Source organism: Ochotona curzoniae, unplaced genomic scaffold (genome assembly GCF_017591425.1).
Source record: "Ochotona curzoniae isolate NIBS_2020 unplaced genomic scaffold, NIBS_Ocur_1.0 scaffold_3890, whole genome shotgun sequence".
Classification (NCBI taxonomy): domain Eukaryota; kingdom Metazoa; phylum Chordata; class Mammalia; order Lagomorpha; family Ochotonidae; genus Ochotona; species Ochotona curzoniae.
In genome coordinates, this window is record NW_024467115.1 from 37,525,481 (window position 1) to 38,646,775 (window position 1,121,295).

The following is a 1,121,295-nucleotide window of genomic DNA, read 5'->3' on the forward strand; positions in this document are numbered from 1 at the left end:
CCACTGAGAACTCTGACCCCAGGGGCAGCAAGCCCACGTGCGGTGGGTCAGGCCTCCAGAGATGGGGAAGGGGGGTGGGGCGGAGAGGCCAAGGCCACTTCGGAGGAGCTGATGGCATTCTCTTAGCTTCCGGGGGAGGAGGGTCACTGGGGCCTGAGATGTACACTCTGGAGCTGTGCCCTCCTGTGTGTTCGTGTCATTTAGTAAGAGAGCTGCAAAGGGACGCTCCTCACCCCAGTGCTTCCATCTGGTGTCCAGGAAGCAGCGCTGGATCTCCCTCCAGCACAGCAGGTTTGAGGGTCTTAGCCTGGTACTGATTTTAAGACAGATGTCTCTTTGTCCAACGTTCCCAGAAATGGAGTTGGTTCCAGCTTTGGTTTATCCCGAGGACTTCAGGATGAATATCACAGCAAGCTTGCATCTGGATAGAGACAGTGTGAATGCTAATGGTGTGTGTTCACTAAGAATTCTTCACTGTGTGTGGTTGTGCTTCCCCCAGCATGGTCTACTTTTATTCCTTTAGTATGTGGATGCCTGCAGTTTAGGATTCTTCATGACAAACAACCAAAAAAATCAATATATTTTATCATGCCTCTAGTATAACTGGTTTGATTATCATTGTGAAACATTTGGCAATGTCTGAATCAGTTACGGTTTGATTCTAGAAAGATGTTACATTCTGGATGAACTTAAGTGGACTAGAGTGTACTGGCTGCTACAGCCTGTTCCCACATTGTCATTGTGGGAACATAATGTGTCTGGCCAAAGCAGAGATGTTTTATGTGGAAGCTAGCATTCATTTTCAAAGTAAGATTTCATTGTTGCAACATTTTATTTATTCATCTAGAAGACAGTGAAAGAGCGAGAGCATGCTTGCCTCGGCTGTTCACTCCTCCAACGCTGGGCCAGGCTGAAGTCAGAAGCCAGGAACCCTTGGACAGCAGGGACCCAACGGCTTGAGCCATTGCCTGCAGTTCAAGCAGGCAGGAAGCTGCGGTGAGCGCAAGGCCAGGACTCCAACCCAGAGCTATGGGGTGAGTGCTCCGAGGAGCTTCTTCCCTGCTGAGCCGAATGCCTGTCCCAGAGTCTCCCCAGAACGCAGCGTCTGGGAAGTGGGGAGATGAACGTACAGCTGTGAGATGAAGACTTAATGTACAACGTGGTGAGTACATGATACATGCATTACTTACAGAATATTCATATCAGACTTAGATATTCTTGCCGCACACATTCAGAAAAGGAGCTATGTGGAGGGAAGGACGTGCTGACGAGCTTGCTTATGCAATCATCTCACAGTGTATACCCAAATCACATCACCAAACGGGGCGAGATGGGTACACACACTTCTTATTTGCTGGATAAATCTCAGTAAATCTGAAAAACACAAAAATCCTTTCAGGTAGTGCCTGTCTCAGATCCCAAAGAAGGAACATTGTTACACTATTTTTTTAAGCACCTGTTACACTCGAGACACTGAGCTAAGTATATTGCAGTTGTATGAATCCTTTTGACTCAGTATCCCTAGTTCACAATGGGGAAAATGAGGCTTACAGCAACCACAGGCAGGAGAGCTGGACCTAAGCCCAGGTCAGTTAGTCTCCCAGGACTTCCTGTCCTCGTGCCCAGGGGGATGTGCTCGCCTTGATGCTGCGGGGGAAGTGAGTCCAGGGACTTAGGGAGTCATTCCAGCAAACATGTTGATCCTTTCTCCTCCTATCTCAGTCTCCCAAACACAGCATTCCAAGGATACTTCAGATCTCAAAGTTGCAACTTTATCTGAGAAAAGAGCTCTTATTAACCAAGTCCCATTGCTGCAATCCCAAGGTGGCCAGGTTTTTTCTGATATGCTCTGTTGGTGGCCGGAGGCTCCCCAAGGGCCCGTCAGCCCCTGAGAAATGAAGGTCCAGTCCCACAGCCCGAGAACAAGCAGTCCTTTGTGAACCTTCGAGTTAACCTCTGGGTAAGGAAAGGTGGGGCCTCTCTGCAGTGACCTCACATGTGCCCGAGACTCCTGCTGATGGCCCAAGACAGCTCAGCTGGTGGGTATCTAACCTACCTGTGCTTACCAGTGAGCGCTGGGGAGCCAGCTAGTTCTCAGGGGGACTTGTCTTGACCCAGTACCTGGGGAGAAGTATAAGCTCACAGGGACCTGGGTTTCCTGTAGATTCTCTCACCCTGATCCATCCATCTATCCACCGTTTATCCAGCACCCACCCCTCGACTCACCCATCTATGCATCCACCTGTCCATCCATGCACCCACCCATCTGCCCATCCATCCATCTAGCCAACAAAGCTACCTGTCTGCTAGGCAGCAGGCCCTTTTCTAGTCCTTTAGGGAATTGGAGCTTTCTAGTGCTGAGGAGCTTCCTAGTGGTGAGAGAACAGCAACAACTATTGACCACAGAAAATGATATGTTAGAAGTTGGTCATTATGGAAACATGAAGACTTGGGAAGGAATTTGTGCAATGCTGGTCGGTACCTAGGCTGGCACATGGCCAGGGTGGTCAGTGCTGGCCTTACCGAGGAGCTGATATTGGAGGAGAGATCTTGGGAAGTATAGGAGGTGCCACATGGCAAAACATCCAAACCATGAGCAGCCGGGGAGGCAGGCAGGTAGGTTAGGACCAAGGCTCTGCAGCAGAAGCAGAGAGCTGTGGAGCGGCGTGGAGTTCAGGCAAGAGGAGCTGAGGTTGGGGTGTAGCGCTGGACTGTGGGGACACTGCAAGGTGAGGTGAGGGCCCCTGTTATGCTGAGTAGCATGAGGTGACTACAGGACACAGCAAGACAAGAGGTGCTGCTGGTGCAAACCAGTGGGAGCAAAAGGCCTTGCTACCTGATTGGATATGGGGTATGGGCGAAGCAGAAGAATCAAGGTCAGTCTGGGAACTGAAACGGAGGTGAAGGTTAACCTTGATGTTGACAGGCTGAGAGGGCGATACCTGTTAACTATCCAAGTGCAATGGGGTGAGGGCAGCAGGAACCTGAAGTTTAGAAGTGAGATCTAGGTTACAGATTACACTCATGGAGGAACCAGGACACAGATAGCATTTACAGCCACAGAAGTGGATGGCGTCATTTTAGGATTGGCAGATGAAGCACAGCATGCCTGCTAAATCTGAATTCAAATAGTGAATAATTTAGCATAAGCATATTTGTCATAAGTATGTTAAGCAGTTTTAGTAAAACATGTTTCATGAAATATTTGCCTGCTAGTCAAGTAAATATTTGGGGCCATGTACTCTCTGGGACATGCTTACAGTATCTGGGAAACGCTGAACGCTACAAAATGATATGCTGTTGAACTGAAACTCAAACCTAATGGAGTTTTGCATTGTTCTCTGCTAAGTGTGGTAACTCCACAAGGAGAATGAGAGGAGGAAGAGAATGGATTGAGAGCTAACATGAGCAATGGAGGGGGACGAGGGAGCACAGCCCTGGAAGGTCAGGGAGAAAGGGGTCAGAGCGGAGGAAATCCTGAGTCCTCCATCGGGACATACTGGCACTGGGGAAGCCACGGGTGACCTGGGCAGAGCCTCCCAGTGCCCCATGATGTGCAATACCAGGTATGTTTCTAGTGTCTGCCACCCCAGGAGCCTGCCACGCTAGATTAAGCTCATCCACACCCAGATGCAATGAGAGTCCAAGGGGCTTCACTTGTGTGCTGGCTGGAGCTCCTCCTGGAGAGAAGCTCAACAGAGTGGGTTTTGTTCTGAGCTCAGTGCCTGTGTCCCCACACACAGTGACCTTGAGGAAGGGCGCAAACGCACGCAGACAGGTGTTCTCACGCCTGAGGGCCCCAGGAAGCCGGAGGACCAGCCTGAGGACTGGAGAGCTCCTTGGCGCACTGAGCCCGCCAGGTGCAGCGCACCTGCCCGCAGCCTGAGCTTAGCCCCTTTCCAACACTCAGATTTCACATCGGCTCTTCTGGAAAAAGTATCCCCATGGCTGGGGCCACTTAAGTCTTTTCTTCCTGTTATGTTTATTTGAAAGGCAGAAAGACACATGTGCATATGTGCACAAATAACACACACACACACACACACACACACACACACACACACACACACACACACACAGGGAGAGAGTAAGCGAGTGCTTGCATCCACTGGCTTCCTTCCCCAATGACCAGCACAGTTACGGCTGTGTCAGGATGAAGGTGAGAGCCAGAATTGACCAGGTCTTCCACATGGGTGGCAGGGACCCAAGCACTCAGGCTGTGATTCACTGCCTTCCAGGGGCAGCAGCAGGAAGCTGGATGGAAAACGGGGCATGCAGGCATTCTGTCATGGACAGAAGGTGTCCCAACCAGCAGCTGAGCTCCTTGTGCCACGCAGTCTGCCCCAATCCTTTAAACCTTTTAAATCAGTGCTGGTGACCATGAAGTTCCTCCATTATGTTCCCGGGAGAACCAGCCTCCCTTCTCCACAGGGAACCACCTGGCGTTCCTCCTCTCAGGGTTCAACAGCTGGGCCTTCACTGCAGGCAGGGACAAAGCAGCGAACGTGGGAGACCTGGAGACTCCCATCCTCTGGGAACCCCTCACCTCAGGGGCACACCATGGCTGCAGCTTCATCAGAACACTCTGCCTTGCTCAGGATATTCGGAGCTCTCCCTGGTCCCCTACCCCAGGCACATGCAGAGCCCCCTGCTAGACAGTGATCTGGCAAGGCCATATGTGCACACTGCCGTTGCTGTGAATATGTTTAGTGTTTCTGCTCTTTTTTTTTTTTTTTAATATTTACTCATACTATCTTGATTAAGCCAGTGAATTCATTTTGTCTTACCCATCCCTGCCCCTATTTTGGAAAATGCAACAATGTGGCTTTGAAAGGTAATTTGCAAAAATCTCCCTGTGGGTTGATTAGCACAGGAAGCTCTCTGGGTCTTGCAGCATCAGACTGGTTCTTAAAAGACAAGCGTGATGCATTAGGGTACCTGGAAGACAATCGCCCTTGGTAAGACGTATTTTGCAGTATCTCCATACAGAAGGATGCTCCGGGCCTCTAGCCTCCTCCTGTCATCTGGTCGTTCTGGAATAAGTGCTATTCACCTTTTACCATCTCCCCAGTGGAAACATGAGACTCCCCAAGCCCATACATTGCCAGGACTTCAGAACATGCCAGACTCACCTGCATAGCTCCTGAATCAGAGTTGTAGACACACCCCCCCAGAGTTTTGGATCTGATGGGCCTGGGTGGGACCTGAGAACTTACCTTTTGGATAAATTCTCAGTTACTGCACTTGGAGAATGACTCACACACAGGACCATGCAGGGGCCATGGGGAACATCTGCTCCCCTCCCAGAGGAAGAGTAAGTGTCGGCGTCCACTCAGGACCGGAGCACAGGATGCAGGGTGGCCCTGAGGTCTCCCTCCACCTGTTCTAGGCAGTGGTCCTTGTACTGGGGAACCCATTTTCCAGTATGCCGCTTCTGTGAATTCTTCTCCTTGCTATAGGAGCCTCTATAGCTTATAAGAATGTTCACATCACGGCAGGTGCTGTGGCACAGTGTGTCAAGCAGCTGCCTGCAACATTGGCATCCCATATGGGCAATGGTTCGAGTCCCTGCTGCTCCACTTCTGATCCAGCTCCCTGAAGCAGAGGATGGCCCAGGTTCTTGGGCTCCTGTTACCCACATAGGAGACCTAGAAGAAGCTCCTGGCTCCTGGTTTCAGCCTGACTCAGGCCCAGCTGTTGTGTCCCTTTGGAGAGTGATCCAGAAGGTGGACTATTTCTTTGTCTTTCCTTCATTTGTAACCCTGCTTTTCAAAAATTTAAATGAATCTTTAGGGGGAGAAAAGCACTCACATTTCTGGTTATACTTGTTGAACATGAACCTCAGCCTTACTCTTCCCTCTGTGATAGGCAAGCCCCACCTCCAGGTGCCCAGAGAGCAAATCCCAGCTGGCATCATCCAGGTGCCCACAGGGGCCTGCTGGACAGCCTGAGCGAATCCCAGCTGGCATCAGACATGGCTACTTGTTTCCTGTGTGGCCCTGTCTTCTTGGCTAGAGCTGGGGAGTGGCCCCTTGGCCAGTCTGAAAGGTGTAGCTCTTCTCCAGTCCCTGGAGCTGCTCTAGGTCCTCTGCCCACCTCATGCAGGGATTCCTACTGGGACTGCCCATGTCCTGACACTTAGGGGGACCCCTCCCACAAGCAGGACACTCCTTCCCTTGAGGCTTGTGTTCTGCCGCCCCACTCCAAGTTCAGCACTGGCCACCGATGCAACAGGTGGTAGGTGCTTCCTGCAAGACTCCGCCCTGTCTGCTCCAACACCTGAGCGCACTGCCCACAAATTCTTCAATGCCTTCAGCCCTGCAAATGCCAGATCGTCCTCTTTTGCAGTCTGGGTTCATTTTGAAAATCAGAGGCTTAGCCAGCAACGTTGGTCATAGGCAGACGGTGGAAACAACTGATACGCCTAGCAAGAGAAGAGCACATGGACAAAAATGCAGTAAGCCAAAGGGGAGGTACGATGTTTGGCCATGGACTAGCAGGTGCAGACGCACGCTGCAACATGGATGCACCGTGGACACAGGTTACGTGAACAACATCAGACACACAGGATGGCAAAGAGTGTGTGGGCTTACCAGGGCCAGGAGAGTACAGCGTGGGGTGGGATGACGCAGGGGCTGGCCTTGCCAAGGCCAAGGCCCCAGTGGCTTTAACAACAAAAATGCTTGTCTTCTCAAAATTCCACTTGCAGTTTTGGAGGTTGGAGCTGGGATCACGGTGGAGCACAAGCAGGGCTGGCTCCTGCTGAGGCCCATGGGTGTCCTCTGCCCGTGTCCACCTTTGCCTCCCGACTTCTTCTTCCTGTAGGGGTGTGAGTTTTGTTGTATGACAGCCCACCCCGATGGCCTCACCGCCAGCCCCAGGCACAGGCACACCCTAGGATGCTAGGGGTAGAGCAGCCCTCATGCTGTTCTGGCTTTTGCCCCGGCCTGGGGTTGTTGGGAGAGGGAAGGGTGTTTGGCAGCCAGCAGCCTGCCTCACAGGGCTCTGATTCAATCTGGGGGTGCTTGGGGACCTGAGGGATAAGTGTTTCCAGAGATGAGAGAAAAGGCACAAACTACTGTCATTAGATCCTTTCAATTTTGTCATTATGTATTTTTAAACATTGTTATTAGCATCTTTTTAAAAAAGATTTTATTTTTATTAGGAAGTCAGATATACAGATAGGAAGAGTGACAGAGAGGAAGATCTTCCATCCATTGATTAATTCCCCAAGCAGCTACAATAGCTAGAGCTGTGCTGATCCGAAGCCCTGAGCTTGGGGCCTCTTCCAGGTCTCCCACACAGGTACAGGGTCCCAAAACTTTGGGCTATCTTAGACTGCCTTCCCAGGCCACAAGCAGGGAGCTGGATGGGAAGCAGGGCCACAGGGACATGAACTGGTGCCTATATGGAATTCTGGTGCATGCAAGGTGAGGACTTTAACCGCTAGACTACCATGTCAGGCCCAAGCATTAGGTTTTTCAGATTTATTACCTGAAAGGTAGAATTACAGAGAGAGAAAATCACAGAAAGAGAGGACTCTCTCATCTACTGGTTCACTCTTCAAATGGCTACAATGGCCAGGGCTGGGCCAGGTCGAAGCTAGGAGCAGGGAACTCCAACTGGGTATCCTCTTGTTGCAGGATTTTTGACTCCGAGTATGGCAGCAACCTCAAATTCTTGTCTCGCAGGAAAGAAGAATTTTCATGCGGACAGTTTAGTTTTAAAGCAAGATTTATTAGAAAGGCTGAGAAGAGAAGACTCCCGTCCTAGCGACGGGAGGGGGTTTTGAGATAGGAAGGACCCTTACCCCCTGCCACAGTGGCAGGAGGAAGAGTAAAAAGAAGACCTTAGTGCTCTGCCATAGTGGCAGGAGGAAAATGAGAACCCGTATTAATGGTGGGGAATGCACCTTTTAAAGGTTTCCCTCAAAGATGTTTCTCCATGAACAAAGAAAATTCCTAGTTTCCATGGTACCTGGCCTTGGGACAAAAGGCCACAGAGGTGCCAGACATAGGACATTCCAGGCCTTAGGCAGATGTGTATTACTTCTTCCTGCTCTCCTTTCAATGATAGAGATCGGCCTGAGGCCCTCCCACAATGGCCAGAGGAGATGGCCGATACTGCAGGTGGGGAATTGGTATGCTAATAGTACCCCTGTCCCTTGGAAGAGACGTGCTCTGGTGAGTCCAAGACATGGTGGGGAAATTCTCTTTTATTCGGGGACCCAGAATACCCTAACTGCCTACTACCCACTCTAACTCCTCTCTCACTCTGTAGGTGGATGTGGCCCAGACACTTGAGCTATCTTCCATGGCTTTCCCAAGTTCATTAGCAGGAAATGGAGCATCTGGGATCTGGACAGCGGCTTTTGTGGGATACCAGTGTTCTGGGCAGCAGCTTAGCCCACTGTGTCTGCCCCACAATGTTGAAGTAATTTTAAGACAGGTTTTTGATATTCAGAAATGGTTGAGTTCTTGGGAGGCGAGGCACTCGCTGTGCTGCCAGTACCCACTTGGGTTTTCTTGCATGATTCTGTCCCAAGAGCAAGCGGGCCCTGTCAGCTGTTGCCTTCTTCCTGTGCAGTGAGCAGTCAGCTCTCTCAGCTCCTCCAGGCTGAGGTGCTCACTGACCTCCCTGACTTCACCGATCTCACTGTTCCGAGAAAGCTCCCGAGGGATGTGCTCCTGAGGAGGGAGCTGAAACCAAATTCCCAGCATCTTTCAACATCAGAACGGGTCTCCAGATTCCAATAACTCCCAATGTTTTATCCTTGTCTGATCTCTTAATTCAGGACGTGATCTCACCTCTTCTTGTGGATTCACTGTGAACTCCAATCATGAATCCACATCAAAGAGTTTCATTACAGAAAAGGGACCTTAGAGGTAAGCTGGCTCCCAGCCTGTATCTGCCAGGTACACACACATCTTCCATGACCTGTCCCCCTCCCTGCCCATGCTGGCTGCCCTGGATCTGGGTCCCTGCCTGGACAATGCCCCTGCCTCCTGGCACTGAATCCCCACCTCCTGTTCCTTCTGGTCTAATGCACAGGACTGGGTTTTATGAGGTGGTTCAGATCACAGAACTTTTTTCTCTTGGTTTTCGGGCCTGTGGTTGGGAACAAGGAGGCAGCTGGCTGGGATCCTGTCGTGTCTTTGTAAGTCTTCCTCTAGATTTGCCTGGTCCCCAAACTCCTCCAATGGCCTTGAGTGTTTTTTCATATTTCTCTGCCCCCAAATTGAGTAACCACAGATTAGGATTCAGCATGTAAATTTTGGAGGACATAATTCAGCCCCACCCCTTAAAAATCCTTTCTTTTTTTTTTTTTTTTGACTCAAAGTGACAAGAAGAGAAATGGGAGAGGGAGTGGAAGAGAGAGATAGCTGTACCAGTCACAATCTCACTCCCTAAATGCCTGTCAGGCAAGAGCTGGGTTAGGTTCAAGCCAGGAGCAAGAAATTCAATTCAGGTCTCTCAATGGGTGGCTGAGATCAAATGGCTCCAGCTGGAGTCTGGAGACAAAAGTGGGTGTGGTCGCAGGGTAGGGCTGTGAGGCTTACTGCAAATCCTGCTGAAGCAGCAGCAGGAACTGTGCTGAGGGACACGGACAAGGGCAGGGCTGGCAGTAATCACGTGATCCAGGCTCCTTGCAGCCCTGTGCCTCTCCCCTGCAGGGACAGCCAGGTGGTCATCTGGGTGCTGGGGAGAGAGGAGACACATCTGTCTGATGAGCACAGTTCTGTACCGGCACGGGGGACTCAGTGCCGGGAATCCGGTCTTTGTAGGACCTGCTGAGCCTTCAGCTCAGCCCTGAGCCCTGGGACGACTGTCTTCCCTGTCCCAGAACCAGCCTGTGCGACCCTGTCCGTTCCTCGCATCCCTATGCTCGGAGCCCTGACTGGCAGGGCAGCCGGACCACACTTCTTCCTTTACGCCTCGGTTGTTCCTGTTTACCCTCAAATTCACCAAGAAACCTGCTGCCAAATGAGCTGCGAGCTTCCTGAACTGCAGAGAATAGAGCTGGCGGTCCTCGATGCATCCTTCGTCCCTGCAACTTGCTTCTCTTCTCACAACTCCTCCAGGTGACATGCTCCTTGTTTGAGAAAGATATGCTTGAAAAGGAGTAGAATGGAAGGGGGGAAGGAATTCCTCCTTCTTAAGAGACTCCATCGGGTAGAGGCAGCTCACTGCTTGGGAGCCTCATCCTGCCTCGGAGTGCCTGGGTATGCACCCCGCCTCCACTTCCTATCCTGCTGCCTGCTAATGTGCCCCTTGGCAGGGCTGGACGGGGAGGAGTGGAGATGGTTCGAGAACTATCATTGGGAGTTCCAGCTCCTGGCTTTGGCCTGGCAACCCTGACTGCTGTGGGCAGTCGGGGAGTGAATTGGCAGCTGAAAGGTCTCTCTCTCTGTTGCTTTGAGTTTCAAAATACATCAATCCATCCAATCAACTTTAAAAAAAAATACCGGACCCTAATTAGACCCTGATCCACTGTCTTCTATGTGGCTTCATTTTCAGGGAGAAGGGGATTTTCAAATTTTTCAAATCTGCCCCTTTGTTTCTCCCCTGCCCCCACGCCACTGACCCCGGGCCCCTTCTTAGCCCAACTCAGGATCTGCCAGAAGACTGAATGAAAGGAGCGATGAGGGGGCCGAATGGATGAAAGTCCCTCTCTGTGCCTCTTCACACTGGAAAGGACAGGTGGCTCTGTGGGTGACTCCCCCACTGGTTCTTCTTCCAGTCTACGCTGAAATTCGCCCCTGGCAGGGTGTGTTTCACAGCCGTGGCTTTGGACTTTATTAGGGGTGCTGAGTCTCTAGTGGTTAAGAATGTCAGCGGCTTGACCAAAAAGAAGCAGGCTGGTGTTCCTGCTCCTTCGTGTGTCCTGCACCTCAAGGCAGCCAGGCCACCACCCTGCAATGGGCAGGCAGGAGGAGGATTCCACTGGGCTCCCACTCCCTGGCTGGGTGGTGGCTGTGTACAGAGGGGTCAGTTCCAGGAGAGACTGATTTGAAGAGTGACCTTGAGCTGGGGTGCGCCCAGGGCAAGGGCATTGGCATGACCTCATGGGCTGTGCATGCCCCTTTGCTTTGCACCTGTAGCCAGTGGCCTTGGGATGGCACAGGAGAGGGGGGTTGGGAACATTGGACTGTAGGCAAAAACAGGTCACTGTCACGGTGACTCAGCATTCGAGCTTAGAAGAGCTGAGCATCAGCCTCTCCCCATTCAGACAGTTTGTCCTTTCCCTTTTCTTCCTTCATCATGTCCTGAGCGTCATGGCCCAACACATCCCTGGCGGTATAACAGAGGTCAGCAAGAAGTTGCTCTCAGTGTTCTGCAGGCTCATCAAAGCCATGATCGCCAAGTGCTGTGTTAAGAAGCATCACTCTTGCAGGCAACTCCAAGCTATGATCACATTTCCTCAGTGCTTCTGGGTCTTTTCCCTCCAGTTTCTTTGAACAAACTGAGATTTGACTCTTCGGGTCAGAGGGGGAGTTTTTGCATCCTCCCCCTCTCTGGGTTCCTTCTAGAACTCTCCCTGTGATGTGTTCTGGTGAAAGCCTCATTTGTTTCACATCTGGAGCCATCCACGGGTGGGCATGACTGATGGCCCAAGCTCATTGTCCAGCGACAGAGCGTTCCCCAGCAGCAGGACAATCGCCTGTTGTCTAGTCAAGAGTGGCTTTCTTTTCAAGAAGCCACACCTCTGAGCCAGGCTGAATAGGAAGTTTTTTCTGCTCATCCAATGAATTGGAAGGAGCCAGGTGGCTCTGGCAGGTGAATTGTATGTACCAATCCTATGGCAGACTGGAGGTTCCTTTGCTTGCTCCTCACTGTGCTTGCTCAGCAGAGCCCAAGACTGAATCCCCAGGGCTTCCTTCTGCATAATGGTCCTTTGGTTATTACCTGGATGGAGGCAAAGGGCATGAACAACAAGAACACACCATGCCTTTCTGTATCTTATTGTCCTAGAGAATGGTTTCCTATAGGCAATAGGATTAATGGCCAAGCAGGGACCTAACAAGTATGTCTGAGTGATTTTTATACATCGTGTTACGTTTCATCTTGCTAAACCCAGCAATGTGTTTGCTAAGTAGACAGTCACAATCGCTGATACAGAAAGTAGCCATTGAGAGCGTTGACTTCTGGGATACAAGAGGAGTGTGTGGCTCGCATGGCACGGGGAAGACCCGAGCTTAGAGTGTGGTAAAGGAAGTAGGGCATTGAAAAGCTCCCAAGATACAGCTTGGCCTGTCTGCATCCTGTCACAGGGGGCTTGGCTCCACCCCCAACTCAAGCTTCGTGTAAATGTGTACCCTGAGAAGTAGCAGGTGAAAGCCCAGGTCGTTGAGTCCCTGCTACACTTGGGGGACCCAGCCTGGGTTCCCAGCTCCTGGCTTCAGCCTGGCCCAGTCCAGGGCATTTGAGGCACTTGGGGAGTGAACCAGCTGATGGAAGATCTCATCTCTCTCAAACAAACAATGCAATTTAAAAAGAAGGCAGACTTACAGGAGTTCTGCTGATGGCAGTGAGCCTGGAAGGCGCTCGCTCTGTGCTTTGCTCCTACAGGGCAAATGGACGTTGTTCCCCCAGAATCGGCAGAACTGCCTTGCGTTTTCCTTACATCCCCAGTCCAGAGGGTTTCCTCAGAGTCGTGTGTCCTTAGGGTGAGCCTGGACAATGTCCTACAGAGGCATGGCCGTGTGGGAAACGGACACTGCCTGGCCCAGGAAGTCCCCCAGGGGCCACCTCTCAGCCAGGGCAGAGGTGAACCCCGTGTCGGGCTGAGCACTGACTCCAAGTGGCAGATTTGGGACCTCAGCAAGTGAGGCTTTCTGTCAGCACCCAGGGTTGGGTGGGAGGCACAGCTAGTCAGACACTCCCACCAGGCAGCAGGGTTAATGTTCTGTCCGTCCCTCAGGAGTGTAAGCTGAGAGGAAGCTTTAAAAACAGTCATCAGCGTGAGATCGTGAAAGTAATATTGGGTAAAAGGTCACATGGATCAATTCTGCACTTGACACACCCTTTTGTTACCCAGGGAGTGATTTCAGCTATAGAAGTACAACACATTTGCATATTTTTTTTCTTATTTATTTTTGTTGAAAAGCCAGAAATACAGAGAGGAGGGACAGAGAGAGGAAGATCTTCTGTCCACTGATTCACTCCCCAAGTGGCCACAATGGCCAGAGCTGAGCTAGTCTGAAGCCAGGAGCCTGGAGCTTATTCTGGATCTCCCACGCAGGTGCAGGGTCTCAAGGCCTTGAGCCATCCTCGACTACTTCCCCAGGCCACAAGCAGAGAGCTGGATGGGAAGCAGGGTTCCTGGGACATGAATTGGCACCTATATGGGATCCCTGCATGTTCGAGGCCAGGACTTCAGCCACTGTGCATTTTTTGAAATGGAGCTGAGAAACAGATGGTCCTGCTTGGTCAAGCAGGCCCCCAGGGCTGGCGCATGTGCTGTGGAAGAGCCTGCACTTCTGTTCTGAGGACAGCCAGGTAGTCTTGCCGAGGCTGGGAAGGAGTCGCAGAGAACCTGAGGTTAGTCCTGGGTTCTCTGCGCCAAGGGGCAGCACGGGGCAGGCAGAGGGCGCGCTCTAGGCCACCGATGGCTCCCTGGTGGATTTTACCTCCACCCCGATGCCACCTCTCCTGCAGTGAAAAGTGCAGCTGACCACTCACTACCAGAATAATGGGGGCTTTCTCCACAGTGCCAGTCCTCTACTGGTGCCCCTCCTTACCCAGGGCTTGCACGAGAGGACTGCCCACAAATGTGGATCACAAACCAGCCGGATCTCCACCGAAGTGACTCTGAAGGGAAGATCTGAACTCACGGTATCTAAACATCCAGGCGTGTAGAAATAGGGCAGGGTGTGGGTGCTCTCAGGGAGTGATTTTTGGCAATGCCTAGAGACACCTGGGGTTGTCACCAACAGTGTATGGGGTGACAATGGGCATGCTGCCAGCATCTGTGTAAAGCCACAGCACACAGGTCAGGGTGCAGAGGCTGCACCAGCTGCCAGGTCTGCTCTGCTGCCTGTCCCACCAGGGGGGTCACCCTCTACACCTGCCATGACCAGCTCTCATCAGATGCTGGTCTAGGGCTGGCCAGTCCCCCGACCATGGGTGGAAGCAAACCTTTTCTTTTCCAAAGAAATGACTCCCAAACATTTTGGTTGAAGTTGTGAAAAGCAGAATTGTGTAGAAAATGAAGTCAGCTTTGATCCAGGGGACCCGTCAGCAGCCGGCATAGATTTCCAAGCCCCAAATTCCTGTGTTTTTGCAGGCAGCCTTACGAAATTTTCCTTGCGTGGTCCAAGAGTCCAGGCAACTTTTCTGAGTTGGGGGTGCAGAGAGGAAGGAGAACAGCTCTCTGATGCACCTGTGGGACAGACATCTGGGGTTCTTCCAAAAGTTTGTAGTTGTAGGGGTTGCATAAATGTGGCCCTGTCTGCCAGCTCAGGCCGGACCACTCTGCTGCTCCCAACCTTTAAGCAGACTTAGGTGTGGAGGCCAAATGAGTAGGATGGAGATCCAGTTGGGTCACTTATGCCCTTGTAATGGAACATCTGGTGCCACCTGTCCCAGGTTCCATTGCTTGGCTCCTGAGTGGGGTGCGGGCAGGAGTAATTCTTGGGGTTTATTGGCCCCGCAATCGTAGTCTGGTGGGAACAGTAAAGAGCTGCAGTGGGAGACTGCACAAAGTTCCTTTTGGGCATCAAGGAGATGACCCAAACCAAGGGCTGGGTATGCACCTGCTCTCAGGACTCACCTTGTCAGCACTTCAAGTTCCAGTTCTGTCATCAGCCTTGGCCTTGTCTCCCCTGGGGCTCCTGAATCTGCTAAGCTCTCTTTTCCTGCATGTCTGCCACACCTGCCTGTTAGAAACTGCTCCGGTGTCCAGGGAGTTTAAGGGGGATGTTGAATTAGCGATAACTAGGTAACTTCTTTACTTAGGGACTCACTGCTGCTCAACTCATGAAAAACAGTATTGAACCTTTGTTTCCTTAACCTTTGGGTTCTAAGTCAGGGGTTTGCCCACGGTAGGAGAAGACCTGCTGTCCTGGCCAAGAGCCCATCTGGTCCTTTGCACAGGGGCACAAGGAGGAAGCTCTGACCACCGCCTGCACCTGTGGGATGTACAGAATGACCTCTTGGTCTCGTGCTCCCATTTCCTGTTGCCAATGAAGGATGCCTTGTATTTACTGAGAGCCTGCAGGGTTAGGACACCTTGCTCCCACTTGCATCACGTAGGTGCCTTCTGTCTCATCTATCAGCCGATTGCAGGAGAGTGTCGGGAGACGCAAGATTAGTTTTTCTTGGTGTGTGTGTTATCAGAGCTGATGGTTAGGAAACTGTTTTTCAAAGTATGAGTTCTAAACCAAGAGTTAGTTTCTAACCAGAAGTCGGGTTCGCGTGCTTTTTCTGCATTGGCACGAAGGCAAAGAGCACACTTAGTGGTCAATCCCAGGACTGGAAATGCCTGCAAACTGTGGCTCTCCGTCGTCCACCGCCGTCCTGCATGTGCCAGGGTTTCCTGTTCCCATCAATGTTCTCCAGAAGAGAATAAATATCCGGGCTGGGGACTTTGGTGTCTGTCCCGTGCTAATGCTTTCTATGGAAATTCTCTCCGGGCAGCCCGTCCCCTGCAGCCCACAGTGGTGTAGGGCAGGTCTCTGCGCCAGGCCACAAGCAGGGAGCTGGATGGGAAGCAGGGCCACCAGGATTAGAACCGGCGACCATATGGGATCCCGGGCATGCAAGGCGAGGACTTTAACCACTATGCCATTGCACCAGACCCAAGAGGCACTCTTGTTACAAAAGTTTCCAAGCAATTTGAAAAATTATACAGATGAAAAGTCACCCCCAAATCTCACCACCAGCCTTGCTATGGTAAGCAGCGTTCCAATAATCGACCTTGGCCGAGCACTCAACTGGAAGGATCTGTAACTGCGAATCAGAATTTTGTTTTCATAAAACAGGACTCAGATGAGAGAGCTCTCTTTTTCTGCTCGTTTTCATTTTTTTTTAACCTGGGGAGAAGATGAAGTACAACGGAATGACCGGCTGAGCTGAAGCATATATAAATATTCCTTCACAGGATATGGTGGTTTGTAAAGTTGTGTCAAAGGATTTCAATCACCACCCAGAGAGTAAGACTACCGTCTTTTAGCCACATTTTTTCGCTTTAGACAATCTGGACCGGCTTCGCTCTGCAAAGACGAGTGAGACAACCCGCCCGTCTTCCACCCTCCTTCCCCAACATTCTCCCCTCTCCCTGCCCACTCTGAGTGCTGGAAACAATTCCTCCCGGTTTGCTTGCTTCCTTTTCGTTAATCCTTTCTTCGATTTGGCCCAGGGAGAGCTGCTGCCCAGCACATGGCCGCGGCCCTTGTCCACTCCCACTGAAGAATACACTCACTTACAATCAGGCGATCAGATGACTCACTGGGAAGGAGGCCACGTCTTCTAAAATGATGTGCAGCAATTGGCTAGAACCACGCGTTGGTCTTGCACACATGGGTTAAGGTAAGGTAAACCCTGTTTGATCAATTCTTTGAGTTAATTTTGATGACTTGGTTTAAACCCTATTTGGAGCATGCACTCACGAAAGTAGGTTAGTGGTCTAAGAGGGGAGAAAGTTGATGCAATGAGGTTGTTTAGCAGGTGGGCCTGGAGGAAGGCCCTAAGGCCCTGGGCATGCCTTGGAGGTGATTCTGGTGAGAGGGTCAGCCTCTCTGCTCCAGGTACTCTACCCTTGCCATGCACGGCCCTCATCAGACAGGAGCCCCCTGGGGTCCCTCCATCTTGAGCTGTGACCAACAGGAACCTCTGCGAGCCAGATGAGCTGCTCTGGCAGAGGTGGCTTGTCCAGGCATTTCATCAAGGGTGACACAGGAAGATGTATTAAGGTACCTGAAATTTGTCATTTTGAGAGGTCTGGATTAGAAATTTTTTTGGGGGAAATGCAAATTGCTACACAGAGCATGCCTGTGGGGACGAGCCTCCTAAAACTCAGATGTTTCTTAGCAGCAGGCATGATTGGCCCAGAGCTGCCGGAACCACTGCTTTCCTGGTCCCCCGGCCCCCAGAGGCAAGGGACAAAGGACAAGGACCCATCCTGGGCTTCTCTCTGACTCCTTCAGCCTAACCCACTGATGACCAAATTCCACAACTTTTTTAAAAATTTGAAGCCCTTAACCTCAGAGTGATTCTGGATTTATGGGAATTTTGCAGAGGTGGATAGGGTATTCCATTGTACACTGCACCTAGCTTCACCTAATTTTAACATGCTCCATAACGGGGCCTGGTAGGGTGTAGGACAACAGTGCTACACGATGAGGCTGTTGCCTGCTGCCTTGCTTCCAGCTCTAAGCTCCTCTGTCCCTCATCTCTCATCTCTCTCTCTGTCCCTATCCTTTTAGCCATGGCCTATGCAATGATCTTTCTACACTGCAAGCTGCTGCTTGGTGCTCCCTTTGCATCTTCCCCTGACCGTTTCCCATCACTTGCAAGACAAAGCCGACACCCTCCAGCTCAGTGGCTTTGAAGCTGGTCCATGTCTGCCTCTCCCAGTCCCTGCTCCTCCTCCGAGGGAAGCAGCTGTACTGACCCCTGCCCTCTGCCCTCCATCTTCCCTCCCACGGTCCCTCACTGGCTCCCACTCACTCTTGCCCAACCTGCCCTTGGGAAACTCCCCAAACCGGAGCTTGACCTAGCACAGCTTCTACAAGATCTGCTGCTTTGTGAGATGCCTTGCTTGGTCTTGTCTGCAGGCCCAGGGGAATGCTGAACCCAGGAAATCTGGCCCTCAGCTCACATTGGTGCTCAAGAATTATTTGCTGAGCTGCTAACTTTGGTGTTTCATTCGGGTTTCTCTCTTCCTGTGACTTCACATTTGGAATGGCAGGAGGTTTTCCAGGGACTGTGATGCACGAGTGTATGCCACCGCCAACACCTGTGTTGGTTGATTCTTGGGTCGAGAATAGCCACACTTATTTGTCTGCATCCTGTTTATGGATGCTTTTGCTTTGTAAAGGCTGTGCTGTATAATTTATTCTAAACAATCTTTTGAAAAGATATATTCATTTGAAAGGCAAAGTTGTGGAGAGACAGGACTCAACAGAGCAAGAGTGAGAACAAGAGCAATATCCCATTTGCTGATTATTTCCCAAATGGCCACAGTGACTGGGGCTGAGCCAGGCTGAAGCCAAGGGCCTGGAGCTCCACCTGGATTTCCACAAGGCTGACAGGACCCAAGTCCTGGTCAGGTGCTTTGCCAGGCATCTGGATGAGAAGTAGAGCAGCCAGGACTTGCTTGGTGCCCACGTGGGATGCCAGTGTTACAGACGGTGGCTTAACTTGCAGCACTTGCATAGCTTTGACAGACTTACACCTGCAGAGCCCATGTTGTTTGCTCTCTGGTCTCTGGCATGAAGGACAGCACCTGGGAGTCACTAGCCCACTTGAGCTTCTGGCTTCCTTGCTTGCTTGAGTGCTGCCTTTGCCAGAGCCCTTGCTGGTGAGCAGGGTTCTCTGTACAGCCACGGCCAACTCTGCAATGGTCATCCCCATTACCTGCTTCCATCTCTGCCATCCGTGTCACCCTCAGGGACAGGAGTAAGTGAGTATCGGTAAGCAGTTCAAGGAAACGCATTGCTGTCCTTGGGCAGTTAGCCCAGGATTCACCAGAGCTTGTCTGTGTGCCTTTGTCACTCCTTTCTGGGGACCCCTGAGGCCTGATGATGCAACCACAAGCAGTTGTCAGGTATTCCTCAACATTTGGAGTGCCACTGAGTGAGCCACGCCCACAGCTACTCACCAACAGCGTGTGCTCCACTCCACACGAGAGTCTCTGGATGCTGCCAGCTCCACTTCCCCAGGCTGAGTTACCATCACAAACACACAGGATTGAGGAAGAGCTCCTGCCATTGTTGAAATGATACTGCACTGGGTCTCATTTGCCACACCACTGGAGGAAGCACAGGGGGCGGCAGGAAAGATCCAACTGCTGGAAGGCTCCCTCTGTCCCATTCTTCAGAAAAAGATGCTTGGGTCACTAAGACAAAAAGCGAGGGGAAGCCTGCCTACTAACAAACGAAACTTCACCTTGTGCTTTAAGAGGGAAAGGCAAGAAGATGAAACAGCAATAACTTCTGCCACCCCTGCACTGGGAGGAGCAATAGCATGGCCGTGGCACTTGGAGGAGGAACAGGATTGCCCTCCTACCCAATGTAACGAATCTGCTAGAATCACAGGAAATCAGCAATCCTGAAGGCTTTTATGAAAAAAGGTCCAGCAAACGCAGCCAGGTGCTAACAGAGGGCAGACCTCCATGCACCTTGGGTGGATCCCTGGGGGACTTTAAGGGACATGGCAAGGATGCCACTCATCCCCTCCTGGACAAGCCCCTCTGGAGGCATTGGTGTCAGAGACCTCAGCGTCTTGGTTAGTTTGGCTGAGGGAGAGTCAGGTGGGTTTCAGAGGCAACCTGCAGAGGAATTGAGGGGGAGCGGGCTGTGTAGCCAGGCTGGGCTGATGGCTGCAGCACCCACAGCAGGCCTATTGGTGCCCGGCTACTTGGGGGCCTGGTTCCTGGTGCCGCTCATATTTTCAGTGGGGCAGCGAGGTGTCGATTCCACTCCAGCATACATGGAAATGTCATGAAATGCTACGCTTAGCAGCCAGGGAGATGGTCTCTTCAATTGTTTGCACCTTGCCCCATCTTTTCTCAAATTCATTTAGCAAAAATTCCTTTGAAAGAAGCAGTGGGAGGCCTTTGCTATGGTTCACAATCATTTTGCTAAAGTTCAGGTCATCAGAGAGCAGAATTTTATTGGAAAATCTTTGCTACTAAGCTGAAGGAGATACGGGCACCTTCAAGCGTCATGACATCAAGATGATGCTGTTGTCACTCAGACGAGCACAAACTCGCGTCGGTGCTTCTCCCCGCAGGAAGCTGCCTCTCAGTGGGTCCAAGCCTGGACTGTTCTGGCTGTGGTAGCAACATGCCACCAAAGGTGCCCTTAGAATAACAGAAAAATGATCCTCTGAAAGCGCCAAACCCCGGGTCAAGGTGCTCACTGATGCCCTGTCCAGAGGCAGCGCCTTCTCAGGGTGCCTTTGGTGAGAGAGCGAATGGGGGTTCTCTCTCACCTCTTCTTTGAGGGTGCTAATTTCATGTGACTTTGTCATCATCTTGGGGGAAGGGGGTAAGCATTTTAATCCATTGACACATGTTCTTAAGTGGAAACAAGAGGCAAAGTAATTCGTTCTGGAGGGTAGGTTTTATTTTTTTAACTCCTTCCTTTTACTTTGTGAAAGGAACATGCAGTAACATGATATTTGCAGCAAAATAAAACAAAAATATGAGGAACATTTTGTGGGGAGAGCTACTGTGTGGAAATGCGAGACACTAAACAGCATCTCAGCAATACATCAAGTCACTCTCGGAGCTTGAAACCGAGAATCCAAGAACTGTAGATTTTTCCATCTGAGTTGGCCTGTGTGTGGCACTGCGGGCTTTCATAATGACCTGGAGTGCGGTTGAGGTGATCTTGGCTGGGCCACTGAGTGTGTGAAGGAGGCAGTTCAAGGTCAAGCCACTTGTACCATGTATTGCTGGCACCTTGTGGATTAAGGGTACCGTGATCTGAGAGCCAGGGTTTCCGACTGCGCCATCTCTGCCTTTAATGGAGCAGGTGCACCTGGCCAGGTGATGCAGATTGACAAGGAAGTGCAGCTAAGTCCTGGCTGCACTTGGAAGCTCCACGGACAGCTTGATTTCCCACATAAAGGAGCTCAGAATTCCAAAGGCAACGCTATCGCCACAGACGATAGACCAGTGCCTGGCCTGGTCCCAGTTGCACTGCGGTGAGAGCAGACTCTTGTCCTCCATATCTGCCCCTAGTGGGGTGGAGATAAGTACGTAAGAGGTTAAAGTTTACATGTACAACGCTACGCTTTGGGCAGGAAATGCAGTGGGCGCCTTGGCGGAGATGTGGCAGAGAGGTTAATGAACCTGCACACAGGCACCGCCAGCCAAGGGTGAGGACAGAGCTGCCAAGACGCAGTTCCACGGAATGGGAAGCATGGTGACAGCAGAGGGCACCCTTCTCACCGAGCAAACGTGTCTTGCACTCACCCTTCAGCCTTTCACATCTTGTCCTCTCAGGAGCTGGGCCAGTGTGTGTAGTCATCTTGGGTCCAGCCACGTCTCCAGGCAGTGGCAGCAGCTGCTGACAGCGAGGAATCCCGAGGGGCTGCAAGCTCAGGCCTCCGATCTGTGGTTAGGCAGGCTATTCCAGACATCCTTCCCTGCTTTGTTTTTCATAATTTCCCAAACTACAGTCACAGCTCTTACATACATATGCCTGGGCAGTCAATACTTGTGCCTGAATCAATGTTATTTGGAAATACGATTTTTTTAAAGGAGAATTTGAGCATCACTATTTTCTGTGATGACAGGAGCTGTTTCCTAAGGGTGGTGGTGTTGGTCTACACCCACGTCCCCAGTAATTGCTGGCATCACCGATAGCATCTGGTTTGTTCCGTCACAGGCGTGCTTACCCATATGCAGCCACGATGTTCTTTCATTGACACGGTGGCTGTCCTCTGCATGTGCGTGCACGCATAAGTAACTCAGTCAACACAGCTTCCAACTCGGCTCTCCAGCCAAACCTCTGGGACCAGGTGTGGAAGAGACTCTGACAACGTAAAACCCTGCATCTACCGTGAATTGGCTAAATGTTCGAATAAGCAGATTTGGTCCCATTTTGCACTTGGCACCTGTCAAGACACTTATATTCATTTCAGGCTTTTGGGTTAGCTCGCTCTGATGCTGCTTGTTCTTCCATAAATAACAGTGAACAACGAGCGTTCACTGTGTACTAGGTACCGTTCTAAGTGACTCAATTCAATAAGCCATCCCAGCAGCCCGAGGAGGCAGATGCTCACTCGCAGGTGGGGAATGGAGGTGGCGATTCCGCTCCTCACACATACCTCACTGCCCAGGACTGTGTCAACACCAGGCCCTGGGTCATGCCATCCTTTGGATTTCTTGTGCGCTGCCTGTAGTGTTGAGCACCCAGGGGCCTTGGGGGTGTGTTGCTTGACTCGCGTCCTTAGAGGAGTGTTGCAGGGACAGGTGTCTGGCACGGCGGGTAAGGTGTTGCTCCTACCCACAGCAGAGTGCCTGGGTCTGTGTTCTCTTTGCTTCGGATCCCAGCCTGGTGCACGTGGGAGGCAGCAGGCGGAGGCTCAGGAAGTTGGGCCCATGCCACCCATGTGGGAGTCCCAGGCTGAGTCCCCAGTCCCTGGCTTTAGCTTGACCCAGCTCTGGCATTTTATTGTGGGCACTTGGGGAGTGAAAACAGCAGATGGGAGCTCTTTCGCTCCCTCTCAGCCTTTCAGATAACCAAAATTAAATTAAAATGACACTCATGTTCCATTTCACATCACCCCAGCGTGCACCCATGGCTACTAAAACAGTTCATGAAAATGCAGGATCAACACACTTGGATTGAGAGCAAAGTCACGTCTTCCAAAACGTCAGGCTAAGCACTCACTCCTTCCTAACACGACTGCGCTTTCTGACGCTCATCAGAAACCTGCTGCTGCTCTTGGGCACACGCACCTGCTTCTCAGGCTCCCTGCAAATTGTGATAACCTCATTTTAAAAATAGAAGCTGCCAGGCTGAGTTGGAGCTGGGAACAGAGATAAAAATGGCCATTTTATCACCAGGCATTGCTTCCGTGCCCCTGGGATAGCAGCGCTTCCCTCCCACGTGGTCAATGCTGATTGGAAACAAATCCTCAACGCCAACATCGCAGCTCTTTGGATGCTTTTATTGTCAACTCGAGCACAACCTTAGACACAGCCAGCAGAGACTTCTTAGCACATTTCTTGGGGAGTGGGGGTGGGGGAAACATGGATTCTTGCACAAAAGATTGTATTCCCATTCTTCTAATATGCTCCCATCAGGCACACCATTCACACTCAATGCTCAGCTTGCGTGGCATTCATGTTCATGTACAGCGCTGAGATTTAAAAATCCTGTCTTAAGCAACAGTGTTGTATTCTCAAGGCAAAACAAGAAAGAAAAGATTCCTGCTACTAGAGGCAGGAAGAAGAGACTACCCGGGAAGGCCCAGGCAGGGACAGAGACCACCCGGGAAGGCCTGGCAGCTCCTGAGACCCGTGGTGTGTCCAGTAGCCCGTGCAGAGGTAGAAGGTGACTGTCCCCAAAGGAACATCTTAGGAGGAACAAAATCTGTGGGTTGTAAAAATGCCATGCTCTCTCCTCTGTCACGCCCGGGTCAGCGGAAGGAGCTGAGATGAGATGACCAGCCTGTCGGTGATACGAAGCCCTGACCGTGCCCTGACTGGGCACTTGGGCCCTGTGCCCACATGGAACCTGTCGCCTCCAGCATTTCCCCAGGGCCTCGGGTGCAGCTGCGTGTCATTGTCCAGGCTGCTGGACATTGCACCAGAGCCCCACAGTGCCCCATGTGAGGGAATGGGAGCCAGGAGGGACTGTCGCAGCATACAGGCATGGCCGAGCTGAGGCACTTCAGGCAGGAGGGACAGACGTTCTCGGGGTGTGGCCTGCAGCAGGTCCTGTCTACACGGCCCCTGTACTCTGTGTGGTGAGAGATGCAGATTCTTGTACATGGTGTAGACCCTTCAGATGCGCTGCAAATGCCTCATCTGACACTTGGATTCAATCCATCCGTGTTAGTGGGAGTGACCGAGAGTGTGTGGTTCTGAGAGCAGGGATGGCATGTAGGATGGCACAGGGGAGCGAGCGCCGGCCCTTTGGGCTTGTGGGCGTGTTCACAGCCCTGGACACGCTCCTTGCTGACAGTTCCAGTCCCATGGCCTGTATCCTGTGGACGTGTCGTCATGAAACGGACCGGGAAGCTCCTGGAGTGAGTCCTGAGTAAGTGATCAATTCTCTGTCGCTCCCAGAGAAACCCGTTATCTTGAAGTCCGCAGCGATTAAGCGGAATGAAGCTGAGGTTCGACTTCCTTCCCGCCCTGTAACCCTTCAACTCTCAAATGAACTCAGCATTTCCTCATTTAGTTGAGCAGCCAATGTTTGCACAAGTGAATGCTTCTTCCTGAGTGTCTCTTACAAAGAATCTGGAGGAGTGCGGGGATGAGCAGGTGGCTGATCGCTGCCCAGGGATCCTGGGGAACAGAGGCTACGTGGGAACATTCACAAGGCACTGCTCTTACAAAGAGATGAACACAGGTTTGAGTCTTGTCACAGTGACACAAAGAACCACAGCGAGCCGTGCCGGGGACGAGCCTCCGCTTTGCCAGTGGCTATTTTGTGGTGTTTACTAAAAGTGAAACATTGGAAATGGAGCTTGGGAAGCCTCTGTAACACGCTGTGGCATCTCTGTGCCATAATCCTGGGGCCTGCCAGTCCCTCGTGTGGGTCCCACTCGGCTCTGCTGCTTGCCATGGATGTAGCGCAAAGGGTCCTGGAGCCCATGTGTTTTACTTTTAGGGAGAACTGAGCATGTGTGTGTGTGTGTGTGTGTGTGTGTGTGTGTGTGTGCAAATGTGTAAAAAGGATAAAAAGCCATGGATGAAATCAGGATGCTGTGCTTTTCCAACCAAGCGGCTGTGGGGGCAGCGGTGCCCAGTGGCAGCAGTGCCCAGCTACACGTCGAACCAGTGGTCGCCCATGCAGGTGCGGTTCCACTCGCAGCTGCAGTGCCAGCACCACTCGAGTCGGCACTGGGGCTGTGGACACTTCATGTGCATGCACCCTCCTGTGGGGACAAAGGACAGAGTTCAGCGGGTTCGCGGCCATTGCTGGGAGGACACTCAACTCCCACACTGCTGACCCACAACACGCCCGGCTGGGATTCGCTTTCTCCGTGGACAAACATGGATGCAACCGAGGCAGAGGGAGCCTGAGCTGGCGCTAACGAGGGAGAACTCTGACGCTGGGACATTCATTAAGAAACAGATGAAACCTACCTGCCCTCACTGTGGGTGGGAGAGCCACGATGGAAGTCCATTTGGAAAATGCTAAGGGAACTGAAACTGCATCTGCCATATGACCCAGCTCTCCCACTTCTGGGAATAGCAAAGGAAGTGAAATCTGCATATGAGAAAGTGACCCGTAATTCTACATGTACAGCAGCACAATGTACAATAGTAAGGACATGGAAACAACCCAGACGCCCATCAAAAGAGGAATGGATGAAGAAACTAGTACATCTACTCTATGGAATATAACTCAGCCACGAAAAATAATGAAATTCTGCCACTTGCAGCAAAATGGCCATCATTATGCTCAGTGAAATAAGCCAATGCCAAAAGCACAAATATCCTATGTTCTCTCCGATACAAGGCGACCTTCCTGCAAAATACAAGATCAATGGCTACATTAGTGAGCACGCATATACATGCATTTATAGAGTGTCTGTAAATGTAGGCACGTATAACCTGGAGTGGAGACACATTACAGTAGGCATCTCTACTTCTGGATAAAATACGGACTCCAATGAAACTGTGAAATCTATCTTGACACTAGAACGCTGGGCTTCGTGTCACTGCATGGGCAATGCCAGGATGCACTTCAATAGCAGAATGATGGGCTCGTGACCGCTGTCAAAGGACTAAACTATTACACGATCCGGGAAAGCAGTGGGTGGAGGAGCGGTTGGCTAGAGGGGAAATCCCTGAGCCTAAGGAATTATATCATGACAAATAAAAATAAAAACATTATCAATCAATAAAAGTAAATGGATAGAACTGGATTATTCCTCCAAATACAACAATTCCAAATGCTGCAGCTGAATGTCTGGTCTCCTGCTGGGTCTCCCACTTGGGGAGCAGTGACCCAGTTACTCAAAACAGTGCTGTCCCCAGGCTAGGTCGGCGGGAAGCTAGGGGTGAGAGCGGAGCGAGTACTTGAATGTCGCCATTGCCCTGTGGGCTACAGGGGCCCAAGTGGCATGGTAACTGCTGGCCCAGACAGCCGCCCCACTTGGGGCTGCATCGGCTCGCCTCCCTGCTGGTGAAGAGGGTGCTGTCTGTAGCACGCTGTAGGTTCAGGACTGCTGTTGATCGAGTTTGCCCGATAACTCAGGCAAACACTGTTTCTTTGAATTCCACGTGGCACCGAATCTGCTCCATTGTTCAACTTTGCTAACTGTTTTTTCATTTCTCTTTTCTCCTTGTTCCATATTATCCACGGAACTACTCCAGTAGGATCTTATTTTTACTATTATGACCCTCGCGTGAGAACAGCCACTAACCTGAAATACATCTGACTGTGTAGCTATGGTGTTTGTGTCTGGGTAGCCTGGGTCTGTTGAAAGACTCCCCCTTTGCTGCCTCCTTCTGCTTGGGTTCAAGATCAGAAAATGCTACAGGTATGTGAAAAATGCAGGAGGCATCCCATAACACCTCTGAAGTAGTTTCCATTTTGGAATGAGTCGTTTTCAAGGCACATTTAATGGTTGTACAGGTACGGCGTGACTAACAGGATAGCGCAGCGTGCCGGGGGAGAGGCATTTAGGTCTGCAGTCTCGGCTGTAGTGCGGCTCCCCCGACACCCGCCCTTCCACGTGCCGGCTCCCTGAGCTTGCCTCTGCTCCCCATTCCAGCAGGAGCAGGCCAGTCACTGGCTTCCCAATGGCACTCCAGCCTGAGGAGAGCTGATGGAGGTCCACAGGGTTGATTCTCTGTCCCCAGGACACTGTTGTTGCAGAGCTAGCATTGTGGACCCCGTCAAGCCTGCTCCCACCACTCTGAGATCCTGCACAGCTGGCCAGCTGTTGGCCACTGACCACCCAGGCTGTTGATAATTCACATACAGAGACCGTGGGAAAAGCTACATCTGCTGCTCGGTTTTGCTGGCATTTGGGATCCTCTCGTCTCACATGCCCACACACATGCATCACATTTAGGAAGGGCTCCGAGCACGCTGCCTCTGATGGACGTATCCGGGATGAGTGGTGGCAGAGCATCACGGTCCCTCAATGGGAGTGGCGCAGACCCAAGGGATCCAGTCATACAGGCCAGGGTGTAGACAGAGCTAATGTTGCAGAGCTGGGCAGGCCACAGGAGGGTGGTAGGAGGTGACAGCCACAAAAGGGATACCCGGGCAGCCACAAAGTGGCTGGGAGGCCACCAGAGAAGAAGGAAGAGGCCACAGCCGCTGGCCGGGCCAACCACGTATCCTGAGCCATGTCCCATACCTCTGTGCTCGCTTCCCAACCGCACAGGCACGCACCATCTGCCTGAAAGCCGTGAACTTGCTCATGAAGTATTCTTGTGCAGCAAGAACAGCAGTAACTGGGAGCAGCATTTCTGGGGTGGGGAGAGGGGCTGGCAGGGGGCAGGTCATGATTTGCTCAAACCGCACAAGTTGGTGGGAACGGCACAGACAGCCTGGGCCACAGGGTACATGGGCTTGGGAGGGTGAGCGGCAGGAGTGGGAGTCCCCAGCCTAAATTCCATTTCTGTCTCTAAGCCATACAGCACCCACTGGGAAAAGCCTGAAGGAACACCCAGGAGACGCCCTGAGCAGGCACTGCATGGGTGGGGGCAATGCCTGGCCGTCTCCCACAGGCACGGCAAGGGGACAGCGATGCCTGGAAAGGGAAAAAGGAACTTGGCTCGGGAACAGAGCAGCTCATAGCCCTGCAGTGTGCCGGGCAGGCAGAGTGAGGCCCCTGGTAGGATCTGCAGGATGTCCTGGGGCCAGGGTGGGTCACAGCGGGAAGCTGCTTGCTGCGTGACACACCTACTGCGTGATGGCCCAGAGCCTGAGCTCCTTGCCGCCCAGTGGGGGACCGTGATGGAGAGCTGGGCTTCTGTCTGTGGCCTGGCTCTAGCTATGGCTGCTGCAAGCATTTGGGGAGTGAGCCAGCAGACGGAAGATGTTCTCTCTCTGCCGTTCAAGGAAATATATTCAGAAAAAAATTTAAAAAGATGAAAGAAGAAAAGAAGAAAAGATACTAAAGCCCTGGTTCCCTCCCACCAGGGGCCAGAGCCTTAGTTCCTCCGGGGAGATGTGCCAGGAACAACAAGGCGAGATTTGTGACTCAGGTTAAAACGACTGAAGGGGAGAGCCGAGAGTCACAGCCGGGTCAGACGGGGCCCACCGAGCCGTGTGGACGGCCGTGAGTCTGCAGCTCGCCCTCCCCGGGCAGGGCCCGCCTCACCGTTCTTCTCCACTGGCACATGGCACCGTGGGCAGGGCTTGGTGGTCTTCTGGATGGTCTCTTTGGAGGCCTCCTCCCAGCGGGCTTGCTCAGCGGCCCTCTCGTCGACCCTGTAGGCCTGGGGAGACAGAGCAGGCGCGTCAGCGTCCCGGTGCAGGGGGACAGCGAGTGAGGATGCGTGAGCATGGATACCCGTGTGACACACAGCCCTGGCACATGGCCCAAGGGCAGGCAGACGGCAGGGCACGGGAGGAGCCAGAGCTCTCCTGAGGGTGTGTAGAAGAGCACCTGGCTGTTCTGTTCCTGGCGGACCGTGACTTATTCAGGTCACCATCACCGCAGGGCCAGGTGCCGCCCAGAGAAACGGTGCCCACCACCCCACGCCTGCGCAGTCAGCTGACCCTGCCTCACCAGCGCCTTCTCGGGGAATGCGGAGTCACGGCCATAGCATACCTGTCCCCCTTACGTGCCCAGCCTCGTGGGCCTTAGCGCTCAGGGGCAGGCATCTCTGCCTACCCAGGAGATGGTAATGAGATGGTGAACTCCGTGACCAAGGCCAGCGGCCCACGGCCAGCACACACAGCCAGACGTGCTGTTACTGGCGGCTCTGGGTTCCAGCTAGATCACCCGGGATTAAGAAGCCGAGGGTTACGCCAGCTCGGTGGGGTCCAGGAGACATAGCTGCAGCCCAGCCTGCCGGCGGCCATCCAGGCAACAGGTCCCTGGAGATGGGCGTGTCCTCTGAGTGTGTCCACGCTCTCATCAGCCCCTTCTGGAGCGCTCTGGCTTTAGAGCAGCGTGTCCACCGCCTTGGTCACCGGTTCTTGGGCTTTGGCATGGCATGGGCAGGTGTTGGAAATGCCTCTAGGGGGCGTTATCTGTGAATTCTATCAACCTGCAGAAGTTCCCATGCGTACTTCCGTGGAGACAGAGAAAGGGAAAACAAAAAAATAAAACAAGAATAGAGAGACAGGCCAAGAGCCAGGCTGTCGCAACTAGGATCGCTAGGACAAGTCCAGTGGACAGGTGCACGGTTCTGGGCCACCAGGAGTGGGCACGGGCAGGGCGTTGCGGGTACCGTGTCTGGCAATGCCTGCAACGGCCAGGAGGTGGTCAGGCTGGGGTGAAGCTGGGAGCTGGCACCTCAGTGTGCGCCTCCCACGCAGGTTGCAAGGACTCAAGTGTTTGAGCCATTGTCTGCTGCTGCCCAGGGTGCCCGTTAGCAGGGACCCACAGTCGGGAGCTGAGCTGGGACCAGGAGATGTGGACAGGAGATGTGGGCGTCGCCCCCGTCGCCTCCAACCTCACTGTGTACTGGCTACATCGGCCCTTGAGCACACAAGCTAACCTGGGTGCCCGCGTGCCAATGCCAAGGAGGCAGGCGCAGTCTCGATGCAGCGTGTGCAGGGGCACACTGAGCGCCTCTCCTGGTCCTGCAGCCTTCCTTCCAACCGGCGGATGCCACTGTCTGGGAGCAGCCTGCCCCCTGCTGGTGATCAGGAGAATGGCCGCTCCTTTCAGGGCCTGGAACTATCATCAAGAACACACTGCCCAGCTAAGTGCGGCAACAACACTCCTTTTGTTGCTTTCGTAACAGGTGTTTCATCAGCTTGCTCCCTCCCCAAATGCCCGCAACAGTCCAGGCTGGGCCAGACAAAAGCCAGGCACCTTATCTGGGTTCCCCATGTGAGTGGCAGAGCTGGCTTGTGGGGTGTGTGTTAGCAGCTAGCTGGGTTAGGGTGGAGGTGGAGCAGGGTTCCAGGCACCCTGATTCAGCGTTAGGGTGCCTGGATCAGCAGCTGCACCTGCTGTGCCACAATACCCACCCTACACTCTTTTCTTGCTATTTTTTTTTTTTTTGTGGGAAGGGGTGACATACGTGTGAAAGAAGGGTTTAAATGCATTAGCCATCAGGGTGCTGTGTGGCTTTGATGGACTTTTAAATCCCTAGGCTGCAAGCTCCCCCTCAAGAGATTGTGGGAGGTTGTTGGAAGGGGGCCTGTGCAGCCCCCTAGGCTGATGGGATTCTGGAGGCAGTTCAGGATGAGTGCCCCCGGGATCTGGGAACTCTGAGCTACTGTCACCCCCCGCGTTATTTCATCAGGTCCTTTTGGTTTAACATCTGGTTGGAGACTGGGCTTCCTGGGCTAGGAGGTAACTAGATGGGGCACATGAGCCATCTTCCCCACCAGGGCCGGGACTGGTGTCACGATACCGGGGTGACGGGAGCTAGTTCTGCCAGCCCGACTCCTAAGCTGTCAGTGAGCAGGGGATTTAAGGCAGTTGGGCCTCAGTTCTTGATTTCTCATCTCCTCTGTGCTTGGCTCAGAAATGCGCTCCGATGGGCCTTTTGCTGTGCTTGTTCTCTGCTGTTTGTGGGCTGAGCCGCTGTGTGGAGGGAGGGGTGACCCCGGGTTGCGGGGAAGGGAAAGATGGGTGATTCAACTAGGGGCGTCCACCCGTGTTCCCCAGTGTCGTTTCCATCTTATGTTTTTAAGATTTTTGACTTGGACGTCTAAGAGTTGCACATGCTCATGGGCCACAGGCGAGCACCTTGCGAGCGTCCAACTTTGTGTGTGTTGCTTGGCAGGAAGCAGTCTCCCTCAAGAGTCGAGCGCCATCTGGTGGCTCCGCGCCTCTCTGCTGCTCTAAGTGAAGGTGCCCAGAATTGATTCATTTCTGGCAGTGGAGACCAGGGGTTAAGTCTGGGGCGCAGTGCGTGTTGTGCATGTGCGATGTGTACGGCACACCCGTGTGGCATGTGTGAGTGTGCATGAATGAGTGTGGTGTGTATTACAGACACATAGTGTATAGGTGTGTGTGTGTGTGTGTGCAGTTAGTTCTGTAACTGATTCCCCGCCCCCTTGGCCCTGTGCGTTTATGAAGTGCACGCGGCATGCATACACGGTACAGACTTGCAGACTGGGGGAGGGATTTACAGTGGGGAGGTCTTCCACAGGGAGCTGGCCCAGATGCTGAGCCCCTGGAATGCAGTTAGCCCCATTTGCAGTGGTCAGCCCAGCTCCCTGGCTGGGGTTGGGGTGCTGAGCTCGAATGTGGGGGTGAGGGAGTAACGGTCCCATGGACTTGTCAGATTGTGTCTCTCAGGGTGGACGCTGGGCTGCAGGAGCTTCCTGGAGCATCAGGGTTTTGGAGAGGGAGTGGACGCCACTGCCGTGCCCTTGAACTCCCTGAGCCCCGAGCCAAGATGAACCCTTGCCTTTATGCTCACCGGCTCTGTCAGAGCAGCAGAAAGTGGACCAAGTGGTCAGTGTGTGTGTGTGTGTGTGTGTGTGTGTGTGCAGGTACACACACAGGTGTGCCTTCATGTTCCTGCAGACTGGACCCGTGGCTTCCTCTCTCTTCAGACCTTTGTAGCATTAAGCATACAAAAGGAGGCCACACGGAGGTGCTCCCAGCCTGTGTCCTGCTGGCCTTCAGAGCAGTTCACAATGCTCCACAGTGGGTCCAGGGGGCCCCCACATTTCCCCACCTCCCTGAGGTGCAATGACTGGGCAGAGGGGGAGGGGAAGTGGGCTGGTGTTGCTGGGTGCTGACCGCAGCAGCCAGAGTCAGGGGTTTAGAAGTGGCATCCATCGCACTGCTTTACTTATACCAAGAGATGACTGGGAAATGCCAACCCAAACCAAGGGGTGGCGAAGGTCATTTCCACCTGCCTCTGGTGTGCACCGTGCTTGTGGGAATGGTAGGGAACAGCCAAGCGGTGACTGCGGTGCAATATGGGGGCCAAAGGCATCTGAGAGCAAACCTGGGCAGGTGGCACAGCCCCTGGCCTAGAGGACAAAACTGCGGGGACCGTGGGGGTGTCGGGTGAGGAGCAGTCAGCTGGTGACAGCCGCTCCTGTCTTCCTTGCTGACTGCAGCCCAGCTGTGCCCTCAGGGCTCCCGGCATCCGGGGCTGTTCCCCAGAGCACCTGTGCGGAGATCTGCACGGGGGCTCACTGCTGCCTGCCCAGCCCGCTTCTGTTCCCGCCCTCCTGCATCACCACCTGCCCTCTAGGAATTGCAACAGGAATTTGTCACCTCTTACCCATCTTCCACTCCACTGCCCAGACCAGGGGTGGGATTTCCTGCCTCACACCCACCTGCTGCCCTGTGCCCCCTGCTGTCCTCACTGGTGCCCAGTGCCTCTGGGCCCACACTCATCAGGCATCCAGCAGAGCCCTCTGTCTTGCTCCGGCTTGGCGCTGAGTGTCCATGTTCTCCCCGGCTGCTGGGAATGCTGGCTGAGGAAGAGTCAGTCGTGGCCAAGATACAATGCGGGAAGAGTCTCCGGCAGAGGCCGCCTCGCTTGGCCACCGCCCTGCGCCGAGTGGGGCGACTCGACTCCCGTCCCACAACCAGGTACATGCCCAAAGCCAAGTCCACAGCCTCCTCACCTCTGCTCTCAGCCCCCAGGTGCCCCTGCCCCTTCTGCAGCTGTGCCCGCGCGGCTGTCATCATCCCCAGCTGCCCAATCCTCTGCCTTCTCCTGGAGGTGCTGCTCCTGGGCAGTGCCCCCGAGACGGCTCCTGCGGGTGAGGGGGGACCCCACCCCTCCCTGCCCGAGGACCCACAGTGTGGAGCAGGTGTTAGAGGAGGAAGCCCTCCTGCCCGTCGCTGGGTGAGACCTGGTGCTGGGTGCCTGTGTGCTGCACAGGGCTGTGCCAGGGCCAGGCTTGCTGCTGGCAGCCCCGCTTCCACCTCTGCTTGTGGACAGCTTCCTTGACTGTGGCCATCTGTGGTTAAGGTCAGTTCGATCTTGTTTCATTTTGCTGAATGAAATGTGGATGCTTTAGTGTTTTTTTTTTTTAACTGGAGCAATATAAATTTTTTGCACTAAAGAAGAAAATGAATGAGATTTGGCTCTTGGGCACCTTGTGGCTAAGCAGCTTTCTCTTCCGCTTACTACTCTTGTTCCTAAATGAACATAACCAGCAGCGGCCCGGGGTGGCCGTAAGTCTCTTGTCTACTGAGCATGTGGGCAGCACCTGCCAGGCCAAATCTGCTCTCCGACTCACCTCCCGGGCTGCCGTCATCCTGGGATGGGGGCGTCTCAGAGCCCCTTGGGATTCCTCCCGTCCCCTCAGGTGAACTAAATGCTCAGAGGATCTGCAGAATCCTGAATCTGCCCCTCCGCCCAGAGCCACCAACACGGGAGCTGCTGAGGAAGACCTGCGTCCACTAGTTACATTCATCTAAGCCCCGGCAGGGTTGGGTCCTCGCACCTGCCAGATGTCTGCTGGGCAGCCCATTCTGCACGGGCAGATTTCACAGCATTCAGATCTTTAAAATTCTCCTGGGAAACTCAAATACATGGGCAGTTGTGAAGCCATGTGGGACACTTGCCTGGCTCCTGTCCCAGCTGTCACCCAGCTCCTGTCTCCATCTCCCACCCAGCTTGCTGCTCATGGGCCGGGGAAGGCGGCAGAGGACACGGACGTGGGAGACCTGGCTAGACCGTAACTCACTCAGCCTGGGCTCGGGTGGGTGTCTGAGGTCTCTGTCCCTCTGCCTTTCAGATGATTAGAGAAATAAAGGACAGATCTGGGGGTTCTGTGGATACCAAGCTTCTGTCAACAGAACGACTCACAGACTGACCGCACGGCTTTGCCGACTGAAGGCGCCCTAGGTTTTCTGTCGAGAGGAAATTTACCCACTGTGCTGGGCTGTTACTCCTCTCTTCTGGGGTTTGGTGCGTCGTAATTAACTAATAAGACGTGTTTGCCTTTCCCTAGGCCCAGGAGAGTGCACCTGACACCAAGGCTCCGTAGTCTTTTCGATCATGGCTTGGATACAATGTAGCAGGGTTTATAAGCTGGATGAAGACAGGCACATCCTTGCTGAGCACACTGCTTCTGCACCTGTGCTCATGGGGCTTGTTCTCACCAAGGACTCAGGACAAAGCAAGCAGGGTTCCTACGGATTTCTCTGAGTCAGCGATCGCTAACGGGGTTGGTCTCCACGGTACCTGAGCTCCGGTTCCCGAGGCCTCCATTGGTGCGCTGCACTCCCCCTCATGGTATGTGTCTTTACAATCGCGGCAGAAGATGAACTGCAAAGAAACAGAGCCGTGTGAGTGAGGGACAGTGGGTGGCTGCCTTCGGCTGCAGCCTGGTCTCCCTGTGACTGGCAGAATCACTTCTAGCAAAGATAAACCAGGTGCTCGTCTGATATGCATTGGGTCAAGTCCTGAGCTCCCAGGACCGTATGGCTTAGGGCTGGAAGGGGGCAGTGCAGCTGAGGTGAGGCCACGGGGGACCTTCCAACTTCCCCTGGGGCCCCAGCTGCAGCTGGGTGAGAAGGGAAGTGCCCCCTTGGTGCCCTATGTTGCCTGCGTTCCTGGCACTGTGCCCACAGGATGTCCTTCACACTTTGGCCAGTGCCAGCCTTGCCCCAGAAGGTGCAGTAGGGCTAAGGATCTGTAGTGGGGCCCAACTGGGGCACTCTAGAGGAGCTACCAGAGCTCTCTGGGTGTCTGAAGACCTCAAGCCAGGGTGGTGGCTGTCTTGTGCGCCCACAGTGAGATTCCTACTGTGCCCAGGCCTGTGCACCGCCGTGTTCTGGACTTCCTGGCCACAGAGCCCATGCGGAACAATCAGGGCAAGAAATTTGCTCCTTCCAGGGCACACTGGACACTCAACAGTCAGGGGCCATGTTTCTGGATGGCAACAATTCTGATGAAGTGTTTCAGCCACAGTCATACTGTGTGTGTGTGTGTGTGTGTGTGTGTATGGGTAGACAGGGGTAGTCTCACTTGATTCCCAGGGAAAGGTATGCTTTACAGACCCTGCCCTGGAGCCCAGAGATCATGGTGGGGAGGAGGCCAGGCCACTTGGGGGACCCGAGCTTGGGGTACCTGCTCCAGAAGACCAGTCGCCATTCAGGGCACAGAGGCTCTCAGGGATGGGCGCTCCTGCTCCCTCTGCCCTGGCTGAGCACAGGGATGGGTGCTCCTGCACCCCGAGCCTTGGCCGAGCACCCCCTGTGAGCCCTGTGACTAGTTGGTGGTGGCTGCCCCACTGTCACCTGCCAGGCTGACTTCACGCAGAGCTGGGCCAGCAGTGTCTGCAAGACTCAGAGGTGCCTGGAGTCGGGGACATGGTTAGGTTGCCATTCGGCAGCACAAGACAGGAACTGGGCTTGGTTTACTTGAGACAAGCTTTGCTGGAACTGGAGAAGCCACCAGGACACAAACAGCACCTGATAAAGCTGGCTTCTCAAAAGCCAGCTCCCTTCCGCTCTGGTGCCGCGGTGGCACGATTTCCCATCACGCAGACCTACTTCGCTCCTCTCTGGGTCTGATGTCTTCTTGTAAAGACTCATCACGAAATGGTTTTTGCTGTTTAATTTCTGCCCCCTGTGAAGGCCCTGGCTGTATAGCCTGTGGGCTGCAAGCTTCCACGTGTGGTGGGAGAGGCTGTGCGTGTGTGTGCCTGTTTGACACCCTTAGATAAATCACCGGTACCACCAGGCTGGAGCTTCTAACATCTCTGAGTTGAAAGCGAATCCAAGGCATGGTGAGTTGGGCCGCCGTGGTAATTCTTGGGCAGTGCACCTGCTGATCTTGCCTTCTGCCTAAGCCCTGCCACTGCACTTGCCCGTGGTTCTGCTGGGAGGAGGCGGCCATGGGACTCTGTTGCCCAGGGCCACTGCCCAGCGGTCTCCACCCTCTGCCTCTCGGAGAAGCGGCTCTGATGGCTCCGCATGACAGGAGAATCGCTTCACATCTTACTAGCCAGGAGATGAGATATAAAATCAGTTTCACGGTGGAGGAACACCCGGGAAGTGGATCAGTTTGTCAGAATAAATAGGCCTTTCCTGACATGTTCCCCTGCGCCCTGCTGCTGCGGGAGGGGCTCACGTGGGAAGGAGCATGCATGGCGGAGGGCCTTGCCAGGCAGCGTGGCCAGTGGCAGGGAAAGGCTGTGTGACAGGCGGGGATGGCACCACATGGATGCACCTGCCAACTGGCTTCCACTCCAGGAAAGTTAAAGTTAGCCTGAGTTGTGGTGTGGTGGGTTAAGCTGTCTGTGGTGATGCTGGCATCCCCTTAAGAATGCTGGTTCGAATCCTGGAAGTTCCTGTACCAATCTGCCTCCTTGTTAATGAGTCTGGAATGAGCAGATGAAGGCCCACGTGCAGGGGCCCCTGCCACCCGCATGGGAGCCCGGATGGAGCTCTTGGCGCTGGCATTGGTCTTGGTCCAGAACTGGTTGCTGTGGCCGTTTGAGGAAAGGACCAGAGAACCGAAGTGCTTGCTCACACTCTGTGTGTCTGTGTGTCTGTGTGCCCCGCTCTCCATTACTCCATCTTCAACAGAGAGAGAGAAAACTCTAGGTTCAGATACATCATGCAGTGAGTCTCTCTCAAGTGAACAGAAGGTTTGATTTGATCTTGACAATTTCAGGTTTTCAATGACATTGCCCAGGTGCTTGCACAAACGCTCAGTCCTTCATCCCCTCCCTGCACGCCCACAGTGAGCCCACAGGGGTGCCCTGGGAGGCGTACACGCGGCACTTGAGGCCTCCTGGGTGCTGTGGCGGCTGCCAGGCCGAGGTGGTCCCGGGGTCAATGGGGATTCTCCGACTCTCCTTTTGGGGATGTTGTATCTGTGGGAAGCTAGGTGTTTTTGAAAGGACCTGCCATGAAAACGAAACAAGTTCTCTGTGAATATTCTGGAACAGTAGATGTGGTTACTTAAAGTGAAATGAAACTTTTCTGTCTTTTCCAGGGATGACTGAGTTGCTGAGATGCAGGCTTGTGTGGTGCTTTGCGGACCCACGGCTCTAACGCCTGGAACGATCAGGGAGCATTCCTTGTGGTGGCCCATGGGTGTCAGGAGAGGCTTGTCGAGCTGCGAGGGTATTGTGGGCAGAGTCCTGGCCAACACAGGCATGGGCAGAAGCCAACCCCTCCCGGAGCCACTGTGCTGGGCCCAGTCTGCAAACCGTCCAGGAGGGATGGCTGCTCCCAGGAGCTGGCAAGGGAGAAGATAAAGCTGACTCCAGTGTCTGGCGCCCACTCTGCTGACCTGCCTCCTGTCCCCACGTGCTTGGAGCTTCCATCCACCCACAGGCTGCCACATCCCAGCCGTCTGCCTGGGCTCCCCTCTTGGGACAGTTCTAACCAATGACACTCCTGTCCATCAACTGCATTTTCAATAACAATCCTTTTCTTTTCAAAGTGCAGCACCCTTGTGTTAGCAGGTTCCCTACACTCTGCTCACTTGGGAAGCAGTCAGATCGCCACCTGTGCTGGCTGCATTCCCATGATGTCAGTGTCACCCATCAACCCTGCTCATCTGACCTGCTGTCCCAGGTGCTGCTGTGAGGAACCCAGTACGAGGGACGACCATGGAAAAGCGGCCGGCTGTAGGCAGGGGAGTGTGTCCCCATCACCCGTGTGGGCTCCCCTGACCCCGAGGAAGGAGGGGGATCCCATTTGCGCACTGCAGAGTCAGGTTCTGCCCACCCTGACCCCGCGCCATGCACTCTGCATGTGTCCAGCCAGCAGCGCAGCCAGGAAGCCATGTCCTCACCATATAGCTCTTTATATGGGAAATGTGCACATGTACACACAAACGAGGGCTAAGACCCTGTGGAAAAGAGTAAAAAGATGCTTATTTTGGTGCAAATGTTTTTGAAATGGTTGCCCAGCTTTTTTTTTTTTTTTTTTTACTGATACGTATTTCTCATGAGTGTTGGAAGACGTCCCGTATGCTTGCATGGCAGCATACACAGCCCGGATGTGTGTGCTAATATGCATTCTGAGTGCTTAGGTGGACCTGCCCTGCGTGTGATTATATAATGTCCTGTTTGTGTGTGTGTGACTACACACATACCCCGGGAGCACATGTCCATATACACACCCCGTGTGTGTGCTTGCCTACACACCCTAGGCACACATGTTCACAGACGCTCCCCGTGTGTGTGCTTACACTCACACTCAGGCTGTACCCACACCCGCACCTCCACACCGCAGACTTGCCACTCTGCCAGGACTCCGGCTGAAATGGCTCTCACAAGCCAACATCTTCCTTTTCCCTTGGAAAAGGACCGATGTAAAAAAAAGATTTAAAGTTCCTTTCTTATTTGCAAAATTGGAATTCAAACCTCTTTGCATTTGAAAATGACAAGTCCCAATTAGTCCAGGGATACAGTCCTCCGTTACTTTATTGTCCGCACAAAGTTCTCCACTCCCACTGGCGTACGTGTTTGCTGCCGACTGACCATGCTGCATACCGCTTCTGGTGTGTTTTCAAGGCTGGGAGCTTGTAGTGAAACTTGCTACTTAGCTGTCGCCATCCCAGGTACACACAAAATTTGAAACCATTTAATTTAATAGGAAAATTATTTAGGTTCATTTTTGTACTATTTTGCAGCTTAGCCCTTCTTACTATTGAAATCAGGTTTTCCCTTATAACTTGGCTGTACTACTCCCAGTTGTGGGCCACTGAACGACATTTTGGCTGACAGTGAGCCCAGGACATTAGAACGGCTTCCTGATGGCTCAGGTGAGGCTGCAGGGAGAAAGTCCGCAGGCAGGAAGGGCACAGCACCAGCTTTGCAAGCTTCCAGGTGCTCTCTCCAGAGCTTTCCTGGGAAAATTCCCCTTGCTGTCATTCCCAGCACAGTGTCTGCAGAGGATCAGGTCACCCTGAGGACACACTCCCAGGAAGAGCCTCCGGCAGGGCCTTGGGCAGCTGTCCAGGAGAAGGTGTGGCCATCACGGGAGTCACAGGGACACGGTGATATTGGTGGGCCTGACCCTGGGTAGGGTCACAAAAAAGGAATAGTGAAGTAGCGAATAGCAAAGTAATGAAAGGAAAGCATACAGAATACCAGTATAAAGGTGGTATTTTTTTATAGCTGTACAGTGTGTTTGTGTTATGAGCTAAGTGTTAATATGACAGTTAAAAAATTAGAGAAGTCAGAAGTTCATTAATTTAGAGAAATACTGTAATGTTTGGTTGAATTAGTGAGGAACATTTTACTATGAAGTCAGCCATGGTACACTTCCAGGTCAGAGGTCTCAGGTCTTCGAGTTGGTTCCACATCCTCTCACTTGCCCCAGAAGCTTCTGGTGCGACAGGCTCCATTCATGCCTGTGTCTTATTCAGACACCACACGCTTATACTTTGCATTGCACACCTTCACCGTGCCTCCCCAAGGGTGGGATCTGTTGAGATCCTCATGCACAGTCATCTTAGCATTGCTGAGTTTTCGTAGCAGCAACATGCTGTCTGGCCTTGCTGCCAACTGGCCATACCACCAGTGCTGTGGTCCACACCATCTGGGTGTGTGGGCAAGTGCAGTCTGCGGTGGCTCAGGGTCTGTGTGGACCCCTTCCTCATCCTCCAGCACTGCTTGGCTCCATCCACCACGGAAAACACCTGGTGCTGAGGAGTGCGTAGGGATTCAGCACGCTGTGATTTGCCAAGCCACCCTGTAGACAGCTGTTGTCTCCAACAGTCATAACTGGCTTGGCGTCTGGCAGGAGAGCCTTTGCGCTGGGGAGAAAATGCATTGGAGGGCGTTCTGGATTATTTATGACTGGGTTGATCTGGACAACTCTTTGCCTTGGATTTTGTGCCCATACAAAAGGAGCCAGGAGACCATGTGTATTGAATGCAGTGTCTGGGTCGCAGCAAACACAGTAAAAGGCTTTCTCATAGGGGTGTGATAAAACCTTGCAGTCGTGTGAAGGGGCACTGCGCTTTGATTTCCCATAAGCCTGTGACAGAGACGTTCAAAAAGGGGCATTTGTGTCCTCTTGGTGAGTGTGGAAAGAGACCAAGGAGCAGCCAGCAGGTGCTGCTCAATCAGGTTGGGATAGCCCTTAGATTTGCAGAATTTGCAGAAATATTAAATAAATCAGAAATGTCCCAGGGCTGATGCCACGACACAGTAGGCTAAGCCTCTGCCTGCGGTACTGGCGTCACATGTAAGCAGAGTTTGAGTCCTGGTTGCCCTACTTCTGCTCCAGCTCCCTTCCTACGGGCCAGAAAAGTAGCAGAGGATGGTTCAAAGCTTTGGGTCCTTGCACCCATGTTGGAGACACTGAGGAAACTTCAGGCTCCTGCTTTTGGATTGGTTTGGTTCCAGCTGTTGTGGCTATTTAGAGAGTGAACCTGCAGATGGAGGATCTCTCTGTTTCTCTGTGAACCTATCTTTTAGATAAAAAAGAAATAAATCTAAAAAAAAAAAAACTATTCTACTAGGCGTCACTCATTGTTTTCCCCCAGTGCTGAGCCTCTGTGTTGGGAGATCAGGAGAGAATCAGTCTGTGGATCCCTTCCTGCAGCCCAGGGGAGCATTGGAAGCAGCAGGTGCATGCTGCTGCTTCTTGGGGAAGCGATGTAGTGCAGAACATTCCAGAAGATGGCAGCAGAGATACATAAGTCTGGTCTTTTAGAAACAGTTTGCGTACCCAAAGAATCAGGTTCCCCGTGAGGCGACCAGTGCTGACGTGTGCAAAAGCGGCTTTGACGAGACAGAGCTGTTGAATTTTGGAAGTGGTATTAGGTAATAACTCACCGATACACAGCATTGCAAAGAAGAAATGACGATTATTTCTTACCAAGGACATGGTGCCTTACAGACACAGAACCCTGTGGTGGGAGGCAACCTCAGGCCTGAAGGCAAACTCACCAAGACTGCCCAGTGGCTAAAAAGAAGCCCCATGAAGGTGGCTGAATGTACAGCAGGGACCGAATCCCTTAGTCTTTCTTTTCCTAATTTTTTTTTCTTTTCCTATTGCCATGCAACCTCTGAAGTTGTTTCTGTGTTTGGTTGGTGACCTTGAGGAGGCTCCTACTCCCCGAGGCTTCATTTCTATTCATGGGATATCAACAAATTCTAAAAATCTTGGGCAGGCTGCAGTGGCAAGCTAATCCTCCTTCTGTGGCACCAGTTCAAATCCTGTCTGCTCTGCTTCCAATCCAGCTCCCTACTGACATGTCTGGGAAAGCAGCAGTGGATGGCTCAAGTCCTTGGACCCCTGAACCCACATGGAAGACCCAGAGGAAGCTCCTGGCTTTGGATCAGCTCATCTCTGGCTGGTGTGGCCATCTGGGGAGTGAACCAATAGAGGGAAGCTCCCTGTCTTCCCCCTGCCCCTCTGTAACTCTTTCAAGTAAAAAACAAATTAATATTTTTTAAGAAGAAAGAATTTTGAAGATCTCAACAAGTGCATGCTTATTTTCATTCAATTCTTCAGTTGTGCAGAGTCTTACTGTATGCCCCTGCTGTGTGTATGAGATATTCAAACTGTGCCATCTGGCACAATCTGGGCTTGCTGACAGGAAGCCCACACCTGCTGGAAGGACTATCCACTTGTCTCCTTCCAGCCAACTGGGTTCAGGTGTCTTCTTAAGAGATGTACATGGGGGCTAAGGCACCAGTGAGACATACTGTTTGAGTTGAAAGGCAGAGTTACAGAGAGAAGGAGAGACACAGAGAGAGCTCTTCCATCCACAGGTTCACTCCCAACATGGCTGCAATGGCCAGAGTTGAGCCAATCTGAAGCCGGGAGCCAGGAGCTTCTTATGGATCACCCAAGTGGGTGCAGAACTTGGTCCATCCTCCGCTGCTTTCCCAGGCACATTAGCAGAGAGCTGGATCAGAAGTGAAGCAGCCATAACAAAAACCAGTGTTCAAATGGAATATTGGCATCACAGCTGAAAGCAGCATTGGCCCTAAAGTGCTTCTATTTATATAATGTATATACTTACATATAAAAATATGATCTATAATAATACGTATTATGTATGTATATTTAACTTAAAAGTATCTACTGGTCATACATTTTTCTCCTTTTCTTTGCCAGTTCGGTGGAGATGTCATTTCTTGTGGTCATGTGCCTTAAACGAGTTTCTGTAGGTTTCCGAGTGGATAGTAAGCATAGGTAGCACAAATTCCAAAGGTGGAATAACAAAGTGTCTTTTATCTCTCCCTGGGCAGCCTGCAATGCTTCCCAGAGGGAATTCACTGCCCATCACTGTGTGGATTGTTTCAGAAAAAAACAGATGTGCTTACGCATGCATCTGTGGTATTTTTACAAAAACATTGTCTGACACACCACAGTCCACACCTTGCACGCTGTTCATGCACTACATCCTACAGACGCTCCACGCCAGTGCACACAAGGCTGCCCCACCTCCCTGGACAGCTCTCGATAGATGAACCTTCCGTCATCTCACCAGCCCCCTACCATGAGCACTTAGGTCTCTGCCAATATTTTGTCATGGGGAACGTCCTTGACCATGGGTTATTCTGTACATGTGCTAGGAAATCTGCAGGACACCTGTCTAGGAGTGAAGCAGCAGGGTCCAAGGGTGTGAGGACAGGACTGCCTTTGCAAGCTCGGCGGGAAGGGGTGGGAAGGCTCATTGTTTCTATCTGCAGCACACTGGCTTTCCCGTGACAGGGCTGGGAAAGGTGCGTCAGAAGACTCTGGAATGAATGCACACACTCCATGTAAGGCCTGCTTAATGTGTGCCTGACCACCACAGGGACCTGTGCCTGGCCTGACGAATCACCATGAACCCCTTCTGAGTCTTGCCCACGTGGCTGAACCAAGGCTGAGCACGGGCCGTGGTCTTCCCCACCTCCTCTTTTCTGGCTCATTCATGGTGCCGACATCTGCTTGTTCACCCTGGCCCTCAATCTTGCCTGCACTCAGTGAAGTTACGGTTAATGATGGTCAGCACTGACAGCCAACAAGTTGCAAGGAAAGGTTAGAAGGACAAGAAGAGCAGACGAGAGAGCTTCAGACCACATCACCCGGGGACTGTGTCCAGGGCACTCAACACTTTGCATGCTGGCCCTCAGCATCGCGCCAGCCGTCTCAGGGCAGAAGCCTGGATGGGGACGGGGAAGCTGGAGCAGGAAGCAGGGGATGGGGGAGTGGAACAGGTGCAATGTACAGCAGCTGCTCTCCATCCTCCTTCACCTTCACTCTGCTGGAAATGTGGTGCTAACGTCCACACCAGCTGTGGTCACGAGGTCCTCTTGGCTGGATCTTTGCAAAGCTAATCGAGAATGCCCCAGGGCACATCTTCCAGGCCGGGCCCGTCCTGTTTGAAAATCAGCATTCCCCAGCCCTGTGATGCAGCAGTTGGCTCTGTCCAGTAACAGCACCGGTCAGAGTAGCCAATCCCACAACACTCTCAAATATTGCCATTAATTAGCGAGCGTGTTTCAATGTGGCCATTCATTAGCAGAAAGCACAGCATATGTCTTCTAGAATTTTTAACTGGTCTCTAATCCTGTGACCTTATCATTTACAACCTGTACAGGCACTAGACTCTGAAAGCAATTGCGTGATGCCAGGAAACACGTGAGAGCTGAGCCATATGGCGGTGCTAGCCCAATGTGTCCTGTGAGCCTGCGGGTACCCTGATGCTCCCTGGCATGGCAGGGAGGGTGAAAGGCTTGCCCTGAACACCTGGGCCCTGCTGTGGCCACCTAGGTGGCAAGCAGGTTGGGGAGGGGTCCAGCTGAGGTGGACCATTCCCCCGCACAGCTCACAGACTTCTGTCTCTGGGAGTTTAGCAACTCACCCGTGATCGCTCAGTCAGACCTGCGCAGTCAGCCCCCGTCGTGCCGCACCCTTCCCCCGAGCCCACCAGGACGGCCTGGGTGTTGCCTTTCTCACACATGCTTCTGTTAAGCCATTTCCTCCTGCAATAGGTGGGCAGCATGGGTGACAGCCTCATTCCCCTGGGACCTGGTGTCTGGGCTGCAGCAGGCAACTTGCTGCAATGTGGGGCGAATGGGGGGCTTAAGCCATGCAGCTTCCAGCTCAGGTGGGGTAGCAGTGACACGCAGAGGACCAGTGCATGCTGTGTGACATCACAATTCATTGTGAGACATCACTGTGTGCTGTGTGACATCACTGTGTGCTGTGTGACATCACTGTGTCTGTTGCAGTTTAAAACTCAACTTGTGCTCGTGGCTTCAACCAAAGGTCCCTGAGTGCACGTTTGTGTGGGCGCCTGAGAGCCCAGGCAGAGGGGGCATGGGATTCCCAGGACCCAAGGAGTCTCAGCTCACTGCCCACTCATCTCTGCTCTCTACCCAGCTTTCTCCACCCAAGGTGCACTTACCAAGACTGTATGGCATGCCTGTGGTTGCTCACGACACAGTCAGCCGTGCACACGCCCACTCCCTGGTACAGTCAGCCGTGCACACACTCACTCCCTGGTACAGTCAGCCGTGCGCACGCCCACTCCCTGGTACAGTCAGCCGTGCGCACGCCCACTCCCTGGTACAGTCAGCCGTGCACACGCTCACTCCCTGGCACAGTCAACTGTGCGCACGCTTATTCCCTGGCACAGTCAGCCATACTTGTGGTCGCTCATGGCACAGCCAGCCATGTGACTGGTCACTAACACACTGGCACAGTCAGCCATGCCCGTGGTCATTCCCTGGCACAGTCAGCTATGTGTGCATGTGGTTGCACACTTGGCAGTCAGTCATGTCTTCTTTCTGGCGGTCTCAGACTCCAGTGAGGTCACAGGGCTGCACACCCAGCAATGCAGTGTGGAAGCTCCTGCCAACGAGCTGAGCCCCACGCTGCAGGGCACAGGCACTTGGGAAGCCTGGAGCCAACCCTGGGTTACTCAAAGGCCCACCAAAGGGCAAAGGTGCAGACACTTCCTTAGAAAGTCAGTGCTGGGGGTCCTAGCACAATAGCCTAGTGGCTAAAGTCCTCACCTTGGATGTGCTGGGATCCCACATGGGTGCCAGTTCATGTCCTGGCTGCTCCACTTCCCATCCAGCTCTCTGCTTGTGGTCTTGGAAAGCAGCTGAGGATGGCCCAAAGCCTTGGGACCTTGCACTGTGTGGGAGACCCAAAAGAAGCTCCTGGCTCCTGGCTTCAGATTAGCTCAGCTCAGGCCATTGTGGTCACTTGGGAAGAGAATCAGTGGACAGGAGATCTTTCTGTCTATCTCTTTCCAGTAAAAATAAATAGATCTTAGGAAATAAAAAGTCAATGCCCAGTGGGTAAGGCAGTGGCCCGTGATGCCAGCATCCCATATGCGAGGCCGTTCGTGTCCTGACTGCTGTGCTTCTGATGCAGCTGCCTGGAAAACTCAGCTGAGGCTGACATGTGCTTGGGCCTCTGCCATCCACTTGGAAGAAGCTCCTGGCCAGCTGCGTGTCCTGGTCCAGTGCTGGCCATTGTGGCCATCTGGGAAGTGAGCCAGGGGAGAGAGTATTGGGGTCTACCACCCTCCCCTTTCTGTAACTGACTTTCAAAGTAAATAAAGAAATCCTTAAAAAATATAGGAAATTCAGTTTGGGGCCCCAAATTCAAATATTGCTAATAGCACCGCGGATGTCAGCACTGCTAATGGAGCCAGCTGTGGTGGCCTGGGGCAGTGTCATTCAGTCTCTTTCCTGTTGAAACCTGTGGGAAGAGACAGTCTAGAATAGCCCTGGCTGCTGAACCCTCAGGAGCAGGAGCAAAGTGGGGCGGCAGTGGGACGAGGTTGGGGGACCTCAGGCAGATGGGAACATTGCAGGTGTTTTAGAGTACAGGAACCCCAAGGCTTTGTTCCTAATGAAGGCACCAGTGACTTTCAACTGGTTGAAGACTCAGGCGAGCTTCCCTTGGCTGGGTGAGGGAAGTGGGCACTGCAGGTGCACAAAGTCCCTTGGGCCGAGGAGACCTAAGTGAGCACATGTGGGCATTCCTGCTAAACACCGAGTTTTCTTCTTCTTCTTCTTTTTAAGAAGAATCAGAAAATAAGAAGCGTCCTGGGTTACCTCCAACACTCCCAGAGTCTCTGAGGTGTCTGATTTACTGGTTTGCTTGCTTTGTCAAGCCTTGGCCAAGGAAAGAGCATGCAGATAGGGGCTGGTTGGCAGATCAACGTGCTGCAGGCAGGGGACTGAGCCTGCTGTCAGCCACATCAGCCTCCACAGTGGCAGGAACATAATGATACAGTCGGTCAAGTCACAACTCGGGCTGTATCCGTCCTGGGCAACTAGCCGCCCCTTGCTCTAGGTGAGCACAAAGTTTGCATCAAGGATGTTTACCACGGAGCATGAGGTTTGGTCTCGCAAGGTTTTATTTGATCTATTTTTATGCATGAGAGCCCTTTTGCCTGGTTCACTCCCCAGATGTCTTGAATGCCTGGGCCACAAGCCAAGAGCTGGGAACTCAACCTAGGGCTCTCCGTGGGTGGCAAGGACGCATTTCCTTGAGCCATCAGCTTGCCTCCCAGGGCAGGGAAGCTGGGGTGTGGGAAGTGAATCCGCTGCTCCAGTGTGCGTTGTGGGTGTGTGAACTGCTGCACCACCATGATCCCAGCAACAGGACATGATGGATAAACAAATAAGGCCCACCCTGCCTGAGGGCAGTCATGTCTGAACACCAAAGACCAGTGCTGGAAGCTGGCCACGCTCTGGTCAGGCACGCTGTGCAGTTCACTCTTGAGCTGAAGTCCATGCTGACGACACAGCTGTGAGAAAGCTCAGAGCTCCCCACACCTTGTCCAGCTGACGCCACTCCACGAGCTCTTGGACACATTCATTTGGGCTTGGGAGGATGCCCTGGGACCTCAAGAGACTGCCTTGTGACTGCTCATGAATATTCCAGCTCCAAGAGGGGGGAAGAGAGAGCAGACTGATCCCCAGCCTCCTGGGAGCTGAGCCAGTTGTGCTCCTGCTTGTTCTGGGGGTGCCTGACCTCAGTGGGAGCACTCCCCACGTCTCCCCTGGCTCCCTCTTCCTCTTCCGACAGGCATCTTTGCCCTGGCTGCAGACTGTGGCCAGGAGCCAGGCACTCCAAGGGCTGCTCCCACCTTCCCACAGAGGCTCTGACAGCCACCAGCCTCCCCAACCCTGTTCTAGGCCCAGCTGGAAGACCTCTGGATACCTGTTAGCGGGAGATAAGGCATGCCCTGGCGGTTACCAGCAGGAGGCGACTTGACAAGCCTTATCTTCCCATAACACTCACACCTTGCAGCCTTGAGCTAAATCATAGAAGAAAAACTGGAGTTAGGAGACTTGTCCCTTGCCTAAGTATTTTCTTCCTCTCCTAATTTTATCGCCTTGCTAAGGAAGTCAAAAGCAGACTAATTAAGTCCGAGCTAAAGGGCAAGTACTTGGACTGCCTGGCCGACTGCCCGGAGCCGCCAAGATAACGGGACTTGCAGGTGAGTGAGCTGGGCATAGCACATCATTGCTTCAGGGTCCCTGGCACCAGAGATGTTCATGAAGCCGAACAGCCATGAGCAGAAAACTGACCACTTGGCAATGCCCTTCTGGCAGCATGGTAGCCTTTGGATGGCCTATAGGGATTGTCTTTAGAATGGACTGGCTCCCAATTCCTTTGGCACTCTCTCTCCGCTGGGGACCAACTTCTATCCTGGACTTTCTACCTCATGATTCAGATCACTGCAGGCACAAACGGACCATCAAAAATTAAGACTTCAGAATAGGAGCCATTGCTGTGGTATAGTGGGTTAAGCGGTGGTCTGCAATGCCAGCAGCCCATATGGGTACTGGTTTGAATCCTGGCTGCTCCACTTTTGATCCAGCACCCTGCTAACATGGCTGGAAAAGCAGTAAAGGATGTTGTACTCACTTGAGAGCCCTGTAAGAAGCTCCTGGCTCTTGGCCTTGGCTGAGATGGCTCAGATCTGGCTATCTATGGAATGAATCAGCAAATGGAAGAGCTAAATAAACTGGAAATAGTTGCAAGGATCTAACATTGTAGTCTTGGAAGTCCTAACACCCCGCCTCTGGTCCTCACCTCTCCCTGGACTTGAGTTCTCTTGGGGCTCACCCAAGTATGCTCAGCGGGGCTCCCAGCACTTGGTCTTGAGGAGATCATCAAGTCTCCCTCCTCAAGGCAGGGGCAAAGGAGGCCAACACTTGCACAGACAAGTGAGTGCTCTTCAAACATCATGGAAAAATACTGTGACTAGTCCATGTAGTACCCATCTCACGACCTTGCACCAAAACCCTATTTCTTCGAATTTCACTTCTCATGAGCAGAAGGGATGTGACCAGAGTCCACTGGGGCCACTGTCGTGGCACACCAGGTGAGGTCACTTGCTATGATGCTGGTAGCCCGTGGGGGAACCAGGTTTGAGTTCTGGCTGCTTGCTATCCAGTTGCCTGCCAAGGTGCTTGGGAAGACAGCAGAAGATGCCTTATGAGCCAAGGTTCCGGCCACTCATGTGGGAGACAATGATGGAGTTCCAGGCTCCTGGCTTTGGCCTGCAATGGCCCCTGCTGTTGCAGCCATTTGGAGAGTGAACCTATTTTCACTGAAGTTGGGAAGACTGATCAAGTTGCAGCCTGGCCATCCATTATCTCCTCTAGTTGCACAGCTTTCTAACCTGAACACGACTTGGGTCCCCAAAGATGTCAGAGGCCTTTGCTTCATGATGGCTGGATAAAACTTAGCGGGTGAAACAATGACAAGATTTGCCATTGGGGTTGGGACTTGAGCTACATACTCACACACCTGTTTCTCCAGACTGTTGCTCACCTATGGCACCTCTCCATGGAGGTGGGTCTCCCCATCCTATTTCTGGCCTGCTTCTAGGTGGCATGAGCAGAGCCCATGGCTCTGAGCCCTCCCAGCCGGGCGTGCTCCTGCGGTGAGCCTCACATCCGCTAGGAGATTGAGAAGGTGGTTGTAGAGGACGGAGAGGATGAAAGGAGGGCCTACACCTGTCACCACTGCAGCCCTACAACGCGGCTGTTCCCAGGGAGGACTGTCCTTCAAAGAGGGGACTTTTCTCTGCTGGACGGTGAAAAATGTGATTTTCTTTTTTTTTTTTTTTTATTATTTTTTCATTGGAAAGGCGGATATACAGAGAGGAGAGACAGAGAGGAAGATCTTCCGTCCGATGATTCACTCCCCAAGTGAGTGCAACGGGCCGATACTATGCCGATCCGAAGCCAGGAGCCTCTTCTGGGTCTCCCACGTGGGTGCAGGCTCCCAAAGCTTTGGGCCGTCCTCGACTGCTTTCCCAGGCCACAGGCAGGGAGCTGGAAGGGAAGCGGGGCTGCCGGGATTAGAACCGGCGCCCATATGGGATCCCGGGCGTGCAAGGCGAGGACTTAACCACTTGCGCCACCGCGCCAGGCCCGAAAAATGTGATTTTCTACGGGGGACCACCAACAGTGCGTGTGAAGAATCTAAGATTTCACAGAGGTGGGGTGGGAGAACCCACTTAGAGCCCTGGGTATAAGCCTTGAGCAGCAGGGCGTCAGCAGGCGGCAGTGACCCCTCCAGTGTCCTCCCTTGGTTGCATTCTCCCTCCCTCTCTATGTTTCAACCTGAAGTAGTGACCCCGAGTTGTGCTTTATGATGTTAATAACAAGGAGGCTTTATATGTCAAGACAAAGTGGCTCTTAGTCTTTTTTTTTTTTTTTAAATGACTGATTTATCTGTTTGAAAGTCAAAGTTACAGAGAAAGGGAGAGAAATTGAAAGAGAGCTTTCATCTAGTATTCACTTTCCTGATGGCCACAATGGCCAGGCTGCAAGGCAGCGTCAGGAGCCTCACGCAGCTCTGCTTGGCTGGCTGCAAGGCAGCGTCAGGAGCCTCACGCAGCTCTGCTTGGCTGGCTGTCCAAGCACGTGGGCCATCTTCTGCTGCTTTCCTAGGGGCATCTGTAGGGATCTGGATCCGAGGCAGGACAGCTGGGGCTCCAGGTGGTGTCCAGGTAGGCCATAGGTGCTGCTTCACCTTCTGTGCCACAACACTGACCTCCCACTCAGGATTCACACACACAACTGTGTCTGTGGGATTTTCGATAAGCAGTTTCTGAACTTTCCTTCACCCTGGGCTTTCCGTTCTTTTCAGGCAAAATGTCCTCATATTCAGGGACTTGCCAGCAAGTTCAACTGTAGTGAACTTGTCTGTCTCAACCTGTGTTCCAGGCAGAGTCATGCTCTCTCTGCAAGGCTACCACCAATCGCAGCCTGCTGGTCTGTAATCAGGGGTCAGCACAGGCATGCTGTCAGCAGAGAACTGAAGGGTGCACTGGCCTTGGGAGTATCACTTAGATCGGAGCCTCTCAGCTGGTTGAAATACAGCTGAAATGATGTAGTTACTCATTTGAAAGGTAGAGTAACAGGCAGAGAGATGACAGGAGGGAGGCAGAGAGAGAGAGAGAGAAATCTTCCCTCTGCTGGCTCACTCCCCAGATAAGTACAATGGCAGAGCCCCAGCAGAAGCCAGGAGCCCAGCGCTGGCTTCTGTATGCTGTATGCTGTATGCTGAGGGTTCTGTATGCTGGTGGCAAAGGACTAAGTAGTTGGGCCATCTTCCACCGCTTTTCCAGACACATTAGTGAGGAGGTGGGAAGAAAGTGGAGCAGCTGGTGCGAGTGGTGGGTCAATCCACAAGGCATGCCACAATGCCAGCCTATTTGAGATGTTGTTTGCTCTAGTAAACCAAGGGCTTGGGTTTGTTTGGTGCTTTTTTATAAAACAGAAACTTAGAAAAGCTTAATTAAGATTTACTTTAAAATCACCAAATTATATTTTCATAAAAGCCTCTAAAGTGAAACTGCTGTATTTGTTGAATTTTAAAAAAAATATTAGTTTTATAAACATGGTTTCATAGTTTTTTTTTTACACTATAAGGAGATTTATAAACTGCATAGAAAGCAAGAAAGTCATACTCAAATGCTCATAATTTCTAAGAAATCTGCTAATAGTCATTCATTATTAATGAATCTTAAATGTAGAAATGTGCTGACTCAATAAACACGAAATTCCGCTTCTCATTTGCCCAAAGTGGAGCTGGAGTGGGTTGGGAAGGGAGGTTAGGTCCCCCCTGCGGGGATGGCCAGTCTGAATGCTGGCATGGGGGCTTTCTGGGGAGCAGGCTGCCACCAGGTCTGAACATGCATCCATGACCAAAAGCAGCTTTGACTGAATACTAACTTGGCAAAACTTTCCCAATGTAAATATTTTTTCAAGACTAGAAGAAAAATCGTGCAGGCAGAGCTTTAGAAACATGTCCATGTTCGCATCCTCAAAACTCTTCTTTGATAATCCTTCCCCACCCCCAACCCATCCCATAGAGAAACACACTGAACGTAAGGCTCAGGGAAGCTATCGCCAGTCTGTAAGATAACCATTTAAATCAATCCCGGCACCCTCTCATGAGTGGTCTCCATTAGAGATGCTAGGGGGCGGGCATTTGTTCCTGGGCTTAAGACCTGTGTTAAGATACTGATGGTCCCTGTCAGAGCTCCTAGGCTCAGCACCTGATAGCTGGCCATTCACTTCAGCTTAGTTCACAAGACTGGGTTCCTGCTATGCACTGTGGGAGTTCGTACTGAGTTCCCAACCCCAGGCTTCAGCCTGGACCTGGCCACTGTGTGGGCATCTGGGGAGCGAACTAGCAGATGTAGGAGTGCTCTTTCTGTGTCACACACGCCTAACTAAATGGAGACTTTTACAATGCTATTAGGGAGAATCGAGATGGTAGAATAGGGTAAGGTCACATAAAAACAGACGGAAAAACATTAGTCAGTGTGAAACAGAGAGGACACATTCTAGGAAATAGGAGAGGACAGAACAATAGCAGCGGGGTACCTGGAGACTGACAGACACAGGAAAGCAGTGGACACAATGGTGTGGTGTTGCAGTGACTGATAACCCAAAGCATTCAACGAGTGGTGATCTGAATTGCACTGGCAGCCGAAACTCCACCAACAACCAGGTGGGAAGGGATTTTCACCAGGAGCTCAGGAGGTGACCACAGACAAAGAACTGCTCGTTTTACTAATTTCTTTGATTTGACCAGGGGCAGAGACAGAGCAGCAGATCCCAGATGGGCAGTGCAGGAACAGGGTGGATTTCATAACCCAGTCTACCTCCTAGAGCCATATAGGGTGCCATTTAGTTTAAGAAGGCAAAGGCTATGCGACAGTACTGCGGATGCACTGAGCTGGGAGTGAACTGATTTTGGGCTCAGCAAAACGCAACAACATGGCATCCTACAGGTTCCACCCAAGACAGGTCTGGGTAGCCCTCAGACCTGATGGCCAGCAGATCAAGAACTTTAGTAGTTGCACATCAGGCACCATTTTGAACCATTTAAGACTGCAGAGACAGCAGTGAGCTGCGCATGTGCTGAGCTGGGAGAGAACTCACTGAGCTCAGTGCATTGCACTGGTCTCACAGGAAAATAATACCAACTTTGGCATCATACGGGTCGAAATAGGTCTGTGTGGCCCCCAGACCTAACGAACAACAGGTTCCAGCAAGTTCAGCACCACCAACAACCTAGCCATATAGGATACCTGGTGTCTCCCTAATCCTGGGACCTGCTCCAACCAGAAGTGGGAGAAAGGTTGTACAGACAATGGTGCAGCCTCAGCACGGTATCACAGGAGGTGGAGAGTGGTGAGCCAGGAGCCGGGGCTATAAAGACCATGGTGGAAATCTAACGTAGGAACCCAGACCTGGAACTCGCTGGATGGAGTGGCACAACTGATGGAGTGGTACACAACAAAGTGTATCAACTGCAATAAGTAAAATTGAACTGTAGACCTGTGGGTGACAGAGCTTAGAAACCTGCCCCCAGGAGAAGAATCTGCTAACCAGAAGTACAATTACCAAGAGCAAAAGAAGAGACAGAGGCTCAATGAATATTACTGAAGACTTCCCTGCAAAGGAGCAAAAGCTTACCTCAGAGTTCACTGAGGAAGACATCGAGAAAATGGGGAACACAGAATTCTAAACAGTTGTTATAAAACTTCTATCAGCAACAAGAAGCACATAAAGCAGGCATTCAAGGAATTTAAGGAATATGTCACATAGGAAATGAATCAAATGAAAGCTGATATATCAGAAGTGAAGAATACAGAGGAGCAAATTAAAAGTACAGTGGAGAGTTTCCAAAATAGAATGGAGGCAGAACAAGATAATTTCAGAATTAGAAGATATTTCCTGTTACCAGGGGGAAAAAGCTGGAAGTAGAGCTGGATCAGGCTAAAAAAAGTTTTCAAGAATTGAAAGAGACTATTAAAAGGCCAAATATAAAAGTTATGGGAGTCCCAGAAGGTGCAGAGAGAGAGAGACAAGTTGGGATTAAAGGTGTATTCAATGAAATAATAAGGGAAAATTTCCCTAATCTGGAGAAAAAAATGGGAAACAGGATCCAGGAGGGGCACAGAACTCCCAACAGTGTTGATCAAAGTGATCTTCATCATGACACATGACCATCAAGCTCTCTTCAATTGAACATAACAAAAGATCCTTAAATGTGCACGTGAAAAATTTGATTGACATATAAAGGAATTCCAATTAAAATCACAGGAGTCCTCTCACAGGAAACTTTACAGGCCAGAAGAGAATGGAGTGACATATTCAGATTCTAAAAGAAAAAAATTGTCGGCCTAGGATAACATATCCAGCAAAGCTTTCTTTTGTCCCTGAAATACAATTCTTTCACAGTAAAGAAAAGTTAAAAGAACCTGCCTCTTCCAAACCTGTCCTATAAATGATACTTCAAGATGTTCTCTTGACAGAGGAGAGGAATAGCGTCCACCAAAACAAAGGCAAATGGGAAGAACATCCCAGTTCAATGACAACAGAAGACTAAACTAATGAACAACCCATTGCTAAAATGACAGGACCAAAGTACCACCCATTCATAGTAACCCTGAATGTAAATGGCTTAAACTCATCAATCAAACATAGACTAACAGATTGGATTAAATGCAAAACCCATCTATTTGTTGCCTACAGGAGACTCATTTTACCAAAAAAGATCAGCAGAAATATATTTCATGGATTTGGATTTTTTTGTTAGTTTCATCTTATTGAAACACTTTCTTGTGATTAAATTCTTCAATGACTCATAGATCATACAGTAGCATCATTTTCTTTCAGAAGGTTCTTGACTTTCTTTTTCATTTCTTTAGCGACACATTAGTCATTCAGTAGCATGTTATTTAACTTCATGGTATTGTTGGATTTCTTTTTTCTTCCTGTTGTTGATTTTGTTTTGTGGCTTTTGATTTTAAGTGGATGTATAGAAATTGTGTAATGGAAACTGTCATATCCAGATGTGAGTATACAGTGCAGTGTGCATCTCCACTTCCAGACAAAGATGGACTCTCAATGAAACCATTAGATGCATCCTGACAATAGTTTGCTGGACTCTCTGCCATTGTCCAGGCCCACAATGATGAACGTATGACTGTGTATGGAGAAGTATACTACAGTAATGATACAGGGAAACTCAGTGAGGGGGGAGGGAATTGAGGACGGCACAAGGGAAATCCCAGGGCCTATGGAACTGCATCATAAGATGACAATAATGAAAAGAAATAAAATAATAATAATAAAAAAGCTATTAGGGCCCAGTGCGATAGTCTAGCGCTAAAGTCCTTGCCTTGAATGTGCCAGCATCCTGTATAGGCACTGGTTCTAATCCTGGCAGCCCTGCTTCCCATCCACCTCCCTGCTTGTGGCTTGGGAAAGCAGTCGAGGACAGCCCAAAGCCTTGGGACCCTGCACCTGCGTGGGAGACCCAGAAGAAGCTCTGGGCTCCTGGCTTCGGATTAGCTCAGCTCCAGCCATTACGGCTGCTTGTGGAGTGAACCATTGGATTGAAGATCTTCCCGTCTGTCTCTCCTCTTCTCTGTATATCTGCCTTTCCGATAAAAAAAAATAAATCTTTAAAAAAATGGTATTAGAGAAATAGAGTGGTTTATGGCACACTGTTCAGGGTGGAAGGCTGGTGAAGAGGCAAATTAGCATGAGCTCATTTCTATTAATATGTGTGTGTGTGCGTGTTTGTAAAAAAAATATTCACAAAGCTCCCTACTATTCCAGCTGTGTGGGATTCTGGCTACTTTCTATTTTGTTTCCTCTTTTTCTATTTGTGTGTAGTTTTCTGCCTTTTTTTTTTTTCCAATAAGCACACATTGTGTTTGTCATGAAAGTTCTAGTTTTTCACTGAAGAAATGTTCTTTGGCGAGTCCCTGGGTTGGGGTTCACGTGCCGAGCCCCACTTAGGACTGAGGTGGCATTTCTGCACTGGGCAGAGGGTTGGCAGGGGCAGGTGGACAGCAGGTGCAGGAAGCAGAGACGGTGGGCACACCACGGGCACCACTGCTTGGAGGACACTTTTCGTACCCGTGTCCCTTGGAATGCTTTACACACATTAACAAAGAGTAATCCCCCCACTGTTTTGTTGAATCAACACTGGGAGACGCCTGAAGAAATGCTACCCAAAAAAGGGGAGGCCTCTGTCCATGTGCGTCTGAACCCCTCAAAGTCACAGACAAGCGTGCGGTGTCTCGCAGACGCTGCGTACAGAAAGGGGAATTTCTAAGACTCCAGCTACATGATGGAAAACACGCTTCATTTGGACAGCAAATCTGAGGCTATTAGACCATTACGTGTTCTCTGACGTGCCAGGTTATTACGGCCATATGGCTCCCAGAGTAGAATGTTTGGGATGAAATTACCAAGTGGCTCATGGGGATGCTGTATCTGAGACAGGTGCGCCAGACCGGAAAAGGCCCAGTCCCTTTCAGGGTGGCCCCTTTCTCAAGGCACGGGTGAGCGGCTTGTGTACCGGAAGCCCTTCTCAGATCAAGGAGAGGTGATGTGCTGGCTTGACATTCTTAGACTGCTGGAAGGTTCCAGACACTCACATAAGGCTGCCACTGAGCAAATGAAATCAAGTCCCAACATCCTGATATCCTTTGCCATGCACACAATCCCCAGAATGAGAATATAAAGCCCTCTTTCAGAGCACACTCCACAAATGCAGGTCCTGCAGCCCGGCCCCTGTGACAGCGTAACCTTCAGGGCCTGAAGAAAGATGCAGTCCCGGTCCTGGCTGCCTCTTCCTCACTCCCCAGGCTCTGGCAGTTGGCTTCGATCAATAGAACTGCTAGGTATCTCTATAAATCTGAGTAGAGATCCATTCTCCTAAAAGTCCAACACATTTTGCTTCTCAACTGAGGTGCAGGATCGGAAGATATTTCAGGGGGTATTTGAAATTGGAGATTAAATTCTGTCTTTATGTACATCGTGGATAGAAGCGGTAAGCTGGGTGCCAGTGATCTTTCTGCTTGCAGTCCCTGGGGCGAAACAGGTGACAGGTGCAGGCCCAGAGCACACGGGAGCTGCTGGCCGCAGCATGGGGCTGGAGTGCAGCTGCCCTCGAGCAGTGGATGGGGAGGCCTGGTGGCATAGGCCTGTGCCGCTGCTGTGAGCGAGGGCGTCTCAGCCGGCAGCCCTTGGACCACTGGAGGTCCCTGGCCACCCATTCTTCCACCCATCCCAGGTCACTCACTCACTCACTCACGCACTTGCTCCACAGTTCAGTCCCTTCCTCCATGCATCCAGGTTACATCTGCTCATGTGTTGGGGACAGAACAGAGTGAAAGATGAGCCTGTCTGTGCTCCCACTGGCCTCCTGACCACAGACCTGCAGAGTCTCAGGAGCGGCCCTTAGGCCAGTGAGAGCAAACTCAAACTTGACTCCTTTGCAAACTCTGCAGCCTTTCCCAAATCCCGGAGTGATACCAGCAAGCCAGGTGAGGAAAGTTTGAAAGGAGAAGTGGGGACATGTGTGGGGCTGTGGCGCCCTCTCTCCCTCTCTGCAGGGACTCTCCTGGATCACCGCCTTCATGGCATGGGCATTCCTCACCCCATGCCAAGACCCTCCTGGCCTCTCTTCTGTGCAGCTCAGTGAGAAGCCTGTTTCATACACTCAGCCATCTGTTGGCACACAGCTGGAAGGAGCCACAGAGGGCACTGGGTTGTGGGGCACTGCAGTGGGGGCTTGGGAGGAGGCAGCCCCAGGCGGAGCAGGTGAGAGCTCCGTGGGTGGGTGGGGACAGGTGTGGCTGGCGTGGTGGGCTGCAGTCCCAGGAGCAGGGCTGGCAGCACAGCAGGGTTTCTGCCAAGCCAGCTGCCAAGGGTTGAGGACTCCTCTTTTGGTAGGCCATGTGAGCCAAGCAGAGCAGGGAACCACACGGTCCCTTCTCTGAAACATGGATAATGCCAGACAAATGAGATGCGGAATCTCCCCAGCTCCAAGGGAGCTAATTTTAAAATGCGATTTTGAATGACCACTCTTTTCCTGCACCATCTTCCCAAATGGGGTCGAGGCGGTTCCCCTGGGGGTGCCACGGTGGGTGGGTGCTTGTAGACCTGACTCAGGCTGTCCAGGCCAGCACCAGCAGGCTCCCTGCTCAACCCACATCACCTTGGGAACCTCGGGAATTCCTGCTGCAAAAGGCTGCTGGGTGCTGCTCACCCTCCCACCTCCAGTGGGAAGTGAAGAGCCACATCTGCCAATCTCCTCTGGAAGACCAACTCTGCAGCTCTCTCTGAACTTCTGCCCTTTTGTTTTCAAAGACAGAAAAAAGCCAGCTCAACGGGGGTGTTCTCCTTCTGCTAATGTGTGTGCCCCTCCAGACTTCGCGGCCCCTCCACAGAGCGAGGGGTGGGTACAGCCTCTCCTCCTGGCACCCTGTTACAGAGGAAGAGAATCTTCCTGATGAAGCTCAGAGCTCAGAAGGCACGGAAGGCAAATTACCCTCCAGCAGCCGCGGAGCAGTCTGCAGCTAAACGCGCGGGGAGAGCCTGCGGTTGCCAAAGACTCGATTATGCACGGGCTGGGAAATTCATGGGTTTCCGTGTTAAATACTAACTCTCTTATCATTCGCAGGAAATTAAACTCATCTTGCAGAGGAGCCGAGCCTATGACGACGGATGCAGTTCCTCCCACCCTACGCATGGCTGGCAGCTGCGTGAATGCTGTGGCCTGTGTCTCCTGCCCCAAAGGACACGGGAGTCTGAGCTCTCCTGCCGTGCCCTGGGCCCTCCAGCTGTTGATGGGGCAGGACGTCTCCAGTGCTACTTCTGCTCTCACTCTCTCCACCCCTCTGTCACCAAGAGAAGCAGCGAAGGGTCCTGTTCACAGCTCCCTGCCATTTCCTTTCCACCTTCATCGTACCCATTGGCTGCATGAGATGGTGGTTTCTGTGCAGCCATTGTCACCTGCGATACCTACAGGCATGATTCAGCGGGTGCCCGCCTGTCCCATCACTGCTGGTTTTCTGCTTCCTTGCCTCCCGCCTTCTTACCGCGGGTGCTACCTGTCCCGTTCACCCACGCTGCAGCCCCTCTGTTGCGAGGATGAAAGAACGGCTGTGACAGTCATGTGCCACAACCTAACACCCGACTCAGCCTCGGGCCTCATGCATGATGGTGGACCTCTAATATTATCACGGAACTAGACAGCCCCATTACTCTGTGCCGTGGTGGAGGTCAGACTACCACAGCCCAACTCAATGTATGCACATGTGTGTGGAGGTGCTGCACACCCAGTCACTGGACAATGGTCAAAGACAAGTTTGCCAACTCAGGAGTTTACTGTACCATACTGCTAAACTGTACTGCACTATAACCCTTTGCCTTACTCTTTCAGACCACATTTCTACTTAGTAACACTCTGCTGTGCTCCACGTAGCAGGCCTTGCCTCTCTTCTTATGTTTGCATCTTGTTTGTTCAACGTGGTGCTGGCAGCAGTAGACTGTACACCACGTACAGGGGGCCTTCAAAAATGCTTGATGGAAATGGGATTGAAAGGCAGGCTTATTTTGGTGCAAAGATGGGTTGCAATTCATGCAGCATTTGTTCATAATACATGTAGGTGGACTTTATGAGAGGCATGGGTTTCATTTTTTTTTTTTTGCAACCAAAAGACACCTAATTTTAAATCTCATTTTCCACGAACTTTTTGCAGTCCCATGGGCTAGCCTAGGCATGCACTGGGCTAGACTGTCCTGGTTTGTGTCAGCACACACATGATGTTCTTGCTGCAATGAGATTCCCTAAAGATGCATTTATCAATATCCCCTGTGTATAACACACTCCGTGACAGGTCATCAGGCTGTGGCCATCTCCTTTCATTTGTGTGCTGTCTGGGTCACTTTCTCATCTCAGCGGTGGAGTTAGTAGCTGCAAAATCTGAGGGGTCCTCCACCTGCCTTTTATGGGAATTGTGTCCACCCATCTGCCTGATGCACTGGGACAGGCAGGCATTGGTTGGTAGAATATAAGCAAATGAAGGCAATGGCTTTGCATCTTTGGACCACAGCTGTGTCTCGCACACCTGCAATACACCCCGTGCTCAGACGGCGCCTGGTGCAGCTGTGTCCCATGAGTGGGTAAAGCAGGGCTCATGTTGCGATGCAGTGCATAAAGCCATCAACTGTGATGCTGACATATCATAAGGGAGCCAGTTCGAATTCTGGCTGTCCCACTTCGCATCCAGCTCCCTGCTAATGGCCTGGGAAACATAGTGGAAGATGGCCCAAGTACCTGGGCCTCTGCCACCTGCGTGGCAGACCAGGAAGAAGCTTCTGGCTCCTGACTGTGGTCTGCCTGAACCCCTGGCCGTTGTGGCCATCTGGGGAGAGAACCAGTGGATGGAAGATCTCTCTTTGTCTCTACCTCTTCTTCTTTTGCTATAGCTCTGATTTTCAAATCAATCAATCAATCTTAAAAAAAAATAAAATCATGTGTGAACAAGGATGAGGGCTGCTAAGTTTCTCTCCTGAAGTCACTGACTGACTCTCCCAGTTGAAACCCTGGTAGACTGACTGGGGCAGAAGCAGAACTAGAGAACTGTACAGCTTGCCTCCTTCCCCCACCCAGAACACCTGCTGCCTCTCACCAGACACCTGCTTGTGTGCTGGCTCAGCCCCAACAGACAGGGTAGCGCTCCTGACTCTCAGCTCTGCACTGATGTGTGCCTCCAAGACAGACTGCCCGTGAGCAAGCCCCAGGGACCTAGCTCTCCTCTCAGGATCTTTCTGGATGACCCCAGGCTGTCCATCTTGAGAGGTGCACACTGTCCCCCATCATTCTCACGTCTGACTTTGACCTGTCTGCCCTGACCGGAGGTTTCCTCGCTCTTTGGAGGACTCCCTTTTCTGGATGTCCCAGCAGGTGCCGGGAGGCAGGACCGAAGCTCTGTATGGGAAGACTGGCTTTGGGAGCCAGCTCTGCAGGAGAAGTAGCCACAGTGTTGGCAGGGAGAGCCAAGGTAAAAGGGAAGACTGGGGAGAGGACTGGGTGGGGGGGAAGGGGCGGGAGGGGAGGAGGGAGGGTGGGGCATGGCTGTACCTGCAGCCTGGGGAGCACTCATCCCTCCCACACCCTTGGGTTCACAAACTCCAGTCCTCCCCCAGGCACGACGCCCGCTCCTGTCCCTGCTTTGGGGTGGGGGGCTGCCTGCTGTGATTTGCACCCGGCCCAAGGTGGCCCTGTGGACTCTCCCGCAGTCAGCTGAGCAGCCATGGAACCTAGCCGTATTCTGCTACTTCCTCCCTGGTGGCTTGTGTTAAGTTCTATGCTGTTCTGAAAACGTATTGCTGCATATTCAGACGAATTTTTAAATAATGGGGCTATGGCACTGGAACATGGAAATGTACTTGGGAAATATTAATATGTAAATGAGTGAAACAAAATGCGCTTTTGAGGCAGGTCTCTGCCAATCTGCTTCATCAACACCAGGAAGAAAAAGCAGGTGGTTCCAAACATTTTTTTTTTTACTTGGAACTGGAACTAAGTCACTTGGAGCCTGTTGCACAAGCCTATTTTTGTGGGAGGAGAAAATATCCAACAATTTTATAGGAGACGTGAAAGTGAATTTTTCTACTGTATTCACGTCTCTGCCTTTCCAGCTTTTCCTCTGCCACTCCAGCGCTGGCTCCTTGCTCTCACACGCAGCCATCATTTTTAGGCTCAGAGAGAAGCCAGCTGAGAAGAAATAAACCATGCGCTAGCACTAGGTGTCGCTGTTCCTTTATCACAGACGGGGACCCGCACGCCAAAGCAATTTACCTTGGCTAAAATAACAAGCTTGTTTTCTGGAAATAAAATAACCAGTAAGTACTGGGAGAGGATGATTCTCTTTCACAGGTGTCTCCGAATCAAAGCTGAAGTGTGAACAACAATCCACTCTTTCCATGGGCCTCCCACGTCCCGTCGGCTTCTAGAACCCCGTCACTGTGGCTGAGCTGCGTTTGTACCTCGGACTTAGCCGCCCGACCCATCAGCCCCGGTGCATGGTTTGGTATTTTCAGAGCGAGGAGCGTCAGCGCTTCCCACCGTTTTAGCATAACTCACACACCACAGATACTTGGAAAGGAAACATTTAAAGCAAGGATGCAGAGACCCAACATTGCTTCCACCAAGGGTACAGAATTCCACGTTTATACAATGACACACGCATCACACCCGCTCCTCACACGCGCCACACACACACACCCCGCTGTCAGCATGCATTAAATAAGTGAATATGAAATGCAGATGACTGCAGCCCCTTCCTGAGCGGATGCTTGGGGCATGGGGTACGACTGCACTTTGCACACCTGCCTCTCCGAGCTCCATCCTCATCACCTGCTTTGCGAACGATAGATAATTCTGAGGATAGTGAGAGCCTGGGACCAGCTTGGAGGAGAGGTCGCAGCCACAAGATGGCTACCCCAGCACCAGAATTCCTAACCGTGACATACACATGGCCTTCTCTCTCATGGCTGGCTGGCTTGCCTACTTTCTTTAAAGGTTTATTTATTTTTAACTGAAGGACGAATTGAGAGAGATAAGGGGAGACTCGGGGGAGGGAGAGATATCTTCCATCCACTGGTTTCTTCTCCAAATGGCCACAATGGCCAGAGCTTAGTTGGGTCACTTTCTGCTGCTTTTGCAGTTCTCAGGAAGGGAGCTGGATTGGAAGTGGAGCAGCTGGGACAGGAACTGGTGCCCGTATGGGGTACAGGTGCTGCAGGCAGAGGATTAGCCTATCAAGTCACCCTACCTCTCCCTCCTTTGATGCTCTTTGATCCTATTTTTGTGGCAGAGTGAGGCCTGCTGCACAGCCCTGAGTTCTGACTCTGACTCCTCCACAGGCGAGCTGTAGCAGACCTGAGAAGTGCCTGTAATACCAAGTTCTCAGATTCTGCATTGAGGGATGGGTGGCAGGGACCAAGTTCCCATCTCCATGTGAGGCCATTACAGGGATTAAGCATGGTGGGGCAGCAGCAGAAGATGCTGCTTGCTTTGCCAGCATCCCAGAGGGCTGCCGCTTTCAATCCAGTTTCCTTCTAATGCACCCAGGAGGCTGCAGACCTAGCCATGAGGGAGGCCTTGGCCAGGCCCAGCCCCCGGTGCTGCAGCCATCTGGGGATCTGCAGCAGTAAGTGGAGGGTCTCTGTCTCTCCTTTCTCTCCATGGCTCTGCTTTTCAAATAAACAAATCTTTGCACAGTGCCTGTCCTATCCCATCCACTCATTTGTAGACTTGCTGATGCATTTTTAAAAGCTGAACTCAGGAATAAATAATGTGTTGTGAGTTCTCCTTCTCCCAAATGAATCTGGGGAGGTTGGGAGTTGGTCTTAATTAAGCAGGTGCCTAAGGCGTGAGGGCCGAGATAGCCCAGCTGACTTGTTCAAAGGGATAACTTATATAAATACCCACAGGTGTCACTTGTGGGACAGGTGGGCAGCCCCTGGGCTCCTGGTGGGCCCAACAGTTCCTCTGGCTTTTCGAATTAATGTCTTGATTTTACCAAGGAGGGGACAAAAGCAGAGAGGCTAAGTCCCACTTGCAAGGCAACCTCAGTGAGGGGAGAAGGTCGCTTGTGGGACCTGGGGACCCAGTCCTTTCCCGGGTTGCTCTGAGTTGGACTCTGCTTAACACTGACAAGTTTCATCGCCACAGGGTTCGCTTCTTTGGAATCTTTATTCCTTAATAACTTTGAATTTTTACCAGCAGAGACAGGAAACATCACAAGACAGTGCTAGGAGAGGCACCAATTGCTGCAAAAAACAAGAAAGATGCTTGCTTTCCTTATGCCTTTGGGAGACGACATTTGGGAAATAACTGTGAAATTCCTGCAGGTGAATGTAGGTAGCTGGCTCCCAGAAACTGCCCCCTGGAAATAGGGTGCTGTTGACTGCCAGGGGGAGTTGATATCTAGGCTAGCGTCTTAACCGGGACATGCTGAATTGTCAACGGGCACAGAAACGCACAGGTCCACTTGGAGCTTCAGACCCAGTCATAGCTAAGCCACCAAGGAGAGGATGCAGGATTTCCCTGCAAAGGAACCGAGTTGTGTAGCGGTGGTCATGCCTGCTGCTTCGCTACCCTCTGGGTCCATGCACAAACTGCACGTGACCCTCGCTGATAATTAAGAGGGATCAGCAGAGGGTGGTTGGGGAGTGACACTCCTTTTCCTAGACCCACACACTGTGAGCAGAGGAATGTGGGAGCACTCCAAGGCCACCCCAGGAGCCAGTTTGGGATTTACTCTTGGTCCTGCTTCAAGCCTGGCTGCTGCGTGCTTCTAGGCTAAGGAGACCCCATTAGAGACCCCATTACTCAGAGAAGACTCAGGGTTGTGTCAGGTGGATGCGAAAACGTGTGTGCCGAAACTACACGGAGACATCACATAGAGCTCAAGAAGCTTGTAGAAAACAATGAGTTAAAACTCACGCATATGCTAATTACCTGGTTTGCTCTGGGTTCGGGACAAAGGCTTAGCGCTGTTGAAGGCTCTTGTTGTTTCTTAGGCAGCAGAGTGGACATTGTAATGGACATAGACCTGAAACTGGAGGGTTTTGGAGAAGCAGAGAAGCTAATAGAAGAGAGCAGTCATGTTCCCATGGGTTTTCTAGGTAGCATAGGCCATCAATAAGGAGACATTCCCAGCAAAGGCACAGAGTTATTTGTTTCAGATTTTAATCTGAGAAGTTACTGAGGATGACTCAAATGGGCAAAGAGAGACAAGTCCCCAGGTTCCTGGGGAAGCAGTCAGATAATAAAACTATTGTCCTAATCAACCGAGGAAAGGGGGGAGGGGCAAAGCGCCCAGACTAGAGGCATGTCCGTGTCTTAGGGAGGCCAGGAAAGGATCAGAGGACAGCGCATACAGGAGAGAAGTAAACGTACCTCGAACGGCATTATGGCCGTGGTAGTACAGTACGTGCTTTTCATTCGGCCAATGCTAACTGGGGGGACCATCTGTTGCCCAGTGTTACTCTAGAGTGTGTAGGTGTTGCTGCCAGAATGGGAAATAGAAAGAATGGATGTCAAGCAGGACCGTTCCTGAGAAGCCAGGAAGCACTTCCCTTCAGACTCGGTTCCTTCTCAGTCCACCCCATTTTTCTTGTCCATGTAGTGGGCTGGTGTGCGTTTGCAGTTGCTCAGGCTCCGGCTTCCCGTCCCCAGGTTGTCGGGATGGAAGATTCTTTCAGGGTTCCCTGCTTCGCCCGCCGCTGCCCCGTACTGCAGTGTTCTGGTCTGCAACTTCAGTAGAGGCAAGCTGACCTTTTATTTTGCTGAATTAGCCAGGTTTTGTATTCTTTTTCTTGAATTAGTATTAGAGTGTTGGTGAGAATCCTGGTTGTATCGCCGTAACTGGGATGCTCATTAGTTCATGTTTACGATGTAACACAAGGCGGTTTGTAGCGTCAGTATTTGGTCTGAACTTGTTTGAAGCTGGTGTGTTTTCTTTCTATACGTGGGACTGTAATTCTGCAAGTTTGGATCTTCAGAGAATAACTTGTGTTGTATTATTGACATGTTATATATGTTTTTAATGTTAGCATCCTGTAATGCTTTCATTCACTTTCCAACTCAGTATAAATAAGTATTTTAAGTTAAAAAAAAAAAAGAAATTCCAGTTTATAGGCCATGCTGAATCAATGTGAGCTGAGTGAATGCCTTTAATCTGAATGGCGCAGTTGCTGTGTTAGTTTACAGACAAGGCGAGCAGAAGGCAAGCTGGGCGAGGAAGCATGAGCCATTCTGCATTCAGTCTGGAACACAACACAGTGTTTAGTGTCCAGGGGTAAACTGAGGCACACCAAAGTATTAGAGAGCTTCTCCTTAAGGTGCAACTAGTGGGCAGCTTCCAGGTGCAAGGGGTGGGTAGAGAAGAGACTTGGAGGAAGGCACCCACAGGGCAGGTGCAGGAACCTTCCCGGACAACTGCACTTCACACGCGAGCCGTGAGACGGAAGCTCGGCTCTGGGTGAGCCCCACACCCCACCTGCAAGGTGCAGACCTGGGCCTGCTCTGCTCCAGCGCTTTGTGCTGGCGCCCCCGACAGCTCCAGCAAGTCAGTTACAAGGACTCAATCCTGAGCTGATACCTGCCACTTGAAAGCAGAGGCTTCCCTGGCAGTGAACAGAGCTTGGGTTTGGAGGGGCCCAACTGAAGGCTACAAGGGTTTGCTGGCAGCTGAAACGCCTCTCGCAGAGCCTGGATTTAGTTACAGCTCACACCCACAGCACCACTGTGCTGCCTGCACGTTTCAAGAGCCAAACACCCTGCACGGGCCGGACTTCCTCAAAGTCTCCAAGCTCAGCACAGCACAAGGGCAAATCTTTGCATTCACATTCCTCCATTTGAGCCCTTTGGCCTTCCTTTCCCCCTCCTTCCCTCAATGGGGCCTGAGGTTAAGGAAGGCAAAGGTGAGGGAAGAGACAGATGGAGAGGGACAAGGGGTAGGCTGGGGGACAGAGCCTGCCGTCCACTGCACCTGGCAGCAGCCGCGTGGCAGGACGCAGGCAGGGGCCCTTGCCATTAGCAGCACAGCTGGTCTCACAAGGTGCCCACATGCAGGGCAGCAGCCAGGAGGACTGTAGGTCCCTCTTGTGTCTCTAAGTGTACAGCACTGTGGCTGCATTCAGTGGCTCGGCGGATTTGCTGTGTTTTGGGAAGTGTTTTCCGGGAGCTTGAAGGGCAGTTCCCTCTTAACTGTTCTGATCTTGCTGGAGAATCAGCAGTTCACACATATGCTAAGGCTCATAACAAAAAATCCATTCATGGTTTTTCTCTCTCTTATTTTCCTGCCTAAACACCTGTTTCTTTAAAAGCCTCTGTTTGCCTGCATAAGTAAGTGTGCATGTATGCTGGAAACCCAGGTTGATTTTTTTTTCTCTCCCCAGGTAGATGACTGGTGACTGTGCCAGTGTGGTAACTGTGCCCTTCCCGTGGGGCCGCTCTGTCGGTGTCACAAGCATGTAGGCCTAGAGGTTTTGGCTTGTCCCCGTCTCCTTTTTGCTGGCCAGGCATGTATTTGTGTCCTGACACTGGCGGGCTGCCAGACCCGCCCAAGGCAGCTGCTCAGGAGATTTTGCTCATGTCCAAGATTCGCTCAGAGTCATCTTTCTCTGACATGAGACACTGGTGGCACCTTAGCTCACCATGAACGTGGACTCCAGAGATGTACCTGCACGTCAGAGAGAGCGCTCTCATCAGCGATGTTACCTGCCTGGGATCTAAGATGGGGGGTGCATGCTGCTCACTAACTTACTCAGGTCTAAATTCACATTTTCTAGCAGATGATCTGCGCCAGGTACCGGGCAGCTGCAGGCTTGATGGTGAACAAGACAGAGAAGGTTCCTTCTCTGAAGGAGCTTACAGCCAGTCTTGGGTCACCTTAAGGAGTACCATTGCTGAGTACGCCGGTGGCTGCCCCGAGAGACCATGGACGCGAGAAATGGAAGAGCTGGTGGCAGTTGATGCCCACCAGGAAGAGCGTGTTTAGAGAGGAGCTTTTGTTATCCATCATTTAGCCTCCACTGGCTCCCAGGGATGTGTCCCTAGGCCCAAGCAGCACCGAGGTAGGGGTGGGCTGGGAACTGTCCTTGCATGAGACCCCAAGGCTTTGGGTGCAGATGAACAATGGAGATCCACGTCCAGAGCCCCCTTTCCACGTGCACATGGGGTCTGCCATCATGCTGTTTTTCCCTGCTAACAGTGGTCTCCCTTCCACTTTAACAAATCCAGACCCACCCTTTGTCTGCTGCAACAGTGGTTGGGTGAGGAAAACAGAATCCAGGAATCAAAGGGAGGATCAAGACTCTGTTTTGGTGGGAGCCTCCCTTGGGGTTCGGGGTGTTTCCTGCCACAGGGATCCAACGTCGACCTATAGGACACTCTCACATAGGGGCGATTTCGTCCCTGGTTACAAGGCTGGGACTCAGAAGTACAGAAGGTGGGCAGTGGAGTAACGGCCATTTTCACTGGCCTCTTCTTTGCTGAAGCAGCCTTCCCCAGCTCCTGAGTTGTTGATGGAAGGCCTTCCGCAGTTCCTGACTTGTTGATGGGTGTTCTGTCTTTGGGAGAGAATCGGTGACAGCAGAGAGAACGGGCTAGGAACGCTGGGTGTTGAAATGGCTCTTCCCCAGGTGTTTACCGCGAATGATGACAAGGCACTGGTCCCCACGCCTACAGCCAGAATCTGTCCCTCATTAGCCGGAGAGGCAGCCACGGTCAACAGCAGGTCGCTCTTCCAAATGATAGCATAAATATTTCCAGAGAGGATGGAACTTGGACATTTAATACTGGATCCAATCAGCCACTAAAAATTTCATGTGGTTTCTTTTAAATTTGGTGTGCATTATTTAACAGGATAGTTAAAACTCTGCTTTGTTAAATCATAGAATGAAATTTTCATTCCAGGCACAGCCAATCATTGTCTTCCATATTACAGGCTGTTTCTTAGGTTCTTCCTCATACTTAACAAAATGTTTCAAACCGGGTGCTGGCTGCTGAGCCAGAAGAACTGATTATCAATCTAGCTGCCTGTGCTTATTCTTCTACTTTCTCTGAATGATGTAGGAGAGGTTTGATAGTGATGTTTTCTCTGAACTCTTCTCAGATGCCAGGCACCACAAAGCACACAAGCTAGCCCCCCATGCGTTCACCAGAGGGCTTCTGGCGACCCTGCTGCCTATGGAAATTACTCTATCAGCAGCATGGGATATGCCCCTAAGCACAAGAACAGATCGACTCATTGCTAATTTGTTGTTGTTGTTGTTATAAAATGAATGTTTATAAATTAGGCCATTTTGATCCTGACTGATTTTTCACAATCTATCTTGCAAAGGGCACATCTGTTTTGTAATGATATAGTTTCTCAGTTTATGGTCCTTGTATTAAATGTTGCACCAGATTCCATTTAAAACATATTATTTTTAATAGAACAGAATAGAAACACCAAAAGGGAACCCACACAGATACAGCCAAATAATCTTTGACAAAAAGACCAACAATAGTCCAAGCAAATGGGAAGGCCTCTTCAGTAAATGTTGTTGGGACAACTGGTTAATAGCCTGCAGAAACAAAAAGATAGACCCACACCTATCACCATACACTAAGATCCAATCTACATGGATAAAAGACCTAAACCTACATCCAGAAACCTTCAAACTCTTGGAAGAAAATGTTGGAAATACCCTGCAATACCTAGGAGTAGGTCCTGACTAAAAAGCAATAGCAGTTAAGAACAGAATAAACAAACGGGACCTCATCAAACTAAGAAGCTTCTGTACAGCAAGGGAAACAATCAGCAAAGTAAAAAAGCAACTCACAGAGTGGGAGAAGATCTTTGCGCACTATGTAGGGGATAGAGGGCTAATCTCCAGAATATACAAAGAAAAACAACCAAAACACCAAAACAAACAAGCCACTCAAAGAAATGGGCACGGGAAATGGGCAAACATTTCACAAAGGAATAAGCCCAAATGGCAAACAAACATATGAAAAAATGCTCCAGTTCCCTGGCAATAAGGGAAATCCAAATTAAGACATCAATGAGGTACCACCTGATGCCAGTAAGATTGGCCCACATACAGGAAAACACCAACAACACTCGCTGGAGAAGATGTGGGGATAAGGGAACCCTACTCCACTGCTGGTGGGGCTGCAGGTTGGTACAGCCTTTATGGAAATCAGTATGGAAAACACTTAAACAACTAAAAATCTGCATACCATATGATCCAGCAATAGCACACCTAGGAATATCCAAAACACCTGTTTCACGACAAACCAACATGCATCCCTATGTTCATAGCAGCACAATCAGTAATTGCAAAAACATGGAAGCAACCGAAATGTCCATCAGCAGAAGATTGGATAAGAAAGCTTTGGTTGATCTACTCCATGGAATACTACTCAGCTATTTAAAAAAAAAAAAATTGCAGTTCTTTGTGGCTAAATGGGCCCAACTGGAAACCATAATGCTAAGGGAAATGAGCGAATCCCAAAAGGTTAGATACCACATGTTTGCCTTAATTTAACCTGTAATATTTTTTTTTTAACCTGTCATTGATACTGTCTCAACCCATGTGTTTTGAAAAATTGAACTTGCATTATTTTTAACATATTGTATACGCAATACTATGTCAATTAATTCCATAACATTGTATATTGTTGCTGATGTTTTGCTGGGGCTTTTAACTGACCGGAATTTTACTCTGTTAGCTCTACCTTCAGACCAGAGACGGTCTCCCCAAGAAGCCGTTGAACTTATCTGGACAATAAGATGCTAGACTCTATGCTGGGCATATGCTTGCAATGAAAGAATCTCAACTGAACTTGAACTGTGGTTATGCAGCAAGGTGGAGGAATCCACCATGGGGGGAGGGTTATGGCAGAGGTGGGGGGAATCCCAATGCCTATAAAACTGTATCACATAATACAATGTTATTAACAATAAAATAATAATATTATTATTTTTTTGAAAGTGAGAGAGAGAAAGAAAGATAGAGGCTGACCCCACCTCTCTTTTGTGGGTTCACTCCCTAAATCTTCACAGCCATGGGGACTAGGCAAGGCTGAAAGCTAGGAGCTGGGAACCCAGAACCTTCCATATATTTGGCACACTTGAGCCATGACCCTTGCCTGTCAGGGTCTACACCGGCAGGGAGCTGGAAGCAGGCATGGAGCCAGGACTCAAACCTGGGCAGTCTGAGACGGCATGTGGGCATCCTATCTGCTCTGCTAAGGGCTTGCCCCTGTAGCTTCTGTTTTGTTACTGCATTTAAGGCAAAAGATAAGCATTTTACCAAATGATATTTTATTTGCAAAGGCTTATTGAAAATAGCAATTCTTAAGATTCCCTTAAATCTGTTTGAATTATTACATAATTATTACATTCTAAATTTACAGAATAAATGTCAAATTTGTAGCTATTTTGCTAGATTTTTCAGAAAGGCTTTGATAGCTCTTTTTTTTTTGGTCAGAAATTGAGAAAGCAAATTACTGGGCTGCTAATTCCACATCAAGGAACAAAAACTCCTTTTGCTGCTGATAATTTGTTTCTAATTGAAAAATAAGAATAGTGATTGATGACACACCCTACATGATTTGTGTATGTGTGTGTGTGTGTGTGTGTAACAGCAAGGTAGACTTTCAAAAATAGCAGAACGGGGTTGGAGTTGTGTAGTTACCGGTTGGGTGCCACTTGGGAGTCCTGGTTATCCTGCCTCCGTTTCAGTCTCTAACACATCCCGGGAGGCAGCAGGTGCTGGCTCATGTACCTGGGGCCCTGCTGCTTACGAGGCAAACCTGGATGTAACTGTGGACTCCAGGCTTTGGCCTCACCCAGCTCTGGCAAATGTGGGTAGTTGGGAAGTGAACCAGGACTCATGGTTTCTCTCTTGTGGCTCATGTGTCACAGTGGCTGAAGTCTCTGAAGTTGGTTTTGAGTATCAGCTATTCCATTTGCCACCCTGCTCCCTGTAAATGCGCCTGGGCAGGCAGCAGAGGACGGCCCCAGTGCTTGGTCCCTGCCACCTCTCTGGGAGACCTGGTTGGAGTTCTGGGTTCCTCGCTTCTGCCTGGCTCAGACCTGCCTGTTGAGCCATTTCCAGAGTGACCCAGTGAGTGAAAGATCTTTCTCTGTCTTCTCTAACTCTGCCGTACAATGAAAAAAATGGAGACCTTAGGATTTTTCTCTCTTTTTGAAGTAGATGAACATAAACAAACACACTTTAAAAAAAATAGAAGGATAGACTATGAAAAGGCAGCTCCTTTTATTGCAATCTACCTACTTCTCTGGGCAAAGTGACTCCGTGCTCATTGTTAATAACAGGACAGGAGAGGGATTCCTGCTCGCCCCTGTCCCACAGCGGCTCATTTGGTTCCTTCCTCTCTCCCTTCCTGTTGAAACAAGTATTCATCAAAACACATAACATGCTTTTGCTGTGGTGACACACTTATGCTATTGCTATCATACACCTGCTAGTCGTTTTCCTAACTAGACAACCACTAACACCTCCTAGCATCCCTTCTTTCTCCCATCCAAGCACTAACCAGGCCCTACCCTGCTTGGCTTCCGAGATCAGACGAGATTGGGCTCGATCAGGGTGGTATGGCCGTGGACTCTTGTCTTTCAATACATTGAAAAAAAAAAAGGGCTGAATGCATTTCGTTACAGAGATTCATTCCAGATGGTCAAGGGCAAGCTTTCTACACACAAGCACGTGCAATGTTAGCAGCCTGGGCAGAGGGTAGGACCTCGGGGGCAGCGGAGAGAGGAGCGGCCGCTTCCCCTGCATGGAGGGACATTCTGGACCTCCCCATGAACTCCTTGAAGCCTCTGGGTGCCCAGGTTCCACTTCCGTCCCTGATGAGGGCCTGGCATCATGGCTGTTTTTAAAACTGGGCATGTGTTTCTAATATTCCAGAGGTTTCACTTTCTGCCCACGTCAGAAAGTTTTAATCCATTGGCACGAAAGCCTGTGAGAAGTCACTCAGTTTTCAGTGTGGGTGGGTGGGTGAGGGGGAAGAAAGGCACCCTCCACGCGGTCCCACTCACTGGATTGCCTGCCGTTCCAGAGTCCCAAGTCCCGGGGGTGGGAGAGGACTACAATACTTGCTGCGGGCACCAGCTTCCCTCTGCTGGTGCCTGCTGTGCCGGGGCCACTGAGGGCTGTCCTGCCGGTCACCTGCATGGGGCCTGTTGAGTTCCTGCTTCTCACTCAGAGCCACCTAAGTGGCAGGACTGGGGACTCCATCTTGGTGAAATCTTCCTCTACTAGTTTGGGGGGAGGGTGTCTTAATTTCCACTAAAACGGCAACGCAGACGGCTCCAGCACACACCCACGCAGGTCTCTACCATCCCTCCCGCCAATACACCACACCTTTCGTGCTCCTCTTGGTGGAGGTAGTGGGGAGTGCTTCAAAGATCAGAGAGATTGAGGGGGAGGGAAGAGAGCTCTTTGAGAACCCTGAAGCAATTTCAATCATGCAAGTGTGCAAGTTCCCCCCCAAGTCAGTACAGTTTCCTCCTGTGACTGATCCGTTTTAAAACGTAGCAAAATCGACCTGGGACCCACTGAGACAAAGCGCACCTGCTGGTAATGTGGGAGCGAGTTTCCTGAAGGGAGGGGAGAGTGGGCTGCAGCAGGGCTGGCAGAAGCACCGCTTCCTGGCTGTGATTTGCTGGAAGCTGTCACCAGACGTTTTTATGCTCATTTATTTATTTGTTCTCTTATGCCCATAACAGCAACAACACAAATACAACCTCCGGCCAACTGCGTTTGTGTTCTGCGGGGAACTAGGTTAATGTGACCTGACAGTGCTGGTGAGATGACACGGAAGCAACAATACACACACTTCCGTGCAGCCGGTAGAACATGGGGAGAGTGGGTGGAAGAGAAAGAGGGGTCAGAGTAAAGAGAGGGAGAGCTTCCACGCTAAAGGATTTTGCAGAGCTGGTGTTTGCTGTAGGAGTCTGGCCTTCACGTGGGATGCTTTCAGCTCTTACCGGAGCACCTAGCTTCCAGGCCTGGCTCTCTGGCCTCTCATCTAACTCCCTGTAACGCACAGCCCGGGAGGCAACAGGCCATGGCTCAAGCACGTGGGCCTCTGCCAGCAGTGTGGGAGACCCCGCGGGGGCTCTGGGCTGTTGGCTTTCGCCTGGCCCAGCCACGGATAATGCAGACATCTAGAGCACGAGTTCAAGGACGGACATGTCTCTTTCTCTGTTTTCTTCTTTCCAATAAAATAGAACTAGATAAGATTTTGCATGACAACAGTTCATGAGCAAGGTTGTTGATACGCATAAGTGAATATGTTGTCACCGTCTTTAAAACTTACACCTTCTCGCTCTGGGACAGGGCTTTTTACACATCCTGCTTGAGACACAGCAACCTCTCATCAGAAGGTGCAGAGGCAAATGAGATCTTCCTTTGAAGGGTGCTGTGACGAGTCAGCGAACCTCTACTCCATACCAAAGGCTTTACACATGTTAATGATCCACAGATATCAGCTAATTCCAAGGTAAGAGGCGCATTGTGCATTGTTGGGTAATGACATAGGCGGCACGGGTCCAGCGAGCCACTGCGGGGTGGAGCTGCCAGACCACACCATGGTTTGTCATGGCTGCTCCAGACACACTCTCCTGACTCGGGTTGGAGAGTCACACTGAGCTCGTTCTATGATGTAAAATACACCTTTCCAGGCAGATCTATTTCTTTCCAGATTTTTCTAATATCTGTGTTTATAGGAACCATCCCTTCCCAACCTCAGTGTGGTGGCAGCCTCCTTCAGGAGCCCTGGGGATGTAGGGGCCGGGAGTAGTCAGAGAGACAACTGTGTGCCCTGATGGTCAGATTCCTGTTTCCGGGAGTGGCAGGGAGGTAGCCGATAGAGACGCCGGGTTCTAGACTTTTCCTGTGTGCTCTCTACAGGAGTAAGACATGTCTTGTGGGTGTGGCCAGTGCTCCTAGGGGGAGCTCAGTGGTTGGAGTTTCTGCCTGGGAGGTGCCTGGCTGGAGCTTTGGGGAGTGGGAATGAGGGTGGGAGGAACAAAGCACTGTGGGAAACAGGGTTGAGCCCCTCCCACCTCTGCCCTCTTTCCTGCCTCTGCTGGCTTTCGGCTGCCCAGCTGGCTACTACCCAGAGCACCTGAATGAGGAGCTCCTTGGGCCTTGCGGGTGTTACATGTAAAACTGCATATATTATTTATGAAGCTACAAATGTTTGAGTGAGCGACATTACGTTATTTGTCAAAACAGTGGTTCTTATCTGAGCTGGCTCTCTTTCCAGCATCATCACACCTGGTGCCGACATGCTTTTGGAAAATCAGTGTTCTTTTGTCACTTGTGCAGGGCTCGTATGGAAACTGAGGGAGGAAAGAAGGCAGGGACATGAGGGATGGGTGCTTGGGAAAGGTTAGTGGATCAGAGAGCATCACACGCACAGAGTAGGGATCAGAACAGGCAAATGCAGGTGGCCCCTAAGTCAAGCCAGGGACACTAACCATACGTCCTTTATGAACTTGACTCGCCTTCATTTCCTAGAAAGCTGGGTAGGAGACTGAACTGTCTTGTTTAAGAAGCGGAAGCACACGAGAGGGTTGAAGCGACAGGACCTGCGTGTCCACTGTGCTGCAGCCAATTTCTGTTCTTTTGTTTCATTAATTTTGGAGGTCAGGCTGCAGTGGCAGCTGATGGCCACAGACTTCTTTTGAAAAGCATGTTTCCTTGAGAAACAGAAGGGAGGTCAGCGTTGCTTTCTGGAGGAGAAAGAAAGGTGCCTTTCGTCTGAAGAGCACAGTGGAGGGCACAGGAAGGAGGACAGGCAAGGGCCTCTGATGTCACAGCTGAAAGACAACTGTCACCAAGTGCAGCTTCTCAGAGAACCATGATGCCCAGCAGGTGCGAGTGCCCCTGCTTCCTGCCCTCGCACTGGCCTCCCCCCAAACATGGGTAGGAGGCAAGCAGGGAAGAGAGAAAGACGTGGCGAAAGGCTGGGAGCCTGTGCAGCAGGCTTCCTGCGCAAGTGGCAGAGGAACACTGAGTTTCAGGAAGTGTGTCTTTGGCCCTACAGCTAGGGAAAAAGTCCAGGGTCCTTCTCCTGGTACGTGCATCTGGGATTGCTCCTCAGTGCATCAACAAAGTGCTTTGGAATCACAAGCTTTGCAAAACAGCTGTGAGAGACAGAGCGCTCAGTAAGGCTCCACACACACCTGCGTTTGCCTACCGGAACTCAGCTCACAGCTTGCCGGCACCTCTGTTGAGGGGTCTACACCCAGCTCAGGATGTTAACTGTGGGAGCGGCCATCCAGGGCACATAAGAATCACTGCCTGAAGTGAAATGGCCTGTCTGATGACAAAGCAAGGTCCCGGGGTCAACCCCAAAGGAAACCATCTTGTGCAAAAGGGCTGGAAGGGTGCTGGTGAAATAAAGAGGTTGGGTTTTCATGATCAAACCGTACACCTTAACAGAATTACTGCCATCAATTAAGCAAAGGATGACAGGAGGCTTGGCTTCAATGAACAGGTGGGAAACCTGCTGTGCCATCTACTCATTATCACAGTAACCTCGTGGGGTAGAGATTGTGGGTTGTGGTAATCTTGGTCAAGGTCACCCAAGTTGGGTTGTGATTTTGAGCACCAATAACTGGCCCTGGGTTTTCACTGTCCTCCTGAGACCAGGGTTTGTCTACTCCTGGTAGTTGTGTACCCCTGGGGGACACGTGGCCATGCTTGGAGACAGTGTCCACAATCGGCCAACAGGTAGACAAAGAATCGCTGCCAATCTTCCTGTGCTGCGAGAAGCATCCCCTTCCCTCCGCTCCCAGACCCTCAGTCCTCAGGGATGCCTGGCTGGCACTGAGGTTGAGACACACAGCATCTCCTCCAATGGCTGCCACTGTGCAGGCTGTGTCTCAAGTTAAAACAGAGTGATTCTGAGAAAATGGTGGGTCCCGGTGTGGCGGGTCCTTAGCAGGGCTCTGGGAGATGCTACAAATGAACGAGGGATGCTTTGTTCCTTGCAGACACAGAGCGAGGGGAGGGGTGAAGCACCAGAATTTACAACCTGTCGGTTGGCCATGCATTCAGAAGTTACCTGTCTCAAAATGACCCTTTCAAAACCCAAGAAGCATTTCCAGTGCCAGCTGGAGCGCCCAATGGCCCCCTCACAGCAATCTATGGCAGCATCGGGAGGGAGCAGGGCCTTGGGTCTCCCACGGCTCCTTTCTTTTGTCTTCCAGGGTATTAAAGGCTGGCATCTCGCTGAATATAAAGCAGTAGCTAATGTGATAAGGGGCTGGATGGATGGTGTCCCCAGAACATTTAAGACTAAACTGTCAGCTGAGAGACAAAGAGAAAGATGAGATCGCTTCTGAGAAATCTCATCGGTAAAGATGGGATTTGCTGAACCAAAAAGCAGCATTTTCAACTACAGACATCTCAGAGGGGTTTTGGATTTAAACCAGATAAACAGCGTTACGGGTACTGGGAGATCTGTCACAGACAGCGAGGGCTTGTCTGCCATGTAAAATGGATGGGACCGCACAACACAGCAAGAACCATGCGAGAGTCACTGGATGAGGTGCCCAGAAGCGCACCACGAGGAAGGGAAGCCTGCTGGGCACCCCACGCCATCCGGCGCCGCCATGGATCGAGTCTGCAAGGGGTGCGAGTCTCTGTGTTTTTGCCGGTTTGTTGGTGTGTGAGCTGTAGGTGGAGTCCAGGGACTGAAGATCTTCCCCACACGGTGATACGAGCTGCACCTGCTGGTGCCAGTGAACCCTGAGGGACTGAGAGGCCCCCGGGAAGGCCAGGGTGCAGCACTCAGCAGCCATGCCCCTCTGCCCTCACCGCTGGGCTCTGTGAAGGGGAGGGACTCATTTTCTGGATTGGAAAGGCGTCACCATAAAGAACTCCTCCCCCAGGGAAGTGTGAGAGCAATTCTGCTGCAGAAAGACCTCTCCAGGCACCCAGTCTTGCAGGGACCTCCTCCTGGGAGGCCAGAGCCCCGGGGGTGGGGGGGATGGAACTCAGGGCACACGGTGACACCACCAGCTGTCGTTACATCCCGACTTCCATCAGCATACACCGCCTGCTCGTTGTCAGTTATTTCAAGTACAGCAGTCAGAAGCGAGACCCTCTCTAAGTCTGTCGGGGAGACCTTTTAATCATCATTGAGTAAACTTCAATTTCTCAGGAATGGAAAAGAATTACTTTTCCACTTTAGAATCCAGAACAGATTCACTGAAGGACCTTCCTGCGCCCTATGCTAATATAAACAGGAAATTATCAGTCAGAAAAATACCCCAGGAAACGAGTCAAGGCCTGACTCTCCAAGGCCAGACTGAAGGCTCTGCTGCCTACTGTCCATAACGAGGTTTGCTGTAGTGGAGTGTAACCAGCGACCCTGTCCTCAGCACTCTTCCTTGACCTGATTTAAAACCCCAGGCTTAATCTTCCTGAGGAGTCACATGGCTCTTTCCAACCCAGCAGATGGATACACTAAGGAATGGGCCAGAATGCCAGGCTCGAGGGCACGGGGGAGAGCCGCTTCCCGACACTGCATCAGGCTGCTTGTTCACCAGGTGGCGACCTGCGGCACGGGCAGCGTTCACCGGCTTGGGCTGTGCAGCAAGCTTATCCTACGGGTCTGCTTAATGTCCCAACAGCTATCTGTGCTTCTAGATGAAGCTGTGGAGATCGTGGCGGTGGAGACAAGTAGTGTGGGGAGAGCACCTGTTGGGGGCATGGGTGCAGGGGGAAGTCCCTCCCGCCCGTCACTGTGGACATTGCAGCTGCAGAACCCTCTGTTACCATCTGGGCAGCAGTGACTGGGTGCTCTAATAAGATTCGTTCTCTCCAGTCAGCCCTGGGAGTTTGGGAGGGTGAGTAAGGGCTTAGTGAGCAGGGTGCCAAGGCCTCTAGATGCACGTAGTCCATCATGTGCTAATGGTGTTGGCGAGCCTCATCACGCATGCGCTGAGTCAGTTCACGCAGCAGAGTTTAAGGAACCAAGAAGCACATCCGGAGTGGGGGTGGGAGGCTCTTAAAGATGAAGTTCACTGTCTTAGATACTTTGAGATGTCCCCATGAAGAAAACCTGTTGTTAGGTTTGTAAATCGTGCCATATACATTATTAATCATAAACAGATCATTCAGAGAGTCCTGGGCAAATAGTTATAGGTGTCAAAAATGCTCCCTTAGTTCAATCAGTTTTAACTTCAATAAAAGCAGATGTGTCCCAGCTACTAATATTACCCTGGAAGGCAGAGGCTAGGGGGTTAATGGTAAGTCATGTCTTCTGCTGCTTCAGGGCTTCCCCAGGTCTACATCCAGTAGCAGCCACATGGTCCCACTGTGACTTTAAATGACAAAGGCTGGGTGGCTGGTCTGAGCACTCCACTGTCTCCGGTGGTGGGTGCAGCTGGACCCACTTAGCAGAGCCGACTGACGAGGCCTGGTACCAGGCTCTCGGCACTGAGTGAGAAGTGTGAGGGGCTGGCTGGCTGGCTGAGCAAGCCTTTGGCTCCCGCCCTGCTTACAAGCCGAGCAGGTCCAACAGGAGGAAACAGGCCATCAGTTTCTGCAGAGTCATTCTCACCGTTTAAGACATGAAGGAGATCTGTGCACAGATGCCTTCTCTGATGACCCGGAACAAGATCTGACCCAGGACCAGCGAAGCAGGCCACTTTCCTCCAGAATGACTGAGACCCCAAATGTCTGAGCTGGGGCACACTGGCTTACCACGTTGCCATTTCTGTGCATTGTTTGTTTGGACAAAGCTGGCACTCTGAGTGCCAGCTGTGCCCGCTGCTAGGCCCTTGTAGCCTCCGCTTGGCTGTGTGTGGGTAGTACATCAGCAGGCATTCTGCTGAAAGATACTGAGGTGGTTAGGCCGTGCTCCGAGGGCCAGAATTCCTCCTGAGAGGCAAATTCGCCTGTCTGGAGGGAGTGAAGGCGTCAGAGCTGGAGCGAGAACTGGGTCAGGCCTGCCACGTGGCACTGAAGACATTTGTTCCGGTGATGAATGAGATGACACTCCTGACAGGCCAGACAGGCAGGGTCTGTACATATAATTTATTTTGCATTTCAATTACTGGAGGAAAAAAAAATGCCTTTCTGTGTTTTCAGCTAGACATATGAGTAAGTCATCAGTTTAATGAATTGATTCCTGTTTTGCTACAGTTATTTATAACAACGAGCTTTTCTGGTCTGCTTCTCATGGTCTTGCCTAACCTGGGTCTTGGGAACAGCGTCCATTGTTTTATTCCAGAGAAGTTCCTGCCCACATTTGACTCTGGACTCCCACAGCACATGTGCTGGCTTTCAGGGCTGATGTCCACAGCAGTCTTGACCTCCACTTCATTTTGTCCATGTCCTGGCGGTCACTGCGTGTCCACCTGTGTCTGGCCACCCGGGGAGGATGAGGCAGGAATGACCCCGGAAGAAGAGGACAACCAAATGCAAACTACATGGAGCCAGCTCAGCAGGGATGACGCGGTGATGGGCCACCAGGGCTGCAGGGAACACCTGGCTTTCCTCAAGTGGGGCAGGTACACCTGGGAGCCCGCTGAGCTGCAGGTACCACCTGGCCCTTCTTCCTGCCAGTGGTCAACTGTGGAGTGGAATCAGAGAAGACTGCTTTTCCTCCAGGTACAGAGGGAGACCTGGGGGCCCCTGCTCTTGGGCCTCGAGGCATCTAAGAGGCCACCAAGTGCCCTCCCAGCAGCGGGCAGTGGGCAGGAAGGCATCCCCCCACCCTGAGGACTGCACCTGGGCTGCAGCAGCAACAGCATCAGACTCCATCATCACGGTGTGCTGGAGACCAACCACGCAGGCCAGGGGGATTCAGACTTGCCTGTAGCACACAAGGCAAGATTGCCTGCGTGGACTGTGCGAAGCTGCTCAGGGAAACATGAGCTGAGCCTGCCAGGGAGGAGCCTTTTCTTCCACTGGATTTGACTTTGTTTTGAGGCAGGGAGGGAATCCGATGTGGGTAGGATCGGCGAGCCACGGGAGGAATTCACAGCTGCTCCGCGAGCCATCTCTTCCTAACCTTGCTAACCTGGGCGGGCCTCTGAGATGCACGCCAAGGACAGCATGGTTTCCTAGGCCTCCCCTCTCCGTGGAATTCCAGCTCTCCACAAATCTGACCGCTTCTTCCTCTCTAAGCCCTCACTACGCTCCCACGCTGGGAGCTGGGAAGACGGCCTGGCCGCAGGGACACTCGCGTGGGAGGCAGCAGTGGCGGTACACACAGGCTCCCTCTGTGTCTTCCTCTCCATCTGCTGTCCCTTTATCCCCACACAGAAGGACAGTGACCTCCACGCCCCGTAGAGCAGCCACTGTCTTTCCACGTGCAGAAGTGGGCTGTGTGTTTCTTTGCCTTAAGGCTAAATAGGATTTCTTTTCTTCTAGTGTAGGGTAGGCGGCTTCTTAATGGTCTTTTAGGAAAAAATCCAGCAGAGGGAAAACATACTTTTTTTTTAAATCCCATTTTCCTTCTCACCCCACACTGAGCGGTTACTATAGCAACACCCTACCTGCCACTGGGCCAGTTAAGTCCCCCTGTGAAGTTAAGGAAAGCTGCTTTTCACTCAGAGAAGGGCGTGCTGCTGCTCATCGACCCGGTTTTTTTCCCCCCTTTTCCTCCTGGGTGTCTAAATTCTCCAATTCTCCAAGACATCCCTAATCTGGGGCTTCCCGCCGTCAGAACCCTAGAACACGCCTACCAGACTGGTCCCGCTCTGCCGGGCTGTGCAGCACCAGTCTCACTCGCAAATGCATCCACAGTTTTAGTTATAAGGATCTCGTCTTTTGTTCATTGTGGCGTAAGTCTAGAAGAAGCCCCTGTAAAGAAACACAGTTCCTGGGTGGTGGTGGGGGGCAGGGTGATCTCGTCTCTTCCTCTGCCACTCCTCTCTTTCCTCAACAGGTGTGTGTGTGTGTGTGTGTGTGTGTGTGTTTTAAATGCAGCTACACGCAAAGGTCCTTCACAAGATTCATGGAAAATTGAGGGGGAAAGCTAAGTGTATTTTGGTTCCAAAAATGCAGAAATCTGTATTTTTGATAATCTGCGTCTTCTGTCAACTCACGGAGGAGCCCTTGTGCTTCTGATTGTGGATAGATTTTTGCACCAAAAATGCACTCATCTTTTTCTGTCTGGTTTCCATGAATTATTGGAAGGACCCTCCTTGTCGCCGCCCTGCTGCAGCTCTAAAATGACGAGGAATCTCAAGGGCCTGAAAAAACGGGAACCGCCACCGCAACCAGCAGACACAACAAACGCGCACACGAGCGAACGAAAAACCGAACAAAAAGAAGGGCAAACGAACGAAAAGGGGAAGGCGGACCAAAAGTGGTTTTTTTGCCAAAAGCGGGCTGCTTATATACAGTTCTCCACCAATCACTTCTCCCCGTGGGTCCACTGGGCTACCTGATAGGCCAGCAATCGCAAGGGGCGGGGGTGGGAATTAGCCTATCCCTGTGACTTCCTGTTTGCCTACTGGAGGTTCAAATCCCACCTCCTGGCCCTCGGCCAGCGCCATCTTGTGACTGCCTAACATACAGTGGGGTCGGCCACTCCCCACACCTCCTCTCTCTTCCCCTCTCATTGTGTGTGTACATATTCAATGTATGCAGAAAATGTGGAGAACATGTACTGAGTGCTTGTGGTACTTGCCGCCTCCCGGTTTTAGCCTTGCAGCTGAAGCCTTGCAGAGGTTGCTGGTGCAGCTAGAATTCCCTTGATTCTCCTTGTCTGCTCCTCCCTCGCTTTCTCCATGCTGCCCTCCTGCCTCCCCGGAAGCTGCACTGAGCCTGAGGTTTCTGCTGCTTTTCCATCCAGGTGTTTGCACTTTTGTGACAGTTGTTCATATGCTTCTCCCTTGCAGGGGTGTTGGGGGAGGTGTCTGTGACTGCATATTCTAGGATGGGGCTGTGTTCCTTGGACACCTGGGAAGCCCAGAGCCCCAGGAGCATTCGCTGGTCCTCTGGCTTTTCATGTGGGCAGTCCCAGTCTGCTGGAGTCCATGAGAACCGTGCCAGATGAATGGCTCTGCTACTTAAACAATCAAGTTGTCAAGGCTGATGGGGACCTGGGGTCCCCTGCATCCTGAGGTCACACTGCAGAGATGTGGGTCTGAGGTGTCTCCTACTCAGAAAGAGGCCAGGACACAGCACAGGCTGGTCCTGGGCATTGTGGATGAGACCATCGTTTATCTTAGACAAATGGCTCGTGGCTATTGATCAGGATAGACCTGACAGAAAAGCAGCTCTCTTTATTATTGTTCCAATTAATTGATTTCTGTGTGCAATTTGTAATTTGCATGCTCAGGCAATTCTGCCAAGATCAGAAAATAGTGCCCAAGTTTCAGAACTTGACATTTGGATTCTGTCTCAGGATTCCATACCTCCCCCTGAGCAAAACAGCCCTCAAACCAGGTCACTTGGCAACTGAAAATGCAAGGAACTGGGGAGGAAAAACAAACAAGCCCCAGCAACTCCAGTGAGATTTCAAGGTCATCAGAAAGAAAACGGAGCATCCTTCCCATTTGTTCTTGCACAGCCCATCATCGCACATGAGGGGACCCGGGGAGGGGCTCGTCTGTGGGAAGGAGAGCACAGAAAAGACAGGGCCGTGGCATGTGGCATGTCTGCCAGCATTCCACAGACACTGTCCTTGTATTCATATTCCATGGAACCCCAAAGTCAAAGCAACAAGACAATGAGCCAGCCCAGGAGAATGCTCGGCAGGGAGAGGCTCTGTCTGGGAAAACTGCAGTGGGAACTGCTGGAAACTGGTGCCTTATCCCAGACAGCAAGTCAGAGACAACAGCTCTGACTTGAGTGGTGCTATCTGTTTGGCCACCTGTCCCTTCAGGAGGCAGCTGGAGTCAATTTCAAGGGTTCCCTCCTCCTGCTGACCCATTTTTCCTCTTCACTGTGGACTGGAGGGCTCAGGAACATGTGGTCTGGCTGCAATTAATTCTAGCACACATTGCATTTACTCTCCAAGGATCATCAAAGAAATGATCACGAACTGTTCACTCCTTGAATTTAGGAAGACACCCTATGTTCTCTTTGTACCTTTTGGAGTACTTCCTAAGCTCAGAGAGTAGAGTGAAGAGGGCCAGCAGCCAACAGATGACTCAGCCACCATGAACCACAAACAGAAGGCCTGCAAGGACGCTGGGCCTTGGAGGCCCACTAAGCCCAACTCAACCTCACATTTCCCGAGGAGCTGCTCAGGAGCGTCTCAGGCAGTGCCTCTAGATTCCCTGACCCATTGTGAAGCTGACCCACAGGACCAGGAGCTCTGCATCATGGAGCTCCGTTTGCTGTCATGGGGCATCTGATGTGCCCCATGCCATCACTCACCTACCCCAAGGTGTGTTCTAGAACAGCCTTCATTGGTGTCTTCAAAGCCTGCTTATTTCCTTGACTCCTCTGTAAGTCTGGTCTATCCCTGAGCTACCGTAGAACCGTTTGCTCTGTTTTTAAGTCAATTATATTCACTTGGAAAGGACTATCAAGTCATTAATACAAATAGGAAGCACTTAGTTGCCACAACAAGAAAATAACTGCAAAAATGAGTCAGGTTGAGGTGGGGCCTACAAGGGAACCTGTTGCTTATGCCCCTGTGCCAAGGGTCATCCACTTATCGCTGAAGAGGGGGTACCACCCATTCTCAAATGGCTTGTGGCTTAACTCAGCGACACAATTCCAGGAGAATGGGACCATCAGGACTGGTCTTGTGGAGGGGCCTTGTGGGATGTGCATCAGGAGCTGCAGTCACAGTGATGACAGGGAGCCCAGAAGTGAGAACCAGAGAAGCAAGGAGCTGCTTTGTCTACACAGAGACATGGCCGGTCCACACAGAGCCTGTAAAATAGCTCTCTCAATTACACAGGTAACTGGTGCCACCTTCAAAGATTTAAAATTGGATTTACACAAATTTGATATATTGCTAAGTACTCCTAGAGTTTGGTTTTAAATATTAAATTCTTTTTTTCTTTAGAACAAATAACTCATGAATAAATAAATCAATAAAAAGTTCAGGGAGCCTGAAGTTCTCGTAAAAGGTTTGATACTATTTACAAGTTTTGTCAGAAGAGTTCAACTTTATACTCCAAATCTAAGTCAATTATTTGATTAAATGTTGCAATCTAAGTACACAGGCTGATCTGTATCCTTAATGAAACACATTCCTTTAAACACTCAAGTCCACAAAATTCCAAGCAGATACACCATCTTCAGCATAACACTTTTTTGGGGGGGGGGTTTGGTTCTTTTTCTCTATAAATTTTAAATCTTTCTAAGTGTGAAAAATAATCGGCTTTGGTGGTTACTGTCCCCCATGATTATGTCACACTGTGTTTCCATAACATTTGGGGAATTTTATTTTGAACTTTCTTGAGGTTGCATCATAAGCAAACCTTTTGAGTTCAGAAGTGATTAGATGCTTCATCATGACCCGAGGGATCCAGTTAGCCTGATTTACTGCTGCCATGGCAATGATTCCATAGCGCATAGGAGATAGGACTGTAGCACCTGGCATTAGATTCAAATTTATACCTCTATCATTTATACCTTGGTCTATATCTGAATCTCTCCCTCCTAGATCATTTGACAGAATTTTGCACTGTTGCACTTCTTAAGGTATAAATGTATCACCATATCATGACTTTTGGTCTTAACAAAATCATGTATTCTGCCATAGTCTATATAGAACCACACAGATTTTTAAAAGGCATTAATATGTATCTTGCTAAATTTTTGATATTCCCCATGGTTTTGCCTGGTAACTCAAGCATAAGTTGTAAAGTCATCCAATTCACAGAATCCATTTAGTAGAAGCTTAAAAATCAGGCTGGAGGCATCATAATATCTGACTGTAAAGCATACTGCAAGCACATATTAGTTCAAACAGTATGGTACTGGCATATAAACTAACACATAGCTCAATGGAACCAAACAGCCCAGGAATTAATCCATATACACACGGTCAATTGATTTTTAACACAAGTGCTCAGGTAATCTTCAACAAATAATGTTGGTAAAACTAGGTGTCCATATGCAGAAAAATGAAATTAAATCCATACCTCCCATCATATGAAAAAATCAACTCAAGATGGATCAAAGATCTAGGTTAAAGGCCCCAGACTATGAATCTATTGGGAGAAAATGTAGGAGGAACACTCTGACACTGGTGTAGAGATGATTTCTTGGAGAAGAATCCCAACCACAGGCAACAAGAACAAAACAAATCAAATGGATTTTGTCAAACTCAGAAGATTTTGCAGAGGGAAGAGACAACCAACAAAATGAGAAAAAATATTTGTGAGCTACCTATCCAGCAAAGCATTAACATCTAAGATGTATCAGCAACGTAAAAAACTCAACAACAAAGTCCAATCCAGCTAAGAAATGGGTATCTCCACATACAGTTCTCAAAAGTTCCACATCATTGTTTATCAGGGAATTGTTAATCAGAACCACAACGCAATATCACTTCACTCCCCCTTAGAAAGGATAAAATCTGAAAGTCAGAGAGTTAAACCCAATCCTCATTAACATTTACCTTATTACCTTCTACAAATTTTTCAATACCAAAATATCTTAAATATTCACCCCCTATATTATCAAACAACCCCATCACTCCACTCCATCCCCACATCAATCCCAACACAATTTATACAAAACCCCCCCTCACCATTAATACAACAAATCTCTACCACCATACAACACTCCTATAACCCCCCACCCCCTCACCCCAAAAAACCCCCTCTCCATATAACCCCTCCAAATAAACCCAACCCACCTTTCACACAACCCCCAACCCCCCCCCTTTCCCAAACAAATACTCTCCTACCACTATTCATACCTTCATACACCCATAATCATCCCACCCCACTCCACTCCCACCTCCCCACACCACCCATAAACAATACCTCCCTTCTCCCCACCCCACCCACATACAACTTTCCCTCACCACCCCCCACTCCCACCCCCCACACCACACACCATCCGTACCCCTCACCATCCACCTAAATATCACACCCCAATAAACACCAAAATACCAACACATAACCACCCTAATTTTCATTCATCTCCATCCATATCCTCATATTTCCACATTATATAACCCCAATTTATATTTTAAACCAACATGATTCACCCCAAACCCAACACTCACCATAAATATCCTTATCTTTCCATTTTCATCATACCCAATAATAATCACATTCTCCCCTCCCTTTCTACCATCACATCCTAATATCACATTCATCAAATACCCTTAATATTACTTAATACCCATATCTATCACTGTAACTCTCTCCAACAAAAAATCCTGAAACTTACTGAATGTGGGTGAAATTGTCTTTGTTTCCATTTGATTGTTGTTTACACTCATTGCTTATTTTCTGCTAAGCTAGAGTCTTTTTGCTTTTTACTTGTAAGACTATATATTGGAATATCAAGTTCTCAACTGTAATGTAAATGAAAGATATGTTATCTGCCGAGTGAAGGACAGAGGGGAAAGGGAACAGGAGTGAGGTTATGAAGGACAACAGGAGTGGGAGGGAGAAAGGAAATGTCAATATATTCTTAGAGTTATATCCGTGAAGTATAGTGAACCTGTTCAAAACGGAATTAAAACAAACCATAAAAGTTAAAACAAAAATACACAAAAGAGCAGGAATATGAAAGTCTTGTGTTCAATGAGGGCTTGAACCTTGAACTAGCAAATAATGTTGAGTCCTGGTATCAGACTCCTGGGTCCTATGTGTTACTCTTAACCATCGTACTATAAGCAATTTCAGGAGCTCTTTGTGTGTTATCAGATGCTTCAAATACGTGTCTGCCCTTTGAGATAAAGCCAAGTACAATGTCTGTTTTTTGTGTTAACTTGGGTAGGATGCAACAACCAGTTATTTAAACTGACACCACTCTGGGCATTGCTATGAAGGGGTTGGGTTGAAAGGGTTGAGATGCACCATCTGTTGGCTTTAAGTTAAGGGGTGTTACCCCGAGTCTTGGAAGACCTCACCCAGCCCAGTGAAAAAGAGACACAGGAAATTCTGCCTTAAGACTTCCTCATCAGCACCTGGTCAGCCTCCAACCTGAGGCTTGCTGCACGGAACCCAGACTTGCCCTTAAAGAAGCAAACTTCATGTCATCCCTTCTGGGAACATGAGTAGTTATCACACATCATGATCCCAGTGAGAAACCAGGAACACACCAGTTGGAAGTGAAGTTCTTCCAAGAGGAACATTAAAATCTTGCTTTGTGTTTGGCCAAATGAAGCGCTAAGAGAGCGTCGCTGTTCTTCATATGAGGTATCATAGGAAGGGTCACTCGATGTCTGAAGGCTAAGGTCAACAATATTTGAAAAAACTGACTTGTCAAGTGCCGAGCAGACTTTGCTTTATATATCTTTTTATTTTCAAGGCAATGGAAATGTGATAATCCACACAACACATGCTGGGGGTGTATGCAGTATTTTGGTGATGATTCTGCTGATCACAGCAGGGCATTGGGTTCCACAGGCCAAGGCTTCATGGGGATGGACAGTGGACAGCTTGTTCCTTCCTGAATTCACCTCTTGTACCCTCTTGGGTCCTTGAATTATTCTCCACACTTGGAGAAAGAAACTGGCAGGGACTAGAGTGGCTTCTGGAACCCTGTCACTATTGAGAACTCTTTGCCAATGCTGTTATTATCTGATGGGAGAAGTAGCAAGACATTTGTTGTCTTTGTTCAGTTTCTGGGGTTCTAATTTTGGCCTGTGTTTCCTGGTTTCATATGCTCTACAACCAGCAGGTGGGTCAGCCACAGAACCTTCCTAATGTCTGGATTGCTAGTTTCTCAGTTTGTGAAAGGCTTAGCTTCATTTAGGGAACTTTGCAGCAGTATTGAAGTTTATATCAAAGTTCAGGATGTGTAGGTCAGAAAGTGCCAACGCTAGCATATAAAGCTGGAAGCCAACAGCAGAGCTACCGGAACCTTGTTAATTCAGCTCAGCTTCCTGGAGGTCAAATGCCCTTTTCTTGGATTTCCGAGAGGAAATGTTACCTCTCTGGGTAACATTACCCTTCCCTTCTTTCGATTACACCTATTGTCTGCATTTTTCATCTCTGGTCATATTTTTCTTCATCATACTGGGACCTCTAGACTTGATCTTATATACAGAATTGTCTCTTGGAACATAAATTTCTTGAGACCATGAACTTTGTCAGTTTAATTCAGCATTCTGTGTCCTCAGCATTTAGCACGGTGCCCAGGAGGTAGCCGACTGTCAAGCAATAAAATAAGGCAGAATAAGTAATAAACTGTTCCATTGTTTTTCTTGCATAGCTTTCACCCTCAGATACTGTACAGGGGAGATGGGTAGCTGTACCAGTGCAGGAGGTCAAAGAACTCAACAATGGTAATGATTCAACGGAATTGAACTCTTCTTATTGCTACAAAGTGACACAACTGTATTCTTCAAGGATACATAGGTCTCACAAATAATTTTTAAAAATCCATCTATACTTACACAGAGTAGCTAAAACAACACACACGCTAAACATTTGTACTTTTGGAGAGACGAGCTAAAAAATGTTTTGTGGCCTGAGTAAGAAAACACAAAAAAGGGGCAGACGGCAAAATCAAGGGATAGACATGCCAACTGCTGGGTGAAGATGCAGTCCTAGAGAAGCTGGATGTGAGAAAGGGGCATGGGGACCCACTCCAGGTGCTCATCACCATCACCATGGTGTCTGGGCATGGATGATGAGTTCAGCACTTTAGATGACCATGCACCGAGGGTTTTTTTGGGGGGTGGGGGAGAGGGGAGTTGTCCTTTGTTGTTAATTGAAAAGAAGATGTTAATTGTCAGAAACCCCACCAAGACAATGCTTTTGTGTTGCAAGGGCTGGGGGCTTTGATGTGACACCAGTCAATTATTGTGCAGAAAGCGCACCATTAGGTAGGACGCTTTGAAGGGCGAAAACAACAGCCCCACTGTCTGTCAGCAGAATGCTCAGAGGAAGAGAAAGAATCCCAGGACTTCCTGGGCATGTAGATATCCTCCGCATGGAAGCTCGACCCCTGGCTAGTGGAGAGAACGTGAGAACCTAAAGAAACCTCAGCGCCGTTGCCTCCCTCCCCGGGAAAGGTCGGCTGTCTCCGACGCCTCTTACAGATTGCAGGGACGCGTTGCCGTGCTGGAATCATGATCATGATTGGAGAAAATGATTGAAATTTTAATTATTAAGCAGAAGCCTGGTGGAGCCTTTTCCTGGAGCGTCTGGCACGCCTGCTGTGAGAGGCCATCAGTGCGGAGGGGACCGGGAGTGCGTGATGGCTGCACCGTGCCCCCACCACGGCGGAGGCCGCCTCTACCTCCTCCCAGCGCCTGGCTTCTGCAACGTGGGTGCGCGGTTCACCGCAGAGCCGGTGTTTGGGCCAAATGCTCTGTAATGTGAAAACATCAATTATTTCCTCCCGACGCCTAAATGAAGCATGATTATGTTTGATTTAATAGCAAAGGAGCATTTCCAAAGACACAGAAACATTTCCACCATTAAGCACAGAGGTTACGCTTAGCATCCGTGTTTGTTTTCATCTGAGGAACAATGGGCGCCGCATTGATTAGTTTTGTGCTTGCTGCGCGGCTGTTGTGCCTGTCTGGATCTGACATTCTCTGCCAGTGACAGACTGCCGGCAGGTGTGCCTGCTGAAGGAGAAGCACTTTCTTTGTCAGAAGTTTGTAAATCTGGAGCCAAGCGAGGAGCTCAGGGTTGCTGTGACTCCATTAGCTTGAACTTTGCAGTCACCAGAAGCTCCTGTGTATGTGTGTGTGCAGTGAATATCATTATTTGGGTGGCCTCAAATCCCTTCATCTTACCCGGAGGGAGGACAAGAGTGAAACAGGCAAGATTTTCTTTTCTTTCTCCTAGTTTCCTCTTACCCTGTTCGGCAGGCATTTTTCTTGAGGGTCATGGGAGGCTAGCTAGCTGGAGCTTTTTGCTGCAGTTGTCATGGTTCAGTTATTTAGTTTTGTTTTTGTCTCCTTCATAATCCAAGGGCTTTCAATGACGTGCCCCCTAATGGGAGATTACAGGTCCAGAAAGAGGTCAGAAGAAGCTATTACATCAAAAGCAGGGTTCTTGGGGCTGCTTGTTCTGTTTAGGCAGGATAATTGCTGTTGACATTTGTGAAGGACACATTTAACCACAGATAACATGTCCCCCTTCATTCGATTTAGCCATCCATCCAACCCATCATTCCACTTTTACTACAGGTCTGCGGTGTGTAGTAGGCCCGGTGTAGGAACTGCAGGAACAAATGTGAATTGTAATTGATCCTGTAGCTGAGAAGGTCTCTGCTTGGAGTGGAAGACAGGCTTGGAGGAGGCCCAGGCCAAGTTCACCAGGAAACAGTGACTTGTGCTATTTTACAGACTTACAATTCCTTGCAATGCAAGCATTATTTGTGAGGAGTTGCTGATGGCTAGAGTGAGGAGTGCCTTTGCCTGAGACCTTGGAGAGTGTTTGAAGAGGATGGTTAACAGTGGTGTAAAATACTTCCCAAGGGGTCTCAGGCCCCTCTGTCTGGCCTTCCCTTGGCACTGGGCTCACTCAGAAGGGTACAGGACAGGAAACCCTTGGGGCAAGCAGGACAGCAAGGCAGAGGACTTTTCTTAGATCAGTGACAGCTCAGGCTTGGGGAAGGAGATCATGTGGGTGCATGTGGGAGCATCCTCGGGTGGAAGCCCCAGGCCCCCCAAGTGCTGACAGAACTCTGTGGGTATAATTTCAAGTCACAGGAGACATAATTTCTCCCTTCACCAACTTAACTTGGAGGGAAGTTGGCAGCTATTTATAGTACACATACAGTCCCACCTGTTAAGATGCAGCATATCAGTCACAGGCTGTTTCATCCTAAGCAATTACTGCCCATCAGGGCAATCAACTTTCCACCTATCTTAGGTTTCCAGGAAACAGAACTGAAGAGTCTTCCTAACCCATGGCTCAGAGGAAACAGTACAGAAACACCGGAAAGGAGAGCTTGTTCTAAAAAGAGTGAAGTATGAAGGGTGGCTGACTTGACAGAACCTAAGAACCTGAAAATATTTATGGAAATGTAATTAGAACATCTGTTTGCTTTGGTGTAAAAAAGTGTGAAGTGTACAACTATAAGATATTTTCAGGAAGTTTGTGTTATGAAAAAAATTATGTATATGTCTCAAAGTTAATTTTTGTAGAAAATAGCAAATTTATCTTCCAATTCCATTTTCTCTGCAAACATTTTGGAGTGACCTCATATGTGATAGGCGGGTATCGGCATGGCCAATGAGCAGTATATCCCAGAAGCAACTGGATGTCTATGGTATCAACTGTGGTAGGGGGCCATGGTGGGCTGCTTACCAGGATAAAGGCTAACTACACATGAATTCATTCATTCTTTTACTCCTTTGCAGAGTGGTCTCTCCCAGGATACATCAAATCCAAGCCATCTAGAGACCGGGGGTCAAAAGTGAGTCTAAAAGTATGGGTATTTGTCAATTCTCCCTATGGAAAGTTCATCTCCTGCCGATGGCAATGACTGGAGAAGATCCGGATGTGCAGCTGTCTTTGTTTTTTTTTCCTGTTGCAACAACATAGGGAAAAGCATCTGAAGACCTGATTTGGTATTCAGTTGATACTGTAGCACATGCTCTTCCATTACCTAGAAGCTAATGACTACCTAAATTAGTTATATGGCCCAAAGCAGAGATAAGGCGGTTAGTATGTCTGACCAGTCATTAAAGTGTGTCTTTCTAGAAAAATATCCTCTCAAGTGAAATGACACAGTGATGTTCTATCAGCAGTATAGCTAACCCTTATTAAAAGGTCTATTTTGAATGTCTCCCCAGGGTAATCACATAAAAAAAAAGAATCAAAATTTAATATGTCGTTAACACAGGTCGACTTGCTGGAAAATAAGCTGAATTACTGGGAAATTACTGCTAGAGCATTCTGTAGCTGACAAATATGACTGTGGTTCTCAAGAGAACAGAAGCAATCAAACACATGTAGACTAGGTTCTGCATACCAAAGTTGCTGTACTTTAAATATAATCAATGATTCCAGTTCAAAACTGGTGTAATAGCTTTTGTAGAGAAGGACCATAGCCTGGGGCTAACAATATTTTTTATTTCTCCAGGAGTTCTTTGCTCAATTTGTTTGATAGAGTGTTTTTTTTTTAAACAAGGCACTCTGCTAGGCTGTAGGGGATGGCAAGATGTTAGAAGTTGTGTTTATAGCACTCTGCAGCAGGAAAGGAGTGTGATAAACACATACATACACTTAGATAAACGCTACATAAAGAAAAAGGGAACTAAAGGGAATTGTGGGCAGTGGAGCACTGATGGGTATGAGGTTGGCAGGAACACTTTGGGCTGGAGTGCTGAGTGATATGTTACTGGGGAAGTTGGCTTGTCACACCCAGTAAAACTCCTGAGACATCCGGCCCAGTCTAGATGGTTACTGCCAAGTCAGTGCCACCTTCAGCTGTAATCGCATGACCCCCTCCACACTCCATACCAAGGACGCACAAACTCCCCCTGCTGTTAGAAACGTTGGTCAGTTTTATCTGGCTTGCTTTCTTGCATGCATTCCTGAAGTCAGTTGAGTACAAGCACACATCTGAAATCCCAAAGTAACTGTTGAACCCTGCCTCTTCTCAACGTTGGATGGGTGTGTGGGGTCTTGGCAACACATTCTGAGAGTACCAACCCTCAAAGCTGTAGGCACCTTTGGATCAACATCTGTTAAATCCACTAGAGCTCTCTGATCATTCAGTCCTCTTAAACTGATACCTTGTAGTTAAAGGTCAATGTTTGGGTTCAGCATGGATCAGAAATTCTGTAAGATCTAAGAAATTTGATAAGATTCAAAGATTCCTGCGGGGGTCTGTGCAATAGGTGTGGGTGACAGGAAGGTTTGAAGAGAACAGCTCCCCTGTTTGGCAGGGCCCGGTGGATTTCTCTCTGACCACCTTGACACAGTCTCACCCCTTTTTTGCATGGACACTCAAGCACCCCACTAAGAATTCTGTAATCTATTGAGGCGTTGTTTGCCCCGTGAGATGGCTTTTGCAACCAATGTGAGCTTGAGAGTTAATGTTGCTGATAATGTCTTGGTGAGTGGGCCTTTGACAATTTACACACAGGAGCACAATTAAGCCCTTGCCATTTCTGGACACCTTATTGTGTGCTAACCATTGCCTCAGAATCTGGCCCAGACATGCAGCACACCTTCTGGGAAAGGGTTTGATAAATATCCTAAATATTAATGCAAGTGATGGGAGTGAGAGCTGAAACTGCTATGGCAATAAATATAGTTATGTTATCTGTTTGCAATTTTTTTGGAACATAGCAAGTGTAACTTTCAGCTGCTTCTATAATTTTTAGCTAGAGGAATTAAGGATTCTTTTATTAAATAAATATGCTTTTAAATATTGTTTCATTGTTTATGGGATTGTAGAGCCTATAGTTGTAGGGGAATTTAACATTTGAAACTTTTGTCTAGGATTTTTATGTTTTTTCCTTGTGGTGTACTTTTCCCATTAAATGATGGGTAAATTGTAGAAATAGAAATGTGGTAGGAATGTATTACTGATTAGCAGGTAACCGCATGTGCCTTGGCCTTGGAGTCCTGGCTGTCACTCCATGGCTACTACTGAAGAATGAATAATGGCTTGTTTTGAAGAATATGAATGGAGTATTTTGCACAATTATCTTTAGGGGCGCCTGCTTAGCCCTGAAGTGCAGACAGAATGACAAAATGTCAAAAGCTTGTAAGGTGTCTGAGTAAATAAAAAGGGACAAGGGACAGCTGCTTGAGTTGTTGCAAGAGCACATGAAGTGACAGTGTCTGTGTCTTTTCTTTATTGCCTACTCCATGCACCCTTTCCGAGCTCCGAACTCGACTGGAGCTGGACTCTGGCAGATTCCACCGAAAGTCAGCCCTAGCTAAATAAAGCAATGCCAGTACTCCAATCTTGTATGACTAACTTTCCACAATAGTGGAATAGTTCTTACCCTTGGCCAATATTTAAAATTTGGAAGCAGTTAAATCCAAGTTGTGCAACCCTCACACCATATTACTGCATTCAGTCACACTTAGGATACCACATTCTATCGAGCCCAGAGGGTGAACCTCAGAACACAGAGAGACCTGTGAACACAGAGAATGCATTGCATTCTCAAGTCAGATATTGGATCACGAAGAGTGGCAGAGTTGACCAGTTGCTAAGGAGGCTACATTTTATTCTTGAAAACTTTGAGTCTCCCCGAGGTGTTGTTTTAAAAGAAATTCCTTTGAGATATGCTTTTCATTTTGGCAAATGTATACACTGAAAGATCCTCCTACTAGGATTAGGATACACAACCAAGCCTTCTGTTGGAGTCAACATCACCCAGTCCATACCCTATCCTAAAGCTATCAGTGAACTAGCTTTTGTAACTACAGATCTGCCTTACCCGTTATATAATTTCAAACAATAGAGGACAATTTATGTGCAAGTTGCTTCTCTCAGTACATTCACATAATTTATTCTCGTCACATGTACCAGTTGTTCATTCAGTTCAACTGTTGCTTTTGTCTTTTGAGTCTATTACAATGCATGTACTTTCTCATCTTTTGATTAATGCGTGGGTTATTTACAGCATGGGATTAATATAAAAAAAATATACTGTGAACATTGTCATCCTTATGTGAGCAATTTTCCTGTAGAGTTCACGATTTTCTTGGGTAAATGCAGAGGAAGGAATGGGCTTGCTGAACTTCCCAGGAAGTGGATATTTACCTAAGTAAGAAACCGACCAAGCATTTCCAGAGCAGTTGTGTCATTTGACATTTCCACCAATAATGGATGAAAATTCTCTGGTTGCCCTATATCCTCACAAATATCTGATCTTGTCAGTCTTTGTAATTTTAGCCATTCTACTGAGTCTGCATATGACATATCAGTGCTGTTTTAATTTCTATTTCCTTGACGCTACTGATGGCTGATGTGTGCTATTTGGTTTTCTTCCTCATTTCTTTCAGGTTGTTTGTCTTGATCAGCAAGTTGTAAATGGTTTTTATATATTTAGGAGACCAGTTCTTTGCCAGACATGCAAATGTATCTTTTTAGTCTATGGCTTATAGTTTCATTTTCTTAAATTATCTTTTAAAAAGGTACTAAAAGTTTGTTATGCAGTCCAATCTACCCTTTTATTCACTACCATCTTCTGTGTTTCCCTCATCCTAAGAAATTGCTGTCTTTTAGAGGTGGTTTGTGACTTAAGGGTTCATGTGTGTGGGTCTTGGCTTTTAGTGTGATGACCCTATGATGTGGCATGAACCTTGAGAAGGTGGGGTGTAGTGGGAGGTCCTCAGTCCTGGGGCTAGCTGACCTCAGAAAGGATTAGGCAGCTCTTGTGGAAGCCCTGAGATTTTGCAAGAACAGATTACTGCAAGAGTGAGCCCGACCATTGAATTTCTCTTTGGTTTCCTGTTTCATAGCATAAGTTCTTCCACACACACTGTTGCCATGAGGCCCTCATTGGAGCTGAGCCAATGTGGGGTTCAGGCCCTTGAGCCTCCAGAACTATGAGATAACTTACCTAGTCGGCCTCAGGTATTTATTATAGAAGTACAAAGCAGATAGATGCAGAGATCTTTCATTTACTCCAAAAGTTTTCCATGTTATAGAATATCTATTTTACATTAATGTCTGTGGTCCGTGTGTGTGTGTGTGTGTGTGTGTGAGAGAGAGAGAGAGAGAGAGAGAGAGAGAGAGAGAGAGAGAGAGAGAGAGAGAGAGAGCAGTCCTTTAAAAATAAATGAATATGCAGACATTCTGTTACCATTTACTGAAAAGGACAGTCTTTATCTACTGAATTACTTTGGAATATTTAAAGTGACAATTTGCTCATACGTGTTTGGGTCTATTTTGGGGCTACTTAGCTTTTCCCATCAATCTGCGTATGTCTGCTCTTACAGCACCAACAGCTGTGTGTGGTACCTTCCCACATGGAGAAAGAACTCACACAACGATGCTTTATTCATCTGGGTGACAGGCTTTGGAGTTGGATACTTGCAGGAAGAACACCACAGATGAGAAGCTGCTACTGAGAGAGGAAGGGTCTGAAGCCCATCTAGCAACAGCCTAGAGTCTTCCGTCTGTATCTGACATGCACAGAATCAATGTTCGCTCTGTCTACATGTGCAGGTTGGTCTGTCTTTCCCTGACAACCCCAGGCAGAAGGATCAAACATAACCATACCTTAAGACAAAGTCTAACGCCGATGAGGCACCAGATTGGTGCATCTCCTAAGTCCCAGGTGTTGAGGTTGTCTAGCTGATCGCCAGATGTAGACACCTATATTTGTAGGCAGTCTTTGAACTATTTGAAGGCGAAGCTTTCCACTTCATTCAGTATATTCTCTCTCAAGCCTAATATCAGGCTCTACCCATCCCTTGGTTGATGAAAGGAACACACTCGTCAACCGACCACAGGTGTAGCCACAGAGATCAAATGTCACACCCGATATCCCCGACACAGTCAACAGGAAAGAGGGGCAATGCATCACCTCCCTTCTGGAACTCAGATTGGTTCCACAGCTACTCTTCAATTACCTTTCTTACTCAAGCACACAAAATGAATTTTAAACACTCATGGCCATGTATCTGACTCTAATGTGTTTGGGTGTTACCCTTCATTGTATATGATACATGCCAGGTGGAGGCGGAAACTGGAATCACGGCATCTTAAAGCTAATGTTTCCTTATGAAGACACAGCTCTCCTCCTGTTTCAATTTCTACCCCCTAATGGTGTTTAGTCCCTGAGGAGGGCTCTGCAGGAAACGGGAGGGTAGGGCATACTCCAGGATGGATGAGCTATGGGCTGGGCCACCTCGGGGCTGAAGTTTAGAGCTGGTAAGGCAACTTTCTGAGAACTTGCACTTTGAATGTAGCTTTCCCAACATTCTCCACCCAGATGAGGCCAGGAACTGACAGTAGTATGATGATGATTGGAGTTTTGCTCAAAGTGAAACCCCGTCTCTATTCTCTGCTAGTGCCTGGCTGACAGGTGAGGGAACATGACCCTCTTCCCTCTCCAAAACTCTCTTTTCTAAAGTTTAGAATTCAGGATCTTTTAAATAACTGATGCCATTTGCCAATGCTTAAATCAAGTGCTTGCCAATTCCCCAAATCCTTCGTAGTGCGTCTTTGCTGTACAGAAACCAGACGAACTCGACATTGAAGCAGGCTCACCAACTGAGATGAGTCCTTTCCTTTTGAATCTGCAGTACCAATTAATTACGAAATGATATGATGTTCCTCCATTAGGCAGTATACTCTCAGCAGATAATTGGTAATTTCTTAGCAAGCATAAATTCACATTTATTAGCAGGGAAATAAAATATCAAGTAGTTAAATAACCTCGCAAAAGCATTTGATCAGCTATCCTTCAAATTCTGATGAGTAGGTCACAAGGATTTTTACAAGCACCAACGGAAACAAACTATGCAAGTGTCAGATAAAACGATCAGGTGGTCAAGGCAAGCTCGTGCATGGTGACTGTCCTCCCAGTGCCAGCCCAGTCACTACTCCGCTCCCCAATGCCAGCTTCGTGCCTGCAACATCACCGCAGAGGCTCAAGCCCTTTAAGCAGCGACAATCACTTCTGCATGGCTTGGGCCCCTGTCATCCACACAAGCCATAGGTTGGCATCCTTGCTAGCTCAGCTGACAGGGTGACAAGGCCCACAGAGCTCTGCAAACCCAGGACGCTGAGTGGTGGGGAGGGTGTACAAGGGGGCAGCAGCAGAGAGGTGGTCTGTGAGTCTCCGGCGTCCATGCTGGCTCAAGTCTGGATGGGATGGAATTGGAGATTCTGGCATGATTTGCTGTTGCTTGCCAGGAGGGACACCCAGTTTCTGGCCTTCCTCTCTTCAGAATGATGACTTCTCAACACTGAGATTTGTTTAAAAAATCATTTTATGGATGATTGACATCGTTATACATCCTCATCTTTTTCATTGATCTGGGATTCATTTGGTGTATTTTCAACCAGAGAATCTTTCAGCAATTTCTTGTACTGCAGGTCTGCCAGCTTTTATCTGACAGAAAATACATTTCGGAGTGGGGTCAGGCATTTTGTAGGGGTTAAGAGAGCATTTGGGATGCCCCCACCCCATATTTCTGTCTTTTAACCGCAATGAAATAAACATATTTGAAAGTTCTGATTTTAACTTGAATATTATTTTTACTATATAATTTTAATATGATCACATTTTCTTTCCATACTTTGAAGCTACTATTTCATTGTCTTTCAGTCTTCATTTAAAAATGTTTACTTATTTATTTTCCACTTATTTGAAAGGCAAAACTAGAGACAGGAGAGAGGAGAGAAGGACAGAGACAGAGACAGAAGGAGAGAGAAGAGAGAGAAGAGAGAGAAGAGAGAGAGAGAGAGAGGAGAGAGAGAGAGAGAGAGAGTCTTGCATTTGCTGGTTCATTTCCCCAGAATTTGAAAGCACTGCTGTTGTATTTCAAGGAAAGCCAGTCCATCTGAGATTTGCCCTCTTTTCTGACGAGGGTTTAACTTTAAGAAAACATGCAGCTAGCTTGCTAGAGCCAACATCAACACACAAAGCAGCCTTTCTGATGAGTGACTGGTGGATTTATTTTGAGCTATCAAGTGGAGAACAAGAATGGGAGGACTCTCAGGGGCTCATGGCAACTGCGGCTCTCAGTCTCATGCAAAGTTGGGTAATGGAAGGTATGGCTTTGATTTCTGGTTAAGAGACATATGCCTGGAGCACCCATCTAGACTGCAGAGCTCATTTACAAGGCAACTTTCTCTCAGCAATGCATCATACACACTGGACACTCTTTTTCACCACCCTAGCGTCACACCGGTATGTTTGTTAGTATGTTCATTAACTTCATGTGGATGAAGGTTCACTGTTCTTCTTTTTTTCATTTTTGTTTTGCATTTTTAAATTTTTCTCCCCTTGGTGGACTGCACTCAAGAGGATACAATATGGAAATGTAGCAGAAATCAAGAGAGAAATAAGTCCTCATGCATAGACTACAAGGATGGACTCACAATGAAATGACTGATAATCTCCTACATTATTGGGAGACACCTCAGTGACAGCGTGATGGACTTGTGAAAATTCACAACAGACAGCCATTGTAAGACTGGAGAGGAGAAGACAGAGGGAGGGGAGGGAGCTTGTGAAGGGGTAGGGGAGACCCCACTGCCTATTAAATAGTATCATAAAATAATAATAATAATAATAATGAAGAAATGCATCGTAAATCCCAGAAACTACATTGGCTCTGGTTATTTCATTTTCCTTCTCTTTATTGCCTCTGCATTAACAAACCTCTCTCATTACTGCTCATCAGTGTCTTGCTGCTCGGGTTACCATTGGTACTGATGAACAGTTATCTTCCCAATGCCCTGGAGGAAGGAGCAACTGTCTCGTCCATGCCTTTCTGGTTGATTCATTCATCAATGAAGGCTATGTGGACAGCCTAGGTGTGGGGCACTGGGTAAGATGTTGGATCCAGACACAGCTTCAGCTCATGGAGACCATGTATGTGATTCATTTCAGGTTAGCTCAGATTCAAATACACGTCCATAAGTTCTCTTGGGTGCCAGGCACATAATGGAATATATGGATGATGGGCATCTCTCCCTAAGCTTATGGAGAAGATTTGGATGTAGCTTGAGTATTGAGCTTCAATGTTCTACAGTGCAACACATGGAGATTGCTATGGTGATGCAGATGAGCGTTGCTAAGGCCAATGCAGGGGGGATAGGGGAGGCTGGGTGGATAGGATGAGGCTTGAGAGGAGCCTCAAAGGATGTCCCGGGGTCACTGAGGAGGAACAGGCTCAAGTGCTTCCCCAGGAGTCACGCTCTTCTCCTTTCTCATTATTACCACACCAACCGTGTGACCAGCCAGGGACTGCTTTATCCAGTCCTCCTTATGGAGAACAGGGTTTTTGGGGATCCCAGGAAGTTACATATTTGCAGAAAGATGGTCCAGAAAGAAGATCTCACAGTGTTTCTCAATTTCCTAATTTCAGCCCTTTTCTGCATCAGGATGAATAAGCTTCTGCTCTAACTCTCCTCCATTTTTGAAACAAATATAATAATAAACCTAAACTAATGGACTGGGTGAGGTCTAGGAGGCAAAAGAGAGAGGGAGGCTGACCTGAGAGACATGGTGCAAAGGAGATGATAAGCATAACGAGTGTGCAGGCTTTACCAGCAGTAGTTGCACCTGTTATAGGGCTTGGGAGTCCTCCTTGTAACCCTCATTCTCAGTTACTAGAACATGCTCATTGACATGTGTAAGAGTTGAAAATGAAACCCAGATTTTTTTTATGTATACACATTTTCTTAAAAATTTTTCACTGGAAAGTCAGATTTACAGAGAAGGACATACAGAAAGATTTTCCGTCTGCTGGTTCACTCCCCAAGTAGCTACAATGGCCAGAGATGAGCTGATGTGAAGCCAGGAGCCAGGAACTTATTTTGGGTCTCCTATGTGGGTGCAGGGTCCCAAGGCTTTTGGCCATCCTCTACTGCTTTTGCAGGCCACAGTCAGGGAGCTGGATGGAAAGTGGAGCAGCCAGGACATGAACTGGCACCAATATAGGATCCCAGCGCACACAAGGTGAGTACTTTAGCCACTAGGCTACCACGCCAGGTCCCCACATCCATTGTTTACCGAAATCTGTCCAACAGCAGCTCTGAATCTGGCTTATCTGTATTTTGGGAGGGCCAGGGTTTAACTGGAGGCAATCAGTGTGGTCTAAGTCAACACGGTCGTTCTCCCATCCGGGTCTTGGTACCCAGCTGCCATCCATGGGGACGCCCAGCCTTGCAGTCCTCAGATGCATTCCTCCCAAGATGAGAAAACTCACACGCAGTGCCAACTTGCCTTCACATGCGCAGTCACGGGCTAAGGCCTTTGCACTACCGTGAATCTAGATCTCACTCCCGTGCAGTCCTTCCCATGGTGCGTACCAAACACAAATCCGTAAACTCACAGAATCAACTGCAACCAAGGACACTTTCTGCTGCTTCAGAAGTAGGTGGTGCATGAACAGGAGCTTCCGAGGGGGCAGACAAGTAGCATTTCCTGATGTATTCATCTGTGAATAGGATTTTCTCATTTGCTAATATCTGTCCTTCAAATTGCAGCTCAGTCCAGTGCCCACACCATGGCGTACTCAGGAGCCTATGAATGGGATTTGGAAGAGGTTGGTGCAATGGCTCAACTGTCTAATCCTCTACCAGCAAGCTCTGGCATCCCATATGGGCACTGATTTATGTCCTAGCTGCTCTACTTTCCATCCAGCTCCCTGCTTGTGGTCTGGCACAGCAGGAGAGAATGGCCCAAAGCTTTGGGTCCCTGCACTCATGCAGGAGAGCCAGAAGAAGCTCCTGGCTCCTGATTTCACATCAGCTCAGCTCTGGCTGCTGAGGTCATTTGGAGAGTGAACCAGTGAATGGAAGATCTTTTTGTCTCTCATTTTCTCTGTCAATCTGCCTTCCAATAAAAAAAATAAATAAATCTTAAAAAAGAGAAAAGGCAACTGGAAATTTGCAGGTGGAAGATGAGAATCCTGAACTAGGAGAATGTCGCAGACTCTTCAGGTGGGTTCCATGCGATCCAGGGTGACAGAAGCAAAGGATGCTCCTGATTTTGTAGATGAAGCAAGGGACCACTGCACCCCATCCCACAAGCCAAAGACCTCAGGAAGACTCTGGAAGCTGCAAGAGGGCAGAAAACAATCTCCACTGAGCCTCAAGGAGTGCAGCCCTGGGACATTTGGCCTTCTGGAGTTTTTAGCCACAGAAGTGTAAGGTGATGGATCTGTGTCCTCTGCAGCCACAACTGGCACGCACGGTAGCAAACTGGAAGGTAGAGAAGCACCCAGTTGCATTTGTCACAGGTGCAACTGCACAGCCCTGCTTGGAGTGGTCACCATGGTAGCAATGGAGGCTGTTCTGTCTGAGTTGTAGTCTGTACTGTTAAGTAACTGACTGGGCTCTGTCAACTTCTTTCAATTCACCACATAGCCCTTGGAGGGAGACACTCCTTGAGTGCTCATTTAACAAAGAGGACAGTGAGCCACTGAGAAGCTCGCGTGCTCAAAGCCACAAAACTGGGACATGAACTCAAGTCTGACCCCAGGTATTCAGGTTCTGACATTAAAGTTATGGTACAAGGTCTGTGCCTACAACTGTGTGTAGCTACACATTTCAGTGACATCGCTACTTTGGACAGTCAGAGATGCCAAGAGAAGGAGAAACAGAGAGAAAGATCTTACAGAAGAAGTCCCTGGCCTCTGGCTTCAACCTGGCTCAGTGCTGGCTAACTCAGCTGTTAGGAGAGTAGACCAGGTAGATGGAAGATCTTTTTCTCTCTCCCACTCTGCCGTTCAAATAAATAATTATATCTTTTTTTTTAAATAAAAAGACTGAATTTTTTCCTTTCCTTTTCACTAGATAGAAAGAGAAAGACCAGGTACTAAACAGTGAAACAGAACAATTTTCTTTTAAAAAGTCTAGCAAGAAATGTAGCAAGGATGAACCAAGTTGGCAGTGTCTGGGTTTGGGGAGTTACGGGGAATTTTGCTGTCTTTTATTCACAAACATACATTTAAACAAGCTGTTTCCTAACAAGAAGTACATCGATGAATTCAAATCTATAAACAGGTAGTGCCTAGTGGGCTATCAGCACCAGATATAACATTACCAAGATAAAAACCACATCAGACCGAAACAGCAAATTCCAGCAGAGGGATTTCCAAAAAAAGAAAAAAAAAATGGAGAAACATGGATTGGGAATAAGGAACACAATCCTCTTAAGCATTTTTTAATTCACAATGTGAAATTTTTGTTCACAAACTGATAGCATGATGAACTAATTTCCATGGGATCCTGAGCTGGAATGTATGTTGGAAGCAGAAGCCAGACTCATCCACATGCCCCAGCAGTCTGAAATCATGGGCTAATCTGACCAGAGAAATAGGAAAAGTCCTTTCCAGAGCAGGTTACACCCCAACAGGAGAGTCTGCTTTATTGCTACACTGTCTATAGAAACCCTGATAAAGGCAGGTCAATGTTTGGCTTGGCTCCAACAAATGAAATCAATCTTCGGTAACACCAAGAGCACACACACAAACTACAAGTTATTCTTTGTTGTGTCATGGCCAAGAACTCATCTGGATTCTATTTAACCTCATCTTACGGAGATGTTAGGAAGCACTGAAGCCTCTGGTGGACAGCTGGTGCCTAAGATGCCACTTGCGTCACCTGCATTCCATGTTGTCAATGACATGGCACCTGCCTGGTGCCCCAGTCACCAGGCCTGAGAAGGAAGGGAGGGCCGGGGAGCCAGAGCAGAGAAGTGTGACTGCCCAGTGGTGAGTGGAGCTTTGATGCAGACCCAGACTGGGGAAGGCAGCAGTCCTAATTAGGTAGAAGCCAGGCAAGGAATTGAGCATTGGTCTGTTAATTGACTCGGATGAGGTGGGATAGCGAAGCATCCCGAGGAAAAGCCCGGACTCACCAGTGTGGTTAATGATTAGGGGACATTACTCTTCCGTAGTTTCCTACCCAGTGTTTTCAAAGGAGACTCTGCTTTAAAAGCGTTAGGGGCATTGACTGCTGCTTTTTTTAGGCTCCCAGGAGCTTGCTGAGGTGATGGAAATAACCACTGAGGAGTGCACCGAGTACAAGGTCAACGAATAAAGGTCGTAAAGATGGATTTTCTTAATTCAGCTCCAGCATAGAAGAGCAACACTAACTTCATTTGGGGGTGCTCACAGGACGTGCAAAAAGGGAGTTTGCTTTGGTATTTTCAGCCAGGATACTGCTTAAAAATGTATATTTTCAATTTTCCTGATGATTAATGGGAAAACACAAAAATCAAGAGAATTTAAAAAGTGGCCTGAACAAAACATATATAAATATACAAGGGTACCAGGACTGTGTCACAACCAAGAGCAAAAGGCAGTGTGTCCCATGCCGGCTGCTCTGAGGACACTAAGATGCAAGCACGCACAGCCACCCTGAGGCTGTCTTTTCCAAGACCCGGGGCATGGTTGATATTCACTCATAAACAGGATGACAACATGATGATTGAACTAATATTTCTGAGAGATAAAGGGAGTACACAGGCATCAGCAGGGATCCCAATGGGCGTTCGCCAACTTGCTCTGGGCGAGCCAATTCCCATTTCTCTGTTCCACAATTGCATGTCACATATTGATAGTCATCAATAGTCATATAGTCATATGTGACAATATGCTGCTGCCTCTCTTTACAGTGGTTCCCACTGGAATGTAAAATTAACACTTAGCAGTTACAATATACGTGATTGCTTTTTTACCATTATCATAGTTACACATATTATAATAAATGTTTTGTAAAATGCTTTGCAAAGGAATATTTCACATAGCTCTCTCAAAATAGTTAAGTAGCCCCACCCCCTAATTTTGAATGATTTATCAAATAAGCAAATGAATAAACTTTATATGCCTTAACGCAATATGGATATAATCATTAATTATAATAAACACTTAGAGCAATTTTTAATGATCAACAGCGTAATTTTAGTTTTATTCATATATTCTAAGAAAATAACCAGAAAAGAACTTAGCGGACATGGATTTTTTTTAAATAAAATTGCTTCCAATAGCAGAAAACCTCTACATTTCATCAATAGGTAGATCATCAAACAAAGTATGATCTATTCATAAAACGGAAAACCATAGAACAGTGTAAACAACTTTAGGCAAAGAATACAACAATTTGATTGAAAAAGGAAAAAGATATAAATGTATTTATTTCCAAATGCACAGGTACTTTAGCAATAGCAGCCACTAGAATCTCTAGGACTTAAAACTAGAGGTTGGAACCTCTCATGCCACTTGAGGATAGGGGCACAAACGCTCACAAAGGACGGACCTCCCAGACACTCGTGGACATTTCTGCATTACGAATGCTTGTAATACACACATTAAATTGCTTTTGCAGCAACATAAACTTGGGCTGATTTGTTACACCCTGTCTGAAGAGGATCTCATCTGAAGCACCTGGAAGGATAAAGAGACAAAAGGAAAGAAGGCCTGCCAGAGCACCAGCAATGCTACCCAGGGGCAGCAGGAGCCACATGCACGGTGAGGCTCGCATGCAAGACCAGAGAAACTGCTGGCGTCTTAGAACATGTGGATGGGGCAGCACCCCAAAGGCAGCAGCAGCTTGCAAGTGGATAGCTCATTATAAGAAAGGAAATGACAAAGTTGATGATGAAGTCCACATTGGCAGATCACCCACATCCATTGATGAGCAGCAAGTTAACTCATGCCTGTTGTAAAAGATTTGTTTACTTCCTTGAAATGCAGAGAGACAGAGAAGAGCCAGGAACCCCATCTTGGTCTCTCACATAGGTCGTGTGCATCCAAGCGCTGCAGCCGTCATTCTCCGCCTTCCTAGCAGGAGTTGGATCAGGTTGAGAGCAGCTGGGACTCAAACCAGTGACCTTAGATGGCATGCCAGCATTACAATAGCAGCTGAAACTGCTGTATGTGCCAAGATATGGCCCCATCTGCTTGCATCTTAATTGAGGGGGTCAAGCAGAGACTGGTGTTACCATCATTGATATCTCACAGCTCCAAAAAAATAAAAGGAGAGCAAAATTTCCACTCCATGATGTCAACATTGCTGTACCCAGGTCAGCTACAGAGACATACTGGGCTTTCAATAAACCGTACACACGTGCCACTATGATCCTGAAGGATTTGTTAAAGAACTCTGCAAGGAGGTGAAACATTGCTTTATCAGCACAATCTTAAAGAGAAAGCACAGCCAAAGCAACGGCCATCAAGAAGGGAACATGTGCAGGCCATTTTTTGAGGGACTAGGCATTTTGCTTGTTGCCTTTCTGGAAGGCCAAGGGACAGCTATTTAACAGGACAGTGTGTTCAGAAAGTAGGACAAAGCTTTAGGAGGCAAACACTCAGGAGCGCTCCTGCTCATTCCCCCCATGAGGCAGGTGCCGCTGCGGGAGAGACTTTACAGTCAATTGTTGGGAATCTACTTCAACATCCTGACGTGGCCTCTCCTGGCTTCCTTTTGTGTCCTAACCTTATCAAACCTTCCAAGGTTCCTCACTTCATAATGGAGGAAAAGACTCCATTCTCAGGGATGAACAAAATACTTGGTATCTTTGTTCGCAGAAGTGTTTCAAATTTGATGGGCCTTTGAGCTGAAAAGAGGCCCATTTTAACTTACGTTTCCATATCCCATTTCTGACCAACTTTTTGAAATTTTCTCATACAAACCATGTGACTATATATCTGGTGACAATTTACTATAATGATGACATTGAAAAAAAGTAACAATATGAGGCTTGGTACGATGGCCCAGTGGCTAAATCCTCACCTTACAAGGAATGTGATCTCATATGGGGGCACATTCATGTTCCAGCTGCTCCGTTTCCTATCCAGCTACTTGCTGGTGTCCTGGGAAAGCAGTAGAGGATGGTCCAGAGCCTTGGGCCTCTGCACCCACATAGGAGACCCCAAAGAAGCTCCTGGCTTCTGGCTTTGAATCAGATTAGCTCTGGCTGCTGTCATTGGGGAATGAACCAGTGGATCGAAGATTTTTTTCTCTGTCTCTCCTTCTCTCTGTAGATCTGCCTTTCTAATAAAAACAAATATCTTAAAAAAAGTTATATGTAGCACAGCCATGACAATGCACCATGCATATATTGATATGTATAATAGTACTAAAAATCTGTAAAATATCAAGTGTGGTTATGTATGAATCCTAAAATGCCGAGGGATAAAACAAATGGAATGAATGGGAGTGGGGGGTTCATATTGGCTTTAGCATTTCATGTTGGTTCCACACTTTGGCATCTTGCCTGAACGTGCTAGAATTTCAGATTACACACTGGACAACAAGCAGCCCAGCCGCCTGTACACTGAGACGGTGACACGCAGGAATCCCCAGGGCTGGTTCAGGGTCTCAGCTCGGCTCGAAGGGTTTGATCCTGATTCTGCAGCATTGACTTGTCCAGCACAGGCTCCGTTCCTGGGGAAGGTGACAGTCAAGGGACTCTCACATGGTTGGAAAACGAGAAAATGGAGGACTCGTTTTCAAAGGTAAATGATCTCATGTTTGGGCAGTCTGATGGGCACTCTCTTAGGAAGAATTTGCAGTCTCACTGTTTGTTCCTCTAAATTTGCCACAGCGTGGGGGCTGCTTAATTACTGTCACTCCGGCTCTCTGCTCTCCTGGTGCTGGGTACAAGTACAGTCTCGACTGCCCTCTAAGGTTAGCCAGCACAGGTGCCGTGAGGTGAGAGCTTTCAGGGTCAGTGTGCAGTTCTTTGTCTAGTCTAGCAAACTTGTCTCCTTGCAACCTGAATCTTTGGGGTACGTGGCTTCCTTCTATCATGTTCCTAATCACATGAGCACAACCAAGAAATGCACCTCCATTGTGCTGAGCACAGAGATTTTGTTGCGCTGTATTTAGGATCAATACAGTATTTCCTAGCTGATCCTGATGCACAGTTTGGGAATTGGAGGTTGCAAAATGAGAACATGAAGCTCCTTATTCTAAAATGAGTTAGCATTTCAGGGTGGTGACTGCAGAACGCTTAACTCCAAGGGGACCCTTGGTACAGGTCACGTGCTCATGAACCCGGCTTGATCTTCCTGTCTCACATCACAATGATGCTAGAAAATGAATCTTTATCCCTCCCTTTTTCACAGATGAGAAAACTCAGAACTTACAGCAATCTGCCCAAAGTCAGTCAGGAGCAGGTGTTTGTTGCATTGCGGCACTACATAGGTCCCTTAGGGGAGGGCACGGTTCCAGTCCAGCTCTGCTGCTTCTGATGCAGTGTCCTGCCAATCCACATCCTGACAGGCAAAGCTCAAGTGCTCAGGTTCCTGCCATCCTCATGGAGGCGTGGACTGAGTTCTTGGGTCCTGGCTTCAGTGCGGCATAGCCTAAGGACTTGCTGCAGGCATTTAGGGAGTGAACCAGTTTCGATAACTCTCTCCTGTCTCTCCCTGTTTCTCTGCCTTTCAAATGAAGTGAAAATAAAATTAAAATCAGAATGACAGAAAACATCAGAAGCCAGAATTTGATAGTAAGATTATTTCCCTTGCTAAAACAGGTCTTTGTGATGCATAAATCTTGGTTTGAGCACCAGGAGCCAAGAACACTATTATAGGAAGAACAAGACTCAGAAAACATTGGATGCCTTCACAGATTAATCATTCAAATGGAACCCTCAATAGAAGGTAAGCAAAGAGGTTTTCTTTGGCTAAGAAGTGTGACCTGTAATTTCAATCTTGGTCTGAAGTACCTGGCTCAGCACATGCTGAAAAGGATCAAGTATGAAAAGCAGGCATTGCTTTTAATTTCACTGCAGCAACCAATTCGCATCAGAGAACCCGTTTTCATAAGCAATGTGGCTAACCCGCCTCAAAGTGGTAACTGGAAACCAAAGCTGGTGGTGTGGCATTCTCCATGGTAACTGGACTTGCAGAAGAGCCCTCTGTAACAACTTAGTGGGGAGCGCTGAGGGATGGAGCCAGAAGCACATATAGGTTAATGTTGCCCTTTAAGGGTGTACTTGGTAAAGCGAACATAGGCGTTCAAGTCAAGTGTGGTCTTGACTTACATACAAAACTTAAAGCACTGAAATATTTTGTAGATATTCCCTAAAACAGAAGCTATTATTAAAAAGGGCTTATCTAATTATATGCACATGATTTTCCTTTGAGATATCCTTTCAGCCCTCCCACCTACCAATTTCCTATGTGGGGCGGGGGGGACAGAGGGCTTGGAGCAGGCATGAAAAGAACATGGCACTCAAAAAGAGGAGAGGCAGAGATCTGGTTAATGGCCAAGGTAGCGGTTACATAATCCCAGGGTTCACCATGAGATCATATTGTCCTGACTCTGCTATGGTCCTGTTCCTTACTGGTTACGCCTTAAAGATCACTGGTGAGATTGGCACAAAACTTGTCCCATTTCCTTCTCTGCTCATACATCCTCAGTGTGACACATTTTTTTCAAAGAAATTTAAAGAAGGAAGGAGAGACCAAAGGAACAATAAATATCAGGGATCTTCAGAGGGTTCATCAAAAATACATATTGTGAGACAACTGTGGATAGATTTAAATGTTTTTTTTTTTTCCATAGGAAATAAATGCACAATTGAATTCCCTTTCTTTTGAACTTTTTGAAGTTCTGCCTTAGGATCATCTTGAGTGGTGGTGGGGTAACTGCAACAATGCCAGGATTTGGCAGTGAAGGGTCCAGGGCTTGCTTCAAAGGGAAATGGAGTCAAGCTACACCCCACAGGGTGAAGAGGCAAGGGGCCCACTTCAAATATGGAGGAAGAACAGCAAACTGTGTTAAAACACGCTACAACCAGCACCTGTTAGAACCACAGACTGGGAGACTTCAGACATTTTGAGCCCCAACACGGTAAAGGAGGCCCTTTTCCAACATGCTGTGAGGGAAGAGGCTTAGAGCTGAAGGTAGCTCTGGAGCAGACTGAAGAAACGCCCCTTCTTTGACCAACCAATCAGCTCCTGCACCTGACCCTCACCGGCTCCCTTCCTAACTAACGCCTCTTGCAAAATGCTGCTGTTGGGGCAGTCTGATTAGAGCTTCACTTTGTGGCTTTGTGGTTGCTTGGCAGCCTCAAGGTCATAAATTGTCTCCCCTCCAAAGACCCTGATCCTGGAGGCCTGTTCCTCAGCTGGGTTTCACATCTGATGACAAATTCAAGGTTGTACGGCTCAAACATTCACATTTCAGAACTTGTGACTAGCTGCTATGGAGCACCTCAGAAACTTAAATGACCCCTTCTTAACCCTGTTGGGAGATTTCACCGCCTGTTCCCTTTGAAGTGACTCCTGGGACCCTTCATTGGTAAATTATGGCGTTGTTGCCCTTAACCCACCTTCTCCCAAAATGTATTTAGGAACTGTGAAAATCAAAATAATCTTGTCCCTTAAGGGGCTTAGACTCCAAGAGGTTGAGAAAAGCATTGTTCCCCATAGAGTATCAATTCACATACAGTACATGCAACAATGAAGACAAGTACTTTAGGGAAGAAATCAGTCAATAGGAGCTAGCTACTTTGAGAGCCAGCCTTTACAATGCCTACCTTTTTTTTTTTTTAAAGATTTATTTTTATTATTTCTTCATTGGAAAGGCGGATATACAGAGAGGAGAGACAGAGGGGAAGATCTTCCGTCCGATGATTCACTCCCCAAGTGAGCGCAACGGGCCGATACTATGCCGATCCGAAGCCAGGAGCCTCTTCCAGGTCTCCCACGCGGGTGCAGGTTCCCAAAGCTTTGGGCCGTCCTGACTGCTTCCCCAGGCCACAGGCAGGGAGCTGGAAGGGAAGCGGGGCTGCCGGGATTAGAACCGGCGCCCATATGGGATCCCGGGCGTGCAAGGCGAGGACTTAACCACTTGCGCCACCACACCGGGCCCTAAAATGCCTACCTTTTATGAATCTGAGTATTTATGACAAACACTAGCAGAGGGTGCAGCTCACACTGAATGGACAGGGCACATGGAGGAGGATTTCCATGCGGCAGCTAATTCCTGGCAGTTGTATTTGATTCTCGGGGCACTCGACTTGGGATCCCTGACTTGCTCTGACCATGGGGCTGGTGTGGGGTTAATGATCCCAATTCTGGTCATCTTATAATAGATATATTCAGTAGGACTTCCATGAGCACTCTTCAATATTTTAGCTGAGATTGCCAGTAACTCTGCCATCCAGTTAATGTTGTACAGTTTTTGAGAGCTTCCATGGGTTCTTCTGGCTTGGTCACTGAGTATAACCATGAGTTCTGGCATTTCAGAACCATTCCTTCTCCCTCAGCTACTAAGATTGTAGGGGAGTCTGGTTTTGTGAAGGAAGGTTGGAGACAATGTTCTAGAGACTTCTCTAGAACATTTTCAGTTTGTGTTCAACAGTTGAGTAATGCATTGGACGTGTGTTAAAACTTGATTTTCAGAGAATCAAGATGGAGGAACAGGGTAAGGATACATTTAAACAGACGGAAAAACACTTAATCAGGATGAAGCAGAGAGGACATATTTCAGGAAATAGGAAAGGACAGAACAACAGCAGAGGGGTACCTGGAGACTGACAGACACAGGAAAGCAGCAGACACAATGGTGTGGTGTTGCAGTGACTGATACTCCAGCAGCATTCAGCTAACGGCGATCTGAACTCCACGAGCAGCCGGAACTCTACCAGCAACCATGTGGGAAGGGACTTTCACTGGGAGCTTGGGAGGTGAACCCAGACAAAGAACTGTCCGTCATGCTGGTCCGTTTCATTTGACCAGGAGCAGAGACAGAGCAGCAGATCTCAGATGGGCAGTGCGAGAACAGGGTGGATTTCATAGCCCAGTCAGCCCCCTAGAGCCGAATTGGATGCCATTTTTTGTAAGGAGGCAAAGGCAAGGGAAAGGACTGAGCATACGTTGAGCTGGGAGTGAACTCAATTCTGACTCAGTGAATTGCATCAACGTGGCATTCTACAGGTTCCACCCAAGACATGTCTGGGTAGCCCTCAGAGCTGATGGCCAGCAGATCAAGAACTCTAGTAGTGGTATTTCAGGTGCCATTTTGTACACTGTGGCAAACGCTTTAGGACTGCAGGGGACAACAGTGAACTGCGCATGTGCTGGGTTCATGAGAACTCACTGAGTTCTGTGGATTGCACTGGTCCCGCAGGAAAATAATAGTGACTGTGGCATCATATGGGTCAAAATAGGTCTGTGTGGCACCCAGACCTAACGTCCCACAGGTTCCAGCAAGATCAGCGCCAGCAACAACCTAATTATATAGGACACCTGGTGTCTCTAATTCTGGGACCTGCTCCAACCGGAAGTGGGAGAAAGATTGTACAGACAAGGTGCAGCCTCAGCACAGTATCACAGGAGGTGGAGAGTGGTGAGCCAGGAGCTGGGGCTACAGAGACCATGGTGGAAATCTAACATAAGAACTCAGACCTGGAACTCGCTGGATGAAGTGTCACAAGTGGCTTCAAGCAAAAAGTTGTGTACCAACTGCAATAAGTAAAATTGAATTGTAGATCTGTGGGTGACACAGCTTAGAAATCTGCCCCAAGGAGAAGTGTAGGCCCCGGTCTCCCAATGGTTAACTCCACAGCACAGCTTGTTTCTCAAAGGTGTAACAGGAAGGGCAATCATGGCCTGATACATTTAGCCCATGGCTTGACTGCAATTTCCCTCCTTCCTGCTTCCCCTTTTTGCATGTCCTTGGGGGAGCTTAGGTGTTGCTTAACCATTGGGAAGATCCTGGGAGGGGCCAATCAGACTATATAAAAGAGTTCGACTTTAAATAAAGCCCTTCACTTCACAGGAATAAGTCTCAGTGTGTTGTGTATCTTGTCTGTCTCATAACCCTAGTCCCTCCGCTTGACTCGGGGCTGGAAGTACGTGGCGACGTGGGCGTTGCCAACAGAGAAGACTCTGCTAACCAGAAGTACAATGACCAAGAGCAAAAGAAGAGACAGAGGCACAATGAATATTACTGAAGACTCCCCTGCAAAGGAGCAAAAGCTTTTGTCAACCTCAGAGTTCACTGAGGAAGACATCAAGAAAATGGGAGACACAGAATCTGTAAGACTCATTTTAAAGATTCTGATAAAAAATGAGAAGCTCATGCAAGAGTTCAAAGAATTTAAGGAAGCAATAAAGCAAATCAAGGCTGATATATCAGAAATTAAGAACACAGTAGAGCAAATTACAAGTACAGTGGAGAGTCTCCAAAACAGAATGAAGCAAGCAGAAGAAAGAATCTCAGAATTGGAAGATATTTCCTGTTATCAGGGGGAAGCAAACAAAAAGCTGGAAGCAGAGCTGGAACAGGCCAAAAAAAGTTTTCAAGAATTGAAAGATACTATTAAGGGGCCAAATATAAGAGTTGCGGGAGTCCCAGAAGTTGCAGAAAGAGAAGCTGAGTTTTGCAATTGTATTTAATGAAATAATCAAGGAAAATTTCCCTAATCTGGAGAAAAAATTGGGAAACAGGATCCAGGAGGGGCACAGAACTCCCAACAGGCTTGATCAAAAGTGATCTTCACCATGACACATGATCATCAAGCTCTCTTCATTTGAGCATAAGGAAAAGATCCTTAAATGTGCACGTGAAAAAAATCCACTGACATATAAAGGAATGCCAATTAAAATCACAGGAGATCTCTCACAGGAAACTCTACAGGCCAGAAGAGAATGGAGTGACATATTCAGATTCTAAAAGAAAAAAATTGTCGGCCTAGGATAACATATCCAGCAAAGCTTTCTTTTGTCCTTGAAATACAATTCTTCCACAGTAAAGAAAAGTTAAAAGAACCTGCCTCTTCCAAACCTGCCCTACAAATGATACTTCAAGATGTTCTCTTGACAGAGGAGAGGAATAGCACCTACCAAACCCAAAGGCAAACGGGAAGAACATCCCAGTAAAATGATAACAGAAGACTAAACCAATGAACAACCCATTCCTAAAATGACAGGACCAAATTACCACCCATGCATATTAAACTCAGAATGTAAATAGCTTAAGCTCAAACGTCATAGATTAGGCAAGTGGATTAAAAAACAAAACCCATCTGTTTTTAGTCTGGAGGAGACACACTTCACCAGCAAAAATCAGCAGAAAATATATCTCATGGGTTTTGTTGTTTTCTGTTGGTTTCATCTCTTCAAAACACTTTCTTCTGATTAAATCATTCAATGACTCGTAGATCATGCAGTGGCATCATTTTCTTCAAGAAGGTTCTTGATTTTCATTTCCTCAGCTACACTTTAGTCATTTAATATAATGTTATTTAACTTTTTGGTGTTGTTAATTTCATTTTTCTCCCTGATGTTGATTTTGTTTTGTGGCTCTTCATTTAAGGGGATGTATAGTAGTTGTGTAATGGAGACTGTCATATCTAATAACATGTTATTTAACTGCATGGCATTGTAAATTTCTATTTTTCTTTCTATTGTTGATTTTGTATTATGACTTTTCATTTAAGGGGATGTACAGTAGCTGTGAAATGGAGACTAACATCCAGATGTGAAGATGCAGTGTAGTATGCATTTCTGCTTTCAGACAAAGATGGTCTTACAATGAAACTGTTTACTATATCTTGACAATAGGATTCTGGACTCTCTGCCATAGTCCATGCCCACAATGATGGACATATGACTGTGTATGAAGAACTGTATGTTAGTAATGCTATAGAGGAACTAGGTGAGAGAGGGAATTAGGAAGGTGATAAGGGAATATGTAAATGTATCATAAAATGATAATAATAATAATAAAATGTAAAAATAATGTAAAAAAATAAAAAAACATTGATTTAAAAAAATAACAACAAAAAATACTGCATAGTGTATATGAGACCAACCCAGAGCTACTGAGAGTGGGATGGAGGCAGCTGTTTCCGTGCCCGTATGTCTTGACTGCGTGAGCTTAGTATTTAAGATGGACTTTGAGGCACCCATCAATAGGCACACAAGTGTTTTGAAGGAATCCATCTCACCTCCCACCTCCTCCACTTCAAGCCTAACCAAATTCATGAGAAAAACTGAACACAGTTCAGATTTCTCCTGCTGGGCCCAGCCTGCTGACTGACTCCTGGCCTGGCACACACTGGGATCCCAGGTGGGCAGAGGTTCATATCCTGGCTGCTCCACTTCCCACCCAGCTCCCTGCTGGTGGCCTGGGAAGCCAATAGAGGAAGACCCGAAACCTTGAAACCCTGAACCTATGTGGGAGAGCTGGAAGAGGCTTCTGGCTCCTGTCTTGGGATCAGCTCAGCTCCGGCCGTTGTGGCCACTTGGGGAGTGAACCACTGGATGAAAGAATCTTTTTCTGTGTATCTCCTTCTCTCTGTAGATCTGTCTTTCCAATAAAAACATATAAATCTAAAATGTTACATTTTATATTCAAATACTGTCACATCAATTAGATGGTTAAATTAAAAAAAAAAAAAAGTGAAGACTTCTGCCTTGGAGCTAATTAGCTCCAGGGATTTTGTGTTAGCATTTCCTCAGCCTCTGTCTACAAGGTTAGGGAAGGGATAATAGCAAATTGAATATGACTTCCATCAATATAAACCATGGGATTTTCATGAGATTCATTAAGCTTCTACCTGTTATTGCTCTCTCCTCTTAAGTCACATGTGTCTGAAACTGGGTTGTTCCCCACTTTACTCCCCACAGACCGTAAGGGGTTCACTGGCCCTATGACTCACTGAGGCATGGGAGTGGCACATTAAGATTTTAATTTTTAGCATTAAAAAACCTTTTGATTTCGGCATGTGTTGGTTTCTGAATGCTTAGAACTGGCTTTCACACTGTGGTTCTTTAGGAAAGCTGAGAGATCAGCAGCATCATGGTGGGTGAGAGAAACGGAAGAAAGACTTCCCTGTTGCTGTTTGTGTTCTTTTCACATCAACAGAAATAGCTAAGGTGTGCTGAGCACGCCACGCATCAGCTGGGGTCCCAGATGCAACTCTCTGATTTTGCAAGGACCTTGGTTCTGCAAGGTAAATTGTTGGATTCTCACCACCTTGAGTAGAGGAAACTGCCTAGAGGAAGTTCCTGGGTAGACAGTCAGTATTCAACTTGGGGAGAACCAGCTCAGGGTTTCTGAATCTGGTCTCAGTGCTTGCTGCCACCCAGGCTGAGCACTGCGGCTGATCCCTGACTTGTACTCACTAGATGCCAAATGTCCCTTCTCCCTGCAGGGAACAAAGTGCCTGCAGCTAAGAAAGAGCGCTCCAAGTCCAAGACTGTGCTCCTAACCAAGCCCAACTTCCCTGCCCTTAACAGTCCCTTCCTACCTCCTTGAGGGGACACAGTGGGGAAGGGACTGACCCATGTGACAGCTTTGACAAACCAAGCCTATCGGGCACACCTGAGCTTCATGAAGAAATTGGCACAAGCTAGCATGACATTTTCAATAAATCAACATTTAGGATATAACAAAACTATTAATATTTTGGGGAGGGTTGTTTTTTTATTTATCTGTGCCAAGCCATTTATTCCAACGGCTGCGTGCCTTAGGTCTTTTGCTGAAACAAATTGGATTTACTGTAGTCAACTAGAAGTAGAAAGCAGAGAAACCTTTTATTTTCTGATTATGCCAGTGTGGGCTGAATGCTTAACAACAACAGCAACAACAAAACACACAAGTGTTTGCATCACCTAATTCTTGTCATTTCTCCATTGTTTCTTTCTTAAGAATAAAACCTGTGTCTGTTTCCATTTTGCTAATTCATGTTTGCTGTTGCCTTCCTTCTAATGTCTGCTTCTGACAAAACAGGGCCATATAGTGGGTTCGTCTAACAGCCGCATGGACACTTGGGCTCGGTTGGCATGCTAACCTGACAGCCGTGAACAGTCCTAATTGAAGTTGGAAGTGACACTGATTGTTATGCTCCTATGTAGAGTCTGTTTCTTTCAAGCTTAACTTGGGCTGCTTATCTTCCCCTGCCCCCAGACAGCTGGGCTGTAGATGGTTTGCGTGGTGGCGTCCCCTCTCCACAACTGGAAACTGGTGGAGCTAATCCGTGATGTAACAGGATTGGTAGGCATCGGCCTTTGGGGACAGCTTTGGAACTGCGGCGTGGAAGAGGCTGCAAAGGTTTTGAATTCTATGCCAGGAAAAGCCAGCCTGTTGGAGCATGGGCTTTAGGCTGATTCTGACAGCGGAGCAGCCTCTGCCTTTGAAGCTTCCCAGGTGCCTGTGAATGATGGTGTCCCCTCCAAAAGACATCTTGGGATGGAACCCACAGGGCAGCAGCATTGGAGATGTGGGCCTTGGGGAAGCAATTCAGCCACATCATGGCTGGGACTGACTCCGTGCAAGGCAGTGCTGGGACTGACTCCGTGCAAGGCAGTGCTGGGACTGACTCCGTGCAAGGCAGTGCTGGGACTGACTCCGTGCAAGGCAGTGCTGGGACTGACTCCGTGGAAGGCAGTGCTGGGGCTCACAGTGGAATGCAGTGCTCTCTTGTTGTTCTGTGCCTTCTGCCACGTGGACATGGTGCTCCTCCCTCTGGAGGAGCCAGCAGCAGGTGCCATTCTGGCAGCAAGGCATGGCTCTCACCAGATCCCCCATCTGATTAGTGCTTTGATCCTGGAGTACCCTGCCTTCAGAACCACAGAAAGTGCATCCCAATTGTTTATTTGTTACCCAGCCTGGGGCAGTTTGTCAGCACAGCCCTCACAGATGGAGAGGCATGGTAAGTATACATTAGAGAAGACTTCAGACGTGGGATGAACGGGTTAGAAGTCAATACTTTGGTTGTTGGATTGATTTGCTGGAGAAGCTGAAGTGAAGAGAGAGATACATCCCTGAGAATTCACACCTTCTGCTTGGAACTGGAATGATCTAGACTTGGCATATGTACAACACCTGATAAAACACTGCTTTATGCTGATATCACGTGGATTAGAACTGGGTTATAACAGATACACTATTAGCCTACTGAGAATTTTGCACTTACAAAGTTATGTATCTCACACTATAAAATTCTATTTGATTTTTGGATCATGAGGGAGACCTAGAAAATGCCTTAAAGATCATCTGTTCACTTGGTTGCGAGCAAAATATTCCCCCGAGAACTCAATTTTTACAAAACAGATAAGCTGTTTCCTTAAATTTTTATAGGCTGAAATTGCTTTAGTAAGAACAAAATTCTGAAGCTGCATCGGCAAGGAGCACGTGAGAGTACCTGGGCAACGGCTAGCTCACCAGGGTCTTCCCACAAGGGCAAGAGTGATGGAGGTATGGGGCAGGGGCCAGGACAGCAGGGAGTCACTGACTCAGGGTCACAGCCAGCGGGGCAAGGGTCAAGATGTGCTTCCTCTGCCTTTTAAATGTGTGCTGTTTCTTTTTTTTTTTCCCCTAGCTCATACCATCTCTTATTAAATAACTTAATTTACCAGAGCAAGAAGAAAAACCTTAGGGATGCTATTAGCGATTTACCATTCCTGGATCTTTTGGGGATCCATTAATTACCCTTTTATAAATGCTGCTTGTTATGATTAAAACTTTGATTAAATGTGGAAATCTGGAATTTATATATTATAGACATATTTAAAATGAACTTACGGCACCCAAGTAATGCAAATTATGCATTCTGATTTTTCAATGCCATGAGACTCACTTTTAATCAATCCAGGATATTTTGTTTGTTTGTTTTTAAGATTGTGCTTTATGTAAGTTTGACTGGATTTTCCCCTCACGGAGCTTATAATTTAATTAAGCAGAGTTCATACAAGGGTGCTTCAAAAAGTCCATGGAAACTGGAATAAATTTATATTGGGTCAAAGCTTCTTTTTGTTTGAAGTCCATGCACAGTTGTTTCAGAATATGCATTTTCCATGGATTTTTTGCTGGCCTTTTATGTCTGAAACAATAAACATCAGTGCATCAGTACGAATTCTGAAAAGGGCAGCCTCCTGGGACAGAGGTGCTGGGGTTTAAGGGATTGCAGTCAAGAGACATGTGGGAGGGACGTACAACAGGGGGCTCAACAGAACCAGAAAGGTGGCAGTGTGATGGACAGCAGGGGGAAGGCAGGTCCTCCCTGCACAGAGTCAGACTCCTTCAAGGGCACAGGCCAGGTATCCCCAGTGAGCAATGCGTACAGCCCGGGGGGGCACAGTCCTGCCAATGAGGAAGAAGCGACAGAGACTAAGACAGCCCTCCTCAGGTGAAGAGAACTTGGAGTTATATCTCAGGCAGTCTGTGGGAGTCCTTAGCATGGATGTGCAATGGGATCTGAGCAGTGCTCACGGGAGGGGGGGGACTAGAGGCAAGTATAGGGCCAGGGTGAGTCGGTTTTTTTTTTTTTGGTTTTGTTTTGTTTTGAGAGTGAATCTTGAGAAGTAAGATTGTGGGAGTCAGAGTTAAGGGACACAGCTTCTGGGCAGAAACTCTGGCCATGCTGATGGAAGAAGACAAGTGGGAATGGGCGGGAGCAGAATAGAGACCCATGGAACTGAGGTCAATTCTGGGTGATGGTTTCACTCATTGTGGAGCTGAATCTCAGGGAAGACAGAGCTAGAAGAGAAACGTGAATGGAAAGGAGGCCAAGTGCTTTCAAAATGCCCAGGATCTAACACAAGCTAAGGAGGTGTCAGTGACAGTCAAGAGGCTTCCAGCGCTTTCCCTGTCGCAGCCCCACACCACTAAAAAACGCACCCTCTGCACATACCAATGTAACACACTCACCTCCCCATGATGCACCCGAGGTGCCTCCATTCTGCAGGAGACACCAGGATGAGCAAGCGGGTGGATGCTGAACTCCACCTGGAGATCTTACAACCTTTCCAGAGATCATCAGGTGTATCCCACCCAAATGCCACTCAATTTCCATATAGCTAGGGCACCTCTCTCCCTGCCGCCGGTCTGATAAAGGGGGAAGTTGAACTGGGGTGGGGGTGATTCTCTCCATGAGGTGGTCCACTTTCACTTACGTGGACGCTTCAGTCTCTTGAAGTCATTTCTACTCCCATTCTTGTGCTTTATCTGTGGCTTTGCCTTGAATTAAGCTCTCTCGCTGAGACAAGGACTGGGGTCCAGCTGGGGTCTCTCAACCCCACAATGATACTTTTGAAAAAAGGATCTCAAAATCAAACCCAGTTGGGTCAGAATACTTTCTGACACTTAATATCCTCTATCCTCCTTTCCTTTGTTCCTTTTCTTTTTTTTTTTTTTTTTTTTTTTTAAAGATTTATTTTTATTATTTTTTTATTGGAAAGGCGGATATACAGAGAGGAGATACAGAGAGAAAGATCTTCCGTCCGATGATTCACTCCCCAAGTGAGCCGCAACGGGTCGATACTATGCCGATCCGAAGCCAGGAGCCTCTTCCGGGTCTCCCACGTGGGTGCAGGGTCCCAAAGCTTTGGGCCGTCCTCAACTGCCTTCCCGGGCCACAGGCAGGGAGCTGGAAGGGAAGCGGGGCTGCCGGGATTAGAACCGGCGCCCATATGGGATCCCGGGCGTGCAAGGCGAGGACTTAACCACTTGCGCCACCGCGCCGGGCCCTGTTCCTTTTCTTTAACGGAAGTTACGTTACTGATGCTTTAATAATTCTAGCTTCCTTGTCAGTAAGAGACTGAATTTATATGGGAAAAAATAATAAGGCAGTATAATCATGACACAGATATTACATATTTTTTTTAAATGAGCCATCTACTAATTTGATTTATTTTGCCAGGAAAAACATTTTAACCTCCTACAAATCAAATCCATGAATTACCGATGCAGGGATTCCTAAATTATCATTATTGTGACATTTCGGGTAAATTTGCCTCTTAAATGACCAAGACTTGGCTTATTAGCTAAAGGATGACATTGCTTTCAAGGGAAGGGACATTTTTCAAAGCCCAAACATCTCAGACCATAAAGGCTTTCTTCCAGGTGCTACAGGGACCTTCTAGTTGTTTGCTCAATGGACTCATCTGAATTCCAGTGGCTCTTGCTGTCCTGCTGGCCGTGTCAGCTGGGCATTCAGTGCCCTGTGTTGACTCCTATTTGCTTCTGTGGGGGCATGAAGTGCCTTAAAGCAGGCAGCTGTTAGAAGTTCCAACTCAGTGTCCCATCACGAGGAACAGAGGCCTGCGATGAACAATACAATGACAGAAGATGCACCTGCCTCTTGTGGACTTAAAGAAGGAAAGAAGAGAGGACACAGGCTTCTGAACAACATTGCCAGACTGTTCAGGGGTGTCTCAGATGTGGTACCTCCTGGTGAGGAGAGTTGCGAGGCAGGGGTCTGCTTTCCATTCACCCTGCAAGTCTCTTCATTCCTGGTGGACTACAATGCCTGTGTTCACTCTGGCTCTCTAGCTGATTAAATATTTTGAACTGATTTGTTTCTCTCAGGAAGTTTGATATGCACCATGTGGTGAGGGGGTAGATTAACAGAGTACAGAAGTGCCCATGAGGTCCAGTATTTATATTCCCAAGAGCTCTGGCAACCAGAGAATAGCAGAAGATGTCAATGGGGCACACTGGTTTTAGGCAGGCTCTACTAAGCCAGCTGAATGCTGTGGGTTGAATTGCTTGCAGGGAGAAGGATTCCCATACAGGTTCGGGATCCCTTATCTGATCTGAAATGGTTGGGGACAGGAATAGTTTACATTTCTTCAGATTTGGGAATATTTGCATATGCAGAATAGGATGCTTTGGTTATGAGAACCAAGTGTAACCTGAAACCAATGGATGCTTTGTGTGTACCTTATATATATAGCCTAAAGATTTTTAAAATAATTTTGTACATGAAATCAAATTTCACTGTTTGATATTTTCCACATCTTGCATCATGTTGATTCTCAGACAATTTCAGGTTTTGGAGTATTTCGGATCTCAGAGTTTGGGATTAGGCATGTTGAACCTACAGTGTGGGTGAGTCTGTTTCTTGGAGAATCCACTTAGTAGGCTTGCGATCTTTGGGTAAACGGTTTCATTTTCCTGTGCCTTGCCTTACTAGCACACTCGGTAAAGACTTGGCCCTCGTCCCTGAACATTCGCAAGCTCAAATTACGGTCTTTCCATTTGTTGGTGTATCATTGGGCAGTTTTTGCAACCTTGCTACTCTAATTTTTCACATCCTTCAAGAAGAGGTCAAAATGCTACTCTCCTTTTTGATTGTTGAAGAAATTAAGTGAGATGAAATAGTGTAAAGCCTGTCACACCATACATAGCCACTCAGTGCCAGCTGTCATACCTCCGTGCTTTGGAGAACTGAATGCAATATCATTGTATAAGAAAAGCCACTTCATTTTCCATCTGAATCAATCTTAATCATTACAGTGAGGAAGCTTAGCAATGCTCTGTCCCCTAGCTCCTGAACCACTCAGTGCCTTTGCCTGCGATTTAAAGGCAGTGTGCTGGTCATGGGCACGGTACGCATCTGGGCATTTCATGGCACTCGGACAAGATCACACATTCTATGTGACACAAGAAAATCGATGGCTGGGAACAGTAGGCTTTCCTGGTAGGCTCAATCACTGAAGTGTTAAAGAACTTAAGGGAGGAGGCGTGTTTTGGGAGCAGTCGACGTGGCCTTCCCCGTGGCTGTCTCAGACCGATGACCAGAGCCTCCAGTGTGCTGGTCACTTGGCTATTGGGATTTTAAATTTTGTTCTAGACACTGCATTGCAGAAGCAGTTTTGCTGTAATAGGTAAAGTGAGTCTTGATGAGACAGTGGTTTGGAAACATGTCAGATGAGGGGAGTTCAGGAGCTGGAAGATGACATCAGGAATAGGGTGTCCCCCACATTAGGGCAGAGATGAGAACTGAAGGGATAAATAACATTAGCTAATGATGAAAACCTTACTTGGTCATCTGTAGCCCAATGGGCAGGAACTAGGGAAAGTCCTGTCCCCAGTGCATGTAAGTAGGAAGAGCCTCGTATTGGCACATCAAGGTCCCTGACTTGCTTCAAGATTCTTGTGCCACAGCAGGATATGTGGATGGTTTTTACAGTTTTAGTTTTTAAAAACATAAATAATCAAAGACACAGTTGTAAAATGTATACATATTAAATTTCAGTTCAGTGATGTCATAAATGGAAATTTTTCAAAGTGATTTTTTGGAAATGTCTTTTGATCATATTGTAAAAGGATTTTAGATCTAGCATAGAATTGTTTTTTATTTATATTTTCATTTCCTGAAAAGTGCCTGGATATATTTCTTGAATACACATTTGTTTTAAAAAAATATTTTTAGTTCATTATGCTTAATAACTTACTTCACTGTCAAAACTACCCAGTATGACTGGCACAATCTCAACCCTATTTGATCCTTGAGGAGACTAAATCTCAACACTTATTCAATGTCAGAAATCTAAGTACTGGAGCTGAGGTTTGAACTCACTATGTATGGGTTTTAGGGTCTGTGTTCTCGCTCATCATCGCATAATGCCTCCGTGACAAAAAAGATATTCAGTCTTTTGTATTTGTTTAACTGGTGAACTGATAGACAGACAGATAGAAGGACTGCATTGGGATGCAGGATGGAGCAATCTGAATGTGACAAGTTAGGAGGGGACAAGTTCTGTAGAGCAAGGTATTATAGTATAGAGAGGTGCCCTGATGAATGGGCACCTGGGACAGGTCTGCCCCATCTGCTCTTTGGGCTTATTCTGCATCCAACACCGTGGAGTGAAACAGAAAGGCACGCGTTGGCACAGAGAAGTACAAGCTCTTGGAGAGAAGGCTTCTGAAGCCAACATTGAAGTCCCTCAGTTAGTGTTCCATCTAAATGCCATCTGTAAGTGACTAAAGATGTGACAGCCTGTAGGCAGAACCCAGGGTTAAATCGGAGGAGAGTAAGTGGGGAGCCTGGGAAGGTGCAGCCTCTGCGGTAGCTGTGGTCAGTGTGGGACGGGGTCTACCCACAAAGCCAAGCGAACATGGTCCCTGCCATGGAGACAGCCTGAGGAGTAATTTTTGACAGCAGCCTGTGACTTAGCAGGTGCTGAAGGATGTAGCCTATACTTAGTTTATACAAGATTTAATAGAATGCTTCAAACTTTCAAAATCATTGGCATCTTGCAAGAAAATTAAGAATTAAGAACAAAGACAAAAACTGAACACCCATGGGAGGCTCAGAGAAGATGAATGGTAGCAATTGAACTCGAGCAGGACCTGGGGACACCTCATCTTCTCTCAACTTTCCCTTTCCCCAACACCTGCTGTCCAGATAAGCTGGAGTTGATATACTTGAATACTTGGAAGTCCAAACGAGAGAATTGTCCTTCATCACTCCCAGGTATCTGCAGAAGTGGGGGAAGCCTGGTTCTTTCTGCACCTCTGTAGCGGGGGACTGAACCTCAGGGAAAGGGTAAGACCTCGTGTTACATTCTATACTCCATAGACTGTTTCCATGGCTGCTGTATCATTCCACATGGCCCTACAAGGAGGAGATTTTAGCTTGTAGGAGAGCAGAGTGTGACTCCCAGAAGTTTTGATGCTCTCCTCTTCTCCCCTTGCACTGTTACAAGTTTTAATGGTATATATGGCTGCTGGGGTGCAGAACACATTTCTCAGCCTGCCCCATAGCTCAGGGATCACCCTGTGACTGGCTCTGGGGACTTGCGTGGTGACAAATGTGAAGCATGCGATCCTGGGTTATGTCTGACAGGGAGAGGTGTTGTCTGGTTCCTTCCTGTCCCTTCTTGCTGAGGTGTGGACATGAGGAGGTGCTGCTTGCAGCCACGTGGAGTCAGTGCAATGTGGGGCCTGCAGATCCATAACACCAAGGCAGTAGGAAGTCCTAATTCACTGAAGGGAACTGTGCCCCAAGAGAGGGAGGTTCCTCTTCCGTTGTCATGGCTACTTTTTAGTTTTGGTGAATGCAGCTGCCTTTACTTACGTCATGCCTATGGCCTGACTCTCTGTCCCCTTGCTGGCACTGTCCGCGGCTCTTTCTGCGGCTCTCATTGGAGTATTTCCTGAGCCTGCCCTAACTCTGCAAAGCTTCCCCATCACCATCTGCTCTCCCTCCTTCCTTGCCACCTCCAGCTTCCCCATTTCTCAGCATTCACTGTACAGGGTTCCCTGGTATCAGCCTCTGCAACTGTACCATCAGTGCCTCGAAGGGAGGGAATGAGCCTGTCCACTCATCATGGACAGGTATCCGTTCTTGTACTTCAAGGCCGGATGGGAAAATCCAGTCTCATGAGGTTCGTTGAGTCAAGTTAGAGGTCATCAGAATGATGGTGCACAGGGGGCATATGTTGACCAGACGGATCAAGCCATGGAGTCCTAACCCCCAATACGCTCAAAGTGATCACATTCAGAAGTAGTAGAGTTTTGGGAAATGCAATCAGTTAAGGTGAGGTCACGCCAGAGTAGGGTGAGTCCTATCCTGTATGGCTGCTGTCCTGATAAGAAAGCGAGACATACAGAGGAGATGAAGAGCAAGGAGGGAGGCAATGACAAGGGTGAGGAGTTCCTAGGCCAAAGGCCACTGGCTGACACCAGCAGCTGGGAGGCTGGGAAGGCGCCTCTTTTGGGTTTCAGAGAAAGCATGGTTTTGCTGGGGTCTTGATTTCAGACTTCTAGAATCATGGGATAATAAATATATGCTGTCTTGAGCCACCCAGCATGTGGCACTTCATTATGGCAGCCCTGGAGACACTCATTCACACACACACACACACACACACACACACACACACACACACACACACCTCCTTTGACACTCTTGTAGTGGAAGAGAATCAAGGTTACGATTTCCACACCAGTCCCTGTGTCATGGCTGTTTGTCCCTTTTGACTGTAAATGGAACCACTTTGCTCCCAGATTAAGCACTGTGCACCACAGAGTGCTTTCAGCTGTTGTTCACTCTCAGTTCAGCCGAGAGGGCCGAGTCCCTTGTTCTTTTTTGATAGATTTCTGCAAACCCTGCTCCCTGGTCGCCAGGCTGGAGAGGGGGCTCAGGGAGTTATGGCTGGTGCAAACCCTGTGGGGCTGGGGTGCTGCTGCCTGGCCACCAGGATGAAGGGGGGTGGTCACAGCTGGTGCAAACCCTGTGGTGCTGGAATGCTGCCCCCTGGGTGCCAGGCTTGGGGGGACGGAGGGCGGAGAACGTGGTGGCAACATAGAGTTATAATTGCTTCACCCTCCTCCAAGGTTGACTCTTAAGGTGTCTCAAGCAGAAATGCTTGTCCCTGATGTATTCAATTATTCTTGCTTAAGAGAAGCGCTTTGATCTGCCTCACTCACACTGCAGGAAGGCGATTTGCTTCTCAATCCGGGGAGCAGGCCACAGGAAATGCAGTCTGGGCTTTTGCAAGGGCACATCTGCTGTTCAAAGGCTGTGTCTCGTTTTGCATAGGAGGACTCACAGTAGAAGCATCCAGAATGCCTTTTTTTTTTTTTTTGCTGTTAGTGATTTATAAAGCTCCAGCTAAATTCACATGTGGGACTAAGGAGGAGTTACTGGCAATCAGTTTGTAATTGGGTTGCTTCACTTCTAAGCTGTTGCAAAAACTCTAGTCACCAAGGGGACTTATTTACATGGCAAATCATTACCATGTGATATGTCAATTAATAAACAGAAGTCTTAAATGTGACATGCTAGTATTGCCATTTATCATATTTGTTATGTCCCTTCTGTGTTCAAAACATCTCCCATAATCCATTCCTGACTTTATAGCAAAAAAATCACAGTCTCTGGCTAAGAATTCAAACCTGACCCCACACCATGATAAGAACAGACCTTAAAAAGCTCATGGGCAAAGCAAGGAAGAGGCTAAGTTGACTGCAGTACAAGACTTTTTGAAATCTGTGTATACAGTGAAGGGAAGGGCTTTTGAAAAGTTCATGGAAAGTTTATGAAAAAATTATGTGTGGATTTTAAAATGTTTTTATCCCATTGGAAGCTTATATTTTTATGCCATTGCTCATGAACTCCTGAAGGTGTTTCCTATAAACCAGCATTGGTTGCACACTGGTGTTGCTCAACAGGGCCTGGAGGTCCCTTTTTTCTTCAGGACCCCAGTGGTCCTGTGCTGCCTAGACCATTGGGAGTTGGACACTGGTAGTGACATGGGAGAGGAAGCCATGTGAGCCACTAGAGGCCAAGGCAGTGACTTGCTGGAGTTCAGCTCTCTGCGCGGCCTCACGACTGACTCATGAGCCTGACAGCATCTCCAGCCGCTGCCACCTGACCGGGAGGCAGGTGGAGCAGACCTCCTTGCCAAACCACCAGAACGAGTCCCGTGGGACACAGAGCTTTGCTGTGTGTAAGCCGCTAGGATCTGGGCGCTGTTGCTGCAACACACTTTGGTTTGTGCTGCCTAACCCAGCCAGAGGTGTCTCTGAAATCTCCTTTTGGTTTTTCTTTTCTTTTTATCTCAGCATCCCCATTCTATATCTGGGTGAATCCTGACACTGAACGCCTGCACATAGCGAGAACACGGGGAATCTTACTGAGGAAGAATCAAGAGTTCATGAGAAGCTGAAGAAGATGGCAAGATCATTTTGTTGCTGAAGTTTCTGAACGAGGGGGTGGGTGGGTGTGTTCGGGGGCTTTGGTTTCTCTCTCACCTTGTGCAGAGGTTCCCTTGTGCTCCTTTGAAATCTTCTTTCTAATGTGTGGAAACTCGAGGAAAAACCAAACCAAGTCAAACCAAACCAACCAAACCAAAGCTCTGCCTCAAGCAAGCCTTTCCAATCAAGCTTTAGTCGAAAGGTCACAGGTTACCTGTGCGCTGTGTCTGCACACATATATGTCTTGCTCTGTCTGGGCCCACAGAGTGGACTGCGAGAGAGGGAAGACTTTGGAGCTCATCGGGCTCTAGACTTTCATGAACAGGTGAGGGCCTGGGAAACTCTGGTCTCTCCCACCCCTTCCCAGGTCTGTCCATGTGGTTCTGCTCGCATGTCTCATGTCTGTGCCTTCTAGAACAATGCTCCCCACTGCATGTCTGCACTTTCTAGAACAATGCTCCCCACTGCACGTCTGTTCCTTCTAGAACAATGCTCCCTACTCATATGTCTGTGCCTTCTAGAACAGTGCTCTCTACTCGCATATCTGTTCCTTCCAGAATAATTTCTACTGCATGTCTGTTCCTTTTAGAGCAATGCTTCTCTCTCAAAGGTGTACAGATGCAGACAGTGGAGTAAGGGTTTTCTAACAGTCAACGGGGAAATGGCTTCACTATCTAAGCATTGAAAGGAAAACGGAGTTTGTCAGTATTTTTGTGATCCTTGCTTTAGTTACTCCTATTACTTTTTCTTCTCCTAGGCTCTAAACTGTGGGATGTCTCTTCCGGCCCCCTGTGTGTGGATTTTGGAAAACACAGTCCTGGTGACACCTGGAGCCCCCGTGGCTGAGATGCTCATGAGCAAGGCCACTTAAGGGGTCTCTGCTCTGAGTTACTGGTCATGCTGGTTTCTGAATTATTATTATTATTTTCAGAAGCATCCCCCTCTCCCCAGATAATTTCCAGGCACAATGAAACCGGAGAGGTGCTGGAGGTGGCTGAGATGGCCGCATACATATGTTTAGAACCTAAGATCTATGATCTGGTAAAGACTTTTTTATTTTCTTCTAGGTATCAGAGATCACACAGAAGGTGGAGTTCGGGTATCAAAATCTTGTGCTTCTGAAATGGTGTTTTGGAGAGGCAGAATAAAATAATTGAACCTGCGGCTGTACTCTAGATTCAGGAGGGATGGACCTTAAAACAGCTCCTGAGGTTTCCCTTGTTCCCACCTCTCCCCCACCTCTGCCCAGATCCCCAGTGAAGCTGCACGGATCTTAGAGATTCAGCAGGAAGGTCAGTGGAGGTCAGCCACCTGTTATGATTACCTAATCCTAATTGTGTCCAAACTCTTTTTTTAAACTCTCATTTTTAATAGACCTTACCTTTCAGTCTGGTTTTAGGTTCACAGACCAATGGAGCAGAAAGTTGAGACAATTCCCAGAGCCCTCCTGTCTGCAGACATGCATGGTTTCCTCCCAGTCCGTATCTCCCAGCAGAACAGCGTCACGGCTACAGCTGATGGATAGCCCCCCACTGTCGCCCCGAGTCCACAGATCACAGTAGGGTTTGCTCCTGGTGTTGAACATGCCACAGGTAGGACACGTGCGCTTTAACTGTGCACTGTCACAATGTTTCAGGGGTGTCTCATCTCAGCCGGCTGGATCCTCACTCACCGAGGTTAAGCTTATCCCATGTTACAGTTCGAGGACTTTGAGATATAAAGGGTTAACTAAGTGTCAGGCACGTCAAACCAGAATTCCTTCTGATCCCACGTGCAACTGTGGACTATGCAGAAAACCAACACCCAAAGCACAGCACCCCAAGCCACTTGCTTCCCCTCCTCTCCTCCTCCAAACACCACAGCTTTGTCCACACGGCCAAACACGGCAAAGTGTGAGCTGCTCTTTACGTGTACTGATTCATGGGGCCCGAGCAGCAAGAATGCACCTCAACAGAACAAGAGATGGGGTGTTGGGGAGCACTTCCGCTTCACGTAATTACAGGTAAGTACAGAAAAGGTTACCCTGGCGTCACGGTTCAGGTGTCCTGCAGCCATGCCTGGTGGACAGCAGGTGGGGGAACAGGCATGCTATTGCAAGCAGATGCTATGCGGCAGAAGGACCTGGATTCAAAGCCTTCCCTCAAAACCTGACACCGGACATGCAATTCAATAGTTTTACTTTCCTGAGTTTAATTTTAGGAGCATGGCACTCGCTCTGTGAAGTTTCAGCTAGGTAATCTATCAAATGTTAAGCACTGTGTCAGACACAGAAACCTCCCAGCACACTGAAGACCTTATCGTACGGATGTTGAAGGAAGTTGGTCCAGTGACTTAATGTTGTCTTCCAGCCCAAGGCAAGCAGTTGTGTTTGATGAATGTGAACCCACCTTCCTGCTGAGTAAGGCTGTGGGAACCAGGAAGGCATGAGACTGCTGAACAGGTGGCTACTCTGGAGATTCCTCTCTCTCTCTCTCTCTCTCTTTCGTTTAAGTAGACCGAAAAAAGTCTTTTACTGAGGAGGCAACACTCATAGATACTGTCCTCTGCTGGATGCTGCGCTGTGTGACGACCACCTGCTCCTTTGCACCATCAGCATGGGGGGTGAAGCCCTTTCATTAAATCCTGAGTGGCCTTGCCAGTATCACTGTGCTGTGCTTTTTGCCTTGCTTCTACCCGCCTCCTGGCTACCCTGATGAGGAAGAAGGGATTTTTAATTCTCCCCAGTAAGCAGGGTGGAGGTGATGATGTTAGTGCACATTGCTCTGCCCTGAGGACTGCAGAACCACCACACATCCACGAAGGTCAGTCAGGAGTGCAGCCTGTGCTCTGCTCTATAAGGAAGGTTGTGAACATCAGTCACCTGAGGGTGGGGGCAACACATAACAAAGTGAGAATTCTCTTGGGAGGAAATGCACGGCTGGGGATTCTGATCACAACAAGCATGCTACCACCCAGGCTTGATGTCTGCCCTGATGGCTGTTGAGACGCCCTTGGCCTAATTACAGCAGCATGGCACCTTTGTGGGCAGTGTGATCTCGCTTTCTTCGTGCCCTGGATGCCCAACCTGGACTTATTCTTACGGCAGGAGGAACAGTACCGCAGGCACATCTCTGGTCTCCATCACACTCTGCTTTATGGTGCTTTGCAGATGTTGCGTTTTCTTTTCTAAATTAAAGGACTGTGGCCACTCTGCCTGGACTGGACCTCTCGGAGCTGTCGTTTCAATGATATGAGCTCACTTTGTGATCCCCAAAGTATTTCAGAACTTATTCTTAGGACATCTGTTCTGTTGTCTGAATTCTGATGTGACTTTTGGGATTGCTTTGAGGCAGCATAGGCCATGATATGAAAGAGTAAACTTAACTGATACATGCCAAATGTATCCTGGTTGCTCCGTCTACCTGCTGTTCCCAGCTCTCTCCTCGTCATCAAGCTTCCCTAATCCCCAAGGTAAACCACAATAAAAATTAGACCGACTGATAACCAGGGTTTGAGGGGACTGACTCCAGCTTTCAAACAAATTGGGAAGCGGTTGCACTGTGGCTGAAATGCTTTTGAACACCGTAGTATCCTTTAGAAGTCCACTGCAGTGGCAGACTTCATTGTCCTGTTTTCAGAAATTGCCACAGCCACCCTGCCCTGCGACAGCTGCCATTCTGATCAGTCTGGGACCATCAACAGAGGTGGGAGGTGATGGTCAGTGTTTTAGCAGGAGAGTGCTAAGGGATGCACATTGCTCTCTCAGACTTGATGCTACTGAGCACTTAGCAGGGCACATTGTTAGGTAGATGAAACTTCCTAGCTACTAAAGAACTAAGTTAGGTGCTTGAAGAACAGTCCCCAAATGCCTGCAAAACTGGATGAAAAGACCCAAACGAACCATACAATCTAATGGGGGTGATTTAAAATCATGAGCACAGAGGGTAGACCAGTGGAAAATCTGACTTTCTGAAGAGCAGCCAAGTAGGACCTCTCTCAACTGTGAGAGTCCCTCTGAGGGGCAGGGATCCAGGGGGAGTGGGTGGTTGAGCTCACAAGCGGGGAGATCACCAGAGGAGGAGCCGTAGTGACTGGGTATCTGTGGACACCAGGGCTACTGCAAAACATACACCACAGGACTCCCATTCATGTAAACTTCACACTCAGCTGCCACTAGATCTTAGCTCTCTAATTAATGAATTAATCTGTGAGCATTTATGACACAACCACTCTGTGCCAGCCACTGTGTGGGAGTCAGTGGCTCTAACAAGGTCACAGGCAAGCAACACAGGTCAGACAAGGATGAGGCTGTGAGGCCACCGAGAGGGTCTCATTGGCAGGCTTGCTGGGAGCTATAGTCTATGCAGGAGCAGCACCAGCAGGCTTATTTACAAAGCTTTATTGTCTTAAAGGGCAGAGTGACAGAGACCAGTTCACTCCTCAAATGGCTCTGGCTAAGCCAGATCCAGGATAGCCATACTGGTCTCCTGTGTGAGTGTGGGGAGGGGCAAAATTCTGGGCCATCTTCTACTGCTTTCACAGGTGTGTTAGCAGGGAGCTGGGTTGGGAAAGGAGCAGCCAGGACTTGAACTGGTGCACTGGAGGTCCTGGCGCACTGGAGTGGATGGCAGGGCTGCAGGACACAGCTTAAACTGCTCTGCTTGGGGAATGGGCCCCAGCACATTTTGCTTAGTAAGGGTAATGTGGCTGCCTGCAAAGCCCACTGCACCAGTGGGCAGAGCTCAGCTGCCCCCAGCCCTCTTGTGAGACAGCTGTATTCGGCCCTCACACAGTTGATGCTTCCAGGTGGCTTTGCCTACCTCATGCTCCACTGCCACCTGCTTACCACGGTCAAGAAGTTACATTTTAATAATAGGTTTGCACGTCCAGCCCTAATCACTCCCCAACCCCAACCCCCAACTCTGGATCTTGTTTTTTTTTTTTTTTCTTCCAATCTTTGCACACCAAGTGAACTCCCATCGGTCCTGGTTTGGCATAGGTATTTGGGAAAGGAGTGACTTTTCCTGAAATGTGGGGATGCCCTTCTATGTACTATGTGCCCTTTAGTAGCAAAGAGGAAACGTATCCATGGAAACACTCCAGTCACCAAACTGCTGCCGGTGTTAGGCAGGAAAGCGGTGCTAGTTTTAAAGTGCCGCAGTGGACTAATAGCTGTGAGTTTGCAATCACAGCCTACAAAAGGGATGATTGCGGGGACAGCTGAGAGTCCAGGTGCTAATTCAATAGTCAAAAAGTGCGTGTTCTTGTAGTTTGGTTTCTGAAGGCTGGGAGCGATGTGTTCTTGTTGTTGAATTCACTAGTTACGTGCAAGATTTTTCTCTAATTCTATGAACTCAAAGGAATGCACCATGCCCTCAAAGACCACCTGGCACAGAACCCTGCCTTGTCTGTTTAGGCACAACACGTAGGGGTGGGAGGGCCCTGGATACCTTGGGTGTGCTCCTCTGGAGGAGGGGCATCCCTGTTGGCCCCTTTACCCTTGGAAGCAAATTCCTCCTTGTCCACTGGAAGGCCATCCCCATATGCTCCCTCCTCAGCACGAGAGAGCACTGCTCAGCCTTGCTCATATAGCATCTCTTAATGCTCTGAGTCAATTCATCCAGGGCTCTCTCTTTCTCAGGCTTAATAAGCCCAAATCCTCAAGCCTAGACTCTCAGGTCAATCTTGCAACACTTCAACCATTGGAATTGTTTTGTTGCCCTCGGTTGAGTCATTTTCCTTTCCCCCGATTGGCATTCAGATTTGCTTAGCCCAAGTTTAGCACCCGGGTGAGGTGGAACTGACGAGTGGTCAGGACAGAACAGTGGCACAGTCTGAAGATGCTTACCCCCTAGGGCAGTATTATAGACAAAATGCTAGCATTTCTGCAGGATGCTGGGTCAGTAGCTGTTCCTTCCAGAGCTTTCTCACTGGTGCTAAATATGTTTAGTTCTAATGTTAGCTGCTTGTTATTCCTTGTGCACAGAAATCAATCTCTTGTGAGATAAGGACGGAGAGCAATCAACTGAAGGATGTTAAAGTCAGAAAGGGGAACTGTGGAGCCCACAGGCAGCCAGGTGGGGTGGTGACAGGTGGCAGAGCACCTATGCTGGGGGAGGGAGAGGCCTCCACTCCACCTGAACTGGTATGTCTTCTACGCGATGGGAAATGTCTGGGCAGTGTACCAGCATCTTCCCCCGCCTGTCTTCCACTCCTCCTCCTCTTTTTTTTCCTGATAAGCCATAATTTTATATCCATAAGTTAAATATCCTGATTGAAAATGACAAATTCTTGGTGCAGCGCAGCCCTGGGTGCTCTCCATGGTCTCCAGTCAGCACCTAATTGTGAGCCATTTTCATTATTTTTAGAACTCAGGAGAGGCCTCACTGAGAGGCACAGTCTACAAAAGCACTTCCTTAACACCTTGTTGTGAAAAAAGACATCTCAAGGAAAGGAACTTAAACTTTGCTTTCCAGGGCTGGGGACTCCAGGCGCAGCAATTGCTGGCAGTGAAGATAATCTGAAATGAATCTTTCCACGCTGTGTGAGAACCTGGCCATGGAGGGAGGTGTTACGGAGTCATGGGCTGTGTCTCGCATGGCCACTTGCAGTGGCTGTTTCAAGTCCATCTGAGACGGGGGCCACAAAGGCAAGGCTGATGGGAGCAAATCTGCCTACGAGTGCTTCGTGTTCTCATTTTCAAACTCAGCAGGTTCAATTTACTTGCAAAGGTTGGGCTAAGACGGAGTTCTCAGTGCAGAATGGCAATTTAGCCAAAATGCTTTCCTCTAATTAGCCAGCACAGCTATTTGCATTGATAACCAGCGTGGGTAATCAGGACCCGGGGACTCAAGGCCATTACAGCAGAAGGTATGTTTTGGAAAACATGAAAGGAAATAATAGCAAGGGCAGACTTTAAAGGTGCCTTTTTCCTGTAAAGATTTATTCATTGATTTGAAAGACAGAGTTACACATACATGCATGTGTGTGTGTGTGTGTGTGTGTAAGAGACAGAGATAGAGGGAGAGACAGGTCTTCATTCTTTTCCATTCATTGGTTCACTTATGGGTGCAGGGGTCCAAGGACTTGGGCCATTTTCTGCTGTTTTGCTAGGTGTATGAGCAGGAAGCTGGATCAGGAGTGGAGCAACCAGGATTTGAACCAGCACCTGTTTGGGATGCTGGTGCTGTGGGCAGTGGTTTAACCCACTATGGCACAACATGGGCCCTAGGGGTGTTATAGTCATGGAAGCAAATAATAAACTTCTCCACTATTTGAGTTAGATATGCTCTTTGGGAAGTGGCATGCCAGCCTTTTTCTCTGGTGACTGTTTTTTTCTCTGGTGAGTGAAGATAAGAGAGGAGTCTTGTACGCACACAGCCAGTTCTGAGTTGATTTTCCTTTGTCATCCCAGGGAATACTGCTTTCTGAAAAGGTGGTCACGGATAGTCTGCTGTAGAAAATGAAGTCATCTCTTAGGGTAATGGTGTTGAACTACAAAAAAGGCAAGTTTTAGCTTTGCTTTGGAGAAGATATTTCTACCATGCTGATCAATACTGGTGTGTTTACTGGGAAGGAGAACCAATGTACCCAGCAGTGATTTTTATAAGTGGATGAGACCATCACCCAAAGAGATTGGCCCAGGGGCCTTGAGTCATTGGGCTGCCAGAGCAGTTCCATCTGTCAGAGTGGAAAACACGGCGTCAGTGTGAAAAATCAAAGGGAAATGAACATCCTTCAGATTCCTTCTCTCCTACGAGTATGTAGTTCAAGATGATTTATACTTGTGCAATGAAATGACACTGGGTATTTATCAACTTCCTCCCTAGAAAATTCGGCCCCATTAGGCTTAGGACTGAGATGTCAACTGGGAATCAGTCTCCCCGTTGGTAGGCGTTGAGGTGACTGGCACTGAGCAAGAAGCGAAGAATGTTTACAGGCAATGAGTAAGACAAATTTGGTGCATCCTCCATGGACCTTGTGCCCACAGCAGACGCGCTAACCCATGACAGGTGGCTGGATGTGGTAATCTGGACACCACCTATCCAAAAACACCAGAGAGGAGCCCCCACCTGCCAGAAGGAGAGACAGCCCCATAAAGGAGGTTCAGGTACCAGCATTTTGCAACTCAATCTGGGCTATGAAAAGTAGGAATTCCAAAAGACAGAGGAACCATTTCCCCAGCTACTGGGAGCCTCTCCACCCCCACCTAGGCACTGGCTCTGCTTGTCCTGGACTCCCTGTGTTTCATCAGGTCTGGGGGTCTTGCTCCCTCTGAGCCCCTGCTCTGCTCCCTTCAAGGAGCTGTGTGCCCACCTCTGGGTTATTTTGGTGCGACCTCCACAGCAGTTTTATTTTACTTCTGAAAGGAGAGGACTCCATAACTTTCCCCAATGCAGAAAGTTGTTTTCTTGTGCCTTAAGCTCTGGAATATTTTCTGGACTAAGGAGGATCTCAGGAACTCTGAATAAATGATTGAAAAGAGTGATTGGCTGGCTGGCTAGCTGGCTGATGACAGAAGCAATAAATAAGGGATTAGAGACAATTAAAACCAACCAATCACACCATTTTCCCTTTCTTTTGTTTCTGGAAACCAGAGACATTTTGGGCAGGTGGATTTGGGCTCTTTGCGCACATAGAACAGTTGGGAGTTGGGCGGTGAAGGTGGCCTTTGTCTGGAAACAGTAACATGTAGCATGCACCAGGCAGCACGACCACACTGTCTAAGGCTGGGATGGGGACATTTTTCAATTAGCAATAACCACGCCTTGGATAAACCTCATTGGCTACGATACTGCCACTGTGCAGAGCTTAAGGCTGGGATGGGACTCTGCAAAGCTTCCTGGGACAAGAATTGAGGGTGATGGGCTTTAAGGCTGGCCACTCTGGGGATGAACTGGAGCTGACCTGAATGCGAGCAAGATGAGAGGCAGTAAGAGAAGGACCTGCACCTGTGAGGCAGGTTGGCTTGGCAGGGATGGGCAGGTGAGGATAATAGAAGAGTAAAGGGTGGCCAGCCTGTGAGATACTAACAGGCTGACCTTTAATACCCTAATACTCTGTATGGTTAAACAAGAATTACACACACACACACACACACACACACACACACACACACACCCCACCCCACCCCCCTTTCTGGCTCTCTTCCCAAATGCCCCAGAGTCCACAATTCAACCTCTGTCTCCCACGCGACAGAGCCTCATCACTGTGGCCTCTGGAATATGCACGAGGATCTAGAATCAGGAGTGGGGCTAGGACTCAAACCCAGGCAGTCGTCCTAACCTCGTTTTATCTGCTAGACCCAACTTCATGCCAACTGAAGGTGGACCAAGGGAGACACCCTCATTTCAAGGTGCACAGGGGTGATTTCACACATGTCAGATTTCCTCAAGAATGAGTTCAGCAAGTGTGTAGTGTCCTTCAGCTGGATTCTGAGCCGCAGTACTGAAGAGCAAGTTGACCCTACCTGCAGGTCCTGTTTCTAATGTCGCCTCTGCAGCCAGTGGCGTTCTCTGACCACGCAGTCGTGCGTGGTACTGCAGAGAGAAATAAACACCCGATGTCATTCTTCCTAAGTTATGAAAAGGTGCACAATAACATGATAGGCCACACTAAAATTTGAGGTGTTTAGTAGTAGGATGCACAGGCCTTGAGAAATGGGTTTTCACTATTTAGAGGGGGAAATCATTGAAAATGAGGAGAAAATTGTATTATTCCATTTGTGTTTCATTTGAAGCTATATTTCATTCTGCCTCCATAATAACTAAAGCAAATTCTCTCTAGTGCTGATTAAAGCACTGTATAAGCCAAGATCAAATTAAAAGGGTTTATGGCCATTTTCACGGCGTCTATGACTGCACATTCATTGACTGGCTATACACTTGGTGGCAGCCACTAGCCAACATGACCCAAATCTGGCAAGTTATTTAATGAAAGCAAAAAAGAAAGCCAATGGCTTTTCACACATGCACTGAAAAAAAAAAAACAAACTAATAACCCCATAATCTCTGGTAAAATAGATAATTTTTCCTCTAAGACTGTGAAGCTGAACATTACATGATTTATTTCAATGCCCTGTGAGCATTGCACGTGATTATTAAAAATCACCATCAAGCCTGCTGATGCGTTATTTCTGCTAAAGCAGTGCCTGACTCCTTCTGCTTCACGCTGACCGAGAGAGCTAGGCACTTAAGTTGAGGTGAGCTGGGAACCCTGTACTCCTACCATCTAATCCTATCTCTTTAACTGTTAGTTTGATATGTCTAGCTTCCCAGACACCTGCATCTGGGCCCAGGACATATCCTCAGATCCCACCCAGTTGTACAGCTGATTGGGAGCCCATTGCCTTATTTACAAAAAGATATGGAAGGTGGAAAGACTCTCTTTCCAGCCGAGAATGTACCTTGAGGTGCCATTCTTGTATTTCTGCCCTGGACTGGTCTCGGACAGGGTTCTCCCTAACTCCCTTAGGGATACTGTTTTCAGTCTTTCCTTTCCTCTCAGTTAGGGGTGATTCTGACCCACTCAGCTTGGGTGTTTCTCAGTGGGGGTGACCCAGACTCTCACATGAATGTTTCTTTTTTCCCTCCTTGCTGAATAGACTTTGTCCCTGCTTACACACAATACTAGGCTCCCCTGTGTGCTGTGACCTGTGTGGTTGGAAATGAGAGTACTGACAGTCCCTGTCAGTGCCACATCACTGAGGCCAGGAGGCTGGACACTGCAAGGTTCCACAGGGCTTATGTTGAGAGGGGAAGTACTGGGACGCGTCTTTTGAGTAAGCAGTCATTTCAGTAGATACATTTATTAGGAAAATCAAATCTTGTTCTGTGCATCACTACCCCTCAAAGAAAATTTGGTTTGATCCACAGGCTTAATACCTGTTTGCTGAGTAAAATCATGGGGTTCCTGGGAGTTTGCTGACTTCCTTCTGAATGATGACAAAGCACACAGGTTTGCCAACTGTGTGATATGGTCTGTCTCTTTGGGGACCACGTTTCCCATCAGGTGTCTGTGATCCGGCCAGGTGTGTCTCTCTGACTGGCAGCGGATGTGCTGACACTGGCATGTCTGCTGAGCCCCGTTCTTGCTGAACAGTCTTTAGGAATCTGGTAGCAACAAGCTGATCCTGAAACACCAGATTTGGTTGTTCATGTGAGACTGCAGCACATCAAAAGCCTTACAGGGCTCTCCTTTGGGATGGGCACCGCCGTAAAGACAGAGTGAAATCCAGCGTTCAGGTCAGAGTCCCACAGAGCACACTGCCCTCTTGTTAAGTGAGATGCATCCACCAAATTGTTTCAAAATAAAAAGTGAAGTATAAGTGAGCTCAGGTGAGCTATTTCTTTGGAGTATCTATGCTGGAAGAAGTTAGCAGTGTGGTACAATAAGCATGAGGGGATTTATCTCTGAAGGCTGGTGTGGGTCTCAGTCCACATACCATAGATAGAGGAAAGCTCTGGCTCACTGCCTCCTTTGTTGGCAGGTGGACAGTGATGCCCAGCCGTCACTTGTGCCCGGAATGGTTCAGGACAACGTGACTGCTGGAGAGGAATTGTGAGCAGCACTACATTATGAAAAAAAGAAAGAATGATCACACAATTCCTCAACTGTAGTTGGGTGAAAAACAACCCCCTATGCAGAGAACATCAAGTCAGCTGCAAACCACGGTGTTGGGACCCGCCAGAGACTCCCCTCACGGAAAAACTCCAGTCTGCAGATTCCTCCTACCACAGTTTTCCTGGTACTGGGGATAAGTCCACCTGGGTTGCATGCTGGCCTCTTGTTGATTTCAACCCTAAAGTAATCAAATAGCTTTGGGTAGGTACCACCTTCGTGTACTCCCACCCGCCTGCAGCACTCCAGCAGGTGCCTGCAAAGTCAGCTGAGGTGAGGCAAAAAGGCGCCAGCTCCCCAACTCCCCCATGCTAACTCCTGGAGAGGGTGTGTGCAAGGAGCTCCTATCCAAAAACCACCTGAGCACCTATACTCTCAGCAAACTGTGCTCCTCTCAGATGCAGGTCAACAGTAAGCTTCTCCTGAGACCTCAGCTGGCATGCTTGGCCTGACAGTGCGAGCGGTCCTTGGGTATGAGGGAGATGGCTCTGTCGGGGGAGGAGGCAGAGGAGGGCTTTGCCTCTGCAAACTGGGAGGGAAAGGAGTTGGAAGCAGGGCATTGGAGTCTGGGAGCATCCTGTGTTAGGTAAAGTTTGAGGTTCACCTCCAAATCCTACCTACCTTGAGCACCTTCTTCCAGTCTGTTACAAGAAACATCCCTTCCCTACTACATCTAAAGAACATGCTAGGATTTCCTTAGATGGCGAGAGACAGGCACACCCACCAAGATGCAGATATATGGGGCACACATTGGCCCTAATGGTTAAAATGCTGCTAGTTAACAAGCCCAAGTCTTGTGTTGGAGTATTTGGGTTTAGTACTGGCTCCTGGATCCAGCCTCCTGTCATTACAGACCCTGACAGGCAGCATGGATGGTTCAAGTAGTGGGGTTTCAGTCATCCAAGTGGAGGACCTACATGGAGTTTCTGCCTCCTCCTCTTGGGTTCACCTTGGCCATGTTGAGCCATTTGGGGAGAAAAACAGCAGATGGGAGCTCTCTGTTCTTGCCTCTCAAAAGAAAACACATTTAGCTATTAATCAGAAGGACATTTGTTATGCACTGGGCAAGTAACCCCTATCCTCCTGGAAGGGGAAAGGCAAGCGATGGAGGAACGGTGTGCATTCAGCATGAAGGTGGGTGTACTGACCCAGGAGATGTCACTTATCTGCAGGTGCACTTAGAAAGGACAGAGCATGTGCCCTTCCACACATCCTTCTGCAATTCTGCCTAAGGTTAGTCCTCAGGGTGAGCTTGAAGGTTCTACTCACATGCAGGACACAGGGAGTTTGAAATTGTACTGTCATCTCTGTCCTTACTGAACCTTGGGAAACCCAGGGGAAACAGAGTGGCAGCCTGACCTCCAGGGCTCTTCTCAGTCCATTCTCCCATTTACAGCCACAGGGCTGGAACCCAGCATGCTGTCAATCAGTTTGAAGCCACCTTAAAGACTGCAGGCTTTAGGGGAAATTAGAGGGGATTTAGTAGAGAGAAAGATTACTTAAGCTCATTTCTTTCTAGACAAGAGACATCAAAGGAAGGAAGTGGGTGCCATTGGGGAAGGTAATGAGTAGTTTGCAGAAAGCCAAATTCAGCTAACTTGTATGGTCCCACTACTTGCAGGTGCATGGTTAACAGCCTCACTATAGGCTTTCAATGGTAATTCTTTTTTTTTGTCAGATATGTTTATTTATGATATTGGAAATACAGATTTACAGAGAGGAGAGGCAAATAAAAAGAACTTCCATCTGCTGGTTCACTCCCCAAAGTGGCTGCAATGGCCAGAGCTGATCTGATCTGAATCCAGGAGCCAGGAGTTTCTTCCAGGTCTCCCACCTGAGTTCAGGGTCCCAAGCCTTTGGGCTGTTTTCTACTGCTTTTGCAGGCCACAAGCAGAGAGCTGGATGGGAAGTGATGCAGCCAGGACATGATCCAGTGCCCATATGGGATCCTGGGCATGCAAGGTGAGGACCTTTGCCACTAGGCTATTGTGCCAACCGCTTTCAATACTAATTCTTTAATTTTTAAAAATTTATTTGCTCAATCTCTCATCCAGTGGTTACTCCCCCACTGCCCATAGTAATCAGGGCTGGGCCAAGACGAATCCAGGAGCCAGGAAATTGACCAGGTGTCCCCCACACCTGACCTGGACCCAGTTCCTTGAGTTGCCTCCCAGGGTATGCACCACCAAGAAGCTGCAATCAGAAGCCGAGCTGGGACCCCAACCCGGGCACTCTGATATGGGGTGCTGGCAACTCAAGCAATCTGTCAAACATGCTTCCTTCAGTGAAACATTTTGAATGATGGGTTGAAATCTTTCTGAGTTCTTTTTTTTTTTTTTTTCTTAGCAAGATGAGTTTACTTATTTGAAAGACAAAGTGACAGGATTGGGCCTGGTGCAAGGAGGAGGTAGATCTTCTATCCGCTGGTTCACTTAATGGCTATAATGGCTGGGGCTGGGCCAGGCTAAAGTCAGCAGCCAGGAGCTTCATCTGGATCTCTTACACAGGTCAGGACCTAAGCACACGGGTGTCCTGGGCTGCCCTTTCAGATGCATTAGCATTGGTCAGGATTAGAAGTGGAGCAGCTGGCAGTTGAATCAGTATTCTGATATGTGATACTAGCATCGCAAACTATGGCCTAGCTTACTATGCCACAGCACCCTTTCTTTGGGTGTTTTTGACTTGGAAGAGGAGGGGATAAAATGTAGCCTTCTCCAAAGGTTAGTAGTTATAATAGTTAAATGCCAACAGGGAAGATTGTGGCTAAAGGTCTACTGGAGTTTTAGCCCAAGGTCTTATTATTAATAGGAAACTTGGATAACAGCTTTGAAAGTATGCTCATGATTTACAGATGGCCCTTTAAAATGCCATAATCTCATGGTTAAGAGTCAACCCTGGCCTTCTGAAACACAAAACACGGGAGATACTTTCACAGAGACTAAACAAACTGTACCTCCACCACCATCATCACAGATGCTTGCCAAGTACCTGACACAGGTCAGCTCCTCTAAGTGCTTGCTGAGACCACTTGCAAATCACAGGTGCACACACACCAAAATATTACTGGGCACAATTACTAATGAACCATGATCTCACTTTCCCTCCTACCTGTGCCAACTCTCCTTAGGCCTCAGCCTAGAACGTTTTCAGTAGGACCTCAAATTTGTAAGGGCACTATGGGGTCTGGCATTTTACAAGCGGTGTTGGAATTAGGGAAGAATCTTAGGCTGGGGTTAAGAAGAGGAGGGTTTCTAGTTCTGGACAAAGTGATGAAAACGAGATCAATTCACAAATGACCACATATGGGCAAATTTATTATTTACTGGCCTATATATATTCATCGTTGGAGAACCTTTTCAATTTGAAAGAATATGTAGCTGTTCTGGGTCTGTGGGTCTGACAAATTGCTGGGAGCAAAATGGCATCAGGATAGGAATGTTGCAGATGTTCTTGTGGAAGAGGACGCAGAGAGAATGACCTGGTGGCTGCCCGAGAAGTTTGCTTTCCTTGGACCATGGAACTTCAGTTTTTGAATACGGATGGTATCAGCTGTGCTTTCCGCAAAACGAGCTGTTCCCTCTCACCTGCCTGCAGGGAATGTCACCGCTACACTTTAAGGTGGTTCCCCTGTTAATGGGTAGGTGACACTTTTTTGTACAATTCCCCACGTGGCAGTTCTGATGGCTAAGGAGGTATTGGCTGGTCCTCAGGCCTGCTCCACTCTGGAGTCAGATTTGACTTCTGCACATCAGGGCTCTTAGTTTGGTTCCTGGGACTCCCACATCCTGTCTGTGGTTGCAAGGTAAAGTGTGCGCATGTGGCATCGCATGGGCCTCAAAGAAGCAGGCTTTCTTGGGGCCCGGCCAAGCGGCAGGAGGGACGGGAAGAAAGCACATCCGTGTGGTGTGTACAAGTGATATCCTCCTCATAGAGTCCATGCTCATTGGTGTTAAATGTGGCATTTAACCAAATGCTGCCAAATCGGGCTGCCTCTCCAGGATACTGAGAAAATGCATCAATAACGTCCTTGTGGTTGCCAGAACAACTGCCTGTCCCAAAGCTCAGGCTGCGTGAAGGGTCGGCTCCCGATGAGGGGCAGCAGAGAGAGCTGACAGAGCCTCACTGCCTCGTTGATAAGTGGTGAGGACGAGAGAGGCAACCGATCAGTAAAATTTCCCATTAAATCAGAAAAAGCACGACTTGCCCCCAACCTCACCTCTGACGGCTCCCTCGGACCAGCTGCTTCCCTGATGCCCAGCCGTGAAACAAATTGCCTTCCCGGCAGGACACTTGGACACTCCGCACTAATGGATATGGATCCCAGCACGCCACGCCAAGCGTAAAGGCAATTTGACATGAGCAATACTGTCATCTCAATTTAGGACAACAGCCAGGATGCCCTACGGGGCATCGTGGCAGCTTTTGCAAGTACCCGACACGAGACGCTCTGGCTGGCTCCGGGCTCTGGGAGGCTGGTGTTGTTCGTGAACAGCATGGCCCAGGGTGAGGGCAAGCGTGATGCAGAGATGGCAGCAGCGCTGCCCTGGGTGTGAATGTCAGCTTCAATCCACATGACTGTCAATTCTGTGGGGAGGACAGAGGCTCGGCTATCTCTTTCTACCTGGACACTGACATTCAACAAACAAAGGATTGGGTGACATGAGACGGCGGGTGAGATAGACTCAGGTCTGTGGAGATTTCCAAGTAGAAAAGCTAAGTTGTTGCCTGAAATCTCAACTTCGTAAGCCAAAATCAAATGGAAGCCTTCTTAGTTGTCATCTTCCAATGCTAGGCTTAAGGCAAGAACACATTTTGCTATTTCTAAAAACAGGTTAACCCCCCAATACATTATAGTTGTACTGGCACATGTTTTAATAAGAGTTGTTATTTTTCCCTCCACAATAATACACACACACACACACACACTCACACATAATAATGTAATATAGCTTCTCTACAGTGGCATTTCAAGATTTATTTACTTAATTTACATGAAAGGCAGAGTGACAGAACGTTGTGAAGGGTGAAGGAGGGAGGGAACGAGAAAGAGATTTTCCATCTGTTGGTTTACTTCCAAACCGAAGGCTGGAGCAGGTTCAAGTCAAGAGCTGAGAATTCATCTGGGTCTCCTACACAGGTAGCGGTGATGGTGGGCCCCCACTGTGCGGTCCTACTGTGCATCCTTCTCAGGTGTGTGAGTAGGGGGCTGGGTTAGAAATGGAGTAGCCAGAACTTGACCAACACTCCGATGTGGGATGCTGGTGACCCAAGCTGCAACTTGACCTGTATGGCTACAGTGCCAGCCCCTATACACATTCTCACAGTAAATGAGCTTCAGGTACAACTTCCAAAAAATCTGCGGTTTACTACACTTTGGTGCTATTTTTTTTTACTAGAATCCGCTGATACATTAGTTTGTCAAGAGTCAGTAAGGTTTCTTATTGATCATATAGACAGGGAACCATATGCAAACTGCAACGGAAATGTATTCATGTACCAAAAAAAAAAAATCTCCCTCTGGAGAGAATATGCTTGGTAGAGAAGAAGACCAGCAGATTCACACTGGTCTTTTCATCAATTACAGGACTTCCTGCAGTATCATTCTGACCCGGGCACATTGCAAAGTAGCCCCCCATGGTCATTCCCAAGAAGAGTGGGGACTACGGAACTAGTTTTGGAATGGGCCATGCAGGTAGTATTATCATATCAACACCCCGACTGCTAATCTTTATTATACAACATAAAGATATTTCATTACCTTTACTGAGGACATACAAGCACGATTTCACAGGGACTAAACATTTTATCCTAAAATATATTTCATCTGTTTCCTCTTTATTGTTTTTTCAAACTTCTGTAAACATGTATGATATACTTCTAGAAGTATGAGGAAAATTAAAACTACAAGACAAACATTTGGGCACAAAGCTTATTATATTAAAAATTTAATTATTGACTGATTTGAAAGGCAAGGAGACCAGCACCCACTGGTATTCTTTCTGAGTGCTTGCAACAGCCAGAGCTAGGTGACCTAAAGTCAGAAGTCAGGACCTGAATCTGGGCTTCCCACCTGGGCGGCAGGTGCCCAAGCCCTTGAGCCATCACCCACTGCAGGATGCTGCAATGGAGGAGCTGGAGCTTGAACCTGGGCAAGTCTCTACCAGGATGCAGACTCCCAAGTGGCACCTATCCACTAGGCCAAATGTCTGTCTGCCCCACCTCCACCTCATCCTTCACGCCTGGTGGTCAATAACACATATTTTCCATGAAGCTTCTGACGACCCCCGTCTCCACCTTTGAAAAGTCACTAAGTATGGATAAACCAGTTGGAAATTTGCGAGGGGGAAAACATGATTTAGTTCATAGATTCATAAGAATATCCCATTTGAGGAGTCTTTATGTTTTGAATACCTTTTTAAATCCTTGAAAGCATTTTCTCTCTATTATTGCCTAACAGTGAAAAGCCAGGAAAATGGCACTGTTTCCATGCCAGGCCCTGTCACAGCTCTTTCAACTGCACGTTGGGTTAGCTGGTAGACTGCCTTGCGCCAGGAGGGACCCAGTCCCAAAACATATGGCAGACAATGGAGATGCCAGTTGTACTGAAGAACACGACTCTGAAGTCAGTGTTCCCACAAGGACAAGGAGAGCTGCCCTGCGTTCCTACAGAAACACATTCTGAAGTCACATTCACAGCCACAGAACGTCAAAAAGCCATCATCGGGCAAAGGCCAAAGGTTTGCATCTCAGGGCTGTGGGCTGCAGAGGTGGGTTTCCTAAGCACTTGGGGCTCACCTGTTTCCCTAGGACGTTTGTGTTCATCACACACGGAACAGAGGAGGGTCTATGCTCAGGAGCAACAACACAGCAGATGCCCAAGACAGTGAGGGCTTCCCCCTTGGGCAGACATGCCCCTCTGCCTCCCTTTTGGATGAGTGGGCACCGGCAGGACAGAGTGAGCCAGTGTGCAGCTTGAGCTGGCCCATTCAGCATCTGAGCACAGTTCGTGTCTACCTCCACTGCACCCAAGCAAATGCTCCTTCAAATCCTAAATGTGGAAACAAGGCTTTGCAGAGGGTGTGTGTGTGTGTGTGTGTGTGTGTGTGTGTGTGTGTGTGTATGTGTGCAGAGCATTGCGTGAGAGGAGAGAAGGAAGAGGACATAGGGGCATATGTGTCAGATGATTCCTTGCAACAAGACAGAAGAAAGACCTTCCATACAACATGCCCCCTAGGGAAGTTGGGCAAATACTCCGTCTGGTGCCCATGCACATTCTCACAACAGTCTGGCTTGCTAGCAGATGAACCCTTTTCCTTGCACCCCTACAACCTGCCTCCTGGACAACTAACTGCAGGGTTGCAGAGGACCAACAGGTCAGCGGCTTAAATGTTCAGCTCTTCATTCCACAGATGGTCCCAGTGGGACAGGTCAATAGTCCCAGGCCCCACTGCTTTTTTTCCCTTTGCTCTGAAAGATTATAAGAGGAAGATCAGATGGGAATTCCTGTCTTGGTAAGCTTGGTTTCCTTAGTGAAGGCTTTGGGAGGATGGAGGAGGTGGAAGTGAGGAATGGCAAGGTTCCCACTTGGCTTAGGGTTGTACGGTCCAATGGTCAGCAGCACAGAATTCTAACTACGTGCGGATGATGTCCTTTTTTTTTTTTTGTTCAAATCTCTGCTTAGCCAAGTCTACTCACCCCCAAATAAGTAGAGCATGAGAGGAAAGCCTGCTACAGTACTAGAGATGACTGCACTGGATGTATTAGGAAAACGTTCCTGTCAAAAAGGCAGCTCCTTCACAGCTGTAGCAGGTGGATTTGTTTTTCTGTGTGGCCGGGACACTGGCAAGTCAGAGAGAAGGAATCACTTCTTAGGGTTCTAATCCTCAACCTCCAGTCACTGGTCAAGATTCTGAATCAACCCAGGTGCTGAGCTCAGTGCTCTCAAACCTTCTACCTCTGGGCTTTGAAATCACCCTGCCATGTCACCCAGTCTGGCTCACACCCAGTTTGTCTCTGAGGTTCGGGGAGTGGATACAGCCAGAACCACAGGACTTCACTGGCCCTGCCAGTGAGGTTGGAGGGAAATCTCCACTCAGTGTGAAGAAATGAAGGGGACACGAGTGTCTATCAAGTTGGTGAGTGCCTGTGGGGCAGTCACTGGACCAGAACATGGTCAAGTCCCCTACCCTCTGTACAAGCTCCTCCCATCAACGAGGGCATCTGATGTCTGCAGGCCAAGGCTGGATCAGTCTTGGGACTTGCACTGGCCAGCAGGGAGGGGCCACTGACAGGAACCCAGACCTTAACATTTGTGGACTTCATGTAACTTTAGGACCTCTTACTGCAGCCCGAGGGCAAGGCTGGTTGGCTGGAGAAGGAAGTACATGGAGCCAGTGTGGGGTCAGCACATCTGCCTCAACCATGCCCCACTGAGTATGTGACCAACCAGACACCCCAGCTCACTATGCCTAGATCAGCAGCAGAACTGCCCAGCTGCACAGACATGGAGCTAGAGTAACAGCTTTTTTTCCTGTGACTTTGAGGGTTTCTGCTTCGTTGTTACCCAGAATTTCAGTGACAGCAGGTAAAGAATATAGCCTCTTGGAAACTAATGTCACAAGAAGCTTTGCTGAACTTAACTTGGGGTGGGCAATGGGCATAGGGGAATACAGGAAGCTGCTTACAGGGCACCTTGATTCATGGTTGAGTTGGGATGTATGGAGACCCTCTAACTTGTAACGATGTGTGTTGTTGTCTGGTAGAGTGGTGATCCTATGCCCGTATCCTCAGAACTTAGAATTATGGCACCTTCTGTGGCCAGCTGGCTTTGCAGACCCTGCAGGTAGATGGCGTAGGGGATGCTTCTGGGCTGCCCAGGTACATCCCCCAAAGGAGCTCTCTGGAGCCTTAAAATTAGAAAAATTTTCCTGTCTGGGCTGGACTGCAACACCCATTGGTTCCAGTGGAAGTCGGGGCTGAAAACAGAACCAACCCAGCGATCGCAACCACCAGCTGATCAGGGCGATGGACTGAGCTGGGCCTTGTACCTGCTAGTACATACAAGAATCTGGTCCGAGAACACCTCAGACAAAGTTTCTTTGGAGATCTCCCCAACTGAAATGGTGGACTTAGAACCCTAACCAAGAAAAGAGAGAAGACAGAACAGGTCAATCAACCATATCAGCTATATGTTGGCAGTGAAATACAGGGCAAACGGAGACTCTATGATGGACTATGTCAATCAGTGGATTCTTCAAAGACCTCATAGTGCTTGGAGTGGCAAGATTGGCAGCAATTTATAACTGGTGAACTATCAAAACCACTTGAGCAAGAACCTTGGAACATGCCCCACATCCAGGACCTGGGGAGGATGGGAAATTGGGTGGACCTTCTCCCTTAATACCATCCTTTTAAACATGAAGGAAGCAATATGGAAATAATAGTCTTACCCACTTTCCTATAGCCCTTGAACCTTTTTACCCCAATTAACTATGTAAACATTGTGAAAAATATAATGAAAAAATTTTAAAAAAAGAAAAAATTTTCCTGTCTGGACAGAGTGAGAGAAAGGGAAAGCCATGGAGTTGCAACACAGACTGGCTTTGGAGATGGAGGATGGATAGATGAGGCAAATAAATGCAGGCAGCTTGTAGAAGTTGCAAAAGGGTGAGGATAACCCCAGAAGAGAACAGAGCCCTGCCGACACACTGACTGCAGCCCATGAGGACTGAACCATCATGCTGACCCACAGCTGTAAGAGCATGAATTTGCCATCAAGTTTCTGTTTTATAGTAACAATAGAAGACGCACGCAGTTATAACCTTTCAGATGTGCAGAAGTGCCTAATGTTATATTGTCTGATAAAAGCTTGTCTTTCCCGAGTGCTGTGGAGCAAATAATGAACATGTGCGGGTTCATTACGATCAATCAATCACCTATCCGATATCTATGTATCTATGTAAATATCTGTCTTGTAGCTCTTGCTCATCAGACTGTGGCGGATCGTGGGGTTTGCAGATGGAAACAATCCCGAGTCACTGATGACAAGCACCATGGCTTGTCACTCCACCCTTGAGCGCTCTCCCCGCAGCAATCAGGCTTTGCAATTTGGAATTACAGCCGACTCCAAGGGGAGAAAAATGTGACATTGCCTAGTAGATGGAAAAGCAAGCAAAATAATCTCCATATAATATACAATAAAAGGATTCAGGAGCAAGTGAACATTAACAATTTTAAGTAGCTTTTGTAGAATGCTGCATGCTTCTTTAACTATCTGACATAATTTTATCCAAGTATGCTTTTTTCTAGGAGTTTTTAGTTACCGGGCATCGTGATTGCAATGCCTCACTAAACAATATAAACTATTACTCACTAAGTAATACAAACTATTACTGCCAGTTTGGGTTGCTACTCACATTCGCTTGTAAGGATTCTTAAGGAATTTTGTCTTCAACTTTAGTATTGGCATGATTTAAGCCAATTGTTTTCCTGGTAGAATCCCTTCCCAGTTCTATGTTGGAAGTTAGTAAGTAAACTGGGTTCCTGGGGTTTCCAAAAACATCCTTTCAAGATTGATTTTCTGAAATAGTCTGCATTTGTTTCAAACAGTATGGGATGCTTCTACACCTTATCGCCTTTATAAACTCGACATAAGTCTGCCATAGCACGAACTCCAGCAAGCAACGGGTTTGTAAAATCATTGGCAAGGGATGGGGCACTCTATTCTCTGCAGTGAAGTGCCTGACAACAGAGACCCCTGGCCCCAGGCCTTGTGACCTGCTGGGGCCATGCCCACTTGGGAGAGCAGGTACTGTTCAATTCTCAGCAGGAAATTACCTGTTGGCTCAGCCCTTCTGTCCACTTGAGGGCAGGACATGGGCTTTGGGGAGGCTGACATGATACACACTGGTAGAACACACTGTGTCTCCTTGCTGAGCCCTGTTTATTCTTATGCTGGGTGTTTCCTCTATCTAGTCCCAACAGTCCCAATCGGGCAGAGCTATTGCTAATCGGAAGAGTCTGTGCCCCCACTGGATCACAGTGAGTCAGCCAGGCAGAGTGGGCAGCTCTTGGGGACCACTGGCTTTGCCCAAAATGTCACATCTCTAGGTCAGCTTAGGTGACTAGAAGGCCAAAATCATCGTTCCACCTCTCACATAATATAGGGCAGGCATTCTTGATGTGAACATCAGAAAATTGAAATTCTGCAGAACCTAGCGGGGGTCTGCAGGTCAATTGGATCTGACATTGACCTCTGGGGAAGTATAGATTGGATTAGATCATTGTGGTGGGGGGAGCCTCTTGATTGAATCTGGTGGGTTTACAAGGAAATCTCTCTCTCTATCTATCTATCTAGCAGGCAGCCTATGCAGGGCTCTTGATTTGGGCTCTTTTGAACCATGAGACACAATAAAACTGGTTTCTGTATAAAGATTGCATTTCATTTTGATGACGAAAAGTTGATCTACCACAAAATCTTGCTTTATGCACAAAATCATTCAACAGATTGTATCAAATAACTTTCAGGCTAAATGTTACACACATGAGAAACCAAAAAGAATTCTGTGTTTGCATGGGAGGGAAGAAGCCCATACCCCGCCTTGCAGGATCCAAGGTCATCGGAACGACAACCAGGAGCACTGAGCAGTCCGCAGAAACAAAACAGTAAACTCCCTTCGGGACTAGGGAGAGGAGCTTTCTCTGGTTCTTGCCTGGTTCTAATTTTGGGTCCCCACTCTCTCTCATAATGACCAACAGGATTGCTCCAGAAACCCTTCAAAACAAAGTAACAAATAAACAAATAAACAAACAAAAAAAAACCTAGAATAGATGGAGAACAGTGAGGAAAGCTTAGAAACAGGAAATGGGCAGTGGGGATGCACTTATAACTCACTGGGTGGGACATGAAGATTGGTTGCTCCTCACTAGGGTATTGAGGATTTCTCTGCACAGCCCTCCTAAAACCGCTCACCTAAACTGTTGACCTATGTCTTGTTACAGTTATAGAGCTAGACTACCCGAAAAACAGCCAGGTTCTGCAAAATCAGGCTTCAACACTATGAACTGCTAAGTACTAAAATTAAAATAGACATGAGACAGCTGAATAGTAATCTATAGCCATTTTAAGGTGTATAGAACCCAGCTGTATAGAAACTAATAATTGTAATGTCAATGTAGAAGTCATAGGATGTGGTTCAGAACTTGTACTCTTTTTTTTTTGTTGTTGTTGTTTTCTCTCTCTCTCTTTGAACATGCTGGTTACACAATATCAAAAAAAAAAAAAGATAGTAGAATCTCCATTTTCCTGTATAATAATCATGGCAAAGTCTGTTGAGAATACAAGTTTTAAAACTTGCAATTTGCAAACTTCCCAGAAAAAATAAAGAAAAGGCAAGTTAATTGAAAAAAAAAAAGAATTCTGTGTTTGGATTTAGGTGTCAATCCTACAACATGTCATTATGAGCAAACATTCCAAAATGTGAAAAAACAAAAACACTACTCAAGCATTTTTCAGTACAGGATATATCCTGTATCTGTAATATTTTAAGCATTTCTCTTCTCCGATGAAGTCCCTAGTGATTGAGAATTAACTTGAATGAATTTTCCTAGTGGAAGACAGTGTCCCAGAAATCTTTTTTATCCCTCACACTACTTAACACAAACCAGAGGCTTAGCACAAATTTGTGGAACAAAAGACTGTGTCAGGGTATACACAGAGAAGGCTACTGTTAATGTAATCCTTAGGGGCAAAAACTCATTTAGGACTCAGCAAAGCAATTTTGAGACAGGATTTCATTGTCATTGGCATTTTCTGGTTTCCTCTTTTTTGTTTATTAACAGACATGAGACACTTTGTAGCTCAGCCATCCCTTGCTGAGAAAAAGCAGCTGGGGTTTCCGGGGTTGTGGTACACATGCACCTGCCGAATGGCTCGCCTCGAGTCTTTAGGAGATGTCCTTTCCTCTTCAGTTTCTGAAGGAAAGGTGGCTTCCTGAACTCTTCGGAAGAAGTGGGGTACTCCAATTCTCCACTGGTAGCCAATGACACCCCAGTGATAATGGAAAATCAGATGGGGCCATCTTAAGACTCCACTGAGGAATTCTCAGTGGTTGTAGCCAGGCAGCAGGGTTTCGTATCCAAGTGCCCAAGTGGATTTGGCGCACCTGTCAGTGGCCATGGTGCACTATGAGGCATGCCACCGCACCTTGCGTATGGATGCTCTTGGACTGTGTGAGGAAAAGCTGTTGCAGGGTGTGTATGGTGTAGACCTCAGGAACTGAGGTCTGCGGTCAGGCATGGAGTGAGCGCTTGGGGAGGGAGGTAGGAGATACTTTCTAGGGAGCTGTGATTGTCTCTGCAGTGAAGTGACTGTTAGCCCTGAAATTATTAGGTCAAATCCTCGGTGAAAGTAGGAGGCCAGATGAGGATTCTTGGAATTAAGACAGAACCGAACAACCAAGCAAAAGCCAGCTCAACAACAGCTTTTTAAAAACCTTACAGTGTGTGCCAAGGGACAAAGGAGTCAAGAGGCCTCATAGTTCCTCCTGAGAAGACAGGAGCTCTATCTTGCTCAATGTGAATTATTTCCAGGCTTATAAGAACATATTGCTGAATAATTTTAAGTCAGGAGTCCACAGCTGAAGAAGCTACTGACATGACTTTCGGGTTTCTCCCTATGGTCAATGCGTATCTTTCTGTTCAAATTAGCCATTGGTGATTTAGGGGCCAGATTGTGATGTAGCGGGTGAATCCACACCTGCAACATCAGCATCCTTTATAGGTGTTTGTTCATGTCCCAGCTGCTCCACTTCTGATCCAGCTCCCTGACAATGGCCTAGGGAAAAACAGCCCAGGTGTTTGGGCCCCTGATACCAACATGGGAGAGCCTGGCCATTGAGGTCATCTGGGAAGTGAACGGCAGATGAAAGACCTGTGTCTTATCCTCTCTCTGTGTAGCTCTATGTTTTTAAATCAATCAGCATATTTTTATTGGTATTAGGTTAGATGACTGAACGTGAGCATCTCACCACCTCACAGTTTAGCTGATGAGTGGATGCGTAGGGCGTGTGGAAAGAGAAGGATGAGCTACACATCTAGGTTACAATGGTGGCTATGGCCCTCCAGCTGCGGTGAGTGCCCAGTACACAAGATGGGTGAGGTAAGCCACAGCGTGCCCATCTGCTCTGATGACACAGGTACAGCCAGCAAGGAAGCTGGGTCTTCTAGAGGGGAGGGAGGTTCAGTTAGCAGAGCTGCCGACGGAGGCACTCGAGTGGCTATGGAGCTTGATTGTGACCTCATGGTGCAGAGCAGAGACAGCACAGTTCTCCCTAACTCCATAGCTCCGCGGTCAGGTTGTAAAGTATCAAAGCCCCCATACGTTGAGTGTAGCATGACTTACTTATACCATTATACCATTGAGGCGGCTCAGCTTAAGGCTGCTGTTATACCTGTAAATGCCCTTTTATAAAACCCATTAATGAAGACCCTGGGAAGTTGCAGTGATGCCTCAAGTAATTTAGGTTCCTGCCACCTACATCGGAAATCTGGGTTAAGTTCCTGGCTCCTGACTTTGGCCATGGCTCAATCCTAGCCATTGTGGGCATTTGGGGAGTGAACCAAAGGATGGTAACTCTCTTCTGCTATTCCAGAAAGAAGTGTCTTTAAAAATTCTTATTTAGCATCATACAGTTTTGTAGATATAGGACTTTCCCATTTTCTTCTCTCTCCCTTCTTGGCTCTACACTGTCCCCTGCATTTCACAATAACATAGTCCTTCAGCTGCAGTCATGACTCCAACACTCTGTCCTTAATGTCTGTAACGACATTGTAGATATAGACAATGGCAGAGTCCAGTATTTTGTTGTCTAGATAAATTTAGCAGTTTTGCTGGGGTGGGGGGCGAGGGTATGCTTTTATTCAGGAGTAGAAATGCATACTGAAGTTCTTTGTTTCCCAAGTACTCTGGTCTCCATTATACCATTCATTTATGAGATTATAAGTGTATACTTTTTAACCTATGTATCTTTTCGTTTTTTTCATTTTGCATGACGGTTGTCTTATATCAGAAAGAACACATGATATTTGTCCTTTGGGGATTGGCTTATTTCACTGAGCACAATGGTCTCCACTTGGGATCACTTTGTTGCAAACGATAAGATTTTGTTCTTTTTAATGGCTGAGCAGTATTATAAAGAACAGATATGTGCCACCGTCTCTTTACCCAACATTCATTCAGGGGTCTTCTAGGTTACTTTCATGACTTTGCTATTGTGGATTGTGCTGCTATGAACACAGGGATGCGTGTGGCTTTCTCATATGTAAGTTCTACTTAGTCTGGGTATATTATCAGGAGTGGAATAGCTGGGTCGTACAGTAGAAGAATTTTCAACTGCCTGAGACCTCTCCATACTGACTTCCACAGAGGCTGAGCCAGTTTACAATCCCACCAGCAGAAAATTACTGGTGCGAGTGCCTTTCATCTCTAGGTAGAGATCTCTGGATGGGTTAGGCATTCTTTAGCCTATTTAGTATACTACCAGAGTAGAGAGTTTATTGCTCCCATTCTGATGATGAAGGCAAAGACCATTTGATGAGCTCCTCATGTCAACCCTCATGGGACCAGTTCCTTCCACATGGCACATAAGCCAAACCGTAAAGGAACATGAGCTCGCTTTTTAGAGCAGTGAACCCTCTTGAGCATGTTGTAAAAATCAAAAGCACAGCAAAAGCATTTTATGCAAGAAAATGTGCTTTTTTTCCCCACATCCCTTTGGTAATCCAGCCAACCTTCCAGCTGGGCTGTGACTGTACACACACAAGCTTATGGCCATCACTTTTGTTAACGCTCTTGGACAGCAGAGAGAAGAGGAGATCTGAAACAGTGTGGAGAGCCCTGAGGTCATTATCCACTGGGAGGGCTACGAGGAATTTCAGAGATATCTGATGATTCATGGACTTGGATCTGCACGAATGTATCATTCCCCATCCAGGCTTGCTCCACATGGTCCAGGGAGACGGGCCTTAGCCTGTGGACTGTGAGTGGTGACTTCTACACCCAGCAGGCTTGTTTGGAAGAAGCTGCAGATCCACTTCCTTCGCCTCCTTGGAGACCTGCAGGGGTTGGCACTGCCTTGGCTCATCTAGGGTAAGCCCTACGAGGTTCTGTTTTGGGGAACAGCCTGCATCATCTCAAGCTTCACCAATCGCCCTCGTCAACTTCACTCCTGAGTCTTTACCAAGATCCGAACACGAGCAATTGCACTCCAGCTGCCGGTAAGGGAATGTATCGTTCCAAACACAGCACTCATGGCCATCCACGTGTGAGTTCTGTGGGCTTCATCATTTGTAGTGGTCTTAGAAATGATCCCACAAATCACTGTGAATGGAAGATAATCCTGCTGGCTGCCAGATGAAGCAGAGGCAAGGCTTATACACGGGCAGTGAGCCACCGAAATGACAGGGACCTCGGCAAGGAGGCTCCTGTTTTGATTTTCACGCAACCTTATTTGGAAAGAGGATATGCTGTCTTATAGCTATGGTATTCATACATCTGCCTTGTCATTTTACTGGATCGGGGCTTTCCTGGGTGCTGTGGCTATGTCATCCTCTTTGTGTGCAGTTGCATGGACTACTGTGTCACATACATTGGGAAAAATGAATGCATGGAGAATGCTTCAGGGATTTTTTTCTTATTTTATGACTTTATTTTAAATATAAAGAAAAATATTTTGAATTTCTTCCCTTGCTGGAAAGCTGCATGATTTGTAGCGATCGCAGCGAAGAGTAGAAGCTAAAGCTCCGAGGACTTGTGTTGGAAATGCAAATCAGAAGCTGGTGTTATTCTGAAGGCTACATGAACTCTCACATTCAATTTGTAATTCCAAAAGCATTAATCTGCCCAATGTGTGGTTCTACATGGCTGAGTTGTGCGTCTGTGTGCAAAATGAGAATGAAGCGACCAGCAGGTGAAAACGTCAGGGCAACTGCAGAATTCCCCAGAAATGTACCTTGACAATGTACTTGGAGGTGGCAGCAGTGCATGCTGGATCTATTTATCTGTGTATGTCTGAGGGGTTATTAGGGTAACACCTTTTAATGTAAGGGCAGGCACATGATTATGTATGCTGCCAACAGTTGGAGGTCTACTTTTTTTATGCCTGGAAATATCCACGTTGAGAAACATTTACTGTTTGGACAAAGATTGTCACGCAAACATTCAATGTTGTTGGATACACAAAAGAACAGCAGCATGCATGCATGTTCACACTGAAATCTGACACCAGAAAGAACTGGACTCGGGTGAACATTAAAGGAGAGAGGGGAGACCCTACTGCTGGTGGAGACTGCCCTGTGCTTATCCTGGACACGTGGCACCCAGGGACAAGGTCTTTGCTGCTGCCATTGGTGCCAGCTGCCACTTTTTATTCTCAGATGGAACCCGAATAGTGTTGAATGCTCTCTAATCCCCTACCCTAGAGAAAGTCCCCTCTTGTGTCCCTTTGTCTGTGTTGAAGTGTGGGCCTGAGTCACCTATCACACAGAGGTGAGGACAAGGAGACCCCTTGGTGCAGAGCCACCATCCCAGCTTCCTAGAGAACCACTGTCGTACAAGAGCCCCTGCTGCTCAGGTCACAGTCAAACACATGTCTGAGTGACACAATGGAGTGCATGCCAATCCAGTTAGCCAGGGAAGAGCGCGAAGAAAACATCGCTGATCATGACAGAGGCAGATACAGAAATACAGGATAGAACCTGAAGGTGATTCATCTTGTACTGAAATATCTTTACCAAGTACCTCTTTCTGTTGTTGTCGTCTGCTCCCCAAGTTATCGGCAAATCCCTTTGTCCACTCAGAGACATAAGCCACTGCATTCCAGGTGAGAGATTCTAGCTGAGCACTTAGCCCCTAGCTGAGTTGGCACACACAAAAAGACAACGCCCAGCACCATGTATGGCATCATGCTGGCTTCTGAGCTGCTTGACTCAGTGGTGTCACCCAGTACATGGGCAAATGGGATCTTCCCCACTGACCACTGGTCAGGATCACTGGCTTAGTCTGATGAGGCCTGGACAGCTCACTACTGACCTGGGATCTAATCACCGTGCAAACAGGTGGACACTTAAGAAAGCAAACACTTACTGTCTTGTTAGTAAGGGAAAGGGGGTGGTGGTAGTGGTGGTGGATGTCAGGAGGGTCAGTGACCCCTGGGGTTGTGGCTATACTGCAAACACAGTCCCTAATGGTGGTCCAAGACAAAATTGCCTGCTGCCTGGTGGCTGCCAAGCAGTTGGCTTGGACATGTGGGTGGAGAACTGGTAGAAGAGGCAGCTTGCTGGTGTTAATATGTTTTGTTAATATGTAGTGTGACCTAAGCTTTGCTCATTTTTGGCAATACACTGACAGTGTCTGTAAGGATGCTCAGAATATTGCAAGCATACCTGATAAGCATTTGATCTAAACCATGTTGACTTGGGAAATTCACTGCTTTTCTGAGATCTTAGGTAAACAATCTTCAGCTTCCTCAGAACAGAAAACTAGAAGTAGACAAAGGAACCCAGCCTCCAAGCACCAATCTTGAAACCTTCTTAGAAAAAAAAAAATCTCTGTTCTATTCCCATAGCCAGCTTTGAGAAGCCGAATCCTGGGTGGATAGATTTAGTATAACAAAGATCTTATCTCCTTAATCCTATCTTTCTAGTATTTATTGATTAAGCAGCCTCTGCACTTGACAATGACACAATACTGCTCATAGGAGCTTTGCTGTGTCTGCACAGAAAAGCTGACTTTGATTTAGATTCATTGCTTCTGACTGTAGCCTTGCCACCTACTCTTCACATTTCCATGAGGGTTCTAAGAAGGCTCGCAAACAGCTGGGAGATTGCTCTTGTATGAGGATCCCTTCCAAGCCCTTCCAAGCCCTGCCCACCTTGGAAAAATCCAGTGAGTGCCATTCCCTCTTGCTTATGCCCGTGACCAACTTTCAGTTGGCTGTGCTCAAAGATTTAGCCGATATTAACATGTAGGCTGGCATAAAGAACTCTGTTCAGGGCTGGCATTGTGGCACACTGGGTTAACCTACCACCTGCAGCGTAGAAATCCTCATATGGGCATTGGTTCCAATCCCCCCAACACTCTCCATTTATGATCCAGCCCCCTGCTAATGCATCTGGGAAAGAAACAGAGAATGGCTCAAGTCCTTGGGACCACACATACATGTGGGGCCTAGATGGGGATCCAAACTCTCAGCTTTGGCCTGGTTCAGCCCCGGCTGTGGATACGTTTTGGAAGTGAACAAGTGGACGGATGAACAAGTGGATGGAAGCTATCTCTCTCCCACCCCCTCTCTCTTACACTCTCACTCTCTCTTTCTCTGTAACCATTTTCCCAATAAATAATAAATAAATCTTTAAAAAATACCACTAGCTCAAGTCATTTTAGGGAGAAAGGATGGGAAAATGCCTACTGAGTTGTTTGCTTAAGAAGTCTCGCTGGACAGCTAGCATTGTGCAGGCAGGATGGGTTCACCTGCATAGGTGGTTGTGGGAACAGCTCACACAGACTCCTCCTGAATGATACACCTGCTGGTTTAATACTAACACCTGGAGAGGAAATGGAAGAGAGTCACAAGACATTAAGTTCCCAGACTTTTGGTCAGACAGTGGGCACTAACCCACATGTTTGTCAGAATCAATATTATTTCTTTCTAAAAAGAGTGATGGGTGGTGTGGGCTGGGGAAAGAATTGGTCATCTTGGTTCTGCCTCTGCAGAAGGGGGAAGAAAATTGCTTCCTTTTTGGAAGTGTAATAACCAACCTGCTTGACAAATTACTTCTCACAGTGCACCAGCGAGGGCTGCCTTTCTCTGAAAGGGCTTCTGCCTATTTTCATGTCTCCTGGCCCTGCTGCAGGCATGGGCCAGTGGGGCAAGGCTTATCCGTTTGGCCTGTGAGTAACCCACAGAGCTTATCTTTTTGACTTTTTCCTTGGGAGAAAATAAAAAATCCATCGATAAAATGGATGTGGGAAGACAAATGTGTTCTCTAGTTCCTGTCTGCAACTTTAAAACCGACAAGTGAGAGGCAGCCCTGCCAAATAGGGTCAGGTGCTTCTGCCAGGTGCATGTCAAGTAGGGCTGGGGCTGGGTCTGACTTGCCTGGGAACAGGTGTCCTTTGTGGTTGCATGGTCTACCTCATTCATTCCTTGGACCTCAACCAGCAGAACCGTTGGTCTGAGCCTTTGAAATATGGAGCAGAGAAAGAGGGGTGCTGGTTGTGTTTCCTGGGATCCTGAATCTGCTGCAGACCCCCAGAGACCACTGCCAAGAGGAGCAGTTCATCTTTAGCCAGGGTAAAACCTCATGTCCTCTAGAAGATCAGCTGTAGCTCCCCCTGGTGGGGTGGTGACTGGATGAGAAACCCATGCTGCTCTAGCTGGGAGTGCTTGCCTTGTGTAAGCCCCATGGAACTCTGCCTGAATCTCACTGGACTCAGCTCTGATGGCAGTTCCTTAGGGCTGGCTTTGGGGGTGTCTCAGTCGAATGCAAAGTGTGGGTGTGCTGCTGCCTTGTCCTTCTGGTGGGTGAGCACGTCACATAGTGGGCACTGTGTGAGGCCATCTCCATCTCCTTGCTATAGGGGAGCCAGACAAACAACAGCTTGCATGCTCTACGCTGAGCAGCTGATTCCTAGAACATGCATGGGTGGCAGGTGGCCTTGGGATGTAGTTCTCTATGATTTAGGAACCACTTACGCGGTCTAAAAACTACACACAGAAAACGAAACCCATTCATATTCAGTCGCTCTATGTGAACATAAATTACATTTCCCAGCCATCTCTGCACTCTCCATTTCCCTGAACTGCTGTGACGGGGAGTGTGCCTCCCACAAGGCCAAGCTGGAAGGCACATGGGCCAGGGCACCTGCAGGCCAGTTCCTTCCCGGAAGAGTAGCACTGCTTTACAGACTCACTGTCCACTGCCTTGGCCTCTGCCAGTGACAAGGATACATCCTTCTCCCCTGTTTAGTTATAAAGAAACTCTGAGTGCAAAATCAAACCCCACTTAATTACTGGTCACATTGCTTTTTTATTTTAGCAAGTAATGTTAGTAGTTTTTTTTTTTTCAATACAAGAAGCTTAATGAAGAAAAGTAACCCCTAAGCACGGGTGCTTCCTCATGTTGTACAAGTGCTCTGTGTATGTCCAGGGACTTCAAGTCATGGCTTCCTTTCCCCGGAGTCACTTCCTCTCACAAAGCAGCTTCTCCTGCCACTCTCTCTCTCATTCTCTCCAGAAAAGCCCATTATGCATTTTTTAAAAATTGTTTTTTGATACAGTTTAGTTGGTGCTGGGGTCTCCCTTCCCCCTCTCCCAATTTCCCTTGCCTCTCCTCTCTTCTCTCCTTATGATGGGCATCTTTCATGAATTTTACCAAGTTCATCATGCTGCTGCTGGAGTGTCTCCCAACCATGTAGGAGACAGTCATTTGTTGCGAGTTCATTCTTGTATCGCAGGGCCCTAACGTAGGTACATTGAGGACTAGATCTTTGTTATTTATGGGCAGTGCCAATAACTGACAAAAGGGACGTTGACCATCTCAGGTAATTATAAACAATCTGCCTCTTATGGATAGTTGATTAATGAATTATATCACAAAATCTTGTTACAGAAAGTAAAGGAACATATGAAGTGGCATATTACATAAGTCTGTTATGCATTTACTAGCATGGGTCTTGTTTTTCTCACCCTTTGATTCCACACATTAGAAAGTTGCTCCATTCTGGCCACCTACAGACCTCACTCTTATAGGAGGATGGCATTTTGCTATCTTAAACAGGAGGCTCAACATTACAGAGGGGCTGTAGCAGAATTACGGTATATTTAGCACTGGGATTCCAAAAATCTGGATCTAGACGACAACAACAACAACAACAACAACAACAACAACAACAAGACTGAGGTCTGTGCGGTGGACAGCACGCCCAGCAGCACATGGAGGACATGACAACCAGTTCACTGAGGTCTGCAGAGGACTTCTAGTACTATGGACGACAGAACAAATTGGACAGCTTTCCTGGCCAAACTTTGTCAGTGAGTATCTGGGCAAATCGAGACTCTAAGGTGAACTACGTCAGCTAATGGACCTTGGAAGGGTTTCTTCCAATGAGGAGCAATGAAATCAACAACATTTCAGAAATATTGGGGCTGTCACAGGGCCATGACAGCTGGGCTCCTAGGGGACCGGGAGATGGGGATGGCACCAGCAGGGGCATGTGGGTCCTGGGGGCTCATGCATAGGCAGATGGAGTGACCTTGAGGATTCCCCCATGTGCTTGATCCCAGACAGGGTGTGGGTCTGGGGATAGAATCCGTGGATTAACATGCTGGCGCGGAGTGCTTGTAGATGGGTCAGGGAATCCATGGCTCTAGGGTGCAGGGACTGTGGATTGATAAGGGAAAGGGGTAAAGGGTTGTGGAGGAGGGAGTATGTTGCAGGTGAGGGATGACTTCTAAGGACTCCCATCCACAAGGTCACTTACTTGCAGGTAAGCGAGGGGTCTGAGACAGAGCAGTTTGGAGGGCGAAGCAGCAGGACTTTTGGGGGTCAGACAGGTAGATAGCCCACATGGGACCCCTGAGCTGGGCTCATTAGCATGGATTACAGTTGACCACCATTCACAGGCTCACACTAAAGTTAAGGTTGGAGCCGACTGGACAGTGCTAGATCACAGTACATGCCAGTTAGAGTTGGAACAGGGGACAGGTAATGTTAGGCTGGGCCATGAGACCAACCAGAATGAAAGAGAACCAGGTCTAGGGGCAGAATCTGTAGAGGATATGTGGTTTACCCTATGGAACTGCAATTTCCGCGGGTTTGTTTAAGAGCTGGGGGTGGTGATAGGCTGAGCTAGGCATGACCATGGAATCCTCTGACACTCATGGGATCTAAGGTTGGGAACAGTCTGGGCGGGTCTAGGCTGCAGCACTCACAGGCACATCCAAGAAGAGGATGTGGAGTGCCTGTAGGTGCTGCAACATCCACCAACTCATACAAAAGCTAGTCCGGAGGGGGCAGACTACACTGTTGGCTCTGGAGGAAATAGTGGTAAGGGTTGTAGAGCATGATAAATGTACTGCATGCTGTTAAACTGCATACCTGCAATGATTAAAGTAATACATTTTATGTCATATGAAATTTCAGTGTATAGAATATTTAGAATAAATAAAATAATGGAGGAATAGAAGCAATTTTATGTTTTGATATTCAGAACCCACAGTCTTGATCTGATACATACACAGAGCCTGGGCACACAGAGTGATGCGAGAGCTGGAATATGTAAAGAACGGACCAGAACCTATAGTATCAGATCCTGAAGCCTCTTCCCAAAGGAGTCTGGAATGGAAGCAAGGGGTACCAGTGCTCTGGAAGGAGTAGTGCTCTGTCCTGGGCTCAGCTCAGGGGCAGGCATCTGGGAAAGACCCTCAGGAGAAAATAGAGCTGGGGAGCAAATGAGAAAGAGGAGAACAGAAAGTGTCTCTGGGAGCCTCCCCCAGCGGGCGAAGGGAGACCTGAGAAACGGTGGGGTGGGGGCAATTACTGTCATAAACTGGAGTGTGAATGCCAGTGTCCCCCAACTACCAGCAGCCTTGGGGCAGCAAACAGGAGGAGAGGTTCGCCATGCAGAGGGTGCCAAGTGAGGGCTACTCCCACCAGCCGCCTGGTCAGGGGTCCACCGGGCCAACCCCAGCTGGGCTGGACCCATTGGCAGGGCTCTTGTGAACATGTTGATGCCACTTATACAGCACCTGCAGTGAGGTCACGAAGTTGCGAAACCCTCCATGTCTGTTCCCCAGGACCACTTGAAAATGAGTTACAAAACATGCATTATGAAACTCCACCTTATCTTCTCTAACTGCCCTCCAGTTCTAGAGCATAGACTAATAGCAGTTTCATGAAATAATACTAAAAAAAGACATTGCAGTCAAAATGTGCTCTCAAAAGCCACTCCATGCAGACACAGCACATAGTTTAGAAAATCATCCTTGTATGAACTCTCAAAGACACCACGGGCCTGCCACTGCTGCTGAGGTGGCAGCAGCTGTGGTGTGCACCCAAACTGTTCCACAGGCACCCACATTGGGGTGGGACTTGCACTACTGACCAGAGGAAATACTGCTGCCTCACTTCCGTCCCCTCCCATCAACCTGGTGCCTACTCATATTCCCTGAAACTAGATTGCAGTGGGATTCTCGCTCTGCATAATGCTGCTTTACATTTTTTGTATGGAAGCAAAAGGCTTGGATCTCCGCAAACAGCTTTCAGAATTTCAGTCGAGGTGGTCAGCGTGATCCCATGCGGCCATAGGAAAGTCAGAGTTTATGGGTGCTATTCTTTGAGGTAGTTGCCAGGTCTTCCCGATCAGCATTGTCCAAGAGAACTATTTTTTGCAGTGATGACGCGATAGCCACTTGCCACACAAGGCCACGAGCATTCCGAATACGGCTCTTGAACCTTGGAAGAACTTCATTTTTATTAAGTGTTAAGGCAAAGCAGCAAATGTGGCTGGTGGCCAAAATGTTGGAACAGCTCAGGCTTGGAGAGAGGTCAGAGTGAGAACAAAGCAAACCCCTAAAGGGCCTCTGTTGTCAAGGATTTTGTTTTCCAGACTGTTCCAGACTGATAATTTACACAATCAAAGACGTTCTCCATTCCATGCAAAATAAATTCCCTAACAGGTGATACAGAGAGACAGGGCTCTTTCATAATTATCTCATGCTTTCCTTTACTTCAGTAAAAACAAATTGCAAATGGGGTGGCCAGTGGTCTGTATGATGCTGGAAAGCACGCACTTGGTGCACAGTGCTTTCCAGGAACACTTGTCGGTGGATACATGCTCTCCAGGTCAAGGGGAGACAGAACTTGTTGCTGCCTTCATCCTTCATGAATGGTTTCTTTAATTACAGTAATCAACCCCCAAAAGTTTTCTATCTTCGCACTTCAAGCTGTCTCGCAGGCGGCAAGTCTAGCAAGACTCATTTCCAATATGCATACGAGCCAATCTTTTAGAGCTTTGGACATGTGTCAAAAATCATGGAATACTTTCATTTAAATTTTTTTGTGAAATGTAATTTTCTTTAAAAAATGCTTTCTGATAAAAGGCATAATATATATATATTATATATATATTATATATTATATATATATTTTATATATATATATATATATATAACGTGTTGGGCCCGGCGTGGTGGCCTAGAGGCTAAAGTCTCTGTCTTGAATGCGCAGGGATTCCATATGGGCACCATTTCTAACCCCGACAGCTCTGCTTCCCATCCAGCTCCCTGCTGTGGTCTGGGAAAGCAGTCAAAGATGGCCCAAAGCCTTGTGACCCACATGGGAGACCTGGAAGAAGCTCCTGGCTCCTGGCTTTGGATGGGCTCAGCTCCGGCAGTTGCGGTCACTTGAGGAGTGAACCATCAGACAGAAGATCTTTCTCTCTGTCTCTCCTCCTATCTGTATGTCTAACTTTGCAATAAAAACAAATAAATCTTTTTTTTTAAAGTGTCAACAAGATAGAATTCTATGTTGGGCGCCTGTCATAGTAGTTGAGATGTTGTTGCTTGGGAAGCCTGCATCCCGTGATAGAGTGCCTGGGCTAGATTCCCTATTGGTGAGACAGAATCCGGGAGGCAGCGTGTGGTTCAAGTGCTTGGGTCTCTGTCATCCACGTGGGAAACCTGGACTGAGTTTTAGGGATGAGGAAGGAAGGGACATTTAGGGAGTGAACCAGTGGATGGGTTCTGTGTTTCTATTTTAAAAAGTGAAAAATGAAAAAATATCTGACTTTCTGTCCTGGAGTGCTTAGGTAACCAGGCAAGTGAGGCCTGCCCACAGTGCGATGATCCATGCTCACACACCTATGTTTAGTCCTTAAGAACACGTGTGCTTCTCAGAGGCTCCTTGAGGACATCGTGGCATAAGTCCCAGGCCAAAGGAGAAAGGACTCAGCGTAGTTGCCCACATATTTTGGTAAAAGTAGGTTACAAATTTTTACAGGAAAATAGCTAGCATCTCTAAGAGCAGAAAAAGTTAACCCTTTTCTTGTATCCTTTTATTATTAAGTATTACCTTTCACCTTGTTTTCTGAGTCCCACATCTTGACCTAAAGGGTCAGTTGGTCAGGTTAGGCTTGTAATACTAACTTGTAAGATCTTTGTGTAAAGATAAAGTTACCGTCCTTGACTTCACCAATCCCTTTGCTACACAGAGCTGAAAGCGAGGCTCAGACTCTCTACTAAAATCTTCAAGAATGTTAACACCGTTTCAAAATTCATATTTTCAACAAAAATATGCACAGATTGCTTTACAAAACATACGTAAGATCCAGGATTGATGGCACCTTTCAAATATTACACAGTTTCTGAAATCTTTAAGGAAAATGACGCAAGAGAGGCAACCTAGGAAGGCCAGGAAGGGGTCCCTGCAGCGGAGGTGGGCCCTGCGTTGTGTCCAGCACACCTTCCTCTGGGCAGCAGGACCACACTTGGTCGTGAAGCAGTGGCTGATAGATGTGTTAATCAATGTGATCGCCTTTCTTTCACGTACGTTAGTGATATGGTTTCTGATCTCTTTTCACTTGAGCTGCCTTTTTTTTGCCTGTTTGATGCAGCCGTTGTGAATTGCTGTCCTAATGAAAAGACAGAACTCTTTATCCAACTTCAAGTGTTATTCTAAGGAATTATCTCCCAGACATACCATGTTCTAAAGACAACACCAATTAAGATAAAAATGTTTTATTTCTAGAGAACTTGCAAGAGTTGCTTGCCATTGCTTTCGGCATTCATCCCCATGTCACTGAGCATGCAATTGTTCTCTAGCTTTTGCTGGTTTCCAGGATTAAACACATCAACATGTCGTCCTGAAGTCATAAAAGTTACTGAGATAGTTTTGCTGATTAGCAATAAGGGCAGACAAAAGAAGAATGCCTAATTTCAGGGAGCCAATTAATATTCACTTTAACTTGATTATGAGTAATCAAAAACTATTAAGGTTAGGGAGGATGAGGTCAGGTGATCTGATCCCCAAATACAGACCCTGTTGAGTTCTATCAATTTACAAATGTTTTGTATTGAGTTAAAGCTAGAATCTTGATGTTCCCAAGACATTTTACATATCAGATTGTACAGAACTCTTTACTCAGTTATGTAAGCAGCATTTGGCAGGGTATTTAAACTTTGAAATTCTTACACTATTTGTCAGTTCTTAATTGATTTTGTATAGATCTTAAGTGCAACATTTAATTATGTACCGTGTATGCCATTAACAAATGTGTGCATTACACAAATATGTGAATGAGCTTAAATCCTCTTATGTCTGGGAGAGACGATTCTATTTAGCAAAGACAAATTCTAACATTGGGGATAAATTATAGTTAATATTGGAAAATGAGTGTGATAGCTTACTTATATTTTGTATATATTACCAACAGTCATTAACTTATTTCTTCAGTCTGTTAGTGACAGTTGAGCCCCAAATGTATGAATTTACTGAGGGCAAGAATAACAGCGACATAGAAATATATAGGCATGAATAAGTGGCAACATCTCAACTTGAATAGTGGGTAAATGATATCTTATCCAAATAATCCTACAAAATGGCCACACATTTGTGGTAGCCATCACATACCGGTCAAGCCTTTCCTAATTGGGCTGACATTGTAATTAAATGGAAATACTTCTCTTCATCAGCCAGTGCACGTTGCTATTGGGGAATAAGCAGGCTTAGAGATAGCACGGAGCCAAGTGTCAGGGAACCCGATTTTCCAGGGGGCATTACCAGACATTTGCACAAGAGACCTGAGTCAATGAAAACATTGACCACTGTTTGTTTAGGTGGAGCCCATGACAACAGCAGCCAGGGACAGCCAGAGGGCCATTTGGGCACACTGTGGTGGGTGGGACAACCAGGAGGTTGGAACTATTGCAAAGTTGGTTGGAGTCTGTTTCAGCTTGGAAAACAGGTGGCTCTGGGCATAGTGCAAGGTCACCTGAGACTTACTTTCTAAATTCCATGAATGACCGGGAATTTGGTTTTCAATCTTTTCGTACAATCAGAACCTCTTAATAATATCACATACATTTCCCACAGCCACATGGTAGGCATTGTACTTTCATTCTGCTGACAGTTGAGGAATTAGCACAGGTGGATGCACATGCACCTTTGGAGAAACCTGTAAACCACAGTCTGAGAGACCTACCGCTGGGGGAATGGCATCTAGGGCCAGAGACTATCTGATTTTCCTTGGAGTGGTAGACCAGGACAAGCCCCTCCCATGGCCTGCTTTCCCGTGACCTCAGGAGGGACTTGAGGCCACCTGGAGATTTCTGACTCTTTGAAACCCTTGTTCAGCAAACTCTCAAAATTGGGGGATTTTGTTATGTGACACTAGATGATAAATACACAAACCGACGAACCACAGCCACCCCTAAACAACAAAGCAGAAACATACCAAAATAGAGTCAAAACACACACCTCAAATTTCTAGAGTACAAAGGGACATGCTGAACACAGTTCTTCCACTTCAAGGAATGTGCCTCCAAAGACACAGAAACAAATCAACGTGCTCCTAAAGCAGTTTTCCACTATTTCCAATTTTAAAACACACATGCTACTTGCAACGGTGTACTGTGCTTAAAAATGGAAGACAAAGACATTCAAAGCTAAAGTTACAGAGAAGCTTAGAACAAGGTAGGACGCCTGAATGCAGAAGGTAGGCCAAAGAAAGCCCCCATCTCTGCAAATAGAATCTTCCAATCCAGCTTCAGAGACTGGATGGCAGGCAGCAATCAGCAAGTAGACACACAGCTTCACCATTCATTAAAAACGACTGGAGCTAATCTGAAAGGAGCCCTCCCCTGGCATTCTCTCCCAGGGAAGATGGCTGCCTGCTCAGCCACGCACAATCAGTGCGCCTTACACAGTAGGCAGTGGTGACTAAGGCCCCGGAGTGTGGCGCCATTTCCATAATTTCTGAGGATAGGCAACAGCCGTGAGCTTTCATCCTAATGCAGTCACACTTAAGAAATCCAGAGATCTTTTCTTCCCTGTAAGGTAAACGGGCATCTCCTTGTTTTCTGCTTTCCAAGGCTTCCCCAGCACTGTGGCTCCGTCCCGGGTTTTGTGACCTGCACAACCTGGCACATAGGGAGGCAGGCTAAGGGACAGCTGATGCCAACACATGCCCAGGTGGTGTCCAGTGCTCAGCCAAGAGAGAAGCCTGGGGACGACTCTGTCACCCATCGCCCCTTCCACACAGCTCCCCTGGAAGCTGCAACGTTAAAAGAAAGGTTCCCCTTCAAAAGGCAGCAGCATTTTAAAAACATGTATGCTGCCTTCTTTTTCTTGACTGCAGGGAATTTCACACTGGGGTTATTATGCATTTGTCATTCTAACCTGCAGCTCAGCAGGCCTCTTTGTGTGTGAGTTACGCCCTCCCTCCCTCCCAGCATCAGAGTCAGCCTGCAGCCACGGTTTCACTGCAGATGCTCCCTGGGTCACGTGTGTGGATGTCTCAGAACAAACCTTTTCCGTGCTTTTTTACCGGCTTCCATAACAGGCACATCAGTTCTGCTCATCTCTATTTCGAATGATTTTATGACCCAATAACTGTGCAAGTTTCCCATATAAATCTTTGTTTTACTTCTTGAAACAATTAGGCAAGCTGACACGAAGATACCACTGTTTCCTAGCTCCGTCACCTCCATCTACTTGAAGGCAACTGTGAGGGATGAAGACAGTGTCCTTTGGCGTGGCCAAGCATGGAAGGAGAGTTTACAAGTCTGGCTCAATGAGTGGTGCACACCTTAGATATTTTCATAAACAGTTGAAGCAGAAAACCTTGCTATGACGCTTCTTCTCATAGGCATTTCCGTAGTTTTAAGAATCTTAAACATTATTTCCTCATACATCAACTTCAAAGATGAGGATGCAATGGGAAAATGAAAACAATAAAAATATAATCCTAGCTCATTTGCAGACGCAGGAAAATATGGTAGAAGTCAGCACCCAGTGGGCACAGACAGTACTCACCCCACAGCCCAGGCCACTGCCTCCCTCGCAGGTGACCTTCCTCTGGCCTGGCTCGGGCAGCAGCCCCGCTCCGCAGCCTGGGCTGGGGCACAACACACCGCCCATTTGCAGCACGCATTCCTCTGCGCCGTACTGCTGGTACCGCTGGTACTGCAAAGGCAAGGTGAGTTTCAGAAAAGGACCATGCACGCAAGCACATGAGATCATTTCCGTGTGAAATGGGTGTGTAGGGAGGGATGGAACAGGACAAGGCGTGGCGATGAGTAGTCTTGCCAATTCAAGTGGGTAAGATGCAGTAGTGGTGGGTTACTCTGCAGCTTTAGCTTCAGAGGGTAGAATTTTAGAAGTTCATTTTTTTTTAAAGATCGATTTGAAAGGCAGAGTGACATAAACACTCCTCCACCCTCTACTTCCCCACCACACCCAAGCTCTCAAATGAGTGATTAAAGCCAGGAGTCCTATCTGGGTTTCCTATACAGGTATCAGCAACCAAGTATTTGGGTCATCTTCTGCTTCCCTCCCAGTGCGTTGTCAGGAAGCTGGATCTGAAGTGGAGCAGCTGGAACTCCAACTGGTGCTCATAAGAATATGTGCTGCAGGCAGCAGCTTAACCAGTTGCACCATAACGCTGCTTCCGCAGTGTTTTCTAACAGCATACCCTCTATTGCATTTAAGCAATTACATTTCATATTAAGGAGTCCATCTATGCATTAAGTGATGGATTCTTGCAATACCTCATTATCAGTCGTACAAAGCAGTACATTTGTATCTATTTGAGATCCTATGAGGTTTTATAATCCTTTTTGGAAACATCTTCAACATTCCACCTCATGAAAACCCTTGGCGCCACACCATATCAATAAGCATATTAGGCTGGAAGAAGACAGGAACGAACAGCAAGAGACAACATGTTCCTGCGATTCTTTTGAGGAACCCTTCACTCCGACTCTATTTCAATGGAGAAACCCCAGCTGCCACCAGAGTTCACTGCAGCCAGGGTGTGTGTCTGCGTGGAGGGGCCGTGACCCCACCCTGCTGCTTTCAGGATGGCCCTTCATCCTCCCATGTAGCACTGATCAGACCTGCTGGCCTCTGCTTCCCTCCATTGGGCTTGGGGGCCAGGAGACCTTTCCTCTCCTCGCCCATCGGCCACAAGGACTCCAGCCTTGTTATCCCTTTCCTATTTATTCTGATGCAACCCTGGACTTACTTCAACTTGGGGGTGCCAAGATGGGGGTGACTTTACACCACCTCCTCGAAACCCAAGATACAGCTCAGGAAGGCCTGGCAAATCTTGATTGGTACACTAGTCAGGCCTACGGCGGTGGGCTGTCTGACAAAAAGAAGCAGGGCGTGGATAAGGAGCTGGGAAAGGACGCTGTTTCTATCACACTGTTTCAGTTTGATAACTTATGTACTGAACACTGAGACAGCACATGGTCATCGAAGGACATCTGGGGACTGCATGGGGTAAGGCCCTCAGGCAAGTGCCAGGTGGCCGTGCAGTTACAGGATCAAGTGATGGATGGTAAGACAGTCTATCCTTGCATAATTGACAGGCAATACACTGCTTATGACTCTCTGCTTCTCTTAGAGACCCTGCACTTAAGATGTGCCCAGGTCACACTCTAGTACGCCATGAGAGGGTCAGAGGCGCCACGCTGGGGACCCGAGGCTTCTCCGCGGTTTTCCCGTGCCTCCTGATGTCCTGCATGCCTGAAGTTATTGACCAGGTTAAACTTGGCACTAGGTTAGCTCATTAACTCCTGTAAGCCTGGAGGTCTTCTGATCCTGTTCTCTCAGCAGCCACGGGGCTGGTTGAGATGACGTCACCTCCGTAAGGAAGATGAGGAGTAACCCACCTAGCTGGCTGAGGGGCAGGTGGAAAATGAGCAGGCTGTGTGTGTACTGAAAGCCTACAGGAAGTAGATACACAGTCCGGGTAGATCCAGGGGAGTGTATTCTGAAGATAGAGGAACGGTATGTTAGTGTGCTGGGGAAGGGCTGGGAAAGGGCAGGGAGCCCGGGGCAGAGAAAGGAGAGGGTAGAATGGGATCCCCAGAACAGAACCTCCACCTTGGATGCCAAGGAAGACTCCATCCTCAGGCAGCTGAGTGTCGAGGCAGGGTGAAGGGAGAGGGCAGGTGTACAGAAGAAGTGTTGGAGAGGATAGAGTAATGGAGGAAGAGGAAGGAGGAGGGAGTGAGTGTTCCTGCCAGGCAGCGATGCCAACCCCTGGAGGCCAGCAGCCATGAATTTAAAGGGACACTGGTCAGTAGAGCTCTCTGCTGACATAGCTACAAGCACTCCGGAGCGAGGCTACACTCACACAGGCAAGCAAGGCACCCTCCAGGCTTAGTAACACCGCAAGTTTGCTTTTGTTCCAGTTTGTTCAAACACCTCTACTGCAAAGAAACCCTTTTCCTGTAACATCACACAGATCTCCAAGGACTCACAGATGCAGATAATAAATTACGGGGTGACAGCCTTTTCAGTACTGTCCAGGTCAAGGGGCAGTGGTTTGGCAGGGCCCCAGCTGCCATCTGAGGTGTGTTGATCCCAGCTGTGATGCCCTGACTCCTTCCTGAAGGAGACCACCAGGACTGTCCTCCCTTTGCTATTCATAGTTTTTATTACGGCTCATTCTTGAACAGCATTGTTCATTAACCTGTCTCAAAAGTATGCCTTTTAACCCATGGCTCTCCACTCTCCTCCCTTCTCTCGCAATGCGTGTGATGGGAGAATCACATTGTGGAATCCTTGTCTCCCGGGTGGGGTTCTGCTGAGAGCATTTCTGGGATGCACTGACAGCCCTTGTCCGTGCTCTGTGTCCTGGGAATTCTGAGTGTATCCCCAAGTTTCCTTAGATCCTTGCCCTGCTTCCTTGCTCTCTCCCTGTCTGTCCATCACACCACTTCACAGATGTGTCATTAATCTCTATTTTAAGAGATTATTGTTCATTGCATAAGTTAACATCATACAGTTGAAAACTGGTTTAATTGAAACATTGCTTCATTTCTGGTTAGAATATTTCTACTCCTGTGTTATCCATTGTCACTGCTGCAATATGGAGGGGTGGATAGAACACTTGATTCTTTTTAAAAAGAGAATATTTACAGGCTCAGCTTTATGCATATTAGATGTTGAATGCATTTTAATTCACTCTAGCAACTTTCCTTTTTCAAATTTACCTAATTATTTATTTATTTGGAAGGCAGAGTTGTAGAGGGAGAAACAGAAAGAGAGATGATCTCTTTTCCCATCTGCTAGTTCACGTGACCAATGGGTACATTGACCAGGACTAGGTCAAGCTGAAGCCAGGAGCCTGAAACTCCATTTGCATCTCCCACGTGGATGCAGGAGTTGGAGCACTTGGGCTGCTCTCAGCTTTCCCCCAGGTGCACTAGCAGAGAGCTGGATGGGAAGCGCAACATCAGAGACCTGAGTCAGCACTGCTCTGGGGTGCTGGCATCTCAGGAAGCGACTTAACATGCTATGCCACAGCACAGGCCCTATGGCTCTCCTTCCTGACGCACGATGGTTCTACATCTGAACTATGGAACTCCTGCAAGTTGAATTCTCAGCTTTTCATCACATGACCTACTACTGCTTGAGGGCAGCTTTGCTATCTGGGATGGCAAACTGCTCAGGCTCGTCTTACACATTTTTCTTTTGGTGCCCCAGACTAAGGCTTACCTACCTTTAAAGAAACAATATTTTTTAAATATCTGAAGACCATTAACTGAGTGATGGTCTGTTCAATGGTCCTAAGTTATTCATTGTTGCTAGATTTTTTCCAACCCTTTCAAGGATGGTTAATTCAGAACTATAAAGTGCTTCCTCAGGGCAGGCATTGGCATGGAGGTTAAGCTGCTGTGTGGCACACCCATATTGCCTATCAGAGTGCTTGGGTTAAAGCCTGGATCCCACACCTGGGTCCAGCTCCCAGTGAATGTGCACCTGGAAGGCAGCAGATTATGGCTCAAGTGCGTGAGCGCCTGATGCCCCAGGGAGACCCAGGCTGGCTTTGGCCAGGTCCAGCCCTGGTGGTTGTTGCAGATGTCTGGTTAGTAAACAGGTGGAGGGAAGATCTGTCTGTTTATCTCTTTCTCTTTGCCTTTCCAGAAAACAAAACAGGAGTGTTCATTCAACATTTCATTTACCTGTTTGTCTCTTCTACATGGTTCTTAAGAACACAGATTCACGGACCTGGCACGATAGCGTCGCGCTCAAAGTCCTCGCCTTGGATGCGCTGGGATTCCCTATGGGTGCCAGGGCGCAGGTTCTAATCCTGGTAGCCCCGCTTTCCATCCAGCTCCCTGCTTGTGGCCTGGGAACGCAGTCGAGGACGGCCCAAAGCCTTGGGACCCTGCACCCCATGTGGGTGACTTGGAAGGAAGTTCCTGGCTCCTGGCTTCGGATTGGCACAGCACCGGCTGTTATGGTCACTTGGGGAATGAATCATTGGACAGAAGATCTTTCTCTCTGTCTCTCTTCCTCTCTGTACATCTGCTTTTCCAATAAAAATGAATCTTTGAAAAAGAACACAGATTCACAATTTTGTTTAAGAGTTTGGTTGCCCTAGCCTGCCTTGCACGCACCGCAGTTGTACAATTTTTGACAAAAGGCAACCACTTGGTTCTTGCGTATTGGAGATCTAGGACCCTCATTCTTATTGCTCAATTTTACATGAAATTAGATCTTTCAAAGCTGTAGAGGGAGGTGGAACTTGCAATTGTTTTCAATGGTTCCACATTTTTCTTCTCTAATGTTTTTGGCTATTTAAAAATAAAAGCTAAAAAATGTGAGGGCTTGCTCTCTGCAGTCTCCTGCCTGTGTCATCTTACTTTTTAACTGGAATCTCCCTTTCTCTGCCCTGAGAGCATTTCTCCTCTGTGTGGGGCTTTGGAGGTGATTGTAGGCTGGCCAAGATCTGTGAGTCCTGCAGGTCTAAGAGGCTCCTGTCTCGAGTCCCTTGCGCACATACCTCTTGCTTTTACACTCTGGCCTGGCCTGATTTCAGCATGTCCTGCTGATAGTTGGTGAATAATAAAAGCTGCGAAATGAATGTACTCTTACTCTATTAAGTGCCAGTTAATTGGGTAATTCTAAGAAAATAGCTAGTGGCATTAGGAATTCATAGGAGAATAATTAAGGAGAATTGTGCGTATGTGCGCGCGCACACACACCACTTAAAATGTTACTCTTAAGTAACCAGCCACTTCCTCTCTTGACAAGGGAAGGCCTCTCCAAGTCAGTGAAGCAGTTTGTTACTCAGACAGGAGCTGCTAGAAACAAGAGAACCTGCGAAGAAGTTCAACAGCACTTCAGGAATTCTCACTACCTCAGTGGCGCTCTCCAGTGCTGACGGAACAGGTAACATTGTGCTCTTTTTTCCATTCATTTCCTGAAAATTTTATGAAAAATGACTACTATATTTATTCTATTTATGATGAACTCAAAAACATTTGAGCATATAATTCCTTTTCTCAGAGAAGGCAAATATTGACCATGCTGCCTGGTGGCTTCTGATGGCTAAGCAGTACACAAACATTGGCACTGTGTCTGCTGACAGAATTTTGTTTTATGAGAAGTGATGCTTAAAATCTTATTTCTGAAATGAATGTGGATTTTCTTCACATTATTAAGGTCTTGAATATATTTGTGTAATTGCAACTATGCTACAAATAACTTGCTTAAATCCCATGGCATTTATAAAACAAACAGCAAAAACAAACAAACAAACCCCATTTGACCTAGCACCAACCTTGCACTAGTATTTACAGAAAGCTAAATACCCTGTGGTGATAATTTAGTCAAGGAGTTATAGTATTAGTAAGGGTCCTTGTTTAGTTGTTTTCAAGCTATGGTCTACACTTCTGTCGATTCTTTTAGGCCATTTACTGAAGCAAAGATGACAATGCATTGAGCGACACTATGGAGAGGATCGCGTGGTGCAGCAGTGAAGACAGAGGTTGGGATGCCGACAGCCCACGTTGGAGTCCCGCCTCCACTGCTGACTCCAGCTTCCTGCGACTGTGCATCCCGGGAGGCAGCGCTGATGTCTAAATCCCTCCTCAGCGCCACACTCACTTCTTGGCTCCTGGTTACAGCCTGGTGCAGCTCCTGTTGCTGCGGGCATTTGGAAAGTGAACCAGGGGATGCAAACTCATGGTTTTTGTCTATCTCTCTGTCTCGCAAATATGTAACAAAATAAAAATAGGAAAAATACCACTATAAGGAAATCCCACTATATACTTATTGGAGAGATGTAATAAGTTACAGATGCATTTATATCAGTATAAAATATACACAATAATGGTAAAGTAATTAATAATTGCACCCCTGTTGGTGAAAAGGAACAAAAAAATTTACATTACTTCTAAGGTTTTTTTTTCCAATTACCAATATTTGAAAGCATTTTATAAGTTAACTCACTTGATTTATTTGTAATGTGGACTGGCCCTATATAGAATCTGTTTCAAAGTGGATTTTGAGCTCAGAAACAGCAAGTATCTAAAAATCACTCAGGTTGAGTTCATTTTTAAAATGTAGTATCAGTATATGTGTAAATAGGCATATATTTACTTTCCCACGTATGGTGTTTATTATTAAAACTGGTTTGCAAGTCTGTAGAAATGCTTTCATAAAGTGGGTAATCCAGAGAACATGGCTGAAATACTTTAGCATTGATTGTATACTATTTGCAAAAATTCTCAAAAACAGGTGTTAATATGACCAACGCACACTGCTCTGCATTTAAGGAAACCAATCACAAAGTTCCTCCTATATTTCTTCAGATGTCAGCGAAAAATGCATTCCATTAGCAAGCCCTACCTAGGTGAAATTTTGACTGTGTACTTGCTTTATATTTTATTTATCTGGGGAGTAAATTATTCAGACTTTATGTGTGCATTCTTACAAGAGTCTCTTAAGAGTAGGAAATATTCATTTTATAGTATAAAATTCATAGAAGTTACAATAAACTAGTATCTTCTGAATCTAAATAACGAGTCATGGGAGAGTATAATGAATTCCATCTTGTGTTTGGTTGGCCTGCAGGTAGATGGAAGACTTTGTTGAGCAGCATGTTGTTCTGTAATGAAGCTAGGGTCACAAGTTCAAGGCCCATGTGGATCGTGAACTTCCCGTTTCTTGCCAGCCACTGACTGCATGTTAAGTCCACTGAGGGAACGCAGGGGTCACCTGAAGTCCAGGCTAGGAAGGACTGTGTGGCACCAGCCCCCGCCACTGAAAAGCCATTCAAACAGCCAATCCCTGTAGGTGTGGAGAGCCAGTGCTCCCTGATGCTTAATGTGCATGCTTCCACTTGGAGAAGAAAGCAGGAAGGAATCCAGGCTTGAAAAACTGCAGGAAATTAGCAGTACAGGGATGCTGGGCAACACGACAATCCCTGGAACTGGCACAAGTGAGTTCTGGCTTGTTAGCAACCCATGGGCTGCCTGGCCCCAGCTTCAGGTCCCCGGAGTGGGGAAGGAGGTGTGCACTGTCCTGTCATGTTTTCCAGAGCATCCTTTCAGGGCACTCAGGTATAGCTCTCAAGTCTCTTTTGCATCTTCCCAAGTCCTGGCTTCTGTTTAGTCTTGACCAACAGCTCTCCATGAGTCCCCTCTTTCCTGTTGCCATTAGCAGTCCTGAGCAGAGTCACTGGTCCTTGACCCACCGCTCCGGGCAGGCCACTCTGCCCAGACTTCTGCCTTCACCGGAGCATGAACACCACCTGGCATCAGGATGACTCCAAGACTACCCTCAACCCACAACTGAACTGCTTCTGCCATAATCTGCTTCCCCTTTTGTCTAAAAGAACACATTTCGTTTGCCTGTCTTCAGTCATCTTTTAAAAATGAAAGAAAACTGGGTGATGATTGAGAGTCCTTCCTGGGTTTAGGGTCATGGATATTGGGGGACAGCACCTCTTCTCACCCCATGGAGAGCGTACTTTGCTTTCTACGGATTAGAAATTTCCTGGCCAGACCACCCATCATCTTCCTCCTACTTTCCTTTGCAAACCCGAGCTTCCTGGCCCTCTGACTACCCAAGATCTCACACTTCCGTGTGCGTCTGAACATGTCTCCAATGAGCCCATTTATGCTCTTATCTCCCGACCTTTTCATTGTGTCCCTCGAAGCTCCTGGAACAATCAACAAGTTCCCTGATCATCTGCCTCTTAACATATTGCTCTCTCCTCCCTGACTTAACTGAAACAGCTCCATCTCTCTCACAGTCCTCTTACACGAAGGCAACTTTTTGTCTTAGGCACACACACTTCTAGGCCTGAGGCATAGCTTGTCTCCTGGTTCCCAGGGGTACCTGCAGCCTCAGTTTCCCTGACTCTTGCAAATCCTCTACCTCTCTGAGACCTGTACCGTTCTCCTCACTGCCACCTCTGCGATATCAACACAGAGTCACAGTCCCGGAAGACTGCAGTGGCTGGCTCAGCCTTCATCTCTTCTACTCCTTTTGCCAACCCTCGGTGGACTCACCTCCTGTATGGATGACCCAGCTTCCCTTTAGCTCTTCCAGCCTTACTTTCTCAGCCCTGATGACCCTTCCTCAGTCTTCTATTCTCATGGTTCCTCCTCAAATCTTCTCTTTCCAAGAAATTGATCCCCTCCATCAAATCTCAACTGTCACATTCTAACCACCACGTCCTTTTTCCAGTGTGCTTACTGGGAGATGATGATGCTTAACTTATGAATTTCATCAACTCTTCTAGCTAATCAACCCAACACGTTCTTTCTAGATACTGGCCCTCTTTCAAAACTGACTTCCTGTGTGGCTGGACCAAGATTCTGTGACCTCTTGCTCCAGCCACTGTCTGGCTAATGCAGGTCTCCTTGGGCGTCTCTGTCTGCATTGACTGGAGCTTCCTGCAGCTGGAGATTGCTGAACAGGAATGGCACAGTTGGTGGCTTCCTCCATGATGGATCACCGATGTCTCGGTTCCTAATCACTCCTTTCAAACAGGCATTTACAGCTTCCTCAGGATTTCACCATTGTTTCTCTGGGAGAGGGTAGGTTTTCTCTTCATTCTTCCCAAACTGTTCCCCATCAACCTCCCTGTCTTCATTCAGACAACCTGTACCATATTTTCACTGAGAAAAGAGGAGTCACCAATGGCGTCTTCATGCATTCAGCGACTACTTCCTTAGCATCCACTGTGGAGAAACCACCTGTTCTGGCAGGCTCTCTCAGCAGAGACTGCAGTCAGTCCCTCCTCCGCACAGATTGAAAGCTCTCCTCAGTGTCCAAAAGGACTTCCCTTCTTTAGCTGATGCTTCCTGAATCACCAAGTGACTCTTCTCTGTTGGGTCATGCCAGTGAACACCACCCGAGTTCTGTCCTCTCCACTCTAAAGCTTCCTGCTACCACTGCATTTCTTCTGGAAGGAATCGCTCTCCCCATTGGAAAGTCAAGCTCCTGTACAAAAGTATCTGCCTCCCAGGACCTGCTTGTCATGGCTGCCTTCTTCCTGTGCGACAGGATGGGGCTCTTGGCTGACCTGGTCTGAGTCTACCTGTCAACAGCATTTGATAGAGAATAGGGTCACTTCTGTCCTCTCAGCTTCCTTAATACCAACATCTCCCTGTGCTACGTTCCCCTTGCTTGATGCTCCTTACCAGTATCACCTGATGGCTGCCACTCTTTTTACACAATTCCCTAATGTTCATGCTTCTGGGAGTTGGCTTTTGGTCTTTCCTTTCTCACCTGATTGTGGCCATCCCCTTGGATTAAAGTACAATAGGTTGTGATTCCAAGTTTTTCTCTTTCTAAATTTTGATCCTCTTCTCCTCTGAGCTCCAACTCAAACTTTCAAATCCCAACATGGGGGGCCAGTGTTGTGGAGCAGCAGCTCAGGCTGCCACTTGTACCACCAGCATCCTATATTAGAATGCTGGCTCCAGTCCCAGCTGCTCCACTTGCCAATGCACCCGAGAAAGCACAAGAAGTTGGTCCAGGTTCTGGGATTCCTGTCACTCATGTGAGAGACTGAGTTGGAGCTCTGAGTTGCTGGCTTGGGCCTGGCCTGGCTTTGGCTATTGGATAAAAGTTGAAGAGTGAAGAAGCAGATGGAAGATCTCTCTCTTGCCCCCTCCATTCCTTGATGTGTTTTTGTGTATTCTCTTTGACACTTTGTCTTTCAGGTAATCACAAATAAATATTAAATAAGAGCAAATTTTGCCATATGACTTTCTCCAGGCTTTAGGCATGTTACATCTGCCCAGAATGGAACCCAGGTTCCATGCCCTGTCCTCACCCTCCCACCATTTCACCCGGCTGGGTAAGACAAAATCATGGGACTCCTTCATTCCTTTGCTCACAGCCACTCAGCCACCAAGTTCTTCAACCTCACCTGTGACGATTCTTTTCGTCTCTCTGGGACCATTTGACCCTAGACCATCTCCAAGACTGACATTCTTAAAGTGGAATTTGGGTAATGCCAGCCACTGCTTGAATCTCCAAGGATCCTCTCTGAGCTTGAAGTCCAAGGTGTGGCCAGCAAGGCCTTCACCACTCCTCACCCTCTCGCGTGGCAGTTTCCAGAGTCATGGGTTTTATCTAGCAGAGATACATGTGAGGGGGTGGGGTTCCTCTTCCATCCGCCAGACCTGATTGTTTGCCTTGTGTCAAGTTTCTTTCCCATAGTACAAGACAATTTTCTCATTCCCATACCACCTTATCCCAAGCTACAGCCTTCTTTTTCTTCCTGCCTATAGCTCAATTAATAATAAACAATTAAAAGCTGTTCATGTTTGCTGCCTTACACTCCCCTCCTCCTTTCTCTCACATGATCACTCCCAGGGTCAAGGTCACTAGTGACCCACATGCTGTGAATTGCAGTGTTCAATTTTCATCCTCATCATGGGATGTGGATAGTCGCAACTCCTGCCAGAAACACCTTCCGCCTTTGCTAGGACAGGGTTCAGCACACAGGAGGTGAGCAGTAATTATCAATGCTTAGAAGATGAAAAAGAGAAAAAAATGTGATGATTTAGGAAGTGGGAATCAATGTTCATAACTAATCAGGATAATACTATTTTTGATTACGGCAGGATTAAATTTCTGGGAGACTGTGAAGAAGGTCTTAACTTTTGCGCAAGTCTAAGGAGACGATTGCAGCAGGCTCCTTTCCCTCCTCAGCACTCAGCGGCTCTAACGCAGACACGGAAAAGGTTTGCAAATACTGGTCCAGGTCCAGAAGAGAAGGCTCCATGGTCGGAACACAAAGGTTGGGGAAAAGCTCAGTGACTCCGGATTGAAGGCGTTTGGACTCAGGCTCTCCCAGGACAGTGACTTTGAGACACAGGTGTTTTCATCAGGGAGATGACTGTTGGGTTTGCTATCAACTTTTATCTAATGTGCGAGATAAATGATTTGTCTTCTATTAGAGTGGACATTGATGCGACACGAGAAAATAGGAAGCTCTGCCTGTGGAAAGGACTCCAGCTTCCGGGCGCTCTTGATCAGCCCCGCTCAGCTTTCCCTCTCGGGTCCGAAAGGGGCAGTCACCCTCTGCCACACACAGACATTCAACAAAAGCACACGAATCAGAAACCTGCCTGCCAAGTCTAAGCCACATGGCAAGCAGCAGGGGAGGGTTCAGACACCATGCTCCGTCTCCACAAGGCTGTGTCTGGTCATAGTGGGCCACGACGAGGTGTGGGAGTACAAGTCAGCAACAGAGGGGAGCTAGGCGGCCAATCATTTATCAAAGTGTCTTAAGGACTCCTTGCTGCCTACATCTAACACACAGATCCAGAGTCAGCCAAGTCCACACAAGGCTCGAGAGATGTATGTTTCAGATACATGCAGGAGTCTGTTATGCACACATATTATGTATGTGTAATATTTAACACCTTAGAGGACTGGCTGGCATATCTACTTACAGTGTGACATCTCCCCAAGCGTCTTCCAGCATTTGAACAGCCTACAGTAAGTGGGCCATGCAAGCCACTCACGTTCACATCCATATGGAAGGTGGCTGTGGTGAAGTGTGGGTAGCACATTCACAGTACCAGAAACCCACCAGCACACCAGGGCTGCAGCGTCAGGGACCCTGGGTCCCACAGGCGTCGTTCGCCTCCACACACGTTTGTCTGCTCATCTGTCACTTTGTGCTGCTGCCGCTCATGGTTTGAGATGAGAAGTTCTGGCAGATGGCAGATGTGCCAATTAATAACCTGTCGGGGCTGACGGATGGAAGAGGAGCCCAGTGTCCTCACGCACATCTCCAGCCTGACGCTCTTCCCAGTCTCAGGGTCAGGAGAGGCACGGTGGCTCCTGGGAGACCACCCAGACCACCTCATTAGCACCCACCTTTTGCAACACTTTGAGGCACACCCTTCGGGATGCAAACTCACCTGCTCTTCTCCGAGAATCCTGAAGTGATGGAGCTCTTTAATCAGGGAGTCGGAACAGCCAGCTGTTGGAAGGAAGGAAGGATTAATCACAGAAATGTCATTTTCATCTGTGGCAGTCAGATGTTCTCACACACAGCTGCGGTTGGCAGTGACGGGTGTCGAAGTTGCTGGGGACATTGGTGTGTATCTGAAGGGCACCTGCCCGGCCCACCACCCAAAGGCCGGGCCTGCACAAGAGGCATGGCCACCACTGCTGTGCTGTAGCTGCTCATGATTCGGGCCTGAGTTTTTTCCTCTCTTTGTTATGACCTGGCCTTTGCAGGTCTGTTAACATGTCCAGCACATCACGTCACCATTTTCCTAACACAGAGGAGCTGAGATTTTGTGGGGCTGGAGTGGGAGAGTTAGCGACTGCAGGTTCTCTCTCTCTTTCTGTCTCTGTCTCTCTCTTTTCAGCATGCTAGTCCTCCACCCTCTACTCACCCAGACTTAAGGATGGAGACAGTGTAGTTGGACCGTTGGTCTGTGCAGGATTTTGTGTAGGTCAGTACTCTATTGCTAAGCCCCACAGGAATCTGTTCTTGAATTGGAGAAGGGGCCGGGCAGGCAGGTGCAGCAGTTTGGTGCCCTTCCCTCTCTAGCTCTGCCCAGTCAACCTGCTCAGGCTTTTTTCAATCTTCTTTTGTCAGTAACTGAGAGAATGAATTACACACATCCCTCAGTGGTGGGAGCACCTTCTGAGAGATGCATTGCTGGGGAACTCTCTCATTGTGTGCAGTTCAATGTGTGTGCCTATTCAAAGCAAGACGGCCATGACGTCACTAGCTGATACAACCTTAGGGGAGCACCATGGTATGTTCAGTCCATCAGGGGCAGAGGGTATCAGCAGGTGACCAGATGTCAGGTGACACAATGAAAAGTTCACAGAAAAAGTGGGACTACAAGGTAGGATTATTTTGGTGTGAAATCACTTTGGAATCATGATTTTCCATAATATGCCTTTGCATAATGTACATCTCCATTTGACAGAGTGATGAAGAGAAGGAGAAGATAGGGAAGGGTTGTCTTTCTTCTGCTGATTCACTCCTCAAATGGCCCCGATGGATGGGACTGGGCCAGGCTGAAGGTAGGAGCCTTGAACCCCATATCGGATGCCCATGGGCATGGCAGGGGCTCAAGTTCTTGGGCCATGTCCTGCTGGCTTCCCATGTACATTACAGGGGAGCTGGATAGGAAGTGGAGCAGCTGGGACTGGGGCTTAGCACTCTGATGTAGAATGGAGATATTAAAGGTGGCAGCTGCACCACAATGAGAGCCCAAAGAAACATTACCTTAAAAAAGTAATTACATTCCGTTTTGGAAGTTTTAAATGATTTTTTAAAAATAAATGATCTTTTACATCACTCAAAGTTTGACAAAAATGGCCTTGACTTGCTTTGGTCTGAGTAAATAAAGAAACAGAATTTAAAATTAGCTTATCTTCAGAATTTATATTCTGGTATTCTCCTGAGATATCCATAAAGGGATTAATGTCAATGATAGCTCAAATAAAGCACCTTGAAGAGAAGACTGGATAATTAGCTGAGATACCTGGTGGGCACAGGAAAACATCACAAACAAGGATAGATGGAGCACAAAGTCAGAAGGAGAGAACAGTGAAGAAGGGGCCACAGACATTCCGAATGATCCCCAAGGGGGCTGTTCTCAGTGGGAAATGGACCCGCTGGAGCTTGGGGCTGTCAGGGAGCTGTAACTAGCAAGTCAAGACCTGCAAGCCCGCTCTGGGTAGACAGAGCACAGGCCAAAAGAATGAAAATGGAGTTGCTGGGCCAGGTCCGGACTAAAGATAATAATAAACTGGGCAGGTAAAGAAAGAGGAGCCCTCACATTTGTGCACTTTACAGCAAGGGCTGCTCACAGGATTCTGGCAGAGGCACCCCCTCCCTGCACACTGAGGTCTGTCTGCAGTTTCTGAACATCTGTATGATGAACCCTAGTGTCTAATGCTTCCTGTATCAAACATCGTATGCAAGTCTCTTTATGTTGAATTTCCAAGCCTCCCTGGGCCCCAGCCTCTCTGGAAGTAGGCACAGTTCACCATGGATGATGTAATCCCACTGTGAGCCTTGGCTATTCCCAAGCATACAGATTCATCTCCTGGTTCTTTGGAGAAAAAGTCAGGTTAGTAGAGGGGGAATGGAAGTGGCAGGGATGGAAAACAGGGTTTGGTAAATAAAAACCAAGAACAATGTGTCTCAATGCTGTGGGTGTGAGCCTGTTTTTCCCCAGTTCCCCCCACATGAGTTGCCTGGTGCAGTCAAATCTGACTGCTTGGGCTGTGCTCTGCTGTGTCTCACTCTAGCTGGGTACCAGCCGACCTTGCTCGGTAGCTCTCTTTGGGCAGCAGTTGCCAGGATCCTGGGAAGATGACATGTCAGGGACCATGCTGTCGGAGTGCAAGCCCAAGTCCTTGCTGTGCCTCGTATCCTCCACTCTACAGCAGTCACAGCAGCCTGCTTTGCTGCTGACAACAAGGAGAGACCAAGATGTGGCAACCACAACCTCCTCATCCCCATCCCACGGGTGGCAGAGAAGGGTGGAGGGCAGAAATGTAAAAGGCTCAGATGTTTGAGTCGCAGATGGATCTTGATAGGTGCTCTTTGCTCCCAAGGTCCCTGATGGCAGGCTGAGGAACTGCCAGACCTGCAGAGCACCCTCTCTCAGCCCCACCTTGCCCTTTCCCATCCTTTACAGGTGGAAATCCAGAAGCTGCATCACGTGTCCCATACCGTGTCCCACCCCAGGCCACTTGCCACATGTAGCGTTGCAGAACTTCATATCCCTTCCCAGTACTCAGCTCTCTCTACTCCGTTAGGGTGGATGGGGAGGTTCTTTCTCCTCCTCCCAAGCCTCTCTTCTTTGAACCCAGCTGGTCCTGTTGGTTCCGCAAAGGCCCAATCGCCTCTCCCACCCCCTCACCTACCTTGTCGGCTCTGCCCCTTGCTCACCACATTTCAATCTTCCCCTTTGGAAATTCAGTAGGTTGTGTCCTTGAACATACAGTTAGCTCCCTATCTTTCTCCTCCTTTCATCCCGTTTTCTCAAAAGAATGCCAACTATTGGTCCCTGTCCCCACTTGAATGTGTGTATTGGTGATAATTGCCCACAGGAGGGAGAAGTCAACACCGGGGGCTTCGTGTCTTTTGGGACAAGCGTTGGCCAGGTTTGAAGCTAGCTCTGATTTGCACTGACGAGCTAGTTGTTTGCTCTTGAATAAGTCGACTGATCTAAATTCATCAGGAACAGCACAGTGACCCCTTGGTTTTCGGTGTATGGCAAAGATAGCAACATGCTTTACAAACATGAAAACTGGTGGGGAGTGGTGGCAGCAAACACATTGCTCGTGCTCTCACTGGCCTTCTGGAACCTTGTAATGGCTATTTATCTCCAGAGCTTTCCTTAGTTTCAAAAGAGAAAGCAGCCATTGAAAACAATCCTTCCATAATCTATCATTTAGAGAAAACGAGTATGGCACTATTTATTTATTTATTCATGCAGCGCTGACCTCTGCCAAGGAACTAGAAGTTGTTCCTCCTTTCCTTACTGCAGGAAGAAACTGGAGAAGCTGGACAGCTGCTCCTGGTCCCATCAGAGAACAGCCCCTGCCCTCAGTGTGCAGAGACAGGCAAGCCAGAAAGGACCATCTGAGACTGCAGGCCTGGGGGTGCTGCTGCTAGCACTGTAAGCCAGTGCTCATGCTGGTCCGTGCTGGAGGCTGAGTGTGGGGTAGCTAAGTGTGAGGGCATTCCAGTCAACATGAGCATGCAAGAACCTTTTCTGGTGCAATGGACTGGGTTAGCACCTGCTCCAGCACTGCAGGAGCTCGGTGGTCTTAACTGCTTCAGGAGTGAGGGCTTCAAGGGGGTCAACTGAGAATCCTGCTGCCAGGGAGGGCAGTACGAGAGCTGGGGCACATTGGTGAGGGCCATGGCCCCAACAAAAGAGAACCAGGAAGGGATGGAGAACTAACCAGAACATTCTAGAACAGATCTTTCTGCTTCCTCCCCTCTCACACATTTCTGTCGCATAAATGGGACTCAAATAAAATGAGACGGTGAGGAGCTGTAAGGCCCAGGGTCCTCTGAGGAGCAAGACTTGGGCCTTGAGCTAGGGAGGAGACAAGAACAAGAATCCCAGGGGGTCTTTGGAATTCCTGGCCCCTTCTGCTGCAGCAAACAGGAAACACAGTCTTACACCTAGGCAAACCAGCACATACATTAATACCAGTAAAGTGAGAAAAAGAAACATGTCATAAGGCAAAAGGAAAAAAATCGCAATATGATGAGACAAAGAAAGCAATTATAAAAGTGACTCAGATATGACGTAGATGTTGGAATTACCAGGATGGGAACGGAAATAATGCCAACTAATATGTTAAGAACTCTAGGGGAAGGGATGCCTGCCTTAGTGCAGCGGGTTAAGCTGCCACGTGAAATGCTAACATCTTGTAGGAGAGCTAGTTGGAGTCCTGGTTGCTCCAGTTCTTATCCACCTACTTGATGATCCACCTCAGAAAATAGAAGATAACCCACATGCCTGGGTCACATGGGAGACTCAAGATGGAGTTCCAGGCCTCTGGTTTTAGCTCAGTCCCAAGATGGAAGATTTTTTTTCTCTGCCTGTGTCTCCATCTCTCTAACTTTGCCTTTCAGGTAAATACCTAAACCAACAACAACAACAACAACAACAAAACCAGGACTCCAGTGAAGAGATGGGTCATGAAAACAAAGAGGAAACTTCTCAAGAAGGAATGAGTAGCAAGTTCTAGAAACCAGAAGCACTAACTGAAATGAGCACCTTTGATGATCTGTGAGCTTGATTACAATTCAATAAAACATTCCCAAGATGAAATACAAAGGAAAAAGGAAAAAAAAATAAGACGTTTAGAAATGAGCTTAAACAACATAATTGAAGTGCTGTGTGGAGACAATGGCACAGAAAAATAACAAGTAACAAAAACTTTCTAAAAACATCAGTGTCAGCTTCTGCACTAAAGGTTCTTAGAAACACACGGAAAGTTTAAACAAAATAACTACACCCTCAAATGGCACATGGAGCACAACGAAATCAAACTCAAGAAACCAAAGACCAAAAGAAAACTTTTAAAGAAACTAAAAACCAAACAAAACAGCTTACCTGCAGAGAAAGAAGGTTGAAAGTTTCAAAGAACTTCTCATCAGAAACCAAGCAAGGAAAAAGAGACTAGAGGGAAATATTGGGAGTGATGAATCCTGTGTCCAGCGAAATTGCCCTTCAAAAGTGGAAAAGAAATGCTTTCTTAGACAAACACTGAAGGGATTTACCATCTGCACTTTTCGTTTGGTTAATTTCTAGTTTGAGAAATTCCTATCGATTCGCTCTGCAAGACATGTTGAAAGAGGTTTTATAGGAAACAGGAAAAGGATCCAGATGAGAAACTTGGTCTACATCAGTGGAAAAGCAATGTTGAGAAGGATCAGTGAAGGCTGAATCTGATCTTTCATCTTTCTCATTCTTCGGTAAGTTTCAAGAGCTGCTTGCTTATCCACCGTCACAATGTGTAGGATGATCATGTCTTAGGCTAGTGACCAACCAAGGGTGGGGCAGAACTGGGAACTTGGTTAAACAACACCTGCACCATCTGCCGAGTGATGCTGTTTCTTTGGGAAGGAAATGAAAACCTGCAAATCCTAGAGAAGCTACTAAAGAGACGGGATGGTCTAAACACACCAAGTAAAAACAGAGGTTGTTCAGAATGGTTTAGAAGAACCAACGTACGGATGCAGAGACCGTTCCGCTTTCAGAGGATATGTAGGAATTCGTGGTCTTTGGTTTGTGATTCATCAATGAAAGACGCTGTGAGGGACTCTGAGGGGATGACCCGAGGCCCATGTGCTGGGACATGAGCCCTTCTTTCTAGCCAGGTTGAGGTGGGAAGGCAAACCCCTCCGACTTGGGGAAGCAAGCACTGTTCAGGTGTGAAACAGCAGGAACAGTTGTCTACCCTGATGGTGCGCATGGAGCCTGCACAATCCCAGGCATGGGGAAGGATGCAGCAACTGGCAGCATCTTGGTATGGAAGGAGTGTGCCCTCTGGTCCGGGAGGTACCCAGATTGTCTGTGTACCCAGATTGTCTTCCCACACATGCCTTAGAATAGGTGAGCACTCAAGGCAGGCACACATGCTTCCCTGGTAGATGCCATTCTCCTCTTGGTCCTCTCTCCTGTCTGTCTCTCCCTTTTCTTCACCCTACCTAACCTGGTAGGTAGAGTGAAGAAGCAGGGGGAAGAAGCAATGGAGACCGTGGCTCTCCTCCGCTGTAACTGGCTGTTGCCTTGGCCTAAGATCTGTGAACGGCCTTCATTTTCTGCTTGTGTGGAAGGAGTGAAATGATCTCATAGTTCTTTTTAAGGGGTGCTTGTGAATGTTTGCCTCATCTCACATAGCTGCTTGTATGTGCTCAATGGCACCTGCTCTTCGGAGAGCCTCGCTCTCGTGATCAGCCTGTAGCACATTGCCTTTTGCACTCCAGGATCAAGTGAAGCAACAGGCAGAGCTGAGCGACTGGCAGTCCCACCTCAGAATTCCACTTCTGAAACCCAGATTTCATTTCCTGCACACTACTTTCTACCCTGTGGTGTGACCCAGTAAAAGGCCTTATGGTTTCTCACATGTAAAGATGCCACAAGCTTAGGATTTAATACACTATAATAAACTAATAAGAGGAATTTGATGAACCTGAGCGAACTTGTGTTTGGGGGACAAAGCTCATTACCATACAGACATCAACAACCCACATACAACAGTAACAACAAAAAAACCCAAAACAGAATTTTAGGGGTTAAAAATACCATCATGAGGCAACTGGGAAAGAATGAGGCAGAAGGCATGGGGGGCGTTGTGGTGGACATGTTTCCACAAGCAAATTCTGTAAGTGAGACGAGGCACTCAAGGGGAATGTGTTGGTCCACACGTTAGCGCTTGCATCAGTGAGAATTTGGCCGAGTTGAATCCAAGGGCCTGCATGCACAGAGCCCACCACAATACTTATGAACCACCTGTGGAAGTGCTTGTTGGTGTCGGTTTCTACAACCTGAACGCAAGCCCCCTCATCAAGGTGGAAGGCCACTCTTGGCTGCTGCTTTCTCTAGAACATCAGAATCTGCACAGGGTCCAGCACAAGGTAGGACTTGGTAAATATTTGCAGAGGGAATAAGCAAAGTGGGAAAATCCATTGCTTTCTGGGTCTTGCAGACTGGAACTTTGAAAAACAAATGGGGTTTGAATTACTCACATATCCAGGCCAGGATTAACTTTAAGGAATCATAAATGAAACAGTCTATTATTTGTCCTACAAATCAATAGCTTTAAGAACCCCCAAATGAACACTTTTTTTGTATTTGAAACAGAATGTTTGAGTTTTAAGCCCCAATGCCATAGAAGCCAGCAAGAAGGCTTCCTGCTGCTCCCCTTCCTTCCAGACTTGTGTCAACAAAGGCAGCGTTCAGAGGGGGAAGGACTAACTCCACCATCAGGAGAAGACAGGGCTGAGACTCAGGCCTGCTGAGAACATCACACAGGGGCTGTTGCAGGAGTCACTGAGACCATTGTCAGGACATTGCAACACTGGAGGATGGCCCAAAGCCTGGGGACCCTGTACCCTCACAGGAGACCCAGAAGAAGCTCTTGGCTCCTGGCTTCTGATTGGATCAGCTCCAGCCATTGTGACTACTTGGGGAATGAATCAGTGGATGGAATATCTTTCTCTCTACCTCTCCTTCTCTCTGTAAATCTGACTTTCTGATAAAAAAATAAATAAAATAAATGTTTTTTAAAGGAAGAATGGAAATCCATGTGCCTTGTCAGGAGCATTAGCTACTGCTTACCCACACCATCCTCTCTCTGGATGGAGCGCCTTCCATCCAGCCGCACAGATTAGGACATTGCCTAAAACATTCTCACTGCCCCTTGACAGTGGCAGCATGACATAGTCTGAATGTTTTAATGTTATGAATAAGCCCAGCAAATCATCAGAAAAAAAATCCCCTTCCATTTTTGACAAGCTCGCCTGTATGAAGAATGACTTTGTGAGGATCTTGAAGTAGCCGTGGTGAGCTCTCCAGCCATGGGCGGCTGCCCCTGAATGTGGCTTCACTGGCACAGGAACATGTGGGCCCTGGCCCTCCCTCCTCCTCTGGCTCCTTCTCTTTGGACAGGCCACCCCTACTGCCATATGGAGCAGCCTGCAGGTCCAAGTTCTGAGAAGCAGTTTCTACCCAGAGCTTCCCCTTGGCCATTACACTCAGGAAGACAGAATCCAGTAAGGGTCTTGGGATGTGGGGAACCTTGCAGAGTACCATGAAGTCCTGTGCCACCAGGGACTCACTCGAACAGGGCTTAGATCCAGTGGGCTCTTTGGGAGAGGGGAAAGGACAGCTAAGCCCTCATGGCCAAAGGCTTTTGCCTGGCCTCTCTTCTCCTTGACCACCTTGGACGTGCTGACATTAGATCAACTCCCTGTTCTGAAATCAATTCTTTCGTGGTGAGACTCTCTTCGCTCTCCAACTTCACTGCTATTTCCTTTGTTGTTCTTTCCTTCGTCCTCTGGTTATGCAACCCTGGGCTCTGCCTTGAACACACAGCAGTTCCCTTCTGCGTCCTCTCCTACAGCATCCTCTTTGGGGCCCTTCAGTCTCTGCTTCCAGGTGCTAACTCCCCACACACACCTTGGGGCCCTGCCATCATTGTCCATCGGAGGTCTCTTGGGGCAGTGTCTCATCTCCCTCACAACTACATACTTCTACCTCCATATTTTTGGGACCATCCTCATCAGCTCTTAGTGTGCACCTGCTGATTCCTAAGTGCTCACACTCTGTGTATATCCACATGTGTGTGTAACTGATGGCTGAGCTCATGTTAAACTTGCTTCATTTAAAATTTGGGGAAACAAAGTTTTGAGGGGAAAAAAATTCAAGAAACATCAAATCCATTGCTGGAACTCTGAACTCTGGCTCCTTTGTGGTGCCTCCATGGCCTCTGGCAGTGACCTCGAACTTCTGCAGAGAAGTGTCTGGAGTCCTTGTACTGTGCTCCCTACTGAGTGCTCACAAGCTGCTCCTTAAGCCGCGTGCTCTGCCCTGTCTCACGTGGGTGTCTCTCTTCACCCGGGAGACAGGAAGAGCAGGAACTGGATACACTTCCGTCTGCTGATATGGCGCTGTCTCCCTGGGCAAGGGCCCGTTCTTCCTTTTTCTTGACCTGAACACAACTTTGTTTAGTTTTTAAACTTACTTGAAAGGCAGAAAGACATAGAGAGAGAGCGGGAGAGAGACACACAGGCACTGATCTTCCACGTATGGTTCTTTCCTCAAGTTCCATAGTCACTTGGTGGCTTTCTCAGGATCTTCCTCGTGGGTGGTAGGGACCCAAGTGATGCACATTAGCAGGAAGCTGGACTTGGAAGTCAATGTAGGGCTTGAGCCCTGGTGCTTTGTTTGACATGGGCATTTTGAGTCATGTCTTAATCACGGTGCCAAAGGCAAATGTTGATCCTTGGGGATATCTACATTAGAATTTCACTCATTCTGGCCAATCCTGATAATGTTCTCACAGGCATACGTGTTCTATTCTGGGTTTCCCCCTTTATTAAACTCTAACCTGACTAAATCACTTCTTTGGTAATAAAAGAGAACAATGCAATTCATTGAAAAGCACATGAAAACAGAATTGAATCTTATTTTTTCAAGGATAATTGTGAAACAGGTCCTTTTATTTCAATTAGTAAATCAATGCTTACTTTCATCTGTTCCTTGCCATAATGACTATTTTATGATCTAGTTAGAGTGCACAAGGAAAATACACTCAAAAGGTATGGATCATTTCCACAAAATCCCTGGTGGCTACTAAAAACAAGAACAAGAAAATCCTTTCTAGGAAAACCTGTTCTGGGGTGGACAGGATTGCAGCATCTTGAGAATGCCCCTGCTGAGCTTCCTCTGTCACCACACTGAGAAGTAGCAGACAGCCACCTGGAAAGCATTCTAAAACACATGAGTCTGCAGCCACTTTTTTTTTTTTCTTTTAATTGGAAACCATCACCAGGGCAACTGTGTTATCCTGTGGGTTCAGTGGAAAACCATGAGCACCCAGGCTTGGGATAAAACTGAAAATGAATCTGGGGTCTCCGAGGTGCTACTGACATTGGCCACATGACACAGATGGTCTGCAAGTGCAGGCTGCTGCTTGGGGTGAAATGCTTTGAGGATTAGTTTCTCTCCTGGCTAAAGCTCAGAATCCTTGATGGAGGCTTGACAATTACCATTACCTTCCATTTCCCACCCTTATGTCCAACTTTGAAAAGGAAACCAGCTAATGATGAAGCAGCATCAAAGAGAAGTGATGCGTCATGCCATCAGAGACAGAGTGGTGAAAGTACAGGATGACCTGGAATTGCAAGCTGATGCTGGGTGGGTTGGGGTGGGGTGGCACTTGGAGCAGGCCAGGCAGCACCGGTTGGATGGGCTGCCTTCCCAAAGCCAGGCTGCTTAGGGGCTCTGTGCACTCCACTGAAGCAATCTTGTTGAAATGAGCGAGAGGTAGGCATGAACACGAGCCGGGAGGTGTCTGGACTGAGCTATGGCATTCAGAGCCAGTAGTGGGCATTAATACACTCCAATCCAAAGCCTTGTGTTTTGGTAAACAAAGCTGAATTCACGTTAATGACTTTGCTCTGTTCTTATGCTTTTCATGCACGTAAAGAATCTTCATGCATTCCTTTCCCATCAGCCAATACCTCATAGAACCAAATATGTTGGAGCAGCCAAAAGCATGTTGGGGTGCCGGATATTTCACCAAAACATTTTGCTTTAGACAGAAACCAGAGAGATTCATTCAGTGACATGAGGAGACAGGGATAAGCACATTTGGTCCAACGGCTTTTGCAACAGCAGCAACACCACAGAAATATCCTAATTGCCCATCAACAGGAAAGGGACAACATTCAAGAAGGTGGTAGAATAGTTCTTGTTCAGAAAATGACACTTAAATCAAGACTTGCAGGAACTGAGTGAACATGAATTAGGGTAAGGTGTATCCAGCGAGCTAAATCTCCACAGCGTACCACTGGGTACGGGGACGAGATGGCAGCATCTCACATGGGCACTGGCTCCAGTCCAGGTGCTCCCTGACTGTGAATGTGCCTGAGAAACTCGCAGAGGGTGACCCAAGTGTGTGGACCAATGCCAACCACATGATAGCTCCAGCAGCAGCTCCTGGCGCCAAGCTGGCCCAGGCCAAGCTAGTGTGGTTACCTGTGTGATGAACTAGAGCATGGAGGATCTCTTTCCCTGTCTCTCTCTCACTCTGCTTTTTGAATAAATAAAATAAATCTTATTTTTAAAAACTAAACCATACAATTGGAGGAAGGAGTTGTAATAATTTATGCACAGTATGTTATAACTGATATAAAACATGGTTGTGGATAGCGCAAACATGCTAAGAGCATGCAACTACATGTGAATAACGAATAGCACTTAAGGGGCTTATCAAATTCATGAAAAGAAGGAAAGGAACAGGGTCCTGGGGGGTGGGGAGTCAGATCTGTCATTAGATTGCATTCTAGCAGTAGAATGCTTGAAGCCTCTCTAATGTGACTACAGACACAGGAGTGTTCTTTAAGAGTTACACATGCGTTCCCTTTCATCTTCGCGGCAACCCTATGGCATTGGAGCTGTTCTATTCCCATTCTTAAATCATTGAAACAGACCAGAGTAAGATGAATGAACCTGACAAAGTTATCAAAGCCGAGCACCATGTACATGGGAGCTCGCTGCATTATTTCCTGTAGCTAACTGATGTTGGAATGCTCCTACATGAAAGCTTAAAGGCATTATCTATAGATAACCACAGAGAAAAGCACAAAAATTCAATAACATTTAGACCTGAATTTATTCCTCTCATGAATATACATGAGAAGCATGCAGTTTGAAGAAAAAACACCTTCTAGGGCAACCACTCTATTACCAGGCAAAGCTTCCTTCAGTAGGATAGCATGGAAATGTTGAGAAAAAGCTAAAGGAGGTCACAGGTATTACATTTCTCACTAACAGATGAAGCAGTTCCTATCCCAAAAAGTACATAAAGCCTCTACTAGTTAGGGCACATTAAGCTCAATATTTGTGATGTGATTATTTACATGACACGTCACGCCAAGGGCCGGTGCTGTGGCACACAATGAAAGGCTGTTACTTACGATATTAGTCTTCAATGTCCAGGTACCACTTGGGGTACTGACCATTGGGGTACTGACCACTCCACTGTTTTTTCAGAGTTACTTAATTGGAAAGTCAGTTATACAGAGAGGAGGAGAGACAGAGAGGAAGGTCTTTCAACCATTGATTCACTCCCCAAGTGGTCTTAATGGTTGCAGCTGTGCCAATCTGAAGCCAGGAGCCTGGAGCCTCTTTTGGGTCTCCCACATGGGTGCAGGGTCCCAAAGCTTTGGGCCATCCCTGACTGCTTTCCCAGGTCATAAGCAGGGAGCTGGATGGGAAGTGGGGCTGCCGGGATTAGAACAGACGCCCAATATGGGATCCCAGCATATGCAAGGTAAGGAATTTAGCCACTAGGCTATTGCGCTGGGCCTGAGTACTCCACTTTTTATCCAGCTTCCTGCTTATTTGGCCTGCAAAGGCAGTTTTCTCAGATTAAGTGGTTCCCTGTTACCCACATGGGAGACCCACATCAAATTCTTACCTCCCGGCTTTCTCCCGGCCCAGCCCTGTCTCTTCCATGGAGGATAGATCTCTCTCCCTCCATCTGCCCCTCCCTGTGCCTTTGCCTTTCAAAAAAATTAAATAAATCTTATTTAAAAAATCATGCTTGTTTATATTTTCTGGTTTGATGCCACTGTTGTATCCATCCCGAGTCCCTGCTGGTTCTACTCCCAGCGAGATGACTTGTCAGCGAGGAGCTGCAGCACAGCCCATCTCACCGACGAGACAGAAAGCTTGCAACTCACACCTCATCATAAATATCACCATTGTTGGGAGTACAGCTCAACCGATGTTCACTCACTCTTCATCAAGCAACTTCCCGCTATGCGTCCACCACACACAAAGCTGAGTCTATAGAGAGAGCCAAAACAGATTCACCAGGGACCCTGCCTTCCCAGAAGGCCCTTGCAGGGGAAGGACCATGTACGCCAACTCCAACTAACCACCTACATGCAGGAAAAGCCAAATGCGCAGACCACAGTCAAGTGCGGAGGGAGCACGGAAAGCAAGGTCTCCAAGGCCTGGGGGCCAGAGCTCCGATGTCGGGGCACTGAGCAGCTGTCTGGCTGCAGACGACAAGGGCAAGCACCTGCATGTGCACAGTGTTAACTACTGGGGCTGAGAACTCAGACAACTGAGACCTAATTACTTGTTCCAGAAAAATCCTGCCCTGGAAGATAAGCTTCTAAGGCAATAAGTAACTTCAGCATTTGCTTCCAAAAATTCTTGCAGATACTTTAACCAGACAGTTTTCTCATCGCCATAGCCATCTCTCGGAACAGGGCGATGGATGACGGTTCACCCGGGCAGCAGCTCATGTGGCAGACAACAGCGTCCTTATCAAAGCCCCTTCCAGAACCCTTGTCTCCGTGTGTCTGCTCACTCAAACTGTCATGTCACGAATCTGCCAATTGCAATCAGTTACTGCTTTCTTGTCTCCAAGGATCTGCTGGAAACATGTGGGCCCAGGTCCTTGGGCCCTGTTCGTGGCTTCCCCGACCTGCTTTTGCTGCTGAGACACTCCACAGGGCAGTGTGGGTCTAATGGGGAATGTTCTGTCATGAATTTGTGTGTGTGTGTGTGTGTGTGTGTGTGTGTGTGTGTGTGTGTGGCTGCCCCGGGGACAGTTGGAGAACATGCAGTAACTAAAATCAAAGAATACTCGGCATTTTTCTTGTGTCTAACTTGTTATCGTGCCAAAATGATTTCAGAAATTTTGAAACACTGTTCTCTGTATCTTCTTGGTGTTTGATGATTTGTGAAACCCTCTCTCTACATGCTCAGGAAGGCGGGGAGTCTGCCTGCTGGAGGCCAGGTGTTCCCATTGCTCGGCATCTCTGAGGTCACAGCTTCAGTGTGTGAGTGTCTGCTGCGGAGATTGGGAACGGAGCCCAGGCCTCTGCTTTCTCTCCCCTGCTCTCTAACCTCATCCTGGGTTAAAACCAGAGACGGAAACAGGAAGAAATAGTGCAGGTAGGACCTCAGGCTTTTAAAAAATGTGTTTCCCAAAGATAATGGTAGTTGGTTTAGCTGAATGGACATGTCATGTTATGGGGGAGAAACAGTGGGGTTACGGTTCCCGAGTGGATCCCACAAAAAGCAGTGTGGGATTCCACTGCGTGAGGCCCAGTTAAACTGGGTTTAGCAGATCAGCAGGGCACTGGAACTTGATTAATGAGGCTTCTTTGGAGTAAAAACACATACATGAAGAAAATGATATATGGGTTAAAAAAATGTTTTAACTAAAAATCCCCAATCCCTTTTAATGCCATTTTCCATGAACAAGTACCCACTTATTCATAACAGTGCAGAGGAGGTACCAGGGCAGAGCTCGTGAAGGGCAGATGGATGTTGGGACAGCATGGTGGCAGCACTGCGAGGCATTTGGCAGGCACAGCACCCAAGGCCGGGGACCCACAAGCTCTCAGCAACAAATGCTGTCTGCCCATCGACTAACAACACAGCTGCAAAGTGCAGGGGACAGCCATATTGTTTATGGAACGGTTCTGCCAATGTCTCATCCTAGGAGTGAGAAAAAATGCCTGGACGAGCGAGGGTTGGAACTTAAAGTGCTATTAATAATAGATAATGCACCTGCCATCTGAATCTGTTTGCTCTGAAAATGAAAATGTCAAGGTTGTCTTTTTACCTCAAAATACAACCTCATCGCTTCAGCTTGTTCACTGGGGCATGATTTGGTTTGTCAAAGCCACATAGGTGCTTGTATTTGATTGCACCGGGTCAGTAATTGATGCAGACTCTAGTCTGGACACAAGGAGACATCACAAATCCCTGTGGCAAGAACTTCCAGGGTGAAGGCACGGGAGACTGTAAAGGCTTCCCTGCAGGCAGATGGCAGAGTCGGGGAGGTGCCAGGCAGCCAGACTAGCCCAGAGAAGTTGTTGCCTGCAAGTTTGATGGAGAAGTTGGCAAGTGTACTGAAGGCCACTGAGAAGAGTTACAATAAGGGGAAGAACTCCTTCAATAATCTACAGAGGAAGATCAAAAAGATGCGAAGCAGAACCAGCAGTGTAGATATTTTCCAAATTTGCCAGAGTGGTTTGAATTGCATAGATAATTAACTATAAAATTATGAAATGTAATCCTTGGTAGAGACTTAACAATTTCCATGGTGATCACCAAAGGGTTACAACCTCCGCGTTAACAAACAAACAAACATGACTTCTGATTAAAAAGGTTTTTGCAAAAGGATCAGCAAGAAAAACCTTCCACTATCAAAGATCTCAAACCTCTGCTGGCATTTGCTTCCAGCATCCAACAGCCCACATCTTCGAGGCTCAATGGCCGTCCTTCAGGTCTTGCATCAAGTCTGCCTGTCTGCCCAGTGCTCTGTCACCACGCCTGTGTTACCCACCTCACTCCACCCCATCACACGGACCCTCATCATCCCCCAGCAGGAAGCGGGCACTGAGTCTGAGGTTGTGAGTGTGAGAGACCACATTGACATGAACTTTTCTGACAATATGACAATCTGTGATTTAGGCTTTTACCACAGGAACTTTCCTCTAGGAGAAAGTGCGGTGTAAATAGTAGGGCTCAGGGCCAGCCGGGGTACCGGGTATTCCCCTGGGGGTCTTGAGGTTAGATTTCCAGGGAATAACCAGGAAAACTGCTCTCTTGGTGTTTGTGTTCCCTGCACTGGCCTTGGGCAACACAACAGACCTCGAGAGTCCACGGGAGCTGGCAATGCAAGGCAAGGTGAGGAGCAGGCATAAAGGTCAAAGCCAGTGGTTGAGAGGCTTGTACTTCATGCGACGAGTCTTGCATCTTACTCTGGCTTCCCGCCAGTTCACACCCCGGGAACAGCAGTGACATCACAAGTTAGCGGACTTCCTGCAATTCCTGTGGGTCTGGCTGCCCCCGCTGGTTGCGACAAGTATTCAGGGAGAAAACCAGATATGAGGGCACTTCTGTCTCTCTTAAGTCAATGAATACATTTTTAAAGGTAAGTTTACTGAGCTGGTGTTAAGCTGCTGCCTCTGATACAGGAGCTCATGTCAGATCACAGGGTCAAGTGCAAGCTTCTCTGCTTCTGAACCCAGGTCCCTGCTCATGCACCTGGGCAAGCAGCAGATGGTTCAAGTATGCGTACACCTAAACACACATGGGAGACCTAGATGCAGTGCTGGCTGCTGGCTCCTGGCTTCTGCCTGGGGCAGTCACAACCATTATGACCATCTGCAGAATGAACCAACACATGGGAGACCTCTGTGTGTCTCTGCCTTACAAATCAATAAAATCAGTCTTAAAAAAGATACCCATTTTGGTGTGAAAATATTTAAGAATTTTAGTATACAAGGAATCTTAGAAATTCTTGCAAGATGTGTATTATGAATTTTTTCTTATTTTTCTACACCCACATAAATGTATCCCTTTAGTTCTATTTTTCTGTGGACATTCTGAGATACTCTTGTATTGAGGCACACACAACTACATTTGGGAAAATAAGACATTTTCAGGACAATTATTCAGTAAATAAAAATTGTTGGGCTGCATACATTGACACAATTCTTCAAAGGACTGACAGATGAGGTGGAGGGGGGATGTGGGGAGAGTGGAGTGGAAGGAATGAGATAAGAGAAGAGTTTTGTGCTTTTCCAAGTTCTTGGTGGTATTTTCAGTTTCTTTTTTTTGTCATTTAAATTGATTTCGGTAATTTTCCTTGCTACTTTAGTGCTTTGCATTTTGTTTCTTTTATTCATTCTGGTGTGGGTATAATTGCATTCATTACTCTGAAAGGCATATTTCAAATGCTGAAAAAAACAGAAAACAATAATTCTGTAAGCTCTCAAAGTACAGCCACTCAGGTTCATTACTACTTTTCTATAACTCAGATATTTAGAGTTTGCATAATGGTGTGAGGCACTTTTGAAAGAGATGAGATAAATAAAATAACAGCAAGAATCTAACCTGAAGAACGAAACAACAGCTTCTCCAATGGGTAATCGAACCAAAACCAAAGAGAGAGAGAGAGAGAGAGACAAAAGCCCACAAAGCTCCAGCTCCATTGGTAGTTAACATGACATGATTTTCCAGATCTTTGTTTCCCCACGTAACTCTTGGTAGTCATTATTTTTATTAGCCCAAACAACCAGATCTGAGTAACTCTCATTAAAGTTGTGCTAATGTTCGACTTCACTGTTCACGTAAGTGTGGCATTCGTAAGCATTTGCCTAGGCAGCTGCAACACTGCAGGCCCCGGGGGAGCAGAACCAGTCTCCGGTTCCCACACAGCAGCCAGCAGAGATGCCACCCCGGCCGGCTCCGGTGCTCGGGCAGCGGCACCCTGGCTTTGGGGCTAGCAATCCGGGCAGCAAATCCGGCTGTGTACACTTTTATAAGAAAATGGTTTATTGAGACTATTTTAAGGGTTTATTAATTAGAATGGAAATCATTGTGGTTACAGAGTTTACAAGTTCAAGCTTATCCTAGTTAACAAGAACAGCAACAACAGGGTGGAAGCCAAAGCTGAAGCACGGAGTCTGAAATACAACATTTGTGAACACGGGAGATGACAAGAAACTGACAAAGGTTTTAGTGCACTGAGGGCTGAATCCTTGTGCGACAGGAACCAACTCATGAGCTAGGGACTTTGTGAAAGTTACTGTGCCAGGGACCGGAAACAGAACGGAGTAGGCTAAGGCTTGAGGAGTGTGGAGTTCCAGTTGGAGATTCAGCACCAACAAGCGAGGCTGATCCAGAAGACAGGGTTTTGCGCGAAGAGTTTGTGTGAGGGCACAGGTGCAGATAAACAAGTGAATAGCCAAGTGTGAAATGTTGGCGGGTGCCAGGCACAGCACCAGCCAGTGTGGGGAACTGCTCCTTACGGGTGGCTGGGGACCTTTCCCTCCAGAAGTGGGAGGGCACCAGGCACCCCTCCAGGGGCTGTGCTTGAGGCAAGGAAACAGGGAGGGGGAAGGGAAGCATACCTAGGCCACAGAATGCGGAAGAGGCCCGTGCCCCTCACCCTGCCTTATCACCCCCTTGGAGCCGGCTGCAAGGGGCTGGGCTGCTGCACGCCAGTGGCAAGGTGCTGAAGGTGTCGTGTGCTCCATGTTACTTTGCGAACAAACTCCGGGGGACTGTGATGAAATGGTCTGTGGTGAGCAAGAGTGCAGACAGGGACCAGGTGGGAGGCGGGGACCACACCACAGACGGCAGCTACTGTGGTTCAGTGAGGCACTGCTCGGGAAATCAGGACTACTGGTTTGGCATTCACGTGATCTCTGCATGACCCCCGTGGTCCTGTTCAGTTCTTCTGTCTGAGGCAGAGCTGGCTGAGACCCCCACCCTGGCCTGGGCCCATGACAGCAGGAGGAGCTGGCCATTCCTCCTCAGACCCCACCGGTGCCCAGAGCCCGTTTACCTGGGTGCCCTCCTAAGAGCCCTTCCCGCCTGGTCCCCATCCAGCGCGCGTGACGTGTGAGGAAAATGAGGACAGCTACTACAGGCCCTGGACGAGAGCGTTTGCTCTTGTCAGCCTGGATTTTTAAAAAGTATTTATCAATCACACAGGCCAAATGGGTTTCCAGCAAATTAAAAAAAAAATTACCAATTCTCTTTGCGAGTGTTAGAGGGTCATTTGGAGGAAACAAGGTAAAAATAATTTACTATACTTAAAACTGATAAAAATAGGAAAACAAAGCATTAACCTGCCAGCAGTGTGTCAACTGGACCCCAGGGTGACCAGTTTCCTTCAATAAGTGTGTTCCATTTAGTGGATTAAAGTGGTGGAGAGAATTATTGGCATACAAGAAAATACAGAAGCCCAAATGCAGTAAGAGACCTGAGCAATGACCACTCAACGCTGCTGGTGTCTGAGGATGGACAAGGGACATCGCGTGTCTCCTGAGCAAAGTTCATGCCATTAGTTAAGATGCCTGTGAAAATGAAAATCCTTCTGGCAGATCAGACTCTGGGTGGACACACCAGTAGGAAGAGTTGCAGGGGCTGGGGACGATGCTGGGCTGGGGTTTGCCATGTGGTGCCCAGAGCAGCATCGGCGCCGGCTGGGACTGCTCAGACAGCCTGCTGGACCGCCCCAGGCAGCTGAACCATGAACTGTGAGGAGGCGGGCGGGGGAGGGACGGGGCAGCAGCCCACGTGTGAACAGGCCCTCCCAGGGACAGCAGACAGATGTAAGTTTGAGAACTGCCTCCTCAGTCAGTTCAAGATGTGGTTTAACTCCCTAGGATGAGTGACCTGGTTTCTTCAACGAACACACGACAAAAATTTAAAATGCAGAGCGGGACCTAAGAGACACACTGTACCTTGTCTCCAACGCAGCACACGGGCGTCGTTCCGAGACCGCCTGCACCTTATGACGACTCCACCAGCACCTTCTGGCACTTGACACAATCGGCTGAATTAAAACGGTCACTTGAGATTTGATGATTTTGACAACTTTATATTTTAGCATCACTTGTGGTTGTATTCAACACAAACATCCTTGCTACCTGATGGCTCTAAATTAAGTACTAGCGTCTTTGGGATTTACTTCCGGGGCTGGGGGGACATGCAGTAACAGCTATGGTTCAAACAAGACTAGCCTTCAGGTCATGACCCCCGCAGCTGAGTGGTGGACCCTGACTGTACCATCATCATAAACACGTTGGCATCCAGTTATGACTCTCAGAAGGTTTTGCTCTGTTTAGGATGGGCTGCTTAATATTTATAATCCTCTACTCTTTAAAAATGTTTCATGTCCGTTGTAAAATACTATAATAGTAGACAAAAGCATTAATTAGCAATTCTACTGCCTAGAAGTGATCATCAAATAATATTATTATTTTTGGTGACTATTGTCCTAGTTACTGCTCAGTGCACACACACGCACACACATGTGTGATTTTAAATGTATGACATTACACTACACACGCAATCCCAGGACTTGCTTCTTACACCAAATAACAAGGACGGGTGTCTCTTTGTGTCTGGCAACACAGACTTGGCTATGCTACTCCCCCTGGCATCCCACTGCAGACTCAGGCCCGCCTCTCCCTCTGCTCCCACGGTGTCAGTATGTCACCTTTACAACTCCTTGTGTCAGCCACTCAGATGACGTAAATAGGATGCATTGCCCAAAGTGTAACCACCAGCACCTGCAGCGTTTCGGTCCTGGTGGTAGCACTCCGTTCAGGACTTGCGTGGGAGCTCACACTTTCCCAACATCAGAAATGGCTGCTGCTCTGGCCTCTGCCACCCTCCCTCCCTCCTTGGCTGTGGATGAACCCATCGCGCCTCCCTTCGCCGGCATGAAGCTTGGCACCACTCCACTAGGAGAGAAATGAGGATGGCTGTTACATTTCACCTTAATCAGATCAAATTAGGGCAGGTGGCAACCCTGCAGGCAACGTAATTATGAAAAATGTGCTCCATGCAAGCTGTCCTTCCAGCCTCCCTCTCCAATAGGACCCTAGAGCCCATCCTTTCCGCTTTTAGCCACTGACTCATGGCACGGTCACCCACACGCTCTGGATGTAACGGTGCTGGAAAAAAATCTGAGATTGAATATAGTCCAGAAAGCATGAAAATCTATTTTGTGAGATGAGCTAATTTAATAACAGTTCTCCTATTACCATGTTGCTCATCAGATGGAGGAAAAATATCCCATGGCTGTCCTGTTATTAGAATAAACTCTATTACCATATCTCCACCCCCTTACACTTTGCCATCAAAAGGCAAAGAAATGAATCCTATGGAGGATTCCCTGGTATTATCCACGCAGTCCCACCCGCTGGCATATGTGCAGTGAAATCTGTGCAAGCTGAGAGCAGCTGAGGCAGGATCCATGGTCCCATTCTAACTCGGGCCTTCCGCGCCCAGCTTGTTCTGGGCTCTGCTTCCCGGAAGCACCCGCACAAACCTCACCTTGAACACGCGCTCAGCAACCGCGAGTCCGCCTGGCGCTCGCTTGCTTCTTCCCAGCTTGGAAACAGATGCAACAGCATCCGTTGGCTGCTGGGGCCGCCTCGTGAGCGACGCGGAGATGTTATTTCATCCCTTCGAAAACGTCAGCCATGCCTTTTGCAGGAGGCCCACGCTATGCTACGGAGAAGACCCCAGCAGGAAAGGCTTCAGTCTGCTCCATTTTATCCCAGTGCTTACATTGGGGTGAGAATGGTGGGAAACAGATGATCAGCCGACTAGTTTTTCTTGTTGACCCACAGCCTTCAAGCTTGAGTTAGGCAGTAATCTCTGCTTTCTAAGGCACACAGATGCAGTTGGCCGCCTCCCGATAGCATGCCGTGGGAGGCTTGCGGGACGGACTACGTTCATTTGCGCCAGCTTCCGCTTGCCTGCATGGCCTTGGTGGAGCATCCTCTTAGCAGTGGGATCTATCCTGGCGGTGCCTGCCAGAGACGCCAGAGTTAACCTCCGATGAAGACGGGCAGTGTTAGGAGGTGAGCTCTTGGGACACAGGAGTCCTCCTCTTGCTGTTGCACGTGTGGAACCAAAAGAGACTAAAACCTCAAGTTCTGTTCCAAAACCCAGAGTCTCCTGCAGTAGCCTCGCAGATTCTTTTGTTCCTGTGAGGTTTTAAAAGTCATCCAAACAGTGGGTCTTTCTTATTTTATTTATTTATTTTTTTGACATCCAGGTATCCAACACTGTATTTCCCCCACTGGCTATCAGCTACATTGCAGCTTGAGCTCACTGGGAATTGCCTGGCCCCAGACGGGGTCATCACATAAAGGGACCACGCAGGCGCTCCTCCAGAAGGGCAGGCTGACTTTCCGGCCCCTTCGAGCGCCGTCACGCCAGCCCCTGGCAGTTCCTCCTTCCCCGTTGGGTTTTCTGGCTGGCTCTGACCTGAGACGTCAGGCCCTGCACAGTCACCCAGGCCAGGCAGCAGGCTCCGCAGGCCACCGCGTATCACAGCCTCCCTGGCTGGGCTCTCCCAACCCTCTATCCCTCTTCTGGATCAGCTGCTCACTGTCTGCAAAGGAAGATCTGTGGAGAAGCAGCTCTCCAATTGCGTTCTCAATGCGTCGGGAAAGAACGCATGGCTGGTTTGCAGCGTTGCTCTTGTCTTTTTCTTTGCTTTTACCCCCCCTTAAATGAAAAGCTGTTCAATTTCACACATGTAACTTTTTTTTAATTCACAAAAGCCACTGAGACTGTACTAGTATGTACTCCTTCACAATGTAACAAAGATTTCATACAATGACAAATGCTATATCTGCATCAAAACGGGTACAGAGGGACCAGAGCAGAAGCCTAGAGGCTAAAGTCCTCACCTGGAATGCACCAGGATCCCATATGGGCGCTGGTTTTAATCCCAGCAGCCCAGCTTCCCATCCAGCTCCCTACTTGTGTCCTGGCAAAGCAGTTGAGGATGTTCCAAAACTTTTGGAACTCACACCCAAATGGGAGACCTGGAACATGGTCTCCTCTAGTTCCTGTAGATGATGGAATATCACTTAGCTATAAAAAAGAGTGAAATTCTACCATTTGCATCTTTAGTGCTTGCCATAAACTGCCACAGCAAAGCCTACCAGGGTTATCCGGGCTTTGTTCGTTTCTCTGTGCACTTTGCTCTTGCAGCACTCCGGCTTGCTCTAGTGCAGCACGGACATGGAAGGACCCAGTCCTTGGGACAAATGCGGAGTCCACACCGTCAACTGAAGCTCCAGTTCCATGAGACATTTGCAACAGAAAGAAATGGATATCGCTTTTTTTAAACTTAAGACTAAAACATTTTTTTTTTCAAATTATTATATCTCCTGTGTGACTCCTCCGGGAGGATACTCGTGCCCTCTGCTCTGCTGTTGAAAAGCATGATGAAGATTCCAGTCCCTGCTGAGCTGGAAGCGCTGTTCTGCAGAGGAGGAGCGTCTTTCTGGTTGTGCTGTTAGCAGAGGAACAGAGACCCTGAAAGCACATCCATCCATCCTGACCATGCCTCAAACCATGTCCCTGGAATGACTGCCCAGATCCACACCCTGGAGTGACTGCCCGGATCCACACCCCGGAGTGTCTGCATGGATCCACACCCTGGAGTGTCTGCATAAATCCACGGCCCTGGAGTGACTGCCCGGATCCACACCCTGGAGTGACTGCACGGATCCACACCCTGGAGTGACTGCACAGATCCACACCCTGGAGTGTCTGCATAAATCCACTGCCCCAGAGTAACTGACCAACTCCACACCCTGGAGTGACTGCCCGGATCCACACCCTGGAGTGACTGCCTGGATCCACACCCTGAAGTGACTGCACAGATCCACACCCCTGGAGTGACTGCCCAGATCCACACCCTGGAGTGTCTGCATAGATCCACGGCCCCAGAGTGACTGCACGGATCCACACCCTGGAGTGACTGCACAGATCCACACCCTGGAGTGACTGCACAGATCCACACCCTGGAGTGACTGCACAGATCCACACCCCGGAGTGACTGCACGGATCCATGGCCCCAGAGTAATTGACTGACTCTACACCCTGGAGTGATTGCCCTGGTCTGTCTTTCTGCAGCGTGCCTCCTGCCTTGCAGATCCCCCTGAGTGCTTTGGACACATCAGCCTCCCAAATCCAGAGCAACAATCACCAATTCCCACAGACATGGCTTCGATGGCTAGTATAGCACACACATGAGCAGGTGCACATGACACGACTACTCTCTCCTCTCAGGAGCTGTAATTTAAATTTATAGGTGGGCCTGTGGGTTAATTCTCACCACCTTAGTCACTGCATTTACCACTGTTCAAGGGCCTTAAAATAGCTCTGCTATCAGAACTCACTAATCCAAATCAGTTTAGAAAAACACTCTCAGATTAACAAATCAATGATACTTACGCACCACGAAATTGGTTATCACTTAAAGGCTTTATTCTGACTAGATTTATAGGCTGCATAAATCCCATTCTCATGTAATTTAGATGGACGACAAGCTAAAGGTATCTCTGCTGTCTGTTCAAAGCAGTGTAGGCCAGAAAAGGAGGGCAATTCTTTATTATTGATGAATGCTGGCCCATGCTAAAAAGCTATAAAGCAGAAGCCTTGAGAGCAATCCCCGAAGTTTCCTTAGAGTTCAGGGAACTTTAAGATGCTAGTAAATAACTTACACAAGCAGGTGCCCTCCTGCCTCTGCAGGGCAGGGCTTGTCTCACAAAACAGACACAAGGTTTTCCTCTTACTTTTCCCCAATTACAAACAAAAAATTGCCTCTGGGTTCCAAGTCAAGCTTAGCAGGTTGAGCCATTGCTTGCCATGATGCCAGCATTTCATGTCAGAGCATCATCTTGAGTCTGCAATGCTCCGCTTTTGATTCAACTCCTTCTGGCTTACGAGCCTGGGAAAACAACAGAAGATGGCCTGTGTGCTTGGGCCCCTGCCACCCCAGGTGGGAGACTCTGGCTCATCTCCCAGAGATGAACAGCGCTAACTGTTGCAGCCATTTTTGGGGAGTAAACTAGCAGATTAAAGGTCTCTCTGTTTTTCTGTCAGTTTATAATATAAAATTGTTTATACAGAAAAACTATATCATTTTACATATATGGAATATGTATATATACGCACACTTGAGCACTTCGGTCCTACCTGGAAGTTAAGTGTAATACGAACATTTTAGTTCCTGAGCCCAATATAGAAATATTGTGTAAGTATTTATGTGAGCATGCCAATAGAGAGCTGATTGTTAGGGCTACAATGTATTCAGTCTGGGTAAACAGAGCAAGTATGTGTTCAGTGCTTTTAGCCCATCCTATGGCTTGACATGAAACAACCTGGGTGTGTCTGAACAGAACCACGGGGCTTCCTGGTGTTGTTCTTTGGTGTCTGAGCAAAGAGATGGGTGAAGGGAAACAGAGAGAAGACCTGAGACATGCAGCCCACTTGGTGCACAACCAGAAGCCTACTGTGTCTCTGGGGACACGCCTCAGCTTTGGAGTTTCCTTTTGTTGGGAGAGTAAGGAGAAGGCACCAGAATTGTCCATGAAGCAGAACCAAGCCATTTCCAGAGCAGGGAACTTGATCTGACACGAGGCTGGGCTTGTCAGCGTCAGCAAATGAAGACACAGGACACCCGGTGAAATTTCAGCTCTCGATGATAGAGTAATTACTGGAGCGTAAATATGATCCAGGTAGCCCTGCCTACCCACAACACTGCTGCACCTGGGTGTCCTGTCACTCTGCTGGCAAGCCTCCAAGTCCTCAGGTAGCAGGAACGTGTGGAACAGGTGCTCATGGGGAACACACACTTGACATCTTCATTTCTCCTCCCAGAGATGAGCAGCCTGAGCACGTGTGTGCTTTACAGAAAGGAAAACTGGCAATGTGAGTGTCAGGACGGAGCCTGTTGTCAACACCAGGACGGAGCCTGTTGTGTGGCGTCTGAAGTCTGCTCCCAGGCCTTCCTGAGGGAGCTTAGCGGGAGCAAACAGCACAGACGAGGCGGGGAAGGGAGGCCTGGGACTCACTTGAGGCCATGTGAGGGGAGACAGCGCACGCACAGGATAGAGAGATTTCTATCATTGTGTTTCTATTCCTAACTTTGCCTTTCATGTAAACAATAATTCTTTAAAGACACCAGAAGACACTTAAATGAACTGAAATCACTGGAAATTATTTACGTATCCAAATATGTTGGGAAAAAAGGGGGGAGGGTGGCTATCTCTGAGTGGGAAATAAAGCATTTATTAGATGGACATGCTTTGAGCTGACCAAAAGGACAATCAGTTTCACAAGAATGATAAATATACCACTGATTTCGCCTGCCAACTCTACAGTGCTAAGTAATCATTTGCATGCTCTTATCCGGGATCAATTAAAATAGCAAAAATTCCTGTTCTCACAGTACACACTCATCAAGTTCATGTTTTGCTAGTGTTTTAGTGCTGAGATGCCACCGACAAACACAAAGGTATTCCCTAGGAAGCCCCAGTGTGGAGTGAGAGCACGAATTTCACAGGTGCAGACCAGAGCCAAGAAGAGGATGCTGTGGGTTGTACTCCACTGATTCACTGAAATGGAAACCACAGGTCCCTGCAACTCCTGCTTGGAACAGGGATTTTGCAGTTGTGGTCAAGTTCTGATTCAGTGAGAACGGTTGTCCTCTTGAGAAGACCCGGCACATCCAAGAGGAAAGCCATATGATGACAGACACACTGACTGGGAATGATGCACCTGCAGGCCGGGAAATGTCAAGGATCACTGGCAACACCAGAATTTCAGGCAACAGCTCGAAACACACTTTTTTCAAACATTTAGAGGAGCGTAACTCTATCAGTGGCTTAATGGTCAACTTCCAGCCAATAAAAATGTGATATAACACATTTCCATGGTTTTGCATCATATAAATTTGTGGCCAATTGTTTTTTTGGCAGCCCTAGGAAACCAACAGGTGGCCGGGTTTGGCTATCTTCTTGTGACTAAAGTCTTGCTTGTCCAATGCTGGCTTGTGTCTGTCACTACCTGAACTCATTGATGCTTTGATGGAAAAGGATGGATTGAAGGGAAGCAAATCACAGCACACAGGGGCAGCTAAGAGACCATTCTTCTAACACCCAACTGCCATTGGGCTTAGTCAAACAGGCTTTCCTGTTTCCTCCAGTTCCTTGTGCTGGTCTTTTATTTGTTCTTGCAAACAAAACCATAGCATGTGAGGGTTAGGGTGTGTGAAGAGGCCCAGACACACAGTGATTCTGGAAAGTTCCCTAAAACTATGTGTAACAGTCAAGGTTGAGACCAAAGGATACCACGTTCCTATCCAACCCATAGAAGAAATCATATCTGTGAATTCAAGAATTTCTTTGAAAACTACGTCATTAATACATAGGCTTTGACTTAGTATTATTTCTTCTTATTGTACAGAGTATTTAGGAAAGCTCTGGGTATGAATGTTTAAATTTCTGTTTGGAGGAGCCAAATATTTATTGTTTAATTACCATTGTTCCTTCTTTCCCCTTGTTCATTCTGCTCAGCCAGTGTCACACTATTTTCTACTAGGGGAAACTTCCCATCCTCTCGAACTTTCGAATCTTTCTCCCTCTCCTGTCCTCGCATCTCCCAGTGGATTTCTCCTTCCACTTGCACCCTCCTGTGCCAAATTTGAGTCTGCCAGGAACTGGTGTGAGTCAGGGATTAGTTGTCCATCCCCTTAACAAGTGGTTGTCGACCAGGCTCTGAGAGGGTGCTAGCTCATGGGAATCACACAGTGTCGGTGAGAGATAATTAGGCATCCTCAGAACTCACTAAATGAGTCTTTATTGGCACACCAGACAGCTCAATGCTCTCCACGTGGAAATGGGGTATCCATAACCACAGTTCTGTGGAACCGGTGTATTTGTGTTAATGGAGAAAGATGTTTCATATTTACCAGATCCTCAAAAAATCCATAGGAAATGTATATTAATTGAAAAGTTACAATGTCAAGATTCACTTAAATAGCAGAACGACAAAGCTATGACTTTCTGAAGGACTATATTACTGCAATAAAATAGGGGAAGTTAGGGATGAGGGGGAGAAGTCCCAGAGCCTTTAGAATTGTACAATAAAATAAATAAATTAAATTAAAAATAAATTAAAAATAAATTTAGAAATAAATAAATCTAATGAAAAATACATGAAAAACCGATTCATAATTTCAAACTTTGTAGCAAAATAAACATCTTTTTCGTAAGATTTATTTTTATTGGAAAGGCAGATATACAGAGAGAGACAGACCTTCTGTCTACTGGTTCACTCCTCAAGTGCCCACAGGGGCCAGAGCTGAGTTGAACTGAAGCCAGGAGCCAGGAGCTTCTGCTTCTCCCATGTGGGTGCAGGTTCCCAAGGCTTTGGGTCATCCTGGACTGCTTTCCCAGGCCACAAGCAGGGAGTTTGCTGGAAGTGGAGTAGCTGGGACACGAATAGGCACATGCAAGGCAAGGACTTTAGCCCCCAGCCTACTGTGCTGGGCCTGTATAAACACCTTTTAATTCCACCTTTTCCATCAAAGTTTTGAAGCCTCCTCTTTGCTCTGTTCCAGCTACACACTTTACCCAACTTAAGGCACACTGGCCCAGTAGACAGGCAGAAGAGCAGGGGAACCTCTGCTGTTAGATGGGTCTTTCTGTCACATGCCTGAAGTACAGCTGGCCTCCCTGAAAGAGGAAGTGTGCTTTCCCAGTAGCTCATTGCCTGCATGTGGGCACATGGGAGGCCTAAGGTGCCTGCCGGAAGACTTGGGAACTCTGCCAAACGAATGGCTACATCGGGAAGCAGGCCTCTGAGTGCCAACCCACTGGGGAGACACCTATGGAGAGGCCTGTCTGTGCACAGCGCTGTCTGCAGGGAGCTGGAGGTCAAGGGATGAGAGAAATACCCACTCGTGAAGTGTCAGGTTCACGTTCTGGGGAAGAGGATGAGACACAATCAAGAAGCAAAAAAAAAAAAAAAAGTGATGAACATCACACAAAAAATTAAAGCGATGGGAGAGGCACGCAGTGTGAGGAAGATCATTCTGGCTTCTATTTGAAAACATGATACACTTTTGGACTTTGTGTGTGTGTGTGTGTGTAGGGGGAGATGGGATCATTTAAGTAAGACGTGAAACAATTTAGGTGAAATAGCTTTGATTTGGAGTGACCTAACAGATGCTGCTTTGAACCCTCGGAGCTGGTACTGCTGATGCCCCCAGTGAGCTATTTTTATCCCCGATCCAGTGTAAGCTATTTTTAGCTCTTCTTGGGTGGTGAGTCTGCTGCTCTCACTCCGGCCTTCCTCGTGGCCAAGGCATTGCCCACCCCTGGCAGGAGGAGAGGCAGAGGGCTGGCATCGTGGAGTGCTGCTCTCGCTGGGAGACAGTGAGAAATATTTACATTTCTGTTCTAGAACCTCCCACATCCCAGTGATGTGAGGAGACTTAACTGGAGAAAACAAAGACGTGATGAACTTTCCTTTAACCTTGGCATCATGGCACCGGAATTGATGCTGAAAATTCTGGCAAATGAAGTGCGCGCGCGCACGCACACACGAGGAAAGGACAGAAAAACAGGATCGAAATCAGAAAGGAAATGAGGAATATGACTTAGAAATGATTTTAAAAACTGAGGAAACTAGCTGAAGCCAGAGTAAAAGGAAGAAAGAAGCAAGGGAGCTGGCCACGTCCAAGTTCAAGACACGAGAATCTGGAGTGCTGGACAGACACAACGCAGAGGAAATTGATAAAGAAATCGATTCACAGGGATAAAGACAGAGGAGGGCTGGGAAAGACCTTGAAATGTACGTTTCCATGACAATGAGACAGGAAGGAAATCGCATCAAGTTTTGCCAACCACAGCACGATGTCATTTGCTGTATCATGTTGCCGAACTGAAATGCAATTTTCTAAAGATTTTATTCTTCTTAACCATATTTCAACACGTATAATTCTTATCTCAAAGGTACTATTTTAGGAACCTTGAAAAAGGAACCCAAAGTAAAATACTGATAAGCATGAGTTCATGTAAAAATTAAAAGCTTCTATATGAAAACAGGTAGGCCAAGTTCATGGTCAGGCAAATCCAACATTCTGCAAAACTTTTGATTAAAAAATACTTTCTACCCTGCATTATTACAGATTCTCTATTACTCAACAAAAGGAGCAAGAACCAGCAGTTCATGTTTATATACAGTTTGTAGATGAAATATTCTTGCCCTATATTTGCCCCCCTGAAATGGGATTAAATTTCGCATCAGTGGTAACATGTAATTTCAAATCAACACAGTTTTCTTCAAAGTTTTACTTTGGTTTGAAAGGCAAAGGCAGAAAAGAGATCTTCCATCTGCTGGTTCAGTTCCCAGATACCCTCAACTGCCAGGGCTGAAACCGAGGGATGCTGGGAGCCTGGGGTTCCATCCTGCATGGAACATGGGTGGCAGGGACACAATTGCTGCTGACTGCCACAGGGTACATTAGCTGGAAGCCTGCAGTGGAGCACGGATTCAACGGCAGGCACCCGGCATGCGACGTGAGAGCATTAATTGGCATCTTCAGTACTGTGCCTGATGTTCCCCGGTTTAACCTTGTAACACACCCCACAATACACACACATACACACCCCAAACCAGCTAACACGGATTCGATGGAGGTATTTCAACTTCTTGTATCAGTAGATAATGTAAATATTTTAACCACAGCAATTGGTAGTGTAATGAAAGGTCAGAACGCGTGGATTGCCTGACTGCTCACCAGATGACAAGTCAGAGCATCCTGAGAGCTGCAGTGTAGAAGGCGTCCACGGTGTCCCTGCGGACACGGGTAAGTGAGCGGCCACGCCCTCCTAACCAGGACCCCCAGATCTTCCTTCCTTCCCTGCGAGCTTCCCCTGACCCCTGCCCCCCTCGCTCCCCACTCCCACGCTTCTCAGTGTACATCATTAAAACTGCCCTATCACAATGTTACAGTCAGGGCAAAACTTGGAGAATAACTCAGAACCACTCTTCTCTAATCCCTAGGAAAAAAGAGTAAATCAAACACCTGCTAAAAAATTGTCGTTACCCTTGGGACACGCTCTTTCGTTCATTCATAACTGAGCACAGTCTCACTTGATGCAAATCCTTAAGTGAGGACCTGTAACAGACTCTTCCTGTACTCCATGAGTCTTTCGTTAACCTGTGTCTCCAACTTCCCAATATGACATCTTTAAGAATTCACCACGTGACTTCACATTGACTATATTTGTCTATTTAGGTCCCAGACCATCCAGGCTGCTTTAACAAAATACCTTCAGTGGGTTCCATAAATGAAAGGAACTTACTTCCCCCACTTTAGGTCGGAACAACAAGAAAATGAAGGTGCTGGCAGATTCAGGTTTGGTCAGGATCTACTTCCTTACAAATTCACCTTCTGGCTTTAGTTTTACTTGGCATGAGATTTGGGGGGCAAGGCATGTGGACCACAACAACTTGGGGAACAAAAACTGAACAAGTCACAAACATTATAATTGATACTAAAATCATTTCCTGTTATACAATGTATTTGGCCAAACTGAAAAAAATCTGATCTTCTCGATGTTTATGGTTTGTAAGTATCCAAACAAGGCAATCTAGTATGAAGAAGTAAACTAATGCATATTGCCTGCCACTTCGCATCTGTCTGAATCTGTTACTCTGTCATCCGTGTTTTGATCTAAGCTCCTTTGAGGAAAGATTATCTATTGGGGGAGCGGTTATGCATATATTGGGGAGATTCTCATCTATTAGCAGAGAGTTATCACATGTGTGTCTGTCTTTTAGGGAAATTATCCAGTATCTACCAGGAAGATTATCATGAGTCTCCCAACCAGCACCGTCTGTTTTCATACGCAAGGTGCCATTAGAGCTGGTGCTTACTGCGGAGGGACTGTGTTTACATCTGTTGTTCAAGCTATAGATACGAACTCTGAGACAAACAACTTGTTAGAATAAAAAATGGGTTCAAGTAAAATTCAAAACTGGCTTGTGTCCCAATAGCCCTAATATCTTAGACAGAATTTACTGCGAGTGTCAAAGTGTTTATCCATCTGTGCTTCTATCTGTTGCTTGGTGTCTGTTGGACATGAGGTACCTCTTCCGGGGTCTCTCCTTAAGAAGCATTTTAGTGTATGTGAATGTCAAGGTTAGACTTGCCATGAGATTAGCTGCCTTTGGATTTCTGGACTGTAGATCATTAGCTGTCTCCAGCATCAAGCTCAGATTCAGAAGGTAAGCCTTCTTTCTTCATGCTTACAAACTTAACGTAGCCTTCGTTTCTTTCACTTCACCTTTAGATCCAAATCTGAGAGCATCTGGAGCCTGCGTTACCATGCCTGCGGCAATGCAGGTCAACAGATGGGTGCTTATCGTGAACCCACTAAGGACACGGATGCAAACAATATGTCATCTTCACTCTCCAAGAGTCCATAGCTTGGCTGAGAAGATATGTCAACAAATCAGTATGATAAAGGCAGAATAATAGCCATGCTAATCAAGACTTGCTGACAAAGGTTTGTACATTCCCAAAGGCCTTTACAAGCATTCCTTCTCTTTGCTGTGGACTGACTGATGAATTCTCCCTGGTTTGGAAGGCAGAGGATGAGAACCTGGCCTCAGAAGGGGGCAGATCCACTTTTGAAAGCACAGAACCAGCAGTTCAAAGCCGCAAGCTCTCTCACTGCCATGTTAGTTTCTGTTAAAAATCATTAAGTGGGAGCCCATTAGACAGGGACGGTTCTCAAATAGTGAGTATCTCAAACCAAACCCAGTCTCTGACTCCTTGCCTCTAAGTGGCCAATTCAGGAGAAAATGAAATGTAAGCTCAAGGCACTCTCGGGAGGCCAACTGGGCATCAGTTATATTGTCTGGAATTTCCCATTGGGATAGGCAGCTGCTCAAACTTTCACCATGTAAGTAATTTCTTTGCTCTGCTTCCACGTTCGCTCATTAAAGCGTTCCCTCTGATCGCTTTCAGCAGAGCTCTACCAGGCTGTGATTTGTCAATTCATGAATTGCTATTTGCTCAAATAAACTCCAAGGATTTAATGAGCCTTAGTTCGAGGCTCGCTCCTCCCTCTGCGGTTCTGAATTCTGACATCTCCCATCTGAATTTTCTCTTCTCTCAAACTCTTTGTTCTCCTGCATTTATACTCCTCATTCCTTTAGCATCCTTGTGGTGGGGTTTAGGGGAGCAGGCAAACATATAAGCAGACATCTAGAACCAATAGACATGAACCCATTAGTCACGATAAATTATGGCAATGCCTTCTGGAAGAAACCAACTTTTTTTCTGTTTTCTTTGAGAGGAGGGAGAAACATATGGGTCACAGCCCTGAAGCCATCAACGTTTAAGACCAGGTGGGGTGCAAAGACAGGGTCCCTCAATGCAGGCCAGGTCACTCATGTGAACAGTAGGGACCCCAACTACTTGGGCCATCATTGCTGCCTCCCAGTGTTGACATCAGCCAGATTCTAGAGCTAGGAGGCAGGGCTGGGCACTGAGTCAGACACCCCATCACGGCACCCAAGGGTCTGGAGTACCAAGGGAAAAAAGTGCTCAGATGTGATTTATGCCTCTACTAGTGAAGAGTGAATCGCTGAGCTGGAAATGGATACTTAAGAAAGGAGCAGGGGACAGGCTGTTGCCTAAATGCTTACGTGCTACATGGATTTTTGTGTTCCTGTTTATAGCAGAGGCACAGGGACCTTGTTCAAGCCTCCCATGCAGTAGAATGCAATGAGAAGCTGTCATCCACAAAGGCAGGCCCTGCCAGCACCAACCTGGGTTTCCCAGCCTCCAGACCGTGAGAGGTGAACTTCTGTGGTTGATAAACTATTCAGGCGAGGGCACTAGCCCTAGCCGACTGTGACAGGAGATGTTCAGAGAGGCTGCATTCAGAAGCCAACCATCAATCTGTTCTTCAGGGTTAAAACTCAAGAGGTCAAATGCTTGCAATTGTACAAGTCTTTGAATACATGAAAAAAAAATATTTTTCCAACACAGAGACCATCAAGACCATTTTGTTAGAGCTGTAGCTCTGAGCTTTCAGACAGATTTGCAAAGCTGCATCCAGGAAGAGGCCGGTGTTTACTGAGAGCAGAGAGGCATCAAGAAAGCAATAGGGATGGGAAAGCTCAGACTCTAACTGGATCTGCAAACAACTTCCTGGGTCAGCATGCATCTTCAGAGCAGTTTAGTGGACACAATCCAAGTCCAGTGAAGTTTGTGCAGCGGAGAGACCCGCTTGCAATGGGTTGCTCACGCACCCGAGGATGTAATGCAGAGAGGTTGCTCATGCACCCTGGGGATGTAACGCAGAGGGGTTGTTCACGCACCCTGGGGATGTAACACAGTGGGTTGCTCACGCACCCTGGGGATGTAACGCAGTGGGGTTGCTCACGCACCCTGGGGATGTAACACAGTGGGTTGCTCACGCACCCTGGGGATGTAACACAGTGGGTTGCTCACGCACCCTGGGGATGTAACACAGTGGGTTGCTCATGCACCCTGGGGATGTAACACAGTGGGTTGCTCACGCACCCTGGGGATGTAACACAGTGGGTTGCTCACACACCCTGGGGATGTAACGCAGAGGGGTTGCTCACGCACCCTGGGGATGTAACACAGTGGGTTGCTCACTCACCCGAGGATGTAACACAGTGGGTTGCTCACGCACCCTGGGGATGTAACGCAGAGGGGTTGCTCACGCACCCTGGGGATGTAACACAGTGGGTTGCTCACGCACCCTGGGGATGTAACACAGTGGGTTGCTCACGCACCCTGGGGATGTAACACAGTGGGTTGCTCACGCACCCTGGGGATGTAACGCAGAGGGGTTGGTCACGCACCCTGGGGATGTGAGCCGGGCCACAGGGAGTAGAACACATCGCTGGCTCGTCCACGTAGGAAGCCGGACACACACTTGAGACTCATAGGGAAGGACTGATACTGAACATCTTAGAGTAGGACTACCCCCCTTTTATCTGGGATAAGGGCAATACATTAGATTGACTTTGGATTTAAAATTACACAGTTTGCATTTTAAAGTAATTTATCCAATGAGACCCCTCATCATCTCATGACTGTGTACAGTTACTCAGAGCCTCTCTCTGGACAGATGGAGCACATCCCCACTCTGACCAGCCTGGTCCATGAGTAGGTCCCACCCCTTCACTCCCCACCTCACTGCAGGGAGAACTGGACAGCCTCCAGCCCTATAGCCGCCAGCAAATTCTTCTAAATGTGAATGAAAAGCAAAGAAAGACATCTGCATAAAGTCCTCAAAATGAAAGATACCAAACTGAAAAGGAAACAAAATTACAGAGGAATGAGACATTTTAAATATATACACAGCCACAGCCTTGACACAATGTCCTTACAGATCTAAGAGGACGGTATAAAAATATTTAGAGGACAAAGAAGAGATCTCAAAGTGGTGGTGGCAGAATTTTTTTAATTTCAGTTTGGTGAAATGATATAAGGGAAAGCAAAAAAAAAAAAAAGACATAAAGAAGTGATAGAAGACTTCAAGGACAAAAGGATTATCCAAGAATGTGCATTCTAGAAGAAAATCAACAAAATGAGGAAGAGAAACTGATCAAATAATTAAATGCAGAAAATTTCCCCAGCAGGGAAAGTCAGGAGTCCGCAGACACAGAAGCCGGAGAGGAATCCCAGCTCTGTCTTGGCCTCTCACAAATGAAGAAAAGAAATTCCTTCCACATTCTGAAGGAATAGAAATGATTGTGTTCCACCTTGGTCTCCATTTTCCTAAGTTACTGACCAAATGCAAGGGCAGAACTGAGAGTAATGAGGAGTAAATGTCATGGATCATCTTGCCGTTATCCCAGCAGGCCAAGTGGATTGGCAGATTCTCATTCAGCTGGCACCTCGGGGAGGCTGAACGGCCACACAGCATGGAGCCTGTGCAGAGGATAGCATGTCCCCATACAGGATCCCCCATTCCCTCCTGGGAACACCTCCCCGTGGCCCTTGGATCCACCATCAAGCACTACCTCTTCAAAGTCCCAACACCTCCTGTTGAGGATCAAGCCTCTAGGACATGAACTTTTTGGGAGGGAAAAATGACATGCAGCCTTGAGTACCTGGGCTTCAGGGAGGGTGGCACTGCACAGGGAAGGGGCAGTGGGCACTTCCAGGAAGAGGGGAACGATGCCAAGGTGGTTGCTGCTTCGGAGGGTCACACAGGCTCAGAAGGAGCAAGGGTTGCAGAATGCTTGGCTCCAACTGGACAGACGTGGGAGAAGTCTGGCTGTTTTCTTAACCATATTGTGAGACTTGATTCTATTAGAAAGGAAGGGGCCAAATTCATCAATCCAAGAAAAACCACGTAAACGAATAAAAACCCAAGTCGACCCTTAAACCCAAGACAAACAAAATGATTGGGTGAGCAAGGGAATTATGATGCCCTGTCCCCTTGCCCCCAACAATGTGTTCTAATATTACAAGAGGGAGGGAGAGACGCATGCGTGGACAGGATGAAAGTGCTGCAACTTCAGCCTTCATGGTATGGATTTAGCAAAAAGTACTGAGGTTAAAGAAAGCAATTGGAGTAAGATGATCCCACTGGGTAGAATCTTGATCTGGAGGCTGCCCCTCAGCTCGGGGACGCATCTCACACTCTGTCATTGCCTGCACTGCATTCTGCCGTGACACTTGCTGAATGGCTCTCAGAAGCTTAGAACAAAGATCCCTAAGATAAGAGTGCATCAGCTGTGGCAGAAATGGTGAGTCTTCTGGGCTTTTGCGGGTTTAGAGGTCGTTGTTTGGGAAGTGAGAGAACAACTGCGATTCGTAGGTGGAGTGATGGAGGACAGCGTGCTCTCAGTGTGGAGAAGTGTAAGAAACACATTCCTGTTGCGTTAGCACCGACAGACGCACGCACAAGACGGACACGACGGCCAAGTGCCTCCAGGCGCGTGTGAAGAGCACTTGGATAAGCGGCAGCTGGAAACGCAAAGCTTCCAAGTGATCAAAACAATCTTTGGTGGTTGATAGTGTTTTTCAATTTTCTTGATGGGAAAGAAAACGGGACTAGTTTCTAAATCCATGACGTCTGAGTAAACACTCCACAAAACCGAGGAGGAGCAAGAGGGATCTGTGCCTCAAGGAGCAAGTGAGTCGCTTGGGGCTATTTAACGCTTCACAGACACCCCTGTTCTTGGATAAACTCTGCTAGTTGGATGAACAGAGAAGCCCCGAGGAGGAGGAGAGCTTTGGGAGCATGGCCGGGACGCCCACACTGCGCCTGGGATTTTAGACACATGGCTGTTTCCCTGTTTCATAAAAACCAAAGCCCCGAGGACGCATCGGAAGCAACGGTTCTGTGAGATCCGCTAGGGAACAGGTGCTCCGCTCCGGGGAGGGGCCCCACACTTGCCCTCAGCTGGCGATGGGGGCTCAAGTGCTAGGGGTGACTGGCCCATGCTCAGTTTCCCACCATCCAGAGCCTGTGATTTCCATTACAGACCAAACACAAAAGGAAGATGCTTTCCAAACAGCTTTAACGAGGACCAAACTGCTTTGAATCATGACAAGGAAGAGACTGCTCCCCGTCTGGGGAAAACGCGCTGCATAATATGTAACATATAACCATTAATTATACTTTTAAGGTCATCATCTGATGCACAAAATAAGCATAGAGAAAATATTTAAAATAACACAAGGACTCTCCCACGACACAATTTTTTGAATTATCACTGTTGACGTTAGCAGGTTCTGGTGACTTTCATCGAATGCTAAGTGCGGGCCAAGGGACTCCTTTGGAACCAAGTCCTGAACCCATGGCAAGAGCCCTGCTGAGCAGCCAGGAGCATTGCCCTTCTGGAGCAACAGGCCCAGGGTGAGTGACTGCCCCCTGCAGCCTGCCCAGGACCAGGCTGCACCGGGGACCCACACATGGCCAGGCTGCTCACTGCTTTTCTGCTTCCCATCTGGGTCCATCTTTGTGGGAGGGGATCACTGCAAAGACTAGCCACACCCAAACACACACTGGCAAACAAAATAAAAAAACAAACAGTTTACCAAGCAGATAGTGGATAACCGCTTGGATGACCCAGTCATTTGTTAATCTATTCACTAAAATATATATTAAATAGCACATATATTCTTAACTATATACAAGGGGACTTTGAAAATTCATAAATAAATTCAATCAGAAGATATTTTGGCACTGGAGTTTTGAAACACATGTACCCTTTTTTTCCATAATACACTCTTTTCAAGCTTTCTGAAGATCCTTACATCAGTTACAAAATTTCACAATTTTTTTTTGCACTAAATAAACTGCATGAGCTTTTGGAAGTTCTTCTGTGCATGTGTCATATGTGTGCCAGGGGCCACGTGAAGTGCTGAGGCTGTAACAGCGGACCCAAGAGAAAACAGACAGGGAGAACAGCCCCTTCGGCCTCGTGGCTTGTGCGGGAGGCAACACAACAGGAAGAAGGAAGAATCGGTGGCGGAATCATCCTGAGCCAGACGGGGCACAGGTGGGATGGGGTGGAGGAGCTTGTCAGCTGTGCCCAATCCAGGACACGGGTGTGGGCCAATTTGTGCCTAGGAGCTCAGAGAAAATGCAGGTGTTTGTGTTGTAAAACAAAAAAAAAGCCCACCCCTGGGTGTGGGGACAGGCGGGGAGGTGTCAGTGGAGCCGTGGAGGACCCAGGGTTATTGAGGACTGCTTGAATGTTGCTCAAAAGGTTGGGGGGCTTAGGCCAAGTTTTCCCTTGAGACCGCTGACGCGCACAGGTGTTTTCCTGGCGGTGCTTGCCCAGGGCCAGTTGCCGTGGGGGCTTTTGGCCGCCTTTCCCACCCAGAGCCCCATGGATGACTGCGCCCCCAGCACGTGTGAACCCAGACGGATGAGCCAGGATGGCAGGACCGTCAGCATCAAGTCACTGCAGAGCCTATGCAGGCATGCGCAAGGCAAGTGCGCCTCACCCGAGACCCGTGAGCAGGAATCTCCCTTCTCTCGCGGTAGTTAGTTCTTCGCGGAGGCAGAAATTCATCACCACACAACCTGACCTTGGGGGATCCCCACACCTTACCTCACCACGTCTGCAGGTCCCAAGTGCTGGCACCGAGCTTCTCTGTACAGGAGGCCCAGAGGCTACAGGGGTCCGGCCGAGCTCTGTGGGGCTGTGGCGGGAGTCCCTCCAGGCTCAGGTCCAGTACGCACAGCCCTGCTTGTGCAGGACCTGGGTCCCTGTTTCCTGGCTGGCTGCTGGCTGTGCAGCCCAGGTTCTGGCTTTTAGAGGCGCCTGTCCGCTGGGAAGCCCCAGGAGGCCTCTGGAACACAGCCCCCACTTTGCAGCCAGCTCCTTAAACGAGTTCCCTGCCCACCTTCCCCGGGCTGCAAGCACAGCAGCGCTCTCGCGTTTAAGGTCACCCGTGATTAGATTGGGCCCACCTGGGTGACCTCGTGCGCGCTCCCTGTTCGAGGCTCTGTAACCTTTCTGGCCGTGGCTGGCTTAGCGCTTGATTGAATAACCGGGAGACAGGATCTTGGTGAGACCTTTTTACAGTGCTGCCTACCACACTTAATATTTTCGCTGATGGAAAATGTTACTTCCAAAGTTAAAAAAAAAAAAAGACCAATGCACTAAGGACCAAGAAATCTGAGAGAAAGGAGAGTTGAAACAAAGCCCAAATGGGCATTAAAACTGTCTTTCTTTTTTTTACATTTTTAAAGATTTATTTTATTTCATTGGAAAGTCAGATATACAGAGAGGAGGAGAGACAGAGAGGAAGATCTTCCACCAATGATTCACTCCCCAAGCAGCTGCAACAGCTGGAGCTGTGCTGATCTGAAGCCAGGAGCCTATAGCCTCTTCTGGGTCTCCCATGTGGGTGCAGGGTCCCAAGGCTTTGGACCATCCTGGACTGCTTCCCCAGGCTACAAGCAGGGAGCTGGATGGGAAGCAGGGCCACTGGGATTAGAACCGGTGCCCATATGGGATCTCGGCATGTGCTAGGCGAGGACCTTAGCTGCTAGGCTACTGTGCCGTGCCCTAAGACCGCCTTTTAAATTTCTTTTTGTGTGAGAACCCTGGCATTTCCAGTCATGTGCACAAAATGTATCCTGTAATTCAGCTAAGCCAAACAGGATATGGAGATCCTAGCCAAGGGCACACCAAGGCAGGAGTGCCATGCGATGCGATGTGCCCCTGAGCCAGCAGGGATCTGCAGGAGCATCAAAGCTTTGGCTTTCTGATGGGTAGGGTGGCTGTCGCCGCCAGGGCTTCCTTCTGCTGGGTGGAGTGAAGGCAATGAGGGCTGGAGTGGCAGCAGCCTTGATCTGACACTGAGACAAAGGTGGTAAGAGGCAGTAGCCCTGAGGGTATCGCCACCCGGTGCCAGGACTGCTCGCCCCCAACCTTGTGAAGTGGCAGCCTCACGGCCCTGAACTTGGGACCTCTGCATCTGGCTTTCTCATTTTTCTGTCAGCTCCTGTCCGTTCTCCCATGCTTGGTGTCCAGCTGTGGTCTCCCTCCTGGCTTGTCCACAAGTCTGAGCCCTCTCCTGCCCTGCCCTGCCCAGCTCAGTTCAGCATGCTCTTTGATTTGGTGGCGTTTGCAGCTCAGAACGGAAGCTACTCTGGCTGGAAAAGCTATGCCAAGCCGGCCTTCCCTGCTCTGCTCTCAAGGGGAGGGGCTGCCGGGCCCCATTCCTTTTCAACTTTAAAATCAGGACTCTTGAAGTGAAAATCAGCACGTGGAAAGAAAAAGTCTTGATGGTGTGCACACTCCTCTTTTTAAAAGATCTAGTCATATTTTTTTTATGGGAAAGTAAGATATTCAGAGAGGAGGAGAGACAGAGAGGAAGATTTTCCATCTGCTGATTCACTCCCCAAGTGGCTGCAATGGCCAGAGCTGCGCTGAGCCAAAGTCAGGAGCCTGGAGCCTTTTCTGGGTCTCCCATGCAGGCGCAGGGTCCCAAGGCTTTGGGCCGTCCTCAACTGCTTTTCCAGGTCACAAAGCAGGGAGCTGGATGGAAAGTGGAGCCATTGGAATTAGAACTGGTGTCCATATGGGATCGTGCCAAGGCAAGGACTTCAGCTGCTAAGCTACTGCATTGGGCCCACACACCTCTTTCTTGTGTGTGTTCTTTTGGTACTAACAGAAAAAGATAAAGCAGTTCTCTGGCAAATGGGAAAAACGCCAGTGAGATGAGGGCTCGCTTGCCCTCCTATGTCTCAGAGGCGTGGGCCGGCAGTTCATGACATGACTGCGTTACGGTGCCAGGCAGCCACGTCAGGAAGCTGCAGTCTGGAACCACAAAGTCTCGTTCCTGCCTGAAGCTGCTGTGCCCATTCACACTGCCATTTACTTGTGAGCTGCAACATGGGAAAAAGGCTGGGAAGAATGGAAGCTTTTCAGTTCCCCCAAATTGCTGAATCTTAGGCCATCCCGGAGAGGGACCTCACCCTCCACCTGCACGGGGAAGGGGGCCGCGGGTGTGAGAGCACGCCTGCACTCCCCACCGTCTCCCCCGCACGCCCTGTTCTCCTGCAGAGACACTAATGTGACACTTAGCTCTCTGCAGCTCACATGGCTCGATCCTCTGCGCCACGCTTCCCATTTGGAAGCACGCGTTTCTTTGCTGGAGCATCCTTGCCCTCTCCGGCCTCGGCCCACCCTCCTGGGGATATGGAAGTTGAGATGTGCATTCAGGGACTGCTGCGTGCCTGGGCTGCAGGACCACAGAAATCTGTGAGTGCAACTGCCCCTCTTTTAGAAAAAAAGAAAAATAAAGTTGTCTTTTTTTTTTGGTGGTGGGGGAGGGTTTCCTTTGCCCATACTGAGGGGATTACTTTTCTTTTTCTCTATTCCTTTCTCCTGCTCTCAAAAATACTAACAAGTTCCCCAAAGGTCAGCTTTATGTTCAAGCCTGCCTGCCACCTACACGCGTTGCACTTGATGTCTGTTGCCCTGTGATGCGAATGCGCCAGGGCTGTGACGTGAGCTTCCCAAGACCGCTCCTGCAGGTGCAGCCACTCAGATGCTCCCTGCTTGCTCGCACAATGCCACTTTGATTATGCAAATACATACATCTAATTTTAACCCACAAGACCATTTAGAAGATTAAAATTGTGTTCAAGTCTTACTTCTTCCCTAGGTGTAATTAAAGTGTGGGTGTGTTTTAATCAGAGAGGTGATTGTGGCTGCTGGTGAGACTCCTTCCTTGCTCTCTGCTCACGGCTTAGTTCACAGCACCGCCCTGGGACCTTTCCCGGGATCTCCAGCTCTGGGTGGCAGCGGATAAGGGACAGCTGCGGAGTGAATGGAAGCAGGGGGCAGTGCCCAGCAGAGGGCAGCACAGGGCCTCCGCCTGCCGAGGGGGATGTGTCTTCGCGGGTCTGAAGAGTGCAGGTCGGCTGAGGCTGTAGCCGGCCTGTGTTTTGGGGCAGCGGGATCACTGACTGGGGAGGCTCTGACAAGCCCGTGGAAGGCAACTTTGCACAAACTGTCTTCAGCTGAAACAGAAAGCCTGGATGCTCAGACGGCAGGGAACCTCTAGCTTCCTGATTCATTTCTTCTATTGTGATGTTCTGAGGACAGTGGCGAATCCCTGCCTTTTCCCCACCGTTGTTTTCAGTCAATGCAAAAATGTCTGCTAGACTCTAAACTTCTTGTAAGAATCTGTAAGGACAGCTGGTGTTGACAGAGTTCTCACCACAGAGCATTCGACCAAATTCTTTGCACGGACACTCCCCACGTGAATCTCCCAGCAGCCTGTGTGTTACGGCTGCCCCCGCCTTCTGAGTCCACTGTGGCTGAGGTGATGCAGCCCTGGCTTTGCATCTGGGCCTTGTGGATACAAACTCACAGACACCCGCAGTGGGGGCTGGACTGCAAGGGTCCTGGCAGGGAAAGACATGGGCTAGAGTTTGCACACTTGGTATGCAAGACAAAATCTAAGGAATGATGATATCTTGTATAGTGCAGGCTGCACCACATATTTTGTAAAAATTAGTTTTGCCTTCAATGTGGTTAAAGGAAGTGTGAGCTAGTGGCAGCCAGCCTTTCATATCCATGGGCTCCACCCATGGACTAAACAAACTGCAGGTTAAAAACAGTGCAAAGAATTAGCCTTGCAGGTACGTTTTGCTGGCTTGAGAGCAGGCTCAGTCTACTCAGTAGCCAGTCCCTACCCCACCCCTCCCGATGGCACAGCCCTCCTGGTAGCCCCTTGTGTTGGCTTCCTTGTCCCTCCTCCCATGCTTAGCTCTTGGAGCTGGAAGCAGGGCTTGGGAGAGCTGAGCCTCCCCCTGCAGGCCCCCTCTCTAGCTGGAACCCCTGTAGTCCTGATTTGCACCTGCTGTAGACCCTAACCGGAAGCTCCTCTTCTTCCTTTTCATCTCAAGTCTCTGCTGTCACGCATGCAAGTCTGTGAGCAGTGACCTTTGGTACCCCTGTCTCCATCCACTGTCCACACAGAGTTGAACATCTGTTCCATTCAGTTTGATTTGTGTGTGTTCTGATGAGGGTCCTCCCAACCCCCAACACACCTCATTCCGGGCGGGTGCAGCATTTGGCTTCTGGGAAGCTGACTGATGGAGGAGAGGGATGGGGCGAGGAACGGAAAGAACTGAGCGGGCAAAGGAAACTGGGCAGCTAACTGTGTCTCCTGTTCTTTCCAGGGTGATTTGGGGTGTCACTTATTATTCTCTTTAGAGCCTGGAGTTCTCAGAACGCACTCCAGTTCCTTGTGCTGGCAGACACAGAAGCTGACAGAATCAACAGAGCACACCGGTCACAGCGGAGGCACCTGGCGCTTGCCTGTGACTGAGACCCTTGGGGCTCCTCGCCGACCTAGGTATGCGCGTCCCAGTTCACAGGTTCTTTTCTTTGCACCTCTGCATCTCTCACTGTTGACTCTGGCTGCTGCAGCTACTGACAACAGGCCTTGCAAGCTCCACCTTCTTTTCAAAGACATGCAATACAGATGTGCATACAACCATGCAAATACAACAAAGTGAATAACGCTTGGAAGCTGGCCACTGAGTTCACTGGGGGCATTACGCGGGCCCTTAGCTGTGGAAGTCTGCGATACCCCCAAATCAGCGGCCATCATCACTTTCCCCACTAACCCCCCAACCCATTCAGGAGGGCGTGGCTTGCAGGACCCAGCTACTTCTTAAAAGGCCCAGGTTTCCACTGTCATGCCAACCGAATTGTGGTATGGGCTCTGGAGAAGGCACGCCACTCCCAGCTCAGTCCCAGTGTTATCCTACCTCAGTGTCTGTTAGACCTGTACATACTATGTCTGAGTACAGCCAGCATGGGACAGTCAGGGAGTGACAGCATTTGGAAAGCAGACTTTCTCTTGAAAAAAAAAAAAAAAACAGAGCCAAATTAAACATGTGAACTGCTATGCAATCCAAATGAAGTCCTGGTGTAAGATACTAGATTGTTCAACTACTTTCTAATCTGCAAGTCACGTCCTTTCATCTTCAACCCCCTCTGTGTATGTCTGTGTTCTCTTGAGTCTGGGTGGCCAGCACCTATGGCTTTCCTAATGCCTTAATGCAACTGTACCTTGCTTGCTGGCCAGCCAAAGATGGATGGCTAGAAAAGGGAGGGAGGGAGAGAGAGAGAGAGAGAGAGAGAGAGAGAGAGAGAGAGAGAGAAAGCAAACATGGCTTTCCTGGTAGATATCTGGCAGACACACAGTGATAGTTGAAAGGAAGAAGACATTATGCTGAACTAGCTGATTTAAGGTTGTTTTGACTTCTGCTAAAGGGTTACCTACTAGTTGATAATAAATACAGAATTGTCATTTTTTTTTTTTTTTGCATTACAAGAAAAAGGCCTGCCTTAAAAAGCCTCATTAGGAAAGCTCTCATTGGGGTCTTAAACTCTGGGAAAATTATCCTCTTTCCTCTTGACATCTTATAATAAGTAAAACTGTTGATATTTTGACTGTAGACAAATTCCTCCTTTGCTTTCAGCAGCTAACAGTACTAAAAAGAGATAGCGCTATGTCGGTTACAGCAATTTCATTTGGAGACACCAGCAGAAACACGTCAAATCCGTTAGTGGTTCCAACAGCTACATCGAATTCTTACAGAAAGACAAAAAACAAAGTCTGAGATGAGTCTTAAAACTTCCTTGAAAATGGAAGAAGAGTTGAGATGATCTTTTGGGTAACTAAAGCAACAATGCCTGCTGTACTTAAGCCAAGATGCTTGTTTGCAAAGTACCATGACATAATGTGTAAACGTTAAAATACTTCCTCATTGCCAAATGAGCATAAACGGGGCAATGCTCTCTCAGCTCATACTCCTGGTCCATTAAGTCTCAGTTCCTGCCTCTGGCAGTGTTTGGTGCCTCGGAGGAAGGCAACAACAATGAACAATGTATGGGGGGAATTGTCATCAATCTGCAGGTCTTTCTGATCAGTTATGCGGCACTAGTGTCGGCAGCGAAGCCTTCATTCCGGTTTCCCACAGGAACCGCGTGCCTCTGACTTGGACAACCCAGGAAATACAGATTTTCATCCTGTGGGAAATGCAAAGACTGCCAATGGACAAATACATTCGACTTGCTAATATTAGTTTTTTTTTTTTTAAGTTTTGAAAATGTATTGAAAAAGTCTTTCCCATACAGGAATGGTGACTTCTGTGGAGCACATCATATCAGAAACGTGCTTGGCAAGACAGCCGCGAAAATACAGTGAACGGGATTCCCAGAAAGGACTTGTCTTTTCTGAATAATGAGAAGAAAGAAATGGAAATCAAGTCCCAATAAACACAGAAGCGCATGTGGGCCTGCCCTTGCACGGGATGTGCTATTCCGTGCTGCACTGCTTGGGACTAATGTCTAGGGACAGGTTTGCACCCACTTCCAAGTAGATTGATTCCTCAAGAACTTCTGCATATAGCTTGTGTCTGTGAGAGACACAATTGTGCAAAGGTTTAGAGGGTAATTCATTTATCGTGGAGGCAGATCTTTAAAAAGGGACATCATGCAAGCTAGACCTTAAACTTTTGGTGCGCAAAAGTGAAGTCGGCAGTGTGATATGGGGGAAACCAGGAAGCCTGGGAAGAAATAGTTGAGTTGGAATATTTTTCCCCTTAGTTTCTGCGTAGACTGTGTGGCAGCTCAGCATCCTTGCCAGTCCATCCAGTGCCCATGATGCACCTGTTTCTCATCTTGAACCAGGAAGCAGGAGATCCCTTGATGGCCAAATGGAAGTTAAGCTCCATGTGAAGGCACTATGGAATTCCCAGAAGGCCTCTCTCACACACCAAGCTCCATTCTATTTTTATATTCAATTAGGGCACCACCCTGTAACTCATAAAAAAGACTGATTCATAGGAGACTGGCTCTTGTGGCTTTTTGGCTTCTGGATCATGCTTTCAGATCCTTCTCTGGCCTCCTCCCATGCTCTCTCCTTATGGGCAACTCCTTCGCCCAATGGAGAGAGGTTTCTCTCCACGGGGGCTGGCCAACACTATGTCTAGTTTCTCTTAATTACATGCTGCTTTCACTTGTGCACTGTACTTTTGCCTCTGTTTGAACCCTATCTCTGGTGAGAGTAAGAACTTGCGCTAAAAATTAAGATACTTCCACCCTTAACAATAAGAGCTGGGAACCCTGGAGACCAGAGATCAAGTGCTCCAAAGTGGGCCCTGCCTGTGACCTGGGCTGACCCAAGGGCTGACTCATGAGGTGAGGGAGGTAAGTTCTGGAAGCTCACGGAGCTCAGGCTATTGGGGAAGCAATGCAGAATCTTTAAAGGAGCTTGATTCAAGAAGTGACCTGCTTGGCCACTTCTTGGACTGAAACAATGCTCCATTAACAGTAAGGAGGATGTGGACCTAGGAGAGGTGCAGGGCAAAGCTGTGGTCACAGCCTAGCTGAGACCCAGGAGCAGGCATGGGAAGCAGGTGTAGCATAGTTAAGGCCACATCCCAGCCTCCCTACCGGCCCCTTCCTCCCATGCCCGGTCCTCACTCTTCATCCAGACACTGTCAGCCATTTCCTAAAACAGATCCACAGTTAGCGTCTCTGCTGGGAACTTTCACTTCGTCACCTGCGCAGTGCAAATCATTCAGTGGGCTCTGCAGGAGCCAGTGGATGCTGTCTCTGCTCAGCTCACCCACCCCCCATTCTTCCCCACCCTGGCTGCCCTGCACTACTGGCTTTCTTTTATGGGGTTTCACATGCCCTGTGTTCATCTGTCCCCATCCTCCATGCCCTGTTGCTCCTGCTCTCCCTGCCTCCTCGCCCCCCTGGAAAAAACCTACTCGATTACCATGAAGGCACTGCCAAGAAAGTCTGCATTGCTGCAGACGAGGGTTAACTCGAGCCCAGGAAACCCAAGTCTAGGGGAAACGTGGCTATCTAGTGACCCACATTCTAAGCTCTGCTAATGATCGTAAAAGCATTGTTGAAAAGCCCTTCCGAACGCACTTTGTTTCCACTCTGCCACAACAGAACGACATACGTCTCACTTGAGGATTTGTGCAATGTTTTCAAGGATTCTTTGGAGCTGTGCCGCACTCATAACCACTCCAGGAGCCCACCTAATGCTCCATTGTGTTTAGTCACCCAAGGTGTCGTGATCACAAGAGCCTTTGCAATTTCCAGCTTGATGGGATTTTACCCTGAGAGGGCAGGTGCTTCTCTTGTGTACGTGTGTGGGGCTCACTATTCCGGGGGCCGTGGGTGATGTCGCAGAGTTGGAGATGCTCACAGCTGCCACTGGGTGAACCAAGCCGTTGCTCTGAGATGCACTTGCTTTGGGGGGAGGCTGAAATGAGATGCCTTGGAGTAACTGGCATGGGATGTTCTCACTGAATGGAAATCACTGCGGTTGTGATCAGTAGTATCGTTATAATACAATTTCAGGACTCAAATTAGATAAACCAAGTTAGCAATAGCAGAAAGCATTTTCATAAAAAGATTGAGAACTTCTCTCTCTCCTTTTTAGGTGATTTCAAAAGTAGCAGCCAGTTGCCATCCACTAGACACACACACACACACACACACACACACACACACACTTCAGTTCTTGCTTGTGTATCACTTTCCAACCACAGCACTCACTGGGTACTCTCAGTGGACATCCAAAGGTTTCATCCCCAACTGCAGCATCAACAACGGCGACATCCTAGGCACACTGGAAGGAAAGTGGCCAGGGATCAAGAGATCAGGGCTTCTTGCTAGAAAGAATGTATGTTGGAAACCAGACAATGGGGAACAGCAACCTGTGTGGAGGAGAAGCAACAGATGCAGCAAGTTCTACCGGCTGAACAGAAAACTTTCTTCTAAAAAGCTGGTCATAGCTGAAATGGGACAACAGTCAAAGCCAACCTGCAGGGCTCAACTGGCTAATCCTCCACCATGCTGTGCCAGTCTCCCATAAGGGCACTGGCTTGTGTTCAGGCTGATCCACCCCCATCCAGCTCCCTGAGCATGGCCTGGAAGAGCAGCAGAGGATGGCTGAAAGCATTGGGACCCTGTACCCACATGGGAGACCCAGAAGAAACTCCTGGCTCCTGGCTTTGGATCAGCTCAGCTCTGGCTGTTGTGGCCATTTGGGAAGTGAACTAGCAGGTGGAAGATCTTTCTCTCTCTCTGGCTCTCCTTCTCTGTAAATCTGTCTTTCCAATAATAAAAAAGAGCCGTCCTGCAGGGACCACCCGGGTCTCTCAGATGTGTTCAGGCAGCACTGCCCGAGAAGTGGAGCTCTGTCTGCTAGGTGGCTTTGAGACTGTTCCCAGCCAGACACGAAAGAAGAGAAGGCAGAGGAGTAGAAGAATACATGGAGGGAGAGGAGGAGCAAGAGTCAGGGGGGTGGGGAGAATGCCGAGTAACTGTGTGGTCACTGTGTGTGGCCTGCGTGAGTGCTGGCGCAGCAGACAGGAAAGCCCACCTGCTGGGGGCTAGTGTTTACTTGGGGCTTCAAAATGGTGGGCTTCTACAACTGGAATGTTTTTCTTTAAAAAAGTGCTTTCTGGTGTTGTAAGTAAAATGAATCTTTTATCGAGCATTTAACATCTGCAAGGTGCTGGAGGAGCCGTAAGTCACCTGGGAGTGGTGAGACCAGCTGAGACCAGGGCAGTGTTCCGGGGTGTTTCGTGCCAAGTACCAAATGACAGCATAGCAGAGCCGTGGCACCTGCTGCAGAAAGTCAGACATTAGACGTCTAAGAAGGTCAAGTGCGACCCAGGAGGGCATCTGGCTGCTTAACACTAGTTATGTTGATGTGAAGATGATTTTAATTGCAAGCGGTGTGTTTCTTCTGCCCTCGTCCCAGCACTTCCCTTGCTTGCTCTGTGCTACTTGTCAGGCGTGTTTGTGTGCATGCACACAGACTCCTCAGGGCTTTTCACCCATTGGAAATTCGCAAGAGCTACAAAAGACATAAAGGCCAGGGTCTCTGAGCAGCTACAGAAGTCAAAGCACAGCCTGATACACATCTTTCCCCATTTAGTCCTATTTAGGACCACAAAAGTATCAAGGATGAAACACAAACACAAAAGTGCAGGCAGTTACTATCTCCCATCAAAACCATATTTCCCCTCGCAGCACACTGAAATGGTCTGTTGAAATTGATAGCTTCCATGTTCAGAGAGCATTACAATAAACCAAGATTGGCCTGCATAGCAATGTCATAGCGCGTGCGGCACTTCCCCGCTGCCAATTATATAAAACATCCCCGAGAGAGGTGACACGTGGGCTCAGCACGGCAAAGAGGTCTTCTGTATTATTTCAGATTTTTTCATTACAGTTTTAATGATAGTCACAGCATTCCACACTTCTGCTCATTAGCATAGATGAAGCCTAAGGTTACAAAAGCTGTGGAAAGAACCAGCTTTAATTGTGTGGGTAGCTCTCCTAGGATATCTTAAAGAAAAGATCTGTAAACGGCATGGCAGTCCGACTGAGGCATAGTGATACAGGTGGAACACAGGCCAATGAGGACTCCCATCAGCCTTGGAGTTGCATACATGCAACCCTTCTCTTTAAAACAATGCCAACACGTGGCTGGCCTGTGTTCCCCAGCACTTCAATCTTATTTCTTACGGAAATTCCCCCTCCTGACTCCGATTTTCTTCTGGATTGGTTATTGGCAGGACTCAGCTCTTATCTCCAGAGATCATCTCCAGGTCTCAGACAGGAGGTGCCCATTGCTGGACCTCAATGGCCTTGCATGGGACAGCTGCATGGAAAAGTTGGCTGGGAGAGGTGGAAGCTCAGTACCACCTCCAGCACAGCAGCCATGTTTGGGCAATTCTCCTCATTATGGTGCTTACTAACAGCCAGTGGCATGTCACCTGCCAGGGACTAGTGGGAAAGCTGTGTAGGGACTGGGCAGGGAAGTGAGCTGGGCCTCCCTGCCAAGCTCCTGTTTTTGGTATACATACAGGTCCCATCAACCTGATCCTCAGCAATCTGTAGGTCCTGTCAAGCACTTCTAGGATGCTCCCTGGGGGAACATCCACCTGCTGGTAGATCTGTCATGCAGAGCCAGAAGGAGTTCATCTTTGGCCACATACACATCGGTCATTCCCTCCAAGGCTTGGCCATGTTGACTGGGTAACAGATGAATGCTTTTAAATGTTTAGTTACTTGAGAGGCAGGGTGGGTGATGGGCAAAGGTTTTCCATCTGCTGGTTCACTTTTCCCAAAGCCAGGAGCACGGAGCTCAGGCCACATCTCCCATGAGCATGGCAGAAATCATGCAGTTGATTCATAACGTTGCCTCTCAGGAAGTGTACTAGTACTAGCAGAAAGCTGCATTGGAAGGAGAGTCGCTGGGACTCCACGTAGTCACTGGGACATGGGATGCCGTCCTCAGGGGTGACTTCAAACTACTGTGCCAAATTCCTACTTTAAGAGATGAAACTTGACACCTGGGGCCAGGTTTGAATTCAGACACTTTTTATGACTAATTGTGCATCCTAGGACACGGCAACTTTGCCGAGTCTCAGTTTTCTCACCTAGGCACACCATGCTGGGGTAAGGACCCAGGTAGCCATGTTGTAAAGAGACCAGCAGAGAGAGGTCCCCTGAGTACAGGCCTGGGACTGACTCCACCTCAACCTCTACCCTGGCCCAGAACTCAGATCACTGTAGTCCCAATATTGTTGGTTTTAGGGAGACTGAAGAAGCTAATGAGAGCTTTGTAAGAGTGAAAGATGAAACATTGCACAAGCTTGATTTACTTTTTCCCAACTCTGTTTTTAGCCATCAAGTTGACAGAGTTCACAACAGTGACTGACTAGGGGCCAAACCACAGTTGACTCCTGTAACAGGGACCTCCCAGAGCAATTCATGCAAATACAGCGATGTCCTGGTGCAGTGCCTTTTGTTCTTTGTTTTACTGCTATGCAAGGAGCCTCAGTCACATCCCAGGCACTGGGCCATGGGTCTATACACGTCATCAGTGAGTGCTGGCAGAGACCTCAGTGTTCAGGCCCCAGGGTTGATGGATTTAGATAACATTTTAAAGACAGGATGAGTGTCCCTTGCTATTTGAAATTTGCTATCCAAAACATAAGAATCATAATATATATGCTATGTATATGTGACTTAACAGGTACACATATGTAAACATATATGTGTAAAATGGACTCAAATGACTTTTCTCAGTTGGAAAAAATTTTAGAATTACTAAAAGATGAATAAACACCACTGCAAATAATTTCTGCATATCTTTTCTAAGCATGGTAACATCTGTTATAATACTTATTAAAATTAACACATGGACCCTGGTGCAATTCTGCTAATCCAATTCCACACTTTGCTCAGCTGTCCCCAGTTCTTCCACTACTGACCTTGATTTGAAGAACACGCTGGTTTTGGATAACATGTCTCTCACTCAGAGTTCTTGAAACCAATGGGTATGGAGCAGAAGACACTAACCTTATCTTACCTACCAGGAACCGCCTGTAGGCACAGAGAAGTTAAATGTGGACTTGAGGCACATATTCAGGGAACTGGGCTTCAAGCCACAGACCGTGAGGAGCCTCTTCTCTGTGCTCTTCTCTGCACACTAACAGAAAAGAGGAATTGATTAGCTTTACTTTAGGGGCCCAACTAGTAGGGTGTCTCTTATAAGAACAGATCTACCACTCTGGGACAAAAGCTGTCAGGGGCTATAAGGGAACAGGTATGGGCTGTTTCCCATCCAACTTTACTTATAAAGCAAGCAGCTGTCAGATTTGGCCAGTTGGCCATAGTTTGTTGGCCTCTGTCTTATACTTTCTACTACCCATCCTTTCCGAATCAGAAAGCAAGCATGCAGCAGTAGCATTGACCTTGGCCTTTTACTTTGGTGAAGGGATCACTCACGTGAAATGACTTCACTTAGCCCTAGAACCAATATATGCAGTGGGTATTGCGAACATTGGATCATCCAGCAACTAGGGACTCGAATCAAGGAAGTTAGTTGTCCACGTTGCACAATAGGGAAGAAACAAAGCCAGGCTTTGGATCTGGGTGGTTTGGGCCCTTGCTGGCCATGGGAAGCTGCTTCCCAAAGACTTTGACATATATGGAATTCGAAATCACCAGGACAACTTCACAGAGACACCGATGCTCTTATGGGTTGAATTGTGTGACTTCCCCCAATTCCTATATTGACGACTTAGTCATACTTACTCCCTCCAGCCACCTAGGAGCAGTGTTACACCTGAAGATAGGGCCCTGAGAGAAATATGAGGCAAGTGGGTAGGCCCTAAACCAATAGGACCTGATCTGCGAGTAGGAATAGCAAATTGTGATACAGACATGGCTAGAGAGGAGACCCTCAGGATGACATGACCGGGAGGCCTCTGAGGAAGGGGGCCCGCCCGCACCTAATCTGAGCTGGGGGCTTTGCTATGGCCTTTGAGTCCGCCAGCCAGCCTGGGGTGGGCCTTGAATGTCCTGACTGTCTTCGCAGCTTGCCAGGTGGTTTACACCGCACAGCAGTAGTCTATGCCAAGCAGCTCCTGGCTCCATCTGGTTTTCTAACACCTGTGTCCATCCCTCTTGCTCACCAACTTCATGGACACAGTAGTTTGCTTGATGCTGACTAAAAGGAATGGGCTTTTCTTCCAGGGTCTCCTTAGCCTGTCCTGTTGGAGGTCTCTCCATGGGAGTCACCATCTAGCCAAGTTTGCTTGCAGGGTCATGCCTTCACCAGAGCTTTCTTATTAATAGGGTTGTTCGTAGTTCTAGGATCTGTGATTGTTTCCAGGGAGGGAGTTCTGCCTGTCCCCAGCGATGACAGGACAAAGAGCTGCTGAGATGTCACCTGTACATCTTGTGCTCGGTCTTCCGGCAGTGGTAACCGAGCCCCTGGCTCCCTTGGAGCTTGCTGTTTTGCTGCAAAGGAAGCTAGGAGAAGTTCTGCTTTGGCTTTTGAGTTACCTTGTAAAGGGAATCAAGAGAAATGCAGTTGTGTGGAAAACGTGTCTGTTTCCAACTATCTAAGCAGCCATCGATAGACTGGCTGGTCAGTAAGTGTCCCCTTTCTGTGATTTCTCGAGGAAGCGTCTGTCACAGGCCTTGCTGCCCCAACAATGCTGCACTAACCTGGTGCAACAGAACTTAGAACTGAAAGATTCACTGCAGGAAACGTGCAGGAATGAAGCACCTTTGGGAACACACAGCAGCCCACGAGTCGATGCGTACGTGAGCTTATATGCGTGCACACACACGTGCACACACACCCGCGCTCTCTAAAAGGAGTTAATTCAGTTGGTTTTCTTTGTTTCCTGATTGCCATGCACATTCTCTGCTGAACACATCACAATTCTATCCTCACGGTCCTGGTGGATCAAAATGTATTTTTATCTTGCTCGCTGTTGAGAGCCTGGTTTCTAAAACTACAATGTTCTAGTGAGTCTAATTTATACCAGCTTCTCTTTAGTAACCTTGAAGCCTCAAGATACCTGTTAAAAGTTAGGTGCATTAGGCTCATAGCACATAAGGCTCGAATCTGTGGAACTTTACCAAGCAAATCCCCACTATTGACTTTTAAACAGAGAGAAGCCCTACAGGGCAGGGCAGGGCAGGGCATGGAAGACTGGAGCAGAGCAGAGACAGAGAGTCCGAATGCTGATGAGGCCAGGAGCACCACTCTCCTCTATTGCCAAACGAATCTTCCAGAAAGAGCTGAGGGCTTTCACACCATTTCATTGGGCCAGTGTTTGCTTCTGAGTCTGTCATGTTTTCAGGGCAGAGCTCGGTGTCAGGCTTGTGTGAGGCAATGTGCTGGACAGAATCCTGACCCTTGATTTTTTTCACTGTGGGACTATGGTGTGTGTGTGTGTGTGTGTGTGTGTGAGAGAGAGAGAGAGAGAGAGAGAGAGAGAGCTAGCTACTCACAGGGAAAGAGGATGGGAGAGTCTTAACACCTCTTAGTAGATGAAATCACATTGTTTTGGGCTGGAGCTAGGGGCTGAAGGGGTCTGTGTATGGGTGTGTTGAGGCAGTGGGGTGGGAGACTTTAACCACTTGGGTCGAACCACACAGAACCTAAAACTCCAGCCACTATCCGGGAATCCATGAGTTATGGATCCTGGTAGGACCGGGCCATGCTGCTCGGGTATGACAGCACACACAGGACACGGCAGGGTCACTACCAGCCAGATGGACCCAACTTTCACCCTCCAGACATACACGCAGGATTGGCCAGTCCTCCCAGCTCACCTCCAAGCAGCTCGGCTTCCTCTTCAGCTGTTTCTGAGGGCCTGAGTGCAGTGAGGGGTGTGGTCCTCAGGTTCCCTGGGAACATTCAATTGAGGACAGTGTTAGGAGCCCACCTGACCTTCCTGGGCTGGGTGCTCGGCCCAGGAGGAGCATGTTTTTTCCTTGCAACTGTCCCTAACTTACAGAGAAGTGTCAGCAATGTGGGCAGCTTGCTGCAGGTCCCAGGGCCAGGGAGCTAGCACCAGGAAGCTAGCATTTCCAAAGCCCGCCCACCAACAGTCCCAGCTCCTACTCATTGCCTGACTCACACTGATCACGCTTAGAGTGCACAGGCACCCAGAGAGTGAAGGGGTCCCTCAGATGAGAGGATAGGGGGCCGAAGCTGCCTCGTGCCCCTTTTGGGTCCCTTCTTTCCAGGAGAGCAGAGCTGTGGGTTTGTTTGGAGGAGAATGCCAGGGGCCTGATGCATTCAGACCATTGTGCTCCCAGTTTCTCTTCCGTATCTCTAGGCCTGCACAAGGTGGGAGGATCTTCAAAGACAGAGCAATGGGATGCCTGGGCATCCTGTCTCAGGCAGGTGAGGCTGTGCCATCACCTCCACTCCTGCCCTGAAGCACCCAGGATCAGGATGCCATGAATGCCTCAAGGTGAGGGGCTGACATTGTGGTATAGCACATCCAGCTGCACCTGTGATGTGAACATCCAAGTGAGCACTGGCTCAAGACCCTGGTGCTGTGCTTCGGATCCGGCTCCCTGCCTACGGAAGCAGCAGATCACGGCCCGAGGACTCCGGCCCCAACTAGGATGTTCTGCGGGAGGCTCGGCTGTGATTCCTGTTCTGGCCGATCTAGTCCTGATGTTTGTTCTTATTTGGGGTGTGAACCAGCAGATGGGGCGTCCCTTTGTCTTCCTGCTTCTTTGCTCATCTACTTTTCAAAATAAATCTTGAAAGAAAAAGGTGAGAGTGGGAAGGAACCCCAGAGGTTACTCATCTGATCTTAGAGAGGCTGAGGCTGTGAAACCTTTATCAATCCTCAGTGCTGGTACAGGAAAGAAAACGCAGGCTCCCGACCCCTCCAGTGCAGAGCTCTTTGCTTCTACTGGGATAAAGATGTGGAGGGGGAAGACAAAAGGAAGAGAAGGGGGAAAAAAGAACTAGAAAATTTAAAAGCTAAACAAAAATCATTTCAGAATGAACTGTAACAGTTTCTTTCCATAACTGATGATAATCAAAGATCAGGTAAACTCCTGTCTAAATGAGTTTTGTCAGAACATCTGGTCTTGCAAAATGAGGCTATTTCTACGTGCTGACAGATGTTCCACGGTGCAAACGTTTTGCCAGTCTGATCGCAACAAATTTTAATAAACCCTGTGCCAGGCGCCCTGCTCAGGCCTTCTTCTCTTAGGAGGCAATTTCCACAAGGAGGACCTTGGCACGCAGGCAGTTCCATCCTTTACCACACAACTCTGAGTGTCATCAAATGCATCTAACCTTGGAGAATACCAGGTGTTTTGGGCAAGGCATGTGGCATAGTGGGTTAGGCCACTGCCTGGAAGGCCTCCATTCCGTCAGAGTGACAGTTGGTGTTCCAGCAGCTCCAGTTTGTTTGGGTCAGCGGAGGGGCCCTGCCCTCACAGTCTACCCCTGGCATGTTGCCCTGACATACAGGCCAGAAAGCTGTGAGAGCTGGCTGGTGGACAGGGGTAGACTCCCAGCGAGCAGGCTGGTGGACAGGGCTAGACTCCCAGCGAGCAGGCTGGTGGACAGGGGTAGACTCCCAGCGAGCAGGCTGGTGGACAGGGGTAGACTCCCAGCGAGCAGGCAGGGCTTCTTCCAGAAGCTGGCACAACTGGCTAAATGCCCTGGGGACACGCTGGCCGGACTGTGTCTCATGGAGTCCCTCATCCTTTAAGAGGCTGCCAGTGGTGAGTGAACTGTGTGTGCACGCACGAGCGCGTGCCCGCATGCCTGGGTTGCTGCGGCTGAAAGGAACGGAATATGCCCTCGTTCAACATCCAATGTCTGTTATGAACAAGTCCCATGTCCCTTGGTTGGATGTTCATTTGAACAATAGCACCACTACGAGACTCCTTGGGGAACACAGATGTAAGAAGCCCAAATCCACAGGGCCTAGCTTCACCCTCTGCAGCCCTCAGGAAGGGCAGGGCCGCCATGATGGGTGGAGGACGTGGGGACACTTTTGTGAGACACCATACCAGGCTGAACCAAGGAACCCCACTTAGAAAAGTCCAGCTGGCGTGCCTTTGAGGGTGCTGGGGTGGCTTCCAGGCTGCTACCCCAGTCTCCCGGATGTAATTGCGCTTGCTGGCGAGGAGCGCATCCCCGCCAGGGACGCTGGAGGTTACAGAGGCGGAATCCATTTCATTACTGTGAGTAAATGTCAAATGGCTGCAATCCATTTTCTCTGATTAAACTGTCATGGGCAAAATCACGTGAGAACAATGATTTTTTTTTTTAATTTCCTATAGCAACGCCCCCCCCCCCCAAGTAATAAAAGTCTAAAAATCTCTACATATCTTAATGTTTCTAGGTCCCCAGCCTGCCAAGGCCATGGTCGCCTAAGCAGAGGCCTCTTCCCAGGTTGTGTAGCAGGGATCCTGCCTGCTCCTACAGCAAGAGGTGGCCCCAGTTCCTCTGCCTACCCACCTACCCACACAAGAGCTGAAAGATCCCCCATCTTATGCCAGCACCATGTCTGGGTGTGAAACTAGAAACCGGAACTTGTGCCTTTCTTTCCCATATTAGGAGAACAGAATTTGAATGTGTGACCAGACAAATCCTTGGGATGGGTCTAGAACCCTAGGACCGCTTGTCCATCCCTGTGTCTGAGCCGTCTGCTGGAGGCCTGGGCTGACTGTGTCTCCTCCCAGGTGTGAGGCACAACCCAGTGGGCCCTCCCCACCCATTCCCCATCCAAACAGCAGGGGAGGGGGTCCATGCCAGCTCTGACAGTGTCTCTTTTCAAGGGCACCTCTTTCTTTCTGTGCCCTTACGGGGCCAAGGTGTTGTATTTGTCTGAGAGTGGACAGCACCCATCACAGCATGGGTAGTGACCCCCTGGCCACAGGGATCTGCCCTTGGAACTGTCAGGGCGGCTCCAAAAGGCCTTGCTCCGTGTAGAGGCCGGCCTTCTTCATACTGATGGCAAAGAACACAGCTGCCTTGGGTGTGGGTTTTTTCCTTCCTCTCTTTTCATTTATTCCCAGCCCACCATTACAATTAAGCACAACTCTGACTCTCTTCATTTACATTAAAATGCATCTCATTCTCTCCCACCATTATTTCACTGCTTAAAATTTTATTTCTAAAACTGGCAAGATTTGTTTCGTTTAATGAAAGAAGCCATTATGCATAAAAAAAAACACTTTTCATTAGCTTCTCAAACACACATAGATAAAGTGAAATATCCCCCAATTTAATGAAGCACTTGGATTTTATGTGGCCTCGTTGGCATGTGCCGGGGTGGCATTTGGCATCAGGCTGGCCGCTGTGTGCTCAGCCGTGATTGCACAGAGATGTAACTGCTCGGGCCACTCAGTGCAAGCTGGGATGAAACCAGAGAGACACCAAGATGTGGCAGAGAAAGGTGATGACCTAACAAGGCCCTAGCCGGTCTAAGAGTAAGCAGGGCGCTGCAAGCCAGTGCTCTCACAGCACCAATGTGGGCAGGAGTGGGCAGGCGTGGGTAGGCGTGGGCAGGCGTGGGCAGGCTCAGCTGCCATCTTGCCTACCAGCCTTCTCTCAGGGGAGGATCACACACCAGTCAGCATTGTTATTCATGTTTGTGGTTGAGAGGGAGCCTGTGGAGTTCCCTTTCTTTACATGATTTTCTCTGATTAGCATGGCCAGTTGTGGGAAAAAAGACAACAACTATTCCAAGGCACAAAAGTAAAATTTATAGAGGGTTACGCCTCAGAAGCACTTGCTCCGTGGCAGCTTGGGAAGTGTGGCTTCAGCAGGGATGTGCCCCAGGTGGGGTCCATTGAAGCTCCTTACTCTGCGTGATCTGCAGACACCTTAACCAGCAAGGAGTAGAACAGAGGGAAAGTGGCACGCAGTGCTGCAGCCTCGGAGTGGGCCAGGCACCACCAGCCTCGGAGGACGGGCCAGGCATCACTTTGGCTTCTCAGATTGCCTCCTAGCCAATGTAACAAGGCCAGTGGCAGCCCCCAACCAGCAGGCAAGGTCATTACCAAGTACCCCAATATCATCAGAGTTTCTGTTGGTGTGGGCCTCTTGTGCAGCTGGTTAGGTTGCCTCTTGGGACTTCCCACATTGGAGTCCAAGGGTTTGACTCTCTGCTCTGCTCCGAGAGCAGCCCATGCTGGGGGCAACAAGGGGTAGCTCAGGTACTTGGGTCCCTGCCACCCAAGTGCCAGACGTTGAGTGGGCTTTAGCTTCTGGCTTTGGCCTGGCCCCAGCTGCGGCTGTTGTAGGCATTTTGCTGCAACTCCCTGAACCCACCTGTCCCTCTGGCTTTCATATCAAAATAAGTAAAATAATTAATTTAAACAGGGTTTGCATACTTCCTTATTTTACCCCTTAGGGGGCATGGCCCAATCATCTAAGCAAATTATTTTGGAATCTTGTAGGTGGTGGGAAACTTAAGAATTGTTCAGTTCTCTGGATTAGATAATCTTATACAAGTAGGATTGAAAATGAAGACCTGGAGGTCTACAGTCCTGGCTCCAGCCTGACACATCCTTGCTATGGTGGCTACTCTGGGTACGAAGCAGTGCGTGCAAGACACATCTCTCTCTCTCTCTTTTGTCTCCCTCACTCTGTATTCCAACTCTGTCTTTCAATAAATATTTTCAAAAGTTGTCATTTCCTCATTGTCCATCTCATTCTTTCATAATCTTTTTTTCCCTATAATTTCCAGTTTCAACATACTAAAGTAAAATAAAGAAAACAGCAAAGAAATCTGATTGCAGAATTGGTTGACATTTTCGGAAATTTTTTTCCATTTTCTAGTCATTCTGCATATAATTAATTCCATAACAGATTTCTGCCAAACCTGTATTGTTAAATCTTTATAAATCATTCATTTATTTTTGTAGCACCAACTCATTTTGTATGGATGGTTCATTGACTCACTTGTTTTTTAATTGGGTTAAGAAATTCAGTATGGAGCACAACTAGCAAAATCTGGTCTGGGGACAGCACTAGCACCTTGTGAAAACGCTCCATTGCACTGGAGGGGACACAAGCACCGAAGAGCACAAGAGCCTCATGTGCCCAGCGAGCCCTGGCCGAGCTTGGACAATTTCAGAGGGACTTGGAGAGTGTGGGGTAACTCGTGAGCCTCCTCTGCACAAACTGCTGGGAGAACCTTCTTTATGTTCTCGAACCTAGACAACTCAAATTCAGCAGTATTTATTTTGAAAAAAAAAAAGAGCCCACGATATTCTAGTGATATCCTCACCCCAAAATTAATTCACATTAAATATAGAGCAGTATATAGATATTAAAAAGCTATGTCTTGCAGCTTCCTTCAATTGGATATTCTAGAAATGTCACATAATTAACCCTTCATAACCGAGATGATTCAGTTCTCAAACCTGCAAACTGGATTATATATTAGTCCCTTCTCAAAAGTCAATTGAGTATTAAGTCTATCTATCTATCTATCTATCTATCTATAATTTTTAAAGATTTATTCATTTTTTATTGAAAAGCCAGATATACAGAGAGGAGGAGAGACAGAGAGGAAGACCTCACTCCCCATGTGGTTGCAATGGCTGGAGCTGAGCAGAATCAGGAGCCAGGAGCTTCTTCTGGGTCTCCCATGTGGGTGCAGGGTCCCAAGGCTTTGGGCCGTCCTCGACTGCTTTCCCAGGCCACAAGCAGGGAGCTGGATGGGAAGCAGGGCCCCTGGGATTAGAACTGGTGCCCATATGGAATCACTGCGCGTACAAGGTGAGGACTTCAGCCGCTAGGGTACTGCACTGGTTACACATTTTTATCCTCTCTCTTGATCTGTGTCTTCCCTGAATATAACAAGTAAATATCAAACAAACAAAACAAAACAATCCTTAATCTAGGGCAGTAGTAAAAAAGCACAGTATATCTATAATACTACTTATAATGCACTATATGCTTTCTGCAGTATCATCTAATTAATTGAGTGTTCTATGCCAGTTTGATAGACATGTGATTTTTTTTTTAAAGCCAGCCTAAGTTCTCTTGGGGGATCATTGTCCATCAGTGTCAGAGAAACTGGGGTTGCTTCCTGCACCAGTTGATAAAGTCCTGCCATCTTTCTCTAAGGTAGATCATCTAAAGTCACAAAGAAAAAAATAGAGGGCATTTCTTAAGAGTTCTCCATCTCTTCACTGAGAGCAGTGGAAGTTGATCTAGAGTCCACCCACCAGGAAGTGTATAGACTGGCCTAAAAACTATATTTAGGTCAGGCTAAGAAATGCTCATCATTTCTTGAAGTAGAATGTGCACCTTTTGGTTGTTGTACGTGCAGCTGTTGTGTGTTGGCCGAGGGTGTTTTTCAAAAGCTTACCAATGAGGAGACAATGTATATGGACTCCGACTAACTTTCGGGGGAGAGGTGATGGATGCTACCTGAGCAGCAAGGTTATCTGATTCAGAAGGGGCGGTTCCAGCTCCAGACCCCAGTGTGAACCCCTGGTCTAGGCAGAGCCAATGAGAGCTCGGCACCCCTTTGTGGTGCTGTTGGTCTAGACAGGTGCTGGTGGCTAAGGTCCTGGAGGATCAGTGTCCAGGCACAGACCCGGCAAGGGCTACGCTACCTACTATAGAGACAGAGAACGCTTCTCTTTGTTAAAGTAATTTAACTAACGTCCTCAATAAACAGGACAAAAAAGAAAAAAAGGAAATAAATTAAGGAAATATACCAGGTAACAGTTTTGGATGTAGGTGACCAAGTTCATCCACAGATATCATTCAACTGGTCAGCCGTGATCTAAACTTGACAAAGACAGTGTTGGGCAAGCTCAGTGATGTCATTTGGCATTGTTGGTCTCATTTAATTACTGAGACAGGTGGGTTTTGGAATTTCTGGAAGTCATTGCCTTCAGTAGAGCAATAAATATCAAAACATTCATCAAAATGAAATTTTCCATTATAGTCTTGTGTGGGGTATAGTCTTCTAAAGTGGTTTAATTTTATTTTATTCTGCTTTAGTATTACACAAATTTCACTCCTTTTATTTCATGTCAGATGTGAATGTCCTCATGATATGTGCATTTGGAATTGTTGCTTAATTAAAATGATCTCTTAATTCATCAACAAGCTTCACAGTGACATGAACACAAAGTTCAAAGTCAGAGTGAAAACACAGGACCGCTGCTGGAGCTATCACACATATGAAACCATGCCAAAGGGGCCATGAGAGAGGCCTGAGAAGGGAGACAGATCACAAGAGGGTCAGACCTCTGCTGTGCCGGTAGTGGTGGAGCCGAGTGTGGAGCGTGTCTTGTGGTGGACATAGCGGGCAGGTGGCACTCTGCGAGGTTCCCTCGTGACTAACACTTTCACGAATGGCTCCTACTGGGTAAGCACAGGCAGAAGACGGGAGCTCGACGCTCTAACTGAAACACAGCCTGGTGCCTGCTGTTCTGCTTCTCTCAGGCTTACAGTGATGCTTCCCCACTGTTCTGGAATCAGGCCCTTTTTTAAAAGCCACATCAAATTTGTTTTTCCTTTCCAGGAAGTTACATGCATTTACCAGATTGACATTTATTTCTGATAAAACAGATAATCATATTCTGAGATCAGGCTTCATGCAGAAATAGAAGACTGAACATTGACGTGTTTGTCCCTGATTTAAAAAGGAAACTGTGTTGTTGATTCAACGTGGTGTCACGTAAGTTGCCATTAGCCATCAGTTGGCTGCTGGTTTAGGCCTGTCCCCAGCATGCTGCACCTGACTTCCTTGGCATGTGTGTCCCTATCTTACAGACTTCCATTCAGAACCATTTAAATATTGCTTCCAATTCTAGATTCTTAAAAAAAAATAAGCAAAGATTTATGTGTTTGGAAAGCAGAGTTATATATGAAGATAGGGAAAGAGAGAGCAAAAGAGCGCAAGAGAGAGAGAGAGAGAAAGGATCTTCCATCTGATGACTCACTCCTCAAATGCCCAGTGACCTGTGCTGGACAAGGCCAAAGAAGGAACCTGGAACTCCATCTGAGTTTCCCACGTGGGTACAGGAGCCCAAGCACTTACATCATCGTCTGCTGCTTTCCCAGGTACATTAGCGGGAGCTGGACCTGCCGTGAAGCTGGGATGCCAGTGACACTGTACCACAACGGCAGCCTCTCCAAATCTATATTGTAAGCATCATTTAGAACATACACAATGTGAACAGGGCCTGGTAAGGCACAGTCAGGAGAAATCTATTCATAACCTCTTAGGAACAGGCATGATGGACCTAGCCATCCGCCAGTGGCTCTGTCAATCAGGATGAGGTCTTTGGCCACTTGCTACAATGTGTGTGAGAACAAAGAACATTTCAAACTATAGGCAGTGAGCAAAGATGACAGTAAGGTCAATGGGACAGTTCCAGCAAACAAAGTCCTGAGACCAGCGCAGATCTCCTGTGTCAAACAGTGTGGCAGGGGATGGGGCCCGTGTTTAGATAAGATGCTAATCTTTTCCAGCATTTTGCCAGCCAATGTAAATAAGATGGCTTTTCAGGTTTGGAGTATGTGCTCATATGTGCATTCTCAAAATACCATTTGGAAGAGCTTCCTAGCCATCTAATTAAGGAAGTTTGATGATGTTCTAAATCTTTCAGTCCTGGCATAGAGTTCCGTTTCACTTATCCTCTTCGATAGGAAGCATACTATGTCACAGAAATGTTTTTAGCATTACTGGAAAAGCTGTGTTTTAATTTTAATCTTTTTGGATCATTCCTTCTCTTAAGAAATAAAGAGTTAGCGCGCAAGGAGCATAATTAAATTGAGCAATAAAGACCTTGGTATTTCATGCTTCTAGGAAATTTAATCTGTTACGTGATTTGCTGGAATGGAACCAATTCAATGTGCATCTCTCTTTTCATTTCTTTTGTTTACTTGGGTTTTTATTACCCTTTGGATGCCCAGGATGGAAGGAATTGCTGCATTCTCAATTGCCCAGGTTATACATGAGCTGGGGTTATTCAAGTGAAGACAAGGCACACTCACGCCTCCACGTGCCTCTTTGATCTTGTTCAAGGTCAGTGGCCAAAGGTAATTGTAGTTTTGCCTGATTTTATTGTTATTGTTATTACTGTTATAATTCTTACAGATCACCAGTGGAGCAGAAATATATCTTCAGATTGTGAAAAATGTATTGAGAAGCTCCAGCTCCACAGGGTTTAGACAAAGCTGTGATCCTTCAGGGAGGACTTGCTCAAGTCTGTATCACTTGTGCCAGGATGCTGGAATACAAGTGATCGATAGTCCTGGGGCAAGGGTCTGTGTCCATCAGAGTTTAAAGAAGCTCCTAGCAGAGAACAGACATTTCAGCTCCTGCCCACGGGTGCCAAGGACAGCCAGGAACGATCCTGAGGTTGCCTGCAGGGCCAGTCCTCTGAGCCTTAATTGCTGTGTGAATTATCATATTATCCATCAGAGCTATCCTGCTCCATGTAGGGAATCGCCCCCTTCCCCAGTTTCCTATTTCTGCACATTAGCTGGATAGAGAAGGCTTCTGTTTTTCCTTTTAAATTCACAACATGAAATGATATTTGCATTTCAAGCTTAGGTTCAGGTGTCTGTTGTAGATCAAAGGCAGAATTCTTTGTACTCAACTTAAGCATTCAAAACTTGGTCTAGAACATATTTCATGTCAGAATGGCCTAGAGCCAGAAACGCAGCCACAGAACCAACAATGAACTTGGAAAATCATTGGGCATATGCAAATCTATCAAGTATGTTGCCTCCTGGGAATACAGCAATCAATTCAGGAATTAAATTTTCAACTTTCCTCCTTATGTAGGGCTTTAGCCACTGCTATGAGTTTCTTCAGGGATTCTTAAAACCATATTAGCCATCTGTGAGTTTGCAAGTAGCTAAGCACATGACCTACAATTATTATGGTTATTTGTTATAAAACAATTTCTACACAAAGCGTTGCTAGATTTGCCAAATGTGCTGAAATCAGTTCTGACTATGAGAAGGATGAAAAAAATAAACTGAGGGAATTTCTCCCCAAATGCAGGAAACGAAGACAATGTGGACTCACGCCAGTGAGTTGTCAAGACAGAGCCCACTCACTCGCCGAGTTCCCTGTGCATCTCCTGTCGCTGTGCTTGGCGTGGGGTCTGGGAGCACCTGACCCACTCAGAACTGGGGACACCCAACGCTCTGACGCCATGACACAGCAGGAAAACACAAGGCCTGAAGAAAAGGCTGGTTGGGGTATGGTGCCACCTGCTTCTGTGTTGTTAGCTACAGGAGTGACATAAAAGGAAGCCATGTTTGACCCTAGCCAGTGACTGAGATGCACTTAGGGCATCTTTAAAGAAAAAACGTGCTGTTTCTTGGTTTTATTTTTTTGGAATGTAGAGACAAACACAAAAGTCAAGACCAGGCCAAGCAGAAACCAAGAGCTAGGAACTCAGAGTCTCACATGTGGGTGGCAGGGACCCACAGGCCCGAGCCATTGCCTGCTACCCAAAGTACCCTCCAATGTGCAGGCATCCCATTCAGATCCTGCCCTAAGGGCCCAATGCCCACCCTTGCTGTGTGTTTCTGTAACTACAATGTATGAGCCAGTTTCACAACAGCTTAGGAATATAGTTCATGGTCTATAGAACATAAAAGCAAATGAAGACTTCTGTGCTTCTTTTTCTTCTCTGAATAGCATCTTTAAAGTTTTTTGTTTGTTTGTTTGCCTTAAGAGAGCGAGCTAAATGAGACACCAGATTCAAAATGTGGCCAACTCTGTTTTCCAAAAGTGAGCACTCCAGCATTCCTCACGCTGACGTTCTTCTCCTGGTGTCAGGCTGACACTGCACTGAGCGGTGGGACATAGTCCTGGAGCTCAGGCTGGAACTCCAACTGGCTCACACACAGAATGCTGAGGAAGTGATGCTGCAGGGAGCCTGAGGCTCAGCCAGACACTAGCCACAAGCTTCCTCTGTGTTCCTTCAAGGGACCACACCTGGGCTCCTGGTGGTCATGCCATGAGGATGTTACACGGAGGGTCCTGTGGGTGTCCCAGCGCCATAGGAGGCCTCTATGCAGGCCTGCACCTGTCACGAAGAAGCCTTCAGATCGTGCCAACTGATGGATCTTTCTGGAGGAGAACTTGGATAGCGTGGAACAGAGGTGAGCTGTCCTGTGCATCCTGTGTCTGTCACTTGTAGCAGCCACCAGCAGGCGAGTCACATGTATGTGCCACACAGCTGTGGGATGGGTTGTCTTTCACTCACTGCTTCTTAGGTCTTTACACATAGGGCGATACACACACACACACACTGAGTGAAGGTGATAAAGAGAATAAATTGAATGGCCCGGAAGATAGACCCTAAAGATACAGTGCTTTGTTTTGCTAAGGAATGTTCCTCCCAGACATTTATAATTTAACGTATGCTTATTAATTTATTGCCTTAATGGCCCTGTGTGGCATTTCTATATACTTTATGCACAGTTTCGCTCCTCTCCACTCCCTTTCCCCAATACTACAGTTCATACACATACAAACACACAGTGCCAACACTGTGACATATTCAGAGAGAGAGAAAGAGAGAGAAGGTAAGATGGACACTGAGAGAGATAGATTCTTTCTGGAAGCATTCACGTCACTTAAGTTGGTCCCTTCATACCCCCTTTGAACTTTGTAGCATGGCTGCCATGATGTCTTGCTGTAGGTCATGTCTGATGGGTCCAGCAGCTCGTGAAGCCCTTGTCCTTCAATGGCTGTACATTCCCTGGCTCCCAGTGCAGTATCTAACCTTGAAGGCAGAAAGTCTGCCCTCAAGAACGCTTCCTAGGGGCTGGCATTGTGACCTAGCAGGTTAAGCTACCTGCTACGCTGGCATCCCATATGGGTGCCAGTTCAAGTCCAGGCTTCTCCACTTTTTTTTTTAAAGATTTATTTATTTTTTATTGAGAAATCAGATATACAGAGAAGAGGAGAGACAGAGTGGAAGACCTTCCATCTGATGATCCATTCCCCAAGTGGCCACAACAGCTGGAGCTTTGCTGATCCAAAGCCAGGAGCTCAGAGCCTTTTCTGGGTCTGCCATGCAGGTGCAGGGTCCCAAGGCACTGGGCCATCCTCTTCTGCTTTCCCAGGTCCCAAAGCAGGGAACTAGATGGGAAGCGGGCTGTTGGTATCAGAATCAGTGCCCATATAGGATCTCAGATTCCGGTGCATGCAAGGCAAGGACTTTAGCCACGAGGCTACCATACTGGGCCCTTCTCCACTTCTAATGTACTTCCCTGATAGTGTGCCTGGGAGGGCAGAAGATGATTCAAGTACCATGTTGGAGACCTGGATGGAATTCTGGGCTCCTGACTTCAGCCGGGCTAGGCCTGGCCATTAAGATCATTTGGGAGTGTAAAGCAGTACAACGAAGATCTCTCTCTCTCTCATATGCTGCCTTTCATTTTTTTTTTTTTTCAAACAAATGTCTCCTAAATACATGACGGACCGAGTATGTACACTCCACCTTCCTGCCACCTCGGACCTTGCAACGCCCTCCCCACGCTGACCCTAACGGCTCTTTGCCATCCCGGAGGGAGTGCACACATTGGTGTTCCTCCAGCATCCACAACCGATCACCTGACGTCTGCATTATATCAGTTTCTCCTCACGTCCCTGTGCAATCTGCACCTTTGCTAAGTTTCATACGCATCTGGGCTTTATCCAGTGGATTACCTTGAAGACAACAATGGATTAAGATGACTGCATCTCAGGGAAATCTAAGGCTTATCTTTAAGAAGAGAGGTTTACGAATAATGAAGACATCTACTTCAAAGATTTACCACTGTAAGCAGTTACCCACACTCTGTGTTTGGAATGTATTAATTAGGTTCCAATTATCAGGGTGCAAAACAAGGATTTCAAAGCAACTTCACCCGTTTGATGCTTCTTTCTCTCTCCCTCCTAATCACCTGTGCTCTTTGTCAAATGCCCAGGACCAGTGAACTTTGAACTCCCTGAAGTGTTTCCTCCTTTGGCCTTACAATCTCCGCTAGTATCAAGCTTGCAGCCTCCTTCTGCAGGAGGCCCTGGGGGTCTGCAACTGATCATGGATGTTGAAAATTCTGATGGGGACTGCAGTTTCAGAGACAGCATTCATTGGCAGCTACTGGGGGTGCGGTGTGGTGTTGTGTGTGTGCCCCTTCCCTCCCCCTTCCCCCAGCCTCCCTGGCAGGTGAACAGGGTCTTGCACGGAGAACATCCATGAGACAGGGCAGCTTGCCCAGGTGCTGATGGAAAACTCACAGCATCCCCTGTGTCACCAAAGTGTGTTTCTCTATTAAATGCAGCAGAAAATCTTCTCATCGAGAGACATTTCTGCAGTCCCCATGTATATTTTCGTGTATAAATCACCCACATTTCATCAGGGGCCCTGAGCTGCAACCCACAAATGGAAGCCAAAGGGGATCTTTCCCTGCATTCTATAATGCAGATTTAATAAAAGTCGCACAACAGTCACCTATGCTGCACTTCACAGCCATTCGTCACCGCCCGCGTGTGCCTTGGATGCCGCTTAAGCACAGAATTCACGGCACCTGCTACTTTCCCCGATCAATTGACATGTCGTTCTCATCTCTCCTCTTAGGTCCCACCTGGAGAGCACTTGCTCGTTTGGGATGATCCATCTGACTGGCTGGCGTGCTTTCAGTGTGCAGTGTGGCGTTTGAACGGATGCAGACGCATCGCCATCACTCACGACACGCGGCAGGGACGGAGGGAGCCTCATCAGGAAATGCTGCCTTTGTTCTACATGCAGGTCTAATGACAGGGTTATTTACATCAGAGGAAGTGAGAGCAGTGACAGACAGGGCCCATGCGTCAATGTCAGAAGGGAACGAACGTCACGTCCTAGCAACCAGACTCCAGTTTCAGCCAGGCTGTCATAGAGTGCCCCGTTGAGTCAAAGGAGCAGGGCGTAATCCTTGCATTATTAATCACAGACAGAAGCCTATCATATTTATGTATGAATGCATTTCCCACTTACTTTCAGACACAGGGGTTTATGCTGTTTGCAGTGTTTTTTGAGTTTTGTAAACCATGAAAGACCACAGGCTAGGACCCTCACTTCTAAGGGGTGCAGGGACAAAGGAATCTGATACTGGGTTGGAACAAGTATTTTCAACTCTGGTTGTGATCAATTAAGAAAAGGGAACACCTATTCTATAACAAAAAAAAATTAAAGAACAGATGTTATACAAGTTTCCTAAGTCATCTTGGTACAGCTAAGTATAAATTGGACAAAGCTAAGAGAAGTAACAGCTGTTTCATTCATTAATGAGTTTTATGGTTCCAGCCACAACTGTTTAAAATCTGACACTACCTATATTTGTTTTTTTTTAAGATATAATATTTTTTGACCAGTAAGCACAGACCGTAACGTGTGTTAACCGTTTAAAATATTTCTGAAATAAATCTGACTGGAAAAGAGTGGCATAAAACTAAAAAAAAAAAAAAAAAAAGAAAAAAGAAAATGGAACATACTCTATGTAGAGACAGAGAAATGAAGCAGGGGTTGGTGTTGGGGTATCAGACTGTGACACCAGTATTGTGTAAGGGCATTCCTGGACAGTCAGACCAGAACTGTTCCAGCTGTCCGCAAATGCACTGGGGAAGGAAGCAGAAGATGGTGTGTGTTTCGGTTCCTACCACCCAAGTGAGAGACCCTGATGGAGTTCCTGGCTCCTGGCTTCTGCCTAACTGAGCTCAGCCCTGGCTACTGTGGCCATTTGGACACTCTGATATGGAAAGCAACATCTACGCCATGGTTGGCTATCAGCAATGCATAGTTTCAATGTAGTTTTGTAGTTTCAATGTAGTTTTGTGCAGAAATTCTCAAATCGCATGAAACTCAAGCATTAAATGTGTGCACGATGAAGCATACTGTAACTTTACCCATTTTGTTTCATGAGAAATCACTGTCGGTTTATTACAGTGAACTGTCTCTGATTCCCTGAGAGCATTTGGTGGTTAAGATGCAAAAGCACAAGGCTATACAAGGCAGCAAACACCCCCTGCTTTGGTGTGTTCCATAAGCAAACACGGCCGCGCACTGGCACTGCTTTCTCCGCTCACCCCATCTCTATAGCAAACTGCTCCTGGCTGCTATGACCCAGTTCACACCACGTATTTCCTACATCCCACTTTCTAGCCCTGCAGGAATATCTCGATCCCACTTCCCGTGGCTGCTTTGTACCATGGCACAGAGAAGCACACAGCTAGTTACTCGGCACCATGAGTTCAAGCTGATGTGTCTGTGGGGCATTCTGAATCTTAAACAGTCTTTTGTTTGCATAGTGCACTCTTAAGGGTAAGACTGTGAAGACTTGGAACCTGTGCTAAGGTACAGCAGGACAAGCGGACACCTATAAGGTCAGGCTCCCATATAGGCACCTGTTCAAGTCCTGGTTGCTCCACTTCTGACCCAGACCTGGGAAATCGGTAGAAGCACTTGAGCCCTTGTACACACGTGGGAAACCCAAATGAAGCACCTGCTCCAGCCCAGCTCCCGCAGCTTTGGCCTTTTGGGGCTTGAACCAGAGGGAGGATAGATCTCTCTCAGACTCTCCTTCTCTGTAACTTTGCCTTTCAAATAAACAAATAAATCTTTTTTTTTTTTTTTTTAAAGTTGGGAAGACTGGAGACATTAAGTGAAGCACACCGCTTGGCCCACCACAGAACTGCACCGGATGTTTGTAATCCCATCACCTCGATATCTGAATAAGGTGTGTTGGCCAGCTGATGGTGTGTCTGTGTGTCCACTCTGGAAACTAGCCAGCCACAAGCCCTGCAGGGGAGGGGAACTTCAGACCCTAGTGCTGCAGGGTAAAGGGGAGCAAGTGCCACCCTCTGCAGCAGGTGGAGTAGGCGGCAAGGGAAACTCACCAGCCACGAAAAGTAAGGGCTGGCCCTTTGGTGTAGGGGAGGAAGAACACAGCAAAAGGCTGGGCCCGGGCCCGGCGTGGTGGCGCAAGTGGTTAAAGGTCCTCGCCTTGCACGCCCGGGATCCCATATGGGCGCCGGTTCTAATCCCGGCAGCCCCGCTTCCCTTCCAGCTCCCTGCCTGTGGCCTGGGAAAGCAGTTGAGGACAGCCCAAAGCTTTGGGACCCTGCACCCACGTGGGAGACCCGGAAGAGGCTCCTGGCTTCGAATCGACATAGTATCGGCCCGTTGCGCTCACTTGGGGAGTGAATCATCGGACGGAAGATCTTCCTCTCTGTCTCTCCTCTCTGTATATCCGCCTTTCCAATGAAAAAATAATAAAAATAAATCTTTAAAAAAAAAAAAAAAGGCTGGGCCCTTCTCCATTCTCTCCATTTCCCACAGCTAAGTTGCAAGAAATTCCAGGGCAGCAAGAGTCCATGTCCTTCCTATTCCAGCGTCCCCCAGTAAGCATCATGCCCATACAGAGTGCAAGTGCCCTGTGTGTGCATTCTGTGTATGTGCCCTGAAGCCAGGGGGAGGGACTTCCTGCCTTCTACAAAATATGCTTTCCCAGGTGGGGTGCCCAGGGAGCAGCACTCAGGTGTCACCAGCAGTCCTACTCCTGGGAGGGACCCTGTTTGGCAGGGAGGGAGGGTGGCTTCTTTCCCGATGGGATGCAGCCTTGCCTTGAGGCTGGTGAAACCATCACATGTGCCACCCAGGTCAACACAACTGGGGGTGAGGACCACCGATGCTGTGCCTCATGACAAATCTGAAACACACTCCTAAGCTTCCTGTTACCACCAGTACAGGGCAGTGCTGAACCACGAAAGGAGAGGGAGGAGACCACACCCTCTGAGGGAGAAGACTCTGTAAGTGATGGTGAGATGTTGCCAGAAGTCTGACTTAGTATCAGAAGGAATCCACATTTTAACTTGGAAGTGGTAGAAAAATGTTGACATTGAACTGATGTCACTTGACTGGACTTCTGCTGTTGTTGGGAGAAAACGACAGCAGATGAAAAGAAAGTCATGGAAAGTAGAGCGAGTTTGCATCTGGCAATTGCTAAATTCTAGTGCAAACTCTCCACTCGGGCAGGCAAGATCACACTGCAGGGATGGGGTGCCATCTGTACACCTGGAGGCTCAGGTGTGGCTGCGTGGCTCAGGTGGGCCCCAGGGAGGAGGCCTGCTGAACCTCACAGCCAGGCTTGTGCCCACACTTCCCAATGCAGCAAAATCTCCCAGCCTATCATCCAGCTTACTCAACAACTAGCCCACAGCCAGATCCTGTCCTAAGTTCCAGCCCTAGTGGCAGGGGTGGTCACAAAGGCCTCCCAGGTCACTCTCAACCTCAGGGGTCAAATGTGTCTCCTCTGAAATACTCGTCAGTATCTTATGTATTTGTTTTTTGTATCTTACCTCTCCTCCACCTCTCTCCCAACCCCATTAAGAAAGTCATACAGTGTTCTAATATAATGACACAATACTGCCTTAGGATCTGACAAAAAGATGCAATTATCAATGCGTGCCAGTTCAAGTCCTACCTGTTCCACTTCCAATCTAGCTTCCTGCTAATGACCTGGGAAAACAGCGAAGGACACAGTCCAAGTACTTATATTCCTGTGCCCACACGGGTGACCTGGAAGAAGCTTCTGCCTCCTGGCTTCTGATCGGTTCAGCTCTGGCCTTTGTGGCCATTTGGGGAGTAAACAGTGGATGGAAGATCTCTCTGTTTCTTTCATTCTCCCCCTCTCCCTGTAACTCTGCCTTTGAAATAAATATATAAATCTTAATATAAAAAATGTGGTCACCAATTCATTGACCTGTATACTGGGGATGTTCTTAACATTTCCACTTGGACATCTGTTGGATGCTAGATTCAGGTTCAAGTCAAGTTCACGTGGTTGTCCACTCCTAGTCAAGGGTCCAGGTGCCTGCTATCCACCTAGATACTAAACCCACCTTAACCTCACCTTTGTCTCTTGTCCTCACACATTTGGTTGGACAAACTGACCTCCAAATGCATCCTTGTGACCCCATGGTTCTACCGCCCCCATGCCATCAATGTCTCCTGTAGATTTCGGGGACAGTCTTCTCTCTTGGGGACCTCCCTTTGGACTCACTTCAACCCAGGAACCTGCTTATGTCTGCAGAGGCAAATAGCACTGGGCTATATTTTCCTGTGGAATCTCCCAATGGCTCCTGGAGCACAGTCCATGCCTGGGTGGGTGACCCTTGCACCTCCCAGCCACAGCTGACCATGCTCCCTCACTCCTAGGGGCTACCTTTTCATCATTAATTTGTCCAATATGTCAAACACCGGTTTATGTTGCTGAGGACAATAACAGGGTTCTTGACAAGCCACCAGTGTGAGGGCCAGGGATATGTACTCTTTGTTTCATGACAGCCTGGATTGCTATTAAAAATAATTTGCTTTCCCATTCAGCATGACTTGAAGTATGATTTAAAAATGCAAAAGCTGGTGGCAACTCCTTCTATTTTGAAAAGGGTGCCACACAAATGTTGTCCACATCAGGGAAGCACTTCATTTCCATTTATCCTGAATGACAGGCCCACAAACAAAGAGAAAGGAAATTTACTCTGACTATGTTGAAGTGTATTTTTTTTTCCAGAAATACAATCTCTTTATAAGATCACTTGAAGCAAAGAAATAATTTCATTATGCACTAGCCATGCTCCATTAATTACCTGCTACACAAGAGCAAGTGAAATTTCAATAAACAGAGAGGGGCTAGTTGGTTTTGTGTTGCAGTGAGTTAAAATGCTAACTGTAATGCTGGCATCCCATAAGAGGAAGGTCCATCCGTTCTACCTCCAATCCAGCTCCCTGCTAATGCACTTGGGAAAGCAGGGAAAGAAGGCCTTTGAACCCCTGCTAGTCACAAAGGAAAGAGACCTAGATGGAATTCTGAGATTCTGGCTTCAGCCTGGGTCAGGCTTGGGATTGGGGAGTAATCAGAGGATGGAACATTGATTCTCTTTCTCTGTCTCTTTCACATAGCAACTGTCTTTCAAATAAATAAAATATTTTACATTTGAAAAATAAAGAGAGCCACCCCACACCCATTTGCTGGTCTCACAGCCAGGGTCTTGTCACTGGAACATCATGGAAAGTCAGTCCGTGGACACAGCCTCCTCACACCAACCCCAGCAGGAGAGTGAACTCTGGAGCAGACTGAACTGCCTCTGTGGCAGGAACTGGACACGATCAAAGATTTGATTACCATGAGCACAGATGCTACGAATCACAGGCTGTCTTTATTGATGAAATTAACAGGGGTGGAGCTTGAGAACCTGGGAAATGACAGACCTCTGAGCTGTCCCCCAAATTCTATAACTAGCCCATTTGCCAGAGTCAAAAGTTAAAACTCACCAGCAAGGCTATGTGACAATCTGAGATACTCATAGAATACTGTTTTAGGATCAGTCCTTATCACTGGGGGGGATGTCAAGAAGAAGGAGCTATGATTAAAGTGAAGTCTGTTTTAATTCTTCAAGTTGTCCAGCTCCTCACATTAAACATTCTGTGTATGACAAGTCATCTTCTTACTCATTAAGTCCTTCCCTCTAGAAGATTCTGAACCCTTGTCAAATGATGGCAGAGAAGAGACTGAGAATTCCTAGGGAGTCAGTGGGGAGTCCCCCCTCATCAGGAGGGCCCCGTGGCTATGTTGCTGCTCATTTGTGGAGGATGGCAATGAACCCACAATGTCTCCCAATTTGTGTTATGCTGAAAAAGGTTCCCCAAAGAGGCAGACAGGGACCCCTCTGATTGAAAGGGAATTATATCCCCAAGTAATGGTGAGGCAGTAGAAGGGAACTGTACTGTTGTACCTGGTCCCTTGGTCTTCTAAGGAATGTTCGCCTGGAGTTGGAGGGAACAGGACACCATCAGCAGGACAGAAGTTTATGCACTTAACTCACACGGGGTGAGGCACACAGGTCATAAGTCAGGGAGGAGGATGGAAGCTGGCAGTGATGGGGAGGGAGGCTGATGGGGCCTGGGTTCATCATGCTTCCTCTGCCTACGTCACCAGGGGATAGAAGCAAGGTGTCATTGAGCTCATCAGCTGACTGCTGAGTGTGGAATCGTGCTGGGTGTTGAACAGATGAAAGCACCAGGCCGGGTAGCAGTGTGACTGGGTATGAAAGTGCAGAAGACAGAGCTCTTATTAGGGAAGGCAGCTGGCCCTGAAGTGATAACAGGAGTAATCCTGACATACAGGCAGGAGCACAAGATCAGCAAGACACACCATCAGCAAGATGGAGCCTTGGAATCACCAGACCTGAAGCCAGACTGTGGCCCCACTATTGCCACCATGTGACCTTGGCCAGCCCTGATGTTCTCTTTAACCCTCATGTCCTCATCTAGAAAGAGGACAGTTAAGAACTCCTTCCTGTCCAGATGTATTCAGGTCCTATAGCTGGAGAAAAAGATAATCAGGAAGACATCCGGCTGTGGGCAGCAGGGAGGGGGAGTGGCTAAAGCCGCTCCTGGGATTGGGAGGGGCCTTTGCAAGATGGCGGCTGGCCCAGGGCCAGAAGGTGGAGTTGGTCTCCCCAGCAGGTAAACAGGGAGTCACAGGGATAGGCTAATGCCCTTGCTGCAATTATGTCATTGCTACTGGCCTATCACATAGCGCCAAGTGGACCCATGGGGAGAAGTGATTGGTGGAGAACAATATAAAAATAGCTGGTAAAGCTAGATGAATGGATGACGATGACGAGAAAGACAGACAGACTACGATGGAGAAAGACTGGGATGACAGAGAAAGGGACGACGACGGAGAAGGACTGGGAGGAGAACGAGGGCCGGAATGAGAATAGGGCAGGGGAAGACGGACGGGGAAAGGAACGAGGGCTGGAGCAAGAGGAGAGGGACGATGGAGAAAGACGGGACGTGGAGAAGAAGGATGGGCGGGAAGAAGGGTGATGGAGAGAGGGCTGGAAAAGCAGCACAGAGGGATACAAAAGCAGCACAGAGGCAGTAAGACCTAAGTAACGGGACAAGAATGGAGAAATGCAGCATAAAGTACGGGAACAAGAATGAAGAAGGGTGGTGGAGAGAAGGCTGGAGAAGAGGGGAGGAAAGCTAAGGCCAATGGGGAAAGGGGCAGTGGAGAGAAGAGTTTAAACGCAGCTGCTTTTGGCAGTGAAGGGTCCAGTTGTGATTCTGGCTTTTCCCAGACCTTGAGAGTATACCTCGTCATTTTAGTGTCGCTGCTGGGCAGTGGCATCCAGCCATTCTCCATGTCTGTTTAGCAACTGAGTTCATACAGTGAGAGTTCAAGGACAAAAGGATACTGACAGTGACAACTCTTCTTTAATTGTTGTAACAATTAAATGAGACAACAGAGTAGGGTGCCAGAAGTATTTGCATAGCTGCTCCAGTCACAGATGTGACCATGCATTTGGAAATACAGTGAATGCCAGGCCTTGCTCTACCAGGACAAGGTGCCCTGGTCTTGATAGAAGTGGCAGCCTTGGCTGAGCTTTCACCAGGGGAGTCCTGGGATTCCAGCAGAAGCTACAAGCCCCAGATGGCTGCAGTGTGGGAGCAGCAGCTGGTGGTGAATGTGCACCAGATGAGAAGTCCGGAACGCTCCTGCAATGACCTGGATGGCGTGAACATGAGGCGATTCCCACAGCAGAGTTGGAACTTGGAAGCATGGGGCTAATTACACACACACACACAACTTCAAAAGGAAAAGCTAGAGAATGAACAAAAATGAAAGGATGATTTCCATGTAGATCAAAGACAAATGGCTCAAGATAGTCACAGAAGAAAGAGTGAGCTATCAAGAGAGATGAGCATGGGCCAGTTCTTGGAGCAGAGATCAGACGTGTGGGCCATGGGTTGTGCTCTCCTGGGCCAGTCCTTCCTACCTTTGCTGCCACGCCCTCCTCCCTGGGCAGGAAGTCAGTGTCTTGGGCTGTGGCCTCAGATTCTCTCCTCTTTCCTGATCTCAACCCCCCTGACTCAGCTTAAGCATGTCCTCCGCATATCCATGTGCTGTCCCCACTCCCACGTGGACGCTGCCACTTCAGCTGTTCATGTGTCCTCCATGCTGGCTCCACCCACAGCTTCGGATCCCACTCAGCGGATACAGCAATCCTCTAGTAGCTCACAGCAAATCCCATGGTGCCATCTTTGACTCAGCCCCTTATCCCATGCCAACATCTCCTCTCCGACATGGTCCTTTATCCCACGCCCACATGCAGCCCTGAAGTTTCCTCTATGTCCTGAAGCTGGCTGCTTTCCTGAGCTGTCACCTCTACTGGAAGTCCCTGTCACTCTCATCCAGGTCACAGCACTCCATCTGCAGGCTCCTCTCCACATAGGAGCGCCTTCAGTCAGATGTCATCTTCTGTTTAGAACTCTTCCATTTCTTCTTCTGCCACTTAAAATGGAAAGCTGAGACCCCTACCATGTCCAGGAAGGCCCTCTGAACTTACTGCCCTGCTGATTGTCCAGCGCCGGTGTCCAGCCACTCTTGTCACTGCCCCTGCTCTGCCGGGTTACATTCACTGCTGCCTGCAGAGACCATTCACAGAGCTTGCTCTGACCCCAGGACATTAGCATCTGCCATTCGCGATGCCCCACTCTTCTGTCCCCAGGTATCTTCCAAGCTGCCCACCCCAGTGTGCTTGGATCTTCTTCAAAGCTCATTTACCTGGAGACCTTCCCCAACCACCTCACAAGAACAGCCTTTTGCATCACCATACACCTGGCCTCCATCACCTGCTTTATTTGTTTGCACAGAACCTGTTGTTGTGTGCACAGCATAGTTACTTCTTTGTTAATTGTCTGTCCATTTTCCCCATCAAAGTACAAGTTCTGCGAAGGTAGCGACGCTATGCCATTTGCGGCTCTATCTCTGACACCTGCAAGCATTCCCGGAGGATGACTACTGAATAAACATGGGACAAATACATTGTTAACAGACTTTATTTTGTATGAAGGCATAATGAATGAGCTGCACAGGGGCAGAGCAAAAAATGTTCATGTTGGCCAGGAACAGCAATATTCTCCAGTGAGTCAAAAGAGGTGGAATAAGAAGCTTATGAAAATGCGAGTAAACACAAGTTCTGAGGAGGGAAGGACTGCATTGTTATAAAGTGCTACCTGCCAGTCTCTATTCCACGGGTGATGGTTTTCTCCATCACTCAGCACAGTCATCACTGGTCTACTTAAATTCATTCTAGTAGCTTCTATTGCAACTGTGATGAAGGTTGGGTTTTGTAGCTGCCAGGGATGGTGATGGTTTTTATCCGCCTATTTATTGCATAGCAGTCACGTAGGTGAGGGGTGGATGGTGACTTGCTGGACACCGTCTAGTTTGGAGAGCCTAACAGGAATCTCATGTGAGCTATGAGATTGAGAGAGAGAGCAAGAGAAGAGCGGGAATGGCACAGCCCCTTCCCACAGTTTGAATTTCTCAGGCAGAGACAATCAGAGTAAGAGGAATGGAGGATCTCCCTGTTAGGGGAGAGAGGTGTGTGGAGGCGGCATTTAAGTCAGGCTTGTTTGATTTGCTGCAGTTGTCAACAGAGTGTAAAGTGCTGTGTAAATGGCCTGGCGACCGCCTGCGCAGCGCATCTATTTGAGTAATTGTCACTTTATTTATGGTTGTGACAACTTTTCAGAGCTGGTATCTTCTAAAATATAGTCTAGCATGAAAACCAGATAGAGGGGAAAAAAAACAAGCTTAGAGTCCATCAGCAAATTCAGGTCACTGAATAAAGCAGAGGCGTTTGTAACATCTTACCAATGCCAAGGCCTTATTTGTAAATTGGCAGACAGATCTTTTCTGGATACTGAGAAAATTAATTTGAGTTTTGACTCATGAACGTTTATTCAAAATGAAACTAAACAATGAAAGAACTAGTGAGAATTTGTCTAAGCTTACTGAAAACAACAAATGGCTTCATAACAAACTCAAAAACGTTTTAGTTAAAGCATACTGCTTAACAATGCAAAGAACATTATCCTTCATTTTGTAAATGTGAGAACTCTTAAATGGAGAAGTGAAATTTCAATATGGACTTTGTGTTTCTAGATCTGGTATCCGGGTCTCTCCTGTCTGGACACCTAAACGGTGCAGTTTGGACAACCGAGGCTGGCATGAAGGAAGAGTTTCTGTGTCTACCACGCAAACCCAGCATGTGGGGATGTTCAAAACGAAAGGATTTTCCTGCTGTGTTCCTTGTGTTCCCATGGCTGCTTCATAACTGGGCATGTCCGTGCTAAGGCCATGACCTGGCGTCCCACTCCCTGCAACCTCTAAAGGTTGGATCGGACATTGCCTTATAACTCCTTCATTCCATCACAAGCACAAGCTGGGCTCCAAGTTAGGAATTTAGATTCCGCTTCGACTCTGCTATCTTGCTTCTGAGTTCCAACAGATCTCCCAGCCTTTTCCATTCCAAACTGGATTTTTGGAATCTGGCTCCATGAACACTACATTACCATTCAATCCTCTGGACTATGGCGGTGGTCTTGACCAAAATCAACAATGGCAACAATAACAAAGTGTGCAATAGTTCTTTGCTTCCAGCGATACCTGACAAAGACTCCTGCCATGTGACATAGGACACTGCCTCTACCTTTTCGACAGCCTCCAGACATGACCACCCTACCACATCTTGTCTTCCTGGCCTGGCATCTGGCCACTGCAGTACCCTCCCAGTGTTGTCAACAGATCCAGCTTCCTGCTTCCCATGCCAGTCTCGGGGTAAGGCGGGGGCGGGAGGAGGAGGCATGTGCAGACCAAAAGATGGAAAAGATGTGATTCCTGCCAGTGGAATGGCTAAGTGCCCCATATACTGACACTGTCTCCTGGGGCTCCCTACCTCTGGTTCTTCATCTTGAAAATGCAGAATACACAGTAACACCAACTTCAAGACAATAGGTGCAGACATAAACTTATTAACAGTTCATTGAGTCCAGATTGTGGAATTACAGATTATTTTTGTTATAATATTTAAACTTTACTTCTCTTCCCAAACACTATTGTAAAGCAATACTCATGGAAAATATGAGACGAGTGAAGAAAACTTGAAGGGCTTATGTGTGTAACATTTCAACCAGACAGTGTTAGGCATTATTAGCCTTGGTCTCTCCTACTAACGGCTATCGGGGGTACACATAAATGGATCATTATGATGCAAGTTGCTTACAGAATTCTCTAGAATTTGATGGATGCTTTCTTAATCAATTCTGACCTGATTCATTAGTTTAAGTGGTCTGAGTATTTTACTATATAATCTTGCTTGCTTAGCTGGGAATAAATCTTTGATATTATCTGCCAATGATTTGCTAAAATGCAACATGATTTTGTTTTGCTATGCATATCTTTAGTCCAGAAGCAAATCCCTTTGTTTTAAAGAAATCAGAAGAAATAAGGTTTGTCACACACACACACACACACACACACACACACACACAATCGCTATACAAGTGGCATTTTGGTCTCAGACTTCTGTGAAGCCAGCTATAGATCTCATTTTGAGGATTACAGATTGTAAAAACACCATGCTTTTACATAGGATACAACGTTTCCTGGTCACTGAAAACACAATGCATGCACGTGAGTATGAGAACAGCTGATGAGCAGAGAGCACACTTCATTCACTTCTCAGTGCCACCACAGGGCATGTTATAAAGTTGATAATCACAATGACCAGAGACAGGTGAGTCCCTGCCAACAGCAGGGTCCCCAAGAAACTTAGCTCTGTTAACTCTCCCTGTGTGGGCTCCCAGGGTCAGACAGCCATGGGTGCAGTGAACATGCAACAGGGACTGGGCTGGTTTCTTTTAGCATGGCCCCCTCTACAAGGCAAACATGTGTGAGTCTTATGCAGGTGTTGCACACTCAGAATGTATGATCCAAATGAACTGATGTCTGTTTTGTTTGCTGGGGTCTCTGCTACCCGGGTGGCTGAAACCTGCTCTGTCACAGAGCTTGAGGCCACACGTCCAACACCAAGGAATTGGGGGAATTGCTGCCAACTGGGGTGCTGAGTGGGGATCCTTTCCCTGCCCCTCTCCTGGCCTCTGACAGCTGTTGGCACTCCCTGGCCCTGCTGGGTCTGTGAATACAGGACGGCAATCTCTGCCTCTGACTGCATGGGACAATTTTCTGGCTGTCCTTCTCTGCTTCTAAGGCACTGGTCAGAGTGAATCTTGATCTCTTACAATTCAACATGCCCTTCTCTTAACTTGATTTTGTATGCAAAGATTCAAACCAGGCTCTGTTTCCAATGAAAGTCACAGTCAGAGGTACTTGGAATTAGGACTGTGAAATATCTTTGGAGGAGGGGCACAATTCAACTTCAGTAGGAAACGAAATTTTTTTGAGGGGTGGAAGATATTTTTTGTTTGTTTTTCCCTAAGCGCTGCAAAACAATCAAGTTTGGCTTCTGAGCAACACCAATCCGAACTATAGTTTGGTAAGCAAGAAAGAGGTGTGGTAGGGACCCTCTGCACCTGTTTGCAGATGGATGATACCTCAGAGGCAGAGTCCTGCCTGGCTCTCAGAAGTGCAACAAACCAGTGCACAGGTCTGTGAAAGGGCAGATGACCTGCACTGACAAGCAGCAGTGGTAACCTAGCTTTCCCTGTCTGCACATCACGTACCTCCCAGGTCATCACTTAGCAGGGTGCAAAGGTTGTGGCTTCTCACTGACACTGTGACATGATGCCCCCACTAGAACCCCACATTGCCTTTCTTCTCCTTCCTGTGAATGGGGGTGACCCACACCTTAACTCTGTGTGTCCCAGTACATGGAGCACAGTGCTGTGTGGATGTGACCTTTTCAACATGGTGCAGCGTGACTGGCTGGCAATGGCTGCCGAGCCCTGTGGATCATGTCAGGGTCCTTGGTGGGAGAAGGGGGCTGGCCAAGCTATCCGCAGAAAGAGCAAAGCAGAGAGGATTCCCAAGGCCGCAGAGCCCACGCTCAGGGATAATGATTTTGACATTTCACCATCATGCTTTCCTTTCCAGAGCACGTGATCATGAACTGAAAAGACCAGAGGGTAGACCGTGGATCTCAGAGAGCCAGAATGGCCCCATCTTTGGTTATGGGTTCCCCACACCCTCAGGGTCTGGTCCTCTGGTTGCCACAATTCAGGGAAGAGATTTGGTCTCTGTCAGATTTAGCGAGGCCTTTAATACAGAAACATTGTGGCATTACAGTGCAGCTGACAGCTTTGGGAACTGCAGTGACATCTTGAGAGCTCTCAAGGAAGCGACTTCACTCTCTTGGTCAACCAATGCAGTTTACACAGACCCCTGGGTTGTTGGTGGTGATGTGTTGGCTAATGCTGACTTCCACTTGCTGGGTGGGTGCTTTTAACGACAGAAAAGCACACCAACAAATCCTTCAATTCATGAGGTATGTACAATCAAGAACCCAGAAGTCCAGCCAGCATGGTCTGGTTTCCAACAAAAGCACGAGGAGATGCAGGAAGCATGCACGTGTCAAATACAAATTCTATTATAACTCTTGAGCACAAAAACGAAGCCAATTAGCCACATGTCCATCTGTAAATGCTAATGGTAGATGGTGAGCAACTCTTCAGGGATGAAGCACTTGGCAGTGCTTCTACATAATGGACAGACTTATTTCTTAACGATTACTTTGAATAAGCCTTTGACTTCACTACATTATGAAACACTGATAGTAATCTTAAAGATAACACAGCATGCTATCAGCTTAAGATTAAAAATACTAACACTAAATAAGACCATTCATGTACTGATACATAAGCAATTCATTTCATAAGGACTCCTGAGTCTCTAGCCTATTCCAGAAGCATGAAAATTCACAATGGTTCTACAACATTTTCAACAAATTTGTTACCTACCAGGCATAAAATGATAATGGCATAAAATGACAATGGCAGTAGAACAGGCATTACTTAAGAGGCTCTAGATCACCACTGACTAGTCATCATGTCACTACAAAATACACAAACAGATGACGCACACACTGAGCCCAGCCATCCAACCTCCCAGCGACTCGGTCAGGCCAAGCACAGTTCTGCAGTGCTGTCCAAGAGGGCTGGCTTTCTCCCAAATGCTGCGGGAGATAACCTGAAGACTGTCTCTCCCCACACAGCACTGACATTCAAGGAGATGTGAGACAACATGTGAAGGAGTTTGCAGCAAATAGCCAGGTAGACATGTGAGCTGCAGTGCCAAGATGACATGTAGCACTGTGACACAGGGGGTGAATGGGGTGGGTGCTGCGACACAGTCAGGGGGTGAATGGGGAAGGATGTGACATAGTCAGGGGGTGAATGGGGAAGGATGTGTGGGGTTTGGCAGAAACTATTGGGATAGAGGCATTGGGGAGCAGGGTCTGAATGAAATCTGTGTAAGGCTATTCTGGCCTCATTCTCCAGACACCCCCGAGGAGCGGAAGTCTTGTCTCAACTATCGTTAAGTTTCTACAATTTAGCCAGTGCTTTAATACTGTTGATACTCAACATTATTTGGATTTCAGCGCCTGTGATCTACAACCTTGTGACATTCAGCACCAATGTCTGATGGACCCCAGACTCCCCTCCTCAGCCACTGGAGTTGAAGGTGACCTGCTAGCTGTGGTCATGTAAGGATGCCTATCTGAATGCCCAGCCCTGGATCCTGGTGTGGTCTCCATGGAAACACAGGGGGATCTTTTTTTATCGTTGTGGAGAAACAACAAATGCATGCTTTAAGATAATAACAGGATCCGGTGTCTACAGGAAGGCTAATCACCTCTGTTATGAAACATGCAATTTAATAACTCTGCCTGATAAAAAAATAAAAAGCAAAGACAACCGCACTCCTGTAATTTACTCCTGGTGGCGGATGTATCTGAGTTCACAGGCAATGATATTGAGCGGCAAGAATTAATCTTCCTCATCGCCCTGTCAAGTCATCCCATACTCCTTTTCTGCTTACTATGCCATTCTGCCTCCTTCTTCTCGCTCTGTTTTCCAACTCCTGCGTCCTACCCTCCCATTCCTCTGAACCTCTGCCCTTTCCTTGTAAGAATGTCCTTGAGGACTTATGCAGGGCTTTAGAAAAAAAAGGCAGAGCTTCCTACAGGAGACTTTCTGGAAGACCGTGCTTTCCATGTGTGACAAATGCTTAGGACAGCAGCCTTGCAGCAGATTTGAAAATGTAAATCATGCTGGCAGGGTGGTCACATGATACAGCTTTGGGGCATAACAATGTTTAACAGGAGCTCTGCTGAAGTTTTGAATTACCCTGTCTTCACAGTGTCTTGAGCTATGCAAATCCTAAGAAACTGTTCTGAGTCCTGAGTAGGTGTGACTCAGTCCTGATAGAGGACTCTAGAACAAGGCCTGCCTGCTCTTGGACAAAGCATCTTCTAAGACAGCAGTGTCTGTGGTGCTCTAGAAGTTGCAGGGTGTGAAGAAGAGTTGCTGACCTGATTTTACACTTGGTCACAAATAGATGTCACATATAAGTATCTCACACCCAAGTTTATTAGTGGATAGCAGTGAGAAGGAAAGAAAAAAACAACTTCATTCAGTTATGGTGTTTAGAAGGTGGACCCAGTAGGAGGACCTCAGGGCATTGGAATACGTCCTTGAAGCCGAGTCAGGCAGGGAACACAGACATATTCTCTCTCTCTTCCACCTTGCTGAATCACCGTGTGGCACTCCGTTTGTACTTGCTCTTTCATTGCCATCCACTGCCCTCATTAGAAACCAAACCAACAAGACACATCAGTCTCAGACTGTGAACCAACAGAACCATGAATTTGACTGCAGTGGCAAAGGCTGGCCAGTGGAGACACACAATGGAAGCAGAGTGGAATCTAACAATATCTCTGCAGCACAATATTTAAAATTTCCCTTCAAAGCAGTGCCATGGATTTGCATAATGTGGAGTCCAATCTAAGGAGGATTCAAGATGAAGGAAGCTTCCAGAGCCTTCCAAAGATTAACCATGTCCAGGATCAGCTAAGAAGTCTTGGAGCCAGAGTTAGCATACTGATCACAAACTAAGAACAATTTCTACTTTTTTTTTTAAAGGATTGGATAAAAATTAAAAGAACCTTATCATTGGTTTCCCTTTCTGCAGTTTCAATTCCTCAAAGTCAAGTGCAATCTTAAAATATTAAATTTCTCCAGGAAGAAATAACTCCTAAACTTTCAAGTGTGTGCCATTCTGAGTGGTGTAATGAATTCTTGTATCGACCTGCTCTGTGCCCCCTTCCATGGATGTGGCCACCCCATTTGTCCAGTGTGTCTGCCCTGTAACTGATATTCTACTGTTAGTCACACAACAGTTCTCTTTGTTTCAGCCATCACAGTGCTTGTGTTCAAATGACCCTTATTTTATCTCAATCATGACACTAGTAATTTGGCCATTCCAGAGAGAGGCCTTTTTAGATGTTCGCTTTAGGTTTTCAACTTCAGAAAAAGAAAAAAAAAAAGAAACAAACAAAAACTTTACACTATGGTTGTCAAGCTCTACAGTAAGAATAAATCATCCACTTGTAAAATTGGATGGTTTGTAGTCTATGGTAGCACCTCAAACTGCCCATATCGTGGATGTGTTGCATAAGTGCTCTTTCAAGATGCGAAAGGCATGGCATGACAGGGGTTGGCACTGTCCATGACTTTGACTATCACTGAGGTCTTGCAACAGAGCTCCATGGATAAGGGGGCAACAGTTGTACAGTTTTCAGTGTCTGTAATGTGACTGCATTAGAACTTGGCCACACTCACTCATTTATACTTATCATTTTGGGTTGCAGGCTGAGCTGCTCACTCCCAGATTGTACATCCCTTAAAACTCAAAACATTTACACTCTGCCTCTCTCCAAGGGAAACTTGCCAACTTTTGTTTTAGAGCAGTGGGCTGGAGTGACGGCTGGCCTGGGCTGCAGGTTTGTGCCGGTCAGGACCCCTAGAGGGTGATGTGGTGAATTCTGAAGGACAGGGTAGTATGCTAGCAGGGACAACATTCCGGGAAAAGCGCTGGCTGAGTCAGACTTCGGGGATGAGCAAATGAAGCTCCATGGTCGTATAATTAGTCTTTTAAGTAGCTTTGCCTGAAGTGATACTGAGGTAATTTGCAGTCCTTTATCATGTTCCACCAGAGTGCATAAGACCATTCAGCTCAGCATCATGGCGAAGATCCCTGAATGAGTGTATATCTGGGTTGACTCCCATGCTCCCCCTTTGCATCACGAGATGCAAAGTCATAAAGTGCCCCAGCCAGCAAGTGGGTGCAGGGGCAAGTGGTTTATATCTCTCTGGATTTGCAAACATACGGATAAATTAGAAGAAAGAGAGATGGGGACCGGAGAGAGGAGAGAGAGAGAGAGAGAGAGAGAGAGAGAGACAGAGAGAGAGACCTCAGTTCTTCACAGTGGACTCTTAGCCTTGGACAAGAGTTAGGTGATGTGGAATGGGCTGCTGATAAAGATAAATCCACTTACACAACCACCAGACATTATGACACCCTGAGTGGTATCCAACAATGTCTCAGATGGCCCATGGATCCTCATGAGCCAGAACTGAGTGCCAGGTCCTTCATGGCACTGCCCTCTGGCCCAGGACAGATAAGTGAGTGTCGGTGAACCTTGGCTTCCTCCTCTAGGATGCTGTAGCCTGAGCCACCATCCTAATGAGGTGGTGTCAATCACAGAGCCCCTAAGCTGTATAATGGTAATCTTGACAAATTCCAAAGAGCATACAGAAAAAGCGCATTCCCGTTTACACATGATGGTTAGGATCCTACGGTTGACATGTAAACTTTCTGGACAGCAAACATTGAGCTCAGTGCCCTTCAGTGTAGAAGGTAAAATGTTCTTACTGAATTGTGGGCTCTTGCAACATTGGGACACTTGACTTGACTCCCTTTAATTGTTTCTAAACCAAAATGAAATCTTTTCTTCTGCAACAGATATCCACTAAGCAAGAATAATACTTTACAGAGGTGAGACGAGCCACTCAGGGGACCCAGTATCTTGATGGTAGTGAAGGGAATTGGGCCAAATATGTTTTAAGAAGAGCTACCAGGAGTCTGGATATTTACGCAGATGGTCAAGGATGCTGGTTTTAAGACTCTCACGATACTTTACCTTCATCATAAACTGGCTCAAAACGAAAACAGGTGTAAAAGACCTACTTTTAGTTGAGATTGCTTTTTGGTTTGAAATATTTCTTTAAAGCAAGAGCCAGAAAATGAAAAATGTCTAAAACATAACTTATCTTTGATTTTACGATGATCACACCAAATCATGTGTTCCTTAGTGACCTACAGGTCTGTGAGGAAATTAGGAAATACAAATAAGCACTTAGCAGAGCAGTTAAGATCTTGGCTCCAATTCTGGCTTTAGCACGGCTCCAATGTTAATGGTTGGAAAATTCCCGATTTTGTTCAGACTCAATTTTTCAGCTATACAATGGGACAACTACAATGATGATACTAACAGGAGTAAGTGTGGGTAAAGCATTTAATGTAGCAGAAGTCAGTAAGAGCATAATAAAAGCTCTAAGGCTGCAAACATGGAGCACATGCCAAACAGGGTGTCCCTGTGTGGGCTGGATGTCCTCAAAGGTCCATGTGTTGGGAGTTTGGTCCCAGCACGCTGGTGTTTGGAACCAGGCTGTGATCTGGTGGGAGACGCTTAGCTCTTGCTGGGGGAGCTACCACTGGAAGAGTTTTGAAATACTCTTCTGCCTTGTCTTAGTGGTTCTTGCCAGCATTCTGTCATATCAATGAGCCCAGGCCCAACCAAGTTCTTTCTGACTTCCTGTCTGGTGATGGAACCCATTCCCACATGATGTCTCTCTCTCCGCTCCCCTCCCCCCCCCCCCCCCCCCCTTTTTTGGAAAGACAGATACAGAGAGAAAGATTTTCTATCTACTGGTTCACTCCACAAGCACTCAGCTCCGCAACGGCTGGAACTAAGCCAACCTGTAGTTGAGCCGATCTGAAGTGAGAAGCCAGAAGCTTCTTCCACGTCTCCCACGTGGATGCAGGGTCCCAAGGCTTTGGGCCATCCTTGACTGCTTTCCAAGGCCACAAGCAGGGAGCTGGATGGGAAGTGGAGCATCTGGAATAAAAACTGACACCCATAAGGGATCCCGCTGCATGCAAGGCAAGGGTTTAGCTGCTAGGCTATCATGCTGGGCCCCTATATGATGTTTCTTGCTGAGGGATGTCACTGTTGTTTGCCCTCTGTCAGTGGGAAGGGCATCGTCCGAGGGCTGAGGCAGCCAGATGGCCCTGGTAGGATCCTAGACCATGCCATTCAGATATTCAGCCTCAAAAGCAGGTATATATAAATCTTTGTCTTCTGGCAGGAGCCAGTGTCAAGTATGTTGCTACAGTGATGAAAAACTAAGAGAGCAAACTCCTAGGGTGAAAAAAATACCGAGCTCAGTTTCACTTTCAGTGTCTGTTCTATGGAGGACTGTAGTCCTTGGCTATATTCCTGTTTAACTTGGGTCTTTTCAGTTTCTACTTGTTGAGCTCTAGTTAGAGGGGCATTTATAGCCTTTGATTATATTGTAAATTAAAAAAATGTGTCATCTCAAAAGCTGAGAGAGAGAGGAAGTATCATTGTATTCTTAGAGTTGTTATCTATGAACTTCATCTCATCTATTCTCCTTGAATTACTATCACAGGAGCATGAGAACTGATGGAGACTCTGTTGTGTTAATTGCCATATGTTTGCTGTGACCTTGGGAATCTAACGTATCAACACAGTTCTTAATAATAAATAATAATAAATAAAATAGAATTCCAAAATTATAAAAGAAACCAGGCTTGGAAAGAAATGCACAAGGAAGAAAATATCCATTCTATGTTGCTCTCTTACTGTCAGTGCTGAGAAGTCACACACACCGCACGCACACCTGTACATGTGCGCACAGGTGCTCATTCATGGGCCCCGGCACAGCCTCGGATGACAGCACCCAGTGCCACAGGCTGTGCGGCAGGCGTCCTTCACATAGCTCCTGGCTGAAGACACGAGAGTGGCTTGGGAGCATCGGCAGGTGAGGCCTTGGGGCCTGGCAGGTGGCAGGCAGGAGAGCTGTGACTTCAACGCCTGCAGACAGATTCAAAGCAAACATGCTCCGGGAGGCCTGTCTTGTGGGGCTGCCTTCATGCTTGAAAGATGGACACGGACAAGATCTCAGGAGGGCTTCTTCAGAGAGGTTGGGCTGGGCGCCCAGTACCAGCACAGCTACAGTTCCAGCCTCAGGGAGCAGTCCCCTGGAGCAATCCCATGCTTGGCTGGAATGTTCTCTGTGGGCCTCCCTCTTCCAGCTTGGGCTATTCCTGAGCAAGCTGTCATTTCAGATTATTATTATAATTATTTAGATTTACTTGAAAGACAGAGATAGATAGATAGATAGATAGATAGATAGATAGATAGATAGATAGATAGATAAATAGGAGAGAGAGAGAGGCAGAGTTTACAAAGACAGGAGAGTTAAAGATACACCTTGCAGACACCTGCACCATGCCACTAAGATGTCCCCACCCCCAGGGAGCTCAATAAGCCTTTGTCCTCTGTGACTAGTCAGAGAAACGGAGAAATCTTCCATCAGCTGGTTCACTCCCCAGATGGCTACAAGTCAGGGCTGAGTCAAGACAAAACCAAGAACTTCATCTGGGTCTCCCAAATGGGTGCCAGGGCCTACATACTTGGGCCCTCTTCCACTGCATTCCCTGACCATCAACAGAACCGGGATCGTAGGAGGAGCAGCCAGGGCATGGGTTGACATTTGTATGGGATATTCTTGCAGGTGGTGGCCCAACTCACTACAGCACAGAGTCGGCCCCATTTCAAGTCATTTTAAAGAAGCATAGAAGCACCAAAAAATGTGGTCAGCATTGTGTCAGTATCAGTTAAGCTGCTTCAAGCTGATGCTTTACACTCTGGCATCCCACATGGATGCCAGTTCAAGTCCAAGCCACTCCACTTCTGATCCAGTTTCCTGCTTATGGCCTGGGAAAAGCATTGGAAGATGGTCAGCATGTCTACGCCCTTGTCACCCACATGAGAAACCTGGAGAAAGTTCCTGGCTTGGGTCTGCTCAACTCTGGCTGTTGTGGCCATCTGAAGAGCGAACCAGTGGATGCAAGGTCTCTTTGTCTCTCCCTCTCTTTCTCTGTAAGTCTGACCTTCAAATAAAGAATGAATAAAAATAAATAAATAAATATATAAATCTTTAAACAAAATTACTAGAAAAAATGGGGAAACATATTTTAATACTGGGTACCTTTAATTTTGAAAGATCTCTTTTTTTTCTCTAAAAGAAAAAATTTTTAGAATGATCTCAGTTTGGTTTCTTATTGAGTATGAGAGTTCTGGTGCAGGAATTAATTGTGCTATTCTATATAAGCTTTTTAACCAAGAGGTGAAAATGCACTGACATGACACCAAGATGGGAAAGAACTTTTCTTCGACCACTGAGGAGTTGTGATGAACCAGCCTGACTTGGTCAACTGAGGCAGATGCACCTGCTGAAGGGGTCTGTCTTCTGACGCAAGCTGGGTTCCCAGGCTTCGATAAACAGAGAGCTCTATATACGCTGCTGCCCGCAGCAGTCACATCCTCAGGCCATTGCCAGCAAGCTGTGGTGGTGCCATCCTTGGAGCGGCCAAGGACTGCTGTCCTCCGGCACCCAACTGAGCAGCTGCCTCAGTGGGGGTTCCCTTCACTGATGGACTCAGTGACATTTGAATGAGTGCCAGGGGCTGTGGAGGAAGTCAGGGTGGCCCTGGCTCATTCAAGCCATTGGTGAAGGAGAGCCCATTTCAGGGCCAGAAACACAAAGGCTGGCTGGAATGTTGCCAGTTGTCATTCCAGGCAGCTGGTAGACCCTGCAATGATTTCCCTACCCCCCCCACCCCCTTTTTGGCAAGAAAACACAAAGTATCTTTAAAAATGTATACAATTAAAATTTTTTCACAAAACCATACAAAAGTTGCAAAGGAGAAAAAGGATAGAATTTAGAAAGCAGTTTGATGCCTCTTTGTGAGTAGGCGTTTACAGATGGAAATGTGTTTGTGTCCAACAAACACAAGACATCCACCTAACACCAAGATAACACAACTTATGACCTGGATTTTCTCTTCTCAAAGTATTATATGAAAATAAGTTCTGGGCTCTTGCTGTGGCACCATGCGTTAGGCTGCCAGCTGTGAAATCATCATCCCACACCAGCACCAACTCAAGTCCCCGTGGCTCCATTTCTGATCCAGCTCCCTGCTAACACGCCCCTGGAGAGGCAGCACAGGACAGCTCATGTACTTGGCCCGCTCACACATGCAGGGGAGTCCCATGTGGAATCCCAGAGTCCTGGCTTCTGCCTGGCCCAGCCCCGCCCCCACTGTTGTGGCCATTCATTTGAAGTGCCGATCAGTGGATGGAATACCATTTGTCCCTTTCTCTCTGTCATTCTGCCTTTCAAATCTATCAAATGCAGTTTTTAAAGTTATGAATTATTGACTTTTAAAAAACTTTTCCCCAGTTACAGTTCTTAAAGGGCTACCAAGAATCTATAGGTTTTTATTCTGATTGTTTTTAAAAGTAATGATTAAAACAAAAATCTTTCACTGGAGTGGATAAAAGCAGCAGTAAATTTAAAACGGTCCACGATTTCCTGAAATGCTCACTGATGTGTTTCAGTTGAAATTAGACATCAGGTAACCTTGACCTGCACTGATTCAGCACAGGGTCACAATGCTCCTGCGAGTCCTGGGGGACGGGGGATGAGGAGAAGCAGGTAACTATGAGGTGAAGAGACGGAGGGAGAAAGACGGCAATTCCTTAAGACCGGGAAAGGACCAGAGGTCCGTACCTGCTAGCATGGTTATCCAGAAGCCCTCGAGGAAGACAGTCAGGTGTCTACAGGGAAGGAAAAGCCCGGCGAGGCTGCACTCAGCGCAGGAACAGCAGCATAGACACACTGGAACATGTGGGCTTGGAGGAGGGGATGTCTGGATATTTTTCAGCGATTACAGAAACTTCCCAGGCACTTGGGGATGCAAGAGATGAAAACAGAGTGCTTGGAACAAGGCATGCCCAGCTAGAATCTCCCACGTGCTTGGAGCCAGACTTAATTTGATCTCAAGAATGAAAGAAGTATGATATTTCCTGCACATTTCATGGTTTAAAATTTGCACCTGCCACAACATGTGGGAAAAAGTCATTCAGATGCATCGTGGTGGGTGGGCAGAGTGGAGTGACTGGGTCCATGGGTCTTCTCTGCTCATCAGCTTGGCACTACCACAAGGAAGCACAGCAAAGACCAGCTGATTTAGCTCATGGCTGTGAAAGTTCAAAGTCAAAATGACAAAGCTTGGGCTTTGGTTCTGACAAGTGGCCTAGGGGGCATGACAGAGACGGGTCCTCTGCACAGCCAGAAGGGAGAATACGACTGGCTCGGGCCAAACTCAGGCTTTTCCAACAAGCTCCTCCCTGCCTCCCTCCACCAGGCCATCACCAGGAGATGCACCTCCTGAAGGGCCTGAGGATCTCTGGCTAAATTCCATCTCTGAAAGATTCTTCCACCTCGATATAGCCAGTCTGGGGACCATGTCTCCAGCACATCTAGATCTAGAAGACTGGGTGAAAGCTGGTCAGAGGAAGTAAAACCAATGCTCAGGAGTTGGCATTGGGAGTGGGAACACAAAGATGCTGTGTGGACCGAGAGGCCTAAAAGAAAAGGCACATGGGCCAGTATTGTGGTACTGCCACCTGTGACAACAGGTGTGGGCACCGGCTGGTGTCCCAGCTGCTCCACCGCTGATCAAGCTCCCTGCTAAAGTGCCGTAGGAAAGCAGTAGAACATAGCTCAGGTGTTTAAGTCCTTGCCGCCCTGGTGGAGACCCGGAAGATGCTCCTGACTCCCAGCTTCAACCTGGCCCAAACCTGGTTGTTGTGGCCATCTAGAGAGAGAACCAGCAGATGGAAAATCTCTTCCTGTATCTGTCTCACTTGTCCTCCTTTCTTCTATGCCTCCATCTCTCTTTCTCTAAAACTCTGACTCTCAAATAAATAAATGCATCTTAAATAAAGAAAAGCAGGCCAGAACTGCAGAATGTGGCTGTGCTACAAGCACAGTAAAACATTCGCATATGCTCCTAGGGAAGCCATGCCTCAACGAAATTTCTTATCCCCTTGAAATCTCAGGTGCAAGTCTATTTCCCCTCTTCTGGAGGCATCAGGAGAGTTGACATGTAGTACAACTGTAGTGTCTGCAGGCGGGGTCCTTGGGGGATGTGATTAGGTATATTCATTAGGATGGAGGCTCTATTACTGAATCCTGATGGTTTCATGAGAGGAGAGAGAGATCTCGTGCAGACAGACACGTGATCACCGCTTCTTGCTGTGGGCACTGTCGAAATCTATTGTCAAGGGATTGCAAACCAGTCACTCCACGGCTCTGCTTCCATACCTGGGTACCTGGGGCTTGGGGACACTCTTACCACCTCCTAGTCAAAGCAACTGGTGTGGACAGAGTGGTGGGACAAGACGCCCCTGGGGGATGGTCACTGTGTTTTAAGGTTTGAGAGAAGAGGTGGGCAAGGGAGACTGAGTTCGTCAATTACATTTTGTTTCACCAGATTGTATGCAAGAAAATGAAAGTGAAGGGAAGACAGATTTTGATCTTTTCACAGGAACACGCACCTGAAAGTAGGAATGCATTCTTGATATTTCAGAAAGCCAATAATCAAAGTAATTAAAATCCTTTCTAATTTGTTTATAGAGTAAGGTGTTGAAGTCAAGAGGTGAAATAACTGTGGAGTGCTTAAAAATCATGTCTTCTTCAAGAAAAATATTTTCTATAAATAATAGCTAATAAGCAGAAATTCACTGAGTAGCTCTTGTCAATTGATTTCCAATTTCAGTCTTTCCCCCACGAATGGCTAAGAAATGCTTGTTACATGATGGAAGTGAAGAGGAGCTAGATATACTTACAGTACCAACACAAAGATTCATATAATATCTCAATAATTTAATGCCATTAAGATTTACTCTGTATCTTATTAAAGGAAAATGTCCAACATTTGAAACATGTATATGATAATGACTTGGAAATAAACATAATTTTAAATCCATACATAGATTTAAAAAATGAGATAACTTGGCAAATAGGAATTTCAGAATGCTAAAATTATAACTAGTTCTAATAAGGTTTAGATTTAGGGCCACAAAACTGCTTTCTGAAAAAACTTAGTGATTTCAAAGCAGCGTTAAACTACCAAGAAATGAATTTCTTTGCGGAAAGAAAGGACCGTACGTCCCTTGGATTCTACTTAATTGGTGATTGAGTTAAAGTTTTTCCTTTAGGGATCGGAAAGCTTTGGAAATTGACATCAGTCTGCTCAGGACAAACTCATTGTCTATTGGAATCCACTGAAAAACTGTCCCAACTCCCTCCTCCACCCTCGGAACATGTCTGATTTTGAGTGTGACTTTATCTGGTGGTGGCACGGCATTCATTGTCCCTGTTCCCTTTCTGGAATGATCTTCACATCGAGACCCTGCTGACCCTCACCAGCCTTGTTGTGCTCGGGTAGGCTGACTTCAGTGTTCTCAGAGAAACCCGACAGCCAGCATGGGATTCTTGGTTTCATCAGAACTAATGAGATGTAGACATTGTACATGAACGACTGAGAGAAGCAGTCATTCCATTTCACTTTGGAAAACTGACAGACACCCACTGTCCTGTTAGCAACCGCCCACTGATTATGTACTTCTCAACAAACTAACGGGGGTGGGCAAACTGCCACACTTCATGTCCCTGGCTGTTCTTTTTTCAGCCTAATGACCTAAATGTCGGTTAAAGCGTGTTTGGGCAAACTGTTGGCCATCCATGATTTTGTAAAGCTGAGTGGGACTACATAATAACAAACAAGCAAACCAGAACCAAAAAGCAAACAAATGTGAATTTGACAGTATGAGAAATTTGTGACTAGCTGTGAGGGTCCTGGGGTTTGCCTACCCATCTTCCTTTTAATGAGAGCCCTCTGTATAAATGGATGCCTAAAACACTTGTTGGGTCTTGGTAGCACGTGAATGACTCTCACTGTTTCATCAGCAGGTGGAGTGAGAAGTGCAGGTGCCAGGATTTACAGTATTGCTTCTTGCTTTGCCTCACCTTCTGACCATGAGCTCACACCCTGCCTGCCTGCACAGATCTACATTTGATTGCCAGCTCATCACAGGTGGGTGTGTGGGGCTGTGCCCAGGGAACTGGATGCTTGTCGTTGCCCAACTTGATTCTCTTGACTGCAAAGACTCTGAAGATAACCTGTGCTCGGTTTAAGGAAAAACAAAATCCCATGCTGGCTGCCTTCCTCTCTGTAATTGCCACTCTCCTGGTGGTCCCTAAAGCCCACTCAGAGATCAAGTTCTGCCTTGATGTTTGCATCCAGAAGAGAATCAAATTATTCACTCCCTCCCCTAAGAAAAAAAAAATGTGACTTTGGATTCCCAATCCCTCAAGGCTGTCCTCCAAGCTATTGTTTTCCTACTGGTTTCAATTCCATCCCACTGCCTCCACTCCATCTGCAATGCTCTGTGTCAGCTCATTCTGTTGATAACCCTCTCATTGACTGAGGATCAGCCTCAACATGTACAGTGCTGTCACTCCGTGTTCCAAAGACACAGATCACATGCATGGATTTCTGGACTGCTTGGTGTCCTGGAGGGACTGGCAGAGCCTTCTGCAATGGGATCTGGCTTCCACACCCAGCACTCAGTGGGTCTCTGGGCCCACTATGCTCACATCCCACACGGCCTTCATGCCCTTGCCTAACAGTCCCTGGTTCTTCTTTAAACTCACCTTAACTAGTATTAGCTTCCTTCTATGTGAAAGTAATTCTGAAAAGAAGTGAACTTATAAAATTAGAATTAACAGAATATAACCTGTAGCTGGAGGTGAGATTCTGCACTCCAGTGAAGATACAGATGAGGTTGGTGACAGTGTCCAACAGACATGGCCACTGTGTGGGATACCCTCACATTATAGGGTGTTCCCTCCTGCTCTACTAGCGCCCTAGGCCATGCTCTCTGCCTGCCGGCTGCCCACCCTCAGGACGGGCTGCCACGGCCATCCCTTTCCCTCTGGGCATTGGGAGTTGTGGTTGGGGATGGGACATGCCAGTAGCACAGTGGCACAGAGCCCGAGTTTGTATTTGGTCAGGCTTGGCTGTCGGTGAGGGCCTGCTCTTCATGGGCGTGTCCCACATCCTTATCAGAGGCTGCACATGGAAAATGCTCGACTCTCACCAGGTAGGTCCTTTCCTGCCCTGCTTCGTGGTTAGGAGGGCAGGTCACAGGACACTCAGAGAGCTGGCTCAACATTCCACCTGACTGCTTCAGTGGGGGTGTTCCTGGAAGGGTTATCATTTAGATGTGTAGTTCTAGCAAGGAGCATGGCCCTCCCCAGGATGTACAGGTTACAGCCAATCCACAGATAAAACAGGAATGCAGACAGGCACTGACTCTGCCCCTGGCCGGAGTGGGGACATTGGTCTCTCAGGCTCAGCACCTCTGGGTCTCAGCCCTCACGACCAGGTTAGAATGTGCACTGTTGCCTCTCTGGCTGGCAGCTGAAACCACAATTCCAGCTCTCCCAGGACTCCAACTCACAGATGCCATGTGGAGGGGCTTTACAGCCTCCGTAATGGCAGGTGCATGTCCCTGCTGGTCACCTGTCCATGTATTTGCTGTGTCCATCTCTCTCTGCCTTGTAGTTTCTGCTTGGCTGCCACACTGCCTCTACTGTGGATGCTACAGACCTACACCTTGTCCACGGAGCTGCATTCGTTAGCGGGTCCTTGTGAACTTCAGCCCCGACCTCTCAGTGGCTGAGCTCTGTGACTAGATGGAGAGCTTCGTGGGCCCAATCTTGTTCTCCCATGTTCCCTTGCATGCAGCCCTCGCCCAGGCTGGTCAGACCTCATTGCAAAGCTGATTTTGTTTTAACCACATAGGAAGTCACTAACCTACAAGTTTTGCTCTCCAAAACGTTTTCTGCACTTAGGGTTAAGGGCAGGCTGGGGATGAATGCAGTTTAAGTGACACCTGGGAAGGAGAGTCACTTGACTCTCGTAGTGGTTATGCACCTTACAGTTGCAGGCTGCCTGGGGCCTGCATGGAAAACCATTCCTCACGGACTACTTGGGTACAGGCAGCACCCATATACTTCGGGTTAACTGCAGTTTGAAGAGTAAGGATTGGAAATAGCAAAACAGACATGAAGGATACAGAGTGAATAATTAGTGCATTAAACATTCACATCATTGACTAAGCTTTTTTTTTTTTTCAACAACACACTGCTTAAAGTTTTCATGATCTGTGGCTGATAAGCTGCATGAAGCCACAGCCAACAGGGACTTAACAAATCCAAAACCAATGCCGCTGGAGGGACGGCATGGCTGGGATCCTGTGAAGCTCTGACCACATCTTTTCCACAGATCAATGAGTCATCTGTCCTGTGTGCGCTGCCACTTACAGGCATATGTGGCGTACACTGTTGACTCGTTAACTCTGAACTCACAGTCAACAGCCCCACAACTCAACCTGAAAGCAGCTCCTCCACATACACACGTTTCTCTGTAACACACATCCTCAAGAGACAGTGGTCAGCAACTCAGAACCCTGCATGGGGACCCTCCCCAACAGAGCCACCCCAGGAACGGCACCCAGATGCAGGTACACACACTGGGTGGGCTGGGCTAAGAGCAGCCTTGTGGACAATAGGGGAGCTGAAAACAGGAAGGCAGGGCTGGCCTCTTTGGCTCTCCACAGGGTCAGCAGGCTCAGAGGCTCAGACTCCCTTCACTTGCCCACGTATGTCTGTAAGGGTCAAGGGCAAGCATCCGGGGGCTGCAGGGAACTCATAACATAGAAGGTGAATTGTAAACACAGACTCTGATTTCATGGAAATTCTGGTTAAGACGTTCTGTTGCACTCAGATTTTATTCTCTTTTCGTCTTGGTACATTTTCCCTCTTTCTCTTTGGTAACAGAGAGCTTTCTACAAAGGAGGAAAGAAACACGCTTGCAGGCAACGCTTGGCTACAGCACAGGTTCTGCACAGCATTTACCAAGGGCCTACTTGCCTCAGACTTTCTCTGGCTGCTCAAAGGGACATAACAGCCAGAGATAACTGGAATCTAATTAAACACCAAAAACGAAAGTAAAGGAACTAGTGGGGCCAGTGCTGTGGCACCACAGGAGAAGCTGCCACTTGCGAGTGACAGGGAGGTGGGGGTGAGGAAGAAAAAAAGCTTCACAAGTACCTCTCTGACGCTCGCTCTGCCTTGCAAATAAATACATCTTCCAAAAGTAGTAGAAACACAACAAAAATGCCCTTCACAAACTAACCGTGGTTTTAGAAGCAAAAGTGATCTTTGTAATGGCCATGGGATGAGAAAAGATGAAAAGCTGTGAGAAGAATTGCTGGATACTTTTATCACTGTACATTTTAACTGAAAGTGGCTTTAGCAATCCTGGACATTTTTGGTCTTGATGTTAAAAATAACATTTCCAATTAAAAAAAAAAGATTTATTTTCTAATCATAGAAATGGATTAGAAGCCTTTAAAACAAAGCAGATCTGTCTGAAAATCCTTGAAAACCAATGGAAAGCTAGTCTAAATGATATCAGAAAACCCGTTACAATCCAGTGCAAAAGTGGTCTTCACTGGACAATACCAACATGCGCTTATTTTCAAAAGCTACTCCTCCGTTTCTCTTCTGCCTTCTCTGAAAATCAAACTGGGGTTTGCCTTCCATTCTGTTTCCTAGTCAAGGGCAGGTGTCTTGGCTCATTAGGCTTCCTTCGCGCGGAAATGACGTGTAACACGGTCCTCATCCACGGAGAGTTTAACCCACACTGACTGCGTAAGGGGTGTGTGTGGCACGTCTGGAATGCTTCGCTGTGTGCGTGCTTCAATTCTGAGGAGAGGTGCCGACAAGGACCTGTCTCCGTCAACAGGTGCACAGAACTTCTGCACATGATCACTGTATGGAGGACAAACTTCCTGGGTTCAAGATGACCCCGTGACAACGTGCTGGGGACTCTCCTTTTATTCCTGATATTGAAAGATCCACTGTGAGCATGCTGAGCTTTCTCAGACTTGATCCCGTGACATCACTTCACTGGCTGACCTACCCTGCATCAATTTTTTTCTGGAGGGGGGAGTTTTTACATGAATTAATGATCGCTCATAATCGGGGCACAGCTACGGTGTGATGCATAGTCAGTTCCCAGTTACAGGTGCCTAAGTGTCGGCCCGACGTGCTCAATCTACAGACAGACAGCTCGGGGGCCTGCCCCTGCTGGGGAGGCTACGGACCGTCTTTGGCGGTGCTGTCTTCCACGAGCACCCACCAGCAACGGAGAAGCCTGCGTGTCCCAGTCAGCATCCTTGTGGCAGGACACCCTCAAAGCACAAAGCTCAGTCAGGCCTGACCAGGACACAACTCCTTTAAGATGTCTCCCTGTGTTCAGCAATGGCCACAGAAGAAAAGCAAAATAGATCACAGAGAACTTTCCAGCTCTTTCCTTTACCAAACTACTCATCCCATATGCGCTTTACAGCACTGGACATGATTGTAAAAAGTAATGCTGCTGCTGATGATGATAATATTAATAATGAAGCTACTGATCATGGACCATGTTGTAAGGAGTCTGAGTTCAGAAAAATCAAAATAGTGCAAAACCTAAAAGTCTCATACACTACACGCAAGTTTAAGGCAAATGGGCATTCAGCATGCAAGTAAAACCCCATGAAACAACTTTGTATCTCTTCATTTAGGTAGAAGTCACTATAAATTTTTGTTGTAGAAAAGGATGGCATAGTGCAGCTAAATCCTCACTTTGCACACGCCAGGATCCCATACGGGCGCTGGCTCATATCCCAGCTGCTTGACTCCCCATCCAGCTCCCTGCTTGTGGCCTGGGAAAGCAGCAGAAGATGGACCAAAGCCATGGCACTTTGCACCTGTGTGGGAGACCCAGAGGAGGCTCCTGGCTCCTGGCTTTGGATTGACTCAGCTCCAACCACTGTGGCATCTTGGAAAGTTCTTTCTCCTCCCTCTTTCTCTCTGTATGTCTGCCTTTGCGCTAAAATAAGTAAATCTAAAACAGAAAAGGATGGCATTTTTCCCTCTGTAAGAATTCCTGAGCATTCTGTCACCATGCCCCTTACTCTCTGCTACTGAAGTCTGACCTAGGACTCTGTATGCCCTTTGTGCATTTCACACCGGTGGCCCTTTCCCAGGGCCGGTGGTTATGCCGCGTGTTCTTTGGGGTGCACAGCATGAGGGACCCCTCTTTTCACACAGATGGCTAGCTGAGGGCACCCTGAAGAAGACATTCCCGGGTAGCGCCACCTTTGGGACAAACGGAAAGGGCTGCATCGGGAGGCGGGCTCCGAGGGCTTGGAAGTGCTGAGTCGTGTCTCCCCAGGCTCTCATCAGCACCTCCTGTGGACTGTCCACACAACAGAGATGACCAGACAGCATCCTCAGTGCTCAGCTTCAATCGGCCTCTGGGACCCAGGTGGTTTTCAAGCTACAGTGAAAGTTGATCATGACTGGCTTCATCAGAGGTCAGCACAGGGAGGGACCGGGGGTCCTCAGGTCTCTGCCCACCCTGAGACGGAGGAACCAGACAAGGCTGCCTCCTGCCTCACCGCGACAGGCTGGGGTTGAAACCTGAGGCACTGGCTCAGCCGACTGAACAGGACACTACAAACTCTCCTAGGACAGTGCGTGGAGGCAGAGGTGCTGCAGCCCGAGGCATTCATTCTCACTGCAGAGCACAGTCTCTAGATGCGTGCTGACCCAGAGGTCACCAAGATCGCTCCTCCAACACTCTCCATGCCCGTCACCCCCTTGGGGACACTGCGTAACCATGGCAGACAGGGGAGTGACAAACGTCCAAGCTGAGTAGTCCCACGTTTGCCCACAACACCCAGTCATGCCATCACACATTATTTCTGTTTATGAGAAAACAGACGTAAAACACAGGGTGAGAAGGTTCAGTTCTGGCAGGGGCACAGAGGGGGAGGGAGTGCCAGGGAGTCCCGTGAGGATCAGTCCACGGGCAGTTTCCACATGGAAAAGTGTCAGACAATTTTGGGATAACATTTTGTTTTGTTTTGTTTTGCAGTTTTGAAGTAAGCTCCAGGTGTTCGTCAGGGTCTTGATAAATACCATTTCAGGCATTGACATAGAATATTTCTGGCTAAAGTGTTTGACAGGATGCTTGGCAAAGTCTGTGCTGTGGCACTGCAGGGCAGAACTGTTCATATCCAATTCATTTAAACATCCCTCATCAATACAAAAACAGACTACACCTTTCATTTCATGCTCCCAGATTTTCTATGCTCCATATAAGCATGTGAAGAAAACTCTAAGGTATTGGAAACCCCTTAGGACATCTCACATCCATTTGTCAATAACCTGCACTTAGCAGTCAAGTTGGAGAGCGTTGGCATTTTCATACATGAGCAGACAGGCATGGTTCAGTAAATGTTTGTGTCTGACTATGGCTGTAGGTGTACAGAGGTGGACATCCTGAACGCACTTCACAGTGCAGGCGAAGCATTTCTAACTCAGATATCTGAAACGTCCTGACATCTGAACTCGTCCAGCTCCAGGCGTTTCAGATGAGGGCTTCTTGACTTATATGCATGTTTATGCTTGTAAAACAATGGCTTAAAGTTCACAAATTACTTCAGAAGCAAAAAAAAAAAAATGAGGTTAATTTAGAAAAAGAATGTTATGCATGCCAGCGCATACCTGTTTGTGATTTTATGTGGGCAAAGCTGAGTACTTGGTACCTCACTCCATTGGTTGTTTCGTGGACTCGGTAGCTGTGTAAACGTAGACCTGTGTCCCTTCACTGCAGGGCTGGGTGTCTGGACCACAGGTTACAACCCACACCCACATTCCCACCACACAGCAACTTGTCTCAACACTCAGCTGGGTTTAGATGCACCATGGGCTCCTTCCCATCACAGGAACTGTCAGGGAACCCTGCACTCTCTTCATATGGCTCAGTGTCAGACAGCCGTTAGTTCCTCAGCACTGAGCTGTGAACTGATCATAGCATAGTATGTGAGACCTGGCAGTGATGGACAATTCTCCAAGAGGCAGGAAGCTGACAGGAATGTTTAAGGAAAAAAGACTTTGGCTTCCCAATGCTCACCTTCTAACTGTGTGGTCTCATTGCCTCCCCGCCAATTCTGGAGACAGAAGGAAGACCAGTGGCATTCTAGAATGTGGATATTCTAATATTTGCAGCTAACTCTGGGCTTCCTATGGAAAGCTCCAACCCTGGGTGCCTTCCTTCCCTTCTGTGCATACAGAGCAGCAATGCAGGCTGTTGCTCCAATGGGAGTCCTCCTTACTTGTAGATCATGGACCCTTGCAGTGAAATACTCCTTGTTGATGCACCCTTCCTCCGGTCAGGCACCCCTCATCTCTGCTGTTTATTTAAAGAATGCTCTTTAATTAAACATCAAAGAAAGAGACAAAATCAACCCTTTGCATTTTCTAATCACGGGACAATTTTCCATGTTAGAGTCCAGGTTCAGGTAGACCATTCTTCATTTTCACTTGTCATTTTCCTGAATTGTTAGCTGTTAGCTAATCCGCCATTATAACTCTTCTTGTAAAATGCTACAAGTATTGCTCTACATTTCTTGGACTGATGGGCTAGAATTCTAACTTAAGCAACTCTTCAGTGAGATATGCGTTTAACTCCAAAAATGCATGTTAAACTCTAAGTATCTCATACGAGATTAATTAAATCGATCGTGAGCATGTTAATGAAGTAGGCCAAACAAAATAAAACACAAGTAGATTTTGTGAGACTGGCATTGTGGTGTAGTGGCCCAAGCTGCTGCATGTGACACTCTCACACTATATGGGTGCCCAGTCAAGTTGTGGTTGTTGTTTCCAAACCAGTTCCCAAATGCTGCAACTGAAACGGTAGCAGGGGATGGTCCAAGTGCTTGAGGACCTGTTACTGATGCAGGACACCCGGAAGAAGCTCCTGGTTCCTGCCTTCAGATTGACCCAGGTGTGCTGTGCCGGCCATTTGCGGGGGTGAAACAGCACACGGGAGATCTCTGTCTTGCTCTCTCCATGTAACTTTGCCTTTCAAATAACCATACAAAAATCTTAAAAAATAAGTATGTATAAGTATATCCTGTTTCAGACAGACATTTAAAAACCTATTTACAAGATCAAATAGTAACGTGTAAAGATCGCAATCAGACAATATATAGACGTGTAGAGACACGGGCCTAATAGTATCAAAGCTCAAATTAGAAAATTTACAGTGGAAGAAGAAGACAAGAACCTAAAAAATATGAGACAAAAGAATTCATTCAGTGACTAAAATAATTCTTGAAAATGTCTGATGTTTAAGTTTGTCCTAGAAAGCACTCCTAATTTGGAGTTCCACGGCATTTAACTGGATAACGGGTCAGGTGTTCATTGTTCTACTGATGCATCCTACTTGATTCTCACGATGGCCTCCGAAGTTGTTATGATTACAGCTGGAACCGCTTGACTGTCTGGCGGGTTGAGGTATCTGGATTTTGCCACAGAACTAGGAAATAACCAAGCTTGGTGGTAACTACCCACCCTTGCAAATCAAGAACCATAACTGACTTGTCACTTCAGAGAAAGTTAAGGCCTAGCTGTGGCAAAGCGTAAGCATTCACCCAGTGAATCATTAAACAGCAAAGGTAAACCAGGAGGGGTTTTGCTGCTCAGCTTCCTCTCATTCCTCTGAAAGACTGAAGTCTCAAACCCCCCAGTTTTCCTCGTCAGTTCATCCTGCACGCAGTCTCTATGAATCCCGCTGCAGCATTTCTTCTTAAAAATGCTTTGCAGTTTTTAAGGAAAGGCAAGTGACTAACTGTGTCCCCAGGAGCAGACAGTACTAGGAAAGTCACAAAGGTCTTTGAAAATACCCTCTCCTGCCACTCTCTCTTTAGAACAGGTATGATGTCCTCCTCAGGAGCCTGACTCCAGCAGTTTACCGCTGCTATTAGCAACTGTACTACTTGTTGCTACTCATTTTATGAAAATTATACCTCTACCTCTGACCAAGAGAGAGTAAAAGGAACCAGGCTTACCCTCCACTCTGAAAATAAGCAAAGACTAACGGCAAGAGACAAAAGAAAGCAAACAACATGCATCCCATAGAGGGGCCTTACCCTACACTGTGCATGAGGGCAGGAGGGCGGTGCCAGACTCCAGCACATGCAGAGCAAATCCAAGTGCCCCCGGCAGGTGCTCTGGTGCCCAAGAGATGCAGGTAGACATGTGGGGAGAACAATGGAGCTGGAACTGCAGGATGGCGTTTCAGAGGACAGAGCTGCCCTGAGCGGGTCTACTTGAGTATCTTAGTGTATTGATCAGTGCAAGTGCAGAAGACTGCTTATGGGACCGGAGGAATAGTGCCGGATGGGCATACTCGGCCAGGAATGTGCCTTTACCCACCACATACACCTCACTATTCCTGTTGGTGGGAACTAAATTGGTCTAAGATTTGCTCTAGGTTTACCTGAAAAAAAAAACACAAAAACAAGATACAAAAGGATCGAAATTGTTTCCAAATAAATTCTTGGAACTGCAGAGAATGTTCAAGATCTTTAGAGAAATAGAACAACATAGCTTCTTAAAATCCATATTGTCTTGTACCCATTAAGGGCTACAAGCCATTTCACAAAGCAATAAAACACCCCATGGAAAACCGACCTCAGAATGACATGATGGAGCTAGTTTAGGACCGTGAGAAATTATAGGACATCTATATCAACGGGCATCGGGCGGAAAGTTCAATGCTGGAAAAGTGCCATGTTTGTCCAAATTTATCTATAGATTTACTGATTTTAGTGAAAACGTCCACTTTTTTCATGCTGGGGGACAAGTACATAGCTGGTTATAAAATTTATGTTTAAATAATCTAGAAGAACACACATGGAAGCTAGCATGTGCTACTTTTAAGACTTGTCAGAGAGTTAAATCATCAAAATAATGTGTTTCCGTGTAAGTTTGGACAAAATAAGACAACCAAAGAAGACAGAGTTCACCAATTGATACTCTTACAGGCAGATGTCCAAGTTTTGGCAGTTGCAAATGCAGGTGAGTTAGTTAAGAGCGAGTCCTTTCTGCACATGGCGCTGGAATATTTTATATTTAGGTACAAATGGATAAGCATCAAATGGATGGCGGTCTTAAGTGTAAAATCCTAAACTGCAAAACATTGAATAGGAAACCAAAGAAGCACGATCCACAAAGAACAAAGCCCCCCCCCCCCAAAAAAAAAGCAAAAAAACCTGGGCTTCATCAAAATTAAGCAGCTTCTCTTTCGGAAATGCCGTCAGAAGATTACAAAGGCTCCCTGCATACAGACACTGTGTCATCTATGTGACAACACAGATCTATCTGGGCGGTAGAGAAAACTGTTGGGACTTGGTAACCAAACTGTCTGATTGAATAGTAGTAAGTTCTATTCATGGGGGTTTTATCCAAATGGAAATAGGGGTGGCAATGCTCAGCATCAACACTCTTCAGGGAAACAGAGTTGGGAATCCACATGGCACAGTGACCTAGGAAAATACCTTGGCAATTTCCGACCATAGGACCCAGCTACCCCATTCTTAAGTATAAATTAAAGCAAATGCTTGTTAGACAGGGTTGTTCATGAATGCTCAGGACAGCGTCATTTTTAATAGCCCCAAACTTCAAGAAACCCCACGATCATGGCAAATGTGATCCATTTCTATAGAAATATTCTTTGAGATAAATTTGCTAGCATACATCTCACTATAACTATGAAGTGTGTAAGAATTCAGACAAAATGGGAGCACACACTGTTATCCCATTCCGACAGGCTGAGGGAATGCAAATGCTCCATACTGACAAAGGTGTACCCATGCTTGCCTGTGCATGGGGAATCTGTCACCACGGGGCAGCTCTGAGGTTGGTGAGGCCTCTGTCAGCACGTGCTGCTGGTCCCGCAGGTGTACTGTGACACCCAAGCCTGTCAGCTTGCATGCCCTGTACAGGTGTGGTCACCCTCAATAACGTTGGCTCACCATCATGTAATCTTACAGTTCCTTTCTGCCTTCATCAACTGTATTTTTTGGAATGTTCTAGAGGCTTTCATTGGACACACGATCCCTGGGCCAGGGAGGGAGATCTGTGGCCTACACTGTCTTCCTTTGGTCCCACCCACGCTGCTGGCGCGTGCTCGAGAATCATGGCTAAAGCCCCTGCAAAGGCCCAGCACTCCGTGCCTATGGTCTAACACCTTCTGCAGTCTCTCCTGTGGGCTTCTTCCTGCCTTCTTCCCACCTGTCCTCAGCATTGTGGACTCCGGTTTGTTTTTTCAGTTGACCTTTCATCATCTCGGTTTTGGGTGTTCTTAGAGACTTTTATTATTAAAGGAGAATTTATTTCTAGCCCCACTTTTCTGGATTCCTATTTGCTCTTCTATTGTTATTGCTTTTGTTTTTATTTTTGGCACACACTTATACATATTTATGAGGAACAATACGAGGTTTCAACACATTTATGCACTGCATAGTGCTCATAGGGTAACTATGTCCATCACCTCAAACATCTATCATTTCTTTGTGGTGCGAACATTTAAAATTCCTCTCTTCTAGCTGCTTTGAAATACATGGTGCATTATTGCTAACCGTATGTGCCCTACCAAGCAGAAGAATATCACAACTTATTCCTCAATTCCTCATATCTGTTACACTATATCCATTAACTCCCCTCTCTCTATTATTTCCTCTTTATCAACTCGACTCCCTCACTGCCCAATCTGGTAACCACTATGTGAGGTTTATACATATATAAAACGCTCTCTAGTTACAACTTAGGGTTGAAATCATGTGACATTTGTCATTCTGTGGCTCACCTACCTCACCTAGCATAATGTCCTCTAAGTTCCTCTAAGTCACAAGCAACAGGATTCTAATCTTTTTGTGGATAATGGTAATCTGTGGATCTATACACATGCACACACTCATACATGCTTTCTAATTTTAGCAAACGAATGTAGTTCTCATATCAAACCTAACAAGCACCAGGAAAAACATTGGTGGGGAGAGGGAGACCCCAGTGCCTATTGAACTGTGTCATAAAATAAATATAAATTATATTAAAAGATGATTATAATTCTAATTATTCTAGATATAAAATGTCTTAACCTGAATACACAGCAAATCATATCCAGAGAAATGCAAAACTAAAGTGTGAATTATTAGTTTTTCTTCTCTTCCTTTGAGTGTGTCTGCCCCAGGTCGGGATCCGTGCTCTCGCGTGTCTCCATGATTCTGATTAACTGTCGGCGCTGTCAGTGTTGGAGCAGGCCAGCCCCGTGGGCACTCTGCACTCCCCTCATTTCAGAAGGACGGCTTTGCTGGCATTATGTTCTTGCCCGACCACACTTTCCCCTTCAGGACTCTGAATGCTTCACCCCATTCTCTCCTGGCCTGCACGTGTTCACCTGGGGGACACGCTCTTCATTAACGGGACTTCCCCTAGTCGTGATGTCGCGCATTCCCTCCGACCACACTACTCCTCAGAAAGGGCTTTTTTGGTCAGCTATGTTAAGGGTCCTTTGCACTTCTTAAAGCCGATGCCCACATCACTCCAAGATTTAAAAAGTTTTCAGCAATTATTCACTGAATATACTTTCTGTGCTGTTACCTTCTCGGCTCCATTGGAACTACCCCTGGTATCAATATCTCCCATAACTTTTGAGGTAGTTATTATTTCTATTCTGAGTGGGTTATTTCAAAAGATCTCTCTCCAAACTCAGAACTTCCTTCTTCTTCCCACTCAGTTCTGCTGTTGAGATTCTCAAGTGTAATTTTAATTTCATTTACTGAATGACTTAGCTTCAACATTTTTGATTGATTTTAAGAGGCAGGAGGGGGGGAAGAGAAGGAGGGGATAAAGAGGAAGGAATGGAGGGAGAAAAAGGTTGATTTCCATCCACTGGCTCACTTCCCAACCATCTGCAGTGACCAGGACTGGAACGGCCTAAAACCAGGAGTCCAGGAAGTTAGTAGAGGTTCTTCCTGTGGATGCTGTAATGTGCATGAGTTATTCTACCCACCAGAGGTGTCATATCATCGATTTTTTTTTTCACAATTTTGTGCCTCTACACTGGCCTTTGTGCTTCTGGTGAGACAGTTGCTTCTACCAATTTTGCAGGGCATCTTCAGCAGCTGAAGTCTTTCTGCTAGTGTTGGACTCTAAGCTGTTGGCTGGATGTGCTGCGTTGAGTTTAGCTACAGAATAGTGCTGTGATGTCCACAGAGCTGCTTCTGCTGTGATCAACGCTGACATGTCCCACTTGAGCTGCAGGGACCCAGAGTACAGGGATCGTGACACTACACCTTCAGCTGGGATGAAGCTCCCTCAGGAGAGGCCCATTTATTCGATGGCTTAGGAGCAATGGTACAGCAGTGAGAAAGGAATCTGTAATCCTATATTTACAGCATCATAATCTGCGATAGCAAAGACATGGGAACAACCCAGATGCCCATCCAAAGAGAAGTGGGTAAAGAAACTATGGTACATCTACTCCATGGAATATACTAGGGCTTTAAAAAGAATGAAAATCTACTATTTGCAACTCGATGTCCCAACTAGAAACGAATATGCTCAGTGAAATAACTCCATTCCCAAAGGACAAATATCATATGTTGTGATATAAAGCAGTCTTTATGCAGAATACAAGATCAATTGCCCTCTCAATACTGTTTTTGCTACAACTCATGGGCTTTGATAGCTTTATTTTTATTTTCATCTCTTCAAAAGAGCTTTTTCTTCTTATCAATTTCTTCACGGACTCATACAGCAGCATTGTTTTCTTCAGGAAAATTTTTGATTTTCATTTCTTCAGTGACACATTGGTCATTCAGTAGCATGTTATTTTACCTCATAGTGTTGTAAATTTTCTATTTTTCTTCCTGTTATTGACTTTGTTTTATGGATTTTCATTTAAGGTGATGTGTGATAATTGTGTAATAGAGACTGTCATATCCAGATGTAAAGATACAATGCAGTATGCATTTTTACTTTCAAACCAAAGGTGTATTCCCAATGAAACTGTTAAATATATCTTGACAATAGGGTGCTGGACTCTGCCATTGTCTACACCCACAATGTCAGGATATACTTAAATAGCAGAATGATGGACTTATGACTGTTTATGAAAGACTATACTATTGAAATTCTATAGGGGAAATCAGTGGAGGGGAAAGGATTTGGGGAAGGGGAAAAGGAAGTCCCAGAGCCTACGGAACTGTATCATAAAATAATAATTTAAACAATTGAAAAAAGAAGATTCTGTGGGAGCAGGGCCACAGGAGTCGGCCATGTCTGTGTGTCCAAGTAGGTACAGCACTAAATCCCAGGGAGCAGTCAAAGCACCAGGTTATAACAGTGGCTCCAGCAGCATCCAAGTGTTACATGGATAACTCTGTAGGACCTCTTGAGGAAACCTGCCCAGGATGGGAAAGTCTGGGCCATCTCATAGGACGGAGGGTAAGTGGACAAGGATGGTCCAGAAGAGGGTAGGAAGGCCTGCCCAGTTGATTGCAAGGGGCTTCTGGGGGCTACATCACTCAGAGAAGGCAGTTGGGCTGCTTTTAGGATGGTGATATGGTTGGGTTGGGCTGCTGGTATGCTTCCCTGGCTTCTGTGGACAGAACTGTTCAGGGCTTGTTGTCTGCCCATTCTTTAACTCCCAGATTCTGTCAGTCTCTTGGGGGAAGCCCATGGGTTTCTCCCATCAAAATTGGACCTAAAGAGTGCTCATATATGATCTCTGAACTTCCCCGATGGCATTTATTTCACTCAATTACATTCACCTATTTGTTTGCTTGTAGTCTTCTATAGCATGGAAATGACATTGAATTCCGATGTGACTGGGGTCCTGCTACAAGAAAGAAATAATGGGGTTGGCTGTGAGAATCTCTACTTTCTCCATTTCCTGGAGAAAATTTAGGGATGTATTTTTAACTTAAATCAAGCATGACATTTGCTTGCTGCCTATGAGAATAATATTAAAAACTCAATCTATGCGACCAGCTCTCTTACTCTATCTCCATTTGTACCAATAGCAGCCTCTTATCTCTGGAAGCACATTTTGGTCCTAAGCAATTCTCTGCAATTTATAAGGAGATTCGTAAGTTGGTATTGCAATTAGTCATGCCGTTGGCAGAAATCTAGTACTAGTGTATTCCCAGTCATCCTAAGGCCAAATGGAGATCCAATCCAATTTTGGCATCTCAAAATGAAGCGCTAACGAAGGCACCATTTAAGATTCTGGGGCCTGGTCACACGGTCAGTGAATAGAAACCGATTTCTTGCACTATTTTGTTTGTCTGTAGAGACACAGCCTATGAGAAAGAAGTCAACTTCCCTCTATTGAATCTGAGCAAGTCTTGAGATTTCTACTGAAGGTCTGCCACTCTGCCATTTCTGGAAACATACGTGTCAATTACCTAAGGCAAGGGATGAGAGACAATGATAGGAGCCAAAGTCAGCAGAGTAGAGAAATGTCACAGGCAATTCTTGCTATTTTAATACTTCTGATAAGTTGTTCTCTGCAAGCAATAGCTTCTCCTTGGGGTTAAACAGCGGCACACACAGCCTCCTGGGAGACGACCTCCTCCTCTAATTCTAGGACATGCTGTTGGTTTTCTGCTGGACATACAGTACCCTTTGGGGTGACTGGCATGTGATGTTCTCATAGTCTCTGTAGCACCCTTCAAATTTCTCAGGATAAATAAGATGAACACATAAAAAACAAAGTTGCTGTTGTTTTATGCATTAGCTGTGAATTGTCCATAAACATTTTTATTTGAAGCATACATTTTCAAAAAAGAATATACATTATATGTATTTTTGTCTATAACTGCTATTGCACACTGGTCTGTGGGTACTGTGACCACAGTTACAAGGATGCTTCACGGGTGTTCATCTTAGTGTGGAAGTGGGCACGTCAGGACATGTTTCAGGTCTGTGATGGGCACAAAGGGATGTTCATGTTTACACGGGATGTGCACTGGACCACCCTCGTGAAGCATGAGCCTTACGTATATAAGACTTTCGTGTGGTCCACACTGTGTGAGGCTGAGCAAACTCCACTTCCTCCTGGTGATCGTATGAAATCCTCGAACACGCATGGTCCTTGGCTCACCGGGGTCCTTCAGCGCAGGACTGACCTTTGATTTAGTCTACTCTATTGCAACAGCCCATCAGAACAGTGCTAGCTTTCTGCTTTTTTTTCCTCACGCTAGTCTGCTCACCTACAATTATAATCTTTTGAAATGAATGCAAACTTTTTTCATTGTTGCTTTAAACAAGAAATAAAAATGCCTTACTGTGAGATGCACAAGAAATCCATGTTATGTGACAACAAACAATGTGATTAGAAGAAGAGAGGATAGAAATTCCATCAGAGTTGGTGAAAAGGGTAAATTTTTATAACTTCAGAAATAATCCAAAGGTGGAAACCAAGCCCCATGTGTGCTGGAAGAGATAAACCAGGTAGGTACATGCTTATGTCCATGCAATAATTCTGCTCAGCTTCAGGAAGGGTAGGAACTTTTGAAAGATGATACAAAAAAGATAAAGCTCAAAGGCATGCTAAGTTAAATAAGCCCATTCAACACACACACAAAACTGTATAATTCTACTTAGGAGAGGCTCCTAGAGCGGACAAACTCATAGAGACCGACAGGAACATGGTGACTGTTTCAAGGGTCATGAGCAGGAGAGAAAGGGGCGTGCTTGTTGCATGACTACAGAGCTTCAGTTTGGAAAGATAAAAATGTCCTTGAGATGGATGATGGTGATGATCGCCGACAATATCAACATGCTCAATGCTCTAATCGAACCGCACACTCAATGTGGGCAAATCACACACTACTGGGGCTGGTGCAGTGGCACAGGAAGTTAATCCTCTCCCCATTTCTGCTCCAGTTTGAGCCCTGGCTGTTCCACTTTCGATCTGGCTCCCATTTATGGCTCAAGTGCTTGGGCCCGTTTACCCATGCAGAAGACCCAGAGGAAGCTCCTGGCTCCCAGCTCCGAATCATCCCAGTTCTGGTCACTGCAACTACCTGGAAAATGAATCAGCGGATAGAACATTTCTCTTCTACACCTCTGCCAGTTTTTGCTTCAAAGTCAGTATTTCCAGGGAGATTTCCATGGATCACATTGCTTCATTATTATGCCTCTTCAACCAGCACTCTTCACACACCCCTCGTTTCTCCCCTCACCCAGTCCCTTGGCATAAATGCCAAAAATGCCATTTACTCAGTTTATGTGTGGAGGGGTAAGGTGCCCACAGTCATCCTGATCCATTCTGTCCCATGTCTAGCATGTCTCTCTGCCGAAAGAATGGAAACCTTATGATTCTCCCTTCCACCTGGGAGTTTGCTGCTAAAGAATTGTTAAAACAAGTAAAACAAGATGTGACAGTTTTAAATATCGTTTCACAATAGTTATGAAACATGAGAAAGCTGTACTTCTAGACAAATACAATGTAAAAATACTACAGAAATTGTCAGGGTCCAAATCACGGTATTGTTTATTTCTCATAAAGCTTTTAATTTTTCATATCTCCTTGTTAGCCCCCCCATATGAGCTTGGTTGTAAAAATCAGTAATAGATAATCTTGATCTAAAAAATATTGATGCTAACATTATGGTTAATTTCCAGTGGAATATTATACCTTCCACTTCAAAAACAGTGAGCAATAAAATGGAAGGTGGCTAAAATTAATAAATATTGGATTGGTCAATAAGAGAAAGATGGAGATTAATTCTAAGCTACTATAATCAATAGGATATATCACAATCATGGCAAGGAAAGAAAAAAACCAATACTTAGTAAATAGCCATCTCTTGGGATGTAAGGAAAAATACCTGGTTCCAGCAGGAAACGAGCACGTTTTCAGCATTTATCACGCCATATGGACACTCAAACACACGGATGGCTCGTCTATCGCCGTGTTATTTTTACACTTGCAACATAACAAATACTGCAGACAGGTGTTTTAAAATGTCACACGTTCATTTGCAATAATTTAATTGGCATAAAAATTCACTGTTTTTAGTAGCTTGGTGGAAATATTAGTGAGATAAAGATATTTTATATGACACAGATGAACTATAGTAATAGGTGGGTTTGATTTGAATGAACATTTTTTCTTCTGTTCTTTGAAATCAGCCAAACTCTTCAATCCAAACAATAATGAGTCAATGTTTTTGTTTGCACTTTTTGATCATGGTCTGCTTTCTTATGCGTTCAAACTTACAATAAACCAGAAAGATATTTACTGAACTATTTTCTCCAACATTTAGACTCTAAATTCTCCTGTAAAAATTAGACCTTTCTGGAAGTCTGAAAAGAATCTAAATATTAAAAACAAGAAAATTATTAAGCAAGCTTCTCATTTTTAGATTATTTTGTCATTCAATGATACATTTTAAAGTGTCTAGAACTGTGTTTAGTGCCTGTAATGAAAATGACTTCTACCTATGAATGTAATTTTCTTAATAATACCAGGCCCTAATAATTTTCTATTTTTTCTAATAAGTGCCCACATGGGGCCTGGCAAGGCAGCCTAGAGGCTGAAATGTCCTTGTCTTGCAAGTGCATGGATCCCATCTGATGCTGGTTCTAATCCCAGCAGCCCCATTTCCCATCCAGCTCCCTGCTTGCGGCCTGGGAAAGCAGCTGAGAATGGCCCAAAGTCTTGAGACCCTGCACCTGCTTGGGAGACCTGGAAGAGGTTCCGAGGTCTTGGCTTCAGATCGGCACAGCTCTGGCCATTGTGGCCGCTTGGGGAGTGAATCAACAGGTGGAAGATCTTCCCCTCTGTCTTTCCTCCTCTCTGTATATCTGACTTTGCAATAAAAATTAATTAAATAAAAAAAGTGACTGCTTGATGGAAGAAGTTAGGGGACATTTGTTTTATAATTTGTAGCCTAGAGTTTTTGCAACTTCCATTTGTTGAATTATATAACACTAAAACACGAAAATATTCAAAATATTATATGTGATATTATTTTTCTCTTTTAGCTTTATCCCTGTATCAATCGCTTTCTTCTTTAATTTAAGGTGTCTTGGGTTCAGCTGATTTAGAATAAAACAGGGAATGATGGAAAAAGGAGAAGACTTAGCGATGCTGCATGCAGATCAGTGTTCACTAAGGCACCCTCACAGCAAGTGCTCAGGAAGTCTTCGAATGCTTAAGGCAACAGCAGCCAGGACACGAGGGCTGCTTCCTCTCTATGGATTATCTCCCTTAACCATTGGGGCAGCTTTGTGGGAGGGGACCTTGATTTCATTTTATGTATATATAAGCAAAGCCTTGGCAGGTATACTGACTTTCCCAAGCCTGGGCTAGGCTCCCGATGAGTGCTATAATCCCACTTGGAAGCCCAAGCTCATGGTTGGGTGGCAGCTGAAACTCCAAGAGAAGAACAGCCAGTGTCTGCCTTCAGGAAGGCAAGCAGTCCAGACTGCTGTCTGCTATGGTGTGGGTGTGTTCGGTACCTGACTCCAGGGCAACCGTGTTTGCAGGCTGGCCTTATCAGGGATGTTTGCGTCACAAGGGCTCTGCATTCTTAAATCGGTGGATTATGTTGAAAAGGGTTGAGGCTGCTGGTTCAAGGTCTTGCTGTCCTCACCCTGTCCTTCCACCACAGGACAGCACAGCACGATGGCCTTCATCACATCTGGGACATTCCATTACTTACTTCCCAAACTAGAACTGCGACCATCATATTTCTGCTCCATGTAAATTACCAGGTAGCTTGTGGTGCTTTGTAGTGACCACAGCAAGTGGACTAGGATATAAAATTGGTACCAGGAGTGGGGGTGCTACTGTAATAAGCATTTGGAAATGTGCTTTGAGGCAGAGAGTTGGGCAGAGCCTGAATGAGGTCACAGAATTGGTCTCTAAAGCCCCTGGTTTCCATCCTGAGCAAATTCCAGTGAGGGCTCAGAGAAAACAAAGATCTGTTGAGGCAGCAGAGGTCTCCTCGGGGTTGACAAGTGTCCATCACCAAGATACTGAATGTGCACATTAGAGGCAACTCTGGTCAGGCCTGTGATGGGCATGAGGAACCAGGTGTGCGGAATCGGAGGAAAGGTCATCCTTGCTGCAAAGTTCCAGAGGACTTGGCTGGATTGCGCCTGTACCCCCAGAACTTTACAGAAGGGGGTGTTTTACTGTGTGGTGTCCAAGGTCTTCCACTTTCCCATGAGCCACTAACTGCAACCTGAGAGGAGAGATGAAAGATGCAAAGATGCAATGTACAAATAAAAGGGACACAGAATGGGAACACTGGGGAAAGTCTCAGCACAGCCTTGTGAAGAATCAACTTTGGCATCCGGGACAGGGTTAGGATGTTGGACAGACTGACGTGGAGGGACAGGATCTGGGTTCTATTCAGCAGGACAACGGATGAGACGACTCAGAAAGCACTTTAAGGATCTGTGAGGCAAACAAGCACCTTGAGGGCAAGGTTTTTAGAGAGGTGCTGGTAGGGCCCCAGCATTCTCTGCTCTCTGGCCAGCATGGGACTCTCACTCTTCACTCTGGTGTGTGGCTTCTCGAACCACCCCCAGGAATGGCTTAGCTGTGCCAGGTCAGGCATGCGCAACGGTTCTGGAAGGCTGACTTCTGATGTCACACGGAGTGTACAAGTCATGGGACTTTGAGAGCTGCTAATGGACTGAGTGCAACAAAACCACACAGGCCTGGCTTCCTGGGGCCTTGGGGTCCTGACCCCTTCTCCAGCACACTCAGGAGCTGCGACACCAGAATCCAGGAGAGTGTGCTTCAGCTTTAGGACTTGATGCTGTTACCCTGTTGGATTCTAGACTTCTTTGGGATCCTAACCCTTTTCTGCTTGCCCATTTCTTGCTTTCAGAATGGAAAGGTCTTTCCTATGTGTGGCCCACCATGGTATTTTGGAAGGTCACAACTAGCTTGGACTTCCCAGGTTCAGAATTGGGAAGGCAGTTTGTTCTGGGATGTCATGCCTTGAATCTTACAAGGCTGTGATTCCTGAGTGAGTGCTGGACTGAGTCACTGGGAAACCGGGGCTATTGGGATGGGATCAATGTATTGTTGATATGTTGTTACTGTTCCTTTCTCTTCACTCTCTCAAGTGGGCTCCTTTTCAAAGTGCTTTTTTTTTTTTTTTCAGATTTCTCTATTTGTTTGGAAGGTAATGTGATAGAAAGGAGACGTAGAGAGTTCTACCCAGCAGCTCAATCCCCAAATGATTGCAACAGCCAGGAGTCAAGAACTCCATCACTCCTTCATGGTCCCTCGCATGGCTGGCAAGTACCCAAAGAATTGGGTCATCTTGTGCTGCCTTCCCAGGCACATGAGCAGGAAGCTGGACTAAAAGCAGAGCAGCTGATATTTGAACTCCAATTTGGGATGCTGGCGGCTTAACTCACTCCTCCATAATGACAGCCCCTATTTTTATTCATTTTAAAGCTAGAGAGAGAAGAGATAATAAAGAGAGAGGGAGGGAGAGAGAATGAATTTTCCATCCACTGATTTACTCCTTAAATGCTTGCAAGTGCTGGAGCTGGGAGAGGCTGAGGGCAGGAGCTAAGCACTGCATCTGGGTCTCCCACATGGTTGGCAGGGTCTCAAGTCCTTTGGCCATCATCTGCTGTTCTCCAGATGTGTGTTAGCAGAAAGCTGGACAGGAAATGGAGCCAGGACTCCAACCAGGCACTCTGATAGGGGGTGCAGATCTCCCAAATGGAGGCTTAGCTCACTACTCCACCTGGCCTGTTTCACCTGAGTTCGTCAGTCTGGGATGATGTGGCAAAAAGCTGTGCCAGATGCTAGCCTTGTGAGCTGAAGTTCCCCAGCCCCCAGAAGCACGTAGCAAATACATCTTTGTTCAGTTTACGTGACTCTGCTGTGGAATCTTGTTATGGTAGCAGAAAGTCAACTAATGTCCTCTCCTGAAGAACTTTGGGTGGGTATGAAAATGTTGCTCATTCATGCTGCCTGAAGAACAGCCACTAGCCACATGTGGCTCCCAAATGTATGAAATGTGGATCTTAGACCTTATTTAATTTTCATCAGTCATTTCATAGTCACTCTTAGTGAATGCGACCAGTGGCTACTAATGACATCTTAGCTTTAAAAGCAGAGGCATATACACAGGTGTTTTTAAAACATTGTAAAAACTAATCATGACCTTCACAAATGAGATCCTATCTAATACGCTCGGAAATGTTCGCTCTATGCTATGGGTGTTGCTTTTTCAGAGTAATTAACAGTTTCTCTTTCAACCATAAATACAATATTAATTCTCTTAAATGGGAGCAATGTGACAGTTGTCATATGTTTTTATTGCTACTGTAAAATGAGTTTGTTGAACTGAGTTAATCTTATGTGAGTGTGCACGGGAGCTCCGTTTTTCAGAGAACAAGTGCATACAAACAGCCCTTGCTCCAACTCACCCCCTTGCAGAATGTCAAATCTGAACAACTGCTCCAAGTGGAAGCTTTCTGGTGAACTCAACTTTAGAGTTTAAAAAAGTTTAACTTTTATTCCAAGCACATAAATGCTACATTTTGAAAGGCAAGTTGTGACCCAGGAAAGCGCGTCCTCAGCTTGATTAGGATTAAATCATGACTCTATTATCGGAGGAACAAACAGAGGCCACAAACCTCTCTACTTGAGAAGCCAGGCACTCCACCTGCTATTTTCTTTTAATTTATTCTATTTGATTTGCTGCCTCCATTCAATCTCAGATCTTTTCAAGTAATCTCAAGGTTCTCAGGCATTAAGCTCTAAGATTTTTACAGAAATTCTGTATGTAAACATCTAAGATAAAAGGTTAAGGTTGAGAAAAAATTGCCTTACAGGAACACGGCCAAACTACCTTAAATCTCTTTGAGATAAAGCATAATTTAAGGGCAGGGGACCCCACATAGAGCTATGAAACCACGTGGTCTGGGCTTGCCAAGGTGATAGTAGGTTGAACCTAAAATTCAATAAATCTATGACAGAGTAGTTTTAAAGTTGATAATTATGTGTGGCTCATGAATGATGTTGTAAAGATCTAAGCGGCAACAACAAGGTTTCCCACCTGAGAAAGGCAAATACCAAAGCTATCCATCCCAACCACAAGTGTCATTCTTCCTAGAGAGTCAACACTCCGTGGAGAAGATTCGATTTCTCTGAGCTTTCTGGGAACACTCCTCATCGAACGCCTCCCGGGGTGAAGTGACTCTAGAGGTTTGCATGAACTCTACAATCACAACAGGCATTGGAATGGCAAAACAAAAACAAAAACAAAAAACAACCCTGCAGGAATGAAAGGAAATTATTCCCCAAGAAACTTTGTTGATTGTTCACTTTCCCCATCCTTTGGAAACGAAGCACCCAGATCATGTCATCTCACTTCAGAAATCCAACAGCAACAAAGCGCTTTGGCTAATTATTCCTGAACTATCTCGGTATCAGGCATGTGTGTGTGAGGAGTGTGTGTGTGTGTGTGTGTGTGTGTGTGTGTGTACATAAAAGGATGAGTACACATGCTTGTGTACATGTGTACATGGGTGTGATCTAACTGCTTTATGAAAATACACACTGCCTGAGAACAATATGATTACCCAGTGTTCTGTTCTGGCTCTAGGCAGACCCAACTGTTCCAGGCAGGTAGGACTGCTCGCAGGCTAGGCCAGCTGCTGACCACCAGGCTTACCCGCATGAGTCAGGGAAGAGAAACACCCTTTAAATTTTCCTGCTTTCCAAATCTTGAATATAACATGGCCATAGACACGTCACTAGGGCAGCATTTTTCTTACCCAGTGGTAGATATAGAAAACCAGTATTTCTTAGTCTCAAGGACCTAAATAACAGTACAAAGAAATTGGAGAAGCAAACCCTCCCATTTGGACAAGCACTAGGAAAGGAAATCGAGTCATCTGATAATTTTGATTACACATGATTGTTTGAGTTTGCAAAAATGAAAAGGATTCTCAAAACAAAAGAAATCAAAGATTTGGTTTCTACCTTAAGTCTTGTTTCTGTTAGACAGGAATACAGGGAAATCTATGCCACACACTAAACTCAACACAAAAGCACTGGGTGGTGAAACACGTGGACACGACATTATCAATACAGCAGAAGTAATATATAGTAATATATGTTGATTCATGCATATTTACATATGAGCTTTTAGGTACATAATGCAAGTGATAGTGTACTTCCCAAAGCTCATGGGAAGGGAAACAAAAAAGATGAATTAATTTTGATGTACCAACATTTTAAATCCACATGCAGTTGTTTCCATGATTAGAATTTCCTCTTTCAATCTTACTGGTGATTTTTCTGAACACTTTGTGTGTAGACTATACTTACACCTGCAGAAGAACGCACCCATACAAACCTGTCTATACATATGTCAAGAGCTTTAGTCATATGTAGAAAGGAGAAGAGGGTTGAAACTCTTGGGAATACATTGTTTTATGATTTGGGAAAAGGAGGAACTTGGAGAACACAAGCAGTGAAGGAAGCCTAAGAACCAGATGGGAATGACAGCAACAGAGGCCGGGCCTTGGGAGTGAGAAACTCATTTGCGAGAGGGTTTCTAATGCAGTCCTCGGGAGACAGATTTCATGGAGCGTGGAATGTGCTGCTATCCCCGAGGCTTGGTGACACAGGAATCAGGAGATCTTTAGCAAATGAATTCTTCTAATAGGAACAGCACAATGGACGGGGCGGATGAGGCTCTTGCTTAGGATGTTACACTGATCCTGTATCATACAGAAGGATATAGCTTAGTCTTAGGTCTCAACCCTCAAGGTATGTGTAGTAAGACGATGTCCCGTTCAGTCTGAGAATGCATTTTACAACGTCCCATGCATTCTGATACAGAAAACCTTCCCTAGAAATCCTTCCCTTGTCAATAGCACTAATTCTGGTTTGTTTCTCCTTTCTGATATGTAATATAAGTCAGTTCCTTGTTAGACTTACTTCTATATGGATCCAAGTTCTTCTGTAAGAAACACAGTGGAACCCCGCACTTCCTGTCTTCCCGTAGGTGTCAGTCATTGTAAAGGTGCAGTGGCCCAGTGGTCTTGAAATCCCCCCAGCACCAACTGGAGCTCCATCTAAGCACAAACCCAGCAACTGCTGACAAGGTCCCTTGCGAGCCTTGTGAGCGACCAGCTGCTCCTGGTCACTCAATGCAGCGGAACTGGCAGCTCTTTGATCAAACACTGTTCCTGTTAGGTCAGGCTCTGCTCCAGCTAAGCCTGCAGGTTTTCTTCCTGCTCCTCTTGGCCCTCTGCCCTCCTCACTGCCTGGCTCACATGGGCTTGTTCACATTTGTGTTACTCTGAAAAGGAGATGCTGCGACTGTGCTCTGGCCACAGAATCCACAGAGATCTGACATTTATCATTCTTATCCAATGAGTATGTACCACCTTTTGAAACATAACTAATATTAAATGTTCTCATTATGAAGCAAAAGAGGTTTTGTCAGCAATGATAGGTTTACGTTCATTCCAGGAAGGTTCCCTACAACATTGGTGCAGAATTAGGCTGGATTGCCTGCTTAATTGAAAGAAAAGCTAGCACAGGGCCTTCTTAAAACAAGAGGACAAACAGATGTTCCCACAGGGCCTGACCTGTCATTGCTGGGTGTCACCAGACAGGCAATATCCCACGGCCAGCTATGGCTGAGACCGGCCATGAGTTCCCCAGGCAATAGCTAGAGACCTCCCCGGTGCCATGGTGTCCCACCAGCCACTGGGATGGCTGCTTGGTCCTGTGTCTGTTGAGATTGCATCAGCTCCACCATTGTCATCTAGGACATGGCAGGAGCATGAATCAGGCAGCTGCACATGACTGACTGAATCAAGAACTCAGGCCCAGTAACCTGCTGTCGGCCAAGCTCTTCAGCAGGGTCAGCTCAGGCCAGCCACATGGGAGCAGTGCAGTGCGAGGCCTCTGGGGACAAACACTTCTACTGAGCCTCCCCATGGACCCTCCAAGCAGCACTGTGTTCAGTTCTTGGTCAAACAGAATACACAGCAGACAGAGTTGGCTTGGTGGCAACAGTGACCTTGCTTTCGATGCTATTTATACACACGCCACTGGAGTGATACTCTGTCGCCAGATGTCAGTGCTGGTGGAGACCTTGGAAATGGGGTGTCTGCTGTTTGGCTTTGCTGCCAGCAAGCCCCAGGTATAGCCTACTATTGGGCTGCACCTAAAGCCACGAGACCTTTTCCCTCTAGATACACTCATGACTTGAAGCCCACATAGGGCTGCACCATGGTCAACAGGTGCTCACAGAGGCTGAGGCCTCCACCAGCAAACCAACCTCAGTGTTCTGCACCCAGTCCTGTGGCAATGTCAGCTGGCCCTAATGGGTGCCACTGTGATGAATGAATTTTGTGTGCAACTGCTTTGGTGGGAGAAACGACTACAAACCCAAGGTACCTACAGCATTTTCTCCTTCAGCAGGGCAGAGGAGGCCTGGGAACAATGGCCAGGAAACACTGTGCATGGTAGGGCAAGACTGCAAGGCCATGGAAATGACAAGGCAATACTCTGCTACATACCAATTATGGCACAAAGACTCGGTCCAGTGTGACAGAAAAGACAAGAAAACACCGTCTGCTGGCTGCTGGGAAGGAACACAACAGTGCAAGGTGCCAGTGATCAGGAAACGCTGTGAACCACCCATCACAGACTGAGAATGCAACAAACCCTCCAGCCTACTGTCCACTCCGCCTCAGTAACAAAGCACACTTTGCAGCCTTAGTGCTGCTCTCCACCCTGGCCTTGTGACTGCCGGGCTGCCTGGGCACCATGCTCCCTGCTGCTCCCCAGCTCCTAGGGGACCAAATACGGTTTCTATGGAATGCCTGTCACTTTTGCACCATTGCTGCTGTCAAGCTAAGAAATCCTGGCTCAAAGCACAGTGAGCCAGGGTGGTGGGTATACTGCAGTTAGAGATGGGTCAGGAGAGGGGAGCACAACCTGGTGAGCACCCCTGACACAGGGGAGACCTGGGGCTCAGCCAAAGAGAGGGGCTCAGCCTCATGGCAAACAGGAAGTTGTCTTATTCAGAAAATTTAGCATAAATGCCAACTGCATTGAAAGTAAATCTGTATGTTTAAACCTGTGGTTTCCTAAATCAGCAAGATTAAATAAGAAAAAGTATCTGTATCAGCAGAATCAATGACCTTTGTTTGCAAAATAGATAATTCTACAAGAAGATAGTACCTGCTCATGGGCACTGATTCTGTCCTTTTCTTCATCATTGTTTTTCCCTGAGAGGACTAGATGTGTCATCATTTGTACTGCAAGTCAAGAATTTGACCTTGTCACAGTTAATAAATGAGTAAATGTTGTTCTCAAACAGGCATACTCCAAGAACATAAATAAAGGAAGAGTAAGCAAACCTGGTTATTTCAGAAGTAAACATCATTATACCTAACCCATAATACCAAAGCAGCGTTTGCATTTGGGCTACATCTCTTTTTTCCTGAAAGGAACATTCTAAATAAACTTACCCAAAGGTTGCCAATCACATGTAACACAAACAAAATGAAGCTCCTGACTAACACTTGATCTTTGAAGCTTGACAACATTTCTCATTTTGGGAATATTATTATAGAGGTTATTACCATTTCAAATATTTTTGCATTTATTTATTTGAAAAGGGTTGGGGAGAATCTCCCATCTTCCATGCTATTATCCAAGTGCCCACGATAGTGGGGGCGGGGCCAAAACCAAACCCAGGAATTGAGAACTGCACTTGCGTCCCGCAGTGGTGGGCAGGCACCAGCTCCTTGAGCTATCAATATTGCCTCCTGGGTGTGCATCAGCGGGAAGCTGGACTGGACAGTTTGCCCGGGTCAGGGGCGCCTCTCAGCCAGGGAATGGGAAACAGGTAAAGCACTTCAGAGCCACCTTCCTCAAAGACACTTCTGGGCCGTAACGGGGATCCACGGGCGTCTCAGGGCCTCCATGCGAAGTGCAGCTACACTGTTCCTGGCGCTTGGCCACACGCAGCTGCTGACGCATGGCTTACACAGAGACCCCGAAGCACTTGAACAGGAAGTGGACAGTGAGAGAATCCACTGAAAGCACCAAGCAATCGCTCAATGTTTATAGCCTGGGAGCCTTGCCTCAGGTCACCCCTGAACCTCCTCTGTTCCTGAATCCAGATCCCTCCCATCTGTGTTGGTGCATGGATATGCACAAACACATGTACTCATATGCACACACACATACATGGGCTCACATACATGTACAGACACATGCACACGCTGGCACACATGCACACTCATGCATGGGTATGCATGCACACACATGACGGGTATTTGTGTGTGCACCCACACATGCACATACATACCCTGGGGAAAACTGAGAGGACACATCCTCCCAGGTAGACAGCATAGTCCATGTCCCACATGCATGGATTCCTATCTAACTAGATTCTTGGCTTATAATGCCATTTCAGCTAATACTTGTCTACCAGAAAGGTTTTAGTAGTACAAATGTGTGTCCAAGTGTGTGCAAGAGTCTTAGCTAACTTCAGATTTACCATTGGCCCTTGAGCTGTCTCCACCCTTCACAACTCTAAGTCACACATGACTTGGGCCACACAGATAATGATTTTCTGGGGTATGCTGTGAATAATATTTGCTGCACCACCTGCGTGAATCTTTGGAAGACTGGTAAATCAGTCATTTTTCCTATGGGGAGTTGATCCAATTGACACTAGCGTAAGTGCTGTCTATGATTCCAGGAGTCCTTGACCAGTTGGAACAGGCATGACCAAGCTGGCTTCTTTGCACATGCACTAACAGGGAGATTCCTTACTGGAGCTTGGGGTATCTGGAGCTGCTTTGGCTTCAACGTCTTCAGAACATCAATCAATATCTGTGTCAGGCTAAAGCCAGGAGCCTTAGAACCCCACCCAGGTCTCCCCCGGGTGACAGAGGCCCAGGAACTACTCGGACCATCTTCCACCGTTTATTCGGGTGCATTAGCAGGGGGACAGGGTCAGAAGCAGAGTGGCTGAGGCATATACCAGCACTCTGAACTCTGGTTTGCTCCATGTCTCCACATGCATGGATTCTTACCTCAATAGACTCCTACATTACACACTGTCTTACGTGGGAGTTATCAGTGAAGGATCTACCTGCTATACCACAATGCCAACACTAAGATCAATTCATCTCAATTTTTAGTTTCCTTTCCCATAAAATGCAGTGGACTTTCATTATCAGTGTTTAAGTGGGCATTTGGTGAGTTCACTTGGGCACCATGCTTGGCACGCACTGAGACCCCTGGCAGCACAGCCCTCTGGCCCTGGCCTGGCTTTCTGCCCTTGACCGTGTACTGCCAGGACTACAGGCCAACTGCAGCAAATGACTCAGAGCGTTTTTCTTTCAAATGAAACATGCTCCATTGCTGCAGCACACCCACTGACCGTAGCCGTGGCATGCAGCTGGAGACAAGGGCACTAAGTCCCATTCACAAATCAGAGGCTGCGAAGTCAGCAGGCCACTGCTTGTCAGCGTGTACCCTGTCCACTGGGGCCCTGCACTCCATTTCCTGCCTGGGATGAAATTTAGCTCAATTTGTATAATGGAGATGACATTTACTTCATGTAAAAATAGCAGCCTAGTGGGTTCCAAGATGTGTCACATCCTTCAGCGTGCTTCTGGAAGCTGCTCGCTGAGAAGCAATCTGATGACCAGAGGATGGTGGGATAAGCAGATGAGAAAATGCAGAGAGCAACAGGGATCACTCAGTTGTCACATGTCAAAGAAAGTGTGTTGCTGCAGTGCCTGGGACAGCTCCAAATGCTTCGCTGGGCGCACAGCAGGTGCTTATCAACTGGGACTTCCCCTCCTGCTCCTGCCTTTCCTGAGCACCAATTTTGAGGTCTCCTTGACCTCAGATTCCAGAATGTCCCTCTGAGAACACTGCTTGAACATAATATGCAAGAAAATTTTTTTAAAAAAATCACCATTCCCAGTCACTCACTTGGCTAGATGCCTACTCTTGGCAGAATCACATCCATCACATTTTCAAGATGATAATACCATGGCAGATCTGAGAGAAAAACGCGACACAGTCATTTTGCGTGAGAAGCAGAAAAGACAAGATCCTAATAAAATGGGAAAGAGAGAACTGGCGGCCTCCATCACTGCATGGTGACTTAGGAAGCCCAGGTCTCATCACTGAGTCAGAACGGGAAGCACGGCACCGCTTGCTTGGTTTTCTTCTTCCCCATCTCAGGCACAAGCCATGTCTTTAGAATCCCAGCGATGTCTGCAAACAAGAGCCATGGAGGTGCACCCCGAGGGTGGTGCAGTAGGAGCTGAGGAGCCTGTGAGATCCCCACACAAGTCGTCTTTTCTTCTCTGGACGTTGACAGGAGACAGCAGGGGATCTCACAGCTCCCATGTGAGTCCTGGGATGGGAGTACACTAATTCCCTGTGGTTGTCTGGAGGAGGGGAGAACGTGTGCTTGGCGGGCCATGACCCTTCTCCTCTGGCATGCTGCCCAGCACCAGTCACCTGCCATGCACCTTTTTCATGTGCTCATGGGAGTGAAGGTTGCTGCTGGATAACCAAAATGTACCACAAAGCAACCCCTAAGGGGGAAACATGCAAATGTCTGATTCTTGAACAACAGAGGAATCTCTGAGTACTGGCAGGGATAGCTGTCAGCATGGGCCACTTGATGCTGGCCGGTTAGGGTCTAGGAAACACTCACACGATGCTGACCCTGTGTTGAGGGATGCATTTCTAAAGCTGGGAGAGGGCTAAGTGTCCCTGGGCCTTCCATGCCTGTAATGATCTGACAGGCAGGCATCAGGACCTGGGGTGGGGCCTTGCCTTTTGCTCCTTGCAGACTAAGTGATTTTTTGAGAAAGAAAGTCAGTAATTTTCCAAATGATGGGGAGACTTTGCAATTTACAGACATGCCTTGCTTCTCTGTGTTTTGGTCAAATGCGGTTTATTGATTGCTTTGAACAACAATTTGCTTTTCTATGAAGAGTCAGATTATAATTGTGCAAGAAGAAATAAAAATCTGTGCCTCAAAACAAATGATCCTGAGTCTATTGTCTTACAGAAATAAAATTTCCATATGATTAAATAAGTGCAGAACTGGGGTCCCTGGTGTTCCGGAGGAAGAAGCTGTCCTCGGCATCAATTGTTGCTACCCTGAGGGGAGACTCTAGGAGTAGAAGTCGTGGTCTCATCTTTGAACAGTGAAAGATGCTGGGGAAGTTACTGGCAATTTGGAAAAGGTGCATCTGCTTAAACTTCTTTCAGATTTCAGCAGGTGGAGCTACAAGCACGATTTCACTTTTCCTATCAATATGTGAGATGCTGCTGCTTAATAGACATGAGAGTTCTAATCACAAAAAGCCGATGAGTCCCTGTAGGGCAACAACGCCTGGGGCTCACTCTGTGTCCTGGACTTCCCAGAAGAGCCTGCCACACTGGCCTAACACTTTGTATTGGGGGTTCCAGCCAAGACTGGAGAAATGCAGGACATGCCCAGATGTACAGAACATTCTGTGTTTCTGGATAAAATGTGCACATAGTTTTACACAATCATCTAAGGGCAGGCCTTCAGCACAGTGTTTCTGACACTGCTTGGAACTCCTGAATGCCTTACCAGAGGGCCTGGCTTGGAGTCCTGGCTTTGCCATTCACCCAGCTGCCCTAGGAAGCAGGAGATAATGGCCCAGGTAGTTTGGTCCTGTCCCTCGGGTGGTAGACCAGGACAGTGTTTCTGGTTCTGGGTCTGGCCTGGGTTGCAGGCATTTGTGGAGTAAGCCAGTGTATGGGAGCTCTGCTGGGCCGCCCTTCTGAGGCTTTTGGATCTGACAGTGTTCATGGGCATAAGGAGCCTCCCACGACATAACACAGGCCCCTGGCACAGGAGGGAAATCACCGTGGGACCTCCCAACTTGGTTATCATCGGACGAAACAGCAGGCCAAGCTAGGTGGATGCCTGTAGCAGGGAAGTATTTTACACCACACAGCAACATGTCCTTAGACCTCTGCACACACTGCCCCTTCTCCTGAAGGAACAATCATTGCTGTGTGCATTACATCACCACTGCATCCCATGCAGGGACACAGCGCTTTCTGAAATGTACACCTGCAGCCTCCAAAATGATCCTAACACTCAGGAGCGATGACTGAGATGAGCACAAAGGACTAATTAACATAGGACCATTAGTCTTTCTTTGTCCAACTCTTCCTATGAAATACCATTAACTCGGTCATTCTCAAATGAGAACTGGTATCACTGCCCTTAATTAAGATGGCTTCATAATTATTCATGGTGACCCGAAACTTAGATGCTTCTGATGGGGTCACAAAGCTACATCAGAGCAAAACCAGGTTGTAGAAACAGCAACAACAACAAATACAACAAAAACTAAGCTCCAAATAATGAAAAGGGAACAATCTACTTTTTCAGGAATTCTATGGTACTCCTGGGGTCCTGGGAGGGTTTGTTAATTTGGGTGTTGGTTATGAGTGTTATCAGATTAACCGAAAGCTCATTTATCCCACACATATAAAGCTCATTTCTTGGTACGCATTAGGTATTTCAATAAAATGCTACAGAAGATTCTGTAGATAGAATTCCTCTTCCTCACTAATTAAAATTAGATTTTCCCCCCTCTGCATGTGTGTGTAAAGTAATAGCAAAATCAATGGTACTTTTTCTTTATCTTACAGAATCATTTCAGTCTGTTAAAAATTCCAAGCATGCCAATGTGAAGACAAAAGCTTTCCACCCTTTACTCAGAGTTCTTAACTTCAAACATTCCTGGGCTCTGCTCTGGGACCTACAAATGCTTGCTTTTCTTTTCAAGTGAGTCTGAAGCAGCCATCCCCAGTTGGCTGTCTCTTCTGAGTTGGGGTAGAGTTCTGTCAATTTATTTGCTTCTTACATACGTTGTTTGGTAACAAACTTGACCCTTGTAAGAGCCACGTATGCATACACACACACACACACACACACACACACACACACACACACACACACACACGGCTACCTATGGAGGGAACTACTGAGCAGCCCTATGGTATGCAAAGCAGTAGGATCTTGTGGCCCCTATTTTCCCACCCAGGCTTCTCTGGTGAAAACAAACATGGATGTCTGTGCCCCACGCCCCATGCTGCCCTCTTCACACAATGTCTGTGCCCCATGTCCCATGTTGCCCTCTGGACAATCCCATAGACTATCCAAAGATCAGCAGGGCTAGGAACTGAGCTCTCTTGAGCAAAAGAGAATGAGCATTTATGTTTGCCTCACATGTACTGGGACCCAGTATACCTGCTGTGTCTGTGTCACACAGAACACCTGCTTACGGATCCAGGCATATACCATCAATGACACCTGTCAGGGATGTCCACCCTGGAGCTCTTGACAGGGCAACCAGCTGGAACCAGTTCTTTGTCCTTCCTGAGAAGATCACAATACCTCTGCACTTACATGTAATTATTGTAGGTTAGGTAAAGAACCTCCAGGCACAAGAATAAGCAATCTGAAAACAACTTGACATGTGTAAGCCATGTCACTTGGGATCATTTCTCATTCCTTGTTTTCACTTAGTGTGGTTAAAAATATAGCACTTTTTTTTAAAACTCAACTCGGTGGGATGAACAGGTGTGATGTGCATAAAGAGCAGCCCTGGATTAATAGAAAAGGAGTAGAACTTGCCAAGTGAAATGTTATACACATGCGCCAAAGAATCTGTTCCATCCAAAACTTGTGAAGACGTCAACCAACAGCTGTTGGGTAGATTAAAAGGCGGAGCTGGGTTCAAGATGGATAGAATGAGGCTCACGCAGTGAACTGTTAAATGTGTGTAACACATCAGTGGACTACTGGGTAGTCCCACTCCAAGGTTCTCCCTGGAGTTTGCCGGGCTGTTGGGGACACTAGAACCTCCCTCAGTGATGGGCGTAGTGTTGTTTCTGTCATCTCAACCAATGACCTCTGGGTGTGAATGTCTTCCGGTCCCACCCTTACCATGTGTTGGCAGTGTGCAAATGAGCTTGGGAAGGTTCCGTGACTGTGGGTAAGAAATGCCCCTCTAAACACCAGTGAGCTTAAATAAATTCACTTATTTAGAGTTTCACAGATAACACAAACATTTTTGAAAGCAAAATATTCACTGTGAGCATGTATTTGTTTTTGCTCATTTTAAAATTAATATAAAGAGAACAAATTTCATAGATGCAACTGTAAGAATATAATGAAACTGTGTTCCTCCTTTCCTCTCTCTCTTCCTCTTGCATTTTTTGTGCTAACATATTTTTAATTTAGCTTATAATCGCAGGCCTAATTCTCCACTAAGAAAGAGTTCACCAAGTACAAATAGAAAATTGTTCTTCAGAAACTTAGGCAAAGGCTATAAACAATCATCAAACCTCAGGCTCGCATTCTCTTGCATGGTGTACACTGTGTGCATTTCCAGTGTTGGTTTATCTGATAGCCACCCATACAGATGGCTAAAGAGTTCTGAAGAAGTCACACAAATGACAAACTGGATGGCAAATCAGGCATGAAACTATGCAAAGACCAACAAATACGGCTGAAGACAGAGCAATGCAATTGCAATCCAGGAACAGTTAAAGGGAAGGATTGAGTATCAATAAATGGGAAGCTAAAATTTAATGTGGGAGACCAGATGTGAGCACAATCACATTGTGACTATATACAAATCAAATGTATATCCATATGCACATATTGTATTAATGATTACAATGACTTGGTAGAAATGAATGCATTTCATCAGATATAGTTGTTTATGTGGAGGTGTATTTGAGACCCAGTAGGAAAGCCTGGGTTGTTTGTGTTGTCTGCAGCACTGGTCTCAAGCTCTGCCCTCACATGTTGGCAGTGCATGCATACATCCAGTTGGCCTCGAGGGAACTTTCTAGAGCCCAAGTGGGCATCTCCAATGCTGCCTTCATATTCCTTCTTTAGGACAAGAGTACATTGATGAGTACATACTAGTTTCTCAGTAGAGCTGCTCTGCTGCTGCAGAAAATGTCCTTTTTTTTTAAAAAAAATTATTTATACCTAAGTGTGATGAAATATTTATTTAAAAATATTTATTTAATGTTATTGATTGTTATCTATGACATACTTTTATCAGAAAAATATCAAGCCACTATCCTTTATTTCTATTAGACATATGGGGGAAATATGTCTAAATTGAGTCTAATTTAGGACCACACGAAGTCAAGTGGAACAAACGGACAGAAAAACGATGGAATCTCCTTATATGGAAAGGTGCCAAAAGAGGGCCGAATCGACACAACTGAGTAGGATGATCTAATCACACCCTTTTCAGATTTATTGTTCCATTTTTCATTGTGAGGATGGCTGCCCGTTGTGAATCCTGACTTAATAATCCTGCTGGACCAGGGCTATCACAGAAACAATCATCATGCATGAACATCTTCACATATGCTTCTTGGGTTAATAAACCTGATGCTCACTGATGACAAGCCATGGGAGTCATTACCACCAACTGCTAGGGGACAACGCCAGCAGCCACAGCCCAGGGTGCTCTGCTCCCATGGCTCCGTCCAATAACCACATCTGCTGTGCACATCTACTAGCCAAAGTATGGCATTTAATTAATCAAAACAAAGCTAGATCCAAAGGGAGAAAAGTTCAGTCCTTGCATTTCTTTTCTCCAAAAAACTAGTGATTTAGGGCCAATGGGTCATTAAAACCCCTGTTTATATTAAATATGAATTTCATATAGATACACGTATTGCAAAGTAAATGACACAGAATGACTAAATCCTTATACCGTTGAACTATAAACTTGTCTCCAAGAAGAAATTCCTTCTTTTCTTTTTTAATAAATATATAAAAAATTGATTTCCTTTCATGAAGACTTTATCTATACATACAGCACCCATGCACCTTTGTCACAGCAACACACATAAGCTAAGCACAGAGACAGCTGCTGCTTGTTCTTGCTCATATGTTGAACTGGGCAGGTTGATTTCATGAGAGCAGAGAGTAGAAAAGCGGTGGCTGTAGGTTAGGAAGGAGAGGGTGGCACGGAGAGAGAGATTTAGGTCATAGAAACCAAAGTGCAGACAGGCGGGAAGACTCAGGTTTAGTGTTCTGTTGTACGATGGCTGCAGCTCATAAACATTTATCATACATTTCACTAAGAAGCAGAACGCAGGAGTTGGAAGTTTCCCCAACTACCAAAGAGGGCAAATGTTTACTGAGATGGAAATGCTAATGATTCTGTATACTCATTGCACAACGCATACACATGTTAAATTTCACACTGTATGCCCCCCAAAAAAGGTACGACTACTGTAAGTCAACAAGACATTTAAAAAGAAGAGAAAATGATGATTAGTATCATTGGGGTTCTCATTTTAGAGAATTTAAATTGCTTTTATAGTAAGCATTCCCTTCATATTTGTCCAGTTTGGTCAATATGGCCACTTGCTCTGTCTAATTATTTCCCAGTGTCTTTTTTGACACACAAGTCACAGAGGACAATGGAAATACATCGGTCAGGATTTAAAAACCCATGAGGAAACCAACTGTAAACACCGACACGGACTGACTTGTGCCATGCGAGAGTGTGGCTGAGGCCAGCTTCCAGGCGTCCTGGCTGTGGGAACAACACTGGGGAGCACCTGCCCTGGTGAGACAAAGCACCCTGGCATGGGCAGTGCATGACCAGGCCTGGGAGGGGAGGTCTGGGGGCTGGATGCCAATTACAGACACTCCAATTTTGCGCTTTATGAGTTAGGCAGTCTTTCACCTGTCTGTACTACTCTCTGCAGTGTGACCCTCTGCCTGGGACCTGAGTGGGATCAGTGTCAGCTTTCTCTTCCTTTGCATTCCCTACACCTCATTCAAGTATCATGGAATGTGGAAAGAGACAATAGGACTTACACATTTCTGTACCAACTCATTGGCAAAGGGTTACTATCAGTTTCTCTTAACCAAAGATATCACAATATGACACAAAGATACTGTACATTGACACTGAAGAAACCGCTAATCCTTTCATCAAAGTGGTAAAATTTCAAATGACAATTGAGCGACTGTAATATCAGGTACTGAACAGGAGACTTAATTAAAGCATAGCCACTAGCCTTGGAATAACCTTTTTAATGACTGAAACCAGAACAACGCGAAGAGGGACCACTTCTCCCAGATTGCCTGGGGCTTTATCAACGTGGTACCTCCAGGAGGAGGACTGTGGCTCCAGTCCCCGTTGGTGCAGACAAGGACTGCTTCGACCTACATCCTCGTGAACTGTGCAACATTTTCCCTACTCGTCATATCTTCATCTGGAAATACAGCCTTTCAGTTGTTCAATCAAAAACAGAACAGCTAAGACACTTTCAGGTTTGCATTGTTGTGGAACCACCTTTTCGGGATGGTGGAAGGCAGGATTCAAAGTTGGAGGATAGGCAAAACTTTGGCTGAGTGCGGGACCCCAGGGACCCAGGCCTGGTCCCCTGACCCATCCCGCAGCAGGGAGTTCATGTGCTGAGCTGATGCTAGATTTGGGACCACCAAGTTTCACATTGCCTGTATCACAACCATGGTGCACCTAACAGAGATAAACGTGGACATTCTGAACATGAACAGTTTTGGTAATATCTTTCTTTTTGCTCAAACCCAAGCTGGCAAAAAGATATATATTTTCCTTTGGCAATGCAGTGGAAAATCAGGAAGGAAAGGTACACAAAGAGAGGTAAGTACAAAATGCCCCTGGACTTGCCACCCACCTCCTATGTACCTGCCATGGTGTATTATTAAACTCTCTTTTGCCGTATATGTATTTTGAGAAGTGACATCATAAAAATCCATTGTGGACCCTTCTTTTTTATTATTGTCTATTATAAAAATGACTTAATAAATATTTCTTGACCATTTGTTATAAAAATATAAGATAATGTATCTTTTCCTGGCATTGTGGGAATTAAACGCACCTGATCATTTATTTACTCATTTTTTGAAGATTTATTTATTTTTTATCACAAAGTCAGATATATAGAGAGAGGAGGAGAGACAGAGAGAAATGTCTTCCATCAGATGATTCACTCCCCAAGTGACTGCAATGGCTGGTGCCGGGTCCTACTCATTTTTTTCATTACCTATTGAAAAGGAATCCAGGGCCTGGCACAATGCCCTAGCGGCTTAAATCCTCACTTTGCACATAACGTCATCCCTTATGGGCACCGATTCTAATCCTGGCAGTCCTGCTTCCCATCCAACTCCCTGCCTGTGGCCCGGGAAAGCAGTTGAGCATGGCCCAAAGTCTTGGGACCCTGCACCCATGTGAGAGACCTGGAAGAGGCTCCTGGCTTTGGATTGGCTCAGCTCCAGCCCTGGTTGTCACTTTGGGAGTGAATCTGATCAGATGAAGATCTTTCTCTGTCTTTCCTCCTCTCTGTGTATGTGTTTTTCCAATAAAAATAAGTAAATCTTAAAAAAAAAAAAAGGAATCTGAAGCATGTTCTGATAATATTTCCATTTTAAGGATGGGCCACAGTAAGCTCCAGCATGATCCCACAGCTACTACGTGGCAGGCCATGGACTGCAAACTGAAAGAGTAAAAGACACAAACTCTTAACCCTCACTAATCCATAAGGCTAGCAGAAACCAGAGCAGTGGGAACAGGCGCCATTGCTCGTGAGTGGTGACACGAGGTCAGATGGTCTATGGTCTATGGTCTGATGTATCACATATTAAATATAATCATTGAAACTACTGCTGTGATTCAGGAAAGCTCATTTACATCCCTCTAAAATGCACACAATTTTTTAGAAAGCAAAAACACATTTAACCAGCTCTCGCATCTGAACCCAGCCTTGGTTGATAAGAACGCTTCAACTTCAAATACAGGAGACAGGCATTTGACTCTTGTGCAAAAGTGACTTTAGAAAACAGATTTTTCTTAAAATGTCGTGGACTGCCTTCCTTTTTAATACTTTGTCACTTAAAGAATGAATAGAAAGGTTTTATTTCTCTGGGAAGCAGCATCACCACTTCACCCTGAAGGTGGAATGGTTTATCACTGAGTCCCAGGGATGGAGTCTGGAGGGAAACCCTTTCCATTACTTGGCAAATATATCCAAAATGGTTATAACATTGGTGCTAAGAAGGACCAGACACCCCTGAGACAGGTCCATCTGTCCTGGATCACCTTCACTCTCACTGTGTGACCTCTTAGAGGTGAAAGGTTGACCTGTTGTGACATCATTGAACTGAACCGGGCCTAACATGGAAGGTGAGAAAATAATGCGGCAGGAGTGTCTTCGGTGTCATTCAGTGATGAGTTGCATGTGTGTCTGAGCTACAAATGCATGGGGGACACAGACGCACAGCGACATGGCTCTCGTATATAATGCCAAGATGCCAGGGACAGGTGACTCAGCACAGGGTTCGAGGCTGGGTAAGCAAGAACTGGCATGCATGGTTGCCCGAGGCTATGGCTGCTCCTGGCAAGGTCCCTGGGGCACAAGTCTCCATGTGACATGCATTTTCCACGTAGGGAGTTCCACATCCATCCAAGGGGGTGTGGGTTAGTGCCCAAGTGTGTGTGTGTGGGGGGGGTATGATGCTGCAAACACTGAGTTAGATCAGAAGCAAAGTTGGGTGTTGGCGCACAATACCTGTTTCATTAGCTATACATACCTATTCAAGGTCAACCTTGCCAGAGCCTATATAAGCCTCTAGATTGGAGACTCTAATAGGTTGATTAAGTGCTATAGAAGTGGCTAACGGTGATGATAATAATAAGGAAATCCATAGGAAATGGGCCCACAGCTATGTCAGTTAAGGAGGTATGAGTTACAGGTTACTGGAAATGAAGAGCCACTAGGGGACCATGATCAAATGTCATTGAAGTCCATTCATTTAGCCTCATTGGGTCTAAATTTCTTTAATTTTAAGAAAGAGGATTTGGGGCTGGAGTGGTGGTACATTTGGTTAAGCCACATCTTCAAAACTGATCTCACATATTTGTGCATCTTTGCATTCTGGCTGCTCCATTTCCAATCCAGTTCCCTGCTAATGCATGTGGGGAATGAGCAATTGACGGCCCACGTGCTTGCACTCCCGCCATCCATGTGGGTGATCTCGATGGGTTTTCCACTGCTGGCTTTGCCTGGCCCATCCCCTGCCTTCATGGCCACTTGGGGGGGGGGGGCGTTGTGAACAAGCCATTGGAATATCTCTATTTCCATCCCTCCCCACACTGCCCTCTGTCCTCTCACCATTAGGATTCTTTTTTACTCACGTTCCAAAAAGTATGTTTGGAAAATATTTACTAAATGAGTAACTTCTAAGGTATTTTGTACTTTCATTCCGTCCTTTCATCTTTTTCTTAACTCAAAGACAAAGATAACTATTAATAAGAATTCAGACCAGCCTGACTCAGTGTCATCAAACTCAAGTGATATAATTTCTGCCCAGAGCAACTTGACATTTCAATTAAATTGTGCAGCCCTCTCAAAGGAAAATATGTGCCTTCCTTTAAGTGCTTTTGAAATATTAAAAATAGCACCGAGGTGCCCATGATTATCTTTATGAATGCTGGAAGGAGAGCTAGTCCGATGCACTTAGTCCCTCAGGATGTAAGAATCCTGCAGACGAGGCTGGGCCATGCGCGTGCAGCCCTTCCGGTCTTAAGGCCAGGACTCAGTCATGAGCTCTCACTTCTAGGTCTCACATGGTCCCCAGCACGTGCACTTGTATCTTTCCTGCCACAGTTTCCCCCAGGGAAGTCTCTGAAGGTTCGGCCCAAATAGACCTGCACTACTTGCATCGAGCAAGGTCCTGTCCCAGGCCCAGGTCATGGAGCCAAGACTCTGGACAGGACGTTCACCACTTTGAGGGTCAGTTATAGAGACCAGACGTCACAGGCGAGGGCAAATAAAATTCAGGGTTTACAGCTTGAACAAATGGCTGACTCTTCATGCGCCGCTCTGCTTTGGCAGCATGAGAACTGTCGGGGGCATGGGCTTTTCAGTCGAGAAAAAGCAGAGACGCCAACCAGTCCTTCAACCTGCTGATCACTGCTGAAAATCCTGGCAGTGCAGCAACCTCCAATTTGTGTAGAACAGAGGCTAAGTGCTGCACAGCATTTTCTTACCATTTCCACGGAATCCACGGGCTGTAGGCTCTGGCATACCTGCAAGTCTGGATTAATGGCAGTTAATCCAGTTGAGTAAGTTTAGAAACACTGATGACTGACCCATCAGTCCAGAGTTGACCTAAATTGATGGTGGTATCTGGAAATTGTTATTCAACCTATAATACTGTGTTCGCACTAACTAAACTTCTGTACTGCCCTGGGGTCTGTCGGGTGACCTTTGCTACTCTAAAAATCTGAAAGGAACCATCAAATAGGCAGATGATTCCTCCAATGGCTTCCATGCATGGAAGGTAACTCAGTGGCCAGTGCATGAGTCCTGACACCTGACTGCCACTTCAACTGACTGGAAGCCCCCGAAGTGAGGCCTGGGAGCAGAAGTGATCTGCCAAGGTAAAAGAAATGTGGGATGGACACTCACAGAGAGGGGCAGGAAATGAAAGATTGGCAGGCAGCCTAAAGAAGGTCATCTTAGAATGGGGTTGGGAAGTGATGGGGTTACAGCCACAACCTAGGGACAGCATGGTCCCAGGTAGGTCATCTGTCTTCTCAGACAGCAGGGGCCACATGGGAGGACTGTTGGCTCCAGGGTCACCACCAGGGAAAAGTCTTGAGTGGTATGGCACGGTACAAGGCTTCACCCTGGTCTGGGCTTCTTGCACTGTCAAACACATGTGGAGTGATGGCATCACTCAGTGTCGGGAAGGGTGTGACTAGAGATCCTCCTTCCAGATTAAAACAAGCAGCATCTTCTGTCTTCTCCTGGATACTGAATGCCTTCCGGGGACTTTGGAGACCATTATTTTGGTCATCATTTCCTGTGTCCTTGACTGACCTCCAGGGCTTTCCCATGCTCATATGGAAAGTGGGAACTGAGTGCTGTTCCCAAGGCAGCCTCCTGCAGATGCAACAGAGTGTCACAAGGAAAGGGTTGTTGGCTACCACCTCACTCACTCCTCACTTGATGAGGCAAAAACTAAATCTGCAGGAGACAAGAAAGCTAATGTTTGTGGAGTCTCTCAGTGTATACTTTACTGTTTATTATGGGATGCCTTTACTGGTTATCCTGGGTGCCTTTTCTGGTTATACTGGGATACCTTTACTTTGTACTGGGATGCCTTCACTGGTTATACTGGGGTGCTTTCACTGTGTAGCTCTCGCCTAGGGAAGGATTTTGTGCATCATGTCTATTATGCATCTGGACCACTGACATGGGGCATTTGCCCTCCTCATACCTGAAAGCAAGGCCCAACCATCCATATGGTCATAAGGCTTTCTGGAGGGGAGCTGGAAGGTGAACTCTAACCCAGTTCTGAGGCTTGCCTGCTTTTGGCTTCAGGACTATTTCAAGATTCTCTAAGCTATACCTGGAGTGAACAGCACCTCAGCAAGAACTAGTCCCTCACTGCCTCCACAATCAAAGCTGGTTTGAGTACATTTCAACTTGTTGGTTTAGATGAATATTTTCCCATACATGCAATTTAGGATGAATATTTGAGAGGGAAAAATACCCTTCCTGCTTCTCTGAACTGGCATGCCTGCTGAGTCTCCACACCCCACATCCTGCTGTATCATCTTCCACCTTAATAGCCAGCACAGGTGGCTCTAACCAGCTCAGGATTCAAATACCTGCTATGTCTCACTCCCATGAGCAAACTCCCGTGTGCCTTGCTTTGAAGGGGGTTGCTCCCCTCGCTCATGGAGGTACCCCAAGAGCACTGCCAGGCACGAGGTCAGCATGGAAGAAGCCACACCCCTGGGGGGTTCCAACTAGGGGAAGCTGGAGGGGAAGTGTGTGTGCATACTACTGAGATGCCGCTGGCCCTCCTGCTGCCAGGATCACACATCAGCTTGGGAAACTAGCTGCGGGTCAAAAACAGTGGAAGGAAATTGTGTCTGCCTTGAAGCACGGACACTGACTTGCCCTCATGGCCGTCATCCCATGTCCAGCACAGAGCAGCGGCTGTCTCCACGGCAGTGTTCTCATCAGTCATCCAGACGTGATTTAGAGTGTGAGGAGATGTTGCAGGTTCCATGCAAATGCCACATCAGCCATGGACTGGGGTAGCTGCCAGTTGGGGGTGGGGAGGAGGGAGGAGGGCTGGAACCTACGCCACAGGCACTAGGCAGGGATTATAACAGAATTAGTTACTGAGCCTAACCAAGGGCTGGGGACATCCAACCCACAGGCTGTGGAAGAGCAATGGAATATCTTGTCTGGCCTGACTAAAGCAACAGTGGGCGGGACTAAGACTCAATGCATCCATAGCCGGCTAATCTTGAAGTCAATGATTTTGCACACCCGTGAGAGGGGCAATGCAGCAGGGCTTAGGAAACGGTCTCACCTGACAGCTGGCTTGTCTACTTTGATTCAGGCCATTAGTGCTCCAGGGTCTTAGGAGAGTCTAGCTCATGGTTTTCTAAGCAGTCTGGATGTGCCAGGCTCCTTGGAAAAAATCATGGAAAAATGGAATTAAATTATGTATACTGTGGTGCATATGTTTTTGAAAACCATACACAGCTTGGAATTTCCATGAACTTTAAAGCCTCCTTGTCTGTTTGCCTGTTTGTTAAAGTTAGTCCTCCAGGGATGGGTTCTTTAGCCCAATCACCCTCCCCCCCATTGATGGTTAAGGACTATCTGCTTTCACAACTGGTCAGAATGGTGACACGCAAAACTGTGTTTGCATGTGAAGCCTGCAGAAGTCTATGCTAAAGCTGCCAAATAACGGTGCCCAGAGAAAAAGGGAGAAAAGGATGGATGGAAAATCTACACGTTGACCTTGAATGGGCATTTAGCCTAACGGCTACAATGCTGGTTAGGATTCCGGTATTCCATATCAGAGTGCCTGGGCTGGCTGACCTGCACCAGCATCTGACTCCACCTTCCTGCTAACACAGATCCGGGGAGGCAGTGGGGGTGGCTCCCACTAGTTGGGTTCTTCATCACCCACTTGGGAAACCTGGATTGAATTCCTGTATCCTTGGGTTGGTCTAGTGAGGACTCAGCGATCATAGATATTTGGGGAGAAAAACCAGTGAATGAGAGCTGGCACACACTTTGTCTCTCATCATCTTTTTTTTCTATTTCTTTGCCTCTCAAATACATGAATGAATGAGTGAGTGAACAAAATGCTGCTTTGGAATGAGCTAGACTATAAATTCTCAAAACCTAAAAAGGAAATTGAGAGCCAATGTCACAGGCAGCACATAGGAGCAAAGGTGTTCAAGGGCCTCTTGGACACCTGTAGTAAGCTGGGACTTACTACAGAAAACCTTTGTTATCACAGGGGAAGCTGGTTCTAATTTATCATCATTCCCTGGGAAATATATTCATGCTTTGGAATAACAGCACTTTCAATAATTGGAAAAAATGACCAGGAGGTTCATTTACACGGTCAAGGTCACAAAGGTGACCTCCAGTGCTCAGTTCTGGCTTTCCTGACTCCAAATCCACCAACTTCACAGCACCAGCTAGAGCTCTGAGCTGTAATAACAATGCTTTGGGAAGGCAAGGTTGAACAAGGCTTGTCAAGTGACCAAGTGAGACATAAGACTCACAAATACATTCCAGTAGAGATCTTAGCTCCGGATTTAGCAAAAGCCAAGCTGGTGGTGTTTGGAGTCAGTCTTGAACATTGCAGAATGCTTGGCCATGCCACACCCTGCTCAAGTCGCCCTGAAAGGCGGATGTCAGTGTCAAGCCTGCTCAGCGGAGGAGAACATGGAAACATCGAAAGGTAAGACGCAGCTTACTCTCCCAGATCTGTAAGTGGCGGAGCAGGACCTGCACACAGGCCTCTGACGTCAGAGCCTGTATGCTGCATGCTGATTTTAATACACAGAAACTACACAGCAGAGAAGTCAGGTGAAGTCTGCTGCTTCCTAAAGGAGTGGATGAAGATGTTAGCCAGGGAAGCACAAACACCTTAACGGGGTCCTTCTATGGAAGGGTGTGTTTCCAGAGAAGACTCTCTATGAGCACAAATACAACCAAGGTAGGCTTCAGGGAGGAGGTGCTGTAAGTCAGGAAGGAAGCTGAACATAGAATGTTCAGCAAGGAACATGGAGGACAAAGGTTTAGATCCTGGTTTGAATGCAGTAGCTCTGGCTGAGCAAAGGCAGTATGCAACTAATATCATGTTTGCGGGCTGCACTATGGACACCAAGGCTCTGAAATGAGTAAGAGAGAGAATGCTGGGGCTTGCAGTATGGTGCAGTGGACTAAGCCACCTCCTGTGACACCTGCATCCCATGTGAGCGCTGGTTCGAGTCCTGGCTGTGACTGGTTCCCTTCTAAAGGATCAGAGAAAGCCATAAAGCAGATGATGGTACAAGTTCTTTGGGTCCCTAGATCCATACTGGAGACTGAGGTGGGGTATGAGGTTGCCGGTCTCATCCTGCTCTGCGCAGTCTTGGATGTTGCGGCCATATGGGGATGAGTTGGCAGATGTCAGCTCTCTCTTTGTTTCTCTCTTTCTCTGTAACTATGCCTTTTCAAATAAATAATTAAGTCTTAAAAGGTGAAAAGGAAGGTGTTGGGAAGGCAGATGGCAGGGTGTGGCCTGCAGGTGGTTTGAAATCTGAGCTGCCGTCTGCAGCCTGCCGGGCACCACAAATGAGCTGATCACCATTTTTCCAGTCAACTGCACACACAGCCTAACACTTGCAGCGTGGTGCATATTCAGTTAGGATTGTCATAGGAAGAGTCCCAGCAAGGATGCCGTGCACACTCCCCTGAGTTTGCATCTTTTCTGAGGGTCCTTGATGATGCCACCTGTCAGGGTCTGCAGCTGGGAGTGGGGTGGAGCCCTTATTGTGCCAGAGGATCAGCAGAGCAGGACCCTGCGGGCCTGACATGGAAGAGAGATGCCCACCACCGTGGGGAACCTCCTGCAGCCAAGCATGCCTGTGCCATGGCCGCCTCTGTGAGCCTGGAGCATCATCTCTGTGGCATTGCACATGCTATCTTCTCTGTGTGAGATGAGGCCATGTGGGTGTGCTTGCTCCATGGAGAGCAGTGACCTGACTGCCCTCCATCTTGGCTCCCGGCCTAGTACTCACACACACTCACACATACAGGATGGAAAAAAGGGCTGGAAGGTAGGGCAGAGCAAAACTTCCCCAGGAAGCTAGATAGATAGATAAATTAATGCTGTGCATCACATAACCATACAGATGTGTGTGCGTGTCAGAGAGAGAGAAAGAGAGAGAGAGAGAGAGAGAGAGAGAGAGAGATGTAACAGCCTAGCAAATGTGCCATCCCAATGGTAGGATGAGGTATCAGCCCATTGTCATGATTGTAGAAACACATTCAGGCAATTCTGAAGCATTTGGCAAACATTTACTGAGTGCTGACTGCGTAGAAGGCACTGGCTGAATTCAAACAGTTGTGATTGGATGGGTATTTGTGGAACTTGTCTGATGAACACAGACGAATCAAGTATTAAGAACGCCACAGTTCCCTGGCCTCTAGGTGCCAGCTGTTTGGGATAAGTTTTGAAAATCATGACAATAGGGCTAGGTTTGTCATGCAGCAGGTTAAGTCGCTGCTTATGAGTCTCCCGTCTCTGAGTGTCCTTCTGAGTTTTGGCTGCTCTGCTTCTGATCCAGCTCCCTGTGAAGGTGCCTGGGAGAGCAATAGAGGATGAACCAAGTCTTCAGGTCCCTGCTATCCATGTGGGAGACCCAGATGAAGTTCTGACTCCTGAATTCAGCCTGGCGCAGCCCTGGCTGTCATGGCCATTTGGGGAACAAGGCACTGAATGGGAAATTTCTGTTTCTGTCTCTCCCACTTTCCGCCCTACCTCCCTCTAGATCACTCTTCATTTCAAACAAATTAACAAATCTTTTTTAAAAAATATAGCAACAGAAACTTTCCCCCAGTTGCTCATTCCTCTCCTTCTGAGGTTTTTCTGTAACAACGAAACTGTTGAAAGTTTGATGCTTGCCCTTCACATCCAGGGAGCAGCCAGAGAGGCAACATACTGAATTTGGGTCAAGAAAATGTGATTAAAGGGCTATCTTTCTTTTTTACTTTCCTCAAAATACAAATCACACACCAAAAAAATCGCAGAGTGAAGGAGAGGCAGAGAGGGAAGGAAAAAGAGAGAGAGAAAGGGATGAAGACTTTCTGTGCACTTGAGAACGGATGCTGAGTTATTGCAGGACATAAGGCTGCATGAAATTCTGTAGTGCAGCCAAATATTAATTGAAACAATTAGGTGTGGAAAACACGTGGGCACGGCGATATTAGCGGTGCATAATCCTTGCTAGTTAAGAGGTCCTCACTGGATTACAACCGAAAGGCTCTGGAGTTCTAATTACCTGTGCAAGTCCCACAAGGTTACTGCAAAACACGGTAATTAGACGGTTGTAATATAAGGTGCTGGCAGGGGAGCAAGGCTTTGCTCTGAGTGCTGCAGTGTTTCCATGGCTATTTACTGAGCAGAGCCCCGGAATTTAATGGAATTCGGTGGAAGTCTCTGCTGACTCATTCTGAGAAGGGGGTGAGCAAACCCACCTTCTTGTGAGGTCTGGGGTTTTCACGGAGGGGCTGAACATTATGGTCCTCCACTCGCACAAGGAAAGGCTATAACATGTTATGCAGACTACTTGGGATGTATTGGCTTTGTCCCCACAGGCTAGCTCTCGGAACTCTGTGCTCTCCACCAGTGTCAGACAGGAAGCGGCTCAGGGTTCTTCTCCAGCTCTGTCTCTCGCAGGTGTCACTGTCCTGTACTACGCAGTGGGGAGCTGGCCGCCTCCATTTCCCTAAGCTTTAAGGAGTCATCTGCAGCCCTGTGTGTTCAAACAGCCACCGTACTCATCTGAGTGATGGACACAGCGTATTTACATAACAGTGTCCGTCACCATAAAATGTGCCCCACTGAGTGAAGCAGAGGTGTCTTCCTTTCCTTCCTTCATTCTGTTTTTGTGCCCATCCCGAATCATTCTCTCTCTCTAGTTTTTCTGCGTGCTACAATTGTACACATAAAACTGGAAGTCAGACTATATAAACTTTCTTATGTTCCCAGAGCACAGAACATAAAAGCGAGCTAAGGAAAATATTCGTATAACGTTTGCGTCCATAGGCGGATGTTGTTGCTGAGAGCAATAACTCACCTTCTCTGAGGCACTAATTCCTCTAGCCCCTGGAACTGTGGCTGCTGAGGAAGTGAGGATGGCTTCCTGTACTTTGGTCTAGGCCAGGGGCACTTGTGGGGCCAGTGGGAGCAGCAGCCATTACAAGCCAGTTACCTCCTGTGGGTTCCTTTAATGAGGCAGCAGTTCCATGAGGCTGTAGGGCAGCACAGGCGATGACACAGCCCAGCAGGTAGACAGACACCTGCTACCCCTTTATATCTCTGAGAAGCCTCCTCATGCTTCAGTTGCCTGGAGCTCAAAGACTCCTTCCAACATGCAGGCCGAGGAGGAGAGGACAGTGGCTCAGTTAAATTGCCTTTGAGTCAAAAACCTAAACAAAACATTTCTCTTTGGCCTCACCTGCCTGTCATGTTAGTGCCACCAGGCATGGACTGAAGACTGGATGGGAGGTACCAAAGCACTCAAGTACCAGAGGAAAGAGACTTGAGGATCTGGGAAGACACCTGCTGAATGAATGGGCTGTAACAGCAGGTGCTCAAGACAGTCACATCATCTGTGGCTGACCCTACCCAAGGCTGTCCTGCTCTCAGGAACCAAGGGCTACTGGGTGCCTACACCCTACCAGCTGAGATGGCACATCCACACAAACACAAGCTGCACAGTCACACGTCCCTTACATAAATGTGAGGGCACTTCAAAAAAGTTTCTGGAAATTGAATTAAAGGGTTTTTATTTTGGTTTGGTTTTAAAATATATATATATTCATGCATATGAGGAATCTTTGAAATTGCTGTGGAAAATATATGTTGTAAAAAACCAACATGGACTTGGAACTTTTGCACTGAAATAACTTTAGCTTTTAATGTCATTTTATGTTTTTTGAAGTGCCCTGATCCATGTATGTGCATAGCTGTGTAGATCTAATGTATACTTCATACAGATTTAATTCTACATCATTTCTATTTGCAAATTCGTGCAGATGGGTAGTGCTTTTATGCAGGACAGCAAAATGAGAAAGGGGTGAGTCCCAGGAACTGGAATTCATTAAAATTCTCAGAAAGAACCCTGCAGTTGCTTAAGTTTTAGCATGGGCTCTGGGTTTTGTGAACTCTCCGTGAGCTGCACTCAGTACCACCAAGGGGATTCCCTGCTTGTGACACCCTTCAGGTGGCCCCAGCAGGTGCTGTGTGCCTGGCAGCCTGTGTCATCTTGTACCTTGGGAAGCCTCTGCTCTGAATTTCAGTCTGCCCAGCCAGTGGCCACTGCCCACCACTCCTTCAGTTTCCTCTTCCCCTCTGGCACAAGACATCAGAAGAAGAATGCTTTAAGAAGATGAGAAAAGGTACACTCAACTCATGTTATCTTTTCAGAAAGTCCACCATTTTCATGTGATTGTCTAAAATGCCTATTTTGAATTTTCTCCTTGGGTTATCTTGGTATGGTCAGGAATTCTTATCTATAAATATGAGGACAGTCCCACAGAGACAATAAAATTGGACTAGTATGTGCTAAATTCATAGGATATCGATGCAAATAATACCTGTATAAGTTACATAATGTGGTTTGGTTATTACAAAGTTGTTTTGTCATCTAACTTGCAAGGACTGTATATGCTTCCTTTAAGCCTCTTATATAGATGTACTGAGAAGTTTTATATCTTTGCAAAATATGAGCTCAAATCTAATTGACTTAGCAACACTACCAAGTCACACATTTACTCCCGAGGGAAATTTCTTCTCATGCTTTCTGTTGGGATTTTTAATTGACTTCTACTCCTGAATAATTGTTGAAACCAATAAGCTGGAAGGGTTGGTGATTTCAAATGGCTAGAAATGAGGCAGCATGACATGTTTTTGTCTCCCTGCCAAATCTTTAAGTGAGCTAATATTTCAAAAGTCAGTACTGAAAATTCTTCCCTTTGAATTGATTGGGTGGATGAATCATTTAAATAAGGCCAAGAGATGAGGCTATAGGTATACCAGGTGCCTCTGCAGATCAGAGTTGGTCATTCGAAGGCTGCAGTTCTGGTTCATTGGTCAGAGAAACACCAGTACAAGTGGACTTCAAAAAAGGTCACAGAGGAGCCGGTGTCATGGCATGCCATACGGCACTGGTTTGAGTCCCAGGTGCTCCACTTCTGATCCAGCTCCCGGCATCACAGCTGGGAAAGCACTGGAAGATGACCAAAGTACGCAGGACTCATCATACACATGGGAGATCTCAACAGAGTTCTAGGCTTCTGTGTCTATCCTCAGGCAGCCCTGGGCACCACAGGCACTGCGGCACTTTGTGGAGCTAACCAGCTGACAAACAGGCTCTTTTCTGCTTCTTTCTCCCTCTTCATCTTCATCTTCTCTCTGTAATAACTTAGTTATTTGTTTTTCAAATAACTAAGTCAATCTTTATGATGCCAAACTAACAGAAAGATGGAACTAAAAAGTTCATTTTAATGTAAAAAAAAAATTCAAAATCCAAGCAAAGTGTTTTTTTTTTCATAAGATTCAATTCTCAAAATTTTAAAGACCCTTGTGTGAGAGAGAATAAAAACACAAAAAGAAATTCATGAACTCCTGTGAGCAATGTGATTCTGATCTGTGTCACAACTGGTGGCTCATTCACGGTGAGTCTCCCTCAGTGTCCTAGACCCTGGTTGTCATTTCACTGGTGATAAACCATTAATATCACAAACAACACAGCTCAGTGGAATGTGCTTTACAAAAGTTTGAAATAACCAACTTGCACAGATTATAAAACACAGCGTATCAGGGTAAATGTCATTTGTATAGGTCAAGCTTTCGAATCACACACTTCCATCGCAGTCAACCTTTGCAAGGACAGTGAGTGGCTCCTGGTGTTTGGCATGAGGCTTCCTCTCTGTGTGGATTCCTCCCCAACAAGACAGGAGTGATGCTCCTGCCTCATTCCTATCAATCATAATTCTATTAGGTAGCTGAAAACCCAAGAACCTTCAGTGCCCATAAAATATTAAAGACTTCTCATTTTTGAAATTCAAATAATACCTTCATTTGTTATCTGGCCCTAAATCTGTATTGCATTACAAATTTATGATTACCTGTAAATTTCATGCTGATATTCAAGTTTTAAAATATGCCAAAGCCTTTAAAATTGTGGGAATACGGAATTACACAACATAAAATAAGGATGGCAGTAGTGAAAGCACTCAAAGTCTAAATTCTATCAGAATATCAGAAATGTATTTGTATTTATTGCAACCGAGATGTGTTGCACTTCTATTGTGTGTACTGAAGACATTGAAAAGTACCAAGAATTCAATTGTGCACAAGGTGACACAGAACTGGCTTTTCTAGGTTATGGCATCAAATAAACTGATGAATAAGTCATGGAAAATTGTTCTGAGGGTGGGGAGGAAGGCAGGAGACATAAACAAGGCAAACAGGAAGCTGTGAGCAGATACCTGGCTTGTAACTCAATGGCAGATTACTCTTTAAAACTGGGACTTGAATGGTAATGCATGTAGCAATGGAAAGGGAATGGCGATGGACAGCTGGCATCTGTACCAAGTCCCCACATGGCAAGGCAGCTCAGCCCGCGAGGGATCTGAGAGGATGTCAGGCTGTCTACACCAGGGCCAGCAAGGCAAAGAGGGAGAGGAAAGGAACCTGCAGGTCCACAGAACATGATGGAGAACTTGCATTGTTTCCTAAGGAAATCAGTTTGGGAATGGGGGGATTGATTTAATGTATTCTTTAAAGACATGACTGTAGCTTGTGTGTACCAAATGGCTCCTAGAGTGTCCGAGAGAGGAAGCAGAGCAACCCTACTAGTGGGTTGTTGTGGCAGAGGTAGGAGCTGCATGGTGGAGGCTTGGACTAGGGTGGTGGCCCAGAGAAAGAGCAGTGACAGTCCTTCAGATATGCTGGGAGTGGGACAAGCAACGGGAATTGGAGATGAATGATCAGAGGCATTGGGGAAGGCATCGTTAGCTCATTCCATCGGGATGAAAGAGGTCAGAGAAGAAGGGACGGGAGGTAGAGGGTAGGGCCAGTACATGGGGACTGCTCTGACCAGATGTTCTGCACTGCGGCAAAGTGGCCATAGAGGATTTAGGTGTCATAATTTGCATGGGCTGCAAGAACACTGGCTCTATTTTAATGCCTAGTCAATGTGGGGGCAGGGAGGGATGACCCAATGGTAGAAGGGGCAGGCCACAGTGCAGAGGCAGAAGGGAGGGCACTGTTCGCGGCAGTGGCAGTGGGGTAAGATGTGAGTATTCATTCCTGCAGTGTGTTCTGTTTCATTAAGCACAATAGTTTCTAGCTGCATCCCTTAAGCTGCAGAAGTCAGAATTTCATTCTTTGAGTACTATTCTATCTGAATACATACTACAACCTCTTTATCCAGTCATTAGTGGATATTGGGTTTATTCTATATGTTGTTTATTGCAACTTCAGCCATCACAAATATGGGAATACAGATAACTCCTTCATATGCTAATTTCATTTCATTTGGATAAATTTCCAGAAGTGAAATGGCTGGTCATATCTTGAATCTATTTTTAGATTTCTTTTGCACTAATTTTTATTTATTTTTTTGTGATACAGTTCCATAGGCCCTGGGACTTCCCTTACTCCCTCCCCAGGTTCCCGCTCCCCCACTGATTTCCCCTATATTATTACTATAGTATAGTCCTTCCATAAGCAGTCATAAGTCCATCATTCTTTTATGTAAGTGTTTCCTCACATTGTGGGTATGGACAAAGGTAGAGAGTCCAGCACCCTATTGTCAAGATATATTTAACATTTTGGGAGTCTGTCTATCTTCGATTTAGAAGTAGGGATGTATACTGCTTTGTATCTTCACATCTGGATATGATAGTTTCTATCACACAGTTACTATACATTCCCTTAAATGAAAATCCATTAAAAAATCAACAACAGGAATAAAGCTAATAGCATTTGCAATGCCATGACGTTAAATAAATGCTTTTGAATGACTAATGTGTCACTGAAGAAATGAAAAAGAAAGTAAAAAACCTTCTTGGAGAAAATGATGCTACTGTATGACCTATGAGTCAATTAAGCATTAATAAGAGAAAAGAAACTGTTTTGCAGAAATGAAAGCAAAAATATCAAAACAGATGAGACATAGCAAGAACAGTACTGAAAGGGCTATTGACTTGTATTTTGCAAGGAGGCTGCCTTATATCAGAGAGAACATATGGAATTTGTCCCTTGGGAATAGACTTAATTCACTGAACATAAAGGTCTCTAGTTGAGCCAATTTGGTTACAAATGATAGAATTCCATTCTTTTCAATAGCTGAACACTATTCCATAACATTGATGTACCACAGTGTCTTTAACCACTCCTCTTTGGATGGGTATCTGGGTTGTTTCCATGTTTTTGCTATTATAGATTGTGATGCTGTAAAAATACAAGATTATAGATCCCTTTCTCTTATGCAGATCTCATTTTCTTTGCATATATTCCCAGCAGTGGAATAGCTGGGACATACAGCAGGTGTATTTTTCAGTTCTCTTAGCACTCCCCATACTGACTTCCATAGTGGCTGTATTAGCCTACACTCCTTCCAACAGTCAAAGAGGGTACCTTTCTCCCTACATCTATGCCAGCAGGTGTTGTTAGAATTCTGAATGTAGGCCAACCTCACTGGAGTTAGGTGGAATCTCAGTATATTTCCCTGATTACCAGGGAGCCTGAGCATCTTTTCATATGTTTATTAGCCATTTGAATTTGTTCTTTTGAAAAATGTCTGTTCATTTCCTTTGGCTTGTAGTGTGCTTCAAAGGACGACTCTGGACTGCGGCAGTGCTTCCACTAGGGAGAACACCACCACTGAGCATCCTGTCCCGTGGGATGAGACGTGTATGGATGCTGCCTCCATGGTAGCCACTGCACAACCTACGTCTTGGAGGGGAGCAGGTTCCCTCTCCAGAGGCCAGCACAATGGGCACTGCCTGCTGCGGCCAATCAGCAGTGGGCAGGCCGTTCTGGGCGCAGTGCCAGAGCAGCTGAGTTGTGAGCTTTGTAAAAGGACTCATCAGCAACCAGCTTTAGTAATCAGCTGGGTTGAAACTGAAAAACCAGGGAATCGATCAAAACTATAAGACTGATGAAAGGCCATGTAGCAAAAAAACAAAAACAGAAACAAATGGCCTATCTTTGCAAACCTGAGTCCTTGCAAATCAGCTAAACCAAACATCCTGTTACAGAAAGCTTTCTGTCTGTTGGCTCAGAATTCCATTGCTTATTGTTCTTCAAATTGTCCTTGTTTAGAATTTTCTTCAACAAGAGCAAAAGCAAAAGCTCTCCCTTTCTCTCTCTTTTTCTCTCTCTGTGTCACCCAAGCATAAGATAAAATTCCACACTTCTGTGTGCAGCAAACTGATTTCACATACAATTTCACCCACTAAAAAAACAAACAACAGCAACAACAACAAAAACCCCAAACCCCTCTCACTTCAGAAGGTGCCAAAATACGTTGGATGTGTGCAGCAGGGAGGGCCAACCTTTTGTGGCTGAGCTGCTTTTCTCTTTGGTAAGTATTTACAGAATACTCTCTGCTGGGAAAGGTGGGGATAGTGTGTCCAAGGCCACCCCAGAGTCCCTCTGGTTGGAAAGTTCCGCCACTTACTGAGAATATAGAAGGAGCTTTGCCGAGTGTGCTGGGAGGCATGTCTAAAATGCCATTAAACATGAAGAACTGCTGATACAATGGAAGGACCAGGATTCTTTGTGTCTTCAATATTTCCTTCGATGGCAATAAGCATTCCAGTAAAGCAGTACAGATTTACATCCTTCCCAGAGAAGCATCCGTGTCCTACCCTGCTTTAATTCTGTGGGTCGCCTGTGTGACTGACATGTATTCTTGTTCCTTTAGCCTTCTGCTCGCTGACTGCCACTGGGAGCCCACGCTGTGCTGTTCCTCCACTGTTGGACTCATCCAACCTTATTTCATCCATAGGTTGTGTAACCATTGATTACAATAACCCAGACTGTACATGTGACCTTTCATATATGTTTTGGCAGTAGGGGCCAGTTTTGTGGCATTTCAGGTTAAACCACCGCCTGAAATGCTGGCAAACCACATCAGCCATCTGGTTCCAATCCAGCTTCCCGCTAATGCACCTAGGAACGTGTTTTGAGATGGTTCAATTATCCAGCTCCTGCCACTCATGTGGGAGACCTGGGTGGAACTGCTACATCTTGACTTTGGTCTGGTCTAACCTCGGCTGCCAGAGACATTTGGAGAGTGAATCAGTAGATGGAAGATTTCTTTCTTTCTCTTGTTCTTCATCACTCTGCCTTTCAAATAAATAAATCTTTAAAAAGGAAATAAACACATATACCTAAACCTGCAACTCTGTTTAGTTTTCTAAAGTTTGCCTCACTACTTGACACACTGGATGGTGCACTGAGCTACAAGAAGCGTGTGATGAAGTTGAAGGACATTGTGTACTTTCAGTAAACAATGCGAAACAGCCTCAGTCTAACAAATCACGTGATTGACAAATCATGCTTGTCAATCAATGGCCTTTTATCTGTGCTGTCTCTAAACACAGGCTTTTATCCCGCAGCTCATCCTTCAAAAAGAAAAAAAAATGAAAAACAAAAACTCCCGTGGTCACAATGTCAATTGCTAACTTTATTTTCTATTTACGTATTTACATCATTTACTTATGAATACCCTTTTTCTCAATTTAATTAGTTGGTGTCACTCACACTATAATTGGGAACATAGTTTAGACTGAGTTCAGTTTAAAAATGATGCCACCATGTCAGCTAGAGTCACGTCTATTGTATAATTGCATACCACAATCAGGTAACAATGAAACAGCACCCACACATGCTTTGTGCATTGAAATCTCACTTTTCCATCTCTATTCTAGTCAAAATAGCACATTAAGTATGGTAAAAGAACATCTGTAAGGATTAGAAGAATACTTCCCCTTTCCAATTTCAGTTCTATCACCCATTCAGCAAAATCAATTTTTTAAAAAGGTAATTGAGATAAAATCTTGGTGTTCTTAAGCTATAAACCATCTACCACCCACATAGTTAATATTTTCTTATGCCTGTGAGCTTTTAGTCTATACCTGCAAATCCAAGCAATTACCAGTGATAAGAATGAGTTAAGACTTTAGTAATGAAGAAAATATTTCAACCTTCACAAATTATTGGCCACAGACACCAAAATGCTTCTCTCTGTGGTATGCCATCAGATTTCAGCAACAGTATCAGCATGATAGGCTCGGATGCAGGCCAAATCCTACCTGAAGAAATGTTATGGCTTAAGTAGATGTTCTAGAGAAGTATTCAAGGGGAAAGTTCTGCTCATGAGAGAATGCGGCCACTTTTATTAAGAAAGAATAGCACGATGAACAATTAGGTCATGGAGATTGCCTCTCTCAAGAATTAGTTGCTTATTGTGATTGCCGCTGGAAGCTCCCGTGAAGAGATGACTACGTCTTTTTACTTTGTGCTTCTCGTCCTAGCACTGTGCCATGTGCTGACTTATCCCATGGTTGGATGACTGGGTGGATACACTCGTGTCATGAGTTGTAGTGCGATAGGAGACTGGGGCTGAGGTTTATCGGATGTGTCTATGCCAAGTGCCAAGGAGCAGACCTGGCAGATGTGCATGTTAAGATCAGCAATGATCAACGACTCCTAACAGCAAGATAGACATGTAGAAGGAGACCCAAAGGTGAAATAGATTAAGACCACTTATTGTGAAAACACAGAATTTTAAACTGGTAGCACCATCGGCCACCAATTAGTGCAATCCGTTCACGGTCTCCATAAGAAACTCACAGTGTAGTAGCAAAGGAAGGAGAGCTACAAGCCAACTCAGAGGCACTCATTTCAAGCTAGGGTTCTGTTACCATAAGAAATGTATCAAATTCATCAAATTCATACCTAAGGAGCAGCTTTTCTGAGATGGCTTTCTTTGGACAAAGTGGAGAGTCAAAGGGAGTGATGGAATCTGAAGGTTGTGTTTGAGGAGTTTTAAACTTTAACTGGAGTTATGAAGAACAGCATATATCAGGACATGTGGTAACAACTACAGCATGGAGCAGCAGGTGCACATCTTGGAGAATGTGATGTTGAAGAGAGGGACAGGACAGTGTGGAGCGCATAGTGGGTACTTAGGGTTGTATACAGGAAGTGGGAAGGCAGCCCGATCACTGGGCAACAGCAATCTGAGGATGCCAGCAGAAAGAACAGAACTGCAAAAGAACCCTGGGAAGGAAGCAGGCTCTGAGCGTTCATGTAAGACGGTGTAAGCCAGTCAAGGGTGAGAACCAGCCTGATGCATTGCTGGACTTCAGATTTCAGAAAGAGTGTGAAGTCACAGGATGAGAACTCTAATGTGTCAGGTGAACCAACGGACAGCAGTGGGAGTACCTGGAAATTAGGTATGTTCTCTGTAGAATTCAGAAATAAAACAAGGTGTGTGCCACTGAGCTAGGAGAAAGTACACACATACCATACCCAGGACAGAAGCACCAGGACAAATGTGATTTGGAATGAATCAAAATATTTGTTTGTGTCTTTCAATGCACAGGCAATTTCAAACCATTCAAAACCATATTTCGGATCATCTAGTACCAACAGGGATCTCTGAGATGGAAGGGGTCTGTATCAGTGCTGATATTGTAACCAGCAGACATATTTAAACAGTTTCATAATCATGAAAAGCTGAATTTTAATATCCTCTCATTTTAATTAATGCAAATTGACATCTGAATAATCACACATGACCAGGGGCGCCATTGGAGATGGTGCAGGCACTGCACTCAGCTCACTGGAGGGCCATGAAACGCATGCCTGGGAGAGGGAATGAAGTACAACGTGGGTACATTCTGCACTAGCGCATGCTCGTCTCGACCTGCTGTGCTTGGCTCGCTCACTGTTCTCAGCCAGGTAGACCCCGAGAAGGGCGTACTGCTCCCATCAAGCACAGCCTCTCCTACAGCATCTTGAGAAGGATATGAAATGATTTATACAAACATACAGAAATCTGTCAAGATTAGAGCAGGGATACACTGGGGACGGCGTGAAGATCAGGAGATAATCACACAGAAGAAGGATCCCTCACACCTGCAGTTGGAGAAGAAGAGCAGGGGCATGCTGGATCCGGAAACATCATCTAACAGCAGGCAGAGGCCGAGTGCTGCAACCCGATCGTGAAACAATTAAAAGGAGCCGATTCGGGTGCAATAAAACATTTAAAAACCCAAGCAATATTTTGAACAACTCATCCACGTGTTTCATAACACACATTTTTCCATGTGCTTTCTGAAGACTGCCTGGACATACGCAACTCAGGAAAATCAATATTTTTCCTAAAAGGTGACTATCTTGGACCAAACTCATGTGACCAAGTCCTGTGGCTCTTGGAGTCCAGGTGGAGCAGGCGCCCCCCTGGGTCCAGAGGAGCGAAGGAGAGTGGATTAGAGCCAGGCCTGAGGGGTAGCTGGGGGGAGGGATCTGAGGTGCGGCCAGAAGGAGCGTTGGTGCTCACAGCCCATGGCGCCCCACTCTCACACGGCAGCTTGAGTCGTCTCTGACAACAGTCCTGGTGCAGAGTGACATATCTCATGAGCCGACAGCAGGAGACACTGCACTGGTGGCCGTAACCCCCACTGCCTTTCCCTGCAGTGGGAGCTGGGAGCGTGACCCAAGCCAACCTAAGCCAACCCAGCAGGAGGCAGCCACACAAGCCCCTTTCTCTGGAAAATAAAACAGCAAGCCATTTTGGGGGTGCTTTTATAGTAATTAATATTTGCAACTTACAACTCTGTCTGCCTACATGTTAGTTACTGACTCAGGAGGATAACACAGTCTTAGGACAGTAGCTCAATCCCTTGGGGTGCCTGGCTTTAAATCCCTTGGGCACCTAAATAGCTCTGTAGTCTTTTCTAGAATAGATGTCAAGCATTCTTAAGCACATATTTTATTGTCATTGGGAAAGCAACTGCAAATGTTTTCTCTTACATTCCAAGTCCTTCAAAAAGACTCCATTGCTAAGCTCTGACAACCATGTCTCCTACTGCCACACTGGGCTCCTCCATAAACAGAGAATTCATAATTATAAACAATTTGATGGAATGTATGCTATCTTCCCTGGAGACAAGAATGTCTTGGAATGGTGAAAACGTAATTGGGTAATTTTCTGAAATGCTTATTATTTACCTGCTTTAATTCTGGTCTCAGTGGCAAATCATATATCCCTGTTAACTGTTTATGAATCCCCAAAAAGCTGCTACGATTTCCAGTGGTCTTTTGGTGTTCTCATAAACACAATCATATTGCTTGGAGGTGTGGATCGTGAAAAACGAGTTACCTGTCACCTGTCTGGCCTACGATGAAGCCATCATGGCGCAGCAGGACCGGGTTCAGCAAGAGATCGCTGTGCAGATCGCTGATCCGAGCGCCTGGAACTCTCCGTTCTCTACAAGGGGTACCCCGAGGACCACGTCTACCAACAGAAGATCAAGGACCACTCTGTGAAAAAGAGTACTCCTACATCTGGAAGACGAGGCCTGACGGGAATTGCTTCTACTGCGTTTTTGGATTTTCCCACTTGGAGGCACTGCTGGATGACAGCAAGGAATTGCTGCAGTTCAAAGCCATGTCCGCCAAGAGCAAAGAGGGCCTGGTGTCCCAGGGCTTCACTGAGTTCACAGTCAAGGATTTCCACGACACGTTCATGGGCCTGATGGAGCAAGTGGAGAAGCAGACCTCAGTGGCCACCTGCTGGCCTCCCTCAACGACCAGAGCACCTTGGACTACCTCGTGGTCTACCTGCGGCTGCTCACCTCGGGGTACCTGCAGCGCCAGAGCCAGTTCTTGCAGCACTTCATTGAGCGGGGACGGACCGCCAAAGAGTTCTGCCGGCAGGAGGTGGAGCCCATGTGCAAGGAAAGTGGCCAGGTCCATGTGATCGTGCTGGCACACGCCCTGGGTGTGGCCATCCAGGTGGAGTACATGGACCGCGGCGAGGGTGGCACCACCCAATCCCACGTCTTCCCCGAGGGCTCTGAGCTCAAGGTCTACCTACTCTACCGGCCCGGACACTACGACATCTTCTACAAGCAGGCCCTCCCCGCTGGCACCGCCCCTCTGGCCCGCCCGAGCACCAGGTGCCAGGGGTGGACAGAGGGGCTTTTTGTGGTTGTAAATGGTCACATTTCACTCTCCCCTCACCCCCACTTCATGTCACAACCTCCCACATTTTATTAAAGGGGATGCTGGTGGTGAAAAAAAAAAAAAAAACTGTCTGCCTTCTGTTTTCAACAGTAAAGCACAGTTCCTCTTTCCTGGACCTGGCTTTCCAGGCATGGATAGGAATATGTGCAAGGCTTTCAAACCGTCTTAGAATTGAGACTGTGCCCAGTGCTGGGTCAAGTTGCTGTCTGTGGTACTGACATTCCACCTGGGCATCAGTTCAAGTCCCAGCAGCTCTGCTTCTGATCCAGCTACCTGCCAATGATCTGAGAAAGCACTGGAAAATGGCACAAGTGTTTGGACCCCTGCCACTCATGTTGGAGACCCGGATGAAGCTTCTGGCTCCTGCCTCCTGGCTAAAGCCTGGCCGAGTCCTGGCTATTGTGGCCATCTGAGTGAACCAGCAGATGGAATATTTCTGTCTCTGTCTCTCCCTCTCTCTCTTTCAAACAAATAATCTTTTTGTTTGTTTGTTTTTGAAAACTGATTCACCATGTCTTGGCTGGCTGCAGATCTCATTCTCAGTTTCACAGCTGCATTTCCACCTTGATTTACTTGTATTTTTGAATCGGAAGGAAGAATGGCAAAATTGCAGCCTGGAGATTCACTTTGGAAAATAAAGCTTGAATTTAGCTGTGGTTGATTTATATCCTGCGTGCCTTACTTAGCATGGGTGTACACTTAAGTATGTCTCATAGGCAAATGATTCCTTCTATGGAAATGAGGCTAGCTACAAATGCTTTACTCAGCCTCACGGAACGCCCAGTTCCTGAGAACAGTGCCCTCTCCTGTGGTGCGTTAGTCATCTTTGATGATGGTGTTGCTATTTCATCCAACGGAAGTCCTTCCTCCCTGTGAGATCCACATGTTTTGCTACTTGCCTAGTCAAACATGAGCACTAAAAACTCACTGGGATTGCCGATTTCATAAGTGAATGACAGAAAGTAAACAGTATCCGGCTGAAATGAGGGTTTTTGAATGAAAGTAGGGAGAAATTGAGAGGAGCGATTGCTTGGAGTTTCCCTAAAAGTGGAGCTGCCTAGAGCTCTTTTTCCTTCTGAGTTCTACTATCTTATTCAGTGAGACAATATTTTAAAAGCAATAAACTCAGGATTCCCTTCTATGTCCACTATAGGGAGTCATTAAAATTTTCTCTTTGCCATTTTATCGCCGTGCTAGTTTAATTCACAACACAATATGCATACAATCTCTTATTTATTTGTTGGTTAATAATATTTTTTATAAGATTTATTTTTATTTTTTATTGGAAAGGCGAATATGCAGAGAGGAGAGACAGAGAGGAAGATCTTCCGTCCGATGATTCACTCCCCAAGTGAGCGCAACAGTCGATCCGAAGCCAGGAGCCTCTTCCGGGTCTCCCACGAGGGTGCAGGGTCCCAAAGCCATGGGCATGGGCTGTCCTCGACTGCTTTCCCGGGCCACAGGCAGGGAGCTGGAAGGGAAGTGGGGCTGCTGGGATTAGAACCGGTGCCCATATGGGATCCTGGGCATGCAAGGCGAGGACCTTAACCACTTACGCCACGGCGCCAGGCCTGGTTCATAATATTAATTGAACTAAATAATTTTCCAGAAAGTTTCTGCAATGATTTGGAGATTACTGCATCTCTTTGCTGGGTGGGATCTTGGGAAAGTAGTGAGATTGGACCCTTAGTTATTCTAACAGGCACAAGGCATGAATGCTTGTATGTGACATGGTGCAAAGCCTGACTTGTGAACCACTTAAACAGATGATTTCTCAGGGGCTGTAATCCCCATAAATGTCTTAGAAAGCTCCAGTGATTTTGCCAGTCTTCTACCCAAACCCCACAATCAATTTTATATTCATTCTTGCTTTAAGTTTATCAGCATCTGTGCACTCTGATAGTAGCTTTTGTTCTACAGGAGCCTTCTCCTCACTGGTGCCTCATTGAGTGTACGCTTTTGAAATCCATGCACAGGCTTTTCAGAACACACATTCACCATGTCTTGAAGACCCCTCAAGTGTATGGAACATGCCACATGTCTCATGATATTCGTATTGGATTGAAAGCAACGAGTTATTTTCATAATGCAGCTGTGTCATGATGTTGGAATATGTCAAGAAGAAAACTTTTTTTTAAACTTTGTAATAATGAATGAAAACTTTACATAAGCCTAAGCTGCAGCTTCACACGTCCCACTTGAATCCTGATTGTCCAGAACACACTGTGGAATCGATGACTAGTGGTGACCGGGCAGCTGTCACACAGTGTTGCCCAGACAGGTGCTACTTTCACATCCAATCTGATGCATCATATCTGAGTTCAGGAGTGTTTTCACTTGAAAACAGGGAAATCTCCTCAGCATCATGCAGAGAGGGTCTGTAGCTGAGTCAGGAGCGAATGATTCCCAAGCCAACAACATCCAGAAGGAAGACCTTCCTAACAGAGTCTGTGCGTGTCTGCTGAGATCCTCTCCTGTGTTGCCCACACAGTTGCCTTGGTCACGTTCCACTGGCCTGGGGCCTGGGTCCTACCTCAGGACCCAAGGGATGTGTGACAGCTCCAGACCCGGAGTTTACAAAAGACTCATGGTTCATTTGTCATTTCTTTCTCCTCTGCCAGGTGGAGCCTGGCTGTGGGGACGAGGCTGGATCATGAAAGTCCTGACAGGGCTCAAGAGGTTGGCAGAGCCAAAAGACAGAAGCATCATTCAGAAGGTAAGCACCTCCGTGGCTGCATTGGTTTTAGCGGTTCAGTCTACAGCAGCGAGTCAAATCATCTTCCTGAGGCCTCAGAACCTAACAATCCATCATAGAAGAAGCAAGGGTTGAGATATGACTTCAAATGCTACCCTAAACTCCTCTGCTCAATGAAGATTCCTGAAGGCTTACTTTGGCAAAGGATGAGATGGTTAGGGCAAACCACACCCCTCACCATGCACTGTTTGATAGCGGATTCAGACTTCACAGTTAGATCATTGCTGAAAGGGTTTGTGTTTCCCTTAGGCATACTGGTGCTGATGTGTAGCAGGACAGCCATCATTGAGTGTGACAGAGAAGGATGGAGGACAGGTGTGTCTTAAGGAATACCAGGTGGTTCAATCACTGAGGGTAGAATTCACATGCAGGGTTCATGTCCAGCAGACCTATGCTCACAGGGGTACCAAGTACTGGAAAACTGTTTCCTACTCTAGAAGATAGCTAGTATGGGCTCATCACATGTCCCCTACTCCCGATTCACCTGTGGAAGCTCTGCCTCTGGGATGTCAGAATGGAACTGTATGCACAGGTGACTCTTTCACCAGGAAGTAGAAGGTACCAGGAGGTCCCTGCAGGGACCCTTTTTCAGGCTGACTGGTGTCCTTCCAAAAATAGATCAAGATGCAGGCACACAGAAGGACAGCCCTATAAACACACACAGAGAAACTGGCCTTCTGCAAGGCAGTAAGACGGAGCCGGGGAGAAACTGACCCTGCACACACCTTGACACGGGGCCTCCCGGCTCCAGACTGCCAGGACAAAGCTTTTCTGTTGTTTGGGCCATGCTGGATATCAAACCAAGCAAACCAATGGGGCAGCCAGGTGCAAAAGCATTGTGACAGTGAGACTGGGGAAGGAACTGCTCCTGGTGGCAGCAGGGGGTGACCACCCCTTCCTTGAATGCCAGCTGCCTGCCTCCTCCTGTCCTTCCACTGCCTTTCACCCTGTGGTCACCTCTATCGAGACACAAATCCAATAGAGATGATGTCCAGCAAAGCAATAAGAAATACTATTTTCCCCACAAACTCCTGAGCAGGTCCAGCAAAAGAACACACAAGAAAACCTGGAAGACATCCAAGTTTTACTGGAAATCTGGCCACCATGCCTTGCTTCGTCTCGTATATATTTATCTCCATCTTGACATTAGACTATTAAACCACCCCCTCCTTGCATTAAATCCATGTGCATTTAAAACATTAAACTCTTTCACTGTTCTGCTTGGGAAGCAAATGGTATCAGCACTCATGAATATGTAAATCAAACCCTCTAAGCACATTATTAATTATTTCAAAGATAGTTGGAGGTCACCAGCCCACAGCAATTTCCATGCATGAAGTCTCATTAACAGAAGGCATCACACTGTGCAGAAGAATAAGGTTTTACCATAGCTACTGAGTGTGTGTGCGTGTGTGTGTGTGTGCGCGCGCGCGTGTGTGTGTGTGTGTGTGTGTGTGTGTGTGTGTGTGTGCAAGTGGCCGCAGTAACCTACATTACTGAACACAGCACCAGGAGGCTGTGATTCCATGCCTGTGGATAATGATGATGGTGGTTATGATGAAGAAACACACCCTACCACAAGAGCAATTTAAAAATAAAATTCAAACACCTGTCTGAGTTGAGAAGCTTGTGTTTAAAATCCAAAGCAATTTCTGCTTCAAATAAACTTTTTTTTTCAACCAAGAGGCCCACGATGGCCCTACTTTCTTTGGTAATGAAGACGTGACTTGTGACAGAAAACAGACGCCTGGGAAGATGCGGCACCATTTCCCATGACTCTGGGGCGATGTCTCAGCGTGTGCAGCACGTTGTGTCATCACTGTCGCCAGGTGCCAAGCGCCTCTTCAGCTGCTGTGAGTCAGCAGGTGTGGAGGTGGCTCCTGAAGCTGAAAGGCTCCAACGCACACTGCAGGGCAAGCCCTGGTGGAATCAGCAGAAAAACTAAGGATGCAGGCAAAAGGAGTTACGCAAAACACATGGAATTGTGCCTACCAAAATTCACACACAAGACTCTAATTCCCAACAAATGGAGCAAGATGATGATCTTGTGCTCCCAGCAACTTTTACACCACCACCAGTTTGCTCCTATACCTCTGATGGAATCGTAAGCTCAACACTGATGTGACTTTCATGCCCGATAACAGCTGAGATGAAAAAAAATATATATGCATAGGCTGTGACAGAGTGTAGTTAACAGCATACTTAAAAGGAAACAAGAATGAAAATGTTGCATAGCAGAGTAACCTGCACATGTGCTCAGGCTAACGTGTGTAGGGGTGTTACTGGAATTCACACGCTTCCAGAGGGGATCATCTGGCATCCACTTGGAAGTCAGAAGTGGGCAGTGATGACGTGATGTGAGATGAAGGGAGTGTATTTGTACGCACTGAGCTGGTGGTGCTGTGAGATGAAGTGGAGTGTGTGCAAGTGGTGGTGCTGTGAATGAAGAACAGGGCAGCAGTTAGGCTGGGTGAGAAGGAGGAAGCCAGGACTTGGGGACAGTGTCTGTGAAACTGTTGGTCTTTCCTCTCTTGATCTGGATATGGTTTTACAGAGGCCTTCCTCTCAAACTTCATAAACTACAATTGTAAAAACCTGTAACTCTACCAGCATACAACCAATGCAGACACACAACCAAATAAATACATAACCATGGAAATCTAACTCCACAACCCTTTGACTATACAAATGTATAACCCCCAAAATCTGTAATTACACAAACGTACACTTGCACAAGCCTGTAACTATACAGAAATCTTTTAAGCACTATTGTCTAGACTCCTGTTTCTTTGACATATGCGCCAGACTACACACATTTAGAGGTCAGTTAATATTGTCTTGGCCAATGTTAGAGTCCTCTGGCCTTTGGAGAGCACCTGTCGCTGGTAACATGGAACTCACACATTCCAAAGCTATGCTACCAGTCCAGAAGGCAGAAAAAGGGCTCCAGACATGCACACTTAAACAAAACAGGGAAGAATGCCTAGCGGCAGCTGTTTTGAACACCTCCTGCAGCACTTAAGAGCCATCTGTCCAGCATTGTTTGGATGAATAATAAATTTATATTTGAAAACGGTTTCCTTCTTTCCACTATGAAACAAAGGTAAGGCTCCTTTTCAGGGTTTGAGGCTGACATTATTTTTGCCTTCTCTGCTAGCTATTCAGAGCAGTCCCACCTTGCTTCTGTTTTCTACAATATTATTTTATTTTTAACCACATAAAAAGATGTGAGAAGCGAAGCAGGGGCGGGGGGTGGAGGGAACAGCCAGTTTAGAAAGTAGAAATGCAATCCAAGTAAGAACTGGGGTGGTGTTTGCTTGGACACAGGGCTTCTCCTTGAGACAAGCGGTGCAGCACAACCAGCAGCACTTCAGATGGGCCCGTAGAGTCACTTCCTTCCTGAGGAAGAGAACCTTAGGCTCCACTCTTAGACCTGAGGCAGGGATCTGGAAAGGTAGCATGGCCAAGGCCAAACAGGTGACAGAGCATCCAGTACTGTGTTGGCCAAGCTGGCAGGAGCAACCAAGCACTGTCAGTTTGTTCTGCACTCCACTGAGCCTTGCCCATTTGCCAGTCACTCATCATGATGAAGATACGGGTTTGACGCTGTTGCTATCGCAGGCAGCAAGGAGGGCTGAAAAGGCAGTGGTTACACTGAGGTTTTGCTGCCCCTGGCACTGGTGACAAGTCTGTGTGCATTTTCCATGGCCACCATGATCATTAAAGAAGCCGTGTAACCCCTGCTCCCTCATGTTGTACAGCTACATCCATCCACATCAAAGGAAAACCACCAGGGCTACCAGCTCTCCCATCCCCCACAAGTGAAGCAGAAAGGAGTCTGCATAGATTTCAGAAAGCTATTGTTTGATTGGATTTTAATTAATTTCAAGGCAGAAAAAAAAGCACTGATTTTGTATGGTGAGCATGTCATGTCAGGAATTGAATTCTTGGTTTATATTGCAGCGCTGCCATTTTCATGGTGGCTGCCACAGCACTGTATCAACAAGGAGCTAGGAAGAGAAGGAGCTGTGCCTTTCAGGGAGGTGGGCAGGCACGCTGACAGGTGCTCTGAGAACAGAGCATGGAGCGCCTTCCACACATGGAGAGGCAGCCTGCTCATGTTTCTAAGGTTGCAACATGGAACCCAAACTGCTCTGAGGACATACATGAGTTTATATTATTTCTTGTTTTGAATGTGTGTTCATCACTTTATATTTTACTCTTTAGATAAGCAAGTCTTTATCACCTGATTCTACTGGCCTTTTCATGTGGCTATTTGCATATCCTCCTTAGTGATTCTCATTTTTCAATGTATTTCCCTGCTTTTCCAGGGAGGTTTTCCAGGATGGTTTTCGGTATTACCCTGTCATTTCCTGGAGGACCCCTGTTCACAGATAAGTCAGTGCACTGCATTGTGTGAGTGACCCTTGGGGATAGAGAGAGATCTAGAGGGCTGCTCCAGTTTTTCAGAATAATCCTCAGGCTGGAACACAAATGACAGCAGGGGTAAATGCTTCAGATGACTAGGAGATTCCTCAGGGGCCCACATGCTTCCCAAGCAAGAGTTACTCAAAAGTTACAGCAACAGCCTGTTCTGGCTGTGCTTGCCAATCTTATTTCTGACTCCATCAACACTGATTGGAAAACCTGTCCTAGCTGGCAAATGAGACCACTCCAGAACAATACAGAATGTCTGCCATTCCTGCAGGTGACAACCTCCCATCAAAGAGAACTTGTTGCTTACCGCAGACTCATCCCCCTCAAACCTTCACACCTGCAAACCTGGAGTTTACTGTGTAGGCTCTCATCAAACTGGCCTGACACGGCTGAAGAATGAGATCTCTGACTGTGCCCGTCAGGCTGAGAGGGGCTGGGGGAACAGCCAGGGGAGGAGCCAGGGGAGCACGGAGCTGTGCAGCCAGCCATGCCCGGGGTGGACTCTCCTCCCCACCGTTCCCTATTCTGGCATCCTGATGGCTGTTATCAGACTGAAGCTTTCCTTCTTTCTCTGGAAAAGCATCATTCCTGCTTTTCAGGGTTGGGGTTGGCTCACATATAGAATAGCACTGAAGACTGGCTATACTTTTCTTGACCTTCTTTTTCCATAGAACTTTCAGCGATGCCACACTACTGGCAACTCCTCTACTTATATAGTGATTAAGAACACCGTGTTGGAGCCTCGGCCATCTGGCTTTGTATACCGGCTCTGTTCCTAGCTGCACTGCCATGTTGCTTTTAATTAACTTCTCTAAGGCTCAATCCCTTCATTATATAAAATGTGAGGAATAACAATATCTATTCCAACAGGGCTTGAGTGGATGGAAGTACGCACATAAACACCACAAATGGTGCCTTGTATACAGCAAGCACTAACAGCTCTATCCGTGTATACAGTACACACTCAGCAGCAGCTCTAACCTTTTATACAGATGCAAGCACCTTACCTCTTTTGACTCTCAGGGAAATAAACATCTACCTCCCACACTTAGAAGGTGTAAAAAATTACAGGTTAAATAAGGAACCTACCTTATCATCACAGAGTATGTATTTGGAGGGCATTTTAAACCAGTCTTAATTATTTATCATAATAATTGTGTCAACATAAAAAGACCGATCCATTTTCTGGCTAGAAATTATTTGAAGAATTTTTGTGTCTAAAATTGAACTTGGAAGGTGTTTAACTTCAAGAGCTTGAAAGAGGTGTGGAGGAGTAGACTATGACAGAGAGAAGGGGGACATCTTTTTATATACTTTGTGGTAGAAAGAGGTGTTATATAGGGAAATGCCTGTCTTCAGAAACTTAGCAAGACAAGTGTGGGGGCCATTGACCAACGTGCACATACACACATGAAACAGCTCACTAATTATGCTTCCACTCTATTTTTGATAAATAATTAATATTCCCAGAAAATTGATGTCAAGTTTTCAAATGTTATTTTCTGAGAATGTCGATGTGCAAACATTCTCCCATGGCTTCCCTGGCAGTGATGACATTAGATAATGCCTGGGGAAATGGGTGGTTTTGTATGAGTTGGGAAGGATGGAGAGCAGGGTAAACTAATTCCCCACAAGTTTCAGAAGAGCAACCTGGAACTCGGGAACTGTGGACACAGCAGTTATGTTGCTCATCTTGGTTTTGAGTTGACTGTGTTCCCAAGCTGAACAGCTGTGGGAGACCAAAAGCCCTTTGGTAAATCCCAAAGTGGATAAATAATCCTGGTAAAATGGACGTGCCAATGAAACTGCTCCAGCTACAATTTCAACCTAATCCATATAAAGTCAGAGCAATCCAGGAGTGGTCCCAGAGTAACCCATCTCCTATGATTAAATAGGGACTTTATTAAAATGGATTGATGGCTTTAGTAGGATGTCGCACTTGATCCCATAAATGAGCCTTGCTTTAGTTTTCTTAGAGAATTATAATCTGAAAGTAGCCGGGCACTATGCCGGTTTGGCCAGGCATTTTCAACCAGAATGCTGGAAAAGCAAACAGAGCACTGAGCAAGGCCAGTAACGAGAGGGGGAACTGACTCTCGAGGTCGGCTCAGGTTGGCCAGGAGCCTCTTGGGAAAAACAGCATAGTGCCAGAGGTGGCAGGGGCAGCAAGCTACAGACACTCTGTCCAAGAACAGGGCTGGCATGGATGCCGCAGCCTACCAGACTCTAGGCTGCACCAATCTGCCCTGTCAGCCAGTTCTGAGCTTCTTCGTGGAGTTAGCCTGTTTGCTCCCCTCACACAGAACTGACCATGTGGACTTCACCGACATGGGCATAACCTTCTCATCAGTCCTGACGCTAAAGAGGTTTGAACCATAGAAACAACAGGGGTTTAAATACCTCTTGTTCTTGTTGTCAGCAGTGATTTGATAAGCTTGCTTTTCTGTTCTCTTATTATTTTATGTATGGTTTTTGTGCTCTGTGGATCAGGCAGAGTCAAATGAACCGAGAAATGATTAGATAGATAGAGGGGTGAATTGTGCTGGGTAATTGCTTGATTTACGCATTGAGTTACAGGAAAACACCAACTCACACTTACAGAATGTCCATGCACCTGTTCTTCTATAAATATACACTCCAGGCAAACACACCTGCATGCTAGATATGCTGTTTATGGAAATACATGTCTAAAGAACATCCAAAATAACAAAAGCCAGTGTTCCGTGAGTCTTCACCATTTTCAGCAATTACTCAAGTCGTACTTCATAAGCCATTATCCTGATGTATCATATAACTTTTGAAACAGGTGTCATTACTGTATTATCCCAATTTTACTTGAAATGAAAGGCATACCAACTTTGAGAGGCTTGCCCTACTTTATAAAGTCTGCAAGATTCAGCCTCAGGTTCCAGGCCAGGTTTCTCTGCAGTTGGTGTGTACCCCACAACAGGTGAAGATGACCCACTAGTCTCTGGGTGCAATATTAGGATACATACCTAAAATCAAAAATCATTGACCTTCGCAGACTGTGGGACCCTCTCACACCTGGCCTGAATGTCAGATGCCAGACACTGCGGAGCGGGGCTGAGAAACAAGGCATCTCGTGGCGTGCTGAGAGTGGGGCATCCTGAGCCAATGACTTTGTACAGAGGACTGTTAGAACTTGGTGAAAGAGCCATGGACAGAATATCTCATTTTAACTAAACATTTTAATTAAACTGTCCAAACGGGACAAGGGATTTAGGAATAATCCTACCAAGAACCATCAACTAAGGAGAGATCCAACAGCATCAATGCACAGGCGGGAGAGAGAATGCAGCCCTGTAGATGGCACCATGACCCCAACATGGCATCCTGTGAGCCTGGGACAGCTGTGGGCGAGCAGTGAGGCCACTACCCTTCACACGGCATCTAAGAACACACAACAGACACAACAGGCCTCTGCTAGGCGAATATCAGAGAGAAAAAAAAGAAAGAAGTCACAGCCTTTGAAAGTCCATTTCCACAAAATATGCACGAACATTTATAACCAGAGCCCTGGAATGGGGAGAAGAGAGAACTGAGAGAATATACTATAAATAATAGTGTGACAAGCCCAGCTCCATTTTCTATGGATAAGGCCTTTTGAAGAGCTATGTTAAGATAGAATGAAAGAGATGAAGACACATGGACCAGGATGGATTCTGCTGCGGAACGGGTCAGTACACAGGCATTTCCCACCTGTCTTATCTTGTGGCTATCTGGCTCATTATCTCAAATGCAAAACACACATGTATGTAACTCTGTGTATGTGGTTAAACGTTACAGGGAAGAGGTGCTGGGGAAAGTATGTTTCTCAATAAGGAGTGGCATTTTTGAGGCTAACAACCAACTTCTGTATTACACTTAAATGACTGGTAAATAGCTACAGAAAGACATTTAAGAGGCTCTCGAAGAAAAACAAAAACAGATACTTAAAACTCATTCATGCCTCACCTCACCTCACTTGATAGTAAATCAAGTTAAACCCAGGAGTATGTGACATTCTCAGGATGTTAAGACATTTAAATAAAAAATAAAATTCAAAACAGACTTGAATCACAATTCAAAAACAAAGCAGAACCCACATAGCCCATGATAATGGGATAAGGACTTGACCATCCCATGCCCTCTCACAGAGGTCGTAGCCATCTCAGGGAAAAGAGTTAGCAAAATTAAAGGTTATTAATCCATATTCTTAACAGAGATACTAGTGATCCACTTTAACCAACCTTTCCTATGACTATAAGGAGTTGTCATACAAAAACATTTTTGGAAAGAATGCATTCACCTCACCTGTGTCTTGAAGAAAAGCTCAGTAAAAAAAAAAAAAAAGCTATAGAAAAAGAACTATAAAAGGCCATGGAACACATGGAACATGTTCAACCTGGTTGAAAATCAAAACTAAACACCAACATGGAAATGCCAGTTCTCAGACGATGTGATTAGGAACGCACCCCAAAGCCCCACCCCCCCAAACCTGGGCTGGCAAGGCAGGGCATGCATGGCACAGTGGGGAGAGCCTGGGCTGCTTTCCCACAGTGAGAGTGAGCGTGGAATTTGCATAACTACATGGAGGACACTTGGGAGAAATTAGTAAAATAAAGACACATTTGCCCTTTGATACATGAATCCCTCTCCTAGGGAACCAAGGCTGATGACATTCTGACATTATTTAATTGGGTAACAATTAAACACTAACTCCAATATCAAACAGCCTAGCTTTATCTTGTTTTTCTTTACACTTTTTGATGCACGCTCCTTCAAATATATTGGATACATGTGAAACAGGGATACAGGATAATAATGTTCTAGATCCAGTGTGAAGGTAACACACAGGCATAGTTTGGCTCTTGGGTGAATCATTTTAAAATTCACTTTCAGCGCCTTTGCAAAAGCTACACATTTTCTAATGTGTACTTTTGTACCTTTTATGAGCAAAGAATAAGTGTGTCGTATCCAGCAAAGATTGGATCTAAGCTGCTGATGCTTGGCTGGGGATCAGGACTGTCTGAGTCTTACTCCAGGAGCTCTCCTTCTTGTCCCAACAGGTCTCCAAAATAAACATAAACAAAGCACTGGACTTACCCACACAGGGCAGGGAGTAGCCAAGTTGGGGGTCATGGATGAATTGCCGGTCATTGAGCCGCGTCACACAGTACAGGTAGAAACAGTCCAAACAAATCACATGGCGGTGGTTGCACTGGAAAACCAGGACAGGGTTCCTGCGAAGACAGCACAAGGGCAAGCATGAGCCTCGGAATAATCTGTGCAATCTTGCAGGCTTATTTGGAACATTCTGTGTGCGAAGACAGCTGCACTGAGGTCCCACACAAGGTCAAATGGTAAAAATCGGAGGCACTCTCTCAACAATAAAGAACATTGATTCCTCTAATTTGATATTTCTTGTGTCAATATACTTATCGATTGGTTGTATAAACTTGAACTTAAATATAATCTCTTTCTGGAAGTCTTCCTTGATTTATAATCCCAGTTAGCCTACTAAAATCACTCCATGCGATTGGATAGCTTTCCATTGATCCATTCTTACATCTTAGTTTCAACCCTCTTACACACTGTGATTTTCTTGAAAGTAGATATTGGATCTGTTTTACATCAATATGCCCTTCCAGTACACCGGAAGGCTTAGAATAAATGTTTCTTGGGCCCGGCGCGGTGGCGCAAGTGGTTAAAGGTCCTCGCCTTGCACGCCCGGGATCCCATATGGGCGCCGGTTCTAGTCCCGGCAGCCCCGCTTCCCTTCCAGCTCCCTGCCTGTGGCCTGGGAAAGCAGTCGAGGACGGCCCAAGGCTTTGGGAACCTGCACCCGCGTGGGAGACCCGGAGGGGGCTCCTGGCTTTGGATCGGCATAGTATCGGCCCGTTGCGCTCACTTGGGGAGTGAATCATCGGACGGAAGATCTTCCTCTCTGTCTCTCCTCTCTGTATATCTGCCTTTCCAAAAATAAAAATAATAAAAATAAATCTTTAAAAAAAAAGAATAAATGTTTCTTGCGGCACACCAGCCTAAGCTTCCGTGTGGGGCACCCACAATCTCCTATTAGAGTCCATAGGATTCGTTCCTGCCTCTACTTCTGATCCAGCTGCTTGCTGTGATATCAGCGAGTCAGCAGTGAGTGCCCAGTCACCTGGGCTCCCGTCACTCACCTTGGAGACCCTGGTGGAATTCTTTGGTTAGTGGTTTTGCCCTGCTCGAGTCCTGGCTGCTACATGCATTTGTGGGGAGTGAACTAGTGGATGGAAGATCTCTCTCATTCTGTTTCTCCCTCTTGCTCTGTTATTGTTTCCAATAAATAAAATTTTAATAAAGCTTCTTAAATGTAACTATAATAATAAAGAGAAACAAAACTTCTCCCAAATCAAAATAAAAGTTAGCACTGCCCCAAAGTAGTATATTACACAATCACACATTTCCAATGCAAGTTAGGAATAAAAGATTACCCAATAAAATTCTTTTACTGCAAGGTTTTATTTATTGTGTCACCATTCTGCTAAATATAGAATTTCTTGGTTATAGTTAGGGGATTACCAATACACTAGTGCATGTAAATTCCCCAAATTTTAGATTTTCCCAAAACATTAAAAAAAAAATGGGAACAAAAATCCTTGAAGAGCCATGTATTTTGCTAGCAAATGAACCACATTAGTTTAGACGCAACAGGAGGCAAAATGAATATATTAATTTGAGATCAGCCCCAAGGCAATTTTAATAGCAAGAAGTTACTGGAATCTTCTAGATAGCTATTCCCCGTGTAATGCTAGTAAAACACAAAATAAACACGTTCATTTCACAGGCAACGTGTTACAGCTCTAAAAGCACTTCAAGAGCCCATTCCCTAGAAAAATTAATATTGAATAATAAAAGTGCAGGAGACAATTTTTTTTAACAACTAAGTATTTTCAAAACGGTGATCTCATGTATTTTAAGCTATATGAAATACAAAACAAAACAGACTAAAAAATCCAACCCTTAGCAGGAGTGTTTCAATTTTTCTAAGTAACTGGCCAACATCCTATGAGCATGCAGGTCCCTGCAGGTGTCCCTACAGCTGTCAGTGTGCTCCCCGCCCCCTCTCTGATCTCATGAACATCCTTCAGCATCCCCACTCCCAAGGCCATATTCATCAAGGATTGGCTGCTCTCAACTGTCAAGTTCTCCCATCAGCAGCTTTCCTTAAGAGGAAAGCTTTATAGTGTCCTTAACAAGACACTGCAGAACACGTCCCTATTTCCAACCAGAGTCAATCACACACGCACACACACGTACATATGAGTGCAAAGTCATACATCTTCCTGTTCCTGCACCAACTGTCAGAGCTGCTGCATTTTGCCTTTTCTCAAAGCTATGTTTCATATATATATATATATATATATATATATATATATAATACCCTCCACTTCGCTTACAGCAATGTGGTAAATTGAGCCTTTATCAACCAACACATGGGCAAACTGGAGAAAAAATATTAATATGAAAATGTCTCTACACAGAAGGTTTTAAAAGAAAACTTAGCAATGTGAATGCTGTAGGGGCCTGGGAGTCTGGGTATGGAGATACACACTCCCCAAATAGAGGGTGTTGGAAAGCTCCTCCCTCCAGCTGCACCAGCATGCCTGAGCCTGGAGCAGCAGCTGTGGGTTCTGGCTGTCCCCCACTGAGGCACATCCTCCTAAGGATGCTGGAGAGGTCCACCCACCAGGCTTCAGGCCCGCCCAGGCTGCTTCAGCCCCTTTTCATTTTAGAGGCAGAAAAATTAGGACATATGCAGACAGATGAAGATACGAAGAAATAGAAGTATGTTACGGTATTGATGCATGACAGTCTCAACACGAAGCCTTGCTCATGTGTTCCCAATCACCTGGCTTTCTTGATATGATGATGAGGAAAGACTGATCATCTTTTATTCAGACTCCTCCTCCTGGTGAGAAGGATTAGGTGAGGGACAAACACAACACCTGTGCGAAGGCTGTTAGTTCAATCCGAGGAAACGAGTCAAGTTTACTTCATGGCCAGAATCTCACACTAAGTTCCTATGTCGTGCCACAAAGGGGAGTGCAGGGAAATAACGTTCTCAAGCATGCACTGTGAGTCGGGGCAGTGCTACCAACCCCACGTGCTGATGGACTGACTTCTTCATTTTCCATCTCAGGCTGCTAAGATGACCTGCTTCTCTTCCAGCCAGCATCCTGCTCTGACTGTATCTCCATAGTGGTCCTTGCACAGCCTCACAAGCAGGCTTCAGTGGATCAGTCTAGAAATGACTGTGCCCCAGTGAGTTAGGTTCTGTGGCAGGTAATGGAGGGGGAGGGAGCAAGTGCTCAGTCAACTACAGGAACAATGACGGGAGCTTTACTGGACATCACTGGACTGTTCTGTCTTAAAGAGCTAAAGGAGTAATCCAGAGAACCTCTGTTTGCAGTAGATGAAGCTTCCTTGAAGGTTTTTAGTGAAAAACACAGCAAGTCACCCAAGTACAATGTGCAAAGCAGATTGTTGTCACACGGTGTTCGAGACATGTAGACTCCTGCAAAATGAGTCCTCTACCAGCTGCAAAAATAGCATCGTTTTTCACATTTATCTAGTTAAATGTGCAGTTCAGTCTGCTGTCCCCCTCCGTTGCATTGTCTTGCTCTTTTGCTCTTTTCAAGCCTCAGCCGTGCTCCTTCACATATACATTCTCTCTTCCCCCCGTCCTTCCCAGTTTTGTCTCTCTGTCTCCATCTGTCTTTGTCTCAGTGTTTCTGTCTCAGAGTTTGACTCTTGCTCATGGACACCTTCATTTACACTCATTAAGAGAGGTTCTGGTTCCAACTTCCCCAATGAATGAAATATCTGTTGCGAGCAATGTTCCAGAAACTGCATGAACTGTATAGAGAAGGAAGCATGTCTCATCTCAATTGGGCAGGCAGCAGTGGAGATCAGTGTAGCCTAGGGGAGAACACTGCAGATGATGCTGGGATGGTGACCATGTTAGTGGGCTTCTGTGAAGTAGCCCCCCGGAGCAGGGGTGGGGGTGCTCCTCCACATCACCCCTGGCCTGGTCTGCTTCTACTCTGAATGGGCCAGCTGGCATGCCAAGAGAAAAACATAGAAATGACCAGGTGTCCTCTCGGGACTAGGTCAGCATGGTCACTGGCTTCTGTCTGTCTTCTCACAGATGATGAGTGCTGAGAGTAACATGCAATCTTGTCACAGAGAATGCAAGCAGTCTTACTTGGGGTAATCCACGGGGCAGTGTGAGGAGTGGTGCACTGGAGCTGCCCCCATGAATATAACAGGCCATCGCAGGATGGCGGCTGGCTCAGGGCCAGGAGGCAGGGTTGGTCTCCCCAGCAGGTAAACAGGAAGTCACAGGGATAGGCTGATGCCCTCGCTGCAATTATGTCATTGCTACTGGCCTATCAGGTAGCGCCGAGTGGTCCACAGTGAGAAGTGATTGGTGGAGAGCGGTATAAAAGCAGCCGCTAAAAGCAATAAGAGGACAGGGGAGAAGAACGGGGCAGCAGAGAGGGGCACAAAAGCAATAAGACCTACGGGAGAAGTACGGGGAGAAAAGCAGCAGAAAGAGGGGTATAAGAGCTATGAGGAGAAAAGCAGCAGAGAGAGGGCTAGAAATGCAGCAAAGAAAAGCTAAGACCTTCAGGGAGAAAAGCAGTGGAGAAAGAGTATAAAAGCAGCCGCTTTGGGCAATAAGGGGTCCGGTTGTGGTTCCGGCTTCTCCCAGACCCTCAAGAGTGTGCCTCATAGGTAGTGTTGCTGCTGGTCAGTGACAGGGCAGGTCAGGCCAGTGGAGACCCTGACAAGGGTCAGCACCCATACTGTGGCCACCCTAGTCATTATCCTTGGCATGGGTTCTCCAGCTCAAGTCAGGTCTTGAGACGGCCGAGACCCTGGCTGACCCCTGCACCACCAGTTCAGATTGTTCCGACACTCCTGATTCACTGACACTGGGTAGATTGACACTCAAGGTTGAGGCAATTTTTTTCTTTGTGATAATGTCTAAGTGACATAAGTTTAGGGGATGAGGAGATCACATTGATATTTCACACCAGGAAATATTCATAGACACAGCATGGAAGGAGGCTTGTGTGGTCTGCTGTAGCCAGTCTATCAGGGGAAGGTTCAAGGCAAATGTATCGTATGAGAAGAATTACACATGGGGTTCAAAAACATTTTGCACCAAAAATAAGCGTGTTTTAATTCCATTTTTTCATAGACTTTTCAAAGTGTCTTAAAAGCTATGCAATTTAGAACACAATATTCAGCCACAACAATCCTTGAGGAAATAAAAATAAGCAAACTCTCCTCACTTGAAAGAGAAAATCCTTCAATTTAGCTAACACTTGAACCTTGAAAATTCACACGTTGCTTTTACTATATTTAGTTTGTGCAACAGTAACATGCATACTACGCCCCAGTTAGCAATCTCCGAGTGCTCTCTACAAACTCTCTGTACATGAAGAACTATGTGACTCCTGGGAATTTAATCAGATAAAAATAATTAGAAGAGGAAAACCACACAATTAAATAATTTGAAATTTTATTTCCAACAACTGTCACTTTAGGCTTCTTTTAGTTAGCAGTGGCTTATAAGACAATAACTTCAGAAAGCAAATGCATTTCAATGCCATCTATATTTTAAAAACTACCTATTAACTGCCTACATGCACTGCTGACAAAGAAGCACCGCACAACCCTTGCCCACAAAAGTGCTGGAGATTGCATTTTAGAGCACATGTGTCATCCAAGTTCATTATTTGAGTTAGCCAAGTGAGCAATCCCAGGCATTGGCTAAGCCCCGATCCAAGATACTAATTGATAGACTCAACTTTTTGAAATTAAAATAAGCTTCAACAGCTGAATGACCTTCAAAATTCATCCAAGCAGCCAAGCTTCAAATCCTGAAGTAAGTTCTGTGCTCATTAGTTCCCTTGGAGTTGAGTCCTACTGAAGCCCTGGTAGACCTTCAACAAGCTCATTAACAATCCTTTTGACTCCTTCCCTCTTCTGCCTGTTTATCCTGTGGTTCAGGCCATGTCACTGGGTTGCTCCCCAAAATGTTTACATTGGCTTTGTGTGAAGTTCCAACATTTTAGCAATACATTGTGCCCAAGGTAAACTTATTTTTTTAATGACTGCTTATGTCCAGCATCTGCATTCAGCCATTCTTCCCAGGCCATGGAAAGCCAATGTATGCCAGGCACTGTCTTGCCACTGCCCCATAGAAATGCCCAGAATGTTTCATGTTTCCCAGAGTGCAGGGTTTCAAAGGGCTGAAAATAAGTATATGTTATCTCACAGTGTGGTAAGTGCTACACAAGTGTGTGTGGAGGTTGGCGGGGGGTGGGGAGGGGAAGGCTGTTAGAGACCACCTAACCTATCTCTGAGGTTAGAGGAACTGGTCTTGGGGAACCTCACATCTTGGGACCCTTAGTCCATATAGAGAAAAGACACTGACCCGACTAAACAGCCCTTTCTTTTGGCAAAGATTTTTTTTTTAAATTACATCAAGTACTGCCATAAATATGTTACAAAGGATTGAGAAAATATAAATTCTCAATCTCCTCTTCTCAAAATTCCCTTATCCTCTTGAATTTCCATTCTATATCCCATCTGTGGCATTAAATGTTATTAAATTCTAGAGAATTTCTAACCTCAGCATTTGTTCTCAAGTTCAGTCCTACTGCTATCTGCCCTCCGTGCCCTGCAAACTCTCTTATCATTAACGTTCAGATTTTTCTTGGCAACAACTTGGTTCTGTGCATCCTATGACATTTTCTTCCAGCAACCTGCAGCCTTCTTTATTTAAAAGCTCCCTATCAAATTAACTGTATTCCTGCTGATATGTCAACTTGTGCTATGAACTGTCATGAAGAGAGAAATGAAGGTTTCACGTGCTGTTTCCGTTGCAGAAAGATGTATTTGTGACACACTTGTGGCTGAACGGGAGAGGGGCTCTATGGGCTACAGAAAAGATCGGGTGAAAGAGGGTGGCAGAAGTGTAACATTCTTGGGGGATGCAGTGGGCTTTGGCAAGTGTGGGTTCCATTGGGTTCTCCTGGCTTACTCCCCACTCTGAGACCCACATCAGCACCAAGATGACCCTTGCTTCCTGTGTCAACAGATCAAGGCCTGAAGTTTGCTTTTGTCATGGGAAGCCCTTCCTCTGTCTGCCAAAAACATTTCATTATTCATACTTCATTATTCCAATGTGCAAGGTCCCTAACTGTCTTCATTTCCCAAAATGTTCAAGGTTAGTCTCAGTCCAGTCACCTCCAGAAATATTCATATTAAATGTAACCATGGCCAATTTTGATTCTCCCACTTACTTCCTCATCTTCACTGACAGCTTTGTGTAGAAAGCATTGCTTTATAAATCATTCTACGGCTCTCTACTGCCTTCATGAACGCAGGTTGGGTACATGCAGCTCAAATTCCACACACACTAGGTACAACTGGGAAGCTACTCCATGCCAATGTTTGTGCTAGGCATGGAGGAGGTTGTGATGGGCCCTCTCAGCTAATTCTGTGTTAGGATGGTGAGCAAAGGAGACCTGGGACCTCCTGGGGACAACCAAGGAGAGCTAATTCCATACATGTTGATCAGGCAGAGGGTGCTTCCAGAAAGAAGAGAAATGCATGCTCTAGCCTACAAGGCAGGAATGAGCTAGCCTAACCAAGAAACCAGAGGAGCCTGGGAGAGAGCATTTGGAACAATAGCTAAGACCTCCCGATGCCTGCACCAGTACTGATGGTCACAGGCCCGTTTCCTGCTCCAGCTTCCAGCTAGCACACCCCCTGGGAGGAGCAGGTGCCTGAGTCCCATCTGAGGAAGACCTGAAGTTCTAGACTCACGGTTTTGATCTGGCATGACCCCTGCTGTTGGGGCATCTGGGGAGAAAACCAGTAGATGGGAGATTTCTTTCTTTCTCTTTCTGAATTTCAAATAAAAAAGCTTAAAAAGAAACTAAAACAGGAAAGGAATATACATGTAAAAACACTTGAAACAAGGACAGGGAACTATACTACATATTATGTACTTCATGCGCTCTTCAACTTTTATTAAAGTTACCAATTTTTCTGTAAATGAAAAATGAGACTAAAAAGTAATGGCATTACTTCCATAAATCAGGCACATAAGCCCATGTTTTGGGGTTTATATCAAGTGTAGGTGAATGTTGCAGCATTTTGAACCAGGAACAATGTGCAAAATGAAAATGCAAAGTCACAGTTACATGAGGGAATTAATACATTAATTTTCCCTAGAGGCCTTCAAACATAGAAGATATTGATTTTGCTTTAATCTAACATATATTTTATATCTAAATATAAATGTCATTGAGATTGAACTCAAACATGATCCATTATGGAGGTGTTAGATCATAAATGCTGCAACATAATAGCAGACACACAAAAATGCACATTTTCCCTTTTAGAAAGTGATGTAGAATTTCAAAGCCATAACCCTCTTTGGTGGCAAGTGATTAGGATGACTTGGTTTGTCAGCAGCACCCCATCTTTTCCCGCTGAAGCATTTATGATGCTAACCAGATACTGACAAGTGATTGCTAATAATGGGTAAATCATAATGCAATAACTCTTACGCTCTTGCGTGTAAGCAGATGAAGCTAAAATGCTAAAGCATTTTTTGGACCATGGGAAGAAAATACATCTCATAAGAAAATCAAATCACCTCACGACTTTTGTTTTCCTCCAGCGATACAATGTTTTTGTTGCTTCATTTTGTTTTTCCTCAGGGGTATTCAATGTTATAAGAGTTCAAGAATGTTAGGGTTGTAACTTCAGGATGCTTCGTCCTGACACTGCTCATCTGTCACCGAGAACCGCTGAAGCCGGCATGGAGCCGCTGTGTTGGGTTCAGTGATCCAGCCGGGCAGAAGCCTGCTGCATGACACACGTCAACTGGCACGTGGAGTTTGTCTTTGTTTTTGCCTCTGTGAGCAGATAATGCCCGGACCTACGGCACAAGCAGCCTGCTAAATTGGGAACGATGTGAAGACAAATCTTGTCTAGAGAACAGCCCTGCTGTGAAATAAATTGTTCCCCGGAATTCCCCAGCTTCGGGATGGAAAATATGAATGTGCTCAGCGTCAGTCTGGAGACTGTGGGTATTTGGAGCTGGATAGCTAAGCAATGATTGGGCACAGGGAAGGGTTTGGATAAGTGACATTTTTGCTACCAGCTCACAAAAACTCAACATAGTATTTTGCTTTTGTTGTTGTTGATTTATTTTTCTGCATTTTTTCTTTTTTCTCATTCTTGGATGGATGGATGGATGGATGGATGGATGCCGGTTCCTGGTTTCCTTTTAGCAGAGAAACCTTAAAGAACTAGATCCTCCTCAGGCAGACAGAGATGAAGGACCTACCTAAAAGATTGTGGGTGTCTTCAAACAGCTTCATAATTAAAATGACTTGAGACATTTCTCAGAGAATCATTAAATGGACTCAGAATTTATTAACATAAATCAAGCATCTAATGAGCTTAGGAACTATAACTATTTCTCCATTTTTTTAAAAATTATACACAGAAAAGTAGTGTAGCCACAAATATTTCACTAAACTCATATGTTGTGGAACAGGCACAATGGCTCAATTGGCTAATCCTCTGTCTGTAAGTGCTAGCATTCCCCTATGGGTGCTCGTATGAATTCTGGCTGCTCCATTTCCCATCCAGCTCCCTGCCTGTGGCCTGGGAAAGCAAATGAGTATTGCCCAAAGGCTTGAGACCCTGCACCCGTGTGGGAGACGCAGAAGATGCTCCTGGTTCCTTGCTTTGGTTTGACTCAGCTCTGTCTATTGCAGCCATTGGGGAGTGAACCAGTAGATGGAAGATCCTTCTCTTGTAAATCTGTCTTTCCAATAAAAATTTCACATACAGAAAAGCACATTAAATAAAAACAAAATATAATAAAATTAAAAGTAAAAATGAAAATTAAAAAAGCCATATGACTCAACGACACAGTTCCAAATGATTTTGTGATGAAATACAGGATCAGGAAGCCTGGGTAAAGGTCTGACTGCCTGATGTGCCACCAATCCTCCAGCAGCAGCTGGAGGCTGAGAGGCTGGGAGGATCCCGAGGAAGAAGGCAGGGTCCCGGCCCGGCCCCAGGAAACCCAGTTTCTATATGGTGAGGATCTGAGTGGTGAGAAAGGCAATCTCAAGAGGCTGCAGAAGATTATCATCTTCCATCTACACCAACAGTGCCTCTCCTCTCAACCAAGAGCTTGTGGGACTTAAACTTCACTCATGATCAGGAGCCAGAGATTGCCAATGTTTGGGATGCTGTGCGCTCTTAGAAACATGTAGCATGCTGCTCACGAGGGAAGAAGCTGGTGGCTTTCTGATCACTCTTTCGTGCACTTGGCAGGAGGGAGGCCTCCATTTAGAATATCCAGGGGATGTCAGAAAAGCATATCCTGGCATTAAAAAGTACAAAGCAACATATTTTCAATGATTTTACATATAATTTTCAACAATCAAATGCTAACTAAGTTTTGAGAACCAGCACTGTGGTGCAGTGGATGAAGTTGCTACTTGAGACAGTGGCAGCCCATGTGGGTTCTGGTTCCAGTCTGGCTCCTCCACTTCCAATCCCGCTCCCTGCTGATATGCCTGGGAAAGCAGCAGAAGATGGGCAAAATCCTTGAGGACCTGCCACCTATATGGGAGACCATGGTGGAATTCCTGGCTCCTGGCTTTGCCTTGGCACAGCTCTGGCTGTTAGAGTATTTGGAGAATGAACCAATGGATGAAAGATCTTAGTCACTAAGCCTTGCAAATAAATGTAACAAATCTTTTTTTAATACATTTAAGATATTTTAATTTGTTTTATGATATAGTTGCATAGGTTCTGGGGTTAATGGATCTTTTACTGGTTAAGGGGTGGGGCTGTCTTTGGCACATTCCGAACAGCATTGAGCTTGTGGTGTGGTGGCCTGACCATATAGCTGGAGTTGGGAATTCTGCGCAAGAAACTGTTTGCCTATTTTTTTTTCCTTTCTTTATTTCTTTGTCTTTTCTAGTGACTGCTCCTGCATGTTTCACAAACACACCTGCTGGGCAGCGGGCTCCCTGGGCAACATCTCGGTCAGAGCCCATGACTCTTTGTTACTTCCAGTTATTAAAATCCTCTGACATTGGCCACAGAGCCTTAGCCCAACCCGGCTTCCACTCCCGCCCCATCTTGCTTTCTGGGCTCTCTGCTTAGGAGAGGGAGATGAACAGAGCTCTCTGTGCTCAGAGTACTATATCCCTCAGGAAGACCTGCTTCCCTGTGTGTGCCAGGGGCACTCAGTGGCTACCCAGGGCTCTCCTGGTCCTTGCCTCACCCCAGCAGGCAGGGACAGATGGTCTTCATCCCGTTGGGGAAGCAATAGTTGCGATGCAGATCAAGCAGTGGCCAAGACAGGCAGTTTCTGCTCAAATTGAACTTTTAGACTAAAAAGGATGATGTGTGTGCATAAGGAATCAATGTAGAGTAAGGTGCAAAGAATGAGAGGACTACAGAGAGGGAGGGGCCTGCCTATGCTGACCTCCATGGTCAGGAGGCTCAGTGGAAGAAGATTCAGGGCCTGCAAACAGAGATTAGGCTCACTGCCTGCTGTCCTTCTGTCTGCCGTTTGAGTCATCTACCACTTAACTATCGATCTGTCATCTATGTATCTAGCATCTATCAATCTATTTCATTATCTATCTTCTATTTGTTATCTAGCTGTCATCTGTCTAGTCTATCTACCTATCATCTGTTACCTTTCTACCATTATAACCTATCACCTATTATCTATCTATCTATCTATTTATCTATCTATCTATCTATCTATCTATCTATCTATCATCTATCTATTTATCTATAATCACGGAGTACTCATTCCCTGGTTCATCTCCCAAAATCCTCACCCACTAGAACTGGCCCAGGCCAAAACCAGGAGCAGGAACCCAATCAAGGCCTCCCATGCAGGTGCAAGGGACCCTGTGAGGCCTCTCAGGCTGTGCATTAGCAGAAAGGTGGAGACAGGACCTGGAGCCAGAAAGACAAGTGGATAACTCCCACATGAGATGTGGGTGTCTAAAGCATTGTCTTAACCACTAGGCTAATGCCCACCTTCGGGCCAAACCCTAAGATCAAGGGCAGAGCCTCTTGTGGGCTTCTCGTGTCCTTGAAAAAAAGGGCCCGAGTGCTGACATTGGCCTTGGCCTTCTCTAACTCTTAGCTTTTCATCTCCTCCCACTCATGGTCATCCAGTCTCAGCAGGCTCATGCAGTTCATGCGTTGTTCCTGAAAGTGGCCTTACACTCATTGACCCCAGGGCCTTTGAACAGGGAGGCTTCCCCAGGTAGCCCCCCCATGGACCTCCTCAAACCCTTTCTTACAGTAAGCCCCACCCAGCCACCTCCTGCCAAGCAGTACCCCCACCCCTGCATTCCCAACTCCGGATACATTTGCTTCTTCTTTTGTGTCTCCACAACATGCCTCACCCGCTGAGGTGGCCTTGTCTTTTTGCTCATAGTGCTTCATCCCTTCATGCCCCTCCTCCCACAAGAAGCTGTGTGCACCTCCCCATCTCACTGACAGCGGTCTGGGCCACTTGGCTTTCAGTGAGTTCAGAGTACATGAGCCCCTAAAACGTGCTGCCCCACAACACGCCACTTTGTGTCAGGACTACACTGAGCTGAAGTCCCTCGGAAAGCTGCTGATGCAAGGAGGGTATTCTCACCCCTCCTTCCTTCCTGGAACGAGCGGGCTGAAAGCTCCCAAGGAGATGTTCTCATCCCATATCAGAAGAAAGGGCACCTGACTGGAGAACAGAGACAGCAACAATGCGGCAAAAGCGGATGCTTTGGGAATAACGCCTACCTTCCTTTAGTCTCCACAGAAAACTCAGCTACTTTTCTGGAGTTGTCTTTATTCAGTCTGATTCTAAAACATGTAGGTGGTGCCACCTCTTTCAGGCCTTCATTTCCTGGTGAGGTTCCGGTGTTGCGTAAGACTTAATGTCACATATGTACACTTCTCTTCGGCTAACCCATCTTACGTCTAGGCCATGTGCAAGACAAGCCATGATGGAAGAGTAAAGGTAAAATCTCATCCCCTGTGCTGGCTTTGCCCAGTGGCACAGGTGGATCCAACACAGTCAGACATAGGGACAGCACTTGTTTGCCAAGGCCCAACCTCTTGTCTCTCAACAACAAAACAACTTTTCTTGGGTAGATGTTGGTCAGGGACACTGGACACACTGGGCAGCCTGGAAATTTTCAGTGCCAGCTGCAGAGCCAAGCAAAATCCAGCAGAGAGGTACAAGCATCCTGTGTCCTGGACACCCTGTGGTCTCTTTCACCTGCTTCTGGCTGACCAGCATCTCCATGTACCCATCAATCACACGCTATTAGTTGTCTGTCTCTCGCCTTAGAATGTTCACTCCAATGGGCAGAGGCTTTTGTTCACTATTGCATCCTAAATGCCTGGCACACGGCAGGACTTTAAGAAGGCCATGTTTAGCACCTGAAGTGAAAACCCCAAGTCAGACACCAGAAGGACACTACAGGTTGTTCTATGCACATGAAGAAGACAGAGCCAACAAAAGGGGTGGGAGTAGGGTATGCACACAGGTCACCTGGACAGGGAACGTCCACACCTGGGTGATGGGGCTGAGCAGTGACACTGCTTCTGCAGTGACCATTCCCATTTGTCCTAAGTGATCTTTGAGAAGAAACAGCTGCTCCATCAAGAGCGGGCATTGGTTTCAGTCCCGCCTGGAGCAGGTGTTGTCTTGACCAGCGGTTCCACGGCACTTGTGGGTCTGGCCCTCTACTGAGGCAGTCTCATTTTGCTTGTATTGCCTGTTTCCCCAGAGTGGAAGAGCTCTTGGCCCAGGGCAACCACACTCTGAACTCTGGACCTACAAAACAAACTGGCACTCAGTCACATCCAATGTGGCCTAGAGGTTGCATCAAATTTATCCATAACCAACAAGCATTTGAATATGTGGTGAGGTGCAGGAACAGGGGGAGTGTCTAAAAATAAAAAAACACAGGCCTTTCAGGTCAGAGAGTCGGTCAATGCTAAGCCATAAAGAGAACTGAGGACTTCTGGGCTTTTCTCTTAATGATGAGGAACATTCTTGTAGCAGACTCACACCGTGGACCAGTCCCGTGAGGGCAGCAGGTGCAGGTTAGCAAGGAGATCCATAAGTTCGATTTGCCTGACCAGTGTCATTTCAAACTCTTTAAACAGGGTAATCTCAAGCTGATCACCTTTAAAGAGTACTAACAACCGTTTGTCACATGTTCCTCAGTACACTCTTGGGAGGCTTAAGATAAATCAAACCAAGCGATACACTGAGGACACGTGAGCTGGACATGTGTGAGTCCAAGCTATGTGCAGGTTTCAGCAAGGGCAGAGGGAGGTACGGGCATCCAATAAATGGTGAAAAAAAATCCCGCTATGCCCCCAAACACGGGTACGTCAACAATTTTGGAAAAATAGAATAGGAAACTTTATGTGTTTGTGTATTCACGCATATATGTTTTTGTGTCTCCTCTCCCCTCCATCCTCCTCCCCTCCTTAGGACATCAGTCCTGCTCGTCACAATTCGACCTTAATCCAATTCATTCATCGTCATGGTGTTTTCAAAGACCTGGCTGCCAAACAAAATCACATTTGCAGGTACTGGAGTTTAAGGATCAATTAACCATTTAGAGCACACGAATCAATCCACAACTATGCATATTCACACATAGATATAGGTACACTTTATAGAAAATTAGAGGTACAGAGAGTGAGAGATAATGGAAGGGAGAGCAGGGCAGAGAGTAAGATCTGTCTCCCACCCACTGGTTTACTCCCATATGGTTGCAATGGTCAGGACTGGACCAGGCCAAAACATCTAAGTCTCCCACTTGAGTGGCAGGCCACAAATACTTGGGTTATCTCCTTTCCAACTCTTTGTAAGGAGCTGGATCAGAAGTAGATCAGTAAGACTGCGAACAGGCACCTGTCTGGAATGCTAGTGTTGCAGGCAGTGGCTTTACCTGCTAGACAGCAACACCAGCCCCTATAGTTACATAAGTGGCATAGTTTTTATCTAATTGTGTTGGTTGTCACAAGCCATTGAGCTTTCTCTGTCTGATTTATGATATTTTGTGATCTTGGATTTCCTGGGACAATCGATGTAATGCAATGATCTCTACACTATAGAAGAAGGCATCTTAATTTTTATCATGTACAGCTTTGGGAAAAATGGCACAAGTGATTGGCAAAGGTACATAATTTATACTTTATTCTTGGACCCATAATTTTTTGAATTTTAAATCACACATAATACTGTTTTAAGATTTTAGAGATCAAATTTAAAATATAACTGATTGAGGTGGGCTTCATGGCACAGTGGGTTAAACCACTACTCAGGATGCTGGCGTCCCACATTGAAATGCCTGGGACTGAATATTTCTTCCACCTGAGGTCTGCTTTCCTACTAACGCACCTGGAAGGCAGTGGATGATAGGACAAGCACCTGGCTCCTACAACTTACATTGGAGACCTGAATGGAATTTTGGATCCTGGTTTAAATCTTGTTCAATCTTGAATTTTGCAGCCATTTGTAGAATGAACCAAAGGATAGAACTTCTCTCTCTCTCTCTCTTTCTCTCTCTCTCTCTCTCTCTCTCTCTCTCTCCTCTCTCTCTCTTCCCTCTATCTCTCTTCTCTCTTTCCCTCTCTGTACACTCTACTTTGAAAATGTATTTGTCAAAGGAAATTATTGGTTCAACTCACAAAATTGGAAGACAGCTTATAGCTGAGATGAAAGATTCATCAATGCTACATTATTTAAATAAACACTTTCTTAATGCAGAAACATACAAGTTACTTAACTGAACAATAAAATATTGAGTGGTAAAGGGCTATAAGGTATGTAGCTGCATCCTTTGCGTGGCTGAATAACATCCCGCTGTGCACATGCACACTACATTTTCCTTATCCACTCGTTGGAGGATGGACGCTCAGGCTCCTTCTGTTCCTTGGCTGTCAAGAACAGCACCACACACACAGGGCGCTGATCTCTCCACCAGGATGATTCCATTTCCCTTGGCTGCATGTCAGTAGTGTGATCACTGGATCATACAGTAGGCTTGTTTTTGGTTATTTTTCATTCTTTTTGTTTTTTGTTTTTTAAAGGAATTTGTAAGCTCCATACTATTTTCTGCAATGGAATGAAAGAACTGACACTATAAAGCTTCTAGAAGAAACAACATAAGTAAAACTTACTAAACTTACAAACATTATATTTTATTTCACCTGCAGATAATCCTCCATTTGCTTACATGAGAAAATACAATAGAAAACATATGACTTTTCCTCATCTGTGCTCTGTATTCCTCCTGTGTGCCTGGGCATGGTGATCTTCTTTGCCTAACCTGTTGTCTCTGCCACCTCATCCACCAAGGGAAGCGTTGTGTCAACCCCCGGGGAGGGATGCGAGGGTGAGAAGATATTGAGTGGAAAGCCCCCCGGGGTAGGTAAGTGACCTCCTGCTCTTTCACTTCTGATCCAAGAGAAGACTTTTTCTGCTGTGCTAGATACACAGCCAGAAGTACGACACTTTCTACAGAACACTGTGTGCTGATCTGGAAACGTTCAGTTGAGCCTCCCATACAATGAGAAGTCATCATTCTTTTGTCAACTTGTCCTAGGCTAGTCAACTAGAGGTATTTCTTTTTTCCCCTTGGCGGTTACTTTATAAGCTCCTAATATGAAATAAACCACTCATTGAATTTTTAAGGCCCTGTTACTGGCTTTTCACTTCTGGCCAAGATGGAGAAAGGAGTGCTGAGTCTGTCTTTCCTCCCTCCTGGAGCAATTTTGTGACCTAGCCATGTTACAGACAGTTCCCTATTTACCGTGGTACAACCTGCAAGATGTCAATCTTGCAACACGACCTTGATAAAAACTGCACTTGGAATTTCCAATGTTGATGTTTTCTTGAGATGGGGATATTTGGTCCCATCTTTCTCTGGGGATCTGGGAAGTGACAGCAGCTGTAGCTCCCAGTCAGTCTTTTGTCACAACAGAAAGAAATGACATGATCCACAGGATGCTGTGTGAGCCACGATCTGCACTAAGGCGGTGTACACAGGCTAAGCGCACTGCTGACTGACAACAACTTCACCGTATGATGGGTTTGTCCCTGCAGGTTGCGAGGTAGTGGACACCTGGCCCTGAAGGACAAAGATCCATGAAGCAGGGAGGATGCAAGCTGCATCCTCTGGCCCCCTCTGCTTCCTACCTGGTTGAGGGAGGAAGGGGCCAGGTGAAGCTCAATACACCCGACAGGGGACAGAGAGTGACCGGAGATGAATGTGTGTGTGTGTGGAGGACAGGCTAGATGGAGTTTATAGAACTGAACAGAGAAGAGAGAACTGCATTCAGGGAGACCTCAGTAGCCTGGAGCTCCCCTGAGAGTGATCCCTGCTGCTGTGTGCAAGAGACTGTACAGGAACCACTTAGGAGGAAGGACTAACAAGTTCTTAAAACGACAGACACACACTGAGCCTGAGACACAGCCCTCCTCCTGACCATCTAACCAGCGGGAGAGGAGGCATATGTCCACACGGACAACTGTAGCAGTTTTGTTTGGATTACCCCTGCTACAAGAACTCAGCATTCTTCAGCAGGGAAGATGACGAACAGGCTTGAGCACATCCATTCCGTGGAACAATATTTATCCAGCAAAAGGAGTGGCCTGCTGCTGCGTGCCACAGAGCAGGTGGATTTAAAGTAACTGTGCTGCATGATGGGAGAACAAAAACATGCTTGCTGCATTATTTATCTTTTAAAAGTTCTAGGAAAATGAAAACTAATCACGGAGACATTGAAAGTAGATGAGTGGTTCCCAGAGAGTGGGAAGTAGGAAGAGAACAAAGACACTGGCGGAAACTGGGACGTGACAAAATCTGCTGTCCTGCTGGTGGTGGTCCCACAGGTGTGTGCACGGGTCCTGGCTAGTCAAGCGGCACACGTTCAATACATGTGCTTTTCCACGTCAATTATACTGCAAGGGAACACTGAACGGACAGGGAAGAAAAGGGTAAGGGAGAACGGCTTCTGTAACAAGACATCTTCAGTGCATGCTCCCAACCTAGTTTGAAGGAGGAGCCAAGGAGAACTTGTTCACATGTGGTTGTTTTCTTAATCTCATTGTTACTAGCAGGAACCCAAATGATTGCTGTGCTGTTTCAAGAACAGGCTGTGCTGCAGACACTTCAAATGCCGATAGGGCTTCCGACAAGTGAATGGGTTAATTCCAGTCCTGCCAAATGGGGCATATGGTTATTTTTATTCTTTCCTACTAAACAGAACTAAAGAAATAAGGTCCTGACTTTGGGCTTTAATTATACTGACACATACACATGTGTGCGCAGGCGTGGACACACACGCGCGAGCCTTTGTTCTGTTTTGTTAGTGTAATGTCTGCTTTGATTTGCCCAGGAGATTGGGTCAGAAGATTTGATCAATTCCATCTTTGAAATGTGTTTTTAGTGCAATGAAAGAGAATTGATCCTGAATCCCATTAAAAAAACCACCCCTGATGGCCCAAGCACTATTACTTGTGCAGGAAGAGCATCTGTGTGGTTTGTGTATCCAAAGGCCTCTGAGACGCTCTGGCAATGCATGTGTTTCTGTTTTGAGGAGTGCCACACAGGTGCAGACACGAAGTCTCATGGTGCAGGCTCCCTCTGCACTGGGCATCCACAGGGATGACTGTTACCAGCAGGCAGCATCTTGAGGTCCAGCACTGGTCTGTCTAGGGTGGCAGTGGGAACTGACTTCCTCAAGTCTTTCTTGGGCTTTCTAGAAGCTTGGTGGCTCAAGCTACTACTGCAGATACTAAACTGAGGAAATTAAAGACGAGGTTTCTTCCACTCTCAATGGGCCTTGTCATTTACAGCCATGGATGGGTTTTATTGCTGCTTCCTTTCTGTTTTTTCTTGGTTTCTGCTCTAACTAAGCAACGGTGTCAATAGTATATTTATCCTTTACCCAAATAAAGTATATTTATATACTTTATTATTAACGTATATATTAAAGTATATTATTATTATATACTTTATTATTAAATATACTTTAAAGGATAAAGTACGTTTATCCTTTACCCAAATATTGGTAGAACAAGAATATTGGATTTTTACTAAAAAGTTGATTTGTTTTTTAAACAGAGGAGATGGGCGCAATGTAGCACTTAAATGTTTTTTTTTTTTCATCAAACAAAGTTATCTACTCTCTGCATCATTTTAAAAAACAAAGGCATTTTGACACAAAAAGCGGGGAATTTATGGACTAGGAAGACTTGAAGGCTGTTTTTGTTACAGTCCCTGGTTAAATAAAAAATGGACCTAGGGTGAGCCCCATGGACAAAGGAGCATGAGCTTCCAGCCTTCTAACTGCACCAACAACACTGAAAGTCAAATTCAAACTGTCATATGGACACACGTTTCTATTATGATGCTTGCTACAAGATGACTGGGCAAAGTCAGAAGTAATTAGATCATGTTGACTGCATTTCTCCCAAAAGACTGGGTCTGATCCATCATAGTGAAGGGGTATGGAGGTGAAACTCAGGGACCATTGTTTAAATTCCATGAGATCTTTACATATGGAGGACAAGAAATCTCAGTAGGGAATGTCCTCATGAGACTTGGTGCAGACACAGCACCATTTGGGTTCATGCTGACACAAATCCACAGCAAAGTGGGGAATACCAGATATCCTATTCACTTGTAAGCAGAACTGTGGAGTCAGGGCAGTTAGCATGGAAGGAAGGAAGCCATCTTCATGGAAAGCAAGGAGTAGAAGCCATGATGTGCCAGATCCTTTCAGCAACAGGGAGGCAATAGACCCTCCAGCATCTTTGCTTCTGCCCCACACTCTTCCTGTTGCCATGGAGCTGCAGACAACTGGGAAGAAGGCTTTGAACGCTGGGTAAGAGGAGCAGATAAGGCCCTATCCTAACACAGGTAGAGGAATAGGAGTCAGTGAAATTCAGCAGACACTTTGGCCCCATTGGTCTGGAGCTTTGTCTAGGCCTGGAGAGATTCAACAGTAGCACTTGTTACCTATGAATGCTTTAATATTCATAGATAACTACTGCTACAGCTTGAAAATGTACCTTCCTTCACATATTATAGCCCAAATATGGGTGTCACATGGACAGTGTTATAAACGGAGACTTAGTTTCTCAGAGTCTCCGACTGCCCATTCTATAAAACATCAGAACAGGGTATAGGAGGAGAAGTTAGCAGATACGTGAAAGGAACAACAAGCCAGAGATGGATGCTCAGCTTCAAACAGGCAAGGCTTCTTGTGTCCTAATAGGCATTACCAATAAGAAGACTCCTATACTGGAGAGACTTCATAACAATAAACACACCGCTGACAATAACAAAATCATTCCGAATAATGCTGGCACAGCAAAGTATTAAGATGCACACAATGTATAGCCAAAGGTATCTTTTGGACATTAAGGCGTTTGATACTTTGAAAATTATCCTCAGCAACAGGAAGAAGACATAGAAAATTTGGAAACAAATAAAAGCAAAAAAAATGTTCTCAAGGAAAACACAGATACATTCATTTTATTTACTCATGAAGTCCAGTCAATAAGCACAGTAGCAAATCACACACACACCGCACATATACATAACATCCGCAGAAGCATTGATAAACATAAAACTCATCTATCAGAACGTATAAGATATTCTTTGCATCCATGAAATCACAGAGCTAATTGGAAAAATTGCAAGACCCGGGGAAATATGACCAGTTATAATATTGATATAAGTTAGTATACTTGATTATAAAGAGCTCTTACAACTCAGTAAGTTAAGTCAATGACATAAATAGAATTACCTCAATAAATACCTATAACTGTTCAACTTGATTAATAACAGTAACTTAGGTATGCTTCGCTAAATAGCTTATGCCTATCCAACTTACAACCCTTTAAGAATAAGAAAAACCCATGGTGTCAGGGGTTCGTTCTCATTGAAGGAATTCAATTTTGTATTGCTAGTGGAAGTAAGAACCAGCAAAACCTTTCTAAAAAACAAGTAGCTCAGCTAATATCAAAAGTTTTAAAAAGCTCAGAACACTTTCAACACATTTGTTCTAGCAATTAATTTCTTGGCTGTCTCTGGCATTTCTCATGGGAACCCTTGTCTTGTATTCAGTCCTGGCTCCTGGCTTCAGCTTCCTATTAATGAAGGATCCGGTAGGCTGTAGGTGGTGGCCATTGCACCTAGACCTCTGTCATCTATGTGGGACACCTAGACTGAGGTCTGGGCCCCTGGCTTCTGCCAAGGTCCAGTCTGGCCATTGGGAACATTTGGAAGTGAACCTGCAAATAAGCATTCTCTCTCCTTTGCAAATCAATAAAGACTTAGAAAATTTTAAAGTTAAGGTCCTCAAGATGATGCTTTCAAGTCAGCAGATAATGAAATTGGCTTCTGTATTCCAGTGAGCTGGTTATGCACTGGTGTGTCGTACCCAATCTAGGGTCTCAGATCTCATCTGACAATTACAGGTCAACCCTGGAGATCTGATTCCCCGATGGAGACAAACACCTCCACTGATTCATCAGGAAGAATCTCTATGTAGCAATGAACTCCAGCTACTCACTACTTTGAAGGAATGATCACAAGGCTTCATTGGGAACAGATTTCAATGTTTTGCTAATTTGACATGAAATACAGACGTGGATGAAGATAACGCCCAGCTTATGCTGTAACACACCCAGGGCAAAATCCACCAAAGAGTTTGCTCAATCTGCTGAGTACTTAAAAGCAGTCAGTATGCAGACAAACCGGAAATACTCCGAAATCTTACAGACCGCCAATAACAGAACACTGCTGAAGGTTTTCCCAGATTTGGGGGAAAAAAAAGTATTTTCATAGCTTTTCCAACAGTAAGTCATGACATTGGAAACTGCTTTTCAAAAACTATTACTAATTTTAAAATGTCAATATAAACAAGTCTCTGTATGAGAGCTCATCGGAGAGAAACAAAAAAAAAAAAAAAGGCTGGCTATTCGCACAGTGTCACACAACAGCCAGGTTTCAATGCTAAAGCGATTTTTCTGCAAGTGTGATTGTCATGATGCAAATCTATGGACTTTATTTTGTAATTGTCAGTTACAGCAGTAGTGGTTGTATTTCTTTAAAAAGGCCTGTCAAGCGTGGCCTCCACAAAATCAGAACTGGATTTTGCATAAGCCACTTCCTCAGCTGCCTCTTCCTCTCCCCTCAGATTTCCCAAACACTCTCCCTGGATTGCTGCTGTGGCCGCTCCTGCCAGCACTGTGTTTGTCAAATTCTCGGTCTAGACCTTAACCCACAGGAAAGCAACAGGTGCACCAGGCCCTCAGCTTGACCCAGCGGCCCTTCCAGCCTGGAACTTCTGTTCTATATCCAAGGCCGCATGAGATGCTGGAGGCGTTGGGTTTTGCATCTCGGGCAGCTGCAGGGACTTCAGGCAATGCTAACCAGGCAGGCAGGGGCATTTAGCTTGTAGCTGAGCATGGCTGTGCTAATGGGAGACAGCAGGAGGATGAGCAGACTCCCTTTCTTTTCCTTTCTGAGGGATAACCTGAGTTATGGTTTTTTTTTTTTTCCCTTGTCAACTTTCCTTGGATAAACTTCTCCACTCCAGATAAACACACCTGCTAAGAGGGCAGTGCCGGGTACCTTGACACCCGCAGCCACTGTGAATGTGTGGAGTCTGTTGGTGTTTTCCTTGTCACCACCTTTTCCTTGGCACTCCTGGCACCTTGGGCTCCCACCTTCCAGACAGGGCCAACACAAAGACAGGCTGACTCCAATAGCCACATCTGACCAGCTATATCGGGGGAAACATTCAGGGCCAGAGCTACCATCGCTAACCCTGTTACCCAGATCACAATACGGCAGCACGCAATGACCCAGGTCCTGCTCTAAAAATCCACATTAGGGATGACACACAAATAAATGGAAAAGTAGAAAACCATCATATTTAACATGCTTTTCTTAAGGCAAAATTTGTTTTGAAAAGAAACCATTAGTTTGGAAAATGAGAGTATGGAAATGGACTCCATCTGTATAAGGCAATGTTGCATACACTCACACGCAGAGACCCAGGCTCATTAGAAATACAGTCAAAATGAAGCATTGCTGCTCATCCCTACAGAAAACCCACGGCCGTGCCGAGAGCAACGTCCAGGTTCCTAGCAATTCACTCTGTGTCCTCTGCACACTTGCTTGTTCCAAAGCAGTGTGGCAACCCTGCCTGCCTCGGATGCAGGGTGGCCTTTCCTGTTCCACCCAGTCAGCTCTAGACAGAGGCCACTGGGCGCATTTTGAACTATGCCAAAACAAAGAATGAACCTGATTGAGCCTGAACCCATTACTTCCATTCCCAAAGACATTAAACACGTCAGCTGGGCAGCCTTTCTGGCAGCTGCACCAATGGAGCAGGAGGCAAGTGGTGATGCACACACACAGCAAGCCACAGCTACGAGAGCCACACAAAACTTTGGTCTCTCCCAACAGGAAGACACATGCCCCTTGCTCTCCTGGAAACTCAATGTCAGAGGGCACTGCTCTGACCTAAGGTGGCTGACAGGGGATGGGAACATGGCTCAACAAAAGGATGTCACAGCACATCCCAGTGGGCACCTTGTGAGCTGGAATTGTGGGTATGCAATATGCTCACCACAGTGCCAGTTTAAAAGGAGCCATGCCATTCTTGCTGGTTGCCTAACTCTTGTGGGATTCCTTGGCCAATTCTTTTTAGACTCAGCACATCTTTTCCCATCTGAAGTAAGGAGATTTAGGGGGCCCTCTTAGCCAGTATGTATTAGGGAACCAGTGCGGTAACCTGAGGATCACACAAACAGTGCCCTTTCTGAATCCATGCTCCTTTCACACTCAGGGAGGTGAGAATTTCCAGAGCTGCTTGGTCTCAGTGCTGTGACTGGCAGAATGGCGAAAGATGCTCTTTGGTTTTGTTTCAGAATCTGAGCAAATTATCACTATAGGTGCATATTCAGAGGATCAACCCGTCTATGGAGCTGTGTTATTGAATTTTTAAAAATATAATCAATTTGGACTAGAAATCAGTGTCTTGTCTTGTATTTCCCCTAAATAGATTTGCTGTTTTAGATTGTGGCCCATTTGTTCAAATCAGGAAACTGAAGGACCTCCGAAATCTGCTTCTATCAAGCCCATTTGCTGTTTATTTACCAGCTGCGCTGATCATGGCCGCGCTCATTAACTTTCATTTCCTTTCTGAGAACACTGCCGCTCTGCTCCTGCGTTTGGAACTGCATAGTTCACGTTTGTGTCTTTTCGTCCTGTGTAATAAGGGGGTGAGCCAAGACCTTGAGGAATAAAGGGACCACCTCTTCTGGGGCACTTTGGGACTACGAATTGGAGCAGACTGCCTTTTAATCAAAGCATATTTATCACACCATTTCCTGTGCACCTGGAAACACCAAGGATGGGAAGAGCACCCTGACATCACAGCTCCTGCCCCAGATGACTTAGAACTTAAACTGACTGATCCACCATCAAGCTCTACGAAGAACGATTCAGCTTAATCATTTCTCATTTTGTTTTTCTAGAAACTTTCAGAGACTGGCGAATCCTACAGAAGGAATAAAGCATCTGTTACCTGACTCCAGGTTCTGACAGATCACTAATGAGGTGTGGGGGCGCAGGACCTCGACGTGAGCAGGGACACAGCCACTGTGCCATGGAGGCTGCTTCCCTGGGCTGTGGGGCCTCTCCCCGGCCGCCTGTGCCCACCTGTCCTGGCTGTCACCATGTCTGCCCTGATCCTCCCTGTCCATCCTGTCGCCTCTCATGGGGCTGGGCTGGAGACAAGAACACTAAGGCACTTCCTGTGGGTGCATGATTGCCTGGGGGCTCCCTGCCTGGCCACTTGCACTGGCAGCAATGTTTTGATAAACCCAGATTTGGGGCAGTTTTCATTCATTTTCATGTTCTCTACACTCCCTGCACTCTGATGGCAGGCAGGAGGCTGGGCTGGGCTGGCCAGGATGACCGGAACTGAGGGGGCACTACTGGGTGAGTAAGGCATTGAAGGAGGAGGTTGTGGGCTACACTGAGATTCGTCAGCCCTTCCTTAACAGCAGGAGCTAATCCCCAGCGACAGAAGTGCAAAATGAGAGCTTTGGACACTGCTCCCTGAGAGCACTCTTGGTGGCTGACCCTGTCCATGTCCTCGGGATCTTCCCTTGGTGCTGACAGTGCCAGAACTCTCCAGAAGCAGCAGCCTTCATTCTCAGTCCCCTCTGACTACCATGGAGTGAGCAGGGCAGGGCAGGAGTTTGTTGGTAGGGCTATGGAGAAAGGCAGTGAGCCTGTAGTTCCCAACCTACACTGTGGATGGAGAAGTCAAGAGGTTGGCACCTGCCTCGGAGGCGCACTGTAGACTAGGGAGGCAGGGGACGGCGTGGGCAGTTTGGGTCAGAACAATCCTTAATTGTGGAAATGCCCACAGCAAAGATAGCAACTTAGAGGATCCACAATTCATTGACTGGTTTTCAACCCTTAGGACAGCAGCTGATCAGAACATCTGCTCCTGTGGGAAACTACAAGGCAGTGAGGAAACAGCACTGCAGTCAGAAAACGCACCTCCCTAAGATAGGGCTGTGCCGAGAGCTGCGCCTGCAAGACAGGGTTCAAGCTCAGAGCCAGGAGCGGTTGTCTCTCAGCTTCTCTTAGGACCAGGGAAATGCCTGGCCAAGGAGGGCTCTTCCCATGTCACCACGTGTATCCCGGCATGGAGCTGGGAGCCCAGAGTTACACGGAATAAATGCAAAGCAGGCATGGTAATCAGAACCCTTCTCTAGCGGCCTGTCTGCAACACACCCAGAGCAGCAGAGGGATGCGCTCCCTGCTCACCTGCCACCTGAAGGGAAGAAACTCATGGGAGTAAGACGGAGCACACAACCCTGCTCTCCGCCCTCAAAACAGCTTGTGGTGAACTGGAGTTCTTTTTAGTTAACAGTTCTTGTCCACAACTTGATTGGGAAAACGCAACAAACTGTGGCTCAGCTTGAATAATAACTTGAACAAGATAAGACGCTTTGTAATTATTCTTCTACCTGGGGAACGGACTGCTGTGAAACCTTCCCCTTAGGAACAAGCCGGGGGCCGCTCTGGTTCGCTGTGTGGTAAACCCTGCACCCCACACACTGTGACAGCATGGATGTGGATGGAGTTTCCTACGGGGAAGGGTGATGATGCCCCCAAGGTACAGAATGCATTGAACATGCAGGGAAAGCCGATGCACAGGCACCTTCTGAGAAGTGGCTGCGGTATGGTCCCTCCCCAGCCATGGCCACCATCCTGGGATGCTCTGGTTTTCCATGTAGACACCATCTGCCCTGGGATGTGCTGGGTGGCTGTGCCATGGAGCTCCTTGCACAGGAGCACCCAGCCTGGGGAACTCTCCCAACCCAGCAGGGAGGGGTCCAGCCTGTGCTCACTCTCTGGGCATAACTAGCACACCCAGTCCATCACCTCCTGACTTGCAGATTCCGTTCCCCCTGGAGTTCCATGAGATTGAATGAGACGCTGCAAATGCTTTAAAATCTGAGATATGAAAGGAGTTAAATATGCCGCAAGGAATAGAGGACTTCTTGTTAATTACAATTTTCAGAGAAATTAAAGTCATGGCTTATTAACTGACATCAGCCATCAAGGTGTGCCAAAGGAGAGGGAGAGGCAGGGGCTGCCTGAGGTGGGGACAAGTGGGTACCGGGCGTGTCACAGAATCTGTACACTACAGCCTCTAGGGAAACATGCTCAGAGGCCGTTCCTTTTCCTGGTTTAATCTGTGACGTTGCAGTTGGGATCTGTCACTCTGGGAGTTACGTCTGATGTTACAGCCTGAAGCAGCGCTAAACCAAGTAAACAATCTGCTCTATTCTGCTTAGTCTAATACGACAGTGATGGAAGGCCCAGCACACTGGCAGCAGCAAACGCTGGCTCCGCCCGGCATGCCTGCAGCTGGGCCTCGCACGCTTAGCACACTGATGCACTCTGGGCTGGGGCTGCAGGCAACGGCTAGCCAGCCAGGGGAAGGGAGGCAGGGGGCAGCAGTTCACACGTTTGACTAGCACCCTGTCTGCGATGGTGTGGATGTCACCGGCATAGCAGGCTTTGAAGAATGCTGGGTGTGGTTGTGGGTGGCCTCTGTCATTCCAACTCTGGAGTTCTTCATGGCCTCACCGACTGGCTGTTGGAGAGTTCCCTGCACTTTACCCAAAAGGGGGCCAGGCCTCCAGCACGTGAGGATGTTAAGCTGCTAATGGACAAGCATGCACAGCTGTCTCCAAAACCCCAGGTAGTTCTGGGTGTGCATTTGATTGCTCACAATGACCACTGGGATTTGCCACACAGAAGACAGCTTGGTTTAAAGTGGGGTTGGGACAGGGTGATCCTAGGGCTGTGATTGCATAAGGTTTTACGACAGCCTCCAAGAAGCTGAAGCTGGCAGTCACTCCCCAAGCCCTGGCCTTGTGCGTTGATGAGGGAAGAGTTCTCTTTTCTAAATTCCTACATGGGGCCCTGGGAGCCCCCACCACAGTTGGTGGTGCATTCCAGCACCCATGCAGGTTGGTGACAGGGACAGTCACAGGGCATCCTCCTGCCTTGGTGGTGCTCATCCACCTAAGGCCACATGCTCTGGGTGAGAGGAAAGTGCCATACGTATTTCAGCTTAAATTGTCAGTTTCTTTGGCCTGCATTAAATCTGGCCTCCTACATGTAATCAATTTTCAATTCTATCTCCTTGTACTAAGCTTGGTGTAAATGAAAGTTCAGCAAACTTGGACATAAACAACACAGGGTCTTCCTTAATGAACAAAGTGCTTCTCACACCTTCTCATGATCCCAAAGGGTTGATTTCTTTAGGGCAAACCAGGGACAAGTCTAACCATCACAGGCCTCCCCGGGATTGTTTTCTTCATGAACAGAAACCAAGCATGGGAAACTACCATTCCTTGTCTCCTTGCCAGACCTGAAGCACCTCTCAGGTTCCAGTCAGGCAGCCCCAGGAGAGCTCTGGAAAGCTCCCCAGTTTAAAGTCAATGTTGGGACAGCACCTGCAATATCAAGCTGGCACCTTGGTGCTTTTGGCTGCCCTTACTCCTGAGGGCATGGCCTCCATGCCCCTCATCTTTTTCCTCCCATACCCTGGTCACTTGGGGAGTGGGGGCAGCTCTCACTGCAAAGCTCACCCGTTCCACTGCATGGCCCAAGCACTGTGCTGTTGGTGCTGTGCCAGCAGCGCTGCAGGCAAGAGTCCAGCACTGGCTCCTCCTCTGTCAGTGTCCCATTCCACTGGTCCTTAAAGCAGCCTGCAGCTCTCCAGAGAGACCGCTGGGAAATTCCTTTGGTTGCAAATCTGGGAATTTTCCCCATCCTCTCACCCAACCAGCTGGTGTGAATAAACACTGAAGGGGGGGAAATTTTTAAACTGGAAGAAACACCATGCAATCCTACCCCTAGATGGAGCTACGGACTGTGACTGTTGGATGCTTGCACTTTAAAATTCAGTGTGCTGGAAGGAAGATGGAAATTAGGCATCCTTGGAGCATTTACAATTTAAATCAGACTTTGGCTCCTGTAATTAAGTCTTTCGTCCCTTGAACCTCATTCGCTGCTTCGACACTGGGCTGCTCAAGGATTCTAATTGATAAATTTAAATTTCCTGGGTGCCTGATTCTCAAAATGTACCCAAAGAAAACAGAACTACAAACTGTTAAATACAAGGGTAGAATAGAATGTTCTCGAGTGGTAGATGGTAGGTAAATGTGATATCAATGACAAGTTTTTGCAAAATGTGAAGGTGAGCTTTGATCTGTCCATTTGAGAGGAAATAGAAAATCGGAGGATGAAGCACCACGCTCCAACTGGCTCCTGTCGTTTGCATCTGCCAGAAAGGATCTGAAAACAAGCAGTGCTGCTGAAAGCTTTGCTGGTGTTTCCAGAACCAGGAGCCTGTGCGCTGATCTTACTTACAGAGCACAGATTAAGGGTCTTTTTCTGTTGTGCTGAGGGATAAGCTCTAAGTGTGATAGGAGCTGCACCTGCAGGCAGAGGAAAGGAAAGCTTTGCCTGCCTCCCGCCAGCCCCTGCTGTCTGCCTGGCTCGGAGGGAGGCCTTGCCGCCTGTGTCTGCCCACTGCCCTCAGCCTTGAACCCACTGTTTGGCCTTGTCTGTCTCAGGAACCGGGCTTATGTACAGTGGTTCACATAATCCTTGAACATCTGCTCTGATTAGGGCATTGCTACAATCCTCACTGGCGAATTCAGTAGCTTGTCCAAAATCATGTCCCAGAATTTTGCACTTGTCTGGCAAGGCCATGGGGCAATACTGAACACTCAGCCTCATCTGTCAGCTGGACAGAGGTGCACCCCACAAATGAGGAGGAGGTGTGTCCTCACAGCACAAGCTTCGCAGGGCAGGTGGACTTGGATCTGGCTTCAGGCAGCTCACTTAGACTCTGGCAGCTAAGTTTCCAAGCCTGTAGAATGGGTGCAGGATGGCCGTGGGTTCTGGCCTGACCCTCGGTGCTAGCTCAGCTCTCACGAAGGCCACACCCTCATGCCCTCTGCACCTTCACACTTCCTCTGCCATGCCAGCTGCCCCACTGCTCCCGCCCTGGCTGCCCCAGGGGCTGGCCTCAGCACAGGGAGCCAGTGCCACACCGGAGAGCACCCTGCACTCGCACCCTTTTCTTGACAATTTCAAGGACTGGGTTTCAGGAAGAGAAGAGTTGCTGGACCCATGGCAGGGGGCACAGTGTGTGTGTGCCGTGGTGCTGCAGGCTAAGACACTGCGTGGGACCTCCAAATCCCATCCAGGGGCGGAGGCTGGTTTGAGGCAACTACTCTGCTTCCAGTGTAGCTTCCCGCTAATGTGTCAGGGAAGGCAGCAGATGCTTCAGTGCTCACACCTCTACCACTCTCCTGGGAGATCCAGGTGGGCTTCCTGGCTACCTGGCCCAGGTCTGCCTGGCTGCTGTGGATGGAAGCTCTTGGTGTGTGTGTGTGTGTGTGTGTGTGTGTGTGTGTGTGTGTGTGTGTGTGTGGAGAGAGAGAGAGAGATTGATTCTGCATATGAATCAACTAAACTTAACAAAGAACAGGAACTCTAGGCACAATGCTCAGGGTCCCGAGAAACCCCACTGACACTCTAAGAGGCCCCACAAGGACAAGCTCTGGAAGCCCCTGGAAGGCACGCGAGCTAATATACACCAGAGCCACAGCAGCTGGAGCAGACTTACACACAAAAGCAAGAGTGAAAACGAAGCTGCCAGAGAGACCCAGACGGAGCAGGAGCCCCATGACAAGGGACAGCTGCCAAGCAGGAGTTGCTCTGCCCTGCAGGGGGAAGGAGACCTAATACGACAGTGATGCCAGGCAAGGGCCCTCAGTGGGCACTAGGACAAGGAAACAGAGTAGTCATGGTGTGGGCTGCAGTCAAGTGGCACTGGAGCCGGGCTTGCAACGTGCACGTGGGGATCAGGCGGGAGCAGCATCGGGGGCCTGGGACAAGTTCAGAGCCTTGGCGGGGTGGGGGAGTGCTGCAGGATGGTAGGGTGGAGTCCCTGCCCCCGCCATGCTGCGGTCACGGAGGGGGAGCACACCTCACCCGCACAGCCCAGGTGTCCTTTATAGGGCAGCATGACTGCCAGCTCTGTCATTTCAGCCACCCTGTGGGATTCCTGGGGATTCTGGGAGAGGCTCTCCGCTCTCCCTGCCCCTCTGGATTTAGGAACGTCCCCCTATTTCAGAAATCAGCTTGGACACTTGGGCTCGCAGGCAGCTGGGACACCACATGGGGATGGAGGATGCAGCTCCAAGTCCATGTCTCAGGAGCCACTCGCTGCACGTGCGCTGAACGAAAGGAGAGGCCCCGAGCCCTGAGCAAACACGCCCAATGCATCCTATTATAGAATTGTATTAGCAGTGACAGTTTGTAGAAAGCTTTAGCAATATTTCAAACCCTGGCATCAAAATCTGACAGATTCAATTTTGTTTTTATCAGGGTATCTCCTGACGCTTCCACAGAAGCAGCGCTGGAGAGTCCGTAGGCTCACCCTTCCATGGCTGGGTGTCGCTCGCCTCCGGCTGTGCTCCTGGCACAGGAAGGAGCTCTCTGGTCTGCAGGGAAACCAAGCAACCTGAGTCCTAGCTGCACAGATAACTCTGCCTTTCCTTGCCCCTTGCCTCTGCAGAGAATTCATCACCAAGGAAGCCCCTGGGCCATGGAGGCAGGCAACCAACCGCGAGGGCAGGCAGTGTGGTTGCACAGGAGGGGCCAGCTCTGCAGATGGCACCTCGAAGTTAATAAGGTGATATATACGGGGCAGCAACTGGGCATAGAGGCAAAGCGCAGCCCCGCCACCAGCCAGGGAGCAGTTGGCTCTCCATGGCCAAGAGCTGGTGAAACTGGTAGATCACAAGCCCCCAGGCGCAAAACCTCGGCTCCCTTAACCAAAAGTCTGGGACAAATCACAGGTCTCCACAAAGCTCAGTGCATGCCCACACCAACAGGACCAGGGGGTTCACAGGCAGTAGCATGCTGCAGCACCCCAGAGCAGCAGCTGCTCTCGGGCCAGAGGAAGCGCAGGCACCTCTGGGTCCTCTTCCCAAGCTGCCCTGGGCGTTGTCCAGGTTTAGCAAGAAGCCTGCTAAGGCAGCGTTGTGATGCCCAGACCCTGAGTATCTGCTCAGGTTCCTCCTCCATGGCCCCCAGCAAGAGTCCTGCCAGGGAAGGTCCCGCCCTCTTGAGTTCCGACCCACAGACATCTGCCACATAGCAGTGGGAACTGACCTTCAATTCCCAGCTCTTCCTTGTGCTTGGAGGGGAGTCCAATCTCTCCCCTTAACGTCAAGCCCCACTGCCCTAGCCGCCATAGGAAAACAGACAGACACTGGGGGTGGGAGGGGATTTTCTTTTAAACTCTAACCAGAGCTTACTTCCCTGGCTATTACTGTGAGAGGCAAATGGCCCCCATGCTGATGCTGATACTGTGTTCATTGACTGGCTTTGTGACCAGCTGTATCTAAGCTCCCTTTCACACAGGAAAACACAAGGCACAGCAGAGAAAAGTGTTTGCTGGGGGACCCAGATTAGAAGAAGGGCCTGATCCAGCCCACTGGTGTGAGCCTTCCTCTTCCTCCTTCCCTTGGGCCTCTCCTCCTTCCCCTCCCCCTCTCTCCCTTTCTTCTCCTCCTTATTATTTCTGACGATGCACCTTCTCATTTGACAGTTTCCGTGGATTGAGGCTGAATGTTAAGTTTCCTGCCAAAATGGGTTCGTTATCTTGTCAGCTATTTTCCCTCTGTGGAATGTGCATTCATCTTCAATCTACCGAGGGCTGCTATTTATGACAGGGGATCCTCGGAGGAAAGACGGCTGTGGGACAGCCAGTTCCTGCATTTAAATTGGATTTACCCAGAGAAGGAAACACAAAGATGAGGTTAATTAGGGTTAATAATTTATACTCAAGAGAAGTTTAAAGGGATTGCATAATTTAAGTCTCCCTGGTAGGCCCCATCCGTTATCATCCTGAGCTCACTCCGTGACTTTCTCTCAGACTCAGGGCCCACTCTATTCCCAGCCTCGGAGTCCGGGGCCTGGAGGAAGTCTTCTGCCTCTCCTCCAGTTTATCTGACAGTTCCCAGTTAGCCAGCTGCTTTGAGTAGTGGGTCGAGTTGCCACTATCTGTTCCTACGTTCATTCTCACTTGGGCAATTGAGGATGAAGTTCTTTCCTAACCCTTAAATCCACCTTCTGCATGGCATATTGAAAGCATTCCCAGGCACGGCTGTGCTGATGCCCCGGGGCTGGACGGGCCTCGCCTCCTTTTGCAGGAGCTGTGGCTGAGAAGGGGACAGAGCCAAACCTGCCTGGATACCCAAGGCCCCACTGCCCAGCCTCCCTGTGAATTCTGTCCTGAAGGTTTCCTCTGCGTCAGGCAGGATGCAGAGCAATCATCTGAAGCTTTGGGATAACAAGGCTTGGATTTGCTCAGTCTGCAGGTTTTTTTCCCATTGCATTTAATGAGCAAGGAACAAAATGCATGGAAAGAATGTTCAGGTTTTAACCAGCAGGAGATCTTTGGGAATCCACTCCTCAATGGTAACAGCAACAATGACCTTCCCTCTGTTCTCTAGCTGAGAGAAATTGGGGGAAACAGGTCCTGGTGGGTTTTAGAAGTCTTTTGTGGGGATGACATTGTGGTGCAATAGATTCACCACTGCTGTCCACGTGGCATCCCATCTGGTCGGTCACTGTGTTTCTGACCAGCTCCTTGTGTCGATCACCTGGGAAAGCATCACTCGATAGTCCAAGTACCCAGTACTGCCACCTGTGTGGGAGATCTCGGTGGAGGTCTTGAATCCTTTCATTGGCCTGGGCTATTCCTGGCTGCAGTATTTAGTGAGTGAACTGGTGATTGAAAGACCTTTCTCTCCTTCTGTCTTTTGAATGAATGAATAATTTATTTTTAAAAGAAGTTTTCTGTTGCATTGTATTGAATTTGTCTCTAAGCTTCCTCAATCAAGAGCAAATAGAAACAGGCTCCAAGGCTGTTTTTCTAAGGATTAAAATGGGGAGGAATAACCATTTTCAGAATCAATGTTCTCCATCAACATTGTAACATATTTGCCTTAATTTCCATGCTTTCCTCTCACTAGAGCCACCTCCATCATGGATTATTATTAATAGCAGGAATAACAACAGTGATAATGCATTTACCACATGCCAGCACTATGCTAAGTGTTTTGCATAGATTATCTTAGAATTTTTGTCAAACCCTTGGGAGATGATTATTCTCTTGATTTAACAAGTTCATTCACTCAACAAATACTTACCAACTACCTGCTCAACTGCAGGGACGTTTCTCTTACATTCTGGGTTTGGGGCACATGGGGCTCAAGGAGAACTCACTGTCACCATTGAGGGAAGATGAAGCCCAAGGATTGAATCAAACCTCTGGCACCACATCACTGTCTGCTAACATGTGTCCACATCTTTCTAATGACTTCTGCAACATGCCACACAGCAAGTGAAAAATAAAAGCTAAAACAGGTTTGTGTGGCTGAGTAGGAAACTCAGCACTTCTTGTCTATAGGTTTTGGTACTCCCTTCCCACAGCCCATGATTTAGAACAAGAAAATTCTAAGATGCAATTGCTCCCGCGCTGATAGACTAATTGCTGCCCTTCCAGAAGATGGATGCTTCATCCCTGTTCTATTTCTCAGCACTTGGAAATATATGGTGAGTAGGGATGAGCGCTCTACTGGCAATCATGGAGCAGATGCTGTATGGCAGGTTTTTTAGGTCTCACGGTTAACCTTCTCAGATAGAGGCCCTTTTTGCTGAAGATGGGCTGGGTGGATTGAGGAATGACCACAGAAGCACCAAACCTGTTAGGCTGTCTCCTGCTTTCCCCATGGCAGAGAACCGGACCAATATCCCCCACCATGCCCTTCCTCCACTACTTCAAGAGGTTGAAAGTGGCTCTTTTACTATGAATAAAGCATTGGCAAATCTTGGGTGGTATGAACTCACTATGAGCATGCTAGTGGGGTTCGTATCATTGTTTCCAAGGATGGCTTGTCGGTGTTTGTGAAGTTTAAAATAGAACAGCTAAAGCCTTCTTCCCCCACTCCCTGGCAAGCTACATTTTTATTTCTGGGTCATTGCTTTATATTAATGTTATCTGCTTTTTCACCTTATCTGTAGCAATAGTTCTGATTGAAAGATGAATTCCCTATCTCCAGCTCATATGGTTTGTTGCTACAGGTATCTGGGTAAACCATGTATTAGTCAACTTTCTGTGGCTACGATGAAGTAACTAAGGAAAGCTACGTATGAAGAACATATTGTGGCTCCTGGTTTTGGTGTTTTGATAACCAGACGGTGCAGTCTCATTGTTTGGCCTGTGGTGATGCCATCTGTGCAGGCAGAGTGCTGGGGCGGTGTGGAGGGAGAGTGCAGTCATTCATCTGTGTCGCATGTGGTCCCTAACAAAACTGCAGGATTCAACCCCAGGCCAGACCAAATCCAGTGCAAATACCTCCTACAAGTTACACCTCCAAACACCCTCAGTGTATCAAGCTTCTACACTCATAATGCCATTCATGTGAGACTTCCAAGACCAAATCTGTACCACCAGCCTTCTGCCCACACTGCAGCAAATTGTGAAGTCACAACACAGACAGTCTTCCTCTGGCCTCATACACAGTTGAATAATTTATTCTCTGATCATCTCAGGGAACTCAAGATACATCTCCTTCAATTCTTCTTGATTTTCAAATTTATGAGCTTAACGTGGGTGATACATAAATTATAGTCAAGTATTTCCTTCTTACCTCGTAGGATTTTGCTTGATAAAATAAACTCTATCTGCATGTATGCCTTTTAGAAACACATCTTGGTTTTCCCCAAATGAATGTCTTACATCTAACACATGAGGAAAAGAAAAAAAAAAAATTCAGTGGCACCTCCCTAGGGACCATGAACTAGCCCCTGATTATGCTAATAGAAGCCAAGAGGCTTTCAAAGCCCAGGAACTATAATCAATTATTCATGAGAAGGCCTCTCCTTATACAGCTTTGGTTTTTCCAGATTTTCCAGTCCACAAAGGATACGTGACAGAGGTACACTAAGCTGAAGACATTGTGCAGGGTGAGACGGGAACTGAACACTGAGTGCAATTCCGAAGCACTACGTTTTTCTGTTTGGCACAGGGCAGAAGCCAGGCCTGGGGCAGGTTGTGAGGAGGGGAGGGGTCCTTATCAGTGGAACTGGGTGGTTACAGAGATGAGTGGGAAAGGAACCGTGGCCCAGTACCCAAAGGAAAACCACTCCCTAGCAACACCAGCGCTCAGAGCTGTCCCTGGTGAGATGACTTTCTGGGGCTGCCGTCCTCCACAGCAAGCATCCTCGTTGTCCTTGTCTGGGAGCTTGGGCTGCTCAGGTCCTGGTCTCCTGCCCCACTTCTGCTCCATGGTGTTTCTTAGCTATCCCAGAGCGTCTCCACCTTGCTCGCCCCCAGGGAGCACCTCCTCACTCGGAGTTGTTGTGGTCTATGTGACTGTGATTTTTCAATATGCACATTTTCTTGTGCAGATCAGCCTTCCAATATTTTAGAATTATTTTTAGCTATAATGGGTGTCAATACTTTTTTGAAACCTTTCCTGTATATTTCTACTTCCAATAGTTGATCTCTTTAATTTAAATTAAATACATCTACTTGGCTATTTCGAAGTAAATGTCTGCCTTTGGGGTGAGATGTCTCTGTCCCCTGAGAGCTCCTCTGCTTCTGTGTATGCCAGGCATGCCCAGCCTCTGTCCAGGACGAGAGTCCACTGCTCACAGACGCTGCCAGGGTTCCGCTGACATTGTCCTTTCCGGGCACCCTCTCACTTCTATTGAGGCTTTTCACATTAGTGAGTGTTCCATCCATTTTAACAATCTGAACAAAAGCATCTCCTCCTCTGAGTGCGGTGTCTGTCTCTGATGCTAAACCAGACTTAAAGTTGTGCTCACATTTGGTGGTGCAACTCAAGAAAGGCTGGGGAGAAACTGAGAACGTGAGTCCAATGCGGATGACCGATCGTACGGCCTGATGTGCTTGGAGGAGTCCAGATCGATGTTATCTTACTCTGTGTGTGTGTGTGTGTGTGTCTTTAACATTATATCCTCTTACACCCAAAACATCCTGGGATCTGGAAGAAGAGCTCCATTGTCATCAGCTATGACACTGCTGAAAATGCTACAGCCCAGGAAACGCAGCAGAGTACAAAGTACAATGGAAGCAGGCAACTCACATGTACCGAAATGGGAAGATGGAAGCACTCACCAACCTCCAACTCAGGTGTGTCCGGAGGAAGCCCACAGCTTTTCACAGCTAAGCCATCCTAATCACAGACACCAGGAATGAACAAAATCCCCAGAGTGGGAGTTTGAAGAAAACTGGAATCTGTGATTCAACTGTTGTGCTGTGATGGCCTGCACAGGACTTTGCTGGGGGCACTGAGAGCCAACTGAGGTGGCTCCCCTCTGGCCGGAGTGCACACCCTCCATGCGGTGCACACAGATACCGTGCTACGTAGATAGAGACATCAGTGACTTGCCTGGCTCCTGGCCATGAGCAGATATTAGTTATCTGTACCTTCTGCAATATCTGCTAAAGGAAAAAAAAGTCATCCTTGAGACTTTTGTTCTTGTGGGGAGACTCCTCAATGCTTAATCAAGGCAAACTGAATAACAATAAAGCTGAATAACTTCAAAAAGGAAACAGACCCAAACAGCTTCTCCTGTTTGTGTCTGTAAAAGGCCACTTTCCATCAGATAAGCATTTCCCTCCCAGGGAAGCAAACCCTGAGGCCCTATGGGATCTGGAATGTTTGCCCTAATTCTTTGTGCTGTGGACTGTTGCTGTCTCACCCTGTTTGTGCTTCCCTCTTTGCTATCGCTGTTGCTCCCTGGCGGTGCTGGTGGGTGGGGAAGCAAGAAGGGTGCTGCAATGATAAGGTACGTAGGCCTCCACACTGTAGCCTGTCCCACCACCCAAGCTCTTCCACATACTGGTGGCTCTAAACAAAACCGAGTTCATGCCATGGACTTCTTATGAAAGTTTGATGGTATTGCAACATCTCAATAATGGCAAATGATGACAGGCTGTCCAATCCATCATGACAGTGTTTGGATGGATCCTCTGGAGTTCATGTGCTAGGTGGGGCTTCTAAGAAGTGGATAGGTTTCACAGGCGCTGTGGTCACAGGAGTGGGCTCCCCGAGGCAGAGCAGTTGCTTGCTCTCCCTCTGTGATGCGTTTTGCGCTGGGCCATGTTACGATGCAGTAAAATGGCCTCACCAGAGGCAGCACTGCTCCTTCAACACTGCGCCAAACACATCTCTGTTCACCACAACTTCCACATGTATGCTGTGCTGTGAGAGCTACCCAGAACTGCAGGCAGCTTCAAGTACTGCCCCTCTATTGTGCCTTTACTTCTTCCTGGGAGCAGAGGATAACCACAGAGGGCATTCTGAAACCAGACAATTAGCATCCCAACAAAGGAAACCGCTGCTCCTCAAAATAAGTGCATGCGTACACACACACGCGACGGTGAGACGCTGTCTCTCTTAGTCGGGGTGATTTCTCCGGGAGAGTTCAAGAATTGTGAATTGGAGGACAGCGTGCAGCGGTGAGAAACTGCCTCACTGTGGCCACATGCAACGAGACGCGCAAGTTCCAACAAGAGGTCCTCCTTCACTGAGAACAGCTTTGCTTTCCTATAGGTGTCCCAGCAATGTGATCCTCCTTATTCACTAACGTCTTTTTAGGAAATGCGTTTTTCTGCATGCAGTTCGTTTTATTCAAATGACATCTTAGGGAGAGACGGTTAATGACTGTAGCATCTACAGCAGCGACAGAGCCTGATGATCCTGTAAAGTAAGTTCTGAGGGATTACGAGAACCAGAAAGAAAGTTTTGGAGGAAGTGAATGTGAACAATAACATATTATGACACAATTTTTTCTCCAAAAAACCAAGTAATATCTACGATGCACGTTTTCTGTTTGTTCCAAGTATTCTACATCCTTAGGTTAACACTGCACTGCAATTGCAGCATGCAGTTGGCTCCATTTCCTAGAGGTTGTGAGGAACCTAAGCTTTTTTTTTTTCTGGAAAAACAGAAGGATTTTTTTCAGTATCTAAGGGCTTTGTTGCTTCCCAAACATCATTTCTCTGTGTAGAAAACCCTTTGTTCACACGCATTCACATCATACGGTGCCACTGGATAGGCAAAGAAAGAAGTGACCGAGTTGCTTGTCAGCACACAGCAGATGGAAGCCATTAACCCTTTGCTTTAAGAATTTTACCCGGGGTGGCTGCTTGGCACAGGAGTTTTAAGACACTGCTGGGGAGGTCTCAAGCACATCGTTGAATGCCTGGGTTTAGTAACAGCTCTGTTGCCGATTCCACGTCCTCACTAATGCACGCCCTGCGTGTTAGGAGCCGACAGCTTGAATACCTGGGTCATGCCACCCAAGTGAAAGACCCAGATGGTGGGTGCACTTAGTTCCAGGCTTTGGCTTGGCTCAGGCCCAGCTGTTGTGGGCATCTGGGGAGTGACCAGAGGAGGCAGGATCTTGGTCTGTCTCTGTTTTTCTGTCTTTCAAATAATATGTGTGTATTTATTATTATTATTATTGTTATTATTATTAATGGGATTTTAAAGGAATCACTAACATGATTCATCCTGTGCAGCCTGGCCTGGCAAGGGCAGAAGTGGCGGGGAGGAGGGATCATGTTTCTAGTGTTGCTGCAACCACACATTCATGTGACAAAGGAGCTCAAAGGCACAGGCCATCAGACCATGGACAGCTCCCCTGGGTCGGGGAGAACCTGGCACATGCGGCACAGTGTTAAACTGGAAGAACGGGATGAGGCACAAACATCGTGAAGGAGTGTTACAGAAGTGATTTTGTGCACATGAATCAGTTAGTTGATCTCACCTATGAATACCTTTAGGTTAAGGTCTCACTAAGAATGGCAAAGAATGAAACGGAAGGCTCCCACGGTGGACAGCCTCCATAAGGCACTGACGGTACTGGGAGAAGCCACTCATTGGGCTCTGCCTGGGTGCTTAGACCTGTCCTCTCTGACACAGATGAGACAAACACACGTCTTCTTGTTGGATTTCAGAAGAGGAAGTCTATGTGCACTTGCTATCTGGAGAGTTCTGTGCTAACACATTTGCCTCCTCTCCATCCCCAGGGTTTGTTCCACAACAGCTTGCGTGGCCTGCAGATTAGTGCTTGTAAGACCTCCCCCAGGTGACTCCAATCTGTTCCCGGAACTAGAAGACAGTGGTTAAAAGCAGGAAGCCTGGAAACATCTTACACCAGATATCTCACCTACCACTATTTTACGTTCAAATCCTCATTCGCACAACTTTCTTCCTCCACAGGAACTAGGATGGAAATCATAAATGGCATTGAAGTCATCTGAACACGTCCCAAGCCATTAACTATCCTATTTACTGCACACCTACAGACACAGTACCCCCCGACGGCATTGCACATGATGAGCTGCTGAGTCCCCTACCTGTAGGCTGAGTCTTTCCCTATTATTATTCACTTTCTCACTGACAGTCACCTTAGGCTACACGGTAAGCCCACATTTAATTTCCTTTGTTTACATTATTCTACACTGTATTTTGTTCACTGTCATAATATTTAGCAGACTACCCTTATTTTTCACACACGGCTTCAAATAATGAAAACTAACGTGTGTGTTTGTGTGTGACTAATAACAACCTTGATGCTCAACTGAATAAAACTAATGTCTTCTAGGGACATTTGTCACCAGGAACAGAAACTTTCTCGAGACAGAGATCAAACGACAGGTGTGATGGAGTTGAATTGTGGTTGCCTGATTCTCACCAGCTTCCCAAATCACTCTATGACTTAATGAGTTGCCTTTTTCTAGACTTGAAGTTTCTTTCTTCACTTGGGCAGTAACAGATTCCTTTCTAAGATAGGCTTATTCATTTATATATACATTTTTTGAGGAGCAGATCTACAAAGAGACAGACTAAGGAAGCTCTCCCCTGCTGGTTCATCCCCCAGATGCTCACAACGGCTGTGGATGGAGCCCAAGGACCTAAGGCATCCTGTGTGCTTCCTGGGGTCTGCACTGACAGGAAGCAGGAACTCGAGCTGGGAAGTGAACACAGGTACTCCCATGCAGGATGGTGGCACTTTACCTGCTAGATTAAACATCTGTTGCCAGTATGCATTTTTGACATGTTAATATAAATTTCCTATTGTAATAAGCTTTAAAATTTAATGGCACTCACTAAATCTGTATCCCACATTCACCCCCGCAATCCACATTATCAATCATTGATCTAGCTCCTTTAGGGCAATCACTTTAGAGATTAAGATAGCAAAGAATGGTAAGTGGAGCAACTGGGACCAGAACTGGCACCCATATGGAATGCTTGTTCTACAAGTGCAGGATTAGCCTGCTGAGCCATTGTTCAGCCCCACCTATCGATTTATGGCCTGAGAGAGCAGCAGAGGGTGGATCAAGTGCTTGTGCCCCTGCGTCCTCATAGGAGACCCAGAGAATGCTCCTGGCTCCTAGCTCCAGCCATTACGGTCATTTGGGGATTGAACCAGCAGATGGAATATCTGTCTCTCTGTCCTTTCCTCTCTCTATAAATCTGCCTTTCAAGTAAGTAACAAATAAATTATAAAAAAGAAAGGCCCAGAGTAGCACAACAGCTAAAGTCCTCGCCTTGAACGTACCAGCATACCATGTGGGTACCAGTGCTAACCCTAGCAACTCCATTTCCCATCCAGCTCCCTGCTTCTGGCCTGGGAAAAGAGTCAAGGATGGTACAAAGCTTTGGGACCCTGCACCAACGTGGGAGACCCAGAAGAGGTTCCTGGTTCCTGGCTTTGGATTGGCTCAGCTCCAGCTGCTGTGGCCACTTGGGGAGTGGACCATCAGATGGAATATCTTCCTCTCTGTCTCTCTCCTCTCTGTATATCTGCCTTTCCAATTAAAAATAAATAGAAGAGGGAGTATACCTTTCATAGAGTTTCATTAGGATGAAAAAATTCAAGTTGTCTGCATATTGACGAAATGGATTTTTGTATTTCCCATCTAAGCATATAATAGCACTACGTTTCATCTATCAGAGGGCATACATTTTTTATAGTGGTTCTTGTTAAAACAGTCACCAAAAATGAAAAGGAAAACAGGGTAAAGGACACATTTTTAAAAATATACATCCACTCTCCTCGGAGGACAAAGTACCTGATCTGGAGGTTTCTTTTAATTCCATGATACAAGAACTGTTCACTGTGCTGAAACTCAAATATTGAGCTTCTTTGCAGGTGTAAAACTCCTGTCTCCTGTGCTCCAGAATATGAAAGCTCCTGACCATTACTGTACCGGAGTTGGTCAAAATTCTGAGCAATCATTCCACAAAAAGGCCAAACACCTTCAGGGTCACTTGCTTAGCCAAGGTTGATACGTTATTTTCTGTAAAGCACCAGATCTCTCAGGTTTTGTGAATAACTATTTGCCCTCCCACCAAGCCTCTCAACTCACTGACTGCAAAGCGAGGTGGCCCAGGCAAAGCATATGCGCAAGGTTCCGTCCTTTACATGCAACAGCTTGGATTTGGTTGCATCGATCCTGGCTTGCCAGCCCCTGGCTTATGTGTTGGCAGGGGAGTCATACTCCTCTAGCGGCTTGAGCTAGTCCCTTTCTGGTTATAGCAACAAGTCAGACTTCTATTCCCCGAATGTCATGTGTTTTTAACCTAGTGAATCTTACTAGAGGTGTGTGCATGTGTCTACACCTACTGAAGGCAGTCATGAGATCTTACCATTTCAGATACATCTCATATAAGCAGAGTATCAGCCCAAAGGAGTCCTAGTAGATTTGCTTGGGAAAACAGCAACATTGGCATGTTACCAATGTGACCATCTCTGTACCATGCACGTTCTCTCCCCATGACTTCATTAATGGTAAATCAAGTACTGCTTCAGGTGAAGCAGGATCTGCTGCTCAGGCTGAAGTCACAAAAGTAAAGATGGAGGTTCCTGGTCAAGCAACCACTTACAAGTTCACCACCTGGGGGAGTGTCAGCTGCCCGCTAGATCCCTGTCTGGCAGATTTCACTGTGGTGTCAGCCAGACGTCAAATGGGCGCAGCCTGTGTGTGGGCAACATGCATCAAATGGGCACAGCCTGTGTGTGGGCAACATGCATCAAATGGGCACAGCCTGTGTGTGGGCAACATGCATCAAATGGGCGCAGCCTGTGTGGGCGCAACATGCATCAAATGGGCACAGCCTGTGTGTGGGCAACATGCATCAAATGACTGAGGCCTGGAGGTGTCTGAACTGAATGCTGAAAACACATTTGCTGTGGTTTCATCTCATGTCCAGGGTTCTCAAAGAGAAAACATAAAATAAGTGCTGATGGTGCAACGAAATAACGGGGTTTGCCAATACAATGATACTTAGCAGAGGCAGTAGATTTCTTTTTGGAGGAGGAGGAGGAAACAGAGTGAGAGGGAGAGAGAGAGAAGGGGAGCCTGTCCTTTGGTCCGCTCCCTAAATGCCTGCAATGGCATTGACCAAAGTCATGAGACGTGACACAATTCAGTTGTCCCACAAGAGTGGCCAGAGGGCAATTTGAGTCCTCACTGCTTCTTCCCAGGGTGAGCCTTAACTGGAGGTTGAAGTCAGGACTCAGAGGCAGGCATGGAAGGCAGCTACTGCAAGGTGGGGCGTGGATGGGCCCACCAGGCTACAGGCCCATCCTGAACTGATTCCTTCAGAAAATCCATCACATGTGAGAGATCTAGCCACAGCTTGGTTTGGCTTTGGTGAATTCCTAAGAATCTCTCAGGCAAATTGTTCAGATACACCTGACATGGGTAGCTGAAATTGCTTCTGGGATTTCTGGTGTAGTTGTAGGATACACGTGTGACTCCTGTTAATACTTAGCATGGGATCTACGCTTATACTGTCGATATTCAGTGCTCATTTGAAAGGTACTGTTGGGAAGTCTAAAATGCTAGACCTTTGCAGTTCATGGTCACGTTGTATCAAAGTGTGGCTTGGTGGGTTATGGATGCATAGTGAGGAGCTCCAGCTGCGTAAACAGGAAAGGCCAGCGGAGTCTTCAAACACCAGTTGGGCCTGGGAGGCCTCTGCTCCACAGGCCACCTGCTAATGAATGGCCTGGGAAAAGCAGCTTAATATGTCTCAAGTGCTTGGGTCCCTGCAGCCACATGTGAGACCTGGAAGGAGCTCCTGGCTCTTGGATTCTACCTAGTCCATCCCCTGGTTAGTTATGATCATCTGGGTAGTAAACTGGCAGTTGAAAGAGCTCACTGTTGCTCTGCCTCTCCTTTACTCCACATATATCTCTGACTTTCAATAGAAAAAAAAATCTCTTTGTAAAAGTTGGAACTGTAAACTTCCTTATGAATATAAGACGTGCATTTTTCTAAAAGTTCTCCAAACGCGTCTCTCACATGTATCTAAAAGCTAACGAGAATACTCCTGCACCTAACCTGCTGGTCACAGTCGGAAGTTCCTGCAGGAATGTTCATTTGGATGTCTTCAATGTCCTAGCGTGTTTAAGCTGCCCCAAACTGCATTATCACCACACACAGCAATGTTGCTCCTATCTGTAACATTTCTATATTAATATCTCTTTGTCTCCTTGTGCCACATCATCCTGGAAGCACAGCCAGCCAGCAAACCCTTTGTGTGAGTGTGTGGGGGAGAGGGGGAAGAGAGAGAGAGAGAACAAGATAATTCCAGGTACACAGGCAATCCGAGAGTCTACAACGTGTGACCCCATCAAAGACTTGAGAAGAATAATATTCCTCCACTTAAGCCTTATTTGTTAATATAATCTTTGCCATATAAACAAACTCATTAAACCTCTTTTTGTTCAACTCACTCCCCAAAACAGTCCCTTTTTCCCCATCTTGAAGTTATCATTTGCATTCCTGTTTTTCCCAAATGTGAACATTGTCAAAATCTGCTTCTTTTTTCTCCAGAATGGTTCACAACCTATTTTTCCCTTGCCAAGTGTTATAGAAAAAGACTACATATTTTTCAAAAGCTTGAAATTCAATATAAAGTGTTCCAAGAACTCCCATGTGAGCTGATGTTGTAACTGGGTGATTGTATTGGTTTCCCGTGATGCACTTCACCAAGCTGGTGGTGTGAAGTTGTAGAGATTCCTCCTGACAGCCTGCTGTGGAATGGCGGTCTGAGGCTGTGGCAGGGCCTGCTTCCTCAGAGGCAGAATCTGTCTCCATCTTCACTTCCTCCCCGTGACCCTTAGAAGGACGCATGTCCTCTGATTTGTATGTAGCCCACTGCTTTAACCAGGATGGCTGCCTCAGTCCAGAATCGTTAACTACATCTGCAAAAGTGGTTTCTACACACACGGGCACGTCCACAGGTTGCACAGAACCCATCATGTCGAAGGCTGTCGCCCAACGCACTATGACGTGTCTCTTTAGTTTTCCTTGAAATGAATCCACAAGCCTCCTTGGCCTTGGGGATTCCTAACACAAGGGTCTCTGTGAGGACACTGAGATGACAACTGCCCTTGCACAGCAGGGCCTGAGGTGACCAGGCTAGCCCGAAGGGCACACTGGGGATGCCACTAGCGAGATGGGATCTTGCTTGGGCTGCTTATTCTAATCACCGCCCTCTGTCCCAAGCACTCTGGTCCTCCAGCTCCCATGTTGGGGTGGAGAAGTGTGGGCCGTGACACAAACAGCACTGTTTGGTAGGCACTGGAAAGTTTAAGCTGGGTTTATTGGGGACTTGCTCATCACGTATCACAGCCTTAGTCACACTGACCTTTGTTCTAAGGGGAGGCTTAGAACATGCTGCTGTGACACTATGGGGAAGCGGGGGTGGGGCGGGGGTGGTGGTGAAAGCAGTCTCCCTTTCTTGTGCAGCTTTCCTGACCACTGTACTGTGGGAGTCACCCCACAGAAATGGATGCCTGGGGACGCCCATGAATGGATGAGCCATGACTGTCTGCACAACGAGCTCCTGGAACTCTTCTCCAAACACCCAGCCCAGTGCTCCAGTAAGCAATAAAGTCCTGCTCTTCCCCTGAGTGTATCCCACCTACCCAGGCCAGTTTTGAGTGGGTCAGGGAGGGATCAGGTGAAGTTGCATGCACGTGATGGAGGTTGGTTCCCAAAACAGTGCAAGACAGAGACGCTCTCCCACTCGCATACAAGACACACCGCCCGGGACACGGAAGGAACGCTTGCATCTCTAGTCCAACCCAAAGCAACAATGATGTCCTCACTCCTACTCTCTGCTTAAAAAGGGAGTCAGTGCTGTGGTGTATCCCGCTGATCCTTTGCATGTGGCACTGCCAGCCCACATGGGTGCTTGGTTCATGTCCTGAATGTTCCATCTCTGATCCAGCTTCCTGCTTGTGGCCTGGGAAAGCAGGGGGATGGCCCATGACCTCGGGCCCCTGCACTCATATGGGAGACACAGAAGAAGCTTCTGGCTGCAATTGACCTGGCTTTTTGGCTCAATTCCGGTCTTTGCAGAGAATGAACCAGCAGATGGAGGATCTCTCTCTCCTCCTCTTCCTCTTTGTAAATGTGCCTTTCTAATAAAAATAAACATATCTTTAAATGTAAAAGGGAATGGCCGAGCATGCAGAAGCTTCCATGCTTCCTAAACAGTCCCACATGTCAGATCCTCGTGTCTTCTCAAGCCTAAAATTTATTACCCAAGAAATACTGGTCATGACCTAGGTGCAAAAGTCAAGTGGTCATAACCTAGGCACAAAGGTCAAGATGCAGCAAAGTGCTTTTATGTTTACTTGAGCAGTAAAGTGTCTCCAGGTGAACAAAACATCCATCAAAGTAAAGAGGCTTGTGAGCAGAGAAACTGCCAGCAATGATTCCAGCCGTTGTTCAGATGTTCCTTTCTATAACAAATTTATCCCCAAACAACTTTCAGTTTTTAAGATAGAGAATAATAAAAAGGATTAGCTTGCAAGATAAAGAAAACACGTTTTTGACACAGATTTCTTTCAAGAAAAAGGAAAAAAAAAAAAAACCAAACTGTGCACCTGCTATTTCTAGTCTCCTAACAATCTTCTCAGAAGTGACAGATATGAAAAAAATTTAATGCAAAAGTCTGAAAAATTATGTCTGCCAAGGATGTATTCTCCCCCATCCCCTTGCTGTATGTGAAGTAATGGAGTTAATACTGCCCAGGAAAAAAAAAAAAAAGAATTCAGCTAGGTACTCCCTATGGAGTGTGAAATTCCTGTGGGTGTCAGAAAGCTGGTCACCAGCATGTCTGCATCAGGGCCAGGGAGGGAAGCCCTGGGCAGCCCCTCTTTAGGTGGGAGAGCCACAGGGTGCTGAAGGGAAGGCCCAGAGACAGCATACCAGTAACTGGAGGGGGGATCTTTGTTCTGTGATGCTAGGACTGCGTATGGGGAAGGTGTGGGCCAAGGACAGGGAAGAGTTCCTTGGAGCTCCTTGGACATAGTCTAGGCTTTGGGAAAAACCTGTTATTTTCCCCTTCAGGGTTGGCTGTGGCTGTGGCTGGAGGCATGGTGGGCCATGAGGCAGGATCAAGAGCAGAATCCCAACTGGATCAGAGTTCCGCGCTGGGGCTAACGAGAGGGAGTGATTGATCCACAATCATCTCCATGGTGGGCCTTGATCTTGACCCTGGCTCTGAACCAAAAGTTTTTTCAGTGTCTGGACATGGCGCCTATGTGACTGCTCAACAGTGTATGCTGTATTCGTGTCGGTTCTCCTAGCTTTCTAAAGGAAGTTTTAAGCTCTTGCTAATGTCTATCTTTTTCATAATCCAGCAGTTCCATTTTTACTGTATAACAATCAAAAAGCGCCAGACAGTGAGTTCTTGAGAATATGGGGCCACACGGTGTCTGTTTATCTGCTATACTATGATATTCTGGTAAAACACAATTGATAGGTCCTGAAAACCAGATAGAGCATACTCTTAACACACCACAAAATGATGTTTTAAAAACAGCTTTAAAACATAAAATATAGCCAGCTTTCAGGCTGTACAAAAACAGGTGGCTGGCCACATTTGGCTGGAGGGTAGGAGTTTGCTGACTGGTCTGGAACAAAGTCATGGAAAAGTGGATTCAAAATTTGAAGACACGAAGTTGATGATGGAGATCCCAAATAAAGGGGGTGCTGAGATGACGCCTGTGTAGATTACAGAGACAGGTACATGCTAGCTGGTGGCAATGCCAGCTTTGCACCCTGAAGCAATGGAAATGCATTATGAACTCTGCAAGACAAGTTTCTCCATTAAAATCATGACACCCATGTTCTTCCTTGTCCTGGCTCCACTGTTACTGTCTTAGTTAAGTCACACTGCACGTGATTATAGGAGGTAGGATCTTAAAGTGGGAGGCTATTGCTACAACTACAAATTAAGAGGCAAGTGTATATATATATATATATATCCACATATGTATGTATAAAGCATACATATGTGTGTGTCTTAATTTGTCTGTGGAGCACAGGGCATTTGTGGAAAAACATAACCTTTGAGCCCATTGATGTTTTGTAGCAGCTCATCACGGTGCACAAGTTTTAAAAAAGTGAGGAAATATAAAATCAAAGTAAGGTATAAATTATGCAGCAGAGAAGTCCAATTACAAGGAGGACAAAATGTTTGGATGCATACAGGCTCCCTTTTCTGTCTTCAAAAAGCACATGGCAGCATTAGGTCCTTGCAGCAGGTAGGAGACTTCTACAGATCTGGCCTTTCATGGCCAATCTTCACATTTTACAGCATAATATAATTACAATGACATTTTTCTGAATTTTACTGCCTGGCATTCGCATATCCTATAAATGACATAATAAATAGTCTATAAATAACAATGTGCAGCTCACTGGGACTGAACTACCCTTTCGCAGTTTTCTAAAGTAGAACATGCCATGGAATAGAAAACGTTAAAGAGTGAAGGGCAGGGTAGTCAATATAAATGCGCCTAAAAGACCATTTGTTCCACATATAGTGATGCACGTGAAGACAGAAGAAAATCAGTCCCATTATGCATGCACTCTCATGTTTCTGTTTGAGCTTGAATGTACCTGAAGCTGGACGGATCACCTAGATGCTCCTATAACCCCACCCGAACCCAGACCTGGGGTCACATGACCCTCCCTCACCCATGGTGCACCTGCTGTCATCCTCTCTTCTCCCTCACCAAGTCCAGGAGATTCTTGGTCTGAGAGTTCCTTGGTTACCTGTCCTTTGTCATATTCCTACCACCTCCACTCTCTTCTCCATAGGGCAGCCTTGGTCCTGGCACCCAGGGGACATGTGCAAGGCTCCATGATCAGGACCCTTTAAGGAGACCTCACCAAGAGTTTATGGGCCAGGATAGTTGCATGGCGGAAGTATGTCTGCGAAGGGCAAATAACGTAACATAGCTGCTGAGCTGATTCCAGGAGATCCTGGCCAAATAAAACACACTCTCAATAAGCTGTGTGCTGAGGACGGGCAGAAACAGCAGGTGTGGCCTGTTCTTAGGGGCTGCTTGCTTAACCGCTGCAGAGAAGGTAGCACAGCAAGAAGGACCCCACAGTTCTGCAGTATCGCCCCGTCAGCAATACAGATTCCATGTGCCATAGGTTACAAAGAAAAGGAGATGGTTCTGTGAGACTCAGAAGGCATAAAACTGTGTGAAAGACAGAGAAAGTGAGAGAGCAAAGTGAGCATTTCCGTATGCTGGTTTACTCCCCAAATGGCAAAATTGGCCCTGCAAGTAGAGCTGCAGCCGGAGGCCAGGAACTCAGTCCAGATTTCTCCTGTGGGTGGCAGGGAGCCAGCTACCAGGGCCATCCCCTCCCGCCTCGCAGCATCTTCATTTGCAGGAAGCTGGAGCCAGGAGTGAAAGCCAGGTGTCAAGTCCTGGCACTCTGATAGAGATCCCAGGCCAAATGCCCACTAAGGTCCCTCAACTTCAAACGCAATGAGGCACATGCATCAACTCGGAGAGAGGCGACTCTGGCATCACATTGCACACATTCCCAGGTCAGGCACACTTCAAGTCATCATCTCACGTTGTGTTGAGAATTATTCATGCCACTGTTTCCTTTGGTTGGCAGGAGTTGGAATTGCCAGTGTAAGCTTAGCAAAGATTTATTTACTTCTCAATAAAAAAAAAGAACATCTTTAATGTTTCATGACCAGAAGACTATCAATATTTCATATTAATTACAGAGAAAAGATACCCATGGAGCGATTTGGAAATCCTGCTGGCCTGTTAAGGGAAGGCAGTAAGAAAGACATTATTAATGATTAATTAATAGTGATTAATTATTCATAAGCTCTTCTGTGCCAGGGACAGTGCTGCCTGTTTCCCTGGATTTCCTCCTTATGTTTTACAGTGAACACAGGTCCTAGGTCTCTTTTTGAAAGAGGATTCAGGGGAAAGTTGGAGGATACTGCGGAGTTCCACTAGAATCAGGGGATCACTCATTGCTTAAATGAAAGACAAGGGCAAGATTAACGAAAAGACTTTAGGTCCAGGGAAATCATTTCTTTGGGAAAGCCTGAAGCTGGTGTCAAAAATGGGAGCAGAAAGAGAATTATGGATAGAGAGAGAAAGAAGAGGCTGAGAGAAGGGGGTCGGGGGAGGCAGGCTGAGGGGAAGGAAGAGGCGAGAGGAATAGGTAGACACTTGGCCATCGTCAACTACTTTTTCAAAAAGCGCCACATTTCACCTAGAAAAGCTACCAAATGCCGGCCAATGACCCAATAAAACACCCTGGATCTCGCCTAATCTATAACCACCCATGCTGGCCATCTTGTCTCTTCTGGACGGACAGAAGCCATGAACAAATACAGAGGTGACAAGAGACAGCCGTTCTGAGACCTTGTCACCCTGTGACTTTAAATCATTAAACAACACTGTAGAGAGCCCATTCCAAACCTGTGCTCAGGTCACGGAGCGTGTGTCACATCCTCGCCAAAGGATACCAGGACAAGCAGGAAATGCCCCTGGGCAGGACTGTAAGCACAAGTGAGGACCCAGGCAGGGCTGGACTTTGGGTCCAGTTCTGCCCAGTGCGCCATGCATGCTGCACAGCCTAAGGCTTCATCCTGGGCCCGGAGAGGGAGAGGCAGGAGGAAGGAGAAAGCAGTACTCCTTTCCCCCACCCTACAATGCCAAGTCACTCTAGGCGAAATCACAGACTTCTGTTGAAAAGGAAAGGAAAACAAAAACAAAGCTAAAACCTCCTGATAGACATCAAACCTTCCAATTCAGACGTATTCCAGGAACTTTCTGACATTCTGCTGTATTTTCCCTTTGTCTATGTACCTTCAATTTTTTCATATTCACTTTACTCCAGAATGTCCTAATGTCCACCTGAGTGTTTTCTAAAACACATGTGTGACGTTTCTTTCTAAACCAAGTCTCATCAGCACGCAGCAGCTGGTTGGCTACCTGAGATCAGCTGGTGGTTCTGCTTGATGCTTTGGCCATAAAGCAACACCTTTGTCCTTTGTCTCAAAAATGTCCCTCTGGTCGGATGTCGGGTGACTGTTGAAGAGTCTGTGGTGGGCGATTCCCTATGTGTGTAGATGTCACTAGCATCCCGACACACCGCGTGACGAATCCCACTCACCTAGCTCCTCTCAGGAACCCTGCCTGGGCTGTGCTTCCCACTCCAGGGAGGGAAAGAACAAAGAATCCCAGGCTCCACCCACTGCCATTGCACCTGGACCATCTGACCCTGGTGTGGGACATGGAAGGAATCATGGGGGTGGCTGCTACCTCTGCCCCACGTGTCTGGCACCCGTGGAAGACTACCAGTGGGGAGGCAATATATGATGGACTAAAGTCCATATGTCCAACAGCGACTGCTTGTCTGCATTCAAGGCTTTCAGGCCAATCTCAACAGTTTGCTATGTTCTCTTTTAAATCAAATTGATCATAATACTGGCTTTTCCTGGTATTTAACATGTGTCTGTCATTATTCTGTGTCGTGAAACTGCTGACTTCCTGTAGGTTGTGGCGTGGGAGTTGGTGTTGAAAGATATCAGTGATTTTCATGTGTTTTATTTTTCTTATCCCAGCTGACACAGATCTGGGACAAAATCCTATCCTTTTTCAAAAGTGAGATCTGAAAATCATGGAGATCAGATATATAGTGCAGGGTTTCAGGAATTTATGAAAACTCAATGCTTGAAAATGTTTCCACTGCCTTTCTTTTTTAAAGTACTTGCATTTGTTCTTTGGCCAGCTATGGAGTCTAGTTGGAAACCTATGGAATTTGTTCTGAAGCACTAGTCCACATTTATGACAGCAAGTATTGACTACTATGAGGTAGGCAAACAGCTTGATACTTAAATCATGGGGGGCGGGGGTTTGCCAGCCTTCCTGCTTGCACACACACACTTCTTCAAGGCACTGATTTCCTGGAGCCGCGGTCTTGACTCAAGTGTTTGCATTGGTGTGATGTGGCCAAGGAAGAGATAGAAACAGCATAGAGCCCACCAGCATTCCCTGCCCCTGCCACAGCTGGCCTCTCCTGTCTCGATCCTGCTTGCTGAGGACAGCTCTACTTTCTGCTCCATCCTGGCCCTGAACGACAGGCATCATGACCCACTGGCTTCCATTCAGGTGACACCTCTCAGAATCTCACCTGTTGGTGTCCTATAGAATGACTATGAATACGTCTTTGTGTTTCCCTAAGACCTTCCGCAGAATGTGAATGAGCGTTGGAAACACAGCAGATTTCTAGGAGTGGCAGGTGGAGGAGGCAAGCCTTGTCAGGTGCATTACATTATCACACTTCCTAGTGTAGTCAAAATTCTACCACTGACCCACCCACGCACATAGTGTAGTCAGATCTATGAGGGTGTCTTCCACACCCAGAAGCTGTCTTTAGGAAGACAAAATTGCCAATTCCATTCCTTTGAGTTTCTAGTTCGATTACAATAGCAAAATAAAATTAGCCATCCACTTTCCGATATTTTGTTTGTTTTCTCCTGAACAAGATAGACAGGATTATAATTCCAACCCTCTGGTGGGTTTCCCTCTGCTCTCCAACTGATTGCTAGCTGTTATTCTACTGCTACAATGACATAGGCACAAAAGACCCCACACCCTGGCAAATTTCTCCAGGCATTCCTCTCTGCAACCTGAGGTTCCTTACTTAAAATAATCTTGACTATGTGGACAGGAGCAGAGATTGCCTTCAACCTTTGCTTAGTAGAAGCAGTTAGGAGGTAAGAATCCTTTAGGAGTGGGCCCTTCTGCAACTCTGAGTTCCCATGTCTACCAAGCAGCCTTGCTGAATAAAATCCTCAAGAATTCTTAGTATTTCAGTCAATTAATCTACTACTGATGGACGTGAGAGGTTTCCATGCTTTGTGTACTTTGAGCAGTGCTCCTATGAACATTTTTGTACACCTGTTGGAGAATACATGGATGCATTTCTTTCTTTTTTTTTTTTTTAAGATTTATCCTCTTTTATTGGTAAGCCAGATACACAGAGGGGAGGAGAGATAGAGAGGAGATAGAGTCCACTGATTCAGTCTCCAAGTGGCTGCAATGGCTGGAGCTGAGCCAATCTGAAGCCAGGAGCCCTAGAGCCTCTTCTGGTTCTCCCGTACCAGTGCAAGGTCCTAAGGATTTGAGCCATCCTTACCTGCTTTCCCAGGCCACGAGCAGGGAGCTGGATGGGAAGTGGGGCCACCAGACGCAATCAAGATGAGGACTTGAGCTGCTAGGTTATACTGTGTCAGAACCACACATGGATGCATTTCTATTGGTTATACAGTCCTGAGTGGAATTGTAAGGTCATCGGTATCCAGCTTTGGTCACTAAAACACACACTTGCTCTGTCACTCATAATGCCACCAGCCCTTTAAACTGCAGAGTCCCATAGTCCTGTCCAGAACTTACAAATGCAGGGCACTGCACTCTGCCTAGAGAGTACGTAAATTTCAGAGCTTCCTACATGATTTCCCGCTAGGTCAGGTTTGGAACTGCTGCTAATTAACCAAGCTAGCTTGTGACAGACCCACAAATGTTCTCATTGCCTGATGGTCAAAGGAGTGAGAATGCTGAGGCCAGGCAGACAAACAGGTGACAACAAAGTACACCAAAAGCAGCCTATCCTGTCAATGAAACTGAGGACCTACAGTCTTTTAGGTTCTGGTTACAAGAAAGGGCATTATGTAAAAGCAGAATGTACCTTTTTAAAGTTGGAAACTCAATACTCTGAAAACACTCTTTGAAAAATTATCATTATAGAGTCCTTTTCATTTTCCACCTTCTAATTTTTATTTTAGATAATCAAAGTAAAATCACACCATTTTACATAATTACAGAGCAGTTTAAAGCTGCTCCTTTTTGTTTCAGATCTGCAGGGCATCCACTTAGCAACAGCATGCCATTTTCTTTTATTTTCCACATTTCAGGCATATGCAACATAAAAAGTAGATGAAAATGCACTAGCTAAAGGAAATTCTGACAAAATACACATTTTCTCAAGTGAGAAGCTTGGAGTCTCATGCCACATGCAACAGAAACTATAGTGAGAGATTCGACTGCAGGGCTTTTGTGTTCGTTTCATGTTTAAATTTAGAAGAACACATTTATGGGCATGTTATATGTGAATACTGCTATTTCTAACACATCCTATTATAAATGTTAGTCAATGATGAATTTCAATATTTTACATTTCCAAAGTAAAAATCATTCATGGGAGGAATAAATGCCTTACACCACATGGCACGTGTCTATGGTGCCTGTGCTTTTCTTTGTTACATAACAAGTACTAAGTTATATTGTAAAAATTTCTGTTTCTTGCCATCCTTTCATAGTCATATTTCAAAACATGCACATGTAGGCCACAAATGTAAGGCTCCTCACACGGAGATGATCCATATTCTTCCTAGAGCAGCCAACCTTAATCCACACACATTTGTGCTCATTTTTGCAAACATGAGAATGTAATTTATGCAGCCAGAATAAACTGGCTCCAACATTAAACCATACACCCTGGTTTGTAACATCTTATCCATGTTCTATTACATTTCCAGAATGTTCTGAAGCCCCTTGCCTGGAAGAAGCTCCTGGCTCCTGGCTTTGGATCGGCTCATCTCCGGCCACTGTGGCCGCTTGGAGAGGGAATCAATGGGCAGAGCTGTTCCTGTCTGTCTCTCTCCTTGTACAGTCTCTTTACCGCAGGGACCATTAGTTTGGAGGTCAAACCAAACAGAGGGCAGCCTCAGGCTCCTCGGGTTTTAGTTCCTGAAGCAGAAGGTGTTGGGACAGAGATCAAGCGTGCTTTCTCTTATGACCATCCGCAAACACAATCAAGTAAGGATGGATGGATACGGTGAAATAAAGAAATGAAATTCTGGATAGGCATTCATGCTTCTTTTAGAAGAGGCCTTACATGTGCATAGTGTGTGTGTGTGTGTGTGTGTGTGTGAGAGAGAGAGAGAGAGAGAGAGAGAGAGAGAGAGAACAAAATAAGCCAAATGACTGACCAATGCTTTTGGATAGAGAAGGATAACTTCATAAGACTAAAGACTAATTCTCTCAACTTTGATTTTGTATCACCGCATCTGAACCTTAGCACTACAGGCTCTGTCAACATCCACCTGCAAGCAGTCACTACAAGATTTTGACACACCATGCATGGCTTTCCTCGTGGTACCCTTCCAAATTCCAACCATGGAGCAAGCATGAAACTGACATTACATAGTACATTAAATCACCTGATAACTAAAATCAATTCATTTGATTCTTTCTGGACACACTGCTTTCTAAAGTTTATTTTTATAAAGGATAATGTGAAAGAGTTTTTGAAAGTTCATGGAAAGTCCTGCATTGATCTAAAAATTCTTTTACACAAAGATAAACTTACTTTGCAGCTCAACTACCAGAATATTTTTGAAATATGTTCATGTATGGCCTAGCATACACAGAGTTTTGTCAGAAACACATTAAGGAAAGGTGTTCATGTTTTTAGGTGAATTGGTATGTTACATGCACAGTAATATTTGAGACAATTACCAGCTTATTTCCTAAGTGGGTCTGTCAATCCATGCAGCATGGAAACAAAATTTGAGGGCCTGTGACAACGCACAGCACACTATTGCTATGAGCTGAATTTCATTTTGCAGCTTAGTTTCATTTTAAAATTCTACTGTGACACATTTAGCTAGAGAAAGATATTAAATCCAACCCTCCTGTATTTGATATAATTCAACTCAAGTGACTCATACCCTCAACCTTATTTCCTGTGGCCTTAAAGTACCACATATGCAACTGTTGGTGCTGGATCCTATTTTAACTGTGAGACTTCAATATGAGTGGTGACTTTTTATAAGTAATTTACTTTTACTATTTTGCTGTCTGTAATTTCTGATTTCATTGAAACAGCAAATCCGCTTGTAAGAGAATACTCTTCTAATTTAACCTATAATGGGATTCCGTGAAATTAGATCCTGCATTTCTGAGTCTCCAGAATTGAAATGTGTCTAGATGAAGGATTATCTGCCTGCGGATTTCCAAAGAGTGCAATGCTGTTTAAGCAAGGAGTCAACATTTTGTGTGACACACCAAGAAATAAATACTACAGATTGGAGGTTGTGAGGTCTCTGTTGAAGCTTGTGAACTCCACCACTATAGCAGTGGCTGGGCTGGCTATGGCCCAACAGAACTTTATTTGCAGAAGCCTTCATCACATCTCACAAGCTCCTGGTTGACATAGCTGCCATGCCTTAAGGCGGATCCTCATTTGCCAGAAGCTCTTTGCTCCTGCCGACTCCTGGGGCACCTTCTGGTCCTACTGAATCTGCATGGGGCATTCAATGCACACCACAGCAAGAGAAGCAATCAGTGACCTTGAGGGATGGTTTCACTCTGCAGGCATCTTGCTGAGTCTACTGGTTAGTTCTGTTATCCAACTGGCAATGACACACCCTTTGATAGAGTCATTGTCTGAACCAAGTCACTGAGATCACACAAAAGCCAAGAAAGATTTTTTTTTAAAAATTATGAAAACACTGCATGAACCTGAGAATGGCTATGACTGACCTTTCATGAGCACACTATCCTTGAGACCATATCTCCCCAGCCAGGGACAGGGGCAGAGATGCCCTTGGTGCTGAGTGGGGCTTGGCATCCCTACCCCACAATGGAGATGGCAAGGCCCCCTCTATCAGGGAAAATCTGTCCTTCGGATGTCGAATGAGCCTGCGCTTGCAGAGCTGACTGAGACATGTCCTCTAGGCTGGGAATCCGGGAAAGGGAGTGGCCGGGCACATGCTAACTCACAATCCATGTGTGTTCTCACATCAAGTTATTACTATGCAAAAACAAGAATGAACACTTTTTACTTAAAATGCTAAATGACAATTACATGAAATAAAGACTTTCATCCATTATTACTGATAAGTCTCTCTGAGGTATAAAGTACCTTCGGGTTTTATCTGACAATTATGTGTAACCATAATTAATAATAAAACTTTTAAAAGCTAAGGTTTCTTTTGTTTTATATTAGAAGAGATAAACATTCTTAACCTGATTTGATATTATACAATATATAATTGGACTGAAATATCACACAGCACTGTACAAATAGGTACATATGTTAAAGCTTTTCCTAAAAATAGAAGCTAAACATTCAAACCATGAAAACAGTTCTATGTGGTTTTGAAAAGAGTGTTGCCTATCTGGACACTTTTAGACTCTCACAAATCGTTACTAACACAATTCTTGCGATTTTCTTGTGTTGTTCCTTAGGTCAAGGGGGCTTCATAAAGTTCATAAGAATTTTATGTTATTAAAGTCCATTTTCCCACAGATATGGAAGCTCTTTTTATATGGAAAGAACAAAAGCTGTATACTTTCAGGAAACTTCTTACTATTGCAACCAAAACTGATGGAAATCACAGATAGAATATAGTAATACAATGGGATACATTTTGTCAAAACCGCTGTTGAAGTATGTGTGGGAGTTAAAACTGGAGGTGTGAATGGACAATTGCTAGAAAAAGTACAGTATCCAAGTTGCATTGTTAGAATGATGGGCATAATTTCTCACGTATGCGAAACAGCATTCCTCCCTGCGAATCTGCACGCCAAACTCAGAGCAGCAAAGTTGAAGCCAGGGGTACAAGGTGCTACAGACACCACTGATCTACTGCAAGCTACGACGCCCAATCTGACACAGCACACCTTTCCCCACCGGTTTTTAAGTTTTTCTTATCTGCAACATAGAGTTCCACCCTGTCATCATTAAACAGACCTTAAAAATACTGTGCTACTTAGAGTTACTCATTTTTCTTTGAGTTTGCTCCTTCTTTCTGAGGCCAGCATGTGTGCCTGTACAGATGATATGCTGAGCAGCTTTGAGGAGCAATATTTACATTATACGGCTCCTAATTTATAGAGCTGTGCATCCTCACTCTAAAAATCGTTCTCCAGGATACAGCAGTGCTTTGAGAAAGGAAGGGTATTTTAAGCATTTTGCATAGAAATGCCATGTGGGTCTGGGTTGGGCATGACCTTTCTCTGTGGTAGCAGATGAATGTCAGTAGATCTGCAACCTTGTCGACATTTTAGAAAATGCAGTCATTCTGTCCCATTAGGGTGGATGCAATTTTTGCCGGCCAAACAAACACTCCTCTTTCTGTTTAAAGGAACTTTAATTAGATGCTTTGAGACAGATATTTGCAAACATTTTCAGTATTATTGGATTTTGTTTTTAAAAATAATTGTGTCCCTCATATCTGTAACCTTTCAAAAGCTTGGAAACAGAAGCATGTACTCTATTTAAAGACCTTTCCTGAATAGGTTTCGATACGTTTATTCTGCTATAATTAAACAAGTTTGCCAAGTTTAACCTTCCAAGATTACCAGGCATCAATGAGATCATCTATTAGGCCAATTTCATGTAGAACCTTTGCCTGATTTGGTTTTTGTGACTCGAACAATATCCTAGATTTGGTGTGGCCCTTCTGCTTGTGGGAATCAACTTCCCCTGCTATGACAACATATCACAGCTGGTTATCAGGGTCCATCATCTACCCATCCGCTCCTGCTTCCTGCTAGTGTGTTTCATGACTTCAGTATTCAAGTGAAACACTCGTTCAGCCACCTGACCCCAGTCTGTCCCCTTCGTACTCCGTGATCCTACTTCGCTCTCTGCTCTTCCCAAGCCTCCCAGGCTTACCCCTGATGGTTTCCAGTTCCACAGCTGGTCTGGCTCCATCCCAAACCAGCTAAATTAACTTTCCTAGGAGTGGGCCATGTGTAAGGAAATTGAAAACATTTCCTTGTAGGGTCTGACACAGGGAGACGGTGGAGAAGCAGCTGGGGAGATCTGCCATTCCCAATAACCACCTTGACTTTCACGGGCCTTGAGCATCCTTGGATTGCCACGCCCTGCCTTCACTAAATTTCTCTAGGAAGTTCCCTGGGCCCCGCTACAGCCTCCTGTCCATTTGGCTCTGTGGACTTGCCATTACTCGTAACAATCTCTTGATTTCAGTTACCACATTGCTCTTAGACTTCGTACTTCCTTAATTCCTTTATCAGATTCTTTCCCTATGTCACTGGCACAGCCCTGCAAGATTCCAGGGGTAAAAATAGCATTTGTTAAAATATTCCTGCCTTGGCCTTGAGTCTTGGGACAGAAGAACTTAACATTTTTCCTAAGAAGCCCACGTTTATTTAGGTTTCTTTTATTTTTCTTAATATTCATCAGAGAAACAGAAAAGAGAAGGAATGAGAGAATGAAGCATAAAGAGGTAGTGAATGGTTCACTTTCCAACAACCAGGCTGACCCAAACTGGAGCTAGGAGCCCAGAATGCAGTCTAAGACTTCCATGTGCATGGCAGGTGCCGATACACTTGACCCATCATTTGCTGCTTTCTGAGGTGGATCAATAGGAAACTGGATCAGAAGTGGAGGAGCCAGGACTGGAACCAGGTATTTCACTAAAGCATGAAGAGGTTCAAAGTGGTAACTCCACCTGCTGTGCCACAATGCTCACCCCTGATTAAAAAAAAAAAAAAGAGCAACACTTCATAGCTTCTTAGATTTTAGGAACACATGTTAAGAATTGTGTACAAATTAAAATGTCTATGTAGCTTTATCCATAAAGTCTCAGGTATGAAAACAACAACAAAAGAACAAGTGGATGAACAGACAGCCAACAAATCATGAAAGTAAAAATGGAAACCCGTGTTCACATAAAAACGTGCACATACATGCTCACAGCTACTCTCCTCACAATGGCCAAAAGTCAGGTGCCGAGATTCCCAAGAGGCCTGCATGGAGTAAATGGCCAAGTTCACTGTAGTAGAAGCATACGAGAGGTACCACTGATTGCCAACATGCAGCACAAGTATAGACAGACACAAGGTGGATGCTCCAAAGGTGATGCAATGAGTAAACATGGCTAATCTTAAAGACCACATGCTGTCCGCTTCATTCACATGATGTCCTCACAATCACAGGCCTGTGATGGTGGAGAGAGGATCACCTGGCCCCAAGGGGCAGGGGTGACTGCAACAGGGAAAGCAACAGGGATCTGGGGTGAGGGAAGATGTCTGATTTCTGGATATGGTTTGCTGTTCACTAATGGGTACACATGTTAAAACACAACTGTACAATAAAAGAAAAATATCAAATAAATGGTACTACACTCTGAAAATAAATAAAAATTAGTGTTGAGAAAAAAATGTTCATTAAATGTAAATTTCCCAGCAGTAAATGTTACAACCCAGCCGATCACCCCTCATCTTCCATATGTGTGCCTAGGTCCCTGCGCAGGCTCCTGGCTGCAGCTCCCTGCCCAGGCACACCCCGACAGGCAGTGGGGATTCTTGTCCGTGCGACTCCAGCTCCTAGTGTTGCCTTGTCTCAGTTCTGACCGTTGCAGGCAACTGGAGAAGGAAACCTGTGCATGTGAGCTCCTTCTCTGGGTCTTTCTTTTTCTCTCTCTGCTTCTCCAATAAATGATTAATCAATTTTTAAAAATCCAAATGTTGTTATCCAGAACTTTGTTGACAAGATACTGTAAAAGATGTGGAATACGTGGCTAATGAAAACCATAATGTTCACAATTCACTTTCCAATGTTGTTAAAGGGTGTTACTATTTTTTATTGCAAAGATTCTTACAATAAAATGTAAGGGAAAAAAGTCAAGCCCCGAGCCCCACGTGTTAAATAAATCAATGCATACTTGATACTACATGTGCTTGAACAGTGGCGGGGTCTTGGGGCTTCCCCCTCAGCCCAGCAGCGTCGGACTGGTTCTTGTATCGGTTCCCCAGCTCCTTCATGATCTTATTCTGTCATCTCCCTTGTGTAACTGGAAAGCAGTGAGATGTCTTACTTATTTGACTCCTGTGAAAATCAGTTCTTATTTTTACCACAGCCTGATACTAGTAACATACTTCTTGTCCTCTTAAAAGGTTGTCTTCTTAAGACGCTATTTCTCAAAATCAGATTTATTCCTGGCAGAGTCCTTCTCCTCACCGCCAGTCTCGTTTCCATTAGAAACATTCCTCTTCTGCTTTGGGAGGAGGTAAAGCTCGATTCAGCTTTGGCAATATCCTGAGCAGGAAGCCCTGGGTCCTGGCCTCCGCTGACACCCAGAAAAATGATATTTCAGGATGTGAGGTTCAACAACTGAGATGAGGATCAAAGATTTACAACATCTTAAGGGGATAAAAAAAAGTCTCGAAATGTACAGGAAAGGGGTCATTTTTAACAAGACAAATAATAAACACAGATTTTAAACCCAAACTAAAATAGGATTCCTAAAAGCAGTGACATTAACTTAGTGAGTAAGTAGGATGATTTGTGGGAAAGAAGGGGACATTGCCTAAAGAGAGAGGCTCCTGTGCGTTGGTTTGCTTTGGCTTTCTTTCCTACGAAAGTGGGACTTAAAGGCTGCCTCCAAGGCAGGCTGATGCGGGACAGATACCTACACACTGGTTTTTTGGATGCCCTGAATGGAGAGAAAATTCCAGATGAGGTCATCCCAAACTGAATTAGTTCTTATCACACTGATTATACGCATAACTAAGCAGTGACGCTTCACTTCTTTATGACAATGTGCGTTTCTATGGCTTCTCATCTGACCCATTAATATGGACTTTCTGGTTATCTGGTCTGGTTGTCTTGCCCAGAGAGATTCCGGCACCTAAGCTTCCAGAGTCAATAACTCTGTCATTCCTGGGTTTTCCCTTCTCTCTCATGTGGCAGGAGAGGACAAAGTAGGGATGATGCCTGCTTCCAAATGTACTGATTAGGAAGGGACAGGAAATGCTTCCTTACATTCCTTGGCTGTGAACTGGCGTCACGTGGTTCCAAAGAGGATTAGAGTCTGGGGGTGTGGCCTCTGCTCTCCAACACACTTGCATTATGGATCTGTTCTTCAGAGTTGGTGGTCTTGTGCAGTGCATGACTCGGACACCTGTGTAAGTGGCCCCTTGTCCTAGCTTTGGTGTATCAACGTGAGAAGGGAATGAAGGAACTAATCTCTGGAGTTCAGAGGAACCATCCTCCAGGCCTGGATTCCGAGGGCGAAGAAGGGAGGACAAAGGCTAAGAAATGACATGCAGATGCAAGACTGACTTGCCACACCTGGAGACTGGTCACAAGGGATGTGGGAATTCTCAGGTCAGCAGGGGCTGGGCAGTGACAAAGAGCTTCCAGAAGCTGTTGTGAATTGCCTTCCCTAAGTCAATTACTTCTCTGACTTCTAACATGCAGTCTTACATCATAGAATTCAGGACTCACTGCTCTAGCTACGTCACAGGAAGTTTGAGGAGCAGGGTCTGACCCCAGGGCCCAGGCAATGGATGGCAGAGTTAGCACTGCCAACAGCAGCTGAGTCATAGCCACCCGTGTCAGAGGCCACAAGGACCACGAGATGAGGTGCCTGGAAGGGAAGGACCGGCCTTACTGACTCCTGAGTGTGCATGTGTGCACGTGTCAGTGCCTGGGAAAACAGAGTCACTCTGCTGAGTCTGTAGAAGGTTGTGCCACAGTAATTTGCTAATGCAAATAAAGCAGATGGTGGATGGCAGTGTCACAGCAGGTAGCCCAGGAAAGCAGGGTACATTTAAAAATATCCTTAAGTATGGTGGGATTTTACACATTGTAAGCGATATATTAACCTATGCTATTTTTTGTGTAGGTCATTTCTGATGTCTAATTACTGCCGTTTATTCTACACATGAAGAAGAGCACACTGAATCTGAGACTTAGCACTGGGTACACCTGCGTTGTGTAGGAAGGGTTCTCTAAAAGACTGTTGGACATAGAATTGAAGAATTCATACAATACTTCGGTGCAAAACAGCACAAAGAAAACCCACACAGAGAATGGCCTTCAGAAAGGTCAAGGAAAAGTGCATATTTTTCAAAGCTATATGAAGAGTGTAAACTTTTGCAACAAAATTAATGTTTTGTTAAAGGTTTACTTAATGATTTAAAAGAATTTATTTAATGGTTTATGTAATGATTTATGAGAAGAGTTGCACAGAGAAAGAGGCAGGGAGGGACTGAGAGAGGGAGGGAGAAAGGGCAAGAGAGAGAGGATGGTGGGAGGGAGACAGAGAAAAAAGGAGAGAGACAGAGATAAGGAGGAGGGTGGAAGAAAGAGAAGGGGAGAGAGAGACATAGATGGGCAGAAGGAAGGGAAGGAGACACACAAAGAGATAGAGAGAGGGAGAGAGAGAAACACTTGAGCTCTTCTATCTGCTAGTTCAATTCCCAAATGGCTGCAATGACCAGGTATAGCCCTAGCCAAAGCCATAAACCTGGAATTCCAGCCAAGTCTTCTCCATGGGTGACAGGGGCCCAGATACTTGGCTCATCATTTGCTGCTCTGCCAGGTGCAATTTCATTTTCCATGACCTTGTTGAAGTTTCAGTGTTAAGCCTAAGGGGACACTGTGGACAAGGCGGACACTGCCTCAGATTTTAGACAGGTCCTAAGAGAGTGTCGGGGGGCGACCCCATGATCCTCACAACCTCTTAGCTTCTGTGCCATGAACCCAACAATCTGTCAAGGAGTCAAGGTGTTATCCTGGGGAAAGTCCCTCTCACTTTCTTCTAAGCACTGACTCATCTGAGACCTGAATTCTGAATCCCAAGTAAGTGAATCTACAAAGCAATTGGGAAAGAAGGACTTCAGTTGTAAGACAGGGCTCATTTTTCATCATGTTGCTGCTTCACCACCAGCTCTGTTCCCCTCCCAGGTGTTGCCTCTAGGGATTTAGGGAAGTCGTTTGCTCCTATGAAGGGCTACAGGTCCTGGCACGCAGCCCTGCCTATACGGCTGAAAAAGAAGTGGGCAACTGCGATCCATTGCCATCGTTCCTCCATCCATCCTCAGTGCTCCCCCGGGGGAGACTTCACTCTGGCTACAAAGTTAGAAGTAGCAGCAATAACAATCACCAGAGTAATAGAACAGAAGACAAGGAGAATTCTTCTAAAAGCCACTGTGAGAGGTTTATGGCTGTGGCTGCAGAGCTGTATGGGCTTAAGCACCCAGCATAAGGGACCCAGGTGGCAGCCCAGGAGACCCTGCTTTGCTTCTTCTGTCTGCTGTCAGGGCCACAACACAGTGATTGCTCGGACCCCCACAGCCATCTTACTCTAAGGGCGGTGGTTCTGCTTGGTAACTGAAAAGCAGTTTTTGCAATAAGAAGGTCAAGCTTGGGTAACCAGCAAGTCCTGGCAGCTTCCGCTCCTTTCCTCCAGGTTCCCACTGCTGGGTGCATGGTTGAAAACGGCATCTACAGCAAGGACAAGGGGGATTTCTTCTGGCAACCATTCTCCGCCAACACCTCTACGACTAAGGAGGTCTTGGAAGCCGCCGGAAGTTTGTTGGTAGAACACTTCCCTCATGATGGCCTCTGCCAGGCTCCTCTGCACACTGAGCACTCTGGAGGAATCCCTGAGGGTTCCTGTGTAGTACAGAGGCTCTGTGAAGTGCACTCAGGTGTCTGTGGGATGGGATGGAGGCAGCAGTCTTCTAACACCATCTAGGGATTTCTGAGGCAAAAGACTTGAGGTGCATTAGCCCTCTTATAGGCAGGCAAGTCTAATCAGAACTCTCGGCAGAGGAAGCTGCTGTCGGATCAATGCTAGGGAGCAGGTTGGGCTCGGCATTCAGCTCGAGGCTCTCACACCCTCACAGGCTTTGCTGGGGATGCTCTTTTTAAAAATATTTATTTATTCATTCTTTGCAAAGTCAGATATACTGCAAGGAGGAGAGACAGAAAGATCTTCCATTTGACGATTCACTCCCCAAGTGACCTCAATGGTCAGAGCTGAGCCAATCTGAGCCAATCTGAAGGCAGGGACCAGGAGCTTCTTTTGGGTCTCCCACACAGGTGCAGGGTCCCAAGGCTCTGCGCTATCCTCAACTGCTTTCCCAGACCACAAGCAGGGGACTGGATGGAAAGCAGGGCTGCTGGGACTAGAGCTGGCGCCCAGATGGGGTCCAGGTGCATTCGAGATGAGGACTTTAGCTGCTGGGCTACTGCACTGGGTCCACTGGAGATGCTTTCGTTCAGATCTTCAGATGCCCCAGGAATGTTCCAGTGCACAGATTCTCTAAGCTTTTCCTGTGCGTTCCAGGGGTCTCCTCAAGCTGACCTCTCCCTGTATCACACAGAAGAAAAGATCTCTTGGAGTTTGAAGTCAAGCCAACAGTCCTCAGTGCTAGGAGCCATCTTTCCTATAGGCTTCCACCTCCGTATTGCCAGTGTAACAGGAATTCAGTAGAACGGGTTGTCCTCTGGAGATTTCAGAGTGCACATCCGGCACCAGCACCTGGCGCTTTGCTTTAAAGATGCCAAACAAGGACGTGTGATTTGTTTCTATGGCCTGAAGCCAAAGGCACGCTCAGTAACCGTCGAGCAAGGGTGCAGAACTCACACCAGTCATCCGTTTACCGGGTTACTCACAAGCCGCACGGGGAACACCTCAGTGACTCCCTCAGCTGGACAGAGTGCAGGCGGCCTGGTGACACTTTGTGCTCTGTGCAACAGCTTCGCTCTCGACAGGAAGCAAAACATGCTCCAGATGTTGATGTTAGTGACAAGAGGCCATGGGTTAATCAGACACTTGGCCGAGACTTCACACACTGTTTTCATTGTCCCTCCTCTGCTGTGGTTTTGTGGCAAAAGGACAGAAGTATCCCAGGCAAACTTCGTGGTGTTCCTCTTTTGATCTGAGCCCGTTTCCATATGTGGAAAACAGAAAAGTCAGCAGGATTTGCCTTGCCGAGTTTCTATGAGGACTGAGTAGTAAAATCCCTGTGCCACTTGCCACTGGGGCTGACATCTCAGCAGAGGCGGTGAGAATGACTGAGTCTGATGGTAGTCGCGAGGTGATCAGCAATGATGGCTCAGACTTTGAAAGGAGCTAGTCCTTCTGCCTGTGTACTGGACTGATTCTCTCACTTGCTTGAGGTACTCTGTGCTTGTCTGCTTGAACTTGTCTTAGAAAGACTCATGTAACCTACCCCTGTCTTGCCAGGCATCTTCACACCGTGTTTGGCAGGAAGTAGAACACAAGTCGTTCTTGAATGAACAGACAGTTTAAGTCAAAAGCTGTACTCACTACTGATCCCACTTCTCTCCCTAGTGTTATAAATAGTGAATTTGAGTTGCTCTAAACGATGGGCCCTTTCCTGTGTTCTCAGAGGGCAGGAGAACCCGAGACGTTTCTGCCAATACGCTCTTTTCATGAGCTCCATGACAACCCTATCAATCCCCTCCCACTCCCGCACCAGCCCCACTGTGAGTGCTAGAGATTGTGGCCGCTGCCTGGGGGACCTTCCCCGGCTTCCCCATCTCTTCCAACATTCTGCTCTGGCTCCATTCTCATGACGTTGTCACACACTGTGAATTGCACAATCCTTTCTTAGTCACAGCTCTAGAAACATCCATCCTGTCCCAGTATTTCTCTGGAGTGTTCCCTTGCTTTCAAACAGAAGAGAAAGCCACCAGGACCCTATCACCGCCAGCCTTGGTCTGATGCTCGTCTGCCTTCCCAAGGCTCAGTTCCCATCACTCATTGCTTTGACTTCAATGTGTCAAACTTCTTCCATCTCCAAATCCTGCTTTACTCACGCATTGCTCTATGTCTGCAGTGTGCTCAGTATCAGTGTGAAATTCCTTGATTTTTGGTGTCCTAAGCTAAATTACATTTTCTCCAAGAACACTTTTTCAAAATAGCCTTCCATGAGGTCATAGTTCGTTGTGGTCGTTCATGAACATGCTTACTCACACATGGTTGTTGATGCACATTCTTTTGATCATTTAAAAACCGTTACTAGCATTGCAATGGTGTTGATCCATTAAAACTTCTAACTGTATTTGCCTAAGGCTGATACTATTTTGTTTCATCTCACTACAAGCTAGTCCACCGGTACTGAAGAGTGAGAACTAAAGGCAACTCCAAAACTGCAGCAGGAGGAGTTCTCAGATCACACCCCTCTTTATACTCTACAATGGCATTTTAGAGCCTACTTATTTGGTGCTATTTTTAAGACATTTTCCTCTTTATTTTAACATTTGGTTACTTTCACCACTTTCTGGTGAAAATACAGTTGAAAAAAGTAGAAGAGAAATGATAACATGAAACTTTGCATCTAACTGTCACAGCAGGAAAATTCATAGTTGAATTTCAACCCCTAGCTATTGTGCTCCTGATGGACCTCCCACCAATTTCACAGAACCTGGCCATTTTTCTCTTTCCCTCCCAACCCTGGCACCTACATAGGGAAAACCAACTGTGTGTGCCTAGGAGGACAGTTACTCTATACAGCACCAGCCTCACACAGCTGGAGCTTACTAACTGAGACCTAGCCTGCTGGTCCAGCGAGGGTATGGGTGAAGGGTGGAGGTGGCCAAGAACCTAAAACAACACTGTCACGAGCTGTCTGGAGGCTCCAGTGTCACTTCCAGGATTAGTGAGGATGGCTGGTTACCTGGTTACCTTCCCTTCCGCTCTTCCTCATCTGCAGTTAGCCAGGGTGCTCACCTGTCCCTCAATCTGTTGAATTAATAATGAAGTGAATGCATGGATGAGTGAGTGGAGCACAGCAGGGACAAGACAAGGCTTGAAGGAAATCTTTACAGAGAAGTAGAGCAAAAGAGGTAAGTAAGAATTATCCATACGAAGGGAGTTTGGAAGGGTTGATGGGCTGAGTTTGGCTGGGGGCACTAAAAATGTCCCCTCAACTGGGAAGCCACTTTGTTATCAGTAGAAGTTAAGTCTGCACAGCAGCCATCGCTCGAGAAGAAAGTGAAGTGGAGATGAAGCAGGCCCAGTTTGTGTGCACCTGCTATGGGTGAAGGCCAGAGTGGAGAATGTGGCGGCTCAAGAAACTATTAGATAAGCTGTGTGTTGAGATTCTTCTCCAGAGGAGCTCTGTGTGCCTGTTAAAGCCAAACCCAAGATCTTGCTGTTCATGTATTATCACTGCTTCAGTCCCTCTCTCCGTCTGTTAGAAGAGAACCAGGGAGCAAGATGGTTTCATTGATTCTATTGCCAAAGCAATGCCTTTTTCAATGATAAATAACAGATTCGAATGTTGAGTTTGACAGTTGTTAAAATATGCTTTGCTTCCACATCACCTTACGGCTTGCCAGTGTGCCTTCTTCTCCTCTTGATAGTTTATGTCGTCCACGGTGTGTGAAATGTTTTCCCATTTTATGGACAAATCTTTGCTCATCTGCTGTGTCTTTGATTATTGACTCTGGAGAAGGATGAGTATCATAAACCAACTTGGAGCAGAGCAAACTTCCCACAGTACAGCAAAGCCCCTGTGATTGATGCTTAAAACTGATACTTTGGACTGTCCTACACTGGCCAATTTTCAGTTAAAACAAATCTGTAAAGCCTAAAATATTACAAATGAATTTCAATGAGCGATCGATGAATTTGGCACAGTGAATCGTCTCAATGACCAATTTTATTTAATTTTTTTACTTAAAAAGGTTTATGACCTTGAAATGGAAAGAGCCGTTGTGCATCTAAGGTGGAGGGGGAAGTGAGTTAACAGGAGTTGGGGAAGCATGAATGTGTCACAACCAATGTTATTTATGATTATGACAACTGAATGTTACTCTATGCCATTCTCAACATTGCCCCTTGAGTGCTCTGTGTTTCACAACAATCCTCCACAATTCTGGAATGATCTTCCTCTTGCAGGTGAGGAAGCAGAGGAGCATACACTTTGTGTTCATCATGGCCACTTTCACATCAGATGCTGTGACTCAGGAGGGTCACACAGGAGGCGACCATCAGGGGACTCTTGAGACTGATGGCCTGGTGTGAAGCTGGCATGACGCAAAGCTCCCATGGGGAGTGGGAGTGTGAGCATGACTCCATTAGAAGAGGATTTCAAAGAGATTCTCAGGTTACCGCAGCCTTGAGCTTAAGAGAACTGAGGTGTTGGCTACAACTGTGCTGCAGACTTCTGCTCGCAGCACCTTTAGTGGTTTGTGTCAAAGGAGAGTTTTGCGACTAGGGAAAGTGACAGACTCAAAGAACACACAGACGATGTAGACTGCTCCACGTCAAGTTGCAGTCAAGGGCAAAGAGGCAGAAAATTCTCAGTCCGTCCCTCACTTCAGACGGGCAGCTTGCCTCACAGCCAGGTGAGCACGGGTGTTTTCGGCCCCGCAGCTGAGTCAGCCTGGCCTTAATGATGACTGTGGAGTGGGAAGGCCCCAGGGAGTCAGTGCTGAACAGAGCAGGCTGAAAAGGAGAAACTCCAAAGAAATCTCCCCACTGTCCAGAAACACGAGCCGCAGGTGACTCCCAGTGTATGCTGATTAGAATTACAAAATAGTGCAGAAGCACATGTTTTAAAGGTTATTATGGGATTTATCCTGATAGAGGATAAGTGCCTTCCCCTACCAAAAGAAAACCTGTTTTAATACCACTCCGAGGAAAGTCTTAGGGAAAACTAAAAAAACATCTAGCTTTGCAGTTTTATCAAATCTCTAAAAAATACCACTCTGACCTTCAGATTAAGGAAATCCAATGAAAGGTGAATAATGTTTATCCCTGAGAAGTGGAATTAAAGGTGATATTTTGGATCTTTTTATACATTTTCCCTATTTTTATCATAGATTATACTGCTTTTATAAACAAACAAAAAAAATATTTCTTGTACTTCTTATCAGCCAATTCAAGGTATTACCCATCTATCCTTAATTCAACCAGACTTGGCAATTGCTTCTTGAATATACTGCCGATTTTTCTAACCAATTATTTTTTTGTTTCCATTATCTACCAATATGTCTTCAAGGTTTTCTACTCCCCAGACGTGGTGCTCTATGTGCACTGTGGAAGATACAGATTTTAAAATATGGACAAAGGGAACATTTCAGTTGAAGGCAATGGCCAACTACATTGGGGTTGTGTTTTTATCCTGCAAAGATGATGTCCAGATGAGAGTGGTCTCTGAATGATACCCTGGATGGGTGACTGTGTAAATGATCATCAGATCTAAGAGTCTAACTTAATAACAAAGCACTGAGGCCAAGCCAATCGCAGCAGCTCACTGAGCGGCAGCCAATCTCAGACTTCCACACGACCAGGCAAATGTCAGCTGTAGCCATTCAGGACGTCCCATTCTTTGGCTGAAAACAATAATGCACAAATGGTGTAGGATGGAATGGTAGAGTGCTACCCTGTCCTGGGACCTTATTTTTGCTCAAATAAACTGCTAAATTTAAGTCATGTTAGATGTTCATTTTGACAAGTGGAGATGGAACAAACTAGAATTCAAGTTCTCAGGAAAGTCTTTTTTGAACTGCTTATGCATACACTGGATTGTCTGAAGTGTTGGTGGGATGTTAGCTCATTGAAGAGGAAGCAAAATGGGGTCAAACAGAAGCAGGAGACAGGTGGAGGAGCTCTAGATTGCTAACAAAACCGTAGTCAAGACTCTACTGTCACTGGGTAAGTGTATGAAGTGGAGAGAGAAGGAATATTTACTGGATGTAATAGTAGTCACCAACAAGTTCAGTATCCTAAAGAACAGAGACATGCTGTGACATTGTCTCCAATGAATGAATAACTTGAAAAATAAAAGAAACAAGAGTGAGGGGACTGGATAAGAGGATGACTGAGTTACAGGTGCAGCCCTGTACTTCGAGGGGCTGAAGTCACGTCTCGGTGGCTTTGTATCCACATGCAACCTGAAGAGTATGAAGTTTCCTTCACAACACAAGTCCAAATCTCAATTTGGAAATTTGGGGTGGTACCCAGAAACGATGGTTGTCAAGGGAAGGATTGCCCTCAAGGATGTGCAACTGTGTTAAAAAGAAAAGACGACATGAAAAGGAAGATGCGGATTTTAAAAGAACTATGGAGGAGATCACAAGAAATCTTTGGGCTTTATGCATTGTAACACAGAGAACTATGAGTGTGAAAGGATTTCTGCCAGGAGGACCCTTGGACCCTCCTGCTACTGAATTAGGGGCCTACGGAACAGCCAGACAGGGAACGGCGGGGCCTGCTGTGTGACGATGCCAGGGCTCAATCAGAACTTGGAACACGCCATCAGAGGTCTTTCAGCTGAATGATGCTCCCTGCTCAGCAAATTCCTGCACTGCCAGTTCACTGCAAGCTATCCAAAGTCTGCTTTGCCTTTGACTCGGGCTGACATTCTCCAGCAACTCAATGATGCACTCCCCTTACTACCACTGTTCCAGTACTCTCCACTTCATTTTGGTTTGTCCCACTCTGCAGAGGCCACACCATCCAGACTGCAGGGCTTCAGGGGTCTTGGCTTCCAAAGCTGACTTCTGCCAGTGCTCTGAGAGGGGACTGCCGGAATCTTACCATTGTGCCTTGTGAGTAAGCAAAAGTTCGAACCCAGGTGGGTTCCAAAGATCTGAATGCTACAGGTGGATTGTGGTATTCATTGGTAGTGACCATATTCCTGGGGAAGCAGTGGCTTATAGCCATGAAGCATGAGGTAGGCAAGAGCAGCAATAAGCACAGGGCTCAGAAAAAGTCCCAGAAATCATGTGTGTCATGGAGCCAGAGATGAGGCACAGTGAGCTGAGCTGCTGACTGTAATGCAGCCATCCTGTATGACCATGAGTTCAAGTCTCAGCTGTTCTGCTTTCAATTTAGGCAGAATTACAGAGAGCAGGAGAGAGAGAGAAAGAGAGGGAGAGAAGGAGGGAGGGAAAGAAGGGGGGGAGGAGAGAGAGAGATATCTTCTAATCATTGGTTCAATTCCCAAATGATTGTTAATGAGCAAGGACAGGAACTTCATCTAGGTCTGCTATGTGCATGCCCTAGCATTTGCCATCTTCTGCTGCTTTCCCAGACGTATTAGCAGGACTTTGGCTGGAAAATGGGATAGACTGGATTCAAATGGCACCCATGGAATTCAGGTATCATCAAGTGGCTGCCTAACCTGATGTGCCACAACACAGGGCCCTATTCAGCCATGACTACATTCCTGGCCTGTGAGCACATTCAGGAAGCTAAGCTAAATAAATACATTCATAATCCTATAGTGATACAAACCACAGTAGAGGGTGAAGCCTCAGAATCCGGGCCCTGCCCCTGGGTAGCACAACCTAGGTTTCTCCATAGAGGTTGTTACAAAGTCCATATCAGCTGCACTGCAGTTCCTTATCCCCAGGGGCTGGCGCTTTCGCTGCACGTGTAGACAAGTTTGCAGGGTATGTTTTGCTTTCGCTGAGCACCTGGTTGTGCTTCTGAACCCTAACAGAATAAATACATACTAACTTTTCCTGAATGCACAGATATCCTGTGTCTCCCAGCATCTCCTCAAGTGACAATGTCAAATGACTCCTTCCACGTTGAGGTCTGCTACCAAGCTTCCAAGAATATTCTTACACACTCCCTGTTTACCTTCAAGTTGGCTTTCAATTTTAGTTTTGAAGGAGTACATTTTTAGTTCATTTTTTCCCCTGTAGGAATTGCTTTTTTTTTACTCAGAATTGTCTGTGTCATCTACTTGGTTATTCCCTAGTTCTTTCATTGGCGTTTATAGTACATAATAGAAATTTTCAGGAAAGCTGAATGGATGGCAACCATGTCTGGATCCTTCATGCCTGCCTGTGGCCTGTCTTCTTTATATACCTCAGGAGATGGAGAGAAGCTTTCATTTGCTCAAACACATATTTTTTTATATTAAAAATTGAAGCGGAGCAGCTTTTGTATGTGGAGAGCAACCTTCACCTCATAAATTGGCTGATGTGGCATAGCTTCTGTCAGAGGCATGATGGAGATGAGAGCAAGTTCTGTGTGTGAGAGAGGCTAAGGGAGGCTGGGGCTGCTCTTTGATGGAACTTAAGGGGCCTCTCACGGAGTTGGCTGGGGCACGTGCAGAGAAAGGTGCCTCACTCTGGGACTCCATTTTATTCTAAGATTTATTTTATTTGAAAAAGACAGTTGCACAGAGAGAAGGAGATAGAAAGAGAGAAAGATCTTCCATCTGCTAGTTCACTCCCCGGTGGACATCATGGTCAGCACTGGACCAGACCAAAGCTGGGAGCTAGGATTTCATCTGGGTCTGTTCTGTGGTCAAGAGGGGCTAAAGTACTTAAGCCTTTTCTCTGTTGCTTTCTGGGACCATCACTAGGGAGCTGGATTGGAAGCAGAGTTGCTGTAAACATATCACAGGAGGTGGCTTAACTGGCTATGTCCCAAGGCAGGCCACTTAGACTCCTTCCTGATGTCTCATGGCTAGATGTTACCTTCTTTTGCTATTAGTTTTATGATTGGTTTTTGTAATCTTCTAGGAAATTCTGTTTCATGCAGTTTTCCACTGAGATGCATGATTTTCAATGTTGTTTTATATGAGTTTGTTCCTTGTTCTGCCAACCTCCACTGTCATTTCAGTAGAGTGTTGTTCTGTGCCAGTTCTGGAAGAACTCCACTGGATTAGCAGAAACTACCATGGATGGTGACTAAAAATGAGGTACAAGGTTCAAGGGCTTTGCCACTGTCTGGATAAAGAATAACAATAGAGGATGTGTTTGTCAGGACCAAGGTTGCTAAAAAAGATTACCATGTACACTTTGAAGATTGTTTCTGTAAAGCAATCATGTTGGCCGATCTCCAATTTTACACAAGACACATATTTTGTATCTGAACTGGAATTTTGCTTACAATTTACATTTTCCACCATGGTCTAAAGTGCAGTACTTTCATCTTCGTTATTTAACATGAAACTGGGTGTTGCTGATTTATTTCTGTTGAATGTGCACTGGCCACATGAGACAGGATCCTAGTGGGTTGGTACACATGAGAACAATGGATGCCATGGACCCACCTGGCCAGCCAGCCAGCCCCAATTCTGCATCTGCTGAGCCAAGGACACCTCAGCTCTTTGGAAACACAAGCATGGTTTTAAGCATGCCACTATTATCAGACCAGAGAGGGTTTGCACCACAAGTGAGGGCTGAAACCGGTGGAAGATGTGTGGATAGCAGCGTGCACTCAGTGTTGTTCTGAAACCTCTGCAAGGAGAGAGCCATCTGGAGCCATCTGGAGAAGTCCTTGCCAGAGAGACTCATCCGGACTGCTGACGGGTCCTGCGTGCCCCACCCTTGGTCCTCCTCTGGTTAGTGATTCTGTGTGTTTTCTCTCTCTGCTCTCAGACTGCTCCTTATGTTCCAGAAGTACAATCTCCTGACTACTGTGAAGCCTCCATTATACTTGGGGAACAAACGACCAACAATTGTCTTATGGAGAGTTAGTAAACTCTGCATAACAGCTGATGGTCTGAACTTCACAGAGGTTTTCGAGACTTTAGCTCACATTTTCTTCATTCTTGTGTTCAAAGTTACAACCCTTCCCCCCCCAAGAGTTTAATCTAAAATCCAGATTTTCATGCAATTATTATAAAACAGAGTGGATTTCTTTCTTCCAGTTGTATGTTTAGACACGTGAAAACCTAATAAGAACAAGCTTAAGGATACAGCTCTCAAAGTATTAATTACTGAAAATGCTCTTCAAATCACCATTTTTGGTTTGATTACTTGCTTGTATCGATTTGCATTGACTTGGAAAATAAGACTTTGGAAAAAGTGTCAACTGAAACTCTTTGTAATAGATGCCCCCTTGACGCAAGGAGACCCCTCCAGGTATGTGTGTGGTGTCCAGTCTTAGACACAGAGAACTGTGTGTTGTCATGTGCTGTGATACAGAGAAACGACACAAATGAATAGAAAGTGGAGGACAATAAAAGCCACAAGCCTGCCACACAGTGTGTGGATTTCACTGATCCACGGAGGTCACTGATAAGCTGCTCTACCTCTCAGTACTTCCTGTTCTCCACTCATAAAGCGCACGGTGACCTCAGCCTGTACAAGGCTCACCTAAATGACTCTGAGGAATGCAAAAGCAAAGTGCGAGAGCCTTGGGGTTATTTACACTGGAAGACAGATCCAAGAGTGGAGACTTGAAAACTCTTGATGCAGGGGCAAAGGGATATGGAACAAGAGAGTCCGTGAGATTTATGCAAACAGCCAGGCTGGCAGAGAAGGATCACGTTTGCAAGCAGAGTGGGGTTCCAGACTTTCTGTGTTGAGTTCCACAATGTGTGAGGATTTGCATCCCTGGGGGAAGTCTCCGTGTCTCAGTCCTTATTCGCATGGTTTATCCTGGGTCAGAGGCCCAAACAACACATTGCCACAAAAACCGCAGAACTGAACACACTGCAGCCACTTGGTGAGTGAGTTAATGAATCAATGAATCTGTTTCATAATATATTACATCACAGTTATGAGCATCAGCATTGCCTTGGCAACAGGGAAATATTATAATAATTTGTCAGTACATTACCCAGATCGGTAGTGTTATAAAGACCTATTTCGTGTGTGAAGAAATTAGTGCCAACATATTTTGAAAACATTCACACAGTAGAAAAATCATGTGTATCTTCATCTTAACTCAGATTACTTGTTTCTGCGGGAGCCATGAAGGATCAAGGAGAACAGACATGGGGAACCCCGGAGAAAAAACCAAGGCATGTGTCTAGAAACTTCCTGCTTCTACCTTGAGGGACTAGGCATGGCAGGTTAGTCGCCCACGTGAATGTAGCGGGGCTAAGCTAGGCAGGTGCAAGGGCTGGCTTCACACAACCCTGAAACTGACAGAGAACAAAGGACCGCGCTCACTCAAGAGCCAAGACCCCAGAACACAACTCCAGCTAGAACATTCCAGTGAGGCACCAGCACCCCAGGTTCTCAGCTGAGCTCTGGACAAGTGGATTAAAGCAGCTTCAGGAGCTAGCATAATCTATCAGGCGCAATGCAGACAGTCTGTTGTCTACACCATGCTCTGTCCAGAATCATGACCATTAATTTGTTGAAAAATAGTAATAAAACAGTTATTTTAAAAAGACATTGGACAAATCATTGCATAGCAGCAGATAACTCCAGCACCCTGATAGTCGAGCTCAGTAACAAAGGAAGAGAAAAACAAACAACAAGGAAAGCATAAGCGATACATAAGCCAAGAGACTAATTTCCTAAATACAGAGAAGATTGGCCAATCAACAACGAAAAAAAGACAATTCAACAACAGCAGATTAATTAATTAATTATTTGAAATATGCTTACTCTTAGCTTTTTTTCTAAAAATGGGGATGAAATTATACTATTTGTCTACTGGATTATAGAATGTTTAAGAGCTTAACAATAAACAAAATGTTTAGCAATAGACAGAAGGCTGATGATATAGGGCTATACCATTCCCTCATGAACTAACTACTTGTTAGGAGCACTTTATCAGTGCCTATAAAAAGTGATACGAGAGACGCATTATTTGACCCAGCAATATGTTCTCTAACAGCATGTGTTTTTAAAAGTATTTGTTCAAGAATGCAAAGAAATAGGAGCTGTTAGTGACTGAAGCTTTGCATCTACCTGTCATGGACCCATGTCCTAACTCCCACTGGTTTACCTGCAAAAGCCATAACCGCTGATGGAATAGTGTTTAAAGCTGTGGTCTTTGAGGAAACACTGAAGGCCATACGATCCCTTTATAGGAAGAGAAGGGAACACCAGACTGCAGTTCTCTCTCTCCCTTTCCTCCTCCCTCGATCAGAACACAGCAAGAAGGCAGCCATCAGAAACACAGCGGGAGAGTCTTGAGCAAGTTTCCCATCTGCGGGCAGCTCCATCTTGTCCTTCCCAGCCTCCAGGATTATGAAAGATGAATTCCCGTTGTTTGAGCACCTTAACTCACGGGTGTTACAGCGACCCAGGCGGAGGCGGACAAAGCTGCTCACTAGGCATTCCCTGTGATATTTTAACTATTGGAAAAAAACCCCACATCTCTGACATGAGAATCTGCATGAAAGCCGTGTATTCATGAGCATGAGTTATAACTCCATGTGTGACTCTAGTCTCTTCTCCCCCATGTCTCTTGCTGACTGAAGAGGAAGTCTAGCTGCTGGTAAAGTAAAAAAGAGAAAAAAAGGATTTGTAGGACACAATGTGCTGTGGAATTCTATTCACGATCTTTTGTGAAAATAAGCGCAGGTACTCGCATATTACTCATTTGTGGGTGTGCATATTTATCGAGCACGTTGCACGCACACAGCTGCTGCTAGGAACAGCGATGACTTCTGCAGATTGGGAGTGGAGAGGCTGAGCAGCGGGGCTGCCTGCACTGTTACCTGACCACCTGCAGCCACAGGTGCCTTCGAGAAGCAGGAAGGGGGAAGATTTCCTCTCCCTGAACCTGACCCTGGCTCAACCAGGAACATACTGGCTGAGGGAAAGTGTCACCTCCCAGAAGGGACTTGGGAAGCCTGGAGCATCCTAGACAACCAAGGTTCAGAACTCAGATATAAGAAAATAGCAAGATATTTCGTGACAATCACTCTGCTTTCCAATACTCTCCTGACTTTTAATTCATTTTCTTACTTAAAAAAAAATCATAAATCTTCACATGAACATTTTGGCTTTTTTAATCTCTTTTGTGTGTCCCTTGGACATCTAGTACTGTGATTGGTCTCACACAGGCATAAGAGACCAAATCCAAAACACGGTCAGAAGCCAGAGAGCACGGACACAGCCGGAGCTGGGACACTGTAATTACTTGCACCCTGCAGTATGCCAAACAGGCTGGCAGCCTCGGGGACACCCAGAGTGACCAGCACACACTAATGTGTTTAAGTACGTGACAGATTCATCAGGCCTTCTCATTTTCTCTGGATTTTCCCCGGATTTTAAAAACATGAGTACTTAGCATCGAGAGAGGAAAAAAGATGCAGAATGGATTAACAAAACTGTGGAAAAAGCAATGTGCTTGCCAAGCAGAAAAACAGCACCACTGATAATTATTTTAGGGAATCAAAGAGAAAAATAAAGGGGAAGCAGTTGGAGACTTGAACAACCAAGTGGTAGGAAAGATACTAAAAATACTAACATTCATAGATTAAGGTTTGGAGGGGTTTTTTTTTAAGCAAGATTAAAGAGTCTTTTGTTGTTTCTGAACCTATGGGGATGAAAGGTACGCTCCAAATATTACAGGGAAATAAGTGTTGGTGGGACGCGAGGAGGGGCCACTGTGAAAAGAAACTCCCTCGGAGCAGGGCGCATAGGCAAGGGAGAGCAGTGGGAAGGACACTGGCATTACGTAAGCACATACCCCATACGGGGCCCTGCTGCAGGCTGAGCCTCACCGGCCAAGCCCAGACAAGTGAGTCAGTGGAAACTTGAGGACGCAGAGAGAGGGACTCTGTGAGTGACCGACCAACAGGACAACCTGTGGATAGCAGAGGCTGACACCGGCAGGCGTGCAAACCAGGGGCTGGAAGTTTGGGGGTGACGTCAGGGAAGCCACTCATGAGGCCGTCACTTGAGCCAGGGCTCAGCACACTCAAACTGACCAATTTTTAGAGCTGATTCTCAATTCTCAATTCTCAATTCTCAATTCTCAATTCTCAATTCTGAGACTCCCCCCTTTTTTTTATGAATGGTTTCCTTATTCTTTATGATTGAAATGCACTGTTCTTTTTCTAGTTTCTGAAATGGCATCATATTAACAGAATGGAAATGTGAATTCTAGTTTTTCATTTTTCACCTGGATCATCAGCTCTGTCATCGTTATTGCTATAGATGTTGTGCAAGAAGAAAACCCCTTCTCCCTCACCCTCCTGCTCTCCCATCCCTCCTCGCTCTGCATCAGTTTTTAAGACATAATTTTAATCTGCTCTAGACTTGCACTTTTGAACGTTTGCTTCCCCACAGATCATAAATGTAAACAAGGAAAGGAAGGAAGGTTAGCTCCACAGGCGTAAAAACAAACACTAAACATGATAACCATATCCCGAAATGACCATTGCATTCCTAACACATTTTTTTGTTTGTTTTCTGTTTTAACCACCACATGGTAGAGAAAATATATTTGTATGTTTGAGACTGGATTTGAATTATATCAATATCATAAATACAGATTGTCCATCTGTATTAACTTTTTTTCATTACCACTTGAAACTTTCTATCATATATTTGGATTCCTTTTTTTTAATGTGCATCATTTTATAAACAGCAAATAGAATTTGTGGCAAATATTGTGACTTTATCTGATGGCGTCTTAGCTTTGTTTCCAATTACAAGCCAAAGTTACGATGATGGTAGAATTGGTACGGTCAGCTGGGCCAGGACACTCTGTGACACTGTGAGCAGATCTATGCAACTTTCGGCTTTGGTTGCTTCTTAAGAAAACCTGAATCTATTCATGGAGAACCCACTTTTGCAACAGATGGGTCCTCAGGATATTAAAGCGGCCACACAAACAGTACTCAATACTTGCCTCCAGATTGAAACTCACTGAGATGATAAAAGACCAGTTTCATAATTTGCCCCTGCCGTGCAGACATTCTACACCAGGTGACTCATCCCCACGCGTGGAGTTGTTCTGTCACCCTTGTAAAGAGGAGGAATGTGGTTACAATGCAGGACGACCTAGCCAGTCTCCTTGACAGGTGGTAATTCGCTTTGATCCCTCCTTCGCCATAATTTCATTGGTGGGACGACATACATATTTATAACTGTAGACTCAGGGCTGCTGTTGCTCTGTTTGTAATTTACAGCAACAAAGAATTCATTTGGATTTCCATATTAGAAGTCCCAAGGTGACCTAGGAGCCTCTGCCAGCCCCCTGTTGTGCAGGATTCCTAACATAATAAAGAAGAAAGCTAAACAACAGCACACCATGGCAGGGGCTTCTGGGTAATCAGTTCATACACTCACCAAGGAAACAATAGCGTAACACACAACAGCATCATTACCCCAATTCGCTGATGAAAACCCTGGAGAGCCCCCAGAGGCAGCCGGTTCATCTGAGTTACTTAATGCTTTGTTAAAGAGTTGTTGTTCAAATCATAATTAACACTAAATACTTATTCATGGAAAACTTGCAGGGAAGACTCTGTGCAAACTCTTAGGAGACCCACAGCTTTTGTATTTTTTAAAGCCATGAATCATCAACAAGTATGTAAAATATAATGGAGGGAAAAATAGGAGAAAAGAGGTTTTTATTCATTTTTATGCAAAATATTGCTGTGTGCATGGATAATCCAGGGCACATTATCTTTTTAATCCACAAAACGCTTTAGGAGCTCAGTGGGTTGCATTATTTTACGAAAGGACAACCCTTGTCTGTGTGAACAGCAAATACTCCAGTGCATGCGTGGCTAAGGAGCGCCGTGAATCTCCTGAGAAGACTTTTCATTAAAGAACTGAATTGCAGTGACTATTAATCAGAGAGAGACAAATTAAAACTACAACATGATACCATACAAAGTCATATAGATAAATAAAAAGATAGATAGATGATAGTGAATGAGCAAGAGAGAAAGGCCACTATGCGTAATGCAGACAATGCTAAGTGTTGGAGAAGGTGAAGAAAACCACAAGCCAGAACTCCCCCTTTGCTTGTTGGGGGACAAAAAGATGTTACAGTCATATAGACATATAGCAAAATATTGTACTATACTTGCAAGTGTATATAAATCTCATGTGTCTTTGCACTTTTTTTTTTTAGCAAAATAGAGTCACTTCAAAATTTTTGGATGATTTCTGAAAATGCTGAACACAAGCAGTGAAAGGTAACTGTCACCAGATCCAGCAGGTGCTCTCCTGGGATGCCAGCTGAGGGGCTGGAAGCATCCGTCCCTGCAGACACTCTGGTGCAGGGCACATAGCTCAATGGCCAGTAACTGCACAATGGCCCATCAACCCAGTAAGTACACAAACAAAATGCATCCTGGTCATAAGACACAATCCTGATCATTACGGACAGCCTTGCATTTAACAAGCTTGAAGTAAGTCTGAAAATTATGTGATGGTGGGGCAAGGAGTGTAAACGCAGGAATGAAGAGGACATGAAGTATGATTCCTTTCCCAGGACACTTCCAGAAGTAAACCAAAATGCTATGAGCAGAGGCTAGGTCACAGTTTGCTCAGGGCTGAAGGGTACAGAGACAACATCTCAAGTATGACAGAGGGACTTCGTAGGATGACATTGCACTGTGGTGATGGGTGCAAAACCATCTGCATTTACCAGAAATGAACACTTACACTTACACTTACCACTGGGTGATTTGCATGAGGTGTAATTACATCCAAGAAAGCTATCAGGATTCATTCAGGTAATAATTGATGATTTGGGAACCCCTGTATATGTTCATAAAGTATAAGTAGCTTGCTTTAAAAATAAACAAATAAGCAAGCTATAATTTCATATCAAGAACATCGTCTTGCTCCTGGAAAAAAAAGAAGCAGTCCTGAGACTTACAGGAAACTGAGAACACAGCTTCCTCTCCAGGCTAGCAGGTTTCAGGTATTCCGGCATGGGCGGATCTCTGCTCTCATGTCTCCACGCCCCCGGGGAAGTGCTAGCAGGCGCACTGGGTAGCCTAGCCCTCAGTTAGGATGCCTCCCTTTACAGTGAAGAGCAACAGGAAGATTTCACAGAGATCCTCAAACTGTCAGATGGCATTTCAATAGCTTTGTAAGCACTGACAGGGACACAAAGATAGAGTTAAAAATTCAATTCCTGTCCTTGTCAGCAAGGTGCCGAGCAGGGCTTTTACTGGCTAGAATGACCTTCTGCTTCACCCGTTAAAGAGAACCATGGATGTGTCCCTACAGCTACAGGGTGGTGGCTTACATTGATCTGTCAGTCTCTTGCAGAAATTTGGTGAGATGTTGTCCTCCAACCCACTTCTAATTCTTAGCAGACACACAAGTAACAAATGATAATCTGACAACTGAAATGAAAGCAGAGATAAGAACTCTTCACCCTCCCTGATCGGGCAGCATTTCAGTTTCCCAGAGGAAGCAGATACAGCATGATGCTCCAAGGCAGATGTCAGCCTCGCCCGGTTCCGTGCAAGACCCGATTTCGCATCAGCAGTGAGAAATCCTGCTTCAGTTTCTAAAGCTCAGAACTCTTAACGGTTCTGTGCAGTGAGGAGAGGGCGTTATTATTAGAATTAGTTTCCACTCAGGATTTACAGGCCGCAATAGACTCCGGTGTCATCAAAGGCATCGAGAGAATTTGGCATTGCGTCAGTCTCTACAGAAGGCTTTCTTTTTCCTTTTCTTTCTTTTTCTTTTTTTAATTCAGCTGCTTCCTGCTTCTCTGAAAATTCACAGTAAGCATATAACTATGACAAAGATTTTCCTTGGCCCTCGACATGTCCTCAGTTCCAGTCACCTCGTCCACTCCAATTCAGAGACTATTCCAGTGTTTTTCCCAGGAATACAAAACAGATGCCTTTTGTTTCCCACATGGCATGCAAACAAGTGCTGATGGCTTCCATTGCCTTCATATTAGGCAGGAATTTGTCAGGGAGAAGGAGAAGGAGAAGCAGCAGTGCAAGCATGTGTGTGTGAGGGTATGTCTGTGTGTGTGAAGAAGCAGGTACTAAGTCACTGAATTTAAGAACATCTTGGCATTCCCATGAGGTCAAGGTGGTACACATTTGAATTCTTTCTTGGCTAGTGCCCGCACCCTGGACAGGGATAAGGTGGGACGTTCAGTGAGCTGGCATTTTCCACTGATTGTATTTTTTGACTTGTAAGAGGTATTTGGGGATGTAGACCTGTGGTAAGTTAAGCACCACCTTCATATCAATTAGTCTAATTTCTTGTGTCCTCACCCAGAGTTTCACTAACGGTTTGTGGAAATGTTGACCTTGCTATATGAAACAATTACTAAGTTAAATGGAGTGATCAACCAACACCGCACCTTGACAGGGGAAAGTTCTAAAGGGTGTGTTCCTTGAATGCAATGAAGTCCAAAATGAGAGCTTTGGTTTGTGAATACAGCCACAGTTACAGCGGATGTGAATAAAATGGCCACTGTCAGCCTGGAAGGGAAGGAGAACGTTCTTGGAGAGTTTGAAGTTCTGTTCCTCATTTTCACACAGCTTGGGTTTTAGAGCAAATACGACTCTGGCTTACCACAATAAGAAAAAATGTTACGTTCTTACACTAACCACGATGATATTTTCCGATTTTAGTTGGAACAGAGCCAATAGAGCTGGCATCGTGGTAGAGTGGATTAAGCCACTGCCAACGATGCCAGAATCCCACAAGAGTGCCTGTTGCTGCTTCTGGTCTCAGTGGCTCCACTTGAGCAATTTCTTGCTAATGGACCTGGGAAACTGGCAAAGGATGGCCCAAGTGCTTGGTACCTTGCCACTCATGTGGGAGACTCAGATGCAGTTCCAGGCTGTTGGTTTCACCTGGCCCTGCCCAGGTTTTCAATTCTCGGTGTTTGGAGAGTAAGCCAGCAGGTAGACAATATTTCTGCCTCTTCCTCTTTCTGTGTTTCTCTGGGCAGGGCTCTCAGTTGCTCAGCAGTATTCCCAGCTTTCTCAGGTTGGCAGAAGCCATGCCTTCACCACGGGAACATCCTCCTTAATGGCCTCTGTAGTCCTCACTGCGCCAGCCTGTCCTGTGTCTTCACCTACAGATGGCAACAGGGCCCTGAGTTGACAGCCCTGCCATCTTTTGTAAAAAGTGCAGTCCCCAGTGATAAGATTATAGAAAAAGTTACAGAAAGTATACACTGAATTATACTTGATTGGCCATTTGTTTCTAGTTTTGTCAGATTTGTCTCCTCCCTCCATATCTGTATGTTTGCACATGATATATAAATGATAAAGGAACTAGCATTGTGGTGTAGTGGATGAAGCCAATGGCTATAATGTCAGTAGCCCATATGGCGCTGGATCGAGTTCTGGCTGCTCCACTTCTGATCCAGCTCCCTGTTAACAGCCTGGGAAAAGCAGTACAAGATGCTTGATCTCTGCCACCTCTGCGGTAGACTGAGCTCCTTGCTCCTTGCGACTGTTGGGAGTGAACTAGTGACTGGAAAATCTGTCTCTCCCTCTCTCAATACAACCTTCGTTTTGAAATAAGTCTTCAAAATATATATACAAATGGTTTTTTGTGTTACATAAAACATATTTAAATGTGATATTTATGACACACAAATATATCACACATACACACACACACACATATATATATGACATACGTGCATCTGACACTGCACTTGCTCTGCTGTTGACATGATTTCTGAGCTGGCTAGAGAACAAGCAACAGACATCATGACATCAAAGACTGGTAGAGTGACCAAATCCTTACTGCACCTGGCCGGGGAGGCCTTTCTCCAAATGGCCCTGCTTGCCCATTTGGCTCCACTGTCTCCCAGGAGCTCCTGCACTTGGCCCTGGGATCTCAGCCAGTCCATCCCCGGCCCCGATGCCCCTTTCCTGTTCTGTACACGCTCCCTCACTTCCAGCCAATGTTTACAACTCTGCTCTGACCTCAGCTGAACAAACAAAGGGGACTGGAATCCAGTCCCTGTCGTTGCAGAAGAGTCCCCTAAGCACTCTGTGACATTGATCACTGATCCCCTACCTGTAAAACGGGATTAGAAACAGTGGCTATGTCAAGAGATTGCTGTGAGGGCAGGAGCTGGAGGACCCAGCGGGAAGCAAGGTCTGGAGAGGCACTAGCCTCTGCCCTGCCCCTGCGGCTGCCACCTCTTTTCCTCTCCCAGGCCTCCCCGGGCATGCCAGTTGCGAGAAGTCCCAGGCTCACTGACGCCAGCGGTGGCCCTACCCTGTTCCATCTCGCTCCCCTCGATGGCATCTGCTGGCCCTCAGAGGCATTCAGTGACCACCGTTTCATTCCTCTTGCTCTGTCCCTGCCACCACAGCCAAACCTGAGTTTCTACACTTAGTAAACCAGGGACTGAGCACAGGGAGGTTTTCATAAATGCTTTTTTTTTTTTTCCAATCTCAATGTTTTCCAATAGTTTGGAGATCAATTTCAGGGTGTAACAGCCAAAAATAATTTTCCCAAACAAGGTTGACAATGGATTGTCCAGGGGAAGTGCAGATAGGTTAGGCACACGGGTGGGAGGGCGGGGTGGACTTCGCCCAGACACAGGAGAGAGCCCAGGGAGAGTGATTTGCACGCAGCTTGAAACCTCAAGGGTGCTGATGTTCAAGCTGTTAAAAAAACATGAGGGAGTTAATTCTTCTGAGCAGTCATTTCTCACCATCTCCGCAGCATTAAAGTCAATGTTAGACTTATTTTTTAAACACAGCTAACAGGCAGAAGGTGAAGACAATTCGTTTTAGTGGAAGTATGCACTATGAGATTCCCCTGTGAGTAAAATAGGAGGCAGGGGACAGACACGACTAGTGATGACAGATGGCCATGGGCATGGCAGGCCTGGAATCAAAGGTCATCACAGGGAGGCCCAAGGTCAACATGCCCCAACCCTGTGATTCCGGGCAAAGGCTTATCAACCCATTATTGAATGATGACATTGAAAACTTTTTTCAGTGCAGTTGAATACTTTCTTAAAATGTTCAAGACCAGCACGATAACCTAATGGCTAAAGTCCCACCTTGCATGTACTAGGATCCCATATGGGTGCCGGTTCTAATTCCGGTGCCTCCACCCTGCTTCCCTGCCTGTGGCCTGGGAGGGCAGTGGAGGGTGGCGCAGGGCCTTGGGACCCTGGACCCATGTGGGAGACTTGGAGAAGGTTCCTGGTTCTTGGCTTCAGATCAGCTCAGCTCCAGCTGTTGCAGCCACTTGGGGAGTACATCAGCGGACAGAAGATCTTCCTCTGTGTCTCTCCTTCTCTTTGTGTATCTGACTTTCCAATAAAAATAAATAAATCTTAAAAAAAACCCTTTCTTTACATCAAAAATTACCCATGCAATAAAACTACATAAATTTATATTCTACAACATCCAAAAATGATAAACTAATGTGAAGTTAAGCGTTTTCTATTTGAACAGTGTCCTTGACTTTGGAGAAATCTCTTTCAAGTCCTTGAGGAACTGTGGCCTATACAACTGAGATCTAAGGGAAGACTCATTTCATCTTCTATTGGTACAGGTTAAGTTACATGGATTTTGTAATTAGGATCAAATATGAATAAAGCCATCTACAAACTTCAAGTGTGCTACTCGGATTTATATCCGCATACGACATGACATATCCTCATGGGACTCGATGGGAAACACACTGAACAATACAGAAGATATTCTTTTTCTTCTTGTAGTTGACAACTATGATTATGGTAGAAAAACCATGGCAACTACTTTATTAAGCACCTGCTATGTGCCGGACACTCAGCTAAGCGCCGTTCAAGTCTCATTTATTCCCCAGAATGCTTTTGTGAGGGTTGAAACTTACAAACCTGGGGCTAAGACAGGAAAACAGTGTTTTCTAAATCACCTTGTCACCAATGGCAGCACTGGAAGCAGTCAGTCTCCCTAAATCCTAGTGCTAAACGCTAAAGTGGAAGTTAGAGCGTCTTCACAATCCCAGCAGTTCTTCGTGAAAGATACAGAAGATCTACTGTAACTTAAAGAGAGAAATCAACCACTGGCCAACGATTTTTTGTCTATTTTTATATATTTGAAACACAGAGAGTCACTTCCCAAATGTCTATGACGCCTGTTGCCTCCCAAGGTGCATATCCACAGGAAGTTCAAGTGGAAGCAAAGCAGAGACTTGAACCCAGTCCCTGTGGAATGCGATGTGGCTGTCCCAAGAGGCCTCCTTAAGTGCTGTGCCAATTGCTTGCCCCAAACTGCTATTTCTGGCTTGCTGGCCTACGTTGGAGGAAGGTGTAGGAGGAGGAGGGAGACATGTTACCGTCTGTTTGGAAATTCTAAAAGAAATGGCTGTGTTTGTATCCAAAGTGAGCGGGTCAAGAACTGATGAAATGTCCCTATTATATGTTATTGTAGCTGAGGGCCTAATGCCTTAATAGTTTGTCTTGCCGAGGAAATCCGTGTCTCTGTTGTGATTAGTTTGTGACTTGACTCCCCTGCACGTCAGCAGGGAACAGGTGTTTGCTCTGGCTTCCACACCTTGGGCATTTTCGAGAGAACAAGTGTCAGGTAATATTTCAGGACTGGATGTCAAAGGCATGCTTGTGCTTGGGCTGCTGCAGCTGCTGCGTTCTTAACATCTAAACCCTTCTTCCTGACACACTCCTCGCTGAGAGACCTCTGCCAAGTTGTCCTCTACATTGCTCTTAGTTCCAACCGTCCCCAGATTGGAGGGATAGATAATTTAGTAAGCTTTGGGTCTGGTTCCACTCCAGCTGAAGTCCTGGCAGCAAGTGAAAACATACTTTAAAATGAAATATACAAGAAGGCTTTGTAACTCTAGACCCAGACAACACAACAAGATGATATGGCTGTTGTTACGTACAGGGCATTGGAATGAGTGCTGAGGTGGGACAAACTTTGAAAGAGACGCAGTAAGTATGGCCTTCAGAGAAAGCATCCTCCACCCTCTCCTGCCCATCGCATCGATCCCAACTTCTCCTATGCAAAATACCAGTCATTTGTGGTGTCCAAGGGCTTTCATATGAGAACATTCCATTATCAGGCCCAATCGTTCTAGAGTGATTGGCAAGCAAAAACATGTCTTTAGGTATTTTGTGAAGGAAGAAGATAATCATATATTAATTTAAACACACAGCACAGCTATATGAGACCTAGCACTGCAGCTGGCCCAGGACCATTTGTAAAGTGCCATTTAAGTAGTATCTTTCTGTAAGTAGCATTCTTTCTTTATAAGAAATGAATTAAGACATTCACTAAACCTACTGTCATACACGTACTGTTTTTCAACACTATTCATACATTCTGAAGATTACAAAGCATGTAAAGATCCACAAAGGAGCTGACTGGGTTAAAACTGTATTTGATTTCCAAGAAAATAGGCTCTCAATTCTTAAAGTTCCAAAGATGGTAAGAGAGATGAGGACTGGGGACAATACGGTAGCTGCCACTCATAATACTGGCATTCCTTAGTGTAGTGCCAGTTTGCGTCCTAATCTGCTTCTGAGCCGGCTGCCAGCTGATGCACCTGGGGAAAGGTAGCAGATGATGGCCCAAGTGTTTGGGCTCCTGCTACTCGTAAGCAGACACCCATGGCTTCAGCCTAGCTCAGCCCTGGCTGCTTCAGTCACCAGAGGAGTGAGCCAGTATGTAGATCTCTCTGTGTCTTTCCATCTCTGACTTCCAAATAAATAAATACATCTTTTTAAAATGGTAATGAAGTGGTGAAGAATAAATGCGCCCAAAAACACAAGTGGCATTAACTTAATGGGTATAATAATCCATACTTTTCACTATAATAAAGGCAAATTAAATGTAATACAAATAAAATATAAGGTGAGATTCTACTTTTGTTAATTAAATTGGGATTATAGAATGTTAAGAAACTTTCCCTAGGTTTTAAATAGAGTGGGCATTTAAAACTTGAAATTAAAATGAAATCTATATTTTAAGAAGTCAGTATGAGCAAGGCTTTCATTTCTAATGGAAATAAGTGACTAACTAGATTTTTTAAAAAGTGGCTACTCAATTCACTTTCCAACGATAAACAGTATCAGAGTAAATGTCCCAATGAAATTATGTTAGAATGAAGTAAATGATAAAATTCCTGGAAAATGATTAAGAAAGAAATATGCTAAAACAGTCTATAGGGGATCATTGCTAAGGAAAAGAATAAAGAAAAAATGTAAGCCAGCTGATTTTATGGACTGCCTTCCTGTGAACCCATATGGTAAGACTTGAAACCCTAAAGTGTTGGCTTTAGGAGGTGGGGGCTTTGGTGACTGGCTCCTGAGGAGGGAACCATCATGCAGTGTTTTTGTCAAACAGCACCTGCATGATGCCATGCAGAGACACGGGGGAAGAGCAGCAGAAACAGCCCTTGCTGGAGCCCAACCACCCGGTGGCACCCTAGAACTGCCAGCAAGAGATTTTTGTTGAGGACAAGCCACTTGCAGGTGGGCACTATGGTGTGGCAGGTTAGGTCACTGTTGGAGTGCTTGGGTTTGCGCCCCTCCTCTGACCTAACTTCCTGCCAGGACGCAACCTGGGAGGCAGCACTGCTGACTCAAATACTCCTATCCCTATACTCGTGAGTGGCTCAGTTGCAGTTCTGCTTTGGCTGCTGTGAGAATTTGGGGAGTGAAAGAGTAGATGGAAAATAGATTTCTTTCTCTCTCCTTTTCAAATAACCAGCAATGAATCAACAAATGTGTAAGCCAACAGTTAGGATGTTTTATTATGATAGCCTGAACTAGACACTTAGCACTAATACATGAGATGATACAAGAAAAATCAATAATTTATGATAGTTAAAAATACAGATTATAAGGTAAAAAAAAAAGAGCTTTCAAAGATGGATCTGCTTGGCCATGCTCACTCCCTTTTATGAGTCACAGTGCAGATTAGAAGAGAGACTTTTAATATTTTAAATCTCTTATTTAAGATTTATAAAGTCCTTAGTTGTGTTATACAGGACTTAGTTATAAATAAATGAACATACATTTGTGGTCCGCAATGAATGCTAAGTGAATCTTAGCAAGTGATGACCAAGGTGAAGGGTTCCACACGCATGTGGCTCAGGGCTGATCAGACATGGAGAGAATGTAGTGGCTGCCATACAGCCTCTATCTGGTGAGGAGACAGTGGCCGCCAGGCATAGGAGTTTGCCCTCTTGTCCATCGAGCCTAGATCTTAGATCCCACTGGATTCTAGCAACTGACTTGGCAAGGTGGGTGTTGTTATTTCAGCTTTCACGTCTATGCAAACTGAGGCTCAGAGTGAAATGAGGGAATGGGATCAAGTCTTGAGGGGAAGGACTAGAATCTGTCCATTTTTCAAAGCATGTTTCCATCCTTGAGTCTTCAGAGTTAAGATGGGCGCTCATGAAAAAGTTTGTTTTTTAAAAATGTATTTATTTTAATGAGAGACAGATTCACAGAGAGGAAACACAGAAAAATCTTCCATTTGCTGATTCACTACCCAAATGGCCACAACAACTGGAGCTAAGTGAATCCAAAGCCAGGAGCCAGGAACCTTCTTTGGATTTCCCATGTGGGTGCTGTTTCCCATGGCTTCGAGCCATCCTCTGCGGTGTTCCCACACTACAAACAGGGAGCTGGATGGGAAGTGAAGCAGCTAGTAGTGGATTTGGTGCAGATATGAGATTCTGGCACTTGCAGGCAGAGAATTAGCCAATAAAGCCATCTCATTTGCCCCTTTAAGAAAAAGGTTTTTAAGAAATTGGAAACTAATGGAAGAAATGGGTTGCAGCTCCTCAAAAACTTAAACGCAGAATTTATCATAGGATGTCACAAAGGCGCACCTGTGTCTGTGTGCTAAGGAAGTGAAGACAAGGACTCCGATTCACACCCGTCTGCCCATGTCTCTAGTGACAAAGAGTCAGACATATACACTCCTCTACAAATACTCCCAAGAGCAAGGACTCCAGTGCTCATTTGTGTGAGCATATCCCTGATGGCAAGGGCTGAAATGGACACTTGTCAAAAGAAGATCCCTAAGGACTCACTCCAGTACACATTTACCTATGACTACACCAAAGAGTGAACACTCAAGCAAACACTCATCTGCAGACATTCCTTACAGCAATATCTACAGCATCAGAAAAGCAGAAACAGTCCAAACACCCTTTTGGAGAAGAATGGCATGGAAGGCATATGCAACAGAACACTGCCCCAGAGTGAGAAGCCATGAAGGACTCATGTGAAACAACGTGGCTAAATCAACTAAATATTTTGCCAGATGAAAAGGTGTCTAGAGGAAGGATAAGCATTGTGTGAATCACTTACAAGAACTGCCCTGGACTGGCCAATCAGGGATAAGGTACACGGTGACCGTCGGGGATTCAGAAAAGAGGACACGGGAGGACCTTCCCACTGGGCATGCAGCTTTATCCTGGGGTGATGAGTTCTGAAACTAAGCAGTGATGGCAGCTGCATCACACTAGGATTGTTCACTCTGTATTCCTTAACCTTATAATAAGTAGATTTTACCCTATTCAAAAATATCTCATAATTAATCATCTCGTAATTATGAGATGATAAAAAACTGGGATTCCCTGTTCCTATAATCACATAAAAACTTCCTTTGTTTAATGGTAGAAAATCTCCTGGAACACAGTCAGATCTTCCTAAATCCAGCATTATTTGATGACAGGGGCCCAGCATGCCTGGGTTTCAGGCCCAATACAGGAAGAGCAGTGTGTCTTTAACAGCTCACAAGCTGCTGGAGCCTGTGTACCCAACCATGAATGTAGATGAAATTAGGCCACATGAGTGATGGCTACATTACCTTCTAAACTAAAAAAGTTTATAAGTTAATATTTTATTAATGAAGTGAAACAAAGTATGACTTTCTCTTGTGCCTAGCAGATGCGATAATAAATAGTGTCCAGGAAGTGCCTGGAGCAATGCATTAGGAGTGCTGTGTGATGCACAGCCGAAAGTGAGAAGAGACCATTCCTCACACGTAGGCTGAGGGGGAAACTGGAGCCACAGTGGATCCAGAGGCGTGTAACACTTAGCAACCTAGTGAAGTGCAGCCATTCTCTTCTGGAGACCACCCCCCTGCACCAAGGTGGTTGAGAGCATTATGATGACGCTAACGTCCCCACACGTGGTGGAATCTCACACATGTTGCTGAATAAGCAGAACTGACTGCATTGCTGAGGCAGGCAGAACATGATCCCCAGGGATGTCTATGACCGATTCCAGAAACCTGCAAGGATGGTACTTTATTTGGCAAAGAGGAACTAGATTTGCAGATCTAAGATTGTTCATCAGTTGACCTTCAGATGCAGACTGTTCTGAATACTGCTGACCACTTGTGTGGAATCCCAGCACCCCTAGAAAGCAGACAAGGAAGGCAGACAGGGAAAGTGAGATGCACATAGCGTGAGGGCACCACGTGGGCCATCGTGGACTTTGAATACGTGGAGGTTAGACCCCAGGGAAGCAGGAGCTCTGGACCTGTGGCAGCTTGGAAGCAGATTCTCCCCAAGAGGGTGAGAGGGCACGGTGCTGCCAACACCTTTGATTTCAAGACCTCAGACCTACAGAAGGGAAGACCCAGCAAAGGAGGGGAAGGTGAACCTATGTCTGCAGTAAGACCACTCTCTTGCGGTTCTGCAACACTCCTGATGGGGCTGCTCTGACTCAGAAAGTCAGATCAGGGGCAGAGACAGCTGGGCCGATGGCTGCTGGTTATGACCCAGTTGGCCTCTCGCAAGGTCTTCTTCCTCTCACGGTTTGCTGCTGGAGACCAGTTCCGGCTGACTCGGGAGCTTGCAAAGGATGCGTGGATTGGCAGGATGATAAGAAGAGGAGATAAGAAGGAGGGGAAAGGGAGGCATGGACCACTACGGCATGATGCTCATAACAGACAACTCAGAAAAGTTGCCTTCTTTATTTATACACAAATCATCGCAAGCTTTGGACAACACCCAATTGTTTCATTTTTACTTCATTACAAAAGAATGATTACAAAATCAATCCTAAAAACATTATTATTATTTTACTTTAGAGAAAATATTTTCAGCAAGCTATTACTCATTCAAACCTGCAGTGACCTGGCAGAAGCCAGGAACTCCACGGTTGGCAACACATGTGGTTACATAGTGACAAGTGGTTTACTTATATTCAAAATCAATTTTCTCTAAACACAAACTAGCTAATATTGCTTAAAATATTAAGAGTATAGAGTTAAAAGAAAAGATCATAAATGAAAGGAATTTATAAAAGCATATAACACAGATTTTTTATTAAATCTTATAATAATCATGCATTAATTACCATCACCTAGTGCTGATTCAATTGTTTTTTTGTTCTTTTGTTAAAGAGCAGTAAAAGGGATGAGGGCAACTCAGCCATTCTACAAACAGAGGGCCTTTACAGGAAACTTCTTTTTATCTTTATAAACTGTTTTCTTTCCCTAAATATGAGCGCCAATATAAGGTAGAAGTTTTTATAAACTATTTTCTTTCCCTAAATATAAGTTCCAGTATAACATTGAGATTTCAAGCCATTTTGAGGGGGTTCACATTTGTTTCTCTTTAGAAGATGCCCCATATACTTTCTGCTTTCAATAGTGAGAAACCAAAATGTGTCATTTCATGTGTTGTAACAGTTCAAGGTGCATAGTAAACAAACTCTTTGTACCTCCATGATTGCCATCTGTTCCAAGACATTATCAATCCATTTCTTAAGGAAAACATTATTTATATTAGGGCAAACTTCAGGACAAAATTGGGCACATAACAGGATGTTTGGAGACATTGTGGGCTCAATTGTACTATTGTATACTTTTAGGTGTGTGTCATTGCCTTATGTCCCTAAAGATGTTTTTTTATCATAACATGATTGATCAGTTTGAGGTGTTATCCCAGTTACAGGAACCATTTCATATTTGCAGAAAAGCAACAACACCCTCAGGAGAATTGTTTGAGACATCAGAGAGGTGACTGAGTGTCCATACAATGGGTGAGGCAGCAATGAGGTGACCAGAGACATTCTGCTGGGCCTTGCCACGCAGCCAGAAACCCTGCGCAGCCTTGCTAACCGAGAAGAGTGCTCATCGCACCCCCATGCCATCCGACCCAACTGCACGGCTCCCCACAGTTTGCCTTACAGAACTAGTCACATTTTCTGTGATTCACACTTTCACATGGAAATCCTCATCTGATTCCTTACATCAGGAGGCAAAGCCAACACTATCATCTGAGACCTAACCAGAGAAGAAAGCCGAGGGTGACTGATTCCCTGAATACATAAACCGATACAGGAGGCATCACCAGGAACACTGGCTTCCCAGGTGAGCACCAGTTCAGGGCCCAGCTGCTCCACTCCATTCCAGCTCCCTGCCAGTGTGCCCTGAGAGAGCAGGCAACAATGGCCAACTAAGTGAATTTCTGTCACACACATGGATGATCTGGATGGGCTGCAGGATTCATGGCTTCAGCCTGGTTCAGCCCTAGCCATCGGCCACGTAGGGAGTGAAACAGCAGATGAAATTTCTCTCCTCTCTCTCTCTCTCTCTCCCCCCACCCCACTTTTCTTCCTCTCCTTCTCCTCCTCTCTCTCTCTCTCTATCTCTGTAGTGTTTGTCTCCTTCTTTCTGTCACTCTGTTTTTCAAATAATTAAAGTTGTTAGGAATGACACAGGAAACAGAACGAAACCTGAGTCTCAGCGCGGACCTGTGACTGCAGATTCTGCCGGCTAGGCCTTAGGACTCCACCGCTGGAAGCTAAGAACACAGGGCAAGCCCATCTAGTGCATCTTCGCTGACACGAAGCTTCTGGAGTTTCTGGAGTGGGTGACTGGTTCCTCCCAGGGATCCTCCACCAGGGGATCGAATGGTTTTAGAACAGCTACACCATAGAGTTCTTCTCTAGCTCCAGGAATTCTAAGACAACTAGACTAAGTGTGTCAGGGAGGCCCTGTTACTGCATAAGCGTCCAAGGGCTGATCCCATCCAGCGCAACACACCAACACACAAGAGCCTCTCACAGTGCCCTGGGCTGTATGTGCAGTGTGGGGGCTTGTGTAGTGATGCAGCCTGGAACCCAAGCAGGGCCAGCGCTGTGGTCTGTGGGGTTAAGACACCGCCTGCAGTGCTGGCATGTCACATCACAGTGTCAGCTGGAGTCCCAACTACACTGCTTCTAATGCAGGTCTCTCTGATGCCTCCGAGTCCTGAGCTGAAACACACACTGTTTTAGAGACTGAAGAGACACTCTGCGTAGACCCAAGTCAACAGGCATCATCGTATCCCACCATCATCACAGTATACCAGCAGGAGCAGCTGTTTTCACAGTGTGCTGGGGAACTCTGTTGGTGTTATTTGTACTGTCTGAAGAGATTATTTTGCTTGTCAGCATTCTGCCATTATGACTTCACCATGGGGTCTGATCTCATTTGTTTTGGTTTCACACACACACTGGCCAGCAAAAAGAAGCCAGGCCACCAGAGCCACCCAGGGGAGGTCTTGGGTGTTCTGCAGGTGAAGGGCCCTGAAGCAAGCAGAGGCTGTACAAGACAGGGAATGACAAGGATATGGACACATGTCTTACCAATGCCACGTGAATACACCCCATCCCCAAAGTAACACGGCCGAGGAGTCCCCTTGAGTTAAGAAAGAAATCTCATGTTTCAAAATCTAGGTATGTGGAAGGCCCTTCCAAGAGTTCATGGAAAAAAATGGAATTTAAGAACCTGAGTATATTTGGGTGCAAATAAATGTTTGCTATGCATATACATGTTTATTTTTGGTAATGTTCATTGTTTACATGTTATGAAATAATGTCTACGCCTAAACAAAGTCCTTATTTTACACTGTCTATGAGCTTTCAGAAGGAACACTCTGTAAACACTGGTGATAGGACTCACTGTGGATTATTTATTCTTTCCCCTTTGGAAGGCAAGGGTATTTTAATAGCTATGGTTATCAAAATACTATTGATGAAGTATTAAGGAAGAATTACCAAGGAACTGCTATTTTGAGAGAATTAAATTATTTCATTTCTTTTTTTTAAAGATTTATTTATTTATTGGAAAGTCAGATATACAGAGAGGAGGAGAGACAGAGAGGAAGATCTTCCGTCCAATGATTCACTCCTCAAGTGAGCCACAATGGTCGATGCTATGCCGATTCAAAGCCCAGATCCAGGAACTTCTTCTGGGTCTCCCACACGGGCGCAGGGTCCCAAGGCTTTGGGCCATCCTCGACTGCTTTCCCAGGCCACAAGCAGGGAGCTGGATGGGAAGCGGGGCCGCCGGGATTAGAACCTGCGCCCATATGGGATCCAGGGGCATTCAAGGCGAGGACTTTAGCCGCTAGGTTACTGCGCCACCAGGCCCCAATTATTTCATTTCTTAACAATTAGGGAAACCCAGAGTGTGTAAAGGAAAGGGAAATCACTCAGCCATTGAAAGCGAGGTTATCAAGGAATTTAACAGGAGAGTAAGACACCTTGACCACTTTCTCCAAGTTCACTGGATTCTCAACAAGCTTACAGATATTGCTGAACTGCCAGGCACTAGCCCGGCTATGCAGAAGTGGAGCAGCATTCTGCTTAAGCACAGGGGATGCTCAGGCAGAGGGGCTGAGGCAGCACTGCAGCCACGAAGATCAATGTCGCAGCATCACCCGTAGCTCGGGGACCGTGGGATGCTACCCAGGGCTTACGGCAGCGCTGCTCACAACCCAAGAATTCCCACAGCTTAACGTCTTCCGGAAACAGAGGCTGCAGCACCAGAATTGGTTCTCGATTTGGTACAAAAAGGCACTATCTTCTGTTATTCTGAAACTGAGCCATAAGACCCAAGCAATTGCAGCATAAGTTAAAATACTGAAAAGGGGAAAAAAAGTTAATGACATGATAAGAACCAGGAGAAGGCAAACACAGAATGAGGCACAAGAATGAGCGCTTCTTCAGCTCTGACTGGCGGGCGACATCCTGCCTCGGGCCTTCGCAGAGCCCTGTCCAGTGGTGTGAGTCATCCATTTCTGCAGAGACCTGTGTCTCATCTTTCAGGAGCTCAGAGAAGTTTCACAGCTCCGTGTGGTGGGGGAGACTGAGGGCTCTTGCCCACCTGTGCACCAGTATGCAAACTTTTCCTGGCAGAGGTGCAACTGGGTTCTCTGTTGCAGCCCCTTAGAACCCAGCTGTGGGGACGGTTAACCACCACCTGGTTAACCACCAGCCCAACGGGGTGCAGTTTCAAGGCTCACCTGCTCCACTTCCAATCCAGCTTCTGGTTAATATGCCTAGAAAAGCAGCAGAAGATGACCCAGGTTCTTGATCCCATTCACCCATGTGAGCGAGTTAGAGAAAACTTCTGGATCCTGTCTTTCATGTGGCCAAACCCCGGCCATCACAGTCATCCAGAAAGCAAACCAGTGGATGGAAGATCTCTCTCTTTTCTCTTGCCTCTGTAACTTTGCCTTTCAAATAAATAAACCTTAAAAAATATAAAATACAAATAAAGAAGCCAGCTTTACATCCACTAGCAACTTATTTCCACATGTGCGCTTGGTGGTGCTTGGTTCTGTCCTCTCAACTCCTCTTTGCATGGATTTTCATACCTGGCCAGTTCCCTCATTCATTCACGCACCTCATAGATTCTGTTTTCTGGCCATGTGTTCATGATATATGATACATACACAAATATTTTGCTGTGCCTGGAGTCAGATTTTATCCACTTTTAAGTTATTCTGCCAGTTTTGGAGGGCACTTGCCGAGGAGCCCACTGGTTGTCCTTTGAAGGCCAGGCAAACCACATGGGCTCAGCCACACCTTGCACAAAGCTGGGACCCAGGCATCTTTCATGGTTTCCGGAGAGCCCATCGGGGCGGGGGCGTCTTAGCTTTGCTGACTTGGTCACCCCAGTTGTTTCCACCCTCCCTGAGGACTATGGGGCTTTCTCGTTCAATCGGTGCTGTGACTGGCAGAAGGCAGGGGAATGCAGTGTTACGTCGAACTAGTCAGTCATTCCTGCATATGGGTTCTCTGCTGGATGACAGCAGACAGACCCTGAGCTGTTGTTCTTTTGGCTGTTAGTTTATCCTGATCCCAAATCAGTCAGGAGTTACGTGTCTTCTGTGGCGGTGGGGAGCGAGGACCATTTGTATTCATATTTGCCCTGCTAAGCTTCAGTATCTCCATGTTCACCCTTGATCGTCAGCTGAAGTTGGGACAGCCAGGTCCCAGAGCTGTTTGTAAGTGTGCCTGGGACCGCATGTCACTGCAAGGGCACTGTGTGCGTGGCTCTTTTTTTGTATGTTTTCCCAGGAGCGAAGAATGATTGTCGCATAAAGCAGCAGTTCTCTGACGCTGGTTTTCTCTGTCCTGCAGGTACTTAAAAATCATGGAGGAATCTACACATACTGAGCCCTTGCAGTTTCTTACGAGGGCCATAACTATTGATATTATTTTTTTAAAAAAATGGGCCTGGCACAGTAGCCTTGCCACTAACGTCCTCCCCTTGAATGCACCAGGATCCCATAAGGGCTCTAGTTCTAATCTTGGCAGCCCATTTCCCATCCAGCTCCCTGCTTGTGGCCTGGCAGAACAGTAGAGAATGACCTAGGGCCTTGCGACCCTGCACCCACATGGGAGACTAGGAAGAAGCTCCTGGCCCCTGGCTTTGGATTGGCTCAGCCCTGGCCATTGCGGCCACTTGGGGAGTGAATCGATGGATGGCAGATCTTCCTCTCTGTCTCTGCTTCTCTTTGTGCATCTTACTTTCCAATAAAAATAAATAAATCTTAAAAAAATAAATAAAAGAGTTAGGCACAAAAAATGCATTAGAAAAGAGCAATGGTGACTCTACTGGCTATCAACTTAAATAACGTATTTTCTCAAATAAAATATTTTGTAAGAAAACAAATGGTGCCTTTTCACCTTTTTAAGAAAACATTCCGAACAGCCTTGTTTAACAGACGTCTGCTTCCTTATTTAATCTACTGAGATCATGTAACCTCTGGAAAACTACATCTTATTTTCCTGATGAAAATTCCTTCACCGCCTGGTTCCCCTGAAACCATCCCAGAGTTGCCATCCCCCAACCACGTGACCCCCAGGCTTGTGGACCACAACTCCTCCAAAGCGACCTGTTAGCTTTCCCTTCCCTGTGAAGGACCTCACTTGGGGAGTGAATCTTATTTGCCTTGACTTACAAGGCTTGCATTTAAGAAAAGCTATGAAGATGCGTGAACTTTTAGCAACGATGTCTGTTCCACTGGGCTTGTATCAGTGGTTTCTGCTCATCCGTCTGGCAGCACTCGAATGCCCTCCACCATGACACGAGAATGCAGCCAGTGGATGCACTTCCTAACTCTAATCTGCCCACGGAGCAGGGCATCTGCATCTTGGTGCGACGGGATGACTTTACCACGCCCTTGACGACCGAAGGAAAAACGAGGTTTCCTTATTTAAGAGTTATGCTTCCTCACCGCTGTAAGCATATGCTTTTACTCTGACACAAGTATTTTCTTCACTCACCCATGAGCTGTGTCAACCCAGCAGGCAACACTCTGCTAATGCCTGATGGTTTATCTTCCTCAAATTTGACTGCACATTTAGAAAACAAGTGCGTCATGCTTCCAGATGTTTGGGGATACTTTGCAAAGTGTCCCGGGAAATCGCTGAGATTTGTTCCTACTCCTTAGAAACAGAGCTGCTAAGGAAGAGAGATCAGATTGATGGGTTATTGTTGCAACAGCTGTGCAGGAAGACCCAGCAGCTGAACCAAGTCCCAGCCTCCCAGGGATGCTTGCAGGAGCTTTGTATGCTTTCTGGAGAGTCCCTGGAGATCTCACGGTGAACCCCAGGGAAACTCGCACAGAAGAAAACAGCATGGGGGGTGGGGACAGGCAGGACTCAACAGGAGGCTTCAAATCTCTGCCATGAGGCACAGACCAGGGCTGCTGCCTTCAGCCAAAGAACACCTCCCAGACAGGGAAGAGGACGGGACCAGGTACGCGCTAACGCGCTGACGTTCCTTGGGGTTTCTGAGCTGACACTACTCAAGTCCCCGACAGGTCGATGGGCCACGATAGGATTTCAAGCTAGTGACCCAAGATCCAACAGAAGACTTAACTACTTAGGACTTGATGGACTGGGGGAAAAAAAAATCTGAATTTTGTATTTGTTTGAAGAATTATGGATATTGTATTATTTTATTCTTTGTACAGAGTCAGCTAAACCTTTTCTCTTTCTTCATGACTTTTCTGTTATGTACCCCTCAATTTTTTTTTGTAGACTTTTCTACACAGAAATGAAACATTTTACATTAATGCCTGATTTTTACTGATACGCCAGAATGCAGACATTACTATATTTCTTCACATTCCAAGGAAATTTAATAGTCTGCATGGATTCAACAAAAACCCATCTTCCTTTTTTTGCCCGAAAATAATTGGAGAAATGAATTTTACAACCAAGGTCAATGTGCAAAGTGCTACTGGAGACTGATTCTGATTTAATCGGCTCTGACTGCTTGCTCTTGGGGGAGAATCACTGATTTGACACATGTCCACCAAACACGCCCAAGGAGCCACTTGTATTCCTGGGCTCCGACCTCAGCGAGGCGGGGCAGGTCAGTTCCTGCCACGTTCAAAACAGTCATGAATTTTCAGGACTCCAGGAAAGATATCTGTCCACATTTTTATGTTACACCATTTTACTTCAAATTTTTATAGGAAAATGGAATTCAAAGTTGATTGCAGTGTAAAGCATCTTGAAATACAGGCTTACACTTTCGCAATATTACATAGTGTTCCCATTTCCCTTCATTTTAATACATTTTTAAATGTCCTTCTTAATTTCTCCCTTGATCCATTGGCTGTCCACTGGCTGCTCAGATGTGAGCTGCTTCATTTTTACGTGTTTTATGCAGTTTTCAAATTGTTTTTCCTGGTACTGATAGTCTATAGTTGCAGGCAGAGAAGGTGCTGCTAACTGTGAGTTCTGGTTGGTACATTTGCTGAGTGGAAAGTTCTGGAGATTTCTTTTACTCAGTTGACCTTGAGTGTGGTTTAATTCAAATGAATGTGAATTTTCTGCTTGGTTGATATGTCTCATTTGGGGCAGCACTGTAGTGTAGTGGTCAATGTCCTTTTCGGATGCCGTTTCGAGTCGTGGCTTCTCCACTTCCGATCCAGTTGCCTGCAAAGGTGCCAGGAGAAGCACCAGAGGAAGGCCTGAGTGTTGAGGCCCCTGCACGGCGCGGGAGACCTGAGAAGCAGCCTAGCCCAACACCGGCCTTTGCAGGCACTCAGGGAGAGAATCAATGGATGGAAGGTGCCTGAGTCACTCCGTTTCTTTCTCTCTGTAACTCTGTTTCTCAAACAAGTAAAATAAATATTTTTTCATAAATCTCATTTTTACCATTTTCTGCATTGTCCATCTCTTGCTATTTTAATGAGTCAGTATGCTTTGCAATGGCTCTGATTTCAGTCTTCGCGTTAAAGCTATGAATCATTACATATGCCGATCATTCCAATGTGTAGAGTTACTCTTACCAGTGTGTTTTCAGTCTGCTGTTATTATTCAAACTCATTAACATCTCACCCTTCTAGCATTTTTTTGTAAGACAGGTCTGGTGGTGATAAATTCAGTTTTTGCTGGTTTGGGAGTGTCTCTCTGTCGAACTCACAAACTGTTGAGTTCAACAGCTTTTCTTCAAATGTGTCAAAATCTTATCCTTATCCTGTCTCTCCCTAGAAGGCTGTAGGGTGCAGGGTTTCTGCTAAGGGCTCCGCAGCGAGGTGCACGGGAACCCCTTCATGGTAGATCTGTTTCTTTTCTCTTGCATGTTTGAGAATGCGCTATTTGCCTTTAACATGAAGAACTTATAACAGCATCTTACACTTGGGAGAGTCCGTGATGTCTGGGGTAGTTCAGTGTGGGGTTGAATCTGACAGGTGACCTCTGGCCTTTCTATTCCTGGAGAGCTGTGTTCTTTACTTTTTTAAGGTTTGGGATGTTTTTGCTATGAGCCCATTTGAAACACCTCCTAGCTTGAGTGTCCTCAACTCACTGTCAAATCCCTGCCACTCAGGCATTTGCATACTGTCCCCAAGTTCCGGCAGCTGCCTTCATTCTTCTTATTTCTTTAAATTTTCCTCCCACTGCCTGTTGTGCTGTAGTCTGTCTTTCAGAGTGCTGAGTCCTCCACTTGCTCTACTCTGCTGCCGATGCTTTCTACCACACTTTTACCTGCACTAAGGGCACTTTGCATTTGAAGGATCTGCTCAGTTTATTTTAATTACTTTAGCTGTATGAAGGTTACAGGTTAGAATATTAAATGGCCTCTCTGTATTCTGCTGAATTTTGGTGAATATCCTTCAACATGAGATTTGATACTTTTATCTGGGCATTTGAAAAGTTTTAATTTTAATTATTTTCTTAAAGGTGTGCGGGAGAGGGCCTAGCAGAGTAGCCCAGTGGCTGAAGTCCTACGCTTGCATATGCTGGGTTTTGGGGCCAGTTTGTGTTCTAGCTGCTCCATTTCCCTTTTAGCTGCCTGCTTGTGGCCTGGGAAAAGCAGTCAAAGACAGCCCAAAGCCTTGGGACCCTGCACCTGCCTGGGAGACCCGGAGGAAGCCCCTGGCTCTTGGCTTCAGAGAATCTCAGTGCCTGGCAGGTTGGTTCCTGCTCACAAGGTAAGATGATGGCTACCTGGAAACTCCTGGTGCCTGCTGGTCGACAACGCTGCCTGCACGTGGAAGGAGTGTTCTTGGTAAGCTAACCTGGTGAGTGTCTGCTCAGAAACCCCAAGCAGCAGTCTATTTCTTTTCCCTGGGCCTGTGCACACTTCCTCTGCTTCAGCACGCTACCTTAAGGGGTGGTGCAGGTCTGCTCTCGGCTCCGTTCTGTTTTAACGCTACAATCTTCACCAACTGCAGATTTGCCCCAAATGTACACTGATGTTGTTAAGAATGAACTAGACGAGTGTGAAGATAGGGCACCTTTACATGACCTTTGCTGCACCTGGGACAATCCCAGACATCTATTCTCATGCCCCCCCATGCCACGGAGCTTGAGCACACCAGCAGCCTGCAGCCCGCCGAGACCAAGCCCTTCTGGAGCTAGGACAACAGCTCATGCCACTACTGTCCGCCCAGGAAGGAGGTGGACTTAGTACCTGACGCCATTCCTCCCAGCTCCTGGGAATGCGCCTGGAAAGCAGCAGAGGGAGGCCTGAGCAGAGAGTCGGACGAAGCTCCTGACCGGCCTGGCTCATCACTGCTCATTTGTGAAGTGAACCAGTGAATAGAAGATTCTCTCTCTCTCTCTCTTTCTCTCTCTCTCTGCCTTTCAAATAAAATAAATCTTAAAAAGGGGGTATATATGAAATGTCACATTTTCATTCTTTGTATAAACAAAGTAATTTAAAATATATTGTTTATCAAATAAAAATACAGCATGTATCTTAAGAGTAGGAAAACTAAATACAGTAACTAGAGAATCCACCAGGAGGTATCTTGAAGGAATACTTAAAAAGATGTTTGCAAGAATGATGATTAGTGAAGATGGATTCTTTCCTAAGACACACTGAGAGAAAAGGAGAAATCTTTATTCTTATCTGGGTTAATAACGGCACTTTTTGTCAAAGAATTGCTACTTAATTCACTAGGCAGCTGAAATGTCATTAAAGCATTTTTTAATGCCTTCCTAAAACAGAAAGTGTTTTAATTTAGTTTTGAGATATTTTAGGCTTTTTAACCTCAGCAGTGAACTTGAAGATTTCCTGTTCAACCCACTGCCTGTCAGCCTGTTACAGACACACTGCCACGCTCTGGGGGCTGGCTCCTTCCTTATGAGGGCATGAGAGAACGCATGCTTGTGTCTAATCAGAAAAACAAGGCCAAAGCGAAACGAAGTGCAACATTCTATCTGATTTCATTCAACAAAAGTCACTAGCCTATGCTGCACCAAGTACTTCATCTGTCACTTATTTTTACCTAGTTCACTTTTCAACAAGTGAGTAAGGACTGTTTTGATGCGAAGAGATGTCCAGCTAAATGTTTAGCTGAGCAGGCTGACGATGCTGCCACCCTACAAGCTACTGTATGCTAGGTGTTCAGGAAGAAGACAAGGCAGGCCACCCTGATCCTGCAGAGGGCAGGGGCCAGGGTGCCCTTGCTGGCCTTCCCCCACCTTCGCAAACCCCAGGTGGTCATTAACAACAGCCCGTGTTTCCACAGAACTCAGAGGCAGTGTTCGCTTCAGCCCTGAAGCAGGCAGTTGCTGGGGTCTGAGGACCCACCAGGACAGGGAGGCCCAGGAGGACCTGCTGTTGTTCCTCTGGGCGTCAAGCTGCTGGAGGGCCAACTCCTTTGCTGCTCTCCACGCCATGCTGCGTTTACAATGCCTGCTCAAGCACAGGGCCCAGCTGAATTGGCCCGCTGAGTCCCCAGGTGGCATTCGGGGCCACTCAGCGCTTCCTGCCAAAGCCAACTTTGAGCTCCCCAAATAGGGCAGAAGCATCAACAGGAGCTGCTCAGTGCGCATGCTCCTTAGGACGAAGCCTCACAAGACTGGGAAGCCAAGTTTAGACTGAAACGCCTCATTTTCTAAGCAAGTCAGGAAGGGACTCTGAGCAGTTAGCCCTCAGCAGATCACACTGGCCTATTTAAAGCTGAAGAGAAAAAACACCCAGAATATACGTTGTATTTACAAACTTCAAAGGAAATTAGCTGTTGCATTTTGATCTGTAGGAGAAGAAAAGAACCGTGTTTCCTTCTGACCTTTTATCCTCAAGTTCTACAGGAAGAAGATTAAATGTGTCTGCCGTGTCACTGTAATCCAGTTAGACTGTAGAACTGTAACAGTAGAAAGTATCAAGATTGACTTTCAAGCTCGACTTTTCGAGAAGCATCCGATGAGAAGCTGGAGTGGGCAGGCAGCCTCAGTCACCCAGGCCTGGAATGACTCAAGACCAAAATGCAAGGACTGGGTGTCCCAGCGCACCAGAAGTGAATTCCCTGGAGAAACAACCGCGTGGCCACAGAGGCAGGGACGGGGAGCGGCAGTCCCTCCGGCTGACACAGGGGCGCGTGACGAGACTGAATGCAGACGCCCAGGTGCCTGATGACAAGGGACGCCATGGAACGCAAGCTCTGCCACCCGACTCCGCCCGCACAGTCAGCCTTCAGGACGCTTTAAGGGTAAAAGGGCAAACAGCAGCAAACCCACTCCAGCTTCCTGTTTCAAAGATGCACTACCACAGTGATGCGCAAAGCCCCCATTGGCGAAAGAGTGTACCAACAACATTAGACAGTAACCTCATACTTACAGTGTCATGTAGAATCGGGGGATATAAAAGACAACAAAGGGACTCAGGAAGCAAGGAGTAAATGAACTGGAACTACTTAACTACTTTGAAAGAAAACAGTCAATGATGGCACGGCCTTGTGTCACGATCACTTTGATTTAACCCAAGTGGACCCTGTAAGGAAACTGCCTGGATTGCAATGAAAGGCGTGGGTGGAGATTTCCAATTGCCTTCTGTCCATTTCCTCTCCTCTCTCAGAGTGTCACCACGTGCTGCCTTCCCAAAGCCTGGGTCATTCTATCCTGCTCCCCACTCGCTCTCCGATCTGCATTGGCTCCCACTGCACACCACCCAGAACCTTCTACAGCTTGACACAGGCCTGACATTCCCTGCATTCCCAGCTGCTCGGCCACACCACGTTCCCAACCGGCTTCTCCTTCCTCTTTGCCCCACCTCCGCCATCACTTACATTTCTACTTCCATGCAATTTACTTTGGGGTAAAAACTTAACTTTTTATTGTCTGTTACGGTATGTGTCATTATTATGATTTTTATTATTATCTTTTATATTATTTGAAATGGCCTTAGTAAGAACTCTGCATAGATTTCAGGTTTATTTTTTTAAGCATCAAAAATCAATTTGCTTTACTTCCTTTTTTTTAACCCCCTTTTTGGAAGTACTCTATTGTATTTATCTAGAGTGATTAGGCAAGGCTCGTACATGGTTGAGAACCTTTAAGAGAAACACCTGAGTGAATACATAGGGTTCTTTACTAAAAGACGCACACGCACCTGGGGTACTGCAGAGGCTGAGTGAATCCTGCAGCTGTGGAGTTTTGGAGGGCCACGTTGCAGAGCACTCCAGGGGTCACCTGACCTGCGCCCAGACTAACCGCTTGCCCCAAGTCTGCTGAAAGTGGCCGGAGAATGGCAGCCCTTCCTTCTTGGATCGGCCACAGCACACACACTGCCAACAGAGTGACCTCAGACTGAGCTGTTCTGTGGTTCAGACAGCTTGCTTCTAGAACTGCTTCAGTAATGCTAGCAGACACGTGCACGGGGCTGTGCAGGTCTGTGTAAGCAATGTCAAGGTCCACCAATAGAGCAGAGTAGAGGCAAGTCCAGGAGAGTGGGATGCACGCCACACCATCCCCTGTGAAGAGGGAGCCGAGCCCATGGCACTTTGCTCACAGGCTCCCAAGACACTGTGGAATGTACAAAGCCAGCTGGAAAAGAAGGGGAAAGCAACCTGAGCTGGTGACCATCCGGGACTCGTATCCTGCACACTTGCGCTTGTGATCATGCGTACACTTGAGTGTGCATCCATGTGTACATGTGCTCGGGTATCTCTACAGGCATAAGGGCCTCAAAAGGTTCATGGAAAATGGAATTGAAAGGTAACACAGCCTTTCCTTATTCATGTGTGCAAGTGTTTTTACACGGGCTTACACATGTGCTATGTGAAAATCAGGTACATATGTACATTGTAAAAAACAACTCTTATTCATTTGAGGCATTTGTGGCAGAGAGGGAGAGCTCTTCCAACCACTGGTTTATTCCCAAAATGGTCACAAGTGTGAGGCGTAGGCCAGAGCGAGGCCAGGGCCAGGAACATCGTGTTGGTCTCCCACTTGGGTGGCAGGGGCCCAGGCAGTTGAACCACCTTCTGTGGCCTTCCTAAAGGCAGCTGAACGGGAAGCGGAGCCACTGTGAACTGGGTGGGAGCTCTGATCCGGATGCCAGAATCTCAAGTGGCAGCTTAATCTGCCACCCCCAAACGTTTGTGACTTTATGTACAATCTTGAATAAATCATGAAGGGTGGTGTAGGAAAAAATCAGGAAAACTTTTAAACAATTACTTCTTGGTATGAGCTTGAAGAAGGTAAGAGAAATACTGAAACAGCAGCAAGTTAGAGGAGCTCAAATGTGGTGTTTCTTCGTGGATCTGCTGTGATTTGTGAGTCAGACTTGCAATACCCCTGAAGGCTTCTCCCAGAAGAGCTGTCCTTCCCACTGGGTCCTGGACCTTGGCTGTTTCCCAGTGGCTTGGGATGAGACCAGATTGCGTCATCCTGACATGAGGAGGAAGCAGCACCTTCCACACTGACCTCCCTGCAGGACATCTGCTGCCCCTGAGCCCTGTGTGACCAGTGGGCAGTCCCAGTCACCAGGAGATGTGATTTGCATATGGCACTGCAAAATACTGTCGTTCTCAGATACCCATTATGGAAGCAGATCTTTTTAAAAAGGCCCTTGGAACACAACTACACAAATGAAAGTCGGCCCGGCTACATGGGGAGAAAAGGCTACACACGAAATTCCTTTGAATAAAGGCCATCCATATTTTTTTCTTTATTTGGTTGATATGTTTCCTCATGGGTCGTCGGTGAATCTAACATTTTAGTTCCATAACCAGGAAGAGGGGTCTAAATTAAGCCATCCTCCAACACAAGGAGTTGAGACTTCCCCTTTCTCCGACCTCCAGCCTTTAGAGACCTCTGCTTGCCACAGACCAACAGGTAAGCCATCTCTGTGACAAGCACCTACTATTCCGAACAGTCCCTTTCATTTTGTTTTGGACTGTGGAGTAGTGCACACGCTGGTCCTCTTTTGCACTGGTCCTCTGATTCCAGGACCCTCAGCGATTCAAGAGATATCTCATTCACTGACCGTCCCTTCTCATTTGGGAACCGAGTTTCCTGCTAATGGGAACTCTGAGGCTTGGACACCTTTCTTGCAACCGGAGTAGCCACATGGTGCTTTGTTGGAACAGGATGGGCAGTGCCAACTCGCCAGCGGAAGGCACTTTTGGGCTTTAATATCCTCACGGATTTGGGCGACTTCTATTGCTGCCACAGTAAAGGTCTGAGATGCCCTATGTGATGGCCTCCTGTGGACTCCGTTCACATCCCTCTCTGTCCCTCTTGCTCTGTCCCCCAAGTGCTCCCGGCTAAGGCCAAACCTCCTAACCCTTCTACAGAGTCACCAGGCCCAGCACCGAATCATCCTTTCTCGGAGCCGCCTGAACTTCTAGGACTCATAGCTGCTCCTGCACCTCCCCTCTGCAGTCACTGCCCCGGCCTGTACTCCCCACCCCCTTGGTGTGCACAAGTGCTGCTGCCTCTTCATTCCTCTGCGATGCTATTACCCCCGCCCCCCGACTTCTGCCTCGACTTCACAGGCTGCATCTTCCAGTCCATCTCTCCCCACCCCTCTTGGAACAGCTCTGCCCCTGGGCCAAGCGCTGCCTCTGACTTTCTCACCATTGCCAAACCCAGGACACAATTACTGGCTTGCCCTGCCTCCTGCCATTACTCCTATCTCTCCCTTCCACCCCGCTCTAGCTAAGGTTTGTGTTTGCTCTCCTCCACTGGGGATCTGAGTTGCCATAATCACTTCTTCAGACCTCAACTTGGATTACTTGTGAAGAAAATGTTTTGTAGACTCATCCATGGCTGACCCCAGATTAACAGCAGCCTACTATTCCCTGCAGGTGATGGGTGAGTGTAAACCTACCTCTCCACACACACACGGTTCCTCCCCAAGTCTTGGCTCTTGGACTTTTCCCAACCATGAAAGTCCAAGGTTACACTAATCTAATGACCTTGGCCTCTGGACTCTCCAACTGGGCTGGAGAATTCAAAGCCCCTTACAGAATCACCACTTGGCTGCCTCCAAAAAATCTCAAACTAGGCCTACCAAATAATTCTCTTCTGCAACATGGTTTGGACTAAACACAAATCAGTCAAAATTCAATTCGGCCTTCAAATTCTCCATACTATGTAACTAACATCACTGTGATGGCAAACAAACAGAGATTTCATATGTTTAAACGTTTTTCACCATTCTCACCCTCTGCCTAAGGTCTCTCTAGCTCTGCTTCAGCTACAGCAGCTGTGGATTCTACCCATTTTAACTTTTTTTCCATCCTTTGTCAACCCCACCCCACCCCTTAGCTGAGAGGGGCAGGGCAAGAGATAAGCTAATTAACAACTATTTAAAAGGAAAAAAAAGGGAAAAGGAAAAAGAAAGAGAGAGAAAAAAACCTGTTACTTGTCTGTAACTTGATTTTCTTTTTTCAGAATCAAGATGGCAGAATAGGGTAAGGACATGTTTAAACGAATGAAGAAACATTCAATCAGGATGAAGCAGAGAGAACACATTCCAGGAAATAGGAGAGGACAGAACAACAGCAGAGGGGACCTGGAGACTGACAGACACAGGAAAGCAGCGGGTACAGCAGTGTGATTTTGCAGTTGATACTCCAGCAGCATTCAGCTAACGGCGATCTGAACTCCACCAGCAGCCAGAACTCCACCAGCAACCAGGTGGGAAGGGACTTTCACTGGGAGCTTGGGAGGTGAACCCAGACAAAGACCCATCCATCCTCCTGGTCTGTTTGATTTGACCAGGAGCAGATATAGAGCAGCAGATCCCAGATGGGCAGTGCGAGAACAGGGTGAATTTCACAGCCCAGTTAGTCCCCTAAAGCCGAATTGGGCGCCATTTTTTGTAAGGAGGCAAAGGCAAGGGAAAGGACTGAGCATACACCGAGCTGGGAGTGAGCTCATTTCTGACTCGGTGAACTGCATCGACGTGGCATTCTACAGGTTCCACCCAAAACAGGTCTGGGTAGCCCTCCGACCTGATGGTCCGCAGATCAAGAACTCTAGTAGTAGTGGTATGTCAGGTGCCATTTTGTACACTGTGGCAAGAGCTTTAGGACTACAGGGGACAACAGTGAACTGTGCATGTGCTGAGCTCACGAGAACTCACTGAGTTTCGTGGATTGCACTGGTCCTGCAGGAAAATAATACCAACTGTGGCATCGTACAGGTCAAAACAGGTCCGTGTGGCACCCAGACCTAATGTGTGACGGGTTCTGGCAAGATCAGCACCAGTAACTTGATTTAACACTTATGTATCAAAATAATCCTGTATAGAATTGTTCTAATCCACACTTAAGTTACTCCAAAGCATGACATAAACCCATGTGCTCTTACCATTTGTCTTACATAGTATTTCTAGGGTAAGCATGTTGCAGGAAGGGTGGGAAAAAATGAAATAAAAGTTTTGAGAGGAATATATCTTGTGCGATGTATATGCTGTGTAATTGATCACTGCCCTTAAAATTGCCTATAGCATCTCCTAAATATTTAGCATTGATGTTATTGCTTTTGCTAATGAGCAATCTAGGTCAATTGTAAGCCTGTGCTCTTGTTTCAAATTTGTAGCAGACCTCGGGTTTTTGGTAAATGTTTTCTAGAGCTGTTATTTGGTAGTGTTTTCTTGATAATGTTATTGTTACATGTAATTTATCTGGTGTTTCCAACTCCTTTATTCACTCCCTACCCAACCCCGACCCCACCGATGCTCAGAACTCAGGTGCCTCACAGTTTGATCTCCAGACCTTAAAGGGATGGCTAATTTATTAGACCAAGGAGCCTAATTATCTCCTCATGGCATCATCTTAAAACTGTCAGGATGTACCCATGACTACAAATTTCTAGCTTAGTCCATTAAGGAATTTAGGGGTAGAATTGAGCATCCACTTTGCTGACATCCCAAAGGCCGCCTCTGTGACCTACTTTATCAGAGGCTCAGAGCTAGGCATCAGGAGGCCTGTTACTGTGGCTTCATACAGTAACCTGCACTCAAAAAGACCCAGCCAAGCCAGCCTACCCTTGAGTAGCACCTGCTTGCAATGTGGGAAGTCAGAAGATGGGGCAAACAGATGCCTATGACAGAAGTGGCTCTCACAGAATCCTGTCAGCTCTGCCAAGAACCAGCCTGCTAGAAATGGAACTGTCCTGGGGGCCAAAGAATTCCTGGGTCAGAACCATGGTGAGCCACAAGCTGGAAAGCCCTTCTCCCCAGCTCCCAAGGCATCCATGGCTATGGAGGAATGGCCTAGGGTCACCAACATCACAGGTAAAGCTGTGTATTCCAACCAGAGACACCATCTGTTCTGTGCCAGCCTCCTTTTCAAGCCAGCTTTCCTCTCTTTTCAGCCAGGTAAAGGGACTCAATGAAATGTCTCCCCGTAGAGTTTCACATCTCCTTTTTGAAGTTTCTTCCAGTACCCCACATGAAGAGATAGATGGTCCTGGGCCTCATATGCACCCGGAAAACTGCTGGATTTGGATAACAAAAGAACTTTCTTGGTTGCCTGCAGACCTGAAACTCCAGTGTCCATATGTATAAGACCTCAGAAACAGTTTTTACTAACTAGCACTGTAGTTTTGAAGGCCACTGTCAACTGGAACCCTGGCTTTACCATAGGCCCCTACTTTGCTCCTGTTCAGCTCAGAAAGGCCAGAACAATCACGCTAATTTGTGCTAACAGCCAGCATCCCCATGAGCAGAGGGAAAGAGCACAGGACTAGAAGCAGGCCAGACTATCTCTACTAGAATATACACTATATTATCCGAAGCACTTCTCTCTCCCACAACCATACATATTATTTTTCTTTATTCTTTTTTTAAACAAAGATTTATTTTGTTTTTATTGGAAAGTCAGATATACAGAGAGGAAGAGAGACAGTGAAGAAGATCCTCCGTTCATCGAGTCATTCCCCAAGTGGCCACAACGGCCAGAGCTTAGCTGATTCAAAGCCAGGAGCTTCCTGTGGGTCTCCCACATGGGTGCAGGTCCTAAGACCTTGGGTCATTCTTGACTGCTTCCCCAGACCACAAGCAGGGAGCAGGATGGGAAGCGGGGCTGCCAGGATTAGAGCTTATGCAAGGTGAGCAATTTGGTGACCAGGTTTCTGTACCCAGCTCTGTTTAGTCCTTTTACACCCTGTTTCTCAAGGTCACACTAGCCAGTCTTGGCTCATTTTTTCATGCATGTTCTAGTCTAAGCCTCCCCACTAATACCATACAACAAAAGGCTGGGAATATTGGGGCTGAGTAGAGTGACCCCAGTTCCCTGCCAAAGCCAAACGGACACTCCATCCAAGAATGGCTGGAAGGCGGAGTCTGAGCAGGAGGCCAACATCTGCCGTGATGATTCATCCACCACCACAGAGGCACGCCTGAGAAGCTCCTCGAGACCAGCCCTCAGCAACTACACATTCCAGTGGGCTTCCGGAGGAACTCAAGCAATGCTTTCAAAAGGACTTTTGATAAGTAACCCCTCCCTTCATCCCTGTGTCATCCACTCAAATGTAACTTTTTTTTTCTAATCAAACCGTGAACTAATTTCCTTTGCTGGGCTAAGAACCTTCCATTCCCCACCACACAAGGTTGAGACCACTGCCAAGAGAACACTGCACCCAAACTCAGCTCAAAGAAGCCATGGAGGAGAACAATGCCCCCTTTCCTTTATATATAACAAAAGGGAGGGATGTGAGGAGTGATTGGATCATTCCATCTTGAATCCGACACCACTTCCTGCTTCCCCTTTCCCACAGCTCACGAAACTCATGCTGTTCTGGTTATCTACCAATGAAATGTAACCTTGTGTCTTACCTGAGAACTTCACACAATCCCCTCCTATCCCAGGGGACTGCTCTCTCACTGTCCCCTCCTATCCCTGCCTCACTCCTTCCACTCTCATTGGCCCCTACAACCTCTCACTCTTGCAACAGATTCTCAACTCCTGTCTCCTACCTAGGGAAGGGTTGCTGGAGCGGACTCTGCAATCACCTGACCTCACTCTCTTGGTGGACAACAGCTTGGTGCAGGGCCCAGATGGTTGCCCCCAGGCGGCCTACGCAGTAGTGACCTCGAGTTCCGTCCTTGAGACACAGTGCCTCTCCCAGGGAACTACTTCCCAAATGGCTGATCTGTACGTGCTCATTCGGGCACTGACACTGGCTCAGGGAAAATGAGTCAACCTCTATACTACTCCAAGTATGCTTTTCTCATTGCCCGCTCATACTCAGCTATCTGGCAGAAGAGGGGATTCCTCACCACCAAGGGTAACCCTACTGTTAGTGCCTCTCTGAGTAACACATTTCTTCAAGCTCTCTCTCTCCTGGCACAGGTGGCAATTATTCACTGTCAGGGACATCAGTCCTCCACAGACCTGGTGGCACAAGGCAACAACAAGGCTGACGAAACTAGGATGTCTGGCCATTCACACAGCAACTGCCCCCATACTGTTCCTTTCTACCTCCCTTAACCATACGTACTCTCAACAGGAACGACAGGACCTGCTCACCTCAGTGGGCAGAAGCATCTGGATGGCTGATCTTCATGGGCGATAAGATCGTGCTACCTTTTCATGGCGCCCTGACCTTCCTCACTGATATCCACAATCCTCTACACGCAGAGCCTGAATCATTATTCCAATTTCTTACCCCATTATTCTTGTTTCCTAACATGCAAAGGACTTCTCAGACTAATTCATGCTTCATGCACAAATCACTCTGTTGTCTCCTCACATGGAGCACCTAAACCAAGAGTGCCCTCTCACCAACTCAGAGGTCACCAACCAGGTTGGGTAAACGTGTTCCCAACCATCAAGGAAATGTCACAGGTGGTAGCGGAGACCTTACTTAAATACACTGTTCCTAGCTTCTCTGAGAACATGCGGGGACCAGTGCCTCCTGCATCCCGACCCAAACTTGCTGGTGGATCGGGACGCCCTTCCTTTCCCATCAGGAGACTCGGTTCTGCTCAAGATTCTTTTTCCAGACTCACTTCAGCCGCAGTGGACCAGACCTTCATGGTGATTCTCAACACACCCACTGTGGCCAAACTTCCTGGCCATCCCTCCTGGCACTATCTCTCTGACCTAAAATCTTTCTAAGCCTCTAACTCATCTCAGTGTGTGGTCCAACAGGTGAGGCCTACCACATTAACCTTTAAACACCAAGATGTTCCTCTGCTTCCCATTAACTAAACAGACTCAATAATTTGCAAAATTCGGGCAACAACTCTGGTCTTGACACCTGGGGGTCTCCACTCATGTCATGGCTTATTCTAGTGCTCACTCCACTAGCAATTATAGATCACTTATTAACTATTGTCCCTGGTTTCCTAAGGTTCATTCAGGAGAAAATTTGTAAAGCCTCACAGATCACCTTCAGCCAAATGCTGTTCCACCCCTACACTCGGGTGCCCAGAGAAACTCTTATGGACCTCGCCTAGGGACAACGCCCCTCTTCAGCAGAAAGTAGCTAGATCAACTTCATTGCCCCTCCTTCCTATTACCAAGAGGCCAGAATGATGGTTGCTGTGGTTATGGGAGGAGGGTGGAGCTTGCTTCTACCCAGTATGTCACTCTGACCTCAGACTGGAACCTAGAAAGCAGAGCAGAAATCTGGCATGCCCCTGAGGCAGCAGAACAACTGCTGCACCAAGCCAAAACTCCACACTTAATAAGGACCAAAGCTACACCCGCTGCAGCTCCCGTGTTGAGAGGTGTTTAAAAGCCCCTGCATGTTCCTTTTTTCACCTTTCTATTCTTTATATCGCCCTTCTGCACATTTGTCTTTCTGCTGCCCAAGGAGGAAAGGCCAATGAATGGAGTTTCTTTGAATAAAGGCCATATATATTCTTTTCTATATCTGACTAATATGTTCCTTCATAGGTGCTCGTTGGTGAATCTAACAAGAATGAAGCAAATAACGGAGTTGGTGTGGCATGCAGAGTTAAATTGATGCCTGAGAATGAGCATCATACATTTGAGCTTTTGAGTTCTGGCTGCTCTGCTTCCCCTGCAGCTTCCTGCTCACACACATGATCCAAGTTCCTGGGCCCTGTTACGTAGGAGACCTGCATGTGGCTCTGAGGCCTTGGCTGTGCCCTAGGCCTCAACTCAGTCAATGTGGCCATTTGGAGAGAAAACCAGTAGATGGAAATATCTCTCTGTCATTCTGCCTTTTTAATAAAACTTAACAATAATAAGAAGAATAAGGAGGAAAGAGAAGAGAATTAAGAGGTCTGGAAGACTCTAGAGTAGTGTAGTACTTCACAAACAGTCCTAAACCCGTCACTGTCATTCCGCAGAGTCCAGCATCCTATTGTCAAGATACATTTAACCGTTTCACCTTTGGTCTGGAAGTAGAGATGCACACTGCATTGTATCTTCACATCTGGATATGACAGTCTCTACGACACAGTTACTGTACCCACTGTCCAATGAAAAGCAATAAAACAAGCAACATCACAAAGAAAAATAGGAATCTACAACAATATGACGTTAAAGTACGTTCTACTGAATGACCAGTGTGCTGCTGAAGAAATAGAAGGGGACTAGCGGAGGTGGGAGGGGAAATCTCGGAGCATAAGGAACTGTGTCATAAAATAATAAAGGAAATATGAAAAAGAAGCCTTTGTGGAACTGGTGAGACCTGCCCGAGGTTGTCATTACAGCTGACAAAGCTACGGTGAGGACCAGAGGGTGACATTAGAGATGATGGGACAGCAGCCAGGCCTTAGAAGCCAGAACTGACTCCAGTGTCACCTCCGCCTCCCCTACCTGGCCTCTAGGCAAGAGCAGTGGAACCGAAGGGACTTTGAGGGAAGAAAGCAAAGTCATAAAAATATTAGACTATTAAGAAACAATTGTCAAAGAAAAAAAGGTACCAGAGTTGAAATAATTAGCGCGTCTTTTAAATTTTTTTTTAAGAAGGTTACAGGGTGATTTTAAAAACTGTTCCAGGAGCAGGGTTTCAAACTACTACTGCTTTAATTTACAGTAGACAGAATTCAGCTTGGATGAAATTAAGGATTTCTTGATAATTAAAATATGAAATGGTCTGCCTAGGGTGGATGGGGATCTCCACTGCCATAATTAGGGGCTAAAAATAGAAGCTTCTACAAACCCTGATTCCTTCTGGGCCATCCAGTTTTGTTGAGAGGAGCTTTTCATCTCAGCAATGTGCTAATTGTTTCTAATGGCCTGCAAACAAACTCCCTGAACTATTAACCTTCTCTCTGCAGCCAGACTTTCAGGAAATTAGTCTTTGAAAGAAAAGTCCTCAGCTGGTTGCCCCAGATGGTGCCCCAAAGCAGAGAGGCTGACCCCCGGTGTGGAGGTCACTGGAAGTCAAACCAGAGGAGGTAGCTCCTAGAATGAAATATGTCAGCTCATTTTTTCTCCCCTTTGAATTCCCTTCCCTGGTTGAGCTTGAGTTTCTATTTGTAGGTTAAAATATCAGTCATGGTGAGTCTCAGATCACTTCCAGGTATACATATCTCCAATTTTATGATTTTATAAAAATTAACACAGCCCTCAATTCACAAACAATTTTGGAAGTTTTGGGCAGCTGTTGTGGCGCTGAGGGTGAAGTTGCCTCCTACAATGCCAGCATCCCCTAGCAAAGTGCTGGCTTGGGTCTGGGCTGCTCTGCTTCCAGCTTAGTCCCCTGCCAATGCTCCTAGCAAGGCGGCAGCAGGCGGCCCTAGTACTCAGGTGCCGGACACTCTTGTCAGAGAGCAAGACGAAGCACTTCGCTACTGGGTTCTTCCTCAACTCCCTTTTGGAGAGTTTGCTGGCAGGTGGAAATCTGCCTCTTTCTTTATCACTCTGCTTTTCAAATAAATAGATAATTTTTTTCTTTTAAAGAAAACAAAAATGGTCAAATCTTTTTAACCATTCTTTAACATGCACTCAGATCAGAAATCAAATGCTTTTAAAGCAATGAATGTTAAACCAGGAGAATACAACATGAGGAGGTTGAGTCAATACAGGAATAAGAAATTCCTAAGAAAACAGAAGAATTCAAAGCCCTGGTAACTGACAGCATGGACCGTTGGGACTTGTAAGGGAAGGCTAAGCACAGAAAAGTACTAATGTTCCTGATCTCCCGAATTTATTTTTTACAGAAAAACCTATTAGAAATCTTGGCAGAAGTGAGCAGGTGAAAACAAGTAACCCACAGGAGAGCAGACGCAAACAGCCCGTTACCCAGGACCCATGGCAGTGAAGGGGGAGGCGGCCAGCTGGGTCATTGTCCAGTAGCCAGCAGCATGGCCACTACCCCGCACACCTGCTGAATGCCAGCCCTGTCCGTGCTGTCATGGCCAGGTCCCAAGGGCAGAAGCAAGCTATGGATCAGTCACAGGCCAGCAAGCAGGCTAGGGCCTCGGCCCTCTCAGATCTCACCCCATGCGGTGTCAGCACATGGGTTGTGTTCTGAGATCTCCAGGAGGCATGCATTCACAGGTGGCGAGCGAGCCTGTGGGGCCCCATCTCAGTTCCTTGGTGAAGCCTTTCCCAGGTCCAGGCAGCGTGCTCAGTGCGCCGACGGGCACACACCACAGTACAAGAGCCACCCCTGAACCTGTTGGCTCGGAGGTGGCTGTGTGGCTCTGGATCGGTCTCCTCCCCTGCCCTGACATGGGGGATGTGAGGACCGGGGAGAGGGACAGTACCTCCCTCCACGGAAGATTCCGAGCCGTGTAGCAGGCCCGCCTGAGTGCGTATGCCAGTCTCAGCGGTCAGAGTGACACAGAAAGGACGTCTGGGTCAACAGGAGCCTGACAGCGCTGCGAGGGGCTCCCTGGCCCCCCCCCCCAAAGACCAGAGCTGAGCACCAGGGGCTCGCCGCTGCTGGGGGCGGTGTGCAGCCCTGAGCCGTGACTCGGGCAACAGCTCCACTAAGGCTGCAGACTCATTATAATCCCGCCAAGGAGAAGGCCCAGGCCAGCAGGCCTTGACCACCAAGGAGCTGAGAGCAGCCTACAGCCGGGTGCAGGAGAGCCACAAGCCCGGATCTGAAGGACAGGGAGCGGTTCCTGAAGCCCATGCGTCTACGCCTGGCCTTCTCACCTCATGCGGGAATGACTCATGGGGATTTAAAAAATTACCAGACAGTATTCAGAAGTCTGCAGCATTTCTGAAAACGTACTCCCACACAACAGGAGGCTGTGGTTTTTTGTTTTTAACAGAATGAAATGAGATAATTTTGTAATTTTTGTGTTCTTACAGAATGGCAACCTTCTTATCTTTATGAATTTAATAATTCATTGGTATTACAAGGCCAAAAAAGAAAAAAAAAAACCTAAAAAAAAAAGAACCAAAACCAAAAATGCTAATGCATAAACTTAAAGGGTATTGTGGATTTATTTAAAATACCGAGCTGAATGATAGCGTGTTGGCTCTGGGATGTGACATTCAGAACTTGTTTATCTCTGTAGAGCCAGACGCAACCTCTCCTTCGCGGTGCATGCCTCGGCATCACCCGTTCCATACCCGGGAAGCCTGTTTCTCGGTGGTGGCTAAAGCCAGTTTTCTCCAGTACTTTATAGAAATCCAGTGGAGAAGAGCGAGCCCCCTCCCACCCCTGTCCCTTGGCTCCGTGTGAAAGAGCAGGGCAAACATCTGAAATTTGGAACCGAGCTGAATTCTCTGCAGCCTGTGACACAAGCCAGAGCAAGAGCAGAGGGTCCAGAGAGCCGGGCAGCCCCCAGTGCACAGGGGTGCGTGGGTCTCACAGGAAAACAGCATCCCCAAAGTCACAGGTGGCTCAGCCCCGCCTCGACCCGCACAGCCTTCCCAGCACAGCCTGGGGAGCCCCTATCCTCGCAGGAGGCTGTCCTGAGTCCTGGCAGGTGCAGAGCTGCAACCTGGACCTGCATAGAACAGGTGATGGTAACAGCGTCCCCCGGTGGTGACAACCCAAATCATCTCCAGACGCTGTCAAATGTCCTTGCAGGGGCAAAGCCATCTCTGGTTGGAAAATCACTGACCCACAGGCACGCCTGCCTTGTCTGCCTTTTTGTGTCTCATTGAAAGGGAAAAATGAAATTGCTCAGAATGTCTACGTTTGACATTGCCATAACTATACTCATGGAAATTACAGAAGTGTCCTCAAAGCATGGCTGTTTTCCAAGGGGGGGAAATGCTTCAGTTTGACTAGCTGGAGGAAGGCTGTTTTGGGAAGAGACAGGGAACGGACAGGATTTCACAGCACACGCAGCCGTCCTAGCAGAGGTGACAGGTATCAGGCACGCTCTGTGGAACCACGGCGGGTGGACACTTCCGGCACGGTGACGCGAGCAGCGAAAGCGCCCCGACACCTGCACTTAGCGAGACCGCCACATGCTAGCTAATACTCGCTGTTTGTTACACGTCAGGCATTGGTCAGGTTTGACTTAATTTTCACGACCTTTTAACACTCAGAAGGGGCTGAGGAACCTGGAAGGACAGCCAGGCTCTGAGGCCAGCACTCCTTTCACTCCTGTCCTTTGGATCCACTGGTCAGGGGCTGACTCGGCTGCAGTGCACAGCCCCACTGAAGGGCTCAAGGCCGAAGCAGTCTTTGCTTGAAAACACATGGAAGTGGAACTGATAGCCACGACATCAGACACGGTGAGCGCGGGGGAAGACAGACCCCGTGCCTTCAGCACCGCTGCTGCGTGATGGGCCTAACGGACAGCGGATGCTGCGAAGGCAGGCCGGGCCAGTGAAGGGCTCAGGGAGAGAACTTTATTCCTTGTCATGCAGTTGCCTTAGCAGTGCCAGACCCAATGATTTTGTGGGTTGGATATTCACCCCTGTTTCCAAAGAGTGTTTCCCAACATATTTGGGGAAAAATAAATGGTGAATTTCACTAAGGCAAGTTTTTGAGACAGGGGAACTGTGATTCTCTCTGCCTGTAGTTCAAAAACTGAAGGCCAAGGTTGACCGTCGTGGCCCAAGTCAAAGGATCAGCTACTGGTAAACTGGCCCTGTGAGGGCCGCAGTGTCTGTGCCTGTTGAGGCTGAGGCAGAGCTAGGGCAGCCTGGCCAGCCCGTCCTGGAGGCAAAGCATGGTGCTGGATGCTCTGGGTGCCTGCCACCCTCCCGACCTGGAAGGACAGAAGCGGAAAGCAGCAGAGCCACCCTCAGTCTGGGCTCAGAGACAGCCGCTCAGCCATCGCCTGCCGGGTCTGCCTCAGCAGTCAAAAGAAACGGCCAGCCCAGTGTGAAGGCACCAGGCCAGCGAGTGCGGGGAGGCAGAGGCGTCTCCTCTGCCTTGGGGAGAAATACCGACCTTACGTCACAAGAGGACAGAGGCCGTGCCAAGTCTCCTCCCGCGTCCGGGCACTTGGGCCACAGTGCGAGGGTCCTGAGGGCGGTAGGTGGAGTTAGGACATTTCCAGTCTCAGGCTCACGCAGGATGTCTGTGCCATGGGGGGGCCCACACCCCCGAGGTGGGCTGGCATCTGTCCTCCGTTTCTCCTTAAGACAGCACTATTATTCCTCAGCTCATGGACTTCTCTACAATTCGGCCTGTCTCAGCAGCGGTGTCGGTGACACACCCGTGGCCACGGCACTCGCATCTTAGTTCTCCTGCTGCTGCACACTGGTGCTCACTCACAGCCCTTCCAGATCACCAAGGACACCTCACCACAGAACATGCAGGCAAGTGCACAGAACACACAGTTCCCCTGGTTCCAAGACCCTATTCAGACAGGCAACCCTCTGCGAATTTGGGGGTGGGCCCCTAGGTGCTGCGTGACTCGTGGTTGGTGGAGTGGGTGGAAAACATGGGAAAGCACAGGTGCTCTGTAAGCTGTGCAGGGCACAGGAGACCGGCCGTACAGCACGCACTCCGAGTTGCTCACGAGGGCCGCACTGCAGCTTCCGGGACTGTTGACACATAGGAGTGTTGATGGATTTTAGTTTGGTATAAACTTTTCTAACAGTCAGAGATTAAAAGAGGAAGTATATATTAAGGGAAGAATTCATATTTCTTTAAAAAATCAATGATGAATAAGTTGCACAGATGTTTGTCCACATTTTCTATCTATCATGGGAGCCTTTCTTTATTTTTAAGATTTATTTATTTTTATTGGAAAGCCAGATATAAAGGAGGAGAGACAGAGAAGATCTTTGCCCAATGGTTCACTCCCCAAGTGACCACAATGGCCAGAGCTGAGTCGATCCAAAGCCAGGAGCTTCTTCTGGGTCTCCCACGTGGGTGCAGGGTCCCAAGGCTTTGGACCATCCTCGACTGCTTTCCCAGGCCACAAGCAGGGAGCTGGATGGGAAGTGGGGCTGCTGGGATTAGAACTGGCACAGATATGGGATTCGTGTGTGGCGAGAATTTTAGCTGCTAGGCCACCGCGCCGGGCCCCTCATAGAGTCCTTCTACATCTCATGGCTTCCCAGAGACCAAGCCTGCAGCAGGAGCATCAGCCTCTACCACAGATCCACAGCTACCCTGGGGACACTGTGCTCTAGGAACGGGGGTCAGAGGGCACACTTACAAATCACTTGGTGAAGAGACATGGCTTTTGATTCAGATCCAATCACAAAACGAATCACTGCATTTGATTCCATGTCTTCTTGTGCCGGCACAAAACTAAACGAGAGCTGTCAGTGTTAGCCTGCCTAGCGGAAGAACTTGAGTTAAAACTGTGAATGGATTTCTTCCACAGGAGTAACTCAATTATGGAATCAGTTCACTCAAGGAAGCCGTCTGCTGTACAGTATTTCAGCTGAGCTGGTTTCAGCCACAGCATCCTGCTCCTGAAACATTCTTCCCTGATTCCCTAAGTAAGTTACTCCTGATGGGAGGACTGGGTTTGTTGTGGATTTGCTTTCCTGTCAGACTGATGCTTTGTACGGTTTTTCTACATCAAAATTACACAGTTGCAAGCAAAGGTTGTGGGATTATCTTTTTTAAAAAATTTCTAATTACTTTAATAAAAATGGTTTTTAATAGCAAAAAGAAAAGTGAATGGAATTTTATAGGCATCACTGGATGATGAAAAGTGGATGCTTTTTTCATTCAATTGTAGCTCTGCGTTTCTTTTTATAATACTGGTAGAAAATGAGGCTTTTGAAAGTTTATTCCTGGGCTGCCATGGTGGCGTAGTGTGCATCCTGCTGCTGGGCATCACATTCAGGTGCTGCTTCATGTCGCAGGTGCTCCCTGTTCATGGGCTCAGAAAAACAGCAGAAGTCAGCTCAGGAGCCTCGGTCCCTGCAGCCACGTGGGGGACCTGGAAGAAACTCTTGCCTCCAACTGGGCCTAGTGCTGCTACCACAGCCATCTGGGGAGTGAACCAGTGGATGGAATCTCTCTCTCACACACACATCTCTCTCTCTCTCCCCTTCTTCCCCTTCTGTCTTTCTTCTCTCTCTCTCTGTAGAGCTATGACAATCTAATAAATAAAGGAATCTTTCCTAAAAAGTCTACTCTTTTGGTGAAATATTTGCCATCATGAATTCTACTGTTGATTTCATTCAGTTCAACACTGAATGTATTTTCTCTCTCTCTCTCTAATAACATGAATGCATCTGTTTGCAGGAAATAGCATCCTGGTTACAAAAAGGGTTTCACTAAGAACGCCCGGAGCAGGCTTAGCAGTGAGAGCTGTGTTTTCCTGTCTCTCCTCCTGCTTTTCCAATACAAATGAATAAATCTTAAAAAAATGAAAAATGAAGAAGTAGCAGTTGTGGGCGCGGTGCTGTGTGAAAGCAGGCAAGCACTGTCCACTGGCTGGCATCTGATATGGGCACCAGTTCGGGTCCCGGCTGCTCCACGTCCAGTCCAGCTGCCTGCAAATCTACCCAGGAAAGCCCCAGAGGATGGTCCAGGTGCTTGGGCTCCTGAAGCCACATGGCAGACCAGATGAAGCTTTTGATTATTAGCCTTGGGCAAGGCCAGCTGGGGCCACTGCAGCCATGGCAGCCACTTGGTGAGTGAACCAGCGGATGGGCGATGTCCCTCTCTGACTTTCATGCACATAAACTTTTTTCTTTTTGAAAACAACAGTTGTGTGTATACATCTCATAGCAGTATTCTAATAAACTGTGATGGCTCCAGTCACAGCAGATGCTGTGGTGCCAAAATTTGGAAATCCTTTTTGTCTCAATTATGTTACTCACTTTATTAAACAAACAATCAGAAATCTATTTGAGAGAGGTAGTACCAGACGTGCTGATGTCACTGTGATCACCATCCAACAAATATAAAATTGATAACGTTACACTCAAACTTATCAAATCAGTTAGAGCATTATAAATGAATCTTACAAAAAAAAACCATTTTGGACACTTATTGTGTAATATACTGTGGTTACAACATCTGCAATTTTCCAGATTCTGGCTAGCACCTGCCCTAAGAGAGAGAGACATGTACGGAGTATGAGAATACTGCCTGCCGCCGTGGTGAAACGGCCCAGTCCTCCCCTCCCCCAGAACAGTTTTTATGAGCTATTGTCACTATGGCAACTCAAGAGTTAGATACAAGAAAGCAACACGATGACACATATGCTACATGAAGTTAGTCAAATGATTTCTTTATAATTTGCAGATAGCCCCTTGCTCAGTCTTTTGAAAGAAGGAGTTGAAGTAAAATTCCTTATTCTAAAAAAAAAAATCTAAAATTACTACGCAGAAACATGTTAGTTTGTTCGACTATTGGAATTTAATTACTTTTCGTAGAAAAATTTCTTTGGGGATCTTCCTGATCGAATTGCCAGACTCAGAACCGCAACCATGAAGAGCAGTGCAGGTTCCATGGCCTGACCATGGAGTGCATGTGTCAAAGCTGAGCCTCCTCAGATGGAGCAGTGGACAGCATAGCCAGGTGCATGCAGGGGAACCTGCAGAGGACACCTGGTACCACAACAGAGGATGGAGGACAGAATAAATCCATCAACTACCCCAGCCATGTGCTGGCAGTGAAAAACTGGGCAAACGGAGACTCTAAGGTGGACTATGTCAGCCAGTTGATTCTGCAGCGATTTCATCGTGCTTGGAATGGTGAGACTGGTGGCAATTCAGAACTGTTAAATTGTCAAAACCACTTGAGCAGGACCCTCAGAGCATGCCCCACATCGGGGACCTGGGATGGGAGGGAGGCTGGGTGAGGCTTCTCTCTTTATCTCCCACTTTAACCCAGATGCAGGAAAAAAAAAAAAAGCAATAATGTGGAAACATTAGTCTTACCCACTTTCCACTATCCTTTGACCCTTTGCGTCCTAATCAACTATGTAAAGATTGTCAAAATAAAGGGAAAAAAAACTAAAAAAATAATTACAAATATTTTTATGCCTTCTGGGTAGCAGGGAAACAATGAGGATATGACAGTGCTGACACTAGAATAATAATAACAGCAGTTTAAACAACCCTCTTCATTGCGCAGTGCCCACTGTCCCTCTCTGCTGCCACTCTAGGCAGGCTGAAAGACTGAACAGACTGGCGTCTGCCATGCTGATGGTTACCACCGTGCTTCACTGTGTGGCCTGTCTGCTCCTGCCCCCGTGAGTGTGTGGCTGTGATCAGGAAGGACCCCTAGGATATGAGGGGCTTGGACACGGCCACCACGTGATGCCCTGTAATTGAACAGTGGTGATTCTGTGAAAAGAGGGGGAGAGTGGAGGACACACACGGCACCTGCCTCTCATTTCTTACTGTAGAATGCTCTGGGCCAGCTGAGAACTCTGTTGGCAAGGAAGCCAGTGTCAGCTACAAGCCCTTAAGCCTCCAGAATGGTGGAGCTACATAAACCTCCTTTCTTTGCCAGTTACACCGACGCAGGCATTTCACTGTGGTAATGGAAAATAGCCTGGGTTTGTCAAGGAGTGTACTTTCACAAATGTAGACCATACAGGACAGTCGCTCTGTGTGGGCATTCAGTGCAGTTAAGAGCCGCAGAATCCTGGGTATGCGAGCACCTGTCCGGGACACGTGGTATACTACCTTCTTACAGAACAAGGAGTCGCTCAATACTGACGGGGAGTCCAGAAAGTACAGCGTGTGAGTCACCTCTGTCACCTTAAATTGCCTGTGGAAGTCGCTTAGGAGGTAGGCTCATTCTGGTTTACTGTACAATATGGGGGTGGTGCCGTGCCATGAGTGTGACATCTGGTGGAAGCCGGCCATGGTGGGGTGAGTACAGAGGAAAAATTACACGGTGAGCTAGGGATCAGAGTCAGGAGCCCTACTCCTCCCCTACAGCTGAGACGGCATGGTCACCCCTTACAATGCTGCCATCACCCCATAATCAGGCCAGTCACATAATGCAATCAAACCGCTGGTCAAAGGCCTCAGCATGTGATACCATAAACCTACTGCTTTGGGTTTAAGCCTTGACGGGGTTTGAGAGTAGCATTCTGTTCAGTACACTACATAGACAAATAATGCAGTTGTCTGTTGGTATCAGTTATTATGCACTGCACGTAACTTGGTTTGCTAAATTTTTATATGACTTACAGCAGAGGTGTGCTGCAATGTGCTATGTGGCAGTATGATGGAGGAGATGTCATTAGGAGATAGAAATTCTTGATAACCTCCATGATCAGCTCCATGATAACCAGGAATGGAATCCACACCCCATGGTCTTGTCTCAATAAGTAACCGTACTTCCAGCTACTGAGACGACTGCTAACTTTGTGCCAAACAACTCTAGTAGCTATGGGAAGCATTAGAGATAGATCTGGAAATGCCTAAGTCTAAGTGTCACTGGAAATACAGCGTCCTACAGGAAGCTTCCAGAGCGCGATGAGGATGCTGCCCCCCACCACTGAAAAGTGTCCCAGCACAGCTTCTATCTGCGGATACACATGCATTGGCACAAACGTTCCTTGCCACAGAAGGCAACTTAATCCCTTCACCTAGTTCGTAAATAAGGGTAAAGTTGAAATGAAAATGTATATATATGTACAAGTCACGCAATAGTTTTCTAAATTTCAATAAACTTACTCAATGGCTATGTGGTTGCTTCTTCCCAACAGAAAAAGATCTTAAAAACAATCAAGCTTGACTCTCTCCGTGTCCTGCCCGGGGCCTCGTGGAGGCTGTAACACTATAGCTGCTTGTTTATAGCATCCGTCTACAGAAAATGAACTGCTAAAAATCCAGATGATTCCAACATGCGAGGTTGACGTTAACAGACACAAAATTGTTCCTTGAGGATTTGTGATATTGCCCTCTCCAAGCCAGAAATGAAAAGGGGAGGCATATGAACATCACGGGAAACCCCTGCTTGCTGTGCAGCTGCTCGGGTACACTGTGAGGGGTCCACAGGCTAATGTCACAATCGACTTGGCTCCCCGGCCAAGGGTCGGTGCCGTCGAGGTTTTCCTAAGTAACCGGCCCTGACCAATGTGGCCCTGACCAATGTGTCGGGGTCGTCTGTATCTGGCAGGACAGATGCCCAAACTGTACTTCCTCTCCATTCCTTCTACTGGCGCCTAAAGCCATTGCATGGAGAACTGCCTAAGTTGCTATTTTATTCAACTGAGGTTTGGAAAGTTCTATTACATTTTGAAAGGATTTTTAAAAAGAGAGTGTCCCTTAAAAAAATAACTCGCTTCACATTTACTACACCAAAATGGAATGGGTTAGCGCCTTCCACTGGACTGGCAGGAGGTAGAGTCAGTGTGCACATGGGTCAGCCTGGGACAATGCCTAGGTTTTACTGTTTGTAAAAGAGAAAAAGAAACTCCCAGTAGCAACAAGCCTGGCTTCTTTTTCTCTCTCCCTCTCTGACTGTATTGCACTATTTTCCTGTACAGTACTAATGCATCTCCCAGCTTCCCCAGACAGCCTGGCCTTTTACTGTCCAGGAGGAAACCAGCTCCCTGCAGGGGTTAGTGAGACACAAGCAAGGGACAGTGCAAACCATGGAACCTGGTTCGTGGGTTACTTTAGCCCCTTCATGCGGAATGGCCAGAGGTGATTTTCAGAAGTCTCCATCCCAAGTTCTTTTTCTAGCAGACTGAAGGCCAATGTCAGTCCACTTTCTACCTCTGTGGGATCCACAACTACCTTCAAACTGAAAATATAAATATATATATTAAATTATGAGTGATTTATGGAACATATACAATACATTTTTCTTGTCACCATTCCCTCAGTACATTTTTTAAAATAAAGTATAAGAACTATCTACAGAGCGTTTATATTGAATTGGGTCTTATAATTCATCTAGAGAGGGGAGGATGTGCACAGGTTATATAAAAACACAATTCCAGAATGGCTTTGAGGATCTCAGATTGCAGCTTCTGGCAGGGCAGGTGTGTGTGTCTTGGAATCAATGCTTGCAACATGAGAGAAGGCTGTATGCTAAGTCCACACGGCTAACACATGATAGGGTCTTTAAGGATTGGATCTCAGAGGAGGAAGGGTGGTCACATTCTGTGGGTGGTTTCATGCCCAAGAGGGGCCAACGCTCCATTCTGGAAGGGTTTACCGTGGCTCTCCCCCGGAATGGATTGGATTGACAGGAAAGAATCACTCAGAGTGTAAGTAGGGAGAACTGACTCCCATGGGAAGTGGGACACAGTGCGAAGCAGCCTGCTTCTGCTGGAAGACACATCTTTGAAGTTTCCTCTTTCATCTTGAAAAGTTGTAAGATCCTCTGCTGCACTGGCTCGCAGCCTCCAGCTCATGGGGATGTGAGTCCGGTGCTCCTCACCAGCTAAGTAGGAATCCATTATCTTCCTTTATGATGCCAGGTAAGATGGGCACTCCCAGGCACTCCCAGGCACTCCCCACCCACCCAGCCGCAGGGTAGTCTCTCACCCCTGACTTGTTACACTGCCCAGGACTATGCATACTGCTTGGGTTTAACAGGAGGGAACAGGTATGTGCAAGCAACATTCTTCATCACACAGGAAAGTTCCAAATCTCCATGATAGAAATGACCAGAGCTGGCCTTGCTCCAGAGCACAGCAGAATTCTCTGTGAGTCAGTCAGGGTCTCAGCAGGCTGCTCAGAGCCTGGATAAACCCACCAGACGCCATCTGATGCCATGATGCCATGATGCCATGATGCCAAAGAGTTCAGCTGGCTAGGGTTGCTCTGCAGCACTAAGGAGACTGACTTCTATGCCATAGGGAAATACCAAGCACTGCATAATGAAAACTAAACTGTGAACTGACAAAAGAAGCTTAAGACTTACCACACTATCTAAAAGGAACACCACCGAGATCTCCACGTCCAATCTCTCTTTGTTATACAAATGAATGAACACAGACCCTCCAAAGTGCCGTCAATTGGTGGTTAATCACCTGCCAGAGGGACAGGGGGACAAGCACCAGTGGACTTTGAGATAAATCTTTGTAAATCTCCAGGCCCGAGTAAATCTTTTAAGTCTGCCATCTACAGCAGCTTCAACAACCTGAATGAATTTTATCTGAAGGCAAATTTGAAGGCCAGAGGATTCTAATCGTATCACTCAACGACTTCAACAGCCCAAGTTTCTGCTGGTTAGAGTGGAAGCAGACGACCAGACATGCCGCTTCGTGGATTTAGCGCTCTGCTGGGGAGAGGGCTTTCCGACGTGTTTCTGGAAGGTGAAAGTTTGCAGATGTAACTAGTTCTCAGGTTTGGCTTCAGCTTTGTCACTGGGGGAAGGAGAGACCAAGGAGGAGAGGGACAGGGGTGCACTGGCAGCGCAGAGGGGCAGAGCCCGGGCATGGGGGGTGCACGTTCTTCTCCAGCCTGGGAACAGCATGGTAATGTTTTTCCTATTTCATATGCTTTTAGACTTTCTACTTAAAAAAAAGATTTTTAAAAGAATGATAGTAAACTGAGATTCAAGGGGCAGAAGCACTTCCTTTGCAGAGGAGATGCAACAGTGCATGCACTAGTCAGACAGGAAGCACAGGTGGGTCCCTCAGATTGGCCTGTTGCTGCTGCAAATGCAGTCACACTGTTACTCTTGGGTCCAACCAGGGCAGCCAGGGACACCGAGGGCCTTTTGATGAGATGTATGTTGGAGATTACTAAATAATACAGCTGCTCTGCCTTCAAGTGCTATCCTTTCTGAGCTTGGCTCTAGTTTCTGCTTTTGGTTCAATTTATCCCTTTGTTTTTTATTCATAAGCCTTGGACTCCCAGTTGCTGGCTCTGAATGGATGAAGATCGGCTCGGCAGTGCAGATAAGCAGCACAGACTAGAAGGCTTGGTGCCAGAAGGGAGCCTGGGGGTTCACATTAAACCCAAGGCTGTTCTGGTTCTCAAAGTGTTCGCTATTTTCCCTTAACAGAGAGAGAGAAAAAAAAAATACTTGATCTCCAATGTAAACTGAAATAACACAAATCATGTACTTGAATTAATTTTTAAGTTCGAAGTTGGCAGAAAAAGCACACTTATTTAATATATGGCTCTGCATACTGTTAGCACACACGTGTGTGATCCGGTGGGTACTGTCCTCAAAAACCTCATCTTAGATTTCCACATCTGTCAGAAGACAGCAGAGCTCATGTGTGTTTTTGAAATTGTCTATGATTGATTTGTAGGCTGAGAATGAGTTGTAACTTACCATTTTTCAGTCCTCAGAACTAGTCAAAACCTTGCTGAGAGCCTACATAAATGTATGGGTTTGCACAGAAACTGAAAGCCAAAGTTCTCACGATACTGTGTCAATCAAGGCAAGAAAGGTAGGTGAATGGCATGGTTACAGTGAAAGGGGTTAGATTTCATGTTAAAACATGGTTACCAAGCAAAGCAATCAAGAGAATCCTTACTCCACATTAGTGTGAGGGTGATACAAAGAGATATTTATAAACACTATCCTTAGATTTAATCTGTTACATAATTATGTTTAGCTTGTCTAATGGTATCTGATTAATAAACATGAATATAAACCAATCACAAAGCAGAAGCAGATATTTAGTTTTTTTCAACTCTGCAATTGCTTATGACTCGACTTACCTCCAGAAATAAATATTTTTAAATAAATAATAACTGAATGAATTTGAAAACCAGTAGATCTGTGGTTAATGAAGGACACAGTGGCATTATGAAGTTGATGAACAAACCAGCTATGTTTTGTAAGTTTTCCCCAAAAACTTTTGTGTTGAAAACATTTTCAACTGCTATTTCACAATAAAAAAAAATAAGCATTAGCATAAGGACATCAGCATAACCTGCTTAACAAAAAGGAAAAGGAAAGCCACTCTCACGAAGTCCCTAACGGCTGGGAAAGGCAGTGCGGTGTGTGATGTGGAAAAAGCCAAATACAAACTACACACCCACCAGGGTCTTAGTTCTTGCCGCACACACACCCATTCATGATCGAGAGAACAGGAAAAATCCAAAAGCTTACTATCCATGAGGATAAAAACAATTTCTAACTTTTTTTTGTATTTATTGGGAGTGAATTACTTCTAATCTTTAAGATAAAGCATTACCAGGGCGGCAAAAATGCCCTAATGATGATCTAACTACCAGGTACCAGCCTTCTACTGAGCTCCCTGCAGTCAGTGGTTCAGCCTTTAGATGTTGGCCCTCCAGATGGATTCCTCTAAGTCAGAAGCCACAGTCGATTCGTCTTTCCCGCAGGTGAGGCAACCCTCTGCTTGCTTACAGGAGAAGGGGAGAAGTGCCTTGTTCAGCCAGGCTCATTATACCCCCACACACCTGAATTTCACTGACTCCAGTAGCATCTATTTATAGCCCGCAGATGCAATAATATGAATCGTTTTATAATGACAACATAATTCTTCCAGCCATTTTCTCCCTGCATATCTGTGAAGCGGTTCATTCCCTTTGAAAGACATTGCCAGCTATTAATATAAAAGGGATGGTTTAGCAGCAGGAAACACGAGGGCAGGGCTCACAGTAGGAGCATATGAACATCACCACATGGTTTAATAGCATCTTTATCAGCTTTAACGGAAGGTTTTAAAAACTGGCTGGTGCACTGCATTCCAATGCTCAGGAAAATTCTCAAATGTTTCCTCTGAATAACTGAAAAATGACTTAATTACTTATTGCTAGAAATAATTGCATGTTCATTTCTAGTGCTTTCCCACTCCTTTCCTAAAAATCGACAAGCTCGCTTGCACCTGTTCCCTTTGCATGTTGAGAGCGTGTATATTCACCTTGGCAAGGTTGGCACAGTTAAAATGACACATGTTTTAGGCAATGTTGCAGCACTTCTTGCCACAAGGGTTGAGCAAAAGTGGACCAGAAAAGAAAAAAAAGGCCTTAATTTTTATTGCTTCTTGGAACAGTTTGTTCAACAGATGTTGTGGAAGTTTTTAGGTTTCTATTAGTCAACATATCCATCAAAGTTGATCAAAGAAAGGCAATGTCCCATTACAAGTATCAACGACCACAGTGCATGTTACCTAGCTCCTTCACAGGGCCATCTGACACAGAGCTGAAGTTCAAAGACAGGCTGTATATGCAATGACCAGGCTAGACGAGGCTACACCCGAGCTGAAGGCCACAGTCAGACAGCTCGTGCAATGACCAGTCTAGATGAAGCTACACCTGAGCTGAAGGCCAAAGTCAGACCCACATGCAACAACCAGGCTAGACGAGGCTACACCCGAGCTGAAGGTCAAAGTCAGACACACATGCAATGACCAGGCTAGACGAGGCTATACTCAGAGCGGTTTCTGCTTCAAACTATGAAAACAGAAGTTTCTTTTAACTTTATTTGTTAACCAGTTTGTCTTTGCCCTGAAGACGTCTGCTCAGAGACAGGCCATGTTCCCTCTACTGTCACATGCACCTGCTAGCCCGTTTCAGAGCATGTGATGAAGTTAATCTGCCCACTGCTACAGCATGAAGGTGCACAGGGCAAACTTCCCTCCACCTTCAGTGGAGCATCCGACTCACCGCCTCTGCTACTAAACCATAATTTAAATCTGTCCATTTTTTCTCTTTTAGTTCTGTTCTAACACACTATCTCCACGTTGTCCTACCTTGCTATTTACTGAGACTAAAAACAAGCAGGTCCCAAACCGACTCTTTGCTTTCTTTCATGGATGTGAAGTCTGATATAAACACAAACAAAGCACTAACATGAAAAGTGAGGGCTACACAGCCCCAGCATAAAGGGTGTTTCCAAATCATGTCTGCATTCCAGTGTTAAAATCTTAGAACTCATCGACACAGATGCATTTACACTCAGATAGACGAGTCCGTTCTAACGCAGGCTAAGCAGACACTGTCCTAGCCATGTCATCCACACATCTGAGGACCCTACTGAGGAACCCAAGCCATCACATTTGAGTAGTGCATGGACAGCATCCAAACAGAACAGCACTTGTCCAGGAAGGCGAGGTCACAAGGTGACGGGGGAGGACGGCACAAGGTCAGTTCCAGGGCCTTACCTGACGTCCGTGCAGGTTATGCAAGGGATGCTGCGACTGTTGGCTGTGATCAGGTTCAAAGCCACTGACGTTTCCTTGTCGGATGTTGCGTGCGCTCCACATTTAAAGAAAAATTCCTAAAAGAACAAGAAACACAAATGGATCCCAGCTGTCCACAGTCCCCTCTTCTAAGCGTGTCCACAGGAAATTAACTTTCAGGACAGCGAAGAAACCTGGATTTATCTGTGGGTTAGAAATAAAGCAACACTAAGTCTGTTGAAGGAAGAAATGTCCTCGCTATGGGACAGACTCTGCCGCAGTTCCCGCTCCTGAGAGCCCCAACTCTGTGTGCGTCACTCCTCCTGCAGCCCTTCTGGGCAGAGTCGGATGAACATTCACACAAACGCTGTGTCTACAATGGGAGTGACAGAAGACAGACTGAGCACACAGGAGGACAGATGCATAAACAGCCTCTCATACCGGAGCAAAGGGAGACCCGAGCCAGGAAGTAAGAGGGGACATCTGGGTATCCTCAGGGGATTCCAGTACTCCAGGAACACTAAGCGCTGGCCACCCAGCAGTCAGTGTGGTCCAGAGGGACAGAGCAGCAGGGTGAGGTGGCCCTCCTAGCCGAGGCTGAGCATGCCCTGTATGTCTCCCTCCACATCCTCAGGGTGCGTGGAGCAGAGACTCAGCTTCCCTAACCCTAACCCTAACCAGAGGGCTTCTATGCCAGGCTAAGCGGCTGGCTGGGGACGGCCAGACTTGGTCCCTTTCTCCCTCCCTCCTTTCCTTAGCTGCACACCTGCATTTTAGCTTTTCCTGCTGTCCTTGTTCTTGTGACTAATGTTACCAATTTTTATCCAAATTTCTCCTTTAGCATCTCTTCCCCTCTTCTGTTTCTACTTTCTCCGTTTGTTCTCAAGCCCCTGCCTTTTGGCCATACGCCCAGCAGGTGTTTGACACTTGCCAAGCCATCTTTGTGCTCTGTGTGAAACATCGTGTCTGGGAAGCTGAATGTTCCATCATTGGGGAAACTTCTATGCATACATGTCGCGGGACAAGAAAAGAATCCTGCACACCATGCTAACCCCCAGCTCTACGAGCAGCAACCATCTGGAATGTGCAGAGTTTTCTCCCTTCATTTTTCTTTCACAAATATTGTTTTGTCGTATTGGAGAGGCGTAGAGATGGGCTGGGAGTTCCTATTCCCTGGTTCATGGGCCACATTCCCACAATGATCAGGGCTGGATCAGGAAAAGCAGAGGCCACACACTGAATCCACGTCTCCCGTGTGGGTGACCAGGACCTGCCCACTGCAGCCATCATGGCCACCTCCCAGAGCGTGCAATGGCAGGGAGCTGGCTTTACAAGCAGAGCCAGGACTTGAAACCAGGGCCTCTGACATGGGAGGTGAGTGCCTCAGTTTGTGGTTTACCTGCATGACCAGCTGCCGCTTCCTAGGGCTTCCTCTTTCAACAACAGACCTGGTCAGCAAGGTTATGCCAAACACAGATATTCAATATTAAGTGTTCTAAGCTTTATCAGCTTATTTTTCTTTGTTGTCCTTCTAAACTTGCCTAAATATGATCATAGGCAGCTTGCAAACAAACACGTGTGGCTGTGTCCTAAGGAAATTTAATTTACAAAACTGTGTGTGAATCAGATTGCGCTCTGCAAGCCCCAGTTGGCACACCATGAGACACCTGGGGCGGGGGCTGCTGCATCGACATTCATTGGCATCTGAACAGTGTGCAGCACGGGATTAGGTATGAGATGTATTTTCTTAAAGGAAAGCTACAAGATTGATTTAGTAAATGCTAATACGTCCCTTTATGCATGACGCAGCACCTTGTCACTTATGCTGTCCTGACCTTGTGAGTTAATGAGCCTCGTTCTTCTCTGAAGAGCAGCACTGACACCAGCAGCCCTGCCTCTCCAGCTCTGCTGGGCTTCAGCACCACTTGGGGAGCGGGTGGATGGCCTGTTGCATCTGGGCCCCGTGCATTGGTTTTCTAAGGTCAACGAGTTGAGCTGCTAACGAAGTTGCTGGGTGATGCTGAGACTTGCTCTGGGAGGCTAATGAGAAGCAGACATGAGCACAAGTCTGCAGAGTGAGCACATTCTGTCTGTCCCCACAAGAGGTGGCAGCCGTAGGGAACCTTGCTGATTGCACCTGGAATGACCCTGCGTCTCAGGGCAGGTACGTTACTGTGCAAACAGCTGGAGTGTGGGCCTGCCACTGCTGCTGCGTGCATCTGGGATCAGGTCCAAACTGTCCCACTCCTGCTGCGGCTCTCGTGTGAAAGCAGGGAAACGGCCCACGTGTTCAGGCCCCTGCAGCCTGGGGACTCAGATGGGCTTTGGCTTGGTCCAGCCCTAGCTGCTGCAGTCATTTGGGAAGTGAATCATCTGACTAAAAATCTCTGATTATCTCCCTCCCTCCTTGTCTCTGTAACTCTCTTTTTCAAACTAATAAATAAATCTTAAAACAAAACACGTCAAACAAAACCTGCAGTGTGTCACAAACACGTGTCTTGCAGTCTATTGGGAAGCAAGACTATTCTTACTGCCTGTATCTTATCAGCCACCGTTAGTAGAGGGGAACTGACTTCTCATCGGATAATGGCATATTTAGAACAGGTGGGGTGGGCAGTGTGGGCTAGAGCCAGGTGCAGGTGGCACTGGGCCTTTGTGCCCACCACCCTGAGCAGCAATAACCAAGGGAGCTGGCTGTTTTCTCTGAACATAGAAGCCCTCTTTGGAATTACTACCAATCCTTCCAAAGCTAGTGCAAGGGTATTGAGAAAAAGAACTAAAACAACTCTTGGCAAAATAAGCAAAAAGGTGGAAGGACATGACTGGCCTTTCAAATGCACTGAATCAGCCACAATTTCTTTCTTACAGACATGGGGGGAAATAAAAATCTCATTCACAAGCCAAAATAATTCATTCAAAACAGCTGAGCTAGCTAGAGTCTTGAGAAGGTATTTCACATACAGATAGGAAATATTTATATTTTTTTCTTAGCTTGCAGAAAGCTATTGATATAGATATTCAGTGAACAAATCACAAATGTTTCAACTGGAGATAAAACTCATCCAGTTACAAGCCAAAAAGGCTGAAATTCTTTCTGTTGGGTGTGAGTGTTATACATAATGGCATGAGGATAAGTTATAGACATTTGGAAAATTCCAGCTTCTCACACAGTGGGATGAAGCTAAAATAGAGTTTATCAGTGCTGAATAATAAATACACCTGTTGCATCACCGAGCTCCCCCACCAACAGGGGTCTTTACGGAGAGGGAAGAATTGGGGAGAAATCTGAAGGTTCTGGGGTCTGGCTTGGCCTGCCAGTGAACTGCTTGTCCTGCACAGTCCCGTGGCTGCTGGTGACACAGGGGATTAAGAACTACAGGATGCAAGTCTGTTTCTCTGCTCCCCAAGTCCCAGTAGCTTAAGTAGCAGATCCTGAACTCAGAGAAGCTATATCGTTTATTAGGAGCTGTAAGCCCGCCTGTGTTTGGCTCAGGAGAGACCTACTCTCTCGTGCAAGGTCACTGGCAGATAACTTCCTTGAAAAGACGACTCAGAGCAAAAGGGTTGCTTCTGCTTCCCTCGTTCCTGGGGAAGTGCACGGCACGGCCGACCATAGAGAGAGGCGTGCTGAGTAGTGAGAATGCCTTCCTTAGGGGCTGCTCTGTTCCTCTCTTATGCACCTAATGACAGTGCCTGGCATGGCAGCCTAGTGGCTCAAGTCCTCACTTTACCTTCGCTGGGATCCCATATGGGTGGCCATATGTTTCTTTGGTTCTCACTGAGTCATGTCGCATCCCAATTGCTTGCCTTACTCCAGCCTGGAGAGGTCTAACCCTCTCACCAGGCCAAATCCATGAAAAGCAAAGCTCCCCGAAGGGCAGTAGCCATAACCTTCTGGAACTGTCTGTGGTCCTCCTGGAAGTTACCCTCTTTCTATTCCCTCCCCTGTAACTCAAGGGCGAATCCTAACAGCAAACACAGAAATGAATGCATTAAATCAGCAAAATATGAAAATTCACGCCAGGAAAGTGAGTGGATACAGGCTTACAGGATCAGAAGCTAATTAGTGAACACTAAATATCATCTGAGGGGTTCTGTGTTAGCATGAAAACAGCTGCAAGTGGTTCCACAGCCCTGTTTGCCCAGTCACAGCATAGTCCAGCCTGGATAACTCGGTGAGCAATGAGACTTGGCCTCTGTCTCCTGACAACATCAGGAATGTTGTCAATGGTTTTATGGACCATCCTATAGCTAAACGCTTGTGTAAATGTTTCTCACAGTTACCAAGATGGACAAGCTGTTACTTACAAACAACTTGCAGGACTCCACGGACCTCACAACCCCAGCTCTGATCAACTACAGCAATCAGGTCTGACTCCCAGTTCGGAGACCGAGCACAGGCAGGGGCAGTGCCTTACAGTGTACAATGCAGATCCCCTTGGAAGAACAGTTGTTAGTTTTATGGCTTATTGTCCCATCCCAAAGTTTCATTATTAATGTTAATATTAAAGCGTTATGGTTCTTTATGTTAAATCCTGCCAAGAAAGCTTAAGCAAGACGCTGCCTCCTAGTATGTGAGTGAAGCTTGTACAACATGAATGGCCTCCCTCGACTCCACATCTGGTCCCAGCCTTGCGGCTCCCCCTTAAGACGTGCTTGATATGGTGGAAACTCAGCAACTCCCGCGATGCCAGCTGCTAGATTGTGTAATTCCTACATGGTTTATTAATTTAACAACACCAGCTTTAAAATTGGGTGACATCTAGTTTAACAAATCAAATCTAAGAAACTAAATCAGTCTGTTAACACGTTCGATAATAAGTTTGTTTTCTCTTAATAAGATGAACAGAGCCTCTGGATGATGTGCAAAGTTTATCCGGAGAAAGAAAATCAATTTCCTCCCCCAGCGAGCAGCACCGTGTCGAGCCTGGCTGAGAGGGAGCTCTGGGCTGCTTCTTCTTGTTGCCATCAGCAGTGCCCACATCTTCAGAAAGACTGCTGGCCTGCCAAGACCCTCTGTTGGGGAACGTGGGTAACACATTCCACTCTCTGCCTTTAAACAGAAGCAGACACACGCGTACACCCCCCGCCCCCAGCACCTGTGCACTCTCCTCACCAAGCCATGCTAAAGAAGACTTGCCCTTCATGCTCCAGGTGTGCCAGCTGTACACCAGTGCCTTTTAATATCAGCACAGCCGTTGTCACATTTCACACAGAATCTCTAGAGTTCAGCTGTTCATCACACAACAGTTAAAAGTGTCAGCCACGTCTATTCCTTGAGCCCATGTTTACCAAGCAATAAAAAGAAAAACGAAATTCCAAAACATAAAAGGCTCTGAAAAAGCCCAATATTTTTCTTAGCCTCTACATTTTATTCATGGCAAAACAAAAACTGATATAAACTGTGTTTACTTGATTTTTAGTGCTAATTTATCCCACTTAATCTTAACATTCACACATTTTGCTGCAGATTTTTAAAAAGTGATATTATTCAGCAGTGGGAGAGATGTTCCCTATGCTTACAGATTGATATTATATAAAAATAAATTAATTTAAACATAAAATAAAAAATGATAGCATGTATATATTCCTAGAGATACTTAAGGGTTACAATATCTAATCATTTCTAAATGGCACCATGTCTTCCTCATGGACTAAAAGGTGACCTGTTATGACTGTGAAATGTAACATCGTCTAAAATTCTCACTGATCTCTGAAATCAAAGACACAAGCATTTATGTTGATCACTAAATGTTATTTTCAGTTAAGTCCAAAACAGGTGTAGTACACTTGAAATACATATATAAAATAAATACATATAGATTTTTTACATTTCCATGGAATATATTAGAAAGCAAACATGGCATGCCTGCAAGATGACTAACTTCAGAGTAAAAGCCAACAACGCAGCAACCCTCCCCTCCCTGTGCTGGGGTTCAGGTATAGTTTTTTTAAATTTTTTTAAGATTTATTTTATTATTGGAAATAATATTATTGGAAAGGCGGATATACAGAGAGGAGAGACAGAGAGGAAGATCTTCCATCCGATGATTCACTCCCCAAATGAGCCGCAACGGGCCGATACTATGCCGATCCGAAGCCGGGAGCTTTGGGCCGTCCTCCACTGCTTTCCTGGGCCACAAACAGGGAGCTGGATGGGAAGCGGGGCGTGCAAGGTGAGGACCTTAACCACTGAGCCACTGCGCCGGGCCCTAGGTATAGTTTTAGCGTGACCTCAAGGATTTGCGTGTTGGTTGTTTGGTTTTGCAGTGAGGTGGGATCTCGTGGGGTTAGAGTTGGGTCACTGGGCTTGGGGCCCTGGCTGCCCTTGCTGGCTGTGTTCTCTATGCCCCTGCAATAATGCTCCATCCATGATGCAATCTCCAAGGAGGTCTTCACTAGATACACACCGTGGACACACAGAATTAAGAGCTGCATGAACCTCAGACAGCTGCTCCCCTACACACACACACACACACACACACACACACACACACACACACACGAAGAGGGAGAAGGAGAAATCCAGGCGACATCACTGGTACTCTGAACCCAGCAATGCCTGACGTGTCACAGTTACTTAGTTTGTCTATTTCTACCTTGAATTATAACCATGCACCCAGGGCTAATTCTTTTCAGCACTTACTCTTGTTCAGCCCTTGATGGTGGAATGGGACAACAAAAGCAAACAAACGTCTTGAAAGCGCTTATAGTTGGGAGGAAGCAAAGACAATTAGACAAAAATTTACAAGAAATGAAAACAAGCTAGATGCTGTCCAGGTGTCTGAGCACCGAGTTGGTGGGGAGGGAACAAGGGGCTACCATAATAGGATGAGGACACTCTTTCCTCTAGGGGAACCACGGTGCGGATTTACAGTTCACCCCGCAGAGAAGGTGGAGAGGCAAGCACACAACCAAGGTGAGAACTGGAGTGAAAGTTGAGAGACTTGTGCTTTGGTCATTGAGTAATGGGAAAACTGGGACTCCTCGTGCCCGTGACCATGAATCTTATCCCCTCACACCTGTGCACGTGCCTCTGAACACATGGCTTCTACATCTCTAATCCTTGGGATTGTCCGCTACGAAGCACATCAGGTGGAAATATGCATAGCAAAGGCTTTAATTCGCACACAAGTATATGGGTCTTTGCATTCACTGGGGAGTGTTTCTGGCCCCAGACTTTCTGGACCTAAGGGTCAGTGATGGGTGCTTCATGGACTCCATCAAGAAGGGTCCCTGAGAGTGGGCCGGGTTCCCCTCACGTATGGCCTGTGGCTTCAGGGGGCAGTCGTCATGATGTTTAACTTCCACCCAGCAATCACCAGTCACCATGGAAGAATTACATATATATGCATCACAGATGTTCTGTCTACTGGTCACTTGCTCTGGCTGGGGTTCTACTATCCACATTCCAGTACGTGTTGGAAGACTGTGAATTCTGATTAACCTCATGTCAGAGCAGTGGCTTCACTGATGCCATCTGCTCCATGCACAAGATTGGGTACTACCTTCTCTGTTGGCTGAACCAGCCCATCAATGACAATCTCCATTGTTCCAGCTGTTCTTTGCCTTCCTTCGAAAGCTGAAAGCTTCACAGGGTCTCTACTTTCACCTTTGGACAGAGCTTTCTGAATTTTGTTCTCAGAGAAATAAAATGGGAAATGATTGTGTTGTTAAAACTGAGAAGTTCCCTCTGTGAGAGCCTGCCACTGACTCTCTGTTTGACGACACCGTTGCAGCTCCGGGAGAGGGCATATCAACAAACCTCTGAGAGCTGTGGATAACTGGGCACAAACAGAGGACACAGGCCATAATGCTTAAATTGATGATGACTCACCAACCCTAGATGAGATTTTTGTGTTCCCAGCATTTTGCAGGCAATCTCTTGATTATTCCACCTTAATTTCTAAATGCTCCATAAAAAGAAAACACAATTTATTCTAATCACTAACTCTATGATGTTTGCTGGTTCCTCATCTTTCAGGCAGAACGCCCTGGCCTTCAGCAAGGCCTGGGCAGTCTTCCCAGCCTCTGACTTGCCCCTGTCTTTCCCTGCCAAGCCGACCATGTCCCTGTGTTTTGGCAAGATGGTGCTCTGTCCTGCCCTGGATGTGTCCTGCTCAGGATCTGTCGGCAGGTGGTTGAGGAGCAAGAAAGGAAGCTTCTGAGGAGCCCCCTCGGGGATGGGCTGCGGGGAAGTCCAAGCAGCCAGCACTATGTGGGAGCCAGGGGCTCACTCAGGCACCCTGCCTGCCCTCTCACTGGGTGGTTCCTTCCCTGGCTGCTGCTGAGACATACAATGAGAGACACTTTCAGATCCAGTCTAGCCTGGGGAAACCAAGAGCCATACACATTCTGGGAAAGTGATAATACAAGTTGGATTTTGCTGCGACCAAAAAGAAAATATTGAGCAATAATAATAATAATAATAATAATCCTTGCTTCAAACATTTCAAATCACTTTAGACTTGGATTTTAAATGATTTTTTTTTCTACCTTCAAAAGTCCTTGATTCTTTGGCTTGTAGAATTTAAAGTTTCTTTGTATTCCCACTCTCTTTTTTTTTCCCCTTTCTTTCTTGTAGCCGACCGAAGCAGCTATAAACATTCCACTCAAGACAAAGCTGGACAAAGCCGGTGCTCCACGCCTTAACAGCATCTCACAAGCAGGACACCTATTTCCTCATTAAGGAGGGGAATAAAAGGCATTTTGCTAATGTACGTATTCAGGCAGAGTAGGATAAATAAGACTAGGATACAATCTACTTAATGTCGGTGCAACTCAGTGATAAATGGAATAGTTAAAAACTCAGCCAGCCATTTTGTTTAGGTAAACTATAGAGAAGTAGGTATATTCATTGATTTAAACACACACACACACACACACACACACACACACACACGTGTGTGTGTACCCTTTGCCTGGTCAACTTCAGAGTCAAGCTGCTTCAATCACACACTTCTTCATACTGAGGCATGCAGTAGAAGCATGAGAGCATCTGCCCGCTCTTGCAATGGCGTGAGGAATGCATAATGTGCAACAGACACAAGAGGAACAGTGTCAGCCCAAAGATACCACAGGTTCAGTGGAAAGCAGGCAGAACAACCCAACAACAAACAAAATAAGGGCTCATAACAGATGGAACAACTTCTCCTGGTAACCAGGCTCGTGGCCAACTTAGACAGTTCTCAGAGATGGCATCCACACATGAGGACAGTCCCCTGGAGGGAGCGCCTGTGCCCATGAGCTGTGCCTGTGCATGAGGCGGCTGGGGGTGGGGGGCGGAACAAGCTGTTTCTCTGTGTGGGGGATTTGTTTTAAGATAAAAAGTATGTTTAAGGGATCTAATTAAAAACTAACATATACACATATGTATTATGTATATACATATATACATATAAAATTATATATAATATTTCACTGCATAAAAGAATTCCAAAGTATCTAAATATGAAAACATTTAATACAATGCGAAATGCAAACTACTGGAGGAAATTAAATTTGCAGTGGGAAGAGTGGAGGAAATTTCATTGGAAAGATACACACTGAATCATCTCTCTACGAGGAGAATGCTCTGCATTTCAAATATTTCCACAATGGTAAAAGACAAAATGATTAGAGAACGCACAGCAAACACGGGATTGCAAGTCTGTATTTACAGATGTTTCTCCCATTCATGCTAGAGGATGCGCACGCCGAGAACTTGAGGTGACCTCTCTCAGAAGAGAAAGTGCAAAAGACGGTAGGCATAGGAATGCGAGCAAAGCAACGCTTGTATGTTACCTTCACATATGATTTTATAAGACAGAAGGCTCTAGGACCAGTGACTGTCATAAACAGGAACAGGGTGTGAGAGTGGAAACACTTCTACTTCTTTATAAGTGATCTAGCAGTCTGAATAAAACCCTAAGGGCATATATTATTTTATCAAATTGCACTTGTTAGCAAATATAGCAATTTCAGCGTATAGTTATTTGTATGTAGTTCTTTTACTTAGGCATAATTTGTAGGGACAAAGATAATCAAAAGAAGATTTTGCTGAATGCTTTGTGATAGAATATCACGCAGCCCTGAAAATGAACAAGTAATGAACAAGTATTGATCTTGAAAGATTTAAAACAAATTCCACTACATGAAAAAAAGATATATCCAGATAGTTGGTAATAGTATATTAGTATATATTAGTAATTGTATAATAGCATATATAATATATTATAATATAAATATAATATATATTATAATATAATTTATATATAATATAATTTATATTATATATAAATGCTCCATATTTATAATATTATATAATATATATTATATATATATATATATATAGAAATATATCTAACATATATTTCTATATATTATAATAATATTATAATAATACATTATAATATATAATATATATTTATATATTATAATAATGTTATAATAATATACATTATATATTATAATATAATAAATATAATGTAATGTAATATAATATTATATTATAATATAAATAATATAATAAAATAGTATAATATGATATTTATATACAATATAGAAATACATATTTAAATAATATGTACATACATATATAAATATATAAATATGTATTTCTCTATATATTTTATATATATTTATATATAAATATGTATTTCTATAGTGTATATAAATATTATATATAAACATATATATATTTCGTGAGTACAGACCACTTTTTAGAGGAAGTCACAAAAATAATTTAATCATCTTGGAGACTAAAATTGGCAGAAAACATAATTCGTTTTCATATGTTCCACCTTGAGTCATTTTAGAGCATGCTGATCATTTTAGATATTTATAACAAGGACAATGTATTTGAATATGAGCAACCAAACAAAGGCAAACGCTGATGACGACAGGCACTGGACTGTTGGATGCCTTTGGGGAAGATGGAGATGGAGTGGGTGACTGCTCCGCTGAGCAAAGCCTGTGCCAGGGCTTCCAAGAGGCACAGGGGCTAGCGAAGGGGCCTTGGAGGAGGTATGAATTCTTAAGGCATCAGGGAATTGGGGCATGCATGCCCTGTATGTTGCTGAAGGCTCCAAACCCACGACCGTGGGGAGTGGAGAGAAGCAACGGCAGGGGGCTAGGCTGGGGTAGCAGGCATGGGTTAGATCTGACACATCGCTGGTCTCGCAGCATGGGGAGTGGGCTCCTTCCCATTCCTGGGACAGGAGCAAGAAACTTGTGAGTGGTTTGAGGAAGCTGAGGAATGTCACCGGGTTACAGATAATCCCCATGATGCCTAATTAGCAAGAGAGGCAGGAAAACACAGTAGCTGTGGAGCCTCGTTGAGGACACGGAAGCTCCTGGTACGGTCCTGCAGCACGGGCAGTGCCCAGCAAAGCCCCTGCTCGGTCTGTCCCCGCAGCCTCGGCCTGGCTCCCGGCCCCTCACATTCTACTTCACTATGTCTGCCACCCGCTTTCTTGAGTCGGCAATGTGGATTACACTTTAGTACTACACCTTCGATCACATTTTGTATTTTCTTTTTTGTCTGATTTGTTAAAATGTGATCAACTGAATGCAAATACTGCAATTCCTGTCTTTTCTGCTTTTGCACTAATATAAAGGGGTGATGCCATGTATGTCATAGATACATTTCTAAGATTATAATGTTGCTTCTCTCTCTTGCATTCCTTTTTATTTTTTTTGAATTAATAGGTTTTTAGTTTACTCTATAGTTGTAAGTCAAATGGTCCACTAAATAAAGGATTCAGGAAACAAAAATCATAGACTGTTCAGCAGGGACATAGGAACGGATTATAAACAGCCATCAAATCTTAAGACATTAATTTCACTTACCTGCATGCATTTTTTTTTATATTCTATACATTGGTTACCACAAATCACAGAGAAAATATGTGATGTTTGTTTTTTGGGGGGTATTGCTCATTTAACTGAGTGTAATGTGCTCCATTTATATGCATTTCTAACTTCTAATGGTAACCTGGGCATACAGAATTGTATTTGTGCCTGTAATTTCTTTTCTCCAATGGATATCTTCTCTAAAGTATATATGTTTCTTGTTTAAGTAACATTTTGCTAATTATATAAAGAATATCAGATTTTTAGAGCGTAAATCTTTTGTTGTAAATTTAGGACAGTTACATTAATACATATTACTACTGCAATGTTTTCATGATTATGCAGTAAAATATACTATGTTGAATACTGGAAGGGAAAATTATTAAGTCTGAAAAACAACCTTCTCCCAAAATGTCCGTAAACTAAAATCTCATAAATCAGGCATTAGCATAGAGAAGATATTTATGGTTAGGTTATAAAATTTGCCGGGGGGAACGAAGTTGTTTATAATGACCATGCAAAAATCGCCTAAATCATCACGCTACAAAAAGGAAGTCACGCCAAAAGCAACCAGAAAATGAGTCCCTTGACAATGGGGCCATCTAAGTAGGTAGCATCCAACTGACACAAGCCATAAACCTTGACGCACTCTGTCCCTGGCAAAAAGCAGCTTCAGTTTGAGTTCTGTAGCAACAGCAAGTACCGTGGTAATAAACGGAGATCTAGACGGCAAGACCATTCAACACAATGTCATCCATCTCACAGACACATTATGTTCTATTTGTTGGAACATTAACTTACATGAAACTATTTACATTCGTTTGCAGATGTGTATCCTCATTAATTATAATGAACTGCACAAAAATGTATTGTTACACCGCAGCGTAGGCCTAGGAAACCATTAATTTTGTGTTACTCAAGGGACATGGACTGCTGCCTTCTACTTAGGACACAAGTTATAAAAACAGTCACTTGGGGTTCTGTTGAGAACCAGGCTGGGCTCACAGGAGCTCCATCTAAGCCATGTAATCTCTCTGGCTGTACGTTACAACTCTTTGGGATTTTCTGCAGTGTCTCTGCATGGGGACTCACTAACATGAACACGTCCTGTCTTTCCTCTAGCCACCTAATTCATTCCCAGCCAGCTGAATGGCAATCCCTCGAGGGACTGTGGAGGAAGAATGATGGGTGCTATTTCCCTTGCACTTTTCACACCGGTTGGGTGAACCAGTCTACCCAGGACATGCTAAGCTACATTAGGCACCTGCTATTCTTTTGCTACTATGGAATGTGCCTCCTTAAATCCATTTGTGCCAATCTACTTTCTTTTCAGGAAATCAGCACTACTTAGGCTTATATGACTGAAACACTAGTCCAAAACTAACCATGTCAGTAAACTCGAGGTGGAAAGCTGTCAGCACTTTTTTCTGGCTGTGCCCACTCCTTTCATCACTAGCACCTGGTGCTCAGTGACTGTATCACTACTTTATATAAGTCCATCTGTGCAAAAATGGCTGTGTGCCTGCTCCCACTTGGCCAGACTTGTGTCCTAAAATGTTTGTGCCAGGTAATGATGAGCTCTGATGACCTCTGTAACCCAGGGCAGGCCAGAGAATCAACAAAAAACACTTCATATGGGTCAGGATGTGGAAACACGGCATTATGAAATAGCGGAGTTAACACAAAGTAGGCACTTACATAACGATGACAAAAACGCTAGACGTACTATTTCATCTTGTGTTTCCTTTTTGAGTGCTACTGGGAACCCTGAGTCTGCCATCCATGATGTCATGACACAGCAACATCGACAACATGGGTGGATCACTCGTGGATGTAAACACTGCTGAGCTGACTGTTTCTAGCTTACTGCTCAGCCTCTACTTCCTGTGAACACATGCCAGACAGACTGTCATAAATCTGCTGTGATGGCTGCTAAGAGGTTCCTCAGTCATCTGCAAACCACAACTGACATAAATTCAGGTTTGGCCAGATATTTTATGACTTTTTCTCTGAAATTGGGAACAATAAGTTACCTACACATATGGAAACTCCCATATATTTGCATACACAAAACGTGTTTTGTTAAATGTCTGTGTTTGCCTGACAGTTAATGACCAGGCAAGCTACCAGTGTGACTTCAGTAAGCAACATGAGGGTGTCGGGGCTCAATGCTGGTTTATTCTAGTTACAGCTTCTTACACTGGTACTGGCTACTCATTCAGTAATAGCTGGTTACCCATCATGTTAGTACTGGGGTACTTACACCAGCACCCCCCCCCAACATTATTTCTTCATGCACTGAATGAAAGAGGGTCAAGTGGAATTTCTGAGTTTCAGTAAGGTCTCAAGACAATAAAAGATAGTGCAAGAGCAATCCAATTGCTTTGAAAATACTTGCAGTATAAATTTGTCAACAGGTCAATTTCCCGTATATTTCCTCCCCTTGGTATACATGGGGTCTTCAGGGAAATCACGGTGTGGAAATAAGTAATTTATGGTGTCACTTTCTGCTTCCAGAGAAGAGTGGTGTGAATTGCGTATGTGCATTAGGTAATTTTCCTCGCAACATCATCATCATTTTTTTAGTTCCGCGAGGATGAAAACCATTCCACTTTATTTTGAATCTTAGCATACAAGAGCATTTGATGGAAAAATATGTAGATGCTCAGCCAATTGAAGAAAAGGTGAAAAGGGATTCCAAGTATTTCCAACCCAAAATTACACTCAGCTTGCCCATCACTCCGTATACTACTCCTCACCCCTTTCAGAATCACTGCCAAGGTCTTGCAGTGAAAACGCTTGCATCAAGGCTTGCAGTAACAAGAAAAACAAAATTAGAATCAACTTTGTAGAAAAGAAAGAGTAAAGTGGACGTGAAACTGGCAGATCCTCTGCAGGGTGTGGGGCTGCCGCCAAAATGCCTGCGAGCATCTCCCCTGTCTCCTGGCTGCCTCCCACGTTTTTGCAGCTTCTTCATCCCATGCTTTGTCTCTCTGGTCCCCAAGTAACAACTGCCATGTCTTCTGTGACTAGACTAGCACTTTGCATATAAATCTTGCACATATTTTAAATATAAATCTTTCGTATATTATGCAGCCTGAGTTTCTGTGTGGCTTTTTTCAGTTCCCATGCAGCTTTGCGATTGGTCTTCTGTGTCACTGAACACATCAACGTCCCTTTTTCTTTTTCCACTGCAGCTCTGCAAGCAGATGCAGGAGCCTTCAGGACCTCTGCTACACACTTTTTACCAGAGTTCATTTCTTACAGCAAACTTAAGTTTGCAGCAAAACTGGTTGGAACATGTGCATAGTTTCCACACGCCCTTTATTCCCACACCGTAGCCTATCAAGCCTCCACTGCCCATGTCTCCAGAGTGGGGCATTGATCAAAATCACCCCACTCACATTGATACGTCATCATCACCCACTTTCCACAGTTTATATTTGGGTTCACTCTTGGTGTTGCACCTTCTATGGGTTCTGACTAATGTGCAATAACTTGTGTCTGCAATAAATATCACACATGATTCTCACAAGGCCCTGAGGGTCCTTAGTGCTCCAACCTCTGCAAGTCCTTGGGCTTTTCATTGTGTGATTATTCCCTTTCGAGGAAATCATATTGTTGGTGTCACACAGGACGTGGCAATTTCAGAACAGATCCCTTCGGTGGGTGAAGTTTCTCTCTTTTTTTTTAATTTGAATTTTACGGTACAATTCCATAGGGTCTGGGATTTCCCCTACCCTTTCCTCAAATTCCCACTGCCTGAATGATTTTCCCCACATTATTACAATATTGTCGTCCTCCATAAGCAGTCATAAGTCCATCACTCTGTTATTTAAATGTGTCTGTCATTGCTGTTCCAGACAATGCCAGATAGTCCAGCACCGTGTTGTCAAGCTATATCCACCAGTTTCAGCAGGAGTCCATCTTTGATAGGGAAGTAGAGATGCATGCTGTGTTTTATCTTCACATCTGGATATGATAGTCTCTATTATGCTGTCACTATACATTCCCTTAAATGACAGGCCATGCAACATCGTCTACAGCAGGAATGAAATTAAAACAAAAAATTTACAGCACCATGGAGTCAAACAACACACTACTGAATAACCAACGTATTGATGAAGAAATGAAAAAGAAAACAAAAGCCTCTTGGGTAAAATGCTGCCACTGTGTGACCAACGAGTCAGCAAAGAATTCTTCAGGAGAAAAGAAACTATTTGGAAGAAATGAAACTCGAAAAAAAGAAATGAAACTTGATAACTTGTCTTTTTTATAGCAATGAATACTATTCCATTGCCTGAATACACCAAGATTCATCTATCCAAGGGCACTGTTTTTTTTTTTTAGATTTATTTATTTTTTATTGTAAAGTCAGATATACAGAGAAGAAGACAGACAGAGAGCATAACAGAGACTTACTCCCCAAGTGGCCGTAATGACCAGAGCTGAGCTGATTTGAAGCCAGGAGCCAGGAGCTCCTTCCTTCATGAGAGAATGTATTGAAATCTTATTCTATGTTTATTTTCCATTTGTATATTGTCTTTGTGAAATTTCTCTTAGGCCCTTTTGTTTTCTTGTTGTTGGGTCTTAAAGAGTCTTTCCATATCTTTGGAAACATTTTTTTTCCCAGTCTGTGGTTTGTCTTCTTAGTCTCTTTACAGTGCCTTTTTATAGAATAGACACTTTAAGTTTTAATGAAGTTCAACTTATCATTCAATCTAAAAAGTACGGAGTAAAAAGTCATCATATCCAACGTCATTCTGATTTTAAGATGTTACTTTCTTTGAACTTTCTAGTCTTGCCTTTTGTGTTTAGGACTTAGGTTGGTTTGCAGTTAAATTTGTTGCAAGGATGTGTAACATGTGTTTAGATTTTCTTCCTGTCTTCCCCTCCTCGCCTCCCTCTCCCTCTTCCTCTCCTAATCTCTGTGCCTGCACGTGTGCAGCTGTCCCAGCCCTCTGCTACGAAGCCTTTCTCTCCACTCCGCTCACTGGGTCCACCGGTTGAAGATCATGTCTCTGTATTCCTAACGTTCTATTCCTGGAGTCTCCACTGCAGTTCTCTGAGCTGCTCACCCGTTCCTTCTCGTTTGCCATGCTGTCCCGACCCAGCGTACTGTCAAGCCCTGAAGTGGGGTGGGGTCAGTGCTCTGGCTTGCTCTTCGCCCTCCGGACTGCACTGGCAATTCTGGGCCTTGGCTGTTAACTATGGACTTCAGAATCGAGTGAATTTGCTGGGACTGGAACTGTCATTGCATTGACTCTACAGACAAAACTGCAAAGTGCTGGCATTGTTTTTTACATGCTCCTTTCCATGAACAAGGGATAGTTTTCTCTTTCTTTAGTTCTTTGATTTCTTTCATCAGAATTTTATAGCTTTCTTCATATTAGGATATCTCAACAATTCTATGAAAACTGGAGTTAAAAATAGGCTGAGTTTGGTGTAAAAATAACTGAAATCTGTGCTTATATGGAGTCCTCAAAGAGTTTCTGATGTATTAGAAAACAAAACCTCATGGATTTCAAATAATTTTTTTTAACAAAGCCACCTCTTAATGCTGATTTCCATGAACGTTATAAAGTACCCTCCTACAGATCTTGAACATATTTTGTTAGATTTATACCTAAATATTTCTTTTTAGGGAATGTTAATGTAGCTGTTATTATAATTTTATAGTATGCTTTTTCATTGCTTGTGTGTAGAAAATTAACTAACTTCTGTATGTTAATGTTGTTATAATTATTTTGCTATAATTATTTTTTACCTGCAACTTTTTATTTCTTCCTTCCAGATTTTATATCCCTCCTTCTTCCCCCATCTCACATTTTTTCTGCCTTCTTATATTTCCTGGGACTTTCAGTAACACGTTAAGAAGTGGGATAACACAGGAGATTCTTGTCTTTTTCCACATCTCACTAGGAAAACTCTTAGGTTCTCCCTGTGAGTGTGGTACCGGATGTTGGTGGTATATGGCTAACCCTGTTGGAATGGGCGGAGTTTCTCTTTATTTTTAGCTTGAGATTTTTTTTTTAATCCTGAGCAAATACTGGATTATTTCAGATACCTTCTCTGCATCTGACACGATCATGTGATTTTTCCTTGTCTTGTTGATGTATGTGATGCATTAACTGATTTTTGAGGAATCAATTGATTTGCATACCTCAGATTCATGTCCTTAGGGTATGGCTTAATTTTAAGTACTATAAGGGATTCAACTTGCTTGTATTTTATTAAGTTTGCATTTGTGGTAATAAATGTTGGTATGTGTTTCCTTTTCTTTTAATGTCTTTGTTTGTTGCATTAAATTAGCCCCGTTTCCACAGAATGTGGGAGAAATATTGTCGCAACTAGCATCTTACTTTCTATTTACATTTTTATATTGTTATAAAGGGACCAGAATCAGTGTACTTCACAGAATTCTAACATAATGATACTTTCCTTTTTCCCTTTTTCTTCCTTTTCCCTTTAATTTTTTTGATGTATTTTTAAATTACCTTTATATGCAAAAGATTGAGGATCCACTAAGGAAAGAAGAGTTCAACAAGTAACGAGTAAAGAGATCAAAGGACCACTGGCAACAATCCGATCCAAACATGTCAATCTCACTCATTTATATCACTTCTCTATGCTCTCTCTATCAACTATCACGAATCAGAGAAAATATGTGATAACTGTCTTTTTAAGCTCAGCTTATTTTAATAAACATAATTATCTCCAGTTGCATTTCCACTTTGTTGTTAAATCAATCTTGTATTATTTTTCTTTATCTACTCATCAGCCGCTGACAATGACTTGCTTCTATAGCTTAGCTATTATGAATTGGGTAGGTGGCATTTTCTGAAACAGATTACATGCAATTGCTATAATTTTTTGCTTTAATGTTTGCTTTTGTATAATGTCTTTTCTTGAACGATTTCCATAAAGGCATCTGTGAACCTCCTGGGTCTAGTGATTTCTTTTTTGAAAAGTTGTTAACTACTGATACAGTTTCTTTAGTATAATTACATTTACTAAGATTTATTATTTTTTTTCCCTCTGCAAGCTGTGGCACTCTATGGCTTTAGAAGGATTGATTTAACTGTAACTTGAAGTCTGTGTACACAGTATCCCATTATTATCGTTGTGGTATTTCTACTTTCATTTTTGACATTAGAAACGTCTGTGTCTTCTTTAATTCTTCATTAGCTTGGATAAGATTTGCTGCCCAAGCTCACAAAGGATTCCAACCCTAATGTCATCACTTAGTGGCAGCAGAGGGTTCAAGGTTTATCCAATTCGTGATGAAGAGGCGTGGTCTGGTGGGAGGCCTGTGAATGACCATCTCCCTGGAGGGCAGTTAGTATCACGTGGTTGTTCTGAAAGTCTGACTTGGGCCCAGCCACTCCCTCTGCTTCTGGGATCACCACTCCTTCTCTGGACATGTTTCACCCCTGCCCTCCAGAGCCCTCATGAAGAGCCAGACTCATCTGGCTGCTCATAGACTTGACCCTCCCAGACTGTGAACTACAGGAATCCTTTCTCTGCATAAAGTTGGCTGCTTCAGATTTTTCACTTTAGTAGTAACACTTTGAACAATACACTGACTTAGACAGGAGACTGATTTTCTTGATATTTTCAAACTGAGTCTGGGGATGCACACTTTTTGTCTGTTGACAGCCAAAAATGATTGACCTCCTTATTTTTCTTCTTTTGTGAACTGTGCATTCAACACTTTGCATTTCCCTCTAAGTACTATCTTCTCTGTATTCCACAGATTTTATATTTTCAGTTAAAAAATACTGAAAATTTCTGTTAATCCAGATGTTATTTAGAATTTTTCTGTTTATTTTGCAAGCATTTTGTGATTTTTTTCATCTTTATTTCTGATATTTGCCTTTAGTTTAGAACCACTGTGGTCTGAGAGCAAATATTGTTTGACTTACAATCTCTTAAGTTTGTTAAGATACATCCTACAACCTGGAATGTAGTCTTTCCTAATAAATGTTCCATACTCGCCTAAGAAAATGAGTTTTTGCCTGCTGTTGGATGAAGTACTGCAGAGGTGCCAACTACATCCAGTTGGTTGATTGTGTTACACAGTCATCAAGTGCCCTGACTTCTCTGTGTATTGAATTTGTTCATTTCTGTTAGTATTCTTTCATTTTTATTACAGGTTACTATTACCCTGCAATTTATCCCTTTTTATCTACAGATAAATAGTTGGGATCCCACAGCAAAGCCTATCAGGATTAAATATTTCACAGGCACTCAGGAAGAATGGGTATTTTTCTATACACAGCCGCAAGGACAAGCTCATGACAATGTTCAAGTTTTCTATACCCTAATGCATTTTATTGCTGTCTGTTGTCTTACTGAAAGTGACTGGTTAAATTCTTAAATTCTGTTATTTTGGTGGTTGTTTAGTGATGGCGACATGCATTAGAGTATATACATGTGGCTTTCTCTTTATTAGCCATAGAGTGTTGCATCGTGGCTTGTCCTATATTCTTTGATTTTATGCTAAATCTTGTGCATGTCGCCATGTCAATCATTTTTGTATTGCTAAAAAATATTTTTTTGGGCTTTGAATTGGGACATAGTTACTGGTTGATGATCTGACCTTCTTGAGTTTTTCTGTTAAGGTTAAGTAGTTGGATGCAGGGAAGCATTTCATTTAGAGACAATTATTCCCCACTACTGAGGCAATGCCTTTCTGAAAATTCTGGCTAGTGCATCATCATTTATTTGTGTTGCAAGTCCAGCAGGCTTAAAGAAAGAGTATTACCAGCTGTGTGGGAAAATTAGAAAAGTCACCCAAAGCATAGACAGTCAAAGCCAAAATAAACAAATGGGACTACATCAAACTAAGAAGCTTGTGTACAGCAAAGGAATCAATTAACAAAGTGAAGAAGCAGCCAACAGAATGGGAGAAAAATTTGCACGCTACACAACACATAGGGGACTAATATCCAGGATTTACAAAGAGCTTCAGAAACTCAGCAACAGCAAAACAAAGAACCCTATAAAGGAAACAGGTGAAGAAAATGAGCAGGCGTTTTACAAAAAAAAACCTTCAAGTGACTAATAGATACATGAAAAAAATGCACAGGCGCCCTAGCCATCAGGAAAATACAAATACAAATTACATTGAGATTCCTCTGTAATTCCAGTGAAATTGGCCGTCATTCAGAACTCTACTAACAGCACCTGCTGGTGTGGATATGGGAAGAAAGGGACCCTATTCCACTGTTGGTGGTTGTATAGGCTAGTACAACCACTACAGAAGTCAGTATGGAGAGTGCTAAGACAACTGAAAATGGACCTGATGTATGACCTACCTATCCTGCTTCTGGGAATATATCCAAACGAAATGAAATCTGCATGTGAGAAAGTGACTCGGAATCCTATACTTGCAGAAGCACAATCTACAGTAATGAATACGTGGACACAACCCAGATGCCTGTCGAAAGAGAAATGGATAAACAAATTGTGGTACCTCTACAATATGGAATACTACTCAGCTATCAAAAAGAAAGGAATTCCACAATTTTCAACCATCTGCAGGAATTGTATAAGGGAGATTAGCATCCTGAGAAGTGGAGATGCAGTGTAGCATACGCATCTCCACTCCCCATGAAACTGTTAACGAGTACCTTGACAACAGGATGCTGGACTCCACCACGTCATGATGCACTTAAATGGCAGAAAGATGGACTGTGACTGCTGCTGAAGGACTGTACGATTGTAATGATACAGGGGAAAACAGTGGCAGGAGAAGGATTGGAGAGTGTGGAAGGGGCAATCCCTGAGCTTTTACATGCTATCATTAAAAATAAAAATTAAAAACAAATAATTTTTTTAAAGGCTATCACACCTCTGTGTGTGAGATTCCCTGTCTTCGCCCTCTTCAGGATTCTGAGCTGCAGGCTTCTACCTCCTTGGCCTCTCTAGACTTTGACATCTGCGTTGTCCTTCCAACGCAGGGAGATTCTCCAAGATGCTGCAGCGTGAAAACTGTCCAAGGCAATGAGTGCCGGGTGGGCAACCAGAGAGCTTATCTCATTTCACTCTGTTCACCAGAAATCATCGTCATTGTCTTGAAAGCAGCAATTTCATATTTTTTGTCTGGCCTTTTGATTATTTGTTTCAGGCTGGGAAGCAGTAAATTTGATCTTTAAATCACCATCTTTATGGAAGTGAATGACTGACACTTTTATTGCCAAAGAGTTGTTAAAAAGCTGGCTTGACATGGATGTGACCCTGGAAACAGAAGGAACATTCTTACTCAAAGTATTCTCGGTTACTATGTAGAGATGACAAGGATCAACCATCCCCAATTTCAGTTTTTCTTCTTCTTTTTTTTTTTTATCCCTGTTTCCTCCTTGCGAATCATGGAGTGGGTGGTGTCAGCCTTGAGAGGAGCAAACTGAGAATTCTACATTGTTTCCATCCTGTGACAACTTGCGTCCAGGCCTGCAAAACCCAGGGCCACAGAGAAGGCCACATTTAGCTGAAAGGATGGCACAGCTCTCCACTGACCTTCAAATGGTAACTTGAGACTTACTGCTTAATTATTCACTTGAGGGCAGTGAACAATTATTGCTGCAGTAGTAATGGAAACAATTGATGAAGTTAGTGGAGGGAACACGAGTATAAAGACAGCTCTACAAGCTCTCTAGACATATTTACTTGCAAAACAGTCGCTCTGAAAAGAAACTACAGAACGGACAGAATTGCACTCCGTTCGGAACCCCTGGGAGAAGTCATCTGTGTGCTGTAGGCGCTCACACCCCATGAGAGCCATGGTGTTTGAAAACTGGCAGGCGACCAGGCTCACCTCCTAAGTGGCTCTCAGACTCAGGTGTGAGTCTGAAAGCAGAAGGAATCACATCTTAGAAAAATGGGGACTCCAATAACCAATTAGTGGGTATTGTAAAAATACTGCTAATAGACACTTTGCTTTGTTGGAATGTATTTGTCTAGGGGGGAGAAAGAACATAGTACGACAAAAGAACTGAAATAAAATAAAATCATTCTCAGGGTAAATAACTTTTGAAGTTAGGAGAAAAACCTGGAAAACAAAATGCTGACATGAAATATCAAGCTGTGGAGCAATTTCCACATTTCTCAAGTACTGTGCTTTTTATAACGCAAGGTCTCCAACTTTGCAAACCTCAGGTTTGGTTTGTATTTGACCCACAGTTCCAAGGGGAAGGCAGTAGAAGATAATACGCAGTACCACAAGAACTTTCCTGATTGAAGTTGTTCCAAAAATAAACAGGAAGAGCTGATGATTCAGAAAACTGCAAGACACTGGATCACATCACTGCAAGCTGAGCTGACCGCTGACTTTTCTCAAGCAAGCAAAAGGCTCTTGGGGCCAAACTGGACAACGCCTTCCAACCAGCTTGCTTCCTTGCTTGTTCTTTCTCCTTGGCTTCTGTTCTCTCACTCGCTCTCAACTCTTCCCAACTCTCTCTCCCTCTCCAGGAATATACAATTGCTATGAAAAAAAGAAAGAAAGAAAAAGAAACCTCCTGCACACTTCTTGGCTTTGCTGTTGAGGGGTGAGAGTCTAACCCTGCTGCCCTGCTAAGGTGCCCCTGGGTAAGGAACAAAGTTACCTTCATGATAAAAGTCTCAGTTCTAGGTTATTCTTGCAAGTTAGCTTTAAAGCAGCTGAGAGAGAGAGAACTGTAGGGTCTTGGCTAATATATCAAACCTGACCTTTCTGGGGAATAAATATTAACTTTAAAAACAAGGCTAGTCATAAAGATTAGAAGACAGTAAAGAGAGAGACTGTATTTTATTCTATTGTCTGATTTTTTGTGATCATGTGTGAGTTCATAACTGTATAATTTTAACATCAGTTATGTATTTAAAGCAATCTAAATGGATAGTAACTACCGCATGCTGTTACTAAGTTAACTTGGCGTTTAACATTGCTCCTAACATGTCATGGACACTGCATGAATACTGCTGACTAAACTGAATGGAGTGTGGGCAACTAATGGGATCTGAAGCAAAATAACGAGAAAGGAATGGATCCTAACAAGGAGCCTACATCAGGGTATCTTTGTCTCCTGATGGTCTTCCTGTTTTCCTTCTCACTGGGAAAATAAAATCTGAGCTTCCTACTTTGGCCCACAAGCCCATCATTCTCTGTGCAGGCCTGGCCCAAGTCGTGCCCACCAACGCCTTTTCTCCTTCTGTCCCTCCCTGTGGCAGAGGCTTGCCAAGGGTCCCCTCCTGGGACTCCCTCTTGCCACTCCACTCTCCACTGAGGGCCTTCCAGTCAGCCTAAAGTAATCTCCTTCCCCTGTTATCCCTTTCTATTGATGGCACCCCATACTGATCTTCAGTACTTCACCTGTCACCGCCCGTTGTTTCATTTTCTTGCTATGTCTTTCCAAAGCCTCTCTGGAAGACAAGGCCCACGGTGAGGCCAGTGATACTCTTGTTTCCACCAAGGCATTTCTAGAACCTAGAATAGCACTGGGCACATTGTTCAGCGTGTGTGTGTGTGTGTGTGTGTGTACGCACTGAGACAATATGAGGGTTTAATAAATGAAGGGAAAGTAAATTACAGATCAATATCCAAACTTTGTACTTAAAAAGCTGGTAGGAAGTAACCTTATTTTATGAACAAGTTTAAAAATCACCTCAAAATGAAAGGGGAATTGAAACTGAAAAAAAAAAAACTACAAATTGCAACAAGCAAGAGTAATTTTTTAAGATGAGCAAAACAATTTTTTTTTGCCAGACTAGCAAAGAAAAGCAAGAGAATAAAAACATTTAAAATTAGGGGTGAAAAAGAAAACATCCTAAGAAACTCGTAAGGTGATCTCTTCTTGCTGAATGGATGCTTTGATCATGATATGGTGCCCTTCTCCACCTCTTTTAAATGTTTTTCATGTCAAAGTCTAGAGAACATGATATAAGAATGGCTACACCAGCTCAATTTTTTTTCTTTTTTCCTTTTTTCCTATTAGCCTGGGACATTTTTTTTTTTCCATCATTTTACTTTCAGTTTCCATATATCTTTACTGTGGCTTTCATCATTTCTTGTTTCTTGGTCATTTTTTCTTCTTTAATAAGTCCTTGCGATATAACATTAGATCATTTATTTGATATATTTCTGTTGTTTGTCCACCTGATGTTATACGTGTCCCTTTTAATACTGCTTCTGTTATATCTCATGGGTTTTGATCATTTATTTTTATTTTCATTTCTTCAAAAATGTTTGTTTCTTATTAATTTCTTCAGTGACACATAGGTCATACAGTGGCACTGTTTTCTTCATGAAGGTTTTGGTTTTGGTTTTGGTTTTCATTTTTTCAGTGACACACTGGACATTCAGTTGCGAGAGCTTAGCCCTGAATCTCTGCCTACTTGGCCTATGTGTGAGGTGACAAGCATACAGCACATCACGTCCCTGGGGGAATGCCCTGAGAATGATTCTAGGTAGCCAAGAGCTCAGTCTGGCCTATTAGTCACACAGGCAAGAACGGTGGATTGCACCCCAGTCTCTCTTCTCTGTCCTTGGACAAGCCGTGCTGGGACTTCCTTGATAAGCAACTCTGAGAAGTCAGGTGTGGCCTATATTACTTGCCAGCCTACCTGCCAGTCGTGAGTGTTGTACATGACTGGAGGGTCTAGAATGATAGACATGCCTTCTAGCCAATTACCTTGCCATCATGGGGTGGGAGGACTGTTGGGAGATGCCCCCCTCCCCCACTGCTTTTCCCTTTCTTAGACTACATGTTTGTGCTTGCATTACAACAAATGGACACACTTGATTAGAATGTCCCTTGTTGTTCATGCTGAGGAACAGCCTTGCCTCATTCCCTCGGAGGTTCAAGGGCACACTGGTTATAAAAGCCCTGAAATTCAGTAGCATGATATTTAACTTCATGTTGCTGCAAATTTTCTATTTTTTCCTCCTGTTGTTGGTTTAATTTTATGACTTTTTATTTAACACTATGTATAGTAACTGTGTAATAGAGACTACCACATCTGTGAAGATACACTACAGTATGCATTTCTACTTCCAAATCAAAGATGGACTCACAATGAAACTGTTAGATAGATCTTGACAATAGGATGCGGGACTCTCTGCCATTGTCCATACCTACCATATCGGATACCCTTAAATAGCAAAATGATGAACCTATGACTGTTTACGAAAGGCTATAGTATATAGGGGAAATCAGTGGGAGAGAAGGGGCTTGAGAAGGTGGAGAACGGAAATCCCAGAGCCCATGGAACTGTATCATAAAATTAAAATAAATAAATAAATAATTGGAGAAAAGCAAATTTAATTTTTCCTTGTAAGCAACACTGCTATTATTCATTTTTCTATATTTAATGAAGTGCTATTACTTCAGCCATGTCACAGGTCTCTGAGTACAGTACAAAGGCAGATTCAAACTGAAATCATAGGCAAAAGGATTCTGGTTTATAAGGCAATCAGGTTGCATTAAAATCTATACAGTCCCCAAAGAAAACATTCATTAATTATAACAAAATATTCACATGCCTAATAGCACACATATTTCTTGCAAGAAATCAAAACTACTGAAAAAAAATCTCACCATTGTAGGGAATAACTATGTCACGACAAATGTTACTTGAGCTAGGGAAGAAAAAATTTGGAGAATATGTTCCTAAAAACAAGATATTTTCCAAGTATATTTGACAGGAAGACATAATGAAACGAAAACAAAAACAGAAAATGAAAATCCAAGCTTAGTGGGTACAAGTTTTATAGGATCTCCAAGTCTAAACTTAATAGGTATCACTTACGCTGTTGTTGGAACCATCAATTAAGCTTTATGACACAGCTGAATTAAGAAATCAATCAACAAAATATCAGTAATCCATCTGCCCATCACAACAAATTCTGGTAGATAACGTTATTACCTTAATGATATAACATTGGGAGGGAAAAAAAATTAAGAGAAATTGCTTAGTGTCTCCCAAAGGCATGCAATATGGCTCCAAATCAATTTGAATTTACAGCTATGTTGAGCTCTCCATAATAAGCTCATTCCACAAACACTAAATTTTGAATACCCCTTTAAAAGCCAGAATCAATAAACGTCCAAAACACCAGGTGCATTATTTACATGCCATTCCAATATAGATGAGTGAAAGGCCTCATACAAGATCCAGGACTGAAAATTATAGCTGTCAAATATTTTTAGATGTCACCAGGCAAGTATTTGTGACAAGATACCTCACTCTTAAGCAACATGTTCAAAATAAAAATAAAATGAAGTTCAACGGGAAATAAAAAATCAAAAATCTACAATGGGATGTGAGGCATAACTGGATTGCCCAAAAACAAAAAATTGAGTATTTTTTGAAGGCAAATAGGAAGGTACAAAGTTTAAATGAAAATTATTGTAAGTTCTCAGGAGATTTTTGGTGTTCAAAGATAAGGGAAGGCATGCATCTGAAAAGCAGGCATCATTTGGAAACAGACAGGAACACTGGCAGTTGCTTACCCTGGACATACCACTTCCTCACCTGCGTCCTGCCCAGGAGACTGGCCCTGGCAGACTGCCTGGGCCCCTGGCTGGTTTTGGTCAATTTGAAGCCAAAGAAGAAAAGGGAAGTTGGGTGAGAGGTGCTTAACCCGTGTGCCTCACAGGTACGCCGGCCATGACTGAATGTGAGCAATGCAGCACAATGCTCAGTATTGATTTTACTGATTATCAAACCCCAAAGGGCGTCCGTGACCCTAAGACCGAAGCTGAGGGTCCCAGGCCTGTAACAGTTCCAACTATTTTCATCAGTTTTGCTTGTATTTTAAATGAAATTCTGGATAGGATACTCTCCAACTTACAACAATATGGACAATGGGAACAGGAAAATGGAGTAATAATTCCTAAGAACATATTACACGAGGAAAGGACACCACGGCCCTCCCTGGAAAGCGAGATGTTGACTTTAGAATAGGAATATTGTTTACAGAGCCCACGGTGTTAAGAGAGGATTTTGTCACAGAAGATAAAGGAATATTGCTACAGTGGGGAAAGGTTTAACAGTGCTTGGGAAGCAAAGACATCTGTAAATCCTTTAAAGAGCTGTGTGCGTTCAGGAACAAAATAAGCCATACAGGGAAGCTCATGGAAAGGCAATGTGCTACCCTGCCTTAACCAGAACCTGGAAACCAACTGAAAATCTGGAAATAAAAGTCAAGAAAATGGAAGTCAAAGCAGCTCGCTCCCGAAAGAAGACGGTAGAGAAAGGATCACACCGTACAAGCAAGGGAAATGTCCTGCCTAGAAATTTCAGGAAAATAAAAATAAAACCACTGCCCTTAGCACCACAATTTTTCAATTATATTAGGTAAAAAAGGAGTGTGAAGAATAAATTGAGTTTTCCTGAAGAAGAAAAGCTAAAGCTGACATAGATGCTCGGAGGGTTTTTTTTTTTTTAACTTCTGTTGTACACACTGAAGATAGAACAAAAGTGAGCAAAAAAGATTTTAAAAAACGCTTAATATCACCAGCCACCAGAAAGTGTAAATAGAAATCCCGGTGAGGTATCGTTTGCCTTCTTCTTAGAATGGTTATTATCAAAAAGAGAGAAGGTATCAGATTCGTAAGAGGAACTCTCACACTGTATCAGTGGACTGCACATTACTGTCGCCATTAAGGAAAATAATACTAATCCCTCAAAAAGCTAGCAATACAACTCACATATGATTCAACAATCTCACCATCAAACCAGGCATGAAATCCTTGTGTCAGAGACATACAGCTCCGGCATGCTCGCTGCACTGCTGTTTACGGCAGCCAAGAGAATCCACCAAAGTGTCTGACATAAAACAAATGGATACAGTGTTGTGTAAACACACAGTGGACTGTTACACAGCCACCAAAAAGAATAAATTCCTGTCATTTGCAGCAGAATGGATGGAATTGCAGACCTTATGTTAGTTACATAAGCCAAATGCAGACAGAAACATGTCACCTGTTCTCCATCAAATGTGGAAGCTAAGAAACAAGTCAATCTGAACACAGAGGAGTGGTTGCTGGAGGCTGGGAAGGGCAGAGAGGTGATGGAGTTAGGGCAGTGAGTGTCGGATTAGATTTAGAAGGAAGGAATCAGTTCCTAGGGCCTCAGAGCAGAGCAGGGTGTTAACCTACTCTAGGTCTTATGAACAATCACAAGCAACAAGCTCCAAGATTCTGATCGTGCAGTAATGTGAAGTCACGCCGACAATGCTGAACTGATCAGCACACCTTGTTTATGCGATCATAAATACAAACACTGTTTACTAGAAACTGTTTAGGAAGGTCATATATTGAACACACATTCTCGGACACATGTGAATGTGTGAAGTGAAGTAAAATTCTTGTGTATTTACAAAATACTTTTTCAATTTGAATGTCTGTATGTTAATTTATCTTACATAAATATAATAGTGTCATTAGAATCAGGAAATATTTCTAGAACAAGACTAACTTGTTTAACCAAGCTGATTCTTATTTGTAAATTGTATCAACTGTATCAATAAGATTTATTAAATATGAAACAATTCTTTAGCCTAAAGTTCAATCCAGGCTCATGCTTTGCTTTTACTTGTGAGGTCCTAGGGTTTTGTTTAGAATGTACTTTAACTTGCATCCGTTCCCATGTTTTCTTACATCAGGAGAAAGCAGCCATTGATTAATGCAGTAATTATCTTGGTGTATGCCAGGTTTCCTCATTGAATAAGTTACTTTCACATGTGGGAAACCGCCTCTGGATCTCTGCCTGCCTAGCTCACGTGGGAGGCCATAGACACACCGTGTCCCCAAAGGGAACCCCCGACAGAAGTCCCAGCTAGCCAAAACCCCAACACAGCCTGCTCACTGGGCATGCACCCCAGTCTCTCTTCTCTGTCTCTTTAAAGAACTGTGCTAGGATTTCCGTGTAAACAGCCCTAGGAAGTCAAAAGCTACATTCATCCTCTTTTTAAGCAGATAATGAGTTTACCCTGAGACATAGCTTCCTGTGCTTCATGACCAACAACTTCACTGAAAGGTCCAAAGTGACAGCTGTATCTGTTGGCCAGTCATGACATTGTTGGGTGGAAGTACTGTCGGGACCACCCTTCTCCCTGTCCCCTTTTCCTACCCTATATAAGCTTGTGGCTTGTCCCAAATAAATGGACATCTCTCACCACCAGTTTGTCTCCAGTGTTTCTGCTGCAGAAGAACACAGTGCCTCACCCTTTGGTTGTCTTGGGCCTGCTGGAGAAAACATCCCTGCGTTTACTTCATTTCTTTATTTACTCACTTCTTCATTTGAAAGGCAGAAGGCACCAAGGAGAGACAAAAAGAGACAGAGATATGCTATTTGTTGGTTCACTGCCGAAATGCCTTCAACAGTTTGGGCAGGGTGGGCTAAAGCCAGGAGTCAAGAATACCATTTGAGTCTCCTGTGCTGGGGGCAGAAACCACACTACTGGAGTTGTCATGACTGCCTCCCCCAGTGTACATCAGTAGGAAGCTAGAACTGGAAGTGAAATGGGAACTGAAACTCGAGCAGCCCAAAATGGGAAGTAGGGTGCTAGGCAGTGTCTTAACTGCTGACAGACATACACCATCCACTCTCATTACCAGGAATACTTTGTACACTGGGGAGACAAATAAAGCAGTGCTTAGCCCTTGTCATTAACCAAAATTTCATTCAGTTTTAGTATCCACAGAAAATTCCTACTTGAATCAGTTATTACCATGCAGACTGGCAAATTGTAGATTTCTAAATGGATCATTCTTTCAACATTTGAAATCTTACTAAGAGGAAGAGTGTTTCTTATGCTGTATTTATACATTTATTTGGTTATGCCAACGTGGGCATGTGGATTCTTGCATTTGAAAGGGTTAACATGTGTTTATCATGATGTCTGATTTACTATGATGCCCCGCTTTCTTTCTGCTGCTTCTATCGTATCTTCCGTATGTTGACACTGGAAGTCATATGTATAAAGGGACCTTTGTGTTTCTGGTGGGAAAAGTGTCAGGAAACCAGTATCGGAGGGCTAAGCCTACCCTTTCCTACGGGGACGCCATTGCTTCCAGATGATCTCATAAAGCAAAGCAAGCAAATGTTGGACACAAAAATCTACCTATGACGACACGTAGTTACATAAAGATCATTTTGACTTCGATCAAGCACTGATGTGCTGATTCTAGAAGCTGACCTTGTAATGTTCGTAATTCGTTTCCTGTCAGTGGTAAATCTGACAGCAACTATGCTCCAGATTTGTTCGAGTGTTTAAATTTAGGATAAGCAGAAATGGATTTCAGAGCTGATAAATTAGTCTGTGCAAAAACTAAAACTGCTAGTTTAATTTATTCTTTTTATACTAAAATATATAATGCAAGATTATGTGTTTAAATTTATCTGGTAATTTCCTTTCCCCTTTTTACTTGTACTACATCATCTGGCTGACACATCATTAAGCTCATTTGTTCACCATTACTATTTATTTTAGCTTTGCTTTCTCTTTTTCAAAATCATGTGACTCAAGATTTCGTAAATCAAAACTGCACAAAATGATAAATTAAAACAGAAGAATTGTTCCAAGCCACCCTCTGAAAGGAATCAGTCTCATTTGTTTTTACAAGAACAAGCTGATTTTACAAGAACAAGCTGGCACCTGTGTGTTTTCATGATTTCTAAGGAGTTCTGCTACTGTCTGGAAACCCCTAGGTGAGTTTTCAGGCCTGACCACAAGCCAAGGCTTTCTGTGAGAGGCCTCCTAGCCACGACTGCTTTCCGCATCTGGAGTTGGGGCACCGCCAGCCCACAGCTATGTCTGAAGGAACCATGGGCACAGGCTGGTCTGGCTCTGTCACCTGTTTGTACTCCTGATCCCTGCTCCTGGCTTCTAGGTCTCTTTGCCTTCCTCTCCAAGTGCCTCTACGGGCTCCAGGGGGAGCACGTGATGCCATGAAGATGTGTTTCTTCATGCTTAGTTTGCTTCATGCCCTCCATGCACTGTAACCTTTATTTTGGGCACTGTCACCAAGGAGATGACATCCGAGGGTGAGTCACTTGGCCCTTGCCCAGGACATTTTCACTTTTTTGGGAGTTAAAGCATTTCTCCTTTTATACAAAATATACATTTAAAGTAAATTAAAAAAAATCTTGTAGCAGAATTTCTACAAGAGAAGTTTTTAGCATCAAGGCTTCAGAAGCATAGAACCCAACAACTGCAATTTATTATCAAGTGTTTCTTCCGGTGAAGTGGTGCATAAGACTTCTCTGTGACTTGTGAACATTCCTGCTTCTGATCCAGCTGGTGGCACCAGCGGAGGAGTGAAAAGCACAGGACTAGTGCATCCCTGAGCTGCCCTGATGTTTGATGGTGGCAGGGGATGGCTTCTTTGAAATGACAGGAATATTTTTTTCTTCAGTTGCAGTAGCAAGTCTGAGTACTAAGGACAATGATCAAAGCTCAAGGAATGCAGTAGATAAGCACACTTTGTGAGCAACTGCGAATGCGAAAGTCGTACAGTCAGACACATGGAAGCTGCTCCATCCAGAACTGTGACATTCCCTCCCTCCAAGGGCCCCTGCCACACTGCCTCATTCGCAGCAGAAATGGCTTGCCCAACCTGGGGACTGTCAGCTACATTTTCTCATTTCTGAACCTACTTGCAATGCTTTGCTCCTCCTTTCCTTCCTCTCTGGTCACCTTTTGCTATTCACAGCTCTACTCTCTGAAACTGAAATGAACTACAGTGTATTCTGAGAGATTCCAGCTAGAAGAGCCAGGGGGTGGGGGTTATTCACATATAAAAAACATGATGTAGGAAGGTCCTTGAATGAGAAAACAGCAAGCCAGGAACCTTCAGGTCTCCAGACTGCAAGTATGAATTCTCATCCGTTTACCATTGGCACAGAAGGCTGAGGTCAGAAATCAAACCCAAGTGACATTTTCATGGAGAGCGCCCACTCCCAGCAAGGGCATTCCGCTCTTTGCAGTGGGAATCAATTTGTTCTAAACTGACTCAAGTCCATTTACACAAAACAGAATCTTTGTGCAACAGAACATAAACTGACAAGATAAGCATTCATCCTGTGCCTCTAAAATGGAAAAGAACAGTTCTGAGCTGCCAGGTTGAAGGTCTCCATCTGGTATTTCAAATTTAGCGATATTTTATGAAAGTCAGTTTTACATTATAGAGCAATTTGGGACCAAAAAATAAAAGGGGGGGGGGACCAAGTCTTGTTGGAAGAAAAAGAACAAGAAAAATGAAAACGGTGGGTCCACAGAAAAGGTGACAAATCTGTTGCCTGCTCAATTTCTTTTCTGGGAGCCAAGTCATGTTTTAAATCTGATTTCATTATTAATGGACTCATCAAAACACAGGGGGATTTTCTTCACTGAGCATTTTCTTCCATTACCAACCTGCTACACAATGAAATGAGACTGCTCTTGAAGCTTCCTCACGACCCTCTGGAATACACTTGTTGGGTGAGATGCCTATCTCTTCCTTTGAGTCTCCACAGGCATGTACAAACACACAATTGCTGGACTCCTCTACCTGCCCCGGCCAGCCTCCTGCAGCTCCATACCAGGTATTGGCTGGGATAAGGCGATGGCCAACACTTGGGTCATTCTTCAGGCTTTATTTTCTGGAGGCCAGTTAAGAATGAGGCACTAGAATGTCACACGGTTACTGATGGTTACAGCCTGAGATTGAACCTGGCCCCTCGCTGGAGTCCATCGTGATCCGAAGCAGGCTGGGCGGACCAACCTGACTTTTGTAGGATAAACCTGCAGGGGGTTTGGGCCATGTGATCCTTCACTTCTCGTACTATAGTAGGAACATGTGGTAGCAGAGGAACTTGGTGGACGGATGGGCATTAAGTCCTCTAGCCCACCAAGCAAAACCTCGTTTCATGGCAAGGAACATCTGACAAACACTTGCTCAAAGTGCCCAAATGCTCATGACTAGCTGCTCTTCACTGTCTAAAATTGAGGTATACGGAGGAGTCATCTGTGTTACATATTTTTGGCAGTTTATGTAATTATTCTGCTCAGTTTTGTGAAGAAGACCCGGGACTATCATTTGTACATGACTCTTTATAGAACTTTTACATGGGCATAAGTGTTATGGAGTCAGATGCTGTGAGTATCTATGGTGGCTTTGTTATAACGGGTTTGAAATTCAGGCCTACGGTCACTCGCTACAGGACACTGGCTGGCTGCTGATCTGGACCTCCTTCTCATATCTGTGAAGCAAAAAGAAAATGATACCATGTGGAGGTTGCTATAGGAGCAAGGGAGACAAGGTACTGAGATTACCTGGCATGGCGCCTGACGATGACAAATATCTGATAATTGCACCAATCACTGTCATGTCATACAGAATGAGAAAAAGTACTTTTATCAGACCAGACGATAGAAAATCAATACATTCAGCATCGAAAATTTTAATGATTAAAATTATATTTAATGTTTCAATAATATTTGGGAAAAAGAATAAGGTTTTCTTGAAACATTTGAAGTGATAATTTTTCATTAGAAGCAGTCAACAGTGCTGGCATTTGTGTCTAATTTATTCAGATATTGTCTCAACCAAAAAAACAGATCCCTCAGGGAAAACACAAAATCCATCATTTTCAGAAACTTGGCCTGTCACAGCAAGAGACTGCTGGCTTTTAAATTTCATAGTTAACCTTTTCAGTCACTTAGCTTCTCTTTTTTTGTGCTTCCTTCCTAGCAGACAAGCTGCATTCATCTTAAAATAAACCGCGGCCCCAGTGTGGAAACAGTCCCCCGGGGGGAGTCGCAGTGGGCTGCTGCGGCCTGCTGGGCTGCCGGTTCTCTGCGCAGCTGAGCACAGGAGCCCTGCAGGGTGGATGCGTGGTACCAAGCAGGGCCAGGAGCTTGAACACTTGCAGGGGGAGGCCAATGTTGGTCATCAGGCTCAAGGCCAAGGGTAAGACAAACACACAGAGGCTCCGGTGTTAGTCTCTGAAAATGAGGCTGTCAGAACACTAATTGAGGCTGATGATGAGGAAAGCTGTTAGTTTTTTTTTTTTTTACATTACATACAGAGGCTGAATGTGAAAAATTTTAAGAGAAAACCACATTTTAAATTATTTGCAGGCTTTACTGTAATACACACGAAACTGCTATTTTCTTGACAGATGAGTTTTCTGGCCTATTTTGAAAAGACAACATGATTGATCTACAATTAGTACGGTAAATTGCAATAAGCACATTTATGGCTTCAAAGTGATTTATGTAAGTTTTTTCAGCTTTCCATCATTGCCTGTGTAGTCAGGGCACTTCTTTCCAAGTGCGTAATGAGATCTTGTGTATAGCTGCCCATCATCAAATAATCCTCAGTGAGTAGATGTGGCAATAATGAAGTTACTATGTAATTACTTTTAGTACCCGAAACCCAAAGTTGAATATAAAAGCTGAAGCACCAGGGCCAGGAAGGTATCTGTCTGTCTTTCTGTTAGTGTTTCCCCACTGGTGAACTCTAACCAGGTACTCCAACAGCATACTGTCGCTTGATGATTGTACTACTACATTTAAACACTGCAAATTCTGCACACCTTCCTGGAGTTGCTTTGGTGTTGGAACCTGCTGCAGTTGTTCCTGGCTTATACAGCATCTTGGGATGAGCTAACAAGACAATTCTTTCTAGTATCAGAATCATAATTACTAAGACTCAAAATCTGTTATACTGTTTATGGTTTTATAGAGGAAAAATGAAAAACTGCTTGGAAACCAACAGTCACCTCTCGCCCAAGCTCTGGATGATCACATCTTCACCTGTGTGAATAAATAAGAAGTGTGTTCACTGTTGGGGTGTCCCAGGAAATCCAGAACCCCGTAAGACATGGATGCATGTGTGTGACGTGTAAGGTGAGAGATGACTTGGAGCATCCTCAAAGCATTTACAGACAGGTTGAAAGGTTCAGTTCAAAATAAATCTTGCAGTTATTGGCCACCCACAGATCACTGAAACGGCCTATTGCAATAACTTGACCATAGGGCAGAGAGGTTATATATGTAGTTAATCCACTGTGCAGTGAGGGGACCTGGCCAAAGGGCCCCTTCTGAGACTTTCAGGATCTGCATGCCAACGAATGGTTTCGGGAATCCCTGGTGCATACTTAGTTAGCACAGCAGACTCTGCCAAGCCTTTAGTGAGTGATTCTGCATACGTTAGGTGACTTTACTCACTGAAAAGAAACATCCTGGTTCTGCTCTGCCACAATCCAGTGTCAGCAGGCCCTGTAAGTCTGCATCTTGTGCCCCGAGAGGAGAGGTGATGGAATGTGAGTGTGTGGCAGTGGCCGGTGCAGAGCTTTGTTCAAGCTTCGGCCACCCAGGGCCCCTGTGAACCTGTGACTCTGCACTGCCTTGCCTTGCAGTGCACATGGGCAGATTACCATGGGCTGAATGACAATCCCAATGACCAAGTAAAGTATAAGAAAAAGCAGGTATGATCAGTGCAAAATACAAATGAAGGCCTCAAGCAACTCCATTCTATTTTTGGGGGGATGATAATTTTTTGGAATGATATTCCTAGGTAGATAATATTAAAGATGTTTCCATTTGAACATCTCAAAGTAGCTGGTGATGTTGGATAAAGCTGAGAGTCAATCTCTGGCTGTGCTACAGTTTTAAACTCGTAGGTAAGGGAAGACACAGGTAATCAGAACAAAGTCAAACTTAGCAAAGTTGAATGACTTGACAAAAGCATTTCTAAAAAGCAAGGCTTGAAGTTGGGGAGTTAAGCAGTATGATGTCTAATAAAATTAGGAAACTACAATGATTTTTCCTGTTTATATTCCACAAACATGATATCTTCACAGTGTATTTTAAAATTTAAAACACTTCTTTGAATCCTCCGTTACAATGTATACTGAACTTACCATAATAATAAGAAAGCAGATAATCAAAATATGGTACATAGCTCCTAAGCATATGATTAAAAAGTCAGTGCCTTTTAACAAATACTTTGGCATAACTGAGTCAGATTTCATGCAATGGGAATCCCACTTCTAGTCCTCTTGACCTTACAGAGGCCAGAATCTCTTCCTCCCACGTCCTTCAATGCCCTAGCACGAATGAACTTGCTCTAGTCTCAAGGAATGTTTAGGACCACACACACTCATCACCTGTGAACTCTCAATGACCCTAGTGCAATTTTTCACAAAGCTCCATCTTACATGTTGAAGAATGAATTCCAAATTCTTTAAAGCTATGATCTATATACACCAGCAATGAAAAATCGATCTTATTATAAATGTGGCTCGATTGTGAGTATTCAAACACTAGTCCAGTATCTCAATCATTTTTTGTCTTCAGCATGTGCGTGCACCAAACAAAAGCCTTTAAAAACTTGGTATTGATTTTATTATCTATGCACATATTCCTATGAATTTACACATTATTCATATAAAGATTATATAGATTACACATTTGTTTACTGTATATTATGTATACAAATAATTTCAGAAGAAAAGAATTCTCTCTTCTACCCAAGTTGAAAATGTATTTCTATTTCCTTCCTTCCTTCCTGTCATATGAGAAATGAGCTGATCACATCAGCATGTCTTCTCTCCCTCCAGACTCTCCCAATCTATTCTACTCATTAGTATCTTTTCTTCTGTCCATGCTTTTCTTAAGTGTCACCTATAAAGATACCTGGCAGGTGAAACCTATGATGTCGTCATTGACAACATAACCTTTTGTGCTTTATGTATCTTTGAAGTACCGGAACAAACCCTCAGCCTCAGTAGGCAGGTGGTCGAGGGCAAGACATGCAGTTATCCACCACTACTGTAGTCATGAACTGACTAGAGATCCATTTTTAGTGAAGCAGCTGTGGGCTCAGAGGTTCTGTCCATGAGATTACTCATCAACACAGATGAGTATGCAGAAGGGTTCAACAGAAAGAAGAATTCGAAGTTCCTTCAACTCTGATCTCATCCATGGGATTTGGGCAGGTACTATTTTATCAGCCCCACTTACTACGAGAATTCATTTACACATACCTGCTTGTCTGTGTGCACAGGTGACAAGTGAGAAGAACCCTTGCTTTCCTGGAGACATGGCATCCCATGTGTATTGTCCTCTGAGGATGCTACAATCATGTGCTCATAACTTCTTACTTGTAAACTGAGAGGAAGGCACTCCAGCTCTGTGTAAACTCCTCTGGAAAGAACTAGAGTGTGGGTATGTTAGCCCCTTTATCTCCCCATGGTTTCAAGAAAGCATGTCTCTGCACTCTGGCAGGGGTAAGCTCTGCACTCTGGGCAGGGTCCTCATGCTTTCAACCACCTTGCCCTGACTTTCCTCAGAAGGCCCCATTTGCTGTAGACAGTCTAATGCTGCTTTATTTAGCATGGCCTAAGACCACATTGATTCTTCAAAAAATACATATTTCTAGTAAGAAAAGTGAAGCATCACCAAGGGCACATTAATGCATGCTTCTGTGTCTGAGCTTTGAAATAATGACTATTTATCAAGATAAATAGTAATGGCTTAAAAATAATTTCCCTCTAACATCTTCCAACAAAACTAGGAACTTTTCAGCTCACATAAAGAGTAAATGACTTATATGGGAAGATACTTCAAAAAGTTTATGGAAAATGGAGGTAAAACTAACATTTATTTTGTTATTATAAAAGTTTCAAAATCCACGCATGGCTGACTTCTAAATCACGTTTTCCTTAAACTTTGTGAAGAGCTCTCCTATTGCTGACAATCAAGATAAGTTGCCAGAGTCATACTGCTAATAGCCTGCATTTCATCTAATAATGGTAATAAGTTAATATTTATTAGTCTGCTGTATGTGTAATGGACTGTACATCAAGTACTTCATCATCTAATCATTACAACAAACCTATGAACTAAACACCACTTAGAATTCTTACTTTGTCGATAAAACTAAAACGGATAAATTACTTGCATTTTGCCCATGGCCATGCGGTTGTGTACAGTCTTGAGTCGGAATTCACACCCAGAATACATTGATAGCTTTTATTCATACTGACAGTAAACACTCCATGTTCCCCAGCTCCTAGTACCACCAGCTGTTTCAGATTCTGGGACCATTCTTTGCACATCAATGAGTTGAATATAATCTTTAGTCTCCATTCTCCGTATGAATTAATTTTAAGATTACAACTTTTGTTATATCTTACTCCATACAAACGTTAACTATTGCCTTAACTTTCACATGCTACAATCATAGAGCACCCTAAGCTGATGCTTTAAAACATCCCCAGAAAAGTGGTCATTTTTTCAGGATCCTCATATTATTTACCCTGTCAGAAAATTGCTCTCATTTCAGTTTGTTCACGGTGGTTTTGTTCTGGTATAATAAACCTCTGTGTATTCTTGTCCTGAGACGGGAGTAAGGCAAGCGAGGGACACCCATAGCCCAAAGAAAGCTAAAGTCGTACAGACAGTACTTCTGTAAAACTTTCCTGACCACCTCCGACAATCACACCCAGCTTTGGGATTCAGAAGATTCTATGTAGTATGCTACAGCAGCTTTCATTTTAAAAACTGCAAACCAGGTTCTATCCCCCACAAGGTGGGAGCTGCAATTTCCTCTTGTAACAAGTGAGTCCAGCTATGTTAGTGGACATTGTAGCTGGCCCAACCAGAAAGCAGAACCCTGCTGTGAAATGCATGCTTTGGGGCCATGTGGAGGTGGCTAAGCTACAGGGTAAAGGCTTGGGCCCTGGCTGCTGTTTGTTTCCAAGGAGTTGTGCCTAGGGACTTCTGGGCAGAGAAGCTCCCTTTAGGAAAGTAGCAGGAGGTCAGGAACGATTCTCTGCTTTGGGTGCTGTGTGTGAAACACAGAGGTGAGCTGAAGGAGGGAGACCTCCCAATGCCTCACTGAAACCAGCATTTCTTGGGCCCTGGGGGCATCAGCTGGGGGCTACTGGAGGCTGGTAGCCTGAAGGCAAACACTGGGGCCTTACCATGAAAGCCCCTGGCAAAGCCAGGATGGTGCTCCTTCCCTGGCTTCAGGATGGCAGCAGCACTCAACACACATCACCAAGTAGGACTTGGACAGCACAGAGCACAGGAGACTTCCTCACTTTGGCTTGCATCCTCAAGCCACAGAGACACGTAGATGTCCTGGAATTTGTGGGTAAGCAACTGGAGATGCACCCACCTGGGAAAAGGGAAAGTCAGCAGGCAAGAAGGATCCAAGGGAGGATACCTGGTCCTGGACAAGGATTCTGCTCCTTACCTCTCCTATGCCACCTGCTTAAAGCCGTACCAGGAAGGAACCAGAAAAAGAGTGAATGAGTGAGGCAGGGGTGGAGTATAAAGAAAAGGAATTTTAAAAAGAGATTTATTTATCTTTATTGGAAGGGCAGATTTATAGAGAAGGAGAGACAAAGTTCTTTGGTCTGCTGATTCACTCCCCAGATGGTTGCAATGGGTGGGGCTGAGCTGATCCAACACCAGGAGCCAGGAGCTTTTTCCAGGTTTCCTATGAAGGTAAAGGGTCCCAAGGCTTTGGACCAATCCTGGGTTGGTTTCCCAGGCCATAAGCAGGGAGCTAGTTGGGAAATGGTGTAGCCGGGACATGGACCAGCACCCTTATGGGATACCTGAGCTTGCAAGTTGAGGATTTAGTCAATTAAGCCATTGTACCAGGCCCAGGAAAAGGAACTGCAAAGGAAGTATAGATAAGACAGCACTGAGAAAGAAAGCTTCAGTTGGGCAGGTGATGATGCTGTATTAGAAGACTGAGCACATCTTGATAGCTAAAATGCTTTATGGGGTGGAATTCTCGAGCCATCTAAGAGTGCTGTTCTAGAGGTCAGCATCCTGGCTGCATTCACCATTCACCCGTTTTCAATAAAGCAGTGACAGCACTCATGGGAATATATGCTACCTTACAGTTCACGAGGCTGCTGAAAAGGCTGGCTTTCCAGGTGCTTCTGAAATGCCCTTGTACTTGTGAAGCAACGCTCCTGTTCCTTCTGCTATCATTACAAATTCAAAATTATCTGTTACATTCGGATTCCGTTCTGCTCTTTGACTTCACACAGCTGTGTCATCACTATTATCTGACCATGGCAGCTTAGTGATAACACTATGAGGTTTCCAAGTAGTTGTAGCTCACAGAAGCTCAAGGGTCTCTTAAGGGCTATTTATTCTTTTTTTTAAATCAAAAAGTATGTTCATCTCAAAACATGTATCAGTAATTTTACTTTCTGCTGCTGTTACATCACTATTTGGAGAGTTTTATATTTTGAAAAAATATTGTATCCAAAACAAAATTTCTCTCTCTCTCTCTCTCTCTCTCTCTCTCTCACACACACACACACACACACACACACACATATCTGCTGAAAGATGCCTAGGATTGAGTCAAGATGATGTCATGAAGTAGGAACTCTAATACTGCAGGTCTCCTATGGGGATGGCAGGAACACAGTGCCTTGAGCCAGTGGTCTGCCGTTAGGAGGATGTGAGAGGAGGGACCAGAACCACATATTTAGATACGCCAACAGAGGACTCGTGCATCTTACTAGACCAAATGTCTGTCCAGAGAATTTAATTTTCAATAACAAAATGCTAATATTTTTTAAATCACTGAACAAAAATAAGACACATATGATCATAGTATTTTTTGGTCATACATATTCCCATAAATAATATACACATTTTGCCCCATAGAAAAGAGAATCTAGAGTAGACATCAGAGAAGAGGAAAACTTGTTTAAAAGTACGCAGAAGCCAGGATATGCATCTGAATGTGCAGGTGACTGACCTTCTGGGAGAGACTGGGGAGCGCCTAGGAACCCAGGCCCACGTGCCTGTCTGTCACTGCTGGAGAGAACCAGATAACCAGATGTGTACACACTTCTATGTGCTCAGCGAAGCACACGGAGTGTCAGAAACTCCTCAAGCATCTGATGCTGAGTGGGGATAAAGAGCAAAGCAAGCTGAGGAGGCACAGCAGGTAGACACTGTCCTAGGTTTCCCTTTCAGATGGGGAGCAGCTACAAGAGCTGGGAAGTCTCCAGAACAGCAGGGGTTGGGGCCTTTGGGCATCCTCCCCCACTGCATGCCACAGAATGGAATGCCATTCTTTTCTTTCTTTCTTTCTTTCTTTCTTTCTTTCTTTCTTTCTTTCTTTCTTTCTTTCTTTCTTTCTTTCTTTCTTTCTTTCTTTCTTTATCTCTCTCTCTTTCTTCTTTCTTTCTTCTTTCTTTCTTTCTTTCTTTCTTTCTTTCTTCCTTCCTTCCTTCCTTCTTCCCTCCCTCCCTCCCTCCCTCCCTCTCTCTCTCTCTCTCTCTCTCTCTTTCTTTCTTTCTTTCTTTCTTTCTTTCTTTTCAACTTGAAAGGCAGACTGATAAAGAGTGACAGACAGGTAGATCTTCCATCCACCAGTTCACGCCCTAAACATCTCTAGCATTCAGGGCCGGACTGGGCCAAAGCCAGGAGTCTGCAGAGACCGAATTCCTGGAGACTCCCCTACTGCTTTCCAGCTGTGCACCACAAGGAAAGCCAGGATGAGGAACAGAGCTGGGACAAGATGTTGGTGTCCAAAGCAGTGTCTGAACCACTGAGCCGAAGGTCAGCCTTCGAGAAGTCATTATCACAAGTGCACACTGGCCTCTCTGGCCTTGAGACAAATGGAATGCTCCTGCGTAGAGTTGGGCAAGAAGACTGCACAGAACAGAGAAAGCCATGCTCCGTCGTGCCCTAAACTAATGACTGCAATCTACAAGAGGCTTGACCTCAACGTCTTTAACCCAGATGTCCTTCTGGCTGTTCCCCCGTCTGACCCTCCTGTTTGATTTTGGTGTGGAACACTTCTTGCTCAGTCCTTTCGTCTCAGATGAGCCAAGAGGTTGCTTCATGGCTCAGCTGTCCCTTACACAAGGAAGAATCTTCCCTATCACTTCTTGCAGCCCTTGACTGGGGCTCACCATGGCTCACGTGTGAGGCCTGCAGGGTCTGCAGTGATGTGTTTACCTTTCAAAATCTGACCTGCTTTTATCCCTCCAAAACATGTCTCTCCAGAGAAGACATTCATTTATATTCCATCTGGGAGATGTGTTGGCCTAGCAGAACAGGAAATCAGAAGAATGTTTTATGTAGTATGTGTATTTGCTAAATGTATTAAATTTTGAAATGAGCTAAACATGTGCTACCCGGAAATACACAAGGTTGGCAGAATATCATAATTTAAGAATGATGATTTAAAGTGCATTTGCATACCTTGGTTATTTGGTAAATATTTCCTTCTTTCTTTTTAAAAAATGCATATACATTTTTATTTTACTTGAACGGCAGTTATAGAGAAAGAGAGGGAGAGAAACAAGGTTGATCTTTCACCTGCAGGTTCATTCCTGAAAAGGCTGGAACTGGTCTGGGCCCAAATTAAGACTTTTTCCAGATTCATCACATGCGTGGCAAGGGCCCAATCAGTCAAGCCACATTCTGTTGCTTTCCCAGGCACATTGTAAGGGAGCTGGACTGGAAATGAGACAGCCAAGACTAAAGCAGTGCTCATGCAAGAATACTGGCACTGCATGTGGCTTTAACACACTGCACAAAATGGTGGTCCCTGAGAGTGTTGCTAGTTTGTACAACAATGTGCCATCTGCACATCAGGTGCTCAGTGAGCGGCTTTCAGAGCTTGGCACCTGGGGCTCCAAGTGTCCTCTGGCAGACACTCTTCTCAGGCCCCACAATCAGAATGTGTCCTGACTCACACGAGGAGTGCTAAATTGTTTTTCTCAATCTGATGTCATTCTGCGACTTCCAAAGGCGCATTCTCTACACAGGGCATAATAACCGGCCCTGCTGGCTTGCAAGTCCTGGTGTTGCAGAGTATTCCATCCAACCCGTGTGATCTTTCTGCTAACTGTCTCCTCGGGATCTGCGTGTCCTGTCACACTGGGCTGTGTGACGGTGGCTGGCAAGCCCTGTTCTGTACTTACTACTGCTGTGGACGAGCTCTGGAGATTCTGCACGTTCCCTCCCCATGGTGACCCTTGAGCTCAACCTCAGCGCATTATCCTGGCTCATTTGCAGGTGTGTGTGTGTGGCTTTTTTCCTGCAGAGCCACGTGCCCTTATCATTCAGATGTAATGAACCCTACAGTGTGCTCTTCTCCATTTGTAAGAGTATTTGCTTCATTCAAGTGAAGTCAAGGTTTTGTCAAGGATGTACATGTCTGACTCCATAGCTGGCCTTGGTATTGAACACATCTAACACATTGTCATTATTTTATCAAGAAAAATGCTGAAATTGGACTGCATACCTCAAGATAATTAATGCTAACCATTTTAAATGCTACCTTGGAACTGAGTCTCTTGAGTCTTTTCCTGGACATTGGGCTAGATGACATAAAGTCTTAAGTACTTCGCATGAAATTATTGATGAATTCTCTAGAATTATAATTCTAGAGAACATCAGTGCTAAGTTTTGCTGAAATAGCACCTGCTCATGGAAAAATGTTTCATTGAGAATTCACCATGATGAAGCCAGTCAGAATGAACAAAATAGATCATTCTAAGGAAAAAAAAAAAAAAAAAACACTGCTGGGCTCCAGGAAAAAGATGATTTGAAATGAGATAGGAAAATCTTCAGACATGGTCTGTTACATGATCCCAACAGAAATCCTTTCTCACAAGTACTCAGTGAAATTTCCAAAGTGATGCAGGACCTGCCTTCCAGGCGGAGACTGCAAATGGGGAGAAGTTGGCTGACACACGTGTGGAGAAGCAGGGCAGGTGCGTTTCCTGACTCCGAGGCTCTTCTCACGGTACAACACGTGGTTACAGCCAACTCAGTCATCCCCAGGAGACAGACCCTCTGAGAGCCTCAACATTCACTTCACACTGCAACCGATTTTCTTCCCCTCTCCAATACTTTGAAAAGCTGATGGCAAAGCAAAAAAGTCTCCAATTCTCCAGTAAGATTAACCAAAAAAAAAAAAAAAAAAAAGGCAGGAAGGAGACCCACCACACTGTTTTGCCACTTCTGCTCATTTCATGTGAGAAAGAGAAATTTATTCTCCCATGAAACACGGCCCTGCCAAAGGCCATCTAGTTATCTACAACATCATCCATGAGCCTTACACAATGATCCTTCAGGATTAGAACATCCTGCCTTTTCTACCTGTGGGATCAGACACAGCAGCAGTGGGATCACTGTCTTCTGGGCTCTGGGACCTGGGATGCTCATCATTTCTGTCAAATCTCCTCTCGACACCTGTAGTACTGACTCTTCCAGGTCAGTCCTGGTGGGTTAGGGAAAGTCAATGTTCCTTTCAACAGAGAGACGCGGATGGCACTAATCATATTTTGTCTTTCAAATCCTTAAACATTTAAAAAAATTGATTCTCTTTGTCTTGTAAGAAGCACTCCTGGAAGATGAGCACCACTGAGTCTCTTTTCTCTGTTGCCTTCTTTGGGAAATGCAGGTGACCTGAAGGTCCTGCATCATTCTTGTTTTCCAGAAAACAACAGTGGAAGTAGATATTTCACCATGTGGTGTGTGTGTGTGTGTGTGTGTGTGTGTGTGTGTGTGTGTGTGTGTGTGTGTGTGTGTGTGTTGGGGGCAGGGCCAGCCATGTGTAAGCTCTCCTCAGTTCTGATTCCATTCTACACAGGCTCCCATCCTCTATTCTACACGTAACACTTGGTCAAGCATTTATTTTCTTTCTTCCTTTCTTTCTTCCTTTCTTCCTTCCTTCCTTCCTTTCTTTCTTTCTTTCTTTCTTTCTTTCTTTCTTTCTTTCTTTCTTTCTTTCTTTCTTTCTTTCTTTCTTTCTTTCTTCCTTCCTTCCTTTCTTTCTTTCTTTCTTTCTTTCTTTCTTTCTTTCTTTCTTTCTTTCTTCCTTTCTTCCTTCCTTCCTTTCTTTCTTTCTTTCTTTCTTTCTTTCTTTCTTTCTTTCTTTCTTTCTTTCTTTCTTTCTTTCTTTCTTTCTTTCTTTCTTTCTTCCTTCCTTCCTTCCTTCCTTCCTTCCTTCCTTCCTTCCTTCCTTCCTTTTCTTCCTTCCTTCCTTCCTTCCTTCCTTCCTTCCTTCCTTCCTTCCTTTTCTTTCTTCCTTCCTTCCTTCCTTCCTTCCTTCCTTCCTTCCTTCCTTTCTTTCTTTCTGTTTCTTTATTTTTTTAAAAAAAGGATGAATCCTAAATAGTAATTTTAATATGTCCCTTGGTAGCTTTTTGGAAGCCCACATGATCTGGGTACAAGAGACGCTGGTCCCACAGTGAGGGCCATGCAGGCGTGCTGGAGCGTGCCTCTCCCGTGCCATCCATCACCTGGTGACAGATCCAGCAGAGAAGCAGGCCTCGTTCTCCTGCCCCATTGCTCTCACATCTTCGCTCTATTTTTCCCACTCCATTAGTCTCTCTTTGTGTGTCTGCACTGAGGCCATCCAAGTGACCTCTAGCTCCAAATCCTGGATACTCTCATTCAGTTCTAATTTAACATTCCAGTGGAAACATCTAGCCATGTTCACAGTGATATTCAACCTTGTTTTACTCCAGTTCTTGAAATTTCACTTATAAATCTAAATCTATTACAAAGTTTTTTTCTTTGAACACCTATTGTCATCCTTTGGTAGATCAATACATCTTCCCTAATAGTGGTCTATAAGCACACTTTCTTTGGAGTAATCATGATACATTTTGCTATGGTTTCATTGTTATCTGAGGTCCTTGCCTAAAGCTGTAATGCAATCTTAAATACAGTCTTTTACTGACACTGAAACTTTGAAGCATCTAGGATTTAAAAATGGGCTTAAGATTTCTCATATTCAGACAATTATTTTGGAAATATATACACTTTTCTTTTGTACACAAAATGAGATCTAAGGTATAGGATAGAGAATGACAAACAGCATGTATAAAACATAAATTGTGCTTTGTAGAGACCAGGAGTTTCTTGCAAATAAGGAGAGAGAAAAATTCTCAAAACTTAAAACTGTATTCTGGAAAGTGCACATTGCTTCAGATGCCATGCCAGCCTAAGTCAGGCTTACCTCTGTGTGCTTACACACAGGGACATGGCTGCGTCCAGTGTGCGGGCTTCTGGTTGCATACGTACCAGCTCTGGAATCTGATTTTATTTTTTGTCCCAGGAAGATTATTTTTTTTCAAGTGACAGTTTCAAAGGGTATTAAAAATTTCATGGAGAAATTGGCTTTTGGTTTAACTTGCCATGAAATTATGTAGGATCTCAGATGAGAAAGGGTCAGATGACAGAGAAAGGAAGCCTCAGTTCGTGTAGCCTATCAACCCTCACAAGTGCCTTGGTGGTCTAAAAAAAAGTGCCTCCGTCAGCGGTCTGTAAAATGGACTCACTTGCCCCCTCGTTGGTGAATTCATTTTAACATGAAAACAAACTTTTTAAGTTTTCAAAAATGTAGCTACGGCCCAGCACATTAGCCTAGCAGCTAAAGTCCTCGCCTTGCATGAGCCAGGATCCCATATGGGCAATGGTTTGTGTCCTGGACGCTCCACTTCCAATCCAGCTCCCTGCTTGTGGCCTAAGAAAGCAGTTGGGGACGGCCCAAAGCCTTGGGACCATGCACCCATGTGGGATACCCAGAAGAAGCTCCTGGCTCCTGGGTCTGGATCAGCTCAGCTCTGACCTTTGCAGCCAATAGATTGAATCAGTGGGTAGAAGACCTTTCTGTCTCTTCTTGGCTGCAAATCTGACTTTCCAATAAAAATTTTAAAAATCTTTAAAAAATGCAGCAAATTTCATAACAAAATGTCCACCCTCCAGTTTTAACCTTAACTTTCCATTAAAGAGAACAAGAGGGTTTTTTGTTTGTTTATTGTTGTTTGTTTGTTTTGGGCATGGAACATGCCAAACTTGGCTTAGAAGCTAGCTGTCCTGGGTTCTAAATATGTGACCTGTTTTTGAAAAATGCTGTGAGAAGTTTCTAGTTTATCATCCAAATTGCAGGTCAGCAAACAGAGAGCATTTTGTCACACTTAGACAACATTTCATCACAGCCTGAGATTGACTTCAAAGGTCTCACAATTCAATTATATTTTAAATCAACAAGATGTGACTGCAGGGAACAGTGGAAGGTGAAGGAACATTTTCCCTTGGCCAAACTTCAGGGCAGAGAGCAGGGGAGCGACTGTGGGTGTTCTGCCTGCACCAGTCTGCAGTCTCCAGCATTCTCCACACCATCTAGCTGGGTTTTTCTACATTCGGAGCTGGCTTTGCCCATGTTGGTCATCGTACCAGGAGGGTGAAGTGGGGCAAAGCAAATCTCATGGCTCCTTCACTGTGCAAATAAAGGGTTTTTTCTAGGACTGTCATAGGGATCTCTGGTTAGTCAAAGATTTCCTCCAACAAAAAATTAGGAACAACAGCAACAGGGTCAACAATTAGTGATTAGCAGATCCTGGAAAAACAAAAACAATAAAGATCCTCTCTAAGAAATCATCCAGAGACTTTGTAACGAGGTCTGACAGTGAGAACAGTCAACACCAGCACAGATACCATCGAGGGCTGTAAGCCGATCAAACCGACACAGCAATGAGAAACTTTGTGGACATCAAATATGCAAATGGATCATAATTCAAAATTGTTCGGTGTTAGGAGACTCTTATTTACTATTCATTTGGTTTTAGTCAGCCTCTCCCAAGAAGATGAAATCATAGATACAGACCATGAATATTAACTTATAGTCAAACTAACATTCCAGTGGACATATATTGAGCCCAATGGGGGGGAACATAGGAAATAAATTGCATGTCAAGTAAGATGAAAACTCTCCATTGATTATACTGAGTTTAATAATTATGTTATTTAGTATAGTTCAGGGGATAGTTTTAAGTTTCTAATTTCATTTGAAATAAATCTTGGCACTACTCTGAGAGATTCTACTTGATTGTTTCTTCAGGAAAAAAAAAATTTTAGAAAAGTTTATAACATGTCAAAACTGAGTTATGTGAACAAGGAGATATTTTATTGTTTTACAGGAATTTTAGGCAAATCTTAATATCTCAAAAATGTAAAACAGAATCCATATAACAGCCTATAGAATAGTGAAACCAACTCTCTTAATAAGAGCTCAGGATCCCTGGCTCAGGTCCCAGGATCCTGCATCCACATGGCAGATGCAAACTGCGCTTCCTGCTCCTATCTATGGCCTAAGTGTTCTCCATACTGATGTCCACAGTGCTTGTACCAGCCTGCAGTGACACCAGCAGTGGAATAGGGGTCCTTTCCTCTCCCCTTGTCTGCAGCCTCACCAGCAGGTGTTGTTGGTAGTTTTCTGCATGTGGACAATTCTTTCTGGCATTAAGTAAAACCTCAGCGTTGTTTTTATTTGAATGTCTGTTAGCCATTTGAATTTGTTCCTTGGTAAAGTGTTTTTCCATTTCCTGTGCCCATTTCTTGACTGTTTTGTTTGTTTTGATCTTATTGTTGTTTTGGAGTTCTTTCTGTATTCTGGAAATGAGCCCTTTGTCTCCTGTGTAGTGTGCAAAAATCTCCCATTGTTGGTTGCCGTTTTACTTTGTTGACTGCTTCCTTTGCTGTGCAGAAGCTTCTTAGCTTAAGTAGTCCGATTTGTTGATTTTGGCCTTGATTTCCCCTGCTTTTAATAATTTATATTTTTTAATTAAAAATAATAAACCAAACAATTAGACTTCTGCGTTTGCTTTGCCCTTATGTGTGGGTAAGCTGAACACAAATGCTTCAATATACCAGTGTTATCATAGACACTTATGATAAAACGTGAAACAGAACATGAAGCTTTCCAAAGAAAGTTTAAAATACTGTACCACATCCAAGTTGAACTAATTTAACTAGCTGATACTGTTCCCTTTTATAAATTTCAAGCATGTACCCTTTGAGCTACCTGGAATCCTTACAGGAAAATAAAATGACTTTCAGATCCAGTGCTGTTCTAACTTAAAATTAGCAGCATGGAGCTGAATTGGGTTCATATTCCCCCATCTAAGGTGCAGTTTTAGGTCAAGTTTATGCTTGCACCATTAATACCAAGGTTAAGTTTTACTGCTATTTAAAATGATCTTATTAGACTGTCTTTAAGTACATACATATTAAGAATAAAGACTCTGCTTTTGTGAAAGTTAAGTATATGGAAAGTTTCTTTGAGCTACAGTAGTTGGAGTTTTTATAACAGTGTCCAAAATTCTGTCAATCTAAGAGTTTAGAAAAATATAGAGATTATGGTTACTATTCAGCTGTATCGTGAAAACACAGCCAAGAAGAGTGGTTTGACAGCACCTTGGGGAAAATGAACTCCCCCTGACTCAGTGCTGGTCCCAGGCACACGGATTCTCTGGCCAAAGCACTTCCTCTCTTACCTGACAAACATTTACTCTGCTCTCACTGGAAATGTGAGAAAGAATAAAAACCATTGGGTATAAGCATTTCTTCTTCCAAGTTGATTAATCCATGTTGAAATAATGTAGCCCCTCCTCCCACTTTTCTAAACAAAGTGATTGCTTATGGGTCTAAACTTTGTTGTTTAACTGTGAATTCAGCTGCATCCTACATTATCTGGTGTGTGGTGTATTTGTCACTTGGTTTCTTACTTCCTTGTGGATCTTCTTGTTCATTCAGCAGTTAAAATTTCTGTGTGGGATTGGTTTTCAGAATTATATTCGTGCTGGGAATATCTAAATTCCTTCCTATCCTAACAGCATGATCAACTGGTCGAATGTGTCCTGCATGCTGCCAAAGGCTGGGCTTCCTGGAGGCGGCAGAGGTCTCCATGGCGCCAGCTCCCTCTGGTCCCTCGTGGGCTTACCCTGCAGCACATCTCCCTCCCCAAGCCCTGTCTCTCTCTCCAGGCACAGGGATGCATTTGCACATCATTCACCTATTCTGACAGTGACTCCTATTTTGAATCCATGTTACTGACATTTGCTATCTTGGATTACTGAACGCTTAGTGAAAATGTAGAGAACATTCTTTTTGGTATTTTTTTATATTGCTCTTCATTCTTTGATGGGACATGTTTTTGATCTCACACAATTTAGGTGTCTTCTGTAACCTGCAGAGATCTGGATTCTCTACTGAGTACCAGCATGTTGATATTTCACTACATCCCAGGTCACAGGGTTTCAGTTGTGTCATCCTGTGTGTGTGCTGTTTCCCTATACTTCACTCTTCCTCAATTCTTTCAGCCTCATTCCTTTTTTTTCTCTACTAATTCTACATTTAGCTTTTTTTTTTTTTTAATCTCCAGGAAGGCACGTGGGCTGCTGTGAATGCTTCTTTAACTTCAGGATATACTAAAGTGCCAAGCCTGACGCCCCATCACTAGGCCTGGTATTGTTTCCCAAGAGGTTGCAGGGAGACCTTCTGGAAGGACTTAGGCCTGGGCATCCAGTGAAGATGCTGGTAATGATGTACTGGAAGGTGGTCTTCCAGGCCTACCATGGGCCTGGGACACAAGGCTGGGCACTTCTACAGGGAAGAAAGGGCAGTGATCAGACCGCATGCTGGAAAACTGTGTCCTTGTGCCCTCCCTGGAAATCAGCCACGACTCCAAGGTATGACACAACTGGAGCACAGTGAGAGGCCCGTGTGCTGGATGGCAAGGACTTGGACCTTAGTCAAAGGAGTCCCAGCTTTGAACCCATACATCGACTGTGTTTGGAAAGACTTTTGAGAAGAAAGGAGCAGATCCTGTTTGCTGACAGAAAACTCACAAGGGAGGAAATCCCACATGAGGAATAAGGCACCAGGGAAAAACATAGCTATGCAGTGGCAATAGGATACTGCATTCCTTCAAATTCCACTCTGCACTTGGCACCAGGAAGTTCCAGAGAACAAATGTGAGGGAGCCTGGAAACAGAGCTCTTGGTACCTTAGGAAGGAGAAAGACTCGTGTAGGCATACAGGAGTGAACCTGGAGGGAAGCTCCACTCCAACAGCACTGGAGGATGCCACCACCACAAAGCCTGCAAGTGCAGATGAGGCCTGAATCTTTCAACCTGTGACTCGTGCCCCCATCAGCAGGTGTGTCCACTGCAGGGAAGCCTGTGGGAGTAGACCAAGTAGGGAAACTTCTTGCCTGCCTCTGCTCAACTTGTCACCAGGACATCCACATTCCTGACAAGGCCTCCTGGGCACAGCCCAGTGTTGGATGTGCTTGGTAAATGTGCACCTGAGTTATGGCTTTGGGAGTGCCATAAACATGAGGACTCCTTAAGCTGCCTCCTTGTGCTTGCTTAGGGGGAAAAAAGTGTTCCCACTTGGGAGGCAAAGCAGACAGTGGCCTTTAAAAAAAATCAAAAACAAAACAAAACAAAAACAGTGGTCATGGCACAGCTCAATCACCAAGGAATCTACCCCAAAACCAGGTGCCTAGTTAAGCTTTGGACCGTGTGACCACAAAGGCCTTCTTTTGATCACTTTTCACTGAAGGTTCTGCCAGGTAAGGCTGACAGCAGGAATGCCAGCGTGGAGGCAGGGAGGGGCCACGCAATGCCAAGGGCCTGAGTCAGTCATGGGTGGCTACTATGGAAGGCAGGGCCTCTAAAGGACTCGAGAAGGATGCTGGAGGTCAGACCTTAGGACACCTTCTTACGGTGAGGGTGGTGGTATATACTGGCAGAGGAGCATCGGGCAGGACCGCCTTGCTCCTAAGGGTGACTGCATTACCTCTGCAGTTTGCAGGGAAGTTGCATCCTGGGACCTGGCAAGGCGCCCATGGCTGTGCCTGGGCGAGGGGGCATGGCTCTGCTGTGACAGGGTTCTCAGGATGTCAAGCGAGCCTGGTCCTACACATGGCCTTCCAGAAGACCCTTTAGGTTTGAATTATGATGTGAAAAACCCTGGCTTCACAGATGCTGGTGCTGAGGTTTCTTTAATGAACTCATACTCAAATGTGAAGATAGCACCTCAGGACAATGCAGCAGAGATCACCCCAAGGTGTCCCTTCAAAGCCCCTTTCAATGCCCCTTGGCATGCCTACTTCTCTCCCTAGGTTGCTGTTGTTTGCTGTTGCCACTGGTTTTTGTTCTCTGGAATTTCATACCCCCCAGAGTCATGTATTATGTATTGTTCTTGTCTGATTTCTTTTGCTGAGCAATATCACTTGGAGAAGCATCTGTGTTACAGGGTGTACTATGATTCCTATTCTGGATTGCTCATGTATCCCGCTCAGGGGTGTACGTGACATTTCTTTCAGATAGTCTTGGTTTTTAATAGTTTTCTACATGCACTTCCATTACTAAGCATGCTTATTCTCCCCATGCTAGTTTCTAGATTCCATCCAGGTTGAAATTCTGCATTCTCACTCATGGTGGCTTGCTTCCACAATATGAATATGTTGTGTTGTTTTTACGACTATTACTTCACCCTTCATGGAATATTACTGATAGTAAATGTTTGAGGACTTGCTGGTGAGCACAGATCTCCTGAAGGGTCTGGATCAGTTGTGGCCATTTGTTGGGAAGCACAGGCCTCCTGGAGGATCTGGACCAGCTGTGGCCATGCATGGGTTATTATCAACTCGGAACTGTCATGTAACAGTCCAGATCTGGAGCCTGACCAGCCATCATAAAGGATGTGTGAATATCACCCCGAACCCAGGCAAAGATGAGTTCGTGTTTACAAATTTTTATGATTCATATTTTTTTGTCATTACCAAATTAAGAACAACATAGGCAAGGGTTTCCACTATCTTCCTCTTCAGTTGATCCAGTGGAGGTTGTGACGTTGTGTGGGCTTTGAAGCTCATTCCACACTGGAGAGGCCCTTTGGCTTAAACCAGTGCCCCGGGTACTCCCTCTCATTGTCCATTCCCAGCTGGACTGTGGTTGACCCAGTGTGACAACTAACACAAATTCTGCTCAGGGGTCTGTCCTTCTCTGAGTATTTGTCACAGCTTGCAATTATAGCCCATCTTTTAAGCACATATGATTTGTAATTAAATACAGTGTTTTTAAATAGCATGAACTGTCATGACTTTTATGGGGATCAATTCACCAGGCTGCTAGACTTGCAACATCACTTGAATTTATCCTGACTTCACTACATGGAGGTCAAAGGTCAAGTGAATCTGCACTCTGCAAAGGAGATGGTTTTTTCAACATCATATGACACAGATATCCCCTCTGACTAACTTGAAGTTAAATCCAGAAAGAGGCAGAATATTCTGTTGTGACTTAATCCTGCCAATTACCATTAGGGTATAGGACAAACATAGATAGTCAATGATTGAAGTCAGTTTTCAAGGACCTTGCTGTAAGGATGACAAGGGAGTACAATATATTACACACACTAGACTCCGCATAGATGGATGGATCGGCGATTACATGTGCTTAAGGAGAAGCTATGAAACATAGCTAAAGTGGCAACGGTATATGCAATTACATATGCATGAGTGCACATTATATGTGCTTCCACACGTACACTACAGGCTCACACTTGAGGCCCCTTCCTTGGAAAATGTATGCACTTCAGTTTCACCTCAGTAGACTTGCAAGACTGCATGATGCCTTGATGTCTGTGAATGACCTACAAGCCATCACTTTTCTTTGTGATTTGCATTAACAGATAGCTTGTCAGCGGCCCCCTCATCTGGTTCACTGCTGTCTGGGTAGCCCTGCCTTCATCCAGCAGACTGGGGAGAGGAGATGGGTCTAATGATGCCGGATCAAACACTGCACCTGTTGCTTCTGACACCTTGTTCTGCAGAGAAGATACCAGCCACAGCCGGCTGTGACAGTCTGTGCCCTAAGCATTAATGTTTGTGTTGGTGCCCTGATGGTACTTACTACATCCCAGGAAATACAGACAGATTAGGATGGACCCAAGGATTTCTTGAGGTAAAAGGTGGAACAAACAGGATCACAGCAAAAAAATTACTTCTAAAATTTATGTGGAGCAGGAGGTGCCTGCTCTATCTCTATTAGACCTATACAAGTTGAAGCTTGCACGGAGATGGATAGCCAGGAATGGACTTCAGGACAGCTGCTTATCCTGACAGCACTTTCCAAAAGTCAATTGTGACATAAAACTGCTTGGGCAAAGTGGGTTGAGATAGAGTGAGAAAGCAATTTGTGAACAACGCGAGAGTGTCAACATAAAATAGCACGACAGTGGGGAAAGAGGACTGCTTTATCTTTGAGATTTCTCTTTCCTGAGGCTCTGCACTGACTCTTCTGTCCACAGGCTCTCCTCTATATCCCATGAATAGCGTTCTAGGAAGAGCCCAAACTGTGCATTTCCAAGCAATCACCAGAAGTGACCAGAGGGCAGGGCAATGATAGCGGAGGGCACTGCCAACATTACCAACACCTCTGAATATCATAACACTCACAGAGAAAGTCATTAAACACAAGAAAATTCAGCTGGCATTTCTGTCTGCACTCTAGGTTTCCGGTCATCACTGCACAGCTCATCATTGACTTGTTTTAAAAAGAAATCAAAGAAGGTTACCCAGGGAACTTACCGCTCTCGTCCCAGAACAGGTTGGCGACTGGCATTCCCCACGCATCCGGTTTGGCACTAAGACATCCTCCCAGCAAGACGGGCCCTTTGAGAAAAACATCAACATGTGCGTCAGCCAAGTTTACATCGTGTTTTCAAAAATCTTTCAACTTGCACTATGAAAGGGTAATGAAATTAACGTGTAGCCCAGCGCTTCTTATAATGCAGCAATAGACCCAAGGGGTCCTCAGGTCCTTCCACAGTGCCTTCACGGACACACCAAGACCTCCCAGGGCACCGTGCCCTGAAAAGCTGCAGTCCGCAGGCCTGTGTTTCCACAAGGGCCCTGCTTCATGTGCACTTTCTCATTCGAAAGGGCACTGCTGACCTGGGAGTGTGTCCCCATCAGCACAGTCAGCAGAGCTTTGCTGGGAGTGCTTTGGTTCCTTACACAAAGCAGTCTCAGCCTGCAGGTGCATTTCCCAGGGCCCACCTGGACTGCTGTGCTCTCTGTAGCATCCCTCACTCAGAGAAAGGGCTGCTACTCAAGAGGTGCTCAACACTCTTAGTAATGAGAGGCATCACTTTGAGATACCAGTGAGAGCCCGTCGAGGAAGCAGTGGAAGGGCATGGACAAGGCTCCAACGCCATCAATGGACATGTAGCTTTCAAAAGCAAACCAGCAATACGTGTCAGGAGCCCGGAAAAAGTTCAAAACTTTTTTTTCCTTCTAAATTGTAGAAAATGCATATGGGCCCCTGAAATACTAAGAACAGAAAAGGCCAGATGCAATCGGCTTGCAGATGCTGTGTACAGATTGAAAGAAACTGGAAATTGCCCAGATCACCAGAGATAGCTGGATGAACACTCCTTTTAAAGCAAATGACATGCAGTCAGGGAAATGCATTGTGCTCGCTGCTTGGTGAAAGGAGTGCAAAACCCAACTCAAGTAGGAGTCCAAGCATTTAGATGAGTTCGGCCAGGTTAGGAAGAAATCAAGACATAATCCGCATCCTTTTAGGTAGCCATCTTCTCACTACGGATACATGTTAATTGTTTAAAAATTTAAGAATTTTCTTCAGTGTACAACAATTTAAATTGATGACTTTTTTTAATAAAGATTTAATTTTTATTGTAAAGTCAGATACACAGAGAGGAGAGGAGACAGAGAGGAAGATCTTCCGTCTGATGATTCACTCTCCAGGTGAGTGCAATGGCTAGAGCTGAGCCAAACCAAAGCCAGGAGCCCAGAGTCTCCTCTGAGTCTCCCACACAAGTGCAGGGTCCCAAGGATTTAGACCATCTTCGACTGTTTTCCCAGGCCACAAGCAGGGAGCTGGATGGAAAGTGGGGTTGCCAGGACATGAACCGCTGCCTGTATGTGATCCCAGTGCATGCAAGGTGAGGACCTTAGCTGCCAGGCTACTGAGGCAGATCCCTGAATTGGTGACTTTTAAAATGAAAATCCACCTGCCAATCACAGTCACAGAGGTCCTGGGCGCAGTGGTTGAATGCATCAGGACCCCTGTGGCTGCTGGTCACCATTGGCCAGCTGTGTGAACACAACGACCTCCTGGTGGTCCTGAGGGCATCATTCAATTTCCACTTAAAATCTGACAACCAAGAAAACCCAGAATAGAACAGAAGCTCACACTGGTCACAAAAACATTCCCCAGGCTTTCTGGGAGTGGGAATGGGTTCTATCCCCACAGATCTACAAGGATGCTGAGCGCTCGACATCAGGGCAAGGTCCCATGGCCTGGGCTGGCAATGTGAGGAGTAACAGCAGAGGACGGCAGTGGCCACAGCCCTTTCATGACCAGAGACCCCCGGGCCACGCCAAGCCATTGACGGAGGTCATCGCGAGTTGGCACACACACCACTCTCACCCAAGGCTTCAGCCCAGAGCAGCCTGGTCACACTGCAGCGGATTGCGGTGTAAATGCCAGCAGAACAGGCAACTTCTCTGGCTTCCCCTGCTATCTGCTATGGTGCTGTCTCCACGTGGCAACACACATGTGCACCACACACAGCACACATAGCTTGCTCTACTCGACAGAGTAACTGCCTGGGCAAGTTCTATCAGAAAGAGCTGGAGCCTTTTTACAGGAGCCTCTTCACTCAGACCTGACAGGAGCCAGGGTTGGGATTACCAGCTCTGGCAACGCTGCATCCCTCACAAAACAAAAATCAGTATTTGAGTAAATCTATGCCATTATCAAGTTGATTTAACTTTGTTGATTTCAAATTTTAGAAATCATAAAATTTCAATTGCACAATTCTTGCCCATTATGCTTTCACTTTTTGAAATGGTTGAGAAACATGAGAAGAAGAAGAATGATTCATGACAGAGGAAAATTACATAAAATTCATATGTCAGTGTCCTCAAACAAAGTTGTATTGGCACAACTGCATTTCCCTGTGTCCTTTGAGGCTGCAGGGGCACAGTGCAGTCACTGAACACAGACCTTGTGACCTGTGGACATACAGGGCTCACTGCAGGCCCTTTGCAGACAAACTTGCTGAAGACCTGCCAGATTCCACTGCAAAAAAAATCCTCTTTTATTTTGAGCAATGAGGCAGCACTTCGGCTACCACACCATTACATGAGTCTGTATGTGTATCCTGGGTCTCAAGTGAGAAATAACTTCCTTGGAACTACTGGCCTGAGAAATAAGAGAACACACTGGCCACGAGGAAGCAGTTAAGTCAAGGGGTTGGCACCAGGGGTGGGTGCAGGAATGTTTGAAAGTAGCAATCACATCTGGTGAGCACAGATCTGTCCAGAGTGTGTGGTTGCCAGCAGGTGAGTGTGACACAGAATTATATTTAAACATACTTTGCTGATACATGTAAGTCAGCAAGGCAAAAATAAAAGTCTATCAAACTGCAAAGGGTGATAAAAATCTATCTATCAAATATGAGTTAATCCAAATGTTAGAGCTAATCCAAATGTTATTTTGGCTATGTCTTTTAATTCCCCATTGAGTGGAAAACTTAAGTTCAAAACTGACTGGCTTATAAACAAATACCAATCTAAAAAGGTCCAAAGAAGACAAAGAAAATAGGATTTTTTTCTTGAATTACCTAAATAAATGCTGTAATCTGTTTCTTTATATGTGGGTGTATGCCCTATTGCTTCAAATAAACTAGAGACCCTATTTTCTAAAACCTTACTAGAATATCTTGAGTACTTGTAGTTTTTGAAAAGAGCTCTTTTCAAAGTAATTTTACTAGAACTGTATTTTCCACCAATTATCTCTCATCAACAAAATTGTTACTTTAAAAATATTCTCTTAAATGACTCCACAAACATTTAAGCCATATCATTAAACTTGAGGGGGCAAAACACTTTGGAAAATTGTACTTGGAAAAACAGGCAGGAAAGTTGGCAGTAAGGCACCTCTCCATGCAGGCTTGTGATTTGCTTTGTTTCCTCTGTGTGACAGGATGGCAGAGCAGTGTTGGAGCTCACCAACCTGCTGCCTCGGATTGCTGTTACCAGCTGCATGCCCTGGAGATGGCTCTGCTTAATGTGTCCGGAATTTGCTCTCCACGCTGGAAAAGTCTCAGATGTTAGAAACATCCTTCCACAGCACTTATGAAACCCTCGCAAAGCATCACGTGCCAGGAGCCTTGAAAACAGCCTGGCACCTAGTCACTTACGAACATGTTAACTCTTGCAGGAATATTCTTCTCTTGCTGGGTAGGGCTACTTTTAGTCTTCTTCCACTGGCTTGGAAGATCCTAAGTTGTTGCCAAAGAATTTACAGAGCTGTCATTAGAGCAGGAGCTCAACAGATAACAATTGTTAATAACAAACAAGAAAAAAATGATAAGAAAAAACCCTTGCTCTAAAACGTCCCTCTCTTCAGCAAATATTTATTGAATAGCTTTAAATTCAGGAGGGTGTAATTATGAAAAGGCAACAAGAATCCTTTTTCTGCTTTTAATGCTTACATTTATCTATTCAGAAGCTGAACACAAAGGCACGGACTCACTGAGTGAAGAGACAAGAGAGTAAGTAAGAGAGAGAATCATCCTTCTGCTGGCTCATTCCCTAACTGGCTGCAACAGCCAGGGCTGAACCAACTGCTGCAGCCAGGAGCCCAGAATTCCACCTTGTTCTGTGACGTGGGAGGTGGGAGCCTCACGACTTAGCCCATTGTCTGCTCACTCCTCATACGCATTAGCAGGAAACTGTATGCAAGTGAGGCAGCAAGGCCTCAAGCAGCTGCTGTGATAGGAACACAGGCGTCCCAGGGGCCAGCCCTGAGCTTCTGCACTCCTCTCCAGACTGGTCAACCTTATGGAAGAACCACGAAAGCTGATGTCAGAGTTACACAAACACACACACTCAGACCTAGAAGGTTTTCAACGCTGCGTGAAGGGCTGGCTAAATGAAAAGCAGCAGGTGACACACACACCCCTGATGCAAAGGCAAGGCAACAAAGCTGGTTTGGAAATCTGCCGGGCATACTGAAGCAAAAACACAGTCTTAACATATAGCTAACATATGTTACATGCACATGATTACCTAAAATGTATGAAAATACACCCACGTGGAGAACCAGTTTCTTTAGAACAGCCCCACACTGAGAGATCCCGCTGTATCAAACATGGAAAAACAAGCTGGTATGTCCATCCAGAGGAATATTACTCAAAAACAAGCAGTATTACATTGCTTGTGAGGTTAATCAACATGGAAGAGCCTCAAAATCGTGCCAAGGGAATGAAGCCAAACACGAACAGAGCAAGTCAGATAATTCTATTTATAAAACGACAAACCAATCTACAGAGACCAGAGCAGAGTCCTGTGAGCTTGGTGCTTGGAGCAGAGGCTGGGCTGGACGACACGGGGCATCAGCAAGCTGGGGATCATCAGGCGCTGGGGATCATCAGGCGCTGATCTGAAGTCCTAAGCTCCAGTACCTCGCAAGGCAGCTCAACTACGCTGGAGGTCATTCAGGTAGGCTCTGACTCAGGGTTCTTACATGTAGAAGAGGTTTCAACACACATGCACACTCACATACACTCACATATCTATATGGAGAGAGAGAGAATGGATCTTGTGAAGGCCCAGAGTGGAGACACAATCTCCAGGCTGAGGGGAGAGGTCACAGAGAAAGCTAACCTCAATCCTGGACTTTGAGCCACCAGGATTCTGAGAAAATAAATTTCATTGATTCATTCACTGACTTAAAGATCCTTTGCTTTGAAAATCAGAATTACAGAGAAGGCAGAGAGACAGAGGCGAGTGATTTTTCCACCTGTTGCTATCTATAAACAGATGCAAATGCTCCGCAATTAAAAATATGCAAAAAACTTTAATAAACATTCAGAAAAGATGGCATATGCAGTAACATGCAACATCATTAATAATGATAATTCACAGCATCATAACATCAGCAAAATTCAAGTTAGACTACCAATGTAAAATTTCATTTGATTCCTGTCTAGCAGTATTAGATATGGGTAAAGATAAGGCTCAGCCATTAGTTTTCACATACCATTGGTACAAATTCAAAATGATCCCTTTGGAAATGGTCATAACTGCTTAAACTGCTAAGCAGACCTAAATTTTGGCTTAACATTTTCATGCTAATGCATTGACCCAAGAGAAAAGAAAAATATATACACAACCACACACACACATCCCTGTACAAAAATATTCATCGTGGCCTTATTCATATTGATTCCCATGTTAAGTAAAAGTTCTCTGACAATGAATAAATGAACCATAATATGACAAACATTATTATATGTACAGCAGTTAGATGAAAAACAGTTTCTCACATAACACAGAAAATATTGAATGAAAAGAGAAAGCACAAATTTATTTAATTTATATGAAATCCAACCCTAAGAGAAAAATCTATAGTGACAGATATCAAAAGGTAGTTCTCTTTGGTGGGGGGAAAGGGAGGAAGGACTTTTACATATGCTTTTTAATTTGTTCATTGTTATCAGAAAGGCAGATTTTACAGAGAGAGAGGTCTTCCATTCACAGGTTCATTCTCCACAGCTGCAATGGCTGCAGCTGAGCAATCTGAAGCTGGCAGATAGGCATTCCCTCCTGGTTACTGGACCAGAGGAGCTGGGACATGAACTGGTACCCATATGATATGCTACTGCAGCAGGCAGAGGGTTTCTTTGCTACGCTTGGCACTAGTCCTGGGGTTTGCTTTTATAGATTTCACATATTGCTTAGATTAAGTATTTATCTTTCTTGGCCTGATTTATTTCACTTAGCATCATGTTCATTCACTTTATCTCAAATGACAGATTTTCCCTTTTATTTTTTTAATAAAACTACCAATTCACTAATCATTAAGGAAATGCAAATTAAAATCACAGTGGGATATGATTTCATACCTGTTTGCCATTATCACAAAGATGAAATGTAGGTGTAGGCAGGGATGTGGAGGGAAGGAATTCCTTGCACACCACAGCTTTGAGTAGGAATTAATACCGGTGGCAAAAAGAAAGATCTTCAAAAAGTCAAAAGTAGAAGTCCCATGGACTCAACAATCACTCCTGGGAATGAAGGCAGCAGGTCGGAGGCATGGCACGTCCAGGCTCTTTACAGCAGTATGCACAATAGCCAAGACGTGGACTCAAGCTAAGCACAATAACCACGATGGGTGATCGACCAGAGTGTGCGCTAGTGAATGAACAGATAAAGAAGTACGGCTCACTTTACACTTTGTCATTGCTCTCCAGAACAACAACCTGCATGTTCCACGTCACCGGCAATTAATGAGATGACTCTTATCAGTACTGTGGCTTTGAATGGTTCAGAAAAATCGCCATTAGGCTAAAAAAAAAAATGCACTTACATCAAGGACTCTGAACTTTCCATATTTACATGGTTTGCTAAGAATATTAAAATCCTTTATAGAACCAATGAGCAGCTAAATCAGATCCTCTGAATCAAATACATAAACTTTCCCCATCTATAAGATGATAAAAGTGAAAAGTCTGTACAAAGACAGCCCACTCCATCACCACCACACTGCCACATTTTTTCAACCACCATTTCTCTGTGTCCTATGTAATGACTTCCAGCAAGTCCCCACAAAGGCTTTTACTGATCCTGGGTCTCATGGCACAGCCGGAGATGCTGGCAAGGAGGCAAAACGGGTCGAGGGCCCGGCAGCAGAAGGCTGGAGGAGCCAGCCTTGGAAGTACAGCATGGCTGGTTCTCTCTCTCCTTTTCTGAAGAGGCATCCATGGTACTAACAAAGAGGGCAAAAGGGGACAGCTAGCGAGCACATTTCTTTAAAGTAACTGCAAGGATTCTGCTCTGTGCTGCTGTTTGAAAACCTGTGCTGAACTTCCCGTGCTGGGCTCTAGCAGGACTGCTTGGATCCAGGGCTCCTCCGGGATCTTGCACTTTCTTTACAGGCACCCAAACTGTGAGAGACGCATTCCTGCTCCCTGTAAACTCCCACTCTCAGTTTATTCTCTTACAGCAGCACAAAACAGACTGGCAAAGTCTCTTAGAAATGTTTTGGCGTTTGGCTGGGAAGGTGAGAATGCCTGCGCCTCATCCTGAGGGGCCTTGAGCAAATCCCAGGTCAGGCCGCTGCTGGCCAGGGAGCAGGGGTGCTGGACCACCTCCACCCGCGGAGGAGCCCAGCTTCAGGCTCACCGACCCACAGCTTTTGCGAAAATGGAGAGAACAGAGGGTGAGAACTCAGTCTCTCTTTCTGCCTCTAAAGTAAAAATGCATTTGGTGAAATCACAGATACAGGATCAGACGGTATTATCAAAGTGAGAACACAAATTTGTGTGGGTTTTTTCTCCTCTTTTTTGTTATTTTATTTATACATAAGGTGAACACATGTCATGCATTTGACAACGGGGATTTGGGAGCACACTGGTACTCTCTACCCTGCCCTCACTTCCACTTTGGTCCCACTCTGCTGCCCCTTCCTTATTTTTTTCTTAAAGACTTATTCATTATTATTGCAAAGGCAGATCAGATTTAGGGAGAGAAGGAGAGACATAGAAAGATACTCCATCTGTTAGTTTGCTCATCAAAGAGCCAGAGTTGAGCCAATCTGAAGTCAGGAGCCTGGAGTTTTGGGCTTTCCTCTGCTGCTTGCCCAGGCCACAAGCAGGGAGCTGGATGGGAAGCAGAGCAGCGGGACATGAACTGGCACTCAAATGGGATCCCTGCCCTTGCAAGGTGAGGTTTTAGCCACTGAGCCATCACACAAGGGCTCTATTTATTTTATTTTTTTCCACAATGGCATACTTTCAGTTCAGTTCACAATCATAGTCTTAACCCTCCGTTAGGTAAAGAATTCATCATATATTAGCAGAAAAACAAGCCACTGCCCCTGAAATATTCCTTTGCCGAAAGAATGTGCATCTCTACCACATGGATTACATTTTCTGTACTCTCTTTTCCAGTGGCATCCCTTTTATTGCCTAAGACAGACTCTTCTTTTCCACTAGTGTATGTGTATCACATCTTCTTTATCGACAACTTGTCTCTAGCATCATACTGGGAGTTTCCATTTTGTCTCTCAATGGCTGTTCCCTTCCTCTATAGCAGTAAAACTTCAGATCTAGAATTCAGCACAGGGCCACCTGGAAAAAACAACTCTATTTCCCAGCCTTCTTTGCAGTATGTACTGGCCCACAGGACACACGAGAAGTTTCTTTGGTAATTTCCAGTGGTTTTGTTTCTGTTTTACCTTTCCAGTTGGCATTCAGTTATACGTATCTATGGGATAAATGTGAGGTTTCAATGCCTGCACACATTGTAGAGTATTCAAATTAGCGTATCTATCACTTCAAACATTTATTTGTAATAGCAGTAAAAAGAAAAATAATCCTGTCTTCCAGAAATTTTGAAAAGCTGCTACACAATTGTTACCCATATTCACTCTACTTTAGAACAAAATGCCAGAATTGCTTCTCTCTCACTGTATCATTGTAACCATGGGCCAATCTCCCCCTTAGCACACTGGCTCTCTATGGGAGTGACTATCCTACTGTCGAATTCAGTAAGGTCAAGTTCATTAGATCCCACATAGGAGAGAGATCATGTAATTTCATCTTTCTGTCCCTGGTTTTTTAACAAACATAATTTGATCTAGGCTCATACATGTCTTTGGAAATGATTTTACCTGACTGTATGGATGAAAAGTACTCCTTCATGTATATGCACTACGTTTCCTTTCTTTATTCCTCCATTAATGGACACTGAAGTTGGTTCTATGCTGGCACTACCATGAACAGCACTGTGACAAACATGGGAGTGCGGATGTTGTCTTGACAGACTGATTTCATTTCCTTTGAATACATTCCCAGGAATGGAACAGCTGAGTCATAGGGTAACTCTATATTTAGCATTTGTAAAATATGTTAAACAATTGCATGCCAAAAGTTTTTGGCAACTTACATGAAATGTACATATTTCTTCGAAAACAGAAAACTGACATGGGAAGAAGGATAATTTTGAACAGCTCCCTATGTGTTTAAGAAATCAGGTTCATTTGAAAAATCTTACCCAGTTACAACTACAGGCTTAAGAAAATTCATTACTAAATTATGTTAAATATTTAAAGAAGCAGCAATAACACAATAGTGTTCTTTCAGAAAATGTAAAAGAATTAAATGTTTGCCAATTCATTTGCTAATACTGACAAAACTCGATTGTCAAAACCTGATGAGCACCAGAAAAAAAAAAATAGAAAACTGTAATAAAAGGGTAAAATACAGGCCCTGCTCCATGGCCTAGTGGCTAAGGTCCTTGATTTGAATGCGCCAGGATCCCACAGGGGCTCCGGTTCTAAGTCCTGAGGCCCTGCTTCCCATTCAGCTCCCTGCTTGTAGCCTAGGAAAGCAGTCAAGGAAGGTCCAAAGCGCTTGGGACCCTGCACCTATTTGGGAGACCCAGAAGATTCTCTGGGTTCCTAGCTCAGCTCTAGCTATTGCGGCCACTTGGGGAAGATCTTCTCTGTCTCTCCTCCTCTCCGTATATCTCCTTTTGCAATAAAAATAAATAAATCTTTTTTTTTAAAGGGGAAAACACAACATGAAATGTATACTAAATGAAATCTAGAGATACACAAAATTAAAATATGAGCCATTCGATCTTTCTGTTTGCTTTTGTGTGTTGTTCCACTGTTGAGATGTAGCCTCGTGCCAGCAGTCATGGCAGTAACTGTCAACCTTATGCTTCTGATGGAAGACTCCCCAAAGCATTTCCCAAAAAGCCAGTCAGTGATGAAGGATGCCTCTGCTTCCTGCTGACCACAGGGAGGTCTTGCTTCTCTGTGTTTCTGAAGGACTGCTTGGCTGGGTGTAGTATTCCCTGCTGGCCACATCTTTCCCATTTCTGGACTGTTTTATCCCATTTTCTCCTGGCCTGGAAGCTTTCCTTTGGGACGTGCGGCATTGATTTTTCAGTGGCTGCTCCTTTACCACTGACTGGATGGCTTCCTTTTGTTGTGTTTGGAATTCTTTCTTTTGACAGTCTGATTAGAATATTCCTTGGATAGGATGTTTCCTGGTCATATCTAGGGGTCACTTGGACTCGCTGAATCTCAGTACACATATCCTTCCCAAGGCTCGGGGCGGGCTTTAGTACCATTAGTACCATTTAGTACCATTACCATTTAGTACCCATCATTGAATGAGTTTTCTAAGCCTTTTCCCTTCTCTTCTATTGAAACACTCATAATGTTAACATTTGTTTCCTTAATGGTATTCTCTAAGTCTCGAAGTCTTTATCCTTCTTAGTTTTCTTTCCAAATATCTTTTTTGTTTTGCGGAGGGGGGTGTGGTCAGGGTTAATTAAAAAGAAAATTTCTTCAAGCTCAGAAATTCTGCTCCCTGCTCAATTCTGTTATTGAGGCACTCAACCAAATTTTATTTTTCATTTAACCTATTGACATTGAAGCCAAGATTCCTCTTGACTCAGTGTTTTCTTAAGCTTTATTTATGTATTTATTTAAATAGCAGACTGGCAGTGTGTATGACAGAGAATGGGAGAGATAGTACAATTTTCATCCGTTGGCTCATTCCCCAGCTGTCCTTAATAGCCACAGATGGGCTAGACTGAATCCAGGAGTCAGGAATTCTACCCAGGTCTCTACAAGGATGGTAGGAACTCAAGGACCAGAGCCTTCACCTGCTGACCGCCAGGTGTCCGAGCAGAAAGCTCTATCTGGGGATGAGTACAGACTCAACATCAGGCACTCTGATGTGAGGTTTAGCATGTGGGTGCTTCAAGCGGCAGCTCAAACCACTTTTCCCTACAGCCCAACTTCTGGTTCTGTTTTCAAATATTTACATGTTCCCAGGAACAGAGACAAAGGCCAAGGGAGAGACAAAGAAGAAGCGGCTATGTCTCCTTATTCATCCCCCAGATTCTCTCAACAAACGGGATTCCCTCCAGATGCGCCATGTGGGTGTCAGTGCTTGGGTCAGCTCAGGTGCCTCACCGAGTGCACGTGAACAAGAAGCTGGAATTCTAAGTGAGGTGAGACTCCAAACCGGACGCTCCGAGGGAGGATGCAGCCAGCCCTGCTGCCCAGTGGTCACATCCAACATCTGCCCCTGCTTGCTTCTTCTGTATGAACTCCTTTTGCACTTTTGTATCAAGAATCATCTTCATAGCACCACGTAACTGTACATTTCCTCTTGTATCTCAAACTTCAGAGTTATTCTTTGGAGTTTTTTGTCAGGTAATTTGCAATTTGCATTTCCTTTTGTGGTGTTTTGTTAAGAAATCATGGTATTCTTGAGCCCGGTGGCGTAGTGACCTAGCAGCTAAAGTCCTCGCCTTGAACGCGCCAGGATCCCATATGGGCGCTGGTTCTAATCCTGGCAGCTCCACCTCCCATCCAGCTCCCTGCCTGTGGCCTTGGGAAGCAGTTGAGGACGGCCCAAAGCCTTGGGACCCTGCACCCCTGTGAGAGACCTGGAAGAAGTTCCTGGATCCTGGATTCGGATCAGCACACAGCACCGGCCGTTGTGCTCACTTGGGGAGTGAATCATCGGACGGAAGATCTTCCTCTCTGTCTCTCCTCCTCTCTGTATATCTGACTTTCCAATAAAAATAAATAAATCTTAAAAAAAAAAAAGAAATTATGGTATTCTTTTGGAGGTGTCATGTTCCCTTATATTTTCATGGGTTTTTTTAATATTTGTTTTTATTGGAAAGGCAGATTTACAAAGAGAAGGAGATACAGAGAAGAAGATCTTCCTTCTGCTAGTTCAATCCCTAAATGGCCACAATGGCCAGATCTCAGCCAATCTGATACCAGGAGCCAGGAGCTTCTTCCAGGTCTCCCATCTGGGTGAAGAGTCCCAAAGCTTTGGGGCCATTTTTGACTGCTTTCCAGGCCATAAGCAGGAGCTGAAAGTGAAGTGGAGCAGTTGGGATACAAACGGGGACCCATATGGGATCCCAGGCATGTAAGGTGAGGACTTTAGCCACTAGGTTACCAAGCTGGGCCCCTTTTTTCATTTTTCTTATGCGTCTGTTTTTTTATGCATTTGGTGAGTCAGTTGTCTTCTAAGAATTTCACAGAGTGGACTTTCGATGGAAAAGACTCTAAATGTGCTTACCCCTGGTGTGCTGGCTGGAAATGCTGAGATGGTTTTGGTTCCGGCTGAACACTTTAGTGTTCATGTAGTTTCTTCAGCCATAAGCACACTGATGTCATAGGCCCAGGCTGCGGAGAATATGGGACTGCTATGTCAGAATGGCGAACAGCTGCTTCTGTAGGAGTAGATATCCAGTTAAGCTCTCCCCAGGGTCATAGCAAGGTGTGTAGCACCTCCTGACAGGCTCACAGGGCTAACTCTGCAGTGTTAATGGGGCGGTGGTGGTGGTGAGGAGTCACAAGATGGCTCCACACCGCAGCAAAAGGCTGTGTAGGAGAGAGTATAACGGCTGAACACTCTCTGCAGGAAGATGCAGTGGTGGTACCCAGGTGAGTACCCAGGGCTCTCCATGGCATGAGTGAGCATGGTCAGTTAGATGTCCATGGCATGAGTGAGCATGGTCAGGAGCCTCTTGTTCACTTTTCCTTGTTAAACAAAGTCCGCATGGCTCAAAGTTAACCTGAAGATGTGGAACAGCAGATACTATATTCGCAGGTGTCTTTTCTGTAAGGCCATGGCGTGCCTACGACATGCGGTATTGGGTTTGCTTTCTTCCTCAGCCCACATGTGGTGTCCTCTTCTCTGCTATTCTGCCCGAGGCTGGGGAAGGAGCTGACTGTTGGCCTCCTGGCTCTCCGGTCCAGAGGCTCAGTGTGTGAGCACTGGCTTGGGGACAGGAGTTGTGGGGCTCTGTCCAGCACTGGGTATCGCTGTGATGAGCCTGTACAGAGGCTAAGCTGAACTACTGCCCCATGCCCCAAGCTGGAACCGTTCCTCTCCATGCTGTGCTGCTTGGGCCTGGGGGTGACAGGCATTCTCCTATCCTCATGCTTTTCTAACATGACTTTGCTTCTTGCTATATTCAATCAGGTGCTATTGTCCATCACCTGGCTTTCCTGGCAGCAGACGGACACATGGATAGCTGTTCCAGCCACATCTCTGCTGTGAGATGGTGGGTGAAAACCTTACTTGGCTGTCTTTTTGCTGCCTACTCTCCAGGCACCTTTGTCCTTCATTCACGTCCCCACTCTCCTGCATGTAAGGCACATGACATATCTTTAAGCATGAGCTTGAGGATACCCCAACATGATAACGTTCCAGACTCTGGTTCTTCACACCAGGTGGTGCCAGGACAACCCTAAATCACACACCCAAACTCTTCACAAGACAGGAAACGAAACTGCTCTTAAGTCACTGTTACTTCAGTTTTAAAACACTGACCTTCAAGCCAAACAGCCACTATTACAATCATTCAAATAACTTTGCTATAATAGTAAAATCAACAGAGCACATAAAAACATAATGATATTCTGCTATGATCTAGAAAAATCAACAAGTTTTTTTTTTCATCTGTGTAGGGATATTGAGATAGAGCAAGGTAAACAAGCTTATTAGAAGTGAAAATATAACCATATTTATAATGCATCAGAAATAATGCCCTCTTTCAAGTTCATGAATTTTTTAAATAACAGAAGTTGATCACAAAACCCCAAACTTTTCAGGAAGCATTAGTCATCTTCTTGAAATCTTGACAAAGTGTTTTATACGTTCCATGCTGACTTCAGCAGATTACATTTAATATGTATGTGGTGATTTAGCTTTCTAAAAAGAGCTCCCCATAATGAATATATATGCTCCTTGCCAGAAGCCATGGTCCTTACCCTACATATTTCATTTCTCAGTTACATGGAAACAAATCCAGGTAGGTGCTGCCATGGTCATTTTTATAGATGAAAGCTCGAACGCTTAATGCTCAGAGATATACCCAAGGTTATAAGTTTACTAAGCAACAAAGCCAATTTATCACAAAAGCATCCATTTCTCTATTCACTTTTCAGATACAATTTTCAAAAATATATGTCAAGTGAATAGGCATTTCCTATGTGCTGTTTTACCTGAAATACAGTTTGTCCTTGAAACTCCTTCCAAAGGTTTTGTCCTTGCCCTTGAGTAGAAGCAGCACTGGTATTTTTAATAATTCATTTGCCCCCCATCCCAAATACTTTTCCCACTTCATAAAAACACTATTAACAGGTTTGACATTGCCCCCTCCTATGTTATAGGCCAAGAAATTAACAACCGCATTTAGTAATAGCTAGAGTGAAACAATGAGGTAAGATGGGTACATGTGTTTGAATTTATATGATATCTTCATATTTCTGAGATTGTGTTTTTCCGGCACCTACATCCAGAACGTTATGGGTTTTGCTCTTTGGAAGGGTTAAGAATTAACCCCGTAGACTTTATTTCAATTGCTTCTGAACATATACATGTATCTCTTGCATTTGTTTTCTACTGTGGTAACAACCATAAAGAGAATGCCTCCATCAGCACAAACGAGAAATCTCACACCTTCTCTGATCAGCAGTTTGGGCAAAGCCTGGGGTCTGATGCTCAGAGGCTCATGAGCTCAACCAAGATGGGCTGTCATCTTCCTTCAACACTCACAGATTTGATCTAGCCAAAAGGCCAAGGGGTGACTTCTCTTAGCCGCTTAACTGGGGAGGAACCAGTTCCAGGGTTTCTTGGTCAGTTGGCACAGTTCAGCCTTGGGTGGCTCAGCATTCCTTTCCCCTCAGCTTCCACTGCACGGCTGGCTTCCAGAGGCCAGCAAGGATATCTGTTCCTGTTCCCTTAGCTGCAGACTGATGGGACAAGGTCAGATCTCAGAGAACACCACGAGGGAGCTCCCATCCCATCTGCAGTATCCTCTTCCTAAGAAAGAATTGTCAGGCATTGCCTGCATCCAGAGAGAAGCTTTCATGAAAGTGGGACCACAGGCAATGGGTGACTATGGAAGGTATGGTCACCTCTGAGTCCATCCTTGTCACATTCATCTTATAGGCTAGGAGAAAGACCATCTGAGAAGTGATAAATCAGTATGTGATTTGAATTGCCATGTGAGCAGGCTAGATTTTTTAAGTACAGGTATATTTTCCAATTTAAATATGTACATATTTGAATACTTCCCTGGGGTCACTCCCCTAAAGTGTCAAAGAGATGATATAAGCATTTAGAAGCTATGTATTAAGAAATATGTTGCGGAAATGACTAGGAAACTTTGATCTTGAATGATATATTAAACTTGGTCTTATAAAAACAAAAATGTGTTTTGACAATACTCTTTCCAACTTGAATTTATTTCTCATGATTTCTTAGCACACAATTTTTTTTTTCAGACTCTTATCTGATCACTTTAGTCTTGATAAAGTCAGTACTTTGGGAAAGGCATACAACACTATCATCAGCATCAGGAAATTAACCATTTACATATTTTCATTAGAGCAGTCATACCTAAAATTTACTTGGAGAAAAATATCTTAAAAGGCAAATAATAAGAAAAGGTCTTATGGAGACTCTAAGTCTTTGTTAACATTTTTCAATCTTTTTAGCTGGCACAGATGGAAGCAGGTGGAGAGGCGAAACAAGATTTGATAAACTCTAGTCCATTTTTAAAAGCACAACAATGAGGATAAAATCAACAGCTATGACACCAGCTTGTAGTAGTCCATAGTTGTGGTGCTAACAAAGTGCTTCCCATGCCCTGGACAAGTTTGGATTTCCCACGGGAATGAGTTAGTGCCATGCTTTACAGAGCTCTGAGCCACAAGTGGATGATACGCTCATTTCTTTGTAACTACAGACTTGTTTCTTAGGAGGGCCTGGATCCATTCTCGTTCCAATTTTAGTATATGTGCTGCCAAAGCAAGCACGGATCCATTCTCAAGTACTCATGTGGCTTTCCCATTTAGTTGCTTTCACATATCTTGGATTCCACATCATGAGTCTTCATTTTCATAAAATGGTGTTTATCAATCATCTAAACAAGGGATCATCCCTTATTTTATTTATTGAATGCTGTTGGCAGGAAATACGATTTTTAGCTTTGTAAGCCTTAGAAGGATTCACCCTTAAGGTGGCTTGTCTGTGCAGCTGAGAAATGGATGCTGAGTGTTAGCCAAGGTCAAGGAGGGAAACCCCAGGGCTGGCTCATGGCAGGGCAGCCGTCTTCCAAGAGTGACCATCCCACAGGATGGAGAGGAAGTGGAGGTTTTTGGTTCCCTAAGGCCTGCCTACCCCTGAAGTGGATAGGCCCAGGTCTTGTCCAACACCTTCTGTGAGTCACGTCTTGTGAAGGTTTGGATCTGTTGGGGAGTGGCTACTGCAAGAAGCCACGACACATTTTGTCAAAGTTCATCGTGACAGTTCTCTGAGTCACATCCCACACTTGTACTTTTTTATCCTGTGTCTTAATAGCGTAGCTTCAGAAAGGCTCTTGGGGCAGTTTGACTCTGTCTTTCTGTCCTCCACCACCAGCTTTCTGCACCACTTGTGACAGTACAGGCTCATTTTAAATTATCCCTTTGCTATTCCAAATCTAGTTGTCTGCTAGAATCTGTACTAAGTTCTTTGAGTAGTTCAAACATGAGATAGTACTGTATCATGGAATATGCTTTCTAGAGATAAAAACACTAAAGAGCTGTCTGTTTATTAGTTCTTTAGGATCCCTTTTTTTCTCTTCTGGAGATGGGCAACAGTGACCTTCTACACTGATCAAGGCTTCTGTTATTTACTTCCTCAAACATATTCTTCATTTTTCTAGCATTTGGGAGCAAATTTCACTGCGATCATGTATTTACTAACATGTATCACTTGCTGCTAGTTTTAAGTCATTGGCTCATCCATTTCTTCAATAAATAAACACTAACGTCTAACGTTACGCAACATTGCAACACTGAACATGACTTCCACATGGAAGAAGTAAAGTGATCAAAGAAACACTTAACAGCTCCACTCTCAGTGATATTCGGGAGGGATGACTGAGCTAGATTTCTGGAAGTGCTGCGCTCAACAGAGGAGTAAGAGGGAATCAGAGAGGGGGTGGGACATCTTCAGGAGGTAAAGTATGATTCCGAGTGGGGAGAAGAGTGCCAGGTTCCACTTTGCCTTGATTGGGCTCGGATGCTAATGATTAATCCACACAGACTTAACTCTTCTGGTGTGCGGTTTCTTAAAACGTTGACCTGCATCACTACTATTTGTGAGTATAATTCAGATTAAGTACTTACTGCGCAGCAATGCTGACCAAGGGTAGGAAACATTATGTTTAGACTTTGGAGTCAGATTGACTTTGGTTTTAAATCAAACTGGCATTTCTGGCTATGATCTGAACATCAGATTCATTATGTATAAGGTTTTAATTACATTTTTATGCAACTCCTAGGACTGATAGTTAATAAAATACTTGGCAAAAGTCTACACACAAGGTTAACACTCAATAAATGATGCTGTACAAACATAATAGGAGGAAAAAATATTATGGGAAGATTATCCCAATTAGCAAAGATTCAGAAAATCTTAGCTTTAGACACAATTTTACTAGAGTTCACACCTGCATACTTTACCACTCTACCTACAAATTATGAATAATAAAAGCTTGGGGTCAAGTAACATTATGCCTGAGCTAATCAATATGAAGACCTTTTTAAGCTACTACAGGCCACACAGTTCATGGCACTAAGGATGCGACCAGAGTGTTCTGTATTCTTCATTATTTATTTATTTAATTGGAAAGGCAGATTTACAGAGAGCAAGAGAGACAGAGAGAAAGATCTTCCATACCCAGCTTCATTTTCAAGTGGCTACAGCAGTTGGAGCTGAGCTGATTCAAATCCATGAGCCAGGAGCTTCCTCCTGATTTCCCATGTAGGTACAAGGTACCAAAACTTTGGTTCACCATTCCTTTCCCAGGCCACAGGCAGAGAGCTGGATGGAAAGTGGAACAGCTTTTGCATGAACCAGTGTCCTTTAGGATTCCGGCTCATGCAAGGCAAGGATTTAGCCACTGGGCCATCATGCCAGGCCCTGGAGCATTGTATATTCTTTTTTTTTTTTTAAAAAGGGTTATTTATTTTTCATTGAAAAGTCAGATAAAAAGAGAAGAACAGGGCCCGGCGCGGTGGCACAGTGGTTAAGGTCCTCGCCTTGCATGCCTGGGATCCCATATGGGCGCCGGTTCTATCCCGGCAGCCCTGCTTCCCTTCCAGCTCCCTGCCTGTGGCCTGGGAAAGCAGTCGAGGACGGCCCAAAGCTTTGGGACCCTGCACCCACATGGGAGATGCCCAGCCGTTGCGCTCACTTGGGGAGTGAATCATGAGACGGAAGATCTTCCTGTCTCTCCTCTCTGTGTGTCCGCCTTTCCAATAAAAAAAATAATAAAAATAAATCTTTAAAAAAAGAGAGAGAGAAGAGCAGAGACAGACAGGAAGATTGTCCTTCAGGTGATTTATTCCCTCTGAGTGGATGTAATGACCAGAGTTGAGCCAATCTGAAGCCAGGAGCCAGAAACTTCTGGGTTTCTCACATGGGTGCAGGCTCCCAAGGCTTTGTGCCATCCTCCATTGCTTTCCCGGGCAAAAAGCAAGGAGCTGGAGCTGGAGGGGAAGCAGAGCCACTGGGATTAGAACCAGTGCCAATGTGGAATTCCAGTGCATGCAAGGCGGGAACTTCAGTTGCTAGGCCACCACGCTGGGCCCGTATTGTATATTCTTACACGTGTCAACTGGTAGGAAGAAGTGACTCAATTTACCACCACTTATACAACCCTATACAAAGGGCCACATTCGAGGTGAAGAAATTCTTCATAGTCAGTGATGCCATGGTTGCTGGCAGCAGTGACAGGCAGAGTGGTGTCTACACAGCTACAGATGGCATGGGACTGCTGACTTAGGGCAACACTGTGAACAGAATTCTTCAGTTGGCCTTGGAGAATCTTCCCCAGTCCTGGGAAAGCTCTAGAGCTTCTGAAGAAAAGCTCACCACCTAACCTAACCACACTGCTAAGCCACATTTCATGTGATAAAAGGCATTTTATCGCTTACTAGACCGTATCATAATTACTTCTCCATGACAATCACCACAAAGAAACATAAAAAGGGTATTTGTTAAAAAAAGAAAAATAAAGCACCATTTCATTGTAAGAGGGGCAACTCTTTCTCCACTTATCTGTCTTTTCTTACTTTCGACCAAGTTTGCCACCTCCGTGATAGCAGCAAGAGCTACTCCATGTTGCTTGCAGCCAAGTCAGACACATTCGATGCCACACAATAAAGGTATTTGTCCTTTCACAATTTCCTGTCACCAACATGTTTCTAAACCACAGATGCCTTCAATTATCCTGCTAAGTGTTGGCAGTTTTGCTGTGGGCGCGTCACATTGATAGCATGATTTAAACACCATTTTTTTTTTCTGGTCCCATTTCCTAGCATTTAAACAAAGGGGGGAAAAAAAGAAAGAAAGACTTAGAGATACAGCGATTCACTTTCAGCACTCTAAACAGATTTAATTTAGGACCATATGATCATCTTCATCTGTTCAATTCAGTTTACTAAAAATAACCTGGCTATCGCAGGGAGAGAAGTTCGCACTAGCCTGGATTAGAGACGCATTCAGACAGCACAATGTGTTTCTAACTGTTGAGACGATGGCTCTCATTTCAATTCAGGGCATGCAAATCTATTTGAATAGCAACATTTATTATCATGTAAAGCATCCTACTTATCTCAGCTGGCTTTCTATCTTGATAATTAGGACTGGAACTGAACTAGGCTTATTATCGTGATTCAGTTCTCTAAACTTGATGAATAACATACATTTTGGTGTGCCCTCTATTTCTCTAAGTCCACAACTGAAGCTTAACTCGGCCACTTTGACTTCTAGAAAAGGGAAATCAAAATATCAAACCGGGCTGACACCGTAAATGGATCAAAGTCTGTCTCATTCTGTTGCCGTTAAGATCACTCACTGTTCCCAAATATGGGGTGACTTGGCCATGATATTAAAGCTAGATTTTTTGGTGGCATAGGAGATGACGGCTTAGAGGACTTCGGTGACCTACAGACTAGAAAAGAACATGGCAGAAGGACAGCAACTCTCAAGGGTGCTACAGAGAAATTAACGGGGCAGTTCCCTTTGGCCAGGCACTACAGAAGCATGCAGTGAGCAGCTTTCTGGCGAAGCCAGTGACACAATGACATATTCAGAAGGACAGAGCCTGCATCTTGCCTTCAGACTGCAAGCACTATGGGCGTCCTGGTCTCACCCCCCAGTGGCCTGCACTTTGTAACCTGGAGGACAGAAAGGACTTCCCAATCAAAATTATCCAACGTGATTTCTGGCTAAAACAGGAGGCGTCTTCTCCTTGGCTTTGGAGCCTGGCAAGGACACTTCCGCTGAGCCTGGTACAGTTTAACACCTATTGGATTTAGTCTATGCTTTTGCTGCCTGGGTGAGATATCCTACCCCTATTTAACCCTCTTCTGTTCTGCTTCCTTGTATTCTTCTCTGATTTTGTCACTAATGAAAATTGCTCTGGCCTGTTTACTTTTGGCCTAATCAGAGAAGAAAAGAAGATAATTGTATATTAAAACAAAATTCTATATTAAAATATAATTCTATATGAAAACAATTCGTAGTTATCATAGATTTCTGGGAGTAATTTAAATTGTGTAAAGCTCTGACCCAAAGAATTTTCATTTCCCTGTTCCTTCATGCATTTTCCCACATTATTATTACATAATTTATTTCCCATGTATCTCAGTTCACTGTTTCAGACCTAACAAAAATCTCTCTTGCTTCCAGACGCTCATCTAAGAGCAGCTACAAAGATAGAAATCATGATCGCTTCTCACTGTTTGGAGTAAGAGAGGGCAGTTCTCTCACTCCAGTACTGGCCTCTTGTGCACCCTGCTCTGCCTTCCCTCCCACAGGCCGCACTGCCTGGGACCTGGAGTGTGACTCCACCTGCTGCACACTGACTGGATGCTGCCTGTGCCTCCCTTGCTGCGTTCCCCACGCTGGCTTTCTCAGTAATACATCAGCCACGGATGCCTGTCGATCCATTTTCCTACGTGCTCAAAGCTCAGAGGAGGCAGGGACATGACTAACTGGAATCCTGGAACCTCCAGAATGACGACAAGTGCTAAAGATGGCCCTTTGCATGCCCGGCCTGTGGAAGCTGTCCTTGGCTGGTGTGTCACCACCACCTCTTCCGCCAGCTTGAACAGAAGCTCATTTGCTGCTCGGATGTCCCTGTTCTGGTTGCCTGCACCTGAGAAGCTACCCATGAGCACAGTCTGTCAGCACTGGCCCTGCCCCACATGGGCTTGCTGGATGACAGCTGCTGGGTGTCTGGCTTAGGGCGCTGACGAAGCAGAATCAATGCAAGTAAGAGCAAGGGATGTGGAGAAGGACGCCTATAAATTAATTTTTGTCATTAGCTACTCATTGTCTCAAAATAGTCCCCCTGTCTCTCTCTGTGTACAGACTATTCTACGAATCAGTAACATTTAAGACAAATGAAAAGCCAAAGATGCTTGTCACCAAAGGAAATGAGAACTTATTTTTAGATATTTCTTTTTATTCACAATAGTATGTCTGTCTTTAATAATTTGCAACATGACATCTCACATACCTTTTACTCTTTGCTGTTAACTCCACAAATGGGCTCAATGAAAAAAGTATACTAGGGTATGCATTTGTCCTACTGGCCAAATTGAAACAAACAAGCATACATTTAAACTGTAAAAAGTGAAGGAATAGTGGATTTCAGAAGCCAGGAGTCTGAGATTTGTTGATTGGCACTTTATATTTTTTTAAAGGAAACTTTATTATTTATTTATATGTATGTATGCATTTTTGAAAGACCAGAGGTCAGAGAGAGAGAGAGAGAGATTGACGAAGAGGGAGTGAAAGAGAGGACGTTCTCCACAAAGCAGGGCCAGGCCAGGACCCAGGGATTCTATCTGGCTTCCCTTCTGGGTGGCACAGTCCACTGGCTTGAGCCATCCTCTGCTTATGCCCAGGTGCGCATCAGCAGGTAGCTGAAGTAGACATTAGAACCATGACCAGAACCCACTTATTTTATTTTTTAAATTTTAATTATTAATTTGAATTTTATGGTGCAGTTCCGTGGAGTCTGGTGGGCAGCGCTGGCCAAGTCTTCACCACTGCATTGAATCGGGGGCCCGTCACAGTTTTAACTCTCATGTCTTCAGTGCATGGGCACAAGATTTTAAGTTGCATCGCGGGACTTGAAACATCTGAATGTGTTTCTTTAAGACAGTGTGCCAGCTCAGGTGTGTTCACAGATTTTGAGACATGCCACACTATGCAGCTTTTTCACAGAAGTAATTATGCTGTTATTCAGGAAGCTGGAGGCAAGGGGAACTACAAAATATGTACCTCAGCCTGAATTAGCTTCTGAATTCAGGAATCAAAGGCTCAAGACCCTGCTGCTTAATTTTAACGAATTTAGAGTGCATCTGCCATGATCGTACCCAAGAAAAATGGCCCTACTGTAATTGGCATTTAGTGTCAAACTTTTTCTGGGTTTTATGAGGAAGCCACATTTTTGGACAGCTTACAAGATCTCACTCTGGCTTTATTTGACTACTCAAAGAGAAGTATTTGGGCACTCATCACAGCAACCACAGAGAACGCACCAGAAATAAACATTCGCTCCACAACCCAGAAACCTGCGAGGACTTCTGTTTTGCTGGTGCGAATAAAAAGGAAAGTACAACTGGAGCCACTGCGTGAAAACAAAGTTGTTATTATGCAAGTTTCCAGATTAATGCTTTAAAAAGATTATGTCAAGATGTGATTTGATAGACTTCAAATCTGATCCTTCTTTATACTATTTTCACACAAATTCACAAAGCCGGATGGGATTCTGCCTTTCTTTTGAAATCATCAGAGGCTGACATACTGGGAATCGTGAGATCTGACAGCTGATGGCCTGGCAGTCATGATAGAAAGAGGAAAGTTACATAACACTCCCAGAGCTCAGCACTGAGGCCTTTTCAGCAGGTGGACATCACTGGCCACAGCTCGGAAACCCTTGACAGCACCATTCTGTCAGAACAAGGTCAAGCAGAAGGTCCGTGGGAACGTGGATTTGCAGTTTAAGCATGGGAAGGTACAGTAATCTGACCAGATTTTTTTTAAAGGCGCAATAATATTTGGAAACAATTAAGAAGCACAGTAAAGACAGAGGGAGAATAAGAATTTCCCATTTTCCAACTTAAACTGTTTTTGATATTCCGAATGTTGTCCTCCAAGGACTGGCTGTGCTTGCAAAGTTGTAAGTGTGTCTTCCAGATCTTGGGGGCCTCATGATCACTTCTGGATGGCTGCAGGGACAGGAGCTTGGTTCCTACCACCCCTCTCAGCTCTCCCAAAAGCATTCACCTGCTGGCCAGAGGGCAGTTTCCATACAAACGCGGGAACCTGCCAATTTCTAGCTTAAGACCCTTCCAGGTCTCTGCTGCACCCTCTGAGAGCGACATGCCTGTTTCCCGAGGAGATGGATGAACACACTTTCCCTTTCTCAGTCCATGTTCTCACCGTGCTCACATGAAACAGACAGCCACGCATGCATGGAACCACGGTCACACGTGGTTGGTAGCAGACTCTTATTTTTCTTTCGCCACATGCCTCTCGCCCACTCTCTCCTACTGCCCCCTGCAAGAACACGCGTGGGAGGACGCGTATCTCTGGCTCTTGGAAAGATATCAAGTGAGAGCTGTCACCCCACGCATTTGCTAGAATCCAGAGAACTGACGTTGCTTTTAAGGCAGACTGCAACAGGAAAACACGGATTTGAGGATGAAAGTAACTGAGTTCAAGACTCTATATCGCAACTGGCTCCTGTGAGCAGGACATTCCAAATTCAACAAGGCCCAGGTTTCTCTAGGCATGACTGATGTTTAGATATTTCATAGGATTTTTGTTTATTGCGAATGAAACCAGAAAAACATGAAAAATGCTTTTCTACCTTTAAATACAGTGCAACATTACTTATTATTTTCTTTGTGTGATGCCATAGTATATCAGTCTTACATGAAGTCTGCATGAGTAGAAAAATATGCAGTGTTTTTATATTGCAATTTGATGTTTTTACCGAATCAGCAGACAATACATTTTTTTAGGGTCAATTGTTTGGTGCAGCACACTGATGAGAATAGCTGCACCCCATATCCGAGTCAGGAGGTTTGAGTCCCAGCTTCATTTCACCAGTCTAGCCAACGCTGGAAGGGAGCACATGGTGCCTCTCGAACTTGGGTCTATGACATTCATTGAGGTCTACCTCCTGACTTTGCCCTGACCCAGCCCCAGCTATTGCAGATATTTGGCAAATGGAAGAGCTTTGTGTCTCTGTCTCTTTGCTTTTCAAATACAGTGAAAATAAATAAACAAAAATATTAAAAATATTTTTTAAAGTTTAAAAATGAATAAAACACACAGGAAAGTCTAATCATAATAGAAATGATAACTATGATACCTATTGGTTTCATGGGGTTAAATATGCTAAATATACTAAATGTATTATATTTACACTATTAAAAAATTCTGAATACCCATGCAAATTTTTCTTTTGAAATTTAGAATGTAACATAAACATAAGAGTTGAACCATGGAAGATCTTTACACTAGGTCTTAGGTATGCTAAACATGTTTAATCATGTGTAAGAAAAGCAATGACACGGAGCCAGCATCCTGCAAAGTGAAACACACAAGAGTGTGATCGTGGGCTCAAGGGTGCAGATTGTTGGTTCTGTCCAACGAGGGAATCCCGTCCCTGTTTGCAGAAAGGGCAGCAGGCAGTCACAGAGCTTAGAGACAAGAGGTACCTAAGGCCTGCTACCCGTTTCAGGTAATGCTGCTTATTATCATTTGAGTACTAAGAATGGGATTTACTAGGAAGGATTAGAAGTAATGACAGTGAATCTGTTCATGGATTGTACGGGAACACCATGTCATACTGTGACAGTGGCTATACAGATGACCCAACATATCTCTCTCCTTGTGTGTAGATAGAGTTAAAGACTTTTTAGAGAAGTCAACAAAAGCATAGGCACTTAAAGCCGAAATAAACAAATGGGACTACATCTAAGGAAAAAGCCTCTGTGCAGCAGAGGGAATGATCAACAAAGCAAAGAGGCAAACAACAGGGGGAGGAATATCTTTGCACACTACCCAGCACATATGGGACTGATATCCAGGATTTAGAAATAGCTTCAGTAACTCAACAACAGAACAACCTTGTGAAGAAACGGGGAAAGGAAATGAGCAGACGTTTTTCAAAAGAACAAATGCAAATGGCTAAAGCTTATACTTCTTAGCTATTATGGAAACACGAATCAAAACCACAATAACGTTCACCTAACTCCAGCGATACTGACCTAGATTCAGAAATCTAGTAACAATACCAACACCTGTTAGCATGGATGTGGGGAGAAAAGGATTCTACTCCACTACTGGTGGGAGTGTAGGCTAATGGCGAGTGCTAAGACAACTGAAAATTGATTACTGAATGACCCAATATCCTGCTCCTGGGGATATATCCAAAGGAAGTGAAATTTGCACGTGAAAAAGTGACCTGTAATCCTATATTTATAACAACGCAATCACAATAGTGGAGACATGGAAACAACCCAGATGCCTGTCAAAAGAAATGTGCATAAAGAAACTGGTACATCTGCTCCATGAATACTAGCCAGCCACTGAAAGGAGTAACATTATATCATTTGCAACAAAATGATCCCATTAAGCTCAATGAAATAAGCAAATCTCAAAAGGACAAATATCATAAGTTTTCTCTGATATAAGGAAACAATGCATGCAAAATACAAAACAAGTAGATATAGGTCTCATAGATGAACTATATAATGGAGCTAGTATGCCCGCAAGTGAAGACACCTTGCAGTATACTCTTCTACTCCCAAACAAAAGGAGGACTCCCAATGAAGCAATTAAATACACCTTAATAATATGATGCTAGACTTTCTGCCTTTTCTATACCTATAATGCCATGGTATACATGAGTAGCAGAATGTCAAATTCACAACTGTCGTTAGATGACTATACCGCTGTTATAATATGGAGGCAATAGTGGGAAGGGAAGGAGGGGAAAAAAAGAGAGTTGGGAAAGGGAGATTCTCAACATCTACAATACTAAATAATGGAAAATAATAAATAAATAGGGTGGCCCAGAGGCTTGGTGATGGAAGAATGTGTGAAAAGAGACCCATGTCAAACCAGGAAGCAGAGAACAACAGGGGGTATCCCATTTCCTCCCCTCCTGTGGCCTCTCCTTGTTAAACAACCAGGATTCAGTCACAGAGGCTCCCGCCAAAGTCACTTTGTAAATTCCCACCTTCAGAAACCACATTTGGATTCAGCTCACTCCTATTACATTAACCTCAGACTGGGACACAAACCCTTAAAACATGGTTTTGTTGTTGTTGTTGTTGTTGTTGCTGTTATTTTGTTGTGTTGTGTTCTTTTAGGGGAAACAACCAAAGCATTATCAAGCCATAACAATTACGCATATTCAATGGGAGCATTTATTAGTCAACTTAACGCTACTCCGTGTTGCTATGAAGACTGTTCTCATTTGTGGATGGCACAACATCTCTGTAATGCATATCAAAACCATGCTAGCAAAGTTCAGTTATGATGCAGAAGACAATTATTCAGTGATAATACGCATATTACATGTGGAACAGACTACGCATATCTCTGACCTGTCAGATAGTCTGAAATTACTGTCACTAACCTGAACTTTGTTCAATGTGAAGCAAGACACTGAAGAATCGAACTCAAACAAAACATCGAAAGCAACACATCATTCTATCGCCACTCACAGCTACACTAAGACAGGTGGCATGAGCAGTTTCCTCTACACATTATTTTTTTGGATATAGTGGGACTAGGTCACTGGATAAACACTGAAACACACAGGATGGAATGTTTCAAAATTTCAGAGGATGAAATAGTTGCTAAATATATGGGATGTGGGAAGCAAAGAGAAGGAGGTCTTTTAGGAAAGGATCTCCTAATTACAGTAACCAAAGGAAGCCCACATAAAGAGGCCAGAATGATTCTACATTAAACCCCATTATGTTGCATAAACGGAAACAGGTTAAGACATCAACTCCTAAACAAACAACTTAGTTGAAATTAAAATATTTATAGTACAAATCTTTTTTTTAAGTAATATTTATTTATTTTCATTAGATAGATTTACAGAGAGGAGAGACAGAGAGCTCTTCCATCTACTGGTTCATTCCCCAAAAGGTTGCAACAGCCAGCTGAGTTGATTTGAATCCAAGAACTTCTTCTGGGTCTCTCATGTGGGTGTACAGGGTCCTAAGGCTTTGAGCCAGCCTCGACTGCTTTCCCAGGCCATAAACAGAGATCTGGATGGGAAGTGGAGCAGCCAGGATAGGAACTAGCACCCACATGGAATCCTGGGGCTTGACGGTGGAGGATTAGCCTGTTGAGCCAAAGCACTGGCTCCTATTTTCTGATAGTCAAGAGTATTATCAACTTGTTAATTTATAGGCTTCTATACATACATTTTCAAATAGCACTATTCATTTATTTTTTTTTTAGATTTTTATTTTTTATTTTCTTTATTGGAAAGGTGGATATACAGAGAGGAGAGACAGAGAGGAAGATCTTCCATCCGATGATTCACTCCCCAAGTGAGCTCAACGGCCGATGCTATGCCGATCCAAAGCTAGGATCCAGGAACTTCTTCCGGGTCTCCCACGTGGGTGCAGGGTCCCAAAGCTTTGGGCCGTCCTCGACTGCTTTCCCGGGCCACAGGCAAGGAGCTGGATGGGAAGCGGGGCTGCTGGGATTAGAACCGGCGCCCATATGGGATCCCAGGCATGCAAGGCGAGGACCTTTAACCACTGTGCCATCGCGCCGGGCCCTATTCATTTATTTATTTCAGTCCCTGGAGTGTTTACCATGATCAGCCATGTGCTGAATCATGTGTTAAACACTAGAGTTCAAACATGAGTGAGATGCTGTCATGCATTCCAATGCTCTATCATCTGGTGGAGGAAATACAGAAACCATATACAGTATGCTTACACATTCATTTAACAGAAACATCAATTACAGAATTTTGTTTCTAGCTTAAATAAATACTAAAGGCAAACAATATCTTTAGCAACTGGGCGAGAGAGGAGCTAAACTATCTGAAAGCCATTGTGTGGCAAAAGCCCAAGAGAGAGTAGGCAGTCCCAATCATCTGGCCACGTTGCTGGAAGCAGCGGTGGCGTGTGGGGCAAGAAGTTAGTGGAAGATCACAGAGCACACCAGGAAGCAAATGGAGAGGCTGGATGCATCCAGTCCTCTGCAGAACCACCTTCCAGGGCCCGTCTCTAATGGTTTAAGGACCTCCCACTAGGTTCTCCACTGGATACCAGAATGAAATCAAGTTTCTAGCATTTGCCACTAACAATTTAAACCCCAAGTTTTACACCCTGCCTAAGTTAGGGAGCCAAATGTTGTTCAACTCACAGCACCAATAAAACAGGCACAGACATGATCTACATTTTTAAAATCCGTTATCATAAACGGGTAAAAATTTGACAAATGCATGACAGGGGACATGTTCACTTTACTGCTCTCACCACTGCCAATCTTATCTAAAAAGAAGTTTTATAGCATAATATTACTATGTTTTAGAATCATTTTGGTTCATGAAACTGATTGTTAAGTAAAAGTCATGGGTGGAAACAAAATGTAAAGAGTTGAGGCTGATTAAAGTCACACAACAGTGCCTGTGATGTAGAGTCACCATCATACTCTGTCCTAATTAGTCCACAAGATGTTTCCCTGTTAAAGCTTTAGACTTCTCTTTCTGGAACTCCTTATGTTAGCTTGAGAATTTCACTAGTCACACAACAAATAAAGAGAATGAACTCACAATTAATGCATGCTTGTATTCTAATTTAAAGTGTTGCTCTTTTATTACCGTACTTATAAATGACTCCAATGAAGGCATTCAAGTTAGCACTAAACTATATCAGATTTTTAATGAGTTCACGGCTAGTCTGGTCCCTCCTAAGCCAGGGTGTTTGAGGGCATGCATGTCTGTACGCTAAGTAGCAAACAAGCAGATCATTTCCGAACACAGCAGCGTTTAGGGTGCACACACACAAACACACACAGGCAGATGCTCTATTGTGACTACTTTGTCGCAGAGGGAGAGGAAGGGGTGAGTATACAAGATTATTACCTCCTATCAGAGTGGCAATACCAGTGCTACAAAGCAAAAAATATTTTAAAGAATGCTTTAGGATTTTTTCCCCTTATACAGAAACTCATAGCCAACCAACATCAGGGGCTGAGGATTAAGACTGAATCCCTGGACAAAGATTAGCATCTCGGGAAGCAGCTGGACTGCATGGGAAGGAGGCACAGCTGTGCAGGCTGGGAAAGGGCCTTGCAGCCACAGTCACACAGGTGTGGACAGCTGTAGGCCCCAGTCTCCCAAGGATTAACTCCACAGCACAGCTTGTTTCTCAAAGGTGTAACGGGAGGGGCAATCATGGCCTGATACATTTAGCCTGTGGCTTGACTGCAATCTCCCTCCTTCTTGTTTCCCCTTGTTGCATGTCCTTGGGGGAGCTTAGGTGTGGCTTAACCATTGGGAGGATCCTGGGAGGGGCCAAGCAGACTATAAAAGATGCAGCTTGACTTCAAATAAAGGGCATTCTCCTCACATGAATGACCCACTGTGTGTTGTGTGTTGTCTGTCTTGTCTGTCTCATAACCCTAGTCCCTCTGCTCGACTCGGAGCTCGGGGTACGTGGCGACGCGGGCGTTGCCAACAGACAGCTCTTGCCATTCCTCCCCTTCCCTCTGAGTTAGCTCAGATGTGATCACTGTGTCTCCCCTGCTGCTGTGGAAGCTCCTGGAGAGAAGGGCCCCTGCTGTGGGATCCAAATGGCCAGGCTACTGCTGCATGTAGAACAGGTGCACAAGTCATCAATTCATCTTGGTTGGATGGCATGGATGAATAACCGAGTACACCTCAATGAAACACAAACCTAAGTCAGGGTAAAAATATGAAAATGCCAGGAAAGAAACATCAGATTCATCCAGAGAGTAACAGACCACAGAGATGTCCAGTGCGTACTTGACTGATCTTACTTATTGCGGATCTTCCCTTTTGCCAAATCCCCAAGAGGTCCATAGCTCCAGCCACCACTGATGTGGACCCAGGAAATACAAAGGCATCTACAAGGCACAGTCAAATTTAGTTACCTTTTCCATCATGTTATTTTTTGAAAGATTTATTTATTTTTATTGGAAAGGAAGATATACAGAGCAGAGGAGAGAGACAGGAAGATTTTCCATCCGATGATTCACTCCACAAATGGCCACAATGGCCGGAGCTGAGCCGATCCAAAACCAGGAGCCAGGAATGTCTTCCAGGTCTCCCACATGGGTGTAGGGTCCCACAATCTTGGGGTGTCCTCAACTGATTTCCCAAACCACAAGCAGGGAGCTGGATGGGAAGCAGGGGCCACTGGGATTACAACTGGTGGCATACTTATGAGATCTTGGCATGTGCAAGGCAAGGACTTTAACCACTAGGCTGTTTCCTGGCCCTCCTTCATGTTAGTTTTGCTTTAATAGAAGTACCACTGTTTTTCTAACAATGATAGTAGAGAATCCTTCAGACAGAATTAACTCTGATTAACATAATGACTAAAAGCACATTAATATGTCCATCTAAATAGTACCAGAAGCATTCCTAATATATCAATAATAAAGGATATTATCATAGAAAGGGAAATGAAAGTATACATATCAGCTTCAATAACATAGCGTTGAGGTCATTGTGGATCAAGCACTTTTTCCATGCCAGGCACTGTGCTTCACTAATGAGTAAAGCATGGTCTCTATTCAAAATGCATCTAAACTAACAGAATCTATTAACAGTGCAGGTGGCGTGAGCTTGTCACATGCTTTCCAGTTTCTTTCCCTAAGAGATTCCGTTCCTCTGCACGAAGCAAAAGGCGGTAGAATGCAGAAATGGAAAGAAACAGCAAGCTAACTGGGCAACAAAAGAAAGGCATCCAGGACTGGACCAAATTCTGTAACCTCTTCTACATCAACAGCATCTTTCGACAGGCTACAGAGTTACCCACTGTTTGACAATTCAGACCGGAATATGCTAAGCAAGAACAGCTAACCATGGACCACGCTGAGCGTGAATTCTAATTATATCTCAGGAAGGCAAATAGAAGGTTTCCACAGATTGCAATGGCTTCCTGACAAGCAAGGAGCCAGGATCATTCCAGCACCTTGTGATATTTTAGCAGTTCCCCAATTAATGAAGAAATAGGAAAAAAATCATTTTTCTCAGTCACTGAAAAAAATATAAACTAATAAAATAAGGTCAACTTTAAAATTAACTAGATTTTTCCTAATAATTTACTTTGGCTTAATAAAAACAGTTCTGCATTTATTCAGGAATTGGGCAATGAGATCAAAATCATGATGCTGATAATAGATTTGTAAAAGCAGATAAGCCTATGTCAACAAAGAGATAAAATGAAAATCTCCAATAAAGAAAAAGTACCAGATATGTCAAATTCAAATAAAGCTATAACAAGTGAAGGCACTGTGTCAATGTTTTTTCCTTTTTTAAAAAAAAAAAAAAAAAAAACTTTAGAGAAGAAAATCCCAGGCCCAGGGAAATTAACCATCAAAAATCAATCAGATAGTCAACTGATGCCCTCGAGGTTGCCAAGATGAGTCAAACAGGTTGAATCTCTACATCAGGTGGAAAATTAACCAAAAATGACTGGAGGCCGAAAGGCAAGGAATGAAAACTCACTCTTAGGAAACAGATAGGAGCACATTTGAGAATTGTTCCCGAGATATGACTCCCAAAACACAGTGATCAAAGAAATCACAGATCAAAGACAGACACACTGAAATACAAGTTACTCTGCACAGATAAAGTGAAAACATTGCCCAATGCGGAAAAATTATTTGCACATCATACCGCAACAGGGAGGTACAAGGATGGCTACAACTTAAAATATAAATGGGTGCAGGATAAAATGCACCTTCAGTCATTGCTGGTAGCAATGTAAGCTGGTGCGGCCACTTATACTACTGCTGTCAAATGACCAGCAACTCCACTTCCGGACATTCATCTAAGATAAAAGAAAATGCATGAGCATACCAAAAAGGACACGTGGCTGGTCACGGCAGGATTATTCCAGGAGTGAGGAAGTAGAGATAACCTAAACATGCACTGCCTGATGAAGGTGTAACAAAATGTAGAGTACGCATACAACGAAATTTTACTTAATAATAAAAAGGGATGAAGCACATTGCACAAAAAATATGGGTAAACACTGGAAAAATCATACCAAGTGAAAGATAATCATACACAAATCAGTCCACATATCATATGTTTCTGTTTTTAAAAATTATCCAAAATAGGCAAGAACAGAGGGACAGCAAGTTGACAGTAGCCAGCTTCAGGCGGATGACTGAAGTGGGCGGCGGGAATGGAGAGTGGTTGATGATGGGTACAACATGGTGTCTTGTTGTGAGCATCCTAAAAGTGAACTGAAATGGTTACTTCAAAATGACAAATTTGTTTTCAGGCAAGTTGTATCAATAAAGCTTTAAGTTTTCATTAAAACTGTTTTAAAAAATAGGGCCCGGCAGCATGGCCTAGTGGCTGAAGTCCTTGCCTTGAACACGCCAGGATCCCATATGGGCACCGATTTTAATCACGGCAGCCCTAGTTCCCATTCAGCTCCCTGCTTGTGGCCTGGGAAAGCAGTCGAGGACGGCCCAAAGTCTTGGGGCCCTGCACCCACATGGGATACCTGGAAGAGCTCTTGGCTCCTGGCTTTGGATCTGCACAGCACCAGCCATTGCGCTTACTTGGGGAGTGAATCATCAGACAGAAGATCTTCCTGTCTGTCTCTCCTCTGCTCTGTATATCTGCCTCTCCAATAAAAATAAATAAACCTAAAAATAAAACCACTTTTAAAAAAATATTCTGTTTTTGAGGAAGAGAGTTACCATCTGCTGCTTCATTTTCCAAATATCCATAATAAACAGATACAACAGGCTGAGGACAAAGGCAAGAGCCAGGAATTGAACCCAGGTCTTCCAGGCTGGAAGCAGGAAGCTGACCACTTGGGCTCCCACTGCTGCTTCCTAGGCTCTGTGCTAGCAGAAAGCTGAAGGCCAGAGCTCAAGCCAATGAGAAATGCAAGCTTCTTAGCCACAAGGACAAACACCTGCTGGCAACAAGCTCACGTATTTATTAAAAGAATATAATGATTAGATCTTCCACCATTGCCTATACCTATAATGCCACGACACCTTTAAATAGTGGACTGTTAGAATTTTGACTATTGCTGAAGGACTATACTATTGTAATAATATTGGGGTGAAATAGTGGCAGGGGTGGAGAGAATGGGAAAGGAAAAAAGGGAGGTGGAGGATGGAATCCCAACAGCTACAAGGCCGTATCACGTAAAATAAGCAAATGCATACATAAACGGAAGTTCGATTTCAAAACAAAACAAGAGAATTGGTTGCTTTCTTGGATTTCATAACCAACCTAAAAATGCTGGAGAGCTGCTTCAGAGCCCAGGGAGCTCACATTACACATTACATATGTTCCATTCATTGCTCCTACAGTACAAACAAGAACAACGAATCCATATTTTATACACAGCTAGCATTTATTTGGCTACCTGAATTTCATTTCTGAGAAAACTTTTTGTTTATGGTTGAGCGGGGAGACAGTATTCCTCCTCACTAGCCAACTCCCCGTCAATGTCCAGATGTTGCTATGTGGGTCTTAGACACCCTTAACCTGCATTACCATCACTAGATCAACACTCTCTCCCCTGGGAACAGTTATCCTTAGGGAAATCAGTGTATTTGAAAGGCAGAATGGCAGAGAGGAGAGATGAGAGAAGGGAGAGGCGGGGATGAGAGATTGCATTTGCTGGCTTTCTCCCCAAATGCCTGTAACATTCAGCACTGGAAGAGATGGAATTCAAGGGCTACGGACACCTCGACCTTGTCTCCCCCGTGGGTGATAAGGACTCGGGCACCTGAGCCATCATCTGTTGCTTGCCAGGCTTATCAGCAGGGTAAAATCAGAGGCACATTAGCTTTCCTTAGCATGCTGTGTTACCACATCTGCCTCTGGGAAAAAGCTATTTTAAATTAAAATGCAAACTAAAATCATCTCTGAATCAGCATTAAGAGGAGAGATTCTGGAGTCTACATCAAGGGTTTCATAGTCCAGGGTCCACTAATTGTGCTCTCCTACTGGCAGAAAATATTGACTGTAGTGCAAGCTACATCAGTTAAATGATATTATCAAGGAGCTAGCTGGTTATACCTACATGTCTCATTTGTGCATATATATTATCGACTGAGATAATATCTAGAAAATCCAGATTTTCTTTTTAACTTTTATTATTTTATAATCCAATAGTTGTCATTCCAGCCAATTCTTCATATAGGGAAAGATCAACCTACACAATTTCATCACCGAGGTGTTCAAGCGACTTGTTGAAATACATATATTATGACTTTCTAAAGGGTGAGGACAAGTTTGTGATGTGTTGACAAAACACAGAGCCACAAAGGCACAGTATGATATTGGATTGATTTTTCTCTGAACCAGAACAACTGAAATGCAAACGTGTTTTTGTTGACATGGAGGTTCAGAAAACACTGGGTCTCTAAGATTTACCATGGAATTTGACAACTTACAGTGAACTTGAAAAGGCAAATGGCATGATGTCAGCTATGTTAGGCAATTCAGGTCATGAAGATATGTTCCTGGCTGCGTTTTAGCCACTTATATTTGCCACTGCTAGACAAGATTCTTAATTAAGCAGTCACGTGACTTCCCTTTTAATAGCTTTTCCAGCTCTTGTGAGGATATCTTGAAATATCAGGCATTTCATTTAACTTGCTAGAAAGACCTCATTGGTAAAGATTTGTTCTGTTGTATTTTTCTTCCATATGGCACATTTCCATTCTTGGATCATAAGAATTTTTCCAGTTATAGGAAGGTTCATGATTGAACTGCATTTTGGTGCAGAAAAATGGAAGCAATTAGATGGAATTCATAATTTACTATTACAATTCTGTTCAATTTTTGAAAGCATCCGACTCACAGACGACACCAACAAGTTAGACTTATTAAAACGTAAAACATGCTGTGCGTGCACCAAACTGACATTTAGAGATGTGATCCGTGCCTGTGGCCTTCGTCTACCCTCTTGAGGAACAGTGACTTCTCCTACCTAGTAGCTGGTGAATTCTGTATTTAGCGAAGGGTAAAGCTTGTGATTATAAATAGAACACAAGTCACTGTAAAAAAAAAGAAGGAAAGAAAAGGAGGATGAGGTGGAAAGCATCATTCCACTTTTCCAGCTGAATACATGAACTCCATGAGATCTATTCCTCTTACACAAAGGAAGTAAAAACAAAAAGGAAGAGTGTCATTGTTTCTAAAGTCGGGGTCCTAAGTGACTGACCTACCCAAAATCCTTTGCAATGCATACTGAACAACTTCTTTTTGCTGAAATGAATGTTGCAAAGGAAGCTCCGTGCACTCTGAGCTCCACGGGTACGGGCAATCTTCTGTTCTTCTAGCAGCACCCGGGGCGGGCAGCTAAGGCGCTCCTCGTGACGGAAATGAGAGAATACAGGCGTACGCCAATCTTCCACCTCTGTCTCCTGGTGTACTGTGCTGTGCTTCATTTGAGGGCAGGAAAGCAAAGGCCCTCTAAGTTTGCCTGTTAACAGCTAAAGCAGCAAATTTCATTTTGATGCAGGAATATTGAGACCATTTAATGATAGAATTCTTGGCTTAAGTCAATTAAATTCCCACCCTATTGTTAGGTCCATTCTCCAAATCTCTTAATTGCGTGTGTTATTAATTTTGTTGAGAAGTAAATAAAGGTCCATGTGTTAGTCTTTGTGCACTGCTTTCTGTATGAATAACTGGCGCCTCTGATATTTTAGAGACACATGCACGTAAAGCATACAAGAATCTACCCCAAGATTCTAAACTGTCAAACACTTCCCTTGCTATTTTTGTTGAAAAATAAACACGCGGATGCTGATGGAGTGGGACTGTTGCCTCCTGGAGACACATGATAAAGGAATCGCAAGAACCTTGGACGGTGTACACTGCATTAAATGGTGCTGAATTTCCTGAGGACGCTGCAGAAAAAGTCCTCCCTGTTACTAATGCGAGTCTCATGCTTCGCGCCCAGAGCCAAGGCTCCATCAGGAGAGATTGGAACTGCCAATCAGAAGCATTTTACAATTTGAACCTGAAGGTTTACAGTGCTGAATTCCAGCTGATTCTGCAGCTTCTGATTCCAGCTGGACTTAAAATCTTATCTCCAGATGCCAGGCCTCCAGATAGGGCCTGCCACAGTAGCCCCAATTCCCAGAGAACACACCACTCCACGGCCACAGCGAGATCCAAGCCTCCCCGAGAGCCTGCACAAATGGCGAATAACTTGTTCCTGTCACTTCTGCTAATACTGTGAAGGAGACCAGCAAAGGTGTAAATGTCTGCAGATTGTTACCTGCACTTTTCCCCCGCTTCTATCAAAAATTGCAGCATCTTTATCCTCATGGGGGAGAGGAAGTCCCCAGGTCTTCTCAAATGTTTTATGAATAATTTGTAGGTGTCTTTGTATTGCGGGGAATATATACATACAAATTCTCTCACTTCTTTCAGTAATGCTCTCCCAAATTTTCCCTACGTACCCTTCTTTCTCTAAGAAAGACAATGCAGTTAGGACATGATCCCATGATGTGATGTAGCTTCTAACTGGATTGGTGAGGACCAGTGTCACAGCACAGATGGTTATGCCAACACAGATGACATATGAATGCCACTACCCATTCCAGCTCCCTGTAATGAGCCTGAGTATGCAGAAGGCTCTTGGGACCCTGTCGTCTTATGTGGGAGACAGGGATTGAGCTGCTGACTCAGGCTTCAGCCTGGCCTACTTCTGGCCATTACATCTACATGAAACATGGACCATCAGGAGAAAGATCTCTTGCAGCTCTGCCTTTCAAAGAAACAAATAAATACCTATTAAAAATAAAAACCCTAGCGTATCTGTAGTCAAATGTTCTGCCCCTGACCTATACCCCGTCCTAGCGTATCTGAATATAAACAGACCAGATTATCATGACATGGGAAACTGTGCTCTCCTGTGACCCTAAATATTCATTTAAAATAAACAAACTTGAAGAGCACATGACCAAATAACGGTCGAAGCTGCATGAGAAACCCCTCAACAACTTGCAATGCTTTGCTATTGCAGCTGAGTTACTTTCTAGGCAGTGGCATCTTTGAGAGCGGAAACCATGCCCTGACCTTATAGGACTCCTGCTGTAGAGACCAGATGAGAACGCACACAAGTGAATACTTGAACCAGCCATGCTTTCTGCTGGGCTGTGGATACAATCAACGAGAAGACAACCTACCTCACACAGGCACCCCAAGCCTGAGGAAAGCAAGATATGCAAGGCTAACTGACCATCCATTGCTTTCTATAATAGTTACTTCTCTTGGTATTTTTTCTTCTTGACCACAACTGTAACTGAGTAGCAAGAGGCAAATGCACTGTTGTTCGCAACTTTGGATTCTGCTAGAGACAGATGATATCCACGTATGTGATACATCATTATCCTTACTTTATATTCTGGGTTTGGATGGGCCTGGTCATAGCCTTCCTTCCATCTCCTATCAACAGATACTCCATGACTGGCTCAAGTCAACTGGACACGGGCCCAGAGATGTTGTGGCAATGTCCACAGGAAAACCAACCAATCAGCAATGGATCTGCCTTCTATTTTAAGTTTGGAAAGATTAGAATTTGCACATTTTTTTAAAAACTCTGATTGAGAAAGAAAGGTCTTTATTGGAAAGGTTTAATTGTTAGTATGGGATTAGAATGATTGGTGCACATTCTTACAAGTGGAATACCATACTCTGAATAGCCCAGAGCTCCTGAATAGTCCAGCGCTATTTTCTGTTATGAATTTTAACTCATTTTTTATGCAAGTCAATCAAAGTATGTCTCAGTCTTAACAACATAATTTGCTCACACTTTATATAATGCTACCTATCCCTGAAAAGAGAATTAAACATTGTTTTCTGCAACATGAGAGATGCAACTCAAAACCATTATGGTGAGTGAAATAAGCCCATCTCAAAAGACAAATATCATATGTTTCCTGTGATATTCAGCAGTTACTTTAATATGTAAAACCTCTATGGGAATGAAACAGATATCTCATAATGTTACTGCCTTTTTTGGTCCTTGTTGGTACTGCTGTGGAACACAGGTCTTTCTTCCTTTATTTGGTAAATATTATGATTAATGGTGAAGTAAGCCCATGACCATAGAGTGAATACAATTTACACCTGTGCAAAAATTAATGAAAAGAAAGGTGGGTAAAGGAAGAGATCGGGGAGAGGAAGAAGAGAGGAAAGCTTGATTATTTTCTTACAACTGTACCTACAAAATGCATGAGATGTGTTCTCTTTAGATTAATAAAATTAAAAAAATAAACCATTCCTAAACTGAAATATGTAAATTTATGTGGGAAATTTTGATCTGCAAAATATTATATATTGAAATTCTTCCTAGCTGAATAGACACGATGAAGCCTTTCATTTCGTTTAAGTCCAGAGGCTATAATTACAAATATGCATATGTATGTGTGCTTAATATTTCAAATAACATTAACTGAGAACACCGTGGGACAAAGCATACTTTTTGGGACTTAACAGAGTTTTAATCTAGTGGAAACGCTGTGGCAATGTTTGATAACAAATGATACCTGCTAATATTTGATGATAGAAAAACATAACAGAGTATTAAGATAGGCTTAGTACACAGATGATAAATTGATAGAGGCAAGTAGGCGGATAGATAGATAAAAAGATGGATGATAGGTAGATGAAATCTACAAAGAAGGACAAGTATTACGATGGCTGGAATAACTGGTAGAGTCTTCCATTTGGCAACAATGTCATCAGAGAAACCCTGCAAATGAATGAAGTGAAATTTACCCTCTCTAGAGTTAGGGCTTACTTTAAGCGTACTTTGAGAAGAATAGGGTTTTGGCTACAAAAAGAAGTTGCAGAGATAAAGTTAATCTTGGTGGACTTGTTCCTCTGACGGTTCTGGTACCCTGGTGGCTTCATTGTTTATGATCCCTAGTCACCTGCATATTCTAAGGTTAGTGCTTCAGGATTGCTAGTAAAAAAAAACCCCGGGCTTTAGGATAATGCTCAAAAATGACTGGAATATCTAGCCTGGCTGTTACTCGTTCCCTGAGCTCTAGGAATTAGTTATACCTCACTGACATTTAACCTTTCAGTCGCATATAACTCCACTGTGAATGCAGAGGCAAAAAAAAAAAAATACACATGGATGAAAAAACTCTTTTAATCGACTCTTTAAGCAACATTTTAGAGTAGATCAAAAATTGACGCACTTAGATGTATGTTTACTTTTGTAACGTATCTTTATTCCAATGAGTAATCTTACCATAGCTGAAAAAATGATTTTTTTCCTGCAAATTAATTAAAACTATATTTTTTAAAAATGGCTAATGTGTTGTATAAAAATTCTCTTAAAAGTAATTCCTTAGAGGCCCCCTCAGGGCAGAGCGGCAAGTGGGAGCTGTGGATTGCCCGTGGAAGGAAGTCTGGGGACATACTGAAGTGGGGACCACTGAGAGCTTGTTTAACAGGTGTGGAAAGACGCCTGGGGGCTTCCACAGGCCAGGATGCAACATTTGCAGGTAATCGAGGGAGATGAAATTAGATGGTTCACAAAGGGGAACTGGAGAGCATGTCAGGCAAAGGCACCCGCCTATGTGGGAGACCTGGGCTGGAGCAGGTAGCATCATCTGTCCAAGAAAGTTGGGGCTGGAAGGCAGCCTGGCAGGCTAGGCTGTGGCACCCACCAGCAAGTGTTGGGGCAGGTAGTGGGCCACATCAGGCTGGGCTGTGGCACCCATTAGCACACGACAGAACCAAAGCTGGTGGCAGAGGGGGTGGGTGGGGTGGGCAGATTCTATAGAGGATTTGTGAGTTCTCCCCTGATGAACTGAGTACCTACTTATACATGTATCAAGATGGGACCTTTTCCATTGCTAATGCTTGTGCAATAGAGAACATATCCAGATACACATGAAAGATATGACAGTCAGCTCATCCAAGCCAACAGAGAAGGTTAAGTTCCTCATTAAAAGATGGAAAGCAGAACCAGTTAAACAATGCTCCTGGCCAGGCTTTGTAGCAAATGCCTAGGTCTATGAATACGATGGAATGGACCTGCTCAGGTAGTTGACCTTGGGGCGATTTTCTTAATCCTAATGCACTGAAGCTGACGTCTCAGAACTAACAAGACTGCTCATAACATCCTTCTGCACAGGGGAGTCTCTGCGGTGACATCAAATGTTGCTAATGTGTTAGACAACAAGGAACACACCCTTACCCACCCTCCCCACCTGCTGAAGATAAAGGAATATTAAAAAAAAAAAAGGACCAAAACATTTATGTCATCCACCTTCCTCCACATCTGGATTCTCCCCACATTTTTCAGAGCCTACATGGGTATGCATCCCTCGCACCTATGTAATTAATATTTAAAAAAAGTTAAAAACTAAAAATAAGAGGGTGTCCTATTGAGTTGCTTTGTATCTAAAGGAAACTTAAAAGGGTATCTAAGACAAGGCATTTGTAGTAGTGCTTAAGGAACCACTTAGGACACCCACATCCCACACTGCGTGTCTGGACTTAAGGCTCAGCTTTCCTTCTGATTTCAGCTTCAACAAGCAGCCAGAATGGGATTGCTCAAGTGAGATTCCCCAAGCGAGTGGTGGGAGTGACACCCACTCTAGGGTTGATGAGCCTTCTAGGTCATCAACAGCAGGCAGATGAGCCAGGAACAGAGCTGGGGCCGTGTGAGTGCTAACACTGCCACACCCTTGTCAGCGACTAAGAGCAGAATTTTCAATGGGAATTTCAGTAAGAGGCACCCAGACCTTGATTGGCTGCAAGAAGTGGTACCAGGGAATGAAACCTGACCCTGCTTGCATGACTGGACAGATAGCACAATCAAAGCCAAGGCTGCTGAGGAAAGTGGTCCTAGTCAAAGCAAAAACAGGCTGGTGAAGGGTAGAGGTCATGTTGGCAAGTCTGCGGGGTGCCCAAGGCTTTCTGCCTGTGGATGTGCCGAAGGGCCACAAGTGCTAACATGTCTGGGAAAGTACGCAGTGTTGATCCACACCTTTGACGTAGGAAACCTGGACGGAGCTCCCGACTGCTGGCTTTGGTCTGGCTCAGCCACAGTTACGGCAGCAACAGGCAAGTGAAACATTGGTGGATGCTCTGTTTTTATTTCTCCTTTCAAATAAGTAAATACACAAATAAGTATGTTCTAAAATATTCTGTAAAAAGACAACATTCACATGCTAAAATTTCCACGACTCCAAAAATTTTAGCAATGGACTAAATGGCTGGTATTACCAGTTAGAAAAGTGTCTTGCCTTTGACGGAGCTTATGGTAAAGAATAAAGTTCATATATTTTTAAATTTTAATCTTTTAATTCTAATCCCTGAGATTCTGCAATCTCTTCATAGCCAAACATGGGTGAATGCACTTGGGTGATTTCAGATTGTGGCTAGCTGTAAACATGACTACAGATTCCAATACCACGGTAACGGTACTTAGAGGATGGGAACCCGGTTCATAGGTTAGATTTGGTGTTTTGGGGAAGGGGAAGTTCTTGGAGGGAGTTAGTTGTAAAGGTCTGCATTGAGCCCAGCCACTCTCTCCTTTCTGTCTCGCCATGCCAACCTTTCCCTACCCATTGTGTTCTGCTGCTGTTGTCTGGCTTCATCAGGTACCGAATGGAAAGGGGCCCTCAGTGGTGATCGTAAACCTCCAGGACTCTGACCTAGGAGGATAACAGAAAGGCCTTTGTAGTTAGAAACACCTTTCTGACTGATAATACCAGCCAGTTAGTCCATTGCTAAAATGTTTTGGGTCCTAGAAACTTAAACATGTGAATGGTGTTTTTTTACAGTATATGTTAAAGTTTACTTATTTATGTACGTATTTACTTATTTGAAAGGATGAAGAAAAACAGAGCATCTTCCGATGTTTCACTCGCCCATCGCTGCCACAGCTGGGGCTGAGCCAGACCAAAGCCAGTTCCATGTTTAATCTCATCTCCAGGACCAGCAATTCATGCTCTGCTTAAACTTTCATTGGTTCTACCAGTCATGGGCTACTGCCTGGTGTGGTTGATGTCACATGCATTTATTTGTCAAAATTTTGAGTATCTATCCTAACAAATATGACTTGTTCATTCATAGAATTCTACATGCATTACTCTACTGAGAGAACAAGTACATATGCAATACTTTTTCACATGAATCAATGATTTTAAGGATTGTTTTAAATGAAAGGATTTTACTACTGGGATAAGGTTGTTTGGCATTCGTGAAATTTTGTGACACATGACTTGTCAGAAGTCTGTCTGTAAATTTTTAGTGATTGCTTACTGACAAGTCTGGTTGATAGCTTCAGCGTTGTAGTGTCATCACCTAACACGGCAACACATACACAATGAAATTAAGATTCCCTCAGACAAGTTCGTGGCTAACAACAATGAATATTAGCCCATATTTTGAATAATGACCCCTTATTTGAGGGACCAAATTTGTGTCAAATCTTTTTTTTCTTGTACATGACTGTGGTCAGTGGACTGTTTCTGCCAGGGGTAGGAGTGTCCTATCTCTTCCTGTTCATTCATGCTGCATAGCACAGTTATCGGGGGCGGGGCATGGAAGAGAATGTGGAAACAGCAATCTCACCCGCGTTCCTGGAGCCCTGTGACCCTCATCACCCCAATCAACTATGTGAAAATCATCAAAATAACTAATGATTTCAAAAAAGAAAGCTGCTTTAATGCAGACAATTTTCTTCACCAGGCACATGCTGTGTCAATCGCAAGTCCTGCTATAGGCTGACCAGCGGCAGTGTCCACTCTGCGCTCACAGCACCTTGCAGGGTCACTGATGACCACCTACGATGTCAAGGCAACTGGGAGTAGGCACATGAACCTTCAGCCTCATATGTCATAGTTGTAAAGAACATTCCCCCCACTTGTTTGAAATATAAAGAGCAGGTATCGGATTTTTTCCTGTATGTGCTTTGTACATCTCTTGAAATGTAAGCACTCACGAGCGAGCGCAAGACAAGTTCTAAGTCTTTCCCACTCCTTCATGCAAGACTTCTGCCCTTTTCTGCCTCAGGTTTTTAGTTCGCTACATTTAAAACACCATCTCAAAAAAAAAAAAAATCTAAACAACACACCTGTGTTCATGCTGTGTCTCTCCCCGCTATCTAAATCTGCCTGCCTTCTGAATTTTACCCCTATTTTTTCCCATTTCTAGATGATTCTGACTTATCCTGTAAAGGTTAAATCAACATTAAGTCCCTTCTCATGTATAAGACATTGGGAGACAGTCTTGCTTCTATGTCTAAGAGGTGATTATTTGCTTTTCCAGTTCAGATGCTGGACAGTGTCTAATTCTCCAGCATCAGTCAGCGTGCAGAGGGTGTCCTGGAAACAGGAGCACCTGCACGCCATACATGTTAAAACGTACTGCATTGTGCCCGGTGTGATGGCACAGTGGTTAAGATCCTTGCCTTGCATGCCTGGGATCCCATATGGGCACCAGTTCTAATCCCGGTGGCTCTACTTCCCATCCAGCTCCCTGCTTGTGGCCCGGGAAAGCAGTCAAGGACGCCCAAAGCTTTGGGACCCTGCACCTGCGTGGGAGACCTAGAAGAGGCTCCTGGCTTCGGATCGGCATAGCATCGGCTTTTGCGCTCACTTGGGGAGTGAATCATCGGACGGAAAATCTTCCTCCCTGTCTCTCCTCTCTTTATATCCTCCTTTCCAATAAAAATAAAATAAATCTTTAAAATGTACTGTATTGTGGGGCCAGCACTGTGCTGTAGTGGGTGCGGCCACTACCTATTACGCTGGCATTGCATATGGTTGCCAGTGTGTTTCCTGGCTGCTCCATTTCAGATCCAGCTCCCTGCTAGTGGCCTAAAAAAACGCTGCCCATGTGAGAGACCTGGATGGGGTCCCAGACTTGTGGCTTTGGCCTAGCCCAGCCCTGGCTGTTGTAATCTTCTGAGGATTAAATCAGCAAATGAAAGATCTCGCTCCCTCCTTTTTCTTTCTCTCTCCATCTCTTTCTCTTTCTCTCATATATGTATGCACATGTGCCCTCTGTTGCTCCCTCTCTCTAAATCTCATCTTCAAACAAATCTTTTGAGAAAAAAAAATGTACTTTAGTGTTAGTAAGAACGCATCAGGTCTGGGAGTGGGTTACGGCCAATGGTACATACATGAATACATGAGGATGCTTCTAAAAGTTAATGGAAAATAGAATTAAAGGGTAAGCTTATTTTGGTGTAAAAAGATCTGAAACTCATGCATATAAGTGTCCTCAAAAACTTCGTGGAAAATATGTATGAGGAAACGACTAGGCATAGATTTCAAAAACTTTTACACCAAAATAAACCATCCCTTCTAGTTTTTGAAGTTTCCTCATACACTTCTCTTCTTCAAAAGATCAAACTGACTGATGGAAGCATATATTGTTTCATGTCATTTTCAACTTCTGTGTAATGGAAATGTGAGCCAGCACTTCTTTTAAATTCAGCCCAAAGTTTCCTCGGAATCCCCTCTGGCCACTGGCACTCAAGCATCACAGCAGAGCTGTCGGCCCTTGTTTGAAGATGTATTTCTAACAACCTAGACCTTTTTTGGGGGGCAATTTAGATAATTTTAAGGCTCATCAAATCATACGGGTCTTTGTTTCTTTGACTAGTTTTGTTAAGCTTGATATTTCATCTCGCCTTAATTAAAGTTCATCTTACAACATGTTAAACTGTTTTTTTTTTATTAAAAGTCAGCCTTTGACAGCAGTGTTCCTCTCTGGAGAGACAGTCCGCTGGGGCCCATGAGTGTGTGCAAGAATTCCACCCATTCTAATTTTATAAATTCACTTCTCATATCCTTAATTGTTACTCCTGACACAAAACATTAAAGATGATGTCTTATTAACATGTCTCACCAAAGTGTAGTGCTTGTATCTGTTTTTTGAAATAACCACTTCCTTTCTGAAGTAAGAGTACTTAAAATGCATCACTAGGGGCTTCCAGGGCAGTTACTGCATGGTACAACAGATCTCTGGAATTGTTCCTCCCAAGCTCAATCAGAGAGGAGAGGGTCTCCTGGAATCAGGAGCACTCGCATGCAGTACATGTGTAAATGTAGTGTATTTCGGGGCCAGCACTATGCTGTAGTGGGCTGGCATGCCGTATGGCTGCCAGTGTGTTTCCTGGCTGCTCCATTTCAGATCCAGCTCCCTGCTAGCGGCCTGGAAAAAAAGAATTGTGAACTATTATAATAATAGTGAATTATTCCTTCCTTTCTGTGATGTCTGTCCCATTCCACATCCCTAGTTTCTGATAGTCTACTGTCTACTTCTGTGAGTCTAATCTTCTTAAACTCTACATGCAAGGAGAACCACACAGTATTTGCACCATAGATTCCTCCAGGCTCAGACAATAATGCAATTTCCTACTTTTAGATATTCCATATTCTATATAGGATATAGAATATATATGATATAATATATAACACATAATATATAATTATAATATATAACACAAAATATAATATAATTATAATTAAAATATATATTATATTAATATATATATATTATATATTAATATATTATATTATATTATATATATAATATGGGGTTCATATCAAAGAAACCAGGTCAGTGTCATGAGTTGTTCCCTTGGTTTTCTTATGTCATATATATATATATATATATATATCATAAAAAATTGTAAAACCTGAAATGATTATATGTACACATACACACACACATATAATCACTTCAGGTTTTACAATTGTCTTTCACACATTTGATGTTTAATGTATATATGATGTGAAATAAATATCTAATTTTATTCTTTATATGGCTTTCTAGTTCTCAGAATACCATTTATGTAAGAGACCAAACTCTCCTGTTGTGTTTTTCTGCTGTTGAAAAAGAACTGATTCATAACATGTGGATTTATTTTTGATCCTTTTCATCTGTCCCATGCCGTTATCAACATGCTGAGATTTTGTAGCAAGTTTTCAAGTAAAATGCTATGACTCCTTCAGCTTTGCTGGAGTTGCACTAAGATCACTAATGTTCCTTTTTCCTCAGGTCCCATTTAAAATGTCCTGGTTATGCACAGTATACAGGGAGAAACCAGATAAGATTCATGTGTTATAATTAATGGTCATGGGTCTTGTGGGTCTAGCTAAATCTGCATTATGGGAAGCAATAAAATGGCAATAATCAAAGCATTCTTTTCTATTCATTTGGGCTTTTTTTTTACACTGATTATAAAAGCTATCCTATTACTAACAACCTTAAAATATCATGAAAATACAATTCAGCTTTCAGAATGGAACTCTGATTATAAGTATTTTCTTCTACACTCTTTTTGTTGTGTTCTGGATATTAAATTTATGATTTCTCAGCAAATACTTTTAAAAACATACACCTCTCTCAAGTTGGGAAGGCGGTTGTATGTCTGCCAAACCCTAGAGCCCAGTTTTTGGAAGAAATAGAGGGCTGTCGACTGTTGACAAAGAACACCAAGCACCAGGGACGTTAGATCTGGCCATTTCTGACGGACATCACCGCAGTGCTCTAAAGGCATCATCGGGCCCACGAGTTCAAAGACTCGAAGAAATATAAATTCAAGAAGCTCTGAAGACAGAATTGTTTCCTTAATCTTCCCTTTTCCCAGTGCACCAAGACTTTATTTACAGCACAATGTCCAACAGAAGAGAGGGACCATCAATTACCCCTGTGTCTTGTACTCCTCCCAGCTAAGCTTTCCACCTTCCCTGCAGCAGTGAAGTGATGGCACCACATAAGGGAAGAATTCCACTGGTTTCCAAGTGTGGAGAGATGGAGGATCCCAATGAGCAGACAGAGAAGTCAGGTGCTTCCACCTTGGTCTCACTTTTTCTTATGTAAAAGTAACCCAGTTCCAAAGGTTGTCTCAGTTTCTACTGGCAAAAATATCTAGAAAATTCGCTGAAAGATTTTTGTTGGCTAAATCCACTTTAATTTTGCTCTCAGAATTACATATATTTTAGAATTTTGCGTCATGAAAACCACAGATACATTGAAGAATTTTTTTTTTCAAAAAGATTCCTTCTTAAGTTTAGGGTATATGCCACTCATTTACTCTTAAGTAGATTTCTAAATTAAAAACAGCTGTAAAAATTTTAAAAAGTCTGCTCTAAACTTTGACAATATATCAATACTATATTTACAGCACCTACTTTATTTGACTCAATACAGTGGGCATTTCTAGCAGAGAATAAACTTATTAAGACTATAAAATGTTATCAAACACAATCTTTTTTAATTTTGGAGGAAATAGTAAGCCTATGAGGGCCAGATAAAGACTCAAAATGAATCTCATTTCTTAGGAGAAATCTCTCTGTAAAGGATGGATGACCCATTAGAGCAACCTGAGGGGCTAAGACAAGGTTGGTGAGGCAAAGAAGAGTGAGTCTGTCTGTCTGTCTCTCTCTCTCTCCCCCTACCTCTCTCCCTCTCTCTCTCTCATACACACACACACACACACACACACACACACACACACACACAGCATTGCACACAGGTGTTCATTCTCATGTTTATGACTTTATATTTCTTTTCTTTAAAAAAAATGTATTTATATGAAAGTCAGGTTTCTAGAGAGAGGCAGGGGAAGGGGAGAGGATCTTCCACCTGCAGGTTCACTCCCCAGATGGTTGCTACGGCCATTCTGGAAGCCAGGAGCCAGGAATATTGTCTGGCATCCCACAGGGGTAACAGGATCCAGGTGCTTGGGTTATCTTCCTAATGTTCTTCCCAGGCCATTACCAGGGAGTCAGATTGGAAGTGGAGTAGTAAGGGTGCCTGCAGTGCAGACAGCAGCTGTACGTGCTATGACACAGCACTGACCCCGTCACAGTTTTTTTTTTTTAGAAACTAGTGTACCTCTCATTGTTCTATCATATCTCTGTTGATGTAATTATGTTGACTCATGTTTAAACAGCATACCTACTTAGAAAACTCCTTACTTACATGCGGCCAGCCCTCTTAGCTATAACATTAGCTACTTCTACATGTGGCAGCAGCTAAGATTTTGGGTAGGCAATTTTTACACCTTCCTGTGTTGTTGTATTAATTAAAAAAAAAAAAACATGAAAAAAAAAAAAAGAACTCACCCGTCTCTTGAACAGATAATACATTTACCACTAGCTCATTACAGATTTTATTTTCTGGCATGCCAGCTTCCTAATTCATGGCACTATAGAGCGGAAGAAAGATTAGTTTATGAAAGATTAGAGTGACATTTGCACATTTTGCTCATGCAGATAGCAGTATAAAACATTTTAAATAGGAGTAACCGAGAGCTATTTTCTCCCTTCATTTGAATGCTGAAACGTGGCCAAAGCAATCTTCCCATCGCCGGGGGCTGCCATATCTAGCCAATTTCTAGATACAGAAGGGCATCAGCTTCCTACAAATAAAGTTTTAGCTGATAACAGGTGAGCAGGGAGCTGTGTACAGCCTCCATGCCTGAACACAGCACATACAGCAGGGCTCAAATCCTCGGCACAGCAGGTTATCATCATGACTATGGGGACACTATTTCCCCCTTGGTTGTCTCAGCTTTCTCATTAAATCAGTGCTCAGTACACCTCAGCATTGGAGGAGACAGCTTTCGATGTCCAGCTCTTGCACCAAAGAATTCGATCCAAAGAATTTCCCTTACATTACCCATGGGCAGAGGGCTAGTCTGTCTCCATTTCTACATCTCTCACAAAGTAAGTACAAAATCTTACTCTGGGTCCATTTCCTTTCCAGGCATTTTTGTTCATTAGAAATGAATGGGCAACACTGAGCTTGGTGATTCATACGTTCGACCTACATTCATCAGTGAAATCAAATAAACCGTCTGCAGGTCTTCCCGTGTGGCCATGAAGCTGCAGCCATCTGCTTACCCATCAGCCCAGACTCAGGAGTGATACAGTCAAGAAGACGGCCATTTCACTGTTGGCTTTTAATTTACACCAGTGGAGATAAACTTTTACCACCACATTTAGCACAATGAGTTTAGTCAACATAATATAATAGGACAGGAAATAAGTCAACAGATAAAGATTTTTAAAACACCAGGCAAACCTAAGCAGGCCAAAATTAAGAATTTTGAAACAATGACCAAAGTAGACAAACCTTTTTCAAACTTGATTAAAAGATAAATAAAACCAAGGCAATAGGAAGAATAACTTGACAGAGCAAAGGTTTATTGGAACAACTACCAACTAGGACTTTCTGAAACTATGCAATGATAAATTCCTAGAGAATCACAGAACACCAAACATGGTGCAAGAAAAAAATTGGAAAAAAAAGAATGAAAATGCTTATGCATTATGCAAAAATAAATGTCCCTTACAGAACAGGCTGACAGAGTTTTAGATATGAGCTCCATCAAACGCTCAAGGAACATTTAAATTATATTTTCCAAATAAAGAAATAAAAAGAAGGAAATAAAAAGCTGTCTGGTTCATTTTACTCATTTCCAAATTGGACATGAATACTTAGAAGGGCAAAAAGCTATGATTCTATTTCAGTTCTGGACATGCTCTGAAAATCCTGATTTCGCAGGATTTTGTAAGGATGATTTGGCATCTGAGAAAATTCCACTGACATAATTCAGTATAGAAATAAACTAAAAAGGAAATTGATTAGCCCCTTTTCTCAATATGGAAAGGAACATCTTTTCATACTAAAAGGGAAAAAGAGAATAAAAATAGAAGTCTCTGACTTGATAAGGACAATATAGGAAAACTGCAAAATACGTTTTAATTAACAAAGAAATTTTAGACAGCTACATTTTTTAACTCTGCACAAAAAAAATGATAGAGAATCGTATAAACATAACAGAGAGCCTTGGAGAGCTGTGAGGCTGGCTGGACCTTCTAAGACCAGGAAGGTCTGGGTCATAACCAACCCACACCAAATCTAACAGCAATAGTCAAGAGGTGCTGGTGGTCAGCGTTAAGCACTGTCACAGGCTTCCAGTCAAATCACCAAGCCATTGGCCCTTCCTCTTCCACATGCAATGTAGCTGCTGAAACCCTGACAGCTGGTTTTGAAAGCATGTAAGAAGTTCCTAGAGAGTCCGTGGGTGCTGGGATTGAAGCCAGGACATGAGGGCCACTGGAGCCAGGTGATGTAGACTTGCTCCATGGACAGAGAGGGCCAAGAGGTAGGGCACCTCCCAGCAGGGCTGAGATGCCGTGTGGCATCCATCCATAGGAAGGACCTCCTATAGCCTGGTCTTTAGGACTAGGCACAGGGAGCCAGGTTTCCTGTGGTGAATCTCAGCTTCCCCGTGGCATGGCCGCTGTGGCATGCCCCAGGTTCCTCATCTGGCATGGCCACTGTGGCATGCCCCAGGTTCCTTGTCTTGCATGGCCGCTGTGGCATGCCCCAGGCTCCTCACCTAAGTCATGGCTGAAAAGAGCTTCTCTCACGGTCGCTGAGTAGCAAGTAAAGCATGAGACAGTCCCTGTTTTCCTAAAGGTGCCCAGTCCCACGCACACCCCAGCAGTCTGTTACTGGCATACCCTGGTCTACCCGTGGGAAGGGAAGCCCACATTCTTCCTATGTCCAACTGAAGTGCTGTTTAATCACAAAGGTTCACAGACAGCAGGGAGCGTCAGCCATCTGCAATGCACAAGTAAGATGAAAAAGAAACAACCACTGCTTCCAGTCCACGTTTACACTCCTACAAAATGGTGGTTTTCTTCCTTACTGCTTGTTGAATTGTTTATTTAGTGGAGAATTAAGCTTGCAATTATAAAGTAACTTGAAAATGCCTTTGTGCAAAAAATTAGCAAAATAAGAAATTTAAATAATAATAAAAAAGATGTACCAAGGAGGCAATGAATCCCAAGGAGGAAATGAAATGCAACTTTTAAAAATAAGCAATCTTGATAGTGAACGAGCACTGGGTGAGGAATCTATGCGAAAGCGGGTAAAGTCCGCGCCTTGCAAGCACCAGCATCCCATATCGCACCGGTTCTAATCCAGGTGGCCGTGCTTCCCATCCAGCTCCCTGCTAGTGGCCTGGGAAAGGAGTTGAGGACAGCCCAAAGGCTTGGGACCACGCATCTTCTGGGAGATCAGGAGGAAGCTCCTGGATCCTGGCTTCAGATCGTCTCAGCTGAAGCTGTTGCAGCCGTTGCAGCCGTTGCAGCCGCTTGGGGATTGAATCAGCAGATGGAAGGCATTCCTTTTCATTTCTACTCCTCTCTGTATATCTGACTTACCAAAAAAAATAAATAAATGTTTTAAAAAGACATAAAATAATCCAATAATAAAGTAGAAAGGTCTGTGAAAATTAACCCATAGGACAACGCAGTCCTAGGACAATTACTTTTGTGATTCTTTAAAAAGGGAAATATTTTTAAGTATGACAAAATGACATATATTGCTTTCATAAAACGGACAAGGTCATGAATTTGAACCACTGTGAGACAAACTGGAATACGGTGCGTTCTCAGGCATTGCTGTGTACCAGCTGCTGTCAGGAGCCATCAGCACTGACCGTGGAGGGAGAAAGAGCAGAATACAATTTCTTCCCTGTGAGTCTAATCGCATGATGCCTGACACACAGCGACTGAAGTTTATTTCTTCCAGATTAAGAAGGTCACTCTTGGGAAGAACATGAGAACGTCACTGCACTCAGTAAGAGAAAATAGCACATATCTTGCTAACCCTGTTCAGCTATAATCGTACAGGTGGCAAAATACCAGGGAGAAAAAAATGAATTATTTTAAAAGGTATGTAATTTCATTTCCTTCTAAAAATGATAACTGACAGACAATGTCAAATGTTGCTGGATAAACAGAAGTGCGTGTGCATTTAAGGGAACAACGCCCCACACCCCCACATGGACGATCCAGAGCCGTTCGCGCTCTGGGGTAACTGGGTGGAGTTTTCTAGAAGTCAGAGCATACTTGCGAGTCCCGCTCCCAGGAGCTCCCAGTGGGCTTGGGTGGAAGCACGGAAAACTCAACAGACAGTGAGAACAGGATGAGGGAAGAGGGAGGAAGGAGAAGGCAAATGTGCTGAAATGCTCAGTTTGACTTGGAAGATAAGTAAATCCTCAAATTTGATAAATCAGTCTCCAGTTCCCTGATGGGCATGATCTCGGAATGTGTTAAAAAGAGCTTCTGCTGGAATATACAGCAGAAGAAAGTAGGTTACATTCTTTAAAAAAAATTTTATTATTATTTTCTAAGTAGTCACCCAAGCAAAAAGTTGAAACAACCTTAATATTTCATTCCATCCAAGCCTGTTTTGAAAAACAGTTTTTGCTAATGCATTTCCCTGATTTACTCATATAGATCCTAAGAGATTTGCACAGGGTAGTATTTTTGATGGCACACAATAATTATTTAAAAGTTCACTGAAAAGATAAACAGCCACACCCTGGTTATGTTGCCTCTGACTCCTCACTGTCCTTCCTGTGTATTCTTGACCTTGGTCTGAGCACAAAGTCACAGACATTTCCTCCAGGACTCAGGACGCAGCGTAGGTGTCACCTGGTCCACTCTATGACCTTGGTACCCCATTCCAGCAGGACCGGCTTTTGGAAAGTTTTGTGAGTTCAACTGTAAAAAGCTTCCTGTGTATCTGAATAACTCTGTGTCATTTGGATCATCTGTGTTCTCTACAGTATGGATCTCTATCTCAGAGGGTGATGGGATTCAGATTTACAATGTCTATGTGTGTGTGTGTCTATATAAACTACACATGTGCATATAATTATACACATAGTTATATATCTACACATATAAATGTAAAGGTAGATATAACCATATACACATATAAGTGTACAGGTATATGCTTTTTATGTTTATGTAAAACTCACACACATGTTAATTCACAGAAATCTATTTGAAATGCTTTTACTTAGGAATATAATATCTATGTCCAATCTGGTATCAACATGTCTTGGATTTTAAAATATCCAACCTCTGCTTCATGGCAGATTTGTCTCAATGCCTAATGTTGGGACTAGCAGGTGACGGCACCAGCAATGATAAGCCCAAGTTGAGGAGAATGCCCATGTCACGGAAAGGGCATGGTCCTTTGAAGCCACTTCTCTAGAAGCTTCCTAGAGGTATCATTACTTTTTTCTACAATCAGTAACAATATGCGCACTGGGCATGAACTCAGTTAACAAAACATTACATCCGGATTCCTGTTTGTATTTTCTGTCATTACGCACATTTAATCTGAAACAAGTTAAAACAAGGCTCCTAAGACAAGACTCATAGTTCACGGAATGTCGACAGTGGGAATGACAACAGTCGGTGTGACAGGAACTCACAGAGTGCTTCAAGTATATAATTACGTTTTATAAAGATCTTCAACTGCCGAGGACACAATGAGAAAAAGGCAATTGATTTGTAGGTGGCAAAGGGGGTTAAAGAGAAGCCAGGCAGGACATTCACAGCAGGGATACAGCAAGGTACTGGAGGGAGACCAAGGTGACAAACACTGTGACCCGTGTGGGGCTAGGTATTCCCACCAGCACAATGGGGACAAAATTCAGTAACAACAGATTAGGACAGAGAAAGTCGCAAAACTACGAGAGCACAGAGATGAAAGAGCCATCCTCAGAAAAACAGATGCTTTACAGAGTTGAAGGATGGTACAAGCTTCCTCCCCCACAGAAGACAGAGCATGTGGATGCACAGAAATCTAGGATTTTTTTATAGGTGGTGATGAAGGGACACACGTGGAAGTTCTGAGCAGGATGATGGGGCAGGGATGGCTCAGGTGACCAGTGGTGTCTCCTCCCTCCCTGGACAACAAAAGGAGAGCTGCAGACTGGAGCAAGCAGAGCCAATTTCATTGCACTCAGTCCATAGGATTACATGTTTGGTTATTATCACCAGTTCTTAACAAGTTAAGGCAAAGAAGGAAAGAAAAGGAATGGAAGAAAGACTAATTAGTGGACCCTAAGCTATTTTAGACAAAACTACAAGGTTCTGAAGTTCAATTGCATAAAAGCATGACTGTAAATGGTATACCATTTACCTGTCGCTCAACAGCAACAATAAAAGAACATAGGGTTTTGACAGTTTCCTCATGAAGAAATACCAAATGTTTGAGGAAATGCATATCTGACATTACAGAATGAATACACACGTTAAAATGTAACATCCTACCCTTTCCCCACCCACAAAGAAACACGTCCAAACAAGAAAACACAAAAAGAACGCACTTTTCAGTACAGCGTGTCGGGACCACTGGATCTCCACATGTTACATCACGCTGCATGGAGCCTAACAGTCGCACTGCTACTTCCAAAGCAGGATTCTTTTACCAGTTCTGAGAAAAGAAACTGCGGTTCAGACGCAGAAAGTCAAGCTCAGCTCTTAAAGGCATTCAGAGAATTAATAGCCAAGACATGATTGGGGACCTATTAAGGCAAGGCAGTTTTCTGACTGTTGAAAGCTAATTTTTTCTCTCAATTCAGCACTCTCAAAACTTTTATCTGCAAACATTCTGTACTGAAAAAAAAGCATATTTCTAGCGTAGAAAAAATTCAAATAGGTGATAGAAAAACATGAAAGATGTTTGCAATTTCCAAATAACACCTGACATTCAAACTCCACTTATGAATTCAAGTTTATGCTAAATACAGTGGTGATGTTCTTATAGACCAAATCTCTTCATGTGGAAAATGACATATCAGTGCAGAGTTATCTTCAAAAGAATTTGCTAGGAAACAAATACATTTTAGACAGTATTCATCTCTACAAAATTATTCAGAATTATTTGTATGTAGATATGTGAAATTTTCATATTGTTCCTTAGGTTTTAATTCAAATCATATGTAGGACAAAATGAGAAATAGGAACATGTTAGTCACAAAGGAATTTACAGGTGTTCCTGTCTTATTTAGCCCAATGCATGGCCCATTAGAAGTCCTTGGCATCACAAGGAAACTTTCAAAAGTTTATCAAAAATGAGATTAAAATTATGATTTGCTTTGGTACAAAAATGTTTTAGTATAAAAATATTCTTCACAAATTAAAGAACGTATTGTGAACAACTATTTACAGACTTTAAGTCTTTGTGTGTTTGTTTGATTGCAAAATTCTGTATTCCACAAATTCCTCGTCAAAACTGTGATTTGGATGTTTGCAAGTCTTACGACAGAGTGTAAACCCCGAGGGTAGAAACCAGATATTCTAGCACACTGAACTTGTATCCAGCGTAATTATGCCTTTTGGAGTTTTGTCAGATTTTATAGTTTTCAAACAGATGTAATAGATTCTAATAGATTTAAAGAGTATTATATAAGTTGCACAGGATTTTTAGATAAATAATCTACCATCATTCTATGAAATGAACCATTTCTATGTCATTAACCATTTAAAATACCACAAGTATACCATGCAGAGACTACATCTAAAACCATCCTATTTTTAGAGAGAAATAAGTCTTAAAGGTCATCAAATATGCTTACATTCTGCTTAATACCATACCATAATTGTTGAGCAAATTATGAATGAGTCATTCACAGATGCTGCCTTTCCCATAGAGTCACCCTCATAACTAAGGATGCCACTGACTACAAATCATACCAGCCAACAAGAGGAGCACCCTGCAGCAGCTGAACTGCCCTCCCCCTAAAATGAGCACATGTACTGTGCTTGATGGGGCAGAGGGGGAGTACTGCACACATCAGGACCAGGAAGAGAGCGTATAGCTCTGTGTGTGTGTGTGTGTGTGTGTGTGTGTGTGTGTGTGTGTGTGTGTGAAGGCACACGATTCCAATCATGCAATGTGACATTTAAATATGATTCTCTGGCTGAAAGTACTAGGCTCTTTAAAAGTACTTCAGAGGGGTGAGAGTTTGGCCTAGAGGCTAAGGTGTCCGTCACGATGCCTGTCCCTCACATTGGAGCAACTGTGTCTAAAACATGGCTTCAAGTCACAGTTGCAGCCTCTTGCTTAAGGAGACCCTGGGAGGCAGCAGTGCGGGTTGCATTCCTGCCACCCAGATGGGAGTCTGGAATTGAGTTTCTGGATTTTGGAATTGTACTCCATCATGCCCCTTCCTCCCTCTCTCAGAATTCCCCCACTCCCCTCCACCAATATGGACATCTGTTTAGACTGGTAGTTAAGACAGTTGTTAAGAAGCCACTGTAGCAGAGTTCAATCTGTGACTCTGGCTTCTGATTCCAGGTTCTTGCTAATGCAGACTCTAAAAATCAGCAGCTGATGGTTCAGGTAGTTGGGACATTGTTACCAATGGGGATACCTGGATAGAGCTTCCAGCCCCCAATTCCAGTCAGGCTCAGCCACAGGCATTGCAGGCACTTGGGGGTAGAACAAGAGTTCTTTCTCTGTCTCTCCCTCCCTTTCCCTCTTTTCCTCACCTACTCCTTTCCCTCTCTTCCTCTCCTCCTTTCCTCCCTCTTTCTATGTCACAAATATTTTTTATTAAGTTCAAATTTATTTTTGTAGTATCTTCCAAGTGTTCAACAAGAAAAGACATTGAGAGATGGAAAGTCAAGGATATATGTAACAAGACTTTTCCAAGGCAAGAGGCTTGAGTGGCCAGAGGATTATATAAAACCATAAAAGAAAATAGCTGGAAAGAAAATCAACTGGCAAGGGCCCTGGGAAAGGTGAGCAGGTGGATTGATCTGAACTAGATAAGAGCAGACCTCTGGGCAAAGCCCCTACATCCCAGCTTTCACTGTGGGTAATCCTGACAAGCCAAGAATCCCTGGGGACCGTGTGTGCCAAATTTACTGAAATAAATGATTTTGAAGATTGAAAGACACTCTCCACAGCCTTCTCCCCCACTAGAATTAAGAGATGCTGTACTGTTCCACTGTATATAAAACTGCTTCACTATGGACAGGACTCCACTCTACTTGTCAGGGTTTGAAAGTCACAAATAAGAGATTTGGGGAAAAGGGACCATATTTACTTGCCCTTCAGCAAATTTCATGACTGACACCTCAATCTTTAGCAGAGGCGGTGGTACATAAGTATTGAGAGAACAATCTAAAAATTCGGCTGACTTGATTTAATAGGTTTTCAAAATCTATTCCAAGGAGTATAACTATTTAATTAACTACAGGTCAAATAAGGATCTGGTAGCATATGACTAAGTTAATCCTGTCAAGCAAAAAGTTCATAGACGATCCATGGATTATACTATGTATACAATTGCTGCTTGAGTATCCCAAATCTCCCTTGCTTAGGTGCCAGATCCAGATTGAAATGTGTATCAGTTTCTGCATCACAGTGTGGAGATAATGAAGCTCTCCAGCAAAGGATAGCCACCACAAATATCCAATTAATAAAAGGAGGTGGTGTATACCCTTATCTCACTGTCTCTCTGCCATCACCTCCAAAAAACAGGGTCCAATCTTACAACCATGACCATTAGCCATCATTGCTGTGGGTTCTGCACCTGCCAACTTAACCAACTGTGAGCACTATAATACATATATATGAAGAAAAATCATCTCTATTGAACATGGAGAGGCTTTTTATTGTCATCATTCCACAAAGAAAATCACAACTATTTGCATGGCATTTACACTGTGTGAGGCATTGCACACATTCCAGAGATAATCCAGGAGGATGGGCACAGGCTCCGTGCAGATAAAGTGCCACGTTATGCAAGCACTTTGAATGTCCTTGGCTTTGGTACCTGTTGGGATCCTGGAACGAATCCCTCGAGGACACCTGGCATGAAAGAGGAGAGCACAGGTGCATTGCACAACACATTTAGGTTAGCCACACGGTGCGTGCATCAAGACTGCAAGGGCTGTGAGGCACTGCGGGTTAAGAAATAAAACAGCTCCATGTGAGTTGCCCACATCTCAGCAGGGCAGAGGTTGGGAAATAGAGCATATCAACACATTGTCATGAGTTAAATTACAAAGATATCCACAAGCACCCAGGGAAGCCAGCAGAGTGGGAAGAGTTTGGGGAAGGGTTGGAATAGTGAGATGTAGTTGAAATATGGGCAAGCATTAGAAGGTAAAACTTGATGAGGGATTGCAAAGATCAAAGAACGGGAATTTTATTTTGCACGTGAATGAGGAGAGATGGATGTATTTTTAGAAACTGAGTGACAGTATCCACTGTGAAGTTCATACGATAGAACTACTCAAAGTACGTTTAATGAAACAGTCCACGATAGTTTCTGAGCAACACATAAAAAGTGTGTATCACTGTGGGAAGGCAGCTGCAGCTCATGTTAACGTAAGCACAAAATCAGGAAAAGGCTTCTTAAGGTAAAAAGGGACGGAATGTGGAACTCAAACGTGTGGGAATGAATGGCTTTAGTCTTGTAATGCTGAAACATGCCACATGGAAATGGCTTGGCACCAAGTAACGCTGGAGAAACTCAGGCGAATTCAAGCGGCTCATTTTCAGACCGAGACAGCAGCAGTCCTACATCAGCTTGCCATGGAGCAGACGTAAGGGATCACCCAAGTTTGCACCACAGCAGACTTCATGCTGCTGCATGCATATGTCAATTATAGTTGAGGTAAAACTGTGTGAGACTGTGGAAAAGAGCTTTATGCCTGTATAAGCCAATGGGATAATTTCTCCAAAGACAGAAAAGTGAGTGACAATTTGAACAGGATCACTAAAATGAGTTGGAATGCCCCATGCTCTCTGCCCTGCCCTTACACAGCTTCTGTGATTGCATTAGAACCCCATGTTTCTCTCTTCACTGCAGCTTGATATCGTCAGATCAACACAGATCTGCAGGTACTAGGGCCTCCCCATGTGAAGCCAGGCTGGTGCAGCCACCTTCTGTCACCAGGCCTGAGGCATGAACAACTGAAGGGGCATGAACAACTGAACAGGCATGAACACAACAATTTCATTCCTGTGTAAACCTAATGAGAACCCTGTCTCTGGTAGGGCATGAATTAAGAGTGATGCATCGTAGCTGGCCGCTTCATCTTGCAATAGGAAGTGCATCTGGTATGTTTTTATTTCTGCTATCAAATCAAATATGCTTTAAAAATGAACATTTTCACTCACTCTTTGATTTGTAAAAGTTTGTAAGTTCGTCTGACTGAAATACAAACATCTTGGCTTAGAGAATATTACATTATTTTTCCCCCATTACAAGGCTATGCTAATCTCTAAACATGAATTTAGTTACTTTTGTAAACAAGTGACAGCTATAAATGATACTGTGGCTTCCAAATAAATGCCACACAGAGGTAAATGCCTTGGGGTCCTTACCTTGAAATGGCCAACAATAAATCACTCAAAAACAGTAATATTAACACATGCCCTTTTAAGGCAGACAAAACCAGCCACAACCAAAAGGGTAACTTTTCGTTTCATTTATGAGCAATGCCTTCCTTAGAAAGGAAAGAAACTGAAGGAAGGAAGGCAGGACTCCCAATTCTAGGAGCTCCCATGGCAGCCACCCTTCAGCAACCATCATGCTCACCTGGAGGTGCACTGTCCCTGGGACAGGATGGCAACACACTTGGCTTGGTCCACACGGGTGGGAAACTACTTTTCTAATTAAAGTAGTCTATTAATTTTATTGCATCCATGATGAGTGATTAATGCAGATCATGTAACTTCTTTTTCTCACACCTAAGCCTCCATTCTCCAAGGCCTTGGTTGGGAGTTGATGTTATTCAGCCCCTTTTACAGGCGGGTTGTTGTTAGGTTAGAGCAAAAGGAGGTACTACAAGATGGAGGGTGGAGGGGAGTTCTGAAACCAGAGGAGGGAAGGGGCTTGGTTCCTTCTGTTCAGGTGGTGCTCCTGGAAGTGCTATGCTATAACGGCAGCCAAGGGTCCTAAAATCAGCTGCTCCTTCCACAGGGCTCTCATGCCGCTTCCAAAGTCCGCACCCCAGCACTGAGAGGCCACCTGTGAGCTAAGCTTGCAGCTTCTGAAACAACTAACGCCTTTTGACTGCTCTGACTCCAGCAGCAGGTGCAGTCCTGGTGTGACTGTCCTTGATTCGCTCAGTGATTTATTTTGACTTTTGCAGTCTTCTTAACATCATGGAATTACAATTCTATCTTATCTTCCCTGTACAAAAACTCAGTGAGATTTTTCTTTCCCTGAACAGGAAGGAGGTAGATTACGGTATAAATCAGTGAGGTTGGAAACACAATATTCTGCATTAAGAATAAAATGTTCAGCAGCTGACACGGTAGTGTAGTGGATAAAGCCACTGCCTGTGACACTGGCACCCCACATGGTCTCCTGTTTGTATCCTGGGTGCTCCTCTTGGATCCAGCTCCCTGTTAACAGTCTGGGAAACACAACGAACCAAGTATATGGGGCTTCTGACACCCATATGTGAAACTTAAAGAAGCTCCTGACTTTGACCTGGTCCAGCTCCAGCTGCTGTTCTGGGCAGTGAGCTAACATCAAGATCTTTCCCACTCTCTGTATAACTCTTTCAAATACATAAATACATATTTTTAAGAACAAAATAGTAGAATCTGAACCAAGGATTAACAACAGGGAGCAACACAGAAGAGTACTGCATAGAGCTGGAAATCTGGAGTTGAGATCCCTTTAAAAAGGGGAAAATATTGGGCTCGGTGTGATAGCTCAACTGGCTAATCCTCCCATTGAAAGTGCTGAGATCCTATATGGGATCAAGTTTGTGTCCTGCCTGCCTTGCTTCCCATTCATCTCCTCATTGGCAGCCTGGGGGAAAAAAAAGATTATGGCCCAAAGCTTTAGGACCCTGCACTCATGTGGGAGACCCAGCGGAATTAACTGGCTGAAAAACAAAGACTTGAGAGTTATCCACACTTCAAAAGACTATGGGGCCTGGCGTGATAGCATAGTGGTTAAAGTCCTCGCCTTGCACACACCGGGATTCCCTATGGGTGCCAGTTCTGATCCTGGTGGCCCTGGTTCCCATCCAGCTCCCTACTTGTGGCCTGGGAAAGCAGTCAAGGACAGCCCAAAGCCTTGGGACCCTGTACCTGTGCGGGAGACCTGGAAAGAAGTTCCTGGCTCCTGGCTTTGGATCGGTGCAGCACCAGCCATTGTGGTCACTTGGGGAATGAACCATGAGAGGGCAGATCTTCCTCTCTGTCTCTCGTTTTCTCTGCAACTCTGCCTTTCCAATAAAAATAAATAAAAATAAATCTTAGAAAAAAAAAAGAGACTGTAGAGAGGGCCCGGTGTGGTGACCTAGTGGCTTAAGTCCACCCATGTGGGAGACCTGGAGGAAGTTCCTGGCTCCTTGGTCCAAATAGGTGCAGCACCAGCTATTGTGCTCACTTGGGGAGTGAATCATCAGACAGAAGATCTTTCCCTGTTTTTCCTCCTCTCTGTATATCTGACTTCATAATAAAAATAAATAAACCTTTAAAAAAAGAGACTGTGGAGAGCAGCAAGTAATCTAGAAAAATAAACAAGGTTACATGCGGAAGTGTGAACCAGAAAGAATGAAGTCCCTTAATATGTCCTAGAAGTCAGGAAAGTCACTCGATGGGCCCACAGAGGAAGGAGGAGTGCTTGTGTCTGTTGCCCGAAACAGGGAACTTCAGCCGGTGTCGAGTACAACTCCTATGATGGAGAGACAGTAATTCCCAGCTGCGCTATGGGAATGTGACTAGTTCTGATCTGATAAAGACACCAACAGTTAGCAAACACGGAATCAGAAGACACTGCCAACGCTGTGTAGCACACTGCTAAACACAACGGGTCCTCTTCAATGCGCCGCACAAGCCGGGGAGCTTGCCCGGTGACTGCACGGGAGCCAGGGGACGGCACCTCTGAATGTGGGGGATCGTTTCACTTCTCTTAAGCAGACACAACTTCAGATCATGTTTTGTTTTGTTTTTTTCCCAAGTTCATTGGCAAGTTGTTTAACTATAACATGCAAATATCAACACCATCTTCCTCTCCATACGTATGGCAAAGCAGCAGGCAGTGGGCAGTATTGTTCTCATTTCTTGTAAGGTACCAAGATCAGAGTTACACAGGAACAAGTGGCTGAGCCTAACAGAGACCTGCAGGGCCACAACTCCCGCCTATGGATGCATTTGGCAGCACTTAACCAGGACTTGTGGAATGACTGTGAATGACAGCACGACGCTGGTGACACGCTTCCTACCTAGGTCTGGGCCCTTTTACACTTAGAGATGAACTGATGCTTTTAAAACGTGGATGGAGCATTGTCAAAAACACCACTTGCTGTGAAGTTAGTGCATTAGGCATTGCCAGCAACGATTTCACCTGTCGGAGAGCTGCAGGGTACTGCGCATCATAATAACTGACATATGAAAACATAAACACAAAGTTAGCATACTTTGTTGAGCACCACTGTTTGACCATACGTGGGAGCTAAAGGATGTGACTCGCGTATCTTCCAGACTGACACTTCCTATCTGTGCAGAAACAAAGACTAAACCAGGGAATTATTCATACTGCAGAATGGAAAGCTGGACCCACTGCAACGGCCTGCAAGTGCACATGTGGCAGGATTTAGTCACCAGGTTCCTGCATTGTGAACAATCACTCAAAGGTTTCTTTTTCCCCCAAACTGAACAGCGTACAAATATGTTGAAATACATTTTCTTAAAGTGCCTGAAGTTCTTACATAACCTTCAACCACAGCTTCCTCAAATATACTTAAATGGTTTATACTGATTTTAGAACCTGAATTCACTTAATTTATTAATATGAGGACTACTCAGAATTATGTGGAAAATGATCAATGAAAAAAATGCAAGAATTTAAAATCTTTTTTTCTTTTTGTTTTTGCAGTAAGTCTACTTTCCCACAAACGATGTGAGGTGTCCCTGTAACAATCATGTTATCATTTGTCACCCTACCAACTCAACAAGGAATCGCAATGAGATGGGCCATGGAATTTTACTTTTTCCCCGAACACCAGAGCATTTCAGAGTACTGTGAAAAAATGAAATTAAAAGATATGTTGATTTTTATACAAAAATATTTTGAAATCCAATTTAGTTCTTGTTAGGATAACAAGATACTTTTTCCTGTGAAATTTCTGAAGATCTTCATTATTTAAAAAAAAATTTTTTTTAATTGGAAAGACAGATTTTAGAGGAAAAAGGAGAGAGAAAAATCTTTCATCTGTTGGTTCACTCCCCAATTGGCTGCAATGGCTGGAGACAAGCCAATCCAAAACCAGGAGCCAGGAGCCTCCTCCAGGTGCAAGATCCAAGGCCTTGGGCCATCCCTGTTTTCCCAGGCCTCAAGCAGGGAGCTGGAAGGGAAGTGGAGCAGCCAGGATATGAACCAGTGCCCATGTGGGATCCTGTCAGATGCAAGGCAAAGATTTAGCCACTAGGCTATCATGCTGGGCTCTTACTGTTTTTCTTTTTAATTGTTGTTATTATCTTCCATGATTCAGTATTACAGGTGTAGGAATTCTGCTCTCCACCTCTCCTTCCTCCCTCCCCACGTTCTCCTCCCAACGATTTCCCCTTGGCATTACAATGGTACAGAGATCTGATAAGAGTCACAAGTTTAACTTTCTGCTATTAGATCATATCGTGGCATTGTAAGTTTAAGCAATGATGGAAAATCTAGTCTTGAATTCTCCATGTATATTTAACAGTTTCATTCACAGGGTTGTTTGCTTTGTTCTTGAATTTCTGAAGCTCTTTGTAAATCCTGGATATTAGTCCCCTATGTGTTGTGCAGTGTGCCAAGATTTCCTCCCATTCTGCTATTTGCCTCTTCATTTTGTTGATTATTTCCATTACTGTACAGAAACCTCTCAGTCTGATGTAGTTTCCATTTGTTTATTTTGGCTTTAAATGCCTGTACTTGTGTTGATTTTCTAAGAAGTTTCGGCCTATGCCTAATTCTTGGGGAGTCTTCTTTTAGTAGTTTGTGTTTCTGCATGCAGTTTTTTCTTTTTTCCAAAAGAACATGCTAATAAGTGCGTAAAGGGAATGAGCAGGTATTTTTTAAAAGAACACACTGAGATGGCTAATATACACATCAAACTTTACTGGGAGGTTATTCCTCACTGACATTTTTATTATTCTTCTTCTTTTAGGATCTGGAATATGTCACTCCATTCTCTTCAGGCCCTTAGGGCTTCCTTGAGAGGTCAGCTGTCTCCTGTCCCTCCATGTTATCTGACATTTCTCGAATGCATACTTCATTATCTTTTCTTTTTGTTCAACCTAAGAGGGCTTGATTACGATGTGTCATGATGAAGAATGCTTCCGATCAAGTCCAGGGTTCCCTGCCCTTCCTGTGCATGGTTTTCCCCTTTCTCCATGTTGGGACAGTTCTTATTTGTTTTTTTCCTTGAATATATCTTTTAATCCAGCTTTTCTGTCCAAGCCTTAAGAAGCGCCCATGACCTTTACGTTTGACTCATAAATGGTGTCACTTAACTCTTGGACAATTTTCTTAGTTTTATTCAGCTCCTCGTCAATATTTCTGATTGCATGGACATTTTTGTATGTAGTATCTTCCAGCTCTGAAATTCTTTCTTTTGTCTCATTCATTCCATTATTGAAATATTCCATTGCATGTTTAATTATCTCCATTTTGTATCTCTAATAATTCAGTTTGACTTTGCTTCAATGCTGTTTCTTGTGTAACATATTCCTTAAATTCCTTGTACTACTGTATCTGCTTCTTGCTGTTTTTAAAGAGGTTTATAATGATTTTTTTATTTGTAGCTTATTTATTTATTTTTTATTGGTTGCATTGCATTATGTGACACAGTTTCATAGGCACTGAGATTTCCACCCCCCCCAACTCCCCTCATGGTGGATTCCTCCACCTTATTGCATTACCACAGTTCAAATTCAGTTGAGATTCTTTCATTGCAAGCATCTACCAAGCATAAAGTCCAGCATCTTATTGTCCAGGTAAGTTCAACGGTTTCCTGGGGAGACCATTTCTGGTCTGAAGGTAGAGCCGGCAGAGTATCATCAAGGTGATATAATTTGTTGTTGATGTTGTTGTTGTTGATGATGTGATTGTTATGAAATGATGTCAATCCAAAAAACAGTAATATTATTTCAGCCCCAAACATCCTGTATCTCATGCAATAAGACATTGTGAAGTAACCAATGAACCAACAATCGATATGAGTCAGACTGCTTATGATCTACATCAATGAATTGTAAAACCTAATATACTTGTAAGGCCCTATGCTACTCGGAAATGGGGAGGGAGAGCAGAGAAATCTTACATTACCCTAGAAGACGGGAAGTATAACCTATCAGGATCATAACTGGTAACGCATAGACAACAGACTCAAATCAGCATTAGACAATAGCAAAACTACAAAGGCATATGGGGGGAATCAGGAGCCATCCTAACAACCTCATTACAGGAGGTCATATGCACGGAGCGGTTGGGGGGGGGATCCCAGAGTGAAACAGGCAGACAGGAGGAGGCTTGTATCCCAACCCTGAAGATCCCAACCCTGAAGACTCCCAGATCCTCACCAAGGACTATCAGTACAAGCACCGAGGACTACATCCCAACTGCCTAGGAGACCACGCGGAGTAGGAGTGCCTTCAGAGGCCGAGAACTCTAAGGTCACCCACCCCCATTTGGATCTACCACACGGGATGGAGGAAGCCCAAATCCTGCCTTGCAGGATCCAAGGTCATTGGAACGACAACCAGGAGCACTGAGTGGTCTGCAGAAACAGAAGAACAGTAAACTTCCTTTGGGACTAGGGAGAGGAGCTTTCTCTGGTTCTTGCCTGGTTCCGACTTTGGGTCCCCCTCCTCTTGTAATGACCATCAGGATTGCTCCAGAAACTCCTCATAACAAACAAACAAACAAACAAACAAACAAAAAATCTAGAACAGATAGGCAGAGAACAGCAAGGAAAGCTTAGAAACAGACAGGAAACAGTCAGCGGGGATGCAGTTATAACTCACTGGGTGGGACACAAAGATTAGTTACTCCTCACTAAGGTATTGAAGATTTCTCTGCACACCCCTCCTAAAATTGTTCACCTAAACTGTTGACATATGTCTTGTTAGAGTTATAGAGTTAGACTACCCGAAAATAGCCAAGTTCAGCATAATCATGCTTCAACGCTATAAACTGCTAAATACTAAAATTAAAATAGACATGAGATAGCTGAATAGTAATCTATAGCCATTTTAAGGTATATAGAACCTGGTTGTATATAAACTAATAAGTGAAATGACAATGTAGAAGTCACAGGATGTGGTTCAGATCTTGCATTCTTTTTTTTTCTCTCTTTTAACAATATTGGCTACTCGATACTATGTCAACTAATTCCATAATGTTATAAATTGTTACTGATGTAATGTTGGGGCTTTTATAATGATTTTTTTTTAAATTCTTTATGCAGCGTTTCCTCGATATCTTCATCCTCTAATTCTGACGTTGACATGGTGTTTTGCCCCTTGGAGGGGAGGTGTCAGTAACCTCTTTCATGGTGCCGTGCCTCTTCTTTTCACCTTTGGCCGTTGCAATTCAGACTAGCAGTTTCTTGCGCTCAGGTCAGTTTTCTCTTTAGGCTGAGATGTCCCTAGGTCTGCTGACTGACCTCGCCGGTCCCTTTTTGTCTCTCTCATGACTTTTGGTCTTGGTCTGCTCTGCTGTGCTCTGCTTCAGCCTCTGCATCCAACCCTATCTCAGTCACTTCTCTCTGCCCCTGTGATCCCATGTCATGGCCACACGGTTGTTTGCTCAGTCTTTCTATTGTGTGTCCACAGTTCCAGCAGCAGCTAGGATGGGGGAGACACCGGGTTTGTTAACTCGGTGCATCACACGGCTGTCAGCAGTGTCCTGTTCCCTGTTGATGGTCTTCTCAGGACTCACAGTATTGGCAAATAGATTTCTCTCTCTCTCTCTCTCTCTCTCTCTCTCTCTCTCTCTCTCTCTCTTGCAAAATGTACTAGCAGCCAGGTCAGGGGGCATCCAAACCTATTCTGAATGGAACTTGTGAAATGCCAAGTCGGTATCGCTTTGAGGGTGGGAACAGTGAAATGTATTCATGGTATGAACTTGAAGGGAAGACCCTTGGAGAGCATGATGATTTAGGCTTTGACTCTGCACTGAAAACATGGCCTGATGTGTCACTCATTGTGATAGTAGGGGGCTGGGTTATGAAAAGCACCTCTGCTACTCTGTCTACAAGGTCTCTGCCTCTTTGTTTCAGCTTGTGATTGGATTAAAAATCAACAGGATCCAGAAATTTATAGCTTAATTACCCTGCTGCATCCCTGGTGGAATCCCTTTCCCACTTGTCTGCTGGTGGAGCTCTGGCTGCCATTGGGGCACCTGCCCCTGTAGCTCCTCTCCTCAGTCTCTGCTGCTTCCCCCTGTCCCTGGGGCTCCAGGTGTCTCTCCCAAGGCCTTCCCTCTCCTATTTCCAGGATTGTGCCTTCTCTGCTTCTCATCTGTTAATTTCACTCCGTTTTAACATCTCCTCACCCTGTTCCGCTATTCTGCCTCGCCTCTCTGTAGATCCCACACAAACAAACATTTTTAGCAAATTCTCTGGTACTATGAGAAGCTTCCATCTACCCCTAAGTTCCAAACCACTATAATTCTCATTCAAATCACCTACCAGATACTTATTTCTCCTGAGATTCTTCATATACCCTTGGTTCACATTCAGTTAAAGGCTAGATTTCTATAAATTTATCAAGAAATCTTTCATCCATGTTTTATCACCACATCTTTCAATCTAAGTCATCTTTTCAGGAAGTGTGAGCATTCCCTAATGTGGGATATTCTTCATCTTAAACTCCATTGTTTTTCTCTGAAACAAGACTTCACATTCATTTAGCCAAATGCAGACTGCTTCTCCTACATGCCATGACATAAGATATTTAATCATGAAAATTGAGACCAGACATTTACAACAATGTTGGTGTCATGCTGGGTTACAGGCCTCCAGCTCTCTCTTTTCATTATCTATTTCTAAAAGCAATATAATAGATACATGTTGAAAGTTTGAAGGACTTCAAGACACACATTGAAATAACTGTCAGATAATATCAGTGCACTTTGCAACGAAATCAATTTTACAGTGTTCCTGCTTAGCTGCAAAGGCAGGAAATGCTGCTACTTCGACTCTGCCTGGAGCAGTTAAGGCACTCACATCAAGTCTGTAACCCACAATGTGTCATCTTACCAACCTGCCTTTTATTCTGAAATATGACCCAGTTCATTACTGTCTGGCAAAGATGTGTTAGTGAGAACGATGAGTTTAAAAATGCAAACCAGGGAAAACTTAAATACCCACACTTCTAAAATCTGTAGACATAAAACACACATACACACACATTCCTTTGTTGCTACGCTTCCCTTGAAGTTTCAGAAAAATATGCACTACAGTACACAATGTCACATCCCGGGAATTAATGATCATGGACAGCTATAGATGGTGTGATGACAAGACAATTGAGAATAGTAAATGAGAAACAAACATTCGTAGGCAACACTCATTGTTAATTCAAAGTCATGGGGAAATTTCTTTACTTCTACCTTTACCTAGAAATTATAATTAATATCCATTATTTTTAACAAGGAATTGTAAGTCTCAAAAATTTCATCAAACAATAAGACAAATAAGATTAATACTTGTTTTGGTTCTGTGAGTCCATCTGGTGTTTACCAGGTATTCACAATGAAAATACAGTCTGTATTCGTTCTTCCCCAGTCTCTGTACTCCAGATATTGTACAACTCATTTAGTTCCCTGAAATCTCTATATTATTTCTTATTTGTCCATCTCATTAGGATCATCTTGGTTCTTCTGTCTATGGTATAATTCTTTACCTCAGCCCTTCTCCTGTTGAGGAATTATTGCTCAACTAAACGTCACACCTTCACCAAGGCATCCCATTCCCAATACTCTTCTGGGGTCTCCGGTCCAGTGCTCCTCTCAGACTACGTTCTTCCCTCACCCAATTTCACTGCAACAGTTCCCACGTATCTTTGGAACCTGAGTGTGGGCTTTACAAGGGCAAGAGCCAAGTCATCATTCTTTATCATGGAAGTGTTTCTTCTGCTTATTTTTCATATTGTTGTATTTTCAAGAGACCATGAAGCGCTGCAACATCACACTTGAAGACAGATAATACATGAAGACAAAGAGTATTCTCAGGATGACAACTACACCCAGACTGTAGCACTTGGTAAATGTTAGAGTTCTAGGGAAAGAGATCAAAAGCAGACGGCATTCATAAGGCCTAGCACCAGCCAGCTGTGTCATTTCAAGCACACTTTACTGCAGAAGGGAATGCAAGCCCACAACACCTCTTCAGCTGCACATTTACACAAGTAGCCTGTGTTGAAACCTGGGCACTTAGAAGACAATTTAGACTTCTTTTTAGCATTCCTTACTGTGGTCTGAATATCTGCATCCCCTTTACTCCAAACAGTATGTTGAACATAATCCCCACTGTGACAGGTGTATGGGAGAGGGTGCTTTGAGATTTGATGAAGTTCTGAGTTTAGAGCTCTCATGTATGAGACTATTGCCTTTAATGAGCCCTGACTCTTCCACCAAGTCAGGCTCATGCATAAAGGAGCCACGTGTAAGGACTTCACAACAGACAACAGAGGTGCCAACATCTTGATCTTGGAAACCCAGCCTCCAAAACTGTAAGGAATAAAATTCTGCTGTCTGTAAGCCATCGTGTTTATGGTGTCTTCTTATAGAAATTCAAGCTAAGAGGATCATCCCAATTGACTCAAATTGTCAACAGACGCTTTAAAACAAACGCACTCAATAATGTTCAACGTTTTAAGACCCTTCTGAAGGATAATATGGGTTGGCTGTGCAAATTTTTATGAAAGCTTAAGTCTCAAAAATTCTCAATAATAACAGTTGTTGAATAGATTTTATCAGAATTCACTTGCTGGTGTCATCTCACAGACACACACACAGAGCCTTCTGTTCTATTTGCAATTGATACTATTTTATCAAAATTTAAGGTAATCTGACCATGTCTACTTTTAACTAAATAAAGCTTCTATAAATGCACCCTGCTACTTACAATAACATTTATGTCATAATGGCTGGAATATTATACGATTAGTATTTTGACATTACTGACATATACAATGTAGTACAGAGACATCCAGAAAAATGGAGAAATATACATAGAACGAGTGTTCCAAATGCTTCTGTCATTCTGTGTAGCTTGGTGATCTCACAGGGTGAGTGAGACCAGGACCAGGATGATGAATGAGAATCCATTCAAGGTGGTTCTCAGCATGTCGAGCAGAAGATGAAGGTGTCATTCCATAATGGGTCAGGCCATGCTAATATTGCTTTATCAAAGGAAGTTACATGTGCTCATTTTATTTTCAGATATCTAATAGTTTAATATTGGACTTTTTCTGGAGTGAGAACCAATCCAGAGAAGTAAAAATTATTTTTCATGTTGCCATAAATGTTACTTTCAATGATACATAAAGCAATGTTACTTAAACTACAGAGTAAATATACAAATGCACAATAACATCTGGAAAAAGAGTGTCCCCCAAATAATATTTACATTAAAGCTAAAGCTGCTAAATTATCAATTTTTTGAAAATACAAAACTAGATTACATTAATCACTGATAAAAGGAAGGGAAAAAAAGCCTATTTCATTATTAACAGGTTAATCAACTTAAACTGCCTCCCAATAAACTCAGAGATACGATTAAGAATTCATAATACCCAACAAGAATTCCTTTTCCTGTACAGTCCCACTCTTATGAAATACGGTGCCCCAGGGCGGACAGCTCACATTCCCCAGCCGTCTTTTCTTCTATCATCCTGTTGCACCAACTTACTGCCTCTCACCTCAGAAATGTCCTTTTGTCTGATAACTGCTCCCTAAATATGTCATGCTTTAAACAAAGTGACTCAGTCCATTTAAAAAAAAGAAGCTTTTACAGGTCAAAAATCTCTGTGAGAAGTTGGTGAATCAATCCTTCACAGCAAAGAAGGTCCAAATATGCATACCCTTGACTTTGCCCATCATCATGAAGGCTTCTGGAGTACACCATGCCCCAGTACCAACGCATGTGGGCTGGGTATGGCAGGGATATGTCTGAAGGCTGGGAGGGTCTTTTTTGAAAGGTTTCTCTGTGTGTGTACACATTGGGTGAGGCCCAGGAGAAGCGGAGTAGCATCCTGGGAGGGAGCCTGGACCCCAGGCTGGAGAGTCAGCCCCAGACATAGTAGCCATGTGAGACCTAGTGGATAGGAATGTGAGAATTCGGGTTCTTGCTTTCCCACATGCAAGCTATGTGACACAAGCATTTAATAAATAGCTGTTTGAAGTTTAGGTTTCTCACCTGGGAAATGGAGATAATAAATTCCATTGTTAAAGGACTATACAGGGCCTAGCATGGTAGCCTAGTGGCAAAATCCTCTCCTTGCGTACACCAGGATCCCATATGGGCACTGGTCTTAATCCCAGCAGCCCCACTTCCCATCCGGTTCCTTGCTTGTGGCCTGGGAAAGCAGTTGAGGATGGCCCAAGTCTTGGAACTCTGCACTCATGTGGAGAATGGTAAGAAGCTCCTGGCTCCTGGCTTTGGATCAGTTAAGGTCCAGCCATTGTGGCCACATGGGGAAGAGCTTCTTCTCTTTGTCTCCTCCTCTCTGTATATCTGACTTTCCAATGAAAATTAAATAAAATCTTTTTTTTTTTAAAAAAAAGTACTGTACAGAAAATTACATGAACCACATCCACGCATGCCTGGTGAGGATGGTGTTTGCCAAATGGATGACCCAATGGCAGTGATGACGACACAGCAATGTGAAGCATTTAGATAATCTTAAAATCCTCAGGGATGCTCTTTCCCTCCAGTTACCGGAGATGGAGACACTTCTCCTAAAATTCATATTTCATTCAAAGTCGATTCTATTTTGAAATGCATTCCTCTCCCTAAAAACCAAAGCCCGTGGCAGTCACTAATTATGAAGTAGTTCCCACAGCCGTAGCTTACTCTTTGCTGAAACACTGGGACATCTGGATGCATGTTTCTGGGCCCGACTCAGTAACTGTCACTGCAAAGGCATTAGGCACTGGGCACTACCCACACGGCAACTCAGCAACCATCCCCACAACGCCAGTAATGTCTGAAGCTTCAGCCAGAACGTACGGGAACGCAGTGGTGACGCATCGAGTGTTAGCTCGGTAATGTTCTTTCCTTAGCATTGTTTCATAGCAAGCATTACCAAGTTGCTGTAGAAATCTGGCAGATGATGAAAAGCAACATTTGTTATCTTAGTTTGTATTAGTAACTCAATTTCCCCCAGGACTGCGGAGGATGTGGAAGGGGCTGGGGACTGGATTAGCAAAGCTATTTGGGCAACTGTTGAAATAAGATCTAGGAGTGAAATAATATATCTATAAATCTTATTCCGTATGTGTACACTCCATAATCCCTTGAGCTTCTTTCCTGGTACATGGAGAACAAAACGCTTATTTTAATTGTAAAAAGATAGGAGTCTTAAGTTTTTCCAGTGATACTAATATTTGGATTTTAAATTATCTTGAGATTTTTTTTTTTTTTTTGGTACTGCCAATCCTTTAGCAAAGACCTAAAGAAAAGGATAGTTTAGATAACCTTAATTAATCCATCCACTCAACAGGCATCTGGGCAGAACTCATGAAGTATAGAATCCAGATTCCTGGACTGGGTGGGGCTGGCCAGAATGTGTCTACCTCTCTTGCCATGGCACAGAACAGTGGACAGGAGGCTCTGCCCACCCAGCACTCTGCCACCAGGAGCCGATGCGACTGATTATGGAACACTGACAGTTCACACAGTCTGACAGCTTGTCCAATCAGATATTACATATGGCTGCATTTATCTCTCCCTCTGTGTGTCTGTGTCTGTGTCTCTTTGCCTTTCAAATAAATACATGTTTATAAAGGTGACAGATACAATTGTATAGGGAGAGAGTAGGGACTCTCTCTCTGACAGAGTCTGATAAATGCTGTGGACAAAAATGTAGCAGGGTGATGAGAGGATGACTAACAGACGGAAGGGAAGGGAAACCTTCCCAGGGGCGTTAGCAGTAGAGTTGAAATTTGAAGGAATGAAAGTGTTGTGGGGGTGGCCGCTGGCTGGGCTTAGTCCAGGCTCTTGTCTCCACTTGGGAAGGAACTCAAAGCGAAGCAAGAGTTAACGGTGAATAGAGAAGGAAGACTCCTGTGAAGCTGCAGCATGCACTGAGGAATGAATGTAAGGTGAGGAGAGAATGCGCGGCCTTTAGCAGGGTTCGCAGCCATCCGCTTATGGGATCTGCAGGCACACGGTTGTCTGGGAACGGTATTGGATTGAATATTCAAAGAGGGTGGCATCTGGGGAGGGGCTGAGTACTACCTTTTGCCTTGTCCTTTCACAAGCATCTCCAGAGTACCACAGTGTCCAGTGCGTGGCAGGAGTTTGAGTGTTGCCATGGTCATTTTATCATGATGAGGTGAGAAAAGCCCACAGCTCATCACGGGGCTGTGGCCTGCACCTGTCAGGATTTTTTTTTATTTTTAGCTAGCACTGATTCTAAGCGGGAAGCTGTGGAATTAGTGGTCCTGCACTTCACAGAAAGAGACAGTTGGTGGTGCATGAAGTGGATTGCTTGGACAATGTAGGCCAGGGTCACTCACTGTTTAGGGACAGGGATGCCCAGGAAAGCCAGAGCTGTTACAGCTGCAGTGCACGAGGCAGCCAGGCTGTGCTAGCAAACCTCAGCTCCTCCTGCTAATACAACCTTCTTCTCTACAAGAGGCAGAAGCCAAGTGACGTAGTTGAGGGAGCAATGTAGAAGCCAGTTAGGCTGGGCACTGTGAGCTGGTGAGCAAGCTGGGGGTTGGCAGAAGCTATGCTCCAGGAAACTGCATTGCAAGGTGGGCTGTGGTAAGGAATTTGAATTTTAATGTGACTACAACATCTGGGCACTAGACAGTTTAGAACAATCTGATATAAATATGACAGGGGTTGCAATGATAGGGTTTAGGCAAGCAGTCAGTTCAGGGTCACAAGCTTGGAAGCCTCACCTCCCTGACTATGTAACAATTTTGCCTCCCTGTCAGTCAAAGGGTGCTTACTATTATTCCCCAGGACTTAGGGGTGGCTTTGGTGGTTGCGTAAAGGAGCCCCTGGAAAGCCTCTTAAAAGCCTGTGCGGGGCAGGGGCTCTTCACTGCTGGCACTTCATCTCTGCCTCTCTTGAGCTTATGGTCTTGGCCTCTCACGTAACTTGCTTTCTCTCTTGCTTCCCAAAGATGGGACAGAGGCAGCAGTCTCTCTTTTGCTTCCTGGTCCACTCTCCCTTATGCATAAGGAGGCTTCAAAAAGTTTGTGGAAGCTAGAATTCAAAGATAAGTTTATTTTGGTGTAACCAAACTTTCTGAAGACTTCTCATGTGCCTGGATTTGAGGGTGATTTGCATTCAAATTAACTAAGTTTTTACAGTATCTAAACTAATGAATTTAATTGGATGAGAAAGAGACAGAAAGAGAGGGAGGGAGGGAGAGAAAGAGAGAGATCTTCCAGTAATTGTTTCACTTGAAAATTGCCACAACGGCCAGATTGGGCCTGGTGAAGGCCAGGAGCCAGGATCTCCATCTTGGTCTTCCACATGGGTTGCAGGGGCCCAAGCACATGGTCATCCTCCACTGCCCTCCCAGGCTCCAGTCCCTAAGCACAGGTTTTAAGTCTTGTGTTTATTTATTTGAGAGCAAGAGTCAGCAAATGCATGCATGTGTGTATGTGAGAGACGATAGCACGCGCGCGCACACACACACACACAGTGCCCCCATCTACTTATTCACTCTTCACATGTACTCAACATCTTTGGTTGTGCTAGGTTGAGGCTGGGAGCCAAGAACTTAGTCACAGTCTCTCATGTTGGTGGCAAGAAGCCAACTACTTGAGTCATCATCCGGTGTCACCAAGGGTGGAGGTTCAAAGGAAACTAGAACAGGCAGCAGAGCCCAGGCTTGGCTTTCGGCACTTTCATATGAGGTGCGAGTGTGCTAACTGATGGCTCAACTGCTAGGCCAAACTCCCATTCCATAAACATAATTTGATTCTATTCTTCATAAATTTTTAGAAGTAGCCTTATACACACATATAGTATCAGTAGGATTATTTTTCCCTCATGTCACAAGGCAATGTAAGACAAGATTTGATGTAGGGGAGCAGAGGGAGTCCCAGAATCTGGGTTAAGGGAATACTTTCCAAATGCCTTATCAGCTGGATAATATAGGAGTTTCTGTTGTTGTTTACTGTTTCATAATTTGCAGTTGAGGGAAAGAAGGCATTGAGTGCTGACTAGACACAAGCACAGAACAGTCCAGAGGCAATGAGGCAAGCCAGAAGAAATTTCAGAGACCGGCGTGTACACAGGCCTAGATACTTCAAGGACATGGGATTTACTTAACTAGCTTTTCTGAGTAGGAATGAACTTAGGCAGAAGAAAGTGTAAAATCTTGGATGATCGAGCTAAAGGCTTTGAAGCCAAGAGTGAAGATTAAGCCCTGCTTCTCTTTAGAGTGAGAGCTACTCTGAGATCAAAGCCGTAGGTGAGAAGAAAGGTTGGCAGCAGCATTGAGAATTGATTGGGAAAAGTTTTTGATGGAAGCAGGAAGTGCCAAAATGAAAGAGTGGAAGTTAGGTCGTTCTCTTGGTAAGTAATTACAATAATGACCTTATGCTACTGCTTTTCAAAACCTGAGCTTAGAATCCATTATTACAGTAGAGCTATTTTTACATGAGAAAAAAACACCAACTTTTCATAAGAAATGTTCATACAGAAATTATGACAACTCAATTACAGCTAGTACTTTCAGTAAGGCATATATGTGTTATGGCGACAAAGCTCTATAGCCGTAACTGGCAAAATAACTTCCAGTGCATTGTCCCTTTCTGATGGCATGTCACTAATAGTACTTTCAGCATAAGGAAATTCTACCCACTTCACAAAATACACTACTACTTTTTAGGAATTATAAAACATTGCTGATTAAAAGGTACAAACATTATTTGCTTGCATTCCAAACGGCTTGTCCTAACTGAAACTGAAAAGAAATAACCATCTAGGCTCTGAGCTCTTGAGAGGGCTTGTTGGAAGAACTCGGTTCCACATGTCAAACTGATAGATCTTCATTCCCATAGAGTGAATGAGACAACAGGGGAAAAAGTAATTCTTAATAATTTATTCAAATTCAAAATGATTTTTTAAAAAGTTGTATTCTTTCCTTGACAAAGATGACTAGGTCCTGAGAACATTTTTCTCCTTACTTTTCCTTTGCCCCAGGACAGTGATGGTTTGTGTGAACAGCTGTCACACCTGGAGACAGGGTCAGTTAGCGGGGACAAGCAGGAGCAAGGAGGTGGCAGAGGAAGAGGATGGCCAGGCCTCTCCTGAAAGTACCAATTCTATCTCATCACAGAGCAAAGGGATGCTGAGAGTCAAGAAACCAAATGATTCGAAGACCAGAACAAAAGATGTATTAGGAAGGATGGGGTTAATGAGAGTGGGAGGTCGTGCATTAACATCCTACAAAATCATGGAGCACAACAGCCTTATTCCTGTGCTCACATCACATGACTGTCTCCCCTGAAGATTGTACAACTCACCCCCACAGCTCTGCTTGATTTTAAGTTGGACTGGTCTGATTTCCTCAGCATATCTTTCAGCTGCATGTGGCACAGGCTGATAGAAAACCTAAAGCACCTGTTAGATAAATGAAAGAAGATTTGCTTGGCAAAGAGAGTCAGGGTCCTCAGTCCTTGGCTTTCCCCAAGAGGCTGGTGTTGTCCACGGAGATCACAGCATAGTTGAGCTGTTCCAAATTTCACATATATGTCCACTTTGAAATGTGTGTAGAAAAATGAATTATAAGATAAGCATATTTTTTTGTGTAAAAATTGAAACTCATGTACATGATTGTTTCCCAAAGTCTCAAAGGGAGTGCATATTATGAAAAGAAGTAAGCATTGCTTTCATGTGTAGCACCAAAATTTGCCTTTTAAATCGCTTAAATCATTTTGAAGTGCCCACGTGCATCTTACAGGATGCATAGAGCTAACTCTAGTATCTGTAGATGATTAATTATTCAGATGTAATGTTATTCAAGAGAATATGTTTTCTCGAATACTCAGTTCCTTTTGAATCAGCCTGTGCAAGGCCTGGGTAGCTGAACTGTGCCTTATGTAAATGCCACTTCATTTATTTACTTGGTGTAACTAGCACCCCAAGAGGAATATGTTCTGGTTTCAATTCAGGCTCATGGATTTAACAGCTATGTAATTCAGGGAATTTCATCAGCCTTCCCAGGCAGAGGGCTCAATCTCATGAATTACCAAGAAGATGACCCAGGGTGGTGTTTGTGAAGAGCATGGTCAAGGCAAGCCTGTGTTGTCACAGCTTCATTATAACCAACAGCACTGCTCAGGTTACCTCTCACAGTAGGACCCCTGCATGGAAATGCCCATGTCATTAACATTCTCATTAATTCAGAGAATTCATGCCAAGTCCCAAAGCAAGTACTTTGAAGGTTAAAAGCATACTGTTTAAGGTTATCCGCCCGAATGTGACATGAAAGGTTGGCCACCTCACATAATGACACAGATGACTCCAAAAAAGCAAATGAAATGGATGCGTATTAAAAGATCCAACATATATCACATTAAATATATTATCAATCATGTTGGTGGGACAGAAGCACAGAAAAGAGAGTGAAAATAGATACAGCAAAGATTTCTCTTTAAAGTACCTTATTTCTGATGAGATTTTTAAAAGCAACATTCATCCTGTTTCAAGAAAAATCGAGTAACATCACTATCAAGGAACAATTGCTTTGTGCAAGCTCTCAGCTTCAAGCGAGTTACTTTTTAATGAATAATTTTATTTCCAATTAATTTGGAAATCTGACTGGGAATACACAAGAACATTAGTGTGTTGTGCAGGCTTTGAAATCAAACAAAAATGGAATGAAAGCTTGACTTTCCATTTACTAGATTAATGATCTTAAAACTTTCAGGATCAGTGAGCTAATTCGTAAAATGGAGATAACATCAGTATCTATTGCAGAGAAAAGTTGTTGAGATTACAGAAAACAGATGAAGAATCTAGCGCTACACCTGAGACTTCCAGTTCTTTGTTGGTGAACAGAGTGCTACGGGCCCTGCCCTTCCACTGAGACACAAACAACCCTCTTTCTTTTGCCATTGTCTGGGTTGTGTTTCTATATCCAAATGCTTACACTGCATCATTTAAAATGAATGCAAACTTTGTGGCTCCCAGTTCTAGAGGCTGAGATGATTTTGAAATGAAGAGGGGAGAGGTTTTTCTTGCTGCACACTAACAGGAGGGGAGAAATCAAGTGGCCAAATGTGAAGGGAGTGAGGGAGGAGAGAATGGGGAGACGAGAGGGGCTTAAACTCATCCATTCATGAGGAGGAGCCCCTTAGAGCCTAATCACCCTTTAACTGCCCCATCTCACAATACTGGTGATTAGATTTTAAAGGTAGTTTTGGAAGAGACAGACATTTGCCCACAGTGCTGACACTGGAGCCTGGGGAATACAGGGCTGTGACCCCAGAGCAAGAGGTTAACTACCCGAAGGATCTGAGACATATCTGGAGGGGCAGTGGGCACCAAAGTGTGGAAGTCTCCATGAAGTGGGATGACAGAAGTTCAGGAAGACCAAAGGCTTAGAGTTTTAGTATAGACTGCCAAAGAAAAGTGAGTTGTAAGGGAAACGTTTCCTCCTACATTGGCTGAATATTCATCAGTACATGCAGGGCATTAACAATTCCCAAAGTCCACAGAGCGTTAGGATGGCTTGAATTCCCAGCAAAGAAAGTAGAAAGACTTTGTTGCACAGCAGGCATCTAGAGCCAGGAGAAGACTAAGGCTCTTCCAGTCTCCACCTGCAGGAGCAGATCAATTACAAGTACCTAACTGCCTCTAGGAAATCAAAAATTCTTTAACGGACTACTCCAAAACCCAGCAACCAATGACACAAAATTTATGACATCTGGAATTCAACAGAACAGTTGCTAAGGATTCAGGTAAGTAGGAGAATTTGAACAGTAACCATAAATGACAGTGATGATGAACATAGCACACACGAACCTTCAGTTCTTTCTACTTTCTTTGCTGGGAATTCAAGCCATCCTAACGCTCTGTGGACTTTGGGAATTGCTAATACCCTGCATGTACTGATGAATAGTCAGCCAATGTAGGAGGAAACGTACCCCTTAAAACTCACTTTTCTTTGACAGTCTATACTAAAACTCTATGTATGAGCTTGCTTTATGTATGAACATGCTTCGTATGTGCAAAGAGTGGAAAGAGACATGACCATGATGAATAAGAGGTGTGGAAAAGCTTCAAATTAAATATATGGTAAAAAAAACCACAATATCTTCAATAAACACACACTAGAAAGATTAACAACTTATGTGAAAGAGCCGATGGTAGGGAAGGCAGAGGATTTGTAGGATGAACTAAGCATCATTGAATTCGGGGGGATACTGGCCAGAACATTAGCGACCTGGGGGACAATATCAAGTACTCCCACACAGCAGAAGATGTAGTTACCCATTTGGACAAGGAGATCATGAGGAGAAAGGAAAACAAGCTGGAAGTTTGTAGAACTTCAGAGGTGATTATAAAGTAACCAAGGAAGAAACAGTGAGGGCTGGGATGAATGGCACCATCTGTCCTCCTTTTAGATACACAGCTTTGGGCCAGGACATCTTAAGAGAAAAAAAAAAATTAAAGCATGGAGACTGGATTTGATCCAACAGTAAAAAACACTTTTCATTCTTACACATATTGGTTCTTTCACGGCAGTTTTTTTGGGGGGGAGAGGTGTCGGAGGGTATGGCTAGGGAAGGAAGGTAAGAGGCCACATTTAAGTTTAGACTACAGTGCCTTCAGAAACATCAGTGTTATTTTCCTGGCATACACAATGATTCCCTGTCACCATTCAGCTCATTGTCATCCCATTTGTGGAATAAAATGGGTCATAAATAACTTTTGTAAAAGTGAAACATCTACAAAATTAGATGCACACAAGAATTCAGAAGGGATTTAGGAGGAACTGAATGATTTACTAAAAAGTGGAGTGCCTGCATTTCCAAAGGGCAAATGGAGGCACAAGGAACAGACAAGGAACAGAGATTTATAGTAAAATAAGTGATGGGCAAAGCCTGCTGCAGGGTGAACAGAAATGATGCTGCCTTGTGGTAGAGCCACATAGCAGTGCTCTGCACAAGTGATAGTGGTCTCCATGCAGGCTGTGCTGATGTGTTGGCCTAAAACCAGCACCTGGAACGGCAAAGGGTATTCTTACCCCAGATCTGAACTCATGCTCAGAGAAAACAGGCCCAATGAAGAAGAAATGTGCACCTGCCACAGAGAACCACAGTAGGAAAAAAGAAAAGAAAAAGAAAGAAAAAACATATAAATGATCCCAGACCTAAGGCAGATAAATCACACGAACCATTTCTAGGGACCATTGGCTGCCAAGCGGACCACTTCAGTGAGGAGAAAATCCCCCAAGGCCTACAGTGAGCCGTTCTCAGCAGCTTCACAGAGTTGTCCGAGTGCAGCAAAGTTCAATATAGTTTAGTTAATGTCACCAACAGTTTATCAAAGAGGACCTTTGTAAGACATATAGAGTTGGGGTGGAGGGAGACTTGGTAGCTGAGTAACTGTAAGTCATTGATTAGTTCCGCAAACACAGCTCAGTTGGAACAGTTTTTGGAGTATAAGCATTGGTCTTTTTAAAAAAAATACTTATTTATTTTTATTGGAAAGGCAGATACACAGAGAAGATGAGAGATAGAGAGGAAGATCTTCCATTCGTTGATTCACTCCCCAAGTAGCTGCAACAGCCAGAGCTAAGCTGATTCAAAGCCAGAAGCTTTTTCTGGGTCTCCCATGAGGGTGCAGGGTGCAGGATCCCAATGCTTTAGGCTGTCCTCAACTGTTTTGCCAGGCCAAAATCTGGGAGCTAGATGGGAAGTGGGGCAACTGAGATTAGAATCAGCGTCATATGGGATCCCAGCATGTTCAAGGCGAGGACTTTAGTTGCTAGGCTATCATGCCTGGCCCAGCATTGTTCTTAAGAACATTCAGCTTGGCATTTCATTATGATTCAGTTCTTTCAAAACGTTATTTATTTGAAATGCAGAATTACAAATAGACATGGAGAGACAGAGACACAGAGAGTAAAAGTGAGGAAGAGAGAGAGGGGCAGGGTGGAGAGGAAGAGAGATATGATTCATCCACTGATTCACTCCCTAAATTGATGCTGGCAATGGAACAGGCAAAAGTCAGGAGCTGCTTCCAGATCTCCTATATGCAAACAGGAGTCCAGGTGCTTTGGTCATGTTGCTCGGCTTTCTCACGTGGAATGGAAGAAGGGCACCTGGAACATGAACTAACATCCTTATGGGATGTTGGCATAGCAAGCAACACCTTCGTCCACACTGCCAAGCTGCCAGCCCCTGTGATTCAGTTCCTATACTCTAAAATTCATCAAAATTTCTGGGTTCCTCATTGAATTTATAATTTCTAAGAATAAAAACAACCATTTCCTTTCTAACATTGTGTTTCTCATGATAATTCCAGTGGATGGGAGATCTCTCCCTGTCTCTGTCACTTTGCCTTCCAAATGACTGTCAAACAAATCAATCTTTTTAAAAAGAGAAAAGTCTTGAAGACAAAGGATGTGGGGGAGAACAAGCCAAACTCTAGTGTTTTGTAATTAACTCATTTTGAAGATGCTTTTTTTGATCTGTTCATGTAGGTGATGCTCCAAATATAATGACCTCTTAATGTCACAATAGGTGCAAAGAAAAAAAAGAAGCAATTGCAAAACATGTTATGACAGGTAATCATTTGCAAACACATACCTCTTTCAATGTCTGTTGTATTCAGCTTCATTTTATAGCATCTGCCTTGGCAGCATAAACTGTGCTTGGCTGCAGAGGTGTACAGTGCAGAACAGTGAAGAAAAACAACTGTGACAACTGAAAAAAACACAGTACAAAGTGTGTGTGTGTGTGTGTGTGTGTGTGTGTGTGTGTGTGTGTGTGTGTGTCTACCTGCCATGGCCCAGAGAAGCCCTCTGTCTTCCCAGGTTTATTTCAATGGGAAATGATTTTATTTTGGTAGGATTTCTTTGTTTCATTTTACAGCAAAGCCATGCCACTAGAGGACTGTGACAACTGTCACATCTCCGAGCGTTGCCAAACAACCTCCAACTGGTCCAAAAGGCGCTCCCTCACCATTTCCACAACAGAGCAATTTAGATCAGTACACACAGAGGGGTTTTGTCCATAACATTTACAATTATAAAAGCTACGCTCTCTAAAACAAAAATCTTACATGACATCCATTTTTAAGTAGTTTTATAAGAGTGCTAAAAGATTATATATAGGAACTTCGAACTTTTCCCAGTTAAGATAGTATATCTGTATCCTTGTCAACTTTGTCTTTCATGCAACTTTTCCAAAAATTCACTGACACCACACATTTAGAATCATGTTCTATGGGTTTCAAAAAATTTATAGTATTCAAAATCTAAAACTTGAAAAAATATACCTTTATACTTTAAAAATCAATTAGTAAATCATGTGGTATCATTTGGCTTTCCTGTCCAACATTCATCTTGAAACTTTGCACCTATTGTGACATTAAGAGGTCATTATATTTGGAGCATCACCTACATGAACAGATCAAAAAAAGCATCTTCAAAATGAGTTAATTACAAAACACTAGAGTTTGGCTTGTTCTCCCCCACATCCTTTGTCTTCAAGACTTTTCTCTTTTTAAAAAGATTGATTTGTTTGACAGTCATTTGGAAGGCAAAGTGACAGAGACAGGGAGAGATCTCCCATCCACTGGTTTCCCCTCCAAATGTCTACAGCATCCAGGGCTGGGCCAGGTCACAAAAAGGAGCCAGGAATTCCATCCAGGTCTCCCGCAGTGGCTGGCCAGGACCCACATAGCCATGTTCTGTTGCCTTTCAGGAGCATTAGTGGGAAGCTTAATAGGAAGTGGTGTAGCCAGGACACAAAATGTCACTGTAATAGGATTGTGAGTGTCCAAAGCAGGGGTTCAGCCCCTTATGCCACAACACTCACCCCTCCTGTTCTCTTGCCACATCATACCCTCTTCCACCTGTACACAGCAAGTAGGCCCTGAAAAGATTGGTGCCTTGGCCTTGGACTTTTGGCTTCCTAAACCACAAATGAAATAAACTGCTTTGTGAGTCACCCAGTCTGTGATGCTGTGTTACAACTGCAGAGAAGGGACTGAGAGAGCGCGTTAACAGCTTTGGGAGCCTTTCAATAGTCCAATATGCAGCACATTGCATTCAAGGACACATTCCAGTTCAACCAAGTATCTTCACTTTTCTTCCCATTCAATTACCTTTCACATCAACCATTTGAATTTCAACATATCTTATTTTATTGATCATGTTTTTTAAAATGACATAAAAGTGAAATAAATGAACATTTTTGATTTTCAGGCAACTGTACAAATTATCCATAGTAATCAATATTGGCTAAGCAAATTTTAAAATACCCCAACAACTTAAACATTTGAATAGCATATTTTGATAAGTCTGTACACAGTAGGAAAGTGTGGGGGTGCGAAAGAAGGCCATGCTTGGGACAGCCAACACACGTGCAAGCACCAGACTTGAAACATTTGCTGTCTGTCTGCATGAGATGCAAGCAGCTTCATTCCCTAGAGAATCTCAAAGGAGGATCACTCTTCCCTGGAATACGATGTGATACATGGTCCAGAAACAGCACACCAAGGCCAGATGACCACCAAGCCATGTCCATAAATGTATTCGGTAGTGTGTTACAGCAGAGTTGTGGTTTGATGGCTCTGGCGGATTTAAACAGTTTCACTGAGAGTCCACAGACACATGGCCACATATATCAGTACACAGTTCAGCTACTTAAACAGCTTTAGTTCACACAGTTAGGCTGGAACATTTTTATAAATCTGCAATGGACCAAAGAGGAAAGACAAGGAGAGTCCCTACCTGGAAAGCTGAATGCACAGCGCTGGTCCAAGGCAGGTGTCAGAGACGCTTGGATGCTGGACCTGGCTGGCGCATCTCAGAGAGGAATCCAGGAATCAGAGCTGCTATGATTACACCTGCCACTGCCAGGTACTAGACAAACAGCCTTAGATAAGCGAGTTAACGAGAATCAAGATGGTGGAATAGGGTAAGGACACGTTTAAACGGACAGAGAAGCATTTAATCAGAATGAAGCAGAGAGGACATATTTCAAGAAATACGAAAGGACAGAACAACAGCAAAGGGGTACCTGGAGTCTCACAGACACAGGAAAGCAGCGGGCACAGCAGTGTGATGTTGCAGTGAATGATATTCCAGCACGGTGATCTAACCTCCACCAGCAGCCGGGACTCCACCAGCAACCAGGTGGGAAGGGACTTTCACTGGGAGCTTGGGAGGTGAACCCAGACGGGGAACTGTCTGTCCTGCTGGTCCGTTTGATTTGACCAGGAGCAGAGACAGAGCAGCAGATCCCAGGCTGGCAGTGCGAGAACAATGAGGATTTCAGAGCCCAGTCAGTCCCCTAGAGCTGAATTCTTCGCTATTTTGCCTAAGGAGGAAAGGGCAAGGGAAAGGACTGAGCATGCTCTGAGAGGGAGTGAGCTCCTGACTGACTCAGTGAACTGCAATGTCGTGGCATTCTACAGGTTCCACCCAGGGCAGGTCTGGGTAGCCCCCGGATCTGACAGCCAGCAGATCAAGCACTATTGTGGTAGCACGTTGGGCACCATTTTGCGCACTGTGGCAATAGCTTTGGGACTGCAGGGGACAACAGTGAACTGCGCATATGCTGAGCTCGCGAGAACTCGCTGAGGTCCCACAGGAAAATAATACCAACTACGGCATCGTATGGGTCAAAACAGGTCCGTGTGGCACCCAGACCTAACATCCAACAAATTCTGACAAGATCAGCACCACCAACAACCTAACTAGATAGGACACCTGGTGTCTCTTTAATCCTGGAACCCACTCCAACCAGAAGAGGGAGAAAGGTTGCAGAGACAACAGTGCAGCCTCAGCACGGTATCACAGGAGGTGGAGAGTGGTGAGCCAGGAGCTGGGGCTGTGGAGACCACGGTGGATATCTGACATAAGAACCCAGACTTGGAACTCGCTGGAGGTTGTGGCACAAGTGGCTGCAAGCAAAAAGTTGTGTACCAACTGCAATAAGTAAAATCGCATTGTAGACCTGTGGGTGACACAGCTTAGAAACCTGCCCCAAGGAGAAGGCTCTGCTAACCAGAATGATCAAGAGCAAGAGAAGAGACAAAGGCACAATGAAAAGTACTGAAAACTCCCCTGCAAAGGAGCAAAACCCTATGCCAACCTCAGAGTTAACTGAGGAAGACATTGAGAAAATGGGGGACACAGAATCCATAAGACTCATTTTAAAGATTCTGATAAAAAATGAGAAGTTAATGCAAGAGTTCAAAGAATTTAAGGAAGCAATAAAGCAAATTAAGACTGGAATATCAGAAATTAAGAACACAGTAGAGAAAATTACAAGTACAGTGGAGAATCTCCAAAATAGAATGAAGCAAGCAGAAGAAAAAATCTCAGAATTGGCAGATATCTCCTGTCACCAGGGGGAAGCAAACAAAAAGCTGGAAGCAGAGCTGGATCAGGCCAAAAAAAGTAGTCAAGAATTGAAAGACACTATTAAGAAGCCAAATATAAGAGTTATGGGAGTCCTGGAAGGTGCAGAAAGAGAAGCTGAGTTTGCAAATGTATTTAATGAAATAATCAAGGAAAATTTCCCTAATCTGGAGAAAGAATTGGGAAACAAGATCCAGGAGGGACACAGAACTCCCAAAAGTCTTGATCAAAAGTGATCTTCACCAAGACATATGATTATCAAGCTCTCTTCAATTGAACATAAGGGAAAGATCCTTAAACATGAAAAACATCAATTGACATATAAAGGAAGGCCAATTAAGCTTACAGGAGATCTCTCACAGGAAGCTCTACAGGCAAGAAGAGAATGGAGTGACATATTCCAGATTCTAAAAGAAAAAAATTGTTAGCCTAGGATGACATACCCAGAAAAGCTTTCTTTCATCTTTGAAAATGAAATAAAGTTCTTCCAGAGTAAAGAAAAGCTAAAAGAATTTGCCTCTTCCAAACCTGCTCTACAAATGATACTTCAAGATGTTCTCTTGACAGAGAAGAGGAATAGCACCTACCAAAACAAAAGGAAAATGGGAAGAACATCCCAGTAAAATGACAACAGAAGACTAAATCAATGAACAACCCATTCCTAAAATGACAGGACCAAAGTACCACCTATGTATATTTAACTCTAAATGTAAATTGCTTAAGCTCAATCAAACATCATAGATTAGTAGACAGGATTAAAAAACAAGACCCATCTGTTTACTGTCTGGAGGAGACACACTCCAACAAAGATCAGCGGAAACTATATCACATGAGTTTTGTTGTTTTCTGTTGGTTTCATCTCTTCAAAAACACTTTCTTCTGATTAAATCATTCAATGACTTGAAGATCATACAGTGGCATCATTTTCTTCAAGAAGGTTCTTGATTTTCACTTCTTCAGCTACACGTTAGACATTTAATAGCATGTTGTTTAACTTCTTGGTGTTGTTAATTTCTTTTTTCTCCCGGATGTTGAGTTTATTTTGTGGCTCTTCATTTAAGGGAAGGTATAGTAGTTGTGTAATGGAGACTGTTATATCTAGTAACATGTCATTTAACTTCATGGCATTGTAAATTCCTATTTTTCTTTCTATTGTTGATTTTGTATCATGACTTTTCATTTAAGGGAATGTACAGTAGTTATGTAATGGAGACTAACAAACAGATGTGAGGATGCAGTGTGGTGGCATCTCTGTTTCCAGACAAAGATGGACTTACAGTGAAACTGTTTATATTATATTTTGACAATAGGATTGTGGACTCTCTGCCATTGTCCATGCCCTCAATGATGAACATATGACTGAGTATGAAGAACTATATGTTAGTAATGATATAAAGGAACTGGGGGGCGGGGGATGGAATTGGGGAGAGAATAAGGGAATATGGAACTGTATCGTAAAATGATAGCAATAATAATAAAATGTGAAAAAAAAAAAGATAAGCGAGTTAACATCTCCGACCCCAGTTTCCTCAGCTGCAAAATGGAGATGACAGGTTCGTTACAAATACTCCCTATAGAACAATCAAGCACTATGACACTGTGGAGTAATTCCTTGGTTTTCTCGTGCATGTGCTAAGGCTAAATTTAAACTCAAAAGGCAGTTAGAAATACTATAGGGGTTAATATGCGTATAGCATCAAATGAAATTGGGTAAGCCTTCTATATATTAGAGCAATTACAATTAGTATTATTATAGTAAAGAGTGAAATTCTGGGAGAATCTAACATATGTCTGGGACTATTGTGTGCAGTTTACAGTGAGAATTCATTTAACTCTAAAAGCAATATTGGAGGTAGGTTTTATTATTATCTCTATTGCATAGGCAGAAAATTAGCAACAGGTAAATCATAATAAACACTACCAGTCTGAAAAAAAATCTTCTAAAGTTTAATAAACTAGTTATTAACCAGGCAATGAGCCTATTTAGCTAAACTAAGTAACGGTTTTCAATTTTTTCCCTCAGCTAATCCCCGATTTTGTGAATTAACAATCACAACCACCGACCGTAGTAAACGCCACATAACTCAAGTTCCATGGTTCTAGAGGATGCTCTTCATTTGTTCTCCCCAGTGACACGGGAGAGGCTGCTGGCTGTGTGCTTCGCCAGCAAAGCTTTCCTTTAGTCTTGGAGAGACACAGAGTTTGGAGCAGTGAAGTGTCATCCCCAGCCTGTTCTGCCAAATGTAGAGACTGCCTCATTTCCAGCCAATCAAGGGTTGAGCAGAAGGCCAGGTTGCATGCCCTAAACAAACATGCAAACACAAATCAGGACAGCTGGTGCAATCTCTACCCACTGTCCTTTTTTCCTGTACAAAATGATCGTATCGATCTTGAGAAAACAGCCATCCACTAAAGCAAATGGGATGGGAAAATGCAGAGAACCTCGGATTATGGTGATCATTTATCTCCATGCTACCACCCCCAGACTACCTACAAACTGACTATATTACCAGACCAACTACAAACTGACTACCACCCTCAGATCGCCTACAACCTAACACCCTCAGACCGCCTACAGACTGACTGCCCCACCAAGACCACCTACAGACTGATGATCACTTCCAGAGCACCTATTGCCAGACGCACTACGACAGCACTGCATTCCATCACGATGACTACAGAGAGAAATTTGCTTTGGTCCCAAGTGATTGTGATCTCTGGTCTCTGTTCCTAGCAGGGTAAGGCAGCTCATGTTGCTAAAAGCAGCCATATGAACTAGATATTAGGAGCAAATAATATCTAGGAAAGAAAAAGAAGACAGAGTACAGGCAACACAATGCAGTAAGTGTATGGAAGATGTAGTGCCAGGCAGCAGGGAGTTGTCCAGGAAAAGCACTGATGCTTTCCCCAGAAGTTTCTTAGATGAAGATGCTTCAGTTGACTCCTGATGCATGGGGAAGCAGCACTGGTTAAGGAGGCTGGAGTGAGACGAGGACTGTTGCTGTTGCAGGCAGAGAGCACAGAGGGGCATGGATAACCTCGTGGCTACTTGGGAATCAAGCCGGTGTCAGTAATTAGGATCAAAACTATATAATTTGCTACAAAGCAGCTGACACTGTTATAATTATCTGGCTCATCTCCATTGCATTTCTTTAAAAGTGCCTTCCTCTGTAGAGGGGAAGGAAGGAGTTGGTTGTGCAGGTGGCTACCATTGCCTTTTTCTCGAAATGCAGACTGCAGACTGCCCATGTTGACCCCGTTACACCCCCTCCACAAAGCACACAGTGGGGAACCTTAAACACAACCTCCAGAGAAGCACAAACCTCTGATAATGATTATTCTCTGGCCATGATAAAAAAAAATCATAAAATATGCAGCATGGATTTTAATATTCATGACTTATATCTTTCAAGATTGGTGAAATATCAAATGTAATACGATATCAAGAAAGCACTTTGTAGAGGTGTTCAGGGTATTTGGGAATTCTAATGAATTGTTACAACATCCTGGTGAGGAAGAGAGAAGGGGGACTGCCAGTGGTGATCTGGTCTACCTCATGGTTTCCCCAGCCTTCCTTGGGACTGCCTTGTCCATACAGGCTGCACATAGTCTACAAATGCATGCACCCAGGGAGCACGGTACGGTCTAACAGGTGCATCCGCTGCCCAGGGAAAGCTTAAGGATGTGTGACGCTCCACAGTGCAGAACAGGCCCGACAGTTTACACAGCTGATTTATCTTGGAGTCAGATAAAAGCCAGGCCTCACTTGTGCTGCCAACTAGAATTGCGAGCTCCTGCTCACCGTGACCCACAGAACAGGGACAGTCACCATCTGCCTGGACACCACACAGAATCCCTGCTGACAGTCACTGTACCAACCCGCTTATACTGGGAATAACAAAGTACTTGTTAGCACAACGGGTTTTCAAAAAGTCCATGGGTAAGCAGCATTGTGAAAAAAAAATATTTTCAAACATTTATTTATTTATTTATTTAGCAAAACTAACCATTCTCTTGAGTTTTTCTCAATTCTCCTCACACAAACCACTGACGAAGTATGTATGTGAATATTGACCAGCGTAGCTGTCTAGTTAACTTACTTCCTCTTACAATAGAACTTACCAGCTTGATTTCCCAGATGAGAATGTGGGGACACCCTTCAACAACCTGTCCAAAGACACACTTAATAAAGTCTAGAACAAGGAACCAGTCCAGAAAGTCTGGTCTTAGACTTGGGACTTCTAATGTTATTCTCTAAGAAATAATTTTGAGCCACACCTAGGATATCTTCTTAGAATCTGTAACCACGACTTTAAACATATTCCTCACACAGTTTGGCTTCACTGCTGAATTCTCTTTATTCCATGATAGTATCTGTCACGTTTCCGACATGCCAAATAAGCACTATTGCAAGAATCACTTCTGATGGAAATATAATTTCAACTGATCTAACACTATTGTGCAATATCCTTATCATATGCTGTGCATAATCTGAACCTAATTTTTATATTTAGGTCATTTCCAAAACAGTGGCTGATGAATGCCTGTGAACTGTTCACCTAAGGCCTATTTCCTAGTTGGACGTATCCATCCTCTTTCCATCCCCATTGGCTGACAATACTGTTTCCTTTTATTGGATACAACCAACTTCTTTGCTTCCTTTAAACGTCAGCTGAACCCTGATCCCATGAAGAGACTTCACTGGTCTGCCTTACTCGTCTGTTACCGCACTTTGCCCCTTTTCTTACAGCTCTTTGCTCAAATTCTGAATACTACAGTTTGTTTGATTCTGTCTCCCTAATTCAACCCATGAGTTTTTGAGTTCCCTGTGACAGGAATAATATTTACTTCACTTTTCTTACTAGACAATTGCCTAAGACTTAATAGTTAACTCACAATGTTTTGCTAAATGACTCACTACTCCAATGATTTCCTACAATAATGTGTCAGGTAAGACTTGAAGGAGAAGTAGGAGCCTCCAGGAAATATACATCTGGTTAATTTTCCTGAACTCCAGCTGTGAACAAAGGTTTCCCTTCTGAGCAATCCTAGCAAGGTTCTCATGCCCAAAGTTCAGTTTACTCTATTCTTAGAATCTATTCTTTCTTACCTTAATGAATAGCATCATAGTACTTCAGTACACTCACACCAGAAACCTAGCCACCCTTGGCCAATGTATGCATCGGTTTCTACAACTCATCTGGCACCATACACAGACTATTCTAACTCTGCCACAATTTTTATTTACGACACAGCTGATAATGTGTCCAGTCTCTTGTTTCTCTGTGTCCCTTCATTTAACTTTTGCTTCAGCCATGAGGAAGTACTTCCAGCTCCTTGTACGCCCCCCGATTCTTTGTAACTATGTTTTGCGAGAAGATTTTTCTTATGCCCCTAATGCCTATTCTGTATAGATTACAATTCAGTTTTCAAAATGTTTTCTGAAGATCCATTTTTTTTTCTTGGCAAACCACAAACCACAACACCCGGATTGATCGAGGTTCCTCTTCTCTATAGTTCCATAGATTACACCCATGCTTTTTATGCCATGCTAATGACCAGAGCTCCTAGTTGTCTCCACCTTGTGTTGAGCTTCGTGTAAACAATGCCAACCTTTGCAACCCTTACTGGAGCTGGCACAGCGTCTGTTGCACAGTGGAACTCAAGACTGTTTTGAAGAAAGAACATGTTCCACCTGGTAGGATCTTTGTCTTGAACGAGTGACAGTCTCAGAAGTATGATGAATCAAAGTGTTTGAAAACATATAGGTTGAGAAAGATGGTGCTTAACAAACAGATCAGGAAATTAACCCTCGAAGTTGATGCACTGTATATTATCAAGTCCGTGTCATAGTTTGTCACAGATGTATTTGTTTTTAAAATAAGCTTATGTTGGGGAACTAACTATATCAATGACAAGACCAAATTTATACAAATGTTAATTAAACGAAGTAGCAAGATACGCACTATCAGGATGCAAAAGACAAATGTGTGATCCCCCGTTCAATATTCCAATGATTAAAACAACAACAACCAGTAACCCAAAATGGAGCTTGCCACTTCCTGTCCTCTAGCTCACTCAGCATTCAGCTTGCAACATGCCATCTTGGCCTTTGTCTCATTTGTCTATAATAAATCTGACCTGGTTAACGATATTACTGACACTATGTGCCTATTAAAGTTAATGCTTTTAAGTTAAGATACACTTTGCATAAGGTAAGATTCATCCTTTCTAGTTCATAATTACATCATTTCTGAAAACTGAACAGCACTGTATAAATAACCTAAAATCAAATTCCAGAAAGTCCAATCAGCAGCAGAACTTCCTGGACTTCCTGGTGACAGGCCCTTTCCTCCAGCTCCATCCCCGAAGGACCTTGGACCTGCATATTCTCTAGTTTTGCCTTTCAGGTATCGTGTGGCCTCTGAATATGACTTGTTCCTACAGCACACTGTATGTGGGATGTGTTGGGCTGAGCAGAAGTGATTCCAGAAGGAGCTGAGCGCATCGGAGGACAAGAGAGCTTACAACAAGCCAGGCACACCTGGTAACCTTGCAACACCAGGCAGCAGATGGAGTCCTGGTGCTGTCTCTCCTTCCTGCCTTCCTCTGGCCACAGACAACAGAAGAAGGCATCCCTGGCCTCAATGCTATCTTTGCTTAAGCAGACACTCCGGTCCAGGAATGATTGGAATGCCAAGAGTCTGCAAGAAAGATCAACACCTGTTATGATGAAGTATCACAAGCAGGTGCAGACTGAGACTGAGGAACTGCTTCCTTCCCCCATCCTGCAAACCTAAGATGTCTAAAAGCCCAGTGCTGTACACCCTGGGTGGCCATTTCGCTCACATGGTCACTGTGCCATGTGGAAGTGGCCCCAGGCTGTTTCCCACCAGGGAGCAGTCAGTCTATCAGACTCTCTTCTCTCTCCTTCTCCACAGCCATTTCTCTTTGCAAGAATAAAGATCTCTTGTGTGACTTGCTGCAACTGGTGTGTGAGTTTGTGGCAATAATTCATAGCAGGGGACCTGGGGCAGTAGTGGCAAAAGTTCTTACCTCACATGAGCCAGGATCCCATATGGGTGCTGGTTTGTGTCCCTGCAGCACTGCTGTGCATCCAGCTCCCTGCTTGTGGCCTGGGAAAGCGGTAGAGGATGTCCCGAAGCCTTGGGACCCTGCCCCCTCTGGGAGATCAGGAGGAACCTCCTGGGTCCTGGCTTTGGATCAGCTTAGCTCTGGCCATGATGGCCGCTTGGGGAGTGAATCAGATGACTGAAGATCATTCTCTTTGTCTCTGTTCTCTCTATAAATATGACTTTTCAATAAAAAAAATCTCGTAAAAAAATTGCTAACAGGATGAGTCTGCCACATCAATAGTATAATGTCTTTTACTGCATCTTTAGTATGCTATGGTATACATGCACCACAATTTACTTGTTCCTTTACAAGTTAAAGGGCATCAAGTTGGTTTCTGTTTTTCTGTTGAGCACAAATACAGCTGCTTAACATGGTGCACAAGTTTTTCCATGTAAGTTACCATGTGGTTTGTGCAGGGTGAATATCTCTGCATGAGAACATTGGGCTCATCTGGTAGATGCGTCTAAACACTCATCAGCAGCTCCTTGTACCTCAGACTTGTTAGCTGTTCGGTCTGATTTTGTCACACTAATGGGATATAGTGGTTCCACACTCTAGCTTTCATTTACACTGGTTCACTGATTAACAATGTTGAATAATTTTTTGTCTTTGATGAGGTATTGCTTAAAATATTTTACCCCTTTAAGATTGAGTGTTTTTTATTGGTAAATGTTGAATATTCTTCTTATATGCTTGATAAAATAATTCATGTGATCTGTAAATATTTATGTTGAGTCAAATTCATATTTTTAAAAACGGGATTATACTTCTGATGTCACAGCTAAGAAATGTAATAAATATTTGTCTAACCTAAGATAACAAGCACATGCACCTACAGTTTTTTTGGAAGTTTTACAGTTTTTGGTTTAACATTCAAGCTTATAATTCCCTTCAAAAAAAAGATCTGTGTGAAAGGCAGTGTTACTGAGAAAGAGAAGTAAACACCAAGAGGCATGGAGGTCTCTCACCCAATGGCTGACTCCCCAAACGGGAGCCACATGTGTGACTGCATCAGGCCCAAAACAGGATCCCAGGGTATGGAACTGCACCTGCGGCTCCCGCACAGGGAGCGTCTGGGACTTGAAACATTACTTACATGGAACATGGATGACACAGGTGGTGGCTTGTCCAGCCACACCTCAGTGATATTCCCTATACACATTGTTAAAAATATGTATTTATTTATTTTTATTGGAAAGGCAGACTTTAGAGAGAGGGAAAGACAGAGAAAAAGAACCTCCATTTGCTGGTTCACCCCTCAAGTGGTCATTACGGCCAGAGCTGAGCCAATCCAAAGTTAGGAGCCCAGATCTTCTTCTGGGTCTCCCATGTGGGTGTAGGGTCCCAAGGGTTTGCCCATCCTCAACTGCTTTTTCAGGCCACAGCAGGGAGCTGGATGGGAAGTGGAGGAGCTTGAATACGAACTGGTGTCTATATGGGATCCTGGTTAACGCAAGGCGAGGATTTAGCCACTAGGTAACTGTGTTGTCCCGCCCTTTATACTTTTGACTTAATAGCTACATGTAGTATAAAGTATAAAAGAAAGCAATTCATTAATCTGCATATGCTAATGAAATTATTGTAGCACATTTGAGATATATACGCCACTACAATGCTTATAGGGTTATTTATAGCAGCCAAGATTGGGAATCAACTCAAACATTTGAATAAATACTTACATACTCATATACACAGATATTGGAATGTTATTCCATGTTTAAAAAGAACAAAATCAGGGCCAACAATGTAGTGCAGCAAGTTGTCAGTTGCGACACCAGCATCCCACATCAGCGCTCCAGCTGGAGGGCTGGCCATTCTGCTTCTGATCTAGCTCCCCGCACCGGGGCCCCTGCCACACGTCAGGTCTAGACTGCATTCTGGGCTTACAGGTTCAGCCTCCACTAGCACTAGCCATTGAAGTCATTTAGGCAGTGAATGAAAGTGTGCGCTCTCTCTTTCTCTCTCTCTCTCTCTCTCTGGTGGAGAAGAGATGGAAAGATAAAGGACAAAAGAAACAGAGAGACATAACAATACAGTAAGCAATAGGGAGAGAGATGTTCAACCATTTGCAACAATGTGAAGAAGCCTAAAGGATGTTAAGAAACACAAGCCAGTCATAGGAAAATGATTGCATGATTTTAATTACAGAGAGAATCTAAAACAGTCAAGTTAATAGAAGTAGAAAATGGAATTATGATTGACAGGGGGTTGGAAAGGAAGAAATGGAGAATCCCTGCATAATTGTTATATGAATAAGTTCAAGAGATCTTCTATGTCATATATAAATCTATCTTTAAAAATATTTATCTTTATTGGAAAGGCAGATTTATACAGAGGAGAGACAGAGAGAAAGATCTTCCATCCACTGGTTCACCCCCAAGTGGCTGCAGTGGCCAGAGATGAGCTGATCAGAAGCCAGGAGCCTGGAGCCTCTCCTCCAGGAGCCAGGTCTCCTGCATGGATATAAGGTGCTAAGGCTTTGGGCTGTCCTTGACTGCTTTCCCAGGCCACAAGTAGGGAGCTGCATAGGAACACAAAGTAGCATCCATATGGGATGCAGCACTTGGAAGTGAAGGATTAGCCTGTTGAGCTATTGCGCCAGCCCCACAGTACATTATGTTTGAAGATAGCAATAGTTTCTTTCCAATGTGAACATTAAATATGAGAATGCAAAAGGATTACATTTTAAGCTAATATCATCACAAAAATAACAACAAAAACAACACAAAATTTTGGAGAGGATAACCATGTTTAGTATCTGTATGATTTAATTAAAAAAAAAAACACTGGCAGCCTCTTAAAAATCACTTGTTGATATATACTCAAATGTACACATGTGTTAGAGATGATTTAGAAACCACAGGTACACAATAAAGTAGAAAAATGAGCACTATCATAGGCAGGGGTCATCAATTTTTGCTGCATATATTTTCAGGATTTTTCTGAACACAGACAAACAAGCAGAGATCCAGCAAGGTTGAAGACCTTTCCTCGGGGTTGTGGGGAAGCATTCTCACGTGGTCTCACGTCAGAGGCATGCATGCTAGTTCAAGGTGTGAATGAAAACTCAGGAGGCGAGCAACAGCTCATCCAGGAAGACTGCAGAAACCACAAAGATGGGAACATCCATCCGTCTGGTCATTTGGGCTGGAGTAACAATTACCCACCTTCACCTGTTTATACTTCATCAACTACCAATTTCTAGCTATTTGCATCCTAATTAATTTATGTTACTCTTAAATGAGGTCTGTTCACCACTCAATGTTTTATGTGGAGGTTACACACCATGAATATTTCAAGAAGATCTTAACTGCCAACACATTTCACCGTGGTAAGGCTAGTAGATTAAATAAAAATGAGCTTGGATTTCAGGGATGTATATTTTAGTATGATCCAAATATTGTATGGAATGGTACTTATACTGAAATAATTTGTTAATTATCCAAAATACTACTCTGAGATACTGTACAATTATTTGCTAAATCCTGCAACCCTAGACCCAACTCCCTTTTACAGTGAAAGTAGAGAGGCAGTGAGTGAGGGAATAAGTAAATGGATACATTCTGATTTGGGGAAAAGGGCATACAGTTAGCCATCCCATGGAAAATGATATATTTTGGCAAGGGATTAAAGGAGGAGAGAATTTATTCTGATGAAGGGAGAAGGCAAAATGAAAACACAAAATTGAGGAATATCTACGTAAATTCTTTAGGAATACATGTATCCTGGTTAAATAATTGCCCCTCTAATATTCTTACATAGTTTATTTATATTTGCTTCTGGAAAAAATTATTTTTCTAGACTTGCACTTTATCGGATCCAATTTTTATTAAGTCAACAGCCGTCAGGTTGTTTAAATATATATGTCCTATTGGGCCACTGGCATCTCAAAACAGCATTCAGGTCAGGTTAAAGTGCTTCTTGTTCCCCATAAAAATCCTATCAGCCTACACTCCAAAGGGCTAAGGTGAATATATTATATCGTGTTCTTGGGGTTTAAGCTCTGACTTTGCCAGATCTCTGGTATCGTTGGCATCCTCACTTTGTACATAAATACACCCGAAGGGCAATCGTGGGCATGGGCGAAGGGACTGCATCTGCTCCTTTAATCAGTAAGATGTAAGTCTTCCAGGGAGTGAAACTAAAAGGAGAAACATGAAAGGACTGGCACCGGGAGGGATAGGGTACACAGGAGAAACTTCTCATTTTTAATTCTCTGAACTCAATCAAGGATTCAGGTTTTCACGGAGAATTCCCAATGGGTCAACTGTTTTTAATCATTAATTATAAGAGATTAGATTAAATTTCCAATGGGGAAAAGCCGCTGTTCACCTTACACAGTGAAGCTATTCACTCCAGTGTAGTTGTATTAAGGAAATCGTACCATGCTGGTGACGTCGGGCAATAAAGTGCACTGTCTCTTTCGTGGGTTTTCTTCCCCTTAAATTTTGGATTCCAGGATGGGTGTTCTAACAGCCTATCAGGTTAAGCTTTACCTGGGATAGCTGATTGCCATATCTGAGTGCCCATTTGATTTCTAGATCCTCCTAGATCCTCCTTCCATGTCTCTCATGTGGGTGCAGGGTCCCAAGATTTTTGCCCATCCTATGCTGCTTTCCCAGGACACAAGCAGGGAGCTAGATGGGAAGTGGAGGAGCTGGGACATGAACTGGTACCCATATGGGATCCTGGTGCATGCAAGGTGAGGATTTAGCCACTGAGTTATCACACTAGGCCCTTATCTACCTTTTATCACAATATAGCTTAAGTTTCTGTAACAGAACAAAATTCTGGCACTACAGACCAGCAATGTCAGAATTGGCTCTGCTGTCACCTTGTCTGTGTTTGTTTAGTTTGCTTTAATTGCATAAGCCCTCTAATGGTAAAGTTAACATATTTTATGTTGATGTGATTTTTCCTGCCTTATCTAGTAAAACTGGAAATCAATGTTGAAGACTCCTTCTCGTTTTTTTCTGGAACAATACAGGGTCACCTTCCTTCCTTCTAGTTGGATATTTGCACTGCTGCCTATAGTAAAGCTTCTGTTGACATTACTCCCTGAAAGGCGGGACACAGGGACTTCACAGAGGAAGGAGCGAGAACGCTGGAAGAGCATCTGACACATTCGTTATCTTTAAGCATATCCCACACAGGAAGTTGCTCTACCACTCAATTAGAACGGTTATTGCAATTTCATGACAAAGACTTTTTTCTTCACAAATTATGAAGCACACATTACTAGACTACCTCAGCTTACTTTAAAAAATTATTTATTTATTTAAAAGAATACATAACACTGGCTCCATAAACCTCTGTGTTAAGATGCAGTTGGTATGTGAAGCTGAATGGTAGCTCTATGCTCAATTTTAAATTCATACCCTAAAGAATGGAATTAATGATAAGTGAAGAGATCATTTGCAACCCTCTGATATGCAGGTAAACCTGATACAGAGGGAGCCATATGTGACGGTCTTCACTGCAGATCTTTCAGTAAAGGTGACTGCATTGTGCTTCTCCATAGAGATTACTAGTAAGTTAACAGCCATGAACAGGATAGAAGAGAAAGCGACAAGATTCAGCAATGTGCTGCTGGGACCCTCCAGTGGTGCCAGTGCAGCAGCCTGCAGGTCAGGCAAGTTGCTGTCACCACCCACTGCAGTGAGGCATCACAGTTGGGTAAAAGTGCCTGCCAGCATGGCCAAGGGAAGAAGCCTTGTATGGTCACGAGACAGTGAGTGCTTCACCTCCCAACCTCACAAATTAAGGAAAGGGGGATCTGTACAAAGTTCATGAAAATATACACCAGGGGAAAGCCATGTGTGGATTTCAAACAAATTGTGCATGAAAACAATAAGTTGCGGACTTCTGTTCTGCAGCGTTTGCTCTAGTTTGACATCAGTTTAGGTCCTTATGCTATGCTAACGAGCGTTCCACTTTTTTAACAAGGTCGTCTAAAGCTGTCAGCCTCGTGACTATCTGAATTCTTTAAAGACTGATGACTTCTAAATCACCAACATCTAGACTTCCAAGCCTATGATCTTGAAACGACATTAAAATATAGGGACCATTCTAACGTGCTTTTATCTTGTCAGCACTGCCTATATTCTCCAGATATTTCTTTTCCCAACAAGGGATTTTCATCTGAACCACAGATCAAATAAAATTACTCAAAAGACTACTTTTTTCCCCCAATCCCATAAAGATGTTAAGTAACTATTACCACTTTAGAAGAAGAGAACTTAATCATCAGCAGGAAGCCCAAAGATACGGCTCAGTTCTCTCATGGGACCCCTGATTTCTGCGCCAAATCATGAATAGTGCTTGTCCTCGTCTTACGGCATCTTATGTCTACATTTAGACACATCACATATACCAGTGGTGGAACCAGAGAGACCATTCTGGTCACACCTTAAGTCAGCTCTATGCTGAAAGAATTAAAGTCATGAGCACTTGCACTTGGAATTACATATATGTTTGTACTTGGAATTACTTACTGTCTGCTAAATATATTCTAGGATTTAACAAGAAGAATTAGTTGACCCCTGAATGCTTTTCTTTCTTTCTGAGAGTTACAGCTGGATACATGTTACATGCTTAAACACCGTCTAGCCATGTGACCAGATTCTGGCCCACATACTCAAGTAGAGTATGTGCTGGGCTGTGACATTTTGTTCAGATGGGCCGTATCGTGGCTGCGGTCTGTAGGATGACACTACAGTCTAGGTGTGCGGCAGGCAATACCACTTGGTTTTGTATATGTTAAACTACTTGATGCTCACACAATGCTGAAGTCACCTAATGATGTGTTCTCAGATTAAAGCCTACAGCTTAGACACACATGACTGCACACAACTAAGGGGACCATTCCATCTCTCTTTTCCCTTCCTCAGTATGAGGGCAACGACTTCGGTAAGACAAGGAATCAATGAGGGACATCAGAGTCCTGACAGATCTAGATGTCAGGAAAGGTCAAGAGCACCTTCCCAGAGTGTGGCAATTGAGAGAAGCACAGCTCTCACTTTTCAATACCTATTTATTTTCATTTATTTAAAAGAGAAAGAGAGGGTGATATTGGGGCTCTTCCATTGCTTCTTCCACTCCCTAAATACTTGTAACAGCCTGAGGGGCTGCAAGTAAAAGTTGGGACACTAGAACTTCCTCCTGGCCTCCCACGTGTGTGGTAGGGGTCAAGCACTTTGGCCATCATCTGCTGTTTCACAGGACACTACCCAGCAGGAAGCCAGCACAAGCAGAGCAGCTGGTATCTGAACAAGGCATTCCAACACGGGATGCAAACGACCTAGGTGTTGGTGGAAGTAACTGTTGTATCCCAGACCTGTCTTTTCGAAGAACCAAATGTCTATTAATGCTAGGTATTTTGAGATCCCTGTCATCTTGTATCCTCAATAACTCAGGTGTACTGGACCATTTAATCCTTACTAATTTCCTATGATTAGTAAGAAAAAGAAAATGATCAGGACTAGCACTGCAGCATAACAGGTATGGCCACCACCCACAGCACCAACATCTCACATGGGTGCCAGATCATGTCCCAGCTGCTTCAGTTGTCATCTGGTTCCCTGCTGGTAGCCTAGGAAAGCAGCAGAGGATGAGCAAGTACTTGGGCCCTGTTACTCACACGGAGACTTAACAGAAAGCACCTCATTCCTGGCTTCAGCCTGGTCCAGCCCTGACTGTTGTAACCATCTGGGAAGTGACATGGTAGGCAGAAAATTCTCTGCGTGTGCATCTCTTTCTGTTTCTAACTTTTAAATAAATAAATCTTTAAAAACAAACAGTGACAGGCACGATGATGTGTGCTAGAGATCAAAAATGTTTTCACATCCGAAGCCTTGGAAGAACTCTAAGAGCAAGGGGTACCTCCTGAACAAAGGCTTGAACTGGAATTGTAATAAGGAACATGCTTGAGCACGAATCACTTTACCTCTCTATAAAGAGTTGTGGGTAATAGTGATCAGAGCTGGCCCAGCAGCAATGGACCTAGGAAGTTTGTAAAATAATGACTCAAGTTTTCATCGATGCTAGAAATGGGCTCAAAGGCAAAGAGAACACGAAATAAGCCCTTCTTTAAGCTTCCAGAAATGTGCATATTTTGTTTGGTGAGTTTTGGACAACCTCAAGTCTAAGTGTTCTAACAATGTGATGTTTCCATTGTGGTCAGGGTGAAGGCACTGTCTGAAAAAGAGTGCTGGGCACAAATAGGGCAGAGAGAGATGGTAAAGGAATCTGAAGCTTCCTACCTTGGATATCTGTCTCCCTTTGAATCTACTTTTGGAAAGAAACTTCATAACTATTTTGTCAAGTCAGAATGCAAGCTGTGAGTGAAAAATAAACACAGGGTTTATTTTATTCCTAAACTACAAAATGGGAATGCATATTTCTCAAGATGAAATCCAAGATGGAAACCAGGAAGAATCCATCCTATGCAGTTAGGAGAAAAAAAAGGTCTTGGAATCAGAAAGAACAGTTAGTCTGGAATAAGTAAGATCCTGAAATCTACAGGATGGGACAGTTTGGGTGTCAGAGACCAGGATTGCAGACACAACCTAATTTTAAGGTTAGGAAAAGTTGGGAGCCTGAGGCCATTGGTGGCACTGATGAGCAGAAAGCAGAGAGAAGGGAGACTGGAAGAGCAGGGAGATGGGATTCTAGGGGAGTGCTGAGTTACACAGCTCGCAGCAAAAAGAACCCCCGAGAAGGAAGCTCTGTGTTGGAAGGCACTGCAAGACAGGGACATGTTACATCAGCTTTTGGTGCCACAGCACTGTGCTCTCCCATAGAAGGCAGTGTCTGGATATGTTCCAGCCATTGGCCAGGAGATTCCTCAATCCAGGCCAATTTGATGAGAGCTTTGGGAATGGCTCCATGGTGCCATTCCCAATACCAAAAGGCTCACTGTAATCACACTGGCTTCTGGGGACATGCACATGTCAGCTAGTGCAGAAATAGGAGGATAAAATTCTAAAATACCTGACAGATAGTAAAAAGGAACCATCTCAGCTTTAACTCACACACAGGTTAATCCGGACCTGACACATTTACCCGAGAGATGCTGTTCAAGTGTGTTGCACGTGAGTTCAAAATACTCGGGTTTGGGGCTTTTCTATTTTTGCTGTTGAGACTGCAAGTGTGTCAGAGATTCGCAGAGGGCACTGTCTTTATCTGTTCTTGCATGAAATGCCTCCTGAGAGCACAGCTGCCCCAGCACCAGGACGTGGCACCATTTGCTTCAGGTGAAAAGAAATCCAAGCTGTTATTATAAAACACGCTCCAGAAAAATGCAGCACAGTGTGGATTTTATAACAGGGAAAAAAAAAACTAAGTCTAGCAGCCCTCTACCTGGATCCTGTCCTGACAAAGGTTCATGAACATCTAAGTGGAAGAAATGAGATGAAAGAGAATTGAGGGGAGAGAGAGGCCGACAGCAAGCCCTTTTCAAGGCAACATGTCCCGTCCTTACAGTGACCAGGACAGGAGGACATGCTCCACTAGCTCGGATTTGAAGAAACTGATTTTGTTTGATTTTTTCCTCTCCAAATTCCATGGAATAAACCAAGCAATTACTGAAACTCACTTCAGAGTTGTTGAAAACTATTTTTAAAGAATTCCTCACAAGTCACCCCAGACTGTGGACCTCATGACATCACTGAGTTTCTAATGAAAGTGAAAGGGATAGAATCAAGAGGGTGAAATAGGTTGAGGACACGTTGAAACAGACAGAGAAACATTAGCCAGTGTGAAACAGAGAGGTCACGTTCCAGGAAATAGGAGAGGACAGAACAACAGCAGAGGGGTACCTGGAGACTGACAGAAACAGGAAGGCAGCAGGCACAGGGGTGTGGTGTTTCAGTGACTGATACCCTAGCAGTATTCAGCTAAAGGTGGTCTGAACTCCACTGGCAGCCCAAACTCCATCAGCAACCAGGTGGGAAGTGACATTTACTGGGAGCTCCGGAGGTGAACCCAAAGAACTGTCCATCCTGCTGGGCTGTTTGATTTGAACAGGAACAGGGACAGAGCACCAGGTCCCAGACGAGCGAGTGGCAACAGGGTGGATTTCACAGCCCAATCCAACTCCTAGAGTCATATTGGGTGCCATTTGCTTAAGGAGGCAAGGGCTATGGGGCAAGACGGCACTGAGCTGGGAGTGAACTTATTTCTGACTCAGTGAACTGCAATGTGGCATCCTACAGATTGCACACAAGACAGGTCCAGCTAGCCCTCAGATCTGTTGGCAGACAGATCAAGAACTCTAGTAGTGGCATGCCAGGCATCATTTCTTACAGTGAGGCAAATAATTTAAGACTGCCGGGGATGACAATGAGCTGCACATGTGCTGAGCTCCACGAGAACTCACTGAGCTCAGTGCCTTGCACTGGTCCCATAGGGAAATAATACCAACTACGGCATCGTACAGGTCAAAATAGGTCCTTGTGGCCCTCAGACCTAACATTCAACAAATTCCAACAAGATCAGCACCACCAACAACCTAACTATATAGGACACCTGGTGTCTCTTTAATCCTGGAACCCACTCCAACCAGAAGAGGGAGAAAGGTTGCAGAGACAACAGTGCAGTCTCAGCACGGTATCACAGGAGGTGGAGAGTGGTGAGCCAGGAGCTGGGGCTGTGGAGAGTAAGGTTGGAAATCTACCATAAGAACACAAACTTGGAACTCACAGGAGGGAGCTGTACAAGCAACTGCAAACAAAGAGCTGTGTACCAACTGCAGTAATTAAAATCGAACTGTATACCCATGGGTGACAGGGCTAGAAACCCATCCCAAGGACAGGAATCTGATAACCAGAAGTTCAATGGCCAAGAGCAAAAGAAGAGACAGAGGCACAATGGATATTACTGAGGACTTCCCTGCAAAGGAGCAAAACCCTTTGCCAATTTCAGAGTTAACTGAGGAAGACATCAAGAAAATGGGGATACAGAATTCGAAACACTTCTTATCAACAATGAGAAGCACATAAAGCAGGCATTCAAGGAATTCAAGGAATATGTCGCACTGGAAATGAATCAAATGAAAGCTGATATATCAGAAATGAAGAAACCAGTGGAGCAAGTTAAAAGTACAGTGGAGATTCTCCAAAATAGAATGAAGGAAGCAGTAGACAAAATCTCAGAATTGGAAGATATTTTCTGTCACCGGGGGGAAACAAATAAAAAGCTGGAAGCAAAGCTGGATCAGGCCAGAAAAAAAGTATTCAAGACCTGAAAAACACTATAAGAGTTATGGAGTCCCGGAAGATACAGAAGAGAAGCTGGGTTTACAAATGTAATTAATGAAATAATAAAGGAAAATTTCCCTAATATAGAGAAAGAATTGGGAGGGGTACAAAACTCCCAACAGGGTTGAAAAACAGTAATCTTTTCCAAGACACAAGATCATCAAGCTCTCTTCAATCAAACATAAGGAAAAGATCCTTAAACGTTCAAGTGAAAAAAAATCATCTGACATATAAAGGAATGCCAATTAAACTCACTGGAGATCCCTCACAGGAAACTCCACAGTCCAGAAGAGAATGGAGTGACATATTCCAGATTCTAAAAGCAAAACATTGTCGGCCCAGGATAACGTACCCAGTAAAACTTTCCTTTGTCTTTCAAAATGAAGTAAAATTCTTCCACAGTAAAGTTAAAAGAATGTGCCTCTTTCAAACCTGCCCTGCAAATGATACTTAAACATGTCCTTTTGGCAGAGAAAAGAAATAGTGCCCACCCAAACCAAAGGCAAATACAAAGTACATCCTAGTGAAATAATAACAGATGACTAAATCAATGAACAACCCATTGCTAAAATGACAGAACCAAATTACCACCTATTGGTGTTAATACTGAATGTAAATGGCTTATACTCATCAATCAAATGTCATAGATTAGTAGACTGGATTAAAAAATAAACCCATTTATTTGTTGCCTACAGGAGGCACATTTCACCAGCAAAGATCAGTGGAAACTGTATCTCATGGATTTTGATTTTTTATTGTTGTTGTTAGTTTCATCTCTTCAAAACACTTTCTTCTGATTAAATTATTCAATGACTCACAGATCATACAGTAGCATCATTTGTTCAAGAAATTTCTTCATTTTCTTTTTTGACTCTTCAGCAACACATTAGTCATTCAGTACAATGTTATTTAACTTCATGGTGTTGTTAATTTCTATTTTTCTTCCTTTTGTTGATTTTGTATTGTGGTTTTTCATTTAAGGTGATGTATCATAACTATGTAATCGAGACTGTCATATCTAACAGCATGTAATTTAACTTCATGGCATTGTAAATTTCTATTTTCCTTCCTGTTGTTGATTTTGTATTGTGGCTTTTCATTTAAGGGGATGTACAGTATCTGTGTAATAGAGACTATCATATCCAGATGTGAGGAAACAATGCAATATGCATCTCTACTTCCAGACAAAGATGGACTCTCAATGAAACTGTTAACTATATCTTGACAATAGTTTGCTGGACTCTCTGCCATTGTCCAGGCCCACGATGATGGACATATGATTGTGTATGGAGAATTATACTACAGTAATGATACAGGGGAACTCAGTGAAGGGAGAGGGAACTGAGGAGGGAAATCCCAGGGCCTATGAAACTATCATAAAATGATAATAATAAAAAGAAGTAAAATTAAAAAGAAAAAGTGAAAGGAAAATTTGCAACCTTTGGCAAACCACTGGTAAAGACCTATCAGAAAGCGGTAGGAAACGAGAGAGCTCCTCAGGTTACCCAGCGAGCAAGGATGAAAGGGAGCTGTCCCCAGTGTGGGAACACGTGAGGAAGAGTCAGCAAATGACCAGAAATGCCACCTGACTCTTCACTCATTTCCCGGAAATTGCATATAGTGTTCATCCCCAGGGCAAACACTGAGGGTGTCCAGGTGCGCGGCTGAGCAACCTGAGTGTCCGAGCGGTTTGTCTCCAAACTTGGCTGCGTCAGCCAAACAGATGCACCAGCATGCCATCCCTCCATTCCCAAGGGCACCTTCTTACAAAATGAAATTTCATGCTCAGTCAAACTTTAGAAACATGTGATTTAAACATATGCCAGTCTCTCTCTCTACATATTGTAGCATCTCAATTCTCCCACCTCCCAGAACCTTTCTTAAAATAGCCTCTGGATGGAGTTCTGAGATTTCGTTGGAAAGTGATCTTTCCCTGTGTTTATCAAGTCTATAAAACTTTCCATGAGAAATCACACTAATGATACTTTATAAAAAGATACTTTAATACCTGATACTTTCCAAAATGACAAAGGGATATTCCTTTTTTCAAACTCAATCTTCAAAAAAATCTCTCCATGGACCATAACCAGTGAGTGTAGGCTGACTCACGTCCTGCCACTCCCACTTTAAGAGTTAGGCAGTGAGTTACAAAAATAAAGATATCCTGAAATGACATAATTTAATTTGGAAGCAAAAGTTTATCTACATAAAGAACTTATTTCCATAAGATGGAAGAGTGTATGAAATATAACTGACACAGCCCTTCATTTGGATTTCATGCTAATCCTATTCCATTGGCTATCTTAATTAGATGCGAAGTTTCTTCTGAGAAGCAGTATTAAGGAAATAGTTGAGGTAATTGTGATGCTTCTTGTGTCTTTGGATGAGTACACAAGGAATGTACTACAAGCAGGGTACTTTTGTAAAGGCCACTTTTGTTCAAGATGTGGTTGGTGGCTGCTTAGAAGGCAGGGAACACCTGCAGCTCTTCTTTGACTTTCCATGTTCCGGCATTTTACTGACTGAACAAGGTCTTGGCGTGACTGGCTCATGCTTTATCCCAGTTTCCTCATTTATCCCTCATTCTGCAAGTTGAGTTCATCTACACAGAGTGGATCACACAGGCTTTTAGGAGCATCCTGTATTGGTAGCCATGCCTCCAGAGCCACTTGGCAGCACTCAGGTAGTACTGAATTGATCCCTTACCATGTCCATACATGTGTCCCCCACATCCACAGGCAAGGTCATCGAATGCTGTGGAAGTTTGATTCTTAAGTGATGAAGAGGTTAGGGGTAACAGCCTACAGTCCTTGCACACACATGTGAAGGAACATGACACAAATTTGATATAACAAGCAATTCTCCTGGGAGGAGCCTGGGTGCCAGTCAGGGGTATAAGATGAGGAAGACTTAGATAATGACAAGGTCAGGCTCAGGAGACACAAAGTCAACCTCACGACGTTGGAAAGGACAGTGTGGTTTAAAACTGCAACTCATGGCTCGCTTATGAGATCTGTAAATGGATAGAAATCAGCAATTTATAAATGAATCCAGTTTAGGAAACAGCAGATTGCATCACACATACAAAGAATTAAATTGCTAACATCTTTGTTTTAGCTACATATTCATGTCTGTTGGATTGAAATGAAAAAATATATTTCCTACTCTGAGACAAATCAGATAAGTTTAAAATATGTGAGTTGGCTACCAAGCAGTGCCACTGCAGGACGGGCTCTGCAGGCAGTGATGTTCCAGAAACAGACTTTAAAAAAAATAAGGAAATATTTTTAACAGTTCCTTGAAATGCAATAGACAGACTGAAAAATGTACATAACTGCATGGATAAATGAAGTTTTGGTCATTTAATCATACTCATACTCAACACTCCCATTAAGAGCAAGGCATTACTACATTACTAGTACTCCAAGAGTCCTCAGCTGCCGCCCTGCTCAGTTCTTCCTAACGTGTGGGATAAGAGAACATTTTATTCACCTGGTACGTTCCCGTGAAGTAGTAGTTGTTAACTATATACTGAAGCCTCTAAGTAGTTAATACACTCTCTAGTTTAACTACTACAAATATAAGGAAATGTGATGTCTTTCTAGTTGGGTTTTGTGTATTTTACTCTGTATAATATTCTTCAGTTGTATCCATTTTGTTGCAAATGTCACGATTTCATCTTTCATGGCTGAGTCATACTTCAGTGTACATTATATATACCACAGGTTCTCTGTTCCTACAATAAATTGATGCGCATCTAGGCTGACTCCATATCTTCACAATTGTCACTACAGCTGTGACACATGTAGGAATGCAGGTGACACTACAGATGCTGATTTTATTTCCTTTGCAAACACTCCTAAAAGTGGGTTATCTGGGTCATACTATAGATCTCTCACAGCTATTGTACCAGTTATTCCAACCAAACAGTCTATTAGTGTACCTTTTCCTCTACATTCTTGCAATTAATTTGTAATTTTTGAATGATAGCTATTCTAACTGGGGTGAGGTACATAAATGATAAAAATCTCAAGGGTAGTTTTATAGTTCATAATACTACAGAGTTATTTTAAAATAACAGGTTTTCCCCATGTCGCTACAATACTACAGTCCTTCATAAGGAGTCATAATTCCATCAGTCTCTTACTTAAGTGTGCCCTGACATTGCTGGTACAGTCAGTGTCAGACAGTCTGGTATCCCATTGTCTACACATTTCCAACAATTTCACTGGGAGTCCATCTTTTGTTTGGAGGCAGGAATGCATGTTGCATTGTACCCCCACATCTGGATATGATAGGCCCCAGTACTCGAACACTATACATTTCTATAAATGAAAAGCCATGCAACAAGGACAACAACTGGTATGAATTAAAACAATAGCTGCAACAACAACAACAACAACAACAACAACAACAAATTACAGTACCAAGGGAAAAAAAAAGGCACTCCACTGAGTAACCGACATGGATGACAAAAAAGAAACACAAAAGTCTCTTGGGCGAATGATGCCATCATGTAATTCACGAGCCAGTGATGAATTTGACCAAAAAACCCCCTCAAAAAACCAGTATGGATCACTTTCCATGATGGTTTCCCTATATTAGAGAGAACATATGGCATTTGTTCTTTTGTGATTGGCTCATTTCACTGAGCAAAATTGTCTCTAGTTGGTACCACCTAGTTGTAAATGGCATAATTTCATTCTTCTTAATAGCTGAATAATATTCCATGGCATAGATGTACCACAGTTTCTTTAGCCATTCTTCTTTGGAAGCATATCTGGTTTGTTTCCATGTCTTTACTACTGTAGATTGTGCTGCTGCAAATATAGGAGTACAGATCCCTGTCTCATACACAGATTTCATTTCTTTTGGGTATATTGCTAGGAGCGGGATAGCTGGGTCATATGGCAGGTTTATTTGTAATTTTTTCAAGCACTCTCCATACTGATTTCCACAGTGGTTGTACTAACCTAGACTCCCACCAGCAGTGAAGAAGGGTACCTTTCTCCCCACACCCATGCCAGCAGGTGTTGTTAGTTAAGCTCTGAATGTAGTCAGTCTCACTGGAGTTATGTGATACCTCAAAGTAGTTTTCACTTGTATCTCTCTGATGGCTAGGAGCCTAAGCATCTTTTCACATGTCTGTTAGCCATTTAGATTTGTTCTTTTGAAAAATGTCTGTTCATTTCCTTTGCCCGTTCCGCCCCCCCCACCCACCCACAGGGTTGTTAATCAAAATTGGCACACCACATTCATGCAGCTGATTTTACCTGGATCTCAGATCACCTTCAGAGTCTATCCTCTTCTCTCCACCTCATCTCCCACACATCCCTGCATCCTGTACTCCGGGACCAAGAACCCTCACATGCTCCAAGATACCATGGCACCACAAGTGTCCACAGTGGCGACTGGCTTATTTCATTGTCACCTAAGCCTCCGTGCTCTTGTTTTCTTTTTCTGACTCCCCACGACATGATTCACATCCTCGTCATGGCTAATAAAGGTTACCAAAGCCTGATTTCTAGGCCTTACTGAAGCAAGATAAACTACAAGGTGTCCTCTAAGCGTACAGTTGTCTCTGTCACCAGAACTCACCAGACAGCTCCACACATAAGAGGCACTCAATAAATGCTTAGGAAATGTCTTTAATACCGAAGGAGTGTGAAGACATCCCAATTGGCCCTAATTATCCTCTTGCAGCATAATTTGATAGTGATAAATGTGGTATTACATAGATGGTGGATTACATTAATTACAAATGGCTGTATCACAGCGCTTCCTGGATATTCCTGGTATCAGAGTGCAAGCTGGTAAAACGCTCACGCACATTTGGACATGAAGACAACTGCCACAAACCACAGCCACGTAGAATTCCTCACTCTTGGCAGTATGCACTTGGCAGGAAGACTGGAAGTTTTAGTGTTCTCAACATTATATCAGTGGTTTAAACTTTATAATATTAACTGCAATGAAAAACTTTCCTATTTTAAACCTATTGATGCTATTTTCTTAACATTTCCTGATATAAATCTCTTTATGCCAAACATCTACTAAAAACCAACATATGGAACAGAATATAATTGTCAAAGAAAAATTATCTTCACCAATAATTGCCCTGTACTTGATTGAATCAAGGCGATGCAGCATGAAAACTTGTGAAAAGAAACTACAAGTTCAGAAAGAAATGCTACCAGGAGGATTTCTTCCTCTGGATGATGGATGTGACCCATCATACAGTTTGGAGTAATAAATCGAGTTTTCTGTCTCAGTGGTTACGCTCTTCTTCCACTCGGGGAATATCCCATGCTGAGTGTCTGTCTCCAACACCGTGGTTCAGAACGCGGAAAACGCACAGTTCAGTTTATCCTCTCCTCGCGGAGATAAGACATCCATCTCACTTAGTGGAAAAGGTCAAAGTTTTAAGTAAACAAATCATTGTGATTGCCTAAAAGCAGGGAAGACATAAAATACATGTACTACTTATTGTAACTGATTTAACTACAAATGAAGCATGCAATATTCAGTCATCTTCTGTGCTGTGCTGGGTGTTACAAGAAAATGTCACCCTCCCTTTAGAAACTTTCAACTACTGCAGGAAGCGAAGTGTTTTTACTAAAACAACCTGTAAAACTTGTTAAAATCATCTGTGAATGGAGCCAGCATGGTGGTGTAGCATGCTAATGCTCAACCTGTGGCGCCAGCACCCCATTCTGGTGGTGGTTTGTACCCCCGGGCTGCTCTAGTTCAGATCCAACTCTCTGCAAATGGCCTGGGAAAGCAGTAGAAGATGGCTCAAGACTTTGGGTCTCTGCATGGTCATGGGAGACACAAGAGAGGAAGGAGAAGAAGAAGAGGGAGAAGGAGGGGGAGCAATTGGTTTTACTCTTTCAGATTCATTCCCCAATCATTCCCCAACGGCAGCAAGGGCCGAGGTTGGGATGGGTCAGCACTGGGAGCCAGGAGCTTCTTGAAGGTCAAGCCTGGGCATCTTCTGCTGTTTTCCCAGGTGCATCTGCATGGAACTGGAGGGAAGGTGAGCACCCAGGGCTTGAAGTGGCACGCCTTTGGGATACCAGCATGACAAGCAACAGTGTTACACTGGTCACAAAGCCACCCCCAGACTCAGGGAATCCAGCTCTATCAACCGTGCACTCGTGCTGCAATGCAATTCAATTAAAAATAAATTACCCGAGGAGTATAGAACTCCAAATGCAGAAAATTCATAAAAATACTAAATAACTCACGGGATGAAAATAAAATCTACCAGGAAATTAGAAATTATTTTTAAGTGAATGAAAATAAAACACATCATATCAACATGTGTTGGCACAGCAAAGCAGCAGCAAAAAGAACCTTACAGCAAAAAACTTCTATTAGGAAAACAGAGAACTCTGAAAATCCTAAGTAAACCTTCCATCTTGAAACAAACAAACAAACATGAAAGAGGGGCCTAGTGGTTTAAGTCCTCGCCTTGCGTGCACTAAGGTCCTACATGGGCGCCATTTCATGACCCAGCTGCTCCACTTCCCATCTGCCTCCCTTCCTGTGGCCTAGGAAAGCAGTAGAGGAAGACCCAAAGCCTTGGGACCCTCCACCCACATGGGAGACCTGGAAGAAACTCCTGGCTCCTCTCTTTGTATCAGTTCAGCTCTGACCATTGCAGCCACTTGGGGAGTGAATCAGCAGAGTGAAGATCTTCCTTTCTGTTTATCTGCTTTTCTAGTAAGAATAAATACATCTTAAAAAAAAAAGACTAGAGAGAAGAAGCAATTGGATTCAACTCAAGAAATGATAATGATCAGGGCAGAAGTAATGAAATAAAAAGATAGCAATAAACAAAAAATTAAATAAAATTGAAGATTGACTCTTTAAGAAGATCAATAAAATGGATAATCTTTTATCCAGATTAGTTGTGGCATACAGATGACAAAATTTACCAGTGCAAAACATGAGGGAAGTGACAGGACTTCAGACTGCACAGAAATGTGATGAATAAGAAAAAAATATGAACAATCCCATACCAGTAAATTAAGTCAGAAGAAGGAAACAAAGTTTTAGAAATAAACTGCCGAAGCCCACTCTCGAATAGATGAACACCTGCTCTCTGACTTTGTAGTGAAAGCTCTTGACCAAAGGCGACAGCGATGCTCCACGGGTCTTGACCTCCGTCACCCGCAGGGAGAGCCAGATGGCGTTTGGTGTTTTGGCTTGGGCCTGTGCTAGTGGTGGCTGTTTTAAGTATTTGGAGAATGAATCAGTGAATGGAAGATTCTATCTTTCTCCATGAGTATTTGTGTATACACGTGTCAGGGTTTATATGTTTCTCTGTCTTTCAAGTAAGTGAGAAATACAGGATCATTATAGAAGAGAAAATACTAGACCCAATAGCTTCAATGTTTTACCAAATATTTAAGGAAAAAATAATTGCTAATCTGCACAAACTTTTTCAAAACCTGAAGAAAACGTGTCTCACCTCGTTCCATGAGGCTAGCACTATTCTGACACCAAACCAAACAGGGCATTTTTAGAAACAAAAACTATGATATAATAGAAAAACATAAATGGGAAAATCTTCATTAAAGTTTAGCAAATTAAATCTAATAATCTGTTAGAAAGGTCAGGTGAGGTTTATTGTAAAAACAAAATATTTGTTTAACGTCTAAAAAAAAAAACCAGAATTCATCATTTATGCTAACAAAATGGAAAAGAGCAAAACAACCCAGCATCACCCCCAAGGACTGCCAAGGAAAATCCGGAATGATTCCAACACATTCCTGGCACAGACTCTCAGCAAACTAACCACAGGAGGAAAGTTTATCAGCCTGATAGAAAACTCTGCAACAACCAGAGATGACATCAACCCTAATGGGGAGAAAAGAACAGAACTGCTTTCTAACTTAGAGCAACAGGAACAGGGTGAGCAGGTCTGTCTTACTTCTTGTATATGACACAAGATTCTAGCCAAAGTAGAAGGCAAGACGAGAAATGAACCATGTCCAACTTGAAAGAAGAGACAGATCTGATTTACACTACAGAAGACATGACTATTATAGAAAAATCTATACCACTTCAACAATTGACTTTTGGATGGTTGGTTGCATATTAGCAAATCACAATTGATAATGTAATCTAAAAAGTACCATTTATAATACAATCAAAATCAGATCTAACTATATTCTAGTTACTACATATCTTTAAAAGTTCATAAAGTGTTAAGCAGAATGTTTTTAGGAATGTATAAATAAATAGATAAGTATTCCTTTTACAAGTACCTAAAAATTCAGTGCTATATAGATTCAAGGCAATCCCAGTATGAATCTCAAAAGGCAAGCTGTTTCTGTAGATATAAATGGATTTTTACTCTGAATTTCATATAAAATTCAAAATGCAAGCTACCTAAAATTACTTCAAAAAAGAACAAAGTTGGAGAGATTGTGTTATATTTCATTTTTGGAAGATTTATTTATTATTTTTTAATGGAAAGGCAGATTTACAGAGAGAAAAAGAGAGAAAAATCTTCCATCTGCTGGCTCACTACTCGAGTGGCCTCAATGACCAGAGCTGAGCCGATCCTAAGCCAGTAGCCTGGAGGTTCTTCTGGATCTCCCACGTGGGCACAGGGTTCCAAGGCTTTGGATTGTCCTGTACTGCTTTTTCAGGCCACAAATGGAGTGAATGGGAAGTGGAGCAGCTTGAGCATGAACCGGCTCCATAAGAGGGTCTGACAGATGCCAGACAAAGATTTATACACTAGGCTATTGTGCTGGGCCCCTTGTGCTATATTTCTCTAAGTCTTATGATAAAATTTTAGTTACCAACAAATTGTGATATCAGTGCCACAGGATAGGAATAGAATCAACTAACAATTAGAAAGTTCAGAAATTGGCAAATACAGCTCAATTAATCTTTGACACATTTGATACATTTGCAAAAGTAATTCAGTAGAGAATGAATAAAATTTTGGTTTTGAATCAGTTAAGCATGTATGTATATGTTGTACCATATATTAAAATTACCATACAACAGCACACACGCCTAAGCAAAGCATCGAGAACTATAACATTTCTGCAGGAAAACCCAGAAAACAGTCTTTTGTGACTAGCAGTGAAGAAACTACTTCTTATCAAACAAAAGAAATGCTTTATAAAGTATACTTCATCATAATTAAGATACTCTACTCTTTGAATGCCATGTTCAGAGACTGAAACGCCAGGACTGACAGAGATGTCTGAAAATGGGAATCCGATGAAAGGTTGGATCCTGAACCAACTAGCTGATCCAGGACTTGGGGGACTGTCCTTTCAGATGCTTCCTTCAAGGAGGCAGGAGTCAAGAAAAGGGGGGCATCTTCCTTCTCTCCACTCCACAGGCCCCAAGGAGCCCCAAACTCATCAACTCATATCTGAGGATAAATTCGCCAACCCAGCAGTGATGAACTTGGTCGACATTTAAGCAGAGTCTGTGTGGCATCAATCTATCTTGGCCCACGCACTTGTACACGGGAGCTGTCAGTTTGCCCAGCAAGGCTGGCAGGGCCCGAGTAGGTGCCCTCTTCAGAGAACCCTGGAGAACGAGGTCATGGTACAACTCTACCAGGCATGAAGAAGACAGCGGGCCAGCAGAGGTGGGATCCCAGGGCTACGCATCCAAGAAGGCCACGCCCACCTCAGATGGGTAAAATGTCATCCTCTTAAGGTAACATTAAGTTTTGATTAAGCAGAAACACCTTTATATTTTAAAATCCACTAGCTTGGGCCCGGCATGGTAGTTTAGTGGCTAAAATCCTTGCTCTGCATGCTCTGGGGTCCCGTATGGGTGCCAGCTCATGTCCTGGCTGCCGCACTTGCCATCAAGCTCCCTGCCTGTGGCCTGGGAAAACAGTCGAAAATGGCCCAAAGCATTGAGAGCCTTCACCCAGTAGGAGACCTGGAAGAGGCTCCTGGCTCATGGCTTTGGACTGCCTCATCTGCTGTTGCGGCCACTTGGGCAATGAATTCATGGACAGAATATCTTTCTCTCTGTCTTTTTTCCCTTCACATCTGGCTTTCTAGTAAAAATAAATAAATCTTTAAAATTTTTTCACTAGTTTGACAAGGAGTGAAACATGATTTAAAATAGTTACCTCCAGAAGACTTTCCATCTCATATGCAAAGAGTCAATATAAAATAATCAGATATATAAACATTCCTCCCTAAATATAACAAACTTCCATAAAAGAAACATTACTTGTAGAACTGACCACAGTTCCCTCTAAGTAATAAATCCTCAGTTATAATCTATCACATCGTTAGTGATTATCTACTCAAAATTCCTCAAAATGCTAAGGAGGATGTTAGGACTCCAGAGGACATTATGCCAACATCTCTAGATTCTACGCCAAAGAACAATCAGGTTTGTGTCAAAGGGAGGACTCACAGGAGATTCCACCCACTCAATTGCATCTGTTTTCAGGAGATTTCCTCTGCAAAGAACACTGTTCATCATCAGTTCTCATTAGTCAAATGCAAGATGCAACCTGCTACAAAACCCTAGCAATGTCCTCATAACCAGGGCTGCTTCTCTGTAACATGTGCTGTTGAGCTAAAATGATACATTTTTAAAATTACTTTAAAACTTTTATTTCAAAGGAAGAGCTACAGAGAGAAAGAGTGACAGAGAGAAAGTCCCCCAATGGCTGCAACAGCCAGAACTGAGCCAGGAGTTATCTGAGTATCTCATCCATATCTGATGCTGGTACTGCAAAGTGGCCTACTATGCCAAGGCTCTGGCCCTTAAAATGGCATTCTTAAAAGCCATAAGTATGGGAAGGTGTAAAGGGGAAAAAATTAAAATATGTGCTATGGCTTCTCAGTGGAGGACAAAAACAGAAAAATGAGGAAAAAAGGCAACACTTTGCACTAGTGATTGATGAAAGCGTGTACAACACTCCCATTGACCACAGGGGAAGCAGCCAGGAAATCACCCTTTTAAAAAATGGTTTTAAGCAGAACAGTTATCTAGAAAAGGATCACAATGCATTGTACCGCACTGAGCAGCCCCATAAAGCAATGTGCTGCCTCAATAAAGCAAAGTTCAGCCCAATAAGACTGTCAGGGGACAACTAAGACATGCAGCACTGTGCACGTCTCTATCCTCCCTGCAACAATCCACGAGCACATCTCCTTCTGCACCTGCTGCTCTGCGATTGGTCTCCACTTCCACCTGCCTTGCAGGTACACACTTCACACCCTCATTCAACTTGATCAGGGTCTTGAAAGCACAGTCATTCTCAGGAACTGACTACCATTTCAGAGTTTCTGTTCTTCTTTGTAATTCCCCCACTGACTCATATGTCACACAACAGCATCATTTACTTCGGTAGCAGGTTGTTTAACTTCAACATTGTAAACTTTCTATTTTTCTCTCGGTTGTTGATTTTGCTTTATGTCTCTTCATTTAAAAGGATGTATAGGGCCCGGCGCGGTGGCACAGTTCTCGCCTTGCACGCCCGGGATCCCATATGGGCACCGGTTCTATCCCAGCAGCCCCGCTTCCCTTCCAGCTCCCTGCCTGTGGCCTGGGAAAGCAGTCGAGGACGGCCCAAAGCTTTGGGACCCTGCACCTGCGTGGGAGACGTGGAAGAGGCTCCTGGCTTTGGATCGGCATAGCATCAGCTTTTGCACTCACTTGGGGAATGAATCATTGGACGAAAGATCTTCTTCTCTGTCTCTCCTCTCTGTATATCGCCTTTCCAATAAAAATAAAATAAATCTTTTTTTTAAAAAAAAGGATGTATAGTAACTGTGCGGTAGAGATCATCACACACAGATAGGAAGATACGATGCAGTGTGCATCTCTACTTCCAAATCAAAAATGGACTCCCAGTGAAACTGTTGCGTAATCTTGACAATAGGATGCTGGATTATCTGACATTGTCCATGCTTGAATATCAGGATAAATTTCAATAGCAAAATGATAGACTTATGACTGACTGTAGAGGACTATACTACTGCAGTGATGGGGTAGGGTCAGTGGGAGGGGTATGGTTTTGGGGAGGGGGAGTGAAATTCCAGAAGCTACGAAACTATGCCTTTGTAAAAAGAATGCATACATGGGAAACTAAGGGTGGAAATGAGGGCAGAGATGATGTATGCAAAAGGACACTTAGAGAGAAATAAATTATAATGAGGTTGAGAAAGTGTGCCCATGTAGGGAGAGATGAGGCTTTTGCTGAAGCAGGGGATACCAGATGTTGAAATGTTAGGTCAAATCAAGTAGAAATGTAATAGCAGTTACTTTACAACAGCCAAAGGGAACTTGCTAATTAGTATTTATCAAAAAGATATTTCTGAAAAGGTGAAAAACATTTATACTTCTTGTGCATAGAGAGTGAATGTTTCGCATGATAATGCCTTGATCTATTTGATACTCTAAAATTCTCTTACACAACAACAAAAATGTTAAAAAGTACCAGCATTTGGAAGTCAGAAATTGTATTTATATCAAACATCTTATCACAATGCGGTACAACATAAAGGCTTGAGTTGTAGGACAACGTTAAAAGCCAAAGTGCCACCTAACATTTTCAACAAACTTAACCAGGGCTTTGGGCAGCTATTTCTAACAGAAAAGTAGTAATACCAATTTTACACATAAGTATGAGGAACTAAGCATTTTCCATGCAATGAACACCTATTGTGGGAATTCCAGATCTTTCTGTCCCAGATCCTGGAATGTCTATAGAATGAATTAAGTACAAACCAAAATGATCAATTTCTACTAATGAAATCTGCATGGTGTCCTTATATAAATACAGTCTTTTTGAATGTGGAGCCTGTAAATGACCTTTAGATAATAGTCATTTGATTTTGACAAGCGTAGCAGAGTCACAGAGAGGGGCAGCAAGACTGGACATCCCAGCAGGTGTCCATCCCTAACAGCACTATGAGATTGCCACGGCTTGCAAAACTACAAAGTCTCTAGAAGTAAATATGGGTAAGCAAATCAGGAATTGGGATTAATCAAGGAAACAGTTGAAAAAAAAATCAGTATGTTTAGATTTTAAAATATCTGCTCATCAAATATGATATTTGAAAAACAGATTTTCAAACCAAAACTACAAAATCAACAACTATGTCTTTTGTAAAACGGCGTTTTCATGTGTCACTTGTGCACCTACTTCTATATACTTTAAATCATTTCTGAATGATCTCTGATACCTAACACAATGTAAATGCTATGTAACTAGCTGCTATACTACATCATTTGGGGAATTAAGACAAGAGAAATACTGTACCTGTTCAAAACAGACACAACCGTGCTAGAACTCACCACGTCTGGGACTGCTATTCATCAAATTCACAGATAGAAAACCCACAGATACAGACAAGGCCACTTTCTAGTTAGTTGCTAATTGCGGAGTCCCAAGTAGTGAAAAGCAATCTTAAATAATTAATCAATCAAGGTTTAATCAACAGCATGGCCAGTAAGTGAATCAAGCCTCTAGCTTACAAATTTGCAGGAGGAAAATCCCACATGGCTGTTCAGATTCCCAGTGAGGTTGCACCTGAGCTGCTGACTGCACAGCAGGCACATCTACCCACTGCCAGTTGGCTCCCATTCTGCATCTCACCTTCCACACTGTCTCGGATCACTCCCAAACAAACCATGTGCCCTGAAAACCGAGTCTCAGGCTGCATTAGGGCAACACAGCAAAGATGACAAAGATGCATGGACGCATCAAGCTGTAGAAGCAAAGAAAGCAGGTGATGAGTTGATCTACAGAGAAGCAGCAGATTAAAGAACATGTCTAGTTAATTTTATTGCAGTCAAATGTGGCGTGTCGGGTTTGAGAATTTTTCACAATTGAATATGTAAAATGATTGACCCAAAGGATCAGTTGGGATGACAGTCTTTCTAGCTTGTTCTTTGAGGGAACTGTCGCCCAAGGAGCTAAAAAGTAGCCGATGCAACTGGAGGGAATTACTAAGAGAACTTTAGATACCCAGTTTGAAAAAGTGATACATTTTATTAAGACACCTTGGAGGGCTGGGACATGCAAAATGACTGTCAGTTGTTGTGCAACTAAGAACTGGAGTCAGAAGGCTTGGATTCCCACCTCGGTCCTATTCTTGGTTTTGTTTGAAGCTGGGGACTCCCTGTGTGCCCAGATTTCCCTATAGCACAGAAAGGGAGTGTGGTGTCCTCTGCAGGCCAGCATTAACTCTGAACTGAAGTTCTGGGATATGAACTTGGACACATCAGAAACAAACAGACACATATTTCATCTGATTGAACGTGGGGAAAATGAACTTGGTATTTTGTAAGGGAAAAATAAAAGCTGCAAAGAGGGAAAAAAGCAGGGAATGTTGAAGAGCAGGATTTATAAGAAGGCCAGTCCTGTGCAGTGCTTGCTGGAAGACAAATACCAGCAGGGATCCAACAGGGTCTGCGACTATGAGGAACTGTAACCCAAGGGAAGTGAAAGCTTTGACGGTAAGAACAGGAAGGGAAATTCACCTCCACAAAGGAGTCAGTGTCTTGGATAATAAGAAGTTTTCGATCTGTTCACTTATTCTGACATACAAAGCCAACAGCACATTTTTTTCTTCAAAACAAACAAATTTGGGACACATAAGATGAAATGCTTCACCACAGATGAGAGAATCCTTTGCATACAAGAGAAAGCAGAGATACAACTAACTTTTTCGGCAACTTTGAGGAGAGGAGTCACGGAATGTCCCTAACAAAGTAGGGGCTACCAGACATCAGTTCTCATTATCACGCTGCACATAGTCCATGTTATAGAAGACATTACTAACAATTTCTCATTCAGGTAGAAGGATCGTGACATCATTTTTTCACTAATTCAAATGAGATTTATATGGATTTTTTTTTAAAAAAAAACAAAATAAAGTCTGAAAAAAATTGCTCAAAGCTTGGGACATTCTGTTCTTGCTATGAATGAAATTCACAGACCATTACAAGAAGTAGAAATCAAAGTGTATTATCAAAATAAGATATTTTCAAAGGCATTAATAGAAATAAGTTGTTTATAAGATCTGTTTCTTTCTCTCAAGGATGGGTACTCTTATCAAAATTCAAGATAGAGCAAAGTTTTTCATTTCAGGTTTTTTCTTTCTTCATGTTCCAAGACTAGCAATTGGAAGAACTCAATTTGGAGTTCATATTGATTATTGGAAAAAAAGCTCTTGCAACTTTCTTTATATTGAGTATAGAACTTGTTCACGGCTTAAAAACCTAGGAGGATTGTGACACTTGTAAACACAGACATTTTTAAAATAAAAAAAATTAAGTGGCATTTGGGGAACAAAATAAGTGGCAGAAAGAAGTCAGAAATATGTCGGGAATGCTGCTGTTTTGGAGATTCATGAGATGAAACCAGAATGAATATAATCACTTAATTTATTGCATTCTCACTGTTTGTGTTATTACAGATGCTGTAAATCTTAGCTGCACACACTGTGGCCTCAAAATAGCAGCAACAACTGATATTTAGTACAGAAAGCCACTTTGCAGCAAAAATCAAACACACAAAATCCAGTCTACACAGCAGAGAACTAGAAGCCAGCATCAAGAGTGCACGGGTCTACACAGATAAACTGTACAAAGGATTCAAACCCAAACCATAGTGGACAAGCTTATTCCCGCCCATCCTTCAGACATGTGCTTCTGTCTTTCAGTAAGCTTGTCTTCTGGCATCTAGATTGCCCAGTTCTACACCCCACCCTACTGGCACAAAGGTGCATGAGGGCAAAGAATATTCCCATGTCATTCAAACAGACTCTGCCCGCTGAGGACCCAAGGACCCCCTCCCCAGAAAGGAGGAGCCACGGGGAGGCCGACTTCCTGTAATCAGGAGGTGGAAGGAAGCAGAAGCCCTCCGTATTTCTTCATCTTGATTTTGGTGGGATTTTCTTAATGTTATTGATTCACTTCTGAATTAATTTCTAAAGAACTCGAGGTTTCTTCGCGATTCTGTAAGAAGTACTCTTTGCAGGGGCAGGGTGCCTACCAACCAAGGTCTTGCTTTGAGTGGAAATTGGGCTCCCAGAGGAGGGACTCCAGTCTTCCATGGCCAGGAAAGGCTGAGTGGACGGTCTGCTTGTTTATCACTCCTTAGCTCTCAAAATGCCTAGACTATGACCATATCATAGTATGCCTTTAAGATGAATCAAAGCACGCAGTGTCAGTGTAAGTTTGACAAGAGGATATTTTCAGTTGAGGAAAAATAAGGTGTGGACTTTGATATCCATAAAGATTCCTTCCGAAAGACTTTCTGGTCCCAAGCTCATAATAGATGTTACACACAAGGAAAAAATCCATGTCACTGATAATAATAATGCAGAATTTGATTAAAAAATCAATTTCCCCATATTTCAAAAGCATAATAAGGAAAACATAGAAGTCAGGCAGCTGACTGGCTTTGGAGCCAGAAGCTGAGGACCAACGCCAGGACATACCGTGCACATGTTGGCTGACGGACTCGGGCAAATCACTTAGCAAGCCTGTGCTTACATTTTCTCAAATGTTTAATGAACAGATTAGAAGAGTTGATTTCTCAGCTTTCATTTTATGCTTTCATAATTATAAGTCATGAATTAAGTCATCAATGAGGTTTTTTGTTTGTTTTCATCAAATAATTCAAATTCCTGGGAATTCATCAGAGTGAAAATATTTTAAGGGTCACTTAAAGAGATGCGTACCAATGAGACATTAAAAAAGTGCAGAAACTTTCTGACTCTCTTCCGAGTTTCCTCATGAGCACCCTCTGCTTTTCTCCCACCTTACAGCAGCACGGGGTGGAGCTGATCTGCAAGAAGACAGAGTGTACAACACGGTGCCGCAGGTGCTGGATGCACAGCTTCAGTTTTAAATCTGTTCTGTAAGGCCAAAGTTGTGGATAGACACAAGGCCTTCAGTATCTGTCCCCAGCGTCACACCTGCATGTGCTTCGGAAAATACAGAAATCCTGTGATGTTCCTAGTCTTATTTTTGGATGCTCTTTCATATGAGGTACAGGGTACACTGCCATTGTCCCCCAAGGCCCCTGTGCCAGGACAGAGGGGGAAATGACACTGAAATGTACACTGGGATACAGGAGCACAGGTCACACGTGCTGGGGCAGAGTGGCCATCTCCCAGAGTGGCCTCGGAAAAGAAAATTATTTCACTGCATGGTTGCCTGCCTCATTACCAAGTGCCATTCCCACAGCATGTTTGGGGCGAGCTTTCATCTTCGTGGCCCAGGAAAGCAGTTCCTTAGGCATCTGGGAACAGCTGCTACCATGGACGCAGCCAACATTGTGTGTCTTCTTTAACCTCCCTTCCTCCCTCCGCCTCTGTCAAAGTGTCCTTCTGAGGTGACTGCAAATAAATAAATAAATAGGATGAAAGATTCTGTGGCCTAACTCTTTCATTAGGTCTTTATTTATATCTGCTCTGGGGAAGGAGATGGTGGAACGTGGGGGAGCAAAGCACGCATCAGTGTTTGAAGATCCGACGTGCAAAGGGGGCTATGACAGAAACACAGCTTCCCATAGGCGCTAATTAAAAAGCGGTGAGTTCACTCAGGCAGCCTGCTCCGTTTCCTTCCCTCTGTACCCGACAGCGCTGCCTTTCACTTTAATTTGAACATTATGCCTCTCTGTCCAGAACAGCAAAAACAGAGCAGACAAAATACAGTATGGGAAGGCAGAGTATAGAGAGAACAATTTGGAAGAAGTATTTGTTTTCCCTAGCAAAATGTGCTGCCAGTTGGGAAAGGTATTAAAAAGCACAGTATGTTATGCATCCCGGAGGATGCATGCCAGGTCAGGGGTGTTGGTGAGAACAGGGGTGTTGGTGACGAACCCAGGACAAAGCAGCTTGGCCTCTATCTCCACGGTGATTTTGAAGTATCTTTAGCTTCTGGTCATGATTAATGTCGAAACATATTTTATCACTAGGTTGCAATGTTTATCCTGTGCCTTTAGTACAGGTGCACAAAGTGAGAAAGAAATCAAGGGCCTGTGACCTATGGGGCACTTCAGCCACAGGAATCCTGAGAGATCAACCTTGTGACTCATTTACCTTGAATAAGTGACAGAGTTCCTAGTTGATACTTCATAGGGAAATGTTTCACCATAAGAATACGCATGAGAAAAAGACAATATGGACTTAGCCACTCAGTTAACGCTGATGTGCATTTATGGAAGGTTCCAAGATGTATTAAGTGTGGCTCCTGTAGGGGCTGACTGCATCGTGATCACGTGGCGTGTGGACAGTGAGGCTGTGCCAGGACCAGGGGCCTCTGTCCGCCTGAAGCCAGTACTGTGTGCGCCCAACTGAGATACCTGCATACACGATAATGATGACACACAGAACACATAACGGGGGGATGAGGAAGTTGGTGGTGGGGACGAGGGGAGGAGGAAGGGGAGGATGGAGAAGGATGAGGCAGGCTAAGTTTTAAGAAGCACAGTGTAAATCTCAGGGGAAAAGGCCCTGGGAAACAGTAGCCCGGTAGGAAATACGTTCCTGCTAAAGCGACGTAGATTATGGGTTCTTAGCAAGAGGCTACGACGTTCTCTAAGATTTAAGAGTACATGCTGATGGTAGAGACTGGGCAAGGGAGGCATGCTCCTTTTCTTCCAAGTTAGCTGAGAGATGGCCTTGAGCGAGCCACGTACCTCTTGCTGTTAGATTCCTCATCTGTGAACCAGGAGACTACGTTCACTTGCTGCGATGGGAGGACTAAACTACCTAATGCAGGCAATGTTGGGGAAAGTGTTTAGCATGCAGCAGACAGGTCCCCCTTTTAGGATCTTTACTCTCACATCACGTTTTCTGATGCAGTTTTTTTTAATAACAAGATAATCTGGCAAAATTGTTTGGACATAGCCCTGGGGAGAGTCTGGTGTACCAATGTTATTTCATGTGAGAATGAGATGCTCTCCTTCGGTCCCAAGCATCCCTGTCCTGCTCTCATCAGGACAAGGACGTGTAGCGTAGGCCTCCGAAATCAGGCTTGGTGGTGAGCTCACACCAGATTTCTGCCTCCAGCTGAGACTGTGGACTAGACAGTTCCCTTGCCTGCAAAGCGGAAATACAATATGACCTCACAGGACTGTGTTGTGACGAAAAGGTGGGATAATGAGTGTGCTGCACTTGGCCAGAGGAAATGCTCAGTAAGCGTTAGCTATTCTCACCATCGTTATCAGCCAGGGAGAGGGAGTCCACAGTGCTCAGCACTTGCAGATGGGACCTGTTTATACAGTATGGTGTGTTAGTGTTCCAGCACCAACACCTATCCAGCTCTATGCACAATTCTGATCATTTAAAGGGAATGTCACAAGGGGAGAAGGCGGTGAGAAATAAAATGCATGCAGCAATCATCAGGAAAATAAATTATGTTCACTTTTTAGGTGCAGTTTGCATGCAGTTTACAGGCAACATTTTTCAAGTTATATGATTTAAAATGCACTTGAAAAAGGTGATGGTGCTGTCCACGGTAACGATTTTCTTCTAAGAAATACACACAGAGGAAATCCGCATGTTCATATCTACTGATGCACAGCTGTTACACATTTTGTTCCTATATCACAAGCACACAGAAATAAACACTTACCCACACACATTAAATAAGACTTAGCTGAATCCCAAGCTCATGTCCCCTTCCCACACACAAAATTGCATACCCGCAAATGAGATTCTGTCTTCTGGTTTTGAACATATACACAAAGAAAATTTTATTTTATAAAGCATGGATTCAATATTGCAGTTCATTTAATCTATATTATTCTCATTTTCTAGCTCTCAACTCTGAGTCAAAGCACAGCTCTTGTAATAATATGAATACCCAAGGTATTTTAAGGGTATCAACCTCCCAGGGGAGCAGGCTTTATCTCACCATTTGTCCAGATCACTATCAATTCCAGCTTCTAATCAATTCTCTGCCCTTGCTCAAGGCATGTACATGATTTTTCACCTCTAGTCAGGTAGTCGTTCCCTTGTTCTTTGTTCCTGTTCACTTCACACACAACTCATCCAATTCATAGGAAACACATCCTCACCTGCTCTTTCACAAATGGTTCTTCCAAACAGAAAATTGGTGTGTCCTTCCTAGCTGCACAATAGTACTGGGAGCCTCTGGAGCTACATGGAATTTGATCACATGTCTCGGAAACAGAAGCAAGCAGACACAGGGGGAGACAGTCTTGAGAGCTCTGAGACAACGTAGGGATTGTGTGACCTCTTGAGGTGTTTTTGTCTGCCCCGAGTGGCTCCACAAAGGAGACAGACACATTCACAGGAAATGGACTGCACTCCCAGTTATCCGTCAGCCTCAAAGTGCACTAATCACTTATCCTTGTAATTAACAGAAAGCAACTCTTGCTCTGTGGCTCTGGGGAAATCACCTTGCAGCTATAGCAGACTTCAGGACCAACTTCCAGATAGATAACTGCAGAGATTCCAGAGCAGAAGACCAAATCAAAATGCTGGAGTCGCATGGTGTTTCAAATTAATGTAAGGACATAGCTTGAGAGACAAAAGAAAGAGACTTAAGAAAAATAATCACATCCAGAATAAGATGAAGCAAGGTACAAAGGCAAGGCTAGGCCATCTCAATCCTAGGTTATCTGATGTTGACAAATGCTGGGACTCTCCCTCCCAGCTGAACAGGTCTATCCTACCGACAATGAGTTGAAGTGGACCAAGCAGGAGGTGCCCTGGAACAATGGCAGACACCCGATGCTTTTAGAAAGACACAGGGAGAAGGGCCAGGTGGGTTCAGAAGAGTCATCATCTATGAGTGACCATGTTTGGCCCTTCCTGACGATGAGGTGTTGGTGTCCATGGTGAGTTTCTGGAATAATCCCTCACATACTGGATCTCACAAGGATCTAGGGTCCAGGTACTCCATGGGTATCAGGCATCACCATGCCTTTTTTTTACCCTCTATGTTGAGGATCACCCAGAGGCTTTGCTTGCTAATGGCGAACCTTATACAAAGCTAGTTCCAAAAGTTTATGGACAGTAGAACTAAAAGATAAGCGTATTTTGGTACAAAAAACTTTGTATTCACACATTTTTCCATAATATTCCTTCTCTCATGAACTTTTTGAAGATGTTTCATGCGTGTGTCTTTCAAACATGTTTGCATCAAAAATAATACTTATCTTTCAATTCTATATTCCAAGGAATTTTTGAATTAACCTCACATTTTATTCATAAATAGCAAAATTTTTGCTCACTAATTACTTAAGAAGTTCCAAAAGTTATACAATGTACCACCTGCAAATCTGCTTTGTTACAGGGAACATAATCCTGTGAGTCAAACATTGTAACAGATGTTATGACTTCAATGACCTAAAAGTAAATACTTGCACTTCAAACATAAATCAAAGTATTAACAGGATGCTGAGAACCCACAGGTTCTCTAACAGGCTGATGAACAGGCAATAGCAAGAGCCTGCATAGTAAGAATTAAACCAAAGGGGAACATCCTGGTGTTCTTGTCAACACACCACTGCAGATGCACAGGCTGCTGTGTCATCCGCTCACGGTTACAGGAGAAAACGTGACATTGTGCACTCCTGGCTTCACACTTATTCCTGGAAGTGCCAGGTCTGTGAGGAGAAGAATCTGGCCCATGGATAACCAGTGTTTTTCAAGACTACAAACAGTAAGAAGATGCATGGGATTATTTCAAATTGTTTTAACTGCTGAGGCTTGTTTTGTGACATATAACATGATTGATCCTAGAGGAGGTTCCATGTACAGCTGGGAAAAAATGTATATTCAGTGTCCATGGGATGCAAAGGTTTGTAATACCAATTATGTCCATTTGTTCTGTTGTCTGTGTGCAATCTGTTGCTTCCTTGCTGAGTTTCTGTCTCATCGATCTGTACGTTGATGTTAATGGAGTGTTAAGATAACCCACTCTTATTGTATTGGCATCTGTATGTCCCTTAGGTCCATCAATAATTGTTTCATGTAGCTAGGTGCCCTTGTAGTTGGCATGTATACGTTTCTTCTTTTTATTTCTTCTTGCTGGATGGATCCTTTACTATTTATGTAGTGTCTCTCTTCATCTCTTTTAATGTTTTTCAAGATGAAATCTATAGCATCTGATATTAAGGTGGCTATACCCGTGATTTTTTCCCTTTCCATTAACATGAAATATCCTTTTCCATTCTTTCACTTTCAGTTTTTGTGTATCTTTATTGATTAGATGTGTCTCTTTTAAGCAACAGATAGATGGGTGCTGCTTTTTTGATCCGTTCTGTGAATCTATGTCTTTTGATGGTGAATTGAGGCCATTTGTGGTCAACGTCTATATCAGCAGGTTGTGACTTGGTCCTCTCATTCTTGTATTTAGGTCTCTGTTTAACTTTCTTTTCTTTTGTGGATTTTTTGCAGGAGGAATTTCCCCATTTTGCATCGTTGAATGTGGCTAACCTCTTTTATTTCTGTTTTTAACACATTTTTGAATGGTGTCTGTAGGGCTGGCTAAGTTTAACAAAGTCACCTAGCTTCTTTTTACTGTGGAAATATTTTATTTAATTTTTGACAAAAAAAAATCAGAAAACAACCCAGAGAAGAAGGAAGGTATCCTCATCAAATGCTGTTAGAACAATTAGATAGCAGCATGCAGAAATAAGAAATAAGAACTTCCCCTTTTACCATGCACGGAGATCAAATATAAATGGACAAATGGCCTAAGCCTACACCCAGAAATTATCAAAGTTTTAGAAAAAAAAATGTAGGAAATACTCTATAAGATATAGGTGCAGGCAAAGGAAACAATCAACAAGAAAAAAAGGCAACCAACAAAGTGGGAGGAAATCTTTGCACACTACACAGCAGATAGGGGGTTAATATACAGGATATACAAAGAACTCTAGAAAAACAATAACAACAAAACAAAGTAGCTGAGAAATCGATGAAGGAAATTAACAGAAATTTTTCCAATGAAGAAATACAAATAGCTAACAGACATATGAAAAGAATGCGCAAATTCCCTAGCAATAAGGGAAATTCAAATAAAAATAACACTGAGGTTCCACTTAACTCCAGTAAGAATGGCCTACAAATAGAACTGTAGCAACAACTGCTGACAAGGATATGGAGAAAAAGGCACCCTACTCCACTGCTGGTGGGACTGCAGACTGGTGCAGCCACTGTGGAAGTCAGTATGGAGTATATTCATGCAACTGAAAATTCACTGGCTATGTGACCCAGCAATTCCATCCTGGAAATATATTCAAAATATTTGATACCTACATATTGAGAAAGCAGCCTGCACCCCTGTGCTCATTACAGCACAATCAATAATCTCAAGAACATGGAAACAACCTAAATACACATCAAAACAGGACTGGACAAAGAATCTGTAGTATATCTACTCTATGGAATACTACTCGGCTATTAAGAAGAAAGATGTTCTCTCATTTGTAACCTAATGTGCCCAACTGGACACCATTATGCTAAGTGAAATGAACCAATCCTCAAAGGACAAATATGATATGCTCACTGTAATATAAAACAACATCCATCAAAAATACAAAACAGAAACGAAAAAGGTAATTAAACACACTTGTAACCTCACAAATGAAGGATGTAATGGAGACCAGATTACCAGGAATCAAGGAAAATCCACAGAATGTATCTCTACTAAGGAAGGAAGGTAGACTTCCAATGAAACTTGCAAATATACTTAGACAACAAAATATTACACCTTCTACCATTGCCTATACGAGGAGTGTCATGACCCACATAAAGACCAGGAAGTTGGAGTAATTTCTTTTTCATCTCTAATTTTAATTGGCTGTTTCTTTGTGCTGCTCTTTGTTAATATGGCTAAAAGTTTGTTTTCCTCATTTCATAAAAAAAATGACTGCTTCAATTTGTAATATTTTTTAGTTTTTAATTCATTTTTGCTGTGAATTTTACCCTTTTGTGCTTCCTGTTCATTTTGTCTTTCTTCATAAGTCCTAGAGATTCATTAATGAATGGATCATTTTTATGAGACATGATTGCACCCACATGATGTAATAAATGTTCTTTTCAATACTGTTTTGGCTACATCTCCTGGGCACTGATATTTTTGTTTTTATTGTTATTTCTTCAAAACAGTTTTCTTTGTCCTTTTTCCCTTATTAATTTTTTTCACTGACACATAGGTCATACAGTAGCATCGGTTGCTTCAAGAAGTTTTTATCTTTCTTTGTCATTTCTTTAGTAATACATAAGTCTTTCAGTAGCTGTTATTTATTTAATTTCCTGTTGTAAATTTTCCATCTTCCATCTCATTGCTGACTTTGTTTTAAGGCTTTGTATTTAAAGGGATGTATAGTAATTGTGAATAGAAACTGTCACATCCAGATGTGAAGATACAATGCAGTTTGCACCTCTATTTCCAAATCAAAGATGGATTCCCAATGAAACTGTTAAATATATCTTGACAATGGGTTGTTGAACGCTGCCTACAATGTCAGGATACACTTAAATGGAGGAGTGATAGAGTTATGAACGTTCATGAAGAACTATGCATTGTGATAATAGAAAGGAAGTTGGTGTGAGGAAGAGGACTTGTGGGGGGATGGGGAGGGAATCCCAAAGCCTATGCAGTTACATCAGTAAATGAATGAATAAACAAACACATGAATAAATAAGTAAATAAAACTATGAACACCAGAGTACCTCTATAAAGGTAAAGTGATGCCAAACAAATGGTACATGTCCCAAAGAGGGAACATTGACCCACTTTTCCTTTTAATGTCTCACCAAGGCCCATGACCTTAAAAACCATTGAAACGGTCAGTACCTGAAATGTATGCCATGTGGATAGGCTGACTGGAAAACAGTGACAGAAGTCTCAGCTTTGACCGTCTACACTTCTGCCAGTCTTCCAGTCATTCTAATCCTCATAGATGGCATGGCCCAGGAACAAGCAAGTCCATAAATTAGGAAAACAAACAAACAAAAACAACCTTTGAACCTTCCAAGTGTCCTCATATTCTCTCTTTTCCTAATCCCTTACAGCAAGAACTTCAGGCAATCCCTTCATTTTCAAAGTACATCCCTCATCCATCGAATATTCACACCTTGAATTCCCTACCTTCCTTCTTAGGATTTTCTCAAATCCCACTCATCATTGTGCATGAAATTTGCTCTATATTCTCCACATAATAATCTGAAAGCCATAAGAAGCGCTTCATTGTTTTATTATTATTATTATTGTTTTATTTTATTATTACTACAATTTCAGCACCTGAAAAGCTTTCTAGCACAGAGTAGGTGTTTGAGGAGCATGTATTGAAAACAACATATAGTTATGCAGGTATTTATGGCTATTAGAATGAAACAATGCTTGGCAACAATGTGTGGAGACCAATCACATTAAAGACTTTAGCCTTCTGTGCTCTGGTTCAGAAATTAACTCCATGTGGACACATGCAGCAAGATCAGTATTGAGAGAGTATTCAATATCCTACTGAGTTATACGGCAACTGTGTGTTTAGGCCAGCAGTGAAATCAGTGCCGGTGGACCATTGCGTGCCAGGCCACTGTTCCCTGTGATGCACGGCCACAGTGGCAAGGCTGGGATCTCTAGCTATGTGCTCACTGGAGCACAGACTGGCACCGTCTCAGTAACCCAGCACGGGGGGGGGGGGGGGGCTGAGGATGGACTTCCTGTGGGCACCATCGCTTTCACCTTTCCCTTACAAAGGCTGTCCCAGGAGCCTCACTGTGGGTGTTATCACCATTCACTGTTCACACATAATAAATACTCAATTATGAAGATAAGGCACAAAGATAAAGCACAATGATGAAAAACAATAGACAGAGATACATATAGATTAGATAGATATATGCATAGAGCTGAACTGCTAGAGCAGTTACTGATAGATTAGAAATTTGCATAGAATTTAATTATAGTTAAAAGGCTACTGTCTGCCATGTTTGGCTTATCTACTTCAGGAGACAGATGGACATGTTCAACAAACATCTAAATAATACTGCCTCATATCAGACTAGAACCATAAATAATTATATATTTTTCTGAAAAAAGAAAACTTACATAAATGTAGAGCAAAAAGAAAAGTAAATTGCTAATAGCCTTTTTAGAAGTACAATCTCACCAGAAATACTAAAATTAAAAATGCTCATGGCCTCTACCCAAAAACTCATTCTTTGGAATCAAACTCATAAAAATGTTGGAAATTAAGGATACAAGTAAAGGGATGTAAATCACAATGACATAAACCTGCAACATAAACTCAGGCATACACATATTTTATTCATTGGGTTACTATTTGTAATCACACACATAAACACAAACTACACATATGTATTCATACCCAGAACATAGAAATGGAGTATATATAAGAGCAACTAATCAATAGGATGTATCATTCCTCCATTAAAATGTTTTAAAAAATTAAACATTGACATTGGGGCAAGCATTGAGCACATCCATGCCGTGTACTGTGACCCATGCCCTGCTGCTGGCTCTCGTGTTCTGCTCACATGCACCCTGGAAGGCCGCAGGTGACGGCTTTTCTCATCAACATGGGAGACCCGGACGGAATCTTGGGCTTCTGTCTGCTCCAGCCTCGGTGATGGTCATGGGGGGGTGGGGCGACCCGTGGCTGGGAGATTTCTCTATGTCCATGACTCTCTCTTTCTTTGCTTTTGAAAACAAACAAAAGCTTTCAAAAAAATAACAGCAAAAGAATTGTTATAAATCATTTTAGGACAATCAACTCAGAAAAACAATAAGCTGTGCCAGCACTTAATAAATTCCAAAAAATGGAATCAAAGATCAAGTCACTTTGGTATAAGGTATTTTCCAAATCCAGGTCGTTTTTTCTTAATGATACATGTTTTTTTTTTTCATGAAATTTTTAAATAGCTTTTGTTTAATAGAGTGCAAACACATACCAGAGCCCATTAGGAATCACCACTAAAATGTCAGAAATGCTTGTTTTTCTGGCTTGGATCTCCCACTTTTTGTGAGCGTGGAGTGTGTTATATTATAAAACAAACCCAATTGAAGAACTATTTCCTTTGTTGGAAGTTACTGATGTAATCTACAAATGTTATCAGGAGTTTTGATATAGCTCAGCAAAACTCAAGAGCAGGTCCGTTTTTACTGTGTCTTCCAAATATTCTGCAGATGTGATAAAAAGGAAAAAAAAAAAAAAACGAAGTTGAGCTGTATTTATATATATATATATATATATATAAAGCAAGTTAAGGAGAGTGCTTTGCACAGGGACATGTAAATCTCAGTGGCAGCTGCCAGACAAAATAAATAAATAAAGTGTCCAGCAGCAGGCTACAGCGGTGCCTCTCTGACCCACGCTGGCGCCACAGCCCCAAAGCCATCAGGCCGCCTGACACTGTCAATGTCCTTCATTTGACAGTGTCCAGGACTCTTCATGGAGAACACTAGGGGGCATGCCAAGCAAGTTCTGAGAAGCCATTCACCACCAGGACTGCACCATCGCCGCGGGCTAAGGAGGTGTTCTCTGGCACAGGCACGCACTGTCCTGATCCAACAATGTCCAGGAGGCCATGAGGCAGGATCTGTAGGACCAGAAGGGCGGCATCATCCTTGCAGAACCTATTCTCCTCAGGGCTCATTCTCAATGATTTCATTAAGAATTCTCCAACTTTTACTTGCACAGGAGGATTTCACAAATTCTATCCCTGTTAAACTCCTCTTGGCAGAACAGCTTCTCCTGAATGGTGAATTTCATAAGATCATTTCAACTGTCCCACACAAAGAGCTGCACTTCTGTGCTTGGTACCTGCTGGCTTGGCAGCTGTGGCGCTGACGGTGTGGAATTCCAGCATGGCAGGCTGAGTGATCATGGTCACTTCCCACCACCGATCTCAGCTCCTGTGGGCTGGACTTGCACACTCAAGCTTGCAGTCTAATCTGCTTACCTCCTGCCTTTGTTAACTGCAAAGCTCATCAGGCTGTTGACATGGCGGTTGAGTTAGTTCCCTGGTCAAGAACCTTTGAAAACTGTCTGATTGGAACAAAATTAAAGGACTGTGCATCATTTAGCCAAGGCAGGCATGGGGGAAAGATGAAAAAGGAGGAAGAAAGGTTCACTTGAGATCGTCAGATTATCACAGCAGAGCGCTCTGGAGCTTGTTTCCAGGCAGCCCAGGCAATCAGGTGGGGACGGACACGATTCGACAATACAGCATCTTTGCCGTTGAAAATATTTATCTGGGGCGGGTATGCTGATCACAGTAACAATGCTTTTCATCCTGTCACTTTCTCAGTTTGGCTTGAAATTCACAGAGAATCACAACAAAGTAAAACCACTTCCAGAATTCCAGCAATGAATTTCATGTGTATCATAATGACCTCTGAATGTGGTATCCAATACCCATTTGTAGGAAGTCCACTTTTCTACACACACATACAAAAATAAGATGACCCCCCCAAAAAAAGACCCATTGAAATTACCCTGGTAAAGGGTAAAAATGATGGGGGGAGGAGGGGCAAACAATAGACGCAAATGGATTGGTCCTGTTGGCTCAGGCCACAGACTGCTGCCTTTGGGGCACTGTGTGCAGAGCTCACAGCTGTGTGCACAAGAGGGCCCACCCCCGGTGAGCAGAAAATCTGGTGTGACAACCCTACAGATGCACGAGGCGGGGAGAGAATGATGGACTTGAGCAGGTGACTCTTCTGTGGGTTGTGAATGGCACACAGCACGAGGCACACACCTGCAGCATACCGCTCAATGATATGTTAATTAAACACTTACAACACCCCATCCAAGCAGAGTTTAGACTTTTTCCTGAATGTTCCTTCATGGCTTCCCCTACTCTTAAAAGGTAATTATGCTTCCAACGTCTATTATCAAGATGAATTTTTTTCTAGGAAAAAATTTTTTTATAATAATTTCTTTTTTTAGGCGGAGAGATACGTATTTATTTTAAAGGCAGTTTACAGAGAGAGAGAGGTAGAGAGAGAGAGGATCTTTCCAGGTTCACCCCCCACATGGCTGTAAGAGTGGGAGGTGGATTAGTCTGGAGGCAGGAGCTTCGTCTGGATCTGTGTGAATACAGGGACCCAAGCACTGGAGCCACCCTCTGCTGCTTTCCCAGGCACATTAGTAGGGAGCTGGATTGGGAATGGAGTAGCCAGGACTCAAACCATTTCCCTTATGGGACACCAGCACTGCAGGCAGCGACTTTCCCTGCTATGCCACAGCATCAGCTCTCTACATGAAACTTTCAAGAGGTGATCAGAGGGACAGTCATTAACCTCAGAGCCTCCTGAGGCGCAGCAGCAGGCCTGAAGGGAGAACCACAGGGCTGAACTTGGACAAAACACAGCAAGTGTGAGGCAGCTCTGCAGTCAGCAGAGACCAGCTGCCTGTCATGGCACAGATGCGAGCAGAGTCCCCTCTGGTGGATGCAGACAGTGACTGAAGATGCCAAACAATCAGCTTAGGTTCTGAACAGGGCAGAGCACAGGTTCTGTAAGAGCAAGCTGACGCCCAACGAGCCCTATGCCCACATCTCAATGTCACTCGGGGCTGAAGGGGAAGAGACACACAACTCAGACAAACCAGACAGTCCAAGAGCGAGCTGCTGAGCCAGAGATGAGGCTTTATCCCAAACAGGCAAAAAACAGAAAATGCTGTCATTCCCTGACATGCTGATGAGTGAAGCCCTACATGGGTCCCCTCTAATGTACCACTTATGCACGTACAGTAGTTGGGCTAAACATGGCAATTTCCTGATAAATCAAACCTTTACCAATAAATGGTCAATTAGCCCTTCAAATGAATAGGTTTAATAGCAGATAGCAGGAACATGAGGGATAGAAAGTCATTGCCAAAGACACAGAATATTAAAACCCTCCCAAGATCATTTGTTCATTAATTTGTCCCATATGTATTACATCTGCCTTAGAACAGACACAATGGCCTCACCCAACTCAGAGATGGCAGAGACTAAACAGGACCTCAGATGAGAAGAAATGAAATACATTCTGGTTCAATCACTATAGATAACATAGTAGGAAAACATTGTGTTTAAAGAAATGAACCTTGTTTGTGTATTAATTTGGTTGTTTGTGTATCAGAAAGAGTGCAAGGCTGCCTGTAACAGCATAGCTACATGAAGATCTCCATGGGCAGAACAGAGGTGGAAACTTCTGCTGCAGCCAGTGGCAACGCTCCAATCTCAACGACAAGCTGCAGTTTCATACACTTGCTCAAAGCTGGGTGCACATTTATTTTCAAGCTTTCAAGCAAGCATAGCAAGGAAAATGGGATTAACTCCATAAATCACACAAGCCATTTGCTTATTTTATTGCTGTTTCTGATGCTAAGACCAAACAGCATTGTCTTATGAATCCTAAGGAGCGGATGCACAGTGCTGGCAACATTCCACATGGTGAAAGTCTGTCTGTTTTCTCGAATCTAGCAGGCCATACATGAGCACAGCTTGGCAGTGGCATTGTTTTCTTAGGCAACTCATGGACCAATGCAGTCTCTGCTGAGGGCCACTGGGTGCTCCTCTGTGTCTTTCAAGGTCCTAAGTAAATCAGTAATTTATTGTGTGTATGTGCCATATATGACGAGTCTCTAAAAAGCACAGAGGAAGCATGCATTGTATAGAAACTATACATGGATTTCAAGAAAATGTTAACACCAAAATAAAACTATCACCTAATGTCATTTTCCACAGACTTTTAAAAGTATATGCATTCCTTCTCTATTCTTCTGCATCTACCCTCTCTGCTTCTCCATGCCAGCCTTATCTTAGCGCAGAGGCCAGCACCCACACCTCATGGGCATGACTCTCTGATCTGTTGGGCATCACCTCCTCCTCCTGCACACACGTTGGAGATGGTACAGCAGCCTGCTGCCAAGCCAGCTGTGGGGAGGCTGGGACTGCCCCACCCCCCACTTGACTAGGCTCCCGAGTCTCTGGGAAGCCTTGAAAACCAGCAATGTCCTGGCCCTGAGCTGGGAGATTCCCCTACACTGGTCTTGTTTTACACAGCAAATGGCAATAACTGTTCCTTAATGGTAGCTTTAATGATTGTTAAAGCAAACTATATTCTTAAATTTATTTTACAATGGAATTATTATTGCATCATTTGAAATATTTCAGAAAACTCATGCCCGATGAGAACTACTTGTCTTCTACTTCTAAAGCTGTTGGGGCCCTAACAGATGAGTTTTACAATGTGACTGACAAGTTACGATTGGCACTTGGCTGCTGATTTGAAGAAATGAGTCTTAAAAGGTATTTCAATCAATGCATGGGAACTAGAGCAATGCACATTTTAATTTCATGGGAAAAATAGTATTTTCCACCACCATGTGATTTTCAACAATGCCTACTTTCTGCTCAGCAACACAATGCTGCATCACATCCAGCTTTCACATGTTGGGAAGCACAGTGAATTCTGACAGTGAGCATGACCTGCGGTGGAAAGTGGCTAAAAATCTGTGAGAGAGAACACAGGTGATGGAGAACCAGGACAAGGGGTACCTGCGCATCCCCCATCTGCCACTCCCAGAAATGTGACCCAAGCAACCTTGAACCGAACCAATGTGCCTTCCCCAGTGGCATCTACACTCCTCACTGCTGCAGTGGCCAGGCTAACTACTGCTCATGTTCCTATTTTTCCTGTTTCTCTTCTTCTTCACTCTAGAAAATACATTTAAGAGATTTAAATGCCATCCATACCTACAAAAAAAAAAAAGTCACTGGCCAGTAAGAATCCTCTAAACTAGTGCTATCCAGTACAATTTTCTGTGATGAATCATTGCTCTACATGAAAGATACAGTCATTGCCGTGCCTCTGGGGGCCAGTGTTCACTGACCACTTGCAACATGGCTCCTGTGACTGAGAAGTTGTCCAATAATCCTTCAATTAAATTCCTTAAAATCTCAGAAGTAACATTTGGCCAGTGGCTGCCATTCTGAACAGGCAATCATTTACACAAATGATTGCTAATTAACACGATATCCAAAATCCTGTGCTCCATTTGTTCTTCGAGCCACTTTGGTCAACAATAAAGTCTTATGACTGTATCATACAAGAGTTCTCTAGTGCGTCCATCCCAGTGAAGGAATTAACATATTTATTATCATCTCTTTCTCTAAACCATTCTTCCAAAATCCCTTTCCTGTTGCCTTCCCTCCATTGTCGAACACTCACTGGAGTCACACATAGACTTTCCACGCTTGCTTTCTAAAGATTTAGAAATCGTAGCGTGGAATGGGCAATGTTCAGAAGTACCTACTTGTAAATCATACAAAAACTTAAGGCAAAGCAATTTTCTCCACTTTATAAGAGTACCCATTTCAGTCTCCTAAATGAGGCATTCATTTCAGAACTCTTATACACAAACTGTAATATATGTAACAAATGCTACTGACTACCTTGGTCTTACAGTGTAACCTTAATAAAATCTCATCTAATAAAGGCAAAAACTGACATTACTATGAAATGTGTCCTGGGCTTTGCTTCTAAACATATAAATAGATATTTTCTTAGATTTGTGATATTATTTAGAACATATTTCACCTAAAACATGTGCCAAATAACATTTTCCAATGTTATAGGCTTTTTTCAAGAACTTTACATATTTCCAAGCTCAACACAACACAAAGCCATTTCAAAACAGATGTTTAACACATTTGAAGTTGTAGATAGTAAATCTACAATTTGTTTCATTAAATATATACTAGAATCAACTACAAAACTAATTTTTTAAAAATTATTTACTTGAAAATTACAATGAGAGAAATGCAGTGACACACACAGTGAAAACAAGAACAAAAGAGAAGGAGAGGGAGGGAGGGAGGGAGGGAGGGAGATAATGTATTTATTAATTTACGTCCCAAATGACTTCAGCTGTCAGGGCTGGGCCAGGCTGGAGCCTGGAGTCAGGAACTCCATGTGGGTCTCCCACATGGTTGGCAGGTGTCTAGGTACGTGTGCCATCATTTGTTGCTTTCCCATGTACATTAGCAGGAAGCTACATGGAAGACAGAGCCACCAGGAGTTGGACTGATGTTTCTACGTGAGATATCAGCACCACTGTCAGCACTCACCCACTGCGCCACAGTGCCAGCCCCGAGAACCCGATATTCACACCAGTGGACTTTCCTGCTATGCATTCTTCAAAAGCACCGTTTTCCAAATTAAACAATCAAAAAAAAAAAAAAGGTTGGATTTACTGCTGCAAATGAAGACTAAAGCCACCTAAGCCATTATTCAAAGCCATTGATATCAACCAAGGAAACAGTAGGAAACACAGGAGTTTAGGTTAGTCAGGTCAAATTCTAAGTTTTCTGTGTACTTCATTAGAAGGGATTTGTATTTTTTTTTCCCTTGAGAGAATACTGAATAAAAGCTTAGTCTAAGTGAAAGCAGAACAGCTCTGTGCTACCAAGCATCTATGTTTCAGCTAATTTTCAGCTCTTAATATCTTGACAACATAAGATGGAATTTAATAGACGGCTGGAACATCTCTAACATGACATTTAGCAAAGGACAAGTCAGTGGTATCTGTGGCCTCAACAAAAATGGAGCCAAAAAAGAAATCAAAGAAAATATAGAAACAACTTAGAAGAAAATAATGGCAATGGTTTTGCACATTTAAAATGATTTAAATGCCTCAGGGAATCTACAGAACAAGCAGTATTAAAAATAATGATGTGCCAACTAAAGATAGTTAGTCAGTTCCCTACTAAGAGACGAAGCCATGGAGCAGAATGGGCAAATCTTCAGGATATTTTTTTTTATTGTGGATTTAAGTTAGAACCCCACGTTTTCCTGCCTCTCTCTCTCTCTTTGAAATCTTGTTCTCTATAAATCTCACATAGTTTTCTCAGATATACAATAATAATTTTGCCCACCATGACTAGTTTATATAGTACCATATGTCCTATAATATCAATAAAGGTCATTTGCATGAAAATTTCTTTAAATTATTCAGGGATTTCTATATTTTGCTTACATGAGAGAGTTTTAGAAATTATAATAGATAGTCTAAACCAAAGGAAGCACTGAATCCAAATAAAGATTTAGAAATCTAAAATTAAATTGAGTCATAGACAATTCATTTTCTTAGAGCAAGTTTGGCACAGAGTAAAACTAAATGGAAAGTACAGAGACCCCACTCATCCGCTGCCCAGCACATCGTACAATTTTAAATCCCCAACCAATGTTGTGTGCTTGATGGGGTCTTCAAAGAAGCTCAACAGAAAATGCATATTATGGGGAAAAAACACATGGATTTCAGAATATTTGTTTTACCAAGATAAATTTATCTCTATGTTCCATTCTTCCATGAACTTTCTGAAAACCCCTGTGTATATTCTGGAGGGTCAAATAAAGACAATCTATGTAGATGACTTCTTAGTGGAAAGTTCCACTGTTTCAACAACCACCCACACGGGAATATCCTCCTTCAATCAAATCTAGAGTGAAGAGAAGGGCTTTGATGGAATGACTCAAAAAGGATAGCTCTTCTCTTGAGATAGTTACATTGGGTTCAACTTGTGATCCCAGAGTCTTAAAACACATTCTATGAATATGAGAGGTCCAATAGAAAAACAGAGAGAGATCTTCTGTGAAAAAAATAATAATAATAAAACTTGATATTCTGCCTGAGAAGACTCCCTGGAAGACCAAGGAAACTCTAACAATGAAAATCTGCATGGGTGTCTGGGTATGGACAAGCCTTGGCTGGGGTGAAACAGCCAACACCAAGAACTGCAATGGATTGAAGGCCAGCAATGAGGTCTAGCCCATGGAACCACCAGTATCCGCAAGACCTGGCATAAGGAGAGGTTCTAATGGAGGACTTTGAGAAACTCCTCTATTGGAACACAGCCCCTACAGTTGAGTGCAAGAACCACAATATGGAGGAACCCAGACCAGGCCAGAGGAAGATACCCACCATCATACACATGGCATAGGTGGGGGGCAGACCAGGCTGAACCCATTCACATCAACCACTGGTGAATCCGAGGACCATAGAGTATGGGTAAGGCCAGTTTCGGTCACAACACATACCAGTGCACATTAAGGAATGCCAAGGTGAGGTGAGCCATAACAGATGTGTTTGCAGCGCCCAAACAGCCCACGTGAGAACCTGGGGGGAGGAGGCAAAGCCGGCAGGGGAATGTGGGCTCCCCTGCTGGACAACCACTCCCATTGGAGAGCATGAGATGGGATGGGGGCAGACCAGACCAGGCAGGGCTACAACACCTGTGGGCCTCATGTGAGCTAGATTTGGGAAGGGCCAGATTGGGCTGACTGTTCTGACTGGTTCAAGCAAAAATTAGAGTGGGTGAGGGTTGGTTGGGCTTTGCCACATCATCAGATGACAGAGGCTGGTACTGGGGGCTAATTCTGTTAAGTTAAATGTCAGAACCACCTGGAAAGTGCATAGTCCAGAAGTTGGAGTGGCCTAGTAGGGAGATAGTGGGTACCTCCCTCATGGATAACCACTCCCACTGGAGAGCATGAAAACCAGGAAAGGGGCAGGGATGGCTAGACAGAAAGGCACCTGCCAGTATGTGTGTGGGCTGGATAGTAGGTAGGTTGGGTTGAACTAGGCTTCAATGCCCACTGACAAGTACGAGAGCTAAATGGGATGTGGGACAGACTGAACAAGCCTGTGGTACATACTGGCATGCATGGGAACCAGGGAAGTAGCTCCCAAGTAGGCTGCAGCTCCTACTGGTTTGCCCGAGGGCCAAGTATGAAGTGGGTAAGATCAAGCTGGACTACAACACTCATTGGTTCTGGAAACAGAACTGACCCGGCAATTGCAACGACCAGCATGTGCAAAAGCTGATTGGGGTGATAGACTGTGCCAGACCCTGTACTGGCAAACTCACACAAGAATCAGGTTTGGGATCTTTTCAGATGAAGTTTCTTTGGAGATCCCTCCAACTGAACTGCTGATCTCAGAACCCCAACCATGAAGAGACTGTGTCAGCCAGTGGATTCTGAAGAAATTTTATCACAATTGGAATGGCAAGATTGGCAGCAATTCAGAAACGCTGAACTATCAAAACTGCTTGAGCAGGATCCTCGGAGCAAGCCTCACATCGGGCACCGGGGATGGGCGGGAGGCAGGGTGGGGCTTTTCTCCCCTGTCCCCAGATACAGGGGAAAAAATGATATTAGTGTGGAAACAATGGTATTATCGACTTTCCTGTAGCCCTTGACCCTTTGTACCCTAATCAACTAAGTAAGATTATTTTAAAAATAAATAAATTAATTTAAAAAAATCTGCATGGAGAACTATGAAAATCCAGCTGCTCAACTCTGGAGTTGAGGCTGAAATGGAGTGTAGAAGCAGGCAAGGAATCTCCTGTTATTTGATACCAATCTACTTTGTGAACTCACATATTTCAACTTTCCTATATCTATTTATGCAATATTTCTCTGTTTATGGTAATATTATGCAATTTATAGGATTCTTAGTCAACTTTGTCTATGCTTATCGTTATTAAGACATTCTTTGCAGTGACAAAGAGACACAACATTTGGTTTTCAATACTTGACTGGGAGAAAGGAGGCTTTTGACTTTGTCAGCCTTAAATTATTGTTCCACATAAGCATTTTCATTGTGAATCATTTTCTAGGCAGTAGGTCAGTGTATGTTTATTTAGGGTGGATTTTTATGTTAATATGAAATCTCCTGTGTGGAAACAAAGATTTACAGCATGTTAAAACAGATACAAGTCATTGTCATTCTAAACAGAAATATAATTTTTTGAAACTAACTGGGAGGACTCATGCTTTAGTCAAACTAATACGTGTTGTAAGGCCTTAGTTGTATCCAGAGATACGTGACCCATGCAGGACACAGGTCAAGGATCCTGGCTCCATTTGTAGCGTTCTCCACTGACCAGCATGGCTACCTACTCACTCAGAAACTTAGGATCTATGAGACCTTTCCTTCATTTCCTGATTTCCATTTTCCTTGTACTCCTCTGATTTCTCCTCATGAAAAGAAAATTCCACATTTTACCTCTGTGTGCGTTTCCTGAACCTTGAACCCCACCTTAGGAAACGTGGTAAAAGTGACTTCTTTCAAGAAAGGTTGCAGAGTCACTCTCAATTCTCCCTCAGTCCTAATAACAAAGCGAATGCAACACAATACTCACGCTTTCATTGAGAGCCTAAGCTCCAGCTGCCAGATGTAATTCTCAGTTTGGTTTCTTTCTCACTGTGTGACCCAAGTCAAGTCAATTAACCTCTCCATTTCCCATTCAGCTTTAATGACGCATTTATGCAGGTAGTTTGATATTCCCAGATGGAGGACGGCATGCATGCATGAAGCACAAATGCTTCTGCACAATAATGCGCCCTGCTCTGTCTTGCTGATTTCCAAGGTAGCATTCTGAGTGTGGCTTTCACATCCCATCACTAGTACTACATAATATTTTTAACAGAGAATCGATAAAGGATCTACTGTGGAACAAGATAAGACTACTACATTTTATTTATCTTCCCCTAGTGAGATTTTGGGCCATTTACTTCTTAAGAAAAAAAAAAAAGGAGGAAAACAAAACAAACTTGCTTCTTTAAAAATCTATTTTTTTTTCCCATTTCTATAATTCTAAGTGGTCAAATGGATACCACATCAATTTCTTCCTGTAAAAAAACCAGGAAGCTGCATCTGCTGGGTGAAGAAACAGCCATTGGAGAAAAACAATATTTCACAGTTTAAGGCAGGCCAAATGTCTAACACAGGTACAGTGATGGTGATATAATTTTAAGTCAGCAATGAAACTGATGAGTTCATGGAAGCGATCTCAATGAATTATGTATTTGTAAATACAGCTGCTCTTGGTTGCCACCCTCCTGAGGTAGACCTCAACCTACTCTTCATTTTCTGTACTCAGATCTTGATGGATGACACAAGGGTCCCACTGGGGGATGCACAGGACAGGCATAAGCCAACAATTTCTTGCCATAAGATGGTCCTAAGGCTGAAAAGCAAGGGTTTGCTGAAGAGAAGGAGGATAGTAATTGTCGGCTTATGGCCAAAAATCGGCTACTGAGAATGGCTGTAACAGAGAACAGGCCGGCACTGGAGCTCCCACTGTCACCCTGTCCTGAACACAGTATTCAGCAAAGATGGGGGCCTCCCCAAATCCAAATGCAGTGTGGTCCTTAAGCAGGTACGTGGGCACAAGCATACCCGCACGGATTCTGCTGCTTGAGTGCTCCGTGCGAGGTGACAACCTTGCTCATAAATAAGTGAAACAATCCCTTTTAACAGGATGCACACAACCACAGGATGACAAATACAATATGTGTAAAATTTCTCTTCAGAAAATCTCTCTTATGAGAAGCAGTGTGAAATGGGCCAAACCCTTGAGCTCATGTTTTCTGGAAGAAGCGCCAGGCTTCTGGTTTAGACCTGGCCCAGCCCTGCCATTGCAGCCATCTGGGGAGTGAACCGGTGACTGGAAGGCATCTTTGCTCTGTCAGTCACTTTCTATATAACTCCAACTTAATCCATACAGTCTTTTTTTTAATATTTATTTGTTTTTATTGGAAAGTCAGATATACAGAGAGAAGGAGAGAGAGAAGGGGAGAGAATAAGATCTTCCATCCACTGGTTCACTCCCCAAGTGGCCACCATAGCCAGAGCTAAGCCCATCCAAAGCCAGGAGCCAGGAGCTTCTTCTGGGTCTCCCACATGGGTGCAAGTTCCCAAGACCTTGGCCATCCTCGCCTGCTTTCCCAGGCCACAAGCAGGGAGCTGGATGGGAAGCAGAGCAGCTGGGACACAAATCGACAGCCATATGGGATCCCGGTGCATTCAAGGTGAGGACTTTAGCCACTAGGCTACTATACCAGGCCCTCAATACATATTCTTCAAAAACAGACAACCCAATTTGTTCTTTATGCGTTATAAATATTGGTAGGCTGTGGTTATGTTAAACCATCCTATGTAGTTCCAACAAACATTTCTCATGAATATTTTAAGTGTATTATCCTGTACAGAGCATAAAATTCTATGTTACTCAACCAATATTAAAATAAGTTACTGGCCACATATCACAGGTAACTGACAGGCTATGAATTTCCAACATCTTTTCCTTGAAAAGGAATTAAATTTCATTGTGGTAATGGCACACATAGATGAAAATTAGGAAAAGCACCATATAAATGCAGTGACAATTAAAAATGAAGTGCTGAGTGTGGAACCTAGTTTATGACAAACACTGAATAAATTACAATCAGTAATAATTGCCTCATTCTATGGACACAATAAAGAGTTTATTATACTTTTAAAATATAAATAGCTTTTCAGGATTACAAACCATACATTCTCTGCCCTTCGTTTTCATCATTTCATACTAGCAGCATGTATCAGAAACACAGCTGGATATCAAAGCAAACACAGTGAGATGCTATTCTCCACCTGCTGGAGCTGGAGATGAAGATGAGTATCCACTGGGCTCTCCATCCGGCTCTCCAGGCTGTACGCTTGGACCGGCAGTGTGAAGGTAAGCTTAACTCTAAAGGCAAACTGGCTCTGCAGGTGCACTCATTCTAAGGTAGCTCACTCAGGGAACTTGTATCTGCCAGGTTATTCCTTTTTCTTTTTCTCTCTCACACTTTTTTTTCTAACAAACATTGCAAGCAAAATAATTACTTTTAAAAATCAGTTACAGAGAGGGCCCCAAACAGGGAAGCAGTAAGACTCGACCCCCGACTCTAAACTCAGCAGAAAATGATCAGCTGGACCAGCCCACCCGTCACCAACCTTGAGCAACACTGTGTTGGGTTTTAATGAACTGAAGTGAAATAGTAAGTACAAGACAAACACTGAGAAAGTAAGAATGTCTGTAACAGCAGAAAGGGACCGTGAATGGAGCTAAAGCAATCTGCTGCTTTGTTGGGGCAGATTCGCTGTTTCAAAAATGATTTTAGGGACAGATGCGGCATGATGGCTTACATTGCTGTCTGTGATGCTCACAGTCCTTCTGGGCACTGGTTTGATTCCTGGTTGTTCCACTTCTGATCCAGCTCCCTGTTAGTGTGTCTGGGATCACTGCAGAACATTGCTCAGATCCTTGGGGCCTTGCAAGCACGTGGGAGACTTGGAACAAGCTTGTGGTGTCTGATTCTAGCTTGGCCCAGGCTCAGTCACTGTGGCCATGTGAGGGCACAGCAGATGGGAGATTGCCTTCTCCTATATTTACATATAACACTTTACATATTTCCTAAATAATGTATTACAGATATCATGCTATTTATTCCAACAGGCATTTATACTTTATACTTTGCATTGCTGGCCCACTTTGGATATGTACTGAATTCTCATAATAAATAATACAGCGAACAGTAGACTAATTCCTTCTATCAGTCCATAAAAACATATATGTGTGTACATACATATATATGTACACAATTAGAAAACTTTCACAAAATTATGAAATCACCTACAAATGCTTAGCTTTCAAATTGTGAGCTTTATCAAAATTTGTTGGATAAATAACTTAAAATTCCAAGGAAAATCAAGAAAGGAATAAAAACTGCAACATCTGATGAAACTGAAATATAAGCTTCAGAATCTTATCATTCACTAAAAGTTTGTGGTGAATTAATAAATTTGGTAAAATTAATAAAATAATGAATTGGGACAGTTATCTGAAGCCATTGAAGGTGGCTGCTAAAGTTGAATGATACAGGAGGAATGGATGAAAGCAAGGCGTTGATTATCCAAATCTACTTCAAGCTTCAAGAAAATGGTACTGGAAGCATTTGCTGAAATTCTTGCAACTTCCAACCTTAAATCGCCTGTGCTGCCTGGCACCGATTCCCTGAAGTGCATCTGAATTGCCTCTACATCGAGAACTTACACTGGGTGTGTGAGACACATGTAAATGACCAAGAATAATACATTAAGACAAAAACAAATAAGCAAATCTGAGAATTTTTCATGCTAACGTTTCAAGGTACTATGATTCTATCTTTGTTTTATCTTAGATTGGTTACATTCTGAGTACTGGTATCAGTAAAAGGGAGATTGGGCACAGGTCAGTTTCCCCAGCCTAGCTACTCAGCACTACCATGAGCATGCAGAGCGAGTGGGCACGAGAGAACAAAGCCAGGAGGGTTAGCTGCAGGAGGAGGGGGCAGCAGGAAGCCATCTACAAAGCCAAGGGAAAACAGATGGTGGAAAGAAAGGAGAGAAGTGAACGTGGCATGGCTCTGTGTCAGAAGACAACACCACCGTGTTGTTCCACTCACTGTCAACTCTGAAGCTTTGGTGTGACAATAATTCATGGACTGGCTTGTGTACAGGTCACGGTCATCACACAAAGCTGAAAGGATGTAGATCCCATCCAGATTGTGCCCATAAAACTTCATGCGAACAGGGGTTGGGATGCGGTGTAGTGTGAGCCGAGTCCCTGTCAACCATGTTGGATTGATCTCCGGGGGTCTGGCTGAAACAATCCTGGCTGCTGCAGCCATCTGAGAAGTGAACTCTCAAACGCAAGCTCTCTAACTCCCTCCCTTCATTCCTTTCTTCTATCCTCTCTTTCTCTGCCCTTCAAATAATGCATATATAAATAATTTTGAAAAATAACTTGTCATAACTCATCCACAGTATTCTAAAAGCTCCCAAATGCTTGACAATTAAATCTGCAGTGGGAATGAAGGGAATAATGCATATTCCGGTAAAAAGTTCTTCATTCTCAAACCAGAAAGGAAGCTTAAATACATTCCAAGACTTCAATTAATTACATAGATGTGAGGGTAGACTTTAATAATAAGAGAAGCCAGTAGGCTTCTGACCAACAATTAATCTGTAACAAATATTAAGTTTAGGAATGATTATACATTTATACTATATTTCTTAATAAATTTTCTCACATAAATTGTCCCCAATCTATAAACCAATTTTAAACAAAATCCATCATGCCAGGCACTTTACATCTTATTCTATTTATTGCACCATTTCTCATCAGAAACCTTTCAGCTGTAATGCTATTTCATCGGAGAGTATCTCATTAGAGTGGCCAAGATAAAGTTCTTTTCGAGATAAAGTAATTATAGTGATTGTAGAAGGAAAAAAAAATCATCCCAGTTCTTGGCTGCACTAATCTCCTGGTTTCTGATTAATTTTAAGAATAATAAACTGAGTGCAAACAAAAAGATGTTAGCAGTGGATAATTCGAGCTTCCCAGACTTGGTGCAGGAAGGAAGAACAATTTTCCAGCTGTAACCAGAACTTCAGGGTTGGAGGGCTGTGGCCCCTGGCAAGTACTGCAGGATGAATGGCTGTCTGCCCTGCGCTCACTTCCACACCCATTTTAGCTGCTAGTGCTTATTGCAGCCCATGGTCTGTCATCCTCTGCCAACATCCTAACAACATCTTTAGCTCAGTCCTACGGGAAAGACATGTCAGGGGATCTGCTGGCAGCAAGAGGCCCCGGTCCTCTGGGATGTAGCAAATGACAAGGCAGTGCTGGTGGAAAGTGACAGACACCTCATGAAACAGCAGGGAAGAGCACTGTCAGACCGGGGAGAGAGAAGGGGAGTCACCCAAGAAGGACTTCCAGGGACACTGTCAGACCGGGGAGAGAGGAAGGGGAGTCACCCAAGAAGGACTTCCAGGGACACACCCTCGTTATCACCCACTGGCCTATGACGCCGAGAGACGCCTGTGGATGACAGCGTCTTCCTGTACACACAGGGGGGCTGCGGACATCTTGGAGAGAAACAGTGATGCAGGCTATATTAAATCCCGGAAAGTCATCTGTTGTGCTGTTTTGGAACACAATCGAGCAGAAGCAAATTAGCACAGGCACGGCAACCCCCCACTTGGTTCAAGCCTGTCTCATTTCTACATGAACCCCAGGGTGCAACATTTGAACTGGCAGCTAAAGATGGAATGCCTACTTTCCCATCAGCTGGTGCACACTGTTTTCAAGTATGACTTCCTATTTTTTTAAATATTTGCCTTTAAAGGCTATTTTTATTTATTTATTTATTTAAAAGGCAGAGATAAAACAATAGGAAGAGGAAGAGAGATAGAGAGAGGGAGAGACAGACAGACAGAAGAGATACTACATCTCAAAATCCACTGGTTCACTGCTCCAATGCCTGCCATGACCATGGGTGGGCTGAGCTCAAAGCAGGAGCCAGGAACTTCACCCAGGCCTCCCAAGCGAGCACCCAGGGCATTTTCTGCTATTTTCCAGGCACATTAGCAGGGAACCGGGTTGGCAGTGAGCCAGCTAGGACTTGATCTGGTGTCCTTATCGGCACCACAGGGAGCTTAATCTGCTACACTACAGTAGTCCCTGAATGTCACATTTTTTAGGGATATTATGACTTAGTTGACTCCTTGGTCAAGGTCACCATGAAACAGAGGTTATTTTGATTTAGAGAAAACTCGATATCCAAGCTGATCCTTAACTCACCGTCAACGGGAGGTCAAAATTTCAGTTTTCCAATGCTTAGCAGCAGCAAGGGGATGGGTGCCACCTTCTTGCACTTCTGTCTCCAGTTCCAAATTAAATGTGAAACATGATTTAAATGAGACTCTTACCTATGTCAGGCAGCTCACTACTGTCACGAGTACAGTGACGATTTGAATTGTAGATGCTGGAAGGCAGCAGGTGATAGCTCATATTTTTGGTTGCCTGTCACTCACACAGGAGATCTACATTGAATTCTGAGCTAATGGCATTGAGATGGCCCATCTTGGACTATTGTGGGAATCTGGGAACTGAACCAGAGAATGGAAATTCATTTTCTCTTACTATTTACTAGTGGTTAAAGTCCCACCTTGCATGTGCTGGAATCCCAGTTGGGTGCCAGTTCATTTCCCAGCTACTCAACTTCCCTTCGAGCTCCCTGCTTGTGGCCTGGGAATGCAATGGAAGATGGCCCAAAGCCTTGGAGCCTGCACCCATGTGGGAGACCCAGAAGAAGCTCCTGGTTCCTGGCTTTGGATGGGCTTAGCTCTGGCCATGGTGGCCACTTGGGGTGTGAACCAGTGGATGGAAGATCTTATTCTCTGTCTCTCCTCTCCGTAAATTTGACTCACCAATAAAAATTAAATAATTAAATAAATCTTGAAAAAAACAAATAAATTGAAATCTGTCCATAGTGTTCTAATACTAGGCATTTTAATGAAGCTTTTGAAGACACTGCCATTGAATATGTATGCACATGAGTAAGAATAACTGAAAAATAGCAATAAAGCACTTAATATCATAAGTATGTCCAGGTTATAGTGGTAAGTACTCTTCATGTGTGAATGAGTCTGCATGACATCTAAAGGAAGGATATTATTAATCCAGAGGACAGACAACCCCGAGTGGACAGAGCTAGGAGGTCGGACTTCAGCTGGGGCAGGCAGGCTCTGGGCTCACTTGCTTGCTGATACTGCACAGCAGTTCCATGGCCCCTGCCTCCTGCCGGATGCTTACCGTGTGCCAGGTGCTGCTGAGCAAACCCTGTTCACATCCTATTGCAGCTCTGCAGCATGCTACTTGGGCTTAGTTCAGACACGTGCTGCAGGTTGAATTCTCCTTTTCCCTTTGTTTCTCCCCATAGCCTGTATTTTAAATGAGGAGTCTCAACACCCAGGATCTTACCTGCCACAGCCCCTCGTCTTCTTTGCCTTCTCATTGTGCTCACAGAGCTGTGATGACCCAATGCTCTCTATCCCCTACTACCTCGTATTAGCACATGCCACGTGCCCCATGTTGCACGGCTAAGGCACACAGTTGTGCACTCGCCGTCTCATGCTTCCTGTTGGTGTTAGATGACCTCTTCTCTAAAGAGCCAGAGAATGAACGCTGCAGGCTGGCATCATGACCTTTCACTCTGCCCTGACCACACAGATGCATTCAGGGGCTCTCCAATAAGACTGTTCACGAACACTTGGATCCCAAATCTTATACAAGGTGCTTGGCTCATCCAGTGTCATCCAACTTTTGCTTTCCCCCAACAATTTAACAAGGGAAAGCCAAGCAATAGGCTCTGCTCCTGTTCTGTGCAGATCCTGTCAATCACCTTCTACTGAAGTATGACTCATTCAGTAGCCTTGAGTGCAGCGATGTTAAACAGTCCAGTGAATTCTGACATAATGTGCATACACACACAGCCATGTCAGCATTCCACAGAGCAGAGCAATATGTGAAATATTTTCCAATAGCTTAAGAAGTTCCCTCACATTGCCTTCTGAATGACACCCCAAACAAAGCCAAATCTCTTTCTGCCATAGAAACAATCACCATACCTGCCTTCAAATGACCTGGGTTGAAGTAACATGAGGGTGTCCCTGAGCTGCCTAAACTTTGAGAGCAGAAAGACATCTACACCACAAAGACCTGTTTACAAACCAAACATCTACTGTCATTAACCATCACAGTCACAACCCCAGGAAAGACTGCTTTAAGTTTTCTCTTCCAGATGAAGAGGATCAGTAACACAAAAAGGCAGCTCTGTTGGCCCACATGGCTTTTGCTTTGTGGTTTCACGCTGAGGAAGTGTCTCCTTACCTGAGCCAAGGTGAGCGTGGCTTGCCTGCAGGTGCCGCACTGGACCCTGAGTTTTCCTGGCTGTACTCTCTGACAGGGGCCCTTGCAGTAAACGTAGAAGCTGTTGTAGGTAGGTCTGCCTGCAGGGACGAAAAAGCAGAAACAAAACTAATCAATCCAGAGTCTAAGCAGACAAGAAACTCAAGGCTTGTTAGAGGCAAATTTCAAATCTCACCCCTCAGGAACATTTTGAAACATTAGTGGAATAAATATTCCAGGGAGAATACAACAGTTCAATGAAATAACCCAGTTTTATGCCCAAGCGAGTGAGCATGTTTTCTTTTTCATGCTAACAGCCCTGTAAGTTACTCAGCCAAGTAAGCAAAGTGCTGCCAAGTGAGTGAGCCAAGTGCATTTGCAACACAGCAAAATTAAGTGCCATTTGCTGGTGAAGTTTGAAAAGGGGGTTTTAATGTTGAGTGCCTATGGCAAACGGAGAGACCACTGCTCCTGAAGCCTATTTCACCCTCTGTTTCAGCCTTGAAGACTCCAGACACCCCATAACACGCCACCGACAGAGACAAACCAGCCCGTTTCTCATACTCTGAGTGACACGGTCAGTTTGCTGGGTTTCCAGCAAAGGCTTCTTAATGTGCAATCCCACATGGGATAAAAACAAGAGGCCTGAGCCCTGGCAGCTTAGCAGACCCAGCAGCCACAGGTAAACATGGAGGCTTTGATTGCACCGATATTCTCCATCACCACCCAGAAGCCATTCCAATGATGCACGTTCATGGGTAAACCATGAACAACAACAGAAACAACCCCAGAAACGCCTGTGATCACTTTCTCAGACGCTTCCACACGGGGCAGGCTTCCTCCGTTAGTCAGAAAAGTCTTTTCAATGCTTTCCATGCATGTAGAGGAGTAAGGAGATAACCATGTTCCTAAGCGTTCTTACTTCTAAAACTACCCAATGGCTGCTTCCTTTAATTATCACCACGCTGGTGCTGAGTGAGTCACAGATAAGCCTTTAAAATTTATTTTATTTTATTATTACTATTAACATCATGAATGAAAACTTTCAACCTCCAAAATGCTTTTGTATGTATGAAAAAATTACCACACACATTACGATAAAGCAACAAGGGATTCCAAAGTCTCACGTATCTCCATCTCCTTCACGAATACACAAATGCCGCTGACGAGAGGAGGGCCTTGCAGCACAGCTGGCTGAGCCGCCACTTGGGATGCACACATCCCATTCTAGAGGGGCTGGCCTGTGTCCTGCTACCAATTCATTTTCCGGATATTAAGCCTCTTGCGAGGGCACTGATGATGGTTCAAGAATTTGATTCCCTGCGTGCAAGTCCGAGTTCCTGGATTCTTATCTTAGCCTGACCTAGCTATTGCCACTGCTGGGATTTGGGGAATGAACCAGTAGACAGGAAATCAACCTTGCTCTTGTTCTCTCGCTTGTCTGTTTGCTCTGCCTTTCAAATAAGTAAAACATTTTCAAAACAGGAAGGCCTCTATAAACATAATGGGCTGTCATTAATGTAGTTGCCTTTACCAACATTGGCATGTGACAATACATTGTAAAATGTGAAACACAATGAAGATCTCCAGGTTTATAATTCTATCCTATATTCGCAATATAACATCACCATAATCATTATTCTATAGAGATTAACATTAAGCTTCCAGTGTGAAAACAGGAGCAAATATGTTGATGCAGAACTACTTTTAACAATATTTTTATTTTATCAAAATTGTTTATTATGTATTATTACTATCATATTATTATCATCATTCTATGATACAGTTCCACAGGCCCCTGGGATTTCCTTTATGCCCTCCCCAATTTCCCTCCACTGAGTTCCCCCGTATCATTACTAAAGTATAATTCTTCACACACAGTCATATGTCCATCATGGTGGGCATGGATAATGGCTGAGAGTCCATCATCCTGAGAGTCCATGTCATATAGTAAAAAGTTTCATTGAAAGTCCATCTTTAGTCTGGAAGTAGAGATGTATACTACATTTTATCCTCACATCTAGATATGTTAGTCTCCATTTCACAGTTACTGTATGTCCCCTTAAATGAAAAGCCACAAAACAAAATCAATAGGGAGAAAAAAGAAATTAACACCACCATGAAGTTAAATAACATGCTACTGAATGACTAATGTGTCACTGAAGACACATTAAAAGAAAATCAAGGACCTTCTTGAAGGAAATGATGCTACTGTATGATCTATGAGTCATTAACATATTTTAAAATGTTAAATGTATTTATCTTATTATTTTATGATGCAGTTCCATAGGCTCTGGGATTTTCTTTCCCCCTTTTCCAAATCTCCATCCCCCTAAAACATTACAATAGTTCAGTCCTTCATAATCAGTCATACGTCTATCATTCTGCTATTTAAGTGTATCCACACATTGTAGATACGGACAACGGTAGAGTCCAGCATCCTATGGTCAAGATATATTTAACAGTTTCATTGGGAGTCCATCTTCGATTGGGAAGTAGAGATGTACCTTGCATTGTACTTTTATAACCCGAATATGATAGTCTCTATTGCACAGTCACTATATATCCCTCCAATAGAGAAGCCATAAAACAAGGTCACGAACATGAACAAAAATTTTTTTTTAAAAATTATAACATGAAGTTAAGTAAGATGCTACTGAATGATCATGGTGTTACTGAAGAAATGAAAAAGGAAATTAAAAATCTTCTTGAGGCAAATGATGCTACTGTGTGAACTATGAGGCAATGAGGAAATGAATAAGAAAACTTTTTGAGTGAATGAAAATAAAAACAAAATTATTAAAGCTTCTGTGATGTAGCAAGGAAAAAAAACAGTATTAACAGTGCTACCGATTGTGTAATTGCATGAAAGCTGCTTTATATCAGGGAGAACACATGATATTTGTCCTTTTGGGATTGACTTATTTCACTGAGCATTCTGTATGGGACCATTTGCAAGTGGTAGAATTTCATTCTTTGTAATGGCTGAGTCATATTGCAGAGTTGATGTGCTACAGTTACTTTATCTACTCCTCTTTTGATGAGCAAAACAACTCTGTGAAGAAGAAATGGGCGAGAAAATAAACAGACTGTTTTTTTCAAAAGAACAAATTCAAATGACTACAAGGCATTTGAAAACGACATTTCGGTTCCAACTAATTCAGTGAGACTGGCCCACATGCAGAATTCTACTAACAACACCTGCTAGAAAGGATGTGGGGAGAAAGGTGCCCTACTTCACTTTTAGTAAGAGAGTAGCTAGTACAACCTTTGTGGAAATCAGCATGGAAAGTGCTAAGAGAATTGAAAATTTATCTGTCATGTGATCAAGCTATCCCACGTCTGGGAATATATCCAGAGGAAATGAGACCTGCATGTGAGAAAGGGATCTGCAATCCTATATTTGGAGCATCACAATGTACAACAGCAAACACATGTAGCTGTTCTTTCTCATATCTCTTTGAAGTTCTAATAACTTGATGAGCGAGATATTCAAGTCTATGAAAATCATGTTGCCATTAGTCAACAGAATGATTGCATAAAAGAGACTCTAAAGGTAGTGCCAGTCATCAATGTAACATGGAATCATTTATTACACAGACTTATCTGTACTACAGTAACTGGCATGATATTCAGACCACAAGATCTGTGGCACTTTTAAAGTGTCCTAAAATAGTTTTACGGGGTGGAGGGGTATGGACCCTTCACATTAAAGTCTTTACTAGCAGTAGCAACAAATGCTATTTCATGACATTTTTAACCAGTAAAGTAAGGATGAAACAGTAAAATAAGAGGAAGAACAGGAATGGGGCCAACAATTGTGTTCTGAAGAGGAGATGGGGTCACACTGCTGACAAGGAAAATTTGATGACATTCAAAGTAACCCCTCAGAAAAGGCATGAGACTGAAAGACTCTGCTTTCTCCCAAGAGTGAAAACAATGTCGGCAAAATTGCTTCTGCTCAAGCTCTCACCAGGCAGGAATGTGAAGGCCAGGAAACTCATCCGCCTGTGCACACTACAACCTTCACAGACGTCCTTGAGAAGTTATTCAGAAAATACTGCAAGCCAATGTCTGTGCCCGGCATGCAATCCATTACACATTGCTTCCCAGAGCCAGCTCAAGTTGGGGATTAATAGCCAGTCTAAGGAAGATCAAGGTCGGGCCAGTCCTGGCTGCCACACATTTCAAGCTGTTGGCTTCACTTGACCAAGCAGCCGGGGCTCCAGGTAAATCTTGAGTGCACAAGCACCTTTCAGGGTGCCTTTCCCCTGCTATTTGGCTACACAACACAATTTAAACTTGGCGAGCATCTCTGGGTCATGCTGTGGCCTGCAGGGTGCAGAATGGGAATACAAACAAATAACTCCCTGACAGTATTCTAGGCAGCATTTCCACTGGCCTGGCTGAAGGGCTTGCAGTAAGAACTCTTGCATATAGGGTCATTACTCCTAAAGGAACAGCAAGGCCGCTGGATGAATGATCTGAACAATTTTTCTCAAGGTGTATGTCTGTCCCTGGTCAACAGCATGAATCTCTCCCTTTCATTTCTTCTTGGGCTTTCAGATCCCTTTTCTCTCATATTCTGCTTTTTTTATGGTCACATTTTCCTTCTTCACCCAACATAATCAAAGTAGCTTATGTTCAGGTTTATAGGAGTTCCTTTTTTATCTAATAAGTTTTCAAACCTTGAGAAGTATTAAACAAATTCTCTTCTTATTTTGATTCACTAATTATAAACACTTCGCTGTATTTGCTGCACTCTAAGTGAAGTTTTGTGCATATAGATGGATGTGTAATTTATTCAGCTGAAGCATCTATAATTAAGATGCAGACATCACACTCCTTCAAACCGAAACCCCTTCAACATGCTAAAAACATGCTAAAAACATGACAAAACTATGAGGCTGTGACTTGATTATTTCAGCAGTTCCACTTACTCACTTATTAACCATTTTACACAGAACAACTACAATGGTTGGCAAGCTGTTACGAGAGGTCAAGCCAAAATTACTGGGGGAGGGGTGTGTCAAACCAGACTCTCAAATGCTCCTGGAGAGCCTGCTGATAATCATTAAGTTCTTCTAGGTATCCTAAGCCATCAACAATCTTCCATAATTATTCTATCATATGCCAGAAAGCTTCATCTGTTTAGGAAATAATTATTAAAGGTACACTGGGTTCACTCAAGTTCTTTTTAAAATTTTTTCTATAGAGAATTTAAAAGCAGGGTTAAGGTCATATGCTACCAAGAGGCCATTCATGGGTCCCTACCATTCCTTTACACTCTAGTTCCATCCCCTTTGATTCTTCTAGCCCACTCTGCCCCGTTAACACAATCCCTATTCCATGCTCCTCTTTCCCCTTTGGTTTTCTTGGTCCAAAGACTTGCTGAAAATATGAACAGTATTTACAATGTACCAAGCACAGGTCATTAAAATGAATATATATTATTTGCTTTGTTTTTCCTTTTTTGTTTCTTTAAAAGTCAGCATAATCATCAAAGTTATCATTTTTCTTTTATGTATTTTAGATAATGGGCTTACAGCCTGAAGACTGTTTTGATAAGACAGATGGATACTTAGAAAAAGCCATTTTGATCCTGATGAAAAACTTCTCATTAACCTCAGAAGTTTTCATCACCCACTGCTGCAGAGCATCAAGAATTTAATTGCCTGAGTGATTTGTTTCCAAGGACAGAAAGAATAAAATTTAACATACTTTATACCTAGATAATATAGTGTTCAGTATTGATAGATTATAAAAGAGTAAGATGGCAGGGCACAATTGATTTAAAATCTGTGCCACATATGAGTATGGTGAAACACTGAGTAGTACAGTACTTTTGAAAGGGCTTTCTCTACTGATGGAAACCTGTCCAATCTTACTGCTCTGTTATATGTTCCCGAGTATCCACATCTGGTTTGCACAGCTTGAAACTTTAGTAGGAATGATTCTTGGTTTTATTAGCTTCAAAGAACTAATGTTTAAATAGCTTCATACGGCCAACAGCTACACAATGAGACGACATGGAAGAATGAGAATAAATATTCCTCTTCAGTCTGCCCCTCATTTCCTCCCTCTCCAGGAATATTGAACACAAGTGACACACTAAAGAAACCCTTCTGTCATCCTAGGATGTATGATAACTCAAGTTTAACTGTGTTGGTCTAAAAACTAGTGGCAGCTGGAGGAGAGATAAGATTGTTAGAAATTGAGGCAACACAGGGAGCTCCAAAATGAGAAGAGACATGGAGGTTCAGGAGTATTTGAGGACGATCAAGGCTATTTGGCCATCGTGTGTCCATTTCCCATGCCGAGTGTGTCAGTTCTCCACACAGCCCTTGATTGCACTGGTACCATCTCCATTTCCAACTACACCTTTGAAATCTAACCTGTTCTCTCAAGATCCAGTTGGAACGGCACTTCCTGTAAGAATTCTCCACAAAGTTCTGCCACTAACCTAAACAGTAATACAGAAGACTTGGAAAGACCCAGTTTTTCATGTCATCTTTCAACCATTTGGCCCAAAATAGGCATTTGGGTAGAAGTCCCGGACATGAAGCTCCCTCACAACTTTGTTCAGTCCTTCCCTGCTTCTTAAGAAGCCTTCTGGTAGTTTCAGCTCCTTCCCTCTTGCTTCTTTCTGTTTACAACTGTGTCATTTTTGCTTAACATCAAAGTGGCACTCCTGAGGTGGCATTCTACTATCACCACCATCTTATCTGTTTCCCCTGTCACCTTAGGATTAAGCCGAGTCCTACTCAATCCCTACAAATCTACTGTGCAAGAGATTCATGATGAGAATTTCAACAGCTGTGTTAGGGATCTGGGAAATGGTAGCTGGAGAGGCACAGAGAATCTTCCATTATTCTTATTATATTCCTTTGTGGTGGATCTTCAGTCAATTCTTGACCACATTTACTTGGATTTATATCCTATAAAACAAGTAAACAGCAACAAAGTAGCAAAAAAAAAATCAGTATGGTCTTGAGTCCAGCAGGTGCATATCTGGAAAGATCTATGGAAAGAGTACTCATTCTTTTCCATACTGACCGAAATTACTCAGTTGTTTTTGTTTTAACAGTTTGTAACATTATCAGTCTGAAATCATTCCACAAAAAATCAATCCAATGGCAAATCAGCTCTTCTACATGGCATCTTGCTTCGGGTAATCAGAATGATGAGAATCATGTCCAATTCAATCCACTGCAAACTGCTAGGGAAGGGAAATGCTAAGTTGGGTAAGTGAAATTCATCCTTGATTAGCCCACTGCAATAGCTCCACCATTTGCACTCTCTGGGGAAGTCAATGAGTCAACTGAGGTGCATGACCACACCCACATGTGCTCATCTAACGATTCTGTGAAGTGACCAGAGTCCTGTCATGCTACTGGGCTGGATCACACTTTCCCTGTGATTCCTAGATACCCAGGCCTCAGCCCAGGAAGTCTCACAGACTTAACACACTCACCCTGCCTTCAGTGAATACAATCTCCTCACATATAACAGATACCTAGTGAACTGCCTGGAACTTAGTTACTACTCAATAAATACTTGCTAGGTCAATGCATTCTTTTTCTTTTTTTAATTTTGTTTTATGACATCTGGCTGCTATACACCTTATACTGAACTTGGTGGATTTTAGGATAGTCCCAACTAGCTTATAACTCTAACTAGGAATAGGTTAACAATTGAGGCAGAAAGCAGTTTTAGGAGGGGTGTGCAGAGAAATCTTAAATACCTTAGTGAGGAGTAACTAATCTTTGTGTCCTACCTAGTTAGATATATGTGAGTCCAACCTGACCGTTTCCTGTCTAGTTCTAAGCTTTCCTTATTGGTCTCTATCTAATCTAATTTAAATTTTTTATTTTTTGGGGGGGGTGAGCACCAAAGCAACCCTGATGTTCATTGCAAGACAGGGTTAAGAATGGCCCACATAAAAAAAAAAAACCACCAACAACACTTGCTGGTGAGGATGCGGGGAAAAGGGAATGCTACTCCACTGTTGGTGGGACTGCAGGTTGGTACAGCCTCTATGGAAATCAGTATGGAGAACCCTCAAACAACTGAAAACCTGCATACCATATGATCCAGCAATAGCACTCCTAGGAATAGATCCAAAACACCTGTTACACGAGAAACCAGCATGCACCCCTATGTTCATAGCAGCAAAATCAATAATTGCAAAAACTTGGAAGCAACTGAAATGCCCATCAATGGAAGACAGGATAAGAAAGCTATGCTTCATCTACTCCATGGAATACTACTCAAGTATTAAAAAAAACGAAACGCAGTTCTTTGTGGCCAATTGGGCCCAACTGGAAACCATTATACTAAGAGGAATGAGCCAATCCCAAAAGGTTCGATACCACGTTTGCTTTAGTTTAAGATGAAATGATGTTAATCTCCTATAATTTAAATATTCTCAAAACCATAGCAGGAAAGATGGTGTGAGAGTCAGCAATGAACCTAACAGAGGATGCAACCATAATTATCAAATGTTCAGAACATACTTCTAGAAGTCAAATGTCTGGATTAGCTCCCCACACTGTTTGTATTGATGGGCTACTGCATTTGAAATCAACAGTGTTAACTCCAACTTACCATAAGAAATGATGCATAAGATGAATAAAAAATTTATATACAATTTGATGAAATAAAATGTTAGAGAAATACTAAGATTCTGAACATTTATCATGTTGAGATACTTTAAGTAAGACAGTTATTACATAAATGCTTTTCACCCCAATCCTTGTCCAATAGGTTATTACTCCCAACTGAATCCAATTGCACTATTCCATGCTTTAACAAGCCTGAAACCCAACTCCTGTGGAGTAACCAAGGTGACGCTATATAATAAACAACTCCCAATTATATAACCACCCATCCAGTGCATGTACTTTCAGAACATGGTTAGCAATCTCTAAGGAAAAGCTACCTTTAAGAGTTATAACTTAATTGCTGGTTTTTGTGCTGGCTTTTTAATTAATGTGTCTGCACAATAACGTCATCTGGTGAAGAGAAAGTGCTGATTGAATCTAACGCTCTTGCTTAAGCTTTTTTTTTTTTGGTTGTTGTTGCCAATTTATTTTTTCATTATTCACTTTGTGAGTAATAATGAAACCTCTTGTGCCAAGACAAAACTACAAAGCAGAACATGATTTAAGCATTAGATTTAAATAAATAACAAGGGTCAAAGCCAAATGTAGAAAATTCAAGTTGCTTTTTCTTCCTTTTAGTGGGCAGGGGGCAGGACAGAGTCAAGACAAGTGCCAGCCAAGTCACAGCACTCTAAAAAGTAGACCAAACACCTAAAGTTGAACTTTAGATGGAAAAAAAAGAATGAACCTTAAATGAAATGTTTGTATAGGTTTAAAGTGCAAGCCATAATACCTACATCAAGTTAAAGCCTTGCTTTGTCTCTTCCATTGGTCAAACCCTCAGTGCTCCTTTTCTCATATGCAAAACTGAAATGATGATAGCCACTAACCCAAGGCCACTGCAAAGGCTGGACTTAGTAATGGAGGAAAGTGTTGGGTGTAATGGTGATGATGCAAGCCAAGATTCTTGGATCCTAATTTGCAGGACTGAGTCCAGTCCTGCTGCTCTGCACCCTAGGAGACAGCAAGTGATGACTGAAGCAGTGAAATCCCTGTCGTTCATGTGGGAGAACTGGATGGAAGTCCCATTTTCCAGCTACAAACTCAACCCCAGACTGAAGGCACATGGAAAGTAACCAGGACATGTGGATGCTTTGCTGCTAGAGCCCCAAAATACATAGATATTAGGATATACATATACAGTTAATACATGAACACACATATGTGTATAAACCTATGTGCATATACAGAAATATAAACATAAAATAACAAAGTAAATCATTAAGTGCAATGTCTGACTCAGGGAGTGTTCTCTGTACTTGCTGTGCCAGGTTTTTAGAACAAAGGCTTCTCCTATAAGGATTTGGGCTTCTTGCTTCCATGGGTGATAATGTCTCTGATTTTTGAATGTTGGTATTTGCACAGTTTTACTATTTTAAACCAAACCAAGGTTTTAAGAAATAGTGTAGATATAATTCTTAATTCATTCATTTGAAAATTGCAGCTGTAGTTTTAATCATATGATGGAGCATAAACTGTGATACAAAGTTCCTACATCAATTTAAAATGTAAGAGTCACATGTCTTTCAATGCATCTTTACAGCACAACAGGACTAGGTGGATGTAAGCAAAGTTAGGATGAGAAAGAGCAAACAAGGAACATGGATGCAGGCTAACGATAAGATTTCCACAGTAGTTGATGCCCTTTAAGAACTTAAGATCACCAATCAAAATGAAATCTGCGGTTTATCTGGCTGTGAAACGGCACTGATGGGTATTTCAACAATTGTAAAGGTTCCTGGTAAAGTCAGACTTGCTGAGTGTCCATTCTTGGAAAGCCATGCAGGCTGCTCATTCTGTACCTGAGGGGGGTGACTCAGCACTGAGCAGAACCCCAAGACAGCCACGGGGCTCATCGGGGGTTGGACACAAGCCTCTGAGGGCAAAGCATGCACTCCTGGCCACCAAGTGACAATGACCTCAAGTCAGAGGCACTGCTGCTCAGCAGGGCGGGAGACTGATGATGTGGCTGGCCGGAAGGGCACCTGCCTGCAGGCTGGGATTCCCAGGCCGCTGTGAGTGACCACCAGGACAGCTTCTGTTCCATCTCTGCCACCCAGCTGCCTCCTTCAACTGCACTGAACCATTCATGGTCACTTCCATTAACTTTTAACAGTCTGGCACTCGGCATGCATATGTACACACAGCAATTACAATGAGGAAAATTAAATCTCATTTTAAGGATTAGCACAGTTTACAAATGGATAGCTGCACCAAGAAATGGTCACTGATGCCATGACCTGAGGGTCCTGAGAAATTCTTATTTATGTTTAAAGGAGTCTTAGCTTTTCTTGCTATTTCAAAGAATGTGAAAATGTAATTGCAAATGTCCTCACTGTTAGCGAATGAGAATTGTGAAGTAAATGAAGAGTGGGGGAAAAGGCACTAACTGGAGACCAGTAGGCTCAGGGTGTGTCTCCACACTCCCGTTTCTCACCTGACTTCATCCTCTACAGCCAGTACAGTCAGCTTCACATGATATTTCCTATCTACACTATTAATACTAAATAAATCTCATAAATATAGTGCTTTATGTCTATATGAAATAATAAGACAAAACATACAATACTAATAAACCTGGTCTTTCTCAGTGCTGACTTCAAAAAATAATCATTGGTAGCAGCAATTCTACTACCTCTTAGAATAGGTGAGAACTGTTTTTCTTTAAGAACACAGTGATTCATTGAGAATGCCTCACAACGTCATCATGGTTAGGAGAGAATCTGTTTTGACTCTAATTTGTTTATTTGAAAGTCAGAGAGGTGAGAGTTCTCCTGTGCTGATTCACTCCTCCACAGCCAGGGCTGGGTTGGACTGGAGTCTGGCTCTCCCGCCTGGCTCGCAGGGACACTGTTCCTGCTGACTCAGGGTTCAGATCAGCGGACAGCCAGAGGCAGAAGCACTAGTGGAAGTCTACAGTGACACCTGCACTGCCGCACCACGCATCTGCCACTGATTATTCTTTCACTTGAGGCTGACAACATCGTGACTGATGTCTGCTTCTGAAAGGGCACGTTAGATTCATTCTGGGCAGGACACTCTCCACAGGTGCTCAAGGACCATGCCAGTTCTGCCAGATCATGAGGGCTGAGTGAAAGAAGCTTCTAGAAACCCAGGGGTGTCCCGGGTGTGCATCTTGTCCAGCTCAGGGGCTGCATCTTTCCTGCTGAACTCTGACAGCTTCATGTTGAAGGTCAGTGGCACACCAAAGTATCTCATTTCCATGATGGAAGGTCTCAATGAATTTATCACTCTGTGGGAAACAAATAGCTTTTGCAATTTAGGAAATCTTGGTTACCAAGATGGAAAGATTAGCTTGGGTTGGGACAAATGGAAGTAAGAAAGGGGGGGTGATGAGGCTAAGGAAATGAAACTAGTAGAATCTTATCAACAGTCCAGCCAGCAACAACACAAAATCTTGCATATGCTGGACAGTGCAGAACATGAGAAAAATCACACACAATGACCATGACAAACATTTAAACCACAGCACTTTTAAAATTCAACAGCAACATTGGCAAATTCAGATATTGGCTAGACTGTAAAGTCATGGGAATGTACTGTTAAGGATGAAGTACAGCCTCAAGGAGCTGCCTGTGGAAGAATCCGTGACTTAAAGTGTACGTTCTTCCACTCACCCTTGGGCGTTGCTTTCTGCTGCTCTTAGATGGTTAAGGCCGTTGTGACTGCATCCTTCACCACCCCATCTTCTAGCCTTAATTCATCCTTAACTCAACAATACATTCCCATGACTTTACAGTCTAGCCAGGTGCATATGACTGTACCTGTTGGAACCCTCGGGACTTTAGGGTGTCAGAAAGGAGGTACGTGTCCACCCATCAACAGGTGCTTAGTTGGTGTGAGGAAGGAGCCCTCAGAAACACCTGCTATTATCTCTAGTAAGAGTTTGCTTTGGGTTTGAGGTGTCACAGCATACAAGGCCCCACAGGGTACCCTTGAAATAATCAGGATAATCACTAAGGAAGATGTAAAATCGGGTGGGATACTCCAGACTTCCAAATCCTCTCACCTGTGTTTCATCAACTTTTGTGTTATGGATGCCCTCAGGAACTGGTGGGCAGAATCATGCTTTCCCAGATAACTGAGCTGGAAACCACAGCAGTGCAAGCTGCCTCAGCTCCCCATGTGTCTGCCCTGCAGCACGCAGGCCCCCAAGTCCACCCTCTTACCTGCTCCCCCACACACTGTATGCTTACTCCTTTGTAGGACCCAAGCTTCCTACCTTTTTCATAGTTCTCAAAGTCTGACAAGCAGTAAGAAAACCAACAATGCTCATAGTCAGACTTGTAGTACCCACAGGATGGATAAAAATTACATATTAAATAAACCAAAAAATACTGACATGACTATATTTTGCCAAGCTCTTAGTTTTGGGTTTCTATTAGTTCTCCAGGCTCTTTGTTGTGAACCTATTTTCCTGTGTTAGTGTGTGTGTGTCGCTTCTCAATGGGTTCTTAACTTCACGGTCTCCTTTTGTTATTACCACATAAAATCCCAAGCCCCCAGAGATACTGAAAACCACAAATTATATGGACAATTATATTTGCATGTTAGAAATACTTAAGAAAATTATGTGGCAAGGACTGAACTTGGCATCTTATTTTATCATCATAAAGATGTTTCACCAATAATCATGAAATATAGATTAAATATTTCTTAAAATAGCACTAAATGCACTCATCATAGTTAAACCAACTTCAGAAAAGCTTAATTATTTATTCTCATTCATTTGGAAGGCAGGGTGATAGAGAAGGAGTCACAGAGAAAGACAGTCCCATGCCCTGCCACTCCAGGAGCTGGCACAGCGTAGTGCTGGGAGCATGCAACTGAAGCGAAGTCTGCCAGCTCAGTGGCAGGAACGGTCAGTTGAGCCATCGGTGCTGCTTACCAAGATCTGTACTGGTGGGAAGCTGGGGACTGGTGTCACAGCTGGGACTCAGGCATCACGGCAAGCCTGATTCTCTGAGATTGATATTTCCTAAAATAGGTATTAATGTTAGTGAACTGTCTAATTTTTTTGCCCTTTGAAATTAGGTTAATAATACTGTCTTCTATTACATTCTGGAATGCTACAGTATCTGGCAAAGGCAGATATGCCCAGTATGTCTTGACACAGGTGTGCTTGTGAACAACGCTCTCCATTCCTCTCCCAACTCTGGACTGACGGGATTCCTTAATAAGTCACCTTGCTTTAGGCTCTGAGGAATTATCAATTCTCCAAACTGCTTTCAGTTTCATTTTCTTAAAGTAAATCTCCAATCGCATCCCTTTCCATAAATGTGTTCGCACTGCCTCTTGGATGGGATTTAATTCACTTCCTAGTAAACGTAACACCATCATTGCTTGCATGAAACATACTTTTCCATTCTTATCTGCTGTTCTGTCCAGAGTCATGCTGAACCGAAATCTCAGACGACTCTACTCATTGTCAGAGTAATTATTTGAAACACTGAAACAGGACAAAGAAACAGAGAGCAGGTCCTTTCACAGGGAACAGCTCATCGGGTGGAAAGGCCATGCAAGCACGCTCAGCGTGTGCCGCACAGTGGGACTTTGCTGTTACGTGTGCAGTGAAATGCATTACCACTTCTTCATAGGTAAATAGACAGCCAGACAAGCAGGGGGATTGTAGGTCCCTTATTTCTCGGGTGCTTTCAGAATTGGTCATTACATATCTTGTCCTCCTTTAATTACTAGGTTAAATAAATTAACTACCTATTTGCATATATCAATTTTGCATTTGCTTGAGAGTTGTTTTACTTTTTAATCAGTGACACTTTAACACCTCATTTTTCAGGGGAGAAAAGATGAAAGTTCTAGCCTAGGGCTGTGTGTCAATAATTACACGACAAATGTTCACATATCATCCTTCCCCGGCATTCTTGCCAGCAAAATCCAAAAATGTGTCGTTTCATCCTGTTTCCACATGCCCCCAAATCCCTTGCCTCCATCTTCTGGGATTCAGATGACCACGTCCAATGGGAAGTTTTAACTAATTCATTCCTCTAATTAACCCTCTGCCCTGCCCCCCCATTCCTATTGCACATTAATTAACTCTTCCTAGGAGACTTACATGCTTTCTATCCCACCATAAAGCACAGTTTCCATCTACCCTGCCAGTTTTCAGAGGTTTTTGAGAGTGAAAGTGACATTCTGCTGTATTCTCCCTGATGTCAACAAGCAGAAATGGTCAATATTTTGTGCAAGAATGAAGACACTGGACTTGAAATTAACATGGTAGCACAAAAAAATTTTAGTTCTCAAAAACTTAAATTACAATAAACTGTTCTTAAAATAACTTAATAACTTAATCTCTGTGACAACATAATGAAGAATGTTCTCCTAAGCCCATGAAAAAATGATATGCAGGTTGATAATTATTTTTTACAGTGTCAGGATTCTAAAACTAAATGTTTCTCAGCTCCTGTGGTTTGGCGATTCTAAATGAATGTTGTCAAAAGATCAAATAGAAATTGCTTATAAATCTTCATTTAACTACATCGTTCAGGGAAGGTTACATTACAACAGTCATGTTTCTGTCATCATTAAGAAAATGAACAGTCTTATTTTAATAGTTTTTAGACTGTTGGAATCATTGGCTTTGGAGTTGAGGATGAAGCCCTTGATGGTCACTGCTGAATACATGAGCCAGGCTGAAGGCAGCCAAGGGCAAAACCTGAGCAGTGTGCACTCCAGATGGAGAGAACGGCAGTGTCTCTGTTGACAGCCACCCAACCCAGGTTAGGCTGTCGTTGTCTTTATCTTTAGCACAAGATTTTCCAAAATGAGTTAATGATCTGATTTTGGAAAACAGTCCCTCTTAAATCCAGTGTAGTAAGATTTTCAGACAAGGACTGATTGATTGATCAACTGTCCAAACCATTTGGTCCCTTGGAAGTGATTTCATTAAACTCTCTGAAGTTCCAAAGATGGACCTTGAACTTGAAAGTCGCCCTGCTCCACTGCCAGAAAAGCCCGATACACAGTTGTTCACTGACACAAGCGGCTGATTCTGTGGCGTGATAAAACCACGCTGCGTCACTGCACTTTCAAGAATTAGCAGCAAAATTTTACCCAATGCCAAGACCCTTGCTTTGCTTCTGTATTAAGTAAAATTGGATTTGCAGTAATAACTATGACTTGGTGATTACCAGTGGAAGCCTGCAAATGACTCAAGTCCATGCTAATACTGAATTCTAGATTGCTACAAATAAGAACATTTTTAGGAAATAAACCTACACATACAGCATATTTGTGTAAACACACACATATATAGTCATTATATATATATCCTGTAATTAAAGAGATTTCTTTACGCAGTGACAATGATTTCTCAAGATGGAAAAGCTACCAAAAGTAGACATTATTTTAAAATTTAATCAGTTTTGTATTAATAAAGTTATTTATAAGTACCCTTTTCAGATGTTCAATATGTTTCTCAGATAATGGTATCATTAGAGATTTTATTTACTTCACTTGATTTGTTTTCTACAAGTGGGGTATTTATTTACCTTAACAGTTTTTGTGGTAGTTTGTTTTCTTTGCGGTTTCTTTGTTTTGTTTGTAATATAAATATTTTATTATAATAACGAACTTTTAAGATAATCTCGTTTTTTAAAAGGTATAACAGAAAGTAAATAACCTGCTATAGATTAAACACTCCTGCTTTCTCTATATCTATATAAACTTGCAGGGCCCATGGTACGAAAGGAGAATGAGAGCAAGCTGAGTCTACAAGAGGCAAGCATGTCAGCCAAGTGGCAACTATGCAATGCAGCGCAACACTGGCCGGGAGAAAAGAAACGCCTGGAGACAGCCAAAACACCAGAGACAATCCGCAGCTTCCCACAACCCCGTACTCGCTCCTGGGTCCCGGTGTTTGCTCTGTAATCATGTGCTCTTGACCCCAACATGATGTGACAGTGGCAGGGCCTCTGCTGTGCTCTCCGCATGGTCCATGAAGCATGCGTAGCGATTGTCTCGAGATCCCCTTCTGCCCCACACCTGCTGCTTCCTTTCCCCTTTCTAGAGTTTCTGTGTAGGGACCAGAGCAGCAAAGCAAACAAGTGCATATCCATCTGATATGACTGGTCTGACCTCTCATACATGGTACCCCAAACTTTAAAAAGCTATTTCTAAAACTATTGGCAATTATATCCATTAGAGAAATACTTAAATTTACAAACAAATTACTTCTAGTTTAAGAAAAAGCATTATCATAATATAAACATCCAGTAAGAAAGGAATATGGAATGACATTCCAGAATAATCTCCTGCTGTGTCCTCCATGAGGTGTGAAAATCACACACACAATTCAAACCCAAGAACCAAACTGGGGGTGGGTGAGTCTTTGAGAGGACAGAATGGTGTTTGGGGAGTCTCCTGGTAGTTTTTCCTGCTGAAAGAGGAGCCAGAACCTGGAAGTATCCTGGGTTTGGCAAGTACCGCGCTGCCCAGGGCACGAGGCAAAGGGAGGGACCCTGAGGTCTCTGATAGTCTGAGGGCTGGCAAGGACACAGCTGGGCAGGGAGACAGCTAGCCTGCTCTGGACAGCCTCCCGGCAAATCCACACATCTGGACATTGATGATTTATTCAGTCAGCTAATTGCAATTTTTAAAGCCTACTGAGTAATTGTGACACAGTAAGTTATGACATTCATTAAAAAATTCATGAGTCTGTGCATCAAACTTGTCGGTAATAAAAAAGAAAACTGGGATGGGTAAATGGCTTAGCAGTTAAGACCTGAGCCAAGATGCCTACCCCCATATCAGAGTGTCCGAGTTCCTGGCTCCAGTCCCTCACTCCTGATCCCCACGAATGAGCATTCTTGGGAGGTGGCAATGGCAGCTAACATAGCTGAATCCCATAATCCCATGAGAGGCCTGCTTTGCACTCTCAGCTCCTGGTTTTGGATCCCTCCCAGTTCTGGCCATTCAGGACATTCGGGGAGTGATCCAGCAGATCGATCCCATTCTTGCCTTCTCTCTCTAATCCCCATGTTCTGACTCTTTTACTCTCAAATATTTTAGAAACATACTTTTTATTAAAAGCAACCTTACATCTTTTTCATAAGAGAAACAAATAGCACATACAACCAAAAAGACACAAGAAAGTATAATTAAGTTAATTTCATGAAGTTATGTTAAAGGGGGAGAGAGAGAGACATCCAGTGGTTCACTCTTCAAACACCTACAAGAGTTGGGGGGCAGGCAGACCTAGGCTGCAAGCTAAGAACTCAACCCTGGTCTCCCAGGTGGGTGGCAAGGACTCTGTCACCTGCTGCCGGTTCAGTGTTAGCACGGGAACAGAACCGTGTTCAGAATGCAGGCGTTAGGATGTGGGATGGAGGCATGCTAAGTGACATCTCAACCACTATTCCAAACACCTGCTACAGAAAAAAGAAAAAAAAAAAAGAGGTGTAGTTTGTTTTTCCTAGATTCTGTGATTTCTTCCATTTTTATTTTTAGTTTTCAGCTTCTGTGGTGATATTTTCCTTCTAAATAATCATTCATTATTATGTATTAAAAATTCATGAGACCCAGACTTTAGTAGAGTACGTAGAAAACAGTCATTTTGGGGATAATAAGCAGGTTACTGTGTGTGGTCGCGAGAGGACGGTGGTGGTTGGTGCTATAGAGAAGGGAGGCAAGACGCTCGGGGTCTTCACTGTGGCTCCTTCATAGCAGAAAGGTAGAGAATCTCATCTTATTACCTTCCTCCATCTCTCTATGGCCAACCACATGCTTTTTTTTTTTGTCTTTATGTTTTTTTTTATTGTTGTTTACATTGTATTATGTGGTACAGTTTTATAGGCGCTGGGGATTCCCCCCACCCCTCCCATACCCCTCCCCCCATGGTGGATTCCTCCACCTTGTTGCATAACCATAGTTCAAGTTCAGTTGAGATTCATTCCTTGCAAACACATGCCTAGCATAAAGTTCAGCGTCTTATTGTCCAGATAAGTTCAGTGGCCTCTTGGGGAGACCTTCTCTGGTCTGAAGGTAGGGCTAACAGAGTAAAGATCCGGTTATATAAAATCCCCAACAAAACCTCAGTATCAATATACAACATTATGGAATTAATTGACATAGTATTGGGTAAACAATATGTTAAAGATAATGCAAGTTCCATTCTTCGAAACATCTGGGTTGAGACAGTATCAATGACAGGTTCAAAAAAATAACAAACAACCAAACAAAAAATTACAGGTTAAATCAAGGCAAACATGTGGTATCTAACCTTTTGGGATTCGCTCATTTCCCTTAGCATTAAGGGGCCAGCAGTTGGGCCCATTTAGCCACAAAGAACTGCATTTTGTTTTTTTTAATAGCTGAGTAGTATTCCATGGAGTAGATGAACCAAAGCTTTCTTATCCAATCTTCTGCTGATGGGCATTTCGGTTGCTTCCATGTTTTTGCAATTACTGATTGTGCTGCAATGAACATAGGGATGCATGTTGGTTTGTCGTAAAACAGGTGTTTTGGATATATTCCTAGGAGTGCTATTGCTGGGTCATATGGTATGCAGATTTTGAGTTGTTTGAGTGTTCTCCAGAGTGATTTCCATAAAGGCTGTACCAATTTGCAGCTCCACCAGCAGTGGAGTAGGGTTCCCTTTTCCCCGCATCCTCGCCAGCAAGTGTCGTTGGTGTTCTTGTTTATGTGGGCCAATCTTACTGGTGTTAGGTGGTACCTCATCGATGTTTTAATTTGGATTTCCCTTATTGTCAGGGAGCTGGAACATTTTTTCATATGTTTGTTTGCCATTTGGACTTGTTCCTTTGTGAAATGTTTGCCCATTTCCCGTGCCCATTTCTTGAGTGGCTTGTTTGTTTTGGTTTTTCGGTTGTTTTGAAGTTCTTTGTATATCCTGGAAATTAGCCCCCTATCGCCTATATAGTGTGCAAAGATCTTCTCCCTCTTTTTTACTTTGTTGATTGTTTCCCTTGCTGTACAGAAGCTTCTTAGTTTGATGAAGTCCCATTTGTTTATTCTGTTCTCAACTGCTATTGCTTTTGGTGTCCTTCTTAGAAAGTCGGGACCTACTCCTAGGTCTTGCAGGGTATTTCCTACATTTTCTTGCAAGAGTTTGAAGGTTTCTGGATGTAGGTTTAGGTCTTTTATCCATGTAGATTGGATCTTAGTGTATGGTGATAGATGTGGGTCTATCTTTTTGTTTCTACAGGCTATCAGCCAGTTGTCCCAACAACATTTACTAAAGAGGCCTTCCCACTTGCTTGGACTGTCATTGGTCTTTTTGTCAAAGATTAATTGGCTATATCTGTGTGGGTTCCCTTTTGGTGCTTCTATTCTATTCCATTGATCTTCCTTTCTGTCTTTGTGCCAGTACCAGGCTGTTTTGATAACCACTGCTCTATAGTATGTCCAGAGGTCCGGGATTGTGATTCCCCCTGCTAACTTCTTATTTTTCAGGATGGTTCTAGCTATTCGTGGTTTTTTGTGTTTCCAGATGAACTTTTGAATCATTGTATCCAGTTCCGTGAAGAATGTTTTGGGCAATTTGATTGGAATTGCGTTGAAAATGTATATTGCTTGTGGTAGTATAGACAACCACATGCTTTTTGAACATCACCCGCTGACAGCTCTAGGAGCTAGTAGATTCAGAGTTCTGTAAAATGTTTTATGAACCAACTACAGAGGCAAAGTCCAGACTGTTTATGAAAAAAAAAAATCTGACAAGCCACTCATGTTTTAACTTCAGCTTCCTGAATTCTTCATTATCAGTTTTATTTCATTTCTAAATTGAACCGCATATAATGCATAATTCAAACTCTGGCCAGCTGAATCTGATAGTGTGTCTTATGTCTCTTTGCAGTGATTTTCACTCTAAATGGACAGAAAAATCTACGTCAGGTATAAAATGCCTTTCAATTTTAAAATAAAATGGGCATCTTCTAAGTGCCCTCCACAGTGTGTAGAAAAATGGCCTTTTTGAAGAAAAGAATGCTTTCTATTCTTGGAAATACACAATTCAACCACTTTTCCTTAGATTCATTAGCTTTCTTAATTCTTTAATCAATAAGTAAATACAGTTTAGAGATTAATAACTGCTAATATTTGAGTATAACATGGAAATAGCAATAAGTGTCACTGACCTGAAGGAACTGCATGCCATCATGGTTACTGTTTTATAACTGCCACTCCTTTGTATCAAATCAACTATAAATGTCTTGTCTTCTGAGGTTCACGGCTTTCAGATACTGGCTTATAGCACAGCTGTGAGAGTAGAGTTTACTTGCTCTTTGGCCTACATTTACTTAACAATCTTTGATGACACCTTCGGGTGCCATCACATCAGTTTATTGAGCACCTGCTATTGTGCCTGCTTGAGGTCAGATTCTGTCAGAGGACCCCAAGAAGCTGATATTTACTTAATCAGTTTTACTGGAGAAAACTAAGTTTCAGAAATGCAATTTTCCCAGAGTCACCTGGCTTTATAACTAACATTTGTGGGATTACATAGTAGCTTAATGAGACCACAGTACACTTCAGGTTTGTGTGTGTGTGTGTGTGTGTGTGTGTTTAAAATAATATTTACGGTATTAGAGAGGTCAAGCAAACAAAGTCAATTTTAAAAACTGGAGTGTGCGTGAAGAGAGAGGGAGAATACAATTAACATAATGGATAATTTAAAAACAACTGGATGCAAATGCCAGTTTGGGCTCCTGCGCAGCTGCACAATTTGAGGACAAGTATTTAAGACATCCAAGTCCCAATTTCTTCACAAAACTAGACACAATAATATATGAGAGGGTCTTCAGGAAATTCATGGAAAAAATATGCATGCTGGAAAAACATAGGCATGGACCTAAACAAAATCTGCATCCCAGCAAAGTTTCATTGATTGATTTTTTCCACTAAACATTTTGAAATGCCGTTGTTAATGATGGCTAAAACCTATAAATGAGATACAATACTCTTGCTTAGCATGAGTTTGCTAACCTCATGAGGAAAAATGGTCATGGATGAGCCCAGTCAGGTCAGCGCTCACACAGAGGAAGTCCTAAAGTTTATCCAGTGAAAAACCCAACTTGGGGCAGATAGCTACGATTCATGCATCAGGTGGAGGTTGGCAAACAACACACAACAGTTCAGTCCAGTCAAGGAAGGAGCAATGTGTTAGGGGACACTTGAAGACAGGTGTTTCCCTAAGGACTTGCTCATTGCAAAGGGGTCAAAAATGGGCACAGGCAAACTCAGCTTGCCATCAAAGCCATATATCTCCCTTTTTATCATCTTGAAATGGGATGTAGTCTGAACCTCACTGTACACAGTACCTGCTACTAAATGATCTTGCACTGGTTTGGGCCATCTCATTGCCTTGTTGCTCTTTATTTTCAAGGAGTCAGAAAAGAATGAGAAGTAGACAAAAAAAAAAAAATTCCCTCATCATGTTAGAAAACACTGTAAGAAATATTTGTTCTGCTGGCCTGATTTCTCTTTTTCTAAGACTCTGAAGTACAAATAATGCATATGTTGCCTATGTTTCCTCTCAAGATTTTTATTCATTATTTTCTTTCTTTTCTTCTTTGTTCGCCTTATCCCTTGTGCCCAGCTCAGTCTCTTGCATGTGCTGTTTGTGGAAGGCTTTGAATCAGCAACAAAATGAAACAGAACTTCAACTTAGCATCTGTGTCATTTCTTTGACAGTAACTTGGTTGATGAATGAAATCTCGTGAGCTACAAAGAATAATAAGATATTCCTGAAGTCATGGTTTCTGCCTTTGACAGCTATGTTAAACCAAAGCCATTGAACTCTTCAAAAAAGTGCACCTTATTTAGTAGTTCATGGGTTTCAATCAAATTTGGAGTAGCAGTGACCTCTGAATGTGGCCCATGGCACATGGGACCATCCACAAGATGTAACAGCATAGACAGAGCTTAGCACAACTGCTCTCAAACTGTCAGTCAAGCCTCTTAGTCTCATAAACCATAATCTAATGTACCTTCTACTTGCCCTCTATTACTAATTAGTAAAAATAAGATGACTGAAGGCATGTGAAGCTTTCAGTGCAATGCTAATGGGACAGAAGATGGGAAATGACAGCGTATGTCTACATTGCTTTTTTGAGGTACAAATATCTAGATGCAGCCTGATAAGCTCAAAAAGAGAATAGGAAAAATCTTAGAAGACATGAGCTGCCATGCCCTCAGAGTGTCCATGACAAGGGCACACATTAGGGTACAGCAGAGGCCTGGCTGACAGCTAGTGTTAAGCCTGCAACCTCAGAACTACAACTACAGGACCCGAGTTCTCCGAACAATTATGCGAGTTCTGGAGAAACTCCAAAACCCAGAACCATCGCAGTTCAGCCAGAACCTTCTCCAAAACTTGGATGACCCGCAAGTCACTATGCCCTGGTTCTTGGTCTAAAGAACCTGTGAGCCCATAAATGTGTGTGTCTTGACACCATAACAGATTGTGGTCATTTGTTAATAGCATAAAAGACTAACAGAGGGTAAGACAATTCATCTAAGTATTGGTGGCTTTTATGCAATGGAGACCACAAAAGAACGTCACTATAAAAATTCACTATGGTTAAAACACTCAGCACAGGACTAGCATGTAATGAGAGGCAAGCAGATGCAATTAACACTAGTCATAGAACTAACAGTGGCATTGCTAGTAGTGGGGGAATGGACGCTCATACTTAAAAAGTGGGACTAGAGATGTGTTTGTGAGTAGAATAATTGGGACAGCTGATGTATTTATGTCCCATAGACTGGTCCCTGACCATGCTAAATCAATTTGTCATCAAAATGAATATGAATCCCTAAGTGTATACTGGTTTACCCTACACACACACGCACACATCCATACTGGGAATACCAAATAAAGCCCTCTGTATAAAGGCATTTCATTCCCTAGCCTGTTTTGCCCTGATTTTTCTCTCTGGGAAGCCATTCTCACATCTCTGCCTATAGAATCTGCTCATTCTTCAATGCCAGGCCTGGATCACACCACATTTACTATGTGCCAAAGACCATTACAGCCACTTTGTAATATTCACTTGGTGATGATTACATGAGCTGAACAACACTATTATCCTTTTCAACGCCTGTTTATGAGACAAGGATTGAAAGCCCAGATGAGATTGTCTGCTAATATCTAGGGCACAATGTCAGAATCTGGACTTGAGGAGCCATGCTGTACTCTACATGTTCTGCTAAACAAAGCTTCAAGATGACAGTCCCTCATAGACAGTCCTCCATGTGGGCAGGAATGAATGTTCCTGTTTGGTTTGACTAGCAGACCTCAAGCTAAACCCACGCTGAGTGCTCTCTGGCACAGTGAGGAATCCAAGACATTTGCATCCCCTACCCTGTGTGAAGGGAAGAGCACACTAGGGAATAAACTTCTTCTAGGACCCCAGGACCCAATCAGAAATTCACAGGTTTGCCTGACTTAACGGGGGCCTCTGAACTGAGAGAAGGCCCGGTTTAGGAACTGCATGTTCTGTCTACTTCCTGAGCCTGACTCTGCCTCAACCAGCGATTCTGGTATTAAAAGTGCTTGGGAAGAAACAATGACAAAGGCTGAACAGGCTGTCACCACAGCACTCAAGGCCCAAATGGCCTGCTCTGCGCGCATCTACCTGGGTCACAGATGGTGGCTGTGTCCTGGCTTAATTCCACAAAACAAACAACAACCCAAAATGCACACACACACACACACACACACACACACACGCTAACCAGCAGCTCCAACTGTGGAATCATGATGGCCTAGCATCCTGCTGAACTGTAGTGATTCAGTACTATTTTTAAAAGTGAAAAACCTAAGATCTGTACTCTGATCTCTCAAATTAAAATTTTAAAAATGTGAAAGTGTAAGTGAACCTGTGAAAGTATAAGTGAACCTGACCTGATAGTGTTTCATGACTCACTCGGGGGAGAGGGGAATCTGGGAAAACCAGAGTCTAAGGCACCTGCAGACCTGTCTGCCTGCCCCAGCCCACCACATTGAGCACAGCCCACAGAACCCACCGTCATGTCACACACAGCAGCATTTCATTAAGTGTGCGTCCTGAGTAAAGACTGAGACGATCGCATTGATTTGATAGCCAAATGCCACGGGGTGCAGGTGATGTGTTTCACATCAAGTTGCACCTGTGGGAAAGAGTTATTAGCCAAGCAAAAAACTGGCAGCAGAAAATGGCTGCTGATAATGTTGTCTTAGGAATCTGAAAATCTGTTTTGTCATAACTGTGAAGAAAAACAATGTAATGTTGATATCTAACCAATGAGAATCCACTACTTCAAAGAAAAGGAGTGGTGTGCAGGATTGACAGACATTAAATGAACCTAGGTTTCCATTCCTTGTCTCCATGCTTTTCAATAAAGGAAGAATCTGGATAGAACAGACAGAATCGCACTCCTGCTATTTTTAATATTTTCAGAAATGCCCCATCATTCCCCTTCTCTGACTTCTGACCCCATCGTCCTGTCTATTGATTTCTAACCGAGCTTATAGCCTGGAGCCCATGACGGACTCCACTACTAAAAACACTCCAGCCTTGGACAATGAATGAATGAAACACCTTAAGAATTTTGCAAGACTGTGCATTAATAAAACTTTCTTCATAATCAACTTTAATTTATCCTTGGTACACAAAATAAAATATTGTCCCTCCTACTGAAAAGGCTACCAAGCAGCACAGCGCCGGGAGGTAGGATGTGTGGAAGAGGCTGTTGGTTTGCACCCTGGAAGGTCAAGCCATGGGGCAGGACTGGGCCACTCACTGCTGAACTCCACACACGGAGCTTGGTGAGCTCTGTGTTTCCTCAACACCGACACTCTAACCCAGCAGCCATGAGGGCAGGAGCCTGCTTACCTCACTCCTGGCTGCACCACCAGTTTACTAAACGTGTATTTGTTCAACAAACAACAAAATCAGAAATCCTGCAACGTCTTAGATAGCAAACTCCTCTGTATAAGCTTTTCTTAGACTTTGTGTTAAAAATGTGATATGTAACAGTTATAACAGACTACAGGGCCTCATGCTTTACAAGTCTATCCTTTTTTCTGTTTCTACATCTTTCTTTCTTTTTGTTTCCTTTTAAGATTTATTTTATTTTTATTGGAAAGTCAGATATACAGAGAGGAGGAGAGACAGAGGAAGATCTTCTGTCCAATGATTCACTCCCCAAGTGACTACAACAGCCGGTGCTGCACCGATTCGAAGTGAGCAGCCAGGAACTTCCTCCAGGTCTCCCATGTGGGTGCAGGGTCCCAAGTCTTTGGGCCGTCCTCGACTGCTTTCCAGGCCACAAGCAGGGAGCTAGATGGAAATAGAGTGCCGGGCCCAATTTCTGTATGTTTCCAACAATAGGACTGATGCCTATAACATTAACAGCTAGTTACAGGTAACAATAGAAGCTATGTTTAGTGTGAACTAAAGAGATTCTGTGAGCTTTCATGATACAACACACAATAAACCCCCAACATTCAGTTGATATATTACACTTTTATTCAACCAAACAAAAACCACATATTATTGAAAAACCATGTTTCTTTCTCTTCCTTTAGAAAGAGAAACAGAGACCCAGAGCAGTAGTCTTGCAGCTAAAGTCCTTGCCTTGCACATGCTGTGATCTCATATGAATACCGGTTCTAATTCTGGTGGCTCTGGTGGAGGGTTTTGAGTAAGCTCAGTCCTGTTCCCAGTGTCCAATCATAATAACCAGAACAAAATTTAAGTAATGGAGGAGTCTCAGGGGCTAACAGAGTTAACAGGAATCTGGGAAGTCCTGGGCCTGGATGACTCTTCACTTTATCTTCTGGTTTAGATCACATCGATCCTTTTATAACCGATCATGACCCCACTGTCCCCTTGGTATAAGGGGCTGCCTATGAGGAAACAGCAATCCTGGGGAAAGAGGACGGTTCCTCTTCCATTTCCCTGTAGACGACTGAGAGGTGAATGGGACTGCTCCCTCATTATGCGAAGGGCACCCACACACAGCAGGAGCAGCACATCAACATGCTGGCCTTTCCCTGCACTTAGCTTTGCTCATTTACCTCACTGTACTTGGAGTACAGACACCTAACCATCTGCATACACAGCTGGGTACCATGTGATTCCCTACAACCAAGTCCAGACGTTAGTGTCAGTCTGCTCTGTTCATGTCCACGTGCTATCGAAACCGACTGCCTTAATCTTTTATGCTAAGCAATACATTCATAACATAGGGATTCCCCCATTCTTAAGGCCTCTAGCCAAGTCATGCATATTTTCTGTTGGTTTTTGCTATCTGGAATAACTTAAAATTTTCTTTATATGCCTAAATCCATTGGACCCAGTTCTTGAAAGCCATGGTTTTTCAAAACACAAAACATGTCCAATGGTATTTCTAAGGTAGAAAACTATGCAAATGACTAAGACATCTAGAAACACCAACATTCATTTTATTTTGGAAACAGTTTAAATATGCAGTTCCCAAAGTATGAAATTACAGTGTCAATTTTCACTCTGTACTGTACTAAAGCACAAAGAACTGACACCTGTTTCACATTTATCTCTCTTACCCTTGTCCTTTAACTTGGAAGGCAAGGCAGGAAGAAACCATGGACTCTTGCCATTCTTATCCTCAAAATGACACACACAAGTGGAACTGGCAGAGTGAATGTTGCAGTGCAGTGGTACAAGCAGCTACTTCAGGTTGAAGCATCTGATTCATGATTGGAGTGTCTGGTTCAAATCCCAGGCACTTTGTACCACTGATTCATCACGCTGCTGATGCAGCTGTGGAAGCCAGTGGATGGTGACTTGAATACTGTGGTTTCCAGCAGCCGTGTCGGAAACCCGGCTGGAATTTGTGATTCTTGGCTTTCAACTGGTCCAGCCCTTGCTTTTGTCGTCATTAGAGGAATGAGCCAGCAGATAAGAGATGTCTCTCCCTATCGCTACTCTGCTTTTCAAACAAACATAAAAATTTTAGAAAGTAGTAATGAGATGTAGAGCTTTGCATTTGAGATCCAGGACCTATGTGAATCTTGAATAACAGTGCTGAACATTCACACAGACAGACAGGGCCATGAAACCATTCTTTGCCCTTAATAAACGGTAAGCATGTGTAATGGTAGCCGTGCAACTGATTCCCTTCTGTGTAAGTGTGAATTTTCATTTAGAAGTTTGACACTGAAAGCTATGATTCATTGAAGTGGAAAATAAATTTAGAGAGGAAAAAGGTTTTTAGTCCATTGATCTTTCATTTTGTTGAAAGATAGCTAAATAGTTTGAAATTAATGTCTGATAAATATGTGGAGTGACTCAAGTTATAAATATCTTCAAAGAGCTATTCAAAGCTCATTAAAACCTTCTTTTAATGAGGTGAAAGCATGAAAATTAGCTTTACCTAACGCCTTGGAGATCCCAAATGTGGTGCTTTACATATCAGTTTACAAACATCATTTCCAGTCTTCTTGAAATAGAACTCCAAATGGCTATTGTTCTGGCTTTGCAGAATCCTTTGAGATTTCAAAGAATCAAGTGGAGTGCCTAAGAATAACTCCTGAGCTGCTCCTGTGTGGTGCTTTAAGCTGGATGCTTCCTTGGCCTCCGTCAGGAAGTTTTGTGGTTCTAGCCTCCTTTCTGTTTGTTTCCTATCTGTATTTACTGCCTAGGTGATGTCGGGCCCAGGGCTCTCAATAGTGCATACTCTGATTTCTGTCACATTTATAATTCAAGCACTGAGCTCCAGTGACTCATCTGCACTGTCATTTCTAAATTAATATATCTAAATTAGAACTCTTGATTGCTTATTGATGAAACTACATATGCCCAGTACTCCCCATCTCAATAAGAATACCCTCCCTCACTCAGGTGTGCAAGACAGATATTCATGAATCCTTTTTCAACCTTACATTTGCATGTACGGTTCCATGTGAAGACATACAACCCTATGCCCAGCTGGCATCGCCTGTTCCCTGGAGCCTCATACCCGCTTCCATCTCTGCCTGACTTGGTCATTTTTTTCATTAGAGGCCAGATGGCCATTTAGAAGCATAATTTAGATCCTCTACTGGCTTCCCAGCAACACTCCTAATATGGGCATGCTGACTCTGCATCCAAGGTCCAGTCCAACACGAGACCACTTGCTGAAGCCTCACAGACACCAAACTCAACAACTGTACTTGACTTTCACAGTTACCACTGCTGCAGCCTTCACGCTCGATCCCTCAAGCCCTCCAGCTCTCTGGAGAGAACACCCTTATCAGGAGAGTTCACTTTGTCGGAGTGAACTACCAACGCTTTCACTTTGGATTCTTTCAACCCGCTCGAGTTCCTTCTTGGCACATATCACCGGCTCAAATGATACAACAAGTTAATCTAGTCCATTCCCGATTAGCTGCCTTTCTCACTAAGAAGGCAGCCCCACAGAGGTACGAATCCTCTCTGGTGCCTTCACCATTCTATCTGGGCAAGGAGACCCAGTTGGCCACAGAGCTGGCACTCAACATACATTCCTTCAGCGAAGGAAACATAAACTCAGACACCTCTTTGCACAGCCTGCATTGGGAGACACTTCTTATCACCTACTGTTGAAATGCAGCATAGGGTACAAATAAGTGTAACTGGATAGCAAAACTGTAAGTTTTAATCAAGTTGTTATTTTATATATATATATGTATATATATGTCTATATGTATGTACATGCACCTATTTAATGTACACAACTATTTCATTATTGGTATTTTTGAGGCCAAAAAATATTTATAATGTGTCTTGTGCCATGCACAAGCCAGGATGTAGTTGACAATAGGATACGTTCGCAAGACAGGATGAACCCAGATGTATCTGGCATATACCAAGCCACTGACACAAATACAACAGACTTATTTAGAATGATACTTCTTTGCCATAAAACAATACTTCCGCTGTCTTCCTATACAGCATATGATGGCTCATCACTTTCAATAGATTCTAGACTCTGGCAGAGTCTTCAAGCATGAATTGAAGAACCTCAGTATCAAAATCCCAACCATTTGTTCATAGCTCATGGCTACTAAGAAACTGTGAGAGCTTGCAGGCCAAACATCCTATGTGACCTTCCATGGCTTATGTGACCTTTAGCACTGATGGGCCCCAATTCTTATGAAAGAAGGCCCACCTAAGTCTGGTTATCTCACAGGTGGTTCCCTTAGTTGCTGGAGGCATGGGCTGTCCAGCCGAGACAGGGAATGTGTGGTATTTCTGCTCACCTTGTAGGCTAGTATGAATTGCCCCTTTTCAAGTTATTGTGGACTGCTCCTATAAAAACCCTATGAATGTGCTGTTCGGGGCCACACTCCCAGAAAGGGGTGTTGGTCCTGGCCGGCTGGCCGGTCAGTCAGCCAGCTGCCTGCTCTCAACCAAGAACCCAGGCTGGGCTGCGCTGAGCTTGGATAAACCATCCTTGTGCACCTGGAGCGAATTCAGACTCCTGGTGATTTCTGGGGATCTCAAAATCTGGGCACAACAGAATGAAAATCAGGAAGGACTGCTAGAAGCCAGTGGACTTGAAATTTAGTCTGAGTCAGGGAAAGAGCCAAAACAGGGCACTGGGTTCATAAGTATGTTCCTAGCACATTCCACTTACATTCAGGGATCATTATCATAATTTTAATAACACTACTCAGAAACTTTGTCTCAACAGTGCATCCCCTAGAAATGATCTAATGATCTCCATTTTCACGTGATATTATTTTAATATTAAACATATGTTAATATCTTGCTCCAAGATAGGAATCTAAACAGCTGTGGACAATAGAGGAGGGTCACCAAGATCTAGTAACAGCCTGCAGAATCACATTCGCTATCACGCCACAAGATGCATTCCACAAGAACCGCTTCCTGTTAATTCAGTGCTCTGATCTTGCGCCAGGAAAGCCAATTCGCAGTGAACAGGAGGTTTGTTCCTGCTCTTTCAAGGAGTTCTTCATAAGAATTCATTGCACATTCACCTGAAAATAACTTGCAATCTCTATTGCAGTTTCACATTTTTCATTCCAGCCCACAGAAGATATTTGAAAATAAAATAGTGAATTCAGATATCTTTCTTTGTAATGTGATGTAGATCCTAGATTAACCATTCCTGTACTACAATGATGATACAGATGATTGAGCAGTTCTATAGCTTATCCACTTTCTGAAAACAAAACAAAAAAAACAAATAAGGGGAAATTTACTCTTCTATTGGAAAACTAGGCAAATATGTTTTTTTAAATTTTCTTTTTCTCATACCCTCCCCTTCCCCCTTCACTATCCTCTTAACTCAACCCCTACACCAAGTCAAACTAACTTAGAGATCTTTTTGAGATCTGAAAGATTCGTCAACACAAATGTCAACCCTTCTGATCACCATCATGCTTTAAGAATAATTTAAGATTTATTTATTTATTTGTAAGGCACACTGAGACAGAACGAGAAATGGAGAAAGAAATAAAGATAGAACACAAATAGAAAGAAATAGAAACAGAAACAGAGGAAAATTTGTTTCTTCACACACGTGGCCGGGACTAGTCCAGGTTAATGCCAGAAGCCAGGAACTCCTTTTGGGTTTTCCAGGCAGATGTCAGGAGCCCAAATATTTGTGCCATCTTTTGTTGCTTTCCCATGCATATCAGCAGGGAGCTAGCTCAAAAGCAGAACAGCCATTACCTGAATGAGTGTTCCAATATGGAATACTACATTACAAGTGGTGGCTTAAACCTGATATACCACAATGCCAGCTCATGCATGCACGTTTTACTTTTGGTCATAAATAGACTTCAAAATTAAAATTTCTCATTGTTTATGGAGAAAAATCTAATTTTCAATGGTAAAAACGTATTCACTGTCCAAATGTTCTGAAGGATATTTGTATTGGAAAGTTTCTCAATGTGAGGTATGGTTAGGCCTTAAGGAGCAAACACACTCTGTGAGTGATAAATATTCCAGCAGGGGTGTTCCAAGTCTTCCCTAGATACTTGGCATCTTTGAAGGTGAGGAACTGCATTTAACTGTTGCTCAGAATTGCAAGGAAGTGAGACGCTATGAGAGGTTCCCCACACTGAGCAGACCACAGCTGCCAGCTTCTGCAGCTGCATCCAGAGTAACTGCGCAGTGTCACTGACGTCATTCAGGAAAATAAACACTACGAGCAGAGTGTGAGCCCAGGTGACCCTGGTGTGTCACTTCCCTTTGATCAATGAATGCAGGACATGCCCAGGCTTTGTATTGTAAAATTAAAGTTATTACCTGCTCATGCATAAATCAGAAACCTGATTCAATCACCATAACCATTGTCTCAGATGATTAAACACATCCCAGAGACAGAGAAAACAATTAAATTAAACAAGACAGTCTCCCCTGGAGGAGATGGAAGGGAGAGAAAGGACTGCCCAATGCTGTGTGTCTTGCTGCCGTCCCTTCCTGATGCAGGTAGGGTTGTGCCATGTGTCCCCAGTCTGTCACACAGAGCTCCTCGGAGTTATGGATCAGTCCCCTGACTATGCCCAGATCCCTGTTCCTCCTGGAAGGCCATTCCTTTCCCAGAACGTGGAGAAAGTATTGATCTTGGGATTCAGAGAAAGGTGAAGATGGATGGAGTGCTAGTGGTGACTTAGGAATTTGATCTGACAGTCTCCATCTTTGGCTCACCTGCTTTCTCACCCTATCCCACTCACTCTGGCTGAACTGTCAGTGACTGTCGGGGTACTATGTATGAGTCCCACACAGGTCCCCAGCCAACTTGATACTCCTTGCTGTCGTCAGGCAGGGACGAGCAGGAGACTGGCAGTGGATCCTGCCTGCTCCCAATCCTGTGGTCCCCACTTTTGTCCCTAAATGCAGCTTATTATATTGAGTGGCCAGTGGATGTCGGGGAAAGTGACCCCTTTTCTTGGAAATGGCAGATTAATTGCTTTTGATTTCACTGTCTGGAACATAGGCACACAATGGAGCTGGTATGAAATCATTGATTTGTCTCGAGGTGGAGATTAAGGCAGTCACTTCAAACATTTCAATATGAGCAAAAAGGCTTTGTGCGATTTCTCTTTCTCTATGCTGTGACGTTATACAGGTCTCCTGATCACAGGGGCTTTGACAAGTTTGTCAGTGATCAGGGGCTGCCTTAATCAAGTCAGAAAAATTCCCACCAGGACCTCTCCTGCATCCGTGTGTTACAGCAGCTTCTCAGAGCTAGTGTCTGCACAAAATGTGCTAAGTAAACCATAGGCCTTGGGGGATTGTAATCAATTCAGATGGAGAATTTATGGCACAGCTCATTAACAGAGAAATCAACGTCAGAGCTTACATCTGAAAATTATGCTTGGCTCAATGATAACCGAGTAAAAGGGAAAAGACATACCAGCATAGAGGTAGGCTTTGGTTCTTCAGCATAAAGATCATCGTGAGAGCGGATGCTCAGCCCAGGGTTCCAGATCTTGAAAACAACCAGACCTGTATCAGAGTGCCAGCTCCAACTCCAAGCTCCAGTCTCCTGCTAAGGCAGGGAGACCTTGGGAGGCAGCAGGCACAAGCGATGGGCTCTTGCCAGCCATGCGGGAGACTTGAATTCAATTTCTCGTCTGTTAGTTTAGACCTGGTCAGGTCCTGGCCTGTCGCCGACCAGCAGCAGCACTAATGACGAGGCACACTCTTGAGGGTCTGGGAAAAGCCGGAACCACAACCAGACCCCTTATTGCCAAAAGCGGCTGTGTTTATACCCTTCTCTCCACTGCCTTTTTCCTCCGTTGGTCTTAGCTTTTCTCGCTGCTTCTCTAGCCCTCTCTTGCTACTTTTCTTCCCGTTCCTCTCCTTGTAGGTCTATATTGCTTTGTACCCCTCTCTGCTGCTTTTCTCCCTGTACGCCTTAGCTTTTCTACCCAAAGATCTTAGCTTTTCTACCCCTCTCTGCCACCTTGTTCTTCTTGTTCAGTCCGTCGTTCTTCTCCCCGTACTTCTCCTCGTCCCTCTCCTTAGCTTTTACCTGCTGCTTTTATACCGTTCTCCACCAATCACTTCTCCCCGTGGGTCCACTTGGCGCTGCCTGATAGGCCAGTAGCAATGACATAATCTCAGCGAGGACATCAGCCTATCCCTGTGACTTCCTGTTTACCTGCTGGGGAGTCCAACCCCGCCTCCTGGCCCTGGGCCAGCCGCCATCCTGCAACGGCCTTTCCTATTCTGGGGAGCGGCTTCGGCACCCGCTCCCCACACTGGCCATCGTGGATGGCAGGAATACACATTCAGGAGGCTCAATTAACTACATTTCCTTATAAAAGTACTGATATAATAACAAGTAACACCACAGTAGATGGCTAACAAAGTTTGATGGAAGATGTCTACAGAGCCATATAAGAACTGTGGAAACCATAAGCATCTATTAATTTTCCAGGGAATGACATGTTAAAACATGTCACATACCTGTAAGAAATGACCATTCACTAACAGTCTGATATTTGGAGGTGACACAAAGAAAAAACACAAACTTATGTTTAAGGACACCCATTCCATAATCAATTGCTCTAAGTAATAAGTTTGACTGCCATTGCAGCAAAACAAATTTACACAGCAATTCTATTTCAAGGGACTTACGCCACTGACTTAATGAGTTAAGGGCACAGAAGCACACACAAAGTTTGCTGCCACAGTGCGAAGCAAGTGAAAACCTGGATGAAAACACAGCCTGTGTGGTATTCAACCAATGAAGGTCAGGAACAGCGAAATAACAGGCAGCTGCCGGAAGGCGATTCATCTTTTATACCCACCCCCAAAATGTCTCCATTTCATGGATAAGAACTGTTAACTAAAGCAGCTGAACAGAGGATTTTTTAAAATCACTTACGGAGCAGCCATTACATTGAAAACAATCATTTATTTACACATTCAAAAACAGCAAATATTTTATCTATAAAAAATAAATATTTCTATAAAATAAATAATCTATATAAAATAATAGATAAATACTATGCACCAATAGATAAAATAGTTCCACGGTTAGAGACACTGAATAGGAAATCATAAATACCAACATGTAAATATGATAGTTCTTTAAAAAGCTAGATGCAACCAGGGATGTTAGTCTCGGCCCTATTTAGTCGGAGGAAGAGAGCAGATGATGCAGTTTAGGACTAATGAGAGTCCTAAACAAGAGTTAGCTGGCAAGACTGCTTTACGCTCAAAGTGGGCACACCTGGCATCCTCCAGGGCCTGGTTCCTAGTCAGCAAGGGCGCATGATGTGGGAAGGAACTAAGAGCCCGTGGCAGCCACTCCCAGACACCCTCTGAATTTTGATTCAATTGAATTCTCTCAATTCATTGAGAGATTCATTTGATTTAATACAAGGGTTTATCAAAGAGTAATGGTCCAAGTCACATTTTAAAATGGAAGTGAATTAAAACGAAGGCATCATCGAGTGCTGCTATGATGTCAGCATGTTTTCAGGCGGGCACTGCTTCGCCATCTGAAGGCTGCCCTGCTGCATGAATGGTTTTACCACGCAGCCAGTGACGTGGACCTGACCACCTCATCACGATTTCCTCCTCTCCTGACTACGGGGCAGCCAAGGATATGTATGTTCCCTCTGGCTGCAGGTGTACTTTAGTGCTGTGTTACAGCTCTCGGGGATCCCGCCAGAACGGGCACAGCTTGCCAGTATTAGGTGAATGAAACTGAAATAATTAGCATGATATTTGTATGACACACGAGAAAAGAACTGACTCAAAGCACCAACTCCTGCTGCCAAACCTCACCCATCACGATGCTTTCCCACTGCTTTGGTTAAGAGTTGCCCACATGGAATCGCATAAGCTCATGAATCCAACGTGGGATAATTAAAGCAAGGCAGGTAGCATATCCAATGTCTCAAGTACTGAATATTTTCAGGGGTGAGAATACTTGAGATTATTGATTTCAGGACAGAACGTCGATCATTTCTGAAAGTTCTCTGCAGCCCCGGGCATTAGATAGCCAGTTTGGAAAAGAGGCTGCTATCCTCAGGGAAATCTCTGGCCCTCTGCTCTCCTACATCACTGACCTCCCACTGCCCTTCCCTACAACGACACTTTCCAGCCCTACTTAGGTGGTTCTGCAGAGCAAGCCTGCTTCACCTAACCCTGGAGACGTTTGGAGACCTCAGGACCAATGGTCCCGACGTTGCAGTCCAGCACAGCTCCCTGCAAGAAGACCTGTTGATAGGTCTCACTTGACAGGGTTTGTAAGCAACAGTTCTTGCTGTTCCTTGAGCTCGCCTCACTTTCCTTCCATGACCTGGAAGGGCATGCCCATCAAAGGAGAAAATGACGATTTGTAGGAAGCCAAGTTTAAAAAAAAAAAAAAAAAAGGAACTTTAAGTCATCAGAGAAATGGATACAAACCACAGGGCAAGACCTAGCATGCAAGACTGTGAAAACGCCACTGCCCCCTGCAGGAGAGGGGGATAAATTACAGAGACATCTGCGTGCTTTCCCTGCACTTCCCTGACAGTGCCATGCTCATATCATCTGCCGTGATGCTGAACCTGTGCAGCGCATCAGTGCACTGCTGAGACACACTCAGAGAAGCAAAGTGCTCCACATGCATCAAAAGCGAAGGCATGAAAGATCAGAATGAAGAAGCGATTTGGTTTAAAATGCACATTTAGAGGGCAACACTGTGGCACGGCAAGTTAAGCCACTGCCTGTGACACTGGCATCCTACTATGGGTACCAGTTTGAGTCCTGGCTGCTCCTCTACTGATCAGCTCCCTGCTGATGTGCCTGGGAGATCAGCATCTGATGGCATGAGATGAAGCTCCTGGCTCCTGGCTTTGACTCAGAGCCACTGTAACCAGGAAGTGAACCAGCAGATAGAGGAGTCTCTCTCTGTCTCTCCTTATCGCTCTTTGTAACTGCCTTTCAAATAAGCAACCTTTTCTTTTTAAGATTTATTTCTGATTTATTGGAAAGTCATATTTACAGAGAAAAGGAGAGACAGTAAGAAAGATCCTCCATCCACTGGTTCACTCCCCAAGCAGTTACAAGGGCCGGAGCTGAACCAATCCGAAGCCAGGAGCCAAGAGGCTCCTCCGATCTCCCACGTGGGTGCAGGGACTCAAGACTTCGGGCCATCCTCCACCACTCTCCCAAGCCATAGGCAGGGAGCTGTAAGGGATCCTGGCACATGCAAGATGAGTATTCAGCCACTAAGCCATTGCACCGGGCCCACACATAGACAATCTGATTTTTAAAAAATATGCAGATGGGCCTTCTACCTTAACCACCAACACAGGAAGGAGACGCAGAAGGAAAGTTTACCCTAAGCCTCCCAATTCCACATAAGAGCAATGCAGCTATAAGCACACGATCATAAAGTCCTCTGTGCTATGACTGTCCACTATTCTGCACCTTTCTGAATATGAGCTGTTGTCAATGGCAGATACTGCTTCACATTCTAAGTAATTCTGTTATTTTGATATCAAATATAGTCCTAAGTGAGCATGGGGGAGCAGTGGGGAAGAGAATGGGCAGCCCCAGGTCAGGCCAGGAGTCTCTCCTCTATCGGCATGGCATGGGCACAGACTCCTTGGCCTGTTGTCTGGGTTAAGAACACAGCACATGTGTAAGTCTGCTTTCTGTTACCCCAACAACATGCTCGACAGTGAGAACCCGACAAAGAGGTTTATTGCAGTGCATGAAGTTGAAGACTGAAAGTCTAACATAGGCAGCCACAAGCTTGGCTCTACGACGCCCACATACCAATGTGGGATTAATGCTAAGGCCTTATGATCATTCCCAATAAAAATGAGAGCAGGACATAAAATCGATACTCAGAAAAAGTTTTTTCTTTGCTTTTTTTTTTTTTTTAACCCCAGTAAGAAACTTGATTCAGTGAATCATTCTTTGGGACTTCTGTCAATATGGGTTTTCACTCAAACCAAGAGGAAGCGTAGACTCCGCAGTGATATTCTGAAGAAAGCAGTAGAATCACTTCCCATGGAGACGGTAAAGAACTGCAGGTATTCAAACCTCTTACAGACTTTGCCAATTTTGCTCTAGAGAATTTGATTTACTGAATTCTCTTTTAGTACTAGAAATTTAAGCTAGAAAGCATATGTAAAGTCCATTAAATATAACTGAGTTATTGTGATACATTTTTCTTCTCTTGCTAGAATGGTGTAGATTGTCTCTTATTATGACTATACAGTTACTCTCATAATCATATTATTTTAGGCTATCATACAGAAAAAGTATAATAGGGTTTAGACTTCGTAAAAAGCATTTTCAACATTATTTAGAAACATGTAAGAATGTTGCTGCAAGTAAATGGCATCAAACTTCAAGGATATAACAAAATATTGCAAAACCAAATGCAGCAAGATGCCATTGTCATTGCTTCATTCAAAAAGCTGTAGAATTGGTACGATGACTCAATCACCAGGTGACGTAGCTACACAAGAAACATAATGTGGGGCCAGTGCAGTGACACAGCAAGCTAAAACTCCACTTTAAGTGTTGGCGTCCCATATTGGCACTGGTCCTTGTCCCAGATGTCCCACTTATGATTCAGCTCCCTGCTATGGCCTGGGAAATCAACAGAGGACGGCTTGAGTTCTTGGGGCCCTACAACCACATGCGAGACAAGCAAGAAGCTCCTGGCTCCTGGATTTGGACAGGTCCAGCTCTGGACATCTTGGCCATTTGGGGCAGTGAACCATTGGATAGAAGGAAGATCTCTCTTATTCTCTTTGTCTCCACTTCTCTGTAAATCTGCCTTTCAAATAAAAATAAGCAAGCTGTTAAATAAAATGATGCATAATGTGCCCAAGTAAATAGGGACCACCATATGTACCCAAGAAAATTAGAATGGGTAAGGAATTGGTCAAAGAATATGACGAAAAGGTACAGTACACCCATAAGCACCACCTTATTCTGAGAGGCATCCTTTGGTTTAAGAAGAAGTTTGCAAGATACAGTTGAAGCAGATTCATGTTGTCACTTCAACTACTTCTCCATCTAGATGAAAACTATTTTATGCAAGGACACAAGCTACTGGAAGATTTTATTAATGAAAACCTATAGGACGTAGTATGTTGAGCCACCCAGACCACAGTGTGGGCATCCCATATGGGTGCCTTCTGATCCAACTTCTTGTTGATGTGCCTGGGAGAGCAGTGAAGGATATCCCAGATGTTGGACACCCACATCCATGTGGGAGACCTGAATGTAATTTCCAATATCGGCCTCATCTAGTCCTGACTACAATGGCCATTTGGAGGTGAATGAGTGGATAGAAAACCATACTCTTTCTCTGTACCTACTTTTCTAACTCTGCTTTCCAAATAAATAAAATAAATCTTAAGCACACAAAAATACACACCTGTAGAGATGGTGTTGTGGCACAGTTGGCCATGCTGCTTGTTGCAATGCTAACAGCCCATATCTGAGACAAGTTTCCAGTCCTGGCTACCCAGCTTCTGATTCAGCTTCTTGCTAGACACCCAAGGAAGGCAGTGGGTAGTCTAAGTGCTTGGGCCCTGTCATCCACTTGGGAGACCCAGATGGGGTTCCAGGCTTCTGGCTTCATATCTGGATTTGGATATTGCGGCCATTTGGGGAGTGAACCAGTGGATGGAAAATCTTACTGTCTTTCCTTCACTCTCTGTCTCTACCTTTTAGATAAACTAAACCTTTATTTTAAATAAAAATAAATCTTTCAAACTCAGAATAAAATGATTAAATCGTAATCACGTTTTGTGTCTATGGTGCCAAACACACAGCTATATTGATTATTTTATGCTATGGAGAGCAATGATCTTAAAATTCAGTCTGCTACCAATTCCATGAGCACCCTTTTCTAACACAGACCTATGAGACTTTCTTCGCGTGAATGGCTCACGTGTTATCTACCTTAAGTAACGTAGAATTCTTTTTAGAAGAAATGAAAAAGTCAGTGTTGCTAGAGCTCCTAACCCCTGCCCTCCCACTAAGTACTGGTGTAATTTACCTGTCTATATTTCCCACTATTTGATATCTATAAAAATGGATTTCTGTATTTATAATGTAAACAGCCACACGAGGAATTTAATAAATAAGAAACCACAAATAAAGAGATGGAAAGGTATTTTCCACAAAGTACAAGCTGCCTTTCTGGAATTCAGAAGGAAATATACGAATATTCTCTCTCTCTCTCTCTCTCTCTCTCACACACACACACACACACACACACACACACACACAGCACATATCGAGCCTCGTATTTTCATTCATAGATCTATGATCCCTTGTTATGAGATAGATGACTGGGGGGTCAGGAGACCCTTTTATGCTTCCCGTGGAGATGTGTAGGCTCACAGGATTAATGAACTCCCCAGTTTCCAGTGAGCTTTCTCTCATGCCAAATCCACCTGGGTACTTAGCCATTTATGGAGAACACTTAAGCAAATGAGATTCAAACCATCTTTCATCAACAATCAGGTATTATATCATGCAGAAGTGTTTTCCAATAATACATCCACAATGATCTGCTTAGTTAGAAGAAGATGTCTCCATCTACAAATGCCATCACCACCCAGTTGTGAAAAAAAAACCACATTGGGTTCCATACAGGCAGAATCAACTCCTACACATTCTCACCTCTTGCAAGCCATGAGTCTCAGAGAAGCAGTTTTTCTCCCGGCCCATCCCCCAACACACCAGAAAATTACAATCAGCTAAAATTTATATCAAAGAGCTTAAAAAACAATAAGGTAATTAGACATGTTCATGAGAGAGAATTACGGCAAGGCATGATGGGAGTCCCTACAATGCTGCTGGCTCCACTGGAAGGAAACATTCCTGAGCAGCCAAGCCGACCTGGAGCAGACGAAGGGCCCTCTTCTCGGCAGCTGAGCGGGTCCTCCACCCGGCAATGGGTGCGATAAATTACCAGTGTGTGTTCTGTTTCCTGAGATGGGTTCAATTCATCATTTTACTGAAAAGGTTCCATTATGCTAATGTCTTCGAAAATCACATTCTGCTGTTGCAGGAAGGTCATGAGGGGACATAAATTTTGAAATTTAGAGGCAAGAAGTTGCACAGCAGTCACTGATTGCAAGGGTTAATAAGAAGCCATCAGAATACTTTCAAGGACTTAGCAATGATAGTCCTTCAAAATGTTCCCCTTAAACAGAGAGAAAAAGAATATTGCTTCTAGATCAACATTTTAAAAAATGATGCTTTAAGAATAAGAGTATCAATACTTGGCCTTAAGTTGATGAATGATTATACTTTAAGAACCAATCTTGATTGAAATTTTAATCTGTCATTTTGTGGTTCCAATAAACCAGGTATCTGTTACATAAGTCCCTAAATAGTAAGTATGTAAGCCACCTGAATTACTATCTCCAAACATTTGCATAAATAAGGTGTGCATCATTAATATGCATATGTTCATGTGTAATCTCACTGTGTCTGTGAGGAGAGAACTTAGGGTTGTCTACTCTCCCGTTATCTTAACTTTGTGAATTCTCTGGAAAGAAGAGAAGGGTAATGAACTAATTATTCAATGCATATTAGATAGCATTTCCAAGAGAAATGTTTTTGAGGCACCCTGCCTAGGAACTATTGATTCCTTCCAATCATCAAGGAATAAAAGTATAATTCACGAATTATTGGAATATCAATGTATCAATAATTTGTAGTTATGGTGCACAACTGTCAAACAGCTGAGTGAAGACACATTAAAATCAGATAGCTCTCTGTACCCAATTATTGTAAATCAATACAACACTAAGGAGGAATGAATGCTCTTCAGAAACACATGCCTGGAATACCCACAACTCCTTCTAAAAGTTTGCGGAAAATGGACTTCAAAGATATGTTTATTTTGGCACCACAATTTTGAAGTCAGAGCTGGCATGGTAGTCTAGTGACTAAAGTCCTTGCCTTTGCATGCATCAGGATCCCATATAGGTGCTGGTTAATGTCCTGGCTGCCCCATTTGCCATCCAGCTCCCTGCTTGTGGACTGGGAAAGGAGTTAAGGACAGCCCAAAGTTTTGAGATGCTGCACGCTTGTGGGAGACCTGAAATAGGCTCTTGGCTCCTGGCTTTGTATCAGCTCAGCTCTGGTCGTTGTGACCACTTGGGGAGTGAATCAATGGATGAAAGATTTTTCTGTCTCTCCTCTGTAAATCTGAGTTTTAAAAAAATAAGTCTTAAAGGAGAAAAATTTGACATCAATGTACTGTTTTCTCAAAGTGTGTCTCTTTCACTAATCTTTTGAAGACCCATTTTATGCATACATATATATTTTTTCTTTTTCAAAAGAAAATATGTTTTTCAAAGTTTCACTTTCCATGAACTTTTTGGAAGACCTTGTATTTAGCTACCCATTTTGCTTTTTTTTTTTTTTTTACTTTACAAAGAGAGGTACAGAGGAGACCTAGGCAGGCATCCAGACTGACAAAGTCTCCCAATCCACTGGCTCATCCTCCTGAGCCCTGCCATGGCAGGCTGCTACTGGCCAGAGCCTGGAACCTCCCATGCTCTGAGTGGCAGAAAACTGACACCAAGCCCCCAAGCCAGGCATTCCAACAAGCCGGCAGGCATCTCAAGAGTGCCCATCCCAGTGAATCAGAGGCCTGCCCCTGGCAGCCAGTCTTCGAAAGCAGCCTTCAAGGTGTCTGTGAACACTGTAACCAGATCCTGGCTCGATATCCAGAGGCTACGGACACTTCTGTTCTAACATGAGTGTTCTTTCCAGCCAGAGTGTCATGTTGAGTGGGTCATGGAACCCATGCTGATGGGACTCCCAAGATGGTTATAGGTGAGATGCTAGCTGGTGGTCCTAGGCTGACATATCCAATCCCACTCTGCACCAAAGTCAAAGAGATCAGATTCTGCTGCATGCTCTCTCCTGCCTAGGGACCAACATGACAGAGAAGCTTTAGAAGTGTGTCTGAAATAATTTCAAAGCCCAGTTGATAAGATCACGTTAAAGATACAAAAATATAGCTTCCCAAGAAAATAAAATCTCAAAACCTTCCACTGACCAGCTCCAAATGTGTTCATGTGGTTCCTTACAGCTGTGGTGCTTTTCCTGTCAACTCATATATTCATTCCTGTCAAGCCTGAAGGTTGTGGAAAGCAGACACCCTTTTACTTGCGAAGTAATTATACAAATATTTTATGAAAAGAGAAAGGTGTGCTAAAGGTTTTCTGTTACTATAACCTGCTGTGTGAGGCCAAGTGACTATATTTTAAAAGAGACACTAACCTCAGTTCTGGGCATGTGTGGGTCAAGGGCATGTACAGCTAGCATTGAACCAACTCTGTTAAGGGATTCAAGCAGATGGCACTGCATGACAGTAGGCACACCTCCATTTGAGAAGCCAAGGAGGCCAGATTTGCTGTTAGTTAACAGCTGTCTCCTGAGCTCAATGACCACAGAAGAACCAGCTAATCCCTTCTGAAGGAAGCTCCCTGTCCCAACCCTGTTGACTCAGGACTTTAAGTAGGCGCTTTGTCCTAGCGTTCCACATCACCTTCCAACAGAACCATTCTGGGGCCAAACCTGCACCACGGCAACCCCTGGGGGAAAACCCACATCCAAACCAAAGCAGAAGGCTCAGGGTGGGGGACATCAGGGTGTACAAGATCAGCCTGGACTTTTCAAAAATCACGCCCATTCTGATCAATTCTGCATCAGTACTTTGATTAATTTGGGAGAAACAGATCTGAACCAAGAGATCTGGCTTCCAATATTATATTAGTTTCAGGATATTTTAGCTGTGACACCTTGGACAAGAAATGAATTCTTTCCTCTGTTCTTGTGTAAAATTGTTAAGTATGTTCCTAACAAAAATAACGTAAGTGCACATTTCAGAAACTGGGAATTCTAAGGTACATATTCCTCTATGGAAGGTTAAAAAAAATCATGTCTAGGTAGTTCACACATTAGATAGGACAAGTTCAGTTACATTCCTTTCATAATCAGAAAAACTAACCAAAACCTGGAAATCAGGTCAAAGAGTTTGCCACAACTATTTCAGTGCAATGCGTTTCTAGTAATTGGGTGATTGAACCAATCCATAGGAACGTGAGTTGACCCTTTTCTGCTACAAATACAAAGTATTTCTACCCAGTGGAGTGGATAATCCTGGATGGTATAGTTAATTGCTTTCTAATAACCTAACAAAACATGTCCTGAACAACTAGTTCAGTGACATTATCCTTAATAATCTTTATTAAATTACCTTTCAACCAATTAATCAATCACCAATAGATTAACTTCCTTAAGGCTCTTTGAGTTAATTCATAGGGACTTATTGCTCTCATTAAGCACTGAACTAAACAAAAATTTATAGCTGTTCCTTTTATATTTATAGGAGACTTACTTAAAAGGTTATGCTTCATCAAGCCCAAGTACACATGTGTGACAGAGTCAAAATCATGGCCGGGAAGTATACCTGTGGACTGCAAGGCCAAGACTCATTTTTTTCTCTTTTTATTAATAGATTTCTAGTTAGATAGAGACAGCTTTAATTCTGCCCATCCAAGTTTTCCATCGCCTCCCTTTTTCTCTGGGTACGGGTTTGCCTGTGACTCATGAACAGACAGTAACTTCCTTCCTTGTGACAGCCAGAGTCTGTGATAAACTGAGCTCATGCTCTGTTGCTTTAACTCTGCAAAGGGAGGTGAACTGCTATTCTCAGTTGAGTCAGAGGCACGGGATACATGTAAATCATCTATCATCCATTACAACCTCAGGCCAATTAAAAATGTAATCACCAGCTCAAAATTACTCACTCTTGAGTGAGGTACTATTTCTTGCAAGAATTTTACTTTTCTTTTTTTTTTTCAATCATTATTTGATAGTTAGTTGGCGCTGTGGCCTCCTTTCCCCCTCCCCCAAGTTCCCTCGTCTCCCTTCCAGTCCTACAAGTGCATCATACCACCACTAGGCTATCTCCCAATAATGTAGGAGATTGTCAGTCATTTTGTTGTAAGTCCACCCTTGTGGTGCACACATGAGAATTTATTTATTTTTGTTTCCATCTATAAACATACTAATTTCCATGATGTATCCCTTTGACTACAGTCCAACATGGAGAGGAGAAGCAGGAAGAAAAAAACAAAGAAAAAAAAAGGATATTGAATTTTCAAGCATGTGAGCTTAACGAACATATAACAAAGGCATCAATGTAGCACTAGGGTGATGAAAAAGATTGCCTAGCATCTTTGCATAGGAATAAATGTCATCATGTGCCCCAAGACCCTAATGGAGGTACAATAAGGACTAGATTCTCATTATTTATGGGCAGAAGCAATAATAGTGATAAAGGGGTATTAACAATCTCAAATGATTATATACAATCTGCCTCTCATGGATGGTTGATTAATTAATTATATCACAAGATCTTACTACAAAAGGTACAAGTAGGAAGTAACATAAGTAAAATTCATATGTAATATCCTTAGATCTGACATCATTTCATCTTATAGCAAACATATAATATCTGACCTTTTGGGTTTGGCTCATTTTCATTAGCATACTGCTCTCTAGTTTGACCCATCTGGCCACAAAGAACCGTCTTTCTTTCTTTTTTTCCCTCCTTTCCTTCCTTCCTTCCTTCCTTCCTTCCTTCCTTCCTTCCTTCCTTCCTTCCTTCCTTCCTTCCTTCCTTCCTTCCTTCCTTCCTTCCTTCCTTCCCTCCTTCCCTCCCTCCTTCCCTCCCTCCTTCCTTCCTTCCTTCCTTCCTTCCTTCCTTCCTTCCTTCCTTCCTTCCTTCCTTCCTTCCTTCCTTCCTTCCTTCCTTCCTTCCTTTATAGCAAAATAGTATTTCATGGTGTACATGAACCACAGTTTCTTTATCCAGTCCTTTGTTGATGGGCATTTAGCTTGTTTCCACATTTTGGCAATTGCTGATTGTGCTGCAATGAACATCGGGGTGCAGGTTACTTTCTCATGTAACAAGTCTTTGGATATGTTCTTAGGAGTGGTATTGCTGGGTCAGATGGTAGGTAGGTTGAGTGTTCTCCACACTGACTTCCATAGTGGTTGCAGCAGCCTGCAGTCCCAGCAGCAGTGCAGTAGGGTTCAGTTTTTCCCCCGCAACTTCACCAGCAGATGTTTTTGGTAGTTTTATGTATGTGGGCCATTCTTACTGGTGTTAAGCAGAATCGCAGTAGTTTTTATTTGAATTTCCCTTATTGCCAGAGAGCTTGAGTATGTTTTCATATGCCTGTTAGCCATTTGGATTTGTTCCTTTGTAAAGTGTCTGGCCCATTTTCCGTACCCATTTCTTGACTGGCTGTTCTGGAGTTCTTTGTATATTCTGGAAATCAACCCTTTGTCTCTTGTGAAGTGTGCAAAGATGCTCTCCCATGCTCTTGACTGCCTTTTTACTTTGTCAATTGTTTCTTTTGCTATGCAGAAGCTTCTTAGCTTAATACAGTCCATTTGTTTATCTTGGTTTTGGCTTACTTTGCTTTTCATGATTTTTCTAGGAAGTCAGTGCCTACACCTATACTTGCAGAGTATTTCCAACTTCTTCCTAAAAATCTGTTGATTTCTGGGCGTAGGTTTAGATCTTTCATCCATTTAGATTTGATCTTTGTGTATGGTAACAAGTGTAGGTCTTATTTCTACAGGCTATTGGCCAGTTGTCCCGACAGCATTTACTGAAGAGACCTTCCTTTCTCCCTGGGTTGTTTTCCGTTTTCTTGTAGAACATGAGATGGCTGTACATATGTGGGTTCCCTCTGGTGTTTCCATTCTACTCCATTGGTCTTCCTCTCCATTTCTGTGCTAGTACCAGACTGTTTTGAGAACTACCGCTCCATGATATGTCCAAAGATCTGACATTGCAGTCCCCCACTAGGTTCTTATTCTTGACAATAGTTCTGGCCATTCATGGTTTTTTTTTTTTCTATGTGTGTGTGTGTTTCCAGGTGAACCTTTGTATCATTTTCCCAGCTCTGTGAAGAATCTTTTTGGTATTTTGATTGGAATCGCATTGAATGTATATATGGTATTAGGTAATATGGACATTTTGATGATGTTGACTCTGCCCATCCAGGAACATGTTCTGTTTCTCTACTTTTTGAAGTCTTCTTCTATTTCTTGTCTTAATGTTTTATAATTTTACTCATACAGCTCTTCCATATCCTTTGTTAGGTTTATTCCTAGGTATTTCACTTTATTCTCTGTTATTTTGAAGGGTACCATGCTGGTTAGTTCTTCTTCAGCCTTGGGGTTGTTTGCGTACACTATGCCTATTGATTTATCTTCATTTATCTTTACCCTGCTGCGTCACTGAACTCTTATATTAGTTTAAACAATCTCTTTATTGAGTCTCTTGATTCTCCTATGTATAAAATCATATCATCTGCAAACAGAGATAGCTTGACCTTCTCACTTCCAATTTGAATTCCTTTGATTTCTTTTTTGGTCTCTTGAAGCTTGTTTCTGATTGACTTGTAAAATAATCAAACATGTTTACTAGCCCACAGAAAACAATGAAGCCAAATTTTGAATAAATATCCAGACTTTAAAAAAAAGCTTTTAAGAGAAACTAAGTCACTTAATAAAGAAAGCATCTGTGAACCTTTGGCCTGTTATATTTAGCTGAATTAAAGAACAAAAGGCATATACATTTTTTTTCAATTTTTCAGCGTTATGTATGTGACAAAATTTCCATCTTCTAAAGTTGAGTTTGGTTTCCCATGCAAACAGCAATTAATCTGAACTTCTAATGCTTCTACTTTATAAAAAGCAAGTAGTACACTATTCCACTATTATGGCATATAAATTTTATGAAAAATATGTTTGTATCTAACTAAACAGAATCATGACTCTGGAAAGTTTCTTCAGTAGTTATGCTTTCCAGTGTGTTAGCCTGATTATAATTACTCAGAGCATTACATAACTTAAAAGCTTGAGCTAACATTAAGTTGGTCTATTTTGTTAATAATCTTTAGAAATTCGAATAATATCTGCTAATACGATGTACTAATGATTTTACGCAATAGTTAACTTCCCATAATTTTGGCCTTTCAGTTCTGCATTCTACAGAACTACTGTATGTTTGGGTCATGTTAGTGAAATCTAGCTGTGCAAGATGGTGGTTTTCGTTTGCACAATTTGTCACCCTACTGGAATACATGTGCACGCTGGCTCGTTCTCCATTTCCTCTTTCCTGTATCTGTGACAGTGAAGCTATTTTGGCTAAAAACTGTCATAAGTTCAGGTGGTTGAGACAATCCCAGAATTTCCAGTAACAGAAAAACCTAACCGTTCATTCACAGCAGCAATAGAAGAGTTTTTCCAGGAGCGAAAGCATATTGAAGCGTCAGCTTGTTCTCAAATATGAAAGGACTCAGGGAAAGAAAAAAAACTTGAAAGAATAGGGTGAGCTGCAGAAAGTTTGAGGAAAGTGAACTTTACTTGCTATTGTTTACAATATTCAAGCCTGAAAACTTTGCAGTCTGTTTAAATTATAGCAAAATTCACCCAGTTTTTATGGTCTTATTTGCATGACAACTTTAAAGGAGAAAGAAACTTCCTGAAAACTATATTCCCAAATGTAATACAACATTAGAATTAGGTGTGCTTTTCTCTTTACTTGACAAATTCAGCTCAGAATTCTTAATCAGAAAACATAATATTTTCCCATCTGTATGCTCTTCCCAAGGAAGTAAAAATTCCATATCCCACAGCAACAGTTTCTACTTTGGATTAATTTGATCATCTTCTTTGAATTTTAAAAATAGATTTTAAAATGTAAAAGGTCAAAGTTATTCACTCTTGAGGGAGGCACCATTTGTTGCAATCATTGTATTTTTTCTATAGTCAATTTAAAATATTTTTTGTCACTTTAAGAGAGTAGTTGAGTATTCTCTCATGCACAGCAATTTTTACGAACATTTGTTTATTGAGAGGCAGAGTCACAGAGATGGTGGCGGCAAGGAGTGAAGGTGACAGTGGGGAAACGACCGTCCATCTGCCTCTCCACTCCACAAATGTCTACAATGGCCAGGGCCGTGCCAGGTGGGCACTGGCAGCCATCTTTCCCTGCTTTCCAAGGTTGGCATTAGCGAGGAGCTAGTGTGAAAGTGGGGCAGTAATCATGTGGGCGCTGGAATCACGCACAGCAAAACTTAACCTGCTCTGCCACAGCACTGGCCCTCAAAGAGAATTTCATTACAACCAAATGATTGCATTTTCTCAGATCTAATCCCAAATTTTTGGGAAAAAAAATAAAATGTCAGGAAATACAGAAAACTCCCTAAAAATTCTCAGCAGGTTTGGTTCTTCGGGTGGGCTAGCATTATTGCAGGAGTTCTAGAACTGGCTGTCCATCAGAACTGCTGCTGGCCATGCTCAGGCGGAAGAGCTGTTAGTCCTGTCAATGTTCATGAAGTGGACCTTGTGTGGAGTGGCCAAGAGGAGGCCTGCAAGCTCTTGCTGCCCATTGTGTCTGCATGTTCTCAGTCTCCAAGGAAACACTGACCAGGCTCCTAGGAAATGTTTCTGCCACTGAGTTGCAAAGGGAAATTGCATCCTCATCTTGTGACTTTGTTGTACTTAATCTAGCCTTTTACTATGACCAGCTGGCTTCTGCTGTGGTCTGGTGCTTGCTGAAAACTCTGTAAGGAGACACAGGATATGAACTTCTTGAAGGACTGTGCCAGACACTTCCAACTACTGACATCTCACAGGCCAGACTCTGGGTCACAGGTCCAAGTTGCCCCAGCTTGTCAACGTTCACGCTGCACTGACAGGGTCGATCAGGATTCCCAGGTCATATTTCATTCTGGAAATAAACGTCTTTCATGAAAGCAGCATCACTGATCCAACATCCAACATGGCCAGAGTGAATTATACAACAAATAAATGAGACAGATTGAATCACCGCTATTTGCTTTGAACATTATTTGTTGTCTTCTTTACATGGATGTATGAAGATCTTTCCCTTTCTTCTTAACTGGTGTTGCCTTCCACAAAGTTTATGCTTCTGTATGCCGAATGTCAGCCCTTATAACTAGTGGTGGCTGATGTTCACTGTGCTTCAGAATTCCATTACATATTCATCTCCTCACTTTCTCTGGAAACACAGTGATTTGCACAGGTAAATCAGAATCTTCTCTACCTATGAGGATATCTTTGGCCAAACTGATGGTGCAACCAAGAATACAGAACAAGAGTTCTGTCTGGGAACACCTGTCACTTCAGCAGATACAATGGGACATCATGAAAGGTCAGTAATCAATATTATACAAATAACCAACGTTTATTAATTCCACCCAAGTAAACAAGTTTTGTTTCTGGCTGTTGGACATAAACACAGATGTCAAAACCTTTTTTGGGAATCTCAAGAAGGGACAAATGAGCCTAAATGTACAGATTCTGCTACACTACAACACTTGATTTTTGATTCAGCTCCTGCTTAGGGACTAGAAAAATCAGCAGAGGATATCCCAGACATTTTTAGCTCAGATGAAACTTGTGGTTTCAGCCTGGCCCAGCCCTGGCCACTGTGGCCCATCCAGGTGTGAACCAGCAAATCGAGGATATCTCCCTGATTCCCCTCTTTCCTTCTCTCTGTAATTCTGAAATTCAAATAAGTAAACAGATCTTTAAAAACATGATTCACAGGCTTTGGAATAAAAGAAAAAAAAAACCAGAAACAAAAACAAAAGGCCTCTGCAAGTCAAGTCTGAGGATCCTGCAGAATGTTTTCATGTAGAGTAATTCTCTCCCTTAAACTATAGGGTCCTAGAGCTAGAAAGCAAACTCAAGTAGGGCTACATGGCTATTTAACAGTCTTGCTTCCTCTACCTAAATAACTAGGCCAAATAAAATGAAAAAAGTCTTTCTTTGTTATTTAGGAACAAAAGCACCTTTGAGATTATTTATAACCATAATGAGGGAAATGGTCAGAACAAAAATATCTGAAATGGAAAATGTGTCCAACAGAAAACAAGAGGTGCTTCTCAGCACAATGCCTGACCTGTGTTCATGCTGGCAGGGCAGCGCACAGCTCACTAGCACCTGCACTAAGATGGAGGTTTTTGTGTGTTGGGGAGGCATAACTTTTGTCGGTTATCACAATCCCAAAGATTATATTTGACTTCCAAGTGAGACGGTAACCAGATCTAACTCTGGTCCAGCAAGCTTATCCAGACATTACTTTTTAAAAAAAGATTTATTTTTTATTGGAAAGTCAGATATACAGAGAGGAGAAGAAGCAAAGAGAAAGACCTTCCATCCATCGATTCATTCCTTAAGTGGTTGAAACGGCCGGAGCTGCACTGATCCAAAGCCAGGAGCAAGGAGTCTCTTCCAGGTCTCCCATGTGGGTGCAGGGTCCCACGGCTTTGGGCTGTCCTCCACTGCTCTCCCAGACCACAAGCAGGGAGCTGGATGGGAAGCGGGGCTGCTGGGATTAGAATTAGAGCCCATATGTAATCCTGATGTATGCAAAGTTAGCCATTAGGCTACTGTGCTGGGTCCTAGATATTACTTTTTAAACATACACCAGGTAAATTTTTAACTGGTACACTGAAAACTTTAAAAATACATAAGCTACAGAGCATACAATAAATCAGCATCACCCAGATTCAACCATTCCTCACGTGTAACTGACTAGCTGTGTCACTTATTGTGCTCCTGAAATTGATCACAAGGAATCAGCTTGAGGCCCCTCCTCATGAATGTACTCACTGGCTGTCGTCTAACGAGTCTCTCTGTAACTGTTGCCATAGTGAATTAGTACTTGCAAAGTGGTGATTATTCTAACTTTGGATTTCCTTCTTCAATCATTATGTGGAATTACTCTGTACAGGAAAATTTACCTCAAGAACCAGGGCAATTTGCTTACCTTGAAATGGAATTCTCACAGGAACTGCTACTCAAATGCTTACTTGTTTTCTTTTAATGGTCATTTTTCCAAATAAGGATTTGATGCTTTTGTTATCAGTGGTTTCCAAAACATCTGACTTTACTGAAATTATGACCTTCTATATGCTATATAAATTTTAATCTACACATTTCTTATTCTTATATTATCCCATCTTTAGGCATAAATCACTGTGAGTCCTTCCAGCTTGTCCATTAGTGTTTTTTTTTTTTGAGATTTATTTATTTCTATTGCAAAGTCAGATTTACAGAGACAAGAAGATACAGAAGGAAAGACCTCCCATGCACTGGTTCACTCCGCAAGTGGCCGCAATGGCTGGAGCTGAGCTCCGGGTCCCAAGGCCTTGGGCCACCCTTGACTGCTTTCCCAGGCCACACGTAGGAAGCTGGAAGGGAAGTTGGAGCAGCCAGATTATGAAGCAGTGCCCATATGGGATGCACGTTTATGTGGATCACCAATTAGGGTGAGGAGGGTTGACATATGCAGCAAGGTGGGTAGTACAAACATTTCCCTTTTTCCCTCCCTTGTCCAATGTGGGGAAGGGGAGGGGACCATTCCTTGCTGTCAAACTACACCACAACCAGGGATGTGAAGACAACCATTTGATGATGCCTTAGAGACTGCCATGGGGAAGACACCTAATGCTTCTGACAAAAGAACTGGACTGTTCTGCAATGTCTATGAGTCCAATAACTGAGAATCTCACCAGTACAGACTATATTTGCCAGCTTCAAAAGGACTCTAAAGGTCAGATGGATCAATGCTATCTTTGTTCATCCAACATGCATTTTGGAAGCCTGGATTACATGTCAAGTACCAAGGTGGGTATTGCACATGGCCCAGTGCCCTATGAAATCCCTGCCTCACGTCGTTTGCATCCCCATGGGATTGCAAAAAGTTGTGTACCATCCCAGTGACCACAGTCTTGTAATCAAAATCCTCTTAATTATGGAAAAGCAGTACATTTCTCTTTCCTTTACAAACATGAAAAAAGGACACCCATGAAAATAGTAACTGAATGAAATCAGAAAACATAGCCTGTCTAAAATATACCAGGTTCTCAGCCAATAAAAGGGCAGCGGCCATGACAATGAACAGCCCTTGACCCTTGTCTCAGCACCAAGCAGCCAGTGGCAGGCATGTAGTCTTCCAAAAGCTTTGAGTTCTGGCTCCTGTCACTAAACAGTCGACATTTTATTGAGATGTTATATGTTTTCCTGGTGAAGAGAATTTAAATTGTGCTTTTAATTGTCATCACATATCAAGCTAACAAAGGCTAAGGGCCACTTTGCCCACATGAACGATCAAATCAGACAACACACTAACCAAAGGGATGAGATGTCTTTCAAAAGTTCATTGACAATGTGTTACTAAATAAATAACCAAACTATTCATAAACCTCCTCCCATCCCAAACAAACTCGCCTCTAATCCAATTTTCCATAAGCTTTGTGAAGTACCCTTTGTAGAATCCTCATTTTCCTGAAGGAAATCCTGTGCACGCAGTTTGCAATGAGACATTACTGGTTTTTGTGGCAAAGTTTTGATCTTTGCCTACCTTATTCTAAGTTTCTGTTCATTTGTCAAATGTGAGACACGGCCAAGATTTTAATGATTTCACTAAGAAAGAATTAATTCAGTAAAAGAATATCAAATGAGTCTGCATTTTTTGTTTGTTTGTTTGCTTAAGGAGAGATGACTTCAACACCATCAATAAGACATCAGAGTCTGGCTGGTTCTCATTAGAAAGCTCACGCCAGCATCAGAAGTCAATGTCACAAGCAGCTCTCATTAATAACCACAGGAACACCCCCCCACACACACACACACGTCTGAACAATAAATAAGCTACATGCAGACAGCAGCATGTGTGAGAACTGGCCAGTCACACTTTCCTAAGCCATCAGCGTGGAGTAATGCAACTGTCTGTGTCTGTCAGGGAGGCAGTGAGGAGCACCCTGTGGCTGAGCATCAGGGCACCACAGATGCACACAAATATTTTTCCTGCAGCTGGGAAAGGCAGGATACTTTGAGACTCATCAAAAGATGCATGCATGTGTGGCATTCATATAAACATCTGTGGAAGACTAGAAGGACGCAGTTCTCAGTTACTTCGCACAATGATCCTGATCTTAACCCATATTCCCAGTGATCCACTATGCTTCTGTGTGCACTGTGCTTTCCTCATTTACGGGAGTTCTGCCTTCATCATCATGCTGGAGAGTAACTTGTGCTCAACTTGCTCTGGTCCAGCAGCTGCTGGAACACCAAAGTTGTTGAAACCCATATGCTGACCTGTTCCCAGCTAATCTACTCTCTCAAGATATAAAACAGTACATACGCTTATGGACAGCCTGAAAATTCTGGAAAAAGCAATAACAATTATCTATGTTCACCTTATTTAAATTTCCTCTTTACCCAAATGGTTTCCAAAGGACACAGATCAAGAAAATAATGGATTAATTCAGTTGTCTGCTGAACATTTGGAAAAGGGTAGTACATTTGCTTAACAAAACATGTGAATCAAATAAGTCAGAGCTAAAAGGCAATTAAAAGGGGTAGCCTAAGAAGACAGCCCTAAGGAGGTACTCCAGAAACAAAATGTGCTCAATTTTTAGCATAACCTTCCCAGACTCTGCTGGCCTCTCAGCTCCTATGGAGACAACATACTTTCTTGATGATCAGAATGGCAATCTGGAGAGTCAACTCATAGTCAACAATCACAAATTCATTAAGTGAAAAAGAAAAATGGGATAACTAAAGGTAATTTTGTGATGAAATAATAAGACTTTCAGATAAATAGTGGGATAAGATGGTGGAATCAGGTATGCAGAGAAAGTGCTGAATGAATAAGGATATCTGCCCACGATGCTTATTCTGCTCAAATGATTCACTTGAATATAAAGGCTTGACTGTTTTAAAGAACATGAATTTTTTATTTTTAAGAAAAAATATCTTCTAAGATTTATTTTTATTTGAAAGGCAGATTTTACAGATAGTGAAGGAGAGAAATAAGTAGATATTTTAATATGCAGAATTTAGTTTCAATACATTTTAGTGTCAGCTTTAATTCTCAATGATATTCTGTTTGGACAGAATATATTATGATGGTCATTATATCCATGAAAAATATAACAATGCTGGGGGCTTTAAATACTGAAATTCTGCATCACCATCATTTTACTGATTATTATATATACTACATTTTGTTAACATATTACATACAATATATTGCAATACATAAATATATGGTGCATTATATAAATATATAGATATCCTCTATTGTATGTATTATATAAATACATGTATCGATATCTATAGAGGATATTATATGTCTGTTGTCTCCTCTATTGTATATATTATATATCATATTGTTTGATATATGCTATCCATAGATGGCTATAGATAGACATCCTCTATTGTGTTGAGTCAGCTGCTGTTTGCACCCTGGCTTCCAGGGGTGTCCTGCACCCTAACCCACACTCAGAATGGTCCATTGCATGGTGGCATCTTCCCATGCTGGCTGTTCAATGTAGTTTTCTTTTGGATATGATTCATACTTTTTACTTTGGTTCTCATGCTCTTTTTGAATACATGAAACTAATCAAGATCATTTTAAAATGTATATTCATATAATCTGAATCACATTCACCCTTTTATCTGCTAAGCAACACCCCTTGCATTGCATTTCTCTATCTTGGGTTCAGTATCTTTTTTTTTTTTTTCCTGCAATGAATACCAAAGCAAACAGTTCTTCCAAACTGAGAAAGATTCAACCCTGAGATTCAATTACTCCCGAATGATAGTTTTGTTGAACACAGAAGTCTAAGCTATAAGGCATTCTCCTGGCATTTGATATTAGGCCACTTCCACTCTTCTTTTACTCTGTTCATGTCAGGCAGAAAGTCAGACCTGAGATAAAGGGTGAAGGCTTACAAGCCTCCTCCAGCACTATAAGAAACGACCTTGCTCTCAGCCCAGGCCCACCCAAAACTCCTACTTCACAGCATAATTTGTAGTTAAAGTGCCTTGACAAAACGGGAACGCAGGGGCTGGCACTGTGGCATGCAGATTAAATTTTGCTTGTAATGCCAGCATCCCATGTGGGCATCAACTTGTGTGCTGGGTGCTCCACATCTGATCCAGCTAATGGCCTGGGAAAGCAGCAGAAGATAGCCCTCCCAAATCATTGGGACCCTCTATCTGCTTGGGAGACCCAGAGGTAGCTCCTGGCTCCTGGCTTCAGATCAACTCAGCCTGGGCTACTTTGGCCATTTGGAGAGTGAACTACAATGCAACACCTTCCTCCTCTATCTCTCCTTATCTTGGTAAAATCTGCTTTTCAAATAAAAATAAATACATGTTTTGGGGAAAAATAAGGTAAAATGGGAACTCAGAAAAACAGAACAGTCAAGTTTAGGGTCTGTTTGATACCACAGGAATCCTGCTCATTATGCAATGATTGTAATGAGCCTTGTGGTTTGGCCGCCCTGCCCTCCATCCCTGCCAAAAGGAGGCACAGTGCACACTGAAGTGTCAAGTGTCAAGTCCAAAGGTGTCAAGTCAAGTCCAAGGTGTACCACTCCCAGAGATGTCACAGACAATGTCCCTGATTATTTAGAGATTAAAACCTCAATGAGGAGGAAGGGGATCTATGCTCTTTCTAATTTCTTCTTCTGAAACACACTTTATTAAACTTTGCTTTACTACCCCACTTTTCAACTCACTGAATTTCAATTCATTAACCCTCAATGAATAAAATGAGGCTTTTGGTGGCCTCTGGGGATGGTAGAAGTCCTTCAAGTTATTGTTTCAACATAGGTAATTTCATCTCCAATTTATTTTAAGATTTGTAGTTTTGTGCCTTATGTTGTGATTCCTTTATAAGGAAAATTTATTTTTAATTATAATTAAGATTAACTACATGCTTTTTTATTTATCTTGCTTGGAGCTGTGTACAGAGGTATGCATAGTGAAAATGCTGTCATTTTCTTAGCAAATTGTCTCTCTTCTCTGTTGTCTGTCTTTCTAAAACAGATTTTCTATGAGAAGAATATGTTAGGGCCTCTACTGCAAATTCCTGCTCTACTCAACTCTTCTTACTTTATACTTTGTGTCACATTCTGGGACATTCTTTTACATCCATCTTAAAGTTCACGAATTCTCTCTTTGGCATGGTCCAATTTTCTATTTTAATTATCCTTAAGTTTTTATTTTTAATTATAATTGCTAAAATGATATTCTTTTCATTAGCTATATATTTCCCTGAATGTCTGTTTTCCCTTTTAGGCTTCAAATCTTTCCTTTTATACTTTAATTAATTCAAAGTGTGGTTGCTTTGTTTTCTGTTTCAGATTGTTGCTTTCCCTTGCCACGTTTAATGGAGAACGGGCTTCCAGTCTATGCTCACTGCATGCATAGAGAAGCAAAAGATAAGAGCTTTGCCCTTTGTAGTTTTCATCTGGGAACCCCTGTAAAGAAGAGAGAACAAAACTACAGCCACTTTTTAATATGTATGCTTCAAATTTTTATGTGACACACTGAGAAAGCATGCGTAAACATGAAAGAGGTAGCCTTCAACATCACCCTTAGCCAAATGTGAAACAAAGAAGGGTGTGGTGCGAGCCAGTTGTGGGGAGGGAGCTGGGAAAAGTGCAGGCAACGCACGCTGGGAAATTTCAGGTTGTTGCCTTCTCCATGGAGAAAAGGAGGACTCAGTGCCCCTCACCCTGAGGCTGATCTGCAGCCTCCCTGGCAAATGGAGAAGTCAACTTCCCTGACAGGCATGACTTCCACCCTTCCTAGAGCTCCTCCCCGTGTGGGCGTTGACTCAGAATAACCATCTCAGAACCACCTTATGCAACAGAAGAATGCTTTGGGCGTGGCATGTTTTGGTATTTGGGGCTGGCATATTGTGACTTCCTTATGCTCATGGTGTGTTTTTTCTTGTCTGATTGCCCATTAGTAAAATTAGTAAGATTTGCTTCTCTCTGGAGGCATCCATGCCAGGACAGCTAAGTGGATCCTGCAGAGTTCTAGATATACTGGATGTGTCTCCAGCCTGGATTCAATACTTCTGCTCATTCCTTATTATGCATCACATAGGGACTGTGTAGATTTCTATTTATCTAACTTTCCCTAATTTGTTAATTTGTTACATTTTCCCCCATATTTAAAGGTTTTTTTTTAAGCCTCTTTGGTGCCCAGTATATTGGAAGCAGAGCCTCTCTCCTCTCTATAACTGCACCGAGATTACTAGAATAGAAACACCTTGAGATCCTAAATTCTGAATTTATTCATTCTTCTGTTTAAATACAGCTTTCACTTGTGCCTGGAAATTGTGTGTTATTTTTTGCAAGCTCATCTATGGTTTCAAAAATTCATTACATTTAATTTAGTGATTTTAGGAGTGAGGCAGGATGGACAGAGGTGCAACTTAGAAAGGCATGGTAGATAAGCAGCTGGCTAATGGTGGGAGACTTGCTGTGTCCCAAACATTAATGATGTCACAACTGTCTCTTGATAAGAAGGAGGCCTGGCCATCAGTGATTAAGCAGCCAGAACCCAACAATGTCCTCGCACAAACAAGCAAACAAACAAAACTGGTTTTTATCAGATTGAGGGGCTGTCTGACCAAACTATGTCTCACAATGGCAGTAGAGAGAACCCCTGCCATGGACTCCAGAGGCTAATGAAGCCTTCAATGCATGTTAGACAACATTTTCCCAACTGCACCTTTGCCAATAGAGATCATTCCAGAACACAGAAAAGGGTCTCCTCTCGTAAAGGCGAGATGCGAGGTGGGGAAACCTCACCAAAGAATCTGGCTGAGCCCCCTGTGAACACAGCAGCTCCTTGTCTAGCACAGCAGCTCCCGAAGGGGGTAGGTGGGCTCTGCCCGTAAATCTTTTCCTTTCATCAGCCTTAGTCTATATTCCAGCCTTGGTTTGTTTCCTGTTTTGGCAACAAGGACCCAGACTCCTCAGTTCCCCCAGTAGTACTAGGTATCTGTCATTATTTTAGGCTTCCATCTTGCTGCTCCCCAATCGCTTTGGCTCTGTGAAAGCCAGCCCAGATCAAAACTGCTTATGTCCTGAGCTAGAGCATATGGAAGGGAAATCACTCTACACCGAAATATTTGTTGTTATTTTGATCTTCTGCCAAACATATTCACAGTCCAAATGAGTCATTGTGTACTTTTGACAATTTAAATCAGAGAATAAAAGAGTAGGGGAAATGTACTAATACTGTCAAAAAAATAAAATAATCACTCTGATCCTTATCAAAACAAACCAAATCGGGTGTCAGCACAGAGGTAGGGAGCACCCGTCCACAATAATGTTATCATTGACCTCACAAGGCTCAGAATGTATGGCTGCACACTACTCAAATGGCCTCTTGCTTTGCCTACTGTTTAAGACTTCTCGACATCAACAAAGCATAAGCAATCAAAAACTATATGAAAAGAGCAACCTACCATCATGGTCCCAACATCTTCTCCATCCACCTGTCACATACATCGCACTATTGTGACCCTGTTTGTCATACATCATTGGGTTAGGTATATTCATCTCAGGTTTGACCTCCACATTCTTCCCTTCTCATGAGGGACACCCTTCCCCGTGGTTTGTCAATTTCCTTCCAAAACTCATCAGCTAGACGCATATGTAATGAGGTCATTTTCCAGGGTTGTTTTGCTCAACAAACAAGATGCACCAAGGTCTTAGACTCATCTCAGTTACCTGGAACTCCGGCTGCTGCCAAGCCACTGTTGCTGTTGGTGTCGAGAATAACAGCCAGCCCCACAGAGTACGTTGGGAGCACATCGCTGCTCAGGTCCACCCGTGTTAAGCTCATGGGCCCCTTCTCGAGGCTCCCCAAGGTCCTTCTGGGGTTGTCCCCTCCGGATGCGCTGGTTTCTTCACCTTTTCTCCATGGTCTCTGCACCACGTGCACGATGCTCTGCTGCTCCAGATCACAGCTCTGTTGGGACCAGGTGGAAGCACATGAGGAATGCATGTGTTAAATGCCACGTGGAATTTAACCTGAGCTCATTCCCACAGTGCGTTTAACAGTGCAGTGTCTGGTTATGCACGATGTCCACAAGGCCTCTGCCCCAGGACCACCGCGCACCACACATGCAACCTGAACCGGGCAGGAAATTCAAACATAGTGTCAGGCAGAACATGACGGCCAAAATACAAGGGAATAGTCAAAGGGAAGTGAAAAATAATGTCCAAAGCACTTCCATAGGCACAGTGGAAAACAATAATCCATTTTAAAAGTTGTCTACTTCAAATATGTACTTACAATGATCACGTTTAAGGGCTAGCCTTCCTTTCGGCTTTATACAAGCACGGAAAGTGAGCTGTTGTCCCTAACAGGACATTTCTGTAGAATAATTTTAAGCACGTGTGTTAATATCAGTAGACCCCACACATCTACTTTGCTCTGTACCAGATGCCCTTGTTCCACCGATGGAGCAGCAAGCAGAGAACAGGTGCTCATGGTCCCAAATCTCAGTTGTTTTCAATTCCGATTTTAAAGTTAAGATCAGAGAACAATCCCAACAACGTTTTGCTTTCACATGTGAATATGCACAAATAGGGGAGTTTTAAAAAACTTAGTAAATAAAGAAGTCAGATTATTTTCCAGGACCCAAACAAGGCCTCCGTCAATCAAATCCTAGTCCTAGAGAATCGTCTAGATAGAAGCAGACTCCCTGCCTCTACAGAAACAGAACCCTGCTTCCAGTAAACCTGTGGGTCCCTGTCCTCAAACCATATCTTGTCAATTTCTCTTGTCATGTCCTCAAAGAACACCCACGTGAAGCACAGTGATACTAAACATTAACAAAACTAACAGACAAGGGTATATTTTTCCCTTCGCTTGCAGCTGCCCCCACCTCTCCTGTTGAGTCACTATCAAGCACCTCCTTGGGTGCTGCCTGTCACTCAAGGTCACCCCAATCACACACATCACAGCTAGGTTTCAGCCTCTCCACACAGGAGGCCGCTGGGGTGCTTGTGATCATAAGTCCCACTGTCTCCTCTTGCCTGGTCTCACATGCTGACCTCTGTCAGCGGATGGACTGCTTGCTCTGCCCCCATCCCTGTGGCTGGCTGGATCCCAGGAGGAGGGCTCCTGCTTACCTGTGCTCACTGCTCATCCTTCTGTGTCCCCTAAGTGTTCCTCTACTTCTTTCCCATTTTCTGCCTTAGCATCAGTGTCCCCACATCACTCAAGCCTCAGGGCCCCTTCTCCCAGCTACAGGTCTAATTTTCCTCCTGTGTGTTCTGATGGAAACCAGGGATTCCTCACCTTGGCTCACCCCTGTTATGCTGTACCTAGGCAGCAAGGTGCCACAGAGATGGTGTGAGGCTCAGCAATGCCACACACACCCTCATCTCCTTCATTTCCTGGCTGCTACTTGCCCACTTGATGTAACCAGAAGAACTCGCCAATCCTTCGCTGGCTTCTTTCTACTCCAATCCCTTCCATGTAAGGAGTTTTGGGCTGTGTCTGTGACTCTCTGGAGTGCTTCACTGGTGTTTGTTACGTAGAGCAAAACATCTTAATGCTTCTTCAGGTGTGGCAACAATTTGCTCCTTTCTAGGTCAACTGTCTTTTACGATTTTTACTATCTTCAGCTTTCCTTCACTGTATGTGGTATATTATTGCTCAGAAATATTCACTCCTGTGCATTAACAAGCAGAAGATACCTTCCTCTCTTCCCCTCAGCTTTGTGCTCCAGCTTTGTGTGGTTAGCTTGGACAAATGGGACCTCAGCATACATAACTAAACCAAGGTCTTAAAAGTATTTGCCTTGCTGCCAATTTCTCTAAAAACGGTACCTGGAAGTTTCTATTTGTTCAGTTTGGACTTCAGAGTTGCCTACACACAGCACAGATGTAACCTCCAAACGCAACTGGGGCCAAGTTCAACAAAGCCCACAGCATGACACAGAGCTTTCCGAGGCTTGCACCAGCCTAGGCCACTAGGCTGGCCTCATGAAGACTCATGAAGCTGAATGGTTTGAACAATGGGTGCTGAGGTTTTGGGAATGTCCCTTGGGCAACAGCAGCAGATACTACTCTTTTCCACTCCAATTGGTCTGGCATTCCTTCTGACACTGTTTATTATCTCCCCAGTCTTGGGGATACTCCAGCAGCCACATGCCACCTCCAGCCTAAATTCACTCAAACTGTTATCAATACCTGGGAGAAGGCATGTAGACTGTGAGGTCTGTACTTCTGAGAAACGAGAGTTTCTGATAAACAGCCTGGCAGGCCATGAGGCTCCTAACTGTGTTGTGCTGTTTTCCAGGAGCCTTGGGAATCCAGGCAGATAAAGCTCTTCTTTATCAGTCCTTTCCAGCCTCTTCTAAATCAATCTAATAACTTTCGCACATAGACCCCAAATTATTACGCATCACACTCTTTACTGCAGTGGTTAGAGACTGGTCAGTATGTGCTATGTGCGTGTTTGTCCAGCAGTACCTGAGTCTTCCAACATAAAGTAGAGATTTTTGAGAGCAGACCTGGGTGGCACATACACTTCTGTTTAAAGATGTCTCACCTGGCACTTGGTGTGTGGTTGTGAACTGAAAAGACAAGCCACTGTTGGGAGTAAAGAATGAAGGCATGGGGCAGCTATCAGCAGACAGGCTCAGTCTGTCCCTTATGGGCTCTGGCAGTGACAAGCAGAACGTGGAATAAAGAGCTATTCAAAGTCAAGGAGATAGGAGGCCTACATAATTCATTAGCTGCATCGTTTCTGGCAAGTCATTTTTTCCTCCCTATGGTTTCATCACCGACAACACTATTCCTGACTCTAAGGACTCCTCTACGACTGAAGATGTGGACTCTGACGTACAGTCATGAGCCAGCAGGTCGGTGGTAGGATCCTGACCATCCTCCAGGTGCTCTGAAAACAGCACAGGGGACATTTCTTGTACGCCTGTAAGATATTGACATTCTACGTGGTGGCTGTACTCACATAATTTTATTTGGAAAAAAATAGACAAAAAAGGGGGTAAAACAAGCAGAAGCTAAAAATGTGACTTTCTGGCTACATTCCAGGTTTCTGGAAACAAAAATTGATATATTAAGAAAAAATCCTTTTCATCTTCCTATGCTCAGATGCCACAGAGCTCATGAAAAACATGAGCAAAATTTCAGGGGCAGTTCAAATTTGACAGTTATGGAAGAAATGCAAAAAAAAAATTAAAAATGAGTATTCTCTGCTTTCAAATCCAGATTTTCGTCATGCTCTGGGTAGAGCTACAGCAGGGAAGAGGAAGACCCCAAGCAGCCGTGTGCAGTGATGGTGATATTAATAGAACATCATTTCCCCCAACCCCATCCATGGTTCTGAAATCTGTAATTGCTTAATCCTCTGACTCTCCCAGGAAGTGCTGTTTGTTGATCACAGAGGCTGTGCCTTTGCCAGATGGTGCACTAGCACATCTTGCCAGTGAGTTCAAAGCCATGTTAATAACACATCGACGGACAAGAAACTGGATCAAGCTCCGTTGCAGAGCCACTCCAAAGCACAGACAGAACAACAGCTCGGGGTTGGGAGGTGGAAGTTTTCAGTGGTAATACAGAATAGTACTCCCACATGCCAAAGCCTTAATGGCTCCGCAGGGCAAAAGTCTTAGTTTCCTTTCTCTAAACCTTTCCTTGCTGAGGACAAAGAGAAGGTTCTGCATTTAACTTAACAAATGCATAGGTAAGGCAGCAAGTTAAGTCCTTTAGTGCAGACAAATCAGTCTGTTCAACTAGGTTTGGCTTCGGCTGGCAATTAAGGCTGCTCTCCCTCTGGGAGCAAGGGTGTGATGGAAGGCATAACCAAGACAAAATCAGCAGGAGTTTTCTTTTTTCTTATTGCTCCAGATAATGACCAGCTGTCATCTATTTTGTCAAATAACAGCCAGTTAATCATTATCCAACAATGAACAGAAGCATCAGTGTCATTCTGTTTCTCCAAAAACAAGTCACTCTGATAACATGTGGTTAGGGTCCAGACACTGGGGAAAGCAGCTGGTCACCCTGGTAGAACCCTTGAATATCTGCCTGATAACAGCATGCAAATCCAGCCAGGGCACTGCAGTTCTTAAAAAAATATGTAATGCTAGACTATAAAGAAAAATCAATGAAACGGTGTTGCTCTGTAAAGAAAAATTACTGAGGGCTGAAAAGTTATCAGAATATCTTCAAATACTCCATGGAGGGTTATACATATCAACTCTAAACTTGTTAATGATGAGATTCTACAAGAGTTAATGTGATTGTAACATTGACAAAGTGCTCATGTGCCATAACAATAATTATACTAATGAAATATACCTTTCTAAGTTCTCTCTTTTAGACAGTTTCAAGGTTCTGAGATATACGAGAACGTTGAATGTTCCCATAATCCTATAAGGGGGTCATGGTGACCATATGCTATAGTCTGAATGTATTCCCCAAAATTCGGTTGCTGAAACTTAATTGTCAGTGTTATAGTGTAAAGATATTTCAAAAAGTTATGAAAAGAAAAGAACTTTTTAAAAAATGTTTATTTTGATGCAAAAACTTTTTGCATACAAGTGTCTTTATAAGGATTCACAAAGAAATGTATTATGAAAACAAAACTATGTATGGATTTCAAAAATTGTTTGCACCAAAATAAACTTCTCTTAATTTCATTCTCCAGATTGAAAAGAAAAAAAAAATCCGTATCAAGACTCAGGCCTGTAGGAGGCAATAAAGACACAGGAGGACTGAACCTTTGCAAGTGTTATTTGGACCCCATACAGGAGGTGCAGAGGACTGGGTGTGCTCTCCATCTGTTAAGTCCATTTTGCTCTTCCACCGTGTGAGGGAGCTGCAAGGATGCCTTCCCCTGACCTCGAACACCTGTAACTTTACCTGGCACTTGCAGCCTGAAGAACTGTAAGCTACGGCTTTGTGCTATTGGCAGAAGTGGACTGACTTAGGGAGCACTGTGCCTGGCATCCATGGGCACCAGATGAGTGCTGCATCCAACTGTTTTGATTTTTCAAATGTGCTTAACCTTTTTTTTTATCAAAGTGAATGTGTTTACTTGAAAGGCAGAGAAAGGAGTGGATGCAGAAGCGGCAGAGACAGATCCGCTGGCTGAATCTCTAAATGATCTGGACCAGGAGGAAGCCTGGAATGAGGACCACCAACCTCCCTCCCATGAGGACGTGGGAGCCCAGCACCCAGCCTTCACGCAATTGCCTCATGACACTATGACACGGATGTGGGCTTGGTCAGCAGCAGCCTGCCTTGCTGAACCACACCGTGAGCTTTTCTAGGTTCTGTTCCCTTTAAGAGCCAGCAGCCCAAGAAGACAGCACTTCTCAGGCTGTACCATGTTCTCTCTCTGTTTCTTAATCATCTCACATTGTCATCGTCAAGAAAATAGACTGGAGTGCAGCATTCTAACCTTCTGCCTGCAGCATTGGCATCCCACACGTGCACAGCTCAGAGTCCGGCTGCTCCACTTCTGATCCAGCTCCCTGCGAGTGCAGCGGAGGATGGCACAAGTCCTTCAGCCTCTACACACATGTGAGACCTCTAGGAGAAGTTCCAGCCTCCTGGCTTCACCCTGGCCCAGCTGTGGCAGTTGTGGACATTTGGGGAATAAACCAGCCAGCCGAAGGTATCTCTCTCTATAACTCTGCCTTTCAAATAAATAAGCAAATATTTTTCACAAATAAAAATAAAATGCACTAGTCTCTGATACTGTGGCCTTTTGGAGCTGCTACCATGACTCCCCCATGATACATATGCCCCGGTGATCCTTGAAAACCCTCACACAAGGAAGCCTTCCAAGTGGTTTTGTGACTGAACTAAGTAAGACACACATTAGGACAAGACAGAGCCCAGTTGGTAGCTTCCTAGCTTCCTAGCTTCTGGCTGAACTTTTCAAAGTTCTGTTGTCTGACTCTCCTCCCCTCAGAGTTCTTGGTCGGGTAGATGGCTGCAGATGGTCTGGTCCAGTCTGGTCCTCCCACAAGCAGGCTGACCGTCCCACACTGGGCAGCGCTCCTGCCGTCTGGAATCAGGTCAGCTTCTTCCATTGCCTTCCTTGGCTTTCCTCCCTTCTCAGCCCCCTCCAGCTTGCTAGCTGTTTCATTACATAGAACACTTCAAGCTGTTTCAGTGGAAAGCTATCATACTTCTGTGTACTAATTTCACTCTGTAAAGCTGGGGAATCTGACTCCTGCTTGCATTTTTAATAGCACACGGGGTTTCCTTTCTTCTTTTTTCAAATCTATTTAGAACAAAAGTATGATCGGCCAAGAATTACCAGATAAAAAGATTACTCCATTTAATAGTCACTGATGCAATCAGATTTTAATTTGAGAAATCCTTTTGAATTATGGAGCCCTTTCTGTGGTTAATTTTGAAGAAACACTTTCTAAAACAACACAAATTCTCTTTTTTTCTGCTGAAAAATGTCGGCACATTTATTACTTGTTGCTTCTTCTGAAAGTAGCTTCAGACAGATGTTTCTATAAGCCGACCAGCATTTTTCATCATGCATTTTCTATGCCAAAGAAAGAGAGAATGGCAGATATTCAGGAACTCATGCAGGTATATTTTTTAATGCAATGGTGAAGCGTTAAGAGATATTTAGCATGAGGCATAGGGACCAAAGAGAAACTGTCTAGTGATTTTTTTTTTCCACTTGAACCCAAGTCCCCTCCATAGTTTTCAATGCACATTAAATGCCAATTTATATTAATTGGATGAGAATATAAAAATCATCCCTTCCACCAGGTCCTTCATTAAAAACAAAGATGACTTAAAAGGCAGATAGAGTCTTTGTGATTTTTGCTTTGAATTTATCTCATATTTCTCAAGACTGGTTTTCATTAGCATCAAACACATGATGCTACACTGAAATAAGGTCCTCTCTGGTTGCCAAAGACTGCCTAATACAATCACCATGACAGGTCAGTTAGTCCCTTGCTAATTAGGCAGTGCTGGTCTTAGGCCAAGCACCCCAGTATCCCTCCCATTACAGGCCAGGGACTTTTCAAGGCTCATCAGCTGCTGCTGCAACAGGCTAGCGACCCTGGAAATGGTTCATCGAATTCATTCGTGACAAGATTAGGCAGCTAGTTCAGGATCAGGAGCTTGGAAGCAATGCCTCCCCCTCCTACATAATCCTCTCTGCCCACCTGTGAGTCAAAGGACTCTCACCTGTCACCACCTGAGAGGGAGAGGTGCTGTGTTGTTGCAGGACCACTCCCCTTGCGAGCCCCTATGAAGGCCCACGATAAGAAGGCTCTCATTCTCTTGGTCACGTGTTTCTATCACTCTTGCACCCTGACTCTTGGCCTCCCCTGTACCCGCTTGCTCTCTTGCTTCCTGCACACAGACTCCAAGGAAAGGGAGCGCCTAAACATGGCTCCTGTATGTCTGTTCACTGCTTGGGCAAGTCAGTTAAGATGTGAATGCTAAGATGCTTTGTATTTCTAATTTCAGGAGAGGTGAGGCCTAGCAGTAATGGAACGTGGACAGAGAAGCTGTGTGGACAGGAAAGGTAGATTTTTACAGCTTTGTAAGTGTGTCTAGTTGTTCATTCTATGTCTCTCAGGATAATTTATATTGCTGGGGAAGCTGGAACATGGTCTTCAGTTTAACGGATGGACTCCACGTAATGACCATTTATTCCTCTCACGGTTTCCATTCAGACTGGATTGCCATGTGGACTTGTCATTTGCTAATTTCTAGTGAGCCCTGCCATCACCAAGCTTGGTTAATACAGACTCCTTAATATATCCTAGACTTGCCTGTTAAGATCTCTCTCTGCCACAGCAGTGCAATCCCAGCAAGGGAGGCTGGAGGTGTGGCTTCTCCATAAAGTCAGGTTCACACCAAGTTTTAGATTGTAAACTTGGCAGGAGGCATCTTCCAAGTGTCATTTCAATATCACTTTATTACTAGTTACGATAAATGTTATAAGAAATTAAAATATGTTTTTTTTTTCAACAGAAGTAATTTTTTACAAACCTTATAGCATTGCTGAGGCTAGCACCAACATGGTAGTACAGTACATTGAACTACCACTAGCAATGCCAGCAACCTACAGGCACTGGTTCCAGCTGCTCCACGTCCCAAACAACTCTCTGCTGATGTGCCTGAAAGCGCAGTTAAAGTTGGCCCAAGCACTTCGGCCCCTGCATCCTCCGGGGAAACCGGATAGAGTTCCAGGCTCCTGATCTCAGCCTTGGCCAGCCCTGGTCTTTGTGGCCATGTGAGGAGCGAACCAGTGAAGGAAGATATCTCTCTCTTTCCTTTCTCTGTAACTCTGTTTCTCAAATAAATACAACATTTACAAAGTTGCTGGGTAAGAATTGAACAACCTGGAGAAAAATCTTGAACTTTTATCTTAGATCCTCCTCTTACAGATATTTTACCACCAAACGACTTAGCCCTTGGAGGAGAGTGGGATTATAAAGCAGGCAAACTTTAATCACAAACTTCCCATTTCATCATAACCTCTACCTGCTTACTATTATAAAACACAGTTTGTTAATGATGTGAATAAAAAATGATTTTATAGTCCATTCAACAGAATAAGAAATAAAGAGAAAAAATGCTAAAGACACAGCTTTATATCCTTCCTCTGGACACATATTCTCCTAAAGTTACATGGAACTGAAGAACTACATAAACTGAAAAGTAGAAATAGGTACACTCTTGCTTAGGTGTTACTGATTGTTTGTATTCTGACCCAAACACACACACACACACACACACACACACACACACACACACACACACACACAATCTGTATGCTGAGACCTAATGTCCAGTTGATGGTATCAGGAGGTGGGACCTTAGAAGTCCACAGGGTAAGAGGGTGGGGAAAGAGGAGACAGACAAGTGGTGCTATCTATTTTCCATCTTTTTGTATTATTGTTAATTTATTGATTTATCTGAAAGGCAGAACTACAGAGAGAGCACACACACACATACAACACACACACACACACAGAGCAAAACAAATATTGTGTGTCTCCCTGTTTACTACTGAAATGGTCACAGTTGTTGGGGCTGGACCAGGTGGAACCCAGGAGTCAGCAGCTTCATCCTGGTCCTCCACATGAGTGCAGGGGCTTAAGCTCCTGGACCATCCTTCATGCCCTCCCAGGTATACCAGTCAGGGGTTCAGAAGTGGAGCAGCTGGCATTCTAGAAGGTATCAGTAAGAATGCCCAGTTTGTACGAGATGAGCAAAACCACTGTGTTAACCATTATTCCCAAGGTGCCCCCTTCCATGTATGGACATAGCAAGAATAAGGTCATTGCAAAGCAGGAGGCAGCTCTTACCAGCCACCAGGCTTTCCATGGCCTTGACCTTCCCAGCCTGTAGAACTGTGAGTTCTCTGTCACAGAAGCTAGTGTTGCCTGCAACAGAGCCCAGCACTGAGTGCTAAACATCCATGAACAAAGCATACAGAAATAAATACATTTCCTCAAATTTCAGTAAGTGGTCAGCTGCCAAAAGGCTCAAGAAGTTTATTCCATCTGAGGTCTTTAAAACAAATGATTTGGGCCACTGCTGCCATCTTTTAGGGGCCAGGTGAGTTCAACCTCATGACTTGGGTGGACTGGCCCCCTGGCAACATGACAGCTGTTGGGGGCATCTGAGCCAGGTCAGATTCAAAGCTTAGGGCCCTACCCACAGCCATCACTACCAAGTGGTAGGCAAATCAGGGGCTTGCCTGGGCCCAAGAGTTTTCTATCTTCATGGTAAATATACTGTTAGGCGACCTCACAGTTTGGATCCATGGTTCCACCCACAGCTGCCATCTTGTAGGGGCCAGGTGAGTTCGACCTTGGGGCTTGGGTGGACAGACCTCCTGGCAGCGTGGTGGCTGCTGGGGCATTTGAGCCAGGATTGGACTCAATACTTGGGGTCTTAGCCAAAGCCACCACCACCAAGCAGTGGCCAAATCCAGGGTTGGGTGCCCAGCAGCAAATTCTGGTGTCTTGAAAGGGTGAATTACTGCCTAGTGACACCCATGGATAAGGCCACTTATGTAAGTGAGGAATGAATCCTGAGGGACTCCCGATGACAGGGCCATTGTACTTGCAGGCAAGGGAGGGGATTGAGACCAGCTAGTTTGGAGGGAAGAGATTGCGAAATCTGAATGGATCAGACTGATTCAGCAGCCCACATAGGAGTCCTGAGCAGGGCTTGTTAGCATGAAACGATGCTAACCACCACATGCCAGTCCATGCAAAAGCTAGGGCTCAGAGCCTTCTTGCAGGGCCACATCCCAGTACTAGACTAAATGGTTGAACAGGGGACTGGTCACATTAGGCAGGATCATGTCACTAATGAGCATGCCAGAGAATCAGGCCTATGTGTGTGTGTGGGAAGGGATAGATTCTGTGGGGGACATGTGGGCCAAATGCTGTAGAAATAAATTCCTGCTGGTTAGCTCAAGTGTTGGGGTGGTAATGGGCTGAGCTAGGTGTGACCATGAAACCTGGCTTCACTCATGGATACAGGGATAAAGAATAGTCTGGGCAATTCTAGGTTGTAGCACCCACATGTACATCCTGCAACAGGGTGTGGGCTGGGCTGGACCACAACATTCACGAGCTCATACAAGGCCAAGATGGAGTAGCAGTCTATGCCAGGCAAGGGCCTAGCACCCGCTGTCATGCATGAGATCTGGATCTGGGAATGGGCCGAGTAGGGAACACGGGAAACTTTCCTAGGGGGTCATAGCTTATGCTGGTAAGCCTGCAATCCAGGTCTGGGGCTCAGGAAGCTGAGCAAGGTAGCTCCAAATAATGGCAAATTATGTGGGTTGGTCTTGGAGGGGAGTGAACCGGGCAGGGCCGAGCAAACCTTAGGTTACTGGAAAGTGCAGAAATCAGGTTGGAGTACAGGTAATGCCTGGCTAAGCTGTCACACCTGCTGATTTACATGAGCCTGGGATGGGAGCAAACTGAACTGGTCCAAATTGTAGCACATGCCAGTGAGAGTTGGCACTGGGGGCATACCCGGCTAGACCAGGCTACAGCATCCAAAGGCAAAGGCCAAGACAGATGAGGACTATGCCTAGCTGGGTCAGAGCAACCACTGGCACACACAAGATCTGTGGCTGGAACAGATCTGGTTGGGGAGCAAACAGGACACCCTGGCTGGACTCCCAATGGTGAGTGCAAAGGCCAGAGTAGGGGCTGCTATCTGATCTGGACATGGCTGTAGCATTCCTTCGCATGGGTGTGGGCTGGGTCTGGGGTGCACTGGGCTGGGTCAGACTCTAGCACTCACTGGTGCTCATGTGAATCAGGGTCAGTGTAGGACAGTCTAGACTAGGTCTCTGCCCCTGCTGAGCCATATGTGAGCTGTGTCTGGGTGTAGACCAGGCTTGGCTGAGCTATAACACTCAACAGTAAGAACCAGAATAGATGCGGACCAGTTAGGAAAGGCCGCTATACCTGCTAGGCCAGGAGGTAGACCAAGTAGGGCTGGCCCATGAACTCACAGCTAAGCATGAGATCTGGCACTGGGAGAGGTTCTGATGGAAGAGCTTGGGGAACTCCTCTGTCATGACACAGTCCCTGCAGGTGAGCTCAAGAAGCACAATAGGGAGCAACCCAGACCAGCCAGGGGATGGAACCCACAAGCATACATTTAGCACAGGTCGGGGGCAAACCAGGCTGGGCCAGTATATATCACCTGCTGGCAAATCCAAGTGCCAGAATGGAGTGTTGGGTTAGGCTGGGTTGGGTCATAACACAAAAGAATTCACATGAGGGCCAGGACTGGGAGCCAGTTGGACAAAGCTAGGCTGTAGACCCCACCAGCATGAGCTGGAATTGGGGATAGACCAGGACCGGCCAGGCTACAGTATTCACTAGCAAACGCAGAGGTGAGGCAGGTCATGACAGATTGCGCTGCACTGACAACCAGCACACGTGAGACCAAAGGGAGTTGGAGTAAAGCCAGTGTTGGGGTGCAAGGGGCTTCCCTGCTGGACCACCACTCCCTCTGGAGAGTGTGAGTTGGGATGGGGTAGACCAGGCCGGGTAGTGCTACAACACCTGTTAGTCTCATAGGAGCCAGGTTAGGGAAATGCCAGACTGGGTTGACTGTTCTTTTTGGTGTATGCATAAGCCAGAGTGGGTGTGGGTTGGTTGGGCTTTGCTGCATCATCAGCTGGCAGATACTGGCACAAGGGACAAACTCTGTCAAGTTAAACTGTAGAACACCCTAGAGAGTACAAGATCTGGGAGTGAGAATGGACTCAGTAGAAAAACAGTGAGCACCTCCATCTTGGGTTGCCACTCTGACTGGTGAGCATGAGAACCAGGACTAGGGCAGGCATGGCTAGACAGAAAGTGGCACCACTAGCATGTGTGTGAGCTGGATAGTGGGCTTGCTTAGGATGAACTAGGCTTCAATGCCCATTGACATATATGAGAGCTGAATGGTATGTGGGACAGACTGGAACAATCTGCTATCCATATTGGTAAGTATGGGAAATGGGGCAGGGGCCGAGCCTCGTGGGTGTTAGTGTGGATCACTCCAAGTAGGCAGCCACTCCCACTGGTGTAAGTGAAGGCTGAGTATGTGCTGGGCAGGATAAGGGTGGGCTGCAACACCCATTGGTTTGTATAGAAGACGGGGCTGGAAGCAGAACTGGCCCAGCAATTGCAACCACCAGCGTGTGCATTTGGTTGGGGCACTGAATTTTGCCTGACCCTGTATTGGCAGGCACATGCAAGAATCAGGTCTGGGATCACCTCAGATAAAGTTTCTTTGGGGATCCCCTCTCAACTATATTGCTGGACTCAGAACCCCAACCAGTGGCTTATACGGAGCAGTGGACAGCATACCCAGGTGCACGTGGAGGACATGGCAGTACATTGGCGTCTGCAGAACACTTGGCACCACAACAGAAGACAGAAGAAATTGACCAACTATCCCACCCAACTGTTGGCAATGAATATCTGGGCAAATGGAGACTCTGAGGCGGACTATGTCAGCCAGTGGATTCTGGAGAGATTTCATCATGCTTCAAGTGGCAAGATCAGCAGTAATTCGGAACTGTTGAACTATTGAAACCTCATGAGCGCGACCCTCAGAGCATGCCCCACAACGGGGAACCTGGGGTGGTGTCGGGTGGCTGTCCTCCATCCCAGGGCACATGGCAGGCTGGGTATGACTTCTTCCCTTATATGTCCCCTTCCCCCAGATACAGAAAGGAAAAAAAGAGAATGTGGAAATGATCTCACCCACCTTCCTGCGGCCCTTGACCTTTATCACCCTAATCAACTATGTAAAAATCACCAAAAAATAAAATTAAAAAAAAAATTCAGAATGAGTTAGCAGCACAGGATGTGCTTGGAGTCTAATCTATGAAGAATACAATGGTAAATGTGGGCCATTAACTACTAGTGAGAGAGAAAGAGAGAGATTTTCTCTGAGGAAAAGTAAAATCAGTAAATGTTTCCTTATCCAGTCACACATATAAGAAGAAATGAAATGTGTTTAAACTCTAACAAGAGAGAATAAGAACAGCGTATCTCAGCTGCTTTTGAATGGTGAAAGAATACCTGAGACGGGGCACTCTGTAGAAACCTTTGTTGATTTGTTCACTTCTGGATGCTGGAAATGCAGGGGGAGGACAGCATCGCTGCTGCCTTCCACAACAGAAGGAAGAAGCGATTAGGAGAGAGCAAGGGCTGGCACCCCTTGCCCGGAGCTGGTCTACAGCCATGCCATGCACTCTTCAAGTACCAAGCCCATCTCCACAGGCCCCGCCCCCCCAACACCATGGCACTGGGAGTTAAGTGTCCACCACGGGAACTGAACGGGATACTTTCAAACCACAGCGTGGGGATACTGACTCTGAAGCAGTAAAAGATTTCCCCTAGGTTGAGCACACATCCTACTGCCATCACTCGGGAGCCTTTTCAGTGCTGGGGCTCCCATTCACCCTACATGGAGCCTGAGATGCCACACAGAGCTTGGGCAGGCTGCAGGAGAAGGCAAGGCTTAGTAAGGCTCTTAAAATGGCAAGGAGGAAAGTGGAGCTGACAGGCACTCATATTTACTTTTTCAAACAGCTGACACAGAAGTAAACAGTTTCACACCTTTGCTGTAAATTCCTAAAGCTTCTAGCCTCAGGTTTAAATTTCAGATATAAATGCAACACAGTGCTACTTATGTCAGCTTCTCTTTCATAATCTGGATATGTTATGTCATGTGCAACAACTCTTTTCCTCTGGATAAATAAAACAAGAAATTGTTCTCCTTTCCCCTGCTTACTCTGAGAGATCCCCCGAGACACAGGCTGGTGGAGAGACACTGAATGTTGCCAATTTTCAGGACAAATTCCTGCACTCTGACACTCAAAATGGCATTCACTGCTGTGGTTTCAGGAACTGGCTCCACCTGCTTCTCTCCTGCATTCACGCATACACGAGAAACCACACGTGAAGGTCACAGGATGCACAGGCAGCAAGAATGCAGAGTGCCAGGCCCCAGTGAGTAGGACTGGTGCCCTGTTTTGGGAGTAATGATGCTTGGCTCACCAAAAGTAAGATGAATAGTGCTGGTGACAAAAGCATTATTCTAACTCTAAAGGACATGTCCACAATGACCATCCCAAACAACTGTGCACTGGATTTGTTTGTTTGTTTATATTTTCCTCATAAAGGCCCCATGTCATCTTCCCTGGTAATGAACCAATTTGCAGAAATTCATTGGGAGAACTAAGGGAAGCACCTCATATTATTCCTCTAACAGAAGCTGACATGCTGGGCCACATAATCCCAGATAACACACTACACTTGTCCCTGGGGTCTTTACAGAGACTCAGGAAAGGCAAGAGGAAGGTTGGTTAATAAACGAGCTCCCAAGGGAAGGAGCATGCATGCCCCACCCCGCAGGAGAGAGGCGGGCCCTCAGTCCACTCACTGACTACAGTTCAGTTGGGGTGAACAGCCCCAACCTCACTTTTTGTCTCTTGTTTCCAACTAAAGCAGGTAGAATGTGTAGAATGGACCTCCCTGGAATAGAAAGTCCACCTGGAACCTCAGAAAACAACTTCAAATGCAATTAACAGTTCCTGCAGAAATAAGTTTTTTTTAAGACAAAATCACCCTACACTTAGATGGGACCCTGAGTCCAGTAATCAGTGTCTTTGTAAGAGGAAGAGGTGCAGAAGAAGAAAGGAGACCACACAAAGACCAAGAAAATCCAAGAGACAACAGAATCCAGAATGTCCCCAACAGTCTTCCAAGGAGATGCAACATTGTCACTACCTTTGTGTCTGAATTCCAGGCTCCAGAACTGTGTGTGGGCTGCCAAATCCATGCTGCTATTACTTATGATAGTCCCAGGAAGCCAATACAGGAGTGAAATGCATTTGGTGCAGAGGGAATGAAATGTATAAAATTAGAGGCAAGAAAGTAAATGACTTGTAAGAAAGCTAGGATTCATTATGGCTGGGAGTCAGGTGTTCTTGCGGGAAAAAAGAAAGCAAATTTGGCTGTGGTTGGCTCCCTGTGAGGGCTAGCTACACAAGGTCAACAACCCTTACACGTTTGTTCAACACGTACTTGGAGGAGACTCTGAGCCCCATGGGTAGGCCAGAACTGCTGATGGGAGCCCCCTTCCATACTCTTATCTTTACTTCCTTTGGATGAGGTGACACACGCCAGGATCTGTCTGGGCCTGCCAGGTTTATCCCTGTTGTATTAATGTGTTGTTAGTAGTGTTCTTGTTGAAAGATTAATCAACTGACACAATCTTACAGCTGATTGTGCCTGGCATCTAGGAGGTGTTCAATCAGTAATTTTTGCGGGTCTTGATAAAAGAACCATAGTAACAATCATAACCAGCATTTGTGAATGGTCTGCATGCCATACATTCTCTTGGTTTCCTTTCATGCATAGTATTTCAGTGACACAGACACTTTGAGCATCCTCACTTTACAAAGGAATGGACTAGCAGGGAAAGGAGTCAAGTCCCTGTCAAAGCTCACAAAACAGGTACTGAATGGCAGCACACAGCAATAATTAATACTTCTGTGGTCCTAAAGGAATGGCTCAGAAATCCCTGTCATCAACACCAATGCCCTTAACCTGCTCTGCTGTGATTGGTATGCATGGGTCTCCTTCCAAGTCCATGCTGAAACCAAGCTCCCAATACAACAGTGGAAAAAGGTGAAACATTAGGGGGCCATTAAGACATTAGGGCCATTCCGGTCTTTCACAATGAGGTGACACCAAATCTGTCCCTGTCTGCACCTCTTGGCTATGAAATCCTCCATTTGGCGCCAGGGGTTTGTTCGAGGACTTGTGGCCTGCATTCTTGGCAGCTTGTGGTTGTGCCAGTCACTCAGGTCTAACACAGCTGCCCAAAACACATGGGGAGCAGTGGTAGGGCTTCTATATCCAGGCAAGCTTTGGGGTCCCCAAGAAGCCTAAAGCAGAAGAGTCCTATTTATTCTAAGGACCCCAACCTCAAACATACCCGGTAAGACATTAAGCCAGATTAGCACTTCTGGCTGTGAGGGAGAACCACTTCACACACAGTGGACAGGGAAGATTTCATCTATCGTATAAACTTCCCTAATGGGTAGCAACAACTATAAAGCAAGTGTGCTGTATAATGAGTAGAGAAAAAGAACATATAGCCAGTTGTTTTTGCCAGACATTTATAAACTACCAATATCAAATGCGGCATCAATTATATCTTTATAGGACATGTTCCTGAATTAACATACAAATAGTAATCCTTCTGTGAGCCTAAGGCATATGATACTTGTAAGTCTCGCCTGTGCACTTCTGTAAACACATAAAATGGAGCAGCACAAGTGAAGCCAATGACAGAAAATGGGTTTTCAGGGAAGACTTGATGTGCTGTACTCCTCCTGGTTTGACAAATTGGCACTCAGCTCTTCCATTGTATGTCTCACCCAAGACAAAGGGTGAAGGAGAAAAGCCCACACCCAAAGACACTTATCTGGCACCACTTTCAGCTTTAAAGAAGGCCAAAAGCAAATGATCTGGCAAAGGAAATGCATCTTTTTGATAGCTTGATTGCACTATAAGACTGCATAGTGAGGAAACGATGACAGAACCTGTTCAACATACTTAGAGGGCACTACTTTGGCTTCACAGATAAAAACCTGTTGACATCTAGGGCAAAGAAATCTATTCCATATTTATTGAAAGTAGTCTGATCAGGGTGGGGAGGCAGATCCAATGGATTAATATGCATAAAACTCAGCCAATTATATGCCTCCATATCTTTGTCTCTCTATATCTATCTGTTCATTGATCTATCTGTATTTGCGTTCTTTTAAAAATCTTTCTACCTATCCATTCATTCAGCAGGAAGCTGAGTCACAAGTGGAGCAAGCAGGGACATGAACCAGTGCCCACATGGGATGCCAGTTCCACAGACCCTGGATCAGCATGCTATGACATCATACTGGCCCCCTTCTTATTATTTGATAGCTTTATGTTTCCTGCAGGGTTTTTCAGCAGGGCACAGGGGTCCAAGGAGTTGAGCCAGAAGGAAGATGAATCAGATCTGGAGCAGCTGGGAATCAAACCTGTGACCCAAGAAGATGCTGGCACTGCAGGCATCAGCTTCAAGTGCAGTCCCATAGTAGCTATGACTGAAACAATGGTGCAATAAAATATTAGCAAATTTATTCACATCAAACATTCAAAATGTTCTGTTCATGGCAAAACACATCATCAGCAAAGACAAATGACATGTTTTTGGGGGAAATTATGAAAAGGTTGAAATTGAAAAGGAAAATGTAAGTCTTACAAAGACTGAAAGCCATGAAAGGTTATAAAAATGCACAGATTGATGGTAATATGAAAGTGAAATGAATTTACCCTATAATAAGTTCAGAGAGTTCTCATGCCCCTGTACACCAACTGCAGAGATAACTGCCAAACACACCGTACTGGGACACCGTACTATTCCCCTAGTCCTGGAACTCAGGCACCTTGTTGGCGGGCGACAGTGGCACCATCTACTGACAGACTTTTATGTAAGTTCATGCAGAATCCCCACATGGAGTTTTGGGAATTAGCCCAAGATCAGTCAGCTCCACAATTATGAAGCAATCATAATTACAGGGATCTTGAATGTGGAATTCTCTATTGTGATATCAGAATATCAAAAATGCCTATCCATGGAAGACAAGATAAATCTGCAAATAAAAAAATAGGAATCCTATCTTTGTCAACTTACATCTAGAAATAGTTTTACTCAGAGGGAAAAAAAAGTGAAAAATCTATACTATATGACTTTATATGTAAGAAATGATATCAATTTTAGGTATAAACACAAGAAACAGAAGAGGGATAAAATGGAAACTAGTGAGACTGCTACCTACAAGAGATAAAAGAAAGCTGAGACCAAGCGTGGGCAGAACATCCATGTCCCACCAAACGGATGTTGATTTATGATTGGCATTTAAAATCATGTAAATGTTATACATGATAAATAAATAAGATGGCAAAAAGCAAATCCTAAAATCGAATTAGTACTGGAAGTAAAATTCTAACAACACGTCCAATTCATGACACATGAGTAAAATTAACCCATGGAACTTCTGAAGATGGTATTCTACACACCCTTTTATTCCAATTAAAGAACTGCAAAGAAACTTTGTGCTTCAGCCTATATGCTCTGGGTGGTGGTACAGGTGTCAGAATACAAAAGCCGCTGGATGTGTGTTTACATCGAGCATTATTCAGCTTGTGCATATTTCTGGAAGCCAGGTTTCTCACAGTGGCAGAAGGAATGGGGAAGGTGAGAAAACTTGTCAGAACATTGGGATGAAAGCGGAGGGAACACAATGTACTCAACTGCATTTTAAAAACCAGGCTGTTGTTAGGAAGGATTCCAAAAGCATTCAGGAGTAACCACGAGAGTGATACCTGTGCACATATTCATTGCCCTTTGCAACAATCATCACCTTGGTCCAAAGGTGCTTCCTCTGCTGAGACCTGCGCAGCTCGAATCAGGGAAGGCACAGCTGTGAGAGCTGCCCTCCCCTGCAGCAAGGACCATGACCTCAGCCTCTGTCATTTTACAGCTAAGTGCAAAGTGCCTCCTTAAAATCATTCTCAAGTATCAGCCTTAGAATCATCCCGAAAAATCACTTGTAACACTACACAACTGGTGACAAATTCTTTCAATTACTTTTTGTTTTGGAAGACATTTATTTGCAAATGAGAACTTCCCACTATAATATTCTGGGGTAACAGTTTTGTTTTGTTTCAAGCCTCGCATCTTATCTTTCCACTCTCTCTTAGCCTGTGGGGTTTCTGGTGAGAACTCAGCTATGGGGCTAACCGAGGACCTTTTGAATGTGATCTGGGGTTTTCCTCAGGTAAATTTTAGAACTCTTTCTTTAGGTTTTACTGTAGAAAAGATCAACTGCAGCGTGTCCTGAGGAAGGTCTTTCCTGAGGATACCAATCAGGGATTTATGTGCTTCCTGCATTTGGATATCCCTTTCATTCTCCACTTCAGAAAAGGTTCCTACTATTATTTCATTAAATAGGCCTTCTCATCCCTTTTCTTTTCTTTCTTTCTTTCCATCTGAGATGTCTCCAAGTTCCACTCACAACTGCAAAGATATGGAAACAGTACAGATGTCCATCAACTGATGTGGTAAATATGCACTAGGGAACATTACTTGGTTTTTATTATATAATACTAATGAAATCCCATCTTTTGTAACATAACAAATGCAAGTAGAAACCATAATGCTTTGTGAAACAAGCTAGCCTCCAAAAAGACAAATGTCGTACATTTTTTTCTAATATGTGGCAGTTAATATCGAATACAAATGTATAGAAATGAAGTGCACATTTTGTGGTACGATTGGTGTTTGCAGCTCCTACTTTATTAATATTTATTCGTTGTATCTTAACCCTTGTGGAACTATGATCTTACATTTTTCTGGTTGAATATTTTGGCTAATGTGAATTAAGCCTGTGAATGCAGAATGGATTAAAATTATGTGTTTCCAGAAACTGATGAAGAGAACAAAGGGAGGAAGGGAGTTTGGGGGCAGAGGAAATGAGAGAAGCCTGATCGTTTTCTTGGAACTGTACCTGCAGCTTGCCTGAGTTTTGTTTTTTATATTACTAAAATTATTAAAAGAAACATAAATTGACAACTTATATTCTTTTGCCTTTGAAATCTCTTTTTGAAGAAAACGTGCATTAATCTTCTACTTCTGGGTAGTATTACTAGATAGTTTCTCCCCTGTCTTGACTTCCTGAACTATGTTAGCTGAATTAGATCTAGCTTTGCTCAGCACAGAGAGAATGACTTCCCAGGGGTTGCCTCATTCTTTCAAGCAGGAGGCACCATCCAGCAATGCCTGCCTCTGGCTGAGTCCGGGTTTCCTTTTGTGAGACTGCCATTCAACATCACCCATTCACCAAGACAGGAAAGTGCTCGTTTTCCTATCTTTCCTTCTCCAGCTACCACAAGGGATACCTCTGTAAAGATGGATGTTCACTCTCAACTCTTACTTTGACACACCATGTTCAATTCTGTACACAAAGGTAGAACAAATGCTGCTTCTGTTCCATGGCTACAGATCTTCAAAACGAGCTGACTCCAGCCATGGCAAGCATGTGGTTTTTGAAAACATCACAGAAACATTGCAGATATACTCATGTCAAAGCTCTTGATCCAATCCAGTCACTACATTCATTGCCACTCACCTTGAACTAGCTGGGGCCCCTTACAATGATGGCCTGCACCTCAGCCAGGAACAGCAGCCCCTGACCACCTCCTCCCTGTCTCACATGACTGGCCCACTCTCAGGTGAGCTATGGACTCAGTCATACAGCATGAGTTCAATCACATAAATCCAATTCTAATCAAGCATTAGAAACACGTTATTTAACCTCTTCTGTCTTCTAAATATTTTGTTAACAATCTTGAAAATAAAATAGTTATAATTCTTTATGCTTAGTCTTTGTTTTAATTTAGGTTATATAGCTAGTAGTTTTGGAACACTGATATCAATTTATAGCTAAAAGTAGTTTACATTTCTTTGATGTTGTAACATTTCTTTTCACCTTGGGATGTGTTCCACTGAAAATGTACAGTCAAATGACTCTTTCAGAAGTACTTGGCATGGCTATTAATACAAGCAGAAACACAGATATATTTGATTACTTCATTTTTTATTCAGGGGAATATTTGCTTGTTTGTTTTTAATATCCAATCCTTGGCCTGGCACGATAGCTCAATGGCTAAATCCTCACCTTGCAAGTGCTGGCATCCCATATGGGCACCAATTCTTGTCCTGGCTGCTTCACTTCCCCTTGAGATCCCCGTTTTCGGCCTGAGAAGGCAGTAGAGGATGGCCCAAAGCCTTGGAACCCTGCATCTGCATGGGAGACCCAGAAGTGGTTCCTAGCTCCTGGCTCCTGGCTTTGGATCAGCTCAGTTCTATCCCTTGTGGCTACTTGAGGAGTGACCCAACGGATGGAAGATCTTTCTGTCTCTCCTTCTCTTTGTAAATCTGATTTGTCTTTCCAATAAAAAATACAATAATCTTAGAACATTCGTTTTATTCAAACATAGAAACATTTGTTTTCAAAGTCAATTTTTTAAAATACAGAATTATTAAAATTTCTGCTCTAACTCTATCCTGTTTACTTTTTATTTCAAAATCAATTCTTTTATATTTCTTTTTGAGAATTTTGGCTTATCTTTTTTCCTTTTTATTCTAAAAATGTTTAAATCAATACAGAAAAGTATAAAGGGCCCAATAAGCACATATAAAAATAATTTTGACCACTGTGCCACATTTGATTCATATACATTATATATATGCATGTGTCCTTTTAAAGCAGCTGATACATATGTTTTAAACACTTTTTTTTAGAGACATGATTGCTTTTTACACAGATTTTTGAACAAAATTCTTTGTACTTATTGATTTACCCCAGAATTAATTCCAAATCATGTAGTATGTATGCTCTCTATATAGATATTTATATAAGCAGGTTGCTCTACATACACACAAGTTGCACTCACTCTCTGTGCCTATTCTTCTTTTCGAAGATTTCACCCTTTGTTTTCTAATCTCATATCACCGTCATGTGTGGATAAATCAACCCAGTTAGCCAAAGTTCTGTTGGACAGTTGGGTTTAGTCCAGTTTCCTGAGAACACGAACAGTGCTTACATGAGTACTCCTAGGCATACATATGCAGGTACTTCTGCCTGGACATTACTAACAGCACTGTCCCACTGCAGGGGTCTCGGCAGATCAGCACCTCAACAGCAATAAGACCATCTCACATTCAAATCTTGGTTTCTAAATAAAATCTCCCACCAAAAAGAACAAGAACTCTTGACATCAGTTTCAACTCAGAGAGAGTAAAGTGTAAGTTCTACAGGACAACTGGTCCTGACTTTTCAAAATGATAAGCTTCAAAAAAACAACAACAAACTTTTTATGATTTACACTAACGTGGACCTAAGATGCATGATAATTAAATGTAATGTGTGTTTTTGCATTTTTGATGAAAAAGAGCTGTACAAAAATATACCACTATGGTCCCAAATCTACACAGAACTTATAATTCAGCAGTAGGTAAAAAGATCCTCCCGACTAGAAAAGGGTCAAACTCCTTAAGGGCTTCCTCGCTAAGATCCACAGTTGAGTCTGAATGATACTTTGGCGCTTTCTTGTTAAACTAAGCACATCATTATGGCACAGTCCAGCAGTTGTGCTCTCTGGGATCTATCAGAAGAGCTGAAAAGTTATGCCCACACAGAAATCTGTCTACAGACGTTCATGGTAGTTTAATTCACAATTGACCAAACATGTCTTTAGTAGGTGAATGAGTAAACAAACCACAGAACATTCAGCCAACAGATATTCTTCAGAGCTAGAGAGCAATGAGCTATGGGAGCAGGAAAAGATGTGGAGGCTGGGGTTTGGCACAAGTGATGCGCTGCTCTTCGTGAAGTCCACCTGCCCTTCGAAGCACCTGGCTGCTGGCCTGGCTCTGCTCTCCATTCTAATTGCCTGCTGATGGATACTCCAGGAAGGAGCAGGTGATACCTCAAGAATGTGTGGGTCCCCGACACGCACCTGGTACACAAATTGAGTACCAGACTTCTGGCGTCAGCTTGGCCCAGTGTTGGTTATTTCAGCTAGTGAGTAGACCAGCAGATGGAAGATCTCTCCCATCCCCATCTAAAGTCAGCGTCAGAATTCAATAGGGAAGGCACAAAAAAATCTTTAAGGCAGTGGAAATTCTCTGCAGGACACCATAATGAGGGATAAATTTCATCTTATATTTATCTGTAACCAACATAAATTGAAAAAAAAAATCGCTGTCAATCTGAAACTTCCCTTAAAAATTAAAAACTATTTTAAAAATCAGCTTTGGAAGGACAATTTGGAAACCTGGGAAAACATTTACCTATGGACTGCGTAGTAATGCTTTCTTCATCTCAATAAAGCACTTTTGACGTTAGATTGGTGTCCGTTATCTGAGTGGCTGAGGTGCTTCAGTGTGTAGAATGAGTGTAGGCATGGGCACATGTGTGCATTGTGTATGCATGCCTGTGTGCGTAGTTTCACATTTTCAGAATTTTCTTAGAAAACTCCAGTAAATGTTCTGGCTTACAAGACTACATCCAAGAATTAAGAGTGAAGGATAAGGCCTTTATCTCAGAGCACTAGACAAAGGCACAAGGAGGAAACAGTTAAACACAAGTCAAGGAGAGGGGCCGGAGAAGGAAGCCACACTGCCGACAACTTTATGTTGCACTTCCAACCTCCAGAATTTGGAGAAAATCAAATTCCCTTGTGGGGGTCATGCAGTGTGTCTGTGTTTGTCATTGCAGTCCGCTCAGCGAACACATTGAGTTTCTGTAGCTGCAGGGATAAAATGTCCAATCTTGTGCTGTTACTAATAACAAGGATACAACACCCTATTCTGCATATTCAACTTCTCTTTTCCATAAAGGACTTTCATGGTTCAGAAAGCAATGACATTGAGTTGGGAAGCTTGGCTGACATCACAACTCCACAGAACAAAACTAGTGCAGCTTCTTACAATCCAAGAATTCTACAGCAACATATTCCATGTCTCGTTCCAATTCTATAATGTTAGGCATTTGCCAAGTATCTTCTACCTATTTTGGAGATTTTTTTCCCCCTATGAATCATAAGTATGCGCAAGCATACTGTTAAATTCTCAGCATCTCCTGCATCCTAGTGCCAAGGGTAGAGCCTGGATTCTCCTGCACATCAAGCATATTCCAACATAATTAGAGGACAGTATCACCATATCAAAGAAATGCAGGCTGGTATGAAAGGTGCCCATTTCTGAATCTTGGAAATAGAAGAAAATGGCTGAATAAGGAAACAACACCTTTGGATCTCAGTCCCAATAGTCCAGTGAGGTTGACAACAATTTCTCAAATTCTGAACAAAGCTACTCACTATCAGAATTCTGAAGGCAAGTGCTTCCATATTACAGGATCATTACAGTAGAATCTTCACAGTTATCCCTGAGACTGGTAATTAAACCATGCTTGGTGAATTACTAGCAACAATGAAGAACCGTTCCCAGTATGGCCTTTGCTGAGAATTTTACACCTTATTTGCAGGTCTCACATTTTCCCTGAGAAGCCAGCACTGGGATGGAGATTCCAAGCCCACTCCTCCCAACAGACTCTGTGTCTTCCTCTTCCTCAGCACCTGTCTAGGATTGACCACACTGATGGAATCGTGCCCAGGGACCGTGAATGGAGGAGACTTGCATCTCTTCAGGTCAGAGCTTGTTTACTGAGCTGCAGTGGGAAACAGACCAACAAAGAGGCAACCACATAAATAAAATGGTTGATCAGTGGCTGAATCAAGACATGGGGAAAAGAGAGGGGACAAGACAAACAGAGAGAAAAACTCCCACCAAAGAGATGAATGCTTGGACCACACAAGGACTTAGTAAGTGCAGCTTGACACCATAGCCAAGTTGAATCAGCTGGCTTATGGACTGTCACTAAGCTTTCTAGAGGTTACTTTGCATAGTTATTAAGAAATGACATCCACTGGAACCATTGGTTCTAGTGGAAGTAGGGGCTGAAAACAGAACCAACCCAGCAATTGCAACCACTAGCTGATTGGTGCGATGAACTGTGCTGGGCCCTGTACTTGCTAGTACATACAAGAATCTGGTCTTAGAACACCTCAGAGTTTCTTTGGGGATATCCCCAATCGAAATGCTGGACTCAGAACCCTAATCAAGAAAAGACAGAAGACAGAACAAGTCAATCAACCACCTCAGCTATATGTTGACAACGAAATACTGGGCAAACAGACGCTATGATGGGCTATGTCAATCAGTGGATTCTTCAATGACTTCATAGCTCTTGGAGTGGTGAGACTGACAGCGATTCATAACTGGTGAACTATCAAAACCACCTGAGCAAGAATCTTGGAGCATGCCCCACATCCGGGACCTGGGGTGGGTGGGAAACTGGGTGGGGTTTCTCCCTCAATATCCCCCTTTACCTCAGATTATGAAGAAAACAATATGGAAATAATAGTCTTACCCACTTTTCTATAGCCCTTGAATATTTTTACCCTAATTAACTATGTAAAGATTGTCAAAAATATAATAAAAAATGAAAAAAAAGAAATGACATCACACTCTAAAGGTGAAATTGGTGGGTTGAAAGACAACATTTTCTTTTTCAACATGTAGAGACTGTTACATTAAAGACCTGTTATACATTTTTGGGCTAATTTTGGAATCCACTGATTTTCAAATTTTTTTCTTCTGCTCTTTTAGATGTTTGTTTATTGTTACTATAAAGCTGTTGGCTTTGATCCTCACGTGTACTTGCTCAAAAATGAATCATTCCCTGTGTCTTATCTCTCCATCTTTCTAACCCTGTATTTGTCATTTCAAATGCCTACAATTTTATTAGTATTTGGAGATTTTTTTTCATAATCTTAAATCTAATCTAGTGACATTATCTATACAATGCTGATGCCAATAAAATATATCATTTCCAATGATCATAACTCTTAAGCAAAGTCTATGTATTTTAATCCATTCTTGCCAGAAGCATGATGTGAGGTCCCCCTTAGAGTAAGAAGGGACCTGAAATAGGTATCACAGTGTGGTTTGGATGGTTGCTATGGCAGCATGCTATTCTTCTCTGAAAAAGACCATGTTAAGCCACTCATTAGGAAAGTCAGCACTTAGCAAAGAAGGCAGTGTGTTTGTGAGTGTGTGTGTGTGTGCATGTTTGAATATCTGTACAAATAACTGGTTTTGAAAGTGACCAAGCATTGTCTTCTCTGTAATTTCCTAATGGTTCCTTGAAGGCAGCATTATGGACATCAAAAGTGAAATTCAGAGATGCATAACTTACTCAGTGAGGAATAACTGGATTTGAACCATGTCTATCTTGTTTTACAACCACTTTTAATGGTTCTCCTTTCCTGAATACACTAAAGGTGATTTAAGAGAGCTACTGTAATAGAGCTAAACCTTACTCCATTGCACACTGAAGGAGGACAAAGGCAGAGTTACCTGAGCCCTCCACTTGGTCTTTACTGTTTCAGAAGGTTGTTTCACTTCATGGTACACACTCTTGAAACTAAGAAATAACGGTAGAGTGTGGTTGGGACACACCGCTCTTCCCTGTAAATGAGAGATTACATCCAGATCGAGGGGCTAGGCAGATGAAGTCCATGCATTTCTGCAAGCACAGTTCTGACTCCCCTCCCTTGGGATAAATGCATCATTTTTCCCCAGTCAAAAGTGGCTGCATAGGGACTTGGCCTACCATGAGGACCCCTGCATCCTGCTGCCTGGTGGTGTGGAGAGGCAGTAGCAATGGCTCATACACTTAGATTCCTGCCACACAAGTGGCAGATCTCGTTGGAGTTCCTGCCCCTCAACTCTCATCCCAGCTAGGGATTGCTGTAGGCCTTTAGGGGCACAATCGGTAGAAGGGAAATTTCCTTTGTGTCTATCTGCCTCTCAATAAATAAATACATATATCTTTAAAAATATCACTGCATATAATAGTTAAAAAACCAGAATGTATTTCTTTTGCTAACAAGTATGCATTTGTGAAGAACACTAGGAAACACAGTGCTTAATATGTTAAGTCACACAGGTAGATCACAGAACTCCTACAGTGATGACTCTGGAATGTAGGTATGTAAATGCAGAACCAGACATACGCATAATGAATAGGTTGAACTTACGGAAATACTTTATCATTCTCACCATAATCATTGGTATTTTGATTTGTGCTTCACCATAAAAGACTTCTATTTAAATCAATGATACTCCCTGCGATGGGGGTGGGTAACACATGGGTAGTACATTACTGGACATTTATTCTCCATAAATAAAAATATTGGGAAGGCAGAAGACATGGGAAAAATCAGCTCTGATGTGAACAATGAAAGAGAAAGGGCTAAGGAAAGCACAGCAATCATTCAAAGGGCCGGTCACACCATGAGGGTTGGTCACACATGAGGGCTGGTCACACATGAGGGTTGGTCACACATGAGGGTTGGTCACACATGAGGGCTGATCACACTATGAGGGTTGGTCACACCATGAGGGCTGATCATACATGAGCGCTGATCACACCATGAGGGTTGGTCACACCATGAAGGCTGGTCACACATGAAGGCTGATCACATCATGAGGGCTGGTCACACCATGAAGGCTGGTCACACCATGAGGGTTGGTCACACATGAGGGCTGGTCACACCATGAGGGTTGGTCACATATGAGGGCTGGTCACACCATGAGGGCTGGTCATACATGAGGGCTGGTCACACCATGAGGGCTGGTCACACCATGAGGGCTGGTCACACATGAGGGCTGGTCACACCATGAGGGCTGGTCACACATGAGGGCTGGTCACACATGAGGGCTGGTCACACCATGAGGGCTGGTCACACCATGAGGGCTGGTCACACAATGAGGGCTGGTCACACATGAGGGCTGGTCACACATGAGGGCTGGTCACACATGAGGGTTGGTCACACCATGAGAGCTGGTCACACATGAGTGCTGGTCACACATGAGGTTTGGTCACAGCATGAGGTTTGGTCACACCATGAGGGCTGGTCACACCATGAGGGTTGGTCACACATGAGGGCTGGTCACACATGAGGGTTGGTCACACCATGAGAGCTGGTCACACATGAGGGTTGGTCACAGCATGAGGGTTGGTCACACATGAGGGTTGGTCACATATGAGGGCTGGTCACACATGAGGGCTGGTCACACATGAGGGTTGGTCACACCATGAGGGCTGGTCACACCATGAGGGCTGGTCACACATGAGGGCTGGTCACACATGAGGGTTGGTCACACCATGAGCGCTGGTCACACATGAGGGCTGGTCACACATGAGGGTTGGTCACACCATGAGGGCTGGTCACACAATGAGGGCTGGTCACACCATGAGGTTTGGTCACAGCATGAGGGCTGGTCACACATGCGGGCTGGTCACATATGAGGGCTGGTCACATATGAGGGCTGGTCACAGCATGAGGGCTGGTCATAGCATGAGGGTTGGTCACACTCAAGAGCCACCAGACCAGAAGTGGGTGGGATCTATGAGCCTAAAAACGGTTTCTTGTGGTGAGCTCAAAAATCTTATCACTCTCAGTTTTTCCACCATATGTCCTTTGCCGGTTTCATGGAATTCTGAATTTTGTTCATGGTAGGCTCAAAACATTTCCTGAGCTCAAGCCCAACTGAGCCCCCTGAAAATATGCCCAACTTTTATGGCTCCCCTCTCTGTCTGGGCACGGGCTCTACTCTAACCAAATGAGCTGTGTACACCTGACTCCCACCTTCTCTTCTTTGCAGCCAACAGGAGGAGAAATGGGGACAGTTGATGACTGCCATCTGTGAGTCATGCCTTGGCACACAGCTCTTGGATGTGGGCATTCCACTCCCATGACGAGCCATGTGGATGACAAGTCTGGAACAAGGTGGCAGGAGTTGTTCAACAGTAGTGGAAATCTGGAATCAGTTGGCTTGTTAAGCACAGGATTGTTCTTGGTGAGTCTGACTACAAGAGAAGGCAGGTAGATGAACTCCATGCAGAGAACCTAGGGGTCACAGAACACAAGGCACTCTCCTGCTAGGTCTGAAGGAGCAAATCAACACAAGCGCCACAGCATGAGAAAAGGAATTGTTTGCACCACCTTGTGAGTGTGCAATAGGACCCAAACCCACCTGAGATCCTGACCATGCTGAACAAGGCCCTGTGCAGAGGACCTGAAGCAGCTGCTCCCAGACAAAAAGAAGCTCTAGGAACCTTCTGTGCTGGCACAGCAATTCTGTTTTTAAACACATCTGCACTGCTGCTGGGGTTCAGGTAGCACAAAGGCAGGCAGAATTCCACCGGGAACATAGCAAACAATGCCTGATGTTGGTTAACGTTCAGATCAGCTCTTGAAGCTCCTTTTGGTGATATTGTTGTGAAACTCAATGTTCTTCCACTTTGAAGACCATGTCACATGGAGAGACAAAGGATTTTCTGTCTGCGTGGCTTTCCTGCAAACTGTGATGTAAGCCGGGGCCCCAGCAGTGGGGGCTGGGGGCAGCCCACATAAAGTAGGGATCATCTGAGAGTCCAAGGACAGGAAGAAGATGCAGAGGGGTCTCACAAGAGACCAGAAGGGGAGAAGGTCACAGTGACCTCTGAACCCTTAGGTACAGGCTAGGGTAGGAGGGAGAGGCCATAGCCACACCTTGGCAGCATCCTCTTCTTTAGCACCCGATCAGCAATGTCTCTTGTCACACGTAGCATGGCTCTGCAAAAGCGTTCACTCCAACTAAGCTTGTTCATTGTGCGATGGACACTTACACGCTGGCCTTCCTGGGATAATGCCCACAAGGGTGATGCGCCTGGCAGTGGCTGCACCGCGACAATCACACTCCCCAGCACCAGCCCTCTGAGGTGCCCATCCCTGATCCCCATCCTCCATCACCTGCCCCACCCACTTCAGAGGGAATCACTGGGAACACACAACCCACACATTTCTATCTGCTTAATCTCCTGTTTGAGTGAGAGGCAATACAGCTGTTGAGTCAAAGATGAAAGATATTTCTGAAAGTTAGCCTGACAGAGGAATTCCCCATAAAAAAGATGAAAGGGGTGCTTTCAGAGAGCTGCTTTTCATTTCTCCCTTACAAAGCCATGCCTTTCATGTTTCCCTGAGGGCACTCCACGACAGGACAACAATCTCCAATGGTGTTTTTCCATTATAGAAGAGGAAAGGGTTTGGCATTGAGATAGGGTAAAGAAATAAAAACTTGAAGATAAACAAGATGTTCTGATATGGAGCAAACTTGGTAACTCATTTTCTCAGACAAAATTCATTTGATAGTTCTAGTTACTTTGTCATGTGTAAACTGACCCACCTTGCAATGACATGGGCCAATTCAACAGAGAAGCAACTCAATCATGGAGCAGAATGCATTGAAATATTGCCTGGTGTAGTTTCCTTCTTCTTCACCCCTTCCAATGCCTGGGGTTCTCTCCTGTGAGGTTAGACCTCTAGAGAGAAGCCTAGGCCTTGGGGAAGGGCAGACATGGAGAGAATGACAGGAAAACATCAGATCAGGCTAATGAATTTAGTTTCTGAGAAGATGCTTGGGGATGTCCAGCAGGGCAACAGATGCCGCCCAGAACTCAGTGCATGAAATTTCAGAGGGCAGGGAAGGAAAAATGACACCAGGAAGTAAGGGTATCTGCTCAGCTGGCTCTGACTTGGGGGTAGAACTGGGGGATATGGGTGAGACAAACCCCCACCTGGCTGCAGGATCCCAGGAAGAAAGGGTTCTTCCATTATACACACAACAATTAAGAATGTCACTGACCTGCTCAGCCCTGAGGAAAAGGCAGGAACTCTAAGAAGCAGGAAAGAACCCTGCCTTAGAATGAGGGTTTACCCAACAGACTGAGTTGCAGTACACAGTTAACAGGAAAAGGATTAACATTTGAAGGCTTTAAAAGAATCACCCAAATACAGACCGTGTGAATTTGGAAATCCAGTGTGTGATCTCCACATGCATGTCTGTACCACCGCTGGGGCACTTAGCCAGTTCAGGTGTAAAAAGGTAGGCTAGTGTTCAGGGCTGGGGGGAGCAGGTTATGAGATGCAGGGTAGGTTGAGTAGCTCCTCCTCCCAGGCCCTAGTGCTTTCCCTCCAGGGGAGGGAGGTGGCTCCCTAGGGCACTGACACACATGGGAAACCACACCAGGTGAATCACAGCAGAGGCACTGTGTTGATTGACCTATACCCGATGGCTTGGTGTTCCCTGTTGACCACATGTAGGCCAAGGGCAGAGACACAAAGAGAGGGGACAGACAGCACAATCTGAGAACTGGGCTTGGGAGGCCACCCAGAGTGCCTCAGTGGCTAGAAGCCAAAGTCTTAGGGCAGGAGTGGAGAACAGAGCTGGCCTCCCACACAAGTATTGATTAGGGCCAGGGATATGCAGAAATGGGATATCTAGATAAGTGATGGAGAACCCCTCACAGAGTCAGCTGGGTCCCCCCAGGCTAGGCACAGAGAGCTGGAGGCAGAGTCGTACCTCACTCCTTCACATCCCCACACACCTCAGAGCCTCCCAATCTCCCACACACATCTTCAGGGCCTGGCCCAAGAGAGGGAAGAGCAAAGAAGGAGGCAGAGGAGGGTCAGACTGCCCTGCTTGGACTCAGCAGAGAATGGCCTCTACTTGAACTGGGCAGGAGTGTAATACTGTGGAATTGAGTGAATGGCTGATGGGCATCATGGTCACTGTGAGTGACCCAGAGCTTGTTGAGATCCCATTCATTATTGGTGCAATGGCTGGGCTCCACATGCACCGGAAGAAGGCACTTGGGGAAAAGACAGCACTGTTTTGACTAAGTCAAGCTTGCTGAGTGTGATCACTGTATTTTCTGTGAAAGAATGGGAGAAATAAAAGGACAAATGGGAAACTGGCCCTACCATGCTCACCTGCACTGGTGACAACTTTCATACCTGGCACAGGAGTCATCAGGAAAGCACACACAGGCCTGGGTCTCTAAAACCCTTATTCTATACCTTCCTCAGTAGCTCCCACTTTCTACTTGTATCACCTGTCCCCAACGTGTGGGTATTAATACATGGTAACTGAGTCATCCCTTAACATGGGTGAAGGCCATAGACTAACAAAAGCATGTTTAGATGCGGCATCTCTGCATCTTGGCATGCACTGACTACCCAGGAGCAGCTGTGCCTGTACAGGTGCATGTCAGCCCCAGGCAGCCCTTCACCTCAGAACCACTCAATGAATCTGGGAGGGATTAACAGTGATGCTCAGACGTTCCCTTTCTTATGTTCCCAACACCACTGGAAACAAGCATGAAACAAAAGGACACCCCTCAACTAAACTACAGCTTTTGAAGAAAGCAAATCAAACAGGAACAGACCAGGCCCAAATCTGGGATTCTTCTTTTTTTTTTTTCCTTCAAAATGAGATTTAAAAGCAATGAGAAGTGAGGAAGATGTGCTACGTGAGCAGAAGGAAGGCAAAGATGGAGGAAGAAAGAGCAAAAGCTGGGGGGTCCTGAGGTGGAAGCAGATAGCCCTCTCACATCCCTGTGCACCCCAATAGGGGTCCGGATGAGCCCACAGGGGCCAGAACACATGCAAGCAGTATCTACACTATTGGGGCAGGAGCTGAGATCGACTCCTGGGACCCAGGAGAGGCGTCTGCTCTGAAGGCTGCAAACCCTAAGCCCCTCTGCCTGGACCCTAAGTCTGACTGCCCAGCTCTGGGCCCCATGTGAAGACTTTCAGAACAGTTGAGCACTTAAAACTTCTGCCACTGTCATCTGGCACCTGGAAGTTGGGAGGCAGGAACAGAAGACCAACAGCTCCCGCTAGCCCTACCTTCAGCCAGGTGGAGGCCTCCATTCTCCCCGCCCACCACCATTCCACTGGAGAAACAACATTCTAACTGCCCTAGCTGGTCCTCAGTGCACACACTGTCTGCCCTGAGACAGAGATGCACGGAGGGCATCCCGAAGGACTCTAAGATGATGATGTGGCTGAGGATGCTGGGGAGCAGCATAAAGCAGAGGGCTTTTCCTAAGGACAAGATCAGACTCCAGTTTCATAATCCCTGAGACAACAAATGCCTTGCTTGCCATGCTGCAACTCACAGAAAAGTTTTTAATTGTATTGGAATGAAAACACAGCCATGGAAATGCCCCCACTCCCTGCCAAGCCGGGGGCTACACCATATTATCCTGGCTCCCAGCTGGAGAAGCTGAACCAACGCTGAGAGCAATGTGGGTAAAGAGGGAGGGCTGGTTCCCAGGCGCTAACGTGCCCTGAAGAGCAACACAGGGACCATCACAAGACACAGCTTCTCTACCAGCAGCTTCTGCCCACTCCCGACCCTACAAATGGCTCTTCCTGTCTTGGGCTTTTATTACCCCGACCACCACACAAGATTTGAGCCTTGAGCACCAGAAATTAATTTCCCCCACAGCTTGTTGGTTGCAAGACCAAAGCCAGAGTGTGTGCAGGTCTGCCTTTCCCTAAGTCCTATCACAGTGTTTAGGCAGCTATTCGAACACACATATTTGGGAGTGCACAGGGCATTCCCTAACAAATAGGCTCGCAAGCCACTTTTCCAGGAGAGCACATTCACTCCCAAAGTCTCCACTGCACCTCTGAGGGGCTGTACAAGTCTGCCCCATGTGCCCCAGTCTTGTCTCCCAACTGCTTAATGAATGCTCTTTCTGATGCTCAGTTAACTGAGACTCGGCTGTCACAAAGCAAATATACTCATCTCCTGATCAAAACGCTTTCCTCTCTCAGGTCTACCTCAACCAATGCCTTGATTTGATTTGATTTGACCTTCTTTCAAGTTTGTGCACTCGTCTTTATTGCTTTGGTCGGTCTGCAAGACTTAAGGAAATTCTGTTCAAGGTGTGTTTGCAGGGATGGGCACTGTGGCTCAGCAGGCTTAGCCAGCTTCTGGGACATAACATCTCATTTCAGAGTGCTAGTTCAAGTCCCTGGTCTCCACTTGCTGTTACTGAATTCCGGGAGTAAGCAGCCGACTGCCCCAGTGCTGCGGCTCCTGCCACCCCACACAGAGACTCAGAGAGAGTCCCCAACGCTTGGCTCCGACCTGGTATAGCTGGGACTTCTGCAGGCATTTGGGAAGAAAAACAGTGGATAGGAGATCTTTCTTTGTCTCTCTCGCACGTGCATGTGCACTTTGCCTTTCAAATAAAATGTGTTTGCAAATCTTCCTTTCATTCCCGTGCTCCACCACTTGAATCAAGGCCTCCAAGGGCTCACACCCGGATGGATGCAGAAACGAGCCGAGCATACTTCCATACCTTGGTGTGAATTCTAAGATTGCCCACCAATGCTTCCGGCCTTTGAGAAGCCCCTCGGACAGACTCAGTGTGGCTGTGATAGTTCATCACACTCATGCTTATGTCACATTAAATGACACAGGTAGCTTTCAGAAAGAATTCATCTAAATCAGCTTAGCTCAAACCAGATTAAGCAGGCCCTCAGGAGAGACAGAGCTCACTTGGTTGACAGATTTGAAGCTGAAGAGCAACTCAGGAAGCAAATTTTCCACCCAGGTTGGAGAACATGGAAGGGGCCCCATGGCAAGGAAGACCGACCACTTGTAGAAGCTGGGGGGGGCCCTCCTGGTGTCAGAACAAACGGCAGAAAAATGAGGGACTCACCCTGAATTCTATAGCCACCTGGGCCTAGAAAGTAACCTTTAATGCCTAAAGATCTCTGTAAATGATTATGAAAAAACTGTTTGTAAAAAGCATATAGGTTGTGGGCCCAGCATGCGGCCTAGTGGCTAAAGTCCTTGCCTTGAACACACCGGGATCCCATATGGGTGCCAGTTCTAATCCCGGCAGCTCCACTTCCCATCCAGCTCCCTGCTTGTGGCCTGGGAAAGCAGTCAAGGACAGCCCAAAGCTTTGGGACCCCACACCCATGTGGGAGACCTGGAGGAAGTTCCTGGCTGCTGGCTTCCGATTGGCATAGCATCGGCCGTTGTGCTCACTTGGGGAGTGAATCATCGGACGGAAAATCTTTCTCACTGTCTCTCCTCTTCTCTGTATATCTGACTTTCCAATAAAAATAAATCTTTTTTAAAAAAGCATATAGGTTGAGCTGCCTATTTCTTGCTTAAGAGGAAGAAAATACCCGATTAAAAAACAAATAAACAAAAACAAAAAAAGTCTTCTGGAATGATAAACTAGAAACCCGGCAGTGAGTGGACACAAGTGGGGCAGGGGTGGGGCAACAGGAAGGAAGGAAGCTGGGCAGAGTGGCTCTCTCCTGATGATTTCTTTTTGGAAGTTAATTTCGCCCTTGGACATCTGTTAATGATTCACATACACTTGTCCAACAGATGTGGAAAAATCCTATAGCTGAAAGCAAAAAGATTCAGTTGTGTCTCCAACGGTTGCCGTTATTGCATGGAAGGAAAAAAGAAAAACACACAAAGAGGGAATCTAAGTATTCTGTAATCATAAAATTAGAGAAATAGGGTCCACTCTCAACAAGGATCTTCTGGCATGTCAGTGAGTTCAGGTCATTCACTATGATCTTCACAAGACCGGGAGCTGCCTACTGAGTTTCCATTCATCTTTGATCCCTGTGGCTTGTTTGTTGCCTAAACACACACTGCAGAAACACACTTTAAGGTGGTGATTCTTTCTTTCTTCCCTGCCTTTCCGCCATTGTGTGGTCTAGATAAGAGAGAATTATCTCACACACACACACACACACACTATTTGCTTGGTTTGCTTGGAATCCCAATGCTTCTAGGTAAGGAAGGCTTAATGTCTGACTCAAGTATATAAAGAGAAATAGAATTTCAGAGAGTGACAGGCAGAATTTTTCACACAACAGGAGGGAAAACAAGACATTTTTAAGAGACCCCCATGAACAGCACCACGCTAAGCAGCAGTGCCCTGAGCAGAGCCCGCACACCAGGCGCCAAACGCCAGCTGTGCTTTGTCAACACGTGAAGTTAGTATCAAGATGCAGACAGAAAGATAAGAGTGGGGTGTGTGCTTTGAAGCTGACTTTCTCATTCTACCTGTAGGTGCTGTTCTTCCATTGCTAATGTTTGCTTCCTGGTATGCTGTGTCTGTTTTCACTTCCTGCTGGGTCAGTACACAGAACCAGAGCAAAGTTCTGCCTGGCGCCAAGGGTTCAAGCGGCCGTAGCAGCAAGAGCACTGCAAAAACTACCAAACTTCCTTAGAAAGAGAAACACGGTTTCACTTTCCCATCAGGCTTTGCGAGATCAGTGCTACCCGCTTTGATGTATTCAAAATGTATTTCCAGATTCTCTGTGTTACAAGAATTTGCTGAGTAGATATTATGTCGGTGAATTTTCAACTATAAAATAAATATACAATTTTCATCTATACATTAAAATCCCAGCATCTCATAAAACATACATAGATTTTTATCTATAAATTACAGTTAAGTTTGGGATTCCAGCATCCTAAATCCTATTTTATGTGTGCAAATAATTCATTATGTTTATATGTTACTATCATATGTCTTTCATTTGCTTAAATCCCTTGAATAAATCACAGCAGAGTTTTAAAAAAAAAAAGACAAATCTAAGTTTCTAAGAACTAAGAAAACCTTACTGGTTAGTCAGTTTATTTCTATTATGTTTAAAAGGTATGGGAAGTAATTTTTGGATGTTTATTCTTCCAAACATTTTCAATACTCCTATACAAAGACAGGGAGAGACAAAAGGATTCCACAGCAGTTGGCTCTAATGAACTCCATGCCCGGGTGTGATGAGGCCAAGAAGCCAACCCTTGGGAGCCTCTCATCCACTGCTCACAACAAGTCAAGATTCCAGCCCCAAGCTAGACCCTTGGCCCGCTCTGCAGAGCCCCATGCACCTGGCATAAGGGACTGGCCAGTGCTCACCTCAGAGGGCAATTTTCAATGGAAGTAATTACTTGTCATATACATAAATCTTCCCTGAACTTCCAGATGGGAAGACTTGTGTTACATGTGATTCTTTCCATGACATAAACTTATCCTTCTACTGTGTATATCCCTTGTGAACCTCAAAAAGAAGTTGGGAAGCACGGGCTGTTAATTGGTGAGAGCTGGTTGGAGACGGTCCTCTTTTTTGAATAGCTCAGTCTGTGGCCAGCTGCAAGCAAATGACATATTTTCACAAATTAATTCATTGGATAAGTACTATGTGCCTGGCACTACATTGAGCAGTTTGAGCACAGAGAAAAATGCTACTCCAATCTCTGACTTCAAGGAATTCATTAACCTAGGAACAAAACTTGAAAAGCAGACATGCTTGAGTGAGGATCTCAAATGCCTGCAGGCCTAGGGGCGGAAGCTGAATAACAGGAAGTTTGCTGGAGGAAGACAGTGAATGGGCAACTCTGAGGACTCTCACTCCATGCCCCGCAGTCCCAGCCAACTGCAGTCCAAAGAGAATGCCTGATACAGCCAGACGTGCCCTCTCCCTCAAGTACGTAATCAATCAGTTTGCAAATGCTGACACCAATACAAGATTTTTATTTTTAAAACAGTGAGTCAAAGCAAACACATCCCCTGGTCGCAATGAGCCTCTGAGCCTACATTAGGAATCCCCAGCCAAGAGCGCCAACAACAAAGATAGCTAGATAATCAACGTGCCTGGTCCTGTGTCACAAACCAAGGGGGAAACGAACCTGAGGACAGAAGTGGAAGATGTCCAGAAGGAAGCTCTGAACTGAACTGTGAAGGCGATGACTAAATCCTGACTGGAAGGACTGCCGAACAGCAAAGGGTACTTCTGCTCTGTTGTATGGAGAGCTATCTAAACAATGGAGACTTGATCTAAACAGGAAAACGGGGAAGAAAAACCAAATAACTTTCCCTCACACTCCCTGGCGAAGCAGGCCTCTCCATGCAAATATCTCCTCACTGACCTGGGGGATGCGGGTGATAAAGCTGAGAATCCTTGGAGCCCCCAGCTTGAAGGGTCCAGAAAGTGGCCTTCTGTTAACTCATTAATGGATCAAGACGGCCACACACAGGTACAATGGCTTTCATGTTTGCTGAAATATTAGTCAAGCTGGTGGGACTGTGGCACTAAATTCCAACGCAAACTCCCTTCCCTGGAACTGTGTGGCCTCTGCTGGGCCTGCCCTCACCAGAAACGCGGTGCCGGCGTCTGCAGACGCCACGTGGCCTCCTCCTAGCCCTGCCACCCAGAGCTGAGGAAGCATTACCAGCTCCCCCATTGTTTGTAACCCTGCAGGGTCAGGACACATTTTTCAAACCCACTTCTTATTTCCTGACCGATGGAGATGCAGCCACAGTGGAGTGTGAAATAATATTCATGTTCTTTGGCTAAGACAGAAAAGTCACAGACAGGAGGGGAAAGAACCTTTGGTGGGAAGAGAGAAATTGGAACGAGATTGGTTGGAATAAAAGATTGATGAAGGGGTATTCAACGCTTGCAGGGGAAAAAAAACTGGGAAAACAATTGATGTCAGGAAGCTTTAGATAAGACACTCAAAAATTTCATTTTAATATTTATTGCTTGTAGTGGAATTGATCAGAATCTCTGGCATGATGAGGTCATGAAAGAAGAGATTGATGCAGGCAAATTCATTACTTCTGCTTCTGTTCTTTCTATTTTGATATTAGTCTATTTCCTCCCAATAAACTATCACACTGCATACCTCCCTAGTTCTTTCATCTTTTTTTCGTAATGTAATTTTCCTGTCATCTTTTATAAAATACCAGGGTACCCATCTGTTGCAAGCATAGGGATAAAAATAGCTTATTTCTGAAGAAAACACTGCCTCCAACCAGCCAAACCACGTGGAAGACAAGCCAATCCTCCCACAGGCCTGCCTCAAATGAGGTTTTCGATAGCAAGGTTGTGTGTTTTAGAATTTCTTTACTCAGTGCTGGAGTTGGGCTATGAGTTTTGACGTGGAGATTTGCATCCTTAGGTTTTTCTCTTTCTTGCAACAAGCAAATCTGAAAGTGAATGCTCTGATCTTATTTTAGCAAAGAAAACAAACAAAAAATCAAGACCATCTACCAGGTCCTGTGCTCCACACTGGCTCCAATGTCAGCCTTGATCTCCACATGCATCGCCAATTGAAACATGCAGGTGGCAGTGCCACCCACCTGTCGGGTGAACTGTAACAAACCACTGCTCTTGCTTCAGGAAATGTCTCTGACTCTCCCCTGAGGTTGGAAGCAGCCCTGCCCCTGGCGCACAGAAGGGATCTGCATCTTGGCTGTGTGACCAGAGGAACACACTCAGACCCCAGTAAAATGCAGCAACTCGGGCCCAGCATGGTAGCCCAGTGGCTAGCATCCTCGCTTTACATACACCAGGATCCCATATGGGTGCCAGGATCACACATGGGCACCAGTTCTAATCCCAGCAGCCCCACTTAACATCTGGCTCTCTGCTTGTGCCTTAGAAAAGCAGTGGAGAACAGCCCAAAGCCTTGGGATCCTACACCCACGTGTAGGAGACTCAGAAGAGGTTCCAAGCTCCTGGCTTCGGATCGGCACAGCTCTGGCCATTAGGGCCACTTGGGGAGTAAATCACCAGATGGAACATCTTCCTCTCTGTATATCTGACTTTCCAATAAAAATGAATAAATCTTTAAAATGCAGCAACTCGTCTCTTCAACTCTGTACCGAAGTGTGAAGAAACATCTCTGACCTTCCTGAAAGAGGTGCTATGACTGATACTATTTTTATTCTCATCGCAGCGTGATTATTAGAATTGGGAAGAGGGCAGGTAGAGCTTTATTGAAATGTAAGAGCCGCAGCCCCGCCATCTCAGTCTCGCAGGAGTAATAACCTGGCAACATCTTCGCTTCAGCTCCCTGAGACTGGTCTCGGAATTCTGACTTAAGGAACCATAAGAGAAGAAATCTGTATTTCCGTTTCCAATGCAGTGATTGATTTTTTTAGTTTCTGACATTTTTAAAAATTTTTGAGATTATATTTTTATTCTACTTGTAGTCAGTCTTAATGCTGCACTAAGAAAGAACTCAATAAGCCAAAAGTAAAAAAGATCATATAGTTCAACATGAAAGTATTGAAGGGTAACAAATAACAAGTGAAAATCTGTCAATTTAATTCATACAGAAAATTTTAAAATAATCACAGACGTTCAAACTAGAGTCACATATCTTTCCTAGTAACTTGCTTGAATAAGAGATAATCAGTGGTGATCTGTCAAGCAGTAGTAACGTACGCAGAACCAGTAACCTGAAGGTCTAGATACACTTCAGGGGGAAGAGCACATTCAAACCAATTAATGCTTTGAGGACCAACAGCACTTGAAACAGCTATTAAGAAACTTCTCAAGTTTCTTAAAGTTAAGAACGCAGCTAAGGCATTTCTCCTTACCTTGTGAAATCTATTTTATAGAGGGAAACAAACACGTCTCTCTCACTGTGTGTTCTGTTGATTTATACCTTATTATTCGCTGCAATTTAAATACTGCCAGTGCCCACAAACAGAAACTACCACCTGAGCTGATGACTGCGCATCAAGGGAAGGAGACGCCCCGCTCCCTTCCGCGCGGTGACAAAGCAGTCACTAGCCAGGACCCCTTGCGACCCTCCCCACAGATCTAAGTCATATTTTCTTGTGCTGATTAGTCTCCTGGTTCTCATACTGCTTTTCTTTCCTGAGTAATTCTCCCAAATTCCGCCACGCATCCCTTTTCTGTGTCAGAGACACAAACAACAAAGCAAATGACCGAGAGCTTTGCTAATACACACACATGCATGCATTTGCACATGCATGAAAGTACACATGCGTGCATTTGCATGCTAGAATAAAGCACGAACACAGCCATTTCGCAATCATTAGTATCAACCAAGTAGAACTCATCTCAGCTCTGCAGGGTGACCCACAGGAAGAAAAACGCCTCTGTCTCTTAGTAAGGCTTACCTACAGCAACAGGTCCCGTCCTAAGGCACTATCTCAATTTTACTCTCCACCTGTGGTTTACCAGTGAGCCCTACGTAAGGTTTTCCTTGGCCAGGTCTTTCTATCAGACTCGCTGGCCCGTTCCCTTCTTGATTTGATTCTTCCGCTCATTTTCTTCCTGACCTCACAGTGTGTGGCTTCTGTTCTTTTGAGCAGAAGTTCCACTCCTCCTCCGCTCCCACAGGTTTTGCTATCCCTATGACTTTATGACCCCCTCCTGTAAGGGAAGCACGCATCCCATTCCATCATCCCAGCCACTGAAGAAGATGTTTAACAGTCCTGGGCGCAGGGCTGAGCCCAGTGAGACACCATGTGTCCCTGCCAAGTAAGTTGCATGCAATTATTAATCACTGCTTTGGAGAACTGCAGAGGATGGTGGGGACAGCGTGGTTCCAAGAGGTCCAACCCTGAAGCAAGGACCTCACACGCATCGGTGGAATCTCATGATTAGAAGTCTACCATCTTGGAGGTGTGGGTGAAAGACACGGGTACTCTTTCCCAAATGATGTACACACACATGTGATGCCACATAAAATTTCAGAAGATTCAAAAAGTATGGCAGGAGGTCTAGAATATCAAATTAATGTTACACCCAGCAGGTGAAAAGAAAGAAATCTGATGAATTTTCATCAATATGCATGATATTGCATATAAAGCAATATTGGTAAGTTCTCTTAACTGACCTATGCTAATGGGAAAGGGAACGTATTTATGCATTTAAACAAACACATTTTCTATTGAAATGAGGTAATTTCTTAATGTTGTTTGCATGTTATTACACATAGAATATAGTTTAGCAAATTGGCAAATATTGTGTGCCCAGCTCAGCAGTGCTATGTATATTCACCCTGTTGTGCGATCCCAGGAAGCTCTGTACCTTCAAGCCACATTTCTCCTATTGTCCTTCCCCAAGCCCCGATCCCACCAGCCTACTTCTGGCCTCTATGACTTCACTTCTCCAGGTAGTTCAGATAAATAGAATTATAGTGTGTGTATGTATCCTACCTCACTTAACATTATGCCCTCATGGTTCATCCAAACCGTAGCATTTTTCAGCACTTCCCTCATTTTGAGGCTGGATAGTGTTCAAGTGGATATATCATATTTTGTGTATCTAGTGATTCATCTATGACATCTGAGCTCTTCTACCTTTTGGTCATTGTGAATATGGCTGCTATGAATACACATGTGCAAATATAAATATTTAACAAAGATGTATTATGGCTTAATTAAAGGTAACTGTACATGCCATTTTCAGGTTAGCTCTAAATTATTAAAAATTTAAAATTTTAGTCATTTTTATTGTGAAGCACAACTGATGCACAGAAATGCACAAAAGCCATATATGTATTGGCAGAGGGAACAGGCACTTCCCTGTCACTGAGACGTGGGACATGAGAGGCTGCTGTGTAGAACCCAGTCTGTGGTATGGCTGCTCCACGCCAGATTTCACTTATTCAAAATCCCTATAATGCATACAGGTATATCCCATTTGAATATAATCCCCAAGGGATTTGAATCAAGAGAAGTTTAGGGAATGCCATAAAAAAATCACATAGTTAGTAAATGATAGAAGTTGGAGTCCGAACACCAGCTTCCTTGAAGTATAACCCCACAGGGGTTGGAAAAGGCAAAGATTAATCGGTGTACTTAAATTCCCTGATTGTATTAAAAATATTCAGAGGAAAACGTCTGGTTTTTGGTTAAAGCTCGCATTGTAACATCCACCCTCTGTTCTAACATTGTGCTTCAGCCAACGTCGCTGTCCTCCCTGAGCTGATGGAGCCGATGATGTGCATGGGCTGAGCTAACATTCACCATAGCAGAGCCTCGGATAGCTGCGGGTGGTGAGTAGGTCCCCATGGAGACACACCTGGGGCTCTGCCTGTGTCCCCCACTGGAGCAGGGTTCTTTTGTGGACGTTCTGTTGTGTCCTTGTAAAGGCAACTTAAATCTAGTGCACACTTTGCAGCTTACATGATCGCTCTTTAACCCATAGAAAAATTCATCCACACACTCACTCATCCTTCTCACATTTACGTAGAGCTTTTTTACTGCTCCATTCTCTTCCTCCAACAGTACCTTGATTAACACATGGGAGGAATGTGACCTGCCCCATTATTGTCTCCTCCTGAACCTGGGCCAACTGAAGCCTCATGTGCTTTTCACAGGCAGGTCTCCATCATCCTACGTTTATATGACTGGGTTTTTGAAGCTAGACTTTTGCACTATCTTCCCAGTACATCTCCAGGGCTTATTGCAGTAATCTTTTAAAATTGGTGGTTTGGTTTGGTTTGGTTTTTCAACAGAATCCGATGAAGACTTTAAATATGTTTTGCAGACTATGATGGTTACAATTTTTTTTTTATCTGTTTAAAGGAAACATTTCCTTCCGCATATATTTCTTCTTTAAAAAACAAATAAAACCCGTGTAATTGTTTCTTTTGTCATAGTTTGCACTTTATAGCCATTATCATTTCTACTTTACAAAACAATATGCTGACACCAAGAGCAAATAACAAGAAAAAGTGAGTAGCAAACTTAGTCTTTCTTTGGGATTATTTATTCCCTATGTGCTAAAAATGGTAAATGAGCTGACTGCATGCCAATTTTTCAAAACAACAAACTAGCTTTTAAGTTTTCTTAATTTAGGTAGCAAATAGCTGAACAAAGGAAATCATTTATTATACCAATCCATTGAATACAGCTAATGATTCAGTATGTTTAGAGTAATGTGAAGTAGAACAGGTAAGTGATTAAGATCGTATGGCCTATCAGGAAGCATCAGTTCTCAGTTAAATCTGGATTTGAGATTTGTTGCTCATCTGCAATACAAATTTTACTGTGCATCCTATGCTTCATTGTGAAACTCTATAGAATGGCCTTGAACCTGGTGACTATTTAAAAAAATAGCATCTGGCTTATTTCTTCTTACCAGAATTCACTAGCTACAATCAAAGCACTCAATGTTCCTTGATATTTGACTTCTGTAGCAGAAGAAGGCAGAAATCTTTAATTTTTTCTAATTGCCTAAAAATGGAAGGGAAAGCCCAAGATCTCAAAAAACCCCATTGTTATCATTGTCTCTATCCAGTCATTTTTTAAAATAGTGCAGATAGAAAGGGTCATTTAGTCCATTCCTGAACATTTCAAATTTTCACAAACCATACAGCATCCTATTTTAAACAGCCTTTCAGAATTTTGTGTCACATTCACTCAGTGCTGGAAGTTCTGCAGAGCTGCAGGGAAGTGTCAATAAACATAGACCTCCAGGCAGCGTGGGAAGAGGAGAGAGGAGGTAGGGGTGCTGGACATTAGAGGGAGAAAGGGAGTGTAAAGGTCCTATGGCACCCTGAAAGTGGAAAGGTCCTGGGGCTGGGATGATTCTACAAAGAAAGGGGATCTGGGAAACGTTAGAGGAGCAGCAGAGGTCAAGATGTGTGGGAACTGGTCAAGCTGCAGACACCTGAGATACATTTTGGTATACTGCCAGCTTTTCAAGTCCAATTCCATTGCAAATTGTGACAGAACCTGATTATACCTCAGGGTCAGCAGGGCTGACTCAGCTGCACCCACACTCACAGAACTGGAGGGAGCATGCTCAACTGAGCACCTCTGAAATGGCACATTCTGCTGAGGGGAACATTCTGAAGAGCAGGTGCAGCACGTGTGTGATGAACAGCTTGGTCATAATCTCTTTTCTACAAACTAAGCTTATACCTGGCAAACTCTCCCTTCTCTTCTTACATACTTTGAATGGGCAGTCTGGATTTCTACATAAGCAAAACTCAATGCATAGCCACAGCTCCACGATTGGGTTTATTGGTATATTTACATCTTCTTTAAGTGTCCAATCTCCACAAGCAAGTCAATGAACCCATAGAAAGATACTTAGCATTTCTCACTCGCTTGCTCTCTTTCTCTGTCCCTTTCTCTCTGTCTCTCTGCCTTTTTCAAATAAATTTTGTAAATTTCCCAATAATACCAGTGGGTCAAGAAAGTTAAAGTGATAAAGACAAAACCTAGGGGACTGGCATTGTGACACAGCAGGTGGGGAGTGGGGGAGAAGGGGAGGGAGAGAAAGAGGAAAGAAAGACAAAGAAGAGAAAAACGGAAGAGAAAGGAAAAGAGGAAGAGAAAGAGAGTGGTTGGAAGGAAGCAGAGAGGGCGACCGAAGAGAAGATACAGGAGAGTAAAGAGGAGGTGAGAGAGAGAAATTCTTCCATCAACCTGTTCACTCCCAACTGCCCACAACAGCCAGGTGTGGGCCAGGTCACAACCAGAAGCCTCGTCCATCTGAGTCTGCTACATGGGTATTACGGAGCACAAGTACTTGGGTCATAATTTACTACCTTCCCAAGCACATCAGCAGGGATCAGAAGTGATGATGTTGGGACTCAACCAGTGCTCACATAAGGGATACTTATTAACCAATTCTGCACAAATCAACACACAGCTCTTCCTTTTAAAAAGCTGTTAAGGCAGTTGATGTGATAAGATATCCGTAAGCAAAGCTAGCATCGCTTGTCCACGGTTTTAAGTAAATGCTGCATTAGTATACAAAGTAAACGCTCTAAGAATTCAAAGGGACAATTTTGATGACAGTGGTCAAAATTTCATTTATATTAAGGTGGAATAGAACCTAGAACTCAATGGTTAAGATTTAATTGAAAATGACTATTGAGCATCTACTGCATGCAGAGATGAGGCTTCTTCCCATAAACTGTCTAGATTTTTAAAATTGGTCAAATCAAAGTGCACAACTATACCATGAAAACCGCAGCAATAGGTTTTCACTCTTCTCCCAAGCACAGTATACTGAGCACGAGAAGCCCTAGCAGCAATCAAGTTTCTGTTGTATATATCCCACTCCTCTTCATCCATCCATCAGAAACTCTTGCACTCAACCACATTACAGAGAACCTCTGGAGATTATCTCTTCAAAGAGAGCAGGTGCTCACAGTTGTCCTACAATCCAGGGGACAGTGGCTGTGACACAGTGACACATAGATGGCGCCTGAGGGAGGGGCAGGAAAATAAGTGCTGGTTCCTAGTGTGGAGGAGCAGATACACACCCACCTCTTGCTGTGTTTGAGGTGGTTGTGCACACCCACCTGTTGCCATGTTCGAGTTGGCGTGCCCTTGAGAAGATGCACAGAGAAAGCACTGCTCTGGCGGAGCTCAGTGGCTGACTGTGGATGCAGGCACTGTTTATGAAGATGTCAGTAGCTAGCATGATGAAATTTACCCTTTCAACCATGCTTAGAAATGCAACTCATTTGGGCCCGGAGCGGTGGCGCAAGTGGTTAAAGGTCCTCGCCTAGCACGCCCGGGATCCCATATGGGCGCCGGTTCTAATCCCGGCAGCCCCGCTTCCCTTCCAGCTCCCTGCCTGTGGCCTGGGACAGCAGTCGAGGACGGCCCAAAAAGCTTTGGGAACCTGCACCCGCGTGGGAGACCCAGAAGAGGCTCCTGGCTTCGGATCGGCATAGTATCGGCCCGTTGCGCTCACTTGGGGAGTGAATCATCGGACGGAAGATCTTTCTCTCTGTCTCTCCTCTCTCTGTATATCCGCCTTTCCAATGAAAAAATAATAAAAATAAATCTTTAAAAAAAAAAAAAAAAAGAAATGCAACTCATTTAAACTGAAGGCATCCACATCTGTCATAGTTACCTATCACCTCCAGGCCTGGTCACTGTCCTAAAGTGAAACACTGTACCCATTAAAGAAGCCTACCTCCTTCGCTCTCTGTCCCCAGCCATGGAAAGCACTGCTGTACCTTACGTCAGTGAGGCTGACTACTAGGAGTATTTCATGTTAGTGTCATTATATGATTATATTAGTTATTTGATGAATGGCTTATTTCACATACCAAGATGTCTTCAAGATTCTTCCATGTTCAGCCTGTGTCAAGATCTCTCTTTTTTCTGAAATGTGCATCAAATTTTGTGTACCCATTTACCAACTGATAAGTATTTTGGTTGTTTTTATCTTTTCCCATTGGCAAGGATGCTTTTATGAACATGGACTTGCAAACATCTATTCAAATCTCTACACTAAATCACTTGTTTGTTTCCTCGGCATGCCATCGCTGAATCACACGCTAATTCTTAGTTTTTGAAGAACCATCAGATTGCCGTCCAATGTGCTTGTATCCATTACATTCCCATTAGTAATCCACAAAAGTGTCAATTTCTCCACACTTGTTATTTTCTGGCTTTTGAGTTTTAATTTTGATTGTAGCCATTGTAAAGGACATGAAATAACAGTCTACTGTGGTGTTGATTCACATTTCCCTAATGACTATTGATGCTGGGTTTATTGACTTAATTATGAAGATCCAAAATCAAAATTCGCAAATGTAGCAGTAAGTCCATCCTGCCAAAGAAGTTAATACTGATAAAGGCAAAAACAAGGGACCAGTGCTGTGCAGATAAAGCCACCGCCTTGTGTGGGTGCAGTGCACGTCCCAGCTACTCCATTTCCAATCTAGTGCCTAGTCAATGGCATGGGATTGGGTAGCAGATGATGGTCCCTGGACTCAGCGCAATGGCCTAGTGGCTAAATCCTCACCTTGCACACACCAGGATCCCATATGGGTACTGGTTCATGTCCTGACTTTTCTACTTCCCATCCTGCTCCCTGTTTGTGGCTTGGGAAAGCAGCAGAGGATGGCCCAAATCCTTGGGACTTTGCATTCACGTGCAAAACCCAGAGGAAGTCCTGGCTCCTGGCTTTGGATCAGCTCAGCTCCAGCTGTTGTGGCCACCTGGACAGTGAATCAACAGATGGAAACTCTTTCTCTCTGTATCTCCTTCTCTCTGTAATTCCATCTTTCCAATTAAAAAGAAAAAATGATCTTTAAAAAAAGTTCCCAATTCTTGGGCCTCTGTTACTCTGTTACCCACATGAAAGGCCTGGAAGAAGCCCCCGAGTCTTGGCTTCAGCCTGGTCCAGCTCCAGCCTTCTTGCAGCCATCTGGAAGTGAACCAAGCATTATGTCTCCCTCTGTCTTTACAACTCTTTCTTCAAGTAACTGGGAAACAAAGGCAAAAACTATCCAAAGAAACTAAAATAAATGATCTTTTTCTTATTTTAAAAATGTTTATTGCATTTATTTGAAAGGAAAAGTTTTACAGAAAGAGAGACAGAGAGAGAGAGTGAAACCACAGTTTCACTACCAAATGGCTACAATAACTTCTACATCAGACATAAGCCAGGGGCCCTGAGTAACTTCCTGATCTCCCATGTGGGTACAGGTGCCCAAGCACTCAAGCCATTCTCTGCTGCTTTCTCAGGAACATTAGTAGCAGGGAGATGGATGAAAAGTAGAGCAGCTGGGACTCAGACTGGCAGTCATTGGGGATGATGCCATTGCTGTATGTGGCAGCTTTACTCACAATGCTACAGCACTGACCACCCATCCTTTTTCATATCATGGATCCTGTTGAAAAAGAAACTGTAAAATCTAAGCACAGGGGAGATTATCAAGTATGTCACACAGTAGCAGTGCTGGAAGGCACTATTGGGCAGGAAAGAAATGTTGCTTACAGAGGCTGTTTAGCAACAAGTAACATGAATGCAGCAACAGCACAGTGGGAGGGCTGTCAGAAAATGTACTGAATGTTTATAATGATCTTATACCAAAGATAGTATTTGAAATAAATTTCAATATTAAGATTTTAATTAACAATAACTGTCCATAATTTGGAGGTAAGTGTGACATTTCAATACATGTATGTCATATATACTGATCCTATCAACATAATTAATGCTTCCCTCTCCTTGCCATTACTTTAAGACTTGAGTTCTGAATCTCTTTTGTTCTATTTTCTCAGATAATATGTAATGGGTGATCATGAACTACAGTTACTCCAAGGTGCTATGCAACACAGGGACTTACATTTCTAGTTAACTGTGATTTTGTATCTATTATCCAGCCCCTACCCCCCAACAACCCTCCCAGCCTCTACAAATTACTATTTCATGTTCAGATTGACTGATTTTTAGCTCTCATATACAGAGGAAAGCATGGATATTTGATTTTTCTGGTCCTTTTTTTTGTTGTTGTTGTTAAAATAATGGTCTCCTAGTTCTTTCCCATTTTACTTCAAATGACCAACCTTTCATCTTCTCACGTTTGAATAATGTTGCACTGAATACACAAATGTATTGCATGCTGCAATAGTCGTTGTATGCATGTCACATTTAATTTACTAATTCATCAGTTGGTAGACATATGGATTGATTTCATATCTTGGCTACTGTGAACAGTGTCACAATAAGCAGCATGATTGGTACTCATTTTTTCATTTCTTTTCAAAATATACCCAAATTGTGACTATTAGTCCATATAACTTCCTAGTAAATATCGGGTCACTGAATTCTAATTCTGGGAAAGAGTGTGCACATTAAGTAATACAAAGAAATCTTACTTTAAGAGAAAGCTAAAATTGAGCTCTTACTGAACTTGTTCTATACTCTGGCTGTACATTAGAATGACCCACGGAGACCTGAGAACAGTAGACACAGGGCCTCTTAACCAACCATGGGCAGTTCTCTGTGAGTGGAGCCAGCCACAGGTGGAATATACACACAGTTAGGGCTGGGAGCTGCCGTGGGAGAAGCAAGAGCTTGCTTCACCCACAACATCATGAGCAAATAAAATAAAATAGTATCTTTTAATGCTCTTAAGTTTTGAAGTAGCTACTTATTAATAATAGATAATCAAAACCACAGAATGTTCTCCATCAGTAAAAGGTTACAGACACTACAAATGCTTAACATGGCTTATCTCATGAAACTATCATACCAAGCCAGTAAGGAAAACACCCTGCCTGGAAGAAAGAGGCTCGGGATCCTTGTACAATTTGCTCTGTTAAAAGCCAATTCAAATCACCAGTGCATTCACACTTGTCAACTAGGAATCACGATAAATTAAGGTAGACAAATTACACAATAGTAGACTGTAAACCCACAGTCGTTCATTGTCATAAGCACATTCCTTCAACTAATTTAAATACATTTAGCTAATAACTTACACTAAGTAGGTTGCTTTCACCTTCTTGTGATTTTCATTTTAACAACCAAAAACATAATTCGATTTGTCCACAGAATACTTAACTAAATCCCCAAAGTTTCATTTTATATATTTGGGCCTTATTTTTACTATGTGTTTTCCATCAAATAAATGTAGTAAAATAAATGAATAAAGTAGATTATGCTATTAAGTTTCATCATTGCAAAATACAGAACTTGAAATGGTTGGAATTCAAAAGGCTAAAAACAACTCCGTCAGGATGCAAACTCTACCCTTTTCTAGCTGTGTCTCGGGATTGATTTTCTCATCTGTAAATAGATGCTGCTATGGGAATTATATGATTTAGTTTATACAAAAGACCTATCCAAATGCCTTATATGTCAGTAATATATTCTATAAATACTAAGTTTTCTATTATGTATGTTACACTTCAGTAACAACAAATATCCATTGAACATTGCCACACGTTTCAGTTCAAATGTACCAAAAATCTTAAAAACCTTTTGAGGAATTAAAGAACACATTCCAATACCCCCAAAAGGGTTTTGCTGAAGAAAAAAAATGACGTTGCCATATTTACTAGGGCCAAGGGTCAATAATAAATAGAAACTTCATTTTATTTTTCTGAAAAATTGTAACTAGGAAGATCTATTTCATTCTTTAGGACAAGGAAATTGCCTTTTATTGGGCATCCATTAGGGATAATAATGGCACATAGAAGAAAATTTCTTCATTTAGGAAAAGTATTGACAACTCTGTCTCACATTACACGATACCTGCTTATAAAGAAGGTATTTCTTGCTTGAGGATAAGAAATATAATTTATTCTCCTATAAAGCAATGGAAAAGTAAATGAAGATTGCATTTTTAGATTATGGTAATGAAAATAGAAATGGCATATTGGTAGCATTTAAAGAATTAAGTAAACATATACCCAATGATCCAGCAACCAATCCTATTGCTGACTATGCATAATACACATACTTGTGTAACAGATTTCAGAAGAGAGGGCAAGGGCAATTTAATGACAAAAGAGATTCATCACTCAAAAACTGGAATTGGAACATATGGAAAAAGAAAAAAAAACACTAAGGAAGTTTTGATATATGTATAAAAAACTTATTTCCAGACTCAAGAGTCTAATTGTAACACATAAAATAATCCAATACCTAAAATAAATGTAAAAGAAATAACCTTGGAACAGATATGTATTTCTGAAATGTGATATCAAAAGTATTGCTTGTAAGAATAAGCATATTAATTTCATTTAATAAAAAAAATTTAAAGTCTTAACTTTGAGGGATAATATTAAAAGAAAGAAACAATAAAGCACATGGGGAATAATTATTCATTTATATCTATCTGGCAACTAAACCAAGTATATGAGCTGTGAGAAACCCAATAACAAAAATATGAACAGCAAAAATTTGGCCCAAAAATTTCAAAATATATAAAATATATTTTTTTTTAAAAGTTTTACTCATTTTTATTGGAAAGATAGATTTTGCAGAGAGAAGGGGGGACAGAAAGATCTTCCCCTGCTGGTTCACTCTTCAGATGACCACAGTGGCCAGAGCTGAGCCAATCCGAAGTACATCCAGCAGCTTCCTCCAGGTCTCCCACATGGGTGCAGGGTCCCAAGGGTTTGAGCCATCCAATTGTGCTTTCCCAGGCCACAGACAGGAAGCTGGATGGGCCATAGAGAAGCCAGGACACAAACCAGTGGCCATATGAGATCCCGGTGCTTGAATGGATAGGATTAGCTAATTGTGCCATTATGTTGGCCTCTTAAAACAGACTTCATCAAATAAGGCAAACAGATGGAAAGGGGTAAACAAAAGAGATGTGGCACCATTAATAATTACAAAAATAGAAATGAAATGAAGACACTTGAGGAAGGGCCATGGGGTACAGGAGGTTTAAGGGGTGGTGTGTGTGTTGTCCACTTCCACTGAGATGAAGATCTCCAGGATGTACACAAATTAGAAATGATCCACAGAAATAGACAGTCAACTGTACATCATTTATACCTCAATAAATCATCCACAGAAATAGACAGTCAACTATGTATCAATTACCTCAATAAGTCATGCACAGGAAAGCAACCCAAACCAATCAACTAGGTTGTCTTTGGGGCCTAAGAGTTTCCAGTTAATTGCTCTGCTGTTCAACTTGTTCATACATGTAAAGTCACATACTAAATGTTGCTGATCCTTGTATATGATTGAAAGGTATTTATTTTACAAAGACATGTGTGTGTATGTTTATGTGTGTAAGAGCATGGATCAAGGATCAAGACAAAAAAAATCTAAACAAATTAAAAAAATAAAAACTCCCATAAGCCAATGCAGCAATGCAGCATGTTCTGAACTTAGTTGCACTGGGTGTTTGACTTCCCAATAGTTTAATTTTAAAAAACTAATTAGCATGCAAATCTATACAGATCCGGGAATACTAACTTGAAAAACAGTTATTCATATATACATAAGACTAATATTTGAAAATTAAATGACTAATTTGTGAAAGCAGTGTTGGTCTTAACAACTTTATTAGTGACAGCTGAGTGGTGGGGTTCCCAGGCATGGGAAGTCCATGGCCCCTGGGAAGGTTTGGGCCTCCAGTTCAGCTCTTTTGAGTATAAAGAGATTTAAGCAAACAGCTCTAGTCTCTAGCATTCTGCCAGCTGCTCTCTGCAAAGATCAATTCCTGGATTTAGGGTCGCCAAATGCTTTCTTAATTAAGAGCTCTAGGCTATTGACCGTCTCTGTTTCCCCTGAGCCTCATTCTTAAGTCTTGGGTAAAATTAAAAACCTTCTGTACTGTGTTTTTTTTTTTTTTTTTTTAACTCATTTCAAAGGAAACTGCCTCAATGTACTCTATCACCACCAATGGCAGCCTCGCAAATGTGACCTCAAGGGGTCAGGAGCCGTCTCCATGCGCTAGGGTCAGGCATCCCAATGTCCTCCCACAGGCAATGTCCTCCCTCAAGCAGAGATGGAGCCCCAGTCTGTGGCCTCTCATGGGGACACTGACAGACTGAGCCAGTGACAGTCCACCAGGCCTCTGCAAGGTCAGCTCCACCAGCCAGCCACGCTGTCACAGGATCTGAGCTTTCTGAGTCTGGCACTTACTCAAGAAAACTGCACGTTAGTAATTTTTAAAGTACCTAGGACTGCTTTGGAGAAATGAATCCGCAGCAACACTGCTAATTTCTTTCTATCAAGAGATCATTAATTTGAAAGCTAATCTATGTGTTTTACTCCTGCAGAAATGGCCTTGGATATTCTAAAGGATGTTTTCTTAATCTACAGAATCAGGTTTGAGGAGAAGCCAAGTTGAAAACATGTATGTTTGTTAATATATATTTGAAAGGCAGAATGAGAAAGAGGAAGAGGAAAAGTATGAGCATGAAGGTGAGGGAGAGAGAGGACGGAAAGGGAAGGAATGGAGGAGGAGACACAGATACTAATTTTGTATCTGCTGATTCACTCCCCAAATTGTCGCAACAGCTAGGACTGGGGCCAGGAACCTGAAAGTCCATTTGTGTCTCTCACATGAGTGGCAGAGTCCCAAGCACACGGGCCATCGTTCAATGTTTTCCTAGGTACACAACAGGGAGCTGGATGTGAAGCAGAGCAGCCAGGACTTAAACCAGTGCTCCAATATGGGATGCCTGCAGTGCAAGCTGCAGCATGATCCACTCTGCCACACTCTGGCCCCCTGCACTGTACACACTGAAGAAAGGTTGAGACTCTCACTCTACAGAGAGCTTTTCAACTATCTGCGAGGATAACAAAAAGGTTCACATGGTGGTGCTTCATAGAGTTCACAGAAATGGGATTAAAAGACTAGGGTTTCTTTTCGTTTTGTTTAGTGTTGCAAGCACTTTTTTTTCCCACACTGTGTATTCTCCAGGAACTTTTTGAAGGAATCTTGTATATAAAGTAGTGAAGCCATCTGCTGTGACTGCCTGCCCCGGAATTGGGAGAGACATTAGCTATCAAGTCAGAGGCACCAGTAGAGAGCCCCTGCTTCACTGCAGGGTGAAGGGGCTTCTGCATTATCGCTCTTACCCATGTGGCATGTGATAGCAAACTAGTCTTCTAACCCAGACTATAAACGGGCCTTAGAAGGCAGAGGAGGCTTGCATCATTTGGAACACAGTATTGTTGGGAATAAAGCCAAGTTAGGGTAGGAATACATAGTTATAATAGGGATTCTGTACCTGAGTCATTATGGAGGAAGAGTTTTAAAGAAACAGCAATGAAACATTCCCAAGGAATATGAGTCAGATAAAATTAAGTCATGCCATATTTTTCTCTAATGTTTGTATGATTTGTGGACCTAAAAGCTTATCCTGAAGCAATGTGTTTCTGCTTTTATCATTTGCCTGAGGATGGAAAATACCCAAAGGTTTGTAAGGGTACAATCTTTTTAAATATTTGCAGGATATTAGATGGACTATAATCACATATAAAGCTACCTCCTGCAGCGCTTTGGAGAATTGCTTTTGCCTGAGGTTTCAGATGCGAATACTTGAAGAGATTAGAAGCATCTTACTCAAAAAGGGCTTTTCTTTTCACCCACACAAATCAAGCAAATTTTCTTTTCAACACTGAGGCAGAAAAGACGCTCTACGTCGACAACACTCCTCCTAGTTGCCAAGATTGCTTATCATAGACTAAGAACCAATCACCGACATAAAAGGGCTCCACGGCTCGCCATTCGCACAAGACCGAGGCAGGAACTCACAGGAGCACGGGTTCAGACAGTTTTCTGTGCCGTGGCGGGGGAGTGACTGGATTTGCTGGCTTGCTTGGGTTTCATAAAGGCAGCAGCTGATTGTGAATGCACAACATTAAGGAGAGAGATGATATTAAAAAGCACATGGCCACACAATTTCTGCGTTTCCAGGAAAATTTTCCCTGCAAGCCCACCCATATTATCACAGCACTCTCCCTGCAGCCCTCTCGGCTACGACACTGGTTCTCTGCTCTAAGCGGCCTGTGCCTAGCTAGAGCCGTCCTTTATTTTATGACCTAACAAACTAAGGGGTTCAAGTCGCAGTCGCCTAACATGAAGCACTGCCCTTCCAGTTGAACCTTTAAAAGCCTTGCTTCCTTCTTCTTTTCAATATGAAAACGCAAAATTAAGGCCACTCATATGCTGAATATTGATTAGAAGAGGAAAAATATATGAGGTCTGAGCTTGATTCTGACTGCAGCGGTTTTCCATTCACTCGGTATTATTTCTCACATAAATCACCTCATCCTGCAGCATAAATTCTTTTTATCCTTCAAGATGAAAAGAGGCTTTTCTTTAAAAAGAAGAATGAGTAATCTGATATTCTTCAGAGTTCACAAAATCCAAGAGGGAAGATTTACTGAATACACATTGCTTAAAAAGGTGAGGACTTCGATAATGATTTCCTTCATGGATTTACTGTTTGGTGTTAGTAACGTCTGCGTGTGGGCAACACGAACAGCCACAGGAATGAGACGGTTATGAGTTTGGGAGTGGTTCATGTCTATTACAGGTTATGCAACTGTTCCATGTGGCTGAGGCAAAAAGAACACAGGGCAGTTCCACCGGAATCCCACCCAAGAGTGCGTCAATTCCGCTGGAGAGTCCCTCCGCAGACTAGAAGCAGTGTTGGGCACCTGGGGTGGTTACAGCTTCTGGGGATGAACACTGCCATCTTGGTGGGGATGAACACTGCCATCTTGGTTGGCATGGGCACGAGTGCTAAACATTCTGAAATACCTGGAGCAACTCTATATGGGAAAGAGTTGTCATTTCCACAGCACCAGTAGCAACTTGAGAGACCCTGCTTATTTTAGACATGTCGTCCTCTCTGCCTTTCTTTCAAAGGAATACAGAAACACTTCTTAAAGAGCCACCATGTGCAACCTAGAGAGACACGGCTGGACACAGATCTGATTCCTGCAAAGACCTCCTATGAAGAAGAGAGAAGTGTAAAGAAAGGCCTGTACAGACATCTGGTAAGCACTGAGTGAGTGGCAGCAAGAAAACAGGAATAACAGAGCACATGGGAGTGCTGACATTAAAGTCATCCCATCCATTCCTCCTGGAGACTGAACAGGCCCTGGGGGAGCTTGCTGGATGCAGGAAGAAGGGGAGGGTGAGCAGCGGGCTGTGGGAGGTGAGTGTGTGTCCCAGGCATGGAGACAAGCACAAAGCAAGGCACAGCCCACATTCCAGCAAGCAGGGGTTGCCAGATTCTGTCCTTCAGGGTCAGTGTCTTGCTGTTCTTCATTATAACATGGATAACATGGATAACAAATCATACCAACCCCAGGTGGTAGGACCAGTACAACAGAAAGGCCATGGCCACAGAAGTCAGTATTTGGGGAAATGGTTCCTCCCCTTTGTTCTATCAATCTAGTACATAGATGCACATATTTGTGCACATGGGTGAAAATCCTGCCATTTCTGAATGTCCCAAGTACAAATCTTAACTCTTTTGTTGTAGGCAAAATAACTAATGCTGGCAGACTGTTTGATTTCCCAATGGTTAATATATATAATATGCATAAATTATATATAATATATACATATTATATATTATACATATATTATATAATATATGCATTAATATATAATATATTATATATATATAACCATTGGGAAATAGATATATAGATAGATAGACAGACAGATATAGATATATACACGCTCATATTCAGGGAATGTGTGAAAGAAAATTAGGATGGAACGGGATGGTGGTGTGTAGACCTAGGTGTTTCCTACAGGTATTAACTCACTAAGACCTACAGTGAGGGTTGGCAGCTGTGATCCCTACTGGACACATGGGGCAACAAGCTCCAACTGCTTAGCCCAGATTTTTTCACCCAGATGCTTCATTTTAGGATCATGGGATCTTAAAGAGAGATATCAAAAATGCTTCATAGGAAAGAGATCTGTTGGAAGGGTCTCTGCTAACCAAGACTGTCTTCCTAAGCATCAGCCCTAGGCTTCGAGATACTGTTTATCTCCCAAATGCATGCTTCTTTACTGCCACTTTGTCTGTTTTTAAGAAGAAATACAGAAGAGACCTAAGAACAGACTTCTGCTCCAAGCTCCCTCCAAACAAGAAACAACCCTCTGAGTAACAAAATCCCTAAAATTCAAAGAATAATAGAAAATCATTTTCTACATTTCAAAAATCTTCAGGAAAATAAAATACAACAAACCCCACAAAATAACTTAAGGGTAATAGAAGCATTTGAGAATGTAAGTCAAACAGCCAAGAAAATATAAATAAACACATCCCATGCAAGGAAAGAAAAAGTGGAAAAACCTGGAGGGGTCATCTGATCCACCAACTACCTGCAGACACTCCTCACACAGCGTCTAGGCAGATCAACAGCCAATATTTTCTTTTACCCCTCAAATGACAGAGGCATTTTTGTCTTATCAGGAAGTCCATCTTATCATCGAGTAGTCTTGGCTTTTAGAAAGTTCCTTTGTAAAAGAAACCTGACTCCCCATAGCTTCTGTCCATTGATGTAAGATTTTCCTTTAGAGACTCAAAGAACAAACAAGTGATTTTAGACAATGATGTCTCCTCTCACATCCCCCTACAGTTCTTCTCTTCCCAGGCTTTCTAGCAATCTAGCAATAAGGCTTTCTTTCTTTAGGTGCATATGGCCTGTAAACACAAAAGGTTTTCTTCCATTTATGCAACAGCATTTTATAAAGCAAAAATAATGGCTTTACCTTTGTCATTGCTAATCAGCATCCTGTTGTTTGAGCCCAAACCCCATCTGTAAAGGTTTGTCTGCATCCTGGACATTGTGTCTGCAACTGTGTAGACACTGTTCCTCCAGGCTTGAAGTCCAGCTGCTAAGGAGTCTGAGCTTCATACAAGCAGCTGGAAACAAGAGACTAAGCAGGCATCCTTAGGCATGCTATGGTAGCCTTCCCTGCATTTCCCCTTTGCAATTCTACCTACAGGAAGCTGTTCCAGAAACAGTTAACTTGCTAAAACCTACTCTAGAAAGGAGGGTATGCCTACAGCCAGGCACACTCCTGCTACTGTGACTCTGAGCTCTGGCCTTTGCCTTCCTTTAGCACCTACTAACACTTCACAAATGACCGCTTCTGTGTCGACATTATCACTAGACAACCCATGCGGTTTTCTGTGCGTCATCGCCACCCTCTCTCAGCACTCACAGCACGTGTCTTTAATAGTTCATTCTGCACGTTGCAAGCCTCCCACCAATCTCACGATTTTCTGGGCAGCACCACAGGAGATGGACAGCGAGCCCTCCCTTTTGTAACCCCTGTGGGGTGCTGCTGTGTAAAGAAGCCACATGTAGAGATGTAATTGCCTTAGGCGTGGATACTCTGAAAACAGGTTGAAATCTCCATCCTTGACTTTGCCACATATTTGCCAAGGGCATTAAGGCCGATCTCAGACCTTAAAATTCTATTTCTCCATCCACAAAATGGGATATGTAATAATAATTATCTTGGGGTTTTATTACAAAAAAATAAGTGACTTGTAAAGCTCTTAACCTAGTTGAAGGCACACTTAGTAAATCTCAGCCCTCATTTCATGAAGCCAGATGTTCTTGGAATATAGCCTTGGTTACAGGGTTTTTACATAACCTCTGTTTTGGCAATATCTGAAGCAAGCACACAGGTTGACTAGCACTGCTTTTTGTGAACTCTCCAGTAGCAACGCACTATCAAGCCAGTGGCCTGGTTTCCCTTCCAAGTCTCAGGAAAGTGTTATGAATAATGAAATACACTTGCTTCACTATTTTGTTGGTTCATCCGTCCATGCATTCATTATTCACTAATTCATGCAATAAGCATCACAAACTACAGCTGATTCTCAGCTTCAGCTCCATGAGCACAATCCTATAGCATCCTACCTTTATTCCTGTTTGTTTCTTGTCTTTTTCTTCAGCATTCATACTTTTCCTTTCAAAATGTTGACTGGGTTTGGTCAGATCTCACCTGTCTTCTCTTGACTTGCATCATCACATGGCTTCCTCCAGACCATAAATCAAATTCCTGCATGTGTGGGTCTGTCTTCCCTGGACTTAGAGGTCGCCATTCCTTTTTTTTTTTTTTTAAGATTTATTTATTCTATTGGAAAGTCAGATAGACAGAGAGGAGAAGAGACAGAGAGGAAGATTTTCCATCTGTTGATTCACTCCCTAAGTGGCTGCAATGGCCGGTGCTGTGCCGATCCGAAGCCAGGAGCCAGGAACTTATTTCTGGGTCTCCCACATGGGTGCAGGGTCCCAAGGCATTGGGCTATCCTTGACTGACTTTCCAGGCCACAGGCAGGGAGCTGAATGGGAAGTGGAGCTGCCAGGATCAGAACTGGCGCCCATATGGGATCCTGGCGTGTTCAAGGCAAGGACCTTAACCATTATGCTATCACACCAGGCCCGAGAGGTTACCATTCCTAAAAGCATTGGCACATATTCCTGATTATCCTGCCATTCCCTTTCTTGCTGACCAAGACCTCCATAATAATGAGGTTGCTTCTGACACTACAACTTAGACTAGAGAAAGCAGTCCCCTTAGGATTTCTTCTACATTTCGGGGGAAGACAGTGACAATAAATTAAGTCATACATTTTGCTATTTAATATGGGAAATGGTCAGACACTTGATCACACAATGAAGATTGAGTGAGCTCTCCCCGTGGGACAGTGCTGTTCCTGCCCTATGAGCTATGACTGCAAAGTGTCACCTCTACCCCCATAACTACTTTGGAAGTCGGCAGGCTGGTCTTTGAAGGTCACCCCAGGAAAACTAGGATGTGATGGTCCCATGAAAGGACAGTTTGACCCAATAAACAACAGTGATTTGTCGCGCCCACGTTTCTTATCGTCCGGCGATAAGACGCAGATGCGAGTGAAGTCTTCTGCGGTAGTCTTTATTGCGCGCACGAAGATAAGGAGGGAAAGGCTCAGATCCCGGCAGGCTGTCTGCTCTTATGTGCTGACTGGCCCCGCCTCCGCCGATGATAGGTCGGCATCATGATTACGCAGGGTCCTGGGCGACTGGATTCGTCAGTCCCAGTGTTCATGCGCCGGCCACGCCTCAGCTCACTGGGCATGTGCTAGGCGCCTGCGCAGTACCACGAAAGCTACGTCACCAGGAACCAAGGTGTGGCTTTTCCGGCCGGCGCCATTTTGGGTACGGCATGTAGCCAGTACATGCAGATGCGGCTGGCAACAGTGATTCAGCTGCATGTCCAGGTTTCCTCTGAGCACTGCTGCCCAACACACCCAAGGATCCAAGGTATGAGGTAGGGCAGTGGCGGCAACACACAGATGGCCACTAACCAAAGCCTCTAAACTGAGCCCCACCAACTGTTGGTGGGTTCTCCCAATATCTGACCGGGATTTTGTTCCCACACAATGCATCAGGAAATTGCTGCCAAAGCTTTCCAAAAGAATAAAACATTCATATTACTCTGCCATCCATGTTGTTATTTTTTCCTTGCTTGGAAATACTTGTGCGCACTCAATGCCAATTGCAGTTCTGGCTGCAGCCTAGCCTCTTCTCTGTGGATGCCTCAGGAGAATGTTTGGGTAATGGGAAGTACTGTATCCAAACAGTCTCTACAATTTTTAAAGTTAAAACCACCCATCTGCTGTGGATGATGCTGCCAACTGCCAAGGACCGCAGCTGAGGAAGATCCACTACATCACGCTAATTGTCTGCTAGAAGGAGGAACAGATAGTAAGTGTCAAAAATCTGAGTGTGATGGATGCTTGGCATCTCCTCAGCACTGTCCCTCTGCTGACCTTTGCCTGATGTGCACCGGCCCGAGAACAGGTACCTTCACTGGCCTAACTAGCACAACACGTTTTTCAGCCAGATTTCTGTCCATACTGGCTAGGAAGTCCACTAGAACTCAGTGTGTCTGAGAAGGACTCAAGGATTCAGCCTCAGGAACAGGAACGCTAAATCCTTAGTAGGGGTGTGGGTGGGGAGGAGTTGCCTCCAGACACCAGCTATTTTCCATGGGTTCCATGAGATTCGGGGCTCCATTGTTAAGGAAGTGGATTTTTCTGGTTGGGTGGCAACAGAAGTCCCCTCCATCTAGAAAAAGAGCCCTACATTATCTGGCCTTTGGGATAATACTGCTAAAGATTGTCAAGTGCAGGCATTAGGCACAATCACGTAGGGGGCTGCACACGCCACCCATGCCCCACTATCAGAGCGCTCAGCTGTGAGTTCCAGCTTTGCTTCCCACCCAGTTATCTGCTGCTGAGCACTGGTGATGGCACAAGTACTTGGGCCCCTGTCACTTTTGCAATGACACAGATGGAGTTTCTGACTCCTGATTTTGTGGATTCATGGCTATTGTGGGCATTTGAGGAGTGAATAAGCAAATGGAAGACCTCTCCCCTCTTCAGTTCTGCCTTTCAAATAAATAAAGCTTAACAAAGTCGTAAGACTATAATCAGAACAGTAACTTCTTTTAATTTTTAAAAATTATTCGTGATACAATTCCACAGGCTCAGGGATTTCCTCTCCAACTGTCCCCATATCCCTTTTCTCCTGTTTTCCCCATATAACAATAGGATAAGCCTTCTGCAACAGCCACAGTCCAACATTCTGCTATATAAGTGTATCAAGACATTGTACGTATAGACAATGATAGAATGCCTAATATCCTACTATCAAGAGTCAGGAGTACAGATGCATACTGCAATGTATCTTCACTTTTGTATGCTAGACTCCAGATATACTTCCTCTAGATGAATCTATGTGCATACTTGTTTAGCTATATATTCACTGATCTTGTGTTTTTCATAAACATTGCCTTAAATCAGAGAGAACATATGATATTTGTCCTTTTGGGTTGCCATACATCACTGAGCATAATGGCCTCTAGTTGTAAATGGTAGGATTTCATTCTTTTTAGTGGCTGAGTAGTATTCTACAGAGTAGATCTACTTAGTTTCTTTATCCATTCTGCCTTTAATGGAGATTTAAGGTGTTTTCGTATCTTCATTATACATTATTAAAGATTGTGCTGCTGTAAATTAGGGTCACAGGTCACTTTCTTACATGCAGATTTCATTCCCTTTGGATACATTCCCAAACATGGGATAGCTGGGTCATATGGTCAATCAATTTGCCAGTCTCCATTCTGACTTCCATAGTAGCTACACTAGTCTACAGTTCCACCAACAGTGAAGCAGGGTAACACTCTTCCTACACCCATGCCAGCAGGTGTTATTAGTAGAGATCTAAATATAGGCCAGCCTCACTGGAGTTAGGTGAAATTTCAATGTGGTTTTTATTTGTATTGCCTTGATATCTAGGGAACTTAAGCATTTTTTCATGTCTATTAGCCAACTGAATTTTCTCTCTTGGAAAATGCCTGCTAATTTCCTCTGCCCATTTCTTCAAAGGGTTGTTTATTCTTCTGCATTGAGTTTCTGAAACTCTTTATAAATCCTAAATATGAGTCTCCTATCAGTTGTACAGTGTGCAAAGATTCTCTCCCATTCTAGTGGTTGCTTTTCCATTTGGTTATCATTTCGTTTGCTGTAGAGAAGCTTCTTAGTGTGATGTAGTCCCATTTGTTGATTTTGACTTTGACTGCCTGTGCCTTTGGTGACTACTCTAAGAAGTCTCTCCCAATACCTAGTTCTTGCAGAACACTTCCTATGCTTTCTTCTAAGAGTTTGATGGTTTTGGCTGCATATTTAAGTCATTGATCTATCTAGAATTGACTTCATAGAAGGTGGGAAGTAGCGTTTTGCTTCTTACTTCTGCAGTTTGCTATCTAATTGTCTATTTTCTCTTTGACAAGAGAACTGAAAATAATCCAGGGGAAAAGATTGGTCTCTTCAACAAATGATATTGAGTAACTTCTAATTTCAATGATTATTTACAGAGCATATGATGTTTTTTCTTCTTGTGTGGCTGACATTGTGGTGGAGTAGGTTAAGCCACTGCTTGTGAGGCCAGGACCACATAGAAGCCGTGTTCAAGTCCTAGCTGGCTACTCTGCCTGTGATCCAGCTTCCTGCTAATATCATCAAAGCCATTTGTGGGAATGAATCAACAGATGTAAGAACGCTGTCTTTTTGTTATTGCTTCAAATAAACAGAATAAATCTTTAAAAAATACAACATTACATTTATAAGTCATTTTATTACAAATAATTGTTAAATAACCATTTAATACTTTTTTCAATAATTTACTCATTTGAAAGTAAGAGTTACAGAGAGAAAGAGGCAAAGACAGAGCAGATAAATCTGTCTGCTGGTTCCCCCCTGAGGAGGCCATCATGTCCAGTGATGCACCAGAAAAAGTCAGAAACCAGAAGCTTCATCCAGATCTCCAACAGAGATAAAGGGGCCTAAACACAGTAGGCCATCTTACGCTGCTTTTCCTAGGCCAGCAGAAGGAAACTGGATCAGGAATGGAGCAGCTGGGACATGAACCAGCACCCTAATGTGATGCCAGTGACATAGATGGCAATTCTACCTAGTTTGTGACCATACTGTCCCCACCAAAATATAGAACTCGTAAATTCTTCTCTATAAAAATCAAATATACACATTGATCTGGAAAAAACTCACTTTCAACCATAAGATTATAAATGCAAGCTGGCAAACTATTTAGTACAAACCTGCCTGTTTAGACAAAAATCTTGTAAACGTTCAACTAAACATCAACCGAAACAGCAGTGAAGTATAGCTTTATCTCCCCCTCTCGCATACACAAAGTAGCTGAAATTGTGTTAATGTCTGTATATTTAAAATGTGTTTTCCTTAAAAGAAAAACAAATCTCTTATCTCCTCTAAGAATTCAATAAATTTTTGGTCCATGATTAGACAAATGCACTTGCATATAAACTTGCTGTATTAATGCCACTGTATTAGTCCATAATCAGTAAGCCAGGTTATTTTCAGATTCAGTCATCTTTACCTAAACTGTGAGGTGTTTGAGAGCAGAGAAAGCTGGTTGCCTAAGGTGTCTCACTAATACTTAAAACTTGCAGCCATTCCCAGGAACTCTGGTCTCATCAGCAGCTGCAGAGTCAGGAGAGCCTGCTCCACTATTGTCACTCCTTGGCCCCCATGCTGGCTGTCAGGGCACCAGGTATGACAACAGGAAACTAAGAGCTGGCAGTCACAGGAGACAGGAACTGAAAGGGAATCAGGGAAAATGAACCAAATCAATAGAAAAGTTAGGTGAAAGGCATTTAAGTTTAAGGGCACTGAGTGATAGAACGTTCCAATAAAATATGGGGGCATTGCTTTTTAGGACCGTGTCAAATGACGTTTAATAACAAAATACTGTCATATAAAATGTATTATTAATATGTTGCATAATACATTTATATTTGAATATAGATGGATAGCTTTGTAGATATACATTTTGTTAATATTTGAGTTAAGAAGAAAGAGACAGAGACAAAGAGAGTCCCCACCCACTAGCTTACTCCCCCAGCACCCACACAGGCCAGGGTTGGTTGGGCCAAAACCTGGAATGAGGAACTCTGCAGATCTCCCAGATGGTGGAAGGAAACTATCTACTTCAGTCGTTGCCTGCTGCCTCCAGGAGTCGGTACTAATGGGAATGCAGGAACTGGGAGATGCAGTTGAGCATCAAATACAGGCACTATGATTTGGTATGCTACAGTCTTCTTTTTAAAAGATGTACTCCCTTTAAAAACAGAGAAAGAGAGAGAGATCTTCCAACTACTGGTTCACTCCCTAAATATACACAGTGGCCTATGGAGGCCCAAGCCACAGCCGGGCAACTTGAAATCCACTGGAATACTCCAACATGGGTGATGGTGTGTGTTCCTGGGCACATTAGCAGAGAACTGCAGAGAGACATGAACCACCACTTCAGTGTGGCCGTTTCAAGTGGCACCTGGGCCTGCTACAGCACCCTGCCTGGGAACAGGGGTCTTTACCAGCACCTTAACTGCTGGGCCCATCTCTGAAAATGCATTTTGAAAGGTGTGTTTAAGTCCAGAGAAGATAAATTTACAAATAACTTTAAATTTGGAATGTCCAAAGGAGAAGACATAGCTGCTGGAAACGAAGTACTGGGACAATGGCCTGGAGTGCATAAAGGAGGACAGGATTTCTCTTTGACTTTCAGGTTCTGCCAGTGCACAGAGACAAAGGCATATGCATAGCCACCCCAGGAGCCCAGGAAACAGGAAACTCAGATGAAGTCATCTCCGATTTCTGTAATTTTTCAATATTTCACGGAACCAAGGAAGTTGGAAGAACTTTCAAATTGCTTATACCTCCTCTATTTCAAGTAATTTTGATATAATACTCTAATAGGATTCTAACATTTCATAAGTATCTTTTGAACCTTATTTGAAAGTTTAAATCATTGTTCTAGGGATTGCTTAGAGAAAGTTACCTTTTCAAAGATTTGTGAATAAAAATATTGAGTCAAACCAATAGGAAATTTATCCTTATTCAAATGCCTAGGATTTTTGCAATCGAAAAATCAGCAGGTGTTGATGGCATATTACCTCCATAAATGAATATAAAATCTAAGTGCAGCCCTATGATATAAAAACATTTTTAAAAATTACCTGGTATCCTAACTACCATTCAAACTCATGCATTTCTCCAAATCTAAGTAGTCATTGAATTAACCTTATAGAGGGACTTGCTTTTTGGAACACACTTCTTTGAAATCTCACCAATCAGTACACCGGTCCTTCGGTAACCTTTACATAATCAGATGGTCTAAGCTTGAATTATTGTTAAATTCTTTTGGTGAATAAGTGACTTTGCATTCATTCATTCTGTATTAACTCATTCAGTAGAAAGCAGTACAGATGGAAAGAACATCTCAAACCCTCTAGCTGGCGCCCACAAAGAGGTCCTCACCAGTCACAGGACATCAGTTCCAGGATCCTCATGGATACCAAAACCTATGGATGTTCAAATGTTTTATATGAAGTGGTGCAGAGTGCACATAACCTCTGAACATTCTCCTGTAGAAGTTAGACCACCTATACATCACTTATAACACCTAACACAATGTGTTACATAGATGGTTCTAGCATCCTACTGGCTCAGAAAATCATTTGATCTGGCTCTGGCAGGCAGGTCTCAAAATTCATTAAGTGTATAGTGGGCTAATTTTAAAGTTGATCATTCTGTATGGCCTGTGTATGATGTACATATCCAAAGAGCACGTGGCAAAAAGGAAAAGGGGGATTCCCCACTTCTGATTTAAGAAAGAACAGCATGAAAAGCACCTGTAAATATTCAACACAGATACACTCTTTCTGAATATTTCCCAGCTGCAGGTGGTAGACTCAAAGAGAGTCAGCTGCACACGGTCTCCACCATGCATTTGAGCTACTCAGATTATGGTTTCAGTCTTCTTTAAATTTCAGTCTAATATAATTGCCATATTTTCCATGGGTAAGTAAAACATTTAGGTTCAATACTGAAAACAAACAAATCAAACAAGTAATGTTGAACAAGCTATTGATCTAAAAATTGTCACCAATACAAAGGGAAATAGGTTTCTCCTATGGTCTCAGTGATGCAGTGAGGGGTCCCTGTAATCCCAGTCCGAGTAAAAGGACTAAGGTTAAAGTAGTGAGCTCACTCCCACAGCTTGCACAGCTGCTGAGGGCTGGACCTGAGACTCAGACCCAACGGACAGCATTTACTCTGCACCACACAGACAGCTGAAGTGGGAAGGAACATTAGCTCCCCCGCTCTGGGGCTCTGGGGCAGATTTAAACCGCTGCTTCTCCCAGATGAGTCATGGTGTCGCCTGCCCCACAAGGGCACCAAATCTAGATTGACCACACTGCTCAATACCAATAACAGTGATGACTTCTTTTTTATTGTAAAAAAAGGTGGGTGGGGGGAATGGGAAGAAGACTGAGGGGAAGAAGGAGAGGACGAGGAAGAGAGAAGGCACTCCTCTCTATGGTTCACGTTTTCCAGTTCTCAGAACACTTGGGGCCATGTCAGGACAACCACTGAGCTGGGAAGTCAATCCATATGGTGACAGGAATTCAGCTGATGCAAGCCATCCTCACTGCCCTCCAAGGTATGCCATAAACAGAAAATTGGGGGCAGAAGCTGGAGCGAGGCACTAGGACCAGGTCTTCTGCTGAGGGATGATAGTATCCTAGCTGGTGTTGGCATTTTACATGTTGTTAGCTGTCACCCTGGGGCTTCTAATCTCCAAAAGGAGACATTCTTTTGTTCATTAGAGGAATCTCGGCAAAGGAAGTGACGGCATGAGAAGTCACTCAGTTTTCCATTTGATAGAATGTTATTCATGGTTTCTCTCTCTTCATAGCTGCAGAGCATAACACAACAAAAAACACAAGGCTAAGGTGCTTGGCCTCCACCTTCACAGCCAGGAACATGGCCTCTAAGGACGCTGTGAAGCCATCTCTCGAGACCAGTTATAGCTTACCTGCAGTATAAAGAGACGCAAGTATCAACAAAATTTAAAGCTTGTGATATAAAGAACTCCTAGATTTTTGTGGTGGGAAGGAGAAACAGAAGTTGTTATTAAAAAAAAAGGCAGAAATTTTTTTTCTGCTCTGTCTGTAACAACCAACAAATCTGTCTGCTCCTGTTTACTGTGAAATTTTCTTCTTCCAAAATATATACAGTGTCCTCATATTCTCCTTAAAAAAGGCTCAGTAAATGACAAGTTGTCGAAGGTAAGGACAAAACTGTTGGAGATAAGAGAGTGTTAATCAACTTTTTGAAAACTGCATGTGAGAAGGGCATCTGTAATCCTGTATTTACAGCAGCACAATCTACAGTAGCAAAGACATGGAAACAATCCAGATGCCCATCCAAAGAGGAATGGTTAAAGAAACTGTGGTATAGCTACTCCATGGAATATTACTTAGCCATTAAATAATGAAATTATGCCAACTGCAACTAGATGGTCCCAACTAGAGACCATTATGCTCAGTGAAATAAGTCAATCCCCCAAGGCAAATACCAGATGTCCTCTCTAATATAAAGAAACCATCCTGCAAATTAGAATGTATAGTGATGGAGTAATAGAGACTACTGCATCCAGATGTGAAGACACAATGCAACATGTATCCCTACTTCCAAATCAAAGATGGACTCCCAATGAAACTGTTGGATATATCCAGAAAATGGGACGACGGACGGTCTGACATTGTCTGTGTCAACGATGTCAAGGCACACTTAAGGAATAGACTGATGGAACTATAATTCCTAATGAAGGACTATACTATTACAACAATATGGGGAAAATCAGTCAGGGGTGTGGAAATTTGCGGGGGGGGGGGATCCCAAATGCTAGGGAATTGTGTCATAAAATTCAAAACAAAAAATACAAATTAATAAGAAATTCTGATCACATGGTCATCTCTTTATAATAAGATGAGACTTCAGGGATGCCTCACATTCTCTATTCCTTTTTGCTCTTTGGGATTTTTTGGGGGGCGGGCAGTGAGGGGTGCAGATAGAGAAGGGAAGTGAGACAGATCCATCTGCATTGAAGAACAGACATGGACGTGTCCACTTGGAGGCTAAATGCCCAAGTCTGGGATAAAGTCCGAGCTATGCCCTCTGGGTTCTTCTGTGGGACCCCAGTAGCACTGCTTCTCTCAGCCTCTCACTGAAGCAGGAAGACTGAGCTCCCTGTTTCTCAAATGAAGTTACAAGAATGAAGCAGGAAGAATAATGCTTGACAGCATGGTGACAACAACGTGGGCCAGGCGGAAGTTCCTGAACTCTGAAACAGGTGATTTTTTGCTTACAAAGTTCTTGCATATTATCAAGCAGCATGTATTTTTTCTAAGTATGAACTGAGTGATTGTAATGCACAAATTGCATGCATTCACTTTCACGGGAAAAGAGCATGCAGTGTGTCCATGAAGAAGGCAGGAGTGGCACAAGTAGAAGAATAACACTGCAGGACATATGCATTGTGTAGACAGTTGACATTTGGGACAAACCAAATGACTCTAGAGAAGTTGCAGCATCCACCAAAGCTTCTGCTACCAAAACTGACCCACCCAAAAATCTTCCTTATGAAATGTGTCCCTGGAGAACTACTGTAAAGTTGACAGCCACAAACAGCACAAAACAGGGAAAAAAGGAAAAAAGCAAGCTGTATTCTAAAACTGGAATCTGCTCCTCTGGTCACTCACGCTTCTGGCGCCGTTACAACGTTCTGACTCAGAGCTGTGCTGAAGCAAGTGCCTGTGCCAGTTCAGCCATCTGCTGTCACCGGGAAAGTGGAATAACAGGCTAAAAGGAAAGTTTTGTTTGGAGGTGCCATTCCCCTACACATACAATCCACAGACTGCTCTGCTTAGCTGAGGCTCAGCACAATACCAAACTCGGCTCGGAGTTTTTGGAAGAGCATATTGCACAGCAATTTCTGGAAATGCTCCTGATATTAGATACATGTCACATTTGCATAGAAACATATGGTTTTCAATGTGCAATCTCAACTCGTCTACAGAGACTCTGCAATCAGCACTTTCCTGCTTTACCTTCCTTTTATGAGTCAATTTTCACTTAGCCAACAATCACACAGTGGTGATTGGGAGGTATTACTTTAATTCCTAGTGTGGATTTATTTTCAACAGATGTGGTTCGGAATATGCTACATTATGTGAATGATATAAAAGCACATGCCATCTTATTAGCTATTAGCTGAGGTATTGCCAAGAGGCACTAGGTATTGGAGCTGAGCCAAGCTGCTAGACCTCTGCCCTGAGTGTCTGAGTGTCTGCCCAGGTGGTGCCACATCATTATTCTGAGAAGCCAAAAGAAGGGGGTATCTTATAGATCCCACTTCCCAGACATGCTTTCCTCCTGTGCTGGAAGCAGCCCTGCTTGTGGGGAGAAAAAACGAAAAACTGGCCCTGAAAAGAGGAAGGGAAGAAAGGCATGGTCCCGAGCATGTCCTTCTGGGCTGCAAAGCTTTCAGGAAGCCCAATGAGTTCATAAACAAGCAGGAGAGGGGCAGGGTTCCGCACTGGTTTGAGCAGTTGCTTGATCATGGGACAGAGGTTTCACTGCATTCTAGCAAAATGTATCCATGGTAATTAGTTCATGTATGTCTTTCAAGGAGAGTGTGCTGCTCAAGTTTTCAACAGAAACACAAGATGACCACAGCATGGGAAGGACAAACCTTCAGCTCCAGAGAGGGTCAAGGGGGCTGGCCAGAAGCCTGGCTCAGGCAGCTCTCCCACCCAGCACAGGGTCTAGGGCTTCCTTCACCAGCCCTGCAGGGATATGGAGGCTGAGTGTGCAAGAGCTGGAATACAACAGAACTCTGCTCCACTGCCAGGCCCCTTTGCTTCCTGTTGATGATAAAGCCCAGGTGCTCCATTGCTCTTACTTCCTAACAGTGAAACTGGCCATTTCAAGCATCCTAGCACATGTTGGCTACACGAGAAAGCTATCTGTGTGGATGTTCAAACTGATAATTCACCCTAAGCAAAGAGATTAGGAAAACCACACTGTGATCTGCATTAGGAAGAAACAAACTGTAAACAACGTCAAGAATGCATATTTTCCAAGGAAAATGATAATGAGTCAACGGCTGATTGCATATTGTGGTTATAGAATGCATTCTATGTTGGTTAACAAAAGGACTGATTGCTCATAATTCAAGGTGTATCTTTCCACTTACTGGGGATTTATTTAACCTCTAGCCATGATTGTGTCAGGTTATTCACAAAGGCCTGATAAATCTTTATTTGTATTATTCCAAAGTTCAAGATATTTCTGATGCATGAAATTTTAAAGGACAACTTAGAAAAATCACATTTTCTCTCTGTTGCAGCAATGCAATTGATTTCTGCATGTTGAATTTCTAGCTTGTAAAGTTACAAATTCTCTTATGAATTTGTATGACTTTTATATTCCTTTGGCTTTGTAGTCACATCAGCTATGAATGATGACAGTCTGTTTCTTCCTTTCCAATCATGATGACTTCTGCTCTGCTTTTCCTGGCATCATTGCACTGGTTATACAGGACACACTTGCTTTTTCCTTCCCCTCAATTTTAAATAAAGCTTCTAATGTTTCGTCATATTTCCTGTAGATCTTAGACTTTATTAGAGTAAGAAAATTTCCTTTTGTTCCCAGTTTCATAAATTTTTAACTATCAGTAGATGCGAAACATAAATACATTTTCAAGTATCTTCTGGAATAATACAGTAGTTCTATTAATATGGTGAGTCGCATTATTGACGATCTCATGTTAGCCCAAATAGGTATATCTGGAATAAGTCCTGCTGTGTCATGATGTATGTCTGTAAACACACACACACACACATAAATGTTCTTTCAGAGTCTCATATTTAAAATTCAGTACTGAGGGTGTGCATTGTGGTACACTGAGGTATGCCTCAGCCTTGCACGTGTTCCATCCTGAGGCCTTGCAATGGAGTTCCACCCAGCTCTCAGTCAAGCTGCTGGCTGGTGTGCAGCCTGGGAAGCAGCCATGACAACCCCTGAGCGCAGGTGCCATCCACCTGGGGACCAGAGAGTGTCTGGCCCAATCCTGGGTGCCATGGGCATCTGGCAGGTGAACCAGTCTCTGTCTTTCTGTTCCTCTTTCTATGTCAGTTTGTCTTTCAAATAAGTACAAATACATCAATAAACTTAGCAGAATTCGTGGCAATGATCATCAAAACTGCTCTAATTTTCTTTCCTCATTAACTTTATTCATTTTAAAAAATTAAGCTAACCAAAATATCACTTCGAGAAAGATTTATCTTTTTTAGTACTAAGAAAAAAGTGTACTATTCTGAGAAGTTATATTGGCATCAGAATTATTTTTTCCTAGCATTTTTTTAAAGATTTATTTTTATTATTTTTTTATTGGAAAGGTGGATATACAGAAAGGACAGACAGAGAGGAAGATCTTCCGTCCAATGATTCACTCCCCAAGTGAGCGCAATGGCCGATGCTATGCAGGTCCGAAGCCAGGAGCCTCTTCCGGGTCTCCCACGCGGGTGCAGGGTCCCAAAGCTTTGGGCCATCCTCGACTGCTTTCCCGGGCCACAGGCAGGGAGCTGGAAGGGAAGCGGGGCTGCCGAGATAGAACCGGTGCCCATATGGGATCCCAGGTGTGCAAGGCGAGGACCTTAACCACTGTGCCACCACGCTGGGCCTTTTCCTAGCATTTTTGGTAGAACTCATCAATGCCTCTAACACCATTTAGATCTGATATTTCTCAATGTGGCTATGTAAAGTCAGAGCTCTAACATGCTTAGCACTTAAAGAATCCACAATTTATTTAGTTACTTATTTATTTAAAAATTATTTTTTTTAATGGAAAGCCATATATACAGAGAGGAGGAGAGACAGAGAGGAACATTTTCTGTCTGTTCACTCCCCAAGTAACCACAACTGCCAAAGCTGCACCAATCCAAAGCCAGGAGCCTGGAGCTTCTTCTGGGTCTCCCAGGCAGGTGCAAGGTGCCAAGGCTTTGGGCTATCCTCAACTGCTCTCCCAGGCCACAGGCAAGGAGCTGGATGGGAAGTGGGACAGGAACTGGAGCCCATATGGGTTCCCGGCAAGTGCAAGCCGAGGACTTTAGTCACTATACTACCACACTGGGCTTGGCATTCACAATTTATTAAGTCAGCTTTGAAATCTCACAGTTTCATAGTAAGAGTCTATTTTGTGTTTTCATATTTACTGCATGGAACTTGTTAATACTGACCTTTAATATCATTTTGACTTTTGAAGTATCTTGGCCACATTCATTTTTATTCCTATTCTTGCTTGTTTTCACCTCTAACAGCTCTTTCTTAATCAGTCCTGTGCAACTGTCTATTGCTTCAGTCTCCGCAGAGTCAGCTATTAGCTTTGTTTATTGCTTTTTATTTTACATTTTTCCTTCACTCATTTATCTTGACTTTTATCTTCATTACTTTCTTCATGTCCTTTGGATTTATTCTGTGGCATGCTTCTCTGACATGTGAAATTAGATATATCGTGCCCCAATTTCTAGCCTCTGTTAATTTCTAACAGAAGACGAAACACCTTGAAACCATAAACTTTCTTTAAAAAAAAAAAGCACTGTAAATCTCTATATAAAAGGATTAATTTTTAATGTGCTGGATTTTCCTTACTACTATACCATTCATCATATTTTCTAATTTCCTTTAAGATTTCTTCTTTGATCAACAGTTAGAAGTGCTTTAGAAGTATTTCTAGATTTCCCAATATGAAGTTGGTCTAGTCATCATACAATTGATTTCTCATTTAAGCAATTATAGTCAAAAAATGTTGGCTATAAAATGCTTAACCTGGTTTTACTGTACCTTTCTTTATGATTCAAATCTAATGAACTTTCATAAACTTACTTTCTATGTGTTAAATCCAGAATGTATTACTTGTGCCATTTATTTGTTTCAAAAATATTCATATATTTAAAATACAGAATTTGTCTATTTTAGAGCTTGCATTTGTATTGAGTGTTTTCTCACTTTACTGAGTGAAACAATTTAACAAATTTTTGGTTATGTACCTTGAAATTATCCATTTATTTAAGCAGCAGTCTCAATCTATGAACAATTGTTGGTAATCATTTTACTCAAAAAGGTGGTTTCCAAGACTGTGGCTATCTAGAGTCTTGAGCCATGATTTCTGAAAGACCAAACTATTCCCAGGTGACTATCTTGAGTTCTCGCCCTTGGCCTGGAGTAGATTACCTAGGGAAGCCTGAAGGAAGCCCCCCACTGAGGAGCAAGCTACGAGCTAGGAAAATCTCACCCGTCTGGAACTCTCAGAACAACATTCAGAGAGCAGACACAGGCAGAGTGCGGTGCCAAGGCCTGAGCAGAGTGCTGAAAATCCAGACCATGAGCAAGCTCCAGGGAGCCACAGAAAACAGGAAGCACCCAAGGGGAGGTCAAGGCACAGCCAGGACTGCGGGCAGCACACCATCTCTCTCTCCCTCTCTTTCTCTTTTTTTTTACAAGAATTTATTTTTATTGCAAGGGCAGATCAGATTTACAAAGAGAAGGAGAGACAGAAAGAGTTTTCACCCTCTGGTTCATTCTCCAAACGGTCCCAATGACCAGAGCTGGGCCGACCCAAATCCAGGACCCAGGAGCTTCCTTGGGGTCTCCCACAGAGATGCAGGGTCTTAAAGCTTTGGACCATCCTCCACTGCCACATGCAGGGAGCTGGATGGGAAGCAGAGCATCCAGGACATGAAGACACATCCAGAGGGGATGCTGACGCTAGCAACCCAGGGACAATGTTATTGAGCCATTGTGCCAGGCCCTCCTCACACTAAGTCCTTATCTCTTGTAGAAAGCTGAAGAGCTGATGAGTTCAGCACCTCTTAGTTTCGACTGTCCCTGGAGGAAAAATCATCTACGAGGTGTGTTACCACAGATCCTGGTGCCATGTTGCTTCATACCATATTCTTTGTACAAGCAGGGAGAATTCCAATCACCACGAGGGTGGAAAGTGCACAATTAAGAAGTGTGAGCGACAGTGAAAGCAGGCTAGACCCTAATAGTTATTACTGTAAAAACAATTTTCACCTCATGAAAGCCTGATGAGGCTTTTTTTTTCTATTGCTCTTCTAAAATTAGTGACTCACTTAATAATAGAAACATAAAAAAGCACACAGGGGGTATTAATATTCTAGCAATTAAAAGCTCCTCATTCTCTAGGTTTGATTTCAGATCTAAAAAGCGCATTACTTTTCTGAATTTAAGTAGCAGCATAATGGCATAATTTAAACTTTAAGCAGGTAAGATAGATGAAGACTCAGCACAGCGTGCTTATTTTAAAACTGATTTTCCCTCCTAGGGAATGAAGCAAATGAAGCTTGCCCTTTAATTTCAAATGGTATGTTTTATTTTGTTATTTTTGGCTGGTTGTTTGGAGATGCTCTGTTCTTATACTGCTGTCCACTCTAGATGTTTCTGATGTTCTCATGAAGTGGCAGATTGAGACCAACACACCAGCAAGTTATTAGTCAACTAGGCAGGCAGGTTAAATCAGGAGACCTCCACACGTAGCACTATCTGATCTTGCTTTTCTCCCTTTAAATAATAAAAGTACAATATTAGATTCAACTCAAGGGAAACCCAGAATAACCATTGGCAGTGGTTCGGAAACACATAATCATGGCATCTAAAACCTCCCGTTGAATAAGGAGCGCCTCGACAAAACTACCAGAACTGCTATTAAAGAAAAAATACCTGACATTTCCACAGCTACTTTTTCCCATGGTATATACATAATTACCTTTATATTTAAAGAAAGGGCAAAAATGCAGTGATGGCATGATTAATCTGAGTAAATTTTTTTAAAAATTAATTATGTATTTTAGCTTGAACAGATTTCCTAGAGTCATTGCAAAGTTGCAAGATACAATGGAAGACAGATGTAAGAACGAGAGAGCTTCAAACTTCTTCCTTAGCATAATACTATTTAAGCTTTAGTTTCCTCATCTGGGAAATTGGAATGATAATACCTAAACTTAAATGTAACAGGGGATGGATTCATCTCACGCACTTCTAGTGTCAGGATTGGGTAGGACAGGGTGGCATTGTGGCTTAGTGAAAGAAGCCAGCACCTGTGATGCCAGCACCCCATCTGGACATGACTTTGTTGCAGAGGCTCCACTTGTGAACCAGCTCCTGCTAACGCACCTAAAAACCACTGGAGGACAGCCTGAGTGTTTGGCTTTCACATCCACCCGAGAGATCTAGATGAAGCTCCTGGCTCCTGGCCTCAGCCTGGCTCAACCCTGGCCATTTTAGACATTTGGGGAATAAGTCAGCATATGGGAGATTTCTCTCTCCCTGTCTCCTGTCTCCTCTCTCTCTCCCTCCCTCCTCTAACATGTAACTCTGCTTTCAAACAAATAAATAATCTTTTAAAAGAAAATTCAAATCCTATCTCAAATGCAGAAATTGAAAGCTAAGTTTCAGAACAGGCATACAGTGCAGCAATTACAGTGCCTCCTTGAGCAGCTGCAACCTTATGTTAAGGTGCCTGGATTCAAGACTTGAATTCACTCCGGATTCCAGCTTGCTGCTAGTGTGCCTCGTGGAGATTACAGGTCATGTATTTGGGTCTCCCTCTGTCTGTCTCTGCATCCCTGCCTTCAAAATAAATAACAAATAAACCAACTTGGTGGCTGGTGCTGTAAAGACACTGCCTGCAGTGTCAGCATCCCTTATGGGTCTGTTTGTGAGTTCTGTTTGCTTCAGCTCCCCATGGATGCACCACGGAAAGAAGCAGAGGGTGGCCCAAGTCCTTGTGCTCCTTGCACTCACATGGGAGAGCCTGAGGAAGCTCCTGATTCCTCGCTTTGGAATGACCCAGCTTCTGTAACTGGATCCAGTTGGGAAACGAACCAGCAGATAGGAGATTCTCCCTTTCCCCTTTTCATTGTGTAACTCTATCGTTCAAATAAATATGTTATATCCAAGACAGAAAAAGAAGCAAATACTCATGTATGTTGTGTAAGCAAGTCTTTGAAATTCAGAGAGATCTTCCATCCACTGTTTTTTTTTAAGATTTATTTATTTTTATTGGAAACTCAGATATACAGAGGAGAGACAGAGAGGAAGATCTTCCGTCCAATGATTCACTCCCCAAGTGAGCACAATGGCCGATGCTATGCAGGTCCGAAGCCAGGAGCCTCTTCCGGGTCTCCCACGCGGGTGCAGGGTCCCAAAGCTTTGGGCCATCCTCGACTGCTTTCCCGGGCCACAGGCAGGGAGCTGGATGGGAAGCGGGGCTGCCGGGATTAGAACCGGTGCCCATATGGGATCCCAGGAGTGCAAGGGCAAGGACCTTAACCACTTACACCATCGTGCCAGGTGATGGGTTTATCCAATATACCACAATACTGATCCCATGGAAGCCAGTTTGAAGGCCATGCATTTGAGTAATGCTACCAAATCTGTAGAGCTTGTAATGCACAAAGCCAGGGTAGGGGCAATCTGTCATGTACAACGTAAGGGCATTATTCTTATAGCTTTCAGTCACTGGAGTTACCTTATTCTTTAGTCTTGTTCTTTTTTGATATAAGTTATATAAGTTTCCATGAATACTTGGAGATGAAAACATTCATTCATTCATTTTGAAATTGCTTTAGTTGTATAGATTTTAATTGTGTGGAGCATGGATCTTTGCCTCATATCCATTCCCAACCAGAACGAAAAATTTATACAGCATTTCTAAATAAAAAGATATCACCAAGAAGAAAAAAAGAAATGATCACTTTTGTTCTTACATTTAAAATAAGAGAGTAAAGAAAAGGCATACAGACAACTTGATATTTTTATGAAGGCAACAATATCAAAACAAAATGCATCACAATGTATTCTCTTATTAACAAGAGTGGAACCATTGAACAATGATAAGACCAGACACTCTCTAATTTTAAATAAGTGACATCACACTGAACTCTGTACTTTGACCAGAACTTCAAAATTTACTTTTAAAGATATATGTTAGCTAAAGTCCTCGCCTTGTACGCACTGGGATCCTATATGGTTGCCGGTTCTAATCACGGTGGCCCAGCTTCCAATTCAGCACCCTGCTTGTGGCCTAGGAAGGCAGTCAAGTACAGCCCAACATCTGGAGACCCTGCACCCATGTGAGAGACCTGGAAGAGGTTCTAGGATCCTGGCTTCATATTGGCACAGCTCCGGTCACTTGCAGCTACTTGGGGAGTGAATCAGCAGGTGGAAGATCTTTCTCTCGGTCTCTTCTCTCTATATTTCTGACTCTCTAATAAAAAAATTAAACAAATACACATAAGTGCCTGGCATAGTGGCACAATGGCTAAATCCTCACTTTACACTCACCAGGATCCTAAATGGGTGCCAACTTGTGTCCCTGATACTCCATTTCCCAGCCTGCTCCCTTCTTGGGAAAGCAGTTGAGGACAGTCCAAAGCCTTGGGACCCTGAACCCATGTGGGAAACCTGGAAGAAGCTCCTAGCTCTTGATTTGAGATCAGCTCAGCTTTGGTTGAAGAAGCCACTTGTTGCTGGGTCACTCCCCAAATATCTAAATAACCAGGGCTGAGCCAGGCTGAAGCCAGGAGCCAGGACTCGGGCTGTCCTCAGTCAAGCAGCCTGAAACCTGCTATGCATCCAGGTCCCTCTCCATAAACTGCTTACACTGCTTTCCCAGCCTGCTATTCACCCATTTCTCTAATCATTCCCCTGGCCCCCTCTTTCCACCCTTCTCTTAAACTCTCCAAATGTTCTTCTAGGGCCATTAGGGTTAGAATATCTTTCTGTATCTCCTTCTCTTTAAATCTGTCTTTCCATTAAAAATAAATAAATCTTTAATAAAAATACATGTTTAAAATATGAACTAAAGGACAACTGTTGAGGGATAGTAGTGCAGTAGTTTAAGCTGCTGCCTGAAACTGCATCACCCCATAAGGGAGCACTGGCTGAAGCACTGGTTCAACTCTGCTTTCAATCCAGCTCCTTTTTCATGTGTTCGTAAAGCCGTGGAAGAACTTGGAAAGGCCATGTTCCCCACCAACTGGGGAGGTGCAACAGGCATCCTGGCTCCTAACTTCGGCCTGTCCCAGCCCTGCTGTTGTCATTATTTGGGGATCAAGTCAGAGAATAGAAGATGTCTCTCCATCTGTCCTTTCTTTTTTCTTCATCTGTGTGTGTGTGTGTGTGTGTGCGTGTGTGTGTAACTGCCTTCCACATAAACAAAACAGATTCTAAAGCACATGAACTATGTGGCGTACCCTTAAAAATGAACTTCCACCTTTAATTAGCAAGCTGGATAGATTATGCATGTTACAGGTAACTGCATTTCAAACAAACAAAAAAAGTAGTGTCAAGTAGTAATGTCATTTGACTCACATAAAATTCCTTTAGTCCTTTCTACCCTTGACTGACTTGAGAATTGTTCCTTGTGCCAGAGCTTTCCTCAGATGACTTACTCTGTATAGCTGGCCTTGAATTTGCCATCAACCACCAGCAGGAATCATTCACTGGATAAGGTCATGAATTGATAGTTTATTTGTGTAATTGAGTGCTTTTAAAATTAAAGGAGCAAAAAATTAAAGGAGGCAAAAATTGTGCATTGAAAGTTAAGTTATTAAACAGAACTATGCCAGATCTCAGAAAAATTAGTTATGACACCAAAAAGCTATATTGTACTGAATTGAATCTCTCTCCTTACAAGCACTCCCTATATTTTTTTTCTGCTCTTATGAAATGAGAGACTACTATATAGATCCATGTCACAAAGATAAATTCAGACTTCATTTAAAATTTAATATAGGCATTTGAAAGTAGGTTCTGGGCTAGTGATCTGAAATGTCTCATATTATTTCTCAAGATAGAAGAAATACAACTTAAATATATAACACCATTTCTAATACACAGACAACCCAATTGTGTGTGTGTGTGTGTGTGTGTGTGTGTGTGTGTGTGTAACATGTAGCATTTCTGACAGAAGTCAAGGAACACCTAAATTAAAGGGCATTATACTTTCTCCAAAGTCCTTCACAGTAGGATTACTTCCCATATTACTTACAGAAATCAAAAACCATTTACTCAAGTGCTGTGGGAGCAAGAAGAAATTCCACTTCTTCAGCATTTACACTGGCAAAGAGAAGCAAGAGAGTGGGCTGGAAACACAGAGAAAATTGCTCAGCCCACACCAGATTCTTTCTTTGAAGTCAAATCAACATGGAGCAAGATGGTCCACTTTGAAAATCAGCAGTGTTCTTCTAGGGGACCTTGGTGACACAAAACCAAACTGAATTACCATCAACTTCTCTTCCATAGCAAAACTGGTTAGGTACAGTTTGTTTACACGGCAAAAGGACAATGAGGTTTACTTTCATTGTCGCAAATGACAGATTCTCAAAAATAAAACTGTAATGAACAAACGTAAATCAATGCAAAGAAACAAAGACTGTGTGTCTCAGTGCTGGACAGGTTTGCCAGCAGACTGCAGAACCTGTCTGCCGCTGCCCCAGGCTGAATTGTGTGTGTCACTGCCTCTGTTCTCTTGCCTCAGCCCAGAATTCCACATGAAAACCTTCCTATTCTTGGTAACTGTTGCTAGGCAGGAGTGACTTCTGCATTACACTGAAGACACTTTGAGGCAGGCAGGACACTTCCATGCAGATTCAGTCTCCTCTAACTCAAAGATGTTGACTCCTCTCTACTCATAAAACTTCTCCTGAGTCTCTCTAACCACTCTCTCAGCTCTGTCCACCGCCACTTCTCTAGTCAGTCTCCCAGCTCCCTCTCCACAAACTTTTTACACTGCTTTCCCAGCTCCCTATGCAGCCATTTCTTTAATCACTCTCTTGAACCTCTCTTCACACCCTTCTCTTAAACTCTCCCCTGGTTCTTCAGGGCCATAATTTCTGCTTGGAGGATGAGAAATGACTTCTGTGTTCCAAGGATACACGGTCATGCTTTAGGCAATGGTAAGAGAATGTGCTTCTTCACTGTGATGGTTGTAATGCAATCACCATAGTGCACTATGATAAATAACAAGTAATCGAATATGAATGCATTCTTCATTTGGCTAAAGCATAATTTAAATACTAATAAAATTCCATCAAGTTATTTTGTTGATACAGAATGGAACTGATTCTGAAGTTTGTGTGGAAAGGAAAAAGACACAGAGTAACACCATCAGTGCTGGGAAAGGATCAAGGGATTGGCTTGACTGCTCATTCTGGATTTCCTGTGAAGTTGGAATCATCACAGCAATGTGATTGCTACTGAAAGTATCACAAATACCTTCATAAGGCACTCAGATAAGGTAGACACTTAGAGAATAGAAGACATAGGGGAAACATTCTTACAAATGTAAGTCACTGGTGTTTCACAAATGGAAAAAGATAATAAAATGGACACAGCACAGTCCTTTCATCAAATGCTGTTGGATCATTTGTACTTCCATATGCAAATATACACATACATACACATGCATACATATTTGCACGTGGAAGTACAAATGTTCCAACAGCATATATATATATATATATATATGATATATGTGATGTGTGTGTGTGTATATATATACACACATATCACATCTTAGGACCATTACAAAATTTAAGTGAAAATGCATCTTAAATCTAAATATAAAATCCAAAATCTTAAAACTTCAAAACGATGACAAATGCTACAATATAGGTGGATCTTGTATTTGGAAGGTGGCATTTTTAAAATATAACACCAAAGGCACAACTATGGAATAAACAGTGATAATCTTGGCTTTATCAAAATTGAAGATCCCTGCTTTGCCAAACAGAATGTCAACAGAATGGGAAGAAAGACTGTGAATAGAGAAAATATTTGCAACATGCACATATGATTAGGGACAAGTAACCAACATACACAAAGAACAGTCAAAGTTACCTAAATAACAACCTATTTTAAAAACAGTCAAATGATCTGAATGTCCATCTTATTGAAGAAAATACACAGATGGAAAGGAAGCACATTTGAAAGATGCTCAACATTATCTGTCACTATAGAACTGAAAACTTAGCCAAAATGAGACCTCGCTGAAGGCCTATTAGAATGGCTGCAGTCCAAAGCACTGACGGCTCTGAGGCTGGTGGGAACATGGGAGCTCTCATCCACTGCTGGAGGAAATGTGAGCTGGACAAGGCACTGCAGGAATTCTAAACACAGATGTGCCACACGATGTAGCAACCTCATTAGCATTTACTAGAGGAGCTGAAAACTTAGCATCACACAAAATCTTGCATCCTAATGTTTAGAGAAGTGTTATTCATAATTGGCTTGACTTGGAAAGTATAACATGGAATATATTCAGGTGAAGGGATATATTGTTCTATACCTTTAAAGTGGAAAATTACGATGACAAGAAAGGGCTATCAAGCCATGAAAAGACACAGAAGAAACTCAATGCATATTGTTAAGTGTAAGAAGTCAGTGTGAAAAGGATATGTGCTGTGCAATTTATAAGAGAAATCTACAATACTCAAACTTACAGAGGTTATGAAAAGACCCGTAGTGGAGCCAGTGTCAGCTGCTCCATTTCTAATCCACCTCCTTTAAAATGTACCTGGAAAGGTAGTAGAGGATATTTCAATCCTTGGGTTCCTATACTCACATGGAAGACCCACAGAGGCTCATGTCTCCCGGCTTCAGACCAGATCTACTTCAGCCATTGCAGCCATTTGGGAGTAAGTCTGTGGATGGAAGATATCTCTCTCTCTCTCTCTCTCTCTCTCTCTCTCTCTTTCAGTAGCTGTTCCTTTCAAATAAAAATAAATACTTTAGAAAAATACAAGAGGTCTCCAAGATCTCAAGATAGGGAGGAACAGATACCTAAGTGGAGTCCAGAGGATTGATTTTCAAGGCAATGAACTTGTTGACAACAAATTCTGATATATATCATTACGTACTTGCCAAAAGCCTCACAATGGTCAAGAAAAGGGAAGCTAAATATAACTAATGGGCTTTATAACTAATGTTGTACAGTTTATAATACCATATCAAGATTGCTTCATTAATTACTAAAGATGTTATATAAATGTATGGGGTTAGTGATAGGGGAAATTTTGTGTATAGAGGGTAATATGAACCCTGTACGCCATGCAATTTTTCTGTAAAACCAAATTAGTTTTGAAAAGTTAAGGCTGTTGATTAAAAAGAAGAGTTTAGGATGATTTTCCAAACAGTTCTTTTTTCATTTGCCATATATCTGTAGTTATTCTTCCTATCCTTCAAATTATTGATTCTCAAGTTATTTCTACAACCTGATTCAATCAGTTGATATTTAACAGTATGAAAGAACTATCACAAAATTTCAGGTTTCCATATCTTTTCTTTTGAAAACAAAATAAGTAAATGTGAAATACATTTCCAACTTTAAACTTCAAAAAGCTACAAACTGACATTTCCCTCTTCATAAAGAAAAAACTTGTATCAGTTTTGTTTGCTTAAATTTATGCTAATCCATTTATGGTAAAAAAAAATATAGTTCACCAATTTGGATATTGTGGTAGGATGCACTGCTAATTATGATTAAAACTGCTGAGTAGAAGCTCTTAAGTTGTCTAAGTTTAGAGTGCTGCATATTGCAAAGTATCTGCTATCCTCATGTTTTCCTCTTATTTTGACTTCACCTCCAAATTATCATTTCCAAAATCCGGCTTGTTCACGTATTTGTCTACTGTCTGTCTACGTCATCTCCATCTCTCTTTGGCTCCCCACAGCACCCACCCACCCTGCATGAAAACACTCTCTCTCACACACAAACACACACACACACACACACACACACACACACACACACACACACACTCCTCCAAAGAATTTCCATGAACAAGGAACAGGACCAGCTAAATGGAAATTACTAAGTTTTTTCATGTCATTCATTGAGTAACTTGCCTATATTTAGTTTGCTTAATTCATTCAGAAAATCTGGAAAAACCACTGTATTTGCTTTAGGGTTAGGATCTCCACGCAGGTTTTTGTGCAAGTCAGGATTATGTAGGATTCCTGATGGCACTCCACTGGTCACCTCATTCCAGAAAGCTGGAGACAGAAGCTTTGTCCAGTCACAGGGAGGGATCCACAGTAGAACCCAATTTCATTGACTTCCAACTGATGATGTCTGCTACACTATTAATTTGACAACAAAATCTCAGCATTTTCATTTTCTCAGAACAGAATAAACCTATGAGTTCAATAGGTTTATTGAACTCATGCTTTTTCTTTGGTATAACTAAATATACCTTTATAAGTTAAAGCAAAAAAATTTCCAAATGTCCCCTTTCCTGCCTTAGAGAGATAGCATTTCCTGAAACTTGCCTACCCCCACATCTTTTTAAAAATATATGCATTTATTTATTTGAAAGACAGAGTTAGAGAGAGAATCTTCCAACTGTTTCATTGGCCTCCCAGAACTGGGCCAGGCCAAAGCGAGGATCTGAAAATCCGAAGCTGCACCTGGTTATCCTATCTGTCTATTGGACCCTGGCACCTATGCCTTTTCCAGGTACATAAGCAAAAGCTGGATCCAAAGTCGAGTAGCCAGGACAAGAACCGATGACTACATGAGATATCACTTTGATAGGTAGGGGCTTGACCCACTATGCCACAGAAAGGTCTCAACTGTCACCTCTTAAAGTGCTCTAAGGTTAAAGTGCAACCAAACTGGGTGGAAATTTCCCTTCTCTGGTCTTAGCCATGCCCATCCGTAGAGGCTCAGGATGCAGAGCTGACTGCGAGCATGGCACTTTGGAATCCTCTGGTCGCAGTACCTACCCACATCCTGTGAACAAACACACAAGGAAGTGCATTTTAAGAATCTTTTAAAATTAGCTCAAAACATCTGAAAAGTTTTGATCTTCAAAATGATTTTTAAACAGTCTCATTTACCGTCCTTCTATGTTATAGAATCTTTTATAATTTCCTCTCGTATTGCTTTTCAATTTTATTCACAATTATTAAAATAAATCTAAATTAATTGTTTATTTATGGTCCCTGGAACAAAAAGAGCTGGGAAATAAATACTGATTTCTTCTTTTTTGCTCTAAAAATTAAACAAACAAAAAAGTATTCTTTATAATAGCATAGCTTATAGTCAATTTACTTCTTCATTATGTTTTATTTTGATCCACAGCATTTTTTTTTGACTTTTCAGAAAAGTGTTTTCAAACCTCAGTTTCTCTGTGTAGCTTTTATTTGGGCAATGTTTCACTTACACATATGATTTCCTAGTTTTTGCATCTAAACAGCTTCCTTTGAAAATAAGTGCTGTGCAAATCAATAGGCTTTGAAAGGTATTAAAACCTACAAGAATGTGTCCACTTTTCAGATGCAGACATGCTTTTTCTTCTTTTTGAATGCCAAAAATAGCCTGCAGAGAAAGCATCTAATCTTGAAATAAACCTGCTCTCAGGAGACCATGGCAAGCAGAAAGTTGTCAGAGTTGAGCAGCCAAAGGAGAGTGAGAGGATGACCAGACCCTCTGGCACCTGCTCCTCATCCCCACATCCCAGCTTGCCCAGTACACACGGCCAAGGCTGTGTGTGAGAGCTCCCCTCTGCTGCTGAGGTGGTGAGTCTGCACATCCACTTTCACTTCAAAACCAGAAAAGGAACTGCCCTTTGAAGGACAACAAGGATAACTGATGTATTTTCTTTTTTTTTTTAAAGATTTATTTTTATTATTTTTTCATTGGAAAGGCGGATATACAGAGAGAGGAGAGACAGAGAGAAAGATCTTCCGTCCGATGATTCACTCCCCAAGTGAGCGCAACGGGCCGATACTATGCCGATCCGAAGCCAGGAGCCTCTTCTGGGTCTCCCACGCGGGTGCAGGGTCCCAAAGCTTTTGGGCCGTCCTCGACTGCTTTCCCAGGCCACAGGCAGGGAGCTGGAAGGGAAGCGGGGCTGCCGGGATTAGAACCGGCGCCCATATGGGATCCCGGGCGTGCTAGGCGAGGACCTTTAACCACTTGCGCCACCGCTCCGGGCCCAACTGATGTATTTTCAAATTAGTGTTTTCACAGCCTTGAGCTTTTTGCGAAAGAAAAGTAGAATAGAACACAAGATAAAGTCCTAGCATTTTAGCATGCCTTCATTTTAAGCGAAACATGCACCTCAGAAACGCCAGCATCTCTTCCAGTGCCTTTGGTGTTGACTGTGAGACAAGACAAGCCATGTTATTAGCCAGGAAAAGATGTCCCTCACCCTCACCACTGGGGAAGCGACAACTTGCAAATATCAGGCAAGTCAATTTGACTACATCTTTCCTTCACAAGTTGGCTTTGTGTTTGGACATTTGGCAGGGAAAAGGTGGGTTCACCTACGCTGAGGAGATCTGATCTGTAGACCGAACTGTGTTTTTGAGAGTCATATACTGAAGCTCTGACCCACTAATCAGGCGGGGTTTGATGGTGGGGCCTTTGGTATGTATGGACATGAGATCATCGGGTGGACACCTGATGGGGGGATTGGTGGTTTAGAGGATGAGGAAGATAAAGAGTGCTCTCCCCACGGTGTGAGGGCAGTGCTGAGAGAAGCCAGGACGCAGACCTTCAGAGCCAGTGAACTGGCCAGCGCCATGATTTTGAAATTGCTAACCTCCAGAACTGTGAGGAATAAGTGTCTGCTGTTTAACTATGAAAGCTGCCTTGCTTTCAGAGAAAGCTTCAGAGAAAAACTCTCTTGTCTTTTAAATGAGCTCATCCTCGTTTGTAAAAATTCGACACTGAACTTTGCAACAGGGATGTAAGGGTGAGGTCCGCCGGTTTGATACTCTGCTCATATTAAGGTAAATTCTCCCACTAAAGGAAGAATGGTGGAGGTTTACAGTATTCACCTATCCAGTGTCCTAGCCACTGATTGACTGCCGATCATTGTGAACAACTATGACCCATATCAAATCAAAGACAAGACCATTCAATCAAACAAGCACTCTTTGGAAACTGGCTCAACATTCACTGACAAAGTGTCAGGTTACCAAAGCTGGCAGCTGCATCCCTGCCTCAGAAGGAACAGGTGCCTAAGAATGCTGAAAAAGACGGTGCTATGTAACTGTCAAACCCGCAGCACTGAACCAGCCATGTGCTATATCATATGCAGTACATAAACGTTCAAAAGCAAAAGATGAACTGTTTATAAAACAATTATGTCAGTATTGGAAAGGGAAGCCCCAAATTGACATTCACTTAAATGTTAGGGTTCAACAGATAGACTGTGACGTTTCCAAAAACATCCAGTTACTTCAGCTTGTTCAGTCATACGTTGCCTATTCAGGTCTGCATGACACTTACCACAAAAATAATCAAACGATATCAAGATTGTTTGCTTTCCCTCTACTACATTAAGGGTGTGACTGGAAGGGTGCATCTTATGAATTCTGCCATTCAGTCAAATGAACACACTGACCAGGCAGATCCCAGCTTAAGTGCGTATTCTTAAGAACAGCAGCAGAGCACTGAGACACTGTCCTGTGGCTGGAGTTGAACTACCAGACACAAGCGTCATTTCAAAGAACAGCAGCACAGTCCTGCTTGAGTTGAATGGCGTTAGAAACCAGCGTCCATCCTCAGCACACACGCCGCTCCACAGAAACTCCTGTCCTATGAACGAGACAATCTGCAAAGGATGGCATTTCTTATGGGTTTACACAGATCCATCTGAGAAAGTCTGGCACACAAACACACAGGGTAGGCAGGGCACAGGTGAGAGGCAAGATGTCACTGGCCCACAAAGGACTTAGTATGAAGGTTTCCTTCCTCACCGGCAGCTTCTCTGTAGAAGCGATTCCCACTGACTTGAGGCAGCAGGAGTCAGACCTTGATGGTCCCTGCCGGTGCACACACCCTAACAGTACTCCACAGAGTGCACTGCGAAATCACCCCCTCAAGTAAAAGCTTTTAGGCTATGTTAGTTCAACTTAGTTTATATTTTGGAACTAAAATTCTGAATTACCACAAATGCTCTATGCAGTATACTTTATTTTCCTGTATAAACCCACATACAATCAAGGCAACTTCATTTTGATGCATTCCCACCTTGTAATTTGTCTCTGGAAAATTCTGCTTATTCTACCACACTTAGAGTGAACTGTAAGTTCAAACATGACAGCATGGAAACAATGACAGAGAACAGCAGCTTCTGGCACTCCTATGCTACTTTTTAGTGTTTTTCAGAGGTAGTTCTTGTTCTTTTTTACAAATAAGCAAAGGTACCATTAGATCATTTAAGGTGTGTGTATGCTATATGCATACATGTATGAACACGATTATATGCCATTAGGATATAAATTTGTAATGAAAGATATCTTAGGCCTCTGACTTGTCTACAACATCTTGTTGGACATAGCAGGATTCTAGGTCCCATCCACGCTGTCCCCAGGCTATTTCTCAGAATATCTGCACCTGTACGGACACCTGGCTTGCACATGGCTGGGAGAAGCCGCAGATTCCTCCTCCACTGCTCCTTTGCTGTGGCACAAATCCATGAACAGCATCCATCTGGGCCTAACTCCTATGGAACCTGCGTGCCAAAGGAGCTGAGCTAAATGCTTTGTCCAAGAACCGCCACTTTGCTGAGCAGTGTGAAACAGGGAGCTTTGCCTCTGGCCTGAGCCTGTTCTGCCACGAGTCTGGAAAAACAGCAGGGTAATGTATCAGTCTGTAAGCGGAATGAAATCAAAGGCAGACCTAATGATATTACCTACGCATGTATTTACAACCAAGGTTTAAGAAAATAAACAATTGATGTTATATATGCAAAATAAAATAATGAGGAACGTTTTGCTGAGGAGCTGTTCTTGAAAGCAATACCAGAACAACTATTTCTACTATTTTCATCCCATGACCTTTTGATTGAACTGTTTTTGAAAAGCAAATTTTTTTAAGCTGCCATGAAAAAGAAACCCGTCTCTTCCAATTCCACTGTGATGTTCAAACAGAAGAAATTCCCAGTCTTTCTTCCGTGTGACTGTAAATCAGGAATAAAATGTTCCCAAATATGAACAAAAGTATCTCCTTTGGCAAGTGGGAGGGCAGAAGCAAAGGGGCTGCAGACATCAAAGAAGGCTCTAGAAATACTCTTTAATAGGAAGAAAGCCGCACTTGCAGGACCTTATCTTTGAAAGCTCATATTGGTGAGAGAGTGACCTTTAAAGGATTACTGGAACATGCAAGGCATCAGGCCCTCTCTGATGTGTTCTGAAATTTATACTGAAAGAACAGCTGCATCACTGATTCTGCACTGTGGGCAGAGAGGGCAACGCAGAGGGGCAGAGGCATGGGTTCCACAAGGGAGCCAGAAATGTGTGCAAAACAAGAAGCAAACAGCTACATGGTAATGCGTTGTCAATTTGAAGAACGAAATCTGATACTAACATTTCTAAGAAGTCACATGGGTAAAAGAAACTACAGGTGCTAACAGGAATCTCTTTTCTAGTCCAATATATGGGATATGAGTTCTTTTAGCTGAAAAAAAAATCTTAATTTCCCAGTTTTCCAAACACAACCGTTTCCATGGTTCCAAATCCATGGCTTAAACCAACACAGAAGAGCTGTGTAGTTGTATCTGTACCGAACACATTCAGTTAGCTTTTTTTCTAAAAGCAAGGCAGTATAAAAAACACATCATTTACACTGTATTTGGAATTATGAATACTCTAGAGGAATGTTGGAAGGGTAACAGATTTTGGTCTAGCAGTTTAGCTGCTTATTGAGATGGTCATATCCTATGTGGAGGACCTCAGTTCAAGGACAATTCTCCACTCCAATTCCGAAGTCCTGCTAATGCGCATACCAGGAGCAGCAAAGGCAGACTCAAGTAATTTATAGACTGCTAACCACAAACTAGATTGAATTCCAAGCTCCTGGCTTCACCACGAATGACTACAGATCTTTCTGGAGTGATGAGATTGCCTTTCAAACATCAATGCATCAGTTAAAACTCTTGCTAACAAAATCTCCAGGACTGCTTCTGATCCTATTCCCAGGATGGATTTCTAACCTGTAGGCTCGCCAAGAACAGAACTACAAATTACTGCATGGCTGTTCTCAGAACTTTTCCTCACAGGCTGTATTATTTTATCCATTACGAAGATGTTTCATAAGAGTGGATGGCCTATCGGAGTCCAGTCATAGAACATCAGCACAGTCAGAAAACAGGTTAGCATGAGATCGGATCACCATGCCACTGACCCTAGAAACTGGGGAGACAAGAGCTCTATTAACCTCTGAAATGTATGGCCAATGCTGCACAGGGTGCCAGGACCACCAGGACATACCAGGAATGTGCCAGCCACCCACCAGGAAGGATCCCAGAGCAGGAGGGCAGGAAGGGAAGAAAAGATGTAACACAACAGCTAATGGAAGGATGGAACATGAACTTACTGGAAGGTGCACCAGGGAAGCAATGTGTGCTGCCCCTCCCGCCAAGCAGTGCATGCAACAGGGAGCAGCACAGGTGTGCACTGGGCTGAGGGGCTGTAGCAGGTCCCTGGCACTCATGAATGCAGGCAGCACACTGACTGTCCACACGGGAAAGGCACTGAGGGGACAAAACCAGGATTCACTGGATTTTAAAACACTCCTCTCAAGAGGAATTAAAAGGAGACTATTGAACAGAACTCCTGGTTATTGAAAACCAGGAATTTTCATGGCTGTGTCCATTAGAACGTGGGATCATGGCTGCTTGCTGAGACACTGTCTATGAAAACATTGAAGGTCAGAGGGATGTTTTCCTCAGCATCCATTGCTCCGTGACCCTCACAGGAGTCTCACATTTCAGCACGGATCCCACAGGCCCTGGATGCCCAGGCTCCCTCCTGTACTACACCTGCATGGGTGCTGGCGGGAGCACCTACACGAACTGGACCTGACTGCTCACTGAAAGGACGGAACATCCTAGAAAGTCAAAAGACGCAGGCAGCCACGTTACTTCTTCGCACAGACGAGCGGTAGCTGTGAGCTCTCCCCTGCTCTTAACTTCTCAATGTCAGCCAAATATCTTCTCCAACTGAAAACAGTTTGCCATGTCAACAACGGAGCAATTTTTCACTGTAATATTGAGAAGCAATTCAGGTTCTTTCTGTCGCTTGCTCTGACTACTTCTAATATGGGCTCAATTTTCTCAGCATCACCACGATGGCAATAATAATAGTTGTAATAATGACAAAACAGCATGGTTCCCATCTTTACTTTGGCCACTACTGCACAGACACTAGCTCTTGTCTGTCACATCATCAACATTTTGCAGATATCTCTTTTCTACTTTCTTCATTTTCTCAGGAATTTAAACCTTCATTAAATATGAGTGCTACTTGTAAGGGTGACTTATAATAGGATAAATAAACTGAAATTAAGGTTTCCTTATTTTTTTTTCACTTTGGTTGAAAAACCTACCTGTAGTAGATATAAAAATAAAAGACAGAAAAGAAGAAAAAGAAAGAAACAAAATAGATAACTTTTTGAATGAAGTTCTTGTATTGATGTATTTGTAATTAATTGGAAAATTTTATCTGTAGTCGAGAATACACATGCAAAAGCAATTTTGGGAGGAAGAAAATTAGAACAAGTGTTTAGCCTAGCGGTTAGGGAAGTAGTTAGGCTGAGATTAGACTCCCAGCCCTCCCTGACTCCAGCCTTTTGTGAATAATGGCTCACTGACTGAGCCCCCTGCCATCCTGTGAGAGAGACCTGGAAAGCATTCCCAGCTCCTGACCCAGCCCAGGGCACTGTGGGTATCCAGAGAAATGAACCAATACACAGGTGTTCACTCCAAACAAAGCAACAACAACAAAAAGCTAATAATAATAAAAGCTAATGATGTTGCCTTACCCCAACAAAGAAAATTCTGGATCTATGAAATACTATTCTACGCAAGCAAATTTTCTAGTTGATTAAAGACATCAGTGACATAAATGTACTCCTAAATATCAGGTGTGACTTTTATTATACCATCTACTACCTTTTCAAGATATTTGGCTTCTTAGCCAGATTACGTAAGCATAAAATTATAGAAACTTAATTAAATAAAAAGATTCAGCCATTTGTCCAGTTTAACATCTGTTCAAGCCAATTACAATTAAGGTTTTTTTCTTTAATTCACAGAGAAAAATAATAAATGTATTTGTTTTTAATTTATACCAACAATCTGTTGGGTTCACAATTTAAATATATTTAAGATCTTTCTCCCACCCCTGAGTTATAGATCATTGGTAGAAATCAACATTCGGGAATGGGAATAAAAATAAAATAGGGGAATTAATGATATTGAGGCAACCCCCATCTTACACACAATTGAAAATTAACCCCTTATTTAAATTTTGCACAGAAAGCAATGAGCATGACAGAGCTTGTGACACTGAGTTAATCAACCTTGCACGTGTCCTACCTTGGTGCTGGCTGCAATGTGGGGACGCACCTGTTTCTGTGGTTTGGGTTAGTTGGTGGCAGATGTCGAATGAAGTGCAAGCCCATGACCAGGTTGCCTTGTACTTGACATTCACAACTCTGCTCTCTGTCATTAAATAGATTCCAGCTGTGTGTGTGTGTGTGTGTGTGTGTGTGTGTGTGTGTGTGTGTGTGTGTACTTCACTGGAAGTACAGTTTTTCTTCCCACTGTCAGTAATAACCCTTCATTTTAGGTGTGTTCACCTGGCATATTTCTTGGATTTGCTTCTCCTGGAGATATAGCTTGATGACCTTTTCAAACTAGAGCTTTGAAAAAAATACAGCAAGATAGGAAAAATCAGATCATATTTTCACATGAGTCTAACTAAATGCAAACAGTAAAGACATGGGACTTTTAAAAGAAAATCTATTCATCTCAATATCTGATTGGCTTTGTATCTGGATGACAAGTGTAGCTCTCTCAATCACATTGCACTACTAAATACAGTGTCCTAAAAGTCATTGTTCCTCAAAGTATAGCTTAATAGTTATTGTTAACGGGAGCAGGGTACGCAGGAGGGGAAACAAGTGAATTCATTTTGATTTCCAAAGATGAAATCTGATCCCAACGTCAAACTGAAATGCATATGCAAGTCTTCTAAGCAGAAACCAGCCTATACAGTATAAATAAGGGAATACAAGTATAGGCACTCTGATGGAATTATCAACATTTCCAGAGTAGAAGTTATTCCTCTAGAAACACACTAGTGATGGCTCTTTGGGACATTTGTAGTTCAGACAGCTCCTGATCATGGAACAAGCTATGGGTAAGTCGAGTGTTTGGTCAGTCCAGTTACTATCACCAGCTATTACAAACCTTGACCCAAGTCAGAGCCAGACCAAGACAGAAGGCTACCCCAGGAAGGTGCATCTTTTCATGCTTACAAAAGGATCATAATTTGGTTTGCTTCCTACCCATTTGTACAACATTTGCTCCTTGGAGAAGCAGAACACTTCCCAGGGACAGTACAAACAAGGAGGGATACTGCTAAGCACTTGTGTATTATTCAAGCAGTTCAACTCTGGGCCCAAACCCAAAATGCTCACTCAACACACCAACAGCCTGCAGATGGTGGGAATCAATCTCTCTGGAAGGCTGTTCAGTGATCAGGTGGCTGCTCGTCATGGTCATCCCTCGGTGACTCACTGCCTGCCTCCTGCAGCGCTGTGAATCCTGCAGGATGGGCAGGACTGCCCCAGCAGCCACTGGAGCAGAATTCAGGGATCAGAATGGTGGGGTTTCAAACCGCTATTCCCCACTTACTAACCGGAGTTAGGTAACACAAGTCACCACTTCTCTGTCCTTTGTTTTCTGATTTATAAACATGGGAATATTAACTAGTCTGTAGGTTACAGTAAAGATCAAACAAAATGATGCAAATGAAGTTTAATTTGGCATACAGCAAGCATCCTAAAGGCCCTAGCTGCTATGGTTTTCACAGTCTACCCACACCTTTATCTCCATGCTTCAGCCATCTCTGTTTGTGGCCTTATGCCAGCAGGTGGGGCACCAGGCTTCAGGACATGCTTCTTATTTCTCCTTCATTTCTTAACATCTATCTTTTCCTAGGGACTCACTGCTTGCTTCATCATACCACATGTGGTAGCTCTACAGGTTTTTGACATTCTTCATTCTTAAAAAATGAGCTTGCTGATGTGGAGATACTGCAAGGCTGTGGGCTAAGCTGGTGGAGTATTTTGCCCCAGCACCACCTTTAAATAACCATTATGGTGCTGCACAAAGCTCTTGGAGAACACTTCGCTGTAGCCACATGCCTGCCTCAGAGCCCCTAAAAGTCAGGGAAATGCCAAAATGTATCCCTTCTTTTGGACAGCTTCCCGAAGGACACACTGGCTTGCTTAATTGGTTTTCTATCTGTTTTATCATTCACAAGATTGACCCTGCCTGCATAGCTAAGGGAGGAAATTAGGATAACAGATTTCACCTCTTCTTTTTTTGGCCAGGGAAAATCTTTGGCTACAAATTTGGCTGAAGTCGGTGCCAAGAAGCTCTGACTGGATGAGAAGTTCATTATTTCTTAATTGGTTATTTGCATGCAAGCCTGTAGGCCAGAGGCATGGGTAAACAGCACAGGGATTTGCCCCTCCAGACTCCAGGACTGTCGTTTATTCAGTGCCCACTGTGTCCCAATCACTGCACTCCGAAACTGTCATTTATTCAGTGCCCACTGTGTCCCAATCACTGGACGGAGCTTTTATCTTTACAACAACTCCAGAAGATAGATACATTATCTCAATTTTGCAAGAATAAACATCATGTCTATTACAGAGAGGAGTTGGAAGTCTGTTCTCACTTACGCTAAAGACCATGATTTTTCTTCATTATATTGTTTGAAAGAACCATTTTCAAACGAAGCAAGGTATCTGATCTGTGCAAAAGATGGAGTATGTTAAGGATTCTTTGGGTATCTTAATTTTGTTTATTTGGCGGCTGACTACTGGAAGAGCAGGTAATTATCTAGACATGCATTATATGCCTTTATCAGAAGTATTTTTCTCATGTCAATTCCCTTAACTAACTCTAGACATAATTAATAGATCCCTTTGAAAGACTGACACAGGCAGGAGAGAGTACAGTAACCTTGCAGAAGTTAATGGTACTTAAATAGGTAGAACACTGCATTTTTTAAAATAATGGTTTAAATGGTAATACCATGAATACCTAGTTATAATAACAGCTGCTTCACTCCAGCTAGCATTTCCATTTTCAAAGTAACTTTTCTTTTAGGGAAAAAAAAACTGAGTATACAGAGAAGAAGTTTGCAATTGAGAAAGTTTGTAACTTAATAACCAGGGAGTTGTAAGAGTTTGTTTAATGAACTCTAGCTCACTTACTGCACATTTCCCTCTAAGTTCACAGACAGAATGGACATTGCCTTGTCCTACTTGACATTCCTGACCCACCCTTAAAGATAAAGTACCATCTCAAGTAATTTCTTTATAAATATAACTGGTTGATTTTTTTTCTTTTGCATTTGAGAACTTTAGAAGGTACAATGTATAACAGGTTTACTTCAAATGAATTAAGAATTTTAACTGGGGACTGAAATAAAAGAAAATGAGAAACTGGGTACTGAGTACTTGACCAACTTCCTTAAGATGAAGTGCTTATGGAGTTGGAAAACCCTTGTAACATATCTTTTATGTCTGTGACAATGGAGAATGAGTTTAACACCATAGGAAGAAATTACATTGCTGTGGTCATAAACGCTCACAGGTGAACACAAATGATAAGCACCCAGGAGCTGAAGTGTGGTTGTTGGTCCAGATGTAAATACTTCACAAAGCCCCTGGAGTAGGGGTGTAAAATAGAAGGAAACATACAGATTCACTTCCCACTAGTTTTATTCATTCCTCTGTGTATTTGGTGTCTACAAAAGCATCGTGGCATAATTAGTAAATACGTCTCACATGCAACATGGAAGTTATTTATTTTTCCCATGGTAACAAAGCTGGAACTGCCAAGACTTTATACAAGTTCCCTAGCCCAGAAGTCCCATAGACTGTTCTGATTTAAATATTTCAGTTGGTTGTCAAAAAAAAAAAAAAAGAAAGAAAGAAAGAAAGAAAGTAAAGAAAAATGCTTCAGTCTCTCTATACTGCCTGTATACTCCCATGAAAGAACTAAGATGCAAGGAATGGAGCATCCAAAATGTACAATTTAGCGTTGAAAACATTCTAGTTCAGAATGACTCTGCAAATCTGATATGAAATACGAAACTTCCACAGACAACATGGACACACACATACACATATACCACATACAACATGTAACACGTAAAGATATTTTTCCATAGAATGCTGGATGTGGACTCAAAGCTCATGACTCCTCCACAAGGCATGAATCCTCACTCCTCCCCACTGTAGTTGGGAATTTGTTTTTGCATTATTTTACCTGTGAAGCTGCATGACACTCTGAACTGGCTGGCTAGATTGTACCTCACTCTTCATGCCTGTCAGGGCCCCGGGCATTTATGGATTGAGGCAGGGATTATATTGATATGCCTATTAAAAATAGATCACAGCATTGTAGTAAAGAAATCTACTTCTGCATATTTTGTTTATTCTACATATGCTGAATTTATCAAAAATAAGTCATAAAGCATATACAAGAGAGAAAGGAAAAAAAACAGTGTATAGAACTATCGTCTTTGATCCATTGTACATGTCAGATAGATCCCTGCACGTGAAGCCTGTCCCATTCACGCTCCACTCCCTTTTAAAAAGCTACACCGTGTATTCCTGTGCATAAACAGCTCCCGTTGGTAGGATGAGGCCACTTTCCCTTCCACAGTTGATGTGACAAGGTCAGCAGTGAAGACAAGACCATCAGGGGCTCTGCACACAGGGAGTCGCACCCCTGTCAGAGCTTCTCCCCTGCAGGGTGTGAGAACCAACATCCTGAACGCACTACACAGGGAAGCAGCGAAAAAGCCAACAACTGGAAAGAGAGAGAAGTAGGAAGAGATTCAGCTAGAGGCAAGAGAAAGGAAATGCAAGGACAGGCCAAGAAGCCTTGTCTCGGAAAGGGAGGTAGTAACAACCGTGCTGCTGGGTGGGAACCGCGTGGCTTCCGACACACATGAGACAGAGAAGAATGAGACAGGAGCTGCCCTGCCCACCCATCCTCAAAGGATCAGAGTTCTTTCTTGTTCTCCCTCATTTCCTGGGTGTGTGCACAGTTAGCCAACACCCTGTAAAGTGATATTAATACAGTAACATTAGCATAGTTCTGCTCCTTGTGACTTAGTGGGGCTAGCATTCAAGGTCAAATCAGCACACTAAAGGAACTGAACTTTCTGAATCATAAGAACCACAGAAGATACATCAATGCTAGAAAAAACAGGAATGTGCTGGTAATCAAGAAAGAGGAGGTGCCCAGGGGCCTGCCCATCACCCAAGAAGCAGGTACTCTTTGCTCCCCGCTAGAACCCTGCCATGGACCCTCCCCATGTCTGCTTCATCTGTTTCCCCAGTGCAGGCTACAATTCAATGAGGGTCTGGTGAACTTTCAACTTGGCAGCAGGGAATATTCCCTGGATTCAAATGAGTCCTAGTGAGCACAGCTGTCGCACCAACACGCACCCAAACATCATAAAGTGGCCCGCTGCCCCTCTGCTGTGGCCAGGGAAGAAGTGGCAAGGTGCACACTGCTCAGCAAGACCATCACAGAAGGAGCTGCTGGCACTGCTTCAGGCACGCTGAGCTGCCACAAGGCACAGAAGCCATCCCGGGTTGACTGGTTCACACTGGTAAACCTGACAGCGTTTATGAGGAGACTGGGAGGATGAGGAGGGAGTCATGGGGTGGTTTCTGAAATCCCAGTTTCATTAGAGTTGGCCTCTGCGGCTTGGCGTTTTGGATTATTAGTACTCTCCACTAGGAAATCCGGGGTCACTACGGTTAGCGGACAGATAGGACAAAAGAATACAAAGTGTTTTTTGTCAGGAAACACTGACTCCCTAGTCTCTCCTCAGCAGAGGTGACAAGCATCTTCTCCCTATGGGAAGATTCGTTTATTCCTCATCTGCACACATCTGGCACTCTCAAGGACGCTATCTTTATGTTATGAAATCAAACTACAATTCTAAATGGAAGACAACCGAAATGGACCACCTGTCTGTGGCTTTTCTTTCCTTTTTACTTGCAGAATGAAAGGCAGGAGAAGAGACAGATTTGAAAGGCAAAGGCAAGAGTTGGCATAAACCTGCAGTGAGTTTTAAGCACAACTGTCTGTTTGGGTCACAAAGGGCACTCTTCTCTCTTTTCCCCGAGTTCATATTAGTCTTTGCCAGGAATACCAGGGGAGCCGGTAAAAACCATTTCAAAGAGAAAGCCATTTTCCAGCTCGGGGTAACAGGCAAATATGCACCTTAATGTATTTTCAATGAGGCGGGCCTCCAGGGCCCTGAGAACCTACGGGCTGACGGATGTTTATTTGTACCAAGAGTCATCTCCCACTCCTATTAACCCAGTTTATTTTAAGACACGATTATTCCAGCCTTCATCTGCTATAATTAGCCTTATACTTTCAGGATGGTAAGATAAAGGAGACTTGTTATCAAGGTCCCGCCAACAACAGGATACGGACAGTCTTCCTTTTTCTTGGCACACTCAGTGAATAAAGAGGAATTCATGCATTTGAATAAAGAAGAAACAGAAGATGAATTGTTACAATCATTGCAACTTAAGAAAATTAACCCCTCCAAAAACACTGGAGGAGGCGCCTGCAGGGCACCTGGGGTCCCTCCTAGAATGTGTCAAGTAGCTCAGCTCCTTCTGCAGGCTCATGGAACCCCAAGGTATCATTCTTCCTAAGGATGCTTGGCATTGGTTAGGGAAGAAGAATCTACAAGAGGTTCTGCATTCCAAGTATCTGGAAACAACTGGACAAGGTTTATTTAAACGATTTAAATTTATTTATTGTTTATTTATTTAAACTGGAAAGTCAGATTTACAGAGACAAGGAGAGACAGAGAGACAGATTTTCCATCAGCTGATTCACCCCTCAAGTGGCAACAGTGGCCAGAACTAAGCTGGTCCGAAACCAAAGCCAGTAACTTCATCTAGGTCTCCCATGTGGGTATAAGGTCTCAAGGCTTTGGGAAATTCTTTGCTGCTTTCCCAGGCCACAAGCAGGGAGCTGGATGGGAAGTGGAGCATCCAGGACATGAAGTGGCACCCATACGTGATCCTGGAGCATGCAAGGTGAAAACTTTAGCCACTAGGCTCCCATGCCAAGCACAGAGCCATGGACGTTTATATTCTCCTCTCCTCTGCCTTTCTTATAAAAATTAAAGTAAGAAGATGTTTTCCCTGTATTCGTTCCAGAAGTCTGTCTCTGATTTTTACTTGGCCTAAAACCTTATGTGCCCACATGGTGTCTGAAGGCTGCTGAATTGGAGTGTCCTCAGATGGGAAGCCCTGAGGAAAGCAGGCTGCCAGCACTTCCAAAGGACTCAGTGCATGAGTCATACATTCCCGCTGCTCACACAGCTCCTGGAGGGTAGGAGCAGCGATTCTCAATTTATCATCCTTCTGAAAGGACCTTGTCCAGGAATGGCAAGTTTATTTGTGCTCAGCAATTCCATTCTTTACTTTCCCCCGTGCTTTCAGGAGATTAGAAGAATAAGGAGAAGATATTTCTTAACCCTGCTTGGCTAAATGAATCCTAACTCAATTCTCCTACTTATGTCAAGGCCCCCAAATCAATCTCCCACTGGGGTGAGGCCAATCCCCTGGCTTGTTCCCTTGTGCTGTCCACTTCTCATTCTCTCCCCTCCCCATCTTCACCCTGAATGCCTTTGCTGCAGGCCACCCCCTGGAGCCCTCGGCAGAGCTCTGCTGCCTGACTGGGCAGGGCTTTCAGTGCCTCCCAGAAAAGTCATACACTGCGTTCCATTAGGAAGCTCACAGCATATGCTGTGAATACAGCATGGATTCATGGAGAAAAAAAAAAGCACACTTGCATAAAGTCAAAGGAGCATTTGGGTTTGATTCAGACAAAATCTGCCTGCCCTTCTTCTGGGAAGACTTCCGGCGTGGCCAGACCTGCAGGTGAGCATGGCTGGGCACTGGACAGAGGAGTGCAATTCTGCAGCAAACTTGTTGTTTCCATCAGAGGGAGACAATGTCTGCAATCTTTAATTTAAACAGAAACCCTGCAGGACTCACTTGTGCATACAGCTGTCAAAACAATTCAATATCCAGAGATAAATAGAGTGTAAGATACCCACTAGGATGTTGTACTGGATTGCAGCATTTTTAAAAATTATGTTGTCAGATACTGTACTTTATCAGCTGCTCTCAAATTTAATATTTTATCCAACAGAACTTCTCACTTTACACTTTTGCTTAGCAAGAAGTAAATTAAATGCTTACATGCTTTATTAAGATAAGAAGATTCAGAACACAGCATAATGAGAACATGTTAGCATTACATGCCATCAGTTTACAAACGAAATTCTTCTAAGAAGGTTCTGAATACCCGAGTACTGGATAATAATAAGAGAGGAAATCAAACATTCTGCATTTGTTCAGGAAAGGAAATATGCATACTTCCAAGAAGCTTTTGTAAAAAGGTAAACAAAATCAAATCTCAGGAACAAGGGATTCTTGCCCAACCCACCTTGTCACCACCAACCCCTGGGCAAGCGCCACTCAGGAGGACGTCTGCCCTCCTCCACCAACACAAGACTCAAACTGCTCTTCTCTCCTGCCTTACCTTCTCCCTCCAGCCACATCTGCGCTCAGCAGGTGCGGTCATGCCGAACTCCTCATTACCTTGCTCCAGCCCCTCCTCTTATTCCACCACAGGCAAAGCTCATCTCACTGCTTTTCCAGATGACGTAAGAACATCCTTTCTGGTCTCCCTAATCCTCTCCTCTTTCATTTCAACTCATTTTTAGTTTTATTATTTTTAAACATTTAGTTATTTATTTTTTCACTTGAAATTCAGCATTAGAGAGAGAGAAGGGGAGAGGGATGTTCCATTCACTTACTCTCCCTCTAAATGGTCAAAGCAGCAGGGCGGGGCCAGGCTGAAGCCAGGAGCCAGAAGCTTCATGCAGGGCTCTCACTTGGCTAGCAGGGGCCAAAGTACTTGGGGCTATCTTCTGCTGATTTCCCAGGCACATTAGAGTGAGATGTGAAGTAGAACAGCTGGGACTTGAACCGACACACATAACGGGATGCCAACACTGCACACAGAGGCTTAACTCACAGTCCCGCGTTACTGGCCCCTCAATCTGTCAGTTCTGTCACTCTGTTTCATGTTCTGAACAAACTCTAAGATCACTTTAGCAAGACACGGTCTCACCTGCAATGCAGAATGTTTTACCTGACCTTTGGAAACCCCTGTTGATCCAATTACAAGCTTACTTCCATATAATCCATAGTGGATGTTTCGCTTTCCCTATTGGAAGCATTTTTAAACATTGTTTTGTAGAAGACCATGGGACAGGCAGTGTGATGTACTGGAAAGTGCAACAGCTTTGCAGTGGACACCCCAAAACTGATTCCTCCTCCTACTGGATGTGAGCCTAGAGGAACACACTTCCCCGAGCTTTGTTTCTGTCTCCTGTAAAATATGGGAGACAAAACCTGTCTTGTAGAATGAGGTGAACAGATCAACAGCTGAGCACTTGTCACTTGGGGGAAGTTCATGGTTCAAGGTCTCCGTCACCAGCCCCAGGGACATTTCCTCTGGAGCTACCCTCACCACCCGACTTCCAAAGCAGCAGGACACAAAACCTTGGCAGCTAGCGTACCACCTTGGGCCAGGTGAGGGCAACTCCAACCCCTGGATACCACCAGACTGGCAGGAGCAGCTGGCCAGAGGTTCTTCCCCTTGCCAATACATTTTGATTGCTCCTCGGCTGAGAGACTGTTTCCTGCCCTTTCCAACCTGTGTCCCTCTGCTCCTTTTGGAAGACCAGGTTTGTGTATCCCCTCTGTGGGCAAACATTCCCTACGGTCTCATTCACGGTCCTCTCCACAGCAGGCAGCAGCAAGGTCATCACCCTCCCTGCAATGACCTTGCTGTACCTGGCAGGGCCTTCCTCCCTCGCAGCAATGTGGAAAGCTTTCATAATGTCTTGTGTGTTCTAATTTTCCCCACTCAAATTCCATTGTTGAGATTGACTGGGAGCTGCCTCTTGCTTGTACTGCTCCCTCTCTAAGGCAATACTTTCAGGAAGCCATCCACAGCACCTCCAACATACGCTCCCCTGTAACACACCTACACCCACTTACACACCTATCACAATTAGAGCAATCTGGAATCCCATCTGTGGAACATTTATCATGTTTCTATTGTGTATATGCCGTCCTTAAATAGAGGACACTGAGTGCGGGAAACTGCCCCCGTTGGCTTAACCAGTTACATGTCCATGTGAGAAACGATGGGCTTTTTGTGTTGTTTTTGTTTTGTTTCATTTCTACCATAGGGTACTTCCATCATGATCGTTAGATTAAAGACAGAAGAAAAGCTGCAATATTTTTAAAATGTAAATTAACTTAATTTTTACAATTAAAACCAAATTTTACTTTTTTACTTCCTGATATTTCTCCCTTTTTCTTAGAGTTATACAGTTAGATGACATAAGAATCATAAAGAGGATTTGTTGATGTGAATAACCTACCATCCTACCTAGGCCAAACCAGACACCTCCTTGAAAGCAGGCCAGCTATGTAGCCAGCATTGTGGGGCAGTGGGTTCCACCCCTTCTGTGATGCCAACATCTCATATCACTCCAGGTTGGCGTCTGCCTGTTTCCTGGAAGACAGTGGAGGAAGGCCCAAGGGCTTGGGGTCCTGGCCCTGGTGCCAAAGAGCAGGATGTAGATCCTGTCTCCTAACTTCGGCCGAGCCCAGTTCCAGTGGTTGCAGGAACTTGTGAAGTGAAACAGCATTTGGAACATCTCTTTCTTTCTCTCTCTCAGTCAATTTTTCAGACAAATAAAATAATTTTTTAAATAGGCCACCTCATACTCATAAATGGTACCAGCTAACTAGGAACGGAAGTCCCATGATACCTGTTTCTGGGGCAGGCACATCCTGAAATGCATGTGGATTGCATGCTGTACTCGTCAACTTCACCCTATAGCAAGTGTCACCTGGTGTTTCTCAGATGAGAGAACGGAGGATCAGATGGGGAAATAACCTGTTTTAGACAGTAGACTCAGTTCAGGGTTACCATATTTCCTCTCGATTATTTCCCACCACATGTTCTGCCTGCCCCTACTTCTCACTCGAGAATTAAAGAATCTGTGTTTATGTGATAAGGTTATAAAGAATATTGTTACATTTCCTCCCTTTTACCTTGGAGTTTAGCTCTTTCCGCATATCCTATTGCCTTGGTTTGGGAGGGGAAGGTTTAAAAATATGTTTTTTTTGCTTGGGAAGAAATCGACAAATCGACAAATGTTTGGTATGTTTGAAGGAACATGGCATCTTGCAAAAGTATGCGTGAAACAGACTAAAAGTGCCATTGAAATGCTTGTGGGATTCTCATAAAGCAAAACATGGATAATTTCCACATTCTCTCCAGGAACTGAAGAATGAACTGGGGTTTAACCACCAGTAGCATGAAGTTTGTGTGCCCTTTCCGGAGACAGCATAAAAGTACCATTTATCTCAGCTCAATCACAACGAAAAGAGATGCATCTAACAACTTTGCTATTACTGGTAACACCAGCAATAAAAGGACCGATAATCACACAAAAACAGCACAGACAAAAAAATCCTCCTGGGCTGCTTATTAATAATCACGGAGCTGATGATATCATTAACGGCCCACAGAGCTAACTGCAGTAACTTGTGACTGCTCCCTTTGATGAGAACTGGCATCCTGAGGAGAGCAACATCTGTGGGCTCTAACTTACCCAAACAGCAAATGTGACACTGCCGCGTCTCCATCACGGCGTGAGCACTCCACTCAAGCTCTCCCCGCCCATGCCTCATCTTCTCCATGACCATTGGGTCCAGCAGCCCCTGCGCTCCTTATGGAGGCCACACAGACACAGGGGCAGTGCAAAGAATGCTTCCTGCGCTCCTCTCAACTCCCGTCATCACCTACTTGGGCTTTCGCAGATTTCTTTGGGAAAACAAAATAGATACCTTCTTTGCCTGAATTATAGAGAAACCAATCAAAATCTACAACATGATTTTACAGTTGTAAGCTTATTCTAGGTCTCCATCTGTCTTTAGCAGTCATAAACCATAGGAAACCATCCTCTGGTAAACATGGCTACAGAGAGTGGGTTATTTCCCCAGTGGGGAGATCTCCTGTTTTCCATGAGCAAATGGGAATGTCTGTGCTGGTCTGTGACTTTGCTCACTGGTTTACCAGCAACTGATTTGAATGCCTGATGTTTATCTGTCTGTAAGTCACACACAGCTATGACTACATGGGCATGTGTATTTTAAAATTATTTTATATTTACATAATGTATACACATTTTATACACACACACGCATTTAGGACCACAGTAATACTCCACATCTTACCCTCCCACCCACACTCCACCCTCTCACTCCACCTTCCTTACATTTTTTAAAGTTTTGCAATGACATGCTTTTGGTTCACTTCACGACCACAGGCTCAACCCTCCAATGAGTAAAAAAAATTCAACACAGAGTAAGGAGAAAATAACCACTGCTCGTCAAGGGCTACAAACAAGAATCAGATCTTAAATGTCAATTTCATTCTATATTATTTATACTCTGTGTATCAGTTACCAAAAATTTTAAAAAAAAGCATAATATGCCTTCGTGGGACTGGTTTGTTGTACTAAGGCACAACGGTTTCTGATTGAATACATTTGCTGCAAAACACAGTGTTACATTCTTTCTTCGGCTTACTAGTATTTGACAGTGCATATATACCACGTTTTCTTAGTCATTCATTGATAGACATCTGCATTGATCAATAGCTCAGCCATTGTGAACTGAGCTGTCCTAGAGCACAGATAACTCTTGGAAATGCTGACTTCACTCATTTAGGCAGGTCCTAGGGGTGAGGTTGTGGGTCATATGGCACTTACACGTCCAGGTGCCTGAGGAGTTTCCACACGACCTTTCACACTCCTACAAACAGTCCACTCCCCACATCCTCACCAGCGTTTACTGATTTCTGCTTTCCGTGTGATAGCCATTCTAACTGAGATGAGATTAAACCTCGTTGTGGCTTTTATTTACATTTTCTTGATGGCTGGTGATTTTGAGCATTTTTGATGTGTCTGTTGGCCAGTGGACTATCACCCTCTGAAAAATGCCTGTTCCTGTCTTTGCCCACTTCTTAACTGGATTGTTCAATTTGTAGTTGTGAAATTGTTTGAGCTCTTTGTAGATCCTTAATATAAATCCTCATCAGTTGCAGTGTTTGCAAATATTTTCTCCCATTTGCCTCTTCACTTTCTTAATGAGTTGCTTTGTAATGCAGAACCTTCTAAGCTTGAAGTAACTCCATTTGTCAATATTTGTTTTGATTGCCTGTGCGTCTGAAATATTTTCCAAGAATTTTTTTCTATGCCAATGTCTTAAAGAGTTTCCTGGATGTCTTCCTCTAGCCAGGTCTTAGATTTAGACCCTGGATCCTTTTTGAGTTAACTTTTGTATGAGTTGTAAGGGAGGGATTTTCCTTTCATGCTGTTGCACATGGAGATCCAATTTTCCCAGCACCACTTGGTGAAGAGTCTGCCCTATTTCCAACAACTAATCTTAGCTCATTTGTCAAAGATTAGTTGGTTGGAAATGATTGAATTGTTTCTGTGGATTCTATTCTGCTTCTTTGTCCTATAAGCCTATCCTGTGCAAGTACCAGGCTGTTTTGACTATTGCTTCCATGCAATATGTCTTAAGTCCAGTACTGCAATGCCTCAGGCTTTTTTTTAAAAATTATTTTAGTTATATGTGTTTTTTATGTTTCCATAGAGATTTTAAGATCACTCTTTTTTCTATATTTGAGAAGAATGCTGTTAGCATTTTGTTTGGGATCACACTGAGTCTGTAAATAGCTTTGAGGAGAAAGAACATTTTGATGGCATTAATTCTTCCAATTCATGAACATGGCAAATTTTTCCAGTTTTATAATTGTGTCTTGTTTCACTTCCTTTTATAATGCTTTGTAGTTTTCATTGTAGAGATCTTTCACACTCTTGGATAATTTATATTACAAAGTATATTTAAATATTTTGTAGTTATTGTGAATGGTGCTAATCTTACAAGTTCTTTCTCAGCCATGACACTCTCTGTATATTCAAGGGCTATTGATTTTTGTGTGTTGATTTTTATATTCTGCAACTTATCTTTGATGAGTTCCAATAGTCTCTTGTATCCCTCATTTCATCTACAAACAAGGATACTTTGGCTTTCTGTTTTGTATCCCATTCTTCTCCTTTTCTTGCCTAATGAACCTGGCTAAAACTTTCCACACTGTCTTTAACAGCAGTAGTGAAAGCAGACATCCTTCTCTGCTTTCAGATCTTAGGGGAAATGCTTCAAACTTCACCACTGATGTGAACATTCCAAAATATACACAAAAAGGAGAGCTTTTGGAGTAACCATGTAGATAAAAGGAATGAAATAATAGCTTTTAAAAATTACATAAAAGGCAACAAGGAACAAAAATCCAAGAATTGGACATTGAGAAAAACAAAAACATTATACATTTGTCAACCAAATGTTTAATGGAACACTGTGGCTATGTTTACATTAAAGGTTATGAGGAATAGAATTTTTCCTTTAGTGATAGTTTTTGAGCTCAATTTATAAACACAGCTCTTCAAATTCTATTGTAGAAAAATCTATTATTAAAATGATGCTGTGATAATTTTATAAAAATTGAGAAATAGCAATATTTACTTGAACTGATAAAAGTAGGAAGAAAACATTAATGTCCTAGTGTTCTTATAAACCGCCCCATGTGTATGCTCACATGCGTGCACACACACACACACACACACACACACACACACACACACACACATCACCATGCTTTTGCAGTGGCCCATTAGATTATTGCTCAGATGTGGACCTCATAGTCTAAAACATAAACTGAAGCTTTCAAAGTGGAGTCCATGAAGACTCCACATCACAGAATGTGCTTGGAATTCCTTAGAATGCTACCATTTCATTTTAGTGGCAGGAAAACCCCTACAGAATGACTCTGATAGAATTCTGCACTGGGAAATTTGGATGGATACAGGGCCAGAAGCAATGAGTGGCTGCAGGGCCTGGCTCATTGGGAACATCTGCTCCCTCCTCCAGCGGGTGCTCAGCCCAGGCTGACTCCACAGCAGACCTTCTTGAGCGCTGAGGAATACAGTAGTGAAGATTCCAGGCAAGGTACCTGGAAAGCAGGCAGTGTGGTGGGGGAGGAGCACTCAGCAACACAGTAATATCCTGTTCTGCCAGCAGAGGATTTGGGTGGGTTTGTGTGACTGACAAAAACTGAAGCAAAAAAAAAAAAAACCTTCCCAATCTCAGGCTTAGAGAGATGTCCTCAATTTTCTGGGTCATTCCTCAAACAGTCACAGTGGTCAGGGCTGAGCTGATCAGATGCAGGAAACCAAGAGCTTCCTCTGGTCTTCCATGTGGGTGCAAAGGGCCAAAGACTTGCTCCATCCTCTGCTGCTTTCCCAGGCCATAGCAGGGAGCCAGACTGGAAGTGGAGCAGCCTGGACTAGCACAGGCACCCATATGGGATGCCGGTTCTGCTTAGGATACCATGCCATGGCACCGGCCCCAGGTAACTGGTTTTTAAATTGTTGAAGGAACTATTGCTGTTCAGAACATCCAACTAGAAGAGAAACTAAGCCCTGAATAATATTTCTGGAAACATTTGCCACGGTGGCATGCTTGTTAAAAATAAACCAAGAAGCGCACGCACGCACACACACACACACACATTCTGCACTCCCTCTATCCACTCTGGAAGCTGCTTTGTGATTTATTCCCATCATAAAATAGTCACTTGGTACCCACTGTGTATCATCTCAGGTCCCTGGCAAACGCATGCTCATGTAACTCGCACCTCTCTGAACTAAATTACAATATGAACAACTTACAAATAGGAAGCAAAAATTCACAGAAGTTAAGTGATGTATCTAAGATTATCTGCACAGGAGATGGTAAGCCTGGAACTGAAAACTAGCTCTCATTCCAAAGCTTTGGTGCCACTCAAAACAAAACAAACTGTGGAACGTTCTAACCTGCTTCCTAAGCACTCTGTGCTAGGGCGACCATTCTTGAAAAGCTTCATTAACAGCACCTCTCTGTGCAAGTGTTCTCTCTCTCTCTCCCCCCTCCTTCCTTCCTCTCTCGCTCTCTCTTATGGCTCTGCTCCCACTAGTACCACTCACCATCCAGAGTCATATTCCCCTGGCAGCCTGCTCCCTACAGGCTCAGCATCACCCAGGATGACAACAGAGACAGTCAACAGCACTTGTGCTACTGGCTAATGCTGCCAAGGAGCTGATGAAATGAATCGAATGCAATGACACCCACGGACCCAGATGGGTAGGCTCAAGTTTTTTTTTTTTTTCCACAGAGAGTTCTTATCCATCACACCCCCATCATGGGACAGGGTTTGGAGAACATGCACCTGGTCCTTGAACACGGAGGGGAGACATGCACTGGATGCTGACCGAGTGAGGGATGTTACCCGGAAGCCCGCAGTGCACTGGACTCAGCCTTTATTGATCAAAGGAATACGAGTGCCCTGGGAAATACTGATCGTTTTGGCTACTCCCTTAACATGAAAATATAACAGCAATGTTAAGTAACCAAGGGATCAATGAAACTACTTCTATTCTCTTCTTTTTTAAGGACTTGGCATTCTTGTTGTATGGCATTCTAATTCAAAGTAGGTTCAAGGTAAGACTATATTTATCTGTTTATCTTAGCTTTGTCTTTGGGGGGTGTAACTGCCTATAAAAGGAGCATTACTATTGTTAACTTAATAATGTTGGATTAACTTCAAGAGCCAGATAATGGGAAGCAGGCCTAGTTTAAAAAAATGTGTTTCCCATAGAAAAAAGATGCAGGAGATTTCTTTAAACTCGTGAGAACCTCTGTACCTGTAGGAGAAACTCTGATTCTTCATAATTCATTTTTCTATGATAACAGCAGATAGCAGAAAATAGTAAAAATACCTACCTAAATTTCTTAGAAACTTGTTTATATTTATTCTTCCAAACCTTCTGGCTTTTTGGATGGAGATGTGAAATACATGATCACATTATCAATATACATTACCTATCAGATCAGTATATCATATATATTAATACAGGTAACCTATCAGATCAGTATATTATATATATATATATATATTATTTAGCTATTGAAATATTTTTTCTAACTCACATTCTGTTAAATAGTTTATTTGAAGGAGAGAAAGAGCAGGCTTCCTGTTGCAGATTCTCAAACACCCAGCAGTCACAGGGCTCCCAGCAGGTGTCAGGGGTTCCAACATCGGAGCCAACGTACACTCCCTTCCACGGGGTGCATCAGCGGGAAGCTGTGCCTGCGTGTGCACCTACGACTCAAACCCAAGTCCCCTGACATAAAATGTGGGCATCCCACCTTCATCTCAGTGCCAATCTCTCATCCCAAAACAATCCTTAAGAGGAAATGTTAATACTTTGATACAGAAAATGTATGGAAAGAACAGTGTAGATATGCAGTTCTATGAGAAATATGAAGCACACAAGAAATATTGGGGAAGGAAAAATAAAGCAACACAGACAATTACTGACATAAGCAAAACTGTTCAGAAGTACCATGGGTACCTTCTTTTAAACCAAAATACAACACTCTATTGTAAAGTCCTTTATAAAAGGTGTCAGAATTTTGAAGATTGTGGTGACATCTTGCTTATAAAAAATTGATTTTGATGAGGAGTTCAATTGGATTTAGAAGTTCTGTGATAGGAATTCATTCTGGAAGATACTTTTCGCACTACTATGACCTCTAGACCACCAACATGGTCCCGCTTCCAGGCTCTGACACAGCCTTCTTGGCACTCTGCCTGGAAATGGAAAACACTGCAAAGTTCACACTTTTTCACATTCTTGCACGAAATCTTAAATTACTGCTAGCCTAAGATCAGTGCACTGTTTCTGAAAAGGCCAATACATTACACTTTTCCTGGGAATAAATATTGACAGCTCTAGAATTTCATCATTACACTTGACTAGAATTATGGATTTTAGGTGGTCAATATACTGCTTTAGTATAGTTCTACATATCTTAACATTCTTTCCTTTCCTAATGCTTCCATTTCATGATTTTTTCCCTCATAAGCTATTCATTAGCATGACACTTTTTAAAAATTTATTTATTTATTTATTTATTTATTTATTTAAGTTGGGGCGACTCCCCATAACCCCCACCAGACCTGCTCCCTACCCTATTTTCCACGCATGCCAGTATGCACTGCAGGCTTGTTCAGTCTGTCCCACATCGCACTTAGCTCTTGTGCTTAGCACATGAAACTCTTGATTGTAGAATCTCTTCTGTTGATTCAGAATAAAACCATATGCCTAAAATTGTTTACAAAAATATGCTTTCTGAATTTGCTGTTTACATTTTCCTGGATATTGTGTTTTCTCTAGTTTCAGTTGGTATTCAAAGATGACTGAACACACAGCTTTCAGCAGCAGCTCAAGGAGGATTTCACTTTTCAGACCTGTTGGCTGTCTCCTACTATCTGGTCCATCACAGGGAACACGCTATCCTTGCGACCAGGAATCCGTGCACAAGCCAGCATAGCGTTTCTTCTATTCTCTGTTTCCTGCCTCTGATGACTGCATTACACCTCTGATGACCTATCTGAAAGCATTTCTTTGTTTCCCCACTCAAGTACCATCCAATGGATACAGGGTGCTGTTCCAACAAAGGTTCATGTCCTGCTGTTTCAGTACTACTATGTAGTTGCAGTATTATTTAGTATCTTGTCCTAAATTTACAGGTGAACTAGGCAAAACATTGATGCCAAAAGCACACAGCTAAGGCAAATCCAACCTGCACAGTTATGTGACAGAGTGGACATACCCATGATTTCTAAGTCTTTTTTTTTCCAATATCAACTATAACTCTGATGAAATATTATAACTTCTTGAAATAATACTGAACTTTTTTTGGTACAATTCCTCACTGTTAAAGGACTATTTTAATGAGAATTTGCTGTTTGTTTGCATGGAGAAGACGCCTTTGTAGAGTTAAATATGCCAACACAGAAAACTGGCTCCAGGGATCAGCGTTTTATGTGATCCACACTGACAGTTGAACTCTCCCATTTTGCACGTGGTCTCGGATCTTGGGCACTTTTTTTTTTAAAGATTTATTTTTATTATTTTTTCATTGGAAAGGCGGATATACAGAGAGGAGAGACAGAGAGGAAGATCTTCCGTCCGATGATTCACTCCCCAAGTGAGCGCATATCCGAAGCCAGGAGCCTCTTCCGGGTCTCCCACGCGGGTGCAGGGTCCCAAAGCTTTGGGCCGTCCTCGACTGCTTTCCCAGGCCACAGGCAGGGAGCTGGAAGGGAAGCGGGGCTGCCGGGATTAGAACCAGCGCCCTTATGGGATCCCGGGCGTGCAAGGGGAGCACCTTTAACCACTGCGCCACCGCGCCGGGCCCGGATCTTGGGCACTTTTATTCTTATTTTTTTTTTATTATTTTTATTATTTTTTTCATTGGAAAGGCAGATATACAGAGAGGAGACACAGAGAGGAAGATCTTCCATCCGATGATTCACTCCCCAAGTGAGCGCAACGGGCCGATACTATGCCGATCCGAAGCCAGGAGCCTCTTCTGGGTCTCCCACGTGGGTGCAGGTTCCCAAAGCTTTGGGCCGTCCTGGACTGCTTTCCCAGGCCACAGGCAGGGAGCTGGAAGGGAGCGGGGCTGCCGGGATTAGAGCCGGTGCCCATATGGGATCCCAGGCGTGCAAGGCGAGGACCTTTAACCACTTGCGCCACTGTGCCAGGCCCAGATCTTGGGCACTTTTAACATAAGGGCTCCTTCCGGCGCAATCCAAGAAGCTGACTCCCACTGGAGCACTGTACATGGTCCCTTCTTTCACTCACGCTGGTTTCCTTTTGTCAGGAGACCCCTGCTGCATGAGGTGGAGTAGGCGGAACTTGGGCATTAGGAGGGACAGTCCCTGCTGCAGAGGGTGCCAGCAAAGCTGACTCCACAGAGATGAACCCCCACATGATAGCATCGCAGCTCCGGGAGATGGGATGCTATGTTGCAGAACCTACACAGTACTTTTGGAACTTTTAAGTTAGATGCATTCAATATGGTATTGTAATGACTGTAGGCAATAAGATTCTTTTTTTTTTTTAATTTTATAAATTTTTCAATTTTATTTTGACAATATTTACATAGCTAATTAGGGTAAAAAGGTTCAAGGGCTACAGGAAAGTGGATAAGACTAGAATTTTTTCCATATTGTTTCCTTCATATTTAAAGGGGGGTATTAAGGGAGAAGGCCCACCCAATTTCCCACACCACCCCCCCCCCCAGGTCCCGGATGTAGGGCATGTTCCAAGGTTCTTGCTCAAGTGGTTTTGATATTTTCAACAGTTATGAATCGCTGTCAATCTTGCCACTCCAAGCACTATGAGGTCTTTGAAAAATCCACTGATTGACATAGTCCATCATAGCTGAGATGGTTGGTTGACCTGTTCTGTCTTCTCTCTTTTCTTGGTTAGAGTTCTGAGTCCAGCATTTAGATTAGGAAGATCTCCAAAGAAACTTTGTCTGAGGTGTTCTCAAACCAAATTCTTTATGTGCTAGCAAGTACAGGGCCTGGCACAGTCCATCGCCCTGATCAGCTGGTGGTTGTAATGGCTGGGTTGGTTCTGTTTTTACTCCCAACTTCCACGGGAACCAATGGGTGTTGCAATCCAGCCTGGTTCTGCCCAGCACATACTTGGCCCTCACATAAACCAGTAGGAGCTGCAGCCTAGTTGGAGCGACCCGCAATAACCTCCACCAGGTCTGCCCCCTACCCTGGTTTGCCAGTATGGGTAGCAGTAATCCAGTCTGTCCCACACCCCATTCCACCCCAGCCGCTGTCTTAGTTTTATGTCCTCCCGTGGAAGTGGTAACCCAAGAGGGATGAGCCCACTATTTCCCTCCCAGGCCTCTCCCACTCCCAGATTATGCACTCTCCAGATAGTTCTGTGGTTTGACTTGACAGAACTAGCCCCCAGTGCCAGCTTCTTCCAGTTGATGCTGTGGCTAAGCCCAAACAACCCTCACCCACTCTAATTTTGTTTGCACCAGTAGGAATAATCAGCCCAGTCTGGCTTTTCCCTGATCTAGTCCACATGAGACCCACAGGTGTTGTAGCCCTGCCTAGTCTAGTCTGCCCCCATCCCAGTGCACGCTCTCCTGCGGGAGCAGCTGTCCAGCAAAGGAACCCTCCCTTATTCCCCTGCCAGCTCTGCCCCCTTCCCTCCTTGCTCTCACACTGGTTGGGCGCTGCGGTCCCTTTCGGTACAGGAAACCTCACCTTGGCATTCCGTATTGTGCACTATTCTTTGTTGTAACCGAACCTGGCTTGACCCACACTGGTGCTTGGATTTGCCAGTGGATGACATGGACAGATTCAGCCTGGTCTTCCCCCAACCCCTGCCAATTGTATGCCAGTGGATAACTTTCCATGGCCTGTTCTGGGCTGTTTCCTATCACGTTTCTTGCGCTTACTTGCTGGGTCTGTGTCCTGCCAGAGGAGTTGCCCAGGCTCCACCATCAGAACCTCTTCCAATGCCAGGTTTCACGCTTACCAGTGGGTCCATGAGCCAGCCCTACTCAGTCCACCTCCTGTCATAGCAGAGAGAGTGGCTTTTCCTGACTGGCCTTCAACCCAAACTGGTTCTTGCTGTTGGATGTTTCAGCCCAGCCATGGCTCATCCATACCCACATATGGTTCACACATGGCTCAGTAGGGATTTGAGACCTTGCCTAGTCCATCGCACATCTGCCCTGGTCCTCCAGGACACCAGAGGGTGTTGGGGTCTGGCCCGGTTCGGTGCATCCAATCCCAGTCCACACTTGTGCCAAGAGAGACTACAACCATTTCCAGATCAGAACGCAGCTCTTGTTCCAGGTCACACGCCCCTTGGCAGGAACCTCAACCCAGCTGGGGTTGTCCCCTTAGCTCCCCAACCAGGCCTGTTCCCAGCCACAGATCACTCGCATGCCAGTGGTTGCTCTGACTCAGCTGGGCACAGCCCCTCACCTGTCCCGACCTCTGCCTTAGACATTGTGGCTTAGCATCCCTGGCTCATGTGGACCAGTAGGTACAAGAGCCTAGCTCGGCATGACCTGTGCGCCCACCTGGTTTCTAGTTTTGTTTTTGGGCTATAGTTTGCTCAGTCCTGCCTGATCTACTATGTTCCATTACCAGTTGACACATTAGTCAGCTGTTGAGCTGTTGGAGCTACTTTTCCCAGCTTGTCCGACCCCCAGGTCTGGACCACATGTTCACCAGCGGGAGCTATGACTCGCCAAGGGAGCTTCCCAAGTTCTTCCACTTAATCCACTCCCAGACCCAGTTCTCATACTTGCCATTGGGTTTAGGCCAGTCCCCGAACACAGTCTGGCCTTCCATTTGGCATTGTATGAGCTGGTGAACGTTGCAGCACGGCCCACCCCAGACCCTAATCAGGATGCAAAATTGGGTGCTGCTGCCTTGACTAGTCCAGACTATTAGGGGTTCCTTTACCTGTGATTGATGGCGGGCTCCTAGGTCACACCTAGCTTAGTCCATCACCACCCCAACTCTTGAGATAACCAGTGGGGCTAGAATTTTCATGGGATGTGGCCCTCACATCCCTCACAGAATTTACCCCAGGTTATGGTTTTTGAGTGCTAGTTAATGTAATGGCTTGCTTAATGTGACCCTTCTCCTGATCCATCATCATGTCAGGTAACATGATATAATTCTGTAGGACAAGCCCCAAGCCATAGCTTCTGCATGGACTGGTATTTGGTGGTCAGCATTGTTCAGTGATTACAAGTTTTACAAAGGAAGAGTTACTGCCATTGGGAATCTTTACGAATGCTTCAGGTCCTAGAAGCACAATGGGTTAAACCTGGAGCTAATTAAGCAGCGACTCAAAGAACTAAAACCCCAGAGCTCCCCAGCCGGGTGGCCAGCAGGTGGAGCCTGGCACCAAATGGCACACTGGCCGCCGGGAACAGCTCACCACGTGCACATGGTGGCTGTCGTCTGGGATCCAGGCATGAGACACCCCGTCCTGAGACCCAGCAGCAGCCGGGAGGCTGCTGGAAGTTTAAATTCCCAGGCCCAAGGTCGCGCCCCTCCCAAATCCCATTCATTGCCCAGTGAAGGCGACAGGTGTGTCCCAGACCTGCCCATCCCGGAGGCCTCCCCCCCTCGGTCTACTCACCCCAAAGGAAGCAGCCCCTAGAGCCCAGGCAGGCCAGGGAACAGCTCACCACATGCACATGGTGGCTGTCATCTGGGATCCAGGCATGAGACGCCGCAATGAGATTCTTATGTAGCAAATTTATTTTGGGATACATAACATTTTACTTTATGCTAATAAATTATTATTTTTTTAACCCAGGAACATCATTAATGCACTCTTTTGTCCTGGCAAATAGTGATTAGTTGGTTTCACTCCAACTTAGAAAATTGCCCTATGAAAAACTTTCGAAAGTGCTCAATTAAAATATAAGATATTTATATACATGGGTAATTTAGCAAAAGAACACTGGCTGCTCAATAAATTGGATTTATTTTTCATATATAAGTTTGCACCATCTTTAAAAAAAAATTTTACTTATTTGAAAGCCAGAGTTCAGAGACAGATGAAGAGATTTTCCATCTAGTGGTTCATTTCCCAGAAGGCCTCAATGGCCCAGGTTAGACCAGGGTAGACGAGAAATTAGGAGCTTGATCTAGGTCCCCGGTGTGGCTGTCAGGGGCCTAAACATTTGGGCCATCTTCACTGCTTTTACCAAATATTAGCAGGGAGCAGGATCACAAGTGGAGCACCCAGGATAAAGCTCAGTGCCCATATGGGATGTCAGCATTTCAACTGGCAGCATTACCAGCTAAGCCATAACAATGGTCATTTTGATATCTGACAAAGCTGATGCGGATACCTTTTATATTTTGTTTACTATAAAGTCAACATTGGGTTGAGATTTAGCTGTTAGCATGCTTATTATCTATTTTCCACATATACATATATTTGAACAATATAAATTTTGTCTTCCTTCACTGCAGTAACTACAATCTTGATGAAGTGTCCGATTGTCCCATGATAGTGACATGTATGTGAGCATTATGATGTTAACAACCTTCCTGAGGAATACGCCCCCACCAGCTTACAGCCACAAACAGCAGACTTTTCCTACAAGGTGGTACATAATTCTGAAAAGTCTACTGCCACATGTAGAACTTGTTTCAAACAGAGATAGATATCTTTGACTTTGACATTGGGCCATGCAGCAGAAACGGGTATTCCCCTAAACAGTCCTTATCTTGGAGCTAACTTCTGCTGCAGGTGCTTTTAAGGTTAGCTCAGTGGGATTACCACGGTTCACTTAATCACTGCTATGAGACAGCCCGTGCAGATGTCACCCATGAGAGACAGCCTTTCCTCTTTCCTTCACGGAGGTAACATGCGGGACACTTAAAATAAGCCCCACAGTGCCACTCTGGAGCTGAGGCTTCTCCGGAGCAATTATAGCTTTGGAGACAGACTCTCCCACTTCAAAAAGGCTTCCAAACACACTTGATTCCATATGAACACAGAACATTTCCTTCTACAAATGATAGCATTCATGATGTATCTTAAAGCCATGTCTCAAGAATCCTACTGAAATACATTAGATTTGCTGTCACTCAGGGGCTGAGAATTCTGCAAGGCAGCGTCAACTCCCCAGCAAGGTCACCCAGCCCAAGACTGAGGGTTTGATCGCAGGCCTGTGTAGGACACTCAGAAGGTAAGCCCTCCCTAGGGCCTCTGAGGAGGGTCTTGCCGAGTGCCGGTCCAGAGTTGTTCCCTTTGCTTACAGCTTACTTGAGCTGTTTGGAGACTGCACGGTCCCTCTTCCTAAACTGACGGACTGGTGTCCTGGTTCCAGCTGGTGCCTCATGGCTGGAGATCACAATGCTAAAATGGCCATTTGTCCTTTCTAAAGATAATAGCTTTATGCTTAGTCTTGCCTTGAGGGATTTTACAGGAGCCCTCATTTCCTGAGCTATAAGTAGCTACCACCTGCACACGGCCCCCAGTCTGTCTCCTGGAGCCCATGTTGATATCAGATAAATTCCTCAGGAACACTATGGCAGTCCCGTCACTGACAAATCCCAAGAGGGCCTAAGGACAGTGGACAACAGAGCCCTGGTTGTGAGCCAAACACACAGCTCTTTCCTCAGCTTCAACCTACAGGATTCCTCGTCCTTCACCCCTTGAGGAGCTGAGTATCAGGCAACAGCTGGATGGGCTCCTTCCTCTGTCAGCTTGCCAAATAAATACACCGGCTTCACCTCGGTGATTCACTTGGTGTGTATTTGATACAAGAATCTGGGTCATGGAATTACCCAACACTTTCAAACATTTTATTTACTTAAAAGTTTTAAAAGACATCTACATTGCACAGTCATAATTAATTGGACATTGCATGGACTATATGTGGCCCTGCCATATCTGCACACCAGAGATTGCTTCATTCGCTTTCCTTAATGCCCATTTGCACTGGAGCACTTACTCCACTTTGTGTACTGAGGACTGAATCCCTGAGACTGGGTGATTTATAATGAAACTCATGGTTTTGGAGGCATGAAAGTTTATGAGCATGGTGCCAGCATTGACTCAGCTTCCAAGAAGAGCTTCTTAGTGTAGTGGCCACATTTGAAGCAGCTAACCATAAATTAAAAGATACATTATCTCCACCAGCTCATGTCTGTAATTTCCGTTACAGAGAGAGGGGTCCTACTGAAACGTATCCCAGGATTCCTCTGTGATAGCCAACTTCCAAGACACACCTCAGCAATGCACAACTCCCAGGATTCATACCCTTGTACAATGTGTGCACACACTGAGTCACAGCTGGCCCTTTGGAAAACTTGGCAGCAGTAAAAAACTGCTAACTTCCCAAAGTTATGTCTTAAGGCATGCAGCATTCTCTTAGGCTATTGGATTGCTTAGTTCCCATTACTCCATACATGTAAACAAACTTTCCAAGGGAGAAATTCAAAGAGAAAACTGAGACCCTCAGACAACAGGAAGAAACATTTATCACACACAGTGCCAGTGAAGTGCACCAGAAGTGGATCCTCCAGCTTCAGTCACATCTTCAGACTGTTTCTCACCAGCATCCACTTGCCGGAGGGCTTACCTTCTGAGCTGGAGATGCTACCATAAATAACTGCCCAGCAGTACTCTGTGCCCGACAACAAAAGCACAAGAAGAATACCATTTAAAAGAAAATTGTAAGTGGACACTCAGAGACGAGATGGACGGGGGAAAGGAGAGAGAGACAGACACACAGACATGACGTCCCATGGTTCAAACTGGTTGAAACCCAAGTGCCTGCAATGCCCAGGTCTAAGTCAGGTCAAAGCCAGGAGCTGGGAATACAATCCAGTTCTCCAACGTGGGTGACAGAGATTCAACTATTTGAATCATCGCCACTGCCTCCTCTGGTATCCAGAGCCAAGACTCGAACTCAGTTATTCTACAGTGCAATGCAGGCATCTGGACCAGGGCTGAACCAGCAAGCCAACATCCACCCAATAATATTGTTCTCAGCCATAAGTTCTGGAGTCACTGATTATGCAACCACAGAAGCCCATGCAAACACCAGAATCACATCAGATTCTCTTATACTTATTCCCCTTTGTTCAGGAGATAATGAGGAAAATTCATGTCAGATTTTCACTATCACCTGAAGATTTTTGGGGGTTGGGAACAAGGTACAAATATTCCAAAATGAAAAGTGGGCTCTCACTTTTGGTCAGTTGAGCCGAGCAAACACATTAGGCTGTTACATGAGTGGATCTAAGCTAACATCTTCTCAAACACAACTTTATTCCATTTTATGGCTGCTTCTTCCCTAAGACTCACGTTTTATGACTCAGGCACTGGCTATCTCTATCGCACCAAGCATCATTCTTAGCATTCCATAAGTGCTCAGTGAACGCTGAATAAATGAAAAAGTGAGTCATGTATTAGAGACAAGATGAGTCAGAGTATTATTGGAATCCATCTGAGTTAAAGCAAAGTCTGCACTTCAGTCATGAATTACTGATGCCTGTGCAGACACTGTGCAAGGGCAAGCAAGGCTGCCTCTTGGGACTCGTGATTCTCCTGTCAGAGTGCGGGGTGGAGTCCTGGCACCTGCACATCTGATTCACCTTCCTGCCGATGCATGCTGGGAGGCATCAGATGATGGCCCTAATGAAATCCCTGACTCTCAGCTCAACTCTGGCTGCCGAGGGAACATGGGAGTGATGCAGTGGGTGGAAGATATTTCTCTCTCACTCTCTATCTTTCAAATAGATAAAATAAAGTTGCCACTTAAAAATAAGTTTTATTTTTTCAATTTCAGACAGTTCTCAGCATACTGTGAGGCTCCTCTGTGTATGTATTGAATTGACAGGTGTCTTAGAAGCTTTGTAAGGAGTAGGTGCCCTGCGGATGGCAGGCTACAAGGCCCTTCGATGTACCTTTGGTGGTTATGGTCCTACAGCACTGGCTATGCCCATCACTCTCGCCGTTATTGTCAGCCTCCTCAGAAGCATACAGAATACTGAACTAGCTGGACCCTCTGCTATTGGGCAAGACACACTAGGAACACTGGCTAATGAAATAGATGTGCAGCTGGTTAGAGAACAGGATATTAGAACCAGATCTCCCAGGCTCTGTTTGTCCTGCCCTGCTCATAAGAACATGGCAAAGCAGAGCCTCCATCAGCCTATAACCTGAGCAACGTCAAACATAGGTGTGCAGGACTTGCAACTTCAGTGAAAAACATATTTTCATTGTGTTAAGCCATGGAGAATCTTGATACATTTGCTATAGCAAATAATTTTTTTATGGTGACTCATAGGGAAAGGACAGTACAACATCAGTTTAATTCTATTCCCCACAATATAAAAATGTCTACATTTACACACACACAAACACAGCGGCAGAGAGGGAGAGCCAATCACTGTGTGGTTTTGCTTCCCCCAAAGATTTCTCTTTGTTATTCTTCTTCTTGTTACAGCAATTGCCCTGAATTCTGGGAAATCATGTTTCCAGTCTCTTTTGGCTATATGGCTCAAGTGGGGCTAACATGTGCATGAGCATACACACACACACACACATATACACACAAACACTCATACACCTACACACTGACTGAGCAGTGTGGGCCAGCCCACATGTCGCATCCTTATGGCTCGAGTGAAAGGTTTAGGAATGGGCATGAAATCTAACACAGTCCACTAAGAGTTGCCGAAACTTTTGCTGGAAGCACTCTTTGCACAGTTTACCAAAAAGTTTACCAAAATAAGCCTAAGTTACCAAAAGTAAGCCTAAGTTCACAGTGGCCATTCTAGCATCACAAAGATGCTGCCTCCTTAAAGAATTCCATTGTGAAAAAAACCTGGTTACTATTAGAGAAATCAAATTCTCATTTATCATTTTTTTTATTAAGTTAAAAAGAGAGAACTTGGGAAGATTGAAGAACAGATTCAAGACGTTGCAGTCTGGTTAGAACATCTGGATTAAAGCATGTCTGAGACCAATGCTAATGCCAGTAATTCACAAATATTTGATCCAACAACTTCCATTTTCAGTGTAAGCCAGACTGAGTTGGATTTCTGTTTCTTGTAATTTACTGAGCTCTGGCTAATACTCCTTCTGTATGCATATGGATGTGTTAGGTATTTCAAGGCAGATGGAAAAGCAGAAGCAGAGGAAAAGTAAATATTCCTTGATCCTTACCTTGGGAACATGAAAACTGTGTGAGAGGACAAACGTGAAACCACATCAATCAGACTCTCGGAACCTGAGATCTTTCTGCTGCCATTAAGGAGGTCTGGGAAAACAAGGACTCAGCGTCAAAGTGTCCCAGCCCCTTCGATGAAAGCAAATTTAGCTGGTGAAAGGTAGAATTGTTTCAAATCAGAGTAAAACAAGCAGCACACTGAATTACTATGCGCTACATAGAGTAAATACAATTCAAATAAGAACCTTGGTATGCTACAGAATGCAAACACAGAAAGTAGAATTCCCTCGTGTGCTGTGTACCTCATGGCATCGCCTCACTGTTGCCTTGCACAGTTTTCATTGAAGGCTAAGGCATGGGACCCCTCAATCCTGGACAGGCTCCACTTAGGTGAGTTAATGTCTAGTGGACAATCTAGGACAAACTAAATAATTGCACAAATTGGAATATAAAAGAAGAATTAAAAGTGTAATGTAACTTTTATTTCAAAAGAATGCGTTATTATCAAGGCTAAAAACAAACTGACAGGAAGTGATGAAGGAGAGGGAGCAATGAATATTGGGAGATTTCTGTGAACATAAAGGGGTAAAGCAGCATTTTCCTCCCCCAATTACCAACTACCTTCATCTCCAGGGGAAGAGAAGGTAACTGAATGCAAGGGTTCCTCCACATTATACATGAAGTTCAGGGACCATGAACATCCCCAGCCTGCCAAAGAAATGTAAGAGGAAGGGAGGCAAGGTACTGTCAAGGAGGGATATTATCCTGAACACAAGAAAAATGAAAGTGGACATGGGGGTAAAACATTGACAGCCACCCCGAGGTGAACAGGTTTACATAAGCAGAGGAGACAGTGAAGTCGCAACAGGAACTAGAAGTCTGAGTGGAGTAGGAGAGGCAGGGGAGTGAGCAGGCCACGAGCAGCACCTGCCATAGCTCTACCCTGCCACACAGGGAATCTTCCTCCTGCAGAGTCCCTGAGCCCGAGATTATTGTTGAATAGCAGAACAGAGAACATGAGCAAAGTTCCCACAAAGATACTACAAGACAAAGTCTGGCCATGACCAAGAACTCCAAGAAAGAAAATGAAACACAGAATAACTTTAGAGTCACCTGTCCTAGGAAATAAAAACCAACCAGGCAGCCAGGCAAGCAAACCACAACATTTATGAAGCAAGACAGTAGAGCAGAAATACAAGAGCTTGAGAGAGGCAAAAGCCACATGGAACAGGAGCTACAAGAACTCAAGAAAAGAATTCAGAGAAAAAAAAAGTGAGAGATTTGGAGGAGTGATCTTTGCTTCTGTCTCTCCTTCTCTCTGTAAATCTGCCTTTCCCATAAAAAGAACTCATTTTTTAAAGTGAGAAGGAGCAAAAAATAATCTAGAAAGGATGGAGGGTATGAAAGAGAAAGGTGAGCCAAAAAAGGCTAAAATAACAGAGGGAACAGAAATAAGATTCAAGACACATGCTAGTATAATGACACCACTTTAGGGCTAGAAAAGCATCTTTGAGCAACCAGACTGAGAGGTTAATCCAGTTCTATGAGAAAAATGTTGGACTACTCTCTGATTCCTCAACATGTAATATCAAAATTATACTATATGATACCAATGAAAAGCAATATATGTATATATATGTATACATTTCACATATATGAAAATGTGAGATGTTACACTCATGAATTTTTGTGAAAAGAAAAACTATCAATAACACAACAGACTAAAATGATCACAAATTTCAGAGAAACATAAAACAGTTTAATGTACTTTGTCAAGACTTTAAAACAATATGCTTTCTTTAAAATAATATGTGGGCAGGGGAATACAAGTAGGAACCAACAGAAGCGCATTTCCAACAGCAGAGAATTTTGTCTCCCAAATGTGTGTGCATTCATCATTGAAGAGAACCACATACTGGGACAAAATCAAACACCAACAATGACGAAAGGGGAAGTGCTACACCCAACATTCTCTAGGCACAATTCAATAACCCTGGAAACCGATAAAAGAAACACAGCCTAACAGTTGTGCATTGTATATAACTCTTAGGCAACTTTTGAATCAGATGGGAAGTCACAGACTCTTTTTAAAACATTGATAATAAAAACAACACATCACAATCCCACCATGCAATAAAAACAATGTTGGCAGAAAAGTTATCGTCTTAAATACATAGATTAGTAACAAATAAAAATATTAAAATTAGTTCTCACAATGTGATAAAAAGAGGAATAGGACTAAATATAAATGAATAATATAAAGGGTCATTGTAAAGTTTACAGAAAATGCAAATATTAAAAATTGCATCAATTGCAAACAAATTTCCAACAAAATAAATTTATCTTGGATTCATTATCTAATGAATCCTTGAAATGCCTTCATAAAATCCATTTGAAAGGAAGAAAAAAAGGGAACATTAAAATCAGGATTTTCAGATTTTGAAAAATGAATAAAAATAGAAGCAAATAAATTGAAAAGCTGATTCTTCAGGAGAAAAAATAACAATGATCAATAAACTTCAAGCCAGTAGAAGGAATCAAATCTACCAATAAGTAATATTAAGTAACTGGGACATCAACAGCAACTACTTCGCCCAATTCTTTGCATGTAAACTTAAGTTGAAATAAATGGAGAACTTCTTAGAAAATGGAAATCGTCAATCTCGAGTTAAGACATAAAATGTAGATGGACTGTTTTCCGTAAGAACAGTCATTTCTTGTTTTGGTAACTAACCTGTTTTCAGCAAACTAGAGATCCTGAGTATTTCACATGGCAGTGCCCCTCCAATGGGCAGGGCCATTGCAAAGATCTCCAACTGCAGGCAGCTGCAAGGGGTTGCGCCAACCAGCAGCCACTGCACACCTCTGCACCACAGCTTTGCTTGCACACAGCCCCTCACTGCCTTCCTGTCCCTCCCAGAGCTGCTGGCCCTTGCCTCTCTTGGCCAAAAGGACACAGACCTCACCCTTCCAGAGACTCTTACCTGAATTCATTGCCTCAGGCTGAAAGATTTTCTACGGTGATCAAAAAAAAAAAAAAAACCCAAAACCAAAAATGACAACTGAACAGATGTGCCCGCTTAGCCTCCTTCAGCCAAAGCCCCACAATCCGTGCTAGGCTTGCGGCTTCCCTGGTCCCGTGTGTATTTCTGTTGAGAGTGTTAGCAAAGGGATATTTTGGCCAGTGTTGGGATGTTCTGAATTCAGACACCAGGATGAGCTCACACCGTCTCCAGGCTTTCGGGACCATCTGGAGCAGAGCTCCCAGATTTCGTTCTTTTCCCCCTTGCTCCGTTCTCAACATAGCAGTCAGAATTCTCATTCTCAACACCAAGTTAGCATGTGTCAGTGAAAGTGAAAATCCCCTCCATTCTGCAGGAGCCCCAAAACCATCTGCTTGCCTTCGTCTCCCCATTCATCAGCAGCCCTCGCACTCGCTGCACTTGACCTTTGCACTGGCTGTTCCTCATCACTGGATCCCAGCCCCGGGCTGATACCTGCCTCATCTGTGTTACCCATCAGTGCTGCAGATCCGAGCCTGTCGGTGGCAGCTCCCCCTGCCCTTCCTGTCCCCTGTGTGGTCCCTTTGCATCTGTGGCAGTCATCACTGACTTCATCGTGTGTGTGTCACCAGCCTGGCCCTGTGGGAGCTCCAAGAGGCAGAGGCTTTTGCAGCTATCGCCCCATTCTCAGAAGAGCAGGTGCTCACCCAGGGAGACGGATTGGATGTGGAATGATCACACAGCTACTACACTCTGACTTGTAGAGAAAGAGTAGAGTGTGTGAAAGCTGAAAACAGCACTGAGTCAAACCACAGGAAGGCCATGCACTTTGGGCAGGATGACAAAGGTGACCCAGTGATGGCATGTGGCTGGGAATCACTGAGCTTTGACAGTAAGACATGAGAAGATGAGTCTGCAAATTCTCCAGAGAGCTACATGGAACTCAGAGAAAGGCCCTGAAAGAAAAGGGCCCCGAGGAACTGGGAAACAGAAGTGCAAGTCAGTTCCCAGCACCTGTTCCCACCCAGCATCCTTAAAAAGAGGTGGAGATGCAATTACTTTGCTTTCTTTCCTTCCTTAGCCACATACTCCTCACCATTTTTTGTTCATGGCATCAGATCAAATCATCTATTTCTGATTCTTCCTAGTATTCCAGCAAAGTTTTTCATCCTAATAGACAAGTGAAGTTCAGTTGGCAATCTGCAGCTCCATTTATTGGATTTAAAACAATCCTCCTTTTCTTTTTTCCCCATTAGCAAAGAGCTCAGCACTTCCTTCCAAGGCTGCAGGGTTTGGAAATTTGCCAAATATCTGAAGCACATCCTTTAAAAGTCAATACAGTTCATTTCCATTGTAAAATTTACCAAAGGTGGAAACTAACATTAAAAAATTTAACAAACGTGAAACTACACACGGAATAACCAATCTGCTTCAGAAGAATAGCCTCCAGTGATTGTTTATCTGCACAGACGCCCCTGCAAATACAGTGGAAACAAAATCGAGGACAGAGCCTGCATTATTAATATAAGAAGTGTCCATTTGGGATTAGACAAGAAAAAACACAAGCAGAGGCTGAGACCACAGGGGTTTTAGCCCACGTACAGCACAGAGCTCAGTCTCTGAGAGACAATTCAGAAAAGAGACAAAGTGACTCAGGGTATGCTCCAAAGCAGATACTTCTTTTTCTTTTCTAAACATACCAACAGTCCAGTTATATCAGAAAATTTGTAAATTTCTATAATGACAAATCTCACAAAACAGAAACAACTTTCTGACAACTTGTCCACAATCTGGGGTTTGCTGTAGAGCCAGGCATCATGCCGATTTTCAAAGGCAAAGATTTCTCAAAGTCATCATCTTGCACCTCTGACTTTGGCATGCGGTTTGCATGTTGGCAGACGTTCCCTTGAGAGTCTCCAAGGGACAGAGACTGACAATCAATGGGCAGAGGAAGAACTCGGAAGTCACAACTACCAACTTCTACACCAGGTGTGTGGAAATGACACGAACAGACTTGCCTCTCTCCAGTGCTCAATCGTTAAGTGCTTGAAACCAGAACTCAGTGAAAAGCACCATTGGTCTCCTGCTAAGGGTTTTACCAAAGTTACCTATATTTTATGTGGGTGTATTTTCTATGTGTGATCCCCTAAGGTAAACACTTCACAAGCATGAGTTTTTCTAACTTCGCTGTCACCGTATAGAATCTTGGCCATTGGTAATTCAAGTGTACAGATGTGGGTATAAAAACAAAGAGATTCAACAACTTTCCCTAACAGAAGAGGCAAAGCCTGAGTTCCAATCCAGATGGTTCAATTCCAAGATACTCAGTTAGAGCCACTTATCCCACTAAAAGAACAACACTTTTTATCCCATTATCACATATTATTTTACTACCAACTCTCCAAAGAACAGCTCTGGGGCAACAGTTAGACACAGATTGGGAAGCATTTCCAAGCTGTATTTCACCTATTCATTTCTGTGTGTCTCTGGCAAACACCCTGTGAGAGATGCTTTCTGAAAAGCTGAACTAGTTGGTCCTTTACAAGTAATGTGATAGGGTATTCCGCTCACTTCACTGAATAAAAACACTATGGCTAATAGTCCACCCCTACACCAGGCACTGGGAGAACACAAGAGAAACCAGGAGACAAAGTCTAGACCCTTCCAACAACTGTCGTCAGACTTCCACCCCAGCTGTTCCCCAGGGAGAGTTTCGAAAAACACAGATGAGAGAGCTCCAGTCTTGTGCCCCCTACCTGCATTGGACTTTCTTATTTAGCAAGTCTGGAGTGGGTCCAGAGAGCTGTTCGTTAAAGCTTTGGAATGGAGGCGAGCATTGCGGTCTAGCACATCAGGCTACTGCCTGGGACTTCAGTAACCCAAATGGACAGCAGCTGGTGACTTGGTTCCCCACTTCTGATCAAGCTCCCTGTGAGTAGACGGGAAAAGCAACAGGGGCCCGTGTGCTTAGGCCCCTCCTGCCCACGTGGAAGACTCAGAAGAAACTGCTGGATTCTGGCATCCTGCAGGTTTGAGAATCACAATATTTAAGGGTAATCTTGACCAAAAGTATAGTGTTCCAGAATACTACAGGCTTTCATTGCTTCACAGTGATTCACATAAGATCACAAGACATGAATTAAAATTTGAAATTTACTTATTTGTACCTGTATCAAGACTCTCCCTTCCCCACTTCCAAAGCAACACATAGAGTAGCCAGTGAATATGGCAGTTATTTTGTCACTAGGAATGACAGTTTTGCTTATCAGAGTGCCTGGTTGGAGTCCCCACAATTCAGCTTCCTGATGAGGCAGCAGTTGCTGTCTTAAACACTGGGGACCAGCTCTGCGAGAGACATGGGGAGAGTTCCTGCCTCCTGGATTTGGCCAGGCCCAGCACTGGCTATTGCAATTTGGGGAGTGAACCACTGGAAGATTCATAGTCCTTCTCTCTCTCTTTCTGCCTTTCAAATAAAATTAAAATAAGTAACATTTTTAAAAGTAACACAGACTCCAGAACTATTCTATTCTATTCCCTCATTCGAAATATATATATTTCTGAAACAAAGTTGCTAGATGTTGACCTGATTAGAGTACACCTGCAAAGAACTCACTGTCAGGATTCATTTGAAATTCAAATACTCTTGAATTAATCTCCAAATGGAACATTGTCCAGGGACTTTTTCAACTGCAGGCTTTCCGTGGCTCCTGATGCTTTGCAAGTCATTTTAAATTTAAGCCTTTTACAAAGTTGTACAAAGAGGCACTATTCATAAGACAGCAACCATGGCCTCTCACATTGTGGAAACAAATGCAATATAGTAATTAAATGAGCTGCTGTGTTATTATTGCAAATGTCAAGTTCATTGCAGCAGATATTTCTACTGAAGATCACTAGTCATTAAAATCAAACAACCAACAGGCCCTGAATTAACCATTTGATTAAATGTGTCAAATTCAATGCTAAACAGGGTCCATCAGAACTGTCTTCCATGTAATTGTCATGGGATTGTAATGTAACAAAGAACAAGATTTCAATTCTCATCCCTTCATAATCACACTAATTAAAGTGTGAAAGAGGAGCTGATAAATGACACAGGTAGAGGAGATCAAATACACAGTAAATGCTCTTCTGATGTTGTGCAACTTGTTGGAGAAATTTGACTCCTCAAAATAGAAGACGTTACTAGTAAGAAAAATTACTCAAAACTGGAAATCAGAAAAAAATATGACTGCAGGACTTGTTGGCTCTCTGCTAGAACACAGCTTGCAAAGTCCTCCCAGACCCGAGGAGGAGTAGCTCTGCCCGATTTACCGCACTGTCTTCTCACTGGGACCAGTAAGTACCTCATCCTTCTTGGCGTTCACATCCCTATTTGGAAAAGAAACCAGACTGATAAAACAAGATGATCTCTATTTTTGAGAAGTTAAAAAGACAATCTGAAAAAATATAATCTGAAGTTTGTGTTTTTGTTATCCGATAGAATATGAGTCAGTATGGTATCCACCTTACCAAATGATTTCAGAATTCCTGTTGACCCCCGATAACAGAACATTTCTATTTTTATGTTGTCTTTTGAATTAATTGGCATTATGTTGATTCCTTCATGAATTAATCAGGTAATAGATCTTAATGAAAAGATATATACATATGTATATATGATATCGCATCAGAAAAATATCTGATACAATTCGAAGAATGCCCCTCAAGTTATGAAGACAATGTTATCATTATCAGAAAAAGGAAATACACAAATCTCCCTGAAATTTTCCATCTATATTCAGAAAACACACTCTGGAAAGTAAGGCTTAGGGTAGTTCGAGGGAAAAAGGTCAATTCTCGAATAGGTCATTAAACGCCTTTGAACCACTGAGTTCTGGCTGCACTTTGCAAACGGACCACTGACCTGGACTAAAAGTGTAAGAAGAGTGTGTCTTACACAAGTGAGTTGTGCATGAAGAATCAATAACCAAGTTAGCTGTAGTTCTGTTCTTCAGAGTAGAAGCTAAAAGTTTTATAGACAACTGCTGCTATTTGTGCCTTATCTAAATAACCCAGAAGTGTCTGAGTCTCACGCCTCATACCCACCATGAAGATAATCACATGTTCCTCCCTTAGCCAGCTCTCATCTTTACTTCGCTCAACTCTGACTTTATGATTACAATTCCTTTCCTCGTCCCCCTCTCCTGCCCTTCTTCCTGACACCCCCCCCCCCGCCCCCCGTTCTGGCTCCTTTTCTCTCTACTCACATCCCCTCTCTGTCTCCATTTCCTCCAACCTCACCACAGTGTCTCCTGTGGATTTCTCTCACAGACAATGGAGTGCCTTGCCCAGAGAGGGGTGATCTGCATCTGTTTCTCTCTCCGCCTTCCATGTCTCTCTCTTCTTCAAACAGCACCACTGCTCTTTAATGGCACCATACAGCTGCTTCATTTGATTATCAATGATGGTTACACCACAGGAAGTTGCCAGTTTTGGAAGTCCACACGGCAGAATTCCAGCAGATAAAATCCCGAGGCTCACTGTGTTATCCTTATTAACACGGATGTGTCCGAACTTTTACCAAGTATATAACTAAAGTTTTTCACTACTTTTAATATTTACATCTTTCAAATCAGAGCATAAAATATTCGGCTTGCTAAAACTACATATGTAGGACAAAATTAACAGCCCAACTGGGATTCTTAACACACTGACTGGAAACAGCTCTTAGAGAAGATAATTCAAAGACAAATTTAAAATCAATCCTGCAGCAAGTAAAATCAACTTCCTTTCCAAATAGTTCAGTCACATGGGAGCAAAAGAAGCAGTGTGACATTTTCTTTTCACAGGATATGTGCAACCATGCTGCTTTAAAAGGGAAGAAATAAGATAAGCTGATTTTATTTCTACCAGTGAGGAAAGTTCTCAATAGACAGCTTTCATCAACTCAGCATGGCTGACAAAATAACGCTACCGACAGAAATGGTAGCTGGGCTACACAGTCCAGGCATTTGGTTTCCTGAAGGGCTTATCTGCTGCTCTCCCTCAGAGGACCACAGATGCCCCTGCTTGTGAAAGGAATGCCCTGCTGCTTCTCCCACCCCTACTGAGGGGACCTGAGAGGAAGCAAGACCCTTTTTCAGCAGCTGGAGATCCACTGGGGAGGGGGGCTGCCTGCTCCTCAGGAGGTTTCCTCTTCCTACTTCCACTAGAGAAGGGGTCCATAGTTCCCATCCTGACCAGAGCTTATCCCAGTTGAGCAGCTTTCCAGTCTGAATCCAGAAGCAGATTGAAAAGCTGCAACTGGATCCCAGCTCAGCAATCTCAGGGGGCATCCCTGGCCCCTGTCCAGCTGTGCTTCCTTGTCCCCTCCTGTGGAAGGAGGAAGGCAGTGTCCCTTCTGGTTTGACTCAGGATTGTAGGTTAGGGCTGTGGCTGTCCCCTTAGCTAACCACCCGCCTTTCATTTTTTGTTTTGACTGTCAGAGAACCTGCCTGGAAGGTAGGGGTGTGTGTGTGTGTGTGTGTGTGTGTGTGTGTGTGTGTGTGTGTGTGTGTGTGTGTGTGTGTGTGTGTGTGGTGCACAGCAGCAAAGGAAAAGGAGAGCAGATGCAATTGAGACTGAAGGTAAATCACCCCCTGCCATCAACAGGGTGCTCCTTGAATCCCGCCCCCTTGGGAAACTCACTTCAGAGTGCAGTCTTGTCAGGTCCAAGCCAGGAGCCCTCTGTGTGGCGATCTGTTTGGCTCTCTGGGACCTGGGCTTCTGTCCTGGCCTGCAGAGCAGGGAGAAGTGTTCTGATGCAAGGAGCCTCCTCTTTGTCCACATACACAATGCCAAAGCTCACAACTGGAAGGTTAGGAAGCGGAGAAGCAGGTACCCACAACGGGGATGGTGCTTGGTTAGGTTCAGGCTTGAACAAACCAAGTTGAAAGCACCTCTCCTGGTGTCTCCCCTTACACTTGAGGGTCTAGATACAGAGTCATAAAGCAATGAAAGAGCAAGAAATGAGCTTTGGGTCTTTCAGGGCACATTTTGGGAAACAAAGCTTATCTTGCAGGAACTTGTTTAGAATTTTCAAGAAATTAACCTTGCAAGGATGATTCAGAAGTAAAAGTTAAGACCCAGCGCAATAGCCTACCAGCAAAAGTCCCCACCTTGCATGCACCAGGACCCCATATAGGCTCCGGTTCTAATCCCAGCAGCCCCACTTTCCAACCACCTCCTTGCATGTGTCCTGGGAAAGCAGTCGAGGATGGCCCAAAGCCTTGGGAATCTGCACCATGTGAGAGACCCGGAGGAGGCTCCAAGTTCCTGGCTTCAGATTGGTTAAACTCCATCCATATGGCTGTTTGGGGAGTGAATCACTGGACAGAAAATCTCCCTCTAACTTTGCAGTACAAATAAAATAAATCTTTAAAAAAAGAATTAAAAGTTAAGTGACAAGTCAAAGCAGCATCAGTCAGTGGGTAAAAATGTAACTAAGATAACAATGAGACATAATTTAAAGAATGTGACTAGGCTAATTGTGTGCGTGAGGAGGGCCATTCTAAAAAGACAGTGAAACTTGAGACTTGTGTGTGATGATGCCACAATGACTGTTAATCACCAACATGTTTACCTTCCAGACAAACAATGCAGCACTCCAACAGAACTGTGTAACAGGCAAAGCAAGGGAATTTTAATTAATCCTATACCATGTAACAGATGTTCAATCTTCTCATCTACACCAACGAGGACTTTCATCCTTGTTTGAGATGACAGCTGTCGACCAGGCAATGTGGGTGATAGTGCCAAGAGAGAAAGCATAACATTATTAAATAATCCATTTTTAACATCATTATCACTTAAATACCACATACAAAAAACTGTATAAATTTGGCAATAAAAAAAATATAATCAAGAAAAAATATGCCATCAAGTGTCAGAATTTTATGGGGTTGATATGGTTCAACAGGTTAATCTACCACTTGGGACACTGGCATCCCATACAGATGCCAGTTCAAATCTAAGTTGCCTCCTTGCAATACAGCTCCTTGCTAACATGGCTGAGAAAGCAACAGGCAATGGCTCAAGTATATGAGCTCCTGTTATCCATGTGAGATGCACGGGAAGCCATGGACTCCAGGCCTCTGGTGGAGCTAGCCCAGCCCTTGACCCAAGTGGAGAGGGATCCAGAGACTGAAGCCTGCTCTCGGTAGCTGCCTTTCCATTAACTGACCAAATGTTTAAGAAAAAAAACAAACAAAACTTTGAACCTACAATGAAGCAACTCATGATTTTGATTATAACTTTGGAAAATTCCTGTCACCTTCTTTAACTCAAACTGTTAGCAGAGCAGAACCAAATATCAGCACTAATAAAGGACGGGTCACTTGGAGGGATGCCATCTTTTGTCTGTGTCCTCTACAGCTCACATCTCCATTCTACCACATGTGACTTACCTGAAAACCCCAATCAACATTCTCAATGTCGAGAGTTTGAGCTTGTTAACCCCCACACTAGTTTAGGTGCCCAAAATTAACTTTACATTAAACTAGCTGAGTGTTGAGAAAGAAATTTCCTATGGAGAAAATTGTTATTCTTTTGTTTACATCTCAGATGTCTCCTTTCTGATCTGGAAGGCAACACCAAAGACAGTAAGTTGTCTGTGAAGTAAAATCTTAGTTTTTGTTAAAAGCAGGATAATAAGTTAGAAGTATTAAGAATAGCACCAAATCAGCAGCTCCAGTACAGATTTCTGTGGAATTCTAGCAATAATGAAGAAAAGCAAAAAACAGAACTATCTCTGGTCTCAAATATCCTAAGTTAAAACAATGATCCTTCTCCAGATTACAGGATTCATAACGACATGCTAGATATGGTCGTGCCCTCCGACAGTTACCAACTTGCCAGGCAACCCTTCTCCAAGGAGGAAGGTCAAGTCACTGCTTGCTGTCCCCACCTCTCATTTCCCCCAACAAGGAAAACTGTAGGATCTTAACTGTGCTACCCTGCATACTGTCAAGGGAACGCAGCTATTGGGTAACGTTTACACTGTCAACCAAACCTGCACACACATGACAGAACTCAGAAAGACTCAACTTGCTTTGGATTGGAACATTTTTGAAAGCCTTTGAGAGGTTTTTCAACAACTACAGTTTAATAACTCTATTGCTGCCAACACGCGTGCAGGCTTCTATGCAGTAAACCTGATATCATGACAACACAACTGAGTCAGGACTGTTTCTCACATAAACATTTTCTTAATATGCAAATTGGGGGATTCCTGTGTGCAGTGAATAGGAAAAATTGTTTTTTGGTCAATCGACTATGTCAAGACAAATATTTCAACATTATGTCCTTATAAAGTTAGCTTTAACAGACATTATAGGGTGTGTGTGTGTGTGTGTGTGTGTGTGTGTGTGTGTGTGTGTGTTAAGCCTTTACTATAGGGGAGCAGGACAAATGCAGAGGCTCCATCCACTTCAGAGGCCCACACGTCGTTTGCAGGAGTTAGAGTCCTGGGGCTCCAGGCAGTGGTTGGGGAGGGAAGAGACTGCACATTGAGCTATCAACCTTGAGGGGGAAGACAGACAGGAGAGCCTCGGAAAGCAACAGAAATTGGCATATGGCAAAGCTTAAATTATCTCTTGCTTCCTACCATTTCCTCTTTCCAAATCATTCAAAAAACATTGCCTAAATCACCATTTTATTGTCTCATAACACAAGTTTTGTTGCTCTGTTTACTGGCAATTGTCCAACTTATTAATGAAAGTTAAAATTTTCAAAAGTCCCATCAATTCAGCTTCTCATGGTGTTTTGTGAAAAAAAAAATCTTAGATATCACCTATTTTAATAGTTTCATTTAGCATAGAGCTGGCATCTCAAACTTCAAGCCAGGGAAAGGGTATGAGAGAAGCATGGGCAGGGTATCACAGAGGGCCTCTCACCAGCGAGAAACGTCTATCCCCAAAGTTCAGACAGCTGACAGGAAAATGTGCTGCTCTCCATAATTAAAGTAAAACTGAGTAAGCATGATCACTGGCTCCTGGCCATTCCAACTCTCATTTAAAGCTGACAGGTCAGACAGACAGACTTAAACAGCTGTGAGGACAAAGCTTCATTGTCTAGAGTGGCCACAATTATAATAAAGATCACATTTCAAATTATGAAACAGGACAATGAAATAATAAGAATAGGAAATTCAAATTGTACATTATATCATGTATATAATGAGCATACATATGCACATGCATATACATATATACATATATAATGAACATTCTTAAAACTGTTCAGCAGTGATGTCCATTCATGGACTAGTCTGTCTTTACGAAGCAATGGATTTTTTATGACTGAAGATATTGTACATGATTAGTATGACTGTAACTTCTTCTCAAACTTGAAAAAATCCACTATTATATTTTTTAAAGATAAGGGATACCTGCTTCCAAGAAATAGTTAACATATTCATCTATTCCTGAGGGATGACTAAAACTATTGAGAAGCTCTCTTCTAAACGTAATAGGATTTATGGACAGGATTTGGCCTAGCAACTCAGGGGCACTTGGGATCTTGCATTGCATCCTACATTGTCTAGCTGAGAGTCCTGGCCCCATGTGTGAGGCCAGATACCTGATGATGTGCGCTGCGAGGCAGTTGGTTCATTTCCTGATGTCCACGATGGGAGTCAGGAACTCAGCACAGGTCTCCCACATGGGTGATGCACAGTGGCCTGTTTGTGCCGTCATCGCTGCCTCACAGGGTCACGTTTATGGAGGGTCCTTAGGAATAAGTATTCAGGAGCCTGTACTGTGGATGCAGCAGATTAAGTCACCACTTAGAAACTGGCTGCTGCGATTACAATCCAGTTCCCGGCTGGTATATCCAGGAAAACAGAAGTTGGCTCAAGTACTTAGGCTCTTGTACTATGCTACCCATGTGGAAGTACCTGATGGAGATCCTGGCTTTGGACTTCAACCTGGCTTAGTCCTGCCTTCTGTGATTGTTTCAGTAGTTACCCAGGAGATGGAAGACAGAGAGAGAGAGAGAGAGAATGAGTGTGTGTGTGTGTATTGGGGATGGGGTATGCATGTACACATGTATGATTTCCTCTTTGTCTCTGCAACTCTGCTTTTCAAATACATAATTGTTTAAGAAAACAAAAATAAAACAAACATTATTAATAGGCATCCTTCTATTTGGGAAATTGAATAACACTAAATTTCGTTGTTTGGTGGCATTGAAGCATAATCATCTAAAATCCAAGGGCCTTTAAGAGTCTATCTGCAGCTCCCCAGAAGCTCCATTTCTGTCTAATGTCAGACTTAGAACTTCAGGGGGACAGTGTTTGGCCTCGCTGTGGAACTTCTGGTTAGGATGCCTGCTCAGGTGTGACCCTTATGCTCTGAATCCTATGACCCCGGCACGCAAATACCTGGGTGCCTGCCATCCATATGCAGTATGTGGATTGAGTTACTAGTTACTGGTTCTGCTGTGGGCATCTGGGGAATAACCAAGTAACAAAATCTCTCTCTTTCCTTCCTTTCTTTCCTTCTTTCTTCCTTCCTTCCTCCCTTCCTCTCTTCCTCACTCCCTCCCTCCCTTCCTCTGTACATGTTAGTGTGTGTGTGTATGTGCGCACATGCACATGTGTCTGTCAAATAGACAAATTCTAAGATCCTAAATATCTTCACTGAAGTGTTGTCCATGCCCCACCCCATCACCACCACAACACACATGCACCCTGACACTGATTCTCTAGATCCCCTTCCTCCCTGGTGATGTGAGAGGTGATGATAACACAGAGGCCCTGGCCCTGACTCAGCCTACCCTGCTGAGCAGTGGTGAATGTGGCCAATTCCTCAGATCAAGTCTGCCCCGCTAGCTCCCTGCCAAGAGGAAAAGAATGCTTCAGGCTGCCCTCAGGAGCAGTGTCCCTGGGTTGGTTCCTCCTCCTTTTTCATGGTTACATTCCGCAAAACTAACAGAGTAAGAAGATTTTACTTGATAAGTTCACTGAAGTCTGGCTAATCTAGAAGATTTCTCATGTATGGTTTGGAAATTACCTCTGCCAATGCAAAACTGTTATCTGTTTCCAGATTGTTCTTAAGTTTACTTAAGCATATTGTTTACTATATTTTGTTTCTGTTCCTTTCAAGCTATTTCTTTATGTATTCATATCCAATAAGCAAAGCAATGGGGTAGGAGTGCGGCAGAGAGCGAAGGAGCAGGTAGAAAAATGAGAGGCTTTCCACCTACTGATGCCAAACACCTGCCTTCTATTGCCAGGAGCCTGAAACTCCATCTGGATCTCCCAAGTGGGTGGCAGGGACTAAAACTGGAGCCATAATCCAGCAGGAAGCAGGACTGGACTGGATACTGTGGCAGGACTCCGCCTCATGCATTCAGGTATGTGACGCCATGCCCAGCACTGTGACACATGCCCACTGTGCCACAATGGCCTCCGCTTTATCCTTAAGAACTGATGGACTCAGGCCCAGCGATGTGGCCTAGCAGCGAAAGTCCTTGTCTTGAACGCGCCAGGATGTCATATGGGCGCCAGTTTTAATCCCTGCAGTTCCACTTTCCATCCAGCTCCCTGCTTATGGCCTGGGAAAGCAGTCGAGGACAGCCCAAAGCTTTGGGACCCTCCACCCGTGTGCGATACCCGGAAGAAGTTCCTGGATCCTGGCTTTGGATTGGCATAGCATTGGCCGTTGCACTCACTTGGAGAGTGAATCATTGGATGGAAGACTTCCTCTCTGCCTCTCCTCCTCTCTCTATATCTGACTTTCCAATAAATAAATAAATAAATCTTAAAAAAAAAGAACTGATGGACTCACTTATGCCAGGCTCAAGATAGTATCTTAGATTACGAAAGAGCATGTCATCTCATCTTATTCATCTCATCTTCCCACTTCTAAAATGAGCATTCCAAGAAAGCGGTACTGTTAGACTCGGTAAGTAGAAGACCACACTGCCTTCAAATGCACTTAAGTATTCAGTGATGGAGATTTTATATCAAAAATGTTGGAGTTTGTTAGAAATAGTCCAACTTTAGCACCCAATGCCAAGCTGCTCTGTGGGAACGCAGATGTTCTGAGCACGTGGCATTTCTGTTCTGCTATCCCCACAGCTGGCAGAGAGATCACAGTCCAGAGAGACATGCGCATAACTTGAACTAGACAGACACAGGTTGTGAAGAAAATCAAACAGCTCAGAGTAACAGATGTAAACAATATTACCGAAACTCCATGGGATTTATTTTTTTCATAATGATAAAAAATGGTGTCATACTTGTAATGCAAACCACCTAAGCTAGTAAAAAGCCCCGGTCTTTTTCCCAAATGGCCAAAGGGAGACACAGCACCACAACACAGCCGCAGCTCTGTTTTTCCATTTCACAACACTTTGGGTACAGTATGCTAACTGTGGGCGGCATGAAATGCCTTTAGTTTTCTGATGGGATTCACAGCACACAAGGCATACAGAGCTCATCCCCCACTGTCCCAGGATGATGGGGAAAGGTGAGGAATGGCATCAGGGCTAGCGAAATAGTTGTTAGGTTAAAAAAGAAAAGTTACCTAAATGTCACTTTCAAATCCAAAATATGTCTGACCCACTTTAAGGAGCAAAGCCTGCATTTGCAACCACAAGTAGCTCACACTCTTAGGGCCAGATGGTGCCCTTTGGGATAAAAGCACTCAGATGTATGTGCCAGAGAGCACCGTGCGTCCGAACCCAAGAGCACTACTGCCAGATTACACCCCTCAGCTTTTATGGCTGTCTGTTTCTAGCTCAGTTTATGGAGCTGTTTACAGATTTCCAATTTAGAAATCAGGAATCAGCATTCACCCTCCAGCTGCTCTATGACATAAGCTTGAAAATGACATCCTTGTATTGTTTTAACATCACCTTAATAATATTGACAATGTCTTATCTACCATGACCAAGTGGAAGATTAGTTTCAAATAACTGGAATCAGAAATAAGAGTGTGACAATTCAATCAACTCTACAGAAAATAAAATAGATTTTTGGTCCATACCAGAGCAATATATCCCAACAAATGGAATAGAGAAATTGCTAAAAGCACAGAAACTATCAAAAATGCCATGAGAACAAAGAGAAAATCTGAAGAGGACTATAATCTGTAAAGGACTTAACCTTGATTATAACACTCCAACAAAGTGAAGCTCAAATCAGAGAGCTTGTTGGAAAATCCCAATAATAATAATTGACATGAATCCTTGTCAGGAACCTCTGAAAACCTGGAGACAGAAATCACTAAATGAACTCAAACCACGAGGCTGACAAAAACAGCAGAATTAGAAAGTGGCATTCCAGTGACCCCCATGAGTGAAGATGGAGGAATCATCATAAAATACTAGCAAAACAAATCTAGCAGTTTAATATAAGACTATATGCAATGGTACAGCAAGATTTCCTCATGGAATCCAAGAGTGAATTGACAGAAGTACATCAAAGTGGCACAGTTCATTTATTACAGAACACCCCCAACAAACGGTACTCTGGCCAGACATTCAACAAGCCAATTTCTAACAATGAAGTGCAGCTTGAAAGCGACTATCCCAAAGTGTGACACAAGGAGCAGGGCAGTTACCAGTTGATTTCAGGGCTCATTGAGGGAGCAGGGGTAAAAGTGCTGGCATCTGGTGCTAGCAGGTGCATACTCAGCTTGGGTTCAAGTTTCCGGCCAGTCTGCGGTGTTATGGCCCTCATTCAACTGGTCTGCGATATCATGTCCTAGAAGGAGTTGCAATGACAGCAGAACCCAGGGCCCATTTACCTTACTTTTTGCTTGGAAACTAAGAATCCTGGGAGGAAAATAATACTCAAACTAAGACTGAACAAAAAAGTGCTGATTGTAGTTTAAACGCTTTGTGATCATCACTGCAGAGTCCTCGGTCTTTTGTGTGCTGCTGATAGATAAGAGGAACGAAAGTGACATAAGTATCAACAAGCACTTGGGACACGATTCGGCAGTTCTGCAGTTAATTATGCTAATATATGTTGCCATGGGACCCAGCAATTTGATTCCCAGTCATACTCTATAACGAGGGAAACTGAAAACATATGTCTACGACAACACTTGCACATGAATCTTCAGGACAACACTGTCCACAACAATTAAAAGTAGAACCAAGATAGATGCCCATCAACCAACAAAAAATTAGATAATTCAGCATCCCATCATCTGGCAATGAAAATGAAGCACTATCCATGTTACAACATTAGTAAGTGCTGAAAACATTCTACAGGTGAAAACCAGTAGTCACAAAAACAGATGGAGTATGATTCCATTTGTAAGAAATGGCTAGAGCAGCCTCACATGCCCTCATGAGGAGAGTACTATGTGTAGGGTTTCGGGTGCAGGGCGCAGAGTAAAACAAGGAAATAACTGCTGGTAAGTATGTAGCTTCCTTGTGAGGTTTATATAATGTTTGAAAATTGGCTGTGGTGATAAATTCACAACTCCTGAAGATGCTCAGACGTGATGACTCACACATGTAAATGGCACGGGCATTACACAATAAGGCTGTTAAGAAACGTCAACAGGCATCAGACCTGGCTTACTTCATCTCACTTTACTTGAACCAAAACCCATGTTCTTCTTTTTTGGCAGGAAAGGAGTACTCTTTTTTTTTTAAAATATAATAGTATTTTTATTGAAACATGCAATACAATCTTTATTATTAAATTCAAACTTCAGCATGCATTATTTACTGCGTGTTTTTCAGGCAATGTCCAGTGGCTGCCCCAGCATCCCCGATGGGAGGTGTAATTAAGATCCCTAACTCCATCCTGCAGCCTCTGTGGCAACAGAGCTGAGGTGTTTACTCCTCCTATCTTTTCTGAACCAGAATCTCCTTCCTAGTATACCAGCTGTTGACTCTCACCTCTCTCCTGCCTGGCCATCTATGAACATACCTTGCATTCTCTGCGCAAGATATTCTTTGGGAGTGCTGACTCTGCACTGTAACCTAGTATAACTCCCTCCTTATGTTTACAATGCCAGGTCATTAAAAAAACAATGCAAATAAAACTGGAGAGTACAGTATTTTAAAAATTGTTTTGAAATCACCTGAAATAATTTTAGGAAAAACCACATTAGAAATTCATGTTGGTTTCATTATTATTCCAATGAATGCTGGAGATATTCTAGAGAGATCAAATACATCATTTCAATTATATGCAATAAAGTAGTGTATAGGAAATATAAGAAAAGCACATACAGAATGATTTTTAATCATGTTGCAACATCCTCATATCCGGGTGAGTGTTTGGCACAGAAGTTAAGACATGACTTGGGATTCCTTGTTTACAACCAGAGTGCCTGCGCTCAAGGCCTGAATCTGCTTCCAATTCCAGCTTCCTGCTAACCTGCACCCCGGGAGGCAGCAGATGACAGCCCAAGTGATTAGGTGTTTGGCACCGGAGTGGGGAACTAGCTGAGTTTGCAGCTCTTGGTGTGGACCTGGCCCAGTTTCACCTGCTATTGCAAGCACTCCTGGAATGAACCAGAAGGTCCAAGTTCCCTGCCTGTCTCTCGCTTCTATCTCTCTCTGCCCCTTTTTATAAACCAATAAAAGTAAAACACTTCTGTATACATAAAATTGTCATAGTAGAAAAACTACTTGTTTTAATTTTAGTTTTAATTTAGCTTTAATTTCACACCAAAAAATTCTGGTAAACTCAAAAGTGGTGTGTTGAATCATATGAACAAAGAATGGCAGCAGGCCAGATGCCCATCACATGCCCCTGGTGTTGTTAATGAGCAGGGGGCTCTGAGACAGTTTCTATGTGGAGAATCCTGGGCACACACAAAGGTTAGCCAACTTCTCAGGCTCAATGGCCAGCAGGGAGTGGGACCGCAGTCAGAATAGGAAATCATTCCAGAGCTCAGACGACAATCCCAAAACTCCAGCCTGCACCTGGGGTCCAAGACGATACCCACCATGCATGGGAGGGGAGGCTATGGGAGCCCAGACGACAAATATTTCTGACGCAGAATTTGTTTTATTTTTTTTAAAGGTAACATTCAAAAGTGCTAGATTAAATTAAAATTTCAAAATAATGAGTAAATACATTTGGCTTTGAATCCTAAAAAAAAAGCCTCAGGAGAAGGGTTATTACTCGTTAAGAGATAAGCAAAGAAAATATGAACACTGTTTTTGCAGTCAGCTATTCTACCCATTTTTACAGCCAGAAAAATCAGAGATGGTTGGAATTCCGGTGAGAATCCAGCTTAAGTCTTCTATTTACGCATTTGCCTTTGCTCTTATTAAATCCCCAAAACTCCAGAACAGCAAGCTAAGCCAAACAATACAATCGAGCTCAAGGAAAACCTGAGATCAAGTCCACTAGTTCACTCCTAATGGAAGTGAGCAACCCTCAGGCACACCCTCCCCATGATGACGACTGTGCAATGACAGCCCCGCCACCAGCATCCCTACAGCCCTTGTCTGGAGAGAATCTGCTTAATATGCCTTCAGGTGGTTGTCAGTAACTGAGAAGGAGGGCATTCTCATGCAGAAAATGCATTCTACCTGATGCTTTACTAATGGCAAGCAGTATATTAGACAGGGAGGGAGGAGCATTTGTGTCATGCATGGCACCAGGGGCTTCACAGACAATATTTTACTGAACCATCATGACCCTCCAAAGGTTGGAATTTACTTTGAGTTTTATTATCTCTGCTCAATAAAAGAAACCGAGGGTCAGGAATACTAATTCACCTGCCAGTCCATGATAAGCACATGATGGAGCCAACACCTGGCCCACAAACACCTGCCAGCACTTACTACCCATATCCACAAGGCCATTCCAACTGCGAAGGGAATATCTTAATGTTCACAACCCCTAACAGATCCCAACAGGTGCCTCTGCTTACGAAGTAACAAGCAAGTTCAATGACAATGTCAGTCTGATCAAACAATATTACACATGGCTTTGATTTATTGCACACCAGTGATCCCAAAAGACTACAATAAACACGCCACACATTTAAATGTCCTTGACCTGCAGGAGAGAATATCTGATGTGCCTCTGATACCAAAGTGAACCCAGAACTAAAATCTCGTTAGCTTCTAAATAAACATATTCCCAAAGAGAAATAAAATCAAATAGAAGCCTGGCAAGCCCTGATGTATAAAGGGTCTGGTGACAAAATTTAAAGCACAAGCTTATATACTTTCACTTTTTAAATTTTAGTCTTAACAATCCTTACCCCCCAAATACATTCAGTCATGATTTGACAAAAGTCTCTCCTATGTTAAATAAGACAACAACCAAAGAACACTTTTGGAGGTATTGTCTAAACACTGTACTTGGTGGTTTAAGAAGTAGCCAGTAATTAAGCTTACTCATATTTGAAAATCCATGTTAAATATGTTGATCTCTTAATGCTGTTCTCAATGTGCTTCGTTTTACATTGTTGTTAATTCTCAATAACGGAAAATGCGCAAGGAGGAAGAAATTCTTATTAACCAGGTGCACAATTTTGGAGACTTACATGTGGGGAGCCGGGTGCCAAACCCACTCCCAGGAACAAGAAAGGCCATTGCAGGATGGCGGCTGGCCTAGGGCCAGAAGGCAGGGTTGGTCTCCCAGGCAGGTAAACGGGAAGTTACAGGGATAGGCTGATGCCCTCGCTGCGATTACATCAGTGCTACTGGCCTATCAGGTAGCGCCAAGTGGACCCACGGGGAGAAGTGATTGGTGGAGAGCAGTATAAAAGCAGCAGGTAAAAGCAATAAGAGGGACAGGGAGACCGGGCAGCAGAGAGAGGTCCAAAAGTAATAAGGCCTATGGGGAAAAAAGCAGTGGAGAGAGGGCTAGAAAAGCAGCAGAGCAAAGCTAAGACCTACAGAGAAAAGAAAAGAAGAGGGGGGAAAGAAAAGAAGTGTACAAAAGCAGCCGCTTTTGGCAATAAGGGGTCCAGTTGCGGTTCCGGCTTTTCCCAGACCCTCAAGAGTGTGCCTTGTAGGTAGTGTCGCTGCTGGTCGGCGACACTTACATATTTACTTTTCTCAAATTTAGTTTCAATTTATATTAAATACACAACATGAATTTTGTCTTCACATTTTAAACAACGTGAAGATACATTTCAAAATTTTATTTTGTTATTTAACAAATAGAGAGCCAGAGAGAATCCTACGGAGGTCACTGCCTGAACATCTGCAACAGCTGGGTCTTCAGCCAGGGCTGAAGCCAGAGGCTAGGACGGCAGCCTGGCCGCCCACCTGAGTGGGAGCAGGCCAGATGCTTGCGTCATCGCCTGCTGTCTCCCAGGTCCGCGTGAGCAAGACCGCTGGAGTCAGGAGTCACAGCCAGGACTAGAACTCAGGTGTGCTGATGCTGGACGCAGATATCTTCATCTTTAGGATAAATGCCCACTTCTGATACATTCAGATACTGCATTCAGTGATGATGCCCAGGCCATCCCATGCAGTGCTCTGGAAGGGAGCACGGCATCACCCTCGCTCATACGCCTCTCAGGGGAAGGCTGTGACATCACCACGGGCTTGCCTCCATCTTCCCTTCCCTCCTCCCCCTCGTTCTTCACATTGGAAAGAGGTAGCTACCAAACAAACCTCAGCAAATCGCTTCAAGAAATTTTCTAAAACTTATTTATGTAAAGTGAACAAATTGCCCATTTGTCACAAAGGAGACTTAGAAACGCAGTGACGCTTCCCGCCCTCCTTCTCTCATGCTTGCACTCCAACCCTCCTCCTTCCCAGACCTGATTATTGTTTTTAGTCTTTGTTTATGCTGCTCAGGAACAGTAGCTGTTGGTTTTTTTTTTTTCTACTTGCTATGTATTGAAATATCTACTTAGTGGAGTGTTAATCCTGTGATTGCAAAAGTTAAATGAAAGCATATTATTTAAAATTTTTTAAAAGAGGTAGATTGCTGCTTTCGGGACGTTGATCTCATGGCACGACCAAGAGATCCGGTCCCTCCTTGGCCTCCCTGGGCAGTGTGAACATCCCGGAGCCAACACCATGCAAGTATGCGTGCTTTCCACATCAGGGTAGTACTGGCTCAAAGGTGGTCCAGCTTTGCATCACACGGGAGCTCAGAGCTGACAGCTTCCTTGTGACTTTCACCTTTACCTTTAGCAACTCAGACCATCTTAATTGAGATTTACAAAATTTTAATCACTTATACTCTGTTAGTTCCATGGGGGGGAGGTTGTATTTATTATTTCTGATCAGAAATAACACAACAGGATTCTATATTAGCCCATCTATGTCAGGGTGTCTGGCAAATCAGTAACAATTATCTAACAAATAAATCCTCCATGGACATGACAGGTACTGTAGGTGAACACAACCAGTCATGATTGGATGGCAGATTGCAAACAAGAGAATCAGAGTCAGGACAATGAGCAAATGAAAGAACACATGAGCGTCATCACCTAGCACTGGTAACCACCTGGCAATGTGATTTAAGAATGAAAAGGTATTCACTTAACGAGCTACAAAACTAAGAGATGATCTGCTTAACTAGGAATAAACTCGTTTCTGACAGCAACGACTCTCCAGGCTTGGATGAAGTCCTTCATTCCAACTGGCCAACAAGTGCAGCTGCTCTAGGGCCACGTCCAAGGTTATACAGCAGACTCCAATGCACAAGCAGGATTCCACAGGCTTGTCCTAGGACAGCATTCATCTGCATCACAGAAGTGAGTGCCAGGGAGGGGAGCATGTGTGTGCGTGTGTGTGTGTGTGTGAGAGAGAGAGAGAGAGAGTCCTGCGTGTTCCCATGAGTTTCTACTGAGTTAAATAAAAAGCTTGGAGTTCTGCTTCCAGGTTTCCAGAGTTAGGCAGTTTGGGCATGCAAGCATACTTAGAAAGTAGGACTACTTAGCATAAAATTTCCTGAATCCAAATTCTCCAAAAATGAACTTTTGGTGCAAATAGCATTTCTGCTAGAAAAAAAAAATGCGCCAATGTTAGCACACAAAAGTAAAATTACAGTGAAACTGCTGGCTCTTCAACAAGAATACATTAAACACAGGATGAAAAATTCAAATGGTACATCTTAGGACATCATTATGAAGAGATGGCATAGTTGGGATTCATTACACAGCAAGCATCATGAGCAGGAAAGGCCCAGAATGCAGTCTGCACATCATGACTCTCACGGCACTCACTGAGGGGCCAGTAAGGCGTTGTGGCTAAAGCTGCCGCCTGCAACACCCACTTCCCATACGAGTGCTGGTTCGAGTTCTGCTAGCTCCCTTCCAGTCCAGCTCTCTGTCAGCAGCCTAGGAAAGGAAGATGTTCCAAATGGTTGAGCTCCTGTCACACACCTGAGGAGTCTGGAGGAAGCTGCTGGCTCTAGGATTCTGCCATTGAGAAGTGAACCAGCGAATGGGATGAATGCATAGAAGATTCACTCATATTCGTTCTCTCTCTCTCTATATATATATGTATACATATATATGTGTGTGTGTGTGTGTGTGTATGAGACCCCCCTCTCTCCTTAACTCTGTCAAGTAAGATCAACACATATATTTTTCCTTTTTTTTTTTAAGTCAGATTTACAGATAGAAGGAGAGACAGAAAGAATTTTTCATTTGCTGATTCACTCCCGAAGCAGCCACAAGTGCCTCAGCTGAGCCTACCCAAAGCCAGGAGCCAGGAGCCTCTTTTGGCTCTCCAACGAGGGTGCAGGGAGCTGGACGGAAAGTGAAGCAGCTGAGACACAAACTGGCACCTACATGGGATCCTGGTGCATGCATGGTGAGAACCTCAGCCACTTGGCTACTGCACTGGACCCAATAAATCATGTTTTTTTTTAAATAACAAAGCTTGAAAGAATGGAAGCAGAAGTAATTATTCTTCTCATATTTTTCTGAATTATTTGTCATTATTTCCATGCCACACTTCCATATGTGAAAGAAACCTGAAGTCGGACAGACAAATGCCAATTTAATGATGTGTGGACATGTGAAAGTTACACTTCTGGGTAATCTAAGTAATTTGGTCTTTGTTGGCACTTCCTCAAATGAGTGCCCTGTACACACCTGGCTTGATGTGCAAGACAAAGACAATATCTCACGATACGAATGTTCAATAGATGGATATGAACAACAAACTATCCTCGGGAAAAGTAAAATGAGAGTAGAATCTTGGCCCTGGCACAATGGCTCAACGGGTAAATCCTCACTTTGCATGCGCCAGGATCCCATATGGTACTGGTTTGTGTCCTGACTATTCCACTTCCCATTCTGCTCCCTCCTTATGGCCTGGACAAGCATCAGAGAATGACCCAAACCCCTGAGACCCTCCACCCACATGGGAGAATCTTTTGGCTCTTAGTTCAGCTGCTGAGGCCAACTGGGGAGTAAACCAGTGGACGGAAAAGCCTTCTCTGTGTCTCTCCTTCTGTCCATAAATCTGATCTGCCTTTTCAACAAAAATTACTAAGTCTTTAAAAAAAATTAAATAAAACCAAAGTAGATCTTCATCTTACAACATACATAAAGATAAATCCATAGTGTTAAAGATCTATATTTCAAATTAAAACTTTAAAATACTGGAAAGAAATAAAAAACAAAGTGAAGGCCATGACTGAAAAATTATAAATTAAACAAAGAAAGAATCAGGCATAAACAAAAGTAGATTAATTTTCTGCATTAAAATAAGGAAATGTTTGGGGTTGGCAGCATGGTATAGTGCAAAAAAGCTCTGACTGTGGCTTCTGGATATGCTATGGATGTTGGTCGTGTCCCGGATGCTCCACTTCCAATCCAGCTCACCGTGTATGGCCTAGAAAGCAACAGAGGACGGCTCGGGTCCCTCGGCTCCGCACTCATGGGGGAGACCAGGAGAGAATCCTGTCTTCTGACTTCAGATTGGCTCAGCTCTCGCTATTGCGGCCATTTTTGGAGTGGACTGATAGGGAGGTGATCTCTCTCCTTTTCTTGGGTACCTCTGTCTTTCAAATAAAAAATGTCTTAAAAAAATTTTTTTACAACCAGTGCCAGTGTCAAAATTAGAAGAATATTCACAGCATGGAAGATTATTTATAATCAAGATAATCCCCAACTACTAGTTTTCATCAGGTGTAAAATTTTGTGCAATTTTAAAAACCCAGTATGCTCATAAAGACACTGGACCACAGTATACTGCATGCTCAACACAGGAAATGCATGTACCAGCAGCCAGTAAATTTACAACGATTAATGTCTAAACAGGGGACTGTGCCTGACATGCAAAATGATATAATCTTTCACAGTAATGAGATTTAAAATTTTAAAGTATGAAAATATTGAGCAATGTCGAGGATGTGAGATTACACTGTTATAGCCTTCTGGCAGAGTAACCATCCCGTGCCTAGTTCAGGTTGTCCCTCGGCTCCCTCGGAGCCTGATTTCCACTCCTAGGGATCAACTAGAGAAATCCTGGCACACCTGCACAGTGATATGCATTACACCGCTCAGTGAAGCATTATGTCTGACACAAAAAAACAGAACAAACATTCAAATTCCCATGACCGTGAGAAGGACTGCAACACAGAACGAATACATCAGAGAGAGTGTGTATGTTGTGATAGATTAACACAATGGAATGTCATTCACTAGTGAACACAGAGGACCGAGTTCTACATGGACTAGCACAGATGAATTTCAGTGCATGGATGATAAGATTATGGAGTTGTGGAGAAGGCCTAGCAATTAAGATGCCGGTAAAAGACACCGACTCCCACATCCTAGTACCGGATTTGATTTACGATTCCGGCTCCTGCTTCTAGTTTCCTGCCAAGGGACCTCTGCCATTTGTGTGGAAGATCTGCACTGATTTTCCAATTCCTGGTTCCTTTCCCAGATCCAGTCCATGCCACACCAAACATTTAGGGAATGGATCTGTGAATGGGAACTGTCTGTCAGTCTGTGTCTGTCTCTTTCTCTGCCTCTTGAGCTAAAAAACAAAGGTTAGGTTATATAAAACAGCTAACACAATATCACTTACTAAAAGTTCAAAGAGCACAAATTACTAGTATTCCACTGGCAAAATATATTTAAAAAGGTACAAAAATGAATGATGAAGACAAATTTCATATTCAGGAAACAATAACCTCTGTGGGGAGCAGAGGAGGTGACTAAAATCAGAAATGAGTGCCTTGAGTGCTGAAATTTTACACTTCTTTTTTACTGAGCTGCCTGCTAGGCAGATTAACATTTGTACATAATTCCCATTCTCTTTCGCATCCCTAAAGCATTTTGCAGTAACAGTTACAAATACATATACCCCTCTGAAGCTTCTGGAATGACTTCCATACAAACCATTCATTCATCTTTGATTTGCAAAGGAAATTTGACTTGTATAGGGAATCAAGGTTGCTAATGCCAGGCTCTGCAAAACAAGCATACTAATCAAATCAAAGGCAGTAATACAATTTCCATTACAGTTCTCCATTTAGATTCTATATCCAACCTCCTCTTGACTGGGAATTTACAAGCATATTTCGAGTGAACTTCACTGAAAAATGTGTCCTATTAAACATGATCAGACAGTACTGGATGTCTAACATGGAATCCTGTCCCGAGTTTATATCTTGTGTTCTCAACTCCTAACGACAGAGGCATAAACAAACTTCCTACTGGTTTTTTGCACTTAAAATTTATTTGAAATCTTAAATCCCTCAAATAAAAATTTACTGGAAATCTCTTTCTTAATAACATTATTTTACTTCCTTATGATAAAAACAAGTAACAGGTGCTCAAGCCTTATCAATGTGTCACTTTTTATATACATAATTTCTCTATTAACTGGAAAGGGAGAGAAAGAGGAGGGTGGTGAATCAATCTATCAATTCCATCCTCAAAACAGCCACAAGAACCTGGACTGTGTGAGGCCAAACCTGGAAGCCAGGAAGTTCAGCTTAGCCCTGTGTTCAGCCCTATCGCTCTTGTGGCTTATGGGAACCCACGTACCTGGGACATCCTCAGCTGCTTCCCAGGCCATGCCTTGACAGGAAGCTGGATCAGAACCTCATAATAACCAGGACTCCGATACGGTGCACAGGCATCCAACACAGTGCCTTTATGCCATGTGTAAATCTGATCTTGTCCTCACTTCAGGAACTATTTGTAGGCAAATGTTTAAGGCCATTATAAAAAATGGCAATTTTGAAAATCCCAGTTCAGTCACATTGCCTCTCCACACAGTTGAACATTCACCTCCTGATTCACCTCCTTGGGTCTGCCATGTTGTAGTGACACCTCCTTCAGGGATCAGCCTCCCACTCAGCCCAGCACTGGCTGCTTCCCGTCACCCTGGAGTGGTTTTCTCCAGCTATCCCTGGAATGGCTTCTTTGAATCACAGTTCAAGCATCAACTTGTAATAGAAGCCCTTCCTAAATGTCCAGCTTAATAAGGAGGTGCCACTAGTCCCCAGCCCATTTCCCTCCATCCTATTCTCAGGTCACTCTTAAGGTTTACATGTTTTCACAGTCAGGCTTGAGTTAGGTTACATGTAACAGAAGCACAACCAATCAAGGGTTTGTTTTTTGCAAGTAACAAGAAATATGGGCAAAAGCCATCTGGATTTGTTCAGGGGCTACACAATGTATTTTGGGACCCAGCTTCCTTGCATCTTTCTACTCTGTCCATTTAACCCGTGACATTTACCATCATGATGCTCAAAGTTTAAAAAGGCTTCATGAACGTCATCTTACTCATGGAAGGCAGCTCCCAGGACAGCAGGATCTCACTTGTTTTGTCTCCTCTGAAAGACTGACAGTCGTAAGTTAACAGCTTCATCAATGTTAGTATAAACTAATGAACGAAACTTCAAAATGCCAACCATGTATGGATCTTTCCATCACCTGCAAGCGTGCACAACGGTCACACCTTCCAAGTTCACTGGTCAGATGGATTGTACCTGGCTTTTTCTTCAGAGCCTGCACTTTTTGCTCCCTTCTTACTGTCTCTGTCTGTCCAGGGCTGAGGCCCTCACCCCCTACAGCAGCCTACTGAGCAGCCCAGCCATATGCTGCTTCTCTCACTGCCATATCACACCTGCCACAAACTGATACTTTTTTCGAATGCTCTCTTCAAATCTTTTCCCTGTAATAACTCATTTCACCATCATATTTCCTGGGGCAGGCAATGTGATTGGTTTTACTTTTAGGGACAGACCCCAGTAATGGCAGAACCTACACTCAGACCCATGAAGTCACCTTCACATCCCAGAAAGACTCAGAAGCAGGGCCCATGTCTTACTCATAGGACATAATGAATTTTCAACAACAGTGTTAAGGGAATGAATTGTTATGTAACCAGCAATACAAATACAAAACCGGGGAGGAGGTTTGAGGGAGACTGGCTTAAATGTAGTCTTATGAAGAAGATTTCAGCGATTGAAATGGTCTGTATGACGACATAAATCATATCAGCAACCTTGAAAGGCAGCACAGTGCTGCATTAATGGGTGGTCACACTCGTGCAAACATGATTATTCCAGCACAGGTCTGGCTGCTTCAAAAGTCTAGTGCTGTCCTCAGGCTTTCAAAATGGCCACATCAACACACTGCACCAAGAGAAACCTGCACCACTGTGCTTACGGCAGCGTTGCTTATGATAGCCAAATGTGCTACCAGTCCAGGAGCCCATCATCGGCTGAATGGATATAGAATATGTGACACACACACACACACACACATACACCGACATAGTACTCAGCTACAAAAAAAGAAAACAAATTCTACCATTTGCACCAAAATTAAGCAATTAGAACAAAACAGGTAGACTAAAGTAAGCCAAATAAAAACATCGCATGTTCTCCCTTACGTCTGAGAGCTAAATTTTAAAAGAAAAAAAATAATTAAAAAAGAAATGCTTGTGTGTATCAATAGCACCACAGATGCAGTTGGTCAAACTTGGTCTTACTCTCTTTGAGAACGCAGTGGTTACGAGTGGTGTGCTACCACAGTTCACAGCAAATTTCAAAATAATCACAGATTGTATGTTACAATCTCCTGTGTAAGAGTGAAATGGACACCTCTGCACGTGGCTACTGTCAGCCCACTGACCATTAGTCAAGCTCTTTGTTTACTGGAGCATTAAGCCTTCGATTAAAAGACCGATTAAATATTAGCTCAAAAAAATCAGAAAGAAAAAGCAAAAAGGGAATGGGGAAGTAAGGAGTCAGATGCAGATGAAGCAAGCAACGCTAGCGTTAAGTACACTCCTGGGATTGTACCTGTGTGCCACAGGGCGTCTGTCTACTTTGGATGACATCACACACTCCTGGGATTGTACCTGTGTGCCACAGGGCGTCTGTCTACTTTGGATGAATCACACACTCCTGGGATTGTACCTGTGTGCCACAGGGCGTCTGTCTACTTTGGATGACATCACACACTCCTGGGATTGTACCTGTGTGCCACAGGGCGTCTGTCTACTTTGGATGACATCACACACTCCTGGGATTGGATCTGTGTGCCACAGGGCGTCTGTCTACTTTGGATGACATCACACACTCCTGGGATTGGATCTGTGTGCCACAGGGCGTCTGTCTACTTTGGATGACATCACACACTCCTGGGATTGTACCTGTGTGCCACAGGGCATCTGTCTACTTTGGATGACATCACACACTCCTGGGATTGTACCTGTGTGCCACAGGGCGTCTGTCTACTTTGGATGACATCACACACTCCTGGGATTGTACCTGTGTGCCACAGGGCATCTGTCTACTTTGGATGACATCACACACTCCTGGGATTGTACCTGTGTGCCACAGGGCGTCTGTCTACTTTGGATGACATCACACACTCCTGGGATTGGATCTGTGTGCCACAGGGCGTCTGTCTACTTTGGATGACATCACACACTCCTGGGATTGTACCTGTGTGCCACAGGGCGTCTGTCTACTTTGGATGAATCACACACTCCTGGGATTGTACCTGTGTGCCACAGGGCGTCTGTCTACTTTGGATGAATCACACACTCCTGGGATTGTACCTGTGTGCCACAGGGCGTCTGTCTACTTTGGATGAATCACACACTCCTGGGATTGTACCTGTGTGCCACTGGGCATTTGTCTTCTTTGGATGACATCACATTAACATGAGCATTGACAAGGACTGTATTACAGCAACACGAATGCAGTTGCTGTGACCTTTACAGTCCAATCTATTACAAAATTTCTTGGAGGTATTTGAAAAATTGCCCCATGGAGTATAATGACGTAGGTAAAACACATTGGTGCTGCGATAGGAAGGGAAAGGATGTATAGGCTTAGCAATCATCTAGAAGCATCTGAATGATTTCCTGTGATTTCAGAAAGCAGAATACTTCCGAGGGTGGAAGCACTCAGAGACGACAGGACAATCCCAGCATGCACTGAGCCAGCCCATGCTGATGTCTCAGAGTGGACTGGGAACATTTCTTCTCAGCTCAGTAAGACCAGGATGTGGAGTGTTTACTCATGCAAAACCCAGGACTACAACCACAGATGCCTACTTGTAGAGAGCCAGGGTGCCAGCATTCTGCTGCATGTAACCCAATTGTTTGCTGAAAAAGATGGAAATTATGTTACAGAGAATGGATGGGATCAAGAACACTGGAGCAGGCAGGAAGTATTAAGCAAGTGTAAGCCAGGGATCCATGAGTGAATTTAACAAGGGCCAGACTGACACGGAAACAGCCCTCAGTCCTCCATGTTCATGCGTAGTTACTTTCCTTTTTTTTTAAACCTAAGTCAATTGTTATGTTTTCTCTCTTTTTTAGAAGAGTTGTTTATTTTTATTGCAAAGTCAGATATACAGAGAGGAGAAGAGACAGAGAGGAAGCTCTTCCATCCGGTAATTCACTCCCCAAGTGACTTCAAAGGCTGGTGCTGTGCCAATCCGAAGCCGCTAGGCCACCACGCTGGGCCCCTTATTTACTTTTGTATAGAGAGAAATGTATCTATAAAACACAGCTATAAAATCTCTAAAAATGTGTTCACTCACAGAAACTTCAATTAATTTGACACTTTTAAAGTTCTCTCATCAATGTCTTTTGTCAAAGAACAAAATTTAATTATATAAAAATAAAAATAACCTAATGTTCCAATTTTATGTCGGGACAATCCTCTACCCTAAATTTAAAAATACCACTGTGAAACAGTTAATGCTGAAAGACTGTCGACAAATGCATAATGTTTTTCAGATTCCTGCTACTATATGATCTCCATAAAATAAGCGTCCAAAGGAAATGAGCATAGTGTGTCAAAGAGACATCCGCACTCCGATGTTTGCTGCAAATTCACAAGTCAAGTGTGGAATCAGCCAAGGAGTCCACCAATGGGCGACCAGATGCAGAAAGCAGAGGATGCTCCCACACAATGGAATACTGTTGAGACGTCTGAGAAGGGAAACCCTGGTCATTTGCAAATGTCTGCTCCTGTAGCAACACGGAATAACCCAGGCACAGAAAGGTAAATAGCATGGAATGGAATAATGGGATATGGAATAACACAGGCATGGAAAGGTAAATTCTGCATGTCCTGTGGAAGCTAAAAATGTTAACCCCACAATAGCCTATTGGCTAAATCCTTACCTTAAATCTACTGGGATCCTATTTGGCAAATAACTTGTGTTCCTGCTGCTCTACTTCTCACCCAGATCCCTGCTTGTGGCCTGGGAAAGCAGCAGAGAATGGCCCAAAGCCTTGGGACCCTACACCCTTATGGGAGACCCAGAAGACACCCCTGGCTCCTGGCTTCAGTTCAGCTCAGCTCTGGCCACTATGGCCATTTTTGGAGTAACCCAGCAGATGGAATATCTTTCTCCCTGTATCTCCCTCTGGCTGTATAACCATCTTTCCAATTAAAAATATAACAATAAGCACAGTAGAAGAGCTGGTGTGATGGCTCAACTGGCTAATCCTCTTTCCCAAAGTGCCAGCATCCCATATATATGGGCACCAATTTGTGTTCTGGAAGTTCCACTTCCTAATCAGCTCCCCAAGTGTGGCCTGGAAAAGCAGTGGAGGGTGGCCAAAAACCTTTGGATCCTGAACCACGTGGGAGACCAGGAAGAAGCTCCTGGCTGCTGGCTTTAGATCAGCTCAGCTCCAGCTATTGCCGCAAATGGGGAGCGAACCAGCAAATGGAAGATCTTTCTCCCTATCTGTATATACCTGGAAGATCTTTCTCTCTAATCTGCCTTTTCAATAAAAATAGATAAATCTTGGGAAAAGGGCCCGGCGCGGTGGCGCAAGTGGTTAAAGGTCCTCGCCTTGCACGCCCGGGATCCCAGATGGGCGCTGGTTCTAATCCCGGCAGCCCGGCTTCCCTTCCAGCTCCCTGCCTGTGGCCTGGGAAAGCAGTCGAGGACAGCCCAAAGCTTTGGGACCCTGCACCCGCGTGGGAGACCCGGAAGAGGCTCCTGGCTTCGGAACGGCATAATATCGGCCCGTTGCGCTCACTTGGGGAGTGAATCATCGGATGGAAGATCTTCCTCTCTGTCTCTCCTCTCTGTATATCCGCCTTTCCAATGAAAAATAATAAAAATAAATCTTTAAAAAAAATCTTGGGAAAAAACGCAGAGTAGAATAATGCTTATCATAAGTTGGGGAAGGTATAGAAAGTAGAGATGGAGGGAGCATAGTTAATGAATTGGGGACACAGTTGACTAGAAGGAGTAATTCCTGATACTTTATGGCAAAGAAGGGTAATCTGTCGACAGCAAACAGTCAAATACTTGAAGATAACCAGCAGAGGAGATTTAGGACATTTCCCACACACAGAGATAAGTTATTGAGGTGATGGATACACCAATCACACCGATCTAATTATATATACATATATAATTCACACACTGAAATATTACACTGGACTCTATACATATCTACATATCTAGAGTTATTAGGTATAATTTAGAATTTTTAAAATGTTAAAGTAATCAATTATTTTATTCCTGCTTTCAAACAGTACTTATTATTCTTTCATTTTTTTGTATATGGTCAAATTCTTTTTTGAAATTTTTAATGCTATATTTAAGCAATGACAAATATTATATGGTAAATTTCCCTTTATCTAACTGTGTTCATATTCCCTGACACACAGAAGTGGAAGAAATTATTTTTAAAAATTATTAATTAGTAATAAGAGACAAGAATAACCAATATACAATTTTATGTACATATTTGTAAAACCATCAGACATAGTTAATGGATAATAACAGAGGTGATCTCACCAACTAGAGATAACATGAGAAGCAGTCTATAAATGTCAACCAAGAAGAAATCAAACTTTCTCTTTTAAAGCACTCAAAATCAATGCAAACACAAAAAGTGACTAATTTAATCTGCAAAGTAAAAAAGCATAGGGAGCTTTAAGTAGACAACAAAAGGACAGAAACATAAATTCAGAGACTTCACTCTCTTTATAAATTATAACAGCAACAGATTACTCATTTAAGTAGGTCTTTCAGTGCATTTTCTCTCCACAGTGCTTTTTGCTCTTCTTGCCCCCTATTTAACATTCAAGTGACTCACAAACTCTTAGCAGCAACATCAAATTACTGTGTGCTCCTCATTAAACATTTGGAACAGTAAGTACCCATAAAATTGCTTCCGACATAGCATGGTATATGCAGATACATTCAGCACATTAAAGAAGAATGGAACACCATCAGAACAGAATACGCCCTTTTCTTAAGGTAACAGTTTATCATAAGCCCCACTTCAAACTCTCTCCCTCACACAGGCCTCATGACACTACGCTGAGGGTTAGTCTAAGCTGGGAATGGGCAGCACAGCCCAGACAAACGTGTTCCCTTCTGGAGTTTTTTTTAAAGTACAACAAACTTCAGGGTGAATCTGCAGCACAGCAGAGATACACAGTTTAAGCTGGGTAAATTCTTCATTGGATTAAACTACTAATTGCCTAAAACGCGGATATGTGTCAGTTCTTTGTAGGCAAAATTCCATTTACTGTTTGAGACAAACATACAAACAAGCAGGTATCTGTTCCAATTTTATACTTGGGAAAAATAAAGACCAGAAAATTTAAATGACTTTCCCATCACAGTCTGACTTTGGAATTATTCATACATAGTTCATTATAATACTGTATTAGAAAGTCTAGCCAAATGCTAACCAAGTGATTTCATCTACCATATGACATTCTTGAAATTTTAATTCCGCTGTGCAGTGTAGTAGTAAGTGTACGTCTGGGATGACATCATCAAACTCTCAAGAAATGAAAAGAAAAACAAATGCAGAAGACATTTAAACTTCTGCAAGAACAACTTGCATCTCAGTGACACTTCAACTGAGACAGAATGACAGGCAGGACTGGAGACCCGAGGCAGCAGAGGCCCTCCCTCTGCTTACACAGGTTCTCAAGTTCCCAGAGCCCACGTTATAAATAGCACCAATAAATAGCACCAGAAATATATTGCGCAAGTTTTTTTGTTTTTATTTTTGCTCTTTTCAGAATAATGTTTTGATGAATTATGCATAAACAGAATGCAAACACACAGATCAAACTCCCTTTGAAGGACTTAAAGATGTGAAAACAAGCAGGAAATTTCCTTCACAGAACCTGTCTTAAGTTTCCAAAAGCCCACTCAATGGAAAAAGTCTGTGATGTGCTTCAAAACAAAAACGTCAGTGGTTTCTCACAGGCCTCATTTCTCCCTCTCATGTCAGAATGCTTTATTAATTTATTTTTTAAAGATGTATTTACTTTTACTGAAAAGTCAGATTTACACAGAGAAGGAGAGACAAAAAGAAAGCTCTTCCATCTGCTGGTTTACTCCCCAAGTGGCTTCAATGGCCAGAGCTGAGATGATCTGAAGCCAGGAGCTTCTTTAGGGTCTCCCACACAGGTGCAGGGCCCCAAGGCTTTGGGCCGTCCTTGACTGCTTTCCCAGGCCACAAGCAGGGAGCTGCATGGGATAAGTAGAACAGCCAATATGTGAACTGGCTGCCCAACATGATCCCGGCACACACAAGGCGGGGACTTCAGCTACTATGCTACTGTGCTGGGCCCCGTTTTATTAATTTGCCATAATTACCCTATATATATTAAATACTATCTGATTGAAACCTCTGAATGCAAATTGGCCAGGTCTGTTAACAGGACAGGAAATATCCATGGGCAACATAACATGCATTCATAGAAGGAAGTTCTCAATGAAATGAGGACTACGTGATGGTGTCCACAACAGGTGTTAGCTTCTTCCCAGTAACTGCACTCACAAAGGAACGTGTGTGTGGAACCAGAGACACAAACATGAAAATCCATAAGCCGTGACACCCACACACTCCACTGACACCGAGTCACAAATCATGATCTTGCAGAAGATAACTGCTACGTGAGACAGTATGTGTCCATTTCAGATGTGTTTACCTGTCCTTGCACTAACATATGGCCAAAGCATCATCTCTCAGCATATGCCAATCCACTGTGACAACAGTAACTTTCCTAAAGTTAGTTTCACCTAATTAGACGTCACTGATTGCATTCTTAGAAGCTAACACGCTGTGTTTGCTCATGGACCTAGAACTCTACCCTCCCATAAACCTGTTTTCTCTGCCTCTAGGACTCTCTAAAGTTATAATGGAATACTGTAAAATCCATTTGACATTACCTTCCATATAATGTACAGGTAAAGAAAGTAAAATATAAGGACCTTTGAGCTATTGATGCATTAAAAACATAAACCAAGATTATGTATGCAAAGAAAAGAGCGAGCACGCATTGTCATGTATGTATTTCTGTTTTCTGGGTTTCCAATGACACAGCTTTTTGCATCACACTGTCAATAAAACCACATCTGATGCAAAAATCTGAGGCTGGGTTATTTCCAAAATCTTATTGCTGCTCACAGTGCTTGCCCTGGAATAAAGTTTGATGAGTATAAGACATGAGCCTGGTAAATAAATCTACAGATTAGGTATCTTCAGCCTCACAGAAGCTTAGAGAATCTTGACTTTTTTTCCCCCCTTCAAGTCACTGCTTAGTCAAAGCAGTCTTCAAAGATGCTAAGTCTGCAGCGGTGCTGGAAATGTCAAGACTCGCGTTCAACCTGAAAATACTGCTGAGGGTTCTGAATTATACACAGAGGTCAGTAATTCGGGGACTATTCCCGAGGGGTGTATAAAAGCCACTGGGGACAGGGATCTCCTGCAGTAATGATGTGTTTCACAGAGATGCTTTCCCATTGCGTCTGGACTCAGATGTCCAGCAGCATCCATGGCTACTATACTAATGTGCCCATCCTTGGGAGAACTCAGGGAGTCCCCACATGCTCTCGAAGGCAAGAAGCCAGAGCAGCCAGCAGTCAGCCTCACTACACGGTGACCCCTCTGAGACGATGCTGGTGTTGGTAATGTGGCGAGGATGCCATTGACACCATAGTCCTCTAACAATGAAAAAAAATCACTAGGATGCTAAATATAATGCTGTTTCTTCTAGCTTTTTGTCTCTTAGTAGAAGGTGAAAATGAATTACACCGGCCATGTACACTCCTGAGGCTCCTGAGGCCTCCCAGCTTTTGTGTCACTGGGGTACACAAAGGTGTAAGGAGAATAGCTCCCCTGTTGGCAAGGCCTGCCAGGTGTCTCTCCAACAACCTCAACAGTTTCACCTCCTTTTTGCAGACACTCAACCACTCCATGTAAGGATTCTGTAATCTATTGAAGCACTGTTGCTCGCCCTGGTGAGATGGTTTTTGCAATCGATGTGAGCTTGAAAGCTAATGTTACTGATAATGTCTTGGTGAGTGGGTCTTTAACAATTTACACACAACAATATAATCAAGTTCATGCTGTTGCTGGACATCTTACTGTGTGCCTAACCATTGCCCTGGAATCTGGCCCAGACATGTAGCACACCTTCTAGGAAAGAGCTTGAGAAGTATCCTACAAACTAGTGGAAGTGATGGGCGTATGAGCTGAAACTGCTATGGCAATCTATACAGTTCCTGTGACCTTAAGGGTTAGCCTGACCCAAATCCTTGGGGCATAGGAAATGCATCTATTTTAGCCACTTTAGGGTGCTTTCATAAATATTATAGAAATACGTTTTTAATTATTGTTTGTTTATAGGGCTGTGAAGCCTGTAGTTGTGGGGGTTTAATATTTGAAACTTTTTGTCTTGGATCTTTGTTTTTCTCTTTTGATGTATTTCTCCCATTAAATCATATATGTGTTGTAGAAGTAGAAATGTAGTAGGAATGTATTACTAATTAGTAGGCAATTACATGTGTTTTGTCCTTGGAGTCCTGGCTGCTGCCCAGTGGCTACTACTGAAGAATAAATAATGGTTTGCTTTGAAGAAAAATGGTTATAGTATCTTACAGAATTATCTTTAAGAGCACCTGGTTTACCTGAAATAAAAAATTAATTAATCGAACATCTGTGTATGCCAGCTTGGTCATGAAGTTAAAAACAGAACAATCAAATGTGTGTGCAGGAGTTTGTGATGTGTCTGAAAATAACTTGATATTGTTTAACTGTGCTTCTGAAACTTATTTTCTTGTTTACGGTCCTGTATGTTATTTTTTCATTACTTATCCCTTAATACACTTCGGTAGCATTTCTATTAAATGGCATTGGTATATGCCAATATATAGCTTAAATAACCAGTGATTCTTAAATATATATATAAATAATAGATTTTAGCACCATAACTCATACTTATATATTTTCACCTTTAATATTATCAGGTGGTCTTATATTTTACCGGCATTATACATTTAGGTGCACAGATCATGTTAAAAAAAAAAAGATAACTTCTAATACTCATAGAACTTTCATTAGAGCACAATTTAATGTGGAAATGCTGGCAAACTGTGTTTACATATGACTTACATTGTAAGGCAGTACATTTAAATGTGAATTTGATGGCTATATTTTATTCAGGGGTATAACTGACAGATGGGTAGCATTCTGTGACATGTCTGGCATAGTAGAACATATGTTTACAAGGATTTGCTCATTGCTATTCAACTTCTCTTTATCATCCCAGGTACTATCCTTTATGGCCTTTACACAACACGTATAATGAGAAGCTGCTTCTGACAGTAAGGATATGAACCTTGCCCACGAGCTGTTTTCCATGGGTGAATGCAGGGAAAGTGAAACGGGAGGGTGATGCTCAGTCTTGCAGTTTTCCACTGTCTGCGTTTATTGACTTTTCTTTCTTCATATTTATCATGGGCAGTGTAACCAAGCCTCTATTAGCAGTACTCCAAAACAAAAGGTGTGTTCTGACAGTATTCTGTACATACAGACACATGCCATGGTCACCAAGGCATCAGACTGTATCCCTCAGCTTGATGAGTTTCAACAGTGTTTATTAATTTACCTGGATAAATAAATAACCTAGTATAATAGTCTTGTGAAAAATGGGCATCACAAAAATGATTTTGTGAATTTAATAGTAAGAAATGTATGTGAGATTATAGTAGATTTGATACATTAAAACATTTTTCAAATAATCAGCCCCTAATGCTACATCCATAGGCCCTTCTGAGAATCAAAGAATATAATTATTTCTATGTATTGCAAGTTGTATTATCAGCAAGATTTAAAAACCGAAGGAAAGTGGGAAAAAATGGACATAAAAAAACAGATGATCTGCCAGAGATATGGGAAGGTGGATTTGATCGACATTCTCTTGTTCCTCCCAGAAGTGCACTAACACATCTGGAGTTACTTGGAATCCAAGCACACAGAGATTCTGAAAGAAGAAAGCATGCAGATCCACTGGGGACCAATGGAAGAAGACTGGGTAAGTGCTTCCAGTTTCCTTTTCCTCATAGTTTCCTAGAATTGAAGCACCCCCGCCCCTGACCCTTCAATAGTCAATCCAGGTAAACAAGACAGTAACACCAAAATACAGCCCACAAATAGCCTTCTTTCCAACCTGGACAATAACCAGCCTACTCTGAGAAAATGCCATAGAAAAAAAAAATGTGGCTTCATTTCTAGCCACCAACACAGCAAAGAATGACTTGAGTACTGGTTTTTGTTTGTTTATTTGTCTTTTATTTTAAAAGCTCAGTGAATTGAATTAATAGAATCATGGAGGAGACAGGAAAATCCGTGACCTAAAAGATGAGCAGTAACAGACATTAACATAATGAGCAATGGAAAGAAAAGAGGCCAGAAAAGAAAACCAGAATTATAGATGGTCAGCTGGCTGGAGGGAGGGAGGGAAGGAGGGAGGAAGGGAGGGAGGGAGGGAGGGAGGAAGGAAGGAAGGACGGACAGGCAGAGCAGAACCACAGAGACCTATAGGACAATAACAGAGTTTAACACTTGTATCCTGAGAGTCCCGAAGAAGATACAAGTGAAAAACTGCTCAAAGAAACGCTGGTGGGTAATTTCCTGAATTTTCTTAAGAAAATAAGCCTATAGATGTATCATGCTGAATAAACTCCAAAGAGGAAAGATACAAAGAAACTGACATCAAAATACACCTTTTTAAAAGCAATGAGAGGCAAAAAAAAAAAATTCTTGAAATAAGCCACATAATTATTAGTTTCTCTATAGGGGGTGAAACTATTTTAATGACAGCAGATTTTTCTTCATAATCTATGAAGGATGCAAGGAAGTGGCACTGTGTTTTTAAATGATCAAAAGAATTGTCAATCAAGATTAAATTAAAAAATCAGTTGGGATCGGGGATAAAGCAACACATGTTGAAGTAAAGACAAACCAAGATAATTTTTCACAAGACGAGCTACCGTGAATATGTAGCTAGATGATATTCTCTGAACATAAATGAAGCACGTAAGAAAAGAAAACTGGAGCCGTAGGAACAAGAAAAGAATACAGTTTGGCTGCCTTATTCCTCTTTTATGAATTATGTTTGAGAACTGAAAAAAAATTTTAAGATAATCTTCTGTAGCTTAAAAAGTAGAAAAAATAATTAAGGCAAATACACTATAGCTGGGGATATAAAGGGAATCAGGAGTTGACAACTATACGCAAACTGTACAATGACAATCACAGTACATTGTGACCAGCTCTGAACACATTAATGAATATCTAGAGAAATGGTGAAGCAGATACAATATAAAATGTGACAATACCAAATGCTAATGAGTACTTGGAGAAATTGGATTACCTTCATATTGCTAGTTCTTAATTTAAAAAAGATAGAGCCACTTTAAAAATAATGCAGCACTTTAAAAAAGTGAAAAAGATATTTGCCATTCAACATGGTATTCACGTTCTTGGTTATTTATCCAATATGAATGAAGACTCTCAGTATTAACACAAAGAGCTGTGAATGGATACTTATTATTTCAGGCACACTTACATTTGCCAAAATCTTAAAAGAACTCTGTTGTTTCAATGGGAGGATGTTTAAAGAAGTTGTCATATGGGTAGGTACCCTTACCACAGAATACCACTAAGCAGTAATATATATATATATGGAAGAATGAACTAGGAAGGAAGCAAACACAGTATTCATACACACAGCACCTTTCATGACTATGAAAGAATTCATGCCAGTCTGAAAGGTTGTCTGCCGAATTCCATTTGTATGACATTCTAGCCGTGATGAGTAACAGACTCAGAGCAGCCTGCTGATTATTGAGGTTTACAGAAGAGGTGGGAGGAAGAGAAAGAGGGTGTGGTGGTAAAAGGACAAGGGGGGGGCCTGAGAGTGACAAATATTCCATATGTGAAGTACAGAAATGCTGACATACAGTGGTGACACGGCAGGCACCCCTGAACCACAGACCTAGGGTCTGAGGACTGAAACTGCAGACAGCAATGAGCCTTGTATTCGCTATTCTTGTACACAAACATACCCTTGGTAAACAGAAGGGATAAACTAGGCACAGTGAAACATAAGCAACAATAATAACAATAATTGCAATCAAAGTTTGGGAACTTGATGTCTTATTCTTCTTAAAGAATCATGATAAGTGGTATTTTCAGACCAAAATTGCCTCCAAGTAATTGAAACTAGTAAATGAGACCACCGAAAAAAAGAGGAGACCATGTATTTTTCTGCTTTGGAAAAATGTTGCCTTTCAGAAAACCAGAAAAAGGACTGGAAACTTCTCTATGTTGTTTCTTTACAAGTGGATACAAACTTACAGGTATTTTAGAAAAAAGTTTGAGTGAAAATAAAACAGGGCCCAATGCTTACTGCACATTTTGCTCCTTCTTGACTGGCTTATTTACTGCTTACAACATTTGAACAAGATAGTCTATGGTTAATAAGTATTTCTCATTTTACAAATGAGCAAAAAGACTCAGAGTTTAACTTCTGCAAATATCACATATGTTCTTAAAAATTGGTCTTCCTTAATTTATAATGTTAAGAACTTGACATTACCTAACTTGTTAAAAGCCAAATGATGATATAAAACAGTCTAGAGTATAATCCATACACTTAGCAATGGAAATGATATACCATGAAAATGCTTTTAATGCTAAGTGAAAGATAATCAGAAAATGAAATTGTATATTCACACTGATTTTGACTGTGTAGAAGTCAGCTCTGCATAATGTCAAGGGCTAGGAACCAGTACATGTGGAGATGCGTAAAAAAGCTTAGCTGTATAAATTTAATTACAAGGGCTAGAGGATAGAGGGGAGGAAAGATGGGAGAGGTTAATTAGTATACAGCTACAGGCTGAGAACAAAAGCCCATTTCATATTCTTGAGTGGATATTAACAGCCTTACTTGAAATCCCATCAATGGCCAGGGTGACACGGTGGTCTGCTGAGACCCCCAAGCACTTCAGAAGCAACAAGGGCTTTCCCTACAGAAGACCCCAGGACCCAGAGCTTGCTCCACATTCCACTGTCCTGCCCCTGATAGTTCAAGACTATGTGGGTTCAATGTAAACTTTCTTTCCATTGTAAAACCCTCTCATGTTTGGTAGAAATTTCATCCAACATGTTGGCATCAAGCATTTGCGGGAACTTGTCCAACAGGGTCCTTTCTTTCTGACTAGCATCCATGATGGCTTAGTGTACTCTAGGACTCCAGAGACATCTTGGCCTCAAAAGTTTTAACAAAGGTACAGGGTCTACTTCTCCTTCAAGAACACCCCTCATATGCACACATTTCTGCTGTGAAGTTCCGAGCTGAGCAAATGACATCCTGCCAGGCCTTGCTTCCTGCAAACCTCCACCCTCTAGTTTCACTAAACGCTGTACTGACCTGCAGTCCAAGCCCAAAGGCCTCTTTTACCACGTCTTCTTCCATCTCGTCACTGCACCACCTTTTCCTTCTGGAACCTTGTACCCTGGACCAAACTCAACAACACCGCTTGCCCAGTCTTTCACATCTCCTCTGCCAAGTATTTTCTGTTCTCAGTCCTCCATCTGTGGAATCCTACCTGAGTTGAGTTCATCCTTGGAGTTCTTCCTGGTGATTCGGATGTGTTTCATCCACCACTGAACTTCCTGATGCTTACTCACCAGTTGCAGTTATCACAGTGGTTATGCTTGACATTCTTATGACTATTTGGTTGAACCACCATAGTATAATTGCTGGTGTAATATTCTATAAATGACAATCTCAAACAATTCTACCTAATATTTCTGTTTTAGAACCACCTAAATGAAGAGCAACCTCTTAAAGGCAGAGCCTGCATTTGACTTCTCTTTTGAATACGCAAAGCAGCTCAGAACAGTTCAGAGCACTACTTCAAGAGGTGTTTACCGAAACAAGGACAGTGAGTCCACAGATACCGTAAACATGTGTTTATAGAAATTATTCATCTGTATCAATTATTTCAACTGGATGTGAAGTAGCTGGTTGTTTTACCAATCAGCTCAAAGGGCAGAGGTCAGTAACTTCAACACCTAGATCTTTTGCTAATGTAAAATGTTTTCACTCAAAGAGCTATTTTAAAGTCATGTCTTGGTGAAGGAAATATTCCTGGATTTAGAAGCTGGCAGGTACAGTGAAAAGCTTTTTAGTTGAATGAAATTTTAAAAATAAAATGTACCAAAACACTTTTTGGCTTTTGCTTCTCCTTTATAAAAACAAATTGCCTAAAAGCCAAAGCACAGCACTCTGCACAATGAGCCTGTGGCTCCCCTGCACAAGCAGGAGAGGAGAGTGAGGGCATCAATTTGCATCTAAGGCTCCTTCCTGTACTCAAATGCCAAAGGCACTTCACAGAGCAGCAAGTGTCAGGGCAAAGAAGAGTTAGTGAAAGGATGTAACTACAGGCAGGGCCTCCCTCCAAAGGCCTCGGGACTGAACTGGTGGGCCTGCTCCAAAAGGAGAAAGTGACGCTGGGATCATTCAGCAGCGTTTACAGAGTCACTTGAACACACACAGAACTGCATCTGCTGGCTCCTCCCAGCCACTGTGACTTCCAGGTCACAGTCCTGTTCACCAGCTGTCTGCTGAGGTTTCCCGCCATGCTTGCGATGCCATGTGGTGCCTGGAACCCCAGGGATCAGGAAAGAACACATGCAAGGCTCTCTATAGTGGCCAGAGGCCTTTGCCAGGAAAATTTGACAAAATTCTGGAACAATCACCAGGAAAGTATACTTTTGCTGTGCTGAGGCTTTTTCTGGTCTCATCAAGCTCTGTAACTGGGAAGGGGGTTCTCAGCGCCTGTTCCCAATGGGGCCCCAGAAGCACCCTGGGCTCCCGCACAGGCAAAAGCAGCCCCCACCTCTCCCTGCACAGGCAAAGGCAGCCCCAACTGTCCTCCAGGGGTCACACTCGGGTTACAAATCCCTTACAGCGCAGTGGCTGAGCAACCTGACTGGGAGCAATTTATCCGAATCCTTTTTCATTAAGATGCAAACGGAATAAGCCAGGTAGGAACTGAGCAGACACAGAAATCGTGTCTGGCTGCTCCTACAGTCAGTAAACATTTATTCATTTCGCCCAGCTCGTGCGCCCCACATTCCCTCACCAGACTCACAGTGGTTCTTCCAATCCTTCCTGCTTGCTGTTTTAATGCATAATTAAGAAGGTCAAAATTAATGAAGCAGTGTGGAGTAAAGTTCAAGGAATCCCCGGGCACTATTTATTCTATTAAACCTCAGGCATACACGCCAGATTGGCAGGCGGAAGTGGCGCTGGAGATCGGACTGCTGGCATCCCAGGAGCAATGGACCCTGGGGAAACTCACCTGCACTGTCCAGTCGTCCCCGAGCTCCTTCCCTGCGAAGATCACACGCAACTGGTCAGCCGGAACCCCCTGTCGCTTAGCAACCGCCTCCTTCAGCTGGAAGATATTGGTGTCAGAATCGACCTCCACTGGGAAACCATGGCTGGAGTTGAACCTGACAAACACTGAACCACGAAAATTGCAAAAGAGACAAGAAAGAAATCGAGCATTACTCAAAGCCTGCAAATGGTGATCGCAACATCCCTGAATGGACTTGCCCCTAACCTGCCCTTCAATGAATAGCATGCATTTTCTTTCACTTGTAACAACAACAAAAATTAATGCTATCTGCAAAGATAGATCAGAAAAAAAAAATGGAGCTTCCCATAGAATTTCCCTTTCATATACTCATCATTCCACCTCAAACCAAAACTGCGCTGTCCTTTTGACATTTATCCTGGGAAACAGAGGGACGCAACCAGAACCCCTGCTTGATTGGAATTGTAAGACCCCCAGAGTTTATCCAGGAGATTGCAGGAGTTCTTCAAAGTCACCCTCCATCCACTGCCCCCCCCCGCCACCCAACAGAAAGGAAAGCAACATGCGAGCAGCGCTCAGGAGGTCACTGCAAATACTCAAGGCACGGTCTGGACCCCAGCGAAGACCTCTCAGCTCTGGAGCTGCAGCACAGACTGCTCTGCTGGGGCTGTGGACAGTTTGTCTTTTGAAGCTTCTGACAGCTGGGAGCAGAGTCTTCTCCCTGCAGTGTCCAGCACCTTTTGCTGCCTTTCACCTTGGTGTTCTCCCCTCCTCCCCTGCCCATGCTGCTCGAAGTTGGCCTCTCATTACACCTTTGTGAGATGCTTGTAGAAGCTTCCCACCTGGAGCATTAATCCATTTTCCTATAGTCCCACCCATTGCCCCTCCGCAACCACTACCCATCATGCTACAAAGGAAGCTTTATCAAACCAGAGTTCTGATCATGGGACACAACTTGGATGCCCTGGAATCGCTCACAGGCCATTGGGCACAATAATCCATGACCCTTATTATATGGCATAAAACACACCGGTATCACTATATGGTAAAATGTGTGTGCTTTGCTAATACAAGCACTTCCAGAAACTCAGTATCTTCCTATTATTTATACCTTTCCTCTTCCAGCCCTCTTATTAAATCCTGTCCAAAGACACGGTCCACTTCAAATGTGACCTCTTTCAAGAGTCCTCTTGGTTTTGGCTCCAACACAAGAGGAGCCTACTCTGGACAAGTAGCAGTCCATTTTGTGTTGCTGTAGCAAATGCCTTGAGTGTTTGTGATCAAGAAAAGAGGTTTATTCACCTCAAAGTTTTGGAGGCTACATGCTCCAAATCAGGCTAGTTCATCTATCTGGCCTCCAGCAAGGCTCCCTTGGCTGTATCACAGTGTGGGGAAGAAGCAGAAAAGGAAATGGATGAAGGTGAAGAGGCCAAGCCCAGGAGGCAGTCTCATTTTATAGCAACCTAATTATTGCAAGAACTGGGGGTCCCTGAGAACTAAGTGAATTGCTTCCAAATGTGATGCCTTTGATGGCCTAATAATCTTCCACTAGACTCCATTTCTTAAAGGTCCATTACTTCTCAACATAGGCACACAGAGGATCAAGCCATCTGACATGCACATAGGCAGACAGCTGGAGGGTGCAATCAACCACATTCAGTCAAAGGAAGCCTCCAGTGACATTTACTGTGTGTCTCTGGTAACACCTGGCAGGTTCCTCTGGGAAGCATTGGAGCACAGAGGTTCAAATCCAGCTAGCCAAGTTAGAAAGATCAATATAACAGTCTGGCAAGTGCCTTCGTGGATTTTGTAGCTTGCAGGCTTCTGTATCAATCCTCATTCTTTAAGTCTCAAACCGCTAATCCTTTTTTTTTAAGGTTTATTTTATTAATTGCAAGGCAAAGTGACAAAGGGAAAGAAGGAGAGAGGGGAAGTGGTCTTCTGGACAATGGTTTACTCCTGAAATGGTTGCAAAGGTGCTGAGTCAGGCTAAGCACTTGGCCATCTCAGCTCTTAGGACGAAGCACCTGGACCGTCTTCCACTGCTTTCCCAGATGCATTAGTAGGCAACTGAATGCAAAGTCAGACAGCTGGGACTTGAACCAGTGTTCCTGTAGGATGTTGGCACTGCAGCAAATGGTTGAACTTGTTGGGCCAGAACACTGGACCCTCACTGTCTAACCTTGAAAATACAAATAAACCATGAAGACTGTTATGTGACACATAAGCTAAAAAACTTTGCAGTATTTACACAATTTTCCAAAAAATAAATATGTGTTGCTGTCTTTGTAGTCTTGAGTATACATCTTACCATCTTCAACACGGGATCAACTCCTCAAGGACACCTGACTACTGTTTCTTTCTAATGCAGTACCACTGCCAATTTGTTCTCAATTTAAAAGTGAGATGATCCGCTTAATAGTGATTATAATAAAATAAAAATTACAATGCTAATAAGCAACAGGAACTTACGATGTGTCCAGTGTCGCACCTTAGATCTCATCAGGTCACCACTATTATCCTGATTAAATAGAGCATTAGATTAAGACCCGAGAATTGCAATCCCTCTCCTAAGGACATCGCCACTTTTTGGAATCAGAATTCACATTCAGTTTGATTTAACCCTAAAGCTCAGCACAATTTTACCATCACAGACTCTCTGAAAGCGTCTCAGATGAATGTACATATTCTCTTTCCTTATGATTAAGAAGATAAATGAGATCATCACAAAGGGTTAACATAACTAAATATTCTCTATACAGTTGAGGAGTTAAAGACGGGGTTAAAAAAATTAAAAGTGCCTTTGAGGAAATAAGAGCAAAGAATAGTGAATCATGGCTAAATGATGCAGTAAAATATAAACAGCACTGAAGGAGGGTGTAGATGATCACACCAGGGCAAACCATGATGTAGTTTACCAACATTAAAAAAAAAAAAAAACAGAAAAAAAGGAAGGACTGGAAACAACAAAAGTGCCCCAGATACAGAAAATTCATAGAAAAAAATTACCAATTGTAGATGAAAAGGTACTTTCGGCAGACTTTTAAGTAGGTTTTATCCCACATCTTTGAAAGTAGAGGAGAAGAAATAAAAATAAGTTGTGAGCCCTTGAGGTCCATTCACAGCATCCTTTGCTCAAAGACCATAAGATAACCATTCTTCAGGTAAGACTCGGGCCAGGGAGGGGGCAGTGTGGGACAAAAGGTAGAATCCCAGTTTTAAACATGAACCTCTACTGTGTGAACAGATCTTTCCAAAAAGGCAAAGCACCACAGGGGAGGCATCAGAGGAAGCTGCTCAGAACCATTTAAAAGCCACAACAAAACCAGGCAAAAATTCCAGGAGACCTCAAGTTGATAATTTTTCCTTAGGAGTTCAGATCATGGGAATCCTACTGCAAATATATGAATCACACACACACACACACACACACACACACACACACACACACACACTAGCCTATTTATAAACACGACAACTAAAATTGTAAAGCTTACAATTGGGTAAATTAGGTTCTAATTGGGATAAGTCATGTAAATATTTTAGAAACATTTACTTTTTGAACAGCAAATCCAACACATAAGATGAATTTCTTGTGGGAAGAGTATTTACATACCTAGTAGGTGTTTGACAAACCAAAATATTTGCCTGAATAAAAACAATTGCTTTAGGAAACTGCCCTAGTTGATAATCAGATGTCATGATCTGAAAGTGCTAGAATCGAACAGCAGTAGCATAAATTGCAAACTTTTTCAGCTTTCTTCTGGAACAGGTAAGAAATGCATCATTTCCACTGATTCTATCTTGTTGATTTCAACCATGCATCCCCCAAAGGGGATAGGAGATGAGCAGCCCTACTGGACTTCCTCCCTTCACTAGCTTTTTTAGAAGCACAGAGCAGAGGGCCCTTAGAACTAGGCAAGCAGAAAACTGAATACCTGTTAAACAAAGTATGTGGAGACTGTGCATTAGAAACATTGAGAAGTCATTACTACAGAGCCAAATGTCTCAGTATAGGACAATAATTTGTTTCTAACAGAGACCCCTAACTTCAGTCACCTAGAAGCCTCAGGGAGAGCAAATCCAAGCAGCATCCATTGGTTGCATGGCACAGAGAAGACTGGGATATGGGTAAACAAATTGTTCTGTTTCTTCCTCTTTTTCAGGTAGACAGAAAACTTTCAGGGTTAAACAGATCAGCAAAGTTAGTATGCCTCCATGATTTTCCAGTTATTTTAAATAATTTCAATTTTAGTTTTTTGAACAGATTCAAATTGGCTTATTGATACAATCCTAAAACATGATATTCCCTTCCTCTCTGCCATCATCTCCCCATTCCTTCTCTTTCTTTTGTTTCTGAGATAGCATGCTTCAAATTTACATTACAGTAAAAGGCTTAAAAGTGTACCTAAAATAAGTTTAAAAAATAAAAGGCAAAAAGACCCTAGTCTAGTGGGAATATAGAGACAATGAATACAAACAGTAATTGGAATGGAAAAATGGCCACTTAACTACAAACAGTGGATTTTAAAGTGATCAGAGACCTCTGAAGGTCCCAACTAGAGACCATTATGCTCAGGAAAGTAAGCTAATCCCAAAAGGACAAATGCCTTATGCTCTTTCTGATATAAGGCAACTTCCTTGCAAAATACAAGATCAATAGCCCCTTCAATACTGTTTTGCTGTAATTCATTGGTTTTATATTTTGTTTTTATTTCCATTTCTGCAAAATAGTTTCTTTTCTCTTATTAAGTTCTACGCTGACTCATAGATCACACAGTAGCATCATTTTCCCCAAGAAGGTTTTTCATTTTCTTTTTCATTTCTTCATTGACATATTGGTCATTCAGTAGCAGGTTATTTAACTCCATTGCGTTGTAAATTTTTAAAATTTATATCCTGTTGCTAACTTTGTTTTATGGTTTCTCATTTAAGGGAGTGAATAGTAGCTGTGTAATAGAGTATCATATCCAGATGTGAAGACACAATGCAGTATGCATCTCTACTTTTCAAACCAAAGATGGATTCCCAAAGAATCTGATAAACATATGTTGGCAATAGGATGCTGGAATGTCTGCCAATGTCTATATCTGCAATATTAGGATATATTTAAATAGCAGAAGGATGGATTATGACTGTTTATGAAGCACTAAATATTGTAATAATATGGGAGAAATCAATGGGGAAGAGCAAGGGACTTGGAGGAGGGTGGTAGGAAAATCCCACCAGGTGGTGCACTAGGTAACGGCAACATGAAAACAGGTATCGGATTAAACACCAGGAACAGAACCTGTAAGGGCATCCTCTCACACAGAGAAAAGAATTTAAGACTTAAAGTCCATCTTTTCTTCAATAGCAAACTCAAATTGTAAACCAGTTCCATCAGTTCAAGCCCTACCTCATTTCAAAATTAATCTTTGATTTAGCAATATGTTTCCTCATTCACTAACCAATAAGGGAAAACAAAGCTGCAGCATTTTGGGCTAATAGCTCCATGTTATATGACCTTAAATAAACAGTTGCTCTTTGTTGGACTGTTCAATAGAGATGCAGGTTACTTCCAGCATTGTCATCTTTTAAAATTATCACCAGTATCGTACAACCTAACACCTCATTATACTATACCTGACACTGTCATTTAAAAACTTCATGCTTAATTCTTTATCTGCTACTGTCACTTAAGCTCTTTTGACAACATACCTCATTTCATCTCAATTCTGCAACTATGGTACAAAGCACATAATGATGCCAGATTAGCTTGCCCTGCAGAAAGTACTATAAAATCTGAATACACACACACACACACACACCCCCAAAAATTTTTAATGATACTTGAAAAAACCGCAAAAGAGCGAACAAAAGAAGAAAGATGCTACGATGTGGTGAAGTTCTGTGAAGTGAGTGCCATTTTCACAGCTGCAACCCAAAGTGCCCACTGACTGGCAGTAGGTACTCAAGTGGCAACATCATATTCTTCCTGGCTTGAACAAACAAACTGTTCAGACTGAGAAAAGGAAGGGGGAAATGTCACAGGAGGAAAACAGCCAGAAAAGAACTTCTGTCATTCTGTCCTCCCTACCTGGCTGCCGCTTTGTGAGGACAGGGTCAGGCGGACCCCAAGCAGCTCAGCCGAAGGAGAGACCTGCACACGGAAGTGGAGTCACACTTCCCGCTGTTCGGATGTGGACTGTGCAGTCTGCAGGGCCACAACTTTGTGGCAAAGGGAGACGGGAGCCCTGGATCTGTCAGAGCCAGCATCAACAGTGAGAATACACCCCTTCTTCACACGATGACAGAACAGCCCTCAGTGCACTTAACTCCAATCACCTTTTGATAGAAGCACTGGGCAAGGTCCAACAGAGAGAGAGTTTTAAAAGCACCAGGCTAATACTCTTCTAAACTTTTAAGCTGTCAAAATCAAGGGAAGTCTGAGGAAGCACAGGAGCTGGAGGAGCCTGTGGAGACAGGAGGACTGAGTGCACTGAGGGATCCTGGAGGGAAAGCTGGGGAACAACAGGCATACTTGGTGGACACCAAGATCCAAATCAAGTCTGGACTTTAGTTCATAAAAATATCTCAATGTTATTTGATTCGTGATAACAAATGTAGTATGAAAATGTAAGTTGGCAAAAATCGCAGGAACTGGGTTAGAGTGCACAGGAACTACTGAATCATCCTTGTATATATATATATATATTTTTTTTTTTCGTAAAACTATTCTGGAGTAGGAGTTTATTTTTTTAAAAAAAATAAAAGATGTGGATGGAGATCAGAGTTAATTCTCAAGCATTTCCTTTTCCTTTCAAGTCTAACCAAAATATTTCTTCCCAAAACAAAAGAAACAACTGTCATGAGGGAAAAATAACAGGACCCAGAATCTCTAAAAATTGCATTTCTAATGTCTGGGGTATAATTAAAAGATTACCTAACATTTCAAAGAACAGAAAAACACAGCATATTCTCAGGAGAGGAAAAAATAATCAAGCAAACAGAACCTTAAGTTGACTTAAGAACTAGGGTTTTGGAACTAGAAGACAGAATTTTAAATAGCTACTATTATTATCTTCAATGAAGTAGAACAAAAAATATTCTTGAGTGAGTGGCAAGCTAAAACAGATCAAAGAAATGGAAATGCTAAAACTTTACCTACAATATCTGGAATAAAAATTCATTGGAGAAATCATATACCCAAATGGAAATGAGTGTTAATGAAGAACAGAGATTAGAGATTCTTTGTAAGTAAAGGGGTTGATGTCGAAAGACATATTAGGTAATATCTCATGATGTAACATATATGTAGCTGCACGCAAAAAAGATAAAATGAGGTAACAATATTTGAAGAACTAATGTCTCTATAATTAATTTTTCTTTAATTAATCAAGAGTAAGAAGAAGTGCAGGAGGAAAGGAGGGAGGAAGAGAGAAAGCGAAGAGCGATACAGAGACTGAGCTTCCAACAATGACTCACTTTCCACCTGCCGTGAGGACGGGGATGAGGCCTAGCCCAGACCAGCAGCTGGAAACTCAGCCCGATAATCCCATGTGGCTGACAGAGACCTAATGACGTTAGCCATCACTGGAGCCTCCCAGGGTCTACACTGGTGAGAAGCTGGAATCCGAGCTATGGTTGGAGCTTGCTATCAAATCCAGGTATTTCAATGCGGAATACAAACATTTTCATCTCTTGGCCAGATATCCACAGCAATATTTATTATTCTGCATTCTCTTCTTCCCTCCTTTCCTTCCTTCCTTCCTTTCTCTCCCTCCTTCTCTCTCCACCTTCTTTCAAAAAGTTTTTTGTTACTATTATTTTCCATGATACTGTTTCATAGGTACAAGAATTCCCTTCTCCCCTTCCTGTTCCCCAATTCCCCCATATTACTATAATAGTGTAGTCCTTCAGGAATAGTAACAAGTCCAACATTCTGCAATATAAGAGTATCATGGCACTGTAGGAAGAGGTAATGATAGAAAAATCTAGTATTCTACGGTTAACATATATTTAACAGTCTCATTGAGTGTCTTCCTTCAAGCCAGAGATGCAAGCTGTATCTTCACTTCCTGGTGTGCTAGTCTCCATTATGCAATTCATCTATGAGAATACACGTACACACTTGTTCATCTATTTGTTTTCGCATGAAGGTTGCCTTATATCAGAGAGAACGTACGATATTTGTCCTTTTGGGGTTGACTCCTTTCACTGAGCATAATGGTCACCAGCTGAAATTACTTCGTTGCAAATGGTAGAATTCCATTCCTTTTCATGGCTGAGTAGTATTCCAAGGGCTAGATGTACCACGGTTTCTTCATGCGGTCCACTTCAATGAGTATTTGGGCTGTTTCCATGTCTTCACTAGGCTGGAATGTGCTGCTATAAAGATGGAGGTCACTTTCTCCAATGTAGATTTCAATTCCTTTGGAAATATTCCCAGGGTCAGGATAGCTGGGTCATAGGATAGATAAATCATTCAGTAGTCTGAGCCTTCTCCATAATGATTTTCATAGTGGCTGCACTAGCCTACACTCCCACCAACAGTGGAACAGGGTTCCTTTGCCCTCACATCCTTGCCAGTAGTTGTCAGTAGATTTCTGTATGTAGGGCATTCTCACTGGAGTTAGGTAGAGCTTCAAGGTGATTTTTACTTGCTTTTCCCTAATATCTAGGGAACCTGAGCAATTTTCATGCATATTTGCCTTTAAGTTTATTCTTCTGAAAAATATCTGTTCTATTTTCGACAACTTTGGTCAAAGCCTACCCATGCCACTTTCTACTGTGTTTGACACGACGGCTCCACAGTTCATTCCCTCTAAAACTGGAATAACAACCTTACCTGTTGCATAAGATTGTTGTGAGAATGGAATAAGATAACACCTGAAAAGTATTTAGAAGAGTACCTTTTATTTCCTTTCATGAAGATTTCCCTGATGGAGTTCTATTTCACTATACTTTATGGTACACTGTAATTGATCTGAAATGACTTTAGTATCCTGATAATGGTATCTTCCATTTAGATAGAGCTCTCAATTTTCAAAGTACTTTTACGGACATTATCTTAGTTAACTCTCACAATAGCACTGCAAGATAATTGGGAGTGCATTTATTATCTTTGTTTTTAAAATGAAGAAATCAATGCACAGAAAGAAAAACTAGCTCATCCAACATTTACAAGGAAAGGAGCTGGACCAAGCATCTTATGGTCATGAATTTTTCTCCTTTACATTAGTGACCTGCACAGTGGGATGCAGATTGGCCTGGGGTGTAGAGGACTCATCAAGTCAAACTATTCTTTCCATCTTCTCATCCCAAACACCTTCCTTAAAACAAATACAGCTGAAAGTATGTCTACAGTTGATGTAGTACAACAGCTTTCTTCCCATTTGTCCCCCCGCCCCAAAACTGAAATTCACCCATTTTAGAGAGGAGAGAATCCCATTTATGCTTTGTCAGTGTTGCTCTACCGCATTGCTGCTGGGCCTCAAGAAAGGACAACTTAAGTCAGTAGAGATGGAAAAGGTTCCTTCAACCATGCCCCTGTACCTCTCAGCTGAGCTGCATTTCTTCACAGGACAGCAAAGGCCAGCATTGGAAAGGGTGATGTCAGCCTGTGTCTAGAACTGTGTGGGTTGAGTGTAGATTGTTAAAAATTCAGACACCAGGAAAGAGGCAGCAGAAGGAGCATGATGCTCATAAACTATCCTCAGCTCTGCCAGTAAGCAGCTTCTCCTTGGGGAAAGCTGCAAGAGACAGAGCTACAAGCATGGTCCCCAATAGGTCACAGCACTTTACCTCATCCTGGACACACTGCTAGCCAACTTCCTCCACTTACCTCACCACCCATTCACGCCACTGTAGTATAAAAAGTCAAATATAACAAGATGGCTACGTGGATCCATTTCATTTTCCCAACAAGCTAATGTTTTATTTTCAGTTTGATACATAATAAATTGCAAAAATTCATGAGGCATGTAGTGATGCTTTGACTCACATGTACCTTGTACAATGAGCAAGTCAGTGGAATGAGCATATCTTTCAGCTGAGACATTTATCCTTGTGGGTTTCACCACAAAGAGAATCTCCTCCCCCAGCTACTGTGATTCACATCATCCATCTGGAATAGCGCCCGGAGACAACAGAGCCCATCCCTCCTGCTAACCACATCACTCCAGCCAGTGCCCATCCCTCCTGCTAACCACATCACTCCAGCCAGTGCCCATCCCTCCTGCTAACCACGTCGCTTCAGCCAGTGCCCATCACTCCTGCTAACCACATCCCTCCAGCCAGTGCCCATCCCTCCTGCTAACCACATCCCTCCAGCCAGTGCCCATCCCTCCTGCTAACCACATCACTCCAACCAGTGCCCATCCCTCCTGCTAACCACATCACTCCAGCCAGTGCCCATCCCTCCTGCTAACCACATCACTCCAGCCAGTGCCCATCGCTCCTGCTAAACACATCGCTCCAGCCAGTGCCCATCCCTCCTGCTAACCACATCGCTCCAGCCAGTGCCCATCCCTCCTGCTAACCACATCCCTCCAGCCAGTGCCCATCCCTCCTGCTAACCACATCCCTCCTGCTAACCACATCCCTCCAGCCAGTGCCCATCCCTCCTGCTAACCACATCCCTCCAGCCAGTGCCCATCCCTCCTGCTAACCACGTCGCTTCAGCCAGTGCCCATCCCTCCTGCTAACCACGTCGCTCCAGCCAGTGCCCATCCCTCCTGCTAACCACGTCACTCCAGCCAGTGCCCATCCCTCCTGCTAACCACATCCCTCCAGCCAGTGCCCATCCCTCCTGCTAACCACATCCCTCCAGTCAGAGCCCATCCCTCCTGCTAACCACGTTGCTCCAGCCAGTGCCCATCCCTCCTGCTAACCACATCACTCCAGCCAGTGCCCATCCCTCCTGCTAACCACATCCCTCCAGCCAGTGCCCATCCCTCCTGCGAACCACATCCCTCCAGCCAGCGGTGACCCTGTGTCATCAGCATTTCCTACACTACTCCTCGGCCTCTTGGAACCACTAGCCTACTCCCCACTTGAGATCAAAGATATCGTAGGGAAAAGATTTGGGGGGTCCTCAAAAATACAATTACTTTACAATTCAATAACCCCATTATAGGAATTACATATTTGAAAGAAATAAAATCAGCCTGTGGAAAAGAAACAGCTACCCTGCCAAGTTTACTGTGCCATGATTCATGGTAGAGAAGATATAGAATTAACCTAAATATGTACCAGATGAACAGATAAAGAAAATACAGTATACACACATACTTAAATATTATTCAGCCAGAAATATAATAGAAATCCTGTGATTTGCAATAGCAACAACATTTAGGAACCCTGAGGATACTGAATAAATAAGCCAGTCGCAGAATGACAAATGAATTCTTACTAGCGGGTGGGTTTGATAGAGACAGGTTTTATCAAAGTTAAAAAAAAAGCAGCAATTCTGCATATATTGGAAAAGTTCTATATGCACCTCTAAGGAATGACAAAAATGAAACAAAATGAAAGTGAACAAAAGTATTTGATCGCAAAGATACAGGAGGTGCATATTGTTTTAATTTTCTTGACCTTTTCCACATTTAGCAGACTGGTAAAATGCCTGTGAATGATAGACGAGTTGGCAAAATTAATAGGATTAAACAATCTTCATAAAAACTATTGATACTCTTCCAGAAACTGAATCATTACTAAATGATTCCTTTGATATTTATAACTTTGAATAAATAAAAAAAGAATAAAGCAATGATGATATTTTAAATGTGTCTTCTAGGGGCCAGCACCATAGTGCAGTAGCTTAAGCTGCTGCTTGTAGATGTGGTATGCTTAAAGGCACCCATCTCAGGCCAATGTGCTCCAGTTCCCTGCTAATGCGCCTGGAAGAAAGGAGAGATGACCCAAGTCCTTGGTTCCCTGCACATGCGAGAGACCTGGAAGAAGCCCCATGTTCCTGGCTTTAGACTGGTCCAGTTCCGGCCACCGTAGTCATCTGGGGAGGGAATTGGCAGGTGGAAGACATCTATCTCTCCTTCTCTCTCTGTAAATACGGCTTTCAAACAAAAATACATCTTTAAAAAGGTTTCTTATGCCATCATATAATTATTTATTAGAATAAGAACTTACAACTCTTAAAATGAAAAAAGAACAGAATGACACTGAATAAATTTTATTCTAACAACAGTAACATTCATCCACAGATACATGCAGCAAATTAGAAAAATGAACCAAATTAAAGTAATTGAAACATCTTCTTGTTCCTGGGGAAGGGGAGAGACAAAGGGGGAATCGCTCACGACTTTCCACATGTCCCAGTACCCAGGGATGAGGATCCGCCAGCTCATATAACCCAGAGTCTCAATGTGTACATACCCTGAGGGTTCTGCCCAAGTGGTTTGGTTAGTTCTGAAATGCTGTCGATTTTACTGATCCATTTTCAATGGTTCTGGACTATAAAGTTTCTGTGATTAGTAAACTAGTGAATATTAAAAGTGTTGCTAATGGAGGAAGCACAGGCTTAAGTGACTCAAGCCTCTAATGGCAACAGCTGCATTCACCAGTCAATGCAATAAGCTTATTTTGTATGTTTTTGTTTAAGGATAGATTAATTGATACCATATAGTAATATTTCTTAACACACATTGATTTTTCAACATTCAACTGTAGCCACCAAACATTAAAATTGAAGCCTGGATTTTCTCTTATACTCCAGTTACATCTCTGGAGACCTTGTTAATGTAAAAATACTACCAGCTTCCAGCACCAGGCCCTGGGACCATTTCCAGCAGCAAAGTCACAATAAAAAGCATACACATGCACACACACACAAAGTAAGCATCCTGACACTAGACAGAACTCAGGAAGGACACGTCATCCCAGCACACACGTGAGAGCTGAGAGTGCAATGTCACCTTGTTCAGCCTCAGTGGGGAACATGCTCGCCAAGCAACTCCAAGCTTCCACCTTGCTGCTGTGCCTGTGAAAACCCTTGAGAGCCAGGGTGCTTTGGAAACAGACTGTGGGGCTACACGGAAATGTCATCTTGTTGGTTAACTCACAAACGTGGACGCACGGAAAAGGAGGGCTGACAATCCTACACTGCCGTGAGGTTAAGTGAGAGGATAAGGAAAAACACAAAGCAAGGAAAAGGAACGAAGGGCACCGTGATTGTTAAAGAGGACCCGTTCTGCGTGCCACTATGGTGGCAGCCAAGAGCAAATCATTTCCTTACGGAAAGCATTTTGTAAACCAATGCAGTTGTTTTATCATAAATATTTATAAACATTTTAAATAAATCCATAATGTAACAACATCAAAATGATTTAAACCTATTATGAAATGTTTTATATCACCTTAAAATATGCAAATAATATGATTTCCCAAGGTGAGTATTTTTGCAAGTATATACAAATAGACTGGGGTTAGGATCCCTAATATAAATGGTGGCCAAAATCACACAGACCGTGGCTAGGGTCAACCCTGCAGAGGTGCAGGCACAAACCTGGGTCATACTCTAACGGGGCCCAGGAGGGTGATTGACTGGCATTTAAATCATAGTTGAAATGTTTTTATGAATCCACTCGCTTCTTATAGGTAATTTCTATTCTAGTTTTCAATTTAATTCGCCCTTGTCAAAAAGACACCTGTGAGGACATCCAAAACCAGGAGTTTCTCAGGTTCCATCATTAAAGGAGAATCTTGTCATCCTACGAATGTTTCTCACTAGAAAACATTTCCAATACACATTCTCCCCTCCCAGTGACAGGAAGGCTCAGCAGCACGGGGAAGAACGTCAGTGCCAGCTCTAAGGAAAAAACTCCAGACGCAAAGTAATTTTCCTTGTAAGAGAGACACTAACATTTTTACCTGAAGAAAATGAATATATTAAATTACTTAGACTCTGTAAAATAAGAAGAAACACATTTTCATCGTGAGCTAATATAATTATTGACTCATACACTAAAAATGCTTGACAGCTTTCTGCTGAATGGAAGAAGCCAGTCAAAGAAGATCACGTGCCATGTGATTCGCTCACAGACAAGGTCTAAAACGGGCACACATATAAGCACTGCATCTTAGTGACTGGAAAGGGAACAGGTGGGGAGTTTAAATAAAAGTAAGGGGCTCGGCTCTTTGGAGGATGAGGAAAGCCTCAACAAAATCTGATGACAGTTGCAAACTCGGTGAATGCACACAATTCTTTGTAACATTCATGGGAAATGGAATTAATTAAAATGTATGTTTATTTTGAATCACTAAAATTTTGAAATCCATCAATAGTCTTTTCAATATATGTATTTTGTACCAACTTTCTGAATATCCTTCTTATAGGTGGATTTAAAAAAAAATGGCAACCAAAAATTGAAATGTCTATGAAGAAGTCACAGAATGTAGTTAAGAACCCGCATTTTCCTATTAACATATTGTTAATCAATGCTATATCAATTAATGCCATAAGGTTGTAAATGGTTGTTGATGTTATGTCGGGGCTTTTAATTGATTGGGATGATACTTTGCTGGCTTTACTTTCAGACCAGAGATGGTCTCACCAAGAAATCATTCAACCCACTAGGATAATAAGACGCTGGACATTATGCTTGATAAATACTTCCAATGAAAGAACCTCAACTGAATTTGAACTGTGATAATGCAGCAAGGTGGAGAAATCCACCATGGGGAGAGGGTTCAGGGAGGGGTGGGGGATCCCAGTGCCTATAACACTGTGTCACATAATGCAATGCAATTAATTAAAAAAAATGGCAACCAAATTTAATTACATTTTCCATAAAATTCTTGATGTATGCTTGTGCTCAAAGCCACTTAATGTTGAACTTAAAAATGAATGAATTTATATCATATGAATTACTTTTTCATAAAGCTGTTGCTCCCCTTACACCACTCCCACTCTAAAGTAGCAAAATTAGTTCTCATTATAAATCCATCATTAGCTGGAAGAAGAAAATTATTTAATGTGGAATAAACAAATTCATGAATGTGGTCCACTGCATTTTAATGGCTCACTTCCCTACTTTTATTCATTATAAACGCCTGCAAATATGAGGAGAAACTTACAAAATTTATAATTTTTGCAGTTACATGTTTGTTTGTATAATGTGGCAGTTTTCTTATTAAATATTTCACAGCTGCTATTTTATGGACCTGGATTCCTGCTAATGGAGTGAGAAAAAAAGAAGACATAATTTTAACATTTAATAGAGAACATCTAATTTTCTGAAATTACACTGTTCTAATATCCATATGTTCTAAAGTAAGGATGAATAAGATTCAGACAAAATTGCTGGTGACATTAAAATTCATCCATTCATACTTTTAGCAAATATTTAGTGACTAAAGAACTATATGCTAGGCACAATGTTGGAAACTGATGTCACAAAAATGAATAACATTGCCTAGGGGCAGAAATGCTAAAGCCAATTATGCACAAGACTATGCCAGATGCTATATCGGGGTTGTACCACGTGAAACTTACCAAATGTGTTGGGAGCAGATAGAGGGAGTGACTGAGAGCTGGAGGAGTGCAAATGAAGGAAAATGTCTGCCTTGTGTAAAAAAAAAAATTAGCAGGAGATTCAGGTAGAATTTTTAAAATTGTTACAGAAATTCGTAATTTACTAATTGCTCTTTTTGGAAAAAAAAAAACAACAAAATCTTTGTCCTGGGCATGAGGTAATCACTCTTCCAGAGTGCGTGCACCCATGGCTGTGAGCAGAGAGCAGGTGGGATATCGCCACCAGGAGAACTTTGGGGGTGATCCTGCAAAGTTTCCACTAGTTTCTATTACACACACACACACACACACACACACACACACACACACACACACACAGAACTTTATCAGTTTATCCTGTCACATTCTTCAAAAGATCTGCTTGTTTATTTTCTGAATTGTGTGATAGCCTGGGAGTCATTTCATGATTATTGACTGTGCAGACCCAAGGCCAACATATGGTTTACTAATGTATGCTAGTAATGAAACACATATGGGGTTGTGCATGCTTCCTCACACAGGCATCTCTAAATGAACTGACGTGTGAACACACAGAAGTATCAGAAACACCTGGTGCAGTTCATTCCAACTTGGCTGTCATGACCAATGGTGTGTGTGTGTGTGTGTGTGTGTGTGTGTGGACTCAACTGGGTGTGCAGCATTAAGTTGCAGTCCTTGGGGGGGTTGAATATATTTTTTCATAAAGAGTCCTGCAGGTTCAGTTGTGGTAACAAGTATGTGCTTTGAGCAAACATTGCAGAAACATAAAATGCTAGCTAGTAGAATGAAAGTTTAATTTGCCCAGGGTGTTTCACTCTCATCTTTGAACTTTCAGTACTTGCTTTCACGCCAGGTCACCAAGTTCTCCCCTGGTGGTAGTTCCCCCATTATTTAAAGTCAGGAAAAGCTCCTAATCTTTTTCAAAAGATTGCATATCAGGACAAAAATAACAAAATCAATGGTTGATATTATTCAAGTGAAAATTTTGCCTGTGAAGTCACTGTAATGAAACAGGAGAAAACTGAAGGCACATATTACCCCAGAGAGGTCATTGTCTGTGGAGATGTGGGGGCTGTCTCTGAGACACAGAACAGGCTGACTCACTGTCCACTAAAGAGAAGATCCCTGGACCTTGGTGCTCCTGCCCTTGAACCCAGCTGCTGGGTGTGCAGGCAGCCCTGGACCTCTTCAAGCTTCCCCGTGAAAACAAGGAAGTGGCAGATGGCTTCCCGACCCCAGAGACTCTTGCCTTTTCCCCGCACCCACAAAGCTACGGAAGGTCTGTAAGGAAGAAAGTACAGCCAAGCCTTAGTTAATTTGTAGAGTGGTACAAAACTGATATTTTCACTCAATTATTACCAGGTAAGATCTGTCAACCAAGCAAGGCTTAAATTTTCGAGGAACTACCATACTATTTCCCACAAGAGTGGTGCCATTTAACAATCCCCCTGGCAATATAGAGCTTCTTCACTAGTATTAAAATCACTATTTTTGATATATCCCTCCAAAATCTAGTCAACAAATGAAATGCAAAATTTTGATCCCTTATTTTCATTAAAAAAAGAAACATGAGATTGGCTTATACCAGACAGAATGATTCTAACTTAATTAAGTACTTAGGTGACAGCATCTTTTCATGTTGTAAGCGATCCAAGCAATGACGTAGGTCATGATTTTAGAGTTCTCTTTATGGAAATGTTTGGAGTATTCCAGTATCATCACTTAGGGAAAGGATCCTGCATAGGAAAGAGGGGGTAGGAGAGGACTGGAGGAAAGAAAGGAGGAAGAACAGAAAGCAAACACATAGTTCCAGAAAATTTTTACAAGAACAACAACCTCTAAGTTTAACTTGGCAACTTGTTTGAAAGAGGAAATAGTGAAATTCTAATGGGTCCTACTACAGGGTGGGAGTTTGACCTTGTGAGTTTGTGCTCATGTGGGCAGCAGATTGGATGGGGGTAACTTTGGCCATTAATTGGCTGGTAGTGCTTGGCCCCTAATATTTAAACGGAATAGAAACTTCTAATCCCAAGTGCCTTTTCTGGCTATTCCAATTCATTGCACATGGAGACATTAGACCTGTGCTTGATTAAGTTACAAGAAATCTTGTAATTTCTTGGATGGGTCCAAAATAGTTTGAAATTACCAAAGAAATAAACTTCTCAGGATCCTATTTTTCTGCCCATTCTCCATTGAAGACATGATTGCTCCTCCAAATATTGCCAGTAGAGATACACAGCACTTAATAGGCACTTAACACTGCTTTGATGCTGCAATATAACTGTTGTACTTTCCCATTTTAGATATATAGTATCAACACTAATACTAATCAGAGAAATGAGAGCTGTCAGAGGAAGCATATTAAAATGACTTAGCTGTACCAAAGGCATCAAAATTCAAAATAATGCTCTAAAAACAGTATTTTGTTATGCAATGATATACCTGTACAAATTTCAAGAAAGAAAAGGAGTGTTAATGATATACATATTATAGTCAAGTCCTAACAGTAGCTAACTCTTAATTCACCTGTATAACATATATATATGCATATGAAAATTTTAGCAGTTGTTATATATGCAGAAAAATTTGCTCATGGCAAACTATTTGACAGAGTATATCAGATTTTGAAAATCTACTAAAATTGGGTTCAGAATAGAGTATACACTAATATTTGGAAATCTAACAAAGTTTTCTCAAAATGTTATACTCAAATTTCATTCTTACTCTCGTCTTACGTACAATTCTTGTATATATGGTGACTGTGATAGCTTAATGAAGTTCTTTATACCAACAATTCTACTATGCTATTTCTTAAGATGATAAATCCAAAAAAAAAAAAACTAGCACTGATAAAATACCAGAATTACCAATATTTTTTCTTGACATACATGCAGATAAATATTTTTTATGTTCATAACAAAAGCTAATAAAGAAACATTCTCAGCTTATTATTTTTAGATTGAATGCAAAAATAGCTCCTACTCTTTCTGATGATAACAAAGTTTATACATGTATTGATGAAGCAATAGCTATGATAAATTGCTTTAAGAAAATAGCATTCCATGGTTTCCCTCTTGGTTCCTTATAAACACTTATGGGGGTGAAATGTTCATGGATGGGCCTCTGGGAATGAGAAGTGATCATTTAACAAATAGGATGTGTTTGTTAAGTTTTAATAGTCTAACCTATGCTCCAGGCACCATCTCATTGGTAATTCTGAGAATGTTGAAGCCTCAATTATTTTATATACCACTGCTACATCTGCTTCTGTTGCAGAATAAAACAGATAACACTGTACTTTTCCATTTATATTTACATTTATTTGGTAACTAAGAAGGCACTGCACCTATAGATTCAGCATGTATACGTCCTTGTTTCAGGAAATAAGCTGCTAATAAGTCACCTCAGTTTTATCCCCAGCCGCTTACAGAGTAACAGGTCAAATGAATAAGCAATTCTGGTAAGTAAAAAAATGCACTGAGCTCAGTTATTACAAACTGTCCCAATGGTTCTAGTAGCATACTTTGTGTTATATAAACATTGCACATCTGATAAAATGTTGATTTATTGTGGAATACTTCTCAGCTATGCAATTTAAAAATCAAAAGTAATCTCTTCCCTTGACCAACCCTCACCCTTCTTCCTCATGCCTTTTTATTTCCTCCACAGGATTCATCAATTTTGAACACACTTCATCACAAAGTCCTGGGTTTATATTTATTTTGCACTCTGTCCTATCCCCAGGTTTTGGTGCATACTCACTGCTCAATTAATACAGAATGAATGGATAGGTACAGTGTGCATGAAGTGTGACTGGTTCTGATTACAGCATTTATCACACTTCATTCTAAAGTGTTTTGCACCAGTGACTGCCCTCACTCCACCTACTCCTGTTCCGTTCTTCACTGAATGAGTAACTACCAACAATGAAGAGTGCATGCCAGAAGCTGGCGAGCTGTCATCCATTTGCCCATCTCTCCTCCCTTCACATGGAGCCTTCTGTTCTAAGTCCACAACGTGCCTTAGTTTTCCCTTCTCCTCTTTATCTTCACTGTCTCCAATATTCTCTCCCTTGAATAAGAGCAAGGTCTTTTTGACCCATGCATATCCATGTTAGGAGACTTAAGGTAAATCTCCTGATGCAAGAAGAAACTCACCTCACTTCCTACTTGAAATTTCTCAATGGCTTTCCACTGTTCACAGAATAAAGCCCACACACTCTTTCCAGCTTGTCCCAAGCTTTTTCTGGATGTAGGTCTTGGCACTTGCTTCTTTCTGCAGCACTCTTCCTTCACATTGCTGCATGGCTCATCCCATCCTTCGAAAAGCATTCCAAGCTGCTTTGTTAGGATGGCCTGTGGTAACACTACCTAAGTGGCTTCGCCAGTTGTCTGCTCATGTCATGATCTTGCTCGTTCTCTCCATAGTTCTCACACCAGTTGATCTGTTTCCTGGTTATTCAGCAGTCAGTAAGGCTCAGGAACCTGGTCTGTTTGCATCAACAGGTACTAACAAAATACACGGTTCCAAATATAGCAACTTAATTGGTAAATACAGTATCCTTTCCAGCCCTAGTCTGCATCCCTCTTCTCTGTAATTGCAGGGACTACCTTGTCAGAAGCATGCTACCTACGTTCAATGAAACGAAAACACTTCTGTACCATGAATGCTACTTAGAAAGACCTTCGTTTACTAAAATTTGCCCACCAAACCAGACTGAGGGAAAATATTGACCTCAGTTGAATGACATTTACTCTGGTTTCATTATGAACCAGAAAGAAAACATGGCAATTTGGGTTGTAAGCCAACAGAACAGACGCTAGAATTTCTTAACTATCTGGTAATCTCACAAATGGTAAGGCACATGCGTTTCACCAAGGCGTTTGACAAAATTCCTCATTCTATCATTGTCTTTATCCTGCAGAACACATGAGGCGCAGCAGCCATGCTGACTGGATGGAGAATCTTACTCCAAAGGTACAGGGCAATTTCATTTGCTCCTTCAATGTAAGCATTAGTTTAGCAACTCCTGTAAGTCCCAAGCTGAGCTTGCCAAAACACAGCAACAACAATTAGTGCGTTTTCTATCTAGAAGTATACACTAATATTTTCTGTGACAATTGCCAGTTGTCTACCCAACATTATTATCACTACTATTAAAATAATACCTTTGCTGAGATATCTCCTACAAAGCACCAACAAGTTCTTCCTACAAAGGTAACATATTAGGAATTTGGAAACTATAGATTCTAGAATTAGATGATGCTCAAGTGTTAAGACTTTGACATTTTTAGTATGATGGAGATTTGATAAAATTCAGGAAGGGTATATTTTCATTTCATTGACCCAACACTGATATTAAACAGGCAAAACTCCTTTGTTCCAATAAGGCTGCCTTCTAGATGACTTGGGAGAAAGGAAAATACAAAGAAAAACACCAATTGTTTGTTTATTTTTATATGCATATGTATCTATATACATACACATATATTATTTCTGCTTTTTAGATGTTATTTTACTTGAACAACAGTTATATTGAGAATCAGAGACACAAAAAGAATGATTGAGAAAGATCTTCCATCTTTTTCTTCACTCTCTAAATGCCTGCAAAACAGCCAGATGTGGGCCCATTTGAAGCTGAAAGCCAGGAGCTTCCTTCTGGGCTTCCCACATGGGTGCATGGGTCCAATGACTTGGACTATCCTCCACTGACCTCGCAGGCCACTATCAGCTGGATGGGAAGTGGAGCAGCCAGCGCGCGAATGATGCCAGCATCACATGCAGAGAATTAGTCTGTATGCCACCATGCTGTCCCAATAGTTTCCTTTTGTTTGAGAGGCTACATATTGCTAATTGAGGTAAAACTATATTTGAGTTTACAGCGCTTTTTCTGAAAGTTGGAAGTTATTGTTGGTAGAAGCACATTTGCTTTAGTCACAGTAGCTGCACTTGCAGGTTTTATCTTCCTCTCTGCCATCTTTTATTCTCCTCCAATCTTCTGCTTCACTCATCACTGAAAAACAACTTGTAATTGTTTCCACAGCAACTATTAATAAAGTATATTTTCAATGTATTAAATTATTAGTTATTAATATCTTCTCATTTTGAGTTCCTATACAATATCATTTCCACTTTGAAAATTATAAAAATATAGTGTGAATTACAGGTTATAATTACAAAATTTATAATTTTGGACAAGTAAATGAACTGAAGCTTTTATAGTATATTCAGTGCACACCTATAAATACAGAATTAAGAACATATTACTCCAACTCTGGTTGCCCCTCTGCAGTTTGTCATTATTCTATTTTTTTCTTTTATTCTAGTATATAATAGTACATCATTCTTAATTCTTTAATGCATATATAAAGCAATATTTGACATAACTATATTTACAGCAATGCTGTTACATAAGACATTTACATACTTTTGCTCTTGTTTTTAATTTTTGCTCTGTTTAAAGGAGGACATACAGTGATTGTCTTTAAAATGATTAGAATGACCATTTTTTAAAGATTGATAGGACAAGTGTCTCCACTGGAATAACAGCCATCATTTCAGTTCATGTTAAGTTTAAAACAATCTAATGTGGTATCACCGTTAATTGGCCTTTAGTATCAGTATTGGGTAATGGTGTATAAAAGCCTTAAGGATGAAAAATCTTCATACTGAGTCAACTCAGTCACCACAAACCAAGCCAATGATATCAGGGAATGCCATCTATAAAAAAAATAATAATAGGAAAACTCTAGAAAATACATTAAAATGTTCCTCTCTTATCTAAACACACTGCAATTATTTATAATTCTGATGTCATTTCACAGAATAAGACAACCAACTTTCTACTCTGGGTAAATTATTAGAATGTGAGAAGATATTTCTAAAGCTGTTCAGGACAACAAAGATTTCAACACAATGGAAACTTCCATGGACCCTAAGGCTGGGTGTAGAAGCACATGTAACACTCCTCAGTGTCAACCACTGCATTTGTAAGGCAGCCTCGCAGTACCTGGGTATTGCAGCCAGCTATTCCAGAAACCTCCAGCTGTGATGGTTTCAAATAGAGTGACTTGGCCATGGTTTATTCATTTCGTTTGAGGAGTAAGTTCTACACTTATCTTCTATTACTCTTTTCTACTAAGGCCCATGAAGACTGCACACAGTACACATTGTTAAGCCTATAATCTTCCCTTTGCAGTTGTTTAATATTGTCTTTTTTAAAAGCAGGACACCCTAACATTTTTATGTGTATCTTTATAAAGTACCAATTCACTGGTCACTTTATCTCCCTGAAAATTCATGTAAACATTTCTATATCTTTGCAGAATCTAATATTTCATGAAAAGAAGTACCAAAATTTTAAGTCAAGATTGGAAGGCAATGTTTTTCTGGTTTGCAGGTAAACGATGCCTCGTCCTTCACTGACCTTTTGTTAGAAGCCTTAGACCCCTGCCTTCAGAGAGCAGGACTCAATGATGCTACACCTTGCCATCAGTGGGAAGGGCTGGCAGCCCTCATCTCCAGATGAATTTCCTTACATGGGCCACTATTAAGATGTAATGAGTTCTCTAGGTATAAATACCAGGGTGTAGCATTTCATCAACCACCCACTGGATTTTCTTCATCTCTAAAGCAATGTTGTCCAACAACTGAACAACGCAAGTAACAGATAGTGGCCACTGAGAATTAGAATCCCAGTCTGTGGGCTGGGGCAGCCGTGCGGAACAGCAGCCTTGCGGGACGGCAGCCTTGCAGAACAGCAGTCCGGATGCCCACTTCCAGATCTCAGTGCCTGGGTTAGGGACTGACTGATGCAAAGCCCTCCAGCCCTTGCATTTCCCTTCAGTTTCTCACCCAACTTTTCCTTTCAGTGTTCACTGTCTCGCCTTTTCTTCCTCCTCTCCACTGAGGCCGGCTGCTTACCAACACCACACACAGTGATTTGCTACAAATCACGTCATGTTTCACATTCTCCTGCATGATGAATGCTTCTTTCAAATGGCCTACATTCTTCTGGAATAATCTTCCCATGAGCATATCTCCAGGTATAAATAAGTTAATCATTTTGGGGGCTCTTTCCAAATTGTAGTGCTTCTGTAAGCACTCCCCTGTCTGCTCCCTGCTCTCTGAGGACACTGGGATTCTGTACGGTAAGCACTCTGCTTAATCTCAGGATTTGTGGTTCATAAACCTGGGTTTTTCCCTAGCCAGTGACCCTAGACAGAATATTGTAGATTCCTGGCTAGATCTTTTCCACACAGCAACTAACAGTCTCCCAGAGATGATGTTGATATGTGTGTGTGTGGTTGCTGTTGTTTAATTTTACAAACAACTGAGCACTTTCTCTGAGAAAACAGTGGCCTATAATTGTTTTCTTTTGCCCTAGTACACAGACTTCCCAGTTCAGGCTATGGCTCCAAGTTTGGAGAAAGAGGAAAACAATTGCTTGTGTTGGAAAGTGACTGTTATCGACATGTCCAGGAAGTGAGTAAAGTGATGAAAGCTGCTGCCAGAGGAACTGTGTGAAGCCAAGCGAAAGAGAGGAGAGCAAGGCCCTGAAGTTATGGCAGCATTCACGAAAAGCAGAGTGGATCCTTCACTAAACCTGTGGCTCTAAGCTCGGGATGCTGAGACACGAGCAGAGTAGATCCTTCACTAAACCTGTGGCTCTAGCTCAGGATGCTGACACGAGCAGAGTGGATCCTTCACTAAACCTGTGGCTCTAAGCTCGGGATGCTGAGGAGACACAAGCAGAGTGGATCCTTCACTAAACCTGTGGCTCTAAGCTCGGGATGCTGAGGAGGCAGCAACCTTCAGGTTGGTGAGCAGTGGAGGAGAGTCAGAAGAACCCGTCAGTGCCCTGCTGAGGGACCCAGCCAGAAGATGCAGAAGTAGCTGGACAGGCACATGGTTACTGGCAGGTGGAAGAGGAGGAGGGGAAGGACAAGCAGGAAAGGAGGCAGTTGATGATGACATCAGTGAAGGAGACAATGCAGCTAAGGATCATTTCTGAAAGAGAAAAAGCAAAGATGGGTAAAAAGGCTCCTTGTTGTGCCATGGAATTGCAGAGTGATGCTAATGAAAAGCAGTTCCCTGACAAGGACCAAAGGACACAGTCCTGCCACACAAGGCCACTGAAGCCCGGTGGGCGGATGTGTAAGCACACAGCCTCCCCTGCTGAGAACACTCTCCCCATCTGTAACATTCAAAGAATCGAAACACATAAATGAAGAGGTCGTGGGGCATCACCAAACACATTAAACTGTCCCCAGTGCATTATGGGGAAGACGGCAGGAGAGGATACAGTTCATTCAAGCTGGTTACCAGTCTATCATTGCTGACAGGTAAAATTCTAACTGAAAGAACCAAGCAGTCACCTATATGGAAAAGTGATGATTTTCAAAGGATTCAAGTCCCTGTTGATCTAGACAGTGGCAGACTTAGAATAACAAACTACACGGAGGCCCGATTTCTTGGGCACAGAATTGCAGCGTCCATGCAGAGCCAGCCTGTCTCCTCCACATCTGGGCAGAATATCATCCAATTAACTGAAAAACAGCTCCTGATACTTTTTAATAAAGATTTCTCTTAAAAATTAACTCATTTTCTAATCCCTAATCACTGTTGGTAAAACAAACAAATAAAAAGAGATCTCTTTACATGTCTTTTTTTGATTGAGTAGGAAATCAAGGAGGAGGCAGGCTCCATCTCTAGAGAGTGTGTGCTTTGTGTTAAAATGAGCTAGCATCACGGTTGGCATCTGACTGGGATGCAAAAGGGTACATTATGTGCTGCTGTGAACTTATGAGAGAGAAACTCAATTAACCTATTGGTTCCTAAGGCACTTTATTTTTTAAATATTTATTTGTTTTAAAGGCAGAATTAGAAAAACAGAGAGAGAGAGAGAGAAAGAGGAGAGGGAGTGGGGGAGGAAGCAAAATCCAGAGAGAGGGATTCCATTTACCGGGTTACTCCCCAAACGGCTGAAATGACCAAGGCTGGGTCAGGATGAACCCAGAAGCCAGGGGCTTCATCCAGGTCTCCTTTGTGGCTAAAGGGGACCAAGCGCAATGGAGCAGCTTCCTCTGATTTCCAGGAATATTAGCAGAGAGCTAGACTGGAAGTGGAATAGCTGTGACAAAAGCCATTGCCCATGTAGGATACGTCACACACAGTAGCTTTACCTGTGTGTGACATCTTAACCTATCCCTGCCCTTCCCAAGCCACCTGACATCATGTTTGATTAAACAAAACTGTATTTTCAAAAGAAGACATTGTAAGATGCTGACACAGCAATACCTTAAAAATAAATAAATAAATAAATAAGCCCCCGACTTACACATCTACCAGCTCACAGTTTTCTTTCAAGACACCACATTCTTGTGCTCATGTGCCCTTTATATGGGTCAATTCTAGCAGTTCCTGCTGTTCTGGCAAATTTTAGATTTACTGGCACACATAAAATCCTCAGACTACAAGTATTACAGCATTCCTTTCAGATTGAAACAATACAAAAGAAGTCATCTGCAGGGCTATGGTATTTTATGCTGCCATTCGTGTCTTATCTTTTCAGCATGTTTATCGCTTCTTGGCCTTTTGGCTAACATCAAGTGCAGTGTCTTTTCAGCATGTTTAAACTACAGAAACTCGAGCTTCACTCTGTTTCCTCAGGATAACAGCCTTTCTCCTGGGGACCCTTATGTCCCAAAGGCTGCATGCCTCAGACACACTTTATGATGAGTTCCAGGCATTGCAGAAGGGACTGACCTTATTTCAACAATATGTAAACAGGTGTGACCTGCAAAACTTTTCAAGTTCACTTTTTACTTTGCAAAATATTACTTACAGCATTCCAACCAATAAAACATCCTACCCGTAACCCATCTTTTTCTATAAGGAAGCCTGCTTAATGGCACTGAGGTTACCTGGGAGCCTATTCTGATGAGTCAAGCATAGTCGTGGGCACATGGACCACAGCTTAGCAAAACTGCATGACCAAGAGTGCATGAGGCAGGAGGCGACATGTCCACAACAATGCTAACGGCCACAGCAGCGATGGGAACAGCAAGAGTCTTTTCAGAATTGGGAAAAGCTTCATTTAAAACAAATCTCATCTCTAAGTTCCAAAATGCTCACTTAGTGATTTGCAACTAAGATTAAGTCCTACCGAAGCCCGGTCCCACTCCAGGCCTCCCAGCACATGCTTGGCTGGAGCCTGAGTACATGAATCGTTGGCAGCTCTGCTCCTGGGATGCGTAGGCAGGAGGCTGTAGGAAGGGAAGTTGCTGGGATTTGAACGCCTGCTCCTACATGGACATGGGCATCTGAAGCGGTAGCTTAACCCAGTGTACACAACTGCTCCTCATTAGTATTGTAAATCAAATTCAGTGGCTACAAATTGCACATGATCTCAGAAGATTTGTAAAAATGAGGCAGGTTTCAAGAGATTAAGTTTGTCATCTTGCAGATAAATGACTGGTTGATATTTTATAAAGTTGTGGCATTATTTGTCCTTTTAGGAAACTACATATTTGGGAATATTCTCTAATTCAAAGTTCATGATTAATATAACAACCCTTAGAAGGATGATACGTATTAGTTTTATTTCAGGATAAAAACACACCTAAAGATAGTAATTGTGTTTGTACAACATATTTTTAATACATGTTGGCACACTGTCTTTCTTCAATGATTTTTAAAACTATCAAAGTATTATGAAATACAATGCTATTTTTAAATGTTACTCAACATAGCTAATGATTTATAAAACAGGTAATTATTTGCTTTGAGGTCAGAAGTAGACGTAAATGTTATATTAGAAAACCCAAAATTAACTTGATGGGATTTTCTCAAAATAGTAAATGAGCATCTGACTCCCAACCTGCCCATTGCTATTTGTCTTCATCTGCACAGCTGGGAGCTGAGAGGCATGCAGTGGCAGGCTGCTGCAATGCTCCATGGCTTCAGATGTACCATAGAGACATCTGTTTGGCACTGACATCCGCCATACTTGCCTTTGGACACAACAACTGTTCATATCAATGTGAGCCAACTACCTGTGGAGGCGACCTGTTCAAGTTCAAGTTATTGTCCAGTCTGGATATGAGCTATGAGTGATGGATGTGGGAGGGGGCCACAGGCTGGGACTGATGCATGGTGGGGCCTCACCCACTGCGCCTACCATCTGGCTGGCTGGAGCGCTCTGCTGAACCCCGGCCTTCAGGTGCACACGCTGAGCCAGCCACACTCCAGACGACTGCCACTCAACATGCACACATGTTTAAAATGCAAGTGCAACAACCGGTAATGCTACCGCCCAGTCCTCAGCTGTGGTGTTAAAACCCAAAGGCACAGAGGCCCTAATCCCTGCCTGCCAGCTATAACAGGGGCACCTGCAGGACCTGCTTTACAACAGCAGTTCTCAGCTGGCTTTGCCAGACAGCCTGAGCCTGTATTTCCAGTCCCTGACCCAGGCTGGGAGGAAACTTCAGGGAATTGTCCCATTTTCTCACGGAAAGTTTGCATTCTGATGCTTTTTTCCCATTAGGAAAAGGAACTAGCGTTCCCACATGATCCCATCTTCAGGAAGCCTGGTGACTGGCTTCTCAGGCTGCAGCCCCAGGCTGATTCTGGGCTGTAGAGCGTGGTCTGCTCCCCACAGAGTCATCCCACACAGGGAGTCATCCCACAGGGCCCTCTGCTATTTTCTCTGATTTTCTCCCTAATTTGTTTTCTTTATTTGAAGAAATAATGCATGTAAAAATGGAAGACCAAACCAAAGGGGGTAAAAAAATACATAGAATCTAGTTAAGCACTTTCTAGGGGGAGAAAAGTCTCATTAATGTACCAAGTTTAAATTCTTAGAGGGGCCATGGTGGCACCTTGGGTTGAGTTCCTGGGATGTAGTGTCACCTATCATTGCAGTCCTGCTCACTCACACCCCAAAGGGGATGGTCCAAGCAGCTGACACCTATTATCCACACTGGAAACCAGAATGGACTTCTTGGATCCTGTCTTTGGCCTGACACTAGAGAACTGCTGCAGGGATTGGGAGGGGAACCAATGAATGGAAAATGTGTGTGTGTGTGTGTGTGTGTGTGTGTGTGTGTGTGTGTGTATGTACCTGTTTTGCTCTTTCAAATCAACAAACTTGAAAAAATTCTCAGGATTACTGGTTCCCAAAGTTTTAAATTTCACAAATTGGAAAATTAAAAGGAAAATGAAAGAATTCAGCAGTCAACGGTAACTTACTATTTAACATTAAATCTTTTAAAAATACACAAACATACACACACTCAACCAACTTAACAAAACTACTTTCTAAAATAATAGTTATATTTTAAATCAGAAGTAAATTGCCTTTCCTAGGTTACCTACAAGGATGCACGTAGAAAGACCACATCCTATTCTCTCTCCGTTTTGAAAGCAGAGGGTTAACATCTAACACTTTGGACAAGTAGCCTGCAATAATTCAGTCTTTCTGATAAAATTCAGATTCTCACATGTCTAAATATCTCAAAGTTTACAATGCTGTTAAAATACTGAAGAATCCCTCTTAATTCAATCTGAATGTTCCCAGTATCTCTTTGCCTTTCCTTCACTAGTCTATTAAACCCATGAGATTCTCTGGGCACGCATGTTTCACATCAAATTCAGGAGATACCCTCTACATCTCAGTAGGTTTTGGATTTATATTTCTTCTCGTATTTATTCCAGGAAAAGAAAACTATTGCAAAGGAAGTGGTAACCATGCTGGCAGGTGGGCCCCATGAATTCACTTTCCCTGAATCCACCAAGTCCTGAGACATCTTCAGAGTTCAGCCTCAGTACCCTGCCCCTCCCTTCCCTTGGCAAATATTTACTAGGAGGCAATCCAGTGTAATAGGGGAGAATGCATGCTGTGCAGCCACACAGCAAATAAGTAAAATCCACCTTATGTAGCTGCAGTGATGATGAACTGAGTGGACCCCCCTGGAGTGGTGGATGAACATGGCACAATGGTGATGGTCCTGGCAGGCTTGGTTCACCGGTCTAGGGAGCCATTTTGTGAATCTGAGTTATTCAAGCCCTTCCCTGTGAAGTTTACATGCCACTGGGAATGGCAGGTATATATAGTTGGGTAAAGCGAAATTCAACTCCGACCTCTGTCCCTAAGCAGAGGGCCAAGACCCTGTGGAAGCCTATTGTGTCTGTGCATATCTGCAGGGCTGTCCAGGAGGGAGTGGCCGCCCTGAGGCCAGGAAGAGGCATGAGTTAAAAAGCAAGCACAAAATGATTCTTCAGAGGAGGAATTCAGCCATGCTTCCTCCCTTCCTTTCCATTTTCCCTAAATTACAATGTTGACGAGATGTCTTGAAAAAAAGCATAATAACCTATGCATTGGTACAATCCTTCAACAATGTTCCAATTTAGTACAGCACACATAAATGCAGTTAATCTTTGTGAAACAATCAGCTGCAGCACTATAGTCTGGAATTTTCCTGCTGGCCCTCCTCCAAAATCAACATAAGTAGCACTGGGAGAGCACACACCTCGCTCATCTCACAGGAGGAGGCTCTATTTCTAAAGTACACCAAGTAAAAATCAGAAAGTGCTCCAGTACAGAATATGAAAGGCATGTTTTTCAAATGTCTGCATTGAGGAAAGATTGAAGATTCTATAGAAATTGTGAGCTTGAACCACACCAGGTTTTTAAGCCCTGAATGATGACTCAAACTGTTTTGAGAATGCATTTTTAGGCAAACCCACTGCGTTTTGGTTGACAGCATGAGCCAACTTGTGAAAGCAACACTTTAAGCCCTACATTTCAAAGAATTCCTAAGGACGCTGGGGCAGCAGTCCCAGGTCCTCCACTTGCCAGGTCCCTATCCCTAACAGTTTTTAAGGGAATGATTTCCGGTATGCTCCCACACAGCCCTTCATCAAAGTGAGCACCTCCACACCAACAAAACCCCCACCCTGGCTTGCCTACCTCCCTCTCTGCTTGCAGCAACTTCATCTGCACAGCCCTGGGTCATAGCCTGTCCTCAACACCCTCCCCCAGGCTCCCTGCCACGAACTTCTAAAAGAGTGTATTTAAAACAATAAAACTTGAGAGTGATCAGATGCAAGGCATTTTGTGCCCCTAAAACAATTCAATGTCATCCTTTTATAAATAGAGATGGGATGTCACAGCACAGTCTCTCCTGACTTTCTGCAGAGCGCCAAGGCTTCAGTCTGTCCCCGGGAACAATGTGACAGGTTTTCATAATGAAAGAAAGAGAAGAGAAGGACAGAGAAGGGGACCTGAGGGGCCTCTCCTACCCTTACCACTTTCTGGGTGACTGCCACAAGATGAAAAAGAAAATGTGCTGTTGGTTTTGACGTCTATCCTTTGTGAAACATTAAGGCAAATATTTACTTACCCTGAAATTACTGGGAAAAGAAAGAAAAAACAATCAACATGTAACTTTATACTGTGTTCAGAACACACACTTTACTACACGTCATACTTTACCTTTGCCTTGATAAATATGATTATGAACACAGTTAATTACATATTCCTAGTCAGTGTGATAAGAATTGATGATGACCAATAAGAAGTCAGAAAAACCAAAATGGCAACAACTCACTACACAAATAAGGGTTTTAGCTTCAACTTTTTTCTATCAATACTGTAACTCTCCAGACAGAAAATATATTTAGCTTTTACAGCTTAATCTTACAAAGTGAATTTGTGATTATCTGATATTGTTAGTAAGATTTGAAGAATGAATGAAGCAGGAAGGAAACCAGTCTGTGTTCACTGGGAAACCTACACATGGGCCTATTTTGTGAACAAATATATTTCACAACCTCTCTCTCCACAAATTTTCAATGGAAGGATGGACAACATAAGAAGATTCTAGCCCATGATTAAGCCTTAGTAGTGGCCTCACTTATACCGAGCAGGTCACAAAGGAAGACATCAGGGACAGCTCTGATGTATGGCATAAACAACTCAGTCTACACAGCACTTCAAGAACACAATGAAGGTGAACCTGAGATCACCATGTTTTTCTTGGTAATGGAAGCCCAGACCAAGGTGACACAAGAGCTGTACTGTCCTCCCCTGACCCCCATCCCCAAGTTCACCTTCTAATGCACCCACTGCCACAGCAATCCTCCTTGCAGTGGAATCCTGGAAGCTCCTCACTGCACTCCCCAGGGCATGCTCCCCTCCCACGCCTAGCTGCATCTGCTGCCACCCCATAGGATGTCCACAGGGACCCACCTAGCCATCCACAACATGCACAGATTTGGCAGAACAAAGCACTTAACCCAGGAGGTCAGAACCAGCATTTTGGATAGCTACATTCGCAGCACATCTGAGAACTCCTCAGATGGTCCCAGTAGGGTCCTGGGCACATCACCGCAGTTTTCAGCCTCACAATAGTTTAGGATTAGGGTTAAGGTTTTCTGACATTCTTTCCTTCCAGGCTCACCCTCCTCATCCTACAGTTGTATTTCTGTGATCATTTGCCAAAGTAAATATCTGCAAAACAATTGTTGCTGTGGGTTCTTTCAAGAAGAAATTTAATATAAGGCGATAATGCAAACTGGATGAGTTAGAGAATGTATTCTACAAGACCACATTGCTACAAACTGCATGTGCAGGCTCTCTTCTAAAGGAAATTCTAGACTCTCCCTGATTATTTTAGGAGATGATTGTCACTGTGACCTTGAAGTTTAACCATAGCATTTCAAAATAATTTAGCCAGCTTGCATTTGTTAGGTCAGGCCAGCTGCAAGAGACCCATGGAAGCCTCTAGATGCAACAGCATCAGAATGCAGAGAAGGAACATGGAGCAAAATTGCAGAACCCCAAAAGGGAAGCAGCAGTGCCATCCCTCATTTCCTCTGCACTTGAAGCATATCTGTAGCAGTCATGCCTTAGGATCCAAAGTGGACATGTAGCCATGCCCAGAGGTCATTGTTCCCTTGCCACTGGCACAGAGAACTCTGGTTGCATGCAGTTTCTAGCCAGCTGCGGCAATGATGTCTCTGGAAGCAGAACTCAGGCTGTGCAGGTGGCTGCTTATTTCTTACCTAGGGGTTACCAGGTGTGTTACAAGGTTCTTTATCAGAGATGTCACCTGTCTGCGCTCCAAATGTTGTTGAGAGATCAGGAAGCAGAACTTGTACCCAAACCAGACTGTCACATGTTTCCTTTCCTCCACTTACAATCCACGGATGAAAGAATCACCAATACATAGGGAGTAAATTCTTCTCTTCCACATTTTAATATTGTTCCATCTTTGAGCTCCCTTGCTCAGCCAGAAGGAAATGGTCAATAAAACTCGTACCAGTAACACGATGCAACTGCTGCTGGCACCACCAAACTTTTGTACAGGAGGAGAAAGGAATTTAAAATAGAAAAGGATGAGTGTGTGACAAGCAGGGTCAGAGGTGACATCTCCCCTTATCTTTCCCAAACACCAAAGTTGGGGAAAATAAAAGGAAATCTACAACATTTTAGGGGAGAGATATGAATGACTTGAAAGAACTTCCTGGATGGAGTTGGTTACAAAAAGAGAAAGAACCAGGTAGAAATGTGATATGGACTCTCAGGGATGATATGGACAGTACTTAATCCTACCATCAGGTGACTGTAAGTTACTGAGAGAAAAGTTTCTTATTTTACATATAAAAAGACTTAATCTCTTGGGTCCAAGAAACTACAGACATCAAAGAGAAGGGAGCATAATCAGCTTATCACTAAGACAGCCTCTTAAGAAACATGATAGGCAGTGAAATAGACAGTGACTGATGGATACTGCAAGTTACTCTGAACCTGAATATTTAAGCCAGCAAAGACTGACGAATTCTGTCATGCCACTCTTTGATGCAGCAGTCCATACATGACCCTTTGGTCAGTGATGAAGCCCTGGCCTTGCATTGTGCCGTTAACCCACTAAGCAGGCCCACCATTGACACCTGGAAACATTTTATGATGGGCCTTCCTTGGTATCACTGAGAAAACGCCATCATCTCACAGGCTTTAACCAGGCTTTTAAATGCATGATGTGATAAAGACTCAATGAGCTATTTTTCCGTTCACACTCTGAAACACAGGGATTGGATGGGAGACGATCATGTTTCCCTGTCTCATCTACCGCTTACTTCAAGACTGCCTGTCACTGTCCTCTCCGCTAAGTCTTGCAGACATTGTCAACTGGTTGTCTGAACTATATTTCCCAGAATCCCACTCCTGTCACAGGGAGAACCTTAGGAGGAAGAGGGGTGTGGGCAGTAGCCATGATATTTTGTAGCCTGAATGGCTGGTGTTCATTCACTGGATCAGAGTGTTGGCATGCACCATGCACCTGAAGCACCTCCACCTTCTCCTGCCCCTTCCTTGGCTTCTTAGACTCCTAGGCCCAGCTGTGTGTTTTCTCATCACAATGACAGGAAGGCCCTGGATTTTCCTTAGGAAGATTAGAAGCAATGAAAGCTGATGGTTTCCAGTATCATAGTTGAGGTTTTCACTTGTCTGAGTCATTTTATCTTTTGTTCCAAGAGCCTGCCTTGTGGACTTCATCATCTGATGTGAATGAAGATTACAGCTTACTCTATATTACTCCATATCTCAGTTGTACAACATCAAATCTCTGAGAAGCCACACATGAAGTTGGATTCTTAAATCTGCCATCAGCAACACGGCCTTGAGCTTAGCTTTCCTCAAAAACTAAAATGGGGATTATAATTGTGATGACCCTGTATGATTATTGTGTGAACTGACAGTGAATGTAATGTTGAAATTTTATTCAACATAACAATAATACTGCTGATGTCAATGAACTAGAAATCCCAATTAAACTGTTGCAATGAAGAAATCCATCTTGCTCTTAAGTAGTTTGGAACTATTAGGTATTGGGCATCTTTTGTGTGCCCTCTGAGGAACCAAGTTAACAGAACTCTGGTACCACTCTAAACCATAAATGCAAATTATCTCATTTTTACTAGAGTCAAGACGGAGCAGCAGACACCGGCTAACATTTAACTTCTACTCCCAAGGGAATGATGGCAAAGACAGAAGGAATCATAGCAAACTGAAAATTACTGATTGCAGCAAGATATGCAAATGATACTTAACTAAAATATAATGTTAATAGTAGAGTTTGACAACTACATTTAAAATGTGAGACATCACATAATGAGGCTACTCTGAATATGTGGTAAACTAAAGTGCTAATGTTATAACCTTTCCTCATTTGGTGCTTTCTAATGAAAAACTAAATCTAATGAAGAATTATCTCAGGTGAATATAAATATAAAAACGTACATTTTCCCTCAATCATTTATACTAACTTTTTTTTCATCAAGGAGCCTTCGGATGTTCAATTTGTAGGTCTTGTTTCAGGGTTTTTTATCAGTACCAGTCATTCTTAAGTAAAGCTGAATTGGCTGGTTAAGGTTACACAGTGATCAGTGGGAGTGAAGGGAGTGGGCCTGAATGCAAAAAGTTTGAGAACCATTTGTTCCACTTGAACATGACTTTCAAATCCACATCTACAACTTACTGGATGATCTTCGCTGCAGATTTACAATGTGAACCACAGAATACATACACATTTTGAGGCTACACATGTTTATGTGAACTTGTATATTTAGCTGTTTCAATGAACATATAAAGATCAAACATCTCCTTGACCTTCAGAGCCATGCTCGTTTATGCAATGCTCTACCAATGTCATCTCCCTTTCACAAAGTCACTCAAAAACAGAAGCAAGCACTGTTCTTTCTCTGAGACTGTACAATTGCCCATTTCTATGAAAACTGGTAAGCACACACACCAACAAGGCTGCTAAGATCCTGCTCTAACCCCTTGCTACTGCATTTCATCACAAACAATAGTCCCTCTGCTAACCCAAGAACTCCTTCCCCACTTTCCATACAGTCACATACATTTATTCCCATCATACATCCCACCATGGAACTCTCACAGTTCCAGCTTCTCTATTTACACTTTTGCAATGTTCTCTAGCTTTAGGATATAACCTGAAAACCATCAGTCATCCCAAGCATTTCCACTAGCATTTAGACAGATGTTGGTTTGAATTTTGTCTGTATCACTCCATAATTAAGCAACCTCAATCAACTGAATTTTGCTGATATGCAAGAATTGAGTTAATTTAGTACTTCACAAAGCTGCTGTTACAATTAAATAAGATAACAAGGTGTTCAACTGGTTATGAAAAAGAACAACTTCAATTTGAGCTTTCTCTTCCTTGCCTCTGCACAGAGGGACAGTGTGGCCGGGGTGTTTACTGTTGAGGACAGCAACCCTAAGCAAGCACGATGGCTCAGGACCTGTGGAAAAATTCTGGGCCACAGCTATGAGAAATACTGTACACACAGGGAATTACATCAGCTTCCTTCCAAATCCAGACATCTTGTATACTTCACCTGGGAACTCGCCTCTCACATTATTCTGAAACACACACACAGGCAAGACACATTTGAGTCACAGGATCTTCATTTACATATTACAAATTAATAAATGTTCTTGGAAGATCCTTACTCGATTCAAACTCTCATTGTAGGTGGAAACATATTCTAGGTCTCAACAGTATAGATTAGAATGATAAATTGTAGGGAATTCTGCTGGTGGGAAAGTAAATTTATACTTGCTTGCATGAGTAACCTCTACATTCTTGGTAATGGATTTTACATAATAGAAGCATGTATTTTGTGACAATAATAGGCCCAGTCAAGCAGCGGGATATGCAGCTAGCTCTTTATCACTGTCAGGGTTGAAATGAAACTTGGTTTACTTCATACATGGAAAAAAGTCCCATTCTTTCAAAAATCCCCAAATTACGAACTAAAATTCATTTAGAAAAGTACACTCCTCACTGGAGAATAAATGCCCCTCTACCTCCCTCCCATGAACGCACATGTACACACACACACACACACACACACACACACACACACACACACACAAATTAAGACACACAGAAGTGCCCATCTTGGTGCTTCTCAATGATTGTGGGTGTGTTAATTCCCATTAAACATAGTTTGTATTTATAAATTGGGAATAATTACATAGGTGTACATATGTAACAGGATTTTCACAAAGATGAAATACTACTTTAAATGTGTCTAGTAGAATGTTTAGCACTTTAGACACAATAAGTAAACTGTATCTGTGTGGTAGATGGAATATTAATGAATATGAAACTATTTTCTAAGCTGTTCCTTAAAAATTTTCATGATAACCATATTTTAATGTCTATCTGCTATTCTCATATTATACAGCAAAAGCACCTTTTCATCATGACCCTGACACTGCAAACATCCTTGAGATGCTAGAATCCAAAAGGAAATACCTTGTATATGAATATATATATATATTTTTCTCATATACTTATTTAACATGTAACTAGATTAATTTGCCAACATTGTAATGCCTAATGTGAAAAATTCCAAATCATTCTCACTCTTCCTTTTAACTCAGTTAATATATCAGTTCTTCAACCATGAGGATCTCAATTATAGGTTATTACCATTAATTGTCCTTGGGGCCCATGTAATTTGACTATACTAAATGTTGTGATTCTGTTACTGCTTTGAGCATAGTAGATGCTTGTTAAACTGAATGAACTTAAACTTGACAAGAAATCAAAGAAAAAATTTTTACTTTAAGTAGATTTAAAAAGACCTAACTACACTTCTGGAAACAGGTAAAGAATGAAAGACAGCATGAAGCTTCAGGCATTATAAGTCTAAACACAATCCTCCAAACTTCTGATTGCTAAAGTGTGAGCTAAGAAATAAATGACCATGCCTGTGTACACCAGCAAATTGGCTATACAATTTTTACAAAAGAGCTGTAGTTCTGCGCTGTTGGATTCAAATGCCCTTTGCTCTGCATTTTCATTAATATGAAACACTTCAGACCAATTTGTGGGGCAGAAGGATGCCCTAAGTTGTCTCTTATGCATTGAATAAAGCTTTAGTCTGCTCTTAGCTAATTGAATGTGAGTGGCTTCCTTGCTTTCATGCTATGGGAATGCCACAAATCAAAAAGGATACCACGCTCCGTTTTTTTTTTTTTTCAGCAAAAACATAAAAACATCCTTTCTATGGGTAAGAATCCTCAGGCCAGTTGTGGTCACTTCCTCCTTTGAATTCTCATAGCAAGGGACTTGCAATTACTGATTTATTTGACTTTACCTGACATTTTGATCTATTGTACACAAGTCTTCTGTGTGTGCATTTTCTCCTTGTGCTCAGAGTGCTCTATCAGCTATGAGATCCTCAAGATGAGGACTTTGCATCATGACATCTGACATCTAGCCTGTGCAGTCAGCTCTGCCAGCTGCATCTTTCAGGAACATTTCACCAGCCATTGCTTTTAGGTTCCCGGACCACGGAAATAATTACCTGGAGCCCTAACACAGGTCCAAGAAAGCATGGTACTAAGTGGCATATGATGCTGTACACAAGGAAGCTATATTATTTTAAATAAGAAAGCTATGTTTGCAAAGGCTGGATTATTGGGTAGTGCAGGAGCCTATAACTATCGCTGTATTAGCTATCACTGCCTTTCATGTACACACACAGTGCTACTTAAAATGGCTACTATCTAAAACCCTGGAAAACTAAGAACGAACATGTCTTCATTCCCACATCCATGTATTAAACAAGCATTTAATTACTTCTACACATGTCCATAGTAATAGCAAAGGAAGATACAAATGTGTCCAACCAGACAACACATCCTGGCCCCTTGTTTTCTCTGGCAACAAATGCATCAATCTCTTTTTCTTCAGGTGCCTCCATGCTTCCTGGCCTCATCTGTGTTTCATTTCCCTACTTGCACACCTTGTTTCTACTGCAGTTTCATGCTCTCCATAACTGTAGATTTTGTTTCAACAAGGAATCTTTTTCTCCTCTCTCCTGGCTCCTGTATTACCTAAATGATTTACTTGAAGCAACTCCCTACCACAGTAAGCCTGATACTAATCCAATCTAAGTTATGCACCACAGTAGTTTTTTCTCATTTGGGTCCGCAGTCCTGTACTTAACCTTTGTTGCAGTGTATATGACACCTCTTCATATATGTCTCCACATCCTGATCCACTGCACTGTGCCAGGCAGTGTGATACTCCACATAGCCAGTGCCTAGCACCGTATCTGGCAGATCATAAGCACTCAATTTATACTTGCTAATTGCTGGAACAAGTGTGACGATTGGGACAACCACGACAAAGGAAAAACACAATTCACTGGTATTCAGGAGGATCAGGATCTATTGTGCAGGGTGCAAGAATTTCTGGAAAATTAGTAAATGCTTCTGTGCAGCTCTCAGCATTTGCCCAAGTAGTTCCCAGAGCACCTCATAGCTCCATGGTTTCATGCCATTCTCCAGCAGTGACAAGGCTCCAATCTTTCCCAGCCGACGGAGCAGTTGGCAACTTTAAAGGAGATTATTTGTTTGCTTAAGGAGACACACTCTATCTTAATTCAGATTGCTTGTGACAGGTCTCTGATAAAATATATGAACTGTCAAATATATCACCCTTTCCAAAAGATTTTAATCAAAATAAAACCTCAGTAAAAAGATTGCCCTTGACAGTATGGCTATAAAAAGTATCTGTAAATGAATAAAGAGAGGAATTATCTTGCTCCCTCATTAGCGGTGTTATCTAGCATGGAAACAGAACCCTCGGCCATTCTATGGACTACACAATGGTTAGCACCCCAACTGCTTGTGGAGCTAGGCAGTTTCCAGTCTTCTCCAACCCTGCCTTCAGTTTGCACCGGGATAAAGCAGTGATACTAGCAGTAAGTCTAACTATCAAGTGCAGCCAAACTCCATTTCTCAGAAAGGCATGGAGAATGAGGATTCGTGGCCAAGCCAATTTTCAGCCACTGTCAAACCTCAGTAATTGCTACTGCAGAGGAGGAACTGCCTGAACCAGCCAGAGTCTGCTTTCTTAAAATGGCTCAAATATTTCAAGAGTCAAAGAATTAATTAATTATGATAATAAGTTGTGGTATTAAGTGAAGTCTTAACCCCCCTTTTAATACAAACGAGTCAACGGCTTATGTGTCTACATACAATTTGAATATGTCTAAATAAGGGCCTAGAAATACTTCAAAAGCCAGCTTCTCTGTGTAGTAAGGATCTGCTACGGTTATCTTGTTCAAGTGACATACTTGGAACAATAAAACCAAATTGACAGCTCTGCCAAGGATCCCCAGGCTGTGGAGGTGAGTGCAGAGCTGACATCTCTATGCTCCACTGCTGTCTGGAGACCGGACGCAAAGATATATGGGTGCCACAGAGGAAATAGAGCATGCACAGCTTTAAAAATTCTTTGGGATGATTATTTATCTAGAGGGAAAATGATATGGGGAAAAACATGGTCGTGAAGGGAGAAAACTACATTTTTTTTCAAGCAAAATCTTAAACAGGCCTACTTAAAATACACTGACTGTTATTCAAATTAAACAAATGCCATCACTGGGATATTTCCAACATTTGAAATTGATGAACTTCAGCAGGATAAACTGAAAATGAGAGGCAGAGACAACTGATGAAAGATTAGAAATCAAAATGAATGCATAGATCAATATGGAAATCCAAAGCATCGATAGAAAAGTTGAGAAGAGATTGCACCAGCCCAGGCCCTCGGGATGGATGCTGAATGACACCAGCTATAGGGGAGATAGGCAAAGCCCTCGGGATGGATGCTGATGACCACCGCGTAAGGGGAGATGGTCAGGCATGGTCCTTAGGATGGATGCTGAATGACAACAGGTACAGGGGAGATAGTCAGGCTAAGCCCTTGGGATGGATGCTGAATGACCATGGGGTACAGGGGAGATGGTCAGGCCAGGCCCTCGGGATGGATGCTGACTGACAACAGCTATAGGGGAGATGGTCAGGCATGGTCCTCGGGATGGATGTTGAATGACCACGGGGTACAAGGGAGATGGTCAGGCATGGTCCTCAGAATGGATGCTGAATGACACCGGGTACAGGGGAGATGGTCAGGCCTGGCTTTGGATCGGCACAGCTCCAGCTGTTGTGGTCGCTTGGGGAGTGAATCAATGGACGGAAGATCTTTCTCACCATCTCTCCTCTCTATATATCTGATTTTCAAATAAAAATAAAATAAATCTTAAAAAAAGATATCTGAGGTAAATGCATCTTTTTTTTTAAAGATTTATTTTTATTATTTTTTGATTGGAAAGGCGGATATACAGAGAGGAGAGACAGAGAGGAAGATCTTCCGTCCTATGATTCACTCCCCAAGTGAGCGCAACGGCCGATGCTATGCCGATCCGAAGCCAGGAGCCTCTTCTGGGTCTCCCACACGCCGGTGCAGGGTCCCAAAGCTTTGGGCCGTCCTTGACTGCTCTCCCAGGCCACAGGCAGGGAGCTGGAAGGGAAGCGGGGCTGCTGGGATAGAACCAGCGCCCATATGGGATCCCGGGCGTGCAAGGCGAGGACCTTAACCACTTGCACCACCGTGCTGGGCCCCAAGGTAAATGCATCTTAAAATTTTTTGTAAGTAGGGAGATGATAATTGATAGATTAAAGAGTAATAATTGATAGGATGAAGCAATCATGGGCCATGGCGAGAGGGTCAGCTCCAGAGAGTACAGAGGCTAAGGAAGAATAACAGTTATCAATAAGCTAGGTGGACACAAAGAGGTAGACTAAGCAAAGTGCATACAGAAAATAGATTCTGTCCAGCATGAACTTGGAGGCAGGAGCACAGAACAGGTGCCAAAGGTAAACGAGAGGAATGACAATAAGAAATAAGATCGGGATAGCTGCCACACAGAATGGGAAACAGAGCTTTGCAAGGCAGAGTCGAGCAGTCGCCATCAGCATCAGGAGGCCTTGAAGGAGAAAATGTTTCTCCTCTTGAATGCAGCAGTCATGTGATTTTTCCAGGTAGGATAAAAGAACTAGATAAAGACGTTAGCCTTCTCCCAGGACTGCAGACTGACAAAGGAAGTACTCCAGTGCATCCTCAGATCCCAGTGATCTGGAAGACATGTTCTAGACACCTCCAAGGCACACTACATTTCCAAGCAGTCTTCTCTGCCAGCACTTCAGAGCACTGTGACTTCTTAGCCAGGACCGCATACAAGCGGTGACTGTTCTCTACTCTATTCCATCTCCACATGACTTCTTATCCATAGAAGTCAGAACAGAAAAATTTAAACTAAATTATATTACTTTACATCCATGTTCAAAATCATCCAATAAATTCCCACTGTCCTCAGAATTCAAGACAATGATTGACCGTGGAGAGCTGAAGGGAAAATGGAAAATGCTGCCTGCTGTGTGTGTGTGTGTGTGTGTGTGTGTGTGTGTGCGCGCGCACACGTGCGTGGGGGTGCAAATGTGCATACACACACACACACACACTTCTCTAAGACTGAAATTATCCCTTTTGCCACTGTCAACAGCCATGAAGCACTTGTAAAATTTAAGTAACGGAAAGATCTCCTGGAGACGGATTGGTCATTCTGAGTAACTTAACATGAACTAACTACAAAAAACAACACTTCAAAGTGTATGTACAGAATTTCTGAAAACAAATACTAATGCTCTTGATCTAAAAAACTTACTTTGTAATTAATACTTGAATGATGATTTGATTAATACCTGTCTTCCCTGTCACAGTATAAGTTTCAAGAAGGCAGGAACCAGGACTGCTCTTTAAACAGTTTAATTCTCAGAATGCAGCCAAAATGCAACATGTTGGAAATGCTCTAACTGTACATGTTAAATTATGGAATCAACATTACATCTAAATTACCTGAATTATTTAGTATATACAGAAGTAGGACAGAAAAGAATCAGATAGGATCCCAGGCAGGAAACAAGGCTAAATTTAAATTATGTGACTAAGAAAGCACATGACTTTTACCTAGTGGCTACAATCTTAGAGTCCCACGGCAAAGTACCTGGGTCTGCCTAGGGCTCCAGCCCCAAGTGGGGGTACTTGGGTCAGCCTTGAGTTGCCTTGAGCTCCAGTCCCACGTGGGGGTACCTGAGTCTGCCCTGAGCTCCATTCCCACTTGTGGGTACCTAGTTCTGCCTTGAGCTCCAGTCCCACATGGGGGTACCTAGGTCTGCCCTGAGTTCCAGTCCCACGTGGGGGTACCTGGGTCAGCCTTGAGTTGCCTTGAGCTCCAGTCCCACTTGGGGGTACCTGGGTCTGCCCTGAGCTACAGTCCCACGTGGGGGTACCTAGGTCTGCCCTGAGCTACAGTCCCACGTGGGGGTACCTGGGTCAGCCTTGAGTTGCCTTGAGCTCCAGTCCCACGTGGGGGTACCTGGGTCTGCCCTGAGCTCCAGTCCCTCGTGGGGGTACCTGGGTCTGCCTTGAGCTCTAGCTCCTGACCCAACTTCCTACTGCTGTGAACCTCAAGAAACAGCAGGGATGGCTACAGTAGATGGGTTCCTATCACCCACTGGGAAACCTGAATTGAGTTCCTGCCTCTGGGTTGGTGTCCTACAGGAAGCTAATGTAGGCACTTGGGAAAGTGAACCAGTAGATGGGCTATTTCTTCCTCTTTATGTCCCCTATGCCTCAAATTAATACATTTTATTTAATGAAGTATTTGACTCAGTCCAATCATTTAATGTTTCTAAACCTTGTTTTTAATCTTCTATTGCATGATATAATAGACCCGCATCCTAAGCCAATCGAAACATAGTCAAGTTCAATTCTCATAAACTCTGATGACTAACCATGAGACACAACTCAGTATAAAAGTTTTTAATTTTCTTCTGACACAATTAAAGTCTCAAAGTTTAATCAGGCAATAGACTTGGCCTTTGTTTTTCTGAGTGGCAGCCTACTGAGTGGTGCCCTGAGACGGCATGCTTCCTCTTCAAAACCCTTAGAGCCTAAGCATTTTACTCAAGAAGAAATACGGAACAAAAAATTAAGAGGGAAGATGTGGGTTCTTTACATAGGTGATACAGAGACATCTGGGTATTCAAGTGAGGACTCAGGGAAACTCTCACACAACACATTTAGGAATAAAGTGAGAATGAGCAAAAGTTCTGATCTTCACTAACAAGTCCTTAGACTCCAGAGAAATTCTGGTGATGGTCTGCAAATCACTGTTGGGGACAATGCCAATTAAAATTAAAGAAAGCAGTTTCAATGTCACAGCCATTCTATTACTTCAAATGGGTATGTGTACAAACATATTCATTAAGTCTCATGAAAACATACAGATAACCTGTGTTTGCATCAGATTTCCAAATGCAATTTGAAAACATTGACCACCATTACTGATTTGTTGTGTTACAAACCATTCTCTTTTAGAGCCCCTCTGAGTTAAACTTGAACTTAGAACACAGATATACATACTGACAATTCTTACAGGTAATTCAGTACGTATGGCTAGATATGTTTATATTATTTTTGCTACATTTATTGAATTTTTAAAAATAAAGAGTAAACAACATGAGAGCATGGAGAAATTTAAAATATGTTGAATGTAATCTTAGAGTTTGCTTAGCTTACAATATTCTCTCAGGTAAATCATGTATAATTCATTGGTTTTTCTTGAAGCATTTCATACACAGATGCATATACCTCAAATCATTAAAAATACATTATTTTGAAAGTGACAATGGCAGAACACCATCCCATGATGGTAAAATTACCAATACAGTGAATGTCTTCTAAAGAATGTACCCTTCAGTATCCCTAGGGAAATGTTTTATAATATACATAAATGTCATTAGTTGTTTTATTACATAATTTTATTTATTTACATTTAATAAAATGGTACAAATCATTAAATCACTCTGAATTAAAAAATTGATTCTCACTGCTGGTGGAAGCTAGCCACACTGGACTGCCCTGCAGGTGCCGCTCATGTGACTGACTCCTCCTGGCAAAAGACGCAACTTGCCACTTAAACAAAAGGCGATCAGTGAAATGACTCTCATGGCATGGCATCTTTCCTGTTCAAAACCTCATTTTCCAATTCAACAAATCTCTCCAGCAGAACTGGAAAGGCATGGTGAAGGATCACCAGGATGTAAGTCAGCCTGAAAAGGCTTTAAGTTCCTCACTGAGTGTATTTTAATGGAAACACTCCTCTCCCAAATAATGTTCAGCCTTGGAATCTGCTGAGGTAACAATGGTCATTACCAAACACGGAAGCCTGGATGCCCCATACACATTGCGTTCCTATTTAATCAACCTAAAGACAGAAGGATCCCACTAGCTAAGTATATTTGGGCCTTGTTTTTTCCAGGTGTAACAGGAATTCTGCTTACTGAATGAAAAGTGGAGAATCATCAGCATTAATGCCACAGATTCTTTAGAAGTTGGAGTGCATTTTCCATATGATGATGACAGAAGCTTTCACAGAAGTGGGAGAGAAGCACTGACTGCTCGTCAATTCTAGGAACTGTCAAGCCTCTGGATTCCCTTAAAAGCAGGCATTTGCTTGGACCATCTGCTCCCCTAGCATCACAATGGGTAGGCATGGGCCAGTCGAGGAGGTCAGCCATGACTTCCACACTCTCGCACCACTGCAAACGTATGGCAGAAAAGCTGCCTCTGTTACTTTTCTAATATTATGTCCGTTCTCAAATGTTTTTAAAAATTACACTGACCACATCAATGAAATTTTCCATTATTTTGGAGCAAGAGTAGTTTCACAAAGAAAATTTGAATGAGGCTACATTTGTAAAAACTAAGTGCCATACTATTTTCTACTAATACATTTTTCGTGATGGGGACTTTGACGCGTTTGTATAGAAATGCCCTCAGTAATTGCACACTGTAATTGTGTCTGCTCTTTCACTTATGAGCTCTCCATGTGTCTAATTTAACATTATTCATTTGATTCTTAGCGGCCCTGAAGGTATGACTCTTGCATTACTTGCTCATTGTGTTCCTAGTGCTCATTGAGATATATTAACACAGGTTTAAACGGCTACAGTCAATGCACAACCTTGACACAAACACCTCACAATGCATGCTTTCTGAAAAATTGTGAACCTAGTACAGATCTGCATGCTGAACTATCCACATCACATAGGGAAAAATCCACAGATACAAACTGCTCCTTTTTCTCATAATTTTCTTATAATTTAGTCTTACAAGTAACTTCTGCAAATGCATACAACCTTGGGCATTAAAAGTAAGCAGGAAACCAGAGTTAAAGCTTTGTAATGATCCATGGGCTGATACAGTACGAATATATAACCACAAAGATGATAGCAAGAAAGTTTCCGATATGGAATACATAATGACACCAGTGTTCACCACAACACCCTAGAAACTCCAACCTACCTTGGTACTAGAACTCCAAGTTAGCAGCCCTGTACTCCAATCTAAGTAGCCTTTGGTGGTATCTGACCCACATGTTCTCATGAGAAAAAGAACACAACTCCTGTAAGTATTCCTTTGTGAATAACCTACTTCACATACAGATGTTGAATGTCCAATGATTTATCCTTATGAGAATCACACAGTCGTGGTGTCTCAATGAAAACAAGACTCAAGTAATCATATGCTTTTATGAATCATATATATGAATATGTGAATATTTCAATAGTGACTTGCAGTTATGTTATCCTAGTAGAAAAAGTAAGAAATGCTGAAGGAAAGTGTTCATTGTATCCCAATAAGCCAAATATCACTGGAAGTGTGCAAATGGACTAAGATTCCTAGACAAATCTATCTGATACAGCAATATGCAACAAATTAAAATGAAGAATGAAAATGTCATTTTCCTTACAGCTCCTCCTTACTAAGGAAGGCTTATGTCACTTCTGATTATAACTGATGCTCTCCTAAATAGGAATCTTGCTGATATGATAATGGGAAGAATGGAAGTGAAATCTGGGCATAAGAATTTAGTGACATAAAATATGCTTTTAAAATGGGAGGGCACTCATTTTAAAATCAAATGTTACTTGATACATATGTTACCCTTCAAATTTCCCTCATCAAAAATAATTAATGCTAGTCTCAATGAGCAGTATGAGATTCACATATAACTAAAATTATAATCAAGAATGTCCCTTACATTAATCATAGATCCTCAGGTTTCCTTTCTTTTCTCAACATGTGTTTATTTTTATTTGAAAGTCAGAGAAGGAGAGATAGAGACAGTTCTTCTATTTGAGGGTTCATTCATCAAATAGCCAAAACGGCCGGAGCTGAGTAAATCTGAAGCCAAGAGCCTCTTTAGGGTCTCCCACATGCATGCAAGTTCCCAAGGACTTGAACCATCCTTCTCTGCAGCTTTCCTAGGCCATAAGCAGGGAGCTGAATTGGAAGCAGAGCAGCAGGGACATGAACCGGTGCTATATGGGAGGCCACTACCACAGATGAAGGCTTAGCCTGCCCATGCTGGCCCCAGGCCCTCAGAATTTCCTTAAACATCAAAACACCCGGGAGTCACCATGCACCCTGCTGCTATTGCTATATCTGATTCCATCAGAGACATTAATCATTTTTCTCACAACTGTGAAGACACACATGCAGAAAAGCAGTCACCAATGGATGGCTACACTTGCCATTTATTTGTTTGTTTATTCCTCACTACCGCTCATTAGTGAAAGAAGTTTAAGAACAATTACAGGATTTCTTTTAAAAAGTTAAGACTATTCTTTTCGTTTACTCACTTTTTCTCTTGCAATACTGAGGAAATACTGAAAAATCTTCAATCCCAATAGGAAGAGATAGATCAGGTCAGCTTATTACACTATACACTAGGGTTCTAAACATTGGGAAGATGTGCTTTTGACCCTCATGGTAACCCGATGAGGCTTCACAGGCCGTACAGGATTGGAAGGTGGCATCTCAGAAGAAAACAGATCTGGAATAATTCTAGAAAGAAGAGTCTGAAAGAAAGACGGAAATGAGATGGCTAGTGGAGGAAGCGGTAGGGCCCACAAAGGGCAGAGAGGAAGGCTCAGGGGAAACCACCTAATGAGGTTCTACACTACCAGAAGTCAAGGCTGGTTGTGACTGGAGAAAACACTGGGACAGAACAGGTGTAGGAACAGACCAAACGTATGCACTGAGACAGACACGCTTCCCGCTCTAGGCATGAGAGTGAGTCTGTCCTTCTGGAACCTAGAGGGCAAATACATCAGAAATGAGAAGAAAAGCTGCTTCTGTGAACAGGCAACACAACAGTAAGCTGTGTTTCTCAAGACTGCTGAATTTCTTCAGAATGCAGCCCCTTGGTCAGCTGATCTCACCCCATCCCTCACCGCAGTCCAGTTTCCACTTTGTTGACATGGAACTGTTTACAGAAAGAGTAGATGAAATCCGATTCAGGGAGAGCTTACTTCCCCAAGGCAAAGTGCACAAGCTGGAGACCACAGGAGGCAGTCTCCATTGAGGATGAATGACGGAGCTGAGGCACCCTCAACACCACAGGCGGCTTCGGTCAGAAACACGTCTGCATGGTGTCTCCTGTGTCCTCAGTCATGGAAGGTCCGTGGAGCAAAAGTGCCGTCGTAATGGCTGACACTTCCCTGAACACAGCCCAAAAAGAAAAATGCCATGATTGTTCACAAGTGGAATCTAGAGAAAAAGAGCTTTATTTCTGCTAAAAACTGGACAGAGACAGCAATTTTTCTTTAATTAGATCCATTGCTGTAGTATAAGTGCTTAATAGAAAGTAACGCTGATGTGTACAGCAGGCATATTCATTAACTTCATTCTAAAAGCTGTGAAACAGAAAAAGTGATAGGAAAATGAGACGAATTGTCCTAGGGAATCTCCCATATGAGGAGCAGCCTACTGTTAACAGCCAGTGCAGGAGGGCTTTGGTAACCTACTGCCATTCTTTTTTAAGATCGGGAGCAGTTAAGCCATCCTTGTAATTGTTAAAACCAAATGAACTTGCCCAGTTATAGTAGAACACTTACAAAATCAGAATAGATGAAAAGTATAGTCGCAAAAAAATGGAAGCTGTTGGTGAGACAAACAACCAACTATAACATTGAGCCATCAACAGTAGGTGCCCATACAAATACCGCTTAAAGCCACTTGGTTTATTTCACCTCAACCAACTTGCTCTTTCTAGTTTCCATCTGCAGTTACAAAACTACAAAAATTCAGCTAAGAATAAGAGTTTAACAAATTGATCAGATATGTCCTTTCCTCCCAAATAACAAGATAAAATCTAAAAATGCAAACAGAAATGTACGTGGATAGGTAACAGAGAATGCCATTTAATGGAAATATTTACATGATTTGCAGCGAAGAAAAGAAGAAAATCTTGTGGAATGGACAGAGCACAGAAGGAGAGGTCTCAGGAAGGCTGCTAAGTCTGTACTGTCTTTTAATTCCTGGAGCTGGTGTGGTAGTATAGCATGCTAATTCTCTACCTGTGGCTCCAGCATCCCATATGGGTGCCAGTTCAAGTCCTGCCTGCTCCACTTCCAAACTAGCTCCCTGTTAATGGCCCGAAAAGACAACAGAGGGCAGGCCAAGGCCTTGGGCCCCTGTACCTATGTGGGAGACCCAAAAGAAGCTCCTGGCTCCTGGCTTCAGACCAGCACAAATTTGGCCATTGCAGTCAGATGGGGAGTGAACAAGTTAATGCAAAATCTCTCTCTCTCTCTTTCACTCTCATTCTTACTTCCATGTTAAAAACAGTAATTAAAAAAATACTAATTCCTAACAACATCAAAGGGTTACAAATGTTACTGCATGCTCAGATCTTGTGGGGAGCTTTAAAAACCCAAACACCTGGACCTGGTGCAGTGGCCTAGTGGCTAAGGTCTTCGCTTTGAACACACTGGGATCCCATATGGGCACCGGTTCTAATCCCTGCGACCTTTCTTCCCACCCAGCTCCCTGCTTGTGGCCCGGGAAAGCAGTCCAGGACAGTGCAAAGCCTTAGGACCCCGCACCCGTGTGAGAGACCCAGAAGAAGCTCCTGGCTTCAGATCGGCACAGCTCTGGTTGTTGCAGTCACTTAGGGAGTGAATCATCAAACAGAAGGTCTTTCTCTCTGTCTCTCCTCCATCTGCATATTTGCCTTTCCAATAAAAATAAATAAATCTTTTTAAAAAAATAAAACACCAGGATGCAGCCAAGAGTAATCAGACTCTGAAAGAACTTGGACATTCATAACATTGTGAACTACATGACTCTTTCCTTGATAATATATCTTATTCTAATTTTAGCTCCACAAACACTAGCATAACACAATGCCCACTTAGGTTCTTAAGCATTTGTTAGCTCGAGAAATCGAATATAGGAAAGATTTTTCTAAACTAAAATGGCTACAACATTGCATTTTATCATCTGAACAGCCACTTACACTTTAGTTCATATAATAACAAACAGGCTTTTTTAAAAAAAAAGATTTAAATTTTCACTGCAAAAATAACAAAATTAAAATGCATTATTCAAGAGCAGTAATGTTATTACTTCATTCAGCAAGTTCATGTAAAACAGGAGTTACAACGTGGGAAGACAACAGCATAAATTCTTACACCACTAGCTGAGACAAAGGCATTGGAGACAAACACACCATATTAGTAAAGGGCAGTATAGATCTATTATCCACGCCATTCTCTTTGCATTTGAGTGTGGTAGAATTACTTGTTTGCTAAATTTTCTCTTAAATAAGTTGCATGCTGCTTCTTCATCAAGTACTTATCCTTTTACCCCAAGCTAAAACTTTCCAAAGTTGTATATGAGCAGATTTATAACACACAAATATTCATAATAGTAAATCCTATCAGTATATGATTTTTTTTTAAATTCGACTAGAATCTGTAAATGAATGCAAATTGTTAAGTAATCAAACTAAGTTCACGTAAGATTATGTAAACTGCTTGGCGGTTATCTTTTAATTAAAAATTTAACAGATATATAAACATTACCCATATTTGTTGGGTCCTATGTGATGTTTCTGTGCAGGTATACAGTGTTGGTAGCTGTTCCTAAATGGGTTTTCTCTTGCTCGGGGTTTCTAATAGAGTCTCAGTGAAACAGACCACTCATTAGTTTGAGAAGATAAACCAGTACATGCATAAAATACTTACTAAGCCAATAAGACTTAGAGCAAATTGCTAGATTTCAAGAAGTCTGAAAACACAGCATGTAGGTGGACTTTAGGCTGTAACGGTGCACTGCCACTGATGGCACACAGCCACTGATGGCATGCATCACCTTGTCAGGTTAACTGACAGCTGACAGGGCACAGAAACGGAGTTTCACACCCGACCCTTCCTACGTCCTCTCACACCATTCAAGTTAACTGAAGGCAGGAAAAGTGCACCCTGCACCCACACCCCTCACCCTGCTTCCGCACCATTCACAACAACTGAAAGCTGGGCAATTACTCCACAGGCTCCAGTACCTGGCCCCTCCTGCCTCCTGCTGCGCTACCTTAGGTTAGGTAAATGTAATTTTGGGCTCTGGTAAGTCCTTTCCTGCCTGAAACTTTGTACTGCACAGCTTGCAGTCTGGTTGGAGAATAAGGGCTTAAAAACCCCTCACTTTGTCAGCTTATTGCACTAGCTCCGAGAGTGTAGCGTCTGTCTCCAAGCCTGAATAATAATGACTCCTCCTAATATCCTACACTTGGGTGCAGTGTGATCTCTCTCACACCCTGCAACAAAGCAGCCCATACATACAAATTCACATACATATATACACTAATATTCACATACACGCATACATACTTCACACTGAAGGTTGCTTATAATCGTTTCACAGAAGCTTTTTAAAGAATGTAAATCCAACATTCCTCTCTTTCACAGTAAATATTGCATTCAGTATCAGTTTCACTCTAACTCTAATCTCATTGCTAGATATGTTGTGGCAAATCACCCTTAGATCTCTGCCTGCCTAGCCTACACGGGAGGCCAAAGGCACACAGCACACTGTGCCCTTGGCTAACAGACCCCAACATGGCCTGTTAACTAAGCATGGAGCAAGAAAGATGAGCTGCACCCCAGTCTCTCTTCCCTACTCTGCTAAAATTTCCTTTGTAAACAACTGTAGAAAGTCAAATGTTACATTCATCTGCTTTTCAGCAGGTAACAAGTTCCCTGAGACGCAATTTCCTGTGCTTCCTGACCTTTAATTTCATTCATCCAGAGAGATAGACATATCTGTTAGCCAGTCACAATGTTGTTTTTGGCTGGAAGTACTGTTGGGACCGCCTTCTGCCTGTCCCCTTCTCCTATATAAGCTTGTGACTTCTCTCAAATAAACAGACATCCTTCACCACTGGTTGGTGTCCAGTGTTTCTGCTGTAGAAGAGCAGTGTCGCCTCACCCCTTGGTGGTCTCGGGGCCTACTGGACAGAAGGCCCTGGAGAACATGTAAGTTTAGTACATTATAAAACATAACTATTGGTCTGGCATTGGCGCATAATGGGTTAAGCTGCCACCTACAACTCTGACCCTCTCCACTTTCTTTCCTTCTATTAATGATTTTTATTTTTGAAAGGCAAAATCACAGAGAGAGGAGGGACAGAGTTTTGCCATCCACTAGTTCACTCATTAAATGGCCACAACAGCCAGAGCTGAGTCAATTCTGGGCCACGAGCAGGATGAATCTTCCACATGGGTATAAGGGTTCCAGATCTTCAGTTACGTTCCACTGCTTTTCCAGGCCATGAGCAGGGAGCTTAATCAGAAATGGAGCAGCTGTGACATGAACTTTTGCCATGGGACGCCAGTATTATAAGTGCAGGGCTAGCCTATCCTGGTTGCCCCTGGGAAAGCAGCAAACAATGACCCAACTTAGGCTCCTGCACACACATAGGAGACTGAAACAAAGCTCCTGACTCCTAGTCTCAGCCTGTTCCAGGCAGATTCACAAGGAAAGAGACAAAGATTCTCTGGCTGCTGTTTCACTCCCCAAATGGCTGCAATAGCCAGAGCTGAGCCAATCCAAAGTCAGGAGCCTTTCCTGGGCCCTCCAATGCAGGTGTAGGATCTCAAGGACCTGGGCCATCTTCTGTTGTATTCCTAGGACACAAGCAAGGAGCTGGATGGGAAGCAGAGCACCTGGGACACAAACTGGCACCCCTATGGGATCCTTGCATTTGCAAGTGGGAAGATTAAACTAATTGAGCCATTATAAAGGCCTGAAAAAAATATTTAAGCTGGTGAAAAAATGTTTGCAATCAAAACATAAACACAGGTTTTTCTAAAAGCTCACAAAAATTGCATACTATTTTAAAAATATTTCAGAATTTCAAAAACCATTAGTATCAAAAATACACTCGTCATTCCATTACCACCAAGTTTCTAAAGTACCTTCACACAAAAGTACCTGTACTTCATATATAAAAGTTCCCCCGGTGCAAAACATGCTCATGTGAGGGGCTGCAGTCACAAACAACCCCACAGGAAACAAAGTCATCACAGTCACTGAATTTCCCACTGAGTAAATGCACTGAAGCCTGACAGAGCTGATGCTCAATCCATGGCCAAAGGGACTCAAGAAATAAACAGTCTTCCTTTGTTCCTATGTTTATAAGAGATATACATTATTTTTGCTGTCATCTCAAGTAGGAAGATAACCTAAAAGCAATGTTTTATTCATGATTCCAAATAGCTATGAATCAATGAAATGATTAACGTCATAAAATATTAATTGATGTTAAAAATTTGGCTGAGTGTGAAAAACAGTTATAGAAAGCCTCTGATTATCTTGCTTCCCCCAAATAATTTATTTTTTTAAAGATTTATTTATTTTTATTGGAAAGGCTGATTTAATGAGAGAAGAAGCGACAAAGAGAAAGATCTTCCATTCACTACTTTGCTACTCAAATGGACCCAATGACTGGAGTTGAGCCAATCCGAAGGCATAACCCAGGAGCTTTTGCTGGGTCTTCCAACTCGGGTGCGGGCTCCCAAGGACTCGGGACATCTTCCACTGCTTTCTCAGGCCACAAGCCAGGAACTGGATCGGAAGTAAAGCAGCTGGGACAAAAACCAGTGCCTATATGGGATCCTAGCACCTGCATGGGGCGATTAGCCAATTTAGCCATCATGTCGAGCCCAGAATTCATATTTTGAGGATAACTACACTAGAGTACTTTGCTTTTTTTGTTCTAAAAAATCAATCAACTCCAGTTTAACAGCTGCCTTGTTAATACAAACACGAATTAACCGATCAAAAAACAGTATTAGGCAATTTCTCTGGCTCAGCAGTTAGAATGCTCACTGAGACAGCTGGTCCAGTATCAGAGCAGCTGAGCTGAATTCTCACCCCTGGCTCCTGACTCCAGCTAAGGGCTAATGTGGACCCTGGGAAACCTCATCAGTGGCTCAAGTGATTGGCTCCCTGCTAAGTGGGAGCCCTAGACTGAGACCCCAGCTCCCAGATTTGCCCATGTGCAGACAGCCACAGTAGTTGTGGGCATCTGAGTGGGAAACAGCAGAAGGGATAGTAATCATAATCTTACTATTCATTAGCTCCAAATAAACTTCAAACATAACACAATTCGGAGAGGCCAACAGCGACTATTTCTAATTTAGTACTGATGTATTTAGGGAAACATCTTTATCCCACTATTTATGCCATCTCAGATCTCCCTTCCCAATTCCTCTCTCTCTGCCAGTTTACCCGTGGGAGGCCCTCACCATTGTGACATTATTTCTTGATTAATATTTAGTTCAGAATTCCCTCCCACTCCCTCAGCTCGCTCACCTCCAATCCAAACTGGACACAAAGTCGCTCTTCACTGTTATTTCAATGAAATTACTTACTCAATTTTTTAATTCACAATTTTAAATGGAAAGACCCTGTGTCAGGCTCTTAGTTTAAAAAAAAAAATAGAAAGAAAGATTAAAAGTGTGAGAATTATTCTAATTCAATGACTTTAGCTAGGCAAATCTTTCTAAAACGGCTCAAATGGTATGAGCATTTTACAAATGAGCTTTAAGCATCCTTAATCTAAATTGTTCTTAACTTCTGAATACCTAGCAAACTACTATTTGCAGCTTGAAAATAAACATTCATGCTAGGCTAATACAGAAAAATCTGGAGCAAATCCATGATTAATATTTTTCCAGTTTGCAATGTTCAGTTCTATTTTTAAAAAGACATTTAATAAGTGCTGCTGCAATAATTTAAATAGAAAATTGATTTCACTTTGAGTCTCACTGCCATTTCCATCAGCACTGTCACTATCACTCCCATATTCAATTCATTATTTCCATTTCTATGTATTCGCATTTTAGACAGGGTAAATTCATCAATGAATCTATTACACTTTCCAAAACGATAACTAAGCACAGGAAAATGTCACTTCTTTGTAAAGAATTAGGCACACGAGAGAGCAAACGCTGGCTAGCAGAGACAAGGCTGGACTGTTCTCCTCTCTCCTTGTAAGCACCGGGTATGCTTCAATTCACTGGTCTCTAAACTGGGTGACCTGAAATACTTCACCAACTTACACATTCAACTGTACATTCTTCATGGTTTCTTATATTTTGGGCTTTTAATAACTAGTAGATATTAAATATATTATAGCTGTATCTCAGATGGCATAACATGGCATAACAGGTTAAACCTCTGCCAATGGTCCTGAATCCCATTTGGGCATCAGATCATGTTCTGGCTGTTCCATTTCCAGTCCAACTCCCTATGTTTGGCCTGGGAACGAAAGCAGCAGAGAATGGCTCAGAAATCCTTGGGCCCCTGCACCTTTGTGGGAGACCTGGAAGAAGACTCCTGCTTCTGTAATGGGATCAACGCAGCACTAGCCGTTGCAGCCACCTGGGGAATGGACAGTCATATGAAAGATTTCTCATTTCCTCTTTGTCCCTGTCGCTCAGTCTCTCTATGACACTGCCTTGCAAAAAACTGATATAAAACAAAATTAAATTTCTTAGAAAAATATTTTTAATCTGTGTTTTTCTAACAGATTGTATTATATACTGTATGTATATATATATACATTTATTACAATTTATACATCTTTTCAATGAAATTTCTCCAGCTTAATGTATAATTATAAAATACAATTATCACGCTACACTTAAACATGCTTGAAGTGTAAAATATTAAATAGTTCAAAGCAAAAACCTACACTTTCCTTAAAGAGAGTTTAAGAAATTTAAGCAAATTGATCATAAATGTTATAGATGAATAAGCATAAACAGTATTGTAACAGAGCATCTGGTTTTGACTCAGTATTAACTTACTTGAAATCACAGAGGTTTAGTGAAGTGGAATATCAAACTGTAAGTTTATACAGAGCAGCTAGTGGTGTTACTTGCAAAGATGTTCAGCTTTTTATTCACAGTCCCATTAGTGCTTATTATCAGGAATGTGACAGTTTTATTTGAATAACAATTACTTAGTACTAGATTATTAATGCGTATATGATCAATTACAATTCTATTTTGATGATATTAGTCAACAGTAAACACAGCAATGCCTGTTAGTCTTATCAACATGATGAAGCTTTTGTTTTTGTTGGTAAACTGTTTCTAATTAAGTGAGAAATATTTGTTTAAAACCACTTTTCCCAATGAGCTCCCTTCTTGGGCTGAAGCGGAAGAAAATGCAATGGGCCAATCAATGCCCCATCCCGAGATCTCTCAGGAAAGTCCTGCCCTGCGGCTTGCCTGGAGTCGGGCACAGAACAGTAACATCTTCTACAATACTGCCCACTAAACCATCTGATCACAAGATGTAACACTGTTATTTCAGAGTAAGAGATAACAAAAGCAGCATTCCCACTAGGTCATACAGCCTTGAACACATGTAGATGCTTAACCCTCCAGCCTGGATCCAGCCTGCAAATCAACACAATTATCCCTCTTATCTTTTCTACCGTCTGCTGATTCCATTATCAAAATCATGCTCTATTCGGAAACAGACACATCCAAGAAGCTGTGAATGACCCCTATGGTGAAAAACCTCGATTACTGCACAGAAACAGACTGCAAAAGCAACTGACCTTCGCCAGGTTAGGAATGACCCCTCATGCTGTTTGCACTGGCCAAGCCAAGGCAGTGGTCAAGCCCTTGAGGAGACCAAGGGCCAGCGGATGGGCTGGTGATCTGTTATTAGATATTTACATGTGAGGAGCTGAGTGTCTCAGTGGAAGTTAGTGCAGGAAGAAACAATACGGAAGAGAACGAGAAAGGAATGATTCAGTGGATACGGCCAGAGATTTGCTTACGGAACCAAACAAACAATGAGATTGAAAAGGACAGGAACACTGAATGGGGGTGGTAAGGATAATATCAACATCAAATGGGCATTAACAGCTACATTTCACAGCTAATTCTGTTCACACTGACTCTGCCGGTACATGGGTGACCTTGGACAAGTAGCCTAACATCGCTGTGCCACGACTATGCTTCAGCAATAAAACTGGGATGTGAACAAACACCATGTGTCTTTGATGATTAGCTGAAAAACAAGAAAATATATAAAGTAGTAAAGCCAAATGATTAATGATTTCTTTTAAGAAAAATCTGTTTGACCTAAGATTTTAATCTCTACCCAGATGTCATTGTAATCCTGGGTATTTTCGATCTATCTGTCTGATGCTCCAATGTATCTAAGGCACCAGGTTTCTGGACAATCACATCCAACAAATATTCAATGAGCATTTGGAGTTGCACTTTTAATAAATCTGCAGGGAGGTGTGAGCATCAGTGTTTGCGTGTGTGTGTGTGAGGGAGAGACAGACAGCGAGCGGGAGAGGTAGAGAGAAGAGTGGTAGAGGGAGGAAGGAAGGGAAGGACAGAGAGAGGGAGAGAGAGTCTCTTACTCAGAGAAGCCATATATTTATCTCTGGCATTACAATTATTTCATTCTGTTGACTCTCACTCTGCTAAGAGTCTTGGTCAATCAAACTATTCAAGGATTAGTACTGACCTGTCATGGTGAGGAAACGGACTTCTACACACTGTGCCCTTTGTTTAGAGATGAATGATTTAATTTCAAGTATGCTCCATCAATAATTCTCTGCTTTGGAGCTACTTGTGTTTTTATGTGAATTCTTTTCAGAGACAGAAACACCTGACACCTGTGTTGCTGCACACAATTCATCTACAAGCATCTGGCCACCCAAATAGGGCCACTTATGACATGGCGAGGAACGTTAAGTAGTTTGAGGTGAATTCACAAGCTAAAACAACAACAATCCTCTTCTGCTAGTTCATTAAAAATGCCTTTCTGAATTCTTAATAGAACAAATTGTGAAATGGACAGTATAATAAATTTATGAAGATGATTGCTGTCCTCTAAAGAACGCCGGTGCTCCCAACTCTGCCAGGGTTAAATAAGGCAGAAGCCAGGAATACCGGTGATGTGTGCCAGCCCCTTCCCTTCCCAATCGGAATAACATCTTCAATATGTAATTGGAACGGAAGTTAAAGTTAAAATAACTGACTTTTCCTCAAGCAATGTAAGAAACAAGGTGTTTTATGATGTTCCAAAAATGAGAAGATGAGCAAAGCGAGAAACAAAATACCACCTACTTAGCACAAAGAATAAAATGCCATAAGAATCTGCTATCTCCTCCTATGGGTCCCGTCTTAGTCCTGACTCTGCTGAGGGAGTCCCTCCGTCACACTGCGCCAATCCTCTCAATCTTGTGCATGTGAAGTTGGAGCCATAGAACCTTCCTTGTGTGTGCTGGCCTCACTCTTGACCCCTTATCCCCACTGGCCTACATCTCTTCCCTACTCCAGAGGCCTCAGCTCTCTCCAGCCCCTCAGCCCTTGTTCTGAAAAAGCTCAACCTCGTGGAGCAGGTGTGGCCTCCTCCCTAGAGGTCCACACAGGGTGGAAAAATGGGTACCTGCAATGAGACCTGCCCTTGCCAAGCCTGTCTCACTCCCTTCCTCCCCTTCCTCCCGGGTCTCTGCGTCCCTGTTTGCCTTGTGTGTCTCCTCACTGCTTTACCACCAATATTCTTAATCCTTCAATTTTTTTGGTCTGCTTATTTTCTCACTTCCTTACTTGAATATAAGTTCTATAGAGATTTTTGATAAATTTTATGCACTCTGTTCTGATTTTCCACGATCTAAAATAGTGTTTGACATGATGCTGGTGCTTAACAAATAACTCCACGATAAATGGATGGATGAATCGTCTCGCCAAGGTTGTGGTGGCCCTCAAAGATGTCACAGGCAAAGCACACTAAACTGTAAAACATGGATTCATGATTTATCGTTAATTTAACATTCTGTTGAAGAAAAACAGCAGACTACAACCCTGAGAATCAGAATAACTAAGTAGCAGTGAGTTCTAAAAACTGTGAAATACTTAACATTGACTTAAAAATGCTTTAGAAAACAACTAAAGACTTAAAGATGCACAAACATATAAGTACACCAGGTTTGTGGATAAAACCAGAAATAGTCCAAATCAATAAAAATCTGACTCATACCCTGGCAGAGGACAGCCAAATGAGAGAAAGAGAGGGGTAAAGCTGCATAAATAAACGGGCTTGGAGACAGGCTAGAATTAAACAATGAGAAAGCTCTGGAGAATTAAATACAGGACAGGAAACACACTTAGTGAGATTACATTTTCAACTGCCACAGACTTAAGCAATAAAAAGTACAACAAAGTACACCCCTGCTGATGAATGGTACACAGTCATGAATATGAAATATTTTCAAGGTTGACCCTCACAAAGCACACTGAGAGATTGACAAAATGAAATAAAAGTGTGTGCAGACCATCAGGTGTTTAGGGCATACCTTGGCTATGTGGGGGCTGGAGGCTGTTCCCAGGGAGAACACATATTACAGCAAAAAGAAGGCCCCAGGTTCCAGTGGAGAAGGCAGTCTGTAGGACACACACAGCGCTGGGTGCTGCACTGCTCAAGGCGGGAGGAGCGAGGGACTCAGACACTGAGATAGGTCTCTGGGAGCTTTCACCGCACACAGAGCCCCGAGATTCCAGCAACACGGAGCACTGCTAACACAGCTGAGTGTCCCACTGATCAGAGAAACCAGACGTGATACGGATTCATACTGAAAAGTTTTACAAAACTGATTTTTGGGAAGAATGCTAAAACTAACTTCACAAACAGGAAAATGTAACATAAGTGCATTAAGTGACTTTCTTTCCCATGAAAGAAAATAAATAAAAGTTAATTAAATTTTCCCATCTGAAAGGTGCATTAAAAAGAGAATATACAGTTTTTTGGTATATCAAGTTAATAAGAATTATTAAACTAGGATTAGTAACATCAAGGTATCTCACTCCTTTAATGAAAACCAATTCATTGATGAACAATTCCTAAGAAATGAGATTAAGCATGAAGGTAAAAGCAGTCTCACTGTGACTAGTTGAAACTAATTAATTCAAATAACTAATTTACTGTCAGCTCAGAAAGAATAAATGTAGGAGACAGGTGTTGTGCCACAGCAAGTTGAGCTGCCACCTGCAAAGCCAGGATCGCATATGGAACCAGGTTCTATTCCTGGCTGCTCCACTTCAGAGTCAGCTTTGACTCATGTACCTAGGAATGCAATACAAGATACCCATCTACTTGGGCCCCTGCACCCATGTGGGAAACACAGATGCAGTTCAAGGTCGTTGACTTGGACCCAACGCGGCCATTTGGGGAGTGAAGCAGCAATGGAAATTCGATGTCTCTCTGCATTTCTGCTTCTATAATTCTGCCTTTCAAATACATGAAGTCTTTGAAAAAGAAATAAATTTAACAAAGCAGCATTCTGTACATGCAGGTGCAGCTTAAGTATGTTTGAGTTTTTTCAAAGAACAAGGCAGAAAGCTACAAAGCCCCAATGGACACCTGCTTCTCTTCCATCACCTCTCTCACACACTTACTTTACTCGAATACATACCCCGGGAAGGACACTAGGGCATCATGGTTAAACGGCGTCCACAGCCATGCTAATCGTGACAACGGATGGTTCTCCAGAACTCAAAGTGTTCTCCTTTTCATCACGCCAGAGACAGAGCTCAAATGCACAATTTCCTTGGCAGCAAATGACAGCTGAAGGTTTGGGGTCCCTGCCATTCACATGGAAAACTGGATTGAGGTCCTGCTTCCTGCAACAGACCTGGGCTACCTAGAGGGGCTGCAAGAAGTTGGGGCATGAGCCCACGGATGCAAGATTTGTCTTTGTTTCTTGTCTTGTCATTCTTCTTTTCAAATAAATTGAAATAAACATTTTCTAAAAGTTTACAAAGTTTTCACAGACAATAGATTAGATTTGGTATTTACTCTGATAATCTAAACAGGAGTTACAAAGCAGAACTAAACGTAAGTTACAGTTAAAACATAGATTAGAAAACAGAAGCATTAAGAATAGGGTCCCAATTTAATTCAATAATCACCAGATCCCAATAAAGTCAAGACAGAAATACCCCCAGAGGATTCTATTCACAAAATATTTTAATTTCTGGGGCCCAGCGCGGTGGCGCAAGTGGTTAAAGGTCCTCTCCTTGCACGCCTGGGATCCCATATGGACGCCGGTTCTAATCCTGGCAGCCCCGCTTCCCTTCCAGCTCCCTGCCTGTGGCCCGGGAAAGCAGTCGAGGACAGCCCAAAAGCTTTGGGACCCTGCACCCACGTGGGAGACCCGGAAGAGGCTCCTGGCTTTGGATTGGCATAGTATTGGCCCGTTGCGCTCACTTGGGGAGTGAATCATCAGATGGAAGATCTTCCTCTCTGTCTCTCCTCTCTGTATATCCACCTTTCCAATGAAAAAATAATAAAAATAAAAATCTTTAAAAAAAATATTTTAATTTCTTCTTAAAGGTTAGCCTTGCCCTTATTTAGTGTAAAAGTACAAAACAATGTAATAGCAAATAAAAAAGATTACATCTGGAAACTAAGAAACTGCTAATGAAATTTTAACTTTTCATACAAGCAACTGAAAACATAAGGGGGTAACATAATCTAGAAGACATGACATCGCCACAATTATTTTTTTTTAGTTATACATTTATACTGACTGGGTTCTTTCCAACTTGATGAAAATAAAATTAGCAGTTGTGAACAAACGCAAGAAAATAGCACTTTTAAAAAGATCTATTTTATTTTTATTGAAAACTCAGATATACAAAGAGGAGGTGAGACACAGAAGAATATTTCCTGTCCAATTATTCACTCCCCAAGCAGCTGCAATGGCTGGAACTGCACCAATCTAACACCAAGAGCCAGGAACTTCTTCTCGATCTCCCACGCGGGTGCAGGGTCCCCAGGCTTTAGGCCGTCCTTGAGTGCTTTCCCAAGCCACAGGCAGGGAGTTGGATGGGAAGCAGAGCTGCTGGGATTAGAATCAGTGCCCATATGGGATCCCGGGCATGTAAGGTGATGATTTTAGCGGCTAGACTCCCGTGCCAGGCCCAGAAATACCACTTTGTTCAGCAGTAGTGAGTATTCACTGTGTTTGAAACACCCACCCTTGGAGGGAACTAGAAGAACATGGATACAGGCTCTGAACACCCTCATCCTTCTCTGCACCCTCTCAATGCCCAGCCCCCATACTGGTTACAATGGAAAATCAGACAGCACACTGCAAACATACTGCAATCGTTCTTAATTTTCATTCATTCTGTGAGTTTTTAAAAACCCATTAGAATAAGGATGTGAGCACCAAGATTAAGGGGAAAATACAACAAAACAGAAGAATACCAATCTGGCCGGAAATGAGCTGGGTGATTTTCGTTTGCCTTGTTCATGGAATAACCCCAGTGCAAACCTCTGGCTGAAGCAGGACACTAGGGTCAGACTTAGAAGGAAAACTTGGGCTAAATTCAGAGACCTGTCACTTTTAGCTCATAGATAATAATCAGCTATGCTGAATTTAAACAGGACAGTGACAAGACCAAGCACTTGGAGTGGGAAGTTCTGGGTTAGAATCCTGGAGCTGCCCCTGATTAGTTCTGTCCTTGAGAGAATACTTGCAGTCTTCAGTGTCATTTTCCTCTTCTCGGAAAGGAAGAAGCGCTCTGCTTCACTTTGCTTTGGGGGTGGGGGTGCCCAGAGTGCCCAGGGAAAAGCATTGAGAAGGGCCTTGGCAAATCCACACCTCACCAAGAGCTGTCACAGTAGGGCTGTTCATGGAGTAAGATGTTCTACAATTGAAAGAATGCTTATAAGGGCCAATATTGTCACACAGTGACTTAAGCTGCCTCCAGCAATGGCAACATTCCATATGGACAACATTTCTGATCCAGATCCCTGTTAATGGCCTGGAAAAGCAGTGGAAGGTGACACAGGTGTTTGCAGTCTTCATTTCCAATGTGAGAAGGTAGGATAAAGTCCCTGGCCCTGGATCCCTACAGGCTGTACCAACTGGGATGTATGTTAACCAGGGGATGAAAGATTGTTTCTCTCTGTGTGTCTCTGTTTCTCTTCTCTGTTTCCTCAGATAATACAGAGGCTCCGAACACTTGCCCTTTACATCACAAAGCCAAGTATGTCTGCAGACTCCTAATAGCTGACTTCTGCAGACACAAAAATAGCAAACTATTTTTCTGCAAATATCTGTATCTTGAACAGCTAAACATGTAGTTGTGACAGTCCTGCATCTCCCAGTGCACATGGTTTCCTTGCTCACCTGTGGGACACGCAGGGGCTTGGTTTCCTCGTTCCAGTGTTCCAGGGGTGTCTCACTGTCTGTGCCACAGGTCAGTATTGCTCATGCAGCCTTGGCGATGCCTGGTTGGCAGCTCACTGCCCTGTGCTGTCCTCCAGGGAGCTGATACTGTCTTTGTCTCTGTGTTTTGTACCCTGCTCCCTCCACAAGGAAACACTGGGTTCCCTTCAGGGGCTAAGTGAACCAAAACTAACCAAGAACCTAAACCACCTGTAAGAACAGATAACACACTATTTCAGCCACACAAAAGTTTGCTGGAAATCTGGGTTCAGGGCTCAAAGCTCACTGAACAAAACTTTCTTCTCTGTGTCATAATTAAAACTCAGAATGACATTTTGCACAAGGAACAAAGAGAAGGACTACACATTTCCACCATACACCTAGCTGAAGAAGTCTCTGATTCTCTCCCGGGGGCTGCAAAGTCAGTAACCAGCACGCAATACTGTTGCCAGAAGCAAGAGCTGCAAAATACAATTTCAAGTCAGCTTTAATAAAGCAGAAAAGATGCAATAATGTCTTGGCAGTGTCCATTCCCAAACACTGACAGCATAAACTACATCTTTTAGCTGCAGGTGCTTATTAACTGCACTGATGTGCTTCACATTTACAATGTGGATAAAATGTGGAGCAGTCATGGGGTTTTCTAATTCTCAGGGGATTCTGACTTGGAAGTATTGCAAGTTGTGGCAAAACAGCAAGGGAAATCATTCAAGATGGGATAGTCATATTTCATCAATTATACCCCTATTGTCTGCATAGATGAATATCCAAACAAAAGCAAAAATCTTTTATAATTAATCTGTATATTATTTAATTCATTCCGTCCTTCAATAAATAGCCATCAGCCACCCACCCATCCACCTACAATAAAGGTAATAAGATACATTAAAGCAGTGTAGAAGTCAAAGAAGTTTAAAACTTGGTTTTGTACCTTACCAACTAACTGCTTTTTTTCACAAAATGTTTTGTCTGAGTGCCCATTTCCTATCCTGCAAAGAGAGACATGAAGAAGGAATAACATGTCTAACAGTGCATGATACACTTACAGCTGTGGTTTTAGCTTCTCCCCTCTTGTTGGGCAGCAAGGGTAGTCAAATAGGTAACATGTGTTCCTGTCACTTAAGAGCCCTAATGGGGGACTGTGTGGATGTGCAACACACTGACCATCAGGTGATCAGTGCTAAGAATTCAAGTACGACTTTAGCACCACTATTAAGGAACAGCACCTCCAACAGTGATGCACACAGAAGCAGCTAAGAAAATCCCAACACCAGCTATTGTCACTCACCAGTCAAAGCACAGAAATGCCAGGACAAGACAGCAACGGCCACAGTGATGTAATAATGCTCGCACAATGAACCCACATTACAAGATCTCTGAATATGCCAGGTGATCGTAACAAAATCAAACAGTAAGGAGCTACCTTTTGAAAGAGAGGTGGATTTCTTCACTGGATATGCCCAGCCCTGCGTGAGTCTTCCCCCACATCACATAGCAGCTTGACGTTCTCCTCTTGCACAACAACTATTCACAAATAAAACTCTTATTCTCTAAGAACCGTCCCTGCTTTCCATGTCTGCAGCTTATTCTTGTTCGTTCGTGTTCCCCATCTCTCAGGACACCATTCGCCATAAATTTCCACGAGAATTTACCTTGTTAATGCCCTTTTGGGGCTTCCTAAGCATGGCGTGCCTCTCTTATAACAACTATTCTACAACTTGGCATGCGCTCTGCAGCACCGTCATTTGGATTAAAAGCTTCATCTTTTGCACTGGAAGCTACATCCCTGGACAATTGCTTGATTTTATTAATTTTTGTGTGGTGTCTTTATTTAACAGACATAGATGGAAAAACTAAAATTTTATAGCAGAGAACAATTGAACCAGTCAAAACACATTGCATCTTGTTTGTTAAACAAACACATTCAATAAATGTGCATTGTCTTTGTTTTCTGACAATCACACCATGCCCTTGTCAGTATGCCCGGTGATTTTCTGGTGGATTGCTAAATCACTTTCCAGCATATCTGCCCCTTATACTGCCTGAGTCTTCTACAGAGGCTGCATAGAGACTGGCTATGTTCATACATCTATCAGGAAGGGCCAGCGGTCTGGGAGCTACTAGTCAGGGCCCACTTTCTACACCTGGCTTGGGCCTGCAGCTTATTTCCCTCATAGCCTTCTCAAAGCCATTGGATAAAGAAGCGCTGGGCTGCAAGCTCATCTAAGGATATTAGTGTTCCAGTTACCTTCTTCCCTTTTCCAACGAAAACCCTCATCACAGGGCCCAGTGCGATAGTGTAACGGTTAAAGTTCTCGCCTTGAATGCCCCAGGATCCCATATGGACACCGGTTCTAGTCCGGGCGGCCCTGCTTCCCATCCAGCTCCCTGCCTGAGGCCTGGGAATACAGTTGAGGACAGTCCAAAGCTTTGGGACTCTGCACCCATGTGGGAGATCTGGAGGAAACTCCTGGCTCCTGGCTCTTGGCTTTGGACTGGCTCAGCTCAGGCTGTAGCGGCCCCTTTGGAAGTGAACCATCAGACAGAAGATCTTCCTTTCTGTCTCTCCTCCTCTCTGTATATCTGTCTTTCCAACAAAAATAAATTTAAAAAAAAGAAAGAAAATCCTCATGACAGTGTTGGACTACAGGGAAGTCTAGGGGCTGCTATGTGTAACACAGGCTCCATCCAGGGGGAGCTAGCTATGTTCATACTCTCTGAATTAAGCATCACTTGTTCAATCTCACTACATGCCCAGGGCAATGACCACTGTCATCCCCAGGGATCAGGACATTCCTTTGGGATCCAGTCTTCCTGAGCTCTCAGAATCTGACTTAAGTGATTGCTGCCCATTTCTTCATCCATCAAGTTTGGTTTACCTAGTTCTTGATTAGCACAATACGTAACAACCACACACAAGATCTTCTATTTCCATGTACTCATGTCCTATAAGAAAGTTTGTTAATGTCTATATTCTTCAAATAACTGTTTCCTATCTAATATATATTCATAAATGATATTTTTCTCTAACACTCCAGAATTAAAGATACAATTTAGCATGGGGCTGGAGTGTGCTGGTCTGAGGCATTGAAAAGTGACATTTTTCTTTCCAGCAACAATTAGCTGCTTTTTCACAGGTGAGAATGATTGCCAGCCATCCCAGCAATGAGCACAGTGCCTCACTACTCTGTGAAGATGGGAGAAGGCTCGCTGTCTACAGCTTCTGATGACAACTCAGAGTCAAATCAAAGAGCTCTGATAAAACAGCCTCAGGTTGCTTCTGGTTGCACTACTTTATCAAAGTATCAGAATTAACTACCATTTTTAAAATATGTGTGCTATCTGTCACTCAGAAATGTCTCCAGTGTGATATGTGGAAAAATCACTGCATTTAGATGCTGAAAACAGACACTATTGTTTTCTATTCTATCTCAAACAGCAGAACTCCCTTCCATTGAGACAGAGGACATCTTCTGCACAGCTCAACATGATTTTCTAACTCCCAGTCTCTCCCCTTCCTTCAGGGTCCAGGTGTCACTTTAGCTCTGAGCTTTGTATTAATGCCACATGCTTTTTTTTTTTTAAACACAATAACTACAATGGACGGACCTTAGTGCAAGAAGTGACGCTTCCTGCCACATCTCCTTCCACTGCCTCTCCTTCTCCGTGTGTTCTTAGGGGTTCCACTGTGTTACCTCGTAACACATCTTCCTACTCACTCATCCCAATGCAGCAATATTGCCATTCTGCCAACATCGGCTTCTAATTCAGCCTTCTTGTCGGGAGTTTTCTTGGTGGGAAACTCTTTTCCGCCTAAGCAGAAAGATTCACGGCCAGTTTCCAGCCCTGCCTGGCCTGTGTCAGCAATCAGTTAGGCTTGGAGTTGGTTCTGTAGCAATCCCCAGGTGCTTTCAGCATATTCTAACTGGTGTGGCTTAAGAGAATTTCAAGATGACACAAAAGTAATTTAGATATGACTTATGTTTCTAGAACTCCAACTCTGATACATAAGAAAACACTTTTTTGGCTGAAAAATGTTAACTAATTCTAAGAAAAGTCACAACATTTTTTTTTAAATGCCAAAACTCCTTTCCTGCAATAGATGACATTAAATTTGTCCTATTACCCATGTTAAAGATGCATCCATCCATTGTGGAGTGTCTGGAGCTTCCCTTTGAAAGAAGTGCAACAACTAAGGAAAAAACATACTTTTTTGGAAACCTACAATCAATGTTAACACTTTAAAACTGTTGCTCAAATCCAAATTCTAATACAAGATCCAAAGATACATGTTATTTTTTCTCTAAATTATATGATTTATATATAATGTGTGTTTAGTTATGCTTATATGCATGCATATGATTTACATAGAATTAAAGGAATATATGGTTGCTGGCCAACGGGAATTGTGTGTTTTGTTGCTTACAAAGGAACCATCAACTTTGGTAGATATTTGGTCTGTTCCAAAAGTGTGCTTTAGGAATATTCTCATAAATCTTCCAGAGATGTTAGGACTGTTATCTCCAAACTGCAATTGCCTATACCCATTACATAGAAAGAACCTGCTATAGCAGTGGCTAATCCTAGCTCTACATAATGTTTACCTGGGAGTTGTCCAAACCATTCAACAGCAAAACACTGGGAACACTGGAGCTTACCAACAGTGGGCATCTCTTTCATGATTTCCCGTTCCAGCTGATAACTGACTATATTTTCCGAAATGCCTACAACCTGGTAGCACTTGGTCACAAGACCCCACAGTTAGCTATCAACATCATCATTTCCTTTCAATGGCATTAACTACCATCTATCAGGGCATCGATTTTACCTACTGAAATTCATATATGACCACTTTCTGCTAGCATTCTGATCTAGTCTGACTTCCCTAGGTTAAACTCACACCACCCATTCTGTCTCCTGAGGGAATCCCCAAAATGGAGCATGCTCGTGTCTCTCTTGGTGCCACCTGTTCACGACCACAGCTCTTGACTCCTCAGAGACTTGTTTCCTCTTTCATGAGACCCTAACTTCCAGACAAATGGAATCCACCTGGACTCAGAATGTCTGCAGCACTCTCCAGCTTTTGCCTTGCAGATCTTGTCCTCTCTGGCAGAAATGCTCTCTTCCATGCCCATGGCCTTGTCACTCACATATAAGAAGGTTCTTTAAAAGTCCATGGAAAATGGAATGAAAACATTTATTGCTTTGATACAAAAAAGTTTGAAATCCTCACATAGTTTTTACATAAGCTCTTTGAAGTCCCTCTCATAAGTTAAATACGTCAATACTTATTTTATATATTTAACATTTGTTTTATATTTCTTCCATAAATGTTCATTGAAAAAGAACAGAATATTATTTCAAAAGTCAAAACTAGAAATATGCAAATACCTAAGGCCAATACAATGTTAAAACACCATTATATGACCAAGTGAAATTACGAGTCTTTACGAAATAAGTGGTTTACAGGCTGGCGAGCTGTGTCATATAGAAATGCACCCAGCAGTCAGCATTTCCCAGACTGATGCTATGTCTGTATTTTCTCCTGGCTGAATGCACAAAACCCAGAAAGAAACAAGGAGTTTGTGAAGACAGCCTATTTAACTTGAGATCAAGCTGCCCAAGGGGTAAAGAGAAGGGGGTCCTGCACCTCCATAGAACACCAAGCACCAGCACTGTTGTGAAGGGCCTTTGCAACCCAAGCAAGTCCTGATTGTCTTTAGTCCTTGCCTCCTCTGGGGAGAAGACACACCGGAAGGATGCAGCTGTCTCTGTGTAAACATGCACACTGACATGGAGTTAGTTAATGATAAAAAGGCACAACTACAGTGACTTTTACAAACAAGCCTTGCCCTGTCAATCAGATGGGAGAGGCTGGACATCCTTTCCAAGTGTAGACTGTCCAGGCTGCAGCTTGTAGTCTGCCAGACCCATTATCACAGCCAGAAAAGAAACATGAAGGCGAATGACGGGTGGGTGAATTCTAAATAGCAGCTTCAGTAAAGCAGGAATCTGGGACATGTTAACACAATAGCCAATTACTTACAAGTGTGGCTTTGGCCTGAGCTGCAAAATGTATTTATATTGAGTCTTGCTATATGTAAGGATTTTTTTTTTAAATTAATGAAACAATATGTAGGACATTTAAAAATAGCATTTGTATCTTTTTGAAGTAAAACTTTCTCACAGGAAAAATTAGGATTCTATAAGTCTCATCTCACTTAGAAAATTAACCCAATGGGTAAATCAGCATTTGAGGAAATCGGTCAATAACGTTTCCTAACTGTTCAATAAACTGACACATGTCAATGTGCCTTCCACTTTTCCTGATGGCAGTTTGAAATTCTTGTGGTAATTTTTCTTCTTGTTACCACACTACAGTTTGTTTGTCTGAAGGAAAATATATTGAGATCAACACACTGTTTGGGAGGTTTCAATGGCACAATAGCCAAACTGGCTTCCCTGTATCCCTGTATATCTGAGTTTTATACTCAAACGATAGGAGCCTCATGAAGACATTTAAACACAGAATTACCAGAAGAAATAAACTAACTAACCAAAAGCCACCTGTACACTGTGCTTGAATTGCAGTTCAATTTTAACTCGGATTCTTACCATCCTATGACAAGAGAAGAAAACCTCTGTCAACATCTGTGTGGAGGAAATACAGTATTGCTGAGACTGCATTCTGTAGTAATGCAAAGCTTAATGTTATTAGTAAACTCTGGAAATAAACAATGAGAGACTAAAGTACCAGGCAAAAGACAGAAATTAAAATTAAAATACCAGAACTAACCACTCTCTGAATTCCCTATCAAAAAAGTACCTTTCAAAACAACATGTTTTCTTTAAAGTGCAAGGACACCATTCATTTGTGATTACAACCCAGCATTGTGACTGGGAAGGAAACCACCATAGAAAGGGAGCTGAAACAGTGTAAGTCAAGATATTGTCTTCAAGCCAATGGTTGAATTGGTTATTAACCGATCATTAACTAATTATAGAAATGAAAATAAATAATTTCTGTCTCTGTATATATTAACCTAAATAGGATATTACATAACCTTCAAAATGGCATAGGTCAATTAGCCAGTGACTTAGCAACAATAAATCACATTTAAAAAAAGAACAGTAATAAGACCTGTACAATTAAAAGTGGTCCCTGAGATTCTAGTAATTCCGGGCATCTCTGTCACATGTCATTCACATGACATGTAAAAAATTCTGAAGTTGTTGATTATGTACATAAACTCTTCACCATTTTTACTGGCCTGATCATTATAAGCCAGCCCAATATCAATGGAAAACATGGGATCCAAGAGAGGTTGTCAGAAGTGTTTGAAGTCAATCCCATAGCTCTTGGCCCTCTGTTCTCTCAGAGCACTTCAGTCCCTGCACATCCACAGCCCTTGTTCGATGCAGACAACCTCCAGGGACCAGGACTGCAGCAGCAAGCAAATTAACAGAGACCTTTACCTTTCGGTGTGGAGAAATACAGCAAGGTAAAGAGCTCTACAGACTGAAAGGTGATGGTGAGTGCTGTGGGAGAAATACAAAACAGCAGGAAGAGAATGCGGGATGGGTGGGAAAGGAAGGCAGTGCATCGCTGTTACCAGGGTTGGCCAGGGCTATCTCCGTAGAAGCTACCACTTCCAGGAAATCATCACAGAGCTCAGAAGGAGTGATGTAGATGACTGAGAAGCACTGCAGACTTAGGAGGGAGAGGCTATGGCTGCAGGAGCACTTGTCCTGGGTGGGGGGCAGTGAAGAAGCATTGAAGCTAGGATGCCATGAGGGAGAGCCTGGAAGAGGGCTCCTCCTACAGGTGCTGGCCAAGGCTCTGGACCTGATTCAGCTTTGGGGTCAGGAGGAGGAAATCATCGCCCATGGTGATGGTGAGATATGAATTCTAAGATCTCTCAATCAGAACTTAAAATCCAGCAGATCTGAACTCAAGGCCCAAGCAGTTAAGCTAGGGGTGGCTCAGAGACCCTGCTGAGAAGTCACTCTTCTTGAATCCCTGGCATTCTGGCATTTAGCATCCATTTGCAGATTTCCAGAACTACCTGTAGTACAGCTGTTATGCTAAATAACCAGGAAAGACAAGAAAAGAAGAAATACCTAAAGCATCAGAGTAAAAACTAAACTCTCCAGTTTTTGTTTAACAGCAGAATTAAGCCCCAGTATCTGCTGGGATTTGACAGCTTTTGGCAATTGGCTAGTTACTGGCTCAATGATGAGTTATGTAACTATTGACACCCATATGACTATTGGGTGATCGACATAACTAATGATCCTGAGCCCTTGGTTTTTCTCCCTCATGTATCTATTATATTTGATCACTTTGTTCAAGTAAAATTCAAGTGAAGCTGTTAACATTAGCTAAAAGCTGATCAGCTGACAGGAAGTATAAGATTAAAGAATCCATTCACTCATTCTGAATATTTTCAACTCATGGTGGTTTTTGGATATTGCTGAGTATTTTATCAATACCCCTTTACTGTTTAGATAGGTATCACCCACGGAAAATTCCAAAAGTTCATAAAAAGTTGGACTTAAAAGATGCAAATAAAATGCAAACTTTATTTCCCAACATGAGCTCTATAAAGTTCAAAACGCTTCTAAGCAATGACCAGAAACTTAGTCCATTCTTATATAACTTACACTCCCAGGGAGTTAGCCATGTTGACACAATCCTTTACACATTAATAACTGAAGAAAACCTAGCGCCTTTTACAGATGCTTTTTAAGACTCGGAAACAAGGAGAGTTCAGAAAGAGTCAAGTAAAGTCTTTTTTTTAAAATTATTATTATTATTATTATTATTTTTGGAAAGGCGGATATACAGAGAGGAGAGACAGGAAGATCTTCCGTCTGATGATTTACTCCCTAAGTGAGCGCAACAGCCGATGCTATGCCGGTCCGAAGCCAGGAGCCTCTTCTGGGTCTCCCACACGCGGGTGCAGGGTCCCAAAGCTTTGGGCCGTCCTTGACTGCTCTCCCAGGCCACAGGCAGGGAGCTGGAAGGAACTGGGGCTGCCAGGATAGAACCGGTGCCCATATGGGATCCTGGGCGTGCAAGGAGAGGACCTTTAACCACTTGTGCCACCGCACCGAGCCCCAAGTAAAGTCTTTAAGGTGGATGCCCAATGATTTCCCCAATGAAATCACAAAACCACTATTGTTGGATGAGAGAAATGAGTCAGAACACTGTTGTGTTGTAGGACTTTGTGAGGAGGCTTCCATGGAGTTGTCTAATCTGCTAACAACACTCTACTAAGCAGATGTTATCATTCCTACTCAGAAAGTGAGCATACAAAATGCCTCAAATATTTCCAAACGTGACCTCACTGACCTCACTTTTGACTGGTGCACGTTGCCTTGGCACAACCAGTGCCTCCTCTCAGTAGCCATTGCTTCGATCAGGTTTTATGTTAGGATTGCACTGGTATAAGCCATGATTCATCTTCTGCTGCAATTTTACAAAGAAACGGTTCATAGTCTGGACTCCACAGCTATTCTAAGCACAACAGTTGTGGCAACCTTCAAGCATGAAGCTCTCTCACCTAGAATTTTTTCAATCACAATTTCACAATCTGAGCCAATGGGGATACCTGTGTTTCTGATGTTAAACATGGGTCTTCTTCAATTAGGACATAAACAGATCATTTTTTTGAAAGCAGATGTTGATGTTCTGCCATTGTTATTGCCATTTTTCACTTCACCTTGCCCTTCTTAAAGTATTCATTTGTAAAATGCTAATCTCTTTGTGGCAGTGTCCCTCTAAGCTTTTCTGGTATCATCAGAGTCTTCACCAAACTTCCATCAAAGCTTAACCATCAAATTCATACATAGCAAACTTTACATTCAGCAAAATTCACACTGATGCAATGAGTCAAAAGAATTTTTTCTCCCTTTTAGTGACTACAAACTTGATCATGTTTAGACACATTATAAAAAATTAGTATGAGTTTATTTTGGTGTAAAATAAAATCTGAAATCCTTGAACAGTTTTGGAAAATACACACTTCCCACGAATGGCCTTTAATTTCTCAGAGTACAGCAATAAAAACCACTGATTTCAGGTATGCTTTCTCTCAATTATCTTATTTAATCCTCAAAATAGCTCTATGAGGCAAACATTATAAAGGTTAAATGAAACCCAGAAAAGTTAAATAACTTACATAAAGGTCACACAACCAATAACAGGCAGAATTCAAATTCCAACTTGTCTCTGACTATTCCAGTGTCCATGATGTAACCATGAAAATATCTGAAGCTCCAAATATATAAAAGAAAGCATGCTTATCACAAGTGTTTAGCATATGGTATTTCAACATGAGTTTAGTATCAAGATGTCGCTTGGTTCTTGGAGTCAGTGTGATGAATGAGGAACATGAGCTTGGGAGTGAGAGATCTGTGCCTGTGTCCTCATTTGACAACTCAACAGCAAATGACTTAACAGGCCTAAGCCTCAGTCCCTGCATTCATGGAAAGAGAGACAGTGCCTCCCAACATTTAAGAGAGATCAAGCGTGCAGTGGAATGGACATATAGTACACAGCATAGATAGTGACTCCTTCTCTACTGACTTGGAATGAGCCTTGACATGCCAAGAAAACAGAGCATGACTACAGGCTCCTTAGCACAGGATTGTCTCAGCTCTCCACTCTTGGCAGGGTGCACAGTGGTAAGCTCACTGCTCTGCCACCTCATCCACTGGTGGTCATTGCCACCCTTACAGAGTGCCCCTCCCCTTGCTGTATCACATCTGCTCCCCACGAACTATCCTTCTTTCCCCCAGCATGGTCACAACTGAAAAAAAATGCCTGGCCCCTTGGTTCAACCATCTTTCTCTCCCTCCTAGCACCCTCTGTCTGCCTCTGCCTGATCCTCTGTGGAATCTCCTTTTCTGCCAATCCCAAACCCAGGCTGCCCTTTTTCTGTTCCATTACTTCCCTCCTCAGGCCGGCCCTCTCAGCAGAACAGTCAGCTCCCTCAGTACCAGCACTCAATGGGAGCAAAACAAAAGAGGATTCCAGGATTAGACTCAGACGCAACTCAGTCAACCCAACACTACTGCACTATCTGCTTTTAATATCCCTAACCCGGTGGTATTAAGCCAGTGGTGAAGTTTGAGTCACAGCTCTTCATTCCTATCCAGACGCTCAACTCATCAACACCCTGTCACTGTACAGAATCACAGCTTTAGAGGCATAAGGAAACCTTTAGCTGCATCCTGAGAAGTCCAACTTCTCTTTTACCTTAGTTTTCTTGCTTGTTACAACTGGTTCATTTTTACTATCACTTCTCATTCAAATTTGTACAGTCAAAATACAAAGAACAAAGTTAAGGCTCCTACATCTTTATACATTAATCATTGACAACAGTGTTGAAATAAATTCACTTATGAAAAAGAAATCTTGTATTCATAAAAGCACAGGTCCATATAACATACTACAATACATAAGACACACAACCATATGAGGGCACTTGGAAAAGTTCATGAAAAATAAATTGAAAGACATTTATTTTGGTGCAAAAAGTTTCAACATCCACACATAGTTTTATCATATTACACATTTTCTTGCAAAACTTCCGAAGGTCGCTCCTCTAAGCATCTACATCTCTCCCACACAGACAAATCTGTGAGGCAAAGCCACATTTAGGAACCTAAAAATGCTGATGGCACAGACTAAATAGCAACTCCAAGTCATCTGAAAGAAGCAGTCAGGAGAGAATGAATGTTTTATGTTATCTAATCAACAATAAAAGTCATCTTAATTATACAGTAAAGAGTACTAGAAAAGCTTTGTTTGAAATCACAGCTTGTAGTGACACAGAATCAAAGTTATTGGTATGAAGATTCCAGCCATTTCAGCATCATTTATTCCCACTTTCTCATAATTAGTGATCTAAATTCTGTACTGTTCATTCTCCATTTTTTTCTAATACATTTACAAAATATGTCTTATGGGGTGTAATAGGCTAAGATCGTATTGTGATGTCAGCATTCCATATTGGAGTGCAGATTCAAGGACTGGTTGCTCCACTTCTAGTCCACCTTCCTGAAATTGAGATGGCTTCAACACTTGACCCTTGACCCCCATGTGGGAGTACAGGAAAGAGTCCCTGGCTCCTAGATTTATACTGATCCAAATCTGGGTGTTGGGACCACTTGCAGAGTAACCAACACATGAAACTGATTTCAATCCCTCTTTCTCTTTTTTCCCTCTCCCCCATCTCTATTATTATTCTCTCACACTTTGATTCTTGATCTTTCAAATACACACTAGATGAAAATTTTTAAAATAAATGTGTCTTTTGGGTTGGCTGGAATTTATTTCATAACCTGGATGCCGCAGGGACAGGGCAACATCATCCAAAAGAGCTCTGGTGTTAACTTCTTGGGACGGCAAGAGTTGGAGTCTTATAGTCTTATTTCTCTGAAGGGGCAAAGTTTAACAAACATGAACATCGTAAGTGATGCAAATAAGTTGCTTGCCAGAGTAGCCAGGAGTATAGGTACGTTATCGATTTCCCATAAAAGGCTTGGTTCCTTGGTGGGTTTTTTTGTTTGTTTGTTCATTTTTATTCTACTTGTTTGAGAGGCAGAGTTTCAGACAGAGAGAGAGAGAGGGCTAAACAGAAAGAGAAGGAGAACCTCAATCTTCTGGCTCACCACTCAAATGGTCACAGTGCCAAGGTCTGATCCATGTCAGAGCTGGAGCATAGAACTCTACTATGATATTTCACATGTCAAGGCCTCAGCATCCTCTGCCTCCCAGGTGCCTGAGAAGGATGCTGGAATGGAGGTGGAGCATCCAAGACTCAAAATGATGCTCTGTTACTATGCTAGTGACACAGGCAGAAGCTTAACCTTATTTGCCACAACACTAGCCATGGTCATTTAGATTTTAAGTGTACTTAATACACAGATATTGTACTATGTATCCTTATATAGAAAAGAATTCAGGTCATATCTGACAAAAATTAGTATAAACATATATACACATACACTACTCCAAGGTAATTAAAATCAGATGACACTGAAATAATTAACTTTGGAATAATCATTTTCTATCCTGTTGATCTCCTCAATTTTTAAATGTGCTTAATAAATATAACCTACCAGAGGAAAAAATTAATACAGAAAAAGAACCTAACAATTTTCCCATCCCAACTGGTAACTGGAAGGACATCTGATGTGGGCAATTAGCAAAAAACTACTGTGCTTGACAAATAGCAGATAAGCTTTGTTATCAGAAACTACAAGTTGAAAGAGTAACACTCACCATATTGGTCCTTCATCAGTGCAAATATTTTATATGGTACATAGCAATGATTACTTAATTACTGCAAGTTTTTCAGAGAAGTTAAATCTAAGACACATGCAGAAGGACCATGTACAGTTTTGATTCTACGATTTGGCAAAGAAAAATTTAGCCATAGGAAAAAGCATGCTATTTCTTACATTAATTTGGAAATGTCTTTCATTAACAGAAGAGAATTATGTCCCTAACAGAAATATAGTGACTTTAAGATTCAAAAGCAAAAACAAACTAAGATACTGATTAGGAAAATTTTACTTTTCCTTTGGTAGTCATTGTTATAGGCTTTTATTTCTTATCCATAGGCTTCATTTTCTGTTTTATGTCATTTTGGTTAATGATAAGACATTTTCCATTTGTTTTTACCAGAACTTATTCTTTATCGCCCCAGCCATTCAGTATTTCAATATGACAAATATCAAATACACGTCAATCAAAACACTCAATCAAGAGCATGGGTCGGGCGTCCCAGAGGTTACGTGTTCAACCGAGCACCAGGCGCCTGAATGATCCTGCCTAATATATTTCCAATACACATCACTACAAACTTTTCCTCATATTCTTCAAAGAACTAGAACAGACTAAGTGAACAAAGCAATCTACAACAAAATCTTAGCAAATCACCTAGATTTGTAATCTATATGTTGTATAAACAAAATCAATTGTACTAGCAGCAGGATGTGGAAAAAATTTATGAGGATGAAAATAACAAGATTTCACAGTTTCACAGTTCTTTGTATTACTTATCTGAAAGTATCTTCAGAACTTTTTCCCAACTGATATTTACAAAAAACTAATGAAGTGGGCAGGAACAATTCCTCTTACATACCAGAGGAGACAAACGAAGTCAAGGGAAACTAAGTGGCATTTCCAACAGTGCAGTTATGATCTGGGCCACCAACAGATCAGAACTAGCCTTGAACCTATGCCTGCTCCAGGTAGCTCTCCTGCCACCTCTACACTAGGCTCTCCAAGGACCAAAGAGCACAGGAAAAAAAAATATCAGCAATCTCTCTTTCGATTAGATGGCAGCCTAAGTGATTTTCCTTAAATTTCATAAAATTATAAGTGCATATTTTAGGCCTTTGCCTATATACTCTGAAAAGAAATCATAGCTCAACATCAAGCACAGTATCAGTTTTCAACCTGAACTCAAGACCATGAATACCCTACATTAAGTACATTGTCCCATTTATTCCTCCAGAACCAAGTGACATTCAAGCCTGGCTTCATTTCTTCTGTAAATACAAAGTATTCTAAGATGAAAGCAGTTATCAATATAGTTATCAATTTTGTTTGGAAAGATGGCTATCTTTCCTAGTCAAGCTAAAGACATTTTAATTTGCAAGTTATTTAAGTTTAAGCTATAATGAGTTCAGGTGCAAAGTTCTTCATGGAAAAGCCTAATAATGACTCAAAATTTCAAAAAGAGCAAGTGCTATTTCATGAGTTATTTCACGTGGCAATCACTTCAGCCTGACATGACATTTTAAAATGACATTGAGTCAACAGCTCTCAGATGCATTTCACAGGTCATAGTACCCGTCCCCCTCAAAATCTTATCGCCAAGGAAGATTAAGTGGTTTTTCTTTAAAAGATGGGAGAGAGCCTTTGTCCTCTGAGATGAACAGAAGCTCTAGATCCTCTCCAGGAAGGGGGGGAGGTCTCAAGATCTTCCCACTTGGAGAAATGCTCTAAAGGGACATCATCAGGAGGTGGGCCCTTGGAAGGGGCCTGAGTCCGGAAGTGGGGGCCCTCACGACAGCGATGAGTGCCTGTGGAAAGGGATCTCAGCCAGAGAGCTTTCCTCCTATCATCTCACTGAGTACATGACCAAGAGATGCCATAATGGCGCATGGCCTTTGACAGTGTGCATCACCTTGTCAGGTTAACTGACAGCTGAAGGGGACGGAAATGGAGTTTTGCCCCCACCCTTCCTACGTCCTCTCGCACCATTCAAGTTAACTGACAGTAGGAAAAGTGCACCCTGCCCACCCTCTGCCTTCGGCACCATTCACAACAACTGAAAGCTGGGCAATTACTCCACAGGCTCCAGTACCTGGCCCCTCCTGCCTCCTACTCTGTGCTACCTTAGATCAGTTAACTACAGGAAAACTTTGGGCTCTGCTAACTCCCTGCCTGCCTGAAACTTGTTTGTACTGCATTGCTCTCAATCTGACTGGAGGACAAGAACTTAAAGACCCCTAGGGCAGCTTTGTACAATGTCTCCTGGAGTGTAGCAGAGCTGCTGTCACCAAGCTTGGTAAATAAAGGACTCCAACATTCTACACTTGGGTGCAGTGTGATCTCTCTCACCCTCCACAACAATGGCAGTTGTCTGCCACACAGAAGGGGCCACAGGAGTGGAAGGAGTCCAACTCCATGGCTTTGGAGTCACACTGTCTACAGTGACCTGTCAGCACAGCTCTCGTTGAAAAAAAAAATTTGAGTACTTCCTCAAGTCTGCTTTGAGAAATAGAAAAATCCATGATAGACCTTTAGTTGTTATCACTTCTTACATAACGTAAGACATTTGTCAATAGCATTTTCAAACTGATACCTGGAAAAAAACTGATATGCTCACATAGTTTGGTAGCTGTTTAACTTTTTTTGTTAAAAGTTAAGTTTCTACATTCTTCATGGAGCTGGAAACAATGATAAAAATGTTCATCTAGAAACACACAAAAAAACATGAATAGCTAGAACAATTCTGAAGAATAGGAAGTTAGCAGGGGCAATCACAGTCCCAGACCTCCGGACATACTATAGGGCGGTGGTTATTAAAACAGCCTGGTACTGGCACAAAGATAGAGAGAAGGATCAATGGAGAGAATAGAAGCACCAGAAGGGAACCCACACAGATACAAACAAATAATCTTTGACAAAAAGACAAATGACAATCTTGGCAAATGGGAAAGTATCTGCAATAAATGCTGTTGTTGGGACAACTGGTTGATAGCCTGCAGAAACAAAAAGATAGACCCACATCACTCACCACACATTAAGATAAAATCTAAATGGATAAAAGACCTAAACCTACATCCAGAAACCTTCAAACTTTTGGAAGAAAATGTTGGAAATACTCTGCAAGATCTAGGGATAGGTCCTGACTTCCTGAAGAGGACACCAAAAGCAATAGCAATCAAGACCAAGATAAACAAATGGAACTTCATCAAACTAAGAAGCTTCTGTACAGCAAAGGAAACAATCAACAAAGTAAAAAAGCAACTCACAGAATGGGAGAAGATCTTTGCACACTACATAGGTGATAGAGGGCTAATCTCCAGAATATACAAAGAACTCCAAAACAACCAAAATACCAAAACAAACAAGCCACTCAAGAAATGGGAATGGGAAATGGGCAGACAATCCACAAAGGAACAAACCCAGATGGCAAACAAACATATGAAAAAATGCTCAAGTTCCCTGGCAATAAGGGAAATCCAAATTAAGACATCAATGAGGTACCAGCTAATGCCAGTAAGATTGGCCCATATAAAAAAATAAAACCACCGGGCCCGGCGCAGTGGCGCAAGTGGTTAAGGTCCTCGCCTTGCACGCCTGGGATCCCATATGGGCACCGGTTCTATCCCGGCAGCCCCGCTTCCCATCCAGCTCCCTGCCTGTGGCCCAGGAAAGCAGTTGAGGACAGCCCAAAGCTTTGGGACCCTGCACCCGCGTGGGAGACCCGGAAGAAGCTCCTGGCTTCGGATCGGCCGTAGCGCTCACTTGGGGAGTGAATCATTGGACGGAAGATCTTCCTCTCTGTCTCTCCTCTCTGTATATCCGCCTTTCCAATAAAAAAATAATAAAAATAAATCTTAAAAAAAATAAATAAAACCAACACAACACTTGTTGGCGAGGATGCGGGGAAAAGGGAAACCTACTCCACTGCTGGTGGGGCTGCAGGCTGGTACAGCCTCTATGGAAATCAGCATGGAGAACACTTAAACAACTAAAAATCTACATACCATATGATCCAGCAATAGCACTCCTAGGAATATATCCAAAACACCTGTTTCATGAGAAACCAACATACACCCCTATGTTCACAGCAGCACAATCAGTAATTGCAAAAACATGGAAGCAACCGAAATGCCCATCAACAGAAGACTGGATAAGAAAGCTGTGGTTCATCTTCTCCATGGAATACTACTCAGCTATTAAAGAAAACAAAATGCAATTCTTTGTGGCCAAATGAGCCCAGCTGGAAACCATAATGCTAAGGGAAATGAGCCAATCCCAAAAGGTTAGATACCACATGTTTGCCTTAATTTAAGAATCTATAGCCATTTTGGGGTGTATAGAACCCAATTGTATATGAACTAAAATTGAAATGTCAATGAGGAAGTCACAGGGTGTGATTAAGAACTTACATTTTTTTAACATATTGGTTATTCAATACTATGTCCACTAATTCCATGATGTTATAATTTGTTGCTGATGTTATGTTGGGGCTTTTGATTGATTGGGATGATACTTTGCCAGCTCTACCTTCAGACCAAAGATCGTCTCCGCAAGAAGCCATTGAACTTATCTGGACAATAAGTTACTGGTCTCTATGCTTGGTATATGCTTACAATGAAAGAATCTCAACTGAACTTGAACGGTGGCAATGCAGCAAGGTGGAGGAATTCACCATGGGGGGAAGGCTTAGGGAGGGGTGGGGGAAATCCCAGTACCTATGGAACTGTGTCACATAGTGCAATGCAATTAATAATAAAAAAGTTAAGTTTCTATACATATTTGCAAAGATAAATATAACTAGAACTATGCTCTTAAGGAAATGAGAGCCTTGCTGGAGGCACACAAATAAAACTAATAGTACAACAATATGACAAATTTTTGATAGGGATTAACATAAACAAAAGGTAGCAAAGGGTATGGGTGAGACAGAATTGGTCTCAACAATTATCTAGTGTTTCAGAAATGGATAAAATTTCACCTGATGGCTTCCAATAATATCATCTTCAAAAAATAGAAAATAAAGCTTGATGTGTAGGCAGGCTGCAGTTACCCAAAGGAACAAAGTAATATAAAGGATCAAATAAGAACTATAATAATACAATATGTAACCAGAAGTCAAAGGACTATGAGATATAATCACAGTAGGATGAGCTCTTCAGTGGATTGAAGCCTGTCTTTGGATTGATTTCCTAGAAGCAGACCCTAATTCTCCAGAGGGAAGATGAACAGGGAGGAGGGAGCAGATAGAGTGGGCTAGCATGGTGCCCGATCCATGTGGCACTAGGCAGACCCTCCTCGCAGGTGAATGCACTCTTCCACAAAAGCTCTGCCCAGAGCTCTTCTGAAGAGAGAAGGACCTGGGCGTAGGAACTGGAGGCTGATTGGTAGCAGGATCAGCTGTAATCATCCTCATCCTTGTCAGGCATCCTTAAAGACGATCGTGGGAGAAGTGACACCCAGGCAAGGTGGGGCCTGCCTCTACATGGTATAACATCTGCCACATCCTACCTTTAGAGAGTCAGTTTCAGTTCATCGATTAATTTATATCTACGTATATGTTGATTTTTAAGCAGGAGGTTTTAACTCTGGCAGATGCACAATAATGTCACACTGCATTCAAATTTTCACAAAGATACATAAACAATATGTGCACCAATTTCCTGGACACAGAAATAGTTTCTTGCCTTGTGGGAGCATGCCCTTGGATCTCTGCCTCCCTAGCCCTTACAGGGTAGGGGGATATAGGCACACAGCACACCATATCTGTGGGGGAACCCCAAACAGGAGTTTCTTGGCTAACTGAGGCCCCAACCTGGGCTCTTCACTGGGCATGCTGCAAGAGCAATGGGCTGCACCCCAGTCTCTCCTCTCTGCCCTTTTAATGAACTATACTAGGACTTACTTTGTAAAGAACTCTAGGAAGTCAAATGTTACATTCATCCTGCTTTTCAGCAGGTAAGGAGTCTGCCCTGAGACACAGCTCCCCGTGTTTCCTGACCTATAACTTCATTGGAGGGTCCAGAGAGACAGACATACCTACTAGCCTGTCACAGTGTCGTTGCTGGATGGAAGTACTGTTGCGACTGCCCTTCTGTCTGCCCCCTTTTTCTACCCTATACAAGCTCAGCACTTCTCCCAAATAAATGGACATCCCTCACCACCAGTTTGTCTCCAGTGCTTCTGATGTAGAAGAGCAGTGTTCCCTCATCACCAGTGGTCTCATGGTCTGGTGGACAGAAGACTCCTGAGACTGTCTGTCATGTTGTGGCAGTATCCTCTTCAAAACTGGGTGGGATGCACACGACATAGTTAACATCAGATCTCAAACTGCAAGGGGAATGCTATTGCCTGGGAGGTCCTGAGTTGACATCCACCCATGTGTCACTAATACCTACTAAACAGACCTTCAGAACTGAAATCATGAAGATATAATAAGAGATAACATAAAACATGATGGAAAATTCTCTTAATCTAAATTTATAAGACTCTTCTTAACATCTCCTTTAATGATCTTGTGATGTGAAAGTAGCTATAGGCATGCGCACATTTGCTCCTCGCTATACAGATAAGGCTCAGTTGTGAGTCACATTTGCCTGAGAATAGAGAAGACGCACAAGGGAATGTAAATTGCAACGTACGCATTAATGCTTTCATGCATAAACATCACTGACCAAGCCAACATCCAAAAACTAGACTCAAATTCTCACTTATAAAAAGCTTCATGGAATTTCAGGGAGAGTAAATCATTAAAACCTTATAAAAAGAAGCTATATAAAACTGCACAAGGGAAAATGAGAATGAACTGATTTTAGTGTGTATATAACAAATCAGAGTTTTGTGGTTTGTCCTTAAAATATTTATTGATGGGCCCGGCACGGTGGCGCAAGTGGTTAAAGGTCCTCGCCTTGCACGCCCGGGATCCCATATGGGCGCCGGTTCTAATCCCGGCAGCCCCGCTTCCCTTCCAGCTCCCTGCTTGTGGCCTGGGAAAGCAGTCGAGGACGGCCCAAAGCCTTGGGAACCTGCACCCGAGTGGGAGACCCGGAAGAGGCTCCTGGCTTCGGATCGGCATAGTATCGGCCCGTTGCGCTCACTTGGGGAGTGAATCATCGGACGGAAGATCTTCCTCTCTGTCTCTCCTCTCTGTATATCCGCCTTTCCAATGAAAAAATAATAAAAATAAATCTTTAAAAAAAAAAATATTTATTGATCTTCCTGAATATACAAAGGCTCAAGTGCAGAACACTGAGTAAGTAATTCTTTGCATCTCCTCTCTTTTTTCCTTTTGTATACACTTTCTAATTGGAGTAGAGCTTTAAAGGAAAGCAAGCAACTTGTAAGTATGTGGCTCAGCTCTAACAATGTGATTACAGCTATGTAAGAATCACAAGAAAATGGTTCATTTTGTGTCAAGGGCTGAGCGAGTTCAAATTCTATGAAAGCCCTTGAATAGTTGCTGTGAACTACTTGGGTAAATGGACCATTGATTTCTTCAATATTTCATGTGGTGAGAAGACTGATGAAGTTTTATGTTTATTTAACAACTATCAATGCTGAATATAAGCTCAATGGTAGATGTGGGGTGTCACCAATTACACAGAAGCAAGCACACAAACTATAAAGGAAATAAAAATGATTGTGTGGTCAAGAATAACAGTATATCCTGCTTAGAGAAGTACACTGGAGATGATACTTACATAGAAAATGAAATAAAAAGAATCCAGCTATGGGGATAGAGAAGGAACATGTTTCAAATCAAGTGAACCTGACAAGCAAACACTGGAGTCTCACTTCTTGCACAAATCTGCACACAAGGTGAAGCAACTGAGCAGCAGTGACCCCACTCAAACACTGGAGACCAAGAAAGAAGGCAAACCAGGCTTGGCATTGCAAGTCATGGGTGTTTATCTATCTATCTATCTATCTATCTATCTATCTATCTATCTATCTATCTATTTATCTATCTCTATTATTTAGATTGGAAAATCAGATACACAGAGAGGAGAGACAGAGAAGAAGGTCCTTTGTCTGCTGATTCACCCCCTCATGTCGCTGCAATGACCAGAGATGTGCCGATGAGAAGCCAGGAGCCGGGAGCCCCCTCCAGGTCTCCCATGTGGGTGCAGGACTAATAAGTTTAATTGGTAGGAATAAGAGGGTTTTATCAGGCGAATGAAGAACTTACTTTATGGTTTATTCAGACTGCCTTGGGAACTATGTTAGCATGTGGTAGGAAGAAGAATAAGAGTCAGTTTGTGGGATCCTGCAATGGTGCATGCATGAGAAGATGACATAGGTGGACTGCATTTGGGGGTGTTGGAGGGGGCCAAATCAAAAATCATGTTTTAATAAAAGCAATTAGGTAGAATGAAGTATCATTTACTGAGATGGAGAAAAGTCATGGAGAAACAGGATTCCATGAGAAAAAAGAATGAGTTCAGTTTTTGAACATATTAAATTTCCAATGTTAGAGAAACATCCATGTGGAGTTGTCAAGTAAGTAATTTGGATAAATAAGACAGAAGCACCAAGGGGAGAGCCAAGCAGGAGATATAAATTCGGGAGTTATTAGCATATAGATGGCTTTTACAGCCATGGGAATGCAACACATAGAGAAGATAAAGAGTGCCCAGTAGCCAGCTGTGACCAGCTGTGACATCTAGAAGCTGGACAGATCTGAGCCAAAAGAGAAGGCCAGGCTGGAGGAATCTGCTTTCAGAGCCAAGACCTGAGAGTGTTTCAACGAGGAGGAGAGGAGTGGAGACAGTGCCAGGGGCTGGTGCCAAGCGAGGTAAGCAAAGGAGGGCTGGCACGGGAGTTGCTGTTGAGGGATGCTTCAGCTCAGAAGGTTTGATGGCAGAGGAGAAATCTTGTTGACTCTGTCACCCTGAGAGTATTCTACACAATAGAGAACAATTGCTCATGACAAATGAGTAAACCGAGGCTACTCAGAGGATTATTCGAGTAAATGCTGATTTTCCAAGAAAACTGGCATAACTGGAGCAGAGAACATGGCAGAGTAGGGAAAAGACATTTTCAGTGAGAAGGAAAACAGGGAGGGGAGGGAGTGAAGAGGATTAGCAGTGGGGGGCAGTAGGTGGAGCCAAATGGCATGAAGTCAGAAGCCTTTAAGGAGAAGCAAGAACATGGCCTCATAGCCTCCCTGAGGCTCCTTAGTGTGGGAAAGCCACTTCAAGTCATGCCACAGTATAAACAGTCTAAACCGGGACTGGGAATTGAATGGCAGGGTTTGCTGATCTTGGAAAATAACCTCAAAAAAAAAAAAAAAAGAATGAATCATCAAGAAAATGATGGAATTTGGGACCTTTGTAGTGAGCAGATATTCTCAGACACACCTGTTACGTATCAAAAGCAAAAGTCAGTTACACACCTCATTTTTATGCAATGGATAATGCATTTAATAGATTTGCCCACCAGAAGAAACAAAGAACCGAGCAAAACAAACCCATGAGCTGGCTGGCGTACAGCTCGGTATGTGGTATCCCATATGAACACAGGACAAATGATTGGCAGGTGTCAGTAATGATGACAGATTCTCACATAAGAGAAATTCAGAATGAACTCTGGAGTGATATAGTTTAATGTTTAACTCGGCCACTGAAATATTCTTTGAAGTAAGACATCACGAGGATGTCAAAATTCAAAGTTAAAAAATATCCCAAACTTTCTAATAATTTCAATTGCTCATAAAATTAACAAAACTGAGAGAGCAAGTTAGAGTAGCTGGGCAAAGAAATATTGTTAAATATTATTCAATTATAAGGTGTCATTCCCATTGCTTTTATAGCTAATGGTTCTCAACCATGTGTAATAAAACCACTGTTGCTGAGATAATTTTTGTCACTCTTGTTTTTCCACATATACTTGAGACATGTTATTTTTTTCTATAAATGTTGTATGACATGATTAATTAAAAATACGACAGAATCTTCACAGTTTCATCTATAAGCATTATCATATTGAAATTTCATGAATATGGTCTCTAAAATCTAAATTCAAAATTAAAACTAAACACAAATAAGTGGACATCAAGAAGCCTGCTCATCTGACAAGAATTTGGGGTTTTCACACCATAGGCTTTCCGACACTTCAAGAGCAGTTACTTAATTTCATTGTACAGATACAAAAACAACTGAAGAAACCTGAGGTGAAGAAAAAAGTGTATTTATAATGCTATAACTCAACATCACATAAACTGATTCTGCCATCAATGTCCACTATCAATCAAAACAAGTGAGGCTGCCCTGAGTTATCAAACCAACCTGACTGTTTCCTTCCTAAGTGAATACAGCAAAAAGATACCACATGCCTAGGAAAGTTAACAAACTAAAACAACAACAACAAAATCAGCAAGTTAAGGAAGCTTTAGAGTTATCCTCTGGTTGACTGTGCAACAGCATCAGTATGGCGAGGCCCCTGGCAGAGGAGACCATGGTTGGACCTCTGCCCACAAGAACTGGTTGACCTGTGACTGTGCTGTGCAGCTGTGTTAAACCACTGCTCATGTTAATCTTATAAAGAGGTAAGGAGCACATTCAAGAGCACAAACAACAAACTCTTAAGCCTATTAGACATGAAGTTAGTTCCTGACCATGATCAGTTTTCGGTGAAGTATCTTGGTTACTCAAAGTGGAAGTAGTTCCCTTGGAGCCAACAGGGAAGTCAAGGCAGCAGTAGGTCGGCTTTGTGTGAGACAACATGTGCTTCCTCAGTCTGTAATTACCTTTCCCCTCTAGTGCACTGTGTCCCAACCCAGCTGGTGACCCAGAATGGGAAGGAAAGCAAGGCCTGATGTCGGCCCGACAGAGACCATGCTCCTGACCTGTGAGCACTGGACAAGAGAAAACCAACATTTGCCCTGTGTGCTGCAACAAATAAGGAAAGACTAAATCTGAAGAAGACAGTAGCATCCTACAGAAAGGCTGTCTCCACTTAGTTGTACAAACAGTGTATGTCCCTGTGTAGCACTGAGAAAACCTCTTCACACTTAGTCACAGAATCCAACACAACAGAAAACAACACATCCTGCAGATGTGAAAAACCTCTGGACAACTACACTTAGGGAGGATCCTGAAGGCTAAAACTTCCACAATAAAATCTTCAAGTCCTCAGTGCACCTGTCACGGTCAGATTGGAATAAGCTCCACAGCCAATCTGCTGTAGCCGTGTTGGGCAACTCAAGGCTACTCCCAGGGCAGAACTCCACCAATCCAACCTGGTCTTAGGATTTCACTCGCTGTTAGGTGTTCATTTGGACTGCAAATGGCACTGAAAATAGTAATAGCATCAATTGAACTCAACTGTTTCATCTGACCACCCAAACGATGGTACCCTGCAGGCTTCACCAAATGTTCTCCTTTTCCTTGAGTTTTAGACTCAGGGAAATCAGGCCTTGAATGAAACCTCAACAGCAGCACAAAGGTTATTACTATCCAGTTACCTTAAAAGAAAATAAAGGTTTGAACCTTGAGCATAACTACCATAAAGAAAATCCACATGTGCTACAGGCACAGAATATATCCTCTTAGATGCAGTCATCCGCTGCTGCTCTTCATTACACGGACTGATCCTGTGGTTTGACGACCAAACATCACTCTTCTTTACGGTGAACATTATGCAATCATACTTGCTGACAACTTTATTATGTAGAATCTCAAAGAAAATGTCATTTGTGTTACAGCCTTCATTATTTCACACTATTTTGGATTCCCTGCGTCAGCTCGCATAATTCCGATGATTTTTAAGCAAATGTTTTAATTTTCTTAAGTTTGAGCATTGATGAGATTTTCAGTTAAAAAGATAAAACTGAGGCTTCTTTTACTTGTGATAAGTAATTGCTAAATTTAAAGAACATTTTGGTATTATAAAAGCTTACCAGGAAACTCAATATTTAGGGAACACAAAACATTAACACTACAGTGCTCAACAATGCATAGAACACAGCACATATATCAGGTCATTAACTAATTTGTGGGAAAATATTTTTGAGCAATCAAAACCTTAAAAACTCCTTAGACACATTCTTTCCCGGAGTCCTCCACTCCCATCCACTCTGTGAGTGCAACTGACATCCAAATGGTGGGCCACATTTACCCTCCAGGCTCACAGGGGCCCTGGAGTGGCTTAGCCATGGAAGCCAAGAAGCTTTTCTTCTGGGACCCACACGGCATTAGAGAGGAAGTTCTGGTCCGCTGAGGTACTTCCTTGCTGCAGGAGTCATTGTAAAAGAAGAAGCTGTGTCTCTTTATCTCATAGTTATTAAGTCATGACCACTGCAAAACATATGCTGTCTTCTCCTATGCATTAGCATTTACTTTTTTAAAAATTTCCACTTGCAACTCCAGCCTCTTACTAACACTCCTTGCCAATAATCATCTTGCATCCAGATGATATTCTGCTGACAGATACTTAACAAAGAGAGAAATTGAATAGGAGTATAATTCTTGCTCATATATGAGAAAATAAGGTTATGAAATGAAAACAATTCCTCTAATGATCTAGGTTTGTCAAACTATTATGACTCAATTTGTGATCGTGACTAATTCCTCTAGTCTGAGCTTTCTTCCATGTTAAATGAGTTATGTAACACACAGCAAACTCAATTAACATGTGAGACCATTCTTATTAAGCTTTTATTTCTATTTTTATGTATTTCACTTCTAATTAATATGATGACAAAAAGGGGAAAGACAATATTTGTCGTCTGTTAAGGTGACTTCTTTCTCATACTATGCAGACATTATAATTAGGTTAAAAAGACAGCATTTCAGTAATAGTGACTTCATTAAGACACCTTTATTCTTTGTATTTGAATACAGAAAATACCTTATAAGTTTTTACTCAATTATGGTATCTACATAACTAGGAATAATATGCATGCCATAAAGCAAGGTTCAAAATCACAGTTTAATAATGTGTTGATGATTATTTCAAAAGAGTAGTCACCAATCAACTCTTAAGTTTATAAAGGATTAGTGTCTGACAATTTCAACTTGGAAACCCAGCAATGGTACCTCACAATAAGTGCATAGAATTTATTTTTTGAAAAGGTAAGGTCAAGTGCACCCTCAGAGAAGTTTCCAGGATTGTGATTTACATTCACAAATATGACTTGCAGATCCTCAGAAAGCAAGGCAAACTTAAGAGACCTAAATCCACAGTATTACAAGTCATGAATTAGAACGGATCTCAGGACTCCATTTTGTGGTATTTTCATTAAAGCAATGTCCTGTTCTCCTCTACTTTTCAAATTTGATGCTACATAAATACAGATTTTATTAATATTACTAGAAAAAACATAAATATCAATTGCCACAATTTATTCATTTAACTGTATTAGGATTTTTTTTTTTAGCAAGCACCTTTTCTTCTTTGAAAGTTTACTAAGCTAAATAAGAGTCCTTCAGCTAACTCCAGAGAGGCAAACAAACAAAACATTATAAAGCATTAAGATCTATGCAGTGATCAGGCTGCCCATCCCCTAGTCCACTCCCAAAAGGCTGCAACAGCCAAGCTGGATCAGGCTGTCATCATCTGATAGAGAACTAAATCAGATTCTCCCCTGTAATCACATATGTCATTGTCTGCTAACCCTCAGGGTATGAATTAGCAGCAAGCCAGAATTAGGAAGAGATGGGAGTTGAACTTCGGCAGTCCAACATGGGATGCAGGAATCCCTAATCAGCATTGTAAGTGCTGGCCAAGCATGTGCTTAAAGAAGTCAACATACAAAGATTATCAAAGGAAGAAAGCTGATGGCTAACACATTTAAAATACAGTAAAAGAAATAAAAAAGATACAAGGTCTAAGCAGGAGCAGCGATAGAACAAAAACAGAAAAACTACTTTCATGAACTTTGATGGGTGAGATGGCAGAGGGTGGAATGCAAAGGTAGAATTATTGGAAGGTACAGAAAGGGCAAGCTCAGCTATAGGGAGTCAGGTAAACGTGGCCTCAGAAAGGAGCGGAGAACAACCAATTTCAAGACAAAAAGAAAGCTAATGGCAGCTGAATTTGAAGCAGGTGTGGGGTGCCCTGGTGGAGGAATCGAGCAGGCAGGGACATGAATTATCTAACCCTGCAGGTAAATCCTCGGCATGTGATACGTTGTAACTGCATGGTGACTGGAATCATCTCGGTGGTCCATGTGAAAAGAGGAAGAGTGTATAGGAAAGGCACACAGGGAAAAGCATGAGGAGGACCAGGGGAGCACGGAGAAGCACGTGCTCAGACTTGTCCTCTTGGATAACTCAGAAAGTTACATTAGGGACAAGCATGCTCAACATAGCAGTGACCTGTAAGTGTAGAGTTGCTTAATCAGCTTAGGGGAAATTACAAACAAAATCTCACATTCCAGACGCACACTGAAGAAAAAGTAGTTGGTGTATCGCAGACTATTCCCCATTTCTGTGTCTTTAAAAAAAAATTAAAATTTATCTTATTCATTTGAAAAGCAGGAATTCCGAGAGACAGAAATCTCTCATCTAATGGCTTATTTCTCAACTGTCTGCCACATCTGGGACTGGCCCAGGCTGAAGACAGGAGGCAGGATCTCAATTAGTGTCTCAGGACCCAGGGTGAGCCGCTACAGCTCCTCTTGCTTCAGTTCTGTTATCTACAGCCTGGAGATGGTGGAATGGCACAGCTGTCAGACGTGCCAAGCACCATCCTGACATGCAGACATACTCAACTCTGTCACCACACCCAGCAGCTGAAACATCTTCATGGAAGGCAAAGGATATTGTGATTGTAATATTGTGGGCACCAGAATATTCCATTCAAAGTGTCCTTAGTTAGTTACAAGACATCTTTTCCTGAATAGAAAAGAAAAAATAATATTCTGTTCTATTGAAAGAAAAGTATTAAAGGGATATCACTAGTTTTTCAGCAAAATTAATCAGGAGCTCATGGCTTACAATATTTAGTACATAGATGTAAATTATCCATCCACTAATTTAAAAAAAAAATTTATGGGAGACAAACTATGCTCCAGTGACCATGTAAACGTCCTCACAACATTGTGTACTACCTCAAAGCAAAACAAAAACTGGGTAATATACTCCTTTGCTCATTTAATTCACATCACTGTGATAATACTGAATAATCCCATCAAGTAAAGCAATCACACAACTTTTAGCAGCAATTTAATAATGCTGGTGTTTCTGCATTTTAATAAATAGTCAAATTGCCTGATGTACTAATAATTTCATTCCAAGTCTCAATCTCTTCATGATAACTATAGTTAAAAACTAGTGCATTCTTCCATATTTTTTGTCTTGTTTTTATAAGGATGTACACAAGTTCAATTCCTTTCAACATGAAGGAATTATAACTTAAAATATTCTGAATTAACTTTGTATTCTGACTTACAATTATTGTGTCATGTACATGATCATCTGAATGAGATTTACATAGTATGGATAATCAATTCTTTATTTTGCATTATCGATAAATACCCACACCGAATCTTTCGCTACTACCACTTGTTTTACTGTGAATGCTATACATTGCAGAATTTTTATTTCTGACAGTCACCAAAACAGGGTGGTGGTTTCAAACATAATGCACATACATAGGTAATGATTCCTACCCTAAAGAAACTGAATTCATTTTTACTCTTTTCAATGAGATATACATCCAGTCTTTGTTGGTTAAGTATGCATTTCCTTGAACCCAGTGAGATCACCTTTAGTGGCAGCTTGTATTGATTTGATAGGCAGATATACACACAGGGAGAAGGAGATGGGGAGCGGAGACAAACTTCTAACTACTAGTTCCCTCCTCAACTGCCTACCACAGCACAACAGGTGGGGCTGGGCAGGCCACACAGAAGTCAGCCAGGAACTTAACCCAGTTCTCTCACATGAATAGGGACACAAGGACCTGAACCATCACCTGATGCTCCCAGAGTATAGAGCAGCAAGAAGCTGGGGTTGGGAGACAGATGGACTCAGACCTGAGAACTCTCAGAAAGGATGTGGCTGCTCCAGGCAAAGTTTCAGCTGCAGTACCAAACACCAGCCCTAGAAAATGGACCTCCATGTAATTCAGTTTATCAAAAGGCACAGTGGGTTAAGCTGCTGCTTCTGACATGCACATCCCACACCTCAGTGCATGGCTCATGGCTCCTCTGCTTCCAATCTACTCTCCCACTAATGAGCCTGGAGACAAGGCTGGAGCTCCTGGCCATTTCGTGGTCTCTCTCTGGAGTTGCAAAGACCTCCTGACTCCACTCCTCTCTCTCCAGTACTACGTACCAGTCACCAAGGCTACACGTCACACTGTTCTCTCTCTCCACCAATCCTTTGTGTGTGTGTGTTCATGCATGCATGCATGTTTCTCCCTCTGTCATTCAAATAAATAAATGTGGTTTTTCGTTTCTTGTTTGCTTTTTTTTAAAATGCTATCTATTTCTTCCTATCTCATTTTAGAAAGCCCCTCCTAAGTCATGAGGAAAATGAGTTCTGATGACCGTCATATTCCAGGCCCTGTTCCTGTATTATCTACCTTCATTCACTGTTTTGGAGAAAGATATTTTCTGGCACAAAGTGAATCATCCACTATGTTTTAAATTGTCTCATTTCTATATACAAAAGTTAGCAAATGACCTCTACATGGTCAACTCCCGTAAGTCATTTCCAATCCTTAACTTTTTACTTACTCTGAGCATCAAACATCTCCCATCCTTTCCAGCAACTCTCCTGAGTTCCCAGAGACCCCCCAGCTCTACTTCTCTCTCTCCAGCAATCAGCTCTCCACTTCCTGAAAGCCAGACTTCCTGTTCCCTTCCCTGGTGCTCTTTTAGTTTATGCATTTTCTCTGGCTGAGCCCTTGATTCCTAACATTTAAAATCCAGTCTCTATATTATAGCAGACACATGATCACTGTGTTTAACTCTGAAGAGAAGCAAAGATTCCAACTCCAGACCCATACTTATACAAATCATCTATTCCAAACTGAGCTCGCCATCTTTGTTATCACCACTACCAAGTATTTGTCATCTAGAATTGTCACTACCTCAAAGGCCACAAGTCTCACTACTTCTACTGACACTTCTTAACGTCGAGCACCCCGTAATGTGTATCCTCTAGACAAAGCACCTTGTGTGGTATCACAAACAAACAAGCAAGCTGTTTGGATCTCTTGCCTGCACATCTACAACAGATGCTCTCAGTGGCTCCTCTCTAATTTTCCATTCCTTTTTTCATACTGCATCCATAAATTATGACTCTTTCTAGAGCCCCCTCTACTGATAAACACCTGTCCTGATTCCTTTGATTTATAATGGTATCTAGTCACTTTACTGAGTCTGAAGTAATGAATGGCTTGAATCTTACTTGTTTCTACAGCTCTGATGCTCACTCTGTATTCTTCCATTCTCTCTTCAATAACCACAGCTTATTTTCCTGTCTGCCCACATAACACTCTTTCTCACCTGTGCAACTTAGTGTATGCAGATCCCTATGCCTACTAACTTTTTACATTACAACAGGAAGGCTATATCACCACAGAGTTGCCCATACAATTATGTATGATTATTAATAAAAATGTCAAAAAAGTATACTATCTAGAAACACCAAAAATAACCCAAACTGTTGCAAATTAAGAATATATGATCATCACCTCATCAGGGATACTATTCCACGAATACAGAAACAGACTTTCTTAAACTTCACTTCTTCCCTTAAAATAAATCGACTTTTCATACTAGATTCTTGTGACAAAATTGAGACAGAGGATTTGATGGCTATGGGATGTTAGTGACTAAAGTTTACCATCAACTGGTGGGTTCAGTTTGTGGCATACAGGTACAGAAAAATGGGTAAAAAGAATTGAGTGCTCTTCAAGGTCTAGCCATTAGCCCAAAGAGAAAACAATAATGAAGAAATGATGAAAGACTGAATTATTCAATGTTTAAATTTTCATTCTTGTAAAGCATACACATAAAAACACAGATGTGTAAATAAGAAGATAAATGACCAGCCAGGAAAAATAATCATAACTAAAGACAAATTTATATATTTAATGTATACAAAATTCTTACTAACAACAATGAAAAAAATAAATACAGAAATAAAGCATAAACAATGATATAATCAGGTAAGTTAAGAAATATAAAGTCAGGGTTGCTGGAGAAGGTTAAAGCTCCCAGCCACAGAGCAGGCATTCCACATGGGCATTGGGTTAGGTCCAGCTGCTCCATTTACGATCCAGATCCCCACTACTGTGCCTGGGAAAACAGTGGAGTATGGTCCAAATGCTCAGGTCTCTGAGTTCAAATGGGAGACCCAGAAGTTCCTGAATTCAGAGCTGCTCAGCTTCAGTCACTGCAGATACTTGGGGAATGAAGCAACAGATGCAAGATCCCGATCTCTCAGTCTCTCTGCAAGTCTGATTTCAAATGCATAAAGAAAGGTTTTAAATGAAACGAAAGTAGATCAATAATCTGGGGATGATCCAAACCCCAAGACAAGAAGCCATCACTTTGGTTTCTACAACTGTCAACAATTCTACAACAAGAAGATGATCTCTGCATTGATGAGGATCTATAACATACACACTTCAAGTCCACGAAGAAGGGAAATCCCAGAGGCCATCTGAAAATTAATGTCAAACTACAAACAAGAGTACTCTTTCAATGAATAACTCAAACCACAGGAACTGATTCAGAAGAAATATCTGGATATAATATTACTCAATAATTAAAAGCAGTAACCAAAATCTAATCTGTTGTTAGATGAAACACATTTACAAAGATGTGTATGTGCATATGCACCATGCAAACACCTCTGCACAAGCAGAGTATAAGTCTCTTTTTATTATATAAAAGGTATGCGTCTAGGTAGTTTTCAAACAGTGGAAAAAAGTTTAACCATCGCTTGTGAATAAAATGGGACATTTGTTGTCTTTTCTAATTTTTTAAAGGTTTTACGTATATTTTAAATATGATTATGACTATTTCTTATAACAAAAATAATGCCAGTTGTTTCTTAAATGACACCTTTCTTTTGAGAACAATATATCTAGGAGAACTGCATGTAGAGTAAGAAAGGAATATGCAGAAAAGAGGGAAGTTGCTTTTATATTACAAAACATGGTCACATATTCTATTTGTTCATCATTTTAGAGTTTTTTTCAAATGGTTCCAATATAAAATAGCCTCAAATGTTTTTTTCTCTAAGCATTCTTGATTTGAATTTTCACACATAGTGTATTTCAAGGGCTGTTCATTTGATTACATTTTATTCATTTAAACTCTTCTCATCAAGATGCAAAATTTGTGAGAGTTATTTTGTCCACCAAAATAAAAAAATTAAATCAAACTTATCTTCTATTTTTCTTAGAAAAAGGAAAACAAATTTATAAAATAAATGAACTTAACCTTCAGCATTCAAGGCTGACACAAAATTACTCCAGCATCAGAAGACTTAAAAGCATGCTGACCTTCAAGTTTTATTCAGAAAGTTTCTCTACCCACTTGGGATTCTTTACCCAGCACTCTATAAAAAACCATGAGAAACTTCTACCTCTGAAAATCGTACATTCTACATTAACAGAGCAGAAGAATGGTGAACTTCTCTCCAGCAAACAGAAACAAGGGCTGTCACCAATGCTTTCCTGTTCTGTTTCTCTAGCTCTCTGATTGCAAGGCCATCAAGTTTGTCCTTCACCTTCCAGATGCTCATGGAAATACATAGATTCTTGTGAAAGTGAAAAGTCTAACACACTTCTCTTAGCAAAACTCGGTTTGCCTGCAAAACCAAATTTGATCATTTTTCATTAATGATTTCCAACTACTGTAGCAAAGGATCAGCCAACTTCCTTCTCTGGAAAAGATCAACACACACATTTATCTGGCTTAGACTATAACTAGTGTTCACATGTCTTTTTCCTTCAACAGACTCTAAGAATCCTAAGAGATATAGCACCTTTCTTGCCTACCCAGGACCCCCTCCCAGAGGCATTAGAGCCCATAACACATTTTTTATCAGCATTTGTCACATGGATAAAACATGAGCCATCTGGAAAGTTATCTTTATTTTTTGAAAAATTTCTAAGGATTATACAGTTCATGTTAATATCTATTGAGATGTGTGTGAATAGGTTCTTGAATTCAGGATTTATATGATAATCATTTAGGAAGGGTTGTACTTTGAAATGTAGACAACTATCATTTCAAATAATGCTTTGAAAATTTTGGAAATGACATCAAAGAGGGACTGAGAACTGGGAATAATTTAGCTACTGTTAAATCTAGCCTAGAGTGACAAGTTGCTGGAGTAGGATGGTGACAATGACATGGACGATCTGTAGGAAGCATCACAACAAATCTAAGAAACAGTCAAGAACCCATCTGAGTTTGGAAACATTCAAGGTATTCAATGAGACAACAAATCAAGAGGGGTAACTCAGGGACACCCCCCTTTTCCCACAGAAATAAGTGGGTTGCCCTGTTTTTATTCAGGAGCAAACAAAGCAAATATATAACTACAGTGTTTCACACAGTTGAAACAAACAGAAAGCCAAGGAGACTCAGGCCTGGCCAATTCCAGGGCTTGCGGAGTGCAGTGCTACCCCCATTTCATCAGCAGCTCCTCTTATCCCCTCTCAAAATCTAAGATTACTCATTGGCATGTAGTTCAAGCATAGCAGAATGTGTGCTGCACCTGCTGAAGTGGAAGAACATAAATATTGGGTATCCTTGGCTACCAGGAGGGAGGCTGTGCCAGAAACTGCTCTCATGAAAAGAGAGCACCACGTGCCACCATCAGTTCCGGGAGGGCGTCTACTCTAAGTCAGAGTGCTGTCACAAGGTGTCAGAGGGGAACTGAGATCATGCAAATGTGATTTTCTTTCTGCAAAATATTAAGCATCTAAAATATAAGAGGTTAAGTGAAGAGCAAAAGGTATGGTTATATTTGCTTTTGAGGGGAGATTTGGAAATATAACTCAGAATAAATATCAAAATACTCAAAGCAGTTATATAATACTCAGTGAAAACACAGAAATAAATATTGAATACCTAACTTGCCAGGTTCATGGGTAAATAAGAAAAGAAAACAAATTTTCCTGGTTAACAATTTACAAGGGAAAACAAAGCTGTAACTCTCAATATACAAAGATGATCATCAGCCCTGGATGTCAGAGGTATGGGCCAACTAATACATTTTAATAAAGAAAATCATTTGAGCTGAATGGTAAATGCATTTTCACCAAATTTACTTCTTTTGGAATATAGTTATGAGAAGCAGGCTGGTTGAAATTGGGACATTAAGATAGATCAAAAATTAAAAAAAAAAAAAAAAGGAGAAGGAGTGTGGCTCCTCAGGGCTGAGTCAAAGACCTCACTCACAAAAGGTTGTAAAAAGCAAAGAATTTATGCAGATGAGGATAAAACCCTCAACTGTTTATTTGTAAATTCAAAGCTCTAACAACTACAGCCACTGAAATTCCCTGTGGTTAAATCTCTTTCTGTAAAATATAAACAAACACGTTAGTCTCAGTGATGACATTAGCAAGCCTGTCAACACATTTCCTATAAATCTGAAGATGACAGCCCTGAAGCATCCAAGATGATGTGGACAGAAGAACCCTTGTACGAGGAAGTCTTCTTCCTCCATGTTCTGAAAACTTGGAAAGATAAACCTCAAATATGTTTAAATGAAAAACTTAATGCACCAGAATAAAAGCACACATTTATGTAAGGGCAGTGATGGGCGCTGAATAAACTTCCCTTCTCATCTGGTTATTCTAGTTTCAGAATTTAAGAATCCTAAGGATAGAATTCTCTGACTGTTGCCCATGCAGTTATGTTGTCATGTGGACTACCTGTCATGTGGACTGTTGAATGGTCTCTTGAAAAAAAAAAAAAGACAGGGAGGTACAAATAGAGATAAATATATCTCTAGGAACAGTTTCAAATACACTTGATAGCACCCACTGTGCCCTTTACCTCTTCTTCAAAAAAGTTACCAACTCTTTAATCACAGTACTCTGCATTTTAATGTCCAGAGCTAAAGTGTGATGATTAAATGGATTATGAACCCCACATGGGACTTAGCACAGAGCCGAGAACTAAGTGGATTCCTCCCACAAAACCTGTCCCTCACATGCCTCCAACAGTGAACATCATGTTGCATTCAACAGCAGGAAGGATCATCGTGTTTTATTTCGACACTATACGATGCTTGAGTGGCTGTCCCCTCCAAACATTGAAATGGAGTTCCTCGTGACATGGTAGGAGGCAGGCCCTGCAGCTGGTGATAGGAAATTGGTATGTTCTAAACCGGCAAGTTCCCGCCCTTTTGCTGCTAAACCTTCAACCTCTCCTATGTGAGAGTCCAGCGCTCCTCCTTGCCATACGATGCAACAGTCCAGGTGCCCCCTCTGGACAATGAGAACCATTTCACTCAAGACCAAACCTGCCATACCTGGACCTTTCACATCCCAGCCTCCAGCACCATGGGATAATACATTGCTAATTTATAAATCAGCCAGACTGTTCTGCTCTAAACAAGCTATACAAGCCAAACTAACACAGTGCAAGTCTATGAAAAAAGCTAGAGAGATTTAGGGTTCCGTATCACATTTTGTGCTAAGCAGGAAAGGCAGGAAGGCAATGATAAGACTGAGGAATCTTGGTAGGCTTAATTACAGGCTTGATTTCTTTTCATTTCTCCCATACTTTTTTTAATTAAAAAATAATAATAATAAAATGAAACCCCGCCTGTGGACATAGCACTTAAAAAATTATTTTTTTTTTTTATTGCAAAGACAGATATACAGAGAGGAGGAGAGACAGAGAGGAAGCTCTTCCGTCCCTTGATTCACTCCCCAAATGGCCACAATGGCCGGAACTAAGCCAATCTGAAGCCAGGAGTCAGAAGTTTCCTCTGAGTCTCCCACACGGGTACAGAGTCCCAAGGCATTGGGCCACCCTCTACTGCTTTCCCAGGCCACAAGCAGGGTTGCTGGGATTAGAACCGGCGCCCATATGAGATCCCGGTGTTCAAGGCAAGAACTTTAGCCACTAGGCCACCACGCAAAGCCTGTTAGACTTTTGTAAATGGTGCAGTTGGTTTCACTGACAACTGCAGCCACTCACACCTGAAGCCAAGATGCTAATTCAGTAACGGAACACTGTCAGGCACATCCTCTCTGTTATGGCTTCCCCTGCCCAGAGGGTACCCGTTCTGGAGTGACCCTATCTCCAGTCAGAAGCCTTAAACACATCTGTGGGCACAATCAAGGACACACACCATCACGCCAGAAACACACACCAAGGAAAAACCTTATCCAATAAAGAAAAACCATAGCATAGAGCAACACAAAGAAAAGCCACCCGAATTTGCGCAATACCAACAATCCTCTGAAGTCTTTGGAAATATCTACCAACTCATTGAATATTTCAGAGTTTTTACACAATTTGGTTACCTAATTTTTTTTACAGTTTCCTGAACAGAAAACACAGTACATTCCTACAACACATTATATAAAGTTGTAACACATCCATGCTTAGTAACTGAAAGATATCACACTAAGGATGCCATCAACAGATTAAAAAAAAAAATCAAGATTCTTGGCTTGTGCTTAACAATGGCTTAATCATAGCTGCTTCTGGTAAGGAGCAGAATGTTTGCAACTCCAGCCATGGAAAATAATGAGAACAATGTCCTTTGCTCCTAAAACCAGGAGACAGAAAGCCATCTACAAGTAAAACATTTTAATGATTCTTGATTTGATTTCATAATTCTCAGCTCTTTAAGTGATAAAGGGGGGAAAAACAGAGATTTGGACATTTGAGGCAAATATATTTGTGGAAATACTGTCAAAGTTGTTCAGGTTAACTTTTCAGGATTCATAGAACAAATACTTTTCTTAATCTGTACCTGAAATTGCAATGATCAGAGTTAGACATTGTGTAACTATTTTTGGCCCAGAGAGTAAATATTTAAGTGTGTCTATAACTGCGCAATTTTTGGAGCCATGTCTTCACCAACAGATCCATGCTCCTTACTGAATCGTCATTCCCAGTTGGTTGCATTTAGTTCTACCTAATTCAAACGAATCCAATATCTACATCCCAGAAATTTCTCTGGCTCCACTCATTTGTTACAGATACTTAAACAAAGTCTCTGGAAATCATGCAGGGCACTGATATACACAAATCTACGTTGAAATATTTTTTAATTCTATTTTTATTTTACTTTCTATCAGCAATTCTTTGAGTGTACAAGTATACACAATGACCTTACAATGTAAAAATAAACTATAAATGCTGGTAATTGCTTCTGTTACCACATTTAGTACACTGAGAATTCCATAGTTTTGCATGACTTAATACATCAACCTTACAATTTCAGTACTGATATCATCTCAAATATTACAAAAGCAGAAAGTAGATTTAGAGAAGTAACGATGCCAGTGCCAGAAAGGTGCCAAATACAGGAGCCAAGGTTCATACCAATTAGCCCCATCCTTGGTCCTCTTGTTAAACAGGAGAAAAAAGTGTGCCTAAGTTCATTAGACCTTTTTTTTAATTGCTAATTTGAAAATATCACAGCAATGTGAGCCATAACCATAGCAATTGTGTGAGGGCATTGTTGGTAACTAGATTGACAGTATTCTGGCATCAGCATCTAACTGAAAAGAAAAAGATATTTCTTATCCAAAATCAAAATATACTCTCCTAATGCAATCTGTAAGAAATCTGTGTAATGTTCTGATGTGATTATCAGAAATCTACCTTTAGATGTTCATGGAGGTCAAAAGTCCATGTGATGGAAGACTGTGGGCTTCTGAAATCTTAAGTCTATGAGCACTGAAGGCAGTGTGACTGCAACGTAATGGGCTCATTACCAAGCCCGGTTAGAAAGAGGCTATGTGGGCATCTCAGTGGAAAAGGAAATCATACACGAACCTTTGTAACATGGTTACAAGTTAGTCATAGTCGCCAGGACTGGGAATCCACCATGAAGAGCCACAAACCCGGTCTTAATTTAAGTTTCTGCAAATTAATATAGTATCAAGGGACAAACAGCCTTTCCAATCAAGTCAGTAGATGACTTTTTTTTTTGAACCATAGAGAAACTGTCAAAATAAGAAATGCTTGAGAGACACATATAGATACACACAAAGAGAGGGAGAGACAGAGAGAGGAGACACCATGAATTAGGCCAAAAGACAGGTGAAATACTAAGGCAGGCAAAGGAAAAAGAACTATTGCCGAAAATGTGTAGAACTGAGCTCTGTTCAGTCAACACTGCCCCTTATCAGCGTGGGAAAGGTACCGTGGCTGGCCCTCTTCAATGCAGGTGCCTTCCTTGAGAGCAATGCTCTATTGGTCTAACAGTACATGTTTGCCTGCTCCTCCATTCTTTGAGTGTACATGTCACTGTGGTTGACTCCCAATGAGAGCACAGACTGCTTCTCTGTCTTCTATCCCTGCTGAGTTTTCTCATGTTGCTTTGTCACAGCAGAGCTGCTGCTGCCCCGAGGACAACACCCTCCTTCAGTTTAAAGCCATTTTATTTTCTGCTTCTACCTCAAAACATAAAGTCCACTGGTATGTTTTTCTTTGGTAACATGATAACTGCTCATTGCACAATAATTTGAAAAAGCAGGAAAGTGAGGGAACATTAAAAAAGGCATTCCTAGACTCTACCATCCATAAACAAAAACGTGTTGGCATTTTGTCTTTTCTTATTGATGATTTTCTTCTTTGTGTAAGAGGGATACTGAGTGTATGTTTAAATATCAACACTGTGAGGGGAGTACAAATTTGTTCAAAATTGAACTTCAGGAGGCTTGCAACGTCAGCATCTCATAGGAGCACAGATTCAAGGCCCAACAATTTCATTTCTGATATAGCAACCTGCTCAGGTGCCTGGGAAAGCCACAGAGGATGGCCCAGGGCTTGGGCTTCTGCCACCCACAAGGATGACGTGGACAGACGTCCAGGTCCCAGGTTCCTGGCTTTGTCCAGGCCTCAGCCCAGCCAGTATTGACCAGCAGAAGCGAGATTCTCTCTCTCTCTCTCTTTATATATCTATCTATAGTTACGACTTTCACATGAATAAAATCCTGAATAAAAGTTTTTAGAGTTAACTTTAAAAATGAAATCCTTGTAAATATTTTATGCTCAAATTATTTGCAATGCACACTCATTTTTAAAACTCACCTGAACAACACTGATTGTATCTGAAGCTTTTTCAGATCTTCACAGCAACAATAATACTTATTATAAGTAAAAATAAACAGTGTTAATTGGTCTCTACAATTAGCCTTTTCAATCAGTACTAGAAATCTGGCATTGTTACTCATCTCATTTTCTCATGCTAAAATCTGGTGGGTATGAACATACTTTTACATACTGATTCTTTTACTATTTTTTGTTTCTTAATACTATATATTACTAGCCCTAACAGCACCTAGTATAGCATTTTACACATAATAGGTGTTAAGTAAACATTTTTGAAAAATTACTTCTTCTTATGTGAAAGGCACATTCATAGAGAAAGGGAGGGAGACACAGAATCTGCCATCTGCTGGTTCACTCCCCATAGGCAACTCAGGTCAGAGCTTACCTGTTCCACACCAGGGTCAGGTGCCTCCTCCAGGTCTCCCTGTGGGTCAGGTGCCCAAGTACTTGAGCTAGCCCCCACTGTTTTTCCAAATCACATGAAGGGAGCTGGACTGCAAGTTGAGCAGCTGGGTTTAGACCTGTAGCCTTACGGGATACCAGCACTACAGGTGGAGGATTAGCTTGTTGAGTCACCATTCCAGCCTCAAAGTAAACATTTTTAAAAATGGACTGAGTTTGGTGGACTTAATTGATAAAGGGTAACATTTATTGGGCCTTAAAGAATTTGTGAATGAAATACCTGGTAAATTACCTTGACCAAGTTTTCATTTTACAAGATGTGTTTGCATGTGTGTAAGTTCATCTCCAAAAAAAACTTTCCTCTCTTTTTCTTTAAAATAGAAAAAAAATCCACATTTTTTCCATAGGTAAAGTAATTAATGCACATTATCGTGTTCCCCTTACATGTAGACAAGGGCTTTTTGTTGTTCATGTCTAACAATCACGTAATTTTGGGCACTGATATTAACTATCGGAAATCACGAAAATGTCATTCAATTTATTTTCTAAAAGTAAGGAAAATATCTAATTCAACACTTCAGAAATGCTGATCAGCCTAGCGAACGAGAAGTGATGTGCTGCTCTTTATTCCAACTTTATGTCAACTTTAATCTGTCTGTAAAGTTTTTACGATTATGAATGTGAGCCAATAAAAGAGAAAGCAAGTGGCTAGTCCCATCTACTTGAAAGCACCCATCGATCGTGTGGCTTTCTTGACACTCAGTGTCCCAGTCTTAGGCTCACCAGGTCTGAATGGGATCACAACCTCAATCAGTTCCACAGAAGCACACTGGCCACAGGGTTGGCTCTGCTTGTAATGAAGAGTAATGAAACCAAGGAAAGTCCGCCTGACATCCAGAGGCAATGCTAACATACCTTCAGATCCAGCAAGCTTCAGTCAGTGCTTTGGGGAACTTACTATTAAGAGTGAACTGGTGTGAAAATACATGTGACCCTCTTTGCTCAACAACGCAGATGCACTAGCCCATGCCCGGGGCGCACAGTGAGTGGCCCGACCCTGGTTAGCTGGCCATGTGGGACTCATCCCTCCTGTTCTCCACCCTGATTCACGGAGACCTCTCAGCTCAGGAGTCATCCTGCTCGAAGCTGCATTACACACAGTGAGCAACAGAACCTGAAGTCACTTAAAAAAACATTCAGATTTGTGAATGACACATTCATTGAGCTGTGTGGAAGATTCCATCAGCTGAGACTGGCTGCCAGCTTTGGATAACTGCTAGGAAGCCACCACCAATGGCCCCAAACCTCAGGGCAGAGGCAAGCAAGGGACATGTCAGGTAAATGAGGCTAACAGGTGTGCAGAAGGGCCCAATTTAAGAATCCTTACTGTGGAGACAAAAACAACTGAGAGAAACATTTCATTTTATTCATGTTTAGTTCTACTATCTACCCTGAAAACACTATGCACCTCAAGTGACTCTTTGATTCACAGTCAAGGACTCTGGGGTGAGAAGGATTGTCTCAGGGTATTTAACAGGTCAAGGACTTAAGTTAGAATTTAGTTGAGCAAAATGAACACCAATTTAAAATAGTTCTGTAGTGAAGGATAACAACTTTGACAATTCTACAGCAAGTGCGAAATAAATAAGCACTTAATTTCCTTTATTAAAAAGGTCAAAATAAGTTAATTTTTTACCTCCATTAGAATTCAAATCCACTGAACTTTTAGACAAAAAATTAATTTTCATGATTCTAAAATGCCATGCTAGGTAAAAGAAGATGAGATTCCAATTCTTGCAAATATTTGCGTACAGTTTAATGGTTTCAAAGAGTTTTCGCAATTCAGATCTCATACAATTCTCCTAACAGCTCTGGGGAACAGGAAGACCATTATCACTTGCATTGGACACATGTGGGAACGGAATGCACTTTACCCGAACAGTTGCTTCAGGAACATATCTCCTGGCCACAACTCCAGATTTTGCTTTATAATAAATTTTACTTTGGTGTGCATGTTTCTGTTCCTATGGAGATTTTACGGTTGAGTTATAAGCAGGTAATTGGCTTGACACAACGGAGATTTCATTGGAACTTTAAAAGACAGCCCATCAACTACCTGACCCTCACCCTTTGCCCAATCCAAAATCCACAGTTTTTTTTTTAACACATCAGGGATAAAACAAACATCACCGAAAAGTGTGATTCCCTTCCACCCTAGGAAGTAGATGACTTAAAATGAGTATTGGGTTATTTGATGGGTAAGTAATTTCAGGGAGGTACACTGGGTTCTCTTTGAGACCAATGATCAGCTTTATGTAACATGAACAAAATAATATTCCAAAAGATTAGAAGAGGGGGCATGAAATAGGAACATGTCAATTTTACATTTGCTAAAATTAAAAAAATGAATCTTTGCACTATAAGAGATTCAAAAGGATGTAATGCAATGCAATCTCAGAATATGTATGCTAAGGAAACTTCAAAAGTTGACTTAAGTTTTTTTTTAATAACTTTTACTATTTTCCATGATACGGTTTGTAGGTGTATGGATTGCTTCCTTTCTTTCTCCTTTCTCCCTCTCCACTTTTTTTCCTGGCATTGTACCCCAAATTATCAAAGTGTATTCCTATATTGGCAGTCACAAGTCCAACGTCCTGCTATTTAAGTGCATTCTGACATTGTAGCTATAGACACAGGTAGGAAATCTAGTATCATATTGGTCCAGTATATTTAACTCTTTCACTGGAAGTCCTCCTTTTTTGGGGGAGTAGAGATACATACTTCAACATATCTTTACTTCCCAATATGTTAGTCTCCATTATACAGTTCATCTAATAAACATATGTTCTTTTCCAGCGATATATCTATTTGTTTGTATTTTACATGAATGTTGTTTTATATCAGAGAGAACCTGTGATATTTGCCCCTTTGGGACTGACCTATTTCACTGAGCTTAATAGTTTCAAGTTGACTTGTCATCCTTTTCAGTGCACAGCCACACTAAAACCCACTCATAGCTGGGAGCTGGCCAAGGCAGACATGGATGACTTCTGATGAAGGACTGAGAAGGGAGAGGAGTTAAAAAACACAACCTCACTGAGGTGTCAGCTCTTCAAGTTTCTGGATGTAGACAGCCATTATGTACAAAACAAAAATACAGGTTAATTAGCCGAAAGGAGAGGCGTACAGGAATGCAGGCGTAAAGTCAGAAAGGCCCTAAAGGCTTCTCTTCGTACAAACTGCGAAGGTGTCAAACGGAAATTTATGCATTTTTTAAAGTCACTAAAGGCATAGGAAACAGAAAATTACAGGTTCACTAATTAGTAATAGGTGAAAGAAACAGAGCAGATGCAATTGGATGGCATGCCTGTTTTGTGCTTTCCAGAAATAGGCTAAGCAGTACTTGATGGAAGGTGGCATAACTGGTGAGATGTCTAGCAACAACAAAAGCCACTGTTTCCAGCCTACCAATGATATGTATATGCATATATATATATATGTATATATTTTATGAAGCCAATATCAACTTTATTTCAAATCCAGAAAAGGATACTAGGAATAAAGACAACCATAGACCAATATTCCTGATGAAGATTTGATGCAAAGAACTTCAACAAAATAACAGTTGACCAAACTCAACAGCATATTGAAAAGATCATCCAGTCACATCAAGTGGGATTTGTCCAGGAATATAGGACTAGTTCAGCATACAGAATCAATATATATAACTTCTTAGGCACAACTGTGGCAACATTACATTGGTAGCTACAAATTTTCTCAATGAACCCCTGAGAAAGTTTCAGTTCAGCAAATAAAGGGGATATTAGTTTAGGGTTTAAATCTTGGCCTTGAAGCTGTGTTCACAGCAGGGGGATTGGAGCCAAAAAAGGGACATGGGTGGCCATGCACTAAAGAGGAAGAACTAATGAGGCTTAGGAAGTGGGACACCTGGGAGCCCTGCAAGCTCGGCCTGCTGGTCAGTGACCCCCAAAATGGAACCTAGAGCTGAAAGATGCCAGAGGCAGCCTGGACAAGAACAGCTTTCAGCATTTCAACATCACTTTTCTCAGGACAACTTTGACCTAATCACTGATATGTTCATTGAAACCATAGTCATCAGCCCTGATGTTCAAAATCTCTGTAAAAAGTTTCTGAGAAAACTGTATTTCCTTGCATATTTTAAGTAGATATCAACAACTTATAAAGTAAATATGTGTAGTTGTGATGTAAAGAATGAATTACCAATTTTCTTACTATCTTTCACATATTTCCAAAGGAATCTCATCTCATGCTGGTATGATATCATTATTATTCATTTTAAGAATACATGAAGAACTTCCACTGCAACAACTGAACATATCAGTCTTCCTTCTTCTATTTAAATTTTAGTTTTACTGAATTTTATTCTAATGCAATACATCATTATGCCTGAAATTTTTCTACTGATTACTTTGCATGTCTCTGAAACAAACAAAACAAGTATGATTCGTATGGTAGCCAAATGACATATAATAGTTCGCCAACTAGGCCCCTAGGGAGAATGCAGGATACAGAAAACGCATGTGTCATCCAAGTTCACTGTTAGATATGACATGTACACATCCTCAGATTGCCAGGAAATCGCTTCTAAGAAGCACAGTGCACAAGTCTGATACACTTCCTGATGTTACTAACGTGACATGTCTGTGTGCCATGTGGGAATACAGCCGTCAGCCTTCCTTGTGCCACAAGCATTTCATCCCTAGAGCTGGTTTCTGGTTCGGAAGCATGCTTTCAGCAAAAGGCCTAACACCTAAGCGCAACAGACCTCATCACAATAAATAGTTGACCTTGATTCTTCTCAAGGATTAGTGCTAATAACTGGACATTTGTTTCTAATGTTCCTGAAAATGTTCTTTCTGGATGACTTTAAAGGGTTATTTTCAAGTAGAAAGAATAACATTATTCTTGACAAAAGTCAGAGTTAAGGTTAAAATTTTTTCTTTATGTCCACAGCAGAGCTAAAATAACATTATATTGTCAACTCTTCACTTTTAAGGAGCAGTTAGTGCTAATGTTGATGGATAAATAGAATTGAGTGAAGAAAATAAGTTTTTACACCATCAAGTTCTAAAATATGCAGCTTTTTAGTTAATGAAAAATACCTTCATGGGCCTGGCGCTGTGGCACAAATGGTTAAGGTCCTCGCCTTGCACGCCCAGGATCCCAGATGGGCGCTGGTTCTATCCCAGCAGCCCCACTTCCCTTCCAGCTCCCTGCCTGTGGCTCGGGAAAGCAGTCGAGGATGGCCCAAAGCTTTGGGACCCTGCACCCGCGTGTGGGAGACCCAGAAGAGGCTCCTGGCTTCGGATCGGCATAGCATCAGCTGTTGCACTCACTTAGGGAGTGAATCATTGGACGGAAGATCTTCCTCTCTGTCTCTCCTCTCTGTATATCTGCCTTTCCAAAAAAAAAAAAATAATAATAAAAATAAATCTTTAAAAAAATGCCTTCATAATTGCTGCCAAATATGTTACAGAAGCATATCAATTCAGGACAAGAAATCTACCAAGAAATTGCACAAAACTACTCAGAATAATGAAAGTATACAAAGACATCAACAATGGTTCAAGACCACGTACTTCCAAAATCAGGTAATATAACAATGAACCAAAAAGGATTGTTAATATGCAGATGACTAGATGTTTAAATTAAAAAACCACTCACATGTGCTCCCTCCCATGAAACTGCAAAAGCCCCAGGGGAATTGGATTATCAGAACCTGTTCCCTAGCTTATATTTTGTGTAAGTGGATTGACGACTTAAAACGTTTCACAATTATGCCTCAATACATCAAAAGCAGACTGCAAACATAATTTATTTTCTTGGTAGTCAGGTCTCCTGAAAGATAACATTCTACTTTACACTTAGCGCCATCTTGCAAGAAGTGGATCAACATCCTGTTTCAAATGTTTCTATACAGTTTACAAGAAAAGATGCTTAGGGGAAGAAAAATGAAGTAACTTCCTAGACACTAAAATGGAATGATTAAGTATCCTCTGTGGCATGGAAAGTCATTCTTTATAGAAACTGAAACAGAAAATCTTCAATGATCATGCTGTATTTGGACATCTTGAACTTTCTACCACAAAAGATCATTTCCATCCTTTAAATTATGAGTGTACCTAAACAGTTCTGCAAATCTACTTTTCAGATAAAAATCGGCAAGTGACTGTCACACTGTGTGCCATGATGTTAAGAAGAGGACAGCAAAAAAGCTGACACGCCTAGTGTGGGGGTATAAATGTCCTGTACTAGAGAACATGGAAAAGGCTGACTTTCCAGGGACAGGAAGTGCACATACAAGGAAAACCCCACTGCCTTCTGCTACGGACAAGAGACAATGTTCACCCAGAAACGCTGTGCTAACTCCAGTTACCAGGCAACATGTGACCTTCCACAAGTGCAGGTTTCTCTGAGACTCCAAATACTGTTTAAATATCTTATTTAGAAAGGTGGTGTCCTGGTTCTATAACCAACATAAATAAACTACTAAGGCACACTTTCTTTTATGCAATAATACTGCTTGTGTTAATTTAAACCTAGTTTAAAGAAAAACTACAATACTCTCATTTTTTATGTGAGATGAATAAAAGCAATGTTTTCTTGTATTTCTTCAAATACGTGAAAACAATAAAAAATGCTTTTCAAGCATTTTCTTCTAGACCGTATTTGGCAGAGATCCTATTTCTCTGGTCTCTGGGCTCATGTGTTGTTGGACTTAAATTTTCTACCATTTCTAAATTGTTTTAGCATCTAGAACTACAACTGAACATTGAGAATGGCTTAATTGTTGCAGATTCTTGCGTATTTTTTGCCACGCTTCCTTACAATGCCTAATGTGCACATAATGATGATTTTGATGCACGGGTTTGCCTCTGCTGTGATAATAACCTAGGCAGTCCTTTCTCATGTGTCTGTACAGTAGGAATTTGAACAAATGCTCCATAGTCTACTGGTTTCACAGCTAATGTTTCTGAAAAGTTGTATCTGTTCTGAAATATACGCTCTAATTTTGACTCCTACTTCTAACAGCATGAGACCTCACTGTCTTTGTGTGCATACTTTTAACTACTTAGTAACATGTGGAAATACCAAATCCCAGAGTACCCAATGAGAGCCCCCTCTGCCACATCGTGACTTCTTCCAAATCCATTTGGCTTATAAAAGTAAACTGGCACATGTGCTATGTTTAAAGGCACATACAATCTGTAATATATTTAATTCACTCTGACTCTTAATGTCAACTTTACAACTATCTCCTTGCACCAATCGATAACATTAATCTAAAATTACAATTATGTGTATTCCATGGTTTTTTGACCAAATAGGTTTTTATTTGAATTAAAACAGAGATACAATAAAAACTATTTCACTCACTGTGAATTATCAACATCCACTGAGATTAAAAACGCTTTGTTAAACAAGGAAGCAATTTTGCACTGATATTTAATGCTATAACGTGAAAGCCTGTCATGCATTTCCAGGTTTTGTTCCTGTTGTCCTTGTTGTTGTTATACGTATTATTTCCATCACTCTTTCAACAATCCATGTTCGATACAAGAGTCTGCTACACAAAACGTGAAGCACCAAACGAAGGTAGAGGCTCATGACATTTAAACAAGTAATCCCAAAGTGAGCACAACAGGCCAGGAGCAAATGTGGAGGCTAACTTTTCTTTGCCTGATATCCAGATGAGGAAAATGGCTCTCAGAACAGACTGGAGTTCAAATTCACACACTTCTAGTCTGACTAACCCTACTCAAAGACAAGAACATGAAAACCATTCTGGAGAACAATGCTTTATCTGAAAATGCAGGTCAGATGAGGATGAGCTCGGGAGCCACAGCATCGCCCACACAACAGCACACCCAACCATTCCGACACAGGATGCCAGCGTGCACACTGCCAGCATCAGCACGAAGAGGATTCCAGGCCCATTGCTGCAAATGTGCGTCTTAATTTAAATTATTTTCATTATTTCAGTTGAACACATTTCATGGATTTTGTACATACAGATTTAGGGGCATAATGAAACTCCCCATTGTGCTGCCCCTTGGGCCCACGTTCCCATCATCCCTCCTCCTTCCTTTCTTTTAGTTTTTTCAACAGCATATTTTCAGTTTATTTTATTTTATTTTATTTTATTTTCAGTTCATGCTTAACCCTCCAAAAGAATCAACAAATAATAAGTAAAAACAACATACACACACACACACACACGCTATTCCTCAAGAATACAGACTAACTAATGGGCCCAGAGCGGTGGCGCAAGTGGTTAAGGTCCTCGCCTTGCATGCCCGGGATCCCATATGAGCACCGGTTCTATCCCGGCAGCCCCGCTTCCCTTCCAGCTCCCTGCCTGTGGCCTGGGAGTGCAGTTGAGGACGGCCCAAAGCTTTGGGACCCTGCACCCGCGTGTGGGAGACCCGGAAGAGGCTTCTGGCTTCGGATCGGCATAGCATGGGCCGTTGCGCTCACTTGGGGAGTGAATCATAGGACGGAAGATCTTCCTCTCTGTCTCTCCTCTCTGTATATCCGCCTTTCCAATAAAAAAAAATAATAATAAAAATAAAAATCTTTAAAAAAAAAAGAATACAGACTAACACTATACACCAGAATCAAATTTCAAAATGCCAATAACAGTCATTAACAACAAGATCGGTAACAATAAATCCAAATCATAGAAAGCCATCTACAGCATTTACAAAACACATGCTTTACTGGTTTCTCATATTAGAAGCCGAAGCGTGCCAAAATTACCATCCAGATGGTGAGCTAATCCTGGAAGATATCATGTTACATAAAGTCAAGCCAGAAAATAAGTTTGATGCTTATTTGATATGAAATAATTTACAGGGCCTGGCATGGAGTCTAGCCACTAAAGTACTCGCCTTGAACATGCCAGGATTTCATATAGGTGCCATTTCTAATCCCAGTGGCCCTGCTTCCCATCCAGCTCCCTGCTTGTGGCCTGGGAAAGCAGTGGAGGACGGCCGAAAGCCTTGGGACCCTGCACCTTTTAAGTAGTCCTAAGGAAAAAATGTTCTCTCCCTAGCCAGCGTTCTCGCCAGGTCGCAGGCCGAGCACAAGGCTGCCCATCTGCTGCCACTGGCGTGTAGCCTGTGTGGCTGGGGTTCAGAGCCAAGACAACCATCACAAGCTCAGCACAAGTCTAGTGTACCTCCAAAACTGAACCTGGACAGAAGCCCCAGAATGCACTGCTCTTCGGACCACTTGTTGTATGGCACATGACTCGGACTGCTTCTCTGGCTAATCAGCTCCTCCAGAACAGCAGATAGGACAGGGACAGTTTCCCCGGCTGTGTAATGTGGGCTATTTCTCCACTGTCAATCATTAAAGTTGTAGACACACGTCTAAAAGTGGCACATAATACCGAGGGAAAGACAGCTATGCATGCCCAACGGTTGCCAGAAAGTCACATCATCAGGAATCACAGTACTTGAGTCTTAATCGCTGAAAATCTGAAAGACTTACAAACTTCCTTTTCCTCAGCTTTCCTTATAAGGCAGATTTTGGCAAACACATTGTCGGCCAGAACCGGTCTGCTGGCTTCTTTTGTAAAGATTAGTAACAAGCCATTCCCCCATTGGCTTGCATGTTGGATAGGGATGTTCTCCCTGACTGCTGCCCAGTAAACGACTGGGATGACTGCAGGGGACAACAAGCTTAGGGCCTGCAGAAAAGCTCAAAACATTTACTATGTGGCCCTCACAGAGTCCTTGTAGATCCCTGCTCTATGTGAAACAAAATAAATAAATAATAGTTAAACTATTCTGCTTTCTAAACTTATTAAAAAGAAGAAAGATGACCAAACACTGAAATCGCAAAGGCAGAAAGGTTTACAAACTCCCCAAAGTACTTCTCTTGTCTCTCTAACTCAGATGTACAACCCTCCTGAGCCACTTGATAGAGTGCATTACATTGGAAACCACCTGCATGTGACATCTAGAGATGGGAAGGGCTGTCACACTTCTGAAGAGCCCTTCTAGCTGCTGATTAACCTGTTAGCAAACCATTTAAGGGAGATCCAATCTGCCAGTCCCCACTGACATACTCAGATAGAAGAGGATAGCGATATCAGAGAAGCGTTTCATGAGACATTGAAAAGCAGCAGCTCAGATCCTTAACTCTGTGAGGATGGACGCCGGGCGATGGCACATACACTTTTCAGCAGAGTCATTAACAAAGTCGACACCTCCCTGTGATGCCTGACCTGTCTGCACGACAAGTCCAAGTTGGACACTGAGGACTGCACTGCAGCAGCTGCACCTGTCTGACCACAGCAACCTTCTCTTTTAGCAGGAAAGCTTCAGGACCACTCCTTGTCTCCGGCAAGCATAGCTATCTGCTGTACTACGTCCAGGCAGAAAGTGGCAAATCTAACTTCATTTCTGCTTCCAAGGGAAGCATGCCTCATTGTTCTAGATGCATCCAGCATGGATCCCCTCAGTATTCTATGAGGCCCTCCAGGTAATCCTTATTTATTTCACAACTTGTACATAGTAAAAACCATCCAAGTCAAACCCGATGCTTTTGCCTGCAGCCCCTACCACTTAGTTGGCTTTCTGGGGCTAAGCTAGCATGAAGTGCAGAATATTGATCAAATGAGCACCAGACTCTTTGCACAGCCAAATTGTCATTCACCAGGTATTTCCAACATACATGATACAGACTGACTGTAACTCTTGGAGAGTAGTGCCACAGGTCAGCATTCTGTCTGTTAGCCTCATCCCCTCATGCTCTGAAGACAAAGTCTCTGGTGCACCTGTTGGTTGGGATACACAAGAACCCTGCTCCTTCCTTCCCTCCGCTGTTCATTTTCACCTCTGACAGTAAAAACCCCAGGACAAGATTGTCTCAAAAAGGATTATCTTTCAGATCAATGATGAAACTCAATCCAAAGCCCACTATTTATCAGCCTGCAGCAAGAAGGCAATTGGTTAGGATGTATGAGCTCACTTTGAGACACTCTTTTCGGTTCTCCTGTACAATGCTTCATTTCATTCTACACTGAGGCAATTACTGGCTTTGCATTCACATTTTATCCCGTTTTCCCAATGGATTCCTTGTTTTTTTTCTAATATATTCAATTTGAAGCCATACTTCAACAGACTGCATGTATATACTTCTAATAATACAGTGTAGATCTCTTCTCAAAAGTGATTTTTAATCTTTTTTCAGAGATGACATGGAATCTTCCACTTCCAGCTTAAAATCTTTATAGTAGATTTTATATATATATATATATACATATATGTATATATGTATATATAATTTGAGTTTTCTAACCCTACAAATGAAGGCTAAAACTGAGGCCCAATGCTAATTTCCAAAAGCAATTGAATAGTTGAGCCATGTTACTGACCTCTTTCCTGATCTAGTCCCCATATCTCTCCATACTAATATTTTGACTTCAAAACCCAACAGAGAGTTAACTCAAATTGCTGGAAACCCAACTGAATTGATTAATAATCCAGTCATGAGCAAATGGCATTATAGGTTGAGAAAATCTAGTACAGAAATCACTTGACAGAATGTAACTTTTAACTCCAGTTGACCTTATTGAGGTCTAAAAAATAGTCTAAAAAATTTAGGGCTGGTGTCATGGTTTAGTGGGTTAAGCTTCTGCGTATAACACCAGCACACTTTATAAGCACTGTGTCAAAGCACAGCTGCTCCTTTTCCAATCCAGCTCCCTGCAAATATGCCTAGGAAAGAAACAGTGGGTGGAAGCAGAAGATGCTTAGGTCCTGACATCTGTTTGAGAGACACAGATAGAGTTCCAGGCTGCTGTGGCTATTAGGGAACTGGACTCATAGGTGAATTTTACATTTTAGATTTAAAAAATAGTGTTTTTAGATTTCCATATAAAATTCAAATACTTAAGCAAACTATATAGTTGGTTTATATCAAGTGGCTTCAATTTATTAAGAAGTGAATTTCCAAAGGCAGAACTTACCTTAAGGAAATTATGTGAGGGGCTGGAACAATCGCTCAACAGGCTAAACCTCAGACTTCAAGTGATGGCATTTCAGATGGGTGCTGGTTTGTGTCCAGGCTGCTCCACTTTCTACCCAGCTCTCTGCTTTTGCCCTGGGAAAGCAGCAGATGATGGTCCAAGTCCTTGGACTCCCACACCCATGTGGGATAAAGGGAAGAAGCTTCTGCCTCCTGCCTTCAAATCGGCTCAACTTGAGCTGTTGCTGCCATTTAGGAATGAACCAGTATTTGGAAGATCTTTCTCTCTCTTGCCTTCTCAGAGTAAATGTTCCTTTCCAATAAAAATAAGTAAATTGTTTTAAAAAATTACGTAATATAAAGGATTTGTGGCAAAAAAAAAAATTTATCTGTGTATTTTACACATATATGTGTCAGTCAGTAGAATGAAGGATTTGTCATGCTTAAATTAAAAAAAAAACAGCTAGGTAAAAAACTAAATTTCAAAATAATACATTCACATCATACTGCCTTGTATAAATCTTTTAAAATATCTAGTGTTGACATTTAAGTTTCTTCAAACTGAATTAATAAGACACCAAAATTTTCTAATTGCTTATATTTTAAATACTTGCATTAAATTGCTTAGATTATAATGTATATATTTTCTCATAAAATGTCCATCTGCAATGACAAAAAACATGTATTTTCCCACTGCCACTGAATTTAAATATACAGATTCAAAGTTTATGGTGAATCTTTCATTCCATGACCATCCAGCTAAATCTTACATTTAGGTTCAGATTTGCATTTAGAAAGCCTAGACTGAATACAATGCTTAGAGAATCAAAATGGATATGGATAAAGCAGTTGATAGACTAACCACTTCAACATTAATTGCCTGTCAGAAAGCAGATCTATCAGGAAAGAACAGCTGATTCAAACTGGGATGAAGGCTAACAGGTAAGGCAGAGAACTACCCATGGAAGGGAAGACGGAGAAGACTTGGTGATGGAATAACGTTCAGGTGAGGGGGGAGGCTGAGAGCAAGATTGCCCAGTAATGCATCGCGAGATGTAGTCATTGACTGCATCAAAGACAGCAGACAAAGTCCCTGCATGGAAGTGGGGTGGTTGGGAAGGAAGCTCTTGGATGGACTCTTACGCATACGGTGGTTGAGCTACCGGTGAGCATCTGAGTGCAGAAGCCACAAGGGCAATAGACATACATGTCTGGAGTAAAGATTTCTTTCTAAGTTGTGTGGATAGAACTAGCTGTCCGTGCCACGGTCGGGAATGACATACCTGAGAGAGGTTTGTAGACATGTACGCAGAAGAGACAAGAGGGTCTCTCTCCTCTCAGCGCACATCCCATCTCCAGGATCTTTCCCAGGAGGTGCTCTCCATTCCTTCTTTTCACATTCATTTGTTCACTTTGCAAATAAAACTGTTCCTCTGCCTGCAGTCAATTTTAGTGTTTTTTTTTTTTCATTTCTTTTCTAAGCTAAGGAAAGAACCCACTGAATTTTGCCACTAAGAACTACACCCCCAGCTTTGGATCATCCCAACCCGAGCCATTGGCAATGTGGGGAGTGAACCAGGGCTCCATCTCTTTCTGTGTGTGTGTGTGTGTGGCAGGGGAAGTGTCCTTCTCTGTAATTCTGCCTTTCAAACAAAATGAAATAAATCTTTAAAAAAAACAATACAGAGAGAGAGAGAGAGAGAGAGAGAGAGAAAGAGAGAGATGGAGAGAGAGAAAGAAAGAGAGAAAGAGAGAAAGAGAGAGAGAGAGGAGCCCAGAAATATTATCTGGGAGAGAGTTGTATCACAGCAATGTAGAAGAGGTGGTATTATATGTTGCTGGTAATCTCAGCAAAAACGAATCTTGTAAAGTATAAAGCCAAAAAATACACAATCTCAGGATGGACACAAGGCAAACAGGGCTTGTATTGCCAAGATGAAGAGAGAAGGTAAATTCCAGAAGTGGATCAGTTGCAATGAGGCTTACTTTATTCAAATAGGAGAAGCCTAGATTTGCTAAAAAGCAAACACAAAACCATCCCACTGACGGGGAGCACCTGTGTACACAAGCAAAGCAAAGACTCGTGGGTAAGAGCAGCTTCTGGCAGCCTGGAAGCAATGTCATCCAGACACCAGTGCGGAATTTGCTGCAAGAGCAGGAATGCTCAGAGGGGATACAGGCCCAATATCTGCTTGCTCTCGGGAAGGTGAGAGCACTTCCATATGACAATGTTCATTGTCCAGGCATATTAGAGAATCCATCAGTTCATCTGCCAAGCCTGAGCAGGAGGCTGGAAACGGAAAATGGGAAAAGGCATGAAATTGCTGCTGTGAAGGCTGTGAAAATAAGTTGATTCAAGAAGCCTAGCCAAAGATTGGACAAGCAATGGCGAGAGCACAGCTGAAGCTTGTGTCCAAACACCACCGTAGAACCAATTTGTCCTCTTGTGTGTTGTTCTACAATATCTTGTGGCTACATAAGTGGACACTCTAAAACACTATTATTTGTGTACATCCAATGCTAGTGAACTTGCGGACTACCAGAATGTAGACACTGAAGAGTAAGAGCAGACTATAGGCATGCTCCAATACGGAGCAAAGCAAGTGTATTCTGAACACTGGGCTAGAGATTCTGATACAATACACAAGCAGCCACAATAGCCAGTGCTGAGAATGCATGCTGAAAGGGAGAGAACACCTCAACAGACAGCAGAGAATATCCATGTCCACTAGTGGTCTGATGATGGAACAGGTGAATACAATAGAAATTTAAAAAAAAAGGGTGTTAGTTTAGGATTAGGTACCTGGAGTAGAGTGAATGGTGGATTGACAAATGTTGAGGTATCAGGTGCAGTACTGGACAGGACATGGGCTGCCTAAGGCATCCGTGCTCCTGATCATGGAAGAGTAAGAGTTAGTGAAGTGTAAGCAGAAATATGGTTAAGTCAGGTGTCAGGCTGCAGGGAATGAGGAAGGCGGGTAAACAGACAATAATGCTGAACAATGCAAGTCCTGGGATCATATTCTGTAAAATGTCAAAGAAATCTGTAGTAGAGAAGCAGTGATTCCCAATTCCTGGCTGAGAACATAGAATGTACTGAGTTGAGTGTGCTCTAGGGCACAGGGGACCTCAGACAAGCACTGAGATTCCGTTAAGTCCAGGAGAAGGAGTCAAGAACACGGGGCAGGGTGGGGGGAGGGAAGCGTGATGAGGGACTTGAAGTCTTACTGGGAGAAACTGGCTTCACACACAGATGGGCAGTAGGAAGCAAGGGCATGACATCTCAGGACTGACGGTATGGGAGGGCATGACATCTCAGGACTGACGGTATGGGAGGGCATTTTCTAGGCTGAGGTCAGTTGCGCCCTGGAGGTATTTTCTTTCTTTGGTCAGCACTGGCCACGCTCATCCACAGAGAGGACTCCTCACCTGGAGTCACAAGACAAATGACCCAGCAGTTCATGTAATGAGCACACAGGGCTCTGAGGCACCGGCTCAGTCTTCCCAGCGCAAAGGTGCAGCTCCCCACAGAGAAAAGGTAATCTCCTCAGACTCCAGTGCTGTACGGAAAATAAAGGAGGCCCAGAGTTCAATGATCTTCGCAGCACCCTGCACCCAGCAAAGGGGCAGATGGCCAACTTTAGCCTATGTCTGATTTGGAGACCTTCACAGATAATCCCTCAGCAAGGTAAGAAGGGAACTGCTAGTTTAGTCAACTTCATTGTAACTCTGGAAACAATGTAACATTTTTTGGCACGTTATTCTTAAGTACCTTCAGGAATTGACTACATTTATTTAAATATGCAAATATGTTAATTAAAACAATAATACTGGAGCTGCTTAATTTTCATAAAAATCACATTTATCTTTGTGTGATTTATTTCACTACACTAGTATTAAATGTTCTGGTAAAATCCTTAGAAAGAATAAATGATAGACATCCACAATACATTAATACTGAGCATCCTTAAATACACAAGACATTAACCCTATTAGTTAATTACAAAGGTATAATAAGAAACAAAAGTAATTCAAATTGCATTTTCCATAGTGGTATACAGAGAGTTCTTACAGTTTTACTTAGTTCCCAACAACATTTGAGGTGCTGAAATGCAGCACTAAGAGAGCAGACAACACCAATGACAAAGCTAACACCCAGGTTTGCTATGTGCCAGGCGCTGTTCTACCAGACTGATGTGATGGACGTGCTTCGTTCTCACAACTGGGTACATCCTGCTGCGGTCCTCAGTTTGCAGTGACAAAAAATACTCTCACACTCACTGGGAGGGAGTCACAGGTGCATCTAGATGTGGCCTGCCTAAGGTATCTGTGCTCCTGACAATTATGATACTATTCTACCTTTATAGGATTACTTTTGTAAAAATTGCTCTGGAAATCTTACTTGCTACCAAATTTACAACAAGTGTGTTAATGTCCTGCTTTGATCATACTTTTTCAAACCAAAAAGCAATCATGTCCTCACCAGGTTACATTAACAAGTAACTTTAAGCCATAAAACAATTTACAGTTAACCAAGGGATTTTTCCATTACAACTGTAACCTTAGCAACAAGGTAGAATGGTTTTACAAAGAAAAAAAGTATCCTGAGGTATTCAATACCCTTACAAAAAGCTTTCTCTCAATTTACACGAATATGACCATTAGAACCAAAGTAGCAGAAAATTTCATAATGGATCATATTGCTATCTAGATTAGCCATATTTCATCTAAACATTTTTATTTTCAAAAGAACAAGAGCTATATTCAAAATTGTCCAATTTAAATCTCTATAATAGGAATGCTTAAACCATTCAAGTTTTTGCACTAAATAAGGAGTTCAATAAGGCACCATTTTACATAAGTCATGACATATACATAGTTTTAAGGGGAAAATATGATCATAATAAAATTTAACAAAACCCTGAGCATTCCGTGTAAAAATAAAGAGAAGATACATAAGTATCAGAGTGTGTTCACCATGATCTTCAGATAATTTCCCTAAGAAACAGATTTGGCTTGGGTCCGGCGCGGTGGCGCAGTGGTTAAGGTCCTCGCCTTGCACGCCCAGGATCCCATATGGGCGCCGGTTCTATCCCGGCAGCCCCACTTCCCTTCCAGCTCCCTGCCTGTGGCCCGGGAAAGCAGTCGAGGACGGCCCAAAGCTTTGGGACCCTGCACCCACGTGGGAGACCTGGAAGAGGCTCCTGGCTTTGGATCGGCATAGTATCGGCCGTTGCACTCACTTGGGGAGTGAATCATAGGACGGACGGAAGATCTTCCTCTCTGTCTCTCCTCTCTGTATATCCGCCTTTCCAATAAAAAAAAAATAATAATAAAAATAAATCTTTTTTTTTAAAAGAAAGAAACAGATTTGGCTTGTATTTTCATAAACCAAAGCTGCTGCAAGGAATGGGATTCACTGCAGGAAGACTGTGGGAAAATCCTTTTTGAATAGCTACTGGCAATGGAATTACAAAATAGGTTAAGTAAATAAATATCAAGACTCTCATACTGTATGTGGAACTAATGAAGAAAGAGACTTGAAGCCAGGACTCTACTTGAACTGCAGGGGCTCATCTAGGCCTGTTCGTCCAGTGTGCATCAGTGACATGGATAAATGAGAGCAGCCTATTGCTTCTCATATATTTGGATGACAGAATAAGACAAAAGTCAGGCAGTGTGATGCAATGTGTTGATTTAATCAAGCTGATACTGAACAGAAATACCTGTGCTTGAGTTTTGTAAAATATAACTTTACAAGTAGAAGAACTATGCGATTGGGTATTAAATGACAGCAGCATTTATATAAGTCAACAATGCGTGGCCATCCAAAGAGTGTATTTTTATCCTAGTTAAGTAGCTGTATAATACTTAGAATGAGCAAGCTGTGCCCTGCACTAAGCTGTCACATTATACCTCAAATACTATGGCAAAGTATTTTAAGGTCACAGGAATTGATAATGACATCTGGAGGGAAATTGGTGCAATGGTGAGAGAGACCCAAAATCATGGTATGTGCGGACTGCGTCACACTGAGACAGAGCTAGCTGCAAAATTCCCAGAAGTCAGGAACTGATCACAACTTACTTAGCTCTGCCACCAATACCAAACACACAGTAGGTATGCGTAGAATAAATGTCTGTTGTAGAAGTGAACAGACTAATATATCCAAAGCTGCAGAAATAAGGAAACAGCTAGAGCAAGAATATGAAATTCTTCGATATTTGAAGGAGTTTAGATACAGCAGCTGTTACACAAATGATTCTGTCGGTCCTTCAGAACAGGATGTGGCCTTAGGTGTGCAAGCCACAGGACTGCCAAGCTCAAAATCCAATGAAAAGAAGACATTGTGTTAGAACTCCCCAAGCTGGAATGCCTAGGCTGATGTCAGCAAGGCATCCAGTCAGTTGTGGGGTTAGCATGTTGACACGGGGGCAAGCAGCCTCAAAGCATATTGGAAATGCAGAGAAAGCTATGCTGTGGTACTGGTACTAGGTTTCTCCCAGTATCTGACCAAGCTGTCTTGCTGACGCTCAGTCTGGTTCTGTGTACTGACAGTTACAAATGCTCCCTTAGATGGAAGCTTACTGACTGTAACTGTTAAGTTCTTCAGGAAGGTGATACAGCACCAGCACGTGAAATGGTTAGGGTATACTCAGAGCTTGTGCTCTCAAGATGCAACTGCAAATGCTTTACAATAGGCCATGGTTTCCTGGATTCAATAAGAATCTGACTCTGGCATGTGGAGTCACGTGCCTCCACATTATGATACTATGAATACTGATATTACATTTAATGAAATGGCAGGTTTGCATTAATCTCTTCCCACCAGCTAAAGCCTTTGACGGTAAAATCTTTAATGACACATATTTAGGACTCAGTTAACTCCATAATGTGCATGCATGTGTGTGCATTCTGCCATCCAACCTACAACAGAGTGCTATAATTATTTCTACTTTAAATTAAGCAAATATAATTTAGAGAAACTGAATATTCTTCCCAAGGTCTCATGGTTTGTAGGCTTTGTTATAAAGCCTAGGACTATCTGATTATAAAGTCAAGATTCAACCAACTGATCATCTATTCCTTGTACTTTAAGGTATTGACATTAAATTAGAAAGAGTGAGTACTATAGATTTAAGCAACAACAACAAAAAAGGGACTGGTAAACTCACCTGTTAGAGAACAGAGGCTAAGGTTTAATCATTAATTCAAAGGAATTTGAGTAATTCCCAGCAAGATAAATTTTAATCCTTTATTATGTTCAGTTTAACTCATACTGTTGACAAACTGTAGGTGATTTGTAATAACTGTAAACACATCTCTGCTGTGTTTCAAACTCACTATGTCTCATTAAAGGCAGCCGCAGGTGCAGCACTTTAAACATTGAAATGATTGCACAGTGTACCAAAAGTGTTAAACTCTTATTGCAGCTTATTCCAGTCTTTAGAATAGCTCATTCATTCAACAACAAATGTGGCTGTATCTTAGCCAATAATTATACTTCTCAAGGTTTTGAATGTACAAGAAGAAGAATTATGAGCAGAAAAAAAAAGTGTATACTCTTCTCTGGGAAGACTGAACACAAAGGTGGTTGAAGAAATACATTACAGATAAAATGCAAGAGACTGTATACACAAACTTGACCAAAGGAGAATTAGAAAAACCAGAAAAGGAGAAGCAGCACATAATTACTAATATTATTATCTGAGAATTAAATTACTACAGTCTCCAAAACGTTACAATCAGAAAAGAAAGGCGTAATCATTGAGAAGATTCTGTGGAACACAAAAGGAATTTGAACAAAGAGAATGACACCTTTGAGTGTAACACGAGTAGAACTACCGAAATACATTACTGCATTTTCTTAATAATAAGTAGATTTATCAAAAAATTCAGAAAACACACACCAAGGGAAACCGATTCATAAATTTCAGGATATTTTTGTGCCAAAATTGATAATTTGATTCAAATTTTTATGAACTTTTATATTTTAAGTTATTTTACTTACATAAAGTAAAACAAAATTGACATGTTACAATGCAAAATTAGAAGCATAGTGAAACTTCCCTCTCTACCCTCCCCCAGCCAGTGTCAGTAATACACTCCATGCCTTCTTCACTAATTTTTTATGTTCACCGTGGCATACTTTGGATTCATATCACATTCATGGGCTTAACATTCCATCAGGAAAATAATTAGACAGGAAGTAGAAAAAGCAAAAACCAAAAACCCACTGTTCCTCAAGAGTACAAAGTCTGCAAACAATAATCAAAACCCAAAACATCTATCTAGCTCATAAAGATTACAATTTTTGTACTCTTATAAATTAATAACCTCAGATCAGGTGAGATACGTGTTTATCCTTTTGGGATTACTTTATTTCACGAAGTGTAACAGTTTCCAGTTGTATCCGTTATGTTGCAAAGATAATCTTTCACTCTTTTCAAGGCTGAGTAGTATTCCATATTGCATGTACATATATTCATTTTCTTTATCCAGTCATCTGTTGATGGGCACCTTGGTTAATTCCATATTTTAGCAATTTTGAGATGAAATATACATGAATGTACAAATAATTCATTTGCTGACTGCATTTTGTGGGTAAATTCCCAGGAGTGGGACTGCTGAGTCATATTACTGATCTATTTTCAAATCTCTGAGGGATCATTACACTGTATTTCATAACGGTTACAGTAGTAGATATTCCCACCAATCGTGGCTTACGGTACCTTTTTTTAAAAAAACTTTTAAGGTGGATAGGCATTCGGACTAGGCTATAATGAAATCTCACCCTGTTTTTACTTGCATTTCCCTGGTGGCTAGTGATTCTGAGATTTTTTATGTGTCTATATGAAATTTGTACTTCATACTTGGGAATTACTTGTTCAGGTGCTTCAGCCATTGCTTAACTGAACTATTTATTTTGCTGTTAAGTTTCTTGAGCTCTTCATAGATCCTGGATATTAATCCTGTATCAGTTGCATACTTTGAAAATACTTTCTCCTACTCTGCTCTCTGCCTCTTCACTTTGCTGATGGTTTTGCTTGCAGTGCAGAAGCTTCTTGGCTTGAGGAAATCCCGTGTATGTATTCTTGCTTTCGTTGCCTTTACTTCTGCAGTGTTTTCCAGGAAGCCTTTGCCTACTCCTCCAGCGATCTGACAGTATCAGATCATGGCTTTAGATTCTTGACACATTTAGAGTGATTTTTGCCAGAAGGGTTAGATAGGGGCCTTGTTTTACACTTGAGTCACACAGTTTGATTTCACATTTTGAAAATTGGATGGCTCTAGGTAAGTGGGGTTAATTTATGGAATTTCTATTCTGTTCCATTAGTCTGCATGTCTGTTTATCTATTTTTGTGCAAGCATTGGGCTGTTTTGTATTAAATTGCCCTGTAGTACATCTTGAGGTCTGGAATTATGAAAATCCCAGCTGTCTTCTTGTTGCTCGAGATTGCTTTAACTGTTCAGTACCTCTTGTGTTTTAGCATCAACTTCTCCGATATGAGAAGAATGTCACTGCACTGAGATTACACAGAATCTGTAAACTGCTTTCAGTAGCATGGACATTTTGAGAGAAATCGCCCTTTTGGCACTTTCTTTCTTGAATGTTTCGCAAGTTTTGCAGTAGAAATCAGTCACATCCTCCATTAAGTTCACTTCAAGTTATTTATTTTTTGCAGCTATTATGTATGGAAATGATCTTGTAAGTGCTGTCTTGGCGATGAAATTGTGTGTGTCCTCAAAGGCTTTTGCTTTTTGTGTGTTCATTTTATATATTGCAACTTTAACAACTTTCTGTTAAAAGTTTCAATTGTCTTGGCAGAGTGTTTTGGTTCTCTGTAGTCATGTCATCTGCAAACAGGCATAGCTTCACTTCCCTCCTTTTCGATTTATATCCCTTCAAATTCTTGCAAAATGGCTCTGGTTAAAATTTTCAGGACTGAATTTAGCAGCAGTGGTGACAGTGTGCATTCTTGCCTGGTTTGGACCTCACTGGAAGTGACTTTAACTTCTTCCCACTCAATATCATGCTGGCTATGGTTTTTTCAACTATTGCTTTTCTGTTGTTGAGGAACGGTGCTAGTACATACAGCTGGCTTAAGGGTTTTAACATAAAAGGATGCTGTACTTTATTAGATGCCTTCTCTGCATCTATACAGATAATCTCATGGTTTGAATTCTTAAGCTCATTAATATAATATATCAGTTTGTGGATCTGTGTATGTTGAACAATCTCAACACATCAGGGATAAATCCCACTTGGTCCTGGTCAATTATTTAACTGAGCTAATATGTTTGTCAATTCTTCTTGTCAGTACTAAAAGATTATATTTCAATTCTTTGTATTCTCTCATAGCAATATTTTAATTAAAAATTAGTACTCCCTAAACATCTAAAAAATATTCAAACTTTGTAAGGTAGTTAAATAGCCTGAAATTTTCGGAGTAAGGCAAGTTTCGTGAATGTCCCCAACCTTATTTAGATTCAAGCAATTATGGTGGAATTGGCATCATTGAAAAGGGTCAATCATAGGTATGCTTCTCTCAGAAAGGCAGAGACTGAGCAGCATTAGTGCTGGCATGGCCATGAATTCATTCCACATGTCTGGACAAATCCTAAGGTAGTGCGGTGTGATTAGGAAAGCAAAACACTGAGTGCAGCACTGCCTTGAGGAAGTTGTGTGCTTTAAGTCAAGCAATGGGTCACATTTTCAGCTTCATAAACCATTGCACTGGCTCTTTTAAAAAGTAGTTTAGTAAGCCTTGTAAAATTTATAAAATGCTAATCTGCATATATATGCGCATGCACACACATATACTTAATATGTGTATACATAAAATTTTAAAATCTAAGAAATCTGTGTAGCACACATAAAACATATAAATTTCAAATATGTACATAAATTTGGAAAACATAAAAATATTTTAAAGGTTGGCCTCATGTTTTATAGCACAATGGAATCTCATCTAAATAAAATGAATGCTGAAGAGGAGCACGTTAGCCACCAGGCTCCATCAGGCCAGGACTTGAGTCTGAGGTCAGACAATACCTGAATGTGTAAAAACGACATATCTAATTTTTTTCAGATTTAACTGTGAGTGATGAAATCTCAAACCTCTATTTTAAAAACCTGAAAGAGAAGTAGCATAGAAGCAGCCACATAAATGTTTCAGATGCTTCCGCCATGGAGTATATCAAAAGAGAAGCAAAGAATTCTGTCAAGATTACAGGCAGTGCTCCACTCAAGTAATTAACAATTACACGGTGTCTACGCCATCTCTGTGCAATGAGAATATAGTCAAGACATGTCTAACATAGCTTTTTGCTTTATTCTCACAAATTAACAGACTATTGTATATGACAGTAATTAGACACCTCAGCTGGAAGATCATTACGTCTTAGTGAGATGATTAAAAACAGCAAAAAAAAAAGTGTGCTTGCAAAATATTAGCCTATACTTTAAGTAATAATAGTACAATTTATATTGTCCCCAAGTTCATTACATTTTTTCAGTGAAAAAAAAACTCTTTCCAAAATGTGCACTGCAGAACTACACAACTTGAATCTAGAAGTAACAATTTTCAGTGAATATACTGTAAGCTTGACTCCTTCGACATTGAGACTCCTTACTGGTACTTCTCTGTTAAGCTACCGGTGCTGCCTAATGTATCAGTCTTACGTTGGTAGTTTTCACATTCACCAAGAATTTCAGCTTCTACACTGTTAAGCAGTCTAGGCCATCATCATAGCTTCTTGCATTTCTATATTTCCACTACATGGATTTGGCAGGGGCAAATGAGGTAGGAAGAGATAGGCTGCTGAATCCAATTGTGACTGGCAGTCACCCTTACTCAGTAAAGAAGGTATTGAGTCAGTGCCCTAACCTAGTCCAATCAGGTCTACCATCATTTAGTAACTTCATATCGGTTAGTTTTGCTGCCCTAGAGTCCAAGTTTAATGTCGTCTGGAAAGGATAGTTATAGACCTCTTCTTATGCGATCATGACCTGGTTAACAAGCATGCCAGTACAGGTCTGATTCAGGGGCATTGGAGAATTCCATACAAAATCAGCTGGGAAAAATGAGAGACAAAGAAGATACAAAGCCCTGTTAGTTCCAAGTGTCTAGGCACTAAGTTGTCTTCATTCATTCACAAACTCTGTCATTCACTTGATCATTTATTATCCAAATGGCAGAGTACACATACTAACGATAACTCAAAAGAATTACACCTTGGTTCTAAGCCTAGCTTAGCATTGCCAGCATGGAAACAATTTCCACCTGGAAATTCTGACTGGATTTTCACACCCGAGGCCATCTCCATGAATGCCACCACTCATGGCTGGCAACCCAACCAGCAGTATTTCACTGAGACCTGTACTTTCCTTCCCTCTCAGGACGGAACAAGCTTTCCTCTCATCAGCGGCCGTTGATGCATTCTGTGTGCCATCCGCAGACCTGCTGCCTTCTCAAGTCTTCCTCTCAGCATCATACCACAAGTCTGTGGTTGAAGAACTTTACTGATTTGTCAGATGGGCTCTTGCTTGTTTCAGTCACACTGTATTGTCAGCACCTAACACGTCTTGCTCAGAATAGCTCATCAAGACTCTCTGAATACATAGACTTGGAAATGTTTGTAACTGCTGCCCTACCCACAAGGCTATCATCAAAATCACCCTATCAAAGGTCACATATGTGATCTGTAAAAACAAAATTCACATTATATCTGGGGAAGGTCATATAATTGTTACATGATTCTCTATACATTTATACTCCTCCTGCTGCTGCATTCAGTGCATCACTTTAAACTCTAACTGTGCCTGTCTTATATTAAAGGTGAGACTGTGCATGTGCAGTCAAGCATATCTGTGCAATGGTATAGCTTTAGTCTGCTATCTTCTATCAATCAATTCACTTGTATAGCACAAAATTGCTACTCCACTGAACTGAAGCACAAGAAACCCTTACATAACATAACACTACTTTGATATATTCTGTCATGTACATTATGTAGCAGCATTTTTCCTTTGCTAGACTTCAAAATATAATAGAGGAATGCTTTTCTAGAGTCAGCAATATCAGCAGGAATAAGACTTTTAAATAAAGCTCCTGGAACACAAAATCTTCATACTTAAAAACAGGCTCTTCATTCTGTAAGAGTTAGCCATTTTTTAAGAAAACATTAAATTTGAGTGATCAGATAACCACTGCATAAGTAAAGAATAAGAAATTAATATATGGGGGAACCCACCTAGACCCTTTGCATCATATTTTTCAAACATTAGGGCATTAGAAGTTGGAAAGTTTTTTGACAAATATAAATACATAAAAGTATATAGAACGCTGGATATTTAATACATATGTAGTAGCAAGATTAAATTAAGGTAACATGCCCATGACCTCATCTACTTACATTTTGAGCTGAGAATGCTAAGAATTTCATCAGAGAGTATTGAACTTGCTAACACATCATTATTAGCTATGGTCTTTGTGATTGGCAATGAATTTCTCAGACCTCTTTCACCTGTCTCATTGGAACTCTGTTCTTGGCTGATCAACAAATATCCATTCCCGTATCCGGGGGCTCCGGGGAACACTCCTCTACGCTCTGCTGCTACACCTTCAATTATTTTAGATTTCACACATATTCCACATCCACAATTTGTCTTTCTGTGTCTAGTTTACTGCCTTTAACCCAGGAAAAAAAATTTCTTTTCTTACGTTGTGTTGATTAAATATAGAACATCAAGATTAACACATCAGTAATGGTGCCACCAGGATGAAGAGTATTTATATAACTCCTCCAGTATCCTGGCACAGTTCCACAGAATTCTACATATTAGTCCATTTAAAGCTCACAGGGGACCAATGGCACCGGTTATCAGCCTTTGTTATTCACTAGGAGTCAGATGTGCAGTCAGGTGAAGGCATTTTCCCAAGACTTGGGGTGAAAACTCATGCTCTCAAGGTGAAAGATTCTTTCTTGAGTGTCTTCATGGTTTAATATGAATATATATAAAATGTTTTTCTATGGATCTTGGGCTCTGCAGCTGAAAACACCTTCTAAACCATTTGAAACACACTTCAGAACAGGAATAATGGGAAATCACTCAGATTTCAGTGTCTGGGCAGAGCTTCTTACAAAGTGCATAGTCAATCTTTCCAATGCACGAACAAGATGATAATAGTGACTTGCCTGACAATTATCAAAATCCTCCAGTCAAAAAAACAATTATTTCAAGTACTAACCGATAGCTGCACTGCCAACCAGTACATGTTGTCTTTATAACAAATAATATATTTAATAACCAAATGAGTCTGTTTACAATAAATCAAATATACCACATATTTTTGTACTTAGGGAAGCCTTGACATATTCCATCTGCAGAGAGGTAAGCAGAAAGAGACCTGCTCTCCGGTGTAAGGAAAGCAAAGGTTCTTCCTGAGTAAGCTCCAAATCCAGCAAGCCTCTGTCTAAAAGGAGTTTTCTTGCAGCTGATAATCCCTTAGGTTTATAATAAAATGCTGACACAGCCCTAGCTATAGCATAACAAATACAAGGCTAAAATGTTTGCCTGTCAGAAATTCCTATTTGCTTCCAATGTCCTAACAGATGTGCTTTACTGCTTTGAAATTTCCCCCCAAAAGTTAATTGCTTGTCTATCAAAAAGATAAACATCTTGTTTCAGGCTTTGGGGATATTACATATGGGGAGAAAAGCCAATACTCTAGCAACACACTGTGTCTGGAATTCAGTAGAAGTCAAGAAAGGCATATTCTCTCAAGGCAACAGAAAACCACCAGACAGAAACCGAGGATCACCCCAACGTCTGAAGGGGGACAGGATTCCCCATACAGTGATTACATTATTTCAACAAGAGAGGATTTATTGCTGCACAAATCACTCTAATCTTTCTATGAAGCAAACTTCAAAATAAAGGTTAAATTCTTTCAGACTATTGCAATAATTTTTCTGGCAAAATGTATCTTAAGCATAACTAGTTCAGTATTTTCAAAAAATAATCCTGAGGCATTAGTGGGCAGTACATACTGCTCTCTAAAATAAAATGGATTGAAATGAAACAGAATATATCAACAGATTGTGTGTGGTATAACTGAACATTTCTATACACTGAAATAACTGGATGGTAATAAAAATTAATTTTTTTCATGCGATAACTGCAGACAAAAGTTTGAAAACACTAATCTCTTTTTTTTTTAAAGATTTATTTTTATTATTTTTTCATTGGAAAGGCGGATATATAGAGAGGAGAGACAGAGAGGAAGATCTTCCGTCCGATGATTCACTCCCCAAGTGAGCGCAACGGACCGATACTATGCCGATCCGAAGCCAGGAGCCTCTTCCGGGTCTCCCACGCGGGCCAGGTTCGACTGCTTTCCCGGGCCACAGGCAGGGAGCTGGAAGGGAAGCGGGGCTGCCAGGATTAGAACCGGCGCCCATATGGGATCCCGGGCGTGCAAGGCGAGGACCTTTAACCACTGCGCCACCGCGCCGGGCCCGAAAACACTAATCTCAAGTAACTGGTTCATTTCGTAAGTGGGAAAATAGACTTAAACGATTTTTCCAAGATAGGAACTTCTACAGAACAGAACATAAAACAGAATCTTGTCATTTATTAAACCACTATTCTAACTGTATGATTTATGCTTGTGTGTTCACTGACATTTTCTTGAACCTGAATTCTACACCTTAATGTATTCTTCCTTTACTATTTACCTATGGTATATTGCTATGTAGAACTGACACTGAATGAAAAAGATAATGATGACACTACAGAAATTATTTTTACTTACATGACATATTCTTAATTTATGTGATGGTCAAAGGACTGACTGAATAAAGAAGCAGGAATTTGGGCAAAGGTTAGAAACAATGAAAGAAGAGACGCTCACCTTCACACATAATAGTTTTTTAAAAGTCACAGAACACTAAACTCTACTAATATACAATTCTTAACATTTTTATGACAAAGATCATGAGCAAAGCTTACAAAACACAATATTTGCAATAAACCCAATCCACACAGGCATTTCCTGTATTTTTAATTTGTATCTGCAGTATAAGGGAAAACAGGCTGTATCTGTATTTCTATGTCTGCCATAATATACTCAATGTGCTATTCTCTACTTACTACCCTTTTGATACAAACAACAGAGTTGCATTAATTTTATAGCTGAATAGTATTCCACTGTGAATACAGATTCACCACATTTTCTTTATCCATTTATCTGATGAGTGATATCTCAGCTGACTCCATATTTTGGCTATTATGAACTGTGCTGCTATAAACTTGTTGCAGATATCTCCTTGATATAAATTATTCATGTCTTTTGAGAATATACCCAGAAGTGATATTGCTGGATCATATGACAAATCCATTTTCATTTTTTAATGAAATCTCCACAGTTTTCCACTTTGATATCACAGCAAATTGTAACTACCTCTTTATAGAGCTATACCTAAAAAGTGTGATGAGACAAAAACAACCTGAAGGGTAGCCAGGTGCAAAAAAAGTATATTCTGCTAATTGGCAAGCTGACAAGAGTAGAGGGTTCCTTTAGAAGAAAACAACAAACACATAGGTAAGAGAGAGGGGAGAGAGATTTTGAAAAGCTTCATATGGTACTTAAGACACTGTACAATGAAAATGATGTTCTCCTTCTCCAAAGAGCTCCGTTACGTAAGAGATATGCAAATAGTCAAGGATGCAAACCCTAAATTAACAATTCAGAACAATCGCTATATCTGCAAATGAATCCTTTAACTAAAAATTATTATCACAAAGGAGAATAATGAGTTTAATACATATGTTTCGGTGCCACAGCTTGACTAGAGGGATGAGAACCCTGACTCTTAATATGGGTATGTTCTCATAAATTTATAACAGGGAAGAAAAGGAACACCACTTAAAGGATTATCTTTTTTTAAATTCATATGAACACAAATACAACATAAATAGGCAGCCAAACCAACACATATTTAGATAGTACTTTCTTCTATTGTAATAATGCTTCCTTCTTTATCAGGTATTGTATAACAGATATTTTCATTCATCTTGAAATATGTATAATGTATTCTAAAATTTACATAATAATTGCTAATAAATAAGAGTGTCTTTTCTTTTAAATTACATATTGTAATAAAGACAGAGGTAACTGTTATCTACACATTGAGATAGACACTATCATAGGTTTAGTTGCGGTCTTAACTAAACACTTGATCTCTTAGCTACTTCTCTTCATTTACTTTAAGCAGTGCATTTGGCTTGTCTTCTATGGGTGATAAGAAACTGAACACTTAGATCCATTACCCTATTCCATCCTGTTCAACTCCTGACTTTTGATGTTTATCTTTTCCAATGCATCTTATTTTTAACTCACTTAAAATCTTTAAAAAAATTTTTTCCACCTTGCATCAATCTCAGCTGCTTCAATGAAAATAAGAAATCATGGCAAGCTGTCTTCCACTGTTCCCATGTCTGACCATCTTCTCCTATTGGTAATTATATTGCTCTAACATCAAGACAATGACTCACTATCCAATGCTCAGCACACAATTTGATTATGAAACGTAAGCAACATTTCTAGCATTATGGCTACTCAATATTAGTCATCGTAAAATCATGCAGTTTAATTAGACCCTTAGGGAAGAAAATTTCTTTCAACACGAAGGTCGTACTGCCTGAAAACAACATTCAATGTGCCAGGCTTCTGTGGATCATCTTATATTTTCCCTTCAGTTTCACAATTTTGTCCTAGGTCATACGCAAGTTAACATTTTCCCTGCATTATATGCCATCCTTTTACACTTTATTTTTGGATTTTCAAATCAATAAAATTTCACAAACACATCCTTTACCAATGTTTACAGTCCACTCAAATGTGATTAAACATTGAATGCAGAATTCTGTATTTAAATTAATTTCTCCTCAGGTCTCTGGAAATAGTGATTTGACAGCTTCCAGAAACCAATAATGCTGATGAAAAATCTGATGTTAGGCCGAATTTTTCCTGTGCAGATTTTATTTTACTTGTTTTGAAATACAGCAGCAGCATCTTCTTTGGTTTGAGGGTTGAGACATTTCAACATGTGGTTGACTAATCGTCCTACTTATCAGACTTGTAAGCTGAACAGTGATGTCTGCAATGCCGCCATTCTGTGCAAATCATCAGTGCAGAACATCCAATGTTCCCTGAGCTTGACCAGTCATGGGTCCAGCCCCCTGGGACAACAGCAAAGGAAAGTAAACAGAGACTTGAAAACTGCAGTCATGTGGCTTTTAGGAATTCTGTTGCCAAGAGGGCAAATCAGGGCAGCAGAATGGTGAGAGACAAGTAGCCAACCCTTACTACCAGTCATGTGAGGGAGGGCACGAAGCTTCAATCAGCCAGTTCCCAGCACTGCCTGGGCTATGTCGGATAAAAACGGATAATGGACACAAACAGCCAAAGTGCAAACACATAAGCATCACAAATGTCTGCTGTTTTAAAGTGCTTGGCTCTGTATTCACCTGTTACCCATTACAGGTCAGCTGATACAGTGCTTCTGAAGTTACTCCAAGCAAGGTATCTACTCAGAGCAAGGTGTCTACTCCAAGCAAGGTGTCGGGAAGCTGTGTTCTCTGCCTTGTGCTGCCCTCCAAGCCAGATTGAAAACAAGCTTAAAGTTCAACAATACTTTTTTGTTTATCAATTGGTTTTAATAAATTCTTACTGCTATTTTCCTGAAAAGTTCTTGTTCTGATTGCTCTTTTCTCACAGCCATCAATCATTTCCTATCAAATTCTGCTGAAGATGCAGTATTACATCAAAGGGAGGGTGGTATCCATGGCGTATTCATTAATCATTTATTTTATTTGAAAGCTAGAGACAGGGATCTTCTACCTACTAGTTCGCCCCTCAGATTCCTGCAGCACTTGCTGGGGTCCGTGTGATGGGTGTGGAAGACAGGAAGGTGTGAAGAGTATAGTTCCTTCGCAGGCAAGGTCACAAGGAACTTCCCGCTGTGTGGCAAGGCCTGGCGGATGTCTCTACAACACCTGATTGTGGCTCTGCCTCCCTTTGCATGGTCACCGGACAACCCCACTGAGAATTCTGTAATCTATTTAGGCATTGTCTGCCTCTGCGGAGTTACTGTTAAATATCAATAGGAACTTAGAAGCTAATGTTGCTGGTGCCGTTTTTTTAGCCAAAGAGCTATTATTGCTGTTAGGGCTGCATCCTGTGGCAATATGCTAATCAAGGGTGCTAACTCCCCTTTTGATCCTATGCTAATGAAGGGTGTTCTGTCTTCAGGTGTAGTGGGAATCTATTCTTTCCCTCTTTCTTTGATCTTTTAGGTCCCTTCCTTCCTTGACTGTCTCAAGACCTAGTTGTAAAGTAATTGTGGTAGGAATGTGCTACTGACTGATATGCACCATCTATTGAGAACCTTTTCCTAGCCAGGCACCAGGTGGTTAACATCCTAGCCTTAGGTGAAACAAATGGCAGAGTTATCTTTGGAAACACCCACTTGACCATGACGTAAAAAGTCTGAGCCAGAGTTTGACTGATTTTGTATAAATAAAGCGGACAGCTTTTGTGCGTAGTCCATTATGATGATGAAGAGTTACTAGTGGTCCGTCTCTTTCATTCTCTCTCTTTCTTTGCGCCTCATCCACGCACCCTTCGCGAGCTCCGAACTCAGCTGGAGCTGGACTCCGGCAAGCACTAAAGGCTGTGCAAGGCTAAAACCAGGAGAGGCAGGAGCCTCAGCATGTCAGCCACCTGCCTTCCTGGGTGCGAGAGCAGGAAGCCTGATGAGAAGTACAGCAGCCAGGACCTGAAGCAGCCGCTCCAATCGTGGCTAGAGGTTCCGTAAATGGCAACAAGGCTTACGTACCAAAGGCCCATCTCAAATATTTGTAAAGTTACTGGTAGAAACATAATTTTCAAAAATGCATACCTTGAATTATTAAATTATTAACTCATTTGTTAAACATCCCTGTGTACTAAAACAGTGTGGGGTCCTCTGAAGACTTCATGGGGCACAATTCCTAAGCTTTCTAAGTTCAAACATTAATCATGAAAAAGGAAACTTCAAAGTCTGTGGAGGAAGGAAAACTAAAAGATGAAACTTAATTTGATGCAAAAATATTAAACCCATGCAACCTTTTTCCATAATATGTATTTTCATAAACTTTTTGAATACTAGTCACATGTGTGGATTTCTAAAACTGTTCTGCATCAAAATAAGCCCATTTTAATCCCATTTCATGAACTTTTCAAAGTACCCTCCCACGAAGCTCAAGACATCCTGTCAGTTACTAAGTCCACAGCAGGCTGATGCAGGTTGGAGCAGTGAAGTAACTGAAGGAAAAGAAACTCTGTACAGAGATGTATCTTAAAGAATCCCGACACCCCAGCCCCTCAGAGGAGAAAGACAGCACACATGTGAGGGAGCACGAACGGAAACCGGACTCGGGAGAAGTGGACACACTCGGGACCGAGCAACTGAGGATGACTATGTGAGGCAAGTGGAAAGGGGCCTGTGTTACAGTCGGAAGAGAAACAAAGCTAATTGCTAAGTATGGAAAACTAATCAGCATTTAAACCACTTGGTAACACTTCCTGCTATGCCCTCTCCTCAGGGGGGATTCTGCTTCCCTTTTCCCAGTCAGCAGGAACCACAGAAGCTCCTTCCCTTTCATGGCAAAACAAGCAGAAGAGCATGCTGGGATCCCTCCTCCCTTTGCGTAAGACTGAACAGGCCCCGACCGACCAGCTCCATGGGCCTCTGTCTGGACGAGAGCCCACATGAGCAGTGCCGCTGAGAGCTCCAGTGACCCTGGGCAAGGTGAGGGATAATCAGGACATTGCTGAAGTCGCTGCAACTGTTAGCACCTCAGCTTATACTATCCTGATGTGACAGGCGAAGGCCAGATCAAAGACGCTGTTAAAGTGAGAAGCCGTTGTCAGGCACATGTGTGCAGTGTAGGTTGATAACCAGTTTCCATTTCTACAAACGCCTCTGCATTGCTGGTTTTAACCTGGGGTGGGCAACAGTGAGCTTGAATTGCCTTCATGTGCCATGGCATCATGGGAAGGGGTGATCATGTCCTTCTCTCTGGAAATCCAAGATCTTCTTCCAGACTTTGCTCCAGTGTCACATTCTCAATGAGGCAGAGTCCTCTCCTCTCAAGTTGTAAACAGACCCTCCTCACTTGCTGTACTATGTATTTTCCCTGCTATCTTTCCTCTACAGTCTTGCACCACTGTGTGAAAGTGTGTGTGTGTGCACGTGTATAATACATGTGTGTATATCTTGCTGGGAAAAAAGACTGTCGAAAATTATGTAACACTTACCTAGCTTCAAAAACCCTGAAAATTCCTATATATCTCATAGCTCCTCTCTTAAAAACATGCCCTCTACAGTCCCTTAAGAAAGAGATGAGGATTTGCCCTTTTACAGATGAAGTAGGGAAAAAGCAAAAAACACTAGGAAACGTGCTCCAGTTAGCATCTACTCACACAAGGAGCACCGGCGGTTCTCCCACAGGTAACATACACTTAGCCCAGCAGACAATGACCTGTAATGGCTTGGCATAACTGACAAATGAATGACTTCTTTAAAACTAGACAGGGCCAGGCCCGGCGGTGTGGCCTAGTGGCTAAGGTCCTCGCCTTGAATGCGCTGGGATCCCATATGGATGCTGGTTCTAATTCCGGCAGCTCCACTTCCTCTGTATCTCTCTTCCTCTCTGTATATCTGACTTTGTAATAAAAATAATATAAAATCTTTAAAAAAAAAAAAAAAAACTAGACAGGGCCTAGGAAAGTCCCTCGGGATGCCACCAAAGCCAGTAAGCACAGCTCATAAGCAAAGTCAGAACATACTAATGGCAGCGACATCACCACTGCAAAGATGGAGACTACAAAACAAGACTTCAAAAGGTTCCTGGAAAATGTAATTAAAACATCAATTTACCTTTTTTTCCAGAAATTATTGCAATGCACGAACCGTTCTTTCATAATGCACATTTTCACAAATGTTTTTAGATATCTCCTAGTTGGAAAATGCCCTCTGAGAGAAAGACACCTGCTTCCAAGGAGCAAAATTTCCCTCACTGAGACCGTGAGAATAAACCTTGAGATAATCACTTAGAAACAACTTATATCAACTTCCACCCTTCTTATTTCATAGACGAAAGGAATGAAATATTTTAAAGATGTTCGAAAATGAACTAAGCATAGAGTGTTTAAAACAAAAGCTGCTTGGCATGGCACAGTAACCTAGCAGCTAAAGTCCTCACCTGGCACGAGCCAGGATCCCATATGGGCACCACTCCTGATCCCTGCGGCCCCGCTTCCCATCCAGTGCCCTGCCTGTGGCCTGGGAAAGCAGTGGAGGACGGCCCAAGGCGTTGGGACTCTGTATTCATGGGTGACCCGGAAGAGGCTCCCACCTCCTGGCTTTGGACTGGCTCAGCTCCGGCCATTGCAGCTACTTGTGGAGTGAATCACTGGATGGAAGACTTTTTTTTTTTCGGTCTCTCCTTCTCTCTGGTATATCTGACTTTCCAATAAAAATAAAATAAATCTTAAAACAAAAGCTGATCCAGTATGTTGCACTGTTTCCTCCCTAACTCATTAATACAAAGTCCAACAATAATTAATAATCTCATGGGAGCTTTAATGAACAATGGCTTTCAATTTGACAAAAAGAGACAAAAGAATGATTCAAATGAATATAATTTAATGTATTTCATTATATATTTATTGGTTTTCTTTACATGTTTATTACACATTTAGGTATCAAAATAACAAATAACAAATAGAAAATAATAACAAAAAGTAAAAGAATAATAAGCAAACAAAGAATAAAAAGCATAAAATACGACATTCATTCATGACAAAAAAAAAACTCTTCAAAATTGGAAATAGAAGGATCATTGCTCAATGCAATCAAGGTTATGCGTTAAAAAAAAACCACATTGCCAGCATCACATTGAATGGGGAGATAGTGGAGTCATTTCCACTAAGATCTGGAACTGGACAAGAATGCCCACTCTCGTCACCGCTGTTGAGTACAGTTCTAGGAGAACTAGCCAGGGTCACCAGCCAAGACAGAGAAGTCATAGAAACAGACCATGATGGCAGAAGTCAAGTGCAGTGACATGATCCTCTGTGAAGATGAACTCAAAGTTCTACTCACAGTAAACTACCAGAACTTGGAAGAGTTTGGTAAAGCGGCAGGATATAAAATCAATATAGAAAAATCAATAGCCTTTGCATATACAAACAATCCCATGGCTGAGAGATAACTTGTAAATTAAACCCCACTCACAAAAGTTGCAAAGAAGCTTAAATATCATAACCAAGGACATGAATAATTGCCTTGATGAAAACTATAAAACATAAAGACAGAAAAAGAAGAAAACACCAAAACATAAATAGGCCGTCCACATTCACAGATTGGGAGAATTAACATAATCAAAATGTCCATTCTACCAAAAGTAATCTGCAGATTCAGTTCAATCTCAACAAAAATATCAAGACATTCCTCTCAGATAAACAATGCTAAAAATCATATGGAAACACAAGAGACTCAAATAGCTAAAGCAATATTAAACAACAAAAGCAATTCTGTAGGCATCACAATACCAGACTTCAAGACATATTATTATTATTATCAAAGCAGCCCAGTTCTAGCACAAAAACAGACTTGAAGATCAACGGAACAGAACAGAAATCCCAAAAGTTAACCCACTGATCTGGAGCCTGCTAATTTTGACACACAAATCTGAAATCAACCCAGGAAAGGGGACAGTCTCTGCAAAAAAGGGCACTGGGAAAAGTGGAACCATGCGCAGATGTGTGAAACGTGACTCCCACCTTATGCCTTCTACAAAATCAACTCAAAATTGACCAAAGATCTAAATTTATGACTCGAAATAATCAAATTACTACAGGATAACAGAGGGGACATACTATAGGATATAGGCATAGAAAGGCTTCTTGGAAAAGACTCCCTTAGCACAAGCAAGACAAGAACAGAAAAATATGGAATTAAACTAAAGAAGCCTCTGTTCTGCCAGAGAAACTGTCAGCAAGTGAAGAGGCAGGCAACAGAATGGAGGAAGATAATTGTAAACCATCTGATAGAGAATTAATATGCAGGATTAATAAACAGCTCAAGAAACTTAATGACAAAACACACATTCCAGTTAAGACATGAGAAGAGGATTTGAACAGGTATTTTTCAATGGATTAAGTTCAAATAGACACAAACAAATGCTCAGTCACTAGCCATCATGGAAATGCCATAAAAACTACAATGAGATTTCACCTTTCCCTGGTTATACCCAAGATTCAGACTACTATCACTTAATTTTTTTAATTAAAAAAATTCTAATGATGATGTGGGAAAAAATATGACCCTAATCCACTGCTGATGGGCAATATAAACTTGTACAACCATTATGGAAGAAGGTATGGAGATTCTTCAGATAAGTTAGAACACATCGACCATATTACCCAGACATTCCACTCCCGGGATTCTAACCAAATGAGTTAGCTGTGCCCCATATTGACTGCATCCTAATTTACAACAGCTAAGAACCGGAATAAACCCAGATGCCCATCAGTAGATAACTACATTAAAAAAATGGTACATTTACACTATGGAATACTATCCAGCCATTTTAGAATGAAATATTGTGTTTTGCAATTAAATGGATATAAGTGGAAACTACTGTGCTTAGTAAAATAATCCAGTCCCAAAAACCTAAATACCATGTCTCCTTATCTGTGGTAACTCACTCATACAACATAAACGATGTAATCTATGGTTTAATGTTTAACCTTTATTCTGTGAACTTATTTCTGTTAGACAGTTGTACTAAATCATACCTAATACTATTTTCGTAAGAATATTTTACTATCTGACAACTCCATGCTGGGAATTACTATCAAATGTCTAATTTCAAACTATTTTTTTCCTCACTAATCTGAGTCACAATCTCTACTGGGTAGAAAAGGAGTCGTCAGGGGTTTCCAACTGCCCAATTAAGATACAAGAAATGCTTACGCTATGTCCATCACTTGCGTATTAAAAATTAGTCTAAAATAGCTCCAAACATTGATACATATACAAATTTTATCTTAGTTGAGTATATAGAATATACAGCCTAAATCAAAGCATGACACCAAGTTAATCTGGGGAAGTGCATTTTAACAGCATTTTTGGTGTGTGGGAAAAGAAAGGGGACATGATGGCTGACCATATGGTCTGTTAGTCCTTTTGTTAATTACCTACAAATTACTGCATAGATTTTACAGCTGCTACTTTTTATTAACTGCAGCATATTTTCCCCAGAGATTTTCAAACAATCTTGTCTTAGCTATTGACAAAGAACATTCATGTCTGTAACAGTCTATTGCAAAAAGACTGAATATTTAATACACCTGGAAGAAAGGATTAATTACTTGATAAATGTTTAAGCTGACCAAAATACACAGTCATTTTATTTCAGTCACCATATCTACATTGTCCTTGAACATCTGACAGCCCCGAGATGAAATGCAGCAAGGAGGCACAGAAGGTTACAGAATAGTTTCGGATGTAGAAGGCCATTTGCTGGATTTTTAAAATGACCTATTAATATGTCATAAGTCTGTGGAAACGTGTGTTTTTTAAATTTTTGTAAAGATTTATTTTATTTTTATTGGAAAGGCAGATATACAGAGAGGAGTGACAGAAAGTAAGATCTTGCATCTATTGCCTCACTCCCCAAGTGGCCACAACGGCTGGAACTAAGTCAATCCAACTCCAGGAACCAGGAGCTTTCTCTGGGTCTCCCACGTGGATACAGGGTCCCAAGGCCTTGGGTCATCCTCGAATGCCCTCCAAGGCCACAAGCAGGTAGCTATATAGGAATCAGGGTTGCACAGATTAGAACCAGTGCCCATATGGGATCCTGGTTCGTGTAAAGTGAGAACTTAAGCCACTAGGCTACTGTACCTGGCCCAGAAACATGTTTTAAACAATGTCCAAACAAGTCTGAATTTTTGTCAAACAAGAAATCTGGAGCAATTGTTACTTTTCAAAATACAAGCAGTTTTACAGCATGTCAGAAAATGATATGAATTTAAACTTAAATTAAATACACAAATCCTGATAACACACATGATTCTATTCTATGCAGAATTTTTTTTTTACCATACGATTCCTGACCTCGCTGAGGTTCTGAGTCTGTAGCCCTGACCCAGCCAGGATCTTGACTGACTCCTCACTTATATCAAGTGTGCATCGTGTTATGTGCATGTCAGCTCTGCAAATACTGACTGAAACGAAAGGTCCATACATTTCAAATCAAATAAGTATCTTACTTCCATAAAGCACATGCTGATCTGTCACTTTAGTTACATGGCAATAGTACATAGAAAGCCAAAAAAAAAAAAATCTACGGAGTCTATGCTATCCAAAAAGCACATTTAACAACCAGCTGTAAATTCTTCCCCAAGCTTGATACTGTCCTGCCAAACAAACGGGTTTTCTTCTTGCTAACTGCACAGATCTTCAGAAAAGCTAGTATCAATTACTTTGATTTCCCAGGCTGCCCAAACTGCTAATGGGACTTAGTAATTAAAGTTCTTTTAGGTGGTGCCTCCAAATAGGAGGGTCTTTCTGCTGAGCCTGAACACGAGCAGTCATCAACGTGAACATCTTTGTTGACAAGGTAATACACGCTGGATGCGGCAGAGACAATCAGTATCTAAAACCCTGTGTCCAAAATGTGATTTCTATCCCAGGAAATGCATGTGGTGGGGAATCACATTTCATTCTCTAATGACAATGTTATCATGAATCATGTATATATTATTTAATCAGAAGCAAATATCTACTTGTAATCGTCCAGGTCCCTTTCATAGTACATGGCCTGGAATTCTGCCACAATTTTAAAGGGCCATTTTATCCATTTTCTTTTATTGCATAAAAAATGAGAAACATACATGCAATGCACGTAACACTGTTTTGCACTTGCAGCTGGGTCAGGTCTCCAGCTTCTTCATTAGCACTTCCCAAACAGCACTGTAAAAGTGCAAAGTGAAAACCAAACAAACCAGAAACAAAACGAGTCTGAAAAAGACCATAAAAACAGAACCATTATATAGAGCCACTGGGCAACAGCTGAAAGGGACTTCAGTAAAATAGACTAGTGTAACTCCAGAGGTCACAGCACTTTGGCAAACGGTCACCTTTTCCAAGGCATCCATGAAACACACTGGACTTGAAATGACCTACTGCACTAATGAACTTGTTAGAGCAGGGCACTGGGTGGGTGGGCACAGCAATCACTGCATAAACTAAAACCTTCAGAGCACAGCCTTCAACCAGATGCAGGCCTCCACATCTGGCTGCTTCATTAAAACCCACAGAGTGTTGAATGAAATAGTCATAATGCTAAAGCCAAAAACAAAAATCCAATTTCTGATCCTAATATGATAAAAATAATTAGGCTAACTTCTTTTTTTAAAAGATTTATTTTATTTTTATTGCAAAGTCAGATATAGAGAGAGGAGAGACAGAGAGGAAGATCTTCTGTCCGATGATTCACTCCCCAAGTGACCACAATGGTTGGTGCTGCGCCGATCCGAAGCCAGGAACCAGGAACTTCTTCCAGGTCTCACACAGGTGTAAGGTCCCAAGGCTTTGGGCTGTCTTCAACCACTTTCCCAAGCCACAAGCAGGGAGTTGGATGACAAGCAGGGCCGCAGTGCCCATATGGGATCATTGCAAGTTCAAGGTGAGGACTTTAGCCGCTAGTCCACAGCGCTGGACTCAGGCTAACTTCTTTATAACAATACATTTTACAATCATCTTCTTCTGGTCAAACATACACAAAATTGCAATTCAAAGGATTTTAGGTACAAGCCTTTGTTAAAATAAGTTTTCATTTAAAACATCAGTGTTAACTTTCAGTACTTGTAATAAATATGTAGTGTGAACTCTGAATATATCCTTGATAGGTATGTTTTATTACTCAGTGTTACTCCTTGTTTCGCCCAATCAAGTTAAATGAGCCCTCCTATTTCACAGTATAGAATCATCAGAAAGGGCAGCTATTTACGTAATACAGCTAAGATGTTAACACAGATGTGACCTTACAGCCCACATCAGGCCTGACTCCATTTTTCTTCAAAGACACCTTAGGAAACAGCCGGAGTGGTGAACCAGCAGATAGGAAATGGACACCTCTCTTTATTTTTGTGTCTCTTTACCTTTTCATGTAAATTTTTAAAAAGTCCAAAGCCAATCAAAACCATCATTAGGTTAGATCTTTAAGTTATCCATTTAGCTACTGAGAACCTTCGATCCACAAGTGGCATGCAAACAACAGTATGCTAAATACTAGCACCTTTTAAGTAATTAGGAAGGAAATTGTTAAAGGAAGAATGACACCATTACAGAAGACATGAAGCACACAAGGAGCGTGGAACACAGGCAAGAGACCCAAGTAGCTGTTGTGAAAGGCAGCAATGGCAACACGGATGCCCTCAGCTGCAGAACCTGCACCAGGAAGTCCGAGCTCAGAGACCTGGTGTGCTTGATGCCCGGTACTGCTTTGCTTACACCTGGGGTGCCTCCCACCCAGGACTCAGGTCACCTTTGCTGGAAAGCCCTCACCTCTGGCACCTCTGCTGTAGTTTTGATCATGCACATGATAGGGACATGGGCACACACCCCCTACCTCCAGCCTATGTATCTTGCAAGAAACACGTTTTAGTGTTTTCGTGTGTAGCTTGTGCTATTAGTGCAATAGCTGACACTGGTGAATGATGGACACCTCTCCAGTTTGGCCAGAAACCAACTTTCGCATCCTGATCATTTCTGTTCCTGTCATTCTCTGTGACCCCATGGATTTGTGCTGTGGGAATGCTAACACTGCATCTCACATACTCCTCACACACTAAACAACAGGGACTTGTTGCATTTATCTCCCCCTTCACAAATGCCACCTATGGGTGTTCACAAGGATCAGATTTCACCAATAGCAGGTAACAGGCAACTACATCTTACATATTTTTTTTAATTATTATTTTTATTTGAAAGTCAGATATAGAGGAGGAGAAACAGAGAGGAAGATCTTCCATCCAATGATTCACTCCCCAAGTGAGCGCAACAGCTGGTGCTGTGCCGAACTGAAGCCAGGTGCTAGGAACTTCCTCCAGGTCTCCCACAGGGGTGCAGGGTCCCAAGGCATTGGGCCGTCCTCGACTGCTTTCCCAGGCCACAAGCAGGGAGCTGCATGGGAAGTGGAGCTACCGGGATTAGAGCCAGCGCCCATTTGGGATCCAGGCGTGTTCAAGGCAAGGACTTTAGCCGCTAAGCCATGCCCGGGCCCCATCTTACATATTTTTAATATAGGGTAGCTACACAGAGAAATGGGTCCAAAGAAAGGCTTGTCAACTGCCATGAATTCAATTCAATTTCCAAAATAAACAATTTCCTCAACAGATAGTCGGACACACACACAGGGCCTTTCCTCTTCATCCTGTCACCAACAGTGTTTGCAGTAACAACTGAAACCCTAACACTGCTGCCTGCCTGAGAGTTTTTTGTAAAAAGCAGGCTTATAAGAATGCATTTGCTTTAACTTTTTGTATTAAAAATGCTATAAAAATCATAGCATAAAAGTAAGTCCTAAAAGTATTTATTTCATCCTTCCTTTTCCAACCCTCCATTCGTCCTATGTCTTTCCTTTTTCTGTTTTAATATTTAGCCAGAAATATCCAAAATCATGAATGACCTGAGCCTGGCAGGTCTGGAGCCTGGGAGCATTATCTGTTTATTCACTACGTCAAGCTGAGATCCAGGAAATAACTTCCTTCTCTTACTGCCTCCAGCCTCAACCCTTCGTGTGCCATCACCAAGAGACGCTCTGACTCTGACACAGAAGCAGAGAAGGAATGTGTAAGAAATAAACCTGGAGGGATCTCCGAACTTCAGGAGGGTCTTTGATATTCTTTTTAATTTCTTCAACAAAACATTGGTCATTCAGTGGCATGTTATTTAACTTCATGTTGTTATAAATTTTCTATTTTTATTTGTTGTTGATTATGTTTTATGGATTTTCATTTAAGGTAAGACTAGCACATACAGATGTTTAGATACAATGCAAAGGCCAGTGAAATATCCTAGTCGCTGAAGTACTCACCTTGAACACCCTGGAATCCCAAATGGGCACTGGTTCTAGTCCCAGCAGCTCTGCTTCCCATTCAGCTCTCTGCTTGTGGCCCAGGAAAGCAGCTGAGAATGGCCCAAAGCTTTGGGACCCTGCACCCATGTGGGAGACCCAGAAGAAACTCCTGGCTCCTGGCTTCGGATTGGCTCAGCTCCAGCCGTTCTCTAGTGGAGTGAACCATTGAACAGAAGATCATTTTTGTCTCTCCTCTCTGTATATTTGCCTTTCCAATAAAAATAAATAAATCTTTTTTAAAAGATACAATGCAGTGTACAACTCTATTTCTAAATCAAACATGGACGTCCAATGAAACTGTTAAATGCATCTTGACAATAATATGCTGGACTTGTTACGGGGTGCGAGCGAGATCATACCAGACATGTCTAAGGTTTTATTAAGGAGTCTTTATTAACCAATCCTGGTGATAATAAAGCTTACCAGAAATAGCAAACCACAAGTCCATATGGCAATCCGACCAAACAATCCAAGCAAACATAATCCAGAGGGGAACAAATGGTCATTATCCTTAAGTCCATCCATTAAACTGAAGACCTATGTCCCAGTTTCTTCAACAATATAAATTATCCTAAGAGATATGCAATGAGTAATCTGGACACACTAACAAAGCTGCAGACATTCACCTCTCCTTGGCTTCTCTGCCCACATTCCACTACTGCTAGGCCTCACCTCTCTGGAACTCCTGACAGCACACAAACCAGAAACATTACTATATCCATTGTCCAATCTTAGCAGTACACAGGGACCATGCTCAGGGGATTACCTATCCTGGGTCAAGAGTTGAGCTGCCAGAGTAACAGAAGCACCTGGCCAAGTAGAGAGCGAGAGCCCTTACTTCATGGACCTTTTTAAGGGGCTTGTGAGGGGAGTGGTTATACAACAATGCACTAAGGTCCCCTCTCAGTTGATAGGTGAGTCACAGGTGGGCAGGAGTCAATACCTTCATGTTGTCGTCTAAGGAGTTGATTAGTGCTTATTGGGATGGGCAGGAACAGGAACAGAGACTTCTACCATCACTGGCTGCACTCCATAACAGACTCTTTGCCATTATTCATGCCTATGATGCTAGTATACACTTAAGTAGCAGAATAATGGACTTATGACTGATTGTGGATGACTATACTATTGCAAAGACATGGGGGAAATCAGGGAGGGGGAAGTTTTGGAAGGGAAAGGGAAATGGCAGGGCGTATGGAACTGTATCATGGAATAATAAAATTTTAATTTAAATTTAACTTTTAGAAAGACAAGACACAAGAAACAAACCTGGTTCCTAAACTGTCACCTTTACAAAGCACTCTGGGTGAAAGGCATTTCTTAAGAACTAAAATAGTACAGTGAGCCTAAGCACTATGGCCAGAGCAGTGGAAATTACAATAAAAATTAAGTATTCTGAATGTTTTGCCAAATGTCTTTAGATGCTGCTTATAAGACTGTCTTATACAGCTTAGAATACTTCAGTGTTAGATTCTTAAATACTAACATAAATCATTCACAAAAAGGCTATTGCTAAATTTGTTGTTGTTACATATTCCTAACTCAACTGCTGGGCAATACTCTTTCTACTTTATCAAGTCACAAAAGCAAAATAAATCTTAGTCTCAACAACATACAAGAATAGTATCATATATCAGGTTCTATTATTGACCTTTCTGCTTGACAAAATAGGAAGTATGGTATAACAAAGGCAACATTCACTAAGAGGCAGTATGTGTCCTCCTAAGAGGATGCATTAAGTAATCTCAGGCAAACCCCAATTGGCTGGGGGGGCTCCTCAGGAACGTTACAGACACTTTGTTTCAGATGTTCCTATTATCCACCCAGACACATTGATTCAGGTGGAGATGACAGGTGGGTGCTGTGTAAGGAGAAGGAAGTCAGCATCCTTGAAGCTGCTGGCCAGGACCTGCCCTCCACCACCATTCATCACTGCGGGAGTTCCCGCTGAGTGGACTGCATGACTTCTGAAGAACTAGACACCACCCCCAAATCCTGTGGTGGGAAAAGTGTGACGTACAGCGAGGAAAACAACATTTTGTTTTTGCAATTTAGGATCATATCTGTAAAAGGTAAAAGTCAAGAACTGCCAAAGAAAATTATTCACTTGAGAGTCTGAGGAACGCATGAGAACCAATCACTGGTTGTTTATCTAACTAGAGTAACCAAGGAAGGGACCAAAATGTGAGGAGTCTTCAATTCCATCCAAGACAGGAACAGGGTTCATCGGATTTTTACTTATTTTATTTTATTTATTTAGTTAGTTAGTTATTTAGTTAGTTATTATTTGGGTTTCAGAAATAATCAATGAAAAGACAAGTTTGATCTAAAGCTGAGATTATTCTGTTGAAAGTTTGTTATGGAGTGCAGCCAGTGATAGCCAGCACCCACTGACAGTGGGCAGGTGAAATGTGGCCGTGTCCCCTACCATCTGTCCTGAAGGTGGGTCCTAACAGCAATGGAATGATAATTCCATCCTCAGCCACTCCTCACATGTCCTAATTTAGCCAGGATATTGGATGCAGATGAGTCCAATTAGTCTAGGTGTTTTTAGCTGCAAGCCCAGTTCCTGTTCCTGCCCATCCCAACGAGCACTAATCAACTCCTTAGACAACAACACGTAGGTATTGACTCCTGCCCACCTGTGACTCACCTAGCAACTGACTCAGAATGGTGACTTCATGAAAAACCCTAAAACTTATTAAAAACAATGCATTATTAGACTTAAAACTGAAAAATCGGAGCAAAGTAATAAAATTTTTCTTAAAGAAAAATTATTAAACCAATTAAACATATTGAAAAATCTGTCTTGATTATATGAGCTAGGAGTCAGACGCTTCTTTTAAGTGGTTTTCAACAGAAGAACTTTTTAAGGCTTTAATAATATTAGCAAATCTGTATTTTACTAAACTTTTGAAATTGAACATAATTTAAATTTGATGATTTGTTGAATTAAGTACAGGGCACAGGATAAAGGAAGGATATAGCAGACTGACAGTTCAGAATATGGGTTTAAACTTTTATGCATTCCTACCCATTTTTATGTTCTACTGATAGTGTGTTAATAATTAATACATCATAATTAACACAGACATCACACTAGGTGGCTAGAATAACATATCTTCCACTACATGTAATTATTTGAAAATAGATGTCAAATTTTCAATTTAGCTATAAGTGAATTTAGATACACTTTAACAGGAAGGTAAAATAAAATCAAAAGCACTTTCAAGTAATGGATATTTCTGTGTGAATAGCTGTAATGTTTTGTGACAATCATTTGGTGTTTCTAAGTTTACTTCAAAATTCTAAGCAAATGAATATAATCATTGTATGAGTTTAGGAATAATAAGAGTTTAGTATTTATTTATCTATGAATATAATGATTTTTATGAATACAGTGAATTTTAAGTGGTTTCAAAATCAAAGTTTTACCCAGAGTTGTTTTAAAAGCTTTATGGTTTATGGAATATGTTAACATTTTAATTTAATCATTTAACTTACTTAATACTCTTTTTCTTCATGCATGCTAATGCATTGTTCAAGTTACTAATACACTCTGGGATTCCATGATTTTAAACAATGCTGCTGCTCTTATTGTACATCCCAACCATCAGCATAGATTTTCTCCCTGAGTACAGAGGAAACACCTAACATGGTCCACACACCCACAGAAGCCCACAGGCCACCATGATTGTCCTTCCCAGGCTTGAAGATCCTTCCTTCTCTTCACTATACCCTCAGAACTCCTCTGCCATTCATAAAGGCCATGGCAGCCAACCAGCATAGGTTCCCTGGGTCTTGAGGTCTCAAATTCCTGGAAAATCACAACCACTTCAAAATCACCCTCCTATTATTATCACACACACACACAGCCACAGCTTAACGCATGTGATACTCACACATACCTCTGATGCTAATCACAGCTAAGTGATTCATATTAGAGGCTACACTGCTGTGCCCACTAGGGGACAAAACCAAAGCATACTACTCAACAAACATCCCACAATTCAAAATAGTCTTTACCTTAAGTAGATTAAATTCCTCAAGCAAATGGCATACATGAGATAAGTGGATGAAAGCAAGATTCAACTACAAGCTACCTACAAAAAACTCCCTGCACCTCATCAAAGAACCACACAGGAGTCAAGGTAAGGTACGAAGATATCACATGCAAATGGAAACCACGTGCATTCTTTGTCCTTGGTGTTTGAACACAGAACAGGTGAACCCCTTCACTGGAGTCTCCTATTCCAAGTCCCTTCCTGGGAGGGCTTAGACACACACAGCCTCAAACCTGAAAGCTTTTCCCAAAGCCTTTGCCATCTACCAAGAAAACAGTTGAATCTTTCATAAAGACAGACCCTGCCTAACAAGGAGACCAAGTTTCACAGAAAATGGAGTCATTTCCCTCAACTGGCTGCAGAGGGCACTAATTAATTCCCTAGGCAGAATTGTAGCTAGAACATTTCTGCAGAATGCCACCAACTTGATGCCATTCACAAAAATAAATTTCATATTATTTAAAGATGTCAATAGTATGCATTCGTGTGTGTGCATGTACAAATGTGTATGTCAGGCCCGGCGCGGTGGCGCAGTGGTTAAGGTCCTCGCCTTGCACGCCCGGGATCCCATATGGGCACCGGTTCTAATCCTGGCAGCCCCGCTTCCCTTCCAGCTCCCTGCTTGTGGCCTGGGAAAGCAGTCCAGGACGGCCCAAAGCTTTGGGACCCTGCACCCACGTGGGAGACCCGGAAGAGGCTCCTGGCTTCGGATCGGCATAGCATTGACCGTTGAGCTCACTTGGGAGTGAATCATCGGACGGAAGATCTTCCTCTCTGTCTCTCCTCTCTGTATATCCGCCTTTCCAATAAAAAAAATAATAAAAATAAATCTTTAAAAAAATGTGTATGTCTGTGTCTGCAGGTATATATTTATAAAAACTTTTCTTCCAATGCTTTATTTATAACATGCCAAACTGCACACTTACTCCATATCATTTTTTTTCACATTGTAACATTTGTAGTAGTCATTGAACTGTTTCCTAATTTACAATGTTGTTAGCCACTATTCCATTGTTTACTGACAATAAACCTAAATTTACTCAAGTCTGTGATGGTTTTCTGTACCCTTAACATTATTTTAAATAGCATATTAGGTAAGGTATCAAGAAATAAATTTTAAAGAGACGAGTCACTGAACAGAATAAGCCTTTCCTGTCCTACAACAAGCAGATGAGAACTACCGTGAAGGGGTCTCATGCAGCTCTTCTCTACAGTATGAAAAAAATAAAAGGTCAGAAATTCTTTAATCACCCTCTGATAGCTACATTTGGTTTGACAATATACTTAATTAGCTAATTGGGTCATTAAGTGGAATATAGCTAGGGAAGAAATTGGTGGCCAGAAATATACTTGGATCTAATAAAAAAAAGTCTTCCCAACATTAAAATGTGCTGTCAAAAGAAAATGTCCTGAGATAAAAGGAATAGTATGCTAATCAGATGTAGCAGATATGATATTTTACATGAATCTCCTCAAAAAATATTTTTTGGATGGAAATGTCATTCTTGTTGCTTTCAGAATAAGAGATAAATCTTGACTGTGACTGTAAATGGGTAAATTTTCAAAGGCAGATTATAGATTCCCAGGAAAATCGTATCAAAAAACAAAATACATAAAATATTTAAAGATTTGAATTTTTTTCTTGAAATAGTACTTACTGTTTGAAAATATAAGGTAAATAAGAAAGAAAAAAAAAAATACAAGGGGGCCAGCATTTTGGTGAGGTGGGTCGAGCAGCCACCTGTAACTGTAGCATCTCCTGCCCCAGCGGCTCTGCTGCCAATCCAGCTTCCTGCAATGACCTACAAGATGCAGCAGAACACATTCCAAGCACTGGGCCCCACTCCCCGCCCTCTCCACCTGAGACACCTTCGGAAGCTCCTGGCTTCAGCCTGCTCCAACCACAGTCCAGGCCGTGCAGAGGGAACCAAAGAATGAAAAATCCCTCTCTAGGCCCCTTCCTTTCTGTATATTGATTCTGACCTTCAGTTGAATAAGTAAATCTTTAAAAAATAAAAGGGCTCATAATTCACAATGAAGAATAAAAACACAGAAAACAAAATGGAATAGGAAATTAGGACAGAAAGATTAAAACTAAAAAACCTAGATTTCTTTCCTTGTACGCTCTTTTGTCTGAAGGCTTATATTTTTACCTGTCATTTCTAAAGTGTGTCTGTACATTTATCCATATAGATATATGTGGAAAGTAATACTTTGCTAAACAAATTTGTAAACTAAGTTTTGCAATATTTATTGTCGATAAAGTAAATCAATGAGAATGAGGACTCTGCATTCACCAATCATTTTTCTCAAAGCAAAAACACATAGATGTGCTTACACAGAAGGCAAATATAAACCTAACAAATGGTGTTACTCATTTTATTCAGGTATTTTAATTGAGTTGCTTAGTATACAAACTGTGGTTCAAACATTTGAACAGATGCACTGTGCAAAGATGTCAAAAAACCTGCCTCAAAAATCCCAAACCCCCAAAATAAACAAGAAGTAATTAAGGAAGTCTGATTTTCAAAGTTAAATTACCAATTTGTATAGAAAAGTTTACTAAATTATTTCTTTATGAAGAAAAGCTAACCTAAGCAAACACTAAGCTAATCCTGTGCCCTTACATTGTGTCCTCCAACCAGGGAGGTGTGCCAGGTGACTGTCCTGTGGCTCCCCCTCCAACCAGGGAGGTGTGCCAGGTGGCTGTCCTGTGGCTCCCCCTCCAACCAGGGAGGTGTGCCAGGTGGCTGTCCTGTGGCTCCCCCTCCAACCAGGGATGTGTGCCAGGTGGCCGTCCTGTGGCTCCCCCTCCAACCAGGGAGGTGTGCCAAGTGGCTGTCCTGTGGCTCCCCCTCCAACCAGGGAGGTGTGCCAGGTGGCCGTCCTGTGGCTCCCTCTACAACAGGGAGGTGTGCCAGGTGGCCATCGTGGCTCACCACGGAAATAGAAATTTCCCCCGAGCTCTGAAGCTCAGCCTGATTACAACGTCACAGATTCCCATCCGTTGTTTCCTTTTCCAGTCATTTGCTGCAAACAATGAGGTATTCACAACAACTTGTAGCCAGCTACAGAACATGTGCTCAGGTTGTGCCTAACACTGGTTCTGTAGGACACAAGAAGCTTCTCTAAAGCGTAATACCTTACGGACCAGACAGGGTCCTGAACACTTCCCCAACTAATCTCAGATACTAAGATAAAATGGAGACAGGATATACAAACCGACACCACTGTGGAATTAAAGACTAATAATGAACATCATGTCTGCCCACAGAGGTTTTCTCCTGCAAGCTTCTATATAAAGAATACCTTCATAGTCATAATGTTGTATATGTGCTTTCATACCATGAGTAACTGTGGGCAAGCGTTGCATTAGCACTTCAGTGACCACTTGGCACACCCGTATCCCACATCATAGCACCACTCACGTGGAAGACCTAGATGGGGTTCCTGGCTTTATCCTGGGCCAATCCAGGGACTGCAAACATGTGGAGAGTGAACCAGCAGAGGAGACATCTGTCTGTGTCTGCCGTGTGTGTGTGTGTGTGTGTGTGTGTGTGTGTGTGTGTGTGTACGCCTATCTGATAAATATGTTAGGTCTTGGTCAACGGTTCAGTTGGCTGATCCTCCCTCTTCCAGTGTCCTTTCCTGTTCTGCCTGTTCCACTTTCCATCCAGCTCCTTGTCTGTAGCCTTGCCAAGCAGTAGAGGATAGTCCAAAGCCTTGACATCTGGCACCCACGTGAGACCCAGAAGAAGCTCGTGGCTCCAGACTTCAGCTCAGCTCAGCTCTGCCCTTGCAGTCACAGGTACAAGATTCTTCTCCCTTTCTCTCTGTAAAATCTGCCTTGCCAATAAACATAAACAATTTCTCTCTAAAGAAAGAAAATGTTATATTGTGCTTAAGGAGACTGTAGTGGTTAATTACATATTTACAAAATCTGTGTGTCAACTTGTCAGGGCTCTAGAGCCCAGCTGTTTGAGCAAACACTCACCCAGATGTGACTGTGCTGGAGAAGTTATGTATATGTTAATAAGGAGTAATATTTACAATAAGTTTAAGTAAAGAAGTCTACACACAAACTTTGAATGTTCCTTGTCCCACCAGCTGAAGTCTGTAAGAACAAAAAAACTGAAGTTTCTTGTAGAAAAAAATCTGCCTTAAAATTACAACACAGTAACTCTGTCTCAATATCTAGTGTGTCCTCAAATGTCAGACTCCCACCTCTGCAATCATATCTCTGGATGAACCTGGCTAATCAACACATCAGATTTCCTCCAATGCAAAATTCACTCAGTATTTATTGAGGGAACTGTTTTATAAGACGATGACATAGCAATATATAAAAGATAAACATTTTCACTTTCACAGAATTTATATTTTAGTGGCACTAATATGATTAACAAATTGTTAGTTAAGGTGATCATATAATTTATCACAGAATCCAGGATACCTGTGAAATGGAGCAGAGAAACAAACAGGATGGCACAGCACTGCTAACCCAGAGCCACCTCAGAGCAGCAGGGTGCTACACACTGCCTGAACCAGTGCAGAAATGTAAGCCCTTCTCCTCTAAGCGAGCAAGCATCTGCATAACTCAGAAAGGCAGAAGCAAAGTTAATAATCAAAGCTGAGGAACAGAACGGCAGCTTGAGAGAGACTTGGGATTCTAGTCCAAGGATGCTCTTGTCAGTGACATGTTATAAAAAGTACTCAACATCTCTGACTCTCAATCATGCCATTTAAAAATTGATATAAGTGTTAAGACTAATGGTATAAATACATAAAACACAGACACAAGGAGCCAGGAATGACAGGCATTCAAGAAAGCGTGTTCAAAGTCAATCACAAAATTCAGCACCACTAGAGTGGATGTCCCTAGATGCACTCACAGATCTTCCTATAACTACGATTTCTAACACATGTGAATGGATTTCATTGGGTTTATATTTTTTTAAAAGATTTATTTATTCATTGGAAAGTCACATATACAAAGAAGAGGAGAGGCAGAGAGGAAGATCTTCCATCCAATGATTCACTCCCCAAGTCAGCGCAACAGTCGATGCTATGCCAATCCGAAGTCAGGAGTCAGGAACTTCTTACTGGTATCCCACATGGGTGCAGGGTCCCAAGGCTTTGGGCCGTCCTCAACTGCCTTCCCGGGCCACAAGCAGGGAGCTGGATGGGAAGTGGAGCTGCCAGGATTAGAACCGGTGCCCATTAGGGATTCAGGCACATTCAAGGCAAGGACTTTAGCCACTAGGCCACACCACAGGGCCCGGGTTTATATTTTTTTAAGAAAAAAAAAAACCTGGACATTCTTTTCCAGAATAGGCAATAAAATGCACTAGAAATACTGCAATTATGACAAATGACTCTGCAAAGTCAGCAAACCAAACAGGCACCGATTTGACTCCTGGCTGTTGCACTTCTGACTCAGTTCCCTACAGATGCATCTGGGAGAGTAACAGAAGACTACCCAACTGTGGGGTCCCTGCAACCGGCGTGACAGAGTCCCAGCATGTCCTGGCTATTTCAGCTGGATGTTGCAGCAATTGGGGGTGTGAAACAGTGAATGGAAAATCTCTCAATTTGCGTGTGTGAGTGTGTGTGTTTATGTCTGAGTGTGTAATTCTGGCTTTCAGAAAATAAATCTTAAAAAAAAAGAATTCATTTTTAACGCGAATAGTTTAAATATCCCTGAAATCAAATGACACACACACACACAAAAGCAATGAGAAGAAAACATGCTAAAGAGTGAATACGTTTGAGATTCCTCATCATTTCTGGTTTCTACTCACATCACATTTCTGTTAGAATAGCTGCTAATGAGAGTTATGCACAGGGATTTCGAAATGATCAAGCGCTCTGCACTTTCACACACTTCAGAAACCCATGATGAATCGGGACCGCACTGCCTCTAGCCTATCGTCCTTTAGGAACTGGCTATGATAATCAGAAAACAAAATCTTTTCAATCAATAGCTCAAAGATATCTTATTGCTAGCTGTCCTAAACTTCTGTGAGAGAAAGCCGAGATACTTGCTCTAGAGGATTCTAGCTAATGAGTTCAAAATACTTACAGAATCAACTATTAGGTTAATATATTATTTTTGATCTAGAAAGGACATACAGTTTACAACCATAAACTAAAAAGGCCAAAAGCACTTTTGGTTGTACCTTTAAATTTTAATTTCTTTAAAGTATCTTCTAGAAGAAATATGCTATAACATGAGCATTTATTAATAATTATTATTAATTTATTAATTAAGACCAGCTCCAGCTGACTTGAGAGCTTGCAAAGGATGCGTGGATCGGCAAGAGGAGAAGAGGCAGACGGAGAGGAGGAACCAGACGTAGACCACTATGGCATGATGCTCATGATGGACAACTCAGAAAAGCTGCCTTCTTTATTTATACACAAATCATCACAAGCTTTTGCACATCCAATTGTTTGTTTCATTTTTACTTCATTATAAAAGAATGATTACAAAATCAATCCTAAAAATCATTATTATTATTTTACTTCAGAGAAAATATTTTCAGCAAGCTATTACTCATTCAAACCTGCAATGACCTGGCAGAAACTAGGAACTCCACAGTTGGCAGCACATGCAGTTACATACTGACAAACGGTTTACTTATATTCAAAATCAATTTTCTCTAAACACAAACTAACTAATATTGCTTAAAATATCAAGGGTACAGAGTTAAAAGAAAAGATCATTAATGAAAGGAATTTATGAAGGCCTATAACAGATTCTTTATTAAATCTTATAATCAATCATGCGTTAATTACCACCACCTTAACCTACTACTGATTCAATTGTTTTTGGTCTTTTGTTAAAGGGCAGTGAAAAGGATCAGGGCAACTCAGCCATTCTACAAACAGAGGGCCTTCATAATAGACTTTTTTTTAACCTTTATAAACTGTTTTCTTTCCCTAAATATGAGTGCCAATATAAGGCAGAAGCTTTTATAAACTGTTTTCTTTTGCTAAATACATGTGCCAATATTAGGTACAAATTTTAAGCCATTTTGGGGAGGTTCACATTTGTTTCACTTTAGAAGATGCCCCATATACTTTCTGCTTTCCATGAGAAACCAAAATGTGTCATTTCATGTGTTGTAACAGTTCAGGGCTCATGGTAAACATACTCTTTGTACCTCCATGATTGCCATCTATTCCAAGATATTATCAAGTCATTTCTTAAGGAAAACATTACTTATATTAGGGCAAGCTTCAGGACAAAGCTTGGGCACATAACAGGATGTTTGGAGACACTGTGGGCTCGATTGTACTACTGTATACTTTTAGCTGTGTGTCACTGCCTTACATCCCTAAAGATATTTTTATCAAAACATGATTGATCAGTTTGAGGTGTTATCCCAGTTACAGGAACCATTTCACATTAGCAGAAAAATAACAACACCCCCAGGAGAATTCTATGAGACATCAGAGAGGTGACTGAGTGTCCATACGATGGGGTGAGGCAGCAATGAGGTGAGTGGAGACATTCTGCCGGGCCTTGCCACGCAGCCAGAAACCCCTCGTAGCCTTGCTAACTCAGCAGTGTTGTTCATTACGGACCCATGCCACCTGACCCAACTGCATGGCTTCCCGCATCTGGAAAACTTTATAAATATTTCATAATGGTCTTTAATTAATTTAATCTTAACAGGAGCTCATGAAGAATCTTTTCATTAGGAAGCTTATAAAATTTCTTTAGATTAAGTGTTGTTTTTTCAATATGTGAACTGAGTAAATAAACACAGGTTAAACAAATTTTCTGAATCAGGATTCTTAGGTGATAGGATCTATTTCCAGAAAACTGCTCTACGATTCATTTCCTTTCACTGATTGTATTATTTGTATAATCAATTAACTTGTCTTTTTTCCCATCCAAAAAAAGAAAAATCTGTAGTAATATCTACTTCACAGTGCGGTGAGAATAAACAACAGAAATGCTCATGATAATACCTTCCAAAACACACACTATACTAATTAGTTGCACAATAGCAATTAAGTAGTCTTCCTTGGGAGTTAAAACAATTTCATAATGACAACTTATTACTCCTTAGTGTCTGGCATGGCCCTGTTTTAATGTTCATAAACCATGTTAATCAACAACCATTTGTACGTAGTTAGGCAGAAATAAAACCACTTTCCTCCCTGTTAACAAGTACCTACTCATCTAGACTCTTCTCTAAGGCAGAGGATTTTTGCTGCTTTATGTAACAGGAAAGTTTTCAATGAAAATCTAACCCTTAAATAACATTTCATAGCATTAAATCTTAATACTAACCTCATAAGATAGAGGGAAAGTTCTTATTCTTCAGTGTAGAGAAAAAAAAAAGTACAGGCAGTCACATGTCTTGCCTAAAGGCATGGTAAGACCCCCGCAGTTGGAACTCCACATTCATGGTTCACGGTTCACGACCTTTGATGTTACCACAGCTCCCCTTGTAGACAACTGCAGAACCAAGCTTTAGTTCAAGAAACGTTATCCGGGCCAGGCGCCATAGCGCAGTGGTTAAAGTCCTAAGTCCTCAACTTGCATGCAGCGGGATCCCATATGGGCACCGGTTCTAATCCCAGTAGCTCCACTTTCCATCCAGCTCCCTGCGTGTGGTCTGGGACAGCAGTTGAGGACAGCCCAAGTCATTGGGTCCCTGCACCTGCATGGGAGACCCGGAAGAGCTCCTGGCACTTGGCTTCGGACTGGCTCAGCTCCAGCCATTGTGGTCACTTGAGGAGTGAACCATTGGACAGAAGATCTTCCTCTCTGTTTTTCCTCCTCTATGTATATCTGCCTTTCCAATAAAAATAAATACATCTTAAAAAAAAAAAAGAAATGTTATCCCATCCCATGTGACACACATTACCAGCAATCTCATATCACACACTGGGAAACTGGAGAACAGGAATTAATATTTGTAAAACATTGCAATGTAGTAACAGTGGCAGTGTTTACAACCAAGTCTCCTTGCCTGCAACAGCCCCGATCCTAGCCAGGATGTACACCAAAACAGCCATGCTACTGGTAGCTTTATCTAGAACCATGAGTAACTGATGTAACAGGATATTGTCTAAGGATATGATTAATTTACCTTGCAGCATGAAGAATAAAGATTATCCAGTGATGTTGCCTTTTTAAAAATAATTCTGTTTATTTGCTCAGAGTCCTCCCTCATCTTCTGGTTTACTCTCCAAATGCCTGAAGGGCTGAGTTATGGATGTCAAGAGCCAGGTTTTCGTCCCACATGGGTGGCAGGAACCCAATTTCTTTTTAAAATATTTATTTGTTTGTTTGTTTATTCTGTTTCTTCACAATATTTATTTATTTATTTATTTATTTATTTATTTATTTATTTATTTATTTATTTATCACAGAGTTACAAGAGAGGGAGAGACAAGGTGAGACACTTCGCATCTGCTGATACTTAGGACAGGGCCAGGTCGTAGCAGCAAGCGTGTTTCCAGGTGTCTCCCATGGAGACGATGACCCAGGCACTTGGGCTGTTCCCAGGATCTCAGCAAAGGAGAACAGTTAGCGTAGAAGCAGGAAGCCAGGAGGATGCTGGCAGTTCAGACAGCAGCTTTACGTGCTGTGCCACATTCTGGACCCCAGAACCTAATTTCCAGAGCTATCACCACTGCCTCCCCGTTTGCAGCAGCAGCAAATGAGGTGAGGGCAGAGCTGGTACTCAAACATCTTCCAAACAGGGCAAGCGCATCTTCACACTGCATTCACTGATTCACTGCTACTTTAACCACCCACCTGTCACATCCTGTTTGAACAAAACTGCAGCTGTTACAAGTCTTTGATTTTCTGCAAAGGGACTAATCCATGAGTGTTATGGTTTTCTTCTTAGAACTGAACCTATGAAATCTGTATCTTTATACTAATGCAGTTTTTAAAAAGACTTGCCTCAGTGGAGTGTTGGTTAATGGTTGCATTATAAAATTTTCTAAAAAATAAACACCAGTCATTTTTGCCTCTAGAAATTTTACCTTGTGGCCTATTCTAATTATGTAGTCCTACAAAGAACAGTTACAACCCTGTAATTTTGAAGAGTTTAAACAGTGTATGTATAATATTAATTAATAAGAAATATATTTTTCCTTAACTATTAGGCTTGTTAAAATGTTATTTTCTCTAAAAGAAACTTTAGTTAAGTCACAGCACTGCAAGAATTATTTCAGTTTAGTGGTTAAAATAGAGGAAAAGGAACTTTATAAAAACCTCCTTTGGAATTCAGTCATAGAAGGGAAAAGTTCAATTACCTGAAGGTCTTTGTTGCTGTGAGATAGACATACAGAAAATGAGAGGCAGACTTGGGTCAGCTTTCACAGCGATCCCACATGGCATGGGTTCTTCTCAGCTTCTGCTATAATCCATTTACATAGAATATGAGCTATAAGCAATAATTACAAATACACATATACTCACAAATGAGAGCTAACTAGACAGTAAAATGTAAACTGATTTTTTAATTATTCATTGATTGTAATTTAGAATATTAGTGGCATGACACCATTTATCCCGAGGGTCTTTAGATACCAGAAATTCACATTACAAATGGAAATCTCACTAAAAAAGCCTCTTGGGGCTGGCTTTGTGGCACATCAGGTAAAGCCATGTGCAACGCTGGCATTGCGTATAGACACCAGTTTGAGTTGCCACTGCTCCAATTCCTTGTAATATATCTGGGAAAGCAGCAGAAGATGGTCCAATTCTCCAGGTCCCTGCCACCCATGTGAGAGACTCCAGTGGCCCTCCAGGTTCCTGGCTACAGACTGACTTAGCCCCGCCCACTGCAGGCATTCAAACCATTAACCATGAGATGGAAGAAGCCCTCTGTTTCTCTCTGTGCCTCTCTCTGACCTCTCCCCTATCTCTCCATCTACATCTGTCTTTCAAACAAATAAATGAATTAATATATCATTAAGAGAAAAGCTTCTTGGGACATTACTACATATAAATTCATCCTAAACAGGATTATAGCATTGTATTAGTCCAAATCCTAATCTATATTCAAGTACTAGATGGTTAAAAGGTTGATTGCACACTTAGAACAAAGCCAGACACAATTCACTAACAATAGCTGTTAGGTAAACCTTCCTGGCAGCCTGACAGCTGTATGTATAAGAGTTAATTTAGGAGCAAGAACTAATTCAGGATATAGAGAAGCACAACTCATTCTGAGTACTTTCAAATGAAGCAGTTCATCATGAAAAATTCTACAAGGAGTTTCAAGACCCTTCTCAATTCAAGGCCTAGGCAGCAACTACCAAACAAGATGGATGTTAACTGACATTTCATGACCTCCAAACACACCAATTCCCAGTGATTGGCCTCATCATTCATCCCATTAATTAAGCCAATGTCTATCCTCCTTGGATTTGTCACATGCATTCCATATTCAATTGAATGATATAGTTGCCCTTGTAAATACAAAACCGCTCCCATGGGCCCATGCCTGCCACCAGCAAATGAACTCAATACTACAATAGCCTTCTATGCTTTCCTGTCCTCTTAGCCCTTGCTCCTGACTACTTCCAGTGTATGGATTCTGAAGAACACATCAGATCTTAAGGCCACTACCATCACAGCTCAACCCTGCTAGAGCATTCCATTCTCTGTTTCTCATGTCCTTCTGTAATAAGACCCTTCCATTTCTGACCTTCTGGAAACATTATAGCATGCAGGTCAGTCATTCTCTTCCCAAAGCGCTCCAGCCATACTACCTTCACTCCCATGCTCTGATAGTCCAGTTATTAGGTACAATGTCTTGGGGAGACTCATTCCTCTTGTTTAAAAAAAAAAACAGAACAAACAAAACAAAACTTTGTTAAATAGCTTTGTTATGCAACTACTTTTATGGGTTGCTCTCCCTCATTATCGTTCCTGACTTGTAGCAGTGGTACTGCGCCTACATTTCAAGGCTACGGACTCTACTTGTGCATTACCAGTTCACCTGTTTATAACTTGACTAAAACACCTAGCACAGCACCTAAAAATGCTCTATGAAAGCTAGAACAAATGACTGAAGAAAAGCTTGTAAACTGATGCGATTATCCATAGTATCACAGCACATCTTTGACAGAACAACCGTCATGCAACATTTTCTTTCTAGTTCAACAGAAATGTTAGGGTACATGGTAATCTGTTCATTGTAATACTATTCATCCGCTCAATATCAAAAACAAATTATATTTTTTAGTGAGAACTACCCATGGATACATTCAAAATTGCTAAATATATTTTAACAAATTTCCTCAAAATCAAAGTTTGCATGTTTATCAATTTATCAGAAATAATATTTTATTATATTCATTTAACAATTGCAATAATGATAAAATATCGTAAAATATAGGAAGCTAAGCAACACAAATGTTTTCTCAAATATTTTCAAGGCAAAGAATGAATAGTATTTCATCCACCTGAGAAGCAATATTTCATCCAAATGTTCTAGAATGGTCTCTAACAAAATGCCACACAACACAAGTTTCTTCTGCATGGAAAATTCTACTTTTCTACCACGATAAGTAAAAACTAGCATCCACAATTGAGTATGTAATATTGCAAAACTCAATCACCTTCCATAAGTTTGAATATGGGTGAGTTTTTAGATACATGTAAAGACTCCTAAAACAATGAGAGAAAAGCAGTCCTTAGATACACGCATTCTCAGTTGCTAACAGTCTGCTCCATTAGAACTAATTGTTTAGTCTTTCATTGGATTCATAATTGCTTATCACTGCATCAAGCACTTAAATACTGTAATTTATTAATGTACACACTCAGATTTTCTATCTGAGATCTCTGTCCCAGAAGTGTTTGCCTATGTTCATTCCTATTAACCAGGCCCAATGTGTAGGACAGTGGTTACTCCGACTGGTCAGTTTAGAGCAATCCTTCATGCCCTCTTTCAAGAATTAACATCGCCATGAGGGTCTATGCACACCTACCTTACACATGCCACTGAATGTTCATGCGATGTCAGAGTACCACATATGCTAAAAGACAGCTCCACTTAACCAAGTGAAACACTAGTATTATTAGAATCTTTGCTGACACACTGGCTTAGGAAAATACCAAGTGTTCAAATGATTACACCCCTCCAAGCACATTTTTTTTCGTTTTTTTAAAGTAATTTCATTAAGTGGCAAAAATCCTTAATATTTTGATGTATAATTTTTGGAGAATTTCCTACATGAATGTAAACCAAAAAATTAGTTATGCAAATACACCTTTTTGCCTGGTATTTTAACTTGACAGCATAATGGCTATTTTCCAAGCCAATTCAAATTCATATCTGCATCAGCTTCTGCTGCCAGAACTGAGAGCCACGGGCTCTCATATTGTAAGTCACCAGGGTCTCCATTCCACAGCTCCCTTGTGCTGGGCCTCTGTGGGCAAGAGTTCAAAACACAGGGGTAACACTGCCGTGTTCTGAGGAGGTTATCACTCCCGTGAGAGAGATTTCTTACCAGAAAATGGAGTAGTATCAAGAATATTTTGGGGTTGTATTTCTGTGCAGTACTGATACTGGCTTTGCGCAGTTAATCCCAGCCTCAACTAACATGAACACTCATGGCTACTAGACATGATCTGGTCCAACTCAGAAGCCCATGGGCAAGCTTTTCAGAATTGCAAGCATTTGACACCCACAATTTCTCTTGCTTATATTATATTTAGGAAAAAGTATACTTCATGAAAAATAACTGATTTCAACATTCAACACATTATTATCTCATTTCATGTCTGTTTCCTTCTTTTTGAAAGAAAATAAAAAGTAGCTTGTGAACTTTAGAAAGATCCAGTAACCCTTAATCATCACTTAGGTTCTGTCTGTTTCTCTCTTCCTGACCTTCTGTGAGACAGTGATGGAGAGCAGAAGAGAAGAGCCACATGTGGGCCAACTCCTGGAGAGGAGAATACATGGCGGCTGCCCAAGCAGGAATCACAGCAAACATGGACAACACCACAGATCTGCAGGACACTCCTCAGGTTGGAAAGTCAGAATTTAAATTTCAACACAATGTACAGACTATTTCATCAAACAAACCAATTGTTGCAGCCATTAGTAGTACCCAGGAATGGTGCAAATCAGACCACAGAGGTAAGCAGATCTGAGCACTGAGCTCACCTTTCTTCTGCATCCTCTGTCAGCAAGCTAGTTCGTTTCCAGACTTTTTCGTGTGTGTCTTTTTAAACATCATAGCAAGCCAATAGCATGAGCTATTTCTTCTGTGTGCTTCCCTTTCCTCCTAGTAAATGAAAACCTTTAAGATCAAGCTCACATCCTAGTTGGTGGGATTGCTGTGACTTCCCTGGGTCATGTGGGGCATGGCTTCCTTTGAGTGACCCCAGGGCGTTTGTGTGGCCATCTGAGACAGCACTCACATCTGGCTCTAATTGTTCATCTACTTGTCCTTCTCATGGGAGTGCCAGGTTCCTGGAAGTAGAACTCTCACTCAACATTATCCACTTCATTCATCACCAGCAACTCTTGAGTTTTGGTAAGCAGTAAATCTTCAACAAAATCTGGTAGGTAAATGGACAGGATGAATGATCCTAATCCTCACTCATTGGTCTTGATCTTAGCCCCTAATTAAGGACATAATAAAAGTCAATCTAATCTTTCAACTACACTGTATTCATGGGTTGAACTGACTTCCAAACTTAAAAAGAAATAAAATGTAGACTCCAAATACCTAACAATACTGTTCTACAGTGCACGAGTAGGGATTGGGAAGCTCCTGGTCCCCAGTGATTTCAGTATGTATTCAACTTTCTTTAGGGTCTGATCTGCTAGGCAGACATACTTCATAAAAATGCTTGTTAAGGGATGGATGACAATGAGTTAACACTTTCTCAAGGCAAGATGAATACTCAGCACTGATAGCAATCGATCGCATGATACATTCTGAAGACATGGACCTCAATCTTGTACACATTCTATACTCAGGGTTATTCAGAACACCAATATCAAATCAATCACAACTGAATTGGAAAGATATTTAAATGAGTACATGTAATTTTTTTTCAGACATCTAAAATAAGCCTGTTTCTTACCACTTCTTCATTAGTAAACATAAAAATAGAATATTCTACAAGTCACAGATACACAGACAACACATACCACATATGCAGAGCATTAATTGGAAATAAAAAAAATTAAGAAACCTTAAAGGCTCACTTTTCACTGGTAACAGTGGCTTGAGGATTTTTTTAAAGTATAACTCTAATGGGTTACTCACAGACCTCTACATCTTGCTGAGATGTGACAAAGGCAGACTACTTGCCTCCCTAGTTTTCTTGATTCTGTGATTTCTAGGGGCTGCTCATTCTGTTCAGTGTAAACATGGTTCTTCATAGTAACAGAACTGTATGCATTTTTTCCTTTAACTCAAATATATTGTTCAGTAAACGTTCAGCTTCATAGTTTTAAAGTTTATATAGAAGCTAATTTCATTCAAGTTTTGATTTGTGACACAGATAACAACGTAAGCTACTTTTTTTACATTTGCTTCTTAAAAGCAATTTCCATGCCTATACAGTATATACATTAGGAAAGTTACATATAATAAGTAATATGCCATTATAATTTGAAAATATTCATCTTGTTCACATTCTCTAGCTCCTACTAAAAGATTTATAACACCACTGAAACAAGAATTGATGAATTCATCACTGTCCAGGGCATTTTGATCATAATCAATAACATAATTTTATCCTTAAATAGGATTTCAATTAAAGTATATTTTTTGGAATAATTATACTCTCACATAAAAATGGGTTCTGTACCATGAATCATTAACCCATGAGGTACCAAAGAAAAAAAAATACTTAGCCTCTGAAGTTCTACACCAGAAAAACAAGAAATGAAATCAACCTTGGTTCTATTACATTATTTCCCACAGGTACATTTCATAAAAATTACATTATTATATTTTCATCATGGAAAATGAAAAGCAATATACTTTCACCAAATAACAGAACCATAAAAGGTTTCTCAGATAAAAGTGAGAACACCTGAACACATTTCTTCTGCTTCAGTAGTATGTATTTGATCTGCAATGAAAACATTTTCATCTAAACAAAATTAACTTGTCATATCATTACCAAACATCAAAGACATTATTAAAAAATCCTATGAAATTTAGACATGGGACACAAAATATAATGTATTTCATGGCACTTCTAGTCATCTCATTGATCCTTTTTCCCTGCTCTCACTACTAAAATGTATAAAGAAATTTCTACTGCCACACAATTAAAAATTATTTTCAGCAAAAATAAAGTACAAAAGTTTATTTTAAATGTGTAACTTAATTATATACAAATGCTCTTGCTGATATGTTTAACAGAAAGTAAGCACTGCACCATACCATAACAAGAAGTTTCAGGACAACCAAAGCCATCAATTCATTCTCTTTTATCGCACACAAACACTGTTTACAGTAGAGTGTGGGTAGCACATTAAAAGCTGTTTACAAAGTACTTAGGATTACGAATTAAAACCTGTATTAGCAAGAGCGAATACTTCAGGTTATTGCTAAACCTTGTCTAATTACCTACAAGCTAATCAAAGACAATAAGGAGAATTATCATCTGAAAGACACTCCTGACACTACTATTAAGAACTCCATTGTGCATATTAATTCAGAGAGCTGACTACTCCTAAACAGTGGCTCATTTAAGGATTCTTTCTAATGGACCAGATTACATTCAGTGCAAGTCAGGCTTGCTGTGGAATTTTATTTATCTCAGTTCATATTTAAAACCAAGCTTTCCTTTGATACTTGATTAGATTGCAAAGACAGTAGAAAATGTTTTCAAGTTTGAGACAGGTGTCTTTGGGGGCTGATCAGCCCATCACACAAAACCCGCATGAGCTCTAGTTCTGAACCAGCTTCTTGCTTATGGCCAGGAAAAGCAGCAGAGGATGATGCAGTCTTGGACCTCTATAACCATATTGGAGACCCAGAAGAAGCTCCTGGCTTCCAGCTTCCAACCAGCCCAGTTCTAACCCTTGAGGACACTGGGGAGTGAACCAATAGATACAAGATTGTTCTGTTTCATCTTCTTTCAATCTGTCTTTCAAATAAAGATTAATGTCTGTTTTTTTTAAAAAAAGATGTTTTATTTAAATCGAATAATTCATTCCACAGTATATAATGCCTGATATTTATAATCTGCAGTTTAGTGAACTGTGCCAAAGATGATAATATTATTAAGGCTTTCCTAGCAATTTCTGACTATTGAACTTTGAAAATAAAATTCCTTGTTATTAGTTATTTCACATTATAGCTAAAACAATATAAGTTATATCTACAGTGAATTCCTTATGAAAGTAAATTTATATCACATATGTTGTGTGCATATTATCTTTTTAAAACTACCACAAATACAGGGTTTTTTTTTTTTTTGAGTAAGTTCATTCTTGCCTGCTGGCTTGCTTGGTCTCACTCTCATTGCTTTCCACAAAATGGTACCAATAAAATTAACTGCGTACACCAAGAAAAGTAGCTGGCAACCACGAGATAGCACTGCTAGGTTCCAAATTTTGGTCTGATTTGTTAATGAGACTATACCTACCGAAATCATATGCAGCTCCCAACAGAGAAATCAGGTATTTGCAGGGAATGTTAAAATACATGAATTCTGGAATTTGACTTTTTGAGCTACAATTTTAGCCCTGTGATGACTGTCAAATAAAGTGGGGACACAATTAGTAACTAATGTCCAACAATCTTACAATAGAACCAGACAGTACACACAAAGTACTTGGGACAGTATGTGGAATAAAAACTCAACAAATACTACCTTTATTAACACAAAAATACTTTTTCCAAATTGATAAGTCCTAAACAAGAGAAGAAAAAGGTGACATTTCTTTAAGATGTGATTTATTTTCCATAATTTAGTTTGTGATTATGGTGATTAAATATAACAAAATATTTTTGGAACAAACAGATCAGTAATTTCTAGTGTTACTGGGATGAAGAAGACACATACTCAAAAATCTTAGGAGATTTCACAAATTTTTTATACAAAATGTTTAATTTTTCTGAAAGGCAAACAGCAGGGTAACAGTAAAGACAGACACAGAGGCCTTCCATCTTCCTATTTTACTACCAAGGTGACCACAGCAGCCGGGTGAGCCAGGACAAAGCTTAGGATCCTAAATATTCATGAATGGGAGAGGAGTTGTGGGAGAAGTCGGGGGCATGGACAGACTTAGAACACCTCCAAACTGGAAACACACACACACACACACACACACACACACACACACACACACACACACACACACACACATTTATCATATCTGAACAATAGTCACTTCAGAAACCCTTTTATCACTTATAAGTTAAGGCAAATTGGATAGAAAGCAAAGTTCCTTTTTCTGTGCTACCCAGTTCTTTAACTGAAAACCCAGAGAGTGTTCTTGGTAAAGTGGTTAATATACTGACAGAATTAAATGTCATTTTTAAGTCCAAGTGGTGACATGTATGCAAGTACATGCATAAAACTCTATTCAGTAACTTCAAACTTGTGAAAGGCATTGAATTCTATTCCTCCTGGGGGGTGGGCAGAAAACATTTACAATAGCCATGGTCCCACATTTACAATAGCCATGGTCCCACATTTATAATAACCATGGTCCCACATTTACAATAGCCATGGTCCCACATTTACAATAGCATCTTCCTGCAACTGGCTGAATTAAGAATGGAGAAAAAAATCTTTATGACAATAACAAGAAAATGAATTTTCATTTTAAAAGGCATTGTCCGTGCCATCACTGGCCACCCTGCCACCCAGCTCTCCTAAAGGCATTCAGATGCTTCATGGGAATGTCTCAAAAATCAATAGCAATTTATTCTCTCTTTGGACCCTAAGCAACAAAAGTAAATAATACTGTCACCTCCAGTGCACCTGCAGAACATGGTCACAGAACTAAAATACAACTTTAGGCAGCTCTTTATCTATGCTACTGCTAGTGATTGTATTGGCTTTCCACGGGGACAAATATTCGGCAGAGCACACAAAGAGGTCAAGCTCATGTTCCTGAGCCAGACAGAACGCCGGCATCTGAATGGAAAAGCCATCTTGACATCCCCCTAAGACTCCTGCTTCAAGAACTAGGGTTTTGTGGAAGAAAAGTGATAACTAAGGTTAAATATCACTAAAGGAAAAAAAACAGAATAAACTATATTAAATATATCATTTCTTCTCACAAAATGTAAGGAAACCACCAGATGCCTGAGACAACAAGTTGAATCATGCTATTTTATGGCTAAAATGTGTGGTTCATAATGTTTATACTATCTGAAAACAAACACTGGCCTACAAGCAGGCTAAAACAATTTAAGCTCTACTTTGATTGTGCTTAGGACAAGAAGTGACATCAATATCACCTAATTGTATACGATACTAAAAAGCACTCCTGAATATATAAAATGACATTTTGGAGCAATCTCAGGAATAAGTTAATGTAATCCTTATATCTGTTTACAGATAAAAGAAATCAGGCCTATATTTGACAACAGAAAACCAGCGAAGGGAAGAAGCAGGAAGAAAAATCTGATTCTTCCATCCTTTTTGCTGCATTGTTTAGTGACAAAGAGTCATGTGCACACATGCTATAAAAATCAAACTCAGTGTAACAAAGAATAGAAAGTTAGCCAGCAGCCCTCAGGGCTCTCAGTCACTCCACAAGAGAAAAACCAAGCACTCTGAAACCTTAGGCAGTCATAAAAGGATTATCAGTCAATCACACTTGGAATATTACTGAGCATTTGCTATGTGCTTATCACCAGTGGAGAATAAAAAACAAATCTATAGCTTTAAGACTCAAAAAAATCTTTATTAACAATCAAATGTCAAATGATATAGCTGGCAAATGAAGAGAAACAGATCAGGTTGTCAGGGAGGGGCTGCTGGGAATCAAGGCAGGGAGGGAAAGGGTAAACAGCTCAGCCAGGCAGACATCTGGGGCAGCTACCACGAAGGTTCAGGGGGACCCTACATCAAGTGCCTATGATTCAAAGGGCTGAGATCAGATGCGGGGAGCCCCAGAGAAACCTGCTGGAGGATTAACTGAATATGGCAGAGATCACAGATAATACTGAGTTCTGAATTTTTTCTTAGGAACAGCAGTGTATTTGTAATCTGACTCGCTCTAATTAAGCCCTCCCCATTGCAAAAATAGTTTAAAGATTGGTCACCAAGAATTTTTTTAATTGAAATACTGCTTGTATGAAATTTTACTTATCCTGGAAACCAAACCATTATGAAGAAATTGATTAAAGGCTTGTAATATAGTTTTCTGTAAGATTACTATCAGTAAGCTAAGACAAGAAGTAAAGCTTTAATAACTTTCATTTTTATCTTGTAAAAATAATCATTTCGGACCTCGTGCGGTGGACTAGCACCTAAAGTCCTTGCCTTGAATGTGCCAGGATCACATATGTGAACCAGTTCTAATTCCAGCAGCCCCACTTCCCATCCAGCTCCCTGCCTGTGGCCTGGGAAAGCACTTGAGGACGGCCCAAAACCTTGGGACCCTGCACCCATGTGTGGGAGACCCAAAGAAGCTCCGGGTTTCAGATCAGCTAAGCTCCCTCCGTTGAGGTGACTTGGGGAGTGAATCATCAGACTGAAGATCTTCCTTTCTGTCTCTCCTCCCTGTATATCTGACTTTGCAATAAAAATATATAAACCTTTTAAAAATGATCATTTGGATAAAGAAAAGTGAAAACTAAGGTTGACAATTCTGATAAATCAATTTTAAACTTTGTACTTTAAACACCATGAATTGGTGTAGTCTAGTATTTATAAAAATACACAGCATCCAAGGGTACTAAAAAAGCCATTTAAAAATACTAACTCTAAAAGTGAATATCCTTTAAAACTATTATAAACTTTGTCGAAAACTAACACTTTTTCATTTTATGTATTCCTTGTAAAGCATTCTGGTGCCTTCAAAAAATTGGTGGAAATGCATATTAGCAATAACTACATAAGAACATTTTTCTAATTCTATTGTCTGAAACTTGCTATAATAGGCTCACATATGCAATTACTGTAAAGCATATATGCTACCAAAGAGATCTCATCTAATATTTATAATAGGTTTACTTATGATTTAAAAGCAATGTATTGTGAAGATACAAAGATTTTACCTATAATTTTCACTACAAACCAAATACCTTGCAGTTACTGCGTCAAAGCCATCCACTAACTTCATTTGCTGAGAATTTACCTTAAATGATGAGCAATGGTCGAGCAACAGCAATTTTCAATGAAATGTTACTGAAAATCGCTAAAATTTGAAAGACTTTTAAAAAGGCAGTCACCGCTGAGTTACAAACATACTCACATTGCGTCATCTTAAATTTTCTTTTTACACACATTAAATATAGGCAATGCTCATCTCTTTATTTCTTTGAGATTACTCATTTTTGTTTCGTTAACCAAAAATTATTTATTTGTTGAGAGGTGGAGAAAAAGAGAAAGAAAAGGGAGAGAAAATTACCCTCACCGCTTGCTGGTTAAATCCCTAGATGTCTGCAGCAACAGCAGTTACAGAAGGCTGAAGCCTGAAGCTGGGAATTCAATACAGAACTTCCCCACAAATGGAAGGAACGCCAACATTTGGTAATCACTGCTTTTTTCTAGAGTCAGCATTAGCAGGAAACTGAAGCCAGGAGTCAGAACCTACTATCCAACCCAGCTCAGCCATGAATGCCTCGGTCCATGTCTTTACTCTAGACTAAGCCACCGTCCTTATATTGCTAATGTTTGAAGAAGATATCCTAGAATATTATGAATTAAGGTGCAAGCACAGAATGAAAGTGACTAAATGAAGTAAGCAGGCAACATGTATGCTGGAGGCCACCATAACTTTAGGATCCAGGACAGTGAATTAATGCAGAGCAGAGCAAAACTGAAGAGCTAATTTTCATTTGTCTCTTGTATCCATTCACTATTTATTTAAACTATTTTATAATAAAGTATGATAAAATATAGATTTTTTCACATTATTATTGCTATCATTTTACGATACAGTTCCATATTCCCCTATCCCCTCCCCAATTCCCTCCCCCCCCCAGTTCCTTTATATCATTACTAACATATAGTTCTTCATACTCAGTCATATGTTCATCATTGTGGGCATGGACAATGGCAGAGAGCTCAGACTCCTATTGTCAAAATATAATACACGCAGTTTCACTGTAAGTCCATCTTTGTCTGGAAACAGAAATGCATACCACACTGCATCCTCACATCTGGTTGTTAGTCTCCATTACATAACTACTGTACATTCCCTTAAGTGAAAAGTCATGATACAAAATCAACAATAGAAAGAAAAATAGAAATTTACAATGCCATGTAGATTTTTTAAAAAGATGTAAACAAAGGGGAAAAAAATAGATCCCTAAACCACTCAGAAAGAAGGGAAGAGAACTGGGAGCCAAAGCCAACACTAGCACTCGATCAGATCGTTGCTTGTCAGAGAACGCCATGTCAGCACTGAAAGCAAGGTGGTGGAGAGCAAGGGTTAACAGGTGAAACTCCCCAGTTGAACTTGCAATAATCCAAGTCTGACCACAGCAGTGAGCATAGTTGGACTCGGAGCAAGCAAGGGGCTTTCTGGGCCTCACTTCCTCACCTGCAAACTCGAGCTCACTGTATTACGTCACTAGATGCCAGACAGTGGTGCTAGCCATATCTGTGAACACACACTAAGTCCACTCTCACCACATTTATAATTCTCCTGTTGAGTACGTGCAGGATGGCACTCAATCCTTCCAGGCTGAACATCTTAATTTCATAGATGGTAATCTGCTGAGATGTATGCTGACAACTTGGCTAACAGATGCTCCATCAGCGTCTCCACGCCATCCTGTGGAAGTGGACCCACTGTACTGGCTGGCATCCAACAGACACTCAGGTGACATGCACCATAGCAGAGGTGCACACAGTGTTCCTCGCAGTGACAGAAGGATATGGTGAATTGCTGAGGGGAACGTATAACAGGAAAAGTCACAAAGGAAGCAGGACAGGACAGAAAAGGCAGCATGCAGCAAGTTGAAGGTCAATGGTACTAGAAAGTCTACCCAGACTGCCTGCCAGCATATGGAAAGAGGCAGCACATGAGAAACACCCTTAGTGGAAAATGAGTGATGTGAGGCTGCTGAAGTGTGACAAAAAGACAAAGAAAACATATAGCTAAGCATGGAGTTAGCCTGGTTGGATAATGACATCAGTATTTCAGACATTAGAATGATTATAGAAGAAGATTGGGTCTGAAGATGAGAGAAAGACGCCGCAGTATAAAACACCAGTACTCCAGTATCAACACACTGGAGAAAGAGGACACGGCAAGGGAGCTGCAAAGAAGCAGACACGAGAAATAATGGAGGTCACTTCTTACTTACTTACTTAAGGAAGTAAATGGCCAAAAATGATTCCCTGCAATTAAACATGTATAGCTGGGTTAGGCAATGCGACCTGCAGTGTGAGAAAACAAACAGTTTTTCTTTGTCGGTTTGTTTTAAATACACTAAATTTGAGGAACTTTCAGAACAAAAGGATGATGTTCCATACGAAGATGGCTATACTGACTTCAGTAGCTCAGAACATGGCTATTAAGGGATCTGCATACATCGAAAGACACATTTTCAGGACTCCGTCGAGTAAGAAGGACAGAATTCAAACTAATGCCGTGTATGTTCTCAATAAAAAGTATAAAACAGTCTAGGTAGGACCTAAATAAAAGCTACAAGCTATCCTAAGTGATACACAGAAACACCTTATATATACAATATGCAATATATTGTGTATATATAATGTATAATATTATATATTACATATTATATATTATAGTATAATTTATTGTACAATGTTTTATACAACTATACAATATATACTATAATGTATTATATATTATAAAGTATATTATTTGTATATAATAATATATAATACACATTGTATATATTATATATTTTATATAATATATATAAAGTCACAATTCTTATATTTTAGTCATAATTCCTGAGAGAGGTAGATACAGAGAGAGCTCTTCCACCTGCTGATTCACTGTCCAAATGGCTACTACCACCAGAGCTGGGTGGGTCCAAAGCAGAAAGCTAGGAGCTTCTTTGGGGTCCTCCCACGCTGGTACAGGGCCCAAGGACTTGCGCCACCCTTCTCTGCTTTACCAGATCATCAGAAAGAAGCTGGATCAGAACTGGGGTAGTCAGGACATGAACCGGTGCTCATATGGGATGCCAGCAGCACTGGCAGGCAGTTGCCTCTTATGCCACTAAGAAGGCCTCAAGCACTTTATTAAAATAAAGAAACTGTATGTCTGGATTGGTAGAATCATTTGTTTAAAGTCATCGATCTTCCAACTAATCTTCAGATTTAATGCAACTCTAATTTAAAAGCTGCAATATAATTTGGGGGAAGTTGAATACAATTATTCAAAAGTCATTTGGAATAAATATCTGAGAATAACTAATTTTGAAAGATGAATAATGAAAAGGAAACCCAATCTAGTGATAATGAAGCACAGTAACATGATACTGACTCACACACAGAAAAATGACTGCTTTAGAAAGCCCGCAGGAAGACACAAGGATATGGAATCACTTAAGGTATGAATATTTATATTGGTGGGGACAGAAATAACATGCAAGTCAACCTAATGGGGTCTGTGCTGTGGAGTAACAGGTAAAGCCACCACCTGAGAAGCTGGCGACACATGTGGACACTGGCTCAGGACCGCTCCACCTCTCTGCAGGTGTCCTTTTAAGAGTAGCATGGTCCTCTGCCATGCACACCGGAGATCCAGAAGAAGCCCCTGGCTCCTGGCTTGGTCAGGCTCAGCCCGCATTGCTGTGGTCACTCAGGCATGAGCCGGCAGGTTGGAAAATTTCTCTCTCTCTGACTCTCAATTCCAAATAAAATTAATATATATATACATATATTTTAAGAAATTCTACTGAGGAAGAGTTTCTTCTGAAGTCTGTAAATGATAGTCTCAGATTCTCAGAAAGGAAAACCAGTGACAGAAATCCAAAGGCAGTGTTCAGTTACTCTGGCTGATCTAAGCTACGGCCTGCGGATCCCGAGCCGGCCAACGCTGCCGCGAGCTTCACAGATGAGGCCACTGACCACAATGAAACGATGCCTTACAAGAGGAAGTGTCGACAGGAATTCTCTGACTCTGCTGTCAGGGACAACCCTAAGAACAGATGTCTTGATGAGTTTTGATGCCTGACATGCTAGAAATGAAGGAATACCAGAGGTGAAAGAAATAAAACTTTACTGTCAGAGCGTGGGCCTGCCAAGTGTAAGATTTCTCAGTTGTCAGTTCAGAGAAATGGCATAATAAATCAAACAGCAGCAGCAGAAGCGTCTGACCAGGACCTTGGCAGGCAGTTACACAGACTCTAAAGACCTGAAGCAAGCACCTGTGAAGAGAAGCAAGCAGAGAAGAGGCAGTGATAACATCCTCCATCACCAGGAGGAGTGGACTCGTGGTAAACAGAGGGAACGAAAGGAGACCATCACTCAGTCAAGCACCTCAGACCTCCGTGAGGTAGGAAGGTACTGACAACATGACCGTGACGCCTTACCTCTCCGTACTCCTTACCACAGCATACAAACCTTCCCTAAGAATCAGTACGTATCACAAAAAAAATGCTGGGAAAAAAATACTGAATGAGCTACGCTTCACTATTTGTTAGTGTTGCAGGATTCCTAGGAAACCAGAGATTTTCTCCAAGGCTCATTTCCTCACCTGAACACTGGAGTTCAGATGCTGATATGAGCATGAGGCTTTGAGAAGACATCCAGGAAATTCACGCATGGTACTAAATGCATGGTGTCGGGACACATTGAGAGGTCAAAATAGGCTGAATATCATTATATTTGTCATTATAAATTTGCATATAAAAAAGCAGTCCTTGCAGGCTGTACTTATTTAATGCATTCACTGTACTGGGACGTATATTAACAACTCTACAAACTGATGCCCCAGCATTGTCTCCTAAAGCCTTGCAACTCCAGTCTGATCTCAGGCATAAAAAGAGAAAAGCAGAAAGCAATAGCCAATGTAAGCAGTGTCACCAGCAGAAAGCCTGGCACAGTGAAAGATGAGATGAGCAGCAGGATAGCTGGAAACAAGGGCTGTGGGGCAGGGCACTGAGAGCTGAGTGAGACGGGAGTCTCTTGTGTGGCCATTATCTGCAGAAGGTCCAGGGCAAGCTCCTCAGTTCCTTTGGCTTTCCAGCCTCCACATCCTTGAGGCTTCACCCCCCAAAAAGCACTGCAGAGAATGAAAATAAAGATATATGTGGCACCTGAAACTGTCCTCCAACCCAAGACTTTAGACATGGAGAACTCGGTAGGTTGTTTTATCTGTGTAACAGGGTAACGGAGGACGCGCCTGCACGCATCAGTGACTCCAGACAAAATCCACGCTGCTACACACATCAGTGGTCCACGGCTTTTCATCAGCAGCATAGACATAATACACATTTGTTAAGCATTTCTCCCGCGGGAAGGTCTCTGAGGTGTTTTCAGCTTTTGCAAATGAAAAGTAGATCTGCCGTGGAAATTCACATATGAGTCTGTCTACAGATGGGGTTCTCATTTTTTAAGGAAAATATTTGAGTGAAATGACAGCATTTAAAACTGTCGAACTATCTTTTCCTATGTGAAATCTGTTCTCTTTATATTAATACAATTTAAAAAAAAAAAAACCTTGCCCTTTCAAAAGTCTTTTTCATGTTCCCTTCCTAGCCATGGTTAAGGAAATTTCCCACCAACATGGCCTTGTCATCCTTTTCTCTTTTAGACATCCTGGCAGGTGTATAATTGCACTTCACAGTGGCTTCCATTTACATATCCCTGAGGATTAACAATGCTGAGTATCCTTTTCTATGTGCCAGTCATTTATAAAATATTTTTGGTACAATATACTCAAATCATTTGCCTATGTCTTACGGTAAAGTGTAGTATGTATTGAGTTTTGACTTTTTTTTTTTTTTACAAATTGTAACTCCTAATTTCAGATAGGTGACTCCTGATCTTGTCCGTACTCTCTCGATGTGTTTTGAAGAGAACTAGTTTCCAATGTTGAAAAGGCCAATTTTATTCCTTTTTCTCTGTTATTACTGGGAAATCAGAGCAAATTTCCAGGTCACCAAGACTGCCTATGTGTTCATATAAGAATTTTATTGTAGTTTTAAGGGATTTTTAAGACTATGATTTTAGAAACATTTATTTATACAGTCAGGAAGGGAAAGGCAGAGGGCAGAGAACTGGCTCACTGCCCTGATGGCCGCAGCAGCCGGGGCTGAGCCCAGCCGGGCTCTTCATGCGTGGCAGAGCACACACTGGGCCATCTCCCCAGCCTTCCCAGGCACTCAGCAAGGTGCTGGAGAAGAGTGGGGCACTCATGGCGTGCCAGCAACACAGGCAGGTTAACTGGCTGTTCCACTTGTGATTTATTTTTAAAAGGGCTCTTTGTTCCAAAATCTGTCATACATGACAGGTGATATGCTGTAGCATCAACCTCAACAATTCATGGAAACTGTCTGGGACAATGCTATCTGAAACAGCTTTGGTACTTTCAGTCTTTTCCAAAGAATAAAGACTTGCTTCGGTGTCAACACTGAGTAAATAGGCACTGTAGTGTGAAAGTGATGCCCCAAGCTGTACTTTCTCTGCTGCCTCTGACCCAGGAGGGCCAGAGCCAGGGGGGCCAGAGCATGAAGGCACCGGCACCGAGCGAGGCCACACCAGGGGGGTCAGAGCATGAAGGCACCAAGCGAGGCCACGCCAGGGAGTTCAGAGCATGAAGGCACCGAGCGAGGCCACGCGGGAGGCGGGAGGGGGGGGATCAGAGCCATGATTCCACAAGCTGAGAAGCCAGGTTCAAACTCTGTCCATCACCACACCCTCACACATCATTGCGTGTATTTCCTTTACATCGCTAAGAGAAATCTCACTACCAGTCAGGAGTTTGGGTTCTTTCTTCTCAGTCTACTTACTATCGCATTAGAACATTTTGTACTTTCACAAAATTAATAAAAACAGTGAATTAGCTTTTGCTTTTCTCCCTTGGATAATATTAGATATGCAAACATATACATCTTGTGATATCAAGATTACTGACATCTAAAGCTAAAGCTAATTAGCCAGCAAGGCAAAATTAAATCCTCACTGCAAGTTAAACTCAGCGGAGTGGCCTTGACTAACTCCGAGAGAGCAAAGAGGAGCATATCTTTTACAGGTGCCACGTCTGCGTTTAGTCCTAAGGCATTCAGTAAAATGCCTACTCCACAAAACTCACACTGCAGAAGTAAATACAGGCCTGCAAATCAATTTTTTGAAAACTAAAACATAAATTCACTTTTATAGAGTAAACAATCGCTCCCAATTCTCCTAAATTCAAATTTACACCTAAGCTTTGCTCAAAGCAATCTTCAATGAATCATTTTCTGACCACTGCATCCAAAATAATTTTTGACAATGCAGAACAAGATATGTTTAATGTAGGTTGTTTCCTGAACTGTCACTTATTGTTTTCGCATCAGCCACAAGGTAAGAAATACTGAAAACAGTACTGTTAGCCGCAAGCCTCACTTGAAAGCAGATAATATTCAAATATGTAAGAGGAAAAATATATACAAGAAAAATTACTGCAAAAAGTCAACAAAACAGGGGTCAGCAGTGCAGTGTAGCACGTAAAGCTACTACCTGTGAACTTAGCATCCCATATGTTTCCTTTTCAAGTTACAAAAAAAGATACAACAACAAAACAAAAATCAAAATCTTGTAAGAAAAATAATAAGTCAGCAAAACTCAGAGACTTCCCAAAACAAGTGATGTTGTCAGGTTCCACCTGTTAAAGTTGTAAATGTATATATAATAGGACAATATTTTCATGAAAAAATAAATTAACAAAAACACAATGCTATGCTGGGTGTTCAAGGTTGGTGCTGGCTGTGATAAACCTTTTTGAATGTGACAACATTCTAGAAAAGTAATAGGGTTATGTATGTTCAGTAAATTTCATCTCTCTGAAGCTATCCAAGATTTTTCCAAAAGTATCCCAAAATTTGGAAGCAATTCCCACCTCAAGAGTGCATACAGCACTTTTGGCAATAAGAATGAGAACACCCCAAGGACTGGACAACAGGGACTGTTTCCAAGCACACGAGGTATTCTGTTGGTAGACCACCATGCAGGTAATAAGTTACATTTGCAAACAAATGAAATAACCTTGTAATGGGAAATGAAATTTTCAGATACAGCACTGTATGAAGAAAGTAATTATGTTGCATTAAAATTGATTCATAGAAGGAAAATGATTGAGGAAATCCAATATCATTAGAAACATCAATGATAATTTTAAAGGGACAATGAGATTATAAGATCTTATTTTATTTCATTTTATTCTATTTTATTTTATTTTATTCTATTTTATTTATTGTCTTGGAGTTTACAAATACCATGTAATGAATATGCACTATTTTAAAATGCAGAAAAAAAAATGATGTTTTGCTCTTAATAATCTGTGCTTCTCCACTAGTAGAGAAGAGCATTCAGCCTATTCCTAGGTCACTTCAGTACAAAACGACGCCCACTAGCCACATATGGTTATTTAAATTAGGAAGAAATAAAACTTCAAAATGATGACCCCAACCCTACCACATTCCAAGCACTCAGCAGTCATACCTGACTAGAACCAACACAGACAGAGCACGTGTCCAACACAGCGGAGACTGTACTACAGAATACTGCAGACAGCTGCTGAAAGCTCTCAGGAGATAGCAACCTTCAGAAAGGACAATCCACAGGCACAAGTCTGCATTCTAACTTCTGTTAAACCAGTAACTAAGTCTATGGGGGAGACCTGTGTGGCAAGACAGAATATGCTGTGCAAATGACCAACTCATGGATCATTAGCTAATACCATAAATCACGACAGTTTGTCCACTCTCCTAAAGATGTTACATTTGTTATCTAATGAACGCATTCAACAAATCAGACCTCTTAAATGCTTATGAACCTGATAAAAACAGAATCCACTCTAAAATAGAACAATTCCATCAACATGCAGCCTTTATAGAGCAAACAGAAATAGGGGAAACCAAAATAAATTTGGAAATAATAGTTCTTAAACTTTTTTATGTTAAAACTTTCTTTAAAAAATAAAAATACAACAGAGAAGAAAAATGCATTTGTAACACTAGTATCTCAAAGTAGGATCAAAATCACTCATCTAAATGAATAAATATTTAAAGCAAAATTCTGCACCTTTGAGGAAATACAATAGTATGGAGCAATAATAAAATTCACAAAGCCACACTTACTGTTTCACCAACTACACTGTTTTCTACAGTAATATTCTACCATACATTATTCATTGCTCATTACAACATTTACTCAGCCATCACGTCAGCATATGAAGACACTCCCATCTGTTGTGAATTAATAGAGAACCTTCTCACAGGGGTGGGGAACCTCTGTGGATCAACGACCATTTGGATATTTTGGATATTCATGAGCCATACAAAATTATTACCTTAAAAATGTGCCTACTATAGATCCATTGAATTTTGTGGCCTGACGTCCAGTTGCCTTGGCAAGGCCAGATTAAATGTTTTCATGGACCTTATTTCATCCACTGGCTGCACACTCCCCACCTCAAGAAATAAGCTGACTGCCATCATGTGAATACTAAAGAATGATTATACTTGTCAAAGCTAAGTTACACTTGGATTTGAGGAAGAGATTGAGGAGAAAATTGAGGCAGCATAAAATTAGACATAACTGGGGCCTAACACGGTAGCCTAGTGACTGGAGTATTCCTTGCATGCACCTGGATCCCATGTTGGTACCAGTTCATGTCCCAGATGTTCTGCTTCCCATCAGGCTCCCTGCCTGTGGCCTGGGAAGGCAGTCAAGAATGGCCCAAGGACTTGGGACCCTGCACCCATTTGGGAGACCCAGAGGAAGTTTCTGACTCCTGGCTTTAGATCAGCTCAGTTCTGGCCACTGTAGCCACTTGGGAAGTGAACCGTAGATAGAAGACCCTTTTCTCTCTATCTCCTTCTCTTTGTATATCTGACCTTCCAGTAAAAAAAAAAAAAAAAAATGAATCTTTAAAAAAAATAGACATAATTAACGCAACTTTAATTAACAACTCATTTTACCAAAAGAGGGTGGGCGCTAGCCCTAGCAGTTGAGATGTAGATTGGGATGCCTGTACCATATCAGAGGGTCTGGCTTAACAGTCCTGGCCCAGAGAATGGTGCCAAGATTGAACAAAATAAGCCTCCATCTTGCAGTGCCAGTAACCCACACACGCACTAGTTCATATTCCAGCTGCTCCCCTTCCATCCAGCTCGCTGCTTATGGCCTGGAAATCAGGTCCTGAGCTCAGCTTCCTGCTGATGCAGATCAGGTGACTGGGTAATCACTCACATAATTAGGTGCCATCCACCCAAACAGGGGATGCAGATTGGAGCCCAGCTCCTAGTTTTGGTCTGTTTATCTTGGATATTGGGCATTTGGGTAGTGAACCAGCCGAAAGAGGCAATCTCCATCTATCTGTCTCTTTATCTGATTCTCTGTTCTTCAAATAAATGTTTTAAAAAATACATAACATTTTAAGACTTTAAAAATGCAATTTAAAACACAACTTAGACACAGTGTTTATTTTAAAGATGTGTACTGTTTACAAGAAGGTTTGAAGTTTATGTAAATCATATCTATTTGTCAGTAAGTCTAAATCAGCCTCAGAACTGACCAGCAATAGAAATTCAGCAAATCACTGATTTCCTCGGAGCCTGAATGCCACCAACTGCACAAAGTGGATGTGCTACCTGATGGTGCTGCTGTGACAACCCAATGACAGCACCATGGTGTGGCAGACACATGCCAACCACGAACAACCAATGCACATTTGCCATCATCTGTGTTTGTAAAGATAATCACGTATTTGAAAGGTAGAGAGAGGACAAAGAGGGAGAAGGCAGGAGAGAAGGGAGGAAAGGCAGTGAGAGGAAACCAGGGAGGGGTCAGGTGGAGGACTTCCGTTTGCTGGTTGATTCTTTCAATATCTGTAACTGAGGTTGGGCCGGGCCCAAGCCAGCAAGCAGGAGTTACTCTGCCTCCCTTGTACGGGTTTGCTCATCTTTATAGCACAATTAGCAATGAAGAGTTTTCTGAGTACAGTTTGCCTGCAGATATCTGCCCTATTTCCAGCTTCCTATGTCTGTACACATAAGTACTGAGCGGAACTGTGCTATCTTCAACTCTGTAAAATGTTCAATAGTTTTTGACACAAAAGCAAAGATATTACTATAAAGTTTACATTATAAGCATGCACAGCACACCTCTAATAGGACATAACAGATTATTAAATAAGTAAACCTCTTTTCTGGCCCATAACGTAGTCTGGGTTTGTAAAATTTTTCTATTATAGAGTAAGTAAAATGTTAGGCCTCTTAGTATATAACTGCCGTGGTGCTCTGACAATTACAGGTTCATTCAAAGTTTCAGATACATAATGCAATTGTACAAATTGGTAGGAGGGACAAAGAATTCAGGCATCATGTAGCCCTTTCAATGTCCATCGGCTGACCTAGCCAACCTCAAGTCTCCATTCACCCAGATATTTGCTGTTATCATTTGGCTGGGGTAGTTGTCCAATTTGTTCTGCTCTTCTTTTCCTGATGCAGTACCAAATGGCTATCATATTCTCCCTGAGCATCAGGGTCTGCATCCACTGCTCTGCCTATTTCACTGAGCAGGCAGGCTTAAGGACCCAGGCCATGAGACACAAGCCCTGCTGGATCCCCACTCAAGGAACTCACAAACCCAGCACCCACCTCACAGGTGGGCCTGAGGAACCAGGCCAGGCAACCAGAGCCGCACTTGATCCCTAGGGCTCACGAACCCAGCATCCACCTCACAGGTGGGCCCAGAGACCTGGTCTTCATTCTTAACAAGAATGGTAATTGTATTCTTCAGCTCAGGGGCTGCCATCCCAAACAAGGCGCCAGCATGGTGGAGTTCAGTTCCTGCCTTGCATTCAGTTGCCTGCTGGCTACATCCTGGAAGAGGCTCCCTACAATCTTCTTTTATGAAGGCACTAATTGTATCGTAGGGACCCTGGCCTTCATCTTACCCTAATTCTCTTGCAAAGGCTTTTCATGTTCCCCACTGTTAACACCAAAGAAAATGAATGAGGGTGAAGGAATGCTGTTCACTGCACAGCGGCAAGAGACAAGGGATCAGTTAGTTCTGAGCATTTGTCGGTGCAGAAGAATTCTTCCCTGAATCCGCCTAACAAACCTAACTTACACTCATAAAATATGAGACAATAATAAAAATAAATTCAAGAATATGATACAAAAAAGGAAGACAGAAAAGTTATGTGGAGAAGAAAAAAACTACTACTGAGAATAGACAGAAAAGACAGCTTAAAAAGCTTTTTCTGGAGAAATCATTTCCTTGCCATTTTTCTATATAAGCAAGAAATGAGATAAAGCCAGATAAACATAATATAATATTTCTAAACCACTAAACATCATCTGAACATGGTCACCTTACTGCAGAGGGTTTACATGGAAAAATGAAAAGTAATCACACTGTCGATTGCAACCAAGCTATGGGAAATGCAAAAAATTAACTTTCTGAGAAACTATAGCAATTTGTTACTGGAAGACATGTATGTAAATTTTACCACCTGTGCTACTTTTTTATACAGGCCAAAGTAGCAGGAATCTCTAATTATCATACCAGTGGGATGGCTTAACAAGGGTGTGCCAGCCCACAAATGCAATTCGATTCTCAGCATGACTACAAGAATGGCAATTTACAACCTCCAGCAACAAGTAACTGTGACTACTAAGATCCTGTTAATTTACACAATGGAGAGCTCATGCTCTAGGAACAACAGAAAAGGAACATTTGCAGGATCCTTACATTAATATCAAATTTATTATCTGGTGCTCGAGGTAGACTATGAAAATCATGGCTAGGTTTGTCACAACTTTTGAAGCCTGGACACATACCTGCATATCAAGGTATCTACTGTTCTCACACCGAGTAAATGTGTTTCATATATGAATAAATCTCATACATATACTGTTGAGAGGAAAACATGCTGTATGATTCCATATAAAGTTCAAGCACAGGTAGAATTAATCCCTGGTGATAGATGTCCAACGGTGGGGACTTTGGGTGAGGACACTGAGTGGAAGGCAGCATGAGGGAGATTCTGTGATGTCTCAGTATTTGTAGCTTAACCTGGATATCGAGAAAATGATTATATGCCTTAGTCTCATCTTCCCATCTTCTTCTTGTCTGTACAGTGGTAAGTCTGTGGCAAGACCTGCACATTTGCTAGCACACAACATACTCGATAAAAATGAAAGATAAAATAAAAATACAAATAAAAATGAAAAAACTAGGTCAATGGTATTAGATAAGTTACTAGAAAAAGGAATAGTACTAGATAATAGTACTATTGTAATAGATGAGAGATAATAGATACTATAATAATTATAACCGCTCTACTATGGTACGTAACACACAATAGTATTAGACAACTAACTAATAAACCTTTCCTAGAATCTTTTTCACTGTTACCATATATTGGTAACCAGCAGAACAGCACACACTTGCGGGGTTTTACAGCCCATCTCCTGGTGCAGCACGGCATTATGTATTTCGCATGTCAATGTGCCCACAGTTCCTAATCCTCCTGTCAAGATGCCCACATAAGCCCTGTCATTGATAAAACAATGGCCACTCGTGCAAAGAGTTTTATTTGCTTTCCTTGCTTACCAGCTTAACACACAGGAGCACATACACTTGAAGAGGATCAAGTTGTATGAACAGGACTAAATGATTATGGAGTAGGCATCTTTATAATCGTGTTTTTACCTTTTTTCCCCAGTTGTTTCTCAAAGACTACAGCAGAAATTGAACCATAAAGTGTGGCTTGACGGAAAGGCATTAGCCTACCACACTAAACCACAGAGAGCAGAGACGGTTATTTGTGAAGAAACACTGTTCCTATTATCTTGCTGAGATTTTACAAAAGGGATAATACTGATGCATTTCTGAGTCACCTTTCCCCTACTTCTTGTATTCACGTAAGGAATGTGCTTTAGATGCTCCTAATTTGTCAAGATCAGGTGAGCAGACCTCTCATGCAACGCTCACTGTTCTCATTGCCACGAGGGCTCTGCAATCCTGCAAGTTATTAATAATGCATGGTCTTTCTTGGTTCACAACAGGGGCATAACTCAGAGGGCATCATTCTTACTGAAAGAAGTTGACTTCAGTGGGCAGATAAACAACACACAAGTCAAACAAGAGGATGCCTCCCATGAATCTAGGACATTGAAGATCCATTAAAAGCTGCAAATACTAAAGCCAGAAAACGGCTCTGCATTTTTCACCTACATTTTTACTACTTGCAAAGGTGGTCATTTTTTAAATATTAGCTGTATTAACACAGAGATTATTTTTAAATCGTTCCCATCTGGTTTATGTTGAGATAGCCAACACTGATAGGGACAGTTACAGTCTCTGTTTACCTTTATTAGTTTCTCCAAGAACTTTCCATTGCCAGAATATGACATCTGATTTTGAGTTTTAGGATCACCGATTAATCAAGGATCCTGAGGTTTTCATGGCTAAAAACAAGTGTAAAAGCATTATTTAAAGTCTTTCTTAATATGCACAGAACCTCTTCATCACACTGAAGACAGATATTCAAGAAAATCAACCCCAGGAAGTAGGAATCGCTCATGGGCTCAGAAGCCAAAGGCATTTGGTAAGAGTTTAAGACAGCACGGTCCAGCAAAGACTGCATCCTGTGTCTACAGTTGGAGAAATTTAAAAAACAGGACAAAACTTAAACCAACCGAAAAAAACCACTAAGCCAAAAATCCATATTTAATATAACCAATTTCAGACCCATAGTGTGAATCAGAAGCCTTCATTCTGTGTACACAAAGGTTTAGAATACATTTTTTCCTACAATTGAAAAATATTCATGTTAAAGAAGAACATTTATTTATTGTGATACTATTTAAAATGTATTCAACACAAATCAAGTTTTAAGTAAAGGTTAAACTTTCAGAGTTCTGGTAAAACATAACCTCGCTCTAGGTGAAATAACACTTAAAACTTATTAGTCATTTACTATGTGCCAGGTACTATTCTAAGCATTTTGCATACATTAATATATTCTGAACACTCACACTAACTCTATGGAGCAGATACTATTATAAGCTCTATTTAATAGAAAACCAAGAAAACATGGGATGCTTAAGTAATTTGCTGAAAAAACACACAGCAAATAAGTAAAGAAGCTGTAATTCTAACTCAAGCAGCCTGCCTAAGAGCCCATGCGCTCATGTTTGAAACCTTTTAGTAAACAGCACTTGTAGTTCACATTCTATGAATCACCACAGAACAGAAGCAGCTTTCATATATTTTTTCACGTACAAAATTAAAAAAAAAAATCCACCACCAAAACCCTGTGTCAAAAACTAAGAAAGAAAAGGTATGGGGATAAACTGAGAAAAGGGTATAACATTCCCAACAAAATTATATAATAGAGATCACAGTGTGATGAACAGTTAGCAAGTAATACGAAATCAGATGACAGCTAGAGATAGGTAGCAGGGATGTACTCACCAAATGCCTCCAACAGATGGGGCGGAGTCAGACCCAAAGCAGGAAGCAGAAATCCAGTCCTGCATTCCACCCCAGATGTCAGGGACCCAAGCACTGGAGCCATCACTCTACCTCCCAGGGTGATGTCAGTGGGATGCTGGGCGCAATTGGGAGGTGGGACTCAAATCCATGCACTTTCACATTTGATGTGGGCATTCCAAGCTGCATTTTAAACACTGGATCAAATGCCCACCCTATACTTTCATCTTTTAGATGATGTTACTAGTGCCAGACCTCAGCCTTGGCAATGAATGCAGTGCCTCCATCCTGAAGTAGACAGCTTTGGTCGTGAAGGCTATCCTGTCGTAAAAATGGGATCCTTATCTTCGTTAGGGTTCTGAGTCCAGCATTTAGATTAGGAAGATCTCCAAAGAAACTTCTTGTATGTGCTAACAAGTACAGGGCCTGGCACCGTCCATCGTTCCAATCAGCTGGTGGTTGCAATTCCTGGGTTGGTTCTGTTTTCACTCCCGACTTCCACTGGAACCAATGGGTGTTGCAGTCCAGCCTGGTTCTGCCCAGCACATACTTGGCCCTCACATAAACCAGCAGGAGCTGTAGCCTAGGTTGGAGCAGAACAGGTCAACCAACCATCTCAGCTATGATGGACTATGTCAATCAGTGGATTTTTCAAAGATCTCATAGTGCTTGGAGTGGCAAGATTGACAGTGATTCATAACTGTGGCAATATCAAGACCACTTGAGCAAGAACCTCAGAGCATGCCCTATATCCGGGACCTGGGGAGGGTGGGAAATTGGGTGGGCTTTTCCCTTAAATACCCCCCTTTGAATATGAAGCTAACAATATGGAAAACATACTAGTATTATCCACTTTCCTGTAGCCCTTGAACCTTCTTACCCTAATTAACTATGTAAAGAATGTCAAAATAAAATTAATTAATAAGAAAAAAACAAACAAACAAAAAAAATGGGATCCTTAGAGGTGACATAACAACCATTTTCTGGGTGGTTTCTATTGACCTCTTTTAATATAAACAAGAATTAACAAATAAGTAAAATAAAAATTTAAAAGAATGAAAATATATTATTCTCCATGTGTGACATCATATAAAAATATGGAATCTTCACAAACATATAAAAGCTCCTAAACAAAATTCCCTACTGTACTTATATGTATAATTAGAAATTTAAAACTCAGATATTTAAATTATAAAATTAAGCATATCTTCCCAATTTCAATACAACTAAAATACAATGAAATGTTTTAGCATTAATCATTTTAATTACAGTTTTCAATGAATTACACATGTGTGACACTTCTCATAACAGAGGCAGTTATACCATACCACATAGTGGATTACGGCCAGAAAATGTCAACACTATGCATATTTTTATAAGCATGTTTAAAGGCGAAAGATTTATACGATCTTCATAAGCATGTTTAAAAAGGAAATACATCTTGGCTTCAAGATTTCAAAATAATAATAGTACGGTTAAATGCAGCTTGTTTTGTGTCCTGCTCGTTATCTCATCAGATATCTTAAGGAAAAGCATTCTACAACTAAGCAGGATTAGATAACACTTGAACAAACAAAAGGTGCTTCATTTATGAATTGTCCTAACAAGTCTTGCTTGTTAAGGAAAAATTAATTTTTCAAGCTCAGTTGACCTATAACCTGATTACAAAACCATCAAGTTTTCAAAACTAGCATTTTATGGAGCATGTTTGTTTAAATATATTTGGGGTTTTCCAGTTAATGAAGTATTTGTACCTGATTTGTTCTAATTTACTTCTCATACTTTCAAAACAAGTATTTAGAAAAAATCCATCAAATAACCAATGAGAAATTAATTCAATCTAAGTCACTATACAAAAAATTCCATTGATATGATCATATATTAAATCACAGTTCCCTGCCAGTGAGAAACGGGAAGGAGCGTCTCCCTGCCTCACAGAATAGCAGCAGCCTCAAGTACAGTGACAGGGCAAAGAGAAATCTGTCAGGCAACTACACTGGACCACACTAACTTTCCCATTGCTAGAGCTTACCCTGACTAGGTTCCTAGATAAACAGGTAGTAACAGTTTCACCAAAGGTCACCTGTCTTCACGCATACATTTTCAAATAAAGAAATAACCATTGCTTTGTTCCAACTATCCGGGCAAACCAGCTGAGATTTCATATCCTTACATGCAAGCATAAAGTTGTATAATAAAGGGATTAGCTCAGTAGTCTTGATGTATTCTAATCATGCGCATTCTAAGGGAAAGAGTGGCCCCTGACTGGCTTAACCCAGGAGATAACATGAGCCTTTGGAAAATCCTACCCAAGAAGAGTCCCTGTGTATATGTGGGACCTCCGGTTGTGTCAGAAAGTTAACACCAACACCGCTGTGTATTACAAAGTCCCGTTTCTTCATGTGAGCCCCTGGGCCTCACTGAGTCAGTGTAAACTCGACAGAGGCTGGAACCTAAGCAGCTAAAATTACCCATAGAGATGCTGCATCTGTCTGAGAGCAACTCCCAGCTTCCCCAGGGAACAACAGCCCACAGGGGTTTTTGTAAAACATTTTGGAAAGAAGGAAGACTGTCCCGACAGAAGGACTGGAGGAGACAAGCACACGCATGTGTCTGCTTCTGCCTCCTTGCCTTTGCCCTCTGCTCCCTTCACCTTGGCTTATTTCAGTCTGTGTCATTTTGCTGCAATAAACTCACTCTGGAGTAAAACAGCTTTCTTGTTATTTCTTTTTCAAAATTCATTTACTTACTGGAAATTCAGATTTCCTGAGATACAAGGAAACACTTAAAAGTCAGGACCCACGGGTCCATTTCCCAGATGGCTGCAGCAGATGTCACGGAGCCAGGCCAGAGCTAAGAGCCAGGAGTTTCTTCTAAGTTTTCCATATAAGTAGCAGGGACACAAGTGTCTGCTGGGCCTTCCTCCATTGCTTCTCCCACGCCATTAACAGCGATCTGGATGGGAGGTGGGAGAGCCAGTGCCCAAAAGGGCTGCCAACATGGTAGGCAGTAGTTTTACTCACCAAGCAACAACCCCGGCCTCAGCTTTTACATTAGACTGTTAAACCTGGAGGCAGTCTTGGAGATCCCAACAATGACTCTCGTATCTACTCAGCCTGATTATCTGAGTCCTTGTTCTTGTCTGTCTGAACATCTAATATCCATTAAACCATTTAGGCTTAATAATGCAGTATGTCTCAGCAGAAATAAATGCACAAAATAAATAAACTCATATCATTTGTATGAATAAGAAAGATAACCTCTGATCCAAGCCACTTAGAAGAAACAAGGTAAAACAGTGAGACTGACCACCTGCAAACTAAACCACTGTTTGCTGCTGAGTCTCCATATAAGTCGGTAACGTTCACCACTGTAATGTTCACGTGTCTGCCAAGGTCCCATGAGGTAGGCATCTTGCCTTTCTGCATAGCCCATCCTGTCCCTACTGGCACCTCACATCTACCCCTTAAGTTATATCCTAAAACAAGACTGAAATCTCCTGAAACATGCATGACAAAGATGCAAGAATCAAAGCATGATATTTGTGCATGTTGTTGTGATATTCTTTAAAATCACCCGAGAGATACTTATGAAACGAGATAATCTAATCTGAGGGATTGACTTCAAATGCATTTCCTAAAAGTGCTTCTTGTGGTAGATCATTTGAATAAAGAACACAACAAATTTAAATATAATTTCCTCCCTAATAAGTAAACGCTTTTCTAAATGCCCTTTTTATCCGCAGCTCTTGAAGCCCAACTGTGGGTGCAGCTCTAACTCCATCTCCAATCACAAATTCCAGGAGTAAACACACAGCTCAAGAGCCGGGCCTCAGCCGTCCTCCACCAGCACAGCCTTCCCCAGCAGGGAAGCGCCATCACCTCTAGGCATTCGGAACTTTTGGCCTCAAAACCAGAAATGTCCCAATGATTTAGCACTCAACATATTTTCATAATTGTGTTGTAAGACATTAAGAATCATTGCTACTGGGGCACCTGTTTTTATTTTTCTCTTTACTGTCTTTTCTGTGTTAGTGTATTTCCTATAATCAATTTGTTTATGCAAAGCAGAGAAACAAGCATTTACTCAATATCTAACACCAAACTCTTGGATTTTCATCTTCGGAGCAGCCATTTCCTGCGTGCCTGTCCACCGCACAAGGGGAAACCAAGCCTTCCCTAAGACCTGAGGCTTGCAGACAGTTTCTCTGTCTCCAAACTCCATGTGCTTTCAACTTTTCTACATTTTGGTATTAAGACTTTTTATCTTGATAAATATTACTTGACATACTTGTAAGTTATATACTTGTAAGTTGTATTTTCTAATCCAAACCAATTTTGTATTGCTTATGTTTTATGAAAGACCTTTGGGGCAACTCCCTGAACTTGACTCCAACATTAGTCTATTTAAATGTGCAGATTGTTGAGATAATCAAGAAATATACATTTCCTAAGGTCAGAAATAATATTGAGAAAATATGGTCTTTAAAAAAACTGTCCCAGTAAATTGATAGAAACACGAATGAAAAAAAAATACACTGTGTAAGTAAAAACGGAGTGCTTTTTGCAATTCTCAATTTACAAAGTTATGTCTAGGCATTTATAAATGGGGCTGTACGTTAAAAATACTTCAATGGCAATAACAGGATGTTAAATATGACTCCTTATTCCCTGAAATTTTAGTTTTCCTTAATGATAGCTACCATTGCCAAGAGCAACAAACCTTGAGAATGTATTTTACCTAGATTGTGAAGGAATGCTTGATATGACTTTAATTTCTGTGACCCAGAAATATTGATGTGCTAATTCTCTGAGTTAAGAACTTTCTTTTTATGTTTTTGTCCTTGCTTAAATGGGTAAATGCTGGCTAAATGTCTTAGAGAATACAGTATTGCAGGAAATGACAAGAAATATTGATTTACTTTATTCTTATTCCCTCAAGCAGAACAGCCATAAAATATGTCCAATTTCTTCTCATTTCTGTCTGCAGATTACACTGGCTAGTGTTACAGATGACAAGTGTGGGCATGATAGGAGAATATTGACATTTACTATGATTTGACTTCAAAGCTTCAGAGATGAAATGCCTACTGGAAATTCAACTAGGACTTTATTCACATAATTATTGTAGTGCAAAATTCTGTTAAAGTCAAAAACATGAACACAGATCTGACACAGACAATCCTGACAAGGATAATTTCTATTTAAATAAACTTCACATATGGTGAAAGATGAGCTGGAAACCTGTTTGGAAAAGAACATGTAATCCATATAGGTAATGCTGGAAAATGTGTCACTGTGTGAAATTGCATTCAGAGTGACTTAAACAATTCTATTCCAGATACTGACTTTCTTTAAGCATGAAAGGTTAATCTTTTCACTTCATTTTATTTTTGCCTCATTTTCAGGTATGTCCATTTTTATGTTAGTATATTAGTGGCTGAATACCTGCAGGACAACACTGTCGTCTGGGAAGCGACACAGCAGCTGAGTGGGGCTTCTAAGCTTCTGCGAGCAAATCCAGCACGCTGCACACTCCATGCATTCAGTTCTGCCTCTGTGGACTTCCTGCTGTGCTGAGCGCAGGGATCATCCCACTCACTCATCACTCATGCACAGTGAGAGAGCCATCAGGACCCAACTACTGATGGCAGCGACTCAAAGAAACGCCCACCAGCATTCCGGATTCCCCCAGTGTAGATCCCAGCCAGAGCCTGTAACAGCTGTGTATCATCAGAACACAGGTGCTCAGTCAGCTGATTCCTCCACGCTGGCCTCCGGCTCGAAGGATTTTTTCCATCAGGAAGCACATCTTCCCAAGGCTCTTTAAAGAAGCTGCTGAAGAGTCTTTTTGTGATTTAACAACGTGAATTTGAGTATTTGGGGGCAATATATTCTGGGTCAGGAACCAGTTTATTGAAGTAACAAAATGTACCCGGTGGCATTTTTAAATTTGGGTGATCAAAACTTCTATCCACCTTTATTCAAGCCAGGAAGGTCCAGGTGACACTTCTTGTTAATGAGGTCACCGTGTGGGCTCGGGGGTACCCCTGAAGGTTTCTCAACAAAGGACAGACAGGCTACGTTGCTGTCCTTTCCTTTTAGTCTCTCCTCTTTGTCCCCTACAGAGTGGAGTCCAACCATCACATGAGGACTAGGAACCAATCGGAATGAGGAAACCTCCCCTAAAGTCAAGGGCTTCCTTTGTCTCTGCTACAGATGTTTCCCATGCGTCTGACCACAGGACCGCGTGCCCAAGGACAACCTGCCTAGGCGAGCTCTCCACCGGACCCTTACCTTGCCACTTCCACACCTGTGTGCAGCCCCGCCTGGTCTTTCTGCCTCTCGCCTGGCTCCACTACCTTCAAGTGTCTATTGTTGTAGCACAGATTTTGTAGACTTTGTCAATGGAGGGAGAGGTGGGTTCCAGTAGAGCTTTTAGTCTCATAAATCTCACTGCTAAGATCCAAGGAATTCTTAGAATCTAGACTTTCACCATTAATTACTCTCTGATCTAAAGGTGCTTTTCATCAAACTAGATCCAATGATGGACAAAAGAAAAGTTTTCAACACTGTTGAAGAGTTGTTAGGGGCCTGGTGGCATGGGGCATCCCACACAGGCACATACTCATGTCTCGGCAGCTCCAGTTCCAATTCAGCTCCCTGGCAAGGACCTAGGAAAAGCCATGGAAGATGACCCAAGTGTTTGGGCCCCTACCACCCACACGAAGGACACAGAAGATGCTCTTGGCTCTAGCTTTGTCTCAACTCTGCGCTGGCCTTTGCAGCCATCTGGGGAATCAATCAACCTACAGAAAATCTTTCTCTCTCTCCCTCTTCCTCTAACTTGGACTTTCAAATAAATAAATCTTTTTTTTTTCCTTTTACAAAAGGTGTTTTATTAACCATGTCTCAAATGTTCTTACCCTACTGCCACACATGGCTATGGGTTAGGTGAGGGTTGGCACAGGAACAGAGACAAAGCTCTGGTTTCCTACATGTCAGCAGGTTCAGACCATCTCAGACCGTGCCAGCGTTCGCTTCTAGAGGCCTGATCTTTTCTTATAAGATTTCTTTAAAAAGATTTATTTTATTTTTATTGGAAAGACAGAGAGGAAGAGAGACAGAGAGGAGGATCTTCTCTCTGCTGATTTATTCCCTAAGCAGCCACAACAGCCGGAGCTGGGCTGATCTGAAGCCAGGAGTCTGGAGCCTCTTCCAGGTGTCCCAGGTAGGTGCAGAGTCCCAATGCTTCAGGTGGTCCAGGCTACAGGCAGGGAGCTTGATGAGAAGCAGCACTGCCAGGACATGAACAGACACAAACTGACACAAACCGACACAAACCTAGGCCTATACGGGTTCCGGGCACATGTAAGGGAAGGACTTTAGCTGCTAGGCTACTGTGCTGGGCTCTACAGCCCTGATCTTAATGTGCTGAGCAGACAGTGAGAAGAGACTGAGGAAGTATGAAAAACCAGCCATGCCTTTGAAATCATCATTGCCTTTTTATAATCATACTGGACTAAAAGCATGATCAACAAGAAAAAAATCATCTAAATCAATGTATATAATCAATGCTAAAATATACAGAAAAAAGTATACCCAAAGATTCTATCAAATTATATTTTAAAAAGCAATATTAAGATTAGACAGCTGAATCAAATCTTCCTATGTATGTAAAAACCGAAGAATCAGCATGCAGTAAATTGCATGAGCAGGATGCAGAGAGAATTAAGAAGAAAAGGTAAACTGATCATTCAACAATGGCTTTAACACACAGAGGGACTTCAAAATACTAAAACAAAATTGAAACATAGTTTATTTTGTGTCAAAAAGTTTTTAAATCCATGTGTGCCAGGGATAGTCAAAGTTCCTTAAGCTTCATAACAATTGTGTGGCTATTGCACAAGCAAGCAAACAAGCAAGAAATAAGGATGGACATGAACTTGCACAAGAATCTTGATGAAATCCTAACTATAAACAATTTAAATTATACAGTGACATTTAAAAATTAGAGATGCATTTTAGACAAAACTAATGCAATGTGTCAGTATCAGAATGAACCCCATTACAACAGTAACTTATACACAGAATTAATCACTTTTAAAGTGACAAAAACGAATCAATACACCGAAGTCCAGCATACCACTTGTGCCAACCAAAACAAATAAAGCCTGAAATAATGTATTGAGAGTTTGCAGAGTCAGGGATCAACAAGCAAGCCTTGTAGATCATGAGCAATCAGACTCAACATTCAACACATGAATTGTTTTATTATTACTAGCCTTTCGGAGTTAACACAATTATAACCTAAAACATTCTCTTTTCTGGGTAGAAAAACACACATTTGCATACACCACAAAATAAAAGCAACAGAAGCTTATGTAGGTGGGGAATAGCTTTATTTATAATTACAACATTTCCCTGCATCTTCCATTAATCAAAATACTTTAAAAATCAGAGTGCTCAAAAACTACCTGTGACATTATACAACTACCAACCAGCCGCCAGCACACTGGCTTGGACAGGCTAATCCCCTGATTGCAAGCAATTGGGTGCCAGTCCAGCTACTGGCTATTCCACATCCGATACAGCTCCCTGTTTATGGACTGGGGAGGCAACAGAGAGCAGCTCAGATTCTTGTGTCCCTGTGTCTGTGTGGGAGACCTGTAGGGAGCTCTAGGCCCCTAGAATCAGATTGGTTCATCTCCACACAGGTGGTCATCTGGGAGTGAATCAGATGATGGAAGATTTCTCTCTCTCTCTGTAAAACCTGCCTTTTCAAATTATATATATCTGACTAAATACTTCATGGGACCAGCACAGTGGTGTGCAGGTTCTAGTCCCTGCTGCTCTACTTCTGATCCAACATTCTACTAAGTCGCCTGGGAAAGCAGTGAGGGACTGCCAGAAGGCCTTGGGCCCCTGTGTTCATGTGAGAGGCTGGAAGCTCCTGGTTCCTGGCTTTGGATTAGTCCAGCTTTGGCCACTGCGCCATCTGAAAGATTTCTCTATTCTCTCTTTAACACTGACATTCAATTAAAATAAATCTTTTCAAAAGCTAATGAAAGACTAAATACTTTATTTAAATAGGTGTCTTTAAAATATGAAACAAAAACTGTAAGATTATACTACGATGTCAAAAATTAAGAGAAAACAGAGATAAAAAATGTAAATACTTCCTACAATGAAGTCTGCACTACTAACACATTTCAAATATTATAAGTTTGGCAGAATATTGAGATTAACATTTGTACATATTGCCTATGGTATCTCTGGTTTGTCTGAAAGTGTTCCTTTGAAATGAACTTTAAATGGTCAAGCCAAAAAATTCCTCTGCTGTGAGAAAAATTCTTGTTCTAGCTCTTTCATAGGTGGTCACTGTAAGGCAGTTTAAATAATTGCAGTTCTCAGCTCTGAACATGTAGAGATGAAACACAACGGACAGAAAGCCTCGGCAGACGTCCCCGCACAGGCTCTGCGGCAAACAGCAGCAAAAGTTAAACTTCCTCTCTCCCATCAGCTCCTTTGTCCTCTCAAGGTTGTCTAATCATTTTCATCGCTTAAAATGAAGTCAGAAATTTTCAAAAGCAGTATTCACATTAAATCAGCTTTCTGATTCCTGAACTGCAGGAATAAAGCAATGTAATCACATCTTAAATTGGTTTACACCAGGCTATCTGCCTTATCCTAGTTCTCAGGATTGATGAAATGAATAGTTTTAAAATAGCACTTTTTGTAATGACATGAGCATTAATAGTGCGTAATCACCTCCGTGCTGACACGTGAGAGATGTCTCACTCGTTCAGTGAGCTGTGCTAACGAACCTGCATCTCAGGAAGGCTCCACTGCTCCGACGTGGCTAACTCACGTCTGAGGGGAAATGGACTTTGCGGAGCGGGCACGCTCCAAGCCAGCTCTTAAAATCATTCTAGGTGATCAACCAAGCAACCTTCACTTAGTGCTTGGAAATTTGCTCAAGATCTCATTGTAGATTTTGATCATATTTTGATCATTATGAAAATTCTGTTTCACATTATATGTGGTCACCATACAGGTCACCAGTTCTACACTTGTGTCTACCAACCTCACATTGTACGTATCTACTGAGAAAAACTCCAATTCTGCATACAGTAACAACCAGACTTTAGGGTTAGACTTCCTATTACTTAAGATGGTAACAATTAAGCTACTGTACTTACTAAGCATTTCTTATCTTTACATTTGAGGACTGTAAGAAAATCATAACGAAAGAAATTTCATCTTTAATAGAAAAATTATAATATATGTAAAATAACACAATTTTTATCTTTACCATTAACTTAGCCATTATATATTCATTCTGTATCTTTTGAGAACTTGCATTAATTCAGTTATAACTATACCACTCGGTTCTGTTTTTAATCCTAGGATTCAACCCACAGATACTCATATTTCGCAAGCCCCGTAATGGAGAAAATTAAACACATTCTCAGCAGGAGAGCTGGCTCGGTGACTGAGAGCAAAGGGGAGCCCTGACTGACCTTTGGCCTTCCTTGTCTTGAGGAGGAGCCAGCTTCACGGATTTGCTCCATGTGACCTCCTATCCTTGCAGGAAACTAGGATTCCAGAGGCTCCTGCCTCCCAGTCACATTGCTGCTACTAGACAAAGCCTCTTTACGGACAGCACCCTCTTCTATGATTGAGCAGCATCTTGTTCTAGCTGTCAGTAAACTGGCAGCGGTTAGTGGACACTCAGTTACTGCTTTACTGAGTCGGAGTGTTGGAGAGCGGATGAAATGCCAGCACTCTGCCGGAGGCTGCAGCTACAAGGCTAGCACGCCGGCCCTGCCCTCCTCGGTGCCCACCACAGCCACGCTTCAGGAACAGGGGCCCCTGATGGGGTATGACACACCTTAACCAAGAGATAGGCGGGGGCAAGAGATCTGAGACTCAGAGGCACATTCTAACCCAGGTCCACGAGAGCCTCTGAACAGAATCAGGGAGAGCAAAACACCAGGCTCTCAGAATCAAAACAGCTATGGGGTTGGTCACATCCTGCATGGGCCAACAGGGCCAACAGCACCTGGCATGGGTGGGTGGCAGGGAGATGGTGCAGGAAAGTCCACCCTGGAAGTGAGGTGCTCTGAGGGAAAAAACTACTCAAATCTTTCTTCTGGAAGCCCCAGACTCTGCCTTCACTCCCACTTCATGTTCCAACCCTGCCACGCTGCCCCCAAACTCCTTAGAAGACACCACCTCAGCAATGAAGCACCACAGTTACATCCCTGCCTGTCTTCTGTTCTGGGTTTCCCAACACAAGAATGCCATAACCCAATCTATGGCTATTATTCCTTTCAAATTGTAAAAAATATATGGGCAGTTTACTTATATGGTAAAAACACACAGAAAAAAGAGCACTCCTCTTCATTAGTTTTCAATGAAATCAAATAATTTTGCTGCATTTATCAAGTTTACAGAGATTTACACTGCAAAAAAAAATGGTAAGAAATGATCTCATATGTAAAAATGTATGTTGTGTATTACTTTGCAGGTAATGTTGCTTTCATTTAATAAAGACATCAAAATGTAAAGATAGAGATTTTGGTAGTAAGTCCTTAAGGCTGCCTCTGAAAACTTTCTGAATGTACGTGATGACACCACCTGCTCCCTGCACTGTGTGTCACCAGCCACGCGAGACCGTGCTGCGACATGGACGCAGCCCCTCTGCAAGAAGACAAGAACTGAGGTGGTGGGCCTTTCCTGGAAGCATCCCGCTCTGGCTTAGCCCTCACACAAGCCCCTGAAGACCCCATTTTGCTCTCTCAGAGGAAAACTTTTACAAACAGCTGTATCACAACATCACTTGCACTTTTAATTTCAAATACATAGATTTAAGACTGTTGAGCCAGTGCCACCATCCCAGTCCCCAAGCCCTGTTCTGATCAGCAGTGGCCATGACTCAGACCTGTAGGACTTCTTTAGGAGGCATGTTCGTCCAGGACAGAATTCAGATATTCCGCTCTCGGAATGGACGTTTCCTAAGCGCTATCTGGGAGGCACTGGCCTTTCGGAACTCTTTCCTCAAAATAACGAGATTTGGAGAAGAGCTGGCAGTCACAGACAGACATCATAAAACACTGTTGATGACCTCTCAAACCCTGGTCCCACAGGAAAATCAGAAATTAAAATAAAGCACTCAACAATGCATAAAGTTTACAGGATTCTCATGTGTTCTGCCACACAGACACAATCAAATGGCTTTCTTGGCCAGAGAAAATTCAGGTTCAATTTTTAAGTCTCTCTTCTGTAACCTTCAGTCAGCCCTGCAGGGAAGTAATTATCCGAGCTACAGGGACGGTCCCTGCTGCTGCTTAGAAGTAAACTCCGGAGCTGAATTAAGGTACTTAGCAGTAAACTCGCAGGCTGTGCCGAGCTCGGCTGCTTAGCTCCTGTGGCTTCTGGAGCAGAAAACGAAACACTTTTATTTATTCAGAGAGCAGGTAGAGATTCGGGTATCAGAAGCACAGCTTTCTCCATCATCCCCTCCAGCTTCCGCCAATCAATGGGAGGCACACAGCTGACGACCTCTTGTCACAGTTTTAAAATGTAAGCTTTAATGCTATTCTATTGTAATGTACTTGCACTGAAAAGTGTTTATCATGTAGTTTCAAATTCACCTGGATATTAAAAGAATAATAATAAAAAAGAGGAAAGGCCACAGCAGGAAAGCTGCCATTGTGAGAAAGAAGGACATAAAATTCAGCAATGGATTAAAGAGGCAAATGAAGGAACTCTTCCTTTATTAGAAATAGGAGAAGCAGACTGTGCTTGCTTGGGGCCCGCAGGCACACAGCGTGGAAGGCGGCCAGCTTCACTCCCGGCTCACTCAGGAGCTGTGCTCGTGGAAGGAGGAAGCCAGATGGGCTATTTACTTTCAACAAGATAATTCTGGAGGAAATTGTTATAAGTCACAGAAACTTTTCAGCTTCATCTGCTATTTTGGCCTCAAAACGGATTCAAGAGGTATGGAGGACAGGGTCTGTTAGGAAAGAAATAGGAGAATTGGTAAAATTAAACAAAGCTCAATGCAACGGCTAAGCAGAACTGTCCCCGGGCACAGGCCTGGAGGCCCCCACGCTGGCCGCCAGCCTCAGCTATGAGGTGCACACTGCTGGCCTTGAATGAGCCGTCTAACCTGCTGGGACTCAGTGTTGTCTTGGGCACACGGGGCACCCTACGAGCACCTCAAGAGGTCAGGAAGCTGAAGGGCAGCATACATCAACAGGTCCAGAACCTACAACACACCACAAGGGCAGTGGATAACCACGGAACTCTGCAGTTATTCACTTCACTTTTTTCTCCTGTTTGCAGAGTGTAAAGGACATAAAGGATCAACCAGTAAACAACCATCAGGCACATCCTAAAAACGAAATCATGCAGCGGTCTACTGATGACAGATCACAGCGGAATTCACACAATTACACATAACTGCTCTTTTATTTGTCTACCACGGATAAAGATATTGATATTGTAAAATAATTCAGATAATTTTCACACTTGGATCAAATGCTTCAAAGAGATTGTTTTACCTTAAAATTACTCCACTAAAGTAGCTATAGAACGAAAAGAGAAAAGTCCATTTTGTTCTGAGTTAAACTTTTACATATATAAAGGATTTTCTTAACTGGAAAACAGCTCTTTCTATTTCCTATTAAGCTAAAGCAAAATCAAACAAATTCTCAGATGTACATACTATGGAAAAGACATCTTAACCTTTCTTTTACAATACAAAATTTTGATTTGTTAAGTAAAATTACAAGTATTTAACTTTGGGCGTGGCATGATGGCTTAATGGCTAAACCCTAACCCTGTGGGTGCTGGGGTGCCATACGGCAAATGCAGCATTCCTGACTGTTCCACTCCCATCCAGCCCCTACTTGTGGCCTGGGAAATCAGTGGAGGACAGGCCAAGCCTTGGGACCCTGCCTCTATGTGGCAGACCCAGAAGGAGCTCCTGGCTTCGGACTGGCTCGGCTCCGGCCACTGCGGCCACTTGGGGAGTGAACCAGAGGTTGAAGGATCTTTTATTGTTTCCCCTTCACTTCATAAGTCTGATCCGCCTTTCCAATAAAAATAAAATAACACTTTAAAAAAGTATTCAAATTTAAAATATGTGATCATTATGTGTTCAATGTAACCGCCTTTCCTTTTTTACACTTATAATACTGATGATTCTAAAAGGAAGAAAGCTACTCCCAGAACACTATATTAGAGGCACTATGTTAGAGACTGTTTCCCCGTCAGGAGTAACTGCATTCACTTCAGATGGATTTCCCACAGGAAGACTAAAGGAAAAATGGCCGCCTGATTATCTGGATTGATTGCTAGAGAATCCCAAATATTCCACTCATGACCACATTAAAGAAACAATATCACTATTTTTTTTTAAAGATTTATTTTTATTATTTTTTTATTGGAAAGGCGGATATACAGAGAGGAGAGACAGAGAGGAAGATCTTCTGTCCGATGATTCACTCCCCAAGTGAGCGCAATAGCCGATGCTATGCCAATCCAAAGCCAGGAGCCTCTTCCAGGTCTCCCACGCGGGTACAGGGTCCCAAAGCCTTGGGCCGTCCTTGACTGCTTTCCCAGGCCACAGGTAGGGAGCTGGAAGGGAAGCGGGGCTGCCAGGATTAGAACCGGCGCCCATATGGGATCCCGGGCGTGCAAGGTGAGGACCTTCAACCACTTGCGCCACTGCGCCGGGCCCAATATCACTATTTTTAATCTCATATACCTTCTGAAGGCAAATCAATCCCCCTCAAAATCATCTATATGATTTTATTTTTCAGCCTAAAGATAAAAATTTTTTTTTGCATATTTATTGTTATTGTTTTCCATAATACAGTTTTGCAGGTGTTGGGACCCTCCTCCGCCTCTCCTTCTTCACCATTCTTATCACTCCACATTCCCCATATTATTATAATAGTATAGTCCTTTAGCAACAAGCAAAGCCCAACATTCTTCTATTTAACTGTATCATGGCATTGTGTGTATTGGCAGTTGTGGAAAAAATAATATATTGCCTAGGTATATTTAAGAGTTTCACTGGGAATCTTCCTTTTATTAGGGAGTACAGATTTATACTGCAATACATTTTGATTTCTTGATAGGCTGGTCTCCATTACACAGCTCATCCATGAGAATATATGTATGCAGGTTAACCTATGTATATTTGCTTTTTATTTTATATGAATGTTGCCTTATGTCAGGTAGACATACAAAATAAAAAAGGACATATGATATTTGTCCTTTTGTGATTGGCTTAATTCACTGAGTATAATGGCCTCTAGTTGGGGCCATTTTGTGGCAATGGTAGAATTTCATTCTTTTTCATGGCTGAGTAGTATTCCTCAGAGCAGATGTACTACCACAGTTTCTTTATCCATTCCCGTTTCAATAGATATCTGGGTTGTTTTGTGGCTCCAATAAGCAAATACAAAACATTAAAGCTATTCAGAAAAATCTAAAAAGAACTGCTACTGTGTTTAATTCTTCACAGACATGGTGGCTCATACCAGCCATGCCCCAAGAAAACCATATTAATGCTGGTGTTAACACTACATGAAAACATTATGAGAAAACACATATCCATGCTAGAAACCTAAGACTCTATGCTCAAATAAAGGGGAAAAAAAACCTGAGAAGAGTGTGCAAAGAGAGAGGCAGGAATAGAAATCAAATCTGTGTTGTAATTATCATTTAGAAAGTAAATACAAAATTTCCCTATGACGTTCAGAAAAGCAAACAGGATAGCAAGACAATCTTAGATTTTCAATAACCTCGAGACAGGCTGGAGAGCGGAGTCCCTTGAAAACACTGCCCAACACTGATTCCCAACAGTGATTACGCAGTAATGAAACGTGAAGCTCACTATTCTTTCTCTTCTGTGCCAAAAATTTGTATCCCCGTATTTGATTCTTCAAAGTATTTCATCTTTTTATGCATTTTAAATGCATAAGACAAAAATCATGAGGAAATATGCTGAGTTCCCATACACCCCTTGCCCAATTCCCCTGTTAACATCTCATGTTAACATACCCCTATATTCAAATTCATTATTATTTTATTAACTCGTATGCTAAAACATGACAGCCTTTGTCATTCCATTTCAATGACTGGTCCAATTCCACCCTGGGCATCTTCAGACACAAATACTGCTTGCCTGCCACAGAAGGCTGGCAAAGCTGAGAAGCCTTGCAGGGAGTAGAGTCTCCACTGGGCCCCAGAATCCCACAAATCTTACTGCGTACACAAGGCTCTGAAAGACCAACCACCTTTTCGTTTCACAGCATTTCTCAGGACTGCTTTTGGTAGATGAGAGATGAGACAAACTATCCCTCTGGACAAAACGCAGGCTTGTCTGCTGCTTGTTAGACAAGCAGTGAATTCCCTGCGCGCAGAGCTCCTGAACTGCAGGACACACTCACGGAAGCACAGAATCCACCCATCTGCACTATAGGGTTGTGGTCAAGGCCAAATGACACCAACATGTTGATGCGCATACTGTTTACTGTGCCATGGGCCATGGGTAATAAAAATCCTTTGACCCAGATCCAGGAGTCACATGGTTTCTGTCAGCAGCTATGGAACAGCAAGTAGCTAAATTATCTGTTTCTAAGTAGGGCAGAGTCATATCTCTAATTGGACAATTGCAGGAACTTCCTTCATCCTGCTTAGAAACCAATAATTTAGCCTCTTGTAACTCTCCAGAGGGAGAAAGAGGGGGCACAGAAGTCAGCCTCAGGATAGAAAACCCCCGATGGGGAAGGAATGCTCTCGCTCAAGTGGGGCAGCTGGAGGAACAAGGGTCCTCCTGGCCCTGCCTGCTAACAACACTAAGAAAACAAAGGTAGGATTGAAATCAGAGATAGAAATGGTATTTGGTTGCTGTTCAATTATTCTCCTCAAAGAAGGGGCAGAGGATGGGGTGGGAAAGAGTACTGTCATATCAATAGAACATCAACAGTCAGAAGAAAGGCAACATGGATACAGCTGCGGAGCCAGAGTCCTCTAAAAACAACAGTACTAACAGCGACCTTGCCATCTGGCAACAATAGAAGCTCATTTGGTTGAGCCCCAAGGATGAAGCACCTGAAATCAACAATAAGTGTGAATGTGTTGACTAACATGGAGCCTCTACCTCAGCTTTCTTTTTTTGACTTTGGCTGCACTAAGCAGAAAGAAGGCTGAGCTAGATCCAAGGTCTCCCTATCCCCAGAGGCCTGAAGTTCTTCCTCACTTGTCTGGTATACTGGGTAAGAGGAAGAGTCCAACTGATACGGTTCCGTCAGAAACAGGCACCCAACACCATTCCACTTAGTACATGAAGGGAAGTGGCAGTGAATCCACTGGGCAACTTTGTTCTCAGCGAGTATGAGAAATTCAAGTAACCTTGGGAGGCATCCCTTTGCAGCAACTCAATGGGGTGCTTAGGTAGCAGCTCGCATACCTGATCAAGTAATAAGAACTGAAGTATTTCATGTTTTTAATGAAAACTAGTTAGCAAAGGTACTTCCTATCAAATACCAGTATCAAATAATTTCATAGGTTCGGTTTTCAACATATTAACTTCCAAAGATACATCCAAAACAGCCACCTGCAATTAAATGCTCCCTGCTGGAAAAATGAGCAGCTGACATTCCTCTTTTCAGGTGAATCTATGCAATGAGATGGGAAGGGCCCTACAGATTTGTAAGACAACTGGAAAAGGCACATTCAAGCGTGCAGCCAGGCTGGGCCTAGATTTCTCAGTTTTACAGGAAAGAATAATGGTAGCTGCTTCTTTGGGGAAATCCCACAGCCCATCACTCCAGAAAAAGCTGCTGGTTAGACAGGACTCCCAGCACTTCCTCCAGGAATGGCGTGCATCACTACTGAGTAAGTGACAAGCTGTGAACAGCAGCTGACTCCAACCCCGGTGACAACTCTGGAAGGTCTGCTGTGGTAAGGGTCAGAGACCACAGCGGTCTAGACCCAAAGGGGACCTGTTTGTCAGCAAAAAGCACACCCTGACATGCTGTGGACACTGCTGGTCCCTGTGTACACTGCCCCTGATGGCTTCTTCTAGACATGGTCTTCCTTGTCTTACATGTTCACAGGCTTCTCCCGAGTCCTCAGCTTATGCCATGCGTGACGACACAGATGACTGCTCCTCAGTTGTACTGCCTACGTGGCTTAATCAAACCAACCAAATCACTCCTGGTGACTCCCATCAGTGCAGCAACAAATCCCAAACTGGAGTGGCCCTTGCTCATCTTGTGGGGGAGAGTAAGGCTCAGAATGGTTCTCCACAGGACATAAGGCCGCTTTTTTCACAAGACTCTCTGTTTTAGCCCTCTGCTATTACTGCAGTGACACTAAAGACCAGCAAATCGCCCCGACTTCCCCTTACACATTACATTAGATAAATAATGGATTTGACTTAGACTGAATTAAGACATACTGGTCTCCCCATAGAATTTACTCACAGTAGCCTGAATCAAAGAGATCTGCTCAGAAGAGGGGAGGGGATTGGATCAAGTCAATATGGGAGGTTGGCCCCACCCCGCTGCTTCTATTGATCACAGTCCTAATTAAATGCTGTATGAGACACGCTCAATAGATTTGGTTCTAGCCTGTGTCAATTCAATTAATCAGAAGTGACCATGGAGTGGCACATTCATGTGAAAATTCACCAGAATTCAAGGTGGTATAAGATAAACATTCATTACACTCCCTGTGTGTTTGCTCAGATCACCAAGGCTCCAGGGTTTGGACTGATATTTTACTGATAACCTTAAGAAATGGGGCATTATAACAGGTTTTCTTACTGCTTGGTGGCATCCCCAAGCTCAGTGGCCCTCTTCTATAATGTAACTTAGTGAATGTGTGGACTTTCTCTGGGTTCTACCACATCACTGTTACAGGACTGGAAGGCAAAGAAAACTGGTGCCAAGATCATGCTTTTACAACACGCCTATGCCCTTGAGGCTTAAGTCTCATGCCTTCTGGCAACATCCATGATGTATTTAAACAGGCTGACTCACTACTCTAGATAATAATGTAAAATCCAAACCCAAGACTCAGCACATCTACCTCTGGCTGGAGCCACCTGTGGTACATGATACAAAGCTTACTTCCAGCAATCTTCCTCAAAATTCGTGCTCAAATATGAAGTTACATTTATGTGCTAAAGTTGAATGCACTCTTCTGCGAATCATTAGTGTAAACAAGCCGTTAGCACATGAATGCAAAAACCAGGACCACTCCCCTGAAATCTAGAACCTAAATCAACTCACTGTCAGACTTCCACATAAAATTCTAGTTATTTGAGTTCCTCATTTTAATTCCAGTTCTTCCAGAGTAAAATTCTAATGAAGGCATAGCACTGCCACTTCTCCACTCCACTGCAGTATAGAGGAAAAATCTTGTATACATGAGATATTGTCAGATTACACTGTGAGAAGAGCTATATTTGGGATACAGTAAGGACACAGAAAGAAGTGAAGATGTGGTGCTACTAGCTTTGAGAAAGTTTTCAAAATAAAAAATTTCAAGCTTGATTTCAGAAATTATAATAAATCAATCACAATAAATAAATCCCTTACAGCGGCAAGAGAAAAGACCATGGCACAAAATTAAGTTTCTGTCAAAAGGGAAAGAAGGCAAAGAAAGGACCTCAAATTCACAAAATTAAGAATCAAGAAATACCATGTTATTATTTTCCATTTAAAAATTCTACAGAAACAAATTTAGATATGTAATTTTAGAAACATCAAATGTTACGACATACTGTATGATTTCCTTTAGCTGTTATTTATATTCACTGTTTTTTTAAAAAAAAAAAAAAACTAAACACAAGAACTCAAAAGGCTAGAATAAGACTTCTGAAGCAGCTATCTATGCCAGCTGAGTGGATATCAAACATTATCAGAAAACATGACATGTTTACTGTTTCATAACATACATGATTAAAACAATCTGTGTTACTGATTAGGAAAATCCCTACTGCTTCAGAAGTTAATTTCTCATTCATTTGTCTTCATAATTCATTAAAAATAAAAATAAATGGGTTTTCAGAGCAATCAGACAAGAATCTGATGGATGGTCATGTCTCTACCCACTGCGCCAGGAGGAGTGAGACACATTCCCTCCACAGGCTCTGTCTGCATCCTCACGGCTGAGAACAGCCTGACCACTCTTTAGTTATAAGCACGCCTGGAGGGGTCTCTGCCCGCTGTAAACAGGTGCAGATAGCTCACAACACCAGACAACTTGCCATGAAAACTGTAAATGTCATTGTTGGAATAACATGAAACAGCCCCTTGGGGGCAAGTGTGGCTCTTGCTCCTTGTTCTGTGTGTTGCAGGTGTGGGTCTGAACAAGGGGGAGGTGCAGGGTGCTGGAGACGTGGAAGTGGATGAGACCACCACAACCAGACACTGACACACACGAATAAGTGTTTTCTCATTTAAAAAAGAGAGAGACCATAGAATAATCAAAATGAATTCCGGCCCAAATTAAATTGCCTGAAAGTTTTCTCTGTAAGGCTTTCGGCATTATAAACACTCTGACATTGGCCTGTCATCTTCCCTCCATCAATCATGCAGTAGTCTGGAATTAGATTGAAATGATTGAATCAAGGAAAATCAAATTTTTAACATGTAGTTTCAGTAATGTGATTATGAAGCTTTTAGTGATACTGTAATTACTCTGAAGCTTTGAACATATGTTTCTACTGAGAGTATTCCATTAGGCAAACAAGCAAATATAGACCTCAATGCAGCAAAAACACACTGGTTGGAAAGTTAAAAGCTAAAGGTAGAAAGTCAAGGAGGTACACGGATGCTAAAGACATGGGAGAGAAGGATGTTAAAGACATGGGAGAGAAGGTACATGGATGTTTAAGACATGGCAGAGATAGGAGGTACATGGATGTTAAAGACATGGGAGAGATAGGAGGTACATGGATATTTAAGACATGGGAGAGATAGGAGGTACATGGATGTTTAAGACATGGAGAGATAGGAGGTACACGGATGTTAAAGACATGGGAGAGATAGGAGGTACACGGATGTTTAAGACATGGGAGAGAAGGTACATGGATGTTAAAGACATGGGAGAGATAGGAGGTACATGGATGTTTAAGACATGGAGAGACAGGAGGCACACGGATGTTAAAGACATGGGAGAGAAGGTACATGGATGTTAAAGACATGGGAGAGATAGGAGGTACACGGATGTTTAAGACATGGAGAGACAGGAGGCACACGGATGTTAAAGACATGGGAGAGAAGGATGTTAAAGACATGGGAGAGATAGGAGGTACATGGATGGTAAAGACATGGCAGAGATAGGAGGTACACGGATGTTAAAGACATGGGAGAGATAGGAGGTACATGGATGTTTAAGACATGGGAGAGAAGGTACATGGATGTTAAAGACATGGGAGAGATAGGAGGTACACGGATGTTTAAGACATGGAGAGACAGGAGGCACACGGATGTTAAAGACATGGGAGAGAAGGATGTTAAAGACATGGGAGAGATAGGAGGTACATGGATGGTAAAGACATGGCAGAGATAGGAGGTACACGGATGTTAAAGACATGGGAGAGATAGGAGGTACATGGATGTTTAAGACATGGAGAGAAGGATGCCCTGGCTCTGAGCTGTACTGCTCCCAGTCCTGCTCTCTGCCGATATGCCTGTGAAGCCCAGGCAATGATGACCTGAGTCCTTCAGTCCCTGTCACCCCCATGGGGAACTATGACCCAGGGCACGGCATCTAGCTTCAGAATGACCCAGCCCTTGCCTGCTGTAGGCGTTTGGGTCCACACTAAGGCACACGAACAAATGTGAGTTCCAACCTAAACATTTTGCAGTGAATAATCACTCTCAAATCCCAGCTTCTTCGAAAAGTAAAATACCATGACAGCCTCCCTCTCATCACAGCATTTGAGAAGGAATAAGGAGAAGCAACAGGAAAGGAGTGAAGGACAAGGGTGAAAAGATGGGCGAAAACCATCATCCTTGACCACCTAGCACAAGGACACGGGAGCGAACAACATCTCTCCAGAAATGAGTCACTTCCCTAGAACAAGAAACATTTTAAATATAATTAGCATTTGTCAAAATCAAGACATATAGTTACTTCCTGGTTTTGTTCTTTCTCTCATCCAGTTCAACACTGAGATTCTGCTGGTCACAGGGACATAGGGACCACAAATATAGACAGACCCCAGCCCAAGCCAAAGACCAACTGAGATGACAATCCTCTAGGGACAGTAGAGAAGACAAACATGAGACAGGCCTCCTGAAATAATTGAGAATTTCGTGACTGGCTCCAGAATGAGGCAAGTCAGTCAATACACAAAGTAAAGTGGGATGGCATTAAATAGGAAAATGACAGCATCAAAATATCCTACTACATACATGTACAGCTCATTTTCCTAATAGCCTAGGAATCCCATATAGAAATCCATGTGATAGGCTCAGAGCATTTAATCTGGTTACCAGCGAGCTTACTTTATTTGTTAAAGATTTTTTTTTTGGGGGGGGGGAGGTGGGACTCAGAATTACAGAGACAAAATACAGAGAAAGATCTTCCATCTGCTGGTTCACTCTCAAAGTGGTATCAACAGCTGGAGCTGAGCTGATCAAGGTGCAGGGTCCCGAGGCTTTGGGCTGTCCTCCACTGCTTTCCTAGGTCACAAGCAGGGAGCTGGAAGGAAGTGGG

The 1,121,295-nt window shown here is 43.9% G+C and overlaps 1 protein-coding gene, 1 long non-coding RNA gene, 1 other non-coding gene and 1 pseudogene across 3 annotated transcripts; 2 read left to right on the forward strand and 2 right to left on the reverse strand.

The window, feature by feature from the left end:
* Positions 1 to 24,591: 24,591 nt before the first annotated feature.
* On the reverse strand, positions 24,592 to 913,360 carry PRKN (parkin RBR E3 ubiquitin protein ligase). Its single transcript, XM_040965678.1, has 12 exons — positions 913,306 to 913,360; positions 912,358 to 912,521; positions 746,377 to 746,617; positions 687,064 to 687,182; positions 535,653 to 535,736; positions 480,376 to 480,491; positions 348,530 to 348,666; positions 181,031 to 181,092; positions 168,648 to 168,797; positions 34,169 to 34,252; positions 28,198 to 28,315; positions 24,592 to 24,786 (listed from the first exon to the last, which is right to left on the reverse strand). Exons 1-12 carry the CDS (start codon positions 913,358 to 913,360, stop codon positions 24,674 to 24,676), a joined length of 1,443 nt encoding a protein of 480 aa, XP_040821612.1. The 3' UTR covers positions 24,592 to 24,673.
* LOC121146224 lies at positions 47,206 to 59,288 on the forward strand. Its single transcript, XR_005882167.1, has 2 exons — positions 47,206 to 47,368; positions 57,892 to 59,288. It is a non-coding gene; the product is annotated as an uncharacterized LOC121146224 (long non-coding RNA).
* On the reverse strand, positions 135,611 to 135,750 carry LOC121146312. The gene has a single exon (XR_005882181.1). It is a non-coding gene; the product is annotated as a U4 spliceosomal RNA (small nuclear RNA).
* LOC121146241 lies at positions 320,405 to 339,312 on the forward strand (annotated as a pseudogene).
* Positions 913,361 to 1,121,295: the final 207,935 nt, after the last annotated feature.

Coding starts and splice junctions, on each gene's coding strand:
- PRKN (XM_040965678.1), bottom strand. CDS start 913,360: ATGGCCTGTGAGCGATTCCAGGGCATCCAAGTTGTGTCCCATGATCAG. Junction 746,618..912,357: donor GGGACGACTGGACAGTGCAG/GTGAGTTTCCCC, acceptor TGGTCCCAACAG/AGCTGTGATCTGGAGCAGCA. Junction 181,093..348,529: donor CTACTCCCTGCCCTGTGTGG/GTAAGTCCAGTG, acceptor TCCTTCCAACAG/CTGGCTGTTCCGACTCCCTG.